General features: G+C 50.0%; 58 protein-coding genes, 4 long non-coding RNA genes and 1 other non-coding gene across 135 annotated transcripts in view; 36 read left to right on the plus strand and 27 right to left on the minus strand.

Annotated features, from left to right (window-relative positions):
- Positions 1 to 12229: 12229 nt before the first annotated feature.
- On the plus strand, positions 12230 to 157674 carry LOC134428304 (collagen alpha-1(XXVII) chain-like). Of its 2 annotated transcripts, XM_063174925.1 has the most exons (62): positions 12230 to 12835; positions 20727 to 20797; positions 25825 to 27251; positions 36305 to 36358; positions 44595 to 44648; positions 50153 to 50206; positions 52203 to 52256; positions 57496 to 57540; positions 58376 to 58429; positions 60818 to 60862; positions 63116 to 63169; positions 64354 to 64398; positions 75304 to 75357; positions 78927 to 78971; positions 81170 to 81223; positions 81565 to 81609; positions 86112 to 86165; positions 86863 to 86916; positions 87060 to 87113; positions 88073 to 88126; positions 88437 to 88490; positions 90362 to 90406; positions 91078 to 91131; positions 92288 to 92332; positions 97841 to 97894; positions 100613 to 100666; positions 101436 to 101489; positions 104511 to 104564; positions 111656 to 111709; positions 112064 to 112108; positions 112226 to 112270; positions 112483 to 112536; positions 113214 to 113267; positions 115452 to 115505; positions 117261 to 117314; positions 118528 to 118581; positions 120432 to 120539; positions 133071 to 133124; positions 133246 to 133353; positions 134735 to 134788; positions 135093 to 135146; positions 139918 to 139974; positions 140108 to 140161; positions 141061 to 141114; positions 142454 to 142507; positions 144417 to 144470; positions 144546 to 144653; positions 144974 to 145081; positions 146787 to 146894; positions 149034 to 149087; positions 149663 to 149725; positions 150110 to 150163; positions 150840 to 150875; positions 151541 to 151558; positions 151927 to 151962; positions 152273 to 152299; positions 152485 to 152550; positions 152921 to 153089; positions 153252 to 153361; positions 154090 to 154308; positions 157172 to 157294; positions 157400 to 157674. In XM_063174925.1, exons 1-62 carry the CDS (start codon positions 12780 to 12782, stop codon positions 157535 to 157537), a joined length of 5343 nt encoding a protein of 1780 aa, XP_063030995.1. In that variant the 5' UTR covers positions 12230 to 12779; the 3' UTR covers positions 157538 to 157674. The 2 variants fall into 2 exon arrangements, with proteins under 2 accessions (XP_063030995.1, XP_063030996.1); XM_063174926.1 differs by having other exon boundaries at positions 12231 to 12835; positions 157172 to 157619.
- Positions 157675 to 161939: 4265 nt separating this feature from the next.
- On the plus strand, positions 161940 to 164469 carry LOC134428184 (alpha-1-acid glycoprotein-like). Its single transcript, XM_063174649.1, has 6 exons — positions 161940 to 162114; positions 162735 to 162877; positions 163087 to 163157; positions 163501 to 163605; positions 163793 to 163893; positions 164183 to 164469. Exons 1-6 carry the CDS (start codon positions 162004 to 162006, stop codon positions 164234 to 164236), a joined length of 585 nt encoding a protein of 194 aa, XP_063030719.1. The 5' UTR covers positions 161940 to 162003; the 3' UTR covers positions 164237 to 164469.
- A 2305-nt stretch (positions 164470 to 166774) lies between these two features.
- On the plus strand, positions 166775 to 172296 carry LOC134428240 (alpha-1-acid glycoprotein-like). The gene is made up of 6 exons (XM_063174776.1): positions 166775 to 166891; positions 167712 to 167851; positions 168436 to 168509; positions 169778 to 169888; positions 170636 to 170739; positions 172145 to 172296. The coding sequence occupies exons 1-6, from the start codon at positions 166790 to 166792 to the stop codon at positions 172259 to 172261; spliced, it is 648 nt and encodes a 215-aa protein (XP_063030846.1). The 5' UTR covers positions 166775 to 166789; the 3' UTR covers positions 172262 to 172296.
- Positions 172297 to 174343: 2047 nt separating this feature from the next.
- On the minus strand, positions 174344 to 201458 carry SLC25A25 (solute carrier family 25 member 25). Of its 6 annotated transcripts, none has more exons than XM_063174799.1 (11): positions 201135 to 201458; positions 181858 to 181984; positions 181683 to 181770; positions 181206 to 181241; positions 180794 to 180905; positions 179921 to 180079; positions 179047 to 179199; positions 178842 to 178949; positions 178452 to 178619; positions 177818 to 177968; positions 174344 to 176869 (listed from the first exon to the last, which is right to left on the minus strand). In XM_063174799.1, the coding sequence occupies exons 1-11, from the start codon at positions 201420 to 201422 to the stop codon at positions 176685 to 176687; spliced, it is 1575 nt and encodes a 524-aa protein (XP_063030869.1). In that variant the 5' UTR covers positions 201423 to 201458; the 3' UTR covers positions 174344 to 176684. The 6 variants fall into 6 exon arrangements, with proteins under 6 accessions (XP_063030869.1, XP_063030871.1, XP_063030873.1 ...); XM_063174801.1 differs by lacking the exon at positions 201135 to 201458 and adding an exon at positions 190182 to 190781; XM_063174803.1 differs by lacking the exon at positions 201135 to 201458 and adding an exon at positions 184445 to 184770.
- A 702-nt stretch (positions 201459 to 202160) lies between these two features.
- NAIF1 (nuclear apoptosis inducing factor 1) lies at positions 202161 to 206187 on the plus strand. Its single transcript, XM_063174576.1, has 3 exons — positions 202161 to 202843; positions 203671 to 204120; positions 204665 to 206187. The coding sequence occupies exons 1-3, from the start codon at positions 202333 to 202335 to the stop codon at positions 204682 to 204684; spliced, it is 981 nt and encodes a 326-aa protein (XP_063030646.1). The 5' UTR covers positions 202161 to 202332; the 3' UTR covers positions 204685 to 206187.
- A 763-nt stretch (positions 206188 to 206950) lies between these two features.
- Positions 206951 to 210544, minus strand: LOC134428196 (uncharacterized). The gene is made up of 3 exons (XR_010030338.1): positions 210442 to 210544; positions 210194 to 210343; positions 206951 to 207066 (listed from the first exon to the last, which is right to left on the minus strand). It is a non-coding gene; the product is annotated as an uncharacterized LOC134428196 (long non-coding RNA).
- Positions 210545 to 212613: 2069 nt separating this feature from the next.
- EEIG1 (estrogen-induced osteoclastogenesis regulator 1) lies at positions 212614 to 249424 on the plus strand. The gene is made up of 12 exons (XM_063174843.1): positions 212614 to 212684; positions 214131 to 214761; positions 233121 to 233241; positions 233576 to 233605; positions 237048 to 237164; positions 237634 to 237680; positions 240150 to 240304; positions 241403 to 241507; positions 241783 to 241975; positions 242147 to 242268; positions 243383 to 243452; positions 244329 to 249424. The coding sequence occupies exons 2-12, from the start codon at positions 214616 to 214618 to the stop codon at positions 244372 to 244374; spliced, it is 1152 nt and encodes a 383-aa protein (XP_063030913.1). The 5' UTR covers positions 212614 to 212684; positions 214131 to 214615; the 3' UTR covers positions 244375 to 249424.
- Positions 249425 to 250219: 795 nt separating this feature from the next.
- DPM2 (dolichyl-phosphate mannosyltransferase subunit 2, regulatory) lies at positions 250220 to 253828 on the plus strand. Its single transcript, XM_063174350.1, has 4 exons — positions 250220 to 250256; positions 250974 to 251063; positions 252989 to 253091; positions 253370 to 253828. The coding sequence occupies exons 1-4, from the start codon at positions 250254 to 250256 to the stop codon at positions 253426 to 253428; spliced, it is 255 nt and encodes an 84-aa protein (XP_063030420.1). The 5' UTR covers positions 250220 to 250253; the 3' UTR covers positions 253429 to 253828.
- Positions 253829 to 255625: 1797 nt separating this feature from the next.
- On the plus strand, positions 255626 to 257548 carry ST6GALNAC4 (ST6 N-acetylgalactosaminide alpha-2,6-sialyltransferase 4). Its single transcript, XM_063174319.1, has 5 exons — positions 255626 to 255699; positions 255927 to 256106; positions 256313 to 256725; positions 256861 to 256968; positions 257050 to 257548. Exons 1-5 carry the CDS (start codon positions 255688 to 255690, stop codon positions 257237 to 257239), a joined length of 903 nt encoding a protein of 300 aa, XP_063030389.1. The 5' UTR covers positions 255626 to 255687; the 3' UTR covers positions 257240 to 257548.
- Positions 257549 to 258145: 597 nt separating this feature from the next.
- On the plus strand, positions 258146 to 263196 carry ST6GALNAC6 (ST6 N-acetylgalactosaminide alpha-2,6-sialyltransferase 6). Of its 3 annotated transcripts, none has more exons than XM_063174320.1 (7): positions 258796 to 258937; positions 259311 to 259428; positions 260695 to 260759; positions 260887 to 261066; positions 261233 to 261630; positions 261795 to 261902; positions 261983 to 263196. In XM_063174320.1, the coding sequence occupies exons 3-7, from the start codon at positions 260745 to 260747 to the stop codon at positions 262170 to 262172; spliced, it is 891 nt and encodes a 296-aa protein (XP_063030390.1). In that variant the 5' UTR covers positions 258796 to 258937; positions 259311 to 259428; positions 260695 to 260744; the 3' UTR covers positions 262173 to 263196. The 3 variants fall into 3 exon arrangements, with proteins under 3 accessions (XP_063030392.1, XP_063030390.1, XP_063030391.1); XM_063174321.1 differs by having other exon boundaries at positions 258813 to 258931; XM_063174322.1 differs by lacking the exons at positions 261795 to 261902; positions 261983 to 263196 and having other exon boundaries at positions 258146 to 258937; positions 260949 to 261066; positions 261233 to 261254.
- Positions 263197 to 264911: 1715 nt separating this feature from the next.
- On the plus strand, positions 264912 to 269643 carry AK1 (adenylate kinase 1). The gene is made up of 7 exons (XM_063174589.1): positions 264912 to 264997; positions 266264 to 266304; positions 267389 to 267424; positions 267919 to 268082; positions 268270 to 268386; positions 268945 to 269136; positions 269424 to 269643. The coding sequence occupies exons 2-7, from the start codon at positions 266295 to 266297 to the stop codon at positions 269487 to 269489; spliced, it is 585 nt and encodes a 194-aa protein (XP_063030659.1). The 5' UTR covers positions 264912 to 264997; positions 266264 to 266294; the 3' UTR covers positions 269490 to 269643.
- A 2509-nt stretch (positions 269644 to 272152) lies between these two features.
- On the plus strand, positions 272153 to 284233 carry ENG (endoglin). Of its 3 annotated transcripts, none has more exons than XM_063174481.1 (15): positions 272153 to 272239; positions 276665 to 276822; positions 278972 to 279106; positions 279664 to 279829; positions 279998 to 280154; positions 280309 to 280438; positions 280676 to 280847; positions 280929 to 281071; positions 281203 to 281340; positions 281606 to 281650; positions 282349 to 282459; positions 282548 to 282793; positions 282972 to 283035; positions 283121 to 283222; positions 283602 to 284233. In XM_063174481.1, exons 1-15 carry the CDS (start codon positions 272182 to 272184, stop codon positions 283718 to 283720), a joined length of 1944 nt encoding a protein of 647 aa, XP_063030551.1. In that variant the 5' UTR covers positions 272153 to 272181; the 3' UTR covers positions 283721 to 284233. The 3 variants fall into 3 exon arrangements, with proteins under 3 accessions (XP_063030551.1, XP_063030550.1, XP_063030552.1); XM_063174480.1 differs by having other exon boundaries at positions 283622 to 284233; XM_063174482.1 differs by lacking the exon at positions 283602 to 284233 and adding an exon at positions 283474 to 283598.
- On the minus strand, positions 284087 to 288835 carry FPGS (folylpolyglutamate synthase). Of its 2 annotated transcripts, none has more exons than XM_063174485.1 (15): positions 288780 to 288835; positions 287752 to 287880; positions 287600 to 287653; positions 287435 to 287499; positions 287244 to 287358; positions 287089 to 287166; positions 286760 to 286821; positions 286555 to 286657; positions 286339 to 286416; positions 286114 to 286261; positions 285926 to 286024; positions 285620 to 285770; positions 285443 to 285518; positions 285064 to 285130; positions 284087 to 284968 (listed from the first exon to the last, which is right to left on the minus strand). In XM_063174485.1, exons 2-15 carry the CDS (start codon positions 287866 to 287868, stop codon positions 284541 to 284543), a joined length of 1641 nt encoding a protein of 546 aa, XP_063030555.1. In that variant the 5' UTR covers positions 287869 to 287880; positions 288780 to 288835; the 3' UTR covers positions 284087 to 284540. The 2 variants fall into 2 exon arrangements, with proteins under 2 accessions (XP_063030555.1, XP_063030554.1); XM_063174484.1 differs by lacking the exon at positions 288780 to 288835 and adding an exon at positions 287969 to 288095.
- Positions 288836 to 290507: 1672 nt separating this feature from the next.
- Positions 290508 to 297071, minus strand: CDK9 (cyclin dependent kinase 9). The gene is made up of 7 exons (XM_063174553.1): positions 296949 to 297071; positions 296326 to 296407; positions 295813 to 295903; positions 293878 to 294044; positions 293135 to 293306; positions 292904 to 293052; positions 290508 to 291147 (listed from the first exon to the last, which is right to left on the minus strand). The coding sequence occupies exons 1-7, from the start codon at positions 297038 to 297040 to the stop codon at positions 290782 to 290784; spliced, it is 1119 nt and encodes a 372-aa protein (XP_063030623.1). The 5' UTR covers positions 297041 to 297071; the 3' UTR covers positions 290508 to 290781.
- Positions 297072 to 298062: 991 nt separating this feature from the next.
- On the plus strand, positions 298063 to 322242 carry SH2D3C (SH2 domain containing 3C). 4 transcript variants are annotated; one of them, XM_063174405.1, is made up of 12 exons: positions 298063 to 298178; positions 300510 to 301146; positions 305486 to 305525; positions 315627 to 315755; positions 316046 to 316491; positions 318140 to 318264; positions 318523 to 319100; positions 319323 to 319438; positions 319616 to 319787; positions 320515 to 320626; positions 321217 to 321423; positions 321558 to 322242. In XM_063174405.1, the coding sequence occupies exons 1-12, from the start codon at positions 298139 to 298141 to the stop codon at positions 321731 to 321733; spliced, it is 2778 nt and encodes a 925-aa protein (XP_063030475.1). In that variant the 5' UTR covers positions 298063 to 298138; the 3' UTR covers positions 321734 to 322242. The 4 variants fall into 4 exon arrangements, with proteins under 4 accessions (XP_063030475.1, XP_063030476.1, XP_063030477.1 ...); XM_063174406.1 differs by having other exon boundaries at positions 321220 to 321423; XM_063174407.1 differs by lacking the exons at positions 298063 to 298178; positions 300510 to 301146 and adding an exon at positions 302134 to 302242.
- A 1258-nt stretch (positions 322243 to 323500) lies between these two features.
- On the plus strand, positions 323501 to 327608 carry TOR2A (torsin family 2 member A). Its single transcript, XM_063174523.1, has 4 exons — positions 323501 to 323821; positions 324898 to 325073; positions 325408 to 325535; positions 326078 to 327608. Exons 1-4 carry the CDS (start codon positions 323615 to 323617, stop codon positions 326320 to 326322), a joined length of 756 nt encoding a protein of 251 aa, XP_063030593.1. The 5' UTR covers positions 323501 to 323614; the 3' UTR covers positions 326323 to 327608.
- Positions 327112 to 329648, minus strand: LOC134428123 (uncharacterized). Its single transcript, XR_010030326.1, has 2 exons — positions 329287 to 329648; positions 327112 to 327270 (listed from the first exon to the last, which is right to left on the minus strand). It is a non-coding gene; the product is annotated as an uncharacterized LOC134428123 (long non-coding RNA).
- On the plus strand, positions 328415 to 330800 carry PTRH1 (peptidyl-tRNA hydrolase 1 homolog). 3 transcript variants are annotated; one of them, XM_063174527.1, is made up of 5 exons: positions 328415 to 328779; positions 328869 to 329088; positions 329231 to 329351; positions 329942 to 329987; positions 330395 to 330800. In XM_063174527.1, the coding sequence occupies exons 2-5, from the start codon at positions 328893 to 328895 to the stop codon at positions 330578 to 330580; spliced, it is 549 nt and encodes a 182-aa protein (XP_063030597.1). In that variant the 5' UTR covers positions 328415 to 328779; positions 328869 to 328892; the 3' UTR covers positions 330581 to 330800. The 3 variants fall into 3 exon arrangements, with proteins under 3 accessions (XP_063030597.1, XP_063030594.1, XP_063030595.1); XM_063174524.1 differs by having other exon boundaries at positions 328415 to 329088; XM_063174525.1 differs by having other exon boundaries at positions 328415 to 329088; positions 329252 to 329351.
- Positions 330801 to 331958: 1158 nt separating this feature from the next.
- On the minus strand, positions 331959 to 338248 carry CERCAM (cerebral endothelial cell adhesion molecule). 2 transcript variants are annotated; one of them, XM_063174610.1, is made up of 13 exons: positions 338121 to 338248; positions 336471 to 336581; positions 336172 to 336289; positions 335958 to 336092; positions 335665 to 335869; positions 335474 to 335593; positions 335287 to 335363; positions 335011 to 335117; positions 334774 to 334906; positions 334417 to 334544; positions 334137 to 334340; positions 332991 to 333227; positions 331959 to 332343 (listed from the first exon to the last, which is right to left on the minus strand). In XM_063174610.1, exons 2-12 carry the CDS (start codon positions 336542 to 336544, stop codon positions 332993 to 332995), a joined length of 1536 nt encoding a protein of 511 aa, XP_063030680.1. In that variant the 5' UTR covers positions 336545 to 336581; positions 338121 to 338248; the 3' UTR covers positions 331959 to 332343; positions 332991 to 332992. The 2 variants fall into 2 exon arrangements, with proteins under 2 accessions (XP_063030680.1, XP_063030681.1); XM_063174611.1 differs by lacking the exon at positions 338121 to 338248 and having other exon boundaries at positions 336471 to 337280.
- A 197-nt stretch (positions 338249 to 338445) lies between these two features.
- Positions 338446 to 346450, minus strand: LOC134428326 (collagen alpha-1(III) chain-like). The gene is made up of 4 exons (XM_063174999.1): positions 346294 to 346450; positions 345640 to 345930; positions 343301 to 343725; positions 338446 to 339229 (listed from the first exon to the last, which is right to left on the minus strand). The coding sequence occupies exons 1-4, from the start codon at positions 346448 to 346450 to the stop codon at positions 338750 to 338752; spliced, it is 1353 nt and encodes a 450-aa protein (XP_063031069.1). The 3' UTR covers positions 338446 to 338749.
- Positions 346451 to 349950: 3500 nt separating this feature from the next.
- URM1 (ubiquitin related modifier 1) lies at positions 349951 to 366702 on the minus strand. The gene is made up of 5 exons (XM_063175028.1): positions 366647 to 366702; positions 363962 to 364032; positions 351971 to 352052; positions 350915 to 350963; positions 349951 to 350202 (listed from the first exon to the last, which is right to left on the minus strand). Exons 1-5 carry the CDS (start codon positions 366679 to 366681, stop codon positions 350134 to 350136), a joined length of 306 nt encoding a protein of 101 aa, XP_063031098.1. The 5' UTR covers positions 366682 to 366702; the 3' UTR covers positions 349951 to 350133.
- LOC134428345 (uncharacterized) lies at positions 350149 to 351610 on the plus strand. Its single transcript, XR_010030372.1, has 2 exons — positions 350149 to 350288; positions 351129 to 351610. It is a non-coding gene; the product is annotated as an uncharacterized LOC134428345 (long non-coding RNA).
- A 7017-nt stretch (positions 366703 to 373719) lies between the features above and the next one.
- SLC27A4 (solute carrier family 27 member 4) lies at positions 373720 to 383568 on the minus strand. Its single transcript, XM_063175046.1, has 13 exons — positions 383481 to 383568; positions 380955 to 381121; positions 379908 to 380302; positions 379061 to 379219; positions 378642 to 378711; positions 378444 to 378535; positions 377823 to 377932; positions 377186 to 377395; positions 376844 to 376970; positions 376520 to 376657; positions 376220 to 376384; positions 375670 to 375816; positions 373720 to 375434 (listed from the first exon to the last, which is right to left on the minus strand). Exons 1-13 carry the CDS (start codon positions 383493 to 383495, stop codon positions 375277 to 375279), a joined length of 1953 nt encoding a protein of 650 aa, XP_063031116.1. The 5' UTR covers positions 383496 to 383568; the 3' UTR covers positions 373720 to 375276.
- Positions 383569 to 383710: 142 nt separating this feature from the next.
- On the plus strand, positions 383711 to 383799 carry TRNAR-UCU (transfer RNA arginine (anticodon UCU)). The gene is given in 2 exon segments: positions 383711 to 383747; positions 383764 to 383799. It is a non-coding gene; the product is annotated as a tRNA-Arg (tRNA).
- Positions 383800 to 384796: 997 nt separating this feature from the next.
- Positions 384797 to 390070, minus strand: COQ4 (coenzyme Q4). Of its 2 annotated transcripts, none has more exons than XM_063174773.1 (7): positions 389989 to 390070; positions 389739 to 389917; positions 389202 to 389298; positions 387570 to 387672; positions 387332 to 387461; positions 386468 to 386561; positions 384797 to 385953 (listed from the first exon to the last, which is right to left on the minus strand). In XM_063174773.1, the coding sequence occupies exons 1-7, from the start codon at positions 390063 to 390065 to the stop codon at positions 385791 to 385793; spliced, it is 843 nt and encodes a 280-aa protein (XP_063030843.1). In that variant the 5' UTR covers positions 390066 to 390070; the 3' UTR covers positions 384797 to 385790. The 2 variants fall into 2 exon arrangements, with proteins under 2 accessions (XP_063030843.1, XP_063030844.1); XM_063174774.1 differs by lacking the exon at positions 384797 to 385953 and adding an exon at positions 385995 to 386349.
- A 52-nt stretch (positions 390071 to 390122) lies between these two features.
- TRUB2 (TruB pseudouridine synthase family member 2) lies at positions 390123 to 394334 on the plus strand. Its single transcript, XM_063174772.1, is given in 9 exon segments — positions 390123 to 390222; positions 390386 to 390514; positions 390612 to 390686; positions 391188 to 391249; positions 391554 to 391635; positions 392174 to 392246; positions 392677 to 392813; positions 393461 to 393721; positions 393724 to 394334. Coding segments are annotated over 9 exon segments (957 nt in total). The 3' UTR covers positions 393762 to 394334.
- A 1964-nt stretch (positions 394335 to 396298) lies between these two features.
- Positions 396299 to 399635, minus strand: SWI5 (SWI5 homologous recombination repair protein). Its single transcript, XM_063175001.1, has 6 exons — positions 399612 to 399635; positions 398549 to 398724; positions 398406 to 398454; positions 397938 to 398056; positions 396915 to 397009; positions 396299 to 396767 (listed from the first exon to the last, which is right to left on the minus strand). The coding sequence occupies exons 1-6, from the start codon at positions 399633 to 399635 to the stop codon at positions 396703 to 396705; spliced, it is 528 nt and encodes a 175-aa protein (XP_063031071.1). The 3' UTR covers positions 396299 to 396702.
- GOLGA2 (golgin A2) lies at positions 399604 to 419368 on the plus strand. 6 transcript variants are annotated; one of them, XM_063174751.1, is made up of 28 exons: positions 399604 to 399681; positions 400893 to 401015; positions 401358 to 401438; positions 404685 to 404819; positions 405402 to 405445; positions 405570 to 405633; positions 406093 to 406152; positions 406629 to 406709; positions 408381 to 408419; positions 408940 to 409002; positions 409239 to 409332; positions 409926 to 410032; positions 410578 to 410636; positions 410858 to 410999; positions 411950 to 412039; positions 412206 to 412313; positions 412409 to 412496; positions 412997 to 413343; positions 414159 to 414272; positions 414550 to 414774; positions 415089 to 415188; positions 415268 to 415347; positions 415913 to 416066; positions 416200 to 416267; positions 416528 to 416630; positions 416879 to 416985; positions 417138 to 417306; positions 417411 to 419368. In XM_063174751.1, the coding sequence occupies exons 1-28, from the start codon at positions 399634 to 399636 to the stop codon at positions 417656 to 417658; spliced, it is 3141 nt and encodes a 1046-aa protein (XP_063030821.1). In that variant the 5' UTR covers positions 399604 to 399633; the 3' UTR covers positions 417659 to 419368. The 6 variants fall into 6 exon arrangements, with proteins under 6 accessions (XP_063030821.1, XP_063030822.1, XP_063030825.1 ...); XM_063174752.1 differs by having other exon boundaries at positions 413000 to 413343; XM_063174755.1 differs by lacking the exon at positions 406629 to 406709.
- Positions 419369 to 419940: 572 nt separating this feature from the next.
- DNM1 (dynamin 1) lies at positions 419941 to 485032 on the minus strand. Of its 20 annotated transcripts, none has more exons than XR_010030354.1 (23): positions 484729 to 485032; positions 461519 to 461592; positions 460843 to 460992; positions 460293 to 460496; positions 459721 to 459819; positions 458722 to 458882; positions 457730 to 457872; positions 457516 to 457651; positions 456292 to 456359; positions 455152 to 455290; positions 447122 to 447208; positions 446873 to 446943; positions 446359 to 446410; positions 445136 to 445147; positions 443761 to 443874; positions 433371 to 433480; positions 432676 to 432787; positions 431482 to 431493; positions 430061 to 430231; positions 429671 to 429886; positions 429087 to 429305; positions 425765 to 425801; positions 419941 to 420620 (listed from the first exon to the last, which is right to left on the minus strand). XR_010030354.1 is itself a non-coding variant. In XM_063174768.1 (23 exons), exons 1-22 carry the CDS (start codon positions 484887 to 484889, stop codon positions 425780 to 425782), a joined length of 2559 nt encoding a protein of 852 aa, XP_063030838.1. In that variant the 5' UTR covers positions 484890 to 485032; the 3' UTR covers positions 419941 to 421990; positions 425765 to 425779. The 20 variants fall into 20 exon arrangements, 13 of the variants coding, with proteins under 13 accessions (XP_063030838.1, XP_063030840.1, XP_063030839.1 ...); XR_010030350.1 differs by having other exon boundaries at positions 419941 to 421987; XR_010030349.1 differs by having other exon boundaries at positions 419941 to 421990.
- A 6775-nt stretch (positions 485033 to 491807) lies between these two features.
- On the plus strand, positions 491808 to 511169 carry CIZ1 (CDKN1A interacting zinc finger protein 1). The gene is given in 17 exon segments (XM_063174813.1): positions 491808 to 491942; positions 491945 to 492007; positions 492535 to 492665; positions 494536 to 494651; positions 497126 to 497292; positions 498273 to 498408; positions 499306 to 499366; positions 502142 to 502221; positions 502583 to 502662; positions 503601 to 503783; positions 504102 to 504232; positions 504647 to 504731; positions 505304 to 505417; positions 505744 to 505923; positions 506510 to 506579; positions 507664 to 507785; positions 510440 to 511169. Coding segments are annotated over 17 exon segments (2427 nt in total). The 5' UTR covers positions 491808 to 491822; the 3' UTR covers positions 511028 to 511169.
- On the minus strand, positions 511061 to 515671 carry BBLN (bublin coiled coil protein). The gene is made up of 2 exons (XM_063174812.1): positions 515563 to 515671; positions 511061 to 512641 (listed from the first exon to the last, which is right to left on the minus strand). The coding sequence occupies exons 1-2, from the start codon at positions 515648 to 515650 to the stop codon at positions 512448 to 512450; spliced, it is 282 nt and encodes a 93-aa protein (XP_063030882.1). The 5' UTR covers positions 515651 to 515671; the 3' UTR covers positions 511061 to 512447.
- A 1550-nt stretch (positions 515672 to 517221) lies between these two features.
- On the plus strand, positions 517222 to 521811 carry PTGES2 (prostaglandin E synthase 2). Its single transcript, XM_063174528.1, has 7 exons — positions 517222 to 517434; positions 518370 to 518564; positions 518667 to 518722; positions 519333 to 519485; positions 520024 to 520224; positions 520533 to 520650; positions 521042 to 521811. The coding sequence occupies exons 1-7, from the start codon at positions 517222 to 517224 to the stop codon at positions 521168 to 521170; spliced, it is 1065 nt and encodes a 354-aa protein (XP_063030598.1). The 3' UTR covers positions 521171 to 521811.
- A 2016-nt stretch (positions 521812 to 523827) lies between these two features.
- Positions 523828 to 541011, plus strand: ODF2 (outer dense fiber of sperm tails 2). 6 transcript variants are annotated; one of them, XM_063174421.1, is made up of 21 exons: positions 523981 to 523997; positions 524785 to 524863; positions 525533 to 525701; positions 526871 to 526987; positions 527621 to 527797; positions 528959 to 529125; positions 530154 to 530283; positions 530580 to 530711; positions 531563 to 531637; positions 532281 to 532352; positions 532919 to 533035; positions 533903 to 534088; positions 534374 to 534483; positions 535176 to 535311; positions 535910 to 536020; positions 536199 to 536303; positions 536851 to 537009; positions 537875 to 537975; positions 538509 to 538671; positions 539026 to 539151; positions 539890 to 541011. In XM_063174421.1, the coding sequence occupies exons 3-21, from the start codon at positions 525594 to 525596 to the stop codon at positions 540064 to 540066; spliced, it is 2469 nt and encodes an 822-aa protein (XP_063030491.1). In that variant the 5' UTR covers positions 523981 to 523997; positions 524785 to 524863; positions 525533 to 525593; the 3' UTR covers positions 540067 to 541011. The 6 variants fall into 6 exon arrangements, with proteins under 6 accessions (XP_063030487.1, XP_063030491.1, XP_063030490.1 ...); XM_063174420.1 differs by lacking the exon at positions 523981 to 523997 and adding an exon at positions 524026 to 524088; XM_063174419.1 differs by lacking the exon at positions 523981 to 523997 and adding an exon at positions 524335 to 524526.
- Positions 541012 to 541549: 538 nt separating this feature from the next.
- On the plus strand, positions 541550 to 550452 carry GLE1 (GLE1 RNA export mediator). The gene is made up of 16 exons (XM_063174552.1): positions 541550 to 541709; positions 542087 to 542308; positions 542834 to 542962; positions 543128 to 543276; positions 543592 to 543652; positions 543931 to 544185; positions 544931 to 545159; positions 545288 to 545403; positions 545588 to 545657; positions 545977 to 546119; positions 546975 to 547165; positions 547802 to 547931; positions 548238 to 548342; positions 549284 to 549366; positions 549512 to 549575; positions 550263 to 550452. Exons 1-16 carry the CDS (start codon positions 541614 to 541616, stop codon positions 550329 to 550331), a joined length of 2112 nt encoding a protein of 703 aa, XP_063030622.1. The 5' UTR covers positions 541550 to 541613; the 3' UTR covers positions 550332 to 550452.
- A 2550-nt stretch (positions 550453 to 553002) lies between these two features.
- Positions 553003 to 599117, plus strand: SPTAN1 (spectrin alpha, non-erythrocytic 1). Of its 8 annotated transcripts, none has more exons than XM_063174970.1 (58): positions 553003 to 553079; positions 561456 to 561695; positions 562311 to 562436; positions 563774 to 563914; positions 564917 to 565063; positions 565664 to 565797; positions 566432 to 566576; positions 566655 to 566809; positions 568061 to 568196; positions 568619 to 568720; positions 568944 to 569081; positions 569505 to 569615; positions 570070 to 570147; positions 570322 to 570477; positions 570812 to 571016; positions 571135 to 571316; positions 571587 to 571830; positions 572139 to 572261; positions 572973 to 573190; positions 573929 to 574021; positions 574353 to 574487; positions 574897 to 575045; positions 576413 to 576472; positions 578608 to 578806; positions 579372 to 579476; positions 579972 to 579995; positions 580347 to 580382; positions 581366 to 581413; positions 581744 to 581835; positions 581990 to 582134; positions 582248 to 582429; positions 582596 to 582695; positions 582824 to 583021; positions 583144 to 583290; positions 583821 to 583924; positions 584050 to 584212; positions 584685 to 584699; positions 586391 to 586522; positions 586854 to 586991; positions 587335 to 587439; positions 587650 to 587858; positions 588466 to 588586; positions 588733 to 588854; positions 589322 to 589454; positions 589843 to 589941; positions 590214 to 590373; positions 590594 to 590670; positions 590822 to 591031; positions 591225 to 591521; positions 591971 to 592083; positions 592875 to 592892; positions 594649 to 594711; positions 595962 to 596016; positions 596527 to 596723; positions 597098 to 597151; positions 597552 to 597698; positions 597974 to 598121; positions 598794 to 599117. In XM_063174970.1, the coding sequence occupies exons 2-58, from the start codon at positions 561459 to 561461 to the stop codon at positions 598917 to 598919; spliced, it is 7497 nt and encodes a 2498-aa protein (XP_063031040.1). In that variant the 5' UTR covers positions 553003 to 553079; positions 561456 to 561458; the 3' UTR covers positions 598920 to 599117. The 8 variants fall into 8 exon arrangements, with proteins under 8 accessions (XP_063031040.1, XP_063031038.1, XP_063031042.1 ...); XM_063174968.1 differs by lacking the exon at positions 553003 to 553079 and adding an exon at positions 556382 to 556429; XM_063174972.1 differs by lacking the exons at positions 553003 to 553079; positions 594649 to 594711 and adding an exon at positions 556382 to 556429.
- DYNC2I2 (dynein 2 intermediate chain 2) lies at positions 599101 to 605922 on the minus strand. The gene is made up of 9 exons (XM_063174977.1): positions 605774 to 605922; positions 604880 to 605134; positions 604118 to 604227; positions 602946 to 603103; positions 602403 to 602512; positions 601547 to 601714; positions 600950 to 601182; positions 600102 to 600259; positions 599101 to 599519 (listed from the first exon to the last, which is right to left on the minus strand). Exons 1-9 carry the CDS (start codon positions 605849 to 605851, stop codon positions 599281 to 599283), a joined length of 1509 nt encoding a protein of 502 aa, XP_063031047.1. The 5' UTR covers positions 605852 to 605922; the 3' UTR covers positions 599101 to 599280.
- An 11872-nt stretch (positions 605923 to 617794) lies between these two features.
- SET (SET nuclear proto-oncogene) lies at positions 617795 to 627238 on the plus strand. Its single transcript, XM_063174352.1, has 8 exons — positions 617795 to 617897; positions 619060 to 619117; positions 620073 to 620215; positions 620818 to 620921; positions 621097 to 621210; positions 622490 to 622660; positions 622755 to 622901; positions 623800 to 627238. The coding sequence occupies exons 1-8, from the start codon at positions 617825 to 617827 to the stop codon at positions 623821 to 623823; spliced, it is 834 nt and encodes a 277-aa protein (XP_063030422.1). The 5' UTR covers positions 617795 to 617824; the 3' UTR covers positions 623824 to 627238.
- Positions 627239 to 629357: 2119 nt separating this feature from the next.
- PKN3 (protein kinase N3) lies at positions 629358 to 647164 on the plus strand. Its single transcript, XM_063174612.1, has 22 exons — positions 629358 to 629424; positions 632739 to 633021; positions 633561 to 633709; positions 634514 to 634643; positions 634756 to 634907; positions 635283 to 635478; positions 635759 to 635947; positions 636181 to 636290; positions 636766 to 636909; positions 637889 to 637964; positions 639385 to 639571; positions 640244 to 640355; positions 641151 to 641227; positions 641944 to 642010; positions 642581 to 642672; positions 643032 to 643208; positions 643296 to 643358; positions 643901 to 643977; positions 644479 to 644621; positions 644860 to 644967; positions 645534 to 645614; positions 646287 to 647164. The coding sequence occupies exons 1-22, from the start codon at positions 629401 to 629403 to the stop codon at positions 646497 to 646499; spliced, it is 2850 nt and encodes a 949-aa protein (XP_063030682.1). The 5' UTR covers positions 629358 to 629400; the 3' UTR covers positions 646500 to 647164.
- A 922-nt stretch (positions 647165 to 648086) lies between these two features.
- Positions 648087 to 653368, minus strand: ZDHHC12 (zinc finger DHHC-type palmitoyltransferase 12). The gene is given in 6 exon segments (XM_063174693.1): positions 648087 to 649825; positions 649828 to 650063; positions 650547 to 650713; positions 651827 to 651913; positions 652828 to 652964; positions 653284 to 653368. Coding segments are annotated over 6 exon segments (783 nt in total). The 3' UTR covers positions 648087 to 649754.
- A 2238-nt stretch (positions 653369 to 655606) lies between these two features.
- Positions 655607 to 674678, minus strand: ZER1 (zyg-11 related cell cycle regulator). Of its 2 annotated transcripts, none has more exons than XM_063174810.1 (16): positions 674570 to 674678; positions 670500 to 670763; positions 669546 to 669696; positions 668840 to 669276; positions 667678 to 667854; positions 666476 to 666590; positions 665872 to 666018; positions 665472 to 665645; positions 664709 to 664924; positions 664022 to 664063; positions 663563 to 663682; positions 663004 to 663119; positions 662704 to 662892; positions 661653 to 661750; positions 661278 to 661380; positions 655607 to 660310 (listed from the first exon to the last, which is right to left on the minus strand). In XM_063174810.1, exons 2-16 carry the CDS (start codon positions 670655 to 670657, stop codon positions 660253 to 660255), a joined length of 2301 nt encoding a protein of 766 aa, XP_063030880.1. In that variant the 5' UTR covers positions 670658 to 670763; positions 674570 to 674678; the 3' UTR covers positions 655607 to 660252. The 2 variants fall into 2 exon arrangements, with proteins under 2 accessions (XP_063030880.1, XP_063030881.1); XM_063174811.1 differs by lacking the exon at positions 674570 to 674678 and adding an exon at positions 673496 to 673642.
- Positions 674679 to 675433: 755 nt separating this feature from the next.
- TBC1D13 (TBC1 domain family member 13) lies at positions 675434 to 685791 on the plus strand. Its single transcript, XM_063174603.1, has 12 exons — positions 675434 to 675539; positions 675716 to 675789; positions 676099 to 676139; positions 676555 to 676616; positions 676891 to 676990; positions 678104 to 678186; positions 678340 to 678499; positions 679269 to 679476; positions 680044 to 680207; positions 681699 to 681859; positions 682012 to 682069; positions 682780 to 685791. The coding sequence occupies exons 1-12, from the start codon at positions 675517 to 675519 to the stop codon at positions 682843 to 682845; spliced, it is 1200 nt and encodes a 399-aa protein (XP_063030673.1). The 5' UTR covers positions 675434 to 675516; the 3' UTR covers positions 682846 to 685791.
- Positions 685792 to 685923: 132 nt separating this feature from the next.
- Positions 685924 to 689388, plus strand: ENDOG (endonuclease G). Its single transcript, XM_063174599.1, is given in 4 exon segments — positions 685924 to 686557; positions 686560 to 687530; positions 687930 to 688039; positions 688688 to 689388. Coding segments are annotated over 4 exon segments (1431 nt in total). The 5' UTR covers positions 685924 to 686490; the 3' UTR covers positions 688971 to 689388.
- A 574-nt stretch (positions 689389 to 689962) lies between these two features.
- SPOUT1 (SPOUT domain containing methyltransferase 1) lies at positions 689963 to 694987 on the minus strand. Its single transcript, XM_063174604.1, has 12 exons — positions 694906 to 694987; positions 694752 to 694794; positions 694544 to 694663; positions 694101 to 694260; positions 693257 to 693346; positions 693105 to 693154; positions 692811 to 692941; positions 692334 to 692406; positions 691903 to 692001; positions 691199 to 691301; positions 690770 to 690917; positions 689963 to 690667 (listed from the first exon to the last, which is right to left on the minus strand). Exons 1-12 carry the CDS (start codon positions 694951 to 694953, stop codon positions 690593 to 690595), a joined length of 1140 nt encoding a protein of 379 aa, XP_063030674.1. The 5' UTR covers positions 694954 to 694987; the 3' UTR covers positions 689963 to 690592.
- A 682-nt stretch (positions 694988 to 695669) lies between these two features.
- KYAT1 (kynurenine aminotransferase 1) lies at positions 695670 to 705722 on the minus strand. 3 transcript variants are annotated; one of them, XM_063174600.1, is made up of 14 exons: positions 705588 to 705721; positions 703968 to 704089; positions 701616 to 701674; positions 700536 to 700686; positions 700101 to 700250; positions 699668 to 699754; positions 699434 to 699562; positions 699044 to 699164; positions 698378 to 698454; positions 698061 to 698150; positions 697532 to 697718; positions 697254 to 697330; positions 697058 to 697144; positions 695670 to 696671 (listed from the first exon to the last, which is right to left on the minus strand). In XM_063174600.1, the coding sequence occupies exons 2-14, from the start codon at positions 704049 to 704051 to the stop codon at positions 696603 to 696605; spliced, it is 1368 nt and encodes a 455-aa protein (XP_063030670.1). In that variant the 5' UTR covers positions 704052 to 704089; positions 705588 to 705721; the 3' UTR covers positions 695670 to 696602. The 3 variants fall into 3 exon arrangements, with proteins under 3 accessions (XP_063030670.1, XP_063030671.1, XP_063030672.1); XM_063174601.1 differs by lacking the exons at positions 703968 to 704089; positions 705588 to 705721 and adding an exon at positions 702790 to 702960; XM_063174602.1 differs by lacking the exons at positions 695670 to 696671; positions 697058 to 697144 and having other exon boundaries at positions 697507 to 697718; positions 705588 to 705722.
- A 1846-nt stretch (positions 705723 to 707568) lies between these two features.
- LRRC8A (leucine rich repeat containing 8 VRAC subunit A) lies at positions 707569 to 727958 on the plus strand. 2 transcript variants are annotated; one of them, XM_063174870.1, is made up of 4 exons: positions 707569 to 707637; positions 708997 to 709122; positions 717627 to 719790; positions 722529 to 727958. In XM_063174870.1, the coding sequence occupies exons 3-4, from the start codon at positions 717634 to 717636 to the stop codon at positions 722802 to 722804; spliced, it is 2433 nt and encodes an 810-aa protein (XP_063030940.1). In that variant the 5' UTR covers positions 707569 to 707637; positions 708997 to 709122; positions 717627 to 717633; the 3' UTR covers positions 722805 to 727958. The 2 variants fall into 2 exon arrangements, with proteins under 2 accessions (XP_063030940.1, XP_063030939.1); XM_063174869.1 differs by having other exon boundaries at positions 707606 to 707676.
- Positions 727959 to 731013: 3055 nt separating this feature from the next.
- Positions 731014 to 736889, plus strand: PHYHD1 (phytanoyl-CoA dioxygenase domain containing 1). 2 transcript variants are annotated; one of them, XM_063175081.1, is made up of 11 exons: positions 731014 to 731165; positions 731978 to 732136; positions 732592 to 732667; positions 732795 to 732842; positions 734194 to 734249; positions 734435 to 734497; positions 734598 to 734619; positions 734975 to 735103; positions 735642 to 735758; positions 735893 to 736019; positions 736195 to 736889. In XM_063175081.1, exons 1-11 carry the CDS (start codon positions 731043 to 731045, stop codon positions 736238 to 736240), a joined length of 966 nt encoding a protein of 321 aa, XP_063031151.1. In that variant the 5' UTR covers positions 731014 to 731042; the 3' UTR covers positions 736241 to 736889. The 2 variants fall into 2 exon arrangements, with proteins under 2 accessions (XP_063031151.1, XP_063031152.1); XM_063175082.1 differs by lacking the exon at positions 732795 to 732842.
- Positions 736890 to 738279: 1390 nt separating this feature from the next.
- DOLK (dolichol kinase) lies at positions 738280 to 743484 on the minus strand. 2 transcript variants are annotated; one of them, XM_063175079.1, is made up of 2 exons: positions 743420 to 743484; positions 738280 to 740778 (listed from the first exon to the last, which is right to left on the minus strand). In XM_063175079.1, the coding sequence occupies exon 2, from the start codon at positions 740665 to 740667 to the stop codon at positions 739096 to 739098; it is 1572 nt and encodes a 523-aa protein (XP_063031149.1). In that variant the 5' UTR covers positions 740668 to 740778; positions 743420 to 743484; the 3' UTR covers positions 738280 to 739095. The 2 variants fall into 2 exon arrangements, with proteins under 2 accessions (XP_063031149.1, XP_063031150.1); XM_063175080.1 differs by lacking the exon at positions 743420 to 743484 and adding an exon at positions 742966 to 742995.
- A 36-nt stretch (positions 743485 to 743520) lies between these two features.
- Positions 743521 to 768522, plus strand: NUP188 (nucleoporin 188). The gene is made up of 44 exons (XM_063174464.1): positions 743521 to 743589; positions 745420 to 745474; positions 746077 to 746150; positions 746372 to 746456; positions 747082 to 747162; positions 747571 to 747615; positions 748172 to 748264; positions 748382 to 748501; positions 748891 to 749102; positions 749537 to 749651; positions 749874 to 750074; positions 750752 to 750841; positions 751471 to 751536; positions 752077 to 752196; positions 752641 to 752767; positions 752891 to 753046; positions 753399 to 753525; positions 754140 to 754227; positions 754307 to 754383; positions 754537 to 754651; positions 754975 to 755095; positions 755291 to 755357; positions 755778 to 755906; positions 756060 to 756193; positions 756563 to 756669; positions 757493 to 757699; positions 758065 to 758234; positions 758536 to 758605; positions 759202 to 759269; positions 759870 to 760065; positions 760544 to 760621; positions 760962 to 761047; positions 761550 to 761695; positions 762814 to 762995; positions 763365 to 763565; positions 764201 to 764293; positions 764428 to 764586; positions 764789 to 764926; positions 765305 to 765379; positions 766051 to 766260; positions 766890 to 767021; positions 767157 to 767227; positions 767401 to 767530; positions 767678 to 768522. The coding sequence occupies exons 1-44, from the start codon at positions 743564 to 743566 to the stop codon at positions 767846 to 767848; spliced, it is 5214 nt and encodes a 1737-aa protein (XP_063030534.1). The 5' UTR covers positions 743521 to 743563; the 3' UTR covers positions 767849 to 768522.
- A 2056-nt stretch (positions 768523 to 770578) lies between these two features.
- SH3GLB2 (SH3 domain containing GRB2 like, endophilin B2) lies at positions 770579 to 793640 on the minus strand. 3 transcript variants are annotated; one of them, XM_063175021.1, is made up of 12 exons: positions 793540 to 793640; positions 785577 to 785718; positions 785137 to 785265; positions 784386 to 784519; positions 783839 to 783931; positions 780242 to 780304; positions 776727 to 776750; positions 774219 to 774308; positions 773956 to 774056; positions 773463 to 773477; positions 772613 to 772871; positions 770579 to 771972 (listed from the first exon to the last, which is right to left on the minus strand). In XM_063175021.1, the coding sequence occupies exons 1-12, from the start codon at positions 793600 to 793602 to the stop codon at positions 771865 to 771867; spliced, it is 1221 nt and encodes a 406-aa protein (XP_063031091.1). In that variant the 5' UTR covers positions 793603 to 793640; the 3' UTR covers positions 770579 to 771864. The 3 variants fall into 3 exon arrangements, with proteins under 3 accessions (XP_063031091.1, XP_063031093.1, XP_063031092.1); XM_063175023.1 differs by lacking the exon at positions 780242 to 780304; XM_063175022.1 differs by lacking the exon at positions 773463 to 773477.
- Positions 793641 to 794014: 374 nt separating this feature from the next.
- On the plus strand, positions 794015 to 810215 carry MIGA2 (mitoguardin 2). The gene is made up of 16 exons (XM_063175020.1): positions 794015 to 794103; positions 795391 to 795633; positions 796253 to 796463; positions 797254 to 797366; positions 799314 to 799425; positions 799902 to 800041; positions 801468 to 801585; positions 801734 to 801834; positions 802316 to 802431; positions 802855 to 802927; positions 803125 to 803211; positions 803395 to 803493; positions 803853 to 803987; positions 804706 to 804759; positions 805727 to 805843; positions 805999 to 810215. The coding sequence occupies exons 2-16, from the start codon at positions 795538 to 795540 to the stop codon at positions 806200 to 806202; spliced, it is 1776 nt and encodes a 591-aa protein (XP_063031090.1). The 5' UTR covers positions 794015 to 794103; positions 795391 to 795537; the 3' UTR covers positions 806203 to 810215.
- A 2829-nt stretch (positions 810216 to 813044) lies between these two features.
- Positions 813045 to 829733, plus strand: DOLPP1 (dolichyldiphosphatase 1). Its single transcript, XM_063174867.1, has 8 exons — positions 813045 to 813138; positions 821261 to 821361; positions 822891 to 822975; positions 823232 to 823331; positions 824053 to 824151; positions 825335 to 825463; positions 825972 to 826061; positions 826901 to 829733. The coding sequence occupies exons 1-8, from the start codon at positions 813063 to 813065 to the stop codon at positions 826935 to 826937; spliced, it is 717 nt and encodes a 238-aa protein (XP_063030937.1). The 5' UTR covers positions 813045 to 813062; the 3' UTR covers positions 826938 to 829733.
- A 93-nt stretch (positions 829734 to 829826) lies between these two features.
- Positions 829827 to 845873, minus strand: CRAT (carnitine O-acetyltransferase). Of its 3 annotated transcripts, XM_063174864.1 has the most exons (15): positions 845725 to 845873; positions 843508 to 843610; positions 842123 to 842386; positions 841530 to 841648; positions 839374 to 839427; positions 838338 to 838503; positions 837604 to 837778; positions 836991 to 837169; positions 835888 to 835988; positions 835591 to 835710; positions 834985 to 835107; positions 834717 to 834852; positions 834194 to 834256; positions 833561 to 833698; positions 829827 to 833015 (listed from the first exon to the last, which is right to left on the minus strand). In XM_063174864.1, the coding sequence occupies exons 1-15, from the start codon at positions 845871 to 845873 to the stop codon at positions 832800 to 832802; spliced, it is 2106 nt and encodes a 701-aa protein (XP_063030934.1). In that variant the 3' UTR covers positions 829827 to 832799. The 3 variants fall into 3 exon arrangements, with proteins under 3 accessions (XP_063030934.1, XP_063030936.1, XP_063030935.1); XM_063174866.1 differs by lacking the exon at positions 843508 to 843610 and having other exon boundaries at positions 845725 to 845787; XM_063174865.1 differs by lacking the exons at positions 843508 to 843610; positions 845725 to 845873 and adding an exon at positions 843020 to 843205.
- Positions 845874 to 846152: 279 nt separating this feature from the next.
- On the plus strand, positions 846153 to 870488 carry PTPA (protein phosphatase 2 phosphatase activator). The gene is made up of 10 exons (XM_063174868.1): positions 846153 to 846254; positions 848262 to 848362; positions 849512 to 849598; positions 854383 to 854508; positions 855252 to 855369; positions 856812 to 856911; positions 857772 to 857896; positions 858369 to 858469; positions 862895 to 863002; positions 867907 to 870488. The coding sequence occupies exons 1-10, from the start codon at positions 846230 to 846232 to the stop codon at positions 867979 to 867981; spliced, it is 966 nt and encodes a 321-aa protein (XP_063030938.1). The 5' UTR covers positions 846153 to 846229; the 3' UTR covers positions 867982 to 870488.
- An 11500-nt stretch (positions 870489 to 881988) lies between these two features.
- IER5L (immediate early response 5 like) lies at positions 881989 to 883294 on the minus strand. Its single transcript, XM_063174411.1, has one exon. The coding sequence runs from the start codon at positions 883033 to 883035 to the stop codon at positions 882043 to 882045; it is 993 nt and encodes a 330-aa protein (XP_063030481.1). The 5' UTR covers positions 883036 to 883294; the 3' UTR covers positions 881989 to 882042.
- A 2990-nt stretch (positions 883295 to 886284) lies between these two features.
- LOC134428328 (uncharacterized) lies at positions 886285 to 909984 on the minus strand. Its single transcript, XM_063175002.1, has 4 exons — positions 909823 to 909984; positions 889725 to 889958; positions 889282 to 889418; positions 886285 to 887078 (listed from the first exon to the last, which is right to left on the minus strand). The coding sequence occupies exons 1-4, from the start codon at positions 909982 to 909984 to the stop codon at positions 886805 to 886807; spliced, it is 807 nt and encodes a 268-aa protein (XP_063031072.1). The 3' UTR covers positions 886285 to 886804.
- A 91299-nt stretch (positions 909985 to 1001283) lies between these two features.
- On the plus strand, positions 1001284 to 1006820 carry LOC134428194 (uncharacterized). The gene is made up of 3 exons (XR_010030337.1): positions 1001284 to 1001363; positions 1003898 to 1003961; positions 1006110 to 1006820. It is a non-coding gene; the product is annotated as an uncharacterized LOC134428194 (long non-coding RNA).
- A 5936-nt stretch (positions 1006821 to 1012756) lies between these two features.
- On the plus strand, positions 1012757 to 1015959 carry NTMT1 (N-terminal Xaa-Pro-Lys N-methyltransferase 1). Its single transcript, XM_063174646.1, has 5 exons — positions 1012757 to 1012832; positions 1013788 to 1013847; positions 1014614 to 1014810; positions 1014969 to 1015221; positions 1015569 to 1015959. Exons 3-5 carry the CDS (start codon positions 1014649 to 1014651, stop codon positions 1015823 to 1015825), a joined length of 672 nt encoding a protein of 223 aa, XP_063030716.1. The 5' UTR covers positions 1012757 to 1012832; positions 1013788 to 1013847; positions 1014614 to 1014648; the 3' UTR covers positions 1015826 to 1015959.
- Positions 1015960 to 1016699: 740 nt separating this feature from the next.
- ASB6 (ankyrin repeat and SOCS box containing 6) lies at positions 1016700 to 1021739 on the minus strand. Its single transcript, XM_063174571.1, has 7 exons — positions 1021691 to 1021739; positions 1020621 to 1020807; positions 1020030 to 1020211; positions 1019603 to 1019709; positions 1019218 to 1019326; positions 1018646 to 1018732; positions 1016700 to 1018475 (listed from the first exon to the last, which is right to left on the minus strand). The coding sequence occupies exons 2-7, from the start codon at positions 1020731 to 1020733 to the stop codon at positions 1017796 to 1017798; spliced, it is 1278 nt and encodes a 425-aa protein (XP_063030641.1). The 5' UTR covers positions 1020734 to 1020807; positions 1021691 to 1021739; the 3' UTR covers positions 1016700 to 1017795.
- Positions 1021740 to 1028193: 6454 nt separating this feature from the next.
- PRRX2 (paired related homeobox 2) lies at positions 1028194 to 1054448 on the plus strand. Of its 2 annotated transcripts, XM_063174652.1 has the most exons (4): positions 1028194 to 1028437; positions 1050767 to 1050951; positions 1051138 to 1051316; positions 1051869 to 1054448. In XM_063174652.1, exons 1-4 carry the CDS (start codon positions 1028194 to 1028196, stop codon positions 1052002 to 1052004), a joined length of 744 nt encoding a protein of 247 aa, XP_063030722.1. In that variant the 3' UTR covers positions 1052005 to 1054448. The 2 variants fall into 2 exon arrangements, with proteins under 2 accessions (XP_063030722.1, XP_063030723.1); XM_063174653.1 differs by lacking the exon at positions 1028194 to 1028437 and having other exon boundaries at positions 1050535 to 1050951; positions 1051887 to 1054448.
- A 5697-nt stretch (positions 1054449 to 1060145) lies between these two features.
- On the minus strand, positions 1060146 to 1079944 carry PTGES (prostaglandin E synthase). Of its 6 annotated transcripts, XM_063174514.1 has the most exons (5): positions 1079783 to 1079944; positions 1071329 to 1071429; positions 1066744 to 1066947; positions 1065295 to 1065377; positions 1060146 to 1062904 (listed from the first exon to the last, which is right to left on the minus strand). In XM_063174514.1, exons 3-5 carry the CDS (start codon positions 1066849 to 1066851, stop codon positions 1062655 to 1062657), a joined length of 441 nt encoding a protein of 146 aa, XP_063030584.1. In that variant the 5' UTR covers positions 1066852 to 1066947; positions 1071329 to 1071429; positions 1079783 to 1079944; the 3' UTR covers positions 1060146 to 1062654. The 6 variants fall into 6 exon arrangements, with proteins under 6 accessions (XP_063030584.1, XP_063030586.1, XP_063030583.1 ...); XM_063174516.1 differs by lacking the exon at positions 1071329 to 1071429; XM_063174513.1 differs by lacking the exons at positions 1071329 to 1071429; positions 1079783 to 1079944 and adding an exon at positions 1069563 to 1069706.
- Positions 1079945 to 1082962: 3018 nt separating this feature from the next.
- On the plus strand, positions 1082963 to 1089148 carry TOR1B (torsin family 1 member B). Of its 2 annotated transcripts, none has more exons than XM_063174907.1 (5): positions 1082963 to 1083217; positions 1084486 to 1084751; positions 1085708 to 1085883; positions 1086806 to 1086933; positions 1087086 to 1089148. In XM_063174907.1, the coding sequence occupies exons 1-5, from the start codon at positions 1083031 to 1083033 to the stop codon at positions 1087361 to 1087363; spliced, it is 1035 nt and encodes a 344-aa protein (XP_063030977.1). In that variant the 5' UTR covers positions 1082963 to 1083030; the 3' UTR covers positions 1087364 to 1089148. The 2 variants fall into 2 exon arrangements, with proteins under 2 accessions (XP_063030977.1, XP_063030978.1); XM_063174908.1 differs by lacking the exon at positions 1082963 to 1083217 and adding an exon at positions 1084188 to 1084368.
- A 1552-nt stretch (positions 1089149 to 1090700) lies between these two features.
- LOC134428297 (torsin-1A-like) lies at positions 1090701 to 1096634 on the minus strand. Of its 2 annotated transcripts, none has more exons than XM_063174911.1 (5): positions 1096504 to 1096634; positions 1094743 to 1095008; positions 1092938 to 1093113; positions 1092700 to 1092827; positions 1090701 to 1092034 (listed from the first exon to the last, which is right to left on the minus strand). In XM_063174911.1, the coding sequence occupies exons 1-5, from the start codon at positions 1096580 to 1096582 to the stop codon at positions 1091784 to 1091786; spliced, it is 900 nt and encodes a 299-aa protein (XP_063030981.1). In that variant the 5' UTR covers positions 1096583 to 1096634; the 3' UTR covers positions 1090701 to 1091783. The 2 variants fall into 2 exon arrangements, with proteins under 2 accessions (XP_063030981.1, XP_063030979.1); XM_063174909.1 differs by lacking the exon at positions 1096504 to 1096634 and adding an exon at positions 1095207 to 1095417.
- C22H9orf78 (chromosome 22 C9orf78 homolog) overlaps positions 1096190 to 1099472 on the minus strand; it is a 4685-nt gene continuing 1402 nt past the window's right edge. The window contains exons 4-9 of the mRNA XM_063174912.1: positions 1099461 to 1099472; positions 1099141 to 1099218; positions 1098523 to 1098720; positions 1097954 to 1098090; positions 1097206 to 1097304; positions 1096190 to 1096741 (exon numbers count right to left, since the gene is read on the minus strand). The exon at positions 1099461 to 1099472 is cut by the window's right edge and continues 59 nt beyond it. Of these exons, the coding sequence (XP_063030982.1) occupies positions 1096650 to 1096741; positions 1097206 to 1097304; positions 1097954 to 1098090; positions 1098523 to 1098720; positions 1099141 to 1099218; positions 1099461 to 1099472 (616 nt within the window). The 3' untranslated portion in view covers positions 1096190 to 1096649. The remainder of the gene's footprint in view (positions 1096742 to 1097205; positions 1097305 to 1097953; positions 1098091 to 1098522; positions 1098721 to 1099140; positions 1099219 to 1099460) is intronic.

The raw sequence follows: 1099472 nt of genomic DNA on the forward strand, positions 1-1099472 counted from the left end.
TGGCTTGTAATCCTTCATATAAGATTGGTAATTGTTTTTTCCAAGGGCTAAATCAAAGGCACAGGGGTCTGGGGCTCTGTGCCAAGGTCTCTGAGCCCCCCAGGCAGGGGCTGGAGCCCTCCAGGGCAGCCAGAGGAATTTCCTGGGTTCTGACATGCTGGGTTCTGCAGGGGGCTCTGCTTTGTCTCCCAAGCTCTGGCTCAGTCTCTGCCTGTGGCAATGACCCAGGTCCTTGCTGCTGCCTCCCCCTGGGCTCCTCCTGCCTCTGCCAGGCTGTCACAAGCTCATGCTGTGGGTTTGAGGGGGCTCTGTGTGAGCAGTGCAGCCCCCAAACCCCCAGAGCCCTGCTCTCAGTGTGCTCAGCCTCACCACGGGGGCACACCCAGGATCCCTCAGGGGGGATGATGCTCAGGAGGCTCCCTGGATGCTGCACCTTCTCTAACCCCTTCAGCATCTCTGTGGGCACTCGGCCTTTGATGTGGCTGCAGCTGTTGGGGTGTGGAGTCTGCTGCACCCTTCCTTGGGGATCTGCAGCACAGCCTGGGACTGAAGGGATGGGGGACAGCAGTCAAGGCATTTGCCAATCCCAAGGAGTCTCTAATCCCAAGGAGTCTCTAATCCCAAGGAGTTTCTAATCCTAAAGAGTCTCTAATCCTAAGGAGTCTCTAATTCCAAGGAGTGAGTTTCTAATCCCAAGGAGTCTCTGATTCCAAGGAGTCTCTGATTCCAAGGAGTCTCTGATTCCAAGGAGTCTCTAATCCCAAGGAGTCTCTAATCCCAAGGAGTTTCTCATTCCAAGGAGTTTCTCAATCCAAGGAGTTTCTAATTCCTAGCAGTGAGTTTCTCATTCCAAGGAGTGTCACAGCTCTCTCTGAAAAGCCTTCCTCCCACCCAGCACCTTTGCCACAGGTCCCCAGGGGGATGGGAGCTGCACAAATGCATTAAAAATGCAGAACACAGGGATTGAATCCCACAGCAGGGACAGGAGCTCCTCCAGGTCCTTCCTTGGAGAAAGGGGCACCTTGTGCATCCGTGATTAACGGGGGATAAATCCTCCCAAGGAAACCAGCCCATCAGTGTCCCCTGCAGGAGACACTGTCCCCTCTGTGTCCCCACTGCAGTATCCAGCTCTCGATGTTACTTTTCTACCTTCACTTTTTGTGGTTATTTCTGGCCAAGGGAAGATTGGGCCTTCAGTGGGTGTTTGGAATGTCAATAACTATAATTAAGCCTTTGTGGTTCTCTTGCAAACTCTGGAATCTATAATTTTCAGCAGAGTCCCCTCCTAGCATGGGGAAAGGGGGTCTTTGTTGGGCTGAAAAATAGAAATATTTTTTTAAAATCAAAGCTATAAAATAAAATGCTAATCAGTGGCATTTACAAATATTTAAATTTAATGTTATTTTCCCCTTTAAAGAGGGAGGGAAATAGAAATCTTGGCATTTCTTGCTGTCTTTCAACTACTTTGGGGGAAGTTTTACCCAGAAGCTAGTTTGTTTAATAATTGCATGTCAGGGAAAAATAAGTAAAAGCCAGCTGAGGATGGAGGGGTGAAGGATACAGAGAAACTTTATTTTCTGCACAAGGTCCCTTTGCTGGGTGTGTGCACAGGACAGGAGTTTTGCTCCCAGTGGTCAAGGACAGGGATTCCTGGGCTCTCCTTGCTTTGCTTCCCCCCGGGATGGCAATGGGACCATCACAAAGGGTCTGGGTTCACTTTCTGGAGTTGAGGTGGTGAATGCAGCTCCCAGAGAGTCAGAATTAACCCTTTCTGCACCTGCAGTTCTCTGTACATCCAACTGGCAGCTGGGGAAAGCTGCTTGGGGGGGTGAAGAATCAAGGATCATCAACAGCAATGTTGCAAAGTGCTTTTGGGATGTGATGAAAGGCACTTTAGGGACATCAAAGTGAGGGGTTTTTTTGTGATGGCTGTTTTTTTGGGATGTTGCTTTGAGGAAGGCAGAGGGGAAAGCCTCATTTCCCACATCAGTTAATGACTGTTGGCCTTTTAATAACGAGGGTCAGGTGCAAATCCTGAACCTGCTCCCTGCCTGGGGCACAGCCACTGGCAAGGAAATCAGCAGAACACTGTTGCTTATTCAAGGCTTTTGGAGATGGGAAATATAAATAGTCTCATTTCTCCCATTCTGCTGATTAATGCAAGTTTTGCAGTGAGTTTGTGTGTTAAATGAGGGGTTTGGTGGGAAAAGAGGCAGAGCTGTTCAGAGAGGAGCATCTCAAGATGCACTGAGCAGTAGAATGAGATTGAAAGTTGCCTTTTTTAAGCTAAACAAGAAATGGCTTAAAAATTAGCTCATAATGAAGAAAATCAGAGAAAAGTAACATAACAGCAGCAGGGCAGGTGTCCAGGCTGGCTCTGAAGGGAGATCACACTGATAAAACATAAACTTTGTTTACCTGTGCTGAGTTTGAGAAGTTCCATGTGAAGAGGGATTTGACCATTTTCTAAGACTCTGGAGAGTAAACAGCATTTTTTTCCTTGGTTTTTGCAGTGTAGAACTTGACCCTGAGCTAACTCTGGTTGGTGACAAAGTTCTTCAATCCCACAGATTCTGGGAGAATGGGAAATGGGAATTAAAATGTCCTGATCTGGTCTGTACAAAGGCTCCTCTGGATGCTGCAAATGAGGACTTGGCTACATTTCTGAAATATCACAGAATGGTCTGAGTTGGACATTTAAGGATCACCTCCCTGCATCCCCTTTTTTTTTTTTTTGCTCCTCAGTGACAGGTCCCACTGTGAAGCTGCTCTGATGGGCTCTGTACAGTACAATTGCTTTCAAATTACAATATTTTTTTTTAAATCCCAAACTCTGAAAACAAATAAGGAAACAAAGTCTCCTTCCATGAAATCCTGATTCAATCACTTCATTTTATTTCCCTCTTCTTGGGGAGGGTAGGATTTATTTCACCAGTGGGTGTATAAATATTGACTTATTGACTTGATTTTTTTTTTTTTTTTAAGGAACAGAGACACAACCAGGTCTCTCATTAGTTCTTACCCAAACATCAGTAAATACAGCCTTTCTGCAGTTTGGAGAGCTTTACCAAATACTATTGCTGTTGAAGTAGAGAGAGTGAGAGTGTGCAGATGTGGAGAAGTGTGTTTGCAGGAAGGAAAAAAAGCCTATTAGCTTTGAAGCAGGTTTGTATACCCTGGGTTAACACACTGAGTGTGTCAGAAGAGACCTTCTCTGTGGAAATGGGCTGTGCTTCTGCTTTATGTGTTAACAATTTGAGTGAAGTATGAAGAAATCCAGCATTGTTCTGCTCTAAGTGGCACAGATTGCATTTCAGCCAGTGCAGATAAAGCACCAGGAACTGTCTGCTCTGCTCCAGGATTTGAATTGCATGTTTAATCAGCAGAGCTTTATTTTATTATTTATTTTTTAAACAGGGCTTTACAGCCAGAAAAACCCAAGCAGTCTCTAATGAACTGTGCATCTGCAGGTTGAGCTGAATGTAGAACTGGAAATAGATTTACACTTGCTCCTGCACAAGGGTCTGCTGCCAGCTCACAGTGCAGCAATAACAGCCAGTGCTTGCTGTCTGAGGGTCTTACACCTCTTTACACATGGGGTGATCTATATCACCAGCTTCACTTCAGAGACAAGAAAATAATGGCACAAAAGCAGTGGTTTGAGTTGCTTCAGGTCACCCTGCAGGGCACTGGAGCAGTGAAAGGCAAACCTGAGCCCTGCTGGGATCTGGGTTAGTGTGTGAGCCCCAGCAAGGTGAGGCAGGGCAGAGCTGCCTGGCCCTGCCCCAGCACCAAGGAAGGGACAGACAGACAGACAGACAGACCCCTGTGCAGCCTCAGCTCCTCTCATCACAGCAGCTGCTCACAGAAATAGCTCAGCACCCTGCACAAGGAGGTGCTGGTGTAGCAGTGCTGTGGCTCAGGTTGGCTTCAGCAATTCCTGGATATGGCTGGGTCATACCTTAAAACTTGATTACACAAACCCAATTTCAGTTGCTTTTTGGTGTTGATACCTCAGGATGTAGCAGAGTACAGGCTTTTTCTTAATATATACATGTGTGTTTGTGCAAGGGCTGCCTCATCCTTGTCACTGCTGAAGGAGCTCCTCTGTTGTCATTAGTGCAGGGTAGAGCCCAAGAAATTCCCATGTCAAATCTGTCCAGCCTCACCCTTCCTTCACTTTGCCTGGACTTTCATTTCCACTTCAGCTTCCTCCTGCAGGTCTGATTTCCCTGAACTGCTCCCACAGGCCTGCCCAGCAACAGGACACAGAATTATCTTCCCACAGCAGTGGGAAACAAGGAATATATCTTGCTTAGACCGTAGAAAAACTACCTTTTGGATTTAAATAGTATTACCCTAGCGTTTTGTCATGACCAGCATTTGCTTTGATGTTTTCTAAGCTCTTTTCCCTCTCCCTTTCCCACTGAAACTACTCAGAATCTGACTCAGGCTTAGTTTCTGTCTTGCACAAAACCTTTGTCCCAGGCACTTGGGCTGTAGCACACAGGGCCAAGATCTTGTGCTGATTTCCATCTCCCTTTGAACTCTGCCTTGGGGCTGCCTGGGTGTGCTCATGAGCTCCAGCTGCCACCAGCACTGTGTTCTCACCCTCAGGCTTGTTCCTCATCCCCAGAGCAAACAGCATCCCTGCTCCAGAAGGACCTGGAGTGCCTCCACAGCCTGTACCTCCCCTGTTTGCTGCCTGTAACTCCCAAATCCTTGTCCAGAGTGTTCAGAGCAGGTCAGGCTCATCTCTCCTGCATCACTTGTGTGTTGTGGGTGCAGGGCTGTGGCACTGAGCCACATCTGCCCCAGTGTCACTGGGACATCCAGAACTCTGTCAGACCACACCAGGGCTGGGCACTGCTGCCTAAAATCATAAGGGTTGTGTGACCTGCAGAATTCAGGCTGCAACATGACACACTGCTGTGTGCTCCCTGCCATGGTAAATTGCTGTCATAGCAGCAGCAGCCACAGGGGCAGTTGTCCTTTTGTCCTGAATGTGCAGGGAATTATTGAGATCAGCAGGCACTTTAATGTGCTGGTGTGATTCCTCTGCTGAGGGGAAGGCACTCTCAGGGTGGTTCTGTTTCATGAAGGACAGACAGGCTGTGTCTTTAGAGAGCTCATGTTACCTGCACTCATCCAGGACAGCTCTCAGCATCTCCATGAGCCCGTGGCATGAACAAACTCCTGTGCACACTGGTGAGAAAAGTGCTTTGTGCTTGCTGATGCATTTCTGCACTTAACCAGCAAACCCCAGGCAGGGAGAGCTGCTCCTCCTGTGAAGCAGCCCACAGGGCATTTCATGGTGAATTATTTTTTCCCTGCATGGTAAAAGGGGGAAACAGGTCTTGGTATTTTCTGTTCAAATGTAGGATCTCCACACTGTGCCACAGGCCCTGGGCTGGTGTTTAGGCTGGAGAACACAGCTCCAAACCGGCTGGTGGTGTTGATTCTCCTGTGTTTTCCACCAGCACCAGTGACTGAATAGGTCCTAAACCAGACAGAGAGCACATGGACAAACAGGGAAATTAAGGGATGTCACAAAACCAGGCAGTCTTTGCCTGATACCTTAAAGGCAGCCAGGGTTTAGGAGCTGTAATATCTCCCTGTCAGAGCCTGGTGATGCATTACCCTGTCGGGGCTGACCTGAACAATCACCTCACAGCCATCCTGTGAAACTGCAGCTCCCCAAACACCTCCATGGAGGGTAGGACAGATCTGTAATCAGCAGAGCTGTAATCCCTTGCCATGGGAAGGGTGGGTTCGGCTGCTTTGTGTTCCCTTTCATTCCCATGGAAAAGGACTCCATTTAATGATTAACAGCCATTCCCACCTCCCGGCTGGCTGGGCAGCCCCGTGTGACATGGTGCACTTGGAAAGCACAGAAAGATCAGTCTCTGCCACACGTGGCATCCCCACAGCACGAGCTGAGACACAAAAGCCTTTAGTGTTCCCAAAAAGAATTTAAAACATTTTACATCAAAAGGCTGCAGGAGTTCAAACGTGTCACCGGCAGCGGTGGCACAGGACAGGAATGGCTTTGTCAGGAGGGCTGTGGAGAGGGGGGATAACACTGAGCAGCAATTCTCTTACATCCGTGATTTTCAAGCTTTCTGTGCATCTCCTCTATAATTAATACCTTCCAGAGTGCACTGGGAATGAGAAACACAACCCACAGCAGCTTTTGGATCATGAATAGCTGTCAAACAGCAAACCCCAAAACCAGGAGTGCTGCATGCTCTGCTGCTCTGCAGAAACCTCCCAACTTGCAGTGATGGCTGAGGCCAGAGAGGCCAAATTAGGAGCATCCATTGACCAGATCCCAGCTGGGCCAGCTTCTGCCATGGATGGTGAGACTTCTCAGCAGGCAAACGAAGCTCTTCAGCAGGTTTCTGCCCATGGTCATGTCCCTACAGGGTAGAGAAGACTTTAATCCAGGGCTTGAACTAGTGCCAGTCATTTGAGTAGAGCCCATGGATGTGAAAAGTGCCATGTTATCTGAATAGAAAACCCATGTTGGGATTAGGAAATCCTACACAGGGAATGACGCACCTGAGAGAGCCCCGCAGCCAAGTGTGGGGGTAAAAAGGGATAGAAACAGCCTCTCTGGCAGGAACAGCTCCGTGCCAGCCCGGCAGGCAGGGATCAGCCCTGGCCCGGAGCTCTGCTGCCGAGGCTGCTGATGCTGCAGCACGGGTGCTGAGTCAGCAGGGCTCGTTCCTGGGCACTGCCAGGGCTGCTGTGCCCGGGGTGCTGTGCCAGGGGTGCTGTGCCCCTGCCAAGGATGCTGTGCCCGTGTGCGGGCTGGGATCAGCCCTGCTGTGCTCCTGCCGGATGCTGTGCCTAGGTAGGGGCTGGGATGAGCTTTGCTCTGCCCTGCCAGAGCTGCTGTGCCCGTGTGCGGCTGGGATGAGCCCTGCTGGGCCTTGCCGGGAGCTGTGCCCAGGGTGCTGTGCCCCTGTCCGGGGTGCTGTGCCCGTGTCTGGGCTGTGATCAGCCCTGTTTTGCCCTTGTTGGATGCTGTGCCTGCATAAGGGCTGGGATGAGCTTTACTGTGCCCCTGCAGGGTGCTGTGCCCGGGGTGCTGTGCCCTGCACGGTGCTGTGCCCGTGTGCGGGCTGGGATGAGCCCTGCTGTACCTTCCCAGGGTGCTGTGCCCTGCCAGGGATGCTGTGCCCAGGGTGCTGGGCCTGAGTGTGGGCTGGGATGAACCCTCCTGTACCCTGCTGGGTGCTGTGCCCTGCCAGGGGGATGTTGTGCCCGTGTCTGGACTGGGATGAGCCCTGCTCTGCCTTCCCGGGGTGCTGTGCCCCTGCCGGATGCTGTGCCATGCTGTGCCATCCTGGGATGCTGTGCCATCCTGGGATGCTGTGCCTTGCTGGGATGCTGTGCCATCCTGGGATGCTGTGCCTTGCTGGGATGCTGTGCCATCCTGGGATGCTGTGCCTTGCTGGGATGCTGTGCCATCCTGGGATGCTGTGCCTTGCTGGGATGCTGTGCCATCCTGGGATGCTGTGCCATCCTGGGATGCTGTGCCTTGCCAGGTGCTGTGCTCAGGGTGCCGTGCCCGTGTCTGGGCTGGGATCAGCCCCTCTCTCCTGTGCCAGGTGAATCCCCTGTCCCTGCCGGCTCCCAGGTGTGCCCACAGCCCTGCTCTCCCTGCACAGCTCTCCCACCCCGGCTGGCACCACCACCCTGCTCCCTTTGCACCAAGTTCAGACACTCCTGCTCCAGGCTGGGCGTGGATCCCCAGCCCAGCAGGGAGTGAAAGGCTCTTTATCCCACCTTTCCTTCGCCTGTTTGTTTGATCCCTCCCACAAGTTTTTCCGGTGCCGCGGTTTTCAGTTCTGCCTGGTTATGCCACGGGTTTGAAACCTGAATGGGGTATTTATCTAAATATATCCAAACACATCCCTGTAATTCCTTGTGAGTTCTGGGGGCAGTGAGTGATCCAGGATGCTTTTTGGACTTGGGCAGAGGTGCAAATGACTGCAGTGTAATTCAGCTTGTGCTCCAGGCCAAGCCAAAGAGGGCTGGTAGGTCCAGGTTAGGCTGGGATTTCTCTGTTTTGTGGAGCTGGGCTCAGTGTGTCACACAGGGCACTGTGACACCGCCTGCCCTGGCTCCGGCTGCCTCCACACTTTTCTGAGAGGAGCAAAGAGACAAAACTACATTAATGAGAGCCTTGATGCTTAACCCAGCTGCAGCTCCTGAGCAGAGGTGGGTACTGGTTCTTCTGGCAAGTGGCTAAATAGGGGGGAATGTTTAAGGTGCTGTATTTGTTCAGGCTGTAATGACATGCTGCTTTTTTTGAGTGTGTTTCATCAAAAGCAAGAGTTCTGTTCCCTGACCCCCATGTTGTGTGGTGGCATTTCTTCCTCCCCTGTACTTTTTATTTTTTGGCTAATTAAACTAGTCAATTCCAATTCCTTTTTTTCTTTTTTTTTTTCCTTTTTCTCATTTCACTGCTATGCTGTTTTATTTCAGTTTATTCAGTGTTTTAAAATGGCTTCTATTTAAATTTGGAAGGGAAGAAAAATAAATCTGCTAAATATATTTCTATTCAGATCATATGTTGTGGCTTTTCTCTTTTTGAAGAATGAGGTCTAATTTTTGAACCTGAATTCACTTGGCACAAGTCTTGGCTTCAGCAATGTTGGGTTTCCTTTTGTTTTAAAGTAATTCCCTTTTTCCTACTGCTGGGATACATTTATGTCTTCGTGCTAGCAAAGCTTTCAGGCATGTGTTTGGTCTGAAAATGTTCATGGGAGCAAATGTGGGCAGAGGATTTGAGCATGAGGCTGTCAGTGAGTTTTATGGTGGTCCTTGGTGAGATGCTGTGGACCTGAAGCATCATCAGTCTTTTCCCACTACCCACTTTGGATAAATCTGTGCAAAAAGATGCAGCACAGATCGTTTTCCTTTCCTTTTTGTCCCTCTTTCTAAAAAGCCAGGCCTTGTTCCTTTCAAGTAGGGTGGGGTTTGGTTTTGTTTGAGGGAAAGGGAGTTTACTAAATATGTGCTGCATTCAGAAGAGAGAAAAGGTAGAAATAAGCAGGAGAGGGATTAACCAACAATTATGTGAATTTGGAGGTTTTTTTAATTGATTAAAGCTTTATCTTAAACACTTCAGCATGGCTAGAATATGTTTCTCATCGAGGAATGTGTGACTGAGAAACATGGAAAGAACAGCTGGGGGAAAAAATAGCTAAGAAAAATAGAGATTTTATGGTGTTTCTGACAAGCTGTGTCACTGCCTGTTGTCCCTAAAGTCACAGTCCTCAAAGCTGCACTGTTTGGGTCATCTGAGTTCCTGGGCTTTCAGAGGGGTTTGAGACACATTTTTCTGTGAATAGGAATTTCTGACAGGGATGTGTAACTTCGCTGCACCCTTCTGAGAAGGTTTTGTGGAGGACAGAGGAACTGTGAGGCTGTTAGTTAACCCCAGTCCCAACACTGCTTGTTTCAAATTTTTTGCTGTCTCTGCTTAAAACTTCATCTGCTATAGTGAGAAAGGAAGCAAAATGCAGATGCTTCAGAGCAAAGGTATGAATAAAATCTTCTTTCTATAGAAACTGGGAGATGGAAAACCACAGCTCCAGCAAGCAAGCACAACTAAACCAAATATATGCATTAAGGGAGAGAAGCCCTTGGCATGCATGGGAGCAGAAGATGTCATATAGGAGATCTGATTTATGGGGGAAACCTCAACATTTGGCCACGCTCTGAGGTCAGGTTTTTGAGTAAAGCCTGCATTGCTGACTCAGGCCAGTGGGTCCTTGAATTTTCTGGTCTGAACGTGATGTAACATCACTCTCCTCTAGCCTCAAATTCAAGCACTTGGTGGGTCAATGTGGGGTCCTGCTTGTGCCTGTGTTTTGTGTATTTTTTGTGTATTTTTCGTGGGGAGTGGGAAGTTCAGTGTCCATGCCCAGCTGTCCTTCAGTTCTTCCCCATCTCAGGGGATGGATAATGCAGTAAGACACAGAGCACCTTTGTGGAGGGAGCCCCTGGGGTGCCTCAGCCTCGATGGCAGAGCCACGCTGGGCTCTGGGGGCTGTGCTGGGTGCTCAGCACCTTGCAGGGCCTGCCCTGTGCCCTGCAGCCCTGACCCTTTACCCTGGGGATCCTATAGCCCCTGCACCCTGTCCCCTTGTCCTGGGGGTCCTATAGCCCCTGCAGCCCTGTCCCCTTACCCTGCAGCTCCTGTCCCCTTGCTCTGGTGGTCTTGAAGCTCCTGCAGCCCTGTCCCCTTACCCTTCAGTCCTGTCCCCTTTGTCCTGGGGGATCCTGTAACCCCTTCAGCCCTGTCCCCATACCTTGTAGCCCCATCCCCTTGCCCTGGGGTCCCGTAGCCCCTGCAGCCCTTTCCCCTTACCCTGCACCCCATCCCCTTTTCCTGGGGTATCCTGTAATCCCTTCAGCCCTGTCCCCTTACCCTGGAGATCCTATAGCCCCTTCAGCCCTGTCCCCTTGTCCTGGGGGTCCTGTAGCCCCTTCAGGCCTGTCCCCTTCTCGTGGGGATCCTGTAACTCCTGAAGCTCTGTCCCCTTACCCTGCAGCCTCATCCCCTTGCCTTGGGGGTCCTGTGGCCCCTTCAGCCCTGTCCCTTATGCCTTGCCCTGTCCCCTGCCCTGTCCCCTGCCCTGTCCTGCAGGCCCTGCCCCTCAGCGCTGCCCTGCCCTGCTCAGGGGTGCCCGGGGTGCCCCCCTGCCCTGCGGCAGCGCTGATCCTGCCCCTCTGGAGGCTGGATCTGTGCTCATTAGCTGCTGTTTGCTGAAACCGGATACCTGGGGCACCCCCGCCAGCGCGGAGTCCCCGGGCCGCAGCTATTTAAAAGGACAAGGGCGGCCTCAGAGCTCCCACCTCTCTCACATCCATGTCCCTCCGCCCTTCTCTCCCGGATCCCCGCAGCATCCATGACCCACGAGTGCCGCCACGGCCCGAGGGGGACGCGCCAGCCCCGGGGAAGGATTATCTGCTGAATCTGGGGAGAGCCCAGAGAGCCCCGGCTGGCCCCGGGCCCCTCAGCCCGGCCGCCTCTCCCGGGCTGGCGGCGCCGGAGACACCTTGAAGGGCAAGGAGGGAGGAAGGGGCTTTGTTTCAATTTTCTTTTTTTCCCTCCTTTTTTTTATTTTTATTTTTAGCTGTTATTATTGTTTTTAAAGAAGCAGCAATTGCCGTGAGCTGCTGGGACAATGAATGCCCAGGGCCGTGGGGTTGCACGGAGATGCTGCTCGGCCTCTCAGCTCGCTGCAGAGTAAGTGCCCGAGGCAGAGGGGCTGGCAGGGGAGGGAGCAGTGCAGGGACACCCAAGGGTGCAGGGACACCCAGGGGTACAGGGGACACCCAGGGCTGCGGGGGCACCCAGGGCTGCAGGAGCACCCAGGGGTTCAGGGGCACCCAGGGGTTCAGGGGCACCCAGGGGTGCGGGGGCACCCAGAGCTGCAGGGACACTCCGGGCTGCAGGGACACCCGGGGGTGCAGGCAGAAGTGTCACCGCTGTCCCCACGTGCTTCAGGGACCTGCTGGTGGCTCCACAGCTGGCTGGGTGGGACTTTGGATGAGGAGGGGAAGCAGGGATGAAGGTTTTATCCACATGTGAAAGTCCCCTCTCCTGGCAGAGCTGGCCAAGAGGATTTGGGATCCCGCTTGTTCTGGTGGAGCTCACACAGGGAAACTCGCTGCCCCGTTCCTGCCCTTTGGGCTGCAAATGCCATCCCTCGGGGCTGGGATGAGAAGGGCTCTGGGGATGCTCTGGGGAAGCAGAGCAGGGCAGGGGGGACTTTTCAAGGAGGGGAACGGGAGCATGGGGGACTTTTCTCCTCCAAGCCTGAGTCCCATCCACAGGCTCCCAGTTTGGTGCTCACCTGCACCAAGCGCTGATCCCAAGGGAAAAGCCATAGCAGGAACTTTATAAGGTGGGTCCAGGCCAGTTTGGGGCTCCTGGACAGGTGAGTGCAGGGGGCTGCAATTTCCATCAGCAGAAGGGTCTGTGCTTCCCTCTCTGGAGCCTGACAGGGTCTTCAATTCTTTCCCTGCAGTTCTGGCCAAAAGAGATTCTTTTTTTCTTTCTTTCTTTCTTCTTCTTCTCTTCTCTCTCTCTTTTTTTTTTTTTTTTTTTTTTTTTTCTTTTCAAATTATTTATTTATTTTGTATAATTTCTCGTAAATGCTTCGCTATTACAGAGGAGGGCAGCAGAGAGAGGCAGTAAGGACATCCTTAAATAATTTTCATTTCTCAAAATCTGCCTTTTCCTCTTCTCTCTAAGTCCAGAGGAGAGATCCTTGGGGGGTGGGAGGCACATCTGCATTGCAAATAAAAATAATAATTACAACCACCAGCCAACCAACAACAAAAAATGTAACAGCTAAGAGAAAACACTTGAAATCACGGACTTTGGGAATCAGAGATCACAGAAATTGCACTATTTATAAGGAGAGGAGAAAAAAAGGCAAGAAATCCAGCGACCATGGGCCAGCCCGGCTTCCTAGAGTGTACTTTGTGTTCTCTCTCCTTTTTCCAAGGTAATTGCAGTCTGCCGAGAGGGAGTTAAATGGGATTAAAAGATCTGTGTAAGCAAAAGGACCCAGAAGAGAAGGAGGAAGGAGTGAGCCGTCCGGGCCAGGGGTGTCTGTGACACAGCCGAACCCCTTAGCGAGGCACAGAGCCGAGCTCCTGGGAAGGATGTACCCACAAACCGCCTCACCCCCCGATTTCTGATGGATTGCCGCAAAAATTGCCCGAAAGAGACAATGCACTAAAACGTGATGGAGCCGGAATCAGAGCCGGTCTCCAGACTCAGAGCTACAGCGGCAGGCAGGGGGTGAGTACAAACTCCGCTACTCCGCGCTGGGGAAGGGAATCCCGGGCGGGCTGGGGGTGCCGGGGAGCCGCAGGGATTTGGGAACGGGCTGCGGGAAGACATTCCTGTGCCAGGGGATGATGTGAAAACTCCCGCTCTGGAGAGGAGAACGGGCTGTGCGGGCAGGGAGGCCACGCTGCGGAGCGGGGCACGGGGAACGGGGCTGCGCTGTGTGCGGGGATGGAAGGGCAGGAGGAGCCCCCCGGCACCCCCAAACCCAGCACAGGGACAGACAGCGGCTCCCAGCGCCGGGGGCTGCTCCGGGAGGCCCCTGCAGCCCCCAGGCTGATGCAGGAGCGGATCTGCTGTCCCTCTCAGCCTCACCCTGCGCGGGGGGGTCCCAGCCCCTCCTGGGAGCATCCTGGGGATGCTGCTGCCACGCTGTCCTTTGGGGACACGGGGACACGGGTGGTGCTGCGGGAGCTGGGAGAGCCCGGGGGGCTGAGGCTGGGCGCTCTTCATGTGCTCGGCACACACAAAACGCGGCTCCCTCTCCATCCGTGCACGGAAGGATCCCGGCGCACAGCCTGCCCGTCCCCCTCCTGCCACAGCCGGGACCGGATTTTACTGTTTTCATTGTTAAACGCGTTGTTGGTGGCGGTTTTGTTGTTGTTGTTGTTATTTTTCCCGGGATCCCGCAAGGGGTTAATCCCGCTGGCTGCGTTGTCGGATGTACTGATGATTTACCGACACTCCCTTGGAAAGGCTGGGATTCTTCTGCCTGGCAGTTTGAAAAAGTTGTGTACAGGATCCCTGTGCCCGGCTGGGCTGGGAGATGGGGGAAAGAGGGGCACCGGGGCCGGAGGATTTGGGGGCAGCCCCCCTCCAGTGCCGGGGTCACCCTGCTGCACCCACCCCATTCCAGAGCCGGGGGTGGATGGGGAATGTGCAGCTCCCTTTGGAGGCTCAGCCTCTGTGTGTGGAGCCACACGGAGAGACCAGAGCCCTTCCCAGGGGCTGCAACTGCTCTCCTTGACAAGTTTTCTGTGCGTTTATATACTCACAAGGGCTGAATCTCAGCGCTTTGGGGTTCTTGCGGTGTGGGGGTTTTGTTTGGGATTTTAAAAATAATTATTTATTTATTTATGGCTGTGGCTGTGGCGTGTCTGGTAGCTGCAGCATCTCGCATTTACACCTCTGTAACTCTGTAGTGCTGGGCATGGTCTGGGAGAACCGGCTGGGACCGTGCAAGGGTGGCTGGCGTCAGAAAGGGAGCAGCCCCAAGGAGGGGACAGACACAGAAAGGTTCCTTTGAGCGAGCAGGAGCAGCGTGTCACACACAGCGAGGGGACGGGCTGCGCTCTGCAGCGACACTCGGCACCAGCACAGCCGCTGGCAGGGCACCGGGCATCACCTACCCATGGGGACAGCGAGATGCTGCCCAGGTGCCAGGTCGTGCCCGGGGACAGCCTGTGTGAGCGCGGTTCGGACCCAGGAGCGGGCAGAGCAGGGGATGCGTGCCCGCTCTGCCCCGTGTGTGCCCGGCTGGCACAGCCCTGGAGCCGTGCAGTGCCCTGGGCAGTGTGCCCTGGTGCGTCCCGGTGCCTCGGAACCAGCGCCCTTTGTCCCGGGTGCTCCCTGGGCTGTCCCCGCCGTGTGCTGCTCCAGTCCCTCCTCAGCAGAGGTCGCTTGCTGCCCTTCGCATCCTTTCCCGGAGGGAATTTCGGTGCTGGGTTTGATTCCCTTGGCTGAGCGCCGTGCATCCCACGGCTCCAGGGTCCCCTTGAGGTCACTGCTCCTGGGGACGGTGCCCTGAGCCCGTGGCTGGCATGTCCTTGGGGTCACCAGGCCACCCTTGCTGCCTGGGGACAGCTGGTGATGGGAGTGATCCCTGTGTGGCACTGGGGGTTCCTCTTGTTCCAGCACTCCTGCAGCTTCTTCTGGAGCAGGGCTGGTGGCACTGGGGGTTTCCCTGGTTCCAGCACTCCTGCAGGTTCTTCTAGAGCAAGGCTGGTGGCACTGGGGGTTCCTCTTGTTCCAGCACTCCTGCAGCTTCTTCTGGAGCAGGGCTGGTGGCACTGGGGGTTCCCTCTTGTTCCAGCACTCCTGCAGGTTCTTCTGGAGCAGGGCTGGTGGCACTGGGGGTTCCCTCTTGTTCCAGCACTCCTGCAGCTGCCTCTGGAGCAGGGCTGGTGGCACTGGGGGTTCCTCTTGTTCCAGCACTCCTGCAGGTTCTTCTGGAGCAGGGCTGGTGGCACTGAGGGAGTTGGTGGCCCCACAGGACACCTGCAGGTGACAGTGGCAGGGCTGGCTCCTCAGGGGAGGAGCGGCAGTGGCAGAGTGTGCTGGAAGACTTGAGCTGCCAAAGTTTGTAAAAGCAGAAGAACACAAAGTTGTACAGGCTCTTCAAGCTTAGAGTGGCCCTCTTGGCGATTTTTGGTGAGCACAGGCCCCCCAAAACTGAGAGGAGGGTTTGCATTGCATGCACATGGAGCACGTGTCCAGGTGCTGTTCCACTGCAGTGATTTTGGCCCATTCAGCCCCAGTGCCGCTTGGTGGCCATGGAGGAGGCTCGATGCTCCTGGAGACCTCAGATGGTGACAGCCTGCTGTCCCAGCCCTGGGCTGGTGGCACAATGCTGCCCTGGGGCTGCCCGGCCCATCTGTGTGCTGGATGAGAAATGCACACGTGGTACCACAGCATCCACTGGGCACCATCAGGGTGGGTCAGCCTGGGAAAGCCTAAAAGGGCTGCAGGGAGCCATGGATCCTTTTAAGAGGAAAAAAAAACATTGCTTGCAAGCTGGGCAAGTGGTCTGGGGACAGATCATGGCACTGCTGGACAATTCCAGCAATAGGGTGGAAAATGATGTGTGTGCTGCGTGCTTGGGGGTAGAGAGGAGGCAATTGCACCTGGAGATGTGTCCCGTGAGGGATAGACAGTGTCATAGTCCAGGACCACCCTCCTGCTACTTCCATGTGTCTGAGTGTGTGCTTTATTAAAATAAAGCTCCAGTTTCATCCCCTTTCTGCACTGGGCTGAGGGGTCAAAATCTGCCCTGCTTAATATCTTTGTTCATGGAGATTGTTACTGACTGAAGGCTGCCCAGGTTTGTGGTGAGACTGGTGTTGGAAATCTCTGCCCAGGGACAAACACAGGGTTTGTGGGGTTTATTTTTCCCCTCTTGCCTTTCTTTGCCAATTTGTTTGGGACATGAGTAGAAATGATGGACGCTTTTACTGAAGCAAAGGGAAACAATGGGGAATTCTATATGGCTCTGCCAAACCCCATTCACAAAATGAAGGAATGCAAAGGCGTTTGTTGGAGGGACAAAAAAGGAGTTAGATGACAGATCAGGCTTAGCACTTCTGTTTGTGGAGAGGGCTCCAGTTACTGGAGAACACAAAGGCCAGGGCCAGCGCTGAGTGTTGTCACTTCACACAGCAGCAAAGCCAGTATCCCAGACAGACAGACAGACAGACAGAGGGATGGGAACGAAGGGCAGAGGAGTGGTGGGTTCCCAGGAAGGATCCCCCACTGTGGAGAGCTGCTGGGAGCTGCCTGCAGGGTGTTTGAGCCTTATCAGTCAGGCATCTCCCATGTGGGGAAGCAGGTTGGCCCCAGGAGCAGCCCAGCTCTGGGCAGGGACACCTTCCTGTAGACCAGGATGGTCTAAGCCCTACCCAACCTGGCCTTGAACACTTCCAGGGATAGGGATTTCATTTTTCCTTACTTAATATTGACATTTTCTAGACCACTCTGGCTTTTTAGTATTTTTAATGACCTTAAGAATGGATTTCTAGGGGCTATATCTCTTTGCCTGCTCAATACTTTTCCTTAAAAATGGAGCTGCTGAATGAGTATTGAAAAGTAATAGTATTTCAGTTGTTTCAGAAACTTTGCCCTTATCACCCTGAGGCTTTGCAGCAGTGCCTGTGTACAAAATCATTGCCTGGAGGTGTAAGTCAATACCTCATTTATACTGCAGGAGAGGTGCAGAAAAGGAGTGAGCAGGGTCAATATGGGGACATCCACATAGTTGTGTGTTTCCATTGCTCTTGCCAGAAATTTGAGGGGGAGTGGAGAAATACCATCATTTCCAGAAGCCCCAGAAGCTCCACAGAGGAGGCTGCTGGTACAAAATAAGATTTCTACCCCAAAAAGCTGGGATGGAATCGATGCACAGTACAATTTAGAGCCTCAGTTTGTAGGTTGTGATTTCCTTCCTGTTTGTCAAAACTTACAGAATTATCACCTCCAGTCGTGTGCAAAGGATCTTAAGCCACACGTGCATTTTCTCCTTTTTAAGATACAGTCTGATTTACAGCTAGAAATGCAGGTTTGCCTTTCTTGAAAAGCAATTTTCAGCCTCCAGCTGGCTTTGTGGTCTTTTGAACAGGAAGAATATACACCTGAGTGGAGAAAAGTGGTGGGGGAATTGTTTTTCCACCTTGCAGTAATGTTTGCAATCTCAAAGCCATTTCCCCACTGTAAATGAGGGAGAAAACAAAATAAAAAATTAAATGCTGCCATGGGTCCTTGAAATATTTCCTTCAGCTTCAACCCATCATATAAACAAACAAGATGTCAAAATCAGTTGGATTTCTTATTTTAAGTCAGGGCAAACCTTTTATTTAAAAAAAGCTGAAATTGTTCCAAACCAATTCCAGAAATAGTGGGGAATTAGCTGATCACAATTATTTTACAGGTTGCCTCAGCTTTGTCAAATTGTCACTTCCTCGAGGATAATTTGTGACCAAGTTTACCCTGAAGGCTGTTGTGTTCCTGCTGTCCTTAATTCAGTGCAGGGCTCCATCCCAGCCCTGGTCTGGTCAGAAGGGTATGAGGGTGTTTGTGCCTGTCTGTCCCTCTCAGTTGTGCTTTTCCTTGGACTCCTGGCACTGGGCAGTTCCCTGATCCACAGGAGTTTGCCAAAAGCAGGGAAGTAAAATTGAGCTGTAGTCAGTCAGTAACTTCAGTTTGCTATAAAGGGAGTTGGTGTCTGCATTGGAAAACTGTAAAGGCTCATGTGAGCTTACATCATGTGTGCTCTGGGGCATCCCTACACCCAGGGGCTGCAGCAGAGCTTTGGGTTGGAAGGAACCATGAAAATTCATCTCATTCCATGCCCTGCCATGGGCAGGGACACCTTCCACTGTCCCAGGCTGCTCCAAGCCCTGTCCAGCCTGGCCTTGGGCACTGCCACTGATGGGGCAGCCACAGCTGCTCTGGCCAACCTGTGTCTCACCACCCTCACAGGGTATTTCTTCCTAATATCAACTCTAAATCTGCCCATCTTCAGTTTAAAGCCTTCCTCTTTACCCCTGTCCAAAGTCATTCTCCATCTCTCTTGGAGCCCCTTTAGGCACTGGAAGGTGCTCTAAGTTCTCTCTTGAGCATTCTCCTCTCCAGGATCCTCATTGTGGTACTCACAGAGCCTGTGAATAAAAGAAATAAATGCCTTCAGTGGTGTCTCTTGATAGAGTGGAAATGACTGTTCATGGGAGGAAGCTGAGATAAAGGCAAGGTGGGTTTGATAGCTCTATATAAGGAGAAAAATCTTCTTTACTCTTGCTACTCAAGCTGCTTGTGCAGCTCTGTGGAAAAAGAGCCTGCATTAAAAACCCTGGGATAATTAACAGCCCCATCACTCACACAGCTGCCATTTGGAAGCTGCTTTTGCTTTTTCCATTAAGTTGGTGGATTTTGCCAAAGTGTTTTTCTGCAGTGTTTTGGCACCCGGCCCCGCTCTCAGCTCTGACGGGGTTGGCCATGTGAGGGGTCCAGGAGCAGGGCTGGGGCCAGCTGGATCCCACACTCTGCATCGTCTCCTTTACAGCCCAGGAGTGTCACTGGAATGAAATTACGTGCTGGATTTTCCCCCAAGACTTGTTCTCCTCATTGTGTCAATCAACAGGAGTTTGGTTTGTGAAGGTACCCCTCAAAAAAACCCAAAAATTGTACTTCAGAATGTTGTGAGTGGCAGTGGTTGTACAAATTGATCCTCACCAGATCAGGTCCTCACCTCACCAGGTTCTCAATACCTGGGAGTGCTGCTGGTGATGATCCCCTTCCCTGTCCTCCTGTGTTCTCTTCAGGCAGTCAAGCTGGTGATAACCAGTCAGGTCTTTGCTCCATGGAATTGTGTCCACATCTTGAACTCTGTTGGAGATCAGCACAGACATTCAGGCTGTCTTGTGAAGTGGATTTTAGCCTCTCTCACGTCTAACAAAATACTGCCAGAGGTGGCCATGAGGAATCATCCTGTTCTGCTTCCCTTCCTCCACTGTCTGCCCCAGCAGCTCTCCTTGGGTTGGCAGTGTCTCCATCCCAACAGCATCCCAAGGGATGGAGCTGTCAGAAAAGAGCCAGGGCTCCCTAGATGGAGATCTCTGGAGCATGGTGAGGGTCTCCTGGTCAGGACATGGCAAAAGAACACCAGGATTGGGCTATTCTTGGCTGTTCTTCCATAAACTGAAGCACTCCCAGAGCTCTTGAAATGTGCAGCCTGGTGTCAGGGTGATGGAAACAGCAAAGGAGGACATGGATTGCTTCAGCTCATTTCTTTCCCAGTTGATGTGGAGCACTCCAGGATTTTATCTCTTTAAGCCTTAAAATATTAGTTAATGGCTGGATTCCTGGATGGATTTTTACATTCAAGGCCAGGTTTCCCCACTGATGTAAATCACTGTGGCTTTGTTTTAGCTCTGGGAAGGGTCTGCTGCACTGGGTGAGGACTGGCCACGGTAATACATTGTCTCAGAGGATGATTTCTCGGGCTAAAGCTGAGGCTTGATGGCAGGAGAAGAGTGGTTTGATTCATGGCTTGTGCCTCAGATGTGGAGAGAGGAGCAAGCTGCACTTTGGTATGGCTTTGCATAGTCCAGTGCTCACCCTGGCTGGGCTGAAGTGACAAACAACCTGTGGATGTCCCACACTGCTGCCTCCTGCCTGAGCACTTTCTGTAGTTCACATTTCTGTCTGTTCTTCCAGCAGCCTCTGCTGATGAAGCTGTTAAATATCCTCTCTAGAAGATGAGGGAATTCAATCTTCAAACTTTCCACTGACAGCTTTAAGTGAGCCTAACCGAGGAGTTTCCCATGTTCTTTAGCTGGCTACAAATCAAGGAAGCTGATGGGGGAAAGGGGGGTTTTTAGCTACCTTTCTGGTAATAGGTTTTTTTTTTCCCTGAGCTGCTGTTTTCAATGGCACTTGAAGGCTTAAAGCTGAGCTAACAGAGAGGTTTGTCAAATTCCCTCTCAGCCATGGAAGGGTCTGTGAGAGCACAGGGTTGGAAGTCTGTGCATCTCCCATTTTCTAAACTTTCCTGCCACACCAGGCTTGTGAGGAGGCTCTCAGTGGGTGCTGAGTGGTGAGAAGCTGCCCCCACCTTTGCACCTGGGTGTAAAATGAGGAACAGACCCATGTAGGGGTTTGCATGCTTAGGATATGGTTAAGCAGGAGCACTCAGGATGTGTTTGCTGAGGTGACAGGGCACTGAGTGCCAGCCCATTTCCTCCCCATGTCCCCACAGTGCACTCCTGGCAGGGCTTTGGGGCCTCCCAGCTCTGAATGATTTCTCCATTCCCCTGCATTTCTGGTGGTCTGTCCTGGGTGGGCTGAGTGCCAAGGAGCAGCTGCAGCAAAGACCCAGCAGTGATGGCCCTGCCCCTCAAAACACAGGGCTGCTCCTTGTTCAAGGCTCCTAATTCCCCTGGGAAACCTTTCCACTAAGTTCAGTGGGATTTGGATGGCTTTAAATCAGAAAAAGAAGGTCTCAGCCCGAATCTACTTCCTGCCACTGCATTTGCTGGACTTGGGATCAAGGAGAAGACCTTTAACAATGGAATTGATTTTGTTACTATTGTTGTAGAAATGCATTAATTTTTTTTCCCTTCTCTTCCATTTTTAGGGGATTCTGCTATCTCTGGACAATATTTTGTTTTACTTGGTTCCTGGGATTCACACAGGGAAATTCTGAAGGTAAACTACACTTCTTATTTTCTCTCTTCCTTCAACAAAAGTAAAAGCCAAGTGCTTTGGTACCAGTGTAGGATTATAACTTAACAATCACTGTCTGAGCCCAGTGCACAGTTAGATGCATTTATTGCTGATGGTTGCAGTAGAGATGATATAGATGGTGCAGTTAAGAGCTGGCAAAAGAACCATGTTTTGTACAGGTGATTACGTGTCCCACAGGATTTTCAGAGCCTGTCTGTCTGGTGGAACTGGTAGGAGTGAAGCACTTTGTGTCTAAAATGTCACTGGCATCCACCTGCACTTGCCAGGACTTAACTACTCTTAAAAAGTGCCCCTTGAGACTGGGGCTTTATGGAATTAAATGTCTCTGGCAGATTTTTCTGTGACTTTGGTGCACCCCAGGCACCTCTGCCAGCACAGGGGATGTCACATATAGAAATAATGTGAGTTCTAAAGGTAAGAGCAAATTTAAGGGAGGAAAATCGTGCGGGGTTGGTTGACAATAACATGGCTATAGCTGGCTCAGTCTCTGTGCTGTAAGGGAATATTCTATAGGGGAGTGACACCTTCAGCCTGTCCTCACCCCTTCTCCAGACATCACCTCCCTGGTGCTGCCAGGAACAGAACTAGGCTGAGGTACAATAACCAACAACCCTACAAAAGAGATTAAAACTTGAAACCCAACAAAAACACACAAAAAATATTAATCTTTAGCAGTTGATAGTGGGTGCTGATCATCTCTGCAACATCTGTTTGAACAGGAGCCTTCTCCTCTCAAAATAGCAACACCTTTCCCACATGGTTGCTTTACATGGGTATTTGCTGGAAGTGAACAGCTTCCCCTGCCGTCAGCAGACAGCACTAAGTGGACTAGCAGGCTCCAGGGCTCTCCTCTCAGTCTCTAAAACATGAAGGAAAAATAGAAATTTGGTCAGCACTCAGCTGTCAGCCAGCCCATGGACCACTTTTTACAGGAGGGAGGGAATAGATCCCTGCCATCAGCAATTTTGAAAAATGTAATATTTTCCAAATTCTGCCTCCATGCAAAGGAGGTGAACATCTGGCTGAATTACTTAGTCAAGCAGTTTTCAGAGCAAGTTTTATGTCAGCTCGTAAAGAGGCAGAACAAATACTGTGTCTTGGCATCTTGCTTTTCAAGTAGATTATAATGTGCTGTTTAGAGTCACATCCATCCATCATTTTACTCCTAAGATAATTATGGGATGGGGCTGTGTCTTTTGTTGCCTTCAATCTAAAGCAAACTCTTTCATTTCACTCTCATTGTGTTTACCTTGGTGTAGTTGATAGCTCCCCTCTCAGATACTTTGTCTGTGATAAAAGAATTTTGAAAAACTTGCCTGGTTTCCACACAATGAGAGAGAGCATTTCCTTCTGGGTGCCAGAAAACAAAACCTTGCAGGGAAGTAAGGCTGCAAGAAAACATGGGTGACTTGGGGCTGTGTTATCACCCAGGATTTCCAAACATGAGACTCAGCAGCTGTAAGAACTTGTTCACAGGGCAGTGTGAGGATGAAATTCAGCCAATGCTGTGGGATTTTGAAAACACTCTGGCTGTTACTCTAAGGATTAGGAGTCTTCCTGTATGCTGGAAAATCAGGGAACACAGAGGATGATCTTTCCATAAGTGTTACAAAGCCCAAAGATTGTGAGGTGAGTTCATTTGTTGTGTGCTGACTAAAGGTCTGGGCAGTAACTTTTGGAACTGCTGCACTTATTCAACCCAGTTTTAGCTGTGGGCATCACATCTTGGCTGTTGGAATCTGGGAAGCTGCAGTTATTCCTCTCCTGCCTTTTGGCTTCTTTTTCTTATACAGCTTTTTGTGTGGTGAAAGGGGGAGGGAAAGAAAGAGAGGGGAAGGAGAACAGTAAAATTTTTTTCCCCCTTTTTCAGATATAATCATGGGACTGTTCAGGAATCTCTGTGTATCTCACTTCATGCACAGAGTCTGATAAAAGAGTTTTTCCCAGTTGCTCAAATGTTGCTACTAGCTTTGAGGCACCTGGGATCAGGCAGCTCTAAGTGAATGTCCTTTTTAAATAATGTGTTTTGATGGAAAAATCCACAGAGGGAAAAAGTTTGAAGGGGAAAAAATTCTCTGCTAAACTTGGAGCTGCTTCAGGAAGTCAGAATTACCTTGCATTTCACATTGGTTGATGACATCCATATCCCAGTAGATGTGACCCAACAGCCCAGGACAGTTGGATGGGGTGGAGAGGAGGGGAGATGGGCTGGGTGCACAGGAGCCCTGAGCTCTGTGCTGGACCTGGTGCTGGAAAGTTCACATGTGTGTCCTGCAGGAGGATGCTTTATTGGGATTTTGCGTGGGCATTCAGAGTGTGGCTCCACCTTAGCGGCTTTTGAGGGAGAGCAGTGTTTGGGTTGTGCTTTTTTCCCTTAAACACTCCTGGATGCTGTTGCTAACGAGGCATTGGGATTGCAAACAGCAGCAGAAGCATCCTCTGAGCATGGAAACATCCTCAGGTCTTTGCAGAGTAGCTACCAAATAAATAACTCCTAGAGCATGCAGCATCTCCAGCAGAGACAGCCCTTTCTGCCTCTGAGGGAGAACCTAAAAATACACATAGAAATTGGAAGCTGGAGAAGAGCTGCCTTCTTAAGTGGTAAATTTATTTTCTTAGGGATAAATCCTGATGCCTTTGAAGTCTGTGGCAAAGGTCCCACTTCGCTTCACTAAAGCCAGGCTTTGGCCTTTGGTGTTTCATGAGCCCTGGAGATTATCCAGAATGAAGACACTGTCATGATTCCTCTGCTCAGAGCAGAGGGGAAGGCTACTGAGAGACAGCCCTGTTGGACAATATGGAATAAAAACAGTGGGGGACCAAGGATTTCAGAGTATGGGAGAGATGCTGTCATTAACACTAGGACATGCTGTGCATAAATTACCCCTCTGCACAGAGTGGGAACGTTTCCATCCTTTTCTACATCTGACACACCTTCTCCAGGGTAGTGTCTGCTAGAAAATGAGTCAAGCTGCTTTAAAAAAGGAAGGTGGGAATAAAGCTAAACTCAGGCAAAGTAATTACTGATTGAATCATTCTTAATATACAAAAATGGCTGAGGGTTTTGCCAAAGTCAAGGAACAGAGGTTTTCTCATCACTCTCCTCCCTTCTTGGCTCAAGCAGCATCACAGGTCTCTGACTGCTTGAGTCTACAACCCTTCTGGCCAACACCAAGGGGCTCTTTGTGTGCCAGTTCTCCAAATATTGTGTTCTGTGCAGAATGTTTAATAGTTAAGGGTGAAAGCAGCTGAATACCAAGGCCCCTTTAGAAAATGGGCTAGGTTGTTTTTTCCTTTGGAGGATTGTTGATTTACTTTTAATCTAGGAAAGATGCAATCCCATGGTGTTAGCCGTGATTTGCACCAGCAGCTTCCTGAGTGTTAAATTCTTGCCTTGCAACATTAGCATTTGGTTTGTTCACCCAGACTGGCTTCCCCAAGGAGCACTGAGATGGGAGAGTTGGCTGGTCCAGGAGTGGTGGGGATGGCATTTGGGCAGGAAGAGGAGAGGCAGTGCCGTTATCCTAGCTCACTGTCACAGTGCTGGTGTCACAGAGTCATGAACACCTTAACAGGGTCATTTGGGTTGGAAAATCCTTACAATCATCAAATCCAGCTGTTAATCCAGGGCTGCCAAGCCCACCACTAAACGATTAGATGTCCCCAAGTGCCACATCTGATGTCTTTTGAGCACTTCCATGGATGGTGACTCCACCACTTCACTGGGCAGCTCTTTCCAATGCTTTACAAACCTTTTGGTAAAGAAGCCTTTCCTACTCTTCATTCTAACACCCTCCACTCCCAGCACAACTTCAGGGCTTTTCCTCTCATCCTATTGCATGTTACCTGGGAGCAGAACCTGGCTACAACCTCCTGTCAGGGAGTAGTAGAGAGTGAGAAGTTCTCCCCTGAGCCTCCTTTTCCTCTAGGCTGAGCTCCTTTAGCTGCTCAACAAGGACCTTTTTCAGGTCTGGGCACATTTACCTTTGCAGCTTTGCTCACGTAGACCTCGGCATCTTCTCCTGAATAATTCAGCTGAGGCTGCTGCCAGCTGGCCCCAGTTTGTGCTGCTGGTGCCTGCTAATCTGAGCTGTGAATGACTCCTGATAGACCTCAGGGGCAGAGCAGGGGGTTCTGCTTGTCTGTCCATTGCAAATTCCTCCTGGAGTTGGGGAAGAAAGGTCCCCTGGGCATCAATCCCAATCCTGGCTGGAGCAAGGCACCTGGCTCCTAGGTGACATTATACAGGAGGCAAATCTCACCTCCACTACTCAGTGGCAGCCCTAACCAATTTCTGAGCTCTTCACAAACCAGGTCTGGTTCCAACCTATTAAAATAATTCATTGCTGTAAGATGATCTGCTGGGAGAAAAAAAAAAAAAAAAGTACTGTTGAGAACCTTGAGCAGTTCACTGAAATCTGGGTGTAATGTTTTTCATGCTGGGAGGCACCTGCACTTCCCTAAACTCTCCAAAGATCAAAAGCTGCTGCTTGCTAGCTTGGAGAGAGACAGATACAAGGCTTTTGCTTCCTCTGGAAGTTTTGTTACTTGCCCTCTGGGGATACAAAATTTTGCAATCCCAGCTCAATCTGTTGCTCGAATTCCTTTCCAGCTATGTGGTCAGTACTCAGAATTAAATCCCAGGAAGAGGACTAGGGGTGCTCAGTGGGAAATTTCCTTGTAGTGAGGTCAGCTCCCTCCAGAACATCTGAGCTGGTCCCTGGTGGGACAGGAGAACTCACCAGATGCACCATGGAGCTGATGCATTTTGGCAATTCTTGGAAATCACATTGAGCATAAACTTGCTCCTCACACAATGTGAGAAGAGCTGTGAGTTCTCCATACTGGTTATGGGATTATATATGTGAGAGGGTGGGATTAGATATGCAAATTGGGATTTCCTGTAGTTGGAAATTTGTGCACAGATTGGTTTGACTTCCCTCCACACCCGTCCAGCGCCTCACATAATCTTTGTGCTTCCCTTTCAGATGTGGATGTTCTTCAAAGATTGGGCCTGTCAGGGAAAAGGCCATCGAGTGGATGGTCTTCCTCACGTGCAGCTCCTCAAGGAGTCATTCCTTTCAAATCAGGGGTCATCTTCACGCAGCGGGCCCGTGTGGAAGCCCCGCTCAGCGCCCTGCTCCCCGCGGGCTCCAGCTCCGACCTGCTCCTGGTGCTGAGCCTCTGCTCCCACCGCATCAACAACGCCTTCCTCTTTGCTGTCAGGAGCAAAAAGAAAAAACTGCAGCTGGGGGTCCAGTTTGTGCCCGGGAAGATCATCGTGTACGTGGGCCACAAGCGCTCTGTATATTTTGATTACAATGTCCACGATGGCCGGTGGCACAACATGGCCATCAACATCCGTGGCCAGACTGTCACTTTATTTACTTCTTGTGGGAAGCGCAGAGTACATGCGGATTTGCATTTTAAAAAGGACGAGGTGTTGGATCCACAAGGATCTTTCCTCTTTGGGAAGATAAGCCAGCACTCCGTGCAGTTTGAAGGAGCCATCTGCCAGTTTGATATTTATCCTTCCGCCAAGGCAGCTCATCATTACTGTAAATACCTGAAAAAACAGTGCAGGCAAGCAGATACCTACCGGCCAAACCTGCCCCCTCTCATCCCCCTCCTGCCCAGAGATCCCAGTGCCTCCCCCAGCACCCCACAGCACACAGAGCCCTTGCTGCAGGGTCTGAAAAACCTGACCACTGCTGCCCCAAACTTGGAGTTTGGCAGGGTCACTGCACCCCTCAAGACAAGGGGTTCAGGTACAACAACAATCCCCACGTTGCTGTCAACCCCACCATCACGGCCAAGACTGACCACCAAAGCCACCAAGGTCACGGTGGCCCCACCTGTTGTGTCAAGTACCAAACCACAGGTACTCACCCAGTCCCCTCGGGGCGTGGGGACAACCCTCAGGGTGTCTCAGCCCACTCCCAGCACACGCAGGGAGAAAACTCCTCTTCCCACCGCCAAAAGGGCCCCACCAACGAGCCAGAGCCTGGTCACGGCCAGCAGGAAGGAGTCTGAGCAAGAGACCAAAAAGAAGACCAACCAAAAACCAACCACTGAGCCCCCTGAAGTGCTCAGTACTGCAAAGCCGCTGAGGAGAGTGACTGATAACACCACGAGCAGTGTCCACCTGGTTACCCTGAAGCAAACCCCGCAGAACCCGAGCCGTGGGCCCACCCCAAAGAAGCCGTCCCCCACCAGGAGAGTGGATCCCAGCACCATCCCTCTGGTGTTCACCAAGCCACCCCTGGGCTCTGCCCGGCCCAGCTCCAGGGCCAGGGCCTCCAACCTCACCACCCCAGCTGCCACAGATGGCTATCAAATCTTTGACCCCTTGGGACCCACCCCGTTTCCATTTTTACTGGGATTTCCAGGAGTGAAAGGAGAGAGAGGACCTCAGGTAGGTTCAGGCTCTTCGTGGTGGCTGTTCCCAGTCACAGCTTGGCTCAAGGGCTGGCAGACCACGAGCTCCAAGGGTTTCTGTGAAGCTCATCCAAGTGTGGCAGCCAAGCCCTGCTGCATTCCTGATCATCACGATTCTAGCATAAATCTCAGTTTGAACCTGAGTGTTCAGTGATGGTGGATGCCATGAAACATTTGTGGTTTAAGTTGCTCCTTTACATCAGATTTTTTAAAAGAAAGGAAAAAAAAGAGAAATCCCACCTTCTTTTCCTTTAAATTGCTGGCTAAAACTTTAATGACCAGGTTGGCGCTATCTTCCACACCCTTGGTTTATCTCTGGTCATCTTCCATAGAAAACCCAGATGCCTTGAAAACATGCTTTAAGTTAACTATTTCTTGGCACTTGTTATTAATTTGTTTTGTATCTGATATTCACAAATCTAGAAAAGCTCCCCGTTCCAGCAAATGCAAGTGCGGAGATGGCTTCAGAATTTACTTTTTTAAACAAAGTCTCATTTGTTTTTATGGTATAAGTTTTTCTTGGGTGTTTTGTTCTGGTTTTTATTTCTCATAGCCTGCACTTAAAACATGCAAAAAGTTTCCTTTATAAATTTAACTACTGCATTCCACATAAAAAATAACTCCTTTCAGGTTGTATATATTGGCCATTATAAAAGCATACACACATTTTGTAATGCTGAAAGCACTCAGGCCCCACTAATTATCTCCTGGCTGTTCTTGTCTTTTTATTCCAAATTTGAGAATGCAAACATGATCTTTAAACTGGCCAACTTTTAGGAGGATTTGGTGTTCCAGCCCAAACTGTCAATAGGAGAGGGGGGTTGTACATGTAAAATAAGTTTCTCCCAGACAGAGCCTTTGGTTGCCAAGATCCAGCCTAGAGGGAATTTTTATAGCTGACTTCTTAAAATAGTGAAAGAAGAGTTTACAATGGAAATATTGAGGCTGGTGTAAGGAATGACCAGCACTTGTCTGTGCAGAGCTGCTCCTTGGTGCAAGTAACACCTAAAGTGGAATGGTTGGGTCTCCCCAGGTCCTCAGTGGGAGATGAGCAGTTTGTGTTTCCTCCTGTCCCATCTCAGAGCTGGGTGGTGATTTCTGTCCCTGTTCTTTGGCTATGGAGTCAACCAGGGTGGTGTTTTGTTCCCAGGTTGGTGTTTTGTTCTCTGGGAGAGGTGAAGGTGACCCTGGGCAGGGGTTGAGAGTGGGCAGCAGGCACCCATCCCTGATGGAGTCTTGCTGCTTGGAGGAGTTTTGCTAGATCCCTGAGTAGACAGAACAAGCTCCAGCAATTTGATCTTTGTGCAGGCTTCTGTGTTTTGTGGAGAGTCATTTCAGGCGTATTTCCAAGAGAAGAAATCCAGCAGCTGTGCATTTCCCTTAAAACACCACTTAGCTTTAAGGGATGAATCTGGATGCTTGCTCCAAGCCCACCACAATCCTGACCTCTGCCACCTCCTTGCTCTTCAAGTGTCATGAGGGTGACCAAGCTCTAAGCCCCTACAATCTAAAGAGCTTATTATTGAACTGGAGTGGAAAATCTCTCTCAGGCTTGTGAATCATAGCAAAGAAATGGATTCAGGCTGTGAAGGGCTGAGGGAAGAGATGGCAGGGTTTTTCCATCCTGTCTGAGAACAACTGGAGTCCTGAACCGAGGGAAAGGAGAACTTTCTGAGGCTCTGTCTGGCCTTATTCTCTTTGACTGCTGGAAACAAAATCAGGGCTTGGGGAGGGAAAGGTTATGGCTTGGCTGGAGCTGGCTGCCACAAGGAGCTCAGCAGCTCCTGTGAGTCACTCAGAGATCTCTGTACCACGCTTCCTTGGATGTCTCTGACGTGGGAAGGGAAAGAGGAAAAAATATCAGAATGGGGATGACATGTTGAGAAATTAATGCAGCATGTCCATGGCCAGATGAGCATGTTTGAGGGCAAAGTGCTGATAAATGTTCTGTGCCTGAGTAATTACCTGGCGCCATCCTCGTGCTGCCGTTCCTGATGAGGTCAGTGATATCCCAGCCTGGCCAGGCCAGGGAATGGGCTGGGAATGTCATCTGCTGTCTGCACAGAGGGAAGGAGAAGGTGATTAATTAGTTTTCCCAGTTGCTGCCTGATACAAGGTCTCTTCAAGAAGATTGTCACCCTGAGGAGGGAGGTGTGGGGGAAACTGTTTTCTGCCTGTTCAGCAAGAATTGGGGCCACCTTGGCTGTGGTTTCTGGGCAGAGTGGCAGCCACAGAACCCTTCCACCTAGAGAAAAAGAACTGTTGTTCATCCTGATCATCCCAATGGCAGCCATGGTGTGAGGTTGTGAGGTACTAATGACTCAGGCCCTTAAGGCTTTGTGAATTCTACTAAAATAACCAATGAAATATTCTTAGCTGTGCAGAAAGGCCCCATCCAACAATAGAGGAAGGGTTTGATGGTAAGAGGAGTGTGAGCAAAGGACTGAAAGGATTTATTTAGGAATAAAATTCAGCACCCTCCATGTATTAATCTGTCTTGAAGGACCACTAGGATACTGTGCAAAATGGAGACACTGTATCCCACATGCAACTCAGGCAGAGCATTAATTCTTCAGGAGAATTGGGTTTGCTAGCAGCTAGAGGAGGGAGGGCAATATGTTCTTAAAAAAGAAAAACTTCTTGGGAACCATTAATAACCACAAGCATTTGGGATCTCAGCTCTATGGTTTTTTGGAGGGGAGGAATAACAAAAGGAACACCCAGATATCGTGCAAAGTTAGTAACGCAGCACTGACTCAGCAGCTGGCCAAAGTCCCTCTGGATCATCCCCACTGCCCAAAGCATCCCAGCCAGCCTTGCTCCAGAGCTCCAGGCCCTGCAGCATGACCCCAGCACGTGGCTGGAAGTAGCCTAAAACCCCCCTCCAAACAAAAATTCTTACTGGAAAATAGTATCTGTTGTGAGCATGTCAAACTCTTGCACTGTGATGTGGTGGGTGTTTGAATCCTCCAGTGGATGGGGTGTCATTTGCTTGCCTAGACCAGCAGCAGGTTTGGCAGGGAGATTTTGGGGGGCTGCTGTAGCCTCTCCCCTACCACCAGCACCACCTGCCAGGTAAAGCTGTGCTAAACCCCTTCCCTGGCATGGTTGGGGTCTAGCACAGTGTACCCCAAGTCAGATCTTTCTCCTCCTATACAAAGCTGCAATTCTGTCCCTACAGCCAAGCCTCTTGACAAGCCCTAAGGGTTATTTTTAGAGTACGAAAACCACCCCAGATGCTGAATGTGCAGCCTGTGGAAGTGCTGAGTAACAGAAGAGGAGCAGGGAGTGCTTTTGAAGGACACCCCAAAACCCCAGCCAGAGGACAGGGGGGCTCACCCGCTCAGTTCCAGCTGCATGGCCAGGCTGGAGGCAGTGGGGGTGCCTGGCAGGCTGCTCCCTCTCCCTCCCTCCCTCTCTGCAAGGCGCATGTGTTTCCAAGGTCCCCAGTCTAGACTGCTCCAGCTGCCATCCTCTGCACGAGCAGTTTGTCTTGGAGCACAGCTCCTTCCCTAAAGAAACAATCCCAGCCAATTCAATCAGTGGGCAGGGGAGAGAGGTGACTGGAAACACAGATAAAATATATGAAGTGCCTATTTCCAGTCCTCCTCACACCAGAAAAGGATGTTTGAGCTGCCAGCCCGTGATAAATTAAGGAACACACAACGTGTTTCAATATCTATTAATGAATGAGTCATATTAATAATAAAAAAGAGAGACTGCATGCTTTGTATAATGCATGAGGAAAGTTTTATCCTTGCTCACATAACTGGATCAAATTTTTTTGGTGATTTAACCGGAAATATCCCAGAAGGGAAATCTTGCAGGCAAATGACCAAGCATCAGAGAGGTCTGTTTGTGTAAAATAAAGTTAATTTTGAAGAGAGATAGTTGATAGTGGGTTTGAGATAAATGTGCTGCAAAGGATCTAGGACTGTACAAATATTTACAAGTATTTTTATAAATTTTTAAAAATAGAAAGTGAGTAGTAGAGTAGGTGATCCCTGTATTCCTTCCCAGCCTTTCAGGCTGCCTTCCAAGGTCTGGGATCACTGCAGTGCCCTGCAGAGCCTGTTCCTGAAATGTCTCCATAGAAAAGTGCCTTTCATCAAGCTGGAACACTCATATTTTGTTGTGCATTGTGCTGCTGCCCTGTGAGGAGCCCAGTTGTGGACAAGGACCTTTGTGTGATAGGTGTTGCACAGACCCAGAGCAAACATCTGTGCCTGGTGAGGAAATTGTGTTACAAGGCTGGCTCTGCACCAGCAGCCCAGCTCCTGCCAGAATTATGAGGGTTTTTGTTTTTACACTGGTTGAAACCCAGACATGTCCAAATTTTAATACGATAAGCCTGCCTTGGAGAAGAAAGTAACCAAAGTGCTGGGAGTTTTCCCCCTTAAAATTCTAGCTTTGTTTTAGGCAGTTTTTGAAGCCTGGCAATGAGAGAGGTGAGGAGAGGTTGCCAGGCTGTTGAAAATGAGGGGTTTTCTCCTCCTCTTCTCCTAAGCTGGGAATTTTGAATTCCAGTGCTTGTCTGTGCTGGTGCTTCCCAGACATAGAGGGCTAAAGGGTAGGTTTGTGGCTGTGGCCATCTTTCCTGTAGGAATGTTTCTTTTCTTCTTGGAAGAAAACAGTTCAGGTCCTTTATCTGCAGGGGGAATGTCACTCCCTGCTCAGAACGTGGTGCCAATGTGGGGAGAAGCTTTTGGTGTGTTTTCTGAACTCCTTTTTAAGTTGACTTTTACTACAGCTGAGAAAGAGGAATGTTCTCTCTTCTCTCCTCAGTCCCAGCAGTGTTTTGCACTTCTGAAACTGAATTTTCTGGGACACAGGAGAACTGTGCCACCAGCAGCTGGACAGAAATATATTGGGAATACCCTAAAGTAAATTTGTCCATCTGTCAGTGTGCACTGGAGTATGAGCTGTAATAGTTTCCTGGGAAATCTCAGCTCTTTGCTGCCAGGCTGAGAACACACCCCTGGGGAAACCATTACAGGAATCCTTTGCTATCTGACCAAGTTGATTCAGCAGTCATTTCCCAGTTTCCAGCACCAATTCTTGTACTCAGTGGGCTCTAATTCAACAGCAGGTTTGGCCTTGCTGAGTTTGGAGCTCAGAAGGCACCTTGCTCCCTGCAGCACTGCTGTGGGCAGAGGGAGCAGTGAGGGGGCTCACACTGTGGGAGAGGCAGAGGTATAAATTAACAGCAAGAGGAAATGGCAAGATTTCCCTTATCCTCAGGGTCCCATGTATTTTCCTTTCAGACAAGCATGTTTAATTTTCCATTTGCAATTTGAAGCTCAGAGAGCTAAGATTAAAAAAAAAAAAAAAAAAAAAAAAAAAAGTCCCTCTTGCAGCAGCAAGTTTCCCAGCAGCAGCTTAGAATAAATCCTGTAATCATTTGGTGGGGTCGCTCGTCACTGCTAATGCTACCGTGGGAAACTGAGAAGGGTTAAACTTTATTGTGGCTGCCCTGAGCTGCTTCAGGAGCTGTTCAGGCTGGTTAACAGCTCAGCTGTTTGGCTTGAGAAGAGAGAGAGAGAATCTGTTGCTGCTGCTGAGTTTCCCCTTGATCTCTGCTTTGCTTTGTGTGATAACAGGGTGGGTGTTCTCTGGCATCCCTCTGCAGAAGGAGCAGGCAAGGAGCCAGAGAGACAAGAGCTTCAGTGCCAGGGGCAGGAGCTCCCCACAGGAGGCTCCATCCCTGTGATGGGAGGGCAGGACAGAGCACTGATACCCTCATCCCACTGCCAGCAGCAGAAATCCTGCTGCCCTTGGAGCACTGCCCTCTGCTCCTGATGAAATTCCCCAGGGGTGCCCTAAGGGACAGTGCAGAGGTCCCCAAAGGCTCTGATCTGAGCTGGGTCAGGTCAGCTCACTGATATCCTCACCCCACTGCCAGCAGCAGAAATCCTGCTGCCCTTGGAGCACTGCCCTCTGCTCCTGCTGAAACTCCCCAGGGGTGCCCTAAGGGACAGTGCAGAGGTCCCCAAAGGCTCTGTGTGACCTGAGCTGTGTGTGCAGGCTCACTGATGGGCATCTCCTGACTGCATCCATCATTTGTAAGAAGCTGGGCCCTCACCCAGCCCTTCCCCTCTGGATGCACACTTTCCTGGAGTGAATTTCAGCATTGCTCTCCCCAGTTGTGACATGTGGGGCTCTTGTCCCTGAGCCTCTTGTCTGAGAGCATGGGCTGGGGGATTGAGAGGCAGAGAGGAAAGGAGGCACCAGGAGGGCACAGCCCATTTCCCATCCAAGCCAGCCACCAAGGAACTGAGAAATGTGACAAATAAATACAAAGTGGCCTCACAGGGTGTCACTTCTCAGCACTGCCTGTGCCCATCCTGCCCCACTCCTTTTCCACCTGCACTGGCTTCAATTTAAGTGGTCACATCCTTTCCTTCTGCAGTCACTGTAGTGCCTGGCACCTTTGAGCCACCCATCCCACCTTCCCCTTATCCCTCTTACTCCTCAAGCAAGGAAAAAATGAGTCTGGAGGAATGGCAGATCAAAGCACCATGGCAGGGACTCCTGAGCTGTGTGGTGTCTGCACTTCAGGCTTTGTGAATTCTACTAAAATAACCAATGAAATATTCTTAGCTGTGCAGAAAGGCCCCATCCAGCAGCAGAGGAAGGGTTTGATGGTTGGATGCTCTGTGCAGTGTCTGCTCTGTGCTTTTCCAGCTTTTCCAGCCTTTCTCTTACCTCTGTATTCCCACTCCAGTGCTGGTGTTAACTCTCTCCTTATTTTTGTGTTAGTTTCAGTCTGTTCTGAGCAGCTCACACTTTGGGGAAGGTTTTTGCTCAAGCAGCCAAGTACAATTGCAGCTACTGTTAGCAGGAAGGTGGAAAAGGTCACCTCAATTCTGGTACAGGGGGAATGCCATGCTCACACAGTTGCATCTCCTCTTTTACCTCCTCTAAGGGTGTAAATGGGGATGGGGTTTGGTGGAGGAGAGATCAAGGACTTGGATTAATCTCTGATAAACGCTTATTAAACCTGTTGCTGCCTCAGTTGCACTGGATTCATGGTTTGATAGTTATCATCCCAACTAAAATGGCAGGGGGATATTTTTAATAAAATCTGGGATTCTGGAGCACAATTATACATGAGGCTTAAAAAAACCCCTACAATTACGTGTCTATTTGCACAGCTGTATAATTGCATTATGCACGGGGCCCTGAGCTGGCACAATGGCAGGTTAAAACACTGGGATATTGCTAAAATCAGGGTCAGCTGTATCAATGAGGGTTGTTAATACAAAGAGCACTAATACTGTGTTAGCCAGCAGCTGGCAGAGGGGTCAGATGAAGTGTCCCACACTGTGGAGATGGGACATGTCTAGGGCAGGCAGGCAGGGGCTCATGTGGTGACAGAATTCCATCCCTGTGTCACACTGAGGGACATTACCTGTGGCTCACGTGGTGACAGAATCCATCCCTGTGTCACACTGAGGGACATCAGCTCTTCTGTGCTGTGTAATCTCCTTTAAAACAAACATTTCCGTGTTATCTTCACTACAGGGATAAAAAGTTGCTATTTATTTGTTGTGCTGATAAATTAATAGCACAGAAGACGCTGGGTTTTGCTTATGCCTTCATTGAATTTTTTTTCTACTGTGCCAAGTTTGGCTGTTTAAATAGACAGATAAGACTTTAGATAATGGACTTTTATACAACTTAATGTGCTGTTTATATGTGGGAGGGTTGGTAATATCAGGGGAATATTTATCCATTGGTTACCTGTACGGTTGAGGCAAGTTTTCTTTTTCCAAAATCTTTTCCTGGGCATGAGATTTGGGGTAGGGATCTCCTGGGTTGATTTTTCCTTACTGAATCATGCCCTTGGTGATTCCTGGGTGCTACACTAAAGATCTTGAGCTTTTTGGCTCCTGCTCATGGCAGCACCAGCCTGAGCAGCTCTGAGCAGCAGGGCCAGCCTGGCAGGGAGGAGATGCCACAGGGATGCCCAGTGGGAAGGGAGCAAGGCCAGAATGTGGCCATGGGGATCATCCTGCATTGCTCCATGCCCTGCACCTTCATCCCTGTGGAATGCTGTTCCTGCCATGCAGGCAGGGAGCTCAGGCTGCCCTCCAAACACCCCTCACTGGCTGCTCTGGATGTGTCTCCACTGAATGCAATGGAAACTTGTCTTTTGTAGCAAGCTACCAGAATATAAATCCTCTGGGAGTCTCTTTAATTAGCAGTTATTCTTGTCAGACATGTTTGGCTTGGGGGAAAAGAAGTTTTGAGAAGTTATTAGGAGTTGCAGATGGCTCTCCAGAAATCGGAATTCTCCAGCCCATTGGAAAATAAAAGAATAAATAGATGGACAAATTCAAACCTCGTTGGTTAAGTATTTTTTCCTAATCTGTTTCAGATCAGTGCACAGCTGGGCTCCTGATATCTCCACGTTGTTCCTCCCTCTTACAAGAGCCCCCACTACTCTGACGTGTATGCCCCAACCTTTCCTTTGCTACAGAACCATATTTAAGAATTTCCAACATTGACACCAATTTTATTACATTTTATAACCTGCTGCTCTGAAATATGAAGTGCTGGGGTTGCACATGATCACAGATTTTGTTGTAACTCATGTAGGAACCTCCAACACCAAGAGCTGCACGTGTCCATCTGACAGAGATCAGAACACACAATGTGCTTCCCTTGCCAAGGTGCTAACACAGAGCAGGAAAATCAAAAGCTGGGACACAGCACAGGTCCAGGAGAGGGGAAGCACGAGGCACAGCTGTGATCCTGGGAATGCAGGCTGCAGCAGGAAGATGGGGATGCTCTGTCTCTGCTCTCTGGAAATACGTGCTCCTGCAGATGTTTTTGTGCATTTTTATCCCTTTATAGCAATAGCATAAGTTGAAGGAAGTTTTGGCCGTGATGCTGTAATTGGCCCTTCTCCACAGGTCTTCTCCAAATGGTTGTGTTATGGGTCTCTCTCTTTGTGAAGCACTGTCAGGAGCACCATTCTGTTACAGAACATCACTAATACCTGTTTTTATTTTTTTGTTTTTCTAGGGCCCACCAGGTCTGCCAGGCTTACCAGGACCCCCTGGCAAGAGAGGTTCTCGAGTAAGTGCTTTAAAATTTCCTTCTATTTGTATTTGAATCTGTTGTTCCAAGGGCTGCTGTAGCTCCTGTGGCTGAGTGATGATTTCTTCAGGAGCCTCTCTGTTGAGCTCTGGTCTCCTTCTCTCTCATTCCCTGCTGGAGGTTTCCACACTGGTGATTTGCAGCCTCCTTGAGCTAAGGTTTGGCATCAGCAAAGGCCGAGGATGGATGTTTCCAAATGGCTGTCAGGAGAATGAGATCTGTCTGTCTCATTTTGTTTCCAGTATCTGTTCCTTCTTGCAAGCTGAATATTAGCTGAATATTAGCTTTGGCTGCTTTCTGTGCTCCCCTTCCCTCTCCCCAGCTGCATGAATTGTTTAGTTCAAGGTCCTTCATTGGTGGGACCAAGGTACAGGACCAAGGACTCAGCACACCCAGAGATGAGTGGGTTTTGTTCCCCAGAGCTGCTCTCTGACTCCTTTTCAAGCTCTAAAGCAGAATGCCTTATCAGCTCAGGAATTCGCAATGGCTCTCGCAGAATTTCTTCCTCCCCAAAACGAAATTCTGCTGCAGATCTTTGAACACTGAGTGCTGTGCTGAGGAAACATCTGGAGCTGAGTGCTGCAGCTAGCTGTGAGAAAAGCAAAAAAGCCTCCTGCTCTGGCCCAGCTCTCCCAGGGCTGGGCAGAGTGCCTGACCTGGATACGGAGCAGTGCTGGCGCTGCTCTCCTGGCAGCTTGGGGCTGCTTTCCTGGGAGCACAGGGCTGTCCACAGGGTGCAGCCATGGATCCCCTTCCCTCAGCACTGCTGTGGGCTGGGAATCCAGAGGTGTGAGTGTCTGAGGCTGGAGGAAGGGAATATTTGGATCTGTGATGCAGGCAGCATCCTGGCCTGGCAGCAGAGGGAGATTTCCTCACACATCCTTGGCTGAGCCTCAGGCCCCGTGTAATGTCTTTAAAGAGCAGGCAGGAGGCTGAGCTGGGAGGCTCTCAGGCATTCCCCCAGGACACTTGTTACACTCCTGTGAGATCTCACAGTGACCAGCAAAAACAAACTCATCTCCTTTCTCCAGCAGTGAAATGCAGGAGCCCTGAGCCTGGGCCTGTGGGAATCAAAAGCTGATTTGGGCTGTAAGTGAGGGGGTTAGGCAGCACCAGGCTCATGTTTATGGATGGGACAATCTGTTTTTAGTGAAGCATCAGCCCTGATATCTTCTGTCACAAGTGCCCAAGCTGCTCCCACCTCAGTGATTGCCCAAAGTTTGCATTTCTTGGCATCCCCATTAAAGCTGGAAGTTGTTTCCTACCCCAGCTCATTGCTTATGGGGGGAGTTTGCTATTACTCCTGGCAATCCTGTGGTTTGCAAACTAAACTGCAACTCTGGAGCCCCCAGCTGCATCCCCTGCCTGCTGTATGAGTGACCAAATTTCAGCTCCACAGCCCAATTCCACTTGAGTTTCTTCTGAAGGAAATAGCACCATGGAGGCTGTGTCACAATTGTCTGTTATTCCCCAGCTGTGGCGTGCTCCATCCTATATTTGAGATGATCCTCTGGAAGACAATAAGCAACAGAGGTTTCTGAGCTCAGTCCCTGCCAGAGGTGCTGAGAATTGGTCCAGGAAAGAGTTCCCAGTTAGGAAGTGCTCAGCACAGCTGAGCCTGGCTTGGCTCAGGCCCTTCAGAGAGGCTGTGCTAATTTTGGGAGGGGGCACAAGGGTCACTCTGTGAATGTCTGGCCTGGAGCACTGGAGACAGGACTGCTCTGTGCCTCAATTGTTTGGACTTTGGGAAGTGTTTCTCCTGGTAATTTTTTCTTGTGTCTCTTTGGGATTTAGGGATTTCATTGGAAAGTGAAGCTGCCAGGAGCTAAGACAGGCTTAGGGGAATTCTTGCATCTTTTGCTTTTATTGTGCTTGAAAAACTTAAAAATAAACGTGCAGCATTGCAGGGGTCATGTTCTACCTCTCCTAACCTGATCCTCCAAAAAAGCAGCTGCAGAATTCCTGCACCAGCCCATGGATAAGCCATGAGTGTCCCATCAGGCTACAGCCCAAGTTTGGAGCTCCAGAGGAGAGGTGAACATTGCAGGCAGTGCTGGATGCAGAGGAAAGGAGGGATCTTTCTGTCCCCAATGCAATTTTTGGCCTAATACATGATATTATTGCCCTTGTGGTAACTTCTGTATAATTTCAGTGTTATTAATGCTTATACAGCTGCCTGGCACATTTGAAAATCCAGTAGCACCATTTGACTTGTGACTTTCTGTAGTGTGAATTTGCCTCATCCTGATGTGTAGTGCAGAATTTCCACCCCATATTGTCTCCTCCCTTTGTTCCCCCCACATTGATCAGGGTAAAATGAAATCTCTGGCCAGCCTTTGCCTTGAGACTGAGACTGTGGTGGGTCTGTAAGGAAATCTGGCTGCTCCCATGGATCTGTGTCCTGGTTTCAGCAGATGAGCATCACCAGACCTGCCTGTGCAGTCTGAGGGTGGCTCTTCCATGGAGGTAATGCCATCTGCTTTGCCAAAACACACCCCAGCCTCTGTGACAGCATGGAAAAGGTTCTGATTGGGACATAGCTCAGCATTCAAGAGCAATCCAAGGCAGGGTAGCAGAGTGGATAGTGTGGTAGTCTTGTTGAAAATTAGTTTCTCCATTTTTAAAAGCCAATCCCCATTCCAGGAGCATGGAATTAATTGTACACCCTATGACTCCAGCAGCAGGGGCTCACTGAGACAGATTCAGGCTATTCCTGTGCTTTCTCTCTGCAGCTACGAAAGCAAATTTTCATTTTCATAACAAGTGAAAACTGGGTGTTTCTTTTTCTCATTATTTCCTGAGGGACTCCAAGAGAAATGAGTTAAAAATTGCAATGGGAATGGCTAAGAACACTATGCCAGGAATGGTTAATAACACTGTCCCAGGAGTGGCTAGCACAATTTCAGGAGCTCTCCAGTCTGTAGAGATATTGCTGTACTGCCATGTGTGCTCTCCAGGAAGGGTTTCTCTGTCTCTATCCAGCTAGGATGAGCTTTCATGTCTGCTTTCATTAAGGAATTTGAGACAAAAGGTCTGTCCACACTGTTTATTCTTGGATAAATGTGCTGTGTGCCTGATCAGGTGTCTGTGTAAGATCTGAGAGAATGGCAGTGTTACCAATGAAGGATTTCCCCAGCTTTATATGATATGAAATGCCAGGCAGGTCACAGGACACCTTTTCCATGGTGGAAAGTTGGAGTGGTGGCACTGAGTGACACCCCCAGTTCTGTGCAAGCCATTAGTGCTGAGCTTTTTGCATTTCTCCAAAAATCAGGGTCTCCCAGGGAGGCAGAGGCTGGGGCTGGGATTTTCTCTCAGGGATGTGCCAGCAAGCTCTGCAAGGAGCTGTCAGCAAAGGGCTCCCACTGGAGCAATCATTCCTTCAGCACTGCAGCTTGTTCCTGCCTCCCTGCAGGCTCTGGGAGCTTCACCCAGCGCTGTCTGCATGAGGGGCTTTGCACAGCACATCTGCATTGAGCAGCACATCTGCATCCACCACAAGCTGGGACTCGTTCCACTGGTGTGGTTTGTCCAGCAAAGTACCCACAGTTTGGGCAGGTCTGCAGAAAAGAGCTGTGAGTGACACTTGGTCTCAAACCCTGCCCTCCAGATGAGGCTGTGCAAATCCCACTTACCTGGTTTGCCTCTGCATGAAGGAAACAGCAATTCTGAGGCACATGCCACACAGGAGTGCAGCTCATGGCATGGTTTGGGCTGAAAGGGACCCTAAAGATAATCTTGTTCCAACCTGACACCATGGGCAGGGAACCTTCAATTAGACCAGGCTGCTCCAAGCCCTGTCCAACCTGGCCTTGGTTGTTTGCTCAGCCCCCAGGAAAGCAAGAAAAGAGCAGCAGAGTTTCCAAAACACTTAAATAATTCAGGAATTCACTTTAATAATCCAGGTCCCAGTGGTAGTCACTCCCTACTCCAACAGGTGAGCAAACACAGGTACAAGAAGGGTTTCATCCCTGTCCACACCACAGGTCAGAGGCAGAATCAGCAATAGAAAGCCTTGACATGCTTTATTGAGTAATTGCTCTTGATTTATTTAAACTCTGAGACTCAGAAACTCAGAAATCCAAGTGGGTTTGGGTGAAGGAAGCACACCTGCACTCCCTGATGCTTCAGGATGCATTTGCCATCCTCCTGTGAACCACAGCAGCTTGAAAGACTGGGAGGTCCCAGTGTAGCATGTCCCTGTTACATTTGGTCTGTGCTTGGAAAAAATCTCCCTTTGCTTCAAAATGCAGGGCTTCCCTCCTGAAACAAGCAGCTCAGTCAGCTGGGGAGATTCCCCAGCATCCTCATGCCATTAGGAAGATTTTCCAGTTTCTGAAAAGTGTTTAAAGAAACAGTTTGCTTGGCTTCTCTTCAAATATTTAGCTCTTTTTCAGCAAGCCAGAGGTCACAGTGGGATCTGTAGGTCAGAAGCAGAAAAAGTTGCTTTACACAGTGAAACCCCAAGACTTAATGAGTGGTCATTCCTCTGACTGGAGCTCTTTAGCATTTAGCAGGAGCTGGGAGGATTTTTTTCCCCTTCCTTGTGAATGCTGGAGGGTTTGGGGGGAGCTATGCACAGTTACACTTTTGTTAATTTTTGTGGGCTGGGAACCACGAGGCATAAAAGGGCTTCTGTGAGCGGGGTCCCATCTCCAGGCACCCCCAAGCCGTGCTGGGTGGCTCAGGGTCCTTCTCAAGCAGCATCATTCACACAGAAGGCATTCCAGGGAGAAGGGAAACCCCTCCTGCCTTCGAGAACACAAATTCAGGGATTGTTCTGTCTCCGTGCCACGGAGCAGCCTGGGGCTGCTGCTGTCCCATGTCACATTTTCCATGCAGCTTCTGGTACAAGGCTTGGAAGCTTCCAGATGCAAGGTTGGATTGTTTCAGCAGATAGAGGAAGCTGAAGTGGCTGGGGAAATGAGCAAATGTGACACATGCATTGATATTTTTTTCATTTAGTGGTCTCAGCACTATCCTACTCTTGTGTAGATAAGAGGAGCAAAACTGATATATTGATGATAAATATATTTGGGAGAATCCAAATTTCCAGGTGGGAGTGGTAAATTGAGTTAATTAATGCAACAGAGCAATTAAGTGTTGCTGACAGCTCCTGAGGCAGCTGCTCTCCTGCACCTTTTGTTACCCAGCCCATCTAACTGTGCCACACAGCATCCTCCTCCTCTGCCAAGAATGTGGGTGGAATCCCAAATTCAGGACTCACCATGTTGGAACACATCACGATCAATTATATTTTACAATTTTTGGGACTGCTGGCAGACTACACCCTTTTCTCTGCACAGCTGCCAGAGCAGTTTCAGATGTCTAACACAAGCCCCAGGGCTGGTCACAGCAGTTTTCTTCATGCCAGACTGGATTTCCCAGTATCATCTCATCACCAGGATGTGGCCAATTCCACTAGGAAAAAACCACATCAGTCTTTAGGGACAGGATGAGTCTCTGACCTTCCTTTGCCTGGATTACACTGGATGCACTCTGTCAGACTCATTGAACTCAGTGCTGAGGGCTCTGTTTTATCTCAAGAGTCTCTGTTTTCATAATCACACTTTTAATCACTAGAAACTGTGACTGGATTCTTCCTCCCCTCTCCCCTCCTTCTGCTTGAGGCTTTTTAGGATTTTGTATTTGCAGGGTTTCCAGACGAAGGAAGGAATGATGAATCTGACTCCATGTTCTTAGAAGGCTAATTTATTATTTTATTATACTATATTATATTAAAGAAATATATAGTATATATACATACACTATATATATATACTATATATATACTAATATATACTATACTAATATATACTATACTAATATATACTATACTAAACTATACTAAAGAATACAGAAAGGATACTTACAGAGGGCTAAAAAGATAATAATGAAAACTTGTCACTCTTTCAAGAGCCTTGACACAACTTGGCCCTGATTGGCCAAAGAGTGAAAACAATTCACATGAAACCAATGAAACCATCACCTGTTGGTAAAAAACCTCCAAACATATTCTAATGCAGCAAAACATAGGAGAAGCAATCAGATAATTATAGTTTTCCTTTTTCTCTGAGGCTTCTCAGCTTCCCAGGTGAAGAATCCTGGGCAAAGAGATTTTTCTTTGATGGTGACATTAGGATTTTGTTGCTGTGCTTTGTTTGCTCTGAAAGAACCTGCCCCAGATTTTGCTGGGTGTGTGATTATTCTCTTATCCAGCAGCTCTGGATTGGCAGCTGAGCTTCCCCCAATCCAGGTTTCCCTCTGGAATCCATCACTTTCACCTGGGGGTCACAGAGCTGCTCCCTGACACTGCTCTGAGCCTGCCCTGGGCTCTGCTGGAGCACAGACTCCAAATGATTGCTCTGCTGTGGGCTCTGGGCCAAGCTGCTCACTCCAAAGCTGAGTTACAGCTGAATTCCCTCCTCAAATCCAGCAGCAGGCTGGATTTATGGACCCTATTCAGAGCTACCTCAATTATTGCTTGTGTGTAAAAGCTTTTTAGGAACTCATCTTTTATAGAGACTTTGCTGGCCTGATTTCTGTCACTTATTATTCATTATCCTACATATTTGAGACTGGAAAGACTTGAGCTGAGGCATTTTTGCCACCACAGACTTGTTGAATTACCTTAAGCAGCACATTCAGTCTCTGTTTCAGTGTTCCACCCACTAAGGTGGGCAGGTGATGCCACAGTTTTGGGAAGATGAATTTATTTAAGACTCCTCAGTGTCCAGGTACTCTGGCTCCAGCACCTGTATAGGTTTTCAAATGAGAAGGTGATACTCAAACACTTTAATTTTAATTAAAGCTCTTTCAGTTTCACTGGAAATTCACAGATGTGCTGAACAAGAATTTCAGGTGAAAATTTAGAAGGAAATTAAGAATGGGGAAATAAATGTATTTGGGTTCAGGTTGAAAATTTGGAAGGAATTTAAGAATGGGATGTTAATTTGGGTAAAAGCTGCCACTTAAAATGTTCAGTCTCGATCTTTTAATTAAAGAGCCTCTTGCAGCAGAGCAGCATGTTGTGAAATAGCACTGAGCATTCAGCAACTGTCTGTTCCACAAGATGCAATTTTAAAAGGCATTATTTTCTATTAAAATGCAGTAAAAATAAAACTGAATAGAGATCAGTGCACTGATGTGCTCTCAGAGGACAGCAAGGGCACTGAACTTGGCTGCCAGTGAAATGTTTAACTGCAGTGATTTTCCTTAGAAATCACACCCTCAAGATTTTGGCCCCAAAATGCTCATTGGAAATCCTACAGGTTGCTGAGAAAGTGCCTGAGTGGTTTTTTATCCCCTTCCTGTGCTGCCCTAACTTGAGGGTACGTAAAGACCTCCTCATGGCAGGGCAGAGCTCTCACACGTTCTTGGCAGAATTCTTGGAGCTGAATTTTCAGGTTGTTTCATCTCCCAGGAACGTGTTCAAGAGGACTTAGAATTGTTATTACCCTGCCTGAAAGGTTAGCAGATCTTCTGTGCTGTGTATAACCCAGGCATAAACTATTCTTAGCTGCTTATTCCAGATAACTCCTTAAATAGGCCTTGGAAAATATGCAGGGTGCTTTTAAAATATGATGTAAAAGGAGATAGTGGTGTATGTGATTTGAGGTAGATACTCTGGCAGTGTCACTGCCTTGTGAGAACTAAGGAAAAATATAGATTTAACTATGTGAAATGTTGATTTTAAAGAGTTTACATGGATGTACTGCTATTCCTACTGGTTTTCTGTCTGATTATCCATTTTCTTTCCAATCTCCAAAGGCAAAAATCTGGTTGGCTTGTAGGGAAAATGAGTTCACCCTAAAGAGCTGAGCTATTTTCCTGTAGTAATTACTTCTGTTCTCTTCAATCTGAGCAAAACCCAAGCTGTTAACACCCCCACACACTTCCTCTCCCCTCTGCCTGCCTCCATCCCCTTCTGCTGTGCTCCTCCCAGAGCCTGGACCCCCCTGACCCGTGGAATGTTTGGTTTACCCAAATTATCTCAGTGTCATGACCTGTCCTGTGGTGACAGACACACATCCACAGAGCCTGCTGGGAGCCCACAGCTGAGTTTCCCTCTGTGTGTGCCAGGGAGGGTCCCAGTGCCACCATCCCCTGCCAGGGCACCCCAGGGCTCTGTAAGCCTGGCACAGCACTGCTCCAGCATCCATGCAGATCCCACCATCTCCTCTTCACTCTGTTTTGTGTTTGTTGTGTGTTTCAGGGTCCCCCAGGCCCCCATGGAAACCCTGGCTCACCTGGCCCCCCAGGACTGAAAGTAAGTATGAACTGGTGTGAGGAGCTTTCACCTTCCCGTCCCACAGGACATCCTGGGGCAGGACAGCTTTCTTTTACCCTGCTCTGGACAAACAGACAGCAGCTGAAGCCATTCCTCCCTCCCTGCTGCTGTCCTAGGGCTCTCCAGCTGCACAGCTGAGCCTTTTCCTGTGCCCAGAGAGACCCTGCTCTGTGCCTCCATCCTTGCTGCTCCTCCATTTCAAAAACTGCCAAATTAGGATCCTGCTTAAGCGCTGCCTGTGCCAGGCACAAACTGCTGTGTCAGACAAGGGCAGTGGAATCCTTGCTGCAGAGCTGCAGCAGCTCTGAATTCCTTTGCTTTCTCATTTCTCCCCCCTGGATTTTGCAGTTCCTCTGAGTCTGGGCAGTGGCAGGAATGAGTGGCAGCACCCAGCATCTTCCTCTGCCTTCCTCCTCCTGAAACTCCTCCCTCTGTCCTTCCCTCTCCAGAGTTTCTGGGACCTCTGAACTCCCCCAGTCTGATCTCATGGCTTCCCTCTGGACACCCTCACCTCTCCCAGAGCCTCCTGCAGTGCCAGGGCCCCTGTGCTTTGTGCTTTTCTCCTGCACACACAAATTCCCCCCAAGTGGGAGTTCCCCCCTGCAGCTGGACCCTCTCCCTTTGCCTGGGATTGAGCACAGATGTGGCTCTGGAGGGGTCCTAACCCAATGTGCAGCAAAACCCTTCCAAAAGGTGTTTTAAATCCCAGCTCATTCTGTGTTCAAGGGTTTGTGTTACCTAAAGACTGAAGTTCCTGGAAAACTGGTTTGGATTGCTTTGGTGTGATTGTTTACAAAGGAATAGGTTTATATTTTATAACATCTGTGTTGGACTAAAGAACAATGGAGCTTGGAGAGGCAATATTTAACAGAGATTTTCAGTACCAGGGAGCTGAAGGACATCTCAGCCAAACACAGAAAGGTGTGAGCAATAGTTCTGTCTTTTCATGATCTCATCAGTAGGCAGAGATGTTATGAGCACTATTGATGCTCTGGGAAAAAGATTCTGGAAACTTGGCATGCTGCCTCTATGTGATTAAAAATTAGGCACTGGAGACATGCTGGTGAACAGCAGCTGGTTTAAATTCCACATACAGCCTGAAAAGTGAGCCTGTAAAAGTTCTACATCTTAGTGTTCTGCATTTATTCTCCATCAATGACTTCCAGATCACACTTGTTGAGTTTTATAAGTCAAATCAAACTTCTTTTATCTAACTTCCAGCCCTGCAAATCCAGCCTGGTCCAAGCTGTGGAGTCAAGCTATGTTTCTATTCTACAGGACTTTTTTAAAACACGTTTAGCCTAATGATTTGTCAGAAATCATCATTTGGCTGTAAAGCTCTCTTCAGTGGGCCACCTAATAGAAATTAAATCTTTCTGTAAGCATTTTTCCTCCACCTCAATGCACAGTCTGGCATCAGGAAGTCTCAGTGGATGGAGAGCTGTGAGTCTGCAGCAGAGATCTGGTCTCATCAGGCTCTGTGATGTGTTTTATTTTTGTCCAGCCACCATTTGCAGGATTGTTCTGCTCATGGTGCTTTGTCAAAAGAAGTATTAGGTTTGTCATGGGATGTCAGAGCTGGAGCTCAGCCCAGGTGAAGGTTCACCTCTAGCAGGGAGAGCCTGGTGAGCCGTGGTTACATCATCTCTGCTTCAGAAATGCTCTCTGGAAGGTGTGGATCACATGCCAGAGTTTTGACTCTCCTCCTCCCCTTCAATTCTCTGGTGTTACAGCAGTCCCAGAAAATGGACTTTGCCCCAAAAAGTGAGTTTTCACCTTATGTTTTAATTTCCTGCACCTTGGACCTGATTCCTTCATCATCAAAGAATGGTTTGGGCTGGAACCTGAGAGTTCATCTCATTATGGGCAGGGACATCCTCCCTTAGACCAGGTCACAGAGCTCTATCCAACCCAGCCTTGGACACTTTGAGAGATGGGAATCTTCTTGACAGAGCCAGCACATGGCAGAAATTCTGGATTTGTGAAAGCTCAGTCTGCACAGCAGGGCAAAGCAGCTCCAAGTGGAACTTCTGCTGAGAGGCTGCTGGGCTTGGTCTGGCTTAGATAGCAGCTAAACCCAAACACAAAAAAAAAAATAAAAAAAAAAAAAAACCCAAGCAATCTAAGAAAAGAAATTGAAGTTTCCCAGATAGATACAGCTTGGAAACCATGACTAACATCAAGTCATTGTCACTTAAGAAGGGACTCAGCAGCATAATATGTATCAGTGAATGAGCTTGTGAGGTCAGGCAGCTCTGTGCAAGGGCTGTGGAGTGGCACTGCAGCCTCTGGGTGTTTTTCTGTCTCTCCTGCCTGGCTGCAGGGCTCTGGTTGTGTTTCTGCATTTCACAGTCTGCCCTGTGCAGAGCCCAGTTTATCCTCACCCCTGGAGCTCAGCACTTGTAATTCCCTGGGCTTAGGGAGCTGATCTTGTGCACAGAGCTGTTTGTAGCTGTTGAGCCAAAATCCTGCTGATCTGCTTGGGCATGGTTCCACTGACTCCATGGCATTACACCTGCTTGTGCCACCTGGGAGTTCAGCCTGTGGTGCCCAGCTCAGCAATTGATGGTGTGAAACTGCCTAAAGGGGGATTCTCACCACTTCCTGCATTCTGCTTGTTGTTCTTGACAGTTGTAAAATTGCTGTTGCATCTTTTTGGGCAGAGACTGATTATTGCAGATAACATCTGCAACAGCTGTAGCCACAAGCTGTCACCTGAAAGCTGCTGGGGGACAGGAGGGGTGGTTTTGCTTTGTTTTGTAGCTCTCAGGATGCCCTAAAAGTATTTGGGATTGGGCAGATGGTCAGACAAGGTGTGTTTTCAAAAGCCATTGCAAGAGTTGGGTTTGCATCTCCCACCTGGAGGCTTTTGGCATCAGGTATTAGGATGGTTTGCTGCCCTGGATAAATCTCTTCTTAAAGCACTTGAAAAATATTGTATTTTCAGTTTAGTGAGTGCTTTTTCCTCTCCAAGGTAGCTCATCAGTTTGGCTCACTGATAATTAAAATAATATTAGTGGGATTGCAAAACTGAGATGTTTAAGTTGCACAGCTCTAGACTATGCAATTCCCAGAAGAAAATAATTTCTTCCTTTACAAGAGGAAGATGTGTTCTCAGTAAGTAAGGATGGGAAAGAGAGAAACTTGTGGGAAAGGTGTTGTGGCTTGGCTTGGACAAGATTTGGGTTAATTCCCCCGTTGTCATTGCTGTGTAAGAAGACTCAAGCAATTAATCCACAATTTCAGCCCTCACATCCAGCTGGTGCCATTGCTGATTGATCTTGGGGACATGAGATCCTGCTCGTGGCTGAGCTCTGCACCTGTGTGATGGGCTCAGCAGGGCTGAACACAGAGCCAGCAAAGCAGAGACCTGGCTAATGTGATCTGCAGCTTCCCAGGGGAAAACAAAGTTCTTTTCCACATCTCAAAGTCATTGCATGGAGCATATGGGAAGATTTAGGGAAAGTGGTGGGTGTTTACCTGCTGCAGTAAATGAATTTTGCAGAGCAGAAATGAACACCCAGGGATCCCAAGGGCTGCTCTAATCTGTTCCCAGCAGTGGCAGCACCCACTGACTGCTCTGAAGCTCAGGGAGTGGGAGAATTGCCCTGATAACAGCTGCATGCAAAGCAAGATTATCTGCATGACTTCATTTACTGTTTGGAAAGCTGGAGCTTTCATTGAGAATTTGTGCAGATACATCTGCCTTGAATCAGCAGTGCTCCCTACAGTCCAGAGCCAAGCAGTCTCACTCCTGAGTCTCACAGCCTGTGGTGGATGCTGGAGGAGGAGCAGAATGGGGAGGTTACACTCAATAAAGGTGGGAAGTACACATGGAATGTACTCCCAGTGAGGCTGTGAGCAGAGCTCTGTGCTGCTCATGAGAAATGCCAGTTAATAATCACTATTTCTTGGGACTTTAGCTGCTCACAGTGACCCCAAGATGTGTTAGAAAGCCTCTTTTCCCAGCCCAGCAGTTGAAGAAGGAGTCAGAACTCTTCAGGTCTTGTTCTCAAGGTTGTTTATTTTATCTTATCTATAAAATTCTTTCTTTGGCCTGCTGAGGTCTGTTCAGCAAGGCAGTCAGAGGCACTCTGCCTGCCCCAAGGGCAGTGTTATCTTTTTATACTAAAAACTACGTGTACAATATTTACAATAACTTCCCAATACCCATCACCTATGTTAGACAGTGAGCTTCTACTTTAAACCAATCTAACAGTGCCAACATCACAGCAGAAGATGGAGGCAAGAAGAAGAAGGAGAAAGGCTGGACACACCCAGATTCCTCCATCTTGCCCCCTGAACCCCCATTCTAAAAACCCCAAAAAATCTATTTTTCACCCTGTGATAAATTCACTATCATTCTACTTAAACTTTTGTGGCTTGTAATCCTTCATATAAGGTTGGTAATTTTTTTTTCCATGGGTCATAATCAAAATCACAGGGGTCTTGGGCTCTGTGCCAGGGTCTCTGAGCCCCCTGGCAAGGGTCCTGGCAATCCAGGACAGCCAGAGGGATGTCCTGAATTCTGACAACTATTGCTCCTTCTGAGCCTCCCCTCCAAGCACTTCCCTTGATGGCCATTAGTTCAACCTCCCAGCTGTCCTGTGCTGATGGGCACACAGAGGTTGTGGCTTGTTTATGATTCATGGGTGCTAAATAGTGACTGATCCTGGGATACCCATCCTGGCTGTGCCTGAAGAGATGTTCTGTGTGCTGAGCTTTACTCTCTCCTACCCAAAGAACCTGGCACTCCTCAATCTCTTCTAGATTTTCCTACTTCCATCTCTCCCTGTTAGGTGCTCACATTACCTTTCCACCTCTTGATAAGTGGGATTTCCAAAGGAATGTGCTGGAATTAGATAATCAAATGCTGCTGAGATTCCAGCCTGTGTTTGTCAGAAGATCACAGCCTCCAACTGTAATTTCCCTCGTCACGGTTGTTAAGGAGGAAAATAAGGAATACTGCCACTTAAGGTCAAGTGCTGCTTTCTGCCAGCCTGGGAGCCTCACAATTGCTCTGCCTGTTGGGGGTGTCTAATTAGTACAACTTTCTCTGCAGTCTCATCTGTTCCTCACAGTTAAAAAAGCAACAGCATCTATGAGCTGTTGAGAAGGATGGTTCAGCCCCAGTAATAGGCTTGGTAATTATTTTTGTGATGGTAGTTGTAGACAAGGAAGGAATTGCAGCTGTCTGGTCTAATAAGTATCAAAAATCCTGACATTGCTTTCTTCCAGTTATCCTTTCTTTAGCCAATTGAATACTGTCAACTACTATTTAAAACTCAACTCTTTAGCAGCAGCACTCACCAAATCCACCCCCAGCACAACAGCTATTCCAGGCCACTTTAATACATTTGGGATGTCAGGGAAGACTGGGATAAAACAAAATGTTTTTTTAATTTGGAGGCTTGGTGGAAGCAGAACCACATCTGTGGGCTAGGTCCTTGGGTTATGTCACTAATGTAAATTTTTCATTTCAGGGTCAGAAAGGTGATCCTGGGCTGTCACCTGGAAAAGCTCGCAATGGGCAGAAGGTGAGATGTCACCCCAAGGCCGTGGTGGGCTTCCAGAACTGTGCACAGAGATGTCCCCCCTAGGCCATGGTGGGCTTCCAGAACTGTGCACAGAGATGTCCCCCCAAGGCCATGGTGGGCTTCCAGAACTGTGCACAGAGATGTCCCCCCAAGGCCATGGTGGGCTTCCAGAACTGTGCACAGAGATGTCACCCCTAGGCCATGGTGGGCTTCCAGAACTGTGCACAGAGATGTCCCCCCAAGGCCATGGTGGGCTTCCAGAACTGTGCACAGAGATGTCACCCCAAGGCCATGGTGGGCTTCCAGAATTGTGCACACACTCACAGGGGTTCTGTACTGCAGCCACCAGCACCCCAGCTGCTGAGGACTGGGAAATAAGGCTTAGATATTGGATTCAGGACTGAAGAGAGGTGGCTCTCAATGATCACAGTGCACTGAGGTGCCACCTGGCCACCAATTTATCCAGTTTATCCACAATCTGCAGCCCAGCTCAAGTCCCACGGGCACATGGGACTCTACCCCATCAGGGTAGAGGTTTCTTGGTGGAGGCTTTTAAGGCATGGACCTCGCTGAGGGGCTTCCACCAAGGGCTGCTCAAACCAGCACAAAGCTCCCAGCTGGGAAGGAAAGCTGCTTTCTGGGCTTAGCAATTTTTGAGGATCAGAATTCTGCTAATTCCTTTCAATAAGTTACAACTCCCATTTTTGCTGTTTCACAGCTGGGTGATTTCTACTGAGGCAACAAGCCCTCACAGAAGTCTAGAAATTAACAGTAGGGCAATCAGGGCTCCACATCACCTACCTCAATTACCTCTTTCAGGGATGCCTGCACAATCCTTGGTAATTCATGTCCTCTGTTCCTCTCACCATAAGTCTTGCTATAAATGCACAGCTCATAGAAAGCACCAGCCATGAGGAGCTTGGGCTCTTCATTTGACACCAGATGCCCCCATAAAGCACAGTCAGGCCACACAACTGCAGGATGGAAGGCAGTGCTAGAAAACATTCAGAAGGCTAAGTCTGAAATGATGCTTTTAACTTAACACTGTGAGATGTCTTCTGAAGTTTCTGGTACACTATATTGGAGTGGCATCACGTGGAAATCATCCACCTGCAGGGTCTGGAACTGTTTTCTTGAAGACAATGCTTGGTGTAAAAAAGGGAGACATCCAGATGACCTTTAGCTTGTGTTAACAAGGCTTTATCCCTGATAGCAGCAGTAAGAATAAGGAGTTTCCAGCAGGAGTTTGGAGTGATGCCTAATTTTCAATCTAGATACTGGAAATCTGTTGAATTTCAGTAGGAAGGCACTCCAGGGTTTGTTGATCCTGGTCAGAGGAGGCCAAGTGGGCTCACACAGCCAGGCTGGGTGTTGGAGAGGTCTCACAGCGACGCGCTCACCCGTTCTCTGATGCTTTGGGTTTGCCAGCTGGGATGTGATGCAATCCCCTTTCAGAAGCACAGGCCACTGAGCAAACCCTCCCACCAGCAGCCTGCAAAGGTTCAGTCCATGTCAGACAGACAGGTTAAATAATTGCACCACCAGCACCATCCCAACGGGAGCCAGGGGCTGAGCCAGGGCAGTAGCAGAGTGTGAGAGCAAATCACAGGATTTGGCAGCAGGTACCTGTTGTTCTTATTGCATTTAAAATCTAAAATTTCCTTGCCTTGGCGATTTCAATGCCTATTGAAAGGCGAATGAAGCATGTGACTGAATGAGATCATTGAGGGGAAAAAAAGCACATTCATTCTGCTTGCAAAGAGCTGGACTCCAGCAGCAGCTGCCATTAATTAACTGGGGTTATTATTTATATGAGCCAGTTAATAGAGATGTTGTTTAAATCTACTCTTCTTATCTACTCAGGTTTTGAAGAGTTGTGATTAGAACCAGAAATATCAATAGCTGGGGGCTGGTGTTAGCAAAATAATTGTGGTAACTGCAGTAGGCATAGGGAAAATGTTGCTGCAAACTGATTGAACTTGCTTGTTTCCTACAGGGAGATGTGGGCTTACCTGGTTTAACTGGGTTCCCTGGACCACCTGGTAGAAAGGTAAGAGTGTTCTTTTCTAGTCAATCAGATCAGTAATTTTATTTTAAAATTTTCTTCTATAACTCTGCCTGAAAGATTTAATTCAAAGTCCCAGTATCCACCCAAAGAGCCTTATGCCTTTTCAGCAGGTGTATAACCTGGGAAGATGGGCTGAAGCAGCTGCCTGAACACTATGTTAGAGTATGAAATGAAATTCTGGGTACAGAACTCTGTTCCTCCTTTGTATTCCTCATCCCTCTGCTCCCTGACACTGGGTGTTCCTCAGCAATCTCAGTTTAGGCCTGGTGCAGCCAGTGCATCATCTAAAGGGATCTCCAACCAACAGCAATACTCAGAGCATGGATTCAGAACAGTGCTGGCATCCCAAGGAAATCACCACTGTCTATCCTGGTAAAGCACATTTCAAGAACATATCTGTGTGCCTTCCCTCTTTCTTTTGCTTGGAGACTGTCAGCACTGGTCAGGTTTTGCTTTATTTGCTTCCATATTGATGCTTCAACACCATTAACATCACAAACAACACACTCATGCCTAGACAATGCTATGTAGGGATAAAAGACAAGATCCATTCCTGTTTTCCTGGGGCAGCAGGATGTGTTTCTATCCATGCATCAAGCCTGCATTGCAATACCTCAGCCATCCATACCTGGAGCTCCGATCTTTCATATACCAAGGACATTTCAGCTGAGTTTCCAGCTCCAGGCTCTGTTGGTAGGTTGGTTTCTTTTTTTGGAAGCTGGGCCTGTTGCAGGGAGCTGTTTGGGGCTCAGTGGCCATGACTCCCCCTCCCAGCAAGCCAATATTGCCACAGCTAACCTGAACAGTTAAAATTAGCATCTTGTTTCCATCACTTCATCAGTCAATGAGCCATTGACCATACACTGTTGCTCAGGTCAATTAGCTGCACACAAACACCTCCTCTGGTATTTTTTAAGACCCCAAGGAGAGAGAGAAGGTGTGGAGGAGGCTGAAAGGAGCCCTCCCTCTCCACCATTATTTGTTGCATGCTTTATACCAGAACCAAATTGCCAAGAGGAGGGGCTGAGTTTATTTTTCTACTCCAAGGCTGGTCATGCTTGGGGTGCTGTGTGGAGTAGGAGCAATTGAGTGATTAATTACAGATCTTTTGCTGTCACAAACAAGTTCTAACTAATAGGGTGCAAAGAATACCATTTTCCTGGTATAACAGCTCATAAAACAAAACCTTGTGGTTACGATCAGCAAAATGCAATGTCAGGAGTGCAAGAACTCATAGTGGAAAAAGCAGAGAAGGAATAGGAGACTGAACAAACATTCCCAAGTCCAGCACATGGCCTTCACATCTGATCTGAACTCCCACAGGACAGGGTAAAGGCAGGGATATGCTTCTGTTTCTTCAAGTAATGAGCAAGTTGGATGTTGAAATTTTTCCTTTGGTGCAGCTTAAAAACACCTCCCAGTAGCACTAGTCTGGCAGTGGGTTTGGTGTAACCTGGCTTTTATTAGCATCTTGCATTAAGAAAAAATTTACAGCTGTTGGAGAAATGTTTGGAAAAATTCTTTTTTTTTTTTTTTTTTTTTTAATCTGGGTTGCCTGCTGGCATTCTCCCAGTGAAAATACACTGCTGCTTGGCTGAGGGTGGGCAACACATCTTGGCTACTGGAAAACAGCTATGCCTTGGAAATGGACATCCCTCCTCTCACTCAATGGAGCTGCTGCAAAAAGGGCTCTGAGGGCTTTGATCAGAGAACACCATGTAGCAACCTTCAAATGGGTAAAATATTTCACCAGAAGAAACAAAATGCATTTCCCACTAAATGAAACCACTGTCTCAGCAGCGTGAGCTGGAGCCACAACCAGCAGCGTGTGGTTTTGGACAGTGTGGCTCAATCCTCAGTGCCTGCCTTGGGAATGCTGACAGACTTGGATTGGGCTTGTGGGATTGGACAGGCTGATCTCAGAGCACCCCTGAAGTCGTTTTAGCTCCACACTTCTACAAGCACATGAAACTGCCTTAGGAGCAGCAGATGTATGTGATGGTGTTCACCGGGGTTCTTGGATGAGGGAAGAGACGAGGATCTGACTCCATGTTTCAGAAGGCTTGATTTCTTATTTTATGATATATATTACATTAAAACTATACTAAAAGAGTAGAAGAAAAGGTTTCATCAGAAGGCTAGCTAAGAATAGAATAGGAAGGAATGATAACAAAGGTTTGTGGCTCAGCTGTCTGTCTGAGCCAGCTGACTGTGATTGGCCATTAAATACAAACATCTGTGATGGGCCAATCACAGATGCACCTGTTGCATTCCACAGCAGCAGATAATCACTGTTTACATTTTGTTCCTGAGGCCTCCCAGCTTCTCAGGAGGAAGGATCCTAAGGAAAGGATTTTTCATAAAAGATGTCTGCAACAAGTGTATTTCTCATCCTCTCCACACAGAGCAAATGGAGCTTTTGCAGATCAGGAAGGGTGGCAGGACTTGGATGTCCCCTCTGGTGCCTGTGAGGTATCTGTGGGCTTTGGCTTTTGGTTTGGGGCTGCAGACCACAGCTGCCTTGGAGGTAGATCTCAGCAGAGCAGCATCATTGCTCCAGAGGAGAAAACAGCAGTGAGAGAGGCAAAGCTTCACTGGGCTCAAGGAGCAAGACAGAGCTGGGAAGTGGTCAGGGCTTCAAAACATCCTGCATGCAGGTCTCATCCCCTGGCCCCTTAATTCTTCACATTTCCTACCAAAGTGCAGGATGATCCCTTTAGCTAGGAGAGAGTGGATTATAAATATCATCACAGATGAGTAAATCCTTCACTGGAGTGCAATTTCCTTTCCAAATCACAGCCCTTTGTGTGGAGTGCCCTGTAATCATCACAAAGTGTTTGGATAAAAGAGCAAATGCAGTTGTTTTCATACCCTCTGCCCTGTCATTTTAGTGCTATTTGAAGAGGATTTTAGCAGGTAAATACTTTCACACAAAGCTGTAACATACACAAGCTTTCCGGCTTTTCCTTCTTTGTAATTCACCTGAGGCAGAAATAACTGGGGTATATTATGAGGAAATACATCTTTGAAACCATCCAGAACCCAGAATATATAGTAAAGAGGATATTTAATAGAACATAACAGTAGCACATAACAGTGCCTACACATTTAGGAACATAACATATTTAACCTAATTGCCATTCACTTACCACTACAGAATTGGTGCAGAATTTAGTTCAGGACGTGCTTTGAGCATCCCAAGGGACCATCATGCAACCACCTGCTTTGGGTGGGCATTGCAGGCTCAAAATCCCCATCCTGCAGAAATCCAGCTGGAGCAGCATGGTTCAGAGCAGCCAAGCCAGGCACATATTTTTTATCAGTGGAAAATAAGATATTGTTAAGCTTGGTGCTCTAGTTGTCTAGAGACAAGGCAGCTCCAGCTCCAGACTGGAACTGGGCAGAGGTCCCAGGAGAAAACCCCATGGAAATCTAAATTTCAGGGAATGGCTGGGGATGCTGAACTCAGGGATGTTTCTGTTGGAAGCTCTCACCTTCAGGCCAGACACCCAAGCAGGGTGGAGCATCCTCCCTCCTCTCTGTGAGCCTCTGTCAGGGAGCCAGGGAGAGGATGAGCAGGAGAGGATTTCATGGGGCAGCTTCCTGGAGAGAGACAGGGAATCCTGTGTGCTGATCCTGCTCCAAGAACTTCCAGTGAGGAATCTCTGACTGAAATTGGAGAAAGGACCCTCGAGGTGGTTCCACCAAGGGTTTTTCAGGGCAGCCTCGTCAGAAGGTGCAGCTCTGTCCAGAGCCATGGCATTTCAGCAAAGCCAAGCAGGAGAGACCTGGTGAGAAGGGGATCAGCATCTCTGCAGGCCAGACTGTCTGGAATAACAAAGCAGGAGGAATGCAGAGGGGAGAGGGCAGTGGCCAGCATGGCTGGGAGCATTGCTCACCCTGCCAGCAAGGCTCAGGCTGCAGGTCTGGAATGGCCCATGGGAAAAATAAAAAAGCTGTTAAGCAGAGGTGTGGACCTGGGAGCAGAAACAGCCCTGGGTTTGCATGAGAGTGGAGCCAAAGGCCAAGTGCTTGGTCACCCCTGTGACTGGTGATGGCTTCCAGAGCAGGGACACTCCCTGTGGGCTCCACAGACAGATGAGGGGTGCTGGAGCCCTGGCAGGACAGGGTGAGTGGCAGGGACTGAGGGACAAGTAGTTGTAACCCACCCTTGAAAGCAATTTGTTATTTCTTTAGTATTTGTTCAAGGATTGTTCCATGTTTATTTTTTTTCTCTCCCATTTGTTTCAAGTTAAATTTTCTGCTCTTTTTTTAAATTTAGTCTTGCTGCTAGCCCAGCTAAACAGTCTTCTCTGTAGCTGAGTTCAATCTCCTGATCTGCTTCCCTTGATGGAAGCTTGTTTTAAACAGCTGAAGAGAGAAAAAATCTGAACTGTCCATCACAAAAAAATTCACTGTGTTTGAAGGGAGCTCTAGGTAAATCTAGGAGAAAGCAAACTCCCTTAAAAGACACACACTGCTCAGTCTGCAGTCAAACAGGCTGCCCTTGTCCTGCTCCAGTGTCTGCATCCCCCCAAAAAATGAAATATTGACAAACTGCAGCAGGATTATGAAAGACCTGTGAGAATGATTTGAAGCCTGAAACACTTGCCAGTAAGCAAGGTGGATTAAGAAACTCATTCTAATTAATTCAGCAGAAAGAGCAGGTTGAGAGGCAGCTTGCTCACCAATTTTAGTAGCTTCATAATGGAGCACTCTGGATCTTGTAATAATTAGATTGGAAAAGCTGGAACCTGGACAAGTTCAAGGTAGAAAAATTGGAGTTTCCTGTCACAGTAAATGGTTGTTTTGGTGTTTCCTGTGGCATTTCAAAGACCAAAGCAAAAGTAAGAGCTCTGAAACACAAGTGGCTCATGTAACTGTAGTCCCCAATGTGCCCAAAGCCAAAATTTCATTCTGTGGTTTCCTGAGTATTAAGGGCAGCCTTGCTCAAGGTGTAGATTACAAATAGATCTGAGCATGGAGCAATTCCTTCTGGAGTATTTATCACCCCAGACCACAGCAGGGCACATCAGCAGGTTTGGGTGGTGCAAGCACAAGGCAGCCTGATAAAAGTTTTCAGGATTGTGTAATGCTCTCTAAAATCCTGCTTCTCCTCAGAACTTTAGTCCCACCTGCAAAGAGACATAGAAACCAAACCCAGATTATTGTACTACATTTTTGTTTCTTAGTATTCATCTCTTCCATCCTCTTTTGACAGGGATATAAAGGCTACCCTGGACCACCAGGTCACCCTGGAGACCAGGTGAGTTTTCCCAGTTCCCAACAGGGGAGCTTTGAGGAGGGATGGATTTGCTGGCTGTGATGCTGCTTTGGCTCTGGTGCAGCCTGCTCAGTGTGGACAGGCAGCTGCTCCCAGGGCACACACACAGGCCCAGCACCCATGGCATACTGCCTTGGAGTTCCTACATCTAATTTCTAGTTTTTGCTGCTCAGCCACACTAAATTTACTTGGGGGAAGAAAAACCAGCTCACCATCTTACCCCTTTATTTGTCTTTTTACCATAATTTCACCTGGACTTTACTAACCACACTGTGCTGAATATATGTGATTCCCTTCCCAAAGCCCATTCCCCTCCTCCCCTTTTCTTCTCCCCCTCCCCTTTTCTCCTCCCTCTCTATTTGGTTAAGTTTGATGTTTGCAATGCAATAAAAAAAAAAAAAAAAAAGGCAATGAATAGCAGGCCCTGTTAGCAATGATGTTAAAGGATATTATACATGAATCCATTTAGTTTTGAAGAATTTTGGCAGTGCTTTCCCACCAGCAAAACGGTTCCATATGCCAGATATAGATGCAGCCTTACACCTTCTCTTAGTGTCCTTGTTCCAGATTCTCTGCTGCTTTCCCCCAACTGGAGGAGAATGAGAAACAGCAGCACTTGCTCAGTGCATGGATCCTGTAGATTTGGCTTCCCTGTGTTTTCCCCCTCATTAATTAACATCATTATCTACCCTTAATATTGTTTTCCTCTCAATAGATGTGCATCAGATTAATCCACTCCTCAATGATTCAGCTAAAACCCCTTCCCAAGTGGGACATTCACCTGACTTTTTGTGCCTTTTCTTTTTTTTCTCCAAAGGGTGAACGAGGACCAGCTGGAAGTCCAGGTGCCAAAGGTTATCCTGGCAGGCAGGTGCAGTAAATCTCATCGTGCTGTGCACAGAGTAGGGATTTGGGTGTGCAGGTAGATAAAGACATGCCCCACTAAGGACAGTGCAGTCCTCTAGGAAATGTTGGTATATTTGATCTCTGAATATTTTCCTTCTTCCCTCCTCAAAATGTTGTAGCAATAACTAAGCCTTTCAACTCTGAAATGTTGTTAGAAAGTATTTTGTGGCTGTGATAGATAAAACCTGAATTTCTACAGCAAATTATGGCAGATTTTTCTTCAGTATAAACAACAGGGAAAAAACAGAACAGCAGAGCACAGAAAGACACATGCAAGATGCTAATCCTTCTTTTCTAGGCATATTTTGCATCTAATGTTGGACAAGTTAGAAACCTAGGATGAAAAAAGGTGTATTTAATTCAATTTAATTGGAGGAGGAGATTTAGATGAACTCTCTCTGGTAAAATGCACTGGCATAAACCTATGTATACACACACAATGTTATACATGAACTGTAAATATATATATAAAAATCATATTTGCATCTGCAAAAAAAAAGATAATGAAAGACAATCAAGTCATTGTTCTCACACTGAAAAAAATTACACAAAGACAACTTTAGAAATGGAGGAGTGTGCGTGGGGTAATGGATCAAGATTGGGCACTTTATTGTAAGATGCTGAGTAGTATAAAAGAAACAGAAGAATTTGCTAGATCCTAAAAAGTGGAACCTCTTGGAAGGCAGAACATCCAGCCCTATAACATTTTGTGGTGAAGTAAGATTGCTAGGATTTTCTAAAAGGGACACATTTAATGTTGGATTCAGCCACATTTATCTGTAAGCCAAGAGACCAGGCATATGTCAAAGATCCCAAATGCTCTGTCCTGAGTCTTTCAGACTTACCATGAGTTTGGATGTGAATTTTTTATGCAGATGTGTAGGTTATTGGATTGAATATGAGCTAGACCTGCAGAACAAGTCTGCATCTCTCTGCCTCAGACTGTCCATAAAGCATGACCCATTTTAAATTGAAAATTAAACTGATACCTTGCTTAGCCCACTGGAGAGTGCAGATGGCAGAACTGGATGGGAGCTTTATGCACCTGACTAAATGCTCCATTCATACTCTGAAAGGCTGTTAGAGCTGAACATGCCAGAGAGTCTCCTAGAGTCTCCTAGGTGTGAATGTGTGTTAGATGGCTAATAAGAAGAGGTCCAAGAGATTTTGGACATACAAGGTTAATGAATGCTGTTCAGCAATTCAGCCCATCAGATAAGTAGGATGAAATCTGTGCCTTGACATTCAAAGAACAAATCTGCCTTCTTAAAAACGTGGTTTGGGTCAGGAAAGTGACTTTTTTATTTTTTTAAGGCAGCTTTATTCAGGCTATCTGAATGCTGTGTGTATCCTGCATCAGGGCTGTTTGCTTTACAGAGATTTTACTACTTGTTACTCCTGTCAGCTGTGCTGGCTCTGCAGCCATGGGAGAGAGTGCTTGGCTCGGGTTTGGTTTGTGCATCACAGGCAGGATTGTAACTTCACCCTGATGCCTGAAATCTTTGGCAATGATGCAGGAGCCAGGAAAGAACACAACCCAACTCTCACATCCCAGGCTGAGCCTTGCACTGCTGCCAGCTGAAGAAAATATGGACTTTGCCTTTTTTTTTTTTATTATTCCCCCAGCAAAATCCCATCAAAATTTGGGACTTGAAAAAAACTTGATCTGGAAACTTGCTAGAAGGCAATAAACATGAAAATTTATTCTGCATTTTTGCACTTTTCTTTTTTGCAGTATTTTGAGTGAGCAGCATTAGGCATAGAATTAGAATGGGGAATTAATTTTCAATTCTTTCCATAGCTGATGCTGCAAAGGGTTAGAGGTATCACAGTACCTGCATTGCTAAGTGACTCTCTGAGCTGTAGGAATTTCTCATTGCACCAGTGTTCCCTAAGCAGGAATTGGAATACATTTGCTATGCATGTGTTTTCTCAGGCAGGAAGATGAGTGCAGAGCTGTTGGGCACAGAGCATCACTGTGCCTCACATCCCAAGTGTAACACAACCTCTGGGCACCCCACTGCATCATCCCTTGTGGTCTTTATCCTCAGAAATCTCAAATTCAGCCCCAGGGAAGGCTCACTGTGTGCAGCAGTCTCAGGTTCTGCTCAATCCCAGTTCCCCAACAATGGCAGATCTGTTATTTGTATTATTTGGTCCTTTTTTCTTCTTTGTTGATACTCCTTGGATCCTTAAAGCAAAATCTTAAAGCAGAACCATGCAGCACTTAAAGCTTTAAGAAGCACTTAAAGCAGAACCATGCAGGGATGGTGCTTGGGGGGTTTGCACTGCTTGTTATTTTAAGTTAAAGCTTGTCCACATTTGTCTTTGTTTTTTTCCCCTTCTGTTCTAGGGTTTACCTGGCCCCATAGGGGAATCTGGCCCAAAAGGCACTCGGGTAAGCAACCTTTCATTTGCCTTTTCTCTGCTTGTTTTTATCAAAGACTTCTCAAGAAACTTTAGGCTTGATTTTGCAATTCTGAAGCTGGTTGCTTTAATTTGTTGGGTTTGGGGGATTTGAACCATGCACTGTTAAGTTTTTTTTAATTAAACACGGAATGTACCTTGATCAAAGTCCCCCAATAGTGCTGATGATAAAGTCAGGCCCCTCAGAGCTCACATTGCAGGGGAGGAAAGAATGGCTTACAAATTCCTATCAAAGCCTGCAAGCCCCACGTCCCAAAGGCCTCTTTAGTTTCAATCAGTGTGGTTCAGCAGACTTTAACCATGCTGAGTATGGGCTCATTTGGGCACAGGCCTGGTTTGGGAGTGGTTTATATCATTATGAACAACAGCAAGCCAGCATCTTGAAGCCATGTGCAAATACAAACAATATCTCCGTCCTGACTGGTTTTGCTCACCAGAAGTAATTGCTGGGGTTTTATTCTCACTGTAAAGGATTCTTTTTTTATTACTACTTAAGGCTCTTGTTAATCACATTTTGTTCTTTTCCTGCAATTATAAATTCACAAGAGATCCTAAGCCAATAAATCCCCATTTCTCTAGCACGTGATACTTTCTCTATATGCAGTAAATTCAAGCAGCTGGCTTTCATCACTAGGAAAACTGCAAGGAATAAACAAATGCTGACCCTGTAGCTAGCAGTATTCCTGAGCTGGGAAGGGAGAGGGCACATTCAGTTCCTGCAGAAGAGGAAAATCTGAGACTCACCCCACTTCTGCAAGGGCTGAAGCTTTCCCTGGGGCATCTCTTCACTGCCCTAACCAGGACCTTGTGTAATTATCAGGTGGTAGATGTGCAGAATGTAAGATTTAGAAATTATTCTCCATTTTGCACCCCTGAGTGGTGAGGACTGAAATATTTATAAATACCCAAGGAACTCCTTTCTTAGTTCAACCAGAGTATATCAGAATTGGGTGCTAAGGTAAGAAATGTGCATTTTGTGGTTTAAGGGAGCCAGCTCTGGACTCTTCTTCATCCTCCACCTCTACTTTTTCCCTCTCCAGGAAAAGTTCTGGAGTTATGTGGTTTATTTTAGGATGCAGGAGGCAAAGGCAGACAGGCTCATTTTAATGTAGCATTATTTCCCATCTAGGTGCTGTCCCTAAAGGAAATACAACCCACAGGGAGCTATGGACTGGTGGAACGGTTTGGTGGGGTTTGCAGATAGAGATTTAGCAACGATGGAGAAAGAAAGATGAGAGAAAAGCAGTGTTAGCACTTGGCTCCTGTAACAGTGAGGTGCCACAGAGGGGGCTCCCTGCTGAAATTCACTTCCTCTGGATTTGGCATGCTTGGCACCAGTGGGGCCTTTGCAGAGGCCCAGCACACAAGGTGACTTTGTCCAGGCTGCTGAGCAAAGGGATTAAACACAAGGCTGCCATTGTGGCAAGGCAAGGGAAACACTGTGTTTTATGCAGCGTGTCTTGTCTCAGCAGGGCCCCAAGGCCACAGAGAAACCTGGAAACACAAGGTTTCTGATGAGTGGGGAAGCAGTAGGTTTTATGTGCAATGTGCTGGTGCAAAGGTGGTTCCCCCATGGTGTGGGTGTGCAAGTTGAGCCTCACATCAACCCCCCAAGCCTGGAATGTCAGGTTCAGCCTCTCCCAGCCCATGCAGGGCCTTCAGTGCTTGGGGTGGTGAAGGTTTGCACAAGGTCTTGGTGGTGCAGGGACAGGCTTTGGGCAGAGCCAGGACTCACTGCAGTGTGGTGGCAGCCCTGGTGCCAGAAAAAGGGGGTTTTCCCTCAGAAGGGCCTGCAGTGTGTGACCACCAGGTGACACAAGACAGAAAGGGCTTGCTGCAACAGGACAGCTGGAAATGAGTGTCAAAAGCAAAGAAAGAGACAAAAGAGACAAAAGTAGGTGTAGGTCTGTGGATTACTTTTGCTAACCTCGAACCAAGCTCCATTCCCCTCAGGTACACTTAGAGCCAGCCCAGGTAAGGTTTCTTCTGGCTGTCCTCTTGCTGCCTGGAGTCCTCCTGATCCCTGGTGTGAGGGTATGTGCCCTTGGACTACATCGTGGAAGCCAGCACCATGCAGTCCATGGGCATATACACTTGCCTCAAGGTTTATTTCATCACGGCTGCCACTGACCAGCGCTGGAGGCTGCTCTGCTCTTCAGGAAGCACAGACTGACTGCTGCTAATGGAGAAATGTGTTTGACTGCTTGTTTCCTCTTTTCTTTAGGGCTATATTGGTCTCCCAGGATTATTTGGGCTACCAGGAGCCGATGGAGAACGAGTGAGTATTTTGTGAAGAAAACCTTGGTGTGTTGGTTGAATGCAGTTCTTCAGAGCCTGATGTAACCTTCTCTATCCCTGCTCCCTGAGGAAGGAGGCAGGCATGCCTAATGCTTACCTATCCCTTCTTTAGTCTCTTCCTACCCTTGAATGAGGACCTGTGTCCCTGTATAATGCTGATGTTCAGCTGTTCAGTCTTCAGGCAGGGCCATCAGACCTTGTGTTAACTACAGAGGAGTTCTTTTATATTCTCCTTCACTTAAAAACCTGCCTTCCCTCTCCTCCCTGCCAGTTCATCTTAGTGAGGTGGGGCAGGGTGAGGAGAATGTCCATGGAGATTCCCTGCTCCCACAGGAATCCCCTCCCAGCCACGCTGCCTCAGCACTTTGTGTGCCTGGCTGGAGATGTTTGGAAAGAGCTTGGCTCTTGGAAGGGACAGTGCTGAGCTTTCTGAAAATGGCTTTATTTCCAGTTGCACTGAGCTGGGCAGTCAAGCCTGGGGCTGTGAGTGGGCAGCTGTGGCTGTGGCCTTCCTTCCTCCCATCCTTTTCATCGTGCCTTCCCCCAGCCCAAATTTCCAGAGCTTTACAGGTCATCCCTTGCTTTTCCACTCTCCATCTCCACATCCTCCCACCTGCCTGATCTCTTCCCCTTCTCCCCACTAGAAGAGCTCCTAAAAAGATCACTGGAAGATGAACAGTGTATGATTCCAGCCTTTCCTCCCTCAAATGCAATCTCCAGAAAGCAGAGAGGCCCTGGGACCATGTGGGAGTGTGCCTGCCTGGGAGGGGCCTGCCCCGCGCTCTGGCCACGCTGATTTAATGCTTGTAGAACTAAATAAGAAACATAAACACGAGTTGTTCAGCGAGTGCCTCAGCAGTGGCCCTCATTTGGTTCCAGACCAGTAGCTTAATGACTGCTCCTGCTCAGCCCAGCCCCAGCCCGGGGATGCTGCCTGCGCGTGGCCTCGGCAGGCCGCAGTTAATGGGTGAAGGTTAATTGTCTTCTGCTCTCTCAGCCCACTGCAAGTAGCTGACATTTTGATTCCCAAACAATGCCACAGTCATTAGCCTGTTTTGCATTCTCCTTTCTCTTCTCATTTTGCTGTGTATTGTTGGTTGGCTGTTTGATTTCTCAACCAGAACTTTTTTTTTCTCTCTCTCTCTCTGTGTTTTTTCCTTGCAGGGGATCCCCGGAGTTCCTGGGAAGAGGGGCAAGATGGGTAGGCCGGTAAAGTTTTTCCTTGTCTATTATGCAGACCTTGTTGAATGAAACTGGAAATGAGATATTTGGCTTTTGGCTGGGTCCTTTCATGTCTTCAAATGAACCTTTCCATGTCTGTCTTCTCAAGCAGGAAGAAAACCAAAGATAGAGATATTGCTCTCTTCCTTTCTTCCATGCTCTGCTCAATTCGCAGGCATTATTGCTCTTTTCCCATGCTCCTTTGAATCTTACATTTCTCAGATTTTCTTCTACAGCATCTTCCCTCCTGTCCTGCCTCTGGCCAATTGCTTCCCTAGATTCACTTTTTAATTCTCAACCATGATTGCAGTGTCCCAGGTGTCTGTACTGGCTCTGTTCCATCTCCTGCTTTGCACTCCCACCAGTTCTATCACATCTTCTGTCATTTCTATCACATCTATCTCCTCTTCTTGCTGTGCCTCTCTCCAACCCCTGTCCCATCCTGGTTTGTGTAATGCAAGTGTGGTTTTGTGTAGAAACCTTTTCGTTCTTGGTGGTGCAACAGATCAGGGAAGATGTGTTTGAGGAGCAAGGAGGCACCAGGTAGATGTGAGAGCTTGGCCAGGAGCAAGAGGTGTTTGCAAGTGGGGCTGAAGCCAACTGTGAGAGCTGTGTAGAACAAGAGGGGCTGTGCTGACTCTAGCAAAAAGCAAGAGCAAGTGGGAAAAACACTGAAATGAGCAGAGGAAAGGACAGAAAGGAAAGACTTTACCCCATCAACCTTCTTCCAATCAATTCTGTATGCCTCCTTTAGGAAGTTGGATGAAGCTTTTTGCTCCAGGAATCAGCAGAGAGCTCAGGCATGTTGTAGCTCTGTTGTATCTCATTGCCTTTGCACCTTGTCCTTCATGTTAGCCTGAGTATCCTCTGACCTCTGGACATCATTGCACTCACGGGCTTCTTGCAAAATGTCCACTCACCCACACATGGAAAAATCCAGTGCTTTGCCCTTGCCTGGAGCCCCACGCCCACCACTCACTGATGTTCTCACTGCAAAAGCCGTGCAGATACCTTGGCAGTTTTGGGATTTCTGCTGGTCAGAGTGACTTTGAGATATATACAAGGCTCTTTTTTCAGCTTGGCAGTCGAAGAAGGAGTCAGTATTCTTCTTATTTATTATTTTTTATTTATAACATTCTTTCTCTGGCCTGCCGAGGTCTGTCCAGCAGTTTAGACAGAGGTACACTGACTGCCCTCAGATGCAGTGTTGTCTTTTATACTAAAAACTACATGTACATTGTTTACAATAACTTCCCAATACCTAGACAGTGAGTTAGACAGTGAGTTTCTACTTTAAACTAATGTAAAAATGCTAACATCACTCAGAAGATGGAGGCTAGGAAGAAGAAAGAAGAAGGACAGGGCACACCCAAATTCCTCCATCTTGGGACCCCGAGCCCCCATTTTAAAACCCCAGAAATTTACTTTTCACCCCATGACAAACTATTATTCTACCTAAACTCTCTTGACTTGTAATTCCTCATATAAAGGTGGCAATGTGCTCGATGGGTCAAAATCAAAATCACAGGTGTCTTGGGATCTGTGCCAAGGTCTCTGAGCAGGGGTTTGAGCCATCCAGGACAGCCAGAGGGACGTCCTGGGTTCTGACATGGCAGTGCAGACCCCTCAGCAGTGCTGTGTCCATCCTGCCTCTCCTTTGCCTAAGATGGGCAGCAGTCAAGCAGATTTTTTTGGAGAGATACTGGAAATCCATACCAGATCTTTTGCAAGCTGCTGGTTGCACCAGAAACCTCCGTGATAAATAAGTGCAGGGTCCGTGGTGTAACCATGACTCGCTGGCCAGGGCAAAACAAACACAGCAACTGTTGTTAGGTGCAGGGACTCTGCTCTCTCTCTGCACAGAGCATGCTGCAGGCTCAAAGCCTTCCAGCTGTTGGCTGGCCAGGATTTGTAATCTTCCAGGCAAGGGCTTCGGTCTGGCAGTCACTGCTACGAGCAAGGGGCTCCCCTGAGATCAGCAGGGAATCTCTCAGCCATGGAGGCATTCAGGCTGGGATCTAGGGAAGGGATTAAATGGCTACACGTGAGCACCTTTGTTCTGCTTGGCTCCTTCAGAGAGCTCTGGCTCCATCCCTGGTTTATGATATCAGGTTTAGTAGGAAATCTTGAATGGGCCGATGCTGACGATTTGAACTTCCCAGCGTGAACAGAAAGATTAAGTGACATCCACAGTTATTCAGGAAGTCTCTGGGAGAAATGGAAAGCATGAACCAGCTGACCTGATTCTCTTCCCAACACTTATCTCCTGGCCACTGCTGCCTCCCAGCTGCCTTGGGGTTTTTGTGAGCCTTCTGGGATTTCTCTGGCCTCTCCCATCCCTGCTCCCTTAGATTTGCTGGTGTGGCTGCTGTTCCTCTGCTGTCTCTGTGTTATCATTGCAGCAGGGAGCTCTTCCAAGCCCATATTAGCTGCCTTCAGAATGCTCTGGAGAGGAGGAAGGAGTTGGTATCACACATATTTCTGTACCTAGCTTTGTTTGGGATGAGAGCTGGCAGTGGATCACTGCTCAGCCGAGGAGGAGCTGGGGGCTGGGGGAGGTTGCATGTGACACCGTGGGCCTCTGAGAATGATGTAAGAGGGAATGATTAAAATAGAGGAACTGGACATGAGTCAGAGCTTGAAATCCTTCCAGGGAAGTAAAGTTTTGCAGAGCTGTGAGGGACATGGTGAGTCTGTCGTGGAAACAGCTGACTCCACCTCTCCCTGCCCAACACCAGCGATGCAGGAGGCCAGTGCATCCCAAAATATGGGCCCTGGAGAGGGAGAGGGCTGGGGTGGGCTGGGGGCAGAGTTATGGTTGGAGCCCAGTGCACTAAGGAGGCTGAAATAACAGGAGTCTTTACATCTCTGGATCTCTGTACAGGAGTCTGTACATCTCTGGATCTGCCTGGTTTTGAGGTGGGCTGGGGGCTGGAGCTGATTGCAACTTAAACCTTCAGTCTTGCCAGTGCAGTGGCTGAAAAATATGTCTTTTTATGGTGATTTTTGTAGATTTATATGGTGTTCAGCTGAGCAGCTGGGGGAAAAAAATATATAAAAACAAGACCCCATCAGGGGTGCTGGGGGAAGGAGTGAGAGAAGCTGTTGATAGCTTGTCTTGCCATGCAGAGACAATGTGCCAGTCCTGTTTCAGCTTTGGGAAGGAGCTGTGCTGCCACTGCAGGAAATGACTCATAGGAAGAGTAGGAGATAGAAGTAGCTCAAGGAACACCAGGCTGTTCTTGTGCTGTGGGAGATGGGCAGCCACAATCAGGAGCGTCTGCACTGCAGATTGTATTAAACTTCAAATGGAGTGGAACATTTTCAGAAGTTCTTTAGCTCTGCTAGAGGAAAAGACTTAAAGGCAAAATTTCAGGAAATGTATCCAAGGAGCTTTGAGCTCTTTTTTGGTTCATCTTTGGTTTTGATGTGTGCTTATATCTCTCTTTTTCACATAGAGTGTTCATACTGCACCAGCTGTGCTATTTTTTATCTATGATTTTTTGCTTACAATCTGTTTTGTTAGTAGTATTATTTTAAAAGAGATAGAAAAGAAGGAGGAGAAATTTAGTTCAAAGACATACTTAGTAATTTTGAGGTTCGTCTGAGGTCTATTCACAAGTCAGTTAAACACAACTTAGGTTTCCTTACATTTTTCTAAGAACCTGGTGATGCTGGTCCTGTGCTCAGAGCCTCTCCATGCAAACACCTTGTGAAAGAAAAACCCTGGCCCAAAAGGTTCACAAAACAGCACAGGGATCAGGGCTGGAAGGGTTTGGTAACAGCAGCACGAGCAAGCCATGAGCACCACGAGCAGATATTTCTGTCTCTGTGCTCATCGTTCTGGTTTCTCCCCATGACACACAGTGTCACACAAGCTGCTTGGCTCTTCCAGCCCTGTGCAAATCAGGGACTGCACTGTCTTTGGAGAGCTCTCCTTTGAGCTCAGCAGCTGAAGCTTAGCGTGGAAATGCCAAGGATGACAGCTCATGTCTCAAGGAGGAGATGCCATAAAAAGGCACATGGATTTGGAGTCACAGGGATGAGCATGGGAGTGAGTGCAGCAGGGTCCCTCCCCTCTGTCACCCACAGTTTGAGAGATGGCAGCCACTGGAACCAGCCTCGGTTTGCTGGGAGCACCAGTGCAGTGCCAGATTGCTGGAGCTGCCCACAGGCAGGATCCCCCTCTCCAGCTCTCACAGAGCTCACCTTCTCACCAAGCTCTTTTCCATGTCTTCTTCTGTGGTGCTTTATCATGCATTAACTCCTGCCTCCAGTGAGCATCAAGTTGCAATATATTGGTTTTTCCTTGTGATAAGCTGTCAGAAGGTCATGGGGTACCCCTGTCCTCTCCACCAGCATGAGAAGGCTCTTGCATCATTTTAAAATACATCAATTGCTTCTGGATAGCCAAAAGCAGGGCTGTCTCTGGGTCAGGAAGGTTCCATTTTGTAGCCTCCCCAACCTTTTGATGGAGGGCTGAGATAGATCCATCCTTGGACAGATCCAGTGTAATCCTGAGATAGATCCATCATTGGATAGATCCAGTGTCAGAGCCTGGGGTTTGCCAAGGTCACAGTCCCAGCTGCTGTCCATGCACACAGTGGGAGCCAGGCTCTGCCGTGGGTCTGCAGGGGCTGCCATGGCCACAGACCACTGACAAAACAAATGCTGCTTCTCTCTGTGGGGACTGAGGTGATAAACATCTCCTCTCTTGCTCCAGTCTTTTCTCTGCTTCGGATGCAGCTGAGACCCTTCCTTGACTGAGTGAGCCAAGAGGCTCCTGCACCACATGAGCACTTGGGAAACTGGTAACAGCATTCCATGGTACTCTCAGCTGTGGCCAGACAAAGCCAGTAGAGAAACGAGTGGGCTGAAGAGCTGTGTACAGGTAAATCCACAAGATGAGCTGCAGGAGGGAGCACAGATGGTCTGTAGGAGCTGATGGACAGGACTGGCCAGTGGTGTCTTGTGTCTGTACCCCAGCATTGCACAAAAATGTTTGGTGCCTTGTTCAGGAACTGATTAATTTAAAAACAGAATATGCTTTTAATCATCCTGTTTGCATGAAAAGTCCAGTGGAGGTCCTGAAAACCAGCCATGAACAAGGCTCCTCTTTTAATGAGAAACTTTTAGCGGATGGATCAGATGTTTCCTGTTAGCCATTTAAGCAAATTCTTTGCCCGTTTTTTTTTTTTTTTTTTTTTTGCTTTGTTAACCTGAATTTTTAAAATAGATGTGGTTTGAGCAATCAGTGACTTTTTTTAATGCTGAAGTTGGACACTGGAGCTGGGCAGCTGGTCTGGTCTCTCCACCCCTCTTGGCCTGGTTCACCACTCTGAAATGCAGGCATGAGCCCAGAGCAAATGTCACCATCTCTTTTTGGCCTGAGCTGTGTTCCACACGTCTGGAGTTTCCCAAATCTCTGTGGTGAGGTGCTTGCATGGTTACTTCTCACATGTTCCTATGTCCATGATTACACCATCCATATAACCTGGTGAGATGGACAATATCAGTATGTATTTCATATTTGTAAGAATGAGCAAAACAAGGTACTGAAAACACAGGGAAAAGGTGCCAAGAGCTGTAACTTCCACCGAAAGAAAAGAAACAATCCCAAAGATTTATTTTTTTCCAAGAATGCTCCTAAGTGACTTGTCCATCATCATTCAGAAATCTCATGAGGAACTGAACCAAGGTCTTCCAGGCATCTTTAATCCTTCAGGGGAAAGCTCATTCATAAATCAAAGCTCAAAAATTATTCTCCTTAGAAAATATAAGGGAAAATAATGCAGTTGTCACCTCTGAGTCTGAAAGCATTTTGACCCCTAAAGCTGCTTGGCTTCCTTGGGTAGGAGGCTGCTTGATTTGGCAATGTTGGCAGAGATAAGGAGGGGCAGTGGCAGGCTCAGTGCTCTCTGGCATTAGGCCAACGTGTCTGTGCACTGGTGACTCAGTTAGGGCTCTGCAGAGCAGGAAAAGTTCCTGTACCAGTGGGAAAGGAACAGAGCAGGAGCGTGGAGGGGCTGGCATTTCACTTTGGGCTGGAGGGGCTTCAGGAATTTTTTCTTGTGCTGCTCCTGCTGTACTCCCCCAGCTGGAGGGACAGTTTGGTTTAAAAATGCCCTGAAATCTTTGTCCCAAGAGGTGACACAGAGCTGTGAAGTCTCCTGGGGGTGAGAGCAAAGCTTCCTTTGGGGTGGCAGAGGAGCAGAACTACACAGGATCCCCCTCCATTGCCACATCTCCCTCTCTGCAGGGATGGGAGCTGCCTGGACCCAGGGGAGGGCAGAGGTCGCCATTGTGGAGGCACAGAGGAGCACAGGGTCTGCCAGGCTCCTCTGGGGTGGCTCCTGCTGGGGCTGGGCCTCCCCCTGCCCACCTGTGAGGGGCTCAGTCTGTCCCCACACCAGGAATTCTCTCAGAGGTGTGGGCTGCCAACATAAGCTACACTTGTTTGTTTTATTCTCCTTCTTTTTTCCAGTGAAGGCTTTCTCTCACCCTCAGCCCCACTTCTCCGCCACCTTTTTTTTTTCCTTTTTCCTTACTTAAATTATTTGACTTGCAAGTTCTGTCCCTGGGGAGGCTCCTGGGCAGTGATTCACCTGGCCAGAGCCAACTGGCAAATAGAGACTTTTGCAGACAAGACAGGAGGGCTGGTTGGTTTGAGCAGCTTCACCTTGAGCCAACAGGAAAATAAAATCCTATTTTTGGAGAACGATTCTGTTGGCATGAAGAGCTGCCAGGATTCTTCAGAGCAGCAGCTGCCAGACTGCCTCCCTTACTCCTTCAGGGAAAGTGCTTTAAACTGAATCAGATGTTGTACACACACAGCACACCCAGCCACACGTGAGCACCTGAGAGGGCTTTGGGGGAGCAAAGGACACCGTGTGTGTCACCAGTCCCTGCTCCTTGGGGACAGCTGCCTCCAGGGACAAGGGACAAGGAGCTGCTCTGACAGGAGCAGGGCTTTGGCTGACAGCAGAGAGGGCAGGCTGCTCTGTTTGCTTTGAGCAGTGGAAGAAGGAAAGGGGAGGTGGAGGGGGATGTAATCCCCTGATGCAAGAGGAGCTGGTTCCAGTGTCTGTCTAGGTCTGGTTGTTCTCAGCAGGAGCCTCCTGCTCTGTGAAAGGATGCCCTTTGCAGGGAGTGGGGATGAAAAGGAATTAAGGCACTATTGGAACATCTCAAAGATAGAGACTCTGTTGCTGCTTCAGCTGCAGACTCCTCAGTGTAACCTGGGATAAATCAGTTTGTATCTCTGTGTCTCAGTTCACAAATTGTGAACCCCTGTAAAGCTCTGCCTGGGCTGGGGACAAGGAAGCACAGGGGCACCCAGAGTTGTTGGTGCAAAGCATCTGCCTGTGTGCTCTCTCTCCAGCTCCCCATCTTGCTTCTTTCATTGAACTTCTCCTTCAGACAATGTGAAATCCATTCAGCTGGATGTTTTCCCCCACCTCCTCTCTGAATTTCCCAGCTGTGAGATAGAGCCAAAAGTTTTGTCATACCTGACTGGAGCGCTATGGAGGAGCACCCTGCTGGCTCCTGGCCAGCACAACTTGTTAGTGGAGCATTTTCTCCCTATTTCTGCTGCCATTTGCCATTCCCTTCCCTGTCCTGCTCCCTCTCTGTCTGTCCTGTCCCTCCCACAGAGCAGGCTCTGTATTTTTCACTGGGGTGTTTACCTTTGCTGTCCCAATTCTTAAGCATAATTTTCAGGGACTAGTTTTCCTGAAAAAAAATCCTTGGACAATTATGGATTTTCTGTACCAAAACCCCTTCTGCACTCACAGGAGACTCTGAATCTGCTGTATTCTTTAATTTCTTTCAAAAGCCTCCTGTAATGGGCTGCCAGTTGTGACCCTCCTGTCTGCCAGCACCATAAAATTGAGCTTCCTGCCCCACGTGTTCTCGTCAGTCTGGGCTCCTCAGGCTGTTGGAGCAGAGCATGGGAGAGCAGAGGTGTCACTGCTTAGGGGAGGGAAACCAGGGGGATAACAGAGTCTGCTTGTAACTTCTGGGCTGCTTGTTTTAGTGGAATAGTGCTTGTTCTGTTCCTGGGGAACATCTCTCTCTCCTTTAGGCTCAGGCAGGAGAGGCACCAAAAAAACAGCTTTTACAGACGTGTGAGATCCAATAAATTAGGACACTGTGGTCACTGGAACTGTTATTGTGGTTTAAACTGCTACTGCTTACCCCATGGAAACAAAGTGCTTTCTTTTTCATTAGGGGCTTAAAAGATTGATTGTTTCCTGCTGTGCAAGAGCTGTGCTGGGACAGCTTTCACAACCTGGTTTGGGTCTTTGCAGACTGAAATATCCTTCTCCATGCCACAGCCACCAGCCTTAGCCTCATTTAATGTGTAAAACCTGTGCTAAGCTCGATTTCTGGGCTGGGGTGCCTGGGGGTAGTTGAATTGAAGCTGCTCTTTGCATTTGTCTCCTGCTCTGGGTTTGTTTTACATTTTGGGCCAAAATGTACCAGGGAGCAACCAGAACCCCAGCAATGGGTGAGCTGGGCTGGGGCTGCTTGTGCCAGCAGTGCAGATGGGGTGTTAAAGACAAAAAAGATGTTGGCCAGGATGGGGCTTTGGTGCTGGGTGCTGTCCTGGGCCTGTTCTGCTGTTCTTCTCAGCTTCCTCCCTCTCTGACACTTTTCCATGCCATCCATGAGGGCTGGCAGAGCCCTGAGCTCTGTGGGCAGTCACAGCCTGCTGTGAACAGGTTTCATTGCTGAATCTCTTCATTGCTGGGTGGTACTGGCCAAGTGACCTCAGGTGCTCAGCTCCACCTTCCAAACACAGGAATAATCTCAATATTTTGAGATCTAGTGCTGGAAAACCTGTGTAAATGTAGACTTCTATTAACTCTGTCACCAAGTGCCTCAAATTTCCTGTCTTTAAGCAGCAAGGTTAATGCTGGAAACTGAGGCATAAAAAAAGAGTTAAACACATGTGCAAAACATATGCATTTAAATAGTTCCTTATCTGGGTTCTTTTATTCTGGCACAGGAGCACATTGTTTATGTCACACTGCAACAGTTTTAAACCAAATTCAGACAGTGCTGTTTTAGTCTGGAGCAAGCATTCCCCCAGCTGATATTGTGCTGCTGTAGCAATATTGTTTTCATTGTACCATTCAAAGTAGCAAAATCTCTGTGTTGGTGAGAGGTCATCTCCATAGCAGAGACCTCAGCAGCCACAGGGCCAGGCTGCAGCTCAGTGGCACCCATAGCTCTCTGATCAAGGAAGGAGAGATGGGGAAATGCTGAAATCTGCAGCAGTGTAAGTACAGTATCAGTCTGTGCACACTCATATTTTCCTTGGCAAGCCACATGACTGTAAACAGCAAAATATTCTGGCAATCTTCTTTTTTTTTTTTTTTCTGTCTTGCCTGAGCAATGAGTTTTCCCTGCACATCTCTCTTCTGATCTGATTGATTCAGCATGTTAGCAGAGTTATTTTTCTCCTTTTTTCATTAAAGAAAATTGTAGGCCCCCCGCCTTCTTGTTATATTTGACATCTTTGTCTCTAGATGGCAGAAGGCTGTTTCCAGTGGTTGCTTACCACAGCCTCTTGGCATGAGCACAGGCCTCAGGGATGTAGTGCCTAGCTGGAGAAAGGCAGACAACTTTCCTATTCTCAATGATTCCCACAAAATAGAAGTGTTGAATCATGTCAGTTCAGTCCTTCATGCTGTAGGGAGTTGGTACAGAAGAGCTGAAATGTTGGCTCAAGTCAGCACCAGAATTTCTGTTGACTTAAACAGGTCTCACATCTCTCACCTTAGATTTTACCAAGCAAATTTATATCTTTTCTGTTCACCAGGAGCTATAAACCCCCAAAGGTCAAGGGAGGTCTTGGATGACAGTTTCCCAGTGTGGTTTTCCTGCTCTGTCTGTTGTGATCACTTCAGTTTTCATTGTTGCTGATGGGTTTCCAGATAAGCGTTGTCACCATTGGCGTTGTTACATTTCCCTTCCCTAAGATTTGCTTTTCCCAGACACCCAGTGTTTGCAGCATGCAGGGAAGGAGGCAGGAGAGGACAGCATCCTCTCCCTTTCTTCTTCTTTTCTGTCTCTTAAGCTCTCAGGTGTTCCAGAAGATGCCCATGTTGTCCTGGTGAGCAGAGAAGGGGATAAAGCACTTTTACTTGGACTCCCAGTTCGAGCTCTTTCTGTGAGAGACCAAGCATGGCAGGACAGGGAAGAGAAATCTGCTTTGGGATCTGCTTGTGGCAGGGAATCAGGGGGGAATTGGGGGCTTAGAGGAGCACAGGAACTGTCCAAAAGTGAGGGAGAACGTGTCCCAGCACCGTGTTCTGGCTCTGGCTCAGCATCTCCCCTCCCTTCTCTACAATTGTCTGAAGTCTTCCAAACTTGTCTCGGATATAATGAGACGAAGTCTTCTGTTGTGGTGACTTTTTCCTGTAGTAAACATGGCCTTTCACAGCCCTGGGGTGTGGGCTGGGATGAGTTTGGAAGCATTTGCTCCTCTGGCAAGCTGAAAGGGAGTGAATTCACCAGGCATCTCCCATCAGCTCCATTGAGCATCTGCATGGGCTCCAAGAGGCTTTGTGCTGTCCAGCTCTCCTGAGAGGAGGGGGTGCTCTTCAAAGGGTCCTGTGAGCAGACAGCACTAAATAATTCAGATTGACAATCCATTTTTAATATAGTCCCTGCAGTGAGTTTGTGAATCAGGGGTTTTGGCCTTGCTGAGCTGTGCTGATGTGGCAGGAGGGGTTTGGATGAGGACAGGCAGGCTGATTGTCCCGCATGTCCCCGTGTCCTGCTGCTCCCCAATGTGCTGCACAGGTGCAAGGGGAGTGGTTGTAACTGACTGACTGCACCAGGGAGCCTCAATAACTGACATTCATGTTTGCCTCCTCTCCTCAGGGTTTTCCTGGGAATTATGGAGAACGAGGACCTCCAGGCATCGATGGGAACCCTGTAAGTTCACAAGTTTTCCTGTCTTTTCTTCTTTTGCAGTAGACAGCACACTGTACTCCATCATGCTAGTTTGTTGGGGTTTTTTTAAGCTTGGTGGCAGCTGCTGGTTGGTTTTATCCCTCCTGAAAAAAAAATGTACATCCCTGCCCTGCTGAAAAACCCTGTATTTGGCTCCTGTAACTGTCAGGTCTTTTGCCATCACTTTTCTGTCTCCATCTCTTGCCTTCCCAGCGCCTCAGTCATGACAAGTACTTTCTTATCCAGAATGTGTGGCTAGGAGAAAATAAAGAGGAAAAGGGCAAGGATGTTGCTCTGGCAGAGTAGGCAGTGTTGGATCATGTTGTCCACACCACAGGGCTCAGATTCCCTGCTCCAGTGTCTGGGAGCACTGAGGGACAGAATCCACAACCCAAGCTGCTTCCTGCCCCATTCCTCAGCCAGCCCTGGGACTGCCTGGGGAGTAAAGTCTCCAGTCTCCCGAGTTCTTGCCCTTCAGTCTTCATCTGACCCCTGGTGGCTTCCTAAGAGTGGGATGTGTCTCCTGGGAATTGGGTCAGGATGGTCACCGAGGTCGTTTAAGCAGCTGGGTGCTGATAAAGTTCAATTTGCTCTGCTCTTGTAGCACTAAACTGTGGGGATGTGCTGTGTCTGCCTCTGCTCACAGAACATGGTTTGCAAACGTGGTTTGCAGCAGTTCTCAGATGTATTAATTATCCTAAATTATTTTCTGAATGACTTTGTTGGTTCTCCCCGAATTAGCATGTGAGCAGCACTGATTCATCTTTGAAATTCCTGCTGCCTTGGTTATTCACACATAATCACCGTGCTGCTCTGGGGTTTGAGGGGATGATTTGTGTGAAGTAACCCACTCCACATGTGCCTGCAAGCTCCCATTCATCATGTATGCAGCATAAAAGTTATTTTCACAACAGACTCCAATCACCAAGCCAAGCTCAGCTACAGCTCCAGCCTTTGTGGGAATTCAGCACAAGAATCATAAATGCAGTGAACTGAAAGAATGATGTTCCCAAGGAACACTTCTGCAGGACTTTTCCCATCCTTCAGTCAACTCAAGCCATGGGTCAGAGTGGAATCAGCAGTCCCAAAGTGGAAAACTTTCTGATTGTACTGCTATTTCCAGCCAGCCCACCAGGAAGGGCAGGAATCCTGGAGGACAGGAAGACTTTTTTTTTTTTTTGTTTTCCCTAAATAACTTATTTTGTTTTCTTTTGAATATGCAAGTTGTCTAAGCCCCATTCAGAAGATGTTCTCAATGCCAGTCAGCTGAATGGCTGTTCCCAGAGCCTGGGAGAGCAGCAAATGTCCCGTTAATTCATCCAGAAGGATCGCTCCTCTTTCATCTTATCAACGGCTCTTAAATATTAATGTGCCTTGGCCATGGCAGAATGAGAACAGACTGTTTGGGCTGACTTAAAGGGAGGTTCACAGGGTCACAAGTGGAGTCACAGACGCAGAAAAATGCCCGAAAGTCTGTTTGTGGAGCACACAAATATGCTAGGTTTGGTAGGTGGGGTGTGCAGCTGAGCTGTCAGGGGCAGGATGGCCTCGGGCCCGGCTGCCACATCCTCTGTTTGATCCCCTGCTGGCTGGGGAGGCTCAGCCACAGCCTCTGATGTGCTCTGCAGCCCCTCCGGGCACTGCTCCTCCAGCCCAGGGCCATTCCTCCCTGCTGCCAGCTGATGAGAACTGTCAGCCATGGCATTCCAGATCCCACGTTCCCCCAGAGTGCTTCACCACTCCAATTAGGCTCTTAATCACAGGAATTAGACGTGGGAAAGGGCTGTTGGTTCATCTCCTTCTCTCTTGTCCCAGTGCCCGCTCCGTGCGCTGAAAAAAGGAGAATGGAGCCTGATTTCCCTCACAGGTCAGGGACTGATAGCCAGGAAAGGCCACTTGTAAATCCTCCATTTCCTAGAGCAGGGAATGGCTCAAATTAACAACTAGTCCTGTCCTCATCTCTCAGGGGAGTCTACCCCCTCCTCTTCCAAGAGGAAATCCTCTTCTGTTAGCTGTGAGCTCATGCATTTCCACAGACAGCCGTTCTCCTGAGGAACAGCAATACGACACAAGTCAGAAAATCTGGGAAGTGCCTCTTGGAGCTGGTGGGACCAAGAGCTGAGCATCCCCCCAGCCCGCAGCCCAGCCACCCTTCCTGGGGAACCCAGGCCACCGTGCAGCTCCTGTGCTCAGCATTCCTGGGATGCTCCCTCTCCTTCCTGAGCCAGGAATGCCAGGCCTTGGCTGAAGGCTTGAAGCCGACCTTATAACAGTAGCTCTGAGGACACAGAAATCCCACCCATGAGGAACAATTGCTCCACAGATGGCCCAAGTATGCAGGAAAGGAACTGGCCATAAAAAAAAAAAAAAGCAATTTTAGGCTGGTTGAGATTATGAAACGCTTTTTTGTGTGTGTGCTTGCCCAATAGTCCTTTACTCCACTTCCCATAAAATAAACACACGTAACCCTTTAGCCAAGGAGCCCTGAGCACATTCAGTCACGTTGCATCCCCTTCTCTTTCCTTCTCCACCAGGCAAATCTTTCCATAAAAGGGGAGCTCTATTGCACTGGAGGGGGCTCCACCAGATGTGCACCATAAACTGAGCAGGGCTGTCAGAGGAAGTGGCCAGCATGATCCAGAGCAGGGCAGGACTGGCTGAGTGAAAGGGAAGTTCAGCATTTCCAATGCACTTGTTCTGAGAGGCCCTGCTGGAGATGGAGGTGTGTCAGAGCAGGTCCTTGCCCTGGCCAGCAGCTCACTGTTAGCATGGCCAGGGAGGCCACCAAAGGGGACACAGGACAGGCTGAGCACCCCATGGTTGCTGAACTGCTCAGGGACCTGGGTAGGTGAGGGTCTGGCAGAGCTTCTCTGCTGTGCTTCACTTGGAGATGCCAGCAGGTACATCCAGTGCTTCTGCATGGCTTTGGAGAGCTCACACAGAGAAAGTTTGTGGTGAAGCTGAGGAGCCAAACCAGCTCCACAAGCCCCATCAGCGGTCTGACCTTTGGAATGATGAGCTCCAAGGTGCCAGACACCCCCAGGACACGTTTGCCAGCCCCAAAACCTGCAAATTACCCAATTTCATTTTTATGCAGGTCTTCCTTTTCCTATGAGTTTTATTATTACATAACCACTCCCAAAACTCACCTTTCCCAATGCTAAAGCAGCAGCTCTCCTCTCCTTCCCACCTTAGCCTTGCTCTCCCCATGTGCCCTGCTCCCTCTCCCTGCCAGTGGCTGGCTCTCACCTGGGACAGGCTCCCACCTCTCCCCTGAACACTGAAATGTTCCTTTCATCCAGCCTGCTCCTGGGAGGGGACTCAGCCCTGGGAATGACTGCCAACAACAAGCAGCCTGTGTCTTCCCAGGATGTGCTCTCCTGGAAGTTCTGGATTGCTTTGGAGGGGAAAGGGGCTGGGGATGGAAGGAGGAGGGATGGTGCTTTCCCTTCTTTTCCCTTCCCTCAAACCCCTGAAACACTGAGCTGCCTTTCAGTCTCTCCTTGTCTATAAAGTGTTCTGTAACCTTGTGGGTTTGTCTTTCCTTTTAGGGAGAATTGGGAGCCCCAGGTCCTCCTGGAGTCCTTGGACTCATTGTAAGTACAAAAACAAATGGAGATCTGGCTTGTCGGGCTTTAACCCTTTCAACCTGCCTGACTGCACAGAGATTTTGTTCTTCCTGTGAGCAGGATGACTGTGTGCATGGGGGAGCTGTGGCATCTGGGGAGAGAGGGGGTTTCCTGGTGGATTCAGAGGTGGAGGAGGACAAATCCTTTCCAAGCAAAAGGAAACAGATTAGAAGTCTGTTGTTAGTGTCTTTTTTTCATGGTAACTTGCCCTTTTGATAGCGTTTGCCAGGGTATTTCTTCAAAGATGCAGCATTCTTTCCACACCAGGATCTCTTAAAAAGTAAGTCCCTGTCAGCAGTGACCTCAGGGACACACAGTTCTTGTTCACTGGAGAGTCTGAGGGCAGGAACAGTCTGTCCTCTGGGTAGACAGGAATTTTAAAAGCACTTTCACCATCCCATCACTAATCCAGGTAATTTTATTCAGCCAAATTCCACCCTTCATTGCACTTTTCCCCCAGCAGGAGATAAATGGGTAAGGATGGGTGGCAGCTCCTCCTCTGGCAGCTGTGCTGGGCAGTTAATGCCCAACTGGTTTATTTTTAGGTCTCAGCACTTGTTTTAGGTTATTCCCTTCCATGCACATAAATTGGTAGGCTCTGTTACTACTACAGCATTCTTTCATAATGATTCCTCCTCAACTGTGACAAACCATGGAAACTTAACTTGCAAGGAATGGTTAAAACCTTCCCCTTTAGCCTTTCCACAATTTAAATTACAGGAGTGTGTGTCAGCTTAGATCAAGGCCTCCACTGCACTAGGCATTGCACAAACCCAGAAATCTCACATTCCTGGAAGGAGCAGCAGGGAATCTGGTGGAGCACCCATCTTGGAGATGGAGGATTGGGACAGAGGTGGATTCACAGGAAGGTTTTCCATGGAACCATGAATTAGCTCTGCTTCCCTTCATTAGTGGAGATGAAAGTAGCTACTTTAGCCATAGCAGCAGAAAGGATGTGCACTTGTCAAAAAAACTGGGAGATGAAGATTGCTATTTAAAACAATACCATTGAAGGCATCCTTGCTTTTGGAAGATTTCTCTTTTCCTTGTTGCCATTATCTCACAGATACTGTGTTTGTTAGAAAGTGTAAGGTCAGAGGTGGCAAATGTGATCATGATCCTCCTAGAGATGATGGAGTCAGAAGCTGCCTGTCCTCCCCTCCACACTGGCCCAGCCAAACTTCAAACTGAGATTCAGGTCAAGCTGAGTCAGATCTTGTGTCCCAGGGTAAAATGCAGCTCCTGAATTGAGGCTGCTGAAGCATCTCCAGTGGGATAGACTGACAGTGACCTCCTCCATCCTCCTGGGGAGAAGGGAGCACATTCACCCTGCCTTGTCCTCTCTGTGGAGGGCAGCTCCAGCTGCTTCCCCAGGGTGTGCACACGCTGCAGGGCGTGGAGAAGGTGACACATTGTCCCCTTTCAGTCTCCTCCTTGCCACCTGCAGCCACCCCAGGCCCAGCCAGGCTCTGCTCACGTACCCTGCAGAGTTTGGTTCACGGTGTAAGAGAGGCTGAAGAGCAGAATTAGGTGTAACTAAAGCCTCTTGCTCTCCTAATTAGCCATGTGGGCAGAGCTCTGAGCAAATGCATTTCCACAAGCAGCCTTTATGCTGGGAGGTATGAAAAGGGCTCTGTTGGGGTGGCTGCGGCCCAGCTCTCTCTGCGTGACCGCAGGCCCGGGGCTGAGGCTGGAGAATTGCTCCTTGAGGGAGCCTGCCCTGTTTATTTACACACTGAGGCCAGGCCAGGCACCCTGTCACTGCCTCTCTTCATGGCAGGGAGAGCCAGAGCCCATTTCAACAGCAGCACTGAAGGGTTTCTGTTGTACATCACACATGGGTGCCCACAGCAGGCAGAGCTCTGCTGTCCTCCTGTGTTAGACTGAGTCCAACACACAGTGCCACTCTGACTTCTCACTGCAGCAGGATGAGACCCCTCTGTCCCCACCTCCTGCCCCCACTCTCTTTTCTTAGAATGCTGCATTTATTTAGGGGCTGTCTGCACATTCAAAGAGCCTTGACTCATGCCAGGATGCTGCTGTTGATATCAGTAGTGCATTTCTTCAGGGACACTGAGGCTGGATATCAGAGGAATTTCACACCACATGCAGGGATCTGTTGGGTTTGCACCCAATGACTGTGGTAATTTTCTTTCTCTCACTAGGGTGACATGGGCCCTGTTGGACCAATTGGCTATCCAGGACCAAAAGGATTAAAGGTGAGGGAATCTCTGAGCTCTCATCCCTCCATAGCTGGGCTGAAGGTTTTTCTGTTCCTCCCTGGGACAGTGGTGACTGTCCTGAGAGAAAGGATGGGCAGCAGTGGTGTTGAACACAACATCCCACTGGTGCTCTCAGTGGAGAATTCCAGAAGCATTTTCCCACATGAAGAATGTGTGATGGAGCACACTTTAGGAGCAGTCTGGCATTGGACCTTGAGACTGTCCCAGGGCAGTGCTGTGGGTGTGAGCCACCAGCGCCATCTGCAAACAGCAATGTCACAGACCTGAGCAAGTCTCCACCATGGCTCAACCTCACTCTGAATTTTCTTTTGTTTCAGGGGCTGATGGGAAACCCTGGAGAACATGGACTGAAAGGTGATAAGGTGATCTGAATACTCCCTTATTGCACTGTGTTTTAATTTTGCATGTGAAACCCTCTTTCTAGTTTCTTATTCAGCATTGTAGTGCTGATTCCACCCTGGCCATCTATACCCCATGCTCTCACTCTCCCTCCATTTGTGACACTCTAGTTTTGATTTTTCTTTCTTTAATATCTCCCCCATCCCCTTTTTCATGGAGTATAGATAAGTTATGCTCAGATCCTCTTTGGAGCTCCCATCTCCCACTGATGATGACAGTAATGTTCCACTGTTTTTCTGTTATTTGCATGATGGGATGGGGAGGAGATGATCCAACACTGACAGTGAGTTTGCATTAATGCATTTGGGGGAAAGATGTGGTGAGAAAAAGCAGCTCTGTATCAAACCAGGTAGATCCCCTGAAAAAACTGCTGTGTGTTGGATACCTCTGCTCCTGTTCAAGGAGCCTCACCTCAGTTCAGCTTCCTACTGGGAGGAAATTGCCTTGTCCCAAACTGATATAAATCACTGGAGAAAAAGCAAAATGGAGAGGGGCCTTGATTGCAGTGATTTAGTGGTGCTGGCACAAAACCACACAGCCCCAGCTAAATCAGCATGAAGCTGTGTGTGTAAATGTCTCACTGTCACGAGAACCCTCCTCCTACAGATATTCAGCTGGAGGATTTATTTAGTCTGAAGGAGTGGGAGGTGCAGTTATTTATTGCTGGCTCTGATTGCTCAGGAGGGCAGTGGAAAATGACCATTAAGTGTATTCTCCTCCTCCTGTCGGATGTTTTATTCTCTTCTTAGATGTTTGCTTTTAGAGGATGATTTAGCAGCCCAAAACTGCACAGGGGGGGAAGTAGTGTCAAACCAGTGATTCAACTCTTCTTATACTATAGCAGCTCTTAGCCAGGACTCCTGTGTCTGCAATTTCCATTTCTCCCTTGTGCTGCTTTCCCACTTCTGTTGAGAGCAATGACTGGACAAGAGAAGGGCTTTTTCTTTAGGACTAGCTTAAGGCATTGTAGCTGGTTTCTGGATTAAACCCCAGATCCTAGAGTCCACAGACTCCTCCATCCACTCCTTGGGAGAAATGGTTAAATATCTTAAAAGCCACCAAGATCTAAATCATTGTTTAGCAAAATTAACCTTCCTGGACAGTTCAGTCTCCATCACTGCTCTGTTTATGTCCAGTATTTCCCAGTAACCAAATGGTTTGTGGCTGTCTCTGGAGTTATCCTTCCAATACTCCCAAGTGCAGAATTATCCAGCCTCCCAACAATCCCAGACTCCTGAGGTACAGGAAACCTTTCCTTCCCCCCCAGCTGCCTCCCCTGCAAGCTCCAGGCTGCAGTCATCCTGCCTTCCTGGGTTGATGAAGATTTAATTGGATGTCTGCAAGCTCCTATTAATCCCATCTGTCTTGGTCACATCCAAAACACGTGGCCTTGTACAGGTTGGGTTTTTTGTAGCTGAGGAAAACTCCCTTCAGTCAGCAGCAGTCAGATGGATGCTGGTAAAAGCTGAGGACACTGACAGGGTGGCTGGATGGTTGTGTAGGCAGCAGGAATGTCACTGGATCTCCCACCTCAGTCCATCTGGGAGGATGTCCTCATATCACATGGCCAGGTGTGAGCCAGAATAAGGGACAGCATCTCACTCCTCCAGCTAAAATCACATCCTTTTATCCAGAATCTAGACAGGCAGACCCAGGTCATCCCTCTGTTTGCATTCCTGTGTTTTCATGGAGGCAAGGAGAGGGGGAAGAAAGGGAGAAGTGGAATTACTGTGCGACTCTGAAATCAAGAGGGGCCTTGAGAAGGCCACGTGGAGTGATGAGTGCAGGGGAAAGGTGGAGGAAGCAGAGGAAATCCCAGCTCCTTGTTCTCACAAAGGAGTTTTATGAATCAGGACATCTGTAACTTGTGGAGGACATGGCTCAGGCAAATACCTCTGAAGCTGTGTGGTGTTAGCTCCCTTTGCATTGCTGAGCAGGAAGTCTTGGGAGCAGAGACTCCACTTGAGGAAAATTGAGGGGATTTTGCACAACAACCTCCTCTGCATCCCCCAGACAGCAAACACATCCCACAGCTGTGCATTTGGTCCCTTCCCTTGCAGCCCCTCTCTGTTTGTGTTGGGTTACACAAGCCCTGGGGGTGTCTGAAGCTGTATTTCTTTTTATAGGTGAAACATGAAGCACAGGCAGCATCCCATGGGCAGGGGCTGTTTGTAATTTCAGATCCTGCATTCCTTTTCCTGCCCCGTGAACCAAGTCCTTGCAGGCTCATTTCGTCATCTCAGCATCTCAGTTTTTAATAACAAACATGCCTGACCTCTTTCCTCTGTAATTTTCCCCTCATATTAAGGACACAGATCCCAGGTCCTAGTTCCGGGGCAGGTAAAAGGTGATGCCCCAGTGCTCAGTTCTGGTTTAAGAGATTGACAGCCATGGATGGACTGTTCATGCTGTGACATTTTGCTGTCACAATAACATGTCAACATCTGGTGTGAAGTCCAGCTCAGGTTAAGAGATGAGTTTTGTTTCCATGCTTCCTTCTTACCCTCTCTAATGCCCATTTCTCAGAGTTGTTTAAAAACTGGCTTCGCTGTCATGCCCCACTTTTCCTAAAGGTTGGAAACAAAAGTTTGTTCCTGCGTTTTGCTATGCTCAGGAAACTCTTTTATTTTAGTAGTTATTACTTAGTGTCCAAGTATTTCTTGTGAAACAGTATTTCAATGGCCACTTGTACTCTCTGGGTAGAAAATTGCTTAATAAAAAATACAATCTTTCTTCTTTGACCCTCAGAATTGATGATAAAGCCAAATCTCAGAGCCAACCTGTCACTTCCAGAAAAGCTGTTTTCATGCTGCCTTCAGTCAGGAGCCAGAATTAAGTAGATTTTAGTGTTTTAAGCCTTGGACTGCATAAAATAAGTAGAAAATTCAGAGAAGATGAGAGAAATCTGTGAAGGAGCTGGGTCACACAGTAGCTTTTTTACCATTTCTGTTCTATCTAATACTTGGGTTTCTTCCGAACTGAAGCTGTGTAAAGAGCTGATTGTTTCCATTTTGCATTGCCAAAGGAAAAAAATATGGAAAATAGTTCAGATGAAGCAAAATGTTGGTTATTTGACTCAACTTAAAATATTTTAGGTTGAAAACCAAATGAGTAAAATCAATTTAACATTTTTAAGACCAACATTTTAATTTTGCTACGTAAAAGACTTGTTTTGAAGATGGTTCAGTGAAATGTTCCGGGAACATTTGCCAAAACATTTAAGCAAATTTAGCATGAATCCATGAAATGTTTCCATCATTGAATCTGCATAGTTCTTAATTATTTTTCTTCTGAAAAATTGTCTTTGAAAAGTTTTTACTAACTCAAACCTGAACCGTCCACAATTTGATTATCCCCTGCATGTTGCTGAGGTAGTTGCAATTATTTCAGCTCTCTGATGGGTGAGAGTGGGTGGTTTTTCTGGAGTGAAGTGGACTTTCTCTGACATCTCTCTGTGGACTTTGGCTCTGTTGCAGGACTCCATATGTCTTCCATGTGGGCTATGTTTAAACATATAGCCCTGGAGTGGCTCATTCCCTTGCTGGGGAGCCAAGTTCATGGGACAGAGTTCCTCCAGCAGTTATTTTTGTTGGGTCTTGTCATTGTACCAAGTTATTGTAGTCATTCCTCCCTTGACTTCCCAAGTAGAATTTTCCTTTCTCTGCCCCATCATTGACTCATCCTTTGTTTAAGTCAATCACTAAACACATGAGGCTGGAAGGGGCATCAGGAGGTGATTTGGTCCAGAGCTGCTCACAGCAGGGCTGAGAGTCAAACCAAGGTAGCCCACTGCTCCTTGGAAAACCTTCAGGGATATTTGGCTTCCACTCAGGGAGGCAGAATCTGCTATGTTGGTCCAATGAGGGACAGACAGACAGACAGCTTGGTGAGGAAATACTGTCAGTGATGGGCTTCCCATCTCAGTGAGCACCAGCTGACCCCTCCCAGGGAAGCTCAGCTCAGAGACTGGCAGGGAGGTACTACTAAAGCATTACCAGAAGTTGCTCTTGTTTTCTTATGGAAGAGGATTGATGTTTGATGTCGGGACTAGGATATGCTCACAGAAACCCTGAGGATTGTTTGCTTTTCTATAGAGCCTTGTGAGAGAAAAGGTTCATTCATTGAAAACTGAGCTCTTCTGTTCAGCTGAATTTAACACTTCACCACCATCATGGTCCCTGTTAGCCAGAGGAATGTGCTCTCTCTTCTTGCTGCTCCTGTAGATACACAATGCTGGGGAATTCCTGGTTTTTGCTCTCCTGCAGTCTCCTTCCTCACCTTAGAATCAAGCTGGGCAATCCACACTTTGTTCAGGGCTGTTGCTGTGTTCAGTGTGATCTGCAGCTTGCCAGCAGCTCAGTTCTGAGTGCAGCTGCTGTTGAGCCTTTTGCACCTCCTGAGCACCAACCTGGGCATTTTGGCTGTTGCTGTTGCCTGTTTTAACTCTCTGGTGATGTGTACCCAGGGTGATCAGGGAAGAGCAGGTGTTCCAGGAGATATTGGCTTCCAAGGAGACAAGGTAATTGTTTTTCTTTTCTCTTTTGTTCTTTTCCCCTCACATAGCAGTGGCCACCAGTTATCTCAGTTCCTCCACTAGGAGCTGGAATTGCCTGCATCCTGCTGTCAGGTTGCCCTGCTTGGATATTTCCCACTTGGGGTATGCTGTGCCTTTCTAAAATCCACATCAGAATATGGATTTTATAGTTACCATAGTAAAAGCAGTTCTGCAGGGTTTTTTTGTAGGGGCTGTGTCTCCTAGCAGAGGCTGGAAGGGATGGGATTGATGAGGATGTGTGTGAATGTGTGTGGTCCAGAGGCTGCAGACTCAGGAGATTTTGTCTGCTCAATGCAGCAACTTAAACCCTGACCCAGGGAACCACTTAATGCTCTGTATAACTTCTGATCAAATGACTTCTCCCCTGTGATTTAATGTGATACTGCCTGTGGCTGACAAATGTTGCACATGGCCCTGTGCTGGAGCCTGCGTGGCTCTGAGCCACAGCCAACTGCAGCAGTTTGTGTTCTCTGGGGCTAAATTCAGGGCTGTCCTCAGGAACATCTCCCTGACATCAGTGCAGCTGTCCCAGCTCCATGCAGGGCTGAGCTCAGCCTTTAGGAGATGCTCCTCATTCTGCAGCAAAGCTGGAGCCTGGGGAAAATCGGAATTTTTTTTGATGATGCCTCGTTGTGTTCTGAAAGAAATGTGTCTCTCTCAGGGCAGCCAGGGTTTGCCTGGGGTCCCTGGGGCACGAGGGAAGGCAGGCCCCCTGGTAAGTGACCAAGCACCCTCTGGTCCCTCACCTCCCTTCCTGAGGTTCTGTGCCCAGCTGGACAGACAGCTTGGCTGTTCTAAACAGGAACCTGACAGCCAGCAGCCTGCTCACTTCTCCCCATGTTCTTCCAATTTCTGCAGGGAAAAGTCGGTGACAAAGGACCAGTTGGCTTTCCAGGACCCCCTGGCCCTGAGGTATGTCCCACCACCTCCTTCTCACATGCTCCCAGCCTCAGGCTTCATTTCTCTGCTGGGATACGAGGGCACATGAGTGGTGATGGGGTAGGAAGAATCAAGATGGGCTCATGACCTAATCTACATCTCATGAAGATGAGATCCTGGTTTTTCCTTCCCCTTTTTGTCATAGATAAAATGAAGGAGTTTTTTCAGTTTTTCCCCCTGAAAACACCATTTAAGGTAGAAAGTCCTCTTATTTCCCTTAACAAAAAAAGGTCACAGTGATATCTTAGATGCAGGATGAGCTTCCCCCAGCACACCATCATTTTTTCTCCTTCGTAAGTGACCAGACACAAGGTCTGTAAGATGCTGGAGAGCCCCTTCCAGCACAGCTGATGTCTGTTTTCCCCTCATCAGCGTTCTGGTATTTCACAGGGTCTGGAAGGGCTCTCAGCTGAGTGCTGCCACTTAGCAATCGTTCCTCTTTGTTGCCATTGGAAATAAGCAGGGATTCCTTTGTTTCCTGCTCCATGGGTGGGTGGCTGGGTGGGAAGGAGCCCTGCCAGGCTGACGGCAGCTAACGAGGGTGTCAGCACCTTTCCTAATTCCTCCCCTGCTTCCCTTTGTCGCCGAGGCTGCAGCTCCTTTCTGGGAGCACAGAGGTTATGGGCTGCCTCAGAAAGATTAATTAAAACCCAAATCGCTGCTTTTAGCTGTGTGATGACAGGAAGGCCCTCACTGCAATAAATCTTGTAAGAAGATGGACCTAAAGGGAATTAGGGAAAGGCTGCTCTTCCATCAAACTGATGATGCTGCTCCTTTGTATTCCCTTCACTCCCAAAGCTGTGGTGACCTCCACATGGACACTGCCAGCATGTAACACACCTTGTCCCTTAGCTTCTAACTAAACCTCTGACAGAGGCTTCACCTCTGCAGAATTCCACCTTTGCCCCCTGACTGTTCCTCATTTCCTCCAGGGCTTCCCAGGTGACATTGGCCCACCAGGAGAAAACGGCCCTGAAGGTCTGAAGGTGAGTGGAGCAGAGACTGCAGCTCTGTATGGGGTTGGGAGCAGCCAGGGAAAACAAAGTAGTGGGAAGGGGGGAAGAGAGAAAGCCCAGGAGATTCCTAAAGATTGTCCTGGCCAGCATCTCAGCTTGGTCTGTTTGGCTTGAGGTGCCTCCAAGTGCAGCGTTTTCTTTTCTTCAGATTTTTTTTTTCTGTAACCAAATTGACATTGGATAATGTCCCATGGCTGTGAAAGAGACTTTCTCATTTTAATTGCCCTTCTGAGCTTATGTTTCTATTTTCTGAGTATCTTTTCCTTTGGCTCTTTCTCAGGGAAAGCCAGGAGCACGAGGTTTACCTGGGCCAAGAGGACTGCCTGGACAAGAGGTGAGTGTCCTCAGCTCAAAAGAGGTTTGATTTAAAGAATAATGCTGAATTTTCTAAATTAATGAATGGTGAAATGGTGTTTGTGGTTTAAAATGCTCTGGTCCCTCTGAATTTGGAAGCAGATGTTTATACTGAGTGATCAGAGATCTGCAGAAGAGGAGCTTCCCCTGAGCTGTGTGATCTTGTGATCTCTGCTTCTAGCCACTGCTGGCATCTGCTGACCCTAAATTCTGCCTTGGCTTTGCTTTTAAAGCCTGTTCCCCACCCCCAGATGGGTGTCAGAGCCCTTTTCCCTGCACATCCCTTGCACAGACATGCCCTGGCCTGGCATCTGCTTTCTGCTCCTTTTAAGTCTGCTCCTTTTCAACCATGAGACCTGCAGACTCTGCCCTCTCACACAGAGAAACATCCCTCTGTAAAAAGAGAGGGAAATGGGAATTGCTGCTCTGCAGAACTTCATTTGCCCAGCACCTGAGAGCTTTCACTCGCAATTTCACCTCAGAACCTGAAGCATCATTGCCCTTGCAGTCATTAGGAAGGGAACAATTGTCACTGATTTAATTGTACATGATGGGAGCAGCAGAGAATGTCTGGGTTCCCTGTTTATCCTGTTGGAACTCCAGTGAAATTGGTGTAATTTCCTCTCACTCAGGCCAGTGTAAGCTGTTTGTCCAGAGTCACGAGACATTGTGTAAATAATACTGAGCACATGCATGGGCAGGAGCTCGTTTTAATAGCACTAATAATTCTTAACTTTTTCTGGGAACTCTTCTGCTTGTTCTCTAAATGGGATTAATGCAAATTAGCTCATTTATTTGCAGTGAAATAGGGGGGAAGAAAAAAATATTCCGGCCAAAATACAAAGGGAATCGAAGCCCTGCATTCCAGGTTCAAGCAGGCGTGACCAAGCTGCCTTCAATTTGCTCTAGTTAGTGAGTGTAAAAGTGAGCCCAAAGACATGGACATGGAGTTTGGTGTGAGCTGTGCTGCAGGGCTCAGAGTGTGCAGCAGAGCACAGCACTGTGCTCTCACCCCCGCGCTCACCCAGGGCACTGGGTCAGGGCTCTGAATTGAGTTGGATCCCTCTGGAAATGGGGCATATTGTGGGTGGCTTGTCTGTGCCCTTGGAGCTGGGTTCCTGACCCCCAGTCCCACCCTCAGCCTGCCAGTGCCCCTTCATTACCAGGGCTGCCCACCCAAAGGAGAGCAGCCAGGCTGGGGCTGCCAAGGGCGCTTTTAATTCCTCTCTTGGCAATTGGGTTTGGACACTTGAGATGATTTTTGTGAAGCTTAATTGAAGGTCTCTTAGAAACTGTAGATCTGATCCTATCACATTAGAAATTGGTGTGGAGCCAAGGGAGAGGAGCGAGTCCAATTGCTGTGTGAGATTTTGTGATAGCTCCATTCTGCAGCATGTGTAGTCCCAGCTGAAAGCAAAAGGGAAATGTTCACACAGTTGCCAAGTGGTTCTGTGGGAAATTTTGGAGCATGCTTTTTTGGGGGGGGAAGAGAGAAAAAGAGAGCTCTATAGCATTCACAGCCCTGCCAAATAAAATGAAGCAGAGTTATGGCAGCATGTCCAGGGTACCCCAGTGGCCAAGTCCAGCTCATCACAGACCAAATCAACTGGTGTTCCCTTGGTCACATTTTGGATGGCTTTTACTGGCAGGGCTTGACTTGAGATCTTTTTTTCCTGAGAAACCTCAGAGGCTGCTCTAAGATAGAGAAGGGCTCAGCTGTTAAAATGTGACAGCTGAACACACAGCCTATGTTTAACTGCTGCTCATACTTCAGGCATTTCATTCTTGCTGCATGGTGAGTCCAAATTTTGTCACTGCTTTGCCTTTTATTTTAATTTCTTTTCACCTCAGGGAGATGAAGGCCCCTTAGGACCACCAGGAGTCCCTGGTCTAGAGGTAGGTTCCATTCATTTATTCACTCAGCTATTACCAGCACTGATGACTTTACAATGGAATTGTAGTTAAATTCTCAAAAAGCTTCCCCCCTCCTGGTTTGGGAAGTTAATCTGCCCTGCTTGAATTATTGTCTTGTCCAGGGCTTGATTGATTGCTTGATCCAGGATGGCTGAAAGTCCAGGAAGTGCCTTGCACAGGGTGTTGAGTTTATGGCTTTCCTGGAGTCTCAAACCTTGAAAAAAACTCTCTAATGTTTAAACAGTTCATCCTCAAAATAAATGACATTGATTGGAAATCATCTCCATAACCAGCACTTGTGTTTCTTTCTTGATTTATAGTATTTTTCAATGAGTAGAGGAAAAATAAAAAAAAAAAAAAAAAAGACTGGACAGTCAGAGAGAGTCCTTTTGACCTCTGTGATGTATCACAGAAACACAGCTAGAAGAAGAAAAAGAATATTTTCATATCTGTGAGCTTGCCAGCTCAGGATTTTGTAATGGATCTGTACATAATTGTCACCTCAGGATAGTAAAATATCCCAAAAATTGGTAATAGGTGGATCAGAAAATGAATATTTTATGTTTCTATTTTATTTTACAAGCATGTAAGCAGCACCTGTGAGCAAAGCAGCTGCAAGCTTTTGATGTTTATGGTTTTTCCATGTATTTCAGGGTCGGTCTGGTCGGAAGGGATTTCCAGGAACTCCTGGTCCCAACGGTCCAAAGGTAAGAAAAGAGTTTGTTCCTGATCAGGAAAGCACTGGGTAGAAGGGAGGAAAGGAAGAGGGAAATGTCTTTTCTCACCTTTACCACTCTCCCAAGTATTCATTCCAGAGAGAGCAAGAGAACTGAGGGTTCCTCTTTTTCTCAGAATTTTGGGGTCTCAGCTTCTGCTTCTTTCTTCAAAAAGAATGATGGTGCATTTTTTAAGCTATTATAAACAAATGTGTTCTTCTTTTGATATTAACCAACTTCTCCCTCCATCATCACTTCATTTTCCATTGCTTCTCCACGGTTTTGTTCTAAAACAATGCACATCATTCCTATCTTTGCTGCCTAATTATCAGCAGGAGCCATCCCAGGGCAATGCACTCCACAAACCCACACTCGAAAGGGAAGAGAAAACCCAACAAAAACAACCTCTTCAAACAGTCAATAGCAAAAATGTGCTCTGGCAGCACATCTGGAGTATCTGCCTACTGAGAAAATACAGCTGCTGTCCTGGAGACACTGCTGGTTGCTGGTGAGCCTGGCTGGCCCATGCAGGGCACTGTGAGTGCCTGCCACAGCTGCCCTGGGCCCTGCTGGGTGTGCAATCCTTCTCCTCCTGCTTTCTCCTTCATCATTTTCATGCTCTGGACTCCTTCTTCCTGCACTAGGAGTTATCTCACATAGGTTCTTGCTGTGGTTTTCCTGTGGGTGCTCCATGTGACAGTAACGTGTGCCTGACTGAGGTTTTACAACAACAGAATCGGGGTGCAGCATTGCCTGGGAGTATTTGGGTTGTCTTTCCTTCTTATGCTTTGTAAAACTTTGAGATAAAGTATCCAGGACTAGGCTGAGCCTATACCATAGATATCTTATGTTTCCATGTGGTTCACTGAAGGTTATTTTACTGCAGCAGGACCAGATTTTGGGGCATTTCACTCCAGAACAGCAAATGTTTGCTCCATGTTTGTGTCAGTAGTGTTCTTACTTTGGATAAGTAAGAAAGTTCTTTCTTCCTCCAAGGCACAGTTGGTTTTGTAACATGTTGTTTCTCACAGATTTTTCCTGATTCACACTTTGCAGCCCAAATAATGGGTACAAAGAGCCAGGCTGTGCCCAGGGTCTGGCTGGCAGCACCCAGTAACCCGTGTGCCTTTGTCTCCTTGTCCTGCAGGGTGAGCCAGGAAACCGTGGCCGGCCTGGGAAAGTTGGTGAGCAGGTAAATTCCTCATTTTCCTTGTCTCGTTGATGATCCCCTCTGTACAACGTGTCCTGGGTGCCCAGAGTGCAGGCAGAGGGCAGAGGCACTTCTGGCCACCTCAAATCTGCCCACAGCCCTGGTGCTCCAGGTTCCAGGCTTTAAGGAGAGGATTCTCTGCTTTGAGTGCTATGTTGCTTTCACTTGCCCTAAATTTTCGGGGGAGTAGAGGAGCCAGCAGCTGGAGAAACCAGACCCTGGGAAAAGAGACACTGAGCTGCATTTTGTTGTAATTCCATGGAGAACATTCTGCTGGCATAACCCAGGACATGCACAATCCCTGTAGGCTTTGGGGGAACCACAGGCATCAAGGAAAAAGCAACAATTGTTCCCACATCTCTGTGATTGAAACCAACAAACTTGTCCACCAACAGCCCTGAAAGTGAAGCCACAGAGCCTCCAACAAATTCTGTGTGTTCCTGCATGACCACACCAAAGTGGCTGTGGCAGCTGGCCCTGGCACTGCGGGTGCTGCTTCCCACCACTGCTGTCCTTCCCAACACTTTCCCTGCTGGATGGTCAGCTTGGTTTGCTTTGGTTTAGCTTGTCAGCCTCTCTGGCTCTTCTTTGGGTCACTTCTTCCAAGGTTTCTGACCAAGGAAGTCTACAGAAGTCAAGGTGGATCCTTTTCAGTACCAGCAGTCTGATACCAGCCTCTGTATCTATCAAAGGTGGTTACTTCTCTTTGGAAATTAGAGCCATTTCTGTGTTATGGTTGTTAATTCTCTCCTTGAAGAGCAACTACTGAAGGAGCAAAGTTCCCCACATCTGAGTTCTACTTGCAGCTTTATCAGATTCTGCACAATCTCAGGCAACACATTGCAGTGCTTTGTGCCTCAGTTTCCCCTCCTGTGGGAGGCGTGAGACAGCCTTGAGCAGAGCTTAGCCCAGTGCCTCCTGTTCTGAAGTGGCACCTGTGGATACTGTTAAAAATGAGTATTTAGAAGTGCTTTGAGATCCTTAACCAGACATTGTCCTTGAAGGGCAAAGCATCATTAGGATTATTATTCTTTAACTTCCCTCAGGACTGACCTTGGATGAGAACTGTAGGCACTGTTCATCGAAAAGAAAACACAGCTGGCCTCTGCTGACACTGAAACCAGCACAGTGGTAGGAAAGCTGCCTGTGTTATTCTTAGGCAATTACTCTGTCTAGAAATATCACCCAGAAAATTTCCATTTCTGAACCAGTCAAGTAATTAGAACAAAAACGTCTCACCAGAGTAATGAGAAATAACTTCCTCTGCCCTCACATCTCCACTGAACGATGCTGGAGCATTGGGGTTTCCTTCAGCAGTTGGTGTTGGGGCTGAGTTGGATTTTTGCAGAGCCCTTGGCACTGAAGACACCACCACCTCACCCTGTTTTCTCTTGTGAAGATCCTGATGTTTTCTATTCCACAGCAAGGGTGGAAAACATCACACTTCTCAGTCCTGCTGCTCTGCCTGACAAATGGTTTCTCTCAGAGTAGAAAATCTCAGCATTAACAGCATGAGAAGAGACCAGCCATCCATCTCACTGGAGATTTCTGCCCTTTCTTAGGGACATCTGTTTAGGAAAACACGGGAGTTTCTGTGAGGTTTCCGGTTATACTTGAGCTCTCCTTGAAAAATGAGGTTTTAAGGCACAGGGCAGCCCCTGATGTGTTGTTTTTCCATTGCAAGGACACAGACTGGGGAAGATCATTCATGAGATGCTTGTTGTCTCCCTGTGCTGGAAGGATTCCAGCTGCCAGGCGCCCCAGTACCCTGGAAATGTGTGGGTTAACCCTTCCTTGCCTGGAGATGGATGGAGTCAGAAAGACATGGAGAGGAATACAAGGTCCCTAGCCAGGGAAACCACCAGCCTTCCTGTCCCTGAGCTGGGGAATGCGCAGCAGGAGAATGTCACCAAAATGTCCATCCTGAAGGTCAGAGAGCCCTGTGGGAGAAGCCACGGCCTGGAGCAGGCAGGAAGGTGCTGCCATCCCAGGGAGCCCCGATTGGCACTGGAAAATCCCAGTGAAGAGTTGTGCCAGCTGAAAGAGTCTTCGGTTGCCTCATGTTCTTAATGGGATTGGGATGTCCTGTCACAGCAGGAGCAGTTGTTTGAGTCCCTTCCCCTGTACTGGACAAGAGTGACAGCCCTGCTCACCCACAGGGCTGTGTCAGGGTCAGCCATGTACCCATCACTCTGTGCTGGGAAGGACAGCCAAGGCTCTTCTCTTGTCCTTTAAATCAAAGTCTTTTCTCTCAATATCAGTATTCTAAGATCATTTGTCAAAGGACACCAGCACCATCTCCTTCATGCCTTTCCCCTTCTAAAGGAGAGAGGCTGTAATGTCAGGTTTGCAGGTAGGGATGTCCTGATTGTCTTGGCCAAAGTCAACAGGGTCATCAAGAGCAGAGCAGGGAACTGCTCTGGTTTTTCCCACATGTTAGCACTGCTCCTTTCCAACCCTTCACCTTCTCCTCCAGGGTGTCTCTGACCTCCAGACATCCCAGTCAGGGATTTTCAGGCACTGTGGTGTTTCCACAGCACCTCTCCACCTTCCCTCCCCTCACTCCCAGGATGGTGGAAACCCAACCCAGCCCCAGGGCCGGGCTGAGCCCGGTGCACAGAGGGTTAAACCACATGGCTGTTCTTTGCGGGTCAGAGCGTCCTCCTGTCTATAAACCGCGATATTTACTGTTTTACTTTCCCTTTCTTTCATCTGAATGGGAGGATTGTACATTTACTCCCTCCCGTCCCTTCCCTTTGTGCCTGGTTTGTTTTGTTTTGAGTTCTGGTGAACCAGTCACACACAGAGGTTCCCGCTGGGAGCCACCAGCGGGCCCGTCCCTGGGAGACCCTGCTCATGCTGGGCTGCTTCTCCCTCCCAAATGGGCTCTGATTTATGCAAGCCCTCAGTGCTGACTTGCTCTCTGTTGGTGGAGCCAAGAGGGGGGGCTTAATTATGACAGGGCTGGACAATAAATGGGGAAAGCGAGGCAGGAGTTAGGAATTACAACCCACCAGTCCCCCCTCCTTTCCTTGCTCCCCCCCTCCACAAGCCCCCAGCAACTTTTTAACAATCTCCATCCCTTTTCCGCCATGCCCTTGGCTGGGGAGTACAGCAGACTGAATCATGAGCGACATGCTGAACTCCTGTCTAATATAAATGTTTTACATTCTTTTCTGTATAGTGTGGGCCTTTATCCGGGCAGCCACTGCTGCTGGGACTTCACGTGCATCATTACACACACTGCCCAGAGCCCTGCTTGGTGCAGGTCCTCTTTTCAACCCTGAGAAATATATGTTGTGCCACAGCCATTTTAGTGTAATGACCACAGTTCGTGTCTGCTCTGATTAAACATTTGCCATTGGCAGCTCTTCTGGTTCTTAAAACCTAAATCTTTCTGTCTTAAAACCTAAATCTCCTCACCTTTAGTGTCTATCCCATTTTGGCCAGTGAGGAACATCATTACCCAATCTTCCCCTGTTTTTTCTTATACTCCTGATAAATTACTGAGATTTATTTGGCGTAGACATATCTATCTTGATTTGTGTCTGCTTGCAGACACAGCAATGTCGGTTAATTTAGCCCAGAGCAGACAGTGCTGGCTGCAAACACTGCAGAGCTACTGTGCTGGAAGCTGCAGGGCCCCAGCTCTGCCTCTCACGTTCACAACCATGGGATGCTCCTCTCTCGTGGGCAGCAGTGACATCTTCCCCTGTGCATCCCACAGTGCACCAGCACAGGCAGAATTTTTCCTGGGTTTGGGCTGAGATGTTGGCTGTGTTCTCCTTCCATCCCATCTGTACAGCAGGACCAGTGTTGGCCATGGTTTCTCCCAGCAGGTTTGTCCCCAAGCTGCCATAACAAGCAGCACATCTGTGACAGCAAGGGAGGTCTCAGGAGGGTGTTGGGGGCTCTTGGTGTGCTCAGATCCCTGCAAACCTCTCTGCAAAGCAGCAACTTGAGAAGTACACCTGGCTTCAGGACCCAGATTCCTGAGAGGCTTTTTAGGGTGGATGCTGCCATGAACAGTGGGTTTGAAGATTGGCCTTCAAGCCTGAGCTTGGATATGCAGAACCCCTTGGAAGGGAGTTTGAAACAGTCTTGTTCTGAATGGGACCAACACTTTCTGCAGAGAAAGGATCCCTCTTCTGCAGGGACTGGCCTAAGAAACCAGAAATTTCTTTAACACTATATTCCCAGGAGAGAGAAAGAGTTCTATGGTTTTCCAAGAAATTGGAAATGAGCAGGAGCTGTATTCTTTCTTCCTTTATTGTCTATTTTTGCCTGTTGCATCTCATTGCTTTGCCATTTTCTGCCATAACCTTTGCCTTCTTCATGGCCTTGGGCTATTGGAAAAATTCAGGAACTGGATGCAGTTGTGTACCTGCACTTGTGTCTTATTGAAAGGACCATTGATCCAGCAGCCTTCAGCAATGCCACCCAGTGGCAACCTTGCACAGGCAGATGTTGCAGAGTTTTCTGCTCTCCAGCTGATTCCTGCACTGGGCAATCTGTGCTGAGTCCAGCTCTGCTTGCCATGGGTGTCTGGTCAGTGCAGCCTGGCCACGATGACAATCTTGTGCTCCAGGACTGCCTCAGCTTCTGACACAAAGGCCATTTCAAAGCACAGACCACTTCAGAAAGGTTGGTGACACCCCTACAGGATAGTGGAGCTTTTCTCTTTGTAGCTGTCATCCCATGGCTGGTTGGTATTTCCATCATGGCAGAGAGGAGACGAGTGCCTGCAGTGGCAGAGGGGAGAGTCCCTTGCATCTCCAGAGCCAGAAACCACTGGAGCTGGTAGGGAGGTTGCTTTATCTTAATTCTCAGGAATCTTCTCTTGAGATTGCATCTGTTTCCATCTTCCTAATTAAAAGCAGCTCTGTTTGCCTCTTCGTTATCCTGAACATTGTTAAACCCTGAGCTTAGGCTGGAGATTTGTTCCAAGATGGTTTCTGAGTGGTGTGTGAGATCCACTGCCCTGCTGGCCTCTCTGGCTGCAGGAACCTTTATTTCCTACTGGCATCTCACCAGCACAACACTATCCAGGGCAAAATTAGTCTGCACAAAGGGCTGAGACAGCTTGGATTAACCCAGAAGAAGCCTACCCAGTCCAGCTGCTAAAATGATGCTGAGTCTGTCTCTGTGCAACCCAGGAGCTCCTGGAGAAGCATTTTTGGGGAAAGCTCTCAGAACAAAGCCTCACTATGGACTCAGCCTTCCTTCCTTCACTCATCCACTGCTCTGTGTGTTGTGGTTCTTGCAGATCCTGGTGCTGCTGTTCCAGCTGGCCCCTAAAGCAGAACCAGCTGTGGAGTTAGACATTCCCATGGCCGGGAGCAACTCCATCCGCTCTGGTAGCCAGTAGGAATTACTGAGCATTAGACGAGGGATGCTGTGCTGTTGCAACCAGCAAGGTGGACCAAAGGAACTGTTTACTTTCTCAGCAAATAAAAACTGAAAATTAGCTGTGCTCTTCTCTTTCCTCAGGGTCTCATGGGTTTCATTGGTCCGGTGGGGGAGCCTGGAATGGCAGGAGAAAAGGTAAGATTGCTTGCAATGAAATCTTTGCTGTAATTTTTGCAGGATAGGGAGGCTGGGGTGGGAAAAGGGTTGTGGAGACTTAAGTTGTGATGTGAGTGCAACACCCAGCTGGGAATGAAGCACGTCCAGGGTGTCTGAGCTAGACTAGGACCAGGCCAAAATCATCCCATTTCTCATTCAGGAATTAACATGTGCTGCCCTCCAGGGAGATGCTGTCAAATATTCTTTGAAAAATTCATTTTCCTCATTCATAATATGCCAGGGAATTTGTATTTAACGGTCAGCTCTGGTTTTTATGGGAATGAGGGATCCATCAGCCCTGTGTTGCTGGTCATGGGAGGAGTCCATGGGATTGAGGTTACAGATTTCTGCAGAGGTGTCTTCTGGGTTCCCAGGGGGGTCATGCTGGACCAGGGCTGAGCCTGCATGGAACAGGAGGTCTCAGCAATTTCTCAGGTGTACAAGAGTGCAGCCACCCATCTGAGCTGGTCCAAATATTTCCCTTTTTGTCTGGTGAGGACCATCCCATCTGGCTGCCCCTGATTGCTTTGGGCACACTCAGGGCTGGTGCCCTCTTGTGTACACTACAGACACAAACCTCTTCCAGGGGAATAAAAAGGGCTTTATTTCACATAAAAAACATAAAAGGACGTTAATTTGTTTTCTATTAGAGTGTAAACTTTTATTCAGAGGCAGCTCCCAAAGACAAATCCTATGTGTCACTCATTGTACCTCACTCGCACGCTGCTGGTTTTCATTGGTGCTTTAATTATTCACGGCGCGGCCGTAAAGATAGCGAGGAGCATAAAACGATGCATTCCACACATCAGTGCTCTCTTTCTCACTTTTATTGCTTCAAGCCCTGTCCTCTGGGTAATGATGTAAAGACTCTGTGACAGTTATACTGTGTTTGCTGCAGATCCATTTTATTGTCTGTCCACAGCAGCCTTTGGAAAGGCCTTTCTGTCCTGTGGGCCCTGGTGGGGCAGTAGCAGAGTCAGTCTCAGTCCAAGCTGTCAAAGCTCACAAGAACTGAAAAGAGTGACATGATGTGGGCTGTGTTTTAGAGAATAAAGAGTGATGTGTCCAGGGTGGTTACACAGAAAATTGGTGCCTGAGTGAGCTGTCTCATTGGCAGCTACAGCCCTGAATTGAATGAAGAATAAGGTGTTTGCCATGCAGGAGACATGGGAAGATCTTTTTCTCCATTCAATTAAGTTCACATTTGTCCCTGTGCCTTCCATGCCAAAGCCTTGACCACATGAAGTCTCCTCAGCTTCCAGATCAGCTCTGTAATGTGATGATGTTACATCAGTGTCAGGGCAAACCCAGGCTGTCCTTTGAAAATCTGCCCTTGGAGATCCTCAGCACAGCTGGGATTTCCATCAGGCTTCTCTACCAGGACAAATTTAGGGATGACAGAAATAGCTATCATCAAATCAAAACCTCAACAGGCCTCCAGTTGGCATAGTATCCTACAGCTTACTACGCTCTTGTGAGCTAAATGAAGTGGGAAATATGCTTTCATTAGACATAGCTGAGTCAGCAATCTCCATCCTGAGAGCTGCAAAAGTTAAGACTGAAGCCAGTAGAATCCAAAGATTATCAAAGAGAACAATACAGTTAATACACATTTAATAAAATCCATCCATTCAGGGAGAAAAAAAATCCTTACATTGGTTTACAAGGGCCAACTGGTGACAACACAAACTCTGGGGTTTGTTTTTAATAAGCTCCTTAGAGCCCAGAAAATATTTCCCCTTACACTTTGTGCTGTTGGAAGGTAGGTCAGATTTTGGGCGTAAACTAATTGGCAGCATTTGCTAAATCCTCCTTCCTCACCCCCCTGAGCATACAAACCTAACACACCTAATTCCCAGTGCACCCCTGGGGCTGCAGGGAGACTACAGACAGTTGTGTGGGAACTGCCACCATGTCCCAAAGGAGCTGTTGATGTCCCAGTGCTAAAGCCACACCTTTGTGTCACCTCACATCAGCAGGTTGTGGTGGTGCTGGTGAGGCTTGACCCTCTTGTCTCCTACCAAGGAAATACTCATGGAAAGTGAGATGGTTTGCATGAGGGGATAGGGAAGACTTTAGCAATGAATAAGTGATGTTTTGGTACATTAAGTTCTTTAACTGCTTGTTTTAGAAGGGATCCTATCTTTAGGGTGGGCTGGGGAGTCATCCAGCTCCGAGCCCCTCATAAATCAGACCTCCAGGTCATTGCTGCTGGCACTGTGGTCTCAGTAAGAGCCACAGGACAGGGAGTTATCCCAAACACCCACAGTCTCCTCTGCAAGCACCAGGCAGCATCTCTGTTTTTTTCCAGCTGGATTCCCTGCTCTCAGCAGGGCCTTGTGACAACAGACTTCAAACCCTTGGCTCTGAAAATGCCAGCACGTGTAGGGATTGTGGTACTGCAAAACAGACATGTCCTTGGATGGGCAGGGCTGGAGATTTCCTTGGGTTTGGAATTGAAGGTGATCTGCCTGTTTCCTTCATACCTTGGTGCTTTTGATGGCAACAGTAAAGTCCCCTCTCTTGGAATGTGGAGAATTAGTTAATCCTTATTCTCCCATTACTCTGATGAGATGGATGGAAAGAGAGCAATACAGGAACCATTTCTGGTAGAAAGCCGATTGCATAGATATGAATTTGTGGATTTTTTTAGTTGTTTCATTGCTCTAGATCACTCTCCCTGTGTCTCTCTCCTAGGGTGACCGTGGCCCAGTGGGACCCCCAGGCCCTCCAGGAGTCAAGGGGTCGATGGTAAGGAGTAAGTCTGCATCCTCTCACTCTTGCTGCCCCCTCTCTGTCTGTCCTAGCCAAGGGTGCAGCTTCTCCTGTCTCTGAGTTTTATGACAACAGCTGCAATTTCCTCCCCAGTCTGTGGGGATAGGAATGGGCATTTGAGTGAGTGAATATTGAGTGCAGCCTCTCCCCAGCAGCTGAGTCCAGCAGTTTTCCCAGCAGTTTGAGGTGTGTTCTGTGGCTCCATCAGCTGAGGACCTGCAGTGTCAAATGGGGAGAACCAGGAGCTGAGGGGCTGCCTGTTCCCAGCCATCCTGGCTCTAGAACAGACAGTGCCCCCCAACAAGGATCTGTCCAAACTGACCAGGGCAGCTGGAAATGCTCGGGCAGCACAGTCACTGTGCCTTGCTGTGCTCTGCCTTTTAGAGAGCTACATTTAGGAATGTCACAGTGGGGGCCTCAGCTGGATCTTGTCTTCTCTGACACTTGTTTCCTGTCTACTACAGTACAAGACCCAAAGATATATTTTTGTATTAATTCAGCCCATTCTCTTCTGGGCTGTTCAGAAAATCTTGCTGCTGATATCACTGGCTGGGTTGGAGCTGGGCTAGTGACAGCCTGGCCATTTCCTTCTGCCCCTGAGCAATTTTACCCTGACAAATATCAGCTCTGCCTGACCTTGCCAGCAGCCAACAATGCCATTTTTCCTGTCTTCCCACTGGGAGGAAGAAAGTCTGTGCAGATTGTGGACATTCACAGCAGGCATGTTCTTTTGCTTCCCTTTCAGGGGCACCCTGGGATGCCAGGAGGAGTGGGATTTCCTGGGATCCCTGGACCAACAGTAAGTAAAGGCCATGTAACACCACATCCTGGGCATGCATGGGCTAAGCCAAGCAACTGTATTCCAGTTTATTTGAGTTTGATACAAACCAGAGATATGGGGAGAGGGATGGGACATGGAAAGAGACACAGAAAAACCACAGTGCTTACTTCAAAATTTTGTATTCCTAAGGAGGGATGCAAAAATCACAATCCAGCCTCAATCTTTTGGCAGGACACAAGCTCCCTAGTTCAAGGTGTTCTGTGCTGGGAATGGCTGGCAGTGTGGTGCTGTGTGATCCTAGTGATGTATCACAGTGATTTATCATGGTGATTTATCACAGCGACCACGGCATGCAGCGTGACCATCCTGCCTGGTCAAAGCCCTGCTGGCATGAGAGGAGCAGCAGAGCAGCTCCCCCAGACAGCCCCTCCATCTGGCCAGGCTCATCTGGCACACTGCAGCTGTGGCTGGAGCGTGCAATGGCCGTGGAGGCAGATTCCAGCCTGGCTCCAGTTTCCCACAGATGTTCCTTAGATGTAGTTCAGGCTCTCCCAGCAGCACAAGAGCTGCTGGAGCCAACAAAAAGGCAGCCCTGGGTGGGTGCAGGGAATGGATTTTGCTCAGTGTGTGAATTCCCACAGTGCTGGTAACAGGGAGGAGGATCACAGCAGTGAAATGCCCAGAAGTGCCAAAGGTGTGGCCTCCAAATCAGGGTCAGCTGTGCCACTGCCAGGAGCTCCAGGATGCTCTGGATGCACTGGCTGCAGGCAGCTGGGCACTGACTGTGCAGTCACAAGTGAGTGCAGGTGAGGAAAAGGGAAAATCTGAGCTCAAGCAGCACCTCAGGGTGGCCCATCTCTGCCTGGAGAGCAGCAGTGTGGCACCACCAGGTCCTTGCAATAAAAGCAGCACAATGCCACCCACAGCCCCCAGCTCTGAGCTGCTCTGTGACCCTCATGGCAGCACTTGCTGTTGGCAGAAGCCTAGAGGCAGCTGCATATCTGTAGATGTCTCATTTTTAACAATTCCTATCATTAGCTGCCACATTATTTGGGGACAGCTGGAGCATTCATTGGGCTCCCTCCTGCTCCAGGCCTGTGAGCACCCATGGCCAGGGCTGTTTCTGCCCTGAGCACCATCCCATGCACCATTAAATGTACCTTCAAGTGAAGCCAAATTTTGTCTGTCTCCACTGGGGCATAACAATAGAAAGAGCTGAGGCATCAGATGCAGGTGGAGATACCAAAACCTCTCAGCAAAGCTCTGGGAGCTGAGGCCATCCCCAGGTCCTTCTGCTTCCTTCAGTTCCCTCTTCTCCTGCAGGCAAATAACAATTTCGTCCAAGCAAAATGTTTGCTCCACAAATGCATTTTAAAAAGTCATAATTCAATAAGCCAAACTTCCCCACAGAGCCAGTAAATCAAATAATCTCCTAATATCAAATCCCCACTCATTAACTCCAGCTGTTTTTCCACCAAACATTCCTTACTTGCCTTTCAAGCCAGACCTGAGGCATGCAGTTCTTGTTTGTCCTAAACTGTTAAAATCTTTGAATGAGCCTTAGCAGTGATGGCTGATTAATTCAACAAATGACTGGAAATGGGGAGCAAAGTCAATGGTAGGAAACTTTGCCCTTGGTTTCAGCTTCCTGAGGTTTGTGAATTCCTTTTTCCTCTTCTTACTCACCATTATGGTGCATCTTTTCTGTTTATATACAGTTTTGGAAATAATGTGTATATATAGGAATATTTAAGGTCACTTGTCTCATCCTAAACTGTTCATTGGAATTCCAGCAGGGTATCTAGCTATTGCCATCAGAATGAATGTTTCTGTCCCTGTACTTTCATAAACTGTTTGGGATAGGCTGAGACTTCCAGAGGAGATTCCAAATACCAGCTAAGGATTTCATTTCAGCACATGGTTATCATAAAAATCTCTATAAAACAGGCCTCTGACACATGCACTGCCTGTGCCAGTCACCACTGTCCTCACTACCAAACTGAGATGTTCTGTGATCACAAACACACTCAGCTGCCTTTTCCATCCTCAGTGAGAACAGCTCAGCATTTATATCCTGAACTTACACACCATGCACAAAAGCAGAATCCTCATAAATGGCAGTTGTAGGAGCAGCAGGAAGATCACAGTCCGGTTCTGTTCTGATCTGTGGTGGAGTTTGCAGGACTGACAGTTGGTAAAAGCTATTAACATGTAAAAGCCAAATTTGATGTGGAATGTTTGAGAGCAAGGAGTGAATGTGTCGTTTTGAGGTTTTCTTTTCTGACAGCAGAAAGGCACTAACTTTAATATCAGGTTTAAAAGCTGTGATAAAAAATTAAGTACTGTTAAATAAATATATCCTTTTTTGGTTTTTTTACTCTGATAAATATTCTAGCAGGGAAAAAACCTGGCTTTCTGCATTTTCTGTATGCACATTAATGAATCATGTGTGTACAAATCCAGATTAAAAGAAAACCTGAAATCTTTCTGTAATTGTAAGAACAAGATTATCCACAGCACCAACAGTCACATTAAATTAGGATCTATCTGCCAGTATCAATATTTATGCAGCATTAACAGGGCAACAGTTACTTAAAGATAAAGTCAGTATTTGGCTGAAAAGATCAAACTTGAATACCCAAGATGAGGTGTCTGATTTAGTATTTGGACATCTAAAAACCAGATCCTGGTTATTATTATTATTTTTGAACAGATGCTGAGAAACAGCTGCTTTTAATAGATTCAGAGAGGATTCTGGATGTTCAACTTCTCTTCACATCACACCACTGACACAGATAACAGCCTGCAGGTCATTAAGCATACAAACCTCAGCCAGGATCTTTGGCCTAAATGTTCACAATCCAAAGACAAAAAAAAGCCATTTATAGGCCAGTGAAAATGGTGATGTTTTTAGCAAGTGTTTAATGAACCAATCTGCTGGTCAAGGGTCTGCATCTGAGGCCCCTGCAGATCACATAGGGATGTAGGGTCCTACCAAAGCTGCTGCCTTCCTCATTTTGTGTCCTTTTCCCCTTGCAGGGTCCAGCAGGAGCCCGGGGTGCACCAGGGCTCCGAGGGATGAAAGGTCGCAGGGTAAGCGCTGAGCTTTCATCACTCTCCTCTTCCACACTTTGGAAAAATAATCTGCTAAATCTGATTTAATCTGGGGGTTTGAAGATGAGCAAAAGTTGGGCAGCACCTCCACAGACACATTTCTGCTGCTCATAAAGGTCCTTGAACAAATCTTACCAGGGAAGTGGGTGCAAAGGATGTGTAAGGGCAGAGGGGTGCCCAGAGTAGAGGTTATCATGGAAATGGTCCAGACTGTTTTTTCCAGCTACCTGCCATATCAAAACACAGTTTATGGATGTTTCTGGTGAGGATGATGATTATTTAGTTGTCTGAAATTGTGGGAAAGGGTGCAGGTAGAAAAGCAGAAAAGGTGCCTTTGTTGCTGTGGGAGAAAAAGTAGCTGAGATATGAAGTGTTGTGATATAACCAGAGGCAGATGAAGGAGGAAATGTTATGTCATGACATAGAATTGAGAGGCAAGGCTGGCAGAAATAGAGCTGGGCTGTTCTACCCATGTGTTCCCCTGCAGTCCTGCAGGACTGACACCTCCAGCAGGGCTCCACAGGCATGTGAGGAAGGTGTGCCTTGCATTGTCAGTAGATCAAATTATAAACGTGTCCTGTGCCTTTCTAAGGACTTTTCCAGCCCTGATTTGATGTGTACACCCCAACAGTACCACCCTGTGAGCACAGGTGACTGTTCACCCAGCCCCAGCCTCCCTGGCACCCCTGGCAGGGCTGTGAGTTCCCATTTCCCTCCATAAAGAGCTCAGACACCCACAATCAGTTCCTGTGTGGCTCTCCCTGCTCTGTCTGGGTGACAGCTGACAGGACAGTGACCTCCAGACCTGCCAAAGCTGCTTGTTTTCCTGCCTGTGACATCCAGCCCCCGTCCCACTGAGCTCTTCAGTCTTTCTTCTCCAGTTGGATATTTATTGCAGCAGCATCCCTGCTTTGGGTTGTTTTTCCTTGTCCAGCTGCTTTACAAAGTATTAATAGCCAGCACACATGAAGCATGTGCTGAAGGCCCCAACAACAACATATTTTGCATTTCTCCCCCCAAGGATCTGTTTCCTTGTTTCATTTTCAAAGGCACACGCTGGAGTAAACTATACATTTACCTACTCCCACTCTCTGCTTCTCCTGCAACTTCTGCTTGGGGGGATTCAGGACAGCCAACAATTTTGTGTTTCCCCATGCCAGAGTGAATGTTTTCTTCAAATAGCTGGGACCAGCAAAAGAAAACGGAATAACCAACTAGGAAGCTTTGTGACCACAGAGTTATGTCCCCTGGAACTGCTCTGAACTTTAAAATCACATCTAGAAGGATGCCAGTAACATCCAAGTTTGGCAGATGTTTATCAGGGTTCATCTTTTAAGAGAAAGCTCCCATTGGTGGGAAGGCCCATGGAGTTCCCTCCCCAGGTCACTTGCAAAGGGAGTGTGGTTCCCCTGTGCTGCCCAGCAGGATTAACTGGGCTCTCTGGGACATCCATGATCATGTTGGATGAGAAACTGGAGATGTTCCTTCATGGCAGGCTCTGAATGGATGGTGGAAAATATCCCAAGGTAAAACTGCAGCCCAGGGCTGAGCAGGAAACACCTTCTGATGTGAGGGTTCTGGAGAGGTGGGTCCTCCCAGGGGATCAGGTGCTTTTGCCAGTGCCTTAAATGTTTGCAGTGACAGAGAAGGAGTCCAGGAACTGCCTCCTCCCAGCTGCCAGCCAGGGATCCATCCCCATCCCTGTCCTTTTCCTTCCAGCAGGCACAGGCACTGCAGTGTCTGGTTCTGGGGTTGTCCAAGGTTCCCTCACATAAACCTTCTTCAGCTTCTGACATCCATGCTGGCCTCCAGTCCCCAGCCCACAAGGACAGCTGGATTCAGCTCCCAGGACAGGAGGTTGCCTGGTGTCAAACCCTCCAGAGAAATCCTGTGGACCATCAGCTGCCACCAGCACTGTCCATGCTCAGAATGGCACATCCTGCAGCACAGACCTTCAGCTGCATGGCCTGGCTTTACATTTCCTCTCCAGATGTTCACCCAGCAGGTCCTGTGCCACTCCCTCCCTCTGGAGATGCCTCCACAGAGGGAGCCAGACCTCAGAGTGCATCCCAGCCCTGCAAACCAGGAATGCAGCAGTGGCTGTACCTGACAGGCTGCAGTGCCTGCAAAAATCACCTCAGGATGTGCAGAGCATTGAGGCAGGAAGGAGGAAGTTCCTGGGGAAAAGGGAGAATCAAGGAGTCCGTCTTGCCCTAAGGACACCAGCACTGGGTAAAACTCTGCCTGAAGCTCAACCAGCAAGGGGTGAGCCTCTGAATCTGCTGCTGGTGCTCCTGCTCTCAGCTCCCCTTGCTGGGCTGGGCTCTGGTGGAGATCTGGTAGTGTTTGAGCACTGCAGTGATTTCATCCATGCAGAATTTGTGAGGCAGAGAGATACACTTTCTGAGATCCCCAGCAGGAAGGACAAACCTGGGCTTTGCTGTAAAATTTTACAGATTTCAGTGGATCTGTTGCAGGAAAGTCAGTACTGTAAGAACCAGCAGATCTCCTGCCTTGAGGATTTCTGGTTCAAATCTCTCTCATTCACATTTTCCTTCTCTTCCTACTGTCAGAAGATATTCCAGGCACACAGCATCCTATGTTTGCTTACTTGGTTCTGTGATTCAGGCTCTTGCTTTACTCAGGATGGGGAAATGATCTCCCAACTGTAATTTTAGCCATTACCCTCTGTCTATCCCAGCTCACAGAAAGGATGTAATTCAATTCAGAGTGGAGACATGAATGCAGCCCCTGCCAGATGTTTGTGGATTCCATGAGCTATGTTTGTGGATGCTTCATTAAAGTTATTCTGCTTTTGAAGGAAATATAAATAGCAAATATGGTTTTGATTGTTAAGAACAATGGAGACTTTTTGGGGTCTGCATTTATGTTGTGATAGCTTTCACAGTGTCAAGATATGTATATTGTAGAAAGAAAAGCTTTTTAGAAATTGCAACCTTCTTTTTAGTCCTGACAGAGCTATTGTTCTTTCACAAGTCTTTGTTTATTCCACCAAACTGATATTGAACAATCTTCCTCAAATGTTATTTCCTTTCTAGTCTTCCCTAAGGAGAAACTTGGACATGTGAGCCCAGGCTCATTTCCCTTCATCTGTACTCAGTGTAGCACTTGGACATGTGCTTAACATCCAGCTAGTGACAGCTATGTATTAAGCTATGCTTAAACCTAATTATTTAACCAAACCAAGGTTTAAATTTGGAGGCAGTTGGTCCAGCAAGCCCCTTGTCCTATGTCACTTAAATCCTAAAGCACATTTCTGCTAATCAGCTCCTCACAGCAGGAAAACGTGTGGTCTCCTAAGGATAATGTCATCAAAAAGACTGGGAGTCTCCATGAAAGGCTGAATATCAACCAGAGCCTTGATTTTGTGACCCACATTCCAAAGCTGCACCTGAAATCTTGCTCCTGTTCTCCTGACCAAGGTGCCTTCCAGTGTTTCTAGAATTTTATCCTCTCGCTGCTGGGTTCTGGCTCAGGTGATACAGGGGAGCTTTCAAATCCCAAAACACATTTCTCTTTTCCACTGTGCCATTCCTTCATCCACTCCTGTAAATCCAAGATAAGGGGGGCACACCTGCACTCCAGGCTCTTTGCTGCCACATGGACCCAGTGATCTCCAGCATCACCAACTGCAGGAATTTATAAGTGCCAGGCATTTGTAAAGTGGTGTTATCTAAGCAAACCTGGAAATATTTGCCTTTCCAAGCCCAGCTGAGTTGTTGTTCATGGAGAAGTGGAGGTTATTGTTCTGCTTCCAGGGATCTTTCTGGTTGACTGAGAAAGCCTTAGAAGTGTTTGAGGAAAAGCTCTTTTCCAGATCCATGGCCAGGGATGTCTCCCTTTGGCTTCACTCAAGGCATCTGCTTGCTTTTTTGTTTGGCCAGGCTGTGATAGCAAAATATCAATATTTGGATAACTGGGTAAGGAAGGAGCTCTGGGTTTCTGGAAAGGAGCTACTGCCTGCTGCTTCATGCTGCTCCAGGGAGGCTGCTCACTGTCTGTCTGAGCTCTGAGAAGGGGTTTAACAGCAGGAAATGCAGCACTGCTCTGCAGAAACACCTTGCTGAGTTCTGCAGGAGCACTGTGTGCTTCAGCAGCAGATCTATCCCTATTGCCTCTCCTGGCCAAAGCCTGGAGCTGGGTTCCCCTGCCTGCCTTTGTGAGCTGTCACCTCCAGCCACTGTGGGAGCCCCTTGTTTAGCCTGGGGTATCTGATAGTGCTGCTTGGTGTGGCTCAGCACAGGGAAATGCTGAAATGCTGTCCTGGCCTGCACTGAGGGTCCCAGGGGAGCCCAGGGGCTGTGCTCAGCCCAGCTGCCAGGCCTGCAGGGGAAGGCACCTTGAGGTCCTTTCAGGAGCCTTGAGGCTCTTGGCTTTGGGATGCACCCTGGGCAGCTGCCAGGACCTCACTCTCTCATCTCTAACCAGTGTTGTCAGTAAAAGAGAATTTAAAAAATTTAGCTAATTGACTAAATGTAGCTTTTCCTGTCAGGGTGGATTAGGGGAAGCCTTTATCCCAGATTTCAGCCCATGAGGCTGAAGAAGATGAAGTTGCCACATGCATTTGAGAATAGAGTGTCACTTTCTCCTTCTTCAGGTCAGATGCCAATGGGATGTGCTGTGGTGGGATTAGGCAGGTGACTGCTGGGAAGGGAGATTGCCCTGGCAGATCCTGCCATGCTGTGACAGGGCTCTGCTGGAAGAGATGAGGATGCTGTAAAAACCTCCCCAGCCAGCCCTGGTGAGAGCCACAGCCACCACTGAGGGCACCCAACAAACCCCACCAGGCTCAGAGCAGCCCCTGCACTGGCAAAGGGCTGGACAGGGCAGGACAGGCTACAGAAGATGGGGCTGGAGGGCCCAGACTCATTCCAGTTCCTTTCCCAACTCTAACCTGGGTCATCACTGTGATTTCCATGTCCCTCTTGCTTCCTGTTCCCTCTTCCAGACCTGAGCTAAGGAATCTTTGCCCTCTGCACATCCTCCCCCTGCTTGTCTAGCAGCTCACCACATCCTCTCAGACAGTAGAGATGTAAATGCACAAAATATCCAAGTGGCTGCTCAGAGAAAAGGGGAACAGTTTGTTTTCCAGGGAGGATGAGCATTTGTTTGTTGAGGGTGCTTTCCCAGAGTGCCAACGCCACACCCATGCTGCCACCTCCCTCCCCAGTGCAGGTCTGGGTGTTTGCTGGCTGTCCCATCAGCCCAGGCAGCCCCAAGCTGCCTCCAGGCCCTGCTCTCCCACCACGCCACAGTAGCAGGGCTGTCTGACTCCAGCTCTCATTTACCCAGCTTTTAAGTGACCTTCTGGTCTTTGTCATTGTGCTTTGAGGTTTACAGGGACAGGGATTAATAAAACTTTTGGTCTTTACTGCTCTCTGATCTAGGGGCCAGCATCAGCCACAGCACTTGGGGTGCTGGGCTGGTGAGAGGTGCTGTGACATTTGTGCAGCACAGCCCCAGCTGTGAAACACCCCTTTGGTTTGGGGGGTCCCATCTGGGGCACAGCCCTCTGTCTGCCTGTCTGTCTGTCTGTCTGTCCTGGAGGCCAGGCTGAGCACTCTTCAGAGCTGTGCCATACTGGCAGTGCAATGCAGGCTCTTGGTTATTCAGGCTCTGCTCCTCTGAGCAGCACAGGGCTCTGCCAAGCTCAGTAGGAGTTTTTGCATTATTTTATATTGACAATGTTTGTCTGCTGTAATAATTTGGCTGGGGTTCCTATACATTTCTGCTGTACACTGCTTTTCTTTGTGAGTCTCTCTCTTTGCCTGTCATCCTGGAGTTGCTTTTCTAACACACTGGCTCCCTAGCCCTGTTATTACTTTTGGCACTGCCTTTGCATCCCGATTAAGCACATTGGCTCCTGTTTTCCCTGTCTGCATTGGCCAGCTCTCAGAATTCCTCTCACCACTACGTCCTAGCACTGCTCTGTGCTTATATTTATTATTTATACTGCAGTAGTGCCGAAGAGTCCTAACTGAGCTCATGAACTGATTATGAACATGATGTCTGTTCATAGAGTCTCTTCATACACCCTGTTTTAACTCTTTTATTTTCTTTCACTGTGGCTCTTTATTCTCTGTCTGTGTTACACCCTGGTCTCTGGGGTTCAAATGGTGCAGAGGGTTGTGTGCTCAGCTTCCCTTGAAAGATAGATGGTTTTTAAAATCCCTTTCAACCCAAACCAATTTTTCTGTGATTCTCTGATCCTATCCTTACCCTTTTCCCAGGGCTCTCCTCACTTGGAACCCTCTAAAAGAACAAGGATGCACCTTCCTCAGTATTGCCCAAGCTGTACCATGAATTGTTTGTTTAATTTTAGCTACTCACACCTGCTCATTCGCTGCAGGGTGTGTGTCCCACACACCTCCTGAGGCCCCTGTGCCCTCCTCACACTCACACACCCAGGCATGGCACCAGACCCTCCCCGCCTCCATATCCATGAGCACCTGCCTGGTCCTTAACAGCAGCCAGATCTTCAAATATCACTCAGCTGTAGCTGAGGGCTTGGAGTTCAGCTGCCAGCAAATACACCTTTCTCTTTGGGAGGAATTTGGGGCCCAATGTGAAGGTACTGGGGGTTGTGCCCCTCTATACCACCACTGGGACCATGTGACAGTGTGGTGTGGCAAGGGTTAAGGGCAAAGGTGTTGGAAAAGCAAGGTTTCTAGTAAGGAAAAGGTTTGCTGTCAATAATGCTGGAACTGCAAGTTTGTGCACTACAAAACTGTTGTGATGTAACCATTGTCTGAAAATAAGGTTGTTCCTGGCCTGCTTTTCTCCTCTGGCTTGGGTTAGTGGTTGGTAGTTGGTTTAACAGGAATAAAAAGTGCTGTATGCTGGTAACAGTGAGGCAACAAAAACACAGAAAGAATCCTTTTAGTCCTGGGCTCTGAGCTGCTGTGCTCAACCCAAGCAGGTACAAGTTGGCTAAGCCAGGATTGATCTCATGGGCTGTCCTGGTGGCCAAAGCCAAAGTGACAGCTGGATTTTCCAGTGAGCCATATCCTCTGTATTCTTATTTCTGCCTCTCTTTTGCCTCCTCCTAGGGTGACAGAGGGCCTGATGGCCCCGTGGGCGAGCCAGGGCCGCGAGGTGCCAAGGTGAGTGCCAAGGCTGCTCCCAGCTCTGCTGTGAATGCTCTGGGCAGGATCAAGGTCACATCCTCCCCCAGGAACAGGGATGTTCAATTGCTCCATGAGGATCAACCTGCAGGGATGAGTCTCTTACAACCAGACTGAAATCTATCCAGCATTGGTGTCAGGGCCTTTGCCCACACTCCCAGCTGGGTGGGTGTTCCTTGGGGCATTATCCCAGGTATTTGGCTTCTCAAAAGCTGCAGGGAGCTGGAAGGGAAATTTGATGCATAAAAATGCTAGGGGAGATGGGCTGGGGCAGAATAGCATCACCAACAGCTCGTGCTCCTGCTGGATTGTTTTTGTCTCTTTGTTTTGCAGGGCCGAGCAGGGGAGCCAGGCAGGGTGGGCCCAGATGGGCTGCAGGTATGTCCTGTGTGAGAGCCACAGCTGCCAGCCCTGGGCACAGCCACGTGTCCTCAGAGCACCTCAGGTGTGCCAGCACATCCCCAGGTGATAACTGCTGTAACTGTGTGTTCACAGGGCAAGATGGGGGACACTGGGGAGACTGGAGCACGCGGCTTCCCAGTAAGTGTCCATCCCTTCTGCTTCCTTTCACAGCCTCAAGTCCTTAATTTTGAGTCCTGGTCCAGGTGGAAGATTCTGGACCCTATCTCACACTTGCAGGGCCACCTCTCCCCTCCTGTCACTGCAGCACTTTTGAGGTGCACATTTCTGCCATGAGATGTGAAGGATTGCTGCTGGGTAGGAGCTGACCCTGGTGTTTTTAATTTTTCTAGGGTATCCAAGGACCTTCTGGACCTCCAGGAGCAAAAGGGGCTCCAGGAGACCCGGCAAGTGTCTTATCACTCTCTCTCCATCTGTCTTTCCTTGCACATGGACACCTCATTTCTTTCTCTGTCTCTTCCCACCACTTATCCCATCCCCAGCTTCTCTGTCCTTGCCAACTCCAGCATGGTCAGAGATGGGAAAGACTTGGCCAGAGTCCTAGGAGCCAGAAGGAGAGACAAGGTCAGACCCCTGGAAAGCCAAAGGGAGCCATGGATCTAGCAGGGAGAGTGTAGGATCCAGCCTGGGGTGGGTTTTGGAAGGGAAGGTAGGAAAGAAGGGCAAGGTTGGTCTGGGACAGGGTCAGATGTAAGAGGAGGAGTTGGAGTGGAAGCAGGAGCAGGAGGGAGGCTGATGGTGTCAGAACTGAGCCCACAGCTTTGGGGGAGTTGCTGGGGACAGACAGAGCTCAAGGAGAAGGGAGAGAGTAAACCAGAGACTTTCAGATTAGCCACTGCAGTTGTTTCAGATGGGAGCCAGGAGGATGAAGATCTTCTGAGCTCTTTGCCTGTTAAAGTGCCTCAACACACCCACTGCTGGCCTCCCCATCCCTCTAGCCAAATCTTGCACAGAATTCCTCTGAGATGTGGGAGGGAACTGGTCACTTACAGACCATGGAAGTGATGGCCCTTCAGAAACAAAAACATTTGTGTGAAAAGAGCCTTGTGTCTCTATTTTGCAGGGTCCCCAAGGACCACAGGGGCCACCCGGGCCTTTGGGAGAAATGGGGCAGAAGGTAGGTGTGAGCTTTGCTGCTGTGTGCTTTCCCCTTCCCTCAGGAGTGCAGGACTGGGGGAGCAGTGACCTTGCAGGGGAACTTCACACCTACAGTGTGGAATGAGCAGGAAGGATTTCCCTGAAGTCTGACACTCAGCTTCCAAAACAAACAGTGAAAATCAGGAATTTGAGACCCTTTCCACCACAGGCCACAGACACCCAGCTGCTGGAAGTGCAGACCCATCTCCCCAACAGAAGATGCATTTTAAGGGTGACCACGGCAGGGACCAACTTTGTGCACCAATGTGCAGAGCCAGGGAGCCAATACAAGCACAAATCAGACTGAGTGCCAGTCCTTCCCTCTCCCTGGTGCTGTTGCTGGCACACCCAGGTTTGCCCAGATGGGCAAGGCAGCCCCAGCAGGGAGCTCAGAGACGCCTTTGCTGCTGCTGGGCTGGGGTTGCCATGAAGCACTGATACAAACACACCAAAACCGACCAGCAGCTGCCAAACACTGCCCCAGAGGAGTGCAGGGGATGCCTCCATGGTTTCCCCCAACTCCTCTGCACTTTTGGGTTTATTTTATCTTAAAATGATACAGTCTTGGCTCTTTTATCACATGTGCCAGTGCCCCTTGCACAGCTCCTTTCTGTAGGTCCTGAGCTGTAACACAGACATGAAGGTGGCTTTGAATGCAGTCTATGCAAAGTGTGTGACTCATGAAAGTTTCCATTCTCATGGCTGCTGGACTGGATGGAGCGAGCTCTCAGCATGGTAAACCACACTGGGGAGCTGGAAAGCTGCTCTGAGCCACTCTGGATGCTGCCAACCAAGAAAGTACAGACCTTCATTCAAATCTGTAACTCTTCCAGGAGCCTTTCTCTGCACTGGCACCTCTGGAGAAACCAAAGCAGGATTTTTGCTTTCATTGGAGCTTGAATTTTCTCATTGCGTGACACGAGCGTTTGTTCACAAACCCAACACACACCCTGCTCCCTCCTCTGCTTGAATCCCCTCAGCGAGCCAGGAACTGGCTTTATTCCCTGGGTAGCTCCCTTGACTATGTGCTCTTTTTTCCTTTATTCCCAACTGTAAAGAGAAGGGAGATTGTTGTCTGGAATGCAAATATCATAAGTAAATAAACCACTCAAATCCTTTAAAGAGAAGCTTTACTGTCCCATCTTTGGGCTGGTTTCACAGACTCTCATTCCCCACACTTCTCAGAGGTAGGAGCAAATGTACAAAGATGAAAGCTCCCAATAGATCTTGGTACTAAAGAGAGTGAATGACTGTGACCCCACTGTCAGGGGCTGCACATGGAGCTGGACTCAGTGAGAACAGTTTGCAAGGTCATTCTCACATCTTCCATCTTAATTCCTATTTTTTTCCAGGTCAAGCACTCATTTTTGGTTCTTTGAGGGGTGCCAAACCCCTCTACCAGAGTCTGTGCTCACACGAGAGGGAGAAACTTTCTCTCTGCCAGCCCAGCCTGGGCTGTGGGTTTCTGATCTGAGCCCAGGTGTCGGCCTTTGGATATTTGCTGGCCCTGTACAACCAGAGACAGCTGGCTGATGGATGTCAAGGCTAATCTGGCCAAAATTTGTGCTGGAGGGCTCAGTGTCACCTTGCTGCCCTCAGCTCCCTTTAGCAGCAGCCCCATGGTGCCCCTGCTTCTCTGGGAATGTGGGCAAAGCTCAGCTGGGAGATGTGGGGCAGCTTTCCCCTCATCAGGAGCAGCCTATTGGAGCAGAGCATGTGCTCACACAGGTGGGAATGGAGAGGTGTGGCTGCAGGGAGCAAGAGCAAGAGCACAGCCAAACATTCCTGTTCCCCCTCTACCAGCCCAGCCTGCTGGACCCTTGCAAAGAGCTCCCAAATCCAGTTCTGGACCTTTTCCCTTCCATCCCAGCTGGTTCCAGTGCTGCTCCCTGCTGGGGTACAAACCTCAGAGAGCAGAGGGACTGCAGGGAGCAGAGAAAGGCTGGGGAGAGGGGAGGTGTGAGAGCTGCTCAGAGCCCTCCCAGGCACCAGGGGCCTCTTTGATGCTCTGGACCCCGAGCCAGCTCCAGGGAGGTAATTGCATTGCAACCAGGGCTTGGCTGTCCCAGGAGAGCTCTGCTAAAGGAGTTATGGCTTTGATCTTGCTTTCTGCTTTGTTACAATGGCTTTTTTCATTATCTTGTTGGGGTTTTTTTGTTCCCAGGGACCGCCAGGCTCAATGGGACAACCTGGTCTTGCAGGTGAACCTGGCATGAAGGTAAGGAAAACCCTGAGTGTGGTTTCTCTGTCAGACTGGGGGGATAAATGGTAATTTGTGTTCCTGAAGGACTGAGGGACATTGCAGGTTTACCCTCCAGCATATCCATATCTGCTGGATATCCCAGCATCCCAAAGCAGATAGTGCATTCAATAAAAGATACAGTTTACAAACCCTAAAACTGGGTTAATTTTAGCCATTTTTACAAATTCCTGAGCCCCATCCTGAGGGACAGGCTGTCAGTGCTGGGGACAAGCCCCATCCCAGGGATCTTGTGCCTCAAGAGCTGTGAAGGGCCTGGGAAATGGAGCTCAGCTCTTTGCAGATCCCAAATCTCAATGGAGAGAGGAGTCCTTGAGACTCAGAGATCCAGGCAGCCTTTAATTCAAAACCAGAAGGGTCTCAGGAAGGTCTCAGACTTAAAAATACCCTCAGACAAGGTCCTGCCACAGTTTCCAAGCTCAGCTCTCTGGGGACTGAGCTCCTCTGATGGTTAAGGGGGAAGGGTGCCCTGCTGCAGACCATGAATGCACCTTCTTGTCCACATAAAAGCCATCTCTTTGTTTGAGTAAAATCCCAGTGCTGGGCAGCTCAGAGGGGGTTTTATTTCATCCTAACCCACTTGCTCTGAACATTTGCTCGTGTGAGCAGAGCTTTTGAACAAACTCTATGTGGGGATTAAATGCAATTTCCTCTGTGCTGCTCTTCCCTCCCACCCCCCGGCCCATCCTTTGCCATGTTTTCCTTGGCAAATCTTCTGACACTTCACTGGAGCTACCGTGCCTTTGGCATCCTGACACTGCAGGAGTGTTTGAGCTCCAGTGCTCCTGGCTGGCCCTCCTTGGAGCAGGACATGATGATTTGCACAGACACCCCCTGACCTGCTGGGAAGCTCTGGAGTGAGAGTCCTGTCCTGCTCCTTCTCCAGGACTGGTCTGTGAAGGGCAGTTTGCTGGGGGATGAGGTTTATGGATACCCCAAACCTTTTTCCCTTCAATTTATGGATATTATGATTTATGGTTTATGGATATCTCAAACCTTTTTCCCTTGAACTTATGGTTATTATGGTTATGGAATTTATGGTTATTATGGATATGGAATTTATGGTTTATGGATATCTCAAACCTTTTCCCCTTGAACTTATGGTTATTATGGTTATGGAATTTATGGATATTATGGTTATGGAGTTGATAATTTATGGATATCTCAAACCTTTTTTACCCTTGAATTTATGGCTATTATGGTTATGGAAGTTACGGTTGTTATGGAATGTATGGTTTATGGATATCTCAAACCTTTTTCCCTTGAATTTCTGGATATTATGGTTATGGAATTTATGGTTTATGGATATCTCAAACCTTTTTCCCTTGAATGCTCTGCATTTCCTGAGCTCTCCTCCATGCAGAGCAGGTGGCTTGGATGGGCACACCTGGGAGAGAGCTGCCCTGTAGCCATCCTACCCCAGTGCCACATTGACAGGATCCATTTGCCATGCCAGAAAATGCAGCTTCAAGCAGCTCAGACCCTCTGTAACCCCTGTCCTGTCCATCTTTGCATCATTGCAACAGAGCCTGTGAGATGTGTCCTTTGCTGCCCCTGTGTTGGGCCTTTGAGCCCCCTTTGAAGCCTCAGCTGAAGGTGTTTGTGTGGGAGAAGGAAAGAAAGAGACAAAATTAGGAGTGCAATGGGAAGCACTTCACACTCCCTCGGTGTCGGTAACCAGCTTGTGTCCCTGTCTGTGCTTCCTTCCTTTAGGGTGATCCTGGCCAGCTGGGGATCCCTGGAGAGCAAGGTCTCATTGGCCAAAGAGTGAGTATGGACACCTCCTGTGCCTCATCATTTCCTGGCCACTTTCTGTGCCTCACCAGCTCCCCAGGGTTCTGTCCTTGCTGTCCCCAGCCTGTTCTCTGCATCCCTCCCTGTCAGAACCCAGGGAATTCCTCTGGCTGCCCTGGAGGACTCAGGACCCTGACAGGGGGCTCAGAGACCTTGGCACACAGCACAGACCCCTGTGCCTTTGATCTTGACCCATGAAAAAAATTAACAACCTTATATGAGGATTTACAAACCATGAAAGTTTAAGTAGAATGACAGTGAATTTACCACAGGATGAAAAATAGATTTTTGAGGTTTTTAGAATGGGGGCTCTGGGTCCCAACATGGAGGAATTTGGGCGTGCCTTGTCCTTTTTCCTTCTTCTTCTTCTTGGCCTCCATCTTCTGGGTGATGCAGGCATTTTTAGATTGGTTTAGAGTAGAAGCTCACTGTCTAACACAGGCGATAGGTATTGGGAACTTATTGTAAATAAGGTACATGTAGTTTTTAGTATAAAAAGACAACACCAGAGTGCCTCAACCCAACCTGCCAGATAGACCTCGGCGGGCCAGGAGGAAGAATTTTATAGATAAGAAACAATAAACAGCCTTGAGAAGGAGAACAGAAGAATCCTGACTCCTTCTTTGACAGCCAGGCTGAGGAAAAAGAGTCTTGTACCTATCTCAGAGTCACTGTGAGATTTGAGACCTGCCCCTGTTCCTTCCCCCCAGAGCCCATCAGCCTGAGCCCAGCAGGGTCTGTGAGCCCCTGAGATGCCCAGTGAGTGTGAAAGGGGCAGTGTGGGAGCACGGGGGGAACAGACCCCTCCTGTTTGCCAGGGGCTGTGCAGGCTGGAGCAGAGGCAGCTCAGCAGGGAAACACTGCACACACTGTGTGGGCATGAGGGGGATGAATGCATGGATTGAGGCTGGCAAGGGGCTCTGTCCCTTCCCAGGACTGAGGTCAGTTGTTGGAGCAGGAGGAGGAGAGCCCAGGTTAAATGAATTCAGCCTGAGCTCCTTTTCCCAGAGTGGGTCCATGGAGGAGAAGCTGGCTCAGAATAGAGCAGGAGGCTGAATTCCTGCTCCTGCTCCTTGTTCAACATCAGGACATGAAACAGGACATGTGTTAGAGTGCAGGGCTGGGCTCCCATCACTGCTACAAAGCACATTTGGGCACAGCCTTATGGTGTTTGCTCTGTCCACAGGGAGAGCCGGGGCTGGAAGGGGACAGCGGGCAGCTGGGGCCGGATGGGATCAAGGTAAGCCTCACCCCATGGAGCTCCAGCTCTCACACACACCTCTGTGCACTCAGGTCCTTGTGATTCCCAGAGCCAGGGTGAGGCTGAGGGATTATTGGGTCCTCTCTGGAATAAACCTTTGCCATACAATCTCTCTAAGGATTTTTTTCTGCAAGCACACATAACAAACCCCTCCTGTTTCACTCCTCTGCCCACGTTTTTTGGCATCTGATCAGATCTCCAAAAAGGTCAAGTTCTTCAAAATCTGGTTTCCAACAATTTGTCTTTTTTATTTGAGTCTCTACAGATCAAATTTCCAGCTAATCAGGAATTCCTGGGCCTGGCAAGGAAAATCAAGGATTGTCCATCACTCTCCCCCTGCACCACTGACCAGAACAATGTTAGAGAGTAAAGAAACCAGATCCCCTTGCCTTGGCAGAGCCCCAGGATCCCACTCAGGGTTTGCTCTGTCTCTCACTGCTGGGAGTTTGCTACCTTGCCTTTGGAACAAGGCTCTGATTCCTGTCCTCCACAGCCAGCCTTTCCAAACAGGCCAACAATTTTGTTCCATGGAAAGAAAGAGCAGCCCATCCCACAACAATGCACTTTATTGCTTCTTTCTAGTTAAACTATTTGCCATGTGTCTCTGCTTCTGCTTATCTCTGAATGTTGGACCAAAAATCTCTTCCTTGAGGACAATCAAGGCTTCTGTATTCCCTTGCACTGCTGGCTGTGCCCAGGAGCTCTTGAACCAAACCAGCTCTTTCCACCCCAAATGTGTCTCTGGACACTTCAGCAGATGTGTCTGTGCTCTTTAACCAGATGGGATCTTGTTCAGCTCTCCCAGCACAGGTGCAAGAGGAAAATGGTTCAGCTCAAGGCTGCTTGGCTGCACATGTTGCTCTCAGTATAAAACTGCCCTTTATCATTGTCTCCCTATAATTTTGAGTGGTAGTAATGAATAATACAAAATATTTACAATATTGTATTTATTTTGATAAAAGAAAAGCAGCTATAAAAGTACTTCTTACACTTCTATTATTATATTTCTGGTCTGTGTTCCAGCTGGTTGATGTTGCCAAATACTGAAATTTTATCATCTGCCAGATTTTTTCATAAATTTCAACGACTGGTTTCACTAGGGGAGGTTTAAATGGGTATTGGGAAAATTTCTCCACTGAAAGGGTGGCCAGGCATTATAGCAGGAAGTGGTGGAGTCACTGTCCCTACAAGTGGCACCTGGGGACATGGTTCAGTGGTGGCCTTGTCAGTGCTGGCTTGAAGTTTGGATTAATTCATCTTAAACATCTTTTCCAGCCCAAACAATTCCTTGATTCTGTGATTCTGCAATTGCCAGAGCAGTGATTTGACAGCATACCCACTGCTCAGGCCATGGATGCTTTGCAGGGCACAGTGACACAGTTTCAGAGTGTTTATTGGAGCCCTGGGCTGATTTCTGTTTGGCAGCAGGAGCTGAGCAGCTGTTCCAGACAAACCCATCCCATTTAAAGTCTTTCAGCATCCCAAGCTCAGGGATTCTGGATGAGGCAAGGGAGAGTTTCACATCTTGTCTGCCTGCCTCATTCACGTGGGAGGTTCAGGAGAAGCAGAGGGGTTCAGGTTACTCTGTGTAATGGGGGAGTTCTTTCCCCTTCAGCCAAGAGATTTTAAAGAAAAGAAACCTGGGTTTGATTCCTTTTTTTTAAATGTCAAGTGTATTATGACTCATCCTCATTCATCCCTTTTCTTGCAGGCTCTTTTCCTCTCAGACTCCTGAAATATTAATTATGTGCTGGTGTTTTTCCTCGCAAGACCTTTGCACCCACGTGTTGTGTGGATATAAAAACCTCCCACCCTCCTCTCTTCCACAGGGAGACAAAGGAGAGCAAGGCCCAGAAGGAGAGAAAGGAGAGAAGGGCAGTGAAGGGCTGAAGGGGAAGGAAGGAGCTCCTGGATATCCCGGCATCCCAGGTGTCCGAGTGAGTCTGTGAACCAGCCCTGGGCACCCTGGGCTCCTGCTCTGATGGGTTTGTGACCCAGAGCACTGCTCAGGAACTCAGATGTAACTTGTCCTAAACATGATGGTAAAGTGAGCTGTTTTTCATGAAAAACTATGTCCAGGGGAGGGTTTGGTTTTTCAGCTAGGATTCACACTTGAGAATGGGAATCAGATCTGCCACAGGCTTTGAGAAATGAGGGATGTGCCTCCCTCCCACACCTCTGTGAGATGTGTTACAGGGGAAGGTCCAGAGGATTGAGAGGGGCTGATTTTTCCCTTGTTGGTTTCACAGCTGGCTTGGGCCTGGAGCTTGGAATTGGCCACCTTGTGCCTTCATTGATGGTTACTTGCTTGCTTCTGGTCTTCCCTTCTAGGATTTCCCCATTAAATATAGAAAGCAACTAGACAAAATCAGCAGGATATGAGTCATGAATCCTCAATGAATATCCTGGGCATTGACTAGGTTTTGGAGGTCTGATCTTGGTGCTGTAGACAGAAAAAGTTTGATTCTGGCTCTGAGCTGAGAGGAAGCAGGGCAGTGCCAGGTGGAGGAAGGCTCTGCCCCAGTGGGCTGCTCTGCAAGTCAGAGCATTTCTGCTTGAGATGTGGAGTTTGTCAGGTTGCTGACATGGTGTATTCATTGAGATTGTTGTCTTGGATCAGAGTTATCAGCAGTGATGGCTTTGCAAGGCCCACAGAGCAGAGGGGCAGCCCAGTTCAGAGGGATGCTCTGCTCCCCTGTGGCACATGGTTTACCCCTCATGAACACCCCAGCTCCAACCCCACACTCTGTGGAGAAGGAACAAGAAGCCCAAGTGTAAAAGCAGCCCTGAAATCCCATCCTGGGCTGGGTGTGAAGCAGCAGGGCCAGCAGGTACTGCCGAGCCCTGGGTGGATGCTCCATGGTGAAATGTTGATTTTCCTCTTGGTGCTGTTGTGGCTGGCTAAAAGGAGGGCAGGGAGAAGGGTGTGAGGGGATGGAAGCAGCAAAAGAAATGGATTTATGTTATTTTTGGGCTGAGGTTGGGATTTGAGCACTGACTCAACTAGAAAGTGGAAACATTGGCTTAATGCTGCAGTGCAGCACCATAAATGTGCAGAAGTATTTCTGCCCCAAATAAGGCCACCCTTGGCCACAGGCCCCTGTCCCCAACAGGGAGCCCTTTCAGGACTGGGATCATGCCACAGGCAAGGGTGGTCCCCAACAGCCCAGCTCCTTCCCAGCTGCAGGCTGGCACAGCTGGACAGTGCCTCCATGTGCTGTGCTTCTGGCTGCTTCACGTGTTTATTTTGTGTATGTTTGAAGAACCAATAAAAATACTAAAATCATGCAAAAGCCATATTAAGTTATAAAGTATAAAATACAGATTCTGTCAGACTCTGTCCCTGCTGTTTGCCAGCATGTCCCTGGGAACATGATGGTGTTTTCTGTTTTATTTATATTTAAAAAAGCAGTCAATAGAGCCAAGATTCCTGCTCATAATCACTCCCTTTCGGTTTGGTTCTTTTTTTTACTGCAAAGTGCTATATTTCCATCTACTATTTTAATATACTTTGTATTTCCTTGTGCCTAAGCTCAGGCAGACTTTCAGACCTGCACAGTCTCCAGATAGTGCTGCCTGCCCTGCCAGACACTGTTACCTAATGCACAGCCTGCTGTTCCTGTGCTCACTGAGCTCATTTAAATATGGAAGTCCTCTGACAGAAGCACAAATTATTTTCCTCTTCCCATTACTGAGAATTTCATTCTACATTCCCATAGGGAATAGAAATATCAGTGGGATCTTCCTTAGATTTCTGTCAAGATAAGGTTTACATCTCAGATGGAGATAACTGCAAGCCCCTCTGAGGGTCAGAAGCTGGAATATCCAGACAAGCCATGCCCTGGAGGACGTGCTGCAAAAGCCAGCACAAACTGCACAATGCTCAGAAGTCTTTGAGGCTGCTGGAATAAGATAACAAAGAATCTGTCATGAGGAAGCTGTGAAGGTTGTTCACCCAAGGGCAGATATCAAGGTGGCAAACTCCTGTCCAGGATTTGTGTGGTGGCACAGAAATTGGTTGGGGAAGGTGTTGGAGGTGCTTGGATTGCAGGGAGAGGGAGCATGTTGGGTTTGGATTTTCAGGTACTGAGTGATTCCGCACCACCCTGTTGTGAATAGTTCTAACACTTCTCATGTGACAGTGTTCTGCTGTCCAATAATCACTTTAGATGGTGGTAAGAACTTCATCTTTGGCTGTTGCATCTCCATTTGGCCTCTCCTGGCATCTGTGCTTCACCACATTCCTGCCTGCAGCCACTGATGCTTTCCTGGGCTTTTCCTCAGCTCCAGTATTTGTTGGGATATCCTGCTCAGCTACAAAGAGCACAGGGAAGGTGTTGATGTTTCTGTGTCCTTAGGAGAGATGCACACACAAGGATCTGTGCAGTTACCTGTGCCAACAAACTCCAGCTCCATTTGGGGTGTGAAGCTCATCTTCTGCTTCTGGAAGTTAGTTTGAGGAATCTGATGCCCATCTGCAATTGTGGACACATAAAAGATTCTCCTAAACCTTGGCTTGTCCCTGTGTTACTCCAGAGGGAGCACGCACAGGGATATGTCCTCCATGGACAGCAAGAACCTCTGGAAAAACCCCTTTTCATCACAGGGTTCTGCAGCCACACCATGTCCTGAAGGTTTGTCCTTGATGCCAAGGAAATGTTTAGTCTTAATCTTTATTTTGCTTATGTCTACAGGAATGTGACACTTCACTATCAAGTGTCCTTGTGACAGATGTAGGAAATGAGGTGCCAGATTGCTCTGACAGGATCTGACTTCACTGCTGGTACATTTTCAGCCTGATTTGTGTATCCTGGCTGCAGCACAGGCTGGTGCTGGCAGAGGGCTGGGGAATTTGGCAGCACCAGCTCACACCTAACGTGGCAACAGGCCAGCGTGAAGGATGGTAGGAGATTAGAGGCTCTGCAGTCCTGGAGCTCCCTGGAGATGGCAGATGAAGGGATGGACCCCAGAGCAACTTGGAAAGCTGGAGGAAGCTGGGTCTGTGCTGCTTTTTTGGGTCTTGCACAAGAGAGACACTCACCTGGTGATCAGTGGGCTCAGCACAGGCACATCTGACTTTCCTGAGCAAAGCTTCATTTTCCAGAGGCTCATCCTGATGCTGATAGCACATGAGCACAACCAAACTTCCCTCAGTGCTCAGGGAAGGTTTTTCAGAGCTCTTTACTTTCCCTTGGCTCAGCCATTTCCAGCATTAACATATCTGCAAACCGGTTTCCACTGTGGTTTTGAGGCTCAAACAAAAAGCAGCAGGGAGGCCCCAGTTGAGTCTCCAGGGGTGGTTTGTACGTGTTTCAGCACCAGTGGATTTCAGCAAACAAACCTGGCAGCTGGGATGAGCTTCACAGCTGTGGCTGGCAGAGCTCGAGGCAGCTGGAGCTGAGATAAATGAGTATCCTCTATCTTTTGGTCACTTTGTCCAAGTTCACACTGCTCCTTTCAGTGGAGGAATGGGCCAATTGTCCCTCTGGCCATAAGAGAGAAATCAGAGCACCAGTGCAAGGTCCAGTTGGAATTTCCAGAGATGTGCACCTTTCCTGAGCTGCTTGGCCACGAATTATCTCCTCCCAGTGGTTTCTGTCTTCTAACACAAACTCACTGCCTTCACCTGACCTTGATTCTCCTCTGAGCATGGCCATTTGCCCTCTGGTTTAAACAACAGAAGGCTGAAAATCCCTTCCCCTTGCAGAGCCTGGGACAGTTTGGGCACCTGCATTCAGAGAAATTGGTGGAAATCCATATTTTTTTGTATGGCCAAGGCAGAACAAGGATATTCTCCTCACTGTGTGTGGACACTGGAAAGTACAAGAGCCTGGTGAACTCTGGCAAGGCATCCCTCAGCAGTGCAAGTGTCATGGTGTGGTTTGCCAAAATAAAAAGATCATTTGTCTGCTCATCTGTAAGGCTGTGAGGGAATAGTGCCACAGAGCCTGAAACACCCAGAGAGCATCCCTGGAGAGTAACCTGCTCTCACAAAGGATCTGACCCCATCAGAGGATGAAGTCACTGGTGTGCCACGAACAACCTGGTCGCAGACAAGTGGATTCTGAGAACAACCTCTTTCTCCAAAAAGTGCTTCCTTCCTGTGCTTCTCCTCTGCAGTGACAGCAAATGTGGCATTTCAGCCCTTCCCTGGGAGGTTGGCAGATGCAGCAGCGGCTGAGGAAGGCCCAGGCCAGTTGGAGGAGGGAGGTGATGGGTTTCCAGCTGTGCTCTGTGGCTCTGCACTGTGGTTTGTGTAATGTGCTGGTTGCCATACATGGCAGACATCTGATAGCAAGGGGTTTACAGTTCCAGGAAAGCAATTGGAGAGCCTGGAAGTACTGAAATCCAACATGCTCTGAAACAAGAAATTCCCTCATTGTTCAGCAAAACTGGGAGTCGAGTTCTTTCCACTTCAATTTTAACCTGAAATCCTATCTGCAGTGTCATTCGAGCCATGTCAGGACTCAGAAATCTCCGAGCCAGACACTCCAGTGCTCTGAATTGCCATAAACAATTACATCAGAGCAGATCTTGCTGCCTTTGCCGGCCCTGTTGTGGCATGCAGATGTGCACCATCAGCCCAGAAGAGCTGGAAGGGCTGTAAATCCTTTTGCTCTGGTGCAACAAGATCCAAAGTCCTTTCATTTGCTCTTCAGGAGGGTAGACTGATAGGGCTGGGCTGGGCTGGAGAACTGAGAAGGTTTTTTGAGGGAACTCATAAGATCAAGCTGCTCTCCAGCCCAGTGCAGAGCGTGGAGTGAACTCGTGGCTCTTGGCTCCCCAGAGCAGCAGCAGCCCCACACACAGCTCTGGATGGTGTCCTGAGGATCCTTCCCACCACATTTCTGTCCCTCTCTCATCTCCAGGCTATAATCCCAAGTGGAAGGATGACTTGCTGGCCAGGATGGACGAGTTGCTCTGCAATGCCAGGCTGCCCTCTGGGCTCTGCAGTGCCAGGGCAGAGCAGGAGCATCTTCTCATCCAACACATTGCTCTTGTACAATGCTGTCCAAACACCACTTACAGCAGAATTTGTCCCAGAGTGGTTTTTGCTCTTTGTTCTCTTCTGTTTCCTGCCACTGAAAACATGATTCAAAGGTTTTCTGCAACAAAGCCCCTCGCTCTGCTGCTGCTGCTGCTGAATCCAGCCATTCTCTGCATGCACATGAGCTCAGCCACAGCTGGCAGCACCACTTCCATGGCATCCAGCTCCCTGAAAACACTGAGGACAATCCTGGAGTCACCCCTGGTTTTAATCTCTGCTCTCCATGCCGAAATTTTATGGGTTTTTTTTATAATGTACTGAGATGTTGTTTCCTGGAAAAGCTGGTTTTTTGTGCTCTGGACCATGGGCTGTCTGTGGAGTAATTGCTTGAATGAAATTTCTTAAAATACCTGAGCAGAGAGTGTGGGGTGACCCTCTGACTGAGCAGAGGAAGGAATGGAGAGCACCAGGCTGGGTGTCAGGGGAGGGCATTGTGTCTGTGGTACCAGTGAGGTCCTCACACCATAAATCTTAGGAAATGAGTGTGTTACTCCAAGTCTTACCCTGAATAATGTGTTAGGAGCAGATGCACAGGACAGTGAAGGGGTCCAGGGTGATGCAGGAGGTCAGTCAGTGGCAGAGGAGGTCACAGCAGGCCATCCCCCTGTCCTACAGCCTGTCCTTTCCAGTATCAGGGGGCCAGTTCCTATCCTGGAGCCCATTTTCCAGGCCTGAAGGTATTTGCACTTGGCCTTGGTGAGTCCTTGAGTTACAGCCCTAGAGTATCATTGCTTGTGCAGACCAACACTCAGGAAAGCCATAAGCAGGTATTTGTCCTGCAAAAACCAAAGGTGAATGAAGTTGCTCAGAAATGCAGTCAAATATGCTGAAAAGCTCTGCCTTGAAGAGTTTGAGACCAGGAGTCAGGGCAATGCCTCTCTGTGGAGCTGCAGGCCTGGGTCTCTCTGCTTCCCCTCCTGACCCAAGGTGAGCATCCCTGGGCACCCCTGCCCACAGCTGCAATCATCTTCTCCTCTTTCTTTAATAATCAGTGCTGGTGGCCCCAGGGTCAGCCTTTCCTGAACACCCCACTTAATGCAGAGCTGCATGCTGGATTTTGCTGTTTGGGTGATATTATTATGTGGGACTTTTTCCCCCTTTTTTGCCATTCTGCTCTCTGTGACTCAGCCCAGCAAATCCACTGACACCTTTGGAGCAGAGCAGGGTTGCCTGTGAGCCCTGAGCATCCTGCAGGGAATCACAGAGCTTTTCCCAATCCCCAGGGAACTGCTGCTTGCAGCAACTGGGGCTGCTCTCCAGCAGCTGAGGGGCCATTTGGCCCTCGCAGGCTCTGCTGCTGGGGAAGGCAGCCTGATCCCAGCTGGTCTTAGTTTAGAGTTAATAGGAGTCAAAATGAGCCAGAATTTGAAATAAATCCCATTGGCTTGGCAGGGTTTCTTTCCTGACTCAGACGAAGGAGACACACTTTTTTGGGCAGTTGCTCCAAGATTCCCCTCCTTATTGCAAGAGAGGATTTCATTCCCCTCCTCTTCCACAACCCCAGGGCATCTGTGTCCTTCAAAAGGAAGATATTAACCCTTTGTGTTTGCAGGAGTGTCAGTCAGAGCTGTGCTGCCCAGGTGCTGTCTCTATTCTTGTTTTTTTTTCCCATTGTCAGATTCCAACACGAATGTTTTGGAGCATTTTGGTTTCATTGTGTATGAAATCTTCACAGCTCAGTGGGGATGGGGCCTTGCACTTTTCCTACACTTCCCACTCATCCATCAAGCATTTTAGTGGCATCTTGTCTCCTGTGCTTTCTTAGAAATGAGGAAGGAAAGGCAAAGAGAGTAGGGGGAAAAAGGGATTATCCCAGAAACAGCAAATTAGTGGCAGTTCAGGGCTATCAGACTGAACCAGAGCAGCTCAGAGCACACAGCACTGCCCTGTGCATGACTCTTTGCTGCCTTACACTGTGGCTGCTCAGAAAAATCAAGTTAAATAGATCTCCTCCTCCTCCTCAAAACTGAAAGCAGCAAGTTTCAGAGCAACAGCTGCATGCAGATAAGAGTTTGCTCTTAAGCAGAGAGTTCAGGATACACAACTTTGGGTTGGATTCCCATTTTAAGCTGAGGAGCTCAGCTGAAAGGAAAGTCACAGCAACTCTGGCTGCAGCCTTGCCATCCAAGACCTTTTTATAGGATTTCCCCAATTTGCTGATTCTTTGAGCACAGCCAGCTCTACCTGCACTCCCCACTCGGATTTCCACAGGCAGGCCAAGGGCCCATTGCTTCCCAGTGCTCCCAGTGAAACCCTCACAGCACAATCAGGTCTTTCTTCTCAAGAACAGTTGAGTCTTTCTTCTTTCCCCATACTCATTCAGGAGCTGCTGCCCTGTCTCCTCCCCTTCCAGACTACTGCTAGGCAGAGTGATTATGAAATGTGTTTCTTATAAATCCAAAACATTTATGTCTTCAATGCCCGGCCTAAATAATCCCACTAATTTCCTGCGTGCTTGTGAACTGTCCTACATGGGGGGAGGCTTCTCTCCATCAAAGTTTATTAAGTGGAGGTTCTCATATGGAGACATTGCTGAGCAGTAGGAAATTATATGGGGCTTTTTCATTTCCCTTTAAATGAGCTCACTGGCTGGGCCTGGACAATATGGGCATGGTCATCCTATGGTTCATGCTTCCTACCTTTATTGCTGCTTTTAGTTTTCCTGCCCTTTTTACATCCAGTGCCTCAAACTGTCTTATCTTTCTTTTCCCTGTCACCATGTCACATTTTTCCTTTGCTCAGTAGCTTTATTCTGGTGGTTCTGTTTCTTCCTGCCTTATCTTTGGGAGGGAGGAGTGACCTCAGACCTTCACTCAATGACGCACCAAAAAAACAAAAAAATAGTTTTAAAATAAGCTCCTGCTCCACAGCAGTCTTGAGCAATCCTGAAGCAACCTGAGGCAAGCTTTGGGAGGCTCTCCCAGCAGTTCTGTGCCCTGAGAGCTTCCTTCCTGTGCTGCAAGGAAGGCAGGAACACATTTGCCCTCTGGAATGCCAGCAGCCAGAGCAGGATGGTGAGTCACATCTCTGTTACCACTTCCCCGACCCATTGCCTGCAGCAGGAGCATCACTGGCTGTGGGGAAGTTTGGGTCAGGATTTGAGCCCTGTTTGTTGTTTGGCTCTGCTCAGGGCATATCTCTCTGCAGTTCATTCAACTTCCTTGTTTTGTTTTTCTGGATGCTGTTGTCGGAACATAGATTTCAACTGTTGATGTCTGGAGAATTTAAAGCTGAGCTGCTCATCTCTTTGCTCCCACTAAACGTTGCTGTTGTGCTGGGCAATAGATCTGACTTTTCTGTCAAGGCCATCAGCAGCTGGAAGTCTCTTTTTCTTTAAAAATTAACCAATTTGCATTGGAAAATAAACCATTCTTCTTTCCCTTAGGGGAATATCTAAGGCTATACTAAAAAAAATCCTTGTAAATCTGTATCCTTACTGAAGATGACAATGAAATTTTAAACATGCTAGACCTAAGACTATAATTTTTTTGCTTTCCTTGGATATTTTGGCATAGCTGAAGGCATGTGACTTAATAAAACTGCTGCTTTCCACTGTCCCTGGTCACAAATACCATCATCATCTGGAGGTACTGATATGCTTCTCTAGTGAAGACTGCAGCATATAAAGAGAAATCACCATTTAAAAATATTCCCACTGATGGAAGAAGCTTGGAAAGAAAATATATTTTGTCATCAAACCAGTAACCCAAGGCATACAACAAAATGTGTACAAACCTTGGGAACAAAAGCACCGAGTGTTCAGCGCCTTAGCACAGTGACCCAGCTGATGTGAGTCCAGCAAAGGGAGCTTGGATTTCCTTATTTTGATGTGCAGGCTTTTGTACATCTTCTGCCCTCACTCCTATCTCTGCTAAAGAGAGAAGTCTTAGGAACCTGAGGAACTTCACACTGCAGTTAAAGAGGTACCAAAAGGTTCTGCATTCCCAATGTGCTCTGGGGAGAGCCTGGATGAAGATAACATCTCATTGAATTTTATTTTTATCCTTTCTTGTTTTCTTCCTTTTCTAGCCCTGATTTTTTTTTATCCCTGGACAGATGAGTCAGAAGAATGGAGAGAAAAAGGATGGGACTATTTTTGCAGGCTACCAAAGTTGTTGCTGGGTTTTTCCTTCCCTGTGCAATGTGTGGAGTGGGGCAGTGCAGTGATTTCTGGGAACTGTGCAAACCCCTGCGTATGTGCCCTGGGAACATCTGGGATTGCAACAGCAACCACATCTGGATCATCACAAGCAGAGATATCACATATCTGGGAACCCTAGACAAGTGCTGAACTGCCTCTAAATTCATCTGGGCAGGATTCCTGCGCAGTTGGAGAAAGCATATCCAGGAAAATCAGACACATGGTAGCCTTCCCACTCACCAGCACAGCTTGCTGGCCAAAGTCCTAGAAAGCGTGCTGGGAGAGCAGGGAAATGTCCCTGACTGATAGAGCTCATTCCTCTCGAGGAGGTGACTCAGGAACTCAGAATCTGAGCCACGTCTCTGCCCGTGCCGTCGCCAGCGTGGTCTGACCCATTTTCTCACACCAGCCAAGCTTTTAGGCAGTGGATGAGAGTCAAGAACAGCAAGGGAGGCTTGGAACGAGGTCTCCATGGCTTCCTGTGAGTGACAGCTCCTCTCCCTGGCACTGACAGGAGCTGGTGATGCTGCCAATGTTGGTTTTTTTTCTCCATTAATGGAGAGAGAGCTGCACCCCAGCTGGAGGACCCAGGAGAACCTTCTGGAGCAGATGAACATCCCTGCTCCCCAAGGCTGATGTGTCATAAGGGGAAGATGGTACAAGGAGTTTGCTGGAGCCCATATCTCTGTTCACACCCACCACCAAGGGAAAAGACAAGCTGAAGGAGGCCTGAGAAAGTCTGAGAAGCTGTTTGTACACAGCACAGCCTCACTGTGGATTGAGCTCGATTTTGTGAGCAGGACTTGGGCTGTCAGAGTTTGGTTTTTGTTGTTTACCCTCTCCCAGATGATTCTATCTGTACTCCGTGATGGTGAGTGCAAGCAGGAACTTGAATGCTGGCAGATTTCAGGAGCAGTGTGGAAATTTTGTTTCTCAGATGGGAAAATTTAAAGCCTAAACTTGTCTTCTCAAAAAACAAAGACATTTTCCAAGGCAGGGCAGAATTCAAGTTTCAATCTTGAAGCACCCATGGGAGATGTATCCTGGTGGAGGGAGCCAGGCTGTACCTCAGACTCTTCTGAAGTATCCTGAGATCCTCGTGACCTCCCCATGAACAGGGTCCACCTGCTCTGCCCAGTGATAAAGAGTGTGTCTCACTTGCTATCTGCATTTTTTACAGACAATATAACACTTTATCAGCCTGGGAATGGAACCTTTGCATGGAAATCTTTGTTTTACGAGCTGCCACACCACTGCAGATCCAGGAGCATATCTGAGTGTGCAAAACTGCTCTGCTGGAGCAGACCAAGGCCTTGTCCATCACTGGGTTAGAAACAGATCTAGCTCAAAATGGGCTTTATCCTGTCTGCAGGAAGCATCTACTGCTTGTGGTTCCACAAGCTCTCAAAGCACAGCCCAGGGAGACTGATGGAAAAACACTGTGCAACTGATTAAAAACCCCAGTTGTCTCATTATTCAGTCACATCTTGTTTGACAGCAAAGCTTTTTGACTGATCCCACCATTCCCTCTCCAAATTTTTAGGCCATAATGTGCCAGGGCAGTGCTGCAGAGCAGGGGCTGTGGAGTTACTTCAGGTGCTGAGTACCAGTGAGCTGCTGTGGAGCTGGAAGGGTCTGGCCATTTCTGATGCTTTCATTAGTGAAATCAGTGCTTTCCTTCTCTGCACTCCTGTCAGAAGTGTAAATCTTGTGGGTGATGCTGGAGGCTTGGCACCCCTCATCTGCTGCGGCTGCTCGGCATCTGTGGGAAAGCAGCTCCAAAAGTGATCTCTTGGAAAGGGGCAGCAAAAAATAGAACACACACAAAAAAAAAAAAAAAAAAAAAAAAAAAAAAAAACACAACAAAAAAAAAAAACAAAAAAAAAAAACAAACCTGAGCAGTATGGAAGAGACACAGAACAAGGCTCATGTGCTCCTCTGCAGGGACCTGTGCTTTGTGAAGCCTAACGGTGTTGGCAAGGTGGACTCCTGAAATGTTTGACTTGGGTAAAATGGAGCTATTCCCTCTGGGGAAGTGAACTGGCACAATCCTTTAGGGCTGGAATGAGGCTGAATTGCTCCTTTGTGTTCAGAGCAGGCACTTTTGAGGCCCATGTTTCAGATCTGAGTGAAAACCCCCGATATGTCTCACTTTAAAAGTTGCTTTTATTCAGCAGAGACTGCAACACCAACCATGATGAAAATTATACCTTCTTAGCTAGGAGGAGGGGGAGCAGAGGGAGAGAGGTGGTGCTGGTGTGGAGATGCTGTTGAAAAGTTTGTCACAATTCCCAAAAAGCATGAGTTATTTTCTTCAGTAATACTTTTTGCTTCTTTCTGTCAAATTCAAAAATATTCTGTCTCCCTTGCAGCCAACAGGGTCAAACACTGGAAAAAATGAGTTCCCTGAGGTCCCTAAGGAGAGGCTGCTGTATGGTAGCACATGCCTGTGGTGTGGGTGCAAGGAGGGGCAGCAGGTTCTGCACCCACACTGGGTTCTGAAAGCAGCTCAGCATTCCTGCCTCTGCTTGCCATGGCCCCCACTCCAAGTTTTGCATCCCACTGCATTTCTAGAAGCCTGATCAGTAGATTGTGGTTTCTGTATGTGGCAGTAGTAACACAAATAGAGGGAGGGGGTTTCACTGGGAGCAGGAGGTTGTGTGTGGTAGGTGCATAGAGAATGAAACCATTGCCTTTTTCACAAGGTAAAAAATTAGGACAACTGGTATGGAATCAATAGTTCTATTGGTAGGGTCCTAAAACTATATTAAAAGTATTGACACCTAATTTAGTGCCAAAGTTGAGGATGCAACTGTTGGTAGAGTCGTGGTGCAGAGATGGCAGCTCAGGGCAAACCAGAGGAAACCTTTTGTGGTTTTCCACATTTCAGCCCATTCTGTAGCAGAGGCTAGGTAGGTGCGCTTCTGGAGATCCTTCTTTTGCACCCTTGGAGACAGATGGACACAGTTTTCCTTGACCTATCTTCAAGGTGTCATTTCAAAGTCACCATCATCAACATTATCACAGTATCACCTTTCAGCTGTGCCCCCTGAGCACAAAGAGCTTTCCACCTTTAAGCAATGAGTTTTCCTCCATCTGTAGCACCTGTGGATTGTGATCTGACCTTCATAACCTTCTGGCCTCCTTGTTGGCCCCCAGGTGTGGGTGAGGATGCTCTCAGGTTTGTGTGTGCTAGGGAAACAGCTTGGGAGTGCTGGTTGGGATGTGACTCCTTTGCTTTCCCATTCCAACAGCCTTTTTTTGTTTTTCTCCTTCCAGGGACCAGAAGGGAAACCAGGAAAACAGGGAGAAAAGGGCAAGCCTGGCCAGAAGGTAGGAACATCTCTCCTTGATACCTTCACAGCCCGTGATTCTCCCTTCCCTTCCTCGTCTCTGATGTTTTCCTGCAGAAGGAGTTTTGTGCCACACTGATGTCAGTGCCTTTGCTCTGCAGGGCAGCAAAGGCTACCAGGGGCAGCTTGGAGAGATGGGATCCCCAGGGAAGCAGGGGCCGAAGGGGAACCAAGGCCCCAAAGGATCCCGAGGTACCCTGGGACCGATGGTGAGAAGAGCTCTGCAAACGGCTGAACACAACCCACAGAAACCTGGCACTGGTGGGCACGGGCCTGGCTGGGGCACAGAGCCCAGCAGAGCCTGAAAAATGCACTGAAAAATGCTGTTAGATGGGTTTAATTGGCCAAAACATCTCAACCCTTGTCCCAATCAGCACAGAGGAGAGTCCATAGGGGTGGCTGGGTTGGTGCCCCGTGAGCCCAGCTCACGTTGCATGGAGGCAGCTCTTCACAACTCCCCAGATGGGCTGAAATTGCTGAAATATTGGGGATTTTTCCTCAGCTGAGTGAGCTGATAAGCTATTTTTTGCTAAGATCTTCCCCTTTGAGACTGCACACTCATGGCAAGAGCAGCTTCCAAGTCAAGCTGTGTTGTTATAAGGAACTCTGCCTTGGATTTCTGCCCTGTTTCTACACCCACTCTTGATCTACTTATTTAAAACACTTGGAGCAAGAAGAAGCATGGGAAAGGGTTTGAACTGGGTACTGAAGGTGAGGCTTCCAGAGAGAGCAGCCATAGTATGGCAGAGAGGGGAGAAATTAATTTGCTTTAGACACAAGAGATGAATGCATCAGGACAGCAGTGGTGCATAAAAGTGCCTCTCGTGCATTGCAGGCTGGGTAGGAAACTTCTTGCACTCTATTTGATAGAACTTAGTGCAAAATCAGGAATTATTTATGAACTAGGATTAGTGGTGATACTTCAGAACAGTAGCAAATGAGTGATGGAGTGATGGTTTTGATGATAGTGTTTTCCTGCACTAAAAATTGTGGCCTCACCACATATCCTCCCTTAATAGTCTTTGGCAAAGCCTCCGTGGATTATTTCACAAGGGAGCAAAGCAACATCTGAGCAAGTCTATTGGAGTGGACATGTCTTTGTCTTGTGGAAAGGGCTTTATTCCATGCTAAATGGGATTATATGGAAATTCTGTGACTCACTTTAATGTGATGATCTGATTTAAACCCCTTTGTTCACTCTGCTAAGGGTGTGATTCTGGTCTGTGGAAGTCTGGTGGACTTCCTAGCACAACACTAATTTGGATATTTGGATATAGGGGCATGCAGGAGGGCAGGTGAAGAGCACAGAAATGCAGCCATTTCTGACAGCAAATCTGAGTGAGGAGGGGAATCTGTTGCTGCAGGCAGGCAGAGGCAGGGAAAGGCCTCCTGGCACAGCCCTCTGCATGTGTAAAAGGTTAAAGCCAAGGAGAAGCCATCAGGTGCTGCAGCAGAGCTCAGGGGTGGCCAGGACAAGGACAGGCCACACTCCCACGTGTGCAGAGCTTTGCTTTGCACAGCCCAGTGCCTCCTCCCCTCGTGCCAACACCACGGGCTGCTCTCTCAGTGCCTCTGTCTCTGCCTCTCCAGGGAGCTCCAGGAAGGATGGGTGCTCAAGGGGACCCAGGCTTAAAGGGCTACCAGGTAAGGGTTTTATTTTCACCTCCCAGCTTTTACCTGTTCTTAAACACAGCAAAACTGCCACTCCAGGATGCAAATTGTTCTCAAACCGTGATTTATTTCTGTCCTCGAGTCAGATTTATTTGTGACCTCAAGTTTAGTTCTCTGCCAAGTCCCCATTTGCACCACCTGCATTTGGTTCATCTCTGCCCATGTGCCCCCCAAAGCTGGCATGCACCACCCAGGGCTCGTGGGATCAGGGAACCAGGGAGGGCCTTCAGTCCCACAGTTCTTTCCTGGCTCCTCACGTGCTCTCTGCTCTCCACAGGGACATGCAGGACCACCAGGGCCAATTGGACCACCAGGGCCAAAGGGGGAAAAGGTAAGCTCAGGGGGTTTGGCCATCTCATTTCCCCTTCAATGAGACAATTGCTGTAACTGCCATGCATCTGCACTGTGCTCACCCTGAGCTGAGGCAGAGGTGCCTCCTTGACCCCACAGCCTCTCATACACACACATAACCCCTCAAAGCTGCAGCCTTGCCTGTGCCAGCCCATGCCAGGACCCCCATGCCACCAGCACGTCCTTCCCAGACACCACAAACCCTGTGCCAGGGGCTGAGCCAGCCAGCATGGGGCTGAGGATGTGCTTTGCCTGCATCCACAGGAATTCAGCTCCATCCCCAAGCCAAAAGGACTCAGACTGGTGCCTTTCTGTGCTCAGGTCACAGTAACTCCCTGCACAAAGGAGCAGATCTGCAGCTGCTGGTGTTTCCCCTCTCCATGGCCCTTGCTCCACGTTCCCTGTGCCCCACCTTCCCACAGCCCCTGGCTGCAGCTGCCCTGACTCAGAGCCCTCTTTCCATTTTCCCGGGAGTTTTCCCCCTTTTGCTGAGTCAGCAGAGCCATAACCAGTCCAGGCTGGAGCAGTGAGTCACTCCTCAGTGGTTTCCTGTCGGCTCCGGGGCTGCTTGGCTCTCCCAGGGCTGATGGTGTCCTTCACATGCCTTGTGCAGCACGGCTCCCTCCCTCCTGAGACCTCTCTGCAGAAGGCTCTGGGGAGAGCTCCTTGTGACCTTCCAGTGCTTAAAGGAGGCTGTCTAAAAGAGGGGAGCAGCTTCCTACAACAAACAAAAGTGGATTTTGGTTAGATGTCAGGAGTTCTCTACTCAGAGGGTGGCAAAGCAGTGGCTCAGGTCTGTCCCTGTCCCTGGCAGTGTCCCAAGGCCAGGTTGGATTGGAGCACCCTGGCATGGTGGAAGGTGTCCCTGCCCATGGCAAGGAGTGGAACAAGATGGGATTTAAGGTCCCTTTCAACCCAAACCATTCTGTGATTCTGCCTTGGTGTGGGAAGGGAAGTGATGGTGATGGGGACTGGTCAGTTGTGAGGTCCCCATGAAGAGGAGAGGTGCATGAACTCTTCCTGCTCATTTTCTACTCAAGAGAGCATTCAGCTTTGCCTCTGCACACAGGTGGGAGGGCAGCTACAGTGCCGACAGGATCTCCAATGCTTATAAAATGAGTTTATAAGGACTTGCCCTTGCTGGGGCTTTGAGAGGATCCCTTCATGCTCTTGGTGTCACCCTGCTCACACCATGCTCTGTCTGGAGATTCCCCCTGCAGCCAGCAGTCACTGGGGCAGGGCAAGCTGTTGTGTTCCTCTAAGACTCAGAAATCTTTCTTTGGGGGTGAACAATGGCCATTGTGCTTTTTCTCCCATTTCCTGCTGCTGAAACACATCCATGGAGGAACAGCTGTTCCTGCTGCTCCCTATCTCCATTGCTGCCCTGCTGAACTTCCTGGCAGGTGTGAGACAAGCACAGCCAGCCCAGGATGATGTGAGAGCTCATGGCCAGGCTCAGAACCTGCCCCAGAGGTTCCTCACAATTCCACTGTCAAATCTTGAGCATCCTGGCAAAAAGTTGTGAGCCATGACCAGCAAAAGCAAGGTCAGCCATTGACCCTGCAGGCACTGAGGTGTGCAGATATGTGTGTCCATTGCTGAAGTTGCAGCTGTAGTTTTATTTGAAAACATTTAAAGTTGCCATCTTGAAAGCTCTTGTAATTTCAGTAGCAAATGATCCCCAAATTATTCATCTGAAGTGCTCAGTGGAGCAATTTGCCCTTCATCAACAAGATGTTGCTCTGCAAAAGGACAGTGGAAAAGCATTCCCTGAGTGGATCTGGTGTCAGAAGAGCACAGCAGTGTTATGATAAATTAATTCTACATGCAAGTATCCAAGCTGAGGCCTGATGAAGCCACCAAAATGTTCAATGCACACTGCTAAGAACAGTGAGCTCTGTTAATGACCACTGACAGCTGGATCTCCTCACCCATGTTCTCCTGGAAGGCCAGGGTCTGCTGACACCTTGCTGGGGAGCAGAAGGAGAAGATACTGAACCAGGAGAGCACAAAATCATGTACTGAGCCTCCAGCACCCCTTCCTGCAGCATCCACAAAATCTTGCATCTAAGTTTTCCTATCCACCCTCCCTCATCTCCGGAGCGTTGCCTGGATCCCAGCCTAAAGACAGACAGATTCCTTCCCTCCAGACATCTGTAACCTCTCACAAGAGTGTGAACACAAAAATGGAAGCCTGACAGTGAGAAATAAAGAGAAAATGGGAATGGGACCGTGAGCACTCCGTGAGCTGTAAGTGACATGGTGGATGGAGCCGTGCTGAAGGAGGAAGATGCAATGGTGGGGAAGGCCTTCCTTCCCTTTTTCAGAGAAGAGGGTTTGGAGAGAGGCAGTGCTGTGGAATCCTGCTCCCTGGTGCCATCCCAGCCAGCCACTCCACCACATTTCCTACATTTGCAGCTCCTCAAAGAGGCCTTGCTCAGAGCAGACGCCTGCTCTTGGCAGCTGCTTAAAGCAGTCCAGATGGGATCCTTTTAAAAATTACAAACTGGTGTATCTCACTTTGGGACAGCAGCCAACAACAACAAGCCTTCCCTTCTTCTCCATGCCTTTTCCATTTGTATCCTAACATGTTTACTTTGCTGCCCTTTACTCTAACTTTTTTTCACTGCAACTTTCTGAAGAATGAGCACAGAGCTTTCATCTCTCTCTCAAGCAGCTGAGGCACCAGGAAGCTCTGGAGGAGCTCGGATTCACAGGCCTAGAACTGACCAGGCTGCAGGATTTTCTCAGGCAGGAGACAGAGAACAAGGTGGGGATCAGCCTGAAGGGGAAACAAAGCCACAATGGAGAAAATCTGTGAGTCTTGATGCTCTTCAAGGGCACCAGAGTTAGGAGCTTTCCCTGAGTTCATCACACTCATCTCAGGTCCCAAATGGCAAAGGTGTGCACATCCTGCTTGGGAAGAAGCAGTCAGTGCCAAGACTTCTGCATAGCAACAGACACACTGGGATGATTTCTTTTTTCCCTGAGAGATGAGAAATGGTGGCTTTGTTTCCCTTCTAGGCAACATTCCTTAGATAGTGGCTGGAAGGCAAACCAGTTGCCAGGTATTTTGCTGCTGGCTTCCAGCAGCAAGTTCAGTAGCACTGGAAATGTTGGCAGAGCCTGTGAGGGTTTGCTTCCCCTCCTTTCCTCTCCTCTCTGCCACCCAAGTTTCTCTCAGAGGCAGGCAGGCTCACCAAGAAATTTCCTTACTATCAGCAGCTGCAGCTCCAACAGGAGAGCAGCCCAGAGAGAAGGTCAAAGAGAGCTGTAAATACACCAGAAAGGGCTGGTGCAACCACTGAGAATTACACAAATCTGTGAAAAACTTGCAATCTGCTGAGATTTGGATGTTCAAGGCTTCTTGGAGCACCCAAGCACCTCCACTGTGCCAGAACCCCCCAGATGCACCAAAGGAGTTCTGAGAGATGTTCATCCTAAGGAGCCGAAGTGCCAGAGACTGCTGTGGAGTAGTGAAAAACTGGAGGAGCTGGAATGTTGCATCCTTCCATGGGGAGCTGAGAAACAGCCATCTCTGAGCTGGGCTCCAAAGAAAACAGGACACCGTGACCCTGAGTGACTTTCACAACAGAATTTAAAAGGATAGTGTCTCTGTTAAGTCTTAAGGGATCTCTCTGTGCATGTTTTGGAGAGACCTCAGTCATAAATAAGCTGAGTGATGTTATCTGCCAGCCAAACCATGAGCACTGAGCTCGTGCTGTGGAGCATCCCAGCAAGGACAGGAGTGTGAGAGCATCCCAGCAAGGACAGGGGTGTGTGAGAGCATCCCAGCAAGGACAGGGGTGTTTGAGAGCATCCCAGCAAGGAGTGGAGTGTGAGAGCATCCCAGCAAGGACAGGGCTGTGTGAGAGCATCCCAGCAAGGAGAGAGGAGTGTGTGAGACCATCCCAGCAAGGAGAGAGGAGTGTGTGAGACCATCCCAGCATGGAGAGGAGTGTGTGAGAGCATCCCAGCAAGGACAGGGCTGTGTGAGAGCATCCCAGCAAGGACAGGGATGTGTGAGAGCATCCCAGCAAGGACAGGGGTGTGTGAGAGCATCCCAGCAAGGAGAGAGGAGTGTGTGAGACCATCCCAGCATGGAGAGGGGTGTGTGAGAGCATCCCAGCAAGGACAGGGGTGTGTGAGACCATCCCAGCATGGAGAGGGCTGTGTGAGAGCATCCCAGCAAGGACAGGGGTGTGTGAGAGCATCCCAGCAAGGAGAGAGGAGTGTAAGAGCATCCCAGCAAGGACAGGGGTGTGTGAGAGGCTGTCTCCCCTGGCTGATGGTAAAACAAGCCCATAATGGTGGCACACAACCCAGGAGCCCATCTATACCACCCCTGCTCCCAGGACAGCCCAGGCAGCACTCAGCAAGGGCAGGGAAATGTTTGATTAAAGAGTTTGGTTGAACTGTCAGCAATAAAACTCAGAGGCACAGAGCTATTTCCCATGTTGTCGTAATTACATCCTGCTTGCTGAGTTTTTAGGAGTTGTTGAAAATAACCCTCTGCACCTGGTTACTTAAGGAGGAGAGTTTAGAGCAGGGAAAAACAACCACCAGAAATGAGGAAAGCAATGTGGAGAGTCAGTGAAACAAACAACACAAAAATTTGTTTAGTCTTTCTTTGGATGAAAAGGGAGTAAATTCAACAGAGGCTTTGACTTCCCATGATATGGATTGGGTCTGTACAGACACATCTGCTCTAAAATCTGCTGTTTATATTCATACTAACATTTTCCTCACAGGGACAACAAGGTGATGACGGGAAGGTGGAAGGCCCTCAGGGACCACCTGGAGATAGAGTAAGATGTTAAATCCCTTCTCTAATCAATCCTGGAGTGATTTTTGGGGGGTGGATTAGCTGGGTTGCTGCCTTATGCACAAGCCACTGAGATATTGCAGATGACACCTCAAGCCTTTGTTGTGCTCTTGTAGGGCCCTGTTGGTGACAGAGGGGACCGAGGGGAGCCTGGAGACCCTGGTTATCCTGTGAGTCTTATTCCAAATGCATGATTGAAAAACGTTTGCCTTGGGGAAGTGCTCCCAGTCCACATCAGCCCCCAGACCTGCAGTCCCAGTTCATAACCTGCTGCTGTCCCTGGCCAGCTGCTGCACACGGCTGTGATTCAGATAAGGAACAATTCTTTACCTAAAGCATAAAAACATTGCTGAAGGCAAGAAAGTCAGCACCTCAGCCTGCCTGCACCTGCAGAGTGAGGCTAAAAGAATGAGCAGGGCTGTTTGGGCACAGTTCTCTGTGATTGTCAAGGAGACATCCTAGACAAGATGTGTGCGTGACGGACAAATGTCAAGACTGATGTGCCCATAGCTGTAGATTCTTCCATGGGAAGATCTGTGAACTTTATGATTTGGAAGCTTCCAAAATCTTTGCAAGATTTCCCTCAAAAGCAAAACCAGGGCTATGAAATACCCTGCTGTGCTCCTTATTCCCTCTTTGCAGGACATGTTCAGCTGATTGGGGCTGATCTGCAAAGGCTCCATGGAATCAAGGGTTACCTCCTTTCAAAAGCACCTGGTCAGAGTGACTCATTATAGTAATTAGAATATTTTTAATTCATCAGAGTAGTAGTGCTGCTGCCTTATTTTCTAGGACAGCTGTCTCCAACTGTTCCCTTCCATTAGAGCTTTGTGTATTTTGGGATGCCTTAGAACACCTTCTGTGCTGCTTAGCTGGTGTTGAGCAGTTCCTGAGCAATTCCAAAGCACATCCACAGGATTTGGGCACTCCCCACAACTTCCCCATTTCTGTATCAGCAGAATGCAGACACATGTGTCTTCTTCTGCCCCTTAAATCACTTTACATTCATTTTTCTTTCTCATTGCCACAAAAGAACAAAGGCATGTTCCCTCTCTGTTTTTTATTTAAGGGTCAGGAAGGGCTTGATGGAGAAAGAGGAAAACCTGGGCAGCAAGGCTCACCGGTAAGAGATGCTGCTTTATTGTGAGGCACCCAGTGGCACAGCAGAAGCAGGGAGGTGGGAAGGGCTGCAGTGGGAATGTGTGGGGAGATGTGAAATGTGGCCATTTCCATCAGCCAGGCCTCTGGAATGGGCATTTTGAGCCATGTTTGAGACTTATAAATGGGTGACCAAACAGGGAGCACTCCCAGTGTTTCCAAAACCATCCTTTCTGAATGGTCCCTGAGGGAATAGAAATATTGGAGATGAGTGATGGGATGACAGTGGAAGTGTCTGCTTGGAAATTATCCATCTGATGTGCTGCTGGTGAGGTGAAACCATATTATTCCACTTGCAAGATGTTTCCTCTCAAAATACTGAAGGACTTTGTGAAAGGCTAAATTAAATCCAAACTCCAGGGAAGGACTTTTTATTCCCTTGTTACATACAGTAGCATTTAATCTTTATATGTGACTATTGCAACTGTGAGTGCAGCAGCACATTAAGTGTAGTTTGTATTGGGAAATAAAGTTGAATCAATTCCCACTCTTTGTAAGGATGTTGGGAAGAACAACAGATTCTATTTTGGGTTTAAAAGGGTAGTGCTCTGTTATATGGCCCAGAAATGAGTACAGCTGCTGCATTCCCCAGTGGATGTAGTTTATTTGGGGGTTGGTAGCCCCTCAGATGATTCAGATGGAAGCAGGAACTTTGGATTGTCTTTAGTAAAGGTCCATCAGAAACGTGGCTGAAAAACAGGCTGAAAAGGGAGAGCTCTGCACGGAGTCCTTCCTTACCATTTATTTGACCTTAGTCCAGAAATTGCCACTGACACAAATACCAAAAACCCAACCTGGCTGGCCAGGAGAAAAGACTGAGATGGGTGTGATGGGGAAGAGAGCAGTGAAACACCCTCTCTGCTTTACCCCATGGGCAGTTTTCTAACACCTGACCCCCAGGTGGAGCCAAGGCAGGGGCTGCAGTGCTCAGGAGGGAGGAGGCACCAGCAGTCACTGTGTAAATTGCTTGTTCTGCACACAATTTCTACACACAGGCTCCTTCCTGCCCACCTCCCTGCTCTCCAGGCACCATCTGGAATGTGGTGAATGATTTCCACAAATTCAGGCACCACCCAAGCGAGGGGCAGAGTTGCTCCTTCTGCAGTTGACACCCTGTTAATGCTCTCTGGAGACAGCTCCCTGCTCCTTTTTCCCCTGGGGCCTGTCTGAGTACAGGCAGTTTCCCTGAATTGGTTCCATACACTCAGTGTTATTAGGGCACAAAAAATGCTGTTCTTTGTACTTCGTGCAAGATGCTGCCAGAAGAGAATTTTAAGCAGATTTTTCTTGTTTCTGTTTTGTAGGGGGATCCTGGATCACCAGGCAAGCCAGGAGCAAAGGGATCCAAAGGTGATGTGGTAGGTTTCAGCAGGGTGGATTTGCAGTGTCCCAGTTTAAAGATTTAAAGAAAATCTCTGATTAAGAGGATTCTCATGGTTTTGCCCAGCATGTGGGATTTTTTTTAGCCTATGCTCTATGCCTGGAAAGGCTGTGGGGATCCTTGTGGGAGGGCTGTGAACATTTGGGTGTCCAAGCCCAGAGGTTTGTTGGCTTTGTGGGGCTGGAGAAGACCAAGATCAATTGCAGCTCCAGCATGATGGTGACTCTTGGGCAGGTCTTTGGTCCCTGCCATGGGCTGTGTCTCTTTCCTGTGCCCTCTTTGTGGTGTGTGATGGTGTTCACAGGGGTCTGAGGATGAGGGAAAAGATGAGGATCTCACTCCATGTTTCAGAAGGCTTGATTTATTATTTTATTATATATATTTCATTAAAACTATACTAAAAGAATAGAAGAAAGGATTTAATTATAAGAATAGAATAGCAAAGAATGATGATAAAGGTTTGTGGCTTGGCTCTCTGTCCGAGCCAGCTCTCTGTCCAATCAATGACTGTGATTGGCCATTAATTACAAATATCCAACATGGGCCAATCCCAGATGCACCTGTTGCATTCCACAGCAGCAGATAATCATTGTTTACATTTTGTTCCTGAGGCCTCTCAGCTTCTCAGGAGGAAAAATCCTAAGGAAAGGATTTTCCATAAAAGATGTCTGTGACAGTGCTGTCTCCAGCCACAGCTGGCTCCTCCATCCCAAGGAGGGCTGAGCCAGGCAAGAGTCTGTCCCTTCCACTTGAACCATAAACTTTTCTGGCTTGGAACCTTCTGGGTTTGGAGTCCTTTTATCCATGGAGATGTTTCTTGGAACAATCCCTCTGACTTCTTGTCCTTATTGAGCAAGAAAACCCAGGGCATGTGGGTCCTTCAGGGTTCACTGGGGCACTCCACACCTACTCCTACCTCCACATCTGCCTGTTATGGCAGCTTGCTAATTATTCTCACAGACCAGGGGTTTTATTTGCTAAAACAGAAGTATGTGACCTCAATACTCAGCAAATTCCTGCTCTCTCTTGGCAGATGTCAGGGTTTTTTATCTGACCTTGCTGGGGGTAATGCCAGAAGATAGTTTGAGGTCTTCTTGGCAAGAGGTGTACCAGCTGATAAGAGAAATAAATGGATAATCTGGAACTCTCTTTGGGTCTAATGAATAGCAGGGGAAGCACCCCCAGGAATATTTATTTTATGTAGCTGGCCAGCCTGGTCCTCTGCAGATGGAGAAACAATGCACAGAAAATGAGTTCTTCAATTTAAAAGTGCTTTAGTACATTACCTCACTAACAGAGCCCTGGTGAAGGTGATGAGGCTGAGTTTTCCATTCTTTCTGCACAAATTAATCCTTTTTACAGCTAATAAACCTCAGGAGTATTTATTTTCTTTATTTTCTTTATTCACAAAGCAGCATTGCAAATTTCAGACACCTTTTTAATTTCCATTAGCTCTCCAAAACAGAGTTATTTCTCAGACAGAAGCCCCCCCTGAACCCCTCAGGACTCTCTGGGTCCTGGGTTTGCTGTCAATGAACTAATGGAGGACTCAGGTTTTTAGCATCTTGTTCTAATGTTTGCCAGTGTACCAAATCCTCCCTCGAGTTCATCCTGCCTTTTTTTGTCCTCATCTGCACTGTATTAGGAAAAATGCAGGTCCTTGCCTTCTAGCTATTCATTCCTGCCCTAGAACTCTCAAGACATACGAAGAATCACTTGTAATAAAACCAAATAGCAGTTCATTCCCCAGCACTGGAGCAACTGACTTTATAAATGTCCCTTTTATAAAACTCTTTCCAATCAAAGCACACCCTGAAGTCACAGTCCCAAGTGGAGCTGTGCTAGAACTGCTGCAATTTTAGATGTGTCTCTATTTTTACTTGCAGGGTCAAAAAGGAAAGCAAGGAGCACAGGGCAGTGCAGGGAGCAGGGGCTCACCGGTAGGTGAAAATTCAGTTTTCTGCCCCAGGAAATGCTGTGTGGGAGCTCCTCCTTTAACACCTTTGTGATTTTAGGGCATCCTTGGGCTGCCAGGCCCTCGAGGAGTGGTGGGAAGGCAAGGACAAGAGGGTGCCCCTGGAGTGGATGGAGTGCCTGGGAAGGACGGCGTGCCTGGGATGCTGGTAAGCTTCAACTGCAGCAAACACAGCCCTGGAGCTGCACAGCTGCAAGGTAGCACAGGACAAATGATGTGATCCAGCTGTGGATATTGCAGTTTACATGCACCCAGAGCAGATCTTCACATGTCACTTGCACACAGAGCTGCCTTTGCAGATCTGTGAATAAAAGGGGGTTTGTGGCCTGGCAGACACTCACGTGCACACAACTCTGTCCACCCCTGCAAACCTGTCCCTTCTTGCTGAGGGCAGAATCCCACCACTCCCCTGGCCCCCCAGAAGGGGAAAGGGTTTTGTTTCTGACCTCTTGTGTGTTTCTTTCCTAGGGAGAGCAGGGAGATGATGGGGAGGAAGGCGTGACCGGGATGCCAGGCAAGAGAGGGAACCCTGGCGTGCCAGGACTGCCAGGGGCCCAGGGACCACCAGGATTCAAGGTGAGCTTCTGACTGCCTCAGATGCTGCTGTGAGGGATCCAGTCTGTGAGCCTGATGCCTCTGAGCTTGAGATGTCCAAGGTCTAATATAGTCTTAGCTCCTGCTGCCATCTCTCACTTAGCCAGAGGCTCTGTAGGTCTTTCTTCCCATCCATCCATCCATCCATCCATCCATCCATCCATCCATCCATCCATCCATCCATCCATCCATCCATCATCCATCCATCCATCCATCCATCCCTCCCTCATCCATCCATCCATCATCATCCATCCATCCATCCATCCATCCATCCATCCATCCATCCATCCATCCATCCATCCACCATCCATCCATCCATCCATCCATCCATCCATCCATCCATCCATCCATCCATCCATCCATCCCTCATCCATCCATCCATCCATCCCTCATCCATCCATCCATCCATCCATCCATCCATCCATCCATCCATCCATCCATCCATCCATCCACCCATTTTCCTGATGTACACAGCAGCTGAATGCCCCAGAGACCTTTCCTCCCTTACCAAAGGAGCTCAGGAGCCTGCAGACACACTACAAACACTTGAGTGTTTCATCATGAGAAACCTGGCTCAAAAAAAACATGGAGAAGTTGCAGAGGAACTGCTAGAGCTAGCAGTAGGATGTCCAGAATGAACAATTCCATGGGAGATTCAGGTGTTCTACTGCTCTGCAAGACCTGAACTGCTAGAGGGAAATTGTGCTGCTTGGTTTTTATCATATTTACTGGTTAGAATGACTGGAGCCAGTATGGGCTTGGACAGCACTCTGGGTAGAAGCAGGGACAAGCTGCTTTTGTGACCTTGGGGTTTCTTCCTGGTCCTTGCCCTGATCCAGGCTCACCACAGGATCTAAACTGGACCCACAGCAATTCAGTCGTTTGTAGAAAGAATCTGTAAATAGGAAAACTCTGTAAATAGGGAAATTCTGTAAATAGGAAGACTCCAGCTGGGTTTGGAGAGGCTCTGGGATCTGATTTAAATTAGAGCTCCATAGCTCTTCATCTGTCACTTGCTGCCCTCCAGCTGCCTTGGGCAGTACAACAGGAGTGACTGAGACTCCGTGTCCTTGTCACACACTCACTCCCTGCCCCCAGGGGAATTTGTCACCCCTTTTCTGGCTGTTCCACCATCCTGGGCTCTCCCTGCCTTTGCTCCTCTCTCCCAGTCTGCCCCAGACTGAGCAGCTGGAGCTTGGGCTGCTCCTGGAATTTGGCAAGGGGAGCAAAGTGTGGTGCTGGCTGGCAGAAGGTTCTCTATGGGTTGAAGTTGTAGGGTTAACACAGGGGAAAATGTTGGCTTTGCAGCCTCTGGATTGAAGTCCTGCTCTTGGCATGCCTTCAGCATTTCCCATGAATTAATCATCAATTGCCAGCCTGCCGGGGAAAGAAGAGATTATGGGAAACTGCAGGGCAGACAGAGAACGTAGGAAGTGCAAAGAGAAAACATTTGCTGCCCTTTCTGTCCCCATGCAGGTGGGACAGCTCTGCTGAGCCCAGGAGGGAACACAGCCATGCCCACCTTGGTCTCACCCTGATCATCTTGCCCAGCAGACCTGGGGCATCCCCTGATGGAACCACATTCCTCACCCCATCTCTGCCAGCCTTCCATCTATGGCTTTCTCAGCTGAGTGCTGTTATATTCAGCTCCTCTCCTTTGGAATTACTGGAATTCTGTTCTTTCCAGGGTGAAAGAGGATTGCCTGGACAGAGTGGCCAAGCAGGGAAGCGAGGATCCCCAGGAGGAACGGGCCCTCCAGGGAGCCCTGGAGACCCAGGAGCCAAAGGACAGCAGGTCAGTGGTGCTGGAGCTAAAGGACAGCAGGTCAGTGGTGCTGGAGCTGAGCAGAGCTGAGCCCTGCCAGGAGAGGGTGCAGATCCAGCTGAAGCATGACTCTAGGAGAGGGATGAGGACTGCTATTGTCAGGAAAATTAATCCACAAACACCAGAGGTTTATGTCCAAAAAGGAGACAGAGAAGTCTTCTTACTTTATTCCAATAAAGGGAGAGGCCATGAGGCATCCCCTGGGGTCTCTCAAATTTTTGGAGGACACAGCCTCCTTTTTATCCCAATTTCCCAGCCACATTTCCCTTCTCTCTGTCCCCATTGGCTGAGGTACTTGAGAGGTTCAGACTTCCCAAAACACCTGATACCAAAGATTTCCCTCTAATCCATTACCCTCCCTTTTTGTTTTTAATTCTTATGGAATTTAGGAGTTTTTCTTCTCCATTGTTTCTTTCATCTTTCAATGTCTAATTTCATTTGTCAGCACACCTAAAGTTTATTTGTAAAAGCAAATATCTTTTTCCATTCATCAATCAGTGGAATCCTTCCCATTGCTCCTTTTATTTCCCAGTGCTAGTTTTATCTACCAACAGACCCACAGCTTGTTTGTGAAGACAAATCCACAATTCCTCTCAATATGAAACAAGGCACAGAATGAACCCAAACTGCCTCAATCAAATGCACTTGTTTGGCTGTTTTATATAAAAACTCATGCTAACAGTTTTCAGGCTGAAAGGCAGTGACCAACACCGCCATATATCATTTTTTAATTGGCCATAGATCAATCTCACAGATTATTTTGTCTCTGTGACACAAGTGACACATTCCTTTGCCCCATATTGTCACTGCCTGATTTGCTGCAGGACCAGTGACCTTGTGTCCCTTTGGCTGAGATGACTCCATGACATTTAAACCCTTCTGACTTTCCATGTGCTTTTGCCTGAAATTCCTCTAGAAAGAAGCCTTGGTTGATTCCCCTCATGCAGGAAAGACCTTAGTCCCCTGTTAGTAGCAATTTTCCTTTCCAGGACCCAGAAATGGGCAGTTAAATCAATTTGTATCCTTGGAAAGTTTCTTGCACTCCACCAAGTCCAACCAAGCCCTTTCTTGCCAAGCAGTTTCTCACTCTCGTGGCCTTTTTCAAAGGAAAACTTCCTAAGGATGAGGTTTCTGGGCTGATGCTGAAACAGGTGTGCAATAAAGGGGGTGGAAGCCCCATCACTTGGGTCATTCACAAACCCCAAAAAGCACAGTCAGGATGGGTGACAGTCCTGCCAAAAGGCCAAAGAAGCCTTGTCTGTCTCTAATATTCCTAACACTGGAGAAGAATCACCTGGTGGAGGTTTCTGACCCCTTTCTTTTTTTTAAACATTGAATCCTCTTGAATTTTGACATCTGAGAAGCCCAAAAGTATTAAAGGATGACCATCTCCAGCATGGTGAAAGAAGGATGTTTACATAAGGACATGCTGCCCAGAGTGGGTTTTTTATTCTCAGAGCACATGCTATGTGCTGATTCAAGCTTGATAGTCTTTCAACTATTTTATTATTATTTTTCTTACAAAATTGAGGGTAAATCCCTGCAGAGTTGAGTAGGAAAAGAATCAGGGATATGCATGGTTTTCCTGGGCTGGAGTGGGAGGTTGTGTTGTAGGAACATGCACTTTTTTAACAGCTTGAATGAGCACAGTTTAAAATCACAGTTTGAATTAGTAGGTCAGTCCAGTTTGTATTAGAAATAAAAGAGGAGTTTGTTTTAAAGGACTTTGAGGCTCTTATTTTGCAGCATGAAATTCCAAGGTCAATCTCAGAGTAGCTGCTCTGCATCCTGCTTCTGCTGGGCCAAACCAGAGAAGCATCTGCCAGGAATAGTGGGAACAGTGTAGGTTTGCCTCCTCATTTTGGGGGCAAAAATGTGGCATTGGTGAGCTCTAAGGGATCAGGTGAGTTGCTTCTAGCCTGATGTTTGTGCAGCTCCTCCTCCAGGTGTTTTTCATTCTTTCTCATCAGTGCTGCTTAGACTGAGGGATGCTCACAGATTTCTCTGTCTCTGGAGCTGCTGAACTCTTGGTGCATCTCTGAGTGAGATCTGCAGCCACCAGTGAGAATTCATTGCTGTCCTTTGTTCTTGTGTTTGTCTTGGCTGCAGGGAGACTTTGGTGAGGCAGGATTCCCAGGGATTGCAGGACTCTTTGGGCCAAAGGTAAGAGGCTGCTGGGGACCAGCTGCTTTTCTGCTCTCACTTTACTGGGGACAGGTCATGCCACACTTGCTGCATTGCTAGCAGCCCTGCTAGCAACTCAATTTCTGTGGAAATTTAACTTTGATCCCAACTTTCTTTAGTTTATGACTCTTCATTTGTTAAGTGAGTGTGTGCTTACACATATTTGTTGGAGGAAAAGAGCAGTCCTAGAGATTCTGTGGCTGTTTTCTCCTCTTTTGACATTTGTATTTCCAGCATCAACCACCAGCCTGCACCTGAGACACCAATGTGCATCACTAGCTCTGAGAGCCTTGGCTTGAAATTCAGACTCATTTTATCACCATATCATTTCCCTGGTGAAGAGGAAATTGTTTGTTTTCTGTCTAAAGTAAAAGCTTTGCAAAACAGGAGCGGGGAAAGAATTTGGAACAAATTGGGTCTTCCCTGTCCCACAGACAAGAGGCAGCAGCCCTGTTATTAGAGCAGAGCTGTAAGCAAGGGCACAAACACAGGGTTTGGTTAATTAGTGGTAGGAATTAGTAGCATTTACCTCACATCTCATTTTTTGCTCACAGGGCCCCCCAGGAGACCTTGGGTTCAAAGGCATTCAGGGACCACGTGGGCCTCCAGGTCTCATGGTGAGTGTTTCTCCAGTTTGGGGCTTTGGGAGGATTTTTCCCCCTTCACCCCCATCTCTGTGAGGCTCCAGGGGCTGTGAGGAGCCCAGTGCTCAAGGCCATGGCAGCACCTCTGAGCCCCACACCTGCACAGGGCCTGGGGACAGCCATGCTGCACAGAGCACTCCAGCCACACTGAAATCCTTTATTTGTGGAACTCCTGAGGTTTAACAAGGCTCATGGCAACCACACTGTGAAGACTTGTCTCTTTGGAAATGGTGTTTTATTCCAGATACAGCAAAACCACCACCAAAAAAAGAAAAAACAGCAAAGATTCAGAGTCTTCACTGAGTGAAAATGACTGTCAGGTCCCACCTGGTGGCTCACAAGTTTTTTCTTTCCTAGGGAAAAGAAGGAATTATTGGTCCTCTGGGCATTCAGGGTCCCACAGGAAGCCCTGTAAGTATCCACACTTCTTTCCTGCCTGTATTTTTTAGAAGGGTTTAAATGCATGAGATCCAAGATGTTTGAGGCCAGCACAAGTAACCCCCAAATCCTGCTGTAACCAGGAAAATAAAATGGGTTTTGTTCAGCAGCTTCAGAAAAGTGCAGGCTTAGTCTCTGTCTGCATAGACAATTTCTGGGAGATTATTAGCTGAGAAGTGAGGAGCAGCAATACAGAAGTAAAAGGTTTTCAATAGACTGGAAGAATGTTATTGCTGATTTTTGAAAGCCAGATTTTCCAAGGAATATGGCCTGGGGTGGGGAGAAACTCCAAAAAAAAAACCAACAAAAATTTAAATAAACTTTTTTAAAATATATATTAAACTGGGAACCACTTGATTTTGGGAAGTGTTGAAAATCCCTGCCTGCCCTAAAATGCCAAAGGCCCTGAGCACAGATGGAAGATCAGGTCTGTGCTTTGTGGAAACACAAGCATGGCACCGCTCAGAGCTTGGTGCAGAGATAAAAACCAGTCAGGTGAGCTCAGACATGGCCAAAACAGCCAGTAATGGGGATGGGGAGGCAATATGACAACCTGAGCTGGTGAGATAGAGGGGAGTCCTTGCCAGGAGCTCCTGGGGCAGCAGGGCAGCCTGTGCCTGGTCAGTGACAGCACCTCCTGTGTTTGCAGGGCCCCAAGGGAGACAAAGGCAGCCGTGGGGACATGGTAAGTGCTGCTCCCACCCCAGTGCCCTCTGAACAGCCCAGGGTCACTCTGGGCTCTGCTGTGACTCCCACGAGGGCAGGACACTGCTCACAGATGTGTACACACATCCACACCCCTCTGCTGGTAACATTTCCATTTCCCTAACCCAGCAACACTTCACCACAGCTGTGCTATCGCCTGCCCTTGCCTTGGTGTCACAGACATCTTTTCATGAAAATCCTTTCTTTGGGATTTTTCCTCCTGAGAAGCTGAGAGGCCTCAGTAACAAAATGTAAACATTGATTATCTGCTGCTGTGGAATGCAACAGGAGCATCTGTGATTGGCCCATGTTGGATGTTTCTAATTAATGGCCAATCACAGTCAGCTGGCTCACTGTGAGAGACACAAACCTTTGTTATCATTTTTTTCCTTTCTATTCTTAGCTTAGCCTAGCCTTCTGATGAAACCTTTTCTTCCATTCTTTTAGTATAGTTTTAATGTAACATGTATCATAAAATAATAAATTAAGCTTTCTGAAACATGGAGTCAGATCTACGCCTCTTCCCTCATCCTAAGACCCCTGTGAACACCATCACACCTTGGGAACAGCACATGGGTGTACAGGGAGATTTTGGGGCAGTAATGAGCATTTTCTGACAGCTTCTGCACTTTTTTTTCCCTGCAGGGTCTTCAAGGTCCAAGGGTAAGTATTTGACATCTCTTTTTCTGACTGATATCTTGTATTTCAATAAAACAGCTGCTTTTAGCAAGTGTAAAGCTGCAGGGTGAGTAATGGAATGGGATGAGAGCCTGGGGATGTGGCATTGGTGACAACTGAGGAGCTGAAAGGGCTGGGAACAGGGGATGCAGCAGGAATGGACCAGGTATGGACATATGTACCCAGAGCAGGGACAAAATGGGGCCACCCCTCTCTTTAAAGGCTCTGAGGCACCTCTGAGGGCTGTGAGGTGCCAAAAACCCAGCTGGGAACAAATTCCTGCTGGTAAAAACCAAGAGAAATGGAAATAAAAACTGGAGATGTTTCACTAACTGATGCCTCTCTGTCTTTAGGGTCCTCCAGGCCCACGAGGACACCCGGGCCCTCCGGTAGGTATCTGAGGGAAGAGTTCATTTTTGAATGAAGCTGAAATTATTGCCATGACACTCTCCAGAGGGACTGCTCCCTCCCTGGAAATTATGGCTTAGCCCCATTCCTCACATGCAAAACCACGTGTGTGAATGCACCAGTGTTTCTTGTGCTTTGCTCCAAACCATCCCCAAGAGTTCTATAGAGACAGCATTGCTGCCTCTCTCACTTCTGTGCACTGGGGGGGATTTCAGAGGCCATGGCTGAATATCTCTGCAGCAGTGACTGAGCAGCCTCTGCCTGATGCCCCTTTTCTCCTCTGATTTCCAGGGACCACCAGGAGTTCCAGCCTCGTTTGTAAGTTGCCATTCTCTGTATGTTTGTTTGTAATGATGATCACAAGTCCTGCAGAGCTGCTGGGACCCTGCAGACACACACAGAGCAGTGCTTGAGCTGCAGCCTTAGACTGAGAAGTGTTTTCTTGCATCAGGGCCTGCTCAGCTTCTAAAAATCTCAGTTTCCATCTTTTTCACCCCCACCAGCAGCAGGATGGCTTTGGGGCAGCTTTCCAGACCCTGATGGACTCCAACACCGCACTCAAGAGAGAGGTACAGGGGGCATTTTTGTCTTTGCTTGGGCTGGAGACTGGGAATGGTCCCATCAGTGCTTTCTGTGTGTGCAGAAGGTTTATACAGAGCCCTGATTTGTCACTGTTCTAGTGGAATATCTGAAATTTATGCAGGCAAAGGTCCCGCTCTGTTGTATCATTGATTTGTGAAGCTGCAGACCTCCTGATTTTGCCATTGTGATTTTGCCAGCAATGTCCTGTTTGGGACAGCACAAGGCCTGTGGCTCACTGGCCCCAAGCCACCACAGCCTGTCTTTGACCACTGATTTTTCTCAAAATTATAGAAACCCTTGTACTTACAGCCCTCAGTGCCCCCAAGGCACCCCTGAGTTGCCTTTTTTTCTCTCCAGGGTTACCAACACCCAGACCTTCTCATGCTGGACCATGGAGGGGAGATCTTTAAGACTCTACACTACCTCAGCAACCTCATTCAGAGCATCAAAAGACCCCTGGGAACCAAGGAGAACCCTGCACGCATCTGCCGGGACCTCATGAACTGTGAACAGAAGATGACTGATGGTAGGAGGCCCCAGATGTGCAAAGGCTGCATCCCCCTCCACAGGGGCTGCTTCACACACTCTCCTTCCCTGGGACCAGTCACCAAGAAACCAAAACTGTCCTTTTGTCATTCTCAGCAAAGGTGAAGTGTCCCTGTTAATCCCAAATCCTGCATTTCCTCAGGTACCTACTGGATTGACCCAAACCTTGGCTGCTCCTCAGACACCATCCAGGTCATCTGTAACTTCACCAACGGTGGCCAGACGTGTCTCAGCCCTGTCACTGTCTCCAAGGTAGGCACAGGCCAGCCCCAGAGCAGCATTGCCCACTGACAAATATTGACACAGCCTGTGCTGTGCCAGGACACTGGACAGTGACCACAAGGACACAGCACACAGGCTGGGGGAGCATTGGGGTGACACTCAGAGCTGCTCTCAGGAGTTCAAAAATACACCCAAGGCTCAAGACAATGCTCTGTGTTCCTGTGGTGTTTAATGAACTCAGAACCTTAATGTGACCAGTAATTTCACAAACAGGCTGCTCCCAAATCCTTTATTGACTTTTGACTTATGTTTGGGTCACTCTTGCAGTTTGTTCTCTGCCACCTGGAGAAGTGAGGTCAGCCTAAATACACAAGTTTCCAGTGAAGTTACTGCTGTGGGATTTTTGTTGAGGAAGTACCTGTACTAAAAATACAAACAGCAATATCTGGGCTCGTTTGCAGATGAACTGGAACCTGCTTTGCAAGTGTATTGAGTTTGAAGTTTACATTCTTTTCCTCCTGCTTAAGGACCTTCCAGTTTGTTCTGCAATGCAAAGGACCTGCTTTGCAGAACAAACTAGAAAGTTTGTGTCACAAAAACTTTCCAAAATGAGTTGGCATCTGGTCCTCATGCCCACGTTGACATCAGACCCAGCTCTGGACAGGGGTGCAGAATGAAGCAGAGGACAGGGACCCCCTTTGCTCCCCACCCTCAGCCCCTGTGCAGGGTGTCCCCATGACCTCTCTGTCACCTTCCAGCTGGATTTCGACATCGGGAGAGTGCAGATGAACTTCCTGAGGCTGCTGAGCTCGGAGGTGGTGCAGCACATCACCATCCACTGCCTGAACACCTCTGTGTGGAGGGAGGGCTCCTCCGAGAGCCCCTCGGAGCGCGCCCTGCGCTTCAGGGCCTGGAACGGGCAGGTCTTCCAGGCCACGGGGCAGCTCAGGCCAGAGGTGGCAGCTGATGATTGCAAGGTATGTCGCTGTGAAGGAGGGAAAAAATAAATGCAGAGAAATGCCAGAGCCTGCCACTGTCATATTTTCTGAAAAATCCCTTCACTAGGGTTTCTTCTCCTGGGAAGATGAGAAGCCTCAGAGAATAAAACAATATTATCTCATTTGCTTCTCCCTGTTTTGCTGCTTTGGAGTGTGGTCTGGACATTGTTTTGCTGCTTTGGAGTGTGGTCTGGACATTGTTTTTACTTAATGACCAATCACCATCAGCTGTGTCAGACTTTGAGGAGTCAGTCACAAATTTTTCATTATCATTCTTGTTAAGCCTTTTGTCTGTATCCTTTATTCAACACTATAGTTTTAGTATAGCATGAATAGAATAGAATAGAATAGAATAGAATAGAATAGAATAGAATAGAATAGAATAGAATAGAATAGAATAGAATAGAATAGAATAGAATAATAAATGAGCTTTCTAAAAATATTGACAGGAATAGAATAGAATAGAATAGAATAGAATAGAATAGAATAGAATAGAATAGAATAGAATAGAATAGAATAGAATAATAAATGAGCCTTCTAAAACTATTGAAATAGAATAGAATAGAATAGAATAGAATAGAATAGAATAGAATAGAATAGAATAGAATAGAATAGAATAGAATAGAATAGAATAGAATAGAATAATAAATGAGCTTTCTAAAAATATTGACAGGAATAGAATAGAATAGAATAGAATAGAATAGAATAGAATAGAATAGAATAGAATAGAATAGAATAGAATGGAATGGAATAGAATAGAATAGAATAGAATAGAATAGAATAGAATAGAATAGAATAGAATAGAATAGAATAGAATAGAATAGAATAGAATAATAAATGAGCTTTCTAAAAATATTGACAGAAATAGAATAGAATAGAATAGAATAGAATAGAATAGAATAGAATAGAATAGAATAGAATAGAATAGAATAGAATAATAAATGAGCCTTCTAAAAATATTGAAATAGAATAGAATAGAATAGAATAGAATGGAATAATAAATGAGCCTTCTAAAAATATTGAGAGAAATAGAATAGAATAGAGTAGAATAGAATAGAATAGAATAGAATAGAATAGAATAGAATAGAATAGAATAGAATAGAATAGAATAGAATAGAATAGAATAATAAATGAGCTTTCTAAAAATATTGACAGAAATAGAATAGAATAGAATAGAATAGAATAGAATAGAATAGAATAGAATAGAATAAAATGGAATAGAATAGAATAGAATAGAATAGAATAGAATAGAATAGAATAGAATAGAATAGAATAATAAATGAGCTTTCTAAAAATATTGACAGAAATAGAATAGAATAGAATAGAATAGAATAGAATAGAATAGAATAGAATAGAATAATAAATGAGCCTTCTAAAAATATTGAGAGGAATAGAATAGAATAGAATAGAATAGAATAGAATAGAATAGAATAGAATAGAATAGAATAGAATAGAATAGAATAGAATAGAATAGAATAATAAATGAGCCTTCTAAAAATATTGAGAGAAATAGAATAGAATAGAATAGAATAGAATAGAATAGAATAGAATAGAATAGAATAGAATAGAATAGAATAGAATAGAATAGAATAGAATAGAATAGAATAGAATAATAAATGAGCCTTCTAAGAACACCTCGTCCTGGGGACCCCTTGTGGCAAATACCACAAGAGCCCACTCTGGGGCTCCAGTGACATCTGTGCTGCTCATCCTACAAGGGAGAAGGGTCAGGTTTATCACTAATTTTCCAGTTCAGGATGCTATAAAGCTCCTGTGAAGCAGAAAGCCCTCAAATAGAAAGCAAAAGATGAATTTTTGAAGTTCTTTGTCATGGACAGCAGCAGTTAAATGGCTCCCCGTGGATGGTGACCCTGGCTCTTGTCTGCTGCCACACAGAGTCAGGAGACACAGGGCTGCATTCAGGCTCACAGCATGTGGAGTTTGTCTTGGTGGTGCCACCCAAGCTCAGTTTTCAGCAGCCTGGTAAAGGGTTCCCCAAAATGCTCTCTAAACCCTCCCCAGGCCTGCTCAGCCCAAGGGCCAGTCCTGTGTCTCACAGAGGGATTTCAGGCTCACACCTCATGGAACACATTCCTTTCCAGCAGGACTGAGCCCCTGGTTCACCAGCTTTGTCCCCCTCATTTATTAAAAATATGGATATTGGACAAAAACTCTCTACCAGTTTAAAGTTAGAAAGTGAATGTTTATTGTGGGATAGCTCCCAAATACACACAACAATTTACAGGTGATTACAGAGTCCTTTTATCTATACAGGTGTTGAATACCCAAAATACAAATACATATTCATTATTTCAGGACATCCCAGTCCCCGCCCTGTATGGTAATTAGTTCAAAAGCCATTAAACATGTGTAGCTTGTTCCTTGAAATGGGTTGGTGGTTCCTTCCATGGGGAGGGGTCCCACGATGAAGAAGTAAATGAAGTCTTTCTCCTTCTGATCTTTCTACCTTTTGCTAATATGACAAATGAACCCTTGGTAGAACTCCCATTCCCTGTCCTCAATTGTTTTCAGAACAGAGGAGGCCACAATTGTCTTATGTTCCTAAAAGCTATTTATCAGTTTCTATATTCTTCATTATAAACCCAGCTAACCAAACATGGTGCTGACAAGCAATCAATTATTAGTTAACTACTAACTCTTACTAACTCTACAAGGGCTACCCATTTATTTTAATTACCTCTGATAAAGCTTGTCTCAAACTTTAAGGAATTTAGAGATTTTAGAGGATTTCGATTAACTCCAATAAAGCTTATCTGAAACATTAAGGAATTTAGAGATTTTAGAGGAGCTTTCAGTTAATGTCTCACCCCTCCCCACGCAGATCAAGGACGGACGCTGGCACAGGACCCTCTTTTCCTTCCGGACCCAGGACCCTCAGCAGCTGCCAATTGTCAGCATCCAGAACCTGCCCCCCTCGCAGCCAGGACAGCAGTATCACCTCGAGGTTGGCCCTGTCTGCTTCCTCTGAACCCAGCTGTGGCACCAGGCTCTGAGCTCCGTCCCCAGCCTGGCCTGTGCTCACAGGGGCTCTCTCTGCCCCTCTCTGCAGCAGGGACAGCTGGGCTGTGCCTTCTGGGCCAACTCCTGCTCCAGCTCTCCGAGAGCCCACGATCTACTGAACTCTGCCAGTTGTTGGAAAAGGAGGAGGAACAAGGACGTGGGGGAAGCAGGCATCAGTCAGGAGTGAGCAGTGCAAAGGGATCAGGGGGCTGGGTGTTGTGGTTCCACACACACAAAGCTTTTTCCATGACCAAAGAAAACATTGAGAGAAACCTCAAGCATCTCACAGCGCGTGGGGTTTTTTGTTCTTTCCCCCCCTATCCACCCACCCACCCATTTTTGTCTGGTTCCTGAGTTACCAAATGTTCTTTCCATTGGGAAAAAAAAATGATTAAAAAAAAAAAAAATAGAGCTTCCCTCTCAGAGCTTGTTGCCTTCTGGACAGCCACGTGCTGCATCAGGTCTCCCAGGCGGAGCTGCGAGTTGAATCTGGCTGCTCTGTGTACAGGAAGCATTTTGATGTGCAATATTAGAAGAAACAAAATATATATATTATATTATTTAAAGCAAAAAGAAAAAGGAAAAAAAAAAAAAAGAAAAAAAAAGCCAAGTTCCTCCTTCCATGAGTTTAATCAAGACTCCCTCTCAAGGTGAGGTGTTGGAGTAGGGGAGAGTCAGGAAGAAAGGAAGGGGGAATGGAAAGAGGAGAGGGGAAGAGATTGGTGCTAAAATAGAGAGAGGGAATGGGCTCATCTGATTTGTTTCTACCTCTCACTGTGAAATCTCTGGTGCTCTTAAAAAAGTGTGTTATTTTATATATATGACTTTATTTAAGGTTGTGAAGGTGCTACAATGTCTTGCCACAGACCCAAAAAAGAAAAAGCCCCATAGACTCATCTCTCTGGGAAGAGAGGAGATTATGTTCTACAGTTAAATCAGAGAAACAGCCACCTTACCTTAAAAGGGATCCTTCAGTGGCCATGGGTGTCAATAACACAACTCACACCACAGCCAGCATCACCTATGGGATAATTTGGTTTTTTTGTTCATCAGCACTTCACTGCTTTGGGAGGGGAGTGAGGGCCACAGCTCATCTGGAAGTGTTGAGCCTCAGAGAGCTCCTTTGGGGTTGGTTGGGTTGGGCTGTCCTGAGTTGCCCACAAGACTCCCTGGACTAAGCTCACGTTCAATCCCAGCTCTGCAACTCTTCCCTCAGCCCCTCTGTCAAGACTGACATGATGGTACCTTGTTTCAGAACCCAGCCAAGCTTGCCAGGGTTTTGTTCTGTTAAGTTTTGTAGAAATTTAGTCTCTATATGTAAATTTGGAGGATTTTTTTAAAAGAGGATAATTATGGTAATCTTTAATTCTATATAAGGAATAATATTGATGTAATCAGAGCTGTACTGTATCAGAAACTTTTCAGTGCCTGTTTGGAGTTTTCATGTCTCATATGGACTATGGATTTTATTTTTTTGAGGGGAAAAAAATTATCTGTGAGTCTCTCTTTGTGTATTTTTTTTTTTGTTTGTTTGTTTTTTGTCACTACTGCCTGCTGGTTGGTTCCCAGTCACCATCAGAACAGGTTAACAGGATCTGTCCCTAATACCTCGCCCTCCACACAGCCCCTGCCAGAAATACCTCAGCCCCAGGCCAGAATCACCACCACCCATCACTCACTGCCCCCTGCAACCCCCAGATCCCTCCATTTCTCATCCCATGCCATTGGTTTTGGGTTTTCTCAAGGCTGCAGTTACCATTTGTTCTCCTTAAAGCTTTTTTTTTCCTCTCCTTTTCTTTTTCCTTTTTTTTTTTTTTTTTAACTTTAAATAAATATTTAAAACTGAGGCAACAGAACAGGACTGGAATGGTTTGGTTTTTTGTTTTCTTCATAAGAAACTAGGTGGGCAAGAGGTGCAGAAACACCCCATTTCCCAGAGGCTGCCCTAAATGATCTGAGGAGACAAACCCACACCCCAAACCTTCCTGTGATGCCAAATGCACAAAATTGGGATCCCCTGGGCTCCCAACTGCTGTGACACATCCCTGTCCCCATCCTGCCATGGTGCTGGGGAGCAAGGAGGGGAAAAAAGAAGAAAAAGGAAAAGAAGAAAGAAAAAGAAAGAAAAAGGAGGGAAAATAAAAAGGGGAAAGGGAGGAAAGGGAGGAAAGGGAGGAAAGGGAGGAAAGGGAGGAAAGGGAGGAAAGGGAGGAAAGGGAGGAAAGGGAGGAAAGGGAGGGGAAAATAAAAAGGGGGAAGAAAAGAAAGAAAAAGAAAGAAAAAAGAAAGAAAAAAGAAAGAAAAAAGAAAGAAAAAAGAAAGAAAAAAGAAAGAAAAAAGAAAGAAAAAAGAAAGAAAAAAGAAAGAAAAAAGAAAGAAAAAAGAAAGAAAAAAGAAAGAAAAAAGAAAGAAAAAAGAAAGAAAAAAGAAAGAAAAAAGAAAGAAAAAAGAAAGAAAAAAGAAAGAAAAAAGAAAGAAAAAAGAAAGAAAAAAGAAAGAAAAAAGAAAGAAAAAAGAAAGAAAAAAGAAAGAAAAAAGAAAGAAAAAAGAAAGAAAAAAGAAAGAAAAAAGAAAGAAAAAAGAAAGAAAAAAGAAAGAAAAAAGAAAGAAAAAAGAAAGAAAAAAGAAAGAAAAAAGAAAGAAAAAAGAAAGAAAAAAGAAAGAAAAAAGAAAGAAAAAAGAAAGAAAAAAGAAAGAAAAAAGAAAGAAAAAAGAAAGAAAAAAGAAAGAAAAAAGAAAGAAAAAAGAAAGAAAAAAGAAAGAAAAAAAGAAAGAAAAAAGAAAGAAAAAAGAAAGAAAAAAGAAAGAAAAAAGAAAGAAAAAAGAAAGAAAAAAGAAAGAAAAAAGAAAGAAAAAAGAAAGAAAAAAGAAAGAAAAAAGAAAGAAAAAAGAAAGAAAAAAGAAAGAAAAAAGAAAGAAAAAAGAAAGAAAAAAGAAAGAAAAAAGAAAGAAAAAAGAAAGAAAAAAGAAAGAAAAAAGAAAGAAAAAAGAAAGAAAAAAGAAAGAAAAAAGAAAGAAAAAAGAAAGAAAAAAGAAAGAAAAAAGAAAGAAAAAGAAAGAAAAAAGAAAGAAAAAAGAAAGAAAAAAGAAAGAAAAAAGAAAGAAAAAAGAAAGAAAAAAGAAAGAAAAAAGAAAGAAAAAAGAAAGAAAAAAGAAAGAAAAAAGAAAGAAAAAAGAAAGAAAAAAGAAAGAAAAAAGAAAGAAAAAAGAAAGAAAAAAGAAAGAAAAAAGAAAGAAAAAAGAAAGAAAAAAGAAAGAAAAAAGAAAGAAAAAAGAAAGAAAAAAGAAAGAAAAAAGAAAGAAAAAAGAAAGAAAAAAGAAAGAAAAAAGAAAGAAAAAAGAAAGAAAAAAGAAAGAAAAAAGAAAGAAAAAAGAAAGAAAAAAGAAAGAAAAAAGAAAGAAAAAAGAAAGAAAAAAGAAAGAAAAAAGAAAGAAAAAAGAAAGAAAAAAGAAAGAAAAAAGAAAGAAAAAAGAAAGAAAAAAGAAAGAAAAAAGAAAGAAAAAAGAAAAGAAAAAAGAAAAGAAAAAAGAAAAGAAAAAAGAAAAGAAAAAAGAAAAGAAAAAAGAAAGAAAAAAGAAAGAAAAAAGAAAGAAAAAAGAAAAGAAGAAAGAAAAAGAAAAGTTGGGGTGGGTGCAAAGAAGGAGGGGGGAAACTACGGGAGAGAAAAGGGGAAAGACGAGGGCAACAGCAGGGGGGAGGGGGCAAAAAAAAGCGGGCAGCAAATGGAAAGAAGGAAGTAAAATGAAAAAAATCCTGTTTTTTGGGGGGCAAAAAGCGGCGGAGCTGCCTTGGCCGGGGCAGATTGCGACAGCAGCGCCGGGAAGGGGCAGAGCCGACCCTGCCCAGCCCCGCTCGGCCCGGCTGGGGCTGCCCCGAACCCGGCTGGGCGATTGTCCCACCCCGAGCCGCCGGGATGGAGCAGCTGCTGAGCACAGGGGGAAAGCAAAAATGTGTAATTAATTAATTAATCACCACGCTTAATTGCGATGCCAACATTAGAGGAGCTGCACGGCGCTGTTAGACAGGGAGATGCTGCATTTAAAGAAGTGGTAATTTATGGTTTTTAAAAGGTCTGAGCCTAATTTATAGTTTTTAAAAGAAAAGGAAAAAGAGAAAAGGTCCGTGCCCTCTGCACTGATGGGTTCCCTGCCTCTTGGCCAAGGAAGCCCCCATGGACTCCCCAAGGCACACCTGAGCCCTTGTGCAGCCCCTGTGCCACCAGGTGAGTGTGCACCAAAGCTCTCAGAGCTGCCAGCAGCCATCTCCACCAGGGTTCCTTTGCCCTGTGAGGGAATGCCATGTCCTGCTGCCCTCGGTGTCCCCAGGCTCTCCAAACACACCTGAAGCTGCCGAGCGCTTTGCCAGGCACCCGCAAAATTAATTGCAGTTTCTGAGAACAAAAGCCTGCATTGGGGAAGCATGAGGCTGGGGCAAGGGGGGGCCGTTTCCCCCTTTTGTGCTGGAGAAATCCAAGATTTTGCAAGTTGGATTTCCTCCACCTGCTGTTGCCTCAGGCCTGAGCAAACAGCCCAGCAGCGGAACGGGGACGTTGGTGCTGGGGATGCCCAGCCTTGCTGGCAGCCCTATATAAGGCACAGAGCCGAGCTGGCAGAGCAGGAGATCCTGTGAATCTCCTCCTGCACAGCCAGGAGATGTTGGCCACCCTCATCCTCCTCCTGGGGCTGCCCCTGGCCCTGGCCACCGAGCCCCAGAGCTGCGCCCCGCTCGTCCCCGTCACCTTCAACAGCAGCACCGTCCCTCAGGTAAGCCCTGCCTCAGCCAAGGCACCATCCTCTCCCTTCCTGTCAGCCCCCAGCCCTCGTGGACACAGGAGAAGGTCATGGGAGAACCATGTGTTTATCCCATTGCCTGTCCATGCTTGTTTTCCTAAAAAATCCAGAGTGCTGCACGGGAAGGCACCCCTTCCCTGCGAAGCAGCTCTGCACCAATAATCTCATGACCAGGCTTTTCTGGGGATTCCTGCTTCCATCTCCCAGCCAGCCAGGCTGGGCAGCACCATCCCAATGCCTCACCACTCTATTTTAAGTCCTTCAAGTGGTGGTGGCTCAGGTCAGGAGTCTCCATCCGCAAACCCTTCACTGCATAAACAGAACTGAATCTCTCGGGAGGTTTTAATGGGAGTAAAGCAATGACAGCCTGGCCTGGAGCAGGAGAAACAGCACTGCAGAGAGAACTGGCCGTGCTGGGAGCTGGAGCAGCGCCTCAACAGAAAGGGGACAAAGCCCAGGGACCCTCACCAAGCCTGGATCCCACCCAACCCCTGCTCCTGGGACTCAGACACAGCCTCTGGTTCCACTCATGGGTGCCTGGGGGTGAACCTGGCACAGCCCCCCAACCTCCCCCTCTCTGCTCCCCTCTGCAGCTCCTGGGACAGTGGTTCTACATCGCTGGTGCCTCCAGGTACCCCCCTCACCTGGCAGAGCTGAGAGCAGTGACATTCGAGGCGTTTTCCTTCTCTCCTGGCAGCCACGAGGACGAGCTCAACATCACGGAGATCATCAGGATGTAAGGACAGGGATTCATGCCCTGAGCTGGCTCGCCCATCCCCGGGGCATTTCCACCCTCTGGGCTGAGACACCCCACAAATTCAGGGCTGGAGAGCAGCTGTGCCTCATTTATGGAAGCTCTGCAGCCCTGCTCATGTCCCAAATCCCTCAGGTTTGCTTGGGGCAAGCTGGGGGGGGTGTGCTGCCTCTGACCTCTCTGCCCCACAGGAATGAGACCTGTGTGGTGAGGAACTTCAGCAAGATCCAGGTCTTCCAGGAGAACTCCACCCTGGTGCATGGTAAAGCTCCACTGGGATGGGATGGGATAATGGGGTGGAATGGGATAATGGGGTCATGGGAATGGGGATGGGATGGAATGGGAATGGGATAATGGGGGACTCAGCCAGCCCTTGAACCCTCCTGCTTCTGCCCCCCAGTATGTGGCCCCCTGAGCCTTTTACACCTGAAATCATGTCTGGAGGTGGGGAAATAAATTTCTTCCCCCACCCAGCACATCTATGGCAGCACTGTGGGACCAGAGTGGTCCCCACTGGGATGAGGGGCAAGGATGGAAGGTGATGAGGCTCAGCATGGGGTGGATCCTCACCACTGGGGAAATCTCACTCTCTCCATCCCTCGCAGTTGATGATAACGGGGTGGCTTCCACGGCCAGACTGATCCAAAGTGACAAAGACCTGCTGATCCTGAACCACATCAACATTGACTCCCCAAATCTGAGTCTCTCAGGTGAGCAGATCAAGGGCCATGGACATCTCCAGTGCTCACAAGCAGGGCAAAAAGCCCCTTTTCCCCTGGTACAGAGAGGGGAAAGATGGGACAGGCAGTGAGCTCCCCATCTGCCCTACAGGGATCACCCAGGAGCAAAGAACCCTAAAACTCCATTTCCTTCCCTCCCTCTCCATTTCTCTGACAGCACGGACACCCAACGTGAGCAAGGAGCACCTGGAGGAGTTCAAAGCCCACCTGAGGTGCCTGGGCTTCACTGAGCAGGAGGTGTTCCACGCTTCCACAGAGGTACCAACCCCTCGTGGCTGGGCGAGCCCCAGGCCAGGCTCTGTTCCCAGCTGGGATGGGGCTCTGGGGGATTTTGTGAGTTTAGTCCCTCACAGCACAGCTTCCCTGCTGGGCATCCCCATTCCCCCTGAGCCCCCTGCCATTCCTGGGGTTTGGGGTGAGCCCCAGGAGCTGAGGTCTCTCCCAAGAGCTCATCTCTCCCCTCTCCCAGAGCTCATCTCTCCTCTCCCCTCTCCCAGAGCTCATCTCCCCTCTCCCCCTGGAGCTGACATCTCTCCTCTCTCCCCAGCACGCCTGTCCCCTGCCCAGGGGTGAAGACAATGCAGATCCTCAGCTGGGGTAACCCCATGGACCGGGTCAGCTGCTCCATCCTCATCCTCATCCTCCTGCAGCCCCAGCACAGCCTCAGAACCTCCTATCCTATTTATCCCATCTATGTTTTGGTTTTTCCTCCTGCACTAAACACCCGGTTTCACTGTTCTCACAAGCCCAAAATAAACTCCTATGTTTCACCCACTGGCTGCTCCTGCTCCATCTCCTCTGGACACCCTCCATGCCCTGCCCGTGGTGCTGCATCCAAACCCTCCCAGGGATGTGAAATGCTCCAGACAGAACCCAGCCAGGGCCAAGGGTGGCAGTGGGCACTGGGGCACAGCCCTCAGCCAGCTCTGGGGTGCCAGGGGACCCTCCCAGCCTCAGACATTGGGACAGGAGCCCCCAGCCCTGAGGGTGGCACAGGAACCTGCAAACCCCCCGAGCCTCCCCCAGCACAGCACTGCCAGCACCCAACATCCCCACCCTCCATTTCCAAACCCACAAGGCTCCATCTACACCAATCTCATCTCAAACTACAATTTTTTACCTTTTTCTGATTCTCCTTACCCCGCTGCAGAGGGGTGTGGGCGGCTGAACAAGCAGCTGCACCATACAGCATTGGCTGGGGCTAACACATCATCAGTTATTCTGCCAAGGGTAATTTCCAGAATAAATCCCCATAAAGTTAAAAAAGTAAAATTCATCCATTGGACACAAACTGTGTTCTATTTTTCTTTTTTTTTTTGCCTTGTACTAAATCATTGCAAATAGTGACTCTTTTGAGAGTAACAGCCCAGTGAATGGGAAACCAGTGGCAAGGATTCTTATTTTAGCATAAGGAAAGGTAAGTTAACTCTCAGATAAAATCATCCAGGGAAGAACAATTACCTGCCAGCATTGAATTAGTTCCTACTTTTCCAAAACCATCTCTTCTTTAAGGAATTGGCTTGGCTGAGAAATCCAGAGGATGACAATTCCTTGTTCACGTCTTTCCCAGTACAGCTCTGGTGACAAGAGGTGACACTGCCCCTTCCCCTGGTGTCCCTGAGGAGGGAAAGGGGAGAGGATGGGGAAAACCAACACCCAGAGCCAGAGCAGAGTGCTCAGGGAGGCTCCAGAGAGGAAAAGGCACAGCAAATGCCAGGGAAACAGGACCTGCCTGACACACAGGGACAGCAGCAGGACAGGGAGGGACAGGAGCTGCCCTGGGGATGTGCCCAACAGGACAGGGGTGACCCCTGAGACCCATAAACACCACTTTCAATGCCAGTTGTGGCAAGGACAGCAAAAGCACCTTCTCTTCAAAGCCCCCTTGTATGGAATTGCAGGCAACCCCAACAAGGGAAGAGTTGAGAACCTTGACTCCGTGTTTCAGAAGGCCGATTAATTATTTTATGATATATATTATATTAAAAGAAAATTATATTTTATATATATATATAATGATATATTAAAACTATATTAAAAGAGTAGGAGAAAGGATTTCACCAGAAGGCTAGAAAGGAGTAGAAAGGAAAGGAATGATAATAAAATCTTGTGACTGCTCACTGCCTCGACAGACACAGGTGGCTGTCATTGGTCACCAGGTAAAAACAATTTCACATGCTGGGTAAACAATTCTCCAGATCACATTCCAAAGCAGCAAAACATGAAGCTGAAGCTTCTCAGGAGAAAAGATCCTGGCAAAAGGATTTTTCATAAAATATGTCTGTGACACCCTTGGGCTTTGCCTGAGACTGGGGAGGGGGGTCTGCAGCCAAACCAGCACTGGGAGAGGATGCACATCTGAACAGCAGAGCAAAAGGTGACTACAGCAGCTGCTCAGGGGGGATATGGGCAGATTTAGGGCAGGTTGGAGTTTAAATGCAGTAACTGCATCACCACTGTGGTATCCACATGCCCTCTGAACAGAGAGGAGCTGTGAGACAAGCAGAGAAGGAAAATACAATTCTTACTTCTCTTGCTGTGCCTGTGTTGTGCCAAAGTAGAATGCAATGGGATAATGGGATGCAATATGGAGATTGTTTACCCAAAGTGAGGATGTTTTGTGCCCTTGGCTTATCAGGGCCAGGTGTGTGTGTGGACTGTCATGGGACAGACACCACAGAATCAGAGATGAGCGCAGTGTGAGCAAGGGTGAGTGCAGGGCAGATTCAGTTTAGATACAAGGTACATAGTATATCATAATAAAGCAATTAATTAGCCTTCTGATGATGGAGTCAGATGCATCATCCTCTCTCCCCTTTGTCCGAGTCTCCTTTGATTTGCAATACCCAACCTATTGATTGATTCGCAACAACCAGCCTATTGATTTACAATCACCAGCTTATCGATTTGCAATCGCCAGCTCACTGATTCATAATAACCAGCTTGTTGATTCGCAATACCCAGCCTATCGATTGATTCATCCCGCTCCCACCGCAGCCCCATCCCGGCCGGGGCGGGCGCCGAGCCCGAGGCTCCCCCGGGCACCGCTTGCGACACCGGGGCGGATCCGGCCGGGCCCATCCTGTCCCCTCCCAGCAGAGCCGGCCCCGCCTGTCTGTCTGTCTGTCCGTGTGTCCGTGTGTCCCGCACAGCCATGGGCCCGGCGCTCGCCGCCGTCCTGGCGCTGGCTGCGCTGCTCCCCGCGGATGCGCTGCCCTGCGGAGCGCAGCGCCCGGACAGCGACACGGCCTCCAAGGTAGGGGGGAAACCGGGGCTGGGGCTGCCCCCGCCCGCTGCCAGCCTGGGGGCTCTGCGGAACCTCGCTGTGCCCCCGGGGCCGGGCACAGCCCCACCGTGTGCCCCGGGACAGGGAAAAACCCACCGTGTCCATGGGACCGGGCACAGCCCCACCGTGTGCCCCGGGAAAGGGAAAAACCCACCGTGTCCATGGGACCGGGCACAGCCCCACCGTGTGCCCCGGGAAAGGGAAAAACCCACCGTGTGCCCCGGGAAAGGGAAAAAACCCCGCCGTGTCCGTGGGACAGGGCACAGCCCCGCCGTGTGCCCCGGGAAAGGGAAAAACCCACCGTGTCCATGGGACAGGGAAAAACCCACCGTGTCCATGGGACAGGGCACAGCCCCACCGTGTCCATGGCACCGGGCACAGCCCCACCGTGTGCCCCTGGGACAGGGAAAAACCCCGCCGTGTGCCCTCTGCTTCCCCGAGGTACTGTCGGTGAAACACCTGCAGCAAACGGGAAAAGTTTGGTGTCCAAAACACCTGGAATGAACCCGTTTCCTCAGGTTCCCAGCAGTGACCTCAAAACAAGGCGGGTGGGTTGGGTGGTTTTGGGTGGGAATCCCCCGCGATAAAGCCGGGCTGTCCTGTCCCTGCCGGTGCCAGCACCCTTCCCAACCCCCACACCCAGCTGGTTTTTATCACTTGCAAATATTTCACCTGATCGCCGCCAACGCAAGAGCCCTAGCGGAATACCCGCGAATATCAATTTTGCCCCGGGGAGGGTGGAAATCCCAGGGTTTCACCTGCAAACCCTCCTGTCCCTCCCTCCCCACAGCTGCCGGGGACCTGGCTGTACGTGGCAGGGGCTGCCCAGTTCCCCCAGCACCAGGTGGAGATGCTGCTCATCGACCACGCCTTGCTGCGCCTGGAGCCGGGGCCGGGGCCGGAGCTGCTCATCAGCCACTTCGTGGCCGTGTGAGATGCGGGCCCTGCACCCCGAACCCGTCCCCGCCCTGCTGCTGCCCTGAAATCCTCCAGCACAAAACGCGAGCACGGTTCCAGAGTGGTTTCTCCAAAAGGAGTCGCTCCTGCCTGCTCTGTGCACCCTCTCCCTCGTCCCCTTTATTTACTCATTTATTTCAACAGATCAAACAGGTTCAGACAAGTTTTGTAGGGCACAGAGGTCTCACGGACACCAAGCCCTGCAGGCAAGGACAAGACCTTTCCACAAGTCCCTGTGCCGTGGCTGCTGACCTTGCCAGGCACCAAAGCCCGTTCCCCCACAGGGTCAGAATTTCAGGGGATGAATTTTTCTGCGCCAACACAGGCAGCGCTTTGAGGTTTCAGTGATTTCAGGGTGGAAAACGCCTGAGCGCCAAGGGGTGGGGGAGCAATGGCAGGGCTGGGACCGTGAGCTGCCACTGGAGGGACAGAAACGCCTCGATTACAACAGCGAGGGGAATTAACCCTGAGGAGGAGGCGAGAGGTGCCCGGGGCGGGGCTGGGGCTTTGCTGCTCCTTCCGCACAACAGCATCGCCCCCTTGCCCTCTCTCTCCAGCGGGGACCAATGTTACACCCACAACCTGACCTACCTGGAAGTCACTGCCGGTAACGCCACCCTGGTGAAGAACGGTGAGTGGCACGGAAGGGGTTAACAGCCAGCCCACGGTTTCAGACACACAAAGGGCCCATTTCCCCGTTTTACATTATCTGATGGATTTTATCCCAGAGTCTCTGCCTGTTTGAAGCCTCGGTGGGCTCCAAACCCAGGGGCACCCAGGTTATTCCTGCCCCTGGGGGCACCAGGAATAAAGGGCATAGAGGGACCCAGCCCAGAATTGTGATACCCCAGAGCTGTGTACCTGATGGGATTGCAAGGTGGAAATCCTGTTAAGGATATTGTGAGGCTAACACAGGGAGCAGTTGGTTATACTGCTCATTTATTTGCTATTCTAGTAATTTTAGATTACTACAGTAGCAAATAACACAGAGAGAAGTTGGTTATACTGCCCATTTATTTGCTATTGTAGTAATTTTAGATATTAGCCTTACTAGTATTGGTCTTGTAACTTAGCTTTAATGTCTTACTGGCCTTTCTGATATCCATAAATGTAGGCACAGGTGCTTTATGCTTTCAGGTAAGCACTTTGTGTCAGAAACCACAGAAATTAAGGGAATTTGATAAAGGTTTTTATGAGTGCTTTAGAGAAATTAATAACTTTGTTAGCTTTAAGCAAAACCGATTGCTCACAAAAATAAGAAAAAAATACTCTCCTAATATTTATGGTTCCTATATAAGAGCATCCAGAACACTACTATTTTAGAAATGGGCAGATGAAGAAACTCAGAAATGCTGCTCCTGGGGCAGCCCAGGGTCACAGCCCTGCTCTGCAGCCACATAATCCCCCAGAGCAAAGCTGTGCCAGGAGCCAGCCTGCTCCCATTCCTGCAGGAGAGCCCCATCCTGTTTGTGATTTCACAATCCCTCGGGGGCAGGAGGGAACACCCAGGGCAGGTTTCAGGGATTAATGAAGCCTCTGGTTCTGAGCTCTTCCTCCTTGCTGGGGAAGTGGGGTGAGCCAGTCTGGGGTGGGAGTTGCAGCCCCTGGGACACAATTGCACTGACCCCTCACACCCTGAGTCCCAGCACGCCCCATCCCAACAGCAGGGCAGGAGATGAGCAACTTTGGCTCTTTCACACCCCAGCCCCGTTTTTAAGAAATACAATTTATATAAACCAAGAGCCAAAAGAATCACCCTATTTCAGGACATTTTTCCTCACCTGCTACTGGAAGTTGAATCCCAGAGACTACTGACACTGCCACACCTGGAGCTTATTGCTGCTGCAGCACTGCAAATCTGAGTTATTGTGTGTTCTGTCTGTGTCTGTTCTCTCCAAGCCATGACCCAGCAGACTGAGGGGATGCTGATGAACACGAGCTCTGAAAACCTCTTACTCATCCAGTACCAAATGCAGAGGGAAAGGACCTATTTGGGGCAGTATCTGTATGGTATGGAGCTCCATCCTAAAGTCACTTAAAGCTTTCATGGCACACCCACACACCCAAAGTTATCAACTAAAGCCACACGGCAGCTTGGTCTCACCAACAGTGACTTCCCTGAGACCAACACTCCAGGGGTCAGGGGATTTGCAAACCCCATTAAACCCCACATCTCTTGGCAGAGCAGGAAAAGCAAGTTAAAAACCAAGCCCACTTACAGCATAAATATTCAAAGAACAGGAAGCAAACACAATTCAGCATTGATATCATTGTAAAATCTCAATATTTGCAAGCCAACCATGATGTTTCAGTATTTACCTCCCAGGGCAGAGCATGTGGCTTTGCAGTGCTAAAGCTGATCAGATTTAACCACAAACCCATAAAGCAGCAGTTTTGACCCTAAGAAGGTTCCCCATCGCCTTGCCAGGCTGCAAAGCAGTTGCTTAAGAGATTTTGAAGGCACATATAGAAAACTACCTCCATATTCCACCTTGGTCTCTCCTGACGCTTCAGGAGTATCAAACCATCCTGCAACCCCTTTAAGCATGCAGAAGCAGAGTTTTTTGGGAGAGGGTTAATGGAGAGATGCCCAGGGTTGGTTTTGTTCAGGTGGATTCACTGTGGGGATGAGAGACCCCCACACAGAGCACACCCACCGCAAGCACTGCTGGGGAAGGGGAGCAGCAAGGACAGGGACACCAAGGGCTGTGCTGAGGCCACCAGGCCATATCTAACACCTGATACATCCTCCCCCAGCCAGGAACCTGAGCCTGAGCACGGCAGAGCGGGAGGAATTCGAGCAGCACGCCGAGTGCCTGGGGCTGAGGGCAGAGCAGATCGTGTACGCGCCCTGGAAAACGGTACTGAGCACCCTGAGCCACCAAAACCACCAAAAATCACCAAAACCACCTCCAGGCAGGGCTGTAGGAGCCCAGCTGCACCCCCAGCTCCCAACTGGGCTCTCAGAGACATTTTAAAGATGTTGGAAATTATTTAGGGGGTTAAATCATCACAGGCTTGCTTCAACCGAGGTTTGAAATAGCTGCCCCAAAGCAAATGCCTGCACTGAGCATCTCCTCTGGCAGCCCTGCTAACAGCCTGCCCTCCCTGCCAGGGGGAAAAGGCAAGGGATTTTTGCCCTGAAGTTACTGGTTTTGCCTTGAAACCCCTGGTTTTGCTCCCTAGCAAGGGTCAGCTACCCCAGAAGCTGCAGAAAGGGCAGGAGGCCCCAAGGATTTTTTCCTTCAGGTTTTCCACCAAAACATTAACCAGGCCCATTTCTCACTCTGCCACCAGATTTAAGACATTTTATCCTGCAAATAACCCAGATCCTGAGTCAGCTTGGCAGGGGCTCCTGTTTGCAAAGTGAAGGAGAAGAACATCTTACCCTTGCTGCTCTGTGCTCATCACCCGCTCACCAACATCTGCAGGCTCTGGGTTCTCAGAGGTGCCCAAACCCACTCCAAGCCACCAGGCTGGATCCAACGTTGTCCCCAACACCTCTCCAGCCTCAAGAGCTGCTTTTAAACCTGCCCCAGGCGATCAGGGGAATGGAGGATAGGACAGAGGGTGGAACCCTGGGAATGGGGCTGCACCTGGGGCAGGTCTCCTCTCCAATTTAGCAAACAAGCAGCACCTGGGAGGCAGAGCCCAGCTCCTCTACATTAACTGCACACAGCTGGGGACTGGGGGGGTTGCAGTCTCTGGATCACATTTAAATTTGGGCAACGTGAGGGGAATTAATCAGGACTGTCTGTGCTTACAAGTTCTGGTGCAATTGGAGTTGGCAGTTACTGGCCAAAGTAAGCCACTGCACCTGAGGAGTAAAAAACCAACTAAACAAACACAGAAAACATTTTGGGGGCCTTTGTGATCAGGCTGAAGGAGGTGGATGTGAGCAGAGTACAGGAGCAGCCTCACAAAGCCCCTGTCAGCTGCAGGCATTAACATAACCACAAGGTTTTTACTTATTTCCCCCAAAGTCTGAGTTCTCCCTTTCCTTCAGAGCACACATAGCCCAGCTCTGCCCCAGAAACTTTTTCCTCTTTCCAGCACAGGCCTGGAAAGTGGCACCAGCAGGAGCTGAGCGCCTGGGCAAGCATTGACTGTGCCTTGGACAGGACAGGGAAGCCCTCTTAGACATAATCAGCTAAAAGGGGAGAGGAAAATTTCTTCTTTCTTGAGTAAATTCTGTCTTTCTTGAGTAAATTCTCTGTTACTGGCAGCTTGGCAGATTGACTTCCCCTGTTTCTGTTGTTTTGACAGGAGGTGTGTCAAGTGAAAGCAGCCGAAGGCAGCAGCAGCCCCCACCCAGAGCCCGGGGCTGCATCCACAGCATCCCCTGCCCCAGGCACCCCCGGGCCTGGCACTGCAGGGAACTGACCCCACACAGGCCAATAAACCTTCCCTTCAAATTAGACACTGCTTGGTGCCCGTTGTTTGAGAGAAAATGGTTCTGAAGATTTGCAAAAAGAGAACAAACAGCCAATTCACGTTGCGTGTCATCCAGCCCCGAGCTGGGAGAGTCAGCCTGGAGCTGCCCTCTGAGCCTGGAAAAGTGCTCGGCCAAAAAGCAGCGCTGCAATGCAGCAGTAAGAGAAACCAGCCAGGAGAGGGCAATCACTGACTATTTTAAACAAGCAAACCACGCATTTCAGGAGTAACTGGGATATAGGGAAGGTGGAAACTGGGCTGGACCTGTGCAGCCTGAGGAAAAGGGGGTTCAGCTAAAAGGGAGCACCCGGTTCTCCTGATAGCTGACTGCCAGGAGGGACAGATGTTCCTGCCCAAAGCCTCTGGACAAGGCAAGTGCTCCCTGCTCATGTCCATCCACAGCTTGGTTTGCACACCGTGTCTGACACTGACAAATTACCCCCTGCCAGAGGGAAGGGGTGCTAACCCCACCCAGCCTGGATTTTTAGTTTTCAGAGAAAACATCACAATTCCTCATTTCTCAGCAAGCTCAACACCCAGGAGATGAGAAGTGCCAAGGATGACGTTGCTGTCCATGCCTCCAGCACACCCCCTGCACTCATCAGGCACCTCATACAGCCCTTATCCCAGCCCCAAAGTGGGGACAGCACCATCACTGCCATTGTAAAATGGGCAGGAGTAACCAGAGACTGCTGCTGCTGCATGGCTGGAGAGTAATTCTGTCTCAGGTCTTAATTAAGCACTGAAAATATCTCTCTTCCTTAAAAAAGAAAATGAGAGAAGCCAGAGGGAAGGCTGCAATGAGCTCTGTGACTGCCCCTGGAGCTCCAGGGTGCTCTGTCCAGCTGCCTTTACCAGGCAGAATTTCAGTGTTAAGCCTTTGGAGAGACTGCTGAAGCAAAAATTAATTTTACAAGATCACAGAATCATTAAAGTTGGAGAACACTCCAAGGTCAAATCCAACTTGTGACCAATTTCCCCCCCTTGTCAACCAAAGCAGAGCACTGAGCACCACTGCAGTCACTCCTTGGACACTTTCCATGGATGGGGGCTCCACCACCTCCCTGGGCAGCCCCTTCCAATCTTGACAAATCTTTCAGTGAAGAAATTCCTCCTGATGTCCATTCTGAACCTCCTCTGGCACAGCTTGAGGCCATCCCTCTCCTGCTGCCCCTTGTTCCCTGGGAGCAGAGCCTGACTGCACCCTCCTGTGTCAGGCGATTGTAGATTGAGAAGGTTCCCCCCAAGATTCCTTTTCTGCTGGACAAAAAATAAGTTCAGCCCATTCCCTCCAGGTCTTGAGGCACAGCCAGCCCTTGCTTCACCCTCCTCTTTATCAGCTTGTGATGTGAAACACAACTCCCACAATCTCTCCTGAGGGCAGGGGGCTGAGGGGATGCTGGCAGCACCTCCAGGGCTGCAGTTCAAGGGCCCATCTCAGCTGACACCACTGCAGAGCTGTGGCTCAGATTACAAAATCCCAGATTTTATGAGTAGATTTATAGCTGAATAAAAGCCTTGAATTAGAGTAGGAGACATAAGGAACAAACAAAGCCAGTCTGGCCCCCAGAGCAAGTTTTGTTAACCAAATCAGAGGCCACTTGCACTATCAGCTGTGGCTCCTGAATGACCTTCAAGGGCAGCTCCTGGTTGGGTTGTTTTTCATGAAAAAACCTGTACAAAAAGGCTTTATTTTGGAAATGGTATAAGCCAGGTTCTTTCAAGGGAATAATTGGACTGCAGAGCTTTGTTTTTTCTGGGAAATTCACGTCTCTGAACAGAGTGTTGTGGATACTGCAGAAGTGAGCAAAGTCCAGCAATACCCAGGCAGGTAAACAGAGTCTGAACATCCCTGACTCATCACCACTATCACCAGCCTTGATCTTGCTGGCTTTGTTTTTAAGAATTCTGTTCTCCCATGCCCTCAGTGAGAATCCTTCCCACTGGCAGTGTCCTTGGTGAGAATTACCCCAGGAAGAGTCTGGCCCCAAACAGCACCAATAAACCAGAGGAAGAGATGGAGACATGGTATCTCTTTATCAGACCTTTATTAGCAGACTGTTCCCTACATGAAGAATCCGAGTTAGATTTGCATTATAACAATTTGTGGTTACAGCTACAAAGATGGTTGTCATTTTGCATTGATTTTTGCATTCTGATATTCATATTCTCATTAGGCCACACTGGTAGGAAGGAGCCACTGCAGAATTTAGGTCTCAGGAAGAGGGGGGTGAAAAAAAAAATCATATCACTAATCCATTGTTGGTTAGATTTCCACGTGGCTACAGCACTGAAAGTGAAGGCAGAGTCTCACCCGGGAGACTCTCCATGAACCACCAAAATCTGTCAGAAGCAAAGCAGCTGTTTGAGTGCTAGCAAATCCTTTTCCAATTTCTCACACACATCTCCACAGTGTCCTCCTGCACGTGATGAGCACTGGCTCAGAGCAGGGGCTGCTGACTCAGCCTTGAAGCACAACTGCAGCAGCTCGTGTCCAAGTGCAAGTTTCCTTCCATCCCTCTGGAAATGTGTATTGTCTTTAGTCCCTGAGATTTCTCTCTTCCCCCTTTACCTCAAAACTCCCCCAAGCTCTCTTAATTGACTGTTGTGACATCCAACATCCACAGACCTTCCACTTCCCACCTTCAGCCATCCCCCCCAAGCCTTTCTGTGTGCACAGAGGCCATTCCAAGCTAAGGCAAGCCTCACAGTGCACCCTCTCCCCAAGCTTCTGCTTTCCTCATCTGCTCCCTTCTCTCCTATGGCTTCTTGCTACACAATTTCTCTGGGCTGAGGTCCTCCAGCAACAAACCCAGACGTGGGAAAGGCAGTTCCAGCCCCAGAGGGAAAGTACATGAGTGATTTCAGTGTCCCTCCCCACGACTCAGCTGTGTGATGCAAAAGAACTAATAGAGAACTTTTTAAAACAGGAGAAATACAAGCACAGTAACAATATTTAAACAAACCTATAAAAATAGTCTGAAATAACTCTGTTCAAATAAATACAAAATAAATATGCTTTAAGCAATAAAACAGTGGAATGCAACGCTGGTCCATTTTACCCAAAATGAAAAGTTGGGTGAGGATCTCCCAGGCCTCAGCAGCTGGATCCTATTAACTAAAGCAGCCCATAATGCTATCAGAGAAATTTTAAAGCCATCTCTTTCCCTTAGCCTTATGAAAAGCACCCTTTGAAAGGCAAGCAAGCATGTCCTCAGGACTGAAATCTCCCCTCTCCCAGTGACAGCCCCTCTCCCTAACACCCCTTCCCACAGCAGACATTCCTGACTTGGGGCCTGCACGGCACCAATGGAAACCTGAACGCGGATCTACCAAGAGGTCTAAAGAGATAAGATAGCAGCATAGGCACGGGGTTTGGAAAAGGTTCACGAGCTCTCCTTGGCACCAGGCAGGCTGGGATGGTCCATGCAGTGCTGTGCAGGGGCTCTCCTGTCGTGCTGGGAGCACAGCTGCACAGGAGCTGTGCTTGTTTTGTCTTTGTTCACCAAAGCCATGCATCACAGTGCCGGGCAGCCCAGGGCTCTCCTCCTGCCCCTTTCCAAGCCCCTGCAGAGAATAAGACAAGCCAACCCCGGCATGCAAAGGATACAGGCATGCAGGCTCTAGTCTGCTGCTTCTGTTAGTAAGTGCATCTTGTTAGTGGGTTTATGAGACACACTTAAACCTAGAAAAAATAAATAATCCTAATTCTTCATCAGGCTGGCTTAAGTAACCTTCAGCCTGGCTGGATAAACCACTGCCCACCAGCCCTCCAAACCAGTATAGATCAAAGTTACATTTCATGTCAATTCTTGGAAGCAGAACATGAATGTCTCCCACCCGAAGGAATATTTGTAAACATAACAAGCCTGGTGTGGCAGCAGCTCCTACACAAGGTTTGTACAAATTTAAACAACGGGCAGGAAGTTAAACAACTGAATGGAAAAAGCAGCTCTCTGAATGGAAAAAGAAGCTCTTTCAGCAAGTCAGAAGGTGCTCATCTGTAGGCAAACAGCTCTGTACAGGCAACACGCTGAGAGCAGACCTGTAACCCAAATCTTTGCTACTCTGTCATACTGCTGGGAACTGACCTCAGCAACTCCCACCTTAAGATCTCCCAGGAGTTCAGCTCCTGGTCTCCCAAAAGGCCCAACAAAAAGGACCCCGTGATGGTTTATGCGGAGCTCTGAGTAGCAAGATGGCAAAGGACACCAGATCCTCCCCTCCCCGTTCCTTACTGACTCACAATCTGAGATTTCACAGCTTTGCTTAGTCAGCTTAGTGTCGACACATTCACAGAATGAGAGATGGCTTATATGTCTTGGGATTGCATCCCAAGATTTCAGAGTTCCAAGTCCTCAGCATCTCCTGGTCACCGTGAGTCCACGCCCAGAGTCATCTTCAAGTTCTCATAGACCACGTAGCTGATGCTCACAGCTGGGATCACCTTCATGAAGTTGGGTGCCAGGCCCCGGTAAAGCCCAAACGCTCCCTCTGTCTTCAGAATGTGTTTGAACAGTCCCCTCATGGTCACTTCAGGAGCACCTTCCACTGAAGCTGCAACAGGGAAAGCCACAATAAATAATGCAGCCTCTGTGGTGAAAACACTTTTGTTTCCAAGAGCAGTACTGATCCATGTGCTTTCAGATGTTCCCAGAGCAAAGGTGCTTGGTGGGGGACAGCATTAATTTCTTAGCTGCCCATTCTATGCTGCACACTGCAAGTGTTTTCTCAAACTTCTCTGCAGATGCCCTCAGCCCACAGCTGCTGATCTGAGCAAAACAGAACCTCTGTCCTGGAGGTCCTTGAGCTCAGAGGTCAGAAGGGCAGCACAAAGTCCAGTGTGCCCTTGCAGCATCACAAACAGCCCTTGGCTCAGCTGTGGGGGCCAGCTGAGACTGTTGCTGCAATGCTGACACTAAAGAACTTTTACCCTTGCTCAAAAACAAAGGCAGGAGTTTGTAGCCATGATATTTTCTGAAAAAATCGCTTTGCTAGGATTTTTCTCCTGAGAAGCTGAGAGGCCTCAGGAACAAAATGTAAGCAATAATTATCTGCTGCTGTGGAATGCAACAGGTGCATCTGTGATTGGTCTCATGGGGTTGTTTCTAATTAATGACCAATCACAGTCCAGCTGTCTCACACTCTCAGTCAGACATAAGCTTTTGTTATTCATTCCATTCTTGTTCTATTCCCTGCTAGCCTTCTGATGAAATCTACGAAATCTAATCTAATGAAATCTTCTATTCTTACAGTATAGTTTTAAAATAATATTAATGCATTTCTATTATATAATTATATATAAAATATATAATTCTGTATAATAAAAATAATGATATAATAACATAATAATATATTAAGATAGTATAATTTTAAAATATATATTTTATAAAATAATAAACCAGCCTTCTGAAACATGGAGACAACATTCTCATCTCTTCCCTGGGGGTCCTGGGACCCCTGCAAACACCACCACAGGAGTTCCCACTGTTCCAGAACTCTCACCTTGGGCCTGCATGCGTGTCCTCACAAGGGCCAGTGGGTAACTGGCCAGCTGCCCACAGGTGCTGGAGATGGTGCCACAGGCCAGCAGGACAAAGACCCCGGGGTCAGCGCTGTTGACGGCGTAGCGTTGCAACCAGGTATTTTTTAGTGTCTGGAAGGAACAAGGCCAAGGTCAGCAGGGAAGAGGCAAGTAAAGGAGTATCACATTTCATGAATGATCTAGAGTAAAGGCCCAGAAAGTTCCAGGCAAGTTCAGCCAAAAGTACAGGGCTTCTCAAATCTTTTTCAGCTGCTGTTGCTGTCATAGCTGAGGAAAATCCCTCCTTTAATTTTCTGCTGCAAATTTTTCATGAAGAAAAGAAACAAGGGGCCATGCATGATGCTGCTATGGTTTATGAACTAGAATCATATTGGATTATCTTTTAAGCCATTTTTGGGTTAAAAAAATACATTTGTGCTTTGTAACGGTGCTCAAGAAAATGCTGATAAATTACTTGAACTCCTGTCATGACTGATAAGTCTGACAGTGATAAGGCCACACAAGCAGCACAGCCCTACAATAGGTTAATAATAACATAAAACATAATATAGTAATTGTTAAGCTTAACTTAACAATAGGTTTAAGGCCTCATACCTCATAGACTGCCAGGTCAATACCAGCATATGGAATGATTCCCAGCATGTTGGGGATGTAGCCTTTGTAGAAGGCAGCCATTCCCTCCTTTGCAAGGATGTTTTTGGCACAATCCAACATGCCTGAATATTGTCCTGTCTTCCTCAGAGCCATTCGTGTTTTCAGAACCTAGAGGACAAGAATAAATAGCATGAAGGCTTACAGGAGAATCAGCAGGAGAACAATGTACAAAGTCATTCCTAGGAGCAGAACTGTCAGGACCACGGCAAGTCCTGCAAGCAGTACTGCTTGGTACCACCTCTGAGAACTCATTAATTAATTATCACAGTGATGGTGTGATAATTTTCCCACCCACAAGCCTCCTGGGCTGGACTCAGCCTCCTGCCTCACCTCCATGGGGTAGATGCTGCTCTGTGCAATGGCCCCAGCCAGAGAACCAGCCAGGAGCCTCTCATGGATCCTCAGCATTTCCTGGTCGGTGCCAATGAACCGCTTGATCTGCAGAAGCCACAACAGACAGACAGACAGTGAGACAGACTGATCTCAGCCATCGCTTTCTTTCCAGCTTGCTCTGCACTCACAGCCGTGCCCTCACCTGCTCATAGGCCATGAACTTGATGGCTGACTCGGGGGCAATCTTCAGCACGTTGATGCCATTGCCCCTCCACAGGGAGCGGGGGCCGCCCTCGCGGATCATCTGCGTGAAGCCGCCGACGATGCACATGTTGTTACTGCGCGAGGCGTGCACCTGGGACAGGGACAAGCCACAAACCTGCATCAGCTCCAGCCCCGTTACGACAGTGCAACGTTTTTTCTGTAATCCTGGGACAAAAGGGCGCTTTTTTGTTTACCCAGAGAGCTGCCAAGGCTTTAATCCCTTCCAGATAACTTCGACAATGGGGAAAGCAAGCTTCTTTTCTTTTTTGCCAAGTCTAGCGTTAACTAATCAATCTAATCAATATCTCCCTCTGGAATGGGAGGAAAGGTTAAACAGGCAACTGTCTTGGCTTTTTCCCTTACTTAGCACAGGATCAACTACCCATCTAGAGCAGTGACAAAGCAGGCTAAAATCAAAATTTTCCAACTCCTTCCTAATGCTGATAATACTGAATACAAGCTCTGCCAACTGACCACCACATTCATTTCAACTCTCATGGCTTCAGGGTCTCTCAACGGAACATAGGATTTTAATCTGTGTCACCAAAACCCAAGTTTTCCATATTATTACCAGCAATTTTGACATGTCTACCCCAAAAAAAATTCTCTGTACTTTTTCTAGTCAATGAATAATAACCTTTTAATATTACTTTGATCACTTAAATAATTCAAAATGCTTTTAAAAACAGTAATAAAAGAATGACAAGATTAACGTTGGCCAGAGTGCTGCACTGTGCTGATGAACATTATAACCATAACTGTTAAAGGAATCTGCTCAGGTATTTAAACAAACTGGAACTGCTCCATCATACCTGCATGAGCACTTTCAAACGGTCCAAGGGAGCTGTGCAGGTTCTGGACACGGCACCTGCACCTCCACCTGCAACCAGATGTCTCCACCACATCCCTGTCTGCCTCTCTTCCACTGTGAACTCATCAGGGACAGTCAGATTCTCTCCCACATCGAAGATCTGCAAAAGAAGAAGGTATTGAGAAATGCTTCATCAGCCAGTGATCTTGCTGAAGTTTTACTGCTCTTTCCTAGCAGCAGGTGCTCAAGTACAGGATCTGCTTATTCCAGGCCAGCAGCTTATCTACAGCCACTAACTGCTGTGCCTGGCCACAGGAGCTGCCACTGCTAGGATGTGTCACTGGGGAAACTGAGTTCTGATTTTGGGATTTCTCTCCAAGATCCTGGCAACTGCTGAACATTTGTCTACATCAAAATACTGCAGGTATTCAGGAACAAACTGACCCACTGCAGGCAGCTGCATGGCAGAAAAGCTGGACCTCTCCAGAACCTTCCAAGCTAGCAGCCTGTTAAATCTCAGCGAGTACTATTCACAAACAGATAACTCCAGGAAGGATGGCTGCCTCTGGAATCAGGTTCTAGTTTTAACAGGTCCTGAACCAGTTGGGGCTGGCCCCTGGCAGGAGCTCCTGGAGGTGCACACCAAGAGAACACCCTCAGCTCCCTGCAGTACTGCAGTCATCATCACCTGTGCCAGCAGCTGTGACAGTGATATGTGGCAAGATTACAGCAGAGGACAGGAAGCAATTGAGCTTCAAGGGCTACAGGGAAGCTGTGAACCATGAAGAGAAAGATAAGAACTGCTGATAGCAGCTCCTGGGGGCCAGGACTTGGACTGAGAAGCTGGGCAAAGACTGAGACCTGTTTTTCTTACCGTGGAGTGCTTCCAGTACAGGATGATTTCAGGAATGTTCTCCACGGGGTGCAGCAGGTGATAGTCTCTCCACTCATTCCAATCAATTGTCATTGTCCCATTTTTATCCATGCTAAAAAGATTGATCATCAGGTGAGTACAGACTCCCACTGGGTGACAAATTCCTCCTCCCCTTCCCTTTGATTATGCAAGCCTACACCAAATAGAGCTTTGCAAAGCAACCACTAAAAGACTTCTAAAGAGACACAAGACAAAGCCAGGAAACCTCCTGTTCACCAAACAATGCTAAAGGTAGAAGTGGGCTCTCTCTTTCCTCCCCTCTCTCTCCCTTCTAACCAGCCCACAACAATATTTGCAACCCTTCTACCAAATTCAGGGACATAACTGACACTGAAGGGAAAATAATACTTACTAGGTGACAGGACCCCAGAAGTGTCCCGTCCTTATTCTGACACACAGGCAAACAGACAGAGGGAAGGTAGCAGAGGAAAAAAAGAGGAAAAAAACAGCACAAATAAGTGGTTGTTAACATGTTAGTGCCACATGCATAAAGCACTTAGCATTTCCAAAGAGCAACTGCACAGTCCCTCTCCACAGCAGCAAGCTCAGGGCAGCAGGACAGTCAGACAGGGATGCAAATCAGCTTAGGTGCAAGCACTTCCCCTCAACAGGTCAGGGAGAGGTTCTGACAGTAAGTCTCAACTAAGCATTATGATTTTATATTTGTATGCCAATTCACAGGGAGAAATGAAAATAGAAAGTAACAGGAAAAAAGGGAGGAACCAAAGTCTCTGGAAAGTGCATACAGGGGGAGAAGGGAGGGTTCCATGTCCCTACATTTCTTTCTAGTTCCCTTGACATAAAACAGAAAAACCAGAGCCATCTTCACCTCTTCAGTATTTTCTCAGCCTGCTGTTCAGAGATCTTGACCCCCAGGTCCCGCAGGGACTGGACAATCTCCTGGGCATCGATGCGGCCTGGGAAGATAATCCAGTGAGCTCAAGGATACACATCACAGGCTGACACCTGCACCAGTCCACCCTGAGCATGAGAAAGGTCCTTACCATCATTCTTTTTATCCAGACTCTTGAAAACCAGTCTCAGCTTCTTTTCATGGTCCTGGAGATAGTGAACAAATTCCTCAAAATCCAGCTGTCCATCCAGGTCTTTGTCTCCAGCCTTCACAATTTTCTGTTCAGAAAACAACAAAGAACTGTCAGTTCCTTTGTTCACTCAGACAGATCTATCTCCCCTTCTACCATCTTTAAAACATTTCCCACACAACTTTGACTTTTTCTCCAAAAAGTAGCTGACAGAATTGTAATTCTTCTAATAGAGTTGAGCAATGCCATAGCATAGAAAAGTCACCTGATTCCAACTGTTTCCCAAAGTCCATTACACAGATGAAATGCCTCATGTTTTTATGAGGGATATTATGCTAGTGTCATGTGTCCAATCTCAGGACTGTACCTTGATTAACATTTTGCAAAGTCTTTGTGGAGGTTGAGGTTCTAGAATTAAGTATGAGTCAACAGATCTGCATAAAAAGTGAATCACAAAACTTGAGCTTATAAAAATAAACTGAACAGGAGAAGGAATTCCATGCCTACTACAATCCTTAGAGAAGTAAGCTCCCTCTGGCAGTAACTAACTCCAGCCAGCACAATCCTGCCCAGCTCTAGTGAACACAGCCAAAGATAAAAACCTTCTGTGAACTGGTTTAGGCACCCTGAAGCTACGTGCTTTAATTACACAAGTTTCCATGAGATGCATATAGAGCAAGAATAGGTTCTTAGTAGGACAAAGCTAAAATCAAGATCAAACTGTGCCAGACATCTAGGACAAGGTAAATGACTAATTACCTAACTGCAACTCAGTGAGGCAAGAGCCCATGGACTGTCCTCTCTGAGGGCACATGGCTGCATGCTGACAGGTGAGGTGATCTCCAGACTTCAAGAATGTGGCTCAGGGAGTTCCTATTCCCCTCCTGATTCAGTCACTTGCCTTTGACAGCCTTTAAGTCTTTTCCAACATCAGTGAGCAACACTCAATTAGGTGTGATTCAGTCTAGTGTATCACCCAAAGTTTTGCTTTAATTCTTGTAACATTTATGTTAATAACAGATGGGTTGTTAAGGAAGCTCTGAGCTGAGATGAAATGGGTTAACCCTCTGTTCACCAGTGTCTTGTTCAATATTTAGCATTCAAAGTACTAGGCAAGCCTAAACTCACTGTGATATGTGCTCAGTCTATGACCACTGGTCCCCTTCATAAGCCGTAAGTCTTTGTTTCAATGTCATTTTAAATTACTCCAGTACTAAATAATTCGTTATTGAAACGCTCTCCCTCACCCAGCAAGTCCTGCCTCTTTAGCCCTAATGCTATGAGGATTATTCCTAATCACTTTATGCACCTTAAATAAGAAAGTGCTGTCCCAGCTGCCCTGACCTCCAAGGCATGCCCAGTATTCCTACCCTGCCATTTATCATATGACCGTTGTGAAGTTCAGATACGACCTCACATTCAACTGGTGGGCTAAATATAGACCAACACCCCTCTGCTGTCAGCACATGGCTTGAACAGCTGAATCAGGGCTTCCCTCTCACTGGCAACCCCCAACCAGTTGACAGGCATTCATAATTCGGAGGCACTGTAACAGAGATGTGACTCTGCAACTGCTCCCTCTCTCTCAGCTGCAGAAATGCAGCCTGAGAGATCAGAGACTGCAGGCAATCAAAGCTTTGCCCTTCCTCCCCCACAGCCAGAGCACAGAAACGCTGCCTGCCCGACAGTAACCCTCAGCACACGTGTGAGGGGTGAGAAACCAAGCTCCCAGCATCTCCTCTGCAGGTGTGAACAAGTATGTGCCTGCACCTCTTCACTTTCAACATGAAATCTGGCCATTAACAGCTATTTTGGCTGCAGAAGTTCCTGTGGTCACCACACACCTTCCAGCCTGCTGTCCATGTCCTTTCAGAGGTGTAAAAAGCCTCCCCTGCTTGGCTGATCAATAATCAGCTCTCTGGGCTCTTGACAGCCTGAGCATGAAAAAAAAAAAAAATAGCAGCAAGATGAAAGCAAGAGCTGTGACACATCAGGATGGGAAACTCCACGGATTTAATGCATGTCCCTTCCACAGCAAAGCAAAAGGGTCTTGCATAACCTTCCCCAGCTCAGCCCACCCACCCTGGCTGAGTCACTCACTGAGCTGCTCTCCTCCTCCCAGCACAAACCTGCTCACCTTCCCCAGCTTCAGCTGACTCCACATTCCAGCCCTGCTGTCAGGAGGAGGCATGTGGAAGAATGTAAGGAGGAGGAAGAGGATGTGAAATGCTGTTTCTGAACAGACCCATAGAAGCAGAAGACTCCATAGTTTGGAAAACCCCTTTTTTCTATTTAACTCACATCAGCTGGTTTAAACAGTCTTACAGGCACTGAGACCTCATCCAACTCAAAACAAAAGAATCAAAAAGAAAACAAAAGAATCGCTCCACACTGGTTCAGCAATCCCTGCCAAGGGGCACGAGAAGCATTTCCATGCTTCACTCAGTTATTACAACAGAGCCATCACAATCTTCTCCCCCTCTCAAGCAAGCCCCTAAATGCATTAAACACCACCTCCTTCCCTTCTATTCCTCTCTTACGGCCATACCTGCTTCCACTGGCGGTAGGTGGAGAATTCCTGGGAAGGAATGAGGAGGCTGAGTCGGAAGATGGATTTGAGTTCGGCCGGCAGCCCCTTCGACTCAAAGTACTCAAACTCCGTCTGCCTCTCCCCGAACACCGGCACGTACAGACAGAGGCAGAGCATCTTCCGAGCCCAGCACTCGCTGCCCTGCTCACTGCGACCGGCGAGGAAGGGAAGTCCAAGCGAGCGATTCCCCGGAGCTAATTTCAGCAGCGAGCGGAAAGGAAATGCCAGCGAGTCTCATGACACACGGCTATGAGCGAGCCGGCTCCGGCGGGATTGGCTGCGCAAGCCCGGCCCTTGTGCTTAAAAGGGAACCGGGGCCGGCGGTCCCGCCCCGCCGGTGCCGGCACACACGTGAGCGCTGCCATTGCCCAACACGCGGCTCCCCTCACGCCTTACATCACCGCCCGGCACTGAACTCTCACTGCGGGCCGCTTAACCCACGGCCCCTGGCCTAGGGCCAGCACACTCTGGCTGTGCCTTACTGATCAGTCCTTTCCTGATCCTGTTCTCACCTCTGCGGGGATTTATACAGGTAGCAGTCTTGATCACAACCTCTCCCATCACAGTCCCATCGGGAGGACTATCGCTGCCTTCCCAAAAATTATTTTTCAAAAGTGCAGTAGGAACAGGATGCCAGCCACTTACTGTTTTAGCATAGCCAGCTTAAGCAAAAGTTTTCCACTTTTACGAGGTTATTTTATTATGCCAGAGTTGACTGGCTTTGTTTGCAAGTTCTCCCGAAACCACTTGTGCCAGCTAAGAGCAGACACCCCCTGCACACAAAGATCTCTCCCCTCTGTAGCACTCCAGTTACCAACACAGCAGCAATAAAGCCTGTGGAGGTTTGTCATTGAGCCAAATACAGAGAAAATCACCCACATCAAGGGCAGCCTTCAAAACAGCCCCAGCTGCTCCTAAGCCTCCTAGCTAAGCATCCACACAGCAGTTACACCAGCTTAATTTTTTTCATCCTCTTCTGACTCCAATTAAACACTGCAATCATTTGTGTGCTACAAGAAGTGTCCTGGGCAGAACAATTTTCCAGTTTGTACTCTTGACAGTTTAACTGCTTTGTAAGCAGTTCCTGAGCTCTCATTAGGTGCAAGCCAGGCTGGAGGGAGTGTGGCACAAGCACCATTTAGTGCAGGTATAATTACAGCTTCCTGAGCATTTGGTGGAGTCTGAGGTACAGATAACACCTCGCTCTCCAGAGAGAGTACCAATGTGCAGGAGGTAACAATGCTGTTCAGGACAGAATCACTGACTGCTGACATCATTTTTAAATAAAGTTATAGTCTTGGTATTAATCAAAGAGAAGTTATCACACAGGGAAGATGCAAAAAGCCACAGCCCATAACCCAAACACTAAAATCCTATCTGCAGCAGAAGTAACAAAGTGTGTTTGCTGAACTGGTTCAAGCCAGCCAGGATAACAGCCGTGCCCAGTGCTGCGGACACAGCAACATTCTCGAGTGCTGGCTGTGTTTGAACAGCCTGCCTGCCCGAGCAAAGTCCAAGCAGCACTCCCCTCCTCAGGCCCTCATGCCCACGGTGCCTGCACATCTTTGCCGCGGTGTTTTGTTCTCTGCAGCAAAGCCAAGGTCTGTAATGAGCTGCTCATGGAGCTGCATGTCAATCACACCAACTGGGAATATTTAATCTCTGGCTTCATTTCAAGGATTTTTTTTTATAAAAGCTTAATGGATCACGACCCACAGCAACTAAGTACCCTTGGGATTCGTGACCTACAATGGTGTCCTCTGCCCTTCCTGGGGCACCTCACCTACCATGGCACCACGGCCAGGTTACCTAACTAGGCTTAACCTACTCCCTGCTGACGTCTCTCTGCATGAAAACAGGATCTTCTCAGGGACTCCAGATCCTCTTAAAGATCAGCTGCTGCAGCAGCTCACTGCATGCATGCCCACAGCACAGCCCAGCCTTCCCACCAAGGCCAGTCCCACTGCAAGCAGCACCCTAACAACACCTACACCCCACTGTCCAGCACCAAACTGAGGGGAGCAGAGTGGGTACCCCCAGCAACAGGCAGTAAGTGAACAAATCTAACTCAGATTTGCTTCACAAAGCCTTAAGATCCTCCGTAGTCCTTCCCACGAGTTGCCAAGCATCACTATTATAGCTGCTTGGCAGCTCAGTTGCTATGCCAACATGATGCAGATTTTCCTAAGAAACTCTGTTTGGACTTGGCAGCTAGAGACAAAAGGCAAAATCGGCATATTTTAGGAAAAAAAGCCCTTCTACCTACGTCAGAGGAAAGGAGAAAGCTAATGAAGTTAAAGCTGATTTTAAGCAGGGTATTAATTACAGAACAGTGAGCTAAGAAGGAGAGACAGATTACAAATGAAGTTTATACCAGCAATTCAGGTTATAATGACAAAGGGAACTTAAGTATTAAGAAGTTTTTGTATTTCAGCTTTAAAAATCCTGGTAAAGCTGGAAATACTCAGGAGCCAGGCAGCTCTCCAAAGCTGCAGGGATCAGTGCTGCTGGGACACTGGCGTGGGGTCACTGGCCACATCTCAGCACACACAGAGCCAGTCCCACTGCCCCAGCACCTGCAGGCAGCAGCACACACAGCCCAGGGCTCCAGGCACCAGCTATGGACAGTACATCCCTCATTAGCACTGTCTATTCCTGACCAAAGCAAGGACAGGGCACAGAGCTCAAATGAAGTCACTCCTCCCTGATATTTCCATCCACCGATTCTGACACTGAACCGACACATTGCTGGGCCATGTGGAGCCAGCCTGGCTAATACCCTCTGCAGTTTCCCTGATGACAAGAAAAGTGAGCCATGAAGGAAGGCAAACATAGCTCTTTGTCCCTTTAGCAAACTCATTTTCATTTTATTTATAGGATTTGGTTCTTTTAAATGCTGCATGAGGTACCAGTTTCCATACCCTGCCATCCCTGCTAACCTTTCCAAGTAATTTGTACACTTCTGGGCATCTGCTTCATCACTGGTTTACTACATCACCTCCAGAATGTACCTCCCAAGGGATGGAAAGATGCAGCCATACAAGGAGCAGGAAAGTATGCTGTTTAATTTTGAATTTACTTTACTAAAAAAAAAAGGCTCTAAAAATATCAAGTACCAGCAAGCGTCACAGTCACGTAACATCCTCCTTCAGAGGCAAAACAGCTCTCTGGGCTCCAACCCTATTGCTAGAAGGTTTCACTGGGTTCTGCTGACTTGGTCTTTTTCAATTTCTGGAAACTAGCTTATAATTAATTGGACAGTACAGAAAGTCCTCACAAAGCACAGAGAGTGTTCAGTGTATGAAGGAGGGGAGTTAATGATTTAAGAGACCCCAGCAGAGTAAAGAGCTGCAACCAGCCCAGCTTTGCCAGGGGAGGGATAAGAGAGCAGGCACAGCAGAGAGCACTATGTGATATTTGACATAAAGGTAACCAGGGAAGGTCACCTGTTCCACCAACAACACACGGATCCAAAGTTACAAGTCCAGATGGTGACATCAGGGGCAGATCATGCCTGTTTCCTGTGTACACAGATCCAGAGCCAGCATAACACATTTGCAATCAGTGTTTTCTCCCCATATTTGCAATAACAGCTTCATGTTGGAACAGCCTGGAACAGGTAAACATCTGAGGAGGAACACAGCAATAACAAGATTGAAGAACCACGGCAGGAAGCCCCTGCAGTGAAGTTTATGGATACACATCAATTCCTTACAGAAACCCCAGTACCAGGTGTGGTATTTTGTGTGGTTTTAGAAGAGAAGTAGTAACAGGTGTTTTTAAAAATGAAGTGGCCTATCAATCAAGAGACTGCTCCCAAGGTTACAGCCAGCCAGTGGCAGAGAACAAAAGCCCCCATTTTCTATTAGCACTAAATAACACTCTTTGCTCACTGTGGTTTATTATCTATCCCTAAGGCTGTATGAGACTTTTCCCAAAGTCTCTTCTCCTTCAGCCAGGTAATTGGAACACTGATATCTGATCAAGCACAAACAAGTCATTGCATCTTAACAAGTTACTTACTGTCCATCAGCTGAGCCATGGGCTGGATGAAGCATAAGCCAGCCTGAATTGCAAGGTGAAACATATCTGCATAATCCTCAACAGAAGAGCTTTGCACTGCATTTCAGTTTACAATCAGGGCAAGCTAAAATTACACAGTCACAACCTCCTGGCAGATGGGCAGTCACTTGCTAAAATGCAATAACTCCATTTTACCACATCTTTATCCTCTAGGTATTTCTCCATCAGCCAATCCTACGGTTCCTATGCAGCAGAACTTCCCAGGGTCACACAGGAAAGAGGAGATTGGTATCAGCTTTCAGAGAAAGCTTTATTTCCAGGTGTGAGCAGATGGACTCTCCCTGACAGAGAGACCATTGTTCTCTGGAAGACACCAGAGATTTTCAGCTCTGTAATTCCAAGGTTTTCATCACCACTTCCTTCAGTTCTGAGCCTCTGTCCTTCTTCAACCTCTGTGCACCAAAGTCCTCCTGAAAATGCGCATGCTCCTTTTTTGGAAGGGGATGCACAGTGCTAACTGCTAAGGATAGAGATGAAGGCAAAAGTCCCTGCAGATTTTTCAGCCTGATTCAAGCAGGGAGTGGCTTCTGCTCCCCAGAATGTGAAATGCCGCCCTGCTTGTTTCCATTCAAAACAGCAGCAGAACAGAAATTAATCCTCTCTCCAATTTAAACCTGTTCATCCCTCAATTTAAAGAGAAAGCTCACAGCAACAACCATGCCAAATTCCCTGTGAAATAAACTGGATCCTGAAAGTCACACACCCCTATCCTTGCTGCAGCCCTTCAGTATCATCCCCACCCTTCAGAGGCCTTATGCCCAACTCCTTCCCCCCTAATCCCAGCTCACACCCTTGGTTTTAAACCACATGTAGTCAGAGCTGACTGCACCATCCTCAGGGGACACAGACAGCACTCCCTCCATTAAATAAGCCAGAACTGCAGTCGGCCAGCACTGTGCTGGGAGCTCCAGCACTAAACTAAGCAGCTTTTGTTCACCTCCCCCCAAACAAAGCCTCACCATTTATTCTCTGCCAACTGAGCGCCCCCACCACCTCCCCACTCTCCCATCCCCTGGGAACTTCCCATCCTCACGCAGATTTCAGTCTCTCCCTTATGCCACCCGCTCCCCAGGGACAGTCTTTACTCTCTTCCGGGCTCTGCCATTCAAATAATTCAGCCAGTTATTCATTTGCTCAAAATATGCAAGTTTTACCAAAGGCTTGCCAAATTACCAGAGACTGCCTCCAGAACATTTTAGGATGCATTTGATTCTTTGCTGGTCTGGGGTGCAGGGGTGGGACTCGCCACTAACCTGCATTATCATTCCCTGCCCTCTCAGTCATGCTTTTTACAAGTTGCCCAGGAGTCCTGGAGGCCCCCATATTCCCCCCTGCCCCTAAACAGCGTTTTTCTCCCACACTTTGAACATCGTGTTTGGAGGGTTAGATCACCTCCTCTCTTCAGTCACTCCCCTGCCCCCCGCCCCCTTCCTTTCTAGCAAGCACACGCGTTAGACCCTGCTCCCTTTTCCTGTTCCTCTCCCCCCTCCCCAAATTCACACACACACACAGCTACTCACACACTCCACCTGCAACACCCCTTCTCCCAGCAGACCACACACTCACTGTCATGTGCACCAACCCCTCCTCAGGCCCCTGGATATCCCATTACCTTTGGAAAATGCTCTGCGGGTCCAACCACCAGTAGGATAGTTGGTCTCCTTTCAGTGGGATCAGTCCCTCTGTCCTGTGTCTTCCCCAACACCTTTGGCCCTTTCTCCCCGGGGCCTGGAAGTGGGGTGGTGTTTCTGGCCTCATCCTCTTTTTCATCTGCAGGACCTTGGCATATGGCCCTGGGAAGGAAGCTAGACAGAAAATGCCACAGGGTCTGCAGCATTGCTGCTCCAGCGAGCATCCCAGGCAGGGAAACCCTGAGCGCTCAGGAGCTGCCCGCTGCCAAGGATGATGTGACTGCACTACCAAGCACCCCCGAGACGGGAACCGGCACGGCAGCCAGCGGGAGCTTCAACCCAGCGACTCCACCGGCTCCGATTCTTTACAGACCGCTCCTGCGGACGCTTCCTGCCTTTTGAAATTGCTGCTACTGCAGTCGTGCCTGGCCTGACAAGCAGCTCATTGTACCAGAGCCTCAGAAATCTGATGGCAACAGACAAAGCACAAGCCCCGTGGCACGGAGAAGCCGAGACTGCTCGCGCAGAGAAGCCGAGACGCCCGAGCTAACGATGAACCTCTCCGACAGGAGCCTCTCGGAGCCGCCAAGCGAGCTGCGCGTCCCGGCTCCCGGCGATGCTGAGCACCGGGGCTGCGTCCCCACTGCAGCAGTGCCCAGCCAATCCTCGCTCCCGACACTGCGCCGCTCCGGAGCGCGGCCGCGCGCGCAGCCGCCCGGGAGCGCGCCCCGGGCGCGGGAGGCCGCCCGCAGAGGAGCGCGCCCGCGGCCCCGGGCACCGGCACTGCCCCGGGCACCGGCACTGAATGCCCCGGGCACCGGGCACCGGCACTGACTGCCCCGGGCACCGGCACTGACTGCCCCGGAGCGATGCGCAGCGGCCGAGGCGTGCGTGTGGCTCCCCGGCTGCGGCTCTTTGTTAGGGCGGCAGATGGTTGTGCAGAGAGAAGCCGGCTTTGCCCAGCCGTGGCCGCATTAACCTCTAAGCGCACTCTGTCTCTCTCTCTCTCTCTCTCTCCCCGGTCTATTATGGTCTCATCCGTGCCTACAATAGCTCTCGGTGCTGCATTGTGCTGCCAGCACAGCGCCCACGGCCATTCAGCAGAGTGAGAGAGAGCTGGGCTCAAAGCATCGCTGCTTGGCCGGCTGGCCGAGCTCTGCTGGAGGAACCTAGGCTAAGGTAGGATATTGATGTATATAAGCACAGCGACACATGATATTGCTTGGATTTCCACAAGGAATGCCACAGCAGCATTTGTTCATTGATTAGTGAGCTGTATCGGCCTCCCACCAGAGCCCACCCTGCATTTTCCATTTTACAGTTCATCAACTTACTTCATATTCCCAGATTCTTTGTGTCCACAGAGGGCACTGCATGCCTCACTTCCAAAGTACTGCAACTCTTCCCTAAGTTTTGGCAGAAAAAATGAGTACAAACCCACAGCTTCCATCACCTGGGGCCACCCAACACAGCACAGCAAGAGCTACCAAGGACCTCAGTTTGCAGCTTTTAACTTTAGAGAGTGACAGACTGCAGGACACTTCCAGTATACAAATATTAGATGTGAAATACAGTCCAAAATCTAAAAGGTCTGAGAGCCTTAAGCAGCCAAACTGCACATAAATTTTGAGATGAACATCACTTTTGGGAACTTGCTGTCATTGAATTCCTTTAATGAACCTAAGTAATGGAAAAAGTGAGAGACAAGCACATAGAAGACACCACATTAAAAAAAATCTTCTGTACATACACCAGAATTACTTAACAAGAAAAAAATGCTTTTTAATCACAAGGTCCATGTGCAGTATGCAACAAAGTTTTTTATCTTGAAATTTGACACATACCAACAAGTAACCACACACAAAACTTAAAAATGATGGGGCAGTACCACTGGGGTGAGGGTGTGGGAAAGCCCAGTCCCTCTGTGAGGAATGGCACAGCCTGGTTCCAGTTGGGATGCAGTCAGCAGCTCAGGCACAGGCAGAAAAGCCTGAGGAATTCTTGTCATGCCTCCATTACCCTGAGCTGCTGTCAGTCATCCCAGCTACAAGCACAAAAGTTAAACTACTTTCTAACACATAGTGAATCAGATCCTTTAAGATGACATTTGGAAGTTTTTAATGCTCTCAAGCCAAAGGAACAAAGCAGATTTTCTGAACTGGGCACAGTTCTTCAAAATCAGCTTCTATTAGCCTAAGGCTGTGTTTTCACAAGCAGCTGTGAACTAATCTGAAGCTTACTGCCACTACAAGTCATCTCACACATCCACTTAAGCCCTGCTCTTACCTTGCCCCCATGCTCTTCTGAAACCTCATGAACCCAGCCAAAACCCTGCAGAGCTTTCCTGCTGAGGTAACCAGCTGAGGCTGCTCGTGGATGGGGTCCAGAAAAGCATGGAAAGGGCATCTGAGCTGCCTGCAGCAACAGGCAGGCTGCCCTGCCACTCACACAGCTACAAGTCACCAGAGAGAAGGCAAAGCACCCAAAGCACAACTTGAGATTTGTCCTCTGTGGTCACTCAATACTCACAAGGCTCCATTTAACAGCTGATGTTACCTGACACTGTTACAATTGTTCTCCTGAATTAGTATTAATATTAGTGGTGTGTGCACATCGGGGACCCCCTCATCTTTCTTTGTTCATGCAGAGATTTCATAAGAAAATAATAATTTCTGCAAGAAATTACATGCCTGGGGTGTAATTAAAGCAGAAACTTAGCAATGCTTCTTTGGCCTCTGTCCTCACTGAAGGAAACCTCAGAGGAATTCTGCCAGCACACTAATTCTGCCTTGAGAACAGACAGAAGTTTCTAATCATATTTAAGAAAAAAAAAATTTAAAAGCATTTATTTTACCAAGTGGGGAATTTTATTAGGCCAGAATTATAAACCTAGTAACAGCAAGATGATTATAGCTAGAAGCAAGACAACTGCACTCCTACAGGGAATCTGTAAGGAAATATTACTCTACCAACACCACCAGGAAGCAAATCATTGACACAAAAAAAAGATGAAATAAATCCTGTGAGTCCAGCACGAAAGGTGACACAAAGGAACGCGAGGAACAAGAATTCACTTTTTCTAGAAATCATGAATGAACCCCTAGACCACAGTGAAACAGCTTTCCCAACCTCAGCTCCATCAGGAGACAGCTATTCTGCAATTCCAGCTGCTGGCATGACCCAGACCTGGGGTTTAAGGCAGAAAAAGCAGGAGGGCTGATCTGAACGCTGGCTCCTGGCCAGCACACCAGCCATGGGGACAGCAGGCACCTGTGGCAGCTGGCCTCAGAGCCCTGCACACCAAAATGGGGAGGCATTAGATAGCCTGGGCAGAAGCTGACAATAAAGAGCTGTAATCTATCCAAATGGAGACAAAAGAGATAGAAAAAAGCAAGAGACTGACATGTTTTGCTCAATTATTTTCCTCAGTACCGCAAGCTGGCAGAGGGAGGTTCTGCATAAGCCATAAATTCAGGTATCCTGGTACCCTTTTCAGCCACATCACAATACCTGCCGAGTCTAAAACTCCACTTTTCAGACAGACACTTGCCTTTTCCAGGCTGGTACACTGGCAGAAATTAACTTTTGCTTTAAGATGGTTTCTAGAAGACTTATGAGTAAATGCACAGTGTGAATTTGTGAGCCTCATCACCCACAACTGGCAAACATGTGAAAACTGAGAGGGAGGGCAAAAAGAAGGGGGAGGCAGTGACCCCTCTCCTCCTCCAGCACAGGAAGAGCTGCTGGCATCTCTGGTTCCTTGAGTGACCCTGCAGGAATGAGCAGTGACTCATCTCCTTGGGAGCCTCCTGGAAGCACCCCAAGGAGCCCTGCTGCCCACATGGGTGTGCACCCAGCCCCCAGCTGGGATGGGCCACCACCAGCTGCCAATCACCTCTTATCTTTTCAAATTTAACTTCTGAAAGAGGAAAGCGTTAAGTATGTCACTACTTCACACTTTTTAAAGAGTTGAAGTTAACCCTGCACGGTGCTGCTCACACCATGACATAAAATCTCAATGCTTGGCCAGTGCTGCTTAAATAATTAAACTGTCTGGTGACATTCAAGTACTTTCATATATTAAGGTGACACAGCATAGTTCAGGGAACACTACACAGCAACCCAGGTCTCCTTGTTACAGAAACCCTGGCACAAGGAATAAGCTACCCAGGCTGATCTATTCAGGCATCCAGAGCCAGTGCCAAATGCAAAAATACAGAGAGAGCTGGCCAGGGACAGGGAGCACAGAGCCACTGCCCAGGACTGAGAGTTCCACCAAGGTCATATCATGTTATATGAAGAGAGGGATTAACCAAGAGACAGAGCATCCTTAATACTCAGAAATTAGAGAATCAACTTCTTGCTGCACCAGACAGTTAAGAAAGCAGGTGGTGAGGAAGGACAGCCCTGGCCCAGGCCTGCCCCCACACAGCTCTCCTCAGGCTAAACTATGTAGCTTCACATACCAAGCAGCTCTGTCTTTCCAGGCAACTCATGATCTAAAAATTTCAAATATTTCTCTAAGAGTAGAATTCTTCACTGCAAACCAGTTTAGCTGCCAGAAACCTCCCTGCAGCTCATGACTTGGGAGTTGGAAAAACTCAGCCATCCCAGCTGCCTTCCCATGAGTTATCACAGCTATGCCTCTTCACCCAAGACAAAGGCTGGGCCATCATTAAACTGTGCTCATGTCCCACATTCACAGGGACAAATATAGCAGTAGGACATGAACAAGAACAAAGACTCATTTCCCATTTGCTACAAGTAGGGCTGTAGGAAAAAGCTCCCTCCCCTTTCTCCTCCTCCCAGCACTGTATCATGTTATACTGTGTGCAACCCAGGGCCCAGGGCTGCAGCATCACCATCTTGTAGGGCTCTCAAACAAAACACCAAGTCCTTATTGTGGCTTTGATGTCTTTTATTAATGCTCACCAACCATTTAAAGGTTCTGTTCAATATTCAGCTAGATTTTAAAAATAAAATTTAAAAGAAACAGTAAGTGTGCTGAAGTCTGGAGTTTTTTTACCTGCTGTTATCTCAGTAATCTGACACCTCCCTGAAAGGAGGTTTTAGGAAGTTAACCTCTTTTCCAAATCAGCCAGCAACTGCCCAAGAGGAAATGGCCTCAAGCAACACCAGGGGAAGTTCAGGTTGGCCATCAGGAAGCATTTTTCATGAAAGGATTGTAAGGCATTGGCACAGGCTGTCCAGTGAGGTCACCATTCTGGTAGGTGTTCTCAAAACAACTTGGTGCTACAGTTTAGTTTATACAGTGGTGTTGAGTCAAAGGTTGGACTCTATCCTGGAGGTCTTTTCCAACATCAACTATTCTAATAATCCATGCAGATGAGGACAAGGAGATGTGTCCACTACTTACCAAGGTATTGAGTGCTGGTCACTAAAAAATGTCCCACAGAACACACTGAAAGACCAAAGCCCTGCTGCATATTCTACACAGGCACAATCAGCTGCTTTGGATGAGTTCTGTTGTTTCTTTCCACTCAGGCTGAGGGGTTCCCACAGGCATTCACTCCCCTACACAGTTCAGAACAGATCCCATCCTGCAGGAAGCAACACTGTGGGGCCACATCAGTGACATTCAGGATGCCCTTCTACTCACACAATGCTGACATTTAAATTTTCTATGCTCTAGTCCAAGTTGCACCTACACCTCTCAAAGGTCAGCCAGCAGCCCTTGGTCATCAGCACTGTGCAAATAGGACAAAGGTCTCTGCTAAATAAACCAGAGAACCAGCAGGCTTCTCCAATTTTCTGCAAGATAGGACAAAAACAATCCTGAAAGAACAAACATCCCTCAAGAGTTATATACCTGGTCCTATATGTATGTACATAAAGCAACACTTGTCTCATCTGCAATTGTTTGTTTATATGTAAGGAAAACGTGCAGGAGCAAGTTTCTCCTGTGCAATATTTGCATTTAAAACCAGCCTCCCCTCAGAACACTGAGTGGACACACTGCCCGTTTCAGGCATTAATCACACCAAGGCAGGGCTGAGCAGGCACAGGTGTGGGTAAAGCCTTTCCCCAGGACAGGCTGAGGCTCCTGCCCCAGCTCCCCTCTCCTCCTGCTGTCCCTGGCAGGGTCACAGCCCGTCTCCCTGGCATCCCCTGTCCCACAGCTCTCACTGCAGGGCTGCTGGCCAAGGCTATTAATAACCAACACTAGAAGTTTCCTTGTGCCAAAGCCAAGGCCTGTCTTCTCCAAGTCTTTTCTGCAGCTGTCAAGAACTCATGTGATGGATTTGAGTTCATTTGCGTCCTCAGCCTGAATCAGAGAAGGCAACAACCCCAAATTCATACCAACTAACCACTCACCACAGATTGGAAAGTTTTATCTACAATTAAATCACTGACCTACAGTTCTGCTCTTGCTCAAGTGCATGAGAACAGGGTCTCCATCAAACCACACATTTCATAATTACAAAGAGCAAGAACAGGCCTCCACTCCCTGCAGATCCAGCAGATATGATCTATTCTGTTTATTATTTTAATAAACATTACTCATGAATGTGTGAATTTAATTAACATGTTATTGAAAATGGTTTCACCTTGTATTAAACTGGTTTGGGATATTCACAAAAGGTAATCCTTTGGGATTGGTAAGGAGATGGGTGGATGAGAAGTTGTTGGCAGCAGAGGGAAGGCTATCAGCTGGAATATCAAACTGTAACAGGATTTGTCTGATACAACCTTGTGTTGCTCAACCCTTCAAGGTGAATTACAAAAGCCCAGCTAAAAGCTCCACAAGTGCCCCAGCAGGATTCAGGGCACACAAACCATGAAAATGTGATAATGCATAAATGCATGTGTGTTTGGAGATGTATCATGAGATCTAAATGACAGCAGGAGAGATGTTCCAGTCCAAGTTACAGAACTGTGTTAGAATTTTGCTCTTTTTATCATAAACTGACTTCTGTAACACAATCAAAACTCAGGTCCTCCAATTCCAGATGGCTGTGAATGGAAAACAGGTGAAAGCATCACACTGGAAAAAGTCCCTGCTCCTTCTGCCCCTTACAGCTGCTCAGAATTGCAGTACACTGTGCACAGTATAAAACAGAGTATTCCAAAGTGCTGAAGAACAAAAAAACAGTTACAGAAACAGAGCCTGGGAGGAAGAATTAAATGACGTCATGACAGAAGATAAAGCATTGATCAGAAACAAGATTAAATTTTTTTACGATTGCAACTGCTACAGTAGAAAGTTTCTCAATCCATCCATGGAGCCACTTGCCAAAGAGCAAACTGATTTATTGTCCCAGAATGGCACAGGCACAGCTGGAAGAGTCCAGGGACACACTTAAAATGCAAAGCTGTTCAGGAGAAAAGCCTGATGCAAACAGAACACTGCAGGGCCCAGCTGCAGCAGCACAGCTTTGCTTCTTCAGGACATGGGAAAAGTAAAAAACAGACCTTGGGGGAAGTCTGGACAGCCAGGACCTGAATATCAGAGTGGAGATATGAGGCTAAGGAAGAAGTGATGAAAGCAGATTTCAGCAGCCTGGGAGCTGATACAGTTTTCCACAGGGAAGCTGATTCCAAGGGAGCAATCACAGCTGAAAACATGAACTTAGAGGAGGGGAGAGTATCACAAGACCAAGGAGGACATCACTGTTAGGGTAGAGGCAAAGAGGACATCTGGGACTGAAAAGAGACAAGGGTTATGTTTTCTCTGTTTCTTAAAGTGAACTGGTCCAGCAGAAGATGCTGAGCACTACAGAAGAGGCAGCTGCAGACAAAGTTCACCACTTCAGTCTGTCTCTAGGCAGCTGGGATTAATTCCACCAGTTCAGACTGTCTGGAACTTCAGCAGCAGAGATGAAGTTTTGGAATGGCATTCCAGCCCTGCAGTTAATCAGGATCAGTAGGAAAACAGTTATATTAGCAAACACACAAATATTACCATCACACATTCCTTCAGCAATAGGACATCTACAGATACAAAGTAGGAAACAATTCTGTTTCAGCATATTTCCACTGAGTGCATATTTCAAGCTCCACAGGTCTATATAAAGTCAGAAAGCAACAGTAACAGGACATTTATCATCCCAGAGGTAGATGAAATTTAGCAGTAAAATACTATCCCTTCACACAGTAGAACAAAAAAGGCTTTTAAAAAATTCTTCACATGGTTATCATTTTACTGCCCAAACAGAGTGAACTGTGTGTATTGCTTCATGCTGACCAGTGCAAACAAGCATTTCATTACAAGGCTCACTGGTTTGGCACACTGGTATTTGTCAATTGGTTTAAAGATAACAGCATGGCTTAAAACAAAAAAATAAGAAAAAGAAAACATCGTTTACATAAGCAAATTCCACCTCAAAGGACATCTGAGTGCAAGCCTTTCTCTCCCCCACCACAGAAGGCCACCTCTGAAAGAGAAAGCAGCAATTTTCCAGGAATGCCACAAAGGGTTTTATCTCAGCAAGAACTCTCAAGCATTGAAGGAGCCAAAATATTGCTCATTTTCTTTTCAAAGTTCAGCCCAAAAGTTATTGTTACCACGAGGACTTTTAGCCCACTGAGGCAGGGAGATGAGCAGCTCACAGCTAAGATGGGAGATAACTTCACTTTACAAGCCCAATGCTTTCTCCATCTGCTCCCAAACATTAGAAGGCAACTCCCATATCAAATGTACTGCTGCATGGAAGGAAAAATAAAGTGCACCACAGGCACCAAGTAATTTACTAATCACAAGCAATCCATGTGATTTATGCCCAAATTGGTCTCCAAATACCGTGCTCGATAAATCAGAAGGGTTTTCTATCTTGACACTTGAGCACTTTCCCTGAGCGTGACCTCACATTAGTTAGGCATTGAGATGCCATAATTAGCTGAGGATGGAGCAGAAAAAGGACTGACTTATTAATAGAACTGCCTTGCAAACAGGAAGTTTATCTGATTTCCCTAAAAACTGCTCGACACAGAAGTTTGCTAGCCAGCTGAGGGCTGCTCCCACATTTTTAACTGGAACTTGAGAGTTTTGAACTCTGCATCCTCACTCTCAATGCTTTCACTCTCAATGGGTTTTACCCTGCTAGAGGGAATGCTCTACCATACTAACAATGCTTTGCAAACTCTAGAATGCTTTGAGTTGGGAAAGGAGCACCCAGTTCCAACCCCTTGCTACTAAATCAAGTTTCTCATTCCAGCCTGGCCTTGAACCCTTCCAGGGATGGGGCAGCATCAGCTTCTCTGTGCACCCTGAGCCACATTTCACCCCCCTCACGCTGTGGAAGAGGAGCCAGAGGAAGGAAAAGGCAGAGGAACAATACTGACAGCCAGGGGCTTCAGCAGAAAGACAGGATTGTTAAGCAGCATCCAGGCAGGGCTTCCCTCGGCAGCGAGCTCCGGTCCCCGCAGAACGGTTCCTCCGTGCCGCTCCCACCAAGCACAGAAACTCTCTGCTGGGAAGTAAAAATGCACTTGGTGTGAAGGTGCTTCCTCCTGGGCTGCAGAATGCTAGGCTGGACTGAACTGCATGCAAAGAGAAGGGAATGCAAACAGAGGCAGGAGTGCAGGTGTAAGCACAGAACGTTCTGGGTCATGGGGGACTTTTACCAGAGGTCAAGGATTGGCCCCAGAGGTGGCAGCAGGTCAGTGTCACAGGGCATGCACAGTGACTTGTGGTACAAGCAGATCCACATAGCCAAATGCACCCAGCAGAACTCATGTTTTTTCTAGAAACAGCACAACTGAACTACTCACAAGATCACACTGCCAAGGAATTCTCGTATTTTACAGCAGCTAGGAAGATGCCAACCAAAAAGAAATGTCAGAAGTTAAGATGCTGGAGAATCAAAGTTAGAAAGGGACTAGAAACTCTGGAAAGGACTGTGTAATTAAAGCACTCAAAGTGGGGCACCACTCCCAGAACAGGGAGAGAAGAGGAGCTGTCACTTGAATTAAGTATCTTTTCAGTGACTCAGAAGTTATTCTTAAACTCTTCTTCCTTCCTGTACAACTCAGGCACTCTGTAGTGCCACATCCCTGGCTGCACCCATGTGTTTATCTCCTATCTTCACATGATACCGAGTTTTTTTTATGGCCCTGCACATAAAATACAAGTGACTGGGCAGGGGAAACTGTGCAGCACTGAGGACAAGCCACACGGACATGTAAATCACACTAGTCACAGTTAATAGAGCAGCATCACGTTGAACCTTGGAGCCCTCAGCGTACAGCATCACACAGAGTGGTGAGCACAAAAAGCTCCCTGGGCTGCATGGTTTATATGTGCAAACTGTACAGTACAGCAGCCTCCCTACGTTCTAAGATATTTCCAAACCCATAAAATAAACGAGTCTGGCATGAGCCATCCTGGGCAAACATGAGAAGCAACACGCTGCCAGACTCATATGAGGAACACTGTGATGGGATGAAACCTGCACAATTACTCTAACTGCAGGAATCACTCCCAAAGGACCTTCCACTAGTGTAAGCCAGCATGCAAGCTGCCCTGTCCCGAGTCCTGCACAAACACGATTTCCTTTATGGTTTTCCCTGCCCAAACAGCAAGGTTTTAATCTTATTAACTACGGATAGTTAATACAGTACATGCCTACAGGCAGCAAGCAAGCCGATTCCTCCGGGTCTAGCGTGGAAGCCAGCAGGGTGGCTCTGAGGCAAGGAGCTTGGGGAGGGGAGCGGAGCGGCCGTGTCGGATCCCAGCCCCGCTCTCGCTCGGGGAACGGGACGCTAAAGGACCCAGGTACTATCATAGTGCTACCGCCGCCCCGGCGGGACACAGCTGGAAAGCCTCCAGAGTCCACGTCCTGCTCCCGAGACAAACACAGAGAGGGCCCCGGAGCGGACACGGGACGCGGGGAGCGGCCGAACCCTCCCTGAGCCCCGGATCCCGGGCGCGCTCAGCCCCGCCGGGCCAGACCCCACCGCCCGCCGCCGCTCACCAGCAGATCCAGCTCGGAGCGCTGCAGCCCGAGGCGGCCCAGCCCCACGGCCAGGTCGTGGATGCAGAGCGCGCCGTCGCGGTTCACGTCGAGCTTCTGGAACAGGGTGCGGAGACGCCGGTCCTGCTCGGAGGCCTCGCACAGCGACCGCCCGCAGGACCCCGCGTTCCCCCCGCCGCTGCCACCGCTACTGCTGCCGCTTTCCACCGCAGATCCGTGTGGGGAACCGCACGGGCAGAGAACGCCGCTCACCACCGGGGAGGCGAGAGAGCGCCGCGCCCCCGGCATGGCCGCGCCGGCACCGAGCACCCCGAGCACCCCTCACGCCCGCGGCACCGGCAAATGGCGCCGCTTCCGCCTTCGCGCCACGCGCCGTCGTCGCCACGTGACGCCCCGCGCCGGCCAATCAGAGCTGGCGACACGCCCTGGACGCGCCCCTGGCGCCCACCCGGAGAGGCGGGCCGTGACGTCACGGGGGACGCCCCCGCCTGCACCAATCGGGAGGAAGCGCCGCGGTGTTTCGGAGTGCGGTGCAGGGGGCGGTGGAGGCGCGCGGGACAAGCCGCGATTGGCTGAGCCGCCTGGGGGGGCGGTGATAAGGAGAGCTCCTCCAATCAGAGCGGGAGCCGGCAGGCAGTTTGAGATTGACGGACGTCGCGAGCATCCGGTAGGTCGGAAAGGAGTGCGCGCTCTGAAATGATGGACAGGAGAAGCACCCAATGGGATTACAGCAAGGAAATCCAGGGGTGGGCCCAACCCCTCAGCGGCCCCACGCAGGCCCAGTGCCCTGAGACCAGCGGCGGGGCGGGGCCGCCTGTTGTCTGCCTGATGGACAGGGCTGTTAACCAATAATAATGCGATATTCCAGGCGGGAGGCGGGCAAGTCATTTGACGGGCAGGCGTGCGAGCCAATCAAGCGTGGCAGGAAGAGGGGCCGATTCTGGAAGCCATTACGCCAGTGCCGCAGGGCGGGGGCCGTTGTGCGGGGCTGCCGGGCGAGCGCCGTACGCAATTTGCGTATCGTTGGCGGTGCCAAAGGGGGAGCGGGGGGGACCGACCCCTCGGGGCCCTGAGGGGCCTCGGGGCCCCCCTGTTGTCCCCGGCCCCGGGGGTGGGGGGGCCCTGCCGCCCCTCGGCCCTGCCCAGCGTCCCCCAGGCCCCCCAGGTGTGACCCCGTGCCCCGTCCCCGCTGCCCCCCATGGCCATGGCGTCGCCGCCGGCGCCCCCGGCCAAGAAGCGGAAGATGAACTTCTCGGAGCGGGAGGTGGAGATCATCGTGGAGGAGCTGGAGCGGGGAAAGCACCTCCTCGTCAACCACTTCAACGCGGGCGTGCCGCTGGCCGCCAAGGCCGCCGCCTGGCACGACATCCTGCGCCGCGTCAACGCCGTCGCCACCTGCCACCGCGAGCTGCCCGAGGTCAAGAAGAAGTGGTCCGACCTCAAGACCGAGGTGCGGCGCAAAGTGGCCCAAGTGCGGGCTGCCATGGAAGGGGGAGGCGACAGCCAGAACGGCGGCGGCAACGGGCCCGAGGGCGAGGAGCCGGCGGGCGCCGCGGCCGCCCCGGTGATCCTCACCCCCATGCAGCAGCGCATCTGCAACCTGCTGGGAGAGGCCACCATCATCAGCCTGCCGAGCGGCGAGTGCGGCGCGGGTGACGGGAGCGACATCCCCATCACCGCGTCGGCCACCACGGTCACCCTGACCCAGAGTGAGTGCTGCGCCCGCCCCAACGCTCTGGGCTGGACTGGAGGGTCACACAGAGCCCCTGGCACCCCCCTGCGAAGGGACCCCGAGCCTTGTGTGGGGACAGAACCACAGAATGGTTTCTGTTGGAAAGGACCTTAAAGAGCACCCGGTTCCAACCCCCTGCCATGGGCAGAGACACCTTCTACTAGAACAGGTTGATGCATCCTGGCCTGGCCTTGAACATTTCCAGGGACAGGCTGCCCACAAGTTCTTTGGGCAGAGAGAAACCCCGACAAAAAGAAATCCCCACCTCTCTGTAATGAAATGCTCCTCCCCGTCTGCCCTTGTGGTGTAGGGGAGTGGCCGCAAGAAAGCAGGTACTGAAAGTCAGCTTCGACAGCTGAACTCAGCCTTAAAGGGCAGGGGAATCAAGGATCCTTTGCACCTTGGGAGATTCTTCAGTCCCTCTCTGGGGAAAAACATCTTCAGGGATGATTTTCCAGTGTGCGGTGCCCCAAAGAGCAGCTATGCTACTGACAGGGGCCATTCGGGGTCTTTGCTGTTATATCAGTCAGTCAATGCTGCTTGGAAAGATTGTTCTAAACTGGAGATTGAGAAATGATATTGTCTAGACAGATAAGGCATTCCCTATTCCTTTGGATTGTGCAGCCCAGAAGGAAGCTCGACTGAGGGTGGAGTAGACTTAAATAGGTCATTTTGTGCATTGCTGGCCATTGTATGTTATCTCACTGAGCAGGCCGTATTCCTGTGATATTCACTGAATAGTCCTGCAGATAAAAATCCTGTATCCCAGCTACCCCTGACTCCCTTTCTGCCCTTTGTTCTCAGTTCCTGCAGAGACAGCCTACCACAGCCTGGAGGACGGCGTCGTGGAGTACTGCACCACAGAGGCCCCCGCCACGGTGACGGCCGAGGCGCCCCTGGAGATGATGGCCCACCAGCACGAGGTGTCTGCCAAGCCCCAGGAGCTGAAAAGCCGCATTGCCCTCAACTCAGCCAAGCTCCTGCAGGAGCAGCGAGTGACCAACCTGCACGTGAAGGAGATTGCCCAGCACCTGGAGCAGCAGAACGATTTGCTGCAGATGATTCGCCGCTCGCAGGAGGTGCAGGCGTGCGCCCAGGAGCGGCAGGCGCAGGCCATGGAGGGCACGCAGGCGGCTCTGAGCGCCCTCATCCAGGTCCTCCGCCCCATGATTAAGGACTTCCGTCGATTTTTGCAGAGCAATACACCCAGCCCGTCGGTCACCACTGAGCCTGGCCAGACAGGGCAGCAAGATGGTATGATCCAGTGGAAGAAACAGTGATGGGAGGGGAGCTTTAGATTGATTGAATTAGGAAAAATTTCCTCCCTCAAAGGGTTGACAAGCCCTGGCACAGGCTGCCCGGGCAGTGGTGGAGTCACCACTACTGGAGAGATTTAAAAGATGTGTAGATATGGCACTTGGGGACATGGGTTAGTGGTGGATGTGGCTGTGCTGGGGAAATGGTTGAAAAGTCTTTCCCAACCTAAACAATTCTGTGATTCTATGGGACATCTGCCATGCTAAACACCTACCTACGCTGGCAGAGGACACTTGGGAGCATGGGGTGCTGCCTCTTCTCAGTATGAATGGCTCCCTTGGAGTTTGGCTGAGTCTAAACAGGTTTCTCTGCCAATCTTGTGCTAATCTGCCCTTTCAGACTCTCATACAGAGCCATAGCAGGATGTGGAATAAACCAGCAACTTAACATGGATTGCTTTAGTTCCTCAAACAATAGATTTATTTCTGTTTGATCTGTCCTAATTATGACACCTCTCTTTTCTCTTTCTCTCGATCTATAGGATTTAAAACTGACTTCTAACGTGGAGAGTTCTGTCAGGACATCAGTGCTGCAGCTGCCAAGGTACAGTGATGGTGAACCCACAGTGCACACAGTGAATGCATTTCTGCCTCTTGCTGCAAGCATTTACTGGAAACGTGGTACTGGATGTGGTAGAACCTTCCCTCTGCACTGAGAGCCCTGGATCCTGCTCCTGCAGCCTCACATCCTGCCCATGCAGACCAGCACCCAGCCTCTGTGCATTCTCACTCCCCTGAGGATCCCAGTGGGATTGAAACAGTGCATTCACCTCGTGTTTCATCTGTGTGCTGTCATGAAATTTCTCTATCAGCTTGGGAGATATGCTGAAAGTTTCATGTCTTGGGTTAGCAGAAGCTCTCCTGGGATGCATCTTGGCACAATGTCTTTATTTGTCACAGCCACCCAAGGGCCTGGATGAGTTTCCCTGGGGTGGATGGAACGGTGAGACTCCATCTCTGCTTCATCTGCATTGTTTGTCACCTCCAGAATACCTTGATCCATCAAAGAGGACCTGGACTAAGGTCCTGGACTAAGCTGCAGCCACACAGGAATTCCCAGTGTTGAGGAGTTTGTCAGCCACTGATTTGAGTGAATTTTGGGGCATTACTTGGTTCTGCTGCTGGTGGTGTTTGTTTTGTACTGTTTGGGAGCTGGAAGCCAGTGCAGCCATTCCGTGTTTGTCTGCTGGCTGGCCTCATCCTGACAAACAGAGCTGAGCTTCTCCTCACTATCCTATATCGTTATACAGGGTGAAACAACATCACAGCCACTTCTGAGGCAGTCTGTGGATCTTGGTCCTTGATGAGAAAGCCTCATTGCACAGGATGGTCAACATGATTCTCACAGACTTGCAGTAACTTCATAAACTTTTAGACTAAAGGTCCACTGGTACCTGCATGGAAGAAAACTTAGGGAAAGAAAACAAGGAAGTGGAAGTCTTCTCCTTCTGCCTTGCAAAGTGGCTTACATTTTACAGGCTTGTTGCTTGCCAGGTTATTACTTTTGAAACGGAACTTTTCCAGAGCTGGTATTTACTTGCTGTTAAGTCTCCTTTAGGGCTGAGGAGGGAGTGAATTTGCACAATCAAATGAAACCTTTACACAGCCTTTAATGGGGAGATGCTGATGGGGGACCCCTGTTAGAGCAGTAGGTGACAAGGTCACTGCTGCAGTCCCTGGCCTTTACTCATCTCCTCCTTTCTACACATCTGATGGGGGAGAAAAGGACACCACAGTGAGAAGGGTTTGGTCCCTGAAGACTCCCAAGCCCTTGGGACTGACACCTCCAAGCTGAGTCAGGGTGGATCCTGCCTTTGTCTGGCATCTCACCACATGAGTAGCACTTGCCTGACTCTTCCTCTTAGACTTTGTGGAATCAAATCAATTGCTGAACTGAAATTTATTTTTAGAGTGAGAACTATGTCATATGTGTTGGTTTACCTCATTTGTGTAATGATCTCTCCTTTACAAATATGAATTTTAATAAAAAATACATTTTGGTAAACAGGCTGTTTCAGTTCATTGGTGTGTGCAGAAGTGAAAATGAGCTCATGACAGCAACTTTGCAACACAGAATCCTCACTGTGAAGGGACCAAGGAGAGCTGTGAACAATCACAAGTCACAGGAGCTTTTCCTCTTGTTTGTGAATCTTGTGGCCTTGTATTTACATAATTACAGTCTTTTTCAAACCATAGCTTTTCCAGGCTTACCTTGGAGCATGAGTTATTTCACAGTGTCTGATGGAATACTGAAATACAGTAATACAGTAATCTCCCAGCTGCTCAGAAGAATCCACAATAGCCTAAAATAATGGTAGAAATACCAGCCTTTGGCTTTAAATTGCAGTGTGCATTTTTTCAGTGACTAAGCACTTCAGCTGTGTTGCTTTTCTAGAGGACTAAACGTGTTGCCATTGAAACCACACATTTTTCCTGTCTCTTCAGGATAAATGCAGAGCTGAGTCAAGCCAGCAGCATCCAAGCATGTGTTCTGTGTAACAGATTTTTTTCTCATTAAAAAGATGTGGCAACATTTTAAATACAGGGTGAACTGTGCAATGAGGGGCTTGGTTGTTGCTCATGAAGCAGTCACCAAACTTGGGGGGGACAGAGAAAAGTGTCCCTTAATGTTAAAACCAGGATGAATAGGTGAACAGGACACTGAGAGGGCAAACAAGAACACAGGACATTCAACTGAACAACCAGCTGATGCCCAAGCAGAACAAAAGCTAAGGAGGAATATTTATAGATGTTTATTTGTTCTCCTCTTGTGTTCTTTTTTGTACCTAGAGATTTGTATTCAACATCCAGACTGGGAAGGAGCCACGCAGAGCTGTTCTGCCACAGGGTGCCTTGGACATGGGGCTGAGCAGCATCTTCGTGCCTGCTGGGGAAGGGGAAGTTTAGCAGGGGACTCAATGGTGAGAAGAAAATATTTTTCCAAGCCACCGCTGCTCCCTCCGGAGCAAAGCTGCAGCGCGGCTTTCCAGGAGGTGGCACTGCGCGCCGGGATCCCGAGCTGTGGCACTGCACTGTCCCGGGAGCCACCCCTGTCCTCCAGACCTTGTGGCGATCCTGCTTGCACCCTCCACTGGCAAAATTGTCAGGGCTGAGAGCCTGGAGAGGAGGAAATTCAAAGGGCAGAGCGCAGCAATGAGATATCCCTGGAAAAGTCATGATGCTCGGGGACTCGGAGCAGGTCCCTCTGCTTCCCAAAGACACGGCACAGGACACTGGGCTGTCTGCCTTTGGGATGAGCTCACTGCAGAACCGAATGGGCAAACACAGGATTTAAAAAAACACATCAAGTCCTTCATTATAAGCAAAGGGACAGGTTTTAAGGTTTTTTAAACAAGTTTTAAGGGGTTTTTTATGTTTTTTTTTTTACGTGTCAGTTTCCCACCACTGCCATCACCGCATCACAGTTCTGGGAGCAGATCCCCTCCAAGGGACAGAATGATTTGCCCCACACACTCACTCAAATAACCTCTACTTCCTCCAGCAGGATTTTAAAGTTTTCCAGCCTGTTTTGGCAAAGCATCCTTCTGGGGATGGTTTGTGGGTTTTTCCCTGTTTTCACACAACAGGTTGTTGCCAGCAAGTATTGTCAGCAGAAGGGTGATCAGGTCAGTGTGAAAATTGACATATTTAATATTCTCAGTCTCGCTTGAAAGCACCTGGTAAGAAGCTTCGTGAGACGGAGGAGCTCAGCTTCCAGCCCATGTTTGAGTGGGGGAATGAAGTCAGTATCACCTGCAAACGGGTCCCAGATGTGCAGGTGATTAACCTGAGGCAGAATCCCAGCACCAGCAGGGACAGTTTCTTTCCTCTGTCACCTGGGATCCCAAATTAGAGGTTGCTGTGTCACAGAAAACCACAGACCTTCTGTTGTTTCTGATGTATTTGGGGTAACAGCAGCATTAGCAGGCAGTGGGGCAGACCAGGCCACAACCAGCAAGTCTCTTGTCCAGCACAACACTGAAGGAATGGAAGCTGGGCTACAGACACAGGATAAGGCTTGATAAACACAACAAGCCTTGAGGCAAAGCAGCTTCCAAGTCTGCAGATTTTGGAAGGGGCAAACAAGATCCAGTTCCACCCACAGACCTCACAGAACGAAGCAGAGAGTTCTGCTGCACATTCCCAGGACACACTGAAGCAGACATGGAAACCAAAAAGCCAGGCAGCTGGATTTTCAGGTCTAACCACATTTTTGAGGAAAGGAATCCACTGACTCCAGATTCCTGGGCTCCTTTTTTCACCAACAGGATTCCCAGTGCTGGCAGGCCAGAAACCCACCGTGCAGGTGTGTCCTCTGCACATCCAACAGGAAACCCAGCCTGGCACAGAAAGTGAAACAGTTCCTGGCCTTTATGATGATGAGTTCAGTCAAATATGGAACAAGTGAAAAACACAAGCAGGTCAAAGTGCAGCTCACAGCCTGTTATTAAACTGAGAAGATGCAAGTTTGGAATAACTCCACACCATGGGATAATCCTGTGCAATGGTACCCACTCCCCTGACAGGGGAACTGGCAGCAGGCACTGCTGTGGTGTCTGCACCCCCTGCCCATTTTGGGAGCTCCCCAGCCTGGACCTGCCCCAGTTTTGGGGAAGGCACCCACCCACTGCAGCTCCCACCCACAGCTCCAAGAATGCATTTACAGCTTAAACTGACTGTGATAATCTCTTTTTTTTTTTTTTTTTTTGGATGATGAGGCTGAAAGCTCATTAAGGCCATTACAGCAGAGGCGACAGGTGTAACAGAGAACCATTACTGTGTTTATGCTCTTACAGCAACGTGTGTAATTTAGTTTTAAAACTTTAATCATCTGGCTGCCAGGACAAATGAATTAGCGTGATGATGCTTTCCAGAGGAAGATGCTGATGATGTATTTTGCAGGGCTTGTGCATCTGGGATTCCCTTGGGATAAGAGATAGGATTTGAAGGCTTACCAAATGCATTACAGGATCTACCTCACTTCACCTCACTGGGTTTTGTCCCTCCTGCATTTATCTCACCTTGTTTCTCCACTACTGCTTTATCTCTGTCCTCAGAGAAGAGAGGAGGCAAGACAAGGTGTGTCTGATGGTGCTCACCCTCAGAGCACAGCACTCCCAGCCCTGGCCAGCTGGGCACACCTCTCCAGGAGAGCAGAGGTGAGGCCCACACTTAACTGCACAGCACAGACTGATAAAAATATCCCAGACTGATAAGACAGTGCCCTGAGCCAGCAAAAGTTGAGGAAGTGGTGGCAGCACTGGGGAGCGGCCTCAGGAAAGGCTTGGGGCAGGAAGAGCACAGGGCAGGGATGTGCCTGGGGCTCCTGGAGCAGAGGTGAGGTGGGCACAGCCAGAGGGAAATCCATGGGATGTGAGACTGGGATCAGCAGAACCAAAGCACCTTGGTCACACACACATGGCCCCGTGGATTGCACCTGGAGCAGAAAACAACACAAAGCCAGAGGGATGGTGGAAGGATGAAGATACCCTACACCCACATTCCCTCTGTGGGAGGCTCAGACCAACCCATCCCCTCTGTGAACAGGAGCTCTGTCCCTTTAAACAATGCGAATTTCTCCAGAAACAATTATGCAGCATAAACACAGCAAAAGCAACAGGGTGAATTTTGAACTAATAAAGATTTAATCTCTCAGTCATGAGACTGGGTTTGTTAGGAAAATACACACATCCCTGAGACTGCAGCTCTGGTTGCTACACTACACACTGCTCAGCAGCTCGCTGGGCATGCTTCCAAACCCATTTATTTTTAACATCAGTCACATTATTCAATTAATTATAAAAACACTGAGGTTTTCAAGAGATGTTTCTGATAAAACTGCAAAGTAAATATGCGTGAGAACAGCAAGGATTAAAGTGTCTGTAAACTTTAGCATTTGAGGCTGTTGCTACAAACAAGAGAAGCCCTCGAGAAGGTTATTTACCAGAGTGAATCATAGCAGATAGCAGAGTCTCCTCCCACACCACACACAGGGATCGTTTGTCCTTTACCTAGGGATGGGAGCAGAGCATCCACACGTCTGTCAGCATGTGCTGGGGCAGGAGAGGTGTGAGAACTGGGCTGGATTCTTCAGATGCCTCTGGCATTTCAGCAGCACAGCTTGTAAATATCAAATATTTAGCAGGCTCTTTCCTAATAGGCTGGAAACAGAAAAAAAAAAAAAAAAAAAGAAATACCAGCAGTGCCTCAAAGCCTTGAAAACACCAGATAGGAACTGATGGAAGGATTCAAGGCTCACCTGTAAGAGCAGCCTGTAAGCCCTGCTGTTTCCTGGTAACTCTGGTATGTGCTGTGATGGTTTCACTGTACCAATACAAAATGTTTTCCCAGTCCAAAGTCTGTGTAAGCATAACCCGGTAAGCAAAAATCACAATGCATTTGACTTGATCCAATTTTTCACTTTTATCCAAGGACATTTCTGTGTACTTTTCCTAGCAGACTCTTTCTTTTTTCTTTTTTTTTTTTTTTCCCAAGGTTCACATTGTGGTGGAACTATTTGATAGCTCTGATATTGTCTGCATAGATGGCAGATTACAGGCAAGGAGTCTGGGCATCAAAGCCTGGCAGAGAGCAAGGACTCCCAGGCTTTCATCCAAGCTTTGCATATCAGCCTTGGGAACAGTCCCTCCCACATGAGCCTCGACTTCTCAGCCACAGAGGCTCTTGGGCAAACACCTAAATTTTAAATCTAGGCAAATCACATTGATGATTGCAGCCTCCTTCAGGACAAGGAGAGACATTTTGTTCTGCTTGCCCTTAAAGGATGGAATCCAGCCTAACCAGGGATCCCAGCCACAGCACTGGATGCAGCAGCAGCAGCACATAATGACAGGGAGCCATTTTGATGAAGGGATGTGCCCAGCTTGCCACACCTCACTTGGGGAGGGTGAGATTCCAGCTCTGGGCCCTGCCTGGTGCTGCTCCCCAGGGCTCTGTGGTACCTGGGGCTCCCTCCAGCTCACAGCCAGCCCAGCACTGCTGGCCTGAGCCACAGCCACGCCGTGGTGCCCTGAGGGGACAGCACGGCCACAGCGCTGGGTGGCCTGAGGAGCCGAGTGCCCGCAGCCCGTGGGACACGCTGAGGAGAGGGATGTCACCTGGAGCTGCTCGGGCACGGGGACCAGCCAGGGAAGAGCTCCTGGCTGTCAGGAGAACGCAGAGACAACGTCAGTCACCAAAGCACAGAATGGGTCCACAGTGGGTGATCTGGGCCCATCTTCCTGCTCAAGCAGGGTTGTCACAGACATATTTTATGAAAAATCCTTTTGCCAAGATCTTTTCTCCTGAGAAGCTGGGAAGCTTCAGCTTCTCCATGTTTTGCTGCTTTGGAATGGGATTTGGAGAATTCTTTACCCAGCGTGTGAAATTGTTTTTACTTCATGAACAATGACAGCCACCTGTGTCAAGGCTGTGAGCAGTCACAAGATTTTATTACCATTCCTTTCAAGCCTTCTGACGAAATCCTTTCTTCTATTCTTTTAGTATATAACTTTCTTTTAATGTAATATATATCATAAAATAATAAATCAGCCTTCTGAAACATAGAGTCAAAATTCTCATCTCTTCCACTTCAGGACCATGTCCAGACATTTCTGGAATATCTCCAGTGAGGGAGACTCCACAACCTCACTGAGCCAGTGAGAAATCACTGCATAGAAAAGAAATTCTTCCTTATGTTCAGGTAAAACTTCCTGGGCATCACTTTCTGCCTATTGCCTGTTTTCCTTGTGGTTGGCACCACTAAGCTGAGCCAAGCTTCATCCTCTGGGCACTCCACTTTAGGTAATTATACACATTAATGAGGTCCCCTCTCAGTTATCTCTTATCGAGGCTAAACAGGCCCACCTCCCTCAGCCTTTCCTCATAGCAGAGATGCTCCAATTCCCCGTCATCCTCACTGCCCTCCGCTGGACCCACTCCCAGGAGCTCCTTATGTCTCATACCAGAGGTGACTCTGCCATCATCTCGGCCGAGGCAGGAATACCCCAACCGCAGGTTTGTGCCAGCAGAGGGACTCCAAAACATCGTGTGGGGCGGGAAGCCCAGCGCCCCAACTCCCGCTGAGGGGACACCGAGGACCCCGCTTCCCGCCCACCCCCTCAGGCAGGGGGCGGGGCTTGCCCAAACCGGCAGCTCTCTCCTCCAATCCTCGCGCTCTTTTCCCCGCCCCGTGCCAGAACAACCAATCACTGCCTCGCAGCGCTCAGCCCGCCTCCTTGCTGCTGTCCAATCGGGCGGCGCCGCTCGCGTTTTCTCGTCTCGGGGGAGGGCGGGTGTTACGTGCCGTCGGTATTCCCGAAGCGCGGCGGCGCCGCTCTCGCCGCGCGTTCCCCGCGCACCGCCTGCGCTGTCGGCGTAGCGGCCGCAGTTGGCGTAGCGCGGGCAGAGGCGGCCGTGTCGGGGAGCGGCGGCCGCCGTGCGAGGAGCGGGCTGGAGGAGCGGGCAGGGCCGGGCGGGCACCGGGCCGGGACCGCGCCGCAGGTCAGTGGAGGGCGCTGGGAAGCGGGCTGCGACCTTCCGTAAGGCAGCTGGTGATGGGGGGCCGGGAGAGGGGTGAGATCGGGCTGCAGCTCCGTGCACGGACTGGGAGGGTGCTGAGCCCGGACTGCGGCTCGGTGCTCGGGCTGTGGGACCGGAGCGGGGCTGCAGCCCGGGTATGGCTCGGTGCTTGGCCCCTGGGGCCGGGCTGCGGGGTAGTCGGGGGTTCGGAGGATCGAGAGGTGGGCTAAGATCTGGGCACAGCTCGGTACCCGGCTCAGAGAGCTGGGACCGGGGCACGGCTCAGTGCCCGGCTCAGAGAGCTGGGACCTGGGCACAGCTCAGTGCCCGGCTCAGGCAGAGCGCTTGGACCTGGGCACGGCTCAGTGCCCGGCTCAGACAGAGAGCTTGGACCTGGGCACAGCTCAGTGCCCGGCTCAGACAGAGAGCTTGGACCTGGGCACGGCTCAGTGCCCGGCTGGTACCGGAGCACAGCTCAGTGCCCGGCTTGGACAGAAAACTGGGACCGGGGCATAGCTCAGTGCCCGGCTTGGACAGGGAGCTGGCCCCTGAATACCATTCAGTGCGTGCCCCCGGAGTGCCAGGGGACAGGCTGTGACCTCACAGTAGCCAGAGCTGAGACCTGGCAGCAGCTTGGCACAGGCACTGCTCGTGGTGTGGAGCATTGACCGGTCTCCCCTCTCTGCTCCGAGGTGCCCGGGCCCTGGCAGAGCCACCGGGCGGGAGAGGGTCTTTAACCACCCACCTACCCAGCCACGCAGGCAGCTCCCAGAGCCAGTGAGGATTGTTTGCTGCCCGGTGTTCATAACCTTGTCCCTTTGAGATGTTAATCAGCTCCTGCCTCCCTGGTTTAGGTGTTTTGTAAATGTGTAACGAAATCGCTGTCTGCAGCCCCAGATCTGAGCTGTGCAGAGCCGGTGAAGGCAGCATTCCCGGTGGGCCTGGCCATTGCACAGCCAGATGACCTGATTCGGTTGTTATGCTGTGTAATCTGGAGCAGCCTGCTTGTTTTCTTCCTCCCTCTCTGCTGCTTTCTCCATTTATAAGATACAGGTGTTAACACTTAGGGCTGGTTGGAAATGCAGGGAAGAAACATATTTTGCATTTCTTGAGACGGCTTTTCCTTCCTCTTGTTAGTCTGCACATTAGAATGATCTTGTGCTGTAAACTGCTTCTAAATATGATGACTGAAAATAGAGCAAATTTTTATTAGCTGCTTTGCAAAACAGAAATTACAAGGGGGATGACAACAGTGAAGCTTGCCCTAGGCAAAAAGGGGAAAGAGGATGTTGGGGCTGGGCTAATTGGGGCCATACCTCTTCAGACTGGAATGAGTCTGGACTGAATATTACCTATCCAAACAGGTTTTAGAGCAGGAGGAGGAGTCCGAGACTGGCTGGAACTAATTTACTCATTTCCCTCCCAAAGGCTGACCCAAAGACCTGTATCAAAGAGTTGCACAAGAGATAGAGACTGGAAGCTCTTTGAATGTGCTGCCCGAAGACTTAAGGCCTCTCCTGGGACTTGAGATGACTTCTCGCAAGAGATGCTTTCAGGAGGGGCTGTGCTGAAGACAGAGCACTGCAGCCTCTAACTGGGACAGCTCCTGCTGGTCTGGAGCTGAGACCCATCTTCCCTCCCTCCCTTTTCCCTTGGAGATGTTGCAGAGATTTAATCTGACCTCTCCCTGCTCACCCGAAGCCTGCCGTGGCAATGATCCCACAGCCAGATCCGACCACCAAAGAGAAGAGAATCGTGAGTTTGAGGCTGGGCCCTCGTTGTAACTGAACTGGAATTCACCCCTGCTTGTGCTCCCACAACGACTGCCCTTCCTCTGCTCGTCTGTTTGTGCTGTGAGCCACTTCTCCCTGATCTTGTTTGGAATTCCTGAGCTCTCCACGCTGAATTTGCCCATGGCTTTCTTGATGAAGAAGAAGAAATTCAAGTTTCAGACAAGTTTTACTCTGGAAGAGCTGACTGCTGTCCCCTTTGTCAATGGGGTTCTGTTCTGCAAGATCAGGCTGCTAGATGGAGGAGACTTTGCTAGTTTATCTAGCAGGTAAGACCCTGTCTGCAGGCTTGCTGCCTGGCTGTGCTTCTTTCCCTGGTTATTCTTCCCTTGAGTGGTTTAGCATATGGCAACCACTTGCTTACCCCTTGATGGGATTTTAATAGTTCTGTTGTAGGGCCCCACATGCCCTATCATTCTCCAGAGCAGGGGAAGTGCATAGCTGAGAGCTCTGAACCTGGGTGGTGTTGGCTGATTCGAGCTGGATTGAATTTTTCAGAGATGAGGGGAGGGAGTGGGAGGTCACTCCTCTGAAAGGGGATTTAATCCTCTCTTCTCTCTCCCCCTCCTCCTTGCCCAAGTTCTCACACACAGTTTCAAACCCTGTTCTGTGTTGCCTTCATGCCTTACTTGAAACTCAGCTCTGTAGGAAACTATGTCTAAGCAAATCAACCCTTCCCAACTTTGCTCTCCCCTTTGATACTGAATTTCTCCCTTTGGTAAGGGTGGAAGTAGTTTGTTTTGCATTGTAAATTGCTGTGCAAGGGAAAACTGCTGCCTGCAGTCAGAGTTGTCAGTGTTAAAGACCCAGTTTATCTCCTTGAACTGATGCCATTGCATTTCCCACTTCAGAGCAGCAGCGTTTTCTCTGTCGTGTCGGAATCCTTCTGCTACACACATTATAAGGTTCCTCTATTGGCATTTCTCTGCCTCCTTCAGGCAGGTCTGTCCCCACTCTTGTTACTAATTGCTAATAAAAACTTGCTTTGTTTCCAACTATGCACACAGATTATCACGAACAGTATGCAAACACAAATTCCATAACAGCCCAGACTTGCTTTCTGCTTCAAAATATGAAGGAAGCCTTCAGTGGCTTTCAAAACTTGTTTTTTTACTTTCCTGAGTGACTGCTCAGTTTTAAAGGCACAGGATTAGTTTGTGCTAGCTGTTAACTGCTTTATCCCAGGACTAAAGCCTGGTTGGGTCTGGTTTTCCTCTTTGTATGGGAGCAAAGCACTACATTTCTCATTTCAGGAGAGAAGATTTTATTGGGCAAGCATGAAACATTTCTGTCTTGCAAACAGAAGTGTTAGAGCAATGCTCAAAGCTTGGGTTTTGTTTTTCCAGAGGCACAATGCAACCTCATCTGAAGCCCATAGAAGCTGAGGGTGTGGAACACCTCCAGAAATGGACTTTGAGTTAATTTCTCTTTTGAAGAAAATCTATCAAAAGAGCTTTTCCTTAGTGTTCTCCCCTGGGGCTAGATCCTTGGGTTTGGTGGAAGCAGTTTATCTAAGGAATTCAAACAGTATGTGAACTTGGGAAGAAATTAACCCTTCCACTTCCTGCAGTAAGTGACACTGGAGGGTGTCTCAGGAAAAGCTGTGCAGGGAAATGTCCATCTCCCTCTCCTTGTTCCTGAAAGCAGCTCCTGGGAGCCATCCCTGGGCTGTGCTGGTGCTGCCAGCCGTGTGGGTTGCTTGCTGAGCTGGCTGGGGTTCAGCAGTTCGCTCAGCCTTGCAGATGTGTGCCAGCAGCAAAATCAACCGTAATTCAAAACCAAACACACACATAGCTCTGAAACGAGCAAAGGCAAGGAGGGCTGGGGGGTTTCCCGCCTTCCCAACCTGTCTGTGCTCTAACTGAAAGCACATGGAAACCTGTTCCTGCTTGAAAAGTTATGGGTCTCAGTGGTATTGAGTCATTTGACCTTTTCCAAATATTTTTCCCTGTTGCAGTTAGAGAAACTTCAGGGAGGATGAATTTCCAGAAGAGTTACTGTGTGGAGAGGCTCCCAGGTCATGCCTTGGCTTTGCTCTGTGCTCCTCTCTTCATTTCTGTCACCTTTTTGATACTCACTGGCAAAGGTTAAAATAAAGGAGATACCGTATACATGTTTTGTTAGAAACCTGTAAGTTGTTTAGAATCTATGATTGTTTCTCTGAAATCAACCACTTCCAAAACTCATTGGATTTGAGGCTGTAATGTCTGGCAGGTAATCTCTTGTGAGCTGCTTGTTCCAAAATCTGGTGTTTGCTCTGCAATCGATTTGGGCTTCTGTGATCTGGGCTCTTTGGAGGTCTGTGGCTGTGATGGAGCTGTAGCTCTTCATGACCATGAGTTTTCAGAGAACTGATCTCAATAATGTGTCCCATGTCGCCTGGAGTCTGTAAACTGAGGCTAGAAGTAGGTATAGGAACTCTTCACAGGAAACATTAAATCAGTTTTTGTAGTTGTCTGTGGAAAGAGGAGTGTTGTACAGGAACCTCCAGAGACAGATTTTTCAGGTTATTTACAATAAGCTTACCTGACACCTCATGCATGTCTGTGGCAGGAGGTGGGAATATGAAATTCCCAAAGAATTCCAGGTGACACTGGGATCATTCTGGCCTGGGGACAAGGCAGAAGGAGCAGCCTGCACTGCTGGCACCCATCAGCCTGTCCTGGCCCCAAGTCCAGCTCAGCCTGGTGCTCTGGCTCTGGTGGGACGCACACTGGGCTGGGACGCCCTTCCCAGACTGCTCACCCTCCTGCCTGGAGGGGAACCATTTAGTTAAGACTAAATGCTCTTGGGAATTTAAGGATGTCTGGAAAAGGTTCAGGTCCTGTCAGCACATTCAGCTTTGGGGATCTGCCTCTCCTGGGTTTTCTGGTTTGTTTGGATTTTTTTTAAATTGTTATTTTCTTGCAGGCAGGTACTCTTATTTCCAGTGTTCCTGTGCTCAGGCCTTGCATTAAACTATAGTATTTTAATGACTAAAGCTTCAGCTGTAAATCTTTTGGTTTGTCCTTTCCCTTTGTGAAGTTTCCTTAGGCTGTTCTGGGGCCTCTGAGGGATAAAACTCACAGGTTTCACTTTACAGTGCCCTGTGTTAAACCCACAGACACAATAGACACTTTTATCACCTTGCAGTTGGATTACAGAAGCTGGGCATCTGAAAAGGCATCTGAGCCAGGTGTAGGCCAGGCAGATGCTGTATTTCCCAATATATTGAGAAGTACCAATATATTCCTTGAATATTTTTAATCCAGATACTTAAATAGCACAACCACCGTTGTGAATTCAGTTGCCTCCCAAGTATGTTTAAAAATAGCAGGCACAGAGAAGTAGGGATGTATTCATGGCAACCGTTTTTGTGGAGCAGGTGGGCGGCTGCATTTTGTACCAGTCTGAAGCTTCCTGGGGGGGAAGTGGTGCAGCTTTGTTCCTAGAGAGATGAGACAATAAATTCATCAGGCAGTATCCCATCCATGGATCAGCACAGGCAGGAGCCTGGGTGTCCAAAGGAGTGCCTAAAGCTACAGGCTGATGTAGTAAGTTCATGTACATCTTTGGATATCCCAGAAGAGGAAGACTCAATTAAATTCCCCCTCTGTGCTTGCAGATCGTGTTGAGTGACAGCCAGATGCTCTTTGCTTGGTGCTGAGTGATTTCTGGCTCTGTGTTGGCAGCCAGCGTTGCTGGCACACAGTGTGAAGGAAGTGGAAAGCCAGGTGTTATCCACAGACTCCTGACACCTCATCCTACATTGTTCTGTTAGCCTGCCAGCAGTTCCACTCTGGTATTTCTGGATTTGAAGGAAGGGATAGTACTCTGAAAGCCCCTGTCTGACTCTAGAGGCAAGACTGTTTTGCATGAGTTGAGCAGCTTCGAGGGCATTTCCCACCTTCCTCATTGTCTTCTGAAGGCACCTTACACTGTATTTTTTTGAGACCATGCTTTTCCAAGCATCTGCAGCATTTCAGCTTGGTTCTCTGATCCTGGCACTCATTGCAGCAGTTTGAAACAATGGATGTAGCTTGTGTCCTGTAGCCCTGCCCTGTTTGCATGTGGGCTGGGTCTGGGAAGACCTGACCCTGTTGGGGTGGTCTGACCTCCAAGTGTGTCAGTGCTGAGCCTGAACCCACAGTGTTCTTAGCCTTGCAGTTTTTAATTGAGTCACTATGAAAGGCCACTTCCTGCACTGCATACTTGATTTATTTTTTTGGGGGTGTAAAGCTTCATCCAGAGTACCAGAGGAACACTGATATTTGGGAAGGCAGCTCACACTGACAGCTCCCTGTGCACTGAGGTCAGCTTTTGTGCAAGTGTGGCTCTGTCATCATCGTGTAGGCACAAATGAGCTGAAGCTGCTTGCCTTTGGCAGCTGGTGGGATAAAAAGCATTATAATGCCTTAGTGATAAACAGAACTTACTCACTACTGTAGGACATAAATAAAGGAGTAAAACATTGCCCTGCTAATACAGGGCTGGTGATTCAAAACAATTTGTGAAGGGGGGTGCAAGTTGTGCCACCTCCGGAGTGCAGCTCTTGGTGGTGGGAGTTAGAAATCAACTACTTCACTGTCTTTACATAAATAGTCATTGTGCCTGACACTTCAGGTAATTAGGCTGACCATGTTTAGCTTTTTCAGACCGGAAAATCGTTAGCTGTTTGTTTAATCAGAGACTGAAAGACTGGTTCAGCCTGGTTGAGATCTGAATCTTGACTACTCTCAGCCTTAAAAAGCAAAGGTTAGGTAACTAAATAGTTTCTTCTAGAGTACCCAAGAGGGAAGAAAACTGGCTGTAGTGAAAAGGGGATCACTTGCGGAGTGCTGCCTTTTGATTGCAGTGGGATTGTCACAGTTTAGTAGAGCAAGGAACTTGATTGTGACTTCAAACCATTCTCCCACTTCCATATTTTAGGACAGTATGTGCTTGGCTCTATCCTCTGCTAGAGCGTGTGGTATGTTAAGGTATTTTAAAAGTACTTTTGTTGCAAATGTGTCTGGAAATGTAGACCTTCCCTATGTGTACAAATACTCCTATTATCCAGATCAATAGATTTAGTTTTCATGTTCCAGAGCAGCTTCACATAACATCCTTCCTTCCTGGCAGAGCCTCAGGAATAGGCTGGGGGTGTTAATGTAGAAGTGATTTGAATACAGCCTCTAGGAGTGATTTGCAATAAACGTGACCTAGTTCAAGATAATATTCAAGCATAGTACCTGCAGTGCCAAATACAGAGAGCACAAAAAGGGGCTTCATTCCAGGAGTGCAGCTAAATGTAGGTGCAAGTTGTGAGAGCAGAAGCAGCGAATGAGGTTAAACCTCTCACAAGTTGAGCGTGTTGATAAAATTGCAGAAGTGATGGAGCACCGCGAAGTCCCCGGCACAAACCATCTCAAGTTGTGCTTTGAGTTTGCAAAGCACTTTTAGCAGCAGCCTTGGTAGCAGCCTTTCCTGGCCTCTGTTTGCTACACCTGCAGGGTGTGACAGATGCTTTGGAGCAGGCTGATTTGCTTTGTGCTGTACTTGCCTCTTCCTGTCACCGGTCACCACATAGAAGCCTGTCACAAGACTGGCAGAATTACTTTAAACCTTCGTGCCATGGGGGCTGTATCCTGCTGGGTGAAGAGCAGTGTCTGTTCATGGCCTGGCTCTGTCCTGGCTGCTGTGGCTGAGGCAGAGGCTGCTGTGCTGACCAGAAGCTGTGATGTGAGCGCTGTAAGCGATACGCTGTGTGTGCAGCATCAGTAAATACGGTCACATACAGGCGCCTTTCAAACTTCCCCCTCAGCGCCGACTCTGAGCTGGCATTGCTTTGACAGCTGACTCTTAGCAACAGCCTTATCTGTGTGACTTAAACAGCCCTTGGCTCAGAGAAATTACTCACTGAAAATTAATGTTCTACTGGGAAACCAGGGCTCTGTGGCCCACTTAATTTGCAGGGTGACAGTACCATCAGTTCTGGCTGAGAATCAGGGTAGGTAGGTGAGAGTGGCCCTGTTCCTTTAAGACATGTATTTTTTTCCTGAAATACAGGGAAAGACCTAAAGGGCTTCCAGTCTCTTTATTCTTTGTGCTCTTGAGCTGCCATTAGTGTTGACTCTAGCTTTGTAGCTGAATTTCTGAGGAATTCATGTGTGCAGAGAGACCACAGGCTGCCCAAGGCACAGCAGTTGGTATTTTAATAGGCCATAAGTTGCCAGTGGCAAGTTGTTCTGTTACCAGCTTCTAGATAAATGAGGCAGGTACAGATTTATTTCTTATTATTATTTTATTGCAGGAAACTATCTCTGGTAGTGTTTCAGGAAAGAGGCCAATGTCTTCTCAGGTCAGAAACCTCCCTCCCTTCAGGCCTGGCAGGGTGGGATGGTGAACTCTGCAGCATCCACCTGTGTGTGGGGCTCTGTGAGGCCTCATCCGTGCGAGGACAGGCGGATGTGGCTCTGTGTGTGACCTCCCTTCTTCAAACAGGATGTGTTCTGCATCCTCTGTGGGCTCCAGCTCTTCACTTGCTTGCAGCTACTCTGAAATGGATCAGAAATTATTTCATAGCTGGGTTATTGTTTAATAACCAGAAGCCTTTAGAAATTCCCTGGACCAACATTTGGATCTGCTCATTTTTTCTCTAGCATCCTGTGGATGAGTGTCAGTAATCCATGCTGTAAAGGTGACCATTTCAGGTGTTATTTCAGGATGTGTCAGCCCACCCCAGTACCAGCTGCTTGCCCTGCAGGGTGAGAGACTTTATTTTTTTCCCCTTGCAGTTTATTCAGGTTGTGCCAAGTGCACTTGCTGGGAGACACGATGCACGTCGCTGTTGTAACTGCGGGCTTGGCATCACCATCCCTCTGGTACCATACAGTGGGACTCAGCATCTCATCTTAGTGCCTGGGTTTGAAAGGCACTTCCCACTAGACAAACAGTTGTGCCAGTGTTCCCTGCATGAACAGCCTTCTTGTTTGGTGTATTTTTAATCTGATGAGCGAGAAAGGGAATTGTTGTGCGCGGTTCGAAATCGCTGATTGTCGTGGGTGTCACTGTCACGTGCTTCACATGGGTCACCCCTGTGGCTCAGTGGATTAGGCCAAGGAGCTGGGGTGGGGTTATGGGGATGAGGAAGACAATGAAGAGGAAGCACATGGAGGCTGAAGGATTGGGAGGAGGCAGGTGTGGGAGAGACAGGATGTTCTACATAAGCAGTATGGTACAGAGAGGCCACACTCCCTGCGGATAGCGAGTAGCTGAGCTGGCAGGAGAGCAGGATTGTGCCTTTCCTTTGGCTGGGTTTATCCTACCTCATTGCTGGGAGGAGGCCTTGAAGGAGGTCCCATGTTGTAGTAGGAGATAGGATGAAGCTAAAAATACTTTTACTGCTGTATGCTGTACTTTAAATAAGAAATGAATTCTGTCTGTTCAGCCTGAAAGCACTGTCAGTGCTTAGATGGGAGGAAGGAAAAGAATGTGTGCATTTACTGTCCTGGAAGGGCTAGAAAGCTGCAGCACTAATTAGCAATGCAGCTTTAGAGACCTACAGAGGTCATGTGGTTGGGTTCTCTTGTTCTCTGTCTGGTCACTTCTGTTTCCAGTCTTTAAGGGATAATATTGTTCATCAAAATAAAAATGCAGATGGCCAGGAGAGGAGGAAGAAAGCACTTCTCTGGAAAAAAAGCCTGGCATAGGGAATTTTTTTTTTTTACCTGGTGTTGTGTCAGACTTGGAGGCTTTATCTATGCTTGAGACAGCAAAGGTGAGGTGGATGTGGCATCATGGTGTTCAGTGGGTTTTTGTTTGCATCTGTGTAGGCTGAGGAGAGGGTTTCCAGTTTAGTTGTGTTTCCATCATGCCTATTTCTCCTGCTTAGCTCCCATTCTTCCCATCCTTGCTTAGGCTATGCCTGCATGTCAGAGAATGTGAGGGAGGCCTGGAGGATATTTATAATTCAGCAGTTTTTCCAGAGCTGTTAATGCTCCATTGCTCTGAGATGAAGCAATCCCATTTGCACTTAGGCAGCCTTGCTGGAACCAGTCAGCCCCAGCTAGTGCAGCCTCCTGCTTCCACTCTAAGCAGCAAGGCTGAGCAGAGGTTGTCTGCTTGCCTGTGTTACAGATTAATTATGCAGTAACCCCTCTGCAGGAAAGCTTTCCCTGGCTTCTGTCAGTGGCGTGTTCTGGTAACACCAGGATATTGCATCTGTATAAATGTCAAATTCTTTCAGGCACTGTGCTGCTGGTTTGTGCTTCAGTAGCCTGCAGTGCTCTTTGCTGCAAGGGAAACTGTGCTGTGGAGGAGTGAATTTCCTACAACTGTTGCTGTGCTTTGCTGCCTTTCTGCTTTGCTGGACACCCTTTTTGTGCTGGACAGGGAGTAGCTGATGTTACTGTGGCTCCTGCTCTCTTTAAGGTCCATTTCTGATGTAGGTTTGTAGTGATGACTTTTCCTGCTGTAAGTGCAGCTACATCTGTTCACTCAAAACAAACCTGTTGTGTTCCCTCCAGAAGTGATGCACTACATCTCCAATGTCATGTGCTCTCAGCAGGGGAGAATCAAGGGAGCATGTCTGAATTCAGCTTGTGGTGACAGCCACAGGAGGTAAAGCCTTGCTGATCCTCAGAAACCTGCTCCTGCAGTGGGATCCTGTGCTCACATCTCCCAAGGCCTTTACCAGCACTTGCTGCTGGCACTAAATGCAGAGCTCTGCCAGATTCTGCTTTTAAACAAGATGTAATTTATGAAACTACCTTTCTCTCATTAGGACAAGTGGCACCATGAGATATTGGTCATTCTTAGAGAACTGTTTGTCTGCAGCTCTGACTCCAGAGGATAAAAATCAGCTCTAACTGCTGTGTCTCAGACCCTTTTATCTCCCCTCTTGCTGGCTCTGACACTGAAAGTGGGGCAGAAGGGAAGGGAGAGTTGGGAGAGGCTGAGTTGGGAGTCCCAGCCCATCCCCAGTACCAGTGTTGAGTCAGGGGTCAACAAGCTTTGCTCAGCAGCCTCTTCTCATCTGCAAACCTCTCCTGCTGAGTGGCCTTTTTGCTGATAAACACCAGCAGTGATAGATATTGATGGAGGGTTCAGAGGTTCAGGGGAAACATGTTTGAACCTTGTCCATAAAGCCAACCAGTCACCTGGTTTGTCCTGCTGAATGGTACCTCTGTAAAGGAGCCATCCCAAAACACCTGTGTTGATCCTGGAATGAAAAAGTTGCTGTTAATATAGAAAGCTCTTTTCCTGGGCTATTGTATTTGTTTTGGGTAAATGTGTACTCTATAGAAATGACTCACAGGGAAACACGTCTGAGCATGGCTGGGTGTTACCTCTTGGGTAACTAAACCTACTTTTAGCACAGGGTTGACTTGAGGCAGCTTATTTACTGAAAGTCTCTTCAGCATGTTCGAGCCAAATTGCAGTGATGTTACATCATTCTGTATTAATGAAATTATTCCAGAAATGAACTTGGCCTCATGTGCAGGTTAATTGGCACTATAAAGACCTCTCTGCTACAGCTACGCCGGCAAACTCTCCCAGCTGAAGCAGGGTTGATATTGGCAAAAAAAGTCACTTAACTGTTCTGGCATGATTGTCTTCTCATGCCCTAAACCTGCCTTAGAGGCAAAAACATTTGTGTCTGCACATCACTTGTGTTAGTGATGTTCCTAGTCCTGTGTTGATTCCCTCTGAGTTTTCACTTGCCAGCTTTACTATCCCAGCAAAGCCTTGGCCTATTGAACTGACCCATGTCTGGATTTTTCTCATATTTGGGGGAAAGTGTTGAATTTTTTTGGTTTTGAAAGGTAGCTTTTTTCTTTATAAGTAGCTTTTTCTTCATAAGAGCATCTTGTGTTCTAAGTTAGCTTTCTTGCAATACAGCCTTGTAGCCGTGTCTTGTGCCCTGTGAGGTGGGCACATTATCAGAGTTCTCCTTGGTGCAGTTTACATTGCTGTCTTTCTTCACTGGGAGTTTAAATTTAGTCAGCAAAATCCAAATCTGGAATCTCTCAGAATGACAGCTAACACTTAGGGGATGAAGAAAGTTTATAAATATACACCAGCAATGGATAATCAGCAAATCTTCATTTTACATCTGTGCTCTGCCAAAAGTGAAAAGGCTTTCGAGAAAAGCCACGCTGTGATACAGAAACACACGTTGGCTCAGAAATTTACTGTATTCTACCTTAATCTTGTAAGCATCTGTACAGAACAAAATTCAGAGTTTTTCTGAAGTTTTTCTGAAAATTTAGGTCCTCAATCTGTTAGAACCAAAGGGGAAATTTGAATTGTGATTTGTCCAAAGGGCCAACAGGCCCTGGAAGAGTTGGGATTTTCTTCACCCTATTTTAAATTTTGTGGGGTTTACTATACAATTGTTGGTAATGAGTCTGAACACTCTTCCTTCTGTGCCCTCCACCCCCCAGTAACAGGGAATTCTCTCAGCTTGGTGTTTTTCATGCCCCTGTGAGTCTAGCTTTATGGACAGGAGGTGTGGATTAGAGTTCATAAGAGGTACCTTGGTTGAGTTGCCCTCATGCCTGTTTTATGCACATTTGATTGTTCAGTGGTTGTAGTTGTGGAATATGAGAACTAAGAGGTATTTAGGGCCAGAGTTAGACAAGTTCTTCAGAGTGTGGTGGGTGTGAGGTGCAAGGTGGCACAAAGCAAGAGGAGCAGCACGTGTGAGCCAGGCTGGGAGCAGTGGCACACAAACCCTGAGTGTGGGGCTGGTGGCTGACCTGGGCAAGAGGAACAGCACGTGTGAGCCAGGCTGGGAGCAGTGGCACACAAACCCTGAGTGTGGGGCTGGTGGCTGACCTGGGCAAGAGGAACAGCACGTGTGAGCCAGGCTGGGAGCAGTGGCACACAAAACCCTGAGTGTGGGGCTGGTGGCTGACCTGGGCGGACCTGCTCTGGTTTCCTCTGGAAGTTAAATCCGTGTGGATTTGCCTATGGGAGGAAAGCACTGGTGGTGGGCTTGGCAGCCTGGCCCATGGCTCATTCTTGGCTAACCCAGCTCCAACAGAGTCTGTCAGAACAATGGCAGTAGGAGTTGTGGGGTGACTCAGTGCATGATGAGAGTTCAAAAAAAGCAAATGCGTCTTTCAGCGTTCAATACGCACGTTATTACAGACTGGTGCTTTAGTAACTGACTCATCTGGCCAGTTATTCCCTTCTTTACACTCAGGACTTTGGTAGTTCTTTGCTTGTGTGATGTTTTTGCTCCTGGCACACATCCCTGGCCTCAGACCAGGAAGAGCTCGTGCTCTGTGGATGTGGCAAGAAGTCCTTGGATATTTGTTGCTTTGGGTTGGTCTGCCTTAGCACAGTGTGTAACAATAGATTGCACAGCTTTTGCTGTTACACTCCCTTCTTGGATTTGTTTTCCTGATGTCCAGCCTTTCTTCTTTGCTTCCAGATGACAGAATGTAAATTACAAATACCTCAAAGCAGAGTGGCTCTGCTGGGCATGTCCCATCTTTAAAGTGTAGTGTACCCATCCCTTGCTGCTTGCAGCCAAGTCTGTTAGAATTATTTCTCCATGCCTTCTCCCTGCTCCACCTTTGCTTACCCTTCCAAAACTTTTCTGCCTTGTTCTATAACTTAAGTTCTAAACGGTCATTTTTCTGTAACTTACTTTCTCCATTTGGCACAATTTTTGTTTCCTTATGCAGCTTTTCCTGTAGCACTTGGTCACCAGCTGCATGTGATTTTTTAATAACCTCCATTGTTTCATTTCTTAGAGTATTTTTAGCATAATTTATGTTACAAGGAGCTTAATAGTTTTAAGATTTAGACACAAGGAGTGGTTGGAAATATTTCTTCTAGGATAACTCCCAGTGGTTTGAGATGCCTTGAGCGTACTGGAGATCCTGGCTGCCTAGAGCAGTGATCTGGAGTACCTGGGATGCACTGCCCTGGAAAGCTCCTGCCTGTGGGACATAGTGCACGAGGTGCAGCATTTCATGTCTGGCACTTCCAAAGACACATGGCTGGGTTCGTGTGGCTGGAGTGCAGACAGAACTGAAGGACTTACAAGGAAGCTGTTAATACACAACCAGGGGTGCTGATGATGGAGGGTTTTGTTCTGGTGACTGACTGCCACTCCCATTCTCCAGGAGGAATTCTCACTCCCTGGCTTGTGCTTGGACCTTCATCAGGATTGATCGCTGCCTCGGAGGGAACTGTAACACACAGTTCCAAAAATGTACTTTTCAGAAATAGGCTTTTTCTGGAAATAAAGTTAAAGCCATCAAAAAGATACCAGCTTACTCCTAAGGATGATATCTAAATCATTCTTTGAATACTGTGTTTATTTCATGCTTGCCTTATTGTTTTTGCTCCAGCTCTTTCCTCAGCTGCCTTTCACATACTCAGTGCTGTTATCATCATCCCCTGTCCCCCAGTGAAGCTGCCTTGCCTGTTCCTTAGTTTGGTTTCTCAGTTGTGGCTGGAGTTTCTTCCATTAGCTTTTTTTTTTTTTTTCCCTCTCCTGTACATTTGCCATTAATCCTTTTTCCTGTATTTGTCTCATGTCCAGTCAAGCAGGGATTAGGCAGCCTGTGCTCTTAACTGCATCAGTGGAATCTGGTTTTGAGCTGACTTTCCCCTACTCTTCCTTCCCTGTTCACTGCTCCCCAGCTGCCAGTGAGCAGCAGGAGTGGATGTATGTCAGTCCTGCTGGGAGACAGCAGGTGAAGCCCTGCAGAAGCTTTGAGCTTGCCTTGTTCTCCCTCAGAAATGCTGGGTTGTGTGATTGGCTCAATCTAAAAGCATTGGTGTACATGTTTAGCATTTAGGGAGCCTTTACAAATCACTTTTCTGGTGCAAATAAAAAACTGAATAAATGTAGCTGATGCCATAAGGGAGATGAGGGTAGGTGTTCTTCACCATGGGCCAGTGGAATGGGTTTGCTGGCAGTTCAAAAGTTAATTTTGTGAGTAGCTTGGTAGATGCAGTGACCTTACTGCTGAACCCTTGTTTAAAACACTTGCAGTGAAACATCCAAATAAGACTTGTTTCAGATGACAAAGGCTTGCTCAGTTCTCTCAGTGACACAGTCTGCATCATCTCTCTGAGCCATTTTTCCATCATAACTGCTCATGTCTGCTGAACAACAACCAGCACTTGTCAGCTGGAGAATGCAGGGCTGTTTGCAGAGGGGGAGATGTCAGCTCCTTGGGCTGGCAGTGGTTCTGGCCAGTGATGTAAGCTCAGCCCAGCAGAGTGACTTTATTGTTGGGAGTTCCCTGCAGCCCTTGCCCTGCTTCTGCTCAGGGAAGGCAAAACCCCTCTGTGTAAACTTGTAAGGCACATGTCAGCCTCCAGGTTAGACTAGGATTGCTTACATTGTGTATCCAGCTGGTTTAATGATGTTCCCCAGGGGATATGGTGTGTCCCTTCTCAATTTTCCTGGGATGTGTTCCCACTGAGCTTCCCAGCACTTATTGCTGCATTGTGTTTGCTTCTGCTTCTCTACCTGAGCTTCACAACAAAACTGAGCAGATGCTGGCAGCCCTGAGCTCCACTGATGTGACCTGTTCCTGGTGTCTGCCCACAGTGCATTCTCCTCACTGTGCATTCCCCTCCTTTTCCTTGCCAGGCATCAGGATGGCAAAGCCTCAGAGCTGCATTTTTGTTTAATAACTGCTGTGAAGTGCCCTGTCCTAAGCCCTTTATTTGGAGATACCTGCAGGTTCTGGATTGTAACTCTAAACCAGCTAATGGCTAAATGAGGGCTTGCTTTGTGTTACACATGTATGCTCACCCACTTTTGCAATTCCTGTGTTTTATAGGCAGTGATTAGGCATTGTTTGTGGCAGACCTGCTGTGTTTGTAGGATGGGATGTATTTTGGTGTGCTGTGAACAACGGGGTGTTCTGGTTCCTGAACATCCTAGAAAGTCAGTTTCAAAACAAGCTTTTCAGGGATTTTTCCTTGCATTTACCAAAGGTCTCTCCTACAGCTTTGCACTAGATAACCTAGTTAAAATAGTAACTGTCTCCTCTGGAGCAAAATGCAGGTTTGTTCCAGGCTTTTCCAAGCTATGGGAGTGTCAGTGATTCTGCTCTAATTCAGCCTTTGGAAGGGCTGGGGATTAGATGGGGCTGTTTTACTGTGTCTCTGCAGATGAAAGCAGAGCTCTGTAAAGAAATGGTGTAGAAGATGCCTTTGAGGTGCAATCTGCTGAAATAATGTGATATTTTGTCTCTCTTATTGAGGGTATTGTACCTGCATTGCAGGGATTGTGTTCCTTACTCCCCAGAAGAGACACTGCTGGTGTGTGTCAGGGCCCCTTGAAGGGCTGTTTTTCACTGCACTTAAAAGAATCTGAGCTGGGAGTTGGCTTGGCAGCCTCTTTAAAATGGTATTATCTCTCCTGTGCCTTATCAGATAAGATGCTGCTGCAGTGGTGAAGCAGGGGAGGAGGGTGCAGAGGACTGGCTCTGCTGAGAGGGGGATTAGTTCTGCTTGAAGGCTCTGACACAGATCCACATCTCAGAAGGGGGACAGTGAGCATGTGGACTGAGCATCAGAAACAGGAAAGCTTACCCTTCCCCTCTGAGGAGGAGGAGGAGTAAATCTGAATAAGAAGCTCTTTGTGTGTGCTTATCTCTGCTGTCCCATTTAGCCTGAGGTTTTCCCACATTTGCCCCATGCATGAAACATCAGACTGAGACACATTGCTCTAGTGAAATGTTTGACATGAAAAGCTATTTTTTGTTGCTGCAGCCCTTTCAGTAAGTCTGTGGCCTTTTTATGACACTGTCTGATGTGTGACAACTGCCATAAAGCAGGAGTGAAACATCTGCTTTTCCAAATGCTTCAGCAAGGCCAAAGTGTTTCAGGGGGTGGTGTTGGAAGGTTGATACCCACAGCTCAGCTCTGAGTCTGTAAATAGAAGTTTTAATCTCTGCTCTAGTGTTTCATTAGCTGGGTTTTCATGTGGGAGAGAGGTTCACAGTGTAGCCCAAGATAGCATGGGTTGGATATGTAGCCTTTTTCTAGAAGTGTTTGCTTTACCAGCTTGAATTCACAGTGAGCCATTCAGAGTGCTGGTCTGTCCATGGCACTTTCAGCACAGCTGGAAACATCTCTTCTTTAAGGCCTGTTTCTTGTGTGTTTTTCTGCCTGTCTCCAGAGCTGTGTGTGAGATCTCAACCCAGAGTGGCCTTGGAGGCTTCCCTGAGTTCACTGCTGCCCCTCCAAAATCAGGCAGAGCAGTGGGACCCTGCTGGGCATCGTTCCCATCACTTGCATCCTCACCATGCTGTGGTGAAGCATCTCCCAGCTGCTCTTTTCCTGGTGAATCTTCTCTTGAGAGGCAGAATGAGGGATGCAAAAAGCTCTTCCTGGAGCTGGAGGTAGATGAGCAGCTCCAGGATTAGAAAACCTCACAGAGCCCTTTCCAGAACTCTGCTTTTCACAAAAGCTGCCACAGGATTGCACTGGTTTATTCTGAGGAGGTATATTTAGGTCTGGAAAGAGTAATTACACAGCTTTGAATAAGTCTGAAGTCAGAAGAGGGCAAAGCTTAGTTTGGCAGGGATTCAACCTTCTGGGAGTCTTTTTGCAAAATGATACAGACAGCTTTTTTAAAATAAAACTTCTGAGGACCCGTTGAATTGGCACCTAGACCTGGCATTGGTGTCAACTATTTCTGGTTCTCCAAATACAGAGTGAAACTTAAAATTAGACACTTCTGGTTTTAAGCTGTTCATTTCTGCTTTACTTTTAGTTGCCTTGTGATTAGGATGAAAGACAACTTCTCTCAGTGCAGCCCTCACCATGCTGCTTGGGTGTTTTTTTTGTTTCTGTATATTGGTTCATAATTGTACATCAGAGAAATTCCAGGGCTAAATGCAAAACTGCTAATCATCTGAGTTCTCCTTTTTTTTTGTCCCTTTTTTAGTGTTCTCTAATTACTAGCCTAACTTGAAGGGAGGTGGGTAGGCAAAGCCCATTTCTTCTCCACATGCCATCTTTTGGAAATGTGGAACTAATTTTTTAGAGTTCAGTTTGAAACAATAGAGCTGTTGCTTGTTTGTCTAATGACACAGACCCAGCCCCCACCCTTTAAAATAAAAAACCAAAAAAGGTTGAAATTCATTATTGAATGATTGTGAAACTTGTGACTGGAAAGCAGCTCTGGATTTTGTCTTCTAAACTCCTCCTTGCCATGTGCAGGCTGTTCCAAAGGCACAAAACCCCTAAGCTGTGTGTGCACCTGCAGCTGAGGTTCATGATCACAGTGCTGTGGGTAACATAACACCCCCAAATCCTTTTCCTAATCCCCTGCACTGTGTGGTATCTGCAGCAGTTCTGGAAAGCCAATGTACATCCTTAATAAGAAGCAGAATGTCTGTTAGAGGAGCTTAGGCTAAAGGCAAATTAGCTCTGGAGCTCTGGATTGCTAATCAGGAGTTTTTACCACGTTTGGAAGTAATTAGCCTTCATTGGGCTTAGCAGCATCCAGCAGATGCTTAATCATGGCTGCATTGTAGAAGGAGCAAGAATTCCTGAGTAAGGAAACTCAACTCTCAATGCTGGAGCAGCTTTGATCCCACTGAGGATCCTGCAGCTGTGGGAGCTGGAGGGAGCATCCCATGAATGCTCTTGTCTGGCAGGGTTAGAGCTCTGAGCAGGGTTGGGAACCAGGTGTGCTGCTGGCTGCCTGAGCAGCTCTCACTTGTAGCTCTGGTGTCAGTGGCAGCTTTAGCATCAGCCTTGCTTTCTAGAAAATAGCAGTTCCTTTCCAAAGGTGACTAATGCTCCTAAAATATTCAGTGTTTCCTGCATCCCCCTGTACCTGCCTTGTGTTCACAGGTGGTTTTCCATTCTGTTGCACACCTTTTCTCATCTGTATCGTGAGTTTTTCCTTCCTTCGGGCCATTTAAGATGCTTATTATTGAGGCAGGTTTAAGGCACCCATATTTGAAATGTAACATGCCTAATTTGGCTGGCATGGTGAATATTTTGTTACAGACAAAACCTTTTTAATCCCTCTGGATGTGTTTCTTCCTCCTGACAGAGAGAGCTGGGGTGAGTTGAGTGAAGTAATGAGAACCAGATCTCATCTTGAATTAATAATCCCGGATTCAAAGGTATTTTTGGCACTTAGATGTCTCACTTTTTACTGACTTAATAGTGAGCCTGAGTTCTGTCTGGAAGGGATTTAAGTTCTCTACCTTGAAGGAATCGTTGCCTTCTGTTTTCTCTTGTTTTAAACAGGGATGATCAGCCTTTATCTGCATTACAGAGGATTACAGGTTTCAGGTTTTTGTCAGCTACTCCTTTTCTGTTCTCTGTGTCGCCCTTGGCTGGCACTTTCGGTCCCACAAAATGTCTTGGAGGACCAGCAGGGACCTTCTGGCTCAGGATTTTCTATTTTGTGTCTCCCTTGGCTGGCACATTTGGTCCCACAAAATGTCTTGGAGCACCAGCAGGGACCTCCTGGCTCAGGGTTGAGTCCCTGGATCTGTCCCCTTGGGATCACCTCGAGGTTGCCCTAATGGAATGTGAGCCACAGCTTCTTCCCCTTCCTTCCCAGGAAGAGGAGACACAACCAAGGCTGATCACTCTCCCCTTTGCCACCATCCCTTTGGCCTGGGTCAGATGGTGGGAAGCCTCCCTTTCCCTGCTAAAGCAAACAGTTTATCAGCTGCCCTTGCACCTTTGTCCTGTGCTAGGAGGGGAGATAAGAGTCAAACTTGCTTGCTCACAGCTGTCAGTGCCTTCCCTTCCTCCCCTGGCCTCATCACTTTGAGCACTGGACTGGCTGAGGGCCAAGCTCTGAGCATGTAGAGGCTCAGTAGGAAACTAGAGCCCTGTGGAAGGACCCACACACCTTGTTTCCAGGTTCCTTTGAATCAGCTTCCTTGGAATTGTAACACCCAGCTTCCCCTGAGGGCTGTGTGGAAGGCAGAGCTGTAGCTGAAGTGATTCCTGCACTCAGGAAGGTTTCTTCTCTTCCTCCTGCAGGCTCAGGCCATGCCAGATCCACGTGTTCTCCACTCAGCCTGGAGGTCAGGATGGTCTGCTCAGAAGCTGTGCAAGCAAAACCACCTCTCCCCTGGCTGAGCCCCTGCAGGGTTTGAGCAATGTTTGCTTGGTGTGACCCTGTCTGCTTGCCCCAGGAGCATTTCCACATGTGTTTGTGTCCTCCTTCAAGCTGGCCATCCTCTCTGGCTGAGTGCCAGCCTGAGGAGCAGGGAAGGACAGGCCATCCAGGACACAGAGCACTTTGCTGTGCAGAGGCTGTACAGACAGACATGCTGGGGGGAGATAAGCTTGTGAACCTTCAGCCCAGTTCAGGTGTGGAGATTTGCTCCGTGCAGGCTGGACAGAGAATGAGCTAAACCGGCTGAGCAGGAAATGTCAGAGCTTGGGAGAGTTTTAAAGGCAAATTCTGTTGATGAGATGATTGTATTTCTGTAACCTGGGTGGATTTTACCTGTATTGACTAGTGAAAAGCTTGATGCTAACTTAACACCTTCGTGTGGTTCAGTTTCAGGTGAACCAAGCTGCTGCAAGGAATCTTTATGGGCTAGGATTCCAGTCATTAAGAAAAAGATATTTAGCAGCTTGTCTTGATTTGGCTTTATACATTTATTTGATTTTTTTTTTTTCCTTCTCATTCTCACAGAGAGGAAGTTCAGGAGAACTGTGTCCGCTGGAAGAAGAAATTCACCTTTGTGTGTAAGATGAGTGCCAACCCTGCCACGGGGCTCCTGGACCCCTGTGTGTGCCGAGTGTCTGTGCGCAAGGTGAGCCCCCAGCTTTGCTGCTGCCAGCTTCCACCACACCAGTGCTGTGCTGGCAGCTGCTCACTGGCTACTCTTTGGCAGCAAGAAAAATTGTGTGGGCTGTGGTGGGAAGGAAAGGTGGTTTGGGACAGGATATGCTGGAATAGAGCCTCTCTCTCTCTCCAAGAAAAGTCCTTGATGGAGGATATGGGAAGCAACCAAGGTGGTGGTAACCCTTGAGAGAGAGGCTTGTGAATCCTGAGAGCAGATTCCAGGACTGAGTAATGACTTTCCCCCTGTTGCCCCAGCACATATAATAGCTGCTTTTCCTGTTTTGTTTTGTTTCCCAATATAGGAGCTGAAGGGCGGAAAAACCTACTCAAAGGTAAGAGCATAGCAAGGGCAAATACAACAGAGTGAAGATGGTCTTGTCTCCTGCTAGTGCCTTACACCCATTAGAAACCAGTGGCTGCTGAGTAGACCAGTCTGGAGAGATGTTCATTAGTTCTTAGTTTGAGTCTGAGTTTAGAGATTTCCCAAAAAACTGGGACAGGATCCAGATTGCACTGGATATGGATTTGAGATGGGGGTTGGAGACATGATCTGCATGTCCTCAAACTTTGGGGAAGTTCTGAGTCAGATGTGAACTCTCTGGCTTCTGGCAGCATGTCTCTAATAAAGCAACAGGCTCCAATTCTGTTCTGCAGAGCACAGCAGCCAGCTGGGGCAGGCACCTCAGTGCCTCAGGAGAGCAGGCAGGAGCCCCCAGCAGAAATCACTGCCTGCCAGAGCACAGGAGACACCAAGGCAAAAGCCAAGTGGATCAGCAGGGATCTTAGTCTTGGTTTCTCTTCCTCACATTTTCTTGCCTGTGCTGTGGGACAGACAATGGGCCACCCCCTTCTCCTCCTTGTGCTGGATCAAGAGACAATGTTGGCTTAGAAGCTGAGCTCACACAGTGCCCAAAATGATGTTTGCTTGAAAATGAGTCACTGCTGCTGGCTTCTAACAAACAGATGGTCACACACAGCCATGTAAGAATCCCTTCTCATCAAAATCCTTTGAGGCCATGGAGGCAACTGGCTGTGAAAAGTCCACTGCACTAACTCCTGTGTTCTGCTGTGCTGGGTGGGAGAAAGCAGTGTGGCTTTGTTCCTTTTTTGTTGTAATTAGGACATGGTCTCTAGGGCCATCAGTCTCACTAAATTCACACTGTGGGCAGGTTATTCACCCTGCAGGGCTGCATGTCCAGGGAGAGCAGCATAGCTGGGGAGGAAGGGACATAGCAAATGCATCAGCCTTTGCCTCCTGCAATGTCCATCCTCAAGCTTTCTGCAGGGTTTGGGAAGGCAGAATTAAAGGAAGCCTGAAGGCACATTTCTGTGGTGGAGTTAACCTGGAGACCTTATTCAGGTCATGTTCTAACCTACTTCCTTTTTGCTCAGTCTTGAGTTGTGTTTAGTGGCATTTAACAGAGACTGACTTCCTCCAGCCCAGAACTGGAGACCAAATCTCAAGTACTTGTTGTCTCTTGGGCTGGTATCTTGCTTGGTCTTCATGAAAAAGACAGATGTGTTCTCTGAGAAGATGACCTGAAGCAGCTCAGAAATGAGAGATGTCACACCAGATTGCAGTCTTGCCCAGTGAACCAGGCTTGTTCTGTGCAGGTTCTCATGACAGAACTGGTTTGGGCTTCCTGATGTTTCTAGCAGAAGTCTGTGGTGCGTGTCCATGCAGCTATTTTCTTATTTTACATCACGAGTCCCCACCTTTTTAAACTCTCCAAATTCAGCTGAGAACTCCTCCAGTCACAGCAGCAGATGTAGAGGAAGATGAAACTTGTGAATGCCCTCTGCACTTGGCATACCTCATCCCCATGAGCAGGGACTGAGGGTGTTGGGGCTGTTTGTGCTCCCAGCAGTTTCCAGTGCCTTGCCCACCTTGGGGTTTGACGTGAATGTCACCTCAGTGTCAGGGGTGACAGGGCGGAAGGCGACAGGAAGGACTGATAAAGCAGAAACTCTTTCCCTGAGCTGGGAGAAACACCATCAGCTGGCTGGAAAACTGAGGAAACTATTCTGGAAGGTTATATCTGAAAACATCCTTTTGTTAAGGGATCTTTCCTCTATATACTGGGAGTCTGCTTCCTGAAAGAGTTTCTGACCTCAGCACATCATGTGAGCTGCTGGAGGCTTCTCCCACACTCTGCTCCAGTGTTGGTCTCATCTCAGAATTTAGTGCTGTGGTGGAGGAAGAGGGATCTGGGTCTGGGCCACCCCTGTGCCATGCTGTTATCCTGGTGTGGTGGTGCTGTGTCTTTGTCACAGTGATGGATTGCATCTCCTTCTGTGGCTTTCCTCTGTCCTGTATCTCTAAGAGAGAAAAACTTTTTTCCTTATTGGTGAATAATTAGCAAACAGCATAGCCCTTGGCTAGAAGAGACAGAGAAATTTCTGCAGCAAGGGCTGAAGAAACACTTGCATTAAAGGAATTCTTAAGAAATGAGAAGAGAAGAAGAAAGGTTTGGGGTTTTTTCCTGATAAAAGGTTCCCTCTCTATCCCATTTTTTTTACATTTGCCATCAGAAGTTGCCCTTTGAGGATGGGATGAAGGAAGCAGTGACATTAATCTTGCTGTTTCCCCCTCAATCATGTATCTTGATCAGACTCTGATTCTTGACTTGGAGCAGTGGGAGCCAGGGTTCCTCTGGCAGTGGCTGTTTCATGCTGGGACTCTCCATCAGCTTCCTCAGCACCACAATTCCATAGCATGGTGCTACTGCTGGGGCTCTCTGTTCAGTTGTCATCCAGCTGTCAGCAGCAGGGCAGGAGGGATGTGTGCAGAGCCCAGAGGGACCTGCTGCTGCTGCTCCACCTGTGCTCCCTGCTCCCCTGGGAGCTGCCCTGCCCTGCTGTGACGCAGATGCTCCACGCCTGGATGCTTTGGCCACATACAGAGTACAGCATGTCCTGCTGATCAGATGAGATGGGACACAACTGCCTTCTGTTCCTAGAGCTCTGCATAAAACAAGCTGTAACTTTTTCTTTGAAACACTGTGTTAATGCACCAGGGATTAGGGCAGGAAAACAAAGGTGCTCTTCATTGTGTGTGTATTTACTCTGGAGGGATCGGTGCCCTTTTAAAAAATGCGTGTGATCTCCAGCTTTGTCACCTTCCCTGTTTGTTAGAGAAGGTTTAGAGAGCTCACAACTAAATCTCTCCAAATATTTCTCTTCCTTCTGCGTGCCAAACCAACCCCTTGCTGGTTAAACCTGAGCAGGGTTGAGGAGGAGCTGCCCAGCCCAGCAGCTGCCTCTGAGGGGTGAGGCACAGGCAGTGAGTGCCTCATGGCCCTGGGCCTCCAGCTCTGTGCCCATAGCCTGTTGTTTTTGTCAGGATGGTGTCACTTTCCCCTGTAACAATATCCTTTCATCTCCTGGTTCACATGCTCCACTGCATTCTGGGATGGCCCGATACAAAGAGTGCCTTATTATGTTTGTGTATGTGTGATTCTGTTTTTTCCACATTGTTGACCTGGTGCCTTCCATGTCCTTGGTTATGCAATGGCTGCAGGCTGGTTAACGCTGTCCTGGCCACCAGCACCACTGTACACCCTTCCTCCACGTGGGCTTGGCTTCCTGAAGGCCTCCAAGTGTCCATCTAGCTCGGGGTTAGGAATGTGACCCTGTCCATCCTCAAGAATCTTCACAGCCACCACTCTGTGTCCTGGCTCTGCTCTCTGCCTTTGGTCTGTGTGACACTGTGTGTGCCTTTATGGAGTAGTGTCTGTTTTCTCACCTTCCCCTCCATTGTTTCCTTGGCTGCAGCTGGGCTTTGCTGATCTCAATCTGGCAGAATTTGCAGGCTCTGGATCCACTGTCCGTTGCTGCTTGCTGGAAGGATATGATACCAAGAACACCCGACAGGACAACTCCATCCTGAAGGTACAACAGCCAGAACCTACAGAGCAGAAATCCTACTTTGGGGAGATCACAGCACAGTGCCAGGCCTGGGAGAACGTCCTGTTATGTACAGAGACAGGATTTTGCTTTTGTGCTGCTAGACTGACTTGGGAAGCTTCCCATTATCAGAGTTGCCCTTTGATAATTTGGCATTGATTTGGCCAAGCAGTGACCCTTGACAAAAAATCCAGGAGCAGGAGGGAGGGAAATGTTACAAGGCACTGTCAGCATGACCCAGCTGGTGTGCTGCTGAGCCACTGCCTCTTGGGGTTATTGATGCAGGGGTTTGGGGCAGGGAGGGAGATACTTTGCTAAATCCCTGAAGCTGATTTCCCTGGGAAAGGAGCTACGTCTGGGTGATCTTTACACCTAGCTCTTGAGCTCCTGGCTGCTGGGAAGTGAGGAGCTCAGTGCAGCATGGCTGATGATGTGCCTTGTGTCCCCTCTCCAGGTCACCATCGGAATGTCCCTGCTCTCTGGGGACCCCTGCTTCAAAACGTGAGTTCCTGCCTGTACCCCATCCTGGGCAGACACTAAAACTGATGAAGGGAGGAGAAAAGATGCCCTTGATATTGGGAAGTACAGTAAAACTGGTTGAATCAACCAGAAAAGCACAGCCAGCCTGTGCTGTTAATTGGTTTTGCTCTCTGCTCTGGCTTTCCCAGCTCTCATTATGGCTGTGCAATGTATTTTCCCTGCTGGTGCAACTCAGGTTTTAGAAACCAGTAGATTTTGATTACAGACTTCATGTTTTGCATGAAGGATGGAATTTCTCATGGCTCTGGGCTTGGTTTCATTGACCTCCAAGAGGAGAAAGGTCAATAAAGAAAACAGTCTTGGAAGTGGACACGCTTCAGCACATACCATAGGGGATAAAGATCTCAGATTGAAACAGCAACAAAAATACTTCAAGGCTGAATCACTTTAACTTTTTTTTTTCCCTACAGGGCTCACAACTTGTATTAATTAGCAGAGAAATTGCAGTAATGTGGGGGTTTTTTAATGCATAGTGATAGGAAAGTATAAGTACAGTTAGGCTGGGGAGCAGTTTTGCTGTTTAAAGAATTGTTGGTGAATTAATAAATATCCTGATCTCCCAGCACAGTGCAGCATCCCAGTCCCAGCCCTGCTGGGTGTGCTGAAGGTGTGTGACTGCACAGCAGGGCTGCCATGTGCCCAAAGGAATATTTCATGTTGCCTCCCAGCACAATAAGAGAAGAAAGATTTACCTTGAGGCCAACTCCTGTAGATCTAATTTTAGGAGCTAGCTTTGAGTGCATAAATTAGCTCGAATTCATGTTAAACATGCTGCATGATTTTTGGTAGATTTGTTTTGTAAGTGGCTTTTCATAGTGCTGCAGTATTTTCTGACACTTCTGAACCCAACATCAGTGTCATCTGATTCTGAAGAATTTCTGCTTCAGAACAAAGTGTAATATAGAAGTTTTGAGTATCTTAAACCATAACTTTATAGCAGTAACAGATGTTCTAAATCTAGGGTGCTGGGATGTCTGGTAATGATGTCTTACAAAAATACCTGTTGCTCCTTTGCAATGGAAGCAAGTCCCACTCTAAGAATGCCTGAAATTACACAGAATAGGATATAAATATCCACTTAATGTAAGTAGGTTCAGTCTGAAAGTCAAACCTAATTTTCTTGAAGGATTTTTGCAGTCATTCCCACTTTTCCCTTTTATGTTGATGATGTGCAAATATCTAAAAATAGAAACTTTGCATGTGGAATAGTCCTTGATCAGTGGAGCTTCTGGTAAATGACACTCATTAGAGGGTTAGGCAGGAATTAAACTGTGCTGGGAAATCACTTCCAAGCACTGATTTTTTGCAGCACTCCATGAACCTTCTCCTGCTGGGCCTGTTGAAAGGGGCAGAGCAGCTGAGCTGACAGAGCAAGGGGCTGCTCCCACAGCTGCTGCAGGAGCAGTTTGCTTGCTTAAGGTTGTAAAAGCCTTAAAAACCTGTGCAGCCAAGTCCCCAAAGCACCTGGGCGCATGCAAATCACTGATAAGGTGATTAAGGAAGGTTTTTTTTTTTTTCCTGGTGAAGGCATGCTGTGAGTTTCCTGAAAGCTTTATAGCCATTCAGCTGCCCACATTAAATATTCTGCCTTCCAAAATACTGCAGAGATCCCCTCTCATGTAACTTCTTCCCTCAGAGCTCTGAGGGAGACAAAAGGTTTTATTTCTCACTCCTCACTTAAAAACCATAAAATGATTCTTTAGTTCCAGTTCAGACTTGAGGCTGCAGAGAAGAGGTTAGGGCTCCAACAGGAATATTCACTTTGCCACGCTGCACATGCTGTGGCTTCCACCCAAAAGCACTTCTAGAGGAAGGGAGGGGGCTCCAGGCACTCAGATCTGCCCTGCAGTCAGCATTTACAAAGGGATGTTGCAGGCTCACAGAATAACCAGAAAAATAATTCTGACAGCTGGAAAAACACTTTAGTTTCATTGAAAAGGAGTTTAATAGCCAGTTAAAAAAGGGAGAGGTTATTTGATTGTTGTAAAAGTGCTCTCATAAGGGGGACAGGGTTGCTGGGATAAAAGGTCTCATTTTGGCCAAAAAGGTGTAATAGAAAGGAAGCTGGACTTGATAGTGGGACAAACTGGTTCCTGTTTGTGGAGCCAGCTGGGCATGGACACATGCTGGGGGTGAAGGGCAGCTCTGGATGTGTCCTGGAGCACAGTGCAAGTTCTAAACCTGCTGTCCTATATAAATGAATAAATGGCCCCTTTCTGCCTTAATTTACCTCAAAAATTTGTTTTTTCTTGTATTGCAGTCCAAGGTAGGGACCACACCAGTCTTGCATGTGGGCAAACAAAACCCAACATCCCATTGGAGCTGCTGGTCAGAGGGCTGCCAGCTTCCCCCCGCTGACAAGGGTGGGGTGGACAGAATGATGCCTGCTCCCTGCCTGGCTGTCTGTAACCTCCTTCCCTTCTATTCCAGGCCTCCTTCCACTGCCAAGTCCATCACCATCCCAGGGCAGGACTCCACTCTGCAGCTGACCTGCAAGGGCGAGGGGACCACCAGCAGCAGCAGCAGCTCCTCCACCATTGGCTCCCTGCGCCAGGCCAAGCCAAGAACTGCCATCCTCAGCTCAGGTCTGAATGCCCACCCTGCAGCCAGGCCATGCCTGGCTCTGCCTGGACACTCCTTGGTTTTTCCCAGCAGTTGCAACCACAGAAACTCTTTAATTTTTCATGTTTTCCCACACCCATCCTCAACCCTCATTGCTCATTCAGAATATTGGGAATAACAAAGCCATCTAAGTGTAACTGAGGAAGGTTGAATATTTGCCACGTGCATATTTCTGTTAGTGGAGGTAAAGCAATTTGTTCTTTTTGCTGGGGATTTAATAATTCATGCACTGCACTCATCCCTGCTTTCCACTGTGTTCAGTGATACTTACCATTGTTCTGCCCTCAGCTATTCTGTTGCTCAGACTTATCTTCTAGAAAAGTCCCTCTGAAGGTTTTAGAGGTTGGTTTAAGGTCTAGTGGCCTTGTTCCAGCTGCTGATGCAGTTCTTTGCCTTCTGTATGAGCCTGTTTTCAAGGGCACTGCATTTTCACATCAGTTTTTTTCCTTCCCAGCACATTCCAAATGTGCAGGCAGATACGCTGCACCAAAATAGCCCTGGAGTCTCATCCCCTCAGTTGACAGAGCACGTGGTGCAAGTGTTGTTCTTAAAAAGCTGGCTAATGTGTTACATTTGTGCACTTCTGGATAAGCTTCCTGCAGGAGAGACAAGCAGGGCAAAGGAGCAGGGCTCATGCTGAAGTGTCTGTAGCAAATTCAGAGATTATTTAAATGGTGCAGGCTCTCTCAGAAGTAATAGAAAGGGAAAGGTGCTAACAGAAGCACCCAGAGGTTGAAATATTTTACTGCCAGTGGCCATGTGATGCTTACTTAGCTTGATGCTTTTGACTATGGATAGTTTCAGACACCACTTGTCCTTCTAGATGCTACAATCCCCCAGAGATGTTTGTAAATTCATGTGTTGGATAGAAATAGTGATAAACTTGACAGAGCTCACTGTGGTCTTTCCTATTCCCTGGGTATTTCTAGGCCCTGTGCTGGCCTTTACAGCAGGACTCTGGCCAGTAGACTGCCCTTTCCTTGATCTGTCATTCCAAGATCAGTCTTCCCTCCCAGTGACCAGTGGCTGTGGTGTAAGCAGAGTCCTCTTTTCCTTGGCAGGTGTCCCAGAGGAGTCAGATCAGAACCTGTCCAGCCCGGAGGAAGTTTTCCACTCAGGGCACTCGCGGAACTCGAGCTATGCCAGCCAGCAGTCCAAGATCTCTGGTAACCACTGATCCACACAGCTCTGCCATCCCTTTTCCCCTTTTCCTTTCTGCAGCAAGCCCCTGTGAGAGAGATTTGCAGCCATCTCTCTCTGTAATACCAGCTCTGTGATACTCATAATGCCAGCCTCCTGCTCAGTCTCTGCCGATGAGCTCACAGATGTCTGAACCCCTGTGTGCAGGGGCAGAGGTGCTGCTGTGGAGCTCCCTGCCTGTCTCCTGTGCTGCCAGGAGTGGGAGCAGCAGCAGCTGAGCTCTGTGCCCCTGTGTTGGCAGGTTACAGCACGGAGCACTCCCGCTCCTCCAGCATGTCCGACCTGACCCACCGCCGCAACACATCCACCAGCAGCAGCGCCTCGGGGGGGCTCAGCATGACTGTGGAGTACCCTGAGGGGGGAGAGAGGGAGCACAAACTGGAGAAGCCACCTCGGCCCCCCAGACCACCCCTGCTGCTGGACAGACCCTCCCGGTGAGTGACAGTGCAGCAAAGGCTTTGCTCTGGGAAGGAGAGACAGAACCTGCTCCTCTGTCTCCAGGCAGCAGTGGAATTGTGGCCACTGTGGCAAGCAAAGCAGGGCAGTATGCAGAAGTCTGTGTCTTGAAAAGCTGAGTAAGTTTGTCCTGGATTTCCTCTTGCCAGGAGGAAAAAGGATTCAATGGAGAGTCACCCAACGCGAGTGGATGACACCAGGATCGATGCTGATGACATAGTGGAGAAAATAATGCAGAGTCAGGACTTCACAGATGTCAGCAATACTGAAGGTGAGAGGAGAAGCCTCAGAGGGGATGTCTGGGTTGTTCCTTTTGCAGGGCTGCCAAGTGTTTACAGTCAGATCTGATCTGCCATGGGCTCCCTTCTCCTTTGACAGCTGTTTGCCTTCAGTGCTTGCTGGGTGTTTCTGTGGTAGATAAACCATGTGGGTTTGAGAGCTGCACATGTATTTGCAGATAGCACTTGCTGTTGTTCCACACATGAAGCAGAGATTGAATAGTAGCTCAGACATGCAGGGAGAGAGAGGAAAAACACTGATTCTTAGCACAGTGGAGATGAATTGCATCAGCTGTCTGCACAGCTCCAGTGGCCTTTGTCCAGGGTCATGCCAAGGGTATTTAGCAAAAGAGGAGAGCACAACTGGAGGGAAGCAGCACATCTCTACAGAAACATGGGTTACCATGTGCTGGTGATCAGGTCTCTTGAAAAGCTTAAGAAGGAGTTTTCTCCATTGCAGTCACAGCATCTGTTAGGAGAGAACTAATAATGTAACTGCTTTTGTTTTCAGTTTCATTTTCCACTTTAGCATAGAAATTGACCTCTAATCTGATTTTTTTTATCTGAGGTTTTCTGTTAAGTTTTAGACTGAGCCTAGCTTGTTATCTGTCCTTCATTAATTTACCATTAGTCACCTTAAATTGCTGCACATGGCAGCACTCTTATCATGTGGGGAATTATACCTCACTCAGTGTGGGTTAGAACCAGACTGAATGCAGCTGCCTCTCCCCAGCAGAACAGGCTGAGTTTCTCCTCCAGTGACTCTACCAAAGCAGTGTGAGGCCCCACATCTAATTTGTTCAGATGTGTATAAGCTGACCAAGAACTTGCATCAATGGAATTGCCTTAAAAGAAGCAATGACTGAATTAATATCTCTGCCTCTATTCTTCCAAAGCTGCATGTTATGGAGGTTTCCCTTTGGAGCAAGGAAAGGGTTCCCAGGGGCTCCATGACTGTGGGAGCACCACCAGAAAGTGTGGATGTGCATCTGCTGAGACACACTTGTTCTGTGCTGATTGTGTGTCTGGGAGGGGAGTTCCTGGCAGCCTCAGCAGTTCTGGATTTTGATGTCTGATTTCTCTTTTGATTTCCTTTTCTGTCTGCAGACAGTAACCTGAGGTTGTTTGTGAGCAGAGATGGAACAACTACACTGAGTGGTATTCAGCTGGGAAACAGGTAGGTTTCCCAAAAAGCTGGCAGCCAGAGAGGCTCCAGAGAGATTTGTGGGCTCTGTACCTAGGAAACTTGCACTTTTTGCTGCAGGAGAGATTTCCAAACATCATGTGCTACATGGTGACTTTATTCCACGTTAACAGCCCTGGGATCCCTTTGGTGGCAGGCTGCAGTTGCCCTCGAGTATGAGTGCAGGTCTCAGCAGGAGCTCAGAGGGATAATGGGATCCTGGTTGCTAGACCCAGGAACAGAAGTGAGGAGTGAAAGGACAAAATGGTAGAGGCTGGTTCCCGTTCGTTCCTGAAGGAGGAGCTTTGCCTCCTGCTGGCCCGCAGCAAAACTGCAGCAGAGCAGCGTTTATTGTCCCTTTTCCCTGCCCCTTATTGTCCCTTCTCTCTGCCTCTTCCATAACCATCGAGGGCTTGTTCTCTCATTACAGCCTTCTGAAGCAATAAAACTTTTTCTTGCCACTACAGCACTTAGTACAGCTCTTGGCCAGTTGTGTTTGAGGCTTTGTTGCATCTTTCCGTTGAACTAAAAAGAGCAATAATGGTAATGCAAAGATGTATCAAGCTGGAAACAAAGCTGGGAGCACAGCAAAGCCAGGCTGGCTTTGTTCGGGGTGGGATACTCCCCCTTTGCTGTGTCTGTACAGAAGGGTTTGTGTGTCACACCCAGCCCTCTCCAGGGCTCTGTTGCTGATTTGCCACCTCTTTGTCCCCTCTGTATTCCAAGGATTGACTTCCCACAAGGCTGACTCGTTACTGGCAGTGTTCTGAGTGGGCTTAGATGATGTTTGAGAGTGGAGAGCTCTGAATCACAGCTTGGTTGCTGAAATGACTGGAAAATAACCAGACCCTCTCCCCCTCTGCTCCCCAGGGTCTCATCTGGAGTTTACGAGCCAGTGGTGATTGAAACCCACTAAATGTGAAGAACAGGGTAGAGCTGCTGGACACAGGCCCCCTACCCAGTCTGCTGCCACCTGGATGCCAACCTTTACCTCTCTTCATGCAGCATTCCAGAAGGGATTTCTCCACACCCCTCCCTGTACGTTTGCACTGCAGAGCTACTCCGAGACCACTCCAGAACATGCACTTTCCCTGCATTGGCATTGTCCTTCTCTGCTTCCTGCTCCTCCCAGTGCATGCCTTCCCCTGCTCCTGCTCAGACACGAGGTGTCTGTGGGATTTATCCTTGGGCTAGTCCCAGAGGATGTTGCTCATCTGCATCCCTCGTTCCACCCATTCACTTGCAGCAGGGGACATCTCAGTTTCTGTCTCCCCAAAACTTTGGGTTATACCACTGTGAACTCTTCAAACCACTGGGGGTGGGGGAAACCATTCTAACCAAACCCAGAGCTGCTTGCTGGGGACATGGTGACATGGCCACTTGCAGGATGCTTTATTCCATTGACTCTGCAAGGGAACATCACCTCCCAAGGCAATGGTTTTACTGAACAAGGTATGCTGTGGTGTACACTTCACCTTCCTATCCTCACATCCCCAAACAACATCTTCTCATAGGAAATACTTCCCAAAAGTGCATTTCAGAAAACTCTACTGCAATCCAGCTGGGAGTTGGTGAACGGTTCAATGTGAGTGCTCATCACACCACTGACTGCAGCAGCCCTTCCACTGCTGGGCATGGAAGGGGGTGTTCATCAACTAGCATTAGCAGGAGCACTTTAGAGCTTACAGATTTTACCTGGAGGAGGCTTCTACTCACTATTCCAGGAGTTTAATCTGTGTTTGCTGGACTGATTCAGCAAATAGTCCTGTTGGAGCTTGGAATACAAAGCCTCTTTCTTTTGTTTTGTTTTTTTTTTTCCTTGTTTCATTGGCTCAGGAAGGGAACTGCCCTTCTTGGACTGTGAAAAGAATCTCGTCTGACAGCCCTTCCCTGGGCCAGAGCTGGATGCAGTTGACTGCAGTGGTTTCTATTGAGGTGGTGATGTCAATTGCCTCTCTTGGCCTGGGCCAGTAAGGGATTTGGTGTTGCTTGGCCTTTCTTATCTTGTCAGCAGAGATCTGTGCCTGTGCTGGTTCCTTTTGGGGCTGGGGAGAAGCCACTGTCTCTGCCTTCAAGGGTAGAAGGGGTGTTTGCTGCTGCATTAACCACAGCAGCTGTTCTGACCTGCTCTGTGGTGAGTGAACTCTTGTGACAAGGCTTCAAAACTGTTCTCTGGTTATCTTTCAATTGCTCTTCTTTGGGTTTGGTTTCTGCAGTTGTTTGACACTTTTCCCTGCAGTGTGTGGCAGAGATGTGCATCCCTTTCAGCTCCCACTTGGAGATCTCTCCTGGCAGCTGAATTTCCAGCGAGGATCTGGGCAGGCTGTGCTTGCAGCCCTCCCTTACAGAGCCCCTCAGCTGATAAGCTATTTCTGTGTGCTGCCCATTCCTCTTTTGCCAGTGTTGTGTGGCAGCCATGCCCTCTGCAGGACCTGGCTCCCTTCTGGCACTTGTGGCTGTGTGTCCAGGCACACACTCACTGCTCAGCAAGGAAGGGCTTGTAACTGATCACGTTGTTCAAATTCTGAGTTATTGTAAAGCCTCTTTTAAAGGAGGAAAAAAAAAAAAGCATTAACTGTGGTCTCTTTGGCCAGAATGCATGCAGATGAGCTGCTGGAAAAGGGAATCTGGCAGAATAAGAAACAAGGAATGAAAGGGCCTTGATTTAGCTTTTTTTTTTTTTACCCTTCTAGCTAAGGATGCTGCATGGGGAGGGTGCTCAGCAGTGTGGTAGAACTATACAGTTGCTTACTCTGTTTTGATGGTTTCTCTCTTGGAGTCAAGAGGCTTCTTTCTGTGTTTGGACAGACCACATATAGGATATGCATCTTTTCCACCCTTTCCCTCAAAGGGATAATTCCCTTTGAATTAGGGTAAAAAGGGGATACAGACAACACCTTGGTTTGGTTTAACATAGGGGAAAAGTGTTGGATCTTTTTGAGACTGTCTAGAACAAAAGCTCTTTCACACTTGCTAGTTTTTTGGTTTTTTTTAGTGGTGATCTCTTCTTCATTCAGCCTGGGTAGGTTTGGCACTCACTTGCAGGCTGCTGAGCATCCTGCCCTGTTCCTGGGGTGCCACGTGGCTGCAGGAAGGACAGAACTGTTTGTCTTTCTGTCTCCCTGGGGCAGTGCCAGAGAGCCAGGCCTGGCCTGACCGTGTGCTCAGGTCAGGGTGAGGGCAGGAGGAGGCTCTGCCTCTCTGGGGCTGCTCTGCCTCTCTGGGGCTGCTCTGCCTCTCTGTGCATGGCCCTGCAGGGCTGAGAGCAGCTCTGGCTGCTCCCCAGGGGCCAACAAAGCCCCTCAGGAAATCAGATCCAACCAGGACTTGAAAGGAGCAAGCATAAGCCAGGAAAGAGGCTAAAACCCAGCTCATTTTGCTGCTTTGCTTCTGTTCCCATGAGGAGCAATGGCAGTCGCTGTCAGAGCAGTTGGGATCCCAGGGCATTCCAGACTGGGCTGCTCCGAGGCACTGGCAGCTTGGCATGTCAAGAAATCACTGGGACAGAGGAGGAATATCTTCCAGCAAAGCAGGAGAAGCAGTTGAGCTTTTGAGAGCACTGGTCTCTTCTTCCCAGCTGGCAGAGGCATAACCTGCTCCATCACATCACTGTGGCCAAGCTGGGCATGGCTTTGGCTTCTCTCCAGTGGCTTGGCACATCACTGCTTGCATTTCTGATAACTGTGTCCCATAGGGCATTTCCTCCTTGTCTCCACGTTAGTCCCTCCACAGATTCTGATCTCTGTGTGGCTTTTTAGCTCTCCTGCCCCTGGTTTTCAGTAAGCAGTCCTGGTCATCCAGCCTTGTGCAGCACAGCTGGGGGAGCTGGAGCAGGCGTGGAGGGAGGGAGGGAGGAGCAGTCTGTTCCTGTTTGTAGAGCCCATGCAGAGCTCCAGCACAAGCAGTGCCCAGCAGTCCCTGGGCAGCACCTGAGGTGGTGGCTGTGGGATCCTGGTCCCACACACTCACTGCTGCCTCAGGAAGCTGCACTCACGAGCACTTTTTTCCTTGTGGCATCCCTGCTGCCTGCTCCTTGTTGGACTTTGAACATTTAAGAAGTGAATCAGTTTCCAGACCCAAACCGCTGGCTAGTTTCCTTTGGGTTTTTCTTTTTTGTTGTGAAGTTTATGGATTTTTTTTTTATACAAACCCAGCAGGCTGGTGGTTTTTTGTTTTTTTTTTTTTTTTGACTGCATTATTGTTTCATTGATATTTTATTTCAGGGGGGGCTTAGGGGGGGAATGTTCTTCCCCACATTGTTCCCCTTCTCAGGGGATTCAGAGGTGGCTTAAACAAGTAAAAGAATCTTATTGGCAAGACTCTGCATCCCCTGGGGCTCTGATGCTGACGAGCAGAGCTGCTCATGCCTGGCTGGCCCTGGAGAGCAGAGCTGGCTCTCTGCTTCAGTCTTGGGATCAGGCAGAACATGTGAGCTCTGCTCCTGGTTTCCAGACCTTTAGTTGGTGGAAGCACATTGCAAAGCGTTAGGAAATTCAGTGTAGCTTTTTTTACTAACTTCTTTTCTTTTTTTAAAACCAATATAAAACTGAGTGTCCAGAAGAATAGGTTTAGTCATTACTTGGTGAAGGAGATGGATTTCAGTTGGAAATTGTGATGGAAAAAGGGAGGAGAAGGATGTTGCTCCCTCATCATCATCTTTTGTATGGTCAGCACTTTAAATGGGGGCCTCGTGCTGTTCTGACCCTTGGAGTGATGGGCAGCAGGCGTGTGATTTCTCCCCCCCTCATTGCCACATCACTTTGCCCCCTGCAGAAAGGTTAACAAGCCCTTTTAAACGTTTGCTTCAGTTTTTAGAGGGTTCCAAACCAGGTGGAGGCCTGAAGAAATAGTATTTCATTCTCATCTGAATAGGAGGGGTTGACTTTTTTTATTTATTTTGTCGTTGCTGTTTCTTTTTAAGCGGGTGGCAGTGCAGCTGGTCTCTGCGCTGCTGCCGGGAACCTCTGGGAAAACCTCACTCCAGGTACGCTAGAGCACCACAGTGAAACCCCTCCTGGTGAGGGGCTCCCCTGCCCTCCTGGCTGCCTTACCTGGGGGTGCAGCCCCCCCTGGACCCCTCCTGCCCCTCCCTGCTGCCCCACCTGGTCTCTAGCTGAGCTCTTGCTCTGGTGACCGCGCCCTTTGGACGAGGCCAGTCCCCAGGGACAAGTTCCTACAAACTCTGCCTGGTTGCAGGTGTTTGTCCTTGAAAAGCCGCTTTCCCTGGCTGTGGGGAGGGATTGATGAGTGCAGAATTCCCCCCATTTCCCTGCTGAGAGCTGTGTCCATCAGCCCCCTCCCTGCGCCCCCCGTCCCGCTGCCCGCAGAGCAGCAGGAGTGGAAACCTGGGAAATGAAAAGGAATTTTGGGATGAAGCTCTGAGCGAGGGATGAGCCTGGGAACTTGCCTCAAACACGTGGAATAATGGTAGAGCCCGTATTTTTGTGGGGGGAGGGAGGGGAAGGGGAGATCATGTTTTATTTTCTTGAAAGTGAATTGAGCTTGGTGACCTTCGGCTGAGGCGCACTCGATTTGTATCAGATTCTATAGAGAGATGGCTGATATTTTTGGAAAGGGAATGGGTCTATGCAAACTTCCAAAATTGCTTGAAAGATAGTTTAACATTTTTTTACTTTGAAAAATCTAAAGATAAATCTAACTTTTGTCTTAAAGCAGAAGTGCGTTTAGAAAGAGAAGCTACTTCCACTGCTCTATTTTGATGATGATTCTTGGAAAGTTTGGGCTGGAGGGAATGACTATTTTTCACCATTTCTATCTTGCTCCTCTAGTTTTTTTGTTTCTTTTTCTAACGGAATGCTGTGCCGTCTTTGATTCAACAGATCGTGTTTGTATTTTCTGTATCTGGTTCCTAATGTAGAGAAATAACAAATATATGAGGAAATCAGTATAATGTCAAATGTTGTTATGGTTTGGGGAAAAAATAAAGGTTTTTTTGGTACTTCGCACTGATTCTTTTTGCTCTGTTTCTTGTTTTTAAATGCTGTGGGGTGAGAGGGGCATGCTTGACCTAAATGGTTTGGTTTTGGGATGTCAGGATGGCTGGGGCTGGTGTCAGGATCCATCACCAGCCCAGGGCCGGGCACGGGTGCTGGATGCAACCAGAGGGCCGGGTCCGCGGGGGAAGGCAACGGCACCGGGAGCAGCAGGAGCGCGGAGCGGTGACCAGGAGCCCTCCGTTAACGGGGTGCTGAGCGCTGCTCTCCCGCGTTCCCCGGGCCAGCCCCGCACCCGGACCATCCTCTCCGGCCCCGTTCCCGTCCCGTTCCCGCCGCTCTCTCTGTCCCGTTCCCGTCCTGTTCCCGCCGCTCTCTCTGTCCCGTTCCCGTCCCGTTCCCGCCGCTCTCTCTGTCCCGTTCCCGTTCCGTTCCCGCCGCTCTCTCTGTTCCGTTCCCATCCTGTTCCCGCCGCTCTCTCTGTCTCGTTCCCGTTCCATTCCCGCCGCTCTCTCTGTTCCGTTCCCATCCTGTTCCCGCCGCTCTCTCTGTCTCGTTCCCGTTCCATTCCCGCCGCTCTCTCTGTCCCGTTCCCGTTCCATTCCCGCCGCTCTCTCTGTCCCGTTCCCGTTCCATTCCCGCCGCTCTCCCTGTTCCGTTCCCGTTCCGTTCCCGGCCCTTTCGCGGCTCCGGGACGTGACGGAGCTCGGGGCGGGGCCTGGTGCTCGCCCCGCCCACCGCCGCCGCTGATTGGTCGCTGGCGGGGCGGGGTTAGCGCACCGCTCGCTGATTGGCGGCCGCGCCGGAAAGGCGGGACCGGCGGGGAGGAGGCCGGGGCGCCATGGTGAGTGCGGGCCCGGCCCGGAGCGAGCGGGACCCCGCGGCGGGGAGGGCGGGGAGGATCGGTCCGGCCCCTGCTCGGCCCCTGCTCGGCACGGGGGGCTTGGGCCGGATCGCGGCCCGGAGCCCTGGCCAGGCTCCCTGACTGGAGGGACTGGGCCCGGCCGCCGCCCGGGAGTGGCCCCCGGGATGCGGTGTGTGAGCCGGCTCCGGGAGCTGTGACCGTGTTCACAGGGGTCTTAGGATGAGGGAAGAGATGAGGATCTGACTCCGTGTTTCAGAAGGCTTGATTTATTATTTTATGATATATTATATTAAAACTATACTAAAAGAATAGAAGAAAGGATTTCATCAGAAGGCTGGCTAAGAATAGAAAAAGAAAGGATGATAACAAAGGTTTGTGACTGACTGAGACAGTCCGGACAGCTGGGCTGTGATTGGCCATTAATTAGGAACAACCACATGAGACCAATCACAGATGCACCTGTTGCATTCCACAGCAGCAGATAACCATTGTTTACATTTTGTTCTTGAGGCCTCTCAGCTCCTCAGGAGAAAAAACCCTAAGGAAAGGATTTTTCATAAAATGTGTCTGTGACAGGGCCTGGCTGCTCTTGGTGCATCACCCCTGGCCGTGCCCTGTCCCCGGTCACACTCCCAGCCAGAGCCCTGATCCGCTCCGGCCCCAGCGTGCTGATCCCGCTCTGTCTCTCCCTTGCAGGCCACAGCCACGGACCAGCTGGTTGGGTTTGGCTTGGTCGCCTTCAGCCTCGTCCTCTTTGTTTACTACACCCTCTGGATCATCGTTCTGGTACGCGGCTCCTCTGGCCAATATAATCCCAGTCATTCCATTCTCAGGTGTTTCCCCACCCTTTGTTCAGGTGATGATGTGGCTGTGTGCCCAAAGGACTCTTGACTTCTGGGGTAAAAATGTCAGGGCAGATCTTCCTCTGTGTGCTGGCACTGTCCTTGTCCCATCTGGGTGTTCCTGGCCTTGCCTGGGCAGGACCAAACATTGATTGTGGTGCCTAGCTGCTCTTCTAAGCCAGGCTGACCCAGCCAGGGCTGGATGAGCCACTGGGAAGAGCTGAAGCCTGACCCTGATGGAGGTGTAGTCATCAATGGCCACATCCTCCAGATTCCTGGTTCTGGTGGGAGATGACAGAGGGAAACATAGAAAGAGATAAATCTTAACAAATCTGGTAGGGAGGACACGAGTTTGGGGAATGCAGGGCTCTGGGAAAATGAGGCTGCCCATTTCTGGGGACACATCAGCTGAGCTCACTGGTGATTTTCTCCCTGGAAAGAAACTTCTCCCCACGAGCTTTCCAGGTGTGAGAGGCCAGGTTCAGCCTTGGAGTAATGTCTGAACTCCCACCAGCTTCCCCTCCAACTCCAGGGGGTTTGAATTCCCCTCTTGCATTGCTCACTGTGCTGCCCAGTCCATGTCTGTGCTCCCAATCCTTGTCTGTGCTCCTGGCTTTCCCAGAGCTGCAGGATTATTCCCATCCTCACAGTGCTCCCAGATCTGCAGGATTATTCCCATCCTCACAGTGCTCCCAGATCTGCAGGATTATTCCCATCCTCACAGCATTCCCAGATCTGCAGGATTATTCCCATCCTCACAGCATTCCCAGATCTGTAGGATTATTCCCATCCTCACAGCATTCCCAGATCTGCAGGAGCATTCCCATCCTCACAGCATTCCCAGATCTGCAGGATTATTCCCATCCTCACAGCATTCCCAGATCTGTAGGATTATTCCCATCCTCACAGCATTCCCAGATCTGCAGGAGCATTCCCATCCTCACAGCATTCCCAGATCTGCAGGATTATTCCCATCCTCACAGCATTCCCAGATCTGCAGGGTTATTCCCATCCTCACAGCATTCCCAGATCTGCAGGATTATTCCCATCCTCACAGCATTCCCAGATCTGCAGGATTATTCCCATCCTCACAGCATTCCCAGATCTGTAGGATTATTCCCATCCTCACAGCATTCCCAGATCTGCAGGAGCATTCCCATCCTCACAGTGCTCCCAGATCTGCAGGATTATTCCCATCCTCACAGTGCTCCCAGATCTGCAGGATTATTCCCATCCTCACAGTGCTCCCAGATCTGCAGGATTATTCCCATCCTCACAGCATTCCCAGATCTGCAGGAGCATTCCCATCCTCACAGCATTCCCAGATCTGCAGGATTATTCCCATCCTCACAGCATTCCCAGATCTGCAGGGTTATTCCCATCCTCACAGCATTCCCAGATCTGCAGGATTATTCCCATCCTCACAGCATTCCCAGATCTGCAGGAGCATTCCCATCCTCACAGCATTCCCAGATCTGCAGGATTATTCCCATCCTCACAGTGCTCCCTGGTGTCCAGAGCCTTCCACGGCCTCAGCACGGGGATCCTGCTGGGATACCCTGGAGCAGAGCTGGTGCCAGCTGCTCCCTCCTGCAGAGGGACAGGGATTTGCAGCTCTGCACCAGCAGCTCTGCCCACCCCAGACCCCTGGGGCTGTGGGACTCAGTGCCAGCCCCAGAGCCCCCTCATTGTCCCCTGGACCCCAAACCTTCACTGCCCACCCACTCTTATCTCTGTGGCCGAGCCTCCTGCAGCTCTGGGCACCTTTTTCAGCCATCCCACCCCAGACATTCCCATGTTTGTCCCAAACCCTCGAGGCTGCCCTGGAGGTGTTGTGGGCCCCTGCTGACCCCCTGTGTGTCCCTGCAGCCCTTCATGGACAGCGACCACGGGATCCACCAGTTCTTCCTGCCTCGGGAATACGCAGTTATCATCCCCGTGGCAGCCGGGCTGCTGCTGCTGCTATTTATAGGTGAGAGTTGTTTCTGTGCTTCTAATTAGAAACTTCTAAATTAGGAAGAGAGAAGAAGGTTGCTGGGGTTTAGTTAATGTGTGACACTCACAGCACTCTCTGTGGTTACTGTTGCAGCTTAGCCTGGCACGGGGGCTGTGTTTGTGTGTGATTTTTGGCTGTTTGAGCCTCTGGAGAGCAGAATTTTCTTGCTCTCTCTGCTGAGATTCTGTTTCTCATTGCCAGGTGTTGTGGAATTAAAAGTTTCCTAGCTGAATTGGTTCTCTCTGTCTTGGCAGGTGTTTTTATAATGTTTGTCACGTGGAAGAGCAGGAAACACACCAAGAAATCAGACTGAAGGCCCAGCTGAGGAGATGGGGAGGTGCCCACGCTGCAGCATCACAGCCAGGAAAAGACTTTTCCTGCAGCTCCAGGCAGACATCTCCAAGGTGCCCAGCACTGAGCTGCTCCCACGTTCCCTCCTGCAGAGACTAAACCAGTAGTTTACAATTCACTGACCAAAGACAAGCAGGATTCATCCAAGGCTCATCAAGTGAGGGACCAGAGCCTGGGCTGAGGGAGCTGCTCCCCAGCTGGGGCTGCCCTGCCCACTCTGGGCACTCCTTCCCTTCAGCTCTGGCTCAGCCCAGTAGTTTGTTCCTTCTGGGAATTTTATTTAAAAGTTTACCTACAGTTTGTGGGGGTTTTTTTTATTCAAGTCTGAAAGGAGAGAAATGACACTTTGGGTTTGGAAAGGACAGGTTTGCCTTCTCCATTTGATTCTGGAAGGGCTGATCACGGTGCTGGGGGCTCATGCCCTTCTGAAGAGGGTCTCCTGTGAGGCTGGGTGTGCAGAGGGTGCAGAGACAGTGCTGCCCTCTGTGTCCCACCCAGCTGAGGGGTGGGGAGGAGATGTCCTGGATCGCAGGGAGGTGCTGGGTGTGGTTCCACCACAGCTCTCAGTCCTGGCTGGGTTCCTGCCCTGGGTTCCTCCATGTGCCAGCCCGGCTAGGGCTGAGCAGGCAGTGTGGTGGCAGTGTCCTTCCCCAGGGGGGTTCCTGTCCTCTGCCGTGCCAAGGGGTGCCACAAGCCTGCCAGGGTGGGCTCAGCTGCATGGCCCTGGCAGCTCATGGCATTATCCTGCTGAAAAGTCCTGCTGGGGAGGTCAGGCAGGCAAGCACCAGAGACAACCTGGCCAAAAACGCTGGTTCTGCCCTGCCTGGGGCTGCTGCACCCTGCCTGGGGAGGGCAGATCTGGGGCTCTCTAACCCTTCTTGTATGTACTGTGAGCTTCCTGCCAGCAGCATGTCCCACAGTGGGGACATCCCATCCTGCCTGGGCTGGTGCTGGTGGCTTGGGACACCCCGAGGGCCACAGCTGAGCCTGGCTGCAGGAGCCAGCAGCGGGGCCAGAGGTGAGGCTCTGCCTGGGGTTTGTTTCCAGCTCTTGCAGAGGCTGCCAGGCCGTGCTGAGCTGTCGAGCCCCTTGCTGCCCTTCCTGCTGCTCACCTGCAGGCTCAGCCCATCCCTCAGGGCTGGTTTTGGGCTGGGCAGAAGGAAGCAAAGAGTGGAAGAATTCCCTGGTGACTGAGCAGCTGTTGGTGTGACCTCTCCCTCCAGTCTTGCTTCCTGTGCAGGAGCCCAGTGCTGTCCCTGTCACTTCCTCTGTGCTCCCAGGCCTGTTGAGGACAATTGGGGGGTGGTTTCAAGGTTACATCTCACGTTTCTTTATCTCCAGTGGGAGAAATCCGATGCCCCCCCAGGCCAGCAGGCAGCTCGCTCTGGGGACACTTCCCATGGGTGCTCTGCGGCCTGACCCGGTCAGGAGGGGCTGCAGGTGATGGGCAGCCCCTGGGGCCATTGGGTGGGCTCTGGGCTGCCTCACCTGCCCTGCTCCCGCTCCTGAGCCATCCCGCGTCCTCGTGGCGTCCCCGGGCTCAGCGGGAGCCGCGGTGCGGGAGGTGAGCGAGCCCAGGGCACGGGGAGGCTGCGGGAACCCGAGCGAGCGGGGAAGGAGCCGCGGGCTGGCTGCCGAGGCACACGGCGGGGATCGGCACCGGGACACACGAGCTGGGTGCGCCGAGCACGAGCCCGCGGGCACGGCGGGCGCGCCCCCGAGGAGCGGGGTCGCGGGGCGGGGCGGGGGCGGTCCCGGTGCCGGTTCCGGCAGTGCCCGCTCGGCTCCGCCCCCCGCGGCCCGGCAGCCCCGCTCCGGGCGGGATGCGGGAGCGGCCGGTGGAGCCCGGCTCGGTGAGTGGGGCCGGCACCGCGAACCGGGGATGCCGTGCCGGGGAGACCCCCCGGGCCCGAGCCCTTCCCGGCGGGGCGGCACCCGCGGGGCACGGGGTGAACGGCACTCGGAGGGCGGAACGGCACACGTGGGGCACGCCGGGGAACGAAATGCGAATGGGATGCGGGGAGGGAACCCGGTAATAGCCTCGGGGGGGTCCCGGCACGAGGCGTGGAAGGGAACCCCGGGCGCTGGGGACCGGGGCGATGCCGGCAGCCAGATCCCGGATCCCGGGTGCCGCCGCTGAGCCCGCTCCGCTTGCAGGTGCGAGCCCCCGCCCTGCCGGTGACCCCCGGCGCCCGCCCGGGGATCCGCCAGCCCCCCGAGCATGAAGACGCTGGTGAGTACCCGCTGGGCAGGGGCGAGGGGCCGGGGGGCCGAGCCCGGCTGCTGCCGGTGCCGCGGGCGGCACGGAGCTCGTAGGGCACGGAGTGAGCCGGGCCCGGCACCCCGCACACCTCAACACCCTCCGAGGGGCAGCTCCCCCGTGGCCGCGGGGCCACCGGTACCGGCACGGGGCCGGTGCTCGTGGGCCGGTCCGGAGAGCTCCCCCCGCTCTGCTCCCAGGTCCGGCTCTTCTTCACGCTGGTGTGCGCGGCGGTGGCGGCGGTGCTGTACATCCTGCTCGGCTCCCACACCCCCGTGCAGCGCTCCGGTACAGCCCCGGCGCTCCGGGACAGCCCCGCCACGGCCAGGGCTGACAGCGTCCGCAGCTTCCCGGGCTACAGCCGCGTTCCCGACGGGAAGGTGCGTGCGGATGGGGCAGCGCTGGGGCAGCTCGGCCCACCTGTGCCTCAGTTTCCCTGACCTTTGGGAAGGGCGGGCAGGGGCTGTGGTGTATCCTGGAGGGAAGGAGGAACTGACGGTGTATCCTGGAGGGAAGGAGGAACTGACGGTGTATCCTGGAGTGTATCCTAGACGGAAGGAGGAACTGACGGTGCCTCTCCCCACAGCCGCTGGAGCGAGCGCGGTGCCGCCAGTGCGCCATCGTCTCCAGCTCGGGGCAGATGCTGGGCTCGCAGCTGGGCCAGGCCATCGACGGGCAGGAGTGCGTCCTGCGCATGAACCATGCCCCCACCGCCGGCTACGAGCAGGACGTGGGGGCCCGCAGCACCATCCGGGTGGTCTCACACACCAGCGTCCCGCTGCTGCTGCGCAACCAGCCCTACTTCTTCCAGCAGTCTCAAGAGACCCTTTACTTCATCTGGGGGCCAGCAAAAAAGATGAACAGGGAGAAGATGGGCTCAACCTACCAGGCTCTGGTCAAGGTGATGGAGAGGTACCCCCAGCTGCAGATCTACACCCTGACTGAGGAGAAGATGACATACTGTGACGATGTCTTCCAGAATGAGACAGGGAAGAACAGGTACTGCTGGCTCCTGAGGTCAGGAGGTCTCATTGGGTCCCCCTCACGTACCTGTCCCCCATCAAGCACCCGTAGTGGTGGCACTGCCACCCAAGGGAGTGCCACCCACTCCAGTGTGACCACGATGCCTTGCAGGATGAAATCCGGCTCCTTCCTGAGCACGGGCTGGTTCACCATGATCCTGGCCATGGAGCTGTGCGAGCAGATCTGTGTCTTTGGCATGGTCAGCGACAGCTACTGCAGGTGTGGAGGGGTGGCAGGGACAGGTGTGGGGTGCTCTGGTGTCCCCCCAAGTCCCACACTCACCCTGTGTCCTCCTGCCAGGGAAAAGAACCACTCCAGCGTGCCGTACCACTACTTTGAGAAGGGCAGGCTGGACGAGTGCAGGATGTACCTGACGCACGAGCAGGCTCGGCGCGCCGGGCACCGCTTCATCACCGAGAAAGCCATCTTCTCCCGCTGGGCCAAGAGGAGGAACATTGTCTTCAACCACTCATCCTGGGCAGGCAGGTAGGGCACTGCCACGGCGTGAGGCAGCAGGAACCTCGGCGGCAAGGCAGCAACACGTGCCAGCTCTGCCGGTGGCACGGCTGGTCACCTCCTGCCGAGCCCTGGAGCAGGGAGTCTCCATCTCTGCACAGCAGTGCCTGTTTCCCAGCTGGTGGATGGGCTGGGAACCCCCTCTTGGTACATGATGGGCATGAGCTGGACCCATGCAGCCCCACCAACTCCAAATGTCTGCCTGGATGGAGCCAGGGAGATCTGGTTTTCTGCTCTCTCTACTAGGAGGAATATTTAATGCAGGATTAGACGTGCTGCTGGACTCCAGGGCAGAAATGCTCAGCCCTGCCAGGGCCACAGACCTGTGCCTCTCACAGGGACGAAGCTCTACTGTGTTCCTTGCCCCACCTGTACCCTCTGGACAGTGCTGGGTGTGGGGTGCAGGCACCTGGATCCAGGCTCTGCCTTCTGCTGCTTGGTGCCTGCAGCCCCTCAGCTGGAAACCCCGGAGCCACCTGTGCCCTAGGGGCTATGAATTGCCTTGTCACAAGTGTCCTTGGATTCAGACCAAAGCAAACGTGGCCATTAAAATTGTTTTTAATTCAGTGGTGCCCCTTGCTGTGCCCCTTGTGGCTGCAGGACAGGACAGGGAGTGAGGGAGGGGGGACACTCAACACCTCCTCACAGGCTGCCAGGCTATAAATAAGAGGGGGAGGTGACAAGGGGGTAGAGCTGAGCCTAAACTTGGAAGAGGGTGCTGAAAGCAGTTGAGGTTATTTGGAAACCAGCAGCTGCATCTCTCAGGATGGGTGCTGGGTCTGGGGGTCCTCAGTCCCACAGAGCTCAGTGCTGCTGGGCTGTCACAGGGCACTGGCAGCTCCCATGTCCCTGGGGAGATGGGACAGGCCATGGTGGTGCATGGCCCTGAGCCCACAGCAGCCCTTTGAACACGTAAACAGATGCCACATGTTTGAGGTGCTGTCTGGGGGACCAGGGGTGACAGGAGGAGTAGAGATTAGGGGTGCAGTGAGGAGCAAGTGGTGCAGAACTGGGGGTGCTGCCAGGGCTGCTTCCTGCAGGGCAGTGCAGCACAGGAGCCCATGGAGCTCACACCTGCCACCTCAGACAGCCCTGCACAGAGCAAGGCATCTCTGGCACAGCGGTGCCAGAATCGCTCTGGACACGGGTCAGGGATGCAGGTCCCTGCCAGCGGTGGAGCTCTCCCCGTGCGCCACGAAACCTCCCCGAGCGGGGCCCTGAGCTATGCGGGGGAGACCTCGGCATGCCAGCAATGCGGGCAGGCACGGCGGGCTGCTCCTGGCACGGGCAGCGCTGCCGCTGCCCATCCCCGCTGCCCGCACCGGTGCCCTCGGGGGATCAGTCCCGGTCTTTCCCGGCGGCTCTCCCGATCCCGGGAGGGCGGCACTAGGACCCGGCGGTGCTCCCGATCCCGGGAGGGCGGCACTAGGACCCGGCGGTGCTCCCGAGCCCGGGAGGGTGGCACTAGGACCCGGCGGTGCTCTCCCATCCCGGAGGGCGGCACTAGGACCCGGCGGTTCTCTCCATCTCGGGAGGGCGGCACTAGGACCCGGCCTGAGCGGCGGCGGCGCGCTCGGTATCGGCAGCGCTATCAGCAACGGCAGCGATATCAGTAACGGGCGCGGTAACGGTACCGGCATCGGCAGCGCTCTCAATATCGGCAGCGGTATCGGTATCGGCAGCGGTACCGGGGCGCTCTGCGGGCCGGAGCGGCCGGTGGAGCTCGCGCGTCCCCGCCGGGCCCGTTCAGCCGGTGCAGGGGCGGAACGCGGGGGGGAAGCGGCCCCTGCCCCGGGGCCGGTACACGGGGGATGGAGGGGCAGGAAGGGTGCGGGAATGGAGGGTGGGAAGGGTCCGGCTCCCTCCCGTACCGCCGTGGCCGGGGGCGGGGGATGCTCCCCGGGGCGGGGGAGGACTCGCCCGTAGGAGCGGCGGGAGGTTCGCGCCCCGGGCCGGGCGGGTTTTCCCTTCCCGGAGGGTTCGCATCCGGGGCTGGGGGACCCCGGTGGAGGAGGGCCCGGCTCTGGAGCAGCCTTTTCCCGCAGAGCGACGATGTGAGCCCCGGTGCCGGCATGGCCGAGCCCGCCGGAGGGCCCGGGCAGCGCCCGCCGCCCGCGGGGCGCAGGAGGTGACGGATCCCCATGAGAGCCCCCGGCAGGCGAGGTAAGGCCGCGGGGACCCTCCGGGGGGCTCCACATGGCCCGAGAGCTGCAGGGAGCGAAGTGGGGTCCGGGAGTGGGGGTCCCACAGTGTCCCAACCTTTGCACAACGAAGCCCCTCAGCATCACCGGCCTGGCCTGGGCGCCCCGGGCAGGCTGGTACCTGCTGGCACCGCCGCCGGCCCTGAGAGCGTTCCGAGGTGTCAGCTCCCCCCAGGGGTTGATCTCAAGCTGTTGCATAATTTTCCGTGTGACAATTAGTAAAGAGGAGGCTTCAGTGGGTTTTAATTTCCATTTGCTTGGAGCGTTCCAGGAATGGCTGGGGCTCACTAACCAGGGCTTCCAGAACTAAACTGGGTCAGTCCACTTGGAGTGGAAGTTAGAGTTGGTTCTGGGGATGCAGAGTACCTGCGTGTCTGCTGGGTGCAATCCCATGCATGCACTGAGTGGGGTGAATGGGTTCTTTCCATTCCCTCCTGTTCCAAGGCTCCTGTGGCGGTGGTTTTAATGGAATTTCACTGCACGAGCAGCAGGTTGACCCTCCCTAACCCTGCGGTTTGAGCGGTTTCATCCGCACGAGGGGAGGATAATCCTCCCTGGACAGAGCTTAACGTGGGGATTCCCCAGGCTGGGTTTGGCTCTTCCACACCCCGGAATCTGCCCAACCCCTGTCAACAGCATTTCTTTCCCCCTCGTAAATTCTCGTACAATCCCTCGTAAATGGGGATTGTTCTCCTCTTCAGAGGGGGACCTGGAGACTTGTCCTGTGTACCTGTACCCCCACCAGCCTGGCATGGGGATGATGGGCCAGGCTGGGGGTGACCACACACAGGTGCCAGGCTGGAGTGACCACACGCAGGTGCCAGGCTGGGGGTGACCACACGCAGGTGCCAGGCTGGGGGTGACCACACGCCTTTCAGGGCCAGGCTGGAGTGACCACACGCAGGTGCCAGGCTGGGGGTAACCACATTCCTTGCAGGGCCAGGCTGGGGGTGACCACATGCAGGTGCCAAGCTGGGGGTGACCACACTCCTTGCAGGGCCAGGTTGGGGGTGACCACACGTCTTGCAGGGCCAGGCTGGGGGTGACCACATGCAGGTGCCAGGCTGGAGTGACCACACGCTGGGGCCAGGCTGGGGGTGACCACACGCAGGTGCCAGGCTGGGGGTGACCACACGCTGGGGCCAGGCTGGGAGTGACCACACGCTGGGGCCAGGCTGGGGGTGACCATACACTGGGGCCAGGCTGGGGGTGACCACACGCCTTGCAGGTGCTCGCGGGTCACCGGCGATCGCTGTGTGCTGAGGCTGGCACAGAGACATGAGTGGCAGCACGGTGAGTGCCAGAGAATCCCCTCGGGGCCCTCCTGGGACAGCAGGCACCCTGCTGGAGGTGCCTTGGGAGAGGGGTGGATGCACCCCCGCGGGTGGGGCAGCGGCTGACGCTGTCCCCCCGCCCGCAGAGCCAGCGCGCCGCCGCCCTGGGGGTCCTCTTTGCCCTGATCATGTTGCTGATCATCTACAGCTCCGGCAACGGGAGCGAGGTGTTCCCCTACAGCCGCCTGCGGGGCAGAGCCCGCCGGCCCCCCGACCTCAAGAAGTGGGGGGTGAAAAGCGGGTACCTGCCTGTGTGCGGGAACAAGGTACGGGCTGGGCAGCGGGGCCGGGGCTGGGCGGTGACACGGGGGCTGTCCCTCTGCTGGCATCCAGCCCAGCTGTCCCCTCCCGAGGACAGCGGCTCCGCAGGGAACAGTGCCCTGCCCACGGTGACACCAAAAGTCACCTGCTGACAGCATTTATCATCACCAGACCCTGACAGCCCGCTGCCACCAATGCGTCATTGTCACCAGCTCCAGCCACCTGCTGGGCACCCACCTGGGCACGGCCATCGACGGGGCTGAGTGCACCATCCGCATGAACGACGCTCCCACCACGGGCTACAGTGCTGATGTGGGCAACAAGACCAGCTTCCGTGTGGTGGCCCACTCCAGCCTCTACCGTGTCCTCAAGCGGCCCCAGGAGTTCGTCAACAAGACCCCGGAGACCATGTTCATCTTCTGGGGGCCGCCCACCAAGATGCAGAAGAGCCTCCTGAAGATCATCCAGCGCGTCTGCGCCTCCTTCCCCAACATGACAGCCTACGTTGTCTCCCCCGGCCGCATGAAGCAGTTTGATGAACTGTTTCGGGGAGAGACAGGGAAGGACAGGTACCTCAGAGCCACCTCTTGTGCTGTGCCCCCTTTTCTGCAGGTTCCCAAGACAGAGCTGACTCTCAGAGCTGCAGCATTGAGCTGGGGGGTCCCTTAGGCACGCTGGGGACACTGAGGGGGTCCATTATCCACATCACCTCACTGTTGTTTTTCCTCCCCAGGGAGAAGTCTCGCTCGTGGCTCAGCACTGGCTGGTTCACCATGGTGATTGCAGTGGAGCTGTGTGATGCCATCCACGTCTATGGCATGGTGCCACCCAGCTACTGCGGGTGAGGAGACCCCCATGCCCCCGCCCCAGCCCCCTGACCCCCCAAACGGGGCTCACCCCACGTTTCTGTGCCCCCTGCAGCCGCCACCCCCCACCCCGCCGCCTGCCCTACCACTACTACGAGCCCAAGGGCCCCGACGAGTGCACGACCTACATCCACAACGAGCGGAGCCGCCGCGGCAACCACCACCGCTTCATCACCGAGAAAAGGGTCTTTGCCAGCTGGGCCGGCCTCTACAACATCACCTTCTCCCACCCCTCCTGGACCTAGGGGCTGCCCCACGCCTGCTGGGCAGCTGGCATGGATGGGGGGTCCCCTGCATCCCCCTGGCAGTGGTGGGATCAGGCGCCACAGGGCCGCTGCTGTTGTGCGTGGTGGCTCCTGGCACCTGGGATGTGTTGGGTTTTGAGCTGGGTTTTGGGGACCAGGTGGTGAATGTAAGATTTGGGGTGTCCCCTGAGCTGGGTTTTGGGGACCAGGTGGTGAATGTAAAACTTGGGGTGTCCCCCCTCCATGTGCAGGATACTTGGGGGTGATATCCTGCCCCATCCTGGTCCATGCACACTGCAGCCCCTGTGAGGCTCTAAGGGGATTCCAGGTCCCCTCAGCTCAGTTTTGGTTTGCAAAGCTTCTGGGGTCACCACAGAGACTTTCCCCCAACTGTCTGGGTGAGGAGACCCCTCTTGGAGCTCAGCCCAGCCCCTCATCCCCGTCCTGAGTCATCCTTCCCACAGCAGAACCCCACAGTTTTTGCTGGGACCCCACAGGGGTGACATTACCACCCTCCCTGTCCCAGCACCCCAAAAACACCAGCCCCTCCCAGCACCGCTGTGCCCCACACTGCCAAAACCTTTTCTAACTGAAAGATGGGGTTTTTGGGAGCTTTTTGGAGGTTTTGGCTTTTTTTTCTCCCCACTTCTAATCCTGGGGTTTCTACTGGGGTTTCCTGGATGAAGGAGTGAGCAGGGGCTGTTCATTAGTGGAAACAAAGCGCCAGCAGCTGCTTATAAACAATTTAGAAGTGGGCAGGTAGTGGGGGGCAGTGGTGCCTCTTGGCACCCTGTGGCTGGGACAGGACTTTGTTATTAATTTCTCAGCAGCAGAGAAGCTGATCTGGGGAAAGCACCTAAATATGGCATGTTTGGGTGCTGAGCCTTGGCAGGAATCCATTCCTCAGTTTCCCCGTGGCTGTGGCTGGGGTTTTGGGGGGCTCAGTGCTGGGGGAAGCAGTGGGGCATCCATGTTTTGTAATTGTTTGTACAGGAATAAATATTGCTGCAGTCTGGTACCTTGAGCCCTGGCTCTGGACGGGTTTTTGGGGATGATGGCAGTGACCCCAGCAATACTGTCCCCACTGGGCACTCAGGTGACCAGCATGTCCAGGTGGGATCCATGTCCAGTCCCTCACTGACTCCAGCTCTGACAGTGACAGGTGACACCTGAGACCCCCCCAGCTTGTGTCACCCCCAGCCAGGTGCCCTGGGGTCACAGGGTCTTGGAAAGGGGTCTCTGCAGCCACAGAGGAGGAGGAAGGGCAGGTGAGTGCCAGGACTGGGAGAGCACCAGCGCCTGGCTAAGGTTTGGTGGCACAGAAGGGCTTTGCCAAGAGATGGGCACAGAAAGGAGCAGAACCATGGCACTCGGCCTGGTCTGGCACATCCTGGCAAGCTGTGGAGGGGCAGCTGCTCATACACAGATCACTGATCAAACAGATCACCCCAAATTATGGGATAGACAGCACCTGCAACCACCGAAGATCCTCTTCCCCCTGCTGAATTCCCCAGAGGAATTTGAGATAAGATAAAGGTGGTGCTATCGTCCGAGCATTACCTCAGATTAGGGGTGGTAAATAAAACTTTGGCGAGAAGAATGTGTCACTGATAACAGACACAAAGACTCCACAAGGAAAGCCAGCCAGGTAACTGGTGGGTGGGATCAGCTCCAGCTGGGTAGAAGGTAATTCTGGCAGGGGGAGATAACGGACCTGACTGGAAGAGAGACTGACATGGCGTTAATTAGCATTAGAAGAGAGGGAATCATTTAACCAATGGAATGAAGGAGCTGTGTAGCCAATGAGCATTAATGCCTTCATTTGCAAAAATGTATAAATAGTGAGAAGTTTTCAACAACCTCGGGACCCCCACATCACAAACACCAGGGTGGGGAAGGACCAAGGGGATGCTGAGGGACCCACGGGTGGTGACAATCTTCTGCTTGGCCGATCTCTCTCCCCCAGATGCACAATCCCTCTTTTCTAGTTCTTTCTCTACCTCACATTTTATTGTTAAATAAAATCTGTACTATCGGCTTTGGTATCCAGCATCTCTCAGTGAGCAGATGTCAACAAGAACACAACATCGGCGGGGTTTCACACCCCTGGAGCTGAGGGAGAGGGGTGTGTGAGCTGGGGTGGGGGCATGGGGACATAGGGATGGGGACATAAGGACATTAGGGACAAAGGTGGTGACACTAGGGATGGGAATGGGGACATAGGGACACTGGGGACAAGGACGGTGACACTAAGGATGGGAATGGGGACATGGAGATTGGATGGGGACATTAGTAGATGGACAGAGGGATGGGATGGGATGGAATGGGATGGGATGGGATGGGATGGGAGCATGAGGGTATTAGGGACAAGGATGGGGACAGTAGTGATGGGATGGGAATGGGGTCATGGGGATTGGATGGGGACATTAGGGACGGGTATAGGGATGGGGGCATGAGGGTATTGGGGACACGGATGGGGACAGTAGGGGCAGGAATGCGCACCAGGGACAGGGATGGGGACATGAGAACGGAATGGCGGCAGAAGCGGGGGGGCGATAAGAGGCCAGCGACACGAAAAGCGTTCCCGTCCGCGGAGCTGGGGGCGGAGGCGCCGCGGAGCCCCCGGGCCGGGAGGGTTTACCCGCGCCCCCCCACCCCCGCCGCGCCCCCGCCCGTCCCTCCCGGTGCCCCCGCGCCGCTCGCTCGCGCCGCCGGTGCCGCGCGCTCCCGGCGTGCCCCGCGCGCCGCCGTGCTCTATAAATAGCGGTACCGGCGGGCCCGGGCGGCGGCGCCGGGGCCAGGGCAGTGCGAGACCCCCAGGCCAGGTCAGGTCAGTGCGGGAGCCCTGGGCCAGGGCGGTGCGGGACCCGGTCGGTGCGGGATTCCCCCGGCCAGGGCGGTGCGGGACCCCCGGGGCCCGGTCGGTGCGGGCACCGAGCCAGGGGCGGGCCCGGGGCAGCGCGGGGGGCTCGGCTTGGCGCTTGGGAGGGTGGCGGGGGCGCCTCGGCGGCGCTGGAGCCGCCCGGTGCGGGGCCGGGTCCCCGGGAGGGGCTGCGGCGCGCGTTCCCCTTCCGTTCGGTGGGATGGGAGGGGTGGATGGAGCTGAGATCGCTGGGGCCCCCCCGGGTGCAGCCCGCAAGGGCCTTGGCTGGGGGGGCACAAGGGCACCCTGAGCCCCCTCCCCGGCCCCGGCCCCAGCGGGTCAGCGCCCCCCGTCCCTTCTGGGCCGGTCACCTGCGCACCGCCCTCACCGGCACCCCTGGCACCGCGCTGGATCAGCAGCACCCAGCTCGCCCTGAGGGCCGCGGCCCCTGGCACCCACCAGCACTGCTGCCAGCTCTCCCGGGGCTCAGCACCCCCACAGTCAGGGACCCGGGGTCCCGCGCTGCCCAAACCCCCTGGGGGACATGTCAGCACGTTGTCCCCGCGGCGCCGGTGGGCTGTGAGCCGGTGCCGGTTTCAGCGCGGCCATTCTTAGCCCCTGCCCTTTGGAGGCTGTAACACGACCTGCCAGCGGCTGCGGGTGCCCCCTCCCTGCACCCCGTCCGGCCGGTTCGGGGTGACGCACCGTGCCCAAGCAGCTCGGGTGCTGCGGGGCTGGGTGTGGGCAGGTGGGGTGGCCAAACAGCCCTCGAGCTCCTGGGGGTGCCATGGGGTGCTGCACCCCCTCCTTGGGACACCCCCTAAACCCAGCCCGTGGGGAGCCAGGGTGCTGCCTCCATCCCTCGGTGCTGCGGTGGCACCGGGCATCCCAGGCGGGTTTTCTGCTGCCGGGCAGCACCTCAGGCATTGGGATGTGGGCAGGGCAGGGGAGGAAGCCGGCAACGTCACCGCGCGTCACCCGGCATGGGGATGCCCTTACCGCAGCCGGATGCGGAGGGTGACTGCTGGGAGCCAGGTGAGTGATGGCCGCAGAAGCAGATTCCTCAGATCCCTATTCCAGGCCGAGCCAGGAGTTGTGTCTTCTCTCCCATCCCCCCAGTCTGGGCTTGAAGCTGGGCACCATCATGACCAAAAAGGGAGACCCCTTTTCTCCCCAGACTGTTGGTGACCTGATGTGCTGAGTTGTTTATCCTTCTCTTTCCTGGCAGCCTTAAGTGCTTCTGTGCCTGAACCAGCAGCATGGCGACAGGTGAGTGATCCATCTCCCTGCATGCTTCTGTCCCCTCAGTGTCCCCTGCATCCATTCCCTCTGCATCTCCCTGTCTCCCTTGTGTCCTTTTCCTTGGTTGCCTCCTGCATCAATCCCTCCCCCATGGAATTAATCCCCTTTGTCCCTCCTGCACCCATCCCCTCTGCATGCCCCTGTCCCCGTTTTATCCGTCCCCTTGGTCCCCCCCATCCATCCCCTCTGCATTCCCCTTCCCTCCCTGCCTCTGTCCCCTGCATTTGTCCCCATTACGTGCAGCCCTGGTCCTCTCTGCCTTCCCCCCTCCACGTGCCCCTGTGTCCTTGCCTCCCTCCCTTCTGTCCATCCCCCATGTCCCTCCAGCCCCCCCACATGCCCCACATCCCATTGGTCCCTGCCAGACTCTTGGCTCCATCCCCAGCTCTGGGGAGTGCTGGGTGCCAAGGAGTTGAAATTTCATCCAGCTGTAATCAGGAGATGGGAAAGTGGCCCCAGAGCAGCTCAACTTTATTTTTAGCTCTGCTTCCCCCTTCGGCATCACACCCCGGCATCGCCCCACACCACGGCTGGTGCACAGAGCCCACAGGTGCTGAGAGCCCTGTGCCAGGTGCTGGGCAGGGGATGGGGCGCTCGGTGCCACTTGCACAGCGGCCACCAAGTCCAGGGAGCTGCCCTGGGGTCCTGCCGGGGTTGTGCCAGGCGCTCGATGCCACCCGAGGCTGCCGCGGCCCCGGTTAGCCCAGCGGGGTGAGGAGCCGGCCACAGGGATGGATGAGGCCAGTCCCTGCCTGCAGTGGAGCCGAGGACAGTGAGCACCTCTGGGACACCACGTGGCACTGGAATTCCACCCCATGGCCGAGGTGCCGTGGGGTCTTTGTGCTCAGACGTGGCCACACATCCCAGCCTGCCCAGGTGACCAGGACACACGTCTGCTTCCCTCTCCATCTTCCCCCAGGACTCTCCTGGATCGGTCCCCTCTATCCCCAGGGACGCCTGCCCTGGATCTGGCACCCCCTGGGGACACCTCACTCCCTGATGGACCTTTTGGCTTTTGATAATTATTTTTTTTTTCCTTTTTCTTTTCCAGAAAAGCTCAAGCAGCACAAAATCATCTTTGTGGTGGGTAAGTCTGTGTCCGGATCCTGTCACTGGTGGGGTCAGCCCAGGCCTTTTCCCTGTACTGCTAGGCTGGGGAAACAGGGCTGGGGGCTGAGGGTGGGCTGTTCCCAGGCACTGTGGGATGGCTGTGGCTCCAGCTTGGCTCCTTGAGTCCACATGGGGTATGGTGGGACCAGGAGGGCATCTCTGGCCAGGCATGGGGTGGCAGCATCTGGGGTGATGTGACAGTAAATCATTGGGGGTTGATGTGACAACAAATCCCTGGGAGGTAATGTGACAAAACCCTGGGTGGTGATGCGCTGGGTGCCATCCATCAGGGTGTGGTGCCCACATAGCAGCCCGTGTCACCCCCAAGCACTTGGGCAACCACGAGGAGCTTGTCCATCCCCTTGGTGCTGGGCTTGGGGACACCAGCTGCCGTGTCACTGAGCTCTGAGGGCTCGTGTGTGTCCGTGCTGCTGCTCCCATGTACCCTCCCTCTCCTTATGTGCCTTGCAGGTGGCCCTGGCTCGGGCAAGGGGACGCAGTGTGAGAAGATCGTGCAGAAGTACGGCTACACCCACCTGTCCACGGGGGACCTGCTGCGGGCAGAGGTCAGCTCGGGCTCGGAGCGGGGCAAGAAGCTGCAGGCCATCATGGAGAAGGGAGAGCTGGTGCCCCTGGTGAGTCCCTACCAGCTGCCACATGGTGGGGTGAGCAGGGGTGCACACACCCCACACAGCTCAGGCATCTCTGGCCCTGCCATCCCAGGGTGGGGTTTGCAGCAGGGATGCTGCAGGCACCCAGGGATGCTGGGTGGGAGTCCTGTTGTCCCATATCAGCTGTAGCAGCTCTGTCCTCCCCCTCCAGGACACGGTGCTGGACATGCTGAGGGATGCCATGGTGGCCAAAGCAGACGTGTCCAAGGGCTTCCTGATTGATGGATACCCCCGCGAGGTGAAGCAGGGAGAGGAGTTTGAGAAGAAGGTGAGGACTGGTGCTGTGCTGGGCTATGCTGTGCTGGGCCATGCTGTGCTGTGCTGGGCCGTGCTGTGCTGGGCTATGCTGTGCTGGGCCGTGCCACACACCAGCTTAGCACAGGGACTCAATGCAGCAGCAGCCTGGGCTCCCCATCCCAGCAGAGATCACATCCCAGAAGGGTCTAAACTGGGCAGCAGGTCCCCCTGCCTGGGGACAGCCTGTGCCCAGAGCACAGGGGGAGGGACCAGGGTGTCCTCAGGCTGACAGAGCGTGACAGCAGTGCTGACACGATGGTGATGGCAGAGAGCCAGGGCTTGGCTGCAGTGTGCCTTTGCCTTCCTCTACATGGAAGAGTGTCCTGGTGGCTCCCAGACCAAAGCGGTGGGAGGCAGGAGATGGTGTGGTGACATCTGTGTGTCCTGGTGGCCCCCAGAACCATGTGAATGGAGGCAGAGGGTGGTGTGGGGACATTTGTGACCCTCATGCTGACCACCACCACCCTCCAAGCCAAACCAGAGCCACAGCAGCTCAGTGTGGTGACAGCCACGTCCCCTCTGTGCACAGATCGCGCCCCCCACGCTGCTGCTCTACGTGGATGCGGGGAAGGACACGATGGTGAAACGCCTGCTGAAGAGAGGAGAGACCAGTGGGAGGGTGGATGACAATGAGGAGACCATCAAGAAGCGTTTGGAGACCTACTACAAGGCCACTGAGCCTGTCATTGCCTTCTACAAGAGCAGAGGCATTGTCCGCCAGGTAAGCGGGAATGAGACCGATGCCAGCTTGGGGCTTGTGTCCCATGGGAGGGGAAGTGGTGGATGGGGATGATGAGGGAAACAGGAAAACTCAATCCTGCCTAGTTTGGGGTGGGCCTGACCCCTCTCACTCCCAACACGACCCCCTCCAAGGATGGCCTGCACCCCTTTGCCCTAAACAAGCCCTGATCTCTTCCCCCATGGCCAAAATGCATCCTTGGGAGAGTTCCAGCTGCTCTCGGGTGAGAGCCCTCGGGCAAGTCCCCCTGCTGTCCCCTCTGTACCCAGCTCAACGCCGAGGGCTCTGTGGAGGAGGTTTTCCAGCAGGTCTGCACCCACCTCGACTGCCTGTGAGCAGCCCCCGGCCCCAGCTCCCCCGGTGCACTCCAGCAGAGACAGCGGAAGCGGCTTTATCCTGTTTTCGTGGACGGAGCCGTGCGGAGGAAATTTCAAGGACATTGTGTTTGGCTCTTTCCCGTCTCTCCCCAGTAAAGTTCACTTTAATGAATCCAGACTTTATCTTTTTCTTCTGTCGCAGGAAATGAGTTTTTCTTTCCAGAGGTTTTTTTTTTTTTTATTTTTTTTTTTTCTCTGCCTCTCTGTGTCCCCCAGCCCCTCTGGAGCTGATTAAGGGCAGGAAGCGGGTGTTTATCCCGCCGGGGCAGCGCGATGCTGCGCTCAGAGGAAGGGAGGGAGCATCCCGGCCGCTCGCCCCGGCTTCCCAATCCGTGCCTGCAGGGAGCCTGCGCCTGCATCCTCCGCCAGTGCCGGCTCCCTCGCTGTGTCCCGATTGCTGAACCCCCTGGTGTCTGGGTGTGTGTCCTGCACATGTCCCAGCGCTCCCACTGCCTGCCAGGGGCTGGAGGCCACCGGATTTGGGATGGGGATTTCCAGCGCCTTCATGCCTTGGCATTTCCTTGTTTCTGTTGGCTGTCGGGGCTTTTTGGGGTATGCGGTGGCTGTGCTGTGGTGGTTTGTAGTGGCACAATGCCCTGGAGTGGGGTGTTCCCTGTCCTGCTGGGCCTGGACACTCACTGCCCTTACCCCAGGGGATGGGGAATGCACTGGGGACACCCAGATGAGCCCAACCACCAGGCTGGGTGTCCTCCAGGCTGGGTGGTGAATCACAGGACCCCAACAGACAGGCATTTGGGGGTGCTGGTGTGGGGTACAGGGGCTGTGGGGGCTCCCCAGCACCCACAGAGCCACACAGGCACAACACCATAGCAGAGGGGCTGCGTTGGAGCTTGGGGACAGGGTTTACCCAGCCACAGTGAGGGCAGCAGAGCTGCAGCCCCCACAGGGCCCCCACCACTTCACTTTTGGGCCGCTGGGAGCTGGGCACGGGGCCAGGGGGCTGGGAGGGCAGGAGGGGCGGCAGCGCTGGGGTCAGCCAAGGCCACGGGGCCAAGGAGTCAGAGCGGAGAAAGGAAACCAGCAGGGAAAAAACAAAACTCCCCAAGACGAAAACCCAAACTCACCAGTCGGGCCGACGTCAGGCCCGTGCTCCGGGCCGCGGGCAGAGGCGGGGCACGGGGGAGGCAGGCGGGCAGGAAGGATGCAGCCATCCGGCCGGGCTGGGACACTGCCAGCACAGCCAGCCAGGGCTGGGGCCCGCCAGGGCCTGCCTCGTGTGGGGGGACAAGGGGGCAGAGCGGTCCTGTGGTTTGGGACAGCACGGCCTAAAATTGGGTGTGCTGCGAGTGTGCCTCAGTTTCCCCAGGTGGGCAGGGAGTGGGACAGGAGCCCTGCCCTGCTCCCCAGCACGGCCCTGAGTGCTTGGTGTTATGTACAGATGCTTTTCCTCTGGTTTGAAATCTCAAAGCCATCCCATATGCTGTGAGGGGGGGAACATGCTGGGCCAAATGGGATGCAGGGGGCTGCACATGTGGCCACCCCGCAGCCTCGGCCACCCTCCTTCTGTCACAGTGTGGCTGCCGCCATCCCAGGATCCATCACCGAGGGTCTCTTGGTCGTTGTCCTGTGGTGTCACCGCGGGGAGAGGGGTGCGAGGGACCCAGAGGATCCCGTGCCAGGTCCCGGTCCCCATCCCCGTCCCCACGCCCGGGTGAGCACCGTCCCCGCGGTCCCCAGGAGATGGCAGTGCTCTGTCGTGGGACGTGGCTGCTGCTCACCCCGGCCTCAGGCATCTCCGGGGACATCCTGGCTGCTGGGGACAGCCGTCGCTGACTTCCCTGGCACGTTTCCATTCTGTCCCCATGCCCCTGAACCATGGAGCGACCCCACCCCGGGGACCCGCGCCCACCCCCGGCGTGAGGGTCCCAGCCCCACTGATCGCTGTGTGAGGGTTCCCACCTGGGCCAGCACAGGTGTGGGGGGGGAATGGGGCAGGAGTGCACAAGGGGGTCCCTGGTGCCCCTTTGGCCGGGGCAGGAGTCACAAGGGGGTCCCTGGGGCCCCTTCGGCCGTGCCCAGCTGTGACCCCCTTGCCCGTGACTCCCTCCCTCTGCCCCCTTGTCCTACGGGCTCTCCTGACCCTCAGCCCCCTGCCATGTGGGGGTGTCAGGGCGGCCCCAGCTGTGCCCCGGCCAGGGGTACAGGCCGGGCAGGCAGCAGTGCTCGGGGGCTTCCAGCTGCCCAGCAGCCTGGGCATCCATGGGGCAGCCCCCAGCCTGAGCCCTGCGGCCGTGCCAGGGCGCTGGCTGGGCCAGGGGGGCTGAATATCGGGGACAGCCCCTTCCCCACGGCCTGGGTGGGGCAGCTCGGGAATAATTTGTGTGGGTGCACCCCACCAGAACCCCCGTGTCCAACCCTCCACTCATTAATGCCAGCCCTGGGGGCACCTGGCCCGGGTACCGGTGCCCTCCCCCTGCCCCTCCGGAGGCGCAGCCTGCAGGGAAACTGAGGCACGGCGCCTCCGGGGGAGGGGGGGTCCATCCTCTCCGCCCCCCCGGCCCCGCCGGCCCGGCCCCAGCGCCGCCAGCGGCATTTCCTCCGCCGCGGACCCTCCTCCGAAGGGAGTCGGTTTCCTGCCGCTGCCGCCGCCCGCACTCGGCGCTGGCTCCCGGGAGCGGCCGCAGCGGACATGGGCCCCCGCTCCGTCCCGCTGCTGCCGCTGCTGCTGGCGCTGCTCGGCCGCCCGGGTGAGTGGGGACGGGGGCACCGGGGAGCCGCAGCCCGGGGATGAGAGCCGCGGGACGGGACACCGGGAACGGGACAGCGGGACGGGACCCCCGGGATGGGACAGCGGGGACTCCGGATCGGGCCAAAGGGGTCCCGGCGGTGCCCGCACAGGCACAGATTGTCACCCCCGGGAACCCCCGGGAGAGGAGGTTTTGGGTCCGTGTGGGACGGGACGAACCCAGCCCGATTCCCGGAACACAGCACAGCCCTGCCGCTCCCTGGGACCCCCAAATCCCGGCTGCGTCACTGGGCGTGGGACGCGTTGAAGGCGCCGCGGCTGAGTCCTGACCCAGACGGTGGCACACGGGGGGTCTGGGGGGGCTTTGGTCCCCATCACCCCGGAGCACGGAGGGGTTGACCAGGAGACGGGGATGAGAAATGGGAGAAAACCCTTAAAACCTCATATGGAATGTGGGGATGGAGCTGGGGGTGAGAAACGGGAAAAGCCCTTAAAACCTCAAATGGGAGCTGGGGGCTTAGACACCTCCGGAGCAGTCAGAGCCACCCCGAGATCCCTGCAAAGCCACAGGGGATGTCAGGGAGGGACCCCAGTGCTGATGGAGTTGGGGGACAGAGAGCTGGAGGACTCAGGGACATTGCCTGTGGCAAGGGGAAGGGAGCTGGGGAGGCAGCAGCAGCCCAGAGAGGCTGGGGCCAGCAGCACTGAGTGTCCCAGCTGGGTTGGTCCCTCCTGGTCACCCTGGGGCTCACTGCTCATGGGTGGTGCTGGGGTGGCCCCGCTGCCAGGCTTGGTGCCCACTCTCTTATATCACAGCCCTGTCTGGTGGCTGTGCCAGACAGTCCCTGTGCAGTGAGGCTGTGCCATGTCCCCTGTAGTTGTGCCATACAGTTTCCATCCTTGTAGATGTACTGTAACTCCTGTGTAATTGTGAGGCTGGGTGCCCATCCTATAGCTGTGCCACTGTCCCTGCCCTAGGGCAGTGCCACGGTGTCCCTGTCCTATGTAGATGCACAGGAAGGTTTGTGTCCTCTGCCACTTTCTTGTACAGTCCCCATCCTATAACCACATGCTCCTCCTCCTCTGTTGTTGTGCCACAGAGGCCTTATCCTCCCTGTCTGTGATGTACAGTCCCTATACCACACAGCTGTGCCATCTGCTCCTCATCCCACACAGCTGTGCAATGTCCCCTGTGTCCTACGTAGCAGTGCCATGTGCCCATGACCTTTATATTCACCCCCAACAGTCTCCACCCTATATGGCTGTGCCATACATGCCCTAACAGGGCTGTGCTGTAAGGGCTGAGTCCTACACAGCTGTGCCCACCCTGAGTGTGTGTTTCTGTGGTCCCTGTCCTATTTATCTGTGCTGTATGATCTCCATCCAATGTAGCTGTGGCTCACAGTCCCTGTGCTCTGTAATGGAGCCATACAGTCCCTATTGGACGTGTCTGTATGGTCCCTGTGTCACTCTGCCATACTACAGACCATCTCCTCTGACCATACCACCCCTAAGGGATGCAGCTGTGCTCTATGGACCCCATCCTGTCTGACTGGGCCATATTGTCACTGTCCTGTGTAGTTGTGCCATCCTGAGTGTCTGTGCTACATGCTCCATGTCCTGGGTACCTGTGACACACGGTCCCCACCCTGTCTACCTGTGCTACTCACCTCATCCTCACCAGTGGCTGCTTCTTCCTCACAGGATCCTCTGGGGCTGGGAGCCCATAGTGCCATGGGGCTGTGTCCATAGCAGTGGACACAGTGCTGTGGGGCTGAGTGTCTCATAGCCGTGGGCACAGTGCTGTGGGGCTGAGTGCCCCATAGCAGTGGGCACAGTGCCATGGGGCTGAGTGTCCCATAGCCGTGGGCACAGTGCTGTGGGGCTGAGTGTCCCATAGCCGTGGGCACAGTGCTGTGGGGCTGAGTGTCCCATAGCCGTGGGCACAGTGCTGTGGGGCTGGGATGTCCGTGGTGGGCGCAGTGCTGTGGGGCTGGGATGTCCATGGTGGGCACAGTGATGTTGTTCTGGGGTGCTCTTGGTGCATGCAGTGTCAGGGTGTCTCACAGACACATCCAGAATCCAGAGGTGGGGGGACTTTGTGCCCCCCTTGACAGGGGCCAGGACTGCTCCCCGTGGGGTGAGCATGGTGCTGGGCCACCCCTCCCATCTCTGGGGAGAGGTTTCTTGGCACCTGTCTGACTCAGAGAGGGGCAGGAATGATGTGGTTTGTGTCAGGCCCGAAGCCTGGACCCATCCACCCCATCATCTGCCCCCCAGTGCCACCTCAGCATGGTCCAAGAGCCAGTGGTGGCTCAGAGGATGCCAATCCCCTCTCAGTGCAGGATCCATCCCCATTCCTGTCCTGGATCATTACACAAGTACCAAGGCAACACTGCCAGATGCAAGGATGCCAAAATGGTGCTGCCCATCCCATGGGCATCCTGCGCTGCCAGAGCCACCCTTGCCCTGCACCCCACACCCCAGCTTTGCTCTCTGCTCCCAAACCCCAGGAATTTGCCCCCCAGCCCCTGACCCACGGGGGAGCCACAGTGGGACCACCCCTGCTCCTTGATCTCAGCAGCACCAAAGCAAGGGAGAATGCGGGTTGGAAAAACATAAAGTGGATTTTCTTTCTTTCTTCCTTTTAATTTTTTTTTCCCTTTCCTGGAGTACAAAAATAACAGCGCCCTTATCTGATCGCCCCGGCGGCCCAGCTGAGCCCCCTTATCTGATCCTGACATAATGCTGGAGCCTTCCCCAGGGACAGACAGACAGTGCCCGCCTGGCACCATCCCCTCGGCTGGCATCCCTGCCCTGCCGGGGGCGATCCCGGCCGCGGCCGCCGGCCCTGCCTGCGCTCCCGGCGGGACGGTGCTGCCCCGGGAGCCACGGCTGCCCGTGCCCTGCCCGTGCCCTGCCCGTGCCCGGTGCCGTCGGGGCAGGAGTGGAAGGGAAGAGGGACGCGGCCTGCGGCGCCCAGATAAGCCGCTGTTTATCTTCCTCCCGATGCTGCGGCCGCGCGGGGGGGAGGAAGCACCGGACAATTGGCGAGGCCACGGCGGCGTCACCGGGGGTCTGTGCCGTGACCCCGCCGCCGCCACCGGGCTGTGCCCCAGCGGGGAGACGCGGGTCAGGGACACCGTGATGGGACGGAATTGTTGATGCCTGTTGCTGCATCCCAAAAACTCAGTGAGCTGGAGCATCACACTGTGACTGTGCTCACAGGGGTCTGAGGATGGGGGAAGAGACGAGGATCCGACTCCATGTTTCAGAAGGCTTGATTTATTATTTTATGATATAGAATAAATTAAAACTATACTAAAAGAATAGAAGAAATGATTTAATCAGAAGGCTGGCTAAGAATAGAAAAAGAAGGAATGATAACAAAGGCTTGTAGCTCGGACAGAGTCTGAGCCAGCTGACTGTGATTGCCCATTAATTAAAAACAACTAACATGGGCCAATCAAAGATTTACCTGTTGCGTTCCCCAGCAGCAGATAATCATTGTTTACATGTTGTTCCTGAGGCTTCTCAGCTTCTCAGGAGGAAAAATCTTAAGGAAAGGATTTTTCATAAAAGATGTCTGTGACATAATTGACATAACCCTCTAGCCCCACTCCTGACAGGGGTGGCTGATGAGTTTGGTCCAGTCACCTCTTGGTGCATTGGCTGGAGCCACCAGGGATGGGAAATGTTGGAGTGGGAAGGGATTCAACTCAGTGGATATCTCCAAAGGAAACACAGCATCCCGGGCACTGTGTCCCCATAGAAAGCCCAGCTGTGACCGTGGGGGTCTGTCCTTCCCAGCCCCCTGGAGCAGAGCCCCCATGGCTGCAGACCGCTCCTCGGGGCCAAGTTAAGGACAGCCCGGCCACAGCAGCAGGGCTGCCTGAGGCAGAGAGGAAACTGTCGAGGCACGTGGGGATTTACAGGATCAGGCCTTCAAATGGCTGTTTGCGCTCAGGATTTCCCTTGGCAGCCGCCGGCCGGCCCCGCTCGCCGCCCGCCGCCGGGGGCTGTGTGCTGGGGCCGAGCTCACGCCGGGAGGATGGATGAGCTCCACAGCCATCGCCGTACCTGCGCTCCCCCCTTTCCTGCGCCCGGGGAATGCGGGGGGGCTTCCGCCGCCGCCCGGCCCTGGGGGCGGCTGGGTGCGAGTTCTGGCACGGGCGGTGCCGAGCGGGGACAGCGCATTTTTCCAGCCCGGATCCCAGGGCCATTAGCGGGGCTGCGGAGGGGCTGGCGGGGGCGGACACGTAGCCGATGGTCCCGGGGGGGCTGTGCTGACGCCGGGCTGGGGCTGAGGGTGAGGGGGCAGTGCCGGTGCTGGCGGGGATTCAGCCCCTCCTGCACCGTGTCCCCCCGCGCTGTGTCACCCCGCATCCGTGCGGCCGGGACTGACGCTCTCTTGTTTTCCACCCAGATCCCGGGAGAGCCGAGGGCTGTGACCTGCAGCCCGTGACAGCAGAGCCACCCGTCACCCTCTCCTATGCCACCAGCACGGTGCCCCGGGGCTGTGTCAGCAACAGCTCCGTGGGCGCCGACCATGAGGTCCATGTGCTCAGCGTCAAGTGGTCCAAGGTGAGCAAGAGGGGTCCCAGAGCATCCCCGCAGAATTTCTTACACTGTGCTTCACACTGTCACCACAGCACTGCCATCCTGTCACCACCCTCAGCACAGGGTGTCCCAGCTGTGAAAACCTCCCTCTAATTAAGGAGCAGTGGATTAAATTCCTCCATGGCACCTTGTCCCAGCTTCTCCTCCAAGCACAGCCTTGGGCATCTCTGCCCCTGATGGGAATTTAAAGACTTTAGAGGCAAATTCTCTAATAGCCCATGCTGCCAAGGCAGATATTGCTGTGCTGAACACCTGAGGACCCTCCATTTCCCTGGGAAGGTGGCCTGGCTCTGGCTCTGGCTCAGGAGCTGGGCAGAGAGAGGGAGGGATGGATGGATGGATGGATGGATGGATGGATGGATGGATGGATGGATGGATGGATGGATGGATGGATGGATGGATGGATGGATGGATGGAAAGTGGAAGGCAGGGAGGGACGGAAGATAGAATGGAGGAAGAGATGGAGGAGAACATGAAAAGAGGAATGAAGGGAGGGATGGAGGAAAGAGCGGAGGGATGAAGGAGGCACATAATTTTAAGGTGTTCAAGCAAGCAGAAGCCTGTCAGCCAAAGCTGGGGTGATAACCACACTGAGGGTGCTTTGGGGCAAGGGCGGTGCCAGGGCCGGCGCTGGCACCGGCTGGCACTGCTGGGTGGGTTTGCACCAGCTCACGGGTTTGCATGGCAGCTCTGCAGGACAGACAGGCTTCCCTCACGCTGGCTGGGGCCCAGCACCCGATTTTGGCCCAGCCCTGGCGCCACACTCCCCCCTCGCTGCCACCTCCCAGCTCTCCCAGTTCTGCTTTTGGAGCGGAGGGGGAGCCAGACCACGAGGCGCTGGGGAGGGTCGGTTCCGCAAGGACCCTGTGGCCCAGCCCGGTGTAACCTGCCCTCGGCAGCCTGGAGGAGCGCCAGGGCCGGGGGTGCCCCCGGGCTGTCACCAGCGGCGGCAGGGGACACGCACTGATGTCACGGCTGCGGCGCTGAGCCCCGCGGCGCACGGGGGAAGCTGGGCAGGGACGCGGCTCCACTTATAGAAGAATTACTGGAAGCAGCTTTCTATAAGCAGATCCCCACGATGAAAAAAAAAAAAAAAAAAAAAAAAAAAAAAAAAAAAAGGAGAAGAAAAAGAAAAAAAAATAACCCGAAAGGCGGCGGCGGGGAGCGCCGAGGCTCCCGCCACTCGCGCAGCCAAACAATGGAGCGCCACAAAACACGCGGCAGGAAAAACAGCCGCCAGCTCCTCCCCGACACTCGGGGCCACCCGGGGTCCCTGGCCACCCACGCTGACCACGGGGCCATGGCCAGGAGGCCGGGATGCCCACGGCATCATCCCGCTAGCCCTGTGCAGCAGCCTCCCCCCGTCCCGCCCCGTCCCCGGCTGGTTTTCCCTCTCCTCTCTCCTCTCCCTCTGCTCGGAGCTTTGCGAGCCGTTTTCCAGGCAGCAGTTGCCAAACTTAGCGCCTGGAGTTTTGACTTCCCCATGCGGATTTCCGGCTATAGGCCAGCAGGCAGTGCTGGCCACGAGGAGTGCTGTGTGCCACCCCTGTGCCCAGGCACCCCCGCACTGCAGCACGGACACACCTGAGCCTGCAGCGGCTGCACAGCGCTGGCATGGGGCTGGGAAACCTGCCCGGGGGATGCCCCAGGGCCCTGGGTGGGGATTCTCCTGCCTTCAGTGGGAGACAGCCCAGTACCTACAGTGAGGATGCTCTGGTGCTCGGGGTGGGGATGCTCCAGTCCTCAGTGTGGGGATACCCCAGCCCACAGTGGGGTGATTCTCACACCCAGTGCAGAGATTGCTTAGTCTCTAGTTCAAGGATGCCCTGGTCCCTAAGAAGGGGGTGCCTAGATCTCACTATGTGGGGTGTCCTGGACACCGGTGTGGGGATAACGCCATCTTCCAGGTGGGCATCCCGTTGGTCCCTTGCTTGGGGGAGCCAGGGTGTGTTTGCCCTGCTGGTGTAGGTGCACACGGTATCCCTGCCCCTAAACCCAGCCATGGCTCCTCTCAGGGCTCTCCCTGCTCCCTCTGGCTCCAGGGACAGCCAGGGAGGTGACAGCAGCTGGGGCTTGGTGGCCGCAGCGGTGACGCTCTCCTCTTCCCCCCCAGGCCTCTCCTGTCCCTCTGACGGTGACAGTGACCCCGGGAGCCGGTGCCTGCAGCCGCCCAGCAGTGCTGATCCTCCTCTGCAGCCGCTGCCCTGCCAGCATCACCTCCCCGTGCTCCAACCTGATCCTCCGCACCGTGAGTGCCGCAGCCCCACAAAAGGAACAACCCAGGGGGGCAGCAGGGCCCGGGCCCCCCATGGGGATATTTAAGGGGTCGCTGGTGGTCCCTCTGATCACCATCCGTGGTGCCCCAGGGAGGAGGGGACGCTCCCGGCATTGCTGGCTCGCTGAGGGCCGCGCTGGCCGGGCAGGGAATGACGCACAGGGCTGGAAAAAGCTCCCATTTCCTCCGGCCGGCGGGAGGAAGGTCAGGGATGGGGTTTGGCTCCAGCGAGCTGAGCCGGGGTCGGGCGCTTTGTTAGCAAAATAAACCTCCTGCTTTGTTTGTGGCTAATAATAAAGTGGGCTGAGCCCTCCCTGTGCCTCCAGCCACTCTCGCTGCTCCCAGCTCACGGCCCCAAGAACCCCCACTCATCCAGGGTGGCCCCCAGCCCGGGCTCCAGCACACTCACCTGGTTTAGGTTCACGGAGGGGAAAGGTTTAAGGTTTTCCTTGCTTTCCCCATGCCAGCCTGTGTAAGGGAGGGATGCACCTTGCTCCTCACCCCGCCTCAGGCTGTCACTTGCCTCACAGGACGCCCACCTCATCCCAGAGAGCACCATCAGAGCACCAAACCTTGAGCCACTCGTCGTCTCCAGCGAGGAGCAGCTGCTGGCCTGGGCTCTGGCTGCCTATGGGGGCATCACGTCCTACAGTGAGCTTCAGGACCCCCGCAGGCTCCAGCTGCACCTGGGGGAAGGTGTGTGGGGCTGGGGAATAGCACTGGGGGGCTGGATGGGCAGGAATGGTCTCCCTGTTCCACAGGGGTGAGAACCTCCTGGGGCACCTTCCCTGGGAGGTGCCACGGGGACTGATGGCCCTGGCCCTGGGCATCTCCCCACACTGAGCCCAGTGTTGATCCACACAGATGCCCACAGCCCCCCAGAGTGCATTCCCCAGGAGAACTTCAACGCCATTCCTCACCTTGAGGCTGAGGTCTTCTTCCACGGGGTGAAGAGCTGCTCCCGCAGTGATGCCCAGAGCACCAGGGCTGCCCACATCATCCATCTGCAGTCAGAGCCCAGGTACCACAGTGCCAGCAGTGGGACAGGCGGGGGGATTTGCCTGAAGATGCTTGGGAAGGTGCTGGGCTTCCCCCAGGCAGAGCCCCACATCCTGAGGTGGATGTGGGATGGGTTGGTATGGAATGCTGAGAATGGGGGTCTTGTGCTTTTGCAGCTCCTCCATCACAAGGGTGAACCTGTCTCTGAGCTGTTCTCCGAACTCTGCTGGCAACCAGATCCTCATCCTGCAGAGCAAGGCCAACTTCACCTGGTTCCTCTCCGCAGAGTGCAACATCCAGTTGCTGGTAGGCTGAGAGGAGCTTGTGTTCCCCACCACCCCCACCGAGGGCTCTGCCAGGTGCCCAGGAGATGCTGGTGCCATGGAAAGGTGGCAGGAGGGCTCCTGCAGACATTAGACATGGGCAAGGTGCAGCCCCCTTGCTGCAAGCCCTAATTATGGGATGGACCCTGCCTTGTGCACCCCCAGCTGTGCCTGTCTCCACTCAGCCCCTCTGTGTTCCCCCCTTTCCCCCTCACTGCAGGTCTCTGGGAGTTACAAGATGCCCCTTTTCTCCATGCTGATCCCTGGGAACCCCCTGCCTGACACAGAGCAGGGCCTCATTGCTGAGGCCTTTGAGAAGAACTACAGTGTCATTGCCTCCTACTCTGCCATCCCTGCCAGCACCCACATCAGCCTGCAGATTCACGAGCACGGTGAGGCCCCAGCAGCCCAGGGCTGGGTGGGATGGGGGTTCCAGCACTCCCACTCAGCCTCCCCATGTCCCTGTCCTGCAGGGACGGTCGAGACGCCCGTGAGCACCACCCCCATGGTCATCACACAGCCCCCAGACCTGCCCCACCAGGTGCTGCGCACGCTCAAGCCCTGGAAGTGCACAGATGAAACCATGGAGATTGTCATCATCAGGTCCTACCTGGAGGTGAGGGGGTGGAGAGGGGTGCCAATGTCCTCCAAAATCACTCAGAAGTTTCATTTTCCTCTGGGTGCTTGGGGTGGCTGGCACAGGGCTGTCCCCTGTCAGTGCGTGACCACAGAGTGCTTCCCTCCCAGCCCATCAAGGACGTGGTGAACATCACCCTGAGGGACATCCGCTGCCAGGCAGAGAAAAATGCCACCCACTTCATGCTGAAGAGCCCCCTCAGCCACTGTGGCACCTCGCTGGAGGGCAGGGGCTATGCCAACAATGAGGTGAGAGGGGGGCCAGCTGGGGGTGTTGCCTCCAGCCCCACTGATGGCCCATGAAGGGGCAGGGGCGTCTCCACCAGGACCTCCTTGCTTTGCATGGCTGGAAACATCATAGTGCAGCGGGGCTGAGATGGAGGGGGAGTGTGTGGGTGGGACCATCCCATTATCCCATCCCATTATCCCATCCCATTATCCCATCCCATTATCCCATCCCATTATCCCATCCCTGGGTACCACCTGACTGACCCAGCCCTCTCCCTTCTCACAGCTCATCCTCAGCCTGGCCAAGGACGCCGTGCTCCGGAGCGTGCGGGTAAGGCCCGGCTTTCCCAGCATGTCCAGGGGTGGGAGAAGGTGCAGATGGCACTGCCAGCTGGGTGCTTCTCGGGTTTTGTGCTGCTGGAATGGCTCCCGAGTTGTTAAAGTCTTTTTTACCAGCCCCGAGACCAAAGAAGTTGAGATTCCTCAGTTCTGGTTTTCAAGGTTTATTTTCTCTTATCTATCACATTCTTTCTCTGACCTGCTGAGATCTGTCCAGACACAGTCCCTGCCCTTGGGGTGGTGTTAGGGTTTTATACTAGAAACTACGTGTGCTTTATTTACAATAATTTTCCAATACCTATCACCTATGTTAGACAGTCTGTCTCTACTCTAAACCAATCCAAAAGTGCCACCACCACAGCAGAAGATGGAGGCCAACAAGAAGAAGAAAGACAGCACACACCCAGATTCTTCCATCTTGCCTCTTGAATCCCCATTCTAAAACCCCCAAAATTCTACTTTTTCACCCTGTGACAAGTTAACTATCATTCTACTCAAACTCGTGTGGCTCGTAACTCCTCAAACAAAGTTGGTGATTGTTTCCATGGGTTAAAACCGAAGGCACAGGTGTCTTTGTGCCAAAGTCTCTGAGCCCCCTGCATGGGTCTGGAGCCATCCAGGGCAGCCAGAGGAATGCCCTGTGTTCTCACAGGTGCTGGCTGCCCCCTGAGTGCCGCTCCCCTCTTGCAGGTGGGTTTCCAGTGCGAGATCCCACGGGAGCTCTTCCTGCGCCTTTTCCCCACCGCCGACTTCAAGGCGCCGCAGACGGAGCTGGAGATCAACAAGGAGGCCTTTGTGCAGGTACTGCCACCATCCAGAGCCCTGCTGGGGCACTCAGCCCTGCCTGGGGCACCGACCCTGACAATGTGCCCCGTTCCCACCCCTGCAGGCGTCCATGCGGTGGATGGATCACCCGGCCGACCTGCAGCTGAAGGAGTGCTGGCTGGTGGCCTCGGAGCGGGAGCCGGTGCTGCTGGTGCAGGGCGGGCAGGCGCGGGGAGCGGGGGTGGCTGTGCTGGACGGGCCCCCCAGCAGCCACGGCAGGAAGGTCTGGCGCTTCCGCTTCACCTACAGCGTTCCCGAGGGCGGCCACATCCCCTTCTCCGCGTCCCTGCGGTGCAAGGCCGGCCTGCAGGTCAGTGCGACCCCCTCGCCACCATGGGATGCCACCAGGCTGGTCCCCATTGCAGCCTGATGGGTTTGTCCCACGCTGTTTGGGTGATGGAGCACATGCATGATGGAGCAGCATTCCCTGGCCTGCAGAGCCTGGGGGTGCACATCTCCCCCCTCTCACCCCAACCTCCACTCCACAGAATGACACCATCTTCGAGAAGGTGCTGGAGGTGAGAGTGAAGGATGCCTGGCGGCCGCTCAACTGTGAGTTCAGGGCAGGGAGGTGGTCAGGATGGGAATGGAGGGGGAGAGGGACTCTGCCAGTGCTGACAGCCTCGTCCTCCCACAGACCGTGGGCTGGGGCTGGGCGCTGTCCTGGGCATCACCTTCGGCGCCTTCCTCATCGGGGCGCTCCTCACTGCCGTGCTCTGGTACATCTACTCGCACACCCGTGAGTATCCAGCACCCTGGGGACCCCCGTGGTGGGATGGGGGGGCCCCCTGCGTGTCCCTTGCTGGGTTGCCCATTTTTTCCTCCTGGCCAAAGTCCCCTAGCTGAGTCAGAGACCAGGCTGCTCCATTGCCCTCGTGTGTACAGTGCTAGAGGGGAATAACCCTGCTCCGTGTGCCTACAGCTCCTCAGGGTCCCCTCTGCCATCTGCCCTCCCTCCTGCCTGGTGTCTCATGCTCATCTCCATCCCAGGGGCTCAGGGCTCAGCTGGGGAGTGACCCACGAGGGCTGGAGGGTCCCTGGGGCTCAGCCAAGGCCACCGCTGTTGGCCCTGAGTGTGGTTTCCCCTTGGTGTTCCCGTGGCGGGCGGTGTGAGCCAGGTCCCATCTCCAAACTGCAGCCGGTTTCCAGCACGGCGCCAGCCTCGGAGAGCAGCAGCACCAACCACAGCATTGGCAGCACCCAGAGCACCCCCTGCTCCACCAGCAGCATGGCCTGACGCCCCCGGGCCCCCCCGAGCCCGCACAGCCCCCGGCCAACGGACTTGGGGAGCCAGCCCGGTGCCATTAAGCTGATTTTTCGCCCCAAATCTCAGGCTGAGCCCAGAGGGGGCCTCCATTACTCATTCAGTGAATGCTTTGGCCCCCTGAGGGCAGCCCACACCCGGGGGGGGGCACCCTGCAACCCCCCTGGGCTCCCCCGCTGCAGTGGGGAGGCAGAAAGAGCAGCTATTGCCAAAAGCTCCCACGAGGCTCCCCATCAAATGGGGGGGGAAGGAGAAGTGGGTGCCCCCTGGACATGCCCCAGCACTTGGGGTGACCCCCGTGCCCCTCCTGCCTCCCCCCAGGAAGGCAGCAGGCACCAGTGGGAGCAGCAAGAGGTTTATTTGTGGAGGATGGTGCAACGCTGCTGCCCTCCCACAGGACGATGGGCAGAACCCACCACTCCCCCCAGCTCCCCGTCCAAGTTACAAACTCTTATCAATAATAATAAAAACCTTCCCTATATTAAATTAATTGTGCCCTGACGCTGAGCCTTGCCACTTGAGCGTGAGGCTCCCACCTACCAGGCACTGGAGCTCATGACAGCCTGGGGCAGCCCCCCAAAGCCTGGGGGTCCCCCCAGTCAGTCTGACTAGGGCGGGGATGGAGACCAGGAGCATCCCCCCACGGACAGCGTCCCGGGAAGGGCACGGGCAGAAGGCACTGGGGTGAAAACAGCCAAGCCAGGATGGGGTGGGGGAGCCCCACATCCCCCTCCAGACGCCTCTGAGCATCACCGGGGGCTGCACTGGTGCTTCATGTAACCAGAGGCGCCCGTCACTGCGACAGGGCGGGCTCCAGCAGCCGCAGCGCTCCCCCCACCAGGTGCAGGCTGCCGGTGACCAGGACGCGCACGGCCGCCGCCTCCCGCAGCAGCACGGCCCCGCTGCTGGCCGCGGGGTGCGGGTGAGCCCCCGAGGCCGTGGGGGCGGCCAGCTGGGGGTCCCGGCCCTGCGCCACCCACCGCAGCGCCTGCGCCAGGCACGGGAACACCAGCGCCGGCGAGTTGAGGGGTCGTGGCGCCGGGGGCACCAGCAGCAGGGAGCCCCGGGCGGGGGCCGGCTGCAGCAGCCCCCCGACCCGCAGCGGGGAGGGCAGCCAGGGGTCCTGCCCCGCTTTCTCCTCCAGGAGCCTCGTCCACGTCCGCTGGTTCTCCAGGCAGCGCGTCAGCGCGTTCTCCAGCGTCACGTTGAAGTTCTGCTGGTCTGGGAGGGATGGAGAGAACAGTCAGGGATTGCAGGGGGAGATGGGAGGGAGCAGAAGGGGAAGATGGGGGAGATCCTGTCTCCTCAGCACGCACCTGCGTTGTTGGCCACCGACACCTCTGTGAAGTTGGGGCAGAAGACAGCATAGTCAAAGTGACAGGGCTGCAGAGACAGCAGGGATCAGCACTGTGGGAGCCCTCAGGACCCACCCACGGGATTTCCAATGGGGCAGTCCCACACCAGTGGGGTTACAGGGGATGATCCAAGTCCCTCCCCACACCCAGCACTGTAAGACCCCTGCAGGTTGAGGTGGGATACACCTCGGGACAGCAGGATGGCTGGACAGACAGACAGACAGGGTGCCAGCTCCACCTCGTGGCTCCCTGCACCCACAGCAAAAAGCAGGTCCCCGAACCGGCAGAGAAGCCAGGCACCCGGGCACAGTGACCCCCCCGGTGCCCCCTAAAACCTCACCACCAGCAGCTTGAGCAGCGCCGCCGTGTCCCGGTCACCTGTGGCATTGAAGAGCAGCACACGCACCTCAGAACCACTGCAGGGAGAAAGGGCAGGTGGCCCGTGCCCCCAGGGGACTGCAGCAGCAGCACCACCACCCCCCTGCAAGGTGTGCCCCCCTCTGCACCCCCTCCTTACTCATGGGGCTTGTCCTGGCTGAGGGCGGCCTGGCGGAACCAGCGCACGCAGGCCTGGATGCTGCTGGTGGTGTGAGCTCCATCCAGGTACCAGGTCACGGGGCCGTGGGACAGCACCTGGGTCCGGCCCAGCCACTCTGTGTCCCGCAGGCCTGGGGGAGCACAGGGCATGGCTGGGACCCCCATGCCACCCCCAGCACTGTGGGGGTCCAGTGTGGGGCTGTGCCCTCCAGCATGGGCTCCAGCATGGCCCCGCTATGCCCTGTGACACAGTGAGGGGGGGGGTCCTGGCATGGCCATACTGCACCTTGGATCATGGCATCGGTCAGTCTGAAGGCAGGAGCCAGTGGCACTGGCCCCCCCAGCAGCTCTGTGCTTGGTGGCACCTCCTTCAGCTCCCCCAGACCTAGGCAGGACAGGCATCCCAGTGAGCCCTGAGGAGCCCTGGTGGGGTCTGGCCCCATCCCCATCCCCATCCCCATCCCCGTGCCTTACCCTGGCAGCCGCGGCGCTGCAGCCACGTCTGTGCCAGCTGTAGGGCCAGGGCGGCGTTGGAGCGCTGGTGGGCACCCGCCAGCCCCAGCTCCAGCGCCTGGCAGCCCTCCTCAAAGTCATCCAGCTCCGGGCAGAGGTACAGGGGACACTGAAGAGGGGAGAGCAGGCTGAGCCCCCCACCATGGGATGGGGCACCCCCCAATCCACACCCCAGCAGCAGCTCACCTTGCGCTCCTGGGCTCGCTCCCTCAGCACCTCCAGCGGCCGCTCCGGCTGCGCCACGGTGAATGCTGGGACACCGGGCTGGGGAGGACATGGGAGTGCTCAGGGATATGGGGGTGCTCAGGGATGTGGGGGTGCTCAGGGATGTGGGGGTGCTCAGGGATGTGGGGGAACACACCCCCAAAACACAAGAGGAGACAGAAGACCAGATCTCCCTACCTTAAAAATGCCCCCCTTCTGCCAGGCGATCTTCTCAATGGTGTCCCCCAGGATGCTGGTGTGGTCGATGCCCAGGGAGGAGACCCCACACACCACTGGTGTCCTGGGAATGCAGCATGGCAGTGTCCCTGCTGTTCCCCCCTGCACTGTGGGGACATCAGGCCCTGGCAGCCCTGGGGACAGGCTCGGCCCTGCCAGCTCCTACCTGATGATGTTGGTGCAGTCATAGGTGCCGCCAATGCCAACTTCCACCACTGCCAGGTCCACCTGGGGACACGGGGACATCAGAGCCATCAGAGCCATCAGCAGGAAATGCCCCCATGGCTTCAGGGATGTGGGTGGAGACAAGTCCCTGCCACCAGCCCTTCCAAACCCACACCTGAGCACATCCCTGTGTGTGGGGGCATCATCTACCTGGCACCCATTTACAGCCATGACAGCCTGGTCCACACAAATTCTGACCCAAATCCCCCCTCCCTGAAGTTCCCACCAACCTGACATTTCTGTCACAAGCTGGAGGCCACCACCACTGACCTTCTCCTCCAGGAAGACGTGGAAGGCCATGATGGTGAGGAAGCGGAAATAGGCCGGCATGCTGGCGTGTGCTGGGTCCTGCCAGGCAGAGCAGGGTGAGCAGGGGAGTGGGGGACCCAAGGGAGGGAGCACCCCCACAGCCCCTGCTGCCCCACCTTGGTCTCCTCCAGGCGGTTGTAGACCAGCCAGAAGTACTTGTTGAAGAGGTCCTTGCTGATGGGCTGCCCATTGATGCGGATCCGCTCGCGCACCTGCACCAGGTGAGGGGAGCTGGGGGTACAGAGCAGGGGGCAGAGTCAGGCACAGCCCCACTGGCCCTTCAAAACCCTCCTGACCCCCTGCCCACCTGTAAAAGCCTGTCTTCAGCCCGTAGTTGCGGAGGATGCATTCAGTGAAGGCGCACGCTGAGCCCTGAGGAGAGAGCTGTGTTAAAGCCCTGTCCCAGAGCAGGGCAAACAGAGCCACAGACAGCAGCAGTGCCCTGAGCCCCCCACAGCACCGCCCGCCTCACCTTGCCCTTCGTCCCCGTGACGTGGATGATGTTCAATCGATCCAGGTCCTCGACCTGTAAGAGTTCAACCACCCTGTGAGACCCCCATGGCAGACAAGCATGGCGGCACTGCCACCAGGACAGGGGGAACAGGATGGGGATCAGCCCTTCACCTTCAGCCCGCTCCTCTCCAAGAAGCCCTGCATGGCTTCCAGCTGGGCCTGGGGGTCACCACGCTCCCGCTTCACCTGCTCCAGGTAGCTGGCATTGGTCTGCAGGGTGTTGAGCATCCGGATTGCATCCTGGAAAGACGCCCAGGGCAGTCGGGATAGTGCCCAACACAGCAGCCCTGCGGCCGCTCTGCGCAGAGCCCGCTGCCCCCTGACCCACCCCTTCGGGCTCAGTCCCCTCGGCGGTGCCATTGGTCACCCAGGCGGGCAGCATCTCTGCCATGGCGCCGCGGGATGTGATCCCCCGATCCCGTCACGGGGCCGAGCTACTTATGGGCAGGGGTTACCCGCCCCTCGCCAGGCGCCCCTTGGCCCCGCGCTGGGACACGGCACGGGCCAGGCCGGCACCCAGCGCTGCCCACGGGGACAAGGTCGCCGCCGGCCGGAGCGGGCAGCGCTCCAGGGCTGGGGTTTAATGAGCGGCGCTAATGAAGCAGCAACGCTGGCCCTGCACGGCACGGCACGGCACGGCACACCTGAGAGGGTACCATTGTCACCGAGCCCCCCAAAGCCGCGCCGAGGGGACGTGAGCTGCAGGGGGGACCCAGCAGTTGGGACACCAAACCAACCCGTGTCCCCAGTGCGGGGACACTGCACCCAGACAGCGGACAGGCAGCGGCACTGACACCGGGAGCGCTGAGCTCTGCCGAGCGGGACCGCTCCCCGCCGGGCACCGCCGCCATCCCCACGGCATCCGGCGCAGCCGCGTGCGGCCGGGACACGCCGCGATCACCGCTGCAGGCCGGGCGAGCCCGCCGCTGCCACGGGGCTCGGCGCTTTGCGGGATGACCGGAGCAGAAAGCGGGGACCCGTGGCGAGCAGCAGCCTGTGAGGCGGGGGGCCGCGGGGGGCGGCGGAAGGGGTCAGGAGGGGACGAGGGGACGGGGTGCGTTGTCGCCGCCCCGCGCGGCCCCGCTGCCCCAGCGCTGGCGCGGCCCCGTGCCCGCCCGGCGCGCGGTCCCGCGCGGTACCTGGTAGTCGGTGGCGGGGGCGCGCGCGGGGCGCGTGCTGAAGCGGCGCCGCCCGGCCCGCAGCACCCCGCGCAGCGCGCGCAGCCCCCGCGCCACCATCCCCGCCGCGTGCGCGCCACCGCCCCCGCGCACCGCGCGCGCCGCCCAGCCCAGGGGGCGGGGCCGTCCCGGCTCCCCCCTGACGCCGCCGCCGCCATCGTTGAAGCTGGCAGCGCGCGCCACGTCGCATGAGGGAGGGGGCCGCGCCATCTTTGCGAGGGGCAGCCAGGCCCCCGCCCCCGTGGCCAGCCGGACCCCTCCGCACGGACACCGGGGTCCCGGCCGGCCGCTCCGCTCGGGACGTAGCATCAGGCACAGCCCGTCTGTCATGTCAGCACAGGCACATGGCCCTACAGCCCCCACCGCCCGAGCTGGGGCACAGAGCCCCCCGGAGCTCCGCAGCCCCCGGCCCGGTGTCAGCGGGGCTGCCCACAGCAGCGGTGCCGGTGTGTTAATGGACGGCAGCGCTGATGGCGCTGAGCCCCCCCAGCTCCCCAGGAACAGGACGGGGGTCTCGGGCTGCCCGGACCCGCACTGCCCTCGGGAAGGGCCGGTGCTGTCCTGCAGGCTCCCAGTGCTGTCGCCGTTTAGGCAGCACAGCGACAGGAGGGACACAGCAGCTGTTTGGGACAGGACCGTGTTTATACACAGTGGCACAAGTCAACTGGCTTATTACTCATAATCGACTATTTTTCCAAAGAAACAAAGCCCCCCTCCAAACCAGACACTGTTTCAGAGCCCCAAACCAAGACAGAGTTACCTTGTACATGCCTTTCATCAAGCCTGAGAATGGCCCCACTCAGCACCACTTCCTCATGAGACTTTACACTACCAATGGCTTTTGTCAGTTGTAATTGTTAACAGACAAGTTACCAAGTGCCAAATGCTATCACCAGCTGCACACCTTGAATCCTGGGCTCCTGCCATTCATGGGGCTCAGGGAGAAGACGGCTGGCTAGAGCCGATAGCCACGTGCAGCTGTGGAGGAGCACTTGCTCTCTGCGAACTGATCCTGATGAGTTCTGACATAAAGTGTGCACAGGTGATCCCAGTGGGTCAGGCTGGTCACTGTACCCAAAGGAGGCAGGGGTCTTGTTCTAGTCTCTCATGCAAAGAGCTCCAGGAGAGAGCAAGGGACACATGAGTGTCCCCCTGCTACCAGCAGAGTGTGACCAGCCCTGCCACACCATCCTGAAATCCCTGCAGACAGCAGGAGGGCAGGTCTCACCTGAGGCACAGGGCAGTGCTCAGCTGCAGCAGGTTGGGTGTATCCAATGAGACTCCCAGTTATGGCTTGCAATTAAGAAAGCGTGGACGCCATGTGCTGTCACAGAAACCAGCTATCCTGGTCTCCTGGCTACACAGAGCATCCAGCTCTGCCAGCCACCTCTCTAGTTTGCCCAATAAGCCCTTTTTTAGGCTAGATCCCAGTCTCCAGGGAGAGCTAGTCACGCTGTCTAGGGTGATTCTGCCTTCCCCAAGACACATCTGATGACTCAGAAGCACCTGCCTCATCCTTCACCAATGCTTCAGTGCTCAGAGCATACTCCATGCAGGAGCTGTGACAGACCAAGAGCGCTGAGACATCTCCAAGCAGGGCCCAGTTTGGTCCCAGGGCAGCTACTCCCAGTCCTGGTACCATTTGTGAAGAGCCCCAGCATGGATGGAGACACTTTTTCCATCACCAGATCCATAACAATTGATCTGCAAGTTTAATGTAACCAATACAGACTTTTGGGGGGGCAAAAACAAGTTCTGAGACAGGAAACTGGAGGGAAACAACGTCGAGCTCACAGGTTTCACCTCCCCAAGCCACGCAGCTCTGCGGCGGCCGAGGAGATGGCCCAGCTCTGACAACAACATCAGTCAATTCACCTTGAAAAAAGTCCTTTCCTAGACAAAAAGACCTTGCCAGGACATCTCCACTCAAGGTGGGCAAGCCCAGGCAGGACCCCGCCGGATGTCAAAAGACTCTGTCGAACTCAGTCTGGTTGGTGGCCGCCGGGTTCCTGCCCTGGTTCGCCGGCTGCTGGGGCATGTGCCCGCCCCTCCTGCGCGGCGGGGCCAGGTACTCGAACATGGACTGGTTGTGGGTGGACAGCATGTTCTTGAGGTCTGAGGGCATGGGGTCAGACCAGAAGAAGTCGTGGTTGAGGGCGTCGTCGCTGTCGATGCGCTGGGCGGGGTCCAGCACCAGCAGTTTGTCGATGAGGTCGAGCGCGTAGGGGTCCTTGACGTAGGCCTTGAGGCGATCCTTCACCTTCCGCTTCTGCCCCTTGGGCAGGTCCAGCTTCTCGTACAGCTCGTACTTGTCCACGTTCGGCCACACCTGGCAAGGGTAGGAAAAGGGGTTGGCAAGAAATTATGGAAGTTCCAGCAGTGGGAACTATCACTGACTCTAAGCATCCTCCGAACTGCACAAAACTTTTGACTCGCCCAAATAACCCCTGACTCAGAAAAACTATCCCCATACAAATGTGGATTCATATCCCTGGGATCTGCTCCACTCCCCTTCTCAATCCACTCCTTCCTAGTAGACATTCTCTTCCTCCTGCTCAACTTAGAAATTACCCTACTCCTCCCACTACCATGAGCCACTCAACTACAACCTCCTACCACCACCCTAATCCTCATAAATGTCACCACCTGAATCCTCAGAAATGTTTTCCAGGGCCTTTGCTTTCCCTGGATCATGTCTCATCTGCATCCAGCTCCAACACTATCCCAAAGAATAATTAAAAGGATTTCCAGCTTTTTTTTCTCTAAGAGGCATTTCAAAGAGGAGCATCCATGGGGTATAATTTCATTATTTTGGGAAAAAATATGTTTTTTTCTTTCAGCTGCTTCTTGTAGCTGATGGATCTTTAATGACTCCTTTTAGGAATGTCTTTTAATTAGGGAAAAATAATGACAATTCCTGGCAGGCATCTCTTATAGCTCCAAGGGTTTGCTTTAGTCAAGGAAAACCCAATTTATTCCTAAACTTTATTTTCATTTATGGAATTATTGATTTTTTTTTTCAGTTAAATTCTCCAAGTGGTTTTACCTTGCTTGGAGAATACCCTGAAAACCTGATGCCCTGAAAGGATTTCCTATGGCTTTGGAAAGGGAATTAAAAATTATCTGTCCATCAGAAAAAAAAAAATCCTATGAGATTATTCCTTAGGATAACCCAGGCAGGGCTGGGAAAGGGAACATGAGGTAGGATGGGCTTTATTTGGGATTTCTGGCATTGCTGGAAGTGGAGTTTGCAAGAAGTTATCGAAAGGACAAGCCATTTTTGCTTCAAACACCCTCAGGCAAACCAAAATAACAATTCTATTTTATAGCCTCCAAGCTGGCAGACACTGTTCTCACAGCAACAAAGAGGAACAAAAGGCCTGGAGACACGTGGATAACTCAGGCCAGTCTTCCTGGTGTGGAAATGATGCTCAAGGATTTTGGTTCCCCCATGAAAGAACTACTGGAGAGCATGGTTCAGGCCAGCTACCACATCAGAAAGATGAACTGACAAAACTGATTGCTAAATAATCACCTGGATGTGGCACCTTTTATCCTTAGAAAGCAAAGGCTGCTGCAATCACCAGCACTTATCTCGGTCTGGGAGAACCACAGCAGGTAGCTACTTGCCAAAGAAAGCGCCTTCAGAGTATTTACATAATGACTGTGACAGCAGGGTGAGGACGGCAGCTGCCAGCACCACATCCTGCAGATCCCAGGCGGGGCTGAGATCCCTCAGCTGCTCCCCACAAGAGGGCAGGACGAGCTGCAGATGAAGGAGGAGCTGAGGAGGGGCCGGGTGCTCACACCACAGCCGGTTGATGCCATAAATCACAAGACAGAATTCTAGAGGCTTTTGAAGGTGACCAGCACAAAACACCTGAGAATAAAAACCCTCACCCTTCTTTAAGCAGAAATTGAGAGTGTTTGTCTGAGAGACAACCCCAAAAGGCAGGCTAGAGATTCTCCAGCCTCCCTGCCAGCAGCAGGCACACTCCACTGCACACAGGGCAGGGAAGAAGCCCAGTGCCCAGACTGTGCCCACACTCGTGCTCTGCACAGCCCATCCCTGCTCTCATCCTCACCTCTGGCGTGATGGAGCCACAGAGCTGGCTGATGAGGGTGAGCTGGTGCTGCTCCGTGTTCCCCTGCATGATGGGGCTGCGTGTCCACATCTCTGCCATGATGCAGCCTGCACCCCAGAGGTCAATGGGGGGGCCGTAGTCGCGCTCCCCTAAACGGAGATGCCCAGTTAGCCTGACAGAGGGCCGGGAAGGGCCACGAGGCCGGCAGAGCCCAGCCAGGGCTCCTCCTACCTAGGAGCAGCTCTGGGGGCCGGTACCACAGGGTCACCACGCGGTTGGTGTAGCGGTTGGGCTGGCTGTTCTTGGCCAGGCTGAAAGCTCGAGCCAGTCCAAAGTCCGCCAGCTTCAGGACCCCATCCCGTGTGATCAGCACGTTCGCTGCTTTCATGTCTCGGTGCAAGATCTGTACAAGGACACACATTGAAGAGGTGGGTGAATAAAGTGCCCTCTTTGGGTGCCTTGCACCAGCACATGCTCAGGCTGCAGAGGTGGGAAACAAGGATTTCCCTCCAGCCTGTGCTAAGAACAAGGAGCAGGTGTCTGCCTGCTCCTTGGAAAGCCACCTTCTTGTAGCCATGATATTTTCTGAAAAATCTTTTCTTTAGGATTTTTCCTCCTGAGAAGCTGAGAACCCTCAAGAACAAAACTTAGCTGCTGCTGTGGAGTGCAACAGGTAGATCTGTGATTGGTCTCATGCAATAGTTTCTATTAATGGCCAATCACAGTCAGCTGGCTTGGACTCTGTCCGAGCCACAAGCTTTTTGTTATTCATTCTTTCTTTTTCTATTCTTAGCCAGCCTTCAGATGAAATCCTTTCTTCTATTCCTTTAGTATAGTTTTAATACAATACATATCATAAAATAATAAATCAAGCCTTCTAAAACATGGAGTCAGATCCTCATCTCTTCCCTCATCCTGGGACCCCTGTGAACACGGTCACACCCTGTGAGCACAGCAGGAGTCTGTGCCATTACCTTGTTCCTGTGGATGTAGTAAAGTCCATTCAGGAGCATCTGCATAACTTTCTTGATCTCTGACAGGGTGAACTTGACATGGGCGTTGCTGAGAAGGCCGGCCAGGTCGTGCTCACAGAAGTCAAACACAAGGTAGATGCTGCCCTTGCACCGGTTGTATGGAGAGGCTGCAGGAGAGGCACAGAGGCTGCCAGTGAGGGACCCTTCACTGCATCACAGCTCCTCCTGCCTCCCACCACCCTGCAGCTCACACAACACCCCCCACACAGAATCTCAGGGCACAGGAACACAGAGAACCAGACAGCCTGCACGCCTCAAGGTCCTTTTTAAAGAAGAACAGAGCAAAAACTAGCAACACGAGAACAGGAGATGAGGGTTGGTGCAGCAAATGTCATCAGACAGGCAAAGAAAGGGCATGGCAACCTTTGAAAGCTTCACTTCATGCTGCTCTGGGCACATAAAGGCTGTGGGGTTTCCTCCCTGCAAGCTGTGGCTGCCAGCCAAGCATCAGAGATAGAGGAGGCACCTACAGACAGCCCCAGAAGAAATGCAGAAACACAGACAATCTGTCTAATCTCACATTAAAAAGTGAGATTTCCTGCAACCTCAAACAGGATCTGCAAAAAAAAGACAGATCTTGATCAAAGTGATACAAAACTCCAAGTGCAGTTTGAAGCCAATGACAGCAGACTTTAAGTGAAGGAATCAATTTCAATCTTGTTCCTAGAGCACCCACACAAAATGTTATTAAAAAGAAAAGCTGATTTTTATCAGTTGTCATCAGCAAAACCTGCTGATCAGCATCTCCAAGTGGAAAAGTTTAGTCCCCAGAGAAGCACACTGCTGTGCTCCCCAGCCAGGAGAGTGCCTGCTACCCTGGGTTTGCATTCCTCACACAGACACTGCCCCAAACACACCTTTCAAAGTAAAAACAGAAAAGCCTCACGTTTGAGAACAGTAAATGAAACATTTCTACTTTACTGCAAACTGAGGTCAAGGTAGATTTGGATGAAAACTGGAATACAAACAAAACATAAAAAGGGAACAAATGACATGTCTACAAAAATATTTACTTTTGGTACTCCAGACACCCAATCATCACAGCTCTTTTAATCACAGAGTGAATTAAAAATTAACTTGTCACTGGTGTTTTTACTCATACCTATTCAGACAGCAATCTACACACAGCTGAGTACTGGAGTATCTTGAATTTCCCATCAGTGCCTGTTCAGCGACTGGACTTTTTAAAAAAACACCAGATACGAGTCAGTTTTGTTTTTATTTCACTGACATGACTGGCTAGGGAAGGGCAGGCTGTAACATCAACTGTCCCTTTCCAAAGTATTTTTCCAGCACAAATCCATGTGAGACAATTATACATAAACTCTAGCAGATGTTAAATAGCAGTTTCACTGTAAACAGAGCCAGGCCAGGTTGCTGAGCCTGTGAAGCAGTGGGGGCACCTGGGATCAGGAGGGAGGGAGGAGGTGGAAGAGCAGCTCAGAACTGCCCCTGTGGAGTCCCAGCCCTCCCAGCACAAGCAGTTACATCACCCACAGAGAGAGATGCTGAATGAACCTCAGCTGGAGCTGTGTCATCAGCTCAGAGCTGCCAGAAACCATCACAAGCCAACCAAGAGAGGCTGAGGAGCCTCTGCTCCAAAGTCTGCCCAGTGCTGGTTCATTTAAAGCCTCTCAGAAAGGAGTTTCCCAGCACAGGCACTTCCTGGCAGGACTATCACAGCTTTTTCCATCTGAGCTTCAGCAACGTCCTGACTCATTTAGAAACTCTTTTAAGTGACCTGTCACCGCATGTCCCAGGCAGGAGCAGAGGCCCATGCTCAGCCAGACCACCCCACTCCCAGCACAAGACACCAGCCTGCTCAGCAGGGCTCAGAAAAGCCATCATTAACACAAAGGAGAGCCTGCAAAGTACCTTTGGTCCTGCAGATTTCTATGAGGTTCACCACATTCTCATGTTTGAGCAGCTGCAGGATTTTAATCTCTCGCAAGGCTGTGATGGGGAACTGGAAAAGAGAAAGAGAGAATGGAGGCTGGAGGTGCAGGAGGCCAGGCCACCTCTGCCAGAGAACAGGAGAGGTGTGACCAGGCAGCTTGGCAGGTCCTGCCCTCCTCCCCTTACCTTCTCCATCACACCAGGACACGGCACAGCCCAGCCTGGCTGCAGAACAGCCTCTCTGCCTGCTGCCTTTGCTGTTCAAGCTGTCAACTCTGTCCCCAACCCCTGAGCATGTGCTTCACACATCACCCAGCTCCTCCACACACACAGCCAGTGTGGAGCCCTGTGCTGGGGTCCCAGAGGAGAAGAAGCACACGGGAAGTGTCACTTCCCAGCAGCCATCCCGTGCAGCCCAGTCCCCTCTCTGCTGCCATGTGCCTTTGCAGCCCAGGTGACAGCAGGTCCAACCCAGATGTGCCCCACACTTACCCCTTCCTTCTCATTTTCCATCAGCACCTTCTTCAGTGCTACTTTCTTGCCTGTCTGGCGATGTTTGGCTTTGAAAACTTCCCTGTAAAAAAAACAGAAAAAAATCCATGAGCAGCACAAGGAGAAAAGTGCCCCTGACAGGAAAAAGCCCAAACAAAGACACACTAAAGCATTTTACAAAGATCTCTGTGCTGAGCCAATATAGCCACATTCCCCCTGGGCCAAAGGCCCTCAGCACTCACTGAACCAACAGAGAGCCCAGAGCTCTTGCAGCTTTATAAGGATTTTCAGTAATGTAGCACATTTTTGAGCAAAAAAATTGCACATTTGGAGCCAAGCTGCACATTTGGAGTTAAGTTACAGGTCCCCACCCTAACTGTTTTCAAAGTTAACTCTGCTCCGCCAGAGCTGGGACAGAGCGGGGTCTCAGCCTGGGGAAAAGAAGCTCCAGGAGCCAGACTGGTTCTCTGCAGCCAGAGGGGTGACCGGGGGAAGGACACGCGAGCACGGAGCACCGGAGGCAGGCACGGATGGGCCGCGGGGCCGGGCCCGGCTGCAGGCCTGAGCCGGGGAGGGCCGGGGCCGGGGCGGGCTAGGGAGGGCCGGGGCTGGCGAGCACTCACCCGAAGGTGCCCTGGCCGATCTTGGCGAGCTTCTCGTACTTGGAAACCTCGTCGCAGAAGGGGCACTCGACCATGTCGTACTGCTTGGCCATGGCGGCCGCGCCGTTGCCACAGCACCGCGTCCCGCCCGTTCCGCCACGTGACCCGGCGACACCGCCACGTGACCCGGTCACCGCGCGGGGCCTTGTGGGTGTTGCAGTCCTTGGGGACACCGCCATGTTGTCCCTCCTCGTGGCCCGGGAGCACCGAGCGGTCCCCGCTGCCGGTGTCTCTAAAGCGCGTTGCTGTGTGCCCCGTGTGTGTTTAAACACGTCAGGAGTTAAACAAAGCTTCTGCTGCTGTGGCTGTGATGTAGGGAGGCCATGGCCAGGCAGGAGGACTCCAGGGTCTGGTTCAGGGAAGCCTGAGTTCCTCCCCCGGCCATGGCTGTGTTCAGGTGCAGCACAAAGAGCTCGATCTCAGCCTGTTCGAACCTGGTCCCCAGGGTGGACAGCAGCCAAGGACCGAGCTGTGGCAGAGGTGACTGCCAGCATCCTGGTCATGGGAACGACTAGCTCCCTGGGAAACAGAGACACCAGACCCCTGCTGGGTCCAGGCCACATTGTCCTCCATGGTGACACTGTCATGAAGCACCTCAATGTCCCCAGAACGAGAGAATGGCTGGTGGGCAGTGCTCCTGCTGGCAGCGATGCCATCCAGCTCCCACCCCACAGGGGCTGAGCACCAGGTGTGCATGGCAGAATCCTGTCTGCAGGGCTGGAGCCTCATCCATAGGGCTGGCAATAGGGCTGTCACACTCCTCTGGGGTTGCCACCTGCTTCCATGAGGCTGCCACCCTCTTTTAGGGCTGCCACCTTCCTCTAGAGCCAGCACTCAGAGGTTTTTGGTTGTGCACATCTGGCAGACATCCCCAAACCGGGGTGCAGAGGTGGCTCTTGAGCAGCCAGGCAGGTGTGAGCAGCCACGGGGAGTGCAGGAGCTGTGGGGACAGCGTGAGGGCAGGCGGGGACAGTGGTGAGGAGAGCACTGGGGAGGAACAGGGCAGGGAGCAGGGGAGAGCACTGGGGAGGAAACGCCGAGCGAGCGATGAGTGACTGCAGGGGGGGCAGGAAGGGAGGAGCGGGCCGGGAACGGCTTCACAGTTTCAGACTTGTCCCTCTCGGTCCCCGCGGCCTCCGAGCAGCACGGCCATGGCCGAGGGCCAGAAACGACGGGGCTTCAAGAAATTCAGTAAGTGACCACGGGACAGGGAGGGTGGGCAATGGGGTGCTCACCTGGACATCTCGGTGGGTAGGAGGATATGTGAGAGTTGGTGTTGAGTGTGTGCTCACAGGCTCCCTGGGTCATCCCATCCAGGGATGGAATCATCCCCTCCAGGGATGTTTGGAGCTGTGACAGGCTCTGCTCTGGTTAGGAAATTCATTGGGGTGAGGGGCTTTGGAGGTTTCCATCCCCAGGGCTGGGTGCTGGGACTGTGATTACTGTGCTGCAGCCTAGCCCTGTGCTGGATGCTGGGATGTGACCAGAGGGATGCACAGCAGGGTTTGGGGGTCTTCACTCCTTAAATCACACCTTTCAGGGTGCATGGCTTGGGTACAAGCTGGTGCTGGGGGCCAGGGTTGGCTGGGACCCTCAGCCCAGGGTGCTCCTGCAGCACAGGGATGGGGGTGACACAGAGGCGCCGGGGAGGGAGCCTGGGAATGGATTCCCACTGGCTCTTCAGAGAGGAAGTGCTCGATACCCACCGGGAGCAAGCTCTGCACTTTCTCACAGACCTCAGCTTCCCCCAGAGCCCCAGGGGCAGCTGCAGTGGCCTTCACCCCATTCCCAGCGCTGCCTGTGCTCTCTTGCATTCCTGCCGCGGGGCTGGCGCCAGAGGGGGCCAGTCCCTCCCCCGGGACCCCTGCACTGGCCAAACACAATCCCCATCCCAGCTGGGATTTTCCTTTGTGCTGGGGAAAATCCCCAGCGCTGCCTTTCTCACCTTGCAGCAGCCCCAGGAGCAGCAGGTAGCAGAAGATGCTTGGATCCCAAGGGGATGGATGTTTAGCACAAAGCAGTTTTGCACTCAGGCCGTGAGGTTTGTGCCTCGCAGAGGGGCTTTGGGGATGCAGCCCCTCCAGCTGCAGGGATGCCCTGCAGAGCCCATGGGTGGCAAGTGGAGGTGGGAATCCAAGGGCTGAGCAGCCTGGGACACCCCAGTCCTTGCTCAGCCCCTCTGCAATGTGGGAATCCAAGGGCTGAGCAGCCTGGGACACCCCAGTCCTTGCTCAGCCCCTCTGCAATGTGGGAATCCAAGGGCTGAGCAGCCAGGGACACCCCGGTCCTTGCTCAGCCCCTCTGCAATGTGGGAATCCAAGGGCTGAGCAGCCTGGGACACTCTGGTCCTTGCTCAGCCCCTCTGCAATGTGGGAATCCAAGGGCTGAGCAGCCTGGGACACCCCAGTCCTTGCTCAGCCCCTCTGCAATGTGGGAATCCAAGGGCTGAGCAGCCAGGGACACCCCGGTCCTTGCTCAGCACCTCTGCAATGTGTCGCTTCCTGCCCCAGCAAATCCGCCGAGCTTCGCAGAGCCCCAGGGCAACACCAACATTGCAAAAGCCCCGGAGGCACCCGGAGAAGCTCAGCAGCACTGCAGCCACAGGCTGGCTCAGCCCGAGCGCTGACAGCGGCACCATCCAGGGGCGCTCAGGGCTGAGCTGGGGCTGAGGTGTGAAATGCAAAGCCGCCCTCCGGAGTTATAAATACTTCTCTGGCGAACATGTTCGTGCTCAGCACTTGCAGGTGGCAGCTGGAGCAGGCGAGGGGCTGGGTGAGGAAGTGGGGAGGTTATCTCCTGCCTGCAGCAGCACCCGTGGCTGGTTCCTGCTCCACCGTGCTGGCGAGACACGCACACGGGGGCAGGTCAGGGCCTGCAGGACCCCCATTCCCTGGGGAGATGCCGGGTGTCCCGTTCTTGCATCCTGCAGGGCTGCCCTGAGGCTGTGGGGATGAGCACAGCCCTGCCCAGAGTCCCCTGGAGGAAGTAGGCAGGCAGAAATCATTTCTAGAGCTGCCTGCTCACGGGGTTGGGTGTTTCCTCAGCTGTGGTGGGGAGATGCAGCTGCAAGATTTGCCAGGAGACTTCTGCTCCCTGAGGGACCAGGGCAGAGTTACCTGGTACCCAATAGAGATGCCTCAAGCAGCATCATATACACCTCAGGGCAGAGGGATGCCATGCCAAGCTAGGCCTGCAGATGTGGGTGAAACACAGGAGGACAAAGCTGAACCTGGGGACACCCTGGAGGCAGCAATGGCCAGGACAGACCAGGAGCCTGTGGGAAATGTCTGTTGCCCTAGGACAGAGGCACCGAGCTCCAGCCTGGCTCCAATAGAGATGCCTCAAGCAGCATCATACACACCTCATAGCAGAGGGATGCCATGCCAAGCTGGGCCTGCAGATGTGGGTGTAACACAAGGCTGCATAGAGCCCCATGCCCACCCCAACCCAGGACCAGGGGCTCTGGGACCCCCCATCATCACAGCAGTAACCCCACACTCATCATTCCTTTCTCCTTGCCAGAGTTTTTCAAGTTCAAAGGCTTTGGGAGCCTGAGCAGCATCCCCCGCTCCTTCACCTTCCGGCGCACCTCTGTGGACCCCGAGAGTCTCAGCTCACATCTGCCACCTTCCCATGGCTTCCTGGGAGAGCCCTTTGACAGCACCCAGGATGATCTCAACACCGTGCCCAAGAGCCCTGGCTCCTATGCCCAGTCATCCAACATGTACTCCCACATGGGCACCATGCCCAGGGTCAACCTGGGCAAGGCAGGGAAGAGCCTGGGCAAAGACAAGAGCAGCCAGAACTGCTGGGACAAAGGGACTCCCAACAACAAAACCCCCCAGACAGCCCTGGTCCCCTCAAGCCTCAAGTGCCCTGACGTGTCCAGCACCCCCGACCCTGGCACAGACTCACCCTTGGCTGCTGGAGAAGCAGAGCAGGAGGAGGAAAAAGCTGAACCTGGGGAAGCAGCAATGGCCAGCACAGACCAGGAGCCTGCAGGAAATGTCTCCTGCCCTGGGACAGAGGCACCGAGCTCCAGCCTGGCTCCAAACCCCAGCCAATCCACAAGCCCTGACACAGCAGCTGGAGCAGACACCACTGATGGGGATCTGCTGGAAAAGGGACAAGAGCATCCTGACAAGATCTCCCCGGACAGGTATAGCCCTTGGGGTTTGCTCTGCCTTCTGCTCAGACCCCCCTTTGGCCCCTCCAGGGCAAGAGGAGGGGTCTGGGACAAACCAGGGTCACTGCAATGTCCCCCCGTGCCCGCAGTGCCAGCGGGATGCACCTGGCCGGTGGGACGGCACAGCTGGAGCGGGCTCAGGTCAGCGGCTCCATGGGAACGAGGTTTCCTGTGGGATTTCTGCTCCCTCCTGTTTCCGGACGGGCTGGAAACATCTCGCAGCCCCGCTCTGCCCCGGCATCTCTTTGTCCTGCAGCAGCCGCGTTCCAGCACCGGGATGTGCTGCTGCGGAGAGCTCACACCAGCCTGTTACAGCCTCCTCCTCCTCCTCTCACTCTCCTCTTTTCCTCTGTCCTCTCCCCCTCTGCCGAGCAGCGCTGCCTCTCGCAAGGCACAGGGGCAAATCCTGAAACCAAACACTCCGTCCTCATTTCATCAGTAAACCCCCGCTCTGGGCACAAATCCCCCACTCTAGGCACAATCTCCCCCTCCGGGGGAATTTGGAGGTTCAGCCCTCTGAGATGACGGACGGATGGATTTTTTGGAGGGTTTTGACGGCAGAATCAGCAGAGGGATTTTTATCCCCCAGCCCCGTGGCATCTGGGCATAAGGGGCCAAACGCGACCCCAGCCCAGGAGGGTGTGCGGGACTGGGGAGACACAGGCAAAGGCGACTCCAAATTTCTCCCGAGAATATTTCTCCCCCTTTCCCTGGCCTGTCTCTGCTCTGTGCACTCCTGATGTCCCTGTTTCCCCTGCACCGCCCCGGGGCCGGGGGCTCCTTTTCCTGACGCTGAGCGTTCCGGAGCTCCGGGTGGTCCCGGCAGCGGGGCGAGGAGGAGAAATCCGGCGGTGGGAGCGGAGCACACATCGCTGCTGGCCCGAAGGGTGGGCCGGAGAAGGGCCGGCACGGGAAGGAGGAGGGTCCGCCCGAAGTCGCGGCGCTCAGTGCGAGGCGGGAGAGCGCGGGAGAGCCGCTCCCAGCTCCCATCCCCGGGCACGGCGCTCGCTGCATCCCCCGGGCCCATGACAGCGCTGGGCAGGAGGTTTCCCACCCTGGGACAGGGCAGGTAAGGGGTCCTGGCCCCCCGGCCGCCCCGAGCACCCCGGCACAGCGGAGGGGATGGGGAGGGAGAGGCTGCCAAGGGGCTTTGCTTGGGGCGGGCACAAACTTGGAGGCAGATGCCGGAGCTGAGCCCGGCTCGGTGCCGAGGCCCCCGGCCCGGGGTGGTGTTTTCCTCAGGGAAAGAGCTGCTGGAACCGCACCAGGGGCTGTGACCGGGGGTTTGGGGCGTTCGTGGCACTGCCGCATCCTTCAGCGAGCACAGAGCGGCAGAGAGTCCCCAAGGAGGCTGCAGAGGGCTCACCCAGCCCCTGTGGCTCCCAGAAATTCCTTGGATCCCAAGCCAGTGTGGCTGGGAGCCAAGCAGCAGTGGGACATGGGTGGGTCACGTGGGTGTTTTGAATCTGGATAATGGGTTCCCAAAAATTGGGGGCCAAATGCATTTTTGCATCCTGTGGGGTTTCCCTGATGATGGGTGTAGCCTTGCTGCTTGCCAGGGAAACTGAGGCACGAGGGTGACCGGAGCAGGTCGTGGCATCGGGGTTATTTCTGCTGCTCCACACTCTAACCAGGAGCCCCTGCCACAGCCCCTGGCTCAGGAGCTGCCCTGTGCCGGAGCCATGCCAAGGCCAGGCCCTGCTGTGGGGCGGGCGGGAGGAAATGGGACCGGGACAGAGCTGCGCCCCAGCCCTTCCTCCCGTGCAGGCACATCCCTGGGCTTGGAGACAGCCTGTTCCTGCCAGGCCATGCCAGCAGCATGTTCCCTGCGGCAGGGAAACAAATCTGGCCCTGGGGCCCATTTCCACCTGGAGTGTTTCTGGTGAGGACAGTCCCCAGGAGAGGGTGGGTGAGGATGCTCGGGCGCAGAGGGCTTTCCCAGAAGTTCCCCTGTGAGGGGGGAACTGTGCTGTGTGGGACAGGGAGTGGCGGGCGGCCTGTGGAGCCGCTCGGGGCGAGGCGGTGGCCGTGGCTCCGGCGGGGACACGCTGACTAACGGGAGGTGGCCGCTGGCAGCTCCCCGGGCGGACGTGACTCGGTTTCCCCGTGCGTGGCCGTGCACAGGGCAGGGGAAACGCCGCTTCGCGCAGGCACTGCCTGACACTCCCTGCACTGCCAGCCAAAACCTCCCTGGAGGCAGCTCCACAGAGGGGGAAACTGAGGCACGGTGCCCAAATTCGGTTCCCCTGGGGTTCAGCCTGCACCAGCGTCCCAAGGAAAGCAGAGCCTCGGCTACAAACCAGGGCTGGACTCACAGGATCCCCCTGGCCTGTTCCCAGCAGCCAGCCCGGAGCTTGGCACATCTGTGAGTGCTGGTGATGCCTTCCCGAGCCCACCCCAGCGAGCCCCCAGGCCCCAATTCCATCGCTGCAGCTCTGGGTCTCAGCAGCTCAGCCACGGCCGCGCTCCAAAGGCAGCCCTGGAATTTCTCCCAGGCTCTCGTCTGCCCCCAAAAATGCCGTTTCCTCCAGGAATGTGCAGAACCAGGGGGGCTGCGGTCCCAGCTGCTGCCGTTCCCCGGCGCAGGGGCCTCTCCTGCCCGGGCTCTCCAGCGTCTCCCAGCTGCTCCCATGCTCCCGACTTCCTGCCCAGAGGCCCCCCGTCCTCCTGCGGGTTTTTCTCACGGCTCTCGCAGCACCAGGCGGCTCTGCAGCGTGTGAAGGGCAACCAGGCTGGAGAGGCAGCCCGCAGCTGCCCGGGGGAGTCTGCATCCATCCCGCTCTCACATACTCTGCTATTTTCTTCACCTCCAAAAAAGTATGAGCCTGATTTCCAGCCCCTTTTCCCCCTCTCCCAAGCTGGACACCAGGGGATGTGGTCTGCAGTGTGGGCTTGGGGAATCACAGAATTGCTAAGGTTGGAAAATAGCGCTGAGATTGAGGCCAAAAGTCAACCCGGCCCTGCTGTGTTCACCACTAAAGCGTGTCCTTAAATGCCGTGCGTGAGGCACTGGAAATGCAGCTCCCACAGGCACGACCTGACACTCCCTGCAGACCCCTCTGGCAGCCAAAACCTCCCCGGAGGCAGCTCTACAGAGGGGGAAACTGAGGCACGAGGTGCCCATCCACGTTTTTTAAAGATTTCCAAGGGTTCCAGAAGTGGGAATTGTCTTCTGGATGGTTGGACACTACAAGGGGCTGATGCAGGCTCTGTCACAGCCCACTGTAATGCTGTGGGGAATGTCCAGTGGAAAAATGTCAGGCAGTGGTTGCCTCTGCTGTCCCTGCTCCCCTTTGGGGAGGCCACCAGGCACCACCTTCCACCTGGAGAGAGCCCTCAGAGGAGGAATTTGGCTCCCCAGGGCTGCTCCCAGTGTGGGTCTCAGGGAGAAGTTGTGTGCAGGACCCTCAGCAGTTTCCGTCTGACGTATGTGTCCCTTCCTGGCAGGGAAGGGACATCCCAGGTCTATGATGACCTTGGATTTGGTTATTCCTTAGTTGCAGCTGCCTGTCCTGGTGTGGCAGCCTGCCATCCCCAGGCCCGTGCTGCTGCCTTGTGCTCAGGCTGGCAACCTTGGCAAACAGCAGGATGCCCATACTCAAGCTTGCCACTGGGGAGGCAACAGGTTCTGTATTCTGGTTAAAGACATCTGGATTTTTGTATTTTATTCTGAAAGGTGAGACCTCAAGGTAGCCTATCCCAGCTCAGGCTGTTAAAGCCTGTCTCCTTTTGAACTCTCTGTTTCTCTGGGACTCTTCCATATGGACACTTATCTGGACCTGTAAGAGCGTGAAAAGCAGTCCCAGTCAGGACATCACAGTTCAGGCCTAGCTTTGGTGGGAGTTTGAATTTTGTACAAAGCCAGAAAGTAAAAAATGCTTGTCTGGGTGTTGTGTACCAACATCTACCTCTGGGAATGCAGCTCTGCCAGGGAACAGGACACAGGGCCCCCCACCTGGCCATGGATCCCCCAGCACTGTGACCTGCAGGGACCCCAGCCTGGCTGCTGGGTCTCCCTGGTTCAGCTCACACGGTCCCAAGCCGATTTGGGGCGAGATCCTCTAAAAAGGCTTCATTCTGTCCTGATCGTATTAGGGAGGATAAGCCCTGTGCTGAGAGTGGGCACAGAGCAGGCAGGAGCAGTTCTGGGGCCCTGGGAACCTCTCCCAAAGCCATGGCCATGCTCTTGGCACCATGGCGAGACAAGGGGCACAGACCCCACTCCCCCAGCTGTGCCACCACTGCCTTTGTCCTGAATGTCACAACTTACTGCCCTTTACTTATGTATTTTTATTGTTCCTCTTCCTTTTAGCCACCACGATGGCCTGGAGTCTGGCAGTGAATACGTGAAGGTAAGACACAAAGTGTGATCACATCCTGTCCCCGCTGGGTGCCAGGGGTGGAGAGGGGATGGTGGCCCTGGAACTGCCCAGGTCTTACACCAGCAAGCTGCTCAGTTCTGCACCTCTCCTCCTCTCTCTCTTTGCCCCTGGAAGATATTTCTGGCAAGGCCAGGGAGGACAGAGGAGACACAGACCCTACGTGGTCGCCCCAGTGCTGTTCCCACAGGAGCTGCTTGCGTTTCATGTTCCCAGCTCCTTGTGAACGCCCACAGATGCAGCCTCCTCCCTCCGCCCCCACGTCAAGAAACGGAAGGGTTTGAGCCACTTTCGTGGCTGTCACATGAAAGTTGGTGTAAATCTCTCCAAATCTTTTGCTTATCCTCCAGCAAACTATTAACATTCCTGAGGACTCTTCATGTCTGGCCAGAAATTCATTAGTGAGGCGCCTGGCTCGGGAGGAGAGCGGCCCTTTTGCAGGAGGCTGCTGGCACTGGGCAGGCACAGAGCAGCGGTGGCAGGGCTGCTGTGAAGTTTGGGCTAAAAGCAGTGAAACCCACTGAAGTGGTCACTGCCATGGCATGGCCTTTGGGGTGCGTATTTAAGGAGAATTGGAGGTTCCCAAGTCCAGTTGCCCAGTGGGGATCTAATCTGGTCTGCCCCTGGGCACATGGGGTTCTTGAGAAGTGACTTGAGGTGCCCAGCTTGGGTGGTCTAATTAGCACAGAGCCCTGCACCTTCATTTTTTGGACCTGGGGCTCCTGGTGGTGGCTGTAGCCAGACATGGAAATGTGGGAAGCCCCTGTGGCAGCACCAACTGGCAGGCTTGGGAGAGAGCTGGCTGGACCCTGAGCTCATCTGCTGCCTCCAACAGGGGTCATATCCATCCCTGGGGCTAATGAGGACCCCACATGTGGAGTCTGGCACTGGCAGCCTGTGGGCAGTGGGGTCAGATGAGGTTTTTGTTGTGCAGCAGAGTGACCCTGCGGGTGGGATGCTCTCCTCTCTGTGCCCTAAAGCCATGTGGGACTGGCAGAATGGAGCTCACAGGGCTGGAATGGGACCTGTGCCAGGACAACAAAGCTCTGACTGGGCGCATTGGGTCTGGCTGTGATGTAGTTCATTTAGTTCATTTTCCCCTGCAAAAACAATACACTGGCCTCTGCAGGACAGGGCCCTGGTATGGGCACCTCAGGATATGCAGAGAAGCTCCTGCTCACACAGGCAAGTCCTGTGAGGGCAAGGAGGGGGTGAGGGGAAGAACAGAATAATTGGGGGTGTTTTCCGTGGCACTGTCAGTGTGTGCACCCAGAGATGGACACATTTTATGGCTCATGATTTAATAGACTGAAACAATACAGGTGGGGAGCAATGGATGTGGCTCTGCCTTTGGGATCAAATACATTTTGGTGAGCCAGGAGAATTGCCTACTATCCAGTCAGATCCCAGACCTGAGCTATCTGGCCTTTATTTCTCATCCATCCCCGTGGTGTCCAGAAACAGCCCAGGGGCTGTGATTTATACACCACTTCCCTTTGGTCAGAGAAGCAACTGATGGCAGCAGTGACAGCAGCTATTTTAGTCAGATGAGTAATTATCCAGAGTGTGAGTGACCGGGATGACAGGGACACTCCAGCTGATTGCAGCGCTGTGCCTGGCTGGCAGCCCGTGCAGCTGCAGGGTGCTCAGCACCCAGCACTGTCCAGCCCCAGATAGATCCTGCAGGATTTGGGGTGGGAAGGAGGCTGCTGTGCCCACCTTTGGAGCTAGAGAGGATGGGGCTGGGATCTGCTGCTGGTTGGTGTGGCTGGGAGGGAAACAAGCAGAGGGAAACACTGGTGAGGGGTGAGCAAAGAAAGACAGGAAGAAAAGAGCTGGTGAAGGAGAAGGTCGGGAAGAGGGAGAGGATGTGTTGCAAAGCCCTCATGAGCAAAGGCTGACAGCCAGGTCTGTGTCCAGGTGTGCACCAAGGATCTGCCAAACATCAGCCCTTGAGCTTCAGCTGTAAAACAGCCAGGGCTGGTGCTCCCATCACCAAGCCTGGCCTGATTGGATGTGCAACCGGGAGCTAGAGAGGGTTGGAAAGCCAGGATCAATAAGCACTTGGTAATTAATGTGCTTTAATAATAGCCTAAGGGCTGTTATTTCCAAGCTGCCTGGGGATCTGCACACCCAGCTCTCCATTTCAACATCCCAGCCACCCCAGCTTTGCCCTTTGTGCAGGTGAAGGAGCTGCAGAAAGGTGTTACCCTTCAGGGGAGCAGCGAGCAGTAAAGCTGTCACACGTCCTGTGAGAGCTCAGTCAGGGGTTTTCAGCTTCCCTGTGAGGAGGGGCAGCACAGTCACAGCTGGAGGACTTCACCCTGCAGCACCCCATGAGGCTCCCGCTCACTTGTTGGTGAAAACCTCGGTAGGAAGCCATGGGGAGAAGCTCCATCACAGGGGAGAAGCCCAGGCAGGAGGATGATTCACCATTGCATCTTTTTGGAGCAGCATGTCCCTGCACAGTGCCATCTGCTCTGTCCCCAGGCAGGAGATGAGGAGGAGAGTCCCTGCCCATGCTGGTGGGGCTGCAGGCACCCGTGGGACCCGTGGGACCTGCTGCCCCATGTTCCCTGCCCCCAGGCTGTGTGCTGCCACCAGTCCTCCCATGCCTCAGCCCTGTCCTGCTGTTCAGCCATGCTGCTCTCCTGTCTGCTCTCTCCCCTGCAAATCCAGGGGCAGAGTGAGAGCCCGGCCAGCGCCTCTGAGCTCTTTGTTCTGCGCAGAAGGGCTGCTTGCTCAAGCAGGGACCTGTGTCTCATCAGCCTCAGATGCTGTCTCCTTGCCTAGTGATGTGAGGGGCTCGTTTGAATTAATTAGCAGGGAGGCTGCAGGGTTCTGTGCTCGGTGGCAGCGGGAATACCTCTCCGAGGTCACAGTGTTGCCTGGGAGGCTTGAGGCTCCTCCTTGGGCCAGGACACGCTTTGCAGATGGGAGGGTGAAGCCCCCAGTCACTGAAGCACAGCCAAATCCAGGCCGTGCAGTGCAGGACAGATGTGGAGGGAGAGCAGAAGGTGTAGGTCCCTGTCACTGCCAGGGCCGAGGGAGCTTCTGCCTGTCCCCAGCACAGCTCCCCACAGCGGGTTCAGGCAGGGTTTGGGGGATTTATTCAAAAGTCAAGGCTGGAGCAGTGCTTTGAGTCATCAGTGCTGCCTTGCACATCCCATACGTGATACTGTGGCCTTAATTAAACCGAAGCAGAGCCTTAATTAAACACAAGTCAGAGACAGCCTACACAGGAAACAGGCTGCTGGCTCCCCGCCATGCGAGGTGGGCACTGGTGTATCTCCCAGAAAGGTGTCACCATGTGGGGGTGAAGGAAGACAGGACGGGCAATAGGGGACAAGGCTGCCCCTGACCCACAGGCATCACTGGGGAGAGCAGGCAGGTTTGGGATGGGGAAAAAAGGGGTGCTGTGTCCCCTTTGAGTGTCTGATCCCCTCAGAGGAGCCAATTTCTCTCAGAGCACCAGCAGTCAGAGATGCTGGTTCCCCTCAGGGGTGTCTGTTCCCCTCGGAGGAGCTGAGTCACCTCAGAGGAACCAGCCCCACTCAGGACACGGTAACCGGGGATGCCCGATGCCCTCAGAGGTGCCGGTTCCCTTCAAGGCACAGGCAGCCGGGGTGCCCGATGCCCTGAGCGATGCTGCTTCCCTTTGCACCACAGGATTGCCGCTTCCCTTCGGGGGTGCCTGATCCCCTCAGGGATGCTGTTCCCCTTGCCACATGGGAGTGCCGGTTCCCCTCGGAGGAGCCGGTTCCCGTTCCCCTCAGAGCACAGGCAGCCGGAGTATCCCATCCCCTCAGGGATGGCGGCTCCCCGTGTGCCATGGCAGCTGGGTTCCCCTCGGAGGAGCCGGTTCCCGGTTCCCCGCAGGGCGCGGACAGCCGGGGTCCCGCTGCCCCCCGAGGTGCCGCTCTCGGTTCCCCGGAGCCGGGGCGGCCCCCAGGGGCGGGCCGGGGCGGAGCCGCCTCGCCGCGCCCGCCCCTCGCAGCCGACAAGGGATGAGGTAATCGGGGAAGCGGCTGAAATTGAAGCCCGGCGGCGGCGGCGGAGGCAGCGGCGGTGCAGCCCGGGCCGGGGCAGCCCCCGCCGGGCGCGCCGCGCCATGACGGAGCGGTGCAGCCTGTGGAGCGCCCTGTCCGCGGCCGCCTGCTGCTTCTACCGCGGCTCCTTCATGCAGGTGCAGGTGAGCGGGGGCGGCGGAGGGAGCGCGCCGGGGGGAGCGCGCCGGCTGCTGCCCTGAGCCCGGCGCGGAGCCCCCGCCGGGAGCCGCACGCGTGGGGAAGGCGGCGGGGGCACGGGGAGGGGAAGCGTGCGGGGCACCCCCGGCCACGCACCCGCCGGGGGCTGCTTGGAGAGCGGGAGAGCCTCCCCGGGGAGCCCTGCGGTGCCCCCGCTCGCACGGAGCTGCTGCGGGCAGCGAGCGCGGGGTGAGCGGAGCGCCGGGTCGGGGGGCACAGCTCGGCCTCCCTGCTGCCAGGACCGCACAGCCAAAGCCACCAGCAGAGCCAGACCAGCGCTTTGACAGGCGGAAAAGTCTCTGCAGGCAGCCCTCACCTGCAGCAGACCTCGTGAGGGGGAGCATTTAGCATCTCCCAAAAGGTGGCATGTGCCCGGAGCATCACTGAGCGCAGGAGGGAGATCGAGCCCAGATGAACACTCAGCTTTTTGGCCCGGGTCTTCATCTCTGTGCTGCACTGCACAGGTCTGACTGGTGGGAGAAGGCTGGGATCCATCTGTCACCTGTCCTGTGGTGGTTCCAGCACTGCCACTGTCTGGGCACAAGTCTAGGTGTCCTATTTTTGGACTCTGGCATTTGCACAAGGGGGACACGGTGGTAGGAATTGGTTCCTTCATTTACTGAGTTTGAGAGCAAAGGTGTTTAGGACTGCAAGAGCCAAGCAGGCTCTGGTCTGAAGCACGAGCTTTAGTATGCTGCAAGTTAGAAGGGAGCCGGCAGCCAAGAGAGCTGGCAGTGTTATTCAGTACTCCTGCTGAGCGAGGTGGGTGCTGAGCTTTAGAGATTATTCTGGGTAAGACGGAGCCCAGGAGCAGCATTTCAAGTCTTGTCATGATTGCGGCTGATCTCAGCGCAAAGCCAGGGATTTTGATTGCTGGTGGGGGTGAAGAGGGAAAAGCAGCAGAGCTTTTTCCACTTGTCCAAAGGCCACTGAGCAACACGGGGACATGCCCTTGGGCTGCACATTGCAGGGGGTGAGCGGCTGCTTTCAGCCAGCTGCTGCCACAACAAGGGAGGGACAGGTCAGCATCTGGCTCTCGTGCGGGGGTGTGAGAAGGGATGAAGGGCACTCCATCCCAACCCCGGAAAGAGTTAAAAGTGAAGCCCTAAGTGCTCACCTGGCTCTGCCAGATCTTTCACCATCTATTTGTGTCCAAGCGTGCCCAGCAAACACACACTGAAGTCCCCATGAATGACTGGAGCACTTCCAGCTGACAGCCGCATCCCTGCTCACCGCCAATGGCGGTGCACCCAGCCTGGGAAGCACTGACATCATCTCTGGCCAATAGCAGCTCCGAAAAGGGATGCAGCAGCAGCCGCTGCCGCCGTCTTGGAGTGAGATAAGTAAAATATAGATGGATGGAAATGTGTGTATACACACACACACCATCACTGCATTGGAGACCCGCTCCCCCGGGGTAGCAGCAGCAGCATATTCCACCGCCTTGCCATGCCACCTGGGGTGTTTGTCCCACCTCAGAGCACCCAGATGTTCCTGGCCATCAACCCCAGCTGCACCCCACCCCTGCCAGCCAGATAGAATTGCTCCAGAGCTGCTACAAAGGAGCACAGGCAAGGGGAGAGGAGACCATGAGGGTAGCCAGGACTAGTCCTAGGAAGGGCTTTGAACTCCAGAACAAAGATCTTGAGCCAAGGTCTGCCTTTAGTGGGGTATGATGGAGATGTGACATAACCAAGAGATGCCTTCAGTCACCTGTGGGGTGGGCAGATGGGCTGATGCCTTCTCAGAAGCCATTTAGGTTCCTAGCCTCATTGCAAGAGAGAACAGAGGAACAAGGGTTTTCTTTTCCATATGGATATCAAGATCAGCAGGACAGACTGGCTCACAGCAGGACATGCAAACTGAGAGCAAGCCCATAACAACCTGGGCATTGTTTATGGTGGGATTTTCTCATGGTCAGACAGGGTGGAGTAATCATTTTTGGGTGGTGCCTGGACTGGTAAGTGCAGCAGTCCTGCATCAGTCAGGCAGGATGGTTCTTGGGTTTGCCATGATGATGCAAGGATGTTTGCTCCAAAACACATCACTGAAGTAGCCCATTGCCAGGTGTGGAGGAGGCAGAGAAGACCCCTCATGCAAGGCTGTGGCTTTCACCAGGCACCTATTCCCCATGGCTTGTAACTCCATTTCCTCACAGTTCTGCTTCCCAGGCCCCAGAGCTGCTCCAGCAGCCAGAGCAGGCGTGGAGAACTGCAGAAGGAGCTAGGATTTCCCTAGCCATGCTCCCAGCACAGGGCAGGCAGCATGAGCAGGAGGGAGAACAGATGTGCTTGGTGCCTTGGGGTTAGTCAGATGTTATCAGCAGGGTGGGGTGTGAGTACACCTTGCTCTCCAAGCTGACTTCATCCTCATCTGCAACTCCTCCAGGTTGGGAGGGAAGAGCAGGAAAGCAGCATGGAAATCACTTCAGTTTCATAAGATTACCTTTGCAAGGACAGAAAGCCAAATGCCAGCCTTTGAAGCTCTCCTTAGAGCAGCAGAGTGACAGCTGCTGGTTTTATACACACCACAGGCATCAGCACCCTCCATCCCTGCAGCTCTTGCCCTTCCACTACCAGCTCCAGTCCTTGCCACTCAGCTGGAAGCTCAGAGAGTCAGGGAAGCAGGCAGGGATGGAGAGCCTCAGGAATTGCCTCCTCGTGGCTGCTCCAGAGGATTCCCCAGCCCCAGGACTGTCAAACAGCCCATGGGGGCACTCTCCTTTCTCCAGCCGAGCCAGCTTGGCTGCTGGTTGGGATTCCTCAAGCAAAGCTTGGCATCATCTCTGGCACATTTTGAGCTGGTTCATCTGGTGCGGCTGGTTTGGACAACCACTCCAATCCCCATTTTCTCCTGCTTGGCTGCAAGATGCCTTGGGGTTCTTCATGCTAGAGCCCAGCATAAGATGGGGTGCTAATGGGAGTCCAGGCTTTCCCCCACACCCAACCCACAGTGTGCAAGACCTCACATGGGGCTGGGGCTGTGCATGGTGAGACACAGCCCTTGGCACAGCCAGGAGCGCCAAGAGATGGATTTCAGCGGCGCTCAGACATCCGCTCACACCCTGCCGTGCCGTGCCAGGCCATACTGTGCCGTGCCAGGCCATACTGTGCCATGCCAGGCCGTGCCAGCGCCTCGGCACCCGTCCAGCTGGCAGCTGAGAGCCCAGCTCCTCTGAGACGCTCCCAATGGAGCAGGGGAAGCTCGACCGCTGCTGGAGGGCTCTGGAGGGAACACGGCCCTGCAGAGCACAGCTCATGGGGAGCCCAGCTCCCACACAGGTGATTTTGGCAGCATGTTGGAGTGGCATGAGAGACTCACAATAAGGACCTGTCTCAGTTACATCACGCCAAGCGAAAGGGCTCCCCGTGATCAGCGTCATGCTGCCTCCCCAGCCATTATAGCCTGACAATCACTCCAACAGTGGATTCTTGGTGGCCATGCAAATCAGCTGCTCAGACAAGGAGCTGAAGGGACAAGCCCTCCACAAGGCTGGAGAAGGTGGCTCCTGACATCCTCTGCTCACGACTAGGCTCCCTCCCCCGTCTGCAAGATGCAAAACCTTCCTTGCCTCTCCCAAACCTCCTGTTCTCTCCTGCTAGCTTAGCTCATGGCTCCTGGCATGGATGCCAGCCAGCTGCTGCCCAAATCTGGGCTTGGAGACGCCGGGCACTGCTCAGCTGGGCTTGTGTTTTTGTTACCCTGCACATTTGCATGGGGAGGATTTGGAGGAAAACCCAGATGTACAATGCTGAGCAGAACAGGCACTAATCCCTGCTCCAGGGGTGGTGGGGGGAGAGCTGTAATCCAAACTGCTCCCAGCTCAGCTCTGATGGCTTTCACCTGCACAAACAGCAGAGGTTCCTGGGGGTCCCTTGATGCCCCAGCGTTTGGGGGGAGCCGTGCCACAGAGAGGATGCTGCAGGCTGGGGTCCCCCAGCAGCCCTCGGCCAGGCCAGGTCTGCTCCGTGGCAATGGATTGTCTCCATGGAAACAGCATCTGCTCGGCCTGGGCCCCCCAGGAGGCAGCTGGACCCCTGCAGCATCCAACAGCCACCATTTATTTTTAATCGGGCTCAGCAGCACCCGGTGCCTTTGTCTGCAGGAGGGCCCAGAGCAGCAGCCAGTGCTGAGCTCCCTGCTGCCCTTGGCCAGGGGGGACAAAGCAAAAATCCCCACAGCTCCAGTCAGCAGGACCCTCTCACATGGTTGGATGAGCAAAGAGTTCAATCCACACTGTTTTCATAGGCTGCTTCCACTCTGCCACCACCTTTGACTTGACAGGAGTTGGGAAGGGAGGAATAAAGGCAGGTCCAGGCTGGTGAGGGCAAGCCCTGGAGAGCACAGTCCAAGGGCACAGGCCCTTTGCCACTGCCTCATTCCATGTCCCTAGGCTGGAGCAGGGTCCCCAGGACAGCATCTCTGCCTGGTTTGGTGAATGAATGCAGCTACCAAGAGGGATGGAACATCTCTGGGGAAGGAGAGGCCTGGGGTCAGGGTCCTGCTGGGGTGTCCCAAGAGTGCCACGAGAGCAGTGGGTAAAGGCAGGAGAGCAGCTCAGTTCTCTGCACTTTCCCTTGCTCACAACCAGTAGAGGAGCAGAGGGAATCAATACAAGGCACAGAGCATGAGGCACTGGGCAAAGAGATCAGCTCCAAGGCAAGTCCCTGAGGTGCTGGCGTGGGGCTGCAGCCCCCTGTGCTCTGGGAACCACACAGGGTCAGCTGTGAGTGCCAGCCTGCTCCTCTGGCAGTGCCAGAGCAGTGTCAGCAGGGCTTCAAGCCCATGCCTGTCCTGGGAGACAATACCAGAATCCTGCCCCAACAGGCACTGGGAGCTGGGCCAGCCCTCACTGCCTCCTTAGAGCTGGCGCTGCCACCAGAGGGGAGCCAGGCCACCAGCCACCCTCACTCCTGCCAGCCCCATCCAAGCTTTTAGTCCATGGCAGTGGCACACGTGTCCCCCTCTCAGGACACCGCACATCTGGGAAATGGGGGAAACCCAGGGGCCTTGGCTCCCAGCCCTGCTCCGTCACACAGCTGTGTCGGTGCCACAGCAGGATCACCTCAAAGCCACTGTGTCAAACAGAACTGGCCTTGTGAAGCACACAGGAGCCCCAAAACATGCTCACATCCCCAAAACATGCTCACATCCCCAAAACATGCTCCACCATGCCAGCAGCTGCACTCTGGGAGCACTGGCCCGGCAGCAGGCAAGGAGGGAGGCAGGCAGGCTCCAGCCAACAGACACATGAAGCCATCATCCCTTATCTCTCCAGGGGAAAGGAGGGGGCAGATTGCATCCTCCAGGCTCAGGTGCACCAGTGCTGGTGAAAGCTAATTTCTAAAAGCTAATTTCAATGCAGAAGGTTCCCTTTACATTTGTCATTACTGTTTATGCTGCCATCAGGCTAAACACTGTGAGTTAACCCTTTGAAAGAAGAATTGTGGTAGATATTTAAGGGAGGAGAAGTAATGCAGGTTTCCTCCTGCAAGAGTGCTTCTCACAGCAGTTCCCATCTCAGGGAGAGATGTTTAGGGGTTTTCTCCTGCCCAACCTCGGGCAGCATGCCAGGCACAGGGTGGCCAGGCATGACAGGGATGTGCCCCTCCAAGTGCTCCTGGTGACAGGACCTGGCCATCAACAGGCACATTGCCACATCCTTTGCTACAAGCTGTAATCCTCACGCACAGCTGAGTTACCTGGCCTTTGGGGACAGCTGTGCTCCTGGCAGGTGCCACAGTCCCCACATGGGGATCCTGCCAGCCCTTCCCTCCCCAGTCCCTGCACTGCTGCACTGCCTGACACTCTCTCTTCTCCTGTACAGTTCTCCAAGGAGAAATACATCCTTGACTCATCTCCAGAAAAGCTTCACAAGGAGCTGGAAGAGGAGCTGAAGCTGAGCAGCACTGACCTGCGCAGCCATGCTTGGTACCACGGCCGCATCCCCCGGGAGGTGAGAGGGGGAAGGGGGGAGGCTCTGGGCACCCTTCACTTGGAATGTTGTGGGAGAGCACTCTGAGGCCACGCAGAACCACCAGCCTCTCCTCCTGGGAAACATCTGGTCCAGGGCTTCATTAGCTCTGAGTTGCCTGATTTTGCCACAGCAAATGCCCTCTTGTGGCTCAGAGCCGGGGGCAAGGGGAACAACCAGCGCCCCAGATAATGCCCCAGCAGAGCATCCCCTCCTGCCCTGTGGTCCATCCAGCCTGGCTGTGGCTGAGCTGTGCCCTGTGCCCCTGGCAGGTGTCCGAGAGCCTTGTGCAGAGGAACGGCGACTTCCTGATCCGCGACTCGCTCACCAGCCTGGGCGACTACGTGCTGACGTGCCGCTGGCGCAACGAGGCGCTGCACTTCAAGATCAACAAGGTGACGGTCAAGTCCAGCGATGGCCACAGCCACGTCCAGTACCTCTTTGAGCAGGAGAGCTTCGACCACGTGCCTGCCCTGGTGCGCTTCTACGTGGGGAACCGCAAGGCCATCTCGGAGCAGAGCGGGGCCATCATCTACTGCCCCATCAACCGCACCTTCCCCCTGCGCTACCTGGAGGCCAGCTACGGGCTGGCCAACGGCAAGCACGGCGGAGCCCACAGCCCCTCCAGCCAGAAAGGGCACATCAAGAGGAGGAGCATCACCATGACGGACGGGCTGACCGCAGACAAGATCACCCGGGCTGAGGGCTGCCCAACCAGGTGAGTGTGTGTGGTGTTGTCCCAGCTCAGCTGAGCAGAGGATCGGCCTCGGGAGTGAGGGAGGGTGTGCTCAGTCATTGCTCTCTGGGTGCAGAGTAGAGGTTGGGGATCAGGGATGGGAGAGAGAGACCAGCAGAGGCATGGGGGGAAGAACCAGTACTCAGCTGGAACTGGGTTTTTCTCCCAGGCTGGCTGCCAGCCATGCTGAGCCACCACAGCAGACGCCCAGCGAGCAGACATGACTTTAGCATCTCAGGCCAGAAGCCAGAGAGTGTTTTACAATCACCCAGTCCAGGATTACCAGCATGTCAGGGCTTGTTAGAGCCATGGAGCTGAGCTTTCCCAGGCAAACATGAGAGGAAAGTCACTCCCAGACACCAAGACAGCATTTGTTGTTTGGTTTTGAATGGCCCTTTTAGTTTCAGAGCCCTTTCCATTCAGCATTTGCAGGGAGTTACCAAGCCGGGCTGAAAGCCTGATGGGCAGGAGGAGACTGATGGGTCTGTGCTGATGGAGTCTGCACAGACCCTGGATCACAGCCTTCACAAAGCTGAGCTGTTCACATTAACCTTGGCCAGCTGGGCTTCTCCAGAGGTGGAGGAGGAGACTTCCTTTGTATGGCTCACTTTTGGCACTCCCAGGCTGCCCAGAGCCCTGCAGGGAAGGCAGGGCCACACACATATCCTCACATGAAGCAGCAGCCAAGGGCAGACTATGTACCCCTGCCTCCAGCAGGACACAGCCTCTTGTTGAGCCAAGCTGCTTTCTCACCACCCTGACCTTCTGAGCCCAAGGGCAGGGTGAGAATGCACCAGCAGAAAACAGGCAACCAACTGTTATGGCTGGGAAAAGGAAAACACTCAGACTTCCAGAAGAGCCCAGATCCATCAGTCTTTCCTCATCACTCACATTTTCCCCAAATCCCTTATCACTACCACTGCTCGAGGCACAGTGCTCGAGACCAAACACATCTCAGCAGCCTAGCCCTCACCCACGGCAGGGAGGGCAGTGAATTACCTGCCATAGCCTCCCTGCACTCAGCAGGTTTTGCAGCACCATTGACACACAGTGTTTCCATCAGGCCACCACTTGCTGCCCCACCAACCCAAGACCTCATTGCTTGTTATGTAACTTCCCAAGTCTCATTTCCAGGCACTTTCCAGCTCTCCTAAACTCTGGGTCAGAGCAACACCTAACTAGCCCAACACAGCTCCCAGGCAGAAATAGAGTAAGACAGTGTTAGATGCTACTTTACAGCAGAACCCTAGGAAACAACTGTCCATGACTTCTTTGCTAGATTCACTTCCCCACAGCACCCTGGAGTGGACCAAATTCATCCCATCCCAAGCAGCTTGGCTTGGCATGGCATGGCATATAGTTGCATTTCTCTGCTCTCCTCTGTAGGACCAGGGTCCCTGCAGGCAGGGGTGTCTCTGGTTTATGGGGTCAGTGGGTGGTGACCCCCTCTGCTCCCAGCTGCTGCAGGGACTACCTGCTCTCTGCTTCTGCTGAGCCTGTTATGGGTAGTTGTGGAAGGAGGTGATGATCCAGGGGAGGTGTTGGGGCAGCAAACCCTCATCCCAGCCCCTCTGTGCTTGCCTGGGCCCTGCTTTAAGGGACTGACCTGTGCCCTCTGTCCCCTGCCCAGCGTGTCCCTGCCCCACCACAGAGACATCATCCGCAACTGTGCTGTCAGCGTGGACCAGATCCAAGACCTGCACTCCCCCATGTCCCCCATCTCTGAGAACCCAGCATCACCTGCCTACAGCACAGGTAGGCATTGCCCCTCCATCCCTCTGGGGACAGTGGGGCTGTGGATCAGCCTGGACTTGGCACTGCTTTGATGCAGGGACCTGAGGGGGGGGGCTTTAGGGACAGGACCTATCGTTGTGCAGCTGTCCTGGGATCAGGTGGTTCTTTTTGGGGAGAGGGGTTTTCCCTGAGCCCTGTGTCCCTGGGCTGCTCTATCTGCGGTCCCTATGTGTGCGTGCATCTTCAGACTTTGATCAGTGTCCCCTCTGCTCCCTACAGTCACACGGCTAAAGCCACACGCCTGCCAAGCATCTGGAATCACCCCAGCCTCCCCGGTCATAAGAAGGTCCAGCGAGCCCCAGCTGTGCCATGGGAACAGCAGCAAACCTCTCGCAGACCCTGCCCACAGCTCCCACTCCACTCCCTGCCACGGGTACGCCCGAGCCTCCCCCTCTCCCTCGGTGAGCAGCTACAGCGACCCGGACACGGGGCACTACTGCCAGCTGCACCCCAGCTCGCCCCTCAGCAGGGACAGGCCGGCCCACGACACCAGGCAGCCACCAGCAAAGAGCTACGTGGAGAGGCTAAAGGTGGAGGAAGGACAGAGAGGGACTGTGGACAACAGCTCTGGGGAAGCAGAGGCAGGGCAGAGGCTGAAAGCAGAGCTGGACTTCAAGGGCTTTGTGCCCCCCACCATGGAAACAGCCTCCTCCTTCAACCCTGCTGCCTTCCAGTCCCTGCTCATCCCCCTAGATAACAAACCTCTGGAGATGACTGTGCTAAAGAAGGTCAAAGAGCTGCTGGCGGAGGTGGACGTGAAGACACTGGCCAAACACATCACCAAAGTGGATTGCCTGGTATGGCCAGGGCCTGGAGGGAGGGATGGGTGCTGCTGCCATCTGATGGATCTGGGCTGGCAGAGATCAGTGCATCCCTGAGCATTGGAGCATCCCTGCTGGGCTCTGCCTGGTGGATCAGCCAGGGCAGGCAGGGGCTGGGCTGGGGCAAGAGGCTGCTGAGGACAATTCAGCCTCTCCTCAATTAACAAAGCTCTAATTATCTTTCACCTTCCTTGCCAGGTGGCCCGGATATTGGGTGTGACAGTGGAGATGCAGCGGCTCATGGGGGTGAGCTCTGGCATGGAGCTGCTCACCCTTCCCCACGGGCACCAGCTCCGCCTGGACCTGCTGGAACGGTACGGCACGGCACGGCCTGGCCAGAGTGAGCCCTCTGTGCTGCCCTGCACGGCCTGCTCAGCCCCCCTGGCTGCTCCCAGCCTGGCACAGGCCAGGGGACAGGAGCAGCCCTGTCTGAGCCCCCAGAGCGTCCCCTGTCCCTGTGCTGACCCCGCTCTGTGTCTTGCCCCTGGCAGGTTTCACACCATGTCCATCATGATCGCTGTGGACATCCTGGGCTGCACAGGCAGCACGGAGGAGCGGGCAGCCCTGCTCCACAAAACCATCCAGCTGGCTGCCGAGCTGAAGAGCACCATGGGGAACATGTTCAGCTTTGCAGCTGTAATGAGCGCCCTGGAAATGACACAGGTATGGGGACACTCCTTTAGTGCTCATGTCCTGGGCTCAGCCCTTGCTCAAAGTGAATCCCTGTATCCTGCAGGCTCCAGGAGTCACTGGGATGGGTGAAAGGGGAAAATGCCCCGGGTGGGGGGCATGGGGCCACATCCGCTGGGATGCAGGCAGGGAAGGGGAAGAGCCATCCCTCCACGGAGCAGACAGCCTTGTCCCGCCAGGATCCAATTGTTTTTCGGTGGTTGGGCTCTTTGTTTTGTGCTGGGCTGTGTTCCTGGGAGGAAATGAATCTGCCCTCCGGTACAATACAAATCAGTCTCAAGGCTGTGGCAGCAGCGTCTCCGGGCCACACTGCTCCCTTTGGAAGATGAAAGGAGATTAAAATTCAATTTTAAATCGAGCCCAGCTGGGAAGTCTTGCTTCCTGCTTGCACAAAGGAGGTGGAATGGCTGCCCCCTCCCTGCATCTCATCTTCAAGGCCGCTGCAACGCAGGGAAGTTGCTGTCCTGGGGCACGGGCAGGGGAAGAAATCCTAAGCCCAGCCTCAGTGCCAGAGCTGTGCTGTGTCTGGCCATGAGCACTGCTGAAGGAGGCTGGTTTTGGGAGAAGGAAGCTGGTTTTGGGAGCATCGGGCACTGCTGTGTGCAAGGCTGGGGACTGTGGCTCCAGGGTCAGGCTGTTCTCCCTGGTGCCTGGAAGCTGTGCTGCCCCAGCACCCTCTACCTGCCCCATCTCCTTTCAGATTGCCCGGCTGGAGCAGACCTGGATGGTGCTGAGGCAGCGGCACACCGAGGGTGCAATCCTCTATGAGAAGAAGCTTAAGCCATTCCTGAAGAGCCTGAATGAAGGGAAAGGTAACAGGAGCAGTTCCCCTTGTCTCACTTGCTTTCTTCTTCCCACGTTTGTCTGGGCACAGCGTCACTGTTTGAGAGCTCTGCCCCTGTCCCAGCCAGTGCCAGACACCCTCTGGCTGCTGAGCCACCCCAGCACTCGGCAGAGCCCGTCTGGCCTTGTTTGCCCCTTCCTTCCCAAGGAAGCATTTCATAACTAAATAAAACCAGCAGCTGAGCCAAACCGTCGTGCTCGCATGGCAGTGAGTGCCAAACCAAGGGACAGGGCAGCCAGTTGGAAAGATGAAAAGCCATGTGTCTTTAATGCCTGGTGCTCTGTGGTCTGCAAACCTGCTCCTCATTGCAGCCCTGGGAAATGCAGCCTGAGCATGGCCATCGGCTTTCTCTTCCCAGAAACCCCGGCTGGGAGGGGCTGGTGTTGGACAAGCAATGGCCCCAGGCACAAACAGCAGCTGCTGTGTCCAGCTGAGCCTTGGAGCCTCTCCTGGGAGCATGGTGGCAGCCTGGTGTCACACGAGCACTCCACAGGGAGATGGGGAGGGGGATGCAGGTCATGGGGCCATGCTGGATTCTGAGAGTGCCTCTCTCCCCAGAAGGACCACCGCTGACCAACACCACCTTTCCCCACATCATACCCCTCGTGACCCTGCTGGAGCGGGACGAGGCCCTCACGGAAAGCCCCGAGCCCTGGGAGGCCACTGACAGCGGCGTGGAGGTGGTCATGGCCCACCTGGAGGCAGCACGGATGGTGGCCCACCACGGTGGCCTCTACCACACCAACGCCGAGGTGAAGCTGCAGGGTAAGCAGCAGGGACAGCACAGCCCCTTTCCCTCTGCCACATCCCAGCACCAGGATGGAGCATCATCCCACGGGTGCAGGGGGTGCCATCCCAGGGAACTGACCCAGGGAACTGACTCTCCCTCCCTCTCGCAGGTTTCCAGGGCAAAGCGGAGCTGCTGGAAGTGTTCAGCACCGAGTTCCAGCTGCGGCTGCTGTGGGGCAGCCGTGGGGCTGAGAGCAGCCAGGCTGAGCGCTACGAGAAGTTCGACAAGGTGCTCACTGCCCTGTCCCACAAGCTGGAGCCAGCAGTGCGCTTCAGCGAGCTGTGACCCGCCCCAGCTCCCAGCCTGCAGCCCACCGGTGGCTCTGGGGCAGGGAATGGACCAGGCACCCAGCGCCAGGAGGAGGAGAGATGGCCCAGAAAGGCACAGGCGTGGGTCAGCAATTTTGAGACAAAGAGGAGGAAAAGCGGCCACCTCAAATGTACCACCCACCTCTTCAGGACACAACAAGCCAGGGGTCCACAGTGCTACTCTGAAGAGCGAGAACAGTGTCTGGGCCAGCCAGCACTGGCCTCCACACCCAGCCCTGCCGAGGTCTACATGGTGCCCCTCACCTCACCCTTTGGTTTTGTTTTTTTCCATCTCCATCTTGCCCACAGCTGCTGGATCCTGTGTGTAAATATATTTTCATGATGACTTCTTGATGTACAGACTTGTGAAGGACAGTCCTTGTTGTAAATAATTAGGCTTATTCATTTTGTCATGTAAATACATGTACATATCTCATGGGTTTGGTTCTCACATACAATAAACTTTTATCCTGTTCCTCAAGGGGACCCCCTGTCCTGTGGGTGTCCTTTAAAGGAGCCCCCCCGGGGGAGCAGAGCATGGGAAGGGCTGATGGGGGGAATCACCATGCTGAGCCTGGCCCCAGACCCCATGGTGGCCCAGTGACAGCCCTTCTGAGGGGGACTGTGTGCTGTCACTGAATGGTTCAGGCGGGAAGGGACCACAGTGGGTCATCTGGTCCCACCTCCCTGTGGACTCCACAACCTCTGGGACAATCTTCTGGTGCATGGTCACTGCACAGTAAAGAAGTTTTTACTTGTATTCAGATGGAACTTCCTGGGCATCGGTTTCTACCCATTGCCTCTTGTCTGCAGCACCACTGACCAGAGCCTGGTTCATCTTGGCACCCCCCTGCCTTAGGCATATCAATACGTATATATATATATATATATGAGCAGAGATGCAGGATCATCACCTCCCTGGCCAGCTGGCAATACTCTCTCTAATCCACCCGTGGATCCCACTGGCCTTGTTGTCCCTCAGGGCACACTGCTGGCTCACAGACTCTTGTTGTCCAGCAGGACCCCCAGTCCTTTCTGCAGAGCTGCTTTCTGTGTCAGCCCCCAGGCGGTACCGGTGTTCGGGGCTGTTCCTCCCCAGGTGCAGGACCCTGCATTTGTTGAATTTCAGGAGGTTGTCATCTGCGAGACGGTCGCGGGTCCCCAGGGCACGAGGGGACAGAGGGGACAGGGACCCTGCCCAGGTGGGGGGCGGGGCGATGTGGGACAGGCCACGCCTCCTTAGTGTATAACCACGCCTCTTTGCCATGGCGGGTCTTTCTGGCCCCGCCTCCGCGCGGGGCACGCTGGGAGTTGTAGTGCGGGCGGTGCGGAAGCCGCGGCCGCCATGGCCCCCGGAGCGGCCCCGGTCCCGGTCCGGGTGCTGCTGGTGCTACTGGCGGCCGCCGCCCGCCCCGCCGCCGCCTGGGACCTGTGGGCGCTGCGCTGCGGCTTCTCAGCGGACTGCGAGTGCGGCTTCGGGCCCGACCTGCGCGGTCAGCGGGAGCGGCCGGGCGGGAACGGGGTCTGGGGGCAGGGGGACCCTCAGGGGCGGGGGGCGCGCAGCCGCCGAGGCCGGGGGGCAGCAGGGGAGGGAGTCCCGGGAGGCAGCGAGGGTCTCCAGGAGAGCCTGCCCGAGGGGGTCCCGGGAGGCAGCGAGGGTCTCCGGGGAGCCTGCCGGGGGCACCCTTGGAGCGGGGTCCCTCAGCCGGGGATGAGGGGCCCAGCGGGGCGGCCCCAGGGACGGGACAGGCAGCGGTGACAAGCCGCGTTCTCCAAGTCCTGGTTTCACTTCGTTTCAGGGCTGGAGTTCGACTTGGCCACGAACCTGGTGGGGCAGCCCCTGGTGAGGCAGCAGGTGATGAAGGGGCTGAGGGGGTTCCTGGAGAACCCGAACCCGGTGAAACCACTCGTGATGTCCTTCCACGGCTCCACAGGAACAGGCAAAACCTACGTGAGCTCCATGCTCATCCGCTACCTCTTCCAGGGGGGGCTGCAGAGCCCCTATGTTCACCACTTCTCCCCCATCGTGCATTTCCCCCACGCTGAGCACATAGAGCAGTACAAGGTAAGGGACACTGCTCAGCAGTGCCACTTCACTGGGGGGGTTTGGCTGTGTCTGGGTTGATCCTCTGTACATATGTATTCAAGCTGTTTCCTGAAGTGCAGCAGGAATAAAAGCTCTTTGTTTTAACCTCTCAGACAAACATAGCTGAGAGAGTGGCTCCATACACTGGCTGAAGGATGCACTAGTAACTGCAATATACTCAGTTATTACTTTCGTCCTCTCCACAGCAGTCCCTGCCCTGATCGTGTTCTCATTCTTAAATATTTACACAGCTCTTTGAACACACAAACAAAAGTGCTTGGCTTAGATGAAAGGCACTAAAATTTTCCCATTGCTTTCCAAACAGCCTGATGGCTGTAAAAACCTGCATATCACTAGACTTGTAATCCCCTCTCACAGAGCACACAGCTCCCTCACAGCAGCTCCAGACTCTCCATGGTGCCATTCTTAGAGCTGAGAAAAGAGAGAAATCAAAATGCCAGATTTTCAGCAGAGTGGGAATTCAGCACACCTGGACCTTTAGTTTCTGGGCGTTTGGAGAAGTTATTTGTTGTATTGTGTCCTTAGAGGAAATGCTTTTGGGAAAGTAAATCCCTTCCTGGCTGAAGTGCTTCAGTGAGGAGTTTCACATGCCCCCAGGCAATGTGAGTGGTTTTGTGTGGGCTGGGAGGTACCTTCAGCCATGATAAAGAGCTGTTCTGGGTCAGTGCAGGCACATGTTTCTACATTAGAACAGGAGCTGGTAAGAAGCTGGGAACTGTGGATACAACAGGGAATGAGAAGAACGTGGGGAGCTGTAGGAGTCTGAATATCCAGCTTTAGTGTGCTGCCTCCTCCTTTAAATCTGTATAAAAAGATCTACAGTGGTTTTAAAAAGCTGGTAAACACCACTGTGTGAAATCCAGAATAAAGGGGCCTCCCCAGCACTAGGTGTTTCAGCTCCAAGTGTGTGGTGCTGTGCAGGGACACGCTGCTCTCAGCACCTCTGGCTGTGTTGAGCTCCTGCTCAGCCTTTTCTGGGCTGTTTGAGCCTTCCTGGCCCTCTCACTGCCTCACACTTGTGGGGTTTTTCCTAGGAAAGCCTGAGGCGCTGGATCCGGGGGAACCTGACCAGCTGTGGACGCTCAGCGTTCCTCTTTGATGAGATGGACAAGATGCACCCAGGCCTGATTGATGTGATCATCCCGTTCCTGGGGCCCTCGTGGGTTGTGTACGGCACCAACTACCGCAAAGCCATCTTCATCTTCATCAGGTGAGAGAGGCCTCTCCATGGGCCCTTCCAGCTCACTGCTGCCCATTTGGGCAAAGGTTGCACCTACCTCAGGGCACAGGCTTGCTTTGCCTTTCCTTCTCCAAGCCTTGAGCCTCTCCAAATGCCAAGAGATGCAATCTCACAGTGAACAGACAGATCTGGAGAGTGTGAAAAAGCCTCCTCTGCTTGTTATTTGGCTGCCTCTAGAGGAGTTATTTTGGGCCAGGCAGCTGGGAGCTGCTGGCTTGCACTCTGCAGGCTGGTGGGTGTCAGGTGCCACCTGAGACACCGTTTTCCTGGCTGCACAGTGGATAAGGCTCTCATTCTTGTGCAGCAATGCAGGAGGGGAGCAAATCAACAACGTGACGTTGGCTCTGTGGCGTGCCCGCAAGGACCGGGAGGAGATCAGCCTGCAGGACCTGGAGCCAGCCATCTCCAAGGCCGTGTTTGAAAACCCTGAGAGTGAGTCCATGGAGCTGAGCTCCTCCTGTAGCCCTACAGCCCAGCACAGGCAGCCAGGCCTGATCTAGGAAGCCACCCACACCACCTGCTACCTCCCAGGCAACCAGAAAGGGACAAGGGGGTTTTGAGGAACTGGAACTGTGATCCCCTTGAGGTTTCCTTCCTTCTGAGCCAGCAGACCTGTTGCCATATTTAGCAAAGTTCTTGGGAGACAAGGTGTGTTTGCAGCTGGGGGCTGGCAGACAGCACAGCACACCTGCCAGAACAGCACTGAGCTATATTGATCCCCACTGCCTGCCTGCATCTGCTTGCCTTGCCCCTAGCACAGGGAGCACAGCTTAAATTCTGACTAGACAAGGTAAATCCCCCCATTTCTGGGGGAAGAAACTCTGTTCGGGGGGGGAGGTGACAACTGATGGGTTCAAAACCAGCGAGATCTCTCCTCAGCAGAGTACTTTGACTTCACACAAAGCAGCTCTTTGAATTGCAGGGACTGCAGAGCCTCTCTGAAGGTAAAACCTTCTCTCCCTTTCCTTGTGCAGGTGGCTTCTGGAATTCTGGGATCATTAATGAGCATCTCATTGATTTTGTTGTGCCTTTCCTCCCACTGAAGCACCACCACGTGAAGCAGTGTGTTGTCAGTGAGCTCGTCCAGCAAGGCCTCGAGGTGCGGCCAGATGTCGTCCAGGAGGTGGCTGACAGCATCCCCTACTTCCCAGAAGAGGAGAAGTTATTCTCATCAACAGGCTGCAAAACTGTGGCCTCTCGCATCAGTTTTTTCTTCTAGTCACTGGCAAGGGCCTCTCTGAGATCCACATGGAGCTGGAAAGCAGCCAGGGCTGGTGGGATGTGCAGTGGGAATGGTGTGTGTGTCACTCCCCACAGCACAAGTGCTCTCCTGCTGAGCTCTCTCCAGCTCCAAGGAGCCCGCTGCAGGATGCAGCTGCAGGACCAGGTGCAAATTATGTAATTTAAAGCACTTTACTGATTGACTCTTGGCCAGGTAAAGGTGGATCCACCACCTGAGACATGTGTGATGACATGGGGAAGATGCTGAGAGGGTCTGCAGTGTCAGGGAGGTCCTCACCCTGTCAGCAGCACCCCTCCAGAGCTCTCTCCACTTCTGGCAGCTGTTGATACCCAATAGGTTAAGATTCTGAGCCCATATAAGAATATTTCTTCCTTACAGCATTTTAACAGGTTTTTTTAAACCTTTTTAAGCATAGCTGTGCCTCAGCTCCTTGGCACAACCTACTGGTGCTGACTCCTGTGAACACCTCAACATGGCAACCAAGGTTTCTTTTCAAGGAAGTTTTAGAGCCACCCACATTCCAGTTTCCTTTCACTGTGAATAGGTGCTTGGTAGCTTCAACACCAATGAGAGGGGTAATGTGGGAGAGGGGAACACCTGATCTGCCATGAGCCAGGCTCCCCTGCCACCCCTTCATCCATGTTTCCCCTAAGGGCCAAAGGATTTCCCTGTAGCAAACCAGGAAAACAACAACAAAAGACTTCTTGCTTGTTTTACCAGCCGTGAAGAATCTCATCCTACCTCCAGAGGAGCCCACAGTGCTGCTAACGGTTTTGAAAATTCCTTTTATTCACTGATGGTTTCTCCAGCAGAGTTGGTGCTATGAGCTGTGGAGCTCCTTGTACATCCTTGTGCTGGTCAGACCTTGCAGGCGTTGGCTGGGCCAGCAGCCATTCAGCTTCTGGGGAGTGTCACAGTGGGGACCTGGGGACAAGTTAGAGAAGATGAGTGCTCCAGACTGCCAAGCAGGGGACGCACAGCCTGGCTTTTGCCCTGATTTTAATGTCCTCTATGCTGTTATGGAATAAGAGGTCAGGGGAACCAGAGGGATGGGTGTAAGGGCACTTTGCAAATATTCCAAAGCTCTGTTTGTTCCCTGTATGGAAATGAGCTGCCAGTGCTTGGGAACCATGCCAGCTCCAGGCCTGAGCTTTGGGGATTTTAGACACCACCCAAGAGCTGGCCCAAAGTCAGAGGCAAAAAATTCTGCCTCTTGCAAAAATACGAATTTCTAATTTAAAATAAATCTTATAAGGATGAAACAGTTTAAGTGTTTACATGGATTCCTGACTGCGGGTAGTGTGGAAGAACTTGGAAGATTTCCAATTTCCAGCACAGCGATGTGCTGCTGGGCTGGGGAACGGTCCCGGTGCCCTGGAACAAAGCTGTGCCCTGCTGGCCGGGTGAGTGGAGACGGAACGGGCACCGACACACAAACCGCGGGGCCCAGTGCTGGGCATTCGCTGCTCCCGCGAGTCCCCCGGGGACACTGCAGAGCCGCTCTCCATGGGAGGGGGGGGTTCCCAGGCCGCGGCGCCCTTTAACGCGCCTCACCGTCCCCACCACAACCAGCCGGCCCGCGGGGCATTATCACAGCGGCGACACCGCGAAACCACCCACGACACCGCCCCGGCATCGCGACACCGCCCGTGACACCGCCCCGCCGCCCGCTAGAAAGATGGCGGCGCTGCCCGTAACCAAGATGGCGATGTGGGCGGGGCGCTGAGCGGCGCGGGGCAGTGACGTCACGCGGGCAAGGAGGGCGATGCTGGCGGCGGAGGTGGCGGGGAGCGCGCGAGCGCTCGTGGGGCGGGCGGGGCCGCGCGCCATGGTGAGGGCGGGGGGAGCTGGACTGTGAGGGGAACGGGGCTGTGAGGGGAGCGCATGGAGCTGGACTGGGAGGGGAATACGGGGAACGGGGCTGTGAGGGGAGCACATGGAGATGGACTGTGAGGGGAGTACGGGGAACGGGGCTGTGAGGGGAGCGCATGGAGCTGGACTGTGAGGGAAACGGGAATCGGGGCTGTGAGGGGAGCGCATGGAGCTGGACTGTGAGGGGAATACGGGGAACGGGGCTGTGAGGGGAGCGCATGGAGATGGACTGTGAGGGAAACGGGAATCGGGGCTGTGAGGGGAGCGAATGGAGATGGACTGTGAGGGAAACGGGAATCGGAGCTGTGAGGGGAGCACATGGAGCTGGACTGTGAGAGGAACGGGGGAACGGGGCTGTGAGGAGAACAGGGTGGATCAGGACTGTGAACCGAGCAGACGGAGCGGGGCTGTGAGGGCAGTGCCGGCGAGGATCAGTTCATGGGCGAACACCGGCAGCACGATCAGGGCTGTGAGGGAGGCACCGAAGGAAGAGTGAAGGGAATGCTGTGGGGATTGAGACTGTGAGGACCCGGCCAGCTGCGGGGAGCATGGAGGGAGCAGGTGTGAGCCATGCTGGAGGGGATCAGGCCCGTGCAGGGACAAGGGCCTCATGGTAGCCTGTCAGAGCCCTGCTGACAGCTGTCATGCAGGTGGCCGGCCTGGGCAACTACGGGATGCGAGGCACACGGCACAGCGTGGGCATGGAGGTGCTGGACCGGCTGGCCCGGCAGCTGGCGGTGGCCGAGGGCTGGCGAGTGGACAAGCGGTGCTGTGCTGATGTGGCCCTGGCCACAGCCCACGGCCTGGAGCTGGTGCTCCTCAAGCCACGGAGGTTCATGAACCTCAATGGGCTCAGCGTTGCCAGTGCTGGTGAGCAACTGGGTCAGCCCCAAAGCCTCTAGTGGCGCCAGCCCCCTGTGACAGCCCTGCTGTCTCCTTGCCCTCCAAGGCTCACTACAGCCCCACTCTGCAGAGTCAGGGCCTGGTGAGTCTGTCTCCCCTCATTTCTTAGGTTGTATTTCTGTTTCCAAAGCTGAGATCTACAGCCTTGGCCCCGGAGACATTTACCTGGTTCACGACGACCTGGACAAGGCCCTGGGCAAGGTGGCAATCAAGCTGGGAGGCAGCGCAAGGTATGGGGTAGCCCCAGCTCCCTGATGGTGTGAGCTGGTTTGAGGCTTTAACATGCCCATACACGTTCATGGGCTGTTCTTGGCTCCAGCCTTGCAATGTTTTAGCTCTTGTCCTGGACTCGATCTATTGCAGAGGCAACAGCTGGCTGTTTGGGCAGCCTCCCAGTTCCTGCCCTGGCAGGGAGGGCAGGGAGCCTCCTGGAAGCAGCTATGGGCTGGATTCAGCCCACATGGATTTTTTATAGCACTCTGCCTCTACTGTGCCTGCCCAGTACCAGACATTTAACCTAGGAAAGCTTCCACTGCGGGATGGGGCAGGTACGGTGCTGGGTTCCAGTGCTCAGTCACACATGCACCAGCTGTGACAAGAGCTGACACACACAGAATGTGCTGTCCTAGCCCTGCTTCCCTAAATCCCCCAGCCAACTGCTCTGAGCCCCCAGGGCTGGATGTTCCTGCAGAATCAGGACATGGGGACTGCAGCCCTTGGCTGGGACCACGTTCCCACATTCATGCAGCAGGAGACCCAGGGCTACATGGGGAGGGTGTCTCTTACAAACTAAGTGTGGGTTTTCTCTTTCTCTTTCAAGGGGACACAATGGGGTCCAATCCTGCATCAGTGCTCTGCAGTCCAACGTGAGTGAGTGTCAGGTGAAGGGGATCAATCCTGTGCCCCCCTCAATGCACGGCTTGTTCCCCCACTCCCAGTTTTCTGATTCCTCTTAGACAAGCCCCTGCTCCCTTCTCCCCCTTTTCTCCTTCCCCGTCATCCTGGAGGGCTGTTGTCTGTTTGGCCGCCATGGAGGACATGGAAACAATTAGCTGGAGTGCCTCTGCCAGCCCTGGCAGGAGCCTGGGATCTCAGCACAGCCCAGCTAAAGCCTCTTCCAAAATTATGTTTCTTGGAGCAAGCACTCAAAACCACCTGGAAAACATGAGGAGCTGTTCCCTTACTGCCCAGCCCCACTCAGCACTGTCACTGTGCCTAACTCTGCCTGCACACTTGAGGGGAAGCTCCCCCAGCTCTCTCCCTTCCTCCCCAGGAGATGACCCGGCTCAGGATCGGCATCGGGCGGCCAGAGGGTGACGTGACAGTGCCCAACTATGTCCTGTCTCCGTTCAGTGCTGGGGAGAGGGAGAAGCTGGAGCAGATCCTGGCCCAGGCAGTGACCTGCCTGCTGGAGCACATCCAGAGCCGAGTACCTGCAGAGCCAGGGGACAGGGGCTGACACAAACCCCCAGGACCCTTGTGGCTGATGGACAGGGTGCTGCAGGCACTCTGGAGTGACCAAGGAGCTGGAGCAGAGCCGGCCCAGCCTGGCTGGGAGCTGGGGCAGCCTCCTTCCATGCCCACACCAATCCAGGCAGCTCGTGTCCCACTTGAATCCCTGCAGAGGCTCCACGCCTCAGTTTGGCACAGAAATGAAATAAACCCTCACCCTGACTCTGGCCTGCTCCTGCCTCTCTTCCATGCGCCGCTTGCCAAGCTTGGGTTGTCCTTGGTTGGCACTGCAGATCAAATCCGTGTTCCCATCCCTGTTTGACCAGCACAGCCTGGAGGGAGGCTTCTAGTGAGAAATGGGGAGCAATAGGAGCTACCTCTGTAGAGTCCAAAGGCACTTCAGTCTTGCTGAGAAACTGGCAAGCACAGAGAGCCTGGAATCCCATAGCGTGCTGCTCTGACTGAGCTGCAGCAGTTTCAGGGCTGGCCTCACAGTGTTTTTGAGTTCAGTGGTTTTGGCTGAAACTGTGGAGTTTCCAACAGCTGCAGGAGTTCTGGCTTCCCGCAGAGCCGTTGCAGGTCTCGTGGAGAGCACAGCCTGAGGCAGTGTGTCCTCACCACTGCTGTGTCCCAGAGTGCTGGGTGTGCCAGCATGGCCTGCCCAGCTCTGTACCCAGGAACACTGAGACACCCAGCAAAGGCAGCTCCTCTCCTGCATCCCAGCAGGATGGAACAAGCACGGGACACTTGCTGGCTGACGTATACCACAGCGTTTCTGTCGCTTCCATGCTCTGCTCCAGCTGGCACCAGACATTCTTCTCTCCATCCCCAGCTCCTGGAGCACTGAGGCTGCCTGGGCCAGGGGAAAAGCTGGGAAGCAAAAGTGTGCCCAACCTGTCATCCATTCCTCACCCATGTCTACACTGGCTGGGACCCCGCACTTACAGAACAGGCACTTGGCCTTCTCCTCCCTGTTCTCCAGGAGATCCACTCGGCTCTTCAGGTCCCGTGTGATCTGCAGCTGGTTGTTTTCCTTCCAAAGGTCCCTGCTGTAGCTGTTCAACCTGCCCCAAATGATGATTTCCCGAATCCCTTGGTAGTCTCAGACCTCTCTGGGTGTCTGCTAGCAAGGCCTCCACCTGTTGCTCCATCACCTACACTCCCAGGGGAGAGCTGAGCTCTGTGAAGATGCCACCCACCTTTCCCACCCAGACCCCAAGGGTGAGCTTCAATTTCCCTCCCCCCACCTCTCTCCTTCCCTCTCTTTCCCCCTTACAGATTTTATTCCCAAAGTTCCCAGCTGGGGGAACTGTCAGACCCTCTCATCTGCAGCACTGGGGTGACACCTGGGATCTTGGGGCAATGCCAGCACCCAGCACACCAGCTCAGTCAGTCTGCTTTAATCCTCCCTGGGCTTCCACCCAGGCACGGCACGAGGGACAAGCCCAGTCAGTGGCAGGAGGCCACCACGTGTGCCAGCCCAAAGTCCACTCCCCAAAGTCCAGGCTGGTGGAGATGGCAGAGTTGGCATTGATTGGGACTGTCCTGGAGATGTGTCCTCAGCAGAGATGGAGCACAGCGCTCCTCTGGTCTCTCCACTTGGCAGGGAAAGGCTTTCCTGGGGCAGATCCTGCCTTGGGTGGATTCGTCACATGCAGATTCGAAGAACCCTGTGGGGCTCTGTCCAGGGCAGCTGCATCTCCTGAGTGGGAGTGGGCAGTAAAAGGTCCTTGCCCCTGGTGCTCCCAGCTGGATCACAGTCCCTCATCCCTAGGAGGCACGGACACAGACATCAGTGGTCACGGCAGGAGCAGCCCCAGCGTGTTCACGCCTGCAGCGAGGCAGTGGGAGGGCTGTGTTCCAGCCTCCCCCGGTCTGGCAGCTCCCAGGGCACTTCTGCTGCCAGGACAAGCAACCTCAGGCAGGGAAAGTCTGACCCAGCATTAACTGTGTCCATGCTGCCCTGGGGCTGAGCCAGTGTGGGTCGCCTGCCTGCCTGCATGGCCACAGCCCCAAGGAGACACACTTCTGAGGGGAGCAAGCAGTGCTGGGCTGAAACGTTCCCCTGGGAGATGCCACAGCTCCTTCCACACTTTTGCAGCAGGAAAAGGAGCGTTCTCCCTTCCTCATCTGAGGGGCTGGGGAGCAGTATGGACTCAGGGGGATGGAGGGCCCTGTCCCCAAATCCCCTCCAGCCCAGTGCAGCCTCACATGGGACATCTGTGTCCCCACCCCTTTCCCCACCTGGAAGAGACAGTCTGGTCCCTGTTTCCCAATGCTTTGAGTCTGACAGGGAGAGCTGCTGCCCCATGACAAAAACAAGCTAGGCATGTGGGACACATCTGAACATGGCACGTGCAGGGAGACACTCCCCAGCTGCTCTGTCCCCTGTGCCTGGGTCTCACAGCCTTGCTCACCATCAGAGCTCGTCACGGGCCGTGGAGCGGAGGTGGCCAGCGCTGCCCCGTGAGTCCCTCAGTGTCTTCTGCGAGCCAGCCCAGTCAGTCTTCTTGGCATCATCATCCCAGATGGTGGAGGTCTCGGTGTCACTCAGCCAGTTGCTGTCCCCAGCGTAGTGAGTGGGATAAACCAGGAGGGGGTGAGCTGAAAACACCAGCAAGTCCCGTGGGGAGAAGTGCCGCTTGTAATCCTCACTGGGGAAAGGGGAGCAGACCCAAGAGAAAAAACTGGCTTACAGAGGAGCAGACAGAGGAGAAAAAGCACTGGGAAAATCAAATCAACCACCCAGGGAAGGCTCCATGTAGGGCAGGGAATAGGGAGGGATGTGGGGTAGCAGGCATGGAGCCGGGGAACGCTGGGCAGGGACTGTGGAGGGATTACAGAGAGGACAGGACCTGTGGCTCCCCACCAGCTGGGGCCGGCTCTTGGCACAGAGTGGGTCTCTGGCACAGCATCCAGCTGGCCCTGAGACAGAGCTGTCTGGTGCTGTTATGCCTGCAAGCAGGGGGCTTCCAGCTGCTGCTGGTGCATGTGCAGAGCCCTAATCTGTTCCTCCGTCCACCTCCAGCCTGCCTTTTACATGCCCGATCCATGTTTTGCTCCATCCTGCTCATTGGGTTTCCCAATCCCTTCTCTCCCAGGACACCCACCCACCCACTGGTGCTCACTCACCCTCTAAATTGCCTCCCCCTGCCCAGACAAAGCCTTTCCACTGACCCCCACCCCAGAGAGGGGCATGAAAGGGCTCCAAATCGGGGCTGATACCCTCAACCAGGGGCAGGAAACCGCACAGCCCCCCAGCACTAGGGTACAGGGGGCTGCTCCCTGCCCCTTGCCATGGGGCCAAGACCCTGTGCAGGGCCCACACCAAGCCCCAGCTCCATTCCCATTCCCCCACCCCATGCTGGCAGAGGGCCATTTTCCAGCAGCCAGAGGCCAGGCAGCGGCGAGCTGAGAATGAGCTCATGCTACAGATGTTTTCCTCCAGCATGAGTAACGCCTGCAAAGGGGGAACTGGGTGAGGTGGTGACGGCAGAGAAGAAACACATTGTCCCACATTGGCATGGCCAGGCCAGCACCCTCCTGCACAATCTGCTCCTTACTTGGGGTGCTTGTCATACATGATGGGCAGATACTCGTCCACGGGCAGCATTTTGGAGAGGGGTTTGGTGGCCAGCAGCTTCTGTGCCCCGTGGTGGGAGATGGCGTAGGCCAGCGTCCAGTACGAGTACCCGGCCACCACCAGGTTCCGCACGCCTTCCACAGGCACCTCATCCTCGTCGTTCACCTGCTTCCTCCCCAGGTAGCTGTGGGGTGGCCAGGGAGCCATGAGAGCCAGCCTTGGGGCCCCCCACCCCACATCTCCCTGGCTCCAGCACTTACATGAGGTCCCAGTCCTGCTGTGCCTGCTCCAGCTCGTCCATCAGCCGCTGCAGCCGTGCTGGGAAGGCAGCCTCGAAGCGCACGTCATCCTCGAACACCACCGACCGCTCCAAGCCCCGGGACACGATCTGGGAGAGGGGACAGAGGTGCCAGCCCATCCCAGCACTGCTCTGGGCCATCCCAGCACCGCTCTGGGCCATCCCAGCACCGCTCTGGGCCATCCCAGCACTGCTCTGGGGCCACTGACCCTGCAGGACACCCCTTCTCCCCAGGTCCTCCAGACATCTGAGATGCTCACAGGGTCCCTGCCCACTGCTGGTGGCCCTTAGGGACCCCGTGGCCACTGTGGCTCCATACCTCCTTCCAGATATTGTAGTGGCTGAGGAAGCAGCCGACCTCGCCCTTGGTGAGCGTGCGGCCGGAGAAGGGATCGTAGTACCCGGGCAGCAAGTCCACACCCAGCACCTTGATGTCACTGCTGTTGAGGGTGCTGCAAGGCAAGGGGCTGCATCAGTGAGGTGTGCCACCAGACACTCCCTGTCCCCTCCCCACGGTGACGCCAGGGGACTGGCTGAGTGGTCCCCCCATGGTCACCTGCCATCCACAGCATCCACCACCCGTGGAATGATCTCCAGCTCCTGCAGGGATGCCAGCATTCGCTGCCGCCGGTCTGGCCTCCGCACCAGGTTGATTAAGAAGATCTGGGAAGAGGAGAGCCCCAACAATGGGACATGTTGTCATGGGGGACACACAGGCTACTGCAGGATGGGGACAGAGGCTCAGTCTTTGTCATGGATAGATGCAGTCAGAGAGATGGACACAACCAGAGGGATGGACAGGGGAACACGAACAGCTCCACTGAGCACTTACTTCATCAAAGCCCATTTTTGTGAGCGGCCTGGGCAGGAGAGAAATGTGCCTGGAGCGCTGCATGGGGGGACCATCCACTGTGGAGAGAGGAGACAGTGGAGCCCAGATTCCCCTGGCTGGGAGCTGGGGCTGACAGCCCTGTCAGGACCTGGAGGCCTCCAGGACCTCTCCACCCATGGGCACTCACCCATGGCCTCCAGCGTGAGATGCACAAAGTTGGCATGATCATCCTCCAGCGTCTGGTGGGCCTTCACAGGAACATTGATGTAACCAAAGTGGTGCTGGTTGCACACGTGGACCTCCACACCTGCCAGACGAGACAGGTGAGCAGCACAGCCCTCCCAGCCCCTGCACCCCCAAAACCCCCATCACCCTCACCAGCCTCCTGGCAGGAGTAGGCAAAGACAATGATGTCATCGAAGGCCCAGGTGTAGTTGGGGTGGGGCGGGTAGAAGGCCAGCTGTGAGGTCTCCTCCTTGCGCAGGTCGATCAGGAAGGTGGCGTAGACCATGGGCACGCGGAAGCAGCCCCGGCGCTGCCGGTTCTTGGTGGGGAAGTAGTCGGGTGTGCGGCGATAGAAGCCCTGCAGTATCACACCCCACAGTGCTCCATGGCAGAGAGCTCCTCCACCACGGGGCTGTCTCATTCTCCAGGGATTTCTGGGGACCCACCTGGGGTGTGATGCCACACCAGAAGTTGGAGTAGAAGGTCTGCGAGTCCAGCATGGGGGCCACTACTGACTTGTTCTGCGCCATGAGGAACTTGAGGGTCTGGTTGTTGGTCAGGATGCTGTCAGTGTCCATGAACTGCAGAGACAGCACAGGTTCTGGAGACGTGGAGAAGCCCACCTCAGCCTCCACCCCACCAGTGCCCCAAGTCCCTTACCAGGATGTAGTCTGCCTGCTGCTCCCGGGCGTAGGTGAGAGCTTCCTGCTTCAACTTCATCACGTTTTCATAGCGTTTGTCACTCCAGTGCTTGGGACCAAGCTCATCAGGGTAGGAGCTGGGCAGGGGGAGGCAGGGGTTAACCTCACTCGCTGGGAATGCACAAACTCGGTGCAGGCTGTTAGTGCCGGCAGGCTGAGTCAGCCCCACTCCGCTGAGCTCCTCCTGGTCCCCAGCCAGGGAGGGTTGATGCTGCTCCAGGAGCCCCCCAGCCCACACCTGCCTCCATCCAGCCTCACCTGGGCTCCTCTTGCACCTTCAAGGCCACCGAGTGATAGTCCTGCCCCACAGCCCCCAGCCACTCCTGCAGCATTGCTGTCGTGTTGTCCGAGTTGTGGTCTGTTGCACACCTGGAGTGAGGGGACATCAGCCTCTGGGGGTCCTCCTCAAGGGACAATCAGGACCTCACCCTGCACTAGAAATGCTCATGGGACCAAAAGACTGAGCCAGTGACAGACTTGCTGGGAATGTAACGTGTAATTTGAAGGAACCAAGGCTGTGCAGGCAGGAGGGGGAACACTAACTGCTAATTTCTTCCTCGGTGCCGCTGCCACCCTGGCTGTTCCACAGCCGCCACCCTGCATCCCGGTGGCAGCCCTGGACGTGTTCTCCTCACCCCAGCCTTGTGACTGCCCACCATGAGCACAGCAGCACAGCTGCTTTGTCCCCCTGTCCCTGCACCCCACAGTACCCCTGTGCGTCCCACTGTTCCAGCAGTGAGAGGAAAGGACTCAACAGCAAAAAATCAACAGCAAAAAACCTCCCTTCCTGAATATTCCCTTGCTGGGCACCATCAGCATTCCCAGCTCTCCCACCTGTCCTCAGAACAATGCAGCACAGACAGAGCTGAGCCCACCTTGCACTGGGCCAAACCCCAAGTTCCCAAACTCCTCGAACCTGTCAAAGAGCCCGGGACATCCCCCAGGCACTGGTGTCATGGGGATTTGAGGGAAGAAAGCAAGATCTGTATCCCTCCAGCTCCACGGGCTGCTCTTGAAACTCCCTGCAGGATCCTGTGGCCAGGGATTCCCGGGGGTGCAGCGGGTAAAGGTGAGGACCCCCCTTCCCCTTCCCCTTCCCCTTCCCCTTCCCCTTCCCCTTCCCCTTCCCCTTCCCCTTCCCCTTCCCCTTCCCCTTCCTGCAGCCGACCCCCGCCTCAGCCCCGCCAGGATCCCCCGCCTCAGCTCCCCCGCCAAAGCAGCTGCAGAAAAGTTTCCGACAAGCTCAGGCGACAGACGGCAGTGGCGCGGCGAGGAGACAGGAGACTCCTCTTCCAGCCAACCCCCGGCACGGGAAAGGGGCTTGGGGGTGAATTTGGGAAAGGGAGCCCGAGAGTGAGCCCGGCGGGGAGGGGGACGGCAGAGCCTGTCCCAGTGATGCAGAATCCCCTTGTGCCCGGGGGTCCCCGCTCTCATCAGCCCCACGGCTCCCCCAGGGGAAAGGCTGGGGTGCAGCCCTGCACCGCGGGCAGCCCGAGCCCCTCCCGCTGCCCTGCGGGGTCCCACACACGGGGCAGAGCCGCCCCTCGCATTGTGGGGCTGGGGACGCTGCCACCAGCGGGGTCCCTGTTCCTCCCGAAGGTCCCTTTCCCCTGAAGATCCCCATTCCTTCGAATCTGTTCTGTGCACCCAAGAGCCCCCAGTTCCCCCACTCTCCCGCGTTTTCCTCCGGGTCCCTGCTATCCTCGCTCTCCATTCCCCTCACAGCCTCCCCTAATCCCCGGACCCTCCTTCCCCCCCCATCCCCGTTCCCCGGGGCTCCCCGCTATCCCCGCGGTCCCTGTGGCTGCAGCATCCCGGTTCCCCCGCGATGCCCATTCCCCACAGCCCTGTTCTCCCCCAGGACCCGTGCCACTCTCTGCCCGCTCCCCCGGGGTCCCGCAGCCTCACCACAGGGCGATGCTGCCCGCGGGATAGTCCAGGCGCTCCAGGGCTCCCAGGCAGTGCGGCAGCGAGTGCTGCGCGTTCCGGGCCAGGAGGGCGAGCACCAGGCGCGGTGGGGCCGGCCCGGTGCCGGTGCCGGTGCCGGTGCCGGTGCCGGTGCCGGTGGCCAGCAGCACGAGGAGGGCGCAGAGCGGCCCCGCGGCGCCCATGGCGGAGGCGGCGGGCGGGGAAGGGGCGGGCTGGGACCCGCCGTGCTCAGCGCACCCCCCGCCCCCGGCCCCGGCCCGGCCCCGCCGCCGCAGCGAGCCCCGGGGGCCGGGCTGGCTCGGGCTGCCTTAAATAGAACCGAAATCGGTGCAGAGCCGCGCAGAGCCCATGGCTGGGGGGTGAGAGAGCGGGGACACCCTGGGACCCCTCCCGAGGATGCTCCAGGGCATCCCCGCGGCACACGGGCGGGTCCCCACGGTGCCCTGGGTGGGTGGGCAATGGGATGGAGAGGGGTTATGGTTTGCGGCAATATGGCCAAGGGTTGCCGGGGGCAGCATCGCCAGGGGGCTCATGGACAAGGGATCATGGCCAGAGAGGTTTGTGGCTGAGGGGGGCTTGCATGGCGAGTGGGTTCATGGCTGCCGTCCTCACCAGGGCAGCCCACCCCTGTGAGCCGTGTCCCCCCAGGCTGTCCCCATGGCTGTCCCCATGGCTGTCCCCATGGCTGGCCATTCCCAGGCCCTCAGGCGTGTCTGCGACGTGTCCGAGCCGCGGGCAGGGGCAGGCCTGGGGCCTGTGGGATGTTTGACCAATCCTTCTGGTTTTCCACCCAATCCATAAATACATCCGTCAGCTCCGGGAGCAGCGCAGGCCTGGGGTGCTCGTGTCCTGCAGGGCGGGCCGTGACTCCGCCAGGAGACATTGCTGCTCCCCACGGCGATGCCGGCCGCTCTCACTGCGCTGGCACCGAGCCCTGCTGCGGCACGGGTGGGTGCCACGCGAGGCCGAACTGTGCCCACCCGTGCCAGGGTCAGGGTGCCCGGGCAGCTGCTGTCGCCGGCTCCGTGTACCCTCGGGGCTCCATTGGGGTGCAGCAGAGGGGTCGGGAAGCGAACAATCCAGAACACCTGAAAGAATCAGCAGAGAGAGCGGGGGACTCACAGGACCCGGCAGCGACTGCAAGGAGAGAAAAATGCTGTTTACAGCCCGGCTCGGACAAGGATTTCGGGAAGGGCTCGGCGCCAGCGCAGCCGGGAATTCCCAGCCATGGAGGAGCTGCGGGAAGGAGCAGGAGCCCCAGAGCCCAGCAGGGCCCAGCAGGGCCGGACCCACCCGTGTCCGTGTCGGGACCCACCCGTGAGGCTGAAGGAGGGGCAGCCCGGGAGGGAGCGGGGGCTGCAGAGCCGCGGGAATGCCCCGGGACAGCCGCGGCCCTCGGGGACACCCCCGGCACCGCCCCCGCCGCTCCGGCCGCTGCTGCCCCCTCCCGGCCCTCGGCGGGGAGCCCGCGCCCGGCCCGAACCGCATCCGGTCCCCGCGTCCCTGTAACCTTCTCTCCCCGCCTTTCTTCATCCCTGCATTCCACCATCCCTATATCCCTGATCCCCACACCCCTCCAGCCCTTCACCCCTCCGTTCTGTCATCCCTGCTCTTCTTCATCCCTGCATCCCTTTTCTTTTGCATCTCTTCATCCCTCCATCCCTGCATTGTCCCTCAGGGTCCCAACTGGACCTGCCCTTGCCCTGGCGCCCCACACAGCTCAGCCAGCCGAGCACAGCCACGGCCCCGCTGCCCTGTACAGCCCTCACAACACTCCCCAGCCGTGGGTTCCAGAGCAAAGAGAGGGGGCCCTGCCCTTCCCACAGCCCCTTCACCCCCAAAGCAGGCAGAGGAAGGGGGGCTGCCCCTGTGACACGGGGAAACTGAGGCACGGGCCAGTGAAATGTGCTGCACACACACAGGCTGGGAGTGGCAGAGGGACAGAGCACCCTGTGCCTGCCCTCCCAAGCTCAGCTGGGGTCAGAACTATCCCTGCCTCTGCAATCTGCCTTCCCCTCACATCCTGGCTGCTCACAATGGACCCTCAGAGGCCACTGATGGCCAAGAGGCACCTTATGGGCAGTTTGGGGCAAAAACAACCCTGGGTGAGCTAAGGGGGACACAGAGATTCCTGTCAGGGCTCCTGCTGTGTGCCCCTCAGGGTGACAGCCCACCCAGCTCCGTGCTGTGGCTGTGACAGCTCCTGTGCCCCAGGAGCGGGACTGAAGGGCAGCTGGCAGGTCCCCACAGGGCCCAGGGTGTCCCCAGGGGGCTCAGGACATCTCACAGCTCCGTGCACTCATGGTGATACCTGCAGTACAGAGCCAGCATCAGCCTGCAAGCATCCTGCCTGGAAAACACCTCATCCCCAAGGCTCCAGGCAGGAGCAGCCCTGCACAAAGTTTACAGGAGTATGTTTTCTTTTTTTTTTACAGGAAAAAGTTGCTCTTGGACCCAGGGATGAGGATTTTGGTTACCTCCCACCTCTCTCCGCCCCTTCCTTGAAATTTTCTAGGATTTTCAGCAAAGCTTTGAAAAGCTCCAGTTCCCTCAAACTTCCTGTTTTTCTGCTTTAAAAGGCTCAACCTTGGCTGCAAAAGGCAAATATATAAAGATATGTATGGATATATATGTATCTATAAATGCAGAAATTCAGTGTGTGTTCATGGCCAAGGCCACTACAAGTCGCTTGGTCAATAAAACATTTTTTATTAATCTTTTTTTCACAAGAAAAAACATCCTGGGCACCCAACTAGCTGCCCAAAGTCCATGGTACTCCCAAGATTCCCCATTCCCAGGCTGTGACATTGCCCAAATGATGCTCTCCCCTCCAGACATGCTTTCTCCAGACCTCCCTTGGCTTACCCAGCCTCAAAACATCAGCCCTGTTTCCTGCTGGGGAAACTGAGGCACAGAGCCTTCCCTGCCCAGGGGGAACTCTGAACCAAGGGAGCGCCTGTGAATCCACCACACCCTCTGCAATGCAAGCCCCTCATCCTGCACCACTCCAGCTGTTCCAGATGTTTTCCCCACCTCCCAGCTGTTGGGTAGCTCAGGAGGCCAGCGCTCCCCTCTCAGCTGCGTTTTCCTTCCAGGTCTCTGCTAAACCCATCACATCCACGGGCCCTGCTCCACTTTCCTCCTCCCAGGCTGCTTCTGCAGCGAGCAAAACCCACAGATCTTCCCACACAGAAAAATGCAGGGGAATTTCTGCCATCGTGGGGGGATTTGGGCCATCCTGGGAGGGATTTTGGCCACCCGGGGGGATTCTGGCCCACCCAAGAGAGGCTGTGCCAGAGGAGCCGAGGCAGCTGATGGGAGCAGCATTCTCATCCTGGCTGTGGGGAAAGGGAGATTTGTGCCACTCTAAATGGAGCAGGGACACACTGCCAGCATCCCCCAAACCCCAACCCGCTGGGAGACCCACTGGGGTATTCCTGGTGGGATTTCCTGTGAAATCCTGGGGGTGTGAAGGCTTCCTGGGGGTCCTTCATGTCCTGCTGGGAGCAGGAATCCGTGCTCTGCTCCACCTGCAAGGCACTGCCACCCTTGGAGCCACATCCAAGCCCTGCAGTGGCCCAGTCCTGCCCCTCCTGGGTGGCACAGCTGGCACAGCCTCAGCATGGGCCCTTTGCTCCCCAGTCTGCACCACATCTTCTGCCACCAGGGCCAGCAGTGCCCTGGGTATCAAAGGGACCCCAGGCACCTGTCAGCGGGCACAGGGACACCTCCCACAGCAAGGGGAAACTGAGGCAGGAAACCAACGCTAGGAGAGGCTGCACATCCTGAGGGACAACAGGGAGCTGCCCCGTGTCCCCCCAGTGCCACAGCTCAGAGGGACAGCGACAGAGGGGTACCCCAGGAGCGGGTCCCCCCGCAATGCACTGACCGTCCCCTCCGTCCCTCCCTCCTCTCACCCCGGTGGGGCTGACGGTCGGTGCCGTCCCAGCCCGGGGCAGCTGTGACCGCAAACAAAGCTGTCCCCTCCGGCACAATGCCCTTCTGTCCCCCCCAGCTGCTGACCGCTGGGGTGGGCAGCGGCCGGGCTGGAGGCGTCGAGGGGCCGTGCCAGGCCCCCGCTGGCAGGGGACAATGTTGGCAGTGATGGAGAGTAGGTATTTCAAAAGGTTTTGTTTTCGGGCTGACCCGCCGAGCCGGCGTGACCCCGCAGCCCCCCACCCAGCCCCGCTCCTCCGTCCCAATAGAAACCGGCCACATTCCTGACCTCGAGGGGGGGGGAGCTTCAAACCTCCCTGGGAAGGAGACAATGGGGGTGTCAGGGCAGTGATTTAGGAGGGGGGGCTCTTTCCATCACAAAGGCGAGACAAAGGCGCTCGGCGCTGGGAAAGGGGCTTCGGCGGCGGCTCAGGAGAGGGGCCGGGGTATTGTGCCTGGCCAGCCGGCCTCGGCAGCAGGGCTGCCAGGGCCTACCGGGTCCTTCTGTGTCCCACCGGGTCCCACCGGGTCCCACCGGGTGCCAGCAGGTGCCACTGGGTCCCATTTGGTCCCACTTGCCCCTCCAGTCCGTACCCGCGGCCACCCCGGAGAGCGCAGCCCGGTGGCTTCGTGGGTGTCACTGTGCCCCGCGCTGGGAGGGAGGGAGAGTCCCCGTCCCCACGTGGGATGGCTGAGGCACCCCCTGCTCCCCGCAGCTCCCCATTCCCCGGGCACCAGCCCGTGTTTTGGGGGTCAGATGGGACCAGGCCCCCACGGGCAGCTGTCCCAGACCCAGAGCCCTGAGCTCCCCTCCCCGCCGGCCCTGCCGGGTGCCCAGGGCTCCATTCTCCCCTGCAGTGCCCATTCCGGTTCCGAGGGCCGGCCGGGGATCAGCAGCTCCTCTGTGAGGAGCTCAAAGGGGCTTTGTGCACCCCGGGGCTGCCGGCACCCAGCACCGCCGGCACGGACACCACCGGTGCCCATCCTGCCCGGTGCCCATCCTGCCCGGTGCCCGCCCTGCCCCGTGCCCGCCCTGCCCGGTGCCCGCCCTGCCCGCACCTCGCAGCCTGCGCCCCCCACAAACCCCCCTGTTTGCAGCTGCCCCCTGTCCCACCCTCCTCCTCCATCCCCGTGGGTCTCAGCCCCTAAACCGTGGCACAACCGCCCCACAAAAAAAACAAAAACAAAAACAAATCAGGAAACTGTTTAAGTAGGCGACTTACGGTGTCTTCTGCTGCCGAGCTGAGACCGAGTGTCCAGCGTGTCCCCGGGACGGCGGGATGGGAGCCTGCACGGAGAGGGGAGGTTTTTACAGGAGAAATGTTTTTCTCCCGGTGCTGGACGGCTGATCCGAAGGAAAAGCTGGAAACAAGTTCATTGGTTTTGCTCTCGCTCCCTGTCCTTGCCCTAATTTTTTTTCCTGGCAGCTGGTGGGAGGAAGGGAGCTGGCAAGGTGATGCTTTTAGGGGAAGTGGGGAAGCGCTGGTGAAAGAGGCATTGACCGCCCCGGAGCCCGGGGGAGCCGGGAGGGCGGCGGCGATGCCCGAGCGCTCAGGCTGTGCCGGGCTGGGACCATCGCTCCGAGGCTCCGCTCCTGCCGAGGCTCCCGGCCAAGCAGCGCCCGCGGCAGGTGGAGGGGCGCCGCGGGCTACACCAGAAAGCCAATGACATCAATGACATCATGTTGTGGGTTTGTTGCCTTTTTTTTTTTTTTTTTTTTTTTTTTTTCCAGGATGAAATTTGCAGACAACTTCCCCCGAGCCGGGGCTCCGCGGCGAGGAGCAGGACGGCTCTGCCCAGGACACCCTGGCGCCCATCGAGGGAGAGCAGGGCTTGCCCAAGGCTTTATTTTCCCCCCCATTTTGGGTTAAAAGAGCTACATTTTAATTTGTTAACTGGCTGGAGCCGTGCGAGGGGCTCTCCCCGGCTGAGCAGAGCGGCCCCGGCGCCAGCGCCCCGCGGGGACCCCCCAACCCACGGCGGGGCAGGATCCATCCCCGGCCGCGCAACCTGCGAGGGCTCCTTTCGCCTCTTCCCTCTTAATTTTGTTTAGAAACTTGTCAGGTTGGTAGATAAAGGAGGTGGAAAGATCAATCCCGGCTTTTCATCAGTGTGGGAAAAAGTATTTCACTAATCCATATTTATTGGTGTAAGGAACCGGGGGGGAAGGAGGGCAAGAGACCCTAATGGTCAGAGCAAAGGACAGAAGGGACAGTTTAAGGCTGCCCTTTTCCGAGAGGTCACATGTCACCAAAATCTTTCGGTTGTCTCGGGATTGGTTACATTCTGTTCTCTTTTTTTCTATTGAGGTTGCCAAGCAACTGGCTAAGACCAGCCAAGATATTTTCTTTATTACAAGTGGAGCAGAAAGCAGCAAGGAGGAGAGAGATAAAAAAAAAAAAAAAGAAAAAAAAAGAAAAAAAACTAAAAAAAAAAACGGGGGAGAGAAGTTTAGACAATTAACATTTATAGGATCACATAACTTCATTAACTCGGCTGAGATTTGGGAAAGAGACTTAAAAAAAAAGAAAGAAAGAAAAAAAAAAAAAGGGTGGTGGGAAGCGTTAGGAATTAAAACAAGTTAAAAGGTCCGGGGCTAAAACAATGCCAGAACACCCGGAGCAGCAGCGACAGGGGCTTCCCTCGCATGGCTCCTGCTTCCCAGAGTGGCCAGTCCCAGGCAATGGCTGCAACCCAGCTCAGGGCCCTTCAGCTGCTGCTGCTCTTTTTTCTTTTTATTAAATGCTGGCTTTCTTTTGGTTTTCACACTCGTAGGAAGTGGGTTTATTGCTACTAGCGCTGGCAGGGATGTGCTGGGATGCAGAGGAGCCTTTCCAAGGGAGATGCATGGCTGTGGCAGGAGCTGGGCATCCCCCTGGCCCTGGCCCACGGGGAAGGGGCTGTGAGGATGGGGCTGTTCCCAAGCCCTGGGACACCTTCACGCCTCTTCAGGGTGGGCAAAACCTCCCAGGGAGGGAGAGAGACTCTGTGGGAAGCAATGTCCCCCCGCAGATCGCTGCCCTGTTGGGCCCTGCTCAGGGTTTGGGCCTGACAGCCTCTGACGCTGCCCCTGGGCTCCAGGGGTGAGGCCTAAGGCAGGGGACACTGCTGAGGGCTGGGGACAGAGGCTGGGGTCACCCTGCATCCCTGGGGCTGCGGGAGTTTCTGTCCCAGCACTCACCAATCCCTGTCCCCGTGTGCCCAGTCCCGGTGTGAGGACAGAGGGAAGGCGAGGACAAGCGGGATCTCCATGGCGAACACTTCCAGGCTCCCGTCCAGCCCTGCCCAGGGACCCCTGTGACACCCCGGGCGGGGACAGGCAGCCGTGGAGAAGGCGCCGGACACCTCCAGGCTCTTCCCTTTGGCTGCGGGGACCTCGGGCAGGCTGGGGCTGGGGGTCCCCGGCGATGTCCCCGCTCCTCCGGCCGAGCCCGCAGCTGCCGGCCTGGCACCTCGGTAATATTCATTAGGGCAAAACAATGAGCATTATTTATCCCCAGCACTTTCCCTGCCGCTGGGGGGCCGAGTTGGGGTGCAGGTGACCCCGCAGCCCGGGGGGTACCCGGGCAGGGTCGCTCCCGCGGCAGCAGAACGGAGGGGGTCTCCAGGGGGGGCCGAGTGGCTGGGAGGGGACCCCAGGCCCAGCTCTGCCCGGCGGCTCGGGGGGATCCCCGCAACCCCGAGTGGGGCCGAGGGCGGCCGTGCCCGGGGCTGGGCGCGGAGCCCCCGGGGCAGAGCGCACCCCGCGCCCCGGGCCCGGCGGAGCGGCGGCTGCGGGCCCGGCCGGAGCCGGGCTTGGGGAGCTGTGTCTTTAAGAGATGGCTGGCTCCAGGTTGCAGCTGCTGTTTCTGTGCTATAGAGACAGTGGAGATTCATTACTCCTAAAACACAATGGGCATTTATCACCCCGTGGTGTTATTCAAATCCAGTACCAATTGAAGGTCATCCCCATTCTTTTCTCGCCGGCTCTGCAACACATTTATTGTTGTGCCGTTCAACTAAAAGCCCTGCCCGGCCCCGGCGCAGCCCGCAGAGCCCCGGTGTGCGCATCCCTCCCGGGCGGATTTGGGACCCTCCCGGGTGGATACGGCGTGGAGGAAGCGGCGGAGCCGCGGCAGCTCGGCCGGGCTCGGGGCCGGCAGCAGGTGCCGCGGGAGCCCCGGCGCTGTGCCCCGCCGAGCCGCGGGGGCCGCCGCTCCGCCCCCGCGGGACGCACTTTCCGCGCCCCGTGGAAACTCGGAGCCCCGTGGGCCGCCGGGGCCGAGGGCGGCTCGGGCAGCCGGGGGTCCGCCGCTCGCCCGCAGCCCCCGCCTGCTCTCGGGGCGACCTGCCCGGCCCCGCCGCGGAGCGGCCGCGGCCACCGGCACCGGCATCGGCGGGGGAAGCGCCGGCAGCGGGCCGGGATTTTCCCCGCCTGGAGAGGGGGGATTTGTTCCCAACTTCGTGGGCGCCGGTCGGTGAGGAGGGGCTGGGGAAGAAGCCTGGATTTTTCATCTTTTTCCTTTATTTTTATTATTATTATTATTATTATTATTAATATTTCCCCTCCAGCGGTCATTTATAAATTTCGGAGATTTGTTCAAAGTGCACGAATTTTGAAGGCGATCCGCTTGGAATTGCTGGATTCTCCAAGGCAGGAGCGGCGCGGCTGCAGCGCGGGGCCGGAGTCGGTGCCCGCAGCATCACCCCCGCGGCTGCCGGAGGCACCGAGCCCCGCCGCGGCCGCCAGCCCCGGCGCACCGAGCCCCCGCTCCACCGGCGCTGCTCCGGCAGCGATGGATCGTCGCTTTTCGTTTTCTATTTTTTTTTCTTGTTCCTTTTTTTTTCTTTTTTCTTTAAAATTTTTTTTATGTTGGATTTTTTTCTCTCTCTTTTTTTTTCTTTTTTTTTTTTCTTCTTTTTTTATTAATAAGGCTGCTTTTAAAATTTTTATTTTTTAATTTCTTTTTTTTTTAGGGGCAAGAAATAAGTAGATAAAATTAAACTCCTCGCGGTGCCATTAAATGGAACCCGGGATGCGAAACGCCGCGGCTGCGCTCGAAACTTGTCGGGGCTGGAGCAGCGGCTCGGCGGGGCCGGGAAGCGGGAGCGGGGGGCGGCGGGAGCCGGCTCAGGGCCCGGTGTGTCCTTCTTTTCCAGGCTCCAGCCGGATTCCCCCTGGAAGATCCCGCGAGCCCCGGGATGGGAATCTCCGCTCCTGATTGTCCAAACGCAATTCTTGTGCGATGGAGCCGTACGAACCAAGAATTGTGTCTGGACATCTGTAGCAGAGGTTTCGCCTCCTCCGGCGGGGCTCCAGGACGGTTCTCGGGGCACAGCACGGAGGACGGACCTTCCCCGGGCCCGGGGCACGGCAGGTAACCGCTCCCGGGGCCAGCGTTTCAGGCAAACTAAGGAAACACCGGCGGCGGCTCCGCCGTGCTCGGCGCGGCCGAGGGTGCTCGGTGTCACTGCGTCAAACCCGGGCGGGTCGGCCCCGGGACGGGCACCCCGAGCGGGCAGCAGCGACGGAGGGGCCGAGCCTCGGGCACCGGCGCTGGGCCGGGGCGGTGGGGCCGCAGACCGGCGGCGGGCGGGCACCTCGGCCCTGCGGCTCCGTGCCGGTTTATCCTTCTTATCTTTATTTATTTATCTATTTTAACATTGCGGCTTTATTTAATTTAACGTGCTTGGCGTGCCCCCCGTGTCGCTGCACCGGGACGCTCTCCCGGTCCTGCTGCCGCAGCCCCGGCTGGCCCCGGGCACACGGAGGCCGCTCCGGTCTCCGCTGGGCCGAGGATCGGCCCCGCCGCCGCTCGGGCACCGGGCGGGTTCGGCCGGCAGCGGCTCCGGGCGGCGGGCACGGCTCTCATCGCCGCTCGGAGCGGAGCAGCCCCCGCGGAACGGCGGCCGGAGGAAGGCTCCTGCTAACAGAGAGGCTTTATGAATCCACCAGCCAAACGGCTCGGCCGGGGCTGCCAAGGAAACCCAGGAGGAGGAGAGAAGCATTACAAGATCCGAGCAGAATTTCACCAAGAGCCTATCTAGGACAAAGCTGGAGGGGAGAATGTTTTAAAAGGCTTTTATTTCAGAAACTTTTTGTTGCTCTTGTTGTTACAGGATTTTGCTGTACCCCTCTTCTCCATCCCCCCTGGCTTCCTTCATCTTCCCATTTCTAGCTTTTTTTAGCAGTGATTGACAGCTTTTACTACAGCGGGATCTAAGCCACCTGGGTCTACCTGCACTATCGAGGGGAATAACAGCTCCTGGGGAAGGAACCCATCTTATCTGAGCAAACAGCTGGGGGGGATGAGAAGAGACAAGCCCAGCCTAAGGCAGAGGCAGGGTAGAGGAAGGGCAGGCAGCAGTGCTGAAGATGAACCTGCTTTTTCCCATTGTGCTTCAGTCCGTTTCAAGCTGCACACCACACAGGTTCCTTGTTTTTCAGCCAGCTTCTACCACCTCCTGGAATCCTGTTCCACTGTCCTGGCCCAGCTAAGCTAAGGGCCAGGAACTCAGGGCAGAGAAGAGCCTTTGGCCTGTCTGTGTCACTTACAAATGGTGTGAGCTGGACTCAAGTTGCTGTGGCTGGATGTGGAAAAGGCTGAGTATCGGTTTGGCACCAGCAGTGGGTTGAAGTTGGGGCTCCTCAGGTGCAGAAGCATCGTAGGCTGTGGGTGCTTTTTGAGGCAGGTTGTGGAGGGGCAGACAGAGAGGAGTCAGCTGAGGGAATCACTCTGTGCATCAGAGGAATTCCTGTCAGGTGCAGCGCGGGAAAGGCTCCCTGTGCTCGGTGCTGGGCCAGGCTGCCCGAGCAGGGCTGGTGCTCCCCAGGGCTGTCAGAGCATTCCTGGTGCAGATCAGCTCTAGAGGCACCCACTGAGCTCCACCACAGCCGTGGCTCAGGCAGGAGCTGCTGCGGGGACCCCGCGTGTGCTGGAGCCGTGCGGGACAGGTGAGCGGGGCAGGGGGGAGATAAAGCACAGGCCTGGTCAGGCACTCCTGGCAGCTCATGCTGCATGTTTCAGACCTGTTGGTGCCAGTGCTGTCTTCTCTGAGCCCATCCCTCTGCTCCTGCTGTAGCCTCCCGGCTCGCAGGGGCCAGTCTGTCTTTCTGAAGAAACTTCTGGAAAGCCAACAACAGCCGTGCCCTAGCAGAACCCCAGACAGGAATTCCTCAGAGCATGCAGCAAGAACCTTCTCCCTCCCACTGACACAAAGGGTTAAAAGCCACTGACTTTCTCAGCTCTTGGCACTTTAACTGTGCATCTCCAGCCCCAGCCAGACTGCAGCTCCCACCTGCACAGAATGCAGTGCAGCCTGATCAATTCTGTCTGTCACGGTGACAGAAAGATCATTTGCTGCCCTGATCACTCTGTGCTGTCTCAGGCCGGGTGAGGGTTTGTTTCCCCTCCAACCAAATCATTATAAATTGACATCATTCATGGGCCAGTACTTCACTCTGCCTCAGCTCTGGTATGAAAGCAGCATGAGGGATCAGAAATACCAAACCCAAAAGGCCTATTTCTCTCCTGCTTCCCATAAATAAATATAATGACAAGGTGAAAGTCACTTCTGAGGGCTCTGGAGCTGCCATGTTTGCTACCCCATGGAAAAGCTAGTCAAGTCCCCTTTTGTTTCCTTGCACTTTCTCACCCTTCCCATAGTTGGTGCAGAGACTGCACCAACATTAAACATTGTGTTAAAAGAATCCTGGTTCCCAGCACCAGAACACCTCACTGCACGTTAAGACATGTTATCCTACTCAGGGTTCATCACCCTTCTTCCTCCTGCCAGAGAAAAACAAAGTCCCACATGCTGAGGTGCTCTCTGCTCGTTAGGGTACCTGGAGGTGCAGTCAGGAGAGGTGAAATGAGGACCAAAAGATGGAAGCTGTGGTGGACAGAAGGCCGCAGGCTGGCGGGGCTTTATTTGGATGTCTAGAACAAGTGAACGCAGTGGGGAGATGCAGAGACTGGACACAGGCAGTTCAAGAGAGGTTTAGGTGGGTTAAGGTTTTTGTTTGGTTTTTTTTTCCCAGGGATTTTGATTTACATCCTCTTGTTTTTTCAGGAGTTCACCCGCCGTGCAGTGTTGAGATGAAAAGCACATTATCCTGGTCCTGGAGTTTATAATCCAGCTCACCCTGCAGGCCAAGAAAAAAAATGAAAAATTGTTTAAATGTCATTTCCAAATACAAGCTGCAAAGAGAAAACAGCTCATAAAAAGATGGTGAGTATTAGGGAGAGCAGAAGGGGACAGACTGATGTTTTCATCCTAACAGAAGTGAAGGTGAGAGATCAGCCACAGTGCTGATGCTCATCACCCCACATCCCTTTCTGGACCAGGGTTTTGACAGAACAGGTGGTTGCCTGAGGCAGGGAAGTGGCAAGGGGATGTTTGTTTGAGCTCAACAGTGGGCTGAGAAGGGAAGACATTTACCAGGTGCCTGTTTGAGTTGAAATCTCCCTGTGGCCTTTACCTGCCAGGCACCACCTGACTTCAGGGAAGGTGGTTCTGTGTGGGGCCTGAAGATCCCAGGTGCCCCCCACACTGTCACCCCACATGTGGGGGGACCTGCCAGCAGCCAGAGGTGCAAAACCCAGTGCCAGAGACCAGGGAAAATAGGGTGATCTCTCTTCAGACCCTGCCTGGCTGATGAGACTCAGCAGGTTAGAGAGAGGCTCCAGGCTTTTGAACAGCCACTGTACAGGAGATAGATTCCAGCCTGCCCCTTCCCCCTCAAATATGAGATGCTTTGCTTGGGGCGAGAATCAGAAATAGCTGCTGTGAGAGCAACCACAGAAAAGAGAGAGCAGTATTTTCAACAAAGAAAGTCAAACTGAAGGAGTACGGACCATTAGTTCCCAGTCTGCCTCGTTGATGAGCACCAAAATTCCTGGCCTCCTGCAGAATAGAGAGAAATAATTAGGATACAGGGCTGCTAAAAAGCTCCACAAATAGTTAAGAACAAGGGATGTCACAGCACAGATCACAGGCCGACTGCCTATAACACCAAAAAAGGGATCCTGGCATGGAGGTGGAAACAGGTACAGCCTGTGCCCTTTGTAGATCAAATAAAGGGGACGCAGGAGCAATCCCAAAGCTCATTTGAATGAGAAGGCTCCGTGGTGAGGATGCTCCAGGATGACTGCATTTCCGCACCGCGCACAAAAGCCAGGTAATTAAAACCCACGCGCGCCGGGCGAGCGCACAGAGCTCAGTGTGAAGGCAGCAAAAGCCATTCCAGTGCCCCTAGCAGAGGCACTGAACACCTGGGATCCACTCCAAGCCCCTGGTTCTGAGCAAAGGGATTCCCCCTCTTTGATCTTCAGTGTCCTGCAATTGTCTCTCCTGTTACCAGGGGACCTGGCACACGCTCCAGCTCCCAAAGATCCGTGACGAATGTTAAACACCCCCAGCGCCACCGCGCAGTCAGGGATGGCTTGCACAGCTCACTCTGCTCCATTTCTCTTGCCTTCCTTTTTTTTTATCTGCCCCCTCTCCACGAGACTGGCCCGATTTTGATAATAAAAATACATTTCCCAGAAGAAGTATTTGTTGGCATTTCTCAGAATGACTGCTTCAGTCCCAGTGATGTCAGCAGGGAACAGACAGACCTGCTAAAACTCCTGGAATTGAGGATACAGGTGCTGCTCTGTTCCAAGTGACAATGAAGAGAAAACACAAACGGCCCTGCTTCATGTTTAAGGTTTAAAGATTTGGGGTGAGGGCTGCAAAAGATGCTCTCTTTGCAAGGTGTGGGTGGGATACCTCCCACTATCACTTAAGCAAATCCTGTGTTTTCATGGTCATTGACTTACTCAATAGGAAATCTGCCCCAGAGGAAAAATCCCCCAAACTGTGGGGATCAAGAGAGAAACACAAGGAGGATTCCTAACAGTTGTACTTACACAGATTCCCCTTGCAAGAATAACTCTGGCCGCTCTTTCAGCATATTCTGTTTGATCCACTTGAGCAGGTTTCTGATATCCCCTGGAAGAAGGAAGGACAGGGTTTACAAACAAGCTGATGGCTCCCGGTGATGCCAGAGCAAAGTGATTGTTTGTCCACAAAAGAGCAGATGAGGAACACGCAGGATGGATGGGGATAGCTGCAAAGAAACTCACAGTCAGTCCTGTCCCTGTGGTTTGACAGAAGAGGTTTCCCACAGAAAACTGATCCCACCAAGAATGAATGCAGTTCCTGCTGAAGCACCAACCTGTCAGCAGATTCCCGATGTTCAGGTCTCTGACACATCCCATATCCTGTGCATTATCTTAACACCCAACAAATCATGTCTAATTCTTTTGTGCATTTAATTAGATTTAAAAAGTCCAAACAAGCAAGCCCAAGAACCCGAATGGAGCAAACACAGACACTTTTGCACCAAAACCAGCACAAACTCTTGGAGACATTGGGAGCTCTGGGGCCCAAACCTGTCCATGGCCGTACATTAAACAGACAGGAGGGCCTGGCCCATCATTGCATTTTGGGCACTTAGAGAATCCCTCAGCATCACACCTGCTGCTGTGGAGTGTTCCCCATGCTGTGCCTGCTCCCTGCTTCTACACTTTATGCTTAGAGCTTCTTTATTAAAGCTCAGCCTTTATCTTTCCATTTCAGTAGGTGACAGGAAGGATTTGTCTTCATGTAAAAGGAGGAGGAGACACTGCTGGCGGGTTTTTATAGTATCAATTTTACTTTGTGAGGCAAAAACAATTTCTTTAGTGATAGCATCAGTTAATTTCCTATTGGAGAGGTGAGAAGAGACAGAGGGGGGGAACAATCCGTTACAGGGTTTGGAGAAGCTGACAAATTGCAAAGTGGAGTTCTCCTGCATTTGCCTCTATATTTCACTGTTCCACAAACCACTTCATCATTCCGAATCCACAATCAGTTATTCTCCTGGGGCTCCTTTAAACAGCCCTTTGAAAGCCCCAAAAGAGTTTTGTTTGTTTTCAAGAAGCGAGGAAGCTTTCTGAAGGCACAAATCCAGCAGTGAGGGCTGCAGCCCTGCTCCAGGAGGAGCAGGGATGGCAGGATGGGTTTCTTGTGTGAGGTAAGCTCACTGTAGTCATGAGGTATCTTTCCACACGTGCTTCTCTCAGTTAAATTCACTCTGTGTATTATTCCCCATGTGTTTGCTTCATGACCAGCAATAATAAGTGCATCTGTAGTGGCTTGACTCTGCCCAGGCCTTGCCCCAGGATTTATGGGATCATGGATGTTACCCAGAGCCAAACTGGGGTTGTTCCAAATAAAGTCACCCTCATTGCTTCTGTCACACCCAGGATGAAGAGCCCTGGTGTAGACAGGTGCACATCAACCAGGCAATGGGGAGATGTCCATCTGCAGCAGATGGGGGCCTCTTCTCCCGGGGAAAGGGGGAGGGGGATGCTCTGAGATTCCCTCTGTTCCCCCTGCCTTCCCAGGGCATTGCTGCCTCCAAAGCAGCACTCTGGCCCAAAACCCTGATCTCACCACAGGGCTGCCCAGAGCACAACAGGTGCTGCAAGCACTGGACCACTCTGATCTGGGCAAGAGGAGCTGCTCTGTGCCTCCAAACTGCCTGGTGAGCTGGATCACCTGCCTGGGGCCAACCCACGACTGCCTTGTAATGATTTGTAGTTAAAAGAACAAAATAGGCCATTTTCTGCCTCCTTCCTAGCAACATGCACTAGGGACAGGGAGCACCACTAAGAAGGTGTGTGTATTTACATACATATAGATATATATAATATATATATATGTACATACACACACGTGCACCACAGCCAGTCAGCCATCAGAACAAGAGTTAACCACATTAATTCACCTTCCCCTGAAAAACACTGCCGCAGTCAAGCCCTCAGGATCTCACACCCAAATGGCTCCCGCTCTCCATCACCAAGAAATGAAAGCTGTACAGGAAGGAAGATGGAGAGGAGCCTTCAGGAGAGGGAGGGGGGTGTGGAGGGGACACCAGCCCCACCGCAGCATCGCCCGCGAGCTGTTTCATATTTATGCACTTGCAGCAGGGCACACAACAATGAGCTGTGCCATACACCATTCTCCTTGCATGGAATAAGCAGCCCTTTCCTCTGGGACCTTTCAGGAGAGATCATTTAAACAGAAACACGCTGCACTGGCTGGATAAAAGGCAGCCACCTAGAAGCAGCCTGGACGGAGGGGCGAGGGGACTGATTTATTCCAGGCTGAGCTGGAAGACTCCCTCAGCCATCTCCTCCCATAACAAATGTTATTTTCAGTCCCACCTGAGCCAACATTCATTTACTCCTACCCAGAAGTCACGTACACACAGACTGAAGAATTTAAATAGTAGGAAAAAACCCCACACATCCCTATGCATCTCTACTCCAAAAGGTACAAAATTTAAGACCCTTTCTCCACAGCCAACTTAAAGACAATACTTTCATCTGCTTTATCAGCACTGAATTTTTTCACCCACCTTCATTTCTCTATGTGCTACACACCAATATTACTAGAACAAATCAATTATAAAGGATGACAGATGACCACAGCCACACCAAAACAATCTCCCACAAGTAAGATATTGAAAAGGAACAAGATTACTTCCATTGCAAGTGGTCTGTGGAGGAGCCATCTTGCAGCTCAGTGCCTCAAACAGCAGTCCTGATCAACAGCTCAGGACTCTGTGTTCTCATGATGGAAATAATAAGAGGTAAATTACAGCACAACTGCTTATCTCTTACAGCTGACACATGTAGTGTTCCTAGGACATTTTCTTTCTGATACTATGCTACAGGTCTAACAGGTTTCCAGCTGCCTGGGCCAAGGATTTTCTATGCAAACAGCAGGTTCTCTACAGATGCCATATAAAGAAGGAAAAAATCTCAGCCTGGTCAGGCACCACATCTGCTGAGAAGTTAAACCATCATTACAATGCTGTGATTTCACACTCGTGTTGGTTTGAAGCTGGCCCCCATCACAGAACAGAGGCATCTGCTTTGGCAGGAGCACAGCTGTACTACAGGTGCTGGGATTTGGCTGCAAAACCCACCGTGCATTTTGGCTCCAGAGGGAGGTTCAGGTGAGAGCTCAGACAATACAGCATTTTGCTCCAGCATCACCAACTCGAATCCAGCTCACCCCAGTAATGATGTATTTTTATCACTGCTGCATGGTCGTATTGAAATCTGTTTGGTAGCCTACTCCATTTCTCTCACAGCAAACAAATATCACATCAAAAAATGCACTCTTAATTCTCATTAACTGTTCTCCCCATTAGCAGCAGCAGAGGAGAAGCAAGACTGAACCAGCCAAGGAAGTGGAAATATTCTCCAACTGCAAAGGAGGGACTGAAGCACATGGTAGGAAATCCCTGTCTTATTTCCACACAGAGACAGCTTCTGCTGCTTGTGCTAGCACTACATCAACCCTCTCCAAATTCTTAGGAAAAAAAATAATCTAAAGTTAATTAAAAAAAAAAGAAAAACCGACAATCGTTTGAGAAAACTGCTTAGTTCAAGTGCACAGATGGGAGCTCAAGCCCACAATGAATGCAGAAAAGCCATCACCCAGCGAAACACAGCTCAGGAAAACGAGATGTGTGCTGGGAGTGACACAAAGTCATTGCCTGTCACGCAAGAGGATGCAGGAACTGCAGTGAGAGCACACAAGCCCCAATAGCCTCGGCTCTGTTCAGCCCAGCTGCACCACAAACGCTCCTGGTTGTGGCAGAGACACCTGCACAGTCTGCTCTGCCCTCCTGTGAATCCTCCAAGGCCTGACCACCTGCATTGCCCCAACTGCTCCTCCATGAAGAATCTGCTCAGCTTCCTCTCTAACAGTCCATTTTAGCACTGCCTGGGTTCATCTGCACCCTCAAAAGCTGGGCTGAAATCCATAGATCTTTCCTAGCTCAATAAAACCTCCTGGACCTGACAGATCCATCAGTGACAGGTCAGAAATGAGGGTACTCACTGTGTGCAGAAAGAAACCAGATGCTTCAAATGTGAAACACCAAGCTGGGTGTTTGCACTAGAAGGATCTCACAATGAACTGACAAAGGTGCAGAAACATGGAGGGATTTTGTGCAACCCTGATACCATTTGACACAGACACACAGACAGCCCTTGGCTCCCCGGGAGCTGCACAGGTTGCTCACAGATTCACACTCACACACAAGGACCAGACATCTTTGTCTTAAAATCCACATCCAAACTTGCACAGAGCCTCGAAGGGCACCCAGAAGGTGTGATTACACCCATTTTCTTGCCTTGGTTGCAGAACTGGGAGATCATTTCAGGGAAATAGGGGATCCCTATAAAGGCTGAACCATGGAAAATTCCCTGCTGGTCTGCAGTAAATAAGATATATGTGGCACTGGTCACTAAGGGGTCAGTGCTGCAGGAGCACGGCGCTTTCCCGGGCCGCCCTGCGGACACCTCCCTGTGGGGAACCATTTCTTTGACCCAGAATAAGATCATTCATCATACTGACCATGGCTGAGCTCCAATTTGCTGAGGTCACTAACTCTGGACGAGCGCTGCTCCACCCACATTCTCAGCCACCGGCCTGTAACCATGACAAAGCCCCTTCCCTGCCGCTCCTCTGCCATTATTCCCCCTGCCTGCATGGAAATGTATGGAAAAACAATTTGTATGTCCCTTTCCCTGCTTAAGCAGCTTGTTTTAAAACAGACAAACCAGCTCCCAATACCTGCTGCTCTTCCAGGTGCGGGGCTGCTCTTTGCTTTCGGATCTGAGCAGACCCTCCAGGGATCTGCTCTCTAAAAGAGCTCAAAACCAGATCTAAGGGATCCTTCCAACTCCTCCAGCCTCCCATCTGATATGTAAATCACTCTCTGAAGCAGTCCATGGTGTGCCATAAACTGCAGAAGAAGACCTGGAATGGCTGATATAAATGGAGTCACAGGCAAATGGATTTGGTATTACACAGAGTGAGCAGCCAGGCAAATTTTGCAGCAAGAGTAAAATCCATTTTCTCTGACAAGTGCACAAGCCAATCCTGCCACACACTGGAATGGGCAGTGATTTAAGTACTAGGGAAGAAATTAGGGGGTAACTAATTAGGGAGTAACAGGCATAAGAGAATTGCAATTTTTGCTGTCATCTGTTCTTGTCTGCTACAAATGAACACCAAGGTCTTGCCTTCTGTAATTTTTAATTGCTTTAAGACGTCTTTTTGTTGCTTCTCATCTAGAAGAGCAATGCTCTTCTTAATTTTCTTGTGTCCACAAAATGGGAAAGGATCACAGAGGTCTTTCAGAGCCTTCCTGTCAGCAGTGAGGACTCAGATCCCAGCTATCACCCAGCAACTCTCAGCCCTGAGGTTTTAATCACAATGCTTATGAACTGGAGAGGAGCTGCTTGGGATCTTCCACTCCCCACAGATTGCTGGTAGGGAAATACAAGTTCAAGGGATCTCCAATCCCACTGCTAGCCAGCAGCAAGCCTCCAGATCCATCAGCTCCCATGACAAAAAAAGCAGCTTCGAGCTGATTCTCAGGGTAAACCTAATCCCTACTCATTTCCAAAGTCAGAGCATCTAATCCCGTAACACCCAACGCTATTGTCCCTCCAGGCTCCCCAATAAATGCCAGTGCACCAAACTGTCTCTTTTAATTAGGATCACAGATCACTAGTGCTGGCCCAGGGTCTTGCCTCTCGTTCAAAATTGTCAAAGGAAGGAGCTGAGAGAGCTCAAAGACGATTGCCCCAGCAGCCAAGTACCAGCCTGGGGATGGCAGACATTAAAAAAAGCATCTCCTTAACAGGGCCTGTGATTTTATCCCTCTGCCAGCACAGAATTATTCTCAACAAAAAGACTGTCCTGAGCCTTGTCTGCTCTGATTTTAAGAGGCCTCAGCGCTGCAGACCTGCTACCAAACCCCAAGGAGACTGTGCCATGGTCTAATAGTTTTTGCAGTCAGGAATCTTCTGCTAATGCACTAAACTCCCATTTCTTCATTCCTCCCTATCAATCTATACTAGATGATATTGCATCATGCTGGCTATAATCTGTCCTTCTCAATGATAAAGGAGATATCCCACCTCATCACTTTTCCATTCATTTATCCTGTTTAACCTTGAATGTTACTGGTTAATTTTTTTTTTTAAGCTCTCAGCAAGACAATTCAGAGAATGCATTACTAACCACCAGTGTAAAGCTTTGCCAAAACCCAGCAAACTGAAATTTCCCCTCTCTCCTATTTTCCTGGTTTCTGAGCTTTGGGTGTGTGCACTGAGGGCTGAAAATGAAAACCTTATTGCTGTTAAAGAGACAACACAGAGCTGATGTGCAGCCCTGAAGCACGGAGGAAGGTGCTGCTCCTGCCAGAGTGCAGAGGGATTCCCTGGCAGGCTGGCACTGCTCTGCACACAGCCAGCCTGGCCGAGGGAATCCCCTGGGCTGGGCTTTCCCTGGCACTGCCAGCTGGATCAGAAAATGCCTTCAAGTCAAATCCTTGCCCCCCTCCCAGCCTGGCTGGTGGCCGTGTCCCCTCTGGCTGCTGGATGAGTCAGTGTCTCAGCTCAGCTCAGGAAACTGCCATGATTTTATTCGTCTAAATACAGAAATCGCCTCTCACTTTTGGGCTCAGATCTGCTTTGCTATTATTAGGCTTTCACTCAGGGCCAAGCACCATTAAACCGATTCCTGTCCACCCAACCCAGCCACCCCCACAGATACTCCAAGCTCCTCAGTCTTACTTGAAAGGGAAAAAGAAAGGGCCAGTGAGATGATCAGGGTGGAGGAGAGGGGGGGGTAAGATTTACAAGTGAATGGAGGTAAGAATGGAGCAGTTTGTGGGATAAAGGGGCTGCGGAGGGAGCTTTACAGATGTGCAGAGGGACGGCGGCTCATTGTTTAATTAAGCAGAAAGTGGCTCTTTTGAAAAGCAATTTTGCACAGGAGCTCTGAGCTCAGCAAACAACTCCTGCGAGTGAGGGCAGGAGGAGAAAGGAACAGCTGGCCCGGAGCCGTGTGAACCGCATGCTAAGCGGTTTAAAGGGCCCGGATCCTCCTCCCCAGCCCTGCTCCGCTGCCACCCTCTGAACAGCGCTGTCAGCACGGCAAATCCCACCGAGAAAAGAGCCAGAGAGGGGGGTGGGACACAGGGGTTATCCTGCTAGGTGTCCGCACTGCAATACAGCGGCTGGGAAGGAGGGTGTAAGAGCCAGGCTTTGTTATCCCAGGGATTTGGTCACACACAAGAGCTGGTTTCCCAGTGCCTGGGAAGCTCCTTCCACAATGAGTTGGGATGAGCTGATCCGGTAAAGCGGCTCCACGGCCTCCCAGGAGGGTGATGGGACTGTGAGGACCAGCGTTTATTTCCCTGTTCCCTCCAAAGGGAGCCACAGCCTCGCTGGGACAGGGACCTGGAGCTGAGGGAATGCTCCATCCCATGGGACAGGGACCTGGAGCTGAGGGAATGCTCCATCCCATGGGACAGCTCTGCAAACACTGCTCACCCACCGTGGCTGCTGAGCACCCCCCGGGACAGCTCTGACACTGCAAACACTGCTCACCCACCCTGGCTGCTGAGCACCCACCCTGCATCACCCCTGAGCCCCCTTCCCTTGCCCCCAAATCTGTAATTCCCTGCCTAAGAGAGATGCACGAGTGGGATGCACGAGCAGGGGAATAACCCAAGTCCTTTGAGAGCTGCAAGTACCACACACTGTGGTTAAAAAGATTTGACTGCATGAAGTTCCACAGATCTATGGGGGTTTTTTTACCGTTCTTCTAATAAGCCTCTACATTAGCAAATATATTTTTATTCTTTCTTTGGAGTAAGTTTTAAAATGTTAGGGATAATAAACAGAGCAATAAAAGCATGCCAGAATATTAATGACTCAACTAGGATGTACTACCCAGCACCAGGCACTTACCAAGAGCCAACACCAACTGCTACTCTGGATTTTACAGGTTCTTTTGGTCCAGCACCCCAGTCAGTGCTGAACACATGCCATGCTCTGTTTTGTAAGCCATCCTGCCTGTAACAGAGGTCTGATCTCTCAGGATCCCCAGGCTCTTTTCCCAGAAGATGAATGCTCCCCAGTCCCCAGCAGTCCTCCATGCTGAGCAGAATGAGGCCCCTGGAAAGCAAAGCTCTCGAGGAGCACACCATGCTCTTCTCTACAGGGATTCAACAGAAGCAGTATTTGGCAGATTATTTTAATTTTCCCTCTTAAAAAAAAATCTGATTGGCAGTGGGCTTTTTTTCCCTAGAGTTTTGGTAAAGGGAAACCACAAACAATTACTAAAACAAGCTGATTAATAATTTAACCTTCCAGACTTGCGAAGTGCCAAAATAGATGTGAATTCTTGATTAGCCCAGAAGGTCCCAGTGAGCACCAGTGAAGCTGCTGCTCCAAAATCATGAGTTCCACCACAGAAGCCACATGAGAAGTTGGAATTCAAAGGTCTGTGACTGCAGCTGAGCCACCTGCAGCACAAGTGCCAGAGACTTCACACACAACCCCAACCTCTGGGTACAACATCCAGAAAACAGCACAGCAGAGAGGTTTTGTAAACACTCTTCATCAGATGATGCAGCTGAGCTAAACCTGAAACAACTACAAGGGTTAAACAACCCTACCCTTCCAACAGCATCCATGCAACTCACATGGCCAAGACAAATCCACCACTGTGAGTCCCAGTGAGATGGAGGAAGGAGCTCCAGCATCCCTTGCAGAGCTGTCATACAATGATCTATTTGATTACTGAAGCACTTGGTTAAATTGCTGTGGCTTGTTTCAGGAGGAGGCTGCCAAATACATTTTCAGTTTTTAATCTAGGGTTTCTCTCTTTTATGCTCCATTGTCTCTAATAGCCTCTTAGATGCTTGAAAATAAAGTTGATTTCCCTGCCAATTTAATCCTCTCTCCATGTGACAAATATCGTTGTTCCCCCAGCTGCTTTCTCCCACACACACTGTTTTTATGCAGAAGAAGCCAACAGGGCATAATGCCTTCAGATCCTCAAACAGCATTATCAGTGAAATCATCAGGATAGCCAGAAATTTGGGACAACATTCTTGTTTAACTCGAGGTCTTCCTTCTGCAACAGCTCTACAAGATTACAGGGTCCTGTACAAAGTGTGGCTTAGGTAAATCTGCTGCCTATGCACACACACCACACCTCTCTAAGATCCCACTTTGGCAGCAACTTCAAAATGCAGGCTGAGACAGCTCCAGTTTGGAAATAAGGAACTGCTAAAGAACTGACATCAGGATACAAAATGCCCCTCAAATAATAAAAATAGGTCCTGCCATGTGGCTGTCTCCCTTGTGGCTTGCTCTTGTCCCATTTGCAGCTTCCTTCCTCCTGCCTTTCCCAATCCCTCCAGGAGTCCAACTCCAAGCATCAGAAAAGGACAGAGAATCAAATCTTCTTGAAAAAGTTAACTGGATCTGGAACCCACCTACTTTCCATCTAGTGCCTGTTATCAGAAAAAAGACATGACCACATAAAGAGTTTGCTCAAGCAATATTATCATTTAGAGAACACCGACTGCCCCTGCCAACTATGGAGCACAGCTTGTTTTATTCATGTAAATATTTGTAGGTATTTCTTCATATAATTTTCCACCTCCCTCTCCTTCTGGGATATATATAAAATTGCCTAAACAATTAAAATATAGGTGGGCCCCATAACCCAGAGAGAAGCAACTGTTCTGCAAAAAGGAGGACAAAGACAAAAATAACCTAGAAAAAAGGAAGAGTAGGTAAGAGAGGCCAAAATGGCCAAAAATAAACTTGGCAGCTAATGAAATCACTTAAAATGGGGTTAGAAGTGCAGGTCTTCAAGTAGTGTTCATACTACAGGTCTTTCCCTGGAGAATTCAGTGATGGACATCCAGGGTAAGGTGAGCAACAGGATGTGCCAGTAGAACTGAGCTGTTTTATTTCTCTAATCATTGCAATTCTGGTTGCATGAGGGCAGCAGGGATCTGGCTATGCATATCTTTATTTACCCAGAGATAGGAGAGTTAAAACTTCTTAGTGTGAACAAGGGAAATACACAGCATTAGGAACAACATAAAAATTTCAAGAAAATTATTCATAATTTCTGGTATGATTCCATTGATTTCTCACCACTGGAAGTATCATCAGGGGTGTTTCCAGTAATCCCTGACTGTCAGACATTGAGGCCACCTCTGCCTGCCCCATCCCTGGGCTGGGTGTGCCTCACAGCTCAGTTTATGCTCCTCAGATGCTGCAATCCACCACCAGCCCCAAAATGAAACCTCCCTGACAGCCAAGGCACAAGAGAGCAGCAAACCAGGGCAGCTGACAAGGGGGTACTGCCACTTCTGCCACCCCTGGCACAGGGACAGCAGTGTCTGGAAAACAAGAGGGAAAAGCTGGGAGCAATAATGTGTTTGCTGGATCTGGAATGAATCACTGGAGATCAGGAGTTTGAGCCCTGAGGCTGAGACAGACCTGCAGGGAGAGATTTATCCCTTAGGATAAATGCAGATCCTGCTAAGGCTGCAGAAGATCTTCAAGTGGGAATGGATCAGGTGACATGGAACTGCACTGCTGACAGCCATGGGGCTGCAGGAATCCCTCTTTGGTATTATTAATATCCCCTCCCCTGGCAGGAATAAACATCTCCTGTAATATCCCCCTTTTCTTCAGCATCTGCTTTGAGCACCACCAAAACAGTGGGTGCTACTGGGTACTTTAAATTTGCAGAGCACTGAAGAAAACTATGCTCTAGTCCCCAAGTTTATAAACCAGCTAAATGAGTGTTTTAGTATTTCTTTGCTACCTTTCATTTAAGGATCTTAAGTGCTTCAGCAGTGCTGGAATTTAATGCTGAATTCTCTTGTGATACATGAAAATATCATTAGCAACAGGGGAAAGTAAAGCAACATGACTAAACTCACAAAGCAAATCAGCACCAGGTCATGTTTCTGGAGCCTCAGTCCCTGTCCTTAACCACAAGATAACACAATATTACAGTATTCCTATTATATCTGAATTACACATACTTATGTCCAAGCATCAAAAGCACTTCTAACAATCTCTAATTACTTCCAGGCACAGCAAAAAGATTTCAGGCCTGGAAGTTCCCAGCACCTAGATTATGGTATCAGCCATTTTGAGATATTGGTTGCTAACATTCCCTCATGGATTTGTGTTACTTTGGTTTATAATCCCACTCCAATAGTATAAAGCAGTGCTATCTAGCTAGAAAAATTCAGAACACAGCTGTGGCAAAACTACACTACAACTGAAGTATGCACACAAGTGAGTGAGTGAGTGCAGCACTGCTCAGTATTGATATTCCAAATTGCAAACCAGGAATTATGACTGCTTATCCTTTGAACACTCAAGTCCTGGTTTTTACTGCAGTGAAGGCCATGGCCAGGATGTCCAGCATCCTATTTGAGCATTAGGTTTACTGTTTTCAACTGCAGAGTTCCTATTAAAATAATCACATTTACTTGAAAGGTCAAATGAGTAGAAAAACAACATTTATGTTACATTGCTACACACCCCTGCACATATCTATACATCACATAAACACACACACACATATATATGTGCCTCTTGGAAACCTCAGAACAGGCAGGAAAAAGCAAAGGAGGGAGGATGTTATTGGTGGTTTCAAGTACCAAGAAAGACAAATGTAGACTTGATGGAAACATCCAGAGGCTGTTGTCTATCCAGCAGGAGGGAGGCAAAAGTCTTAAGGAAGGACTTGATTCACAAGTGCTTAGAGGACAGGAAAGACCTCAGACTTTGAGAACCAAGCCCTGTTTGCCAAGCTGCCTGATCCACGGCATGTCTGAAAGAGCTTCTAAAATACTTTGATCCTTGCTGGCAACTCTAAGTGCTGTACAAACCAGCTTTGTTTCATTTGTTGTTCCTCTGTGAAGTTATCCAACAGGTTCTGATACTCACAAGGCTCTGGTTGACAGGGCAAAGTCACCTGATGCTTTTTGACACCATCGAATAAGAGCTCTGCACCACCTCTGAAATAAAAACAATGAACCACTGAGATTTTGCTTTATTGTCAAAAGAAAGCAGCACAAAAGAGGCAATTTACATGGATGCCACAACAGAGAAAACAAATGACACAGACTATATTTAGCACAGGATTCCCTTTGTCTTTTTTTTTCCTGTCACAAACCAGAAGTGCACAGGGGAAGCTGCCAGTTCCCTTTGCCAGCACAGAGAGGAGGCTCTGCTGCAGCCAGAACCCCACGGTGCCAGGCATCACCCAGTGGGATGGGAGGATGGTTCCCATCTCCATGTGCTCCCAAACCCCTGTGCAGAGCTGCTTCCACTCCAACAACACCACAGCCACCACACTCCACCCAGCACAGCTCATCCCCAACTCCTGCTGGCCAGAAATCTCAAAACTGAGCATCCTTCTGGAATAAATATTCCCCCAGTTCCCAAGTGTGAACACACAGGAAGGGAAATGACTCACACAAAGTTACAGAGCAGTCAGAGAGTCCTGGCAATTCTTCTTGATCTGCTCACAACAAAGTGTCCCAGAGAGGGAGACTTGACTGGGAGAAGCAAGTGGTGAGGGTGACAGGGTAAAACAGAAATAAATAAATACACAATCTTCCTCCTGATGTTCTCCCTCTTCTGACACTCTGAATTCATTAGGGGATACCCTCAGATAACAAGTGATGGCCTCTGCAAGCACAGGGGATCAGGTGTGAGCAGGACATGCAGAGGCTGGCAGGTAAAGGAGCTGCAAACACACTGGAAAACAATGGGATTTGAACTGGGTCCAGGTGCCCAACCTTAGGCTCTTCAAAAGAGTAATTAATTTTTGTAACTACAGCTCAGAAGCCTCAGCAAGCTCCTCGCCTCTACTCCTGTTCTGGAAAAAGTACAATTGTGAAAATCTTGAGTTTTACCAATATCAATAATTTTCCATGATGTTGTGAGGCCAAACTCAGATTACAAAACTTTTACCATGTGAGTAGGGACATAGATAACAAACACAAAATCTACTTTAAGTTACAGGACACAGCAGCAGGAAGTGTGAGCTTTTGACACTGAACTCTATACTGGCCAAAGCTTTAACAATAGAGAACTCTTAAAAAACTCAGTTCACTTAATATTAAACTGAGGTAGAAAAATGACCAACACATTTTTAAAGGGCATAAAATTGTGGCAAAATATTCTTCCAACCTAAATGCCAATTATTTTGGAAAATTTTTCCTATGAAGTTACTATCTGGGAACTTACTGGTGCCTCCCCTCCCTTGGAAACCAACATAATAAAGAGAAATATTTAAAACAAGCAATCCCCACCTAAGTATCAACAAAGATACTTCCAGATGTTATTAAGTTCCTTTAAATTCAATATCTAAAAATGCCACAGTGGGTTTCCTTGGCTCTGCAATGGCAGAGCACAACAGAACCCTTGTTATGCCTTCAGCAGCGTTACTTATATGCAGCAACTCTCCTAAAGAGCACTCTGTTGGTGTTCTTCCACCAGCTCACAACAAATAGTTCTCTCAAAATTGAAGCAGTGATTATGAACATGAGGCGAGATTCATGCGAGGGAAGAAGTCATAACAATGATATGAAAAACATTTTTTTCATGTAAGGAAAACAAGGTCACGCTTTGTTACAGCGGGAAATGTAGATTGCAAGATAAGGTCCTTCTGTAAGGGGAGAGCTGTGGGGAACTCAGCTGTGGTTCCTACATAGAGAGCTCATTTATGCATTTCCAAGGGAAGCAAAAATGCATCTCACTCTTCTGGGAAAATTAGGAGAGTTGCTGCAGCTGGAAGCGGGAAAGATAGAGGCAAGGATTCTTAAGGAGAAGGGTATTTAAAGGGTTATGGCATTTCTGTGTTCGTGAAAGGGTGGGAAAAAGCGAATAAATAGCAGCCTTTTAGCTACTGCTAAAAGGAGGCTTTAAGAAATAACACAAGTATTTTCACAAATATGCACAGCTTCCACTGCAAATGCTTTAAGACCCCAGGGCCAGAGCATGAGCAATGCTGATCCTACAGCAGCAAAGGCCTGGAAACTGAAATGCTACAGAGTGAGAACCTGGCAGCTTTACAGACCTGACAGGGCTCCAGCACAAAGCACAGTGAGGGCACGTGTCCACACACAAACACACACAGACAGCTCAGAAAAAAAAAGCCGAGAAACGAGGGGGAGGTTTTCATAAATCATTTTAATAATTAAAATTAAAAAAAAAACAAAAAAAAAACAAACCAAAAACAAAAACAACTCAAAGGGATTGAAAGAGGTGAAAGAAAAAGAAAGGCCTGGCACAGGACGTTCACAGAGAGACGGGAGCGAGGCCCCGGGACAGACGGGCAGAGGCCCCGGCCACACTCTGCGGACACCCTCCGGCGTGTCCGGTCCCTCCCGCCGATGTCTGGTTCCCCGGTTCCCCGGCGGCGGCCGCTCCCGTTACCGCGGCCCGCAGCCCCGTAACAGCGGCTGCGCCCGGGCCTAGCCGCGCCCGTAGCGGCCCCCAGGCCGCAGGCAGCAACCGCCCCATCGCACCGCCGCGGCCGCCTCACCGAGGGGCCGGCCCATCGCGGCCCATCCCGGCCTGGCCCTGCCCTGCCCTCCGCCCGGCCCCGCCGCCCGCGCTCACCCGAACTCCACCTGCAGCGACACGGGCGCCGCCATCTTGGCGGCGGCGGGCGGGAGGGAGGGGCGGGCGCGCGCGGCCGCGCCGGAAGTGCCACGGAGGATTTCCGGTCCCGCCGGGTGCGCCCCGGGGCTCTGCCCGCGACCTGCCCGGGCCTCTTCATCCCGGGGCTCTTCCTCCCCGCTCCCCTTCCTCTCGGGTCTCCTCCTCCCCCGGAGCAGCTCCCGCAGTGCCGGGGCGCGGCCCGTGACCCGGTGGTGTTATTTTAAAATAGCGATTTCTGCACCGAGTTGAGGCTTGGCCGCGCAGAGCGCTCCCCTCACGGGCTCAGAGCCACACGCAGGGCCCTGCTCGCTCAGAGCACTGGGCTGTCCAAAGGCAGCAGCCGCAGACGGGTGTTGCAGCGTCAAAGCTGCTACAACACACGAAGTTCTACCTCAGCATGAGGAAGAACTGTGTGCATTGAGGATGGCAGAGCACTGGAACAGGTGTCCAAGGAGGGCGGGGATTCTCCTTCTCTGGAGACATTCCAAGGCCACCTGGATGTGTTCCTGTGTCACCTGCTCCAGGTGACCCTGCCTTTGCAGGGGGGTCAGACTGAATCCCCTCCCAGCCCTGAAGTTCTGTGATTCTGTGAATTCTGTTCACATCGGTTCTGTGATTCTGTGAATTCTGTTCACATCAGTTCTGTGAATTCTGTTCACAGCAGTTCTGTGATTCTGTGCATTCTGTTCACAGCAGTTCTGTGATTCTGTGATGCCGCCCTGCTGCTCCTGGGGATTGCTGTGGGGGAGCAGGAACAGCTGGGTGATGCCACGGACAGCTCCTGTCAGCACCGGGGAGATGCAGTTCTGATCGGGGGTGGCTGCTGAGCCTCCCCTCGTGCTCGGGCAGCCCCTGGCAGGCAGCACATCACATCCCCACGGCGCCAGGCTCCCCCAGCACAGCGTTAAACAACGCGGCTCACATCTGTCGCCTGTTTGTTTTCCCCTCCTGTCCCCAGAGAAGGGCCGTGTACACAGGCAGAACGCTGCCATGGCAGTGACAGCTGGGCTCTGCTTCTCCCCCACAACGTGGAGCTGCACAGGGGCAGCACCGGTAGAAAAACTGCAGCCTCTTAACCCTCCCTCCGCTCAGGAGGGTTTGGGATTAATAAAAAAAAAAAAAAATACATGTACATGTGCACACATGCAGATAGAAATGTAATAGCTATGCATATACATGATGCATTATGTGTAAGGGGCATAAATTTACACAGACAGATTGCTCTTGGTTTATGCTAACGGGGGTCAGAGTACGCCTAACCCCGGGAGCAGAAGGTGGTGGTGTTTGTAATGGCCTTTTGTTCTCGGAGGAGATCATTCTCTGGGCTGGGCCCCAGGAAAGGCTGGTCCCTCGGCAGATGAATGCTGCCGTCGCTGCCGGGGTTACGTGATGGCAGAGCCGTGAGGCTGTTGACCGTGGTCTTCATCCAAAAATTCCAGCTGGATTTTATATATCTCAAATCCTAGTTCTTTTGAGTATCTCGGATATATGGCCCAGGATGGAATTTTATGGAAAAGCGGCCGAGGAAAGAAGCCTTCAACAAAAATCTTGATTTCAGAAATGAGTGAAGCATTCTGTGTTCAGAGGATCTGGTAATCTTGATTCCAGATCAGTGTTTGCAGTTATGGTTTTATATGAGCTATTCTTGCTCCCAGAAATCATTTATGAGGCCAAATAAAAGCAGAACTAGCTCCTAAAAGAATCTTGATTCTTGACTCACACAAGAAAATGGTACAGATTTAGTGCTAGCACCTCCCTGGAAAAGCAAAAATAAATTACAGGAAAGGGAACAGTGATCATAAATACCAATTTGGCTCATTCAGGCATTCAAAGCTGGTTACTGTTAACAATTGTCCTGGACAAAAAGTGACCACATGAGATACAGGGGGACGTTTTTATGGACATTTTGTGCTTGGGAGAGGAATGAGTCCTGTCTCCATGCTGCACACTGAAATCAGAGCACCACCAATTCTCTGGGATATGTTTGGGATGAGGAAACTAAGCACACAATCTCCTCAAGAAAAGGTAACGCTGCCGTTGTTGAAGTGCTGTAAACACAGACGGTGTTTGATAAACAGGTATACAAAACACATAAACCCGGGTACTGGGGCAGGAGGCTGCTCCCATTCCCCTCCCACAGAGCCAACTGCAAAGGGAACAGGTTGGAAATTGAGCCTGGCAATGAAGAGAGGGTTAATTTCTTTTGTCTCATTCCCATCTTCTGCCTTTTCCCTACCATTTGCCCGCTTTCTCCCTCTCCCTGAGCGCAGAAGGAACACACCTCCATTCCCCCACTGAGGGTTTAGCCTTAGGTCGCCATCACATTCTAGAGGGACACGTAGTTTATAAATACAGCAGGGCCTGGCCTTACGAGGAAACATTTTATCAGAGAGCCCCGAACTGACGATTCAATTATTTTTCAATAAAACATCAGGGGAATGCGCAAACAGCTGCTCGCATCCTTCCACACAGCAAGTCAAACTTCAGGGGGAACAATGGCCGGCGAAAGGGGAGCCATCGCGGAGGCGGTGACAATGGGTTTCCTTACTCGGGGCTTTGTTTGATTTCCCCGTCTCAGTTTTGAACTCCCTCCGGCGGAGAAAGGCGAGGGGGTAGGACGGGGAGAGAGGGAAGCAGGCAGAGGGGAAGGAGGGTCAGTGGGAGTTAAAGCCTTTTGCAGCCTTTCTCTGCCATTCATGTGGTAATTGGGTGTCAAGCAGAGATCAGTAAGATGGAGCCCGGCCTCTGTGCCCGGGTTAAACTGCAGCAGAAAGAAAGCGGGAGCTGAACCGATGGAGGGCTGAATGTCATTAGGGCGGGAGGAAGCGGCTCTCCCCCGGGAGCCCTTCTGCCGGGGTGCTGGGCTGGGGGGGCCGCTTCCCATTCAGGGCATCCCTCAAAGCGGCCAGACAAAGCGGGAGGGCGTCCCAACAATGCCGCACCCCCGGCTCTACCTTCAATAGGGAGCTCTAAACAGGCGTTTAACCTTCAGAATAGCTGAAAGTGATACTCAAAGCTGAGGGGGTGGCTCGCCCGCCGCTGTTAGCCTCTTCCTGCGGCCTGCCGAGCCACTCGCATGGCCGGGGGCAGGAGCGGGGCTCTGGCTGCCCTCACTTCCTCGGGCCCCCTGGCACAGCCCCGGGCGGGTCGTGGGAGGTGTCACCTCCAGGGCAGGATCAGGGCACAAATCCTGCCCGGGATGCTGGGGGCCCCGGGAGGCTGCTCGGCACCCTCAGGGATGGGAATGGAGGAAGGCAGGGCTGTAACAGGAGGGGTCATTTCCCGCTTCACAAGCCTGGGATCATCTGTCAGGGATCAGGGAAGATCTGGGCAGTGACCCACATCCTGAGCAGGAATACCTCCTGGACTTGGACAGCATCACCATCGCCTGCAATTCCTGGGGTTGCCAGCCTGTCCTGCACGATCTCCATTGCCCAAAGCTCCCCCAGAGCCTGGCCTGCCATGATTTTGTGCCTATGTGTGGACTTTTAATGAACCAAGAGAAAAGCAGATCAAAACCAAGGTTACTTTGGAAAGTGGGATTTGCCACTGAAATGGGCCAGGTTCAAAAAAAGCAAAGCAGGACCCATCCCTGCTCCCCGAGGCTCGCTCAGCCGCACAGTCCAGCCATCCTGTGCTGTCCAGCAGCTCAGCAGCAAACAGCCCTAAGGACATTCTCTTCCCTCCTGAAGCCTCTTTGCTTTGGGAAGGAAAGCTGCTGTCCCTCCCCTCTCATACAGCGTGATGAGACATTCACACACCATCTTTTTGGTGGAATCCCTGGCCAAACAGTCCCTTCGAACTGGAGAGGGAGAAGCCACTCCTGGCTCTGCTCCTGGTTACACTGGAACCACTCAGGGGAATCAAGTATTTCCATTTCTAAAGAGTGCACCAAAGGACAGTCTCTTCTTTAGTCCAGAATATTTCCCTGTCACTGCTTAAAGGCAAAGCCAGCTCCCCATAGTGCAGAGGAGCAGGCAGCTGTCATTGTTTGGGAAGGCTCTGGCACACCAAGAGTGGCAGGAGGAGGCTGGAGAGATGCAGTGTTAAAGATTGTCACAGACTTTCTCAGCAGCAGAAATTAATTTCACCCAGAAAGATTCTGAGCAACTTGAAAAGCCCCCATCTGCATTAAGGCTAAAATATACTCCAGGTTTCCACACTAAGCATGGCCTGGCTGGGCTGGACCTAGAGCAGACCAGAAGAAAAGTTGGCACATTTTTTGTCTTGATATATTGTCACTGTCCAGGACACAGGGTCTGGGAGAAGCAGTCATCTCCATGGGGAACAGTACATTTGGTTTGTAAAGCTCTTTGGCTTTGCTTAAATTAGCAGTTTGATAATAACCCTGGAAAGGATTTTAATGTTTTCTTAACCTCATGCAAACAGAATTTTAAGTGTTTTAATTAAAACAGAACAATACTTCATACTTTATGTATAGGACTTTTATCTACAGGCAGCTGTTGAGCCAGACTACTGCATTGATCAAAGGGGAGGGATGTCTCACAAGGTGTCTCTAATCATAGAGGATTCAATTAGCCTCCTCCTTAAAACTGCGCAAATAAGAAGATATTTTTAAAAATCAGATGATTAAACACCGGCTACTTCATTCCAAATACCTCTCTGCTGGAAGTGTTGTGTCTCAGCATTGATCCCAGGCTCAGCACCACACCTGCACTTGTATTTCTGGGCCAAGAGCTGCAGGGACACTGGCACATAAACTTAATTTTTCCAGAGGAGCTGGGACTTTAGAAAGGCCCCAGGATTTCAAGCCAAAGCTGACAGCCAGTGGAAAAGCTCTGATTGGTGTAGCTGGGTGTTTCAGGGAATCCTGAAGCACTGCCAAGTGCACACAACCCTCCTCAGTCAGGACAAACAGTGCCAGTGGTGAATGGTCCCCAGGCACCAGATCTCCAGAGGGGACCAACCCCCCCCCACCAGCCTTGCTGTACAGGGGGGCTCCTTTGAGCACAGCTCAGGGTTTGAACACACCTCCCTGGGCTCCCCTCTCCCTGGGGAATGCTCTGGCACAGAGGTGAGTGTGGGATGTGCATGCCCCAGCCCCCTGGCACAGCCCTGCAGGTCTCTGCTATTGATGGGCTGAGTACCAGAGCCCTCTGTGATGTCTGCTGAGCTCTTTCCCAGTGACTCAGCACCTCCCATCTCCCCAGAGCAGGAGCTCTCACCTTGGGGAGGGGTCTCATTCTGCTCCTCTAGCCTGAATTGAATCTTGCAGCTCCCCCTCCTCTCAGCCAGCTCAAAATGCAGGGCTTGGGGTGAGCTCCTGGCTATGCTCCAGCCAGGCCCAGCTCCTGACTTGTGTTGGCACCAGCAAGGGCTACATCCTGATCCTCTCACAGGCCTGTAATTCCCATCAATTTCCAAAATCCAGCAACTCAAGCCAGTCTCCATTTGTATGGGCTCACCAGCAAACAAGTAACAGCCATATTTCCATAAGCTTCCAGAGCTATTCACATCTGCATTTAACAGGCAGTGCCCTGAATGCATCATTTCCTTTGGTAGGCTTTTTTAACCTACCCTGCACTCAGACACACAGAAACACAGTGCTGAATTTTGCCCTGCAACCCCTCATTCTTCAGCACAGCACATTCTCCTGCAGGGTCCCCCTATATCCCCCTCTACCACTCTAAACCACGCATCTCAAGATAACCCCAGATCTGATTTCAGGGTGGCCAAGCTTTTCCTCACTGCCTTTAGCAGAAAGCTGGATGAGCCCCAGTGGTTCCAGTCACTGCCCACCACTCCTGGGCAGCAGCAAGGTGACCAGCAAGGTCACCTGGCACAGCTTGGTGACCTTGCTGCTGCCCAAGTCTCCATCAGGCACAGTCTCCAGTGTCTGGGTCTCCATCAGGCACAGTCTCCAGCCAGGAGCCTGGGCACAGTGCACACCAGTGCCTGGAACTGCCACCAGCCTCACACCCAGCACCATCATCTGTATCCAAAATTCACCTCAGGCCCCCATCCTGCGTGGTACCCTCCCACTCCAACATGCCGCTCCTGCAGGGCTCTGAGCAGCACACGAGGGCTGTCACAGCCCCGGAGCGTGTCCCCCCGAGGGGCGGCGTTTGCCGAGCCCAGCCTGCCCTCCTCTGGCGGCTGCGGGTGGAACAGAGCCCGCAGGTGGGAGCAGAGCACCTGCAGAGTGCTGCACTCCCTGCACCGGCGCCCCGGCCCCTAAACATGATCCCTAAATGCAAAATTTCCTTGGTAAATTTCGTGGCAAAGCTGCTGTTTGAGGGCTGAGTCCCCTGATGCTGCAGGGCTGTGGGGATAATGTCTGTTTTCCACTGGTTGCTTTGGGACAGAGGCTTGTGAGCACCCAGGGGACTGAAAAACTAAAATGAAAGCATTCAGCTTAGAGATGCTGGAGAGGACACCCATTTGAACATGTCCAAAGGTGAAGTTGATATATAAAGGATGCAAATTTCCAACACTCTTCTTATGGTGTGGCTCCCCAGGCAACACATTTCACTCAGGCTCATGGAAGACATTTGTCCCTGGCAGCCCCATACCAAGAAGGAGCCAGGTTCTCCTATTCACCAGGGTTGGATGCAGAAGGTGTAAAAGATGGTTCTGGCAGCAGGGGAAGTGGAATGGCTACCAAAAAACTTGTCTGGAAGGGCAGAAATGAGCTGGGAAGTTCAGCATGGACAAACACAGAAGCAGCAGGAAGAGGAAATAGAGAACAGGAGAGGGGTGGGAGAACCACATCTCCAAGGGTAAACAGGGAGAACTGGGCCAGAACAAACTGGGATGGCAATGCTGAGGACAGAACAAGGAAAAACGGGGTGTGGAGAGTTAGTGGAGGAAACTGGGGAGGGTCTGATCAACATGTTGTGTTCACACAGTCATTAAACCCAGCAGCAAGGGGCTTGTTCCCCCTGCTCTCAGATGAGCCAAAATGCACACAGGGAGGTGATGCTCTGGAGTGGCAGTTCCCAAACCAGCAAAGTCCCCCACCTTCCCTCACGAAGCAGGACTGTACAAGGAAGAGGTAGGAAACAGCAGCATAGACCCATACTTGTGTTTAATTGTGAGACCAGGACGGACTGAGGCAGGCAGGTACGTTGGTGTGGAAGCACAGCTAGAAGAGCAGACACACCCTGCCCTCACAAAAGACAGATGTTGTTTTAAGGAGTAACCCTGCTAAAAGCATAAAAACAAATTATTAAAAAAAAAAAAACAAACCAAGAATAAAACAAAACAAAACAAAAAAAAACCTAAAACAACCCAACCCAGAGTTTTCTCTGGAAGAGAAATTTCTGCTTGTTTTCTGAGAACTGGAATTGAACATCGCAGCTGAGGCTGTTTCATATCAGACACAACATGGGGAATTCACATAGCACAAGTCAGGTGTTTCACACAGACATTTCAGTTCAGGGCCCTGCTCTGGTGCTGGAGACAGGGAGGGCTCTTTTGGGAAGGGATGCAGAGCACAGGAAGTCAGGCTCTCACAGAGGCCACCCTCCAGAGGATATTCTCTCCCCTGACAAGTTACCTCCTGAGTACATCTAAGCAAAGGCAAACTTAGCCCTTCTTCCCACTCTCCCACTTGCTTTCAGCAAGGAAGAAGGTCCACAAAACAATGCTGCATCCACAAAAGATGGAAGTAAAAGACCCAGAGAAGTGTCCACAAGATAGTGGGATTTGCTCATGTCCTCCACCATGGAGCAAGGCCACAAGGACATTTACAGTTGCACCCACGCTGGAAGAGGTGAATCAGTCCCAGATGAGCATCCCACCTCCCTGTGAGAGAAAAGCATTCTCCAAGAGAGGACAGGCCTGGGCTATCCCTCCACCTACTGCACAAACCCGAGACACATTCAAAAGTACGGACAATAAATTAAGATTGAAAAAAAAAAAAAAAGTCAGCGTGTATTATATATATATATATGTATATATACACACACACACATATATATATAGATATAATATAATATAATGTGCGTGTACTTGTGAAAAACAGAAATGTCATCCCCAGGAGAGAGATGGCATGGCAGAAACACACCTCTGCCCCCCTCCTGAGCCCAACACTACCCTGCTCCCCTGATTCACAGCAGACACACAACACCAGCAAGGCCAAGCAGAGGGAAGGGGCTGAGCCTGGCACCCACCTTCCCTCTGCCAACTGGGTCCCTGTGCCAAGGAGAAGCTGGCTGCTTGGTAGAGAAGTGGGGAAGAGCCCAGCACCGGTCCCTTCATGGCCTTCACAAGGAAGGGTGGCTGCAGGCAGGAAAAGGTAGGGAAAGACAGGAAAAGCAAAGTGGAATGGCAGGGGCACCCCACCCCTCCTCAACTGGCCAGGGCCCTGCCCCTCCCATGGCATGGGACCACCACAACTGTATCAAGCAGAAAATAAAGCCATAATGAGTCAATGCTTTGGTATGAGACCATCCCCCTCCCCTCAATCCCCCGTGTGCTCCTCCCAAACCCTTATCTGTAAAACTTGTCAAATAAAATCTCTAGCGTGCCTTTTATATCACTCTGTGAACCTTTCCTTCCCCAGTGCCTGCCTTGCCCCCTCTCCCCAGCAGGATTTGGGAGGTGCCTGGCTTGAGCCCCACCAGTTACAGCTTCTGGTCTCCGGACTGGATTCTGCTGAACGCTGCCTGGTCCAGTGGCAGGTAACAGCCTTGCCTGGAGTCCAGAAAATACAACCTGTCCTTCACCAGTGCGGGGTCAAAGCCCTGCTTCCGCAGCTCCATCTTCTGGAACTTGTAAGTGCCTGAAATGGGGACAGAAGAAGGACTAAGGGCTCACTAGCCATACACACTTCCATCCCCACCACACCTGTACAGCCCCAGACCCAGCCTTGTGTTCCCATGCCTCAAAACGACCTGAGGAACTCTGTGGGGCAGAGAGGCTCCATCCCCACACTAGAGTGATCTCTGTCACCAGGTTTTCCCCTCCCAGGCTCCCCCAGCTCCATGTCCAGCGTGACTGTGCATGCCATGGCTCACTTGTCTTGGAGACTTCGTGCAGGAACCGCAGGAAGACAGGGCGTGCATACAGTGGCAGGGCCTTTTTCAGCTTGCTGGAAAAGTCTTCTAGGTCACAGGAGTTCTCTGGGTCAGCGATGGCTGCCATTCCTGCCCTCCCTTCAACCCCTAAGAGGCAGAGAATGAAGAGCACTCAGACACACTGTCCCTGTAGCATCATCTCCCCTCTGCCCTGCCCCAGCAAGACCCTGCTTTGTACTGAAGCACTGGCACATCCAGCTGTGTCACTGCTGTGTCATCACCCTGTGGCCAGGGCTACCAGTGACACCCTGCAGTCACAGTCATGGCCAGAGAGGACACAGGGTCCTTACAAACCAGCCAGAATCAGACCAAAGCTTGAGAGAATGAGAAACCCTCTCATTCCTGCTAGCCACACCCCTTTGGCCTCTTCCCAGCTTGCCCACAGGGAGCCTCAGCCTGCCCTCATCAATCTGGACATGCAGGACATGTTCACACCCAAGTGTTGGAGGCCTGCTTGCCTCTCCTGACTGTCCACTTCCCTCTCAGCTACCTGGGACCTCCACGCCATACACCACCACGTCCGTCAGGTTGAGGATGCGGCTCAGCGTTCCCTCCACCTCCGTGGTGGAGACGTTCTCCCCTTTCCATCGGAAGGTGTCCCCGGTGCGGTCTCGGAAGTACATGTAGCCATATTTGTCCATCACCAGGACATCCCCTGTTGGAGAGCAATGAACAGGCAAAACCATGAGGTGTTGGCTAGGAGCAACCCTGGAGCATCTCAGAGTTTCCATTCCCACATAGTGCCTTTGTCCTTCATTCCCAGCAGATAGAGGGGTCCTGCTGGCCTCACCTGTGAGATAGGCAGCGTCCCCTTTTGTAAACACGTCCCTGGCAATTTTCTTGTTGGTGGCTGACTGATTCAGGTAGCCATCGAAGTGCTGCAGGGGATTGCTCCTGACAATGCGACCCACCAGCTGCCCCGGCTCCCCTGCAGTGAGAAGAGGGGATGAAGGGGGGGGAACACCACCACCCCCAGCCCCCCAAGCAAAAAGGGTTGGTGTGGTTTAACTGAGCAGAGTTCAGGATAAAAATCCAGGATAATTATCCTGAGGTATTATGAAATAGTCACACTCCCATTGGGCTGAGGGGATTTTATCCCTGTGGTTGTCCTCACCTGGTTTGCAGCTGATACAGACACCATCCGGTCCCCGGATCAGCTCCATAGTGTCTTCATCCACCTTCACCAAACCAATGGGGTGCACATTCGGTAGGATCCTGCTGTTGAAGCCACATGACCCAACCTAGAACAGAAACAGCTCAGAGCTGTGGGCAGCAAGGACATTTATCCCATCTGAACCCACTGCTTACACGCTCCCAGAACACCAGAGGTGGCACCACACAATAGCCGAAACCCCTCTGGGTGGGTGGAGCAAACAGCCCATTGGGGTTTCCAACCCTGCCCAGGCCAGCAGATCTGTCACCCTTTGGGACACGAGAGAGGATGGTGGGCCCTTACATTGCCATCAAAGTTTCCCAGGCTGCAGTTGCACTCGGTGGCCCCATAGAACTCGGCCACCTGGGGGATGCCGAAGCGGGCCATGAACTCCCTCCAGATGGAGGCGCGCAGCCCGTTGCCCACGGCCATGCGCACGCGGTGCTGCCGCTCCGCGTCCTGGTACGGCTGGTTCAGCAGGTAGCGGCAGATCTCCCCGATGTACTGCACGATCTGGGAGCAACAGAGAGGAAAGACTCACTAGGATCCCTCTGCCAAGCCCTGGGTTCTCTGAGGCTGCTTCAGGGCAGGACTGAATGGCACAACACACTCAAAGTTTGCTAAGAGGCCGCAGTGAAAAAGAGAAGTTCTGCTAAGTCATCCAGCCTGTCCTTCCCTGGTTAACCCACCTCTCCAGGCTGTGAAACCCATCCACTATCTCCTGGCTAATGCTGGAACGTGAGGAGGACACGTGAAGCTACCAGCCCAGGTGAGAAGGACACAGCCCCACCACTGTGACAGGTGGTTTGGACAGACAGAACTGATCTAGGCCTCTCCCACTTCCAGCAGCTGGGCTCTCCCCATAGAGAGCTCTCTCCCTGGCACAGACCCCCAGGCTTCACTGCCCACTCCCTGCTGGCCCCTTGCCTCACAGCCTCACCGTGCAGTCGTATTTCACACAGTCCTCCCAAAAGTGTGAGGCTGAGAACTTCTTGCGGATGACAACCGTCACGCCCTGCAGCAGGCACTGCCCAATGCCCACGATGTTCCCTGCAGAGAAGCAGCCAGGAAAACCCTCAGTCCCCAAACACCTCCAGCCCAGCCCACCCAGGGAAAGAACTGGCAGGGCAAGGCAGAGGCCATGGCTGGCTCACAGCAGTGGGGGTTTGCCCAGCCAAAGCCCCCAGGGCCATTGCACAAGGGAGGAGACACGTGGCAGTATCATGCAGGGCAGCACTTTGCACCTAAATACTCCAGCATATCTCAGCCAGGCAGGCAGCACTGCTTCCTCTAGACTTTCCCCCCTTACTTTCCACAGGGAGCAGCGATAAAGAACAGGTATTCCAAAAGCAGGGTAGGATAATGCCCTCCCCACACATTCCCTGCTCCAAAGGTCAGCCAGATCGATTCTTGGCTTCCAGGGGAAAAGCAGAAAAGCCTCAGTCACACACTGCAAGCAGCAGTCTCAACCTCCTTAACATGGAGATCACGGCCACACCAGCCTCTAGGGTTTGGCTGAGGGAAGAGCCAGTGCCAGGATGCTCTGTATGGCACACGTTACCTGCAGCATGGTAGAGAGGGAGGCAGTCGTAGATCACATCATCAGACCTCATCCGAAAACCGTAAAAAACCAAGCTGGACATACGGAAGTACCTGAGGGCAGGGTGAGAAGGAATGTCAGGAGCAGGGCCAGGGCTGCTGTGCCAGGAGAGGGCAGAGCTCAGCCCCATCCTCCCCGAGCCCCTGTCCACGGCCTTACCTGCAGTTCACCACAATGGCAGCCTTGGGCAGCCCCGTCGTGCCAGAGGTGTAGATGTAGAAGAGTTTATCTGGGGAGCAATGAGGAGACAGGGTCACATTCCCAATCTAGGAATTGGGAATGTGACCAGGAACCAGGTTGAACCAGGAGAGGGGGACAAACAAAATTTAAACACTCTACTCTTGCCAGCTGAGCCAAAGCTCTCATGTAGCAGCTCCAAGAACATCCTAGGATCACCCCAGGTTTGTTGGACACACGGAGGGTATGACAGGACACTGCTCCACACAGGGCTGGGCTTCCAACACTGGAGTAAGACCCATCCCAAACACCCCTTGCCATCAGCATCCCCAGCAGTCTTGCCAGAGTTGTAACCCTCAAAATCACCACTTCATGTCTGGCCCCAAGAGCTGAGCACATACCAAGAAAGCCCTTAGCAGGGGGAGCAGGCTGGTGTCGCTGGGCCATCTGCAGGAGGGGGTCCAGGTGTTTTGCACCAGGGAGAACAGATTTAGGATTTTCATCGCCAGACCAGAAGAGATGAACGAATTTATCCAGGGAGGGCTGCACTTCCTGCATTGCTGAGGAAATAAAGAGGAGAGCTGGAGAAAAGCAGCAGGGTGGCTACAGCACAGAGACCCCCTGTCCTCCCAGACAGCCTGAGGGACAGCCTGCCCCAGGTACCCCCACTGTGCTTGGCAGACTGCCCAAAGGGCTCACAGCCATCCCAGGCAGATGTTGTTCTCATGATTAACAGATGCTGGGGCCACAGCCCAGACCTCTTCAGGGACCAGAAGATCCTGTTTTCCACCTTCCCCCATCCAAAACCTCTTTGCCAAGAGGTTTGTTGACATCTTCAACCTCAGAGGTGTGGACTGAAACACACAAGGAACTGGAGCCAAGGTGCTGCAAGGATGTAGCAACAGCCATGGAGAGCAAGGGGAGGTTCCTCCTGTGCAGTGGGGCAGGCCCAGTCCAACCCAGGTCTCCATGCTGGGAATGGACTGGAGAGACACAAGGAAGGATCCTCATACCCAGGCTGACCTGCCTGGGAGGCAGACAGCACTGCACTCCAGATCCTGCCCAGTGTCCAAAGGAATGAAAAATAAACAAAAAAAAACCAAGCACAAATCTAATTCCTGGATGATTCAACTGTCCATTCTCTTCCAGATCTGTTCTGTGGTGGGCAGGAAAGGAACACTGAACCCACCAGCTAGACACGCCTCCCTCCACTCCAAAGCGCTCCCAAAACATCTGCCAGCGCCTCACCTTCCATCATCTCCGCACCAAAAACCACAGCCTTGGAGCTGGAGATGCTGATGCAGTGCAGCAGGGCGTCCAGGCGCAGGTGGGAATTCACCAGGGCCGTCTCCACGCCGATCTTGGCCAGCCCCAGCCACAGCCCCACGTACTGGTTGCGGGACTCCATGAAAAGCGCCACCACGTCCCCCGAGCGGAAGCCTTGGCCGTAGAAGAAATTGGCCACCTGGTTGGAGTACTCATCCAGCTGACGGAAGGTCCAGCTCTCTCCTGTGCCTTGGAAGATCAGCGCTGTCTTCTCTGGATATTTCCTTGCGGTCTTCTGGAAGATCTTGGCGATGGTGTTCTTCTCCTTCACGTGCCTCCATACCTGCCACTTCACCCGCAGCAGGACCAGCCCCGTGCTGCCAAAAGAGGGGGAGCAAGAGGGCATCTACTCAGAGACCCTGCAGAATCACTTCCTCAGCAAAGCCAGCACAGCACAAGGATCTTCTGAGGAGCTGCAAGAGCCCAGCACTTACACCAGACCCCACCTGAGGTCAGCAGCAGCTCTGCGTGCTCCCCTGAGCAGTGGGCACATGGGCAGAGCACATCTGCAGAGAGGCTCATAGCCAGGGACTGATGTGTTTGGAAGTCTGCAGACAGGGATGTCCCCGATCAAAGGGGCATTTCTGAGCCTCGAGTGCTCTCCAAGAGGTACCACCACTCCCTCCCCGCCATATCCTTGCCAGGAGCTGGCACAGCCTGATACCAATTCAGAACAAACCCTGCACAGGGAGCTGGTGCTACGCCAGCAGCTTTAGGGACAGGGTGAAGTACAAGGACAGTCAATAGACTTTGAGCTCAGCTGAAATCTATCCTTCTTGGGAAAACTTTGCCCGAGAGTTTGGGGTCACCCAGACAAGGCAGAGGGAGATTTCCTTCCAGCCAGGCCAGATGCCAGCAGAAACCCAGGCTGTGCAAGGAGTCGGGGACTGTGCTCACACATACACATACACCATGGCAGAGCAGAGGGCCAGGGGTGGATGGCTGGACCATCCCAGCCAGCATACCTACCTCACATCCCTTGGTAATGTCTTGAGGAATATGAGGAAGAATTCCCATCCACCAGATGCCAGGTAGAAGATGAAGAGAGCAGGGATGGCCTGGATCCAGGACAGTTCCAGAGTGACCCTGAGGAACAGCAGCACAGCTGCAAAGGCAGCCAAACGCAGCATTGTGGCCTGCATGGAGAGAGAAACCACAGCCATCAACCCACGCACCACGGACCTGGTGATAACAACCCCATGGGCGTGGGATGCCCGAGCAGCCCCCAATTTCCTGGATGAGGTCCCTGAGTCATCAGTCCTGCTGGCAGTGAGGATGTAACCCAGCAGCCCAGAGCTCCCAGAGATGTAACTTTATCTGACCCTGGAGGTGGCCTCCAACTGAGCCATCAGCACGAGAGCCGGGCCATTCCCACCTGGGGAGCCACATCCTGCACACCAGCCAGGGGTCTGGCCACGCCCCAGCAAGATGAGATGCAGGATAAAGTCACTTCCATGGATGTGTGAGCAAAGTCATGGCAGGACGCTGTGTACAGATGATTGGAAGCCTCCACTCTACCCCAGAATCCCTCTGTCCTTAAAATCCAGAGTCTCCCAGGCCCCGAGCATGAGCTCTCCTGCATGCCTGGCTCCAGGACAGCCACCACAGCTGTTGGAAGAGCACAGCTTCACGTGCTCCACAACACAGCTCACACAGGATCAGGGACAGGAAACTCAGTTCTTTGAGCTCTGCTTGTGTTTGCAAACCCCCATGTTAGCAGGCAGTTTCCTGGCCTAAATAGGCTGGAGATACTGCCAGAGCAGGTCAGAGATGAGGCCAGGCTGGAGTGGGCAGAACACGGGCTGTCACTGCTGCCAGGAGTGCCCAGGCCCCTGTCCCATTCCCTGGGAACAGTGACTGTCTCTAGTACTCGTCCCTCCAAAACAGCATCCCTGTCCCCATCCCAGACAAACCCCAGAAGTAGCTCTGAGACTCAGAGACAGTCTGAGTCTGTCTTGTCTTCAGGCAATAGCACTGGGAGGAGGAAAATGACAGAGATGTGACCCTCACAGCTCCTAGATAAAACTGGCCCTTCCTGGCATGGACACAGGCCAAAAAGGAAGGAAACATTTGCATCATTTCCCTCTTGAAGATTGATTTGCTGCTCTGAAGCTGGAAGCCCTGAATGGGCTCTAGTACAACTGGTGGGGCTGGGAGCCACTTGTGGCTTTCCCTCTGCTCTGTGCAGTGTCCCTCAGATCCAAGGAGCTTCTGTGGATTTGACACCAGATGCTGGCAGGGTGGGAGCCAAGGCAGTGCCACATGGTCACATCTTGTTCCTTGGCTGTCCCACCTCTGAGCTGTGCCACCAGCAGCAGGCTGGGATGCATCAGAGCACAAGACACCCCTCCCAGAGGGACACCTGGAGACATTTTCCCACCCATAGCCTTTACCCTGAGATTCCCCTTTGTGCCAGTGACCTCTGAACAGTCCTCACCAAACACCTAGTCCCAGATGTGATGTCCCACAACACTGCCTTTTAGCAGGACAGGACTCGCTGTGTTTTTGCCTGGGAGCCTCTCTCTGCATTTAAACAGGGCAGCTTTTAGATCACCATCAAACTACTGTGCCTCACACAGGCCTGGGCCCTCGGTTACAGCCTCACACCCGCCAGAGGTGGAGAGGCAGCAATGGGGGAGCCCCACTCTGTGTGGGCAGCAAAGGGCTTAATCTCCCGCTCGAAGGCAAGGCAGGCTCAGGCAAGCCCCTGTTATCCTCTGCTCCTATCTCCACCTCACTCCGGCATCCCGGTGCCTCCTACGGAGATACCCGGGGAGATATTCCTGACAGATATCCGGGGAGATATTCCTGACAGATACCCGGTGTGTGGCTGCCCGAGACCTCCAGCCCTGCGTTACAGATTCAGGTCTTGTCCAGCTGCATCAGCCCAGAGGAAACGAAGCCATGCCTGTAGCTCACAGCCAGCAGGCACCGAGGCAAAGCGCGGGGACCCACCCGGGGAGCACCGAGCCCGAGGAGCGGGTGCCGGGGGGACAAGGGGCAGGTGGCCGGGCTGTGAGAAGCCCCAGCGCCAATGGCACCTGGGAGGCACCTGTCCCCCACCTGCCCAGGGCAGGGACCCCCGTGTCACCCCCCTGGGGACCCAGCAGGGAGGTCGAGCAGCGCTGCCCAGCCCCATCACACGAGGCAGAAGGGCCGGGAGGGCCCCGCACCGGGACGCAGCCAGGCCCCGCCACCCAACCCGCCAGGCCCCGGAAGCGCCCGGGCACGGCCGCTCTCGGCGGGGCCAGGGCCCGCGGCGCGCTCGTGGGGAGACCGGGGGACGGAGGGGTCCCCGCGCTTGCCACGGTGCCCCACGAGGAGCCCCGGTACCTCATGCGGACACCGGCGGAGGGGAGGGACCCTGGTGCCGCCCGCAGGGCCGCGGCGCCTGATGGGGACCCCGCGGGGCCGCCCGCGAGGAGGGAGCGCGGCCGCCGCGGCGGCGCCGGGCGCTGACGGAGCGGGATGGGGAGGATGGTGCCACGCTCTTACCGGACTCCGGGGCATCCGCTGAGGCCCGGCCACCTGCACCGGGAGCGGGGCCCGCCCGGCTCTGCGGCAGGGGCGGGGAGGGGCGGGCAGCGCGGGCCGCCGGGAGCTGTAGTCCCGCCCGGTGCACCGGCCCGGCCCCGCGGTGACGGACGCAGCGCCGAGGAACGGTGGCGCGGGCGGGGCGGGCGGGGCGCGGGGAAGAGGCGGTGAGGGCGGCGCGGCAGAGCGAGGGCTCTGTGGCGCAATGGATAGCGCATTGGACTTCTAGCGTGTGACGGGAGTCATTCAAAGGTTGTGGGTTCGAGTCCCACCAGAGTCGCATTTTGCCGCCGGGGCGCGGCAATCGTTCCCGGGGCTCCGCGGCCGCACCGGGCCGGGGGGAGCCGCGCCCGCCCCCGGGCGCTGCCCCCGCGCAGGGTCCGCCCGTCTGCCGGAGAGCGCGGAGCGGCAGATCCGTTTTGGGAGCGGGATCAAGGGCGGCCCGGGCACCGCAAAAAACCCGGCCCCACCGGGGAGCGTGCCCAGCATCCATCCCAGCAGTTCAGGAGTTAATTGTCACCGCGTTCCCGCAGTACGGGCATGGTGGAGCTGCCACTTGCCCACAGCGAATACATCCTCTCCAAAAAAAGCATTTCCATGTGGCTCTGCCCAAATCACCCTCTGCTCCCTCTGCCGCCTGCTTTCCGCAGGCTCCTCAAGCGATGGCTGCAGGAGCAGGAGCCGCAGACACTGTTACTTGATCCGGCTGAGCAGATGCCGTTTAAAATTACACTATGTGCCATTTCTGTAGCGCTGGCACCAGCCCACTGAGCCACACGTGGCTGCACGAAGGCGGCACCACCAGCACTGACAGCCCGGACCTTTCAAGGCCTCATTAAATAACCCAAAATGCAGCAAAAACCTCTCTCACTGCCATCATTTCCCACGTTCCCTTGACAGTTCCTGGAAGCAAATCTTTGCTGCCCTTTGGTTTATTCACCCCAAGGTTCTGACATTTCTGGGTCATTTTACAGGCAAATGTTTCTTTCATCTCGACCACTGCACTAGGATAACCCCCACACTGTGTGTTTTACTGGCAGCTAAAGGATGTATTTATATACTGACTGTTCGTATCTGTTTGAAATAACTCTGGGGGCCAAGGGAGGATTTGGAGAAAAACCCAAAGTCTGGCTCGTGGGGTGGCTGATGCAGGGAGAAGTTAAAAAAGGAAGTCTGGGGGGCAGGAAGAAAACCTGCTGAAGGTAAAAAGGGTGAGGTTTCACATCAGATCTCCAGCTCAGGAGGGGAGATGGGGCAAAAGCACAGGGGTAATGAACTACAAGCCCCAGTGTGGATTTATTAAACAAGAAGGAATTCCAACAGCAAACACACATGAACAAAGAGCCCCTGGCCTCGTGGCTCTTTGCCATCACATCCAGCAACTCTGCTCCCTGGCTGCTGCAGTCTGGAGCACAGTTTAATTAACCCAGACAGCAACCAGCTCCCAGACACAGCACCAGCAGCCGCTGTTTCTGCACTCACTGGGTTCAATCCCATCATCCCAACTGTGTCATTGTGTTGCCCAAGGAAGGGCTGATTCCTACTGAACAGCCAGCACACTCATGTGGATTTCATAATTTTTGATGGGGAGGACTACAGGGAGACACAGCAGATTGGGATCAGCTCTCAAAACAGCCAATCCAGGAGGGAAAATATCCAAAGGTATTTCCGTGCCTGCCCTGTGGGTACAATCACACACTGCCTGGTCTCTGAGGCGCATTCAGTGTGACCCAACAGGAGACCAGTCAGGCACCAGTACAGAATGGGATTTCACCACTGCACACACCAAACCTGCCCCTGTGCTCCTCTGGAAAATCATGGGTGTACCTCCCGTCCAGGGCAGCCCCAAGATTTAAAGGCTCAATCTTCCCAGGATGGGAAGGGTGGGAGGAAGGATTCACCTGCACAGCCCTGGGGCTGCAGAAGGCCAAGGCATCCATTTGCTGCAGTGTGCTCCCTCCCCATCCCAGCACTTGGCAGCACCAGTACTGGAACACTGCTGCTGGGAGAGCTGAGCAGCCAGACCAGCTGGCAAAGGCACATCTGACCTTGACATCCCTCAATCAAAATCACAAACAGGTTGAGTTTTTGCCACAGCCCAGGGAGATGCCAGCTGGCCCCTACCAACAGGCTGGAGCCAGCTCTTGGCAGGAGGAAACACAGCCCTCGGGTCTCTGGTGGAAGAGCTGCAGCCACCACGCTGTGCGGCGGGCAGGGCAGGAGGGTTTGGAGCTGCCAGCAGGGATCCCCTGGGCCGTCCCACGGGAGCTCTCACACCCGGGCGGCCGGGGGAGGGAGGATGCCGAGCTCCGCCCGCAGGGACTCCACCGGCTGCTCCCAGCGCTGCTCGTAGTACACGTTCAGGACACAGCTGGAGTTGAGCCCGCTCCGAATCGCCCAGGGAACCAGCTCGGTGGCCAGGACCTGCAGCTTTCTGGAACAAACGACACAGGTGGTGGCAGTTCTGATATGCACATTTTGTTATTTTCTTTCTCCATTGTAGGCTGATGCCGAGCCCATGTGTCCCAGGTATCCCTTTAACTTCCTGGCATCCCCTCTGCTTAACTCACAGGGGAAACTGAGGCACAGAAGAGGATGGTGTGGCAGGAAGGTTATAGTCAACACCAACCCAAGGCCAGAACTCAGGTTCTGAAACTGCTGGGCAATAAAAAAAATGTGCAGGGAACAGATCCCAGTGTGGTGAGGGTCCCACTGGCCATCCAAGGCCTGGAAATTGCTCCTGCCTGGCACAGGGGGGCTGGTGTTGAACGCAGATTAAGCATCAGGTTCTGCTTCAGTGACAAGGCAAAGCTGTCACCACTTCCTTGGGCTGTGGGGACAGCATGGAGGGATCTGTGACTGAGTCCCCCCTGCAAACCAGCAGTGTCCCCTCTTTGTCCCCAGCGGGCACAGGAAAGCAGCACACAGGGCAGGGACCGGGCACGTACCGTGAGCTGAGGCGGGCAGGGCCGAACGCTGCTCCCAGGACACACATGGGCAGCCCCGTCTGGATGGCTTCAAACCACTTCACCACCACCTCACCTGGGGGAGCAGGGAGGCTGTGAGCACGCAGAGCACCAAGGGCAGCCAGGGCTGTGTGGATCCTCAGCACAGGCTGCACACTGCCCTTCCCGAGGATGGGAATGCTTCCTCAGCCTGGCCATGGCCTCAGCCTGAGCCAGGATGGGCCGTGTCACACACCACCATCCACCCCAGAGGGATGGCACCCCACAAGCCCTGGGAGCTTGGGGAACACATCCCAGGCAGTCCAGCTCCCTGCAGACCTCGGCAATGCAGTGCCAAGGCCTGATGCCCTGTGTGGCTCTGCCAGCACAGGCCTGTTACAAAACTGCCTGGGCTCAGGCAAAGCCTGAAGAGCCCTGTCATGCTGGTCCCCACAAGTACCAGCAAGGCTGCACCTGTGACCTGCTATTGAGTCAGCCACAAAATGAGGGCAAAGGACAAATAGACGTGCAGATAATGAGCAACCAGGAATTCCCTTCTGCCTTCACACAGAGCTTGCAAAACATCCCTCCCTCTATGCCACCCTCCCTGCCAGGCAGAAACCACCCTGCCAGTGCCTGCCTGTGCCCAGGGCTTGGGCAGAGCATCTCCCAGCAGGGAAAAGGTGACATCTCATGGCCTCTCAGTCACCATAGAGCCAGTGATGTAAGACAGTGATGATGCAAAATCCTCCCCTCCAGGCTGAGGATCAGGGAGTCCAGCTGGCCCAGCCTGCTCCGTTTCTGGGAGGCAGCTGAGCACAATCAGTGGCTTTGGCAGTGCAGCTCTCTAAGCCCACTGCTGCTCACCCAGCATGTTGGTTGGCATGCCCAGGAGGGTGTGCATCAGGTCGTGCACTTCCCGGTACCGCTGGATCACGTACGCCAGCTCCTCATCATCCACAAACTTGGGCGGCATCCGCGTGTCTGGAGAAACTTTCTGCAAGTCCAGAGAGGCCCAGCTCAGCTCTGTGGCTCCAATCTCACCTGTGCTGCCAGCACAGGGATCAGCCACAGAAATGTGCCCCCCATGAAAGCCCCCACTCACGTTGTCCTCCAGGAACCGGACGTACTCCCGGCCCAGCGAGCCCTCCGGCAGCCCCTGCAGCCTGGCCATGTCCAGGGTGGACAGACGGATGCGAGGCCGTTCCCTGGAAGCCAAACACAGCTCAGTGAGACTCCCAGAGAAATCCACAGCAGCAGGTCCTGCAAAAAAGGAGCCCTTGGAAACCCCCACCCCTGCCTCTGCCCATCCATGCTATTTTCCCTCTGTATGGACAGCACTGTCTGCACGTCTGTTGCAGAGGCTGGGACACAAATTGCTTAAAGGATCTATCTACCTGAAGCCTTGGCAATAAAAGGGCATTTATCTTGTGTGCTTGTAACAACTCTAGTGGAAAACCACTGGTGTCCCCTGCACTGAAAAGCTGCTGCTGTGTGGGCTGCCAGCCCTGCACAGGAGAGAAATTTAATGCCTGTGCACAGCAGCCAGAGCTTCAAAGGAGCAACCCCAAAGAAGAGAAGGAATTTGTTCTAAGCACAGGTTTAATTTCAATCCTGCTCACACTTTCACCACCAGCCACATGGCAGCCACAGTCTCCTCTACAGGTTGTTGGCAAACAGGTGCCTCACAGCCTTGTAAGTAAACAAAAGCCCTTTTATCTCCATTCACAGAGTAAACTCTTCCCATGATAAAAGATCCAGGAGCTGCTCAGCTCCTAGAGTGCAGGTGCCAGGGAGATAAGCATCACTGGCACCAGTTTCACACTGGCTGCAGATATCTCCTTGTGTACTTGTTGTCAAAGGGACCTCAGCAGCTTGGGGGATAAAAACAAAAAGACCTGTGTGCCCAATTCAGACCCCTGCAAATCCCTGCAATACCACAGGGCAAGGAACAGGTGGGTATGTCCCTTCCCAACCCTTTCCCTGGGCAGTTCTGCTGGGATTCAGCCCCATTCCACTGCTCTGGATGTTTTACCAAGTCAGCTTCTCAAGCCAGGATGAGGCTGGTCTGCACAAGCATATGGCAAAAGGCAAATTTTCTCAAGCTCCTATGTGACACAAGCAGCAGGTGTGACACATGACAGGGAATAGGGAGAAGGCAAGCAGGTATACAGTGAGAGCTTGGTTAGTAAGAGAAAACCATCCTGGTCCTCAGCCTTGCTGCACTCAACAAGTCCTTGAAGATATGAAAGCAGAAATGATGGAGTCTTAAAAAAGAAAACAAGAGAACTGGCTTCATTTCAGCTTGAGCCAGGAAAAAAATATGGAAGTGTCTAAGGAGGAGGAGAGCAGCAGAGACAGAGCCTCCAATGCAAGAAAATGCAGCAACAGGCACAGGGAAGAAACCCATGGATGTAGTTAGAACATCCATGTGTTCTAATCACTGCTCAGCATCCACATCCACGGATTTCTCCCCTGTGCCTGCTGCTGCATCTCGTGGTGTTGGCAGCTGCCAGTTCCAGCAGTGAAGCAGAACAGACAGGCAAGTGGTGCCTGCCCTTAGATGTGTCACAGGGCTCCTGTGAACGTTAAAAATAAAGCTAGCCTGGAGGGTTAGAGCTACAAAACACTTGTGCTGCTTCCAAGCTCTCTCTGCACAGGGCCAAGGAACCTGCCTGGCCTCCTCTGCCACCCCACCACAAACCAGGCAGCGAGGGAAGGATGGGGAGGGACGCACTGGAGGATGCGGTAACCTTCAGGGTGGTTTTTCATCTTGTCTCGCAGGTTTGGCAGGGCCAGGCAGCCTGTGGTCTCCCCAAGGACTGCCACCATGTCTGAAAGAGAGACCAGAGAGTGACCCAAGAGCTGCTTTCGCAAACCCAGCTACCCTTGGTTGGCAGGTGAGGAAACGGGGCAATGAACCATCGACCAGGAGCAGGCAGGAAGCCCGTGGCAAAGTGGGGATCCCATAAACCACAGATCTTCAGCTTCAGGGCTACTGTGCCCTGGTGTCACCCACATGACCCTTCCTGTCAATGGGATGGACGAGCAGTCATGAGGCCTGGGGGACTCTGGAGGAACAGACCGGTCTGGGTGGCATCACAAGGGGTCACACTGGGGCGTGTTCGGGTTTCCTCACTCCCTCTCTTTCACAGCCTCCTGCACCAGGTCAGTTCTCAGCCCTGCGCTGGCTCCAGGCTCTCCTGTGAAGCCTCCAGGCTGCAGGGAGCGGGGTTTGGACGCGGGCGGCAGGCGCTGCCCTCGCCGGCCTTACCGTGTCTGTAGGGGTCATAGAGCGCCATGACCGCGGAGCCGGCGGCCAGCAGCGCCTTCTGCAGCGGGCTGGTGGGGATGTGCCCGGGGTACAGCTGCTGCCACCCTCCCATCTCCTCCTCCTCCTCCTCCTGGCCGCGTCCATCCCGGCCCCGCGGCTCGCTGTGGCTCGGCCGGGCTCTGCCTGCGGGGAGCAGCGGGTAAGGGAGGGCCCGGCTGCGGGGCCGGCCCGGCCGCTCCGGGGGCTGCACTTGCCTGGGTGAGCGGGACCCCCCCGCAGCAGCAGCGGGACCCCGGCCCGCGCCGCCCTCAGCAGCAGCTGCCGCATCCCGGCCCGGCCCCGCCGCTGCCCCGGAAGCGCCCGGAGCGGGGCGGGGCGGCGGCCATGGCGGCGCCCGGGCTGGCCGGGCTGTTCGCCGTGTACAAACCGGCGGGGGTGGCCTGGGGCCGCGTCCGGGAGGCGCTGGAGACGCGGCTGCTGCGCGGTGAGCGCGGGCGGCGGGACCCCCTACACCATCCCATCCTCAGGGGCTACCGGTGGGGCCCGTCCCGTCCCCAGAGGCTACCGGTGGGGCCCGGCCGGTCCCGTCCCGTCCCGGGGTTCGCCGGCCGGCCCTGACTCCCCGCTCTCCCCCGGTTCTCTTTCAGAGCTGAACGCGGCTCCGCAACGCGCCCCCCGGCAGCAAGTCCGCTTCCTCCCGAGCCCGGCCCCGGAGGGCGGCGGGGCCGTGGAGCTGGTGGCTGCCAGCGTGCCGGTGCTGGCCGACCACCCCCTCGGTAAGGACACGGCGGGGCCTGGCCCGGGGCACACCGGGGGCCGCTGGCAGCCCCGGGCAGGCGCTGCGGACCCGCTCCATCACTGTCTCCGTTGCAGTCCGAGGCCCGCGGTTCAGGAAGCTGAAGATCGGAGCAGGTCACCGGCTGGATGTGAAGGCTTCGGGAGTTTTCGGTGGGTCTCGTTCCGGGGCAGCACCGTGTCCTGCTGCCTGCGAGGTGATGGGTTTCCGTGCAGGGAAGAAGGGTGGATTCCATTGCACTGCAGCAGCTCCTGGATCTCACAGCCCCACTGGGAGTTGAGGGGTAAAACACAGAAGAAATGGCCCAGCAAGCTGCTGGCAAAGCTAGATGGAGAGACACAGGCACAGTGAGTTCTTCTGGGGGACACCAATCCCCATGTCTGCTCCACCAGCTCAGCTGGCTTCACTGGGGCTGGCACTGCTGAGCATTTGCCCTGAGTGCCCAGGTGGAAAGTTCTGGGGAAATTCAAGAACTCTATGGTTTTCATGCCAGACAATAATCTGAGGGTCTAACTGCACTGCTCAGATGTGACTTCTAAGGAGATACAGCCCTGTCCACAGGGCAAGAGTGCTGTGAGTGTTCAGTGCTGTGTAAATGCACATCAGTGACTTTGTGAGGCTGAGTAACAGGTTCCCCATTTTCTATGTTTCAGTGCTTGGCATCGGCCATGGGAACAAGCTGCTCACTGACCTGTACAACTGCCACCTGACCAAGGTAGGTGCTGGCTCTCAGCCTCAGAGTGCCATTGCACACTTGATCCTGCCTCAGTGCCCCAGAGCAGCCTTGTGATGTTGATTCTGCACTTAAGTCTCAAACCTACCAATGCTTTTGAGAGCTTTTCAGGGTCTGGAATTTCATTCTTCACATGAGCATCCACTCGTGGCCTTTTGAGCACAGAATGCTGCTTTTTGTATAAAACTCTCATAGCCTGCAGTTCTGGCAGCTGCATGGTACACTACTGCTCTTCAATTGCTTGGAGCATTTTCTTGATAAATTGCACTCTTTGTCCTTCTTCCAGGTTTATACTGTTGGTGGGCTTTTTGGTAAAGCCACTGATGACTTCTCAGACACAGGAAATTTAATAGAGAAGACAACATTTGGTAAGAAACTGATTTGATGTGTTGTTGTTTTGTGGGTTTTTTTTAACAGACCACCAAACTACAGATTAAAACATTTAATCAGGTGAATTGCACAATGACAAAAGCCACATCTTGCATGTCTTCTAGCCTTTGTTGATGTTGTAGCTCCCCTGTTCTAAATGTAACCATGATATAGCCAAAGCCAGTGTGAATGGTGGTCACAGCGGTTCCTACTGAGTTGGTCAGGACCCAGATCTGTGAATCACACTTGGAGGTAGCAGTTAGGAGATTTCATTGAATGAAAACATACAATAAGAAAACTGGAGCATCACTGTTTTGGAATCATTTAAGCAAAATAACTCTTCCCTTTGCAGTCCAGCTCTGTGCTGCTCCATGTAGAGCCAGGGGAAGTGACTTTGCAAAGGCCACCCTCAGCTCTCATCAGCCCCCTTTGATGTGACTGCCTGCCCAAGGGACAGCAATACCTCAGTGGCACTTTTCAGACTTTCCAGTTTCTGGATGGATAATTGAGACTTTGTTTTTGCCTTAATGTTTGCAGATCATATCACAAGGGAGAAGCTGGAGAGGATTCTTGCTGTCATTCAAGGGACAAATCAAAAGGCCCTGCTGATGTGCGTATCCACCAGAGCAATGAGCTGATCTGATCCTACTGCCATGTGCTGGTCTTCAAAACAAATGAGAGGATTCTGTTTCTCATAATCAAAGTCTGTAAAGGTTGGAGTGCTGGCAGTGAGTAGAAAGGAGTTACTCTGAGTGCTCTGTACTCTTGTGAGAGGTTGCAGTTAAATGTTCTTCTTGTATCCCAAAATCTCCAATCTGCTATATTAGGGCTGACAAAAATAACTTGTAGACATGACCAAGTACCTCCATCCTAAACTGTGCTACACTACTGATAGTACATATACCACAAAAATATATGCAGAAACTCACTGGATGGTTTTAAGAATAAAAATTGCATTTCTGTTTTATTGGGGATGGACATATTTTGAATCTCTTTGAAGAAATTTCTAAATGTCTCTGCTGCTCTCTTTTTTCTCCTAGGTATTCTAACATTGATATGAAAACACAAGAGGCATATGAGCTGGCTGTCAAAGGCTTGATTCGCCCCATGGGAAAAAGCCCCCCAATAATCACAGCAATCCGATGCCTCCAGTTTGCACTTCCAGAATTCCAGCTAGGTAGGACTAGCACAGAATGTACTGGGGAGCTCTGAGTATGTATTATGGCAAATAAGCTGCTAAACTTAATTTTCTTACTCATTATTTAATGCAAAATGAGTTGGTGGGAATTTATTATCAGCTTACAACTTCTCTGGTAAATCCAGCCAGCTCGTACCTTTTTCCTTGCTAGTTCAGATCTAAGCCCAAGGCTGGAATATTTGCATCATGAATACTTATGGGAGAAATTCTTCTTAGCTCAATGTTTCTGTGTAATGCATTTCAGTGCTGGGTTTTGGGTTTTTTTTTTTTTTTTGTGTCTTTTTTTTCCTGTAGCCAGTCCCATTTCCCTCACAAATTACTTGTCTTATTAAAATAGGTGCCTTTTCATCCCCTTTGAAATACCTAAATTTCTACATTACTCTTCTATATCTATAGGTTTGTTTTCTAAAGTATTTCTATATAAATATATAATAATAAATAATAAATTTATATATATAAAGTATTTGTAAAGGGTGTGGAACACCTTGCAGTATTCCAGAAAATCATAGCATGCTCTTAGTGTCTTCCGCCAAACCAATTCTTTCAGCACAACTGCGATGTCTGAATTTACAATGTCAGAGCTTTGTCCAAGCTTTGCTTCTGAAGGAATATCTCTGTCCTCCTAGAAATCCATTGCTTGCATGAGACTCAGCAGTACCTGAGGAAGGTGGTTCATGAGATTGGCCTGGAGCTGAAATCATCTGCTGTGTGCACACAAGTGCGGAGGACGCGCGACGGCGTTTTCACGGTGGACGACGCTCTCCCGAGAACTCAGTGGAACCTGCAGAGCATCCGGGAGGCAATTAGGAACTGTCAGCTCAAAGTGCAAACAGAGCTGGAGAAAACCCTGGCAGCACATGAGGAGAACAGTCCTCTCCATCAGCTGGATGGGACACAGCTGAGCATGCTCTGCAGGAGCCTCCGTGAGCAGCACAGTACGGCAGAGACGTGCCAGCGAGGTGATGGACAGCAGCAGGAAAGAGGTTAATTGCAGTTCACTTCCACCCTTTCCTTGAAATGACTTTTATCAGAGGCTGTTTTTTCTTCAGTGACAGACTGTATCATTTTTTTTTAAGCATCACAAACAGTTCATTAACAGGAGGTAGCTGTGCCAAAATTCTTGTTGATTTTGAGAACATTAGGTTGCTAAGGGATGTAAAAACCCATTCCCGTATTGTTTAGCAGCAGGAAGTAGTGTCTTAGAAAGCTGTATTCCCTTGACTGCACATATTTGTTCCTTGCAACTGGCAGCATAATTTATCTGCTGTATGGATTTTATTTTCCCTGTGTTCTCCTGGAGTATTTTCTTTCCATTAGCCCTGCTCTTAAACACATGAGAGCTCAAAATCAGGCTAAATGAGGGATGTACAGGAGAAAACACAGCTTACCCAAAGCAATGCAAGGAAATGGTTTTATCCAGAGTAGGCATGTGATGAAAAGTGGCTTATAATGGGGACTAATGCACAGGATACACAAAAAATAAAATGGAAAATGACCTAACGGGGAAGAGGTTGGTTCTTGGCTCAGTACTCATCCATGTACATTGGCCCATAAAAACCCTGCAAGTGCTACTTTATTTTACCCTTTTTTTCCTGAGGAGCCAAGGGTATTCAGTGGTCTCTGGTGTGCTCTGCAGCAGCTCCTTGCAGACAGCAGGTCCTGCCCTTTGGTGATACTGTAAACACTGTGATACCATTTGGTCTCTGTTAGCTCATTATAGCTGGGTCTGACTTTGCAGAAACACACTTTCTAAATTGAAGTTCAAAGTCTGGAATAACACTTACCATTATTGCACTCAATGGTTTTCCAGTTATATACTTAGTGAGTTTGGAGATCTATTTATGGAAAGCAGGAGATTTGTTCTGTTCCTCTCCTGGACTTGGACAAGGGCCAGCATATTTCATCCTCCAGGTGACAGCCATAGAGGTACAAGAGTGACTCTGGGAGGGGCAGTCATGGGGGCCATGATGAAGTGTCTCAGTGGCAATGTGCAGTCGTGTCCTGAAGCATCCCAGGAGTTCTTAAAGCCTGGAATATTTCAGTTCTGGTTCCTCTGGGCTGCACAGAGCAGCCACAACAGCCGTGGAACGCAGCTGCCACCACCTGGCAGAGCCAGCAGCAGGGATTCCCCAAGGACACCGTGCCCTGTCCTTGGTTCTGTGGGTGTTCCCACCCTCCATGGGCAAGGGATTGGGATCAGGGACCTTCCCTGGACACCTGAAGCATAAACCCATCCCTGCAGCCACAAGCAGAACACTTGCACAGCTACAGCTGCAAGTTTGAACCCCAGTGCTCCTACATAGTGGGGAAGAAAACATGGACTTCTCACTCCTTGAACAACCTGCAGTAACTCTGGTAATGATTCTGCTTTATCCCCTCAGCTCACACCTCACACAACTGGAGAATTTCCATACATTCTATTGCAAAAACAATTCCCAGTGGTGTGTGTCACTGACAGAGGAACATTTTGGGTGGAACACTCCAGGATGAACCAGTCCTACACAGAAATACCAGCCAAATCAGCAACTTGAGTAACAAAGTTTGCATTTCCCAGTTCTTGCCACCTTGTGCCTTTTTCCCTCCCCTTAAAACTACTCCAAAACACATGAGTGTTCAGCACTTGGCAGAGGGGTATGTGTTGGGGAGGAGTGTGAGAATGTTTCCCCTGAGAGTCCACTCTGGTGTGGCCACAGGAAATGTTCTGCATAGCTGCACATCAAGAGAGAGCTGGATGAATCATGGAATACACAGGCTCTTTCTGTCTTTCTGTCCCCCTGCTTGAGACCACTCCCCATTTTTTAAGGCAAAACAAGACACTATTAGTGACATTTCTGTGCCTCATCCAGAGCCAGGAGTGCAAAACCAATTATCTGTTCTCAGCATAGCCTTGTGACTGGTTTGTGGCTTCCCACCACAATGAAGACAGATTAATTTGATTCAAAGTTGGATGTAAGCAGACTGCAGGATGGGCCTAGCTGGAGAGCACAGGGGAAACTTACTGGCTAGAAGGTCTTGGAAAGTAGAAATGGGCAGAAGGACATCAAGCCTGAGTGAAAAAGGGACAATAGATCTGCAGTCAGCAGAGCATCACTTCCAACTGCCCAAAGCAGCCAAATTTAGTCTGTGCAGTCACCCTCAGCCCTCACACTGACATTGAAACACTCGTGCTCCCAACACCATCCACTGTCCAGGACAGCACTCACTGCCACCATGACTCTGCACTTAGAGCAGAGAAAAGTGATTCTGCACCTGCACATTCCTGGAGAAAACATTTAAATAGTTCATGTTGTCTCAGTATAATTTGTTCCCAGGTTCATGCAGTGTTTTATAGGCTCTTAAAGTGATTTACTGCCAGATGTGAAGGCAGCTTTATCCAGTGAACAGTTCAACACAACTTTACATTTTGCCATTTACTACAGAAATGATACAAAACCTCCAGATACCAGAGCAGGTAAGTACAAAAATGCAGAACACCCAGAGTTCTCTGGATTTGTTGGTAAAACAAAATAAACCCCCAAATCACCACAATTTCTGCCTTCTTCCCTCCTTTCTTCTGAGGGTTTTCCTTTCAAAGCAGCTATTACATTGCACATGTGTATGTCCTCACTTCCTCTACCCATTCAGCCCCTGGATACTGCAGGGAATCAAAGGCTCCATGGAAGAGCCTCAACATCAACCTGAACTACAACCTTTCAAAAAAAAAAAAAAATCCTGCTTATCAGGTAGTACATGAAATTATCTAAAATCCTACATCTCTTTACCAAAGGTTCCTTTTGCACCTTCTGTCTCTGCTAAACCAGGATGAACCACTGTGTAATGGCCCAGTGACAGCCACTTCTGCAGGACATGGCACTCTCCAGGTTGAGCACTAGTCACTGAGCTCCAGGTCATACTCAGGATAGAGCTGTTTTGTAGTGACCCCTCTGATAACAGCTAGGAAATAAAGAAACAGCATTGCTGTCATCAAACAAAGATCAGGTGAGTCAGAAATGTGGTGTTTCTTCCCCTAATTATCCCATAGCACATCCCATACCAAGAAAACCAAGATTTTGCAGCCTTGAACAGCTGTCCCTTCCTTACCTAGCTTGCCCAGGAGCATCTGCCCAGCATCTTTGATTTCATTGTACTCATGGAGCAGAGAGATGTGCTTGTCCAGTTCCTCCAGGCTGTAGCCCCTGTAAAATAACACCAGGAAGGTCACAAATGGCACAGAGGGACTGGGGCTTCCTGCTGCTGTGGGAGATACCAAAGCCCAGCACCTCAAAAGCAGAGAGTGAACGCAGCAAAGTGCAATTCCTGCAAGCCCTAAACATGAAAGATCTAAACAAGCTCAAGAAAGCCAATGCACCCAAGTTCTCAGAATCAAGAGTAGGCTGTGGTGAATTCTATTGATCTGTTTCTTTAATCTGTATTTAGGGAAAAAATTAAGAATCATAGAATAATTTAGGATGGAAAAGACCTCCAAGAGCATGAAGTCCAACCTTTGGCTAAGCACCACCATATGAACTAAACCAGAGCACTGAGTGCCATATCCAGTCATCTCCTGAACACCTCCAGGGACCATGACTCCATCACCTCCCTGGCCAGCCCAGTCCAATGTTTAATCACCCTTTCAGCAAAGAAATTCCTCCTGATGTCCAGCATGAAGTTCCCCTGGCATAGCCTGAGGCCATTTCCTCTTGTTCTGTTGCTGGAAGGCTTGTTTATCCTTGAGGATAAATGAAAAGGGGTTCTGGAACAGCCTTTGTTGTTCTACCATTTCCATCTTACCTTAGAAAATATCAGTCTTTCACAACGCATAACAAATGGCTAAAATTATCTGTTCCCAGCAAACACATAATTACCTCAGGAACACCCAGGCTAAAACAAAAATCCTCTTATGCAAGCTTCTAGTAAAACTTGTTTTGCTTTACCACATGAAGTGGAAAGAACTCCCTCTTGTCTCTAAGTCCCATCACTTACAACACTGTAACCAGCATTGCACCATGCCAACAATGGCATCATAGAAGGTCAGCTCTCAGCTCCAATTCCTGGATCACATTTTATTTCAAAAACAAAAATAATTAAGGCATCAAGTAAACACTGAGCTTGCCAAGGACGTACTCTGACAATAACTGTGCAATTTCCTGGTCTAGAGCAAGGTCTTTCTGTTTCAGCTCTTTGATTTCACACCGCAAGGCTTCTTCACTGGCTCCATTAGGCTGGGACTTGGGAGATGGGATCTGTAAAACACAGAGACACACAGCAGGAACTCAGCTCTGGGTAGGTGCTACAATGCTGGAGCACTAATGGGAAAATAGTGTATATGTCACTGGATAAAACAGGAGAAAAGGAAAATAATATCCCCAGGGCAGGGGATCATTGTACATAAACCAAGGCTGCTCCACACCACATCTAACTGCGCTTTCGAGAGCTACAGTGTAAAGTAAACATAAATAATTAAAACCCACAATGTGCCTTTTAGGAGAAACTCCCCGCACGACATGGAGCGAACTGCGGTGCCGGCGCTAACCGGGGAACCCTCAAGGACAAATCCTCCCCCCGGGCCGGGCTGAGCCCCGCAGCACTCACCGGTGCCCTGAACGCGGCCCCGCCGCTCCGCCGGCCGCCAACCGAGACCCTGCTAAAGCAAAGGGCACCGCGTCAGGGGCCGGTACCGCCGCCTCGGCGGAGACACGGCCCGGGAGGGGACGGGAGGGGGAAGCGGCTCCTACCTCCGGGGCAGGGCCCGCGGCGGCGGGTGGCGGGGCGGGCTGCGGCCCGCGCTCGGCGGGGCCCGCTCGGCCAGGGCTGAGGGCTCAGGGAGGCTCGGGGCTCCCGCCACACCGGAGCGCCGCAGTCCTCCCACCACAGAGCACGCCGGGAGTTGTAGTTCTCCCCATAGAGCACGCTAGGAGTTGTAGTCGTGCCGCCGAGGGGCACGCCGGGAGTTGTAGTCCCCTCCCAGGCCCGACCGCGGTGGGGCTGCAGGTGACATTGGGTGTGGCAGGACAAAATTGTCCCCCAATGGCAGCAGCCGAGGTAGTTACATTTGGTGCTTCTGAGACACCTCAGCACCATGGCTCAGCTGGGACGGGGGCTCAGGGGGTCTCGGAGTCACTCACACACAGACACTGAATCAATGTGGTTCGAAAAATCACCCCTGTGATCGAACACCACAATTCCAACCCGACCACGGCACTGGGTGCCATGTGCAGTCTTTATCCTTAAGCCCCCCTGCAATGTTGTTTTCGCAAGGTGAGCACTGCCCACGCCCCCGCTTGACCCTGTGTCCCGCCGGGCCACAGCAGCTCCCTCCGGCCCGGCCCCTCCAGTCCCGCACAGAGGCTCGGACAGCGCTGGGGGCCCCGTCCCGCCGCGCTCGGGCCCGCCCGGCGCAGGGAGCCGTGTCCCGGTGAGCGCCGTGTGTCAGAGCCGGGGCAGCCCGAGCCTCGGGCGCTGCCGCGCTGGGAAGGTCAAAGGATTTGGGATCGCACACAGCGACCCCGCTGCCTGCGCTGGACGCGGGATCCGCGCTCGGAGAGCACAGGGCGGAACGCGAGGCGGGTCTGTGAGGGACGCGCCCCGCGAAGGCGACGGGAGCCGGGCGGGCCCCTCCCGGCTGGGCTGTCGGGTCACTACAGCAGCGGGTGTCACACGGGGACCGGGGTGTCCCGGGGCGGGAGTGTCCCGGCGGGGCCGGGCTGTCCCGCTGTGTCACCCCGGGGTGTCCCGGGGCGGAGCGGGGCCGGCCGGGGGCGGAGCCGCCGCCGCCCCCGCCGCTCCTGGCGGGCTGACGTGGCCCGGGCGCGGGGCGGACATGGCGGACGGCAGCAGGCAGAGCCGGTTGGCCGCGGCCAAGAAGAAGGTGAGGGGCCGGGGGTCCGGGCAGGACGGGACACAACAGGATGGAGCTGGGGGCGGCTGCGTGCTGCGAGCCCCGTGCGGGCCGGACCCCGGGCCGGGCCGAGCGCGGCCTCCCCCGAGGGGCGCGGGCCGGGCCGCCGCCGCCCCCTCGCTCCGGGCCCGGCCGCGGTGGGGCCCGGGAGCCTGCGGGTGTCCGGGGCTGCGGCCCGGCCTTCTCGGCGGGCGGCCGGGGCAAGGCCCGGCCTGGGTGGCTGCGGTGCTGTGAGGGTTGCCCGGGCTGGTGTGCGGCTGTCGTGTCCCCCCCGCCTTCCTTCCTCCCTCCTCCCCTCCGCCTTCCTTTTTTTCCCTGTTTATTCCCCATATTTTTTCCCTCGGGGCGGCCCGGCTGCTTGCGTCCCGGCGGGATGCGCTTCTGTGTCAAAGTCACAGGAACGGGAAAGTGTCCTGGAGCAGTTCAGGCTTCCATTTTGAAATCCTACCAATAATGGGATCCTCCTTCGTTCTTCTCCATCCCCCGCTGCCCCGCCGTGCCCTGCCCGGGCTGTGCGGACCGGGGGTGCCGTTATTTGAATAAACAACTGCTGGGACCGGCCGCTCTGGGGCTCGGCAGCGCAGGAATTGCACAGAAATGCCGGCAGACCTGGCGGGATCCGAGTTACATCTTATCAGACCGGCACTTCCTGGGCGAAGTGGATGATGCGATTAAAAAATCATTTGTAGATTGTTTCTCCCCTTAGTTCGCAGTTGTTGGGGATTGTGGGGATTGCACCTGTCCTTCATAAAATCTTTCATGGAGTGGAAGATTTTACTATCAGGCAGTGCTTCCTCACTTTGCTTGTAGGATTAATTGCCCTTTATTAATTTTGCCTTATTGCTCTTACTTATAAGCCTGCAAATCCCCCAAACCAGTGCTTTCAATCTCCTTGAAGTTGCGCTGTGGAATATCAATTTCCCAGGAACAGCATTGGCTGTAAACAAAAGTTGAACGCTTACAACACTTGTCATAAACCCATCTCTTTGCTCTTAACTTTAGCCTTCTTGGGCTTATTTTGATTCCTGTTTTTCCCCCAGACTGATGAATTCATTAATTCATTCTCTTGTCCTTACACCTTGATCTGTATTTTTACCAGTGAAGTTAGATTTTGAGGGTTTTTTTGGGTTATAGAAGGCATATTCTGTTTGGACTTCAGATTCGTCTTCTTCTGTTCACAGCTGAAGGAATATCAGCAGAAGAACAGCCCTGGAGCCACTGCAGGAACTAAGAAAAAACGCAAAACTAAAGAAGGCAGCAGACCTGCAACTCCCACCACCGATGACCAGCAGCCTCCAGAGAATGTGAGTGTCTCAGTCTTTCTCTCAAATAATTTGCCACCTCCCTCTTCTTTGTTTTTTCTGGCAATCTAACCAGAGCTGGTAGTGCTGGGGTAAGAGCTGAGTGGTGTAGGTGCTGTTTAATGAAGTCTGCTGCAGCAGTTGGCAGCTGCCTGTTCTGGAGGGTGCAGCTGGCACCAGAATCTGTCTGGTGGTGCCCTGGGTGTGCCCAGAGCTGCTGTGCTGAGGCAGAGTGTGGTCCTCAGCAGCTGCACAAGACTGGTTCCTTGGCTGCCTTGGATTGACGTTTTCTCTCTGTCCTTCTCTGAGCCATTTCTCTTTCCCCTTTTCTTTCGCCTCCTGTAGATTCAGAACATTCTGAAGGTGCTGGTGTCAGACCTTAACCGCTCCAATGGGGTAGCCATACCCTCATTGGACAAGAGGAAGGTGAGGCAGTGCTCGTGTGACTCGCTCTCCCTCCTGCATGCTTCGGGTTCTGCTCACTCTGAGCTCCATCTCTGGCGTGGAGCCCTGTCCTCACATATCCATTGTCAGTTGCTTCAGTTTTGTTGCTGTTTTTATTAACATGGAGCTCTTTGTTACCATTGCTTGTTTCCTTCTGGTTTGTGTCAAAGTTAACACGTCAGAAAGTCTTTCTTGAGACAGCTGAGCTTGGAGAATTTGGGGTGAGGCAATAAACTCATTTATAAGAGCTGATGAAAACTGCACTAGGAAGAGATAGTGATTCCTTATTCTGTATTTCTCCTGCTCTTAGTGTCATTGCTTTGTTTCCTGGAGCTTGGTTTCTGAAGGGCATGTTTCTGCCCATCTCCAGGCAAACAGCTGCACTGGCTGGTTATTCCAGCCACCCATTTTATGACAAGCATGAAGCTGGCATAGGTGATGTACAGTCTGGCAAGGAGCAGGGCTGTAAATATGCTTAGGCAGGAAGTCAGATACTTCAAAGCCAGGCATGTACAGGCTTTAATGTCTTCACATTCCCAAGATCCCAAAGAGGAAAGGGCAGGAAGTATGCCAAGAAGCAAGAGAAAGGTGTTCAGGAGCATACATGAACCAACAGCCTTTTAAAAACACTTATTTTCAAACAGTTAGTTTATTTAAAATAAGGCCCAAACTGTGATAGGAACTCAGAGAAGTCAGATTTTGTCGCTGAGAATGTTCTTCCAGTTCTGTTGTACCAAAGCTCTGCTTTTCATTTTCACTTGCATCCTTTTGGTAGCTTATTTCCTTACCATTGTTTCAATGTAGTTGTCATAAAGTAGCTCATTGTTATATTCAGTGCATATCTATGGGTGTCCAGCAATAAATATAACTACAGTAATCATATGGGGTACCTGACAGATGAAGTGAAACCTGCAGGGTGGAATGGAATTCCCTCTGAATTGCCTTTATATCAGTTTTTTCTTTTGTGTGATAGTATGTGACACACAGAGTTCCACCAGCTGGACTGTGTGTGTAGGTTCTGTACCAGCAGAATTTGAGTATTGTGAGGACACACTGCCAGTTTTGGGTGCTGGGTGTGCCTCAGAAAACTTGTGTTGTGACTGAAGTGTCACTGTTGTCCTGGGCACTGTTTTCAGTTAATACTTTTAAGCTCAGAGCAAGTTAAATATTGGAAAAAGAGCCTTGTTTCCCATTGGAGGGTGAGATGAAGATAGGAGGTCCAGTGCTTAGCCTTGCAGTCAAGGCCTACCTGTGTCTACAGCTTTAGGTCTGCAAAGGGAGAATTTATTGCTCTATTCATTCTTGTTTCCCCTTTTTTCTCCTTTTCTCAGAGATACAGTTTGATCTGATTGACTGTTATGGAATTTTTGGATTGTTGTGCCTGGGGTTTTAGGAATTATTTGAAAACTAAACTTTACCTGCAATATGTAATGAAAGAACAATTTCTCATTCCAGTTGCTGTCTTGTAAAAATCCTGAGTCAGGAAAATGCTGTTTAGAAACTTGATGCTAATAGGGCAGAAAAGCTGATCATTGTCAGCTGAGCTGCTGCTGCCATTGGTGTCTCATGTGAGGCTGAGCCCTCCCTTGTCTCTCACTTCAGCTTTCTTGGCTCTGAAACAGAGGAAAACCAGCAAAGTCAAAGCCTTTGTGTGAAAGCAAATGGATCCTACTACATGCTAAGCTGAGCAGAATTACTGACTTTTTATTCTACTTTATAGGGATGTCCCACAGCATAATTTTAAACGTTTTGCTTTTAATGCTTTCTGTTTCCAACAAATTCAATTGTTCAAAGGGTTTTGGGGTTTTTGACAGTTATTACAAAACTGCTCCTTGTGAAGAAAGAAGGAAGGAGTTCTTGTGGTTGAGGAACGTTACTGGTTTCTGCATCTTGGAAGTATTAGGCAGAAAGAATGTTCAGATCAGAAGAAATTATCATTTTGAGATGCACTGGGGAATTAATTCCTCCCGTCCCTCTGATGTTTATATTGATGAGTGTGTGATTGATAAAGGTGAAGTAACCCTTAGCTGGGAGAAGTGAGGGAGCTCCTGATCTTCCTAATAAGCACCTAACATCTATTGCTCCTTCAGAGCATCAGTACCTGTCCTGCTAAAAAGAAATTCAGGAAATTCTTGTTTTCTCTTTGTAGTCTTCCAACTTACTGCCTTCATTAAATCTGTCTCCACTGTTGCTGTTTTAACCTTGCTGCTGCATTAGTGAGTGAAGTGCTGAGAGGTAAACAGGGAATGCCAAGAGAGATTTCTTGGTTCCTATGAAGTGCCAAGGAGGAAGTAACTGAAGTAAGAGGGAACTCTTCCAGGTGGAGTTGCAGAGAGCTGCAGTATATTGGTGGGGCTGAATGCTGAGATTATCTCCTTTGTTTTGTTGTGTTTTTAAGTGATGATTTACTAGAGCTGGATGATGAAATCAATCAAATTGCTGTATAACACAAGAGCACTGCTGGATCTTTATGGCTCCAGTGCTCTGCAAGGAGATGCAGTGGGTCAGTGAGTGTGGCTTTGTAGAGGGGGCTGCAGATGCCATCCACCCTCCCACAGAGGCTGGATAGGAACTTGCTGTCCAGAAATAGTTTTTTGGCTCTTCTCTTTTCTATTTAGATTCTTCTAGTCATGGGATCCATGGCTGTAGCAGGGCCACAGGCACCTGCTCCCAGCCACCCTCCCTCTGGCCTGTTGATAAATGTCCTGTTTCTAAACTGGTGGGTCATGGCATGCCACAAATTTCAGCGAGTTTTAGATAGAGCACTTGAGTCTGACTAACCCATTTTTCAACTAGTCATTCCTCTGTTCTTTTCCATCTTCATTTGCATACAGTCATCTGTGTTTTCCCCAGGAACACCTTGAAGGTGGTGCTTTTCCAAGCACAGTGACATTTGGCTTTGCCCTTACTTGATTTTTGGTGGATCTTTTGCAGTGAATCTCATGTGTGAACTTAAGAGTTTGGGTGATGTTATTGCCCTGTGTTTAAAAAGGGAGTTGGATTGTGGGCCACTGGTTCTTTAAGGAAGGACATTCTGGGACAGTGTTTGTCTGTGGTTGATGCATTCACCTCTTTGCTCTGGGGAGAACACAGGTTCCCTTCCATGTGTTTCCTAATGACTGTTCACATCTGTCTGGTTTTCACAGGCAGGCCATAAGGTGATGTGTTTTTGTGTGTGTTTGTTCATTCTGCATGAAGGCTGTAATCCTGTGCTGTGTTTTGTGACAGGCATACTTTGACAGTGATGTTGCCACTCGTAGTGCTGAACAGCTTGCTCCTGATGTCCCTGTGCTATCTAACAGCAACAGCCTCCCTAGTTGTGGTTCTGTTCTGCCTGCTCCTGAGAGCATGCAGCTGACACAGGTTTGTGACTTATCATCAATACTGCCATTGAACCATTGAGGATTGGTTAGTGATGCCACATTAGTGTGGAGAAAGGGGACCTTCATGAATATGACATGACCAGTTCAGGTTTTCTCCTGTTAAAAATACTGCATTTCTCCTGTTAAAAATACTACATTCTCCACTCTCCATGCAGTCATCATCTGTCTGAGAGCAGAGGGAGTACTAGCACACACGTGGCCCTGCAGCTTCCAAAGCTGTCTTCCTTCCCCTTCTCTCCTATTTCAATCAGTCTGGATTTCCTTTTACTAATTAAAGATTCGGTTGTAGCTTTTTTCAGCAAAGTGATGATTATCCTGATAAAAAGGAACAGCAGACATAAAGCCTGATACACTTGAATTTCTCTGTTGCAGACTCACACCATTCAGAAATTATGTGTAAGCCAGGGCTGAGTTGGTGGTTTTAAGTTCATCTTCCTTTGGGAAGCAGTAATTACAGGAGCTGTGAAACTTGAGCCCAGGTGTAATCAAGTCTTAGTGACACATTCATAAGTGTGACTCCCATCTTTTACAGGCTTACAAGTTTTTATGTTTTAATCCACAGATGAATGAAGCTGAGGATCATAAAAATGCTTTGGATGAGAACAGGTGAGTGTCTGTGTTGGCTTTGCAACAGGATCCCAACAGATTAAGGTTTTATTCCTGCCCCAATGCTGTGCTGATTTGGGCAGCTCTCTGGGAGAGATTTTCATTGCCAGGTTTTTGTTCCCAGGTCTTTCTCATCAACAGAGGGTCTCCGTCAGTTGTCTGAGCAACTCAACGGCCTGGTTTCCCAGGTACCTCTTTTCTCCATTTGTCCCATTAATTCTCTTGGTGTTTGATGTGGAACTTTAGGCAGACAGCTCAAGGAAACATTCTTCAATCTCAGAGATGTCTGCAGCCATCCTACTAACCAATGTGGTACTTAAACATTGAGGAGCAAAAAATGCTGGTTTAGGAATTTTAGCATTTCAGCAGTAGGAAGAAAAGCAGAGTGGGATGAATGAATTGTACATATTCATGGAAAGATGTACTCTTGATTTACTGGAAAAGAACATGAAGTCAGTCTGAATAATTCACATCAGCTTGTCATAGGGGCAGCCAGCGTCTATCCTGAGCCAGAAGAATGTTTTCTGTGCCTGTGTGTGGTTGTTTGAAGTGACAGGTGCTATAAGGAGTGTTACACTTATAATGGGATCTTAGCTAAGAGTGATTTGCTTTGAGGACTAAAACTGACTTACTTGATTTACTTCTAGTCTACATCGTATGTGAATGGAGAAAGTGCTGTTTCTTCCACAAATATTAAGGAAATGGAAGTAAGTTGTTCTCAGTCTGTCATGTTTTTTATTTTTCTTATTTGCTGCTGTTGATCACTTGTTTGGATTCTGTGCTTACAGCAGTGTTAGTGAGGCCTAACTGAATGCACAGGTCACAAAAATCACTGTGTAGTGTCACCTGGGGCTGTAATTGGGTAGCTGTGATCACAACAGTCAGAGGCAGTTATTAGAGATGTTCCCAGTTTGGGGACCGGGGATAATCTGGCTTCCATGCAACTGCAGTTCTTATTCCTGATTCACTTTTATGTCAAAATGAGGCCTCAGCAGAAACGGATAAAATAGGTTGACATCCCAGCTGCTTTTGTTCAAACCACAGATTTTGTTTTGTTTGGAGAATCTTATTATATCAAATTGTGATAATGATTTATTTTTCTGTCCTTTTTAATTATTGCTTTTTTCCTTCCCTCCTCCTCTTCTGCTCCTTCCTTTTTCTCCTATATGCATGTGCCCGTCAGACACGTTACCAGGAGCTGGCAGTAGCCCTGGATTCCAGCAATCTAACTAACAAACAGCTCGTTACAAAGATAGAGGAATTGGTAAGAAACAATCCAACCAACCAGTCTGGCATTGTCTTTGCTGCTCCTCCTGCTCTCTGGGTGTCTGCAAGGTTCCGGGTTCCTCACAGTGACACAAGGAAGGCTGCTTACACAGCACTTTGTATGGAACAAAATGGGCTGGGTGGAAAACCTGTGAGAAGATTAAAGCCTAAGGCTCTTGTACAAGAGTGTGGTGGCTCATGTGAGGAAGCAGAAACAGAGTTTTGTTGTTTCCATTGAAGTGCTCTGTTGATCTCCTCACACTGTCCCTGGATGATAAGCATCCTCATAAAACAGCTATTTCTGGTCGTGGTCTGAATCCTTGAAACACAGAATTCTGGTGCTGGCAGCAGTGTTAAAACCTGTTTCTGCAGGTGGTGATGCTGTTCTAAATATATCAGCAGAGTGGGAGCAATAGGTCCAAGAGAGCCTGGGGCTGTTTTCTGATCATATCCTCAGCTTCTCTTGGCACAATGAATGAACTGCTTTGTTCTGTGGCCTGCATGGATTCCTGCTGCTGCTTTTCAGCCTTCAGCCTTAACACTGCAAAAAATGCAACTAAGTGGATCTGTTCCAGACTGAAAAGAGCCTTTCTTGTGTAAAATACTTTCCCCCATTTTGTTTCTCTCTAAAACCACACTTTTCCCAAAGTTCAGCATTTCCCAGTGTACCCCATGACCCCTCTTTTTGTTTCATTTTTGGTTTTGGGTTATTTTTGTTCTGTTCTTTTTATTTTTGTGTTTTAGTTGGGCTGCAGAGGTACAGTGCATTGCCCACCCAGGATTCTCATTGTTTGCCAGCTTTTCTGTTTGTCTGGAACTCTGTAGGGCCTTTGCTGCATTTGTGCTCTTGCCTTTGCTTTTCCTGGTTCTGTGCTGGCATTGCTAAAATCAAAAAACCTCATCACCTTTCCATCTGCAGTCATGTTTCAAAGTTCACTGAGGGAGTAGCAGTAATAAAGAGACACCTTGTTAATATTCATCATTTGGGAAGAGGAAAAAATACTAATTATGTAGTTATTTAAGAGGAATCTATGAGAAAACTACCAGGGGGACAAGAGCAGCAAAGGGCAAACAGGGTTTGGTGGCAGCCTGGGCACCCTTTGCCCCCTTCACACCTAGAGATGCACTTTGTGCAGTCACAGATCTCCAGTGTTTCACCCCTAAGACTGAAATTGGCTGGGACAGAATTATCCCTTTCCTTGCATCTGGCTTCAGCTCTGTCTCACACCACCTTGGTGGGAGCCTGCCAACGGACGTGCAGCTCTGCACGACTTGGCCACTTGTTAACTGGGATAGAGGTCCAAGGAATCACTTCAAGGAAAGGACTTTTGCTTTGGGATTTAGGTATTTGTCTTTCATTAAAAGCATTTTTGCTGATTTTCCTAACACACCAGTGTGACTGTGATTAAGTGCATAGATGTGGGATATTGCAAGTTTCAACTGAAGTTGCTGGATGCTCAGAAAGGAACATAGAAGGGTTTCAGCAGAGGTATTGGAGGAGAAGGAAGCCCGCAGTCTCTTAATAGCTAAGATGAACTTCCTAGTCTTCTGCAGAAATGGAAATTCTCCTTGCATTAACTTGGCATATATCCTACTTCATCAAAGTGAAAATGTGTTTCAGTATGAGAATATTTTCTCTTAATATTGGTGCATCAATTTTCTTCCATAGAAACAGCAGAACCAAGAAGCAGTGAATCAGCTGGAAAAGGTAAAGTGTGTCCTATTTTTGGATAGATACAGAAATAGGTATCTGTTTCTCTGAGGAGTAGAAAACACAGTGGATGTGGCACAAGAGTGCATGATCTTGTCGTGTGTTAGATTGAATTTTATTTGTAGCATGAGGTTTAATATTTTGACTTCATGAGTTAGGCCTGACAGACAGCATTCTTATTTTGACCAAAGCTAATATTGAAATAAAGTTCAATATTAGCTCAAGTTGCAGGAGTGCAGTGGGGACAGGAGGTTACAGTTTAGGTCCTTGCCAGGAGCTTCCATTCCAACACTGCCACGTGTGTGCTGCAATGGTTGCACTGTGCTGTTGCTGCTGGTCTGGGATGGAAAAATGATTCAGTAGTTCAAATAATGGAAGATTAATTGTGTCTTTAAAAATACTGGCATCATTTAGATGCTAGAAATACTACCAATTAATTCCTGCATTTTAGTTTGATGTGAAACAAGGGTTAACTGTCTGCATGTTTGTGCTGACCAGGCATTATTTGTTTTTACAGGAAAAGAAGGAGTTTGAACAGAAATTTTCTAAAGAGCAAGCAGCACTGAGGGAACAGTTACAGGTAAGGCAGAGCCTCCCTTACAGTAATATCACCTGACTTCTGCTGTTTTGTGGATTATTGAGCACTCATAGTCCTTATCCTGAAAGGCAGAAGTCCATTCCTTTAGCAAAACTGAGTGTCAGCCAGACTGTACTTAACTGCAAGAGCTCTTTACTGAATTGTCCTTTTGTGACAACAGTGATGCTGCAGTGGCAAGCAAAGAAGTTTTGTGCTGAGCTGATTTTCCTTTCCCAAAGGTTCATATCCAGACTATTGGAATTCTTGTTTCTGAGAAGTCAGAGTTGCAGACAGCCCTTGGCCACACTCAGCAAGCTGCACGGCAGAAATCAGGTACGTGACAGTCTCTGCAGCTCAGGCTGGTGGCTGAACTGTGCATGTCAAGTCACAAGCATGACAGTTGTTGGCAGGCAGCTCACAGCACTCCCTGACCCCTCTGTGAGCAGCCTTTGGCACTGCCACTGCTGCTGTCATCGTGGCTGCCCCCAGATGGGAGCATGTTGGTCTCATGGCAGTTGAGGTTCTTTTGTGCATCACTAAAGCCCTGTCAGCTCTGTCGGGCCTGGTGACTACCCCAGACCGTTCCTTTCTAATTCTTTTAAAACTTGGTTTCCCTTTTCTGCCCTGCCTCCCACACAGCTGTCATGTTAATCTAGGTCTTAGCTGAGCTTTAGGAAAAAAAAAAACAAAACAACATACTGTCTATTGTTCTGCAAAGGAAGTTTCATCATCTCCCTCTAAAAGTGAGGCAGGTATTTAGAGAGAGCTGTGCTGTTAGTGAATCACCTGTAGAGCCAGAAGCAGAGCAGCTCTGCTGATTCACTGTGCTGCCTGAAGACCCTGTTGACAAAGTAGAAAGTGCTGTTCAGCCAGTTCCAAAATGCTGTTTGTGTGTAGCCTCAGCTGCCTGTGCTCTGACTCTGCAGGAGAAGCTGAGAGCCTCGCTGCCCGTCTGCATTCGTCCCGCCAGCGAGTGTCGGAGCTGGAGCGCACCTTGTCCTCCATCTCCATGCAGCAGAAGCAGTCAGAGAAGGTGAGAGTCACCTCTGTTTATGCTTAACCAGCAGCTCTGCCTTTGGCTGTTTGCTTATTACTACACTGCTGCAAAGTCTGCAGTCCCTGCTTGCAGAAGAGGCAGAAATGAACCTTGTTAATTGTTAATTAACCTTTCAAAGCCCTGTGTTCCCCATGATCAAGGGAAACTTCATTCAAGTTTCTGTGACTAATCACATGGTTCAGTTGGTGTCCTCAGACCTGGCACCTCACTTCATTAGTCTGGCAGCTCCACACAAGAGACACCTTGTCCCAGAAATCTCCACCAAGCACACACTTCAGTGTTGTCTTTAATCCAGAAATACTTGCAGCATCACATTTGAAAAGACTGAGCAGACTTATTCCTGGAAAATTCAGGAGGTTCTAAGCAAACCTGTCCTGAAGCTTTTGCCAAAGTTATGACCTTTTCTGTGTTAGCTGTGTTAAAGGTGTGTTAGATGTGTTAAAGGTGAAATGAAGTATTTTTTAATACTTTATTTGTTTGGCTGAATCTATAGATGAATCAATAATTTCCTTTTTCTCCAGCATAATAAAGAGTTAGTGAAGGAGCGAGACAACCTGAAACTGGAACTGTACAAACGAAGGTAAGTCCCTTCTGCTCATTTCTGCAGAAGAGCCCCAGAACAACAAGTGGCAAAGACCACAGGTGGTGATTTGGGAGGCTGGATATTCAACTGAAAAAAAAAAAAAGTAGTCACTAGATGAGATGTTTCTGTGATTCTAGCTGCCAGGAAGCATTGGTTTGTAGATCTTTGACCTGGACATCTGCAGACCCAGAGCCACTTTAATTTTTTGTTTGTTTTAGCAAAAGTAGTGAGGAAATAAAACAGCAGAATTCAGAGCTGTCAGAGAAAGTTCACTCCCTGGTGTCCCAGAACTCAGCTATGAAGTTGGATGTGGAAGATTTGCAGAAGAAATTGGAAATGGCTGAACTGATGATTCAACAGGTGAGGGCAGAGGACAGTGATGACACTGCCGCACTTCCTTCAGAGAAAGGGGGCAAGACTTAACTCCTGGCTTTAGAGGAAGGCATGAAATCTCATCAAGACATCCTCCTAGGAAACACCTTTCAGCAAGGCCTCAGGGGAACAGAAAAGTTGTATTCTTTACAGTGTTGGAGCTGTAAATTGATTGAAAAGTACACATTGATTGATAAGCAATGTGACACTTGTACAGTGAGAGAGGGTGAATGTGGAAATACAGTGACTTTTCTGACTGTATCTGTTCAAGATTTTGGTTATTTAGTTCTGCAGTCTCACTAAGTAGGGGTGGTGGATTGGACAGTGGCAGCTTGAAGTCAGCTGGGGAAAGAATTCATGGAGCCAGCTGTTAGCAGGTCAGAGAGCAAGCCTGGTTAACCCTGAGCCTGAGAGGGAAGAAAATGCTCTTTTTCAAATTCCTAGACTGTGTCTTAAGTTACCCTTGAAATTAAGCCAACTGCTGCTCTTCTGGGAAAAGTCCTGTGCCTCAGCTGAGCCAGCCTTGGTGCCCAGTCCACTGACATGCTCCAGACACTGCCTTTAAATTCCTGACATGTCTGACAACTTTTAAGGTCACAGCCTTTTATACCATCTGATATGGCTGAGTAATGCAGATGCTAGAAATGAACAGAATTTCTAAGCCAAAGTTTGATTGAAGCCTAAATTAAAAAAAGAGTAAATGCAAAATTGGTAGGGAGGAACTGCCCAGTTTAGCTTGTTTTATAGGACTAAAATCTCAGCTTTTTGTTGTTAATCCCCCTATTTTTTTCACACTGAACTTCACAATGAGTTGGAGCACTTTAAAGAATTATAGAAGGTTACAACATGGATCATGTGGCAGGTTACTCTCAGGGGGAAAGGCTGTGCAGGAATTTAGAGTTAACATTTTGTTTTAACTTTCTGATTTTTTAAAACAGTTCTCAAGCCAGGGAGGGAGTCTGGATGCAAACCAGCAGCTGCAGATGGCTCTGGAGGAGAAGGCAAGCATGGAAACCCAGGTAGCTCAGGTAAGAGGCTGTATGAAATATGATCCAAATCTTGATGTCTGTAAGGAAACTTGTGGGGCAGAAAAATGTAGTCTGAGCTTTGCACTAACACTTATTTCTTCAAGTTTTATCTCTTAAACCAGATTTATTTCGCCAATATGATGTTGTTTGATTTTGTTTTGAACAGCTCTCAGAGTCACTCCAGCAGCTGCAGGCAGAAAGAGATCAGTATGTGGAGAAACTGAGGGAGGAGGGCAGCATTTGGCAGCAGAGGGTGCAGCAGCTCTCTGAGCAGGTAACCCAGGGGCAGCATCCCAGCTCTGGACAAACCCAGGCAGCAGGAAATGCCCCATGAACATCGTTGTAATTTTCATTTGTGTGGCCTTGCAGGTCCATACAATGGCAGAGGAGAAGGAGAAGCACATGGCCAAAATTCAGGAGCTGGAGAACAATGTTACAGAGCTGTTGAACACATCAGGTAGGGCTTCCAAAGTGGGGCTTCCCACTGCAGATGGAGCTGGATGACTCTGTCCTGCTGTGCAGGTGCTTCTGCACAGGAGGTGTAAGTGGGTCTGATGCTGGGAAGGCAGATGGAGACCAGGTGACCCTAAGAACCCTTTTCTCCTGGGAAATAACAAGTGAACCCCTGCAATGAATGGACCAGCAGCCTGGTTATGTCTGTAGTATTGGCCTGACTGTACTGTCAGCCTGTCTGGCCCAGGAGTTAGGGAAGGCAGGGTGCTCCTGCTCTGGGGCTGGGACAGTCAGCAGCAGACAGCAGGATGCTGCACTTGGCTTTGGGGTAGGTTTGCTCTTTGTTCCTCTCAGTGTTGTGCACTGAGGATTGGATGCTGCAGCTGCTGAGCCCTTCTGGGTCTCAGAGCCCCATGGGCTGGGGAGTGCTTTGTATATCCAGCAGGGATGTGTCTCACCCAGCCACTTCCCTGGGACTGAGCCCCTCTGATTGCATTTCCTCAGCAGTGAAGCCCATGGATATCGAGCCTGCCTCACCACCAGGGCCCACAGCAGCCGAGCTCAGCCTGCAGGAGGAGATCCAGCGGCTGCAGCAGGAGAAGGAGGAGCTGCAGGGGCAGTACCAGGCCCAGGTCAGGGACAATGAGCAGCTGAGCCACCTGAACCGGGAGCAGGAGGAGCGGCTGCTGGAGCTGGAGAGGAGCGTGCAGCGCTACAGCGAGGAGGCCGTGGACAGGCAGCAGATCCTGGAGGACATGCAGAGTGACAAGGCCACCATCAGCAGGGCACTGAGCCAGAACCGGGACCTGAAGGAGCAGCTGGCTGAGCTGCAGAATGGCTTTGTTAAACTGGTAGGTCTCTTCTAGGCATCTTTTCTCACTGCTTCCCTCACTAGTGCAATCCTTTTGTAGTGCAGATGGGGAAAAACTGGCAGCAGCATTATCCCTTTCTTACCCTCTGAGACTCTTATCCTCTCTGGCTGCTCCATCCTTTGATACATAGTGCCATTCCAGGAGGTTCCCTCCAGTTCCTTCCTCCCTCAGGTGCTCTAGCAGATGAACCACTATCTTTGTCCAGAACTATTTCCTTTTCTTTCTTATCCCCTGGCTGTTTCTGTCCCTGGGTATTCCTCCTGCCCTTTTACCTGAAGAACCCATTTTCTGTTCCCTTATATTTGCCCATGAGAAAGTTCTCAACAGTATTCTCTTCTGCTGGTGTCATTCTTACCCATCCCAGAGCTGAATCCTTACTCTTGCTTTGCTTCTTTCAATGTGACACTTCCCCTCTGGGGTCCTAGCAGACTGACACATGGTCTAGCTGCTGGGTTTTTTCTTTAGTCCTTTTTGAACTCCTTGGTTTTGAATGTCTGTGGCTCTCTTTGGGATATTCATACCACCCATCTGCTTTGAAGCTGACAGGCGGCATGATGTGCCAGGCCTCTTCTTGGCACTGTCCCAGCACCAATTCCCCTGTCTCTTTCCTTGTTCTCCCAACTTCTGCACCTTTCTTTAAGCTGTTTACTGCCCTAAACAGTCAATTTATGGCCCTCAGTCCAGAAAAACACAAGGGATGGCCCCCTGTTGTACTGGGAACTAACGTGGTTTATTGAGAGCCTGTTTCATGGTGGCTGGGGCACTTTCCTTACACAGCTGTGATTGTCTTGCAGACAAATGAAAACATGGAGGTTACAAGTGCCCTGCAGTCAGAGCAACACGTCAAGAAGGAGCTGGCCAAGAAGCTTGGGCAGCTGCAGGAGAACCTGGCAGAGCTCAAAGAGACGGTGAGCACCAGCACTGGGATGGCAGAGCTGGATTGTGCAAATTGCTGGCAACTTCCCAGACACTGATGGAAGGATGGAAATGGGTATTGCAAAGATCCAGCTGGGAGCCTGCCCCTATCATCTGCTGCTGATGTGGGGGACCAGCATGTGGGGGCAGATGGTGCCTGTCTGCCTGGTTGGTGGCTTTGGGGCAGTGTTGACAGTTTGGATCATGTCACAGGGAGCAGCTTTCCAGGCAGAAAGGGTTTGATGTGGTGGTTTGACCTTGTTCTCTCAGCTGGAGCTGAAGACACAAGAGGCCCGTGGCCTGCAGGAGCAGAGGGACCAGTGCTACAGCCACCTGCAGCAGTACACCCTGGCCTTCCAGCAGCTTGCTGCTGAGAAGGAGGAGCTGCACAAGCAATTCCTGCTTCAGACACAGCTCATGGACCGCCTGCAGCACGAGGAGGTCCAGGGCAAGGTGACAGTGGAAATGCACCTGAAAGAGCTGCAGCAGACAAAGGTAACAGTAAAAAGGGACAGGTGGAAAGATGGGAGGTAATCAGTAAGTAAGAGATTTGGTGGGTCCCTTCCTGGGCTGTTCTTTTTAGTTTGGAAGGCAATTTGGAAATGGTGTCAAATATCTACAAGATTAATCTGCAAGTACAGTCATAATACTGCTGTGATTGCACCCTGTGCCATACAGATGAGTTGTACCTGTCTGGAGCAAAGTACTGCTTGTGTGTTTGTGTGTGTGGTGCTACTGCCTGAAGATGGAGTGACTGTTTGCAGTCTGGCTTGTGCAGGTTTTTGTGATCCTCTGCTTCTCTCTTGCAGGAAAGTCTGGAAGCTGTAGCCAAGGAAAACAAAGAGCTGCAGGCCCAGATCAGTCAGCTGGCAGCAGAAATGGATGGCAGGATTTTGCACCAACTGGAGGGTGAGTGGCTGCATCAGGGAGGAGGCAGAGCTGGGTTCTCTGTAGCATTGCCTCCTTGTTCACCTTCCTTCTTTTACAGAAGGCAATGAAGCAATGACTGAAGAAATCCAAAAACCTTCTCTTGAGATCCCAGAGAAGTTTGAAAGCCATGAAGAAATGGTGAGTCTTAGTGGGTACAAAAGCCTTTGATTTTAGTTCTAAACAAATAGCAAAAAGGAATCCAGTTAAATTACAGAGAGGTTTATCAGCTGTTATCCTACCAGCTGAGTGCAGTCATGAGGGAAATGCAACACCTTGTGCATAGCAGCAAAGCCAAGACTTCTGCAGCATCCTTGCAAAACAGGCTGGAAGTCTGGCAGTGGTTTCCTTATGATGACAACTCAGCTGGCAGAGCAGCTCTTTAATGGGGCTTTGATGATGATGTTCTTTTTAGTTTGGAAGGCAATTTGGAAATGGTGTCAAATGTCTACAAGATTTATCTGCAAGTACAGTCATAATACTGCAGTCAAATAGCTCTCAAGGGATCCAGTTTTTAACCTGCACTAATTGGGAATGAGAAGAGGCAGTAGCTGCTGCCTGGCTTAGTTCCAGGGCAGTCACACAGTTCTTTGGTTTCACACCCATAAATAAAATGGGCTAAACTGTTACTCTGTCCTGAGATGCACCATGGATCCTGCTGAACACAGGGGAAGCACTAATGTCCACACTCTGAAATTCTTCTTAGGTCCTTTTCGTGACCTCTGCCATGTCCCAGGTGGAGCAGGAGCGAGAAGGTCTGAGGAAGCAGCTGGCTGCTCAGAAGCAGCAGTGCAGAACCCTCCTGCAGCAAATCACAGCTCTTAGGCAGGAGCAGCAACATCAGGTCACACTGGATGGAGGTAAAGTCTCTGTACAGTTTGGGGACAGTGTGACCATGAGCTGCTGGGCCAGCAGCTGCTCTGAGACAGACCTTTGGGTCTGTGAGTGCATCCTGCCCCAGGAGAAACTGTAAATTGACCACATACCTTCCAGGCTCCATTATGGATACTGTTCCAGTGGAGGTTCACGAAGCTTTGAAAACTGCCATGGACAAGCTACAGGTAAGCAAAGCATCTCCTGTTGTTTCAGCCCTATTGCAGTGCTCAGCCAGACCAGGATCCAGTGTCAGACAAACATGACACAGATTGTAGGGGAACAAGCAGCAGATGTTCCATAAAAGGATGCTCCATCCTAAAAAGCTTGCTCACAAAGGAGCAGGATTTGTTCCCCAGGCTCAGACCAGTGTCAGGGGTGTTACCCTTTAGCACAGATGTTGTTTTTGTGTGAGCAGCCTAGGGGACTGACCCCTCTGTGTGTGCAGTTGCGTTTCACAGAGCTGATGCATGAGAAGGCTGACCTGAAGGAGCGGCTGGAGGAGCTGGAGCACCGCTGCATCCAGCTGTCTGGAGAGACTGACACCATTGGTATGTTTGGGCAGCACCAGCACAGGCAGAGCTTGCTCAGTGCCTCATTTATGTGGGGAACAGGTCCCCAAACAGCTTTAGGAGCTGGGGCCCTCAAACTACCAAGCTTTCCCTGTCTCCTACTGCTGCCTAACTGGGCTAGGTCTCCACTCCAGGGCTGATTTTTTTGGGTCCTTATGCCTCACACCTCACTATGGGGCTTGTACCCCAATCTTGCAGACACTCCTGAGGCTTCTCTTGTGTTGCAGGGGAGTACATTGCACTGTACCAGAGTCAAAGGGCTATCCTCAAACAGCGGCACCAGGAGAAGGAGGAGTACATCAGCAGGTTGGCTCAGGATAAGGAAGAGATGAAGGCAAGGACTTTTCTGTGGTATTACTCCAAGCAGGGTGGGTCTGGGGAGTGCAAACTTTTGTGTGTTCATAATTCTGTGACAGGAGTAGGACTGCAGACTGCAGAGGTGTGTTTGTTTGCATGTTTCATGGGCTTTCCTTTACTTTGGTACAGATGAAACTACTGGAACTGCAGGACTTAGTGATGCGCCTGGTGAGGGAAAGAAATGAATGGTACAGCAAGTATGTAACAGCTGCTCAGAACCCAGAGCTGCTGGCAGGCCAGACTGAGGGCGGGCTCCCAGCAGAGAGGCGCATGGAGCTCAACGCCACCGATGGAGCAGGTGAGCTGCAGGCAGGACAAACTGTGCAGGGGAGCAGCCCCTGCTCTCAGCCCTGAGTGTGGATGGGAGGAGTTACCTGCCTGCCCTCTGTGTGCTCCTTGCAGGGTTACGAGAGGTGAATCTGTCAGATGAAGCAGAACAAGAGGCTGCTGTTCATCAATCCGGTTTGCCCCCTGCTGACAGCAAAGCTGCTCAGCCAAACCAAGAGGACCCCACAGCAAAGCAAATAATGCAGCTTCTCAGAGAAATCCAGAACCCTCAGGAGAGGCTGGGCTCCCTGCTGGAAAACCCATGCATTCCCTTCTTCTACCGTGCTGATGAGAACGATGAGGTCAAGATCATGGTAGTTTAAGAGGTGCTACATCTTACTGACAGCAACTTTCTGTGGGCCTGAAAGGACTTGATGGACTTGTATGTGCCCATACCTGTGCTCAGTGCCCTTGGTGAGAACAGGTTCCTAAAGACATCAGTAAAGAGAGATTGTATCAGATGGAACTTGAGCATCAGACCTCATCTTCTCTTTCCTCTGTTACTCGGTGTGCTTGGAGGACAGGCAGACTCTTAACTCATCCTGGGAGGCAGCTGGTGCTGCCACATCACCTAGGCCAGGTTCAGACTGGGGGCAAAGGGAGTCCATGACTTTTGGCAAAATGACTTAACCCTTGTCCCAGACTCTGCTGCCACAGGAGCTCCCCATGGTTCTGATCCATCACTCATGCCTGTCATCAGCCCAGTTCCTTCCAGGGCTCCCAGAGTAACTAACTGTTCTGCTAATGGACTCTCTGGACTCTCAGCAGGTTGGGTTTGTTTTCATACTATGTATCCTGAACTCCCCCTTGCTGCTGCAGCCCTGCCTCTTGCACCTGTATTTCTGAACAGGCCCCCAGCAAGCAGCTCCCGGGCAGCACAGCCCTGCCTGTTCTCATTGCCAGGGGAAGGGACCCAAGGGAGCCTTGAGGGGTTTTTGGTTACTTGACAAAGCTTTATGTGATTCTTGGGAGTGGGGTGGAAATGTAACTGCACTTTGAAGGATGATGTGTTTCACTTGTATGTGTCTGAAGGTTTTATTTATTTTAAGAAATGGGAGAAATTAAGTAAAAGGAAACCACTTAATAAACATGCTTCGTTTTGAATTTCTGGACTTTAGGGGTTCTAGTTCTCCATCCCTGAACTTTCCTCTTCTCCCATTTTGGTAAGGATGGCAGGAGATGAGTGGAAACCAAGATCCCATGGTGCATGTTTAAGGTCCTGGGACATACAGCAGCAAGTGTGGTAGTCCTGGCCCTGCCTTGAAGCCATAGCCCTGATTTTTGGGAGAAAATAGAACAGGGAGGGAGGAGAGGGCTCCCTGAAACAGCAGCAAAACAAATCTGGGTGTGGAAGTTTATGCCATGTGAACTGAATGTGGATATCCTGCAACTGACTCTGCCTTCAGGCAAGAACTGCCTGTTCTTAGGATGGGTGAGGTCAAGAGTGGAGTTTGGAGGGAAACCACAGGGGAGGTTAAAGGGACCTGATCATTGGAGCTGTGTAATTAAAGACAGGAGTGTGGACTGCTGCCTGAAGCAGCATCAGCTGCCACCCTGTTACCTGCTGAGATGGAAGCAGAGGAACACAGACACACAGATTTGTGTTTGTTCAACAGCAGGGATTGTGCTGGGTGAACCATCAGTGCTTTACTGTGAGCCCCCAGGGGAAGCTGCTTTTTGAACTTTCATTTAAATGGCACAAGTGCTGTCAGTCTCTCCTCAGCACAAGTGACTGGGCTCCCCAGAGATGGGGTGTGTACATTCTGTATCTGTGTAAAATGTGTATATTCCTTGCAGAGAGACTAAGCCTGTTCAGTGTTTACAGATGCTCAGGCTATTCATAAATCTGTATCATAACTAAAAGGGGAAGGGCTGTGATTTAAAACAGAGTATTACTGTAGAAGGAATAAATAGTTATTTGGTGTTTGCTCTAGAACTGTGAAGGACACAAGACTAGTGAAGGTCTGTGGTCTGTTGCAGAGGTGACTTAACCCTGTTACAAATTTGCTTTCTGAATAAACTTATTCAGAGGGGCACTGACTAGAGGTATTTCTTTTGCATAGACCACCTTGAAATGTGGCCAGAAAAAGAAGAATGAATTCTTTATTGAAAGCACCTGCCCTGGCAGTGATGCTGTTTTCACTGAGCTTTCATGAATGTTGCCTGTACAGACTGCTGACAAGCCTGAGAGGTGGCTCTTGGCTAGCATCTGATATAATTTCTGCCTTCAGATTTGTTTTTTACCCTGACCCCTTTCAGGGGTGATTCCTGGACCTCACCTTTACTCAATGTCCACTTGCTGTGCTCCACAAGCACTACAAGCAAAAATCCCTTCTAAGAAGCAATTTGTGTGCAAACTCCCACCTTCTGTGTGCCCCACCTCTGAAGCACCTCCACACAATTCCTTCTGCACAGGGATTTACCTTTTTGCACCTGACAAGCTGCTTCACTCTACTGCAGCTCCTGGACACCCAGTGCTGATGCAGATCTGCTCCACCTTTCCTATCAGTGACAGCCCCTGATTGCATGTACAGCTTGTTAACTCTGTGGGATGAAAAGATCAGGTTACAATCAAACACAGCTTGAAAACCACCCAGAGAAAAAGCAAGAGAAAGAGAGATGGTTTTATTCTAGTCATGGAGACCTTCATTATACAGAAATGAGAGTTTATTTCATCCAATAAACAAGAGTGACAGGTAGATCACAAACTGCATCACAGCTACTACCAGCACTGAGACAGTTCACCCACAAGTCTGGGGTAATACAATAACCCAACTGCACACAGCAGAGAATTTAACAATCAGCTCAAAAACTCAACATTGGGATTTGGTTAACTTTTTGGATGTGTGTGTATATATATATGTATATAGATATTCTTTTCCTACTTAAGTATTTCCTAAAATTCACATGGAAGCACAAATGGCTTTTAACACCTGGACATATATAGATTTTTCATCTTATATATATATTTATAGATATTTATAACAGTAAAGATATGTTTCTCATTACTACAATATACTTGTTTAACTCCTTTAAGCAGCTGGGAAGGAAAAAAAATAAAACCCAAACAAAAAAAAAATCCCAAAAACAGTTTCACTACAATCACATCTGATATGTGTGTGTGTCACAAATTACAAACAAAACAAGCCATGTGTGAGATTGGAGTCAGACCATTCCAGGACAGAACAGCTAAGAGCAGGCAAAGAGTCTCAGAGGGAGCAGGCCTACATGTCAAATGGTGGTTTTGGGCTCTCCGGGCGGGCGGGACTGGCCTTACCCGGCCGGCTGGAGATTAGAGACAAGAGAAACAAAGGAAAAGGGGAAGGGAAGGAGAAGGGGGAGAAGTAGTAAAACAATAGTTAAAATACAGAAAGGAACTGGCATCAGAACAATAGAGGATCCACAAGAGAAATTTTAGAGTAATAGCACTGAAACAAGAGAACTTCAACAGCAATCAGGCCTGGAGGACAGCCTGCAACACAGGTGGTTCATTTAGCTCTGGTAGAGACATGACATCTAGATGTACAGGGTTGATATATTTTTTAATTCTCAAGTTTTTTGGTTTTTTTTTTAATACATGTAGCATGAAAAGTAAAAACCAAACCTTAAGATGAGATGTGATCAACAATGGTTACAAGTTTCCCCAAACACGTACCATCCACATGCAAGAAAAGGCTACGGAAGAAGTCACCACAGTACCCCAAAAACACTTAAAGATGTGCTTAGTTCAAAGCAGAAATATTTTCAACAAAACACCACACAGCAAACTCCCTGAAACATTTGGCTGTCCGTTTGCAAGAGGGGAGCAGCGTGTCGATTCCCCTCGCCCTGCTGGGTTCAGGAAAGTCAGCCAAAAATGGTGATGCAAGACAAGGGCTGGCAGGAGCCAGCGTGCCCCCAGCAGGAATGGCCCGGCTCTGGAGCCAGGGTGAGCAGGTCTGTGAGCTCCCTGCACGCTGAGGTGTGTGCTCTATCTCAGACTTCACTCGGGCAGGACTGGGCTGATCCATTCATTACCCCCTTCACTCATCTCCCTGCCTCACTTTGATATGAAGTTGATTGCACTGTTCCCAACATGAAATTTGTGCACCTTAGAAGTCAAGCTAATACACAGGACATTGAATCTGTTCCTAACGGGTGTCATGTGTTTTGACAGCATATTTTTGCTAAGCCACACTTTTGTCTTAAAACTACAAGGAAAGAAAACAGCTACAGCTCAGTCCTGGGTGCTACAGCTAACTGGTGCAGGCAGGACACTTATCCAGGCTAGACTAGGCAGATGGACGGACAGCCACCACTTGGACCTAAGGACGTCCCTGTGGCTGATCTCTCCAAGGAGCCTGTGTACTTCAGGGATCCATGCCACTGAATGAAGGCTACTCTATGCTCACAAAGCAATACAGGACGCACGAGCCAAGACGAAGAGCTCAATCACTAGGCTAGAGTTTTACACACACCAGGGAGGGGTGGTGGGAGGCAGGGGTGTGGGATGGATGAGAGGAGTGACTGTGGCTGTGGAAGGGAGGGTGGAATGGGGAAGCCACCAGCACGGCACTCGTCGCCAGCTGTCTACAGCCTCAAGTTATAAATCTAAGAGGGACGGTTCAGCCGGTCGGATTATGGTAGGTCGAGTAGGTGAGGCAGGGCCCCGTCTGCTGTGAAAAAGCAGGAAACAAAAACAAGAGAACACACACTGTGGTTAGCACAGCAATTGCAGTCACAACCACACATGCTTCTCCACTTTGCCTGAGCCAGCAAAAGAATCCGAGCTGAGGCACAAACCCCCAGAGTGCAGCTCCACAAAGGAGACTCACAGGCTTCTACTCAGCCTCGCACCGGCCTTTCTGCACAGCACAGATCACCAGCAGAGCAATCCCCTGGACTGCCAGTTTTGGCTCCCTCTGAAATTTGGAAGTGCAGACATTTAGTGCCAGTAAGTGCCCTGGCTCTGGGATGAGTGGAGAAGCACGGACAACAGTGAGCTCCTGTATCAAGCACATGACAGTCACACAGCATGGATGGGTCCTCTGAGACGCGCTGCTGCCAGAGGCTCTTGGCTGCTTTGGAGGAGCACCTTCTACCCCTGTAAGGCTGAGATTCCCTATTCTGACATGAAACTGATCTTAGATGTCAGGGGCAAGCTGACAGCTTTCAGTCTTCCAGTTTGGCACAGAGTAAATGCAGCTTCTGCTTCAATAAAAGGAGCTTTGGCTACTTCTTCTCCATTCTGTTCCAAGTCTTTTGCTGATACTTTAGCTACATAAATGGGCAGCACTTAAGTGTTTGCTCTCTGCATGGATTAACTGTTCTAGAATCTCCTTCCTGTAAGGGACTGGGGGAAAAAAACGCCACAATAAAAACATACAAGACAACACCCCTGACATGGCTGTCAGATCATTAACTGAAATACCACTTCAGTCTCAGACTACAGGCTGTAAGAAAGCTATAAATAAAAATGTGTTCTTTAAAACTGAGTCCAATCTGTGTTTTTCCTTTAAAGTATGCTCCCTTCAGTGTCTGCGACCTCAACTGCATTTTGCTGATGTTTCATTAAGATAAATGAATTGTTCAGTACCAAGCCAGGGTAATTTTAAGGTCCAAACTGCCTGAAATGCAAAGAGCAAAGCCAACAGCATATAGAGCAAATGGAGGGGAAGCCCTTGCACTGATCATACACTGATCACCAGGTGTCACATAATTAATGCCTCAATAATTCCACACTGACAAGATTTAGATTACAGAGAATCACATCACTGCTAGAAATGAGGATATTTGTACCAGTAGTCTATAATCACACTGGCACTAGAGGAGCTACACTCCTATAAATCAGAGCAAGTTCCCTCATTTAGCAAATAAACCAGAGCAACTCTCCAGTCCTGTTTATTAAACCTCAGCAGAACTTACTGCTCCAGATTTATTAAGCCTCAGAGCTAAATGCACAGATCCCACATGTCATGATCTCTAAGGGTGCTCACTGTGTAAATGCAGCCACACCAACACTTTGGTGGCTTCTGCTGTCACTGGAACAGCAACAGCACCTGAATTTAAACCCCACAGAACTTCAGCTCAACATTTAGAGAGATGCTGCTGCATCATCATGTTAGAAGGCATTTTTTGAGAAGGTGTAAGGACTGTTTGCATTTCAGGAGTTTGCACAGGTTGTGCTAAAAGCCTCTGAGGGTTCACATGAAAAAGATGCTTGAAGCCACCAGAATATGCAAAGTGTTCTGCCAGGAGTGGCCACTTGACCCTAGCAGGATAAACAGGGCTGAAAGGAGCACAGGTAATTCACAGGTAGATGGGCTGCTTTTTGTAATGTACTAGATTGATTTTTGCACTTATTTCTCTCAGCATTCAAAGCATTTTCAATGGGGCCACTTTTTAAACTTGTAGGCTATTTCTGTTGAGGTTTTCTGGAGATGCTTGCAGAATCTGCCTGGTAAGGTTAGAAAAGGCTGAAAACTCTTTACCAGCACTAAAAGGGGCAGAGAAGTCTCTCAGGCAACATTTACTCCCAAAATTCTGCTTCAGTCAGACTACACTGCTAATCAAGCCTTTTTATATCACTGAAAAGTCACTTTTTCCTGTCAGGACAAGGAACAAAGTTTTGCTCACAGGGAAGCCTGTGGCTGTCTCCAGTACATAAGAAAGAAGACCTGAGCCCTGGCAGGAGCACAGGGAGATGAGTTCCAGTGACTGTCACATCCTTTGAAGTCAGTCTTTCAGGCCATACCCAGAGAGAACACTGAGCTAATCCTATCTAAGAACCACTGGGCTAATAGGGAGTTCTATTGAACTATTTCTATTGAAATAGGGAGTTCTGTTGATAGAGATCTAAACAGAGGTGGGAAATATTATATTTATTCCCATGGACTGCAAAAGGTTTTGGGTATAATTTTTTTGATAATTTAGTGGGGGGTTTTTTTGTTTTTAATTTTTATTTCCTTGGTGCTCTTTATGCCAGATTAGAACCAGAACGCCCCATAACAGCGAGTCCCAGAATGGGGTACAGACAACAGTGAGGCTCCTTCCCAAGGTTGTTCACCCAGGATGCATGTTTCCAGGGCTGCCAGGGATGTCTGCAGTAGGCAGAATATGGGAGGAAACTGCTGATTGCTCCAACACCTCTGCAGTGTGCCAGCAATGAGGAGGGTTGGCGATGACGTCCTCAAAGATGTCAATCATGAGCAATCACTGCAATGTGGCACCTCTCAGCTCTACCTGCAGTTCTGTGCAGCAGTAACAGACACCATCTACTGCAAGATGGGGGCTGGCTGAGACCCCCTGCCCCAGAACAGGGGCTTGAACTTCTGCTATTGCTATTAAAATAGGATTTCAGCACGTGCTCCTCGCCCCCAGATCTCTCTGCCACAATCAGCAGCAAGGAAATCTGCAGGAGCTGCTGCTTCTCCACTCCTCTGTCAGGAAACAACATCCATAGAGAAAGGGAGAAGGGGCCCAGAAAATCCACACCTGCCCTGTTTTGCTCTCTGTACCTCTTTGTCAATAAGGGCTGGAGGCTCCCAAGAAAAGGGCTCAGGAGAATTTGCTAATGTCTCTCTTCACACCCCCACTGACATTAAGAGGATGAGCAGCACACAGCACAAACCCACACCCTGCTACATCACTGAACCACTACAATGCTGCAAAATGCAGGGAGAGAGAGGACAGGGAAATGGGCTGAGAGGACAGGAGCTCAGGGCAGGGTTTGAGGGACACAGATCACTACAGCCTTCCTCTTGCAGAGGAGAGAAGGCAGAAGAGTACCTAGAAGGTAAAGGGTCAAGGGGAGAACAAACAAAGGGAGTTCACATCTATCTGATGATGGGACACAAGGGTAAAAGGGAGCATTCAATGTCAGAGTTACCCTGCACTCAGACATGGAAGTCCTGATATTAATGACCCAAACTCCTCTTGACTTCCATGAGCACCAGGGATACAGTGAGGATGGGAGCACTTCTCCAGCCAGACATTAGAATATAAGAAGAGGAGTCTGAACTATCAGCTCCCCAAGTCTCTGTGTTGATCCTAACAGAGCTGACAGACCAAATCAAAGCAGAGTTTATTCAGCTGATCTTACAGTCAGTGTGGATAAAAGCCAAATGAAAGACACAGAGTTTAGACCTTGCGGTCAGAGCTCATTCCCCCATCCCACCTTCTCTATTTAGAAGCAGAGAAAGGATCCTCCAGACCTTAAATCAGGTACTGAAGCTTTCCCAGCTCCTGCAGCTCAAGCAGCTGCTCTGGCTCTCATCAGCCAGTTTTTCTGTTCAAGACTCCTCCCTTTATGAGATCCTGGCAGAGGTGGTTCATCAGACAAGGGACTCTGTTACTAACACAAGAACTGGGCAGCAGAGGAGAGCTGCAGAGCAGAGCTGGAGGATGGGGACACAGTGACTCATGCATTGCAGAGAGAGTGCAGAACCTACCGTGGCTGCCAGTCCTCAGGGGTCACTGATAGTGATTCTGAAAGACAACACGAAATCAACATGGCAGTTCAGACAGTTCAAGGCAGAGGCCACACAGACTGTCAGGAAGGTGGAACAGATACACAGGCGCTGGCACAGACACAGTCACACATCCCCCTCAAACACAGCACGAGCAGGGGGACTGCAAACACACAGCAAACACTCATGGCCTCATCTCTGCCCACATCCAGACCCTGTTGTGCACAGGGGTGCACCAAACCCCATCCATCTGTCCACACACCTGCTGGCTGCTGCTCACTCACCCAAGCTCCTCACACATTCACCAGTGTCATAGCCAGGTTTCAGCACAGTAGCTGGGCTTGTCCCACTGAGGACTCCTATCTTCTGACCAAATTAAACGTTTAACAAAGAGCTTGGGAAAGAGGGAGATAACGTGCAGTCCTGAGCGCTACCTCAAATGGCACAAAGCAGGTGAAGGCTTTTCTGAAGGTCATAAATCATTAAATCAGCTACTCTGACCTCCTGAATAATTCAGGTCAGAGCTGTGAGACCTTATCATAGAATGGTTTGGGTTGGAAGGGACCTTAAAGATCATCTAGTTCCAACCCCTGGCCATGGGCACAGACATTGGCCACTAAATCACTAAGGAGATAATGTGTGCCTTGAAAATGTGTGTCCAGAAACCCTTTGGGAGTTCCAGTGATGTGCCCCCATGGTACTGACCAGCACAGCAGCCAGTGAGAACCATCCCTGCCAGGAGGTAACCCCAGACCCATGGCCTTGTGATACCAAAGAATGGAGAACACATTTATACCTTCAACCTCAATCATTTTTCCGATGGTCGAGTCATTCACACTGAAATTTTCTTAGCTCTCCGTCAAGCTCTTCTACCTATAAGGTCTATCAAACTATTTTAAACTAGAGAATAAACATGTGAGGGAATACCTTCATAGATTTCTTCCCTAGATCAAATCCTAAATGCAGTCCACTGCACACTGATAGGATCTTGGATGGTTTGTAACTTTCAGCTCCCAAAATTGGAGCTATATTTGTCTATATGGATTTCCACAGTAAACTGAATAAATGCTAAGCACAGAAACAGGATGGTAAGTCTTAAGTGTCCTTCATTATATGCAGGAAAATCTTCCTGTGCAAAAAAAATGTACCATGTGGTGATTACATGTGAAAATGTGTTTATACACTTATGTTTATGAAAAAGGAGTAGCATGACACTTGTGTAAGTTCCTCATTCATAAAATCAGATGCTCAAACCAGAGGCACAAAACTATCAAACTTCTACCCAGGCATCAACGAGCACACAAAGCACACCCAGCCACCACCACCCATCTGAGCTCACTCCACACCACCAACTCCTCCACCAAAGCCCACCTGTGCTGAACACAAGAGCTTTGTTCCTCTCTCACACACACTGCACAGCCCAGTTAGCAGGGGAAAGATGGGTATTAAAAAAGCAACAATGGAGATGGCATTCGTTCACCCATGGCAGAAGGACCCGAGTCCAAGTGCTAGCAGGGAACATTCTTATTCTATATACAGGAGAGGAAGAGAAAGAGTCCCTTGTCATTGGAAATTCTCCATTCATCAGTGAACTCAAATGACAAGCTGGTATCAGGATCCGGAGGAGTCTATGAACAACTGGAAGAATCAGAGAGGGGGATCAGAGAATGAGCATCACACTTCACAGCTTCTGGAATTACATTCTCAACTCCAGATCAGGGCAGTCAGTAGCATGCAATCCAACCTACCATCTCTCCTAAACCAAGGGGTTGCTCAGTCAAGCATGAAACTCTTTCCTCCTCTGCTCCAGTGCTGTTTTCCTACCTTTCCCTAAGCCCTTGTACTCATGCAAAAGGCAGAAAAGCCATTAAGATAAGCTATGACAGATTTCTTTAAAAAAAGGCCAATTCATTTCAGCCCATTTGGGGAATCCTATCATGACAGCCAGGTATATAGAATATTTTTCATGAGTGAAGAAATGAAACTGAGTGAAAGGAGGAAAATGGAGACATAAAGAAGCATAAGTATACTGAAAACAAAACCACAAAGTGACAGTATATGGAAAGGCAGGGTCACAAGAAGCAGGAGCCAAAATACACAGTAGAAGCATGCTGACATCCATAGGTGCCTCCACAGTCTCCAGGGCAACACTGAGGTATGTGAGGACAAGTTACTGTGGGAGCTGCATCAAGGTGCATAGGAAGGACTGGGGCAAAGGCACCAAGAAAGTAAAACCATTTGCAAACACCAGAGTCACAAACTGGTCTGTAAAGCTGTCTGGACTCATCCACCTCTGGGCTGGCTGCAGCCTGGCAGAGAACATTTCCCTCCAAAGAGGCAGTACCAAACACGAGCTGGGCACTATTGCAGGAGGAATATTGAACCCACTCTGCCATACACCATCCCCAACCATTGACAGGCTTGGGGTTTCCACAGAAAATGGCAAAGTTTCAGACCTGTGCCACCAGCACCCACTGGAGAGGTGTTTTCCACAAGGGAAGTGCTCCCTCTGTCATGTCACTGGAGAGTTTCTGGTTGTGTTTGTTCTTTACACTGCAATTACCTCCTCCTCCTCAAGGGAAACTAAGTACCCAACATAAAAGCATTCCTGGTTCCAGACTGCTTCCCAAGTCCTGCTCAGGAACACGTACTCAGCTGCACTGGGATAATCCCTTATTACTGTGTTGAAGTGTGTCTGAAGTGATTGAACAGGAAAGGAAATGAGTTTCCTAATGGGAAAGCAAAGCTGTGTGATTTGAACCCTCTAGACTGGAAAATGCTGAAGTTGATTACACAAGCAACAAAATCGCCTAAGAATTCATTTCCCTGCCAGTGATCCTGTGATACTCTCCTAGCCAGAAAGCAGCTGAACAGCTTTGAAGGTCTTCCAACTCACCTTGAAGAACTCTGGGCCAAGAGAAAAGGGGCAACTTCAGACTTTGGGGAGCCCTACACAGAGAGGAATCTCATCCCAGTCCTGTGATTTAGCTGATGACTATAGGCATTGTTACAATTGCTGTAAACCTTGGGATCAGGGTTTTCTCCCACATTCTTCATAGAGGCTTTTAGAGAGAAACAGCTGCCCCTCTGTTTGAGAGCTGCCTTGGCGTTGCCTCATCCATACAATGGAATCTCAGAGGACAATGATGCTCCTGCCTCTGAATCCAATCCAAATATCCAAAGGCTCTACCCACACCATGCACTCCATTCTCCTCCTATGGCCCAGGCAGGCCAAGTGCTGCCAAGGCTCCAACCCAAAGCCAGAACATCCTCCACCTGCAAGGAGCTGTGTCTCAGCACTTACCTGGGAACACCAGGAGGAGCACGGTTAGGCCGAGAAGGAACCTGAGGTGGGGGCCCGAAGGGATCAGGAGAGGCACCTGGCCTGGAGGGCACAGGGGGGGCACCACCCAGCGTGGAGCCACCAGCAGGAGGTGGCCCAGGAGCCGGTCCGCGAGACCCAGGTCTGGCGGGGGGCACTGCAGGAGCTCTCCTCTGCGGCGTGGGGCTGGACGTGGGGGACCTGCCAAACAAATAAAGGCATTCAACTGCAGCAACAGCTCTGGGATGTCCCCACAGGCACCACTCTGCCTTCAGTGTTTCTCTCTAGCTTCACATCACTTTACACACCACCCTTTGGCTTTCAAGTACCACACCAGGCTGCTTCCAAAGCTACATCAACCCCATCCAACCCAAGCAGAACATCTCTGTAATGATATCCTAGGAGCCTGCCAGCAGAAACACCCAGGACTCTTCATCCACAGGAAGAAGAGGAGGACTCCCTGTGTCAGCGGGAGGCCCCAGCAAGGCTCTGAAGAGGCGTCAGGCAGCTCTGGGGGCTCTCCCCCTGAGCCTCTGGTACCTGCGTCCGGACGGTACGCTCTGCACCTGCAGCCAGGAGTCGTCCACCGGTGGGGGCATGGGGGTGCTGATGGTGCTGGTGTTGATGTCCCCGATGATGTTGAGGGCCTCCTTCAGCGCGTGGTACATGCGCAGCATCTCGTCGCGCCGCTGCGCCTGCTCCGCCGACTCCTCCATCAGCGTGTTCTGGTCCCCGCAGGAGTACAGGTTTGCCAGCAGCTCTGAATGGATGAAGTCCTTGGTCTGTAAGGGAGCAGAGAGAGGGAATCAGTTTTCACCATCTCTCCCCAAAAACACTCTATTCTGTCCCCACCTCTTCCTTCCAAGCTGCCTTCTGTTTTTCTTCATTTTTTCCTCCCTCCCTGTTTTTCTCCTTTCTGCCTCTCCCACCTCCCTTGACCACAGTGAGATAAGTACATTGTTTATCATGAGGTGCATGATTGTCTTCGGCATGAGGTCTCTGATGGTTTTGTTGACAATTGCCATGTAGGAATCCACCAGGTTCCTGATCGTTTCCACTTGTCTCTCCAGCTGAGGATCCATGGAGTGCATGAAACTGTCTCCTCCATTCTCCTCTGCTTCACTGGCCTGCAGAAAAAAAGGAGAAACATATTGGTTCTTCAAATATAACATAAAATTGGCTTTCCATGAGAGCTAAGAGAAGAGCAGAAGGGAACAGGCAGGAAGCGCATGAAATAAATTAAATTTATTTAAACTTACATTTTGAGCTGTGATTGTCAATGCACAACTCAGTCTGTACAGACTTCTCCAGCTCAGATCTGAGAAATTTTAGCAATAAAGCTGCTCTCTCAGTAGAAAGTTATTAAGAAAAGGTGAAAGGTAACAGGGATTCCTGACACATGTTCAGGTGCATCTCAAAGCTGTATTATTACTTTTTAATGTTTACAGCTTCTTGAAAGGTTCTTCATTTGATCTGGGTTTTCCATGACCAGAGTCAGTTAAAACCAAGAACCATTCACCATAAATTAAGTCTCACAGGCTCTCTGCCATGCTGCATCTTTGTCCTCATTATACAAATGAGAAAACAGATACAGAGGAGTGAAACAACTGCTCCTCTCAGGCTGACCACAAGTAGATGGAATAAAGTAGAAAACTTTACTATCACTTCAACTGCAACTCCTGCATCATAAGTTATAATTATCTTTTCTTTCACACCAAGCAGATGAATCTCCTCCTCTTGGCCTGAAATACATTGTTTATTCTGTAAAGTAAAACCTGGACTGTGCTGTTTGACAGCAAGCAATCTCCAAGGCCCCTCCATTTGGGATCAATTTCAAAGTATTGAAGCATGAAAGAACTGCTGCCTTCCTCAATGTTTATTTAAAAAAAAAAGCCCCATGATTGTATAATGAAACATCTTTGTTTTAAACAGCCCTAGTCTGAACAATCTGCCATGTAGGAAATGGCTTCTTTTTTGTTTTGGGGAACAAAATATATGAGAGAGGGCAAATTCTTTTGTTCATTTGAGCTTTTGCTGAGAAGATCTTACATAATGAAGGAATGCAAGGTCTCAGTGTGAAACAAAGTAAAGGAAGTGGATGTCAAACAGGACAACTTAAAAAAAAGTGAGGGTAAAAAAAACCCCAAAAAGAAGCTTGCACCAAGATTCAGAAGTCATACAAAAAGGAAGGAATAAAAACAAAAAAGGAAAACTCAAACCAAGAACAGAAACAGACAGCAGGAATCCAACAGAGGGTACAAAGAGGGAGAAGAAGCAAATGCCTCTCAGGAAATTGTGACAAAAGGAGAAAAAAAAATGAGAGAGATATCTGGTGAGAGCCCCAGGAGGCAAGACAGGCAGAGGGGGTCAGACTTACTTTGTCCTTGTCCTGGCAGGCCAGTTTGAGCATACGTGGAAAAAATTAAAACAAAAAGGGACAAAAAATAAAAAATGACTTTTAGTTGGTCTTAGAATTTGGAGAAGGTCCCAAAATAGCACTGACAAGCAAAAGACCAATCCCACTAAAAATACATCAGTACCTCTATTACCCTAGAAGGCGAACAAGTGAACTGTTCAGCTAAATTGAAAAGTGGGATGCTCTGCAAAGGAAACCATGTTGTTAGCAACAAAGGACAACTTCCTTACCTGCAGGGGCCACTGCCATTCCTCAGAGGGGCTTTGAGACAGGGACCAGGGTTCCCATGTCACACCCCTCCACTTGCACAGCAACAGGTGCCAATGGCCACTGTGGTTAAGAGAACCAGTCTGGTTCAAAGCTAATCTGAAGTCATGTCACTGTTAAAGCCCAGTGCCTAACTCTCTTTTTAAAATCTCTTATCAGTTTGTTAGGAAATGCTTTAAGGCAAAACCAGCAATATTCAAGTGTAACAGGACAGATGAGTGCAAGAAATCTATTAGAAGCAACAAATACAAATAGAAAAGCAATTATCACTTTTCTAATGGGAAAACTATTTATAGTAGCTTCCTCTCACAGAGGAACAGGAAAGACTTTGAACAGAAACAAATACCACAATTGTCTAGAAGATACTTTTAAAGCACAAAATAATGCTGACAATAAGTGCTGTGGGGCAAGGGAAAGGGAAGAGATAAGAGTTCTTGCTAAAGGAGCATATTAGAGTATCCACAAAGCAAAATTCAAAGAACATCCCTCCCTAATTAGTTGGAGGAAGGAAAGTTGGAGAACTGCTAAATCAGGAAGTCCCTAATAAGGCTGTACAGAGTTCCCAAAAAGGAATGGTGCCTTTGCTCAGTGGATACCATACCAGTTAGTAGTCACAGTAGTTGAATGTCACCCTTATATTGTGAATTTAATGTCCACAAAACAAGACAGCTAGAGAGATTTACCAAGGCAGTCTTTTCCTACTTTATCTTCCCTTTGAAGCTGCCAGCTACTTTATCTCAAGCTTCCCTAATGGAAGCAACAGAAAGATTCTCAGCTCTGGAAAGACAAAACCTTTACAGACTTAATTTTAACACAAGAAGATGGAGCTATCCTTCTCAAGACACATGCTGTGCTCCTGCTTATCCCATTATTGTGGCTGTCACTTACCCCAACACGCTCTGGGTACACTCCTGCCCTGAGGAATGAAGCCTTCCAGCTGTCCACCTCCTCCTGGGTCTCACAGGCCAGCTCCAGCTGCCGGTAGTCCTTGTAAACATTCCTGACAGGAAGACACATATTTTATTATTCTCTCTCTCAACTCAGAGATCTGCCCATATTTGACAAAGATATCAATGACCAGGGAATCCTCCTGTCATTTTAAGACAGAGACACTTGGTCCCTTGCTAGGAACCTCATGATGACTCTGCAAAAGCAAAGTTTTTTTTAAAAATCAAGTTTGATTGCTCTCAAATCAGATTTATGTTTCAGCAAGGCCTAAAAAAGATTCTCTTTTCAGTTCTGTTTGCTGCTGGACTCCTCCACACATCCCAGGTCCTATGGATTTCCCTAGTCACTCACCAAGAACATTGTGATTATAAACATATATCCCAGCCACAGGCAGACTGAGGTAACCACACCAAAAGGCTGAAGGTTAAGTTCACACCACAAGCCATGCACTGGCAAACAAAAGGAAAATTATACCTATCTGTAAGATCAGAAGGAATGAAGTAAAGTCCTCCCATCTCCTTCAAAAGCAGCTGTTCTGAAAGGACACTCACATCTGTCCTGGCCAGCTATCCTCACACACTCATCCCCATCCTGTCCCTGGCTCCAGCAGCTTGCTGTGCTGAGATGGAGCATACCTCTGTTCAGTGTTGAAGAGAGCAAAGATGTGCTTGCTGGACATGAAGCCCTTCTCCACATCCCGCAGTTTCAGGTTATCCACTGGTAACATGTACTTCTTCTCCTTCTCCTGAAAAGGGAATGAGGAACAAGTCACTCCCTGCTCCAGGGCCACCTCTGCTCTGCCAGCAGGGAGCATCAGCATCAGGGCCCCACAGCAACAGAGGCATTCTCAGATCCAGGTCCTTTGTTTCTTTCAGTCTGTGAGAGAAGGGGAAAGCTGGAAACAAGAGTTTGTCCTTCCCAACTGCTTTTGTGATGTGGCCCAACAACCCTGTCCCATCAACTCCTCCAGGGCCAGGCACCAGCACAGCAATGTCCAACCTCCCCAGACTGTGCTCAGCACCGTGGTCCCACTCTTCTTAGCAAAGGGGGCAATCCAGGTTCAGGAAAAGCCAGAGATGTAATAGAAAAGCTGGTTTGATACAGAAGTTAAGTGTCAATAAACCTTAATGTTAAATATTATGTTAAAGATCTCATATGTTTATATATATGTATGTATCTATATGCATATGTATATCTATCTCGAATTTACCTCTTCAGAAAACTTGACTTGCTGATTTTGTTACTTCATCCTATCACTGTCCTAGTCCTACACTCAATTAGTTACTGTGAACCCTTCACCTTCATTAAAAAAAATATTAAAACTTCATATCAACTTTTACATTTGCACTCAGAAACTAAGTCAGAAATTATAACCCCTGCTTAGTCTCAAATCTGGATCTACAGCAAATTAATAGAACTGGATGTGGTTTAAGGCCCTCATTTGGAGCATCCTTTTCCAGCTGGGAATTATACCCCAGCACAACAGGAGAGGGAGCCCTCACACTGGTCTCCAAAAGGCAGAATGCAGCTCTCCAAGACTAAGCCAAACCCAGAGCATCCTCCTATGTGCAAAGCAAGCATGTGAGACTGTCCCCTTGTGAGATCTTGTTTGTAGACTTTTCTTGGCTGAAAACAACATGATCACTCTTGGAGGAAACAGGAAGGAAAACAAAGATGGGCAGTGAGGAGAGATCCTGAAGAGCTGACCAGGAAGGAAGGGCAGGGCAGAGGAGCAGGTAAAAGTGACAAAGCTGCTGAGCTCTAACACCCAGACAATTGCAAATCCAGCCTAATGTCCTCTTAAACTTCACCTAAATTGACTTGAGTTTGCTAAGGATACCAGCACCTCACAGTACTGAGATATGCCAAAGACAAAACTGTACCAGTTCACTACAAATCATATGCAACAGGAATATCCCAAAACACAGTATTTAGAAAACAGAAGAGATCTCTTGGATTGTTGCCAGACTCCCTTTCAAAGATGCCAGACCATGAAAACACAAGAATTCTTCCAAGCAAATTTCCCTGGACTTTCTAATACTGCTGATCAGCTTTAATTAGATGTGGGCAGGCACTTTTTTAATGGGGTATCTGTCAGCCACATGCTGCTCTCAGAGCTACTCAGACTACTTCAGATTCTGTGAGCCACAAAGAACTTGCAAGTTTTCTATTACTCTGGGTTATCATTATGGTGACTGAGGCTGAACTGGTGACCTAGAAGAGAACAACACCAACTGCTGAGTCCTTGGCCAAGTCAGACCATCCCCACTGCAGCCTTGCTTAACTGGAACTCCCTAAATCCACTCCACAGTCCCTGGGCTAGTAAAAAAAAAAAAAAAAAAACCAATCACCACCCACACATCCCCCCTAAAAACCCAACAAAAAGCCCAAATCAATAATCCAAAACAAACAAACAAAAAAAAAAAAAACCCAAACCACCAAAAAAAGACCCACAAAAAAACCACTCAACAAAATACAACCAAAACTGCTGATGTTAAAGATGTCTGAGGAAAACCTTTTGCATTAGGCCCACATAATTCCATACAAGTGCTGCAATGGTGTCATTCTTCAGGAAAAAATGTCCAAAAGTAAGGGAATTCCATGACCCTGATATGGAAACAACATGCTCTTTGCCAGAGTTTCAACTTTCACCCTTTCCAAGCTCTCACATAAATGCTGCCATGTGATCAGGACAGCACTATCACCACATGCTGATCTTGCCACAGACAACAGAAGACAAAATATCTGTGTGCCAGCACAACTTATCAGTCCTCAAGGTGGAGGCAGCAAGAGCAATCAGGTGGAGAACATGGGCACAAAACAGGGAACCCCCAAGGCAGGCAAGCTGCAGTGAGCCCCTGCTGCTCCCCATCTCCCTACACCTCCCCCTTCCAGTCCCCCACTTCAGCCTTTGCAGCTTCTCAGCTTTCAACCCAGCCTGTTTTATATCAACAATCTGACTTCATTTCCTGAATGTAGAGACAGGAAAGTGTGGAATGAGCTGCCAAGGGCTGAGCCTCTCCAAACTTTGGCTGAGCACTCTGCCCATACGTTAGCAATCTGGCAGGGTGTGCTATGGCTGAGCAGCATCCTGGCCAAGAGGGGAAAAGGGCTTCTCTCTCTCTCTCTCTCTGGCTTTTCAGACTTGGAGTCAGGAGGGAAGAGAAGGAAGAGCCAGCACACATAGAAATGGGAAAGTAGTTTGTGAAATCTTATATTCAAAGTCCTCAGTCTGATCCCAAGAGGCTTATGTTACTCATATAGCCCTTCATCAATAAGAAGGAAAAAAAATCAGGCAGAACTGTCCCTCAGCAGCAGAGTATGTGTTATATAAAATGTGCTCCTCGGCTGTGAGCTCATCTGCAGAGCCATGAGGCCAAGGGAAGTTGTTCCAGTGGCAGAGACCCCCAGACTGTACAAAACAGAAGATGGTGCTCAGTGTTGGTTTGAGAATATTGCAGGCACAGGGTAACCACCCCTCATCAGGGCTGCTGCTCCCCCCAGGAGCCTCAGCCTGCAGGGAGAGCTGCAGAAAGAGATGACTGCAAGCTCCTTGCAGAGGCAGGAAAAGTGCCAGAGGATTATTCCCCCGCCCCCAGCACAGTGCAGAATGCAGCCATATGGCTCTGTACTCTGCATCTACAGGGAAAGAAAATACACATGGCCAGGAAACCAACCAGGATCCATGAGCCACTCCAGTTGTGGGGTGGCAAGCACAATAACTGCAGGAAAAAAGTGATGCTGCAGTTGCAGCCTGATGTTCCAAAGTCCTTTATTGTTGCTACACATCTTCTTATGGTGGCTAAATCCTAGAAATGGGTTTTGGCCAGATACAGCAATAATCTGCACTATCACCTGAATTACTTTTTGCTAAACTGCAGGTAATAAGCTTCAAAAAGTTCACAGAATTCAGCAGGCAGCAAGCCAGCCTGACTCCAAGCATTCCCTCCAGTCACCTGGACTGCCTAAGCAGCAAAGTAAATTTTCCTGCTCTTGGATACATGCAAAATGAAGCTGACAGATGCATGTGTGGGCTCCCTAAGGTTGGAAATTGGCACTCGCAGCACAAGAAAGTAATTGGCAGAATTATCAGATCTCAGTTTGCATTTGGAGCATAAATAAACTAATTAAAGGTTTCCCTGTAGCTGTTATGACAAACACCTTCTTCTAAACAGAGACAAAGGTCTGTGGATATGGGAGAAGACACTGCCATTGTTTTAATTGGGGGTCATGTGAAATTAGGAGAAATTAATCTTGCTTAACCCTCTTAATCTCCTTTCCCTCCTGCAAGATGTAAAGGTAAACAAAGCTGCCCCAGAGATGCCTGGAGTTTCAGCAAAATTGTTTCTGTTAAACACATGCACAGCATTTTGGGAACTCCAGTAATAAAACTCTACTCCAATGGAGAAGCATTAACATCATAATTTATAATAAACACACTGCACAAATACACGCACACTAAAAGATTATTAGGAAAAAGCCTCTGAAAAACAGTTTGGAATATTTGAAAGCAAGTGAGCTGAGCTTTTCAAGCTGAACCAACCACTCCACTCCCCCAAACAAGATGTTACCCATTGCTTTCTGCTTCTTGTCTTAGCAAGAAGAAGAGATGAATTTGTGAGATGTGACTCCTCCAGGAAGCCCTGGTCATCCCACTACATACACACATCTTGAGACCACGTTTCCCAGACACAGCCCACCTGTGTCACTTTTGCCCTCAGAGCATAATTTATGGGAATGATTCCTCCCCCAAGCTGCAGAGCAGCTGTAATGGCTTGTTTACATCAGAAAGCTGCCTTGGTTTAAGTTTAGCTTAAACAACACATCCTAATATTTTAAGCTGATTTATTTCAAAAGCTCTCTAGACACTAGACCTGGACTTATATGATTGATCACAACCATTACTGTTGGCTTAGTAAGCACAGCAATGGTAATTAACTCACCTGCAGTAAAGATTTTTATTCACATGAGCTAGAAGAATGAATAGATTTAAACCTGCAGCCAAGTGCAACCCTAGGAAGCCATCAGGGGGTTTATGAAGAAGCAGAAGCAAAGCCTGAGTTGCCTGAGAGAGACTTTAGTGCCCAAAACTCGACTGTCACAACCCCTTAAATGCCACAGCAACGCCCACCAGCCTTCACAAAGGACAACCAGGCCCTTCTCCCCAGTCCCCTTGTGCCAGGGCAGGGATGAACCATCCCAGAGTATCTGACTTGCTTTGCTAAAGGAAAGCACAACACACACAGACACACACAAAGTGTTTCACATCTCAGAGAGGGTAGGTTACACCTCCCCAGGGCACCATCAGTGCCAAGATGGGACTTCCAAGTGTTCACATTTTTGGTCACAAATCTCAACCATCCACACCAGGAGAAGGAATCCTGAAAGGGAAGAGGAATGAAGTCCCCTTTCTCCCTGCAGCACAGGGAGAGGGAGCAAATCCTGTGGGCAGGGAGTAACATCTGGAATCACTAGACGAGAGCCAGGCGTCACAGAAAGCGACAGCATTCCTCAAGTTTCCATGCAGGGTAGGGAACCTTCCTTTCCCCCGCGCAACCCCATCCGTCAGCCGCTCACTTCCTGCCAAACTCTGCCTTCCCAGCAGCCAGCAAGCTCCTCCCTCGAGTCTAGTTAGCTTTCCACTGCCACGTCAAGTGAGGCAGAAGGACAGAAGGGAAGCAAGAAGGGAGGGAGCAAAAACCAGAAGAGGGAGGGAGGCTCAGCAATGCCAGGGCGTAGTGGGGGGAGAAAGAAGGGATGTGGATTGCTCCTGCAGCAGCCAGAGGTGAGCTGCAAGGGCAGCTGGCCAAGGTTGCCTTCTGCAATCCTGTCCAAGGACCTTCTGGAGGGCTTGGAAGCAAAGACTGGTTCTGTTTGAGCTTTGCTCTGGACCCACTGGTCTTCAGGACAGGAGATGAGGGTGCATGGGGCCTGAGGATCCTCCCACACAACTCCATGGGGAAGAGAAGGATTTGAATGAAGCAACAAGTTCTGCACACCTGGGTGACAGCCAAGACTTCCTCCTCAAAGTGCAGTAATCGATTTTTTTTCTTTTTCTCTTTCTAAAAAGGTGCAGCATCTCCCAGGTGGAATCCAGGTACCAGCCTGACACCAGCACTGGAAGAGGAAGGCGCTTGGAGACTTGCTCCAAATTGGAAACATTCACGGAGCAACATTTCTTCTCCCGCAGCTGCCAGAGGAGGATGTTTTTCCAATCAGGACTTGGACTTTCGTTCACCCCATCTCTGCCCCGCACAACCCCATCCCCAAAGCAGGGAGGGGAGAGGACTAAGGAGCTGCTGATTGCCGGAGAGCAGAGAGCAGATCGCAGAGGCTCCACTCCGTCTGCCCAGTGTTCAGACTACCTGTTCAGGACTACGAGATTGTACAGTAGTCTGCACATTGGTTAGGCTGTGCTGGGATACACCACACACTGCCAGTGCTGCACGGGGACGGCAACACCTGCACGGCAGAGGGGATGCTTGGAGAGGGTGGGCTCTGGGGATGGCTGCATGCAGAGGTCACTCATCTCTCAGCCTGGGAGGGTCTAACTAATCCTCTGGAGCCATGCCTGATCATCACTTTTACCTGCCTGTTCACCAGCTTACTCACAACCCTCTTATTTCTGCTCTGTCTCTCTCATTCCATTCTTATTTCTTTCAGTTTCACGTGCTTGTCTCAGGGTAGCTCTGATCAGGATGGCTTGTGTTTCACGTGCTAAGCTTTGCCATAAAATGCAGAAATAAACACACAGGCCTGTCAGAGTCACAACTGTGGTGTGCTTTGCTACCTGAGAAGGCAGGTTAAAGCACAGAAAGGTGACTGGAGGAAGGGGAGTTCATACTGTAAAGAATATTGGTCATAATACAAAGAAAAACCCAAGAGAAATTCAAAATTGGAGGTTTGGATGCTCTGGATATTGTGTTTGCTTTGATGTTTGTCTGCCAGAGAAAGAAGAGAAAATGAATGAAAATATAAATGAGGACTGATAAAAACTGGTAAGATTATGACAAAACATATACTTGTGAAAAAAGATAAGTGCATGAATGGAAAGGCTCCACAGAGAATCTAAAGAAAATGAACATTTTTCAGAGAGCATCTGAGAGCAGCATGAAAGCGGGAGAGGAACCACCTCAGAGCAGACCTGCTCTTATGCTCTTTAAAACAAACTGGATGCAAAAACTAGACTGCAGCCAACTCATCACAGCAAGTTTCTGATGACTGGGGCCATTTGAGTAAAGAAAAAGGATTTCTACCATCTGATCTGGGCCTCAAGGACATGGACTGGGGAGTGGAAGGGGCCAGGGAGGGGGGAAGTGCATGTGTACAGTGGGGGGACAGTCTCTACTGATCCATGTGTTTATTTGTAAACTAGAATTGGGTAACGGACACTGACAGGTACAGAATACACAGGTATTTAGTGCCTGTCACTTCCCCAGGACAGTAATATGTTTCAAGCAAAAGAGAAGGCATGAAGACAGAGAAGAAGCTCAACTGCATCAGGAATCAACACAATCTGTAAGGAATATGAAGCATCTGCATGTGCCTAAAGTATCAAAGACTCTGCAGCCATCCCTCCTTGTACACACAGGTCTGAAATGCAGAGACATTGCATGCAACATGTGAACACCCCCAAGCCAATTAGGTCATTCTTCCAATGTAGCCACTCATTCACACAGGACCCAAATTTCTAGTACATGATTTACCTGAGTAAGGACAAAAGGTTCCATCTGTATTGCACACTCACACAAATTCCCAAGGAAGCAGCAGATATATCCATCCACCCAGCTGTGCAAACACTCCAGCACACAGTGGCACACAGGCACTCCAGAAGGAACAGTTACCCTGCAGAGCAGGGTGTGAGCTTCACTGGCAGGAACCACAGAGCACAGTGCTCATTCCATCCTGCCTACAAGGTCCTTGTCACCAGCAGCTCTCTCCAAGCTCACAGACCATCTTTTCCAGCAGCCAGGAAAGCCCTGTAGAGTCACAGGCACTGTGTATTTCATAAGGAACCTGGGCAGGAGGAGGATTCAAATCAAATTCTTGTATCATGTCCACTGTGGTGCTTGCTGAGCAGCCAGTGTGCTCTGCTGCTGTGCTGCTGCTCCACTGGGATACTATGGCCTCCCTGAGCAAGGAAATCTCACTCTGAACTGCCAGCAGCCAGAGCAGGCTCCTCCCCACCTCTCCTTCCCACTGCTGGCCTGCAGCATGATCCCACAGGGTTCAGGACATGCAGGTACCTCAGGAGGGTCGCCAGGTCCTGGGAGGCCAAGCTTTCTGTGGGGCCACCCTCCATGGGGCCAGTGTTTGACTTATTGAAAGGAGACAGGAAGAAAAACAGAGAGCCCAGGAGCACACACACATGCTCTTGGCAGCAAGGCAGAGTGGGGAGCCAACTTTCCACCCCCGCTTGGCCCACTCTTTCCTTCCCCTCCCATTCCCCAGCACACTCCTTCAGGCCCCCTCCAGAGCATCCACAGCCATATATCCCTGCTAACATGTAATGCTGGGCCCTTTAAGACATTTTAAGCTTCAGTTCCTTTCTTCAGAGGCAGAGAAAAAAACAAGCCAGCGCTGCGGAAAGACTGGTATTTCACTAATGGGGTCCAGATGTCTTCATTCCACAGAGACTGGGTCCTGCCTTGTGGGACAGGGCAGAGAGAGGCAGTGTCCCCAGCCCTGCTGGCCCCAGAGGTGCTGCCCCAGCCTTCACCCTCAGCCCAGCACACACCACCTCACCCTGCTCCTTCCCCCATCAGTACCCACAGCTCTGCTACCAGCGCTTCCATCCACAAAAGGCAGATTCAGCTTTCTCCTTGTTCCCTCTGGAAAGCAGCCAGAGCACAGGGGAACTAAGACAAGAGAGCCCACAAGACTGCAGGGTGGGGCAGACAGCCTCCCCCTTCCTTCCAGCTGAAGCACAGAAAGATCATGGTGTACAACCATGGTAAAAACACATGAGATTGTTTCAGGAGATGAAGAGGACATGAGTTCTCTTGAACTAGTGAAGGAGAGCTCTGTAACAGACATGTAAAAATCCCCTGTCTGACAGAGGACCATGCACTGTGAGCAGCTCTTGAGTGTTGAGTCAGCTCCATGCAGGGCTGAGGTTTGCGATGGGAATCCCCATGCTCAAGGCTTTCCCAGCTGCCCATCAAATGCACCAACTTTTAGCCTGATTCAGTATTTGAGTCCAGGCAGACGCTGCTTCCTTTCTCCCTCACAACAGCCAGTGATCAAGGAGTTGAACTTGGGGAGGAAGCAAATAAAACACACACTTCCCTTTCCCCCCTGCTCCCACTCAGTTGAAAACAAAGGCTCCTTTCTCAGAGGCAGCTCAGACCTCATTGGTGCTGGTTCTCTGTGTTTAAGGGACAGGGGCTGGCAGGGAACTGTTTTCATTAGGCAGCTCTGCAGAAGGGAAATGGTGCAGACCTCCAGTTGCTATCAACCCCCAAGGCTGCCCTCCCTCAGGAGGGGAGGGAGGTCCAATCCCCATCCCAGGCAACTGGAATCTATCAACAGTTTATACATCCCCACTGCAGACCGCCCTCCCTCCCACTCCCTGGGGGAAGAACAGGGAATTCTGATCATCTCTGTAATACAGATGTAGCAGCTGGCTTTGATTAAACTACTTGATGTTTATAACCACTCGACCTGCATATGAAGCCCAGAGGAGAGGGAAGCCTCCCCAAGCAACTCTGAACACAAAGGGCAGGGGTCTTACAGCAGAGACACACTGATTTAGAGAAAGCCATTTCAATGCCTGGTTCTTTAATTAGGAAATTGCTGCCTGCTCATCCATAGCAGCACAGCAGTCATCTCCATACAGAAAGCAATATTTAGAGGCTGATTCATCACTGTATTTGTCATCATTTCTACCTGCTGAGAAGAAAACAGGCCCACTGATAGCAACTAGACAAGAATCCAGTCCTGGCTGCAGCTCCCAGACACAACAGTGAGTGCCTCAGAACACCTGAGGGACACAAACCACAATAAAAGGCAGAGAAGTTTCTTCATTTGCAATCAGAAGCCCTAATCAACTCAGAGCTTACCACTACATCATACCAGACATTCTTCATCTCCCAGCACATTGAGGGGACTAAACCTTTCAATCACATCCTTACCAGAACCATCCAGCTATTCTTTCTATTTTCAAAGTAATCAAAAGGGACAATTATCTACCTTTGTCTTGCATTGGAAACAAGATGCTGTTGACAGTGATTTCAGCTGGAACGATTCTGTCTGCTTATAACAATTCCCACTGAAGCAGAAACACATCACAGCATGTTGCCAGAATTGCTAATATTCAAGATTATCAAGCAACTCTACAGAGTAGGTCCATGTTCCTATCAGTGGTATTCCACACATCACTGTACTTCTGATCAGAACTCTGACCATTTACAACTCAATTTTAAATACAACATTTTAAATATGTTATTTTTATATTGGCATGCTCAATATAGAATCAGTAAAAAGACATTCCTATTTTGCATGTTAAGAGCTGGACCTGGGTGAGATTAAATAATTTACTAGAAGTCAGAAGGAGCCAGTACCTGAGCTAGAGCTTCAGGTCCACAGCTCCTGTTGCTTTGCTCTGAGAAAGCTTTTTTCTTGGAACCAGGAGATGCATGAAATCACTGCCACGTGCCTTCAGAAAACTCACTGCTGCCCCACAAATGCCTAAAAGTCCAAATCTTGGAACTAACCCATCACACCCTTGATGATCACAGCTGCCACAGCAAAACGAATAAAGGTCAAATTCATTCCAAATGCCTGTCAACTTCCCACTAAGCCAGAACTTCAAGCATAAATATTACTGCTTGTGCGTCAAACAAGCCCCATTCACATCAATTCTGAAATGCTCAGCAGAACTGAGGCCATGGGGAGCCTGGCCCAAGGATACTTTCAGCTTGTCACAAGCTGCAGACAGCACTGAGAAGTTTCATCTGTAATACCCAGTGACCTGAAGTCCTCATCAGATGCCTGAGACCCAAGCAGCACAGTTGAGCTACTCACCTCATCATCCTTGTACCAGGAGAGGTTCTCTGCTGTCAGGACAAACCAATACTCCTTGGAGCCACCCTTCATGATCCCGATGTTGTTGATGGTGAGCCAGCCTTTCCGGATCACCTGAGGGGTGGAAGCAGTGAGCATTAACAAGGACAATCATTCCTGGCCTCAGGTGACAGAGGAAGGATCCAAGGCTATCCCTGCATGCAGAGCAGAATGGAAAGACAAGGAACATGGTGCTCTCTGCTGCTGCCAGAAGAGCCCTCCATTAACTGGCAGTGGAGGTCATTGCCCCAAAAGGGCCAGGAATAGCATAAAAAGGAGGCAGGAAGGAACCTGGCAGTGCTGTGCATTATACCCTCTGCCAAGAGGAAAGAGATACAGAAAGAACTACATCAGGAGTGCCTTGGACACTGGCACAACCTACAAGCACCAAATCACAGCAAAACACCCAGAAAAGGCCACACCTAGAGGAAACCAGGACACCAGCACACCTTTCTGCAAGTGTGGAGTGCTTCACTCAACTCAGGGTAGGGGGAACTAGCTCAGGACACAACCAAGCACCCCAGAAAGAATTTAGTTTAGTGAAAGAAATCACTAAGGAAAACAGAACAAAATGGTGCATCTGGAATTAGTACCCTGGACTTGAGCATACCCAGGTATTTGGGCAGTCATATTAATCTTGGGCAAGACAAGTTCCTAGAAGTTTAGTCTGTAAAGAAGCCAGGCATTACTCTCTAGGGGACTCCTATTCACTAAATGCTAGTTCAGAACCCCACACGTGCCATAATCAAATGCAGGCATGCATCAGCTTAAAGACCTTAGCTTTTACTGTTACTGCACTATTCACACCCAGAAACATCTGCATGCTTTATTTGTACTGTGCTGTATGAATATGCTTGCTGAAAACTTGCTGGCATGGAAAAACCATGAGACTGCACTGTGTCTCTGCTGATTTCATTGTGTGAGCAACCTACCCAGGTGGCCTACCTGGTTACCTGCCCTGGAGGTACAGGATCATTTAACTGGCAATTTACATTGTAAAGGCAAATGCAGGAGCCTCGGGTGCTCAGCTCCTGCCTTCTAAGCTCGAGCTAGTCCTACTCTCCGTGTGGACAGGAGGGGGCAGTGGAACAGAACTGCACATCCTTGGATTGCTGCTTTTTATCTCCACCCACTCGAAAGATGTACCCGCAGCTCTGAATTCCTCCTCACCATACTACCTTTCCACCTCGTTTCTGCTACATCTGTGTCTAATGCCAGCTGCCGTCCTCTCCCCATTCAGCAGCAGAGAAAATAATGTGTTTATGCCCTGGTTTTGCCTTCCCAGATGCAACATTAATGTTCATTAGCACACCCTGCTGAGTGGCCTTCTACTCACCAGGATCTCATCCTGCAAAGGGGAACCATAGCAACAGCAGCAGAGCAGAGAGCAGGAGAGGAGCAAAGAGAGGAGAGATTATTACCAGGAAAGCTGGAGCAGGAGAAGAGAGGCTCAAAAATAAAATAAAATAGATTGGAGGCTGGTACCAAATCTTTTATCCCAGGTGTTAACACAAGCAACCCCCATCCCAAAATAAATCTGCTAATGGGAAAGCAAAAGCATTTTAGAGGTAGATCCAGAGTCTGCCCTTTGCACTCTTCTACCCTCAGCTCTACTGGAAGGGACTGCAGAGGATGGGATTCCCTACAGCTGCTCCAAAATGGCTGGCTGGCCAGCCCAACCTGCTGAGGACACCTGCCTGCCAACAATCTGAAACACTCTGCAATGTCATGTCCAGGGAGAGGTGGCCAATATTCTGTTATGAAGATGGATGTCAGGAGTGAATGTCTTTTTAAAAGACTAAGCAAAAGCATTTGCTTCCATTCTCTATGAAGCTGCTTGTAAGGCTTTGTTTCCAGGATCTTCTAGCCAAGATAGCCTTGCCACGTTCCCAGCAAATCTGGGACAAAGTGTCATTATTCTCTTTTTAATTCTGTGTACACTCCTTACAGCTCCTGGAGGATTAAGGGAAGTCCTCCCCTCCACTGCTGTCTTCTCCCATGGTGTGTTCTGATACATACCCACTGCAACCAGGGCTGTCATCACCCTCTATCCCCCTGAACAGAGATTTATACACTTCCAGTGAAGTTTTTCAGAAAAAGAGCCCATGAACTCTCTTGAAATCTCTTTTCAGAAAGTAGATACCACTCATGGGAAAGACAACTAGAAAGGAAAATTCTGTAATAGTTCAGACCTGGTGTTCTGTACCTCTCACCTTGGCAGGAGAGCTGGCACAGTTAGTGAAGGGGCTGAACAAACAGGAATTTACAGAACCTTAATTAATAGGGATTTCTACCAGAAAAGCAAGACCAGATCTTGATTATCAAGCTGTCATTGCCCTCCATTGCTGCCAGATGTTCAGTTCTTCCTGACTGCAGGTACCCTAAACCACTATCCTCCAGTTATAAACAGCTTGATGTGTTAAAAACAAACAAAAAAAGGCAACACAACAAAACAACTTGGAACAGTGCTGCATCCAGCCCAGCACTTGTCCACCTGGTAGCTCCCAGGTAGCAAACACGTCCTCCTTGCAGCGGTGAAGGAGATGGAACTTGGCCTACCTGGTTACCAGCTGCCTTCTTCTTGCTCATCTGGCTGCTCCTCTGCTGAGCACTGAAAACAACAGCAGAGACAGGCAAAACTTCTAAGGCTCTTCTTGATCATCTGAATTCCCCTCCCTCTGGATAGCTGCTACAGTGAGTTGGGGCCCCCCAGCACTGGCTTCCAAGCCTTAATAGCCCAAACTTGTGCCATCTGCTCTCTCAGCCTGGACTACTCATCTTCTCACTCCCACATGAACCTCATTTGGGTCACTAACCCTCCATAGCTGCTGGGTTTTTTTGTTCTGACACAAATCTAATACTGTAACATCCCCTTCCAGGCATCTCTATTCTCACCCCAGCCTTGCAGTCCAGAGCCACTGAAAAGACAAGCAATACTGAGAGCTGCTGCACTATTCTTGGGACAACAGCATCTGCACCAGGGCCTCTGCATCCCCTTTACTGGAGCAGCTACAGGACAGAGCCACAGGAAACACTCATGGAGAAGAGGAGGGAAGAGGAGGTGGGTGCTTACTTGGCAAAGCCAATGAAATCCTCGTGGTTTGTGTTCATGTAAGCCAGCTCAATGTCTATTAGAAGCATGACCTGCCAAAGAGAGGCACAGACAGGAGGTGAGTGACTGACACTGCTAAGACAGAGCCCTGCACATTGTTCATCCAATCCCCTCTGCAGCCACACACCCCTTGGCTCAGGCCCAACTTAGATATCATCAAAAGGTGTCCCCCAGCCAGTTTCCCCCCTGAAGCACACTCCTGATCCCCACCTGGTCCTTGGTCCTGCCCTCTCTCTCCCTGATGTGGGTGGTGACAATCCTCTCCATCTCCTCCCGCAGGTGAGGGTACTGGCTGAGCTGCAGGAGAGAGGAAACACGTGCACATGGGACAGGGAGGTAAAAAGGGGGCTGCAGCCCCCCACATGTACACATGCACACATACACCTTGCTACCAGAAATTGTCAAGGGAAGTTCTAGAAAGCTGGACTTGCAGACAGATTTTTCCAAGTTCCTGGAGGTCTGTTGCAGACAAAGTTAATTTCTGCTTGCTCTGGGCTTTAGAGAAAAGCCCTTTTCAGGGTTGCAGCAACCTTTCTGTCTCACCAGAGACCTGCTCCAAACTCACCCCATTCTTCCTGTCATGAGGCTTTTGGCAAATCCCAGATATAAGTGCACTGCTTCTTGCTGGTGGATTTTTCCCATTTAAATGAGTTGTTTCTCTAGATGTTCAGCATCTCACTGTAGCAGCTAAGCAGGTGAATGGCCTGTTCTTACAACCTGTTAAGCCCTCTAGGAAGTGAAGTGGATTTCAGTCCCTGTTTGCTGAGGGACTAAGCAAAAGCATCTGTCTCTCTTCCCACATCTGCAAGCAGAGACACAGGATCTGAGCAGCTCAAGGCTTCAGGTCTCCAAGAAACACTGAGCTCTGGGCATCCAGCTGCTTCTACCTGTGCTGGGGCAGGATTACATAACTGAGATCTGTGCTCACATTGCATCTACAGCACATTTTTTGCCACATTACTGAGGAGTGAATCCTTTCCTGCCCACACTGAGAAGCAGGAGGACTCTGGTAGCTGTGATTCAAGGGAAGATCATCTACAGAGATAATACCTGAGTTTCACTTCTAGAATCAGCACCTTTAAAGCCCTCTGGGTTTCACACAGCTCCTGCCTTCTTGCCTAGAGTCATAAACCTCTAGTGATTCCTACAGCAGCAACTGTTGCAACTCAGGTCAAGCCCAGTACAGCCAAATGAAATTAAACTTCCAGATCCAGAATTCAGCCCTTTCTTCCCTACTTCACCTATCCCCTGTGAAACTATTTTCCCTGCTTTTTTAAAATATTATCTCTAATTTGACTATGATGTCAAACAGTATTTCATTTGCCCAAGACATGTACTGCATTTGTTTTGGTCCTCCAGTTTATGAAAGCTTCTTCTTAATATGGTTTACCCTCTTTTTTTTTTGGTATACATAATTATAGCATGCTACAAAGAAGTCTCAAAATGTGCAGCATCACTTCTGGAAGCCAGATCCCACACTAACCACCACCAATATTCCTAACATCTGCCAACAAATAGTTTCAAACTCTTTGAGCTCCCTTGCAGTCAAACAAGTTGCAATAGCTTAGAAATGGAATTTGGACTAGATCTGACACTATTTTTAAATGTGTAGTTTGTTTTTGAAGGCCACAGAGGCAGGAAAAAAGTGGAATTTGTGTTCCCCAGTACCACTTCATCTTAAAAGCAAAAACTGGGTGTTCTCCATGATCTTTTGGTTCAGGCAGCTGGTTGCTTCAGAGACAGACAGGGAAAGCTTCCTGTTTCCTTTGGGGGGTTGGCAAAGGATAGATGGGCAAGTTATGTCAAACAGAAAAAACAGGAAGTTGGAAAACCTTCAAGCAAGTCTCAGCTTCTTTGCTTCAAATTTAAAAAAAATAAAATCAACAAACAAACACAGTCAAACAAAAACCACATGAAACCTCCCCCCACCATCCCAGTCCCAACCAGTTCAAATGCACACAAAGTGCAAAACAAGTAGTAGTTTATTCAGAACCCAGCTCATCCAGCAACATCCATGTGCAAAAATAAATTGGCAGCATTGGTCCCCATGCAGGAGCTTCTGACCCCAAGCATGCACAGGAGCAGCAAGGGTGGGCAAGGAAAAAGGATAAACAAGCCACAGGATGTCACACCACCAAGGAACATGCAACAGGGTGTAGAGGGGCAAGGAGTTATCACCAGCAGGACAAACAGCACCCAGAAATGCCATGACTCTGAAAGACAGGAGAGCAGGCGACCCTTCGAGGGGTAAATTCTGTCAGCCTGGGATCGTGTCCCAGCTCAGTGGGGTTTCCATCCTGCTTTAGCATCATTTTCCTGTTTAATCAAAATACAAGCTTACAGCCCTCTTTGAAAACCAATTTGTCCCAATGCTCCTTAGTTCCCCTCTTTGCAGATTCTACGAGTCCTTGCCAGCACACCAGAGATCAACCTTCAGCTGAAGGGCTGCTGACTTGCAAGACTTTCCTGCACTTGTGAGACACTGCAGTGCAGTCTGGCACAGAAGGTTCCTGCTTTTGGAAAAACACTAGCTAGAACATTATCTTCCTAAATGTAAGGGAGCATGCTTATACCAGCTTTCTGCTGCTTTTGGAGCTACCCTCCAACAGGAAGAAGCTCAGAATCAAGCCAGTCACAGGACAGCTGTTAATAGCTGTCTTCTTCAGCCCTCAGCTTTCTCTAATAGTCAACTTTTCATACAGGAAAACTGTACTGTGAACACAGATGGGTTTGTCACCTTCTGTGTTCTTTGATAGTCTCAAAATATTCAATCTATACAGCTTTATCAATTGTACGTACAATGATTTCTTCACCATCTGAGGTGAAATGAAATAATTGTGAGAGAACATAAACAATAACACACAACAGTTCAGGACAGCAACAAACCAAGGCTACAGGACTGTTAAGCTAATTCAAGAGGTGTAGGCCAAGCAGCCTTTCTTTCCAGAAGCCTTGCAGGACTTCTGGTGAATTTAAAGGTTTTTGTCATCTTTTTAAATGCAGCATCAGTCCACATGGCAGGCTGGGTATTACCTTACAATTAGCATCAGTCCTAAAGTAGCCTTTTCCAGATGCTTCCCCTAATAGCACATGCTCTTGTCCATGTCAAGCAGTTAGAGCTATAACATGCAAAATAAATATTGCAAATTAACTAATGTCCCTGTGCTGTTACTACCTTATGGCATCAGAACCCATCTCAGTCCAGCTGAAATCCTTAAGTGGCCTTTTCTTTCTTTCTACTCTTTCAGAGGGAGGTACAGGCAAGATTAACCTTCTCACTACATGCAGACATTTGACTTAAAACATTCCTAAAGTCTTCCTTTTTTTCTTCCAGTACTACTGCTGTGTGTTTTCACTGAGGCAGTTATTTTACATCCAACATCTGCCTCCCTGGCCTCTCTGGCTTTAACCACATCATTAGTCTCCTACAGTGTCACTATCACCTTCCTTACAGGATCACCCAGGTTGCATCACCTTGGAATATCCTCACAGGGTCATCCATCGCATCATGGATTAAAAATCCACAGAGCAAGTGGGTATGCAGCCACTCCAATGACATGGTCCAACAGAGAAACTAGAATCAACACCCCTAGGGTTTTTATCATCATCTTTCTCTCTCCCCACCCAAAGCAGACATCACCAGCTGGATACAGCACACAGTGAAAGCAATCACACCCATCAAAATAAAAATCCACATTAGAAATAGGCTGAGAAGGAGCTGCTCTGCCTCAGATCAGACCCCACAATATGGCAACAGCAGGACTCCTCAAGAAATAGACTGGGCAGAGCTTGAGGCATGTCAAAGATAGCTCTTACAGAGGTGGAAATGAGCTCTGCATTTTTAAGTGGGCCAGACCTTATTAACTCATCTTTTGCCTTACTCTGAACTCACATAAATTCTTATCTTCCCCTTCTTCCCAATTTAGGGCTCACCAAAATGCTGGTGAGCCTGGCTGTAACCCTGGAAGAAGGAAACCATAATTTCCACGTCCTAAAATAGCCCATGGAACATTCCTTTCCAACTCAGTTTCCAGAACACACTTCTGTTGTGCCAGATGTTTCTGGCCCCTCGCTGGTAAATTAAACACCAATTGCCACAGCTGCCTTTTTTTTTAAAGGAGGCATGTGGTGCCCTCTCCTGGAAGGAACCAGCCCGGGAACCACGGCCACTCCTGCCCCAGCCTCCAAGAAGGATTTAACACCTTCCCTGTCACTCTCCACCTGCTGCTGCCCTCAGGCTCCACCTCCTATGGTTCACAGCAAGCAAGGAAAAGCATCACACTACTTCGCCCTGAGCATAGTCCATGGAGTGAGAAATCAGCAGGAGAATGATGCAGAGGGTGTAATGCCTGGAAAAGCTCGTCTCAGAAGTCTGAATGTCTCTTGCAGAACATCTTGCACCTCAAACTTTTAATCAGCTGCTGTTCTGTAGATGCCATGGTTCAATATGCATTGCAGACCACTCATGCTGTGAGGGTGGGAGGTCTTTTTCTACCTTTTTATCTTTTTCTAGGGTACCTGGATTTAAGGAGGTCCTAAAAATAACAACTAAGAAGTTCCAAATTTGCAGGTAATGATACAGCAAATTGGTCTTGCAAAGGGTTTGATTCACACTGAGCCAAACAGAGGAAAAGATTATGTCAGAGTAACCCACTGGGTCCCAGCTCACTGCTCAGCTAAAGAGTTGTCACCCACTCCCCTTGGCCTGCCTTTAAACTGCTCCTGTACCTGCAGGTTGCTGCTCTCCTCTAGATGCACTGTTATATCAATTTTCTCTCTCTAGATTTGCTGGAGTTCCTGGTGTGTGTGTGTGTGTGGAGAAACAGCATGGAAGTGTGTGGGAAGGGGATGGGCATTGACCTTTCTTCGATTTTTTGTTTCTTTACCTTTTCGCTACACTTTCTGATGGTGGATGTGAGCTCACTCACTACCATATCCACACACTTCAGACTTGGCTCCTTCAACTTCTGCACCTGCTTTTTCACTATGGCTTCAAAAGCGAGGTCAGGCGTGAAGAGACCCGTTCTGCATGGCAGGGGAAGGGTGGGAGGAAGCAACGAGGAAGAAGAAAGCAAAGCAGAGAAAGAGCAGGAAGGAGGAAGAAAGAAGGAAGGAAGAGGGAGAAGAGAGAAAACACAAGGCAAAATGAGAAGTGAGATTTTGGTTCATTCCATTAGTTTACTGAACCAGGTGAGCATTGCTATGGGGCCTGTGCACTGCCAAGTATCAGGAGAGTCTACAGGCAAATGGAAGTGTCCAAGGGGGAATGAGGTAGGAGCAGCTGGGCCAGTGAAATGGTGAGCTGTCAGGAGCAAGATGAATGGATGGAGCCCCCAGGGATCAAGTGATCACCTCCTGAAGGAAAGCTTCTTTGGATTTCAAGACACAACTTCTTGTCAGTGAGCCACTGTCCCTTTTCCTAGAGGTTCACCATTTATCATTTCTCTTTATCTCATTTCCCTTTCCTTCCCACCATAGTTATCTCCCCTTCCAAGTTTTCCTTATTCCAGCTGCAGGAAGCCTAACAGGAGCCAGGCTAAGACCTCAGAGGTCTGTCACTTGCACCTTGTTTTGGCAAAACTGAGCTGATGTCTCTCAGTTTCAGGGATTTGAGCAAACCACTCCACTTACAGAACATTATTTCATCTCACCCACCTTCCCTGCAACATCAGCTTCCTCAGTAAGAATAGATGCACCCAGTATACAGGAAAATGCAAAAGTGCTACAGGACATCCACAGCTATACAAAGCATCCATTATACCTGCAGCATCAGACCCACCATAGGCCTGCTGTGATTTCTAAGGAACTATCAATTTCCACTGATATTTTGTGGTCTGTGTTCTCAATGGCTCTACTCAAAAAGAACAGAAAGTTCACAGAAACTAAAGTTACTAAAATATAGCCAAGATCAATCCAATTCAAGACTACTGCACCAAAAAAGTTTTTCAGCGTTTCTTTTAATACTTCAGAGCTTCTACTGGCTGCTCTTTGTTACACAGCCTGAGTTACTTGTCTTACCATGGGCCATTACTTTGCCAGTGCTTTCAGGGAATAACATTCCCTTGGCATGGGAATGGGATATTGCTTTTCTAAAGCTGCAGTTTATAACCACACCTGGGGTGCCTGCAGCTACCAACAAATCCTGGGAGGGCTATAAATAACCACCCCTTCATGTAAATCAGGTATTTACTCCTTCACCTCATCTTTCACATCTCTGTGGATAACACCTGCAAGTCCCCAAGCAACACCAGAATTAAACCACTCTTCAACACGTATTGGGGGATGTACAACCACTCTGCCTTTTAAGCAGCAAAGAGCTGAAATAAGTTAGAGGATTTGGATTCACCTAAGGGTCTTTCTACGTGCCACCAATGCCTCTTTTGAGCAAAGCATTTCCAGAGTTCAGTTCACATCCTCTGACCCAGCAGAGGTTTCCTACTAATCCAGTTGCCCAGCTAAGCTCAAGTTATGCTGTTTACCTCACCACACTTCAGGGGAAGTCTGATTTTTTCTTTTAGTTAGTCCCTTGCAATACCTGAGTATCACCTGAATGACAATATTTTGTTTCTTCATAAACAAAACTGTAACCATGGCTACTAGAGCACACACAGAGCAACCAGAACTGAAGTCAACCATGAACACCTTAGCAGTAGAATCCAAGCTGAAATGGAATCCTTTATTCCTGAATCTGTGATATTTCCCCTCCGTCCATCTGGTCTCTTCTCCTCCCATATTTCCCACCCTGTTGTACCCACCACCTGATCACTTGAGGAACTGCTGCCTTCAAAACAGAGGATTTATTGTAAAATTATCAGTAAAAAGAGGAATGAAAAAGAAACAATGAAATAAGAAATTGCAAGTGAAGAAAAAAAGGATGCAATGAGAAAGAATCAATGGGCAGTTTTGAATAGCAACTGATGGATGGAGAACAAATCAAAAGAAGCTTCAGAGGGCATGAAAAAGGAGGGCCCTTCTGATCCAGTTAGCAGGTGACTCTGGATACTTGGCAGCCCGAGGGCCTGTGCTTACCTGTCAACAGGCTCTAATGGCAATTTTCTGGGTGCTTCCCACAGTCACACACCCCAAGAGAGGACAGCAGGACAGAAAAAGGAAGCTCCTCCAGCACTCTAGAAACCTGAGCAACCTCTCACTGCATCCACTTTGCTCTCCCAGTCTGTCCTGGGGGGCAAAGCACGTGTCTGCACGCCTGAGCCCTTCTGCAGAGGCTCTTGGCCCTAAGGACCAGGCACTTGTGCAAGGATGGCAAGTGTCACCACTTGGGCACCCATCCCCACCCTTGCTGAGAGGGGGGTCAGACTCTGTGGAAACCTCCTGCAGTGCCCATTTACCTGCACCTGAAAAGCCAGTGGCGATTCCAGTCTCCAGTGCCCACCTAGTCCTAACTGAGGTGCCTTTCCACCAGCACCCAGCCCTGCCTGCAGCAGCAAGTCATGGCTGAGAAGAATGGCACAAGTCATCTTATCTTGCTCCCTTTCAACCCCAAACTCAAAAACAAAAGCTGCCGCATCCAAAGGGCAGAATCAAGGCTCCCACCCTTGACCCCAAAAATACCAGTATGGATTCCAAAGGGCAAAGCCTGATGTCCTCTCTCTTGAGAGAGAGCACAGATGGAGCCCAGAGGCTGATGAACATTTCTAACTTGCCTCTTCTCAGCCATGTGCTGCTATTCCAGATCAGGATATGGACCAAACCAGCCAGAAACCAAGCCAAACACCACAGGAACGTTTCCTTGAGATACAACCCACAACTGTAAGTGCTGTAGCTCTAAATTTCAGCCCCATACATCCCCCAAGGGCAACTCTGGGATTAATCCTCTCACTTCTACAAGAGCAGAGGGCACAAAATTTAAATCCCAGTCTCTGGCTTGGAAAATAAACCTACATATTAAATTTCAAGAAAAATGTAGCCATAGAGAAATACCCTTGGTTTTCAAAGGAACCAGGAATCATGCTACAGACAAAGGGGTGGCCAGGACATCTCCAGAATGCCTCAGCTCTAAAAGTTTCAGGCAGCAGGGCCATAAAACACATTCCACAGGGCTTCCTTTCTGTTTGGCTTGTTGGCTGGATCGCTCCAGGCTGGCTCTGCTCAGGTCTAGTCATGCTGAGGAGGTGGTGAAAACACCAAGTGTGGCTGCAGGCAAGTCCCTGCCCAGGTCACGATGCTGCGCCGCAGCCAGCGAGCAGGTGGAAGTGCCAACTCCATGCTGCCTCTGTTACCTTCTTGGTGCACTGTCTAACAGTATTGATTAACTCCGAAATGACCATGTCCACGCATTTCAGGCAAGGTTCTTTAATCTTCTTCACCTGCTTTTTCACAATGGTCTCAAAGGCCATGTCAGGTGTGAAGAGACCGGTTCTAAACACCCAGGGTGGGGACAAGACAAGGCAGGAAGGGGAGAAGGGGCAAGGAGAATGTCACAGAGTTACACACACATCTTGGAGCAGGCACCACCATCACCAAAACCCGGGACATGTGGGCTGGGAAGGGTCACATCCCCTGGAAAAGCCCTGACTGAAGTTCATTACAAATGAGGGATGCTTGGCACTTGCAAGGAAGGAGGTGCTGAGGGCAAAATCGATCTTAGCTGGACAGCAATAGCCAGGTCACCATTTCACCTCAGCCTAAGGGTGGCAGGGGCTGACCCCTCCACAGAGTATTTGACCTCAGAGCTGTGGAGGAGATGAGACCTTCCCTGGAAGATTTTCCTAAAGGCTAGGACACTGACATCTGATACCCTTTATCAAGTTCAGCTGGTAGCTGACCAAGAGAAAGGAATGAAAATAAATCTAGGTCAGTGTTTGTTCACATCCCTGTGTGCTCCAACAGGTACCTTCCCAAGAGCAGCACAATTCAGGGCCTCAGGGCTGAATTTTCTGACAACTCACCTTCACACTGAAGGGAATACAGATCTATTTGCTAACTGTGTGGGGCCAGTTGGACCCTGGTGATGGGCACAGCACTGTTCCCTCAAATCTCTGGGGGAGGAGGGGCTGTGCACCAACACTTGTTTGAACAACTAAATGCTGGTTAGTGTGAAAATCAATGTTTTAGTTTTAACTAAACAAAGGACTAGTATGGGGTAGCATCCCTCTTCCTACACTTTCCTATGTAAAGGCCCAAAAAGGATGGAGAAGATGTGAAGACACCCAGGCTTTTACCTTGTAGGCTTCTGTGACTCCCACATGGGAAAAGAAAGCAAACTCTTGAATGATTGTCCCTATTCCCAGATTCAAGCCAGAGCTTATCCCTCCCTTTGGCTGACCTACCGTACCTCTGAAGTCTTCAACTCCATTTGGAAGGTCTAGGAGTATTTACAAGGCTTTTCAGCCAGAGCTCTGCCTGTGTGTGATACGTGCCTGATACCGTGGATGTTCTTGATGGCGTAGCTGATCTCCCGCCGCAGCTCCTTCTCATCAAACTCCATCTGCACCAGGACACAATTCCATCAGAAATTTTGTGAAACTGATTTACACAGCAGCAGACTTTGGAGAGAAGAGGTCCCATGCCAGCACTACCATGTGACACACGAGATTTAGCCCAAGTGTTGGACACAGAGTCCAGCCACAAAACTGCTGTGGCCAAAGCAGGACACCCTGGACACACACAAACAGCTAAGGGCCTCCATTTACAGATGCCTCAGCTGCTCTTAAGGAGGTTCTTTGTGGTAAAGCACTAGGACTGAAGAGTTAGATGGCTTTCTAAAGAAAACTGGTTTGCATCACAACATTTAGCATGAGATCTTGGCAGCAGCTTTTTCAGTGAAGACCACAAATGTATAAAACATTTTGTGTGAATTGTAAATCTAACACAAGGAAGGCTATTTATTCCACTAGAAAGGCCTCATCTTATTCAAATGTGAAAAAAAGAAAGCCAGTGCAAAAAAATGTTGAAGCAGAAAGATCTGGCTCTTAAGTTTGTTCCAATTGACATTATAAAAAGATTTTCAGTACCCCTCCTGATCAGGTTAGTGTAATTCACCATCCAAGAAAACTGTCTGTCCATAAGAATCCTCTTCCACTGTTAAGTGGTGAGTACAATTTCTGTATCATTCCCACCTCTAGGCCATTGATAGGGGCCAGACAGAAGTAACCCCAAGTATACCTACAATTCTTTTTCCTGCTTCTTAGGTATCTATGAGTCCAACTTTAGATCTAGTCTGATGCTCAGGATCAAGAACTATGAGTTTCAGCATAATTCCTTTCACATGAAATTCAGTCATAGTAGATTTGACATATCTGTGAGGCCATTCAGTCATTGATTTACCATGGGTTCTGTTAAAGTGATTTTTCACACTCAATTTAGCATCTAGGAATCAAGTCCAAAAAACACTATCATTTAGCTCAGAGGAAGTTAAGTTCTGTCACAAAAACAGGGACAGAGGGAAAGTCAGCACTATGGGAAGATCCCAATAAAGGAGACACACAAGTGAAAAAAGTTGATAAAGGGGAAAACCATGAAACAAAGTAGCTGAAGAGAAAGTCTGTTGATGAAAGATAGCAAGAGGAGTAAGGAGACAGACAGAAGTAAAAACACACAACAGGAAACAAAAAGTGTATGTCAGCAGCCAGGGGAAGCAGTACCTTCACCAGCTCAAAGGGGAAACGCTCGTGGAAGATGCGGTTGATCCGAGCTCCTCCCGACAGCTCATAGGTGTCAATTTGGTCTCCAGAGCCTTCAATGCGTTTCTCAAAGTCCACAGCAAACTGCTGGACCATCCTGAAAGAAAACCAAGAGCATGAAGCAGAACTCATTGCTGAGCAGGCCTTTCCAGGGAGGGACACTGAGGCCACTCACTGAAGCAGAGCTTTGGTCTTGCGCGCAGGGTCATCGGGACGAAAGTTCTTGTACTCCTCCACCTCCTTCTCAATGGACAGCAGCTGGCTCTGGAGCTTGTTCCGCAGCCCTGGCAGCGTGTCGCGGATGTGGTTGGTCAGTTGCTGCACAAGAAGAAGGTTTAAGATCACAATAAATCTCTAGGTAGTTACTAGGAAGAGTTTGCTGCCTCCACACTACAAAAAAGATGGAAGTTCCTCTCTGTGTTCAATTCTTCTGTGTGGTCCTAACAAAATGTCTATCCCAGGACAAATGCCAGTTATGAGCAGAAGGTATTCCCCCTCCCCAGCTCCTGCCTATTGCCCCCTCTACTCTTGACCTTCAGTTTACCTTCTAGTATGGTGCAAAACTCCCATCCACACAAACCAAACCCAAGAATAAACTTCACATTAAAGTATTAGCATTTGCTTTTTACATGAGGGTAGAAGCTACTCTGCCTTCAGATTAGCACACCATTGAAATCCAATGTGGTGGTACAGCTTTTTTTTTTAAAAAAAAAGGGTGAAAAGGCAAGGTGGAAGGAGCCAAAACCATTCATGAGGCTCTAATAAGAGGTTTCCACAACGCACAGTTGTGGGAAACTCCAGTTTGAAGATGAATATTTGAATAAGGAGAAATAGGAAAGAGACTCTCTTCACTTCAGAGAGTATTTCAAGGGAGCAGAGAAGGAAGCAACAGTAAATTGCTGCTGTATGAAAAATAGATAGCCTCAACAGATGGGAAATAACTATCAGTAACACATAAATACTGCTAGGTACAGAGATCACTAGAATTTAGAAGATATCTTTTAACTTAGCCAGAAAGACCTTGCATTTTGATAGTGTATTATACCACAAACCAGCTACTGAAAGGATAAATCAGTGCTCTGCCTTTGGGGTGCAAGCTCCATTATTGGCCTCAGTGTTTCAGAGCCAGTGACACCATGGGCAGCAGTTCCTGACTGTGGACAGTACCTGGTTCAGAACTTTCTGCAGGAAGGGGGTTCCCATGCGATCAGCCATGTGTCTGTAGGCTGGGTGGGAGAGAAAAAACTTCCTCTCTGCAGCCAGAGCTGCCTGAATGTCCTTCTTGCCATCTATGTCCTTCTGACTTCTGTTGACCACACCAATGTAACCTGTGAGAGTGGGGTAAGAGATCAGATGGCTGCAAGGATGTAAATAAAACTCAGACTTGAGAAGGAAGTTACTCAATCAGCAGCATTACAAAAGGGGGATTCTAGTGGTAACACATTATTAGGGGCAACTGGAAGAGTTTAAAATTAGACTTTCCTTGAATGGCCCAGGTTCTGATATTTTGGTATGCAGGACAAAAATGAGTATGGAACAGAGAATTAGTTTATTTGCTATTGTTCCCCTAACACAAAGAACACTCCAGTCTCATTTATTTCAGACTCTCCTTTTATGAGTCCTTAGCACAGGTACTTTTGCCATGGCCACAGCAAATATCACAGCTCAGAATTATTTAATCTCTACACTAGGCAGCAAAGGTAGTGTTTTAGACATCTATTGTTCCCCTAACACAAAGAACACTCCAGTCTCATTTATTTCAGACTCTCCTTTTATGAGTCCTTAGCACAGGTACTTTTGCCATGGCCACAGCAAATATCACAGCTCAGAATTATTTAATCTCTACACTAGGCAGCAAAGGTAGTGTTTTAGACATCTTTCACAGTTTGCCTTAATGAAAAGAGGAAAGAAAAAGTAAAAATAAGAGCATAAGTGTGTTTCAGCTAGGACAACATATCAAGGTATAAATCCTTAAAAGTTCCTGTTAACAGCATGACTGAGCCCTGTTCCCCAACTTTTCTCACTTCTAGGTTGGAACAGAGATGGTTTAACCACGAGTTGTAAGAAATGTTATAAGAAGGGAAGGAAGGAAGAGGATGAGGCCAGGACACCTCACAGAGGGAAAGCAGAGGAAAGAGATCATGGGCAAAGCACGAGGAAACCTACCCCTACGGAGGGGAAGCAATTTGTTTTCTAACACATCTCGTGCATCAGTTCCTTCATCCATAAGATCCAGCTTGGTGATGACCCCAATGGTGCGTTGGCCTATGGAAAAAATCACAAACACACTTGATCAAATGACTCATGCATTATTTTGTCTGTTCACAGAGCTTACAGATTGCCCAACTCAGCTACTCAAGGGCTCCTGCACAAGAGGCCACAAGAGCAAAACAGACAAAAATCAAGATCAGTTTTCAGTTGTATCCTGCTGAATGCACAAGCTAAGCCACAGCAGAAAAGGATTTTAGTGTATATTTTCCTAGCTCTTTCTAGGCCAAATGATTAAAAGAAAGAAAATCCTTCAACTCTTTAGAAATGGAGCTTAGACAAATGAAGAAAAGGGGAGTAACAAAATTTCTACTACAGCAATTGTTAACACTCACCAATACCTCTCAGAAAATGTTGGTGAAAATACATCCCAAGACAACAGACATGAGCCACAGCTACTGGGCTAATCACAACCAAATGAAGATCAGGCCACTGTCTAGTAATGCCAGGATAAATCAGGAGACATTTACCTTGAGGATCCACCTCCTTTGCAATCTTCAGGGCATCAGAATTGGCCAGATCAGAGTTGGCTGGGGATACTGCTAGGATGAGGCAGTTCTCTTTGGTGACAAACTGCATGAGCATGTCTCGGATCTGGAACTCGATGTCAGGGGGCTGATCCCCTACAGGGACTTTTGTCATCCCTGGCAGATCCACCAAGGTCAGGTTCAGCACTAGACACAGGATTTAGCACAAGAGATGGTTAATGTAGCAATGTGCTGGTCTTAAGTACCACCTGTAGTTAGAGTGACTCCAATAAGGGATAAGAGATGTGCACACAAAAGCACACAAAGCTTTCCATTTCCTTCTTGTCAGTAAGAATCAGTTGCAGGTTGTTTCTACAGTGATTGTCAATGATCTCATCACCCTCCCCTTTAAATCTGGTGTTTTCACACTGATAGGAAAATTGTGCCCTCAAAGTCCTTCCACATATGCTCCACTGAACAGGAAGGGATGACTGTACTTTGTTTTCAGTTCACAATGGGGTGCAGAGCCTGGTCCCTCTGCACTAGGACTCACCATGGGGAGAGTAGACTCGGAGATTGATGGGCACAGGGGAAATCCCCTTGTTGGAGCCAGTAACACGATCTGTTTCAGCCTCAATCTCCAAACGGACCTCCTCAAAATCGGTGAATTTCTTTCCTTTGCAGTGTAGGAACTCGCCATATTCTATGTAAACAGAAGCAGAGTCAGAAATAGTCACCAAAATCAGAGAAACACTCAGAAGTGTGATGAAAGAATCACACAACAAAACACAATTAAAGGGTTGAAGTCTGGCAAGGGCCTTTTCCAACAGAGTTTGCAGGGTGGAACAGTAGTTACTGCAGTCACACTGATGTGGTCAAAACCTGAGATAATTCAATTGAGCCCAACATCTTCACCCCCATAATTCACTTCATTTTCAGCAGGGTCCTCTGGCTTTTAGGTCTTACTCATGAGAGGCACAGCTGCACAGGCAAAGGAAAATTATGATGTGCGTGCATGAAGCCTTGAATAATAAAAAAAAAAACAAAAAAAAGCCATTAAGAAGCATTTTGCTTCTCAACACTTAATGCATTAGGCATTAAACAGACAAAAAGGCTGCAGGTCATTTTTCCTTAGGAAAATCCTTATTTATTTTCTCCAATGATCAAATAAGACCTTCCTGACTAGGACAGCAATCCAGCTGGACACACAGGGAAGGGAGCTCACATACCTGTGCTGGCATTGACCAGCTGAAGGACCAGTGGGCGCCTGGTTACGATGCCAGATCCACGTGGCAGAAAGTCCCTGCAATGAAACAGGAAGTTTTGGATGAGTGTGTGATTGTTTCCTTCCCTTTTTACAGCTTTTCTGCTTCTAGAAGTATACATGGACTCTAAGGTGGAGCCCCAGCTATGAGTACAAAGAAGTTTAAGTGACTAAAACAAAGTGCCTCTCCTTGAGAAGGGCAAGAGCTTGTTCTGAAGTAGTTTATACTCACAGCACAGTCCCCCTCTAATCGTGTCTGTGGCAGTACAGCTCCTCCAGCTGAAGTTCCAAGTTAGCTAACAAGCCCATTTAATACAGCTGTCTGTACTCTGGAAAAAAATACACTTTCATCTTTCAGAAAGAAAAGAGAAGCTGACACGGAGCCAAAGAACTAGCATGCCTCCTTTTGGCAAAAACAATTACACAAATTCACTCACACCCTGCACTTGAGGCTTGAGAAGACACCACACTGTCCCAGTGTGCAAACACCACGTGATACAACTGAGAAAATAACCAGCAGCCAAAGGCTTGTCTCCACACAGGGTCCCTCCTGGATATAGCTATTAAGATATCACTATTGCCAAGGCAAAAGTAGCAGTTTCTCTCTGTAATTTAACGAATCATGAATTTTTGTGTATTTCCAAGTATTTCAAGGGAAAGCAGCCTTGTACTAATACTCTCCAAATGCTGACTTAGCAGCCAGAGCCCACCAGTTCTCCTTTGCTTTTCCTTTTTCTCCAATCCAAAGCTAGGCGTGCTCACTGTATCTGCTGATGACCTCGCTAGTTTGTGGTTTTCTACTACTTGGCTGTTCATGAGGCTCTTCAAGAGTCACTGAGCAGTTCTGAAAATATAATCAATTGCTTCCTTGCCTACTGAGGGAAGCATCACTTCAAAATATGTTTCCTGCAGCATGAACATAAAATTCTCTGTTAAAAGAAGCCCTGCCTACACTGGCAGGGTTCTGGCAGACAATCCTCCTTCCCTTCAGAATTGTGGTAAGGAATAATTTTGCTGATTCAGGAGTAACTACTGACTCTGCTGAATGAGAAATGCAGGGCTCTCCACTTTGAGGTATTCCTCTTACTCCTGCATGAACTTAAGACTGACAAAGTCCATGAAGATGAGAGGTGAGTTTGTTTCAGACAAGGCCTTGAGCAGCCGTGTCTCAGCTCCTGGTCTGGCCAATCATGTCCTGTGTAACCCTATGCAAGTTATTCTGCTTCTCTGTATTTCCATTTTCTCAGCTGTAAAAGTAATTCCCCATCTGTGGGAATGTCAGAATAACTTGGTAATATCGAAAACTGAAGACTAGGTTCAAATGCAATGAGTGTAAGAAGGCACTGTATATCCTCTAACACCTCAAATAAAAATATCACCTGTTAATTACTAAGTCAGGAGTAATGGAACTTCAATTAAAATTAGACTGAAACTCATTCTCATTATTTTAGACTTTCCAGAAGTATAAAGAGTTAACTGGGGATTGCCTTTCATTTTATTTTCAAATAACGCAGCTCTAGTTTTTCCATTCCAGTGGGATCAACCCTGGAATCTCTGAGACACTGCATCATTCTAACAGTTTTCTGCTGTCTCAGCTCCATTCCTATAGATGTCTGTGGTCAATATGTGGAAAAATCCTATCCTTGTATCAGTTGTTAGCATAACAAATCCATTTGAGTGCCACTAAATTATTTTGAACTTATACCTGAGAAAAATGAATCATATTACTACAGATTCCCTTTCCAGCACACCAAGACAGTCCTCTAGTTATTGGTTTCCAACCTGCAGTATCAAATCTTGCTTTACTGTAGAAAAAGGACCACTTGCATTTATAAGCATGAAATCAATAGGAAGCAAGATCCTATTCATGCTGCACCATGTGTTCCTGCAACTTTCTGCTTTGGTTAAAATCCCAATTTCTCTGCTGTCCTTATCACAGCTACTAAGAAAAAAAATCTCAAGACAAAGAGAGATAGAAAGCCTATGACATTGGGTTCCAGCATTATTTTTAAAAGATCCAATTTATTTGTTAACTCAAGTAGTTCTCAGGCTATTTCAAGGAAAAACCCCCACGTCCTCTAGAGGACAAGACAACAAATCAATATGGAAGATTTTGTCACCTAAACCAACAATCTTTAGTGCTGCTCTAGTTCTGAGTGAAAATACATGCAAATCTGACCCCTAATATCAGAAAATGAATGTTCCTACCCACAAACTATTGGGAGGTACATGCAGTTCAACTTTCAAATTTTCTCTACACTTGACTCCTATTAGGAGTCACAGACAAAAAGCTTTATTACAAAAAACCTACAATTGGAGCAGTATCATCCCACACTATCCATGTTATTTCCTATTCTTCATTTAATGTCTCTCTACAGTCTGCTGGAAAAACCCCTTCCTCCTCCAGCTCCAGCTAAGCCTTTCAAATGATAGAAAGCAAAAAGTAGGGATTAGCAAATTCCGTGGGGGGCTGGCTGAGTGCTGAGGAGCAGCAGGAGGGGAGAGCCCTGCCTGCCCTCTTGCAGGGTGCACAAACTGCTGCTGCAAATAAATACAACCACAGAGCACCTGTGGCACAGACAACATGCCCAGTACAGGCTGAGCTCACCTCAGAGCCTGAAGGGAGAGCTACAAACACAGTTATTGCTCCAAAAGGGCAGCCCAAAGTGATGACACCAAGCTGGAATCAGGAATACAACACACCAGGTAAAAACCACAACACTGCCAGGTGACCCAGGCAGGCAAGAGCAGAGGGGTTAAAATGGCTTATTCACTTCCAGCAGGGGACACATATGGCAGAGGGAGGAAAAAGATGGAATAAGTCTTCAGAGATAAAATGTTGTAAAGGCTTTGAGTGATGAGACAAGGCAGCCTGTAGGATGACAGCAGAGCCTCATTACATACATCACTATACGTGACTGCCTGAATTATGTTACTCAGGTTGAGGGCACCAACCCCCTTGTTTTCCTCTTTCACTCTTTATCATAACAATTGGGAAATCCTTCTTCTGTTTGTTTGTTTGTAACACACAGAAGTGCACACCAACATTTGATTTCCTATGCTTTAAAGCAGGAATACAACACTGTGCCACTCCTCCAGGCTAGGCTTCATCTAGAAAATACACAAAGTAGCAGCTAAAACAGACAGAGCTGTATGCAGGGAATATAAATACTTAATTTGCTTGTAGCTTTCTTAGCTATTGACTCAAAATTCTGAATCAAGATATTGAGGTATCAGTTCTAGCAATGCAATTCCAAGCATTTTATCAAGGTTGGAAAACTAGGCTCAGATAATTACATTTCCCAAATCATCACTTATTGGAAGACTTATTTCTATTTATTTCACAGTCTTTTTTATTAACAACAGGCAAAGAGAATACTGAGCTAGGTAAATTCTTGGCCAGAGACAGATCTCCTCTTCTAGACCAAGGCAACACAAAGAACCAAGGATGCAAATCTTAACAGGTCTCAGGCTGGAAGAGTTCAGGCAGGGAAATGACCTGAAAAGGCATTTATTGTTGTATTTTGCATTGCTCAGTTCTGAAGTGCTTACACATGTTCTTGACTAGCCACCTCAGGGCAAGCACAATCACAGCATCCCCTCCAGTCTCATTACTATTTTCATATGCAGAGCTGCATGAGAGTGCAGATTTGGGCTGAAAGCTGCATTCTTAATGCAGTAAAAAAATATTGAAGGGAAAGTAGCTACTATAGAGCAACACCAAAATAAAATCCAAACACCTTGAAAACACATTAAAGCAATCTTGATGTCATGCAACAATCCATTTATAATCAGAGCACTGGGAATTGGGCTTTCCTTAATTGTTTTCTTGTTTGTTTGTTTGAGGCTTTTAACTAAAGCCAGACACTATCTACGAAAAGCCTTCATGCATTAGGAAACTTAGAATCCTAGAGAACAGAAAGGTTAATAGTGGCTATTAGTGACCAAAAAAAAACCACCTCTGCTCTATAAACAAGTTTCAGAATTCATTTAATGACTTGCACAATACAAAGGATTAGAAGTTAAAAATAGCATCAACCAAATACACTTTGCCCAAACTATTCATAAAACAAAGGAAATTGACAAACTGCTTGTATAAATCAACATATATTGTATGGAAAGGGAAGCAAAGAGAGATGCAATCAAAAAAAGTAGGACACATACCCATATGGAAAGCTTGGGATTACCTGAAGAGGCACACACTGAGACTTTCAGACATGTTGCTTGTGTTTATTCACTGTGCTACAATGAAGAAAATGTGACTGTCCATTAAAAGATATTTAGATGAGTTAGTTTGCTGCAGTAGGGGCACATTTGTGTACACACACATAGAGTCTGCTCAGAGCAAAGAATACTTCTTTACTCCTTTGGTCAAACACTTGGATCTGTTGTTTTCCTGTGAAATGAGACACTGGAGGACAAGCAATTCTTTGAGCATCTCAGTGACTGTTAGGGGCATGTTGTGCCTGCTCCACCAGCTTTGCTGGAATAAATGCTCTCAAATCCTGATAAGTACAAGAGAAGTGATTGCCTGAGCCAGTCTGTCCCTTCGTGCTTTGCCAGAAGTGTCAGCTCACTGCTTTAGGTTTGTGCTCTAAGGCTTAGAGATTCCTGTAACATTTACAGTGCTGTTTCATTCCAGCAATCTGGTGTTTGCAAATCTCTTTTTGACCCTGTAGCCATGATATCAGAAGCGATAACCACAACTTCCTAACAGGGAACAGCAAGAATGGCATCCCCACACATCAGCTCAGGCTGCAAGTGCTTCTCCATAGATTCTCTTCCACTGCAAATATGAGCATCATTTATTCCCTCCTTCCAGCAAATTCAAGTTTTGCACCTTCTCCATCCACTGGTAATCTGTATTTCTGAAGGGATTTTGAGTCAAAGCTTTTTCATGCATGATTATTGTCTTCACTGAAGCTGCAGCAGAACGAACCAGAACAGAGTCCCAGGCACCATCTCTTGTTCCACATGAACTCAGACTTTGCTTTCCCTGTCTCCAGAGAAACTCAGAAAGCTGTTAGTAGAGGGCTCTGAAATACAAATCTAGGCCTAGTCTAGACAAACCAACAGCATAGCTGCAGTCAATTGTTTGCCAGACCTTTGAGATTTTTGAATCAGAATGCACTAGAGAAGGTAAAGCCTCAATTGAAGAGCCAAAACAGCAGTTTATGAAGACATAAAAGTAGTTGCAAAGAACAGAAGGGAACACCAGCATCCGATCATTTAATTTCTATTTGATTTCTTATTAAGCATCTATAGAAAAACAGGGTATTAAGGGATGTGATTAATCCCCAGTTTGGATTATATTAGTTTCAGAAAATTAAAATTCACACAGCCTCCATAATTTCATAGGGCTGTTTGTATTTTAATTTGAGTATTTGTAACTTCCTGTGTTCTGATGGTGCCTGGGGACAGCAATTCAATCAGAAATGCACTGCACAAAGCAGTATGCCAATATACCACAAGAAATACAGTTCTGTCCCTATGGATTTTACTGTCTGGTTAACACAGTTCAGACCTGCTCCTGCCTAAGCTTCAAACCATTTTCATCTGTCAAGGCTTACAATTGATCATTCATCATTCTCACACACCCAAATCAAGAGTTCCTCCTCAGCTCATGATGGCACAGGGCTTTACAAGAATCCCAAGCCAATCCTGGGGTATTGGTACCTTTGACACATGATTCTTCTGATCACTGTGCCCATCAGCAACAGTGACATTTTCACACAAGCTGCATTCTGTGGACAGCTGACACATTTCTCTGAACAGCATTTCATCTCACAGCACCTGTATTTTCAAACATGTGCTTACTTCAGCACATCAAAATGAATCCTTAACACACAGGCTGACACCTATGGGGCACTTTACCCACACACTGAAAATATTTATATTAATCATATTGACTCCTAAAACAAACACCTCAAACAGCAGGAGCTTTGTACTTTCTGGTCACTGACTCCTAGTGCTCCTTCACAGTAGACATCATGAAGCTCTATACAAGGAAGAAATTTGCAGAACTGCCCTTGGAGCACCTTCCTGGTCTGATCCTTCAAGCAACATGCAAGTACATTTGTAAGCAATTCCACAATTCAGGTGTGGGACAAGAACAAGGACAAGTTTGTTCTTGCCTCTGCCACCCAGCAGGTTGCCAAGAGGGCTGCATTGCAGATTCAGAGTTTCCTGCTAACTTGGTCCCTCTGTGAGCTCTTCTCTTGCCTGAGCCAAAGCACTTCTCAACTAAAAAAAAAGCCAGACAGGCCAAGAGGAACAGCAAGCATTAAAAACAGGTGCATTATGAACAAAAACATCCATCAAGCTGCTATTCTGTCTTCCTCTGCCCTAAGCTTTCATATTCCTTTCATACTGCTTCACATCAACTTGGACACCAGTCATAGAGACTCATAATCATAATCTAAATCTTGTTCCTAGTTAAGCCATGGTTTTTTTCCATTAAGGTTAGCACTTTTAGATAACTTTAAGCCAGAGGATGTCCATTATTTATCAGCCAATCCCCACAGCACAAGTATGCCTAGCACTGACCCACAGTGAACAAGAGCAATTCCATAAGCACTTGGCATAATGTAAATTCTTAGGATGCAATTGGTACTGGCCACACAATGGATACATATAGAAATAAAGATCTATTGTAAGTACACCATTTTCCAGTATACTGGCAATATTATTGTGCACAATGATTCATTATTCAAGAAAACAATTGTGAAAAATAAAGACAGGCAATAGTTCATGAGTGTCACCATAATATACATGTTAGGAGAAACAAAAAAAAAATAAAGAGAAGGCTTCCCACTGCCTTGTACCTTGAGTTCCTATTTACAATAGTGCAGAGGGAGGTTAACACTATTGTGCTGGCTTGGAACACTTACAATTGTTTTGTTAAATAATTCTGACCCTCAAACAGCCTCTCCAGCACCTGGCCACTCCTCCCAAGTACAGTTCCCCAAGTCAGTAACCAAAGGGCCAAACAGCTTCTCAAGTGTGGAAGTTTGCTGTGTTTAAGGTGAGTTCCCAGGGGCTGCCCAGAAAATTCCCAGGCGCTGCCCAAGCAGGGCAAAACACAAATGCCAGTACAAGCTGGACACATTTGTAACATAATACTGCATAATTTACAAACAGCAGTCAGAGAGGGTAGATAATGAAGTAGAAAGTAACTTCTGGAGTTGGCACCTTCTCCCAGTCTGCCTGGAGTTGTTCTATTCCCTTGTGCAGAATTGCACCTGATACCAGCACAGGGCCAGCAAGAGGTTCTGCCCAAGGTTTTGTGCAGACTGAGGCACTGAGATTTCCAAACATGAAAGGACAGCAGCCAGGCTAATTCAGTGTAATAAGTGTAGCAATAGTTGTATTACATGTTCACACCACATCCTGCTCCAGAACTGACATGATTCTCACCACAAGAATCACCTTTGCTGTGGTTCCTGTACCTCTTTTACCAATGACCAGGATATGCCATGTTCTGGAGCTCTCCTGTATCTTCTTCCCACACTGTGCTCTCACTTCATTCAAAATAAGAAAAATACAGTGTATTTGTAGAGTTAACATATAAACTCAATAAAGCCACATCAGAAACCTGCATCTATTGCAAAACACAACATTTCAAAAATCACAATGACCCCACACCAGTCTCTGCTGAAAAGACAAGAAACCTTTCAGGAGACTGCCCCCTCCAAGAGAATCCACCTCCATAGAAAGCTGCATGCCTGGCTGTTTGAAAGCCTACACAATGAGTTTGGCAAATCAAATCCAGTTCCTCGTGGACAGACATAATGGTGAGGTTTGTTTCACTGACATTTGGGGTAAATGATGTGCCACAGAGGGACAGATTGAATTTCAAGTTTCCATCTTAGCCATTTTATCATCAGCTTGTCTCCTCACCCTGGGACAGAACACAATTACTGGCCACTGATTTACATATACAGAGATGACAGTGTCCAGTACTTTGTAGGGCCCAGATCTTTCTTATAAAACAGGAGAAGGATTTTTGTTACTGGATTTTTGTTGCTGGAAGGCATTGTCATATTCACGTGCTCTCATGCCTCTGGGAGGACCTACATGCCTTGAACATCACAAGTGTTAATCAAAAACGTGTTTTTCCCACTCAGAATGTGTTTGTTGAGCCAAGTGTGGGCTGAGGGGGCTCAGACAATGAGAGAGGAACACCCTGGGGCAATGTTCTCTCACATAACTGATACTTCAACTGCAGTGGCTGTGTTCAGCCTCCTGCCTGCAGCACCGTCCTTAACACTGCCAAAGCCAGAAGGAAAGCACACAGCAATTTTTACATGAATGCTCACTTGGAAACAGCTCTCTCCCCCACCCCTCCCCAAGCACACTAAATTCTGCTTTTCTGCCTTATCTCACTGCACAGACTGGTTCCCAGGAGCCATCCATAGCAGTTGGGGCCTCTTTAATCCACTCTTTCCACACCTCCTTTCTCTGCATCTCAGCCCCTCTCCTGTACATGCTTCTATGCAGGTTGCTGGAAGCAGTAGGATAAGATAAGTTTTGCTATTGTTTATTTTAATTTGAATCCTTTGGGCTGATTTTTCTGTTTCACACTCCACTAGCTTCAGGATACATCAAAATCTGGAAGGCAGCTGTGTGCATCATGCCAAGTCATGGCTGTGCTGGAGCTGCTGTGCACCAGTTCATCAAATGCACAACAACCACAGAGTCCCCATGGCTGCCCTGCTTCCACAGGGCAAGGGACTTCCAAGAAAGTCACAGGCAATCTTACACTTCCAGTCAATGGCCTGAGGGCCTGCCAGCATGCAGACCAAACTGGCATAGCCATGAGTCTGCCCCAGGCATTTCTGCTGCTGTATGTCTACAGTAATTCCAGCACACCCCAGCTCTGTGCTTGGCAAACCTTACAGCAGGATCTGGCCTGACTTTCAAGGTCTAAATATACATATATTTTTAGATGACCTGAAAGTAAAGCAGAGATATTGCTGCATTCTTCTGATGCAGCCCTGCAAATCCATAACCAGGATTATCCCATCCAATTGACTCACTGGCTATATTACAAAGCATAAAGAAAGAATTTCTGCTGGAAGCTGCCCTTCATCCCTAACTCAGTTTACATAACATGGAATACAGCACGTCCCTATACAGTAAGGGGAGACAGAAGCTGAGCAAAGAGAATTTCTCCCCATTACAGAGAGTTACACAGCTCCTGTCCTACATTTGTAGGAAACAAGGAGTACCTTGGGAAAAGGCTCAAACACACACAGGCATTACCCTTTCTGTCAGTTTTCCATGGTCTGCCTTCTTTCTAGATAGAAATACAAGCTCTCCCTCTCCATCAGTGCTACAGCCTGGATAGGTAAGTGCCTTTAGGACCTGAGAGTCTGAAATACAGAGGTGTTGGTTAACTCCTTCAGAAGGACCAGCACTGGGATCTTGCACCAGGCCAGTTTGAAGAGACTTAGTTCTACAGATCACTAAGAACATACGGAGTTCAGTAAAAACCCTTCTTATTTGAACCTGTTCAAGGTTCATATTCATGTTTTGATTCCTTCTGTGGTTACATGAGGTTACCTTTCATTTTCAAAAAAAAGGTCTCAAAATCATCACCCCTAGTCACAGTACTTCAAGTGCTGAGACTTTCTGAGATCAGTACAACAAACTGGACTTGAAATAATTTCATCACCAAGCATCATTTGAAGTTTGTCTAAAAGATCTCAGCTTCCCCCAGACCTTGCAGACACCACAAACAGTTTTCAGCTCTTGTGAGGTACAAGCAGAGCTCATTCCCTCAGCCATCCCAGCTGAGGAGTCTGGGTGCACTGCCTGCACTGCAGTGCAGCCCTCCTTTGGGGCTATGAGTAACCAAGGTTAAACTCTTGGCTTTTAAGTGCCATGGAGGGCTGTGACCCTGGGAATCCCACAATGGGAGCAGATTGGAGCCACGTGCTTCCCTCCCTAATTGTGATCACTGGCTGGTAGATAATCCCTTCATGGGATGCTGCTCTGCAATTGCTGTGCAGCAACCAATCCAATCTGAGAGCCAGAACCAGGCCCAGGGGTATAATTCCCCTCCTACTTCCCTAAAACATGGTGAGATCTACTGTTTCCATAGAAACAAATCAGTTTGATGTCCACACAGCTCCTGCATCCCTCACTGGTGGGCATCAGCCCCAAGCTGCTGAGGTTTTAAGCAAGGGTCTACAGTTATAGGGCAAGAGTTTGGAGGAGAAACAAGAGGCACTCCCAGCCTCCAAACCTGACCATCTCATCCAAAATGTCATTTGCTTCAGTTCATCTCAGCTGTGAGAGAATTAATCAGGAATATTCTTCTCCTCCTCCATTTTGAGGGTTGAGTTATCTGCCAGCTCCCTCCCTGCTATCTTCCTGCAGATGGGTTAGTCCAGAATACGTGAGGACGTAGAACACAGATGGGAAATCAAAACAGAATACTCCAGCACCTCACGTGCACTTGCGAGCCCATTTACCCTGTGTTTCTGCAGGTAAAAAACTGTAAAGGCATTTTCTTGTTTGGAGTGCTGCATTTTACTGTGGAGAATTATTTAGAGAGTGGTACAGCCTACAGTGCAGTGCCTGATCTCAAAAAGTCACTGCCCGTTATAGCAAATGCCGCATTGACTCCAGGCTGCAGAGCTGGGGAAGCACAGGCGGGAGACAGCACAAAACTGCAGCACTGCTGCTCTGCAGCTTCCTCTAGGATTTTCTGAGTAATAGAAAATGAAATCCTGGATTTTGTTTGCTGCCTTGGGATATTCACGGTAAAAAATAATACAGTACTTATTCTGTATGACAATATCAGGAACTCGAGAGAATAAGCAGCCTGGTGTAACCTGAATGGATGTGGCAGTAAGGATTACACATTTGTGGAAAATGCAGTTTTGATTTCAAGAATTGCAATCCCAGGAGAAAGGAAACAAGGCTGGTTTTACTCATGTGAGAAAAAACAAAAAAGTAACACCAGCAACATTGCACTGCATGATGCATTCTCCACCCCAAAAACTGTAAACCAGACCTTTATGTCTGTCTTGCTTAATTTTCACCATCACAGCACAAAAACAAATTTTCCTTTTGCTACTTCAAAAGCATATATACCCTGGCAAAAATCTCCCTGCAATTTCCAGACAGTCCCCAAGAAGACAATACCAGGCAGCACCAACACCACAGAGCATCCAATTAGTTCAGTCCCTATGACAGTAGAGAATAAACAGGTTTTTTTCAAGGCCAGAAAGGTAAACCCATGACCCAGCATCTTTGCCTCTTTTTCAAGCTGCACTGATCTGTCATAACACTGCAGCAACACTGCTCTGCCTTGGCACAAACAAAGCTACCAACAACCCCTGGCTCTGCTGTAACAGAAGGCTGCAGCCTCGAAAAACGTGACCTGTTCAGCACCTGCAACTTGAGCTGTGAGAAAACAAAAGGACAAGCTGTACACTAAAACTCTGCGACGGGAATGGCTGATGGGAAAGAACAGCCACAATAACACCCTGGGATTAATGGATGCTAAGACTGACGAGCAGCAGGCTGACCTGGCTATTTCCCACCACCAGTGTCTTAATCTCTGCAGCCAGGCTGCAGCTGAGTCCAGACTGCCCAGCAGCAGAGGCAGTCTAAAGGCTGCCCAGCAGGAGAGGCTCTCCTGTGCTCAGAGACACCATCATACTGTGCAGCAGTAAATAATACTCACCCTACTCATAGTATGGAGGCTCTGGATAAAAAAGGGGGTTATCCCCCTTTTTGTCCTTCTCTCCTTCAGAGAAGGAAACCAGGCACAATGGTAAATTCAAAGATATAAAATATTTGTGCTAAGTATAATCTTAGATTTCTTGTCAAAACTCCACCTCTGGAGTCCTGATATTTGCTGCAAGACCCAAGAGAAGAACAAATGTAGCTGGAGGCACATTTCATCACTGCAGCATGACACTTACTCCACTCCCAGACAGCAATGTGTGCTAGCAAAGGAGACAGGCTGCCCAGAGCCTGAATCCCTTAAAGGGTACAGACAACTGAAAGACTTAATTGGCAAATGCAAAGTCACTTTGATGAGCCCACAGACACAAACCAAACAGAAGCTGCATGAGGAAGGATGGTACCTCAACAAGCCATGATGTGCTGTTAGTTGCCACACATTGGTGGTGAGTTTATAAAGCTGAATGCATGAACCACAAAGCTTATCTTGGGTCAGTGGTAAGAGGCAGAGAGTGGTGTGGAATGGGAGGCAGCCTGCTTCCTTTCCAACAGGCCAGGCAGGAAGGACAGAATTCCATGGGCTAACAGAGTTATGCTGCACTCAGGCATCCTGACCAAACTGCCCACAGTGCACAGCTGCCCTGCAGAGGGAATTTAAGATGCTAATTTACATCTCTGCTCAGCCTGGAGAAGTATGCAGGAACAGTGCCAGGCTCCTTGCTATGCACTGCACCTCTGCAGCTCCAGATATAATTAGGATCAACCCAAGCTGGGAACACGGTGCAGAGGCACTGCCACTTAAAGCCCTTGAAGAAGACCCAGCAGTCTTATTGCAAACACCTTCAGTGCAGAGCAAAGTCAGAAGCATTAAACTCTACTTAAAACCACACAAACATCTCCATTTCCCACTGTACCAGAACAAAAATCGGATCAATAGTCCCAGAAGAGATGAGCTTCAGACCTCCTGTCTGGTTCCAACGTCCAGGGGAACAGCACTTCTCATGTGCACAAAAGGCACATTTTGCTCTAGTCAAATATGGGCAGTGACCATGGGAGGTGACAAAAAGGCTGGACTTAAATTCAACAACAGCAACAAAAGGAAGATCAAAGCAGGTGTTGCCTTATCAGGGCATTCTGATAGCAAAATTGTGGCATAGTGACTTGGACAGACCACAGCCTTACACAGCCTTCCATTCCTTTCCTTATCTTGCACAAGCAAAGGGTTTAACTAAATACCTCTCCCTTGTATCTCCATTCCACCAATACAGTGATTTCTAAGACATCTGCTTTTGCCCCTCCAGGTGTCCAATGGGAGTTCAACTTTGTCCAAACAGAAGTTGGCAAAGTATCAAGTACCAGTGCAGTAACTCACTTATTCTTTTGCAGTAAACATTCCTTAAATATCATTCCTTCAATAGTCTATACAAATTCATTCAGGAAATGGATCTCTTTCTCCAAAATTAGTTTGGGATGATTGGTTTGCAGGCCTGAGATAACAAACACATCTTGCACGAATAGGCATAAGCAGAGTAATTCTTAGGAACAGGAACAAATCAAAGTAGCACAGCCCAGAGGGAAGAAGTTTATTGCTGGGATCTCTGCTGAGAGCTGCATGATGTAGAAGAGGTGACCTGAGTTTCGGTGCTGGAGATGCAGCATCAGCTCTGCAGTGTGACACATGTCATGCACCAATCCCTGAGGCTATTCTGCATTTTGGAATGTACCAACCTCCTCCTCACCCGTAGCTTTAACCCCACTGCGACACATCTCCTCTCAAGGCCACCACCACGCTCAGGCAATTCCCAGCTATTCATAGAGGAGCTTCTATTAAAAGTAAAAGCACAATCAGCTTAAGAAATAGCCAGAGATTACACAAGAGATCACAGCAGCCAGAAAGAGAGAAAACCTAACATGTATTAGAATCAAGGGGTTCCATCATGACCCAGAGCAGTGGAAGCTCAGAGAAAATCATAAACAAGTCAGTGAGGCTAAATATCAGCATAAAACCTGTGAGGGTTAGAGCTTTGTTGTTTATTGGTTTAATTCTGAACTAAGAGGCCACCAGACATATTCCCCTGCTGACAGGGAATTGTTCCTGTGCTGGAAGGCAGGTGGCAAATGGACAATCATTATAAGCCTCATTTTTAGAGGTTTGTAACTACATGGATGAGGAAGAGCTCTCAGGGTTGAAACAGTCTGGTAATTTGTCAAAGCCCTGAGCCAGATCCTATGTAACTTACTCTGTCTTTACACATGTAAGAATGGCAGGAAGACAAAGAGGAGGAACTGAACAAAGACTTCAAGATTTTTGCCTTTAGGTACCTCTTTCCTTGTTCTAAAAAATTCAGCACCGCCTCCCTCATCACTGGATCTCCATTCTCAAATTTAAAATAAAGGGAAACACTGTAGTTTCTCCTAGTGCTCTCCAGGGTGAGTTAGCTGTGCTGTGAAAACATTTGCAGATGTTGAGAACTACAGAGATGCTCAGCATCTCTGTAGACTTCTGCCTATTGATATGAGAAAGGGTCTGAATGCAGCTGAAAAACTACTCTGAAATACAGCTGCAATTTATGATCAGCTTTTATCCAGCATTACAGCAACACTGCCTGGCTTTGCAGCCAAAATCCACAGCAGTATCAGTTTAACTCTGGCCATGTCCTCTCTTAGGCATCACATACACTAGACTGGCCCCTCTTGCAGCAAGAGTGTTTCCCAGCCCCAAAATGACAGTCTGAGCAGTCAGACAGGAGCCCAGCACTTCCCATGTCTGTTATGGTTGTATTAACTTTTCACCCTTCCACACAGCTGCAACAATGCAGCCTAAAGCCATAAGAAACAGGAAAGGGAGAGTTAAAGGAGACTGTTGAGGCAATACATTATTAAAATAGTATTTTCAGCCCCAGAGACTCCAGTTCAATTCCCATTTCCGTCACAAGTGAGGTACTGGGTTTATTCCAAACCTCATTTATTGTTCATTGCGACTGCAACACGAGTATTTTAGCAGAGCTTATAGTTTGAGACTAAGCCCTGATTTTTAGGAAGGGAAGAGATGACAGTGCAGGTCTTAGAAGCTTTGAGAGCCTTTATACTTGTCTCCAGAAGCATTTAGGGAAACAGCATCTTTTAGAGGAAAAAAAATACCCTCAAACCTTCATGTTAGAAATTGCTTTTTTCAATACAAAAGCTACACTGCTCTTCTGTTCGCTCAATTGCTGTGGCCAGGGCTCTAAGAAAAGCCACACAAGTCACAAGACTTGCAGAAAAATGGCAGAAGCTGGCAAGTTTGCTTCCAGTCAGCAAGACACAGCTTGAGGAGCTTGCATAACGTCTGCTTCCAAGAGGCTCCCAAAAGCATGTTATGCTGAATTGCAAGAAGCCACTAACCAGGGACCATCTCACTTCCATTTGGTCATGGCTGGGTCTGCCAAAACTTTCCATGTCAGATGCTCTGGAGAAAACAGAGACACTGTTAGAGTTCAGACTCAGGGCTCATTATTCCTGTACTGTGTCTTGAAGGAAAGCAAAGCAGTTATCTACTATAGTCAGCAGCAGGCTCAGAGCTGTGACAAACCTGAAGGTCACAAAGGAAGCAAACGCCAGCAACTTAATTGGGCTGTCTGCCCACTGACATAAAACAGCTTAAGAAAACCATGGAGCCACTTTATATTCAACTGTTATTAAAATATTCACTAATGGACTTTGAAAACAAAGCTGGACCTAACTACATAGTATCAATGAGTCACCTGGAATAATTGTTTAAAAATCTAATATTAATTGTGCCCTCAGTTGCCCATCAGTGTTTTGATGCAGTCTTGCCTGCTCACCAGTAAACACTGAAATGTTCTCAGCCCTCTCTTTGTAGCTATAGCAGTTAGTTCTGAGCAACACATCCAGTTTGCATTACTGAACTCCATCAAGTCACCCCAAAACAGGCATGATGTGTGCTTTAGATGGATCAGAGATGAATGTAAATGAAGAGAAATAACTTTTTGCAGTTTTTCCAGAATCAGTACCTGATTGCAGGCTGACCACCTCCAAACCTGACCAGAACATGCAAGTACTGAAAGTCCCTAGGTACAAAAACCAGGGCTCACTCCTCTGTAGAGCTGTGCTACCCCCATCCCTGCCCTGAAAGACCAGGCTCAAAAATTCAAGTGCTAGCAGGCCATCTAGGACAGCCTGTCATCTCCAGTGCTTTCTAAGAACACCCTCACCCCTCAAATCCTGCACCTGATCTATGCCGGCAGCCAAAGGTGGCTGCACCAGACCAACCTCTGCAGAGCAGACCTAGAAACAAAGACACAGACCTGCAAACAGAGAATTAAAGTTCTTGGCACAACACTTCTAGAGAGAAGGCAAGCCTCTGCAAGGGCTCACAGACACTGCAGTGCCATCTTTACAGAGTTTTCATTTATTGTTAAGAAAAGCAGTTTATCACTTCATGCTTAATGTTGTCCAGTGTTAGTTCAAGTGTCCATTAATGATGTGCACCTACATGTCATGGGAGACACCAAAAGCCTCTAAGGATGGAGAAAAATGTATAAAAATTAATCACTAAGAATTTAGCTTCAGAACATAGAACAGAATTCTACCTCAAGGCTGAACATGCCCATTTGTAATAAGAGACAATATTCCTTAACCATGGGATTCCACTCTCTATCAGAAGGTGCAAAACCAGGTCAGAGGCCAGGAAAAGGAAACTTCAAGTACAATGAGAAACTGTCCCACTAGTAAGCTATTTTTCCCACCATGCATGACTAGACTTCTGGGTTTGGGGTTTGGTTTTTTTTGGACCAGATTTAATTTTGTCTCTCCTCCCAACTAGCAGTACTCTGACTCATATGGTTGCAGATCTGTGAGTCCCAGAAGGAGGAAAGAATTACACCCAAAGTTTTTGGGGTGTTTTTTTTTAGTGGCATACCAAGGAAGTAGGTTTACCCTGCACATTATCAGTAAATCTCCTTTCACAGACACCACCTCAAAACCAATTTTGCATTGGGCACATAGGCTGAACACACCATATGCTTCTAGATGACTGCCTGGCACCCCTTCACTAACTCTTCTGGTTTTGCTACTCATGCACTGCCTGAAACAAAAAACTAAGTACTGGCTCACATGGGTGGAGCACACATGGATTTATTCTTGTCCAATAAATTCACTGCTCAAGGCATCATAATAAGTTTCACCCCAGCAGCTAGAACACAGCAAAAACTGTTTTCTTAATTAACTTACACTAAGTTGTAAGTTGCTTCCATTTCTCCTCAAAAAGATCAATCTTAAAAAAAACTTATACAGAATTTTTACTCATGCTAGTACAGACAGACTCAAACCTGGAGTACAAAGTAGGGACATTCAGGAATTCACCAGATCAGGAAGGGGATTAACTTCCTGCCTTAGAATAACATTTTCAGAAGCTGTCTCAGATAGGAGGTGCTGCAGACAGACTCCCACTCCTTCTATTTAAGTCTAGCAGGGTTCTGCCTGCTCTGAGCATCTGGAAGAGTCAGGGTCAAGGACTTGGCTTGGTATTCCCAGATAGGTATTGAATGGCTTCTGAAAACAATCAGTACCCTTTAAAAACAGTAGGTCATCTTTGCTTTGCCTGGTTTTATTAAGGTTTTTTCACTGTGTGATAAGCACACCAAGTATGAAAAAACAGGAGCAGCTAACAGTTTTGGGAACCTCGGACTCCTTTTCCCACTGGTTCTGCTCCCTCTTTACAACCCTGTGTCACTGCATCCTGTTTATTGAGGAAACACACAAAAATTCCACATGTATTTATCACAAAGTACAGTAAGAATTAATAAAAAAACCTCAAAATGTTCTAAGACTCTCAACATGAGGATTATCAAGCTAACAAGGAAGAGTCCACAAGGAAATGCAGCGTCCCTGATCTGTCAGCTATCAGGTGATGAATTCCAGCAATGACAAGGCAACCTGTCATTTTCACACACCAGTAGGTCCAAACACCAACTTGCACCACACTGAGCACCACATTCCCCACTGGATTGCAGCTGGTTTCTCTTCCCTAGGTAAATTCTGATATGATCTGAGACATGCCATAAAGATCCCTTCTTCTAGAGAATATAAGGCCAGTGGGCAGTTACCAGAAGCACGAGATCATCACTAAAGAGTTAAGATGAAAGCTCTGCTACGGCTAGAAAGATCTGCAGAGAACATTTAACTGCTGCAGGAAGTAGAAAAATATTAGACTTGTACTTATTTGAGCCAACCCCAATAGGACTAAAACAAGCTGACAACAAACACAGGCAGACACTGCTGCTGCATTTATGAACACTGAGATTCATGGGGTTTTCCCTCACAGACATCCATGTTATGTTATGCTTTAACTTAATTATGTATCTTCTTCTAGCATTCCTCCTCCCACAAGTGTTTGCTCAGAGCTCTACAGATTTCTCTTAAGTTAAATTATTTTATCTTGGGGTCTGCTGTAACACCTTACCCATTTCCCCCAGTGCTCCATATTTTCTTCCTTCCCCAATTAATCCAAGATGAAAATAGGTATTTTCTTCACTGGAGACCAAAGACTGGCTGCCATTTGAAGGACTTACCTGACCACAGTTTATTTCTCTAAGCAGCACAATCCTACTCCTGGCTCTTGCACCATCACTGCAACCCTAAATAAGTCAGTTCACAAGCAGTGCCTGTGTTTTTAAGCTGCAAATAGACAACAGGATTTGACTGGCTTACTGATGTACTTATCATACAACAATTAAAGGTCCGTGACTGGCAATTAATCATCTCTCTGCCAGCACACATCTCAAATCAGAACCCTCAAAAATTTAGAAGAATCACCCTTAAGAGTGGCCAAAGCATGTGTCAGGAATGTATCTTCTTGTTTAAATTTAAATCTGCTCCTGAAGTACTGCAGTGATGCTCAGCATTGCCCAGTACAATAGATATCCCCAATCTATACATAATGTAGCCATTTTGCAAGATTCGAAATCTCAGTCCTCAACACTCAAGCTCATGAAACACAACTGCAGCAGAAGCCTGAGCAACTTAAAAGTACAAAAATCATCAACAAAACAGTTTTCCTGCAGGAATAGGCCAAGTATCTGGATCTCTTTATGCATCCCTTTAGGATCCTTCACTTCTACATGGTTGCTAAACACTTCTGTTGGTCTCTGAAGGTATTTTGCTGGGGAAGCTTTCCATAACAAAGCAAAGTATTTGTTATCAAGGCAGGCATTCCCTCATCATATCTTGGGGGTGTAATTATCTCTAAATGGCTGTGGAAGGCATTAAGCTGCTCCTCAGAGTTATACCTGCAGCCAAACTAAAGGCTGTGGCTTCAGGATCTAGCTTTGTATCACCAGTATGGGACACAGAAAGGCAAAGAGACACTTGCTGCCAAACCCATGCTTGATTTTGTCACAGCAAGTACTGCAGCTATGCCTAATGAGCATTTAGCCTTTTGACTGCCACAGGCATTGCAGTGCTGCATTTTCACTGCTTTTTTACCCATGTGGAAATTTCAGTGTGTTAGGAGAGGCAAGGTTAGCCCAACATGGTTGAGTTTAGGCCCACACCTGTCTCCTGATTCCTTCCAGGCAACACAAAAATATCAGGGAATTCAGCATATACCATCAGAGCCTGGTGACAGGCTGCTAAGTACCCCTGTTTGGGGTGCACAGCTTCCAAGAGAAGATGTTTATGGGGTACCAGATTCCAGCTCGGGTCTGGGGTCAAGTAAACAGTGATTCACTTTGCACAAGTTTGGCACTGCTCAGGTCGCTTGATCATAAACAAGATGGTTTCATCTCCATTCAAGTCCTTCCACCCACTGTTCCCAGCCCTTAGTCACTGCCTCCTCGGCAGCCCCCTGCAACCATCTGTTCTGGAGAAGTCAGAGGTGCCTTGTTTTCCCCATGAAGAGCAATGCAGCTGTCCCAGAGGGCTGAGCAGCACCCTGCCTTGGATCAGGGGCACAGCCATCCCAGGAACCAGCTGAACACAGCCCAGGGCTTCCAGCTCTCCTGTTTGTAAAGCACAGGTAACAGTAATACTCCCAGAAACCCAGAGATTTGTGTAACAGTGCTCTGAGATCACAGGATATAAAGAAAGCATATTTGTTATTTTCACATGGCAAAGTAAGAGCGGCATGAACAGGGATGATGATACAAACAGCCTTGTGGGCTGTCTCGTACAACCTCCTCAGTCATTTGGGCTCTTAAGTCAAATTAGCACATACCACATGCTTTGTTCTTTTTATCAGACCAATTTTGCTGGTACAGTTGCCTGCTCCAAGACCTATTTACTTAGAAAAGGAGGCTGCAGGGAAGTAACAACACCTTAAGAACAGACTAAATGATCACTGATGTCCCTTCCAACCTGAGTTATCCTTCAACCTTATAACCACGCCGACAGGAAATGCCTGGAGCTCACCCAATTAACCTTCCTTCCAGTTCTGGGGCCCAGGACAAACCAGTCTGTGGACAGATGTGTCACCTGTGTGGCTTCTACATGGCTTCTTGTTTCTTCAGCAATTTTATCACCACCAGCCAGTATCTGAGCCACCACGCTGATTCTCCAGCAGCAAAAGCACACACAGCAGCCACACTGACATCTGGTATTACAAATACAAGCTCTGCACTGTTGGATAATCTGTTAACAGCAGAGTAAGTGTCACTGAAAACGCAATTAGCAGCAACTACTAAACCATTGAATTCAGGAGGGGAAAAATTTTTGTTTGGTAAGACATGTAACTAAACACTGATTGCAAGCAGGATCACTCCTCCCTGCCTGTAGGTTTCCACTGAGTGTGGGATCAGCGCTACTGCAAGGTGCCTGCAGCAGCCCAGGACTGGAGCCCTGCACAGCCACAGCACAGATCTGGCAGGGGGCAATGTGCTGCCCTGGTAGGGAAACGTGATTTGATGACAATTTGAAAGGAGCCCCACAGGTCCTGAGCAGGGAAACCAGCCCTGTTGGGGCCTCCAGCCCCTGTGCTGAAGTGTCTGCATCATGCCCATCAGGCAGTACCAACCACATCAGCATTTGTTCTTGCACAGATTTCCATCCACTCAGAGAGAAACTCATCAGCACTCACATTCCCTGTGCAGAGAGCAGCTGCTGAGCAATAGCTGCACCACCATCCTGGTATCAAGCAGGAGCAGTGACATATGTCATGTCCACACCACAGCAATAATTGTATTTGTACACAGTAGGTCTACACACAATTTCTCCTTACGACTGTTCAGACAAGAAAACAGTCCTTGTCACAATTACACTGAAGAACCATGCTCATTCTGGATACTATTTCCATAGCTCCTTATCATGGTTTCCAATACCCACAGAGAAGAAAAGAGACTATACATTACAGCAGGGCCCCAACACAATTTTAACAGGATTGGGATTTGCAGCATATACACATACATTCTGTGGTAAGAGGTCTCAAGTTACCAGTCTAAACTAGCCAGCACTCAGGGGTATCAAATGGAGAAAGACCTCTTCACACTGACATTTTCCATTTCCCCTCCAATTATTTCCTCTAAATGCTTTTCTACAGACAGCTCTCAGCTCCTGCTCTGGGGACCCTTAATTATTTCATTTTCTAAAAGCCACAGCACTATAACTTGCTGCTAGAGAGACAGCTGATGGGACACGGTGAGGTCATAAGTTCTCTTGTGACAGGAGTCATCAGAAAGAGACAGAAGATAATTGAATTCATATATTTTCCACCAAGCAGATAAAACCCCTGGTCCAAAATTGGTGCCAGTGAAGATGCACCAAGGATTAGTAAATCCTCTTGTGTGGTTGGTCTAAAGGAGAGGAGCAGTTTACCCCAACACACTGACTGTCCTTCCTCCCACAAATCCCCCTCTGGCCCAGCAGCCCTACATTATCTATGACACCACTGCAGCACTGCCTGCACAGATCCTCTAAAAATGATTTACGAGGTTTGACTGCCAGTACTTAGAAAGCATGAAAACAGCAGAGCCAACAGGTGAACCCATTTTGCTCAAAGACTGCAGAAGATCCATTTTCCCCATCTTTGAAAGCTACGGCCCAACAAGTTTTTCACTTGGGTAGCAGGATTTTTTTTTTTCTGTCTCTATGCACAAACAAGTAGATCCTGGACTATGACCTGAGGTTCAGCAGAATGTGTTTCTGCAATGTCCTGCCCTTGGCATGATCCCAGCATCTCTGGGGGATACACTGCATGGACCTTTGGAAGTTAGCAAGAAGAGATGCCAAACTCTTTAAATTTTATATTCTTATTTTTTCAAAACTCTTTGATCTATGGCAGAGAAGAATTTTTATTTTGATCACGCTTGTGCCTTCCTCCTAGTACACCCAGTACACCCAGCACTCACTGCTCAAAGATACCCTTGCACAGGTCCAGAATTTGAGGCTACTTGCAGCTAAACAAGCAGTTAATCCACAGCACAGACCCTTCTGACAGTGGAAAAGCTCTATAAGCCATCCAACAGCAAACAGCTTAAAAGAAAAAGTGGGGGTAGGGAAATGAGATCCAATAGATGTTGTCACAAATGCAGTTTGCTGAAAGAGAAAAACCCACGTAAGCATCTGACCAGGTATCAGTAGTCACTGCTTTAAGGCAAGTCACCAGAAACCTGCATGCTCCTTATAGCATAAAAAAACACCTTGATAACTAAAACCTGTATATAACTTAATACAATTAATTAGCAAGGAAAAATGTGAGGAACAGTCCGTCCCGTCCCCCCCCCCCCCCCCCCCAGGTGTTGTGTGTCTGCACTGGAGCAGATACCCAAGCAGCGCGATCTGCAATTTACTCAAGTTGCAGATGATGAATGCGAAGGTCACATGAAGGGAAAGCATCAGTATATTGCCTGTCACAAAATGGTAGCACCCGGGGATTTGAGCATATAGGAGAGCTATAACCCGGTCCTTCCTATAGCCTCCCCGCAGCTCCTGACATGGCATCCGCTATGGAGGACAGCGAGCCTGGGCTGGGGGAGGGGGACGGAGCAGATTAAACTTAAACACCCTCCGCATCACCCCCCCGCAGCGACAACATCCATCCTGAGCCCCGCACCGAGCAGGGCACGGATGGGGCCGGCCCCCACAGCCCCTTCAGCCCCTCCGTTATGTAACAGCCAGGACAAGGGGGGGCTCCCACCGGCCGCCAAGGTGCGGCAGTGGCGGGGACCCCGCTGCGGAACGTCCCCGGGCGGGGAGCCCTCCCTCCTTCCCTCCCTGCCCGTACCCCTGCACCGCAGCGCCCGGGCGTCCTGCAGCGCTGCCCGCGCACACACACGCGCCGAGCGGAGCGGAGGAGCGGCGAACGGAGCGCTGTCCCCGCTCCGCGCTGTGCCCGCACCGCGTTCACGGTGCCCGCACCGCGCTGTGCCCGCGCTGTCCCTGCGCCCGTTCCCGCACCGCGCTGCCCGTGAGGAGCCGCTGCTCCCGCACCGCGCTGGCCATGCGGCAGCTCTGCCCGCGTCCCCGGGGACACCCCCTGCTCACCTCCCGACGAAATTCTCCAGCACGGAGCTCTTGCCGGCGCTCTGCCCCCCCACCACGGCGATCTGCGGCAGGTCGAGGTTGGCGTTCTGCCCGATGGCGGCGAAGGCGTCCTGCAGCCGGTTGACCAGCGGGATGAGATCTTCCATCCCGCGGTTCCCCATGGTTGCGGCGCGGCTCCTCGCACAGGCGAGCTCGCACTAACCCTTCCCGCAGCCCTCCCCGGCTCTGGGGCCGGTGGGCAGCGGCTCCAGCCCGCGCCCCTCGCCCCGCTCGACGCCGCCCGGGCTCCGCTCGCCTCAGCCCGCCCGCCGCGCCTGTGGAGAGCCCCGTGCTACCGCCAGGGGGCGTTAAAGGTACCGGTGCCGCGCTGCATCCTGGGAGATGTAGTCCGCTGGCTGCGAGGGGCTGAGGGGGCCGGGGTCGGGATGGCACGGCACGGCACGAGTGTCTGTGCCCAGAGAGCTGGGAACGGGGCTGGCTCCCAAAACCAGAGCAGTTCAGGTTGCCCCGGGGCTGCGTTTGTGTGCGGCAGGTTGGCACACCTGTGTGGCCCAGCCGGTGTGGATGCACAGTGACGGTGTACCTGTCCGTGAGGCCGAGCCGCCCGCGCGGTGCCACGGTCCCTGAGGCATTCCCTGCCTCCAGCTGTGCAGCGCTGCCAGAGAACAGGTAAAATGTGATCAAAGGACCCTCATGGCTTGGTTATTACACCTGCACTAATTGATCCTCACAGCCACATCCTTCGGTCAGTGCACCACGGTTTGGTCCCAATACCTGGGAACGGCCTGGCACCTGCACAGGAGGGTTTTGTGTGTGGCAGCACTCATGAAATCACCAAAATATAGGAAACACTTGAGATTAAACTGGAGGTTTGCAAAAACGCTACCGCTCTCTGAGCACCTAGCTAGAATAAGATGGCAGAGACTAGAATAAGATGATTTTTAAGGTCCCTTCCAACCCATTCTATGGCAGAGACTAGAATAAGATGTCTTTTAAGGTCCATTCCAACCCATTCTATGATTCTGCTGCTTCATTCAAACACAAATGAAAAATGCATCAATTTCTGTTTATAGCTGTAAAACAGTGGATGTGTTGCCAGGCTTGTTTTAGAGAAATGGAAACAGGTGCTTCATTTTATGTACCCAGATTTTGTTTATAAAATTACTTGTCTGCAATAAAGAGGGAACAGCTTGGTTTTAGGTTTTTAAAAGGGATGGGTTTTTAATAAGAATATAACACGAGGCCATATTTGATTTCAAAGTATAGCAATGAAAATAAGTGTTCAAAAAAGCATCTGATGGCTAGCAATGACTCAGAAGGATGGAGAATGTTGCATTTCAAACACCTCTCAGTTCGTGCTACCCAAGACTCCTATTCACAGCTCAGAGAGAGATGGGGGTGGAGGGGGAAATGAAATACAAAAAACTGCAACAGATTTTGAGCTGTCTGTTTTGTTTTAACCAGGAGCTTTTTAGTCATAATAATTATAATGAATATTTCACAGATGTCCATCAAATTTAATCCATGCAAAAATACCTATGTGGACACGCAGAGAAACTGAGGCAGCCATGGTGAGGGATGAATTTGCCCCATGCTCTAACAGATCACCAGTGTGCAGGTAAGAGCACTGAAGGGAGGGAAGGGAGCTGCTCCATCTGTATGGGTAACACCATTGTAGGGCATACGTGGGCAGTTTTGGAGGCTGTCAATGCTATTTTTTCCTCTCAGCAAATTACCCAGTAAATCTCAAGAAATGAGCTTAAGAAATTCAATGTAGACTGTGGACAAAAGCCTTTGAGCATCCTTGCAGCCATTCTGATAATTTATGTTGAAGGATTCTGGAAAAAAAACTGCTATGGATAGCTGCTCTTTGTAAGAGGTCACCACAAAAAAACAGTGAAGAGTATCAAAGGCTCAAAAAATGATGTCACCTTCCTCCCTGGATCAGAGCTGAAGCTCAGGGAACTTTAGACCATGAGGGTCTTTGAAGCTTTATTTGAGGAACCATAAGAAGAAAACCATCTTTGTCCCAGAGCTTGCTATAACTTGAAGTTCACCAAGTGCAATACAGAGAAAGGTTGCCCAGTTGCATCAGTTCAATCACCTCACACAATTTACCAGCTGTACTAAAAACTCTCAGTGGCCATGACCACCTGGTGGACACATCTGGACACATTCCCCCCACATCTGTGGACCTGGGAGGGCCATCAGTCCCTGCTGACTCATGAGAAGTGTTTGTTTCTCGTTCAGTTGCAGCATATGGGGTCTCTGGGTCTGGGTTTCACTCACGGGTTGACTCCTTAGTTTCATCCCCATGGACTCTGAGTAGGTATTTTGTTCTGGGTGAGTTGGTTCTAGAAATAATCATTCAGGTTATACCATTTTTTTGGCAAAGCTAAAATGAAACTAATCCATTTGCTTTGAGAAATGTTTGTGACAGATTATTGAAAATACAGTATATCAACAGCTGACGTTGAAGACTGAGGGGAAAAGTAGGATTTATGTTGCCAATTAGGGAGCTCATAGAGTACAAAGGCTAATGCATGACTTCTTTGCAGGTGTTCTTTCCTATGCTGTCTAGTTTTATTTCTCTGTCAAACTCCTACTTAGTTCTTAAGAAATGTGGTTCTTTGGGGGATATATGGGAGTTTTGGCCTAATTGAAGTCTTAAAGGGTAAAACTGGACAGGAGGGATGAGGGGAGCTAATAGTGTGCTTTCCAGGTGCACAAGAAAGGAACAAAAGGAATGATGGCATTGGTAAAACATGCAGAATATTGGCGACCTTTACATGGATCAATATTACTGTAAAACTGAGAGATGCACAGAATCTGCTCCAGCTTCTTTGTCCTGCAGAGATATTTGTAAGCAAAACGAGCTCCAGTGTCTGCCTGCATTGTCACCCCAAACCACTCATTTACCGTGTGAAGTCTGAACGCTCCTGCAGCCGCTCAGCCCGGAGAGACTGACCTCGAGCATCCCGGGCAGCCAGGCTTGGATTTTCCGAAGCGTTACAAACCTACACCTCCCGCTGATGAAAAAGTGAACTGCAGGCACTCGGAGTCGCTCCTAGAGCCTTCCATTTTCTCTCCTGCCACAAACTGAGCTGCAAGGATGTTCTCAGCAAACAAACCTTTTGATTCTGTAATACCTCCTACCTGCGACTTACTCAGCAGCATATAGCAGACAGAGCAAGAAAAACAAAAGGTATTTCAGTAACTGGAATTAATAGGAAAAACCTTTTTTTTTTTTTTATCTTAGTAGAAAAACTGAAGATGTGAACAAAGAAAAACAAGAGGAATGAAAGATTCCCCCCCCCACACACACCAGTGCTATAAATATTCCTGAATGTACTTTAACATGAATCCCTAAAAATGCATGTGGCCAAGCATATGTGTGTTTCTATGTATGGCTATCAACATTACCACAGTTGTGTATGCTGATTTTGTCACCTCATGCAAATAGGACTCCCAGTTTAGTTAGCATAATTAGAAATAGACATTTGAGAGCTGGATTCTGTCCTTCATTCCTTGCCCTTGCAAAAATAACATATCTAGTCCTCAGAGTAAAAAAGAGGCAAAAATGTGGAATGCAATTAGCTTATGAGTCTCTAAGTTACTTGCAGACTGTTTCTGCTGACTCCAGGTAGTGTGAATGTTTAGAATATTTCACTGTGGGTCTTGAAGTGGACAATTCTGGCCTTTTGGGTTCCTAAAAATAGTTATAAACACAGGTAAGAATTTAAATTGAATGTTTAAAAGCAGAGGTTAAAAGTTCCAAAAAGAAACTGGCCTATGATTGTCATTGTCCATACTAATACTACATAATACAGCTGATCAATAGTTAAAAATATTAACTAAAATTAGCTTCATAAATTTTCATAACTATCTAAAGGTGCCTATAGAGAGAGAAAATGCTTAAGTATCTATTTTATAGGTACTTAAGTGCTACTATAGTAGTAATGGTACCATAGTAACATCATTGATCTCTCGTAGTATCAGTTCCTCAGGGAAAAAAAATTGATTTTTAATGCTCCTATTAATTGCAAAAGCTATTTGAAAGAAAAAGAGCCTTTAATTTTTGAGTTTTCAAATATATTGTATTTTATTTGTAGAATAACATAGTGAAATGCTTCTTCATCTTCTGTACTTAAACTGAATTGATGTGCAGATCCCCCAAAAAGAGGTAAAAGAAGATAAATCTGGTGCATAAGACACTAGGATAGTACTATTGTGAGTGTGACTCTCCAGAAGCCAGAGTATACATAAGGAAAGAAAGAAGCTGAATGTTATACTCCAATAAGAATGGGATCTGCACAAGGATGTGAGTTTAAATTAATATTTTAAGAGCAACAAAGCTGAGTTCTCTGTGCTTTCTGCATCTAGTGAGATGTCATAAAATGGCTTCTGGTATATATTTTACCTTGTGAGACTGAAAATCACTAATAGGAGCTGATTGACCATGTGGTAAAATGGATATAAAAACTATCTTTACCTCTTGTGGGCCTGTCCTGCCCATCAAGAAATATCAAGAATAGGTTTCTAGAACTATATTACAAAAAATGAGGGAAAACATCCTTTAATTCACAGATCATTTTGGTTTGAAATGTTGTGTGAATCCAGTCATCCTCCAGATAAAACAGACATGGAAAACAGTGTAATTCCAGTAACTAATGTCAGCTGTTAAGAGCATGTCTGGTGAAACTTGACCCATTCTTTCAATAGATAGGCCCCCAAACCAGGAGAAGAAAGTACTTTCAAGCTCCATATGCTTTTTCTCCGAGAAGTTTGTGAGGCTTGAACACATTATGGTGAGAACTAGTTATATCCTGGTGAAATGGATGAGTAATCACACCATCCTTGCAGATTGCAGAGGAAATTGTGGGCACCGCAGTATGTTGGTGCTGTCATAGGCACTGAGAAAACTTGGGTTTTCAAAAGTGATGTGGCTTCACCAAGGGTTGCATACCAAGTCTTTTTCAAAGCCTAAATTAAAACATAAAACTGCACAGTGCAGTCATATGCTGGAAATTAGAAATCTCTGGTTATCTGCATGCCTGATCCCGTCCCTGGAAAAAAATCATATAGCCCAGCAAAAACTTGGCTGTCTAATACAATCCAGCTCCTGAATAAAAAGCATTCAAATGCTCTGTCCGCTTATCTGCCAACAGATTTCATAACCCTGATCTAATCATACAGAGGTATAGTGCAGGTTGCCTTATATTCATGATCCAACAACTCCACTGGCTACAGTCTCTGCATTGCAGGATGGTTTCTGGGTTGTTCTCTTACCCTGAACTTCTACATCTTACTCTGTTTTATTCACTCCCACTGCCAATGAGGCACTCCCAAGCCTAGGGGATACATGGGTTGTTTTTGAGTGATAATGCTGTAGTCTGCATTGTGGCTCTTATTAAGGTTCTGTGTATTCTCCCATTAAGAGCTTTATTTGCCACTGCACACTGAGTAGTGAGTTGCTTAATTATTGAAAGGGAGATGTTCTTTGCAGGAAAAAACAGCTGTCAGTGGGTGGGAGGTCAAGGTCTGTGTTCCAATGACCACTAGGCACTGACAGCACCTTTCAGCTGTCAGCCTGACATACTGTTTTGCTGCTTGTAGTGAAGGAAAGGATCTTAACCCAATTTTCTGCAATTCCCTTATATCTCTGTATGACTTTCAAACTAAATGTTTTGATTACCTGAATCTGGAGCTTTCTCTTCTGCATTCAATTAAACCCTTTCTGGTAGGTGTGAGGTAGGCATTTGGACATAAAGGCATATCTGAAATCAGTTTGGGCTGTAGGTTGATGGAGCAGCACATCTTTCTTTGCTTCCTATAGCCATAGTCCTGTCTTGTGTTGTGCAGGCACAGGACTAAATCCATGTCCAGATTTGTGTTCAAGGCAGTAGACCTATGGACTAATTATAAATTAAAAAATGTTGTTTATTTAATGATTTGTGTGTAGGGCCTCAGAGAGAAAAGCCCAGTCTATGAGGGGAGCCTGTAGACTATGTCAGAACATAAAATCTGATAGTGAAGAAACTTAGTTACTTGTATGTTTCATTAGTAAGGCGGTTTGTAAATTTCCAAAGGGAACATACAAAGAATACTTGCAAGAGCTTTAGTTGTAGATTTAAGAACAGAGGACATCAATTTCAGGTTTACATTTATCTATACAACCTGAATTCTGGCTTTCCCAGGCCTGGCTGATTTCTGTACTGGGATTGTAGGATTAACCCTCACCCCCTCTGCTGCAAACCAGCCAGGCCAGTGGCTGCTCTAACAGCACCATTACAGGAGCAGAGGATGAACTATGCAAAATGATTTTTAAAAGACTCCATGCATGTTTTTTGTTCTGTGTGTGTGTTCCCTAGGATGACATTTAAGTTTCCATGCTTAGCAGGAAAGCATTTTCTGTGTGCAGACAGCCTTAAAGGGCTCTGGACATGAACATTGATTAGTATGGATAGTCATCTCCAAATCGATGATTGTAAAATCAGGATGGTATAAAAAGAACCAAAGGAAAAATCAACATATGCTGCTGCATTTAAAATTATTAATTATAACTGTATATCACCAGTAACTGTCTGTGTTCAGCCTACAATGCTTTCAGGTAAAAATCAATTCCAAGGACTTTATGAATCAAGTAGTCTTTACTGGCATGAATAAAAAGACTATAAAGTAAATTATTTCAGGGTGGATTCTCTGGAATAGCAAGGATCAGAAATGCATCTTGATCCTTCTGAGGTTTAGCATAAGAAGAAATGATAGTCACAGTATATTTTTATAGAGAGCCTGTGTGTACTGAAAGTGCTTAAAATTAATTTTGCTATGGAAAACAAGCTCTGCACGAAAGGTTTTGCTGCAAACCTACCCCCTGCCAAAAAAACCCAAACCAAGCAAACAAACAAACCAAAAAAAAAAAAAGGAGGGGGGGGGGACAGACCTGCTAGAGAAGTCATCTCAGTCTACAGTATAAAGCAATATTACAAAAGTCCCTGTTTGTTTTTTTCCAGGTTTTCATAATTGGCTTGCCAAGATGTGACCATAGCAAATGGCCAGAGGCTGCTTTGGGTTTTTTCCATCTTCTCGGTGAGATGGTTACCAAAGATTCCCCTGGACTATTTAAAAAAAAAACCCCAAAAACAACAAAGAGCAGAAAACCCACGCTGTTGGATGCCATCTGCTGCTCCTGTGCAGCAGTTTATTCCATTCCCTGCCCAGCCCTGGGCAGATGGTGTCCATTCCCTCCCAGCCCTCTCCAGGGACAGGGAACCTCAATGCCGCCTCTGCGCGGGGAATGAAGGATGGAGGTGCTGCGGGCTGGGGCGACCTGAGAGGAGGCTCCGGGGGTGATCCCCAGCCCCGCGGGGGCGGCCTTGTCCCGCAGCCCTGCCCAAGGAGCTGCCTCCCGCCTGGGCTGGGCCGGGCAGCGGGGCCGGGCAGGTGCTTGTTGTCCCCGGCGGGAAGATGGAGGCGGCGGGCGGGGAGCGGTGATCGCCGCGGGCTGCGCCGTGAGTGTCGGCGGGGCGAGGAGGCGAAGGGACGGGAAGCGGCTGTGGGTCCCGGCGCGGCCCCGCCGCGGGCAGGGGAGGGTGGGAGCGGGTTTTGGGAGGTGGGGTTTGGAAACCTCTTCCACAGGCTGCCGCTTGCGATGACCCCGGGGGGAAGGAGGAGGCGGCAGGGGGGGATCGGCTCAGTGAATGAATGGGCGGCAGCGGCGGCGGCTCCTTTGCTCAATGGCTGCTGGGCTGATACGCGCCAGCCCCGCAGCCGGTGCCTCCCTCGCCCTCCCGTATTTTGTCTCAGGCTCGCCTCGTTCGGGGCTCCCCAGACATGTTCAACCAGCAGCAGTTCCAGCAGCAGCTGCTGCAGCTCCAGCACCTCCTCCAGCAGCAGCAGCAGCACCATCACCACCCTCCGGCGCAGCAGGGAGGCCGGTAAGCGCCGCTACGCGAGGCCGGGGATCCGGGGCCTGTCCCGGGGGACCGCTCTCCTCCGCCTCCCCGCGCTCCGTCCGTGCTCGCCGCGGCGGGGCCGGTGCGGGGCTGCCCTCGCCTGGCGGGGAATGCGACAAAGGGAGCCGGGCGGGGGTTGGGGGGCGCGGGCCGCGATCGGGGCCGAGCCCGGTGGCACCGAGGGGGCCGGGGGTGTGGGAGGAAGGGCGGCGGCCCCTGTGGGGTCTTGCCGTGTCCGCTCAGCGCTCCGGGGATCCCTGTCCGCCCTCCGGGGCTGGAGTCCCCGAGAGCCCGGGGGTGACCCGGGCAGTCCGTGTGGGAGCGCTGGGTGGGTGGATGCTCCGAGCCCCTCAGGGCGGGCAGGGCAGCCGGGGCTCGGGGAAAACGCCTTTTCCTGCAGAAACGCAGCACTCAGCAGAGCCACCCTCAGCAGACACGAGCACTTTATTGTTTTATTGTTGAACTTAAAGTGTTTATTTATTTGCTTTCTCTGGCTGGGTCTGCTGCTGTGGGTGCGATGGTTGAACTTATTTCTGCAATGGCACCAGCTCTAAGGCTGAGCACGGTGGGACAGGGACGGAATGGAGAAAATTGTGTTTTGTTTGTGAAAGGAGAAAGAACATTTGCCAGAAAATAACCACGGTTTTCGTAAAAAATGCAAGATGTGAAACAACTTAAATAGGAGCAGTTGTCCCCGATGAACTGAGATCTGTAGAACCAGCACAAATTCTCCGAAATAATGCATTTATTTGCAGTTACTGTTATCTTTAAAGACTTATTCTTTGCAAATTCAAAGCAATGAGATTTGAATTTAGGAAGAAATTTAATTTGTTATTTAAGGAATTATTGTATTACTTTATCCTTATAAGGCATTTGTCTCTGAGGTAAGCGTGGGAAATTTTCTGTTTTACTCGAAATATGAACCTGCAAATCTTTTTACCATTTTTATATATTTTATGCTATAAAAAAAAGCTGCACTTAAAATGCCAGTAAGGGGCTGACTGCTAGATAGCACGGCTGCATCTTACACCTTTAAAAGTATGATTTTTGCGGTATAAATATCTCTGCTCAGAGACTGGAACAATCTAGAGCAGCAAATGTGAAGATGAGCTGCTGTGAATTCTGTTAAAGGGCTTGGGTTTTTTTGTCAGGGTGGATATTTCGATCCTGTTTGTACCTCTCTTCAGCTCTGTCAGATTCAGCTGTGTCAGCAGCGTGCATAGAGGTGGGCTTGACCTTGCAATCGCCTCAAGAAGTGCCTGCCAGTTTCCTCAGACTTTTCTCTCACGTCTGCTCCACCCTCCTTAGAACTGGAGAGTTCTTCTCCGCTGCTTCTTCCTCCTCGTGTTTTAAATATGAAGGCCGTGCTTTATTTTTCCATCTGGTTCTTGCAGTTAGGGGGCACCATTGACAGTTCTGACCTGTCTGGCTCCGTGTGGGAGGTGTTGATTTTGGGAAAACGAGCTCTAAGCTACTGCAAAAACTCCCTGTTTTTTAGAACTTTTTTGTTGTCGTGTTAAATGTAGCTGCTGATCTAGATCACTCATTTCTCCTGACGGGTGCTGCATAATTCTGTAGAACCGCAGTCAGCTCCTGGGCTTTTTTTATGCTGCTTGGGAGGCTCTATGTGGGCTTGGTGCTAAGGAGTTGTCTCTGACCTCAAATTCTTTGATAGACAATCTGTCAGCTTTGGAAATTCCAGGAGAGTGGAGGAAAGAGGATACAGTGCCAGTGCATGGTGTCTTTTCATGCGTGTATATCAGCCTTTCAGCTGTTTGCCCCTCTGTTTTATGCCTGGAATGGAAGGGTACAGTTTTTATTGGGTTCTCATGATTGATGCCTTCTTTTCCAGGGGTTTGCCGCCGCCGCAGCAGCAACAGATGCTGAGCTTACGGGCAACAAATCAGCCATCGCTGCTCAGTGCCAATCCTATGCTTCAGCGGGCCTTACTCATGCAGCAGATGCAAGGTACTGTCGTTAAGGGAAACGCTTACTTACTGGAGTTATTTAATCATCCTCTTGGACTGAAACCATACCATGGCTATTTCCTGCTGAACCAGTGCAGTTCTTGTGCTTGGCAGTTCTGTTTGTTGTCTTCTTTTTTTTTTTTTCTTCCATCTTCTCTTTAAATTAGTCCCTAGTCCTCAGAACAGAGGCTCTTCAGTTGTTGAAAATCACGTGTGCCCAGCTGTTCACAACGGGGAATAGCACTAGGAGGTATCAGGTTAGATACTGAATACATTCCTTCCCTTTTAGGTGTGATGGAGCAAGTATTTTTTCATCAATATATTTAGATCAGATACTGAGATTTTGATTGTTTGTCTTTCTTGGTTACAAGGTTAAGACCATTTATTTAATTATCTGTTACGTACACACTAACCTTGTTTGCAGTAGATTATTTTCTTTGTCCAAAGTTGGTGCAGTACAAACAAATATACAAACAGTATATTAAGGTAGAAGATGGTTTGGGTGTCAGTTATATTGTGAATTTTTGTTTCCCTGAAATGACTGTAATTTCTATGGTGGGCAATATCTCTCTGTCTTTCCATTATTGTGTTTTCACAAGTGGATTTTCCTTTTTTTTTTTTTTGTATTTTCAAAACAAATTATGAAGCTGCTTTAATAATAGAATTACTAATGTAAAGATAATAGGAATAAAGATATGTTTTTATTTTTTTGCTCATATCTTAACCTGACAGTTCTTTTCAACACAGAAAATCAGTACCTGAGATAGTTTTCAAGTGCCTAGTCTAGATTAATGCCTGCAATTTCTACCTTGCCTGTGAATCATGTCCAGATGTGAAGACAAAAGATTTATTCTGCATGTCGTTAACTCTCCTTTTGTTCTCTCTTGCCCATTTAATGAGAGGGCTCTCTAGTGACTCCAGTGGCTCTCCACAGATCTCTCTCAGGTTGAAGGGACAGTGACAGTGAGAGAGGACCAGCCATGCTCTGATGATTGGTGTACATGTATCAGGAAAAATTGTGACTCCAGCCTTCAGTCAGTCATGCTCCTTCTAGATATGTTTGCAGCTGACGTTTTTCCCTGAATCTTTTATTGAGGAGTTGTATTTAAATAGTGTGCCAAGGCCTTGGGGCTAATTAGATAGAGCAGGATAAGATATGTTAATGAGCACTTTACATGCACTTTATCTTAGTGTTGCTCCTCTTCACCTCTCCATGGAGTTGTGACTTCTGTTAGTCACCTACCTCAGGTAGCCACAGGTAACAAGGAATATGATTGCCAGTGTCCATGTGGCCCTTTTTAGGAATATGAATTTTTTGGCCATTCAGGTTTGGGTTACATGTAAGAATATCTGATGCTGTGCCATTTCTGTCCCTGGGAAGCATCAGCATAAATAATTCATTGGCTGTGTGTGGCTTCAGCAGTGGGAATAGGAAAAGATAAATACTTCAAATTGAAACAGATGTGTGGTTCTTTAATGTTGTCAAACTGAGAGCAGAAGATGATTTCTTCTGTTAGATTTGATTTTTTTTTTTAATATAGCTATGCCCTTTTACAGTAAGGGATTATATATGGGAAGTAATAATAGATTAGATTGCTTTTGAAGACAAACATAGGGAGTACTTGTTATTGTGTTGCTGGCTTTTAGGAGTGTAGCTTGGTTTTTCAGGTGTTGGGTGCCTGTTTCCAAACTTTGCTGCCCTGTTTTGACAGCTGCTAAAAGGCTGGAGTGTGCACTAATTCAAGTGAGAGAGAAAAAATGGCAATTTAAGTCCAGATTCCCTGAATGATGGATGGTTTCTGAGGGTACAGCTGAGGCATCCAGGCCCCTCCATTCCCTCACACCTGAAATGGGAGTGACAAGGACTGTCTTCAGAAGAAATTTTTGACACTTGGTTAATAGTCTGTGGATGCTGAACTGTTCAGAAAGCAGAGCATTATAATTGGAAATGGCAGAGTCTCAAGTGTCAGAGTTGAGGTTGACATCTTGAGCTTGCATGACAACCAGGTGGCAGAGAGGACTGTGGGATTTTTTTTTTAAAGTTTGGTGTTGTTTTAAATGAAATGCTTTTACTGGCTTGTTTTAAAGAGCTTCAAGCTATGGTGTGGGCAGTCAACTGCACAAATGTGGGGTGAATTTTCCTTTTTTACAGAGAATTTTTGTAAAACAAGACCTTGTTTGTTGCAAACACGAGTGCTAATGTGCTCAGATCAAATAATTGCTCTAACGATCTTTGCCTGGAGTGGCAATTATAATTAAATAGCCTGATCCATAGTAATGGTTGCTATCACATCAAATCATTCTGTGTGCTGAGGAGGGTAGAGACAGAGCATCTCTGCAGTGCCCAGTAAAGGACAGGGTCATGTGTAGAGGAGCCCTTCCCCTCCCCTTCCCCACCTGCTGCTTGTTCAGGTGGAAGATTTTCTCTCTCTTTGCACAGCACAGGGTGGTGAAACGCTGTGTTTGCATTTATAGGAAACCTGCGTGGATTTAACATGACAGCGCCAGCACTGCAGCAGTTCTTCCCTCAGGCTACAAGACATTCCCTCCTGGGACCGCCACCTGTTGGGGTCTCCTTGAAGCCGACTCGGCTGGGCTTCCCCAGCCTCCCATTCCAGCGGCAGAACCGGACCTTCCGCAAGGTGGGGCTGTGCATTCCAGCTGCTGGGGAGCTTTGTGCTCCTGTTACACTTGCAGTTGTTGTGTGTAGTAGGCGGAGTGCAAAAGAGAAGGGAGAGAGCCTTACAAAGAAGATAATGTTTTGCACCATGCTGCTGACACAGAAATGCAGAAATCATTCCATCCCAAAGGCTTTTGTGGTCCATATTTACATTTACAATGCAAAGGTTTCTTGTCATTACTTGCCCAAGAGAGAGAATTCCCCATGATAGAACTGTTTAAACCTGGGATATAAAAGGAGCCTTTGGAGGTATCACCTTAAAAGTAATTACAACAGAAGAAATCCTGGCTAAGTGCTTTGGTGTTCCATAGCAGTTTGTTATTCCCAGACAAGTTGCTCCTACTATGGACACTCTGCCTCTTTGGGCTGTTTCCCAGTTTTTAAGATCAGACTCATATTTTTCCTTGTGGATTTTTTAAAATCTACAGCTCTTGTTTTGTGAAAACCTTTCTCACTTTCCATAATTAAGACCTCTTTTGTATCCTGGAAATGGTTCTTGGGTTGACTGCTACTTGCCTCCTCTTAGATTAGCTTTGGCATATTTCATCCCATTCTGTCAAAAAGATGTGGTGGATAAGGTAAACTCGCACTCTTGGACTGTCCTCCAGAGTCAAAAGAAGGGGAATTATTTTGGACTATCCTTTTCCCTGCCCATGCACCTCTTGCCAGAGTTCCTCTAGCATGATCCTACCCTCTGCAAGCAGCTGAATTTCCTACAGCTGCTGCTTAAGCTCTGGGGACATGTCCTGGCTGCCTGTGGAACTGAAATACCTTGCTCTCTTTGAGCATGTAAGCTTGCCTTAGGTGGGGCAGTCCGTTGTGAGCCATCTATTCCTTTCCTTTATCACTGGAATTCTGTTCCTGCCCCACAGTAAAACTCTGGTGCTTTAGGCAGTGTGTGTTAAGGACTAAGAGAAGGCAGTGACTCTCTGCCCATTGCAGGACTTCCAGAGGGTTCCTGACAGGAAGCGGGAACTGGATCCTGGTTCTTCATCTCAGACACAAGGTGATGACAAAATGGAAATTCCAGAGGGAATGCAAGCAGGGGCAGAGCAGAACAATTCCTCACCATCCACAGGTAAGGGGGAGCCTGTAGTGAAACAACTGCTTGCAAATATGATAAACGTCTCTTGACTAGTCGTGCAGCAAAAACTGGAGATGATTTTAGGCTTAATCAGCTATGTTTCTCTCTAATTGTAAATAAACTGCTTGTGATAGCCCTCTGCTATATGCTTCATGTACCACTTTTACCTGATTTTTTTTTATGAGCCTCCTCCATTTCTCTTGCATGGATGCCTCTCAGAAGTCCCTTATGACACTGAGCTCTGTTTAAGATGGGGAGGGGAAGAAAACCAGTCTGAAATTAAAGCTTTCACATTGCCTTACCCATGCTGAAGTCAACATCTCATGCAGCCAAACACATCAAGCAGAACCAGTAACAATCAGCTAAGAAAAAGATGAGTTGAAAGTCCTGGTGCCCCACTTGTCAAAATAGAAACTGCTGACACTGAGTATCTTGATGTCACATACAACACAGATGTGGGAATGTCATTTCTGACTGAGGAGTGCACGATTTAAAACTGCAGGCTTTGATGAGGTTGTGACCAGGGAATCTGCAGCAGTGAAAACTGTCTTATTAACTGGTTGCTGTCAGTAGATGTGCCACCTTGGCTTATATTAATGTTCCCATGATCATGGCTCTTGTCACTTAGGTACAGGACTGAGACCCATTTACTAGATACAAACACATATTTCTTTTTATGATCAACACCTCATACAGTGACATTGCAATAAAGCTCAGATATTTGAGGTCATTATCTAACCTTGTCAGAGCAGCTCATAAATTCAGAATAAGCGAGTATTTAGTATTGTTTGCTCTAACAGAGCCTTATTGGCATTTGCCATTCAGATATGGAACACACCCAAGGTGGCATGGTCTCTTTTGCTAAGGAAGTCTCCTTCTGTGTTCCTGCAGAGCCAAGAACTCCAGCAGAGTCTGTATTGAACACTGAGCCTGCAGCGAAAAGACTGAAGAGGTATTTATTGAATGGGATATTGATATAGTTACTGAGTTTAGAATTGTCTAATTTTCTTTTCTGATAATTAGGGCTGTATACTCTATTGGCCTGTTGTCTAGCATGTAAGAGGTGTTTCACATGCTTGTGAACAGCTTGCTTCAGAAAATCTTGTGGTGCTTGCTGAGATACTGGGTGTTGTGGGGTCTCTGCTAGGGAGAGAATGAAAAATGAGAGATGCTCCTCCTCTAGATGTGCAACAAAGCTGAGTTTGCTCTTGTATTCTTCTGCTAGGATCCCTGTAAGAAGCATAGAGGTTCTTTTCTATTCTGGTGTATTTCTCTTCAGTTTCTTCCCTAAATGTCAAAAAAGAAATGAGCAGAAAGGGAAAGAAAGCCTTGGAATATATTAGGTTACAGTAGGTGTACAGGAGGGTAGTTTATTTTGAGAAATGATAAAGGGAAGGGAATCAATAGTATCCAAGCCTGTATCCATGAGCGTTGAGTTCTGCATCCTTTCTGCAAAGGTTGCCTTGCCAGTATCTCTGTCTGTTGGGTAAAAATAGACAAAGGCAATCCTATTATCCCCCAGGGATGCGCGGCAGGCTGGCCTTGGCAGGCCCATCCCGGCCTCCGAGGGTGCGGCAGGGACAGGCAGGGCTGCATTGCCATCTAGTGGGAAGGCACCTCGCGGAGTTCCCGCTGCCATCTGCACCGGGCTGCTCCTCTCCCAGAGCTGTCACCCTTGGCTGGTGTGGAGGGAGAAGAGGAAGGAGTGAATACAGATTTCTGTAGGCACTGACTTGAGAATTCTCCAGCATATGTTAACGGCGATGAGTCAGGACTCCTGGGCCCTCTTACCTTCCCTGACAGGCGTTCGCCGCCTGCTTTTGGACAAGTTTCCTCACCTCGCTGTTTCCCATCTGTAGATTACAGATTAATGGATAGCTTTAGGGGGAATATTCCAGGATTACATTATCAAGGTAATATCCAAACATCAAAGTAAAACATTAGAGAGTGGTAAATATTGTGTGCTCAGGGACTGTCTCGAGTTATGGACTCTGATTAGCAAGAAAGTGAATAAATTCAATTAAAGCTAGGTCGAATGCATTTGAGTGCATGCTTTGTTAATCTGTTTGCCAAAGCTAATTTAATTTTAATTACATTAATATTTAGCAGGGTATTAATCAAAGTCCTGTTACATGCACTGAAAACAAGAATCAAGTCTGAGGAATGACAGCTCTCACTGCAGCAAGCCAGCTATTAGGAAAATTTTTTCCTAAGCTGCAGTTAGGGACTGCCAGATTTGATGCATATATTATGGCTGGTATTTACCTAGAATAGATTATTCCTTAGCTTTTTTTTTTTTTAGTGTTTCTAGTATCTTCCAATGAACAGATGAAGGATCTGTGAAAAAAAAAATTCTGTTCTCAGACTGCCCTTCACAAATGGGAAGGGCATTCCCCCCATCTATGTCATAAAATTGTGTTTCATCCTTCATTGTTCCATTTCCCTTTAGCCAGAAATACCAGCCTCCTTCTTCATTTCAGGTTTTTCCCACTTCTGCCTTTGCTCCTATGTACCATCTGTACACCTGGAACAACATCCTCATTCCAGTGCAGAAAGCACTCATGATCTTCAAATCCTCCTTGAACACCCACTTCTAGCATGGCATGACAAGTATCTGTAGAATACCATTTTCTCTTTAAATCATGCTCGTGGTGGCTTTTGCTCCCTTAGATCGCTCCTTAGGTTTGCAGTTCAGGCTGCAAACCCTCGCCCAGAGTGCTGGCACCATCTGTGTGTGGTACCGTCAGCGTTGAGCCTGCTGGCAGCACCTGACAAATAATGTTAATGCCAGTCACTCTTGTTTAATTCGTGTTTGCAGTGCCCAAACCCTGCTGCATATTTATAGGTGTGTAACCCAGTTCCCTTATCAATCTGATAAATTATGCGGTGTGCGTGCGCGGCTAACGGGGCGCGCTACCTGCGCTATCCTCTGTCCTGCTTGTGCAGAAGGTGCTGCTCCCTCTTGGCACAAGGACACCAGCAGGTGGGAATTTGAGCCGCCCTCAGAGCAGACAGTCAAGTCATGGTGGCAAGTTAGTCCTGACAGAAAAATGGGGGATGTAGAAAGAGACTGCAGAGAACACTGTGTGCCCTCTGGAAGTCAGACATTTATTCTCAGTAGTCCCCTCAGGAGTGCTTTTCTCCTTAGCAGATCACCAAAAGCAAGGCCCTTTTGATTTGCATTTTGTAGAGTTTCACCTCCCCCACAAGCAGAGCTGTAGGGACTCTGAAATGAAACACGACTGGTATGAATAGAACAGGCAGCTGTGGTGAAATCCCTGTAAAGGAACCATGGAGAACTCCTTCAGTGCTAATAGGTCTCTTCTCTCATGTACAGAGCAGCCAGGAGCACTGTCCAGGTGTTGCAATTTCCCTACAGGTCACCAGTCATGACAGGAGAGAGCTCTCAGAGCTCTTACTGAGAATATTTCTTGTATGAACTTAATTCCCTTCAGGCTTCTTGCAGGAGAGGGCAGCTAACCAAAAAATCAGTTGTAGCTTTCTTGTCCAGATTATTGCTGTTTCTGAATCCGTTCTAGAACAGCCACTGTACATTATTTTATTTATTTCTGCCAAATTCTTGCCTGAAATACCACTTCCAGTAGCTTATTGATTTGTGTTTAGTGGAGAGTGTGGTAGGTTAGACCCCAGCCTGTGCCTTGGTGTGCCTTTTGAAACTCGTGTCTGTAACATGGCAATTAAGGTACTTTTCTTGATATCCTTGAAGTGGGACTGGCGAGTCTGCATTAGAGGATGCCACAGACAGCAAGAAAGCAGGAGTCTCATGCACCCATGTCCAAGCTGATGGTGAGTTGCTGAACCCTGTGATTTGAACTTTTAGGGCTCTCCTTGGTGGAACAACACCTGTAGGTCCCATGGATCTACAGAAATGTTCTTCCCCCAGTTGTATACAGGATGGGGAAAGCAGGATAAAATCTAGGAACCAAATACAAACTATGTCCCCTAATATCTGTTACCTACCAAAGGCAAATGATTGGATGTTTCTGTCTTAATTATTAAGGATAAGGAGAAAGGTTTGTGAACTGGCTTATGGCCAACAGTGCTGTGAGAAAAGCTCCCTGACTTCACTCACCTGCTGCTCTGTTTTTCCTGTCATTGCTATTTTGATTTAAGACTGCTAAAAGGTAAAAGGACTCTCCCTTCTTAGGTACAGACAATGCAAAGGAGTACCCAGCTGAAGATCTCTCCAGAGAGAGGAAATTCTCAGAGGAACCGAAGGCTCCTGAGGTGAGCAGACACCGCTCCATGCAGGGGTGGTGCAGAACATACAACCTCCCCCTCCATCCTGGAGAAGCCCGTTGCCACTGGGAACCAGCTGGCACCCACGTCTGGAGCTCTGTCTCCTGCTGTAAGCTGTTGTCCCTGGCAATAAGGCATAATATGTCTGCAATTAGTGCACAGTCTGCTCTGACTTGCTGCTTTTGTACCTCTGCTGGCCTGTTCCTCACCTACTGCTGCCTATGGATGGGGCATTCATTAAGATTTTTGTATTCAGCTGGAAAGATGGAAAGGTGAATTGAAAGAGTTACTTAAACTCTATGTGTGGAGGCCCATAGCTAAATACATCTTTCATATTGCTAAAGAGCAAGTGTAAAAAGATTCAGGTGGTGTTAAAAGATTCAACCTGAGAGTCTTTTGCATGAAATATGTGGCCCCCATGCTAGATGTTAAATCAGGACCTCAGACTGTGTAAAGCTGTGAGCAGACAAAGATTTAACCTCAGGTGTGAATCAGACTTGACAGTCTTCCATAATTGGAGACATTTATTGATGTGATCAAATGTATCATCCTGCCCATGTCTGAGTTCCTGACTCCATCAGGTGTTGTGCTGAGTAGGCTTTAGTTTTGCTGTGGAGAAAAAAGAGCTGATTGTGTCCCTTAGCAACAATTGTTTGTGGCTCCAGTCCCCAGAGACTGGATCATACAGTGGCTGCAGAGGTTGCAGAAACAACCATCTGTGCTAATAGGGCTGGTGCTACGACACAGGGATTGCTGATTTAGCAGCTTTGGGAGGAGTGTGTATGAGAGTCCTGATCAGCCTCCTGTGGGCTCAAGTTTATGTGCATTTTCCTAAAGGGTAAAGAGCTTGGGTGACATACAAAAAGCAGGTGTAATTTTTATTCTACTGAGGAATTGAACTTAATGTTGACTCCTTCTTTTGACAGGTGTTGAGCTCTGGAGGTTCACTGAAAGTGACTATTCAGCAGAGCAGTGAGAGCAGAGCTATCAGTACAACAGCTCTGAAACCAGGGCACTGGGCCTGCGACGTGGGCACAGCTGATCCCAACCCAGAATCCGTCCTTAAATTCTACTGTTACATCTGCAAGACCAATTGCTGCAGTCAGCAGGTAAAAATGCACAGGTCTGACAGGGTGGTCAAGAGATGGGAATTAGAGGGCTGATCTCTTGTTAGCAAGGGCTCATGTTTTAGGAGCAAGGAACATAAGAAATGATGACAAGTATGCAGATAAAATAAACCTCTCCTGAGAGCTGGCAAGCAAGCTGCTAGAGAGGGAATGTGGGCGGATCCACAGGCAGCCATGCTCTTAAGCTTTTATATTTCATTGTTAAACAGCAGTCAAAAGAAAGGAAAGCATAGCTCATACCTATTATTTTCTGTGTTTGGAATACATTTAAAAGGATTCTTCTCCTAACCTCTCTTTCAGAATTTCCAATCCCACATGGCTGGGATTCAGCACCAGCAGCGACTTGGGGAGATTCAGCACATGAGCAATGTTTGTTTTGTTTCACTACTGCCCATGGTGAAACAACAGAAGGTGCTAGCAGGAAAAGATGGGTAAGTGTTGGTCTGCAGTAGAAAATTGGATCTGAGTGTGGCGCTACATGGGTTCTAAAATTTTTCACTGCATCAGGGTGCCTCTCAGTTTAAGGTAAGGTACAAACCCCCTCTGGTTTCAAGGGCCTTAATCTCCTTCAGGCAACTTTCTATCTTGCTGAAGGATACCAGAGCTGACTTTGACCTGTGTAGTTCTTAATACAGTAGATTAAGTAGGAGACCTGTTTTATCTGGTGCATTTCTGTCAGCACAAGCTAAAGCAACCTGTAAGTGGGTGAGAAGTAGAGAAGATAAATTCGAGCCTGTAAAGATAGGAATTGTGAAGAAAACAATGCCAGGGACTGATTGCTACCTTTAGTATTCCATGGAGAATGAAAAAGGTGTGACTTCCAGCTCTATCTGTTGTCACTTCAGAGAGACCCAGCAGCGGTGGTGTAACACCTGCCAGGTGCATTTCACAGGGGACCTCATCAAACATCGCAGGACCCAGGAACACAAGGTAACAGCCATAGCATGGACTTCATTCTGCACTGACCTTTTGTCTGGGGATTAAATGGAAGTGTGTAGCACCTCCTGCTCCCCAAGCAGCAAAGGAGAAGTGACTGAAGTGGAGGGGTGCACAGTAAGTTCTGCCAGTAACTCTCTCCACAAGGGCACTACAGTGCTACCCCCTGCCTCTGGCATTGTTGGAGCTTCCAGTTGTCATGATGTGTCAGTATGGTTGACTTTTATTAAGAAATATGGCTTCGCATACTCACCTAATCAATTGAATGGAGGAGTTGGTGGGCAGCCTCTTCAAGGTAAACTTCAGGCAGGCCAGCATATTTGTTGACTTTTAGGGAAGAAGGGACAGAACACCTATTTTAAGACACGCTTATTTTGCTCTGCATGTTTTTCATCTTTTTGGTGGATAAGAGTTAGGGAGCCCTTTCTGCTGAAAAAACTATTTTTCTGTGTGGTCTCCCAGGATGCAGGGCTGACTTTGTTTCAAGATTCATCTGCATTCCTCCAAAGCAGTGCCTTTTGTGAAATGAAATTGTCCCTCTTACAGAATTGTCCCTCTTTCCTTAGCTGGCCAAACGCTCGCTTCGTCCTTTCTGCACTGTCTGCAGCCGCCACTTCAAGACCCCCCGCAAGTTTGTGGAGCATATGAAGTCCCCTGAGCACAAACAGAAAGCCAAAGAGGTAATACTGCCTGCATGGAGAGCTGTGCAGGTCTGGAGGCAGCTACACTGTAGAGCAGAATAACTTTCTGCTTTCCTAACTACTGGGGGGCTGAAAGGAAGATACGCACTTCTTCCAACCCTGTTTTAATTTTCATCTTTTGCTGAACTTCAGTTCTTAGTTGTGTGAAAAAGGGAGGTGTTGGATGTGTCTAGAAGTAATAGATCTTTATGTCCCTCTTTCAGTCCCTCCTGCTCATCACATACAATCTGTCCTGAGTCTGAGCTCTTCCTTGGTTAAATGGTGAGTGCAAAGTTGATCTGATCTTTCTTTTCTGTCCCTTACAGGTTAGGCTAGGAGAGAAGGAACTGGGGAGCCCAGAAGATTCAGAGGAGTTGATCACTGTGGATGCTGTTGGCTGTTTTGAAGATGATGATGAAGAAGAGGAGGAGGAGGAGGGAGGAGCTGGTGAGGAGGAAGACCATGATGATGTGCTGATGGACAGTGAGGATTCTGCTGCCAAACAGGTATGCTATGCAACAGGAGAAGGAATGACCTATCTGAGAATCTGCTGTGGGATCCTATGACTTAAGCTGGTTGAGCTCAGGCTTTCAAGAGTGTGCTCAGTCTTGCACAGCAGGAGGGTGGGACTGGAGCGTTCTTCAAGGGCACAGGGATGTGGAAGAGAATCAGGCACCATGTGTGGGATACATTCAGGTGTTTCTGCTGGGCTGTACAGCTTCTGGTGTCTTCAGATATTAACCTTGCTGAGGAGCACAAAGCAGTATTGACATAGTCTCTTTGAACAGCCCAGCAGTAGCTGGGTCTGATAGCAAATGTGTAGAGGTTTATCTTGACATTCCCAATAGAGAGCAGTTACAAAGAAGGAGGTACATGGCTAAGCTCCTTCGAGCTTGAAGTGCCAGGAGTGATTTTAGCCCTTGTAATGAAGTGGTCTGCTGACATTGGGGTTTGCATCTGCCCCTGATCGAAGGCTGTAACTCTGTCACTGGTATATAAATTTTCTGTTTTGCTCCCAAGCTTACCAGAAAAATGCAAGAGCCTGACAATTGCCATAGATACAGTAGGCACTAATGTTCTTTCGGTTTCCAGACTGGGCTGAAGGAAGTGTCTTTGGAGGATTACGAAGGAAGTGAGAAGTATTGTCCAGACACAGCCTATGGTAAGCAAGCAGAGTTAAGCACAAAGGGCCACAGAGCCTTCTCTGGCCACATGCTGTATTTGTAGGAGAGGATGGTCTCTACCTACTGTTATAATGACTTCTTGGGCCATGGTGCTCCAGCATCTGCATTGGACTGGTGCAGGTCACTGCTGCCTGGAGAAGAACCTCTCCTGAAAGCAGGATGTTTCTTTATTACTGTGTGATAAAACATGAGGATGTGATTGATGTTTGTCAACTGCCTTTTGCTTTGAAGAAGGATGAGAGCCAGATACATTTCTAAGGTAGGACACGGCAGGGCAGGAGTACTGAAGAAAGTAGGTAGCAAATGAGGGATGCTCTGGAAAGATGGAGTCGGAAAGCATATTGATTGGAATGCTTTCCAACAGAAATGCAGCTTGCAGAGAGATACTGAGCATCACTGACAGTATCAAACTCTCTGCTAGACCCAAACTGTGCATGTTTCCTCCGCTTCAGAACCCCCACGCTGTACCGAGCAGTTCCTCAGCCGTGCTGCTGGCCTGGTGGGCAGTGGCTCCTCCAGATGGCCCTGTGTGGTCCCCACCCTGTAAGCAACTGACTTCAAACCCCCTAAGGGCCACTGGTGTTTGAGGAGGGCAGCTCTGCAGAGGCTGTTTTGTGCCCAAGGAGAGCTCTGTTTACACGGATCTTCCATATCACTGTAACCTTCCACTATCGTGTGGCAGATGGAATAATGATTCATGCTGTGAATGTTCTCTGCGTGTTCCTCTTGCGCGCCTGCTGTCTTCTGCTTGGTTTGATCCCATTACATTAGATCACATGTTCTCTGTAGTTTTCCATTGTATTCTTTTCTCCCTTTTTCTCCCCTTAACGCTCTGTGTAGTTTCTTTGCTCTGGCAGCCAGATTTCTCTCTGAATATCAACCACAGCCATTCCATGGTAAGACGAGATATTCAGCCAGTCATCTTGCAAATCCCTGATTAACAGAAGCAAAGCTTTCCACCTCTCCTCCTTTACTCCCATCCCCCTTCTCTTTTAACATGCTTTCATTATTTGAGTTCCATTCAATGTGATCTGTGATTTCACTTCCCCTCCCGTTTCGCAGGCCTGGATTTTCTGGTCCCCGTCGCAGGTTACCTCTGCAGGCTGTGTCACAAATTCTACCATAGCGACTCCGCTGCCCGGCTCGCACACTGCAAGTCCCTGATGCATTTTGAGAACTTTCAGGTTAGACCCTTTGGCGATTGCATGGCCTGGCATTTGTTTCCCCCGTGCGTGTCTCTCCAGTGAATCCACCACGTTAGCTGTCTTGTCTCCAGCTCATTTCCATCATCCTTGGTGTCCATTATGCTGTAGCTTTCTCCTGGTGTGCTCTGTCTTTGTCTCCCTTGGCCCTTGTAGATCTAAAACCAGTTAAGTCCTGCTTCCCAGCTACTGCTGCTGTCATCTTTTTGCCTGTTTCTGGCTGGGAATCTTCCTCAGAGTGTCTGCTCTGTTTGCTGAACCTGTGGAGTCTGTCATTTAGCCTAGGCCTCTTCTCTGTTAGATTACAGGTTGGTCAAGGTGGGATTGAGCAGGAGAGAGAGGCTGTTCCTTGTAAAGAAAGCTGGTGCATATGCATCTCCAGGTCTGATACTGCAAGAACAGCTCCTTTAGCCAAAAGCGTGGGTGTGATTCATCCAGGAAGAGGCCTGGTAAAATCAGATACCTTAGAAATCTGAAAATTTAACATTACAGACTCTTTATGTGATAGAATCTACAAGCTGGTGAGAGTCCATTTGTCCCCAGGGTCAGCCTGCAAGAGGAAGTCTGTCTGTCTGTCTGTCTCTCTCTGTCTGCTGCCCTTTCCTAGAAACTCCTTAGCACAAAGCTCTGCAAACTGATGCTGTTCCTTTGCTTTTCTGGCTCCACCTAAAGAAGCCATATTGCCCCTCGCTGCTTTTGTATCTAAAGCTTTTCCTACTGGGCTGGCCTGGAATCTGCCTCCATTGTTCTGTCCTTGTTGACTTGCCAGGGGGTAAGGGGCCTGGATTAGTACTTTTAGAGGGTACACAAGACTTGCACTGTTTCTGCCCTGTCCCATGACCACTGCCTGGGCCCTCCTGTATGGGAGAGCTCAATTCCCTGTCCTTGGCAAGGAGGGAGGCTCCCACATCGACTTGGTCCTCTGCCTGCACCCACAAAAACTGCTGTGCTTCCCTACCACCTTTTAAATAGTGTTTAAAAAAAAAAACCCAAACACACATACATACACCCCTAACCCCCAAAACTTCATGGTTTTCTTCTAGTCTTCAGCCAGAAGAAACTATTCCCAGTCAGCCATCACTGCCTCCAGGAAGGGGTGGAGTGCTTTAGAATTCTGCCAGACTCAGAGCAGTGGATTTGGAATGGGAGGAGACCACAGCTGTTCCTTCATGGTTGCTCATCCTCTCCCACTCCTGCAGCTAGTCATCTCAGGAATGAAGGAATTGGACTTGCTGTTTTCTGGGCTTGTTTTAGATCAGGATAGAGTGAAACTGCAGCAGCAACCACTTATGTCACTCTTTTGGCCCACTTAGAGCTGAAATCAGATGCTCTTCAAATGCATGCCAGAATGACCTGGGGAGTTCATGAGAAGAGTCCAGACTTACATGTCTGCAGGCAGATAACTATTATTCTTGGCTGCCTGGGTGCCTTGGGGTTGTCACAGTCTGAGTTAAATCACTGCCAGTTGCTGGGGTATTCTCAGCAGAGGTTTTCAAAGCAGAGAATTGTGTGCTGTTGAGACAATTTACAGCATCACTCTGGACACCAGTTTGCATGCCTGGACCTGCTTAGGTTTGGGTACAGTATGGCTCAACTGATCCAATTCCAGTGTGATATGATATTCTTCATATCCCTCTGTGAGGACAGAGGAGGAACAAGCCTGCAGTGATAAACTGAATTACAATGTAAAGCTGCCTGTCAGATGTGCTGTAATTCCACATTGCAGACTGGTGAAAGGCATTGTGCTCGAAATTGTTTCCTTAATTTGTCAGGTATAATGCTAGTGCCAGTTCAAGGAACCCTTTAGCAGGCAGCTGAAAGGGAGTTGATTATGAAGGGAACTGCTGTGGGAAAGAGTGAACTTCAGTTTGTTCCTTTAGGTCACGTCTCTCTGGGCATTGAAGACTGGGTTCCTGCTATGTGTTAGCTAGCTACAGTGAGTTGTTTTCCTGAAATCCCGTCTAGAACATGCGTAGTAGCCATTTTAATCTCTTTACAGACCTCTACTGGTTCATCATGATAGTGAGTGCAAATGAGTCCTTTTATTGATGATATGCTTACCTTTACTCTGTGGAAAACCCCAGTGACTTGTAACGAGATATAATGGATATGATATCGTAGCCTTCCTGTCAACAGTTCCACTGACTGTGCAGATTATATCAACAGAGTGAAGAAATACAAAGCTTTCAGCTTAAGCCTTGCTTTGGCTGATAAACATTAAATCACAGCAGTAGCTGAAGGCTGTGCAGAGCCTCACATATCCGGGGTGTGTGTCCTGGCAGTAGCTGAAGCAGGAGCTGTCACTTGCACTGTTACATCTACAGAGTCCTGAGTCTGACTGACATTAACAGTTGCCAGATCGTGATTTCTGTCTCGGGAACCACAGGTCTGCCATGCACTCGCTCAGCATTAAGTAATGCGAGAGGGACTTCAGTTTTTAATAAACTTTTCCTCACAGGAGCTGACCCTTCTCTGTTGAGAGCCTCAGCAGCCAGGCCAGGAGCTGCTGAGATCACTTGTGCCCCTGCCACTCACCACTGTTTTTGTACAGGTGTTCCTGGACCAGCTGCTGCTTTGCTGCAGTGACAGGAGCTGAGCTGGGCTTCTCTCTCACGTTGGTTTGTTTGTATTTGCAGAGATACAAGGCAGCAAGGCATCGTGCCACAACTGCCTACCCCGAGGCTCCTTTGCATTCCCAGGGCTCCAGCTCCCAATTGCTGGATGATCCAAAACAGCCTCTTGCTACAACAGCACATACCAGCAAGAAGATGAATGATGATCATGGGATAGATAAGGAGGGCACAGAGCTGTCAGCCCTGCAAGAACAAACTTCAAGGTCTCTGGAGGGTAAGGGTGAGCTGGCCACCTCTAGGCCAGAGGGCAAGAGCCTGGCCAGTGTGACTGATGATGTGTGTGGTATCATGGTTGTAGAAGAAGAAAGTCTACAGGACAAGTCCACTGCCACTAGTGCCGACTGCCTGTTCTCTGAGGAGAGCCACACCGTAGGGGAGCCCCTGGGACGTGAGGAAGAAGCCAACACAGCCAGGCAGAGGGCAGGCACAGACGACCACCAGGATCCAGGGAGTGGAGGAGGCTTAGGACAGAAGGAGGCAGCAGATGCAGGCCAGGAGGCAGCAGCAGAGCTTTCCTCCCTCGCCAAAGGTGAGACGGGCGGTCTCACCTCTGCTGGGTGCAGACGCTCTTCCAGGCGCAAACCCAGATAGAGTGGCCTTAAAGGAGAGCCCTTTACAATATGATATTTGCTGGAAATGTTTATTTTCTGAGTCTTTTAATAGAGCAAAACCTTCAACTTTACTGCTGTTTTTATTTTAAGAATAAATAAGCCTGGCTTTAGCGTGTCTAATACAGGATAGTGTTGCTTATTACTTGTACAGTTGGGATACAGCAGTTATGTGGAAAGACTGAGGCTTGGATTGTTGAACCTGAAAGAAGATGGTAATGGGATTTCCATAGGGGACAAACTTCACAGAGTGATGGATGCAGATTTAAGAATTCTTTGTAGTTCCTCTCATTTCCTTTCCAGAGAAAATGTTTATCTCTTGAGAGACTCTGCTGAATTCTGCTTCTCAGAACACTTTCCTTTCTAAGATACACACTGTTGGACAAACAGTCTTGGACAAGTCCTAAGCTAGGCAAAAACATGCACCTTGGTCCTTTGTTAATACCACAAGGCTTAATTCAATCTGTTCTCATAGTGGAGACTCTCAGGAACAAAGTTTGTTTCAAACTGATTTTAATAAAGCAGATTTCTTTTAAATAACCTCTTTTAACTTTCCAAAAAACTCCTTTAACACTACATAAGTAGAACAGTAAGACTTGCTTCAAAAGTGCTGGCTCTAGGACATACTGACAGGATCACAAAGTACAGAGCAGACCTCTCGTGCCTTGTCAGAATGTGCAGGGAGGGTTCTACTCTCTGTTGCTGATGCTGTGGTGGGGCTCACCAGGCTGCTCTGCCTCTCCCCACACCTTGGTCCTTAATGGCAGCTGAAGGAGTGGGGCAGCTCCCAGTTACAATGGTCAGAAGCATCACCCTGGTAGCTTGTCTTATCTGCTTGGAATGGAGTGGAAGTGTCCAGTGATCTGGAACCATGTGCCAGTATTTCATACATCACAGTTAATGTGACTGAGGGAGAAGAAGCTGTAGCTTCAAGGCAGCAGCTGGCCTAGGCCCTCTTTCTCCAGGGCTGTCACCAGAGTTACACTTAGGGACAAGCCTGGAGTCAGAACAGCCCCTGCCAAAGGGGGTAAAGCCATAATACTCCTTGTTGGATTTAAGGAAAAGAGAGCAGAGATAATTTTTCCACTTTGTGAAGAGGGCCTGCCTGCAAACTACCTGCATGGGCTCAGGTTTCCTACAACCAGCTTTAACCAAGTGTGAGTGCCAGGCTTATGTTGGGGAGCAGAAAGAACCAGCTCTCCTACAGCCACCCTTGTGCTTCTGCACCTGTCTCACAGCTAAAGGAAAACAGAACGTGGAGATGAATGGCAGGATACAAACACAGAAAGGAACAAGTAACAGAACTGAGGCACCTCTGCTATTCAAGTTTTACATTAAATTGGTGACCAGTAACTGTCCCTTAGCAACAGCAGCTGAGTGTCAGTGTGTCAGCTGGTCAGACTCTAGGCAGGAGGCTGGGATCCCTGCACATCAGCTCCTGTGTTCAGCTGCTTGCTCTGCTGCTGGAACTCCAGCCGGGTCTGGCGGTTGGACTCCAGCAGTTCCTTCAAGCAGATGTGGAGGTGATCGTTCTTCTCCTCCAGGTGATCCAAGCAGGAGTTGATCTGGTCCAGCATGGAGTTTATTGCTGCATATTCTAAAAGCAAGGGAAATGAGAGACTGAACAATATAAGTACAAAGTCACTGCAGTCACAGCAGGCAGCGAGGGCTCTGGCAGAACATGCCCACAGCATTCTGGCTGTGCCTTATTTGCCCCTGGCTGGGTGAACTAAAATGCAACTGAATCCTGCATGTGCTCTGTTCTCTGATCAAACTAGGCCAATAGGAAGTTGGAACACTGGTAACAAGATCTAAGGCAAGGTACCTGGGCAGTCCAAAGCCATTGTGGGCACATCTCAGATCTCACACAAACAGCCAGCCACAGGCTGAGTGCTGACTGCAACAGTACCAGGTAAATCCCAAAGACAAGTCAGCCTTTTTAGCTGCCTTTGGAGTCACCTTTCCTGCTAGTACAGGCACTTTGTCAGCATGTTGTAGGGTTTGTTTTCTGTGAACTGTGTAAGGCTTCCAAGCTGGGATGTGCTTCACTCAGGCCTGGCTGGAGTCAGGCTGGCACAGCAGTGCAGCCATCGTGGCTGTGGCAGGAGCAGGGGATGAGCCCAAAGGTGCTGGTAGTGGCACCATTATTTCCACAGGAAGGTAAGTGTTGGGCACTGAGTTCAGCCACAGGATTTCCATGCTCTATTAAGGCTTTGGGTACTTCAGATTAAACCTAGACTCACTGCAGACAATCCTGGCAGTTGGTTCTCTAGGTACAGTTTCTTATTCACAGCATTGTTTCAAGTGCAGCAGTGTGCCTCAATACAATGGCATTTCACAGTGGTGTGTTTGAGCTCTGTTACCCAGCTGAAGAGTGCTGTGCTTCTGCAACTCTTGCTTTTGGATTGCTCCAAGCAATATTCACACAGTCCTGAAGAACAACAAAAACCCAAACTGAAAAAACAGACAAAATAAACTGCAGAGGTAATTCAGGACCCCTGGGGGGCTGCAGGGACCTCCCCCAGATGGAGCCAGTGCCATGTCCCTTTCTGAAGGCACACAGCTGGGTGAGTGCAGGGAGGCAGAGGTGGAGCTGTGACCTGTGGGCTGATGTTTGTGAGGATCAGGGGCTGCAGGACAGGGAAGGATGCCTGTGTGGGTGGGACAAGCCCAACCTCATGGGCTGGGGCTGGCTCCTCTCCACTCCTCTGAGCCCAGTGTGATACTCACAGTGCCTGGAACTGGGCTGAGCTGAACAACGTGGGGGGAGGAGGGAGGATGAGGATGTGCTCTGGGCACCCTAGGAGGCTCATCCCCTAGACCAGCTCTGCCCTTCTCAGCTGCCCCTTTGCCAGGTCCAGGCACTGCCATTTTCAGCAGCTTTAAAAGAACTGTGAATATTTAAACATTGAAGTCATTTGCATTATTAATAGCTAAGAAGTTTCATTATAAAAAAAATAATTATCCTCCTTTTCTTATAACCTTATAACTTTGGAGCTGTTCAGAGTGTTGCAGCCTTTAATTCTTTGGAGAATTGTGTAATGTTGCATTTGAGCTCATTAATAAAAGTTTGGCCTTGTAGGTATACATAGAGGTGGCACTATGAGCAATAGCACTTGATGATGTTCTTGCATTTAAAAATCAGTCCTACAAACACATGCTTTCCAAAAAGGTGGCAGGTACCAATATTTTTCAAACTATCAGCATTTTTCAAGGTATGTGAATTACAGCTTTTCAATTTGGTGCACCATATTCCAGTGAAGGGACATTCATCAGTTAGGCAAGAAGTTTGTAATCACAACAGAAGCTTAACTTTCTCCTTAATTTTCTCCATGCCTAAAACTGAAATGAAGGTTATATAATTTCTTCAGCTTTGGGAAATAAAAAAAAAAAATTACCCATTTAAAAATAAGTTGTAAAAACCTTTGATTGTTTTCCGTTAGTTGCAATCTTGGTGATTTTTGTGGAAATATAACCACATCCCTGTTGGAACCACTGAGCTGGAGCATGGCAATTGTATTAACTCCTCTACATTCTTACAAGCATACTTGACAAAAATCAGGTTTCCTACTTGAGGTGAAGGGAGAGATCCACAGCCTCAGCCCCACTAGACCAGGAAATAGCAGCAGCTCTTTAAGACCAGCACACAAAGCCCAGTTAATTACAAGCTGAACAACCCAATTATTTATGATGTAGATCCAATTTAGTGACTTTCTCCATCACATCCAATGTGTCTCTTAGCTCTTCAAAAATATGAAATACAAATCATTTTCATGATGCAAAGCAGTGAACACACTTGGGGTGTGATTGTCCTGTCACTGCAGCTACATCCCAGACACAACTCCTAAAATCACCTGGGTGGGTCACATCTGGGAGCAGAATGTTTTGGGAAACAGCAGAACCCAGCTCCACCTTTTTCAATAGAAGAGTAGCGAAGTGCTTACTCTGAAAGAATTCCAGTTTTGAGTGACCTCTACGTCCACATTACTGCTCTGCTGTAGTCTCACTTTCTCCTCGGGCTGGTTCTAACCGGACAGGGCAGTATCAGGACCGGCATACCCAAGGGCAAACCCAGGCACTGCGGAAATGCCCCGAAGTGGAAGTTGCCAAGCTGCATTAAATTCCCTTTCTCTGTGCATGACTACTTCTCCAGATCTGCCCACATGATCTGCCCTGTGGTTCCAGAACCTGAACATCCTCTTTCCTGACATCCGCACCCCGTACACCAACAAAAGCACAAAATAATTTTTTCACAGAAGAAAATATCCATCCCAGGGCAACACGTAGGAGCTCGGTGCCCCATGGCTGGGTGGGAATCAAACACTGCAGTCCCCCAGCCCCACTGCCCTGTAGCGGGTGCATCGCTGGCACTGGGCACCGCTCCGGCAGAACATCTGGGCACACCTGAGCACATCTGGGCACACCTGCGCTCTGCCACCCGCAGCCCAGGGCACCGGGCCAGGCCATCCTGCGCCACGGGTTCCCCTCCGAAATGGCGGCCCCGCTCTCCCCACGCACCTTCCTCTTCGAAGGTGTCCCCGCCCTCGTCGCCCTCGTCGCCGGTGCCGCCGCCCAACACGTGCGGGTCTCCGTTGGGCCCCGACATCCCGCCGCGCCCGCCCGCGCCTCGGCGCCGCCCGCACGGCGCGCCCGTGCACGCGCGGGGCCTCCAGCCAATGGGAGGGCAGGGCGCCTTGAGCGTCACGCGGGCCGGCGCTGCGGTGATCTCTGTGGTTAGCGCGGAGGGCGCGGGGCGCAGGCGCGCGGGCGGGCGCGACGAGCAGCGCCGGGCAGGGGCGGCCCCGGGGGTCAGCGCCACGTTCCCTGTTTCTCGGGGATTGTTCCCAAACGCGTGCCCAGCGCTAGGTTGTGTCCTTGCCCTCCCCAAGTGTCCTCAGGTCCTCACAGACTTCCCCGCTTAGGGGCCGTCATCAGCACTAGGTGCTTCATTCCCAACACAAGTGATGTTCCATATGAATAAATCTGCATTCTGTCCGTGCGGACCATCCCGTCCCGGCTAGGGCTTTGCTGCTCAACTCCCAACTCCAGCCCTGTCTCCAGCTCTGCTTCATCCACTAAGCGGCTTGAACCAGCCTCAGGTCACCTTCATACTGCTTCCCTAAACCAACAAGCACGATTCACTTTGCCCTTCCCTGTCTTTGGCCTGGTATCAGCCACGCCTAAGTCACCTTGAGCAGATCTCATCACTCTGTGGTGTTTTCATCCCTGGGGGAGAAGACACTGGGATGAAAATAACCCACAATTAGAGCATTGGTTCAAGCAGTGCTCCTGAGATCAGGGATTCTGTTATTAACTGGGTATTTGGGACAAAGACAGAAGAAAATGTCATGTCACCATTTATCACTGCAGCCACCCCTCCATTCTGTGAGTAATAACCCTGCTGCACTGCAAAGTCAGGCTCGTGTTGCACCTCAAATAGGGAAATTGAATATAAGTGTAATGAATGGATATAACCACATGTTAATAAAACAGATGAAGACTTTCAGTGTGGAGATGTGCACTTGCATTGTGAATATGTGCTGGTCAGACTCCACAGCCCCACAGGGCAGAAAACCACAGAATCCCAGAAGGGGTCAGGCTGGAAGGGATCACAGTGGATCATCTGGTTTCATCTTCCTGCTCAAGCAGGGTCACCCCAGCACACACTGCACAGGATTGTGTCCAGACAGTTCTGGAATATCCCCAGTGAGGAAGACTCCACACCCTCTCTGGGCAACCTGTTCAGGGCTCGGTCACTGTTCAGGAAAGAAGTTTTTCCTCATGCTCAGGTGGAACTTTCTGTCCATCCCTTCCTGCCCACTTCTCTTGTTCTATTGCTCGGCACCACGGCCTGGTCCATTCTATGCCCCCTCTCTGCAGATATTTATAGACATCGATGAAATCCCCTCAGCTGCCTTTTCTCGCGGCTGATCATGGCCAGTTCCCTCACCCTTTTAACTGATTCTTTTACTCTCAGTTTAGGCTCTGGTGTGTTCTCAAATTTGATAATTAAAGGGCACCGGGTCCGCCCCTTGTTGGGTGTCCCGTGCGGGGGGCGCCCTCAGCGGGGCGCGGTGCTGCCATGCCCGAACCCCGAGCCCCGAGCCGCGGCCGTGCCGGGGCGGTGCCGCCGTGCCCGGGGCGGAGCGGCCGCTCTCCGCCCGCCCTCAGCCGAAGATGGCGGGTGCCGGCCGCGTCTGGCGGCTCGGAGCGCTGCTGTTGCCGCCAGCCTGGCGGCTGCGGGCCCCGGGACGAGCTTTCGGCGCCGCGGCGGGACGGGGAGGCAGCAGCGGCGGCCGCCTGGTGCTGGGCGCTGCGTTCGCTCTGGGCGGCACCGCCGGGCTGTGCCTGGCGGCGCGGCAGCGCCTGCGGGAGCACTCGGCCGCTGAGGTAACGCCGGCTCCCCCTGATCCCCGCCGTGCCCTCCCCGAGGCCTGCGGGGACCCTGCTGCGGCGGCAGCGAGCCCCCGGGGACAGCGGCTCCCTGCGGGCCGAGCGGCTCCTTCTGCCCCGCTTTGAGTGAGGGAAGAGCTGAGAACGGTCTGGGAGGCCCCTGGCAGCGCATTCCTTGAGTAGCCGTAAGGAAAGGCTGTCAGTGAGGGCTTCCTTGGGGGTGTGCAGCCTTTTCTGTTGTTGCTTTTTCGCAGCACCCGCGCAGGGTTGTGTAACCCAGTAAATTGTAAATGAGAAACAAAGCGGGGTGGCTGCATTTGTTCTTTAATGTGTGCGGAATGATTGGCACGGCCTGTCGGGCTGCTGAGGTGCAGCAGCTTTGCCAAACATCCCGTAGCTGATGTCAAGGTGGCCCTGGGCTTTCCCTGCCTTGTCCCAGCTGTGCCCAGGTTGGTTAATCCTAGGAATGTGAATTTGGGCAGACAAGTGCCTAAAATCAAATGCAAACTCTGCTCTCCCCATCTTGTGGCCTCAACAGAGGCTGTTGTGGGGGAAGGATTGTCTTGTAAAGGCTTTATTTTTGTTTATTTGAATATTACTGCAAGTGGTTGTGTTTTTCTATAAAATTCTGTTTTACAGAATAGAAACCATAAAGGGGTAAACTGTCTGGATTTAACTTTTTTTTTTTTTCCTGGCTGTGAGTAGGAATTTCCAGCACATTAAATAGACGTGTAGAGAAACAGGTTATTGGTCCCAATGGATGGTGAATATTTTAATATTTAACGCCATTTAAAGAAAGCATCTGATAGCCAAGATATGATCAGATGTTGACACTGAATGTCAGAACATTTAGGACAGAAATAAGGGTGGAAGGAAGGTAGTGTTTATGTTTTTATTAGAAAATGGAATCTTCTGTTCTCTTTCTTCTCCAGCTGCCTGCAGGGAGCCTGCAGCTCACTCTCTACCAGTATAAAACGTGTCCTTTCTGCAGCAAAGTCCGAGCTTTTCTTGATTATCATGGACTGCCCTATGAAATTGTGGAAGTGAACCCAATCATGAGGAAAGAGATCAAATTCTCTTCCTACAGAAAGGTGCCCATCCTGCTAGCCAATGCTGGGAGCCCTCTGGTAAGTCTCCCTGACTTGGAGCCTTGGGGAAAAGATTTTGAAGAATTTATTTTTCAATTTAACCAGTTTCTTTTAAATGGTTGCTTTAATCCTGTTTTTCAGCAATTGAACGACTCCTCGGTGATAATCAGTGCAATAAAGACCTATCTTGTTTCCAGGTAAGAAAACAGGGTGATGAGAGAAGAGTTGAATGTGGAGAGCCCAGGTTAAGTAGAGTTTTAGAAGAGTGCTGTAAGTCTCTTGCTGACCTCAGGCTTTGAAGCTCTGGGTGACCTGAGCCTGGTTGTGATATTATGGGTGATGCCTATATATGTTGTGATGTGTGTGATGTAAAGCAAAGCTTGTACCTTTCAGAAGTACTTTCTCATCTGTGAGATTCTGTTTGCACAAAACCTACTTAAACATGGACTAGTGTTAATCCTGAAACTGAGCTTACAGTTAGCCAGTTATAACATCTAGAATGAAATGGCATTGTTGTGCCTATGGCAAGTCCTTTAGGTCTACTTGAGAATGGTAGGAAGTTTTATGCCTGCAGAAATTTCTGCTCCACCACAGACAAAGGTATGTGCACTAATAATAGTTATTTGCAAGTAGCTGTTCCAGTCTCTCTTTTTTTTTTTTTTTTTTTTTTTTTCAAATAGAATCTGGAACATGGTGCACTTACTTTTAGAGTAATACATTTTATAGCGTGTGTCTTTGAATCTGGCCTTTGCTCTTACTCCTTTTTTGCAGCAGCCAGATCAGTGCTAACTGTGTTTCTGTTCACAGGAGGAATAGCTTAGAAGAAATCGTGTCCTTTTATCCACCTATTAAAACAGTGACTGAAAAAGGCAAGGAGGTGGTTGAGTATGAGAATAAATACTGGCTCATGCTGGATGAGAAGGAGACCAAAAGAGTCTATCCTGTCAAAGAAGTGAGAGTGTAAGTGCTCTTCAGTTTCTGGGCTCTCCAACTAGGGTTACAGCCTCCTCCATATGTACTCAGGGTTGATGTAGATGTAAAATCCCACTAGGGCTGACTAGTCTTGTCACACTCCTGTTAGTATTTCAAGCCTCATTGGTTGGTTTGCTGTGTTTGTTAGATAATTCCAAACAAAGCTGTTAGACAGCCTGGTTACCACCACCATGGTCACACAGGCCTTCAGCTGCCTCCAGTTTCCTTCTTGGCCTTTCCTTTGTGCCACAGAGGAATGCTATTGAGGGAAAATTTCCGTTCCTGCTTATTTCTCATATTGGGCAGAGAACCTAATGCTCTATCTTAGTCTTACATTCAGTTGGAGATTGGAGGAGCCTTGCCAAAAATAACGCTGCTGAGTGCATATTAGAGAAGGCCATCAGAGTACCTGGGTAAGAGTGTTTGACCTTGGAAGGATCTCTGGCTAAGGCAAATGTGATCCTGCCTCCTGTAGCCCTTCTATATGTACCTCGTTCACTGAAAACATTATTTTGATTCCTTGCAGGGAAGAAATGAAATGGAGAAAGTGGGCAGATGATTGGCTTGTTCACCTCATCTCCCCCAATGTTTACCGCACCCCCAAAGAAGCCTTGGCATCTTTTGATTACATTGTCCGTGAGGGGAAGTTTGGCACCTTGGAAGGTCTCTTTGCCAAATACGTGGGGGCTGTTGCCATGTTCTTCGTTAGCAAGAGGCTGAAGAAAAGGTTGGTATCACTAAGCACAAGGTACACAAGAGGAGAAATAGCTTCTCCTTAGCTGTGAACCCCAGCTGTCAAAGGGCAGAACCTCTAGAGTTTTAAACTGAACCATTTAATCTTGTATGAGTAACAACTGTACTTCTGTAACTGGAGGTACTGCACCCCTCTACTCATCCACTATTTAATTACTGACTGCCCCTTCACTCTGAAATACTGCCCTTACTTGCAAACCAAGACCAGCCCATAAGGTGAGGTGATAGAAGGTTAAAGAAAGAAAAACTTTTGTGTTCAAACTGGTTCTTCTCTTTATGCAGACACCAGCTTCGAGATGATGTCCGAGAAGATTTGTATCAAGCAGTTAACGAGTGGGTGAAAGCTGTTGGCAAAAATCGACTGTTCATGGGTGGGAACCAGCCAAACCTCGCTGACCTGGTAAGGGCTTCATCCCTGTGGTTATTGTCAGGTGGATCACAAATTATCCTGCTGCTCATCTCTGTTAATACAGAGATGGTTAATGGTTAATATAATACAGGCAGGGAAGTTGAGCTACGTGAGATACTGTCCTTTGTGCAGTAATACAGTTCCCATGTGGTGGGGGTTTCCCCATAAGTGTACATAGATCCTGATCCTTACTATTTCCTCATGGAAAAACATGCATATTCTTAATTACCTTTCTGCCATTCACTCCTCCTTGCTAATCAGAAGAATGGATCAGATGGCAGGACAGGGGAAGAGCCATACTGGCTCAGCTATTGAGACAGTTGTACCCTAAGCTATTCTCCACTGCTTTCTCAGTGTTGTTCTGACCTCTCTGCTCTCACAGGCAGTGTACGGGGTACTCCGGGTCATGGAAGGGCTGGAAGCCTTTGATGACATGATGGCTCACACCAATATTCAGCCTTGGTACCAGCGCATGGAAGAAGTCATTGAAAAAACTGGAGTTGCAATCTGATGCCAGCTGCAGCTGCCTCCCTGAAGTACTTGCATGGTGAAAACTTCAGAAGAAATGGCTTTTATTTTTAGAGTTGACTGGTCACACCTAATGGACTGACATGTGGGCACAGAGCCCACCCCGTTCAGAACATCAAGTTGCTGTGAGAGAAGGGTCCAGCTGGGTGTTTGTAGAAGGATGGGGACAGGTAAAAGAAAGAGATTTTGGATGCTGCTGGAAAGGAGACGCTTTGAACTGAAGAATGCAATGAAAAGGCTTCTTTCAGATAAGAGACACCCTCAGAGCAGGTTACTGTAAAAGCAAGATGCTCTTGGCTGGTGTTATGGCTGTGTCAGATGTGGTAGGCCTGACCAGCTTTTTCCTCAGGCTATCTTCTGCTACTCATCCATGTCACCTAAAGTGTTTTCCTAACTAAGACACTGGATACTGGTTTTTAAGTGACAATATTTCCTGCAATAGCATCTTGTAAACCTAGTGTTAAGGGAACTGGAGGAATCTGCAGTGATGGAGAAGGCACCCTTCCTCTGACAGCAGCAAGGCTGCACTCAGCAAGGCATCTGCTTTCACTCTTCCATGTAAACGGTTCTCTCAGGATTTGATTCTGTACGGTCTGCAAGGATAAAGGCTGGCTTTATTCTGTCCTCTTTGTGAGATCTGAGTTCTTACCGTACCCTTTACACCCAAAGAGCATGGCCTACACTGAAATCACAAATGCAGAGCAGGTATTGGAAAGGCTTGTCTTGCATGAGGTTTCTCTGGAATATCCCTGAAGATCAGTTTGTTCTTGTTTTAGGAAAAGAAGGATTAAGAGCCATCTGCATGGCCAGGAGATCTCTAGATGTTTCTGTCATGCAAGAGTAATAAAGGATTTGCTGATGTGGCAGATTAGGAGCTGTACCTGCAGCTAAGTTATCTGAGCTGTGCTAGGTAGAGTCATAGAATGGTGTGGGTTGGAAGGGACCTTAAAAACCATCTTGTTCCAACCCCTGCCATGGGCAGGGACACCTTCCATTAGACCAGGTTGCTCCAAGCCCTGTCCAACCTGACCTTGAACACTTCTAGGAATGGGGCAGCCACAGCTTCTCTGGGCAAGCTGTGCCAGTGTTCCCCATCCTCACAGGGGGGATGTTTTTTGTAACATCCCAGGTAACCCTGCTCTCTGTCAGTGGGAAGCCACTACCCCTTGTCAAAGTCCCTCTCTAACTGCAGAAACCGTAGTTGTCATAGACAATGCAGGTTCAAATGTGAGTGATCCTCTAAACAGCCCAAGTATCCTTAATTATAACCTTGATCAAGTTCTGTTTCCCTAAAGAACAGGCAGGTTTCAGGGCATCTGATTTGTTGTGATATTTCAGGTGCAGCTGAAGTTGGTCTGTAAATACAACTGCTTGTCCAGTGTGTGTTCAGGGAGAGTACCTTAATTGGTTATAACAATGGTGGTGATAGAGGTTTGGGTTTTTTCTGAATGGAGGACTAGTTCCAAATTCAGTTATGATCTGACATTGAAGGGAGAAGGAAAATGTTTACAGTACAAATGGCTGCGTGGCTGCTGTGACTTGTATTTCTTTAAACTGCTCTATACTGAAACTTGTGTCCGTAGTTCCAACAGGCAATGTTCTTTTAAAGAATTTTATTGAGCATGCATAAACAGGAGGTTGAAGAAACCCTTGATGATAATTTCAGCATCCACCTCAACCTGAGAGGGAGGAAGAGATTTTCATGTTAAATGTGGATCTGAAGCACCAAGGGCTCAGTGATTCCACTTCTCCTTGCTGTGGTACATGAATCAGTCCTCTCAAGATAAATATCCGTAACACTAACATGCCAATAATATTACATTAAATAAATATTGTTTCAGGATTTTTTATCACCTTTTATGGAGTCTTAGAATGTTAAGGGATTGGAATGGACCTTAAAGATCATCTACTCCCAATCTCCCCTGCCATGGGCAGGGACACCTCCCACTAGACCAGGTTCTCAAGGCCTTATCCAGTCTGGATTTGAGCACTGCCAGGGTTGGGGCATCCACAGCCTCCCTGAGCAACTTGTGCCAGTTCTCACCACCCTCACAGGGAAGAATTTCTCCCTAATATCTAGCTTAAATTTCCCCTCTTTCAATTTTCTCCTTGTCCTATTACTACAGTTCCTGATAAGGAGTCCCTCTCTGGCTTTCTTGTAGCCCCCTTCAGATCCTGCAAGGTGCTCTGAGGTTTCCACACGACCTTCCTGTTTTCCAGGCTGAGCAGCCCCCAACTCTCTCAGCCTGTCTTTATAGGGAGGGTGCTCTAATCCCCTTATCAACTTCGTGGTCTCCTCCAACATTTCCATGTCCTTGTATTGGGGACGGCGAGAACTGCACAAAGTTCTGCTTAACAGGAAAAGTGGCTGTGTACACAATTCTGGCGTCACCTTTAAGACTGTAAAACTCATCTCAAAGGCAACGTCAAGAAATCTGACTTATGAATCCACTTATTTCATGCTCTTTTCAGCCCTCCCCATTTCTGTGGGGATGAGCAGCCCCTACTGAGGGTGCCGCAGCCGTGAGGGCGCTGCGGCCGGTGGGGCCGGGCCGCCCGAGGCCGCTCGTGCCGGCCGCATGGCGCTGCGGGCGGTTACCGGGGGCGGTTACCACCGCTCAGGGCCGTTCGAATCGCCCAATGGTGGAGCCGCGGGGGGGACGCCGGCGACGGCGGCCGGGACCCTGCGGCCGCTCCTCCTGTGCCTGGTGCCTGCAAGGTGCCCACAACTCAGTCCACAGCCGCCCCTGCACCTCTCACCGCACTGATGGGGAACTGAAGTGGCTGCGGACCCCGCGCCCAGCTGCCTGGTGAGAGCGCCGAGCCCGCGGAGGGCAGGGCGGAGCGGGGGGCCTCGCCCTGTGGAGCGTCCCCTCAACGTGTGGGCGTTCCCTTGCCTCGGTGGGTGTCTCAGCATTTGTGTGTCCCCTCAATGTGTGTGTCCGCGCCCCGGGAATTATTCCTGCCTTTCGGGCTCCTTCCTGCTGGCAGGCCAGCGGCAGCCGTCGGCCCCGGATAACGGCGCGGGCGGGCGGGCGTTGGGAGCTGCCGGGCCTGGCCGGTGAAGGCCTGCCCTGCTCGGGGCTGCGGGAGCTCACGGCCCCCGGACCGCGGCTCTGCCAGCCTGGGGTGACCGCACATTCCATGAAAAACCTGCGGAGATTGCGGGAGGAATGAATGGTTACGTGTGAGCCTTGTTGCTAAGGCGGGCACAGTGACGTTTGGACGTTTGGTTGTTACTCGTGGTGATTCAAAGGCTCTGTCAGTCCCTGCCCTGTTCCTGAAGTGAAGGAAGTGCTGCTGTGTTCTTTCAAAATTGGGGCTAGGCTATGAAAGTTTGTAAGTGAATAGTGCCATCATGTAATTGTACAAAACATTTCCACTGTTTAAAACAATTTCCATTGCCACTATGTTAGGAATTATAGTCTGTCCTTTCCTCATCCTGTGCTTTACAGAGGAAACTAGGGCACACTAACTTTTGTTTTTTGAGTTCATGTACTTGATGTTTGAGCCTTGGTATTCTCTTAAATCAAAAGGAAGAGGATGTTAAGAAATTGGCACCTTTTCCTCTAAATCATTTTATTATTTCTGTAACAGGTGTTTCTCGACTGACACCGAAGATAGTTCCTCTACACCCAAGGCTGTGCGCAGGAAAGCTAAGGGCTTGAAAAAAGCTGTAAGTAACTTTACTTAGGCTGACAATATCTTTTCTGCCAGAATCAGGTTAGTGCTGCTGGTGGCTTTGTGTAAGATTTGCAATTACATTATGCCTTTACATCAACTGAGGCTCCAAGATGATGATCTGAACCTTGTGTCTCTAGGCTTTTCTGTGTTGTGTCAGGTTATGATTATGTGTTTCTGTGGAGATTAAAGAAATGCTGTGATGCAATGGCTTTAAAGGATTTATGCTTAAAAAAGATGCTCAAAGTTAAGCACACATGAAGGAGCATGCAGGTTCAGGGTTCTAGGATGGATTGGTATGATGATTTACTGATGGTTTTTCTTAACTTTTCAATTAATTCTCCTCTTCTCCGTGCTTCAAATTTCTCTTTGTAATCAGATCTTGTTGGTTATGGGAACCCTTGATTTGCTCACTTGCTTTAAGACTTTGAACTTCAATGGTTCTTACAGACACCTGCTATTGATCCAGCTGTGTTTGATCTTCAGTAACCAGGTTAAAAGCAGAAAATACTGGAAGCAGAGGAATTGTTTGTGTTAATCCTGGCTTTACAGAAGAATAGAGTGAAGTTCAAAATGGCAGGTGCTCCTGATAAAAAGCTCAAATGTTAACCAAGGCTGGCCACTGTTTCTCTCTGAACACTGAAGGAAATGTTGTTGTTTCCAGTTTCCGTATTCACAGGTTTCCCTTCATTGCATTTCCCTTTCCCATTTGTGGGAGAAGAGCCATGAAGAACCGTTGCTCATCTCCCCCTTTGCACGTCCATGTGGATGAAAACACCCCTGTCCATGTCCATATTAAAAAGGGGCAGAAAACCACACCTGCAAAATGCCAGGTAGGAGTGTGTACCTGGTTGGTTGTAAGGGCTGCAGAGAAGGTGAATGGCCTTAGAAACATCACAAAATCTGCCAGGTCTGTTCTACTGTTGTGCTAGAGCTATGAGACTTCATTTCATATTCAGTGGTGAATTTGCAGTGACACATTTGCTATGTTGATTTGTTGAAAGATGATTTTGGTGTGATACAGAATTGCTTTTCATGTTCATGTGAGAAATGTTGCTTCCAATGTGGTGTCATTTTATTTCTTGGATGTGTGTCCTGATAATGTTTTCTGTTTGGCTTCATATCTGTTTTTAGGAGGAAAGCTTTGAGGAGAGGTAGTACTTAAGCATTTCAAGTAGCATCTTGATTGCATTAAAATAAATGTACTTAGAAAAAGAATCTTCATTCAGACCATCTTCTGGCATTAAGGACATTCTCTGTCCACTGAGTTCTGCAGCCAAGAAGATCTCTTCCCAACCGTATCCACAGGAGGCACAAGGCAAAACTGAAGCTGAGGTTCTAGCTATCCCATATCCTCTTTTGTTGCTGGATATTTATGGAAAGTTGTTCTAAAAAGTTGTTGATGGAAGTTGCTATCTCATTCTTCCTTATCTACAGATATCCTGTTCTAAGTCTTGTATTAATTCTGTGTTTGTTGCTAATGGCAAATTTCATAATGGGATGGAATGACAGTGAAAATAACAAGTCTTATGAATTAATTGTCAGTAGGGAATGTTTACAGCATCTGATTTTTCACTAAGGTTAGAATTATGCAAAAACGCTTTAACTCTTCTTCAGATAGAGCAGCTCAAGTTCAATACAAATAAATGTGGATCTTCTAGTTGACTAAAGTAGGCAAAACACTTCCAGGGCTTTCCAAAATCAATCATGGTGTCAAATGATATAGCTGCTTTTTTTGTGAGATGAATCTGGGATGGAGAGGGATCTCCCAGGGATCTGTCAGGTCCTACATCCAGCCATCCTGCCAGCTGAATGTGCAATAATCTTTCCTTCTGGCTGGTGTCAGCTTCCTTTGGTGGCTGCTACCTCATCTCACCTGATGCATCCTGTGAAGCACTACTGATAGTTCTGTATTAATGATCTTTTGTTTGGTTTTGCAGCACTAAAAATTGCAAATGGTTCTTTAAGGCTCTGTAATTTGTTTTACTTTCTCTTCCTTTAGCAAAAGCACAAACAGAAATCTAAAGGGGACGGTGTGCGAGCCCTTCGGGTGAAAACTAAAGCCCCTTGGATACCCCCAGGCAAAACAAGCACTCGTGATACCATCTTGAAGTGGGAGGTACACCTGGTTTTGCTCTTTAACACAAACTTTGAGGTTTAACCAAGGTTGAAGAGAGCAGTTGTGTAGTGAGAGAGTTGGGCAGATCTGAGAGAAGGCTACTGTCCCCTACCATCTATTTGAAGTGTCTTCTGGAAATCTTTTTCAATGTAAATCTTTTTCAATCTTTTTTAATGTAGAAAAACTGAGAATTCATAAACAGCCTGTGGCCATGCCTTTCTGTCTCTAGAAGCCAGACACAATTATTTTTTTATTGTGATTTTACTGGTGCACTTCAAGATCTCATCTGGAGGCTCAGTGAGGGACTGCTGGTCTCAGTGTCTTCCAAAGCACAGAGTGTTTGTGTAGCATTGCATCATATTTTCTTTCTCATGGGTTGATAGTTTTGCCTGTTGTATTCCTGGCATTTCCTAGATGAGGATTTGAGCTTTGATTAGATTTTCTTCTTTTTCATCGTACTCTTTCTGCATTCTTGACCTTTCCCAGCTGGAAAGAGAAGAGCTGTTTGTAAACAATATTTTTTTTCTTTCCTAGCCTTGCTGCAGTGATGTGACCCAGTCTCTGTTTTTTGGCAATGTTAGAATACTATTTATAATGTTATACTAAAAAAAAATTGTCCCCTTTATTCCCTAGAAAGAATCAGGTGGTCATCTAGGAGCTCTGCCTACCACTGAGTGTGACAGGATGCAGTCCGTAATGCGCCTCAGTGACCTCTCCACAGACGACGATGATCCCGCCTGCTGCAAAATTAACAAATATGAAAAGAAGATAGACAGCCTAATGAATATGGTGGGAACACTGAAAAAAGAGGTGAGGAGACAGTGGAAAGACCTGCTGACTGGGGCTTTGTAGCTGATCCTTTGACAAGAGGAGGCTGGAGGCAGGTCTTGGTGCAATGGAAGGCTGCCCAGGCTGTTGGTAGCTTGCTTGAAAATAAATCTGAATTGTTTAGAATAGCTGAACTATCCTAGTGAGAAATTCACTAAGCCACATTATGAAACATTTAAAAATATTATAAAATTAATAAGATATTGGTGTGCTTTAAGTTCCAAGTAATCTCTCCTGCCCAAGCCCAAAATCTGAAAACTGATGACTACAGAAAGTGAAGAATACAATGCATTGATGTTTTATTGTCAAAAAAATCCCCTTATTCAATGAAATTGTTTCTTCAATGAAATTGAAAAACACAATGCATTGATGTTTTATTGTAAAAAAAATTCCTTTATTCAATGAGATTGTTTCTTCTGATTCAGTTTTAAAAATGTGCAGCCCAGTGATGTTGTGTTTTCCAGATAAATAGGCTCTTATGTGCTTGACACCACTTAAAATACGTGGGAGATGTTCCCAACTCTCATAAGATGCATCATGATGGGCATAAACTGCATTCTTAAGATTGAGTTAACACTCAGAGTGGCAAATTCTGTATTATTATTTTACTCAAAGCTACATGGGCATCAAATCAGTGAACAAGAATAGGATTTGAGGATAGGAATTCTTACATCAAGCATTTTCCATTTTATTTATGCTATGAAATTTAATGGAATTACTTGCATGATTATAAAACAAAAATCAACTTTAGAACCACAGAATCATTAAGAATCACAGAATGAACTAGGTTGGAAAGACCTCTGAGATCATCAAGTCCAACCTATGACCTTAACACCTCCTCATCAACTAAAGCATGGCACCGAGTGCCATGTCCAGGCTTTTTTAAAACTTATCCAGGGATGGTGACTCCACCACCTCCTTGGGCAGCCCTTTCCAATACCTGACAGGCCTTTCTGTGAAGAATATCCCCTGACACATGTTTCCTCATGTCCTGTCACTTGTCACCTGGGAGGAGATAGATACTTAATTTTTTTTTATAGTTTCAATAAGTTAATTGACTATGAGTGGTTCACTGATTTGGGATGTGGATTCTGTGTAACGCTTCCAAAGCCCCTGGTTTAAGTTTTATTCCAATATCTTCAGGTCAAGATGCAGCAAATGGAGGAACAGGAGGAAATCACAAAGCGTCTCCTGGAGGAACAGAAGGAAGAACTGAATGAGATGACACAGGAGCTGGTGGAAACAGAGAATGAGAACTCGCGGCTTCGGCGCAACATTGAGCGTATAAAGGAGGAGAAAGACCTGACTGTGTAAGAAAGCTTCACTTCTCACTGTTCTGAACTTGTGGCATCCACAGGCACCTCCCTTCTTTACTGCTGACATGATATGAGGTTGTAGCTGCTGCTGAAGAACTGATGCACTTGGATTTTTTGTCACCTTTTAGAAGGGGGTTCCAGGTGGCAATAGCTGCAGGGAAGGGCTCTAGCGTGATTTTTGGAATGGGAAAATATCCCTACTTTGAGAGAAACCTGAGAGCAGTTGGCTTGTGTGGAGGGTCAGCCTAGCCCTGCCATTAGTATTTTGAAGATTAAGGGATTCTGCTTGAATTGTGATGATATTGATAGAACAATAAATGAATACACATGGAGCTGAAAACTAAAAGAGAATTTTTTACCTTTCCAAAAATCATACGGAGCCAGGAGTGGCAGCCCCTGAGAGGACTGAACCATAGGCTTTTTTTCTTAGTGATCCTGAAGATCTGCAAGTCTGACATTTTTGCATCTACTTTATATCTAAAGAATTAGTGAAGTTTGTGTCTCCAGGGGGACATTAGTGTTTTAGGAGAGTTAGTTTTAATTTTCCTTAAGAAATATCACTTGGAAGTTAATACTTTCTGTTTCTTTCTCAGAAAACTCTAGGAATGCTTCTAAGATTACAAGTGCTGGCTAAAAATGTTGAGCTGCATATCTTGGTGTGCTCTTCTGTTTTTTTTTTGTTTGGCCATTTGGAGTCTTACTTCTGGTGTGGCATTAAGTGCCCAGGAAAAGCACAGCATTGTGTTTTGGGTTTAGCAGTGTGTTCACTTTTGTGTAAGCCTGATTTGTCCCCTCTAAATGTCATAGCTGTGATCTTAGCAAGCTCCTGGTGCCTGCTTACAGCCTTTTCTCAAAGCAGCTTCCACACTGATAGGGGGTAGATCTTAAGCAGTTTTTGTTTAGAGCTTTTATCCGCTGATTTGAGCTTTTTATTAATTTTAACTCATTCAACTCTATATCAACAGTGGCTGGTAAAGCTGCCAAAGCTTCTTGTTCCTCTGATGGCTGAATTCTCCTTGCAGGCTACAGAAAGAATGCTTGCAGCAGGAGAAGGAATGTTTGATGAGCAAGCTGAGTGAAGCAGAAAGGGATGGAGCTGCAGCTGCCAGACAGATCCATGCCCTGAGAAATACCATTGGGAGACTCAACATTGTAGGCATCCCTTTTTGTTCGTGCCTTTTGTCCTGTTATATGGATGTCTTAAAAAAGTCATGTTATAGTTGCCAATCCAGTAAAATCTAAGGAAAAGTGGAGGAATTTAACCACCCTTAAGGTTTGCTGGTTCGGTTTTAAAGTGGGGTATTTACTTCCAGTTACCTTCTGCAGAGAAGTGAACAATTACATCCTTTTGTTTATGTTTTGTGGGTTTCGAGTTACTGTGTTTTGTTTATCTCATTCCTTTCTTTATTTTTGTTTCTTCATTTGTTTGTTTAATGTTTTTCCTTCAGGAGAAGCACATGAGCAGCACAGATATAAATGCTCTAACGAGGCAAAAAGAGCTGCTGCTTCAGAAGTTGAGCACCTTTGAAGAAACTAACCGCACACTCCGAGAACTTCTTGCAGAGCATCAGTCTCGGGAGGTGAGAACTGCTGGGTGTGGAACCTGGCTGATTACAGGAGGCTGTGTTGTCTCATGGGCTGGAAGGGAATTTTGAGTTTGTAATCTTTCAATTCTTTCTCTCAGCCCTGCAGACCCTGTCAACCCATAAATGTTGGATAATTTTTATTTGGGTTTTTCTTTATCTCTGCCTAATTCATAGAGTAAAACTGGCTTTTCTGCTCTGAGGATGGTTGAGCCTTTAAGTCTTTGACTGCATTAAAAAGTTCAGGCCCTGTTGTGTTGCCAGCTGTCTCCTCTGGATATGGCTGTATCTGCTGATCCTGCTGGTCTCAAATGCTGCTGTTGCTGGAGTCTGAGGACTTGATATGGCCTCAACTAATGGGAGCCTATGGATATTCAGAACTTTGATTTTGTGGGCTCTGAGGGCAACAGAAACAATTCTATGCTGCACGTACAGAACCATTCTCTACTGCTAATAAGACCAGTAGAAAAATGAAATTTCTGTTTTTTCTGTAGTTGAAATTCCATTTCAGCAAAAGCAGGCTGGTGGTAACAGTTACCTCAGCCATCAGTGAGATTGGATAAAAGGTCTGAATTCTTCCACATGACTTTCCCAGAGTAGTGGGAGAGTTCAGAATGATCTTATATTGCCATCGTGCTTTTTATTTTAATCTTTGGCTGGCAAGTGGAAGAGCTTTCTGAGCTGGATACTGATACATGAAATATTTCGTGAGTGTGATGTTTCTGTGTATCTTCTAAGAATTGCTGCTGCAGCTGGGAAGAAGTAGTTGATTTTCCCAGTTCCATTTAAAGAGCCTGTATATAATTGACTTTTTAGTTAACAATTTTTCTCATGCATTTATTTTGTAGAAAGATGCCCAGAAGGTTATGGATCGACAAGCAATGCTGCTGAAAAGGCTGGCTGACATGGATGCAGAGAATATGGTAAGCAAACCACAATCTCTCATTTCTTTAATGCTACAGCAGAGAGATCTAAAGTGACAAACCCTTCTTTGTCTTATATTACACTGTCAAATCTTACTCTAGTGCCTTTTAGGTCAATAAAATAATTATTTGAGCTTTTGTGGCAATCAGATCTACTACATTGCTCCTCTGGTTAACAACCTGCATTTAAATATGGGTAGAGTTTCACTGCCTTCGAAATATGGGGACTTAGAATGGGAATAATTCTGTGTATTTGGCTCTGTCACTGAATGAGTTACCTGAATGAGTGCCAGTTTTTTGTTACTTTCCTTCTCTGTAAACTGAGACAAGAGTTCTTGCATTTGCAGAAGCTACAAAACTTGCTGTGAGACATAGGTAAATGCCCTTTTTAGTCTGTGGAGTGTATATGGTCCTGACTGGATATCCTGTGCCCTGTTGCACAAATGTACAAGTATCCCTTTTGCTTCCTGCTTGAGTAGAATGCATCCTGTTTTTGTGGGGAAGAGGATGCTGTTGTTGTGGACAACAGGCCATGCCACAGATCAGGTGGTCTTGACAGGGAGGCAGTTACACCTTTTGCCTTCTACCTGCCATCCTAAATGTGTTTGTTCCTGAAATCTGCATGTTTGTTTGTTTTTTCCAGCAACTTCAAATCAGGCTTCAGGGAAAAGAAAAAGAAGTGGAAACCCTCACACTTCAAATAGTGGCAGAAAAGGTAATTTTGTTTTTCTGTGTTTCCCTCAGTTTTCTACTTTTCAGTTCTGTAAAACCCCAGGCAGTCCAAAAGATGAGGTTGTTTGCAGACTGCTGTTTTGAGATCAGATGACCAGCTTGCTTGTAAAACTAGGCAGATACCAATACTCACACTATTGTGGGTTCCATATTCTGTTAATAAGACACCTCTGACAGGGATGGATAGGTAGAATTCTCTTTGCTTGGGCACTGAATTGCCATTCTGTTTAAGGTTCTGTTTGTTCCCAATGGCAAATTCCAATCTGTTCCTTAGTTTAGAAAGTAAAGGGGGAATGCAGTGGAAGAGATCAGCTATGAAGGATATTTTGCCCTAGAATATACCTTTCATGCCAGTCCTTCACATGTGTTGTAAAATAAATGGCTGCTCATTTGTTCCCTTGTTGTTGGACTGAAGAGCTGTGAGAGTCCACCTGGAGGTGGCTGGAGATCATTCAGTGAAGAAATCTGAGCTTACTACTGCATATTACAAAGTGTTCCTTCTATTAGCTTGTTGAGTAAATCATATTTGTCTTGTTCTTGCTTATCTAGGAACAGGCAAAGAAAGCCTTTGAACTTGCCAGATCCCTGGAGTCTGTGAAGGCCCATTTACAAGCCCAGCTGAGGAGCAGAGAAGCTGAGAATGACCGTCTGGTTGCACAGCTGCAGGTATGGCTGCCTGCTCCCTGGGGATTGTCTCTTCCTTTGCTCCCATGGACTGAATTCACTCACAAGGGGAGGAGCAAAAGCTTCTTACAGGGTCTGGTTGACTGAAATATTGGCTGGTGATGTTTATTGCATTAACACACAGCGTGATTTTCAAATTAAGTAAGAAAAGAGAGATCTTTTAACTTTTGAGGCCTGAGGCAAGATCTTAGCCTTAAGGTCTATGTGCATTAATTAGATTTTCTTTTTCTTAAGTTAGTTGCTCCATAATTGTTGAAAAGATGGCTTTGGTTTAGTCAAGCATCAAGACAAACTGAAACTATTTAATTTGATTTTTTTGGAAAAATGCTGTGCCAGTTTGATCACCCTCATTAATCTGTTCTCCAGTATAAATGAGGAGGAGAAAGTTCCTCTGGTGTATTTTGATTAGACTTTTATATTTAGCATATGTTGGAATGATGTTACAAGGAACATAAATGTGGTAATAGTTTAAAGGAGCTTTAATCTGTTCTAGTAAGAGGTGCATAAAGCAACATTATAATATGCATACATTTCATCAATAAAAAGAATTTTCTCAGGTAGATCAAAAGACTGTTACAGTATTTATATTGGTCAGGAGAGAAATCAGTATTTTAGGAAGCAGTTTATGAAAGAAGAAGACTCCTGGAAGAAAAGGAAGATGTCATGCTGCCATCTCTTTCAGCATTTGGACAGGATTGTGTAGATTAAACCTGACTGCAAATACCTCCAGACTGAACACTGGGGATTTGTGCCTGGTTCTCATCACCATTTCTAGGAAATTAGTTGCTGCTTTGGGTTTGCAGGTGTAATATGTGCATTAATCCATATTGTGGTTTTGTTCCCTTGCAGAATATGGAGATCAGTGAAAATCACACTAAGGGAGAGATGGACTGTCTTCTGGAGCAGCTGCAAGACCTGAGGTGCAAAGCAGAGAGTGATAAAGAGGCCCTGAAGAAAGCAGTCCGTGCACAGAAAGAGCGGGCGGAGCGGAGTGAGGATTATGTGCAGAAACTGACTGCCCAGCTAGCAGAAAAGGTACCTGCTGGAACAGGAGGAGCCTAGTTTGAGGTCATGATTTTAAATTCTTGACTTCTAGTAGCAGCCCTGGGGAGAGTCTTTTCTCTCAACTAATGAAATTTATTTCTGTCTTGATGCCATGGCCCATTTATGCCAAGTTTAGAACAAATCCAGTTTGCTCAGCTGTCACTGTATTGACTGCATGTCCTAAATTAAGGGCATTTCTGTGTATTGTCTGCATATCTCACACCAGTGATGATTTTGCCTTACTTTTTTCCCTCTTGTATTTCCCCTGTCTGACAGGAAAGTGCTATTGCTGAGGCCCAGTGCAATCTCGAGGCCTGGAGGAATCGCTGCAGCAAAGCCATGAAGGAGAAGGATGACCTTGAACTGGAAGTTGTTACACTGAACAGGTTAGAGTAAAATCTGTGCAGAGAAAGAAGCCTGAGTGGGGATGAGTTCAAAGTTCAAGGGTAATTTAATTGAAAAATAGCATTGAAATGAATATTTTAATTGGATTGCTTGTAAATAACCAAGCAAAATCAGCACTGGCTAAGGGCTAGAGCAGAGTTTGAAGAGGTGGAGAGAGATACGTGGCTTCTGCTGCTGCCTTGCCACAGCAAAGGCAGACTCTTTAAGCTTTGCTGACTCTTAAAACTGTTCTTTTGCCATTTTGTAATGCTTTGAATTAAGATTATTTTTGTTTTGAAATCTTTTTGAATAACTGTAATGGAAGATATGAAAAGACCTAAGTAGTATAGTTGATGCCAGTTTTGTTGTGAAGGTAAATAAATATGTTGGTATCACTGCAGTACAGGTGTTGCTGCAGGGAAAATTAGGTAGGTATGAGGTGAGAGAGGCAAATCTTTATCCTGTCCATCTTTGAGACAATTCATTTGCGCTCCAGGGGGACAATTCCAGTGAATTTCCAGGAGGTATAAAAAGATTGAAATAGTCAAATAGTGTTAACAGAGAGGTGTGCATACATGACTGGAGAAGGAAGATGAAAGGATAGGGAAAAGCTATGTTCCTGAAGCTGGTTTTCAAAGGTTAGGAGCCTTACTCTTCTTGTCACTTAAGGATTAATTTTCTTTCTGTGTGGCAGCCGTGTTGCAGACCTGACGGAACAACTGGCAAGGATCCAGGAACAGACGCGGGACGAAAACGAAGCTTTGGTGGATAAACTACAGCAACTGACTGGAGAGAACAGTGCTTTGAAGAAAGACAATGAAAAACTGAAGGTCAGTGACTCTAAGGGTTTGAAGATGAAATGCTAGGAGGAAAAGAAGGTGGAATTATAACAACTTGCTTGGCCACTGAGGACAGAGTCAAATTTCACCCATTGTTCCTGTACAGTTTAAACCAATTCATATAACCTGACTGAGACAGGGCCAGTGTGCTGGGAGCAGACACAGAGAGTGTACATACTGAGGGAGCTGTGTTCCTTCCATGTTTTGGCTACAAGTATCTCCAACTACTGTTTCATCTAGCTGGGATCTTGAATCTTGTCCTTACACCTTCATGCTGCTGACTGGAGAACAAACAGCTGTTGTAGCTTATACAGAGAGAATGGTAATCTTCAGAACAAAAAAAAAAAAAAAAAGACTGGCATATTTATTCTGTTGTCCTTTACCATGAGTGATCTTGTGGGTGACCTACATCTTTTTTCCATCCCAAACCTCTGTGCTCTGCTGATGTAAATTTGGCAGTCTATTGAAGTGTGGAAAGTTTTGGCAACTTGCATGGACAAAACTGTATTTTCTTAGTCTAGGCATCATTAGATAGCTCACATGGCAGGTACTTCCAAGCACTCAATGGAAGATGCTTTCTTTTTTTCAGGCTGCTCTGATTTCAATGGAGGACAAACTGAACCAGGCACAGATGGAATTGCAACATCTCCAGAACTCTGTCAGGAGCTATGAAGGGTTGATTGAAACCTACACGGCACAGGTAGGTCTCAGAACCTTCAGCCCTTGCACAAAGGTGTTTTCTCCTTCCTCTGTGCCTTATTCTGTAATGCCTTAGCTATTGCCAGCTGGAGCAGTTTCAATTACTCCAAGGCATTGCAAACATGTGTTGAAAACTATTTATAACAGATGAAGTCTGGGGTCTTTTTTTGAATGTCCAGGCACAGATGGCCCGAAAGGAGGCAGATGAGCTGGCAGCAAGACTGGAGAAGTGTGAAAAAGAGAACGAGACCTTAAGGGATGAAATGAACAGGGAGATTGAAGAGGTAACTATCCCTCTAAAGACATGTTGTAGACATTCATGGGTCTTAGTGTTCTGAGTCTAGTGAAAAACAGCTGGGAATAGAAAATAAAAGGCTTATCTTGCCTTTTTCTCAGGACTTGTTCAATGGGTTTTGCAGAATGAACATTTAGCAGCTTCTTTCTGACTATATGGCATTGTTCAGAGGTGTATAAATTATTTAGTGTGTCCTTTGCTGCAGAAATAGTGGTTTTGAACAGTGGATTAGATAGGTTACACCATTATCTAATGTGGAACAGCTGACCCCAGAAGCAGAGCTTGTATTTCCAGTAAAATTGAAGCCCACAATCCAAAATACTCCTTCTTACACAATCCATGGGGAATTTCAGATCCTAAGTGAAAGCTTTTTGGAGCAGGAAAAGACCTTAGGCTTTGAACTCCAGCACTGGCCAAATATCCACACAGTGTCATCATGGTTGTGGACCAACAAAGCTTAATTGAAGTTGAGAATTTTTTTAGTCTTGATCCTATGAAAATTTGAAAGTTCCTCACCTTCTCTTCCTTAATTACAGACTCGTCAGAAGTTCCAGAGCCAGCTTGCTGAACTGGAGAAGCTGCCTGAGATCCTGAAGTACACTGAGACACAGCTGGCCGAGTGCCATCAGCAGCTCATGTGTTACGAGAAGAAGAACGGGGACCTGTGTGACATGATTTCAGATCTCCGTCAGCTGGTAAGGGACTGGCAGAAAGTACCCGTACCAGTGCAGAGCTCTGCGAAATCAGATTGAGTTCTAATCACGGCAAGGTTCAAACTTCGGCTCTGTTCTCGTCTCTTTTTGAAAAGATTAAACGTGCACTGCAAAATAAAGGTGTGTGCCATGTCTTTGTGCAAGAAGTTAGCGGCTTTGCTGGTGGCATTCTTTGACATTTGAAAGGTTTCTCATCCCTTGGGGCAGAATCTTTCTGGGACTTGTTAGCAGCCATGGCAGCACTTGCTAATGCCAGCCCTTGTTTCTGTTATCTCATCCTCTTGTCAACTTCCCCTCCTGTAGTTTTCTGGTGATGGTGCTGGCCCAACTATTTTCTCACTCTCATTTCAGGTTGTTTTCCCAGTTTCTGTTTTTTGTTCCCAGAAAGACTGTGTGTAAGTATTGCAGGACAATTTCAAACAGGGATGACATCTACAGCTGTGCCTCACAACAGCACATGATCTCTGTCTGACCACTTTAGTCTGCTTGGTTTGGAATTATAACCCTCCCTGGTGTTTCAGGCTCTGATGCTGTTGTGGGCTGCTGGCATGTTTGTGGCTGCTGTCCTTGTGTGTGTTCTTGGTTTGTAGCTGCTGCTCTACATGCAGGAATTTACAGGCCTGTTTTTTCTTTTGCAGTACAGATGAGTTTTCCTACACCTTCCCAGACTGTAACTGGAAGCATCAGCAAAATGGATCTTTAGTTCTATCCATGGTTCCCTTTCTCAAGCTCTCCAGAAGTTATGAATGGAACATATTTCCTTCTGAGAGCTGCATATGTTTTAGATGGCTGGACATGTGTGTGTGTAGTGACTGCTCTGTGAAGTAATTAATTCCTATAATTTTAGATTGACCTCCAGGGGGACAAAATGGAGATGACAAGAGAGAGATATCAGTCTGCCCAAGAGGAGAAAAAGCAACTCACCTTGAAGGTGGAGGAGCTGGAAAGGTTAGAAATAGTAGGCTCTCTTGCTTTTTTAACCTTCCATTTCCATTGTTTTTACAGGGGATTGAAACAGCTTCAGTCTTGTTCCAGTTCCCCACATGCCTCCAGGATTCTGTGCATTTGCCTGTCCCACAAGGTTCTCTAATCTGTAGCTATCCACTGAGAGTTATATGGTTTTGCAGCAGCACCTGTTGTGAATGTTGTTAGACAGGATGATGGCTTAGAGAGCAAAGAAACGAGCTCATTGTCCAATCTAGCCTGGCAGTTCTGAGGTTACTAGATACTACAGTATTTTTACCTATGTTTATGCATTTCTTTTAGTGCCAATGTCTCAGAAAATGCAGGTATATGGGTACTCTGTTGGTCCTTCAATATTGGAAATTTTGATTTGAGGACTGGAGAACATTTCCTGGGGCTCTCACCTTTCAAGCGGGAATAGAATCTATTACCAGAGGAGTCAGGACCTGACAAGAGGCAGAATGAAACACACTCCATTTAAAATGAATAGGTTTCCTTCCCTTATTGTCTTAAACTAGAAAACTAGAATCCACGAGTGCCCAGAACATAGAATTCCTTCAGGTCATAGCAAAACGCGAGGAGTCGATCCACCAGTGCCAGCTGCGGCTGGAGGAGAAGAGCCGTGAGTGCAGCTCCCTGGCACGCCAGCTGGAGATGGCCATTGAGGATGCCAAAAGACAAGTGAGTCATTTGTCATGGATGTGAATTCACCCAAAGCTACCCAGGCTGTGAATTCACCCAAAGCTACCCAGGCTGTGAAAGGGGAACAGTGAGAATGCTGAAAATATCTTTTCAGCTTACGATCAAACCCAGTAAAATCATCATGTCCAGTGAAATACAAATAATGTGCTGCTGCTATTTGTCAGCACTGTTGAAGAACTGAACTTGGTTTACAACAGAGAAAAGCACAAGACTGAGCTGCTGTTTATGTATGAGAGTGTGTCAGTTAAACTTTAGAGGCTTTTTGTGGGCAATGGGTAGGGAAAAAACATTCTTCAATAGACATTCCTTTAACAAAGTTGTTGTTCTGTGTAGGTGGAACAAGCTCGAGAACGAGCAGTCTCCAGAGAGAGGGCAGCCCAGTCCAAGGTGTTGGATTTGGAGACCCAGCTGAGCAGGAATAAAACAGAGCTGAACCAGTTGCATCGGAGCAAAGACGATGTGAGTGGCTTGTGGGGGATAGTCCTGCTGTACTGGTGGTGCCCTGGCAACAATTGGATTCCATAAATCATCCTGTGGATGTGCTGCTGAAGTCATGCAGAGCTGTGCCTGAATGTGATGTGCTGTTGTGTGTGTCCATGGATGTGTGACATAGGACGTGTCACTAGTTCAGGATTGTGTAGCAAGTGATAGGCACGTCAGAGTATGAGGATGTGAGTGAACTGGTGTAAAGTTATGTGTGTGTAAGAAAAGAATCAGACTTTCCTTGTGTTCAAAGTAGATTTGCACCAGGTATTGTGGACAGATTTCAATTTCATTTCACCTGTATCAGAGAGAGTGCAATCCCCCTTTTAGATGAAAGGATTTCTTCTAGAGGACTGGCAATCTTTTGTCCTGTCCTATTTACCTTGCTTTCTTGCTTTAGTTTTACTTGGAATTGTGTTACCTGATGGATCAGGTCAAGTTCCTTTTCAGAAAAGGGTGTGTTTCATTCCCGGTAACTACAGCTAACACGTTTTAAAAGCCCAACTGATAAGCCACATTATCTCCTGCTTTTATCAGCTGATTGCTGAATGGAGATGAGAACGAGCAGAAATTATAAATATCACAGCACCATCTATGGTAATGTCATCTCGAGCTGTGCTAATTCTGGCTCTCCTCAGCACTTTGGGGGAAGAGTTTAACATGAACAGGGTGAATGTTGCTGCCTTTCAGCCGGATTTTTGCTCCCCTGTGCAGGCAGAGCGCCGATACGAGAGCCGCCTCCAGGACCTGCGGGATCGGCTGGAACAATCGGAGAGCACCAACCGCAGCATGCAGAACTATGTCCAGTTCCTCAAGTCTTCCTACGACAACGTTTTTAGGGAATGTCCTTTACTGGGCTCCTCCCTCAGCCCTACTCGCTCTCTTCTCTGAGAGCAATGCTTTCCTTGCACCTTTTTTAAGCACACAGAAGCTTTGTTTCAAAAGCCATATTGATTTAGAAAACTAAATGGTATTTTAGGGTCGCTGCGGGGAGATGTTTTTATTGCAGAGTGACAAAATAAAATTGTGTTGGCATCTGATCAAAATGTGGGGTATCAGACAATATCAGCAGTACTGGTTTGGTGCTGGACGTTGGTGTTACACCATAAACTGAGCCCCAAAACCAGGTGGTTTTACATATAATGGAAAAGATCCTTTTCCTCCTGTTAGGTCATGATGGTTTCAGCTCTTAAAACCTGTCAGAGGATTGTTGAGTGTGTTAATTCTTGTAAGAGCTCTCTTCGTGCCTCACTTCTCATTCAGTTGCACTGTTGGGGAGATCATGTGGGGGTTTTTTAAAATATTTTTTTTATACTGTCGGTGTGATGCTGAAAATAACTGAGGTGCCTGGGCTCTACACTCACAAGAGATAGTCTCCTGCATAACCACAGTGTTTGTAACAATTTTATACCAGAAATTATGAGTTTGGTTTGGTTTTTTATACTTGATTCTTATATAATCCCTGATCCTTACCTTTATTTGTGAGAGTGATACTAATGTTGCTTTACTCCTCTTACCCTGATTTTCTGATCCTGATTATACCCACCCAGGACTGAGCCAAAACAATTAAATTTGAAGGAAATCAGTGTCATTTCATTTGGGATCTTGGTGCAAATGCCATGTGAGTTCTGGGGGTGTGTGAAATCCTGACTTTGCCTTAAGCCAACTAAGGAGCAGCTGGAGATATTCAACTTCATCAAATTCTCCTGCATCTTCTGGAAAATCGGGTCTTTTGTGTTTCAAGTCTCTGAAGTCCATGTGCTCTCTGGTGTCCTATTTTTTCTACTAAATGGCTCTTAGGGGGACAAAAATAAACCTTGTTTTTATTTTTCTCTCTTTTGGTATCCTATTTATATGCTGTGTGATATGGTCACTGGCAGTATTTGCCATGAAAGTTTTCTAAACTAATGAGGTTTTCGAAAGATCTGTAATTGTGCGTGTTTAACAATTTAAAAATCCCAGAAGTGCTGTGGGAGAAACCGATAAACTACATTTTAATTGGTTATGGTGGGGATTTCATCTTTAGGTGCTGTGAAGCTGGAAAAGCAAACACATCCCAGAGCTGTTGGTGCAGGCAGCTGAATTCCAAACTATTTCTGTGGTTCACGGATGGAGCCTTCCCTCTGCTTCTGCAGCACAAGGCAGCTCTGGGCAAGAACACACAGAATAAATGGGAAATCGGTGAAGCCGCGGCCGTTTTCCGGCCCGCTCCTTAGCGCAGCGCTGCCGGGGGCGGGACTCGAACCCGCGGCCCCGGGGACGGACTCGAGCCTCGGGCCGGGCCCCGCCTCTCCGCCAGGGGGCGGCACCGCCCGTCCCGCCCGCACGCGGCGGATGCGGCCAGCGCGGCCCGGAAGGGGCGGGATGGGGCCGGCCCGGCCCGGCCGTGAGGGAGCCTGGGGGCCGTGAGGGAGCCCCTGGGCCAGTGCACGATCGTCATGGAGTCGTGGCAGCTCCGCTTCGACACTCTGGAGGCCCTGCGCCTCTCCAGCAAGGGCCAGCTGAGCTACTGCAGCCACTGGCAGGAGGATGAGGTGAGGGCGCGCCCCGGGAGCCGGCCCTGCCCGCTGGGAAACAGCGACCGCTCATGCCGGTGACACTGAGGGCTTGAAATACCCCCAGAGCGGGAACAGGGAAACACCGACCGCTCATGCCGGTGACACTGAGGGCTTGAAAAACCCCCAGAGCGGGTCCAGGCTCCGGAGCGGGGCTGACCCGAGGGGATTCAAATGTCCTGCGAAAGTTGGATAGTCCGGAAAAAGTGTTGGAAAGACAGCAGAGAAAAGGGTTAAGTGGGATACTGAGCTGCGATGATAAAGCAGCTACTAACTGTGCAGGTGTGCTCATGGTGTGTTAAAGTTTTATTGAAATTAAGGCTGTGCCCCGTTCACGGAGAATGTTTTCTCTCAAGGCTGCCTTGGAAGGATGTGTGGCTCCCGTTGAGCTCTCCCCTTACTGCGGCTGGGTGCTGGACAGCCTTAGTGGGCAATTGGCAGAGGAAATCACACCCTCCGAGACTTCAACGCCCCAACAATCCACCCCACTCCCAAAACGGGCATCTGCGGAGAAGATCCCGCCTGGCAGCCACCGGAGCTCCTCACCCCCTTCATCTGCAGAGCCCAGTGAGACCAAGGTAGCTCTCTGATTATAATCCATATGTTTATGGAGCGGATGTGGGGAAAAAAAAAGTCCTAACTTGCTGTCATCAATTGTCAGATCAAGGCTGGTTTGTGCTCTGTTAATTTATTGGGAAAACATCCTTACTTTTAATTTTTTTGTAGTATGAACAGGTGATGATAAAGTTAGTATTAACAAGATTTTAATAGAAAAATGTTTCACAGTGGACCCAAAGCAAATTCCATTTTTCACCATAACTAAGGAAAATAGTCGGAGCTCTGTTGTGTTATGGAACAGCAGCACAGGATTCATCCATAAGGTCACAGAGGAGGGTCAGGGCTGTTGTAAAACTCCACAAGTAACCACACTGGGTTCTCTGGAGTCCTTGAGTGACTTACATGTATTCTGACTCTGTTTTACAAGGCAGAAGGGTAGGAAGCTGGGCAAATAATAGTTTAGGAGACCTGCTTTTTCTGTTTTCCTCCATGAGTTGCTGATCCTGTGCTTAGACGCTGATTTTACATTTATGCTTACCATGCAGGAAAATGATAATCTTAGTCTCCTGGAAACAAAGCAAGAAGTTGTTCCAGCAGCAGTTCTGTCATCTAAAGTTGCAAAAGTTGAAGGCTGCATTCGGTTGTATGAAGAGATGCACAGGCTGAAAGCAAAGGTAAGAAAAAAAATGATTGAGAGGGTATCTGTGAATCGCAGGAGAGCTCCACGGTCAGAGGTAACAGAGCAAGGAGAGCAAGTTATAAATGTTGGGCAGTTTAGTTTGTGTTTTCTTCTGTGCACGTTGTTCAGTGAGTGCCTTTGGTGCCCTTGTGTAATGCAGGAGAGGCTGAGGCAGCGGCTGGAGGAGCAGGAGCAGATGGTGAGGGCAGCCTACGCCCAGGCCAGCGAGCAGCTGAAGCGCTTCGATGAACTGAGGGAGCTGAAGCGGCATCAGGAATTCCAGGAGTTGCAAGAAGTAATGGAGAAGAGGTGAGATTACTTCTGGTATCACTAGAATTTTGTAGCATTTAGTTCAAGTGCAGATTAATTCCTGTTCTGACAATTCTGTGCTAGTCACCTGTGGTTGGAAATTTCACCTGCTGTTTGTCTTACATTAACTATTAGACTTTGGCTGTCAGAGTAGATGTCTGGCTATTGTTGAGGTTTCAATGGTTAGGAAAAGGCAACATTTGTGATAGCTGAAGTTCCTTTAGCTTGTTTTAAGAATAGCTTCCTGTGTGTTGGTTTGTGTTTTGTCTCCTGAATGTCTTGAATACAGTTTTTCTGTCTTTATGTATGTTGTAGCTCGAAGGAGGCTCAGGGACAGCAAGAGAAGTTGAAGGAAGAACACCGACATAGAGCAAAGGTCTGAGACTCTTAAGAATTGTCTTTCATAAAAGACCATGACTGCTGGGTGGGAACTGGAAAGACCAATTGATTTATTTGTATTTTCATAACACTCTGAAGGGAGGATGGATTTTCTGGTGCTATCCTGGGTACGTGCTATAGTGTGGAAATGCAGTAAAGGCACTTGTGTCCTAGGAGCAGAAAGGCCCTGTAAAGCTGGAGCCATCAGACTGAGAAGGAGCTGCACATCTGGAATTATTGAGGTATTTTGTGACTCTTGTGTCTTTGTCTCCCCAGATACTGAACCTGAAGTTGCGTGAGGCGGAGCAGCAGAGGCAGCGGCAGGAGGAGCTGGAGCGTCTGCGCAAGGAGGAGGGCCAGGAGAGGCTGCGGCGCCTCTATTCCATCCAGGAGGAGCTGCTGCAGCTGAACCAGCAGATTGATCCCAACTACAGGCACAAAGACTTGCCCAGGATTGATCTGTCTGCCTACAGCAACCGTGGCAACCAGATCTGCGGACTGGTGTCAGGGCTCATCCGCAGCACGAGCGAGGTACAGGCTCTGCAGGTGTTAACTTGGGCTGTCATCCCTTCCTAAAGCTCTCTGTAGTTCTCTTCAAGCAGCTTGTCATGAGGCCCTTAAATGAGATGGCACAGCAATGTTTTTAGATATTCATCCTATAAAGCACCCATTTCAAAGGGGAATTCTTTCCTCTGGCACTTCAGCTGTTCTCTTGAAAATGGCTTATCAAAATGCATGAGAACTTCTACAAGAGAAAGATTCAAATTAAATTGCTGTAAACTCTTGGTGCTGTAAAGTTCCCTCTGTGACAGTGGACTGGTTCATGAATTGTTAAATACTGAACATCTTAAGATTCTCCTGTCTTAATGAGCTTTTCTGCAGTAGCTGGCTTTCCTTGACATTTTTTTCTTTCTAGGATGGGATACAAATCTTGAAAGATAAAGCACTAATAAGGCTAATCCTGTGTTCCAGCTTGTCACAGCTGGCTTTCAGCAGAGGGAGCTGTCAAGGCTTTGCACTGGAGTTCACTTGCACTTGTCCAAGTGTATTCTTAATTTTTGTTGTCCAAGATCTTAGAAATTTAGTCATGGACTTGCAATATTTACAAATATTATGACCAATGTTATGTACAAATGAAGGAGATGGGGATAAAATACATAGTTAGCTCCCAGATTATCTGAAGGCAAATGCTTCAAAGGCTCCTTGTGCTTGTTGATGACCCTCTTACCCTGGAACCAAAGGTTAATGCTGTGTCACCTCTCATGTTTCTTGGCAGAGAGGGTTCCCAACTCAAGCAGATGTGGCCAGCACTGAACGAGCCCTGCAGGAGATGAGAGGGTTGATATCCAGCATGCAGCAGGAAATCACTGCAGCACTAGAGGAAAAGAAGAGGAAAGATGAAGAGGAAAAGAAACAAAAGCAGAAAGAGTTAGAGAAGAAAGAGCAGATGAAGAGTCAGACTCCTGCCCCTGCACAAAAAACAGGGGAAAAGCAGCAGAAGGAAGGTTGGTTAGGCTTTTTTAAAAATCTTTTTTATTCCTTTGACTTGCATTTTTTAAAATTAATTTTCTCACTAGAGATTTAGTCTTTCTGAGTTACTATCTTTTTGTGTTTTTTTTTTTTTTAATAACAGGACTTCAGGTTAAAACAGAAGAAAGTATCATGCAGTGGTACCAGCAGCTTCAGGATGCAGCTGAGCAATGTGTTGCTGCTTTCAGTGAAATTGCAAACTGCAAAAGCAACACTGAGGTATGAACAAATTATTAATACTATTGAAGAGAGATTATCTTAATTTCTAGGCTAAACAGGATAGTTTTCATTTTAAAAAATTAAAAACTGTTGTAGCAGCCTCTGTTGCCACTCTGCTCATCCAAACTGTTACAAATACATACTTGTTTAGAAAGGATTTTAAAGTTGTTTGTTTGTTCTCCAGGTGAAGAAGATAAAAACAAACTTGCAGAAAGCTGCTACAATCCCTGTGAGCCAGATCTCTAGCATATCAGGTCAGGAAAACACCAAGAGCTCAATCCCACTGAAATTCCTTTTGCTTTAAAGATTTCATGAGGGCACAAGCATATGAAGTGTTCCTGTAGCAGAAAGCTGACCTGCACACAGCCTGTCTGTGCAGGAGGGTTTGCTTGTAAGGCCTCTTGGTTCCCTCAGAAGCATCTTTCTTCATCAGGATTAAGTTTGGTTAATCAGATGGTGCAAAGCTGCCCTTTGGGGTGTGGGTCTGGTGTTGGTGAGCTTGATGTGTTCTGGGTAAGACTTGTCTGCTGTTCCCTTATTTTCTGTCTCCATGCATTCCCTATGTATTTGCAGGCTCTAAGCTGAGAGAGGTGTTTGACAAGATCAATAATCTGCTGTCTGGGAAGCCTGTTCAGACTGAAGGACAAGCAGTGTCTGTGACTCAGCATCCACAGGGGCTGGAGTTTGTCTGCTACAAACTTGCAGAGAAGTTTGTGGTGAGGAAATCTCTTTTTTGGGGTAGCACAGGTAGCCAGTGCTCTAGGAGATGCTTTTGGACACTGAACTGTCTCTTCAGCTATGAAGAACAAAAATCATTGGGTGTTCAGTTTGCCTGTATGAATGCAGTGAAAAAAACTTCGTTTCTCTATCACTTCTAACCCTTATTTTATTTCTTTTGGGAGGAAAAACTCTTTTAAATTTCAGGCTTACATCTTACATATTTTGAACTAGGTACAGATAGGTACAGTGTTGTGGAAAATAGTTTGATACTTAATTTATGGTATATCACAAAACCAGTTAATTTATGGTACATTACAAAACTGTATATAGGCTCAAACCTTATATTTTTTCAGAATCTGGGGGACAAAAAGCCCCAACCTTCATGCTCAGGAGGTAAACTTCAGTCCCTGCTTTCTTGTTAGCACCTCTCAAGAAATAAAGTTAAACTTGTTTTTTTTTGGAGTTGGCAGTATTTTTCTCTTGTCTTTATTTGTAAAATTTGGGCTGTTTGAAACTTTTCTCCTTGCAGGAACAAATGCATGCAAAAATCAGCCCATGGAGTAAAACTGTGACTAATTTGTAAATATTTGAAAGTGATTCTTTGGGTTGAGAATATCTTGTGCAGCCTGTGTTTGCTAATCCCATTTTTCCATCCTGAGCCACAGTTTATTGTCACCCTCTGTGGGTGCTGAGGATATGTGGCTTCATCAGCTTTTCTATCCTTGGTTCATAGCCATGGAAACGTTCAGATTCTTTAGGAAAGGCTAACTACAAAAATGAAGAGGGCTTTTTTTTTCCTTTGAGAAATTACTTGAAGGAGTGGTGGCTGACTTTCCTTTTCTACCCTCCAGAAACATGGGGAAGGAGAAGTATCTTTTCACCACGATTCAGCTTTCCCAATCGCTGTGGTGCTCTCAGGAATCTGGGAATTACACCCTCGAGTTGGAGACATCTTTTTGGCTCATCTGCACAAAAAGTGCCCTTATGCTGTGCCATTTTACCCTGCTCGGAAAGAAGGGACTTCTATGGAAGAGTATCAGAGGTAAATTCACTGCTGGGCTTTTTCTGCATGAACCCTGCAAGGGTGAGGACTGTTCTGAGTGAGCTCCACTTTCCCCCATCCCTGAGCACACAGGCATTGACTCTGGAGGTTCACTCACAAAAAACCCATCTTGTTCCAGCCCCCTGCCATGGCAGGGACACCTTCCCCTAGACCAGGTTGTTTAGAGCCCCATCCAACCAGTCCTTGAGCATTTTCTTGGATGGGGCAGCCACAGCTTCTCTGTGACCTCTTCCTATACCTCACCAAATGGTGGAACATATGATAAAGTTAGTATTAACAAGATTTTAATAGAAAAATGTTTCACAGTGGACCCAAAGCAAACTCCATTTTTCACCATAACTAAGGAAAATAGTTGGAGCTCTGTTGTGTTATGGAACAGCAGCACAGGATTCATCCATAAGGTCACAGAGGAGGGTCAGGGCTGTTGTAAAACTCCACAAGTAACCACACTGGGTTCTCTTGGTTCTGAGGGTGATATCAGCCTTTCAATAATTCTTGCATATTTTTGGAGAATCCCTGTTCTCAATAGGATTGACTTCAAGTAAGCTGAGAGCTGCAGAGACTTGAGTGAATGTGTTTTGCTGCACTAAAACTAGAATGTTTTCTCCCCCTAAGGATGCTTGGATATGAAGTTCATGATTCTAAAGTGGAAGAACAAGATCATTTTCTTAAAAGGATGTCAGGAATGATTCGTCTCTATGCTGCCATCATTCAGCTCCGCTGGCCTTATGGAAACAGGCAAGGGGTATGTGTGGGGCATTATACTTAGAACCTTGTTACTATCCCAGGAGTCCATTAAAGGTATTGAAAGCTTGTTTTGTAGTTGAGGTGTGCTGAATTTAAGCTAGCTCAGGATATATTTGAAGGAAAATGATCATAACCATGATGAACAAAGCAGTGCCAAGTAATTAATGGTGTGAACTTCTACTTCCTTTATGTTTTCACAGTGATCAAGTTTTATAAAGAAGAAAGTCAATCAGAAAATTGTTTGGATAATTGTATTTAACAAGTCATAAAGCAAGTGCTGAGCAGCTTCTTTGTTGCTTTGTAGGCTCATCCTCATGGTCTGAGCTATGGATGGCGCTGGCTTGCACAGATGTTGAATCTGGAGCCTCTGGCAGATGTGACAGCTATGCTGCTCTTGGATTTCCTGGAAGTAAGTGGTGTGGATAACTGTTAGTAGTTAAATGTCACCAATTTACATCCCTTTTGGGTTCTGAAGGGATTGCTGAGGTGAGATTCACAGCAGGTTTTTTTTAACTTGTTCTTATTCCTTCAGAAAGGAACATGAGTATTTCCACATTCTTGCAAATACAGCTTTGGAGCTGAATGATTTCAAAACTGAAGTTTCTATAAACACAGATTCTGTTGTTGTATTTGATTCTGTTTAAGGTTTCTGGCATTTTAAAAATAGCTGTGTGATCTTATATAAGATCTGTTCTAAGTACTTGGCAGTTCACACTGTGCAAGGAGGTCCTGTGGCTGCTCCAGCCAAATTAGTTCATAAAACAGGATAGATTTTTCAGGTTGAAAAGATCAGAGCCTGATGGATATTAATTCTATAGCCTAAGATAATAGGTCTGTGCTAAATAAGAGCTGAAGTTGAAGTCAGGGGACACAAACACTTGAACACAAGCAGCTTCTCTGCTCTTCAGATGCTTCTGAAGAACTGTAAAAGTAAAGATGAGAAAGTGGAAAGAGAAATACCCCATGGGGGATTCTGTTAGGGGTGGTGAAGTCAGAGGAGCATTTGTCCTGTAAAGTGTGTGGAGAAAGCTGATGAATCACTGCACACAGCAGTAATCACAGTGGGGAAATGACCACAGTGTGCCCCAGCACATGGTGTTAGCAAAGAGAACTATTTTTGGAGGGAGGCTGGGGTGAAATGAAGGATGTCAAGATTCATATAACAGGAAAGAGGGTGATTGTGGTAGCAGTAATAGCATTGGGAGGGTTTGCTTGTTTTAGTGTAGGTGTATTTCTTTAAATGCCTGAATAAAGCATTGAGTGGTTGGTATGGAGCAGGTTCATTGCAGCTGTCATGCAAGTCTGAAACTGAATTCTGTAACCTGCACTTTGTGCCTTTCTGTATCACAGGTGTGTGGCAATGCTCTGATGAAGCAGTATGGGATTCAGTTCTGGAAAACAATGTTCTTTATCCAGAAATCCTATATCCCAAGGTATGATATCTGGGGTTAGGAGTGTTGGTGTTCTCTCTGAAATGACTCATCCATGTTTTCCAATCCCTGCCATCCACCCCCACACCTCTTGTGAATCAAACCCAAGTTCCTAAATAGATTTTGAAACGTGCTGTTACTTCTGCAGGATTGAAGCTGTGACCAGCTCTGGCCAGATGGGCTGTTTGTCACGTTTGAAGAATTTTGTGCAGGTAAAGCAGTTTTGGGGATTTTTTTCTTCATTTAATTTCCAGATGTTTTGGTTTGGGTTTTGTTTTTTCCCATCACTGAATATATTCATAATTTGGATAATGAGGTTGGCACTGCTTGCCACCCACCAGACCTCTCTCTATGATCTAACCCTCTTTTGTAACTTTTCAATTACTGAATTACCTTAATGATAGTTATGATATCAAACATCTCGCGGCTTTCTTACCTCACTTCTCATTTTTATCAATGAAAATGTATTTTGGTTATAAAGGAAGATCAGTGAGAGGAGATGTACAGTTGAGGAGGATTCTGCTGAGTCATTTCTGTCAGGGCTATTTCTTATCAGTAGTTGCTTGTTTCTAGCACTTGTCCTGATTAAATATATGGGGAAGTGACAATTTGAACTGCTTTCTGTAGTGTTTGTTTAGCATTGCATTCTGCATATTTTTAAAATAAAGCTTGCAAAACTGTAAATCCTTGATTGTTTAAATTGTTCTGTGAATATTGACTTAGATTATGATATTAAAACATGACAGCTTTGAAGTTGTACTTTCATTTAATAATTCAACTGGTATATTTTATTAGCAATGCTTTGAATGTATAGTAAGTATACAGAATTCCTGAGAAGAAATACCAAATTAAAATATTTATCTCTATTTATCTTTATTATTTGTCTTTCTCTCCATTAGAAATGTCTGCGTGCAGAGGAAATTCCATTACCAAAGGGCATTCTGACACCTTCCTTTTGGAGAACATAAATCAACCTGTATTTTCTTTCCCCTTGATGTTTAATTCAAGAAGATTTATTTGTTAGACTCAAAGCTAATCTTTGCATTAGATCTTTATATGTTTTTGTATAATAAATTACTGAAACTTCAAGACTTTTCCTTCATATGTTTAAGCATGTGGAAGATGCTTTAAATCCATTGTGCTGGCTCTGGAGTTAAGGACTGAAAAATTGGACTGAAAAATTCCACAGTGCTGTTTGGCTCATGGAAGTGAAAATACCTCACAGCTTTATGAACTCTTACCAGCATAATCAATCTCCAAATTACTGCTACAGATTTATTTTTGTATTTCTTACATCTTTTGTAAATCAACTGTAATTATGCTGATGGACTTGTCTCAACATCATCTGAAGTGTGTGGTGAGGCTGGGGAAGGTTGGGCTGTGCTGACTCTGGTCTCCCTTGGATGTAACTTCCCTCCAAAAGGCACGAAGGGCTCTGGGTTGAGGGGAGGTGGACTCACTGCTCCAAAAGGTTTGTGGGGGCTCCAGTAACCATCAAAATTCTATGGGTTTTTTCTGTTGAAGAGGCAGTCAAGAAAATCCACGGTTCCTTGATGAATAGGGGAGATGGGAAATCTGTTGGATTTACAGTGAGCTGCCCTTGAACTGTTTTGGTGGCCTCTTAAGATGAAAAAAATTACTTTTGAGTTCTACAAGGTGGTTAATTATTCTGCCAATATACTGTTGCAAGCTGAAAATGTTATTTTTAGCAGCCTGGGGTTTGTTTTTCCTAGAGGCACCACGGTTTGAAGCTGTAGAACAATTCATATTCTCATATGAGAATAATAATTTGATTTTTCCATATAGTTCTTGAGATTGCTTAGAAGAGGTTGTAACATGTGCTTTGGAATTGAGGCCTGTAAAAGCCTTAACATTGTATTTTAAATGGTCTAGTGCCTAACTTAAATTTGTATTTGGTTTATGGATTTTGTAAACTGACTCTGGAATACTTTAGACTACTGTTACCTTGTGATTGTTCTGGGAAATTGGAAATGTCCTCCTGGTGTCCTTTCTGCCAGGTAACTCTGAAGCAATGCAACTTTTATTAGTATACTTGAAAATGTACAAAGTTTTTTTGATACTGAGTGGAGATATCTTAATTTTATATTGCATATTTCATAATTATGGGGGAGATAATTTCACTTTGCCAAGACAGTGATTGGTCCTGTCTGTTAGAAACAATTGTCTGCCTGTGCCAAACGCAAGGAAGAATTTGATGATGTACTTGTGAAATACAATACTGTTTTCCTTTTTTTTTGCTGACAGGTACTTGGGGTTTCTAACATTTGTGGGGTAAATAAAAGTATATATTTTTATAAAAATTCAAGATATCCTTTTCTGCCTCAGTAAAGAGAATCCACATACCTACTATTTAAAAAATACTCATATGAATACTAAATTAATAATGTGTGTGCTTCATAAGAATCGATATTTGTTTTTAGATGTAGCTTGAGGTTTTATCTGCTTCTTGAGCTGAGTGTTTTACTTGTTTTTGTCATTTTAGCAGGTTTGGATGTTAGCCAGTTGGTGCTGTTAAGATGCAATGCAAATAAGGTCATATGCATATATCCCTGGTGGTTTTGTATGTACATTTATATCAAATATGACCAAGGAGAGCATTGCAGCTGTGGAAATACTGTGCCTTCAGCATGAGATGCATCAAAGCTGGTGTGAGTCAGACTCCTGCTTGGAGACAGGAGTTCCAGGCAGTCCCAGGCATGCAGTGTCACCATAAGTGCCTGTGCTTCCAATTAAGTACTTCACTCAAATAAAGTGTCATTAATTCACACAGCCATCAAACCCACTCACCACTTTGAGCCAGTAACGTTCTTGCTGCCTTCCAGCCCTCTAATCTCTAATTATTTCAGTTTTTTAGAGTAGAATGTGTCTATTTTAAACATTGATTTAATATTGAAGGCTCATTTTCCTTTGAATTTATGCATCAGCTTTTCAGAAATAGCTTTCCCTTGACAGGCACTTGCAGCCTTTTGATGCTGTGTCCTTGCCAGGCTTTGGGTGACACTGCACGGTGCTTCAAGCAGCCCCTCTTACCTATAGATCTGGATATAAATTTTATTTTTATATATATGTGTGTGCATTATACATGTATATATAAATACATATTTATATAACGTAAAACTAATGAAGCTGCTGCTTTGACTGAATGCTGCACCGGTCACCTGTCCCCATCACTGGGCTGCAGAACCTCGACTCTCTGAGACCCCAACTGGCCCTGACTCCGGAGAAGGGGGCACAGAGCCCTCTGCCGACCCCCTGCGCGGACATTTTACCCGATTGCCCCTTTAATAAAGTGATTTTGTGGCGCCCGAGCCGGTCCCTGCAGGGCACAAACGCCCCCCGCACCCTGCTCCTCCCCTCGGCTCTTTCCGGAACCGCTCGTTCCTTCCGAAACCTCTCGTTCCTTTCCGGACCCTCTCCCTCGGTTTTCCCGGAACTGTTCGTCTCTTTCCGGATTCACTCGGCTCTCTCCGGATCCCCATCGTTCACCGGCGGAGCTCGGGTGGGCGTGGCCTTCCCGCTCTCCTTTCCCGATTCTTTCCGAAGATCTTCGTCTCTTTCCGCCGACCGGGCAGGGCCGCTCTGCGGCGCTGACGTCACCTCCGGCCGGGCTATAAAAGGGCGGGTGCGGGCGGCGCGCGCGGTCCGTGGCGGAGGGCGCGGAGCCGGCGGGAGGGACCTGCGCACCCACAGACCCGGTGAGAGGATGGGGCGAGGGGCGGGCGGGGGGCGCCGCTCGGCCTTCACCGCGCCCCGCTCAGGCTCGCCCAGCCCCGCACGCACAGCCGGGCACAGGTGTGCGGCTGAGCCGGGGGAGGCTGAGGCCGGCCCTGCCTCCGCGAGCGTCCCTGCCGCCTCTCGGTCTCGCCCTCCGCGGCTCCGCCGGGCGGTTCCTTATCGCGGGGCGCCGCAGAGCCGGGCCCGGGGCTCCCCGCTGGCCTCGGTCGAGCGGAGCGGAGCGAAGGGCGGGGACGCGGCGCGAATGAAGGGCGGGCGGGCAGGGAGCGGCCGCCGCCGTCCTGAGCAGCGCGACCCGCGGCTGGAATCCCATTCAGCGCCCCGGGCAGGGATAAACAGGCGGAAAATGACATAAATAACATCCCCGGCGGGGAACAGCCCCCGCCGTGCCCGCCCGGCCCTTCAGGGCTGCCAGGCAGCATTTCCCGGGGAGAATTCCCGGGGGATGGAGCCGGGGCGCCGGGAATCATTGCACAGCAATGGCTCCCGCGGCTGCCCAGCCCTGTCCAAGGTCAGGAGATGCGGGAGGAGGAGGAGGAGGAGGAAGGAGCGATGGAGGGGCCGCGGCAGAGCCGGTGCCGCAGGGCCCGGGGGGCTCCGGGCAGGGACGGGCGTGGGGGCGGCTCTCGGAGCTGCCGAGCAGGGAGGAATTTCAGCAGAATCTCCCGACCTCTGTTCCTTTCATGTGTGTTATTTTGTATGTAGGGCAAGGTCTACTGCTTCCTTTGTAAAAGAATCGGGATTTGTCCCTGCCCTGGTTGTTAAAAAAATAGCTTTTTTTCCCCCTAATTTAAAATAAATCCAAATCAAGTGTTTCTCAATTTGTTGCCCCCATACACCTTACCCGGTTAAAACAATATAAATCTGCATTGCTGGGTCATAAATATGTGCCAATAGGGCAACCATTTTCCCTGGTATTGAAGGAAAACCAAGCAATTATTATTGTATATTTTTTCAGCAGGTTCATATTGGCTGTTCAGGATTTTTTGTAGCTGTTTTATCATAAACCAGGTTCGTGTTCCTGTCGAAAATGTACGTGACTCCTGAGCAGTCTTTCATGCATATTTAAATAGATTGTGAAGAGCAGTTGTCTGGAGATGGCGAATGAGCATATCAAGGGGAAAAAAAAAGAAAAAACAACCCAAAAAAAGCCAACTCAGCCTGAAATGGTTCTGTATCTTTCTAGAAAACAAATAATCCATTTTCTTTTGGCATTTTTGCTTTCAGCAAAGTGCCAGAAGATTCCAATGACTATGTTCACCAAAAGGCCTTAGTCAGGGATTCAGATTTGTTCAACAGAAATTTTAAATCCCACTGTGGGATTTTCACACATTTATATGCAACTAGCAGGGAGTTCTTCCTTGCAATTTTAATTTATCCTTATTTATGGATTGTGCAGAGAAAATAATGGACAAAAGGTTGAAAATGGGTTGCTTTCTGCTGTATTGTGTGCAGGATCTGTAACTGTGGAAAATATGTGCAATAATATAACAGGTTACATTGTTCACAAGAAGGCATTTATTTCTGTTCTTGTTGAAATAAATTCTGTTCTTGCTTGAAAAAGCCACACTAGCCATATTGGTCAGACTGAAATCAAAATTTTATTTAAAGAAATGGATTTATATGTAATGCTTATATGAGATCTGTAGTTCAGGAAGTTAAACACAATTCTGGTTATTTTTTTAATAACAAAGGTAGCAACACTAACAAAAATGGTGGTTGCAGTTACACATTTTAAGCATTTTTTGCACATTTTTCTCCTGCACAGCAGCAGGATAAGAGAGGCCTTAATTCTCTTGGTGGAGGGTGGTACCTCTTGGTGAGAAATTTGTGTTTCTCAGCTATGACATTTACAACTAACCTTAGTAATTTAACACAAATAGCTTGGTATCTTCTGCCCTTTTTTGGCCCATGTAATGTATTTATGGGAATGTGACTGTTTCAATCATAAATACATTGCTTTTTGGAGACAACTGATCATTTCCCCTTTATGGGAGGAAATAATATAAATTCCTCCCTTTTCTTCTCAGCTTGTTAGTGTAGTGTGGGAGTTTGTTTTTTCCATTTGTCCCTGGAGTTGAGTGTAGGCAGCAGAAGAATGGGGTGGAGCAGACTGCAGATGCCGGGGATGGAGCCCGGCCCGGGCTGTGCTGGATCCGGCAGAGGGGAATGTGCTGGGCTGCCCTGGATCCAGCAGAGGGGTTGGATCTGTGCTGGATCCAGCAGAGGGGAATGTGCTGGGCTGCCCTGGATCCAGCAGAGGAGAATGTGCTGGGCTGCCCTGGATCCAGCAGAGGGGAATGTGCTGGGCTGCCCTGGATCCAGCAGAGGAGAATGTGCTGGGCTGCCCTGGATCCAGCAGAGGGGAATGTGCTGGGCTGCCCTGGATCCAGCAGAGGGGTTGGATCTGCCCTGGATCCAGCAGAGGGGAATGTGCTGGGCTGCCCTGGATCCAGCAGAGGGGAATGTGCTGGGCTGCCCTGGATCCAGCAGAGGAGAATGTGCTGGGCTGCCCTGGATCCAGCAGAGGGGAATGTGCTGGGCTGCCCTGGATCCAGCAGAGGGGTTGGATCTGTGCTGGATCCAGCAGAGGGGAAGGTCCCGGCTCTGCTGCAGCTGACCCAGGTGTGTCAAACGCCACAGAGACCTCCCAGCTCCAGCAGGCGCAAGGGCACACACACACTGCTGCAGTTCTCCATGGAGGGATTGCAGCATGTCCATGGGGCTGGGAAAGGAAATTTTCAGCTAAAAATTCAGTGGATTGGGCACCCTTAACAGCTACATCTCAAAAAATACCTTCTGTCGCAACTGCTACTTGTCTATTTTTTGTTGTGGCGATTGAAAGTCAACATTTTTGTAGAGATTTGCATTCCAAACCTTCTGATTGAATTTTGTCTTCAAATTAAGCCGTGATACTTGATTATACTGTACCCAGAACCATCATTTGCCAAGTCCAGATAACTTGCTTTACTTTCTGCTTTGACCTTCTGGTTATGGTAGTTTCTGGTTTGTTTTGAACTAACTGGAAACGTTAGTACATACTGAATTAACTAAGTTTTCCTGTTGATATTGTAACCTTCTTTTTGCATGGGGGGGTCTTGTCATTTTCAATAGCTTGGGTAACACTAACACCAAATTGTTTTATGTGACAAGGAAGCAAAAGGAAAGTGATTAACAGGTACTGTGACAGAAAGATTTCAGCCATATCCTTATGCTGGTCGTTAGTTGAACGTTATCTTGATTTCCCCCTCCCTTTTAGACTCTACATTCTTCCATCATGTTGTCATCGTTTCGTAAAGTCAAAGTCCAGGTATTTTTCCATAATGCATGAAGTGTCCTTGCCACACTTGCCTGCCTTTATTGCAGTGACCTGTTTGTAACAAAAGCCACTGGTTTGAATTTATTCTGTACAGCAGGTGCTTTATTTGCACTTAGTGTGAGTCTGATCTGCCTTTCCTTTAACACTTTGAGTTGCCTAATTTCTGTCTGTGATGCATGACGTGTGAACATTTTATAGGAGTTATAGTTCAATATAATCAGGTTTTGATACTGATTAATTTTTCAAGAGGTTTTTATTTTAAAATGTACTTGAGCGGAATCTTTTTCTTTATAGCTTCTGCAAATCAACTGTGAAGAGATTTACATTGTGCATTCAAAGTTGGTTTGGTTCCTATTCATCCACTTGCACACATTTATAATCCTTGAGTTGTTGTGCTGTAACTGTTTCTACACAGTGATGCTTCTGTTTCAGTGGTGATAAAATAAATAGGATGTATGGATCAGACTCCAGCTGGGGAACACAAGCAACTAGATTTTATTTGGAAATGGTAGTGATGTAAATGTTTATACTGCAATTAGAAGGATAATGAAAAGATAACAAATGGGGATGAGAAGTGCTGGGGTTAATTATATAATCTTGCATTACCTGTAAACTCTGCATTTCTGCAATGCAGTCAAGGTAATTTGCTTTCTCAGGAGTCTCAGCAGAGTGCAGTCCTTGCCAGCCCTGGACAGTTTTATCAAAGGTCTGTGATGTTAAAGCAAAAGCAAATCCAAAAGAGCCCCCTTCTGTGTGAAGACACCAAATTCAGATGAGAAATTCAACGCAGTTCTTTAAATAGCGGAATTGAGATTTTGTGATTAAATGCCTAAAAATGAGCAGGTCTTTATCTGTCTTCATATTTCAGAAGTGCATAGTTGAGGCTGTGCTCAAACCCTCTTGTCAGCCTAAATCACTAGCTTTGCAACCACTTTGGTTTAAACAATTTACTTTTTTTTCCTTCTAATGTGACGTTTTCTGTGTCCCTGCAATAACTGCCTAAATTTTGGGGCTGGTTTGAATTTTACCTGCACTATGGTTAGTTCTACAGCATCAAACAACAACTTTAGCACATCTTGTTTTTGGGGGTTTTTTTGGTATTGCAGTGTTTGTCTGATTTTTCTGGAATTTGTGGAGGTTTGGGGCTGTCAGTGACCTTCCTTAATAGCATATTTGGACACAGTGTTCTGCTGCACATTGTCTAACCTTAAAATGTCTTTATTTTGTAAAAGTTAAATTCAACAAACCAAAAGGCCGGGCATTAATTTTGTCCCAGTCGTGTCCCAATCTCTAGGATAGGATATGGCATCCTTTAGCTCCTTCTCTGTATCACACCATGCTCAGGCTCCCTTTGCAGGAGCTGTGCATGTTGGCAGAAGGATTCTCTTTGATTTTCCAGCAGTGCAAGTGCTCATGGACTTCCCTGAGCCAGGCAGTCATGGTGGTTTGTTTCTTCCCTGGTGTTTTAGGGAGCTGTGAATCGGCAAAATGAAAGCTGGGGAAAATGTATGTTATTTTTTCCTCTGTCCTTTTGAAGGTTATTTTCACATCAGTTTTTTTTTACTTAAAGAAGAAAGATCAGCAATCTGTTCCCGTTTCCCAGGAGGGATTAGCTGATATCAGTTAAATCTTCCTTAGACAAGATTGACGATGTGTGATGTTGATGAACATTAAAAAAATGCATTGAGCTGTTCATGTGTGCACACTTGGGAAGCAGGAATGTCTTGGTAGGGAAAATATTCCTGTTACAGGCTACTGCTGAGGTCATGTATGATGAATATGTGTAACACATGAGCACTTGCCTTAAGAGAAAATTATTTTACTACTTCTGAAGATCTTTATGTACTGATATCTGATTGTTTTTCAGGCAAAGGAGTTGAATTTTTTCGAAGCTTTGTGTAATTGCTTTTAAAAATACACTAAAACCTTCTGCCTAGCACTGAATGTATTTCATATTGGTGCTTTTAAATCCCTGAAAACATGTTTTGGTAAGGGAAGTGCTGACAGCTCTGCTGTGGCACCGCTGTAATTCCTGTTGAAGCCAGCCCGATGCCGCTGTTCCCGAACGTGAATGGTGTTGCTGACATCATCGTTGTTGCACTGCGGTGTCTGTAAATACCTGCAGTTGTATATTTTATGTGCTATTATGGACCATTTGATTTGACTAGGGGAGACAGAGATGGAAGAATGAGTGTAATAAGTTTGTTTTGTTGTTTCAGGTTTTTTCCCTTAATTTTCCTACTTCTTTTTGTTGGCTGTTTCTTTTCCTTTCTAAATAATGTCCTCAAAACGGTGCAGTGTGAAGAAGCATTTCTGATTTTTTTCAAGTTAAGACATAAGCTGACCTAATGTTAGTCTTATAGCATGAAAGGAGGAATGAAATGTCACCAGGACAGTCCAGACCTGCTGTCTGGGGCCTGGAAAGTTCCCTGAGCCCCGTCCTGTCCTTATCTCCCTGCACCGGCTGTGCCGGGCGGGGCCGGGGGTGACTCCGGTTATCTGGGGACAGCCTGGCACGGGCACATCCCACTGCTGCTCACCTTAAAAACACAAAGCACAACTTTTACTTGGTGGCATTCGTGCAGGAAGTGCAGAGGTGTCTCCTAGGTGTCCTCAAAGGGTGTAGTTGAACCAAGAAGTTTTGGGAGGGGTGTTTGGTATTCCAGGGAGTGCTGCAGTTGAGGTGACACCATGGCAGGCAGGGACACTGCATTGTTCTGCAGCGTCCAGGACTTTGGAGTTCTGAGCTCCCTGGTGGCTCTGGCAGCACAGACACTGCTGACGTCGGCTGGGGCTGCAGGAAGAACAGTCCATTATTGCTCCACTAAAGCACTTCTTTTACAATTGACTCGCTCCACTGTAGTTACAAAAGGAGCCTTTCTTTTAACCAATTCCAGCAAAAAGAGGAGCCAGATTGCCTGGCTTGTGTGGTGAGAAGCAAACCAGCTCTCAGGGTAAATTACAGAAGGTCTCCCATTTGACTTTCAATATTGTAACAATGTTTGAAATTATAATTTAAATATTTCCCTAAATTAATATTGTAAATAATTAAATAATTTAAAATGTTTTCAAATCACTTTGTGGAGGTTATTTTTTAATATTGAAATACAAGTTGAGTTGTATTGTACAGTGAATGAGTGTACAGTGTTCCAGAGACTGACCAGGATTTAATTTTCTCCCAGCATTGCCCAAACCCAGAATCAGCCGAGGGGCTCCAGCCATGCAGTACATTAGACCAGCTGCCACTGTGTTATTCCAGAACACAAAGCAGTTTAAAATAAGTGGTTTTGGCATTCCAACACAGCATGACAGAGCAGGAAAGGAAGTTTTTAGCAATAACTTCCTTTCCTGGTGGAAAAAGGCTGTTTGAAAGAGTGCTGGAACAAACAGCTGCTTTCTCAGGGAACCATATCTGTGCCTGAGCTCGAGTTATGTTCAGGGGTTTGAGCTTTTAATACTCAGAGACACTAATCAAGTGGAGATTTTGGTAGCACTGCCAGGCAAAACCTGGGTTTCGTTTATGTAACACAGTCTGCACACACTGGGGTGATTTTTTTTTCCTTGCCCTCTTTTGACAGTAATGAGTGGAAGGAAAACCAAAGCAGAATTTTCTTTCCTTCCTGCAAGTGCCGCAGTGCAGCTGGGGCCGAGTTCATGGGAGCCAGGAGTGCTGCTGGCACGGCTGTCCTCTGCAGGGTGGGGACCTTGGAAGGGTAGCTCAGGAATGTGTGGGTTCAGCCCCATGTGTTCCTTTCTGTCACATTGTCCTTCTACAAGTGCTTGGAAAACGTGGCCCTGTAGATCACTTTCCAACCTGTGGAGTTTTCCACACAATTATGCGAGATACATGTCTAATTAAAGCATGCAGCTAACTAATGACTAAATAACAATTTAATATTTAATGATGTGTTTTAACTGATTGTCCATGCCTTCTGGTCTGCAATTCTAGTCTGGGTTTCTTCCCTGTCTGATAGGATTGAGAAGTACCTTTAATTTGGAGAGTGCAGAATTGGTAGAAAAGCATTAAGTGAGTGACTGGTGTAATCACTTGTACACCAAGACATTAATTGCAAAATTGTTCAGGCACAGATTGTTTGTTGCAGCAACCTCTTGATATGCAGTTAGTTGTTAAATAAGTGGTTAAGTATTCAAACTTCAATGATAATAATAGTTCCACTTCTAAAATTTGTGTTAGAGTTCTATTCTAGTGCCCAGATTTTTACTGAAAATCAAGTTGCTTTTGGAAAAGTTGAGAAACTGAAAATTAAAGGCTGTTGCAATTTTAATAAAAAAGAGAAAAAACAGATCAGTATTCAGGTCTTTGCTGCCTGTGGTAACAATATTAAGTTTTAGTACATAAAGCAATGTGAAAGGTTTTTCAGTCAGAGCAAGGTCGTTGGTTAAGCAAAATGCTCCATGACTTACTTGACTAAGGTCACATCTGTGAAGCCTCTCACTGGCTTCTAAAAGGTTATGTAGAGAGTGGCTGGATGGGTTTCTAACTTTTTAAAATTGGGAGAATAAAGAAGAGATGCATCAGATGGAGAGTGTGGGTCTATATATGTATATAAGTGTATATAGATACATGTGGGCCACTTAACTGTTGTTCAAAGATTCTTTAGTATTGAATATTTTAAATAAAATATTTAGAGGTATTTTGTGTTGCACAAGAAATACGTCTGTATCCACACACATTTGTGCACAAACCCACATTTTTAGCTGATGTGTTGGACACTTGCATGCTACAGTTTGAGATGACACAGACTTTATATGGCTGCGGCCATATTTGTCCAAATAGGTGTTAAGTGTCTTTGTAAATTTTCCTTTACCACTTTCTGCTACAAGTGTGGTTTTATTTATATGTAAGGTTTTATACACATACCTGCACACACAGAGTAGGACTGTAAGTAAACCACTTGAGATCTTAAAAAAACCACTTTTTTTTCTGCATGTATCTCTTCCTGATCTACCAGTGTTTTGTAAGACAAACATAATGGGGTTTTATTTTTGCCTTCAGAAAATGGACCCAAGTGGTGTAAAAGTGCTGGAAACAGCAGAAGACATCCAAGAAAGGCGCCAGCAAGTTTTGGACCGTTACCACAGGTTCAAGGAACTCTCTTCTCTGAGGCGCCAAAAGCTTGAGGATTCCTATCGGTTCCAGTTCTTCCAGCGTGATGCAGATGAGCTTGAAAAATGGATCCAAGAAAAACTGCAGATTGCATCTGATGAAAATTACAAAGACCCAAGCAATTTGCAGGCAAGTCCTCCTGCCGCGTTCTATTTCCTGTACTATTGATTTTAGGGTGTTACAGGTCAGCTGGGATAGAACAAACACAGAAATGAAACTTGATCTGAGAGTGTAGAAAGATGGATGCAAATACCCATGACCTTGCAAAGTGCTCTTCAAAAGCCTGGCTTTTTTGCTGATGTAATAGTTCTAATATGGATTAGATGCTACATCAGCATAGAAAAAGTTGCACAGTGTAATGTAGTGTAAAAGCAACTTTGCTTAGTCCTAGAATTTGTTGGATGCTTTAACTCTGTGAATAAGTGTGAATTATCACTTATTGTTTCCACAAAAAAACCATATATATTTGTAGGAAGTAAGCTCTGTGGAAGAACTAGCTAGCAGGTTCTTGGGGTTTGAACAGTCATGTGCAAGAGCAAAGACAAGAAATAACAAACTGTAACTGGGATGTTTGAATCCACCTGTTGATCCACCACATGATACAACTGATTTCAACTGTGCAGTTTTAGTATTTGTTTGTCAGTCCTGAATATGCATAAAATACACTTAAAATCTTTCTTCTGGGGAATGTGGAAGAGTCCTTGCACCAAATCTCAGTTGCATTCTTTGATGTTTTCCTTTCAGGGGAAGCTGCAGAAGCACCAAGCCTTTGAAGCTGAGGTGCAGGCCAATTCAGGAGCCATCATTAAACTGGATGAGACTGGAAATCAGATGATCAATGAAGGCCATTTTGCATCTGAAACCATAAGAGTGAGTTTTAAAGCTTTTTTCCCTCCCTGCCTCTTACAGGCCTTTCCTTAAGCACTTTGTTCAGATTGCACAGATAACTCTATATTCAAAACCTCTCTTTAAAATTCTACAGGTATTTGATTAGTGAAATCATGAGAAAATTTGTATTTGTAAATCTCAGAGGTGTTTTTCTCTTTCACGAGCACCCAGCTCATACCTTCTTTTGGATCCAGTTCTGAGGAGAACTGTTTGAAGATGAGATGTTTTTGTAGTGATTATCAAATTTAATTAATAAGTTCAGCATTTCATTCTAACTTGCCTTTACTGGTTCAGTCCTTCACGCCGTACCGGACTGCCCAGCGCCCGATAGTCACGGCCACCCAAGTGGGGTCCCACATACGAGTAGGTGAAGCTTGTGGCTCTGCAGTGCAACTTGTTTTTGCAATGTCTCCTTCCTTCCTTAGCTGACAGTTTGCACCATCCTTCTGGGCAGTGCTCAGAGCTCTTTCCTCCCTTGAAACCTCTTTAATTGAACTTTCTGAGTGGATCAAGTGGTATCCACCCATGATGTTCAAAAGCTTCTCTTGAATGACTTTCAAGTTTCAGGTCTTGATGAGCAAAGTGTAATAGACAATGGGTGGAGCAGTTACTTTCCTGTTTTGCAAGTTGTGTGCATGTGTGGGAGTGTGGTTTTACTTTTTGTTGTCTATAAAGTTTCTAGTTACTCCCAATAGTATTGAGAGGCCAACTGCAGCCAGAGAAACTCAGTAATAAAACTAGTAATTGCTCCTAGTATGTCCATATCATGTCACTTCACAAAGTTAGCAAAATATATTAGGGTTAAGTGTTTAGTGTTAGGAGAAGTGGTTAAAATACAGTGAAATTGCATAAGTTTGACTTAAAGCAAATATGTTGTCTTACATAAGAATAAATTCCCAAAGGAAGATGCTACACACTTATTGGGAGTTGACTTTCATATAAAAGACTGAACATTTGAAGGGGAGAGCAGCAAGTTTTTGGCATGACTTCATATTAGCATAGAATTTAAATCAAATTTTATCTCACGATGTTTAGCTCATAGTTACTTAAAGATAACTATTTGATAGCTTCATTAATTAATCACACCTGTCTAAATATTCAGTTCTGTAATTTCTAGTTTTGTGTTACAACACTTTACATAATTTGAAAACTATTCACTAGAGATAAAATCATGAGGTTTGTCCCTCGCCCTTTGTCTAAAGTAAGATTTAGGATGTACAACTTCAGAACAACAAATAAATCTACTGTTAAGGACAGGAAGGGAATAAATCTCATCTTCTTTGACAGGGGATTTTAATAACAACATCCTTTTGTTTCAGACTCGCCTGCAGGAGCTGCACCGACTATGGGAATTACTGATGGAAAAGATGAGAGAGAAGGGAGTGAAATTATTGCAAGCACAGAAATTGGTGCAATATTTACGGGAATGTGAAGATGTCTTGGACTGGATCAATGACAAGGTGTATAATTACCTCCCTTTATTGTGTCCTTGATGGAAATCTGATGTGTTTGTGTGAAAAATTTCTGTCAGCAAAGAGTTGCTGGAGGTCAGGTAGTCTCAGAAAGCTTGTAAAGGCACCTGTATGTTTTATTTAGCTATTCGCATTGCATCAGCAGTGTGTGTGCAAAGTACTGCTGTTTTGTTGCAGCCTCAATAAAAATTATTAGTCTAAGAAGAAGAGAGTACTTTGTTTGTTGGAGAGTACTTTTAGCATAATCAATTCATCCTTTGCTTTGAGAAGACAAATAAAATTCAAGTTTCCTCTAAGGGAAATCTTCAACATGTAAAGCAAATATTTTAAAATAAATATTCTAAATTATTTGTTTCAGAAAGGAGCTAGCCCAAGCAGCAAGCAGTGTGTAGATAGTTACTAAATGATTGGAATATCTTTAGATATTGTAAGGACATGAACTGCAGGAGGACTGTTGGCTCTTGATTCTTTGAACTCTAAGGAAGCAAACCACAAACCACACTATCAAAAGAAAAAAAAGCCACAAAATAATCACACTGGTTTCCTTAAATGATGGTTTGCTATTTTGTATCATTGTGGGTTCAAACTGTAAACCGTGTATAACTGTTACTGAATACAACACTGCACTTCTTGTGCAGAAATCTTGCATCAGAATCCTACAGCAAATGCCCACAAACAGTGTAAAAAGGAACAAATTCTAATCACTCTGTGTGGTAGGAATTTGTACTTGAAAAATTATTATGACTAAGGAAGATGAAAAAATAATCACCTTACTGATCTGGCATATTTTCTGCAATAATGGGTAGATGTTGGGGCAGGGAATGGAGTTTAATAATAATAATAATAAACTTCATTGTTTTAAGTCTGACCTTGAACACTGTGATTGTCTTTGACCTATTGAAAATTAGGACAGTGTGCTTCCTAGTTTTAATAGTGATTTCCCATAGGATATACTGAAATTAACTTTTTTTTTTTTTTTCAATGTACTAGGAAGCAATAGTGACATCAGAAGAACTTGGACAGGACTTAGAGCATGTTGAAGTTTTGCAAAAGAAGTTTGAAGAGTTCCAGACAGATCTTGCAGCTCATGAAGAAAGAGTAAATGAAGTGAACCAGTTTGCTGGTAAACTTATCCAGGTAAGCATTTATTGGTGTTGAAAATCTCTCTTGGCAAGTCAGTTACCACAGCAAGCATTTGTAACTTCCCCTCTTTCCCCCCTGGTTTGGGGCAGATCTTTAAGCTTTGCTCCACATGCTTTGGAGCAAAGCTTTGGTGCTTGGCTTTCTTCACCTAAAATGGTCACCATTTGATTCACTGGTGGTTCTGCTGAACAGCCTGAATAACTGCCCCATCTAGGAATGCTCCTGAAAATGTGGAGAGCTGTGATTAGTAAGAGAAACTGTCATATTGGGGTTAAATTTATTTCCCTTGGACAGGGAGGTTTAATATCTTTTCTGGATTGATATCTGGGGCCTGATTAAGGATGGAGGCAGGGCATTCCAGGGAAAAAGAAGATACTGTTTATAGCCCTCTTGCCATGGACTAATCAGTATATAGGGAAAACACTACATGAGTATTGAATGTTTGCACAGTGAAATTTCAGGGAAACTATTGAATTGGGTGATCATCTGGAAAGGACAGTAATTATAAATTGATCTCTTGAAGACCAGCAGTGTTTTGTCAATGGATGTAAAAGCCAAGAACATATGAAAATAGATTTGTCCTTTGATTGCCAGGAAACACATCCTGAAGAGGAACTGATAAAGTCCAAACAAGATGAAGTAAATGCAAGCTGGCAGCGTCTGAAGGGACTTGCCCTTCAGAGGCAGGGAAAACTCTTTGGGGCAGCTGAAGTTCAGCGTTTCAACAGGTATGAACTTGGCTGGATCTGCTGAATGATGTAACCCTTGTGTGGGTGTTTAATGATGCATTCAGCTGCACACAGTAGTATGAGAGGAGCTACTGTCTCCTTTTGCTTTGCTCTTCTGCATGACTTGCTGAATGAAGACCTCGTTGGTTCTACAATTACTTTAGATGGAGCTTTTCAGAACTTGGCAGTTTTGCACTCCTTTCCTCTGAGGGCTTTTTCTCCAAGTTCTGTCCTAGATGAACCTTAAATGGGGTGTGCTTTTTTTGCTGGATGTCAGCCCAGTTGTTCTGGAGGCTCTGAGCAATGTCTTTCTGTTCTCATCTCTGTCTACAGCATTTTGAGATTTGCTGTAATTAAGTTGGGGAAGGGTCCAGAGTAGGAAATAGATCCACTCCTTGACAGTGCTCGGTGGTCCTGTAATTCCTGGGGGACAGTGGCCTGTTAATATGCTTCAAAGTTTCTTGAGATGCAAAGAAAGTCTATTTATTTGTTTTCTAAAGGATGTTTGTAGTTGGCTGCAGTGTTTATATGGGTTTGTATGCTGGTATGTCTGGCACACGTATGGGAACACATCCTGCTTCCTTCCTTTTTCCATACAAGACAATCTGCTTTCAATTTGTGCTTTGTTTTGAAGGGATGTGGATGAAACAATCAGCTGGATTAAGGAGAAAGGGCAGTTGATGGCCTCAGATGATTTTGGCAGAGATTTAGCCAGCGTGCAGGCATTACTGCGCAAGCACGAAGGCCTGGAAAGAGACCTGGCAGCTCTGGAGGATAAGGTACCCGTGAGATGTATTTAAATGAGGTAACCAGCTTGGAAAAGGCTGGAAGCTCACTCTGTCTGTGCCTGGGTTTAGGTGAAGGCCCTGTGTGCAGAAGCTGACCGTTTGCAGCAGTCTCACCCAATAAATGCTTCCCAAATCCAAGTGAAACGGGAGGAGCTCATCGCCAACTGGGAGCAGATCCGCACGCTGGCCGCAGAGAGGCACGCTCGCCTCAACGACTCCTACAGGTGGGTCACTGCAGCAGGACAGGGCTGCTTCCCTCCTGGGGCACATCTGACACAGGCCTCTTGGAAGGAGAAGAAAAGAGTGCCATTTCCAAAATTTTGGGATGATTCTGGTATTTTAAGAGCAGTCTCGTTCACCGAATTCTATTTTGCGCTAACTTCTTGTAAAAGAAATATTTATGTGATTGAAAAAAAGAAATATTTATGTGATTGAAAAATTATTGCAGCTTTTTGTTGTTCTCTAAATGTGGATCAACTATCAAAATAGACACAGTGATGTTTTAGGACATTTGCTGTTTTCTCCATCTAAGTTGAGACATGCATTGGAAGTACATTGTTTGAAAATGTTTCAGTTTTGCTGGAAAAAAAAGTTGTTTTAATACTTTTATTACAAATCTGTTCACTAGTCTTTAAGAGTCTCTATGAAGACTGAAGTATGCTATATTGTTTGATATATTGTCTGAGACCAAATTAATTCCCTGTTTCTATGGTAGTTTGTTTTTTTTTTTTTGCTGTGGAATTTGTTCATCCAGTCTTGTCTATGCTAACCTGGTCTCTGAAACATAACCTGTTAGATTACTGTTGAGAAGCCATTCTAAAAACAAACTAATCCCAATATGGTGGTTAGTTTACATCCTTTCTGGTTTTGTTTTTCTGCCCTTTTGTTCCTTCCCACAATGTGGGATTTTTGGCAGTGGAGACCCACACAAATAATCTTTTTCTTTACCTTCCCTGCCATAGTCTCTTCAGAGCAATTAACAGCAAATATAAAAGGGAACCAGAAACTGATCACATTTGCTGATAAGTGTTAAGCATATGCCAAAGGCAACAACTAAAGGCATTCTGGAAGGAATTTGAGGATTTGTTTGCTTGTTTTAGGGCTGAGGCATGTGCAGTTGAAATTTTCTGTCAGTTCCCTCCCCCACACACTGTTATGACAAAAGCAGCCCTGTGAACTATATTTTGATTTCTGTTGTCCTCAGTGTGTAGTTAGCAATATTAATTTTGCTTACAATATAAGTTATATACAAAATATATGAGACATTGATTTAAAACCGAACATTTTCATAACTTCAAAAGACTTCTTTTCTGATTGAAAGCATATTTAGTTATTTAATATTCTGAGCAGATTTTCGTGTTGTTTTATTTGTATCTAAAGAACAGCTTTTATGTTTGCAACCCTTTCTTTGGGGAAAGGGAGAGAAACTCTGCAAATTAATTATTCCTAATCATTTTTTGCTTTGCTTACCCAAGGCTGCAGCGCTTTCTCGCAGACTTCCGGGACCTCACCAGCTGGGTGACTGAGATGAAGGCTCTGATAAATGCTGATGAACTTGCCAATGATGTGGCTGGGGCAGAAGCCCTTCTAGACAGACATCAGGAACATAAGGTAGAGTGGTTATACAGAAAATCCAGTCAGCAGCCCTCTGATTTGTGTGTCTAACACAGTCTGAGTCAGTGCTGTAGCACTGGAATGCTTTGATCATGCAACAGACACAGTACTAGATTGCTGTCTTGATTTAATATTCTTAAATTGTTTCTAGATGGTAGATATATACTAAGTATTTAAGAATGCTTATGATAATATTTTATAAAAAGTAGGCCTGATAGCAGCCAGTTGGACTAATGATTGTTTTTGTTCTCCATCATGAGGAATTCCTATAATTAAGCAGAAAGAATTCAGCTCAAATGAACTTTTAGTTTCATTTTAATGTAGAAATTTATACCTACCTTACGTGCATTATAAGGTAATTCTGACACTCTGTGCTAAGATAAATTTTTGTAACAGCTTTTCCACATGTCCTTCCATAGGGAGAAATTGATGCCCATGAAGACAGCTTCAAATCTGCTGATGAGTCAGGCCAGGCTTTGCTCTCTGCTGGGCACTATGCTTCTGATGAAGTTAAAGAAAAGGTAAGCTGAGAGCAAGAGCTCCTAGAAGAATTTTCTCTTTCTTCTGTGTCCCTTAATTTAAAAGGATGATCACATCAGGAACTGGAGATTTCATTGTTTACAGGGGAGGTCATTTTCAATTCAGTGCTAACCATTTTTTAGATGACAATTTGATTTTACATTGAGATGGAAGTGAACTAGAGTGTTAAATAAAATTATTATATTTTCTTTCCCCATCAATTAGCTGACCATCCTCTCAGATGAAAGGTCTGCCTTGCTGGAACTGTGGGAGCTCCGCAGGCAGCAGTATGAGCAGTGCATGGACCTGCAGCTTTTCTACAGAGACACTGAACAAGTTGACAACTGGATGAGCAAACAAGAAGTGAGTGCATATCTTTGAATTCTCCAGATATGGTGAACTTTAATTTCTGGGTAGTCTTTTGTAAGCTCAAGCAATTGGTATTGCCTGCTGGCAGTGCCATGAACACCCACGAGTGAGTGGGTGCTGTGCAGAGTTATTTATCTGACTGCCTGAAATGGTGCAATGGCTGTTTCCATCAAATGCTGAAACTATGAGCTGTGACAAGTGGGCTTGATGTGGCTTTTGTGTGTGTTAACTCTTGTAAAATGCTGGTTGAATAAGAAGCTAAAAAGAATTATTGGTTGTTAAAAGCATAAAGCAAAAACCATGCCATCTTCACCTTTCAGTAATAACATATGGCAGAAGATATCCCTGGCTGTGCTTGAGCTCACTTAGAGCAGCTGAGTATGGAAACATAAAAATGTGTTTGTGTCCTTACTTTAGGCTTTTCTGCTGAATGAAGACCTTGGTGATTCTCTGGACAGTGTGGAGGCTCTTCTGAAGAAGCATGAAGACTTTGAGAAATCCCTAAGTGCCCAAGAGGAGAAAATCACAGTAAGACATTGACATTAGGCCATCACTAAATGGATGAGAAGTGAAACAAGGGCATTTATTCACAGGGGAGGAGACACTGGTGATAAAGGATGGGGTTGGCTTTGCAGAATGATCTTCTATTATGTGTGATGTATTAGCTCTAAATAACAGGTATGGTCTCTAAAATGGAAAAGAGTGGGAAAAGTATGGGATAGGGCTTGGTTTCTGTCACAGAGCCAGGTAACCTGGTGCATCCTTATCATACCAGCACACAGGTGGATGAATATTTGTCAAAAAACTGCACTCTTCCACATGGAAAGGATGAGAATACAGAGAGAAAAGGGTGTAAGGATAAATCTGCTAATGGCTTTCTGTCAGTTTTACTGTGATAAACTTTGGGGAATTGATATACTGAGCAAATTTGCAGAAGCAATTTCTATTACACCAAATAAATGGAAACATGTTTTCCCTCTAGGCATTAGATGAGTTTGCTACTAAGTTGATTCAGAATAACCACTATGCCATGGATGATGTTGCTACACGCAGAGATGCTGTAAGTATCCAAAATACATTTGGACTGTAGGCGTTAAATCTTGTTCTGCTCTATTATTTTACATGGCTTGACTTCAATATAGGATAAATCAGTGGAGTTGTCCCAAGAGGGATGCAGTGATGGTTCTTAGAAGCTTCAAGAATTTAAAAACCTTTCCCTTTCTTCTTTTTTCAGCTGCTGAGCCGCCGAAATGCCCTTCATGAAAGAGCCATGCGCCGCCGCGCTCAGCTGGCGGATTCTTTCCATCTGCAGCAGTTTTTCCGAGATTCTGATGAGCTCAAGAGCTGGGTTAATGAAAAGATGAAAACTGCAACTGATGAGGCCTACAAGGTAAACACAAAGATGAATGGTAGAATGCTTTTAAGGCAGTACCAGGTTTAATCAGTCTAATGACACGAAGCAAATGTTGCTGATAGTCAGTGGTATTAATGGCAACAGGAGGAATTGTGTAATTTCTTCATGACCCCAAGAGGCATTTTCCCATCATGCAGTAATTGTGCCTGTCCAATAGCTTAAGAATTCTGATTTAAGGCATATTTTTGGCACCAGATCCTCTGGTTACACTATAGCATGTCTATGAACATAGTCCAATTTCAAAACTTCTTCAGAGATCTTTGACTACTGGTTTAGCATTGAAATGTTCTATTTCTTTCTTCATCTGTAGGATCCATCAAACTTGCAAGGTAAAGTTCAGAAGCACCAGGCTTTTGAAGCAGAGCTGTCTGCCAACCAGAGCCGGATCGATGCCCTGGAGAAAGCTGGCCAGAAGCTCATTGATGTCAAGCACTACGCGTCCGATGAGGTGGCAGCTCGCATGAATGAAGTCATCAGCTTGTGGAAGAAACTTCTGGAGGCCACTGAGCTCAAAGGTATGACTTGGTCAAGAGAACATGGGCAAATTTCTAGAGGAAATTTTCTAGGAAATGAATTAACTTCCGTTTCCACTTGACTTACCTGTCCTGTTCTCCTCTTGCCTGTCTCTCTCAGGTATAAAACTGCGAGAAGCCAATCAGCAGCAGCAGTTTAATCGCAATGTGGAGGACATTGAGCTCTGGCTCTATGAAGTAGAAGGACACTTGGCTTCTGATGATTATGGAAAAGATCTTACTAATGTTCAGAATCTTCAGAAGAAACATGCACTGCTGGAGGCAGATGTTGCTGCCCATCAGGTAAGGAAATAATTTTTATTCCTGCCTTTTCAGATCTGCTTACTCAAAAGATGGCATTTTCAGATATGCTCAGAGACATTAGCAGGTCTGATGTTTATAATGTCTTTAGCTTTGAGTTTTATAGTTTGCTTCTCAGAAATAATTTTGCACTAAAACATAACTTGTATGTCTCTAAAATAATATCTTATAACTTTCATAGAAATGAGCTTCTCAGTCACTGCAGCCACCTCACTGAAGTTCTGACCTAATGGTGTCGCTGATCAATTTTAGGATCGGATAGATGGCATTACCATCCAGGCACGCCAGTTCCAGGAGGCTGGGCACTTTGATGCTGACAATATCAAGAAGAAACAAGAGGCTTTAGTGGCTCGTTACGAAGCTCTGAAGGACCCCATGGTGGCTCGCAAGCAGAAACTCGCAGATTCCCTTCGCCTGCAGCAGCTTTTCCGTGACATCGAGGATGAGGAGACCTGGATTAGGGAAAAAGAACCTATTGCAGCTTCAACAAACCGAGGTTGGTCCATCCTGGGATGTCTAGGATTCAGATGTCAGAATTGCTCTGTTATAAATTGTATCTTGATAGAACATTCTCTGAAAATTTGTGTAATTAACATTGCCCAGAGTTACAATTTGCTATTGCCCTAAGTCTCTGTTATTTTGCTTATGTAATTGCAGTGGTAATGTAGGTTTCCATAGTACTCTGTCCTCATTGTTAGAGTTCTCCCTGTGCAAGTTTCTGTATTGCTGGCTGCAGCTGCCTTGAAATTTTTGTTTGATTTAGTGACTCTGATTCAGCTGATTTAATTATTTTGTATCTTTCAGGCAAGGACTTAATTGGTGTCCAGAATCTGTTAAAGAAGCACCAAGCTTTGCAGGCAGAAATTGCAGGCCATGAGCCTCGCATTAAAGCAGTCACACAGAAGGGAAATGCTATGGTGGAAGAAGGTATGTCTCAATATTTTTTAACTCTGGCAGTCTTTAGTTCTCTGTCCCAGCACAGTTTAGAATTACTTCCTGATTTTATCCTGAAAATAGGCAGGTACCTGCTAGCAGGATGAACTCCTGGTCATCCTTTCACTTGAAAATAAAAATAGGTTCCTAGATGGGAACCTGTCTGAATGTTGACAGATCTCTGTCTACTCTTGATGAACACTTATTTAGTAATTTTGTGCCTATTGTATTTAGTCCCTATAATTAAATCTGTTAAAGGACTCTCTCTGAGGTACATAATCCTGATGTGAGAGAAAATTATCTACAAAGACAGTAATTCTTGCTTTTAAATACATAAGCATCTTTATTTCTGACTGGGTGTTTTTAACATGAAAATTTGAAAAAATATCCTGCAGGTCTGAAATAATATTTGTCTGCTGCTAGAACTCTGGAAAGAGATGACCTTTTCTGTTTCGTCATTGAGAAATGTTAACATGTGACTCATTTTATTCCTATTGATTAAGATATGCTGGTACAGCTTGATTTGCAGGTTGTGTTTTCCAGTCTGAGGCAAAAGGACCAGCTGAGTTATGTTTTTATAATTCTAGTCTAAATAGGCTTTAAATTGGTCTGACTTTTTGACCTTGAAGAATTATAAGTAATCTTTTAATGTCTATTGCTTTTGTCTGCCGAAGTCCTTCAGTTCCCTCTACTTCTGTTCCACAGGACACTTTGCGGCTGAGGATGTGAAAATCAAACTGAACGAGCTGAACCAGAAGTGGGACTCTCTCAAAGCCAAAGCGTCTCAGCGGCGGCAGGACCTGGAGGATTCCCTGCAGGCTCAGCAGTACTTTGCTGATGCTAATGAGGCTGAATCCTGGATGAGGGAAAAGGAGCCCATTGTAGGCAGTACAGACTATGGGAAAGATGAAGACTCTGCTGAGGTATTTGAGATTCTTGTTTAAATCTATTTTGCATGAGTACAGTGAGGATTTGTCCAATGGTAAAAAATGAGTTGTGATAATTTCAGGATTCTTGAGGGCGGATTCTTGCATCAAGCAAGGTTTGGCTCTTAGTCAAAAGATGACATATTTTCCTGTGTCTTAGTTGCTATTGCAACTATGTGAAATTCTGCTGCTCAGTATATTAAACCAACTGTGAGGAAGCTTTACCTCTGTAGGCACCCTTTTACAAGGTTTTGTTTTTTTTTAAGTATAAGGAAAATAATATCAGCAAATTCCTCGTGGGATGAGCATTTCAGTAGGAGTCTGGTTTTCAGCAGTTCATTAGCCTGGAAGTAATTTTTTTTTGTCTGGATTTGTTTTATTGATATCATCCTCCAGTCAAACACCACATCCCAGGCAGTGCTGACTGACATTTTGTTAAACATGAAGTGCAGTTTAAAGGCACACTTAAAACTTACCCGTATCACTCTGGAAATAGTTATTTCTGGTCAGAACAAAAGAATGTTGCTGAGATAAGGTAGAGGCAAAGCACCAGAAGCATTAGGCCCACTATCTAGCCTGTGAATAAATAGAAGTGATTATTCCCATGAGAGTCACAAGGCTGGCAGCTCTGAAAAACCCACATTCCCTTTGTATGGAGTCAAAGTATATATTTGAAGCAGAGGCATATTTGTAAAATGGCAAGGTGTTTATGTTGTTATTATCATCCACTTTCAGGCTCTTCTGAAGAAACATGAAGCTTTGATGTCTGATCTCTCCGCTTATGGCAGCAGCATCCAGGCATTGAGGGAACAGGCCCAGGCATGCAGGGTAAGGAAAGATGCCAATCATGTACCTAAAATTCATGGGTCAGCAAAAGGTAAAAACAAAGCTTGATAACAGTGGTTGGTTTTGAGAGGTTATTGCAGACTCTGCTTGATTTTCTCAAAAAAAATAGCAGTCTGTTTTTATAATCATAAGACATCTGTATTGTTTTGAAGTAAAACAATTTAATGTGGTGGTTTTCAGGGTTTGAGCCCAGACAGCACCTAAACTGACTCTACAGCAGCTTTAACTAAGGCTGAAGTCTAGTCTAGGACAACAGCATTGATTGTAATAAACATGTAGAAGCTCATTTTTTCTTGTGCCTTTTTTTTCTTAGCAACAAGTTGCTCCCACAGATGATGAAACTGGAAAAGAGCTGGTTCTGGCACTCTATGATTACCAGGAGAAGAGTCCCCGGGAGGTGACAATGAAGAAGGGAGATATCCTCACCTTACTCAACAGCACCAACAAGGTGGGTTCTGGCCTCCTGCTTTGCTGCCCTGCTTGGTTCCCTCAGTGCTGTGTGCTTTGTTTGGTTTTGGCACATTTTGCCCATGTCCCCATTCAGCACTTCAGCTGAACCTCTTCATTTCCATCACTCCTCTACAGCTGCCAGCTTTTCCAAGACAGGGTACATGTCTGTGAGAACTTTAAATCCCTGATGTGGAGGAACTTTTGGTCAAATAGAAAAGCAGACATGGGAGTAAGATCTCCATCTTCAAAAGACTGTTTGAAATGATCTCCATAACAAGAACAAACTGTTGAGAGCATCACTGGTTTCCTTGTGTTAATACAAGTCTCTGATTTGCTGCATTCACTTGCCCAGCATTCTTTATGCCTGATGATGTCCTCACAGACCTTTGTGGGTTTTTTGCTTCCAGGACTGGTGGAAGGTGGAAGTCAATGACCGCCAGGGATTTGTCCCTGCTGCCTATGTGAAGAAACTGGATCCTGCCCAGTCTGCATCGCGAGAGAACCTCCTGGAGGAGCAGGGCAGCATCGCGCTGCGCCAGGAGCAGATCGACAACCAGTAAGCTCTGACTGATGAGATGTGACACTGCCAGCATCAGCTGGCTTGGCCTTTGCTTCACAGATTGCCACCAGCTTAGGTTAATGCTTCTTACACTAGGGAGTAATTAATTGGAGCAAAACGAGGGGCTCCTTTGCCAGAGGCACCGGATTCAGTTGCTTTATTCCTACTCTAGATTTTCTTGTTGCTTTTCCCATTTTTAAATGTTAAGCTCATGACACTAGAGCTCAACTTACTGTCTGACTTGAGTATTTTGTGTTCCTTTTGTTTTTGTACCTAACTACTTAACTTGTTTGTGAATTATATATGTCCTAAGCAACTCTTGTATATGTAGTTGTCACTTCTTAACATGTGATCTGTTTTGGAAAGCTTTCTTAAATTTGATTCCATTAAGTACAGTGCTCTCCCTATACAGGGCTGCCTCTGAAGGTGCCCTCCTTATGAGCTGGGGCTACTTTGCTGCTAGCTCATCACTTTTTTTTTCTGAAATGTGGTTCCAATATTTGTTGCCATTATAGGAGCTAAAAGGTGTCCCCCCCTTCTTTTTTTTTCAACTTTTATCATATTTTTTAAAAGAGCAGCATATCGTTTCAAACAGAAAACTGCAAGGCTGCTTGGTAATGACCTTCTTAAAGCACATGGTGGCTGGAGATTAATTCAAGCAAGGGCTGTGGGTGATAGCTGTGAGTGCTAGTCCATCTTATCAAGCCACTTGAAAGCTGAAGCTGAAAGTTTTCTGTGTACTCCCATCTGTTTGTGCAGCTATGCTGCCGTTCTGTGTCAGAATTTCTTCCCACTCAGTTGTGTTGAGTCATCAGTTATTACAGTGCCATGCAATAATTACTAGCCTTAGCTCTAGAATTAAAAAAATAAAATAAAATAGCACAAAAAACCCCACCAACCTGTAACAAAAAACCATTTTACCAGCATGAAGAAAAAATGCTGGAGAATTGTGGCACATTGGTCAGGATGTTAATAATATCATTATTAAATATCCCTCCAATCCCTATCAATATCAATATCCCTCCATGGGTTTGCATATGGATTTTAGTGATTAGAACAGGGTGCCTTATTTTAGAGCCAAGGAGAGGGGACCACCTTTTAGTTTCCAATCCCATGGCACAGTCATGAGGAAATGAGGAGACCTTTTAGAGAGAGCTCGACTGTACTGCTGAGGTTTCCTTACATGAATTGTACTCCTGATCTGATTTGCTTTGCTTCTGAACAACACCTAATTTTCTCCATTTAAATGTGAACTCTTACCATCTCCTACCACAGACCAGCCATGGATGGAGCTGCTGCTTTCATTATTTTTGTTAATCTGACTAATTTTTCGCATGCATTTGCTGTGCTCCCTGTCTGTGCAGGACTCTCATTACTAAGGAGGTCGGCAGTGTCTCTCTGCGTATGAAACAGGTCGAAGAACTGTGAGTAGGATTAGCCCTTTCCTAAACCGTGCTGTCTCCACACTGTCACTGCTCATCCTCCCTTTGTTTCTTTCTTTGGGAATGCTGCTCCAAAGAGCCATGAAGGAGGCCATTTCTGCAAGGAGGATTAGTTTAGATGAATGTGGTGGTCTGTGTTTCCTCTGTTCCTCACAAGCAGCTGCTTATCTTGCTGGGCACCTCTGTGCTGCTGGATTGGTTCATGTTTATTCCATCACTCTGGTTTTGCTTACCAAAGAGGCTTTAGGGATATCTGGACTGTTTTTCTTAAAAAGCATCTCCTGCTTTTTCTGAGGTGCAGATGGAAATATTACCTTGTTTGTATAAATACATATAAAATACATCTACCAAGTATTGCATCACATCTGAATGTCCTAAAAGTATAGGAAGGGTGGGGCTGTCATGGTTTATCATACAAAGTAACATTCATGCTGGGTGCTCAAAAAAACATTATTTATATAGAGTGATTATTCCTTCATTTTAACATTAACTAAATTTTGAAATCTGTGTTCGTGTCTCCTGGAAAAGATATCAAGTTTTCATTATACTGGTGGCAGTTGCTGGGAAATCCAAATCCACAGTGTTCATTGGCTGTGCCTGGCTTTTCATACCAAATGTATTTCTTGAAAATTAAAAGTGACACTTTTATGTAAATCTCTCAAGTGTTGCAAAGCAGCTCTGAGGTTAGGTTTACTTCTGAAAGAGTTTTGCCCCAGATCCTCTATGAGCTTTACAAATACTTAATACCTAATATTGTTTGCTGAGGCAAACAGCTGCAGTTAGGGCAGGCTTCAAGTCAGGCTAGAAAGTTTCTATTTAAATCTAATATGAAAGATTCTTAAACTGCCCACTCTTAAACTACAGTAAACAGGAAGCTACAAAGTCCCTGCTTCCATGGAAGGAGAGCTGATTTATCAGTTTGGTATATAGATATTACAGCTCAGGATACTGGGGATTTTTTGGAATAGACTTTGTCATCTCTGAGCTGTTGGTTAGGAAAATGCTGTAGGATTGAACTCCTCAGGCTGGGAGGTTGTAACTGCTCAGTCTGTGGCCTTGTGCTTTGGGGTGGGAAATGAAAACATCCCCATTTGAGGCCCTGCAGGTACCTCAGTAGTGTCTGGTATTATTTGATTTAATAACATCAGAAGTAATGTCCTTAATAATGAGAATCTATTGCTGCTGTTGATCACTGTGGTAGACCAATGTCCAAACTGATTCAGGACATAAAAAACCCTTCCAGATGCAGCTAAAATGTCTTATCTTCTGGAAGAGTTAAAATAAAGTAAGAATGAGTATTAAGTGTGGTTTTTTCTGAATGCAGGATTTTAAAAAGCAGGCATTATGCATTGCTAGAGAGATTTGTAATTCAGTATAAGTGACTGCAAAACTGCTCTTGGCTTTTTTCAGCAATAGCTTGGAAAAGTTCTTGTAGGATCATCTGTGTCTAGTTGATTACAAGATAGTTTTTAATAACTGGCTGGTCTTAATAGGTTTATTTGCCTGTGCAGATCAATTTAAACATGCTTGAGGTTTCATATTGTGTCTGTTCCAAAAGTAAAGCAGGACTAATATCACTGATGTTGAGAATTCCACAGATACAAAAAGCGTACACTAAATGAGTTTAATGGATTTCCCAGTTGAATATAGGTGTGTTATCAAAGATTCACACCTTGCTTAAACATTCAGCAGATTTTGCACTGGAAAATGGCTAGTGAAGGTGTTTATGTCCTGAGGCTGGTGGATTTTCATAACCTGATGGCAAACTTGATGTACTCTAGGAAAATATCCCTTGGCAAGCAAGAGCCTATGGAGTCATTCCTGCCCTGCAGTGATCCTGTGGTTTAAGAGCCTTCCCCAGTCTAGGCTGTGATTTGGGTTTGCATTTGCCCAGTGAGGTGTTGCATGTGAGAAGTCTCATTTTGGTGTGCAATCCATGTGGAGGAGAGACATGGACAGTCTTCATTCCCAACTGCACATGAGTAGCTCATCCTGTAGCAAAACTGGACATAAGTTCAGGGATTCCCATTTTTGGGGACCCCAGTACTTAGGAAATTCCTGTGATTGGACTCAATTCCATCTGATTGTTCCCTGCTTTCCTTTCCTGCTTGTCCCAGGTATCACTCTCTCCTGGAACTGGGAGAAAAACGTAAAGGCATGTTGGAAAAAAGCTGCAAGAAGTTCATGCTTTTCCGTGAAGCCAACGAGCTGCAGCAGTGGATCAATGAGAAGGAAGCAGCACTCACCAGTGAGGAAGTGGGTGCTGATCTGGAGCAGGTGGAGGTTCTGCAGAAGAAATTTGATGATTTCCAGAAGGTATGTTGGGATGCTGCATAATGTGTATGTTAATTTTGGCCTTTCCATTCAGGCTTTCTGATCATGTATCCATGACAATTCTTCATAGCTGAGAAGGAAATATGGCTTTGATTGAACATAAAAGGTCCATAGAAGGCATAAATTAATTTTTAAATTTAATTGTGTGAAGATAGAGAATCCCATATTAAAGTGTCTTCAGTTTGATTACATTCCCCAGGTTGTTCCATGCTTCCCAGCTCCTAGAGAGCTGAAACTCTCTTTCAACACTTTGCAGTAGAGTCTGCCAAGCTTTGGAGGAATTTCAGTTTGTGTAAAGCATAACCTTCAGCTAAGTTATTCCTATTGAAAGGGAAGATGCATTTGGTTTCCATCTGTAGAGTTATTTCCCTGAAATATGGAGGGAAAAAAAAATCTGGCAGCTGGGATTCCCTGGCACAGGATGGGAATTCAGGGTCACTGTGCTCAATTCCTGCTGTTCACACACTGGGCTCTCCTGGGGAGCCACCTTGTTCCATATGTTCTGCTTGGTGAATTTTAATGCTGGGATATTTCCTGTTCTCTGTAGGATCTCAAAGCCAATGAGTCACGCCTGAAGGATATAAACAAGGTTGCCAAGGACCTGGAGTCAGAAGGGCTGATGGCAGATGAAGTACAAGCAGTACAGCAACAGGTGCTCCTTTTCTCTGCCTTATTCTAATCTGAGAAGCAAAATATTTTCCTTCTTTCTTTTATCTGTTGTCTTTGTCTGGCATTTCAAGATTCAGGCTGTTTTCAAGACCTTTAGAATTATATTCTGTAATAATGCTAGAGCAAATTGCAGCAGCATCTAGAGCTTTTTCCTTTCTTTTCTTAGGAATGGAAAGTCTTTACAATAATATTAAAAGTCATGGAGAATCCATGCATTAACTTTGCTTCATATAAATTTGAAATTTAGCATTTATTTATATGCAGGAAAATGGGTGAGGAATGCTAAGGGAAAAGAAAAATAGAGTGAAATACAGAGTGGAGGGAGTTTGTGGGTTGTTTGGTTTGGGGTTTTTTTGGCAGCTTTTTACGTACTTGTGCTGTAAGTAATTTTATCCTGTGCCAACTAAGTGTGAAGCATGTTGGAAAATCATTCTTTCTGTTAGAAACTAACAAATTGTTTGTCCTGTCTCCTTTGCAGGAAGTCTATGGGATGATGCCCAGGGTAAGTGTTGATTTCTGAGGTGGATGGAGTGGCAATTGTAACAGGTTTGGGATGTACAAGGAGAAGTTCTGCCATAATTGTAGTTCACTTCCATGATGGAACTCACTAATGACTTTGAATGGACATTGAAAGATTTTCTTATATATGATCCCTTGATTTCCTGAGTGTCTGCCCCACATCACAGATCTAAGCAAGCAGCATAAGCCAAACTGATAAAAATACTTGCATGAAAAAATGTACTTAGTCTGTTAAGGATTGAACACAGAGATATTTTCAATATTTTTTTACTGTATTCTGATAGTTTTAGATTCTGCTTCGTATTTATAGCTGTTTCTTCACATTTTCAAACAGGATGAAACTGATTCTAAGACAGCCTCTCCTTGGAAGGTAGGTGTCATTGCTTAGTAGCACATAACAAGAAAATAAAATCTACAGCACATCATCTTTTTTAGACCATTTGCTTCTCCTGTGCCATAGAAGTTCTCAACAGCCTAGTTTTTTACTCTCTGCTACAAAACTCTGTTTAGTTTTGAGCTTGTAGTATGAGGGTGATTTCCAGTTTCTGGGCAGTAGATGTTGAATAATCCCTTGTTCACTCTGCATGAGTTCTTTGCTTTCTGCTTGCTACAACAAAAATGTTTTTATTCCTGAAAGTCAAGACCATTTATGTCAATACTTCTTTAGTAAAGAATATGCTGTATCCCATTAGTCATCTCCAGCTTATTTACTACAATAATTAGAAGAAGCCTTTCTCCATTCATTAAAGGCTTACAATGGAAGAGCTGTCACCTGCTAAAGCACAAAAATATCTTAAACATTTTTTAAATTATCCCTAGCATTTCATTCCCATGTTTTGTGTCTTGCATCCACCCTGTTAGACTTAAAGCTGCTTGTACAACTTTTAAGCTGTGTGAATATGGGGAAACCAGGTTAGTATGCAATATTTTGACAGAAAATGCAGCCATGTCGCCAGGAACTGGTGACTTTTAAAGAATTTTTTTGCAAATTACAAACATGTACATTGAATTCTAAGAGTCATATAGTAATTTAGCAAACTGAGATTTGGGGGTTTTTAATTAATGTATTGAATGTTGCCTTTAAAATTCCTCCTCTTTGTCCTCATTAAGATTTGTTTGCTTCAGTTTACACTAACATGGCAGTGCTTACTTGTGAATTCTGACTATTCTTACTCTGCTCTATAAGACTTTGGGAATTACAACCAATTATTCTTAATTGCTTTTGTAACTTACTTACATTGTCTTTCTTAGTGGTTTCTGTTTGGTTTTTTAAGGACTTTTTTTTGGTCGGGTTGTGCTTTTGATTAGAGTTTACTTCAATGTTACATTTTTTATTTCTACCTTTTCACACAGTCTGCACGTTTGATGGTACACACTGTGGCAACCTTCAACTCAATCAAGGTAATTCCACAACTTTCTCTGACCTGATTTAGAACTTGTGAATATTTTTTACCCTACTTTTCCATAGTCTTTATCGTGCATTAAGCTTTATAAACTCATTTGAATCAATTTATTGAAAGAAGCATTAGTATATACAGCATTTGCTTCTCAAGTTACATCACTGTCTTATACACATAAAATTATTTGGTTTTACAGCTCAGGAGAAACCCCTCAAATTATTTTATTTAACTAAGTTTTCTGAATTTGCTCATTCTTCTGGAATGAAGCAGAATTTAGTAACCTTTACCTGTAGTGAAAGGCCAGTCTTGACTTTTCATGTCTCTCATCCAGGAGCTGAATGAGCGCTGGAGATCCCTGCAGCAGCTGGCAGAGGAGAGGAGCCAGTTGTTGGGCAGTGCCCACGAGGTCCAGAGGTTCCACAGGTGAGGGGTTTGTTTGGTCTTCACTCAAATGCTTTGTCTGAAAAGAATTCTGAAATATAGCAGGACCTGTTCTGAACAAATCATATTCAATCCAACTTGTTCAGTGGAGGGAGGTCTTTTAATTCTCTTTTTGCCTTTCCTTCCTTCAAATCAGAGATGCTGATGAAACCAAAGAATGGATAGAGGAGAAGAATCAAGCATTAAACACAGACAACTATGGGCATGACCTGGCCAGCGTTCAGGCTCTGCAGCGCAAACATGAAGGCTTTGAGAGAGACTTGGCAGCTCTGGGAGACAAGGTGGGGTTCTGAGGAAGAAAACCCAAAAGCTTCCTTTTTATCTACCAGAAATGATTAAACTATAGCATTTCTCTCTGTCTTCACTGTGTTCATTTCCCTTTCTCCAATCCTAGGTGAATTCTCTTGGTGAAACTGCCCAGCGTCTAATCCAGTCACATCCAGAATCTGCTGAAGATCTCCAAGAAAAATGCACTGAGCTGAACCAGGCTTGGAATAGTCTGGGGAAACGAGCTGACCAGCGCAAGGAGAAGCTGGGAGATTCTCATGACCTGCAGCGTTTCCTCAGTGACTTCAGGTAGTGATGTGATCCCCCCTCAATTTGTTCATTATTAGTGAAGTATACATGGCTTATTGTTCCACAGAGTATTTCTCTGTGAAGGGTTCAGAAAAGGACTGTTCTCCCTGTTGTGACTTATTTCAGTGGAGAAAGGGAAAAATGCCCTATTACTGTGTGTTCACAGGGACCTCATGTCTTGGATCAATGGCATCCGGGGCCTGGTGTCCTCAGATGAACTTGCAAAGGATGTGACTGGAGCTGAAGCTTTATTGGAAAGACACCAGGTATGTCAAAGATAAGTGTATCATAAACATCAACAAATGTTTCTTTTTTCTGAAACTTTCCAATCAGAGTTCTAAAATAGATCAGTTCTAACTCTGGTTATTGAGCAGCACATCTCTGCCCCTTGCAGGAGCACCGCACGGAAATAGATGCAAGAGCTGGCACTTTCCAGGCATTTGAACAGTTTGGACAACAGCTTCTTGCCCATGGACATTATGCCAGCCCTGAGATCAAGGAGAAACTGGATATTCTGGACCAAGAACGGACAGACCTGGAGAAGGCCTGGGTCCAGCGCAGAATGATGCTGGACCAGTGCCTGGAACTACAGGTACTCTGCTGCTGTTTGGATAAGAAAAATAATTCCTCTTTTCATTAAAAAATTTACAATATCATGGTGATAACAGTGCTCTTGAGCTGTCTTGCTCATGCTTTGGTTTTTTTTCTCTCCAGCTGTTTCATCGGGACTGTGAACAAGCTGAAAACTGGATGGCTGCCCGGGAGGCTTTCTTAAATACAGAGGATAAAGGAGACTCCTTGGACAGTGTGGAGGCACTCATCAAGAAACATGAAGATTTTGATAAAGCAATCAATGTCCAGGTGAGGAGCGTAACTGAAGTAAGGGGAAAATAGTTTCCTTTTTCTCATGTGAATCATTAGCAAAAGGAGTTCTGCTATGTATGGTTTCTAAAGTTCAATTCTGAATATTCAGCCATGTGGAATTTGCTGCAGAAGTTTCAAAGCAGCTTGGCAGATCAGAATGTATTTCATTGCTTACAAACAGTGTAGAAATAGTGGCAAGTATTTGTGTAAATCTACTGATTTGAAATTACTTTTTACCTTTGGCAGAAAAAGGTATATTTCCAATTTCTTGTAGCAGAAAGCTGCCTAGATTTATTGAGATATCATACTGCTGAAGTTTTTAGCCCAAAAGACCTTTTTTTCCTAAAAGCCACAGGTGAAAAGTGTTCTGAGTTGAACTCTGCAGTCCTGCAGAAGAGAGACTTCCTTCATAGGGCCCCAGTAATGTAAATTTAAAGAAGATGAAAAGGCTTGTTCTGTTCAAGACACTGCTCATCATTTGACTTTAGGGAACCACAGTTCTAATTCATGGTTTCTGGTTTGAACAGGAAGAGAAAATTGCTGTCCTGCAGTCCTTTGCTGACCAGCTGATTGCTGCAGATCATTACGCCAAGGGCGTCATCGCCAACAGGCGCAACGAGGTCCTGGACAGGTCAGTGCTGCCTGGGAGGAGAAGGCAATCCTGGAAATGCTCTTTAGGGATGTTCTGTAGCTGTTGAAGGTGATGCCTCGTGTGGCTCTAGCGTTTTGTTCATTTTATGTGTCAAATTACCACAGGTGGCTTCGTCTGAAAGCCCAAATGATTGAGAAGAGATCGAAGCTGGGAGAGTCTCAGACCCTCCAGCAGTTCAGTCGTGATGTGGATGAAATAGAAGCCTGGATCAGTGAAAAGCTTCAGACTGCAAGTGATGAGTCCTATAAGGATCCCACAAATATCCAGGTGAATGTGGTTCTTGGCTTAAAAATCAGAATATCCTTGTTAACTTTGCAAGGCCTGCTCTGGTTTGAAAATCCATGCTCAGGAATTCTTGTTCAGAGATGACAGAATAGTGCATCATGTTAGACATGTTCTCCTTTCATCAAGGAGAAAATGGAAGTTACATTATGCATGAAAGGAGACCCAAAATAGAACTTGGTTAGTAATTATTCATGTCTATAATTAATTATTCATGCATATAATTAATAAGATATGTGGTATCTGCAGCAGAAAGTTTCCTAAAGAAACCCAAGTGGCTGTTCTGTGTCTCTCCCAGCATCTAGACAATAAGGAAATGGAATTCTTGGATCTCAACTGGAGTGTGAAATCTCATTTGTTTTTCAATATTAAGGAATAAAGTTATCTCTTATGTTTTAATTCTGGTTTATGAAGTAGTATGAATGCACTGAACTACTTCTCTCAATCTGTTTTATAGCTTTCCAAACTGCTGGTAAGTAGTTTGGACTAGCCTGGTATGTGAATTTATCTTCTCTGTATAAGCTTCTGTGTAAGCCCAAACTCTGGTTGCTGCTCCATCCATCAGTTCATGTAATCTCTTGTTTTTTCTGTTAGTTCTTGACCTCCATCCAGGTACAGCTGTTGATCCTCATCCTATGGGTGTGGCTTTTTTGTTCATTCCTATTCAGCATCATTTATTTATGTATTTGTTTTGCAGGTGTTCTGCATGATCTGTTTAATTTACCTGCGTTAACGATGCAGTTTAGGCTTTTTTAAAGGTTAGCCCATAGGAGAATGAGGTTCTATCCCCCTTTTTCAGAAATTTGGCTGTTTGATCATCACTTGTGATGATTAAACACAGGGCATAATGTCAGATTCATGAGCTTTTGTTTGTAGAATCAAATGCTGAAGATGGAGGATTCAGTAAATGTTAGATCTTGATTGGCTTGGTTCTTGCAATAGCATAGAAGGGAATAAAGCAGAAAGCACATTCCAGAAAAAGAGATGTACCAGATGGAAAGCTGACAGGACTTGTAAGAATCCAAGAAGGGGAGTAAAATGAGGATATGTGCAGGGAGAAGATAGAACAAAGAAAGGGGAAGCCAGCGAGTAAGAAATGAAGGAATAATTTGTCACTTCAGAGTGTGGTACATTAAATTACTATTTTTTTAGCTGGAAAAAAAAATTATATTAAACTAGAAAGGCTTGTCTGCAATTTGTTGTCATGGTAATTATATGGAGATATGCAAGTGGCAGCTTTTAAATTGAATTTTCCAAGTTGTTAGAGCTAGCTTTGAAGGATATGCTTTCATAATCTCAGGATTTGGGGGTTACAGTTCCCAAAATGAAGCAGTTCATGCAGAATTTCTCATACCAGCGCTATAGTATTTTTCCTTTTTTATTTTTGATCTAACATTTCCTTTCATCCCATTCTCTAGGACACTCTCTACCCATGTCCAATGTCACTAGCATTTCCAGTTTATACTTGCAAATTCTGTCTTGTCACTTTTGTGCTGTTGTCATATTCCTGGTGGGTGGATGGATCGTGGATACATGAGAGCTGCACTCTCCTTCCCACACCAAGGCTCCTGTTGTTCTCATGGTGCTCTCAACTTGGCAGTAAAAAATTCTTACCAAATAATTCAGTTACATTTTTGTAGAAATTTTTGACTGTTAATTCAGTATTTATCTATACATATAATGAGGCTGTGTATGTCTAATATCACAACTGTGCAGAAAGCAGATAAGCTGGAGCAGTGATTTCTGTTAATTACCTATAGATTAGGAAGGGAAGTAGGAATTTGTGCAGTTACTGTTGGAGTAGAAAGGATGATCGATCTACTCTACTCAGGGTATGTGTAACTGCTGCTTTTCAAAGGGCTGCATTGCAATCTAGGAATCTTTACTGCAGTAACAGCTCAGCTCAGTGCAGGGAATTTTGCCTTGGCACCTGTGAAATGCAGAGCATGCTGCCAGAGCTCTGTGTATCAGCTCAGCCACAGTTTTGCCAGGTCAAAACTTGGTGGTTTCTCAAGTAATGAGAGTAACCACTGGAGTGAGCAGTAAATTCCTTACCCAGAGAGAACTTCAGCTCAGCCTGTGCACAAAGCTGAGCACCGAGCCCATGAGAACAATGGAGGAGCCCTTTGTGCAGAGCCTGATGGTGTTGGTTTGTCCTTGCAGAGCAAGCACCAGAAGCACCAGGCCTTTGAGGCCGAGCTCCACGCCAACGCCGACCGCATCCGCGGCGTCATCGACATGGGCAACTCCCTCATCGAGAGGGGCGCGTGCGCCGGCAGCGAGGACGCCGTCAAGGTGGGCACCTTCCAGTCCTGCTTGGCTTTGCTCTGAGCAGTGTTTTGGTAACTGAGGCAGGACAATGTCCCTCTAGAACAAATCTTGCTTTATAGAAGCTTTGGTATTTCCACTACACGGTGCAGATCAGGTGAATCATTCAGCTTCAGTCACAGGGATAAGGATCCTCTGATTGAGGTGTAAATTATAACTGGGCAGCTCAAAATACTGACTTTAACTTGCATACCTGGAATCAACAGCCAAACTTCCACCATGTTCTGGTTTTGCATGGATCAGAACTTTTTTCATGTTTCATTTGTGACATTTACTTATCTTTCTCACTTTCTGACAGGCACGCCTGGCTGCCCTGGCTGACCAGTGGCAATTCCTGGTACAGAAATCAGCAGAGAAGAGTCAGAAACTGAAAGAAGCTAATAAGCAACAGAATTTCAATACTGGCATCAAGGACTTTGACTTTTGGCTTTCAGAGGTAATAAGATAGGAGTTAATTACTTGCAAAGCATCTTTTTTTCAGTTTTTATTACCTTTGCTGATGTTAGATTTTGTGGAGCACCTTTTACCTTTGATCAAGTCTAGGTTTGTTTTTAAAAAACTTATTACTAGTAAAATTCTTATGTATGTGTTATTAGTTATGAACAATAAGGCGAGAAGAAGCAAATTTGCAAGGAAGCTTTTAGGTATTAAACAGGTGACAAGGTAAAGGTTTAGTAAAAAATTGAGAATTAATTTGCATGATTTTAAAGCATTATAGTTTCAAGGAGTTCACGAAACACAATTTGTTCTTCATTACATGTTTCCTTCTCCATCCCCAGGTGGAGGCTTTGTTGGCGTCTGAAGACTATGGGAAGGACTTGGCATCTGTTAACAACCTTCTGAAAAAACACCAGTTACTGGAAGCTGACATATCTGCTCATGAGGTATTGCTTTCCCTTTTAGTTTTGGAAGATAAATCCTAGTCATGAGCAAATTCTGTGGTACAGCTCCTGATACCTGCTGCAGTCACAGACTTCTCGAAATGTGGTTTTTAACAAAACCTGTGACTGCGAGTCAGATTCTGATTTTCATCCTGACATAATGAGCACAGAAACGAGCTCTGAGCAATCCCTGCTCTCTCCCATCATGTCCAGGACCGCCTGAAGGACCTGAACAGCCAGGCTGACAGTCTGATGACCAGCAGTGCCTTTGACACGTCCCAGGTGAAGGATAAACGTGAGACCATCAACGGGCGCTTCCAGCGCATCAAGGGCATGGCCAGCGCCCGCCGCGCCAAGCTCAACGAGAGCCACCGCCTGCACCAGTTCTTCCGTGACATGGACGACGAGGAGTCCTGGATCAAGTGAGTGTCTGGGAAGTTCTGGGCTTGCCAACAACACTCAAATCCTTTAGTGTGGCTTTAGAGCTGCCTTCCAACAACTGTGTGTTTATAGGAGTCCAGAAAAACTGCTTTGGGTGTGGTTTCTTATCTGCTGTTTTCTTTGGTCAAATCCCAGTAAGCAGAAAACTCAGACATTTCATTCCAGTCTTTTTGGGAATGCCCCTACCAAAAATTCAAACCATTTTCAGTTTCAAATACTTTCTTGATTGTACCAGTTGTCATTAATCAAATGGTCTTTCAACATTGGTGTTAGTACCTCAGGAGGAGAGAAAAATATGAGGCTGATAGAAATCATTCAAATTAGAGCACTTCTTTTGTCATGCTTTTAAAACAAACAAAATTTGGGCAACTTTACAAAAGACATCTATATTTTTAAAAAGAAAACTGTACAGAGGAATTCTGTCCTTCAGAGATAAATGATGGGCCCTCTGTCACCTTCTTTTCCTCACACAGGAATTTGCATCCAAGATCTTTGTGCAATCTGAGGGTTTTTTTGTTTTCTTTGTCAGGTTGGACCTTTAGAAGTAATTTTCACATTTTATCTTTCTCTCTCCTCTGTTGAATTTAGAGAGAAGAAACTGTTGGTCAGCTCAGAGGACTATGGCAGAGACCTGACTGGTGTGCAGAACCTGAGGAAGAAACACAAGCGCTTGGAAGCAGAATTAGCTGCCCACGAACCTGCTATCCAGGTAAAAGCCTCTCCCCATGACAGATTTCTCTATAAGCAGCACCTTTCTTGACTGTGGAAGAGATGAAAGCCAGCAGTAGTTGTGCTGTACCCCAAACAATGCACATGAGGAAGGCAGGTGATGTTCCAATAACTGTTTCTCTTTAGGGTGTCCTGGACACAGGTAAGAAGCTTTCAGATGACAACACAATTGGAAAGGAGGAGATACAGCAGAGACTGGCTCAGTTTGTGGATCACTGGAAAGAGTTAAAACAGCTGGCAGCTGCTAGGTATGAATTTCTATAGAATTCAGTATTAATTGAAAGTTACATGGACTCATAATCATCAGATTTACAGAATTTCAGGTATGGGTTCTTAGGAATATGATGTAATAATCTCTATCACTGATCACAGATTCTACAAGACTACTCACAATGTTCCTCAGTAGAAACATGGGCCTCTTTTTGAGATGTATGTTATTTAGCCTTTTCTTGCACCACTTGGAAACCACAGGCTTACAATCAACTGGCTTTAATCCATTACCAGGAAATTTTTCCTGATTAGAAACTGTTGGGAGAGAGTTTGCTTCAGTCCTTTGGCAGCTGCAGGCTTTGTAGTCCAAGGAATTCCTAGAGCTCCAGCCATGGCTGCTGCTGGAGGAGTGAAGTGTGAATGATAAGGTTCAGGCTCTGCACATTGTTTTTATATCCTACATCTCAATGCCATAAAACTCATCAGTTTTACCTTCCCCACACAGGGGCCAGCGTCTGGAGGAGTCTCTGGAGTATCAGCAGTTTGTAGCAAATGTTGAGGAAGAAGAAGCCTGGATCAATGAGAAAATGACACTGGTAGCCAGTGAGGATTATGGGGACACACTTGCTGCTATCCAGGTATGGAGGAAGTTTTCAGCACTTTATTGTTGCATTCCTGTTGGTTAGAGCATAACAAACCTTTTTTTTAACTGTCTTTACAATTTAGAGGTTGTTTGTTCTTTTTGAAGTACTACACTGTAAAAAATGTAAGTTCACTTTATAAAAGCATCCCAATAATGTTATTTCCTGTAGAAATTACTTTTAGTTTGATGTAGCTTTGCATCTCTTAACCTCTGATTGGAAGTGAGTCTCAGTTTCTTTTTGTGCACAGGAAACCAGTAAGTTGTGCTAATCAGCTAAGATTAATTTTTGACAGAAGTTTATGCTAACTGATTTATAAAATTAATTACTTTTTAATAAATTGTGAGAAATTAGTTTTAGAAGTGCCTGTGTCTTGTATTTGCAGGGCTTGCTGAAGAAGCATGAGGCATTTGAGACTGATTTTACTGTCCACAAGGACAGAGTGAATGATGTCTGTGCTAATGGAGAGGATCTCATTAAAAAGGTGAGCGTGAACTAGTAAAGAGAAACCTTCAAAGGCTCCCCAGGACATCTTCATGTTACAGCAGACTTTCTCTTCTCTGTCATGTCTTTGAAAAGAGCTCTTACTCATTTTTTGTGTTTGAATAAGCTGTTGGTGTTCTGCTTTCAAAGCTGTTTCTGAGACCATATCTTTCAGCTGAAGTCCTTGCTCTGTCACCAATGTCCTGAATGCCTCAGATGACTTTAACATCATACAGGATGGCTATATTTTTTTTTTTCCTCCCTGTCACATAGAACAATCACCACGAGGCAAATATCACTGCCAAGATGAAGGGGCTCAGAGGCAAGGTGTCAGATCTGGAGAAAGCAGCAGCTCAGAGGAAAGCCAAATTGGATGAGAACTCAGCCTTCCTCCAGTTCAACTGGAAAGCAGATGTGGTGGAGTCATGGATAGGTATGTTCTGTACAATATTTAGTCACAAGCAAACCTTAAACTCCTTCATTTCCAAAGGTCTCCAGTAGCTCCTTATGTGCTGTTGTAAGAGGCAGACCTAAGCCCAGAGTAATCAGCAGTGCTGTCTCTGCTTCATGCCTTTGGAGTAACCTGATCTGGAACAGAGGGAATGTTTGAGATGGAGAAATGACATTTTTGCAAAATTTGTTTCGTTTTCCAGGAGAGAAGGAAAACAGTCTGAAGACAGATGATTATGGACGTGACCTCTCTTCAGTGCAAACCTTGCTCACCAAACAGGTCAGTGCTGATGCTGCTGCCACCACGTGAGGGAGGGACCAGCTGAACTCTTGTAAACACACAAGAATCCATGTTTGAAATATATGCAGGGTATTTAAAAAGCTAAAGAAAAATACAATCTCAAATACTTTTTGTTCTTTTAATGCTTCAGGAAACATTTGATGCTGGACTTCAGGCTTTCCAGCAGGAGGGAATTGCAAACATCACTGCTCTGAAAGATCAGCTGCTCGCAGCCAAGCACATCCAGTCCAAGGCCATTGAGGCCCGGCACGCTTCCTTGATGAAACGCTGGAATCAGCTACTGGCTAATTCTGCTGCCAGGAAAAAGAAACTCTTGGAGGCTCAGGAGCACTTCAGAAAGGTGAGTGACCAACCATGGGGCTACAAAAATCTAATGGTGCACTAAAAAATACACACTTGCAACTAACCAGTTTAGAGATCCTGGAGAATTAACATAAGAATTTCTGCAAGGCAAACTCTTGCATGTTAATTCCAGATGAGCTCATACAGAACATTTCCATTATTGAACAACTGGATTTTTTTCTCTTTTCAAGGTTGAGGATCTTTTCCTGACCTTTGCAAAGAAGGCCTCTGCCTTCAACAGTTGGTTTGAGAATGCTGAGGAGGATCTGACAGATCCTGTGCGCTGCAACTCCCTGGAGGAAATCAAAGCCCTGAGAGAAGCTCACGACGCTTTCCGTTCCTCCCTCAGTTCTGCCCAAGCTGATTTCAACCAGCTGGCAGAGCTGGATCGCCAGATCAAGAGCTTCCGTGTGGCCTCCAACCCCTACACTTGGTTCACTATGGAGGCTCTTGAAGAAACCTGGAGGAATCTGCAGAAAATTATCAAGGCAAGTCAGTGAGGGAGAGTGTCTTCATGTTTTATGACCTTTCAGTCATCTCAGGAAGTTGTTCTGAGATAATGGGTGCAGGAGTTGGTCACCATAATACAGCAAGATATCTCAAAATTTGTGAGCAAAGAAAAATTGCTGTTATCTGTAAACTTGTGCAATTGTTAGTTGTTCTCATGGTTTTCCAAAGGCAAAGCATGTGTCTTACTTCCTAATTGTGACAGAAATTTAACTTCTCTGCTATGCAGTGAAACAGCAGCTGGTTCAGTTGCAGTTCTCAGGATTTCAGTTCTGAATTACCACCCGAGATGCTTTTCTCTAGGTATCCAGGACACCAAGCACTCAATGTTGTTTTGAGGCTCAGAACTGTGCTTTTAGTTTTTTGCTTTCTGTTACAGGATGAGACCAATCCCTTTATTTCTCTGAAATTACTGTTGTTCATTTCTCAGGAACGTGAACTGGAGCTGCAGAAGGAACAGCGAAGGCAGGAAGAAAATGACAAACTGCGGCAGGAATTTGCTCAGCATGCCAATGCCTTCCATCAGTGGATTCAGGAGACCAGGTATAGTTTGTCTTTCCAGGACCTGCCCTTAGAGAATCCCTTAGGTAGTACTTTTGTGCATCCTCCATCTCTTTGGACTGTCAAAGCTGTAATTGTCTCCTACTGAAAAACAGCACATCAGGACTTGTCCATTCCCTGCAGTTGGGATTTGAGGGAAACCCATTAGCTACAGGGGAAAGGAGAGCCCTGGAACTTTAAAAATGTTCCTATTTCTGAATTCATTTTCCTGCAATAATTCCAGTTATCCAGGACTTCATTTTTCTCCAGTTATTCCTGAACTAGGCTGTAGCACAGCTGGGGAGGTGGAGCACAAAAAGCTCCAAGCAAACTGCCATTTCTGTTAATTCCTCTTTTGTATTGAACAGTGTATTGAGAATTTTGCTGCAGTTCAAATAGAGAAAGAAGATGTGAAAAGAGCTTAAAAGTTTGTAATCATTTCCCTGGGCCACTGTCTAATAATAACTTTCTCTAAGTAGAGGAAGTAAAGGTAAAACAACTGTGTTAGGAATAAAAAGTCTCAAGGTTGAGCATTGCAGGTGCCTGCATTCAGTGCTGTCAGCAGCTCTGACAGGTTCTGGTTGGGGGTCAGAGGAGGTGAGTTCTGTTCTCTGTAACCCTGTGATTCTCTGTCTCTGTGTTTACAAATAGTTCTGTATGTGTCTTCATGAAATAATGAAATATAAATATGATTTTTAACTTTTTGATGTTTGCTTCCCACCCAAATCTCTATCCCTCTCTTACTGTCTTGTCTCTGTCCTGCTGCCTGATGTTTGGATCTTCACATTCTACAGGACTTACCTGCTAGATGGGTTAGTATTGAATTTTGTATCTTTCAAATTTTGGTGACGTGTTCTGCTCTGTGTGTTTTCTCCTGTTGTTACATTGCTTGTGAAAGCTGTGCTCAAACCCCTCTTATTTAAAAAGAGCAACCTTTTGCTGAGGTGCACAGACACAGGAAACAAGACTTTGGAGTAGTTAGCTATAAAGCAGTAGAAACATAAGAATCTCCTAGTCAAAAGCTGAATTACAACAGGCAGCCACTGGCACACCGTGAAATTCCTGATTTTTGCTCCTGCTTTCTCTGAGGGCTTGCACAGGAAAAGGCCCTTAAGTTGAGAAGATGTGTGAGAGTGTAGCTCCTTTCCAAAGGCAGGCTATTCTGACATTTCTAGTTTTTCAGCTTAAGAGACTTGCTTAGTGAAATAAAATGTTTGCCTATAACTGTTCTGAGAACAATGAACTCTCCAAAGTTTTGATAAGGAGAAGATTCTTAAACATTTTGCTGATATTACATATCTTAAAACCCTGTAGTTTGCAAATATGAACTGCCCACTCTTAATCTGCTGCAGAACCATGGCCCACACAAATTTTAGCCTTGACAGGAGAAAACCAACCTTCCAACATGAATTCAAGAAGCTGTTGGAATTTGCCAGCAGTTTTAAGCCCACTCTGTGTGCCCAGCAATGGTTCCTGATGAGGATGGGTGCTGGCCATTTGTCTGGAAGTGGAAAGGGAATAAGATCTTTAAATGTTTTCAGACTGCCAAAGCCTCTGCAAATGTGTCTGCCCAGTTAAATTCCTTCAGCAGGACGAGTCTCAGCACAGTGGAAGCTTTGTGATAAGATTTGATGTCAAATGCCAGCAGTCTGTGGGCCAGGGCAGAGGCTGTGTGTGAGCTTGTGCACAGGGCTGGAGGAGGCCAGGGCCTTGCTCCTAAACAGAAAGCTTTTCCTATTAGAAGGATGGAATCTTCACAGATAATTCTGCTGCTTAGTTGCTTTGTAATGATCACAGTCTTTTGTGTTCTGCCAGATAAAAATAGTTTGCCCTGGCTTTGTTGTACAGTTTAATGGAAGGGAGCAGATTTTCCTGGAATGGATGCTGAATTCCCTGCTCCTTTGTCAGATAGTGATGTAGATTAGTTCTGGTATCCAAGAGCCAGTGAACAGAAAGGAGCCATTCACTGAAAGACATAGGGTCAGAGTTAGAGATCCTCATGCCAGGCTCTTTTGTTGAACAAATTACCAGAGGGCTGCTGATATGCCAGGCAGAATTTGTCCCTAATTCTCTGTGAATAAATTAAAAACGTGGATGTAGTTCCAAGAGACACTGGCTGTGCTTAGCCTGGCTTGGTGAGAGGGAAGGCAGAGCTTCAGGGAAATGTCAGGATGAGAGCTGCCATGCACACCCCTTGCTTTGCAGCTTGTGTGTGCCCAGCACTGCCTGGGATGGGTGTTCTTTGGGGAAGGGAGGAAGAACAATTTGGAGTTGAAGGAAAAGATGCTTTTAAACAATCTGTAGATGAGATAACTGCAAAACTTCTGTTTGTCTCTTACTGAGACTCATTTTTTTGTGACTTACCTGAAAATAATAATAGTTTATTTTTGTGTATGTGCAACCAGCATTTAAATAATTTTCTCTCATTAAGTACTTGCTTGTGTTTGCTGCAAGGCAGTGCTGGCTTGGAGTGTGGCTCCACTGCAGTGGCCGTGTTTTGGTGTGTTCTTTCCTCTGTTCTTTCTTTCTTCCTTTTTGGAATTTACTTGGTTTCTTTCCTTTGACTAGCATAGCATATCGTCGTGTCATTCGTGTCTATCAGTATGAAGTTGGGGATGATCTATCTGGAAGGTTTTTTCCTCTTATTTTCTTACCTCACTTTGGTTTTCAAACGCACTCGTAATTCCAAGGCTCGCTTTCCTTCCAACTAACTTTCACGGCTTAGAGATGCTTGGAGGTTTTGTTTCCCTGTTGGTTCTTTCCACGGTTGGTTCCCAGCTTCCTGCTCAAGGCTCTGGGCGTGCGCTTCATCTCTAGGCGGGCGCTGAGTCCGAGCCTTAACCCTGTGGTGAGAAACACCCAGATGTTTGGTGCATTTGCATTGCTACAGAGTGATTCAGCACTTGAAATCCCCATTCTCAAGAAGCTCAAAAACATGTGGGAAGACAGAGTCCAGCGGGGATGAAAACCTGGTTTTAGTGACTGGAATACCAGAGATTCAGGTTTTAGGAACTTTAATACCCCAGAGTCAGAGGACACCCCATCTGCACAGCACCCAGACTCACTGTCCACGTGTGGGTCATCCAGTGCGAGCTCTCACCGTACGTGTTGGAAGGACAGAGATTCCCAAACACGGCTGCTTAGAGATTGCTTGGGATCTTGGGGTGGGGGAAAAGCAGCATCCAGAGACTGTCCGTAGCTAGTCTGTATGAAGGAGATCTCAGAGCCCCTGGCCACTGTGGGGACCTGCATGTAAAGCTCAGGGTGGAAATCACTGGGCAGAGTGGCTGAACCTCAGCTGCTCTTGGTGCAGCATGGAGAGGTGGGGTGGGAAAGGCACCTTTCCACCAGGCACTGCTGAGCAGCAGAGGTCTGTAGCTCTCTGCAAAGATTATGCCACATTAAGATTACTTTTCAACCAAACCAGTAGTTCTCACCATCTTTTTTTACCCTCATTTTCCCCTTTGTAACACACCTTCGTAGAGCTCCTGTACCTGACTGCAAATACAGCCCATCCCCAGTGACTCACCTGCAGTTGGTGTGTGTGGTGTGTGCTGGGCACGGGGCAGGGGGTGGGACTGCACTAAATTCTAATTCCATGAGGTCCAGTAAAGCGGGTGCTTTGAGTCTGGCATGAAGTGTGGCTGCTGATCACGTTGCCTTTCAAATGGGGCTAGAAATTAACTATATACAGAAATAAGAATCAGACAAAATGTACAGTGTCAGTCTGAAATAGGATGAGTCAGAATAAACAAAACACAAAACCAGTGTTTAAATATATGAAAGGATTTTTCATTTCAAGGAAGGACTGTTAATTTCAAGCCCCACATGCCATTTTTTTATGAGATAAGTGCCTTCTCTCACTGTTGTTCTGTGTTTAGGTCATGTATGGTGGAAGAATCAGGAACACTGGAGTCACAGCTGGAAGCTACTAAAGTAAGTTATATGCACCTATGGCTAAAACAGCATTTCCAGCTGGCTTGGGAACACAGAGCAGGAAGGGAAATGCATGGAATTGTGTGGGAAAATCTTAATTGATTTCAGACATTTGGAATATTTAAGAGACCTCTGGGATTATCTGTTTACATATCTGATGTCTACTTCATCACAGGCCAATAAACAACACTGATATAGTTTTCCATTTTTTTCCCTTTTTCCTAAAGGAGGTGGAGTAGGGCAGAGAGGATATAGTATTTTTAGCACATTTCCTAATAAGTTTTTTAGTCTCCAGAACTGGTTTGCAAGCTCTAGTTTCCAATAGCGAGCATGCAGATGGACATTGCTCTGAATCTTATTTTACAAATCACAGTATATGGACATAAAGTCCTAGGAGAAAAAGAAGAGTATAACCCTTCCTCCCCTGCCAGCCTCTGTTGTAACTTTTTTAAGTTGTGGGGTTTTCTGGTGCTCCATGATTTCTCCTTCCTCTTTGCTCCCTTCTCACAGCGCAAGCACCAAGAGATCCGAGCTATGAGGAGCCAGCTAAAGAAAATTGAGGACCTTGGAGCAGCCATGGAAGAGGCACTTATCCTGGACAATAAGTACACAGAACACAGCACTGTGGGGCTGGCACAGCAGTGGGACCAGCTGGACCAGCTGGGGATGAGGATGCAACACAACCTGGAGCAGCAGATCCAAGCCCGGTACTGCTTGGCCTGGTTTGAAGTGTCTCACTGGGGGTGGGGGAAAGCCAGGAGCTGCCCATGCCTGCAGCCAGCCTTGCATGGTCTGTGCTAAAGGGTCTCCTGCTCAGGGCAATGGATGCAGTGAGCTTGTACATCCCCACCACCTCCCAGTTCCCTTCATAGGGAGGAAGTGAGCAGTTTGGAATAGCTCTGTTGGCCATGAGCAAGGGTGGGACCTTAGTGAAATGGTTTTGTTCTGTGGAGTTAGTGTGTACAAGTGTTCCCACATGGAATGGTTGTCTGCTCCTTTGTCCTCACTGTGTGGTGCAGGTGCTGGACTCAGAGCAGCCCAGCTCAGGAACTGCTACTTAACTTTGCTGCTTCCTTTTCAGGAACACCACTGGAGTCACCGAGGAAGCCCTGAAGGAGTTCAGCATGATGTTCAAGTGAGTTGCGAGGAACACAGGCCAGAGGAAGGCTTGAGAGATATTTCTGGCACATGGATGGCTCTTATTTGCAAGATCCATTTGTGGCTCCTTTGTTGTCTGCCCCACTTTGTGCTGAGCTGCTCCATTCTCTGCCAGAGGGCAACAGCCTGCAGCCTCTGCTGCCAGTGCATTCCAGCTGAGAATACAGTTGGGTTTTTTTGGTGGGGAAGAGGTGATTTTTAAGCAAAGTTAAGAATTTGTGCATATTTTTCATGTATGCTAGACAGAACTACTTATTGATATAAACTCATTTGTACAGAACAGGGGCTGGTTATAACCTTGATCTAGTTTTCAGCTCACTTTACAGCTCATGGGACTCAATAACTGACACACGTGGGTTCTGGTTCTATGTTTTTAGGCACTTTGACAAGGACAAATCTGGACGACTCAACCACCAGGAGTTTAAGTCTTGCTTGCGCTCTCTCGGCTATGATCTGCCCATGGTTGAGGAAGGAGAGCCAGACCCTGAGTTTGAATCTATTCTTGACACTGTAGATCCCAACAGGTATGTGAGTTGGACCTTTCTGTACTGCAAAATACATGGAGGTGTTAGCTGGGGAGTTGGCTGGAAGGTCCTTCACAGGCTGTTTTTACAGTCACTCATGTGAAAGCCTTAAGAAAGGCAAGACTGACATTTGTAAAGAAGAAATTCACTTTGAGAGAATGATCTGGTGTTGAGTCTCCTGAGTTAAGACTTTCACTCCTCCCAGAACAGTCCAGCCCCTCTCTGGAGGGCCTGGCAGTGCTGTGCTCTGGGTGCTCACAGTGTTTCTCTGGCAGGGATGGACACGTCTCGCTGCAGGAGTACATGGCCTTCATGATCAGCCGGGAAACGGAGAACGTGAAATCCAGCGAGGAGATCGAGAGCGCTTTCCGCGCCCTCAGCTCCGAGGGGAAGCCCTACGTGACCAAGGAGGAGCTCTACCAGGTAAGTGCTGGTTGTTGATCCCAGGGAGGAACACACAAGACTTTTGTTCACAGATAAAGCCCAGCACTAGTGGCTCATGTCACTGGGGCTGAGTCAGTTCTGACCCTGCCAGGGGATCCCCTGCAGCAAACAGAGAAATTGTGTGACAGTCCTACTCAGTTGCTTTCTTGGCTCTATAGAGGAAGAGGAAAAGCTTTAGGTACCAAAGAACTGCTCAGGTTGAATAAAACAAGAGCTACTTAAAGGCCTGGAAGGGAGCGCACTGTCCTCAGAACTTCCCTTCCCTCATCTGGGAAATTAGATGGGGGATGTTTCTCCAGACAGCAATTCAAAGGAAGAGCTTGAGCCTAAGTTTAGACAGTATGAACATCTCCTCCCTCTCACTGCCCTGCCAAAACAGCAAGTTTTTCCTGTCTGAATACCACCAGCTGGCAGGGAAATAAAGAGTTTGCAGTTCTTCCTTGTCCCAGTTACCTGCTCTGTCTTCTGTTCGGTGGGAAGACTCTGGTCAGGCCTTCCAACCCTTAACCAAGTAGTGCCAACAGCCAGAGCATTTCCATGCTGGGTGTAGTGGTGCTGCTCTGGTTTCTGCCCCGGGGAATGGGAGGGCTGCCTGTCAATGGCCCTTGGCAGCCCCAGAGCCCTCTCACCCCCACACTGTCTCTCTTTCAGAACCTGACCCGGGAACAGGCCGATTATTGCATCTCCCACATGAAACCCTACATGGATGGCAAGGGCAGGGAACTGCCTGCTGCCTACGACTACATAGAATTTACACGTTCACTCTTTGTGAATTGATCTGAAACACTAGCACCAAAAGATGCAAAGGACATGCTCACGTTTGCTGACTGTAGCTCTGCATGTGTCTCTCTCTCTTTGTGCTCTACAATAATCAATGTTACTTTATGATGTAACCTTAAAGTGCTTAGCTTAAAACTCTTAGGGAAAAGAAACATGTTGCAGTGTGCTTCAATAAAAGTTACTGGTCGAACCACATACTTTTGTGTTTAATGGTTAAATGCAAATTTAACTCTTATGTGGAGGCAACTCCAGCTGTTGGTTACCTGTGTTTTCCAGGCCAACACTGGAACAGGTGAGTGGGGAATTGTCCCTGGAGTCAGGGCAGTTACAAGCTTCACACAGCTGTTGTGCTGCTCCCTCAGTCCATGATCTCATTTGCCAGCTGCTCCAGGTGACTCATTTCCCTTGGTCCCTGCTCAGTGAAGTCGGAGCTCAGCTGCCAGACTTTGACTGTCCCAGCAGCATCCCCTGCTGCCAGGAGCCGCGAGTGCTTGGTGTTGAATTCCAAACAATACACGGGGCAGTCACTCACAGACTGCTTCAGGGACACGGTGGGCTTCTGCGTGCTCCTCCCCAGGTCAAACAGGTGCACCTCTCCTGCAGACACAGACATTCATTGCAGCTTCATGGCAACAGACATCTTATCTAACAGCAGGTGAGTATCTGCTTAGTCTGGCACTGAGAGTTATTTTTAACCTGTTTCCCCTGCTGATGGGTGTCTAGGCTGTGATAGACAGCTGACATTACTGCAAGGCAGCATGGATTTGTTCTACTGTCAGAAACCTGAAACCAGCTTGCCAAATTCTGTGAAATCTCCATTCTTTAACTCAAATATGTTTGGGCAATTTTCTAAGGAAAAAGTTTTCATTTTAAGCCATTAGTTCTGGAAGTAGATGTCAAAAACAAAATGGAGATAGATTTAGCCTCAGTGATCTTGCTGTGCTGTATTCCTGTGAATGACTGTGGCAACAGATTTAAAGGTACCATCAGAAGTGAAAAGTAACTGCTGGTTCACCTTGTTAAAGTTAGAAATCACTCCTTTGTACTAATTACACAGTGAAAAGAGCGGCCACTGCTCTGTGCTTGTGGGATGTGCTAATCAGTACAATCGACCTGACTAACTAATACCCAGAACACTCTTAATTTTATGTTCAAGAGAAGGCACCTGTAGTTACTTGCCTTCCCCAGATGCAGCTGCAAAAACCAGTGGTCGAACTGGAGACCAGCATACACAGAACAGGTATTTCTTTGATAACTGTAGAGCAAAGAGGGGCTGTGTCTGCAACATTGAGTGCAAGTGAACTTGTCCGTCGGTCCCACAGCTCAGAAAGAGGTTCCTGGAGGAGAGAGGAAGTAAGAAACAGCTCGTTTTGTTTTATTGCTAACGATAAAGAACAGAAATCAGTCAAGGAGCATGACCTCGGACAATATTCCTGCTTTGTAAAGGTCTGTGTCTCCTAAAGCAGCAATTGCCAGCCTGTGCTGTGGGCTGTTTGTTACTGCCCTCAATTAAGCTTAATGAGGGCTTGTATTGACCGTCGATGGGTTGTGGCCCAGGGCTGCCTGAGAACTGCTGATCTAGAGCTGGGCATTGTTCGAGCTGGGCTTGTCTCATGCAAATCAAATGCAAACCTGGGCTGTCAGCATGTTTCACACAAACAGGGCTTGGGGCCTCCATGGATGGTGGGTGAATTGCTGGCAGAGATGGGAGCTTCTCATTTAAATTCTGGCAGCTACTGATGGCAGAAAAATCTTCAGTAAGATACTTAGTGATCTGCCCAAGTGAAGGACTTTTTCATCTCCTTGGCTTTAGATTGAGTATTAATTGTAACAGAGAGGATGATCTAAGGAAGGTGCTAGTGTTGCTAATGCACCCACATGGAGGACAGTCCAGTAGGCAGCTTCACCAGAGCCAATGGATGTTTTTTCTCTACTAGGTGACCCTTTTTTGGAACTTCTAACACACCCCAGGGGCTATTTTGTGTTTTAGAGCCAAGCAGTGATCGTGTCCCACATGCAGCACTTGCCTGTGGAAGGGCGAGCAGCTCACGGAGTACACGGGCCCAGCGTGAGGGGAGAAGGCGAGCTCTGCCGGCGCCCTGAGGGGAACGGAGCCGCGCGGCCGCGGGAGGGCCGGGCCCTGCGCCGAGGTGGAGCACCGCAGGCAGTACCCGCCCTCCACACCCACAACGAACACACCGGCATGGAAGGGTGAGAAGGACAGCGAGGTCACCCCCACGGCTGCCTGTCCCCAGGCCACCTGGGCAGAGAGAGACAGAGCTGGTGTGAGCTGGAGCTCCCCAGAGAGGCACAGGCAGGCAGGGCCTGCTGGGGGCCCAGCGGGCTGTTCACAGCACAGCTTGTGACAGCTCCGTGTTTGTAGCACTGAATCCTTCCTGCAAACGGGTTCACATGAATTAACATTACAAGCAAGTTCTCCATCCTGGTAACTTCTCTTTAGAGCATGGCAAAACCTCAGCTGTTATCAGTCTTCCAAGAAAGATTTCTGTATGGCAAAGGAGCTGTGGATCAAGGGTGTGCTTGTTCAGAAGGGGCTTTTCCTCTGACACTTGGGCTCCAGGGTTCAGAGTGTTTTTATGCACTCTTTGAGCTGCTGAACTCACCTTCTTCAGCCGAGTGCTGCGAGGGATCTGCTGAGCCACGATGGCAAATCCTTCAGCCAAGGCCAGCCGCCCGTCCCGCTCCTCCCTCCACACGAGGATCTTCCCATCTGTCCCCACACTCATCAGCCGGGCATGGTTTCTGTGCCTGGTGTCAGGTAACCAGTGAACCTGTTCCAAATGCCAAGAGCTCAGGAAAACGGGGACTGTCACAACTGCCCAGCCCATGCAGCCTGTGGTGGCACAAGAGCAGAGCCAGGCACCAGCCTGGTACCAAACGAGCTTCTGCTGGGAGCTGACACAGACTGAAACACATCCAGTATTCAGGGCTGAATCTCCATTCCAGTTTCTATGGTTCACCTGCCCTCACTTTTGGCATAGGCATTTATGGCACTTTCACCCAGCTCTAAACAACAGTATTTTCCTGAGTAGCAGATGAGAAAAATACACAGGATGTCCAGAGTCACAAGGCCCCAGAAGGGCAAAACCCTTAGGAAGCCAGACTGGATGACATGCTTGTAAATTCCCTTAAAGCATATGGCTTTAAGCTTCCAAGGATCATGGACACTTTCCCATTTGTGTTTTTAAACCACTCCAAGTATCACTGGTTGCATCTCCCTTAATAAACAATTAGAGTTTGGGAATCATCCTGCTTTTCATTTATCCTGGACAGTGAAGTTATTTTATACAGGCTGTCTGTTCCGGAACTAGATTTGGGGGAAAATAGCCAACCAAAAAAGAATATAACTGCTGAAATGTCTGTGAACTGCCTGGCTGTGGATGGGAACCACAGTGATGACACAAAGCAGTGCAACTCTCACCTGCCCCAGCCCTGTGTGCTGTCAGTGCTCTCTGTTACCTGATAGACTGGGTCAGTGTGGGTGTCATCTGTCATCCCTGTCCTCCAGATCACAGGGTCTTCTGTCCTGCTGGTGTCCCACACCACCAACTCCCCACTGAACAGGCCACCTGAAAGGACAAATACAAAACATCTGAGGTCTGACAGCTCAGAACAAATGTACAAATGGAGCAATGGTGGAAACAGACCCACCAGCTTTAAAGGTTGGGCAGTTCTGTGCAGGGCACAGCCAGTTCTGGTGTAAGAGAATATTGCTCTGCTGAAATAAGTTTATTCCCTTACAGCCAGAGCTGGATTTCCTTCTGTCACCTCTCTCTGAGGAGGGGATATAAAGGCAGGTGTCACTGAAGAAGCAGCAAGTCCCAGTTCAGATGTTACAGTGCACTTATCTGTGTTGGTGGGCATTAGTCCCTCAGTTTGAGGAGCTGCAATGCTGCTCCTTTACAGGAGATCTGAGGCTGGACTCAGAGAGAGAAACCAAAGGATCCAGGTTGCAGGAGGAAAGGGTATGTTTAAGCATGGTCTGAGGTAAGAACAACCCACCAGCTATCAGTGATGGCTGGGAGGGATGGAAAGCCAGGCACATGACAGAACTGGGAACATCCACCACCAGGTCAGGGTGCTGTGGATTCAACCCTCTTCTGTCCAGATTCCAGGTACAAACATAGGATTTCTCTGTGCTCCAGTCCCCATCGTCCAACCTGAAAAACAAAAAAGCTTCATCTTGCTTTGTGTGTTCCAGAGGATTCCAGTCCAGCAGAGCTCTGAGATTCCCCATGGACACCTCAATGTGCTGCTTTGGGTCCCATCATGAAGGAATCCTGAGGGGATGGAACTTCTCTGGGGACTGGTTTATCCAGGATGTGACAGGGAACATGTTTGTGCTTACCTCAAAGTGCAGCCAGTAAATTTTGGGTACAATTTCCCTATTCCAAGACCTACTCACCATTCAAATAATGGGAACAATCAAAAGGGTGCATATGGAAAGTTCATGGAGGGAATTCTGCTGAGGGTACCCACAGACACAAAAACCACATCCTCATCTGCAAACAGTTGTAGACTGAGAGAACAGAAGGAGCAACTAACATACAGGTTTGCCCTGTTTCACTCTTCCCTATGCATTCTCTCATGGAAACCCTTTTTGCTGGGGCTTTTAATGTAAGGAGTGGGCAGCATAAAAAAAAAAAAATCAGGGTAGAAGCAGGTCCAAGGAAGAGGGAGCTACTACAGACATCAATGGATTAGATAAATAATTTGTGAAACCCTTATTTCAGAAATCCTTCAACATGTTATAACATGTCCATGGCACCAAGCACATGCATGAACAGGTGCCAGGTTCATCCAGGGTGCTCAGAGACCACATTAAACATCATGATCACAGTGAAGATAAAGTGCATTCACCCAAACCTCACCTACAGATATTTGCAAATGCATCTGCTCTTTATATCTTTCAAACAGAACCTACCTAGAAACAAATCAGTAAGATCATGTATCCATTTTCAGGGTGGGGGAAAGGTAGAAGAAATAAAAGATTAATTTAGGACTTGCCTGAGATTTTGTTACTTTGAAGATTAATAATTTAACTTGCATAAGGAGTGGATATAGATATATATATGTCAGTTTATTACTACAGAGAAAGCAAACATATCTAGACCTCAGGTCAGCCTGAGCCATCACATGAGCCTCAGCTGCACTCCCAAATCCCTCACACTCACCGGCCGTAGGAACACGCAATGACAGATCCTGTGGCATTCCATGACACACCAGTGACCTGCAGGTTCTGATCCTGAGCCTCTGGGTATGACAATGTATGCAAACACAACACCTGGAAGAGATCAAATCCAAACACTGAGGCAACAATCTCTGAACAGAGAGAAATGAGATCTGTGTCCACCCCTGGTGTGATTGTGGGGTTACAGTGTGGGTTTTCCTCAGTCCAAGTATTTATGTGAAAAGGTTGTTGAATTCCTGTTGAGAAACAAACCCACAACACAACTGTCACTCAAACAACCTCTCAGAGAGTGCACAGCTCTGGAAGGCTGTGCCTAAGAATTTACAGGTGTGAGTTTGGCACTCACTGAGCTTCACAAGTAACAGTTTGAAAATGCCAGTCCCAACATGTACTGGTACAAATTGCTTCCATTCCTGAGCACCATGCACTAAACAAACCTAAGCAGGCAGAGCTGCCAACTCACTGACTGCAACTGTTCCTAGATCCCTGCTAGGCTGCAGTGCTCTGAAGGGGCTGAAGAAAAGCCTACACCAACTGCAGGCTTCCTCCTCTCACTGCTGCTACAGCTCAGTCACCAGCAGGAAGAACGGTTTAACAAGCAAGGAGAAAGCTGTAAAAACCCCAAGGCAGCCCAACTGGTAATGTTTAATTATTAGAACCTGGTAAGAACAATCACAGCAATAAGGACTAACAACTTAGAGTAACTGAACTCTGCTTGGACAATGACCTGAAGTCTGTCACTTACTGTTTCATCCTGATCTGTCCAGTTCACTTCAAAGCCATCAAAGGCATGACTTTTCCAGTTTTTATTTAGTTCTTTGATAACAGCATCCTCCACTCTCTGAAGGAATGACAGAAGCCCAATATAATCTACTTGGACTTCTTGCTGAAAGTCTTGGACAGCATCTTTGCTCTGTTCTGTCTGCACTGCAGCATCTCGGGCTGTATGAGACTGTGCTGCAGCTTCTGCTGTTGAAATTTTCCCAGTCTGGCAAGTTTTCTAGTGAAAGAAGACAGACAGTCTATAGTCTAAGCAGAAAAACAAGTGTTGCACAAGGCATTCAAAGCACCTTCCCCTTCCTGCCGTTTCACGGAGACATTCCAGCCCCTCTGGTACACAAGGTACCTCCGTACCTGCCCAGGTGTCGGTGATGTGTTTGTGACCTTCCCATAATCTGATCGGGGGCAGAGATGCCCGAATGCCAGATCCGGGCACTGCTCTAAAGCATGGAATGGGAAGGACGGGAGAAGGCAAGAAGGCAGCGAGCTCCAGAGCGCGGAGCGAGCAGCGCACACGGTGACAGCGCAGCATTGTCAGCTCTCAAACTGCGGGGCGGCAGCCGCTCGGCCCCGCACACCGGGGCTAAATCAGCACAAGGCTGTGGGGACAGAGCCGGCGGGCGGGCACAGGCCCCGCCGCCCCGGCCCCGCCCGGTGCCAACAACTACCGGAGCGGGAGCGCTCGGTCCCGGGCCGCGCTGGAGCCCCGGGACCTGCGGGGGGGGGTGCGGACGAACAGGGATGGGGCGAGTCGGGGCACGATCACTGAAGGTCCGGGGAAGGCGCAGCCTTGACAGCCGCCCCCTGCCCGGCCCGGCGGTACAAGAGCGGGAGCGGCGCCGCCCCGGGGGTCTCTCACCGCCTCGCAGCGCGCGCTCCGGGCGCTCCTCCACAGCGACTGCACGTCGGCACCGGGTGCCGTCCTGTCCGTGAACATGCCGGGCCGGAGAGGTCCCTGGGGGGTCGGGGGTCGGTCCCGGCAGTCCCGGCCCGTGGCGCTCCCGCCGCCCGCGCCTCCGGTTCCCATGGAAACGGGCGCGCGGTGACGTCATCCGAGCGCCGAGCCCGCCGGCCTGCGAGCGGTAAAGTGAGCCGGGCGGGGCCATGTTGGGGAAGGGTGCGGGGCGGCGGGGCTGGGCGGGCGGTGGCTCCGTGCGGGAGAGCGGTGCGGCCTATCCCGGCACCTCCGTTAGATCCTTGGGTTTGGCTGAGGCTGCTTCTTCCCCTTCGGTCGCTCCCGCCGTAGCTGCGCTGGGGCTCCGCTGGTCCCGCCGCGGGCACGGGTGGCAGCGCAGACGAAGGGCGCGGGGTGCCAGGAGTTAAGATGGCGGCGGGGAGGGGGCGACAAAGCCGAGCGCGGTGGAGAGCGGGGACTGGGCCCCCTTGAGAGGGAAGCTCCATTGGCTGTCACTGTATGGTGGCCCGGCTCAAGGCACACTTAGTGCCCGGGGTGTGCTCTGGCTCGTTGCTCTGCTCGCTGCCGTGGTTGGTTTTGATGGGGGAATGGGGGTAGTTGGTGCCCAGGCTGAGTTGCTGTGTGGCCGGGCTGGCTGCGCGCCCGCGGGGCTGCTCCGGTACCCGGGCACCGGTCCCTGCACCCGGATAACCCGTGCTGCTCCTGTCCGCAGGGACACGGACTGGTGCTGGAGCTTATTTAAGTGGTTATTCCTAACAGGAATGACTCTGCTTGGAGATTTTTTCTAACTAACTCATTGGAACAACTTGATGATGAATGCACAGGCTAAATTTAGTGCTGGCATAAGCAGGCACAGATGCACCAACTTCAGTGGAGTTATTCCGGCTGTTGCTGGGAAGGAGTCTGGCCTGTGTGGAGGAATCAAGGCTGCAGGATACAGAGCAGGAGCTCAGCAGAACGATTGTAGTGCTTTCACCTCTTGAGCACGTGTGAGTCCATTTATATCACAGCTGAGTGCAATAGTTCTGCTGAGGAATTTAAAATACTACACAATTAACAGTGAAGAGTCCCTAAAACGAATGGTAAAGAACTCTTACAGTCAATTTACAGACAGTGAAATTGGAGCAGAAGGAGGTTCAGTGGCACCTCCTTCAAAAGCAAAAAGTCTCAATGGAACTGAATCTCTAGAATTTCAAATCCTGGCTGGAGTGGACCATCACGATACCCCAGAGAAGAGACAAGAACATAAAAGCATAAACACTCTTGGGCTGGACTGATAGCCCTTTTAGCCCTGTCATGTCTCTCTCATCAGCACAGGAGTTAATCTGAATTTCCAAAGTTCAAGCTTGGCATCTCCAACAGCAGCTGGTTCATGTGGAAGCACGAGCAATGGCAGGCAGAGACCATCTTGGATGTAACTGAGCACTTTTTCCCAGCTCACTTCTGCAGGCAGGCTCCTGGCTTTGGGTCATTGCATGGGGCAGCTTTTCATCTGATACTAAATATTTGAACCCAATAGCAGAATAGTTTTCTTAAGAGGGTCTTAATACTTATCCTCTATAAATAGATCATCTTCAGTCATCAATAAATTATCTTTAATTGCTATGATTAGAACTGCCAAGGCATATTACTCTTTAGTAGAGGAGTAAATATTATGAGTGTGAATTAATATACAGGCTGCATCATCATAAAAATGCTAAGCACAGACTGCAATTTAAAAACTTTAAATAACTTGACAGAGGGGACTTAAGGAGAAAAGTTTGCGAGTTTTTGAGATGGCAAAGAGATAAGAAAACTGGAATTTAGGTATGTGAAACAGAAATAAATCCATTTTTTTAGCCAGTAGTATGCAAAGTTACTGCAAATGTAGAACATGTTCCCTGTATCGTGGTGCATGTCCGGGCTTTTTCTTCCCTGAGGATGAGAAAGGAGCAAACAGCTCCAGACAAGGACTGTTGTAAGTAACTGCACTTTTATCCTTTATTCCAATTTCTCTGGGGTTTCAATATATCAAAGGTATTTCAAGAAATCTTACGTTGCTTTTTTTTTCCCTGGCCTGGCAGTATCAGATATATGGATGTTTTTGTCTTCACATCATCAGAAACAAGGCAAAATCGGGGATGAGTGGGGGAGGGCTGTTACTTGCCTGAGGCTACCCAGTCTCTTTTAAGTGGCTGCTTTTACTGGGCTGATCTGTGCTTTTTCCTCCCAGTTTCATGAGACAAAGTGTAGGAAGTTTTCACTTTTACATAATGGAGCAAATCAGCATCAAAAAAACAAGAGAAGATTGAGGTAAAGCGAAAACAAAAACGAAAGCGAGGGGGAGAAAAATCAGAAAAAAGCTGCACGCTAGCGTGTGATCGCTGTGACCTGAGCAAAAGAAATACTCGGAGCTGCGTCTCGGTAAAAATTCCCCCACTAGTGGGTGCAGTCGCTGCCCTCGATTTGTGATAAATGCAACTATTCAGTTCTGTTGAGGCTCCAGACAGGCGAAACAGGAGATTGTACCCGAAAATGGAGAGTCGTAACTGAGCCTTTTCCTTTCACACCTTCCCCTCCATTCCTTCCATCCCAAACAGATGCACTAAAGACAAATAAAACAACAAGCACAGATCAATCCGGCCATGAGGGAGTTCTTGGACTTGGTCTGGCAGGGAGTGGCTTGACACGGGATCGAAGCCTTTGGTGCTTGATGACTGTTCAGGGGAACAGAACTTCATAAGTATTCTTGTTATTCAGTATTCTCGTTTATTCATAGCAAACAGCCAACAAACAAAACCCTTCAGCCTACAGCAAGGGTTTGTTTCAAAGAATTGTCACTCCAGAACCCACTTGTTTCTCCAGCTTCCATAACCAGCAAGACCTAGTGCTGTTCCCTGACAGTTCCCATCCTACCCCTGCACTGCTGAACAGCTCGAGGGGACAGATGTGGTCTGCCTGAGGCCTGGGTACTGAGCTATTGCCTTTGCATTAACCAAAGGATGGAACCTGGAGTTTGAAGTGGCTTTTTGCTGACATTTTTTGCTTGTTATTTGAGTATGGATAATATCTGATCAGTTACTCCCATGTTTCTTTTTTGTTAGAAATTGATGATTTTAAAATTCACCAAATCTTGAGGGAAGTGAGGTCCCCACAACTGTCAGTGTTGAACCCATGTCCATGTACCCCACTAGCTGCTCAGTAGCTTGAGGAGGGTTCAGGTCCTTGTGTGGACTCTGTGTTACCTCAAGCTGTGTGAATCCCCCAGTTATTTCTTCTCCAGTGCCATCTGTAACAGGCTCATGCATTTTCTCTAATTTGTGACCTCCTTTTCCCTGTCCCCTCTCCTAAATGTCCCTGCAAATGCTGTGCCCTTTTTGCATTGAAAACCTATTTTTCCTTGTTAGCAGAAAACATCAGCTTGCTTCTGAAGTCCTGTTATACCAAAAGACATGATACGTTACCAAAAGAATCCATCTCCATTAAAATCATGACCTACTGTGCTTTGCAGAATTAGTTGGGGGTTCCTTATAAATATGGCTGTGGTTTCTTGCCCTGTACATGTATTGTTTATCCCCTATTCATTCCTTCATGATTAATAACAAGACAAAGATTTTAGTCAAGTGTAAGCAGCCCAGGAAGGAGCGGGGGGAAGCTCTGTGGCAGGTGGCAGCAAGTTACAGCCACAGGGGCACAAAGGCACTGCCAGCAGGGCTGGAATGGCAAGCAGAGCTGGCATGGGGCCGAGTGCCATGGATTGTCCAAAGAGGCATCTGTGAAAGGCTCAGGATCCTCAGTCCTGGCTGCCATGGTGCTCTGAGCTCAGTGGCAGCTGTGAGTCTCTGCCTTGGGCAGGGGATTGCTGCTGTCAACAAGGTGACTGGCAGTGGCTCTCTCCTTTTGGTCTCAGCAGCCTCTAGTTCCTGCCGGGTTCGTAGCAGCATGTCCAGCATCTCATCTCAGAAATGAAGGTACAATCTGCTGTGCCACTCCTCAAAGGTACCTGACCCTTTGCAGTGCTGACAGCATGAAAGAAAACAGAGATCTCTTAAATTAATCCCATATTCAGTAACCATGCATGACTAAAAATTAGTTATCTGTTCTGTACATCACTTAATCAACTCATATTGCATCTGTAGTATCTCAAACAGTTGTTGGGATTTTAACTGCTATTTTTGAAGCCAGTGGCTATATTAGAAAGTAATGTGGACAGATATTAATCCTCTAAACAGAACTGGCTCTCCTTGGCAAAAGTGTGGTTTCAAAACAGGACATTCAGAATAAGTTGTTACATTCCACTTGGTACCAGCAGAATTTGCATGGTAGTTCTGGGTGGCTCTTCAGAAATCTCTATTTATTTAATTTCAAGCATGCCACTTTTATTTCTGAGATATTATTTCTATGAACACCAAATGTTCAGTAATACATCTTAGTTTTACTGGGGTATGGATATGTAATTTAAGAGTGGAGAATGAAATAATGTTCCTACCATGTTAGCTAATGCAGCAGGAAAGACAGATTTGCAAGGACTCCTTCTACTGATATAAATTTCACCTCCATTTAGAGAGTTTGCATATTGCCAGATTAGCAAGACCAGCAAAAGCACTTAGTGTGAAAGCCACTTCTTAAATGGCAAATAAAAATATCTCATTTGATTTTTTTTTTATCCCAAGTATAACAGAGATTACAAAGAATCCTGGAACGTATTATACAAGCACAGAGAGATAACTTTACGAAGTTATGCACTGCAGAATTATCACCTTCTCAAAAGCACATGGAAGATGAAGGGAGGCAGAGTATCTTGTATAGACAAATTGGATATGTCAGTGCAAGTGTTTTAACTGCTCACAGAAAATGCCAAGTGATTTGTAATGATCACTTTCTTTTTATCGTCTCCCTTTATCTTGTAGCAGAGTGACAGTCTGGTTCTGAGAAATAAGAGTGAACCACCCATACAGCTTTTTTCTCTAACTTCTTTTTTCAGTATATATGTAGGGTTCCCAACACAAGTACTGATCCCTGTCCAGCTTGGAAAAAAAAAAAAAAAAAAAAAAAAACAAAAAAGAAAAAGGGAAAACATGACAAAACAGGGCTTAAGCAGCATGAATGTGGCTCTCTCTGGAGAAGTGTAAAAGACAATTGCACCAATTACATGCTGGTTTTGGAACTCCATGTAGCCTAAGCCTATTGAAATATATATTTGTGAGCGGGAGAGGAGGGGAAGAAGGATGCTCTGGAATGAGGCCTGGAGCTGGAATGCTGTCATAAAGGCAGCAGTAGGAGGGAGAGCTATAAACTGGCTGCAGTCCTCAAACTTAAAAAAAGGTCCGGAAACATTTAAATGCCAAATTATGTGACACCTTTCATTCCTGTTCTTTTCTTTTGTCCTTAATTTTCCATTTAATTGACTGAAACTTTTCCTATTTATGCCACCAACTGTGTAAGCTGGGCTGACTAAAGGCATTTTTATTTTTCTCTACTCTAGCCTGACAAACTGCTTATGCAACAGCTTACACCTTTAATAACACCAATAAAACTGCATCAGAACTTTTAAAAAACACAGATTTCTTAGCATCAAGGCCTGAGAGATCTTGCTGCAGTGCTGGCATGTGACAGGAGGCAATTTATAAGGAATTAACTCTGACAGTCACTTTATACAGCTGATTTTCAAAGATCTAGGCACTAAAGATGTGTTAATGAGGGTACTGAGGCTTCATAATTAATTATATTAGCATCTCTTTGTTACTCTCTACAACGGTAGTGGCTGGTTGACATTTCAATGGGAGTCTGGTGGTATTCTTTGTGATTATTATCCAGGAGTACAGTTATACCTTAGCTCCCAGAGGGAAACGTTGCATGTAAATGCTGCTGTGAATTGCAGGGGCTTTCGGAGCTCAGTAAAAGCCCTTGAAGGAGACCCCGCTGGAAACTGAATGGATGTCAGTAAAATTTCTCCAGTCTGGAGTCTCTCTTCAGATATGGACTCTCCTCCCCCTTCCTTTCCCTCCCCCCTTCCTTCCAGTGAGCTGGTCCTTCTCACAAAGCTTAAAAACAGCAACATCCAACCCTTGCTGAATGTCGAATTCCAGACCCCGAAAGGAAGGAATACTGACCTGAACAAAGCAGTGAACAAAGTAAACCTGAAAATAGGGAATATTTTCATAGGCTTGAGTTTTCAGTGCAATAAAACCAGAGCTGCCAGAAGGAGTCCCAGAAGTGGTGAGTCAGATAATAGATGTACGGCTGTGGTGGGAGGGAAATGGTCTCCACTTCGTTTTATACCACCCCACCCCCCCTTTACAAAGGCAGATGAAATTATTTTCCAGTCATACCACTGCAAAAACAAACATGGAGTTTAAAGGTTATTTCCTTTGTGTGTTTCTGAGAGACATTAGTTTTGACTCCAAAGGGGAAAGGAAGATGTTTTGTCAATGACCTCAATTTCCACTCTGAAAGTTTTTGCAGTATCACCTGAGGTGACAGAGCTGCTCTTTTGTTTGCTGATATATTCTACTTGTGTTAATTTAAAAAAAAATTACAAACCTAATTTGCTGTTTTTTCACACCAGTTGCAGTTAGAACCTTGTTATGGTTGGGCTCAGTTAAGGGCACAGTTTGACAAACACCTCTGCTAAGTTGAATTTGTGCTGTGTGTTCCTCACTCTTTCATTCCTGTCTTCAAGAGACTCTCTTGTAACATTGTTCCTGCATCTGCACCAGGGAACCAGATCAGAGTACTAGTCTGAGTTTAAAAAAAAAGGGTTGTGGGGACTATTTCTAATTGAAATCAGATTCAGATTCAATTAAACACACACAAAAAGAAAATCACTGGCACAATGCAGGAACAATGTAAAGGGGAAGAGGGGAGGAATGTGTGGTGGCGAATGCCTAAGTAGGAGCTTCTACCAAAAATTCGTTTGTCAAACCATGTCCTGAAAGACTTTACTTTCTTCCAAGCCAGAGCCACTCTTTGCTGTGTGTGCAGGTAGAACCTCACATGCAGGGATTACAGTTGCAGGACTCTCAGAGCTATTGTAATACCAAAAAATAAAAATTGTTCCTACAGATTGACACAATTAACCAAATTCTACTCACAGATCATAGTTGGCAACTCATGCAGCATTTTATGTAGCTGAAGTTGGAGACCAGTTCTGTTCCTGAGTTCCATCTCTGGCTCTAATGAGCAATAACTCTGAATGACTCTGGCATTCAGTTCACCTACCAGTAAAAGAATTACTTTCCTCACAGAGCTTTTTGCATTTAACCAGATTTTTAAAATGAGCTTTGACATTCTCAGATGAAAAGAATAATGTGCACAATGTATTATTATAACAAAAACTGTATATGACAGATTCCTACATGTTTTCCTGTCTTTTGTCTCACCTTTCCTGTCACCATACTCCTACACGGGACTCAATACACACCGTAAATGTTTGAGTAACTCAGACTAATGAATTGTAATTAATGCACTTGTTCTTTGCTGAGCAATGTTGTGTGTGTTTATTTTTATCTGATACTTTTTGGATAGAGACAGAGGTTACTCCCCCTGAGAGTTCAAATATCAATAGTGCTCTACATAACAAGGGGAGTTTTTAATGATTCCCACAAAAACTGCTGCCACTTGGTAACAAGACAACGGATGAAACACACTGAGTGTAAAATTTTTGCCTCTAGTGCTATTCCCAGGGGACCAAATCTAGAATTGATAGTCAACTTTGCCTAGGATTCAGCATGAATTTTCCTGCTGTAGGACTGAGGAGATGGTAAATAAGAGTTTTAAGAATTTGCCAGAGTTAAAATCCTGGAAAGCAAAAATTTATACATTGACTCTGTAGAAATGTTGTCTCCCTTTTAATTTCCCTATGAGTGGAAAAGATGGAGAGAATCTTCTTTGTATCTCCTTGCAGAAGCACAAGGTACAGTTTTATCTCATCCTCAACATGTCTGAAAAGCTTATGCCTCATGTTCAGAAATGTCTCTAAGGTTCCATTGACTTTCAATTTAATATTTTAAAGAGTATTTTGACTGCCTCTTTGCCTCTAGTGTCTGGGAACAAGCACAGGTGTTATGTAACCATACATCTCTTCATGGAGTACAAGCAGGTGCTCTGGTAAGTTAGAGATATGGTGTAGAAAAAATAAGTCAGGTTTAGCAATGTCTAATGGATATTTCATAAAAATAAAAACTAATACAAATACGATCACTTGATTTATTCAGTGACATATTATTAGTCACTGCCTGTTGTCTGTGTTACTGAACTGCTGTCCTGCTTCAAGGCAATTATCAGCCCCAAAATATTTTCATCCAAAGGTTTAAACTGCAACAACTGTGAGGACATGTGGAAGATTCCTCTGTCATTATCTCACCCTTCGGTTCTAACATGAATGCTTGACTGGGAAGGTCTGTGACTAGTGGAGATGAACAAACAGTTGGAGCTGGTATTTGTGTGTGCCAAGCTCTGTGTGCAGAGCTGGGGGGGCCCAGCAGCTCCTGGGGGCTGTCAGACTGATCACACACAGCAAAGCAGCCCTGTGGCTCCCAGCAAGCCCTGAAGTGCCAGTCAGGCTTTGCTATCAAGTACAAGCTTGTGTGTTCCTGAAATGTGCCTTCAACTCACAGGTGTACTCAGTAACTTGAAAGCTTTCATATGCTCTAAAAACTTGTCTTGCACTCCAAGGGGAAATCTTTGTTCTTAATACAGAGCCCGAGCCTGCAAACTCTCAGTGGAAAACCAGGCTCCCAGCATAGAGGGACAGTTGTTAAACAGTCTCAGTGATGGTAAAATGATCCTTGTTTTGTATTTCTCTACAGTAATTTCCAATGCTTTGGGATGGAAGGCTGTGAAACCATGAGTTGCTATTAATTACACTGACTTACTTGCATCATTGTATATATGCCAATTTTGCCTTGCAGAAATACTTAGGGGGAGATTCACTCTTCTTTTTTTCACACAGCACTGCATTATATTGGAGAGGATTTTAGCACATTATTCTGATTTCATTTGCTAAACTGGGGTTCAAGTTTACAATTTACAGCTGACTTGACAGACCATAAAGTACACCTGATTATCAATTATGTCTCTGTCTTGTATTAACATATCTAACCAATGAGAGAAATACTGGAGATCTGAACTTTAGAGAGCAAATACAAAATTTCCTTTACAAAGAAAGGAAACTGAGTCTGTTTAGTCAATTTTTGAGGAAAATGTGCAATTATCACTGTACATTTAAACCCTTAACAGTTATTCAAGGACTTAAACTGCCTTAGAGGTTAGCTACAGGTCATGAAAATATTAGAAAGATTTGAAGGAAGTTAACTGAGTATTTATCAATAAACCCTCTACATTTTTGGGGTTATTTTGTTACTGTTTCAGGGATATTAAATTAACATTCTTTTAATACTTACATGTATTCATATTCTTTTTATATATAATCAATATACCCTTTTTTGTTAATAATAGCTAATTTTAAGGTAGTAAAAACAGATCTTGGCAATGTTTTTTAACAGTACAGCAGTTGAAATTCATGATTACTTGGTTTTAGATACATCAGAGTATTACTACAATTGTGTACTTCAGGAATACCTGGTAATTTATAGACTAAACAAGGGGTTCTAGTAGGGAACTGACAGGTGCCACTTGTTCCTGCTTGGAATTAGCTTTCAAACTTGCCACCTGTATTTCAAATTATACACCTTCAAAGACTAGAGAATCTAGAGAAAAATCTAGAGAAAAACAATATAGTAAATTACAGATGAAAAAAGAGGAAAAAAACTACAGCAGATACAACTGCATAGTCAAGAGACCAAAACTAAACAGAAGAAAGAAAATCAAGCTGCACACATGAGTTTACCTTGTCTGAATTGAAAGATATCCATATTAATCAATCTTGAGAGATGTAGACAGAATAAAGAAAGAGTCATCTTGCTGTGATGGGCTTCAGGAAGGCCTTGAGACATCCTCCCCTTGGGGAGGACTTCATAATCTTGCATTTATAAAGTTGTGATGCTTTGCCCACCTTTTATGTCCCGTGGATACAATTGCTGTGTGTGAAATCAGAGAAGTAAGGGATGGCAGCTCCTCTCTCCTGCTGTTTGCACGGGGAAGCAGAACACAAACCCTGCAGATGCCACAGCCCTTGTGGGTGGCAGTGGAAGCGAGGACATAGCTGGTGGGAAGTGACAGCTGGGAATACAAAAGAAGAAAACAATGGGGATTTGGAAGCAACAGGTGGGAGCAGGGTTCAGAAAAGTATAGTCAGGACTTCTGAGGAGGCAGGAACTAATTTGGCCTCATTGAGTAGGTCCAGTAAAAGAACAACATGAAGAGGCAAAACAGGAAACGAGCAGGAAGACTGTGCTAATGTTGTATGGCTGGGGAAGCAAATACAGACAGAAAATTCCTACTTCATCACAACTGTACTTGTTTCTTAACCCGGCCTGTATCCTGACACTCATCTGTGAATGATATGCTGCTGATTTTGATAGAAAAGAGTGACTTGGCTATTCCTTTAAGAGCAAACACGGGTGAGCTGTAGCTGTGGAGCTGCACTGAGCCCTTCCACGACAGGTGGACAGGAAAGGGACAAAAAGGGTTATTTAAAGTCTGCCTGCTCTTGGTGCAGTGGCAGGTGTGCTGGCAGGCAGCTCTGTGACCTTCTGGAGTTGAGCTCCCCAGTAACTGAGCTGGATGTGACTGACAGGGCTCTGTGCCTTCAACACAGAATGTCCCAGGTTATTTATATGGGTTTGTTTAGTCTCGAGGAGGCTCGGGGGCACCTCATTGCTCTCACAACCACCTGAAAGGAGGGATGGGGGCCGGTCAATTCTGCCTTGCTTGCAGTGAGAGGCCTTGAGGGGAGATGGGAGATTCTGATGAGGTATTTGAGAGAGATTTTTTCCCTGCCAGGGTGGCCATGCTTTGGGATAGGTGGAGTCACCATCCCTGGAGGTATTCAGGTGTCTGGATCTGGTTCTGGGTGATGTGCTTTAGGGGTTTGGGGGTTACAGTGGTTGTATTGGGTGAACATTAGACATGATGTTCTGGAAGGTCTATTCCAACCTTGGCGATTCCATGGTTGTGCCCATGTTCCAGGTAAGGCAGGCAGCACAGGGAGACGGGGATGCCACATCCCCAGAGCGCGGCAGGTTGGAAACGCGACCTCACTGCCGGAGGGAAGCGCTGAGCCCACAACCAAGGGAACACCTCACGGAGCGGGACGGCAGCATTCTGTGCACACTTTGGGGGTCGGGGGTCCCGAAATCCATTCCTGCCCCGCGATGTCCCCCGGTCGGGGGAGGGACCGGGCCCCAGCCCGGCCGCACCAAGGGCTCGGTGCCCGCGCGGGCCGTGAGGGGACGGGGCGGACCTCACGGGCCTCGCGCCCGCCGCCATAGCGAGGGCGCGCGGGCACGTGCAGCGCGCGCATGCGCCGCCAATTCTCCTACACACACCGCGCGCGCCCCCGCCCTCCCGCGCGCGCCGTCCTCTGTGTCTCCGCGCCGCGGCCACGCCCCCCAACGCTCTCCGACCAATGAGCGCCCAGCTCGGGGCGGTCGAGGGGCGCGGCCTCTCCACGGCTGCGCACGCGGGACCTCCCCGGCGTGTGTGTGTGTGCGGAGAGCAGTGCGCCTGCGCATCGTACCGCCCGCGGCACAGCGCGCCCGGGGCGGGGGGCTCGGTGCGCACGCGCGGTGCGGCCGCCGTGGCCCGGCCGGGCGGAGGGGGGGGCCGCGCATGCGCGCCGCGTGCCCGCCCCTCGCCAGCAGCAGAGGAGGAGGTGGCGGTGGCGGCTCTGGGCGAGGGAGCGCGAGGGGAGTGAGAGGCGCCGTTGCTGCCCCGGTATCCGGCAGGACCGCGCGGAGGAGGCGGGAGCGCCCCGGCGGCGGAGGGACCTGAGTGGCGGCGGCAGCAGCAGCAGCACCAGCAGGAGGAGTCAGTGCCCGGCCCCCCCCCCGCGCAGCCCCGTTGCAGCCCCCCCCCCCTCCCTCCCGCCCTCCGCGCTCCGCAGCCACCAACATGTCGGCGCCGGCGGCCAAAGTCAGTAAGAAGGAGCTGAACTCCAACCACGATGGGGCCGACGAGACCTCAGGTGAGGCCGCGCCGGGGGCGGGACGGGAATGGCGGCAGCCGGCGCGGCCTCCGCCTCGCGCCGACCGCCATTTTCCCCCGCCGCACGGGCCGCGGCCGCGCCGGGGGCGGGCGGAGCGCGGGCCCGGCCGGGCGGATGTGCAGGCCCGGCGGCGGCGGGAGGAGGCCATGTTAGCGCCCTTTTGTCTGCGCTGCCGGCCCGGCTTCTCTCCCCGCGGGGCCGGGCGGGGGGCGCTGCGGCTCGGCGGAGCAGCGGGACCCCCCCGCCGCCCCTCCCGGAGCAGCATCCGCGGAGCCTCATTGTGCTCCGCCGCCGCCGCCATGATGCGCCGCCGCCTCCCGCGCCGGCCGCGGCCGCGTGGTGCTGCCGGGCCGCGCGGGGATGGAGCGGCGGAGACACGCGGTGCCGAGGCCGCCCGCGCCGGCCCCACGTGCGATCTCGGCTTTTAAAGGTCGGGGCTGCCCCCGGCCCCGGCGCGTTCCCCACGTGCGTCCCCCGCGCCGGGAGAGGCTGAGCTGTCCCCGAGCGCGGGCCGGGCCCGGCGGGACGCGCACCGGGCGCTGCTCCGCTCCGGCCGCTTCCCGCTGCCGCTCATTCATCTCCCGCGCGGTGGGTAAACAGCGCTCCGTAAGCCCGGCCTCGGCCAAACTTGGTCCAGGGGAAGTGCCCTTTAGAAAATTCCTGCCAACGGCGGCTTTCGCGTCTCTTTCATTTGTAACCGGATTTTTGAACGTTCTTTTCGGTTTTTGGAAGGTGATGTGTAGCCAGATAGGCTATTTCTATTGATATTCCAGCGCTCTGTAAATTACTTCGCGTTTCTTCAGATGTGTTGGTCGTAGCAACTGTGGCTTACAACTTTTTAATTAAAATTTTATTGGCTTGTAATTTAAGTTGGCTTGTAAAACAGCGTAGCGGGATGTGAGCTGTGGTTTCTAAGGGTGAACTCAGTTTAAGGGCTGTTTTATCAAACTTTGCTGCACTTCAGCTGCAGCACACCCTGTAAAGCTGGTGCTTTCAGGCCTTGTAACTCTTGCGACATTTAATAGAAATACCCAAGAACTTCTACAGTAGGTCACTGGAGAGTTTCTCAAAGAGAAACCCCAGGTGACTTGTCAGGCTTGTGAATGAAGGGATTATTGACACATTTTCATCTGTTTTTCAGAAAAAGAGCAACAGGAAGCAATTGAACACATTGATGAAGTACAGAATGAAATAGACAGGTAAACGTTATCTAACTTTTAAAATGTTTTAGCAGAAATTGAAATGTAGCTGACAAAAGTGAAAGTGTTTAGTATACAGTGAGCACTCAGTAGTGTTCACTGTCTTTGAACTCTGCCAAGATATACCTGTGTTCTGACTTGATTAGAGACATTAAAATAACAAAGAAGTGTCCTGGTTTCTTGCCTAATTGTGTATAATTAAAGAGGTAGAACTTGAGTTTAAAATTTTTAATTAATTGTGGTATTTTTGATAATAGAAGTGTATTTCACCCTGGCTTCTCAAGTTAATGTGTAAGCTGTTTGGCTAAAGTATTTCCCTGTTAGCAAGCAGAACGAAACACATGGCTGAAAAGTCAGCTTTTATTATACATTTTTATTATAATATTCATGTGCTTATGCAGTAATATGCAGAAAATATCTCTGAGGTGTTAATTTTATATGCCAAAACTCTTGGGGCTGTGGGTTCTGTGTCAGTCCCTGCCTGCATGTTCTCTCCATGCCTGGTGTCCTGCAGGGCCTGCAGGTGGCTGTTGGGGCTGTGAATGTGTGAAGCTGTTGCAGTGTGAGGGCTTTGCCATTTTACAGCAGCTCAGTTTTAAATCTTCAAATTTTACTTGCACAGGGTGCAGAATTTCTTTGCTGTGGCTTCCTTGCCTCCCTAAAAGTTTTAGGGGGGCAGGTGATAGGGCTGTGTTACCCATATGCAAGTTTATGCAGGCAAAATGTTCAAGATAAAACACTGCTTTGTGTTTAGAAGGTTCCATTCAGACCAGTGAGATTGCTTCTGGCAAGAGTGTTTTTGAACAGTTGTTACAGCTCTGAGCTTCTGGGGTTTTTGGGATACTTCATCTGCAGAATATGGCAGACTGGTCTTATCAAACTTTTAGTTAACTGCTCTGATGTGTCCTTAAATCCCAGTTCTCTCCTGTGGTTAACATGGCTCTTTCTCCTACAGACTGAATGAACAAGCCAGTGAGGAAATTTTGAAAGTAGAACAGAAATACAACAAACTCCGCCAACCATTCTTCCAGAAGAGGTCAGAATTGATCGCCAAAATCCCAAATTTCTGGGTAACAACATTTGTCAACCACCCACAAGGTACATTCTGAACAGCCCTCTTTTTTTCCTCTGTAAATTCAGTGTTTGCTTGATTGTTATGTGAGTGCCTTAAAGCTCTGATGGTCTTGTGGGGTTGTTACTAAGCATGCAACACTTTTCCTCTGTCCTAGATTTAATTTTTTAAGCTTTTTCTTTCTTGCACTGGTTGGCCAAAGGAACATCTTGTTTACTAAATACTTCAATCCTAAAATTTCTTTCTGCATTTTAAATGGCAAGTTTCCCACTTTATTCAGTTCATTGGAAACTTAGAGCAAAACGAGCAAACAAACAAAAATTGTCTCAGATTGTTTGGGTGTTTTTTACTGGGAAGTGAGCTCCTTGGGACTCCTGACAGTAAACTTTCTACAAAACAAGTTTGTAGACTGCTTAGATTGGGCAAACTACATGTATGGAAATCTGTTTGAGAGGGAAGGGTGGGTATGTGTGGGTAGGCTGTTGGCTGGTAACTTGAAAAGAAGAAGCCATGAGGAGTTGGTTTGGACAGATGTGTTGCTTTTTAGATCTTCCTGGCTGTCAGTTTCCTGTGCTTTGCCTGCCTGTTTCATGACTTTGTTAATGTGGGATTCCTCTTTCTCTCTCAGTATCTGCACTGCTGGGAGAAGAAGATGAGGAAGCACTGCATTACTTGACCAGAGTTGAGGTGACAGAATTTGAAGACATCAAATCAGGTTACAGAATAGATTTTGTAAGTACTTTAAATGGTTCATTCACTTGTGATTTTGCTGTTGTTTTTTTTAATATAATTGCATGTTGGGTTGTAGTTTATAATTTAAACCTCCACAGTTACGTATATAGTGCCAGGTTTGACTTATGTGTGTTTGCATTCTGTGAGTTCTAACTCTTTGTTTTCCACTCTGCAGTATTTTGATGAGAATCCCTACTTTGAAAATAAAGTTCTCTCCAAAGAGTTTCACCTCAATGAAAGTGGAGACCCATCTTCAAAATCGACTGAGATCAAATGGAAATCTGGAAAGGTAAGGATTGCATCTGGGAGAGCACAAGTGTGACCAAGTAAAAACATTACCAAGTGCATTAGCTTATCTCTTCCTTGGCCAGGATCTCTAGACTGTGTTTTATTGTTTACTTACAATAACTATGAAATGAAGAATTCCAAGGACAACAGGTTTAGGGGGATCAGATAGCAGTGTGTGATCTTGTTTTATATTTTCATCTATTTCTTTGACTTCATTTCCAGATGCCACATGTTTTGTAGAATTTACAGCCATACTGATGTGGGCATACCTGTCACCCAGGCAATGTTCAAGAATCATTAATTTACTGCAGTTTATTTCTGTAGAAATTCTTCAGTGTTATCCTGAAGATTTTGAACTGAGGTTTTAAAAGTAGAGCTGAGGCTTGCAGTTGAATTGCAGCTTGTTTCGTCACTCTCAGACCAAGGAAAAAATTTCATGTTTTTCATATTGAGAACTAGAACATTTCCTCTTGTATCAGAAATTGCATTCCTGTACAGACCAGTCGTGTGATCTTTGCAATACAGCACAAAATCAGTGTGAATTCTGCTTTGTTATTAAACAGTCCAGACCTGTAAATGCTGTCATTCTATCAGGAGAAGAAACACTGGAAGTGTGGTGTAACCATATGGTCAAAGAAATAATTTATTTAAGTTCAGACTTTACAAAAAGATTGTTGCAAACTTACTACAAACTTACTACGTCTTTTCTAGGGTAAAGTGATAGATACAAAACTTATATGTATTCTTGTGACCAAGTGCTTTAGCAGTTTGTGTGGGTTTTTTTTGCACTTACTACAGAGAGTGGCCTGAAGATTTCAGAGTGGGAAAAAGGCCTAGGCAGGTCTTTATATCCAAATGCTAAAAGAGCTGAGAGGTGTGGAGACTTTCTTAAATTGGCTTTGTGTAGTAGTTGCTGCAATTACAACTACTCTGAGTGGCATTCAGTCATTGTGAGACCTTGTAAGTTCAGTGTGTCATTAAATACTTGTCATTCTTGTGTTTCCCTGAGATAGGGAAATGTAAATGAAATGTGAGATTATGTGAGTTTCAGTGTTCCAGTGGAGGCCATTGAAAGAAACCAGTGGGTTTACTGTTCTCTCATGTTTATGAGAAATGCAGTATCTTCTGTCAGTTGTTTGGGCTTCAGACTTACCCGTGAAGAGGGAGGGGAAAGTGACTTCTTGGGGTTGTTTAGACAAGTGCATTTTTTACATGGTGCTTATAGGAAAAAAAAGCCATAAAAAGACAGCTTTAGGGAACCTTCTTAACTTTCTTTTCAGGACCTGACAAAACGTTCAAGCCAGACACAGAACAAAGCCAGTAGGAAGAGGCAGCATGAAGAGCCAGAAAGCTTCTTCACCTGGTTCACTGACCACTCTGATGCAGGGGCTGATGAGCTAGGAGAAGTCATCAAGGATGACATCTGGCCAAACCCTCTACAGTACTACTTGGTAGGTACAGCCCTGAGCAGGGCATTGCACCCACAGCAGCTCTGGGAAAAAGTGAATTTCATCACTGAATTGATGTTGCAAATGTGTCTTTAAGGTTCCTGATATGGATGATGAGGAAGGGGAGGGAGAGGAGGATGACGATGATGATGAAGAGGAGGAAGGATTAGAGGATATTGATGAAGAAGGAGATGAAGATGAGGGGGAGGAGGATGAAGATGATGATGAGGGAGAGGAAGGAGAGGTGAGTAATCTTGCCCTTCATGCCATTTGTGTGGTGTTTGAGAGGGATCTTGTAAGAATACCAATTGTGGCAAAGGTGAACTGGCTCTTTTCTGCACCCCAAGGTGTGAGAACTGTGACTGCATTAACTTGAGTGGTTTCAGGTAGCAGTAATTATGTTTGTGTATATGAGAGACAGTGGAAGTGTATAGTTTCAGTAAATTTGTAAGGGAAGTGCTCTAGGTGAACTAGGATGTGAATGTGACAAAATTCCTTCTTCATTACTGAGCATTCTAGCAATGCTTTACATATCAATGGCTTTTGTTGTTACATCCAGCCATCCTTCCCACTTGGTTCATTTCTGCTTATGGCCAGCCTAGCTAACACTTTCTGTTGGGCTCAGGAATTAAAACTTCGCTTTAGTAGTAAGTGGGATTTCAGGTTCAGCATCCAGGGTGTTGGGAATTAGTTTAGAATGTCTTTGTTTCTTGAAACTGGGCGTGGTGTGTCTGACTTCCAGCAGCACAAACCCCGTGCAGTGAGAGGAGAGCTGTGCTGGGCTGTGTTGTATAACCTAGAATTTGGCATGTGAAAGGTGCAGCATTTTGATTTTTATGAGTTTTAGTGAGGGAGAAAAGATGACCCCTTCATTTTCCGCAGGCTAAACTTGTGTCAGTGCTTGTAGTGATTCTAAGTCACAGTTTCTCAAACCTCTGATGTGTTTTCCTGGGACACCCAGGGCCTGAGTGGTTTCTCTGTGCTCAGTAGCTGGGCACCCAGGCCAAGTGTTACCATCCTATAGTGAGGGAAGAGATGATCACAGAGCACCATGAGTAGCACTGTAAAAAGTTCTGGTCACTGCATTTGCTATCTGAAGTTTAGTGATTAGATTTATTTATTTCTTGCTTATCTTTCAACAGGAGGATGAAGGAGAAGATGACTAATTGAACACTGATGGATTCCAAACCCCCTTTTTACCTTTTTAATTTTTCTCCAGTCCCTGGGAGCAAGTTGCTGTCTTTTTTTTCTTGTGCTCAGTCGCCTTGTTCTCTTGAGGTCTCTTTTTCTCCTCTACACCATGGTTCACGATTTCTTTTGGGGAAATATCTTGAGCAGAATACAGTGGAAAAGAATCTACCAGTTTCTGTTTCAAGTTCATTTTTATCCCTTTCTGTCTCAAAACAAAAACTTTATGAATTCAACACACCATGTTCTGTGGGAAAAAAGAAAACCTTCTGCTCCCTTCACTCTGCTGGAAGCTGAAGAGTGCTAGGCCCCTGTGTAGTAGTGCATAGAATCTAGCTTTTTTCCTTCTTTCTCTGTATATTGGGCTCAGAGATTACACTGTGTCTCTATGTGAATATGGACAGTTAGCATTTACCAACATGTATCTGTCTACTTTCTCTTGTTTAAAAAAAAAGAAAAAACGACAAAAAAATAAAAATAAAAATGGGGTTATAGAAGGTCAGCCGGGGTGGGTTTCAGAAGTTTGGGTGGGTTAAGTGGGCATTTTGACAACATGGCTTCTTCTCCTTTGGCATGTTTAATTGTGATGTTTAACAAACATCCTTGCAGTTTAAGATGACACTTTTAAAATAAAATCTTCTCTCCTAATGATGACTTTGAGCCCTGCCACTTGATGGAGAATCAGCAGAACCTGTAGGATCTTATTTGGAATTGACATTCTCTATTGTAATTTTGTTCTTGTTTATTTTTAATTTTTTTTTTTTGTTTGTTTGTTTTGGGGTTTTTTTTTGGTGGTTTTTTTTTTTTCCTTTTTTTCTTTTTGGTTTTTTTTTTTTTTTTGTTTTCACTGGAAAGGAAAGAAAGATGCTCAGTTTTAAACGTTAAAGTGTACAAGTTGCTTTGTTACAATAAAACTAAATGTGTACACAAAGGGACTGGTTGGTCTTCACTGAAAGAAACAGCTTTTATATCCTATTTAGAAATTGCTGTAGTTTCTTGGCATTTTTTGGGGGCATTTTGTCAGTATTTCTGTAGTGCAGTGCAGCCTTGTGGTTGTGTGGACTGAACCAGTTCATGTAGTTCCCACTATTTCAGTACCTGTAAAGTGTTTCCTGTGGTAGCTCCTACTGCACACTGACTCTTGAGTTCCTGTAGGGTCATGTGCTGTGTGTGAAGACACAGGTATATGTTCATGTTCTGCAAAAAGGAAAGTCACTCGATTTGTAGAATTTGTAGTAATTTGCAGTACTGTATCTCCAGTACATCAGTTTGCATGAAAATACCATGCAAGCTCAGAATAAAAAGACCAAGGGTTGGTTTTAAAATATTTGGGTGGTTTTGTAAGTCTTTTCAGTTGAAAACAAATCTTAATTGCAAGCTAATTTGGGGGCTATTTCAAAGAGCAAGATTCTTAGTAAAGTTCATGTATAAAAAGTTGCTACTTCACTGCTTTTTTTTCCTTGGTAGCAGCATGTATATGTGCTTTAGATACACTGTACTCTCATTTTAAGAGACTGCATTTGAGAAACTTGTAACAATTTCACATAAGAGGGTGTTGGAACTGGTATTCCACAAAATGTAATGGAATTTGTTTTAACATGCTTTGCTTTTGAAATATTTAAGAAAAAAATGTTCTATCAGCTCATCTGAAATTCAAACAGCTCTTTGGATGTGTAGAAAAAGACTGTCTTCTGGGAAGACTTGTTATATTCTCTGATTCCTGTTCCTCACAGAATTTGCTGTAGTCAAATTCAGCTTTTTTTGATGCTTAAGAATACACTTGGCAGAACAAGATCAATGTCTGGTTGAGACGTGCACAAATAACGTGTGAGGGAAAACATTCTGTAAGTGTGTGGTCCAGCTTGGATTCAATCCAGTTATCAGAGACAATGCAACGTCCAGTCTCATGTGATCAATGCAAAAATAAGACAACCATGTACTTTATTCCATCTCAACAAAAGCTTCTGCCCTCATCCTGCTTTGCAGAGCCAAGTACAACGTTGATCAGTAATGGTTTCTTACCATCTAGAGAGAGAAGGAACAAAACCCATGAAGTCCTATAAATTTTAGTGTTTTTTAATTTGATTCCTTTTTGTTGTAAGTTTGAAATTAGCTTCCTGTTGTGATAGAGGGTCGATGTGCTGTTTCTTGCCATGATGCCTCATTACTTAATTTTTATGTAGTCCTAATTGTAGTTCCTCAAGGAAAATTACCTTTTGCTAGTTTTGAATGCTTTAGGAAAAATATTGTGCCATTGTTGTTCCATCCCTGTTGGTTACTAGCAGAAAACTTATAAAAACTGGTTTGAAAGTAATCAAAGCTTCAGGCTCTGTAAAGTCAAATAGCAGGAACAAGAAATGAGAAGTCTGGATAATTAAATGCTACTTAAGAGATTTTTTTCTTGCGCATTCTTTAGGATTTTACAGGGTGCCAAAATACTCTTGCTACTGTACTGATAATACTGAATTTGCTGTGAAACTTGAGGGTTTACTCCTGACAATGGCTAAAGAGTAAACTGGTAAAAGAATAAACCATATTAGTTAAGTGTTAATTTAATTTTTTTTTCCTAGCATGGAAATGATTAGGGATTAACACATTTCTCTGCAATGCTCAAGAAATATTACAGCTGGCCATCGTGTGCTCTGACTGTTCACTTAATGTCTAATTTGGCTGAATATATGTAATGGGTGTCCATTTTTTGCTGGATTTATTTTATATGTGTATAAAGAGCTTTTTAAAAGACATCTACATTGGATAATAATGGGAGATTCGTTCTTATTAAATATCATTAATTCCCCACTGCTTGAGTTCCTCACATACAGTTAATCCTACCATGTGAAATTTGTCACAGGTGGTAAATGACTTCAGGTTTTTTGGTTTGAATTTCCAGGGCTAGAACATAAGGGTTGGCAGCAATTTAATAAAGCTGCTGTGCTGGGGCTATATGGCCTAACTATCTCAAAGGTTATTTTTAAATTTAATTGCTATAAAATGGAATCTTTTGTCTGTAATTTCTCGTGCCAAAGGAAACAAATACAGCTGAGTGTGTAAATACAGCCAGGAAGGTTTGGGGTTTTTAAAGAGATTATCTGTGTACTTATTCATACTTGTCAACATAGTTTCTGTCCCTGTAAACAAGCATTATCTGAATCGATTTCTCAGTAATTTATGATATTCATTTGAATCTGTAAGCTCTTTGTACCACACTAAACCAGGTGCATAAGGATAGTTCTTTGTTTATTGGATACTGTTCCTGAATTTTGAAGCCATGTTGTTTTTTGTTTTGGTTTGTTTTTTGTTTTTTTAAAGAGAATGAAATCAATGAAATAATTTCTCTGCTGTACCTTCAAGCTATCCTTCTGTTTGAAGGAATTAAAATACATTTAACTGTTACTTGATGTTACCATTTCTAAGAGTCTTTTTCAAAATAATCAAGTTTTTTAGTCCCAAACTCAAATCTTTAGTCCCAAACACCATCTTTCACGGGTGATGTGAACAGTGCTTGCTTTTCCTTTATGGAGAAGAGTGAGGGGAGGTCGCAGGTGCCTGGTACACAGCATTTGATTCCTGCGGGAAACAGATTTATGCTTATGTCCTTCCTCTCTCTCCTGGATTAAAAATTTCAACTTTTAAGGCTTTTTCTTGATCATCACCTTTTCCGCGTGCTCTCTGGGCTATAATGGAGGACAGGGCCTGCCGGTTCAAGGTCGGGACGCGCCTTTAGCCCCCGCCCTGCTCCGGGAACCCCCAAAGAGTCCGCGCAGCTCCCGGCCGGTGCCGCCGCCCCTTGCCGGCTCCTGGGCAGGACCTGCGCCGGGATCATCCCCCGGGGCTGCAGGGGCACATCCTGCTCCCAGCTGTGACACTTACCTTCCCGCGGGACAGGGGCTGCCGAATGGGCAGGAACTGCATTTGTGGGACACAGCTGAGCCATGCCCGGGGCTGGGATATGGGGTAGCCAGGGATACTGCCTTGGGGTCACCCGGGAGCTGAGAGCCAGCCCTTTCCCTCCAGGCTGGGGAACTCCAGCTCCCCAGCATCTCTGAACTGCCCCCTGCCCTTCCTCTGCCTCCCCTGGCGGGTCTGAGAGCTGAAGGAAAGAGGGGGAAGCCGCTGTAGGAACCCCGAGTTCGCGGTGGGCAAAGGACCCCGGCCCAGAGCCCCCCCAAGCTCATCCCCAGTGACTGCCAAACACAGCCTTGATCCGATCTGCTGGAGGTGTGGAAACACCCCTGCTCCTCTGGAACTCAGTCTACATTTGCTAGTTTGATTTTCCCCTTTCCAGTATTTCCACTGAAGGAACAGTCAAAATAATTGCTTAAACACTAAACAGCCTGGACCATGCTCTAAATAGCATCAGGTTTCTGAAGGATTTATATTAATCAAATGCACTTGCTTTATTAACAACAGGGGCATATTCAAAAGCTTTGTATTCATTTAAGGCTTTATTAATTCAAATCAGTTAAGCTAGGTTCAAATTTTTAATTTTATCATGAGTTCCTTTTATTAATTACTCAGTTGCAAATCACTTACAAAATGTTTAGGCTAGAAAAACTTCTAATTAAGTAAAAGGAACACACTTCTGTTTATTAGTATGTTTCTAAATTTGTATGTGGGAATGCTATCACCTCTAAATGCCTTCTGATTCACAGTTGTGTACTTCTCCATTACTGCAAAGCGTATTAGTAGGATGGTAACATTATGTAATACTGCTGAGGAGCGTCTTTAAGCACCTGAAAACAAGAAGTATATTATTATTTTGTTTAAAGCACTGGCGTTGTGACACACAGTCTGTTCTGTGTGATGCTGTGGCACTACTGCAGCACGGTGTTTTTTCACTACGGTAGCCAGGGGATTGCTGCCAGCCTCGCCAATGCAAGTAGGACGTTTTTTCACTCAAATATTCAGCAGAAACTGCGTGTGAAGTTCTGCAGGGTAAAACTTCCCCAGAGCCCAGCATCGCCCCGTCCCAGGGATGGGATGCAGGATCCCGTCGCAAGCAGAGATGCACTTCGCTGCTTCCCCTTCGAGCAAGCGCCGGTCACGAGCCCGTGTGGGGAACTGAAACTGGGAACCACCCGGTGGCCCCGGCACAAAGGGCCCGGCTGGGGCCACCGCGGGGCTTTCTGCTCCGGGCTTCCAGAGGGACGGAGCGGGGATCCGCCACCGTGCTTGCCGTCCCCTCCCTTCGGCACGGACCCGCAGCTCTGTGCCACCGCGGGCACTGACCCCTCCAGCTCTCTCAGCCTCTCCGTCCCCGGCGGGCGAGGTCCGGTACCTCCGCGTCCGCGGCGTCCCCGCTCCTTCCCCCCGCCTCACGGGACCCCGACCGCGCGTTTTCCCCCGGGGCGGGCGGAGACGGCGGCGCCTCCTCAGCCCGGGGCGGGAGCGGCGGCTGCCCCGGGGCCGTGTGGGGAAGGGCGGCTCCCGCTCCTCGTCCCGCTCCGGCTCCCGAGGGCTGCCCGCCGGCGGCTCCCCCGGGCCGCCCCCGCGAGAGGGCGCTGGCGGCGGCCCCGGGACCGCCGAGTTTGAAAAGTGCCGGTCCGGGCGGAGCAATGGCGGCAATGGCGACCCCGCAGGTGAGCGCTGAGGGCTCGGGGGTGGCAGCGGGCCGAGCAGCGCCTGGAGGGAAGGCGGTTCCCGCGCCTTTTGGGGTTCCCTGTGCCCTTTGGGGATCCCTGGACACTTTGGGGATCCCTCCATCCTTGCCCCGCCGGGAAAGCACCGCACCCCGCTCCGCCCTTCTGAGGTCCCTCCATCCATGTCCCCAGCGGGAAAGCCCTGCGGCCCTGCGCCCTCTGCGAGTCCCTGTGTCCTGTGGGGGTCCCTCCATCTCTCCCCCGCCGGGAGTCCCCGCAGAGGCGGCTGTGCTGAGGGGCTTCACGCCGCTCCCCCTCCGCCTGCATGGCCGCGCCCCAAGGAGGTGGGAGAGGGTGTGGGAAGCTGATGGGATCCCCTAAAAATGTCCCTCTTCGTCTCAGGGAAATGGGGTTCGGGCCAAGTTGGTGCCTGCTGAGGAAATCTCTCGGCGTCGAGGAGGTGTTGGGGGCGAGGCGGCTGGCGCGGGGCCGGGAGGGCAGCCAGGCTCCGGGCTGGGAAAACATTCGTGTCTGGAACAAGCTCCCCGGAGAGGGGAAGATGTTCTGCCCTCTTCCCTTGAGACGAAAGTTTCAAGCCTAATCTGGGAAAGATGGGACAGAGGGACCGACACAAAGAGCGCTGGCTGCCGGGTTCTTCCCATCCCGGTGGCTCGCTGCTTTCAGCCCTCAGCCTTGGAGTTGGAATGGTCCAGGCAGCACCACAAAGAGTCTTTTTCCTGAATTAGCCGTGACTTTTTCTTGTAAGACATGAATGTAGCTGGTATGAGGCTCCCCAACGTGCATCTCATCCCTACGGTATGAAGTTGGTGTGAAAGATGGGATTTAAGATGTCCTGGGAATGTCTGGGCTGCAGGGAGGATGGCAGCCTCACCACTGGCTTATTAAGTCAAATTATAAATCAATTTCTGTGTCAGTGGTAGAAGTGTAAAGGGCAGGACTGCTCTGGGCTTTGTGCAGGTGAAACTCATTTCCAAGCTGGGCATAATTGATGGGATGGGATCTCCCTGGCTGCAATCCAAAGGATTAAGTGTAACTCATACTGCTGAAATTTGTGCTGGTTAGAAAGCAGTCTGGACACTTGGGTATGACACGAGCCTGGCAGAAATTCTGGGTGAGCTCCAGCATCCCCACTACAAGTGCCAAAAGCAAGCCAATTTCAGCTACTTTGGGTATTTCTCTGCAAGCTGTAAATGTGTTGCAGGATTGTGTTGGAGACTGACCTTTCCAGGGAACCCAAGAACAGCTGCAGCACAGGCTGTGGCAGTGTCAGGACACCCCACCGAAATTCCTGAGCCAGAAGGCAAAATGGCTCAACCCAAATGCAAATTTGTCTTTCCCGTGCTTCTCAGAAGTGGAGTGTTCTATCTTCCTGGTGCAAACAATGTTCATGCTATGGCACCCTCTGATCCGCAGAGGGCAAGATGGGGAAGTGAAACATGTTACATTCTAAATATAGAAATTTAGCCTGATGCATTAACTGATATTCAGATTAGTTTTTGGCAGAGACTGATGTAGGGAAAATTGACCTGAGAACTGCTGAGGCTGTACCTGTTCTCTGAATCAATACCCAGAGCTTCATATTCAGCACCTTTTATTGGTACTACTGTTGTACCACTGCTCATTCCTTTACTCTGAGTGGATCCAGGGGGGGAAATTCTTACACCCATTTGCATAATTTGGATAGAAGGTGAATCTATGTGCTTTTATTAGTTATTTAAATAGGAATTGTAACCATCATACTCCTTTTAATAACTTGCTACAGACTGGATAAAGAGCTTTTGATTTTCCAACTTAGGGCTGGTAAAGGTTGCCTGTGACTCAGGAACTCCATGATTCAAATTCTTCCTCACAAAACTTTGGATGTCTTTCAAAGCTCTGGCTTAGTTCCTGGCTTTACTAATTGGGCGAGAACTTCCTGAAATCAGGATGTTGGTCTGAACCTTTTTGTTTTGCTACCAATCTGAACAACTCCTATTTTGGCCATTGCAGCCAAAGCTTGGATTTAGGCCAATTTTTCAAATGGATTTTTTTTCCTTTTTTCTTTGTGCTATTGGACTGAAATTGTAGCAAAAACTAATCAAGGATGTTTGGTTGAGTCTTTGATTAAGTAATTGTTTCTGGAGGAGGCTTTGGATGCACAGCACACTCTGGAAGTGTATTAATGTACATGAGTAACACAAAGCCAGCGTGGTTTGTTGTTGGAAATGTGGTCAGCCAGTGACAGAGTGTGAAAACAAGTCGGGATTCCTGAGCCCTGTCTTTAGGCACTGATGTGCTCTGTGATGTTAAGCCAGTTACTGTGGCAGTGCTTGACCACTTCTTTTGCATTTAAGCCATGGGTGTGAGTCATTATGGGAGGTTATGAATGCATTCATTGCTTTGGATGCCTTAAAGCTGCTCTTCCTGTTGAAGGGAGAAGCACAAGCTCTTGCTTGGATGTGTTGTGGTGTTGGGCAGCACCCTTAGGGATGCTTTGCAGCTCCTGTGTGAATCCAGTGTTTATTTGGGCAGTGAGATAAACTCTGCTCTGCCCAAACTGGGTATGTCCCGAGTCTGTGACAGAGCAGCTCTGTCCAGAGCTGTTCCTGAGCCATATCTCACTAGAACAAGTGGTGTTTGAAATGATGTAAAACAAAGCCCAGGACAAGAGTGAATGCCACTAATGCTACTCAAAATAATCAGTGTTTAACGTGGCCTTTAGAGAACAGAGATTGAGACATTAGTCTGCTCACCTTTTCAGACACAGCACACAGTCAAACTTATTCTTTTGCTTGTTCATTTGTAAAAACAGCTGTAGGGCTTGGTTTTTCTTCTTCAGGGACAACAGCTGAGGGTTAACACATGCTTGTGGCATTCCTAAAAGCTCTTACAGATTAGCTGAGACATGTCTTTGAGCAGTCAGCATCAAGGCATAATCAGATAAAAATATGTATCTAAAACATCAAACTGGTAAAAGGTAATGTTAATTAGAACAAGAGCAAATATTGGCTGAACTTTGACTCTTAAAGAATAAGATGTGTGTAGACACTAAATAACAAGGGGACAAATAAAATGAAGGTTTTTCTCCATTATGATTTAAAATCAAATTAAAGCATCTTAAGATCAAAGTTGTGTTCTGTCCTCTGGAATTGAAATGTAGGTTTGTCTTCTTGAAAAATTGGTGAAAAGATTGACTTGGGAATTTCTGAAAGAAATGAAGGAGTGGAATCTAATGAAGGTATTGCTGCAGTGTCATAAAAATGGTTGGATTTGAACTCTCTGAAATCTTCTTGCTCAATGCTCTTGGGCTGCAGGGCAGCTCTCTCTTGCAGCTGGGCAGTGATGTGAATTTAATGGATCCAAGCTTCCAGCAGAAGCTGGAGGGTGAGAAGGAGCTGCTCCGCCGGGCCATACAGAAGGAACTGAAGATTAAAGAGGGAGCAGAAAACCTGCGCAAAGCCACAACTGACAGAAAGAACCTTGTCCACATCGAGCACGTGCTGAAATCTTCCAACAGAAAACTGGAGCAGCTGCACTGGGAACTTCAGGAGCTCAATGCAAGGATTTTGATACCAGACAAAGAGAAGAGTCCAACAGGTAGTTCTTGGGTCATGATTGGCTGCAACATTCTCTTGGAGTGCTTCAATCTCTAGAGATATTGAATTGGCATAGTCTTATGTTGAGGGCTCATCAGTGTTGGGAACGTCTTGGTTTTTATCTGATGAAATTATCTGGGGTATAAAGAGTTCAGAATGGTGCTATAAAGGTGAAAGGGAGTATAGGGAGAAAACCAGCTGAGAGTGGTAGGCATGGGCTATATTCAGGAATAGGTTGTAGGTGGAATTGAAGAGATTTGAATAGGGTTTCTGGGCAGTTCAACATCCAAGTATTTCATAGGATAATGAGTATAAAATTGGAAGAGTGCTTGTTATGACAGGTTCATTGATAAATTAAGAAATATTAACAGATATGAGCTTGAGTTTTATTTGAAAGTGTTTCCCAATCTATTTTGTAGACAAGACCTTTTTGTACCTTATTTTATAGCCTAACTTTCCTTTGCAGAGTCACCCACCTGTAACCTGGTGAAATGAAACGAGACAAGATGACTAATGGTATTGATTGTGTTGTTTGTGCAGATGGATCTGTATCTCCAGATCCCTGTCTCTGGGAAAGAAACCCAGACCCCATGGCAAGGAAGGTTGAAGCTTTGAAAAAGCAGCTGCATGTTGAAATGAAAGTGAAACAAGGAGCTGAGAACATGATCCAAATGTATTCAGCATCCAAGGTAAGCAGGAATAAAGAGCCATTTGGGAGCATGGATTACTGGATCAAAATTTGTATTTTAAGTATATACACAAATCTCTCTCTGATAATTGATTTGGGACGGAAATTAATTTGCAAAAATCGCTTGCCTGAATCCTAGCTGTGTACTTTGAGTCTCAGCATAATGACAACACATAAGGGTGGTATAAGAGGTGCATTAAGTCACTGATGAGGAAAGAAAGCTAAGAAAGCATTGGTGTTGTAACTGAGTTAGTTGGTGTGATGTTTTGATATCAGTGAGTTGTTTAGGATAAAACACAGCATGTGGTATCTCTTTATGTGAGAAAAATTTTCAGAGGTTTAGTGGATTTGTATTCATCTAGTTTTTTGAGTTTGGCATAATCGCATTTAAAAGTCAAAAGATAATTTAAAACATTTCAAATACAAGCTTATTATGAAGCTTAATTCAATAAGACCAGCAGTGTAAGAGGGCTGTGATATTTTTATGTGTTCAAAACCTCTGCTCTGCTTACAGAACACTGTAAGTGCAGTTAACCAGGGAACAAGGAGTCTCAGTGACTGCAGGATTTGGTATTAACTGGGCACGTCCTTGACCTGTCCTTTCCCTGTGCAAATGGAGATCGTGATCTCAGAGTCCTTGATCCCCAGTGGTGCCTCCTTTACGTAACCACTTGTGTATTCCATTTCAGAGTCAGTTGTGACCCTTCATGCAAGTACCACCTCACCCTCATATGTGAGCACATCATCATCATCAGCCATTTGTAGTGATCATGGTTCTCTCTCTGCATCTGATTCCTTTTGGCAGGAGAGGAAGCTGTTGGCTACAGCTCAGCAGATGCTTCAGGACAGCAAGACAAAGATTGAAATAATCCGCATGCACATTGTGAAAGTATCTCAGTCAGCAGGAGGGATGGAAGATACAGTGGATCCAGCAGGTAACCTGCTTTAAGTAACTGATACAGCCCACAACAGATGCAGACAGAGCCCTAAGATCCACAGTACTAGCTTGATTTTCATCCTTGCCATGTTTTACCTCCCAAATGCCAGTGAAGATGGGGACCACCATCAGTGCTTTGGAGCTGCGGATTGAGGAGCTGAGGCATCACCTGCGCATTGAAGCTGCTGTAGCAGAGGGGGCAAAAAATGTGCTGAAGATCCTGGGGGGCAGTCGGGTACAGGATCGCAAGTTTTTGGCTGAGGTAAGCAGACATTGCTCAGGCCTTCTTGAGAGGGTGGTATCATGCCTCCACATTAATGATTTAGCATGAATGATCAGGGTTAACCATGTTACTAATTTAGGAATTTCCTGTCTCTCTGTCGAGGCAGACTGGACTTCCCCTTCTAGGGATAGCATTCCTTGCTTTGGTGAAATTTCTCAAGAACACCAGAAGTGACACTGGTGGGAGTTCAAGCTCTGTGGGAAAATATTTTGTCTTTAATTTATCTGTATCCTGTATTATCAAGATGTTGTCTTGTTGGGTTTTTTTTAAGCTTACTCCAGTTAATAATACCTGGTCTACATGGCTCTACGTGGAAAATTTCTTCCTGCTTTCTGTTCTCCTTCACACTGGTAGGCTCAGGGTCGTTTGCAAGAGTCCTCTCAGAAGATTGATCTGCTGCGCTTCTCCCTGGAACGTCAGCTCAGTGAGCTTTCTCCTGATCACCCAAAAAGAGCCCTCATCAAACAGGAGCTGGTGAACACTTCCTCCCTGGGAGCCCGGCATGGCAGCATGCAACCCACTTCAGTCATCAAACCTACAGCCCTTACAGGTAAAGGGATCCTGCAGCACATGTTGTTGTGAGGAGGACAGAGAGAAAAATGAATTCTGTTTTTTCTCATTGTTGTCATATTGACATTGGATTTTCTAGCAGCTGGACTTCTGTCTTCTAGGTCAGGCAGAGCTTTCTGAGCATATAGATTTGCTCAATTTAAACTATTAAGCGAGAAATTGTGAATCTGAGAAATTCTGTGATCTCTTTGAAATCAGACTGACTGGAATCACTTTATCTTTTATATAATAATATTCCTTATTCTCCTAAAATTCCTCAGGAACGCTGGAAGTGAGGCTGATGGGGTGTCAGGATCTATTGGAAAATGTTCCAGGACGTTCCCGAATGACAAGTTCTTCTCCCATCTGTGGCAGCCCCAGTGATTTGAGGTCCCTTTCCCGGACACGAGTTGGCCTGGGCATCCATGGCCGTGGTGTTGCAGGAAAATACCGGAATGAGGAGCCAAGCAGTGAGTACAGGGTTCCCTGTGGACCTGCTGGAGGCATATCAGAGCAAGGGGGCTTCTCACTGGCCCAGCCTGGTACAAGTGATGTTAAAAGAAACCCAATTTCTGCAAAACTAAGAGAGAAAATGAATTGCATTATGCCTGGTCCTCCTAGGACTCTCCTGAAAATTGGTTGGGATGTGCACCTTCAGCATGAGAGATTAAATGTTATAATCCACCTTTCTGCCTTTGTCCAGATGAGGTCCTTGCTGTGCTCAAAGTGGACAATAAAGTGGTTGGCCAAACAAACTGGGGACCAGTTAATAACCAGGCGTGGGACCAGAGCTTTGCCATTGAGCTGGACCGGGTAAGTGTGCCTCAGATTCATGTGGTGTTTATTTTTCCATTTAACCTTACCTGATTTGTTTGTTTAGCTGTCATTCCACTCAGCTCAACCCTGTATTGCTGCTGTCCCCATGGCCTTTGATTTGCCAGTTAGCTTGGCCTTCCCCTGGAGGCAGAGCATCACTGCCAGAGATTCAGCTTGAGCAGCATCTGCTGTCCTTCTCTCCTTATCTGAGCAGTTTTATTTCATCTTATCAGCAAAGTGGCTCTTAGGGATTTCTAAATGGGGACTTCAAGAGGGTCTGTAGCTAAGAAGATTTAAAAACATCAAAAGCAGGGAACAGAAGCACTAAAGAAGTATTTTATGCATACTCTTTAGTTTAGATTTTATTTTATTTATTATTTTTTCACAAATACACGTGCCATTTCTAGAGCATGGAGCAATATGTAATTATTCTGCCTTTGTTTTCTCCCCCACCATTCACCCATCCCACCAGTCTCGTGAACTAGAAATTGCAATTTATTGGAGAGATTGGAGAGAGCTCTGTGCAGTGAAGTTTTTACGTTTGGATGATTTTCTTGATAATGAACGTCATGGGATGTGCCTCTCGCTGGAGCCCCAAGGAATCCTTTTTGCAGAGGTATAAATGTAAGCTTTGTTTCTTTCTCAGAGAATTCTGTCTCTTTAGGGTATCTGCCCTGAAAGCAGTTGTTCAACCCAGAGTACAAGGAATGGAAGGAGCAATAATCTAGAAGTGCAGAGTGATACCTGAAAGTCTCTTGCATCATAGCCCATAGAAGAACAAGGAACAACAGGATAGAATAGATGTGCACATCCATAGCCTGGAGTGACTCTTCAGCTGCTCCACTGTAACCCTGTGTGTGTGTGCTGTGAAATCCGCTCATTTTTATTTGCTTTCATTATGAGTCATTGGTGGCACTTTAATTAAACATATGGCTTAATGGTCAGAATTGAATCACAGAGACTGTAGAATCAGAGATCCAAACTCCCTCTGGCTATGCTTATTTTATCATCTTTCTGAGCCTAATAATAGTTTGAAGTACCATCAATGTAGAGATAATCTCGATAATCCCTTAAAGGCCGCAGCATTTTCTCCTTTGTGTTGTGATGAGAGTTCCTGTAGTTATCATTCCAAAGTAGGATCTAAACCTCATGTACCAAAATTTGCCTTCTCTCCCTGCCTTCTTCTCTTTTGTGGTTGGTTTGTGGCATTTGGTTTTGGTTTTTTTTTGTTTTTACTTCTGTGCCATGAACTGCTGTGTTTGTTATCCTACAAATGGGCGTGTTTTTTATGCATGGCTTCATTTAATTTCATTTCATTCAAATTAGATAAAATTTTTGGGAAATATAAATTGGTCTTAATTCTGGGGGTTTTCTCAATTTCAGGTAGCAGATAATTCCAGTCTCTAAACCCATAACTGAAGTAGCAGCTGGTTAGAGGATGAATCTGGAATAACCAAGTTTGGAGTCTGGGATTGACTCAAAATTTACCAAACAGATAGAAATGGAGATTTTGATGAGAAAAAAGGCATCTGTGAAAATTTGGATTTACAATTTAAATGAAGAATCCTGAAAAATCTCTTTTGCTTCTCTGACAGGTGATGTTCTGTAATCCTGTCATTGAGAGGAAACCAAAACTGCAGCGACAGAAGCGCATTTTCCCCAAACAGAAAGGTGAGCTGCTGGAGAAGTGACTGAGCAGGATGAGAGCAGGGGTTTACACAAGGAGGTTCTGCTGTCCTACTCAATCTGAGAGATGTTAAAACTCTTTCTAATTACAATGTATGTGAAATTTTGTTCAGTCACATGAAGTGCAGGCAGTCTGGCTGCAGCTTCATGTGTAATGTAATATTGTCATGGTGCTGCTACTCACAATTAACATTGCTAAGAGGATTTAATTGCTAGTTGTTTAATAGATCACTTAGCTCTGGGGCATCCAGCATAAGAAAGATGTGGACCTCATGCAGCAAGGAGGGCCACCAAGATGCTCAGAGGGCTGGAGCCTCTCTGCTCTGGACACAGGCTGAGAGAATTGGGGCTGTTGAGCTCAGGAAGGCTCTCAAGAGACCTTGGAGCCCCTCCCAGTGCCTTAAAGAGGCTCCAAGAAAGCTGGAGAGGGACTTTGGACAAGGGTCTGGAGTGACAGGACACAGGAAGAATGGCTTCCCACTGACAGGGCAGGATTAGATGGGATATTGGGAAAAAAATTGTTCCTTGTGAGGGTAGTGAGGCACAGGTTGCCCAGAGAAACTGTGCCTGTGCCATATCTGGAGGTGCCCAAGGCCAGGTTGGATGGGGCTTGGAACAACCTGGGATAGTGGAAGGTGTCCCTGCCCATGGCATGGGGTTTGGATTAGATGGTCATTGGGGTCCCTTCCAAGCCAAACCAACCCATGATTCTATGAGAAGATCCAGGACTCAAACTGTACTAATTTAACCAGCCATGCTGTTACTGATGAACAGATATTGAGAGCTTTTCTGGAAACTCTGAATGACAGAACACTGTAGCATGAACAGGCTACTGACTATCAAGTCTCTAGAGCTGTCATCATAAAATGCTGAGCTGGCTCAGGTTTGAGATTTATGGACTGGAATAGCTTGCATACTTTCTTATTTCTCTGCAAATTCTCCCTTGTGAAGCTGAATAAGGTGAAACTTTACATACCGAGCTTTTGTGGCAGTGAGGATAAATGAGATTTTATATTTATACTCTTCGGGAAGTAGTAAAAATAATGAAAATATCCCAAATATTTACTCTTTTTAACACATTTTCAGAATGTGTTAGCAGGCTGCATAATTAAAATGTAGTGTTGAAAGAGAAGAAAACCTGACTTGAAGTAAAATCAATTAATGTTCTATTCAATTTCAACTTGAAGATTGTTATGATATTATATGGAGCTGAACTTAGCTGAAATAGCAGATCTGTATCATCATCATTGATCTTTATTCCCTGAAGAAAAGCCCATTCTCCCAAGGGTGAGCTGCCCTTTTGGGGTAACCCCCAGGTGTTTAGTTGAAAACTAGAGTTTAACACTATGTGAGACTGTAATTTTTGTGTTGTAATCTTACTGATGTTTGACTCTGGCTCCTCCAGGGAAGGAATTTCTCCGAGCTCCCCAAATGAACATGAATGTTGCAGCTTGGGGTCGCCTGATGATGAGTTTCCTCCCTCCCTGTAGTTCCATCAGCACTCTGAGTCCCCCACTTCATGATCCCAATCACACAGACTTTCCTCCAGTTTCCCCACAAAGTCATGGGGATTCAGGGTCCAAATTGAGTAGGTAAGTGATGTCCTGAGTGTTGGAATGGGTGTAGGGTAGATCTTAAAATTCTGTTGCACCTTACCAAGGTGGAGGAAGACACTAATTTTTTCTAGAAAAAAAAGATGTACAGTTTCTGTGTTCTAAAGGAAAGAAAATACCATTCATTAAATGGCTTCCCCAGTACAGTAACTGAGCTATGCAAGGTCACCATGTGATTGTTGTGATAAAAAATGCACTCTGCTTTCATGAGTAATGTAGCACTCAGAAGGGACATAGCTGAGATTTTGAATGTGCTATAGAAGAAAGTTTTCCCCAAAATATTTTTTAAATTGAATCAGTTATTCTCTAAAGAGATTATTCCCACTGATGCATAGGACTTAGGAAAGGAAAAAAAATTACTCAGTTACTGTCTTGCTATTAAAATCAAGATTTCTTTAAAGACTTATTTCTACATACATGTGTTTCATTAATTTTATAGCATCAGAGAGCCAGTGTTAGACTGTGAGTCTAACCAACTTTTAATTAATTTAGGAGAGAATATTTCTTGTTGGTACTTCACAGTATGAGCCAGGGTGTCCTGTTGTGCAGTGATTTGGACTGAACTAACACAGCAGAGGTGATGCAAAGGTGTCTGTGTACAATGCTCTGCCCTAAGGCAAAATCTCCTTCAATTCTGTCTCACAAATGCAGTGATTTCCCTGTGGCTAAGCTTGCATTTGTTGATGAAGCACCACCCAAACCTCCACGGCTTTTTCTGATGGCCAACTCCAAGGAATCAGCTCCATCCCCTGCAGATTCTCCGGTAACCATCTGGGCTAATTGGGAATGTTGTCTTTGCTGGTTGCTGTTCTTTCAAACCCTGTTCTTCTACTTTATTACTGAAGAAATTTGCTATACTTTAGGCAGGTGCCTCATTAGCTGGCTGATCTCCAGGAATTCAGAATCCAGGGAACCATTTTGGCATGGAGTCTTCAAAAAGAGTTGTATGGGTTTTTTCCCCCTCTTTTAAAAAAAATGATAACTTGCTTTTCTTGGGGAAGCAAAATAGGAGGTAGGTCAGCATTGGGAGTTCAGGGCAAGAGTACAGAACAGACTGCACAGAGAAAGCAGGGAAGGAGGTTCAGCAGGCTTTCAGAAGCAAATGAGGTTCTTTGTCATTAAAGAAACTGGGCAAAACCAAGAGCAGCTCTACTTTTCTGTCAGGAATGAGCAGGAAATTTCTTTGAGCAGTAAAATGACCTGTTCTGCCACCTGTTTGTACCCTTTCTCATTTGGCTTTTGTGATAGAGGAAACTGCATTCTTTGATCATTGTGACTCTTGACATCTAGGAAGTAAATGTTCTATCCTAGACTTTTAAAAGTGTTTATTTTAAAATATTTGACCCTATTAAAATTATTGTACATGGGGATAGTTTTGTGTGCTCATAGATAATCTGTTTTTATGCTATTTATGTCCAAACAGAGGCAATGACCATCTGCAAGAACATGTCTATGGTCATGCTGGGTCCAGACAGAGGAGAAAAGTTGGATGTGGGTGTTCAGGTTAGACTTGGTGATTTCAGAGAATGACCCACTGTATTTTTTATTCTCCTCCTAGTGCCTGAAGAGGCTACATGTTGAGGAGAAGCCTTGCAGCTCTCCTGTAACAGGATTTCCAATCCCAGCGTCTCCAAGGTAACTGTGGATAGCATGGGCTGTCTCAGGTCACAGATTAAAAAGTCACTGGGCTCAAAGTTTTGAGCATGAAGTCTGAAATTCTGCTCAACGTGTGCTTTGGTTTCTCAGCAACAAATTTTTAATGCTGAGTGTGGACAATACAATGAAAAATCTGCTCTGAACTTCACTTGTCTGAATGTTTGCTGTGTCTTATCTGTTCATTAACCCAAATACTGAGTCTGTCTTCTACTAAATCACCTCTTACACTGTGTACTGCAGTGTAAGTGTAGTATATTTAGATGTGTCTGTGTGCTAAGTAATACATTCCAGAACTACTTTTGGCATCCCTCACACTCTTCTATTTCTATTGATTTGCAGTACATTGTCTCTTATTATGATGGGAGGCATAAAACAGGAGGTTGATTATAGTCTGTGGCACTTCTACAGACACATTTTGTTTAAAACAGGGATACACAGCAGTAAATATACCCAGACAAGTAAAAAAACAATTAACTATTGTTTAAAAAAGACAATTTCCTTTCATCAGGGTTACCTTCTTCTTTCTTAAGTGGCAGAACACTAGCACAAGCTTTAGTTGTCAGGATTAGGTGAGGGGTGGTTGGCACAGTTGTTTGCTTCTCTTTTTGCTATACAGAGCTTCTTTTCTTAACACAAACACACTGATATCTGCTCATGCATCTCTTGGGTATTATCTCTTCTCTGTTTTTCTGCAGGAAAAGGACAGTTCAGCTGGAGGATTTTCACTGCATTGCCATGTTGGGCCGTGGCCACTTTGGGAAGGTAGTAGAGAAGTCCACTGTGGAGGAGGGCAGTGGTTGTGACAGTGGGGCTCTGCCTGGAGGTCTGAGTAGAAACATTGCAGGACAGGAGAGATCTGTTACAGTGCAGATATGGAACAGCAAACCCAGCCCAGCCACATAAGCAGCTGGTAACTGTTGTTAACAGTCAAAATTCTTGAGGATTTGTGACTTCAAAGCCTGGAGAAAGGTTTTCTCCTTCTGTCCTGAGAGTGCTAAATCAAGGCACATCATTACCATTTCTTTCATGAGGATCACTAGTGGAAGAGCTCCATTCCCAAAACTTTGCATGGCTCCCTCTGTGAGAGCTCTGAGGTGCTCCTGAAGCACTGGGCCAGCTGTGATAGTGCTGTATGGGAGAAGGACATAATTTACACTGACATCCTTCTGGACTGCTGCAAAACAGAAGTGCTGTGTTTTTCGAGTTCCTTGAGTTTGGTTTTGAGGATGACTGTCTGGACTGGATGGAAATAGTTAGCATCAATTTGAATTAAAGTAATCTGATAAGGAAATACAAAATTGCTTAAAGTACAGCTTTTCTGTTGTCTTTCAGGTACTGCTAGCCCAATACAAGGCAACTGGGAAGCTGTATGCCATCAAAGCCTTGAAGAAAAAAGACATTATTAGGAGAGATGAAATTGATAGGTGAGCTTTGTTTAGAGATGGTGCTATTGCCAGAGGCTACATTACCACAACTGTAATCTAATGTTAAAGGTATGGTACTGGCTGTGGTACTCTCAAAGTTAAATGTGACCTTAAGACTTGGATAATTAAAATCAGAAATAAGGAAACTTAGAATGGTGTCTAACTTTTGTAAGAATGATACCTGAAGAATACTTTAAAACTCAAGGTTTGGAAATATACGAGATAAATATTATATTACCCCTCACTTTTTATTTCTCTAACTTCAGATATAAACATTTTCTTCATCCTCTCTTTCTCAAAACAGTCTTTCCTGCTGAGGCTGTTCAGCACTGACGTTTTCATTCTTTGAATCCTGGCAGCTTGAACTGTGAGAAGCGAATATTTGAGGTGGTCAATTCTTCTGATCATCCATTCCTTGTGAACATGTTTGCCTGTTTCCAGACCCCTCACCATGCCTGTTTTGTGATGGAATACACTCCAGGAGGGGATCTGATGATGCGCATACACGAAGATGTCTTTCCAGAGCATATGGCACAGTGAGTTAGAATTGCTCTTGTCTCCAGGCACTATAAATTTTTAACTTGAATCTCATATATTGCCTGATAACTATTTCTGTCTTTTAGGTTTTATACAGCCTGTGTAGTCTTGGGGCTCCAGTTCTTGCATGAGAAGAAAATTGTTTATAGGTAATGCAGCAGAGACTCAAGACAATTCAGCAACTTGAAGGTTGATTTTTTTCTGTAACTGTGTCTGAAGCTCACTTTCTTGCTGGGGTTTCTAATCTTTCTGCCTGTCTTTATTTTCCCTGTCACTATCAGCATGTTCATCGTGCTCACAGTAGAGAAAGTCACCTAGAAGCTATTCATCTGGCATGTTGCAGGTGATTAATCCTCTGTGACATGTCAATACATTCTGGGGGGCACCTGTAAGTCACTGCTTTCTTTTCACTGGAAAAAGTCATTTGTCATGTTGTTGTGGGAGCTCTTTTCCAGATGAATAATCCCCACCCAGCTCCATGCTGCTTTTTGAGCCTTTCGTTTAGGGGAAAATATCAATAAATTAATGGGAATCTTCCAAACAATGCATGATTAAACCAAATGTAGACTTTACTCAATCTAGATTTTATTCTCTTTATTAACACCTACCTTCTGCCTCTTGCAAAAAAGCCATGTTGGGTGACAATCCTCAGTCTTCATCCACTGTTTTCTTTCATCTCCTTTGCTTGCAGGGACCTGAAATTGGATAATCTCCTTTTAGATGCTGAAGGATTTGTGAAGATTGCAGATTTTGGACTGTGTAAGGAAGGTGAGCAACTGGAGAAGCTTAAATTGAGCCATCAGGATCAGTTTAGGATCTGGGGTTTAGTAGGTGTGTAACTTGTATTAATCCCCATTTAAAAAATTGACATCAAAAAAGCCAAACAACAAAAAACTCCTCACCTGTCTGGCCATGATGAATTTGGGAAGAGCACCTTGTTGTGTAATCTTCAGGAGATTTATGAAAGCATTTAAAATGTGCTTGTTTGCTCAAAGGAGCCAGAATATAGGATCATATAAAACATGTAGATGAGTAAATGAGCAATGAAACAAGCAGGAAGTTTCCTTGGGTTTGCTCTTTATTTAAGCATTGTCTGTATATTTGTTATTTGGAGTGGTTGAGGGCCTCAGGTTTCACACTTCTCACTAGCAATTCTCCATGCCCAGGTAACAACATAAGGAGACAAACTACAGCTTTCAGGAGGTGAGGCTGCATCAGATCCATTCAGTAACTTGTGCTGGATTTTAGCAAAGTGTCCTTTTCCTATAGGAATAGGTTTTGGAGACCGGACAAACACCTTCTGTGGCACCCCTGAGTTCCTGGCCCCAGAAGTGCTGACAGACATCTCGTACACGCGGGCAGTGGACTGGTGGGGCCTGGGTGTGCTCATTTATGAGATGCTTGTTGGTGAGGTAAGGCCAGCTTCCCTCAGGGCATCTCACTAACCAGGCCTGGGGACCTGACCACCCCAGGTAAAATATTGCTAAATGTAGCCAACTATTTATTAATACCTCAGTTACATTTTTCTCATTCATAGAGCTTGCCAAACAGTAATTAATTAATCCATACAACTCCCTGCTAGTCTTATGGTTATTTAATAGTGAGGAATGGGTGCTATGTGGATTGAATAATAGCATGTCCCAATTGCAGTCACCATTCCCTGGAGATGATGAGGAGGAAGTCTTTGACAGCATTGTCAATGATGAAGTTCGGTATCCGCGATTCCTTTCAACTGAAGCACTTGCCATAATCCGTAAGGTAAAGGGCTGCTGGGTCTCTGGGAGCCTGAGCAATTTGCATTTACTGTGTAAGTGGATCCAGAGGGACTTGATTAGGATTGTACAGCATTTGTGTGTGTAATGTGGAGCTGCCTACATAGGCTAAGGAAATATTTAAAATTTGCACGTATTTCCCCTCCCTTCTCTTTACGTAAATGCAGTTCTTCCGTGGAAGGATGACTAAGCAGGCTGCTTACTGTTCCTGCTAAGTCTGGCACAGAGAAGTCTTGATTCAAGGGCAAGAATGTCAGAGCCATTCACTGGAGATGGCTGGATTCAGTTTTTAAATGTGACCCCATAGTCACAGGTGCACAATTAAGCTGAGATGCTCCATGCAGTTTATGGCAGGTATCTTATTGCTGTTGGCAAATTGTTTACAAGAAACTAGGTCTGAGTTATTCCTGGCAGATGATGACCTTGGTGCAAAGTGAGAATGAGGAAACACCGAGGGATCAGTCCACCTCCTTTCTTTTGTTTTTCTCTCTGGAACATCATTTCTGTTCATTCTGGTTCCCATTGTTTAAATTTGAACTGATATCTCTGCAGCTGCTTCGGAAATGTCCAGAGCGTAGACTGGGAGCAGGGGAAAAAGATGCAGAAGAGATTAAAATTCAGCCCTTTTTTAAGGTAGGAACTTGGTTTAAACCTCTCCCTTGTTTCTTGTGTTTGAGCAGAGAGTGATTTGCTCTCTGTTGGTGTTGAGGCTTATTTCCCTTTGTTATCAGGGAGATCTTAGTGATAGTTTCTGTTGCACCTCATTACTTCATTCAGGAATATGTGTTTCAAGTCCTGCTTGAAATGACATCCCCCAAGTCTGTTTTCTGGGATCTTTATGCTTTCAGAGTCAGTTTATTTCTGATTGTGCTGCTTCTATTTACAAATATACTTAACTTTAGAGACATGAACAAATATTCCTTTTAAAATTAAACTGCAGCATCAAAGATGTTATCTAGAGATCACAGTGATTGTCAGTCAGTCTGTTTCATCACCTGCATTTGCAGGATACACATGACTCTTAAAAGAAATGGAGGCTAAATTGCTTTGTGTCAGGGGTATGTGTTTGTTCCAGGCAAAGGTGTTGCCATCTCTCCTCATTATTACTCATCTGTCTAGAAGTTTTTAGCCTTATAACCCTTGTCTGGCTTTGCACTGGAGCAAGAAAAGAACTTGGATGTCACCAGAAATTGCTGGGATCCACAGATCCACCTGGCCGTGGCTCAGCTGTAGTTTTGTCCTTCCTAAATACAGTTGTAGCTGTGAAATAAACTGCATGGAATCTCTGCCTTCCTTTTCTTACAGGGAATTGATTGGAATGCCTTGTTTGCCAGGAGGCTGAAGCCCCCCTTTGTGCCTACACTGAGAGATCCAACAGACATCAGCAACTTTGATGAAGAGTTCACCTCCCAAAAGCCAATCCTTACTCCTCCTGAGGAGGTTTCTGTCCTAACCAAGAAGGAGCAGACTGTCTTCAAGGACTTTGACTTTGTTTCCAGACATCTTTTAGATGTGTGATTCCTGGGCTACAAAAACATGAAGAGATTGTTACCACCTTGAGAGAGCATAGAGGAGACTTTGCAGGGCCAGTGGAAAAGCCAACAGGGTTTGTAGTACAGGTAGTGCTGATGGCCCCAGCATGAGGTGCCCTGAAAGCTGAATGTGGCTTTCCAGCCACATTCAGCTGTGGTTTTCCAGCCTCATATGTAGGAAGGATGTCAGTTACCTTTAAGGAATAATTAACATTTGACAGGGTGTATCTTCTTCTGTCATTGAACGTAGATGAAATTTGGAATTTAAGCTGGACTTGAAATCAAATTATCTCTGCAACCTAGGTTACTCTTTGCAAAAAGCCTAAGTAAGTAGTGTGATTTTTAAAGTTGTAGCATAGCAGGGGAGTGGCCACTTCTTAGTGATTTTCTAGAGATGCAACATTTCCTCCTGGTAATGACTGTATGCCATTTCCCACTCATAAAAATGTGTATACCAGCCAAGGAATGGATTTTAACACTACCAAGACAATGATGTTGGATAATGATCCAAGTGATTTATTGGAAGGAAGATTAATCTTTCTATTTAAGGATGCCAACTCTTAACTGTTGTTTATAATGATATCAAACTCCACAGCTTTGCACATTTTTTTTTTCTTTTTTGAAAATAAAGATACCTTTCTATATAATAAATACTCAGCTTTTCATCTCCTTTGTGTTAGCTAAATGTTTCAGATCAGGACTAACTAAAATGCTCAACAGGCAGGACTTTTGTTTTCTCCATAAATGCCAGTAGTAATATTTTCTTTCTTTCTTCCTTCTCACTCAGGTTATCTGTACATGTTGCATGGTGTCATCAACTGAGAGATACCAATGACTGCAGTCAGTTTATGTCTCCACAGATTTTATCAGTGTGTACATCCTGTATCATTTTTGGGGACAGCTAAGTAATGACAGTCAGTACTGGAAAATCAGTGAGTTAAAGGTGATTTCATTGCCTCATAATCTGTCTTGTAATTATACTTGATCAGATACATTTTCATGTCTTAAATTCATAATGTTAGCTCATTGGGCAAAAAGGGAAGGGTTTTTAGAGATAAGGCATCTGATGCAAACAAGGACACAATCGTTGCTCTTTCAGTTTTTCACCAGATGGAGACAGGAGTGGGCCTAAGGCAACTGTGCTGTAGCTGGAGACAAGGATCTAGGGAATTGTTAAGCCAAGGCAGGTCCCAGAGCTTCAGGATTCAGTGAGGTAAGAGCTCTGTGCAAACCAGGCATATTTCACACTCAAGCCAGATTTCCTATTTTCAGAGCCAAGTATAGCTGCTTCTGAAAATTCCCATGTACAAAGATCCTTTCAACCTCCTGCTCACCCTGGCAGTGCACTGGCCTGCTTAGAGCAGGATACACATTTTCCTCACTCTTGTTGGAGTGGCAGTTGCTGTTTGGCCTCTGTGGTGTGTTTTGTGGCTTTAGTTCAAGGCCACTGTGCAGTGGGAGGCAGCACATTGGATTGTTAGCACAGGTGAAGCCTAGAACTTGAGTTCAAAGAAAGAGTCATAGACAATTTAAAAATGCATATTTAATCTTTTATTTTATAATTTATGGTTGAGTAAAAAAAAAAAAAAAAAAAAAAAAAGGAAAAAAAAAGGTAAATTAACACCCAGGTGTATTTTAAAGAAATACCAGACAGAGCAAAAGTGCTTTGAGCTGTTGTACCTGCTGATAAAGTTTCACTTGACTGATACCTGAAGAATCAGGAATTGCAGTGTGACAGATGATCCACACTTCAGCAGGTACCACAGCAACACAAGCAACCTGCAGAATACTTCTGAATGGTGTACACTTCTTTACAAAAACAATCCTTAGCATTCTGATATCCCTCTGATAAAGCTTCTACCCTGAACAAAGCAGACTCTGCAGAGATTATAAACTCTGGAGCTGATCAAAAAAGGGATCTTTTGCTGCATTTTAATTGCTTTTGGACTGTTGTGCTGTATTAGTAACTACACTATTTTTTCATGAGTGTTCATCAGCTTTAAACCCTGAGTGCTTCTGAGATGGTGTTAATTCCTGAGCCAAGACAATTAAGGCACAAGACAATTAATTTTGTTGTGGTGGTTTTTCTTGTTTTGTTTGTTTTTGTTTTAACAGAAAAGGGTCAGGACTAAAATTCACACCACAGCCTTTTTTGTTTTAAAGCTAAGATCAGTCATCCCAAACTTCCTTTCAGTTCCCCATGGAAATCTGAAGTATGACTTTTTATTTCAATGGAAAACAGATCCTCTTGCTGCTGGCCTGAAAGCTGTCAGCATCTCTCATCTCAGGACCTGGCAGCTTTTCTCTTCCATTGAAATTGTGTTATTTTATTAAAATGTCACTAGTGAGTTGAGGTAGTAGTAGTTTTACCAGCAGTGTTACTTTAGGCATGAGGTACCCACCTCTGCTCCTGCTTCTCTCCCTACAGCAAAGGCCTGAGCACAGTTATCTGCAGAAATAACTCAGTAGCCAAGGATTACTTTTCTGTCCAAAGGGAAGTGATGGTATCATTCTTCACTGACTTAAATCAAAACAGTGAATTTTTAGCAGCATCATCAACTTAAAAAGCTGTGAGGAAGCTGCTCAGGGCATCACAAAATACAGGTTAATTATCTCATAAGATTATTTGGATATCTTACTGCTCTTTCTTATGCACATTAGCAGTATTAAGCCTTAAGTCTTCATGGAAAGCATTAAGCTGAGGCATGTGGACAAAATAAAATTTGCTTTTGGCTCTCTAAATATTTACTCAAATATTTCTCTTACATGCCTGATGCTACTGCCAAAAGGCACTGCAGTTCTCACAGTCAGAACTTGGCTGAAAAAAGGCCACAGGAATTACACTGATCCTGGCTGGTTTTATCTGTAATTGCTGCTGTTTCCTAGCAGCAAAAGGCAAGGGAGACCTTGGAGAAGAGAAGTGAACATGAATAGTCACACTAATCTTCCATTTCTTCTTGAGAGATAGGATAGTGGACTTAACAAAAGGAAATAAATTTCGAGATACCTTGCTCAGTCTGGAAATCAGCTCTGCTGGCTTTTCCCTTCCCAGAACTGTATTCTTGCCTTTAAGAGTGTTGTTTATATATAAAAAATAACCATGACTATCCCTTACATATAATTTGCAGATGAACAGGTTGTGGAGCAGGTTGCATAGTCCACGATGTGTTAAAGTTCAGTGCAAGGAAAACAGCAGCAAAGTTTTACCCAGCAGCCTGCCAGGTGTGCTGGCACACTGGGACTAGACAGGCTCAGTGTTCTTGTGAAAATAGATGTTCTCCCATGCAGTGAGGTGGCGTGAGCAGAAGATCTCCAGAGATTGAGGATTATCCCTTGGTCAAAGGGGTTCTCCAGCTCGGAGTGCCGCAGGTAGGAGATGCGGTGGTGGGACATGAACTCCCAGGTCGTGGTGTTGCATGAGATCAGGTACAGGTGGGAAACAAGCAGCAGCAGGACCACAATGGTGAATATGAGTATCAGGAGGAAGGACACAAGGAGGAAAACGTTGTGCTGCAGCCACTCCCGGGATTGTTCAAAGTAAAGGCCTGACCTTTCAATTCAAACAGAAATAAATCTGTAGTTAAAGAAGCAGAACTAGTTTCACAAAGTAAGCAAACCTGATGACACATTTAAGTTTGATTCATAACTAATGAGCTGCTAATAATCCTTGACTACAGAGAGTTAATATACTATGAAGTCCTGAGAGACTGCACCACAGGGATTGGAAGCTAAATTTAGAAGATTCTGTCTCCCTGACAGCTGTGAGACACAATCACCCTGGGTTAACTCCTCTCCTGAACAGCTGGAACCCTGTTGGAGTTTCCAGCACTTGAATGTGTAAACAAAGATTGTGTTACAGGGACTGAAGCAAAATGAACAATGAAACTTAAATTACCAGAGACTGCTCAAGACTGGGGAGCTCCAGGATGCAAAAGAGAGTGAAGATCCAGAGCCAGTCTATGTTCTATGCCAGCCCAAGGAGCACTACAACTACAGCAATCTCAGAGGTCCAAAAGCCATCTCCCAGCCTTACCAAGCAACATGGCCTCCCCACAGCAGAACCACAAGCTGCACACTCAGGTAAACTATGAACAGAGGGTGATTCCTTTCTCCTACACAGTTCTCAAGCCAGGGGCAGTGATGGTCGTAGCGCCGCACGCAGTGCTGGCACTGCTGGCAGTGCTTGGCTCGCATGGGTTGCTGCAAAACACAACCAGGAAAAGAAAAAACTTCACTGGCTATAGTTCATGGCTGTCCCACTCCCATTTAGTAGAAGAGAACATCATGCAAATCTGTCTTTCCCCACAATATTGTCCCTAAAACACTTGTGAGACAGCAGCACATAACATTGCTAAGACAAATCAAAGGGATTTTGATTCTCCTGGTCAGGACCCAAATGGGTGGCATTGAAATTAAGTGATTCTCCCACACTCCTATCTACACATTTTCTTTATTATCCACCTAATACAGGAAGTCCAGCGTGCCAAGGAGGGAGACAAAGCAAATCACTGTAGTCAGGAAAGCACGAGTCAGAGTATTGAGGTGAAAAACTAGAACCACTACTATCAAACAGAGTGGGCAGGGATGTGATGCTTTTTGGGGATGTACAGAGAAGTGCCTCCATGTGAGTACAAATCACTTGCACAGAAAACAGCTCAATTATCAGGCACAGAGAAGGTGAAAGACCTGGCTGAGAAAAGTAGGCCTTCCCAGGATTTGTCCCCTGCAGTGTATAAATGCTTTGCCAGCTTTTCTTCTTGCAATAAGCTCATTCCTCGTGGCTGATACTCTTCGGGAATTTATGGGAGCTGGGGTAGTGCTTAATTTCATTAAACTGATAAGGATCACTCTGAAAACAAGCCTTTCTAGGCTTAGGCAAACTGTTTTAAGAGCTAATTTAATTGCTGTAATTTCTCCTTCATGCTGTCTTTTACCATTCAGGCCAATGTTTTGTTGTTTTAAGGCCCTGAACAAATCCACAACAATGAGCAGTTCCCACAAGTTACACTCAGCTGCTTTTCTGACTATCAAGGTATTTTCAAAATAACTTCTTTGACAGTACTGCAAGGTCTGGCTGACATGGCAGTAAGAATGTGGAATACAATTTTCTCATGGCAAAAAAAAACATTATTGTTTCTATAAGCCAGCAGGGACTTGTTTCAGCCTTGGAAAACTCCACTAGTACTTGTCTACCTACACAGTCTGCCCAGCCTCCTCTGAGCAGCAATTACAGACCACTAACAGCAGCTGAAGAACAATATAAGCTTTCAAATCAGTCATCCCTTCCTCTTCCAGCATATTCTGGATGCCCACCTTCACCAGGCAGTAACCACAGCGCCGCAGCTTAATGTCACCTGGAAGCTGAGGGATCACCACACCTTGTCCTTTATCTTCACCTTCCTACAAAAAAGAGAAAGGAATGGACTGAGAGTTCTTGGGCTCCTGTCTAAGCATCACTGAGCTGTCTTGCTGCATACTTTTACTTAACAGTTACACAGTGCTTGTTATCTCTGTCATTAGGAACAAAATAATTCATTAGAATACCTAGAGCATCTGCAGACAGTTATGGTACAGTGAGAGAAAACAGGTTACTGTAACTCTCCAAAGAATGTTTGCAGAGAGGCAGAAATACCTGTGGACAAGATATAGTCTGGGACAAAAACAAGGTTAGGCTTCACTTCTAAACACAATAACATCTTTTTGGTATGAGCAGTGCTAATTAGTCATACACAGCCAACACTGACATTAATGATGGGTGACTAAGATTGATAATGCTTTTGTCCTACAGTCTATAAGGCAGTGAACCTTGAGCAGACTAGCAGTTACTGAAACTTTGCATCTCCATTTATTTCACTGTAACTTGTTTGTGGATGTGTCCTCTGAGAGGGCAACAAATCCATAAAGAGTTCAATAAATAGAGCTGCAGAGAGCACTGTCTGCCAAGCCTGCCCTTTAATTTGGGGCTTTTTTTGCACTTGTACCACTTAGCAGTGGTTATTGTAAAATAGGTCATATACACATTCCACAGGTCACTGCAGCCTCTGCTCTAAGAGAGGACTTGAGCTCAAATGGCACAGTTACATACAAGGGAAGTGTGGTGTGAAAGGCACATTTAAAGCCTGTAAACTCTACTGCTGTTACCAAATACCAGTGTGAGACAGCCTGTCCTCATCTCCAGCGGTCTGTGCATGTGTCCTTCATGCCAACACAACAGCAACTGTTTCACATTGTTCTTATCTACCAGAGTGGAAAAAGTAGAAAAGCCTATAGATTTTACAGCTACTCCACTTTGTTCTATTCATGAAGGGATCTACCTTCACTTCCTCTTCAGGCTTAACAAAACCCGGATCCATGAGAGACACCTTGAAGTACAGCAGGATCGAGCATAAAACCAGCAAAACGAAGATCAGCGGCTGAAGCAGCTCCCCGCGCTCCTCTTGCTTTTGCAGATCTGAAAGGTACCCATACAAGACAGAGAGCAGTAGCTCCTTGTGAAACCTCCTGGATTTTTCTCTCTGGCCTCAACAAAGGGGTCCCGAATCAATGAAGAGGGAATGGGGAGAGACCGGGGGAGAGGCTGAAAAGGGACTCCCCAGACCCCCCCGCTCTCGGGGCACCCCCGGGCCGCGGCCGGACACAGATCGCCCGTGTCCCGCGGGGGCCGCACTGCCCGGCCGCCATCCCCGCCCTCCGCCTGGCCCCGGGGGCGGAGCGGCCCCGGCCCGGCCCCGGCCGCCCCCTCTCCGCAGCCCGGCCGGGCCCCGCCTCACCCGTGCGGTGCAGGAGGAGCCCGAGCGCCAGGGCCGCGCTGAGGGCCGTGTGTGCCGCCCGCACCCAGCGCCCGCCGGGGCCCATGGCCCCCCGGCTGCACCGGCTCCGGGGCTCCGCCGGCCCGGAAGGCCTCCGGGCAGCGCGGGCAGGGCCGGACGGGACACGGGCAGCGCCCCGAGGCGGGGCCAGGGCGGCCCGGCCCTGCGGGGGAGGCTCCGCTGGGCTGTTGGGCTGGTTCCGCTGCCAGAGCGGGCCCGGGTGCTGCTGGCTGGGACTCGGCAAACACCGTGAGCCGGTCCCGGGCTCCTTTTGTCCCCACACGTTGTTGTGCCCTGCGGGGCCTTTCCTTGAGGAATGTGTCTACCCTGAGCCCTTCCCGCGTGTCCTTCCCGCGTGTCCTCCCGCCCTCAGCCCGGGCTCTGGGGCGCAGGGCTGGGCAAACTGTTCAGTCTGCTGGGGGCTGCTGGGTGTACGGAGCTGGGGAAGGCTCGGGCGGTGATGGGTCGGGCTCCAGGTGCCGTTCAAAGGCTCCTCGAGCTGGTTCCCGAGGTGCTGCTCTGCATTAATTCTGCCCTTACTAATATGGTTATTCCATGTGTTGGTTTCCAGCCCCAGGGAAGAAGCTCGGAGAGGCTGTGCCTGGCTGGAAACAGCTGCACGGCCCCATTAACCAAACAGATCCTGGAGAATGTCTGACATAACTCGAGGAGGGATTTGGTCTGGTTGAGATGGCTGCAGTCAAGAGGCTCCTGGCGGGGTGAGGTCACTGAACCCTCCCGAGGGCTGCCGAGGGAAGCAGGTGTGTATAGACTCAGCTGGAACAGACACCTAAAAGCAATTGAATTGCACCTGAGATGCACCTTCAATTGCACCTTTGATTTTTGTCTCTTGCTAACAATTAAAAACAAAAACCACCAAGGTGACTATAGCACATATATACTTACACTGTGAGTGTCTAAGGGAGATGAGTATTATCACAGATCTGCAAAAGTTCCAAAATCAGTGCTTTTCTCTTTAGGTTTTAACCTTGCTGCTTAACTCCTTTAAGTTTTAACCTTGCTGCTTTTGTTACCTTCTTTTCCAATAAAAATTTGGAAAGAAATATCATATTCTTTATAAAATTACTCTCCAGCACCTGGTAGTGGATTCCTTGGTATTGTTTGCCCACAGATTGAATATTTTAGTCTCTTCACATGAGTCAGTGGCCATGTGCTGATGCCAGGAAAGCACCTGGTTGTGTGGGTCACTTCAATGGTTTATCTGAGACAGCTGGGTTGAAATATTAATAAAAATTGTAAACTAAATTTCCAGCAATCATTCAAACTCTTTAAACTTTTTTTTTTTTTTTTTTTTTTTTTTTTTTTTTTTTTTTAATTCTAGGTAAATGCAAAGCCTATGGCTCTCTTCCCTCAGACACCTCAGGCTATACTGGTGCCCAGAAAAAGGTGGGTAGTGTCTTTCCTTCTTCACAGAGAGGTGTAAATTTTAAAGCTTAATGAAAGCAATTTGAGTAGTACTAATATTATCCACTTGAAAGTAGAAACATTTTGATGTTCTAGAATAATCTGTCCTAAGGAATATATTCTCTCTTTTAGATTAAAATAATTTGGAGCATGTTATTCTTTTTATCTTCTCCTTCAGCTTTGAAACCTGTCTTGCAGAGATCAGGGCTATCTCTTGTCTCAAGGGTTTTAGCCTCAGTGACTGGCTGAAATTAGGCTCAGTTACAGGAAGTTTCTACTAGTACATTTCTGAGGAGAATCTTGGTTCCTATGGCATCCCAGCTCAGAATGCCATGCTGCTGGCAGGCTAAGGTATCTCTCTGGACTTTACAGCACAGCATGTTTTCAGAGGCAGTTCAGTTTCATACAATGCTCCTCCCATCCTTTCACCTTGCTCCTTTACAGTGACCATTGAATTAACTGGCACTGAGCCCTTCCAGGACCAGGGTCTTACAAAGGAAGTCAGGCTGGCCTTAAAGCAGATTGGCTTTTCCTAAGTGCTCAGATCCTGCCCCTTCCAAAGCCCAGGCTGTGGAGTGTGAACTGCAGATACATCACAGAGTTCAGAGCAATCTGGACACTCAAATGTTGTCCTGATTTTTTTCTCCTCTCACACAATTTCCTAACAATGCTCTCGTCCTCCACTGCTTTCTTCTGTTGACAAGCAGTATTGTGTCTTTAGGAGTGATGAAAGGCAAAGGCACTGAACAGCATCATCAACACGTGGCAGTTCCTTTCATTTTTAATTAAATATATGACAGCCAATGGACCAATAATGTACCTAAATAAACCACATTCATAGAACAAAGGAAAAAGACACTCTTGAGCACTAGGTTTAATACACAGCAGGTATCCAACGGATACAACAGAAAAGTTAATTCATTCAGAATTGTGAGGAAGCAACAGTTGTGCATTTTGATTTTTTTGCTCAGTTTCACCAGGTACAAACATTTGAACCAGGCCTCAGCATCAGGCAGGTCCATGGACAGAGTAAAAGGAGACGCTTGCTCATTATAACTGAGGGTATTTTCATTGCAAAACAAGGAAATACATATTTAATTAGCTTAAAAACTTTTTTTAAAACAAGGAAAGAGTTACAGAGAGGATCAGTGACAATTACATGAAATCAAAACAGTCTGCTAAAGCAGAAGTGTTTCAGTTCAGCAGAGTATCTCCCTCATTCCTTAAGTGCTCTCTTCTCCTTCAGCCCTCATGTTGCTTTTCATCTATTCCTGATGACTATTGCCCTCTGTGCTTCATCCACATACATGGTTGTCGTGGAGACCAGCTGTTTCCCCACTTTTAATTCTCTTTTTCCAGCACAAGCTGTCCTCCAACACCTGAGCTGTGGCAGACTCCTCCCTAAACAGTCTCAAGGAAATGTCTTTTCTATGGGTAGTGCCTGACTGCAGTGCCCTCTAGCTCTTGCCCTGCTGGTAATTAATTGCCTTCTCCAGGTAATGAGAGGGAATTGACTCACAGCTCCAAGACTTTTCTTCCCACTCATCTTTTGCAGAGACCAGAGTGACAGCAGCAGAAGCCCAGCCAAGGTGACAAGCTGGGTAGGATTCAGTGCTGAAGAGGGTAATTTCAGTAGGAAGATGCAGGGAAACAGCAGCCATGGTGCAGATAATTTATCTGCAATGTTCTGATTGCCACAAATATCAGTGCTAAACTTTCTTGGCTTGGTCTAGAAGAGAAAGTGCTTCTGGGTGTTAAGCATCATCCAAGTAGATGCCAATCCTTATGAGCAATTCCTCCCACAGATTTTGTAAAATGGAAGCACTGGTGGGAAGTTGCTCATCAATTTGCTCTTATCTGCTCCAGAGAACATGGACACCTGGCACTGCTGGGTCACTGACAAGGGCCAGGAAGGAAACCACACACAGTTCAGGTAGAGGCTTCCTTTGTTGGCACAGTCTCTGCAGGGAGCTACTGAGTCGTGTTCGTGCTCTGCTTGCCAAGCTTGGTAATATTAAAGGAAATGCAGTAGTGAAAACATGAAGAGTCTGAGTGGGCCAACAGCTACTGAGCACAAGGAGCCCCTCTGCAATATCCTTACATGCTATGAACTTCTCTACTGGATTTTCATTTGAAAAATAGAACCCCATTCTGGTTTCCTGAGCAGGGTTGGTCACTGGCTGTATGATTTTGTGTGGAGCTGAAGTTTCCTGGCTTGTTCCTTTGATCCAGCAAAGCTGGAAGGCCTGAGAGGCATCCTTGGAGCAGTCAAGCATTTCAGGGTATCCAACTTCCCCTTTTACATTAAACCTTCATCAAAAATCTGCCACTTTGCCCTCCTTTCCTTGCAGAACATTGATGTGATGTCTACAGGCAACTCTCCTGTTCTGTCCTCAGCTCTGGATCTGTGGCCCCAGTTAAATCCTTGCCACCAAAAACCGTTTTCAGGTCATGCATTATTCCTGTTGTTTCAGTTAGGGAAACTGAGGCCCAAACTGGTTTCAGGAACTGTTGGATTGTGCTCTGGTGCTCAAAGGATACTTTTTAGTCTTTGATGCTAACTGAAGGGAAAATGTTATTTTTCAGCTCACAAAATCTTGAAGACACTGAAGTTTGTAGGCAAAGCTCATGTTATTCTAACAGGGGTGTTATTCCTTTTCATGTGCTGCCTGAGGCATTTACTTGTTGGTGGCCTGACTCAAAATCCTATGTGAGGCTTTCTGCACTTGCCCAGTTAAGAGTTCCCTCTTTCACCTTGGAATGGTGACAGATTTCAGCAAGCTGAGCATTTCTGTCAGCCTGGCCTGCTTCCATTCATCTCCTTATTGCTGGGAAATTGAAATATTTTTATCCTGGTTTGGGAGGTACAGCTTGCTGAGGGTCTGTGAGCAGTGAGAACAGAGGTTACCTCTGCAGTGTGAAACAGCTTTGATGCAGTGTGGATCTTGTTAGTTTGGGATGTAGCAGGTGAGATTCCAGTAACTGCTCAACTTGTGGAGGCACTGGTTTGGAAAACCCAAACCTTTGGGGTCTCAAGGCAGATAAAACCAAGCCACTGGTTGTCATTAGCCTTGATGTAGTTGTGCCAAAGTCTCAGAGTAGAGCTGAACTGCTGGGCTTGGATTGCAGTGAGAGGCTGGGATCTGCTCCAGCTGAGATGGAGTTCCCCAGCTCCACTGTCTCCCCAGTGTGGCAGCTGCTTTCTGGGGACAAGGCTTTCTGATACCTCCCATCTGTCATCTGTCCCCTTCTGCTCTACTCCCACCCTGCCAACATGGCCAGAATCTTGAGTGCTTTTTGTCAGCTGGTTCAAGATTTTAGTGACAGGAGCTTTCACTACATGGGCTTTGGAAAGGAAGCAGATGTGGTGGGTGGTACTGCCATGTGAAACAACTTCCCAAGGACAGCAGCACTAAATGGGGAGTTAAAGAGCAAAGCCTGACTCCCCTAACAACCAAGACTGTATTTGCAGCCCCCCTTAGTTTTGCATCTAGAAGGAAGGATTAGCAAATGTTACACAGCAAACAGATCTTGATATAAGCTCATAGGGACACAAATTCTTGGGAAACAGGAATAAGCAAAAAATACATTTCAAATGACTGCAAAAAAAGTATAATTTGTCAAGTTTTGCAATCTTATGAAAACAATTTAAAAGTGACACAAAAATATATATAAGTTTGAAAAATACTTAAAAGAAAAAAGTACAGATCTCACAATACCAAAACAAATTGACATATGGTTAAAAAGAAAAAAAAAAGACATTGAATAACACCGTATTGGCAGTAAAAGTAAACCTCTCCAGGCAGTTGTGTTCTGTCAGTTAAAGTGTCAGTTTGTGGATCAAGGATCCATCTCTAACGTGCTCACAAGGACAACATGAACTCTGAGCATTAGCAGAGCCTCATAGCAGCGACTCAAATCTGAGAGCAAAGTGTACAAGGGAAGAGAGCAGCAAGTTACTGTGCTCTGAGGCCTGAAATGTGCCAGCCTGCATGGCCATGGGCTCATCTGCCTTCTACCAGGCACAACATCTTTTCTGAGTCCCTTCTAAGGCAAGATTTGTCAAAGAACTGTGTTGAGCAGTGGGCTGTGATATGGACAACTGTGCTGCTGAGTGCCTGGCTGTGAGGCAAAGCTTGGCCTTCAGCTTCTTTTGAACCATTATAGGTCTGGAGTGTCACAGGGGAAGACCAGCTCAGTGGGACTCTCCTCTCACCTGTGTCACACAGACTGGGACTGGGACTGCACTGGTAAGTGCTTCTGGGAGTCAACAGCAATACGGCCTTCTGTTTCTGAGGATAGGGGGAAGATGTTGGGGTGGAACAAAAGGTGCTATTTCCCGGGACTGCCCTTCAAAGGGTGTGTGGAGACTCCCCACCTCCAATTCCAGCAGTTGTGCTGCAGTGAGCTTCCTGGGAAGGGAGATTATGATGCTACTGAGCACAGCTTGTGATGACACAGACTGAGGAAGGGCAGAACAGCTCCAGTCCCCTCCTGGGACTTGCCCAAAGGGGTACAGCTGCTCAGGACCAGGGCCTAGCAGGGTATAGTATGCAGAGGAAAATACTCTGGCTTTGTAGCCCCTCCCTACAAAACAGAACACTACTAAAAAAGGTGGGGAAGGACTAGAATGAAGATGTGTAGCCCTTTGTGAACAAACCTTGTGCCTTGTTGCACAGGCTCCCTTCGAGCCAAGAAGGTATAACTGGTTCTGCTGATCATCCCTGACCTTCTGAGGCTGGCTGGGCTGGCAGATCCCACTGTACTGCCAACAGGGACAAAACAGACCTCTTGACTTTATTGGGGAAGTCTTACTTCCAAATGACCCACACAGAATTAGCAATGCTTCCATTAATGTGAGTCTTCTATTAAAAAGCCCTTAAGGGAGTGGACTAGCTTGAAAAGCTTTCCCTAGTTTCTCCATTTCTAAGTCTCACTAAAACTTCTTTTTTAAAAAGTTCTTTTGGTTTATCTCTCTGGTATCTCTCCCCCAACCTCTCTAACCAAATAAATAACTCATCACTGCCCCACTGAGCAGCCAATGCTGATTCAGGACTGGTGTTCTTGCAGACATCACAGGACCTCATGCAGTACAGCAAAAGGGAATTTTCTAAAAAGTGGGAAATAAACGTCACACTAGTGATCACACAACTAGGTGTTCAAGCTCATGGTCATTTGAGGCTCTCTGTGTGGTCTAAAGTAAATGGTTAAAAGATACATAATGTAATTGTCTTTGTTTTTTGTTTTCTTTTTATACAGAAATCATACACACAGAACTTCAACCTGAAACTTCATAACAAAAAAGTCCACTAAGTTAAGGAAAGCATTTTGTTGTGCAAAAAGTCCCTCCCCCCTCCCCTATTCACCTTCATCTACTGAGGGTCTCACACACACACATAAAGTTTCCTTCCAACGGGCGAGTTGGTAAGAAAGAGTCCTCCCTATGTACAGTGAGTTAGAGAGAAGCTGGATACAGTGCTGGCAAGAGGCAGTGGGTGATTGCCTCTATCTGGAAGTGTCCATGTTCTCCTCCTTAAAGTTACTGCAGTGCTCTATAACTTTCCTATGGATAAAACAAGGACAAGGAGAGAGGGTTTAGTTTAAAGCTTATTGCACCTGAGCTGAGGGACAGTAAGGTAAGAACTGTCCCAGAGTTGATTTCTGTGTTAACAGTGTCTTGTTTGTCTCTGAGACACAAACTGTGTCAAAACCAGCAAACTCCACAAAAGCAACTTCCAATTTGGAATGTCAAATTATGGTAGTGCATATCCAGGACCAGCTGTGACCATTCATTCATTACCCCCACACCCAAAACCTCAGATGCCTTTAAATCACACCAGGAAATACATTAATACAATTGTTTGTCCTTCACTGTGCTGTCACCTGTCCCATCCCACACACTGTGTGTAACTCTGACTGTCTTCTACAGGCTCCAGTGCCGTCCAGAATTTAGGAACCCTCAGCTATGGGAACACCTGCTGCCCAGGTATGTATTCCCAGATCTCTACCCCTCTCTTCTATTCATCCTGCAGGTATGAAATTACAGCTCTCACTTTGCCAATGATCAGAAACTGCAGCTGGCTTTTGCAACTCTGAAAGGATGACTCCAAAGAAGGGTGTCATTGCAAGGGTGATGGACTCTATCTTCTGAAGAATGCTCTCATTTTAACTGTGCAGTTGGCAGTTCAGTGACAGGCCAGTATGATTCTGAAGACAGGCAGCCCACCCAAGTACAGGGAAAAGTGATAACTGGAGACTACTAGCTTAAGAACTGCAATTAGCCATGTGTCTCCCTTGCTCAAAAAGCCAATCTACAAACCAGTTGCTTGGTAATGATCTGTGTGTACTGCCCACCTATAAACATCTCTAGTATTCTGTTTTCATCCTCTTTTCCTCTGCTTCTCCTCTATCAATTCATACCTCTTGTACAGATCACTACAGGCCTTGCTTTGGTAGTCTCACTTTAGTGGAAGAATTAAAAACTAAACTAAGGCTAAACTGGGAGTTGGTGATGTGCACTGGTGTCCTACCGGGCCATTTCCTTGGTCTCTTGTCGTGCTGAGGCCATTTTAATCATGTCCTTCAGGAGAGGGATCCCACCTTCTTTGATCAGCAGTGGGCAGTACTTGTCAGCTGCAGAGAAAAGAATAAACCAGGTCCTTGTGAACCCTCACATCAGTGTACAAAGAGTGGCAGGAGGGGAAGGAGAAGGATCAAAACAGTGAAGGAATCTCCTACACACCAGGTCAAATTAGCTTTATTTGGCTGTGAATGCATCCCTGCATGATTCAAAGGTTTTCTCTACCTACATAGTTTATCTTGCAAGACCTTTTCTGCTGACAGCCTCAGGTTCACCCCCTCAACTTCTACAGTGCAGGGAATATGATTCCAAAAAGAGAACTTACGGTAGACAGAGACCAGGTTATAGAGTGCCCAGGTGGCCCAGTGCTGGCTGACTGGGGAGATCCCTTGTGGAAGAAGTCGAAGGATTGGTTCAAATGACCTGCACAGATATATTATAAAAGTTGTTAAAAATCCAAGAGCTTCTTCTTTCAACACTATTGCCACTCACAGCAATACAGCAAGGGATCTGCTCATAGATACCAGAGCAGTAAATTCATTGGCATTTCAAAGATTCTGGCACCAAGGCTAAGTCAGTGTCCCAGCGCAGTGCTGGCGGGATTACAGCCCCCACCACTTCAGCACAGACACACTGCTCAGAGAAATAGCTGCAATGGAGGCAACTGAACACAGGAATTGATTTCCATCCTCCATTAGGCATTTCCTCACAAGAGCTGAAATCCATCAGCACTGATCAGTTTGAGGAGGGACAAAGCCAAACTATAGCCAGGCAAAGCTGGCTGCACACATGCAAGGGTTCCTGTGTTTCTTCTGACAACTATGCTTTACTGTCTATACTGTAAACAGGCACTGGAATGCCAGTTCTGGATCCATGCCAAGCACTAAGGGAATTCTGAGTACCTGACAGCCTCTTACAGAAAGGGGTTTAGAGGATTCCCGCAGTTGTATTAACCTTTGAAGGGATTTCTGGTACCTGTGCCCCAGAGAAAAGTGAAAGCATGTGGCTCTGGGAAGCAAACAGACTTTAAAGGACAGATTGCAAAGGACATCAGTATCAGAGGAAAATGCTTAGGCAGTTCCAGACAGACCATGGTTTTCCTGAACTACTCAATTTCAGCAAAAACTTGCAGGAGAAATTCTGCTGGGCTGCCAAACTTCTCCCATAGGAATTGTGATGTAAGGTGTCTAATTTCAGCATCTTATGTAACATGTTTCAAAGGAAGATGGAAAACCCTCACTAAAGAAAGATGTTTCTCCTTCACTCTGAACAAGCCTCCATGCTAGGCTCTCTCTCTTCCTTTCTCTCTGTTGGTGTTTCCTTCTTATGACAATCCTGGCTCCCATGTGAGTGGGCCAATCTCTTCCACTGCTCACCTGTAATTGATATTTCTCCTGGAGTTGATATCCCAGCTCTGGATGGCTGCCCACATCCTCTTCACAACTTCTTCTCTGTGAGGCTCACAGATTCCCCAGGCCTCTAAACCATCAAACATGATATGGGAGAGCACTCCACAGGCATTATATGACACCTCAATCCCATCAGCTTTGCTCTCCAGCAGGTTGCTGCCAAGAGAGAAGAGATCACTTAGAGCTGCTGATGCAGTAAAGATTCACAAGTCTCCAGGTGGTTCAGGAGGAGATCAGAGCCCAGCTGGTGACCAGCCAGGCACTCACCTGAACACACTGATGAACTGGGAGGTCATGAGCTGTGGGCGGAGCTCCTTCACCTCTGCCACATTGCCCAGGAGGCCCAGCATGTTACGGTGCAGCTCCTGCTTCTCTGGGAACTCCTGGCCAAGCAAGGAACAGGATTATACACAGGTAGGACTCTGGTGATGCTGTGAACAAGCAACCCTGGGAAAAGGCTGTACAGCACATCTAGAAAAGCTCAGTATTTTTGGGTAGTCAGTAATGGTCCCTTGGCAGGTGCCAAATGGTGCTGAAGGTATGTGTGAAAAGGGAGGATGAAAACCAGGCCCACTGTTCACTGCTGCTCTGCTTGAGGGGGCTGAGCAAAGATGGGCAAAGGGGAAGATGTGTTCACTGTAAGATTCTCTGTTCTACTGGCTGGGTGGAATGATGTGAGAAAGAAGAACTTAGACAAGCTTTTTCTTTCTTGTTTGTGAAGTGTAGGAAGTAATGCTTGGAGAGGAGCAGAGCCAGGGATCCTGCCCAGGCACCTGCATCTCCACTGCTCCTGTCAGCATCTCTCCAGAGACAATCAGACACTTACTTTCAAGCACTCCAAGAACAGTTTCATGCCACTGTAGTTAAGGAACATCTCACAGTTATCTGGGGTCTCATCAGTGATGTTCCAGAGGGCACTCCAGGAAAACTCCATCACCTGATCACACTATAGGGAAAAGGACAGAATCAGAGCTTTGCTAATGCAGGAGCCTGGTGCAAACCAATCAACTTCTTCCTCTCTGGCATCACCCCAGATGACTTCAGAGGTCAGAAAACCTTGTTGTTCACTTTCAACTTGACAATAAGTGAGTTTTTTGTTTAATATTTTTGCCTCTCTGTCACATTCCCCTGCCCTCGCCCTGGAACAAGAAATTCTGCAGCATCAGCTGAGATGTCTTGTGTTTGTTAGAGAAGCTGAGCTGGCACTCTGGGCTGATTTCCATGCCTAAGACAGACTGAAGAGAAAATACTCTATGTATATGTTTTTTCTTTGAGAAACACTCACCGTTTTATCAGCCAACTTCTTCTGAATCAACTTTAGCATTGTCTGTGGGCAAAGAAAGAGGAAGAATGAGAAACAGTTCAAAAATCATGGACCTAAAACTTAACCAGCCCTGCAGTATCACAGCAGTTATGGCCAATTTTGATCTTTTGCAGAGAACCTACGTGATATCTTTCTCCAATCCAGTGGGACTGGGTCCTGTTCCAAGCTGTAAGTATTCACAGAGCTGAAATATTACACAGTCCCTGAGCTGTTGAGTTTGCAGTTGAGTCAGTTTTGAGCTGTATGACAAGGTCTGGGATGCACCATAACTGCACCAAAGCAACAGCCCTTGCAGTTCTTGGAAAAGGTGAGGGATATTGGTTGATTTGGGAAATTGATGCGAACTTGGGGGGAAGCAGAAGGAGACAGTCACAAGGTGGTACTAGATCTAGAAATAACCTGATGTGGTGAGGTCAGGTGTTAGAGTGCCTTTCTGCCCTCACACCAGCCTGTCTCTGAGATCACAACCTCCAGTGCTGCTAAGCAAGTGAAGGGTGGGTGGCAGGAGAGCTCAGCATTGCTGGGACACTGGTTCCCTTCTGTGATATTGCAAGGATGGATCATGGCTGGAGGCATTCGATGGGCAGCTGTAAGGGAATTGTCCTGGCCTGGGTTAGGGATAATTAGACACCTTGGGACCATACCAACCATGACAAACCCCATCTTGCCCACAGCTTCTTTGTGGTCGTTGTCCACCTGGCAGACCAGGGCGTTGCAGAGGTGCACAGCGATGCGCTGGATGGACTCGTCCTGCCGGCTCTGGTTGAGGATGTTGAGCAGCAGCTCGTTCACTCGGCGGTACTGGAACTCCAGCTCCTCGGGAATGCTGAAGTTACACAGTGTCAGGCAGCAGTTCCGCTGCACCTGGGCCAAAAGGAAGCAAACACTGGGCCAAGTGGCTACAAAAGCACAGACCCCACCATCTTGTGTTTCCTTGGTGCTTGGTACTCAAAGCATCTTCTTGCCTGACTACAATGCTGAGATTTCTCTTACCCTCTAATCCCGTGCTGTGCTTTAGCCATGCTCCATGACTGTCACTCCAGTCTCACAAGGCCACCCAATTATCCAGGACCTGTTGCTTTCCAAGCCAGTTCCTCACTGCCTTATTAGCTCTCTACACAGCTGACTTCCAGTACAGAGATTTGAGATGTTTCTTTCTGTTGACTCAACGTGCCCTTTACCCACAACACTTTCACCCCGCAGTCAGTACCAGGTATCTGAGTGTCACACACACACTGTGACCACTGTTCATGGATAAAAAGGAGACCAGGAGCAGACCTGGGCAGGCAGTAACTTCTCTGCCTTGTTTAACTCCCTGCAGGCAGAGGAAACCCAAATGCTGTCACCAGGCTAAAGAATTGATACAGGGAAAGAGGACTATGGGAACCAAAGGTGCTTGGGCTGCTCTTACTGTGACCTCCTGGTAGGACTCCATGCCATTGAGCACCACCTGGATGACCTGGCGCCGCAGCTTCACGCTCTGCTCCATGCGGTACTCAGAGTTGGTCAGGTAGAACAGCGCGGCGCTGCCCGTCACCTGGATGTTCTTGTCATCCTTGTGGCACTTGAGGGCTGTGATCACCAGCTGCAGAGAAGCAACAGAGAGCTTCAGTGCCACAGACTTGCTGCTGATTCTTGGAGTGATGTTAGAAGCCCTCAAGGAAAGCGTGGCCCAGGCATTGCAGGAATGTGCTTAGGAAATGAAGACACCCAGTTCCACTGCGCTACTGGAACTTCCTCTGGAATGACCTGGGTGGAAAACAAGACTGGGAGTGCAAAATTCCCCTTGTCAGGGTGAGGCCAAGGCCTACCTGGAGGGCTCTCAGCAGCTGGCTGCAGCGCTCGATGCGGGCAATGTCGAAAAGCAGGTTGATGGCCCGGGAGGTGATTTCCGGCCGGTGCTCGGTGTAAGCCTCAATGGCATTCAGGACTTGCTCTTCGTTCTTGTCTCCGCTCACCTGCATGGAAGAGCAAAAAGAGTCAGGGGAGAAATTATGAAGGAGGAAAAGCAACCTGAGAAGGAAACTCTGGAAGGTCAAAGGGTATACCTTCCCTCTGCCCTGAGAGTAGATTCAGCCCAGGATCAGAAAAAGGTTGAGTCACTTTTCAGTCCAGAGGGATGAGAAAGGGCACCTTTGGGGCAGGAGGATGCTATTCAAAAGTTGGACTCCTGCTGTCTTAAATCCTTCTCTGTAGTCACAGACATCCTCCATACTTTTCCCCAATGTTTTTCAATCCTTATAAAAACTTTGTGGGGTACAGGTCTTGCTTTCTGGCAGTTTTCTTGCATTATGAAGTAGTTATTGAAAGGTCAGAGCTCAGCTGTCACACCCAAGACCCAAAGAACTCCACTCTACTGGCAGCCAGGGTTCTCATGTTCTTTCAACTTCTAACAAGTTCCTACTGCCTCCTTACCTTGTAGGCTGGAATATGGGTCAGGCGGCAGAGGGATGTTTCAAAGAGGCCCAAGAACTGCAGTGGTCGTTTCAGGCCCCGGAAGGGAGCAATGCTGCTCTTTGCTGGCTCAATGCTGGGGTGAAAACACAAGAGATTGCTCATGTTGGTACCATGTTTCTTCAGGTGTCTCCTGCCACAGAGATGGCTGCCAGCCCTCCATTCACTCTGACTGTACTGCTTCAAAGCTACACTTCATTTTATACCAGGCAGCTGCTTATGAACATAACATAACTCTAAATACTCATCCCAGGTGATCCTGAGTGAAAGGTGAACGTGCTGAATGGGACCAGCAGAAAGAATTACTGCAGACAGGATGCAGCTTTCCCAGGTAAAATCTGTCCTGGAAATTCACTAGTTAGGGTGAAAATTTCCTCTTAAAGGGGTGTGGATTTCACTCATCCAATGTATTTGTAATGTGATAAACATGCTAAGTCTGCTTCTGTTAACATGCAAAAACACTGTTTTGCCTGCTATATTCCTTACTGACCAAGAGCCAGTGCATTTTCACCAGCTCTGGTGAAAAGGAGCCAGTACTGTCTCACTTTTTTGATTCTGTTCAGCAAGGGCTTAATAGGAGGGCAGAGCTCTTGGCTGATGTGGAAAACCAGACCTCTAGGTCTGCCTCTGCTGAGGGGCACCAGAGTTTCCAAGGGTTGATCTGCCCAGTATTCAGGTCAAATCTGAAACAGGCCTTTAGATTCCAAGGTCCTAAAACACACAGCCCTCCTATGAGTGCTGATGTATTGACTCAGTGTATAAATGTTCTGTCAGAAAACCCTGGATTTCCACAAGAGTAAGAGGATTCTGTGTAGGAAATGTGTTAAGGCTTTGGAGTCCTTTCAGGAAAAAAATCCAGCAGAAGATCCCTGGGAAAATGTGTGTGTGGGGAAAAGAACTGTAAGACTTCAGATATGCATGGCAGGCAGATGGGATGAATTCTTTATTACTCTTACAAGTCCTTACGTGTGTTGCATACAGCAATCACAGCTGATTCTCACACCAGTCTCTACTGTCAGGGGAACCTGGCAAGAGTTGTATCCTACTTTTTTAGTACTGATTAGACCTACAGAATTTGCGAACTCAGAAGAGAGAATTGTTCTTAATTCATCTTTGACTGATCTATTCATCCAAGCAAACCTCAGGAACTGCTGTTCCCTTACCTTGTCTGGCCCATCTTCTCCTCCATGCTGGGGATAGTGCAGTTCTCCAGCATGGTGTGCCCTGAGATGTCGAGTGAAGTGAGGTTCACCAGGTTCTCCACAAACAAGTTTAGAACCCGCCGGGTCAGCTTGAACTTGTAGTAACTGGACAGGTGGTCTCGAGAGATATCCAGGTGCCTGCAAGTGATAGAGAGCATCTCACAGCCTGGAAGGCATTAGCTGGGGCTTCTGCCTCCCTGCCAGAGCCAAGTGTGATTATTATTTATCATTATTTCCTTCCCAAGATACAGGAATGTGGTTCTGTAGGTTCTGGCAGCAGCAGCTGGCCCTGTGTCTAACCAAAGCACACAGGTATTTGGTAGAGGAATACTTGGAATGGACCACAGTGAGTCATCTACCCACACATCACAAAGGAAATTGCTCCAGGCTCAGAAACTGCCTTTTCCAACCTCCATCACAGCAGCCACCTGAGCATTTCTACCTGGAGATTTAGATGCACCAGAAGATCTGTGCACCCCCAGAAACGTATCTTGCATCATCCCACAAATTAAGTTGCACAGGTTTTTGTCTGCTTCCCCCATCTTATATTTTTTCCACCCCAGGCTATTACATTATCCTGATTTCTTTCAGGTATTTAAATGCTTAAGCTTTGAGGAATTCTTGCTGTTAAGGGAGTGGTGGGACAAACTGACCAGCACTGTGTGCAGGAGGGGTTCCTTACAGGACAGAGAGACTTTGCTGGCTCGTACCAAAAACTGGAGCAAACATCCCACTCACAAAAGTGTCTTCTACCTGTTGCACACCAAGTGGGGGTGATGGGGTCACGGTGATGGGGTCATATATATGTTGGGTTTTGTTTTTCCAATGGGAAGTTTCTGCTAAGTGGTGTCTTCTAATAAGCAAAATTCAGGCTGGCTTTAGACATGTCAGGTATGTACAGTGATGAGTACAATCAGGGAGCCTGTTCACAGGAAGGTTTATAAGCTGAACCCAGCAGTGAGTGCCTCTCTGACAGCAGGCAAGAAGACCATTCCTGAAAGACCTTTCCCTATCAGCTGGAGAAGGATAAAGAAGGAAGAACAGATCTGCAAGAAGACCGTTCCTGAAAGACCTTTCCCTATCAGCTGGAGAAGGATAAAGAAGGAAGAACAGATCTGCTGACCTGAGCTTGCGAAGCTGTGCAATCACTTGGATATGCTCCTCTGAAAGGTCCATGTTGTAAAGCACTAAGGAAACCAGACTGTCCTTCCACTGGGTGAGGAATGCCACATCATTGAGCTGGATCCCAGAGAGGTCGAGCGCCGCGAGGGAGGCCAGGGGCCGCAGCAGCGTCTCCACGTTCACGCCCTCGATCAGCCGGCCCAGGTTCAGGATGCGCAGGCGGCTGAAGCCCTCAAAAGTGAAGTCCTTGACCAAGACCTGGCGAGTGGGGTTCACCAGGCAGTCGTCCTCACAGCCCCCGGGGTTCTCCTCCTCGTAGAAGATATTGCTGCAGCCAAAGAGGCTCAGGGAGATCAGTGTGTGGCTGAAGCTCACCAAGGTTTGCAGGCTCTTGGCTGTCAGCTTCTCACAGTTAGTCAGGTAGAGCTCAATAAGATCCTGAAAAAAGGGAAATCAAGGTTAGAGATATTTCACAGGTAAAGCGCCCACCCTGTTTGCCCCACTGAGACAGCCTGAAACCATGTATCACCAAACTTGACCAGTGTCCTATGCCATTCCCAACAGTGGCTCTGGGAGAAGCTGAGGTTAGTCCAAAGAAGGCTTGGACAGCAAAGGATGGAGCCTTTGGGAACCCCTGACTGTCTGGGATTCCAGCTGATGCCTGTGCAGCAATGCTGCTATGTGATGTGGCAGCTGTGCAGCCCCACCTGCTTCCTGATGGCCTCCAGGTCCTGGTCCTGCACAATGTGCTCCCGCAGGTGGATCCGAGCTAGCCTGGTGCTCCGTGGGTCTGAGAAGAGGGTGAAGAAGCTTTCATGGGGTTCAAAGATGCTGTCTGTCTTCACCAGCTCCACGTACCTGTGTGGGGCAATGGTGTTAGCACAGCACAGGCTCAGCCACAGCTCTGGCACCTGCACTGGTGACAAGGAAGTGTGACAGAGTTGTGAGCACACACCAACCCACCCCCTCCCAGTATCACCCAGATCAGCCTTTGGGGCAAAGCAGCTCACCCACTTCTTCTGGCACAGAACCAATGACCCCTAGGAAAATCTTGGGCAAAGATTTGTGCAGGACTCAGCATATGTGAGCAAACTGGATTCTGGCAAGCACAGACTCCAGGATTTTTTTCCCTAGCTGTTTAAACTTAGTAATTTGATTTTCCCCCCCATTTTTCAGAAAATTAGCTGGCCAGAATTCTCTGCCAGACTTTGTGAGCACAAGTTCAGCCAAGAGAGACTGTGACAGCCAAATTACATAAATCCCTGGAAACAAGTTGCTTTATAAAACTATGGGAGCAGCAGCCTTAAAATTTAACATCTGTTAGCACTTTGCACTCTTATATCTCTGCTTGGACAGAGTGTTACAATGCTCCAGTGACAGGAAATGGGAAGCCTTCTTTGTTGCTCACTGACAGTCTAGGAAGAAGCAGTGACTGTTTCACTCTGGGTTTACTCTTTTCATTTCCCTTTTTACAGCATCACGTTGAGCTCTGACTAACTTGGAAAGGGTGACTACCACAGAAATCAGAATGATAGCAGTACAAAAGGGAACACTTCCTTCTGAAGTTCATGCAAACCCTTATTTGCCCATATGATCAACTGGAGAACTAAACCCCCCTTCTCTGAGCTCCCAGCTCCTCCCAAACCAGGCCTGGCACGTACTCATTGACAAGCTTGTCACAGATCTCGCTGGGCAGGAAGATGTCGGGGTGCAGCCGCAGCGTTTCGTTGTCCAGGAGGTAGCAGAGAGTCCCCTCCAGGTTGCGAAGGCAGTAATCAGTGCACAAGGTCATCAGAGACTCAGGACTGTCAGATGCCATCTTGAGGGAAATGATGGGAAGGGGAAGAGCACAAGGAAGTGTTTGATGCAGGAGATCCTTCCCTCAAATGAAGTCCTGGGATGAATTTATGGGGCCATCAGGATAGCTGTAAGCAGAGAAGGGAAAAAAGATGCATTGAGAAAGGCACAACTGCAAGTGTCCCACAAAGCTGTCACAGCAGAAGAACGTTGTATTTACAGCTCATCACTCTCTGACCTCAAAAGGGCCTGCAGCAGTTTGGCCCCTCTGGCAGTGTGCCCTTAATTCCTTGATATTCCCACTCCAGGGGGATACTGTGGGAATGAGTTAGTGTGATGTGTTTGGAAATGAGGCTACACAGCAAAATGTTTCCTCATTGCAGGGTTATCTGGCTGACAAAGGCCCTCAGAAAGGGAAGTGGTAGAAGCCACATTGCTTGGTTTCCTTCAGGGCGGGTTGGATAAACCAGCAGAACATTTACTGTCAGCATAATCCTTTGTAAGGCACTGGTGGGATCTGTGGCCCTGTATCTCCTGCCTGTCATTCTCTTTGCCAACATTCCAAGTCAAGTTTCATTTTCAAGTTCAGTGTTTCTCTGTAGTGCCAAGCCAGAAGCTTCATGCAAGTCCTTGAACTAGAGGGTGAGGTGGACCAGAAGCCAGAGGGAAACACAGACTGGTCTGGGATCCCCCTGAGTGCAAAGGCAAGGATTGTGACTGTGCTGGACAACTGTACATCCAGCTCACCCTCACCACCCCAAAAATGTCACAAAGAGTGACTAAACTGGAAAAAGGCAAAGTGCTTTTGCCCTTCTTCATTTTTAGAACAGGATAAAGGATGGGTGAGGCAGACAACTGGAGGAAGCTATTTCTGTTTTCAGATTTGAAATGACCTGGCTGCTCTGGTATCAAGACTTGCTCAGTGGGGCCCCAAGGGACCTGTCAGAAAAGCTAGCTTGAAGACCAGCAGTGACATTTCACTTTCAAAGGGTCAAATCACATTACAAGCAAACCTAAACTTTTATAAATATTTCCACAGACACAAAAAATTGCAATGAAATGTTAATTTTGATATAAAACCTATATCTTATCAAAAGTCTGTCCCTCCTGGCCCTGAAAACACTGATGCTGTGGAGGTAGTTGTTATTCTCTGCACCACAGCTGAGCAGCCATTGCTGGAGAAGTTGTTGCAAAATGTCCTGAACCATATTCTGTTTCTGATCTTTATCCTGCAGCTGCACATAGCAGGACACTTGTGTGTCACCAGCTCTCTGCTTCTCTAAAGCCTCTCCTGCTCCCTTTCCTTCATTCCTGTGGTATCAGTACAAGACAGAAGAGTTTAACTCCCATTCCTCAGATTAATCACTCTAAAAGGTAATGCTGAGGCAAAAACCCCCAAAACTTCAACAACTGTAAAAATTATACTTTAAAATCTCTCCAATCATGATGTTAAGGGTGGAAGTTGCTCCTTTGGTCACTGAGTGCTGACAGGGGTTCACAAGAACGTAAAACTGAGACTTTTCAATAGTGCCACAATAGCTCCATTGAGGTGCAGGAGGTCCAATCAACAAAAATTGAGAGTTTTTAACTTTGATAAAGGAGGAGTTCCACAATCCACAGTTCTTAACTTTGGAGTTAACTAAGGTGAGAAGTCAAGGCTGAAATGTGCCACAGAGTGCACAGTACTGTCTCCCTGGCTGGGAGGTCCTGGCAAAGGGAATGCAGGTGGGAGGAAGCTGTCCTGTGTCTGCTGTGGAGATGAATCAGCCTCACCTCCAGAACAGAACAAGTCCCTCTCGCAGATTTTGCCTGAAGCTTGCTGGAGAGAATCTTTCCAGAAAGGCAAGATCAACAGGAAGATCTGAAGCAGCTGGGAAGCGTGTTCTGCTGTCCCTACCAGTTCCCCTGTGCCACCAGACAGGAGGGCCCTGCAGCCAGTGTTCTTCCACTGTTTACTACCCACGGCCAGAGAACTCGAAAACAAATTCCCATTGACAACCTATTGTCACGTGCAGCTGGAAAAGGCCAGTGCTTGGGACTTGGCCAAGCAGCTCAGAGCACCAGAGGGCAAGGACTGCCTTCCTGTGGCTCTGACAAGCCTCTGTTCCCCCTCTGCTGAGGCCAGCACAATGCAGCTGGTTGATCTCAGCCCTGAAGAAATCAGCTGCCCTTTAACTTCTGAGCTCCCCGTGACCCACCAACACAATCCCATGCAGAAGTTTAATATCAAGAATGGCTCAGCTGTCTCACTGAAATAAGACCAAAGAAAAGCTTTCATCCTCCTGATTTATTACAGATATCTGAGCAGCTGCTGTGACCTTTTCTCGAGGAAGCAACACAAGCTGGCCTCTCCCTTCTTAGACTGAAGACATGACACCTCAGCAGCAGAGAGGGAAATAAAAGTGCCAATAGCTGCCCTGATCAATACTGTCTCTAGTCATAACCTCCATGTGTGACAAAAAGAAAAGAACTGGAGAGGCTGGAAAATATTAACATTTGTCTAACTGTTCTCCTCAGGAAGCTTCACACAGGATGAAGCTGCCTAGTGACTGCCACCAGTGCTTTTCCAGCAATGAGCTTCCTGGTGCCACGTGGGTTTTGGTAGAGTTAAAGAAATGAAAGACGCTGAAAATTCAAGAGCAAGAACTGAAAAGTGACTGGAACTTCAGTTGCCAGTATTTTTTCCAATTTATTTCTTTGACAGGTTTGCTTCCATCTTAGTGCACCAAGGCTCCTCAGAGCCTTGGGAGCAGGCACACAAAAGCCCTTCCCATGGCACACAGCCCTGTCTGTGCAGTAACAGCACCCTCCTGCCATCCACGGACCCAAAACCAGGAGCAGTACAGGCAGCTCTACTCACCCCCTCCTCAGCATCCAGCACCCCCCAGGCTCTTGGCAAATATTGCTTCTTTCCAGGCTGCATCTGCGCTGTCACAGCATTCCCTGCTGCACTGGTATGTGAGGCTGGGGACTCTCCTGGGGCTGCCAGTGCCAATTTCCTCTCCCTTGGACTTCAGACCCATCATCTCTCGCAGCCTCTCTCCAGGCAGTGCCCGGAGCCAAGCCAAGCCTGACTCACCGTGGCTCCACGCCAACCACACAACGTTTACGCTGTTGCTACAAAAATGATTGGCAAAGCTGACTGTTCCAGCATCAGGGACTCATCCAAGGAGAGGGCAAACAATATGCACTGACATGAGCTGATTACAGCGACTTCAGAATTACAAATGTAATGTAAATGCAGAGTTTGGCACAGGTTATGCTCTGAAGGGAAACTGCACTGTCACTTTAGCTGGCATCCTGCAGCTGTAAATCACTGTGATTCATTAATTGATGGGTCATTGCTGCCTCTGTGGGGAAACACCATCCCTTCTGACACTAAGGAAAGTGAAGGAGGAGAAGATGGAACTCTCCTCTGTCCCAGCAAAGCCTGCAACTCCCAAACTTGTCAGGCAGCAAGGCTGACATCCTAAATGAGACGGCTCTCACTTGCCGGGGAATACGTTGATCTTTACCTGCCTGCAGTAAAGATGTTCCTTCAGCTCACTGAATTAAATTACATCACGGATTTTCATTCCATATGTCACCTGCCCAAGAATCCTACCCGGAGTGCCTGTCATGGCTCTCTGGGCGCTGGGGCTCCATCAGCCCGCGATGGTCTCTGTGAACCCCGCGGGCTGCGCTGGCCCCGAACCCGAGCCCTCCCTCGTCCCCGAGGCACTCAGAGGTCACCCCGGCGTGCAGCGCCGGAGCTGCTGCCGCGGGCCGGAGCGCTGCCCGGCGGGGCCCGGCTGCTCCCGGCAGCCCCGGGGAGGGGATGGGGGCTGCGCCGGGGGCACCGTCCGGCACTGCCGGGGGCGGCGGTTCCTCCCCCCGCCCGGGCGGGCAGGCCTGTTGCCCGGGTCGGGCTGGGGAGGGGGGCACCGGTACTCACCTGGCGCCATGGGGGACTGGTCCCGGCTGGTCCCGGCTCCCCGGGGCGGGCCGGGGTCCGCGTCCTGCTCGGGCCCGCTCCCCCCGCCGCAGCCTCCACTGTCAACAAACCCGCCGTCACTTCCTCCCCCCGCGCCGGAAGCGCCAGCGAGTCCTTCCCCGGAAACACCGGCCCGGCCGGAACGCTCGGTCAGCGGGGACCCGGCGGGGACGGGGACGTTCGGTGACGTCACAGTGCCGTGACGCCACGCGGCGGAGGCGCTGACGTCACCGCGCAGGGCAGAGCTTGGCCGCGGCGTCCCGGCAGGGCCTCCCCGGGACGGGCCGGCGCAGCCCGGGCTCTCCCTCGCTCAGGGGCCGCGCCTGCCGCCGCCGCAGAGCCAGGGTCCCGCCGCGCCTCCTCACTCAGCCGGGCCATTCCCGCGAGCCCCGCACACGGTTGCCATTGGCGTGGGCCGCAACGTGCCCGGGACAGCGCGAGTGTCCTCAGTGCTTGGGGGAGCGGCTGCTCCAGCCCGCGGGGGCTCTCCTGGTTCTTGGTGCCTGGGGAGGGACCCACACCGTGTCGAGCAGGCCGGGGGGCGCGGGGAGCCGGGACAGAGCAGGGACCGGCCCGCGGGGCTCCGAGAGCGCCCCGAGTCGTGCAGGGGGCGGCGCTTACCGGACAGAGGCGGAGCTTACCGGACGGTGAACGCAACGGGGCGGGGGCGGGACTGGGCGCTACGGGCGGAGCGGGGCGGAGCTTTGCACGGAGGGGGCGGGGCCAGGCGCTCAGGGAAGGCGCCCTGGGGCGCGCGGGGCGGGGCTTAGCGCAGGGAAGGGTCCGTGTGGAGCGGGCGGCTCCGCCACGCCCCCGCAGGGCGGGGCCCGTCCCGCATCCCCCTCCCCGGGCAGCGTTTCCAGCCGGAACGTTTATGCGGCGCGCGGGGAAGGGGCGCCGGGGCCGCCATGTCGCGGCTGCACCAGAGCAGGTCGGTGTCGGGGTCTCTGTGGGGACGGGGGTTCTTCCCCCTCCCCACCCTGCCGGGCCTGCGCTGCGCGGGCTGGGGGCTCTCGAGAATCGGCGGCTCTGAGGGGTTGGGGGCTCTGGGAGGTCGCGGGTTGCCTGTATTAACCCTGATGACGCCCGCGGCTTCGCTCCCCTCAGGATCGCGGACTTCCAGGAGGTGCTCGGCGAACCCACGGTGGCTCTGAGCAAGCTCCGCGAGCTGTGCTTCAGCGGTGAGTGCCGCGGGGACCGGCCCGAGCTGGGAGGGGGCTGCGGACACGGTGGTGCCCTGGGTTGGGGAGGGGGCTCCGGGCACGGCCCTGCCCCGGGCTGGGGAGGGGGCTCCTTGCCCCGGGCTGGTGTCGCCTGTTCCGGGCTGTCCCCTGGGAGATCACCCCGTGCACAGCCCCAGCAGCGTCCCTGGGGGAGCTTCGTGCCCCTCGGGAAGGAAAAGTGTTGCCAGGCCTGGTTGTGAGGTGGCATCAGCCTCCCGCGGTGAGAGATGGGCTAACGTGGTTGTTTCTCTGCCTGGTGTTCCACAGGAATTCCCTTTGATGGTGGGCTGCGCTGCCTGTGCTGGAAGGTGGGTTTTGCTTGGGGTGCTTTTCTTTCTTGAGAGCGATGCTTTGGGTTGATTAAGTACACATACTGCTTTTTTGGCGGTTGAAGTTGTAAACAAACAATAAATCCAGAGTTTAAAAGCCACTAGAAGTCAGCAGTAATTTGTGGAGATCAGCACTTTGCATGTGAGCAACCTCAGTTATAAGCAAGCACTGCATTTTGGTCAGGTTAGCTATTGATCAGTTCTACAAATAGTTCTGTGTGGAAAGCCAGTCCCTGAAATATTCCTGACTGTTGCCTAGCAAAGTACTTGGCTTTCTGGAGGGAAATCCCAGTATTTTCCAAGAGCTGGTTTGAGCCCCTGGGTTTGCTTTGCTCATTTTGCAGGTGTAACAGCTCATTGAATACTAATTCCTGTTCACCTGTTTCCTGTGCAGATACTCCTGAACTACCTCCCTTTAGAGAAAGCCTTATGGAGCTCTTTGCTGAAGAAACAGAGGTGAGGTTGTTGGTACTTGTCCCTTTATTTTCAAAGATATCTGCAGAGAAGAAGAATAGGCTTTAAATAATTAAGTACTTTCATAAAACAAATTGTTCTTGAGTGTAATGTGCTGTTCTTTCTGCTGCCTGGTGGACTGACCCCTTCAGTTACACTGCAGAGAAAATCAGATGCCTTCTGGCTGAGCAGGGTGGGGCAGAAACATCTGTTTGAACTCTGTGTGCTCACCTTGACCTTATCTTCCTCATTGCAAATTCCTCTTTTCTTCTTTAAGGGATCTGTATTCCCAGTTCCTGAAAGAAATGATTATCCAGCCTGGGATTGCCAAGGCCAACCTGGGTGTTTCCAGGGAAGATGTGACCTTAGAGGATCATGTAAGTGTTGTTAAGCCTTTGTGCTGCAGAAAATTCCTTGGGGAGTTTCTGGCCCCCCTGGGCTGCTCCTGGCTCTGTTCCCAACTGTTCTGCCCTGCCAGGGGGAGAGATGGTTCCCAGGTGCCAGCCTGGCACTTTTGTGGGTTCCCAGGTGCCAGCCTGGCACTTTTGTGGGTTCCCAGGTGCCAGCCTGGCACTGTTGTTGTGCTTGCCTTGAGTGTGAGTTACTGGCAAAGCAGCAGTAGCTCTTTGGAGAGCTGTTTCCAGCTGTGCACTCCTCTCCTCCTGCCCAGGCCGTGGGTCTCCTAGGGAAAGGGAGAGGCTCACAAGAGGTTCCTGGAGCCATGAGATGCTCCCCTGGGAATTTGGGTCCATGAATGAATTCAGAGCAGAGGATAGGAAAGAAGCAGGAGAGTCAGGCTGGGCTGTGGTGTGGAAGGCAGGAGAGTTGATTATTTCTGATAATGCTGCTGGGTTGTTTTTTTTTTAACAGACTATTTCCTGCATGCCTTGGCTTTCTCCTTCTCTGAAAGTGCTGTTAGGAGTGTGTGTGTGGGAGGAGTGAGTGAAGTAACTGATCAGAAGAGACTGTAAAATGATACAGCTGCTCCCATGACCATTCTGAGCGTTCACTCCCCTGCAGTCACCTGCCCCACTGTGATCTCTGGAGCCTTGGTGGTGTAAAACTGGCGTGTCTGTAAAACCACAGAGCCAGGTCACAGTGATCTCTGAATCCCTTGGAATGTAGCTTGTTGGTTTTTCCTTGGTTAGTTGTTAACTTTGTGTGGATCTTGGTGTGGAGAGAACCACAACATCAAAGTGCTGGGTGGGTGGATAACTCTTACCCCGAGTCTAAATACCATCTCCATGGTACAGGTTTGGAGCTGCAGTCAGGAATCTTGTTAACAGAGGGGGAAAAAAGAACTGATTTGGAACAAATTCTTGAAGAGATGAGTGAAAAGGATCCAAAATGTGAGAGAAAAAATGACCCTGATGTGCTCAGATTGTGCTGATGGCAGAGTGACAGCAGAAATGTTAAATCACTGTATGTTTACTGAGGATATTGATATGTGTGAAACATGCTTGTTCTGTTTCTGTTGTTTCTCTCTTCAGCCTCTCAACCCAAGCCCAGACAGTCGATGGAACACCTACTTCAAGGATAACGAAGTGCTCCTCCAGATAGACAAAGATGTCAGGTGTGTGAGGCACAACCACTCCGGTTCTGAACCCGGGCGGTTTGACCAACAAATTGTACTTTGAAAAGGAAGTTTAATATTAAACCAACCTCCCACTCAACATGGGGCACAAACTTCCTTCTTGTCCCTGATTTCCTGCTGTGTCCCTCCTAGGAGGCTGTACCCTGACATGGCGTTTTTCCAGCGCCCCACGGACTATCCCTGCCTGCTGATCCTGGACCCCCAGAACGAGTTTGAGACGCTGCGCCGGCGCGTGGAGCAAACCACGCTCAAGTCGCAGACGGTGGCACGGAACCGCAGCGGGGTGACAAACGTGAGCCCTGGGTGGGGGCTGTCCTTGTCACAGGGCAAGGGCTCAGGTTGGGAAGGGGAAGGGCGATGCTTGGGCTGTTCTCTGTTTCTCTTTCTGCTCGTGCAGTGGAATTAAGGAAACACCCCAGCAGATACTGAGCATTCTGGGGGCTGGACATGGTGGAATCAGTTGAAGTGCTTGACAGATTGTAGGGGATTATAGGTGTATTTATTTTAAAGGTTATTTTTACCTGACTTCTGGTAGAATTTGGAGTCACAAGTTATTTTATGCCTGACATGCATTCCTGTATGGCAACAAACACTAAAGGGTTAATTTACTATGAATTTATTACAAATTTCCATAGTCCTCCAGAACTGGATCTCAGACCTGGAATTAGGAGAGGAGCAGAGTATCTGTTAAAATGTGTGGTCTCTTTCCCCTTTGATGAGTGTTACAGCACATGTGCTGTTGGGGAAGGTGGTTTCTCCCACAACTCTCAATACCGTTCCCTCATGCTACTGACAAAGAAGTGGAACTGCTGTGGTTTTTACTGTGTGAGATCATGTGGTGCAATGATTCAGAAGGAACTGTGCATTGCTGTCCAGACTTTGTTCTTCAGGGACAGCCAGCACCAGGACTTCTCTGCCTGTGTGCTCCCAGGGCTGCTTGGTTTATGTGGTATAAACAGCCCAGATCTTTTGGGGGGCCTATGTGTGTTAAAAGCCAAGCTTGGCACATGTGCTAAGGAGTCTGTGCCACTTGGTTGTCCTGACTGAGCCTTGTTTTCCAGGTGAGCTCCCCTCTGAAAAGCACCCCCAGCTCTCTGAGCGAGTACGAGGTTCTGCCCAATGGCTGCGAAGCTCACTGGGAAGTGGTGGAGAGGATCCTGTTCATCTATGCCAAGCTGAACCCTGGGATAGCCTATGTCCAGGGCATGAATGAAATCGTGGGGCCTCTTTACTACACCTTTGCTACAGACCCTAACAGTGAATGGAAAGGTGAGGAAGCCTTTTGACTGCTCAGCAGTGGCTGTGGTACTGTGACTTCTCTGCATGGCATGAGGAGTTTTGGGGAATTGGTGGGAGCTGAATGGGCTGGGAGTAGCAAGGACATGGGAAGTAAGCATTTTTGAGCAATTTTTGTTTGTTTATTAAACTCAAAATCCCCTTTGAAGCTCTTGTTTCCTTGTACTGTATATAGATGGTAAGGAAAACTAAGGAAAGGGAGGACTTTGCTTCTGCTTCACAGGAGCTCTGGGGGTGTGTGCTGGTGGCAGATTATGTTCTTGTGTATAGATAACTGTTTTGTGACCTCATGTCACGAAGACCTTGTGTTGGACACAGGGTTAGTATCTGCAGTGCCTCTGTAGCTGTTTCTAGTTTAGAAAAAAACCTAAAAAAAAGGTTGTCTAGTTTTGACCCAGACCAAGCAAGCCAAGATCTGGTGGGATCTACACCTCAGATCCAATACAGCAACCAGATATGGAACAAGGACAATTTTACAGCTCTGTACCTCTCTCAGTGAGGCTTCCTCTATTCTCCCATGTTGTTCTTTTCTTTCCCCAGAACATGCTGAAGCAGACACATTTTTCTGCTTTACCAATCTAATGGCTGAAATTCGGGACAACTTCATTAAGAGCCTGGATGATTCTCAGTGTGGTATTACCTACAAAATGGAGAAGGTGTACTCCACCCTGAAGGAAAAAGATGTGGAGCTGTATTTGAAGCTGGTGAGGAGCCAGGTGTTTCTGTGGGTCTTGGGTGGGATGTGAGGAGTGGATTAACAGTGCACATGAATGTCAGTTTTGTTAAACTGCTTGAGTGGAACACAGAGTGCAGGAAGGGCTTTGCTGTAGGGGCAGAGAGACTCTTACCTGAGAGCTGAAATAGCCTCTTGGAGTGAGCCCAGAGTGAGCTGACACAGCAAGGCTTCCTCCCCTGCCTGCCTCTGAAAGCAAACTGTGGTTGTTGCACAGCTGCCAGCTGGGAGTCTGAAGGGACTTGGCCATGATCCTTGGTCACCTGCATAGCTGGAGCTGGAGTTTTTACTCTCTTGTAGGCATCAAAACATGAGTTTTGCTGTAGAGCTCTTCAGCATTCCAGGCTACAGAAATTGTTTCTGCTTTTAAGCACAAAACAAAAAACATTCCCCACGCTGCACACACACACTTCTATTTCCAGTGCTGCCCTGACAGCACTGACTTAAACTCCATGAAGCACATTCCAAAGGAGAAGTGAATTCCAGTGAGCTGGATGATCCCACTGGCTAAATTATACTGTTCCCTTTCATCCAAAGGTTTCCAGCTCCTTTGAGTTTGTGTGAGTTTTGTAGAACACGTAGAAGGCAGCTTTCATTACAAACATCTCCAGTCTTATAGTCCATTTGGTGTGAAAGTGTAAGGAGACTTTGGAAGGGAAAGCTATTCTTGTTACTGCAACCTTGACCAAATTACAACGAGGTTTTTTCCCATCTAGAAAAGTTTCTTCTATAATCCAGAAGATGGTTTGTCAGCGCAGTGACACAGCCCACAGTGTTGGCTGGTAGCAGTTCCAGTGGGGAGAAAAACTGCTTAATGTTTGGCTGGCAGGAAATGGTCTTGGCCATGCAGCAGCTGGTCCTTAAGAATATCAGCAGAATCCTGAGCTTGTTTGACCTTGGTTAAACTTAGGCTATGTTGGATTTAACATCAGAAAACAGGAAAACTTCAGGCTAAAGGTGCTTACAGCATATTTTACTGACCATCAGTGTGAACTCTGTTCCATTTTTGTTTATCTTTGTGAATAGTAAACCTTTTCATAAATACAAGGGTTCTGGAAAGGAGAGGAAATCCTGACAAACAGTGCCTGTGCTAGCGGGGGAGGGCTGCAGCTTTGCAGATAAAATACTGTTGAAATGGGAACTTTAAAATTACTTGGCAGGTTTAACAGAACACAAATAGAGCCTTTAGGGAGAAAAGCTTCCTTTACTCCATGTCGTGGATAGAGGAGCATTTTCTGGCTTGGCTGGAGGTGTGGAGTGTGGCTGCACTGAAAATCTCCCAGTCATGGTTGAATGGGGGAGTCTCCAAAGGATGCAGAGGTTTTCCTGCTGCTGCAGGATGAGCTGGGAGCTTAGAGCAGCACTGGGGAGGAGACAGGGCTGCAAACATGGGGTGATCTCTTGCCTGTAGGGAGCTGACCGGGAGCACGTACTCATTGTTTGCCTGGTGCCTGTCTGACAGCAAGAACAGAACATCAAACCCCAGTTCTTTGCCTTCCGCTGGCTGACGTTGCTCTTGTCCCAAGAGTTCCTGCTGCCAGATGTCATCCGCATCTGGGACTCGCTCTTCGCTGACGACAAGCGCTTCGACTTCCTGCTGCTCGTCTGCTGTGCCATGCTGACGTAAGTACACACACACTGCCTTCCTCCTCTCCTCTTCCATGGATCCAGGAGTCCTCTCTAGGCATGTCTTAGGGCAGCTGGTGAAGAGGTTGTCGGGTTTAAAGTTTTTTTGTAAAGAGTCAGAAGCAGCCGGAATAATTTCCGTCTTTCAGGCTCATCCGGGATCAGTTGCTGGAAGGAGACTTCACTCTGAACATGAGGCTGCTACAGGTAAGAATGAACTAGAGTGGGTGCAGAGAGCAATTGGAAAAGTCTTAAAATAGTGCTGTGAGAGATGGTGACAGTATGTGAGAGGGTGGGAGAGTATGCCTGGTTCAAGACAAGAACCACATTTGTGATGTTTGCTTGCAGGAAAATCTGCAGGGATCAGTGGGAGTCTTTAGCATATGCACCCTTTCTACCCTACAGTGAAGTTATCATAGATTGGAGGTTTCTAATGTTCCTTTGGTTTGCAAAAAAAAAAAATAATTTTCAAGCAAAGATGTGAAATCTTATGTAACATTGCTAAATTTTTTGGCCAGAGGGTTTTGTTCAGTTCTGAGATCTCTGAAAGCCTTAGGTTGGAAACGCCTGCACTGCACAGTTGGATATCTCATGTTCTGCCAGTTCCTGCTTTGGGCTGTGCCAGATACTGGCTTTGATAAGGCTCTCTGGCATGAGACAGAGCCCTGTGTCAGGCCAGGTTACTGTGCCCTTGGAGGACAAAGTGGAAAAAAAACCAACAACAAACCTTCTGGAAGGGTGTTGAAGTTTGATCAGTTACAAAACAGGAAACTGTAGCTATTAAAGGAGTAAATGAACATGGCTGTATGTTATAATAGGCCAAGAACTTTGTTGTCAAGGTTTGCCTTGCTTAAATAAAACAATCTGCATCAAGAATGCTGGGAAGTCACTGAAATACTTTTGCTCCTTTGTCATAGGATTATCCCATCTCTGATGTTCATCTGATTTTGAAGAAGGCAAAGGAACTTCAAGATTCCAAATAGTCCATGGGCCTAACAAAAGGTGTCAGAGAACTGTGTGGCAGTGGATCCTGGGAGATGGCCCCTTGCAGTGTGGTGCACTAAAGCTCCTACTGGTCTCTGCAAGACTTCAGGTTTTGTTAGAACTACTGGCCACCTTGAAGACTTCTACTCTATTTATTAGGTCAAGGACTGATTACTTCCCTATCTACTTGGGTCCTGCACTCCAGATTTTTCCACATGTCAAATGCCTCTTTGCTGCCAAAAGCAGTTCTTTGTATCTTTTTTTAATGACTTTGAGTTTGGGGAGAAAGAAACCTTCTGTCTGCATATCCCTGAAGGGATGGACTCCTGTATTGTGGAAGTAACACATGGAGTAACTTCTGATGGGGAAAGGACAGACTTAAGTCCAGTGAATTTTGGTGGGTGAGGATAGAAGGATCTTCCTCCTGTGAATAGAATGTATTCCAGTGAAGTCACACATTCTGCCATTCAAGTGGATTCTGGATTCTCCTCTCTCGTGTCTGCACTTGGCCATCGCTGAGGCGTGTGAAGAAGAAGAAGATTGCATCACTTTGGTGAAGGTCACCTGGCAGTTTGCACTCCTTTGACTGGGAAAGAGACTTGGGAAGCTGAGGTGGGAGGACACAGTGACAGCTGGTGGCTTTGTGCACTCAAACTGCCTGAATCCAGAACTGCCTTATCAACGAGGTGTCCTTGAAAGCAACATTGTGGTGGTTTTAACCCCCCTCTGAAGTGTAGTTCCAAGTCAAGCCTTACTACACACAGCCTTAGAGCAGGGAGGCCTCATGCTGCTCTGAACTGGAGCATATCCAGCTACAATCAGGATTCTGAAACACAAGAAATGGACACCTAATCATGTGCAATGAAGACAGCTTATTTAGGGATTTATACAGGCACACAACTGGAGTTTTCTGTCTCAGTGGCTTAAATAATACTACTCCCTTTAAGGTCTGGTCACAGTAACCTTGCTATTGTCTCACAGTACTCCTTGCCAGGAAGAGACAGTTCTGATCTGCAGTAAGAGTCCTTCTCTAGCACAATCCAGCAGGCACAGAGACATCTGTCATGAGCTGGCTGCTGGGGCTGATCCACTGTTCTGTGCTGGTCCTGCTGCAGTCACAGCCCTGAGCTGGACACTTGTTCCCCCTGAGAGGGAAACTGCTGCACTTCAGATATGTTCCAGTGACTCAGGTGAACAGGGACTGAGACAAACCACAGGGAGAACTGCTGCCCTGCACAGTGCTGAGCTGAGCAGAAACCCTGATCCTCAGAGAGAGAAACTGCCAGCACCCAGGTGCTTGTGTGGTGCAGAAGCTCTTGAGTGAACACTAATCCAACGTGCTTTTCCCTTTCTTTCTGTGCTGTGCTGGCTCACCTCTGCTGTTGGACACTGCAGTCTTTGGTATTTATGGGTGTTGATTTGTTAAAGGTCAGTCAGTCTTTGTAAGATCTGCTTAAGCTGCTGCTGGCCTAGACTTGCCCTAGCAGGAGGGATGCTGGCAGCCTTCAGCTTTTTTTCCTGGTGTTATTTCCTTCACTGAAAGCCTTCACAGGCTGCTGTCATTCTCACCAAGGTGTGTGGGGAGATGGGAGGACAGGTTGGTGCACGTTCCCATGTTCTTATTGGCAATCTCAAGCACTCTCTGCCTCTTGAGAAGATGCTCAAGTACCACTTGTGCAGCCATGTGTTGCTGCTGTGGTGCAAGAGCAATTTAAGGTTTAAAGCAATCTGTAATTAATACCTGTGGCAACAGTATCCCTCTGTGCTGCAATCTTTTCTTGAGGGTATGGTTTTCCTCCAATTAAAATGGGACAGGTAGACCAGGGCAGCAGTGTGGTGAAGCATCCTGGCTGCTCTGGCCACTGGATGGATGTTCTGAGCTGTTCCAGGTGGTCTTACAGCTCTTGGGTACCTACCCTAGGGAAGCTTTTGACCAGACCTGGTGTGGTCAAAGAGCCACCTGGGAGGTTCTGTACAAATGTAAAACCACAGGGCCCCACTCTTAGGAGGCAGAGTTGTACCTGCTCCAAACACTTCTGCCTCAGAACTGCTGTAAATACTGCAGCTTTCCCATTCCATGCACAAACTCTGCTCTCCTCCCTGAATCCTTTGCTGGGCTGTTCATTCTGGGTTCCCCTGAGACCTGCAGGGTTTCCTTATGCTGGAATTTCTTACTGGCACCAGGGACCATCCATGAGTGTTCCTGCTCTGAGCAACTGGAAGTCTCCTTAAAGTAACCTGAGGAGGCAGCAGGCAAATCAGGATGAAAGTATGACTTGGAAATTAACTTGTGCACTTGTTTTCAGCATTGTTTTGGGCCCTGGGGGTGACATCCCACTGGGGAGGGCACAGGGGGGGTGGCAGCACAGGTGTGGTGCTGCTTTCTCCCTTCCTCAGTGTCCAAGGGCTCTCTTCTGTCACCTTGCTTCAGAGAGTGACAGTGAGGGCTTTGGGAAGGAGTTGGCAGTGGTTTAAAGGGATGCAGTGGGAGATTTGGCTGCTGGAAAGGATCTCTGGGATAAATTCTGTAGCCTTATCCAAACTGTGGCTGCCAAACCTATTGAGTTCTGTGGGGAGAGCTTGCAACAACTTTGAAACGTCCAGACAGGCTGTTCCATACATAAAAAGCTGTTTTATATTCTGCTTATTTCCTTCCTGTGTGGTAGAACTTCTGTCCTACTGTTGAAAGGAGTGGTACTTTTCATTGTCTTGGGACATCTATTTCTTTATTCCAAGACTTTCTCCTTTCTTTAAGAGCAAAAGCAGATTTTCTGAGGGGACAAAAGAAAGTCTTAACCTTTTAGCAGCTTTTAAATCTCCTCACGTCCCTTGGCTTCATTCCTCAAAGGTTTTTGGTGATTTATTTTTGTTGTTTTTGAAGTGAGACAATACTTAACTGGTGTTTCCTTACTTGTGTGGTCAAGTAACACCTGTTCCAGCCTTGAGATGTTTCTGCTTCTGGTTTCTTACAGTCCTGACCTGCTGAAAGAGCTGATCTTTGGGGTGGGAGGTGTTAGTCTGGGGTGCCTTGGGGACCCATTATCTCACAGGGACTTGAACAGAGAATGTTTAAATAGATCCTACCATGTGTTCCTCACAGGCAGGACTACTGCCAGACAGGGGAAAAGGAGATCACCTTCAGCTAGGAGGGAAATCAGGACGCTCCTGGATGTGGAAGAGATGAGTTTTCCCTGGGAAGGAGAGGTCTGTTCTACCTGCACCTCACTGGAGTTGAAGCTTTGTGGAACTTGGTGGCTTTGCCATTGAAGTAGATCAGGCTGCTGGTGGTGGTCACTCAGGAGACTGATTCTGAGTTTGAATTTTGTGACTCCACCTAAATTATTCACACTTTGGCATTGAACAGAATGGAGGCCAGAAGTTGTTTCGGGGGAGTCTGGGGTGTTTTGGGAATCAGAGGCTGATTTTCCTTAGGGAATGTCAGTGACTTTGTTTTAGCTGTTTGTAGCAATCTTCTAAAATGCCCTTTCCCCAAAGAAAGGAACAGATAACACTTATGTTTTTCCACTTTATTTTGAAGAACTGCCAGAGAATGGTGTAGTGAACATTTCATCACTCTAAAACTCCTTCTTTTACGCTTCTTTTTTTCAAACACTATTTTTGTAAGGTTTCCTTTAACTAAACGGATGTCTGTGCAAACCTCTCCTGTCGGTGTGACTCGGATTGGGGCCGCAGGTGTGACAGAGAGCCCTGGGGGCCAGCCCGGCTCCTCCTGCGCCTTCTCCTTTCCGCCGTGCGTTTGCTTTGCCTTCCCCAGGAAAACGCGGCACGGGTGCCACCGCTCCTGCGAGCGCTCTGGGTCCTTGTCCCCGGTGTCCGTGTGCCCATGTCCGCGGTGTCCCCGATGTCCCCGGTGTCCGTGTGCCGGTGTCCGCGGTATCGTTGTGTCCGTGTCCCCGGTGTCCGTGTGCCGCTGTCCGCGGTATCGTTGTGTCCGTGTCTCCGGTGTCCGTGTGCCCATGTCCCCGGTGTCCGCGGTATCGTTGTGTCCGTGTCCCCGGTGTCCCCGGCCGCTCTGCGGGTCCGGGGCCGTTCCTCAGGACAGCGGCCCCGAGATCGCAGTGCGCGCTCCCCCTTAAAGCGGCGATGCCGCCGGCACAGCGCGGCCGCCCGGGGCTGGGCCGCGGCCCGTTTAAGGCGGGGCCGGCCGCGCGGGGTAGCGGCCATGCTGCGGGCCCGGTGGGTGCTGCCGCTGGCGGTGGGCGCGGGGCTGGGGGCGGCCCTCGCCCGCCGGGAGCGCCGGGAGCACCGGGAGCGGGGCGATGCGGCCGAGGGGCTGCTGGCCCGCCTGCCCGTGCTGCCCGCCGTGGCGGCGGCCAGCCTGCCCGCGCCGCCGGGCTCGGTGCGCACCGAGCTGAGCAAGTACGGGCTGCCCGGCCTGGCGCAGCTGCGGAGCCGCGAGTCCTACGTGCTGTGCTACGACCCGCGGAGCCGCAGCGCGCTCTGGGTCATCGAGCAGCTCAACCGGGACACGCTCAGCGGCGCTTCCGACCGCGCCGCCTGCGACTTCCAGGAGGACGACTCGGTGCACGAATATCACCGCGCCACCAACGCCGACTACCGCGGCAGCGGCTTCGACCGCGGGCACCTGGCGGCCGCCGCCAACCACCGGTGGAGCCAGAAGGCCATGAGGGACACGTTCTACCTGAGCAACATCGCCCCGCAGGTACGGCCCGCGCTCAGGGCAGGCGCCGCTCCCTGCGGGAAACCCCCGGGAGAGCCGCCGCGTTTGTGCCTGCTGCAGTTCAGGCAGAGAGGGGCCAGAGTCACTCGGAGGTGCCGATTTACCGACAGATTTAACAGCAGGGATCCTGCAAATGTACCTGCCTGTGTGTGCCTCTCAAGCCCGTTCAGTGCAGCTCCTCTCAGGAGCAGAATTAGACAATTAGATGCATGCTTGCTAAAACTTGCAGCCTTCGGCAATGGGTCCTGTCCTGGGTGTGCAAACCAGGCCATCACTGCTCCCAAAGCAGAGGTGATAGCCGAGATCTGATATAGAAAGTGCTTGGAGGCTCTGTGAGATGTGTTACTCTAAACAGTAACTGACTACTGGTTGTGTTTCTAGAATCCTCATTTAAACCAGAATGCCTGGAATAACCTTGAGAAGTACTGCAGGAGCTTGGCAAAAAACAACAGGAATGTCTACGTCTGCACAGGACCCCTCTTCCTGCCCAGGTAAACACAAGCTGAGCTGGACTGGCACCAAAAAGATGTATTGTGCTGGTAAAGGAAAACAGGCTGTGGGACCAGGAGGGATCTACCAAGGGCCCTCAGTAGGTTAGACCACCTGTGCACAGAGGTTCTATAGAAAGGTACCTTCTTAGGATTAGTTTATGTATTTCCCATCCAGATGATTATTTCATGAGTCAAGTGGGATTGCTGAGCTGCAGTATAACCAGCTTGTTTTTGCAGTCCTTAACAATTTAGTAGATTAGCTGATTACCAGATTAAACTGCAGACCCCATCCCTGCAGAATAAAGCTTTCAGGTTCAATGTCATGGGCTGCTTCTCCACTTAACTTTATTTTCAGAGATTTCCACGTAGCACCAAAGAGCAGCTGTCTCATGTTGAGATCTCTTCAGCAGCAGGAAGTAGCTTGGAAAGTCTGTTAAAACCAGCAGGGAGGGGATTTGGGAGCGGCCCCAGTGCTCAGCTCACCCTCACCATGTCACATGGCCTCTGCCCCAGCCCTGTTTTACAGCCCTGTGGCAGAGGCAGAGCTGCTGCCTGCTGTGGGTGGGGTTTTACTCAGGGATGTTGGAGGATTGAGGGGATGGAGTGACACCAAACCAGAGCTAACCTGGGATGTTGCTGTTGGTGCAGGATGGAGGCTGATGGGAAGATGTACGTGAAGTACCAGGTGATTGGGAAGAACAACGTGGCTGTCCCCACCCATTTCTTCAAAGTGCTCATCTTGGAAAAGGAGAGTGGGGAGATTGAGTTGCGCTCCTACGTGATGCCCAACAGCCCTGTGGATGATAAAATCCCGCTGGAACGGTTCCTGGTTCCCATCGAGAGCATTGAGAGAGCCTCAGGGCTTCTCTTTGTCCCAAACATCCTCAGGAGAACAAGTAACTTGAAAGCCATCACAGCTGGAAAGCAGTGACCCCTGACTAGAACAGATACAGGTAACCCCTGGCAAGGGACTGGCAATCACCTGCAGAATTCCTTGTGCAGTTGTAAATGTGGGAATTCAGATTCAAACCTGTGCTTCTCTCCACCGTTCCCCTTGTGTCTGACTGAAACACAGACACACAGCAGGGCTCCAGAGTGGTCCTGCAGGAGGCTCAGGGGCACCTGACACTGAAGTTGCTCTCTAGGATTTGCTCCTAATCCACTGCTGCCTTGGAGTTGTGTGAGGCTCACTCAGGCAGAAAGGGAAGTCAGCTGTTACTGTTTAGCAGGGAAGCAAGGTGGGTGCCAAGGGAGGAGAGCAGGAGTTCCTGCCTTCCTGAGCCCAAAGAACTGTACAATTGTTTTCTTTCAGAAGATGGTTTTAGCAGTAAAGTTTTGAACACCCATGATATTGTTTCTTATCTGCTCTCACCAAAACTCTGAATATCTCAGCAGGAGGAGGGGAGGATGGAGCCAACTTTTCCAGCTGCTTTCCTGTCTGAGCTCACTGTAGGCAGAGCTTAAGGCATCACAGACAGAGGCAGACTGTAATGAGATGATGTGTTTTAGTGCTGAGGCTCAATTGAAGCTGCAGCCCTTCCTGCTCTTGGGAAAGATGAAGCCTTGAAGGGGGGCTGGGGGAAATCAGGCTGAGGCAGGAACAGCTTCTTGGCATAAGTTCTGACTTTGTTTCAGTCTGAAGGCCACATCACTGAATTTCACAGGAACTGATGTTCCATACAGCTTTATTCCCACCCTGGTGTCAGAGTTGCTGAGACCAAGTCTGCTGCCAGGCTTGTGCCAGCTGCTGGGAAACAGCAACCAGCCCTTGGCTGGACCACACAGGCAGCAGGGCACAGACCTGGGCTCCCAGAGCAGTGAATGCCTGGCTGGGTGTTGTGGTGTGTCCAGAACCAGGCTCTGTGAGCCACCTGCACTCTCACAGCCCAGAGCTTGCTTAAACTGCTGATGAACAAGGTGAGAGACAGAGCTGCAAACACAGTTTATTGCAATGTTGAGAGTCCAGGGACAGTCCAGAGACCAAATGGGGCTGAGGACACGGTGGTTTATAAGGGGAAAAAGGGATGGATCGTGGGTTAAGGGCCAATGGGAACTGAGTATAAATGGTGTAGAGGAGGGGCAGCCAACTGGGGAACCAATGAGGCAACAGGGGCAGGGCACTGCAACAAACCAGCACCAATAGGAGACAGGAGAACTTGTAGAGGGAGTCCATCTAAAGAAAAAAGGGCAGTTGGACTGGGTGATATATATATATATATATATATATATATATATATACATATATATACATATATATATATAACCTGTGGGTTTAACATGAGCCTGCAAATGCTTATGGGTGAGACCATTGTCTCACCCATAAGACCACTGTATTCAAAGGAGTCTCTCTTTGATCTTGGTCACCTTTGCCCTTCCAGGGCTGAGGTGTTACAGCTCCAATGCTGGTCCGGCCCTGGGTCTGCACAGCTGGGCAGCACTGCCAGCTCCAGTCACACTATGCCTGGGTCCCTCCAGGCTCCTGGAGTGACCAGCCCAGCACCCCACATTTGAAGACCTGCCTCCCCAAGGGCAAGGTCAGTGGTTTCCCTTCCCTCAGGTGTCTTTGGGTGTCTTCACAGCCTCCTCAATGTGTGGTCTCAGCGCAGACAGAGAGATCAGCAGTGCCTCCTGCAGCAGAGCCAGGGCAGTCAGAGCACAGCTGGGCCATGTGGCACTGCCCAGGCAGACACCCAGCACTGCCCTGGGCACACCCAGCACCCCCAGCCCTACCTCAGTCCGGATGGTTCTGCTGCCTTGGCTGGGACACGTGTTCAGGTAGAAGTCAAACAAGACGCTTGGGTCGGTGACCTCCAGGTTTGGGTCCACATCAACCCCAGCTTCCAAGCCCTCAAGGCCTCCAAAGACAACAAGGGCATGCCTGGGGAGAGCACAAGGACAGGGTGAGAGGACAGACTGTCCAAGTCTGCATCCAGGCTCCCGTGTGCTGCTGAAGCAGGGAGCTGTGGCTGTTGCTGATGGTACCCACTGCAGCTGCCTCCCCACCAGAGCCACACAGCATCTGGCCAATGTGACAGTCCCTGCTACCAACTGCAGAGAAAGAGGAAAAGAATTGGCCTTGTTCTGAGGTATTTCCCCTGCTCTGCTGCCTTCACCAGCCTCACTGGGAGTTCTGAGTGGGTCCAAGCAGGCAGGACAAACCTGAAGGAGGGCAGAGTGACCTGGTCCACGGAGCTGCCCCGCTCTGAGGTGCCAATGGAGAGATCATAACCTTCCTTGAATGGGCACTCGGAAAAGACAGCACCTGGAAAACAGAGTTTGGGATTACTGCTGCCATGTCCTCACCCATGTGCCTTCTGGACAGGCTAGAACACTCCATGGTTGAGTGGTGGCAGCAAGAGTTGCTTTCAGTGCCTAAAGTGCAGCTGGAGACAGAATGACTCCTCTTTCTCACATAATTCCCTTGCTGCAAGAGTCTCCCACATCCTTTTCACACTCAAAGCTCAAGACAGGTGCCAGGAACCACCCCCTAACAGCTTACAGTCTTCCTACAAGGTCCAATCAACCAGAAGATACAAAAATAATTTTCCAGGGCTCTTGAACTGAAATTTGATTGCTGGCTCTGATGTGAATGAGTGGGATGTAGTTATCATGGAAATAGAGAGGGGCATCAACTCATCTCTTGTCATTGGAGCAATGGTGAGTGGAAGTTACAGGGCACAGTCCTGGAGGGTGACTGGGTGGTTCATGTCTTGTTTCAGCCCTAAAATCTGACTGCCACGTGGCTGCTGGCTGCACATGTAATGTGCAAGTCTCCTTCAGACAAGATTTCTAGGAAAGATGTGTGCAGCCAGTAGGCCTGGGACTGGTGTGGAAGCCCAGGCAGGGGATCTCTGGATACTCACTCAGGCAGGAGGCCAGGCGGACGCTGTAACCCCAGTACAAGCCTGAGACTGCCCGGGGGTGCTGTGAGGACACCACGGTGCCTTTCCTCACTTTGGCCTCTGAAAGAAAGCAAAGAGGTTTAACAGCCTCTGATCTGGTGAGATTTGATCAGCCACAGCCATCACCCTCTCTTTTTCCACAATGTGAAAAAGTATTTTGGAAATTTGGTGAGCTCTGGAAAGCCTGTGAGTGTGTTTGGGCTGTTTACTGCTGAGAAGAAGCGCTGACAGTTCTTTCCAGTTATTGAGGCAGGCATGGTAAGGGTGTTATTAAATTTGTGTATGGAGTGAAGGGAACATGCAGAATTGTTGGGTACCTTCAAACCTGTCATACAGAAGGACCAGCTCCTGCAGGACTGAAGTTTACAGCTGCTCCTGGAGCCATGGATTACCTGGATTCTGGGGCTCCTTCAGGCGCACGGTGACTCGCAGACCAGGGTTCAGCTGTTTGTCAATCTGCACCTCCTGCAGTGACAGCCACCATCAGCACCAGACATTCTGGAAGGACTGGGGAAGGTGGGGAAGGAAGGAAGGGAATCCTTTGAGGAAGTGGGTGTCTATTCTGGCATGGAGCTGAGATGAGGAGCTGTGTGTGTGGCTCAGGGGCTTTCTCATCAGTCTGAAGTTTATTTTGCTACTCAAAGGTTCAGCTGCAGCAGTAAAGCAATGATCTGCTGGAATGCCTGGGGCCTGCTGGGGCTTGGGAAGCCACAAACATTATCAAGTCAGAAGGAACAAGACACCAACAGCCCTAAACCCCCCACCAGCCAACTGCAGCCTTCAGAAACCCAGCAGCGCCCACCCTGCCTGCTGCAAATCTGCCAGAGAGACAAGGGAAGCTGCTTTGTATCTCTGGGTAACAGACACACCTTCCTCATCCCACAGTTCACAAAGGAGCCTCTGCCTGGCTTGGTGGGCCGGTCCAGCACGACGCCCTCCCGGTACTCCGAGTCCTCGTCCATCCGCATGTGGTGGGGGCTGTCCAGGGGGTTCAGCAGCCCTGGAACAGCACAGAGCAAAGAGGTGCTGGGGGAAACACAGCTGTAGGGGCAGGTGCTGCCCTGCTCCTTCCCTCTCAGGTCCAGTGCTGAATGGGGAAAAGTCCTGGCTGTCCCACACACAAGGAGCCAGGGGTCAGGAAGGAGAGACACAACTGCATTTACCTGCAAACTGCAGGTCCTCGTGTTTTGGAAAGAAGGATTTCCTCAAGTACCTGTCGCCAGAGAAAGGTGAAATGTGAAAAGGTATGTTTATGGCATCTGGATCTCAATTCTGGCCCTGTTCAAAGCAAGAGAAAATAGAAAAGCAAACTTACTGAGGGCACTCCAAGTACTGCAGGATCCGAGCCAGCTGCACACAAGCCTTGCCTTTCTTCCCAATTCCTTCAAAATCCCCCTCCACGCTCCTGAAAGTGAAAGCAAGCAGCTTGTTAACTCAGCATGAGATTGGTCAGGTCTCCAGAAGACCAAGCCTTGCTTCTTAATCTGACAACAGGAGCACATCCCTCCCCTCTAACCCTTGTAATAGGGCTGCTCCAGAGACAATCTTTTAACAAATCATCCTTGGAGCTCTCTCCAAGCCAAGTACCTTTTCCAGTTTTGTATTTTGATCTTTATGTATAAATGTGATGTGGCAGGATATCAGGAAGATGTATTGACAGATGTCCTGTCCCTCCACAGCAAGGTTTAAGGGCTGGGCCTCTTGTAGCTTTGTCAACCCCATGTTGGGATAAATGATCTGAGCTGCCAGGGCAGTTCAGTCAACATCTTTTTCCCTGGGGTATAGTGGTCCCTGTAATCCTGGCACTGGGGAGAGGTACATGCAGTTCCTTCCAGGCCTCAGCTTAACAGAAGAGTGAAGGAACAGAAAGCTGAGAGGAATATCATGCAGAGCAAGATGGCTCCTCCTTCAGAGAATCACAGGCCTGGGTTGGAAGGGAACTTAACAGGAGGTGAAACAAGATGATCCTTTATGAGCAGGGACACCTTCAATTATCCCAGTTTGCTCCAAGCCCCATCCAAGCTGGCCTTGGACATCTCCAGGGACAGTGCAACCACAGCTTCTCTGGGACAGCTGTGCCAGGCCCTCACCACCCTCACAGGGAGGAACTCTATCCTGAAACCTAATCCAAGCATGCTCTCCTTCAGTGTGTGCCTTACTTGACGTCCTCTCCGTGCTCGTCGAACACCACGATCTCGTCCACGCAGAAGATGGCGCAGGCGCGGGCGATCTGTCCGGCCAGGTACGAGCGCAGCGCCGGGGACTGCGCGTTGTTCAGGATGGAGCCGGGCAGGGCCACGCTCAGCGTGTGCGGCCGCCCTGCGGAGCAGAGACACGAGAGAGCATCGTATCTGCTGCTCTGGCTGTGCTGGGGGAAAAGCAACTTCTTTCCTTAGATTAATCACTGGTTTTCTCTTCAGAAGGATCTCTGCTGCAGTGGTTGCTGCACAGTGTTTGTGCCTGTTTGGGCATGTGGACTGATCCACATGGGATCTGTGTAGTAACACCCTTCCTATCGATAGCTAACACCGACTGCCTTTTAACAGCCAGGTTTTCTAGCACCTTCCACCCAGGTCTCCCCATTGGGTCACAGCAGCACCACCTCTGTCTTCCTTCTGCTCCTCCTGCGCCTGGGCTTCTTGTTCTGCCAGCTCTCGCATCCGCTGTTTGTCCAGTTTCTTCAGCAGTTTAATCTCCTTCCATTTCTTCGTCTCTGCTTTCCCTGGGACGGAGAACAGCGCCTGGCGTTAAACACCGCGCCGTGACCGCTCCGAGCGGCCCCAGCCCCCGCGATACCCGGCCTTCCTTACTCTCCTGCTTCCAGCGCCGCCAGTCCACCTTCCTGTCCTCAACCTACGGGGGACAGCACGCATTACCGCCGGGCTCCCCTCAGAGCCGGACCCGGGAACGCCCCGGGCTCCCCTCAGGGTGCGGGCTGGACCCGGGCCCCCCCCCAGCGCCCACCTGCGCGCCCCGGGGCCGCTTCCCCACGCCGCTCTCCGTGTCCGCCATCTTCCCCGCGCTGCCGGCCGCGCCCCCGCGCTGCTGATTGGCCAGAGGGCGCAAGCTCCGCCCACGGCGGGGAGGAGCCAGAAGTCACGTGGTTGGTGTTTGAGCGGCCCGCGCGGCGGCGGAGCTAAGCAGGGTCGGGCGCGTTCCGCGGGAGGATGGGTGACCCCAGGCGCAGCCCCGGGCGCTGAGGAATATCACAATTCCCACGTGGGAGTGTGCGTAAAATCTGTGTGCTCGCGTCTGCGAGTCTCTGCACGAGCCCTGCGTGTGTTCTAGACCATATGTGGATGCACCCTGCCCTTTGCAGGTTGTGTCATGGCCTAGATAAGAGCCCAAGCATGTGGAGATGGTGTCTTCACATCAACAATCTAATTGCACGGTTCTTTCTCTGTTTCAGCGACTGTGACTCTCCCCATGTTTGGTACTTAGATGGGTGCATCAGCAGCACCCTCACCCAACCAGGTGAGAGGGGACACCAGGAAGGGCAGGTGGCTCTTTGCCTCCTTCCCTCTCTCCCTCCCTCCTGCTGGCCCGTGCAGCTCTGCTCCAAGGGGATTGGCATCACCAGCTGCAGCCCAATACAGAAATTCTGCAGAGCTCCTCCCACCAGCCTGAGTGGGACAAGCAGCCACCATCACAGGAGCCAGCACAGATGAGGCAGCTCTCAAGGAGAGCTCCACCAGCCCTGCAGTCATTACAGAGACACTCTTCCATGATTGCAGTAATTCCACTTTAATAATTTAACTGCTACAAACACTCATTGCACAGTCTGCTGCACACAACTCCCAGGTGGTTGATGATGATGTTTTACACTCTTATCCAGGCTGAAATCGACACTGCTGCAAGAATTTCCTCTCCAGAATTGCTCATGGTACCCCACCAGCTCACTGGTGGGAGGTTGTGGTGGCCACCAGCAGTAGGAGCAGCCAAGGCCATTGGGCCCATCCTCCCCTGTGTGCACTTCTCAAAGGCCAGAAAAGGTTTTGCTCTGCAGCCTGGACGATGCTGCCCAGCCCTGAGAAAGTGCTAGGAGTAATTTGGAAGGTTTGACAATAGCCAGGCTACTGGTGAAAGCCTGTTTCCTGGGGGAAACCAATTGTGTGGTCATTTTCCCCAGAGATGCACAGAAAAAAATAGTGGGAAAATAGTTTATGATGGGAAATGTCATTTCACTGGGTTTGTAATCATCAGGATCATAGGAGTCACTCTACTGATGGCTGGTAATGCTGTCTAATCCTGTGGGAACGTGGGTGCTGGTGGAAATGCTGCCCTGAGTGGGGATGTGAAGCCAGACAAGCCACACTAACCCTCCAGCACAGCCTTAAAGGTAAGTCCTGAAACACTTTTTCAGAATTTGATGATGAGACAGAGCCCAGGAGCCATCCCCACCCTGAACTGATTAGCAAAGTTTCCGCATGTAAGAAATGTCAAATGCTGTAAGTGCACACAAAGTCTCACTTCTTGAAATCATTTCACAGTGATTGAAAATGTCCCCCAGGCCCTGGGCCTGGAAAAACTTAATCATTTGTCTGTCAGAAAATGTTGTTGAAAGCACTGAAGTAAGAACATACCAAAGTTTGTAGACAAGTGAAGAAGAACAGCAGTAGGGGCAGATGAGGACCAAGGAGAGCCTGGCTCTCTCAGTGTATTCAGGAGCTGGTTTTCTCCTGTTTCCATTTTTGCAATATGTCACTTGCTGCCTTCAGTGTAGCTTCCTCCTAAAAAATACCACAGATTTGGTCAGTGGCTCCCAGCCAAATCCTATTCCCCCTCACTGCAGCCATTGTTGATACAAAAATCCTGTTCTCATTCTGGAGCATTGCAGGTTCAGTATGAGACAGGCACAGCTAAAGGAGCACCAAGAGAGTCCCTTCCTTGGCCAAGAAATGTAGGATGCTGATAGGACAAAGTTTAGGATGGCCCTGGCACATCTGCTGCCCCCAGCTCAGCTCATGTGTCTGTAGGAGAGGTTGCTCCAGCTGGGATGTCACGGTGGGGCTCCAATGCCTGAGCCATCCTGCATTTCCTCTTGGCATTTCTCTCATTAAACCAGCCCTGATTAGTGCTCCCAACCTTGCCTTCCTCAGTGCTGTCCACATCTCACCTTTGCAAAGCAGAACCGGATGAAATTGGTGTAGTTGTTCTTGTGGGCCTCGCTGTAGAAAGCGGAGAGCGGGATGGCAGCAAGGCCCTGGGCAGAGAGAGCACACAGAGCTGAGGGTGCTGTGCCCCAGCCCTGAGCTTGGGGAGGCACAAACCCACCCAGGGTAAAGGCAGCAGGAAGGGCCAGACCCTTTTACCTTGTTCTTGACCATCCACTTTGCAAATCTGGAGTCGTAGGGCTCATCTGAGTTGGGGACATCGGGGACATCAGATTCTGCAGGAGAAGCACAGCAGGACAGAGGCTGGGGCAGCTGCCAGGTGCCTCAGCTGAGCCCCAAGCCCACATCCTTGCAGCTGGGATGAGGAACATGCAGCCCAACCCTGCTTTGAAGATGGTTTATGCAGGTTCCTGTCCCTGCCAGCAGCACCACGCCCCCACACCCAGCCCACCTGGGCAGGACTGCAGGTGACTCACTGAACGGGGAGATGTCTGCCACCAGGTAGTAGGTGCCCTCTGGGATGATGGGTTTCATCCCCACCCCATCCAGGCTCTGAACCAGCCAGTCTCTCTTCTGCTGCAGCTCCTTGGGCAGCTGGACAAAGTAGCTCTCTGGTTTTCCATAGAGCGTGAGCTCCCTCTGGAAACCCTGAGCCACGGCCTCCTGTAAGGAGAGAGGAGCCAGTGCCCAATGGAAGATGGTCAGGGCTTCCTTGGGAACTGAAGTTCCTGCAATTCACAGGTGATTAGGGAGCTCTCTGCCCCCAGCCCCTCTGAACTGCCTCTTAGATTTGTCAGTGCAAGATAAGGAATATAACCCAGGGAGGCTGGACTCTCCCCTCTCTCCCAGACACTGAACAATTGTAGGGAGAAAGGAAGGAGCCTCCCTAGAGCACCACAAATCACTTGTGTGTGCCTTTCAGGTCAGCTGTGGGCAAGAGACCATCTCTTACCCCTGCTCTGAGGGCTTGGGCATTGAAGGGCCAGGCTCAGGGAGCTGCCTTACCTGGGCAATGGTGGCACAGTGGTACACGGAGTTCTGGTGCACAGTACGGAGGTGCTGCAGCAGCCTGTCAGGGCCCACAGCCCAGCCCACCTGCAGCCAGGAGAGGAGGAGGAAGATGGTGAGTCTGGCTGCCTGCTCAGGCTCCCCTGTCTGTGCCTGTGCTGGTTTCATTGTATGTTACAGACAGAAATTTCATGGAGCACCTCTGGTACTTTGACCCTGAGGCTCAAAGCTGAGCGTGGGCGGTGTCCCCAGTGCTGTGCTGTGGCAAAGGGACAGGGATGGGGACACAAGGAGGTGCCACATGGGATATTCACCTTCCATCCTGTGGCACTGAAGGTCTTCCCAGCACTGCCGATGATCACCGTGCGCTCCCACATCCCCTGCAGGCTGGCTGGCAATGGAAGGAGAGAATGGCAGAGCTCAGCATGCTCCTCTGGGCTGAGCCCTCTGTCACCATAATCCACGGTGATCTTTAGTGTTCACTGCACCTCTTTCACCTGGATGAGCCTCAAAGCACATCCCAAACAGGCAGCCAGGTTTCTCAAGAGCATCTCCTTTTAATTAAGCATTTTCACAGGCATGTACCCAGCCCCAGGGCTCTCAGAGATGCCAAGCACCATCACCCTGCATCGAGGTGATGGCATGTTACTCCAACTGGAAGAACAGGCTGAAACTGTGTTGAAATGGATTTCCTGGGAACTAGAGACATTCAGAAAACTGTGGCTTTACAAAGCATGGGAAAAAATCAGTTTCACTGGAGCCCAGCAGCTTTTTGTTCTAGATCTCCCCTCGGGCTCTGAAGTCAGAGCTTCTGTTTAGGGCCTGGTTTGGAGGCTGAGACTGAAGTGCAGCAAAATCCTTCCAGTGGGGGATTCATGCCTAGTAGAGCTGTGCATGCAGGCAGCTCCTGGGATTTCCAGGGGCCGTGCAGTGCCCATTCCCTGCCCTGCGGCCCCGCCCAGCCCGGCCCTGCCCCGTACCGATGCGGATGTGCTGCTTCCCGTCGTAGACCAGCCACTCGTACACCTCGTCGCTGATGCACAGCACGTCGTGCTTCACACACAGCTCTGCAATCAGCTCCAGCTCCCCGCGGCTGAACACCTGCAGCAGAGGCACAGCAGGAGCGTTTCTGAGCTCCTGCCTGTCCCTGCCGGTTGTGAGTGTCCTCCTGGCCCCATCTCCCATGCCAGGGAGGGGCAGGAGCTGCTGCAGTGATCTAACAGTTGTCTTTAAGCCTTAAGACAAGGCTTTAAACCACCAGGAGACTGAGCACAGCATGTGGTGCTCCCACAGCACCCACATCCCCTGTGTGCAGGGCAGGCTGAGGCACCCCAGCAGCCTCCAGGGCCCAGCAGGGGCAGCAGTGTTACCTTGCCCAGAGGGTTGTTGGGCGAGTTCAGGACGATGGCTTTCGTCCGTTCACTGAATTTAGAAGCCAGTTCAGCTGGGTCCAGCTGCCAGTCTGCACTAGACATCAATTTTCCATCTTTTGGAGGATTCTAGAGAGAACATGGCAATCGTGGTTTGCTTTGCTACCTCTGCACCTTGTTTACCACTCACCTCTTTGCTGACTGCTGTGACTCTTCCCTTCTCCAGCCACTCACCGGTCTCAGAGGCACAAACACAGGTGTCCCACCAGCCATTTTCACCATTGGCTCATAGCAGTCAAAGAATGGTTCAATGATTATCACCTGGAAGAAAGGGACATGTCAGCATCCTCCTGGTCCTGCTCAGACCTTCCCTGAGGAGTGCAGAGAGCAATGGGAGGGACAGGATATTTTAATCCCTAATTACTACTGTAATGGAGAACCTGCATTGCCTCTGGGGGGTGTCAGGAAGGACACCACCACTCAGGACAAAAAGGGTTATTTTGCTTTATGCAGAAATGAGACAGTGCCCTGTAGCAAGTAATTTCTTCCTTTGGAAGCTCAAGTATGGCAGAATGGGGATAATAAAACTGGTTTTGCTTTGGAAAAGGACAATGAAAACCAGCCTGGGGGAAGGCTGCCAGTGCTACAAGCCCTTATCTTGGGTTACCTCATCACCTTCATCCACAAAAGCCTGGAAGCAGCAGAACAGGGCCTGGTATGCCCCCACAGTCACCATCACATTGGTCATAGGATCCAGCTCTCGTCCAAGCAGCTTCTCGAAAAACTGGGCCAGGACCTTCACCAGAGGTGGGTGGCCCTGTAGGGTGAGAGGAGGGTGGGAATTGGGTTGCAGAAGATTCCTAAACCAAGGATGAACCCTTGGAAGGGGACTGGGAAGCCAAGAGCCCTGTGAGATCTTCCAGCCTGGCTGCTTCAAACATCCCAGTAAAGCAGGGAGCTACTGGGAACGGTGGGTATGGATCAAGGCTGGATGTGTGTTTTGCCTCGTGTTTTTTGTCTTTATTGCTGCCTGGTGAGCTCTGAAGCAGCCAGGGCTGGTGGGGACTGAGGGGTGGTGCTGGCAGGGAGGTGTGTCACTCACAAAGGCACGGGTGTACTGGTGCAGCATGTGGTTCCCCCCGCTGAGGGCTCTCATCAGTGCCTCTCTCAGAAATTCTGGCGCAGGGAAGTCAGGGAAGCCTTGGCCCAGGTTCACCTTGGAGTAGGTGGTAGCCAGTTTCACAAACTCCACCCTGGAGAGAAGGGAAACAAAAGCACTTTCAGGGGGTGGGAGCAGTGTGCTGGCACTGGGTCTGCTCACAGCATCCCTTAGGAAGGAGTGGGGTTGGTGTCCCTCCTGCAGAGCCATCCTGCAGCTCACAGGCAGGCAGGACCCAGCACAGGTCACTTCAGACCTGCTGCAATTAAACCAAGGATGATGAACTGTTGCACTGGGGGAACTGTTTTAATTCATTCTCCCAGCAAACAGCTCCTGGGGTCAGTGTGTGGTCACAGCTGAAAGCCTGTGGTGTTTCAGATCACACGGGACTGACCAGGAGGGGATTTGGAGATTTTCAAGCTCATACCAGCTCTGCAATATTTAGCACCTAGACATTGTGAAGGCCTCTGCAGAGGGCAAGGTGGGCTGAACTCGCTGCTCATCTCAAACCAAACCAGAGCCAGCTCACTGGCAGTTTGTAGCTCAAGCCCAGACACAGCAGGGCCTTGGGGAAGGACCATTTGAATCTCTTCTTCCAGCACACAACTTTCCCAATGCCACATTGTGCCTGGCAGGATGGGAATGGCATTTTCAGCAGCCCTTGCCCTGCCTCTCTGCTTGTGGTGCCCCAGGGTGAGCTTGGAACAGGTGCCAGGCTGCAGCCAGTGTGCAGCCAACACTTGGCTCAGGTTTGGGTGGATGGGTCAGAGGGAGGGCAGTGCTTCTGCCTGCCCAGTGGTGCAAAAAACCTGATACATGCTGAAGTGAGAGCTGCAGGTACAGCACTGACTCATGGTAAAGTCTTCTGGGACAAACTTGCTCTCATGTGCTTCCTGAACACGTGCAAAGCAGCTGAGGGAAACTTCTGCTCTGTGCTGGGTGGCTGCTGTGGTTTCAATATGGTTTTAGGATGCTTAAAACCACATCTACCACCTGGGTAAACCAGATATTCTTTTAACTCACCAGATATTTTTATCTATTCCCTCCAGCCTCCGAGCTTGCACTGGCCTTGACATTTTTGCCTGCGGAGAGTGAAAAATAAAGTGAGTTTGAAGCTTTTAAATGAGGCCACAAAGGGGCTGTGGCCTCTCCAGGGAAGTTTTTTCCCACCAGAAGGTGTGCCCTTAGTATTGCTTCATGGGCTGCTCCTGACTGATCTTGGAGCAGTAATAACTGTTGCAGTGGTTTCTGCTTTCACTTACAAGTTTCAACAAGAATTGGGAAAACAGATGAACAAGAGAAGCTTTTGTACACTCACTGGGGAGGTGGCAATGCCTTAAACCTCATTCCCTGTTTGGATTAGTCATGGGGTCAAGCTCATCCAGGCTGCAACAGCCAGGCCAAGGACCCCAGACCTCAGGCTTTTACCTTCCACAACCTCTCCATCTTCATGGAAGGACCTCCTTACTCTACAAGCCATGAAATATCCCCTTTTCCTAGAAGAACAAACTATTTTATTCCATGCTGCTCTGTGAAATAGCAGAAGTAGATACTCTTCTGTCCTGATGAAGTGCTTGGTGAGAGGGCTTGCTCTAAATCCTACAAAATGTGCAGTTTTCTATTTAAAGTTCATGTCAAACCCAGGCAGTAACTAGGTACAGGCAAGAGAGAGCAGAGCACAGAGGTCAGTGAGGTACAGACACACTGAGGTACCAAGCTGTGGCTGGTTTGAAATTTCTATGTACATCATGGCTCAGGGGAGTGGAAAGAAAGACAGGAGGAAGCACTGAAAGCAAAACCCTCCTTCCAGGTGGATAAGCACAGTGGGAGAAAGTTAGATGTGCTTTATGAGGATTCATCATGAGGATGATGAAAAGCAGCAGAGACAGAATTTAGTAACTCAGCAGTGCAGGGAAAAGGCACCAGACAGGGAAGGGGTTGGAAACTGGAGACAAATGATGCTCAGTGCACCAGAAGGAGCCAGTGTGGGGGCAGGAGGAGGGCAGCCCTGAAGCAATGAGTCCAGAAAGCCATTGTCACCACAGCAAATAAAATACATTTGGACTGGCACAAGGAAGGCATGTGAAAGCAGCTGAGGTGAGGGGATGTGCAGGGGTTTGTGCTCTGCCATGCCAGGACAGTGAGGGGGACACTGGGTCAGCCTCCTCCCAACACTCAGCTGCTGCACAGGACTTACCTGCTCCCCTCTGCTGTTTCCAGCACTGCTCCAGAATTTGGGCTGTGCCCCAAGGGTTCTTTGTGCTGAGGTCCTTGGATTTTTATACAGCTTCAGCCCTTACTGGAGATCTTTGCAAACACCCAGCTGAGGAGCTCTGTGTTTCAGAGGGCACCAGGTGGACTCTGCTCCACCCTGGTGCCAGGCAGGCAGCCAATGACAAGCAGAAGTCATTGAATCCATGGCAGCCTCTCCTCTCCTCTCCTCTCCTCTCCTCTCCTCTCCTCTCCTCTCCTCTCCTCTCCTCTCCTCTCCTCTCCTCTCCTCTCCTCTCCTCTCCTCTCCTCTCCTCTCCTCTCCTCTCCTCTCCTCTCCTCTCCTCTCCTCTCCCTCAGCTCTGCTCCTTCTGCACAAGCTCGTGGCTGTTACAGTCACAAGACCTGGTGCCTGAGATTGATTTGGGTGGGAGCAGAAGGATTTATGGCTTGGGAAGTAAAAGATAGCTGGAGGTAAAATATTAACAGCTCCAATGCTGTTCTTGCAAAGTGGGGCTGCTGAAGGCCACAGGTCAGAGAACTTAAAAGATGGCCAAGTGTGATGGGGATCAGAGGGAAGAAGGTGCCTTAAGCCTTGAAATTCCCAGTTCTGAGGAAAAGCCTTGTTTGCTTTAGGACCAGAAATAACAAATGCTTTTTTTCCTGATATCCCCTCCATCCCATCCTATCCCAGCCTGTGTGTGATGCTGCCACAGAGAGCAACACAGGCTCAGGACCATGCAGCCCTCAAATCTGTTTCAGCCTGTTCTGTCCCCAGACAGAAGGGGCAGTTTGCCTGGCAGCCACACAGGAGAGCTGGGTGCCAGTGCAGAAGACTTGGCATCCATGATCTTCCACCACTGACTCTCTGCTGTGTGTGACTGCCTTGCTCTGCATGTTGAGATCTCTGAGTGGGATGCTGATATTTTCCAAGTACTTTGCAAGCCAAGAGGCTCTCTGAGGTAGAGACCATCAGAAGAAGCAACCCTAGAACTCCTCTATGAAGGATATCCCCTTACTTATGAGGATCCTTTAAATGCTCCCTGGAAATAAGCAGATATAGAGGAAATTGCGCCAGAGTGGCTTTTCCCAACGTGCTCTGTCTGCTCTGAGCTGCCCTGGGCAGGCTGCCAGGCAGGAACAGCACCACTGGGCATTCCATACCTCTCTGGAGCACGAGCTGTGTCCAGCACTGATGTTCCTCTCCAGCAAGACGTGGCGCAGGGACGGTCCCGCTCTCCTGAGCATGCCACAGCTCTGGCTCTCTCACTGCTGCAGGCACACACCTGCAATTCCCAGACAAAGGACAGGGCTGAGACAAATGCTGCACAGGGTTAAAGCACACTCGTGCCTGGGATCAGACAGGCCCAGACCCAAAGCAGAGGTTGTTCTGCCACAGAGAGGAAAAGGCAAAGTGAGCTGCTTTGTGTCATCACTGCAATGTCCCCAGTGCTGGGGCTGTACTTTGTGCCTGTGACACGCAGGATCAGGATCACAAGGGCAACCATGACTTCTGCCTCCTCTCTCCCAGTCCAGGCTTCCCCTGTTCTCCTCTGCACCAATGGGAGTGGTAGGGACACAGTGAGAGGGCATCCTCCCATCCAGTGTCACTGAGCCCAGGTAACTCTCGCCTCTGCCCTTCCTCCCTTGCAACACTTTCACCTTCCTGACCCATCAGAGAATCTCTGGCCTCTCAGCTGCTGCAGCTCTGGTTTAGTCACAAGTTTTATTCTAATTAACAGGAAAAAAACACCTTCTATCTCTAAAGTGATTTTGGTGAATATCTTTCCTTCAAGGCCCCAAACAAATTGATTTCTGTGTGTAAAACGCAGCCTGTTCCTTCACCTCAGGTTTCTTTGACTATCCTACAGCATTACTTAAACATGCAATATTTAAGCTAAAATAAGTGAATGTTTTGTTAGGTACTTGAGATAAAAGCAATGAGGCTGGAGGATGTATGCACCTTTATTATGATCAGCCATGAATTAATTTACCCATCTGCCAAAAAATTAATTAAAACAGATTTTAAGCTGACCAGCCTACAGGTAAGCTCTCAATACGGGCACTTTCCATCCTTACATGCAGGATGTGAGTCCCCAGTGTCTGCATTTTTTGTTATTTCTAAAAAAAAGTGTGAAGCAGATGCCAGCTAAGACCAGTGGGGTTTCACATCTGTTTGCCAAGTGGGAAAAAATAGCACAATTTATGGAAAAATTGGAAGCCAGAGCATCATATTGCTTATGACTGTAAAATCTCCACCTTGTGCTTGCATGACACTGAGATGTGGGGGGACACTGCTTTGGGGTGCAAAGCAAAGGAGTCCTGGAATGAGGAGACCTACCCTTCAGGGGACAGAATCAAAGTGCGGCTGTAAAAAAGGCTTTATCAGATAGCAGCAAACACAGAGCTGTGTAAGAGCTGTGCGCTGGACTGAGGGCAGCACCCGGGTCACCACCGCTGGCTCTGGGAGGGTGCACGGGGCTGAGCAGAGGATTCGGGAGGTGACAGCCGGGAAGGTCACCTCGGGGACTGGTCACTCACCCCCTCCAGCCCGCGGGTCCCAGCCGCCTCCTCCATCCCGGTGCTCCTCGATCCCCCCCTTGGCAGCTCGGGGGTGCACCCGGGAGGCTTTGGGGACACGGCTGACCCTTGATGTGCCCCAGGAGGAGCACAGCACCAGGGCGAGTGCAGGGCTACAGCAGCAGCCGCAGCAGCGCCAGCAGCAGCTGACACTGAGGGACAAAGCAGCTGCCAGAGGGACAGCGGGGACAAAAAACAACTTACATCGAGCTGGGCCGCAGTGCTTTTAGGCGGCAAAGGCTGGCACAGCCGCCCAGGCTGCCCTGGCACACATTCTGCCTTCTCTGCTCCTAAGGCTTCATCTGCCGCTGGGACTTCCTGGGAGGAGCCGCTGAGGCCGCAGGAAGGCGGGAGTGGAGCTGCAGCCCTGGCGGGGGAAAGCGTTCTGAGGGCTCTGCGGGCTCTGCGGGGTTCGGCTCCCTGGGGAAATACCCCAGCTTGTGTTCAGGTGGAAGCTCATGCTGGGATAACCATAGTGGCATATTTTTTTGTGGTATGTAAATACTTCAGCGTGGCAATGGCAGGGAATTTCCCTTTGGGTGAAGCCTTTTGTCATTTTGGAAAATGAATTTCTAAGTCAAAATCCTCTCAAAAACTTCGTCCTGCAGGCTTAATATTATTCGAGAAGGGAAAGGATAAGTGTAAGGTGCTCCTGCCACGATCCTGCAGCACTGCCCGGCCCTGGGGTGTGGGTGGTGGCCGAGCTCTCCCTCAGTGCTTGAGGGCTGACAGCTGCTGCAGTGAGGTGTTGAGAAAAACTGCCTTCTCTTCCCTCTTCCTTTAGTGACAAGGCTTGACCTGCACCCGTGAGTCAGGTCGTGTAAGTCTCCTGAATACTTTCTGTCGCCGTTTCACAGCAGGAAAAAATGAGCCATGGGGAAAGGAAGCGGCTGCATCCGCTGTGCCAAAGGTTCCCAATCCCAACGCGACACCCCTCAGGCATCCCTGAGGTGATTAAGCAGGAGGGAATGTCTGCAGGGAGAGGAAAACTCAGCTGTCTAGATTTCTGTTTAAATCAAACACTGAAACAAACAGATGGAAGGAAAATTTGGTTCTGTAGAATGATCACATCAGACCTGTAGCTTTCGAATGGCTCAGTGGCATTTTTTCCTGTGCTTTCTTTGCCCTGTCCTCCACTAGCCTTGTACCTTCCCTGATTGTTGTTTACCCCTGAACTGAACTAGTTTGATTAGACATATTAGAAAAAAGCCAATTTGACAGAAAAGTGGCCAATTTTCTGTCAGGTCCATGAGTTGAACTGATTCGGGGGGGATATGATGGCAGAAGGTCCTGCAAGGAAAAAGATGTGGGCAGGGAGGAGTAAGGAGGAAAAGGGATCGACAGAAACCCCCAACTTCTCTATCAGGATTCAGACATTATATTGGTCGAACAGTATAATGAAACTTCACCTTAATGCCCTCTTGAAATTCAGCAGAAATTTCAGGATGAGGTCAGTGATGTAAAGGACACATCTGACCTTGTACTTTTTACTATGAAACTCAACGAAAGTTAAGACCTTAGTTTTCTTCAGGTAATTTTAATTTAACAAATGCATTGGGACATGAACAATTCTTAACTAGCGTTGAGTTAAAAAAAAAAATAGCTATTGCACTGGGCTGTTAAAAGTTTAATGCCCTATGTGCTGGCACTGGGATCCCAGCTCCTCTGGTATAGGTGCTGTGCCTGTGGCTACAGGAAGTTGCTAAGACTTATAATATTCCTAGAAAGCCACAAATGCACTTACTTTATTGTTCCACACATCACTGGCGTAGACAAGTTAAAATTGGCTGCACTTAACCACTCAGAACTGCCTGCTGTACACCAATAAAATTACAACTAATGCCTTTGAACCATCCTTTATTCATTTAAAAAGAAAACTGCACAGTGTTCTCCATTACGTCAGACAAGTAAAAAATAACTACCAGTGAATCACTTTTTTCAGGGCACCACAAACTTTTCAGCAGCTGAATGCTTTCTGTTCCTTTAAGACTGGCGCCATTTTAAGGGCTGCCCGGCACCAAGATGGCGCCGCCGCCCTCACTCCCCCCCCCTTCCCGCCCGCTCCCCTGTGGGGCGCGCCCTGCACAAAGATGGCGCCGCACCCCTGTCGCCATGCCCACCCCCAAGATGGCGGCGGGACGAGGCGATGGTGGCAGCGCCGGCCGGGTGAGGTCAGATCCGGGGCGGGGCCGCTGCGGGCAGGGCGGACAAAAGGCGCCGGAGCGGCGTAAGGGAGGGTGGGCGCCGCGGGCAGGTGGGTGCGGTGGGTTCCCGGCACGGCCGCGGCGGGCAGGTGGGTGTGCCGCGCTCCCCTCACGCCACGGGCGGGCTGTGGGGACGCGTCCCCCTGTGGGGTGATGTCCCGGAGGGGATGGGGTGGGACGCCGGGTCGGGGGGGGCGCGGCTGAGGGGGCTCGGAAGCGGCGAGCAGGAAGGATTTGCTGAGTAATTGGGCAGCGGTTCGGAGCCTCCGTGTGCCGCCGTCCCTGCTCTCACAGCGCCCGGGGCAGGGGGGTCCTCGCCCCGTCTGTGGGGTGAGGCAGGGCCGGGCTGTGCGCAGTGTCCCCCCAGCGAGGGGAGGACGCCGCTGTTCGTTACCTGCGGACGGAAGGGCGGTGGGGTTTATTTATATCTCCCAGAAGATGTTTTTTTATGTGTCCGGAAAGCCGCGGTGGAGTGGCGGGGGCTGGTGCCGAGGTGTGCGGGGTTGAGGCTGGTACCCATTGCCTGGAGCGGGGAGAAGGTCAGAGAGTCCTCCCGGTGCTGCCTTTGCGGCACTGTGGTACGGCTAAAATGCAATAGCTTTGGTTTGCAGGGTGTTGCTTCAAAGTCTGTCAGTCCGAATGGTAACTTTGGGATCAAGAGGAATGAACCCTCGGATATCTTCAGTATTATGCGGCTGGACTTTCTCCCACTGATGTCTGTCTGTTGTTTCTCATTTCTGCCTGTTAACACAACGCTCTCCGATGTTCTGCAGCACTCTCCTACATGGCTGGGAGGCTGGATGCTGGAGAGATCCCTCTAAGGATCTGCTCCCTTGCCTGTTTTCCCATGCCCTGTGCTGACATGCAGGAAGCACGGAAAAAAACCCCATCTCTGTTGTAATTTTTGTTGATGGTGCTAAACTGCTTCCACTTCAAGAAGAGCCGTGTTGTGAGTGAAGGGGGCAGTTGCTTGGATCTGGAGTGGTTAGGAGTGTGATCTGTGTTTTCTGATACCTAAAAGTTACATTTAAAGTGGATTAGGCTTTTCAGACTAGAAATTAGGCAGTAAAGTCATCTCTTTCCCCATCTGACAATGATTTGTTATTCTGCCTCTACTTGTGTAGCCTTAGTTGTGATAATAGCATTCAGCATCTCTTTTGGCTTGGTCTGCAACACCTGCTTTTTGGTAACTTCTGTTAGAATCACAGATACTGGAAATTCCTTCCTGCTGAGTTTTACTTGGCTCCTAGTGTTCTTGCCATATTTCCAGGTATCAGCATGTCTCTTTCTGTCTCCCAGTGACCCTCTGAGTTGTTTGTTGCTTCTTAGATACTGTTTGCCGAGCTTTTACATGTCCCTCTGTGATCTCGATCCCCACTTTTTTGCTGATAATCTGTGTTTCATTTCAGGGAAACTGTTCCCATGGCTTGTGGGGAGTGCAGCGGTTCAGCACTCGCTCGGGATCCAGCAAGTAGGAATATCAGCCACTTCCAGCACAGAGAACTGACGTGCAGATAGCAGAACCCTGCTGCAAGGTGAGGGCTCTGGGCCAGCTCTGAGTGGTCAAGCCAAAAAAAAAAAAAAAGACCTTGCTTAAACATAGATGCAAAGCACAGTGCATGAGATAATTGATATTGAGGAAAGGTGGAGTGGTGGTATTTAATTGTGGTGGTGTTAATTAAATTCTGGGTGCCCTTAGCTTGGAGATGACAAAGGAACCGAGCCTTGTAAAAAGTAGAATATAACATTATATAGTCACCCATAAAACTAAATCCTGGCCACATAAACCCTGACTTGTTACTGCACTGAACAGTAAATACAGAGGCTGCCTGGTAAATGTTTTGGTGACTGCTGCCTGGAAGGAATGCAGCTGAGAAGTAGGAGGAGCTGTTGGTTTGGTGGGTGCCCTTCCATTTCCCGTGGGCTGATGTTTGTCCTCCTGTAGAGGCGTCTCCAGGCAGCTTTTCCCAGCGCACTCACCTGTCACCTGTGTGGGTGTCAGTTGGGCAATGACAGAAACCAGGTGCAGGAATCTCCCAGCCTCCTTGGTTCTGCACTGGGACAGTGATTAAAGGCATTGCAGAGTTCTGTGCCCATCTTCAGGATGGGGAATTCTGTCCAGCTTGGCTGTGTTCTGAGCAGGGATGTGCACTGTGTTCATTCCAGAACAGAAGAAACCCCTCAGGCTCATCTGGTGTTCTGGCAGTTCACTGACCCTTTTCTTTTTTTAACTTTGTCGTGGTATTTGAAAACTCTTTTAATTCTTGTAGGTCAAAGACAACATGCATAAATATTTCCTTAAAGCATGCCAGAAGCCATGTGTTAAAAGCTAATGTTGCCATGCTTGAGATGTGAGTGCCTGAAGCCTTCCAGTGATGACTTTGTGAAGCTGGTTACATTATAGTAGCTGCTGCAGGCAGTCAGGAGAGATGGTCTGTGGTTTGGGGGTCCCTTGTGCTATTAAAAAAAAATAAACAAGCAGTGGAGGTCACATGTATCAAATTATTGCTGTTTGATTAGAGCGGACTTTGTAGAAGCCTTCATGTGCTTTTTCCAAATAGTAAAGAAGGTTTTTGTTTAGTAGAGTACTTCAGAAGCAAGTGTTTTTGTGTTTAACTGAGCTTAACTGGTATCTGAGAAAATAGAGGGGCACTGTCTGGTGAGTGGTGCTGGAGAAGGGTTTGTTAGGATTTCTGTGTGGGGCTCATTAAAGTGAGGGGGGCTGTGCACATCTATTGTTTTGGTGACAGTTAAAATTCAGTCTTCAGTTGCCATGTGGTGAGTCTCCCTTTATGCAATTTTACAAGTGTTTTCAAACCCAGCCTCAGTTTAGGCTTTGCACATTAATACTGAAGAGGCATTCAGCAGTCTACATGGTTTGGAGAATGTCTCTTGAATGCTTCCAATGCTTTTTCTTAAACTGTTGATGTGGTGCATGTCTTGTATTGCAACTTGAAATCCAGTTCCTATAGCTGGGTTATCTCTGCCCTTCCTACTGCTGTGAAACTGCTTTTGAAACTGAAAGGTGAATTCAGTCCTGACCCCCTTGCTGAAGTAGCAGTGCTGCCCTCACCTTGTGTACCAAACATTGTTACATGTGCTATAAAATTACCTTGGCAATTCACAAAGCTCCTCTAATGACTGCTGCTCCTGTAGCTTCAGCCTACTTCTGTGCACAGTAAAGATGTGTGCTGGTCTAGTTAACAGGTTCTCTTTTAGAGTTTTGCTTTTATCAGGCCTTGATGATGCAGGGTGAGGTGGTCTGTTTTTTATTAACTAATACAGTCAGAAAATGTTCTGAGCTGGTAGTCCTGAGGGCAAGCCCTGTAGGGAATGTATGAAGAGGTACTTGCTCCTCTTTGCTCAGGCTGGGACAAGATATTGGTGTGCTGATAGTTGATGTCTTAATTGTCTTGCATTGCTCTGGTCTGTCGTCTTTCATCCTGACTGGCTCATCTCTTGGAGCTTGAAAATAGCTGTGGTAACACCCATGGATTTGTGCATGTTGTGACAGTCTGTCATCAATGAATTAAGTTATCCTTGCTTTTACTCACTTGGAATTTATTGTTGACTTCTTATCTGCTGTTAATTATGCCAAAGCTCTGCTCTGTCTGCCCTTCCCACAGAGAACTGAGAGCAGCTGGTTCCTCGAGCTCTCAGTGCTGGAGTTCAGTGCTGAAGAGCCCCTCCTGCATCTGGTGAGCTGCTTGGAGCTGGTCTGGTTTCCTTGAGTAGTTACTAGCAGAATTAATTCAATCACTTTATCAGGCAGCACAAGGGACTGCCTCATTGTGTCCTGTTGGAGGCAGCCAGTTGTGCTTTTCCAGGACAGGTTCAATGCCCTGTCCTTGAAGCATTTTTGTTATGGCAAAGAGAAAATTAATTTTGGATAGGAAGCCTGTGGCCATGTACATTCATAATTTATAAGCTGACACAGCCATTTTGCTCTGGTTTACATCAGTGTTGCAAGTCATCTGATGGACTTAAATTTACAACACCAGCACACAGTCCCTGCCCCAAGTGTCAGTGATGCTGGGAACTACAGACTGTGCTCAGTTCTGTGCAGCTGGGGGAAAACACTGTCAGGAGGCAGAAAATGTGGCAGGCCAAGCTGAGTCTAGCATGGATTGTTCTGGTGGTGCAGCTGTTCTTCCTTCCCTGTGCTTGTCAGGACACGTGTGGCTGTGTGATGGTAAACAGGAGCTGTTGCACTAAGCTTGAGACTGACAGTCTTGCATCTGACAGAGTCAATTAATGGCTAGGTGTGAAGATGATAAAATACTACTCCAAATGTAGGTGGATTATTCTTTTTAACTTCAATAAAGACAATGTGACGCAGTGGGTTCACTTCATTGTGCTATGTCATGTGGCTTGGGTGGGGCTGAACGTTGTGAAAACCACCTTAGCCTGCTTTCAGTGTTGGGTTCACTGCCTGTTCCACCCTGTCAAAATGATAAATGACCCTTTTAACTTGACATGGAATCATAGAGTGGTTTGGGTTGGAAAGGACCCCAAAGATCATCTGGTGATCATGTTCATTTCTCTGCCTCAGAAGATGTTTTGTCCCACAGGAGGGTTTTATCTTTTTAAAGCAGAAGGGGCCTGATACAGGAATAATGGTTATCTGGGCTTTGGTGTCTGGCTTCACTGCTGTTTTGTTCTAAGCAGCAAAGGACAAAACAACTGCAGTTGTTCCATCTCTTGTCTTGGGCTTTTCCAGTTGATCATGTGGCTGTTCTTGAGCTTGGAAGGTTTTCTGAGGGGTGCCTGAAAGCAGCTCTGTTTTCAGCCTCCCTTTTTTCCCCCCTTCTTAATTCTGGACCTAGTAAACATGGGGGAGGAGAAACATAAATTCCCAGTCCCATTTCTGCCCAGTAAGCTCTTGCATTTCCTGATTTTTGAACAAAGAGCTCTGTGTCATGCCCTTCTTTAGAATTTCAGGTGGCAGCTTGCTGAGGAGGGAAGCTCTGCTCTGTTGAAAACTTACTGTAACGTGTTGTAGCGCGTTAATAATCAGGCCTGTAGTCTTGAAAGCATCACGGTTTTTATTTCCTCTATCTACCTCTGATGCTGTCAGCACCTGAACAACTCCCTCTTTCTCTGGGCTTCTGAGAGGTAAGAAATTCTGTCAGCAGGGTTTGACTTGTGCTTTGCAGTCCACAATTTAAAATGAAATCAACTGATAATTAAAATATGTGTAGACGAAACCAAAGGGTTGCCAGATTCAACATAAAAATTCATCCACATCTACTTACCCAGAACTGTGTTGTGAGACTAAATGTGAGGATTTTCTTAAAATCAGGGCTGTTTGTGCAGTCTTCTATGTGTCTTGAGGTTGTGCATATAAGTGTTTTCTGGCCAATAGCTTTGTTAGTAACAGAAAGGAGGAAAGAGGAGGCTGGATCAAGTATTCAGCAATGATGAGTCAAGCTGACAAACTGGCCAGTGAAACAGAACAGTGATGTTGTTTCTGTTCCCTCTGTCCTGAGCTGGATGTGCTGGCCAGCAGCTGCAGGCAGGAATTTGAAGTACTGTTCAGCTAGGTGTCTGTTGACAATAGGTCAATCTTCAGTTTTTGGAATTAAATGTTTTTGGATAGAGGAATTATCAAAAATCAGAGAATAGTTACTCTGTTAATTCATGTGGTTTGTGGGAAGCATTCATGCTCTCAGCTCTGTCAGCCTTTAAGAAGGTACTTGCTGCTTTTATGATGTCTGTCAGCTAGATGCATTTAATCTTGTTTCTGACTGGTTTTACTGTGTAGGTGTGGTTTGTTCAGAATGTCCCTGTTATTCCAACATGAGTGATTATCTTTCTCCTCCAGGTGTGTTTGGTAAAACATAGGATTAGTACTTGGTGATGCTTATGGTTGGCTGGAGGCTGGGTAGGTTTGGCAGGCTGGTTATGTAAGTCTGGAGCTGCTGTTCCTTCACTTGGGACAGCCTGTTCAGCATTAGTGGGGAGGCTGTAGGTTTGTGCCCAGCAGGCTGAGGCAGGGATGGTCCCTGCTGGGATGCAGATCTGGGTCCAGGTGAATTTGCAGGCCCTGAAGAGGTTTGTAGTAGCCAAACATGGAATGTGTAACTATTTCCAGGAGCATATTTATCTTGGCTGTATTGAGCCTGTTATATAACAATGGGGCTTTAACATACAGATCTTTTACTGAACAATCTCAGCTGTTGCTGCTCTCAAATGACCTGAGGTGGTTCTTTATTGGATATAGAGAAGCTCAAAGTAGTATTGCTTGATGTAGCTGAAACCCTCCAATGTAAAGTCATTTCTGAGGGGGCAGGGGTGGGGGACTGTGTGGTAGATGTGGCTGGTAAGTTGAGAGGAGTTTGGACAGAAGTTTTCATGTATCAGCTTATGCAAGTTTAGTAAAATCAACTTATCCTTAAGCACTCTCTCAGAATCTCAGTATTGATGACTTCCTGTGGCAGAGGAAACTTGCACATTTGCCTGTTCCTGAGCTCCAAGTGGAGGTTCTGCCATTTGAAGTATATGTGAAAGAGCTTGGACCCTTCTTCACCAACACTGCCCTGACACTGAACCTCCTTTTCTGTAGCTGTTTTTGTCATAACTCATTCACTCAGTTCAGGTGTTCTGTGCTCAGCCCTTGGTGAGGCTGCGTGCTGGAAGTGACTTGGCAAATAAAGCTTCTTCACAGTGAATATTTTGCTGCTGAGGTACCATCCTGGAATCCAACCCTTAAAAAGAGCAGAAGCTTGAAATCTCCTGTGTTCTGGTCCTGGAGATCTTTGTTTGCTCTTGGTCACAACGGAGGTAACTTTATTTCTGGCCAGCTCTCTTCATGCAAGAATTGTTCCCAGTCCTATGCCAGAGTAATGCCCTCCATGTAAATCCCTCTGTTCTACTGCCCATGTTGGGGGAGTTGGTGTTCCAGCTACCTGTGTGTTTTCTCCCTGTACAGTGGTGGAAATCCCAGTCCTTGTGGGAAGAATCCTTCTGTGCATGGGAGACTCGAGTGACAGAGATGAGCCCTGAGAATGTGACTTGTAGTCTGCTGTTGTCATCCACCCCAGCATGCTCTAAACTGCTCTAACCCAGCATGGAGAATATTGCAGCAAGAATCGTGCTCTAAAATCATTACAGGATGGAGTTCACAAAGTAAAGATGACATTTGATGACAAGATGATCTCCTGATGTAGAACCATCAGGAGTTAGAATTGAATTGCATGCACAGGGAATCTGGTGAGGAGGGATGTGACTTTCCCCACCTACTTTTTCACGTTTTTGCTGGGTAGTTTTCCCTTTCATTGCAGATACTGGGAATAAGGTTAGATGAGACAGTAAATTCCAGCTCCTGCAAAGGTGGCCCCTAGTTTTATTGTTCCTCTTTGGGACTGGAATGAATGGGGTCTCCACTGCTGCCAGAAGTGGGAATTTTCTGTCAATGTTCTTTTCTTCCCCTAGTGCCCCTGTCATTGTTCCTGGAAGGCAGGAGATTTCCTGCTCCACCCTGTTAATTGCTGACACTGAACTGTAATAGGTTTCAAGGGATGCTCATGATTTTTTTTAGGTGTCTTGTAAGTGCACGGTGTAAAGGGGGATTTCCTACCCCATGTGACTGGTAAGCAGAACTAGGGAGCCAGCTGTGCTAATTTCTTTTTGGTTTCCTTCCTACATATCCTGAGCTACAAATCAAAGTGAGTAAAAGGTTCATTTCTTGTGGGAAAGAGGCATTTTCTGGATTGAACAAATTGAGTAAACCCACATGTTTGCAAATGTCATGAGACCCCAGTTCCTGAAAAGAGCTCATCCCAGTTTCATAATCTTACTATGGAGGGTCTGATATTTCCTACAAGTTTGTCTACCAAGAGGGAGGAAGCAGGAAGGACCTTTGAGGACAAGTAGTATCAAGGCAAGAGGAAAGAGATAGCATATTTTTTCCCCTTGATATGGAGTAGAAGGAGTAGGTTCTTTCATGAATAGCTGTTTAACTGCTGGATTAATTTCAGGTGTTCTGGTGTGTAGAGAGAGCTTCTGCTTTATCCTGCAGTTATTATTTCTGTAGTACTCACAGACAGCTTTTCCTAAATGTACCTTGCACGTGGGCTCTCCTCTCCCTGGGGCAGATGTATTCCAAGGAGGAAGCTGAAATGCTTTGCCTGGGGCTTGCAGCAAGGCAGTCACAGGGCTGGGAGGGAGGCTTTCAAAGCCTTGTCAGGCTCCTCTGGCTGCTCAGGTGCTGTCCAGAAGAGGTTCAGCTTTGGCTGCTCCCTCCCCTGTGGATGCACAATTCTCCTGCCCTGTTTAGTGCAGTTCCTTCTGCAGAGGTGTGTCAGCCACTTCTCTGGGGTTCTACAGGACACTTTTTTCCTCTGACAGTGCTCTACATCACTGTTTTCATCCCTTGTTTGTGATTTTGCTGGTTGATCATTAATAGATTTGCTGTTCCTTGTTTTACTGAATTTGTAGAACAGGTAATACCACTTTTTTCTCTCAAAATTACCCCCAAAAGGAAGTGGAATTTCCCCAGTATGGCTTTTGTGATGGACTAATGTAGTGGTGGACCTGGATGGGCAGAAGGAAAAATTTTACTTCAGGAATGGTTTTCATCTATCAATCTACCACCTGTAATTGCTTGAAACTTTCCCAAGCAGCGCTGAGCCAAAGCTGTCATTTGACCACTTATTGTTGTAAACAGCAAACCAAAGAATAGGGTTCTGTATTTAGTGTCTCTAGGGAATGTGGTGCTTTCTGAGTTCACATTAGGAATGGCTTTCTTTGCAGTTCAGTGGTGGAAGTTAATTTTAAATAAAAACTTGAATTCTACCAAAGCAGGTGGTAGGGGCACCTCCCCTAGTCACAAAAGGCTTTGTCTCAACCAGTGATATTGAGCTTTTGGCCCTCCAGGACTTGTTGGACTGTCTGTACAAATGAAATCTTATGGCTTGGGATAGCATGCTTGAATTTTTGTTTTCTCCTTTATACTTGAATTGTGTGAGTTTGAAAATCACTGAAAGACTAATGCTTGTCTTGCTCCTGATCTCTGCTAGAAGGATGCTGTGGTGTTACTGCTTTTCCACTGTCATTAGAATGAGTTACAGTGGCTCCATGTCCTTCTGAGTTACCTGTCAAATAGGGGAATTTTGTGAGCTCCATTATCTATGGATCAGTCAGGCTTTGGGGCTTGTTGAAGAGCCTGCTCAAAGTTTCATCTGCAAGTCTGAAGGACAGAATAAGCACTGCCATCAGGCCTGTGCTTCCCAGAACCTTTTGATTTCCTTTGTGACACTTAAATCCCTGCTGGGATGAACTCTAGGTTGATCAGAGAAGCAAATTCTTCGAAGTATTTTTCCCCCTTCCTCTGTTTCTGAAGGAAGGCAAAAACCCAGCTGCTACAGCATTTCAGTACTGAATTTCTCAGAAGGCAAGTAGCTAATCTTTCCTTGGAGAATTAACATAAAGGAAGGAAGCCAAAATTACTTAATTGGAAAAGTCATGATGTTGAGCAATGTTTTTTCTCTTTTCCAGCTTGTTTTATGAATGTCATAAGGAGTTGCATCAATGAAGTGGTTCTAGGAAACATAACTGTGTTGTATGTAGATATTTTTCCTTGTCCCTTCTGCCATATGCAGAATTTTATGTAGAGCAGTAACAAACCAATGATAAATATGGTCTGTGTGTAGATTTTATCACTTCTAACAGTGCTGGCAAATTCCTTCATCCCTGAAATAAAATCCCTGGATAAAACAGTAAATTTCCAAGTACTGGTCTGGTCAAGGGAGTTAAGTCTGCCCTGTGAGCTTTCTTTGAGTGTCTTACCCCACAGACTGCTAACAATAAATACCAGTTCTGAGGTTTTGTGACAATTTGTCAAGGAAGGCTGAACAAATGTCACCGCCTGGGCTATAGCAAATGACTCACAGGCAGCCTCATTCATTTGTCTCACAGTTACTTGAAATTGCATCTCAGCTAATCCCAGTTTTGCTATGCCAGCACTTAACATGTGTTTTCTCATGCCCTCTTGAAGAGCAAGACAAAACTCTCTAAGCTGTTTCTGGTTTGCTTCCAGGTGAATCATGATTCCAGTCACCGAGCTGCGCTACTTCGCTGACACCCAGCCAGCCTATCGCATCCTGAAGCCGTGGTGGGACGTGTTCACGGACTACATCTCCATCGTGATGCTGATGATCGCCGTGTTCGGAGGGACGCTGCAGGTCACCCAGGACAAAATGATCTGTTTGCCCTGTAAATGGGTTACCAAAGACTCTTGCAATGACTCTGTCAGGGGATGGACAGTGGCAGCCCCGGAGCGTCCCTACTACAACACCAGTCTTGTTTCCTCTGCTGATTCGGGGCCTACAGGGATCCGATACGATCTGGACCGGCACCAGTACAACTATGTGGATGCGGTGTGTTATGAGAACCGTCTGCACTGGTTTGCCAAGTATTTTCCTTATCTGGTGCTGCTACATACCCTCATCTTTCTGGCTTGTAGCAACTTCTGGTTCAAGTTCCCAAGGACCAGCTCCAAGCTGGAGCATTTTGTGTCTATTTTGCTTAAGTGTTTTGACTCTCCATGGACAACGAGAGCATTGTCTGAGACAGTGGTGGAAGAGAGTGATACCAAACCAGCATTTGGAAAAATGAATGGCTCCATGGACAAGAAATCCTCCACGGTCAGTGAGGATGTGGAAGCCACTGTTCCCATGCTGCAGAGAACAAAGTCTCGAATTGAGCAAGGGATTGTGGACAGGTCTGAGACTGGTGTCTTGGACAAAAAGGAAGGTGAGCAAGCCAAAGCACTCTTTGAGAAAGTGAAAAAGTTCCGTACTCATGTGGAAGAGGGAGACATAGTTTATCGCCTGTACATGAGACAGACCATAATAAAAGTAATCAAGTTCATTCTGATAATTTGCTATACAGTGTACTATGTCAACAACATAACGTTTGATGTAGACTGTAAAGTGGACATTGAGAGCTTGACTGGCTACAGGATGTACCGCTGTGCTCATCCTTTGGCCACTCTCTTCAAGATCTTGGCTTCTTTCTACATCAGTCTGGTGATTTTCTATGGTTTGATCTGCATGTACACACTGTGGTGGATGTTGAGGCGGTCACTCAAGAAATACTCCTTTGAGTCCATCCGGGAGGAGAGCAGTTACAGTGACATTCCTGACGTGAAAAATGACTTTGCTTTTATGCTCCATCTGATCGATCAGTACGACCCCCTCTACTCCAAGCGCTTTGCTGTCTTTCTGTCAGAGGTGAGTGAGAACAAATTGCGGCAGCTGAACCTCAACAATGAGTGGACTTTGGAGAAACTACGCCAGAGGATCACCAAAAACTCTCAGGATAAGCTGGAATTGCATCTTTTCATGTTGAGTGGCATTCCTGACACAGTCTTTGACCTCATCGAGTTGGAGGTCTTGAAGCTGGAGCTTATCCCTGATGTCACTATTCCCCCCAGCATTGCTCAGCTCACCAGCCTTAAGGAACTGTGGCTCTACCACACAGCTGCCAAAATTGAGGCCCCAGCCCTTGCCTTCTTGAGGGAGAATTTGAAATCTCTCCACATCAAGTTCACAGACATTAAGGAGATTCCTCTTTGGATTTATAGCCTGAAGACACTAGAGGAGCTTCACCTGACAGGGAATTTGAGCGCTGAAAACAACCGGTACATTGTCATAGATGGACTGAGGGAGCTGAAGAGGCTGAAGGTGTTGAGAATGAAGAGTAACCTCACCAAACTGCCACAGGTGGTGACAGATGTTGGTGTCCATCTTCAGAAGCTTTCCATCAACAATGAGGGCACCAAGCTCATTGTCCTCAACAGCCTTAAGAAGATGGTCAACCTGACAGAGCTCGAGCTGATCCGGTGTGACTTGGAGCGCATTCCTCACTCTATCTTTAGCCTCCACAATCTGCAGGAAATAGACCTGAAGGACAACAACCTAAAGACTATTGAGGAAATCATCAGCTTCCAGCACTTGCATCGTCTCACTTGCCTTAAACTGTGGTACAACCACATTGCCTACATCCCCATGCAGATAGGCAACCTGACCAACCTGGAACGCCTTTACCTGAACCGTAACAAGATAGAAAAGATCCCCACCCAGCTCTTCTATTGCCGAAAGCTTCGGTACTTGGATCTCAGCCACAACAACTTAACTTTCATACCCCCAGATGTTGGACTTCTTCAAAACCTGCAGAATCTGGCTGTGACAGCCAACAGGGTAAGTGAGCAAAGAGCTAAGCTGCTGTGTGAGGAAATAGTGCTGGCACTTCTGTTATCTGTGTGATTAAACATGCTACAATGGTCTGTGGATACAACTGGCACTGCTTTTGTAGCTCTCTGAGGGGTTTATCTAAGGCCAAACATTGCAGATAGCTCCAGGGCAAGCCTGTCTTCCAAGAGTCCTTGTCCTGTTGCATTTCTTCTCTCAACAGTGAGGCTGCTTCCAAGTGCCACTTAGAGGCTGTTTAGAAACCCTGGAGGTCAGTTGTTTCTCTGCAGTTGGAAGCATGTAGTCTCTAGATTGACATTGATTTTGGGCTTAAAATGGACATCTGAGGAACTGTAGCCTTAATCTAAAACTATGTGTTTAAACCTGCCTACTTCAGACATGTACATACACTGTGGGAGCAGCCATGTAGGGAATGCACATCTGGCCTACAGCTTTCCTTAGAGTAGTTTGCATTTGCAGAGAGTGCTCTGTAGTTTGGTCTTGTAAACATGTTCTTTTTGTTTCAGTCTAAGTGCAGAGCAGATAAGAGAGGATGACCAAGTGTGCTCTGCTGCCTGATTACCATAAGATGTTTCTTGGCTTTTGTTGAAGGGTATTTATTTGCTTAAAGCAAACTATACCCATATCTAGTTCTTTGTTTCTTTTTTTAAGACTAAGGAGACTTCATTTACCATATGTGACAAACCTGAAGCTTTCATTCATTCTGTCTGCAAATTCCTGGGAGACTTTTTCCCTTTGAGTTTATAATAATCTTAAGTTGAAAGAGCCTCTAACACAAGTACAAATACCAGACAGATAATTAATTGCTTCTGGTTTCTTCTGGGACCAAGCAGGATTGTCTGGAGCAGTCCTAGTTTTCACTGTCATGTATCAAGGTCCTTCCCACTATTGGCAAGATCAGTTGCTGGCTGAACACTGCCAGATTGCTTGTGAGAGACACAGAACAGCTTTGGCTTTTCACAGAAGTGCTCTCAAATCAAGTATTTAATTTCTAGTATATTTCAATATTAGACAGGGTTCCTAAAACTCCAGCCATAAGTTGAGGTTAGTGTCTGAAAGTTTGTGCCTCTGCAAAGGGCAGACAAGGAGCAGTCATTCAGCAGCTCCAGCTGAACATCTGCTCACTGGGGTTTCCTGGCACTGGAGGATTATGCATCTGTTTGTGTGGGTGGCTGAAGCTGTGGTAAACTTTGTGGTGTGTTACTGTTTAGAACTCAGATACTTCTGCACCATTTGCCTTCTGGCAGCCTTCCTAGCACAGCTTCCCAAGGGTTAATCTGCAGTGTCCTCTGCAGTTTTGGGGTGGAGCACTTCTTGGATGAGTGGAGTTAGAGGCAGTTCCATTTCCTGCAGCACAGTGTGGCACCACCCATTTCTCTCTGGGAAAAAAAAACCCAAAAAATCATGAAACAGGAAAGCTGGAGCAGCCTTTGCTCCAGTGGGTTCAGAAACAAAAGGTGGTGAGGACCCCATGGAACAGCCAACCTGTGCTAGGTACCTGGGCAAGCCAGAATTACTGACAGCCTGGTTACTCCCCGTAAATGATGACAGCACGAAACACAAGGATTGGTAGACTGGCACTTTCCTAGTTGAGCAGTGTTAGTAAATAGAGACTTCTGGAGTTGGCTGGCACTGCTGTCCTGTCCTGGAAAGCAGGCTGTTCTAACACATTGCTTCCTTCCTAAACCAATACTTGTCCCTCAAATAACTCTATTATTTTTAAGAGTCTGTGATCATATGTTGCTGTTTGCAAAACACTCCAGTACCAGTAACAATGACTGCATTGAATTGTCTCTAATTGGTCTCATTTCATCTTGGCTTTTTCTTAGATAGCTCCTCATTCAGAATGGATTACAGGCTAATTTAGCACAAATGATATGCTACATAATTTGAGTTTAGAGGAGTCATGTTTGCTTTTAAAGGCAAACTATAGCCTCCAAGCTGAGACTTTGTATTAAGGGGAGGATCCTGAGTTGCTGCATTTAGTTTCTAGCCTAGTGTTTGCTAAACCTTAGCCATAGAAAGAAATTCTTTGGGAAGACAGGACTATCACAAGGATTTGCTAGAAATAAGGCTTACTAAATTAGTGATTCATGGTTACCTGAAGGTGGTGCTGGGAAAGCTAACAGCTGCTGACTTAGTTGTTGTTTTATTTTTGGCACTGTAAAAAATCCCTGTGACTTGGAGCCTAGAAAGTCTTTGCAACATTTCGTAGCCCTATGGAAAGGATGGAAGAAGATTCCTGGTTCTCAGGGCCAGGAGGTTGGGCTGTAAAGTGACAGATATTACACAGGTACAACTAGTAGTCCTGATTAAATCCAGTCTTTGTGCAGTGTAATGTCAATGTAGAACGGCGTCTTAAAGCAAAGGAACTAAGATCCAGTGACAGAATTAAGGATTTGGGATGGAAAGAAGCCAGTACAGATGAAAGCATTCACAGTGTAGCCCAGCTGTGAGCAAGTTTCTGGTCCTCTAATCCTGGAGACAACATCTGCTTTAGCCACCATCATTGGTGATCTCTTGTAACTAGTGCAGTGTCTGAAAGAGGAATCCATACAACCATAGCACTGGGAGCACCCAAAGCAGGAAGCTCAGAAAGCAAGAACTCACTCAAGGGAGAAGTGGATGATTGAAAATGACTCTGTAAATCTTGGAGCTTCGTGTTGGCTTGTTGGTCACCTGTGTCTGTTGGTGACTTTGCCTATGATTGGTTTCTTTTGTTTCAGATTGAGAGTCTCCCACCAGAGCTGTTCCAGTGCAGGAAGCTGAGAACCTTGAACCTGGGCAACAACGTGCTGCAGTCGCTGCCGTCGCGGGTGGGAGAGCTGACCAACCTGTCGCAGATCGAGCTGCGCGGGAACCGCCTGGAGTGCTTGCCCGTGGAGCTGGGGGAGTGCCCGCTGCTCAAACGCAGTGGGCTCGTGGTGGAGGAGGACCTGTTCAACACCCTGCCCTTGGAAGTCAAAGAGCGCCTCTGGAGGGCAGACAAAGAGCAAGCTTGAACCCCTGAGAAAAGGGGAAAGCCTCTGATCAACTAGAAGGAAGCAAAAGGCCATTTCAGTCCCCTTTCACCCAGATGCTCCCCTTTCTCCGCTCCAATCACTATCAAACTGGCCAAGGAGTACTTGACAAACATGACTCTGAATGAGTCAGCTTCTTGCCTCAGATGCAGGATGGGGGAGGCTTGGGATCAGGATGAGGATCAAGACAGATTAATTGGCCTCTGAGCAGGGCCCAGGGGGAATTAGAGGTGTTGCTGTTCTTCTGAACAGGAATTGGGGTGAGGTGGATGGTGCTGGTGAGAAGAAATGACCTCTGAATGGAGGAGAAAATGAATATGGGGATTGCTGCATTGCTCCTAATAGGGCTTGTATGTGTCAGGGGCTGAGGGAGTCGAGTGTCCTGCAAGCAAAGATCAAGAGACAAGAAAACCTCTTGAACCTCCATCTCTGTGACAGCTGGACTCAGATTCAGTCAGTGAGCCCCCAGACTGGGGTGGGATAGGACACAGACAGCTGATTTTATCTCGATGCTGGCATTAGGATTTGGGAGATAAACATCTCGCAGCTGCTTGAAGGCAGATTTTTTTTTTTTTTACTAATTTTCTTTCCCCTTTGCACACTCCCCACCTTCTCCTCTGCCCCTGGAGAAGGAACCAAACCTTTAAGATTGCACTACTGTAATGGTTTCAAGTCACTTTCTTGGGTGAGTAGATCACAGCGTCCTTCTCCAGCTGATGTCCTGGAGGCACTGACACAGTTCCAGAGCTTTAGCCTGTTCTGAAATGGATGGTTGCAGTGCAGGTGAGAGATCTGGATAAAAAGCAGTTGGACTGTCTAATCTACTCTCTGAAGCATTGAGTTGCTTCTGGCTTTTTAGTTCCAAGTTACTTTTTAATTGCTGTTATTTTGTTGCATATCAAGTAGAAATGTACAACTGGCCAGTGTGTCAGGGGCTCTCATGGGGCTGGAGAGGAAATTTGGGCTTCCTCTGCACCTCTTGTCCCCCATTCTGCCTTCCCCCAAAATTAAGTTGTTAAATTAAGTTGTTGAGTGCTCTGCCAGTGTTTTTCACAGATGCAGTCTAGAGAGCTGTGTGATTGTTCTCTTCTGTTGCTCCCCTCACTTTAACAGCTGTCAGTTCCTGTTACACCTCTTGACCTAAATAGGAGGCTAATGCTGATTGAACCTGGTGCTGGGAAAGAAATCTTGTCCTCTTGTTTGTTCCTTCCCTTTTCATTCCCTCAGTGTTAAGGAGGAGAATGAGAATCCTCTGTGGACTGAGCTCTTCTGACTTCCTGAAACAGAGCAGCCTTTACTGAAACAAGTTCAACCTGTTTGGTGGTATTTGTCAAAAAACCCCTCAACCTTCTGGGCTGGCAGAGGTAGATAATGTGTAACAGTTACTGATTATCTTGTCCTTAAGGTGGGGTGGTTAAGATGCCTCCAGGACACAAAGGTTTTCGTTTTTCCATCAGAAGGAAGAGGAGGCACCTGGACCTACAGGTCCTGCTTGTAACATTCTGCATCAGGTTGGCTCCAAGGTGCAGTGCTGCAAGCTGGGGGATGAGAAGTTTGGAGGCCTCCCATGTGTACAGAGGGGGAAGCTCCATCCAGCTCCAGAGTGATTCCTGACAATCTGCCAGGAGTGCCCTGGCTTATCACCTGGCTTGTGGTGATCCCGTGGATGCTGGGGCAATAAGGCACAGTGTGGCTCTCTTCATCAGATGTAAGATATGAAATATATACTAAATATGCTGAAACCATGAACAATGTTAACTGGACTCTGGATTTATTGATGTTCAGATGCTTAAATAAAGCTACATTAAAATCAGGAGATCTGTTTATAAAACTGCTTTTAAGAAAAATGTAAATCTTGCTTCCCTTAGTGCATTCATTATGAAACATCTAAACAGTCCAGGGGATAATATAATTAAATCTCCATCTGGGAGGCAAGGTACTGTAAAAGCTTTTCTGGCTTCTAATAGGGTTAGTGTCTTGAAATTGTGTTAGAGCTGGGGCCACAGCTGAAAGGATGGGGAAGGACTGATGTTGATTGGATTGTATTTGTATTTGCCCAAGCATTCTGGATCACAGAAAGGACAGAAATTGTTAGGTTTGCTTTGTTTCCTGAGTAAAGCATGAATGGCTTCAGGCTTAGCTACAGAAATGCTGTTTTCTAGTCAGTTCCCTGTGGTGGATGTGGGGGCTGTTTGGATGGTAGGAATGGTGGGTGCTTTTCTCCTTAGTCTGTGCTAAAAGATAGCACTAGAGAATAACAGCCCCTGAATGGAGATATGGACTCTGTTTGCTATTCAAGGCCACTGGGTGACTGTTTTATTACTCATGTGTTTTAGAGCAGGAAGGGCTGAAAGGGCAAAGCACCCCTGGGAGTTTCACCTGGCTCACAGGAGCAGTGAGATGTCTCCAGGATGCCTAGACTGGAGATGAGTGCTTTGACTTTTGATTCCAGGTGTGGTTTAAGTTATACAACCTAAACTTTGCACAGCTGGGTTAGAGTTTCTATAAACAGCCCCTGACAGTATGCTGCAGTGCTTCTAGAAGCTTGCAATGCTCCTGAACAGCTCTGAGTCCCAGCAGGATGGGTGAACAACAGGCTGTTCTGCCAGAAGGGAGGGACTGCCAGCTCCAGTGCTGTGCTCCTGCTGCTTCCTGAACAGAGACTGCCCTGGGCCTGAGGTGTGCAAAGCAATTGTAAGACAAGCTGGTAACTGATCATGCATGAAAATGCCAGCTTTGTGCTGCTTTTGCAATAGTCCAAGCTTAACTCTGGTTGTGGCTGTTAGGGCTTGAGAGCTCCCTGTGTGGCAGAATGGGGATGAGCAGTCTGATAATGTTTTGTACTGGACACACTGGACACACAGAGTGACACAAATACATTGTCACTCTGAAAGACAGCAATATGCATTATTCAACGTCTGATATGTGCTGCTTGGTCTTCCAGAGTATGTCTTGTATGATGAGATGGAAAAAGCTTTAAAACTTCCAAGGGTAGGATCTAGACCATGAGTCCTGTACATGTTTATCACTGAGGACTGCTGCAAAACTCAACCCACAGCAGAGCGAGTCACTTCCCAAACTTTTCTGGATTGCTCATTCTGTGAGGGATGTCCTTACATCAACAATCCATCCTCACTTCCAAGTATTCAATCCATGAATATTATTTTCCTTCAAGTTTCCATCAGACTGAAGGTTAGGGGGTTTATTTCTGAGACAGATCAGTGCATTCACAAAAAGCATTGAGTTTAAGCAGACAGTCACTGCCCTGGTCAGTGTCTTGTTCTCCTGACAAGCTGTTCAAAACAGTTGCAAACCAGATTATTTATTAGCTGCTAAGCCAGACAGCAACTTGAATTAAACCCACCTGTTTCCTTAATAGCACTTCTGAGCTGAACAAGTTGTTGGAGATCCCAAGGATGCTCATCCCATTTTAGGATTGAAGGTTAGTGACATGCACTTTACCTTTCCTGCTAAATACCCAAAAAAGTGATAAGTTGCAATTCATTATTTTGAACCAGCTGAAAGGCAAGGAATACAAAACCTATTAAATGTGTAAAATTGTGCTGTACCCTGACACTGTGCACTGGAATGTTAGCTGAAGCTGTTCTGTGTTTCAGATTGCTTTCTGATTTTGTTATTTGATCCCCAGTTAATTTAGCAGCTGGAAGTATTTTACTCTGTCAGTCTGAGTGGTTAAATAGCTGTTACAGGTATCTTTCATGATGTGCTGTTCTTTCATATTAATTGTCACTTCTTTTTAATAGCCTACCTCATTTTTTATTTTTTCTTATTACCATTTATACACTCTATTTAGCTCACTCCATTTTAATTAAAGTTCTTGGTGTTCATTACTGCAAATAGTATTAAGTGGCTTTCTGTTGCTGATCCACATGAAGTCCTCTTCTTTTTTTTTCCCTCTTAAACAATTGATTCCAGGAATTTTGAGAACAATAACATCCTTTACAGAGGATGAGTGGTCTGGAAAAAAAGTTTCAAATTTTATTGATTCTTAGGCTGTGACATTGTTTCCTTTCCTTACCTCTTTTCCTGCTTTAGAATGGAACTCGCATGGTTTGAGTTCCTTGGATTTTTAAATGTTTTTTCAGTCCTCCTTCAGGGGAGGAGTAACTTTTTTCCCCCTCATCAATAGCTGTGCCTTCTCTATAGATCTGTTAGTGGAACATCTCCCCAGAGGCACTTGCTCTCCCTGGAGTGTGTTTGTAGCAGTGCCTGCCTGAAGCCAACTCATCCCTTGGATTCTTTTTCTTTCAACCCTGGAGGGATTTCCTAACTTGTGGGGTGATTTCTCACTGCCAGACAATTCTGTCATACTGTAAGCAGAGTCACCTGCTCTGAAGGTCACCTAAGGTAAGGCTGTGGGGATGCTGACTAGGAAATTATTGCTTAAACTTCATTTTTAAAGTTTTTCTGCCATTTTAACCCTACTGATTGGCCACAGTGGATAATGTAATTTTCCCAAGCATGTGCCAAAAGTGAATGAGTTTTCTGTCCTACCTCATTCTAACAGTGTACAAAGCACAACTGGAATGGGGCAGGATTATTAAAGTTTAATTTGGACCCTTTTCCCTCCAGCTATGGGTTAATATTAAACTGCTTTGGGAGTATGAAATTCTCCAGAAATCTCATATCCTAAATCCAGTTTCCAAAGTAGCAGCACTTGAATTGCTGGACCCCAATGGCAAAGGTCAGCTTCGTGTGAGTTCACACAAAGGCTTAATTTAGGATCCCTGGAATTTTCCATCCCTTCCTCCATTTCCTTTAAAGGAATTTTATTTGACAATGGAAGAGTTTTTCTGGAGGAGGTTTAATGAGAAGGGGGCTACTGAGCCTGAGTCATCTTTACAGCTGACACATGTGTCCATTTCAATAAGTCACTACTCATGGCTTAAACATGGTTCACTCCCATTGTGTAAATGCACAAGCAGGGCTGTGGTTTGGCATCTGGGACCCGAAACTTGGTGTAACATTTCAGAATCATGACATTCACTTTGTATGTGGGATTGTTTGGGCAGCTGAACAACAGCACCTTCCCCGTGAGCACTGAAGGCTGCTCTTGCTAGCTCTCAAAGACTTGTACAACTGGACACTTCACCAGAATAAAAGTTTTAATTTGCATTTTCTTTTTATGTCTCTGTTCTTTGGTGTTTCCTGTCTATGAAGGCATTCAGCCTTCCATGATGTCACTTTTCAAAAGACAGATGTTAATAATTGCAGCTATTGTGTAGGATTATTGGGTTCTTTTGCTCATTACAAAAGTCCTAGTGGATTATGACAATCCTCTATGAATTAAGTAGATGTATAAAAAAGAGGTATTGCTCCGTGCCAAGCTGGGGCTGTGTCACAGATTTCACTATCACTTTACAAGTGTCCAAAACAGTTTCTGAATTTAAGGCTGTTGCCATAGGAATTGTCTTCAGACTGGTAAATTATTTCAGTTCCTGCCTTCCCCATGGGCTCCTTAACTGGAAATGCTGATAGATGTGTCTTTCCCAATTCATGAAGTGTTACAGAGAATCAGCCTGTGACTTGCAAAGAAAATTTGAGTGTCTGTGCAGCTCTTTTATTGTGTAGAAAGGTGTTTCTCTTGAGTTTTGCCTTCCCTCACTTCCTTTGTCTGTGACTACTTGACCACAGTGACATTGGCCCCACTTCACAGACAGAGAACATAAGCAGGCTTTGAAACAGGTAAGTGGGAGCTCCTAATGCTGCTTATTGATGAGTTTTAATGAAATGCAAGACTGAACCCCAAGAAAGGAGAGGACAGTGTCCCTTGTTATCTAAGGCTTACCTGGACCTCAGCTCCTTTTGGCTGGTTTACCTTTTGGAGGACTTACCTGGTCTTTGAGGGGCTGAGGAAATCATGCTTCCTTTGCTCCTTGTTTCTCATTAAATATTCTCTCACTTGTTGCTGATCAGAGACTTCAGGAGAGGTGAGGTGGTCCAGTGGAAAATTTTCCTCCTTGAAAACCCTGACAGCTCCACAGCAGCAGTTTTGGTGTGAGTGCTGAGCTGCTTGAGCTGGCTGGGCTTCAACAGGAGCCCTTATTGGGGTAATTGTGCCAGTCCCAAAGGCATCTGAAACACTTGATCTGCACCTTTCCTACAGACATGGGCTGGGCTTTGGCAGCCTCCAATGGAGCTTGCCAGAATTTTTGCAGAGCTGGCAGGAGAAAATGTTGAGTCTGCAGAAAGAGCTCTTGTAGGGGGAGGAAGGGAAGGAAAAGGAGCCATTTCCCAGTTTTGTCTGAGTACTGTCAGCCTTTCTGTGTAAAATTATGGGGAGAGAAGGCTTTACAATGGTGGCATCCTTCTCTTTGACTTTTTTTGGGCATTGTGTGGCCAGAGTGGTTTTTCTCTTGCTAGAAAGGTCTTTCTGAGCCTCAAAATAGGGGCATGGCTGGAACAGGAGGACTCTTAAGGACAGACATGGAGAGCTCCTGGAACCAGGATGGGTTTTATCTCCTGGTAGCTGCAGTGTTTGCTGTGATCTGCTGTTTATATTGCTCAAAACACTCCACGGAACAGGAAAACTGTGGTTTGCTGCTGTGGCATGAACCAAAACAGCCTCTGGAGTCATGGTGTGTGTGTGTAAGGAGGGGAGTGGAGAGGGTGACGTGATGAGCTGCTGGTGAAAACCACCCTGTGTGGGACTGAGGAGGACGTGACACCACAGTGACGGAGGAGAGGGACTGGGGAGTGGCCTGGGAGTGTTTCGAGGAGTGTTTCTGCGGGATTGCTGCCTCCTGGGGAGGGGTGAGGTGGGTCACACAATCAACTTGCAGGCAACAGCCTGCAGCTGGTTTTTTTCCCCCACTGATCATGCATCTTCTTTAACAACTTTTCCACTCCATCACTTGGTGAGAGAGTTAAGAGGAAGGAGGAAATACTGGAATATATTCTTGAGCTTTGCAGCACTGGAGACTGACTTTTTTATTCTTTTTTTTTCCCCTCTCTCCAGGTTTGTAGTCCAATGATTAAAGTCTTTGGTAGAATGTAGCTTTTTAAACTAAAAGCTTTTTAAACTAAAATCCCTCCCTCTTGGAGGGATTTCTCCTGTGCCCCTTCTGTCTGTGTTGCTCAACTCTCATCCCTGAATTCGAAATCTTCCTGAATTCATATGCTCCTGTGTACAAGGAAAAGCCTGAAAAAAGTTAAACCCCTAATTTCCTCTTCATTAAAAAAAAAAAGAGAGTTTTAGTAAGGTATGGAGGGATTTTATCTACAATTCCCTTACAGAACAGAAAACTTTTTTTTAAGCAACTTCTCTTTAAATAGATTTTCAGCTGCTAGGATGTAAACACTTTGCTGTGAGCGTTTTGCATTCCTTCCTTTTGCTGGGTTTTCCTTTGGCTGGCTGTGTGATGCAAGAACACGCCCCCACGGTGTTATTTTTGTGAAGTGCTGCTCCGAGGGTGTTTTCGGGGTTTCCTGTAGGAGCCAAACACGTTTTCTTCTAGAGACAAAAACCTTCCCCAGGGATTCCGGTGGGAGGGATGTGTTGGCTGGGAGCGCCACCGCTGGGCTGGCAGCTGTTCCTCCCTCTTTGCCTTTCAGACCCACTTTTTGCATTTTTGCTCTCTGGTTTGAACTTTGGGAGGATTTGGCTTTACTTAGTTGTAAATATTACATGGACTTCTGGAGCTGCAGGACCGTGAACAGAGCAAGTGAGTGTGTAAATTACCAGAAGCAGCCGTGAATGAAAATAGAAGTACTTTCTATGGGTTTTACCAAACCCTCAGTGAAAGCTCTTTACCACATTTTAGTCTGTCACTTCCTGGGCTGTGGAGCCCTTTCAGGGGATATGCTGAAGTGCTGGCAGGACTCACTGACTAAACAAAAAGGGTTCTGTAAGACCTTGAATCCGTACTTTAAATTTGTTCTAAGACATCTTGATCTTTTCTTCACACTTGAATCTTATTTAAACCCCCCTTATCTTACTTACTCCTGTGATTACCAGTTTAACTGCCCTATTTTTAAATCTGGGTTATTAATTAAAAGTGATTCCTCCTTGGAGCTCAGATATTCATCAAGTCTGTGATTACACTTGAATAGAAAATTTTTGTGTGCTTTGTTATCACCAAGAGCCAAAGCAACACTGTGAACTCCTGAATATCCCTGCCAGGAGCAAAGAACTGGCAGCAGGGACAAAAATCCTTGAGCTGTGCAAGAGTCCAACTGCCCAGTGCTGGCTTTTATCACATGCTGGACAAGGATCACGTGGAGAGGCGGGGAGTCAGCGCTGCAGAGCCCAGGTGGCACCGTGCTGCTGGATCTGGGAGCTCCTGCCCCATGGCATCCGTGACCCAGCAGCAGATCCAGCAGGTAAGGAGCTGCTCTGCAGGGAGGGAGCGTGCCCAGAGTGCAGGCAGTGTGTGAGACAGAGTCACTGCTGGCTAACCTGGCAGCAGGTCTAGCCAAAATCTGCTTTGCAAACACTTTATATTCTCCTCGCTTCTATTTTAGCTTCTACATTAATTTTAGTGCGTGAGTGTCGTGGCTACAGATTCTTCTGGGGGCAGCTTGTCCCACAGAGCTCTTGGAAGGATTTCTCCTGTGCCCCTTCTGTCTGTGTTGCTCAGCTCTCATCCCTGAACTCGAAATCTTCCTGGCAAAGGATAATCTCCAGGGTATTCTATATAAAGAAACAGAGTTCTCTGCCAGCAGAGTTCATTTTGTATTGTGTAGTGAACTGTGAGAAATCACCCAGGGATTTTTTTTTTCCTTAGAGAGAACAAAGCTTTCCAGCTTGTAAAGGAATCTCGTTCTGATTTGGCACACAGGCATGACTGCCCTGTTTGTGTTAGTGGGCCTGGTAGTTTAACAGCTGCTGGTTACAGGCATTAGATAAGATATCCTTGAGCCACAAAAGGCTCCTCTAGTGACGAGATCTTCTCTGTTTTGTGTAGACTGAGAGATTGAAATAGATTGTCCTTAACTGTTTGGAATTCCAGCCTCTTAATTAATCGTTTGCAAGAGAAACCCCTACTGAAATTAAAAATTAAGAACATGCTGCCTTGCAGCAGAGCTGGAGCTGGGATGCTTTTCACCCTCTAAAGGGCCAGAACTGCTTTCCCTTGCTTTGTGCTGCTTCCCCCGAGGACTCTGGGGAAGAGCAGTCACCCCTTCTCTTCCAGTTCCACAAGGATGGTTTCCTTGTCCTGGAGCAGTTTTTCAGCGCAGAGGAGTGTGACAGCATGAGGAGGCAGATCCAGGGAATCGTGGAGGAGATGGAGGTGCCCCCTCACTGCCGCACCGCCTTCTCCACCCGGGAGGAGGAGCAGCTCCAGGAGCAGGTACCGACACGGGCTGGGAAAAGGCAAAATGCTCAGCAGGGTTCTCTCTGGGGGAACATGACTCTTCCTTCTAACTGAACACAACTCCGGGAGAGGAATTTGCTCTCCAGCTTTCTGCAAATGTTTGCAGGGGTCTTATCAAGAGTCTTATCAATGTGTGGCTCTGCTGTGCTTTCAACCCCCGGTAGCCACAAGCAGCTCTCACAGATCACTTTGTACATGTTCTGCAGACAGAAAACTGGTTATTGTCCAGGCAGCTAGCAAAAGAAAAGTGGGGTTAGCCTCTCAAAGGCATGCAGTTTTGTGGAAAGCCTTTTTCTGAGTGATTTTTCACTGTGTTTTGTTTATGCTGCATCTTGGTGGGAAAAAGATGCAGGTGAGTGTTAATGCTTTGATTGAAAGTTCATTTATGTTTTTACAAGGGTGCTGTCTTTACTGGGCTCTTATCCCTGCAGGGCAGCTCGGATTATTTCCTAACCAGTGGAGACAAGATTAGATTCTTCTTTGAGAAAGGGGTTTTGGATGAGAAAGGTAAGCCCTGCAATGAGTTAGCTACACAGAGGGGATGGAAAAACTATGAGAGATCAGGGGCCAGTTTCCAGGTCAAGGAACGTTTCCTGATTTTTAGACAACGTTAAATTATGGTTTTCTTTTGTAGGTAACTTTCTAATTCCAAAGGAGAAGTCTGTCAGCAAGATTGGCCATGGTATGTTTAAAGGATGAGTTTGGAGAGGGATGGACTGAAGACATGTGGTTTTCAGAAATGAGGATTTCTCCAGACCTACTCACTGTACAAAACTGTCTCTGCAGTTCTCCCCATGCTGCCCCTTGCTCTCTGATCTCAGAGGACTGGATCTTCTGTTCCAGTCCTTTTCAAAAACCCCTTCTCAGAGGTTTTTCAGTGATGAATAGCTCAGAGTCACTGACATGAGAAAGTTTGGACTTCAGCCCTTGGCTCATTTATGTAACAGGTTTGTTCTAAAAATTTACCACCTGAGACTGGTGACATTCAGTACAGACCAAACTCTCTCCTATGACCTGTGCCATGCTGGGTTGCTGATATTGAAGCTGCCCTCCCTCCTGTGGTGTCACCAACAGCTTTTCTTTACCCTTACTGGTCTGTTTGACCTATTTATTCTCTCCCAGTTTCTGGATTAGCATTTTGATCCCTTTTGTTTTCCAGCAATACATGGAAAATGAGAGCATGATTCCCTGTGCCTGCAAACATGAACTTTGCTCAGACTAAACTTCACTACAGTTGGAAATTCAGTGCTAAGAGTTCTTTTTCTTTGGTTTTCTCAGAAAAAACCCTCTCCTCTTCCCAGGCCTGCTGCCATTCAGTCACACTTCAGCTTTTCCTCAGGGGAAGTGAAAACAACTGTAGGTTCCTGCTGACCCAGCAACTTCACAATTCAAAAACCTACTGTAGTATTATTTCCTGTAATTACTCATTTTGGTCAAGTCTCATCCCTTGCCTGAGAGCAGCTCCTGCTGGACCTGAGCATGTGTCCTCATGGCAAATCTGATCAGGATGAGCTGGAGGCACAACTCTGAGTCTTTGCTTTGTGGATTTGTCAGAGCTGGGTTGCAGCAAGAGTCTGCACAAACACTCTGCCCTGCAGGCTTGGACTCTCTGAAGGGCAGCAAAGATGAGTTCTAGCTCCTTTTTGCAGTACTTCACTTTTCTGGTAGGTCTTAAGAGGTGTGTTTTTAAAGGATGAATTCATCCATATGCCTCAGGGTCGTGTGTAATGGTTGTCACTTGTGTAATATTATATTGAATCACATAATATTCCATTTTGTTCACTGTGTTGTACACTGGCTTTTATGTGTGTGCAGTTTGTGGCCAGGGAATGATTTATGGTCTTTAATGATGATTGTATGACCTGTAAGTGTCCTATCACCTTAGGTGTGATAAATCACATTTATTCATCTTGGGAGGGATCAAAGTTTCTGGCTGCAATTTATCCTCCTTGGCTGTGGTGTCTGCAGCTCCTCACTGAGAGCTGTTCCCTTCTCTTTCTGAAATCTTGTCTGAGCTTTTTCTTTCCCCTTAGCTCTACATGCTTATGATCCTGTCTTCAAGCAAATCACCCACTCCCCCAAGGTGCAGGTGAGCTGTTATTGCTTCCTAGAATGCCTTGAGGAAAAAAAAAAAATAAATTGCAGAGTAGTTAATTTTTTGTTTTCTACACTCCCGGGGGAGTAATTTTGTCAGTGAAAGGAAATTTAAATATCTCCAAAGAATAATGCTAAATAGTGCACAGAGAACATAAATCTTGGAAAATTTTCTTGCAGGAACTGGGAAGAAAACTAGGCCTTGAGAGACCAGTAGTTGTGCAGAGCATGTATATCTTCAAGGTACAGTAATTCAAGTTGTCTTGTCACTCAAGAAATAAGACCCTGTTAAGTGAGAAGCTGTGAAATTCTTCACACATCACTTTTTTTTTTTTCTTTGCAGCAACCTGGCATTGGTGGTGAAGGTGAGATTTGTGTTATCTCTATATCACACTGCAGATAATGCTCCTTTAGGAAAGGAATATTATCAGGGAAAAGGCTCAGGATCAAACTTAAACCTGAGTTTGGCAATCCAACCCTTCTTAAAATAATCTTTGAAATCCACATTTTTTCTGAAAAGTTTCTACATCATATGCAGCTTGAACAAAGAGCTGTTTTTACATTTGCAGCAGTCTTAAAAGGTGGGATTTTTATGTAAGATTTAATGTGTGTGATAGATGGGTGGGCAGGGGAGGGCTCTGGGTCAGGAGATGCAACCCTGAAGTCCTTCTAGAGGAACTGAATCCCATTAAAGACCCCAATGACAGTCTCTTCTTGCAGTGACACCACACCAGGATGCCACCTTCCTGCACACTGAGCCCCTGGGCAGGATCCTGGGGTTCTGGATTGCCCTGGAAGATGCCACACAGGAGAATGGCTGCTTGTGGTTCATCCCTGGCTCTCACACCAGTAAGAGCATGTGCCTGACCACTGCTGGTCACCAGCACAGTTCTGCTTTTCCCCTCTTTTAGAGCACACAGGGCAGCTTTGAACTTCTGCTCACCCAAACATTCACTCAGTGAGTGTAATCATAATGCTCTTCAGATTTTAAGCTATTAATTCCTCAAATCCTGGAGTCAGCTGTACTCATACCATGGTTTATGATCCTATAGAAAGCACAAATGGACCAAAGGTTGGTTTTGCATAAGTGTGTGACTATTTGTGTTCCTAAGGGTCTGTTGCAATGCACAGAAGGGGCCAAAAAGGCAAACAAAAGGCAGTTGTTTTCTCTGTTTCTGCCACAAAAAATTCCTAACCTCTAAAAAGGAAAATCCTAATTCTCGAATTAATGAAAAAGACCCTACCCAAATTACTAAGGAAAGTGTGAATATAGTAATAATAAAGTTCCTATCATTTCCAGGAGAAATCACTGATATTGTTCCTTTGCTGTGCAGAATGTAGCCAGGTGTTTCATTTTTGTGTGTTTGCCTTTTCTGTGGATTTGCAGATGGGATTAGCAGGAGGATGGTCCGTGCAGCTTCAGGTGCCTCAACGTGTGTGGAGTTTGTAGGCTCAGAGCCAGCCTATGATGACAAACAGTTCCTACCTCTGCCCATAAGGAAAGGTACAAACAGCCCCAAATTCACAGCTCAACAAAACACAGGGGAGCTAAAATCATATTTTAATCATATTCCCTCCCACTGGAAAGCCAGAGCTCGTCTTTTGGAAAACAGCAGTCCAGGTGATTGTTCCCCACAGGTGGGCTCATCCTCATCCATGGGGAGGTTGTCCATAAGAGTGAACTCAACAGCTCCGAGTCCTCTCGCCACGTGTTCACCTTCCACGTGATGGAAGCCAAGGGCACCACCTGGAGCAAGGAGAACTGGTAAGGTTGTGATCCTCACCAGTGGCTGAGGAAACTGAAGCCTTTCCAGTGCTACAGTTGGATAACTGTTGGGGGTCTTGCCTGTACAGTTTGTGCCTCAGCTGGTGTTGATTTCGTACCTGCAGAACTGGAATAGCCTCTGAAGTTTTGCTTTTTCCTCTTCTTTGCTCCCTAGGCTCCAGCCAACTCCTGAACTGCCTTTTCCTTCTCTCTACACTTGAAGTTAGTGACTGGCTTGTGGAGTCAATAGCTGATCAATATTCCTGATTGTTCATTCACGGTCTCTGTAAGAACAACCTTCACTAGATCAGCTCTCAATGTAAATTTATCCTCCTCCTCAAAACCAGGACCATTATCACATCCCAAAACTGCACAGACAGAAGCTTCTACTGCAGCAGGAGCCCTGCCAGTGTGAGAGTGGTCACCCAGTTCTTTTGGTAAGGAAACACCTTCAGTCTTGAGAACAAACCAGTTAAGACCATTGCACCTTGACTGGGACCACTTACCAAGTATTTCTCCTTGCAGATACTCAGTGTTTTCTTGTGTTTAAGAGCTTAAGTGCATTTCTTGGCTGGTTGACTCCAGCAATGCAGGTGAACATGTTGTGGGGAGAAGTTTGATTTTCAGCCCTAGTTATGTCTTATTGTTGGAATGGCAATGATTTAAAACAATTTTGTTGTGGGTGAAATGAAGCAAGAGGTCTGCTTTTTATAGTCAGTCTTCTTAATTATCCTGGCAGACAGTAGCTAAGTGTTTTATCTCTGAGTGTGATTAAAAATACAACAATTTTTAAAGATTCATGTTGAAATGATGGAAACAAAGAACCTCAATCAAACTCTTTACACTTAAATAAAAAGATAGAAATTCTTCTTTTCATCTCCATCATCTTTTCTTTGAGGAAGACGCAGTGTCTCCTTCTTCCAAGAGACAGGGACAGTGCTAAATTGTCTGGTGAGCAGCTGGAACTCTCAATATGCACAAAAATAATCTCTATCCCCAAAACCTCACCAAACCCAAACCAACTTATAGCAAGGAATGTTTGGACAGGCAAGCTACATCCCAGTCTGTACCTGAACTGAACAGAAGCTGTGTAGGTGTGATTTCACCAGCACTGGTGCAGTGGCAACCCTGAGCCAGGAGCCCAGTGTCACCAGTGCAGGAATTATATCAGAGAAACCCTAAGGCTGCTGAGGGTAGAGTGGACCCAAATCTTATTGACTCATCCCTTTCAAAAGGAAATTGGGGAGCTGGGTCATGGCAACAGCAGGAACACTGAATGCAAAGTTTCTGCATTCAGAACTACCTTTCCTACAGTTTGTTTGAAAGTTGGAAGCAGGGTGGAAGGAAAGTAAATTTCTCTACCTCTGGTGCAATTTATGACATCAGTGGTGAAGGCTGTGGCTTGTGACAGAAGCGACTCAAGTTTTGTTTGTGTCTTTCCATGAGAGGAGTTAATAATTTAGAATTCTGCTGAGGAGGGATAATTTGTCCTGACTTGCACCACTACCTGCAGTCTGCAATACCATCTACTTCAAGTGCATAAATAAAATAAAAAAATCTGGATTGATTGGCAGGATTTCCTGCTAAATGTGAAGGAAACAGCCCCAGCAGTTACTGAGTTGAGTTTCCTACAGAGTATCTGACAATTTACTGTGTTAGTAACCAGCTCTGGCACCCTCAGGAAAAGCAGCAGCAAATCCCAGGAGCCCTTCCCAGGCAGGAGGATGAATTGGGCAATGCTGCTTCTCAGCTATTCCAGTCCTGGCTTGTTGCAGGGACACAGAATGTTGGATTCTGGAGCCAATTCTGCTGACTCAGGCACTGGTTTCACTCCTCCCCATGTCTTATGCTCCCTCCCAACATCTCAGAGAGCTACAGGCCTGCAGGACAATGTTGTGAAAGGTACCTTGGACTTCCCCCAGACTGTTCCCAAAAGTGAATTAAAAAAGGGTCAGAAGTGAACTTCATGATGCAAACTAGAAGCCTGGAATGACAAACTCCTGCTTGGACACATCCCTGGAGACAGGAAGGACACTTGGGTTTTGTTCTAATGGACACAGGGCAAACCAGTGAGAAGAGAATGTTGATACAGAAAGATTTCATACATAGAAATGAAGTGGGGTGTTTTTTGGCCACAAAACAGTAGCTATAATTCTAATTAAATGGATGAAATTCAGTAGCTTTAGTCAATTTGTTGATAGAAGTATTTTATACATTATTTGATTAAACATCTGGCAGAAAAAATGGAAGAGTAGGAAAGTGTAATAGTAGAAAATTTTATTGACTTCAACAGATTTTCTGCTTTCAGGATTAAGGTGTAATTAGTTGTAGCTGTGACTTTGCTTAATTTCCCCCCTCCCCCCATATTCATTCCTAATTAATTTGGAGATTAAATCTTGAGAAAGATAAAACATTTTTCTTGCTGAAGCAAACTTCAGGGCTAAAGATTCACTGTTCTTATTAGTGTGGTCTGGAATGAGCAGTGTCTGACATCCCCAAACCTTCAACCTGGATAACTCAGCTGTGGCAGGTGCTGGTTTTGGAGTTGTTTGTGCATCATGGTGTGGTTTTGGCTCTTGCTGATGAGGACTGGACATAACTGGACACTTGTACCTGATTCCTGTGCCCCCCCTTGTTATCAAACATGCTTTACATCGTGCTTATACAGAAATGAGAGTTCACACATCAAATACAAGACACAGGACTCAGTACAGAAAACAAGGTACAGTACAGAGGTAGTAACATCAGAGAGACCTGCTTGTTTATTTTGTCCTCTCTAATTGACTTACCTCTTCTTCCTCTGCTTCCCTTGGGTACCCAGAAGAAACTTAAACTGGATTATTAAACACAAGTGCTGTTTTTATCAGTCATGTTTGTGGCTGTTAGAACATAATCTGTCTATTTTCCATGGGTAAAAACAAGACTAAATCAAAACCTTTATTTTAAATAAGTCTTTTTCATTTCTGTTGTCAGCAATTTTCTCTGCTGTACCAAAACATCATCTTTGAGCTTCCATTAAAGTGCATTTTCTAGTACCTTTCTCTAGGAAGGGAGAAAACTGTGCCTGGAAGTGCTTCTATGCCATGAGCATGATCTGGAGGTAGAGAGGCAACAGCAGATTATCAATCTGAGTAGTGTAAGCTTCCAAAAGAGAAACCAAACTCACAGATGCCAGAATCCAGGCATAGCTGGAGTTGAGATTCACACTGCTGTCAAAGATCAGAATGAGAGCCACAGCAATGATCTGGGCAAAAATAGCTGTCATTGTCCCTTCAAAGGTCTTCTTTGTTCCTGGCCATTTGATTTCCCCCATTGTACTGCCAAAAACAGAGGCAATGGTGTCTCCTACCCCCACTGCCAACACCCCAGAGTAGGGGACCAGTGCTCCTGCCCCAGGCAAGGTGCCTTTAGGAGCACAAGATCTGGGAAACAACCACACTGGGAGGGACATGCCAAGGAGGAGATAAATATGAGTCAAGATTAGAGGTCCACTGTCTCTTTCATCCAAGAAGAGAGAGAGCAAATGCCTCAGTGTTTGTCCAAAAGGTTTGATCCTGAAGTACCGCACGTACTCTAAGAAGACAAACACTGCCAGACACAGCACTGCAGCAACGTAGAGGAGCTGGCGGTCATAAATGAGGCCAGGGACATAAGTGGCTACAACAATGAAGTGGAAATATTTCCTGGTTATGGTTGAGGCCTGGTGTTTTTTAGATTCAGATGATCTCTTGGCGTTCTGGTAGAAAACCACCCCACATGCTGAGGCAGCCAAGCAAGTCCAATACACAAGGAGGTAAAGTCTTGTCTGTGTCTGAAACAGAAACTGGAGCAGCCAGAACAAAGGGTTCCTCTGGATCAGTCGGTACAGCCAAGGCATGATGACCCCCAAGCCTAACACTGCTGTCATCATGTGGAAAAACATGGAGGAGATCCATGTGCCCGAATCCATGAAAGTGAAGAGCACAGTGAAAAAAAGACCCAGAAGAACAACTCCAACAACTGCTACCAGGAGGAAGAAGTCAACGGGATCCCCTCTACCCTCAACTACATTTAGTGAGCGTTTAATGAGCTGATTGAGAACAAAACTCACACCTCCAAGAACCAGCAGCGCTTCCCCGGGCGTGAAACACCGAGGCAACAAGTACAGCAAGATCATACTGAGGTAGACAAAAATGAGCAGCACTTCCAGAACCTCTATCACCTCTGAGACAGTCAAGGAATGTTTCATGGTGTAGATAATGACGCTGCCAGCAACACCAGTCAGGATGCAGGTGTTGGTTGGCACGGGTTTGGTGATGCCCACCGCCAGGACGGAGAGGAAGAGCGCCAGCAGCATTCCCGTGGAGGCCACCACGACGCCGAAGCGCTCGAAGTACACGATGCCGGCGGCCCTGCACCTCTCCTTCATCACCACCCCCAGCAGGGGGATGACCATGCTGGCGGGCAGGAGGCCGCTGTTGGCCGCCCCTCGGAACTGGAACACGGCTCCCCCCTGCTGCAGCAGCCGGTCCCACTTGAACTGGGCGTAGAAGGCCTGCAGGGCCAGCGCCAGGGCGCACCACGAGAAGCGGTCCCAGACCACGGCGTGCACCGACAGCACCACCCCCAACACCAGCAGGGACTCCACCAGCACGGCCTTGTCCTGCATGGTGCCAGCCCAGCCTGCCTCCGCTTGCAGAATCTCAGCAGGCCCGATGAGCTCAGTTGGCCATTAGGAAGAATTCCTTAGGAAGAATCCCCTTCTGTGCTACTGCAATTGCTATGAAAAAAAAACAACAAAATAAGTAATTAAAGCAACTACTTGGACACCTAAGAATTCCTTAGGAAGAATCCCCTTCTGTGCTACTGCAATTGCTATGAAAAAAACCCCAACAAAATAAGTAATTAAAGCAACTACTTGGACACCTGAAGTGTTTGCACAGCTGTCACAGACATATTTTATGTAAAATCCTTTTGCTAGGATCCTTTTTGTCCTGAGAAGCTGAGAGGCCTCAGAAACGAAATTATATATTATTATATATTATAATACATAATTATTATATATAATAATTGTATTATTATATAAATATATAATATAAATATAATAACAAAAATATAACATAATATAACATAATATAACATAACATAATATAACATAATATAACATAACAATATAATATAACATAACAATATAACATAATATAACACTATATTATATATAGTATATGACATTGTCATAATTTATATATTTTCTACAATTTATATCATAATTATATAATTATATTTAATCATAGATATTCTATAACATATTATATACTATATATTATAAAATATATAATATTGCAATTACATTTATATAATTTTAATATAATCTATATATAATGATAATGATATAATTATATGTTATAATATCTATTATAATTATTTGATGATATTATAATATGTTATTATATATTATATAATAATTATCTGCCACTGTGGAATGCAACAGGTGCATGTTTGATTGGTCTTATGGTTGTTTTTAATCACAGTCCAGCTGTCTTGGACACTCTGGTCACTCACAAGATTTTATTATCATTCCTTTCCTTTCTATCCCTTGCTTGCTTTCTGATGAAATCCTTCCTTCTATTCTTTTAGTAGAGTTTTAGTATATAATATGTATCATAAAATACTAAATCAGCCTTCTGAAATATGGAGTCAAGATTCTTGTCTCTGCCCTCATCCTGGGACCCCTGCAAACACCACCACACACAGCTGTTTGGTTCTTGAAGTCAATTTAAACTGATAGTTGTGTGCCAATTGCTAATGTCAAAACATAGATGATTAAAAAAACCCAAAACTGAGGTGAGTGGATCATGCACTTCACCTTCTCTGAGTGATGGCTCACAGCTCACTGACAGCTGCCCTGCAAACCAAACTTTCCTTTAAACTTTTGGACTGGAAGATAAGCAGTTGAGATAATCAGCAACAAGCACATTTACTTTGTTAGGTTAAATCTCATCTTCTTCACAGAATTGTGGGCATTGACAACATTGTGCAATTCCCACCAGCATTTATTGCTTTCTGGTAACCTTCATTTTTCTATGGATACAGAATTTCATAATCAGCCATATGTAAACCTCTGCCATTACACTGGCACCTCTTCTGGGGTTTTTGAAGGTCTCAGGTTGTTTATTTCTGTTGGAAATATTATGGTTGATCCAGCTGTGAAACAGGGACTTTATCTTTTCTGGCCCACCCTTAAGCTGATTAGCAGCAAAGTCTTACTAAATTCTGCTCCTCAAGTCTCATTGCCAATCCAGCTCCCTCATGGAAGGCCAGAAGTTTATTTAAGGTTCTCTTTTGGGTTTTCAGCCAGTTGAATGGTGACACCAGATTATAAAGCTGACAAAGTGACAGCAATATTACTGAGGAACTATTACAGTTTTTACTGTCAAACATCCTTAGACACTGTGTCTGCAGTGTTTAGATATTTATGACTTTCTACTGAAAACTTAATTATTGATAGATTGCTTTTTGGCATCCTTATTCATATAGCCTGAAATACTTGATTGCCAAACAGCTTCATTACATGCACTGTTGCTACACAGCTCCTTCAGGCCAAATGTAATCTTTTGTCATTGCAATTAATTTTTAAACAGGAGAAGAATTAATCATACAGTCAATAAACAGAACTGGTCTGGGCAATATCTGCCTCCAACTCCCTGCTGTTTCTGAGAACTGGCGAGGGGTAAGCCTAAGGCTTATTTGAGAAAAAGCAGAGTAAATACCGACTGCCAAGCAGGGACCGAGTCCTCCTACTCAGTCTGGCCACCTTAGGATTGCCCCGCAGCTCCGCTATCAATGGCACGGACACTTCCCTGCCAGGCTGGCAGAATTTCACTCTGCCTGAGGCGGTGCTGCAGGAGCTCTGAGTGTTTACACCTGACAATCTGCAACGCGATGTATTTCACTGCTGAGTTATTACGTTTTCTTGTGCCTGCCGCAATCCCCTCCTCCGCACCTCCTTTCGGGTAATGTGGGGCTCCTCGGCCCCGCCGCTCTCAGCAGCGAACGGGACCCGCACCGAGCGTTTGCTGCCCGGCTCGGGCTCCGCACCCCGGCTGCTCAGGGCAGGGAAGCTTCCCACTGACGTGCTGCCAAACATCCGGCAGCCCTGGCCTCGCTGCAGCCCCTGCCTGCTCCCTCTCCTCCCCAAGCCCTCGCAGCGCTGTGGACGCCCCTCAAACCGCGGGCTGCCCGCGCCCTGTCCTTCTACGCTGCTCGCCGCCGCCTCCTGTCCCCCTCAGCCGTGACACCCACAGCCCAGCCTCCGCTACTGGGAACGCCATCTGCCGCGGGCGGTGCCGGAGGCGCTCCCGGGCGATTCCCGGTTCCAGCGCGAAGCTGCGGCCCCGCCCCGGAGCCCAACGCGCACCCACCTCGCAGGACGCCGCCATCTTGCCGCGCCGCCTGTCACATGACCAAGATGTGAGGGCGTGTCGGGGGCGTGGCTTGTACGGCACCACGTGACACCGGCGTGGTGGAGGGAGGCAGCCCCTGGGTCACGTGACAACGGAGCGAAGATGGCGGCGGGCGGGCTGAGCGCGAGGTGCGGGGCCGGGGCCACTGGGGCGGAGGGAACGCGGGGGCAGCGTGGGGGAGCCCCCGGCTCTCGCTGCGGGCGGACCCCGCTCCGCGGGACCGGGAGCCGAGAGGGGCCGGCGGGGAGGGGGCGCAGCGCGGGGCCGGGAGGTTTTAACTGCGGCTAGGCGCGCGCCGGGCTGGCCCCGCCCCCGCCTCGCGCGCGCGGTGAGGCCCCGCCCCCCGGGCTGGGGGAGCCTCAGGGAGCCCCGGCTCAAGGAGCGCAGTGGGGAGAGACTGCCGGCATTTTGTGGTTCTTCAGTTCTGCCGCGCGGGATCAGGGCTGGGCAGCGCTCCCTGGAGCCGTTGCTTTGGCGGGGCCGGGGATCGGTCCGCGCTCCCTTCGCGGGGGTGCCCGACGGGCGCTCGGCCCTTCCCTGAGGCGAGGGGCGCTCCAGGGCCGGCTGCGCCTCCCGCGCGGCTCCTGGGACGTGCGAGTCAAATCCACACGTGGAAATGTGTAACGGAAGGGCTTTAATGAATCCCGTGTTCAGTGATCATCTTAGTTCGGTGGTTTCGTATCTCCAGAGCACGTTTTTTGTCATTTATTACAACGCTTTATGTTCTGGAGTTTCCCTAGTGTCTAATTTTTATTAAATTAGTGACACCACTGTTACTCGTGGTCCTGTACAGAGAGCTTTCCTTCCGTAGCTGTCTTGGAGCCTTATTGATGAGGGGACAACAAACCACGGTGTGTTTTATTCCCAGAGGGGGTTGTGAAGGAGTGAGAAGTAGGTGGGCTGGCGTTGCTAGGCTGGGACTCGGATTTGACAATAAGTGAAAGAAACTGTGCACGACAAATAAAGGCACTGATCTGACATGATCACCGAACCTGGGATTGATTCAATAGCTTCTTTCACATTGCTGTTCAATTCTTGGTAAAATTCTGGGCCTTTGGGTGGTCTGTGTGGCTGGAGAGGTTCATGGCAGAGAAATGCACACAACCAGTGAGGAATGAGCAGGGAGAAATTATACTGATGGGTGTGCTGCAAATAACAGGTGTTGTCATTAAGTGTCACCACATGGCAGAAGTCACAGATGACTTTCACTGCCACAGTGAGTTATTTTAATAATGTTATTCTAAAAATAAGGCAATGAGTGTTCTTGTGTAGACAGTCTTTGTGTGGGGAGTTGGGGTGTTTAAATCCTCATTTGTAATGTGTTGCCAGCAAATCATAGTTTTTCTAAATTAAATACTCTTTTTGGCAAATATCTTTTCTCTGGGCTGTTGTAGGGAGACTTTTTGAATGCGTGTGCCAGGGTCAGGGTGTGATCTGTAAATTTTTGTAGTGCAGGTTGGCTTTTCTACAGAGTTCTCATGAAGAAATGAGAAACTGAGTGTAGATATTCTGGTGCCTGTGTAAAGATGGTGCAGTTTTTCACTTCATACAATTTTATGCTCTGCTTAGAGTGGAGGATGAAACTGATGGAAAACTTTGTTTGAAGGAGAGCACTGAATGTAACAATAGAATATTGCTTTATGCTTTCATTTTCTTAGGAGCCTGAAATGTTCAGATAGCAAAATCAAATTGAGCTGGTAACCTGTTATCAATGTGAAACTTTGATGTGAATTCACAGGTCTTGCTGTGTCAGTTGTCACCCTCTCTGGGTTTTCCCTTGGTTTTTCTAGGACATCTGAAGCTCATTAGCTAAAAGCTAATCTTCCTTAAATCACTTTTCTCACACTGCAGTGTCATTTGCTGCAAGTTAATTGCAGGTTTGAAAAGTGTAAGCTAAATGGAAGGCTGGAATAACATCAATCATTAAAATACTCTCCACCTTTTCCTTGTGTTTGCAGGAGCAGCAGAGAATTATGGACAATTCTGCTGGGCAGATCAGCTTTAAGAGAACCAGTAAGTTCATTCCCTGCAGAGCAGGTTTGACCATCACTTCCTGGGCTCCATGGCCAAACACATCCTTTGTTCATCTCTTTGAATATTAGTGAAAATATTTTCTGCTGCTCTTCCTTCTTTCTCAGTGTGATTTTTGTTCCCATACCTCTGCTACTTGTTTATTCTTCCACTGCTTGTTTGCAGCTGCTGCATGAAGTGCCTGGAAGGGTGTATGGAAAAGGTGCTTCCTTTTCTGGAGTGGGCACAAGTGCTGCTGCCTGGATTGCCCTGGGGTGTTCATGTGTGGTACAACTGCTGCCTTATTTTGAGGGCTGGAGCCTGTGCTTTCAAGAATTTGCCCAGAATTTGGGAATCCAAATGTTTCTAAACCCAGTCCATTGCCTCCCTTTTCCCCACCTCCCTAGGAATGGGCAGTGCCCTGTTCAGTTCTGCCTCTGGAATTATTCTGACCCACAGACACCTGCCTTGTGTTGTTCCTGCCTCTTGTGTTGTTCCTGCCTCTTTGTGCTGCTGGAATTTCTTTGCTTTGCTGAAGTTTAAGAGCTCTAATATGTGGTAATGCACTTTGAGGAGTCTGTTCAGTGTGTTTGGTTCTGTTTTAGGCCCAGATTGCTGCAGAGTTGAACAAGCACTGGCAGAGGCTGTTAGAGGGACTGTCATACTACAAACCACCAAGGTACAGTCAGTGCCTGATTTTAGACATGAATCTCTAATGTGGAGTTTCCTAGCAAGTAAAGAAAGGTTACAGAATTTTGTATGAAATATTGAAAGGTCACTGGGGAAAAAGCAAATGTTCAGTTTAAACTGATAGAGTGGAGAACTTTGAAATTATGCCTATTTAATTTTTTTCCTTGAGATTGCTGCCTTTTTAATGACTAAAATTTCTTTTCACTTTAGTACGACTTCAGCAGAAAAAATTAAAGCTGATAAAGATGTTGCTGCTCCACTGAAAGAGTTGGGTCTGAGAGTCAGCAAGTTTTTGGTGAGTGAAGCTGCTCTTGGATTGTTTTTTATCCCTGGAATGCATTGTTACAGGATTCTGACACTGAAGTAACCTTTGTGATGTTGAGTAGAGAGAAACTTAAGGTCCTTTCAGTTCAAAGTAACCTAAAGGATGTTGAAGTCCATGTTGAGGCTCTAGGTCAAGCTTCCAAAGTGATGAGTGACTTTGAGATGCTGTGGTTTTCTTGGTCCTTTTCAGCAGCAGCCACCTGCTGTGGGTCTGAGCTGGATTCTTCCAGGAAAACTGCTCAGCTAAAAAACTGATGTCCCTTAAATCAGTTGCCTTATTTGACAATCCTCTCAATTTACCTGCAAGGTTCTGTTTCTTTAAGCCAGAAGTTTAAAGTTTGGTGGCTGGTGGTACCTTTATTTAAATGGCTGATGCTCCTTTAGCTGAAGTTAAACTGCAGCTCAGTGACATTAAAGCTGGTATTTGGATTTAAAAGAAGTGCTGATTAAAGCATCTGCCTGGTAGAAAAATATTCTTTTGGTATATTATTTGTTTTGAAGATAAGAACTGCCTGAGTATTTGGAGAGAATCTTAATCTTTAATGAATTCAGCTGCCTTTTATTAATTTCAGATCATTTATCTTTCTTTTGTTCAGGGTCTGGATGAAGAGCAGAGTGTGCAGTTGTTACAATCTTATCTTCAAGAGGATTACAGAGGAACAAGAGACTCCTTGAAGGTCCATAGCTCCCATTTATGTTCTATTGACTCCACATCTTTCCTTAATAACAGTTGTTTTTTGATGCAAATGGTCACATGTGAATCCTAGTTTTGATTGGGAAATGGCTTTCTAGCTTTTCTTCTCTGGAGCTGCATCCAGGCTTATCTCTTCCTTCTTGGATCTCTGCAGGAACTCAGCTCCTCTCTCTGTCACAGGAATACAGGAAAGCTACAGATTTGTGAATGAGAGTGGAGCTGAAAAATAAATACATAGTTAAAAATGAGTGTTTTGGCTTTGTGCTTTTGGAATCTGTCTTTCCAAATGAAAGAAAATTTGTCTTTAATTTGTTTTTGTAATTTTGTGAACATATATTTTGTCAGTAGGTATTTCTCCAGTAGCTATTTTTTTGTCATATTTTTTTTACAGACAGTTCTTCAGGATGAAAGGCAGAGTCAGGCTCTGATGCTGAAGGTTAGTAATTTCCATGTGTATTTTCTGGGGAAAAAATCTGTTGGCAGCAAACCTACTTTTTTTGTAGAAAATCTTGAAATAATTTAAGTATTCCTTAAATAAAGGATGACTTTTATTTAGAAGGTGCTTCTGAATTGAGGGATGTGCATGTAGACTTGAAGAGGGTTAGTAATTGCTACAGAAATGCAGTTTTAGGCTTGATGTTAGGGAATTGAGCTGGGTAGATGTACACTGCCATTTTCCAAAGCTTGCAGATTTGTGTGTCATGACAAGATTGATGATCATTTCTGACAGAGGGTAATAGGGGTAAAAATTTCCAAGTTTGCTCATTTAACAGTGTAATTATAGACCTGTCGTTATGGCAATGCTCGATTGAGTTCTGTAACGTTTTTTAAGTCTTGGTTATTTTCCCCAAATTCAGAACTGCTGAGTTGAAATTCCATCTGTAATAACTCTGTATTCCTGTGCTGAAGGCCTTGGCAGTGGTTGGGAGAGGGAGGTGGCAGGGACTTGGGCACTGTGCCAGGTTGGTATTGGTGACACTTTACATTCACAGCTCGCTGATTACTACTATGAGGAGAGGATCTGCATCCTGCGCTGCGTCCTCCACCTGCTCATCTACTTCCAGGACGAGAGACACCCTTACACAGTGAGTGCAGGACGTGATGCCATTGAAACAGGCTAAATATGGGAGCTGTGGGGTAATTCCCTGCTTGTGCAAAAAGCCCACATGCATGTGAGAAGTTGATGGACTTGTTTCTTTTAGGCACAGTACTTCCAGTGCGTTGAAAAGTTGGACAAGGAGCTCGTTCCCAATTACCGCAAGCAGTTTGAAGCACTCTACAAAGCAGAGGCTCCTACCTGGGAAACACATGGAAATCTGATGGTATTTTGTTTCTTACTATCATTTCTCAAGCTTATAAAGTTGTTTCTTACATGTAGTGTATTGGAAAATATATTTGTACAAATGCAGTTCATCAGGACATTTCTTCTGGTCCAAGAAACATAAAATTTGTTTTCTCTGTAACAGAACATACTTCTGCTCAGAAACAGTTTCATTAAACTTACTGTTCCTTGTAATAAATCTGTGGAGAGCCAACAGAGCCATTTATGTGTAGTTGTTCATGATCTCTCTGGACCCAGAGTGGCTTTCCTTGTCATTGACAGTGTTGCTGGCTGCACAAGCTGTTGAAATGCCTCCACACTTCTCAGTTTGTGACTGCTTTGGCTGCCCTGTGAGTTTGACATGTGATGGTGGAACTTTCCTTCCTGCAGACAGAACGTCAGGTTTCCCGGTGGTTCGTGCAGTGCCTTCGGGAGCAGTCCATGCTCCTGGAAGTCATCTTCCTCTACTATGCATACTTTGAAATGGCACCTGAGGAGCTCCTGGCCTTTGCAAAGATGTTCAAGGAGCAGGGATTTGGCACAAGACAAACCAACAGACATTTAGTAGATGAGAGCATGGATCACCTCGTGGATCGTATTGGGTAAGTGTTGTGTGTATTTGTGATGTGGGTACAGAGCAAAACAATTATTTTTCTCAGGAAAAAAAATGCATTTATAATTAATGCCTGTTGTTCTGTGTGGGCCATGACTCAGAAGGGGGAATGAGAATCCTGCCATACCTCCTGATGGCAGAGAGTTTTAAAGGTGGAAAAGCTGTCTTCAAATTTCAGTGACCCTCTTTTGTCTGTTCAACCAGAAAAGGTAGTTCTGAAGATTGTATTTTTTCCTGTACCAGCATTTCAAGACAAAATTTGGATTATGTGCCATTCATTTATTGTAATTTCTTATTGCTTCGAAGAAAGATGAACAAAGCAAACTAAAGCTTTTTGACCTCTTATAGTTTAAAAAAAAACCTCACCTGAATTCTCAAATGAAGTTACTGACCTATTTGTTTTTATTCTGCTGCTGCTTGTAGCTACTTTAGTGCTCTTATTCTGGTGGAAGGCATGGAAATTGACTCCCTCCATGAGCGTGCTTTGGATGACAGGACAGAGGAGCACAAGTTGGCCAACAATCAGCACATCCACCAGGTAAAACACTGGCAGAGTAACCAACCCCTCCTCAAGCCTAACAATACAGAACTTATGTGATTATCTAGACTGTGTCTGTAAACTTCTGGTCCTTGTGCTTGTTGGCCAAGTGTAGAAACTGGCATCCACATACCGTGAGAAGGCCACAGTAAGCTATGTGCTTGTTGAGTATGAATTATTTTCAGATCTCTGTTATTTTGCTTTTGCTTTGTCTCTGTGCAGGAGATGGACAATCAGCTGCTGCAGTTAGGGGATGTCTCACATCATGCTCCAGTGCTTTTGGCCTGGGCTCTGCTCCGTCACACCATAAACCCAGATGAGTCCACAAACATCATCAGGAAGATGGGCAGCACTGCTATCCAGCTGAATGTCTTCCAGTATCTGACAAAGCTGCTGAGATCCCTCAGCAGTGGGGGCAAGAATGTGAGTTTCTTCAATTGTGCATATGAGCTTTTGAGGGTCTGACTGCTCCTGATGTACAGCTGTGATGGGAAGCAGAGACTGAACCAAAGTTCTTTTCAAACGTGCAGTAAAGCATGTTCTATCATCTTAGTCTTCTTTCAGTGAGGGTCAGAAATTGAGTTGGAACAAAACAGATTGTTATGTCCAGAGAACTAAGTAAAGCTTTGTTAAGCAAGGAACTACATCTCACTTGAGCAGAATAGACTCCAGTTAATCAAAGTTCTTGATTTGCCTTTATATGTGTATTTGCCATTGTGGATCTTGAGTATTGGATGATTTAACTCTGCACTATTCTCTGTATAGGACTTCAGTAGAAAACATGGTGTAGTAGGATAAAATGCTTTGTAGATACAAGCCTGTGAAAGCAAATCCTTTTGATTCCTAGAAGTGTTGAGTGCCTTTTTCGTTTTTTTTTTTTTTTTATTTTGATGCCTGCAAGGCATTTCTAGTGATAATGGTAATGGCAAGACTTCTACTGTCAGTGAAATATTTTGTGTTAATATGGAGCTTAACTAATGACTGCTCCCTGTTTTGCAAGGATACATAAAAAGTCAGTTACTTGGTGTGTAAAGCAGAGTTACAGCATGTTTGTAAGTCATATTTTTCCCATAACAGCCATGTTTATTCTGTCTTTGCAGTGTACTGCCAGCACAGCCTGTATGTGTATTTATGGACTTCTTTCCTTTGTCCTGACATCACTGGAATTGCATACGTTGGGCAATCAGCAGGTAAGCATCCAAGAGCCTTTGCAGTTGTTACATAATTTAGAATTACCTGTCATAACTGATGCTAATTGCCTATTAAATTGTAATCCTGCATTTCAGACTGTAAATTTGAATAGCTTTATGCAAAAATGCATACTTTATGCAAATCTGTTATGCAAATTTGCTTTAAGCAAATTTGAAAGCTTTATGTGGCTTAGGGAGACCCAAATGAGTGATTTGCTGGTTTTCCTTCTGCATTTACACCATACAAATGTGGTAAACACCTCTACAGACTGGCAGATTAGTAATGAAAGTGCACATCATGCATTTGAAGTCCTATGGATGTGAAGCTAATTGGTGATCTGTTATTCCCAAAACAATGGAAATAATACAAACTCCATTCTGAGTTAGACTGGACATTTTACAGCCCTCTGCAGATATTGTGGATGTGTTTGCTGTGGCCAGTTCATTCATTATGAGGAGCATGGCTTTAGGTTGTGGTCTGGGGTGGGAGTGTTGGGTGTGTTTTGGATCCTGGAAGTAATTACATCTTGGTGGAAATTTAAATTCCAAAAATGTGGCAGAACCTGGTTGGAACAAAATCCTCCTGTGTGAAGTAGCTTTGATTTTTTCCATCCTGTCTTCCTTTGTAGGATATAATTGATGCTGCATGTGAAGTTCTGGCAGCTTCCAGCATTCCTCAGCTCTTCTGGAAGACAGTGAGTGTGTTTGCTGCTTGTTTGACCTACCTTGTTTATAACTATGACCTGATAAAAGGTTCCCTTTCAGGAAAGGAACAGGCTGGTTGTATTTGGTGAGTTGGTTTCTAGGAGGGCCTGAGGAGCAAATGTTCATTTGCATCTATCTTTGATTTACTTTTGCCCTTTCCTGCTTTTTAGGTACAGCCTTGGCTTTACACTTGAAAAGGATACTGGAACGAGTTTTAATATAGGTGATAGTTGATAGCAGGGCTGGGGCTGCAAGGATTGAACTAACTGCTGGCAAAAGCATTGTGCTTATTTTTTGTTGTCAGAATTAGGATGATATGTAATGCCTTACAGTCTTCTTGCCTTATACATGCAGACTGCCTCATGCTTTAGTCTGTGCAAGTGTGATCTCCAGTCACTGGAGTGATACTTTTGTGCATGATTAATGTTATATGTACAGCTTAAAATAGAACTGTAACCTTGTGCTATACTGAGACCCTTTTAGCTTTTCTTTTTAGTAATAAGACATTTGTTCTCTGTTTCCACCACCAGGAACCTACTGCAGGTCTGGGTATTATCCTGGACAGTGTTTGTGGGATGTTCCCCCATCTTCTCACTCCTCTCCTTCAGCTGCTCCAAGCCCTTGTGTCCGATAAATCTACTGCAAAAAAGGTACAGGATCTCTCTTGGTGTTTGGGAGATGATTTATTTCGAGTCAGGGATGACATGCTCTGTGATTCTTTCTTTCCATTACATGAGCTTATCTCAGTTGCAGTCTTAAATAACAGACATAGGCTTTTGTCTAAGAACAGTGGACATGGCTCCTTCAGAGTTGTGTGCTGTTGCAGGATGCTGTTTTCTGGCTTTTAGAAATCTTTTCAGCTTTAATGGCTGAAGATTAAGATGCTAATTTTTGGGTGTTACTTATCTGATTCATTAGATGAGACTTGTCTGAACATGAGGGTTGTGTAATAATTTTTTGGTAGGGTTGATGTATTAGAAGGATATTGTTGTACGCCTCAAGTAAACTTGCTTGATACTGGAAATGACCTGGTTGATAAATTTTTAAGGAGCTCTGGCTCTTTGGCTGTGTTGTTGAAGCTCTCTCTGATGCAGGTATACAGTTTCCTGGATAAAATGTCCTTCTATATTGAGCTGTACAAGCACAAACCTCCAGATGTGATCTCCCATGAGGATGGCACACTGTGGCGGCGACAGGCTCCAAAGCTCCTCTATCCTCTTGGTAAGGAAACTGCACTCACCTTTTCTTACTGAAATCCTTTGGGGAGCTCAGCTCTTTCTTTACCTGGCTTCTAACTCATGGGTAAATTTGTGACTTTGTTTCACCTGCTTCTTCAATCTGTAGGGCTAGGTCAGACAAATCTACGGATACCTCAGGGAACAGTGGGCCAAGTGATGCTGGATGATCGGGCTTATTTGGTACGCTGGGAGTATTCCTACAGCAGCTGGACTCTGTTCACCTGTGAGATTGAGATGCTGCTCCATGTTGTGTCAACAGCAGGTGAGACAGACTGGGAGTGTGAAAGAGAATAAATAATTATTAATTGGTGAAATTTGAGGTTAGTAGTAGGACTGAACAGCTCTGAGTGCATTTGGAGGAGCATGGAATATTATTCAGAAACCTGATGATGATTATTCTGTAAAATTCACTGCAAAAAGCCAAGAGCATGTAGTGTAATGAGATACACTTTAGATGAGGGAAAAGTTGAGATAGATAAACAAATGTTTTTTAATATGAGAGAGGGATGGTTTTGAATCATGCAGGTATGTGGTAAGAGATATGTGCGTTGTTCCAGGCTTGATTACTGCTGAAGTACAATTTTGTATTCTAATGTTTGGTTTTCTTTATCTAGATGTGATTCAGCATTGCCAGAGGGTCAAGCCCATAATTGATCTGGTTCATAAAGTCATCAGCACTGATGTATCAATAGCAGATTGTCTTCTGCCAATCACATCACGAATCTACATGCTCCTGCAGAGGTGAGTCCCTGACAGCAGAGGTTCCTAAGCAGACAGAGTGACCTGAAGGATAGCTGATTACTTATTTTGCCAAGAGCTTTACAGGATGTGTGTCAGTGCTTGAATTCCCCAAGACTGGTGTTCAGCTCTCAAAACTGTTCTGGTTACACATAGGTTAATGTTTTGATACAGCAGAAATGCCCCCTCTTCTACTTCTTTCCTGAAAGGTGTGCAATTTTATCCCTTTAAAGGTAATTTTGATTAGTAGCTATATTTACATGAAACAGGGATAAAACATAGCATTAGAGCAGTAGCTCACAGGTTTTAAAACAGTTGTAATTATTAACTCCTCACAGAGTTAACTGCCTGGGAATTGATGTTCAGCTGTATAATTATTGTTTGCTGTGACAACCTGCTGTCTTGCCAGCCTTGCTCTGGCAGTAAATTGATCTGACTCAGGTGTGAGGGGGAGGTGGCAAGTCTAGACTGAAAGTGCTGACTCTGGTGTCTGTAATTATCTGCTTAAATTTTATATATGTGTACTTCAGTGAGAGAGAAAGAACTTTTTGATTAAAAAACAGACTAGACCACAGGTGGCAGTGCTTTTTTTCATGCGTGCTGTTTCTCTTTTGCAGGCTAACAACTGTAATCTCTCCCCCTGTGGATGTTATTGCTTCTTGTGTCAATTGCTTGACAGTCCTGGCTTCTCGGATGCCAGCCAAGGTGAGAAAAGGACCTGCTGGTGAGAACTAGTACATTTATATGTAAATCAGAGGGAGTATCTGTGCCTTTTCTCTTGCAGGTTTGGACTGACCTTCACCACACAGGGTTTTTGCCATTTGTTGCCAATCCTCTGTCCAGTATGAATCACATGATCAGGTATTCCTGTTCCTCACCCCATTTTTTTTTGCCTATCCAATTCATAACATGCAATAAAACCTTTTTGCCAGTGTGCAATCTCTGCACCTGACATCTCTCATTCATGTCACAATCCTGCTATTCATGTGCTGAACTCTCTTGCTCATTTCACAGTGCAGAGGGAATGAATGCTGGGGGCTATGGAAACCTTTTGATGAGCATGGAGCAGCCCCAAGGCGAGTACAGTGTTACCATCTCCTTCCTGAACCTGGTAACAACTCTTGTCCGGGTGAGTCCTTCTCGAGTGCTCTGAGCTGTTATGATTGAGAAGTGAAAGTGATCTCAGCCATGTCTGAGATCAGTCTCTTTGCAGCAGGGCTTTCTAAGTAATATGTGCTTAACTTTCCCTTCTGCACTGCTGTTTGTACTTTCTGTGATGTGATTCTTAGAAAAAAAACATTTTGACTTGTCTCAAGTGACTACAAAAGACTAGAAATTGCTTGTAAATCTGTGTTCCATGGTTTTCTCACACTTCAAAGACAATAAGAAATATCTTCCTCCAGAAGTGTCCTCGTTCCCCTCCTGGTTAAATAACATTTCTGTTTCTCCTAGGGACAACTTGGTAGCACCCAGAGCCAAGGCCTGGTGCCCTGCATTGTGTTTGTTCTGAAGGAAATGTTACCAAATTACCACAAATGGAGATACAACTCTCATGGAGTGAGAGAGAAAATCGGTAAGGATGTTAAAGGGTGGGGGAGTATGAGAGGAAGGGAATAAAAGGGATCACCTGCCTTCTTTTTCTAGCAGCTGTTTGGGATTTGCATTGTACAGCTCCTGATATTGTTAGGTGCTGTGATTTGTTGGAAAATACAAGGAATGAGGCAAAAGTTTTCAAAAACTTGAGTAGTCCATTTCATCTCTGTTTTAGGGTGCCTAATTCTGCAGCTGATCCATGCTATTCTGAACTTATGTCCTGAAATGGATCCTCGCAGCAGGTAAGACAGGTGAGAGGTCTCACACCTGCACTAGCCTGGTTTACAGTGCAGGAATCACTGTCATCTTGTTTCAGTTTTTGAATTCAAATGACTAGGGGGGAGCTGGCATAGCTGTGTAGTTCTGGTTTCAGCTGTTTGCTGCATTTCTGAGTACAGGAAGGGTAGCAAAGGATTAGGGACAGAGCAAATCATGTTGGTTTCTAGAACTTCTGGTAGAAAAAAGAAAAGAGCGCGTAGATTTCTTGGGACAGAGTGTCATCCACTTTCCTGTTTGGTGTACTCTGGTGAAAGTAGAAGGGAGAGTAAAGGAAGGGTCAGTGGGGGTGTAGAAATGAGGTTACTTTGTGGTAGTTTTCTAAATGCAATGTGGCAAAATGCCTCAAGTGCTCCTGCTGACACTGTCCTGTGTTTGTGTCACAGCAATGCCCCCAGCCTGCAGTCCTTGTGCATCTTCAGCCTGGCCAACACAGAGGCAGGGCAAGCTGTCATTAACATCATGGGCATTGGGGTGGACACCATTGACATGGTCATGGCCTCCCAGTCCAGCAGGTGAGTGGGGTGTGCCTGTTTGGGCAGCTTCTGTGTGCTGGTTCTGAGTGAAAACGTCTTGTAACTCTGATGGAGTTTCCTCTGTGAATGTTCTAAAATAATAAATGTTGGTTGTGAGCACAGTTCCTTACTTTGGATTCTCTTTGGACACAGTGATGAGTCCCAGGGCCAAGGGCAGCTGCTGATCCAGACAGTGAAGTTGGCATTCTCTGTTACCAACAACGTCATCCGGCTGAAGCCCCCGTCCAGCGTGGTGTCACCCCTGGAGCAGGCACTCACTCAGCATGGTGGGTGCTGCCTGGGGCATCTGCAAATGGCACTGTGTGTCTCATCACAAACACTGGTTAAGGTTTCCAGGTTACAAAAAGTGGTTCCTACTGATGGGAGGATGCCTCTTCTCCCTCCTCTAAGGCATTCTTCCCCTCTGGGACAGCTTTTAAAGGATTATTCAAACATGGCTTATTTTTGCTGCTTTGTAATGAGGTTATTGTCATTACAGAATATACTAAATCAGTTGCTGTTAATGCCTCTGGCTAGACCCATACCATGTTCTTTTGGGAGACCAACTTAGTTCTCATCTTCTGCTGTGGAAATCATTTGGTAAATAGTTACATCTTGTTGTTTCTTCTCTTTCATTTTATTTGTGTTCTCTCCAGGTGCTCATGGGAACAACCTTATTGCTGTCTTGGCCAAATATATCTACCACAAGCACGACCCTGCACTTCCACGCCTGGCCATCCAGCTGCTCAAACGACTGGCTACAGTAAGATAAGACACATCAGTGCTCCTTTGCTTCTCCCCTTGTGACTGATTCCACCACTGAAATTTTTTCAAATAATCTCCTCAGGCTTTTTTTGTATCAGGGAGCTTAGTGCAATTCAGTTGAAGCAGGGTGATATGATGGCACCCAATTTAGAGCACATGAAAAATCGTGTAAAGGATCCTTCAGTTTTTTGATGTGAATTGCTGTTTCAGAAGTCACTCAGCTCCCACTGGGAGGCATCCCATGAGTGGGGTTTTTTTTGCAAAGTATTTGCACCTCCAGTTGTTCTCTTCCCAATTTTTGAGCAACTTTCTCTAGTCACGCTCTTAAATACAATTCCTAGACCTTCCTACCTGAAACCTTCCTACCACCTTACTGAGAAGAGTATCCTATTTAAGTTTTTATTGGGACCTTTCAACTTTTAGACTTCTGGACTTGGTAAAAATTGACTTTAGACTTATGAAGTCTTCTACACTTATTCTTTTTGTCTGCTAAACATCAGAATATTTGTAGCTTTCTAAAAGCATAGAAATCCAGATATTGGCTCATTTATTTCAAGAAATGTAATTCCAAAACTGTTTTTTCCTTTGTCTTTTCTATTTCTTTTGTAACCTTTGAGAAATAGGTGAGGATAGAGTAGAATTGCTCAAGAGGAAAGTTTGGATCACTTGTCACATTTCTTCCTGCTTAATGACAACTTACTTTGATAGATTCATCGATCCAATATTAAATATTTTTGAGTTTCAATACAATCACCTTTTAAGCATTAAGCATTGTGTTCAGCACGATTATTTTTCCCTCTGGTGCTTGTTCCCATGGGCAGGTTGCTCCCATGTCTGTGTATGCCTGCCTGGGCAGTGACGCTGCTGCCATCCGCGACGCCTTCCTCACCCACCTGCAGAGCAAGATCGAGGACATGCGCATCAAGGTCATGATCCTGGAGTTCCTCACAGTGGCAGTGGAGACACAGCCTGGCCTCATTGAGCTGTTCCTCAACTTGGAAGTGAAGGATGGCAGTGATGGGTCAAAGGTACAATAGCAGATACTTGCCCAAGGACTCACTGGCATTTTTTTTTGTAACCCGATGTGCTTAATGTAAAGATAAATGCAGCTTGTGCTTGTGTTTAATGCGTGTGGTGTTATGCCAGTTTTGCTTTTTCCTATAAACCAAAGAGAAACTTTCCCCAGTATTTCAAGGCAGATACTGAGTTAGCAACAGAGCATCAACAAAGACCAAGGGTGCCTGTGAGCTGCTCTCTTCACTGCATGTGCTGTTCTTTAAGCAACCTTAAAACACTCGTTCATGACACTCTGGCAGTGAGAAAGATAAAGATTTGTGTACAGTGGACAATATAGTTCTCCAGCATTATAGCCTCTTGTTTCCTTTTGCTTTAGGAATTCAGCTTGGGGGAGTGGAGCTGCCTCCAAGTGGTGTTGGAGCTGATTGACTCCAAGCAGCAGGAGAGGTACTGGTGCCCTCCCCTCCTGCACCGCGCCGCCATCGCCTTCCTGCACGCGCTGTGGCAGGACCGTCGTGACAGCGCCATGCTCGTGCTGAGGACAAAGTGAGTGGTCAAGGCATTTCCCTTCCTCTTTTCCAGAACACTGTTTCTGTGGTTTATCAGACTTTTCAGGGATATTTGCATCTTAGGGTGTGGTGAGGGTACGCAGTGTGTGGGCTTTGAGTGTGGAAGATGAGAAGCCCCAGTGTGTCAGAATCAAATATATTTCTGCTTCTTTTATACAAAGCTAAATAAACTTGTATTTATCAAAGCATATTTTCTGCAAAGTTTGGTACACTCAAAATGCTGCTAGGCATGTGGCATGAGGGAGATAACTGATAATACTTTTGTTTATGTCTTTTAGGCCAAAGTTCTGGGAAAATTTAACTAATCCTCTCTTTGGGACCCTTCCTCCGCCTTCTGAATCATCAGAGGTGAGTTACATCTAAACAAAATGGATTTATGTACTCCTCAGAAGAGGTTCTAAATGATATGTGTGGCCATTCCCTCTGCTTCCAGCTTCCTAAAGGGAGCTGTGACCAAGTGGGTTAAACACAGGCAGAAGATGAAGTGAATGCTGTCTGACTTTTCAGAGACTGGGCAGCCATGAGCTGCCTTTTGAAATCCTCTGCTATTTATTCACATGTGAAACAAAAATAGCTGTGTGGCAGCTGTGGTGACACTCACTGTAGAAGGTGTGTGTCTGAAGTGTATCCATAATCTGGGCTCAGGCTGACTGGTATCATGGAGGAATTGATTAGGTTCTTGTTCTTCCTTTCTGTGCGAGTTATTTCCTTCATTCTGAAAGCCCTGTGCTCTCACTGAAGAGTTCAAACTCTGAGCACAGTATTCTGTCCCTATTGTCACCAGTCTGTGGTTAAAATGGCATAAGTATTGCTATTGTGGGAGAAATAAGTCTCCTGCAGAACTGGAGTATCAGCCAATCCCAAGTGGATGGGTAGGGATAATTTCAGTTACCCTGTAGAACTCAGATTTTGATTTTTTTTTCCTTTTTTTTTTTTCTTCATAGCTCAGTGTCTTGGATACCTGTGCCTTAATAATGAAAATCATCTGCTTGGAGATCTACTATGTTGTCAAGTGAGTCTTTGGTAGTCTCTCCTTGATCCCTGTACTTGTTAGTTATCTGAACTGTGTGTGTTAACTCTTGATACACCATGTGGCCCTATGTGGGCAAAGCATTTGTAATCCTGTGAAAATCTGGGGGTGATTCATGAGCACATGACAAACATTGGAGATTCTTGCAATCACTAATTGCAGAAAGACATTACAATTCTTCTGCAGCCTTTAGGTGGGAATGTATCAGTATTTTCCTTGTATCCTGAAATAAGAATATACAGTATTTATTAAAACTAATTTTCAACTAAACTGAATAAACCTGTAGTGGTTGAATCACATTTAGTAGTTTTCTCCCACTTGATTTTCTTTCCTGAAAGTAACATCTGTTTCATATGTTGAAAAGTCAGGATTAACTAAAATTTATTTAAAAAAAATTATAGATTTTCTTCAAGGATCATGTTTTTCCTTCATATTTGATGCAAAAAGTGAGATTCCCTGCACAGGTCAAATATGTGGAATAACATTCACTTGCAAGCTGTGTCCTTGACTTTCCTGAATCTCAGAAGTATATTTTCTGACCCAAGAATAACTGAGGATAACTTCTCCTCTTGCTTTGGCCAGGGGCTCACTGGACCAGTCCCTGAAGGACACTCTGAAGAATTTCTCCAGCAAGAAGCGCTTTGCCTACTGGTCAGAGTACGTGAGGTCCCTGGCCCAGCACGTGGCAGAGACCGAGGGCAGCAGCTGTGCCTCCGTCACCGAGTACCAAATGCTCATCTCAGCCTGGAGGATGCTGCTCATCATCTCCACAAGCCATGTAAGGGCTGCCTCCTACCCTGCATGAGAGGCTGAAATGAATATTTTGAGCAGTACAATGTCAGCAGCTTCCTAGAGCCAGCTAAGCAGAATTCAATGTTTTTTCTTTCAGTTTTGTTGTGTGTGTGAGCACAGTACAGGTTGGTGTGAGCATGGTGCAAGAGGTTAGAGTGGGTGGTGTTTTGCTGTTTGATCATAATGAGCATATTGCCCTCTCAAGGAAGGAGGTAGTAAATAATTTTTAGAGGGTTTCTGAGTAATTTTGCAACCTTGACAAGCTTTTCCTGTGTCGAGTGCAGCAGGGATGCACCATTAAGCAATTAGTCATTACCAGCTTCTTGTCAATGGTAATGTAGGACTGAAGTGATTTCTGTAAAACTCAGCAGTTATAATATTGATGGATTCTTAAAGTAACAAAACAGTAGACTGATTTTAGCACCTTTTGTTGTGCTGATTGAACTTTATCTTTGTTGATTTAGGCTGATGTCATGCATCTGACCGATTCTGCAGTTCATCAGGAGTTGTTTCTGGATGTGCTAAATGGCACCAGGGTTTTGGTAGGTCGTTTCCTATTGGTTCTCTCATTTCCTAATTGCTTATCTTCTTTGCCTATTCCTACAGATGCTTGTAATCTTAGGGTTTTTAGATCCTGTGAAATGGGCTGAAACAGAGTCTCTCTCTCTCTCTATGAACTGATGAGCTGCTTAAATCTTTATTTTGTATGTGTCATTCTTGTTATTACTAAATGACTCTGTGAGGGTACTGGCTCTGGTCCCCTCAGTTCTGCTGAAGAACAAACCTGGTCATTTGGTGCTGGTGCTTGGGCTGAGCATTTCTGAAGTGTTTCTTTCTATCTGTGACTGTTCGAGCTGTAACTCTTCCTGTACTTCTCCTTAGCTCCAGGTTCCCATGTCAGTGCCCTGTCTGCAGCTGGGGTCTATGCTGTGTACCCTTCTTCTGATCCTGCTCAAGCAGTGGAAAAGGTAGGTATTTTATTTGGATATTTTTTAGTCACTGCTAGAAATAAAAACTTTGGAGGTCATGTTTAAATAAAAATTTGGGAGATTATGTTGAAGTGTTTTGCTCTAGTGAGAATCCCTTAGTGATCTGGGGAGAAAACTGAAGCCTTATCATGGAATTCTCTTTTGGCATGTCAAATGTCTCTTGGTTGTTGCTGAAACTGTGAGAAATCTGTGGTAGCAATACAATAATTTGGTTTCCTGCTTGCTGGTGAGAAGTAGCAAAAGAGCTTTTGTGATAGTTAGTCCTGCTTTCTCACTCTCATTCTCACAATGAAGGGAAAAAACATTCTCTCATTCTGTGGAATGTCTTTAGTGAGATCCAGATGGTGACTTAAACTTTACTTTCAAGAACTGCTTATGTTTTTAGGGGTCATATAACTTATGATCCACACAGCTCATTCAAGCCAGTATATTTATTGAGGGATCTTGTCTAATCTGAAGAGCTCTCCCTTTTTGTTGTCAGCGAGTTGAGTTCTGTGGATAAAATCATAAACTCCTTGACGCAGATTCTGGAGGGAGTACTACAGGCAGATCAGCAGATGATGGAGAAAACCAAAGCCAAAGTGTTCTCAGCTCTTATCACTGTTCTGCAAATGAAGGAGATGAAAGGTGAGGTGGTGCATGTGCAGGTGTTGAGGTGCCAGGGCTGAACACTCCTTACCCCCAGCATGTGCAAGATAAACACGTGGTGCTGGTAATAGTGTAGGGTGCTGAATGTAGTCACCAGCCTGGGGGACTTCTCTCCTCTTTTCTTCCCTTCTTTAGCTAGTTTTGGAAAGAGGTGAGGTTTATCATTCATTCACTCTGTCCATGTATTCCCTTCTCTTTTCTTTCCCTGACAATAACCTCTGTTTGATCAGTTTAGTTCCTGTGTGTTTTTGGAGACAGCTCAGTGGATGTGTAAGTCAGGCTCTCTCAGGGTGACTGTAGAGCTTAGATTCTGCCATGGATTCCTAGTTAGAGATAACAAAAGACCCAAACACAAGAAAGAGTACATTTCTGTGGTTTGTTACAAACCACAGAAACCAGTCTGGTCATTGTCGCTTGTGGGGCCTCTGGCAGTGCAGTGGCACTTGAAGACCCTCAGTGAAATCTGGGCAGTATTTCTCTGTGCAACACATACAAAGGCAGCTGTGATTAAAAGTGTGTCAGGTTACTTGTCTGTGTTCCTTGTCCCATTGCTTTGGCTCTGCAAACTACTTTTTGAAAAATAAGTAGTAAGTGGAGGATTGGTTTAAAGAAACGAATTTTAATTGTTTTCTTTGCTGTTGAATTTGAGTTTCTAATCATGCTGGTAAAAGGTGGTCCAATTTATTATAGTGGTTTTGATAAGAATGTAGTATTTATATGGATTCACAGACCATGGACTGCACCCAGTCTGCATAGGCTGATACCAGCAGTCTGGAGCAGTGGGTGGGAATTGCTGTGGTGGAATAATCTGTCCATAGTAGTGCTTGATTTGTGTTTTGACATGTCATGAGTTTATATGACTTTGTATGACAAAATCTACATGGTTTTGTTACTGAGATGAATATAATCCCTGAATATGTACTCCTAGATGTAGACATCTAACTCAGTCACAGCTGCTCTCATTGTTTTGTAGGTTTTGAAATGAGAACAGAATCAATGCTAATTCCAGGAAATGTGGCTCAGTGATGTTACCAGTTAAACTGGAAAGCTGAGTACAAGGCCTGTGTGTTAACTGGTGTGTGTTGTGTGTGTCACAGTGAATGACATCCCCCAGTACCCCCAGCTGGTGCTGAGTGTGTGTGAGACTCTCCAGGATGAGGTCATTGCTCTCTTGGACCAGACCCGGCACAGCCTGAGCGTGGGCGATGCCGCGGATGACAAGGACAGCATGGAGACCGACGACGCGTCCCGCGTGAGGCACAAGGACCAGCGAGATGGGGTAAGGGGCTGCTCATCTGCTCTGCAGGCTTGTCTCTTCTCTCTAGACAAGCCTTTCATGGTGCTTGGAACAGCTTTCCTTTGTAGCCTGCTGCCTTCAGAGGAAGTTTCAGCAGTTTCTATATCAGAATTTTCTTGGCTCACATCAGTCTGGGAAGTTGGCTGTTGCTGCCTCTTCTTCAGGTGTGCACTAAAAATATTGTCATGAGTGCTGATACAGCCAAGAGGTGTACAGGGTATAATGTGAGGGGTACCAGGAGCTTTCATCTGTGATTCTGAGAATGATTGAACTTTAGGTGGTGTTAGTAAATGCTTTTGAGATTTTTCTTGGTACAGCCCTGTACCTACCTACCTTTCCTTGTCACTGCAGGTGTGTGTTCTGGGTTTGCATCTGGCTAAGGAGCTTTGTGAGGTGGATGAAGATGGAGATTACTGGCTGCAGATTACTAGGAAAGTCCCTGTGCTTCCCACCATCTTTGCTGCACTGGAGATCAGCCTGAGAGTTAAACAAAACCTTCACTTCACAGAGGCCTCGTTACATCTGCTGCTGACCTTAGCAAGGACTCAGCAGGTGAGAGATGCAGAGAAGTGAGAGTGCATGGCTGTACACTTTAAATGAGAAAAGTCTGTCTCATTTTTTATCTCATTATCCTGTCTGTGATGCAGCTGAATGATGAGCTGTAGATAAAGGGATATTTTTTTGAGATTGGCAAGCAGCAGGTCCTGTACGTACACCTGCTTAGTGTGCCTTGCATCCATAGTGGGATGTCTGGGAAAAGCTGAGCCAGCCAGACCTGTCATTTAGAGCAGGCACTTTCACTGAATGGATTCTGCAATGCAAATACTCCTCATTAAACCAGCATTGAGTGTTGGAACCTGCTTCTTCATTAGTTTTAATAAAGTGTTACTTATCTATTTCAAATTCAACTTATATAGGGCTTTAAGTGAAAACAAGGTTGTTCCAAGCCCCTTTGCAAGTATTATGTACATACCAGAGCAGGTGATAAATGGAATTTTGAGTACAGTTATGCAGGTTTGATTTCCCTTTTCTTGATGTTGAACTTTTAACAACACAGAGGTGTGTGCAGATGAAAGTTCTGTAAAAGGGTGGTGACAGTGCAAAGAACTGAAATATCTGCTGCAGCACAAGTCTCTTCAGTCTCAGAGAGCAGAGGCACAGATTCCAACTGCAGTCTGTTCTTGCAGGGAGCAGCAGCAATGGCAGGAGCTGGTGTCACCCAGAGCGTCTGCCTGCCCCTCCTGAGCGTGTACCAGCTCAGCACCAATGGAGCCATCCAGGTGGGTGCTGCTTCCTTCACTCCAGCTGGGGACGCACCCAGAGAGCTTCCCATGCCCTCTCAGGCTGTGGCTGGAGGCTGCCAGAATGGTGTGGAGGGGAAGTAGTCACTTGTTTTTGTGTGTGATTTGTTCAGACTTCTGCCTCATCCCGGAAATCCCTGGATGCCCCCTCCTGGCCCGGGGTCTATCGGCTCTCCATGTCCCTCATGGAACGTCTGCTCAAAACACTCAGATACAACTTCCTGACAGAAGCTCTGGACTTTGTGGGTGTCCATCAGGAGAGGATCCTTCAGGTGTGTCACAAACTGCCTCTGTGCTTCACTTGGCTCCTCTGTTCCAACAGCAGTGGAGATGAGTCAGAAAGGGCAAATGCACTGAAAAGTCACTGCTGCCTTGGGCAGGGTTACAGTGGGAATGTCTGTGAGAGGAGGATGGGATGTTACCCATCTGTCCCTTATCTTCCATGGCCCTGATTTACTTCTCTCTCCTTCCCAGTGCCTGAATGCAGTACGGACTGTGCAGAGCTTGGCCTGTCTGGAAGAGGCTGATCACACTGTTGGCTTCATTCTTCAGCTCTCCAATTTCACAAAGGAGTGGCATTTCCACCTGCCACAGCTTATGCGGGACATGCAGGTAGGAATCAGGATAATACATTGCCTTGGAGTGCAGGGATTTGGTTGTCTGAATGGCACAATATCACTTTGTTATTACCACTCCTTTAATGGGAATTACAGCTGAGGTTATTTAACTGCCCATTCTGTCAGTACCTGGTCTCAAGTAAGGAAATATAACTGTTGGGAAAGAAAGAAGTGGTAGCTTGGTAAAGCAAATTGGGGAATTCAATGACTTAATTTCAGTTCTTAGTGCCAGGTGATTTCAAGAAAATACTGGGAAATTAAGAAACTGTGTGGATCCTTTATGATCACAGTGCTATGTTTGGATTTTCTAGCTTCCAGCAGTGGCAGTGAATAGACAGGGTTTGAGATTTCTCCCTGACTTTATTTCTTGCAGGTGAATCTGTGTTACCTGTGCCAGGCCTGTACCTCCCTCCTGCATAGCCGTAAAATGCTCCAGCACTACCTGCAGGTGAGGATCCTACACCAGACTTCACCATGCTCCCTGTTAGAAGGGGACATTAATCATTATAAAGAGTCTTGGATGTTGAATGGATTATTGATACACTTCATGGTGATTATTGACACCCATCTGTAGTTAGAATTTGCATTTTTCACAGCCAAAAAAAAAAAAATGCTGAGATTAGTCTGGACTCTGAAAGCCTTTGGACTGTGTAAAGCCAGTCCTAGATAACCAGCAGCCTGTGCTGAGTAGCCTGCTGTTACAAAGAGACTGCATTGCTGTAGGACTCTGGAGTGCCATTAGTTAAGCCACTGTTGACCTGGTGTCCTTAATTTGATTTAATTTGTTAAAGGGAGATAGTTCTTGTTCTTGGGACATCTTCAGATGCACGAGGTGGAGATGATGCATTGCTGCTGCAGAGTTCCTTCAGCATGGCTCAGGCTTGGTGTGTTGATCATTCTTTTTCCTGAGTGTGGAATCCAAACAGCCTCTGCAGCTGCCTCCCTGCAATGCAGTGTCTCCCCAGCCCACACCAACTGAACACTCTCAGCAAGTGACAGACTTTGGGTGCCTTATTTCCTCATTCTCTTTGTTCACAGCAGTTTTTTTTCTCCAAACATTTATCTTAGTGTGAAATAATCCCATCTGTATCCAAGACTTTCTCTTTGCTTTCTCCGCAGACAAAAAACGGCGACTCCCTCCCATCCAGCGTCACTCCCCGCGTGCAGCGCAACCCCCAGGCCTCCTCCAAGCCCCCCAGCCCCGAGTCAGAGGCAGCAGAGCAGAAGGCCCTGCTCACAGTGCAGTACAGCCTCCTCAAAATCCTCAGCAAATCCCTGGCTGCCCTGCGCCACTTCACCCCTGATGTCTGCCAGATCCTCCTTGACCAGGTGGGTGCTCCAAAGGGGGGTTCCCAGCATTTCCAGGGATATTGTGTGCCCTGCTTGATGCAGTGACCCCACCTGTCTGCTGCTCTGCACGGAGCAGGAAGGCAGGAGAGAAGGAATTTGCTTTGGGAATCAGGCACTGCACAGTGGGAAGGGAAGACTTGGCTGAGCTTTTGTGTGATCTACACAAGGCTGTGTGTGTGACCTTACTGGAGCAGACAATAACCCAGTTGGGTTGTACCTTCAGTATATCATTCTACAGGAAAAATCCTCTTGTCACCCTCCCATGGTGGTGTGATCCAGTGCCTGTTCTCCAGGTTCAGAAAGGGAAGGTTTAATCCTTGATTCTGGCAGTGTCCTGCTAAGTGTTGGGTAGGGAATGTCCTCCTGGGCCCCTGGGAGCAGCCAGTACTTTGGTGTGCCAGTGATGGCAGCTGTGAGAGGAGAGCTATGGAGTCTGATTGTGCAGGACACTTTATTGCTCCAGCTGCACACCTGATACTTGGGAAATTATCACAGTGCTTCTATTTTTCCATATAAAAAGTGTGAGAAGGGACTGAGTATTCCTGTTCCTATGGCAACACCATCCTCATGGCCTCCTGGGTCTCACTTCTCCTTCTGTTTCTCCACAGTCTCTGGACCTTGCTGAGTACAATGTGCTCTTTGTCTTGAGTTTCACCACACCGGCCTTTGACTCGGACGTTGCACCTTCCTTTGGGACCCTCCTTGCCACAGTCAACGTGGCCCTGAACATGCTGGGAGAGGTACTGGCCCTTCCTGTGTCTGGGAGCACAGCAGCTGCAGTGATCCCAGAGTGCTCCTTCAGCTGAGACTCTGAAGAGCATGAGCAGTTCTTTCCTATCTCCTGTCTCTAATGCCTGTCTTTTTTTCCCTCAAAGATGGATAAGAAGAAAGAACCTTTCCCTCAGGCTGCAGGGCTGAATATGCAAGAGGGAACCAAAACCCTCAAGTAAGTTTCCAGTTACTTGGTGTAGTTACAGCCAAGCAGCAGTCCCAGCTCCTCAGATCAGAACTGAAGTTTAGAAGCATTTGTGTATCTTTGTACATCCCTTAACTATTTGACCTGGAAACCAGAGTGTGCTGCCCCTTTTGGCTGCTGCTGATGTGTGTTTCTTTGCACAGGTCTCTGCTGATGTTTACAATGGAGAACTGTTTCTACCTGCTGATCTCGCAGGCTGTGCGGTACCTGCGGGACCCGGCCGTGCACCCGCGGGACAAGCAGCGCATGAAGCAGGAGCTCAGCTCGGAGCTGGTGAGCGCCTCGTGCTGTCCCCTCCCTGCTCAGTGGGCCTGTGCTGCCATTCCCCAGCAGCACTGAACAGCCTCGGGCTGCTCATGGTGCCACATTCCTGTGGGGCTGTGGTGGAAGGAGCTGACTTGCTGCTCTCTTTGCTTGCAGAGTACGCTGCTCTCCAGCCTGTCCCGGTACTTCCGCAGGGGAGGTCCCTCTTCCCCTGCCAGCGGGGTCCTTCCCTCTCCCCAGGGAAAGTCTGCCTCCAAGCTGGGTCCAGAGGGGCAGGAGCCCTTGTTCCAGCTGGTGCAGGCCTTTGTCCGGCACGTGCAGAGATAGATCCCGTCCTGGCCCTGCCTCCCTTGTCAGGACCTGCAGCGGAACAATTCCCATCCACCACAGAAGGCGTCACCTTTGGCAGAGCTGTAATGAGGACTGGGAAGGGAGGGAGGCCAGGTGTGGGCAGTGGTGTCACCTGAGCAGAGAGATCCCATGGAACTCTTGCCACCCAGGAGCAGAGTGAATGTAAGGAGAGCCCAGCTGGCTCCCCATGACCAGCCCACGTGCACATTCTGCTCACCCTGTCTGCCAGAGCATCCTGGCTGGGTACAAGCACTGAACAGTCAAAACCTTTATTTTTATAGCTTGTACCTCAGCTGGGGAAGCTGTGGCTGGGTGGAGAGAGGAGATGCTTTCTGCTGGGCATTAACTCTGCTCCTAACACAAGGTGCAGCCTGCATCTCCTGTGTGGAGTCCAGCTAAGGCACACCCAAGGGATCAGCCAGCAATTCAGAGACCATCTTTCTACTGCTATTTTTGTACTGAATGGTTCCAGGCACGATGGTGTATGTGTGCTCACGCCTTCCCTGCACCCTGCAGTCTGTGTGTTGTGTGTGTTTCTGAAGAGCAAGGCCTCACTTAAGGTTTTTATGTCAAAATTCCATTGCTCCAGTCTTGCAGTTTTTTGTAACTGTGCCCTATTTATACTGATATTAAAACCTTTATAGACAGCAGTTGTGTTCATGGGTTTGTGTTGGACACAGCAGCACCAGTTCTGCAGTGTCTGAGTGGTAATTCTTTGAAATCCCAGCTAATGTTGTGACTTCTAAGTGACAATCCAGAGGCTGTCTGAAATGATTGTAATTAGAGGCTGATTCCCTGGGTTCCCCACACCCACTCCCTTTCTCTTACTCTCCTGTTGGGGAGCTCGTGGGAGGTTTGAAAGGAGCAGCACTATGAAATACTCCTCAGGGATGATTCCCCTGCACACTGAAGGTGCAGCATGTGGTGTAGCTCCAGATCAACAAACTCTTTGAGGTTCTGAGCTCAGTGTGTAGTAATGACAGTAAGAGAAAATCAGTGATTAGTGCTTAAAATACAGCCTGAAATCTAGACAGACTTATCTAAGCTAAGAAATCAAATTTCAGTGTAGCTGTGAGCTAATAACCTACCAGTTCTTTCCTAAATAGACACTTGATTGCTTTACCAGCCAGAACCTTTTTAATTTCAATAGTTTTAAAGAGACTAGAGCTAGAAAATGAGATTATCTTGCTTTGAGGTTGTTTGGGCTTTTTTACCTTATAAGCTTAAGTGCTGGCAATATCCTGGCACATTTCTTTGATCTGGTGTTGCATGCCCTGAGGGCTTTGGAAAGATTTGAACTGGCTGGAAGTAAAGTCTTAAAGTAGAAGGGAGAGGGGCCTGTGGGGTGGTGTGACAGTCCCAAACCCAGTGGTGTTTTGATGGGGCAGCCTGTAACCAGGAACACTTTGTGCCGTGGGAGCTGGGGGTGACCAGGGAGAGCTGAAGATGAACAGCTCTGCAGAGACAGAATGGATGAGGGCTGCCAAGGGGAGGGGGAGCAAAGCTGAAATCTGGTCCATCTAAGCAAGTTCAGTTAGAGCAGAGGCTGTTACTTTACAGCTGTGGTCAGGATCTTTCCTTTTTCATTCATTCATTCCTTCCTTCCTTCCTTCCTTCCTTTTGGTTTTGGAAGTTACAGTGTGCTCATCACTGTATTGGTGTTCAACAAGAATGGATTCTTCTAGATATTTATTTAAGCACCAGAGGGAGTTGGTGGTGCTTGGCAGGAGCCCTTGGTGCCAGACAGCAGAAGCAGTGGGTGCTGTTGGTTGTGTGTGTTTGAGAGCTGCAGCAGCATTTCAGTCTTGGCTGCCACTGTCCCCCAGGCCCAGAGGGATCCAGCCAAGGATGTCCCCTGACACCTGCAAGGAAGCAGCACAATTGTCAGAATTGTCACCTGCCTGTGCAGCGTCAGGAGCAGCAATAGATGTTCCATGTGCTTTTCTTCCTACTGCAGAGGGAACAGAGTGCTGGTGCCAGGAAGAGAATTCCCTCTGGCTGCTCTGAGGGAAGAGACCATTTTCTGCTTCATTAAGCTGCTGCTGCTTTAATGTACCAAGGAGAGGAATAACAGAGGAACAGGGATGTCACTGGCCTGAGGGAAAACATACATGCTGGAAGGGAAATAGGCAGGAGTAGATCTCTAATAGACCAGGAGTATGAGATTGGTAGTCCTGGCAGTTTTAAAACTAACTAGAACAGCAACATAATTTGATTTCCCCTATTCTCTTTAACTAGAACAGCCAAGCTTTGTTGCTGCATTTCAACAGCTGCTTTTCCCAGGAGTTCCTTCCAAGCTGGGTGTTGGGGACAAGACTTTAGGATTTTAGATTAGCAGCAGATCTAGTTTCCATAACAACTCAAAAAGTCTGTTAGATCTAGAATAGCACTTGGGTCTCTCAGCAGCTGAAGTCATCCTGCTGCTCTATTTTTGCTTCAAGTGCAGGAGGAGCTGTTGTTTCTCAGAGCCCCTGAAGCTGTAGTACAACTGAGATGTGACAGCTGGGAGAGGAACCACAAGGCTCTGACAGAGGGTTGGGAGTGTCAGGTGGGACAGGAAGGATGAGCAGCTTTGTTCTGCTTTTAGCCCCAACTTCCAAGCCTGGGGCAGCAGGAGGGCTCTGCTTTCACCTGAGCTGCTCCTTTGTGTCCCTGCTTACAGGAGCAAGGACAGCCCTGAGCCAACAGAAGATGCTGAGGCAGGAGGTCAGGCAGTTCTGTTTATTGGCAAGTAAGTGCTGAAACCCATGAGCCCCACAAACACAGGTGCTCAGTGCCCTGTTACATTAGAATGGTCACAAAACCTTTGGGGAAAGTGCAAAAGATCAATAAACAAGCAAAGTTAGTTCTGACATACCTGGGGAAGGGTGTGAACAGAGTTTGGTGCAGGTGAGTTTCTCTTCCATCCAGCTTGAGTGGAAAACTTGTGACACATCAAGTGGAAGTCCTTTAGGTGAGCTCTAGCTAGGAGTTCATTCCAGAGTGAGCAGGCACACACACACCTGAGCTAAGCTGGGATCTGGAGTGTGTGTGGCCAAGAACTGCTCCTTGTTGGGGGTCACAGCAGCTGGGACTGTCCCTTTCTGCACTAGGATGCACCAAGTCTGTTCACTGCTGACATGGGAGGGGAAACATTCATTAAATCAGTGATTCAGGGTGGAAATAAAGTCAGGCTAAAACATGCCTGGACAGACACACTGAAAGAAAAGCCTGGACAATAACACAGGGAGCAAAGCTTGTAAAAAGGCTTGTAAACTTTGCAGTCCAAGAGCAATTTCCCAGAGGAAATGCAAGCAAGATGCATGGTCCCTTGCACAGAGGTTTGGGGTCAGGCCCTACGGTAGCAGGTTGGTCTTCACAAAGAAATCTTCCAGCTTCAGGGGACAGGGGCAGGTGGGAGCCTCCAGCCCCAGGACAGTGACTGTGGCTCTGGCCAGCTGTGCATTGCTGGGCTCCCAGGGGAGAGCAGGGGGCGTGGGCTTAACAGGCTCCTAAATTTCACTGCAGCCTCCTTGCCTGGTGTGCCAGGACAGGGCAGGGGGGGGTGTGGGACACTTCCCTGCTGGAATGCTCAATGGCTGGACTTGGGCAATTCTACTGGAGAAGGGAGGAAGGGCAGAGAGGCACCAACCACGCCTGACACAGGGAGTGTAAGTGGTGAGCAGCTGCTGAGGGACACAGCTCCCTCACCCCAGGAAAGCCACTGGGAGGAACAGGACTAGGGCAGGCAAGGGAAAACGAAATCAAGGAATCTTGTGCCATCAGGACTAACCTCAAAGCAGGCTGCACTGGTAGTAACCAATTCAGTCTTGGGTGCCATCAGCCCTTTCCCAAAACCTCACCAGAACAGTGTTCCCACTTCTTTCCCCCAATTCCTGTATGAGCAATGGAGTGTCGACCCTGAAGAGAGCAATGGTCTCGGATGAGGAAATCCACGTTGGAAGTGCCAGATGAGGGGTGCATTCTGCTTGTACATTCTTCTTCCTTAACATTTAACTTAACAGTTCCAAGTAAGTGACAGGAACTTTCCCTTTCTGGTTCCCTCTTTCCCCTATGAGCCAGTCTGGATCCATGCCTGGCAGGCTGTACACAGTGATCATCTGGGGAGAGAAGACAGCACATTAGACAGGACCTTACTCTGCAGACAGAGCCAAGAAGTTCAGTCAGATGAGGACTGAAAGAACAATAATTCCTGAAGTTCATTTAGCAGCCATCTGTGCCCTTTCCCTGGAGCTATCTGCAGCTTTAACACAACATCTATGGAAAACTGCCCAGTGATGTCCCTGTTGCTTTTTCATTCTCCAAAGTGACTCGAGGTACTTTTACATGTTGCTATGTCATCCCTTCTGAATACGGAAGTTCAGTCTACAGAACAGAAGAGTTTCCAACTTGCTGATTTTTCTTTTGTTCTCAGCATGATTAGAGCAGGCCTCCAGCCAACAGCTTATCCCATGGCTCTGGATAAGGCAGCTGTATTTGAGGGTCACAGTGAAGATATTAAGTATTGGAGTATTTTATTTTGGGTACAGTTGGGTTTTAACAGGGGGGCTTATTTGGGTGATGTTAAATAGTAAATGGTTGTGAGCACAAGCTCACTGCAACTCAGCAGATACTGCTATCCAGGAAAAGACTTAATAAAGCAGGTTTTAGGGGCAGGAAAAGGAACCAAAGTCCTTGTTGGGCACACCATGGGCTGCTGGGAAGCTGTAGCCAAACCCAACACTCAGGAAAGGCACCAACCTCATCTGCAAGAAGTGCCAGCTCGGTGCTGTCGGCTGCTTCGTAGTCGTAGAGGACTCTGGCCCTGCGTGTCCCACTGGCAGGAGGTTTGACTTCATTGGGGTTCAGCACACCCTCTGCCACGGTGTTGGGCACCCCAACAATTGTGGGCACCACTGGGATTGTAGGCACAGCAGGGAGGGTGGCAGCAGCAACAGGAGGAGAGGCAGCAGCTGCAGGAGATGCGGATTCTGCGTTGCCCACGAACGTACCTGAAAATCTGACAGGGGAGGAAAGAGCCCAGTTCAGAGAGGCTCCAGCCTGAGGAAACACAATCAGCTCTTCCTTTCAGCAGCTGCTCTGCAGAGATGATGCTCAAGAGTTGCAGCCTACAGAGGCAGCTGTAACACAGCCACACTGCCCTTCACATGGGGAAACACCCTCAGTTCCCAGGTGCTGAGGCTGCAGCAGGTGACATTTGTCTGCCCATTGTGACTCCAGTGCTCTGTTTCAGCACTTGCAGAGTTCCAGACTGATGTGTGGCTCTGCAGATGGGGCTGGGCAGGTGCTGCTCTGGCCTCTGATTGACTGGGTCCATTGTGCTGTGTCCTTGCCCTGCTCTCACACAGTCTGTTACCTGTTCTGCCTGCTAATTCTGCTGGAAAGGGATGGGCACTGATGCTGTTGAACTGGATAACACAGCTGGAGGCTCCCAGGCTTTGCAGGCTCTCTAGACTGACACAGTGATGGAGCTCAGGCTCAATTATCTAAGAGGGTACAGCTCTGGCCTTGGCAGTGCTCACACAGAGATTCCAGAGTCACTGAGGGGAGGAGAGCCCTCAGAGCTCATCCTGGCCAGTATCATACTTACATTTCTCCTTTGGAGCTGCAGGCATGGAAAAAGAATGGAACAGGAGTGTGAGTGAGCACGTAGAGAACACATCCCCTCCTGGGTGAGACCTGTGCTGGTGTGACAGGACCAGACAGGACATCCCAGCCCACCCCACGGGATGTGCAGCCAGCAGCACTGAATGTGGAATCTGGGATTTGTTACTGCTGCAGCAGAGCATGCTCGGGCTCATTGCTTGGCAACAAGAATTTGAGTCCTGTGTGATTTAACTAATTTAGAGGAAGAATGTTCAAACTCCCATGGCCATCATGCTTTGAGAGGAAAGTAAAAATCCAGTGGAAAAGCTTGTTCCAAATGCTCCACCACCACCACTGTAAACTCAGAAACTCTGTCAGAGCTGTGAGGGCACTTCATAACTTCTGCCCAGCATTATGATGGGAGGGAGAAAGAGCCCTGAGCTGGGGGTAAGGAGATCAATAACCCCCAGAGAAGTAAAAGCAGTCTCTTGTCTTACCTGCCCAGCTGCTTCTGTAGATCCAGCATGAACTGGTAACACTGAGCATAGTAGTTGGTCTGAGACTCCACAAACTCGTGGAGACAGCGAAGATGATTCACCTGCAGGGAAAAGGAACCGTCAGCTTGGCTGAGTTTGGCTGCCAGGCACAGAAACCCTCTGCTGCAGCTACTGCTCCCCTGAGGTACCCCCAGTTCACCACCTCTATTGCAGATCCAGGAGCCCAGAGCCCCTGTGGTCCCTGGCAGCCCAGGAGGACTCACGTGGGTGCTGCTGATGCCCTCCAGCAGCAGCCGGGTCACCTCCGCCTGCCGGTCGAACTCGGTCTGGGTGAGCCTGAGCTCGTGCTCCGCCTGCAAACAGCACAGGGTGAGGCAGCACAAGGCACAGCCCCGAGCTGCCTCTGCACCCCCTCCACACCCCTGGCAGCAGGATCCCCCTGTGACACTGAGCAGCAGCACAGGAGAGCCTGGTTGGGATCCCAGAGACCTCTGGCTGCATCTCAGCCTGGTTCCTTCTTAACCCTGCACTGGACCACTGCAGGTGATGGAATGGCAGCTCAAAACTGATGCATCAAGCAAGGAAGCTCCTACTCCCACAAGACTAGAACATGAAGAAGGGGAGGCTTTGTTAATCCTGAGCTATGTGGGAAGTCAGTTCCATGCCAGCTCTGGTCCCTTTAATCCCCTGTTTCTGCACCTGCAGGCACAGGAATGTCACAGCCTCCCCAGGCTTCTCTCTGGAAGTGCAGTGGTTTTGTTTTTATCACCACAAAACAAAGACTTGAGGCCAGGCAGCATTACCAAACTGCTGCTGCTAATTAAATCTGCAATGGAGATGAACATCCCCATCCAACTTCTACCCAAGGGTCTCCTTTGGGGCTAGTTACTGATTCTGAGCTAGGAGGAATTAAACACTGGTGAACAGCAGGCAGCTCCACAGCAGCTCTGGGGATTCAGAGACAGACTCACATGGAGACCCCACCAAACAGCATTCACACTGGGGCAGTTCTGCAGTACCAGAACACCCAGGTGGATCCTGGCAAGGAGATTCAGAAGTGCTGGAGCAGCCAAGTGTTCTGGTGCTGGCTCTCCCCTCCTGCTGATGAAAGGGGTGACAAGCATCCCCACATGTTCTCTGGTGTTATTCCTTAACACCAGGGCTGTGGTGTCCTCTTGGGATGAGCTGGGACTGTCACACAGGCTGCTGTGCAGGGCTGTCACAGCAGAGTGACACCCACTCAGCTCCAGCTCACAGGGAAGAGAATCCTTTCCCCCCTCCAGGAATGTGCAGCCATCAGAGCTGCCTTGGTGCAGGGGCTCCTTTTGCTGCTTTGGGAATGCCCTGACCCTTGTGGCACAGGACTGGCACGTCTGGAACGGAGCCCAGAGGGCTGATCCAGCCAGGCTCAGTCTCAGAGCAGAGGCCACATCCCTGGTGACCCCAGAGGAGACCCAGCATTCCCAGCAGGACAAGCTGGAGGTGCTGCTGGGGGTAGCAGCACTACCAGTGTAGGGCCAGGCTACAACACAGAAATGCTTTGACTGTCATATAATCAGATTTGTCTATTTTAAGCTACAACTCAACTGATCTATTTTCTTGCATCCTCTGTGTGAAAGGGATTATTTAAAGGAGAAGGGGGAATGCAACAGAAAACAACAGTGCAATGCCTTCAAAACACCAAGTGATTCTTGCTCCTGTGAGCTGAGGCTCCAGCATTCAGAGCTATTTAAACTTGTGCCAGGCAGACCCAGCTCCATTTGGTGCTGCCTGGGATCTGCCTCTCCCTGCCAGCTCTGAGCAGTTGCAGGATGTAGTTTCCTATAAAACCAGAGCTGGATGGTGACCTGGGAGGCCTCTTCCAGTCTTGTGCTTCTCCAATAAAGGAGAACTGCAACATTTACTTACACACTTCAGTCTATCCACGCAGAATAACCCAAAGAGAGGACAGAGGAAGAGATCCTTGCATGCTCACAGCTGGCTGTAGCCAGCTTGTTTGGTTGAGGGACTGAAGGATTTAAAGAAGAGGAAGAGCTGGGTCAGGAACAGCCAGTCCATTCTGCAGATGCCTTTGGAGTAACAGCAACAAGCTGCTGTCATGCACAGCACACAGAACCTCTGCCATCCTGCACTTCAGCTTCACAGCAATGCCTGCTGGGGGTGTTTGAGGTGGGAAAGAACAGGAGCCCAGGTGTCTCTGGAAGCTCCAGGCTGTGCTGGGGCTCCACACAGAGCTTGGTCTCACCCTCCATCCATCCTCATGGACAAGTCACACTTCCCTTCCAGAGCCTCCATGGATCAGAAGGTAAGTGCAGCTCATCCACAGAGAATCAACTCCATGAGGCTTCAAACCTCTGCCCTGACCAAGCTGCTCCCTGCAGCAGCTGGGGATGTGCTCTGTCCTTGCTGCAGCTCTGTGAGGAGCAGCTGGGTGGGTCAGGCCAGAGGCACATGGAGGATCAGAGCCTTGGCCACAGGAGCAGAGCTGGTCACACCTCAGCCACCACCTCTGCTCCTGCCACACAGTGCAGGGCTCTGAGCCTCCTTTCACCACACAGGGAAGGGTCTCCCACCAGGGACAGCCAAGGGGCCCATGGCTCACCCCCAGCTGCTGTCATTGCACTGAACCACCCAGAGGGATCAGGGCTGGGGCACACAACAGCAGCAGCAGCCCCTGACCCTCCCTGCCAGGGAACAGGCAGGGTTCCACATTAGCCCCGTCCTCAGAACACCCCCAGAAGGTTTGAGCACAATCCCAGCTGGGTACTCACCTTTTCCACCTCGTCGCTCCAGAGCTGTGGGGGCCACAGAGCAACAGGAGAGGAGATCAGTGTTGGAGACGTCGTGGTGAGGCACTGGGCACTGACACCAACAGCAGGGACCCTCCACGGGCACAGCAGGCCAGCTCCAGGACAAGCCAGCCCTTCACCCACAGCAGCTGCCAGATCCATGCCCCCTCCCCTCATCCCTGCACCCTGGAGCTCAGTTCCACAACGGGAGGGCGAGTCCCTGCCAGGGCTGCTACAGCCACTGCATCCCCTGGGCTCCAGGGAAAAAGGGATTGACAGCAGAGTCCTCTGCACAGCAGGCTCACTGTGCTGGAGCTGCAGAGGCTGCTGCTGGGGGACAGCCCTTTTGTAGGGTTGTGGAGAGACAAGTGAGCTCTCTGAGCCCAGGCCACATAGAGGCAAATGTTCCTCACCCACAGTGCAGAGAAATGGGATAACCCACCCAGCCTGCAGTGCCAACAGCCTGCTCTAGCACAGCAAGGAGGAAGCAGGGGCTGGATGCTGCCTCTGAGCCAGGCAAAACATCACACAGCTCCTTCAGCTGCCTCTGAGCCAGGCAGAACATCACACAGCTCCTCCCTGCTCTCCTCATCCTCAGGGGCACACCTGAGGAGCAGAACACTGCACACCTCCAGCTGCTGGTGGGATCTGGCTTCAGGACACGAAACAATGAACAGAAATCACACACAGCAATGGCAAAGGGAGAGAGAGGAGCCAGAAAAACAGAAAAACACATTGATCCTTCCCAGAGGTCCTTGGCTTGGCCTTTCCTCATCAGCCAACAGTCCTGGCAATGTGAAATTCCCCTGGAAGCAAGAGCAGAGCAGCCTGCAGCACCCACACCAGCAGGGCCAGGGGAATGAGCCCTGTGGAGCTCAGCTTCACCCCCAGTGTCAGCTCTGCAGGCCTGGGAAGGGCACCAGGCTCAGCTGGATTTGCACTGGGGGCTCAGAGGGAGAGCAGGCTCTGCTTGGCCCAGGCTCTCCCAGCTGAGCTTTGCTCACCAGCTGTCCCCAGGTGAATCTGTGGCCAGATTTGTTTCTCCTCTGTTGCCTTTGCTGTGCCACATCCAGATCCAACCCTGTGGTGCTCTGGGACAGCTCAGCTTTGCCCAGATCTATCCCTGGGCTAAGACTCTCTGTGGCTCCTCTTTGGGCAGCTCAGAGGGCAGAAAAGGCCATGATCTGCTGTTGTCTTCCTGCACCCCAGCTCAAGCCAGAGGAATCCTCTTTAAGGCACTCAATTTGTTTTTCTAGGAGTCATTCCTAGGAGTACAGCACATGGCAGGGGCTGAGAGAAAGGGATATTCAGGCTTACACAGCTCATGTACACCTTCTTACACAAAAACAAAAGGTCAGTGTGGGAGAGAGGAGAAATGGCTCCTCAGCCTCCAACTCATACAAAACAAGGGAGGTGCTTTTTTTTTCTTGGATTTCATTCCATCTGAGCCCTCCTGTCGTGGAAGGGGGAAAAAAAATCAAAGCACCATGTTATCCACCTCTCCAAAAACCAACAAAGTAAATTTAGAATCCAAATCAGAGCCCAGCTGAGGGCATGTGGGGTCCAGGAGAGAGCTGACCTGTTTGCTCACCTGTAAGACAAAGCTGTTCCCTTGGGCACAACCAACCCCTCCCTCCAGAAAGGAGCAGGTGAGCAGCAGCCACTGCTCTGCACTCTCAGTGCACACTAAGAAGTAGCACAAGGACTCTGGCCTGGAAGAAAAGCAGAGCAACAGGATGAAGAGCTCCTACCTTGCTGCAGTGCCTGACCCTTTGGGATGAATGCTGGGATTTGAGAGCTTGCAGCCAAGCAGCCCTGCCTGTGCAGAGCCAGGGAGCAGCCTGGGCTCAGCCTGTGTGCTGCTAATTAGAGATGCAAAGTGTAATTCATGTCACCCCTGCCAGTGCAGCTGGACTTCAGATGGCCCTTCACCCACCAACTGCAGCCTCTGGAAGAGTTTTGGAAGCCACAAGGCCTGACTCTGGTCAGGCCAGCACATTTCCCACAGGCACTCCTGGTAGGAGGCCCTGCTGTGCAATAAAACCCCTTGGGTCAGTGCTGGCTGCTCTCCCAGAGCCCTGCTCTCACTGCCCAGTGCCACCAGCACCAGCACAGCCTGATGAGGCAGCACTGAGCTAGGCACAGATGTCCCAGGGTAGACACTTGTTACCTAGAAAACCTCACAAAATCTGTTCTGTAAAGTTCCTGTACGTGGCACCTGCTCCCCAGAGCAGCTCTGCAATAGAGCAGGAACAGACCAAGGCAATTTCTGGTGAGGGCTGGACTCCATGAGATGCCAATGCACACTGTACAAATGCTTGTCTTCAGCTGTGCTTTAGCCCTGCTCTGCTCAGAGGCAGGGAAAGCCCAGCTTCTCTCCTCTGGGTGTCCCAGAGCTTCCCTGCAGTCCCTTGGAACAGACTTCCCAAGGGAAGAGGCAGAGCCACAGGCTGGCTCTGAGCTGCACGAGGAGACAGGAGAACTGCAGCACCACCAGCTTCAGCTTCTTCTGCAGGACTCTCCTCACTGAGCCTGGACTGATGGAATTGTTTTCTAGTGTTGTGCAAAGCTGTTTCTGATCCCAGCATCGCTCTCCAAGAAGGTCAGGACAGATCCCCCTAGGAACTAACACTGATGCTGTCAGCTCAGTCACACCTCTGGCTCCAAGTGGGATGGCTTTCCCATTAACCAAATCCAGCTTGTTTCCATTGTGCTTTTTGTTTCTGAGAAGGCTGGGCTGTCCTTTTTCATATCAGCAGATCCCACTCCCAGATTATTCTGTTAGCAGGCATCAGTGTTGTTCTGAATGCTGGTTAGGAAGCAAGATGATCAGTTTTCAACATTTTAACGAGAAATGTGACATTGTGCAATGGGGAGCCATGAACACAGCATGGGAAGTCAATTGCTTGGCCAACATCCACTCAGTGTAAGAGTGGAGACACAGTGGGCTGCTCACCCACCCCAGGCACATCTGGCTGTGCAACAGCTGCCAACACACTGGAACTGTAAAAAATGACTTCTGTTTGCAGAACAGACAAACCTGCACTGTTATTGACACTGGTGGCAGAGAGATTCCTCCACCTTTGCTTCTCTTGACCAGTTTCAAAGCCTCTGACACCGCAGTGCAGATCAGGCAGTCACTTGTGTGATACTGCCAGTGTACAGCTGGAACCATCCAGAAAGGCCACTCTTGGGGGCTGTTCCTCTCAATTGCTCCCCTAGCAATAACAACCATCAGAAGATCCCCACTGGAAATGTGGAGGAGGGCTGGCAGGGGAGCTGGTTTGGAAAGCAAACCCAGCTGCAAAGGGCCAGACCCTGAGCAGGCACCCCCAGAGGGGTGATGTGAATCCTGGAGGCCGAGTCAGAGCCTGGGCAGCCCATGTCACATTAAAATGTTGAAAACAGCAGAGCACTAGGCCTAAGTCAGGTAGAGAGAGGGGCAGGAGGAGGCTGGAGAGGCAGGATCCAGGAGGAGCAGTACCCAGTGATCTTACCGCTGATGCGCTGGCGGAGAGCACGTAATTACGAGGTCTGGTTTCCTGAAAGTCAGGCACAGCCTGGGGGGGAACAGAGGGTCATGTACAAGGCACCAAGGAGCCAACAGCAGTCACTGGGTGATGGCTGGAACAAGAGACCTGTGGCTTTTTTCCTGCCTGTGCTGGGAGCTTTGCTCAGACTCTGATGAGAGGAGGTCTCCTGGCTTGTGCAGCCACAGCTGGTGCTTGGACAGCAGACACTCCTGCTGTTGGGAACTCTGCATTTACAGCTGTCAGCTCATACAGCACCATCCCAAAGGCATTCCCATCCCCTTGCAGCCAGCAGGGAATTGTTGCATTAACTCAGTCCTGTGGGCAGGACCTCCCTTCCCCTTGTTTCCTGTCCACAGCCACTGTACAGGGCCTTGCCCTTAAAGCAGGAAAGTTTGCCAGCACTGGAGCATCCCTGCCACAGTGCCTTCCACTGCTCTCACTCTCTCCAAGCCACGTTTCCTCCTAACAGAGCCAGATCTGCAGGTTCCAGGAAGGCACATGGCTTAGCCAAGCCAAAGGCAGTGCAGGAGTTTTCATCCCAGGGGTCAGGAAACCTCCAAACCCAACCCCCTTCTCCACAGCTGAACTTCTGCCCTGGGGCACCAAGACTTGAGCACTCTGGAGGTTTCCTCCCTGGAAGTGCAATGGATCCAGTCCATCCCCCCCAGTTCTGGGCTCACTACCCACCACAGAACGTGGTGCTTTTATTCAGGTGAGACCAGGCCTGCTCCTGGGATGGCAGCACTACCTAAAGAGACAAACCAACACCACCAGGAATCCTCCTGGCCAGCCCTACTGCACACAGGCTGCTGTGAAGGGCTGGCACAGTCCTGCTGCATCCCAGCTCTGCTGTAAATCCCCTCAGGCCCTCTCCCAGGTTAATCTCTCTGCTCTCACCCAGATCCACTTATACACACTGACCCACTTTGCTGGGCCCAAGCAGCCAGCTGGAATGAGTGACCAGTGTGTGGAAGAGCAGCCAGGCAGTCCCAACCATATTTCTTTTTCATACCATTTAGGAGTTTTAGGGATGGCTGGAGGAAGGAATAAGGAGGAGCAATTGCTATTGCAAGTTAAACCTGAATATAGGCAGAAAAATGCACCAGTGAGGTTTGAGGCCAGCATAGCAAGCAGGCTGGACTCCTCCCTGTGGGGAGAAAGGATGGTTCAGAGAAGTAGCTGCTTATGCTTTTTGGTTTTTGAAGATCAAGAGCAACTGAAGAAACCTCTCCTCCCATTCCCTGGTCTCCAGGGAGTCCCAAAACTAGTCACAGCACATGGGATGAAGGAGGCAAGCTTCTCTTGTACTTCTGTGCATGGAGAAGTTGAATTTGCAAGCAGTGATCAAAAGGGACCCACCTCCCTCCCCCTTCCACTCTGGCAAATGGGGAAAAGGGGCAGAACAGCAGCACAACCAGATCATCCTGCCTGTCATTGTCTCTGGGCTGCCCTTCCAGAGAGGGACTGGCCACCCAACCCCAGGGGGTTTTCTGGGGAGCCCCTGCCTCTCTTGAGCACTGCTTGCAGCAACGTGGATGGACCCAAGGGATGCTCCAGAGGGGCTGCAGGCAGTCTCTGACACTCCCACCCTTCTGGAGCACCTTCCCCAGGCAGCCACAGCCCTGATCACGCTCAGAACATGCTCCAGGGCCAGTCCCAAAGGGACCAAGGAGAGATGAATTTTCTTTTTAAAAATGGGAAAGAGACAATGAGAGGTGTTAAAGGAAAAAAAAAAAATCACAGCACTGTTAGCACAGTCAATACTCACATCTCCCTCACACTGAGCAAATCACAAAGAAACAAAACAAAAAGGTTAGTAAACAAAACAGCATCAACAGGAGGACAAAGCACAGAGTCTGTGGGAAATGCACAAGCCCAGGTGCTCCACAGCAGCTCACAGGTCTGGGCAGCAGCTCCAGGGGCATCAGGAGACAGAAGCTGTGGGAACACGAATTTGCACTACAGAGGGGAAAGAGCAGCAAGAGAGAGGTGAGCTGGGAGAGCTGGGATACTTCAGCTTGCATGGGGAGGTGTGACACAGGACTCCAGGCAGGTTACAGGGAATGCTGTGATCCAGGTGAGGTGTTTAGAGCACAGGGAGGAGCTCTCCCCACTGCTGGGAGCTTCCAACTTGACATCCAGCAGTCAGGGAGGCACCCAGAGCCCAGGGACTCCCCCTTTAGGGTGACAGATGGGTCCCCAGAGCAGCAGCTGGATGTGCTCTGCTGCTGTGCTCAGTGTTTCACCTTGGGGAGGACACCCTGAAAGCCTGGACTGGCTCTGCACCTGCCTGGGACACCCCAAAAGCTCCAGTGGGAAACAAAGTTTTTCTTTTCCAGCTACAGGGGAGTCCCTAAAGCAGGAGAGTATGTGCAGGTGAGAGGCCTTGGGATCATCTGCTGTAGGGAGCAAGGTAAGGAGGGTGGAAAGGGAGGAAGCACAGGAGGCATCTGAATTCCTGCTCTGACCATAAAGATAAAGCAATGGCCACCAGTTTCCCCAGAGACTGGGGGCACTGTCCCCTCCAGAAGGGGAATGGGGGATTCCTGGAGTTACTTTCAGAGGATCTGGGAGACCTGACTGATTAGAGGAGGCTTTTTTAAAAGGGCAGCTACTACTTCTGTTCACAGCTGTCCTGTGTAGGTCTGAGCACTCTGTCAGGGCTGCTGAGCTTAGCACAGCTTCTCCATCTGCCATGGATGTAACTGGAGCTGGAGGAAAGGGAAAACACCTGGGAACTGCTACCCAGGGAGAGGCCCATGGTTAGAAACAGGCTCATAGCAGGGCTGGTATCCCAGTGCATCCCAGGTCTGACTGACAAGGACAGCCTGATTCTGACTTGAACACCTTTGCCAGTTGAGCTCCTGGCGCCAAGGCAAGAGCAGAACTTGGCAGGTCCTTGTGCCAGCAGCCAGAGCTCTACAGGATGCTCCAACCAGGCCCTCCAGGGAACCCATCAGTGCCCAGTGGGATGAATTCCCCAAAGCCAGAGGGCAAGACAAGCTGTAACTAGAGCACCATGAACAGAGTGAGCAGAGAGGCTCAGGGACAGACCTTGCAGCCAGTCTGACCCTGGCCACCCCTTACAGGCTCCCACAGCACTCCTGCCTGGGAGCTGGCAGAATCCTGACTGGTCTGACAGGCTGGCACTGCTGCAGAGCTCCAGCAGCCTTTCCCTTGTGCACCTCCCAGCTCAGCTCTCTCTTGCCTTGGTTCAACATCCCCTGTGAAAATCAGCAAGTCCTCAGAAGATGCAGCCTTTCAGTCACTAGCACAACTCATCCAGCAACCCTGATCAGTCAGGAGGCAGGAGCCTGGGTCAAGTGCAAGTTTCCAGACCCCAGAAGCTCAGAACTGTCTCAAACAGACACATGGCTCCTGCTCCAGCTCCCTTCCACCCCACATGAGGAATTAATTCCCCCACCCATGCCTGCCAGAGACAGGACACAGGAGAGTAACCTAATTTTTGACCATGTGAGCCAAGCCCTGGGGCCAGAAGGACGGGGAGGGAAATGAGGGGAGGAGTTACACTGCGGGGAGGGAAATGAGGGGAGGAGTTACCGCTGCTTTTGCCTCGGCAGCTTTGGCCTTCTTCAACCTGGCCTTGCAGGCATCCAGGTCCAGGCGTCGGTTCTGCAGGATCCTCCTCTCTTTCTGCAAGGGACAGGAGACGGCTCAGAAGCAGGATTGAGGAGGGGGTGTGCTATCACCTAGGAATCAAATCTATTTCTTTATTAAAACATGCCAGGGAGAAAGCACCAGTTGCTATGCTCATCTCCTTAGCAAGAGTTTTGGGGCTGGTTGCCAGGGATACAGGATAACCTCCTGCAAGCAGGGCAGCCTGTGATGGGTGGTGCCCACAGGCTGTAGGAGTGGGGAAATGAGTTACTTTTTCATGCACATCAGCTGGCAACCCTTCCCTATCAGAGAAGGAACCTGAGCAGATCTAGGGCTGGTACTTCTCATCCTCACATTAAGGGGAGAGCTATGGAGTCATCCCTTATCATAGGGAAAGAAAAGGGGTTCTCTTAGCACTGTTTCCCTCTCCCCCTGCCCTCCCTGTCTCCAGGGCTGTGACAAGCTTGCCCTGCCCTGGTGGCACACTCACAGAGATGGTTCTCCAGTCCCCCTCCAGGAAGTTGCGCAGCGGGGTCAGGAAGCTGATGGAGGCAGAGCGGATGAATTCCCGTTCTGCTGCACCCAAGCGCCTCTGAGTCTCTCCAACTTTAATCAAAGTCTTTCCTGCAACAACAGGAACCTTCAGCTCCAGAGAAACCAATTAACACGTGTTGGCTTCAGCCAGCTCACCAGAGCTTCCACACTGCCGTGCTGGGGGACACAGGCACAGCTGTACCTGGCCTGGGCAAGGTGACCATGTCTGTCCCAGCCCAGCTCCAGCCCTACCCACTCTGCTGCTGGCCTGAGGCATCCTTTCACTGCTCCCAGGGCAGCTCTGATCTTATCTACCTGTTGAGGCACTCATGCCACTGATGGATTTTACTGCCCTACCTGCTTGCGCAGACTGATCCTTCTCTGCCTCGTAAAACAGAGGCACAGGAACAGAGCAGCAAATTAAAAAGCACCAGAGCAGAAAACATGAGTTGATTAGGCAGCGTTGGCTATAGAGGCACCCACAGCTGCTCTGGCTCTAACAGGACTCACTATTGAACAGCTATTGATTTGGAGAGCAGGAACAAAGCTCATGGCAGGGGCAAGGACAGCTGGAAGTGAAGGCTGTGTGCTGTGAGGATTTAAGAGCAGGAAGATGCTCTGTGGGGTCAGGACAGGCCTGCTGCAAACATCTCAATGCAAAACAGGGATGGATTCCCAGGACTTCTCCATTAGCCAGGCTGACTTACCATAAGGTGTCCCTGGCCCAAAGTCATTGGCTGCCTCTGTCATGTACTGTGCCAGCAGCTCCCCGTTGGTGACCCGGGAAGGCACCTTCCTGTCCAGCTTCTCATACAGGAACTCCTCCACTCTGGCACCTGGAGTGGGGACAGCAGGGAGGCTGAAAGAGGGTCCCTGAACTGGGAATGATGATAGCCCAGCCCATGCAGTCCTCAGAGGGTCCCTGAACTGGGAATGATGACAGCCCAGCCCGCGCAATCCTCAGGGATGCACTGGACAGCAGTGCCAGGAGCAGGGGTCCCTGCCAGGCTGTGAGGTGCTCTCAGCTGCTCAGGGAAGAAGGACAGGCCCTGCAAGGACACATTTCTCCCAAACCCCACAAACCCTGCCAGAGGCCTTGTCTTTCAGTGACATTTGTCCCTCAAGCCTTAGGAGAAGCTGGACTTACTGGGGTTTGGCTGCAGCAGAACTTCAGTCTGACGCAAGATCTTCTCTGTCCAGTTCTTTGTGCAGTCTGCCCTGGCCAGGAGGTTTTCAAAGTGGGCATCAAGCTCAGTCTTCTCAGCCTGGCCCAGTTTTTCTTCAGTAAACTGCAGGAAGAAGACAATCATTAGGTCTGTTCTTCCAAAGCAGATTTACAGTGTGTTGGAGAGCTAATAAGGGACATTGAAGTTGCTTTTGTGTTGTGTATTTACCTTAGAATAGAGCTAAAAACCCTTCAAGGTATCATTCTTTTCTCCTAGGCCTCTTTCACGGGAAGAGGGCAAATTTTTGCCCAAGAGTAGAACAAGCATTGGGCTAAAAATAGACTCCAGGTCTGAGAGCTGTTCCAGAATAAGTAACTTTTAATAAGATCTAGTACAGAAATAGTCCAGTTGTGAGGGATCTATTTAAATATGCACATGGCTTCCACTGCTTCATGCAGGAGAGCAACAGACATCCTTCACATGAGGGAAGGTGCTAAATCCCTTCATCTCCTACTGACCAACTCTGTGTCCTGCAAACCCAAGGGATCAGGAATGCCACCACCATCTGAAGTCAGGAGGCTCAAACTCAGGATTTAGGTAAAAGCACTTTCTGCAAGTGACTCTTCTTCTGGGACACAGTCTGGAGCAGGGAATTGAAATACAACACTGTCCAGCTCTTCTCAGCACTCAGATTCATACTGGCAATGGACAATCCCTCACTCTGCAATTCCTTTTAAGTCTAAAATTAGCAGTAAGGAGAATTAGGTGGTGAAAGTCTCCAGTGTTTTCATACTGGGCAGTAGCACCTGATGCAGCCTTAGATGGCCTGGACACCCTCCACTGCTTCCTTGAGGGATTTCTGAGAGAAGACCCCATTCCCTCTCATCCCATCCCATTTCCCATTTGCCCTTTTCAGTGAAGTTGGCCAATTTCAGTGTATTTTGAAGCACAATTCCCTGCTCTTGACAGACCCAGCATCTTCTTGGATTATGCTAAAAGACCCTTTGGACAGCTGTGCCAGTTGGGGTCCAACAGAGGCTCCAGCTGTCCCTTAACCCTTGTTACTGCTCTCTGATGCCATTGCTGAGTCACCAGGACATGGTGCTGTGCAATACTGGCACAGGCAGATGCCAAAGATTACAGCCTGGCTAAAGCTCTGGGATGAAATGCAGCTCCTGTCTCATCTACCACTGATACCCTTTCCTCCATGTTTCCCTCCTCCACAGCTCAGCTCTAGGTGGGCTGAAATGTCCCTTCCATGGGGTCTTGACCTGGGGTTGCTGCCCTTCTGAGAGGCTTCCTGGCCAGCTCTTTCCTTCCTCACCCAGCCCAATGCTGGGAACCAAGTGAGATAAGGAGAGCCCAGAGCAGGGGCAAACAGCCCTTGGAGTCCTGTTACCAGATGGCTGAGATATGCAAAGCCTCCAGGTATGTTTACACAGCGACCTGTTTGGCACCAGCCCCTGGAGTGCTCTGTCAGATGTGGGAGGTGACAGAGCCCCAGCTGCAGGGACAATTCCTCAGCTGCAGGGACAGGGATCCTGTCCCTGCTCTCTGCACCAGCAGCCCCTGGTTACTGCCATGTAATTTCACCTAGGTCTTGCCATGGTCCCCTGGGTAAAAGCAGATTGGGTGTGAGAGGGTGTTTGTGTTGTTTGGTCTGTGATTCCTTTGGGGGTCACACATGGCTCTCAGTGGCTGAGGCTGCTTTCCTCTGTCTGGGAGCCCAGGGCTGTTTTCAGACTCTGCCAGGCTGGGCTGAGTCACTGCCATGCAGCAAACCGGGACTTCCCAGGTATCTGGCACCAATTCTTGAGTCATCTGTTAAAGATCTTTCCTAAACAAGACTCTTTGATGCAAAGGTAAGGCTCTCTCACCCCCCCTTTCCCAGACAGCATTTTGAGACCTCATCTCACTTTCAAGTCCAGCTTTTTTTCCTGCAGTTTAGGCTTATCCTGCACCAGCATCTGCCCTGGAGCTGTCAAACCTAAACCCAATTTCTATTCAGCTGAATTGAGTCAGCTTCTTACAGCATTGCTGCAGTGCCAGATCACTCCAGCACCTCCACAGTGCTGCTGCCCCTGTCCTGAACACTCCAGCTCTGGGGTCCTGTGCTCTATTAGCAAGTGACATCTTTGGCATCACTGTCCTCTGGGGCTGTTTTGTGTAACCCAGTGCAGGGGTCACAGCTCAGCATTTGCCAGAAATCAGAAACTCAACTCTTATCTCAAGTCAGGCACTGAAGCTGTTTGTCTTGCAACAAGGCTGAGGGCAGCAAGGCTGGGGATGCCTGGCAATGCCAGAAGGGGAGGGTGGGCAGGAATCTCAGCCACAGCCCCTGGTTCCAAAGGGTCAGGCCACAAAACAATCTCTTATTGAGGCTTCTTTCAGGGTTGGAAAGGAGGGCATGGAGTGGGTGCAAGGCACGGGAGGCTGTGGCTCCACTGACAGTCCCTCAGTGTCCCCCTGATCCAGGAGCTGGATGTGCTGAACCCAGCCCAGGGACAGCCTTGGGGGGTTGGTGCCTCACTGCAGTGACCCCTGGGTGCTGTCCCTGCCCAGTGCCACCTCCTCCTCCTCCCCCCTGTGCACAGAGTCTGATCCAGCTCAGTTTGATCTCTAATGTGACTCTTTAGACCTATCAGAGAACCGACCTGACTTCACAGCAGTGGTGGGGATGTGCCATGAGGTGCAGGGAGAGCAGGATCACCTGCTGCAGGAGCAGGCTGCCATGGGATCAGATGAAGCTTCTGGAGGCACAGCCAGCTCAGGAGATCACAGGTAAATTACACTGACCTAGGAGCTGGTTTGTGTTTTTGTCTGCTGCAAGTGGAAATCTGAGATTTTGGGTGCAACAGATCTCAGCTGCTGCTCCCTTCTGACCTGGCTGCCCAGTGAAAAGGAGGGTAGAAGAACAGCAGTTTATGAAATTTGGCTACTCAAGCACTTCAGGCAGAACTCCCCTGTAAAGGATTTCTATTCTTGAGAATCTGTTTTCATAACACAGAAATTTGATTAAAAATATTTCACTGTGACACCAAGAGATGCAGGAGAAATGAACTGATCATACTCTCAAGCCTCCTGACTGGAAAAAGACAGACTTTGAGTATTTTATATCTTGCTGCTCCCAGACTAGAAGCACTGCTGTCTTTTACAACAGATTGCCAAAAATGGCAGTGATACTGGGTTTTATCAAGTTGATTTACAGGCTTGGTCTGTTACAGATCCCTGGGGAGAGGGGCAGGGCTGGCAGAGCACAGGCAATTGCAGTGCTGAGAAGAACCTCCAGCCCCTCCATCCTGCCATGGCAGAACTACTCCCATTTGTTTTCTAGAACCTGAGGACTGGGTCAACACCCTGGAGCAAGTCCCAGCTCTGCATGCTGGGATCATGAGCCAGGTGGCCGTGCTGAGGCTGCTCCCCTGCAGGAAACATCCCTGCAGCTGACCCAGAGCAGCTGCTCAATAATGCAGGGCAGCCTTTTGTCAGTGCCACTCTCACTCTCCAGGAAGAGCAGAGCTGTGCTGCATTCCAGGACATCAATAATTCAGCCAAAGGTTGAGTTTCCTCTGGGAGGCTTGGCTGGCCAGCAGGAACAAGAGATGCTTTATCAGGTGGACAAACAGGGTGACCCAGCAGGAAAGCAGCACTTGGGGCACAGGCCCAACAGGAGCATGGATGTGCTGCACTGCAGTTAGGGCAGCTGCCCTAAGCATTCACAGCTTGGGGAAAGCCTCTTCCCCAAAAGAGTTGGCAGACACAAGTCTGGGGTGTCAGGAGGGTCAGCAAGTAGTGCTGAGCTGGAGGGGCCCCTCTGCACTGCAGGTACAGATCAGACAGGCTGGGTCTGTCTAAAGGACAGAGCTGGCTTTAAAATAGCCCATGCTGAAAGCACCAGCACCTTCATTTCCTTAAAAGAGGAATAAAATCCCAGTATAATAAACACCCATGCTGTATCTCTGACAGGGTGGCTGCAGCCCCCTTGCAGAGGATCTGGGGGCAGAGCTCAGGCCCTTGTACCACTTGCAGGGTCCCCATTTTATCCAGCTGGATGTTACCTATGACTTTCTACTTTAAATTACAAAGATCAAACCAGGGCCAAGAGACTTAAACCAGGCATAGTCTCCTGTAGCTGCCAGTAGATTTAGATTGTTGGGTTTTTCAAAGCCTCCAAATAGCTCAAAATGTCCAAAACACAGAAAAATTTACTCTTTTGGTGATTAAAAGCACAACACAGTCAGCTCAGCAAATCTGGCTCCCTCTTTGCACAGGGTTGCAGTAGGAAAGAAGCTACAGCCACTCAGCATCTTAGAACTACTTAATTTTCAGCAACTCTGGACCAGATAGAGAGTCTGCTCCAAGTGTTTGGTCACCAGGAGGCAGGAAAGCCAGGCTGGGAGCCAAGTGAAACTGTGCTAGAGGACAGAAGGAAGCCATTAACAGGCACAGCTTGGTTAACTCATGAGCAGGCAGTGAGGAGAGGAAAAACACTGCGGTGGTGGGTGACCTTGGCTGGACGTGAGGTGCCACCAAGCCTCTCTATCAGCTCCCTCCTCAGCACAACAGGGGAGCTGAAAATAAAATGGAAAAACCTCAGAGTTCAGGATTAAGGCAGATAATGAAGAAAAAGTTGTGTGTGGAAGCAAAGGAAACCAAAAGATATTCTTGTCTTCTTCCCATCTGAAGTGATGTGTGAGCACTGCCTGGGAAGCTGGGCCTCAGTCCATGTCCAGGTCACTCCAAAAGACAAATGTGCTCTGTAATCATGTCCCACCTCCTCCTCTCTCTCAGGTTGTACTGCTGAGCAATGTCCCATGGTGTGGAACATCCCTTTGGGCAGCCTGGGTCAGCTGTCCTGGCTGTGTCCCCACCAAGACTTTGTCCTTTCCTTGGGTCACCTTCTGCTCTCTCCAGTTCTAAAGTGTGAGCACCAATAAGGTTGGCAAGCAGAGGGTTTATTTCATCTACAAATGATAAAAATCTATTTTATCACCAGAGTTCAGGGAGCTGGGGGAGTCTGTCTGTCTGTCTGCAGGGGCTTCAGGATGAGTAAGTCAGCCTCCAGCTGTTTCAGTAATGACATTAGGGCAGGATAAGCACCCAAAAGCTGCATTCACCCTTGGGCATTTCACCCAGAGCCTGCTCACATCAGAACTGACAAAAGACAGACCCCAATTATTTCCAGAGCTCCCTGAAAGAGCCTGGCTTGCAGCCTGTCTAGAACAGAGAAATCCAATGTGTGGCCACACAGCTTCCACTGGCCAAGGTTTGGGATCAGACCCACTTATGATAACTGGAAGGTGCAGCTGAGCAAAGGCAGAGGCCCTTCTTCAAGTGAAGATGAAGAGTGACCTGTCAGGAGTCTGTCTGCAGGTGCTGCATCCCCTCAGAGAGTGCAGATCTGGCTGCAACTGGTGCAAGTGGTAACAGAGGCCATCCCCAGCTGAATGCTGAACCCTACACAAGCTCTGTACCCTTGCAGCCCCAGCCTAGAAGCTCATTCCCCACTCCCAGGGTAGCAGAGCTGTCCACTGCTTTCCTACCCCAATTTTCCTGTTTGCTTTGCTTTTCTGGGGGAGCCCTGTGACTGGAGCATGAACAAGCAAGAGCCAGGTAAAGGAAGCAGTGGGTTTGAGCTGTTTTGATTGGGTTTTGTCATGAGGAGCCTAGTCCAAGATCATTCTTCCAGCATGTACATTGGGATGTATTTGACAGATTTCAAACCAGCTCCTGCCCTGAGCCAGCCCAGAGGTGTTGTGCTGACCATGCCCTGTCTCCTTTCCCCCTGGCTGAGCCCTAATTCCAGTCCAAGTGAAGCTCCTGTGTTGGTCAGACAGCTCTGCCAGACAGCAGGAGCAAATGCTGTCTGAGTGGAACAGCACATAATGGCCAGTCCATTTATCTCCCAGCTGCTGCAGTTCCAGTAAAACATCACTTTGTTAAATGCCTGGAGCTGCAGAAAGCATCTCCAAACACTACAGAAAACAGCTTTTTCTAGGCAGGTTATCCCCATCCTAGAAGATCTGCAGTGCTAAAGAGGGCTACAAAGCCAGCCCTTACTGCCCACAGCAGAGCTCAGCTGTCAGTGCTGGCTCTGGGGGAGATGGGGCAGGGCTCACCCACACCAGGGCACCATGGGCACCCCAAAAAGGCTGAATTGCCCCAGCAGTGACCCCTCATGAGGTGGTTTTCAGCCTCAGAGATCTCCTTCCTTCCAGCTCCCCCTCCTTACACACCTGCTCGCTGTCCACAAGTGCCAGCGCTCATTTGGTTTCAAGAAATTACTACTGTAATTAGGCATATGAATATTCATGTACGAGACAGTGGAGTAGGTGTAGCAGGCAGCAGCCACGATTTCTGAACGCCTCCTTGCTCTGGAATCACTGTGTGCAGACACTGTTCCCAGGCCTGTCTCCTTCCTACGCCTTGGAGCTAAAAAACACTTATCAGAGACTTACAATAAGGCTTCTAAACAAGATTTCTCTCTAGCATTTCTTCTGCATCCAAGGTCATTTGCATGAGAACAGCATCTTTGGGTTTTCCATCTGCTCCTTATTTTGCACCTGTAGTTAATATCTCCCTTTTTCATAACATATGACTCACTGGCATGGCTGCAGGAGGTGATATCTGCTTACAGGAGACCAGTCCTGGGCAGAGCCAGAATTACTCCACTGCACAGAAGGTCTGGAGTGAGGCAGCTCTGCTCTCTTTGTTTACCACCCCCACACAATGGGCAGAGCAAGAAGCCCAGTCCCAGAGCCACCAGCTGGACCTCACCTTCCAAACAGGATCCCAACCAGTTCTGACCTGCCTCTCCCCTCTCCTGGCCAAACAAGAGCAGTTTTTCACCCATTATGCCCAAGAAATGAATACACTCAGGAGCTCAATTTCACCACCTGCTGCATGTCTGCTGCTCATGTATACCCAAATTTCTTCACAGCTCTGAGGAGGGTTACTGCATCCCCAGAAGCTCCTGATCTCAAGTCTGCGAGTACCAGAATATTTTGAGTTGGAAGAACCCACAGGGACCCCTGAAGGGATCCCACAGGGACCCTGGCCCTGCACAGAAGTAGCCCCAAGAACCCCGGCTGTGCCTGAGAGTGTTGTCCAAGGGCTCCTGGAGCTCCACAGGCCCTGGGACTGTGACCTTTCCCCAGGGAGCCTGTTCAGTGCCCCAGCACCCTCTGGGGAAGAACCTTTTCCTAATTCCAACCTAACCCCCGACTTAGCTCCCGCCATTTCCTTGCATGGTCCCGGTGCCTCACCAGCCCCGTGAGGCCCGACCCGCTGGCTTCCAGCAGCTCCTTCCCATCCCTTCATGGTCCCAGTGTTTTCCCAGGGCTGGCACCTCCTGCTCCTCCCCAGGGGCTGAAGCACAGACCAGGTGCAGGCACCTGCAGCGACAGGAACCGTCCCACAGGATCCCACAATGACTGGCGTTGGAAGGGACCCCTGGAGAACATCCCATCCGAGCCCCCTGCCAGGGCAGCATCACCTGGAGCAGGTGACACAGGAGCGCGTCCAGGTGGCTTTGGAACGTCTCCAGAGTGGGAGGCTCCACGTCCCCCCTGGGCAGCTCTTCCAGATCCCCGCACCCCTTCCCGGCGGGTCTGGGCACGGACAAGGCAGCCTCAGGCCGGACCACACAGCTTTGTTCCCTTAAGGCCAATAACGCCAGGCACGACTGTGCCCCGCATCCCCTCCCCATTCCGAGGGCCATCCCCGGGGCTCTCCCCCGGACCTTCCCCGGCACCCTCGAGCCACGGCCGGGGCGATGCTCCTGCGGGGATGCCCCTGAAGGCGGTGCTCCGGCTCACACAGCCGGGCCCGCCCAGCTCCGATCTCCCTCTCCCCGGGCCCCAGCAAAGCCCCCCTGCCACCGCCAGGGCCTAGACCCGCGGCTCCCCCGGCCCGCCACCTCCGGGTGGTGCCGCCCCGCCTCACCTGCATGGCGCGGGAGAAGAAGACTCCCGCGTCCGACGCCAGCTTTTTCACGTTGAACTCCATGGCGGCCCCGAAGCCGCCCCGGCCGCGCCGCGCCCCCGCTGTCACCGCGCCCGCCGCGCCGCCGCCTTTTATAGCGTCGGGTGAGGGTGACGCCCGCTTCACGCCTATTAAAAGGGCTATGGCTTCTTGCAGGGTCCGTGAGCCCCGGCAGCACCACGGCGGGCGGGGGCGTGGGCGGGGCTCCTTTAAGCGCGGCGGCGGCGGAGGAGGGAGCTGTCAGCGCTGGCCAATAGGAACTCGCGCCGCGCTCCCCGCCCCTTCCCTTCCCGCTCCGCCGCGATCGTCGCCGCATCCCCGATCCGGGCGCTTTCCGATTGGCGGGGCGGCGGGCGGCTCTCCGCTCTGATTGGCTTAAATGGACGCGGGGGCGGTACCTCCGCTTGGCCCCGCCTCCCGCGGGGTGGGCTGCGGCGCGGGGGAAGGAGACGCTGCCCTTCCGCGGCCATGGCGCGCGGCGCGGGGAGAGGGCGCCGAGCGGGGCCGCGCGCCCCCCCCGCCGCGGTGAGTGGTGCCGCCCGCGCCCGCTCGCGGGGACCGGGCCCACCGGGCCGCACCATCGGTAGTGGGGGGGGAATCAGGGGGGAGCGCCGAGCTGGGGACCCCCGGGTGAAGCCGGTCATGGGGGTGGGAAGCGCGGACGGTGCGGGCTCTCTGGGTGCGGGGGAGGCGGAGATGCCCCCGGGGTGAATGAATGCGGGGGGCCGGGGATGCAGCAGCGGTGCGAGGCACCCGAGGGCGCGGGGGGGATGCTCGGGGATGCGGGGGATGCTGCGGGGGTGCGGGAGCCCTTTCTGCAGGGCCCAGCGTGCTGCAGTGCAGGTGCGGGGCTCCCGTGGGACGCTCCCGCCGGGCCGGAGGGTTGAACCCCCAGCGCCCCGTGCCCACGGCGGGCAGGGCTGGGCGGAGATGCCCGGACAGAGGGGCTGCCTTGGTACCGCGCTGCCTGCGCTCCCTGTGCCGGTATGGGAACCCCAGGCTGCTTTCTGTGCCCAAAATCCCTCGCACTTCGCTCTTCCCATCCCTGCTGTGGCCGGGACGTTGTGTTTAACCTTGTGGGCAGAGCCCGTGTCCGGTGTCCGCTCCCTGCGGGCTCCCGCTGCCCGGAGAACATTCCGTAGGGTGCTCGGGGCAGTGGCTGCGGGCAGGGTGTCAGCAGGGCAGGGCTCTGGGCTCTGTCACCGGGACGGTGTCAGGAGGGACAGGGCTTTGGGCTCTGTCACCGGGACGGTGTCAGCAGGGCAGGGCTTTGGGCTCCGTCACCGGGACGGTGTCAGCAGGGCAGAGTTTTGGGCTCTGTCACCGCCTCTGGGGTCACACATCAGCGCCTTCTGTCGCTCTGTCCTTGACCCGAGCACATCCTTCCTGCCCAGCCCCGCTGGCAGCGGTGAAACCTCCTGGGCAAACCCCCTTTGGTTGGTGGCTCTCTGTGATGCACAGGAATCTGTGTGAAAGCAGAGTTTTGGCAACGAGAATGTGTGTAGGGTTGTTCGGGATAATTGGGGCTTTTGTCATATGGGGACTGCAAACAAAATCCCTCCAACCATGTGCAGCCAGGTCTGGTGTGTGTAGAAATCTCTGGGAGCTGTCAAATCCCAGGGTGCTGCTGCTGTAGAGCAGTTTGGGAATCTGTCCCCGTGGCTGGTAGGACAAACAAAGGAATTGCTGCTGATGATGAGAAGGTATTTTGGATTAGCTGCTCCAAGTGACTTGGAGTGTGTTTTGTAAAGTGCAGGAAGGAACAGGGCGGGTGCTCCCCTCACTCACCTGATTTTCGCCCTCTTCCTGCAGGAGGAGGATTGTTGGATGAAGGCCAGCCCCAGGACTCTGAGCCAGATGTCAGAGAAAAGTTGGATTCTTTTGTGAGCAGCTCACACAGCATCCACAAGTGCCCTTTTCCATTGTGGCTCCCGAAGGTGCCCAGATCCTGGTGCAGCCATGGCATTCAGAAGGACAGAGGGAATGTCCATCATGCAGGCCTTGGCAATGACCGTGGCTGAGATCCCCGTGTTCGTTTACACGACCTTTGGGCAGGTATGAGGAGCAGGAAGGGTTTTCCTGTCACATTGCTTGGGCTGGCTCTCACACATCTGGGTGAGATGGAGGCACAGTGGGACCTGGGCAGTTTGTGGGATTAGAGGAATTGCAGGGGGAGTTTGGGGTGGTGGAAGAGAGTTCTGAGTGGGTTTGGAGAGGAGAGAAAAGCACTTCCCACATCCCTCCCTGGGAGAACACCCAGGTTCAATCTTTCTCTTCATCAAAGGCTCTAAAAAAAGACTTGTCTTTTAAAGAAGGGTAATATGTTCCCCACTTGTAGTGATGCAGCACTCGGAGCAGTGAAGCTCAGCTTCACACCAGGCTTTCAGAGCTGAATTTGGGTAACCTGGATTGCATCTGTCCCAGGCTGTGTGCAGATTTTGCAGCATGTTTGGGCAACGAGGATCAAAACCCAAGTTCTCCAGCTCCTGTCAAAATGATGCTCCACAGTCTCTCTGCTGCTGTGTCTTAGTTATGTAGCAGAGGGCGTGTTTTATGTGTGAGCGGGTAAAGCCAAAGTTTTTAATGTTTAACACTGTTTTAAATTTATTTTTTTTAAAAAAGGGCAGCGAATTGACTTTTCATCGTTGCTCTTCCATTTCTTTTGTGTTTAAAGTCTGTGTTCTCCCAGCTGCGGCTCTCTCCAGGCCTGCGCAAGGTCCTGTTTGCCACAGCCCTGGGCACCGTGGCCTTGGCCCTGGCAGCTCATCAGCTCAAGCGGCGCCGCCGCCGAAAGAAGCAAATTGCTCCGGACAAGTGTGGCTTTAAACCAGGAGGCATCACAGTGCCCATCCTGCCAACCAGGAGGGTCTCCTCTGTGAAGAAAGGTTGGCCTCACAAAAAGGGGAAATCCCCAGAGAAGTGCTACAGGGAGCGATGGGGAGGTGTGGGGAGGGCTCAGCAAAACCATTTGTGTAGTGCTCCATTGTGGAATGAAGTGGGAATTCTGAAAAGCAGTGCCATGAGCTCGGGGTTTGGGGAGCAATGGGAGAGACTGAGCTCACAGTCTTGGGAACAAAAGGTGTCCTGATGTTTTCCCTGAGGTTTGTAGTTCCCATCCCCTTTCCATTACCAGGCTGCCCCAATAATAACGACCTGGGCATGCAGTGGCCTGGTTCTGCATTGATCTCGTGGTGTCAGTGCTCAGCTGAGGGGAGGGCAGGGTGGCCTGAGCCAGGCTGGGCAGTTGGGAGTGTCCATCCAGCTCTGTGGTGACTCCCAGACCTTGGGCACCACCTCACTTTAGGGGTAAGACTGACCCAGGCCCTCACAAAGCACTTTAGGGATTTAGGGATTTGTTTGGTGAAACATGAACATCAAGGGAGCAGTGTGCATGTTCTGCCTGTCCTGAGGGAAGCTGGAGGAGTTTTTGCTTGATTGTTTCCACTTGCCCCGTGCTATCCATAAGCAGTGAATACATTCCTCAGCCTCAGATCCCCACTGACTCCAGTCTCAGAGCAAAGTAAAGCCAAAAGGAGATCTGTGGCTTATTCTAGGTATTGGATACTGCCTTGCCCATTCACAGTTATACTGGACAAGGTGATGTTCCCCTCCCTATTCCCTTCTGCAGTCACCTGGGCCTAAAACCCTGTTTCTGTGTGACCTTCCCAACTGCAGGATACTCCAGCAGGAGAGTGCAGAGCCCTGGCAGCAAGAGCAACGACACGCTCAGCGGGATTTCCTCCATCGAGCCCAGCAAACATTCCAGTTCCTCCCACAGCCTGGCCTCGGTAAGGACCTGCTCAGCAGGGCTGGGACATGGCAGTGCACAGACTTGTCTGGAGATCACCAAGTCCTTGGGCTTGTGCTGGCCCTTTGGGGAGAACAGATTGCTCCAGATAATTGTAGGGCAGGTTCTGGTGTTAACCTTGCACTGAGTGTCTGGAATTTTTGGGGCCAGGAGCTCCAGGGTTCCTTGGCCAATTCTTTGGCCAAGGAGGAGTCTCAGAAGGGATTTTCCCTGTGGGACATGGCCAAGAACCCTTGGAGCTCTGTGTGACCCCCTCAGGGAGTTGGGCTGGGTTGTTTCTGGGTCTCACAGCAATGGGGAACTCGTTTGCTTCCCTCTGTGGTGGGGCTTTGGGTGGCCCAGCAGCCCCTTCCTCCTGTGCTGGGGCTGCTCACAGCTTGCTTTCTTCTAAAAACCAAATTAGCCACCAAAATCTGATCGCTCTGTTCAGGAAACAGCACAGGGTGAGAACACAGCCCAGTCATTCTGCCTCCTCCAAAGCCAAAGGAGCAGCCTATGAGTACAGGTAATTCAGGCTTAACCAGGCAGGAGAAGCCACCAGTGCTTATATCCACCTTTTGTGAGACCAAAACTGGAAGTATTTGTGTCTTCAAGACCTGTTCCACATCCCCATTGCTCAGAGTTAACATTCTGTTGGAGCAGGGGGGATAAGGGTGAACTTCTGCAAAGCCCTCCTTTGTCATTACCCTGGCTCAGAGGCTGCTTGGCAATGCTGGGGCAGGGAGAGGGGAAAAATCACCCCTTTGGAAGGAGCTGTTGGGCGCCAGCACTCCTCAGCACACGCTGCTGTTGCTGTTTTTGGTAGAGCTGAAGCAGCAGGGGCTGGCAGAATCCGTGCTGGCCGCAGTGTGTCTCCAGCAGGCGGCAGTGCCGGCTCGGCGCTGGGCGGGCACGGCGTTCCCTGGGGAGATGGAATGCGATGGGATGTGTCCATGAGCACCAGGCTCTGTCCAGCTCTTTCCCCTCCCTCCACAGGCACTCACATCCATGTGATTCCCCCGTGGCTTCTCAATTCACACAGATGCTGCCCAGATTTTGTATCACTGAAGTTCTTTAAATAAAAAGCAATCCATAATTAAATGCCTTTTTCCACTGCTGGTGCCTGGGTGGGGGTATCCCCACAGAGAGGCATCTGTTTCTGTACAGATGAGCTGACCCTGTACTTACAGTTTTTATATTACTTGGTGGAAAAAATCAGCTCATCCTTTGCACAACTGCAGGTTTTGCCTGAGCTCTCATTTGCTTCTCTTTGCCATCCAGTAAGTAAATTGGCAGCAGTGAACTGATGATTTGCAGTTCAGGATCTCAAGGTGATTTATTAACACTCCACAGGGATTGATCAATGGAGGCAGGACAGGAATTCAGCTGTCAGCTGATTATTGTAGCTTTTTTTGAGTACCAGGCTCATGTTTGGACGTCCTTCTGTAAGCCACAGGAAAACCCTGGTCACTGATAGTGGTGAATCCAGCACTTTATTGGGTCAGACTTTAGAAGACATTGATGCCTTGTGGGAAATTGGACAAAGCTGAACTGACACTGCTGTGTGGGTTGTAAGCTCAGCCCTCCCAGGAGAGGGTCTGGTTACAAAGAGGAGAGTGAGGATTCCCTTTGCCCTCTGGGGAATCCTCAGCTGTATTTTTTCTGGGAAACTGTTTCTTTTGCTTGGACTGTGCTTGCTTCCTTGCCACCTCCAGTGTTTTTTGTACAGGCAGCTGGAGCTGATGTGAGCTTTTCGTCAAAATCCTGAGGCTTTGTAGCCATTGCTCTGGAACTTTCCTGGGCTGTTTCCTCCATCAGATCTCTCCTTTCAGTGCTCATCAATAGAGGGGAGCACAAGGGGGAATAAAATGCCTTTGGTTTGATCTTGGCATCTCTAACCTTAAGAGAATTCAGAAGGCATTTGCTGCTCTCTGTTCCCCTCCTGCAGATGGTAGCAGTCAACTCCTCAAGTCCAGTTCCCCCAGGGATGTGGGAGGCCCAGGCCATGGGAGATGCTGGGGCCATTGGTGACTCCAGTGCAGAAAGCCTCTATGTTCAAGGTAAGCAGGCACAAGGGTAACATTGCTCTGGGGGGGTTGTGAATCACTGTGAGAGCAAGAAGGGGGTGAGAATTGACGCAGAACATCAGCAGCTCAATGTAGAGATCTAACAGAAAGATCCCTTCCATTCTCAGCTTAAACTCAAATAAAAATCCCATCTTCTCTTACAAAAAACAAAACATTTTTTGTCAGTGAATAATTTACTTCCAAAATACTGTTCTTGAGCAACAGGCTCATCTTGTGCAGACAACAGCATTTTGGCAGTAACATGGATGATGCTTTAACCAGTTTGGGGATGTTCTCCTCCTAATCCAAAGTAAACCATATTTAAACAGGAAATAAATAGAATATGTTTATTCTTTATTTTGGGATTTCCATCTTTGCTGGGTTGTCTGAGTGAGCAAAGACTCATCCTGTATCTCTTTGTTCCTGAGTGCCCCAGGACTCTCACAGCCAGTGTTTGGTTGGGTTTCCAGGCATGGAGCTGTTTGAGGAGGCCCTGCAGAAATGGGAACAGGCTCTGAGCATCAGGCAGAGGGACAGTGCTTGTAGCAGCACCCCTGTGCCCTGGGACAGCAGCAAACAGCAGGAGAGCATGTCTGAGAACATTTCAGAGGTAGGTCCCCACATGCTGAATGGGTGCTGGAAGCAGTAAACAGTGGGAGGTTAAAAGGAGAGCAAATTAAGGGCAGAGTCAGGCCAGACTCTGTTTAAGAGCTGTCTGTATCTGCAGCTTCCTTATGCAATGGGAGTGGGTGTTTTTAATTTCTTTCTCTTTTTAATACGTCTCGCCCCCTCATTCCCCAGCGCTTCCATCCACCTTCCAGCCTTGTGTCACTCACTGTCACACGTGTCCTCCCGTGGCACAGCCTGTGCTGAGAAAAGGCTGTGATGAATGCAGCTCTGCTCTGGCTGGCAGTGTTGTCTCTGTAACTTTTTAATGCATTTAAAATGCAGATCTTGATGGTCACTGCCACTTGTGGGAGCTGGGTGGAGAGCAGAGCCCAGCTCTGTGTGTGTGGATGAGGAAAGCAGTGGGAATTTGGAGATGTGTACCTCGCTCAGCCTCTGCAGCTGCAGAAATCAGGATTTTAGGACACCCCTTGCTGTCTGGGACTTGTGGACTGCACATGGAAGACCTGTGTTAAAGGAGATCTAAACTAGAATGGCTCAGTGACAGCCACAAAGCTAAAAAAAACCTGCTGTAACTCAGGACTGTGAAAGGAGCTGAACTCTGAACTCTCCAGGAGTTCTCACTGGAAAAAAAAAAAGTGTTCCCAGCCTTTTGTAAACAGAGTCTGGTGTAGTAAGTATGTGGGACATTTGTCTTTTGTGCTGGATCATATTTATCCAAGGCAAATCTGGATTCTGTTGTTGTTGGCTCTCCTTGAATGGCCCTGTAGTGTTTCTAAAACTGCCTTAAAACCAGTTGATTCATTATGAAAATAGATTCTGTGCTTCTTGCTAATGCTCCTGTCTTCTGGGTGAGATACTCATGCAAACATAGGGGCACGATGGCAAGATGATATTTAAGTCTTATTTTCCCCACACCTTTTTTTTTTTTTTTCATCTTCCTGTTGTTTATAGCAAACTTTGCTTATGCCCAGCACCTTAATCTGAATATTCTGTTATCCAGTTCTGGATATCCTGTTATATTCAACACAGGTTTCCTGATGTGATTTCTCCTGGAAGTTAGGCTAAAGTCAAAAGGCAGGAGATTTAAGTGGTGTCCAACTTAATAAAATACCTGTTTTTTGGGATGGCACGTTAAAGGTTTTTAGTTCTTTCTTCCCTTTTTAACAGGAAAACAAAATTATGAAGCTCAAAAGCCAGAGGGTTTGAGTAGGCTGTGTAGAAGCTTCCCTCCCCACGCATTATTAGCTGCATTGTAGGATTAATGACTCCTCTCTCTTTTTATTTTTAATCATTTAATCTGCAGACTGCAAATCCCATTTTTACTGAAAATTTCCTCCCGTATTTGTGCTGTGCAGTCTGTCTGTGCCCAGCTGGCTAACTAAGGGTGGCATTTCTGTGTGTTCCAGGAGGAGTCCCAGAAAAGGGAGTTTGCTGAGAAGCTGGAGTCCCTCTTGCACCGAGCCTACCACCTCCAGGAGGAGTTTGGCTCCTCTCTTCCGTCAGACAGCGTGCTGCTGGATCTGGGTAGGGCTGCAGTAAAATGCCAATGTCCTGCCTGGTTTTATGTCTTTTCTATAAGCCAGAAAAGAGACAAAGTGGGAGTGGAAGAGAGCGCAGGAGCTAAGAGGGATGTTGGTCCATGAACTCCATGTGGTTTCTTTCTCTCCTCCAGAGAAGACTTTGATGCTTCCACTGGCAGATGGGTCCTTGCGGCTGCGGTCGGATGATGAGGACAGCTCCACTTCAGAGGATTCCTTCTTCTCTGCAGCAGAGGTGACTGAAGTGTCACCTGTGTGTCACAGCCCGGTGGCTTGGAGGGAAGGCACAAAGGCAGCACAGCCAGACACATCTTGGGAGAGATGATCAAACACAGAGCAACAACGCCTCAGGGTGGGAGGTTCATGATGGATGTTAGGAAAAGGTTTTAATGAGGGGGATTAGGCAGGCTTTTCCAACCAGCACTTCCACGTTGTCTTCTGATCCACTACAGAAAACATGCAGTAACAGCTAGGGAAGTGCTGTTATCCACGTAAGATGGCTTGGTGGTGTAAATTTTATGGAATATTGAGCAGTGTCAGAGCTAACTTTTAGTGAAAAGTGAAATATCTTTGCATGAAACTGTTGTCACTGACAAACTCTGCTAGCTGAAGGTTCTCTGAAGAAGGCCCACCTTGCTTGTGTGCACTCGCTTGCGTGTTTGCAAATATTTAATGAGCTCATTTTGTTCTTCCCATATCTCTTGTTACCTCTACAGCTCTTTGACTCTCGCCCCTTTGAGCAAATGCCATTCCACCTCTCCAAGCCAGTGGCAGCATATGAAGAGGCTCTGCAGTTGGTGAAAGAAGGGAAGGTGGCGTGCCGGACGCTGAGGTGAAGAGCCAGCTGGAGCTGTGGGACCTGGTGTCCCCTGGGGCTCTGTGAACACATCATCTGCCTTTGAGCAGCCCCATAACCAGAATACCTCATGGGGGTCATAAAATCACAGCATCCTTCCTGCTGGTTCAGCCTTCCCAGGGAATTAACCCCAGATTTTAGGGATTCACAAGTTAAGAAAGAGTAATTGTCCCAGGAAATCAATGATAGGAAGTGTGACTGTTCTGGGAGGCTGGCATAGTCCTGTGCCAGCCTGGCAGAGCTGCTCTGTTCCTCCAGGGAGCTGGATAAAGGGAATGTGACTGTTCCTTCCTCCTGAGCACAGACTGGGAATGTAGTTTTTGGTTTGTAGGGGACCATAGTTGTAGGAACACCAACATCAGAACTGGAATTTACACAATTCTTCCCCTTTCCCTCTAGGACGGAGCTCCTTGGCTGCTACAGTGACCAGGATTTCCTGGCAAAGCTGCATTGTGTCAGGCAGGCATTCCAGGTGAGAATGGCTCCCAGGTTTCCATGGCACATGGCTGTGCAGTTTTGTTTCCCAAGTTTCAGCTTGTTAAAGGTTAACAACACTGCTGTGTGCAGCATTGCACTGCTTCATGTCTTGCCCTTTGGGTTTTTTTTTCCCCAGCTTACAATTTGAGGGTGTGTAGGTGCTCACAAGAGACATCTGTGTTCCCTTTGCAGGAACTGCTGGAGGATGAAAGCAATCAGCTGTTTTTTGGGGAGGTTGGGAAGCAGATGATGATAGGACTGATGACAAAAGCTGAAAAGGTAGGAAGTTTGTGTAACACTGAACTGTGTCTTGAGCACCGGGATACTTGTTCTCCCATCCCAACCCAGAGCTTTTCCAGTGTGTTGAAGAAGAGAACTTCATCTGCATGATGATGATTACTGTGATGTTGATGTCAGCTCAGGTCCAAGTAGTTAAACTGGTTTGTTTTTCTGCTCTTCCAGAATCCCAAAGCTTTCCTGGAAAGCTACGAGGAGATGCTGCGTTATGCCTTGAAGCAGGAGACCTGGCCAACCACTCAGCAGGAGCTGGAGGGAAGAGGGGTTGGTAAAAACATTGTCTTTACAGAGCTGTAGAGGAGATAGAAGATAATCCTTGCCCAGATAGATTGTGGAATTCTCATCCCAGGGCAGGCTGGATGGGGCTTGAGGAACCTGGTTTAGTGAAAGATGTCTCTGCCCACGGCAGGGGGTAGAACTGGATGGTTTTTAAGTCCCTTACAAGCCAAACCACTGTGATTATATTACAGTGCATATGTAGGAATGGCCCAGGTGTGAAAGACCTGCTGTTAAAATATGATTACATTGACTTCAGCTTCTTACATCTTCTTGCTCGAAACCAAAAGGTCCCATCTCTCTTTTTAAAACCTGTTCCCCTTACAGACTGTTCTGCTCCCTGACAGGTGGTGTGCATGAGCTTCTTTGACATTGTGCTGGACTTCATCCTCATGGATGCTTTTGAGGATCTGGAGAACCCTCCCTCCTCGGTGCTGGCCGTGCTGCGCAACCGCTGGCTGTCCGACAGCTTCAAGGAGACGGTGAGTGAGGCAGGGAGGGCTGCTCTGAGTGTGAGACCAGTGCCAAGGCCAGGAAAGTGCACAACCTCATCTTTCCCAGCTGAGCTGAATTCTCTCTTTATAATTGCCACGCTTTCCTGAAGTTCTAAACAACAGCCTTCTTGTGCATGGAAATTGTTTACAGGAAAGCTTCCCTTATTTTGAGAGCATCTGGCTGGCAACCAGACTTATGGCTCTAGGGGATTTTTATCAGTGATGCCATGGAGATGTTTAAAGATGACAGCACCTATTTTTATGAATGAGAACAAAAGGGGCACAATGTAGGGGAAAATATATGGGTTTTAGCATGTGGCCATTCATTCTGGCAGTACCTCAGCATACACTGAAGCTCAAATTGCAAAGCTTTCCTTTAGTTCTGCCCCCCAGCTGTATTTTAAGACTGATTAGTTTGATAGATTGAGAGTAAAATGGCACTTTGTAACAGCTGTCTGCTTACAGAGGATTGTGGGCTGTTGGGCAACTATGTCAGATCATATTAACAATCTTCAAAAACCCTTAGGCTTCTCTGGAATGGATCTGAAGTGGCTAAATCTGCTTCCAGTTTGCTTTAATTTTGTCATTTTAAAAGGTTTTGACACAAAAGAGTGACTGCTTTGATGTTTTGATGACAATGTGTTGGTAAACTTTGGGTTTTTTTAAATAACCCGAGTAACTAATGGGCTCTCTCTGTTAATTGTAGGCTCTAGCAACTGCTTGCTGGTCAGTTCTGAAAGCAAAAAGGAGGCTTCTGATGGTAAGTAAATTTAATGAAAAGGGAAAGAATCTAATGTATTTGGGGCTGAAAAGAGAACACATAGATCTTGACAAAGTGTGAAATCTTAGGTGGTAGAAGACTGAACAGAGTCAGGTTCTTTGTGGTGCTTTAGAGCCCTGGGGTCCTGCAGTCACTGCTCCAGTGCTATGCCAGTATCTTATTGAATCAGTCTGAGTGCATTCTCCCTTTTTCTTAATGTGAGGATTCAAACAACAGTGTTGCCTGTCTGGAATTCCCTCTCCCTGCTCACAATACTGTAGGAATGGCCACAGACCCCAAACAACAAGGGACTGCGCCTGAATTGTGCTTTCCTTGCTGGCAGCAAAAGGAAGGTTCCACTCCTGCACTGCTCCACTTCCCAGTGCTGATGCTAATTAGCCATTACTTGATGAGTTTCACTTAAGTCTGTGACTTCCTAAAGTATCACAGCAGATGAGTTTATGGAGCAGGGGAACAGGAAGCCACAACTTCACAACCCTGGTTTTGCCACAGGGTCTGTGGCCTCTGGCAATTTTTCAGCTCAATCCCACAGCCAGCTGGTGTGACAGGGTTTGGCTCCTGAGATGGCACAGAAAGAAATTAGAGAATTGGAAGCTCTACTGGTGCTGTCATGCAGTAGCTCTGCCTTGGATATTTGCATGTCCTTTCCTGGCCTGGTCAGCAAATTATAAATAGAAGCTATAAAGGCTGGCTGGTGATTGCTTTTAATTTTCTTCTGTTCATTTTCCTCTTGAAATAGCAATTTAGAAACATGAAGATAAAAAGCTCTAGGCATCCTTCAAGGGATCTGAAAGATAAATGTAGTTTTGCAGGAAGAGATGTTCCAAATAGCTCTTAACTTCAGATACTGAAGCTTTCTGGCAGGGAAGTTGGTGGCTGATATGGAAGAAGCTGCTAATTCTGTCTGAGAATGAAGACCAACTAATTCTGTCCTTCCCTGTGACAGGTACCAGATGGCTTTATCTCTCATTTCTACTCCGTATCGGAGCATGTCAGTCCTGTTCTAGCCTTTGGTTTTCTGGGGCCCAAGCAGCAGCTATCTGAAGTCTGCAGTTTCTTCAAGGTGAGGCGTTTTTTGTGTGCCTCATCTGTGTGGGACTCCTGTCTGCTGGCTTCAAGCGGGAGACACCCCCACACCTCCTACCCAGCAAAAGCTGCTGCTGTGTGCTCTTGGTGGCAGGTGAAGGAGGTCTGACCGTAACCTTCCTTTTCTTGCAGCACCAGATCGTGCAGTACCTGAAGGACATGTTTGACTTTGACAACGTGAGGTACACCACGGTGCAGCTGCTGGCAGAGGACATCCTGCAGCTGTCGCGGCGGCGCAGCGAGATCCTCCTGGGATATCTGGGCACCGAGAGCGCCCCGGAGATGAACGGCGTGCTCCCCGCGGAATCCGAGCCGCTCAAGGACGAGCTCATCTGATGTCACTGCAGGAAAACACTTTTGTACAAGGACCTTTTCCTCCCAGACATGGATAAAAACTACCTGCAAAGTGCAGCGGTGGCAGCAAGACTATGTGAGCACACAGCAATCTGGTGGGACCTTCTGCTTTTTGTAGCCAGTAGTGTTTGCTGGGATGGATCCAGGACCACTTGCCAAGTTATGGTTTGAGTTTCTTCTTTGTTCCACCTTCCTGTCATTATTATTACTTTCAATGTTTCATATATACATTGTGTCCTGAACTGCCCGAGCCCAGATTTTTGCCCAGTTCTCCTGAATAGGGCAATGGATGTACCTGTTTTGCCTTTGTGTTTTCTGGGAGGTGAATCCCTGGCGTTTACGATTGTGTGTGGGAACAGGAATATTGTTGGTAAATTCTCCACTTGACCATTAGCTTCTCAAGGAGGCTTTGCTTGCTTTGGGATTTTTATCACTGTTCTTCTCTGCTGTGTTCCTACAGACACTAATTACTGCTGATTTGTACCATAAGTGTGATAACATATGCAATGTGACTAGCAAAGATTTCTTTCCTGGGGAGGAAGAAATAGTTCTGTAAAGCACTGAAGTAAAATGCAGACTTTTGTAAGGAGTCTGAAGCTCTGGGGAAACTGGTCTGTTCCCTTGGTACTGCTGCTCTTTGGAGACCAGATGACGAGCTCTGTGTCCTGGTCATCCTTGCTTAGGAGGTTGCTGAGGTTTATGTTTGCCCCTAAGGCAGGTTAGTGTGAGGAGGGGGGAGGATTTGCATCTTGCCTGTGCTTGCACTAAGTCTTTGACACCCATCAAAGTGCCTTGCTGGATTTCAGAATGAGCCAGCAGCAGCTTTTGCTGGGTAGGAGGTGTGGGGTGTGTACAAGCAGGGGGAAGGGGTAATAACGTGGTGCCTATTGCTGTTGTGCACAGGGTAGTGAGAGGTGTAGATGCTGGATGTGAGGTTATGTGTGTGGATAGTTGGAGAGCTGGGATCAAGCTTCTAGAGAGGAAATGACTCTTTACAGTCTGTCAGTTCTAAGAAATACAGCATAGTTTTGGGTGATGATCAGATGTATCTGTGTAAGGTAGTGCTTCTCAAATGCTGTGATCCTGACTGCCCAGCCAGCTCCTGGAATGTGGCTGCTTTGGGATGTGAGCTGAGCTGAATACTGGTGTAGGACAGCAGCAGTGGAGCGTGCTGGACTTAGTGAATCATTAAAATCACAGAATAATAGAATATGCTGAGTTGGAAGGGACACATCAGGATTGAGCCCAACTTCTGTCTCTGTACAGGACACCCCAACATTCCCACCATGGGCTGAAGGAGCTGCCCAAACTTCTTGAACTCTGTCAGGCTTGGTGCTGTGAGCGCTTCCCTGGGGAGCCTGTTCAGTGCCCATCCACCCTCTGGGTAGAAAACCTTTTCCTGATATCCCACCTAAACCTCTCCTGACTCAGCTTCACGCTGTTGACTTGAGGCAGTCCTGGCTTGCAGGACTGAGGTTTGCAATGATTTGCTGAGTCCTCTGTGTGTACAATGCCACAGATAAAAGTAGAGATCCAGCCTGTGCCTTCTTCTATTTTAGTCCACATACAGGTCCAAATCCAACCCTGGGAATGAGGAGGTCTTCAGGACTTGCACAAAAACATGAGCATCACTGTTTTTGTTCCAGACTGATTAGTTGCCCCTTGTGCCTGTTCTGGGTGAAAGACACTGGGCTTACCCGGATGTATTTTTGCAAGTGGAAAAAATATGTAAGAATCTGGAATTTCCATATGAGTGGAAAGTCAGTGTGTGGGCTTGGAGAATACAAATGCTTTTCTTCCTCTTCAGATATCTAATGTGGATTCTGCTGGTAAAAGCAGGAAGGAAATAAACAGAGAAAAAAAAGTAAACAGGAGGATGTAAAAGGAGCAGATAAATGTGCTGTGCCATGTGTTTTAGGGGCACCCTCCCTGAGCAGGGAGGTGGGACCAGATGACCCACTGTGGTTCCTTCCAACCTGACCCTTCTGTAGTTCTGTGATTCCTTGAAATGCTCCTGAGTTGTTTGCAGGGGGTGCGTGTAGAGCACAGTAACATCTGGTGCTCTGTAAGCACATCAGACTGATGTGGCTTATCCTGGAAACCAGATTAATGCAATAAACAGGACAATGCTGAGGCAGAAATTAGGAGCAGCTGCCCCAAGTGAGGCTGCGTGGAATAAACTGTTATGAGAAGGCTTTAAGAGACAGCAGTTGAAACTAGGAAGGGTCTCTGAGGTGTCTTGCTCCTGGTAGTGTGCAGGAAGAAAAGAAATGGAGAATGTTGTATTAGCATGACACACCTGCTACATGTAAGCTGTGATTCAAAAGTATGATATATTCTGAAAGCAAGTTACTTTGCCAAAAAAATAATGTTGATAGTGCTTTGTGCTCCTGTATGGCTGGTTTAGAAGAAAGTCACTTCAGCAGCTTTTGTATAGTGGTTAAAAAGATGCTAAAATGTGAAGATTAATATAATGAGATGGACTGTAATTCTAAACAATCAGTGCTGTTAAATTTTGTTTTGTTTTTAGTGTTGTTTTATGTGTATTTATTTACTATTTTGAGTGTCTTTGTCCTCAGTTCTTGGGCAGCCTGCCTGTTTTGTGTACACACAAAAACACGGGCTGCTGACTTTGGGCTTTTGCATCCTTGTGGGAGAGGATAGTGAAACAGGGTCCCCCTGAAGCAAACACTAACTTGCACTCTGGCTTTTTAAGCTGAGAAATTGTAAATTCCTTATCAATCAAATGAAGAAAGACTGTTTTATTACAGCTTGATGCTTTTCCTTCGCCCTTATTGCAAGTAGGTTACACATCCCTCCCAGTGAAGGTAAAGAGGAATCTGCCTCAGGAACATCCTCAGCTTCTGGAAGGTCGAGTTCTCCGCCTTCTCCCACCAGCAGTGACTTGATCCTGCAGCAGCCAAGGATGTTTGCCGGGACAAACTGGTTTTATCTTTACTGGGATGGATGTTAAACTTCTCTACACCTCCCCCTCACTTCATCGCTGCTTTTTGTCCATCCCCAGTCCCAGTGTAGCTCAAGAGGAAAAGCAGAAAGGGGTCTGCAGCCTCTGGAGGGAACTTCAGGGATCAGGAGGTTGACAGGAGCTGTCCCTGTGGAAGAAGCTTTCCCTGGCCTGAGCAGTGGTGTCACTGCTGTGTTCAAGTCCTTCCACTGATCCCACCCAGAGCAGGGCCCAGCCCAAAAGCTGACTCTCCTATTCACCTGTATTGCAGGGTAGAGTTAAAGGGTGTGATGGAACACCTGCCTGCCCTCTGGCTTCCTGAGATCCCTAGAAAACCCTTCCCCAGCAAATTGTGTTTAGCAACAGAAATTCTTCAGTATTAGCAGCAGCTCTGTATTGGGGTAGAACCCCTTGAGATAAGATGTTCACCTTTTTTCATGATGAACTCTTATTCTCAAGGGGTTAAATCATCCTGGGCTGACATTTGCAAGATTTTAACACTGATGGGGATTTAAAGTGGCTTAGCAGCAATGAAATAAAATCCCTCAATAGTGTCTGATGCTTAAACAGAATTTAAAATATGCATGACTTTCATTTTTTATGTGGAGGTTGTAACAAGCTTCACCAGAGGTTAAAGTACATCCTTGGTACTTTAGTGTGTATGTAGAGACTATGCCAGATGGCTCTAGGAGGGTCTTTATGGTCTTTAAAGCACATTAATAAAAAAATTATGAGGAAAAATCTGCCTTGTATCTACAAGATCAGTGTGGCTTTGAAGAGCATGACTTGTGTTGTCTCATACAGGGAAGTGGGAAGGCAGGATTTTATTTATCCCTCTTTAGTAGAACATTCCTTTGCCATATCTGAAACTAATGAATGTAAACTTGTGCCTATTTTTTTCTTGATTTCCTAAAGGTGTAAAAATCTGATCTTGTTTTGCTTTTATCTTTTTCTTTGCAGCTAATTTTTTAAAAATATCTTTAATCTTAGGATGTGGGCATTACAAGTAAAATAAAACTTTCCTTCATGATTGTGGTTTTTGTTCCTAAATTTCCTGGAGAAACATGCTAGAAACTCAGTCTTTGGTTTCTTATTTAGGTGACAGTTGTGGTGGCACCTCTGCTGCTAGTGATGGTATCAAACATCTTGCTGTTCCTAGGGCTAAAATGAGGAACTTGAAAGGTTTAAGTGTCAAGTTAAAGGGTTTGATTGCATGGGGAATCTTCCTGGCTCTGCTGAAAAGTCCACAGATGAAGAGGGCTATAAAATAAACAAAACTCCTTGTACTTTGAGCTGTGGTTGGAAAACTGTGGGGTTTCATTTTTCAGATTTTTCTGTGGTGGTTTGGCTGTGTTGGGGTGTGGTGTTGAGTAGGCTGTGATGAAGAGATAATAGAAATCCCAATGAGGAGCAGAACCTCTTAAACATTGTCCAAGTTCCTGCAGCATTTACCAGCTTCCCAAACTCTGTGAAACCCAGACTACAGCCTGTGGGTTGGTATCAGAGCTGCTTATCTGCTGAGCAAGGCAAGAAAATCATCTTCTTGCTCTCCTGAAACAACTACAGTGGATTTAAATACTTTCATTTTCAAACGATAAAGAAACCAGACTGAATCAGATTGACTGATTCTTCCACAGTGATTAAAATTTCATCCCTACGCTTAAAAATAAAAAAAGTAAAAACGTGTCTCTGTTAGCATGAATGCAAGCCTGTCATGAACTCGGATATATGCAAATAAAATGTTCATGGATAGGAAAATTTTTGTCTCACGCCACACCCTGATCATTAGCTGAGAGAGTTAAAAGGAGTTTATCTCAGTTTCCATGGAGTCAGACTCCACACTCATTACAGCTCCAGAGCAGCTTTGTGCTTTCTTGTGTGAGGCACAGAGCAAAGGCTGCTCCGTGTATTGACACTTTTTTCTCCTGTTCAGGAAGGAGTGGGTGAATATAGCAATGAAGCCCACAATTTTCAGTACTTGTCATGGTACATAGATCAAATGTAATCCACTCTGCCAGCATAACTCTACATTCAATAGCTTGGAAAGGAGGAGATTTATTTAACTTGAATAATGAAAGGAGTAAATCACTCATGCTCCCTCATAGCAGTCTTCTGCGATGAACTGAGCTCCTGCAGTAAATATTTTCTCTTTCTTGCCAAATAATAAGACTTTAATACTATTTTACTTCTTGAAATGCCAGGGAGAATGTCAGCTATGAAGAGCTTGTTGAAATTAATGGGACATAATCATAATTGAAGAGGGTATATTACAACTGCAGGAAAAGGAGTTTTCTACCCTTTTAAAAATCTTAATTAACGGGCTAGAAATCCTGGTCCATGTGCTTCCCTGACACAAATTAAAGGCAACCCCATGCCTTTGTGGATCACTTCTTTTGGGCCTCTTGCATATTTATTTTTCTATATCTTTTTTTTTTTATATTGAATTAACTTGGCTATTTGGTCTGAAGGTGGATTTGCCTTCTGAAAGCTTTTCTGTCCAATGCTGCTCCATGTTCTGCTTTTCCTGAGGCTCCCCAGGTAAGTCTTATTTCTGGGGTCACATATGGGAACACTTCTTTTGGCTCGGTCTTCAAAGTGATTTCAGTAGTTAAGGTATTTGGGGGGGGAAATGAAAGTATCACCTGGACCAGGTGTTTGCCTGGCCTTTGCAGAATCTTTAAAGGATTTTCTGCCAGGACTTAGGAAGAAATTGTTCCCTGTGAGTAAAGCCAGGTTGGACAAGGCTTGGAGCCACCTGGGCTAGTGGAAGGGGTGAAATGAGATGGGCCTTAAGGCGCCTTATCAAACAAACCATTCTGAGATTCAATGACATTACTTCAGGGTTTTATTTTCACGTGTGCACACCCACATAGGAGCGGGTTGTTCTTTACACCTGTGGTTCCTTTCCTAGGTGTTATATTAAAAAATCCAAATATTCTCTTTCAACGGCGCTTGGACATTACCAATGACTTCTGTGTGGGGCAAATAGAAATGTGCCCGGGGTAGGGCAGTGATGTAGATGCTGTGATGTAGAGCTGAATATAGTAATACCCTTCTGAAATTAACCATTTTAATTTAATTTTTTTTTCCATTTTCAGTAGATTTTTTGTTTGTTTGTTTCTTGGTTTGGGTTTTTTTTTTTTTTTAACTGCAACTGTGGGGGCTGCAGAGGGTTGTGAGGGCAGCCGGGGCAGCACCAGAGCGGGAACCCGCGGGGTGTGAGGGGAGCCCGACTGTACCCGCCGAGGTGTGAGGGGAGCCTGAGGCGGGTGGCGCCGGGCGCAGGGATGTGAGGGGAGCCCGGGCTGTTCCCGCCGAGGTGTGAGGGGAACCTGGGGCGGGTGGCGCCGGGCGCAGGGATGTGAAGGGAGCCTGGGTTGTTCCCGCCGAGGTATGAGGGGGAGCCTGGGGAGGGTCGCGCTGGGCGCAGGGATGTGAGGGCAGGCCGGGCCGTTCTCTCCGGGCTCTGAGGGGGCCCAGCCCGGCCATGTTCCCGCCGAGCCCCCGCCTCAGCGCCCCGCGCCCGCGGCGCCACCGCCAACGCTGATTGGCTGAGAACTAGCGCCAGGGCGAGCTGCTGATTGGCCCATCCGCACGGCAGCGCTGGCCAATGACGAAACGCCATGCAGCCCGCCTTTCCTCCGACTGGCTGTGCCGCTCCCTGTGCCCGCCCACTGCCGGGCCGCGGTGCCGCCAGCCGATTGGCCGAGGCGCTCCCCGGGCTGGATGTTTAATTGGGCGGTGCTGGGCAGCCCGGCGCCTCACCTGCCGCGCGCCACCATTGGCCCGCCGCTCCCCGCGCCCCCGCCCATTGGTCGCACCGCCCCTCAAGAGCGTCCCGATTGGCCGTAGCGGCCCGGCCCGGTATCCGGGTAAGATGGCCGCAGTCGGGGAGTGCTCGCTGCCCGCGCCGTGGCGGCCGGTCTCCCTCACTCACGTCGAGTATCCCGCAGGTAACGCTCCGTTTCGCCGCCGCCGGGCCTCCCCACCGCACCTTCGGGCGCGGCGGGCCCCTTCCCGCCGCCCCGCGGCGCCGCCGCGGGCCGCGCTGGTGGCTGCCAAATAGTGAGCCATTGAGTAGCAGCGCTGAGGCGGCAGGGCGCGCGTGCGCGTTGGGGGCAGCGAGGCGCTCTGCCAGATTGGGAGCCACGGCGGGAGCGGCGTTGCGCATGCGCGGTGGGGGCTCCGGGCTGGGGGGCTGCGGGTGGGGGGGACGGGGAAAGGGACCGGGAATGGGCTCGGGGGGGGCGGCTCCGTCCCGGTCATCCCGGAGCCGCCTGGCCCTCCACTGCCGCCCTGCCCGCCCCACACCGCCGCCTCGCCGCCCCTGCAGCCCTCTGGCCATGTGCGGTACCCCTGGCTTCGAGGCGAGGGTCCCACCCACGGTGTGCTGCTCTCGGTGCCGCCTCAGCAGCTGCCGGTGTCGGTGTCACCTCCGTGCTCCGGGCGCTGCGGGTCTGGCTCGGTGTGTCACCGTGCCAGGGGGCTCTGGGGGCCCTGGTGCCCCCTCAGGGAGCGGGGATGTGCCACGGGGGCCGTGTTCCCTGGGTGGGCTCGGCTGCCGGAGCAGTGTGAGGGCCGTGCTGGCAGTGAGGGTGGCAGCGTGTCCCTGTCCCCGTGGATCTGGGGCTTTTCCTGGGGGCACTTCGGTCAATCAGCGCTGAGGGAAATGCCCCGAGCGCTCCGGGCACAGGAGGTTTTGTGTCTCAGCTCTGGCCAAGGTGGGTTTGTGTCCTGGTTGAGGAACAGTGGGTGCCTGAGTGCAGGGTGGGCTGTTCCAGCTGGGACAGGTGTGACCCACAAAGCTCCTCACACCAGCTGGAATGAGTTCTGATGTGCGAGAGCAAACGGGTCTGTGTTCAGCTGGCAAATGCCTGAACCGTGTCCCATCAGTACCTGTGGGCCTTTGGAGCTCCTGTGGGTGCTTTGTGCTGTGCTGGGTTTGGGTGCTTGTTATAATCAGAGATAATAGAAAAATGAACTGCCAGAGTTACAGCATTAACCATTTGCTCAGAATCCAAATCTTGTTTAAACGTTGTTCTCAATATTTCCAGTTCCCAACTTGCCATGGAGTGTTGCTGTATGTCCTGTTTCAGTAGCTGGATTTTAGTTCCTGATGAAAGCTCCTCTCAGCAGTGCAATTCCTAAAGCTTTTAAAGTGCTTAGGGATCTTCTGGGTTGAAAGTGCCCATTTAGCTAGGAGACTTGAAATGTGACAACACTGAAAAAATATCTGGCGCTGGAGATACATTATTTCTTGGCCCTCCCTCTGATGGCTGTTTGATGGTTTTCTGTGATGCTTTATGTGAAATACTGGCATTTCCTTTTCTGTCTTGCATTTTCCTCCACACTGTCAGCTCCTCTGCCATCCCCCTTCTCAAATATATTAATGTGTCAGTTTGGGAGAGATGGGAAATAATCTTGCCAGTAGTACTGATATGTTCATCTTTGTATCTTATCTCTTTATCTGAACCTGGCAGTATACACAGAGCGTCCTGTGCTCCATTTGTTGGATTGGTTTGGGAAATAAGGTGGTGGAAATCCCTGCACAAGGGTTATCTGTCAGATCTTGAACAATGTGACATAACCTGAATATTTTCTCTCTGTGTTGAGAGCTCTTAGACAGGCAGAGGGAGGAGATGATTGTGTGGAGGGGTAAATCATCACCCAGCTTAGGGTTGTGTTTGGAGGGGATGGGCACGGTGTTTATCTTGGATAAAATGTGTTTATGAAAGCCTATAAAGAGACAAAGGACTGAAACAATAAAACAGCTGGGGGTATAAAAGTTTGTTAATCTATTTTCATAGAATCATTCTCCAAGAAGCCCCTGAGATCACCGAGTCCAGCTGTCCTCCAGCACTGCCAAGGCCACCACTAAACCCCATCCTCAAGTGCCACATTTACACAGCTCTGAAATCCCTGCAGGCATGAGGAGTCCACCATTTCCTGGGCAGCTCTGCCAGGGCTGGACAACACTTTCTGTGAAGAAGCTTTTCCTGAAATCCAAGTTAGGCCTTCCCTGGTGCAGCTGTGGCTGTTTCCTCTTCTCCTGTCCCTGTTCCCTGGGAGCAGAGCCTGATGCCTGTCCCTCAGCTGTCAGGGAGTTGTGCAGAGCCAGAAGGTCCCCCCAGGCTGAGCCTCCCCATCTCCCTCAGCTGCTCCTGGTGCTCCAGATCCCTCCCCAGCTCCATTCCCCCCTCTGGACATGCTTCAGCCCCTCAGTGCCTTTCTTGTTGTGGGGGGCACAAAGCTGCCCCCAGGATTTGAGGCGGGGCCTTAGCAGGGTTCAGCACAGGGAGATGTGGTGTCATCAGTGGGCACTTGGTCTCCTTGGCCAGTTCATGAATAAACACATGAAACAGAACCTGCCTCAGAACTGAGCCCAGCCCCAGCTGCATTTAGCTCCATTCCCCACCAGTCTGGGCCTGGACAGGGTTTTTACCTGCAAAACAGAGCACCTGTCCAAGCTGTGGATGTTCTCCAGGAGAATGCTGTGGAAAGCAGTGTCAAAGGCTTTACTAAGGCAAGGCAGACAACATTTTGTTCTAAAATAATGACTTGCAGTAAAGCATAGATCTGAAGCTTTTACCTGGATTTGGGGAAAGTGCTCCTAACTTTGTTTAGAAAGCTGTTTACATTCAGCCTGGGCACATCTGAAGTGCAGGTCCATGAAGTGCCTGGCTGATGTATATTTATAAAGGAGTGGTGTTGGCAGCAGGCTCAGCACAGTGGGGTTAATGCAGCCTCGTGCTGCTGAGAGGGTTGGAACGAGAAATGGATCCTGCTTTTACCAACATCAATTATTAAGCTGTCTTGGCATGTCATGCACTGCTCTGTGGCAAACAGCTTTGGCTCTTGGCTGTTCCCAGAGGCTGCTGAGCTGCTGTGGCAACTGCCTCTGAAAATCTCACATCTTTAAAGATTCCCAGTGCAGAGCCCCAGCTTTCATCTGCCTGGGTGATGGTCCTGCTCCTTGGGTAAAAAGCTGTCACTGCTGATTTCTGCCTGGCAGATGAAGCCTGCATTTGGGCTCCTGCTTCTAATTGTGAAGGGGAGAGGTGTCTCCAGAAAGGTGCTCCCTGTTCTGATCTAATGTTTCCTTATCAGTAGTGATACATCAAACCCATCCTGAGTTGCTTGTGTGACTGCACAGCTCTCCAGGGCTTTCTGTGATGTCCACTTTGAGCAAAACAAATGAGAAACAGCAAATGAATGCTGTGGTAATCAACTGCAGACTGGTCTCAGGAATGCAGTCTTGGAGACCTGACTGAAATACTACCCATAGGGAATGTTAGGATTAAACATAGGGAGAAAAAAATCAGCCATGGCAGTGCTGCCTGCGTGTGCTAAAGCACGCTGCTGCAGAGGACAGCCTGTAAAAATATCATCCTGATGCTGCTTGCAGATTTTCTTTTATCCTGGAGCTTTTCATATTACCAGCTCTGTTTTGGTGAGACCAAGGGATGATCTGGCACAGTGTCAGGTTGCTGGCAGGTAGGCAGGAATAATCCTTCTTCCCTGTGTCCTTCCAGTAATGAGCTGGTGATTGCATCAGGGCTGTGAAGCCCTTTGATGGATGGATAAAAGCTGTATCTCTAATTGTTCCTTGAATCCATTTCTGCTTTGGATCTCACTGTATCTTTGGCACTGAGCTTTGTAGCTTAATGTGGTTGTTGTTTCTTTTCTGTTAAGTCCACTGCTCAGTAATTTCATCAAACACTCTCTCATGTGCAGTGAGAGGCAGTGATTGTTTGCTGTCAATTTCTCCATATAATTCACGACTTTATAGAACTGTTGTATCATCTGTTTTCCTTTTTCAGCTGAAAATCTGATTTATTTGATGCTTTCTGAATGGCTGCTGTTGCATACTTATCTTTGTCCCCATTCTATTTGCCTTTTCTGTGTGTACTCTCCCTTTTCAGCTGGTGACACCACAATTGCATAATAAATTTTTGTAGTGCTGTAACAGTAACTTCTGTCGTGCTCTTAAAAATGTTCTCCTTGCCTTTTTGACTGCTGCAGAGCACTGGGTGCTACTCTGAAGGTATTGGCACACTCTGAGTCTGAGGGATTTTGTTTGATAACAACTGAACTCAATCCTGTCATGTCATGGGTATAATTAGGGTTGTTTTTTCCCGTATGCTTTGCTTTGCATGGGATGACTTTGTGCTGCAGACTTAAAACTCATCTTCAGGGACTTCCTGCCTGTAGGGTGAGTTTCACTGGAGAAACATTGAGTTCCTGGTTTGTTTGGGGTTTTTTTTTTATTATTATTTGGAGAAAAGAAAGAACACTTCCTCTCTTCAGTGCAGCTGGGATTCTTAGAGCTCTGGGACTTTCTGGACCTTCTCACACTGGACAAATTCTTTAAGGAGAGAAACCTGATGTGCCAAACCTTTTCTCTGCAGAATGACAGAATATTCCCATTTTCCCATTTTCTCCAGGATGTTTCCTACAGCCAGGCAGAGTTGGAGAGGCAGGTATGCAGTGGGTAAAGAGGTTCAAAGGTGCTGTGTCTGCTTTGGCTCAGCAGTTCTTGTTGCTGTTCAGTATCAGCACATGCAGCTCCTATAGGAATGTTTGTTCTGATAACCCTCCTGTGCTTCTGTGCAGGCTCACAAGTCAGGGCTCATTCCAGAGCTGAGCACTATCTCCTGGAAGAAGCAGATCCCACTCTTGTTTGGCTGCTTGAATGCAGGGTTTATGTTTAATCTCCCTGCAGAAGTTATGTCTGATTTTATGCCATAATTTAAAGCCTCCTGTAGATATTGCTGTCCCCCAGCTCGTGTTATGGGGATATGCACAAGCAGAGGAAATTACTCTTTTATATCATGAATATTTAGTGATTTAGTGAGACACACACACTGCATGTTGTCTGTGCAACTTGCACATATGCTCTTAGGCAAGAACACACAACCAGTGGCAGTGCCACAAATAGATCCTTCAATAGGAAGTGGTGGTGGCAAAGCTCAGTTCTTGTGGTAGGATGTGGTTGGGGGCTGTTGATTCACATTTTTACATCCTATACAGGTTAAGTAGATGTGGTGAAGCTCAGCTATTTCTACTGACAGGATGCTGGGTAAAATGTTGAATTGGAGCAGAAGTAGATGCTGAATGAAGGCTGAAAAAATAGCGTGTGTCTGAGCTATGTATAGTGCTGCACGTCCTTATCTCTTGGCTGCCCAAAAATGGGCTAGTTGCATCCTTTATTTTTGCCTTTTGAGCTCCAAATAATGTCCAGGGAAAGCTGGACTGTAAAAAAGCAGAATTTAAAACTAAATGAAACCCAAGATCTGTATTAAGTAGATTCTCCTTTTGCATTTCTGCAGAGATTTTGTCTCTGTTCCTTCTCCTTGGAGGAACTGCTTTAAAATTCCCAAGTTTATCAAATTAAAGGAAAATTAATTTTTTATATAAAAAGACAGGGGTGCTGCTTGCTAGATCTGACTGGACTTCAAACTGTGGCTCTCCTGCACGTCTCCTTTCGCTGGGAATAAGTCTGGGAGCGCGCTGGAGCGTGAGAGGAGACAGGAGTGACAGGAGCAATCACGCTCCAAGGCCCCCGGAGCGCCGAGCAGCGCTGGCCTTTCTCTCAGAGCTCACTTTGCCTCCTCCACTGGGGATTTCCAGTCCTTTCCGAGCTGGGTTACTCACTGAAGCTCTGCCTGGAGCTGCTGATCCTGTGGGGCCGTTTGTGATGGCATTCGTGTGTTCCTGGGGCTGCTCCAGTGCTGCCTTCAGTGCCCAGCTGTTTGTTTGCCTCCTCTACAAAAAGTGGCTTCAGAATGTGGCTGTGTTTCTGCCTTCAGTGCCCAGCTGTTTATTTGCTTCCTCTACAAAAAGTGGCTTCAGAATGTGGCTGTGTTTAATTGCCATTAGGCACAGGAACATGAAGTGCTATTAGTGTTATCTGCTCTAAATGGACTGCTGAAATATTTGAGGAGGTTTTGTGTTCAGATGGAGTGAAGGACTTGGTGCCTGTAGGCACATCTGGGAGTGGTGGTGTCTGGTTCCCCTCTCAGGTGTGGTTTTTGTGCCTGTGAGGTCTGGGTGATTTGATTTATTGGGAATGTTATCATGTAACATAACAGAGGATTTTGAGTTCGCTGCCACTGATCCTATTTAAATTAAAAGACTGCTTGTTTAAGTACCTTTCCACCATCTGCACAAGAAATAGAACCCTCTGAGAAGATAAATGATCTGGTTTTATTTCTATTGACAAAGTTATGGCTTTTAATGTGGAGGTGCTAAGCCTTTATGTATTGTGGATTAACAGAGTGAGTGATCTGAAACATGGAGATCTCTTGATGATGAGTTCTCTTTATTTGGCAATGCTGGAATTGAGACCTTTGGAAAGTATTCCTAAGATTTTCAGGGTAGTTTAATTGTCCCTTGACAAGGTGGCTTCTCTCATGAATTCCCTCATCATTGATGACAGAACTCATTTTGTTGAGAGTTTGTGATTTATGTAAAACCATAAGGGGCTTGATTGTCTATTGCCAAGTAACTGGTAATGTCACATTCCCTTTGTGTTACCATAATCCATTGCTTTGGGAGCACTTGGAATGCACCTGATGCAAGACAAACCTGCCATATGGAGCAACAAAAGTTTCAAATTCAGCCTCTCCCAACGCTTTTCAGGTTAAAACTAAAGCAGAACCTCACTTCAGTGGAAACCCAGCATGCCTGAGGGTTTTGTCCTCCAAATCCTCCTCCTTTCACCTAACTCCTGCTAGGAATCCTTGCTGATGATGTTGCTGGTGCCCAAATTTACCCCAGAGCTGGAATTCCAGAGGCTTCCATGCACTGTACCTGATGTAACCACAACTATGTGGCAATAACATCAGCAGCATGAACTTTGTTGTGGAGGGGCAATAACTTCTTTTTTTTTATCAGTTCCAGCACTCAGAGGCTGAGGTTAAAGTCCTTTTCACCAAGTGCTGCTTTGAAATGTGGCTGTGTGGGCTGGGGAGCCTTGCAGTGGAATTGATCTAGGAATGAGTCCAATGCTCAGACTTGCAGAGGCATCCTGTTTCCTTTTGAGAGAAGGGAAGAAGGACAAATTTCTGTGGGGGCTGAGCCTTTTGTGATGGGATGGAGAGGATCTGGTCTGTGAGAAGCAATACTCAAAGTACCCATCTCCTCTGCTGCTCTCTGGGTTCATACACCAAGTTTGTGGTGACTTCTGTATTTAAAGATTCTCTGGCAGACACTTCTCATTCTGCTTATACAAATTGCTGATTTGGAGCAAAATTGCTCTGATAATTTCTTGTGTTCTCGGAATTTGTGCTGACATCTTTTCTCCAAATACTTCTGTGTGTGTCCCTTTTTGGGGAAGAGAGGCAGGAGAAACTGGGATCCAAAGGCACAGCTGCTCCTTACTGCTGCTGCCCACTTCTGTGGCTTTTGTAACTCGGAATAAAGGTTTTGAGGGACCTTATGACCTCTGTGAGGTCCCATTGCAGCTCCCTGACTCTCCCTGGGGGATAACTAGACTGTTAATTATTTGGGTTGTAGGCCCAAATCCCCCTCTGTGTGGGACCAGTGGGGTACTGGTTAAAAAGGCAGAGTCTCCTTTATTTCCCTGACATCTCCTGCTATGTTTAGCTGTTTATTTCCTTCCCATTTTGCTAATGCTGGTGTTCATGCAGACACATGGTGAGACAGATTAGGAAGCTGATCCAGCTGAAAACTAACCCATTTTAGTGAGGGAGTGGGAAAGGATTTGTTTGGGGACTTTTTCTGGCTCAGAGAAGAAATAGGAATGAGGGGAAGGGAAAGATGCAGCAGCCTGTGCTCATGTTGGATTAAAGTGGCTCTGGGCCCACACCCATGGTGGTTGTTGTAAACTGGGTGTAAATCTCTGCTGAATGATTCCAGGCTCCTTTCACCCTTGATTTTGAACCTGCATGGAAGCACTGCTGTGTCCCTGTCATTCTGGAACACAGGGACTGGCTGCACTGCTGAGTCTGCCCCTCTGCTCTGTGATGCAGGGCTCTGACTGACCCATGTTGTGGTGGCAGGTGGGTACCTGTGAAATTCACACTGATTGGTTTCTCTTGTTTGTTTCCCCAGGTGATTTCTCTGGCCAGCTTTTAGCTTATTTGAGTCTTGGTCCAATATTCATTATTGTTGGCTTTGTAACACTCATCATATTCAAGAGAGAGCTTCACACGGTGAGTCCTTCTCTCCCTTCCCAGCCTCTCCTTATGACAAAAGTCTTTTCCTTTGTCACCTGGGGCTCCTGTATTCACACTTCTTTTTCTCTCTAAAAGGAGCAAGCTGAGGAAAGCCATCTCCCTGTCAGGGAACAGCAGGAGACACTTAGCACCCGTGGCAGGTTAAAAGGCTGCTCAGCCTTTTCTGACTTCTCTCTTACTCGGGTGTGTTTTGGACATTATCTGTCCAGAACCATCGAGGGAGATGTCTGAGGAAGTACAGAATGCTGTTGCAGAGTGGGAACACTCCCAAAATCCAGTAGGATCATAGCACTGGGCAGCATATGCAGGAAATGGTGTGTGTAACTCAGGGGGATGCACTTGCTTTGAACTACTGAGGCAGAAAAGGGGATAAAAATAAAACCTAAAGCTTTCCAAGGGAGTGGATCTGTCTTTAAGGGCTGTTTTTCAAATGTGAGTTGAATACCAGGGGCAGAAAATTCTTAAAATACTTTTTATCTGCTCTGCCAGGTAGTTGGGAATGGATAAACTCCCTCTAGGACATACAAACCTCTTGTAGCATTTGTCCTCAGTAAACATCTAAAACGGGCCACTGAAAGGATTTTGAATGTAGGGCCGCAGTGTCATGGGAACCAGTGGCCCAAGGGACTTGGGAATAGGGAACTCTTAACTAGGGAAGGCAGCTGCACAATTTTGGCAACTCAAACGTTTTGTGTTGGCCCAAAAGAGAAAAGAAGCCAGAGTAACTCTTGCACAGATTTATAGGTTTCTCAATAAAGGGATTTGCTTGGTGTTGAGGTTGAGTGTCGATTCTTCATGTGGGAAGTCACCACTGGGCTAGAGAGGGACACTGGCTGCTTGCAGCAGCCTGATCTGTGGCTCAGGATGAGGAGTGAAAAATTGCTTCATCATGTGGAATGGGACTGAGTGCTAAGGAGGCAGTGTCATCACCAGCTGGGAATTTGATCACAGCAGCAGGACTAATTTAGTGGAGGTGTATGAACTGTGAAGTTGAAGAGCAAAAATAAATGCTACCAGGTCTGGCTTAGCTCAGAATGTGACTTCATCTTGGACTGAAGACAGCAGCTTCAAGATGAAAATATTCATAGAAGGAAAAGCCAGATAGCCTAAAAAGTCACCTTTGTTTTAAACTGTTTACCGAAATAACAGTGTCTGCACTCCCCCTGTTGGTCATTGGGAAAAGCCAAAGTTCCCAAAACTTGCCCTATTAAAAAGGTCACTTTCTGCACTCACTGGTGCTGGCAGAAGTGCCCTGCTGTGCCATTTTTGTCTTTCTGTGTATCAGCTGCTGAAAAGCTGCATGTACACAATATGTTGCTAAATGGAAAGTGAGATGAAAATAAATGCTTTTCTTCTCAGGTGTAGAATTTGGAAGCCATTGGTTTTAACTCTAGTAGTCAAAAAAGAAAATTAGAAGCATAATGTTTGGGGTTTTGTCAACAGAGAGAGCCTGGTAAGTAGAAGGATCTCTTGGAGGGGATGACACAGCTGTCTTGCCTTCACAGATCTCTTTCTTGGGAGGGCTGGTGTTCAACGAGGCAGTGAACTGGTTAATAAAAAATGTAATCCGGGAGCCTCGGCCGTGCCAAGGTAGGGTGTGCACCAGGAGTGTGGTGTGTCAGGGGAGTTTGGGGTGCAATGCTCACTGGGGGGAGTTACAGGGGTTTTCCCCCTTTGCCTCACGTTGGCTGTGGGTGTTTGGGTGTAAAAAGGCTGACAGAGCCTCCTGAGCAGGGACATGTCCTGTGAACTTTGTGCATGCTCCAGCAGCATGGGCTGGCTTCACATCTGGAGCGTTCCAGCTGCTGACCATACCTTGACCATCTTTTTTTCTTTCTCTTCCCAGAAGCCCATTCTACAGTGACCACAAAATATGGGATGCCGTCCAGCCACTCCCAATTCATGTGGTTTTTCTCTGTCTATTCTTTTCTGTTCCTTTATTTAAGGTAAAAATTCCGGCTCAGGTTCTGGCTGTTAATGTTACAAAACCTGAAATGGGTGGCTCCCTTGCTGGTTGCCACTTGAGTGGGATAATGGAATTAAATCTGAGGACCTGCACAATTTATTGTGGCTCGGGTGGGATTGGAGCTTGAATGACTCAATCTGCATGTAGGGCTGGAGTTTTTCTCTAAGCTGTGATGGTGCCTCAGTGTGAGGGAGGAGGTGGGGGAAAAGGAGGAGAAATGATGAGCTGCTTTCTCAGTTTGTCTCAGTTTCAGTGAGGTTATCTATAATCTTTTGGATAATACCAGCTGCATGACTTCTTAGTTGACTTCCCTTACCAAGTACTGGGTTTGCCTGTGGTTCAGTGGAATTCTTGCTGGGGCATGGCTCTGGATGGAGGAGGACAAAGCTCACAGTTCCTCCTGGCTCTGTGGGTGATGGAGGGACTCTCTTGGCTCCCTGTTGCATGTGCTCAGCATGTGCCTCTCACATCAGTGTGAGCATCCTGCCCTCCATCACAGCAATCCCTGCTCACAGCTGGAGAGAAGCATCTGTGGCTTCTTGGCTGCTCTTTAACTGCTGCCAGTGGGACAGATTGCTGCTGGGATGGGATTGAGCTGCCCATGACCCCAGTGGAGTGAAGCTTTCCTAGGGTTTCGGGGGGAGGGAGGTGAGGAGTGCTGAGCTCCCTGCCCTGTGCTCATGGCTCTCCTTCTCTTCCAGAATGCACCAAACAAACAACGCGAGGTTTCTGGATTTGCTCTGGCGACACGTGCTGTCCATCTGCCTCGTCACAGTGGCTTTGCTAGTCTCATATAGTAGGTATGGAGCAGCTGTTTCTCTTCTGCTCTCACACAGCAGCCCTGGCATTCCTCATCCTGCCTTTCCCACCTCATTCTGCACTGCAGCTTTGTACAAGTGTTGCCATGAGACCCAATAAACAAAAGTGCTACGTGTGTGGTGCTTCACAAGTGTTTACAAACCCCCAGATCAGCTGAGTTTGTGCCAATTCCTCATGGGCTCCAGTGCCATGCTCCATCCAGCCTCACTGCCTTGCCCTCTTTCCAGCACTGAGTGTGGAGGCATTGCCCCATCTGGGCACACCATGTGGATCACTACAGATGATCAATCCCACTGTTTTGCTTGATCATTAACTAAATCTTGCAAGCTAACAGCTATAAATGTTTTGATTAAGTAAGATGGATAAAGAAAATGGAACTGTGATAATGATTTTTTTTTCTCTTTAGTGGATTAAATGTAAAGTGAGCTCCAGTAATTGGAAAAACAAATTCAAGCTAGAAATAGGGTCACATTTTCCACAGGAAAGTAATTACCTGTTGGCACAGTTGACTGTGTGCTACAGCTGATTACTTATTACTAATTATTTTAAAAGCCTGACAGGACAAATTTGTCAGAGGTATATGGTCTAATTAAAACAAAATTAGAGGAAATCAAGTGACCTATGCTAGACAGAAGGTCAGATAAGATGATCATAATGATATGTGAGCAAAAAGAATTTTGAATGTAGCTTGTGCACACATATAATAGGCCAACAGTGCAGCTCTGAGTGGCTGCAGTCACAGTGAGCACATTGGTCATGCAGCCTCTGTGTCACATTGGAGAGAACCAAAATCACAAAAAAAATGCTGTCCATGTTCTTAAAAGCCTTTAAGCCCCAGCTTTGGTGGCCTGGAGGAGACTTGTCCTCTAACTGCCTTTGGAAAAGTCTCTTTTTGAACTAACAGTATTAGTTCTTCAGCTGATGCAAGATGGATGAAGAAGAGTGTGGAGGGTTACTGAGCTAAGCTCAAACTAGAAGTGCTCCAAGCTGAAACTGCTGTAGCTGGGAAGAATTTCCCCATTTTTCCCCCCACTATTTTTGCCAGCTTTTTACTGGAAAAGGACAACCACTTTTAATGTCTGTGGGTCCAGTGATGCCTCAGCTCCTGATTCTTGGCTCCTCTTGTTTTAAAGCCTGTCTGGTGACTCTGTTCTTCCACTGCAGGGTTTATTTGCTTTACCACACCTGGAGCCAAGTCCTATATGGAGGTGTGGCAGGAAGCATCATGGCCATAGCCTGGTTTGCCTTCACACAGGAGATCCTAACTCCCCTCTTCCCGAGGATAGCTGCATGGTAAGGCTCTTTATTCTGTGGAGGTTTGTTGTGGATGTTAGAAATGAGAATTCCTGGGCTCTGTCCCAGTTTTGCATGCTGGCTGTTGTGTAACCTACTTTGTTCCTCCATGTTTTCTTGTGCATGCATCTGTACAAAGGATCATATGTCCTTGGTAAGGGTGGGGAAGAGGGAATTCAATCAATTGCTACATTTTGTAAATCCCTACTAAAGCTGTGAGGTGTGGCAGCCTGCTGGAGGAGCTTTGCAAGATGAACAGCAGACCTTTCTTAATGAATGTCTAATGACCCAGTCAAATTGCAGAGCTATTTACATGTAATATAGTCTGGGAATATTGCATAAGGAAAGAAAAAAATGTTTTTTTAACATGTAACAAAGCCTGAAGTGACAGAATAGTACTGTTAAGTAGAGCAGGTTTTGGGGTTTTTTTTTGTGTTTTTTTTTAAATCAAAATTCCAGTGAAGAAAGTCTAATTATTTCCCCCTTCTACCACATTGTCCTTTTTCAGGCCAATTTCAGAGTTCTTTTTAATCCGAGATACCAGCCTCATTCCTAACATCCTGTGGTTTGAATACACAGTCACAAGAGCAGAAGCAAGGTAAGTTCTGTTGGGAGTGAAGGAGCTGTTGCTGCTCTGACCTTTCAGATGCAGTTATTAATTAATTTTCTGATATGTAGCTGATAATTTTGGGCTGCTGTGGGTGGAATAGCTTAAAGTAAGGAAATACCAAGTTGTGGGTTAACGGCTGCATCTGAAAGGTGAGTCTGGAGAGGGTGTGATTCAAGAATTTAATCTCATTTAAGCAGCATTTCAGCTCCCTGGCTTAAGGTTTTTGCAAGCAGTTGTTTATAATCTTGCATCCCCATGTGATCTTGTTTACACTGAAGATGGGTGGGTGTTCTGGGAGTGTGGAGAGTGGGAAGGAATGATCAGCTTGGTGGATAAGGCAGGGGCACTTCAGTTTTGTGTGGAGCTAAGCAGAGGCATACTTTAATCCTCCTGTGTTTGCCTCTGGCTTGTTGCAGCCCCCTGGGATGGGGATGGGTGTGGTGGTGTTCACAGGGGTACCAGAATGAGGGAAGAGATGGGAATCTTGACTCCATGTTTCAGAAGGCCGATTTGTTCTTTTATTATATATATCATATTAAAAGAAAGTGATATACTAAAACTATAACTAACGCATAGAAGAAAGGATTTCATGAGGATTGAAAGGAATGATAATAAAATCTTGTGACTGCTCACAGCCTCGACACAGGTGGCTGTCATTGGTCATCAAGTAAAACAATTTCACATGCTGGGTAAACAATTCTCCAGATCACATTCCAAAGCAGCAAAACATGAAGCTGAAGCTTCTCAGGAGAAAAGATCCTAATGAAAGGATTTTTCATAAAATATGTCTGTGACAGCTGTGTCCCTGTGCCTGTGCTGCCTTGCAGGAACAGACAGCGCAAGCTGGGTACGAAGCTGCAGTGACCGGGACCAGGGCGCTGTAATGGACAGACAAGAGCAGAGACCTGGGAGCAGCAAGGAGCCTTTTTACAGACGGACCAAAGGAACAGGCAGGGACCATACCCAAAACCTGAAAGCCTTTGCTCTGCTTTAGCAGCTAAGCTGGATGCTCCCTGATGCATGTGGGACCGTGCAGGAGTAGAAACTCATTTTGAACACAGATGCACATGGTTGGATGTACCATCGTGTCTACGTCAGGGGAGGGGGGAGAAAATGCCTGGTGTCGTGTTCGGGGGAGGGAAAACCAAAAATGAATCCTTTCTGTGACTTTTTTTTTCAGCATGAAATATACACACTATTTATTTATTTTTTTAAATGGAACTATTGTTTATGGGGTGGGTGAGCCGTTGATTGTGTGTTTTGCTTTTTTTTTTTTTTTTTACTTTTTTTTTGGAAGAAGATGACAAAACTATAATCTCAAGCTGGTCATGTTTAATTAGGGCTTCTAATTCTTACATGGTTCTTAGGAGGGAGGGGATCTAGAAGGGGTGACCAAGACAGAAGGAAGAGGAAGACTTTCCTTTCTGCAGTCAGTTTGGGAGATCAAAATCAATTCCAACTGTACTTTGTACAGACAAAAAGACAGACTATAAAGATCTGATTTTTAACACTAGTGACAGTTCTGCAGGGAGTCCTGCACGGATACCAGTTAAGGGGAGTGTGTGTGTAAAACAAAGGAAAAACACAAATATACTGACGCTTATTTTTTTTCCACTGCTGCTCCTGTTGTGTAATTAGCAAGAGTGTCCTTTTCAGAATCTCTTCCAGGTGGCAAGATTATCATACATATCTCACATTTATTCCATCTCTTCCTTTATACTTTTATTATCTCAGGGTTGCTGTGATCTGTACAGCTTTTGTTGTACTGAGTGTGCCGAGGGCACTGGGAAGCCCATTGGTTATAAGCAGTGCTGTGCTCCAGTGAGAGTCAGCCCAAAGCCTTACAAAATTCAGTTGCTGGTCTCTGTCTTAAGCACTGGATTTTTTTTTTTCCTGTTAAAGCTTAAGGGAGGGATTTTTATGAATGAACATAGTGACAACCACAAAAGAACAAGGCAAATGACTAATAACTAGCTCAGCTGCTCTCTGAATTATTCCTTGAAGAGCCCTATTAGACTCCATCCATGAACTCCAAGTAGGGAATTTATCCTAGCAGAGGCTCCATCACAGTGGCTTGGTTGGGGTTCTGCAGCTGTAACCTTGAATGCTGAACTCCTACCAGCAAGTTTTGCTCTCCATCCTTCTTCCATGGCGGTTGTGGCGCTCTGGGTGCTGTGTCTCTGTGGGAGTGTGCCTGCCATCTCTGTGTGCTGGTGATGCCTACGACCCCTGTGAGCCATCAGTGACCTGCCAAGGGCTATTCTCACAGTGCTTCAGGGCTGTGCATGGACACTTGCTGTATTTCTAGTATTTAATGCAGCAGTTCAAGTGTAACTACAGAGAAGTATTTATTCAAAGCACAATTGACTTGAACTTTCACAGATAAAGGACAGCTTCTGAACTGGCTCAAAGGTCATCGGTGTGCCTTCGATGCAGTCATGAGCAGAGGTAAAATGACTGTCACATCTCAGTCTTGCTGCTTGTTTTACTATCTCCACTTTAATCAGACTCCTGCATTATGAAGCTGCTTGAAGTCAGATTTTTTTTTTTCTGTTCATCCTGGTTATTTTTTTTTTTTTAAGTTTTCATCTGTGCCTGTTGCTATAGGAGTTTGTGTGTTTGTGTGGAGCTGCTGTTGGACACTCAGAGTGTAAACTGTAGAAAGTGATCCTGATTCAGGAGATCAGGAATGAAGGCTGTTTAAATTTCTGTGTTTAAATAGCTACGGGTAGTAAATTAACTGTTTTCAGTTGGTACAGCAAGTATATATATATATATAATTTTTTTAAGAACTGTTTAGCATAACATAAGCAATCCTGTAACATCTGAAGCACTGGATGTGCTTTGAAGGTGCATCATAATCAAGAGGCATCTTGCAGCTTTCATAAGGACATTTAATCTGCCTTAGACCAGCTCTGTTGGCATGAGACAGGACATCAGGCAGATCCCATGACATGGTGGTACCACATGTTTCAGTTTGAAAACTGGTACTTATGTCTTGCAAAACCATTCCTTTTCTCTTTATATCTTTTGTAAGTGCACTGACAAAGCCAGAACAGAGATCACACCTCTCTTCCAAGGTTGCTGAAGGAGTGGATTGTTTCAGGAGTGGCTTAGCACTTCCCCAGCCTCTCGAGCTGTTACAACAGACTGCTGGAAAAAATAAATAAATGGAAACACCTATTGAGCATAGGGAAGAGGGTTCATCTCCTCATGGAGAGCAGTGCAGTGTAAAAAGCTGTTCCACTTCATGTTGCCTTCAAACCCAAGCTTCCTACAGTAATTCTTAGGAGTGAGGGAGAGGAAGAAGAGCTCTTGTAAGACACTGTAATAAACTTTCCTCTGTTCTCTCTGAATTGTTTGTAATCTGCATCTTCTGCCTACTTTTGCTGTACCTTTTCAGAAATCTTTGCAATACTTGATATATGGTAGAAATTCCTTAGTGATTCCATGGATTTTCTTAACTAAATGGTGCTGTGCAGGAAAAAGATTTGAGCTCTGCCTTATTATCCTACACTTGTATGAAATCTCCTGCCACTAGTTTTCTGAAATTGAATGTTTTCTTTGGAATATGTGGCTTTGCAAGCAGATGCTTTCTCTTCCTCCCCTGTACTCAAGGGGGCTGGATGGAGATATGACAATAAAAGGAAGGTGACAGAATGCTGTGGTTCACTGTTCTTGCTGTCCCCACACAGTCATTGTCCCATTAAGGGCAGTTATGTAACTTCTGCAGTGTTTAAGGAGATTTAAGCCTTTTTGTAGCATTTATCTGTTTATTGTGTCCCAGTTTATTCAACAAACATTTCCAAACTTTGCAAGACATGGATCCCACTACCCAACAGTATTTAACACAGCTAACCAGCAAAACATGCAACACTACCAGGCTGTGTCAAAAATTGCACTCACCCCAAGAGTTATCTGAATATTTTCAGTTTATGAGTTTCTGAAATAATTTGTTCCAAATCAATCAATTTTCTGGAGCTTTAGTTTCTTCTACTTAATGTGCCTTTAAGACAATGGGCATCTCTTGATAAAACAATCAGAAACAGGGAGAAGAGTATTCAGTAAGTCAACAATGAAAAAAATCTTGAAGATACGAACCAGAAGGACATCACATTTTAGAACTTGTACAATAACAAAAGACTTTTTAAAGGAAAAACCTTGTTGTGATTTTAGTGTCCTTTCAAGCACTTGAAAAATCAACCTCATTCATCTGAGTTTCAGCTCTGTGTTTTAGTAAGGATGTATTAGGTGGTTTATGAATCTTTTATCTCTTTGTCTGCTCCCTGCAGCTGTACTCTGCTGAAGCTAGTGGGATGTCCAGATTTAGTTCCAGAATAGATCAATCCAATCTTCTGAGGTACAATCTTCAGCAGCACGTGCTTATGCTTAGTCTTTAATAGGCACTTTGCTTTGAGAGCCTTCCCCTTTGAGACAGAAGTGGAAAAAGGCCAGTCCCAAATACTTCAGTGGTGCTACTTGTGCTTGAAGGCATTGCAGACATGGAAAAATAATTCTTCCCCTGGTAACAGAGGCTGATTCAGTATGGGGGGAGGATTACTTTGGCAAAATGAATATTTTTTTTCCACGTAAAAGGCTCCATGAATCCAGATGTTATTCCAGTAAGGTTTGTTCTTGTCTGTAGTATTTACACAATCACTTAGAGTTTGAAAATACTGAGTTATACTCTTGCAGTTTTCAGTCTGATTGATACAGAGGAGTCACCTGAGCAGGGATTTCTGCTTGCAGGTCTGTAGTGCTCCTATTCATGCTTTTAGGCTGTCTCACTCCATTCAAGATTCTTCTAAAAGATCAACTAAATCCATGTAGATGATGTGAAAGTGGCAGTTCAATCAAGTTCAATACAATCACTGGCTGTGCAGGTGAGTTTCAATTAAATTTTCCTCTTTTAAGGTATGTTATTAGGTATAAGACAGAAGCTTTGAATAACATCCTTTCAGGAAAAAAAATGCCAAGAGCATTGGCATGTATATCTTGAGAAACGAATTAGAATCATTTTTTCTTCTTTTACTTTAAAAAGGTTTAGTGCAAATTTGTTCATATATGTTCATCAAGGCACTTTGATCATGTCCCTTGCAATTGTTTCCCTGTTAACAAAACAGGCCATCACACTCCTAATGCTTCTTATTTATGGTGACATCCCAGCAGACACATCTTGAAGGGTGTGCAATTTAAATACAGAATTCCTACTGCAGAAAGAGCACTAGAATTCTTTATTACCATATGGTTTTACTAAATAAAAGTGTAGTCAGGAGCTTGAGTTCTGACAGATGGGTTGGAAGTAGTTCCTATGCTACCATTGTATGTTAATGTTTATATATAATCTTCTACTGTCTCAAGTTTGTCAACTGAACATAAAAACAGTATCACATGAGATCATTCTCTCACAGAATAAAGCTGACACAAATTGGAGTAGTATTTCAGTAAGAAATAACTCCCCAGAGTGGCAGAAAAGGTGCTGTGCAGGAACAGTGCAGAAAAAAACCTACAGCTTTCTTCCTGTTTTTCAAGATTTTCTGCCTTGTTACAGCAGAGTGAAAGAAGGGTTTCTGCAGCTGTTTTTCCTTTGCCCTTTAACAGATTTCACCTCTGTGGGCCAGGAATGGAAATATGTGTTGAAGTTCCTGATCAGAAACATCCTTATGTGTCCACAGCTCAGGCATAACATTGTGCACAAAAAGGCTGTTTCTGAAAGCAGGGTGTAAAACCACATTGGGTTAATGTGTGTGTCCTGAGGGACATGAGGCATGTGGCTTGTTCATAAAGAGTCAGCATCTTTTTCTTTTCCTCAGCTCCAAAGAAAGGTACAATGGAGCAAGTGTCAAGCTAAATGTCTAGGAAATTCCTTCTCATCTCTGCAGATGTGAAGGTACCTAAAGCCAAAGCTGGCAAAACTTACATGAGGAGAGTTTTGTAGAAGCTTTATGGGGAAAAAGCTTAAGGCTGAGCTGGATGATCAATGGTAGGACCATGGCAGGAAGCTTAACAAAAAGCCCAGAGCAAGAACAACAACAAAAATAACCTGAAACAGTAAAAATCACCTTAGTTTGTATCAAGTCATGTCCTGTTGTTAAGAGGGTCAGTGTAAGACGAAGGAGATCCCAGTGTCCTGAACAAGGGGAAGGGAACATTCCTGTAGAGCCTGTACTGCTTGGAGTGCCTGGGATAAGTAGTGCAGTGTACTCTAATGAGACTGGATCTGCTCTGGCTGAACTTCCTTCTCCCCTTGCTGAAGTTCAATTATGAGGCTTTGCTGGAGCAGTAGAAAAATCTTCAGTCAAGACTGGAAGATGCTCTTCAGAAGATGAACCCAGGAAAAAGACTTGGTCTTACAGCAGTTCTATCATACAATAATCATTCCCTGCTTCTCATGGACAAGAACTACCTTCCTCACCAAATGGATTTAGACACTGGCAAGGACTGTGCTTTCTGTACTCCCTTACAGTAGTTTTCATAAAAATCATATTTGTGTCCTCTTTGAGGACAGGAAAGTGCACTTTGCATTGATGGGAGAGGCCTCTCAGTTCTACTTTGGTTTGAGGCAGTGTTTCCTCTCACTACAGAGTCTGACATCTGTGGGTGACTATTCTGTAACATCTTGCTGAAAACAAATGGTAGATATCTTTGCTGTTCTCTGAATTGTTTTCTGAGGAACTGGGAGCTTCAGTGCATCAGGGATAGCCCATTTAACTAGGGGTTTCCCTCTTACAGTTTGGATTTGGGAGCAGCCTGGAGCAAGATCCTCATGTCCAGCAGTGCTTTCTCAAGGTAGTGTGCCATGCGGGCGGCGTTTGTGTCAGCACAGCTATTGAAGGCTGAAATTGCAAAGTTGATGTGTTCCTCCATGGGGTTGTAACACACTCCATAGCCATCTGGAACCACGGGACCAAAACACATCACACAATCTGTCTTGGCTGGGACCTGTGGAGACAACGTGATTAAAACCTGACCAGTCAGAGAAAAATGAAACCATCAAATGGAAACAGCTCTGTCAACAGAGGAAACTCATCTCATTAAACTGCTCTAGAAGGGCCTTTGGTCACCCTCACCTCCCACCACACGTGCTGGATCCCACTATTTAGCAGCAAAGTGTTTTCTTCTGCATTTGCACAGGAGTGCTTCTCCCCAGGGTAAGCTTACAGTAAGTCACAAGTAGAATTATTCAGTAAAAATCAGAGCACAGCACTTAACACAAAGCTGCTCTGGCTGCTGATTTCATTGATCACTTGGATTTAGACACCAACCACTCTTGGTGGTCTTGGCTTTGGTTATGTTAGTGTTTTACATGTCTGTGAGGGACTGTGGAAAGTGTAAGATCAGATCTGTAGCTTTGTGGGATCGACAGCCAGCTTAGAAATTTCTCACCCAATGTAGATGAGTTTCTAACAAAAAGGAACTGAAGAGAAACAGAGAGAAGGAAGGCATGAAAAGGAACAGAGAGAACTTTTGGCTCAGATGAGTTGTACCTGGCTGGTTGAGAGGTTGAAGTGCATTGCAACAGCATAGGCTGTGTCCATGAAGAGCTCAGGAATGCTCACCAGGTCCTCGATTGCCTGGAGCTTCAGCCCCAGGAGGTGCCGGTCTATGGCATTGCCCCGTATGGCCTGGGGGAAAGCAAGGATGCACACATGAAAGCCAGGCCTGAGCAAAACTATTTCTTTGGGTTAAAGAAAAGAACACTTCTAAAAAGTCTCTAAAGTTAGAAGGAAACTAGATGTTGCATTTAAGACAAATAATCTTGTTTGTAAGGACTGTGAAATTGAACACACCAGTGCAAACAACCTTACAGTTCCTGCCCATGGACTCTCTCTGGTTTAAGGACTCCTTGTGCAACTTCAGTGTTTATCAGCAACAATGATGGTAAGAAATAAAGCTATTGTAATATCTAATTCTCTCCTTTAGGCCAGTCACAAGGGACACTTAACACACCAGCTAGAGAGGATTTAGTCTGTGGCTTTAGAGCAATGTCACATCAGACCTTTGCAACCCTGATGGCCACACTGCTGTGTCAGGAGCAAAAGATGTTCAGGTCTTGTCTTTCCTCAGAGCTCTCATTTGCTGGGTAAAGCCCCAAGCCTGTCTGTATAGAGGACACTCACCATGTCTGTGTATTCCCTGTGGGCCTGTGTGGCTTTCCTCAGCAGGTCTGCTTTCTCCTGGTCCTGAGAACACACAAATCTGTTTAAGTTTTTCTGCAGAATGGAGAACCTTATTTTGGCTGTTCTCTAGGATGGAGGACGTTTCTGCTTTGTGTGTCTGTATGAAACTCATTTATATTTACTAGATTTAATTTTTGCATCATTTTGTTTGGCAGCGTTACTTCATTCTGAATAGAGTTCATCCATCAGTAGCAGAACTTAGTTTGAGTAGCTGAACAGCCTTACAAAGGACTTTTTGGTGGGTTCAGAAATATCCACATGATGTTTCCCAGACTTTCAGTACATATGATAGAGAAGTCAAATCAAACCCCTGATGTGTAAAGATACTGCAAGCTATGGTTTGGCTCAAAACCTACGAAGGGTGCAGCCCTTCTTAGCTGAAACCAGATGACATAGGGTTAGCCAAATAAACAGCTTTTCTCTTTTCTGGATTCCTCTAACTCCACTTCTTAGAGATCCTCACCGATTTGTCAGGGCTGTCCATGGACTGCACAAACTTGAGGGAGTCCACGGAGGCGGAGCGGATGGTGTCGGTGCGGCCCAGGCGGAACATGCGCAGCGACGCGCTCTCGTACGTGGCACAGGCGCGGCCGTACATCCTGGGACAGCGAGGAGAAAGGCACAGCACTGAGTCTGCCCTGGCAGAGCCTGGTCTGTGACAGCTTTAGCAAGCTCACAAGTTTGAGTCTGTCAGTAAGGAGGTTTGAGGAATGACCTCTGGGTGATCTTACCTGTAGTATGCCAGCTGCAAGGCCAGCTGGATAAAAGCATCAGGGCTTATCTTCTCTGACTTGGGAAATCCTTTCCCAAATTGATGAAAGACCATGACTTTGATATCCAGATCTTCTACCATTCTACAAGGAAAGAAAGAGGAACTGTTCCATTGTTGCTCGTTCTTGTAACAGAGTGGAATGGATTTGCTTTCTCAAGGCTCAAAGGGAACAGGCCATCTGGATCTGACCTGTGCAGGGACAGAGAGCTCCAGCACACATAGATCTCTTTGGGCAGCACCACAGAGGTAAGAATTTTTGGCCACTGCAGAAAATCTCCATCAGGTTAGATGGCCATGTGTGTGTTTATACTCCAGTATTCTTGGCTGGATCCAGTAAAGCCTTGCTCTTTCTTAGCAAATGGGATGAATCAGAAATAACCCTTTTCTAGCACCTCTGACCTTATTCCTGGCAGTGCTTTTCAGCTCAGCTGAATGCTGTTGAGCCCAAAAGTCCCTGGGAAAACTACCTGGCTGCAGTGGGCAAAGCCTCATTTAAACCACTGACAGGCTCCAAATGGGGACAAGAATTACTCCCTCAGTCACCCACCCACTTCTCCATACTCACATGTTGAGGTTTTGCTTTGCATTCTCAATGTCATTCTTGATTTCTGGGGTGATGTTAAACCGCAGCTTTTTGGGCATTGGCAGATGAACTGTAGGAGATTTGCCCGTCTCAGGTTTCTTCCTGCACAGAGAAATGGTTCTGTTTGACCAGAGCTTTAGCATGAGACCACAGCCTGGATAGAAATGCACAGGAGACCTACCCTACTGACACCTTGTGACACTGGTCACAGCCTGACAGACCCCTCACAGTGCCAATAAGGGATCTCCAATGCTGAGGAGAAGCAGGGCCAGGACTCACGTGAACTCCACGATGTGGTCCAGAAGAGCAACGATGGGTGGGCCTTCGGAGGGAGCGTGCTCATATACGAGACCACAGGAGCCATCTTCAGCAACGATGAACTGGGACAGAAGCATGAGAGGACAGTGTTGAAGACAGGCAATGTGTGAGGCAGAAGATACCCCGAGAGACCTCAATGTCTCCCTGTCTGTATCAGAGCCTGTCCTTGCACACTGAGAGGTCTCGTTTAGCAGCACAGCAGTGGAATCCTTTCAGCAGGTGCAGAAGATCTGGGAGCACTGTTACAGTTCTGCAAAATTCCCTGGATAAGGGTGTGCTTGACATAATGGTGTGCTCAGTGCTTTGGCCACACAGAAAGGTTCAGTGGCTCTGGTTTGCTGAGATGCACCCACAGGACAGGAATAACATTGCCACATGCTGGCTTACCCTTACTTTTCAAGCAGCTGGAACATCTAAACTTTATCCCCTTAGTGAAGAGTTCCAAATAAGAACAAAACAGCTGAAAACACTGAAGAGTTCAGTAGGTATGAGAGGAGTCCTCTAAAGCATCATTGCTACAATCTGCAAGCCAGGATATACCAACTAATGAAGGAAAAGCTCCAACAGCAGCTGCTGTTGAAGGATCTTGACAAGACTGAATGGAGAAAAGATCAGAGGGATGCTGTGAGATGGCAGTGCATGTTTCAAGAAACTAAACAAAATGCCATTGGGCAGCTTCTGGCAGAACCAGGAAAAGTGACAAGCCTGGAGGAGATCCAAGGAACAGACCTCCCATCGTTTGGGCTGCCTCTGAGCAGATGAGGCATTGTTGACCGCAGGCAGAAAATTGATTTATAAGGAACACAAAGACCTGCTGCACTGAATAAACGTGGGCAGAGGCAGAAAAGAAACAAGTCCCTGAGGCAGCAACAAATGCTGGTGACTGCAGGGGGAACCACAGCATCTCACACCGTCAGCCACCACTCCTCATCTCCCTCGTTCTCCTACTCTCTTGACCTGAGGACCTTTGCTGCAAAAGGTTCCTTGGATTTTTTAGACTTTTATAGTCTCAGGAAACACCTCCAGAGCCACCTCTTCAGTGCCTTTAGAGCATCAGTTCCTACCTGCAGGGTTTTGTCGAACCATCGGTTGCCGCTGTTCAAGCGGCTGCCGCCGCCGTGCAGCATCTGCGCGGCCACGCGGCTCTTGTAGATGTCCTCGGACACCCGGGGCATGGGGGCGTCCAGGCACACGGTGCAGATGCTCTTCTCAATCGCACGCACGGACTCCTTGTTGGTCTTATCTGGGAGAGAAGTGACTGTGAGTAAGTGGGAGCTGTGTCATTGGAGGGAGAGACATTTGAAAGGATGGGTTTGAAGGACACGGTGTTGGGTTCCCACCGTACCTCAGTGGGGGTGTACACAGCTATTAAAATTGCAGCCAGCTGCATTGTTGCAGGTGTGAACATGCTGCATTCACCCTCCTTTTTTCACTTTTCTTACATCCTACCCATTTGCAAGGTCACAAACTCTGGGATTTCACTAAACTTTGAATCTGTACCTCCCAACCCAAAAATTGCAACAGATTGCAACAATTGCTTCTTTAAGGTGGAGAGCTCATGTTATCTGTCCAAAACAAGCTTCCAAAAGAAAGAACTGAACAAAGCACAGTGGGGAGGTTTGTTGTTCAAGGATTTGCAGTGTTTTTTAGCACATGTGTGTTAGGGGCTCTACAGACCTTTCAGGAGGTTGTTGTAGGCTTTTGCCCAGCTGTTTCGGTGGTTGGTGGTGAGGATCCCAATAGGTTCTTTGTTGGTTTGGAGGGAGGTGTTCCAAATCTTCTCCAGCTGAATGAAGAGCTGGTCAGCAGTAAGGGGAGATCCATCACTGTGGTAAACATCCAGCTCAAAGAACTGAAGGTGAGAAGAGTGGACAAGGACAGATACAGACAGTGAGAGAAGATAATTGTCCAGCCCCAGAAACTGGCAACAGCTACTTTGAGAAGGTAAGGCCTAGCTGAAGAACTCAGCTTGCAAGACTTTTGAAGGATGCTCAGAATTGAGAGACCCAAGTCCAGCTTCCTTTGCAGGGCATAAATACAGTCCTGGTTTTATGAAGCCATGGTTACAAGGACCAAGGAGGAATTCCTGTTTCTGAGACTAAGCTGCAGTGGGAGGATTTGTTATCCAATTTTCACTTTCAGTTTCCAGTTGCAGACATGGTCTCTGGGCTTTGAGAGACAGGAATTACAGGGAAAAGAAACAGAGGAAGACAGTATTTTTCTGCCTCTAGTCTGCTGCTTACACGTGCCAATTCTGCTGCTGGCCAAAGGGGATAAAGGGAGCAGGAACAAATCCCTGGTGAGAAAAACCTTGTGGGCAGAGACTTTGTTATTACCTTTCCTCTTTATAACAGCTAGCAAAAGGGACACCTGCAGCTCAACAAACCTTGAGAGCCCAGCAGTTGCCTTACCTGGAAGTTGTGAACGACTGTGATGTGTCTGGACTGCTTTTTGCCTTTGGCATAGTTGACAATGGAGTCCCGCTTGGGCCCGGGAATGCGGCAGGATGAGAGGATCTGGTAGTACTGGTTCATACAGAGGGGCTTCCCACCCATGTACTCCACTGGGAGGGTCTCACTGGACACACAGCAAGGTAAGGAGGAAGGAGAGAGGGAACAGATCAGTGTGAGCAGGCCTGTGCTCCCTACACAGGTCACAGGCTCTCCCTTGCAGCTGCACTCCCTCCCTACCTCTGACAACACCTAAAGGTATTGGTGGCATAAAAAAGGGGCTGTCCTTCCCCATTCCCAGCAGCTTTCTTAGTACAGGCTACAAAAAAATGTCTGTTTGCTGGCCTTTCATTTGGGAAGGGGAAAAAACTGTGTCCTTTCTGTGACACCAGAGAATCAGATCTCTGGACCTACTCCATGGCTGTACCTCTGTGTGACGAGTATCTGATGTGATTCATGGACTAGGCAGAGGCTCAATCACTCACTTCTGCAGTCATATTCCAACCATCTTGAACTTTGTCTGACTGTTGGTGTTGGTAAACATATTTTTGGACTTTAAATAAGGTGTGTCCAGCAGAGATTTGCTGGTGACCAAAAGAAAAAGGGTAAGGGAGGAACAAATTTCTCTATAGCTCATTCCATCTATCTGGGACGTGAGAGGCACCAGGAACCCAATGTTAGAGACTCAAATTCCTGCTGCCTGAGCTGTAGCTTGTCCTGTGAGCAAACAGAAGTGCAAAGCTCTGTAGGACTGTCAGTCGTGCTCGCTCCCTCCAAGCATGTTCCCATGCCAATGAAAGCACTGAGGTAAACAAAGAATGTGAAGACAGAAGAGTAAGTTTGCTTTTTTCCATTGGAGGGGACTGGGGATTACAGTATCTCTTTCCAAATCTGTGCTGTCATCTCCTGCCTTTCTGTGTGGGAGATTTATGGACAAGGCTCAGCCTCTCCATGACGTTAAAGAAGGTATGAGCTCTCAGGAGGGTCAGTTACTCACTTGTCAATCATGACCTTGAAATCCAGGATACCCTCGATCAGCTTGGCAGCAAACCTGGAAAAATACCAAATGTAACAAGCTGAGATCAGGCACAGATGTGTCTGGGGCTGAGGGATGAGCTGAGGAGGATTAGCAGAGTTGTTCTCTGCTCCTCAGGAAGCTCAGCCTTTCTGCCAAGCCCCTGTTGTGCCCGTCTCTGGTTCACTGACACAGCCACTCTGGGCTGTGGTTTGAGATTGCTGGATAGTCCTACTGTGTGGGACTTTCTTTTTTTATGTGTCTTACTACACAGCCAAGGAACTCTGGACAGCTTTCAAGAAAGAAGGATTCAGTCATGCATTAATGACCCTCTAACAGCAGTGTTTGCTACTGATGTGTTACAATTTTATCATATCTGAGTTTTGATTCTCAGCGTTAAAACAGCACCAAGGATTTGTGCCCTTCCCTGGCTAGGGGCCACCTTGGAGTGTCAAGCCAAGATGCAGCTGTTTGTCCCTGCATCTAAGACAACACTGACTGAGTTCCTACCCCAGTGAACATCCTGCTGCTAACACAACTCTGGAGAACCTTCCTCTGGCACTGAGGGCTTGGAAACAAAGCAGATGTGCTGCATGAGGACACTGAGGGGTTGTGTTTACCAGGATCAATGTAAACAGTGCCAATGCCAGCTCCCAGCAGGGCTGTTGCATGCCACATCAAGCTGCTTAGCTAGAAGTGACCTTCTCTTGGCCAGATTGGCCTTCTCTGACATGGGAACTCCCACCTGTCCCTGCAGGAAGGAGGCACGAGGTCACTGGGACAGGGGGTCGTGTTGTTGGCTGAGTGATGTGGTGCCAACATTTGGCATTTGCAGGCAGTATCCTTTAGACTGGCTCAGCCTGCCCATTCCGAGGAAAGATCAAAGGACACAACTCCAAGAACCTAAGGGTTCTGTGAAATTAGGCATTCTGCAAAGTAGTTTTCAATTAAAATTCCTCAGCCTTACTGCAAAACATGAGGGAAACACAAGTAAGAGTCTGTGTTCCTTTCCAGAGAATTAACAGCCTGGAAGCAGTTTGGGCTCGAGGAGATGGGAGAGGTTGGTTGACTTATTTTCAGCCAGCAGTTTTGCCAGGTTAAGGAGTAAAAAAATCACTTCCCAAATTTGCCTTTTGCTTTTGGAAGCTTTAGTTTCAAGCTGCACTTTCAAACTTCTTTGTGCAGCCACAAACTACCCAAACACACATTTAAACTGTATTTTACACAGGAGCCCACCTTCTTATGCAGCTGCTGAATTCCACTGGCTGGGCACTTGCAGCTCTCCAGATTATTTGCAAAACTTAAGAGTGAATAATACGACAGAGAGCTTTCAAGACATTTGTGTACTCTTGCACTGTTGTGAGGCTAATCCTGTGCTCAGGTGTATCGAGGGGTGGGAGGGAGGATTTGTTCCCAGCCTCACTGATCCCCTGGCTGGTAATTTTGATCTGCCAGGGCAGTGCTGACTGGTAACTGTGGCAAAGGTACCTGTGTAAAGGTCAGTGCTGAAGTTTTGTTTTTGCAGATGGATTCAAAACACACTGCTAGTGGTGGTTAAAAATTAAAGGGAGCCCATGAGAAAAAGAGGGCATGGCATGGCCTGATTGCAAGGAAAAGCTTGGAGTGGGAAGGCTGGTCACTGTGGTTTCCCAAACTATGAATCACAACAGGGGACAGTTCCTGTCAGGCTCCTCCATCCCTATAAACTAGCAAACTCCAGAGGCATTTCTGGGTGATCTCCCTTACATGCCTGGGCTATTTTTTGTGCCTCCTTTAACTGCACACACAATCACAGTGCCTCCAGTACATCCTCACAATGTCTTCAGCCAGTGATGGGACCATTTTGCAGTGAAGATCTGTGCTTGAGCAAAGACCTAAATGTAATTTCTTAGTCCCTGTTTAATACCTGAACCACTAGACTCTTTGGTTTTCTCCCCTGATGAAATATTTAGACTGGTGCAACCAGGAGTTTGCTTACAGCCTGGCAGCCTTGTCCTTACAGCAAAGACAGCTCAGTCCTGGGGACCACATTACTCATTCCCAATCTGCCTTAATACCCTCATCCCTGTTGAGCACAGAAAGCTCATCCCAGCAATAAGGGTGCCTTCTGCCTAAGGGAAGGCAGAAAAGGATTTTACCTGAGCTGACCTTGTCGATCCAGAAAATCCTGCTTAGGTAAAACCACACCTGGGCTGGAGTGGACCACGACTGGCAAGCGATATTCCAGGTAAGCTGTCTTCAGCCACCAGTCTGAGAGCTGGGATGGAAAAAGAAAACATGCAGAGAGCTGCTGCTGCTGCTGTCCAACCCAATTCTGGCTGATGGGTCTCAGCATCTTGCCCCCAGTTCTGTATCACACTTTGCAAACAAAGGGGCTTGTACTATGCAGGTGGAAGGGGAAAGGAGGATTTGAGCAAGGCATGGGTGGCTTTTGGTGCAGGGCTTGAGCACAGGGTCTCCTTCAACTTCCTGAGGCAGCTGTGTGATGCTGAAAGGTTCAAGCCTTCAGCAGCCAGAGGCAGGGCCAGTGACTCCCTGTCCTGCCATAATCTCTCTGCTCACCCAAGCCCTGGTAAGGAGTTTGCACAGCTTGGGGAGACCAGCAGCACACTGGTCAGGAAGGTGATGCCATTAAAACACAGGTACCAGTGGATGCAGCCAGGACAGGGAAGAGATGCACATCAGCCCTCCACCCTCCATAACCAGAGCTGGGCCCAGAGCCCTGACCTACCCAGTTCTCTGTTTTCTTGGCTCTTCTCTCCAGGCCTTTCTGCAGCCTCTCGCCGACGCCTCCCGGCTTGCGGAACTCGGCCACGAGCTGCTGCGTGTGGCTCAGCTCCTCGGGGCTGATGATGGGCTGCAGGGCCAGCAGGTACCGGTCCAGGGTCTGCTGCAGGGGGGGCACGGGCAGGTGGGGCAGCGCCTCCTGGTGCAGCTGGAATCTGCCCACGATCTTGTTTAGAGCTGTCTGCTTCAGCAGGCCACAGGGCCTGGCCTGCAAAGCACAGAGCAAATGTCGAGACAGAACTTTCCCCGAGGGAGCAAAGAACCTGGATGTAGGAGTCTCCATCCCAGCCTCTCTGTGGGCACGTGGGTGTCCCAGCCTGGGAGCAGAGCATGGCTGTGTGCTGGAGACCGGTGCAGGACATCCAGGAAAGCTGTGAAAGAGAAACTTCATCTCCAAGATACCTATTCTCAGCTCCTCAGAGAAAATGCTGCTGGGATAATGACACATCTCCCCACTCTGTGGACACCTTCCAGCTGAGAGTCTCCATGTGATGACAAAGTCAAACCCTTCCATCCCATGGTAAGTGGGAAGAAAGTTGTGAAAAAAATACTCATCTTATACACTATCAGAAACTTTCATTATTTCTTACAAAAGCATGAGGCTAAAAACGCAGAACCCTTGTGCCAAACCAAACTACCCTCTTGGCTTTGAGGAGGCAGAATTTAGCTAAGTTTGGGGTAGGATTAAAATGCTTCTTCTCTGTCTATTCAGGAAACTGTGGGTGATGCAAAAGGCTCCTGTGATCCAAATGGGTCATGTGGGAAAAAAAGCATCAACTACTTCCCTGGCTGGAAAATTATAACACAGCAAACCCAAGTGCTCCCCAGGAAATCAACTCACCAGTTTTCCCCAAAAAGAGTAACAACATCCTTCTGGATGAGCAGTGTTGCACATTCTTCCGCTTGAAGATGTTTCAATAGTACTCTCAAGGTTTCCAGTTCCCTCTGCACCTCCCTCTCCCATGGATCTACTGAATCAGACACTCCTGCAGGACTCTGGACTTTGCATTGTCAGTGTACTGAGAATGCAAAGCCACTGAGAACACTCCCTTTGACTTCCAAAACAGTAAGAAAATAGCTGTCCCCACACCTCCTCCCAGCAGTTAAGCACAGACAAGAAAGAGCTAATCTACAAGGTGACAAAGCCCCCCAGAAACTGCTCTGCTTTTGGGCAGCTGGGTCTTTGAGGGACCTGAGAAGAGCTGTGAGACTGAGGTTTGCAGGAGGAATGAGAAAAACAACAGGAGGATGAATTACTGAAGCATGAAAGAAGAGTGGGATTGGGAGGAAATGAAAGGTGTTGATCACAGCAGCTTGGGCATACTGTACCTTCTCTGCTTGCTTCTGCTTCCTATCCATGGCCGGTGGGACAGAACAGACCGCAAAGCTCTCCCTGGGCCTGTGTGGGTCTCCTCTTCCACCTGACAATGTGCTGCCCGTGCAGGGCGTCACCTCATTAGCCAAGTGCCACATGACTGCTGCGACCAGAGGGCTCGGGGGCTGGCACAGCCCCGGCAGGGGACAGCAATTATCGGATCACTGGATTGCGACAACTGCCCTGAAGGTGCCCCTCCTGGCACCGATCAATACCTGCTGGCTAGAGCCTCTCTCTGACTAAACTCTGGGCTCCAGCTAGGGCAGGAGTGGGGGTGTTGTTCCTTCAGCCTTTGCCTGGACCGAGAAACTACTGTGGCTATTGAGAGAGGTAGCTGGACATAAGGCAGGAGAGACCCCAGTTTATGTCCTGGAGGTGGCACCATGGGCAGTACCCTGACTGCCCTCACTCCCTATGCATGTATGGTCATTATTGCAAGCAGAGATCTGGGGTTGTCAACTCTTAAAAAAACCAAAAAACAAAAAGTATCTCCATAGCAGGGCAATGAGATTGCCATGCAGTCACAAGGGATATCAGCCCCTCCTTCGTGTCTCTAGTGACCTGAGGGGCAGAAAGCACAGTCTGCATAGCTTGAATAGAACATGATGATCCTAAACAAACAGCTGCAGATTTTCCATGGGGTAACAATGAAAATCCCAAAACAAACCCATGGAAGCCACTGTATGTTAAAATGTGGAAATGCATTTGTTATCTTCCCTCTTTTCTGTCCCCTGCTTGTTTGGTTTGGGGTTAAACTCAAGAATTTGGTAGAAGAAGGAACAATGATCAGAGCTGAGGGGGCAGCTGGCAGCAAACAGAGGGAACAGCCCAATCCTGACCACAAGCAGCAGGAAAACGAACACCAGTGGAGCAGGGTGTGCAGACAGGGCCATTCTGTGGGCTGGTATCGCTGCTCAGCCACCTTCCAACACAGCAAAGAACCTTTTCCAGAGCCTGCAAAGCTGGTGGGAAAGGAAATCCACCTGCTGGGGGGCAGAAGCTACTTCATAGCTGATTCTTAGCACAGCCACAGAATCGAGTACCAGGATGTCTGAGGTTTGTCTTTTATTTTTAAATCATAATCTGGAGTGCCCCTTAAGCTCAGAGACAACTGGGTGCCCTGCCAGGTCCCTCAGTAACTGTGAGTGGATCCACACTGTAGCTGTTCTGCTCTGTCTCCTCCTGTCAGGACCCAAAAGGGACTGCAAAGAGCAGCTCCCAAGCCTGGCAGGGGTCTGACAGCTCTGCCCTGTGTGCAGCAGGATGGGCACGCTGGGAGCCACCAATGCCATCTGCCGGGGCTTCCCTGGCCCGTCCCTGTGCAGCAGCCACCTTCCTGCTGCCAGCCCCAAGTGGACACCCCAGTACAAGGCAAGGCACTGGTGGGAAGCGACCAGAGGAGGACATAAAGATAATTAAGGAACTTGAGTATCTCTCGTATGAGGAGAGTGCTAGACTGTGAGTTCATCCTGTTTAATCTGAAGAAGAGGAGGCTGACAGGGAATCTCAACAATCCATATAAATATCATCAAGGTGGGCGTCAAGTGGGTGGTGCCAGACTCCCTTCAGTGGTGCACAGTGACAGGAGAGGAAGCAATGGCCATAAACTAAAACACAAGAAGTCTGCCCTCAACACGAGGAATAACTTTTTTACATTCAGGATGGCAGAGCACTGCACTCTAGTGCCTGCCCAGGGACGGTGTGGAGTCTCCCTCTCTGGAGACACACCTGGACACGTTCTTGTGTCACCTGCCCCAGGTGACCGTGCGTTGGTGGGGGGTGGGACAGGGCGATCTCCAGAGATCCATCCCTTCCAGCCCTGACAATTCTGGCACTGTCATCTCCGTCCCGGACAGGAAGAAACCGGCGGGCCTGGGGGACTGACACCGGCAGGGTCCCTGCCCCGCTCCCGGGGGAGGTGGCACCGAGCGCACACGAGCACGGCCCTGACCGGGACCCGGGCTTGTGCTCCGGGCCGGGGCGTGGGGCCGGACCCGACAGCGGCACCGCCGGGAGCGACCGCCGGGAGCGACCGTCGGCGCTGCCCCGGCTAAAGGCCCCGCACGGCCCCGGGCTCGCCGCCCGCCCACTCTGCCTGACCCTCGACCGCCACCTCGCGCCCCGTCTCCGGCCGGTCCTGCCGGAGCCGCCCCTCCCGGTGTCGCTCTTACCGCAGCCTTGGCCACCAAGGCGAGCATGGCCCCGCGCCCCTGGCCCCGGGCCCGCCGCAAGGACACCCCGGCCGCCGCCGCCGCTCCGCCGCCCCGGGGCGGGGCCGCCCCGCCGCCATCTTGGAGTGGGGCGAATCCCGCGGTGCCATCTTTGGGAAAGGCAGAGTGATGCTCTGAGCAGAAGGAGCCCCGCGGCCGGCGGTGGAGCCGTGCTGCGGACCCTCTCTCCGCTGCCTTCTCCGGGAGATGGTGAGGAGGGTCCTGCCTCTCGCCCCTCCGCTGCCCTCCGCGCACACCCGTCCCTCCCCGGTATGGGCAGAGAGGGCCGCGCCCTACACAAACATGGCGGCGCGAGCACGACGGTGGCCGGCAGGGGCCGCTCCACGGTGTGACAGCCCCGGGAACGGCGGGGCCGGGCGGCGTGCCCTGCTCAAAGATGGCCGCCGGCGGCTTCGGCGTGCGCGGAGGTGGGAGGTGAGGGGCGGCCGGGCCGGGCTGCGGGAAGATGGCAGAGAGCGAGCGGCGGGCAGGTGAGCGGCGGCCGGGGGGTTCTGGGGACTGTGGGCTGCGCTCGGTGCCTCTCAGGGCCGTGCTCGGGGCCGGGGAGCGCCGGTACAGGGCCCACGCTCCGGGGGTGCCGGGCCGAGGGCGCCGGGCCCGGGTTGCGGGGAGCGGCGGCAGCAGCGCCCGGCCCGGGGAGGGGGAGGAAGGGGGCAATTTACTGAGCTTGTGAAGGACCTGGGGCCCCGAGTCTTGGCACCACCCCAGGGCGAGGTTGGTGGTCGGGACTGAGGCTCTGGATCGGGGAACCCTGTGACCCCAGCCCGGATTTGTGGCTGGTTCTCTTTGAGTCCCGCTCCTCGCACCGTGACACGAGCCTGGCAGTGCCTCCTCTGCCCAGCCTGCTGCTCGTCATAAAGCTGTGCTCCATCATACCGGGAGGCTTGGACTCCTATGTACTCATCCCAGAATACTGTAACCCCTGCAGCCTCACTGTTTCCTTTCTTGAGTATTCCTGGTCTCCTCACCGAGAGGAATTGCACAAAGTGTGTGTCAGAAGCAGTGATGGCCGAGAAACAAACACAAAGAGATGAAAGCAGTTCTGTTAGTGGCAAACACCCAGATCAGAACACTGGCCTGGGATTTATGTGTCACCTGTGCTGATGGGCACATCAATGTTTGCCTTTTCACTTCACTGCTTGGGAGGTTTTCATTGTCTTCATGTTATAAACTCTTAAAAGCAGAGCTCCATTGCTGTGGTGCCAGTCGCTGTGAGTTGTGTGCTGAATTTTCAGAAGAGAGACACACGTGTCTTTAATTTAAATTCATCACATGTTGTTCCTCTCGTCCTCCTACCTGGAAGTTTTGCTGTAACTTCTGCAGGAATGAACCAAACATTGCAACATTCAGGGCAGGAGATGAGGCTGAATTTGTTCTGTACATGGGGAATATGAAAGGCAGAGAAGTCCAATGACTGTCAAAGGTTGTATGACAAATCTACAGTGGACTCTGTGTGCTTCCTGGGACTTTGGATCCCTTTGAATCAGATCTGCCTGCTAGAGAGCATTGTGGAAAAGGCTGCTGATGGTTCTGGGTGGAGTTTTCTATGTAAATGCAGCTGATGATATTTTAAGGAGTTGGAGTTTGGTGGTTTGTTAGGGAGACAGTGCCTGAACTGGCTGGGTTGAGGACAGCAGTTGCTGGAGTGTGTCAGGACAGCTGGTGCTGCATAAATGCCTGCAGATTTTCTGGGTTTAAAAAGGTGAACTGAGTGACTCTGACAGAATTCATAAATTGACATTAGTGCCCAGGTTCTTTGACAGTGCTCTCTGCACTGCCTCTTCCTATTGAAAGTTGCACTTAGAGAAGCATACTACAAATTACTTTAAATCTCTGGGAACTTTTCTGGTTCTGCAGGTTGGGCTCTGGGCTCGGATACTGGGGAAAAGATCCCCTCTAATTCATTAGCAACTCCTGTTTGCATTAAATATTACATCCTAGGCTTTGAAATGAAACAATGTTCACAGATTCCACCTGGAAGAGGCTGTGCCCATCATCCCCCAAGTCCTGGTGCTGCCTGGACCAGAGCTGTGGCTCTGGGCTGCATTTATTGCACTGCTCCAGCTTGTCCATGCAGGAATTATCCTTTTAGAGGAATGAAGGTCAGGCTTAACACTTAGAAACAAGGCAGAGTTAGTTTGTAGGAGAGCTCAGTGCTTCAGCATGACCTGAGGCTTGGCTGCACTAGACAGAAATAATTAAACTGGCTGGATGTTGCTTTTATCTCCTGCACTAGTCTCTCCGTGAATGGGAAATGCATCTTTAACAATGAAAACAGACATAATGCTTCTGTCTGAAGGCTTGCAGTGTCCTTAGGAGGATGTTGGTGAGGAGGACTTGGAGAGATTACAGCCCAGCTGGGACAGATTTGTGTGCTTTATATCTCCTGAGAAATAAAGCTCATTTCTAAGTGAGAAAAATAGAGGATTTCTCCTTCCCCAGTGCCTCTGTTTTATGTCTTTTTTTGTATCTCCCAGGCACCTCTGAGGAGGTGGCTCCTCCTGTCCAGCAATGCTTCATGGTCCCCAAAAAGGAGATAAATGTGGTTTCTGACATGGCCAAGTGGAAACGATCTCAGGTATGGCTCTGGGGACAGGGAGTGCTGGAAAATGCTGCTGATCTTTTGGTGGCAGCCAGGTCTGGTCTGGAAGTAAAGGAGGCTTGGGCAGAGAATGGGCAATAATTGAACTTGTGTTTTAAAGAAGACTTGGTGCTTGTTTGTAGGAAAATTACTTGGCAGTAGTGATTACTGCTTCCTCCCAGCAAGCTGGATGAGAAGCTGGTGACTTTCATCTTTACTGGCCTGTGCTTTATAACCAAACTGGATTTACCCAGCCCTGTTTGAGCTCACCTTAAACATGGCTCTGCTGCCTGGCCCTGGTAGCACCAGCCTGGGTTGGTTCCTTCCCACTGTGCTGCTCTGGAAAGGACTCTGGAGCTGAGCCCTTCAATTTCCTGGATAATTTTTGTTTACAGCCTGTGTGGAGCTGGTGGAACGAGCAGGTTCTGCCCTCTCTGCCTTTGAGGGATTGGGGTGTTGGCCCAGACTTGTCCCACCTCTTAGGGGCAAATTCTTGCTTGATGACTGATGAGAGATGTCTTGAGGGAAACTGAGGTTATGGCCAGGTGTCAGACAAACCTCTGGGTGCAGCTTCCAGTTTCAGTCTCCTGGGTTTAAGGACTTGCTCCTGGTCAGGATTCTGAGGCAGGGAGGGAGAAGTGGCAGTGTGCTGCTGCTGAGCTGCACTGGAGATGGTGCTTCCAAAGCAGCAAATCTAAAGAGAGAGGGAATGAGGAGCCTGGGCTGTCTCCCAATTCCCTTTAGTGAGCACAGAGCAAGAGTTTTGGGGCAAAGGGAAGCTAAAGCACAGGTCTGGGAGGAGCAGAACACAATGCCTGGGCACAGCTGAGACTCTGCAGAACTGAGGAGTTTGAATTTGACCTGATGAGAACTGAGGGAATGATTTTGGGGTCAGTGTGAGAATTTTTAGGATTTTCCTTCCTGTAATTTTTGCAGTGTTGCAGTCACCACCTGCCTACTGCTTCTGGGGCTGCCAAAAAGAGCAGCAATTTCACAGCAAGCCCTGCACCCCCGGGTGTCTCCAAGGAGGCAGTGCTGTGTGTTGGGAGAGGTTCCCTTGGGGTGCAGGATGCTCCTGTGCTGTGCTTTGTGCTCTGACAGACCCTGGGCTCTCCCTAAAGCTCTGCCCTCTTGCTGTTTTCACAGGCATATGCAGACTACATGGGCTTCATCCTCACTCTGAATGAAGGTGTCAGGGGCAAGAAGCTGACCTGTGAATACAAAATTTCAGAGGTAGGACAAGAGTTTGGATCCCCTTGTTACTTTTTTCCTGCCTTTTTTCACTTTTTTTTTTTTTTTTTTTTTGGCTTTACAGTGAGTGTTTCCTGGATGAGGAATGAATTAGTAACTTCTCTGGGAGCCAATGGAGATTGAATATGGTTGGGCTGTGGTTGGGGATGCAAATATCAGGGTGCCATCCTCCCCTCTGGATGTGCTTGGTGGATGGGAAATTGAGCAAGTGGGCAGAAGCAGAGGTGATGCTTTGAAGATGTGATAGTCTCTCCTGGGTGCAGGCAAAAGGCTGGGATGTCTGTGCCATTCCTGCCCCCCCAAGTGGTTTTTCTGTACAAAAACCCATGGGCAAAAACTTCTTCTCAAACCACTTCTCTCCCTGTCCCTGCTCAGACTGTGTTAATTGCACCCATGTCCTCAGCCCAGGCTGTAGCTGAGTTGTGCAAGCTCTGGTTGGACAGCTGTGACCTCAAGGTGTGTCACCTGCCTTGCCCAGGGTCCTGCTGAAGGTCCTGGGGTCTGCAGAGCTCTCAGGGCTGCTGGGCTGGGCTGGGAGGTTTAACCTGTGGGGCAGGATCTCCCCTTCCAAGGTGTTAAGCAGAAAGCACCTGGTTTCCCTTTGCATGAAAGTGGCTGTCACTTGTCCCTGCCTGCTGCCAGAGCCAATTTTAGTGGCTGTTCACCTTCTCAGGGCCCGAGGGAAAGGGCAGGCACCCTCAATGGTGTCACTGCTGCCCTGAGGGCTCTCTGGGTGCTGCCAATCCCCAGAGCACACATTGGCCACCAGCTTTGCTTCTTTGCTGCACACTGAATCCCCTCCCTTGGTCTGTGCTGCAATGAGGAGATTCTTGGAGACATTTTTACTGATCAGGGCTGTGCAAGAAAGCTGAGAGCGATGCATAAAGATCTAAGCAAAATGGGAGCAGACTGGGCCCTGTGTTTATAGCTTCATTCTGGTGTGGGAAGGCAGCTGATGGTGGTGTTTAATCCAGTCTGCATGTTTGAAGTACTGTGTTGAGTCCAGCCTTCCCTTCCAGGAGCCAGTGTGAATGAGAAACTCCCCTGTAGTTCATGGAGGGGATCAGGGATAATGAGTCTCTCCCTAACAGGCTTTGTGCCCCTCTTTTGTTCCTTCAATTAAGTAGAAACTGCTGTCAAATGCTGCTCTTGCTTTCTGCTGTTTGCATTTCACCTTTGAGTTTTGTCTTTGTCATGATCTAGCTTGTTCCCAACCATTCACAGAGCACTTCTAGGGAAACAAAGCATTAAAAATGAACAAAACAAAGGGGTGGGGGGGGGGGAACCCAACCCTCTTCACAAGCCCTTTGAGCTGTCAGGAAAAGCTGTCCCAGGGCTGTGTCTGCAGAAGAGCCCTCTTGGAGTGAATGTTTTCCATCCACGGTCCCAGTCCAAGTAACAAACAAGAGACACAATCCCAGCTGCTTGGGAAGTGGCAGGGAGCAAATCTCATTCCCTGCACACTGAGGAGAGCAGGAGCCTGAGACTTGAGGCACAGGTGGAGCATTCCCAGGGTTGTCTTGTTGATGAGGTTGCTTGTTCACACAGGCTCCTTTGTAGATCAAACTGCTTATCTGTGCTTTTAAAGGCTCAGCCCCTCGTGGCCTCTTCTTGCATCTCTGCTCAGCTTTCTTCTCTTTTGCTGTACCTGCTACCAATGTGCTTTTGTGCCATCCCATCTTCCTCCCTGATCAAATGCCAGGGACACCTTCCTTTGGCAAATGACCTCCTGAAATCCTTCCTGCTGAATGCATATCCACTCTGTGACTTACTGCTACTGCTTTGCCATGGAAGTATGGTGTGCTCTGCTTTGAAAGAGGCAGCTTAGTGGCTTCCAAAGTGTGTGTTGATACCAACCTTTCTGCTGGATCCTGTGGGGGCTGAGGCCCCTTGGAGACTTGCTGAGCCTGCTCTGCTCCTACTGACACATTGTGTGGAGCTGTCCAGGGTTTGCTGCAGGCATCTGACAGGCACTGATAGCAGGCTCTGGCACAGACACTGTGTCTGGCACAAGGTTGTGTGAGTGATAGGCTGTGACCTGCCTTCCCCTCCTGGAGGGAGTGCTTTCCACGTGGGGATCCATCAGCAGCTTGCTGGGGCTGCAGCCTTGGATCAGAGGTGCAGTGCAGTGAGGAGGACGAGGTTAATTTTTGCCATGCAAGGAGCAGATCTTCCTGTCAAACAGCCCAGTGCACTGGGGGAAACTGGTCGGTCTTGTGGCTTGCTCTGCTTCCAGGAAGGAAGTGGGGGAAGCAGCAAAGGCTCTGATTTTATCAGCTCCCCATTCTGACAGGGCCTGAGGAGCCCAGAGGGGGAGAGTTGGTCGCCACAGGCAGCTTTGGCTGCCGTGATGCCTCCTCAGCACCTCTGTCTGCCTGGCCCCTGCTCTTGAGAGCTGCTGACAGGTCCATGCTCTGTAGGAAGCCCTGTGGTTTGCCTTTGGGACTGGTGGCAGACTCAGGGTCAAGGAGATGCAAAATCAGCACAACGAGAAGAGCAAGGAGAGCAGGGGGGAGGCTGCCCTTGCTTTGATCACTGAAAAGGTAAAGCAAAAATAGAGCTTAAAAACCCAGCCAGGCAAAACAGGCTGCAGTGGTGCTGATGGCTGTGTTCCCATAAGCTCCTTTCTCCCCCACAGGGGTCAGCCCTGGATGTACAGGCTTCCTCTGCTGGACAATGGGAAGCTGCTTCTTTTAGTTACCCCCTTTTCAAAGGGCCTTGAGCCCAAAATGAGCCACAGCTCTTTAATTATTTATTGATGTGGCTGAGCCAGCAGCTGGGTCCTGCTCTCCCGTGTTCAGTGGGGCTGGGCTTTTAATCCCTTTAAAGGCAGCGAGTGGGGAAGGGGAGGTTGGGCTCTCTGCTCCCCGGGGAGGGAGCTGGTCCATGCCAGCCATTTATCCAGGCAGCACCGAGTGCTCGTGGAGGGGTTTGAAATACGGTGGCTGCTCATAATGAGCTGCTGGTGCTGGCGGATAAATCACCAGCACGATTTAATTATTTAATGCAACCCAGTGCTGGGGATGCTGCTGCTTAATTGGAGGGGAATGCAATAGCCAGGAAGGAGTAGGGCTGAGTCCAAACATGGCCCAGTGCAGGGGGAATGTGTTTGATTCCTACAGTGTTTTGGGAGCAGGGAGCTGATGCAGAGGGGGCTTTGGTCCACATGAATGTGGGGCACTGGTCTGTTAGTGCCTTCAGGGGCACCCAGAGCTTTAGGCTGTCTTGTCCCTTTTTCGTGTTCTCAGTGTGCTCAGGTCTTGTCCCAGTCTCTGGTCTGGCTCAGTGGCCAAATGTTGAAGTCCTGGGGTGGGAGGATCCCACCATGTCCTTGGGGTGGCACCTCAGGAGTCACTGTCTGTGGAGGCCTGTGTCTGCCACGAGACCCTTCCCCCCAGGAGTGACCTGCAGCTGGTTCAGTGGCAGCACAGCTCTGCCATGCCTGGCTCTGCCCACCCCCTCTGAGTGGCACTTCAAGGGCTGCAAACTTGCTGGGCTCTGCTGTTTCCTTGTCCTCCCGACAGCAGCGTGAAGAATTGAACCACAACCCAGGAGACCAGGCAGCTTCACGCGGTCGATGCCTCCAGCAAAGTCAAAGCAGCCGCCGCTCCTGCTGTCCTCTTTGTCCCCTTGAAGGAGGAATCCCCTCTCGAGACAGAGGAGCCTACATTGCCCGGGGGCTGGCCAGCTGCTGTGGCGGCTGATGGCTCTCCAGCTGCTTGGAGTCAGGCAGGGAGAATCCCAGAGCCTCTGGCAGGCTTGACCAGTTGTCAGCAGAGCCTGCTGAAACTGTCTGGAGCTGTTAAAAGTGCTGCCTGTGGTGTTGCCTCTTGGTATGGGGAGTGTAGCTGTTCTCCAGCCATTTGGGCCAGGCAGGGAGATGGTGTGCATTGGCCAGCTCTGGTCTGACAGCACAGCTGGAGACATTGTGCTGTGCCATCTGCTGCACCTCTTTTCCTTCCACATGGGTCCCTCACTTCCAGCACTGGTTGTGAGAAACATGGCTGTGGTCTTGCTGTTGTTGCTGTCTTCCCTTCAGCTTTGTGTTTGAATTGAGACATTTCTCTGAGAGCTTCTCATTCCTGTTCTGATGGGAGCACTGGTGGGCTAACCAGGCTGCCTCCTCCCCTGGGTAGGTTGTATTTGCCACATGCAGTGGGTGTCCCTGGGCTGGAGCTGCCTGGTGGTAGGAATTTGAGGCAACAGGATTCGTGCTGACAAGGTTGACTTGCTGTACAAATGTGTCGTGGTTTAACAGCATCAGCTGCTAATCCTGGCTCCTAAGAGACTTCAGGACAATTATTAGAGCCTTGAGAAGGGCCTTTAAATCATATCATCAGCCAGTGGTGAGGATGCATGGCACCGTATATGTGCTGTTCTTTATCCTATGGGGAATGCAGGACTCTTCAGATGTTGAGCCTGAGTTATTGTGCTGAAGGTCCCTTCCCTGCCTCTGAGTCTTGTTCTGCAGCTCTTCTCCAAGAGATTTTGCAGCACAGTGCTGTTACAGCTCATGGAAGACTGTGTGGGTGACTGAGGAGTCAGCCTCAGGCTGGGCTTTGTACTGGGCTGCTCCCCTGCAGGGAAAAATGGTTTTTCTGTCCCCTCTGCATTTTGAGGAGGATTGGTGCAGCCCATTTCCACGTGCCTCTCTTGGGAACCATGGTGTGGGCTTTAATGACTCCCATCAAGGGGAGAGATGTCACAGACTATGGGGCTGCTCTGTTTTATGTCCCTGTGACCCCTCACCCTCTTGCTCTCTGTAGCCCATTGAAAAGCTGGTGGCTCTGCTGAACACCCTCGACAGATGGATCGATGAAACCCCGCCCGTGGATCAACCTTCTCGCTTTGGGAACAAAGCCTTCAGGACCTGGTATGCCAAACTGGACCAGGTGAGCATGTCTGTGCTGTGTGGTGTTACCTGCAGCTCCCAGAGAGGGCAGTGTGCCCAGCAGGGTGGGAGGATGGCTCTATCACTGTGTGGCAGCCAAGCAGCTCACAGAGGGATTGCTCAGATAAGCCTTGAAGGATCCACCCCTTGATACACATCACTTACCATAGACTTGGTGCTGTTTTTCCTCCTGTGAGAGCATATGGGCCATGTAAATGCTCTTGGCTGGGTCTCCAAGTTCTGGGTGAGTCACAAGGGCTGTCCAAACCCAAGGAATTCCTTTGCTTTGTAATTGCCCACTGTGTCATAAAATGAGACAAAGATCAAGGAAAACTGCTCGAATTCCTTCAGCTCAGAGCGCTTGCCCTGCACCAAGCTCTGGAGGCAGCACAGCCCCAGTCCCAACAGCAGTGGCCTTGCAGCTGCTCTGCTGCTCTAGTGGTGCTTTTGTCCTGGAGATGGCTCACTGGGTAACTGGTTCAATGTGCTTGGGTGATGAGGCTTTTCTGTCCTACAGAATGTGTGTGGCCTGAATAGGTCTCAGGACAAGCTCTCCCTGACTTTTTGCATCTCTGGAGATGACTCCTCCAACAGGAGAATTTGTTCCTCCCTCATGCTACCTTCAGGCATTGCAGAGCACCATTGCAGCTCTCATGCTGTGACAGCATCTGAGCACAGGGTGCCTTGTTCCTGGGAGCTGTGACAGATCTGTGCTCATCGAGGGGAGTCTTTTGTGTCTTTCAGGAGGCAGAAAAGTTGGTGTCAGCAGTGATTCCCAAGCATTTGGCTGATGCTGCCCCAGAAGTGGCCGTGTACCTGAAGGAATCTGTGGGGAACTCCACCCGCATTGACTATGGCACAGGTACCTGGGCTTGCACCCTGGCCAGGGCTGGGTTTGTCAGGAAGGGACCTTTGGAATTGGGTGTTGTATTTATTTAAATACATTATTGCCACTATTTGTAGGGCCAGCTTGAAATGAACACCTTCTTTTTAGGGCCCCCTCACCCCTCTGCCCCGTGTGGGCTGTGACTGAGAGCTGGAGCTGTGCCACCCTTTCAAGGAGATGGGAACCAGGCTGTTCTGGGATGAGCTGTAGGACATGCTTCACTGCATGCAGCAGTCCTGCAGCAGACAGTTTGAAGGGATAAAATATACTAGCTTGAATTGGAACTAGAGTGAGAACCTTGTTCATGTTCAGTAGGAGGTGTCCCTAGAGGGACATCATAATGGTCTGATGGTCCCTAGAAGGGAATCACTGCTTACAGAGGGACTTTGAAATCTGAAGTTAGAAGCAGATGAGGAGATACTGAATTGCTGGTGAAGTAAGCACACAGGCTTCAGTGAGAGCTAAATACATATTTGTCTGCATGCTCTGCTCCTCTCTGGAGGATAGCTGTGTGCTCACCAAAGGGCAGGAGAGCAGGATGAGTGCAAGGAAACATGGCTTTGGACTTGTGCAGGGAGAGGAAGAGGAGGCTGTGGGTAAAGGCTGAAGGATGGGAGGCTGTGCAGTGCTGGCTGCGGCTCACTGGCACCAGGGGGAGATGTTGTCCTTGGAAAGGCTGGATGGGGTTTGGTCAGCTCAGAGAAGGAAATTCGGCCTCTCCTCCAAAGCCGTGTGTCCCAAGCCGGGGGCCCGTGTCCCAGCTCACAGTGTCCAGACCATGGGTGCATTTTGTTCCTACACTGGGAGCTGCACCTGTCCGTAGTGTGGAACTGCTCATCTTGTACTCTCCCTTCTTCCATGGCCCTTCCCACTAAAAGGCATTTCTGGGTTTGCTGGTTGTTTCTTTTCCTTGCTGTTAGCTGGAGGGCCAAGCTGCAGAGGCTTAGCCTGAGATCCCAGTTCCTTCTGGGACAGACTGTTCCTGGCAGTGTTGTGGGATCTGCATCCTTCCAACACTGAGATATTTTTGTAGCAGGAGGAAATCTGTTTGCTTGCAGATGTGAGGTTCTGTTGCATCCTCCAAGCAGATGACTCTGCAGTGCTCCACTTCCCTTGCTGTGCCAAGCTCCTGGGAAAGTCCCTGCCTTGCTCCCAGCATGCCCAGTTGGAGCTGTTTTCCCTTAAGAACTTCTTTTCTCTAAGTTAATGATCACCTTATGAATGTCTAGATGGTATAATTTGGGTGGGTGCTGCAGGGAGATGAAATATTGTCAGCTTATGGCATTAACAGTGACAACAGGGTTGAGAGGGGACTGTGACTGCTGTGATTGTTGCAGAGCTGTTGTGGTGCCCACAGAAAGGTTGTCCTGGAGGCCAGAGACACCTGTGTCATGTCTCTTCTTGTCTTTTAACTCCAGGGCATGAAGCTGCATTTGCAGCCTTTCTGTGCTGCCTCTGCAAAATCGGTGTGCTCAGAGTGGATGACCAGATGGCCATTGTCTTCAAAGTGTTTAACAGGTGAGGTAATGGGAGGAGCTGGGCTGGAGTATTGGGCTGTTTGGGGGGAAGGGTAGAATGGGAAAGCTGAAGACAATTTTAGACAAAATTAGGAGCAGATGTACGTTTTAATGGACTGTACACTGACCCATTATAACTGTCTCAAAAAGAGGTGACGGCCCCTTGTCTTCAGAGGCAGAGTGTCCTTCTGGAAAGTTACTTTAGTGGAGCACAAGTTACTGAACTCTGTGGGTGAGGCTGTGCTTTGTGATAGCCAGGAATATCTGATCAGAGGATCTAACATCTCTTTAGGCATCAAAAATAAAAAATCTATGCAACTGGCAGGCCTCCACTGCTCCTCTAGATGTGTTTCCAGCTCAGGAAGTAGAGTTGGTAGTGATGAAACTGGTGGAATGGGTGTTTGGAGTCCAGAGATCTAATCCCAGCTGTATCACTGTTTGGTGGCATGGAAACAATTTCCTTCTATAGTATTTCCAACTTTAATTTTCCACCTGAAAAGTGGAAGTAGTGATTGCTGTAAGGTAGAAAACTCTGTGCTCTTTTGGAAGTTGGTGAAGGGATGTGAAGTGTCAATGTTTTCAAATAACAGTGGGGATGAGGAAGGATCTGCACAATGATAAGACTTTGCAGATAAAACAAACCCCTGCCACTGGATTTCTCTGTGCATTTGGTGTTAGGTACCATCAAGCTGCATTCTATGGCAAAAGAGTTGAATATATATTGTGAACTGTGCTGTGTGTGGGGGTCCTGCTTACAAGTGATAAATTGTGTCCTTTCCTCAACTGGTTTTTCTTGTCCTCACAAAAGTCAAAGGCAGAAGAAGGCCCTGCCTTAACCCTTCCTGTTCTCTTTGGTCTCAGGTACCTGGAAGTGATGCGAAAACTGCAGAAAACCTACAGGATGGAACCTGCTGGCAGCCAGGGTGTGTGGGGCTTGGATGACTTCCAGTTCCTGCCTTTCATATGGGGCAGTTCCCAGCTGATAGGTACTAATGAAAATCTTCTTGTGTCCTGGGTTACCCTCTGCCCAGTTTGTCTAGGTTGTAAAGATGATGGGACTTGGGGCTGACTTTTAAATTCAAATATGTCAGATTTGTGTATAGTACAGCAGGAGAGTTTCAGGCTTGGATTTTTTTTTTTTTACCTCAGCTATCCAATTAAAGCTGGTTGGGAGATGGAAAGCTTCCTTGTGTAGTACTTCTGTCTTTATTGCAATGACTGCAATGAAGCTTTTTAAAAGGAGAATCTTGGTTTTGGTGCTAAAAAATGCAGTTTCTGCTCTGTGGAGTTTTGTCCTGCAGAGGCACTGGAGTGGGAGATGAGATAGAAGGGAGCAACTCTGTGCTGCCTTTTAAAGAGAAGGTTGTGCTTCTGGGTGAGGGGCAGCACACCACCAGGTTGAACTTGGTCTCAGGGGGGATTACCATGCAGGTTACTTCCTGTTGTCTCTTTTTTTAGACCATCCCAGCCTGGAGCCTCGGCACTTTGTTGATGAGAAAGTGGTAAATGAAAACCATAAGGACTTCATGTTCCTGGAGTGCATCCTCTTCATTACAGAGGTGAGGAATGGAAGGTTTGTCCCACAGGGACATTCTCTTGACATTAGATACTTGGCTCTGGCAGTGTTTTTTTCTTCCTCCTTTGCCTGTTTGTTTGCTCTCATGGAACTGTGCAGATGAACCATTGTTGCATGGCAGAGGTGTTCTCCTTGAATGAGCTGAGACAGGGATGTTGAGAAGAAAGTGTAATTAAGCTGGATGGGCTGTGGATTGTAGTTGAAGGGAGCTGTAGCAAGTGCAAACAAATAACTTCGGATCATCACTTGGATCAGTCAGTGGGAGCTTATATGGAGAAGACTGATTCCTGTAGATACACTAGGAAGATGAAGGGGAAGCTGCAAAATGTCTGGGCTTGCCAAGATAACCTCCCTTCCCTGCAGCCCTTGGGTGATGCCTGGCAGCCTTAGGGCAGGCTCCCAAACCTCTGTGCTGCTCTGTCTCCTCCAGATTCTGCTAAAAGAGTTGCCCATGAAATTCCCCTTATTTGCAGCTGACCTAGAGCAGAGGTGGTGCAGAGATTCCCCAGCTGGCAGCACTCTCAGGGCTGTTTCTGCTCAGGCACTGCAGGGCCCTTTGGACAGGGGTGGGTGATGCTCTGCTCGTTGGCAGCCCTGGGCTGTTTCTCAGTGAGGGAGCTCATGGCTTGCTGCCTGCAGCATCAGTGCAGGATTTGGCTGTGTTTCTCCCAGTTCCCTCACTGCACAGTCTGGACAGGGAGAGCAGGAGCTACCCTCTCTGTTGTGGTGAGGGATTTCTTGTCTCTGGCAGGAGGAAGTTGATAGGATTAATTTTGAAGGACAGAGTGCAGTTCTTCCCTTTTGTTCTGTTCACTTTCCCCCTTCTCTGCCTCTCTAATTTAGTGATTAGATGGGAAAGGAGGTTACAGAATATGAACTTAGCCTTTCATGTAGGAAATCTTTATAGGAGCCTTTGGCCCAAACCCCAGGAGGTGCTGTGTCAAGTCCTGCTAAATCTGGTAGGGTTTGTTGGTACTCAGCACCTCACAGGGTTTAACCCTTAATGCCAAGATAAATCATACCATGGGTAATAAAGAGGTGCTGGTGGAAGAGATCAAGATGAGGACAGGAAACCAGGAGCCAAGATGGTCAAAGATTTATTTTAGTTTAGGCCTCTGTGATATCCAGGCAGTGCACTGACCTGTTAAAAAACATCCATCTCTTGAAACGTGTGTAGAAGATTCTGCAGCGCCCAGCTGACAGGTGATGTTTAAAATACTCAGCACAGTCCTGCTGCTTCAGGTCACTCTGCTTCTGCCTGCAGAAAGTCAGCTTTTTAGTAGGCTTTTCAAATAAGGGAATTGAGCTCCTTTTCTGCACATTCGTTGTGAATCATGGAATTCAGTGTTTTTTCCGAGATCCCCAGTGCCACCTGGTGGCAGGGAGCCCTCTTGGCCCTCCTGCCGCGGGCTGAAAGGGACAGCAGCAACCTGCATCACCAAATCCATGGAATATTCAGTGCATCTCCGTGCGGGTTACTGCTTCATTTTTATGAAGATTTTCCTTTTAAATCTTGGGGTTTTTGCCTCCCAAGCTCCCGGGAAGGCCGTGACTGCCACTAGGGGGGGCGAGGCAGCCTCAGTGCCCTCCAAATGTTTTCTCTCCAAAATCAACAACAAAACAAAATAGCAGGGGAAAAAGATAGAAGAGATTAAAGACTTCAATAAATGAATAATATTATTTTCTTCTGAGCTTGTAAGCTGGAAACAGCTCTCCTTTAAAGGTGTTAAACATGTAACAAACACCACAGCAGTTCCCATAGTGGGTCTTGCCGACATGAGAGCAGGTTTTGTTTCAGACTACAACTGAGGAAGGTTGTTTTCTGTCAACTGAGAGAATATTCTTTTGAGCAGATACTGTTCTCAGCCCCCAGGTGATGTTTCAGGAATATGAATATATGCTGTTGTGGTGTTTGCCAGGTGTGTGTTTAAACCTCAGGCTTTTAAAGCAGCAGCAAGATGATGTCCAGGCTGAACCCACCACGGCATCCTTCGTAGAGGAGTGCCCAGGCACGGCACTGAATTTTGCATGAGCTGACCTGATGTTGGGAAATCTGCAGGGTGGGTTTGGACCTGAACACATGGTTCTGGAACAGGGTGAGGTTTGCAGAGCTGGCTGGGACTCGACTTGTTCCCCTGCTGCTGCCTTTGCCTGCCAAAGGGGTGGGTGTGTGTGGTACCTGAAAGCGTGAGGATGAGGAGGGTTTGGGAGCATCCCTGTGGTGCCCGCCACACAGGGGCTGTAGAGGACAGTGATGTAGGGCTGCCTGTGGGTGTGCAGGGAGGGGAGCTGGGCACACCCCAGCTGTTGTGGGGGATCAGTGCACTTGCCCAGATGCTCCTCTGAGAGCTCAGGGCAGGCAGCAGGAATTTCAGCTTCAATCTGGCTTCTAAATTTGGGAAGGGAGGGCTCGGGTTTCTGCTGGAAGGGAAGGAGCTGACAGGAAAGCACGGCCTCAGCCGTCCCCCTCCCCCCTGCACTGACAGAGGAACCATTTACAAAAGGCCGATTCTCTTGGGAACCGAGAGGCAGGAACGCCACGTCTGTGAGTAATTTCCTGCTCAATATGGCTGCTCTGACTCACTCTGTTCCCCTGGGGTCACTGCGGGACTGCAGCGCTCGCCGCCTCTCGCTCTCCCCCCAGCTCTCCCTCTTCACCCTTTGTGGCTGGAAGGAGAAGATTTTTTTTGTTGTTCCCCTTCTCATCCCTCTTATTTTTCCCGCCCCAGCTTGAAACCATGGCCAAGCCATCCCTTGCTGGGTGTCTGGGTGAGGAGGGCCACAGTGGGCATGAGCTGGGACTGGCCAGCCGTGCCTGCCTCCTTCTCTCCCTGCCTTGGGAAGGGGAGAAGAGCACAGTGGTGGTGGCTGATGCCAGCTGTGCCCCTGTGAAGGGTGGTGATGCTGTGGGAAGGAAGGTTTGGAGTCAAAACCCAGGCAGCCAAAGCTCCTGTGTGGGGAGGGGAGGCTCTGATGGCTCAGAGCTCCCTGGCAGCCACTGCTTTGGGTGCAGAATCCTGGCCCTGGGTAATGCCGTGCTTTGTGTGTGTGCGCGTTTCATCTTGTGCCCACGAGGGAAGCGTGTGGCTGAGGGGACAGGGAGGGGCTCAGCTGTCATCCCCCAGCTCACAGGAACCTCTGAGGGGAAGTGGAGACGCACCTCTGCTCTCCCAGCACCAGGCAGAGCTGCAGACCCGCTCCTCCTGCTGCTCCATCCCCAAGGCCAGCGGGTTTGGAGCCCATCACCCTCCAAACAAGGAGGTTTAGGGTCCTCCCACTCTCTCCCTCTCTTTCTTTCTTCCTCTGCTGCAGGCTGGTGTCACACAGGCATTGCAGAAAGGCAGCAGCATTTTCCCAAAGCACATTGATTGGCCCTGCTTGCTTTTTCAGTGAGCAGAGAGGTTGTTTTGGAGGCGCTTTTCCCACCCTCTGTCCAGGCCTGTGCGTGCACAGAGGGAAGGGGTTAGCTGTTCGAGCCCCAGGTCGGGAATGAGAGTCCAAGAGATTCCTCTCTCCCCACGCTCCTCTCTAGCGTGAGCTTCGGCCTTGTGGTTTCTGATGTCATGGGAACTTCCCTCAGTCAGAGTGGCTGTGTTGTATTTCTTTCTCTCCCTGAGGGTCTGTTTTTGTTCATGGAGGAGAAGGAGAGGCAACCACCCAGGGAATCTACATGCAACTGCCCCTGATTGCAGCTTCCCTCCTGCCCTCCCTCCTCCAAACCCCTCGCCCTGGGAGGAGAAACAGCGGAGTATAAAAAAAAAAAAAAGAAAAAAAAATGTAAAGCATCTGCTGCAAGCCAGCAGCTCACAGCTCTGGAGCTAGTTTGGAGAGCATGTCCCCTCTGCTCCTGCTTCCCCCAGAGCCCTCCTCAGCTAGAGGCAGGTGTGGAGTGGGCTGTGGACACAGAGCTGCTGCCAACCTGCACTGCCCTCTGTATTCAGGGAAGGCAGCGATGGCTGTTGCTGCTGCTTGTTGTTGATCTGAATGGGGAATGAGTCATTTTCTTGGAAAGCCCAGCAGTGCTGCACTGGGAGGTTTCTGGGTAGAATAGGAACAGCGTTAAGCCAAGCTCTACTAGGGGGAAGAACGGGACTTATGTGGGGCTTTTTTAATACAGTCATTGAAAGGGAGGTGTGCAGAAGGAGGTCTGATTAGGAAAGCGTGGCAGGAAAAGGTTTAATTTTATCAGGGAAGGAGCAGAGCTGGATTGCCAGGGCTCCATGTGATGTGGCCACAGCGGGAGGGAGCAGGGAGGGAGGGAGGGAGGACGCAGTGAGGTGGCTGCTGCGTGGGTCACTGGGCTTGGTGGGAATGTTTGCTTGGAGAGAGTGTGAGCATGAGTCACTGCTGGTGCTCGAGCTTCCTGGCTGGCCCAGCTCCCTCAGCCCTGTGCTTGGGTCTCTTTCAGATGAAGACAGGCCCCTTTGCCGAGCACTCCAACCAGCTCTGGAACATCAGCGCCGTGCCCTCCTGGTCCAAGGTCAACCAGGGCCTCATCCGCATGTACAAGGCAGAGGTGAGTGCTGTGGGCAGGGGGAGGCTGCTCAGCCACACACCTGCTCTCCCACAGCACCCTGGGTCAGCTCCTGTGCTGCTCCAGGTGTGGGGACCCCATCACAGCCATTTGCTACTCCTTGCTGACTGTGGCTTGGGAGCCCTTGGCTGTTCAGGTGCTGCTGGCTTGAAGGAAGCTCCTGCCTCGTGTTTGCCCCAAAACCAATCCCAAAGTGGCTGTTCCTTGCAAACATGACTTTTGCCTTGTCTTGTCTGACCATAGTGCAAGTGCAGATTTCCAAATAAGGGCCAATGTCTTGACCCGCTTGTTCTTCTGGTCCGCCATTTTACCAGCTAGAAGAGACTTATTTTAAATTACCATCCCATGTTTCAGGAGCCCCAGAGCAGGCTGAATGCTTCCTACTGATTTACCCTTTCTACAAGCCTCATCCATGCCATGTGCCAGCCCAGTGAGACCACAGCCACCTCTCTGGTTTGGCCACCCTCCGCCCACCAGCTCTGCTGGCATTGCCCCAGGCTTTCCTGGTGAACCCTGACCTGCAGAACTGGGCAGTTTTGGCTCTCCCTTATCTTCCTTCCTGCTCAAGCTAACCCTGGGCTGGAGGAAGCAGGACAGGAACCTCTGGAGGGAATGTGTTGGCTGTGCAGGACTCACTGGCTGCACTAAAGCACTGGAAGAGCAGGGATGGTGGAACTCCCTGCTGGCACCGGGTGGGCGGGGACTGGTGGTGCCTGCAAGAATGAATCCCACACCCTGCAGTGCTGCTGGTGTCAGCCATGCCCCTGTTGGGAGCTGGGACACAGAGCTGTGCTCAGGCCCAGCGCACCAAGGGGTTAACTGTGCCTGAGGCTGCTCCCTCCCCCAGCCCTTCCTCTGCTGCACATCCTGTGTTTAGGTTCCAGGCCACATACCTCTCTAATCTGTGAGGTGTCACTCCCAGCCCCGCTGGCTCCTTCCGCCCCCAGCTCAGTTTTCCTCCCAGCCTCCAAAGAGGAGAAGTGGGGCTGGGGCCGAGCCCTGCCTGGCTGCTCAGAGAGGGGGCTGTCCCTGGGCTGCAGCTCCAGCACAGGGGCCAGAGGCACTGCCTGCTGGAAAACCCTGAGCTGGAGCCTAAGCTGTGAGAGCTGAGGGGGAGACCACAGCACTGTGAATGCCTTTAAAGTGAAACAGGAGTGTCCTAAGACTTAAAGCTTCAGTGTGGTCTGCTGCTGCCTCAACAGCCTTGCTGTGGTCCTTCCTTTCCTTTGGATCAGTTCTTTCACAAGCTGCGTGCTCCCCTGGCTCCCACATTGCCTGGGATGTTCATGTGCTCCTGCCTGGTGCCCCACATGCCCTGTGCCATGGTTGCTCCCACCTGTACGTGGCTGGAGGAACTCACTGTGCAGTGCACACATTCACTGATGTCTTGGAGCCAACATGTGCTGGCAGATCTACCTGTCCCCTGGCTGGAGAGAGCACTGGGATTCTTTAGAGACTGGGAGATTCTTCTTTGTTCACCCAAGACATGGTCTTTTCTCAAGGCCTTAGTCTGTTTTGATTAGCAGGTGACTTTCTGTGTGAAAATGCTGGATCCAGTACTGGTAGGTTTCTAGAAATATCTGAAATGTAGCTGTGTCAAGGGGAGAATGCAAAAGCTGCTAGGAAGGGTAATGGTACTAATTTAGGCTAAAGTGTAAAAAATGTTGAGTCAACTAAAGAGCTTTAAATTTAGTTTTTTTCCTCAGATAATGTTTGTAGGCCTTAAAGGACTAATCCTAAAAACATGATCCTTGTGCAATGTTGTCCTCTCTTGCCATGGCATGGAAGTTGTGTTCACCTGGATAGGCAGAGGAGAGGGGACACTCCTGCTCAGGGGTCCTTAGGGTTCTATCTACATCTATAATAGGTATATCAATAGATATATCTTTAGATGTAATCTGTTCTGGGGTGTTATCTACCCTGCTGTTGGCTCAGTCAGTTCCTCCCTGGCTTGGGGGATGACAGGGGTGTGGATGTGGACATGGCAGCATGGCTGGACAGAGCTTTCAGTGATGGTGTCCTTGGCCCTGCAGGTTACACCAACATTTGCAACTGGAGCATCTCTTAGACTGATTTTCTGGGAGTGACACAAGGTTGGGAGTCACTTAACCTTCATCCTTTGCAAACTGAATCCATCTGGGTGTCTCAGGCCAGGCACAAAGTCACTGCTGGAGACCTTGTCTCTTTTCTGCTGGCTCCTGGTGTATTTCTGCTCTCTGTGCAGCCTCCACCAGTGCAGTCTCTCTGCAGTCAGCCACTGCCAGCATTAGCAGAAGAGAAGTCAGCAGCACCCCTCAAGTACTGACATGGGTCTTTGTCCAGCTCAAGGCAGGCAGCTTCTGTGGCAGAGCCTGGGGCATGTGATGGCAAAGAGAGGGAAGGTTTGGGGTTGTGGAGTTGCTTTGTCTAACTGGCAAAGTGAGGGCAAGATTTCAGGTTTTATTTGTTTTCCCCTCCCTTCTCCCCTGCCCCTCTGATCACCCATTGCAATTGGATCAGGTGAAATCAGACACTCAGCTGGAGGCTCCAGCTCTGTAACTCACCTGGGGTGCCTGAGAAGTGCTGGGTGCTGGATGGTGCTGGCCAGGACTGGGACTGAGTGGGGGCAGCAGCAGAGGAGGGGGTCACTTGCTGGAAACAGACCAGGAGAAACCCCACTTGGTGGGAGTGGGGCAGCCCCCAGACCTAGCTCATCTAAAAAACACTCCAAAGGCTTTATCTCTTCTCTGTCTCCTCTGTGGGATGGCTTTAAACAGCTGACAGAGAGCTCAGGTGTGTCTGTGTGTCCAGGAGCTGTGGTCTGGATCCAGGCACCCCAGGGCAGATGAGCAGTAGACTGAAGACAATGTGTCTTCAACTCTGTGTGTTTATGAAATCCCAAATGTGTCTATTTATAATATAATGGGTGAAGGTGTTTGTTGAAAGTCCCTGGGCTTTTCTTATTCTCTCCATCAAAGGCAAGTGAAGAAGTTGACAGAATAGAGTGTGGTTAAAGCAGCAGCCTTGATGTTTTTCCCCTGAGCCTGCTTTTGAGTCTCCTGACCTTTCCTCCTCTGCAGTCAGTCAGGAAATACTTTCCATTGTAACTAATCTAGTCCCAGTTCCATCTTTAAAGGTTGGATTTGGTGCATGAATCCACTCCCCAGTTGAGTCCCAAGCAGACCTTCAGTGGGCTCAAGATGGTGGCAAGAAGAAATCAGCCTGAAATTGAGCAGGGTACAGTTGAATTGGGTACAGTTTCATCCACAGCTGATGCAAGGAAAGCCCTGTACAGCTGATAATTCAGTAAACTTGTGCTAGTCCTGAAAAGAGGAGGAGAAATTTCTTGCTCGTCTCTTCTTGTACTGGTGATGTGTTACATGGAATGGACACCCCTTCTTCCCACTGGTGGTAAAGTCTCTTCATCTGGAGCCCAAACCAGTCTGGTCTTCCATGGGACTCCTTGGAGCTAATTGGGCTGACATTTGGAGCTGTCAGCATCTCCAGTGTTCATTTCTCTCTACTCTTCCCTCATGCCCGTGTTACCCAGCCCTGCTTCCTCTGAGAGTTTCTCTAAGTGGTTGTGTGGAGAGACAGCAGCAGCTCTGAGCATTAGGAAGCTTTGAAGGTGACATGGCCTGATGCTCACAGGACTTACTTCTCCTTGCCATGGAGAGTTGTGGTTTTCTGCCTGGCTCTTATTCCCCTGGATGGATGCAGCCACGCTGTACTTTCACCACCTCCAAACTTGTTTGGCTCCACTGTGCTGGTGCTTGGAACCATTTGCCTGACCTCTGGCTCCAAAGGGATTGCTGTAGGCCTGGGCTTCTGGGCACTGATCCTCCTGCTTGCTCATGATGACAGCACGAGGGCAGGGTGCCTGTGCCTGAGTCCTGCCTTGGGGTGAGAGCTGTCTGCAGCACAGTTTCCTCTCCAGCCCCAGAGAACTGCAGCAAGTCCAGTTTGGCCCCGTGGAGAGCACAAGACTCCTTCCTGTGGAGAGTTGTAACCACATCATGGCTGAACACACTCTGCTGAGCTCTGTGTGATGGAGTGGAGCCTGCTCTGAGCCCTCCATGAGGTTTGGGCAGTCTGAGTCTGCAGTGACTCAAAAACAAGAGCTCTGACTGGCTCTGCCAGACAAGTGCTGGCAAACTCTGACGTTATTGACCACAATCCATGACCTTCCTGCTGTTGGCTGCTGAGTGGAAGGGGCTGTGCCCTTGCAGCCCTGCTCACCCTGTGCAGGGCCCTGGTGTAGCTGCAGGAAGCAGCTCTGAGCTGATCTGCTTTGTAGTGTAGTGGGTCTGTGTGACTGACCTGTGATCCATTACTCTTCAACGGGAGGTGGGAATTTCAGGGGTGAGGGGTTGTTAGAAATAGGATCATATCTTAAACTATGGCTGCAAAATCACTGGTGCTTGTCCATCAAAGACCTGAAAGTCTGGAATGCAGTTTGGGCAGTGCCTTGCAGCTGCAGAATGGTGCCTCAAACCCAGAGTATTGGCACTGGCCTGGAGGGGAGGGTCTCTCTGCCCCAGGGGATTCTGCAGTTCTCAGTGTTTGTAGGGTGAAACTCTTCAAAGACATCAGCTCGAGCAAGGAGAATGCTGAGGGAGAAAGCTGCTGACATAGACCTGCTGCTTCTGCTCATGCTCCAGGCCTCCCCATACTGAATTTCAGTAAGAAAATTACTCCTGCTGAAGGGAAGGGGATGGGATTATGAAGTGCTACTGGCCTGAGAAGCCTGACTGGAATGTGTGGGGGGAAACATGGGGCTGATCCTCTGCCTTTGTCTGAGCTGAGTGGCCCCGAACCCTGACCCTGCGGGCAGGATGTGGCTCAGGCTGTGTGTGTAAGGTGGAAACGTCTCCTGAATTCACCTCTCTTTATCTCTCCTGCTGCAGTGCCTGGAGAAGTTTCCTGTGATCCAGCACTTTAAGTTTGGCAGCCTGCTCCCCATCCAGCCTGTGACATCTTAAGGAGACCGCAGGAGGAGCCGAGGCAGCGGAGGCACAGCACGGCGCTCTTCCTCCTCCCCTCACCCCTCCTCACCACCCAGCCCATCCATTCCTGCACATCCTCATCGGCAACCACAGATCCAAAGCACAGGGATGGGACCTGGAGCAGCTCCTCCTGCACGTCCTCACCCTGGGGACATCTCGCCAGCGGCCGAGCCGGGGCCGCGCTGCTCTGCTCTGTCCCTGCCGGGAATGAGGATGGGCTTGAGCAGGGGCTGCCCTGCAGAAAAGGCCTCTGCTTGGCTTCCCAAGAGAAAGGGGTGTGGAGGGGAGGAAGGCACGTGTGTATGTGTTGGGCAGTGGTAACTGCAATTTCCCTTTTGAATTTCATTGGAGTTTCCTGTTGCTGTTTACTTTGGGAAACGGCTGCGTGGGGTGAGGTGTGAGCCTGTGCGTGTCTGTATCAGCCAGCTCTGCCTGCACTGGAGGTCTGAACTGGGGAAAGGGAGTTGTAGGGAGTGTCTGTGGGTTGTGGAAGCCCAGGATACCATCTCTCCCTTTTTCTGGGTAAGGAGAGCGCCCTCCCTCCACCTCTTCTGCAAGAGGCCTTCCTTTCTCACTAGCACCTCTTCTCTTGGGTGAAGCTGGGAACCTCCTGGCTGTGGGCATCTGAGCTGGCTCTGGAGCTGGAGACAAGGTCCTGGAGGGATCCAGCTCTGTGGGAACAGCTATGCAAAGACACTGCTCAGGCCCCCTCTGAACTGGCACAAACCCTGACACATTCACACACATCCATAACTGGGTCCAACCTGCCCTCTACAATCCCCTGCTTTGCTGCTCTGAGGCTGGGCTGGCCTCAGTGGCACAAGGTGACCGTGGTTGCTCCTGCTTGATCATAAATTGTAGTGGCACCCCCGTGGCAAAGGGATTTCCCCATGAAGCAGCTCTTTGAGGGGGACATCCCTGGAGCACAGGCAGCATGAGGGGACAGCATGCAGCTTCTCATGCATTCACATACTCATGCTGGAAACAAAAGCATAAATAGCCCAGGACAGCAGGTTATACCTGGAGAAAGCTCTTTCCCTTTGTCCTTCCCTGCTGGTGTTGCTGTGCTGGACCTCAGGCAGGGGAGCCACACTTGCAGTGCCACCAGCAGGAGTGTGTGTAAGACAGGTGCTGTGGATCCCACCAGCAGCATCACTGGAGGGCAGAAGGGGCTGGTGCTGTTTTTGAGATGAGCTGTCTGTCCACAGGTCGTGACCAAGCTGGTGCACAGCTTTGCAGCTGCAGTGGGGTTGTTTCTTCTTGGGGCTCCAGGCTGGGTATGGCAGGGACAGAGGTCTGGGTTGGGTTTGCTGGGGATCAGGAGCAGCAGGAATCCTTCCTCTGGCATTCCTGCAGACCATGAAGGGGCTGCCCCCAGCCAGGCTGCTCAGCTTTTGCTGCTGCACTGCTTTACTGCTGGGCTGGGAGGAGGAGAAGTGGTTGGGATTTTTTTCTCTTTTTATTATTATTTTTTCATTATTTTTAACAGACCTACTCACTCCCTCTTGTAAAGGTTCTTGCGGGCACTCAGGGGAAGGAGATTAAAAAAGAGTTAAGAGGTGGTGAAATGTCCACGGAGCTGAAGCAGAGCTTTCTGGCACTGTTGCTGTCCTGTCTGCTCCTGGCTTGGCCCTGGGCAGGAGGTGGGGGACAAGGAGCTTTTGACCTGCCTGAAACAACTATAAACTTCTATTTTAAATGAAAATGGAAGACTGGGGTTAAGTCTTGTTTTACTCCTAAATGGGATGTGTTTTGTCTTTGCTTTCAAATGGATCCACTCCTGGAATGTTGCTGGAGATCTGTGTGCTTGCTGGGACTTGATGAGTCCATCTTCAGTGGAGCAGAGACTCATGGTGCCTCCACCTGTGTCCCCTCACATTGCTGTATCTTTTGGCAGGTGTCCCCATACTTTAAATAACTGTGCAGCATCTAGCCAGCCATGGCAGGGCAAAAAGCCCCTGGTTTTCTCTGCCTGAGGGTCAGGAACGCATCTCTCTAGGTTGTCTTGTGGAAATGAGGCTTCCATGCAAAAGGATGGGTGGAAATTTTGACATGGATACATGGGAGGCACTCCAGGATGTGGAATACAGCACCGAAAAAGGGTGGAGAGGTGCTTCCTTCCCCTGCAGCTGCAGCATTGCTCCCTGGGACAGTGTCCCTGGGCTGGGGCCCGCGGAGGCGGTGGGAGGAGGCTCACGCGCGGCTTTGTGTTTGTTGCTTGCCCGAGTCTGCACATCTGTCCTGCTGGGGGTTTTGGGATGTCAAGCAGCTAATTCTCGTTTGAGTCCTCTCAGCCCGCTTGGGATGTGCCCCTGTCACGTGGCAGCCACTTGCTTTGCCTCCCTGCTGCTCCCAGTGACATCCCCCATGGGCTCAGCTCCTCTGCCCACGCACGTGGCAGCACCAGGGCTGCTCCGTGTCCAAAGCAGCACTTCCCACCTCCCCCTGTGTTGTAGGTTTAATTAAAGTTTCTGTGTTTTGCACTGGTGACTGTGTTGGTCTCTCTCAGGCTGGGTTTGCTCCTGCTTTGGGAGCAGAGCCAGTGAAGCCGATGGCTGGAGCCTTCAGCACAGGGAAGAGGCCCTGTGGAGGCACTTGCCGTGTCGGTGGTTGACCTCGTGCTTGCACTAAAATTGATTCTTTATTTAACTGCATGATCAAGTGCACCTGGTCTGTCTTTGTGTCCTTCCAAGGTGTCTTTCTGTTGTATTGTGTGGTTTATTTATTAACTTTTTTGCTGTGTCCACCCCCATCCCATCTGAAGTTTGGCAGGTAGGTGATGTGCAAAGCCTGATCCCAGGCCAGCAAATCTCTCGAAGATCAGAGACTCTTAAAACCAAAGGATGTTTGAGCCTTGTTGCTAAGGCAGGGTGAGAACTGGAACCTTTTCCTTCAGATGTTTTTACTGTCCTGCTGTAGGAGCTGACTCAGGACTTCCAGCATCAGTGTAGTTCAGCAGCTTTGTTGGACTTATAATAGACCTGGATTAAATTAAACCTAGACCTTCTCACAAGCGGTGGAAGGTAGCGTAGCTGTGCTTAGCAAATGCTCCTTTCCTTGTCTCTGGGTTACATCTTCTCCATCAACACAGGCCAACTGTGTGAGCTAAAAGTGGCAGCAGTGTGGAGGGGTGGCTGGTGAGCAGAAATGTCATCTTGGATCACAAATGTTGTCTTTGAAGGCTCTTGAATTCGTCTTGAGCGCGTCCCTCGGTGAACATGACGCGCAGCGAAGGGGAAGCAGACATAGCGTGGGTTTCTGGCCATCTTCCCCCTCAGCCCGCTGACCAAGCCATTTTTTTTTTTTAAATTCAGTTTTCAGAGCTGGATCTTTGGGGTTGCCAAACGTAGGCCAGTGCGTGTTGCTGTTTAGCAGCTGTTGCCTTGCACGGGGTGCGTTTCGTGAATCGCCGCCAGCCTTGCCCTGTCTCTTCCTTCACAGCCCTCCTTTAGCAGCGATCTCTTATGGCAGCCAGTGATGAAGTAAGAGTTGAGAGAAGCAGCCTTATGTGGAGATAGAAATAACAGAATAAAAATTAGAAGTAACAGAATAAAAAATAGAAGTTCTTGATGTCATTGCTGCTGTATTAACTTGTCACTGGTGCGTGGCTCAGTTCCACTGTGCCGTGCTGGGATCCTGTGAGTGGATAAACAAAGCAGCCCCCACAGCAGGACCTGCAGAATCTGAGTGGGCCCTTGCCAAGATGAAGATGCATTTTGTACCCCAAGGACCTGGTGCTGAACCACACAAGTGTCCCTGTGACTGCACTGGCTTCCTGAGAGAGGGAAGGAGGCAGAAATGGGTTGGAGAAGGTGAAAATGGTTGTTAATGATAACTGATAAAGTTACCTGAACTCTGCTGCTGCCATCGTGCTGGTGGAAAGCTTGTACAGTTGAGAAGCTCAAAGAATCTTCTTGCTGCTTCAACAAGGACTCCCCTGGCTCAGAGGTAGAATTTAACAGGGCTTTTGGAGGTCATTTCATGCTCTAATATCCAAGAGGAGACATCTTCATCGTTTAACTTTGCTTCCCCTTCGGTGGATGAGCACTCTTGCCATTGACATTGGAGAAAACTCCTTGAACATCCTGGGGACACACAGGGCCTTGTGAAATTGTGCCAAACTTCAAACTAGGATGAGCCAAAGTGAAAAAGGGGCTGTCTCCACATCAGATTCAGCGAGGGCTGAACTGTGACGGGCATCATCAGCTTGGAGATAGGCTTGTTGTGAGGAGCACAAGGCTGTAAGCAGGTTTTGGAGGTTGGAAAAGGCCTTTCAGGGGGTGGAGTGGTTGCTTCTGCTTGCTATAAAAAGCCTGGGCTTGGGAATGTCTACATGGGCCGGCTCTGTGCAGGGCATTAATGCAGTTGTCGCTAAAATTGGAGTTCCCCCCCCATGTTCCCAGTTGCAACTGTAACATGGATAATAAATAACATCAAAATCCCTCATTAGAATTTGGGCTCCTTAATGCTGGATATAGACACACCCATGGAAACAAAGAATCCCCAGGAGGGGGTCCTGTAGGAGTGGCACTGCAGCATCCTGACCCATGGGCACCGAGGTGTGGGGTTAAATCCTCCTGAGCACATTTTCCTTCCTTTTAGAAAGCAGATTAAGGTTTTCCTGACCCTATGAATGGAGGAAGGAGAGAAGGCAGAGAATCTTTTTTGCTTCTCCTGTGTTTGAAGGCACCTGGGAGAGATAAACCCAAGCTGACTGCACTGCACAAGTCAACTACCCAGATTTTCCACTTGGACGTGAATTACTCCCAGTTTTATGTGTGAAAATTGGGCTTTTCTTTGAGATGGTGAAGTATGGGATGCTGGACACCAGCACCACGCTCCAGCAGCTGTTGGGTAGACATAACACTGCAGGTTTCAAGTGCTGATGCTGCTAAAGGATATCTGTATTGTATTATGGCTAAAAGAGCAAAGCTTGACAATATTCCTAAAAGTTTATGTGTCCTATGTTGATACAAACTATAGAGAAATGACTGGTGTGGGTAGAAATTCCAGCTAGATTGTAAGATATGAGAGTAAATTCTTTTATCAAGTACTTGCTGATCACTGGAAGTGACTGCTCTGCAAAGGGCCTTACTTTTCCATGTTTACAGCATATACCTTTAAAAATATTAGTTTAGGTATTACATACTCCCTTTGAAAAAAATTCCCTTGTAGGCAAGAATAAAACTTACAAAAAGGCTGTTACAGAGATCATCAACTCTCTATTAGATAGCTTGGAATATGCTCCACTAGCACCAGAGTTTAGTCTTCTCCAAATTACTGTAGAGGATTTGACTGTATCTTGCTGATCCATCCACATTTTAATTTCCTCTGCACGGATACATATTGCAGGATGCTGGAAATCCCCAAGCCCACTGGAGCTGCAAGACTGGATGTTTCATCCTGTAACACCAATAAAATGTTAATGCATACTAATAGCAACAGCAAAGGGGTTTATGGAGCGAGCTTGGAAGTATTTTATAATTGGTAGGGTATCTGTGTCACAGAGAATTTGGGGTTAGAGTCATCAAGTATTGCACTTTGTCAACACAGGAAAAGAAAAACCCTCAAAATATACCTCAAACCTACTAATTTTTATAATTAAAGGGGAAAGATGGGAGATGAATCCCTGGGGAGAGAGTCAAACATAAATTTCATATACATGAGAGAGCTGTCACTGGTTGGGATGGATTCAGGATCTGTGTGTTCAGTTGCCTGCTCTGCCTGGAGCCCCCTGCAACCTTACCTGAGGACACTGCTGTACCATCCTGCTGTACAAACCCAGTGCATCTGGGCATGGGGTGACATAAATACATCAGCAAGATGAAATCCAGGGAGCTGACCATGACTTGGCTTGCAGCAGCTCATTGTGTGTCCTCTCCACCCAGCCTGGTGGTGTTGTCCTATTTACTGCAACCTGAGGTACCAAAAACAAGGAAAATTTGAAACTGGGATCAGAAGGACCAGATTTCCTCTCTCTTGCAGGGTTTCTATCTGTCAGTGTTTGGTTGCACCTCTTACCCTGCCTATTCCAAACATGTCTGGGTGCTCTGGTTGCTGCCTGTTGTGGTGAGGAGCATGGGACAGAGACAGGAGATCACACAGGATCAGGACAGGAATTGCTGATCCACCCTGGCTGGCACTTTCCTCCCCTTCTCCTCCTGCTGGCTTGAAGCACAAGGTCTCCATGATCTGTGGGCAGGACAGGAAGAGCCTGGATGGCCACAGCACTGCTTGTTTTAATAGATGTGCTCCAAAACCTGAGGATTTTCCCAAGTCAACAGATCCTGAGCCCAGAATAAGCCAGAGGTGCTGCCTGACCCTGCAGGTACCAGTGGGCTGAGTTGAAGGAGCTCTGGATGTGAGTGCTCCTGGAACAGCCTCAGGCTGAGTTAATCCTGTGGTAACTCCAGGGGGGAAAACAGACTGGAGGCTCAGTCCTGCCCCTCATCTCTCGTGTGACTGAGCCAAGGGCACAGCACCACAGAGCCTGGGCTTCCATGTCCTGGCTCCTGGGCCTTTTCAGCCTTGTCCTTGCCTTGGGAGTGGGAGTGGAACAGCCAGGATGCTCCTGGTGCTGTGGGGACACGCTGGGGGGAGATGGGAGATGGAAGAGAGCAGCCACAGAGTCTGGAAAGGGGGGGTTCTCCCCTGGCTCTGAGCACACCCTGGGTGCTGCTTTACTCCTGTGCAGGGTTATCCCCCATCCAATCTGAGTCCAGAGCCTGGATATGAGGGTTCTCCCTTGGCTCTGACCGTTCCCCACATACCCTGGGTGCTGCTTTACTCCTGTGCAGGGTCATCCCCCATCCCAATCTGAGTCCAGAGCCTGGATATGGGGGTTCTCCCCTGGCTCTGAGCTCACCCTGAGTGATGCTCTACCCTGTGCAGGGTCATCCCCCATCCTAACCCAGTCCAGAGCCTGGATATGGGGGTTCTCCTGTGGTCCTGACCGTTCCCCAGACACCCTGGGTGCTGCTTTATCCCTGTGCAGGGTCTGCCTGCAGAGCTCTCCCTTGCCTCACACCCTCGCTGCTGAGGTGCAGCCTGTTCCTTCACACGTATTCTGGGCTGTGTTTGCTCTCCAGCACCAAAGCAAACAAGGGTGAGTTGCTGGCAAGCCCTGAGCTGTGCAGAGCAGCCCCGGCTCTCTGCTCACAGGAAAATCTCCCGATCCTGAGCACTCCCTGCCAGGCGGGCAGCACCGCCAGAGGAGGAGGAGGAGGAGGAGGAGGAGGAGGAGGAGTGGGCATGGGCAATGGTTGGTGTTTTGTTCATCCTCACCAGGGAGAAGAGGAGAAACAAAAGCAGGAGCAGCGCGGGGCACCGGGCGGGCTGGGCGAGGAGGAGACAAAAATAATCGTGCAGGATTTCATCGGGGGGCTTGGAAAAAGGGAGATTTTGTGAGCAAACAGTCACCTCCCAGCACAGAACTTTCCAGTCTCTCCAATTTCTAAATTCCATTCACATCAACATCCACTTTCATGTTGCAAAACCTGGGGAAAAAGGGAGGGAAAAAAAATGCAGCTTCACACATTTCAATGCAAAAGTCTCATTTTGGTGAGGAAAAGAGGGAGACAGCACTGCTTTGGGGGTTCTTTATGAGAAATCGAGCTCCCAGAATGGAAATGTGGAAATAATCAGGGACCTGAGGCAGGTGGGGTGGCCCCAAAGCTGCTCCTGTGTGTGGGGCAGAGCCCAGTGGGGCCATGAAGTGGCTGCTGGAGGTTCCCATGTGGGAAAGGTGGGAGCAGGGCATGGTGCAGAGGCTGTGCTCTGGCACACAGGAACCCTCATGAGCTTGGGACGGCAGGTGTGGGGGGAAAACACATGGATCCAGCCTGATGGGGGAACCTACCAGCCAGGTCAGCTTCAGTCCCAGGAAAAGGAGGAGGACTGCAGGGAGCAGGAATGGGCCACAGCAACACCATGGATGTGGAGGTTTCCCTGGGAAAACCCTTTCCCCTCCTCTGGACAGAAGCACAGATGGGGTTAATGCTCTGTCTCATTCCTTGCAGGTGTGGGACAGGTGATTCTGCTCAGCTGGACCCATCATGGAGTGGGGAGTGAGGATAACAGCAGGCTTTGCTGGGGGCTTCTCCTCTCTGCTCCTTTATCTGTAAGACATGGAGTGTTTTCCCTGAGGAGAAGGAGCCAGGGCAGCTCTGCCTGGGCTCTGCCCTCTCCTTCTCTCCATGCCAGCCTCCGTGTGCTGCTTGGCATTGGCTGAGATCTTGGATGGAGCTCCTGCCTGCCTGGCATGGAAATCCCAGAGTAACTCTGCTGGAGATGTCTTTGCCCTGAGGAGCAGCTGGAGGAGCCCTCAGCCCCCAAGGGCCGGGGTCAGCAGCGCTGCAGGGCAGCCCCGGGTCCCTCTGCAGGTGACCAGAGCTGCCACTGGCCCCACAGCCCCCTCAGCCAGGACCAGCAGTGACCCCAGGGGAGCCAGTGCTCAGGAGAGCAGGTGAGCCCACCTTGTGGGTTATGGATTTTGCTTGGCTGAGCTGTGCGAGTCCCAGGGTGAAGTCAGCAGCTGGTTTTCCCCGTTCCCAGCTTGTGGGGGCAGCAGGTCCTGCTCTGCAGACCCCTCATTGTGTCTCTCTGATGGAAAGGTGGCTGAGGGGGTCTGTGCACCCCAGCTTTGCTGCAGACCTGCCCAGCTTGTGTCTCTGGGGTGCCAGTAACCCCCTAAACCATTTGGCATCAGTGTCTTTTGAATGCTGAGGGAGGTTTTTTGCTTCTCCTGCTGCACAACCGAGCTCCTCGTGCGTCGATGGTGGTGGCAGAGTGTTGCTGAGATGGCTGCTCTGTGCTTAGTGGCTGCTGCTCCTGTGAAAAGTGCTTTTTACTCTAATTTTTCTATTGTGCTGTTTTTGCTGTTCTGTGTGAGGGACAGCAGCTTCTGCCACACAACAGCCTCCTCCTAACTTTCCCACTGCGTGCTGGTAAATCCAGGACAGGCTTAACTCAAGGAGCAACATTAATCATCGAATCTATAAGCAGGATATAGAAAGGCCGAGTGTGAATAATTACTGCTCAGGTGCTAATTACCCAGGCCCAGACCAAACCCACCACATTGAACAGGCAGCGGCCTCTCGACCACGTTGCTGGGTCCCCCATTGCTCTCCTGCTGCTCTCTCTGCAGGGGACTCCTGCAAACATCTGCTAACATGTGCAGAACCCAAAATATTCTTCTGCTCATTTGTGTTTGAGCTGGGGAGATAAGATGGGAGGGATCTGACTCAAAATCAACAGATGGAAGGAAGGACTGATAGATCCTGCCTGGGTTCTGCAGAGCACAAGGTTGCTCTCCTGAGGATGGGCTGGATGTGGGTGTAGGAGGACATGGAGCTGCTCCAGCTGTGGGGCAGCACCTGGGAATGGGTGCTTGGCTCATGGTGTGAGGGTGGGCTTTCCTCAGGTGGTGCCAAATGTCCCCCTGGAGCTGGGGGTGAGCTGGGCGGGGAGAGGGGAGAGGGGAGGGTCAGTTCTGCATCACCGTGTCCATCCCTGGACAGAGCTGCTGGATGTGCAGTGACATCTGGGCTGAGCCGCTGCCTTTGGCACTGGGCTGGATCTGTGACTCCCTAATGCCAGATCTGAGCCCCCCAAGCTCCAGGGCAGAGCCCTGAGACCGGCGGGTGCTGGGTTTGTGCTGACCCCCTGCTCTTGGTGAGCCCAGCCCAGCCCGGCAGCCGCCTCTGTCAGGGAAATGAAGGAGATCTGGACCCTGCTGGGTTCCACAGCAGCTCCCCGTGCTTCCTGCCCTTCCTGCCCGCGGGAAAAGCGGGCTGGGCTCGGGCTCTGCTCCAGCCCCGGGTTGAATTTCTGCCTCTGTTACCGAGGCAGCGTCCCTGCCCCGGGCAGGGCGAGGGTGACACTTGCCCAGACAAGGGGGTTCAGCCTGGTGACACCGAGGACACCAGCAGAGGGTCTGCTGCTTGTGGAGAGCATTTTGCGCTGGGAAGGGAGAGCCACACGTGTCTCGCAGCTGGCAGAGGGAGCGGTGAGCGCACGGAGCCGGCTCCCGCTGCCTTGGCACGGGGCAGGGCTCCCCTGGCTCTCCCCATCTCCCACTGCTGCGGTTCCGTGCCAGCCTCGCCCCTCCCGTCCCTTCCAGGGGACCCCTCTGTGCCCCATTCCCGCCCCGGGGCTGCCAGCCGGGAGAGCTGAGGGGACAGAGGACATGGGAGGATCTTTAGGGTCAAACCCTTGAGCATCAGCTAAGGTCGGGCAGTGCTGGGCGCGCTGGGGACAGGCGGTGACACGGAGCAGGGCTCTGGGCTGGGGCTGCAGCTGAGCTCCCTCAGATTTTGGGTGCTCCGCCCTGCTCCAGCCCGTGTGTTCTGCATCTCTCACCGGGGCTGGGGGCTTTGTGGTGGGTGCCCACCGCGTGTTGGGGGGGGGCGCAGCCCCTTCCCGCAGCACCCAGGGGGTTCAGCCGACTTGTGAAGGGATCAAAACATTTTGTGCCTGGAAGACGAGGAGCGTGTGCGAGAGTGAGGATGGGCTTGTGCTGGGGGGTGCAACCTTCCCCTGTCACCTCCCTTCTAGCCTGAATGCTTCTGCCATCATGATTAATTTATCAGGTACTTATGAATATGCAGATGAGACTCTGGTTTCCAGGCTCTGCTTTCAGGAGAGGCTGTGATGGGCTTTCTGCTGCTGCCGCCTTCGTAAGAAGAAAAATGTCATGTACCAGCGTTTAAAATAAATAAATAACTGCGCCACCGAGAGCGTGTGAGTCTTCGCGGCTCCGCGGAGCTGTGGGATCTCCTCGCTCCTCAGTGACAGGGATTTTTGAGTGTCCCTGTGGCATATGCACCCCGACTCCCCCTCCCCGTGTGTGTACCGCCGATGCGGAGGCGTCTTTGCCAATTCCAGCCTTTGGAACCTTGACTGAAGCCCCAGAAACTTCCACTGTGAAGGCGGGCGAGAGCTGGCACCCCGGGAGAGGGGGAATTTGGAGGGATGGGCGCGCCTGGGGTGGTGGACCCTGCAGGAACGGGTGCTCGTCCTGCTGGTGGTCCTTTTATCACTGAAACCCCGGGGTCTGGGAGATGGGGAGCGGTTTGGGAGGGTGATGTGTGTGTGCATGAGGCTGCTGGACTAAAGCGAGCTCTGACCCTGGCTGGCCGGGCTGCCTGGAGCAGGGGCTGTAGGAAAAGGATTTGGGTTTAAGATTCAGCAGCCGGCCGTGCCGACCTGTGGGCATCATCCGCAGCAGCACCTGGGTTTTAAAACTTCCCCCAAATATTGCGTGCAGCAGCTATGGGTGCAGGAGCTGCTGCTTCTCCTGATCCCACTGCCGGGGAGCCTCCACTCCGGGGGCAAGGAAGCGGGATGGGGCCGGGGGAGGCCCCCAGGGTCCGGAGCAGGAAGGGGACTTTTCTCCATGGCCCCGTGGGTGAATTTTCTCTTGTCAAAGCATCCAGCTCTGGTTTCCCAGAGCGAGCGCTGGTGCGTTCAGCAGTGCTCCCGCAGTGCCTCTGCGCCTGGGCAGGGGGTTACGGGGCTTATATTTTCAATTGTGATTTTTTTTGAGGGGCGCTGTTTGGAGGATGAGCCGGGCAGGGGAGCGGCGCTCAGCCCTGCGGTGTCCTGAGCGGGACAGGGCTGTCCGGGGGCAGCAGCCCCGGCGTTTGGGGACAACGCGGCCGCTCCTGCCCCTTCCTCTCGGCTCGGGGGGGGTCGGGGCCGCCCCCTCCTCCTTCCCCTCCCTCCGCGCTCCCCCGGCCCCGCGCGGCGCTGCAGGACCCGCGGCGGGCGCCAGGGGGCGCTGCGGGCGCGGAGCGGGGGCGCAGCCGGGCCGGGGGCTCCGGGGGTTCCGGGGGCTCCGCGCTCCGGGGGCTCCGCGCTCCAGATCCTCTGCGGCCGCGACCCCCGCAACCCCCCATGGTTTCAGTCCGCAATCCCCGCAACCCCTCCGCGCCCCGCAACCCCATGGTTTCTGTCTCCCGGCCCCGGAGAAGGGAAGGTTGCGCTCCCGCGGTGATGCGCGGGGCCGTAAAGGGGGATTTTGTCCATGTGTTGATTTGCGGGGCTCCAAATCCAACCTGGGGATGTTGAGGTGAAGGGGCAGAGGGATGGTTCTATCCGCTGGGTTTGAGCTGCACGCTAGAAACTGCGCGTTGTGCACAGGTTAAAAAATGATAATTCTCCCCTCCTGAGGTGGCCGGGGGGTGTTGGAGGGGTGCGGAGCGGCCCCGGCTCGTTCCTGTGGGGTAAAGGAGGGGAGGAGAAAAACACATGCACAAAAAGGGGAAAAAAAAAAAAGGAAAACCCGCCCGCACCACCCAGCGGCCCCGCGCGGGGATAACAAACTCCAACTCAAAAAAACTTCCCGAGCGCGTCGGGGGGCGCGGAGGCGGCGGCGCTGCCCAGGTGCGGCTCGGGGGGTCCCGGGGAGGGGACCCCAGCTCCGGCCCCGTCCCCACCTGGGACCCGCTCTGCGCGGCACAGCCTGACCCAAGGGGGGCTTTTGTTGCATCCTGGCAGCCGGGGGGGCTGCGGGTGTGTGTGTGGGGAGAGGGTGAATCTGGGGAGGAGACAAAGGGGTTTTTCCGAGGGGGGTACACGGTGAGGGGAGTCGGAGTTCCCGTAAAGGCTCCCCGGTGCAGAGGGGAAGCAGTGGCTCAGGAGAGAGGGGCTTCAGCGGGCTGCGGGGTGAAGGAAAGCAAGGCAACAGCAACTTTATAATCGACTTTTTATTAAGATTATAAATTTAAACAAATCTGAACAGTTTTACCCGGTGATATACAATTCCATATGCACAAAAATACAGGCTTACAAACAAAGAAAAAGGAGCAGGAAAAAAAAAAAGAAGACCCCAACAGACCGTTTTGCAAAGCATCCTCAGTTACACACAGTGCTGATACCGTGAAGTTGGGAGTGGGCAAAAGAAAGAGGAGGGGACGACGACCAGAAAACCCACCTTTTTACAACAAAAGGTTTTTCTTTAAAAAAATAATGTAAAAAAAAAAAAATCAAGAGACTCTACAGGAGACAATCTCTTCACAAGACCAAACACTGCTGGTTTTATGATTGGGAAGGCTGAAACCAGAATAGTTAAACTTAAGGAACAAAAAAAAAAAAAAAAAAAAAAAAAGGGGAGAAAAGAAAAAAAAAAAAGGGGTCAGACCCAGCACACACATTGGAGACGTGAGTCGTGTTACACGGGTACCTGCGGCATCACAAGCGCACACCCAGGCGGAGGCTCCGGGCTGCCGGGGGTGGCTCCCCCTCCCCGGTGTGGCGGGGCGCAGCCCGGAGGGACCCCCGGCTCCTGCTTTTCCCCTTCCCACATTCAGCTCTCAGAACCCTCCAGCGCTCCCCTGGCACAAGCGGTGGGAAGAAGTCACATCGCACACGTTTCTTCTGGGAGGAAAGTTGAAATGTTTTCATTTCTGCCTTTCTTTTTTTTTTTTTTTGTTCTTTTAAATACATAAAGAAACGCACAAAAGCGACGGGGCAGCAGCAGCGGCGGCGGCTTTCCCCCTGTCCGCACCCTGAAGCGCAGCGAGCCGGGGGCGGCGGGACCCGCGGGGCGGCCCGGGGCGGGGAGCGGGGCCGGGGGCGCTCCCGCCGCGGGGTCCCGGGGCCGGTCCCGGCTCTCACGTGGCGCTACCGGCCGCCAGCACCGGCCCCAGGAAGCCCGCCGCGAAGAGAGCCCGAGCGGACACAAAGAGGATTATTTAAATAGGTGCCTCGTTGTTGTTTTTTTTTTGTTGTTTGTTTGTTTTGTTTTCGTTTGTTTGCTTGTTTTTGTTGTTTTTTTTTTTTTTCTCTCTCTCATCTCTGCAAAAATAAAGTCCCAAGATCTTAGATTTTTTTTTTCTTTATTGTACAATTTATAAAACACTAGCGCGGCTCTGCCCCCCCGCCTCCCCTGCGCACCCCTCGGCACCCCCCTCCCCTCGCCCCAACCCCCCTCCCTGCCTTTGTTTCAGGGTCCCCCCTCCGGAGCCGCCGTCCCTCGGATCGCACCCCCGTTTTGTCAACAGCCCCCCCGCACCCCTTCTGCTCCCCCACTTCTCTCTAAAACGCGACGATGGCCCGAGTCCAGGCTCCCAGGCTCGCCAGCGCCTGCTTGCTGCACAGCTGCCCGTTGAGGGGCTGCTCCGAGTCCGCCTGCTGCCGGCTCACCAGCCCCGTGAAACCGGAGCCGAAGATGGAGATCAAGTTGGAGATGTTGGAAGAGTCCTGGGGGTGCTCGGCGCTGTACTCCTCGAAGCGGGCGCGTTTGGTGCACGGGGCGAAGGGGGGGCCGCCCGCCACCCCGCCTCCCCCCGGCTCCCCTTCCTCCACCCCCTCCTCTTCCTCCTCCTGCCCCGGGTAATACTTGCGCTTGGTGCCGGGCGCGGGCGGCGGGGAGGCGAGCCCCGGTGCCGGCTGGCAGCAGCAGGGGCACTGCGAGCAGCAGTCCTGGTGCAAGTACCCGTTCTCCACCGTGGTCACGACGTGAGTGTCCAAATCCAGCACCGTGGTGCGGCTGCTACAGTGCGGGGCCCCGCCGCTCCCGAAGTCACAGCCGGCGGCGTAGAGCAGCCCCGGGGCCGCGCTGCTGCCCCCGCCGCCGGGACCGGCGCTGCCGGCGGCCCGGTAGAAGCCCGGGGACGAGTCTCTGCAGGGCGCTCGCTGCATCTCCGGGGGCACGGCGCACACCGGCACCTCCAGCAGCTCCGCGCCGCCCCGCGCAGCCCCGCAGCTCCGCGCCTCGCGGTCCTGCGTGTCGGCGGGCAGCGGGAGCGCCGCCAGCTCCGGCGGGGCGGCGGCGGCGGGCGGCGGGCAGGCGGGCATGGCGAGGAGCGGGGCGCCGTCGGGGTAGTGCTGCTGGCGGCGGTAGAGCTCGGCGTAGCGCTCGCTCAGGTAGAGCTGCCGGGCGTTGCGGAGCACATAGGAGACGAGCAGGTTCTTGTGGAGCTTGATGCCGCCTCGCTGCGTGCGGGAGCTGTGGATCTTCCGCAGGGAAATACTGATCAAACTCTGCGCATCGAGGGTGCACTCCATCCTCCTCCGGCCCCTCAGCATCGGCTCTCGCCGCCCGCGCAGCCAGGCACCCCGGCCCGCATCCACACGGCAGCCGGGCGGGTGCGGAGGGTCGCAAGGAAGGAGGATAAAGAGGCGGGGGGGAGGGAATAAAGGGGAGGGGGGGAAGGGGAAAAGGGGGGAAAGAGCCTGAGGTCGCTGGAGAAGGGGGGCAAATAGAGAGGGGTGTCTTCAGGGGGCGGCCAGCGGCGGGAGCAGCGCGGGCATCGCCGGGGGCTCCCGCTGCTGCCGCCGCCGCCGCGCTCCGAGCACGGACGGCGCGGGCGGGCAGCGCCACCAGCGCCGCGCGCGCCCCCGCCCCGCCCTCCCGCGCGGCACCGCCCCCCGCCCGCCCCTCCGCGCGCTCCCGCCCGCCCCGCCCACCCGCACGCGGCCCCCCCCGCGCCCTCCCGTACCTGTCGCGCAGAGACACTGAACGCCCGCCCGCCCGGCCCCCGCCTTTTATACCGCTGCGCCGGCCCCCGCGCCCCGCCCCACGCGGCCGGCGCCACCAATGGAAAAGCGGAGGGCGGCTTGACGGGCGGGCATCGCGGCCAATAGCAGCGAGGCGGGCGCCTCGCGCCGTTCAAATGGTGTAAGGCGCGGCGCGGCCCGTGAGGGCGGCGGGGGCTCGGCCGAGCCCGTGAGGGACGCTGAGGGCACCGGGGGTCCCGCCCGAGCGGCGGCGGAGCCAGGGCGGGGCCTCCCCGCGCCGCTCCCCTCGCACAGGTGAGCGGGGGGCGGTGCCCGCCCCGGTGGGCGGTCCCGAGCGGCCGCGGGGGCGGGGGCGCGGCACGCCCCGCCCCGTCCCGCCCTGTGACAGCCCTGAGGCACCGCGTATCCTCAGCAGGACCCTCGGTGGTACCGACACCGACTGGGAATCCATCCCCGCGGGTGCGGTGGGATGCCCCGCTCCGCTCTGGGCTGTCCTAAGCCCAGAATTGCCGGTTCAGGTGCTGGCCGCACCCCAGGGCTGCCGGACACCCCTGCGCCCCGACAGCCCCCGGCGGGGACGGCTCTTGTCGTGCCTGCGGAGCTCCCGGCATCACCCCGCCTGTGGAGGGGAGTCAGGGCTTTGCCCCGCCGTGGGGGCAGGACCGTGCATCAGTCACTCCTCACCAAGTGCCCCAATCACACCTGGTTTTCCCCCAAAGTGAGAGCGCTCGGGTTAACTACGGGCTAATCAAGGCTTTCCGTCCCGCCCCGGGGTGCACGGCAGCGCTGGCTCTGCAGGGCAGCGCGGCCCCTGCCCTTCCTCACAGAGGGGTGTGAGGGGAGGGGTCCGGGCTGGTCCCTGGAGGTTGGGGACTGCAGGGGCTCACGGTGGGTTTAGGGCATGCAGACACTCAGGGGTGTCCCCACGTTTGTTGTTTAAAAGCCCCAGTGACCGAGAGACCCAACCAGCGCGCCCGGGGAGCAGCAGCACCCACCGCAGCTGGAGACAGCCTAGAGCAGCAGCCCTTGTCCTCCAGGTAAGAGCTGGGGGCTCAAGGCAGGAATCTGCAGTGTCTGGGTGGGAGAAAGGGCTCTGAGATGGGATAGCCAGGAAGGGACTGCAGTGCCGGGGCAACGCAAGCTGCGACTGAAACAGCATCTTCTGTAGAGAGCAGAAGGCGAGGGAGAGATGGGGGGGTTTCTCCACTGGCTGCAGAGGTCCTCCAGGCTGGATGCCTGTCTTGGGGTCACCCTGGCATACATATCTTAGCAGCGGCTATGGGCAGCCTCGTGTCTGCGTGTGGTGGGGAGCCCATTGGAAAGAAAACCTCTGAAGCCCTTGTTCCTGTAGTGCAGCCCAAACTCCAAACCACAGGGGCAGTGACACAAGGTGATCACCAGGGTCATCAGCTCACTGTGCAAAACCTGGGCTCCATGGGGGGCTTTGAGAGGGATGCTTGGAGGGCTTTTCTTGTTTCCTGGCCTGGCTGTATTCTGCTGGCTCAGCTTGACTATGTCCTCCACTGAAGGAAATGGGAGCAGACCCAGCACCACAGAGGATTTTGTTCCTATGGAAGGGTTGTTGGGGCAGCAGCTGAGCTAGGGCAGCTCACTGCTCCCTCAGGAGCAGCTGGCTAAGTCCTGCATGCTCATAGAGCACCCTTCTCCACCATGTGCCTTCAGCCAGGCAAACTGGGGTGAATGATACTCTGTGCATTCCCAAGCTCGTAAGATGCTCTTGTTCCTTGCTGATAGCATAAAAAGTGATCACAATCTGTCCAAGGGGGTGGCTGCAGCTCGAGGCAGTGGGTACAGGCAGTGTTGGAGATGGAGGGTTTGCTGTGTCCATGCTCTCCTCCACCAGGCTCTCTCCCTTGCAATTCTCCCTGGCTGCAAGTTGGCTTTTCCAGGGCTGTGGCAGCACAGCAGCTGGAGGTTCAGGAGGTGATAACTGGAGCTGGTCTGTGCAGATAGTACAGAGTGCAGCAGGATTAGGTTTGGACGCATTGCACAGGTCAGTGCTGAGCTTTGGGTGCTTTGGTGGCTTGGGCCAGGTCTTGCTGCTGCTCAGGGTGATCAAAGGCTCTGCCATCGTGGGCTGTTGGGGTTGGTGCTCGTGGACTGAGCCGCAGCTGCAGCTCTGCAGCATTTTCTCTGTCCTCATGGGCACTGGGGAACCAGGGCAGCAAGCGCTGCTGCTGCCAACCTGTGCCATATCCTCCACCCAGCCAGCACAGGCAGTGATTTCCTCTCCTGCTCAGCTGGCATTTGCTGCTCTCTGGCCCATCTCCAGCTGTAAAACTCCAGCCTAGGTGGTCCAGGCTAAGAGCTTGAATTGCCCATTGGCCAACTGTGATGGGGTGGCTTGGGCAGTGCAGATGGGGCCAGGCACAAGCACTGCCCTGGCAGACACCCTCTGCCTCCAGCTCCTGCCCACCTTCCCACCTACGACTTAGTGTGCCCTCAGGACACTGCCCAGCGCTGTCCCTCTGCTTTTTAATCACAGAGTGGCCTCGAGTTGTGGATTTCAGTGAAGAGTGAGGTTTTATAGAGCCCTGCTTGCAGCAGTGCTGGGTTTTTGGAGGTGCAGAGGGTTGTGCATCCCCAGGGCTGGCCGGGCACCACGGGGCAGCCCTGGATGCAGGAGCTGCTGCTGTCTCTGGCTGTCAGAGAAGTGCCCTCTGCTGTAACTGCCTGAGAAGCTTCGTGGCACCAGGAAAACCCGAGAGCACACAGCAGGAACCTCTAGGAGATGAAGACGGAATTAAAACTTTAATCTTATTTAGACTCTGGGTAATTAATATAAAGGCTGTAAAACGTGGGCCTGATCCTGGCGCTTGGCTGCTGGGCACCGTGCTGTGGCCGGCAGGGCAGCAGCAGCTGCAGGCTGGCTCTCCTCCCCAGCTGGCTCTCCTGGCAGGTGCCAATGTTTTGTTTGCAGACACGGTGGTTTTAATCCTGGAGCTGGGACGGGCTGCGCACTGCAAGAGCCACGCTGCTTCAGTTTGGCCTGTGGACTCCAAAATCTCCCAGAGACAGGAATCTGGCTGATACCTGTCTTGGCACACGATTGCAAGCTCTGCTTTTCTAAAGAGGATAACGAGTCCTGTCCATTTTCTGGCTCTGAAGCAGCAAGGTGGGGCAGGATGGGTTTGGTGCTTGCCTTTCTCGGGAAAACCTGTGTGTCCTGTCCAGCATCCCTATTCCCTGGTGTTGGGGTTTGGGTGCCCTTTCCATGGGCGAGGCCCCTAAGGACCCTACTGATGCAATGGACAGTTCATGTATAACCATTAAATGTATTTCCAGCTTTTACCTGGCCTTTACATGGTGAGGACCATTATTGCCCCAAAGGAGAAAAGGGTGGGCCCAGGATTTGCTCTCTGAAGCACCGAGCTGCACATTTTCTGGTGTGGATGATGCTGGTCCTGGGGAGTGCCTGTGATGTGGGCTCCGTGGGGCTGCTCTGGGCTGGGGATGGTGCAGCTGCAGCACACCTGGGCCAGCCTGGCTGATGTCCTGGTGCCAGGGCTGGTTTCACAGCCGTCGATCCTGCAGCAGGATCCAGCAGCAAAACCTGGCGGTCCGCTGCTCTCAGCTGCAGAGTAAACAAGCTGGCAAGAGAAACCATTTTGCTTCAGCTAGTAGGAGAAACCCTTTTTAGGTAGCACTTCCAACTGGCAATGCTCTCCTTCATTAACCCCCTCCTTCCCTTTCCAATGAAACGTGAATTTGCAGCGATTGGAGATCAGGCACTTGCCAGTGCAGCTTTGCCACCCAGAGCAACGAACACAGACGTGAATTTACTGCTTGATCTCATAATTTCAGTGCAATTAGACTGGCTGCTATAAAGCAATTTCCCCTTGAGCCTCGGAGTCCTGGGCCTGGGCACTGCCCAGCTTTTCTCAGACAAGGAAACAGAGGCCTTTGGGTATTGGCTGAAACATGACTTTTTTTGGGTGCACCTGGAACTTGACTCCCTGGAGATGCGTCTATGAGCTGGAGCTGCAAGTGCCTGGCATGTCTGAAAAGGAGCCTGCTTTTCAGGCTTACTTATTACAAGTCAGGCACCCAAAGCTAGTGGGAAAACAAGCCAGAACAAGGTTTTCAGGCTGAGCTCTTGGAGCAGGGCTGGCTTCTGCCACTTTCTCCTCTGTGCTGGGCAAGCTTAAGGTTGCCTGGCTCCCCAGGCTGCTCCCCATCTTGGGGGGACTTGTAGGGCAGACCCACAGGTTCTGCTGCCGCCTGTGGGGAATGGGGCACGTCAGCCCCCAAAGCCAGCAGCCCTTGGAGAGGTGCATCCATCTGTATTGATTGAGCAGGCTGTGGGTAGGGCTGTCACCTCGCTGTTGTAGCTGTTAGCTCTTTCTCTCAGCTTTGGTATCACAGTCAAATACTTTGTATAAAATCCTGGAGAAAAGGGGACTGAAACCATACTGAAAAAGCATCCATTTAATTATCTTTTCTCCATGCTTTTAGGTAGGGAGCTGTATAATGCCTCCCAAGCACCACCGTGGCACTGGGCATGACGACATGCTCAGTATTTTGATTTGGTCTACTCCTACCTAAATTCACCAGCTCATTTCTTGTGTTCCTGGGAACCACTGTGCAGGGTATGGGTGCTTCTGCAAGGTTCCCTGCCATTGCTTCATGGCCTTTTGCTGCTGTGTGACCAAGCACCTGTGTCCCACGTGGTGCTTACAAACTCTCCTGGTGCCTACTGGAGTGTTGGGAGGTCTCTTGGATGGGAATTGTATAATTCTTCTTTTGACTTATCCTGGAAGGGTGGAATTGAGGAGGTTGCTGCTGCCAGGATCCTACTGCTCATCCTCTGCTGAATGGGCTCTGCTTACCCTGCTGCAAGGGGGAAAATGCTGGCAGTGTGATGTGACACAAAGGAGAAGGGAGTTTCTGTCTGTGCTGATGTATTTTAGCCCACTGATGGCTTGCTGTGCCCACAGGTCAAACTGCAGCAGCAGATCTGTTCCTTGCTAGAGCTGAGGAGGGGAATGAGCTGCTGATGGTGTAAGCAGAGCTGTGGGTGTTCATGGAGAGGCTGCAGTGTCCTGGTTGGTCTTGGTGTGATTTGTGTGGCTCATCTCATGCCCAGAGCTGCTTGTGTGATGCTCTCCAGGGGCAGCATTGTAAAGCTCCTGGCACAGGCACTTCCCCATGTCTCTAACAGACCTGTCCAGCTGTGCTGGTTGCTGTTGGGGCCTTGTCTCCTTGTTTCTGGCATTTGGAGGCCATTGATTTCCTGCAAAACCATTGCAGGATGCTAAAGCTGCAAGATAATGGTGTGTGGCAAGCTCAGGAGCTGCCCTTTTGGGAAGAGGGGATGAAGTTGGGGTCTACTCCTTCCTGTGAGCATTTCACACCTTGGACTGGGTGCTCCCTTGAGTCCTGCCAGCCAAGGAGCTCATTAAAAAATCTCCCTGATAGAGGTGGTGCTCACCCTTCTCCTGGGTCATGTGGAATCCTAAGAGCTCCTCTGACTCTGTGGGAGAGAAAGCCACACAGGGGACTCCCTCTGAAGCTGCTTGGGGTTCTGCTGCTGCTGCCCCAAAGCATCACTCCTTGGAGCCATGAGGCGCCCTGGGCAACCAGTGCTGTTTGCTGGGCTGTGGTATCTGATAGAGACCTTGTTTTAATTGCCAGGTCAGATACCCTGCAGCCTTTATTGCTGTGCAGCCAAGAGTTGATCCCTGGACTTGGTCTGACCCCGAGCTGCAGCTGTAAATGAGGCTGTGCTGGAGCACAGTCCTCACCCAGACTGGGAAGTCTGTCTCCAACACCAGCATGAATGAGGGTTCTTACCTGCAAATCCTGTTCCCGTCTGTCCTGGGTGGAGCAGGACGGGACTTGCTGGGCACCGAGTGGGATTTGTAATCGTGCTCCCTGCTGGCGAGGCGAGCAGCAGCTCGGAGGAGGCTGGGCATCACCTGCTGCAGGTTCTGGGAGGGTGGAGATGGGCACCTGAGATCTGGGGCTGATCCTGCCCGTTTCCCCTCCCATCTCCCCTGCCCCGTGGTTTCTAGATACTCATCAGAGTAGGGCAGGGCCTGCCTTACCGCACAGGCAGTGTCTGGTGCAGGGGACCCTTGGGTGACTGCTGTGATGGGCACTGCTCATCTCCAGTGACACCACCGGCCCAGGGCTCGGCATTGAGGGCAACCGAACCGAGCCGAATCTGTAGGGAGGGTAAAATCTGCCAAATCTGCTGGGGTAAAAACTGCAGTAAAGTTGGAGCTGTGGCTCACCTGGGGAATGAACGCTGGGGCGCTCAATGGCACTTTGGCCACAAGCGTGGTGGGGTCCCAGTGGGGATCCCCTTCCCCGCTGAAATCGACTCCAGGAGTGGGGGCTCCGAAAGGGTTAATGGCTGCTCGTCTGTCATGGAAGCTCCAGCCTCTCCCGAGCAGAGCCCCTCCGGCCGGGAGCAGCGCGGCCTCACGGCGCCCCGCGGACGGACGGACGGACAGACGGCGGCAGAACTACAATCCCCGGCAGGGAGCAAACCCCCGGGGCGTGCCGGGACTGGTAGTCCGGGGCCTGGCGTGGGGGTCCCCGCTGCCACTCGTGGCTGGGGCGGGGGGACCCGGAGGGAATGTGCCGGCTCGGGGAGGAGCCAGCGTGTTCACCCACTTTGTTGTTATATACCTTAAAGGAGCAGTGGCTGTGCCCGAGCGAGCTCCCTAGCGGAGCCGCGCAACCCGGGCTGTGGGCTTTTTAAAGATAAAAATCACTCGCGTGGCCTCCCTTATTAACGACATCTCCCGCTCTCAGTAACTCCTTCGGCGCTGGGCATCGCCAGCCGGGCCCGCCCGCCGTGCGCTGCGCCGCTCTGCTCCTGCATCCCCGCCACAGCATCCTCCTCCCGGCACCCTCCGGCCGGGAGTCCGGAGCTGCCGGGGTGAGAGTGCCGAACCCCCCAGCGCTCTTCATGGCACGGAAAATCTGTTTCCTTGCAGGGGAGACATCCCCGCTCGTGGTCGCCGCAGATAAAGAGCTCTGGAGGGAAGAGTGGAGTAGCGACAACGTGGGCAGCGCGGCAGATTTCTCATGCCGCTGTGGCACAGCCGTGACCTGGAGATTTCTTCCTCCCTCCGGCATAATTCAGTCTAGCACCCGGTGCCTCCAGCTAAACGCCCTGGCCTGGCCCTGGCATGCGCCCAGCAGACACCCACATCAAAGCCACCGCGGCTTGCCTGGCCCCTCGCCAGCAGCTACCTCTAGACAGCTTGTGCAAACCTGGAGGGAGATGGCTGCGGAGCATCCAGCCCCGAGCAGCTCCCGCCTGCTGGGGGGCAGCCGGGGCTGCTGGGGTGTGTGCTGGGAGCCACAGCTGGGTGGGTGACCCCGTCCTGGGATGGTGGTGGGGATGCCTGTGAAACATCTGCCCCAGTGACGCTGGGCAGATGCAGCTTGGCGCTGGCTGCTTTCAGCTGCTTTGTCCCTGCTTCCCTGTGCCGGTGCTCATTGCCTCCATGCCCCCCTGAGCCTCGGCAGAGGGGGATGAAACCTCTCTGGAGGTGAATGTGCTGAGAGAGGCCGGTGGAGCACAGCACGGGAGCCTTGCTGACTGGAAAAGCAGGAATAACCACCCAAAGGCAGCTGGTGTGGGGGGGCTGTGGTGCTGCAGGGAGCTGCCAGCTGAGCTGGGTGATGCTCTGGGCCTGCCTTTGCTTCCCAGGTCACACACTGGGGTTCACACGTGGGTTGTCACCAGCATGAAGGCAAGGAGAGGGCTTGGGTGGCAGAGATGAGCCCAGGGTTCTTGGCTGAGCCTTTTGCTCCTGGGCTTCTGGGTGCAGCTCAGCCTCCTCACAGCCTGGGTGTTTGCCTGCTCAGGGGCTGTACTTGATCCTTCTTCCTTCATGAGTGTGGGTGTTGGAAAGAGCATTGGGAACACTGCTGCTGCCTGGAACTGGGCTCTAACTGGTGTGTGCTATGAGTTCAGGATAGTGTCCAAAATGCTTCCAGCCTGGTGCCTGGTCTGGCATGGCTGGCAGTGGGCAGAGCTGCTGGTCTTGTTTGGTTTTGCAGTTGTCTGGGTGAAAATCATACCCAGAGCAGAGGAACTCTTCCCTGAGGTGCAGATAGCTCCTGGTGCATGAGTGACATGATGGGAGCAGAAGGGCTGAAGCCTATCAGAGCTTGTATCTGGAGAGCTCTGCTGTGCCTGGCCCTGGCTGCCCTGTGTGCAGAGACTCGTGTGGTTGGGTGCTGGAGCACAACCCATGCAGCTGTGACATCTTGGACACACTGAGGGCAGCAGAAAGACCTTCTGGGCTGCAGCAGTCTGTATCACATCATTTTCTGTGCAAAAGGAAACAGTGGAGTGGGAGAGGCTGCCTGTGGTGAGCTGCTGCATCCCTCAAGGAGCCTGGGCTGCAGGGAGCCCATGGTGCTGCTGTGCTGTGGATGCAGCCAGCCTGTTGCCTCAGGGATGCTGAGACAAGGAGCCATAAAGGGTCCTGCCCTTGCTGGTGGTGCCAGTTCACAGCAGTCTGTGGAAGCACCAGCGCAAGCTTTATAGTGAACTGTGAACAATGAGGATCCTATGGGATGCAGGGAAAATGGTAGGGGCTGTCTAACACCTCATGCTGTGCCTGGCTGCTCTCCAGAGTCTGTTCAGGGGCTAGGTGAGGTGCTGGGTGCTCTATACTGGGCTGAACCTGGTCCAGTCCCTCACTCCCTGTCCTCCTTGGTGCTGCAGTGCTGCCAAACACCTCCTGTACATGTGTGTGCTGTGCCTGGCCCAGCAGGGAACCTGCCTCCAGGGCTGTGTGAACCCTGATACAGCATTTGGGGGAAATTATGGGCTCCACAGAGACCTGCTGAGGATCTCTGGTGGGGAAGGGCACAGGAAAGCTCTCCTACAGGCCTGTCTTAGCTCTGTTGCTTATTCCTTTCTGCTTTTCATCCCTTGCCTGCCATGTGGGAGCCTCGTACCAGCAGCCTTACAGCTGCCTAACGCATTGTGATGGTTGTGTTGCAGCAGGTGCCTGTAAGGAGCCCTGCTCTGAGGCTGCTGAGGTGTGCACCCCTCCACACCCCCTGACCTGATTGCTTCTGACACAGTCATGCTCAGACTAAGGCTGAGCCTGGACCCTTCCTGTCTGACGTTGGAGCAGAAGCCCCAAAGGGTGAAATGCAGCTGCTGGAGGAGGCAGCAAGAACTGTGGACTGGGGGTCTTGGAGGTGAAGCTGTTTGCAAACAGCTCCTGGGTGCAGTGGCACTTTTTACACTGTGACACTTTCCCATGCGCACAGGCATCCCCAAGGCTGAAGGGAACTTTGACTCTGGCAAGGGTAGGAACGAGACGTGGATAACATCGCTAGGCTGGCGTTGCTAGAGGAATTAAGAACCAAGCAACTGCATCCATAGGAACCTCAGTTCTTCCCTTATCCCTCTGCACATCGAAGTTAATTGCATTTCCAACTGACACATCAAGCTGTCCTGCCACGGTCGTCTGCGGCAAAGTCAGCGCATCGTGGTTGCTCTGGGATATAAACCTCACCTCTGGTGCCTTGCTCTCTTGGGGGATAATGTCTTTCCCAGGGCTGTTTGTGGTATGGTCAGGTCTTAAGAGCCCAGGGCTCAAGCTGAGTTGTCTTGTCAGGTCTTTACGGGTATCTCTTGAAGGTGAGACTTGTCAGGCTTAAGCAATGGATGAAATTTTTTTAATGGGTGTTCAGCAGCCACTGTGGAGATGCTTAAGGGCATAAATTTTTTAAGAGCATAATGGATGTTAAGCTCTCAAAAATAAATCCTAAGTCTCTCTAGCCTGTGTTTCCCAAGGTATTGGCGGCTAGCTTAAAATGAGAGAGCAAGCAAAATGAAATAAAAGGCTTTTAGATGGTGCAGATCATCGGTGTGGAGCTCCTGCTTTCTTCGTGTGTCTGAGTTAGCACTTTGGCATGCTGAGGGTAAGGACAGGGAGATCTTAAAACACCCTGGTTAGTGTTTTGGCCACCCAGACTGGAAAGAAGAGCTAAAGGGTTTTCTCCAGAGCAGGAAGATTGGTGGGCAGAGTGGGCAGTGCTGGGTGCTAAACCCTCTGGTCTAGAAGACTTAGTGATGGCTACCAGAGAGATGGAAGTTCTCTTGATGAAGCAGAGCCAACAAAGTCTGGGTATGGGAGATGGGCTGGTGCCTTCCTCCTTCAAGCAAGAGGCAGGAAGATCTGGACAGAGCAGCTCTGCACAAACAATTCCAGGGAGATGACAATGAAGCTGTGAGGTGCCAGGGCTTCCTCTTCCACCCTGCCCACATGAGCTTTTCCCATGGAAGTGGCAGCCCTGTGCAGGGGTTTCACCCAGTCCTTGTTGCACAAGGAGCTGGGAGAGCAGGAAGGAGATGTTCCCTGCTGGCTGGTGCAGTGCCCCAGAGCTGGGAAATGGAGAGGAACTGGCTTCATCCTTCCCCAGCCACTGTTACCCCAGGCTGGGAATCACAGCCACTTGTTCTCCCTCTCCAGCCACAGTGATGGGAGAGGGCTGTGCTGGCATGGGCAGCACTGCCAAGGTGCCAGGGAGTGACAGCCCAAAACTTGCTTGATGTTGTTTTCTTCTCCCACCACTGGAGAAGGGAAGACTGCAGCTCCAGGAGCTTGGAGCTCATGTTTGTCTCCTCCTGCCCAGAGGAGCTGGCTCAGAAAAAGTGGGAGCAGCCTTGATCCCGTGCACAGCCCTGGGAGGTGGCATGAATGCAAACACTGGCATCCTGCAGCACTGCACCTTTGTGTTATTCATGCCAGCTTCCCTCCCAAATCTGCTTGGAAACATTCCTGCATTCCCCATGAGGTCAGCTTGTACCTGCTGAGGGCTTGGCCCCATTTTATCGAGCTTTTCCATGAGGTGTGCCCTGGGAATGCCCTCCCCTGGGCTGTGGCAACAGTGCTTGGAGATGAGCAGTGCTGGTGCCTTCAGGAGGCTGAGCAAGTTGAGGTGCTCGGTGATTTGCACTGGGAATTTCTGTTCCTTTCTGCTCCTTGCTGGGCTTTGGAGGTAGGTGTTGAATCACTCTGAGGTGACAGGTTCAGAAACATCAAGTTGTGAGTGCCTTGGGGGCAGGAAGAAGTAAGAAAAATAGAAGATTTGGAAATGACCAGGAGAAAAAAATACTCCTTGAAGTATGGGTTGATGGAGAAAAGTTATCTGCTGCTTTTCTACTTCAGCCCAACCCTGTTCCTCAGCTCTGGTAGTGATTGGTGTGTAATAATGGGAGTAGGAAAAACATGTAAAATAGCAAATGGTGATTCGTGTGTAATAATGGGAATAGCAAAAACAGACCCAAAAAACTGGGTCTGCTCAGAGGGCTGTTGTTTATGAAGTCTGACTGCCTTCCTTCATCTCAAAGGCACCTCTGGGTTCTCTGTCCCATCTCAGCTATGCCAAGGGACAAAAGGCTCTATCTTCCCCTCTTCCCTAAGCTGTGAGGATCAGAGCTCTGGCTGCTCCTCAAAATCAGAAGGTGTGTCTGCACCAAGAGCCTCTGGCAGGAGACTGGCATGGGATGCTCCTCCTTGCTCTGTTTTGCACATTCAGATTCTCTTTCCAGCTTCTCCAGCCCTCTCCAAGCACTGCTCACCCCTGCTCAGGTGGGAGAGCCTTTCTGGGTGACTGCTGCTGGAGTGATGGCAGGTGGGAGAACACCCTTCTAGCCAGGATGAGTTTGCAAGTTCTCTGGGCTCCCAGCTGCTCTGGCTGCTGCTGCTGCCTCTTGGGGAGGACAGGAGGGGCTGAGCAGGGGTCTCCCCTCCTTGGCACAGCTGCACTGGGGCTCTCTGCAGCTCCTAGGACCCAGGCATGGCAGCTCTTCCCCAGATGGAGGACAGGACCCTGGGGGTATTGGCTGTCTGCTTGCTTTGCTGCCCCAGAAGAGCCTGGGGGCTGTTCAGGGCTGCTGTTCTGCATTGGATTGCACCAACCCCATGCTCCCCTCTGTTATCCCTGAAGATGGCTGCAGATGACTCCCCTGCTGACATGTGCGTGATCTGTGTGCGCTTGGCTCTCCTCTCTTCCTGGGCAGCTGGCAGGTTATTTTTGGTTCTGGAGCGGCCCAGATCTGGTTTCTGCTGGGGTGAGTCCCTGCCCAGCACACCTCTTGCATCCTCCAGGCTGGTGGGAGGTGAGGAGCAGTCTTCCCTTGCCCACGTGTCAGCTGGAGCTGGCAGGGATGCTCCAGTAGTCCCCTGCTGAAGGGCTCATCTGGCATCTCTGTGGAATGGCTGAGAGAAGGGGGCATTGGCCAGGTCTGTGGGGACTCACCTGGATGTGGCAGCCCAGAAACCTGATCTGTGGCCCTCTTTGGGAGGAAAGGGATGGGCAGGAGCAGCTGGTGCTCTCTCAGGGCTTGGAAATCCAAGCCAACACCTCATCACGTGCATCCCTCTTGGCTCACAGGCTGGAGGAACAGCATCCCCCTTCCCTCAGCTCCTGGCCCCCTGCCAGTGTCCTGCAGGGAAAGCCCCTTCAGAAGGGCACTGTGGGGGCTGAAGGGTTTTGTGGGGTCAGCCCTGGCAAGATGCTGGGGACCTCCTGCCCTCTGTCTCCTTGGGAAGGCCTCACTTGCAAGGCTGTTCCTTCTCTTATGCCCTGTCCAACATCAGCACTTTCTTAAAATCAAGGTTTGTGCCAGCAATCCTGGAGCAGGGCTGTGTTCCACTGCAACAGGGCACTCAAAGCATCCTCTCCACTGCAACAGGGTACTGCTCAAAGCATCCTCTCCACATCTGCATGGGGGGGATTTTCAGAGGTCCCTGCTTACCTGGAGGGGGACGGAGGAAAAATGCACTCAAATAAATGTTTTTCACATGTTAGACACAGGTTGAATGTTTTCTGGGCAGCCTGGGCTGTGTGGGAAAGTGAGGCTGCTTGTTTCTCTGTGCCCAGCTGTCTCTGTAGGCTGGTGGGGATGAGCACCTTGCTGGAGGTGAACATCTTGGTGGAACTGAGCCTGCAGGAGGTGTTTTGACAGCAGGTATACACAGTGGATGTGTGTCCCCAACTGCATTGCTGGCTCTGTGTACAGAAATCATTATTCAGGGCTTTTGGTAGCTGGTGTCCTGTTTACTCCAGGATTTGGTCCTGTGCTCCATACAGGTGCTTGGGAGCTTGTGTGCCCAGAGAGGAGGTGGGGTAAGAGCCCTCCCCAGGCAGTGCTGGTGCCATGGCTGAGGACACTGCATGCAAACAATGCTGAGGAGACTGGGACTGAAATCATGGTGTGTACACTTGTGAGGTGGTGGCTGGCAGAGCTGGGCTGCCAGGGATTCTGCAGGTCAGCCTGGGTGTCAGAGCTGCCCTGATGTATCCTGGGCACCAGCAGAGGCTGCAGCACTCCCTGTCCAGTGCTTCCCATCCTCAATGGCACAGCTTTTTCTCACTGAAAACTGTGTCCTTTTCTCTGGGGAGGGAGCATCCACACATCCTCCCACGCTCCTGCTCATCCCCTTCCAACAAAATGCTGCTCTGACATTTCTCTCTGCTCCTGGCAGGGAGTGAAGCTGTTTCCAATCCCTGACTGGGGCTCGTGGTGTAAGCAGACAGGTCTGGGCTCTTGTGCACTGAGCATCCTCCTTTTCTGCTCTGTGTTGGGTTTCTGACTCACTTCTCAGGACCTGAGAGCCTGGCTCCTAACTCTGCAAGACTGGCTCCTGGCAGCTCTTCTGTGGGAGAGCTCATCTCCCCATGAGCTGAGGTCTCATGCTACCGAAAACAGAACCAAATCAACTGTGAATAGGCTTTCACTTACTATTCAGGAATACAATAGAAAATCAAAGAGATGCTACATCTCCTTTGACTGTCTGTGTGCCTGGTTTCCTTTGTTGCAGGTGACTGAAGGAAAGAAAATAGGTTTGTTATGAAAGCACCAGGTCCAAACTGCCCTGCTCTGGCAATCTGGAAAGCAGGAGATGCAGAGGTGCTGGCTTGTGTGGACCAGGGCTGCTGTGTGTGGGACCAACACAAGGCTGAGGCTGGTGGCTCTGTTGCCCCAAGTTGGCTGTGCAGGGTGCAAAGAGCACCTGAGCTCTGCACAGCACAGCAGGTTTGGAGTGGGAGGCTTTGTCCAGCCTTCATCCCTGCCCAAGCCCTTGCAGAGCACAGGCTGCCTCCTTGTGCCTCCTGTGCAACATGGAGCACATCTTCTGCCCCTGTGCTGCTGGTCTGTGATCTGTTTCTTCCTTGGTCTGGCTAGTCTGTCGGTGGGCACAGCCTTTGGCAAAAATCAACTGGACCAAGAGTGAAATTCAAGCAAAATATTTGCTGTGAGGAGTCCTAGGGCTGTTCTGTGCCACCAAGATATCTCATGGGCCACAAAGCTCCTGTCAGGGGTGTGGTGCTGAGCAGGGAGAAGGTAAGGTGTCCTTCCTACAGAGATGAATTCCAAGAACGCTGCTTTTTAGGGTGGGCTTGTTGGCAGGGGGCTGAGTCCCAGCCCTGTGACCCCCCCCAAGCAGTGCTCCACATCCAAACCCTCCTCTCCCCTGTGCCTCAGCTGGTGCAGCAGCCATGGACAGCAAACAGACATCCCCTGTGCTCGGGAGGGGAGGCAGCAGCGTGCTCCATCCTGTGCCAGCCCCGGCTGTGGGCGCGGGCAGCAGCCCGTGGTGAGGCAGCGCATTGGACCTGAATGCGATGTGAACTCAGGCTTCCCTTTTGAAGTTTGACACCCGGGATTTTCCCCACCCACCAGGAGGACTGAAGACAAAAAAGAGCAGAAAAGAAAAAGGGGGTGGAGGGGGGAAACCCTCTTTAAACTGCTGGTGAGGGCATGTCAAGGAGGCTGGAGCTGAAGGGGCTGTGGGGGAGGGCTTGGTGCGTGTCTATCTGGCCAGCTCTGACTCACCAGCATGTGCAGGTACAGCCCTGCTGCAGCCCTGTGTTGGGTTGAGCCTCGCTCTCCCTGTGATGCTGAGAGGGGTTTGCAGAGGCAGGAGGGAAGCAGAAGGAAGGAAAGAGCTATTGCATCCTGGCAGTGTGTGATGGCCCTGACCTGTGTCCCCTCTCTTGGCCCTTGCAGCCACCCTCCCTTCCCAGCTGCATCCCAAGCTTGGAGGAATCAAGAAGGGTCTGTCCAGCTTTGGGGGAATCAAGAGAGCTGGGATCTGGCCCCACTGATGGAAGGGCTGCAGGATTAGGCTGCCTTCAACAACAAAGGCCTCGCTCCACCTGTCAGACAGATACCCCAGGGGCAGACTGGAAGGGTGTGGAGTGGAGGCTGCTCTTTGCAGAGGTAGGATGGGAATGTTTTCTGGTCCTGCCTGTCTGGTTTAACACTCCCAGCTGGGGCTTGGATGATCCAAAAGGGAGCTTGATCTGAGATGCAAGGCTACGACTTATTATTATTTAAAACTTCTAAAGCCTGAAGCTGCAAAGCTGTGACTTGGGCAGAGATTCACCTGATAGACTTGATCTGCCAGGGATGGAGCTGTGGACAAAGGTTGGGTATGATGCCATTTATGGAAGGTTGTGCTGGTGCAGCTCCAAATGAGACCTGCAAAAGCAGCATCAGGATCCCACCCCATCCCTCATCTCCACCCAGCTGTATGCCTCAGCTTTTGGTTTGAAGTCAAAGCTTTAGGAGGTTGAATGTGGCTGCCTTTGGCATCCCCAAACCCAGGCTTGACTCACATGGTGTGTGCTCATCTCTCTGGAGAGAAATGAATGTTTTGTGAGCCTGAGTATGACCAGATGGGTCCTGGAGGATCTGCTGGACCTCACTGGAGCCCTGAGCAATGCCTGCACCTGTGTAAAGTGAGAGTTGGTACTTCAGCTTGTACTTCAGCACTGTGTAAAAAGACAAGTGAAATTCCAGTTCCCAACACCTTTACCTCTTCCTGTGGGGTGGGAGGGGTGCCAGAGCTGCTTTCCAGGAGTGACCCCATGCCAACAGCAAGTGGCAGAGGGGGTTTGTGACCAGTTGGTGTGACATGTCCCAGTGGGAGCCCACAGCAGCTCAGAACAGCCACCCTTTCTGTGACGGCCCCATAAGGTTAAGCTCAGAGACATTTCATTTGTAATACTTTCAGCTCCTGCAAGGAGCTGCTGATGTATTCTATGCCTCAGGAGGGCAAATAGCAGGGGCATTGCCTGTGACAATGGTGTCAGGACCATGCCAAGCTTTGTATGAGGTCTCTACTTGATGAGGTGAGCCCACACATCCATGGCCAGAGGAGAGGGGCTTGGCTGTACTGCCATCCCAAAGGCTTGGGTCCCATCTTCTTCCCTTTTTCCTGGCCCATCCCCTCTTGTTGCAGACTAACGTTTTTAGCCCACCAAATGTCATGGTCCACTTCTCCTCAAGGGATTTGCAATGTGCTCACAACAGAACAACTGCCTGGCTGTGCCTGAAGGTGTCTTGCCCTTGGCTCCACAGCTATGCCAGATGCCAAAGTCTGGAGAGAGCACTGAAATCACTATTTCAGCTGGAGCTGCTTGCTCCTGCCCTCATGGAAGGGATGCCATGTACCAGTTGCTGGCTGCAAGAACCATGTGAGCAGAGCCAGAGGAGAGAGCTGGGGTGCTCCTAAGGGGAACAGCAATTCCCCTCTCTCAATTCTGGGTCTGTGAACCACACAGTGAGGAGGGAGGTAACCATTCCACCAAAAGGTTAAAATAAATGTGGCAGGACCCTGCTGCCTTCTGTAGCTGGGGTAGGGGAGGGAGGGAGGAAGCTGTTTGTGCAGTTGTTCATAAAAATCAAATGTGAAAGGAGTGGGAATGCTGCAGCACAGCAGAGGGCATCTTGGAGGGGAACCTGTGTGCCACCTGCATGAGGTCCATCAGCCTCCTCCTGGTTCAGGTGCTGAGCTCAGCACTGCTGAGACACAGGGAATTGAGTCCCTTGAAACCCTCTCCCCACAGAGTGTGGCTGAGGGTTTGCAGCAAAACCGAGAAACGCCTCATCCTAGAACTGTGCCTTCTGCCAACTTCCCTTATCAGCCCCTGTGCGTTCGCCTAAAGCCACTCGCTGCAGGGCTGGGGAACAGCCTGCTCTTACACTGCTCTCTTGCCTGCAGCCTGTTTGCATTCATGATTGCATCCGTGCATTAAAGTGCTTTGAGCTCCTCGTTACCAAAGTGCAGAGTCGGAGTTTTAACGAGGCACCCGTGGGAGCCGGGACCGGGAGAGAGGAGCCGCCGTCCTGCTGAACCGCGGCAGAGCCTGACAACAGGCACCGCTGCCTGGAAACGGTGGGCAAAGGCTTTATTGACCACTGGAGGTCACTTTTTCAATAATGCAGTACAATCCAACTTTATTTTGTCAGTACCTTTCATGCAGGCTGCTTCTGAGCTGCTCAGCAGATGCAGTGCAAGGGCAGGGAGAGGAAAGGCTCGTGGAGCCGGGGAGGTGGAGGCTGCTCGGCAGCACGGGGTGCAGAAAAGGCTCTCGTGCCTCAGCAAAGAGCCAGAGGAGGAGGAAAACAGAAAATGAAGCAGCCTGAATGCTGCTTCCCTGAGCTGTGGGTGCACCTTCAGGCTCTTGCTAAGTGAAGGAGTGTGTTTGGTGCTGGGGTGGGCTCTGCAGGTCAGTGCAGGTGGGGCTGGGGGCTGTGTGGGGAAGCTCATCCAGCATTTCTCAGCCTGACACAGGCAGTTGGTGGGAAATGAAGGCCCTACAGCAGTGTGGTCAGGAATCCAGCTTGCTGCAGCTGCTTGCTCTCCTAGAGTGAAGGAGCTCCAGGAACCCTGTGATTTCAGCTTACAAAAGAAGCTGGACGTGGGCAGGCTCAGGCCAATTCTGAGCAAGAAATTTTGCCTGAATCACGTTCCTTTGCTCCCCGAGTGGTGCTGAGCTGTTCCTGGGAGGTCACTGTGATGTCCTGCCTGCACTGCCTGCCTGCTCCAGGCATTGAAGCAACACTTCTGTCCAGGCTGAAACCCCACAAGGGTTGATCAGGCACCTGCTCCCAGCCCTGAATGCTGTCCTTGGATGGGAAGAGCTGTGGGGCACTGTGAAAGAATGCCTTTGGTCACCCCACAATTCCATGCAGGAGTGAGAAAGGACATCCTAGGACTCTCTAATGCTGGCAGCTGCTGCTTTTCTGAAAGCACTGGGAAGGTCTCTGGACTGGGAGGAGCAGAGTTCATGAACACAGAAAGGGATGAAGAATGGGGGTGGAAAACCCAGGCAAAAGCCTTTGCTAAGGAGTCATGTTTTTTTTTAGCCATATAGAAAGTTGGTTGAGACGCTGGTTGTGCCAGATCTGCTATGTGAGAACCACTTTTCCCTGCTGCTCTTTGGTGTTCAGGCTGGTCCAGGGCCAGGAGTGGCCAGAGATGGTCTGGAGAGTCTGTGTCCAGGCTGCAGACCCCTAGGACAGACAGCAGAGTTGCCTCTGATGATGGTGCCTGCTCAATTTGCCACCCCCGACTCTTTATTCCGGACTAGCTGGTTTAGAAAGTGATGTTTCCATCATCACCAAAATGAGCAGATCTGAGGATTTTGGCCAACTTGGTGTTATCATTTCCCTTTGAGAGGTGGGAAAGGAGTTATTGTTTTCCACATCTGTTTCTTCTACAGCTCAGGTAGGAAGGGGCTGGGTTTGCATGGAAATGTCAGCGTTGTGCTTGGAGATCTGGGCTGGGAATTGGTGCTGTCCCTCTCCCCAAATTGCTGCAGGATCTGGACACATGTGAGGGCTGTGAGTATTTAACCACCACAGCAGATGGGACTCAAGAAACGTCAGAGCAAATATTTAAAGATCCATTTTTATAAAGCCACTTTTTGGCCAATAAACCACCCTCCCCACAGCTCCCAGTGCTCATTGCTGTGAACTCCACTGCTTGCTGCTCCTGCTGCTTAGCCCTGCTGCCAACTGGCAGGGCCAGAAACGTGCTGTTTTGGTTTAGCACTGGATTTTTCTCCTTTTCCCCAAACTCAGGATTTCATTTTATTTGTTTGTTTGTTTTATTTATGGAAGGGATTTTCCTGCTCTTGGCAGAGTGGAACAGGAAGTGATTGTTCTAGTGAGGGAGGGTGTATCCTGCTTGCTGCCCAGCCCCATCCCTCTCTCCTTGTTCGTGTAACATTTTTTACTGTCTTGGCTGTTGCTGGAGCAGCACATGGTGAATCTCTTGTGCTGGAGGCGGGAGCATTCATTCCTGAGCTGTTACAGCCCCTGTTCCAGGACATTTTAGAAGATGGGGACAAGATAATGTTGTTGGAGATGAGCTCTGAGTCTCCTTTTCCTACTCTTTTGCCACTTTTTGGGGTTTCTGGGATCAGACAGACTCCAAGGCTCATTGACATGGAGCCAGATACAGGTGGATGTCTTCCTGCTGCCTCACATTTGTTTTGCAAAAGGCTGAACTGAGGAACATGTCTCCAGAGGGTGGCAAGGCTGGGACCTTGTGTCCCCTTTTGCTCCAGAATACATCAGGGACAGGTGCCAGCTCCCCAGAAATGATCCCTGGCTTGTTTACAGTATGGAGCACTTTCCACTTTCCTCTTCCCTTTGCTGCTTTGTCTTTTAGCTGGGCCCTGTGGAGCCAAGAACTGACGTGGCTGCTAACACAGGCAGCTCTGCTACTGAATGAGCAAAAGAAAAATAAATAGCATCTCAAATTGCAGCTTGTGTGCAACGGGCCAGGTTCCTGCTCTCTTTGCAGCCCTGTGACTTGGGGTAGTTCCTTCTGACTTGCTTCTGCTCTGAAAGTAAGATGGTAACTGAGCCCAGGGACATTCAGGGATAGAACCAATTTAATCTCCCAGTGCTTCCATTTCTGCCTTGTATTAAAAGCTGCTCAAACTCTCCTAGGAGAGCTGCTAACATAACTGGCTGGTGTCTCTGCAGTGCTTGGAGATCCTCAGATGTGAGTGGTTAATGGTTGGACTTGATGATCTTACAGGTCTTTTCCAACCTAGATGATTCTATGATTCTATGGTTACAGAAGCTTTTAATAGCACTTAACTCCTCTGGAACGAAGTCCAAAGCAAGGGGAAATTCACAGCTGATAAGAAAAGTCATGTTGGTGCACTGGGTTAAACTCAGCATTGTGCCCTCTAATTATGCAGCAGTGGCCTGGGCTTCTGGAGTAACCAGGGAAGACAGGATGGTTGTGTTCTGCTGGAGGGAGCCAGGGCTTGATTTAGTGCCTGTTGAGATCAAGGGGCCTTTGATTTCAATGGGGATTGAATCAGGCACTGCAATATCAAACAGGCTAATCAGATAATAACTTCAGATCGTCTGACATAGATTCTGTCCCTGAGCTGGGGCAGGCAGAGTAAATTGGGCAGCCAGCTGGACAAGGCTGTGAGCTGTGGCCTCATAGCCCATCCCTAATGAACAGGGTGTCCAGTAAGGGACTGGTGGCAAAGATGGTACCTGGGGTGGGATATGGGTCAGGCATCGTCCCTCCAGAGATCCAGCACGGGGCTGTGTGGGAGTTAAAGCAGGGCTGGCATGCAGGATAATGGCTGCAGAAGATAAAGAGGGAGAGAAATTTGGGGTGATCTTGCATTGTTAAGCCCACATTTCCAGGCTTCTGCATGCTTCCTGCAGGAAAGGATTTATTTACACAGTCCTTGGTGTATCAAGCATGCACATGGAACCTTTTCTGCTGTAAGTGATGAGATTGGGCACAGGAAGAGGCAGGATGTAACAGGATGCTGATTGTGGTGGGTTGACCCTGACTGGCTGCCAGGTGTGCACCAAAGCCACTCTCACTGCCATCCTCAGTTGGGCAGGGTGGAGAAAATACAACTTTGGGCTCATGGGGTGAAATAAGGGCAGGGAGACATCACTCACCATTTACTGTCATGGGTAAAACAGACTTGACTTAGGGAAATTAGTTTAATTTATCACCCATCAAATCAGAGTAGGATAATGAGAAGTAAAAACTAAATCTTAAAACCCTTTCCCCCTACCCCTCCCTTTTCCCTGGGCTTAACTTCACTCCCAAATAATTTACCTCTTCCCCCCCAGCAGTATAAGGGGACAGGAAAAGGGAACTGCAGTCAGTGCATCACAAGCTGTCTCTGCCTGTTTCCTCCTCACAGGGAGGACTCCTTACACTCTTCCCCTGCTCAGCTGTGAGGAGAGCTCTCCATGAACTCCTCCAATGCAAGTCTTCCCCCTGGGACAAGTCTTCCCCCTGCATTGTGGGTCCCTTCCTTGGGGTCACAAGTCCTGCTATCAAATCTGTTCCCACATGGGCTCCTCTCTCTATGGAGCAGCAAATCCTGCCAGGAGCCTGCTCCAGCATGGACTTCCCATGGGCTCACAGCCTCCTTCAGGCATCCCCCTGCTCTGGCATGGGGCTCCCTACTGGCTGCAGGTGCATCTCTGAACCCCCATGGACCTTCATGAGTTGCAGAGGCACAGCTGCCTCACCATGGTCTGTACCACAGGATTCAGGGGAATCTCAGCTCTGGTGTCTGGAGCATCTCCTCCTGCTTCTTCACTGACCTTGGGGTCTGCAAAGCTGTTTTTCTCACATATTCTCATTCTTCTCTTTGGCAGCAGTTGCTCTGGGTGTTTTGCTGGATTTTCCCCCCCATTTTTGCTGTGTTATCCCAGAGGTGCTGCTTTGTGGGCCTGTCTAGGAGCTGTCTGGCACAGGCTTTGTTGGAGGTAGGTGAAGCTTCCAGCAGCTTCTCAGGGAAGCCACCCCTCACCATGCCAACCCAATACAGTGCTCCTCAGGGATGTTAAATCTCCAGGATGCCAATTTGTGGGGTGGTTGTCCTGAGACTTGAGCTTTTTCATGCTGAATCTGCCTATGCTGGCAGGAAACCTGCTCTGTAGCAGGGGCTATGATCCTTTCCCAGGATGCTCAGGGAATTGTGCCCTGCTCTTGCAGGAACATGAGATGTTTGCAACATCCCTGATCTCTCCTGTGCTGCACCTGTGGCTCCTTTACTGGGGTTCTTGGTTGTTTTTCATTTGGTGGGTCCTGGGGAGCTGTGTGGTGGGGAACAGGACAGGGGTGAGGTACTCTGGGTGTGGGGTATGTGTCTACAGTGATTGCAGCATCATCTCTGCCACCTGTGCACAGCTGCTCTGCTGGGAGAGGGGTGGCTACTGCAATGTGGCCAGCTCAGAAACAGCCCCTCCACTGTCACCTGAATCCTGGGGTCTCACCTCACTTCTGGCCTTGTGGATGAAAGTCTTTGGATGGCAGTTAGGTTTTAAATCCCTCTGGCTTTGTCTAGCAGTTAGGTTTTAAATCACAAGGTCTGATTCTGAAGCCTGAAAAACACAAGGTCTAATTCTGAAGCCTGTTTTGTTTCCCTGTGTTTGGGGGATAAAACCTGTAGTGTCCCACTCTGTGTGTGTGTTATGTGATGTCTAAGCTGAGTTTGAGCCCCAGCCCATCCCACGACTGCTCTCTGTGGCTGCAGGAATGTTATCTCTGAGGTCTGCACCTGCCCTGACAGACTTGGCTGGAAGTGGGTCAGTAGGTTTAAAAGTTCTGGGAAGATATGTTGTGATTGTATCAGCGTCACACCATAAAAGAAACAGGCTTGAAGTCAAATTCAAGGCAACAATGAAAACTTGGAGAGGAACGCAGAGAAGAGGCAGCGGATCAGCAGATGCAGAAATCCCTCTGGGTCCTATCAAGTGTTTTGCCAATGTTAAATGCTGAGTAAAATATAGTGTGTGAGAGATCAGATCACTGGGTATTCCCTCCGGATGGGGAGATCCCAGCTTGAATATCTCTTTGGTGAATCATCTTCTGGAGCTGTCGGAGCAGAGATCTGGCATGGGGTTATCGCTGGGTCCAACTGGCTGCTGGAGGTGATGTTGCTTCCAGGCTATTTGGGCAATCCTACTTGAAGAAGATACATAAATAGCATCATCCTGCTCTCTGCCACTAAAGCTCTGTTTCCTGAATGCTTGGATACAGCAACAGCAAGTGAAACCCTTCTGGGATGGCCTGAGAGGGCATTTACAGGGAAAGGGGCAAGCAGAGGAGTTTTGGCAGGAGTATGCTCTGCTGCCTTTGTCTCCAGCAGGGCTTGGGGAAACACAGCCTACAACACTTCTTTAACAGAAGCATCTCAGGAATTTGCAAGACCCATTGAAGGGCTCTTCCAGGTCTTCAGCAGCTTCTGGCTGTTTTGCTAGATCTTCTTTTGGGAGCTGAGAGGTGGGTTACTGGCAGAGAGATCAATACAGGGGAAAAAAACAATTGCTAAATGACCTTCATGAAAGATGCTGAAGGGCCTGTGTGGCACAAGGCGGTATCAGGCCAATGTGAGAGAAATTGTACAAGGAAAGCCTGTGAAATACATGGTCCAGTTAGATTTTTTGCTTTGCTTTTTCTTTTAATCCCTCACTGTGACTCTTACAAAGGGGAGTTTGGTTGTGAAAAGACTGTCTGATGTTGCACGAAGAGCATGGTGGGAGGGAGAGGACTGTGCAGCCTTCATGGTGCCATGGAGATGGGTTGTCTTCTCCAAGTCTGGTCTGGGGACATGCTGTGAAGAAGAGTCACCTACTGCCTTTCTCTCTTGTTTTGGGGAGCCAGGTGTCAGCTGTAGCTGATCTTGGGCACTGCTTGCCTACATTCTTCATCTGGGATCCTTTGAGACAGTCCATGTGGACAGCATGAGAGTTGCAGATACTTCATTTGAAAAGCTGTAGAATTACTGTGAGAGGGATTTGGTTTAAATTGTATCTCCTGCAATAAATCAGCACAGACTGGATCTCCCTACCCCCATGAGGGGATATTTTTGAGGGAGAATCCCAACCACCCTTTGCTTTACTGTCCCTGCTCAGATCTGCCCAGCCTTGCACCAGGACAGAGCTCTTTAAACGCCAGGAGTGCTGTCTGAAGCAGTCAGCAATGCTGGGCTGGCCTGGGCTGGGCTGCTCTGCGACTTCACTGCTCCAAGCACAGACAGCAAGCTGTTCTTGAGCGTGGGCTACCGGTGCTGCCAGGAAAGCTTTTCTCATTCAGGAGAGAGAAATGAGCTGTGCAGAGAGAAGGCACGTCGTGTATCGATAGGCATCGCCTGCCAGTTCAACCAGTACGTGATGGTGCTGCTCCATGGAGCTGCCTCAGGAGGTTCATGGGGATATCTTGGATGTGGGTATCTTTGGGCTGTGCAGGTATTGATAAAGGATCCTCCTGGCTCCTGTGGTTAAATTGTATGGCTGGCCCTGGGTGGGATTCTGCAACAGGGACAGAGTGACACACTGTGATGTGACACAGTGGAGGACACAGTCCCTTGTGTGGCATGTGGGTGTTAAAAGCAATGTCCCACTGCTGCTCCCAAGGCATTTTCACCCCTTCTGGCCCAGAAAGAACACCTGTGGGTGTAGAAATGCCTTGGGCTGCTTTTTGGGCTTCTGTTGTCTCTAGCATTTTCCCTTGTGTGGTGTTTGGAGCTTGCTGAGGATGCTGCCTTCACGCTGCACAAGGAAGGTTTTATTTCAGCCCTTTGCTTGCATCTTTCAGGAGGAAACTGCTGGGAGTTTTAAAAGAAACATCGACACAATCCTTCCTTTTGGAAAATTTCAGCTCCTGGTGGAGGTGTCTGTTTGTCAAGCAGAGTCCTCGAAGGGTTGGGCGGAGGGTGCTGGAGCCACTCCACGCTGTAGCCTGAGGGCTCTGATTTTGGGCAGAGCCAGGCTGGCAGGGTGCCGAGCTGCGGGGAGGCTCCGTGAGCGCCGCTATCTCCTACAGATCTGGGATCTGCTCAAGTGTGTCTGCCCTGACGCCAGCCCCTGCTCCAATGGTCTGTGTGTGTGTGTGTGCCTGCCCTGCGATCCCTTGGCCTGTTTTGGAGATGAGAGCTGCCTGTGGGATTTTCACCCCCAGTTTGGCACGGGGGAGTAAGATGAGGGGAACTGGCCAGAAAAGTGGGGAGATTCAAGCCATGCCTCTGGGGTGGGAGAGGAAAGCTTGATTTCTATGTGTCTCATTATATCACAATTCCCTCTTCTTCTCCCAAAAAAGCCTCCAAAAGCTATGCAAGGAAATGGGAGACGTGTCTCACCCTGACAGCCCTTGTGAGGGAAGGGACCCCAACTCATCTGTGCCTTGCCAGGACACAACCCCTTCTCCCTCCCCTTTGTGGGGGGCTGTGGGGCTCCTCAGGCAGGGGCTGACATCCCCCCTGGCTGTGCTGGAGGGCCCTGGCCCACCACGGGCCCTGTCCCCTGCCGGATGTCAGGGAGCCAGACGGGCTGCCCTGGCCATGGCAGCTGAGCTCCAGCCCTGAACAATGGGGCCATTGAGGGGCTGGAGCTGGGGGTGAGGCCTGGCCGGCCCGGCTGTGGGCTGCGGACAGGGAGGACAGCTGAGCCCGCTTGTTCCTCTCCAGCCGAGCTGCAGCCCAAAATAGGCACCTGGTGGCCATTCAGAGGCTGGGCCTCTTTGTCTGGAGGCCACGGCTTGTTTGCATGTGGGGATTTTGTGGAGTATTTATGGCTGGGAGAGGGGGAAGGAAGGAGGGAGCCTGGCAGTTGTGTGACCTTATTTTTATTTGTTTTTTGGTGTTAAAAAGGCAGGACTGACGGTATTTTTGTCCCCACCCCACATCTTCCCGTAGGTGCTTATGCTTTCTTGCAAGCCAGGCACTTCTGTCCTGGTGCAAGAGCAAGATGGTCATGACTGCCATGATGGCTGGGATATGGACCCAAGGGGCAGAGAGAAGAAAAGCCTCATGGTGAGGTTGTGGTGCTCCCAAAAGCCATAGATTGTGGTCAGTGAGAGGGATGAGATGTCAACATCTGGTGAAGCCACTGCCCTGTCCTCATTTTATGGTTGCCATCTCCATCTGCCATCCTGGTTGCTAGTCCCAGGTTCCTGTGTGGCTGCCACAGCCACCTTCTGTCCCACGGGGTGCACATGGGTGTCTGCAGACATTGCTTCCCCATCCTCCTTCACCAGACCCCCTCGGATCTGCTTTCGTGAGACTGAAATGGATTCTGTCTGGCTCTGATAGACACTGAGCATCTGCTGTGCCCAGTGACTCCGAAAATCGCGCCTCTTTGGAGCCGTGCATGGATTTAAGGACTCCACGTGAGGTGGCTGAAGGGGTGCTTATGGCTCGAGCCCACTTTGAGTTGTGCTGCTAGTTGTGGGGTTATATCTGCGTTGGGAAGGGTGTAAAATTAATGCAATGTTTGGATCAGCTCATTAACTAACTGTGCTGGTCCAAATCTTGCCCTTGGAGGCATGTGTGTTGCTGCCAGAGCCATCAACATAAAGCCTCTCTGCAGCACAGCCGGGGATAGGATTTGGCCTGTTTATATTCACGGTGCAAAAAGGACCGAAGGATTAATGACTGATTACTTCTCGGGCCAGCGGGAGCCCTGGGTACCCATCCAGTCTGCAGATAAAATGCAGGGCAGACCAAGACAAAGCTTTGCAACAGAATCCTCCCAATTACCTCACCGATCTCCCCGCGCGCCGTAAAATGCACCGTCAGCTCTGCGGCCGCCTCAGCCCGGGGACCAAACCCCTCCCGACCCTGCTCCGAGCCCCCCGGCGGGGCTTCAGGGAGAAAAACCTCATCCTCCCTCCGCCTCGCCCCTCTCCCTGACCTGGGCATCGTTTGGAGGTGGTTTGGGGAAGCCTTGGCTGGTCCCTACCTGTCTGTGCATGTGTCTGAGCATCCTATCGGCCCCCCCAGCGGAGCCTGCGCGTTGGATGCAGTTTCTATGGTTACTGCAGCTCCCGGGCCCGGGAAGAGCAGTTGGATGCTGGAGCTGGCAGGACCGACGTCTCCCTCTGGATCAGCCAGAAACTTGACAGGGAGCGTGCAGGAGCGACAAAGAGGAGGAGAGAGGGAGCCCAGGAAAAAAACCCTGTGCCTGCTGGGTATAGGGGTTGCCCCCAACAGGCTGTCCTCCAAACAGGCTCCAACACAGAGAGGGGGAGGGAAAAAATAAAAAGGATGATGAGAAAATTGCAGTTCTGGTGCTCGCATGAAGGTGACATTTGTTGTAGCATCTCTAACCATCGATTCGGGAATCTAAACACATGGAAGTTTTAACTGCTGCCAGAGCCTGACTATTCTACCCATATTTGTTTTCTCCCAGTCCTTCTTTCATCTTATTTAATTCTTTAAGGGTTTTTTATCTTGATATTTTCCTTCCTACACACACAAGTTTCCTCCCTGTGTCTATATATTCCTCTTCTGTTGGTTAGGCTAAAAGTTCAAGGCATGTTTAGCCCTCACCACATGTGGTGTTGATGGCACTTGGGAATAATTGGGAGTTTTTTGGCAGCCTTGCTGCTGTGGCCACCCTGGTGTCCTGCTGATGGATGTGAGCACTGGTGTGCAAGGCTGCAAACCCGGTTGTGTGTTTACATCAGCAATCAGCTCCTGCCCTTGCCCCATCATTTCATCTAGCCTGCCCCAAATACTCACTGGGCCCACCAAATTGGGTTCAGCCTCACAGGCTGCACTTGCAAAACCTTTTCTTTCTGGCTTGGCCACTTTGCCTGCTCGGAACAGCCGTCAGACAGGGCAGCGCCTCCGAAACACGCGTGCTCTAATAGGCATCTCCATCCCGGCTCTTATGGGCAGGGTGTGGGGACAGGAATGAAAATAATTAAACCAAAGGCTTGGGCAATGAAGGGCTCTCGCCCTGACCTGCTTGTGAGGTAACTGGGAGCACAGGTCTCCCTGTGTTTCCCAGAGGAGGAAGGCTGCTCGCCCAGGGAGCTCTCGGTGAGCCCTGAGCCAGTCAGACTGGCTCTCCCGTCTCCCCGGGGCAGCTCCCAGCACTGCTGCTCTCTCAGGGAAGGGGTTGCAATGGGTTGTGGCTGTCCCTGAGTCAGAGAGGAGAGGGGAGGCAGGCAGGGGAAGGATTTGCAGAGTTCTGGCTGTTTCCAAGTCTGGCAAGCTGAAAAAAGATGCCTGTAATGCCAGGCAACTGCACCCTGCCTTGTGCACCAGGGTGTCTTGTGGGTGGAGAAAGGATGGAATATGAGTTGAGTGGCTCTCCTGGATTTGCACTGGGGATTTCTGCTGTCCCCAGAACACACTGTCTGGCCCTGCCCACCTTGTGAGTGGGGCCAGTGGCTCTTCAGACTGCAGGGGTGGCAAGTCTCCTCCTCATACAGGGCCAGCCCAGCTCCTCACAAAGGGGAGAGGCAGCAGTGCCTGGGGAGATGTTACATGACTTCTTCTGAGCTGTGGCCTAGTTTCAAGGGAGCCACTGCCCTCAAAACTGTCCAGCCCTTTCCCCTCACCTCCTCCACGTGTCCACATCACCACTCACATTCCTGACCTACACTGGGGCTCCTTGCTGGGCTGACAATGATTTACCCAGGCAGAATATTCTGGACTGATAGGGCAGATTCCTGGGTCCCAGGCAAGGTTGGGGATGTTTCCTCAGTGAGGTGGTTGTAGGTGAAAAGGCTCCTTCTTCTCTGGATGAGGAACAATACCCAATATCCTGAGCCTTTCTGTCTGAGGCTGTGCAAAGCCTGGGCTGGATGCAGAAGGGGTCAGCTCTGACTTGGGTGTTTCCACAGGGACAACACCATAGGTGCTCCCAAGGGTTCATCAGTGTCTGCAGCAGCACTGGATACTCTGCTATAGGACCTGCCCGTACTCTCTTGCTTCTCTTGGGTCCTTTGGGAGGTGGTGAAGCAGAGCAAGAAGCAGCGATTTACCCCAGACCCTGCAGCTCAGCCTCCCTGTCCTGACTTTGCTGGATGGACTCTGCAGCCCTGGCAGCCAGCACATTCCTGCCAGCAATTCCCAGGCTGCTGCCACCACCGGAGATATCGGTGGGAGGCAGAGAACAGGGTGTCTGCAGGCCCCCAGCTCTCTGAATCACCTGCTGAGCCCTTTGGTTGCTGGGACTTGCAGCTGCTTAAGCCGTGTTTACCCTTCCCCAGTCCCTTTTCTCCCTTTTCCCCAGGCAGACTGAAGCCAGACAAGAAAGGGCAGATGCGTCTTCCCCTCGACAAGTCTCTGCAGGTGAGCCGGGAGCTGCTTGGCACGCACACCTGAGCCACCTGGCCCTCCTGCTGCGTTAACCACTCTGTGCAGGCAGGCAGGAGCGGGGCCGGGCAGCTCGCCAGGGAATGCGTGGGAGAGGGGCCGGGGGATGCTCCGGGGAGAGGGAACGGCCCCGCTGAGGATCCTCTTCCTGTGGCTGCAGGCGTCGAGCCGGGCCACTCCCAGTCTGGATCGGTGGCTCACGGTGGCCTCTGGAAATGGAACACCAGGCCCATAGTTTTCATATTTTCCCTCCTCCTGCCTTGCTCCTTGCAGGAGGGAGCCCCTGGAGAGCCAGGTCCATGTGGGAGCAGGGCATGGAAGGCAGAGCTGGGCAGTGAGCAGGGTGTTTTGGGTGAGATAGGTAAGGTTCACTCCTAGCCCAGCAGGTTGGATGGTTTGTGTCTCCTCAGCTGAGCTGCACCCAGACTGGTCCCTGTCAGGGAATAGGTAAGGTTCACTCTTAGCCCAGCACGTTGGATGGCTCATGTCTCCTCAGCTGAGCTGGACCCAGACTGGTCCCTGTCAGGGAATAGGTAAGGTTCACTCCTGGCCCAGAACATTGGATAGTTTGTGTCTCCTCAGCTGAGCTGCACCCAGACTCGTCCCTGTCAGGGGATAGGTAAGGTTCACTCTTAGCCCAGCACGTTGGATGGTTTGTGTCTCCTCAGCTGAACTGGACCCAGACTGGTCCCTCTTAGAGGTGTGTCCTGGCTTGATGTTGAAACTGGACTCCCTGGAGGGCATCATGCTCTCTGAATGGGATCACACCTGCAGTACTGTCCATGTGCTTTCCTTGGGTTTCAGTGCACCTCCCTGGGTGGCTTTGGAGCAATCTCTTGGAACTGGGTGCAGCTATCCATCTTCAGGAAAGCTGCTTAGAAAGTAGCCTGGTATTCTGAAAGAACAAAAGCTTTACTGAAAGTAAGAATTTCCCTCCAATCTCCTTTCCGTGTCATGAAGGAGCCATGGTGAATTCTGTTGAAGGAAATGAAACTCAGTTTTGGTTCCATGTTCTGAGAAATGTTTGAAATACAATGGAGAATGTCTCTGTATTGGTTTTCAGCCCAGGCAAAGGGCAAAAGTTCTTGATTGATTTATATTTCAAACCTCTCTCGCCCCACTTGTCTGCCTGGAATTTCAAACCTCAAAGTGCCCAGTTCCAATATAGTATTTTGCACATGGGCTCATTTGGGTTAAATTCAAGGCTGTTTTTATCTGCTTCAGGCAAATGTCATTGTGATCCTTTTGGTGTCACTTTGCTGTTCCCAAGTAGGTTCCTAGAGAAATGGTAGGAAGCTGAACATGTACATACATCTCCAAAGCACTCGGGTATTTCCAGATGATGCAACCTCAGATTCCTTCCCCACCTCCCCCTGTTCCCTTTTGCTTTAACCTTTTTTAGCCTTAAAGATCAGCCTGGGTTTGGGGTTTTTTTGTACTATTTTAGACTTCTTGAGGCAGAGCCTTGACTGTGGGCAGCCCAGAGTGAGGGTGGTACAGGCAGGGTGGCTGGGGAGATGCTGACCCTTTGGGGAGACCTTGTTCCAGTCTTTAGGCCCACCTGTGACTCTGGCCTGACTGTGAAATGTGATGTGTCCCCTGGCCAGGACACATCATCAGGTGAGAAACAACATCAGCTAAGCCATGGATCAGGCTGAAGAATGCTGAAGTGCTGTTTCGTGGGCAAGGCCAGTTGCCTTTCCACCAGGAGAACTGTTCTGTTTGTTAAAACAACAATTTAAGTAATTTTCTGTTTAGATGCTCCATAAAACCATAGATTTTGGCCATTGGTGGCCATTGCTTGCTGGAAGATCCCAGGTTTCTACCAGGCCTACCCTTCCCATGGTGTGTGTCAGTGTTACAGTGCTGTGTGACCTCTCAGCCCATGTGGGAATGCTCTGGTGAGGACTTTTGCTTGCTGAGGTTTTCACACAGGCTGTTCTCCCCAAAACCTGCCCTGTCACTGAACGTGTGCCAATGAACCAGCCCAGGGAGGGACTGTTCCAGTTTTGCTCATCCTCCAGACCTGTAACCAGCTGGCAGCAATGTCAAACATGACTTGTCCCTGTAGACAAAGTCATGCTCGACATCACTGTAATTAATCTGATTCCTCGAGGTCGTGGTTCGAACATAACCTAATTGTCTTGGGGAGCCAACACCCTCTGATCACGTGGTGTCTCCTCTCAGGTGTAGGTACTGTGTGAAACCTGGCAAGCAGCTGAGCTCAGAGCGGTCTCCTGACCCTGAGTTCTTCCCCCAGTGCTGGGGACTCCAAGTGAGGGGTTGGGAACTGCAGTGGAGCCATGGTTTCGTGTGGAGACCTGCCTTTCTGCTGCCCACCTGCCTATGCAGCTCAGTCTCCCTAGGAAAGAAAAATGGTCTGAAAATTTATTTGCTGCTGGGAAAAGAAGCAAGCAGAATGTTTGTGTTCTCTGTTGGGATGTGGGACTGGAATGGTGAGCCCAGAGAGGGGAAGGAGAGATGTTTTCCCATCTATGAAAATCTTGAAAAAATAAAATCCTGCCCTCCTACTGCATAGGACAAACCCTTGTGAAATAACCTGTCAGAAATTTCCAGCAGGGCTCAAGTTTTCTGAGCCATCCTCTGGAATAACGAGTGACAGTGTCTGTAGTCCTTGTGGGGGCTGGGGGGACCTGGGTTTCTCGTCCTTGATGCTCCATGGGGGACTGGCATGGTTTGTTTGCCCTGAAGGCTCCATCCTCCCCAGGACAGACCTGGCTGGACATTCCCTTGCTGCTCCCCACTAAAGCTCTTGTTTTCATTGTGCTGTAACAAGGCATGTGGAGCTGTGTTCCCACCAGCTCTGCCCTGTGAAGGGATATGTGTGGTGGAAGGGACGGGGAACCCCAGTGCCTTGGTTCTCTATTTCCTCTGCTGGGCTTTTATTTCCTGAGCAGCTACAGTTCATTGCACAGGCACTCGAGCCTTTGCACTGATTTTGTACATGAGGGTAGGGCCCCAGTCTCACAGTTTGTCCTGCTGCCACTCTCCTAAAACCCATGGGGGAAGGAGTTTGGGCTCCCTATTTGCAGGGAACAAGAGTCCCGGTGGTGAGGCTGGGATGTGAAACAAGCCAAGCGTTTTGTTTTGTAGCTCTGTACATGGCAGCGTGGCTAAACGCGGAGGCAGATTTCAAGGCACGGTCGTTTAACTACACTGGGAACGTCTGATTCCAGGCATGCTTATTTCACAGATTTTAGTTGCACATTTCCTGGGCAACAGTTTTGCAAATGTAATTCTGCAGGTAGGCTTTGGGGGCTGAGGGCGGCGGGTGCAGCTGGGCGAGCGCTCGCTAGCAAAGGAACATGAAACCCTCTTCCCCCTGTGCCTCGTGGGTTTGCTGTTGTTTTGTTTTCCCTCTTCAAATGAAGAGTTGGAAAACATCTGAGACCAATACTGGGATAGAGTGGGAGGAAAGGGAGATTTTAAAGTCCTGGTCAAGATAATGGGAGCAGTTTCCTTTACGGATTATGAATTTGCTTTCATAGCTTGGCTCTAGTTTGTTTGCAGGGAACATGGTTTGGCTCCCACTGTCTTCAGCAAAGCTGGACCGAAGTGGCCTCAGTGCAAGACAGACTCAGAATTTGGCTCTAAGGGGCCCATTCTGTTGCTTGTTAGTGGGTCAGATTTTGGAGCTCTGACTCAGGCTGAACTTTCAGTGGCTTTTGCACCTGGAGATTTAAATATCTGTCTGCAGGGGAGGTGAGCACCAAACGGCATCCCTAGCTGCAGCTCCTTAAGACGTTACCTCCCCCTTCATCCCCTCCAGCTGTTTATTATTTCCCTTCTGCTGCTGCTTACCACCTCCACGGTGTGTCAGAAGAATGGGACACGAATGCTCCCACCTCAGCACAAAGTCTGGCAGCGGCTCCCTTCCAGCTGCTGGGGAAAGGGGTTTTAGGCAGCGCTGCCAGCCTTTGCCCAGGAGCCTCGCAGGAGAGAGCGAGAGCTGTTCGAGCGGCGCTGCGCCGGCAGCGGGAGCCTCCGGCACAAGGGAGCAGATGAACGAGCTGCCGGGGGTGGCAGCGGTGGTGATAACATCTGCACCCACCCGAGGAGAGCGCATCTCCCGACGCTGTAAGTGCCGGGCTGGGACCTTTCGCTGCTGAGCTGCCCCAGCTCCCACTGAGTTCAGCAAGAGTTCGGGGTGCTCAGCCCCTCGCAGCTGCGGGGTCGTGCGAGCCGCTGGCATTGGGTCTGACAGGAGCCACACCTGAGGGAGCGCGCCGGGACTGCTGCCTGCCGGGCTGGGCGAGTCCCTTTGGGACGGCTCCTGCCAAATTCCCAGGTACAGCCTATTCCAGTGCAGGAGCGAGTTCACCGGAGCCAGCCGTTGAGCTGCAAAGCTCTTCCTGGGATGAGAAGTGGCTAAAGAGCCACAAATAACCTTTTAAAAGAGTTGCTGTGGAAGCCAGAGAGTCCCAGGGGAGCTGGAGCCCACCTCCCTTTGCTGGCTCCGGGGGGCTGCGAGCAAAGCACTCCCATCGCTCGGTGCAGGGAGACAGCCCCGCAACCAGGGAGGCATCGCCGCTCTGCCAGCTCCCTCTTCCCTCCCTTTCATCTTTTTCCTCCTCCCGAGTCCCCCCCCAGCCTCAATCCGACTTGAAAATCTCAAGGCAAATCCTGCTAAATAGGGAGATTTCGCCCGGCTGCGTCCCTGCCCTCCTTGGTCTCTCGCTCCCTTTGCCGTTTCTGGCCTGCTGGGTTTTGTGTTTCAGTTGTTATAAATAAAGCTCCAGGCACTGATTTGGGTATACAATGACACCTTGTGTTATTAGACAGCACAGGACAGACTTTGCAAGGGGAGCCTGCCCTCCCTCCCTCCCTCTGCTCCGCTGTGCTCTGCGGGCAGGCTCGGGGCTGGCTGGCAGCAGGTGCTGCTGCCTCCCTGCTGCTCCCCAAATCACAGCCCCCCACAGAAATCCCACCCGGGCCATCCTGCTTGGGCTGGGCTCTGTTTAAATAGAGGTGCCGCCGGGAATTTTTGCTCTTAAAGAAGAGAGGCAGAGGATGATGGGAAACTCTGGACTCTCCTTGTTTTGTGCAAAAAGTGGGTGGGAAGGGTTTGCAGGGGTGAAGTTAGGGGTGTCATTGTCACCCATCACCTCAGCCCTGCTGGGAGTGACCTCAGCTTACCTCCAGTCACCCAATGCTGTGGAGCTGGGCAGGATTTCATCCTGTGGCTGTGTCACCTGGATCCTTCCCTGCCTGGCAGGGATCTGAGCATCCTTTCCCCTCACATTGCCACATTCTCAGCCCCCAGGAAGGGTTTTGTCTGGAGAAAGACATTTCACACCAGCCACCCGCTTGTCCCTTTCTCTCCCTGGGGATGAGCTGGCTGGAGTAAGGGGAAACTGAGGCAGATGTTAAACCACATGTGCCTGGTTTTGGCTCTTGGCATTTCCTCCCTCACTTCAACACTGAGATTTGGGGACAGGACCCTGGGGCAGCTTTTTTTGAGTTATCTCTTGTGTTCCAGTGGTCATCTCTCTGCAGGGAACTGGAGCCAGTCTCTTAGCGTTCAGGTTGTGGAGAATTTGAAGCAGCAATTTAAAGGCAGGGAAATAAAAGTGCAGCCTGCAAAGGGAAGGTGGCCTCCCATCAGGGCTGAGTTGACTTATCTAGAACTTATCTAGATTATTTTAATTCTTTCAAAGACTTTAGGAAGTGGAGTTTTGGGGCACTTTTCTAAGTGGTTCTGGTTATTACAATTTTACAGACAGTTTAAGGCATTATTTGAATTGTGTTTGAGATGTCAGTGAAAATACAAAATATTAAAATTCCCACTTGGAAATTGTTTTTTTGCTTTTTGGTATTGTTTGGTTTTTTATTCCCTTTCTTTCCTGTCACCTGTGCATTTGGGCTGTGAAGATGGGGTACCCCAAAACCTCTTTTGAGCTGGATGAAGAGTGCCTCACACTTGCTGGCTGTGTCACCGTGCCCAGGAAAGCAGAATGGGATTGCTGTTTGCAAGTTGTCTGTCCAACTTCCTCCTGAGGAACACCATGCAATGGAGTTGGTGCCTGGATAACTGCTGGTCTCCCTTCTCCCCCTCTCATGGAAGGAAGAACATGTAGCACACAGGGTTTTGTTTTTGTGGTCTTGTGTTCACTTGGCTTGTGGAGATGCAGACTTAATAAGAAGGTACTAACTACCCTCTTTTCATGGTTTGTGATGCCCATGTTACTTTATAAGGTAAATAACCCAAACCAACCAATAAAATTCCAACACTGGGCATTAATAGAGTAAAGGAGATATTTAACGTATGCAGTAAAGTTGCTATTCCAGAGCCCTAGGCCTGCTTTAGTAGCTATAACAGGAGTGAATAAGATCTTTTCCTGCTTTTATTTATACACATATAATATCAAATATTACTGAGTTGTTGCTTGTTAATGTTAGCCAAAGGGGTTAAGAGAAATAAAAAGGGATTTTGCAACAATATCAGGGGGAAAAGAGCAAAAGTAGGCCCATTAATAAATGAGGGAGCTGAATCCAGCAATGATATTGAAGTGACTAAGTTACTGAGCTGCTTTTAAAATCAGTCTCTGGTAAAATCAGTGGAGACAATTAGGAGACCTTGTCAGATACAATCATGGGCTCCCAAATAGAAGAGCAGCCCATGAGGAAATAGAGAGACCATGAGGAATAGTGGAATGATGCCAGCAGCTGTTGAAATCAGAGGAAAGGCTGCAATGACTCCAGGTAGCTGTCACTGGGATGTTGTGCCAGCAGGTCAGAGATGTCCCTGCTGTGGGATGGGGGCTTGTGTCTCACCTGGGACACAGTAGAGATGTAGGATGGGGTGGGGTGGGATGGGAGAGCCTGGGGCAAAGGGGGGTGAGGCAGGAAAATAGGCTGAGCTGAGCAATTTCCATCTGTGCACATGGTGGGAAGAGCAGGGCTGGCAAGGGGGCAGGAGTGCTGTTTCACACTCTTAACAATGCTCCTGAAGTTAAAAATTTGCTCCTGTGTTGTCTGAGCTGTTGGAGGTGGCAGGACTGTGGGAAGCATGGCAGGGCACATGTAAGTGCTTACTGGGGGTCAGAGCAGCCCAAGGGAACTTATATACACAATATTCCAGTTCTGCCCAGTGCCTCTGGGCATCTCACTGGAATGGCCATGGAATGAAAGCTGCCATGAGTTCCTGTAAATGAAATGTGGGTGAACAGGGGTAGGTTGAATGGTGGGAGCACCCAGCACCCATCCAAAGGTCCCATTCTCCATCGTGGGCTTTTTTCAGGATGGTCAATGTCACTGTTCACATCCCTCCCCCACATTGTGAATGTTTTCATTAGATGCACAAAGTCAGTGAAGTCAAAGAGGAAAGAACTACAGAGAAAGCCTGGGAAGATTTGCTGTAAGAGGGCAGAAATAGCCATGCCACAAGGAAAATGCCAAGTGGATGTAATTGCAACAGAGATCCAGAGGAAAAGAGCTTCTTGCAGAGCAGCTGAAGAACTGCAAGACTTGGAATAAATGTCACCAGAGGAATGGAGAGCACTGGTGTAAATGGTGTTGTTGGGGACTCATCTCTTAAGCCAGTTGTGGTCACAGAAAGGCTGAAACCTTCTGTTGTGTGCATCTTGTGTAAGGGCAAGATCTGCCATTTGATATTTTTGGGGCAACAGATGCTGAGGCCACGTGTCAGACAGCCCTGGAGACACTACCCTGGTTCCTGCTCTCTTGCTTGTGCTCACAGCACTTTTCCAGTGCTCAAGTCTGGGCACTGCAATGACAGTTGAGTGCAAACCCAGTGGGAAGGGATTTGGAGTAAAGTACTGTGATGACATGGAGCCTGATGGGTAAGTGCAGGAGGAAAGGTTGTAGGAGTTAAAGCCTTGGATTCTGCTGGTTACTTTGCAGGGATGTCCAAGATGCAAGAGACCAACTGCAGCCCTGGGTGCAGTCCTTGGTGAAATGATGTATGACAGAGACTGTCACAGTTGTCTAGAAAAGAAGGGTGTAAATGCAAAGAAAGGGATTTGGAGGTACCCAGCCTTTCAAATTTCAAGTGAAGGTGGGAGCAGTAGGACTGAATGACACAAAGGAAAATGGAGACTGAATAACAGCTACAAATCCCAGTGAAGGAGCCAGCAGCAAGAGTGACTCTCCAACGACAGGCTGGCAGTGCCAGGTTTGAATTGTTTTAAATACAGTTATGCAAAGATCACAGATTTAAAGGTGTTTTGCAGGACTATGGTAAAGGGATAGGTTTGCTTCAGCCTTTTTCTCTTTGCTTGCCCTGAACTCCTTTGGCTAAACTTGTTGTTTTTAGAGGAATTGGTTCTTGCAGAGCTCAGCCAGGGCTTGCAGCTGTGCAGAGGGTGGGAAAGATCCCTTGGAGTTCCCCAGCTCCTCCTCGATGGGAGGCAGGTTGGCTGGTTGGTTTATTTGTTTATTTTGGTGCAGAAAGACAGGATTTTGGAATCTGAGTTTGATTCCTAGCTTGTGGGCTGAATAACAAAATCTCTGTTCCTTGGCTATCGTTCTGTAATGGGTGAAGGACCTTTCCCTCCCCACTCCCTGCTTTGCTGGGATGGCTCCTGATCCCCTGGTTGTGTTAGATTGACCTTCATGTTTGGAGCTGTGGGAGGGGAAAGCTGGGACAGTGTTGCCCAAATATCTATAAAAGCCCCGCTCCCTCTAACTGCCCCAAAACTCCTGTTGAAAATGTCTGAAGAATGTTGAATGAGCAGCTTCCCAGCTGTTGTGGGCTTCATTTGTTACCAAATTCAAAAGAGGGGAACTGCTGATGAGGTTTGAAGAGATTCCCTTGGAAATGTAAAACCATGTAGGGATAATTTCTTGATTATTATTTTTAACGACATTGGGACAAGGAGGATCCTTGGAAGAATAACAAGACAAGCAATCCTTTCTCTGCAGGTAGGAGTCACAATTCTGATTCCCACGTGGCTGAGGTAGCCAGTGCAGGGATGAGCACTGGACAAGTGTCCATAGTGTTGGGGAGATGCATCAGCTCCAGCTGTGCTGCCTTTTACTGGAAGCTCATACAGGTTGGCCCTTCCTTCTACTTTATCCCATTCCTGCTCCTCTTTTCTCCTTCACTTCAGCTATTTAATCTAGAAAGATTCCTAATACATTTTTAATGTGGCTTCCCTGCATGCAGGTTTTCTTTCTCTTTGTGCAGACCCTTTTCACCCCCTAATGTCCCTGAGCTGCACCCTGTGGCCCAGAGTCAGGTTGGCCATGGTGGGTTTGCCCTGTGTGCTGGAGTACCAATGCCAGTGCCCTCCTCCTCTCACTTCTGATGCTCAGTGCCTTTCCCCACCCTTCACACGACTAAAGTTTGTGCAAATATGTTCTGGTTTAAATCTATATTATGTATTTGAGAGAGAGAGAGGGTGAGAGAGAGGCCTGCAGACCTCACCCTGAAAGCCCAATCCACCCCCATTCCCAGACTCCTTCCAAAAGGAAAGGCAAAAAAGAACCACATGATGCCCTTTTCTTCCAAGTCTCATGGTTTACAATCAGCCTTTGGTGGGGGGCTGCCTCATAGAGTTAAAATTCCAGAGGACACTGATTTTAATGGTTTGCACACCTTGCCTCCTCCCCAGAGTCACAGACCCACTCATGAAGGAGAGCAGCACACTGGCCTCAGTGGCACCAGATACATTTAGTCTCATGTGTGCCCGTTTTAGGGGTAGGAAATGTCCACTGAGCTTTGTCTTTGTGTGGGTGACCTGCCTCGAGTGTCTGCCCTCCTGGCATTGCCTCCTCCTTCTGGGTGGCCCCAATGGGGTGACTAATGGGGGAAGCCACCCACCTCTGCAAGGTGATAAATCCTGTACTTGCAGAGCCACAGGCACGTGGGCTGAATTTTGCCAGATTTCACCCCTTTTCTCTCGGTTGGATGTGTGAGGCCTGGAGATGTCCCCAGGAAAAAGTGCCCAGCTCCCCTGCTTATGTCTCACTTCAGTTTCCTTTCAAACAGCGCTTGCTGCTGCAGGTGACAAATTCCCAGGTTGAGCCCAAGGGGGGTGGCCGCCCACTGTCACCGTGGTGGGGACCCGTGCAGGACACCCAGCAGGAGCCCAGTGCCTGCCCAGCCTGCAGCCCCGTGCTGCTCCCTGCTCTAGCCTGCCTGAGCCGGGAGCTGGCTGGCGAGCCAGGGAAAAAAGAGGCTGCAGCAAAAGATGGAACAAACAGAATTTTTTTTTGCATCTAGAGGGGGAAGCACAGAGCTAAAAATAAAACGGGAAGATCAGTATCTGTCAGGCTGACGGCGGATTGGCTCTGTGGAAATGCATGTAATTACCAGGCTGTAGGTAGACATTTGCATGGAGCGAATAGCAAGCTACTGAGACAAGGTTATGCTTTAACCTTTAAGTCCTGAATCTGCTGGAAAACTAAGACAGAACTGCAGGAAATTAACTTAAATTAATAGAGTTGCTGTGACTGAGCCACATGTTCCTTCGATGTGTGTCACTTCACGGCACTCAGTGTCTTGCTGCCCCTGTGCCCTGGCTCCTGGAGGAGGGAGATGCTTTGGAAGCAAGTTCAGTGTGTGTGGATCTCCTTCCTCACTTGGGGATTCAACTTGACTGGGGAGAGGAGCTGTGGCTTTTTATGATCCTTATTCCTCCTTTCTTTGCACCATTTGAGTTGCCAGTCTCCACAGATATTGAAGGAATTTGGGCAAAGGGACCCCCCCATCCTGGGGGATGCTGTTGGGTGGTGGGTGTGGGTGAAATCCAGGTGTGCTGCTCCATGGAGGGCCAAGGAGGGGATGTGGTTGGGGATGGATGTTTTGCTGAGTGTCTAGAGCTTGAGCTCTGTGTGCAGAACTCTGCAGGCACTATTTAGTGCTGAAATTGAACAGATTACAGCAAAGATGGTTCCTTTGTGCATAAGAACTGTTCCAGTGAAAAACACAGAGGAACCAAAATCATGCCAAAACAAAACTGTGTGCTCCCACTCTGGGCTCCTGTTGATGTTCCTGATGCTCTTGGTTTACTCATTGCCTGCTTCCCCTCTTGCTGTTGCCCATCATCCACTGGTCAGGCAGCTCTGTGTGATGGGAAGAGAGGGACTCCCCACCAGGAGGGGAGATGGAGATGCCATGGGCACATTTCTCATGCCCAACTGGCACAATCACTGAAGTTGCTGCTGCTGTGGGATGCAGGTATGAGCAGCTTAGTTCAGCTGAGGATGGAGGGCGAGCAGGCTGGAAAACATGAGGCTCTGAAGTCTGCAGTGACATTTTGCTTTCTGTTGTCACTATGCTGCCATGAACTGTGGGTGTGGTTTGGAGAATTCCAATTTTTCCAGCCTCTTTGCTAGCCATGCTGGCCAGGCAATGCTTGTTTCCAAAATCCCTGCCTTCTTCCCTCCAGCATGGGGACAATCTTGTCTGCTGTGTTGAAGCCATGGCTTGGCTCAAGCTGTGCAGTGCAGCAGAAGCTGAAAGCAGAATCAGCGTGGTGGGACCAGGTGGTGCAGGGCATCACCACTCACCTCCCCAAAGGGCTGGGCCACCAGGAGCTCAAGCTGCTCCACTGGCTCCCCATCAGCTTCAGAATCCAGTTTAAGGCTCTGGCCCTAATCTTCAAAGCAACTAATGGAGGAAGTGCCAATGGCATCAAAGGCTGAATTTTGTTCTGTCAGCAGCACAGAGGCTTCTCTGAGGCAGTCCAGAGCATGAAGGCTGGGATGAAACCTAGGAGAGCAATTGCAGCTGGCCAGCATGTGGCAAAGGTGGACAGTAGTCAGGGCTTCTGACCCTGATTCTGGGATTTTGTAGTTGGTTCTTTGCTCTCTGTGACACTGGGCCCAGGTTCAGGTGCCTGAACACCATGAAATCCTCAAACCTGGTGCCTTGAGGAGTTTATGTAGAGGAGAGCTGGGGCTTTGTCTCTCTGCCTCTAGTGACCCATCTGCAAAAGACAGATAAGTGCTGCCTCATTTCATGGGGCAGCCAGAGGACAAGCACCTTGGAGGCTGCCAGACCTGAGAATTGGAGACATCCTAGGATGTACTTTAGGCATGAGAGGGAGCACAGTCTGGGCAAATCTACACCCTGCTTATCATTAGGGAACAACTCATCCTCTTTTGCTCTTTCATCAAAAGAAGAGATCTTCATCTCCCCAGCCAGGCATTAGACCCCAAAGGCAGCCCTGCTGGAGACTGCACAAAGCCTGGAGGATGCTGTAACATCAGATGTGGAAGGTTCTTCCATGCTCCATCAATGACCTGGGATGAAGCCCACAGTCTTCCTGCCTGCCTGTTGGGAGGTGGAGAATCAAATTGTGGTGATCAAGGTGCAAAGTTTGCCTCTCCATGTGTTGAGTCCCTTTCTTGCTGAGAAAAGATAAGAGTTAAAATAGTCATATATTAGCTCAGGAGATGATTTGCTTTATGACTTCTTCACAATGAGAGTGTGGTGTAAAAGGGACATGGGGATCAGATCTCCCATTGTGCTTAGTTCTGTAATCCATCTGTCTCCTGCCTCCCTGGATCCATGCTTGAGGAGTGGAGACCGAGGCAGCTTCACACACAGAGGATATCATTGTCTTGAAGTGGTCCTGGAGTCAGATCTTGGAAAACTTTCCCTTCCCAAAGAATGCCAACCTCCTTGGAAATCTTGCTTTGATGGTTTCTTCCCCACCTTTTCGGAAATCCCCCTCCTGGATGCCTTTCTGTTTGAACTCCTTGCTTTTTTCCAGCCCTTCAGCCAGTGGTGTTTTTAACTCAGGGTGCAGCCAAGGAAAAAAAAAAAACCTGGAACACCCTGTTTAAACTACAGGCTTCTCCTGCCTACAACATAGACAGACCTTAAAGAAAGCCAGTTGTGCCCAAAATCCAGGCTGTTGTTTTTCTGGCTCTGTCAGCTGGCCTGATAAAAGCTATGGCCTCTCCCCTCTCCTTCCCTCAGACTGCCTTCGATCCATGCTCTTTTTATTTTGATGTTGGTTCCTCATCAGTAAGCAGCAAGCAAGAGCCCTCCCTCATTTCAGCAGCACAAGGCAGAATTTAAGGCAGTTGGATCTTTTGCAGGAGGAGAAGGGAAGCCTGAAACAGTTGGAGAGGGAGGTGATGACAGTGGGGATGACCACCAGCTTTCCTGCAGGCCTTTGTTGAGCGTGCATGGGGAAAGGTTTGTCCCTGTCACTTGTCCCTCTGTTCCCACAGGCTTTACCATCCTTTTGTCACCTCCTTCCTGGGTTCCTGCTTTTGTCGATTGTTTGTGAAATCCTGAGGGGATTGAATTGTCCTTGGAGTCTCAGCCACAAGACAAGTGCCCCAAGGCATGGGGGGACACTGGAGGAGGCTCCTGCTCTGCTCTGCTTTGCCTGTGGCTGCTCACACACAGAGGGATGCACTGCTCATGATGCAGCTCTGGAAGCACCACCTTGCACAGCGTGCTGCTTTGAGGTGAATTCCAGCTGAAAGCCATGTTGCAAACTTGGTGTGGGCAAACCCTGTGGTCTGGTGTCCCCATATCTACCTGAAAATAGCTTTAAATTAGTCTTGGTAGCAGGGCATAAAGGACTTGGTGTGTTGGATAAGACCAGATCTGCCAAGCTCTGTCTCTCTTGGAGTGAGCACATGCTCTACACATCATTAGATCAAGCTGGTTACCAGGATCAAATACCAGTGATGTAAACCCACACCTGGATGAGCCTGGGAAAGCTGGAGTGCTGTGGAAGCACAGCTGACTTGGTCTGAAGCACCAAGTTCTTGGTCCAGCCTTGTGTTGGGCGTCCTTGCAGCTTTGACGCAATGATACATTTTTGTTTTTGTGGAAATGAATCAAAAGAATGAGGGGAAGTGCTTACAAACTCATTTTTAATGAAGATCCTGACATGCAAACTGATCCTTTCTCCAGATATGAATGTATTTATGCCAGTGGCACCTTGCCATTCATACAGCAACTTACCCACTGTGTAATGTGATAGCAGTGTATACAAGTGAGGCTGGAGTACAAAAGATTGAGAGATCAGGGTTTGGTCTTTCCTTCCCCTGTTCTTCATGGGGTTACACTGGCTGACACCAGCTGAGGAAAGAGTGCTTTTATTTTTCCTTAAGTTGGTGTAGAGGAACACTGAGCTTCAGTATTTGGTGTTGGTTGTACATCCATGGTACTGTTGTGTTGGGGATGCCTGGTGTGATGAAACCCTGAGCTTCAGTGCAATTGAGATGCTCAAAAGAGGGTGAAAATCCCAGCTTTCATCTTTTGTCACAAGTAGTATCTGAAGGAATTTGTACTATTTTTACTGTTTGTTTTTGTTTCTCCCCTCCCCTTTTAACTATGCACCTTAGCATTTTCTGTGGGCCCTGTCACTGGGATAGCTTCATTTGGACTTTGAAACAGATGACTCAGCGTCATGGTTGTTTAGAATAGTTTTAAGTTATTTTTGCTATCCAGCCCCATTTTCTATCATCATGCTGCAATTACTGAAGTTCCAGCTCTGCAGGGGAACACTTGCTTCTTTTAAACAAATGGTTTCCTTTGGAATTGGAAAACTTCGTTTATGGAAACATTTCTGTGGGCCTTTGATTATTAATGTATCATGAAGACTCTAATTCTATTCTATTAAAAATATGAAATTTTAATTTTAGCAAACCTAAATTTGGAAGCAGCTTTTGAACCAAGGCAATTCCTTTAACATGGACTTCGGTGTGTGTGTGTGTGTGTTTCTTTTTAGAAGGTAAATCTGCCTTTTGTTGGCTCTGTGATATGTGGTTAATCCTGTTGGGCCTGATCTGATGGGGCTGGAGCTGGAGGGAGCGAGCAGGGCTGAGTCTCGGTGTGGGAGATCCGATCTCCTCTGGGAAGGCAGCCTGGGCTGGGGCTGGCTGACACCCCCTGCCCCTGAGCCTCTGTTCTCTCTGCCTGCCAAAGCCATGGGCTCAGCCCCGGGTTTCAGAGATCCTACCTGTGCTGGAAAGGGCTTTGTCTGGTTTTTCTACTTAGTCCAAAAAAGAAAAAAAAAAATCAAAGGAAAAGCATTTGCTGTTGTGTTGGATCCATAAATGGGACTTTTAAGCTGTTGCAGTTGTCTGGAGACTGCTCAGACCAAGCTGATTTCCAAGTGGGGTGGCACAGGCATTTTTTAGCCCATTCACATGCGTTGATGTAACACCTGGTTGCTGTTTTTTCAGAGGTGAGATGTGCTGGTACCAGCTCTGGAGCTGCTGTGCCACCTTCCTCTGCCCCGGCTCTCAGGGACCCGCTTGTGTGGAAGGGCAGAGACCAGATCTCTCTGGGGGACCAAGAGATCAGGAGATCAAGAGGAACCAGGCTGAGAAAGGGGCTGGGGAGAGGCACAACCACTGGGCTTCCTCTGGGCACTCAAGGTTGTCTCTGGCTCTTGATGGGTGCCAGCAGCCGTGTGCCAAATCCTGCCTCTGGATCATGGGGAATTCACACTGACAGACCTTGGCGCCAAACCTCACCCCGAGAGATTCTCCCCTGGTGGTATTGATGAGAAACTCTCCTCAGCACCATGATTTTAAACGGTGTGGATGGAAGGACTCAACATTCCCCTTCTCTGGGGTGCACAGTAAGCCTTGCCAGGCTGTGGCTGTCCCTGGGTCCCCCACAGGACCCTCCATCATCCAGGACATGGGGCTGTGAATGGCAGGGGACATCTGGCTGTGCGGTGCCTGGGGCTGTGCTGGCTGCTGGAAGCTCTGATGGCTTTTGGCCAGGGCTCAGGATGGTCCCCTGCCCCTCCATCAGGCCATGGGAAGGGGAAGAGGAGGGCTGCATTCCCAGGGATTTTTTAGGGTGTTTTTTTTAGGAAGGGAGTGGTGCTGCTTGATCTTAGAGTGGATTCCTCTCTCCCACTGCCTCTGGACTCTTGAGAAGCCTCTCGGCCACAGCAGGGAAGGGGTTAAGGCTTCCTCGCTGGCCTGGGAGCTGCTGCTGGCTGCCTGCTGCCCTTCCGGGGCTGCCGGGCTGAGGTTTGCTGGTATGTGTGCAATGCGGCGCTGGCCGGCCCCGAGCACCCAGCCCTCGCCCCGGCGCTGCGAAATTCCCGGCACAGCCTCCCCTGGCTCGCTGCTGCAGCGCTGAGTGATGGGGCTGGGGATCAGGGACCTGCTGGGAGAGCAAAGCCAGGGGCTGGAGCATTCCAGTTGGAAAGGAGTCGAGCTGCAAGGCAGCAGTCTGGGCTCCACTGAGACTCTCTTGTCCCTGGACATGTCTTTATGCTGGCCCAAGGTTTCGTAGCTTGCCTGTCCTCATGTCTTCACCTTCACGATGCCACAGGCAGGGAATGGGAGGGTGGCAAGGTGCTTTGGCTGATGCTGTGGGATTACACCTGATGGGGAGCTGAGTTTCCAGCAGGCTCTTGCTTCCTGGGGCAGGGGAGAGGGTTTAGTGCAGACACAGGCAGGAGCTGGAAAACTGCAGCAACAGCAGTAGTGTTCAAGCCGAAACATAGTGAGAAGCCTTGGAGGGAGATGCGGACTTTGAGGGAGATGCAGATTGCCTGGAGTTCTCTCTGCAAGAAAAATTTATGTCCCTTATATAACTGGGGAAAAGCAAACAAAGAAACTTGTCTCCAAGTGGGAACGTGGTGTCACTGGGAGAAATCTCTCAGCAAGAGTGAGGCCTCCGCTTCGCTCTCGGGGCTGTTAACTCTTTGGCAGAAGGTCAATGCTTTCAGTGCTGATTTTCTAGATAAATCTCTTGAATATTCCTGAAGAATTGTGCATGAGTTGCCTGATTTAAGCAAATGGCAGGAATGATTTTTTGCTTTCTGGGGTTCACTGGGGCTTCTTCTGCCCAGGGAAGGGATTGCTGCTGGCTTTGCCGTGCTCCTCCCATGTTCTCCCACCAGCCAAAGTGTTTCTGTTGCTGAAGAACTGTGCTTTGCCTTTGATCTTCTACAGCACCGCCATTGACATTGGCAGGAACAGTCCTGCAGACCAAGGCTGTTATATGGTGCTAATTTTGTAGTCTCAGATAACAGAGCCTCTCTAAAAATGTCATTTGGGGCCATTTGCGGGGTGAGTTTGACATCACTGACTACTGCTGGGATGCGTGTCCTGCGGGAGGACCTGGCACACGTGGGAGGTGGCACTCAGTGTCACTGGGGAGGTTTTGTGGACAAGTTTTTCAGCAAAACAATTTTCATTTCTCTACTATCTCTTAACTTTTCCAAACTGACAAATAAAGCCCTTGGTTCCTCCAGGCTCTCGGGCCAACGTGAAAATAAGGTCAGTCAAAAAAGGAATAAAAGGGGGAGTGTGATTCTGGGTTATGGTTACACCATAACTTTCCTATTAACTCAAATTAAGTTAAAAAGGAAATTGATTTAACCAAAGGAGGCGTTTCAGATGCCAGTGGCAATATACTTGATTGTGGTTTATTTTTTTCCTCTGCACAGGCAATTATCAAATTAATCACCTTTGATATCAGCTTAATATCGACACAATCACTAATATATTTATACTTGTCTAGTGACAGCTATTCAATAAGTTGTTTTTCTGTTGTTTTGTCAAACACCACTTTCTTTTGCCTTCATGTTTCTCTGGCAAGGCAGGGGGACAGTTTCTGGGTGGAAATCCCCGAGTTCCCTCTGTGAGATTCTCACCCACTGCCCTTTCACAGGGCCATTTCTATTGAAAAAAAAAAAAAAAAGAAATTCAATCCGAATATAGTTAACAGCCCAAAATGTTTCCAAATTGTGCCTTGCTGTTGAAGGGGGAGCTGGTGTTGTGCAGGGAGCTGTAGAAACCCCCATGTACAGATGAACCAGCCCTTCCCAGATTGTTTGTGCCTGTAAATCCCCAGCAGCTGAGGCAGAGGGGTGGGACTGTGCAGCACACAAGCAAGTCAACAGCTCAGCTGGTGCACATTGCCATTGTAGTCTTACTTTGTTTTGTTTTGTTCTTTTTTTTTTTTTCCCCTCTTTCTTTTTTTCCCCTTTCTTTAAGGGAATAGGCCCTCTGTGATCCAGCCTGTGCATGTGTGCATACGTGTCTCTCCTTTTCTCTCTCTCTCCATTTGTTCCCGCCTCCCCCCGTTTTTTACCCAGCGACGAGTTCCAATTACATTTGGCTGAAGGAAAGAGCTCTTGTGTGGCTCCCACAAGCCTTGTGAAAATGGGTGGGTGGGTAAAGAGAGAGCTGAGCGCTCGGTAGCTGCATGGGAACTCAACCCTTATGAGACACCAGAGAATCCACACTGGAGAGGCTACTGGGAAGCTTGTTTTGTTTGCCTTCCCACCCCAAAAGTGCCTGGTTTAGAGGAGCTGGAGGGTGGTAGGGAGCAGAAGATAGCTGAGCACTGCTTTGCTATCCTGGGTTTGCTGGACCTGGCAGAAGGGATGTTTCTGGAGGTTCACGAGGAAGATCTGGCAGCGTGTTCCCCTGCGTGTCCTTTGGGCTGTAGGTGCAAAGGCAGATGAGGGTGAGTCAGCCACAAAGAAGCAGGTGGTTAGATTAGATCTGGCCATAGCCGGGGATGGCTGGACAAGGGAGGAGAAGGCAGGCTCCAGACAGCCTTTCCCACAGGAGCAGAGGGGCCAAACCCTGCAGGACAGCGGTGGGCAGGTATGTCCAGTTGTCTGTCTGCAGCCTCGGGATCTTCAGGGATGGACAGCTGAACTTTGCAAGTTCCTGGTTTTCCAGGAGGGACCCTTGCAGGGAGAAGCTGAGAGAATGTGATGCAAAGCAGCAGCTGCTGACACACCATGGCATGATTCCCTGCAGAACATTCACACTTTGTGAGCTTGCACCATGTCAGGGTGTCCCCACTGGACCCCCCTTGCCATTCCTGGTCCTGGACCTCTGCTCCCCATGTGCACCTGGTGGGTTTTAGTGCTGTGGCTGGGAAGTGAAACCTGACACAAGTAAATACCTTGACAGCCTGTTTTCAGCTGGCAGGGAATGTAAATTATCTCATTTGAACAAGGCTAACGCAGAATCAAGCCGTTGGTCCCAAATATCCCTTATAAGTGCAGATGAGAAATATTCATGGCATCTTCACTCCCAGAATATTGCTTTTATCTTTGTGGTTCCTTGAGTGGCAATATAAAAGTTACTGATTTTGCACTTTTTATGCATCTGAACCTGCAGACTTTGAAATCAGTAGGTTTGCCTGCGTGATTTGCCTCGTTAGATCCGTATCCTTGCAGACACTTTGGAATGATCTACTACGTAAGCTCCACTGTACTTACTTGTTGTCTTGGGTGTAACATCCTATCTTGGGAACATCCTTAACCAGGGCATTGGGACAAGTGAAGGTGAGGTTGGGTTGGGTCATTCCAGGGCAAGGTAGAACCTGACCACGGGAGAAGCTCGTGTGTGCCGTGCTGTGTTGCGACTCCTGTGGGTCAGTCCAGCAGCAGATGAAAATCCATGGATCCAGCAAAGAGATACTCAAAACTTTTTACCAGAGCCATTTTGGGGAGTCATGCCCTCCAGGCTGGCCTTGGCCTGGAGCTTGGCCTTGCTTTCTGGAGCTCCCCATATCTAGGATCATCCAGATCTAAAGAGGGATGTCATTGTTCAGTCAAGAAAGGTACTGGGATGCAGAGGTTGGACTTCAGCAAATTCAGGCATCACTTACTTCTTCCATGGAACCAATTCAGGCTGTTTCAGGGATGTTTCTGTGCTGCCCTCACCTGAGAGCTTGATTCCTGCCAGAACATCTTGCTTCAGCTCAAGTGCAAGCATGGCTGGCGTTGGGGGTCTCACCAGCTCTCCTCCCATTGGCGATGATGGGAAGAGGACCAAAGGCACCAGTCTGCCTGGCTGGAACCACGGCAGGGGCAGCAGCTGGACATCTCTGGGACCTCACCCTCCTTCACAACAGCCTTTGCACGGCTGTGAAGGTCAGGTTGTCCTGAAACCTTGACAAGTGTTTGCGGGCGGACGTCTCTGGGCTTTGCTTTTCTCTCCGTAACAGGTTTTTCCCTTTAAGAACGCACAAGATTGATTCCCTTGCAGGGCGCATCGCCGAGCCGAGCCATGTCCAAATGGTTTGCACGTCTGCATTTTTTACTGCTCTCGTTTAATATGTATGCAAATGCAGTCTCTCCTGTCCTCACTCTCTGTGTGGGTTTGCACAGTCAGGAGCACATTCCCATTACTGCTGCCCATCTCCTGCTCTGCTCGGCATTCGAGGAGACTGCCTTTGAAACGCTGATAGATGGAGGTGCAAGGGGAAAAGAGAGAAATGACGGATTTTTGTAATTTCTTTGCTGGGGAGGGTGGAGGAGTTGGGAAACCAGAGAAAGGAGGTTTAAATATATGCAAAATTGTTTATTGGGAGAAAGGGGGGGTGGGCTCCAACTCTGAGAGTCAGGCAGCGTATTTTGTATGCCATTCCATTTTCAAAGGATTTTAGCTGGAGGTTAGGGAAAAAAATCTAAGCACTGGCAATAATCTTGTGATAGTGGAAATATTCAGCTTTTCTCCTGATAAATAGACACATGTCATAACTGAATCAGTGTTTCAGGCCTGGAAAGCAATGTTGGGTTGCTTATTTTTTTTATTTTAATAAATAAGAAACAAGATGTCCAGGGTAGTTCCCTACAAGAGCAGTAGTATATGGCTGCTGCTACTTTGTTTTCCTTCCTATTTTAATAGCGGTATTTTTCCAAAGCATTTCAAAACCAGCACCTGTGAACCCTGGACACTTGTATACCAGGAGCTACATTTTTATAAGTGAAACAGGAAACTGCACTCCAACTAAGGCCAAAATGTGGGAAGCAACTTTGGAAACATGGAAAGAAGTGGGGAGCTTTTCCTGTCCCCATTGGTAATAATTTTTTTTTTATAATTAGGCCATTTGAAGTTGCAGATCTCCAGTTTTGCATCTGCTTGGAGGTAACAGTGAAGGCTGAGGAGGTCCTTGCTCTTGGTGTGGGAAGCAGGGGATGAAACATCCCCTCATTTCCCAGATGACTCTGGAGGGGAAATGGAGGCTCACGCAGCTTCCCAACCCCTGCGGTGAAACTTTAAGTTGGGTCAAAGAGCCAGATTTTCAGGTGTATTTTAGGCACTTCAAGTCCTTCACTGTTTTAATCTTTAGACACAAAACACCTTTAAAACCTGGTTAGTTTTGAAGCACACTATGGAGTGCCAAAGCCTTTCCAAGCTGCCGTGTCTGGTTGGGGATACAGAGCAGGAAAGGCTGCCCAGAGCTGGGGGCCACGTTCCCCAGGGCAGGGGGACCCTGGGCAGTCTCCTGCTGCCTGTGCCCTCCACAAGCCCGGCTCTCTCCATGGAGCATGGATAATTAGGCTGAAGCCAGATCTTTTTCAACCTCTTCCAGGAGTTCATAGACAAAGTTACTTTTGTTTCTAGAAGCCAAAGTGCCTTGCGTGCTGGGAAGCCCCCTCTGCTGGCATGGGACTTGTCAGATCTGTGGACTTTTGCATCTCCAAGTTGTGTAAGAGTGTTGTGTGTCTGTTGAGCTCGATGTTGTGAAACTCCTTTCCATGCAGTAGCACGGAAAAGTCCCTCTGTGGGGGAACCACAGCAGCACACTGACCTTGTGCTGGAGCTGTGGCTCGTGGGACTCAGATCTTGTCTTTGCTTTTGTCACAGTTAGAGGGACCAAGGGACAATGTTCAAGAGGCATCCTGGTGTTTGGAGGTGCTCAGCTCGTGTGGTGGTGGGCAGGAATGGGTTTTCTTCATGCAACAGGAATGGCAATTCTTGCTGTTTAGAGATGAGCTGCACAAGCTGCCCGCTCCTGCCTTTACCTCCCTGAGAATCTGGGAACAGCCAGCCCAGGTGGGATCACAGCCTCCCCTGCTCACTGGGTCCACAGCCCGCATTCAGGGCTGTCTCTGACACAAAGGGCTGCTCTTTCTGCTTCTTTTCTTCCCATCACATTTGGGAACTTTGTCCTGTCCCTTATCAACAGCCATGCTCTTGTAGGGCACAAGCACAGCTCCTGCCCATGCTCCTGCCTGTCCCTCAGTTCAGCGTGGCTGCTGTGAAGTGTCTTGTGCTGCTGTGTCCTCACTCTGGTGGGTTTGTGCTTGTCATCACAGGCTCCAAACTTCCCCTATTAAGGTTGCTTTTTGAACAGTGCCTTTTTATTGGCGAGTAGATTCGTGGAGCCTTTCTACTTCCTTCATCTGTAAATTGTCCTCTACATAACGAAGGAACCATTCTGACTATGTTTTGATGTGTGTGTCGCCCAACAGATGTCTGGGTGGTTAAAGTGCCCCCTGAGTACAAATATCCTGTGTTTGTGAGCTCTTTGATAGTTGGTTCAGGAATCTTTTTGTTCTTTCTTTCTCTCCTCCAGTCCTGGGGGTCTGTAGCAGCTGCCTGCTGAAGTCTCTCCTTTGTTTCCTGCTCCTGATATCTGTGCCCACAGTGTCATTCCTCTACCCTCTCCCTTATCAAATTAGATTATCTCCTTCTCGTAAGTACTTTTGACACGTGCAGCCGTGCAAAGGCACGATAAGCATATTGGAACACACTGTTGTGTGTCTGTTGTTCATGTCTCTTTCCCTCCTTGCATCTTAGGGCCAAGCTGGCACATTACCTGCCATTCATACTGGTACCATCAGAAATAAATCAAGCTGGCTCCTCTCCTGCTTGGAGCCCAAGTCCAACACCCTTTTTGGGCACTGCCACAATGCCCTGGATGGGAATCCCAGGCCCATTTTGTCCAGGTATTTGTCCAGGTATCCCCTCACTTTTCCTCCCTGCTGTCTCCAGCATCTTCCTTTGTGTTCTGGGCTTGGCTGGTGGCACTGAAGATCCTTCAGGGTGTTACAGGTTTCTCCTTGCTCATTCCTTGGCTCCCTGCCTTTCCTGGTTTCTATGTGTGATCCAGAAAAACCTCTTTGTTATTCTGTCCTTCCTCCCCGTCACAAACTCGTGTTTCTGTTCCATCTTTCATGAAAAGGTCTAAGACTGAAGGTGAAATGTGATAACAGCCTTCAAAAATATGTCACTGGCTGCTGCAAACAGGACAGGAATAAACGATTCTCCATGTCCTACGGTGGCTAGGACAAGAAATTATGGGCTTAAACTGTAGTACAAGAGAGATTTAGGTTTCATGTTCAGATATCCTGGGGGTGTAGCACCAGAGGAGGCTGCTGGGGAGTCACTGGAAGGGCAGGTGAGATGAGTAGGTGTCAGGAGAGACTGGGAGTTAAGGGATAGTGGGGTGAAGGAGAAGATCATTTTTCATCCTCTTCAGCCCTCTTACCTTCCCTTCCATGTGCTAGAAGCCTCCAGCTAGGCAAGGGGCTTTTCATGGCTTGCTCAACCAGGCTCATGCCTTTCTCTATCCTTGCTTTTAGTTTCTGTTGAAGCAGTTCTGGCAAATGCAATTGCAGCCAGCCTGGAAATAGTCAGGGCAAGGTTCTCCTCCCCAAACCTTTTCCTTGGTGCTTGGTGGCTCTTTCAAACCCCATACACTGGTGGAGGCAATGGCAGCTGCCATCAGAGCACTGGGATGTGCAAAAGTGAACAAAATAAACAATTGGGTACAGCCAGAAGGGTCAAGGGGGCAGCTCAGAGGTGCTGCTCAAGGCCCTCCATGGGGGGAAGCTGGTGCCAGCTCTGCAGAGGGATGTGTTTGGCACTGCCAGTGCTTGGGTGGAGATGGGAGGGCACTGATGGCTCTGGAAGTGCTGTCTCAGCTGCTGGTGTGGGGCTCCCTTTGGCTCAGCTCTTGGGCTGACTGTGGGAGGGGGGACACGAGGGGTGGGAGCTGCAGCACTGCCAGCAGGTGTGTGCCCACCCTCAGTGGGACACCAGGACCTGCAGGAAGCAGGGGATTTGGGGGAGTCAGGGGAGCAGGACTCCTTGCACAGCTCCCCATCCCCACCTCCTCAGCAGGACACTGCAGGGCACCACCCAAATTGCTCTCTTTGCCAAAGTAAAAATTACTTTGGGCTCTGTGAGCCCAAAACTCACAGAGGGCTCCATCCAAAGCAAGCACACGAGCAGCCACGTTGTTCCTGACGCTGCTGGCTGGGAGGTTGTGCAGTCCCCTGGGCACCTTCAGCTGCCTGCTCCCCGACACCCACCTCTCCTCACCCTTCCCCATCTGGCACTGCCATGATTGTGTTGGGGTCCAGCCACATCTGTGCTGTCCCTGCTTCCTTCCCCAAGCCTCCCTGCCTCCTCTCCCTGGGGTGCTGGAGGGGTCCAGGGTCCTGGTCAGCCCTGACCCCCTTCACTCACCCTGCAGCATCCTCCATCCCCTTTCACAGCTCCCTACCATGAGAGGCGGGCAGGGAGAAACAGGCAGATGAATAATTTATTATAACGATGCAAAATAGGGTTTTAAAACTCTACCCATATAAATATTTATTTTTGACTCGTTAGCACCACAGCTGCCTCCATGCCCCCCAACCCTTCTCCTTTCAGAAGACCCCCCCCCCCCCCCCCCAGCCTTTGGGCTATCATGGCTGGCCCTCCTGCTTCATCTGTCTGTCTGTCTGTCTATCCTGCCCTTGCTTTTCACATGATCTGAGCCCTGGTGCCAAACCCTTCCCGGGAAAGAGGAAAAAAACCCCAACTCTTTCTTGCGTACACGCACACAAAAAACAACAAGGGGAGGGGGGAGCCGGAGCAGCGCACACAGGCACACGCACAAAACCCTTTGAAGCCTGTGCAGGGTGAGGGTTGTTTCTGTGGTAACGGCGCGGGGATTGGCGGCGGCAGGCAGGGCCTCCATCCCGCCGCGGTGCCGAGTGATTAATGAGCCGTTGCTGGGCTCCCCGGGAGCGCCCGGGCCCGCCTGGGCACCGCGGGGCTGCTCCAGCCCCGCCGCCCTTCGGACGCTTCTCGTCGTCCCCTGCTCGCCCCCAGGCGTGCCGGCTTCAGCAGCGCCCCACATCTCTGCTGAGGGCTCCTGAGGGGTGTCAGCCTCTGAGGGATGGGGCAGCCAGGCTTGGGATATCGCTTTGTCCCCTGCCCTGATGGTTCCAGGCCAATCTTGGGGTCGTGGCCTTCATCCTGACACGGGACCTTGCTCCTCTGCACTGTTGTTGATCCTAAAGCAGGTCCGGCATCAGTTCTGGTGCAGAGATGGACCAGAGCTGTGGGGGCACATGGTGGCATCAACAGGGCCACGAGGCAGTCCCCTTTTGGTGGGTGCAGGTGAGCCCACACTATTTTGGGGAGTGTCACTCACAGCCTCACCTCAACACCCGCCCTTGGCCCCACTGCTATCTGTCTCCCTCCCACCCTGCAGCTCCCAAGGCTGAAAGGTGGCTTAGCAGTGACAAGAGCTGTGCTCTCCTTGACCCATGGTCAGTCTTGTTTTGTGGCACTACCCATTGAGTGTCACTGGGGTGCTTGTACCATCTCCCAGCTGCAGTTCCCAGAGAACCTCACGCCACTGTGTGCTTTGAAACTCACCTCATTTTGCTTTCCACTTTGAAAAGGCAAAGGAGAAACAGGCATCTCTTGGGTGAACAATAATAATGAGTGAGTTTCAAATCTCTTTCCCCCAAAATAGCCAAACCAGAACACGCACAGCCTTCCCGAGCTGCTGTCTGAAACAGATGTGCTGCCAGTGAGCAGCTATTTATAATGTGCAGCATTCCCTTTTCAGCCGCAGCGACTCCAGCCCTCGGCTCTCGCGCTCGGCAGCTCCTTTTGAAGCCTGGAGCTCTAATCCGGGGACTGTTCCTGGTGCTGCTAAAAATCTCCTCATAAACCCACCGGGGTGCCAGCGAGCTGGAGCCCTGCCTGCTCTCTGCCTCTAAAGGGGTTTATCATCCCCAGAGGCTGTGGGATGGGACAGCCCCAGCCTGATGGAACAGCACTGGGATCTTGTTGGGTGCTGTGTCCCAAACATCCTCACTGGGATCTTGCTGGGTGCTGTGTCCCAAACATCCTCACATCCCCAGGCTCTGCAGAGCACTGATCCCCCTCTGCCTCAGGGATAGGGGTGAAACACTTTCCCAACCCCTAATTTGAGAGGACTGAGGACAAAGGAGGGTCAGGACTGTGTTGCTGTGGCTGGCATGTGTTTGAACTGGTCCTCAGTGAAGGAGAAGCATGGCATGATGGTCTGGAGAAGTGCAGACAGTGAGGGATGAGGAAAACTGGGGATCCAATTAAAGTGAGATTGGAGGGGGTTTGCCAGCACTGGAGCCCACACTGGGCGTTTGCTGGCCTGGGGGCTCTGCAGCACCCCTGGAGCTGTGGCACAGCTGTGGGATGGGCACCTCGGGCTACCCACACCCCCAGGAACCAGAGGGGGGTCACAGGATCCCCATCCCAGGAGGGGCTGCAGCCCATGGTGCTGCCTCAGCCCCTCCACAGGGATGAATAAGTGTGCTGGTATGTCGGGGCTGAGGGCTCAGCTCAGCAGGAGCATGTGGAAGCTGTTTATTGCCAGGGCTGCTGCAGGCCCTGCTCTGCCTCCCCCAACCAGCTGGGCTGGTGTGGCCGCTCTGCTCTGCTCTGCTCTGCTCTGCTCTGCTCTGCTCTGCTCTGCTCTGCGTGGGGCCAGGGGGGCCCAGCCTGGGCTGGGGGTGGGACACTGCTGGAGACAGGGCAGCCTGGGCCCAGGAGGCTGCTTTTATCACATCCCTTCTTTTCTGTTTGTTTCTCTCCCGAGCAGGAGGCATGGGGATCACTGGAACCAAATCCTGGGTTTTGGGGACTGCTTGAAAGCTTGTCCTTCCTTCCTGGATAGGCTGGGGTTTTGTCCCTAGCCTGTCACAGCATGGTCATCTCGGCAGCTGGGAACTCTTCAGAAAGGGAGATCCTGGAATGCACCCCCAGAGTGGCCTAAATTGTGCTGCTCTGGCTTTGCTCACCTGATGTTTTGGAGGTGCCACGGGGTGGGGTTCTTCATCAGCAGGCAGAGACCACCCACAGCCCCCAAACTCTGTCCTTTGACCTCCAAATCCCATCTGGAGGGAGAGTATTAGCTTCTCCTCCTGAGCACACGCCAGGTCAGCCTTGAAAAGAATGTGGAGAGCTCAAAATGGCCCAGTGAGGTGTCTCTGACACAGGGTGGAATTTTGGGAAGGAGCAGAGGATGGGCTGCCTTGGCTCTGGCAGCGTGATGGATCAGCTCAGCCCACTGGGGACACGGAATCAGGTTCCCGTGAGGACAGCATCCCTGGCTGAGACTGGAGCCTTCCTTGTTTCCAGTGGTAACAGACAAACCTTTGCTCCTGAAAGAGGGACTGTAACACAGCCCATGGCATTGAAGCCTCTTAAAAGCTGGTCTCATTGCAGTTGTGTTAATTATTAATAGGATATGGGGAAGAAAACACTGGAAAACCCCAACTGTTTAAGGCAAGCTGCTACCTCATCTGTGTCCAGTGGTGTGGCCTGGCTTTCTCCTGATCCAAGGGGAGATTTGTGGGTGTCTTTTCCAGTGACTGGTGTTGGCAAGTATGAATGAAGGGGCTTGATCCCCTCTCTGAAAACCACAGCACTCCTAAACTGAGGAGCTGAACAGATCTTAGCTTGGTCTTTAGCAAAGATTCACCCCCAAGGGATAAAGTCCTTTTTGGCAGCATCTCTGGTGGAATTGCAGGATCTGGTGGCACAGAGGCTCTAGGGATCCTGTCCCAGCCTGGGGCACCCTGCAGAGCTGTGTGGGCAGGATGGGACCCAAAGATGGTGCTTGAACTGCACCCACATGGTGAGTCAGAGGTACAGGATCTCGGCAGGCAATTTCAAGGAAAAACAAAGTAATGGGGAATTTTGGGAAAAAGGCTTGTGGACTTTGAGGGTTTCTTCTGACTGTGGGTACCAGGGCTGTCTCCATACGGGTATCTGGGAGGTGTTTCCATGGAAACCAGCAATGTGCTGCAGGGGGGACCCCATGGCTCAGATTTGGGCCCTTCATCAGTGCTGCAGGAGCAGTGATGGCATGGAGAGGCACCAGTCTGGTGGAGGCTCTTGGCAGTGCCCTGGCTCCATGGTGTGCAGCTGGGGGAAGCTTTGCAATGCCCATGGTCCTCCACGTGGGGAGGAGATCCCAAACCTCAGGTGCAGGTGATAGCCAAAGGTGCTGCCAGCCCATCTGCCTTCCCACCACCCCTTCCAGCAGCCCCTGCTTCCCACAGCGCTCTCCTCTCTCCCCTCTCCTCCTTTCCATTCCTCATTCCCTTTCTCTCCCTTTCTTCCCCTTGCTCCACCCCCCTCCAGACTCCTCTATGGGGCATTGATTTTTCCATCCATCAGCGAAACGCTTGAGGAAAATGAAAGAGCATCTTCTTGATCGATCAGGAGAACTCTTCAGCCTGGGGTCAGGAAGGGTTTGAATCAGCTGCTCCTCTGGCATATAATTACCCCCTCTCTCGCAGGCTGGGCCTTTTCACACGCCTGCAGGAGCAGCCACCCCGCTCTGCAGAGCACATCCGTGGGTGCATCCATGCTGGGAGAAGGCGCCTGTGGATGTGTTGGGTTTTGGGGCTGCCAGAGCTCGGGGCTGGGCCGGCTCTGAGCCGAGCAGGGTGTGTCGAGTGGGTGTGAACAGCTCGGGAGCCGGAATCGACCGCTCTGTGCCGAGCTAATTCCATGCAGAGCTTAGTGAGGGTGGGGAGCTCTGGGGCTGCGAGTTTAGAGAAGCTGAAGGAGAACTAAATCTGATAGGAACCGGGTGCCCAACTCACTTCTCTGTTTTGAACATCTCATTTGCACGGAGCATCGTCTGGGCTGTGCTGCACATACGGACCGCGTTGGTAGCAGCCTGGAGATGCCTGTGGAAATGCCAGAGTTTGCCATCTGGTACCACGCTGGCCCCTGAGGTCCCATGCTTGCTGCCCTCCCCCAGAGAGCCAGCAAATAGCTGAGGGAGCTTCTCATTCCACCGTGGGGTGGCTGCATGCAAATGTTGACTTCTTCATGGCAACGGGTGTGAGTCACGCTGGGAGCCGGAGGGGGACGCGGTGCTGAAGCTCTCCTTCTTCTCTCTGCTTGTGGACTGTTGCCTGGTTGCATGGAGGTGTTGGCACAGCCTGCCTGCAGCTCTTGCTGGAGCTCCATCTCTGCTCAGTGGGATGTGCTCGCTGCTTTTCTTGTGAGAGGTTCCCAGTGCTCGTATGTGCGCCGGTGGGGTTCAGCAGTCGAAGCATGGGGGCTGTTGCCTTGAGTCTTGTGACACAGCAGGGAAAATTTTTCCTTTGGATTTGTCCTAAGGGAGGACCTGAGCTTGCATTCCCATCAGTATGGAGGGAAATCAGTCCCAGAGCCAGCACCAGACATTCTAGCACATCCCAGAACTGACAGGTTCAGCATTACCAGTTTCCACTGACTTTTAAGCTCCTTACTCCCAATTTCCCCTTGTTTTCCACAGGTTTTGGTCAATGCATTTCCTGAGCTAGATGAAGGGGTTTCAGACCTAGGGGTGAACAACACACGGCTGGTTGGAGCTTGCTGGGCTAGAGCTGGGACCCAGCATCTTCCTGTGGTGGGTTGTGCATCTCCATCCAACATCTCTCACTGGGCAGATGCAGCATGAAATCATTGTCTCGAGGGTGATGAGGAACAGTAAGAGAGCAAGGGGGACATGCATTAACCATGGGGTTCTTGCCCCATGTTGTGCCACTTTTGACCTGGGAGCTCAGAGCCATTTAATTCTCCTTGTGTTTCCTTGCTGGTCTGGGAATGAGTGTGCACAGAAAGAGATGGGGACAGAAAAGCAGGGTGAGAAAGCAAAGCTGAGAGCTCCTGCTCCCACCACAGCCAGTTCTGACCAGCCAGACCAGAGCTCCACTGGAGAAGGACAATGCAAAACTTTGGCTTTCTCTCTCCAAAGCAGCAGGCATGAGGCTGCTCCAGCATGGATGTGCTGCAGATGTGCTGATAGCAGTGAGCTGAGTGCTGACACTGCTGTGGAGGGGCTGCAGGTAAGGCAGAACTGGGTTTATCTGAAACAGCTGCATCCTGGCACTGTGGCACAGTTTATTTTACAACATGCAATAAGAGCTTGTCCCATGTCTCTGGTAAAACCTTGACATAAAGCCCCATCTGATCAGGGTCTTTTCCCTGGTGGGATTTGGCATCAGTCAGATAGTCGGGGGAACTTCTCTTAACCTGTGAGTGCTGAATCCTAATATAAATGAGGATCTAACCCAGTTTTCTTGAATCTGCATTGCTCCACTGATAGCAAAGGAGAGAGACTGATTAATGCAGTTGGGTATGGGATCTTCCTGTTATTCCTTGCAAACAGAGGGCTTTGGTGAGCTGTCATCAGGCACTGTCACTGCTGGGTTCAGTGCAGATAATGGGGGTGGGGGAACTCAGCATCTCTCCAGTGCTCTGCTGCCCATCCTGCTGACTACCCTTGGTCATATTCCTTGGTCTTCCTGCTGTCTCCTTGCTCCCAGGTCTGTACAATGAAGATAAAATACAATCCGACTTGCTGAGGAGCTTGCAGCCCAATTAAGAAGTGCACACTAATTAAAGTGAGCTCCTCCATTGCTGTTGATATCCCATAGCCATCAGTGGGGCGCTGGGAAGCTCTGGGAAGCTCTGGGATGTGGAAGTGCGAGGTTGCGACAGAGACAAAACAATACGCTCTCAGACTGCTGAACAGAAAGTGGATCCATGTGTTAATCTGGGAAAAGGAGTGTGAAAATAGCTGCAAATCCTTCACGACTTTGTTGTAATTTCTCCCAGATAGGATACAGCCTGCTCCACACTCCAGCCTCCTTGGCTCCCAGGTCATTACTGAGCTGAACCTGCGGCTGATGCAAGAGGAAACTCTGTCCCATTGCTGGGCTTTGTGCGGGACTGCTGGAAATTTAGGGGGAAAGGGTTAATGACTGCGTTGCTTGGGGGCAGCTGGGGTCCCAATGGCTCTGGGATCAGCCAGGTCTGCTCCCTGGTGTGTCTGGGGCAGGCTCCTGGCTGGCTCAGCCCGGCTGCTGGGGGAGCCTGGGCAGGTAGAAGTGAGTGGTGCCTTTGACAGCAGCACGCTCACATCGGGTGGGTGACCGTGGGGTGTGGAAAGCCAGCCCCTCCCAGCTGCCCAGCTGCCTTTCTGCTAATGCTCATCTAATTAAACAGCAGCCTGGAGTGGCTGAAACCAGGGCAGCGGGAGAGCTGAGGTTTGCATTCAATAGGTTCCTGTCTCCAGCTCAGGAACCAGAAGAAAAACCCATTTCATATCGTCAGATCGATACGCAGGTGGCGTTCCACCTCCCTTTCCATTCACCTTCCCCAGCTCTCCTTTCCCCTCCCGGGCCAGGGAAGCTTTTCAAAACTAGAGCTGGGCTGGGATTGCTAGCTGTTGGTTTTTGCACCTCATCCCCCATCCTGGATGCCGTGCATGCCACACATGTGCTGGACAGCTGAGAGGTGCCAGGAATGGTGATTGCTGGGACCATGATCTCAGCAGGTATCTGGGAAAGCAAATCTTGGCTTCAAACCCAGGCATGGTCCCTCCTTCAGGATTTTCAGTCACCAAGGTATCCAAAGAGCCACTGAGCCAATCCACTCAGCTCCAGGGCTGTGAATATGGGTAGGATTTGACCAGCAACTTTTGTCCTGCTCGCTCAGGTACAGGCGAGGGTTAACAAGAAGCGACATTTTATTTTGCTGCATCTTTGGCTTTCTGGAAGGAGATGCTCTTCCTGGTGCTTCTGCTGTTGTAAATGCATTCTTCTTCCCAAGGTGTAGTCTGAAAATGAGCTCCAGCATGTTGTCAGTGGTGGAGAGATGATTATGGAGAAGCAGCTGTCCGTCCCCTCCTGCCAGCTCCCGGCGAGGCAGCGGGAGGGAGGGGTGGCAGCTCCTCTGGGTGCTTGCTGCTGGCAGCAGATTCTGCAGTGCCTGATCCAGGCTCTGGTGTAAATAAGCAGCTTCAGGCTGTGGCCTTTTCCACCTCATCTCAGTGCACCGGGACGAGGAACCACCATGCAAAGCCCAGCTCTGTGCAACCTCCAGCCGTGGGGGCTTTTTCACAGTAAGAAAGTTGTACAAATCTTCCCCAAACGTCAGCCTGCTCAGGCAGCCTGCAAGGGGTCGGCTTCAGCTCCTGTATTGTTTCTCTCTGCAGGAGAGAAATTACTGTCCTAATTCTTCATGCAAAAATGAGAGATTGGAAACAGGCTGAAGGGGAGAGGAGCTGGATGGGTGCCCCAGTGACCTCACCAACCCAGAGGATGGCAGTCCTGTCTGAGGTTACCATCTCTCTGTCCCTTCCCTGGTCCCTCTGTCATGAATGCTGAGCTGGATTTATTGGGTTTATTATCTGTGCTCCTGCACCAGGATTCAAACACTGCCCAGCAGCATCTGAGCCATGCTGGATCACAAACCACCTTGGGATGCTCCAGCCAAGAGGGAAGTGAGCTCCACACCTGCTAAGCAGGGCAGGGCTGTCACAGCCAGATGCAAGCTCTTCCCCTCTTCCCCTTGCCCTAGCCTCAGGCCAAGCAGGAAAAATCCTTCAGCAGACCCCAGCTGGGGCTGCTGGCTGCCGGCTTTCCATGGCAACAGTCCATCAGGGGGTCGGAGTCGGCAGCAAAAATGCTGCCCCCCCTCGTTCCCCCGCCGGGCTGCCGGTCGCTATTTTGATTGCATTCCCGGGGAGCTGGGCTGCAGATGTGGTCCCTTATCTTGGGAAGGTCTGAGTCAGTTTTTCCCTGTGTGACAGAGCAGGCAGCTGAGGGCTGGAGGGAGGAATAAATAACTCCTGAGGTATGCCAGGGATGGCTGTCCCTGGGACAGGGTGCTGGGCCGGGAGCTTCCACCACCCCGATCCTGGTCACAGCGTCCATGTGTCACAGCACAAACCCAGGGGACAAGGGAGATGTCTCCTCAGAGCAACCTTCATTCATCCTTGACATCTCAACCAAGGGAGAAAAGGGGCTGGCCCAGGAGCATCTGTGCTGTGGGCTGGATCCTGGCCCCAGGAACCCCTGAGGAACCATCCAAAGGGAGGAGGCTCCTTCACCCCACAGCAGGTGTCCATGATGTGAGAGCTCACCACTCCTCCACCCTCCCTGGTGTGTCAGTGCAGGATTCTGTGCAGCTGTGCAGGGGTGGCTGAGAGCAGGATCAGCCCATGGAGCACACACTGAGTGTCCCCAGTGCTGCTCTGCATGCAGGGCTGTGAGCAGAGCTCAGTGTGCAGCCCCCATGGTGCTGTGCCTGCCTGCCCCTGGTGTGAGGGAGCTGGGACAGTCACTCTGGATCCTCTCTTCTGAAAGGGGAGCTGCCTCCTTCCCTTCCTCAGGGAGATGATGCCCTCTGCTTTTCTGCTGAAGATGCTCAGTCCTGGAGGCTTCACCATGGAGATGTGGTGTCTCCATTCCCAGCAAAGCTGTTGGTGCAGCCCTGGTGATCAGTGCAGGTTTCATGCTGTAAGCTGAGCTCCTTCTGTAAAGCAAAGACCTGAGGCACAGCCTGCTCAGAGCTGAGGGAGGGTTTTGTGTAAGGTGCTGTTATCTACCCAAAGCATTTACCCCTCCAGAGGTCATGCACTGAATAATTATCAGTCCAACATAAGAAAAAACAGATCTACATTAAGTGTTAAACACATAACAAGTTTTCCTTCTGTTGCTGGGATCCTCAACTTGGATTTTCCAGCATTTTCCCAAAGTCTGGCAGCTCAGGGAGCGATTCTGCTTTGTTTTCATCTTTATCTTCCTTTCCCCAAGTGAGAGCAGGGTTTGTCACCCAACCTTGGCTCCAAGAGCTGCTGGTTAAAGTCTTTCAGGAAGGGTGGCAGGCACAGAAGACCCTTCAGTGCTGGAGGGTGGGAAATGCAGAGCCTGGGGGATGACAGGACACCAGGGGCTGGCTGGTGGCTGTGGTGGCCACTGTGTCCTCCCTGCTGCTGTGGGACCTGGGGCAGCAGCAGTGGGGCTGCCTGGACACCATGGGATGCACCAGGACTGGGTTCCAGGCTTCCATGGAATGCACCAGTGGCACCAGGACTGGGCTCCAAGCTGGCTCCCATGGGATGCCCCAGTGGCACCAGGACTGGGCTCCAAGCTGGCTCCCATGGGAGGCACCAGTGGCACCAGGACTGGGTTCCAGGCTGGCTCCCATGGGATGCCCCAGTGGCACCGGGACTGGGCTCCAAGCTGGCTCCCATGGGATGCCCCAGTGGCACCGGGACTGGGCTCCAAGCTGGCTTCCAGGCTCTCAGCTTGGAGCAGCAAGCAGGAGCCAGGGCTCGGGAGAGGGTTTCTATAGCAACAGCTGCCACTCACTCCCCATCTTGGATGTAAATTAGTTAGGATTTTATTAGTGTGCAGAATTTCAAGAGGCCAGAGCTGGCAAAGAGGCCTGATGGATTCGGGACAGAGGTGTTCAAGGGGAGCATCTTTAGGAGTTTGGGGTTTCTGAATTGTGGGAATGCCTGGTTCTTCACCCCAGGGACAGCAGCCCCATCTGAAATGGCTCTGGGATTTCCACACCTCAGGCAGGATGTTGGATATGGAGCACCTGCTGCCAGGCCCTGGGCTGGGCATCTCTGTGTCTCCAGGTGGAATTTCAACATTCTTTACCTCTGTTTTGCAAAATGGTTCCTCAAAAGGGCTAAAATTGTGAGACCATCTCAAGAGACCCCAGCTGGTGCAGCTGCCTCTGGAGGGTTTTCAGTGAAGAGCTTGATGATGAAGCTGCCTGATGGGTCAGCAGGAGGGTTGGTGGGTACCACTGACCTTCAGGGCCAAAGGGATGAGGAACTGGGGATTTTTGGGAGTGGGGCTGCAGTCTTTGTTAGGGGGTCTGCATGTCTGACATCCCTTGGCCATGGGGCTCCTTGTTAGAAGGATTGTGTCTGGGTCATGGATATCTCCACGGACATCTGGATTTTTGCTGGAGCTGACTCTGTTTAGAGAAGTGCTCCTGGTTGTCAGTGCTGCTCTGTTGGGAACTCTCCTCTTTGTGTGCTCAAATGTAAGCACATAAGGAGCGTGATTGTAATGCCAGTTGTTGCCCCCAGATCAGAAATCTGCTATAAAACTTGTGTGAAAAATTCTGATTTCTATGTGTTTTCCCTTCCCTGTGTGGTTAGGAGCTGTATTTTCAGAACTCATATTTTCAAGTCTTTGCCTCTAACCATGAGGGCTGAGGATTTTCCTGTTTAATGAAAGAAGAGGTTTGGTTTTTTCTTCTTTAAATTTTTCTTCTATAACTTCATGGCTCTGGGAGCAGGGGCTTTCTGGAAGTCAAAAGGTTGTGCAACACCTTGTGATGGTGCTGTGATATTTGCCAGCACTGGGTTATAGCTGGATGGTGATGTGTAAGGTTTATATATCCACTGTGGAGATAATAAGAATGTGCTTGTGTGCAGCAAAAAAAGAGGGCTGGAAGCACCCTTGAAACACTAGAAGTGTGGGGCTGGGCTGGCTGCTTGGCAAGTGTCTACTTGATTTGGAAGCTGGATGAGGGGTGGGGGCAAAGCCAGATTATTTTGTTTCAGGAGTTTCTCATGCTGCAAAACGACTTAGAGAGGAGTGGCTGATGCTGAGCCTGGATGGGTTGTGCTGGGATCAGGGAGGGAGTGTTCCTGCCCCATCCTGTGCGAGTGGGGCTGGACACAGACAGACCCAGCTGCAGTCAGTGCTTGGGGGGACCCTCTTGGCCTCATCCATAAATACTGACATTATAATTACTGTAACAACCTGCTGCTCTCTTCCTGCATGGCGCTCATTCCCTGGCCTTAGGTAACTCTTTTTTCTTGTTGATTTGCTCCCTCCTTTGCCTCCCCCTCTTTTTAATTCCTCAACACACTGTGGAAACATCAATTAATTAATCTAAATAATAGTTATTATTCAACAACCAATTTGCTATCATGGCTTGCACTGGTGTGGTGAAAATAACCCATCCAGACAATGAGAAATTTGGGTTTTTGGAGCTGGGGCAGTTCCTTCTCTGGGTGTGTGCCCCAGTACAGGGCATGGTTGGTGCTGTTGGGTTTAGCAGGACTCTCTGCCTGCTGGAAAGAGCAGCCCCCAAGGCAGGGTTTGCTTTCAAAATAAATTGGCCTTTTGTAGGGGACCATGTCCTAAGCACGATGAAAATACTAAATGTGCTGATAATGCAGCTTGAGACAGATCCACAGAGACTTTGCACTGGTGTCCTGAATGTGGCTGTGAGTAGAACAGCAATTGGGTGATGTGTAGGGTGATTGGGCTGTGAGCTCTGCAGGTGTGCCAGCAGTGCAGGAGGGCTGGAGCAGGGGTGCTGACCAATGCTCCCCCCTGATTTTGGGGAGGATTTGATTCCTACAAGGAGGTCAGTGCAGGCTGTGTTAGCCAGGGCTCTGGAGACTCTCTCTGGTGCTCTGAGGTCAAGTTTGGGCTCCAGGTCTTGGGGTGAAGTGACCCTGAGATGGTCATGTCTGTCCCACTCATGGGACCGAGCAGGGCATGCACAGAACATGAGAGAAGAATTCTGCCCTGGAGCTCAGGGAGACTATCTGAGTCCCCACTGTCCTGGTGGTTTCCAAAATTACACCAAGCCCTCCCTGGGCAGCAGTGCCAGGGCCTTTGGGCAGGCAGCTGCTCCACTGGATGGGATGGGGACCACACAGAGCTGATGCAGGGAGAGTGGTGTCTGCTCCATACCTGATGTTAATCAGCACTTTGGAGGATGGCTGTCCCAGGAGCAGTGGGCTTTGCATTTACAGGAGGAGATGTGACAGCTTGGGGACAGCCAGGTGCCTTCCCCAGGTTTGGGTGGGGGCTCTGAGCCAGCCCCAGTTCAGAACTGACCTTAGTGAGGGCAGCTGATGAGGTGAGAACCCTTGAGCTCATCCTTCAGCTCCACTTTTGGGGCGTGCTTGAATTTAAGTGCATGGTGAAGCATGTTCCCATTCCTGGGCCTCAGACAGGGCAAAGATGGCTGCAAAAATTGGGACAGAGTGTGACAACAGAGCCACGAGCTCGTTCCTATCTCACACGAGGCCGACTCTGGAGATTAGCACTGGGCTGCTTATTTTGCAGCCCCAGAGTCGGGGCTCTGGAGCTGTCCCGCCTCTTTGTCATCTCCTGAAGCCTCTCTGCATCCTCCTCCTCATCACAGGCTCCATCCTTCCCTCTCTCTGGCGTCAGCTGCTCTCCCCAAGGCTGCTCCATCCCTGCACTGCCATCCCTCTGCCTGCAGAGCACAGAGCTCGTGGCCCAGATATTTTACTTCACATCAGCACAAACCTAACCCAGATCTTTCTCCGCGATGGCTCGGCCGGGCACGGCACGGGCAGAGCCCGCCCTGCAGCCGGGTGCTGGGGGAGCCCCCCGGGTGCCCCTGCCCCTCTCTGGGGCTGCATTCCCCCTCTGAGGCCGTGCATCTGGCTGCTCTGGGCTGCCTGGGAAGCTGGAGCCTGCCATCAGCTCGGGAGGCAGCAACAGCAGCCTCTGCTTTTCCACACGTCGGTATTTTTAGCTCGGCTGTGCATTAGCGTGCAGGAGCTCAAACTGTGAATCCTGGCTGAGGTTTTATCTGTTGTGACAGCCCTTAGGGCTGTAGTCAGACACTCTCTCGCTTGCTCGCTCCCTCTCTCTCTTTTTTTTTTTATTTTTCCTTTTTTTTTTTAAAGTTTGGAGCTTGAATCTGCTCTCTCCCCACGGAGACACTGTGCAGCTGTCAGGACAAGGGACCAAGGGTGGGGAATAGGGTCCAAAGCGTGGTTTGAGCCCCTTTACAAGGCAGCTCTATTCAGCTCCTTTCTGTATTTTTCCATTCCTCCTTGCTGCTGCTGTCAGAGCTGGAGTGGCCAGAGCTGATCCTGCAGGATCAGGCTCTGCCTCGCCCCTGCTGCCCTGCCCCAAAGGGTCCCCAAAAAGCTGTGCTGGGTGACAGCTACATGACTCCTGGGGACAGCAAAGCACAGAGCAAAGGCCAGCCCTGTCCAGCATGTTGGGGTTTGGCAGAGCTAGTGCTCTGTCTGCTGCTGCTTTTTCCAATTTTCCTTTTCCAGACAGCACAAATGTTGCTCCTGTTGGGGCTGCTTTGGGCTTCTGGCACCCCAGAGCATTGGGAGAAATCAAAGCCCCTTGTGAGGGACTTGCTTCAACACATAAGGTTTGTACTGTGCTTAAACAGTGTGTCTGATCTCCCCCAAGAGAACAAGACCCATGGATTCACCCCCCATCCTGGCCCCATACAAGCTCCTAACACTTTGGTTTGGTTTCTTTAAGGAGGGTCTTCTTTATTGCTTCTTCTCTTCCTGGACACCTTTCCCCCAACCCCCAGGACATTTTCTAACTCCTGGAGAGCTGCACAAATTTGAAGTATATTTTTGCCACCCCAGTACATGTGAAAAATCAGCTGGAAGTGGGGTGGCAGAAAAGGCAGCATTGGTGATGCCCTTGGGAAGGGTGAGGAGCCACAGTGCTGAATGGATTTTGGCTTTCCAGCCCTCTCAGTGACCTGCCATGCCAGGCTCTGCCCACATAAGTGTGGGTTTGAAGGGAACAGAACTTGTCTGAAAATCTGGTGCCCCTGGAATTTGTCCAAGGTCATGGGGGAAGCTGTGGATAGAATGGGAATGGGATCTGGCTTCCTGTCCCACATGTCCAGCCTTTCTCTCTATCCCTTAGCACATGCCTGCCTCACATCTTCCTGCCTGGAGCTTCCTGCACCCAGGACTTGGGATGTCCATGCCAACCCTGATGTCTCCTGGAAGAGAGAACAGATCCTATGTGGGGATTCCTCCTGCTTCTCCTTCTGGGGAAGGGCTTCTTTAGGGTGCTTAACTAGAGATTGTTGAGGAAAATCTGTATTTAGGTAGTAACAAGTGATTTGGTATTTTTAAGGCTTTTAATGCCTGAGGAGATGACAGCAGCACTCCAGGCTGTGTGTCCCCAGGAGCTCGGTGTGCATGGGTGCTGAGGGGGCTGCAGGGAAGCAGAGAGGGGAGAGATGTTGGTGATGGGTCACAGCTCCTTCACACCAGCCTGCCCTCACCACATTTCCTCCTGTAGCTGCATCGTTTGCAAGCGCAGCAGGTTCAGCATTGAGCAGCTCCCGCATCTTTGTGCCAGCCGGGGCTGGTGGAGGCTGCAAGGCTGCAGCGAGGGGTCAGAGGGCTCCAGGAGCACCGGGGGCCGGCCTTGTCACCTGCTTATCTGGGGACAGATCCAATGGGGAGCCTCCGATATCCCCCTGGCTCCGCCTGCTTCATTTGCATTGATAAGGTGTGCAGGGACATCCCAAAGTTTGTTTGTTTGTTTGGCAGCTTTTCTAATTAACTGTCCCTCACTGGGATTCCTCTGCTCTCCCCCCAGTTCCTCCCTCCCTGGCTGCCAGCAGCCAATACCGAGAGCCACAGAGACAAACTGCACAGTGCTGCCAGCTCGACCTGCAGCAGGGACTGCTGGAAATATCTGCTGCCTTTGCCCTTTGCAGGGAGCACCCAGGGATGAGGATTTTGCAGCTCTGTGGTGCAGAGCGGGGTGCGTGGGGCTTTGCTCCAGTGGCATTTCCTTTGTGCAGCCTGTTTGTGCTGTGTGTGTCCTTGGGAGCAGCCAGAGCTTTGGCATCTCCAGAACAGCCCCTGAGCAGCTCTGTGAGGTTGGGTTGTCAGCTTCTCCTTGGGAGCCCCACTGATGCTGCAGGGGACAGAGGCAGATACTCAACGTCACTGAAAGCCCAGTACAGCAGCTCAGGTTTGGAGCTGCTTCACCCTCTCTGGGCCCTTCCTCTTGCTGAGGGAAGCTGTAACAGCAGCTGGAGCTGTTTCCTGGTGTGCACAGGGTTACTGTCCTCTGTCATTGCAATGTGGGGCCAGGAGTGCCTTCCTCTCTGCCTTCTTGCAGGGGCTGTGACACCTGAGTAGCTGGATGAGGTCTAAAGGAATTCAAACATTGCTGGTTTTATTTCCGGATGTTAAGCTGGGAGATTAAGGAGGGGGGAGTGGGGATGAGGATAGAGGAAGTTAGTACTTTAGCAGCTTTTAAACTTTAAAAACATCCTATGGCACCCGTGTTAATGCATCTTCTTGCATTAATAGTGTCCTCACACAATTCCAAACACCCCAAGAGCTGGTCTCTAAACTGTTGACTGATGTCCTTGAGGATGCCAACAAAGACTCAAAGGGTGATGGCTGCCATGGGGCACTTTCCCTTGACCAGCTGAGCTGCTGCCTCATTCCCTGGCTGTCAGAGCAGTCCCTTGGGCACACAGCTCTCCCTGCCCTGTGTCCTGGAAGGGGCTGGATACAGACAGCTCTGTGTGTGACTCCAGGTGCTCATGGTGCTGTAAACCAGGCTCTTCCCTGCTGCCTGATATCCTGAGCTTCCCAGGCTGCAGGCAGTTCCTCTGCTCATCCCCAAACGCACCCAGCTTTTCCCCATCCCACTGCTCCCTGCTCCGGGGCTGTCTGGGGCTCTCGGCGTGGCCGGTGCCTCGGTGCTGCCAGGAGTTTGATCTCCTTCCCTGCCCCCCCTGCATGTGGGCACCGGGAGGAGCTGAGAAAGTGGGGAAGAGATGAACAGCAGGAGGAGAATTCTTAAGTGAGGGGATGGGGGAAGGATGAGGAAAACAAGGAGGGGGGAGAAAAAGTGAGAACAGGGAGGAGGAGGAGGAGTGAAGGATGCTGCCTTGTCCTTGGATTTATACTGGTTGAGTTGCACTGGATTAGCTAAAAGTGGTGCAGAGCTGCCTTCCCCTCCCTTTTCCTCCAGGCACACGCTCCTGTTTGGAGCTGAATGCCTTAATTCACTTCAGCTTCAACCTGCTCCTAATTGACTTAAACCACATGGAAAGAAACTCTGCTTCCCCAGCAAGTGGCTGCAAAATTGCACCTTCAGTGAAGTCAGTGAGATTCTGCATTTAAAGAGACCCAGAGTCTGGCAGGGATGTGTGCAGGGACATTGGTGCCAGGGGCTGTGCTGAGCTCTCCAGAGCCCCACTGGGCTGCTCCTCTCCAGAGGGGTTTTGGCCTCACTCAGAACAAGTTGGGATTTGGGTGCGACGGGGGGCTTTGAGTCATGGGGATTTGGCTGTTAGAGGAATTGCTGTTTCTTCTCATCCCTCTCTCCTCTATCCCTCTTCTCCTGCTGCAGATGTCTGCTATAAAACAGAGAAGAAGGGGGGAAAAATCCCCACCCTCCCCAAATGTCATGATAATGCTCACTGGAGGGCTGTTTCTGCTGCACATCTGATATGTATGACAGGGTCAGATTAACCCAGCCTCTGATTTCCAACCACAGCTATTCTGAAGGCACCAAAACCAATGCAAAACACCCCAAAGGGACTCCTCTGTGCTGAAGGGGAGCTGGCCAGGCAGGATGAGCTCATGGGGCTCTGGGGATGTGCCAGCCCAGTGCTAGGCAAGAAAGAGGAGAGCATGCTTTGGAGATGAATCTGGTCTCCTCAAACTCAGGCTTTCAGGGAGGCAGAGATTTGCCTTTGTATTTAAGGCTGGGGATTTCAAAGACACAAGGGGAGCAGTGCTGGTAACTACAAGAAGATATCTGATGTCAGGGGATGTTCTGAAAACCCCTCTTCCTTGTCAAGGGCTGCTGTCACACCTGGACACGCTGTCTGAATGGAGGGCAGGAAAGCCTTTTTATTCCTTCCTCCTATTCCCTCCTCTTCCGACCTCTCTGCATCCTCTGTCACCAATTTTGGCTTTGCTACATTTCTCTTCCTCTGTTTAATTCTAAACCCGAGGATTTACCCAAAGTTTTGGCTCTGCTGTTCTTTTAATGAGACATTTGGCCATTTTGAGGCCCAGAAAACAGGGCTGGAAGTGACCTCTGGGGGACTGATGTGTCCTGGTGGCAGGAGTTATACCAGACATTGTTTAACTTTTCCCCAGCAGTGAGTCCACCACAGGGCTTCTTTCAGGTTTCCCTGGGTGATGTCCATGTCCCAGGGCAGCACTGGGACATCCCATTCCTATGAGATGGCTGCCAAAAACATCAACACCCGCTCCTTGCAATGGGAGATGTCTGAGGGCACTGGGGCTGGAGCTGCTGAAGGGGAAAATGTTTCCCAGGGCAGGATAGCAAAAGTGAGAGGTGTGGGGGGACCCCCTTGGCACAGGGCTCTGCTCCCAAAGCCTGTCCTGTGCCTCACTGGTGGGCACCCGACCCTGCCTGGGGCTGGGAGGGGCGGCACAGCCCGGTCCTGCCAGTACAGGGGACACCTTATGAGCAAACCCCTTGGAAGTCTCTGGTCACCACTGGCTGAGAGTCCCCCTGGGCTGGGGCTCGAGCAGGAAATCAAGATGAGGAGAAGGGGAGGGAAAAAAAAAAAAAAACCAACAACCCAAAAATCCCCACGGAGCGGGAAGCAGAGTCGGGAGCGGAGCCGCTCAGCTGATGGGGTTGCCATGGCGACGCGGCGGTGAGGAAAAGGAAAAGGCAGAAAATAGCCCGATCCGGGCTGAGACCTGCGGGAGCCCGGCCCGGCAGCCTCCTCCATCCCCGGCCCTATTCCTGTCCTCCTTCCTTTCCCTTTCTGCTTCCCTCCCCTCACACCGATCTGCCCCAGCCCCTCTCCGAAGAGCCATCAGGGGGGACTGGGGGGTTCTTTCTCTGCAGTGCTGGGGTGGGGGCTGCAGGGAAGGTGTGAAGGGTCCTCTTCTGTAGGGCTGGATGTGGTCAGGTCTACTCCCTTTGGGGCAGAAGGTTGGAGGCAGCCAGGTCACACACACAGCACCAAAATGGGTGCAGGGTTGGGGCTTTGGGGGCAACCAGGTCACACAGAGCACCAAAATGGGTGCAGGGTTAGGGTTTGGAGGCAGCTGGGTCACAGACAGACCACCAAAATGGGTGCAGGGTTGGGGCTTTGGGGGCAACCAGGTCACACACAGAGCCCCAACATGGGTGCAGGGTTAGGGTTTGGAAGCAGCCAGGTCACACACAGAGCACCAAAATGGGTGCAGGGTTGGGGCTTTGGGGGCAACCAGGTCACACACAGAGCACCAAAATGGGTGCAGGGTTGGGGCATTGGAGACAGCTGGGTCACACACAGCACCAAAATGGGTCCAGGGTTAGGGTTTGGAAGCAGCCAGGTCACACACAGCACCAAAATGGGTCCAAAGTTGGGGCTTTGGAGGCAGCCAGGTCACACACAGCACCAAAATGGGTGCAGGGTTAGGGTTTGAAGGCAGCCAGGTCACACACAGAGCACCAACATGGGTGCAGGGTTATGGTTTGGAAGCAGCCAGGTCACACACAGCACCAAAATGGGTGCAGGTTTGGGGCTTTGGGGGCAACCGGGTCACACACAGCACCAAAATGGGTGCAGGGTTAGGGCTTGAAGGCAGCCAGGTCACACACAGCACCAAAATGGGTGCAGGGTTGGGCTTTGGAGGCAGCTGGGTCACACACAGAGCACCAAAATGGGTGCAGGGTTGGATTTTGGAGACAGGCAGGTCACACACAGAGCCCCAAAATGGGTGCAGGGTTAGGGCCAGGCTGTTGGTGGAGGTCTGGGATGGTACCTGGAGAGCCCAGGGACTCACACAGGTCTGAGGGAAATACACTTTGCCCATGCAAGCCAAGTTTTGTTTCTCAGATCTTGGGTTGTCTGTTGTGTCCTGACAGGTGATGCCCAGTTTTAAGGGTGGACAGAGGTTTTGTTTCACGTGCTGGATTGTTTTCCTCTCTGGGAAAGTGATGCTTCATAACCACAGCGAGTCGTTTCCCCTCTCTGAGTCAGCCTGGGGCCTCTTGCATGGTGTGTATTGGGTCTAACCATTGAACCCTGGCTCACTGAAAAGGAACAGAAACCCAGGCTGGGTAGAAGAAAAGAAAGTGTTGTTGTGCCAAGCCCTGGGGGATTTGCCCCACAAAACAGAGACGCCAACCCAGGCTCTTTGCTTTATCACAAATACTGACTTTAAAGTTAAGGTTACACATTCTGATGGCCATGAGGAGATCTTACTTTTCAGTACAAAATAGTGTTTCCACCTCCTGGGGCACAGCAAAAAGCAATAAAGATAAATATGACCTTATAAAGCATCAAAAAGCAGAAGATACACCATAACCAGCCAGCTGAGCACTCTTTGGACACAAACTCCTATAGACCCTCCTCATAATTTTGTTTGGGGCTTGGCAATGATGGATGCCTGAAGCTGGCAGTGCTGCAGATGAGGAGCTCATCCTGCTTCTTCCTCCTCCTCCTCCCTCCACCTCTCTCTCTTTTCTTGCCCCTGCAGCAGCTGCAGGGCTGTGCCTGGGTGTGAGCACCCGTGCAGAGCTGTGGGTGCAGATGCACCACTGGTGTGTTTGTGTGGCTATCCCTGAGCTTAGTTTGTCTTTCCCTTTCTCCCTCCCCTTGCTGGGGTTCTGCTCCAGCAGAAACCTTCCTGGAGCTCCCACCTTCTTCCCACATGGGGAGAAGCCATTGCAGTTTCTTCCACTTCTCCCTGCTTTTGTGCCTGTGCCACATCACTCTGGGGTCTCTAATAACTTGTGCTGGTGCTTGGGATGCAGATGGCCCAGCTAATGGGGCTGGAGCAGTAAATCTCCATTACTGGGGCCAGTTTTGCTGTCGCTCTCTGTGGCCCTGACCCTCACCTCACTCAGGCTCTCATCCCTGGGAGGCCAGAGGGGAGCAGGAATTCCTGCTGGTGTCAGTGATGCTCCTGGCACAGAGGGAAGTGTTGGATCCTCCTGGCCTCATCAGCTGTTATTTTGGAGGCTGGCTGCTCTTGCAAGGTTTGTTCCTCCCTTCCCTGTAACTCCCAGGGCTGTTCTGCAGACACCCCAGCTCTTCCTCCCAGAGGAGGTGTGTGAGCAGCTTTATCTGGAGATCTCTGTGTGAGCCACCCCCTCTAAACTGTCCCTGCACTCCCTTTCCCTAAGCACAGGGGCAGGAAGCATGCATGCAGAGGTTTCCAGGTGTTGGGGTTTTAGTGGGAATACATCACACTGAGGAAGCAGAAAGCTGCCAGCAACTGGGAAATGGCCCCAGAGCTGTGGCCATTGATAGTGCATCATCAACCCTTTCTGCTGAGTTCCCCACCACACCCTGGATGTGTTTTGAACATGAGCACTTCTCTGTGCAGTCTAAATATTAAGCATAGCTTGACTAAAAGTTCACTTAAACCAGAGATGGACAAATATCTGAAGGTCATAAACACACAGCTGAGTAATTATTTAGAGTGGTCTAAGGGATATAACTATGGGTAATGGGATGAACGGAGGAAAGGAAAATGCAGTGCAGTTGTCAGAAAATTCTCCTCAGGTCCCTCTTAGTGCTGCAGAGGGAAACATGTGGGTCCTTGATAAACCTGGAGGGATGATTTATGGATTGATACATGAAATGATGGCAAAATCCCCAAGGAGAAGTGGTGAATGGCCCATCTCCTGAGACTCTGCACACTCAACTTTGCAAATCCAGCAGATGAGAGGCCACGGAGCACCAGGGCAGGAGAGAAGCTGTTTCACTGACAGGTATTGTTGGCTCATGACCAAATGACTGGAAAATGCCCACAAGTAAGTTAAGGCTGAAGGTGAGGAACTGGTTTCTGGTGAAGGAGGGGATGAGGCTCTGGGCCAGCCCTGCTGGAGCAGGTGAAAAAGCTGCTGGGTCTGGAGATGGAGCAGCTCACGTGTGGGACAGAGCCAGTTTTGTGACCCAGCTGCTCACAGGTGACAAACGTGGCAGCCTCCAGGCTGTCCTAAATTCCTCTATGATCTGCTCTGTGAGGTGAGGTCCATCCTCATGTCTCCACTGTTATGCTGCCAATAATAATCAGAGCTCAGGGAGAGCAGTAATCTTCCTTGGCAAACATCTAGACATTCCCCAGTGCATCTGGAGAGCTTCTCCTAACTTTAGTGGATGATGCATCTTGTAACACTGGGGGCTTATGTCTGTATCTTGTGAAAACATACCTAAAAATTGCTGGAATTGGTTTGAGGGATGTGCTGAGTTACCTTTGTAATGTTTCTACCTCAGCATCAGTTGTCTTGGAGATGGCTGCATCCTCTACCAGGGTGAGTTGGGTACCAAGGACCACAAAGGGCTCTTCTCATTCAATCTCCCTTTCTTCAAAAAGTAACTACAGGAAAAAATAAAACACAGTGGTGTTTCTAGAAAGCTCTTTGCACAGCTGAGTGTGGTGTTCCCAGAGGATCCTCCCTCTCCCAGCATGTCCCACTCCTAGCAGGGATGAGAGTTTGCTCTCCTGGCACTTTCTCCTCTCCACATGGATGGTTGAAAGACATCCTGAAAAGACCTGGGGAGGTGAAGGGCTGTGAGTGTGAGGAGTGAGGCCAGGGGCTGTTGTGGTCCTTTTTGGTGTCCTGTTCCACCTACTGTCCCTCAAGCAGGTGTGGGGGAGAATGGAGGCTCCTCATGTTCCCATACCCCTGCCCCACGGGAGGACAAACAGCCTGGGACAGACTGTGAGGAGTGAGGGGCTTTGTGGGCTGCCCTGTGAGGGTTTTGGTGTCCCCTGAGCATCCACTGCGCTCCTTTCCTGGAGCTGCTGGTTCCTGGCTCCTGATGCTGGCAGGAGCTGGGCTCAGAGCACAGCCATGCTCCATCTTCCTCCATCCTGGCACGGCACGAGCATCCCCTCCTGCACTGGTTTGTGCCACTTTACTGCTTCCTGCTCCCCAGCAATATTTTACATCTTCCCCAGTAATGCTTGGTTTCCTTAATAGCGTCTCATGTGGGATTTTTTTCAAAGGCTTTAGGACAATCCCAATAAATTATATCTAGTGATTTCCCTTTATCCATAGTTTTGTTGATTCCATCAGAAATCCTCTCCCAGAGAGGACGTGCAGGCTTTGCCTTTAGAAGCCAGCCGGGCTTGTGCCATTTCTATCTTAGCCATTTCACGTTTCAATTAATTTTGAAACATTGAATTATTGCTCTCAGTAGCCCTTGGAAAGAACAATCTGAGGAGCACCACTGCCTTGTGCTGCACCTTGAATCTGCACATATCAGCCATAGTTCCTGGTAAAGAGGGGATGTTTTGGTGGGATGTTTGCAGAAGCGATGCTCGTGTTGAGGCATCATCCCCACTTCCAGGAGCTGGGATTTTCCCGGCAGCAAAGGGATGCATGTGGAATAATCCAGAAAAGCCCAGCTCGCCTCGGAGCACAAACGCAGGAGGCTGCTGGTCCCCTGCGGTGTCAGCTGACCACCAACTCGCTCCGGCTTTGTCCTTGAAACCCAGAGCGGGAGTTTGCCGCCGGGCTGGCTGCGGCTCTGAGGAGGCGGCGAGACCGCCCCGCCAAGGGTTAATAATTTCCATTGCAATTGTGTCATCTCTTCGGGGACCTCTCGCTCATTTCGCGAGCGGGCGCTGAAAGCCTAGGCACGGGGGCTCGTTCTTATTCAGCTGCACGCAGCTCCAGCAGCACCGGCCGGCAGCGCAGCTGGGCTCGGCCGCCTCGGCCTTGCAGATGGATGGGGAGAAAGGATTTGTGTGCCTGCGTGTGCTCTGCTTGCGTGCGTGCGTGTGTGTGTGTGTGTGTGTGTCTGAAACCTAATTGTCTGCCGTCTAATCCGTCAGCCGGGGGGACAGCTTGCACAAGCCCCTTCCAGGCAGGCTGATAAATGCAGCGCTGCCAGGCCCCTGTGCGAGGCAGTTGGGTTTAATTGGGATCGCTACGTGCCCGCATTTGGCGTGCGGGGAAGGGATGCTGCGCGCAGGGAGGTGCGCGGCCAGGCTCCCGAGGGATGGACCCTGAATCCAGCCGGGTTCCAAGGGATGGCCCCTGAATCCAGCCAGGCTCCCAAGGGATGGCCCCTGAATCCAGCCGGGTCCCAAGGGATGGCCCCTGCTCCAGCCGGGTCTAAGGGGTGACCCCTGCTCCAGCTGGGCTCCCAAGGGATGGCCCCTGCTCCAGCCGGGCTCCCAAGGGATGGCCCCTGCTCCAGCCGGGTCCCAAGGGATGGCCCCTGAATCCAGCCAAGCTTCCAAGGGATGGCCCCTGAATCCAGCCAAGCTTCCAAGGGATGGCCCCTGAATCCAGCCGGGCTCCCGAGGGATGGCCCCTGAATCCAGCCGGGCTCCCAAGGGATGGCCCCTGCTCCAGCCGGGTCTAAGGGGTGACCCCTGCTCCAGCCGGGCTCCCAAGGATGGCCCCTGCTCCAGCCGGGTCTAAGGGGTGACCCCTGTTCCAGCTGGGTCCCAAGGGGTGGCCCCTGCTCCAGCCGGGTCTAAGGGATGGCCCCTGCTCCAGCCGGGTCCCAAGGGATGGCCCCTGCTCCAGCCGGGCTCCCAAGGATGGCCCCTGCTCCAGCCGGGTCTAAGGGGTGACCCCTGCTCCAGCCGGGCTCCCAAGGATGGCCCCTGCTCCAGCCGGGTCTAAGGGGTGACCCCTGCTCCAGCCGGGCCCCAAGGGGTGACCCCTGCTCCAGCCGGGTCCCAAGGGATGGCCCCTGCTCCAGCCGGGTCTAAGGGATGGCCCCTGCTCCAGCCGGGCTCCCAAGGATGGCCCCTGTTCCAGCCGGGCCCCCGAGGGATGGCCCCTGAATCCAGCCGGGCCCCAAGGGATGGCCCCTGTTCCAGCCGGGTCCCAAGGGATGGCCCCTGCTCCAGCCGGGCTCCCAAGGGGTGACCCTTGCTCCAGCCGGGTCTAAGGGATGGCCCCTGCTCCAGCCGGGCCCTTGCCTCCAGCCCTGCTCCCAAGGGATGGCCCTTGCCTCCAGCCCGGCTCCCGGGGGGATGGATCCTGGGAAATGATGATTAGTGAAGAGATGTGAGTGCAGCCCAGTGCTGGCTGGGTGAGGTTAAGGGTGGCTCCAAGTGTGTTAAACCAGTGGCAGCAATAGTGGCACAGCCTGGTCCCGCTCTTAGAGACTTTGTTCAGAATCCCCAAGACTGGGCTGTAAATGCACCCGGCTGATGGGACCTGGACATCGCCCGGAGTGTGACACAGAGCCTGTGGACAGCAGCGTGCTGCCTTGGAGATGTCACCTGCCATCTGCAGCATAAGGAGCTGTGCAGGGCTGTCCCTGCTCCTGCTGTCCCCACAATGACCAGGACCTATGAATCTCTTGAGCATCTCCAGCCCTGAGCACGTGGCAGCTCAGGGACTCCCCAGGCTGAAGTGGCATTTCATCTCTAATACCCCTCAATGGATTTCCCATGAATTTGTCTAGTTGATTTTTGTAAACACGTAAGTTTTAATCATCCCCAGAGAGCTGTGGCAAGGACTTCACTGCTTAACCATGCACCGTGTAGGGAACCGTCTCCTCTCGTTTCTTTTGAACCTGCTGCCTCTTAATGTTATTGGATATCTCCTAATTCTTTTATTGGGAGACGCAGCAAGCAATCAATCTTGGTTCACCCTCTTGAGGCCACAAGTGTGCCTCTCTGGCTGCTGCTTTTCCAGGCTGAGATCTTCCTCCTTTGCACTAATTTTTTTTTGGTTTTAATCATCCTGCACCAGATCTTTTTCCAGCTCTGCTGGTGATGTCAGGAGTCCGTATGTGGCGACATCCTCATCCGTTGTGTAATTAAAGTGATGTCATGATTGTAGCAGATGGTATTTGCATCAGCTCTGGTTGCTTAGTGCATGTTGATGTCAGGGAATCCTTGTGTCCTGCCCAGTCACGAGAACTCAGAGGCTGCTGATCCAAAGCCTGAGGGTTCTGTAATAATATTTAGCCTTTGAGTTCCCTGTCTGAAAGAGGCAGGGCCAGGTATTATTTATCAGGGATCCCTCACTGTGCTTTGCAAGACCTTGCTGACTTAAAGGAGTGACATGTCCATGTCATTTCATCCCCCAGATGCAGTCACCTGTGGATTGATACCCACCAACTCTTCAATCATAAATGTACAGCTGATTTGAAGGCAATGTGCTTGCAGGTGAGGGACTAGAGGATGCTAGCCTGGCCACTTGTGCAGGCACCTCCCTCATGGCTGGAAAATTTCAGTGTGGTGCTGCTTTATCCCAGACCCCAGCAGGGTCCCAGACCTGCTGCAGGGTTTGGAAGCCAAGGGACAGGAGAAGGGTGCCCGAGTCTGGGGCTGTCCTGGCCCAGACTGGCTCACGTTGTGGCACCTCCAGCCTGTTCATCCTGTGCTCCCCTGCTTGTGGCTGTCCCTGAATGTGTGACCAGTTACCAACAGCCCCCCACCCAGCCCCCTGCCCTCCTCCTGCTCTCTGCTTCCCCTCCTCCTCCCTCTCCCTCTCCCTTTCTCCCTTTCCCCTCTCTTTGCTTCTCTTTCTCTCCACACCTGCTCCTCTCTTTCCTCCCCTTTTCTCCTTCCTCCTCCTCCTCCCCTTGCTTCTCTCTCTATCCTCTTATCTCATCCCCTTGTTTTTCTCCTCTCTGCCTGTCCAGCTGATTTGCATGCAGGCTGCGTTGGAGCAGCTCAGCTGGATCTAATGCCTCCTGCCGTGAGGAGCGGAGCCATCTCCGGACTCGGAGCACAGCGGCCCTGGCCAGGGGCTGGGAGCTCCTGTGTGCCCCCCTCCACCCTGGCCCACACTTTGGCCCCTTTCTGCATCACCTTTTGCTCTTCATCATCTCTTTTTCCCTTCTACATCCTTTAGCCGATGCTGCTGCGTTTGCTGGTGTCTTCTCCATCTCTCCTGCCAGGTCCCCAGCTGAGTGCCCACTCCATCCTCACTCCTGGGTGGGTGCATGAGGATGGACCCTGCAGCCAGCCTGGGGGATGGTTTATTATGACTGGTGCCATTCCTGTGGGCTTGGCACCAGTGGTGACCTGAAAACCTGATGCTGAATATTCCCTGATGCTGAATATTCCCTGATGCTGAATATTCCCAGGTGGATCCCCTTCCTCCACCTGAGTTCTGATGTGGGAGCCTGGGGGAGCTCTCCTGTGCCTTCCTGGCCCTGCTGCTCATGGAGCTGGGATCGATGTGTCTGTGTTCTTCTCTGGCTCTAATCACTCCCGTTTCCATTCTGCTGATTTGCATTTCCACAAGAGGAAGATGCCCTGATTAATATCCCCTCAGAAGAGCTTTATTGCGATGGCTCCTGCCTCTCTAATTGGAAAGTGGTCTTAACCTTTCATGCAAGTGGCCGGGACACTCCCTGGCTGCCAGAAATTCCATGAGGGGGTCTTGCTTTTCCTGAATTCCAGGGGAGTGGTAGGTTTGGAGGATCCAACTCTGTCTCCAAAGTGGGCTAGAGACCCCTCTGGCCCTGGAGGTCTCTCCTGGGCATCTTCTGGTACCAGGGATGGGACCATCCCCAGCACAGTGGGCTGTCTAAACAGGAGTCAGGGAAAGGGCTTGCAGCAGGTGGATGTGCTGGGATGATCCAAATCCAGTGAGCACCCAGCCAGCCCTGGGCAAGCAGCTTGGTGCTCCCCAGCTCACACCCATCTGCCAGTGAGGAGAATGTTCCTGTGGTGTCAATAGAGCTGTTGCCATTTACCTTCCTGTGGCTGGGAGGCAGGATCTGACCTGGCAGCTGGGATTCTACAGCTCCTGCTCCCTGGGGAGTCCCAGGCCCACCACTAACCCACACTGGCAGCTTGAAAGCCTGCCTTGCACTTAGCTGCTTTCTGATCTTCAAAGGCTCTGAATGCCCAAGGAAATCAGACCTCATGCCTTTTCTTTCCACGCAGTTCCCAGATCCAGACTCTCATGCAATTTATTATCCCTGACACATGCCACTCCCTCCCTGGCTGAGCATGGGGAGGGAGCACACCCTTCCTTGGGTACCAGAGCTGGCTGCCCTGGCCATGGTGTGAAGCTGCTGCTCCTTGTGTGCTCCCCGTCCCATGAAACTCAAGGCAGAGCCAGGGAAATGTGCTGGCATTGGCACTGACAGCTTCACCCTGGCTTCCCAGTGATGTGCCCTCTGGCTGAGGCTGGCAGCTGCCTGCTCCAGGCAGGTTCTGGGCTCTCCTGACAGCGACTTTTGCTGCTCTATCCCTCCAGCCAGGGTTGGCCATCCCCACTGTGCCAGCTGCAGTGCCTGTTCTGCCTATGCCTATGGCTATTTTATCAAGACCCTGGCTTTTACTCCCCCTTCCCCAATCCCTCTCTTTCTGAGGTTACAGAAAAGATTTTGGGTTTATTTTTAATTATTATTTAATTTTGGTATTTAAGCTGGTTTAGCGGCTGCAGCAGCGAGTGTTCCTGATAAACAGCCCCGGAGATCCAGAGAATAATCTCTGTGCCTGGTGACGGCACAGGCGCCTATCGCAGCTGCTGGCAGCACGCTCAAAAGCTGTCCTCATCTGCTGCCTGCTCTATCAGCCCAGGGAGGGAGAAATTGCCTCCATCCTTAATCACAGAATTTGAAATCCCAGCTAGTCTGCACCTTTTTATTTTTCAGGTTCACAGTGTTTTTTGCAGGGTGAGCATGGGGAGAAATTTGCAGCCCTTACATGGAAGCAGGAGTTGGGGAAGGGACTGGGAAGAGGTGGGTGAGCAGCAGCTTTTTCCCCTTGCCAGGTATCTCCAGGACTTGCCACCCCATGGTGCTTTCATGGAAACTCTCTTCAGGGAGGTGGGTTAAGGCTGTATTTCTGATAGAGCCACAGAACACCATCCTCAGGGACTCTTGTGTACTCTGAGGGTTTGTGTAACACCACTGTGGTCGGAGAGACTGTGTGCACTGACAGTTCTGGAGCCCCAGTGCCAGGGCAGCTCAGGGAAATCTGGTAAAAAGGGCAAATGGAAGGATAGAAAAACACAAGGAAGAGCTGAAATGCATTGTTATTTCCTCACCAACAAGAAAGATGCTCAAGCTTGTCCCTGTGTCATAGACCAAGTCAAGTAAAGCAACACAGGAAGGGCTACCAGGTTTGTGGACAATGTCCATAAGTGGCTGGTGTGTGATGCAAGGTCCCCAGGCACACAGGTAATGAGCCCTGCCCAGAGAATGTGTGATGCTGAAGCCATAATATCTGTCAGGGGGTGGTTCTGGGGTGCAGGAACACCCCTCAGCACCCCACAGTGAGAGCAGAGCAGTGAGGGGATGGATGGAAGGTGCCTCTGCTCCACGCTCAGTGCCACTCAATGACAGGGTGGCACCCCTGGGCTGTCACTGCTGACAGGTGCTGGAGCCAGCAGTGGGAACAGAAGCGCCCCCCATGCCAGAGCCTGGCGCTGGAGTTGCTGGAATTGCCTTTAATGAGACAGATAAAGCAAAATGAAAAGCAAATTAAGATGCAGGGCTGTGGGAGCTGTCTTGAATGCAGCGCTGTGACTTTCCTGGGGGGAAGCTGGGGTTGCAAATGATGGTGGAGGCACTGGAGAAGCAATTGCAGGGGAAGGTCATCTTGGATGGGCTCAAAGCAGAGAGCCCTTGAATCCTTCCCAGTGCCTTTTGCAGGCACCCTACTTCTCCAGAACCCACTGTGAGTTATGAAACAGACCCTTGTGTTGCACCTTTGGTCTCATAGTGCACTAATAATGGTGTCTCAGCTCCCCTGTCCTTCCCCCATCTCCGTGGCTGGAGTGGGTTTGGGAAGCCCTGCAGTTGCAGGAAAGCTTTTCAGCCATGTCCCAGTGATGCTGGTGGAGATTTGTGGCTCCCTGCTGCAGGGCTGCTGTGGTCCAGGGCTGTCTGGGAGGTTGGCAGTCCACCCTAAACTTTCCATTGAGCTCAGAGCATCTGGGCTATTTCTGTAAAAATCCTGTGCTTGGTCAGGAGGCAGGAAAGGGGCTCCTGCTGCAGCCAGGTCTGTTCTTAAGCAGAGAATGTTTAACACAAAAATCCCTCCTGTTTCTCAGCAAAAAAAACACTCAGGCATTGACTATCAACGTGAGCAGCATTGCTCAGGCAAATGCTGTTTACACCCCGAAGCCTTCAGACTTTCTGGATTTTACCTGCTTCTCTGCAGAAACCCCTTGAGAAAATGTTACTGAACAAGGCAATACTTGGGTGGATAAATTGCCTGGAACAAACGAGCTGGAATTTGTACGATCCCATTCTTCATGTAAGAAAGATGTCACTCCTTAAGCAGTCCCTGGAGGAAGTGCCCACCCCGGGGAGCATCACCCTGGGCTGCCTGTGGTGGCTGTCCCCTGCTCTGGACTGAGCTGCTTGGGCTTCCATGCACTGCAGTGCTTTTTGCCATCCCTTCCCAGGAATCATGAGTGGAATCACAAACAGGGGAAAAGCAACTTCTCATTTCCCTCCCCAGCCCAGCTGTTGAAGGGGGGTGTTTGGTGCTGCATTTTGCTGGTTCTGTGGGAGCTGATCCCATGGCCAAAGGCATTTGGGGACACATCCCCTCCAGTTGTCATTACTTGTCCCTCTCATGGTGCAGCTATTTCTGCCTCAACTTCCCAGGAAGCCTCCAACACTCCCCAGTCTAAAACCATGCTGGTTTAGAGAGCCAATTTCATCCCTGCTTCCATGTCTCATTTGCATATATTTGCATAGCACACAGGTTTATGGGAGGGGAGGAGGCGCTGGAGAGGCACATCCTTTATTCCTCTTGTTTTCTTTTTTCTTCTCCCCTTTCAGCAGAATTGTATTTATTTCTTTAAACCCAGTGCTGCTGCTCTGAGGGGCTCACTCCCAGCTGGGCCCCACAGGTGACTCGGTGGTGGGTGACCTAATGCAAGCTGCAGTAAACTTAGAGAATTTTCACTCACTATTGTGTGGGGCCTGGCCCTTGTCCTTCTTCCCACAGCATCTCTGGCAGGCTCTGGTGCTGCCTGGCATGGGAAGGGGGTAAAGATTTCCTGACCCCAGGTCTCAACATATAATAGCCTTGTAGAAGGGAAAAACACCTCAGTTTTCCCAGAGTTTGCTGGATTTCCCCTCTCCTGTCTGTCTGTCCATCTCTAGGTTTTGGTACTTCTCTGACACTCCTAAAGGGCTGTTCCATCTGAGATCCAATAGAATTTGACATTTGTTCTGGCAAACAACAAATCCTTTCCTTTGGGATGGGTTCCACGAACCCCAGAAATGTCTCTTCTTACCTTGAGAAAGGTACCTCATTTCCCTCCTGCCACAGCCTCCCCTCACCTCAGGATGCTGGGAATGTGGACAGCTGGAATAATACATGTTCAGGGGGATGTGATGACCCCAAAATAGCTCCATCCCTGTGGGCAACCAGGAACTGGCCAAACGAGGTAGTGACTCTTGGTGTTTTGGTTCTCATTTGCTGGTGGATCCAGAGAGATTTGGGAAGTGTGGGGTCATCCTGATCAATTACAGCACTTCTGGGGTACAGATAATATTGCTTGTCATAAAAAAAATTTAAACAGGTGAACCTCACCAGCTCCTCTGCCTGTTGCTGCGTCCTCCTTGGCTTTGGACCCATCCCTTTGTGTCTCTGCCACGCTGTGCTTTGCTGTGAGATGGGTGAGATCAAAAAGCTCCTTTCCAGCCTCCTGGGGGAGAAGGGCAGATCAGCAGGACAACATCATGTTGGGGTCTTGGTCTGCCACCAGTGGGGCTGTGCAGACCATGGGCTCCCTCCAGCTGGGCACAAGGAGAAGGAGAGACCAGCACAGGGCAGGTGAGAGCGGCCATTGGCAGAGGGAGAGAGGGGAGCTAAGTTCCAGGAGCAGAGGTGCAGGGTACTGGGATGTTGTGAACCAGCCCCAGGCATGTGGAGCTGTCTGGAACATCTCACACTTGGCTGGGGTTTAGTTTTTGATGCAGAATCCTGTTTGCAGCGAGCGCGGTGCTGCGGTTCTGGTACCGCAGAGAGTGGAGGCGAATGCTGGGCTGAGAGCTGCCTCTGGCTGGGCAGGGGACAGAGGCTGGCTGTGACCAGCATGGCACAGCATGGCACAGCACAGCACGGCACAGCACAGCATGGCACAGCAGGGCACAGCAGGGCACAGCATGGCACAGCATGGCACAGCACAGCACAGCATGGCACAGCATGGCACAGCAGGGCACAGCAGGGCACAGCACAGCTCGGCTCTGCCATCCCCGGGCACGCAGAGCCCCTGGGCAGGGCAGTGTGGCCAGTGGGGGCTCGGCTGTCTCCGGCCACAGCTGGGGTGTGCAAGATCAGGGCTGGCAGCACAGCAGGGCTTGGCACAGCTCCGTGCTGGACAACATCTCCTGTAAGGCCTGGGCTCAGAAACATCCCGAGCATCCCCTGGAGAGAGGGCACAAAGGGCCCAGCCTGGAGGGGCACAGGGCACAAAGGGCCCAGCCTGGAGGGGCACAGGGCTCGGGGCACAGCCTGGAGGGGCACAGGGCACAAAGGGCCCAGCCTGGAGGGGCACAGGGCACAAAGGGCCCAGCCTGGAGGGGCACAGGGCTCGGGGCACAGCCTGGAGGGGCACAGGGCACAAAGGGCCCAGCCTGGAGGGGCACAGGGCTCGGGGCCCAGCCTGGAGGGGCACAGGGCTCGGGGCACAGCCTGGAGGGGCACAGGGCACAAAGGGCCCAGCCTGGAGGGGCACAAAGGGCACAAAGGGCCCAGCCTGGAGGGGCACAGGGCACAAAGGGCCCAGCCTGGAGGGGCACAGGGCTCGGGGCACAGCCTGCCCTTGGCTCCAGTGCCCCCTTGCTCCCGGAGCTTTCAGGCTGCCCGGCTCTGGGGCTGTTTGTCTGCAGCTTGACCGCCTCCCCCGCCCGTCTCCTCCGCTTCCTCATTCTCGGAGCTGGGTTGAGCAAGAGCAGAGCGGAGCCTCCTCGGGATCAGGGTGAGGCCGGGGGGGCCTCCAGTTCCAAGTTCCTTTTTTGTTGATGTTGGTTTTTTTCCCCCTCTATTTTTTTCCCTCCTTCTTTGCTCTGCACACAAAGCTGGGTTATGATGAAACTCCAGCTCTGCCTTGCTCGCAGCATTCATGCACGGCACATGCTGGAAATAATTGTCCTTGGTGGAGCTCTGCAAACTGCAGAGCGATTTAACTGAAAAGAGGTGGAGAGGAGTTTTATTTCTACACATGTTGTTTGAGGCTCAGTGCAGCCCCAGGTTCACCTACAAGGGGGATTGGACCCAGCGTGGGCTCAGGCTGGATCTGCAAGCCCTGTGACCGTGGCCAAGCCTGAGTTGATATCTCTTGCTATTCAGGAGCATTTTTTACACTGAGCTTGACATGGCTTTGGTCTTCTTAGCCCCAAGCTGGGCTGCCTGCAGTGCCCCATGTTGTGCAAGCACTGCAATGGGCTCAGTATCAACCCTCCTGTTGGTTTCTCCAAGTTTGGGATCAGATGCCACGGTGGGAATTTCTGTAGGTGCCAAGTCATGCTGATAAGGAGAAATATGTTGGGTGCTCACTGAGTGTAGAGTGTTCCTCACAACCTGGCCTTAAGCCACAGGTGACTTTGTGAATCTTGCTTTACATTTTTAGGTCTACAAACTGTCTGGGAATGCCTATCTTGTCCATTGCATTGTTTTGATGGGCAGAGGGAAGCATAAGCTGAGAGAGGAGGATTGGCTCCAGGACCTTTTGGAGGTTTGGAGCTAGGATTTCGTCTGATCTGCTTTAAGGAAAGGGTCCAACTTTACAGGGCACAGATGTAGAAGCCCCAGCCACCACAGAACCACTTTGAGATTTTGTCTTGCCTAATGAGAGCTCCCTGTCCTGTGCCAGCAGGAGTTGTGTGTGCAGAGTGTGTTCCCAGCACCATTCAGGATATAACTCATTCTTTGGTTTGCTCATTATTCATACCACGTCCTCCTTCTCCAGTTCTCACAACAGAACTGCAGTTTGTCAGGATGTGCTGTGGAATTTCTGTCCACAAAACTAATTTTTTCTTCAAACTTCCCATTCTTTCCGATTGCCAACCCATTTTCCTGTGACACTGCTCTTGGTCACTGTTGTTCATCTCCTCTGGCTTAGCACTTTGCAGCTGGTCACAGTCAGATGTGAGTGTTTTCTGATCCCATTGGGATAAAGACCAAATCCTTTTGCTGTGAAAACTTGGGGCACAACCATCCACCCCTTGGTGAGGAGGACCTTGCCACTGCTTTTATAGTTTCACCAGCTTCTATTCTCTTCTCCTCTGGTGTGAGGAACAATGCACAACCTCCAAACTGTTTTCTCCTACCAGCTCAGGAAGATGTGACCTCACATGTTCTTCTTGGAGCTCTGCAGAAAGAGCTTTTGCATTATTTACTCTCTTTTGGAGCTGGAGCCAGACCTGACTCTGGGCTTGTTCAGCTCAAGGCAATAGAGGTGGGAGTGAAGCCCTCCCAGTAACACCCTCAGAGCCCCTGGAGCTGGGCTCAGGTTTCCTCCCTGGCTGGTTCTCCTAGCTCAGCAGAGTCCAGCCCTGTTCCCTGCTGGTGTAACGCTGACACGGGAGTTTTTAGCTCCGTTCAGCCCTGGTTCCCCAACCACCACCCACCATTCAGGCTCTGCGCTTGGGGTGCTCCATCCCAGCTGACCTGGGGCCAGCCAGCCCTTTGCAGGCACTCGCTGGTGAGGCAGAGCCAAATTCTTGACTTCTGGCCCTTCAGCAGCGGCCGGGGCCGGTGTGGGGTGGGGAGGAGGAGGAGGAGGAGGAGGAGGAGGAGGGCTGCAATGTCAGCCCCGGCTGGAGTCCCCCCACCCCCGCGCCCAGGGAAGAGATGCCAGTGAGGTTCTTTGCCCGCTGGCAGCCGACTTTGCCCCCATCCATCCACCCTTTCTGAGGCACAGAGCCGGGAATGGGGGATCCATTCAACACCTGCTTTCCTCTCCCCTTCCTGCCGCCCTTCTCCCCCTAATTTTCCCCCCACCCCCCCCAAAAAAATCTTGCATCATCTAAAAAAACCCCACATTCTCTCTGGCTGCTTTTTCTTGCTAACCTCCGCTCGCTTTGCCTCTCCTCCCCTCCCTCCCTCCTCTCCATCTCCCTCCCTCCCTCTCTCTGGGGGGAAAAAAGGTCATTGCGCAAATGATTAGTCAGAGCTCAGTTGCTGTAGCAACCGGCTGCTGGAACTGGGACAGGCGTGCAGCGAGGACAACGGAGAGGTCGAGCATCAGCCGGGCTGGGGGAGCCCAGCCTTTGTATGTGCCCGGAGCTGCGAGCCCCGCTCCACGCCACGCGTGGGGCCCTTCCAGCGCAGCCCCGAGCGAGCTCGGCCACCACGCGTTCTTTGCCGGCATCTCGGTGGCCAGCGTGGGGTCGGTACAGCCTTGGTGTCTCCTGGGATGGTGGCACCGTCCCTGGCCGAGAGGGAGGGTCCTGCCCTCGGTGGAACGGCCACGGAGAGGGGCACGTCGTGGGTTCCTCCCCGGGAACGCGTGCCGCTGGGGTTCAGGGCTCCTTGTCCTCTTGCAACATCCCACACATGAAATATGAAGCCAAGTTCCTCCTGATCCTTCATGAGGAACCAGGCGTTAACTGTGTCCTGCCCAATTCCAGTTCCTCTGCCTTCAGTCCCCAAGCAGCTTCAGACAGAGCTTTTCCAAATGTCCCTTCCTTCCTCCCTGCCCAAACTCGAGGGCAGCAGCCTGGCACGCAGCATCCATGGGCTGCTTGGCCTTGGAGTGCAGAGCAACGCTCGGGCCACGCTCACGGTGGTTTCCATCGCTGTGGTCAGGATCTGGTCAGGATCTCCCAGGGGCGTTTGGTGTTTTGCTGGGGGCCCTGCAGGGCTGGCTCAGCCTGTCCCAGCCAAGCCCAGCCTGGGCAGTGGGGCCAGGGAGGGTTGGTGGCAGAGCCAGTGGCAGCACAGGCACAGAGCCCTGCAGCTGTCTGTGGGATCCTGTGCTGTGCTGCAGGACCAGGGAGGATGGAGGGGGACCCCACCCCAGTCCCTGCCCTGGGCACTGCAGCACCTCAGCTCTCCCCCACAGCCCCCAGAGTGCTGCTGCATGGGCCCTTCATGGGACCCCCATGTGTGAATCTGTGCCAGTCACCACCAGCTCCCTGCTTTGGAGAAAACATCAGCTCTAAATTATGTGGGGTGAGAGAGCCTTGACACTGGACTGTCTCTATCCCTGCTGTTCCCTTTGCACACCAGTCCCTCAGGGGCTGAAGACCAGTTTATTTCCCAGTGTGCACTCCCTGGGTATTTGGGCAAGCTGCTCCTTGCTCTTGGTGTGTTGAGCAGTGATTTGGGGTCTTGCTTCCATCTGGGATGTGCATGGAGTGTGAGTGGGCTGGAGGTTGCGGGGGCTTTGAGACACCCAAAGGAAAGTGGGGTGATGTGGGGGGCAGCTGGAATTTGGTGCAAGTGCTGCTGGGGAGGGGATGTAAAACCTCTGCTGTGGACTCTGGGTAGGATTTTGGGAATGTCTTTGGTGTCTTGCTCAAGGTTGAGCTCTGTGCATCCATCTAGAAAGCTGTGGGCTGGCGTCCTCAAGCCTAGGAAATTATTTTAGTCTGACTTTGTGGGAAACAGCAGGAAAGGGCTATTTATGCAGAAAATGGCTTCCAATAAACACGCTTCCTTTGGGAGTGGAGAGAAATTGCTGAGATGTGCTGGAAGTCTTTTCCCTTTCCTGGGACTGTCCTCACTGCCAGGAGTGAGCCAGCCATGTGAGCCAGCGACGTTCCCTGCCCTGCCCCAAACCCTGTCCCCAGCTCTCCATCACCCTGGGGGTGCAGAGGGGCTTTCAAGGACACCTCTCACTCTGCCTCGTCCACTGATGCTCCTCTTGGTCCCATCAATGGTCCTCCAAACCTCTTGGGATTTCCCTTGGATGCCAGCATTTCCTTCTCTCCTCCATGTTTGTGGATCTGTGTGATTGCAGAGCACGGGCAGGGGGGTGCTGGTTTCAGGGCTTCTTACCTCATGTAAGAGTGGAGCTGAGCAGAGTGATGTCAGAGTGGCCTACAGGCTTGAAAGCCAACAGGGAAATAAAAGCAAGGCAACTGGCCCTCTTTCTTTTTTCCTTTTTTCTTCTTCTCAATTTTTTTTTTTTTCCCCTTGCAAATCTCATTATTTTAAAGGTTCTTCTCTGATTTTTCTAGTGTCTGGAAATCTTCAGGAGCTCTAAATGTTTGGGGTTTGCCATGGTGTTTTGCTGTGTTTCAGTCCTTTGGAGGTGGTGAGTAAAGCCTGCAGATTCAGCCCAGCTCACTAATATTTCAGATTATTGAAAATAACAAAAGAAAGGAAGAGTGAATGAATCTGAAGCCTCCAGGAGAGGGCCAAAACTCCCTGTGACTCACTCAAACACTATTTCTGAGCTTGAAAACACAAAATGGTGCCTGTTTCTTGCTGCTCCTTGCACTGGGCCAGGAGATCATAACCATCCAGGACATGGTTTGGGTTACAAGGCTGCCAGGTTCACATTTTCTTCTACAGATTTTTTGTCTCAAACCTCTCCTCTTTCCTGAAGGACCGCCAAGGTCCCAGCTAGAGATGGTTGTGTAACCCTCTGAAAGCATCAACCTTATCCTGAGCATCCATGAGCTGGAAGAAGAGTAAAGAGTGGAGGGTTTTTCCCTTTATGGATGATATCCAATTAAGGCTTCAAGTAATCAGCACTGTCTATGATAATTTGGAGCACATCCATGACTGTATGAGAGCTTCCTGCACGGAAAGGACATAAGAGGGGAGAGCTGGGGAACATTCTAGTGACAGAGGTGATGCAATCCAAGGGGATGGGGAAGCTTTAAAGCCATTTGGCAAAGAAAGCGTTTGCAGTTTCACCCATAGCCCTGCAGCACTGCTCTTCACTGGGAAGCACCTGCAGAGCAGGATGTGTTCCCTGCCTGCAGAGAATCCCTGAAGTGGGGTGGGATGTGACCTGGGCTGGCAGGAGCAGGGAAGGGGAGCACAGAGGGGAAGGCATGCAGCCCTTCCCTCAGCTCTCTCAGTGAGTGTGCGCTCCTCCAAAGAAATGTACTTGTGAGCATTTGTCAGTGATTGCCACGGAAGGAGGCAAAAATCTATAACCTGGGGTCAGGCCTTTCTTCCAGGCTCTCATGTCATGAGATTCTCTCCACCTCCTCCCTCCAACTGCAGGGAGCAGCCCCTCTGTGCTGTGTCTCGTCTCGCTGACACGGCTTGGCTGCAGCCCGTGGCCAGGAGGTCGCCGGCAGACGTCGGCTGTCGCTGGAAAATAGCTGGAGCGGTGTCCTGGGGATGCCAGGGGGGCAGGCAGCTCCGAGTGACCCCGTCAGTGCAGCTGCCCTGATGGGCGAGTGCCACGTGCTGCCAGCGCTGCCAGCCACGGCGGGGTGGGCGATGCTCCTCGCTGGGGTCTGTCAAGGGAAATCCAGCACGGAGTTAATGTGTGCTCTGCTCCCAGCCCTCCTTTGTTCAGGGCTTTGGCCCGGTGCCACGCGGGGAGCGCGGCAGGCAGTGCTGGGGGCCGGCAGGGACAGCTTTTGTTCAACATTTGTGGCTCCTCCATGGAAAGGACGGTTGGCCAAAATGGGGCGCGTGCGAGCGCGGCAGCCGCTCCGCCTGGGGACGAGCCCAGCTGCTCTCTCTCTCTCTTTGGCATTGAATTCCCTGGGGCTTTGTGGGAGCACGAGGAAGCTGCTCGCTCCCAAACCATGCTGGAGGTTTCTCTCATGTTGTGGCAGAACGCTGCTCCCCGTGGGTGCTCGGGTGTCCCGTCTGTAACGCCCGGGAGAGATCTGCCTGCATCTTCCCTCGATCCGGTGGCATTGGGGCAGTGGGTGGCTGTGACATGAGACAGCTCCTCTGCCTGTCCTGGGTCAGGGCCAGGCCCTGCTCAGCTTTAAGCTGAGCACAGCTAGCAGACCGCCGGATTTGGCCATCTCCATCTGCTGGAAACACTCCCTGTTTTGCCCAGCCTTTGTTTCCTCCCAGCTCCTCGTTATTTTTCATGGCGTTTTCCCTTCTGACTCTTGTGCTGCTCGAGGCTGTTGGTGCAAGCTCAGCATTTGGGCTCGTGCTTGTTCAGCTGAACACGGCTCTGTGCGAGCTGGGTTCCTTTGTGTGCTCCCCAGCACGCGGGGTCCCAAAGAGCGAGGCTCAGCCCCTCTAACAGCAGCGGGGAGCAGCACATCCACGTGAACCCGAGCCCCAGAACGGCCCAGGGGAATGACGCAGCGAAGGTGAAATTTCAAAGGGAGACGGGAAGTGCATGGCAAGAGCAGGGGAAGCAGAGGAGAGAATAGCCGGAGCTGACCTCAGCAGGGAGGGGAGCGCGGCCGCACGCATGGAAGGGAAATGGGAAAAGGATACAGCTGGGCCCGGCCGTGACAGCCGTGTGCTCTGCCCCAGCAGCGTCCCCTTGCCGCCTTTCCCCCAGGATGGGCTGGGGCCATGGGCTGGGTCAGGGCTGGCTCCCAGCACACCGGGGGTCTTGGAAGCATCCAGGGAATTGCCTCAAATGCACCCATTGGGGCAGCTCCGGAGCACGGCCACCGGCAGCCCGGGGTGCTCCTGGGCTCCACATTCCCATGTGCCAGGATCTGGCACCGGAGCGCGGCCACCGGCAGCCAGGGGTGCTCCTGGGCTCCACAGCCCCATGTGCCAGGATCTGGTACCGGAGCGCGGCCACCGGCAGCCAGGGGTGTTCCTGGGCTCCACAGCCCCATGGGCCAGGATCTGGCACTGGAGCACGGCCACCGGCAGCCAGGGGTGTTCCTGGGCTCCACGTCGCCAGTGTCAGGAGCTGGCAGCAGGACACAGCCCTGCTCTGGTGACCGCCAGCCCCGGCTCGCTGGGTGTGCTCAGGGCCGGCGGGGCCGGTCCGGTCCTGCCAACCTTCCCGGGGCGGCAGCCGGAGGTGTCAGAGGTGTCACCGCCTGTTGAGAAGCAGCACAAACCGTCCCAGGGTAGCTGCTGTCCCCTTCCAGCGCTCTCGGGTTTGTCCAGGGTCGGATGACTTTTCTTCTTTTTTTTTTTTTTTTTTTTTTAACATGTGGAGTTTTATTTTTAGCTGGAAAAAACCCCCAGCCTTTAAAAAACAAACACACACAAAGTTGTGGGGGTTTTTTTGTTTTGTTTTGGTTTTTTTTCTTGGTTTTTTTTTTTTTTTTTTTTTTTTTTTTTGTGAAAAATACTCAACATAATGGAATTTTTTTTTCTTCTTCGTGAAACTGACTGTGACATTTCTAAATGAAGGGTTCCTCCTGTCCTTCTGCTCTTCCCCCCTCAATCTTCAGTGAAATTTCTCCTTTCCCTAAGCCCCCATTTTTCTCCTCAGGATATGCTTTTTCAGGAGGAGGCACAGCAATTATAAAGACTGTTCTGTTTTTCTCTGGATTTTTTTTTTCCAAAATAGTAGAAATTTTTTTAAACATCCCTTTTGAACCTGTTACAATGGAATGAAATTAATTTTGTTTTTTCCCCCTTCTTCCAACTAGTTCTCATCTGTTCTTAGTCTTTAGGGTGGGAGAACTGGGATAATAAATGGCAGAAAGCAGAACCCTACTCTTTCTTTACTCAGGGGGAAGATTTTTCCATCCCACTTGAACTCTTCCTTTGGGGCTGGAGGGCACCCAAAAGCCAACATCTGGAGGGGTTCATGCTTCTGACCTTCTTTTCCCTCCAGTGGAGGGATGAACAGAAGGCTTTGGGGGTCTGTGGGGCTGTGGGAAGGCTGGGATTGTCCCAGGAATGGTCAGGGTGGATGTGAGGACCTAAGAGATGGACAGCAGAAACCCAAGTTCTGTTCTGGGCTCTCCAGCAGCATTTCCCAGGTGACCTTGGGGAAGTCACTTCATCACTCTTCACATTAATTTCCCTACCTCAAGAAGAGGAGAGCACTTTCTTTGCACCTGTGGGCTTAGGCAGGCATCTGATACCTTTTGATCACTGAGTTGCCACAGGAATTTGATCAGCCCCCATTGACTCGGTTGAAGCAGAGGACAGTAGTTTTCCTTCCAGGCTGGAAGTACATTGGCTGCTTTTCAAAAGTAGCTACTGGTTTCTCAGAGCTGAAGGCACTGGAGGTGGGGATGCTTCTATCCTTAGACAACACAGCTCTCTGCACCCTCTTGGCACCCAGGAACATCCAAAGCAGCATCCGCATTGCAGAAATTTATCCTCCCTGGTGATCTGAGGGTCTCTGGTCTCTCCTCACCCAACCCAGGAGCCTTCGCATGGCTTGGGTGACAGGGAACAACTCTTGGGCTTTAGAAGAAAACACTTGAGACCAAAACAGGCTGAGGTCACACCTTCCAATGAAAAAGTCTGGGCTAATTCAGCCACCCAAATTAAAATCATGTCACAGAGATCCTGCCAGAGTGGATGCTGCTCCTCTGCCTTGAATACACAACCCATCACTTGGAGGGGGACCTGATGAGGAGCTCTCAAGACTGATGCTTGTGTCCATAGGAGCCTCTTTTCCCAAACTCAGAGGGAAATATTGGGCTCACAGAGAGCAGCTTCTCCCATGAGGGAGCCTTGGAACCCCTGGAGCAGGGAAGGGCAGCAAAGCAAACGTGCTTTGTCCAGGCTATTTATTTTGTGCTGGGGTAAGGGTTTTTTGGTTTTTTTTTTTTTCATTTCAGACATGCGATGAGCGTGTTACTCAGCCATGACTCGAGAACTTGTGAGCAATAAAGTCATCCTGAAGTCTGCCAAAAAAAATCTTCTTAGCACACCCACCTCATCACACGTTCCCACTGTAGCTACTTTGGTGCGATCTGCCGCGGGAAGGCGGCTACCTCGCGGGGAGGCTGCGGTAGCCATCTGCCTCGCGGCAGTGGCCCATGGATGAACCCGTGCCCATGGGCACAGTGCCACCCCTGTCACCTGCCTGGTGGCTGGGACCCTTCACAAACATCCTCACAAAGACGGTGGGCTGGAGCTTGCTTCGAAATCCGCGTGAAAACAGAGCTGGAGGGGCTGTGTAGACTGGTGGGATTTTCCGTCTGCAGCAAGGGCTGGGTTTGGGGTTTGGAATGTGGGTTGTGACCTTTTGGGGTCAAGACTGACCTGAGACCTCCATGAGGAGGAGAGCCCTGGACACATTCCTCTTCCTGCCCTGAGCCAAAGCAGCTCCAGCAGAGTTGGCTGGATGTGAGGATGACTTGAGGCCCCAGAGCCCTGCACCAGCCACCTCTGCAGTCTGGGAGTGGTGATGAGCAGTGGTGCATCCTCCAGACTGCAGGAGAGGAGACATGCACTGGTAAACCAGGAGAGTGCTGTTGGAAGTGCCTGAGAAAATGTGCATTGGTGCTAAAATTTGCATTTTTGGGAGCTTTGGATAAGGAGTCGGGTCCAAGGTCCCCATGTGTGAACCCTCACCCTCTGGATGGCCACTCAGGCACCAGTGGCTCTGGAACTGGGATGCTCCTGGAGCTGGATATCAGGGCTTGCTGTGAGGGGAAGCTCTGCTGAAGGCAGAATGGGTCAGAGATAAAAACCACCCCATGTCAGTGGGGTGGGATGCCAGGGATGGTCCTGGGGACATCCCAGCACCAGTGGGGAGGTGGGACCATGCAGAACCCCCTCACCTGAACTACCAGGGTAAGAACTGCCTCTTCCATGGCTTCCTCTCCCCACCCCTTCCCTGCACCGAGGCTCTAAATAATTGATAAGACTGATAAATAATAGATCTTGTATTTGCTCCTTGGCTGTCTCTGGCAGGGCGTGTGCGCTCGCAGCCTGGCGCTGCTGCAGGAGGGTTACGGGGATGGGGAGCGCGGCTGTTGGGCCGGGGTAGGGAGCTCTGCAGCGGGGAGAGCATTCCGGGGAGATAAAGGGCTGGTTTGATGTGTGTTCATGTGGCGGGGCTGTTTTGCCTTGCATGCCTTTCTCTTTTGCTTTATTTTTTTCCTGGAGTGAAGCCTGGCGCCAGCAGTCTGGAACCAGCCTGACAAGCTTTTGAGTTATGGAAAGGGGGAGGAAGGGGGGAGGAGAGAGAAAGAGGGAGCGAGAGAGGCAGGGAGGAGGAGGGCGAAGGCAGAGGGAGGCAGCTGGGATGTGGATTATTAGGGGAGAACAAGAATACACACAAGAGGCTGGTGGGGTGAGGGCTGGGGGCTACCGAGGCTTTCGGGGAGGGGATGGAGCTGGCTTCGAGCAAACGTTTCAAAAGAGATTTTTTTTTTTTTTTTTTTTCATGGAGGGGAGAGGGGGAATTGAGTCATTTTGGGCATGAAACGCAAACCTCGCCGCGTCAAGGAACAAGGAAGTTTTTTAAAGCGCCAATTAAAGGGCTCGGAGAGGTCCGGGGCTTTTAAACAGCCTTGGGAAGGGGGGGGGTTCCTGGCCGGCGTTCAGGCTGCCGTCCCATCAGGACATTCCTTTCTGCTGAACGCTGCTGCTCCCGGCCCTCTTCTCCTCCTTTTCCAAGCTGCCGTCGAATCCTTTCCAACTCCCGCGTCCGAACCCGGGGAACTTTGCTCCGTTTCATCTCTCGCCGCCCGCCTCCCCCCGGCCCCGGGCCGCGCTTTGATCACGGAGCCGCCTGCGCAGAGCGCCCCGAACCCCCGCACCCCGCACCCCCGGGACGCAGGCGCCAGCAGCCCCTCCAGCGGCTGCCATGGCCAAAACCTCCCCTGCCTCCATGGGGAGCCCCGTCTGCCATCGCATCCCCGCTCAGGGAAGGCAGCGGCCCCGCGGAATTGGGCGCTGCAGCGCTGGGGGTGCCCAAGGACAGGGACCTGGCCCCACAAAATGGGAGGGGGTGCCCAAGGACGGGGACCTGGCCCCACAAAATGGGAGGGGGTGCCCAAGGACAGGGACCTGGCCCCACAAAATGGGAGCTGGGGGTGCCCAAGCACAGGGACCTGGCCCCACAAAATGGGAGGGGGTGCCCAAGGACGGGGACCTGGCCCCACAAAATGGGAGGGGGTGCCCAAGGACGGGGACCTGGCCCCACAAAATGGGAGGGGGTGTCCAAGGACAGGGACCTGGCCCCACAAAATGGGAGGGGGTGCCCAAGGACCGGGACCTGGCCCCACAAAATGGGAGGGGGTGCCCAAGGACAGGGAGCTGGCCCCACAAAATGGGAGGGGGCGAAGTTGCCCCATAGGGGCTGTGAGGGGGTGGGTGAGGCAGCGTGTTTGGAAAGGTCCCATCAGGCTGCCCGCAGCATGTGGTGCCCATGAGGCTCCTCCTGTGCTGCTTTGGGGGGGTCACAGCGCTGGCAGCAGCGTAACCAGAGTCTGGAGCCAATTCCCTGGAGCAGGGGGATGGCAGCAGAGGCTGCAGCAGCTCCATGGCATGTTTTCCACTCTGAGACCCCCTGATCACCTCCCGTGGGTGTCCAGCAGCAAGAGGCACAGGAGGGGGAAAGCCTTGCTGCTTCAGCCCACCTTTTGGAGTGGGGAGGGAGCCGTGGCACACCGAGGAGTGCCGTGCCTGCGCTCCGGGGGAAATCCTGAGTGCTGGCCAGGGGATGGGGATTTGGAGCTGCTTTGCAGGGGCTTTGTTTGGTTTGGTTTCAGCGCAGCCTATTTAACTCCAACAACTGGTGAAGGCTGGGGAGAAAAGAGCTCTTTGTTACAGGCTGAGCAGCCCCAGGTCTTTAACTCAGCTTGTGGGAAGAGCTCTGAGAAGTTGAGATAGCCCAGGGACGGGCTGATTTTGGGATGGGCAGATTTTATATCACTCACACCTCTAAAGTGAAGAATGAGAGTGAGGGTTTGAATACCCAGCTCCCAAAAAAAGCCCAGCACAAGCCCTGTGAGCACCACCACCATCTGCCAAGTCTTTGTCTTTGCAGAGGAGGTGGAAGGGGGAACACCCAGTTTTCTGAAATCTCCATTACAGGTTGCCTCTGAGCTGCAGCTCTTCACAAAAAAATTCTTCTTTCTCTGGGTTTGCAGGAAGCAAAATGTTGCCCTCCGCTGTTTGCAGCGTTGCTGGAACAGAGAACTCGCTGCGTCCGAGCCAGTCCAGCGCTTTACTCCAGTGTCACATCCCTGGCACTGGTCAGGGGATTTGGAGAGAGACAACTCCCACCCAGCCCACAGATGGTGCAAGGACCTCCAAAAGGTCCCACCACCCTCCCTGAGCCACCAGGAGTGACATCCTCCCACTCTCAGGGTGAGCTGCTCCTGCCCCGGCACCTCGGCACGGGACTGAGACCTGGGGGTTGGCCATGGATCACCTGGGTTGTCTTCACACTGAGGTGGGTCCAACCAAGACCAACCTCCTCACATGTTGTGTTTCACAAGAAAACAAAGCAAAGCAGCTCAGTTGTGCATCCTTGGTCCAAATTCCTCATTTTTTCCTTCTCTTTTTTCTTGGTGACTCTTCAAGCGCCTTCTGGTAACTTTAGAGCAATGCTGGCAAAATTGTCCCCCTGCTCCTCCTTGCTAGAGATGCAACACAGATGGATTCATGCCTTTTATAGACCTTCAACATCTGAGTGCTGGGAGCCTTAAACCAGTTAGTGGAGGGAGTGACTACTTTTTTTTGTAGATGTGGAAACTGAGGCATAGGCTACCTGTCCAGGTGAAAAGAAATCAGATTTTAGGGCCAAGGGACACAATTTCACTTGGAAACCTTTGCTGCATCAGCTTTCCTGACATTTCTTGAGATGTTTCCATGAGGGAGGAGACCCCTTCTCCTTTCTTCTTGCCCAGAAAGGATCAGAAGTCAGGAACAGAGCTGACAACATGGCACCATGGACCCATGACCTCCCTTCTTGTACAAGGGGCAGCAGGCAGAAATAAAACACAATTCAGGGCTGGTGGAGCTGGGAGAGCTGAGGAAGAGCAAGATGAGTCTTGGTGGGGAGACCATCCTCACCTTTCATATTCTAATGCCTTGCCTTTTCCTGATTTGTGAGCTCTTGGGAGTCCTGCTGGGAATTCGCTCGAACGGAGGCACACGCCGCCGTCCCTCGGTAAATTACACAGAGATATAATGAAGGAGGAGAAATCAGTTACTCTGTGACTGTGGCTCCCCAGGGGACCTTAATTCAAATATTTGTGGAGCTGAGCAAGTGGGGCGTTGGGGAGCCGCCGAGTTGGAGTGTCTCTCGACAGGTTGCTTGCAGGTGGTTGGTGATGGGGAGGCAGCACTGAGGGATACAGGGTGCAACCCCAAAGAGGCTTCAGGTTCTCAAAGGGTGTCCTTAGGGTTAAGGTTAGGGTTAGATGGAAGAGGAGGGTACTGGGGGTAGGTGGGACTGAAAAGGGGAGGTGGGCTCCAGCCTGCAACTGGTGGCTGTTGGGATGGAGCAGCCCCATGTGTCCCTTTGCCAATGGCTTTGAATGGTGTGAGGTGATGGGGGCACCTGATGGGTGACCTGGGAGGATAAGGAGGAGCAGGGTTTGCAAAGCCAGGACAGTTTTCTGCTGCCCACGTGGCCTCTGTTTTCAGTACCGGAGGCAGAAAGGGTTAAACGCTGCATGGCAGCAAGGAGAGTGCAAACCCCACATTGCTCAATTTAGGAATGAGAAATCGATTTACCTCCAGCTCCATTCCCTCTGTGTGCCCTTAACCCAGGCTTCCTGCCCCTCTCCTCAGCTCCTTGGACCTGAGAAAACAATTGGGGTCCAATTTGCCCAGCCAGAAACCTGCACCAGCAGCTGGGGCGCATCTGGGGGGGCAGCCCCTTGCTGGATGCATGCAGGACTGCTTAGGTCCCACTTCACCTTGATGGCCAAAGCAGTGGCTCCATCAAGGACACATGGCTGTGCCATGGTGCTCTCACCTGCTGCAGCAATGGGTGCTTTTGCAGGAGCAGGGAGAGCTGGGGTGCAGGGTGAATTGGGGATGTAGGATGAACTGGGCTGCAGGGTGAACTGGGGTGCTGGGTGAGCTGGGATACAGGGTGAGCTGGGCTGCAGGATGGACTGGGGTGCAGGGTGAGCTGGGGTGCTGGGTGAGCTGGGGTGCAGGATGAGCTGGGGTGCAGGGTGAGCTGGGGTGCTGGGTGAGCTGGGGTGCAGGATGAACTGGGGTATAGGGTGAGCTGGGGTGCTGGGTGAGCTGGGGTGCTGGGTGAGCTGGGGTGCAGGATGAACTGGGGTATAGGGTGAGCTGGGGTGCTGGGTGAGCTGGGGTGCTGGGTGAGCTGGGGTGCAGGATGAACTGGGGTGCAGGGTGAGCTGGGGTGCTGGGTGAGCTGGGGTGCAGGATGAACTGGGGTGCAGGATGAGCTGGGGTGCTGGGTGAACATGAGGTGCAGGATGAACTGGGGTGCTGGGTGAACTGGGGTACAGAGTGAGCTGGGGTGCAGGGTGAGCTGGGCTGCAGGGTGAATTGGGGATGCAGGGTGCTCAGTCCCCAAGGAGAGCTGGTGCTGCGGGGGCTGAGGGCAGCTGTGTTCACCTGGTGCCATTCTGCACAGCCCCATTCTTCTCTTGGAGGTCCTACAGCATCACCCCAGCCCTCAGAAGCGATGCTGCCACCAGGAGCTCTGTGTGTGTGTGAGAGACACATCTCCCTCGTGTGCCAGCATCACTCCCCCGGCGGGGGCACTTTCACCCCCGGCTGCCGGGGCTGTGGCAGGGGCAATCCCGCAGCCACCCGCGTTCCCAGCCCCGCCACCGGCCGGCACAGGGGCCTCCCCACGCCCGGCGCCTTCGGGGCTGCGCGCACCCGGATCCGCAGCGCGCCAACTGTTGGGAAGGGGAAGGGAAAAAAACCCCACCGACTCAGCCGAGAGAGGTGGGGGGGGGGAAGAGAGAGAAAGAGAGAGAGAATGACAGACTGCAATCCCCCTTGAGTGCCTAGCCTCATGAATATTAATAAGGTGGTAATTAAAATGCAGGGACACAGCAGGACGGATGCAGGCGCTGCCTTCGGAGCGCTGGGAACGGGGGGAGCGCGTCTTTCCAGGCAGGTTTTGATTCCGTTCTCTGATGAAAAGAAGAAAACGGAGCCTTCAACTTTAATCAGTTTAGAGTTTTTTTGACACGACATATCTTTAATTGCTGATATTTCTGCTCTTCTCAAACCCGGCTCCACCGACTCCAGTCTAAGCGGAGATAACGAACCACGCTGAAGTGCCGTGGATTCGTGCTGTATTTACGCCTCGACTTGTTTGCTACTTTCTTGGGGTTTCTCCTCTCTCTGCCTGGGGTTGGAATGCGCAGCCCTGCTGCCGCTTGCCTCTGCAGCCCGGTGTGAGGGTGGAAATGCCCTGCACTCTGCCTAACACCCCCCTCCCAACCTGCTCCACTGCATCCTTAGGGAAAACTGCCTTTTTGTGTGTGTGTGTGTTTTGTTGTTTTGGTTTTTATTTTTTGGGGTGTAAATCCCTCTTCTTGGGGCTGTGTGGTGAGCTTAAGTAGGATATGATGCCACCTAGTCTGGGTGGTGGGGTTGGAGGATTGGGGACATGGGTGGTGGCAACGAGAAGGGTGGGTAGGGTAGGGTTGGGTTGAGTTAAATCGGGTTGGAAACAAGATCTCCTGAGAGGAGATTCTGTTCCCTGCTCCAGAGGGGTTCCTTGAGGGCCCTGGGAAGGGTGCACAGGGCAGGCTCTGAGGTCTGTGAGGAAGCAGAACCAAAGGATTCATCTTTCTTAGAGAGGGGAGTTACTGCAGTGGGTCTGGTCCATTGGTGGAGAACCATGTTCTGGAAAAATGAATGGAAAGTGTTGCTTGGTGCCCAAATGGAATGTTTTGGGTGTGGGAATTGGACCATGCCAAGCCAAAACAAGGATTTAGTAGGCAATTTCTGGTAAAACGAAAAAGAAAAGAAACTACAAAATACCCCATCCCTGTGCAAGCAATTGTTTTAGGTAAAGCCAGAATGTTTGGTTTAGTCTGAAATGTTTTTGTTTTGTTCTGTTTTGGATTTGCCTAATTTACTTAGATCTCTTCTTTTACATTGAGACAATTTTTTGAATTGAAAAAAAATAGTTTGTTTTTTTTAATGAAGAAATCAAGAAAATTCTTGAATCTTCTGAATACAACAGATCATCAGGTGACTGATGGAAGAAGGTGGTTCACATCTTCAAAGCCATCTCCTCTGCCTGGCACTGGTATTTCTTTTTTTTATTCCAAAGAACTTTTCAATTTCACCCTGAGTTTCAGGATGATTCAGCCTTTTTGAATCTTCCAATTGTTTGTGAGTTTACTATTCCCTCAAAACCAAACAAAGAAAATCCCCCTCAGCTCCTAGAAAGATGAGAGTGACCAGCAGAGTAGAGCACAGAGCAAGTCCCCATCACAGCCTCCCAGCTGGTGCCTCCCTGCCATGGAAGGACAATGGGGACACTCCTGGACCATGGATGGAGGATAAAGGTTTTGCCCCACCTCAGAGACACTGTGCTACCCATAAAGAAACTGAGTTTCAGGGCATTGCTGTGATGTTGGTTTGTCCTGCACCCTCCTGAGTCCAGAGGTGTGTCCCAGGAGGATATCCTGGCCTCCAGGCTTTACTGCACTCCTGCAGTGCCATCTCTCCATCCCAAGCTTTGGAATTTTCTCTCTCTTGTGCCCTACCAGTGGGAGAGATGGAAAAGAAAAGCTGCAACACCTTGGACCCCTTGAGATTTTGTTGTCCAGTGTTGGAGCTGTTGGTGCCATAGGGTCTTTTCCATGGTGTTTTTCTGTAAGAATGTGGGATGACCTCATCTACCAGGGGCATGGGTGCCCTGGGTGCCCTGGGTGTCCTTGGATGTCCTGGGTGTCCTGGGATGTCCTGGGTGTCCTGGGATGTCCTGGGTGTCCTTGCTCTGCCCATGGCAGGCTGACATCTCCCTGCTGTCCTCCCCCATAGCAGGGAAGCAGCTGAAGCAGAAGCAGCTTTGGGCTTTGCTGGATTTAACAGCTGGATCTGTCCCCCTTTGCTCTGTTTTTCCTCACCCAAGGTAAATAATCTCCCACGTGAAGGGAAGGCTGGTGAGCCTGGATGCAGGTAGGGGTTGGGAATTGAGCTGAACTCCTTGGCTGGAAGAACAGGTTATTTTGCAGGAATGCCAGCTAAGTTGGCTCTCCTTAGCCATGTTGGAGCCATGAAATGTGGGGATGAGCCCATCAGGGACCATGGCAGGTGAAGGAGTAGGAGATGGGAGCTACAGGGAAGAGCACCCATGGAAGGGGCCACCTTGGATCAGCCACCCTCAGCTTGAGAGGCTGGTGGATAAACAAAGCTTTGGGTGTTTAGTAGGGGAAAAAAACATTTTTCCTGTGTAGTTTTTTTCTTCTCTGCTTCTCCTCCTTCATCATCTCCTCTCTCCTTTCCTGTAGTGCTGTGATAGGTGGTTCGAGGCAGGACAAGGGGAAAGTCCAGCCAGTGTCTGAGCTCCCCTTCACCCCCCAAACCTCCCTCTGCTGCCATCCAGCTGTGCTGAAAAACCTCGGGAAATATCAGGGGTGCCCTGCAGATGGGGTGAGGGGGCTGGGGCACTGTGGGGACAGGGACAGCCCTGGGCAACAGCCTTGGGCAGGCTGGGAGTGCAAAACCTGGGGTGGAGAGAGGGAGAAGATATAACCATGGTGTTAACAGAGGATTTAGGTGGTGAAACACAAATGGGACCTGGTGTGGGGAACAGAGGTGGGCTTGGACTCAGCTGTGGGGAGCGTGGGAGGGAGGGCACAGGATGGGCCCCAGCTTCTGATTCCTGGTGACACCCCCAGCAGTCCCAGTCACCCCCGAGTCACATCCTGCTTGTGCTGGCTCATGCCTCATCCTGCTGCCTGCAATTTCTCAATCCCTTTCACTCCTGCCAGCGTTTCCTGGCTGCTGAGGTTGCTGCAGGGCTTGTGGGACAGGCAGTGCTGGAGGGAGCTCCCGAGGCACCAGAGGAGTTGGAATGGGAGTGGTTTTGCTCACCATGGGATGGTCAGAGCCTGGCCATGCCCTGGCTCCTGGCTGTGTCCTGCCATCACGTCTTTCATGCCCTGACTGTTGGCTGTGTGGGGCCACAGGGGCTCTGGCCACGCATCCCCTGGTGCAGAGTGAGGGCTCGCAGGTCCCCCACACACCCATCCTGCTGCCTCCCGCCCCAGTGCCAGGGCAGGCAGCTGAGTTGGAAATGAACTGGAGGCTTATTCCCCTCCTGTGTCCTGCCCTGAGCCCTGCACCGAGCTGTGGCTCTGCGGGGCCGTTTGGGAGAGCAGAGCTGGGGCTGCAGATCCTGCTCCTGCAGGGCTGAGCCAGCCTGGCTCACAGTCCCGGCTGAGCCGTGCTTGGGTCCTGCCGAGAAAACAAACACCGAGCTCCATCCTCCCCTGTTTTACAGCAGAACTGCCATTTAAGGGAGCATTTGGAGAGACGACATCTTCTTCTTTCAGATCCCTTTTGCAACGCTGGACCATCCCAGCAGCTCGGGGGTGATGCTCTGGCAGAGCCTTCCCGCTCTCACCGGGTCCTGCCTTGTGCCCAGCGCCCTCTCCGCCTTCCCAGCGCCATCTGCGGCGGGGCTGCAGTCCCAGCTCTCCCGGAGCGGCTCCGGGAAGGGCCGTGTCCTCCTGGGGGACGCTCTGTGCCCTGGCACGGGAGCGGCGGGGCCGAGCCAGCCCGGCCGGGGGGTGAGCGCCGGCCCAGCCGCTGCTCCTGGCTCCGCGGGGCTGCTGAGCTGCGGATTTCTGGCCTTGGAGTCCTTCTGCAGTGGCCAGGAGATTTCAAGGGGAGGTTTTGGCCGAGCAGGGAGATGCTGCAATACACCAGCAAGCTGGAGCCTCGGGGAGGCGGAGGGGGGGGTCAGTTCTGAGCTCTGCCACAAACTCACTGGGATAACCTTGGTCAAGGCTTTCTGCCGTGCTTGCCCTGCTGTAAAGCAGCGCCCTGTGTCCCACAGCTGTGCTGGGAAACCTGCTTGGATTTCAGGAAAGCCTGGCTGCCAAGGGGGGAGAGCGGAGGGGATCGAGCCTCGGAGGAGCTTTCCCCCTGCGTGGCTTTCACCCAGCTGTGACCCTGCCTTTTCTCCTGCTCCCTGCTCCCTGTGCTGAAGGAGAAGCTGAGTCCCAGCCGTCGGCAAAGGGCTGCCAGCTCCTGGCAGAGCTGCACTGCAGCAGGGCTGAGCAGGGAGCCCTGAGCCCGGGGATCAATCCCTGCAGACCTCACAGCTGCGGGGCTGGAGCTGCCGGTCCCTCTGTGAGCTGTGAGCATCGCTGCCACCCTCACCCAGCTCCGAGGCCCCTGGCAGGTCGCAGGCAGGGCTGTGGGTGCCCAGGGAGCACCTGTGGCTGCACCGGGAGCTCCCACGGGCCAAGCCACGGGGACCATGGTGCCACATTTTGCCTACAGGAAGGCGCCCCTGTAAGTTATTGCATCCCTGTAAGTTTGGGGCTGAGAGCACCGCTCACCGTGCATCCCTTCCCCTCCATCATCCTCTGGGCAGCCCTCAAGGGACACGGCCGGGCAGGGACCCAGACCAGGGGTCCCGGGCGATGGGGAGAGGTCCGGGCTCTCCACTCCTCCCCTGCAGGGCACGCAATGGTTAAATTCCTTTCCAGCTGAGCTGGCAAGCAGAGCCCAAGCATATTAGTCAGATCCCTGTAGGGGGTGGGGAGGAGGAAGGAGAGAGCAGCGAGGAGGGGCCGGAGCGAGCCGAGCCGAGCTATTCTCCGGGGCGCGAGTGCAGGGAGGCAGGCGCAGCAGGGCTGCTGCTTCCCAGAAACTTGATTATTTTTAACCCAGGAAGAAGAAAGGAAGGAAGGGGAGGAGGGGGGGAAGGAGGAGGAGGAGGAGGGGGTAAATCTGGAGGAACTGGAAAACAGGCAGTTGGCATTTGCCGGCAGCTCTGCAGAGGGGAGGGATGGAGAGCGGGGAGGTGAGCGAGGGTCGTGGCGTGGCACAGGGCTGCCCGTGTGCATCCCCACGGCCCCGGGCCTGGCGCGGTGCTCAGGACAGGACAGGACAGGAGAGGGTGCAGAGCCGTGCCAGGCCCGGCCGGTGCTGTCCCTGCTGCGGGCAGAGAGCTCCGGCTGCCCCGGGCCTTCCCCTCCGGCCTCTGCCGGCACCGGCGCTGCCCGGAGCGGGATGGGGCCGGATCGCCTCACACACACACACACACACACACACACAGAGCACAGCACGGCACGGAACAGCATAGCTCAGCACAGCATGGCACAGCACAGCACACACAGCACAGCCCAGCACAGCCCAGCACAGCACGGCACAGCTCAGCACAGCACAGCACACACAGCACAGCTCAGCCCAGCACAGCTCAGCACAGCACAGCTCAGCCCAGCACAGCTCAGCACAGCTCAGCACAGCTCAGCACAGCTCAGCACAGCACAGCACAGCTCAGCACACACAGCTCAGCACAGCACAGCACAGCACAGCACAGCCCAGCACAGCTCAGCACACACAGCTCAGCACAGCTCAGCACAGCTCAGCACAGCACAGCTCAGCTCAGCACGTACACCGGCGGTTGTGGCTTCCCGGATCCCTCCTCTCCTGCTGCCGGGAACTGTGGCCGTTTCAGAGAGCTGGGGACACTCAGGGGACACTCAGGGCACTGCTGTGGGACACGTGGGCTGCTGTGGGACCCTGCAGGGCTGGGCCTTGCCGGGCTCTGTGGGGAGGTGGGGCTCCCCTTGCTCCAAAGGCTCAGGCTGCCCGAGGAGGAACGCTGGAAGGGGCATGGAGGAGAAGGCAAGGCCTTTCTTGCATGCCCTTCCTTGGCTTCAGCCTGGCATCGGAGATGGGCACAGAGGCCTCAGTGGCAGCCTGGTGGCAGTCCTGGTGCATTTCATGGCTGTGCCCACTCAGGTCTTTGGGAAAACAAGCCCATCAGTCAGTCACAGGTCTGGGTCAGGGTGGGCTGGCCAAAATCTCCTTGTGAAGGTCAAACAAAGCCCAGGCTCACAAGGGGAAGACCTGCCACTGCTCATATCACACATTTGTTTCACTGCAGCCCCCACATGTGCTGGAATCTCAGTGTCCTCCATGGCTGGAGCATTACCAGCCCTGGCTGTGGAGCTTTGCAGGAGCTGGACACCCCATCCTGAGATGCAGAAGCCCATGAGGGAGCTGGGGACACCACTGAGATGGGACATGAGCAATGGGCAGAGCTGGCATTCCCCTCCTCTGACCCTGGGAGCCCTGCAATGGAACATGGCATCATCTACACACACACACCCCATGGCCAGCCAGGGAACAAGGGGATGAGTCCCTCCCCAGGCAGGATCTGCCACCCTGGCCCTTTCTGGGACCTGTGCTGTCACCTCCTCTGCTCTTCCACAGCAGCCAGACCCTGAACAAGGCTGATTTTATCCACACAGCAACATCAGTGCCCTGTACCCAAGGGAGAAAAAGTCCTTGATTTAGCAGACATGACCAGACCTGGCCAGAAAATGAATATTGTTCCTCAAAGGCAGAGAGGGACAAGGACAAACAGCTGAGTTGGGCTGGTTTGGGGTCAGGCATTGCTCACAGTACAACCCACAGAGCATGCTGAATGCTGAGGTTTGCTACAAAAATGCCTTCTGACAAAGGTGTCCCTGCTCTGAGGGACCCAAGTGGAGCTCAGCAAGGATATTTGCCATGGTTTGGACCCCAGGGCAAAGTCACCCCATCCCAGCTGAGCAGGCTGAAGCTGGGGAGCTTCCCTGTTGCCAGGCTGGATTGCTAGTGAGGAAATCATGTCCAACCTGCTGGGTATTCCCTCGAGCCTCCTTCCCAAGCATTAAAAGTGCTAATTAAACCAGAGCTGCTCCAGTATCTGGAGGGATCAGCTGCCTTTCCCAGCAGACAGGCCAAGAGCCTCTGCAGGGACAGTCCCTGGTGCCATCCAGCAGTGGAGAAGGTCACTTGGCCATGCTGCTGGGTGCACCCAGATTTAGGAGATGGGTGGCACAGCCCTGGAGCTGGGGATGCTTCCAAAGGGGCTCACCTGCAGGGCAGCCCCGTGGGCAGCTGAGTGGGATCATCACCACCCCCAGACCCATGGAAGTGTTTGAGACAGGGCACTCACATTCTCCTTCTCACCCCTTCCCCTCTGAGGTATTTGGAGCTGGCTGTCACCACAGGGCTGGGGGGGCACGTGGGGGGTGTTTCCAGCAGGAGGCAGAAATTCCTGACTCACAGCCAGTTCTGGGTGTTAATTCCCTCCTGGGAGCCTCAGCCACATCCCAGAGCTGCAGACAGCACAAAACCCCCTCAGATGGCAAAGGGCTCCAGAGGGGAAAGGGTAACTCCTCTAGCACTGGGTGGGGAGGCAGGATGGAGGGGAGGACAGGAGGGATGATTTTTATTCCTGTGGATTTACAGGAATGACCTCCCATGATTTCCTGAGACCCAAAGGAGCTGCAGGAGCAGTGCACACTGGGGTGCTCAGCTCTGCGATTCACATCCCTGTTTCGTGGAGAAGGTGTGTGCATGCCCTGGACTCTGGGGTGAGCTGAGGTGTCCATCTGACCATCAGCTGTTGGTCTGGGGAGCAGCTCCATGGCACTCACGGCCAAATGGGCACTCATGGCCAAATGCTGGGGAGCTCCCCCTCCATGGGACACCCCGACCTCCCTGCCAGGGGACCCTCCCCACCCTGCCATGCCCCCAGCCCTGTGCCCAGGGAGAGCCGGGCCCAACAGCTGCTCCCCAAAGCAGCCAAAGGCCAGGGCTGGCTCAGGGGTTGTTTGCAGCCCCGGCCTCCTCCGGAGCCGCCGCTGGGAGGGCACCTGGGGCTGGGGCTGCGGGGGGCGATGGAGGAGCCTCCGAGAGCCCCTTGTGCTGGAGGGAGCCCAGCTAACCGCCGGCAGGGTATTTTTTTTCTCCCTCGCTCTTTGTTAAGCTCCCTTTCAGCTGAAATGGCAATGCCTGGGTGTTCTGAGCTGACAATAATTGCTGCAGTCTAGACACTGTCTGGTATGAGGCACAGGGAATCAAAGAGGCCCCTTCTCTCACTGCGACTTTCACACATGCTCCCTCGCTCCGGCTCCTTCCTTCTCCCTCTCCCATGTTCCCTTGGTCTTTGCCTTCCTTTTTTTTCCCCCCCTTGTTCCCCTCTATCTGCTTCTCGCCGAGATGGAGGAGAAGCGTCAGCATCTTCCCCCCCACGCTCTCCCTCTCTGCCGTCTGTTCCTCTCTCCCGCTCCCCCTCTCCCTCGCTCCTTCTCTCATCTGTCTCCTCTCTCCTTCCTCCACTCTTACCTTTATGCTATTCCCTTCCTCCCAAAGTTAGCAGAGAAGCGGGAGGGAGGGCTGGCAGCGCCGGGGTTTAACTCTTTCCTCGCCCTCTCGCAGGTTCTGTTCCCCATCCCAGCCCCTTGCTGGGGCCCAGGGTGTCTCTGCTGCTTTGGGGTGCTGGGCTCCCCTCTGGGGCTGTGCCATTGAGGGGGTGCTGTGAGGGCTGGGCTGGGTCAGATGAGGCCTGCTCAGGGCACAGGGGGCTGGACCTGGATCCGAGGGGATTTCTTTTGCTCTCTTTTTGCCTTCCCCACAGCACAGGTGTCTCTGGCTGCACGGGAGCCCATCCTTGGGGACACAGGTTCTTCCTTCGAGTGCTCTAGAAAGCCAAAGCGTTTTTCCCACCCACTCCAGAGCTCAGCAGAGCTTGCTGTGCTGCTGGAGGTTGATCCAGCTCACACAGGGCTCACAGCAATGCTGTGCCTCATGCTGAGCTCAGCTGCCCTGGCACTGCCCTGTGCCCACTGTGGGCTCTGGTCAGGTCACATCCCTCTGGCATTTCCATGGATCCCATGGGGTCAGTTCCAGTCAGTTCCAGTTACAATGTATTAACAGGTCACTTCCAGCTCAAAACAGGTAATTTCTATTAATCTCTGATCCTGTGCAGAAGACCCATTTTCTATAAAGCCCAACAAACCCTGTCAAGTTTTAGTTTGTGTGAGATCTTATTGCAGAGAACAGACCATAACTGGGGAAACTGAGGCAAGAGACACTGAACAAATTGGGTCAAATCTGCCCCAGGGCCACACAATCCCCTTGTGTGGGACCCAAATTTGCCCATCCATGGACACAAGTGAGCAGCTCCCCTGTGACCTCCAGCACCTCACCTCCAGCCGTGCTGCTGCTTACCACGGAAAAGTCACATTAGGAAAGTATGTGATGTATTTTTAACTGCCCATAATGCAATTGAACAGCTGGAAAGGAGGAAGAACGCCAGCCCCGTGCAATCCAACAGATCTCTGCTGTCTGCAAGCGAGGGCTCTGTGGACTGAAGGGGTTTTGGGATGGTTGGAGACCTTGTTTGGGAAAAGGGCAGGAAACAGCCTCATCCTGGAGATGGGCTCTGACTCGTGAAAGGCAGCGTGTGCAGGATGGAGGTGAGAGCCCTCAGCACTGCCAGGGTGACACCCCTGTCCCCAGGAGCCACCATGCTGAGAGCTGTGGCCAGGCTCAATTCCCCAGGGAGCTCAGGCTCTTGGCAGAGCTTTGGCTTTGGGATTCTTTGCGTGCTCTGGCACCGGGGCCTGCAGGGGAGGGTTCTGGGATCCCTCTGCACTGGAGGCATTCACTACAGGATTTATTTTCCCCTGCCATTCTCAGTCCCAGGTTCCTGCCCTGCTCCCAGGCTGGATGTGCTGTGGAGGTGGTGCTGCCATCACCAGACTGCACCTTCACCCTCCTCCCCAGGATGGGAGGGCTGTGTGCCCCCCATGCTGCTCTCCCAACCCCAACACCCTCTGCTGTGCAGGGAGGGAGCCCAGCAGGGCTGTGGTGAGAGCAGGATGCTGTGCCCAGGATCTGATGCATCTCCTGCCCACATCCCATGGGATTCTCTGCCTCCAGTGCACCAAAACCCTGCCAGTGAGGGTCCATATTGGTGTTCCTCCATATTGGAGGAATGTTCCTCCAATATTGGTCCATATTTGTGTTCCTCCATGCCAGCCAAGTGGAAGTGCTCCTGCTGCCATTAATGGCTCTCTAATGGGGCTGAGCTCTAATGGGCATCCTCTATGGTGTGGTGGCTCTTTGGGCAACCACAGTAGGGTTTATCTGGGGTGTTGGGGTTGGTTTGCTGCCTTTAGCAGTGCTAAAAGGGAGGGAGTTTGTTGCCATCACTGGCGTTACTCCCCTGTGCTTCTCCTTGGAGGACTTCTCCCCCACAGCAGTCCCCAGTACTAAGAGGAAGAGAGTGAGACCCATCTTCAGCCTCATCTCAGGGGACACCCCAGGGCCAGGCTCCTGTGAGGCTCTGATTTTCCCCAGGCAGTGTTTGGGGGCTGGAAGCTCTGGCAGCTGGTTCCTATATCCAGGCCTTTGCACACACTCTGAAAAATGAGCAATGGGATGGCCCAGCAGGGAGGAGGCTCAGTGAGGGGGGTCTCTGCTGAGCCCTTGGAGGATGTAGGACCCAGGGATGCTCAGAGCTGCTGCCATTTGCTCACCTTTCTGTGGGAGAAGTTGTATAGAATCTCCTTGGGCTGGGGCAGAGCAATACCGGGCTTAGGAAGGGCTGAGAGAGGGAGAGAAGCAGAAACAGGGAAGGGAAGGCAGGCACGGGGAAGGGAAACAACTCACTGAAGGTCATCCCTGGGCCAGTGGCACAGCCAGGAATAAAATCCAGGTGTGCTGAATTGGTCCTTGGGTTGTATTCATGCATGTGGTTGGATTAACACTGCTGTCCCTGAGCAGGGGCCAGCACTAGAAATAGTTTCCCAAAGCCCCTGGTGCCCTCCAGAGAGGCACAGTGCTGGCTGTGGGGCTGGGAGAAGGAGAGGCCTGCATGTTTGGGGTTCCTTTTCCCTTAGAGGGTCTCCCAAGCCTGGCTTGGATGGGGAATGCTATTGGATGCTGGCTGATAAGGCAGAGTGGTTAAAAACACTGCCTTTATTTGGGAGCTTATCTCCAAATCCTAATGAAAACACAGAGGGAAGCCGGGGACAGCAGAGGGGGAGGACTGACACCATGGTGGGGACCCAGCTGGGCCGTGCTGTTAATGCAAGGCCACCTGGTGGGGTTTGGAGTTTGGGGCTTTAAAAGCTTTGGGACAAAACCCGAGGAGCCAGAGCATGGCCATGGATCCCATACCCAGGCAGGGAGAGCCTGCAGGGGCAGCTGCAGCCCCGCTCTGAGGGCCCTGAATTTGGGATTCCTCCAGAGTTGTTTTTTTTTAATTAGAGGCTCAATGAGGAAGAAAAAGCTTGAAACCAAGGAAACAAGGGAGACAGAAAGGGAAATGCCGGCTCCTGCAAGGCAGAGCGAGCTGGCTGCAGCACCCTGGGGTGAGGCTGGGTGCTGCCCCTGCTGCTCTCACCTCTCCTCTGTGGTGCAAAAAGGTGGCCAAATTGAGATGCAATGAAGAAATGAGAAGGTGAAAGGAAGTCTTGTGCAGGGAGGGATGAAGGGCTTTGCTCTGGAGGGCGATGAGCTGCTCAGGAGAATTTGTTTTGGTGCAAGAGGGATGATGGAGGAGGTGAGCAGAGGTTTTAGGATATGCTCTAGAGCAGACACAGCTATGGTGGGCTCAGCAATCTGAGCTGGACTTCCCAGACACCAAAATAATATTCCCAGACCAAAAGTTATGAGGGAGAAGGGCTGGGAAAGCTGGGGATGAGACATGTGCGTGTGTGTGTGTGTGGCTGTGCCAAGCCCCATAAATCACAGCAGCGCGGCCCGAGCCTCCACCGGAGGAAACCCTTCCTTGCCAGATCCGAACATTTCCCCTCAGCAGCCTCAGCTTTCCCCACCAAGCAGCAGGGACAGAGATCCTGATGGTGGCCAGTGCAAAGGCTTTCTGGGAGCATCCCAAGGAAGGGTTCTGTGCCCCGCAGCCCAGGGCATGGGCAGAGCCCTGTTCTGCCCCTCCTTGGGGCAGATCCGGAGCAGCTCTGATGCCCTGGGGGTGCTCACCCCCATCTCCCCATGCCCTGCTCGCCTTCCCCCATCCCCGGCCGGCCGGGCCCAGCTTTGCAGTGCTGGGGGAGCGTAAGTTGATATTTTCCTGCTCGTCCCCAGAGGGTTTTTTCCATTACACAGGCAGAGCGGAGCTGCCTGCTCGCCCGCTCGCCCGGCTCCCCCGCCTGCAACCTCTGGCACCGCTTTTCCAGCGGCACATTGTGCAAATGTAACCTTTCAGCGAGCCCCTCCTACGGCAGGAAGCCGGGGGGCTGCGCTGCTGCCAGGAACGCAGCCGGCGCGGAGCTGGAAGGCGGCCCGTTAATCAGAGCCGGCTGACAGCGGAGCGCAGCCCGGCCAGCACATCGCTGCTGCTCCCGCTCCCTCCTTCGCTGCCTCGCCTGCCCGCTCCGCTCGCTGCCGCCCGGCTACACGGTCTGCCGTGCCACCCTGCCTGCCGCCCCGTCCTCCTCCTCATCCTCACCCTCTGCTTCCTTTCCATCCTCATCCTCCTCTTCCTCATCCTCTGCTTCCTCTCCATCCTCTGCTTCCTCTCCATCCTCATCCTCCGCTTCCTTTCCATCCTCATCCTCTGCTTCCTCCCTTTCCTCATATTCCTCTTCATCCTCATCCTTCACTTCCTCTCTTTCCTCATCCTCTGCTTCCTCTCCATCCTCATCCTCCTCTTCCTCATCCTCTGCTTCCTCTCCATCCTCTGCTTCCTCTCCATCCTCATCCTCCGCTTCCTTTCCATCCTCATCCTCTGCTTCCTCCCTTTCCTCATCCTCTGCTTCCTCTCCTTCCTCATCCTCTGCTTCCTCTCCACCCTCATCCTCTGCTTCCTCTCCATCCTCTGCTTCCTCTCCATCCTCATCCTTCACTTCCTCTCCATCCTCATCCTCCGCTTCCTTTCCATCCTCATCCTCTGCTTCCTCCCTCTCCTCATCCTTTGCTTCCTCTTCATCCTCATCCTCTGCTTCCTCTCGATCTTCATCCTCCTCTTCCTCTCCATCCTCACCCTCTCAGGGTGCCAGCTGGGCTCCTGCCCCCAGGCACTCTCTTTCCCTCCCGGTGCCGAGCAGGAGCTGCCCGTGGCTCTTGGCAGGGAACCTTTATGGATGCAGGTGGGGACCTGTCCCCGTGGACACCGTGAGGAGGGGAGGGCCGTGACAGGCACAGCCAGCCCGAGGTGAAGCACACAGCGAGCACCAGGGGTGCTGTGCCTGAGGACGGGACCCTGTGTGGCTGCAGCGCTCCCCAGGACCTTGCACAGGGTCCCCAGTGACCCACCCAGCCAGGGGCTCCCTGTCACACCCAGTCAGGTGTCTGGGCTGGGTCACAGTCATTTTTCTCTCTCTCAGAGGCACCCACCTCCTGCCTCTCCAAATAAACGAGAGTTTTATCTCTTGTACTGGCAGCAAACACATCGGGGGGGCTCTGTCTGCACCCACACACCAGCACACCCACATTAGCACTGGCAGCCCCTGCCCCTCAGGAAGGTTTATCCCTGGCTTGTGGCAGCCCCACGGGCCCGGTGTGGTGTCTGGGATGTGCAGGGCAGGATCCCTTCCCTGGGAACAGGGGCTGGCTGGGGGAGCCAGGCTGTCCCATCCAATCCACTGGGCAGGGCTGGCCTGGGCTGAGGTGGTTGCACTGGCCATCTTCATCCTCTGCTTCCTTTCCATCCTCATCCTTTGCTTCCTCTCCTTCCTCATCCTCTGCTTCCGCCCTCTCCTCATCCTCCACATCCTCTCCATCCTCATCCTCCTCTTCCTCTCCTTCCTCATCCTCTGCTTCCTCTCCATCCTCATCCTTCACTTGGTGTTCCCCAGGTGCCAAACACACCTTCATGCCCAGGTAAAGTCCAGTGGGAGGAAAAGGCAGAAGAAATCCCATCATCACCTGTGTGACAGGCTCCTTTTGGTGCAGGCACAATGCAGGGCAGTGTTAGTGTTGAGCACCCTCACTTTGGGCTTGCCAGGAGTAAAAGGGCATCAAAAATGGTCCCATCTATCCCTGTTCTTGCCCAGTTCCTCCTGCCCCTGCAAGATCAAACTCTGAGTGTTTTTCTCCCCCAGTGAGGTTCTGCTGGAAGCACCAGGGATGCCTTCAGACAGGATCTGCTGCACAGTGCTGTGACTTTGGGGCAAAGATTCATCCCCTCCTAATTGCATGAAAAACACCAGTCTAAGCATTGTGTGGGTTCTGGGCTCACAGCATGGCCAAGCAGAGATGCAGGGGGCATTTTTATCTGCTCCTGGAAGTGGGTTTGCTTTGCTGAGGATGAAAGGTTTGATTTTTGGAGCAGTTGAGCTGGCATGGGCTGGGCTGTGGGTTCAAGGGCTCTCCAAGTGCCCTCAGCCTCATCACCAGCCCAGCCACTGCAACCCCCTGCGTTTATTTTTCATGTCTGATTTCTTCCAGTGTTTGAAACACAAAATCTGCTGCATTGTAGCATCTGTTTTTGTGGTATTTCCAGCCCAGCTGGAAGCAGGAGGCACTCAAAATTCAGAGATGGAAAAAAAAAAAAAAAGATCTGGTGAGATTTTGTCTTCCTGCCAAACTCACCAAACCCAGGATGCCAGGAGAGCCCTGCTGTGGGCACAACATCCCGGGGCCTCAACACTTCCATCCTTTTCTGCTTGTCTGCTCTTTGCTCATCCCAAACCATCCTCTCATTCCCAAATCACTTTCAGGACGCTGCACAAAGCCTGACCCTGCTGTCGGAGCCGCGGACGGGCGGATAATACAGTCGCTGAATTTATTTCACCTTTTCCTCTGGTTGCGAATTGTCCGGGAGCAGATGGCGATTTTCTCAAGTGTATCCGTTATTCGAAGTCACTCACTGAGACAGAGATGGCTCAAACAAATCCCAGGCCCCCTGCAAAGGCATCATTTGGTCTTTCCATCTGCCCAGCGCCGCTGCCAGCGTCCGCCCGCGCGTCCGAGGGGAGAGGAGCCCGCAGAGCCCTGGATGTGGTCAGCCCCGCTGTCTGCACCTCTCTCCACTTCATCTCTACGGAATGCTGAGCTCTGGGGGTGGCAGGAGTGCCTGGGATCCACATCCCACCTTTGCTGGGCTTTGGGAGGTTTGGGGCCTGTGCAGTGACAGGAACTCACTGGGACAGTGCCCAGCTGCAAATGGGAAGCTGCTTCTCAGGAGAAGATGCCAGAGGCTGTTTCTGCTGCACATCCCGGAGGAAATGGGTGTTTTAAGGGTGGTGAAACACAGAAACAGCCCCAGGAAACCTGAGACCTGATGTGTGCCTGTGGCACAGGCTGGTGTCACAGCCAGGGCTGGAGGTGCTGAGGGTTTGTGAGTGCAGGGATGTGCCCAGCTTTGGGTGATGGATAGGGAGAGGGGACCTGCAAAAGCAGCCTGAGAACGGCTGTAGGTGGCCAGAGCCCTCCCTGAGTTGGTGGCACCCTCTTGGAGAAGCCTGGGCAGGGATGGGCTTGGGCTGGTGGCTTCTGCCAACCTCCCAGGAGATCTGTGTGCCCGGGGCTCAGATCTCTTGGTAGACTGGGGAGGGGCTGTGTTCCTTTGGTAGATTGGGGAGGGGCCGGGTGCAGGCTTTGATCCATCCCCAGCATAATCCCCATCCCAAAAACCCAACAGTGTGATTATCAAAATGAAGACAACTGGGGAGAAGCACATGAATTCTCAAGCTCACTCTCAGCCCAGCGGTCAGTCCCTGGAGCTGGGGCTCCAACTTCCCCACCCCGAGAGGGGCTGAGCCACAGAAATGCTCCCGCAGCGATGATCTGCTCCCTCCTCTTGGGTGCATTTCCTTTTTTTTTTTTTTTTTTTTCTTTTACTTTCCACATCTTTCTTATTCCCTTCCCAGCAGAGACGCGGAGGTGGCCGGAGGGGACTCGGTGTCCTCTCACAGGGATACCAGGGCCATGCAGAGGGCACTGGGGGGGCTGTGAAGGGTTTTCAAAGGGTGAAACGCTTTGAAATGCAGTTTCCTCTCCCCTCTTCACCTCCCCCCGGGCTAAACAAATACCCCCCGGCCGGGAGATGCCTCCCGCATCCCGCGGGCTTTTGTTCCCAGGCTTTTGTCTGGGGCTGGGAAAGGGGCCAGGATCCCTCAGCCTCCCCAGGGACACACATGCAGACAGGGTCTTGCCTGCTGGGGATGTTGAGAGGCAGGAGGGAGGTGAGAGCTGCCTGTGCCCGCTGCCGCAGGGCTTGGGGACAGCCCATGAGCCATCCTGGTGTCCCTCAGTGGCCTCCAGCCGTTGTCCCCGTTGCCTGTCACATCTCTGGCACTGTCTGCTCATCCCTGGGAGCTACTCATGGGACAGGTCCTGGTCCATCCTGTCCCCACGGTGTCCGTCCTGCCACCAGCACACGCTGCAGGCTCTGTGCATGGCCAGTGCCACCAGGTCCCTGTGGGCACCCCCAGATGCCAGCTCAGAGCCACCACCCGTGGCACCTTCCAGCAGAGGGTCACCGGCTGCATCCCCATCACAGCGACCCTACAGAAGCCCAAGTTAAGATTATGTGGGTTTCACAGTGACCTCTGGCCCTCAGGAACCCATCACCTGGCTTTTCATTTACATCCCAAAAGCCACTTTAATTACCTCAGGGAGGGATCACTTCAGGGAGCTGCTTTTTGGGGCAAAATGTTGATGGGAAAAAATCCTGTGAACACTCAAACAACCCTGAAGGAGACTCGAGAGCCAGCCTCAATCCCGTCCCTGCCAGTGACAAGAAACACCTTGATGAACTCCGAGCAAAGGTGAGACTCCAAACCAATCCTCTGGAAACCAAACCCCTGATTTGCCCCGGGGCAAAGCGTTTCTCCGGTGACTAAATTTGGAAGAAAACAGGATTGTTCGAAATGTCCCCTGTTGTTCCTGCCTCCCGCCAGGAATTACAAAAAAAGAAAATAAATGCCCGATTTTTGTTATTGAAACGTTGGAAGTTCCCCTGGGAAGAGCAGGCAGGGTTTGCCCCAGCCCAGTCCCTGCTCCAGCTGCAGCCAGAGATGTGCTGAGCCCTCCCAGACAACAAAAGCGCTCTGGCTGCCTGATTTCCCTCTGCCTTATCTCCCTCGGCGATAGCCAGGTTATCGGAAATGGAAAAGGGCTCAGGACAGCCTGACCCCAACCCCGGGGGGACAGGAGATGGTGGCGGGCGCGGGGGCGAAGCTCTGCATGGCCGGGGGCTGTCAGCGCTGGGGATGCCATCCTTTCTGTCCTTTCTGTCCCCCTGACACCTTCCTGGCATGCAGCGGGGCGGGCAAACCCTCCGTGGGGAGCGGCTTTGGAGCCGGGGGAGCCCGGGGAGCTCCGGTGCCGCCCGGGGCCGGGCCGGGCTGGGCTGGGCGGTGGGAGAGCAGCCCCGGCCCCGCGCTTGTCACCCAGACAAGAGATCAATAACTAATTTCACTGCAGCAGCAGCGCCGGGTTTTTTCCAATAATTGTGAGCCGGCGGTGGGGAATGAGGCTCTCAGCACCGCTCCACACCAGCCTGCACCCGATCAATCGCCACACCGCTGGGGCAGCAGGAAAACTCATTTTTCTCCTTTTCTTCCCTCTCCTCCCTTCTCTCCTTCCCGATCCCACTCCGTTCCCTCCTCCTCCTGCCGTGGCGCTGCCTGAGCTGGGGCTGTGTCCCCATCCCCTCGCTGGGTGGGATGTGAGCCTGGGCTTTCCCGAGCTGGCCCCACACGCTGGGGACCAGGGCTGAGCCTCCTGTGCTGCCTCAGCAGCCCGGGGCACTTCGGTCCTGCCAGCCCCGGGCTGCACCCGGCTCCCTGTGCACAGCACCGGCCCGGCAGCTTGGCTGAAGGTGGCAGAGGTGAGATTTCCCCTCTCCTTGTGGGATAAGGGGCTCCCAGGGATGCCTTGGCTGCTGTGTTGTGACTTTTGGTGGCCTGTTGGTGCCTTTGTGTGGTCCAAATGTGACTCTTACATTTTATAGCCTTTTTTTCCCCTGGGTTTTTATTCCCTGAGTGATTGGTTTGTTCCAGGTCAAGGACCTTACACTGAGTTTCTCCTGTAACTATCCTTTATCCCTTCTGCTTCTGCAACCCTGCAGTGCCTCAGTTTCCCTCTATATCTATAACAGAGGGTGCTGAGAACTTCCCTGCCTGCTCCTGCCCATGCTGTTGTGAGCCACCATGAGCTCCATGTCCAAGGAAGAAGGTGTTGCTGGTTCCCAGTGTGTGGTTTTGGGGTTCCCAGGACCACGGAGCCCCACAATCCCTGTGAGGTGGAGTCAGGGGTGCTGCATGCTCAGCATCTCCCTGGGACTCAGAGATGCTCCAAGGTGGGGTCTGGAGGCGCCTCTGGGTTCCTGCAGCACCTCCAGTGGGCTGTGTGTGAGGTGCAGGGCAGGGCAGGGAGGAAGGCTCAGCTGTGGGTTTGTCACTGCAGCATCTTCTGAGCCCATCCAAGCCCTGTGCACCCCGTGAGGGTGGCAGCAGTGCAGCCCCTTGTTCTCTCCCCTTATTTAAGAGCCCTCTCACCGGTTCCCCAGGAGCATCCCCATGAATTAAAGGCTGCCTTTGCTGTGGAGCACCGAGAGCTGCCTGCATAATTTCAAAGTTTTATGACTTGCCTTGAAGGCTCCTATTGATTGGGGTCCTCTCTGGCTGATGGAGCTTTTAGTATGGCCTGGACTGGGCAAGAAGGCTGGAATCTCAACCTGTCCAGCTTAGCTCAATCACAGCTTAAAACTCTGTGGCATGAGGAGAGTCTCCATGTGCACATCCACACCAGGGCTGTTTGCACTTTGAGGGGCTTTTTGGCTTCTCAGGCTGATCCCAAGAGCTGAGACTCCCCATAGGCCATGCCACATCCCACATGGGGTTTAACCTGGAGAATTATTTCCCTGGGTGGGTTTGATGTGGCTTTAGGAGTTGGAGGGAGGCATCTTGAGGGGTTTCTGTCCTGCTGAGGCTCCAGGGGCAGGGGGATGCTCATTGGGATTTGGGGTTTCTGTGCTCACCCACTGCTGGGTGCCAGCAGCAGCTTCCCCCTGGGTCACTCTGTGCTGGCACAGACACACGTGGGGCACTGAGGAATGCAGGAGCATCTCTGCACAGCTCCATCTGCCCCGTGGCTTGGAGAGGAGCTGGCACCTTCACTTTTAAGCTCTCCCTGCTACAGCTGGAGCCTGTGGGGCTTCAAGGGCCACAGCACAGCCAGGGAGGGCCACAGACCCTCCTTTTGCTGAGACATGGGTGGGTGTGCACCCCCAGCCCAAGCACTGCCGTGCCACCACTCCCTATGGGTCCCACACTCAGCTGGGGGCTGGATCACCTAAAGGGTTGGGGCAGAATAGGGCTGGGGAGACGAGCAGGGAAAGCATCAGTATGAACCCAGAATGTCTTTAATGGTACAGTATGGGTGGAGGGGATTTTGTTGCAGTCTCAGGGGATGCCTAGTGGGTTATTTGAGCCTGTTTCGTGGAGGAAGGTGAGATGGACGAGTTTGTCCCCTCCACTCCGTGCACAGAGCTGGGACTGGTGGCCAGGAACCCCCTTTCCAGTGGATGTTTGACCTCAGAGAATGCACAGGAGTTGGTGGTGAGTGTGGCCAACCTCTGACTCTGCAGCCACAGAATTGGCTACGCCCACCCTCTCCCAATTTGTGTGTCCTTGGGGGACTCCTGCTCTCACTCCCTGTTCCCCCCAAGCCCAGGGGGGGCAGTGCAAGGCTGGGCTGGAGTTTGGGCCAGCAGGAGGGAGGTGGTGGGAGACCCCCTGGCTCCTTTAAGAAAGCCACGAGCGGCTCCAGAAAGCAGCTCAAGGTCACAGCGGGAACCTGCGGACTTGGCAGCAGCCAGCGAGGGAGGAGGGATGGAGGGATGGAGGGAGGGAGGGAGGGAGGGAGGCAGCCCGAGATCAAAATGAAATCGCAGCCAGGGAGAGGGGCTGGCTGGCAGCACGGAGCAGGCAGCAGGGAAAGGGGGAGCAGCTGAGCGGGACAGGAGGGGAGTCCCACCCACGGGTGTCCCCCCGGCATTGCTGCAGCCCCGACCCCAGCACAGAGCTCTGAAGCCTCTCTGTGCCCCCCAGCTCAGAGCCCTGTGCCCTCTGCAGCTCCAGCCAATGTGCCGGTGGTGATTCAAGCCAAGGAAATTCCCTTTGTGCCCCCGGAGCCACCCTGGGAGCGCTGGAGTCACCTCCCTCCCACGGGACTCCCTGGGCTCCACGGGAGGTTTTCCAGCTCCGGGAGGAGCAGGGCAGGAGGAAGCTGCTCCTGGCAGGGTTGTATCCTGCAGCTCATGCCATGGTCCACTCCCAAACTTTTACCTTATTTTCTTTCAAAGCAGCGACTCCCCAAGTCCTGTGATCACTGCTGAGTCTCTGCCTTCTTTTTGTGCAGGAGAACCTTTGGAACCACCCTCACCAGAGATCACAGTGCAAAACCAAGTCTTTAAAGGCTCAAGGTAGTTAATGCAAATTAATTAAAAGCTCACAACATTTTATTAAAAAAAAAAATTGCTATTGAAATGAACCTCACAATTCTGGGTGCTCACTTGCCCTCTGGGTGAAGTGAAGGCACCAGGGATGAAGATGAACACTGTTGGAAGGGGGATGCTCACAGCAGGGTTTGCACATCCCTTCACAGCCCTGGGACCTGATCCTGTCCCAAGGCCACACAGGGAGCCCCTGGCTGAACCCATTGGGGGTCTGGGGGCTCAGGCAGACCCAGCCCAGGCTGAGCTTGAGCTGTGGCTCCAAAGCTGCTCATTTTGGGGTTGGCTCAGCAATGCCCAATTTTAATTTTCATCAGCAGGATTAATCTGTGGAGTTATTTTCCCTTCCTCCCCCTCCCCTTCCTCTCCTACCCGCTTTATTCAAAGAATTTGATCATTTCTCCCAGGAGCTCGGCACCATTAACATTCACTCCCAACGTGTGTGAGCTGTGCTGCATCCCCAAGTGCTGCTCCTGCTGCCAGCCCTGGTACCCAGCCTGGCCATCAGCTTCTCCTTCCAACAGCCTGGCCTGGGAGAGCCCCTCCACCCCCTAAATCCACACCTGGAATCCCCCAAATCCACTCCTGGAATCCCCCAAATCCACACCTGGAATCTCCCACATCCACACCTGGAATCCCCCACACCCACACCTGGAATCCCCCACATCCACACCTGGAATCCCCCAAATCCACTCCTGGAATCCCCCAAATCCACACCTGGAATCCCCCACATCCACTTCTGGAATCCCCCACACCCACACCTGGAATCCCCCAAATCCACACCTGGAATCTCCCACATCCACACCTGGAATCCCCCAAATCCACTCCTGGAATCCCCCACATCCACTCCTGGAATCCCCCAAATCCACACCTGGAATCCCCCAAATCCACTCCTGGAATCCCCACATCCACTCCTGGAATCCCCCACATCCACACCTGGAATCCCCCACACTCACACCTGGAATCCCCCACACCCACACCTGGAATCCCCCAAATCCACACCTGGAATCCCCCAAATCCACTCCTGGAATCCCCCACATCCACACCTGGAATCCCCCACATCCACACCTGGAATCCCCCACATCCACACCTGGAATCCCCCAAATCCACTCCTGGAATGCCCCACATCCACTCCTGGAATCCCCCACATCCACTCCTGGAATCCCCCACATCCACTCCTGGAATCCCCCAAATCCACACCTGGAATCCCCCAAATCCACACCTGGAATCCCCCAAATCCACTCCTGGAATCCCCACATCCACTCCTGGAATCCCCCACATCCACACCTGGAATCCCCCACACTCACACCTGGAATCCCCCACATCCACACCTGGAATCCCCCAAATCCACTGCTGGAATCCCCCAAATCCACACCTGGAATCCCCCACATCCACACCTGGAATCCCCCACACCCACACCTGGAATCCCCCACACCCACACCTGGAATCCCCCACACCCACACCTGGAATCCCCCACACCCACACCTGGAATCCCCCACATCCACTCCTGGCAGCTGTCACAGCACAGCAAAGGAGGATGGCATCCTGAACTCCAGCTCTGCTCTGCAGATTGAAGCCAAGGGGCTCTGGGAAGAACACCCAAGGCAGAGGAATGGCCAAGAGTTACAGGGTTTGGTGATTTAAGTCAAGCAGATTGGTGACCTGGGGCTTTCCTGGAGTGACAATTTGCAGGCTTTCTTTTCATTAATAACGGTTAACTAACAAATGACTGTTGTTATTATTACTATTATTACTGTTATTATCATTAATGTTATTAAATATTGCAGGCCAGGCTGCCTTCCCTGTGCTTGGCACGGCCTCATCCATCCAGCCTTGGCTCTGAGTGCTCCACAGGTCTGTGTAGATCCGTGTGCAACCTATAGAATCTATACAGGAAGGTGTTTGATCTGAGTTTGCTTTCTTTGCTCAGATGAGCTTTGAAGGGGCCCAAGAGCTTGGGAAATTGGGAACAGAGGAAACTGGAGCTTGATGGGTTCAATGTTGGCTGGATTGTGGTGGGGAGCACCATGACCTGTGCCCAAACCCAGCTCGGTTTCACCCCTGGGGTTCCCCAAAAGCTTTTCCAACCCCCATTTCAGGCCCTTTTTTCCTCCACAGGTGCCCCAGCAGCAGCACTAACCCACATGGGCAGCCCCTTGCTTTGCATCCAGAGGGATGCTGATGGGCAGTACCAGTGCCAGGCAGGAAAAAGGAACTTTTGGATGCTGTGAAGGCAGCAGTGACAGCACCTGGCCGTGTGCAGGCACTGAGCTCACCTGTGCCCACCACGATGAACCATTTCCTTCCTGGACACGAGCCCTCCCGGGATGTCCTGCCTGGGAAATGAAATCAGCTCTGAATGGGAAATGCAACCCAGCTGGCACAGCCCAGGAAGAAAAAGGGCAGCAAAAGAAAAACAAATTCAGAAGCTGGAATGGAAAAACAAAAAAGTTAAATGCTGTGCGTGCTGCTGTCCCTGTCACTCCCCCAATCCCACGGCCGTGGTGGGAAGGCTGGCTTGTCCCACCAGGGTGGTGCAGAAAGGGTGATTTTTCCTTTAGCAGGATTCCTGCTTCACCACAATCCTTTTCCTCCAGCCCTGGCTCTGGAGCAGGGAGCAGCTGGGTGCTGAGCCCGCCGCAGCCCAGCCGGGCGAGGGCAGGGAGGCGTGAGCTGAGACGGGGAGCCGAGAGCTTTATTTTTAGTCCCGGTTTAACAAGTATTAATTAATAAGAGTGCAAATGCTAATGCCGAGATGACACAAACTGCGTTGCCTCAAAAATGAATGTTTGGGGCTTGTCTGTGCCAGGATTTACAGCCGGGTGGGTTCACGGGGGCGAAATCATTGCTCAAACTGCAAGGATAAGCTGAGCCGGCTCCTTCGCACCGAGAGCGGCATCGGCCGTGCCGCAATGGGATGTGCCGGGGGCTCCGGGGCTCGGGGCTGGGTTTGGGGATGGGATCGGGGCTGGCTCCGCAGCAGCGCCTTGTGGTGCCACACCAGCTCATCCCTGCCTGCCCAAATCGCCCAGCAAGTTTTGCAAAGTGCGGGTTATTTCAGGCTCTGCCCGTCGGAGGTGCAGGGTCATGCCTTGCAGAGGGATTCTTTCACCTAGTGAAGACTTCAGTCTTTGGAGAAAAGGATTCTCTTTCCCCTGGTCAAATCCCTCTGTCCTGCTCATTTCCTCCTGCATCTTCTTGCCCTGAGAGCTGGGCTTGGCCGGAGGGCTGGCAGGAGAATGAGGAGGTGAAGAAATACCCCATGGCACAAAGACTTGAAGGGTTTTTCCCACCAGCAGCAGCATTCTGTCTGGTTTTGTTGGCATCACAGAAATTATGAACTTGAAGCAGCTCCATCACTGATAAGGCTGTTTTAGGATGTTTTTAGGTTTCCAGTGAGGTGCTGTGAGACAGTGATGGGGGCTTGGGGTGCCGTGGGTTTCCAGCGAGTTAAACCTCTCCAGTGGGGCTTTTGAATCAGAGGGAAGAGCTCAGTCAGGCCAGATCCAGGCCAGGTTTTCCTCTTTCTTTCTTTCTCCTCTCAACTGCAGGCAGGAGGGAGCTGCTACCTGCCTGACACAGCTGCTGCTGCTTTGGAAGCCCAGCCGCCTCCAGCGAGCCCTGCTCAGCCAGGATGGCAAGGCAGAGAGCTGGGCAGTGTGGCCAGTGCAAATACACCATGCACTGGGAGCCAGGGACATTGCTCAGTGCCCACACTGCATCCTCCCAGGGCACCTCATCCTCCCCAGAGTGCTCGCGGCATCCCCCAGCAGAGATAGAGCCTGGCAGGAACTGCCATAGAGGGATTGGATCCCTCAGCCTTCCCAAGCTCTCCCTGCCACCTGAGGGGGCTCAGCTGCCATTTTGGGAAAGCCAAGAGGGGCTGAGCTGCTTTTTTTACAATGGGCTGGAAGGATACAGCACTGAGAGTGGGCAGGGAGGTGTCACTCGCCAGGGGTGGTTCAGGGTGAGGGTGGGACTATTTGGGGCTGCACTGGGGCTCAGCAGTGCCAGAAAACTCTTGGTCTGGGGTTTGGGTGGTGGACTAGAGCCACTGTGTCACTGGAGCATGTTTCTTGGATGCAATGGTTAGATCTTAGAAATTAAAGCAATTTAGCCCTGCTTCACCCAAGCCAGCAAACATCCCCAATGCCAGGGCTGGGGCTGAGGATGCTCTGGAACCCTCCCAGCCCCTCCCCAGCCCACAGGGACCCAACCAGGGCCCTGGGGACCACACAGGCCATCCCCACCCATGGCCTCACCCAACTCTCCCGTGTCCCTGGGGCTGGCTGAGGCTGTGGCTGGGTTTCCAGGGAGGGATGCAGGGCAGGATGGCGTGGCCGTGGCCCGGGGCTGGCTCCCCAGACAGCGCTGCCACGCTGCTCCTCAGCAGCTCTGTTCTATCATCGAATTTTAATTTAGTTAGTTGAGTTCTTTAAACAGTGTGAACTTGCTAAGTGCTTTGCATATTTTATACTCATGAGTAACATTTATCAAACAGAAAGTACAATTAATCAAAGAGGGGAGCGTTTGTAACTTGGAGCAGTTTGTATTCTCTCTCTTTTCCTCCCTGCTGTACCTTTCCTCTGTGTCTCCCTCCTCTTCCTCTTCACTGCCCTGCACTGGCCAGGGAACCAGGACATACACACTCCCTCTTTCTCTTTTCCCTCACCAAAACCTGTCCACCATGAAAACACATTAAAATGGTTTTTGTATTATGTATGTACGTATGTATATCTGTACATCTATATATCTGTGTACCTATATATATGTTTATACCTATATTTATCTGCCTATCTGGTATACAAATACATGTGTATATATGAATTATGTATATGGTATGCTGTATATATTATATATGGAGGAATAAATGGTCCATTTACACTATATATATGTATATATACACATATGTACACAGTTATATTCACAATATTATGCACACATTGTATTTATATATATATATGTATTGTATCTATATATATATGGTATTTATATACACAATATTTATATATATATTTATATACATATAAATTTATATATATATTTATATACATAGTATTTATATATATTCACTATACACATTATCTACTAGCTGCAGTTTATAGTCTATCACATCTATTATACTACATATAATAAATATGGGGTTTATATATATAATCTATATAAATATATACTATTATATAATAAATATGGAGTTTTATATATATGTGTATATATATATATACACATATATAGAATAAATATGGGGTTTATATTTTGGGCTGCTGGGGGATTCAGCAGTGTTGGTGGTGGTGCTGCAGCCTCCTGACAGGAGCCAGCAGCCAAGGGAGTGAGGTGGGATGGACAGTCCTGGCCCTGAGCTGTGCTGGGTGGACACCTGGCCAGCAGAAGTGCCTGATGAGCTCCAGACTGTTTGGGGACAGTGGCCAGTGGCAGGTGACAGGGCCATGGGGATCCCTGACAAGGGCAGAGTGTGGCTGCAGCCCCCCAGCCCATGTCCCCTCTCTTTGCTGGGCGCTTGGGATGAGGTGAAGATCAGGAGCTGCTTCTGGTACAAACACTAAAGGAACAACGACCTCTGTCCCCAAAGCATCTGTGTTTAAGGACAGAATCTCCCAAACCATGTCAGCTTTTGGCTACAAGGGTCCTTGGACAAGCCAGGTGAATTCTCTGCTGGTACCTGGATAAGGCCTGGCATCAGTGCTGGAAGATGAGAGGTGACAAAGGGACCCGGGTCTCTGCTGTGCTCCTGAGCGCCTTGGTGGCTCTTGGCAGAGCATGGAGAAGCCCTGACCTAATTTATTCTGACTTCCCAAGCCTTGGCCATGGCACACAGAGCTGGCTGAAGGAGCTGGGCAAACGTGGACATGGCTTGAACCATGTTTGGCCAGGGTTGAACCCTGCTGCTGAGGCAGAGCACAGGAGATGGGAACATCCCCTGTGGTTCCCAGGAAAGTCCCTCAGGGCTCTTCCCTCCTCCCTCGGAGGTTTCAGTGCTCTGTTAATTGCCATTAATGGCAGCAAACGGGGCAGGAGGTGCCCACCTGGAGCCGGGTTAAACGGCACTGAGGGAAGGGCTGTGCCGGCACTGCAGGACCTGCCTTGCAAATCACCTGCAACAACATGTGCCGTCCTGGTCACCTCTTCTCAAAAATGATAGTGCAAAATTAATTAGAATTAATTAATCAGAAAAGGGTAATAAGGGTGATTAGGCACCTGGGGAAAAGAAAAAAAAAAAATTCCTGAAGAGCAATCGCAGCACCATGATTGCCTTGGAAGGTGGCGAGCGAGTGGGAGCAGGAGGGAGGGTGTGCAGGGAAACAAATGGGCTGGAGAGAGGGGTCTGGGGGTGTTTTCTGTCTCCTCACACAAGGAATCACTGAGTGACAAGACTGAAACCCATCAGAGGAGAAGCATTTCCCAGCAGCAGTGGCCACGGGGAGGCAGCTGAGCCCAGGAAGGCACGGGCGGCTCTGCGGCGGGGCTGGAGCTGGGGCTGCTGCTGCTGCTGCCACTCTTTTTGCAGATTTGGCTTTGCACAAACTGGCCCCAAGCTTGGAGCTGTCTCCAGTAGAGGCTGGGACTCAGTGCTGGCACCCTCATCCCCAGCTGGGCTCAGAAACATGGCAAGCTCAGGGACACTCAGTTTGGTTTTCCTCTTGATTTTCAGCCACACTCTGTTACCTTAATGAAATTAATAACAATAATAATATAAAATCAAAGGAAACGTTTGCAAACAGGACCTGCCCCTGAGCTAAGGCAACTCCTGCAGGTTTCATTGCAAGCTGAGGGGCCAAAGCAGAGCCCCAGCCCCTGGAGGGGATGGGAGCACCATTCCCTTCCTGCCATCATGAAGAGTTTTGGCAATAGGGAAGGATGGAGGAGGTGGCTGGGGCTTAATGGAAAGAGCCTTCAGGAGCCCCAGTGCAGCTCAGTGAAATAAAGGATAAAAGTGCCTTTTGTTGGGGAAGAAGAGGCAGCAAATCCTGCAGGCACCATGGAAGGCACGTGGCATGGATGGGATGCAGGTGCCATTGCCTGCTTGAGAACACAGGTGACAACTGGAGTGATGCAACGGCTGCTGGCAGCTCTGGTGAGGGGAAAACTGGTGGGTTTGGATCATTCAGGTGCCTGTGCATGGGGACACTCACTCCCATGAGTGTCAGCAAGGTGCCACCACCCTGTGCTCAGTGTCCCCTTCCTGGTGACAAAGAGCCTTGTTTGTTTAAAACACGGAGAACAAACTGCAAAAAGCAGTGTTTTTGTGCACAGAGATGCTCTTACTGTGTCCCCTGCTCTGCAGTTGACTAAACACACACCCCTGGTGTCAGCACTGAGCCCCAGCTCAGGTCACTGCTGTCCGCAGCACACTCAGGTCCTGTCACAGGGACTCAGGGGACCTGGGGGCCCAAAAACCGTCCCAGGCTGGTGTTTGCTTGCCCAAAGGTGGGGACTTTATTTCTGCATATGTCTCATGGCAAGGGGCTCTATCCCTAAGGCCACATGCTGGTTGTGCCATGGACTTCTGGATGGCCATGGGCTGAGCAGCTCTGTTTTGGGGACAGCAAAACCTTGTTTGGGGAAATAGGACATTTTGGGAGAGGCAGGTGCAGGGAATGGCGCTGCTCCCCCTGTGCCCATGCAGTTCTGCCCCTCTGGCCACTGCCCTCTGACAGCTTTGGGTGCCTTCAAGCAGATTTTGTCCCTACAGGTTTTGTGAAATTCGGTTTCTGGGGAAGATGAGGGAAGGACTCAGGTCATATTAGACAGCAGAGAATCCACACCAGCCTCCATTCCCCACAGACACAACTGTAGCCAGCCCAGCCTGGTCACTGTCACTGTCCCCACAGCAATCCTCTTCCCTGGGCACCCCCAGGCCCCGTTCCCCCTGTCCGGCTGGGGTGGGGTGAGACCCCAAAGGGGAAGGCGTGAGCTGTGCTGAGGGGGGACACGCTGTGCTGAGCCCGCAGGGCCCCGCGCTGGCCCGGCAGGAGCGGGCAGGGCACCGGGAGCGGGGACACCAGAGCGGAGGGGTCAGAGCCCGAACCGGGCACGGGTACGGGACGGGGCGTGAGGGGCCAGTGCTGGGGGTGTCAGTCGGTACCGGGCAGTGTCGGTACCGGGTTTTGCCAGTGCTGGGTCCTGTCGGTACCGGCTGTGTCGGTGCCGGGGTGTCAGTCGGTAGCGGGTGTGTCGGTAGCGGGTGTGTCGGTACCGGGCTCTGTCGGTGCCGGGCTCTGTCGGTGCCGGTGTTCGGTGCCGGGGCCCGAGCGGGTCCCGCTCCCCCTCAGGACGCTCCGAAGTTCCCGCGGAGCAACGACGGGACAACAGCGCCCCCTGGCGGCCAGGACGGGGCACGGCGGGAGGGAACGGGACGGGACCGGGACAAGGACCGGGACAAGGACAACGGCGGGACAGGACGGGGGCAGGAGCAGAAGCCGGGACGGGGCCACGCAGGAGCCCGGACCAGGACACCTCCGCGGCTACTTGTTCTAGTGACCCTGGGTCCCGTCACCCCAGTGCCAGCCGGCCGGGCTCCCGTGGTAACCTGCCCCTCAAGAACCGCGGGGTACCAGCGGGCTCCCCTTGGGCTGCCCTGTCCGTCCCAGTCCTCCCCCGCCTGTTCCAGTCCGTCCCAGTCCGTCCCAGTCCGTCCCAGTCCGTCCCGGTCCGTCCCACCACTGAGCACCCCCGGCCCGAAGCGCCCCCGCGCGGGCAGCAGTGGGAGAGCAGGGCAGGTTCCGTCCGTTACGTCACTGTGACGTCACCGCCACGCCGCCGCTTGGTTGGTCCCCGCGGCCGGCCGTGCCGGGGGGGGGCAGCGCGCGGCCGCCGCCGGAGGTAACGGGGGGTCCGGGGGTCGCGGCCCGAGGGAGCGGCGAGAGCGGCGGCACCGGCACCCCCGGCACCCCCGGCACCCCCGGCACGCCTCTCCACGCGCCGCGGCCGCGGGGGGAGCCGGGAGGGGCCGGCGGAGCTGCCCGGGCCGGAGCCGGGGTAGCGCTGCAGCCGGCGGCCCGCGGGGTCCGCAGCGCCGCGGGCCCGGAGCGCGGGGAGGGCCCGGCCCCGGTGGGCGGGAGGCGAAAGGGCCGGGCCGGGCCTTGCAGCGGGGAACCGCCCCCTCGCACCGCACGGGGCTGCTGTAACCCCCCGAGCCGGGACGGGACCCCCATGGCGGGACAGCCACAACCCCTCGGCCTGGGGACCCCCGGCCCCTGCCCGGCCCTGCCGCTCCCGGCCTGCCCGCGGCCCCGGGGCTCGGGGTGACCCCTCCACGCCGTGTGACCTTCCCCCCCCCACGGCTGCGGCGTCCATGGGGCGAGTCCCGGCCTCCACCTGCCCGCGCTTCCGCGGGCCCCGGCCGCGTTTCAGGGCTCCGGGGGCGGCAGGAAGGGCTCGGGTTCAGGTTTAGGTTCCGTTAGGGGGGCTGGGTGCTCTCTGCCTCTGCTGGTGGGTTGTGACACCCTGAAAAATGAGTCACCAGGGACTCACCAAGCCAAACCCAGGCCTAGGAATGGGGTCACTGCCGGGAGGGTGAGCCTGAGTCCCAGCCCGTGAGATCAGACGGGCACTGCTCAAATTGGAGCACAGACAGGAGCACTGAAGGAGAACCCTCCATGCACTCGTGGCTCAGCCTCTGAGCTAAGGGGCAGCAGCAGCTCCTGTCCCTCAGGCTCCCTGGGAGTGTGTCTGTGGGGCTGGGGTGACTCTTACTGGTGATTTCCTGGGGCCATGGTCACACTCACAGGACTAGAGGGGTGATTTGGCACTTAAATCCCATCTTCTCTGCTCCTAGATCACAGCATAGACCAGCTCCTGGCACCACTGAGCCAAACTGGATTTCCACCAGTGACCTGTAAGTTGGCATGCCATGTCCCTCTTTCCTGTCCCTAGGCTGTTTGAGGCCATGTGGGGCCACCAAACCTGTCCAAGCTGCCATAGAAAAGGTTTTGTGTCTAATGGGGTATTTGCCAGCAAATTCAAGCCATGAACTCTATATATTTCTTTATTTTGTAAAGGTGTTTGAAGTCCTTGAATTTACCCTTTGGCCACCTTAAATCTAGTTTCTAATCCCCAGCGTAGTTAATCAAATCCATAGTGATTTGAATTATGAGATGCCTGGGGGGGGATTTATAGCTTGTATTGCTGATTATACCTTGACTTTATTATATTGCAAATATCTAACTTATGGTCATGGCTCAGATTTACAATCCTCAGGTAGGTGCTCAGGATAACTTTTAGCAACTCGAGGTGTAATTGGAGGTGACCAATGGGGTTGTCGCCCCACATAAACATGGAATCTGTAAAATGTTAAGACAGGGAAAGGAGAGGCAGAACAGGTGAAAAGGATGGGTCAGCCTTAAAATATAATTGTATAATTGCATGTATTGCTGAGCAGGGCTCTGCCATGCCTGTTCTGGCTGAGGCATCTGCTCAGGGAGCAGTTTTGGGCTTATTGATCTCCAGAAAATACCAGGATTTAGATCTTTGTTCCTTCTTGCTCTCAGCTGAAGGTTTTTGTAGTTTGCAGTAGCCCTGGGGAGGGGGAAGGGGTGATAAACAGGTGTGGGGTTCTGGCAGAGCTGACTCACTCCTCGCTGCTTTGGGTTCTCCCATGCCAGGGGAGCAGTGAGTCCTGTGTGGGCCCTCGGCCAGCATGACCAGCGAGGTGGTGGAGAACGAGTTTGAGTTTTACTCCAAGGCAGAGAAGTACTGGAAGGATGTGCCCGCCACGGTGGATGGCATGCTGGGGGGCTACGGCCACATCTCCAGCATCGACATCAACAGCTCCAGGAAGTTCCTGCAGAGGTTTCTGCGGGTAGGTGGCACAGTTTGTCGTGTTCCTAACACCCTTCTCCCAGCGTGGAGCTGGGCTCTTCCCCCTGAATTGCCCCATGGGATCCTCTGTGTGGCTGTCCCGTTTCTCCCCGGTGGCTGCCTCGCAGTGGGGCTCACCCCTCACGGTGGCTCTTGCAGGATGGCCCCAACCGGACGGGGACAACCCGAGCTCTGGACTGCGGGGCTGGCATCGGCCGGATCACCAAGCGGCTGCTGCTGCCCCTCTTCAAGACAGTGGACATGGTGGATGTGACAGAGGACTTCCTCACCAAGGCCAAGAGCTACCTGGGCGAGGAGGGCAGGCGGGTGCGCAACTACTTCTGCTGCGGCCTCCAGGACTTCAGCCCTGAGCCCAACTCCTACGATGTCATCTGGATCCAGTGGGTCATCGGTGAGGGTCACTGCTTGTGGGGCCTTTCCAGCCTGTCCCGTTCTCTTAAGGGGACAGGTGTCCTATGCACTGGGGAGAGCAGCCTGAGGTCTGCCTGGATGGGTGGGGGCCTGGGGTGGGCAGCTGTCTCCCAGCCCATGGAGGGGCCCTGTATTTTTTCCCCTGAGCCCTCAGAGGCCAGAGCAGAGGTGTGGGTTGGATGGAGTTGAGTAGTGAGACACGAGTTGGACACCCTGCTAAAGCTTTCCCTGCAGATGTCTCAAGTATTTGGTTCTGGAGGGATCCCAAATGCAGCTTCTGTGTTTCCTCCCCTTGGTCACCCTCTAACCCCTGCTCTGCCCCTCCAGGACATCTCACTGACAACCACCTCTCCGACTTCCTGAAGCGCTGCCGTGCCGGCCTGCGGCCCAACGGCATCGTGGTCATCAAGGACAACATGGCCCAGGAGGGTGTGATCATGGACGATGTGGACAGCAGCGTCTGCAGGGACCTGGACGTGGTCCATAAGATCATCCGCAGAGCTGGGCTGCACCTCCTGGCTGAGGAGCGCCAGGAGAACTTTCCTGATGAGATCTACCACGTGTACACCTTTGCCATGAGATGAGGGCAGCGGGAGGAGGTCTCTCCCGTGTCGTGACTGCCCTTCCAGGGGCCCGTGACAAGGACGGGACTTTGTCTTCCAAGTTGCTGCTGTTTGTGAAAAGAGGTGTTTGCCAAATACATTTTCCTGCTGTTGCACTTCTGCACGTGAGGTCTGTCGGGTGCATGTTGGCTCTGTGCCACCTTGGGGGCTCTGGTCAGGAGCAGGAGGGTCTCCAGTGCATGAGGTGACCCATGGGCAGCTGCAGGTTGCTGACTGCAGTGCACAGGGCTCATGAACAGGAGCTTGAGGCACCTTTGGCATGCCCTGGGCTCCGTCCTTGCATGGGTGTTTGATCCTCTCCTGCTGCTCGGCAATGAGCTGGGTAAGGCAAAGGGGAGAAGCCTCAGCTGTGTCCCTGTGGTGGTGTGGGGAGGCAACACCAGGTTCTGGGGCTTTGAGGGGGCCTCACCTTTAAACCCCTGAGCAGGTCTCCTACCTGGGTAGGAAAAAGGGAGGGAAGTGTGTGTGACCCTGAGTCCCCACATCCTCCTGCAGGGACAGGAGTATCCCAGACAAAGCCCTGCAACCCTGGGAGTGCACTGGGGTGGTGTGAGCTGCTCCCAGACCCATCCAGCTTGTCATCTCCAGCTCCACTGCTGTGACACTGTGCTCCCCCAGCACCCCACACCATCACCCGGCTTTGAACATCCCCATCTCCTCTTTGGCCACGTTCCCTTCATTTACCAAGTCTGGCCTCTGGCCCAAGGTGGCCAACACTGGCACAGCATTGTGCCAGGGGTGAGCCCAGGTGCAGAGTTGGCTGCAGCTCCACCCTCCAGCCATCCCCCCATTCCTGTCCTTCCCCCCACCTCTCCTAAGGAAAACCAAGCCCCTGTTGTTATTATAGAAGGCCTCGTTTAATAGTTCAGTTCCCATTCCAGACACTAGGGCAGAATTTGATCACATTACTGAGGTTTTTAAGCACCAGTTCATCAGGACACCCAGTTCCAGTTCCAAATGCCAGTGAATCCCAGATCCACCTGATACAAACTGTCTTTAACCAGAACAGATTTTTCCTCTTCATCTACTGCATCCATCCTCCATGAAAAACAGTACAAACCAACAAAACTGTGAGGGGCTCAGCTCTGTGGCCAGCCTTTGGCACGTCACAAGGAAGCAGGTGCCTGGAAAGGGGAGCCAGGCAGCTGTGGCAGGGCTGGAACATGAGCCCTCCAGGTGCAGCAATTCCTTCTGGGAAGGAGGCACTGGAGAGTAAGAACCTGGGAGTGGTCACCAAAGGAAAGAGCCAAGGAATGGGGAGGGAGGCACAAGGCACTCAGCTGCTGACTGCCTGTTCCTCATCCTTGCACAGGGATGTTAGGAAACATCCCTTTGTGTGTTTTGCAGCCCAGTAACTCTGACATGTCCTTGGTGGATGTTTCTCTGTGCCAGGATGGGGTGCAGAAGCTCAGTCAGCCCCATTTCACTCCCATCCCCAGTGTCAGAAGCCCACACTGAGCAAGGAAGGCATCCACACCCACAGGATGATCCCAGATCTGCTTCCACCACCAGGACCAGAGGCAGGAAAGCCAGAACACCTCTTCCTTCTCCCAGCACCCTGAGGCATCTCTCAGCCCCACTGGACACCTAAGGCACTGCATCACCCACGCGTGGGCAGGGCTGGGAGAGGGGACAGGGTGCCTGTCCAGTCACAGCCCCAAGCCTTTGCTCAATCTCCCTCCAAACCAGCCCCAGTATCCAGCTCCCCATGCCCAAGAGCTCTGCCTGCCTCCCCATGACGTGCCCCAGAGCAACGAGACCTTCCCAAACCCAGGTGTGATGTTGTGCCCAGAAAAACACCCCCAGAATGCCACAGAGAGGGACTCCATGGACAGCACCTCTCGCTGCAGAGAAAACTGTCTCAGAGCAGAGCTGTGGTAGCTGCAGGCACAGCAGGGCTGTGGAGGGAGCAGACAGAGGCACTGCCAGGCTCACAGGTCCTCGTGGCCAGCAGCAGCGTGGTCGATGAGCAGGTACCACTTGAGCCTGTCTGGGAGAGGCAGAGCTTTGATTTTGTCACCCACAGGCCACGGTTTGAGGCGCTGCCGGATGAACACCCTGCACAGGTGTTTCAGTGCCTGCGGCGAGCGCTCCAGCTGCTTCAGAGAGCAGAACAGAGTCTGGACCTCCTCCCCGTGGAACCTACAGCTGCTGGTGTTGACCTCAAAATTGCTGGGCAGCTGGATGGCTTGTGAACTGGCCATCATGAGCTCCAGCAGAGTCTGACCCTTCTGCATGAGGTCTGAGGAATAGGTTTCATCGTTGAAGCGGCTGAGGTGCCAGCAGAGGTGCTCGAAGGCGATGTGGAAGCCGGACCAGCACGAGGGACCGTGCAGGGAGCAGTTGTAGGCAGCACCTGACTCCAGCAACAAGCGCAGCAGGGGGAAGTAGTCGCTGAAGCTTTTCAAGCAGAAGTGTGTGAGGGACTCTGAGGCTGGGCACTGGCTGGGGTTGGCACCGTGGGCCAGCAGCAGCTGCGTGACGCGGAAGCAGAAGCGCTCGATGTCCTCGGCCTCCTCCTCGGTGTAGCTGTACGCCATCTCTCCCAGCAGGAGGATGACATAGGTGAAGACAGTGTCGCCATCCTTGGTGGCAGCCGTGACATCTGCGCCTGCAGGAGGGGACAGAGAGGGTAACTGACACTGCAGAGCGTGAGGCCAGGCCAGCACCAGCTCCAGCATCCCTGGGCTTTACTCTGAGTCCACAAAGGAGTCAGGAGGGCAGTGCCTGGTGCTGCACAAAGAATCAGCCAGCCCAGAAAGGGGAGGAGGTTTTCTTTACCTCCTTCCAGCAGGAGACGGATGCTGTCGGTGTTGTGGATCTGGCCACTGTCACTGCTGGCCAGGGCATGCAGCAGTGCTGTCTTCCCTGCAATGGAGCAATCAGTCAGACATAGGACAACAGGGTGACACCCCAAAAGGCAGGAAGGGAAACAATCCACCCCACCCACCAGACAGCCAAACGCAGGGAGTGACAACCCTTCTTCTGGCAGAGGCTTCCACTGTCCCCATGATGGTGCCCAGCTGTGGGCACAGTCACAGGCCACACGTGCAGGGCTGGTGGTGGTCTCAGTGGGTACATGTGGCATGGCAGAGTGAGTTTTAGAGCAAGTGGGCAGCACAGGACAACAGAGGCACAGCCCCGCCCCACCTCCCCTGCACTGCACAGAGCTGGGTTCAGCCCTTTTCACACAGCCAGCACACCAGGAGGAAACACCGAGTGCAGAGAGGCTCTGCCAGCTTCCTCCCAACTACCAAACCCGACTGAGAGCAGGGAGCAGGTGCAGCAGCAAATGTCCCCAGCCCCGTGCCCTGCCCACCCTCAGCTGGGGGAGCTGGGTGGGGAGCACAGACCGTTCTTGTCAGCAGCGTTGACGTCGGCCCCCAGCTCCAGCAGCCGCTGCAGGCACGGCAACCGCTCGGGCTCCTCGCTGGCCAGGTCCAGGGGACTGCTCTCATGGATCTGCACAACAGACAAAAACTGTTAAAAAGCACTGGCACATACTGAAGACTGTGAGCGTCTGCAGGGAGTTTTATCTTGGCTACAGTAAGAGTCTCTCCAGCCTCCTCCCACGCTGCTCCAAGGCAGGGGCTCAGCTCAACCTGACCTGCCCCAGCAGCAGAGCAGGGACGGCGGGCACAGGGATGTGCCAAGGGGAGCAGCACAGGGAGGAGGGGGCAGGAGGGCTGTCCCTCCCTCACAGCTCAGGCTGGGGCTCAGGCAGGAGCGGGGCCGTACCCGGTCCCTGCGGTTGATGTCGGCGCCGTGCTGCACCAGGAGCTCCACCGCGTCCGGCTGGTTGCGCAGCACCGCCATGTGCAGGGGCGTGTAGTACGTCACTGGGTCTGAGGAGAAAAACAGTCAGGGAGAACAAAACGGCCCCAGAGCCTGCCAAGAGTGGAAGGGGACAGCTGGGGAGGGCCCTGGGAGCACAGTGATGCCTGGACCCCGGGTCCTGCTGCTCCAATGGCTCCATCCTGCCAAAAGCCCCCCAGTCCCTGGTGTCCCTCAGTCCATCCAAGGCACATCCACACTGCTCCAGCAAGGAGCAGGAGTGTCTGAGCTGGCAGCACCCCCTCTTTCTGCCCCAGCTATCCCCCCCTCCCAGGGCAGCTTCTGATCTGCTGGTTCCTCCTGGCCCAGCTCCCCTTCCCACCAGCCTCACCTTCAAAGCTGAGATCAGCACCAAATTCCAGGAGGATTTCTGCAGCTGGGATGAGCCCCAGCTCGGTGACCTTCAGCAGGGCATAGCTCACACCTTCCTGATAAAATGGGGAGTGGGTCTCCCTCTCCAGGACTCTTCTCACAGCTGAGAGCTGGCTCTTGTCACTGTCCAGGCAGGCAGGGCTTGAGACACACAAAAACCCAGCAGTTACTCAGTGAACATAGCTCAGGTGTGCAAGGGTCAAAGTTGGCACCAGGGAAGAAGGAAAATCCCTGGTCTTCCCTCTGGTCCTGTACCCAGTGTGTCTCTGACCCGTGGGCTGTGGGGTTACACAGCACCCTCAGGGCCTCAGCTGAGCCTCAGTTCAGGCTTTGTTGCCAGGGGTCAGGCAGAAAAGGCCTTTCCTGGGGGGCTCCCATAGCTCCCATGTTTGCCTTGCTCCACCTCCACATTCCCAAAGAACAGCAGCCAAAGGAGGGTCTGTGGGATGAGCTGCTCCCCACTGAGGGCTGTCCAAGCCAACGCTGCCCAACCTCCCTGAGCTCCAACCACCCCCCAAAGCACCCCGGGGTGTTCAGCCCCCTGTGTTACCTCTCCAGGGAGCTCTGCCCTTCGGTGTCAGGCGTGGCCAGCAGCCCCAGCAGCTCATCCACCAGGGGCTGGTACTCCAGGACGATCCTGCGGAAGCCGTGCAGGAAAGGCATCGTGCTCTGCCCGTGCACCCCGTCCCGGGGGCCTGCAGCACGGCACCGCTGTCCTCCCGAGGGGCTTCTCCCTCCTTTCAAAACAAACGAGGCTTTCAGCACGTCTGAACGTAGGAAAAAATACAGCCTCCCCCTCCTTACATAAAGGCAGCCCAACCCAGTGCAGGGATCTCCTCCCACACACCGATCTGGCGTCTCCAAATTATCTCCTGCACACAGAGCTGCACACTGTGGTTATCTGGGCACGGCCAGGATGGGCACAAAGCCCCGGGGCCAGGAGCCTCCTTTTTTGTGTGCCCTGCCTGCCTGGGCAGTGCCAGGAGCCCCCACAGGCTGGGGAGATGCTCCAGTGCCCCGGGGTCTGGCACCAGCAAAGCCCTGCCCGGCTTCTATGGGACACTTCTGGAGCCAGCCCAGGGACACCGAGCCCACAGACCCCTCTAAATCTCCCCGCACCCACGGGAGGAAAGAGGAGCCCCCAGACCCCAGCGGGAGGAATAACGAGATAACGAATAACCCTGCCTAAAGATCTCCAAAACATACATCTTCATTTCCTTATCGTTCTTTACTTAAGTTAAACAGTGCAATTAAAATAAGCTAATGAAAAATAAAGCTAATTTGGTTTTTCTGTTCGTTTTACAATGCTTTAAAGTCGGAGTATTTTTGTTATTACGAGCATGTAGGTGTAAATAAATAAATAAATGACGACATGCACCACTCCTGGCAGGTTGAGTGGGCTGCATCCATACATTTTTAGATGCACTAAACAAGCTCATCACACCTTTCTCTGAGGCGGCAGATCAGGCTATAGCGGGGGGGGAAAAAACCCCCAAACGAGTCCATAAACCTCGGTTCATTTTCACAATTAAACACTCACAAATTGCAGTGCAAGCCCCGCCGGCGGCCCCGAGCAGCGCCCTCCCCTCACGGCTCAGCCCCGGCCCCGCCGCCCCTCACCTGCCCGGGCACCGCCACCGGAACCGGAACGGGAAGCGCGACCCGCCGGGGGCGGGGCCTCGCGGGGGGGTGTGGTCACGGCATTGGGGTGTGGCCAAATGGGGCGTGGCCCAACCGGAGGGTGTGGTCTCGGCGTGAGGGTGTGGCCATATGGGGCGTGGTCTAACGGGGGCGTGGTCTCACAGACGGCACGGCCTCATAAAGCGGCACCGCGTGTGGGCGTGGCCTCTATGGGCGAGGCCTCTATGGGGCGTGGCCAGCAGGGGGCAGCACGTGGCCGCGCGGTGTCCCCCGCTCTGTCCCCCCGGGGTGTCCCCTCCTCACGGGTGTCACACACCGAGTATCCCCTGCCCCGGTGTTCTCCCCCCTCCCAGGTGTCCCCTCCCTGCCCCGACTGTCCCCCTCCCACCATGTGTCCCCTCCATGTGTCCCCCATCCCCTGGTGTCCCCTCCCCGGGTGTCCCCCTTTTCCCCAGTGTCCCCCGTCCCGCCCATGCCGGGTGGCTTTGCCGGGAGCTGGCACCCAGCGGCTGCCGCCTCCCCCGGGGCTCGGGGTGACTCCGGTGCCGCTGCCCGGACCCTCCCCTGCCGGAAGAGCTACCAGGGGAAACATTAGCCCGGGATTTATTGGTGCTATTATCATAATCATCATTATTTTTATTATTATTCTGGCGGGATCCGCCAGCGCGGGGAGCTCTGGAGAGCGGCAATAACTGAAGCCGCCTTGGGTTTCCTATTTACGTATTTATTTTATTCCGGTGGAGCGCTTCCAGATTCCAGCAGGCAGCCGTGGCCCCGGGGCAGAGGGGGCGAGGAGGCCGCGCCGGCTGGGCATTTTTGTGACATTCTGTCACGGTCCCCATGTTTCCCACCCTTCCTTTCCCCACACAAATTGGGGCGCCAGCATGGGGGACCCCGGTGCTTGCAGCCCCTGGACTCCGAGCCCACCTTCAGGGCTCTTTGCAGGGTGGCTGGTGGCCCCGGTGCCACCAGGACTTGGTGCTGGGCAGTGGCACCTCGATGGGCAGCTGGCCTGCACCCCCCTGTGTGGGTTTGGGGGTGCCATCCCCGTGTTTGTCTGAGTAGGGGTGGGAATGACCCCGTCCAGCCCTGGGCAGGGGGTGAGCAGCAAGGAGGAGTGAGGGACAGTGGGGATTTGTCCCTGTGCATAGAGGGCTCAGCTGGGGCTGCAGGGACCCCCCTTTGGGTGGGCAGCTGAGACCCTCACTCCAGTCCCAGGTAAAGCCAGACCCTGGGCCCTCTGTGTTCCCAGTAAACCCAAACCCTCCATAGTCCAAGAAAACCCTGGAGCCCCCACAATTGCAGAGCCAGCAGCAGACACAAACCCCATCCTTGTCTGTGTGGCACTGCTGGGGACCCTGCAGGTCCAGCCCTCCACAGGCACCATTCTGGGGAGAAATCACTGCTGCTTTCCTGCTCTTGGCTGGGAAAGGAGGGCTGACCAGGCAGGGTCACCCCAGTGCCACCTCTGACCCCAGCCATGCTGTCCCTGAGGATGAGAGGGGACACTGGGCTGCCCCAAAGTGCCGTGCCAGCCCCTATGTGCCTTTTCAGGAGCCCCTCAGAGGCTTTGCCCTCACCCTGGTCACCCTCAGCTTGAAAGGAGGCTTTGGTGGGACCAAACCTGGCTCCAAACCTGCCCTGGAAGGTGACAAACCAGGAGAGCCACGGGCTGAGCCTTTCCCTTGCCACCAGTGAGTCCATGCAGGTGGGATTCCTCCCCTGCCATGAGCACAGCACAGGACACAGACCCCAGGGAGGGGTCCCCAGCCCCACATTTCCTGGGAGCAGAGGTTTTGCAAGCAGGGTCATTGCTGGAGGGGTGTTGGGGTGCCTGGCTGGGATAACAGCACCAGCTGGGGTATTTGGGTGCAATAACAGCACCAGGATGGGGTATTTGGGTGTCTGACTGCAATAACAGCACCAGGCTGGGGTATTTGAATTCCTGGCTGGGGTAACAGCATCAGGATGGGGTATTTGGGTGCCTGGCTGGGGTATCTGGGTGCCTGGCTGGGGTAACAGCACCAGGATGGAGTATTTGGGTGCAATAACAGCACCAGGATGGGGTATTTGAATTCCTGGCTGGGGTAACAGCACCAGGATGGGGTATTTGAATTCCTGGCTGGGGTAAGAGCCCCGGGCTCTGCCCCTTCCTCCCCGTGGCCCTGGCGGGGCAGGCTCAGAAGAATGCAGAGTTGGCCATCCATCCATCAGGGAGACACAGCAACAGCCAGCCGAAGAAAGAGGGGCATTTTAGGAGGAAAGCCAGGGAAATTTGATCATTAAGAAATCCTCCTGGCTGTCTGGGGGAATTTAATTAAATTGCTGGAAAGGGCTGTAAGCACATCTGGATCCAATATGTGCCGCTTTGATTTTTTTCTTTCTTTCTTTCTCTTTTTTTTTTCCTTTTTTTTTTTTTTTTTTTTTTTAGTTCACTCTTTTCCCATCTCGCTGTTGAAGGAGGGGGGGAATAAAAGGGAAATAGCAGAGCCACGGAGTATTGGTTCATCTGGGACTGACTGGGATTCCTGGCAGGGAAAGAAAGAGAGGGAGAGAAAGAAAGAGCAGAAGAGAGGCAGAAAGAGAGGGAATGAGAAAGCTGGGAGAAAAATCCTCACCAAGGGGCTGGCTGGGGTGTTTTATAATGCCACCACAGAGACAGGGAGCTGGGAGGCAGCGGGGGGAGTTGTGAGGGCTGCAGGGGAGAGGAGGAGGAGGAGAGGAGCCAGCACAGGCCATGCTGTACTTTTGGGGCCTGGCAGGGATGGAGGGAGAAAGAGGAGCTGCTCAGTAAATCCAGAAATACCAATGCTGCTGGGAAAGGCAGGGCTGGGCAGGGGGACTCCTCCAGCAACTGCCCCAGGCTGTCACCCCTGTGGGTGGCACTGCCCTGATGCCCTGGGGGTGCAGGGGGTGCTCTGCTCCCCAGCCCGGGCGGGACACGGGGCCTGGCACCCACCCACCCATACCCAGAGCTCATTTCTGGCCCTGGCCAGGCACTGCCAACCCCCTCCATCCCCCACAGTCCCCTCTGAGCATCCTCCAGTGCAGCCGAGGTGCAATTCCACAGCCAGAAAATCCTTCAGCTGTGGGTGAGCCAGCCCAGCCTCTCTGCCACAGGGCAGGATTTTGGGAATGTTAGGAGGGAACAGCTGGGTGCCACAAGGAGCAGCTCCATCCCATCCCATCCCAGGCAGGGCTCCAAGGAGGCTGCACTGCCCCAGCCCATGGTTTTGGGGTGAGCAGGGGCTGGGCTGGCAGAGCACATCCAGCTCCAGGCCGTGCTGAGCACCAGGGAAGCACAAAGTGTGAGCACAGCGTGAGAGAAATATCAGGAAACCCCAAGGAAAACACAAAGTGAGATTACCAAAAAAATATAATATTTAAAATATTTTTCTTTTGAGAGGAAGATGAAGGAGTGGCAAACAGAAACACATCCATCCCAAGGGCTACCAACCACTGAGGAGACTCAGAGCTCACACCCAGCTCAGCAAAACCCAGCTGCTGGTGCCAGCTAAAGCAAACCTGCTCAGCTTTGTCCCTGCACCACCCACGTTTTGCCCAAGAATCACCTTGCCAGCTTCGAATTCCATTTTAAAACACAATTTTTACCAAAAAAAAAAAAAAATTAGAAGAGCTTGCACAAGCGGGTTAGGAAACACCAGGGGTGTGTGTTTCAAACAACCAGGTCTTGCTTGGGATGCTTCGTGTGGCTGGTGGTGTTAAAAAAACGATGCTGAGGAGAAAAAAAAAAAGGGCAAATCCTACAGCTAAAAAGGAAATTGCATTAATACAGATTGTTTTATTTAAAAAAAGCAAACCCTGACCTCTACTTCAAAAAAGTCATTAGACATTCTCCTTCTGAAAGGCCGACAGGGGATATTACTGAAAGGCCAGTTAATTTCTCAATGACTTACTGTTCTTGCTCTGCTCATGGAAATGTGTAAAGAGTTGGAGGGTAATTTAAGGCACCCTGCAGAAAGGTGTGTAAATCTTTGCATGTCTAAAGAAACTTTACCAGACCGCTAGGACTGGGAAAAAAAGAAAATGCTTGCCCTCCTTTTTTTTTTTTCTTTTTCTTTTTTTTTTTTTTTTTAAACTTTCCTTTGGAACTCTGATCCCCTTTGATCATAAAAAAGGTCATATTTCAACCAAAAAAATATCAGCAATCACAGGGCCCGAGGAAGTGCGAACCCAAGGGGGTTTCACCGACGATTATTCCCCCCATTTAATTATTTAATGCCACGGACTGAGGGAAAGCTGTCTGCCCTGGAAAAGCCAGACAGTTCAAGAATAAGGTCTGGCCCTAAACAAGGAGGAGGAGGAGGAAGAGGGTTATAAACGGGCATGGGGCTGCTCCTTGTGGCAGCCCCGTCCTGCCCTTGCCCCTGCATGGGCCAGGAGCAGCCACCCCCAAAATAATCCCAGCAAGTTGGGGATTCAGGGATCATTTCCCAGCCCTGGAGCCGAGAGAGGGGACTGGGGCACCCCGAGGATGGGGGTCCCCGCTGCCCTGGCACAGCCAGTGCCCGCTGCTGAAGGGTCACTGCCAGGGCTGATCCTGGGGCAGATTTTCCTGGATGTGGGGTCATCCCCATCCTGGGGAGGGTCTGTGCCTGCGGTTGTGGTGGAGAAAAGCAGGATGGGGTGAGGGAAGGGTGGCACCAGAGCGTGGTGGTGCCAGGGGTGATGCAGCCATGCCCTCCCTGAGAGCAGGGAGCAGCCAGGAGGATGTTGGCAATTTATCTGTGTTCTAAAACACACGCGGGGTGAAGCGCAGTGGGCACGGGGGGACAGGGGACACCTCGGAGAGCCAAAACTCCCATGCTTGGGAGCATCCCTCAGGGAAACAGGAGCAGGGGCAGTGTGACACTGTGACAGCGGGACAGTGTGACAGCAGCCCGAGATTTACACAGCCCAGGAGGGGACAGAACCCGACACCGCGGCTGGCTCCCGGAGCGCCCTTAGGGCCACAAACCGGACCGACAGAACCAGCAAAATGACCCGACCACAACAAAAAGGGGGAAGGGAGGTTGGGCTGGCTTGTTTGCACACTGGAGGAGCCCCCTGCAGAGCCGGAGGGAGCCAAAATCTGCCTTCAGCTGCGCCCCTTGCGGGCTGGAGAGCTCTGCGGAGGCGCTGCCCCGTCAGGAAAATCAGATTTGGCAGCGCCGGCCGCCTTAAAAATCCGACTGCAGGGGAAGGGAGCGCAAGGAAAGCTTTCGACAAATGTTAAAATAACTCAGCCAGGGGTTTGCCTCCCTCGGCCGGGCTGGAGCAGGGATGTTTGTGAGCTCAGAGCTGCCCCATCCCGCTCGGAGGTTTCGCGTGGAACCCAGCGCAGCCCCGTCCAAATGTCCCCGCAGCGGCGGGGCAGGAGAGCGGCTGGAATGGAGGGGAAGGAAAAAATTAAGTTTAACCTCTTCGATTTGTGCTCATCGCCCCGAGCCCGGCGCTCTCCGGACACCAACAACCAGCCCTGGGTCTGCCCCTCTCCTCCCTCCCTCCCGCTGCCTCCGCCCTGCATATCTGAGCGCATGTATACATATATATATATATATATATATATAAATATATATAATTTTAAAGAGGAAAAACTCCTTTTTCCCGGTGGCTGGTTTTCATTAGGGAGGTTTCTTTCTAACCCCAAGGGAAGCAGCCTATGAGTTTTTAACTGTGGTGCAGGACGTAATTATCTCATTAAGGCGAGAGAGCCAGGCTTTTCCCAGGGGAGGTGACCTTGCTGCGGAGTTGATGGGGACCGGAGGAGGGGGGCGGCTGGAGGTGGAGGGGGGCCGTGTCCCCCGCTAACCTGCGGGTCACCTCTGCCTGCAGCCCCTCTGCCAGCCCGCCCCGTCCCTCCCCACGGAGCGCAGCCACTTACACTTGTTGATAGAAGCACTTAAACAGGGCTGGGGGGTGATGCGGATGGGATAAGGGGGGGAGAGAAGGAGGAGGGGGAAGCGGCTCTGCCCCCTCTGTGCCCCCCTCTGTGCCCCCCTCTGTGCCCCCTCTGTGCCCCCTCTGTGCCCCCCTCTGTGCCCCCTCTGTGCCCCCCTCTCTGCCCCCTTTCCGCGCTCGGTGCCGGCGGGGCTCGCTCCCTGGCAGGGGGGCAGCTCGCAGGGCCGGGGGGGTTGAGGGGCCGCCCCGCTCGGCTCAGAGCATCAGAGCAGGGGCGTTTGTTTGAACAGCTCCAGAGCAAAGAGCAGGGGAAGAAAGTTTGGGCTGGGAGCGTGGTTTTTTCCCCAGACGTCAGCACAAGGCGGAACAGGGGCTGGGGAGGGAGCCGGACTCAGGGCAGCCGTGATTTTTTTTTTCCCCTTATTTAAAAAAAATTTATAATTATTTTAATTTTTTTCTCCTTTTTTTTTTTTTTTTTTTTTTTTTTTTTTTTTTTTGGCGGGGGGGTGGGTGGGGAAGGGGAAGGGGGCCGGGGAGCGGCCCGGCACCTCGGGCTGGGCTGCGGGCTGGGGGTGGGAGCCATGGACTCGGCGCCAGCCTTTGCCATGGACAAGCCGTTCGCCCCCGGCGCCGTGCGCGGCCCGGAGCCGCCCGAAAACGCTCAGAGCCGGAAAAACTTCAGCGTGAGCCACCTCCTGGACCTGGAGGAGGTGGCGGCCGGTATGAACGGGACCCCCGCGGCCGGTCCCCCGCCCGCCGGTGGCGCCAAGGCCATCCCGGAGCCGTCGGGAGGCAGCAGCGGCAGCGAGGCAGCGCCCCAGGACGGTGAGTCCCGCCGGGCCGGGGTGGGCAGCCTGGGGATGGGGGGTCCCCGCCGTGTCCCCCTGTCCGGGCACCCCGGACAAAGGGGGTCGGTGTCCCCCCCAGAGGGGTGGGAGGCGAGCGGCGAGGTGGGGACCCCCCGACGGCTGCGGGAGAGGCACCCCGCACCCGGGCAAAGGGGACACAGGGACCCCGCACCGTGAGAGAGGGACCCCGAACCCGGGACAGGGGGCACAGGGACCCCGCACCGTGAGAGAGGGACCCCGAACCCGGGACAGGGGACACAGGGACCCCGCAGGGCCACAGGGACCCCGCACCGGCCGCCTCCTGGCCGGCACCGGAGGTGTCGGGTCCGGGGCGCTCCCGGGAAGTCGCTCCGAGCCGGGGCTGCGCGGCCTGCGGGGTCCCCACGTCCCCCGGGGCTCCCGGTCTCGGTTTCCGGGCCACTGCGGGCACCGGGACACAGCAGGGACCGGGACACTGAGGGTCCCGTCCCGGCAGCTGCGCGGCCCCGGCATCAGCGGGGACAGAGCCGGGGCTGGGCCAGGAGAGCGGGGCCGAGCCGGGAGACGTGAGGGGACAGAGCCGCGGTTTCATGGCGCTCGGTCCCGGCCGGCGGCGCGTTTCTAACGGGACAATCCCGCTCGCGTCCCTCCGCGCCGCTCCCGCGCATCCCCGCTCCGCTCCTGGGGTGAGCAGGGTTCGCCCCATTCCTGTGGCAAAGCCTCAGTGCCGGGGCAGCCGACGGCCCCCGGAGCCCCCCGAGGCCGGGTGTCCCCGCGGGACACAGCGGTGACACTGGGGAGGCAGAGCCCGGGTGACACTCCCCAGAGCTGTCCCGGCTGGGCTGTGCTACCCCAGGCTCGTTTCCCACAGCCCTGGGTGCTGACAGCCCTGCCGAGGGCTCAGCCCGTCGGTCCCTTCAATGCCCCCGGTGTCCTTCCCGTGGCTCCTACACTGCGTGCGGGTCTGGAGCACCTTTCTCCAGCCCTCATTCCCTGCACACCCTCCTCCCTCCATGGAGCAGCCCCGCCGAGCCCCCAGCCTGCCTCCGATCACACTGCTGAGGGCTGGGCGCTGCTTTTTGGGATGGTATCTGGTGTTTTCAGTGTTATTTTCCACCCTCCCTCCCTTTCCCTTGGGTTTTGTGTGTACTTTCGGCAGTGCTGTGGGGCTGTGGGGAGGGTTTCTCCCGCCTGTGGGGCTGTAGGAGGACACTGTTCCATGTGGGATGGGATATTCACAGCTTGGGGAAACCCAGCCCTCAGCAGTCTCACAGGGCTGTTTGCAAAGCAGCAGGGACACAACTGCCCTGCTGGGCTCCTGATGCACCCAGAGAACCCAGCGTGGACCCAGGGTGATGCCAAAATCAGAGAGAGAGGCTGCACGGTCACCACAAGCCTGTTCTTCACCCCAAAGGGTTTGCAGAGCCCAGCAGTGCTGGCCCATGTGGGATATTTCCCGTTAGCACCTGTTCTGGCAAGCTGGCATGGATGGAGGCACCATCAGCACCTGGGATGCTCTGACAAGGCTGAGCAGCAGCTCTGATGTCAAAAAATACCCAGGAGTTGAGAGCAATGGGCAAGAAGAGAGCAAGGAGACAGAGACAAGACCCTGTGTGCACGCAAAGCTGGAACTTTGAGACCCTTACCCTGCTGCCACTGCCTTAACTGGGATGCAATCGCCTAAATTGAGGTGGAGAGACCTGAAATGCCAGGCAGATGTGCTGCCTTTGAGAGCATCAGCCTTTTGCTCCAGATCTGCCATGACAGCAAAGGAACTTCTGCTGGTAACCTTACCTTCTATTGGCATCCTGAAATAAAACAGCCCCTTGGCGTTTGCTCTCCTCTTCCTCTTCACCATCGTGGGGTTTTCCTGCCAGAGGCGGGTTTGGAGCCCCACAGCTGCTGGCAGTGGGTTTGTTATGAACACAACTGCCCGTGCATCTCTGCAGGATGTGGCTCTGAGCTCCAGCCAGGAGCCCTCGGGGGCTTTGTGCTGCTGGGGTGGAGGAAGAGCAGCCCTGAACCCTCTGTGAGGCTGTGGGACCCCTGGAGCTGCTGTGGGACCCCTGAAGCTGCTGAGAGGCTGTGGGACCCCTGAAGCTGAAGCTGTGGGACCCCTGAAGGTGCTGTGAGGCTGTGGGACCCCTGAAGGTGCTGTGAGGCTATGGGACCCCTGGAGCTGCTGTGAGGCTGTGGGACCCCTGAAGGTGCTCTGCGGCTGTGGGACCCTGCACCAGGCCGGGGTCACTGGGGGCTGCACTGGCAGAGCTGGGACAAGGATGCTTCAGGCAGCCCCAGGCTGTGCCCAGCAGGCTGAGACCCCCCAAACACCCTCTCCTTCCCCAGGGAAGCTGCAGTGAGAGGGTTCCATTCCCAGAGAAGCTCAGGGCAGGGATTTATTCTCTGCAGAAGGGGATTCAGCCCTGGAGACAGCCCCATGTCCGGGGCCCTTGGCACAGCTCCCCTCCAGCAGCCCCTTGCAGGGCTGGCATCCCTTCCCCTGGCACTTTGGAGGCTTTTGGGGACCAAATCCAGGCCCAGCTCCCTCTGGGCTGCTCAGCCCCTGCCTTGGCCACTGAGTGTACCCAGAGCATCCTCCTGCGACGGTGAATACAAATATCTGTGCAACACATTGCTCCTGTGACACCCAAAAATCAGAAATCCCGCAAGCCAGGCAAGAGCAAGGAGAAGTCAACGGGGTGGTGAGAGCTCATTCACACCCTCATCTTCATCTTCATTCTCCCCTGGAGTGGTGCAACAGCCTCCCATGGAAAACCTTCGGCACGACTTCTGAGGTCTTGAAAGCTTGTTCACCTCCTTTCATTAGACTAACAAATAATGTGTAACGCGAAACATCTGTTAACAACAGCCCTTAATGTTCTCAAGATGATAAAGCAGGAGGGTAATTTTAGCCAGCAAGCCTTGACTGATGGCTTTTCAAACAATGAACTCACTTTTGGTGCCGCCTGGGGATGGGAGAGGGAGTCGTGCACTGGCTCCGGCACCGCTTTGGGGCTGAACGCTCAGAAAGAGTCACTTCTGTCCCAGATGAGCTGTGGCCCCTCCAAGGGGATTTTTTGGCATGCATTGGCCATTTATTTGGCTACAGCCCCTGGGACCTGGCAGTGGGATGGGGAGGTGTGGTGGCCCCTGGACATCCCGTTTTCAGAACAGTGCCTGGAGCCCCTTCCTCATCCCCTGGGACCCTCTGGCCTGTTCTGGGCTGTGAGGATGCTGGGCAGAACAGGGATGCAGGAGGGGAGAGGAGAAGCAGCACCCAAAGGGGCAGAGGGCATTAAGATGTTGTTAGAACAAATTGGCTTTAATTATGTAAACCAGAGCAGCTGGAAAGGGAGAGGAGAGGCAGGGAGGGACAGGGACCTGGTATCAGAGGGGAAAGGGGACTTGGTGCTGGAGTTAAAGTGGTGGCTGATTGCCCCAGGTAGCCCCAAACTCCTCCCAAGGCTTGAGCACCTTCCTTGAGGCAGAGCCTGATGTCCCTGTGGTGTCCCAGTCCCAGGACTGTGCTGGCCCTGGCTCCCAGGATGAGGTTTGGCTGTGCTGCTCTCCCTTCCTAAATGCTGCTTGACCCCGTCAGCCGTGGGCACAGCTTGGGGACACCTTGGCCTCTGTGGCTGGGCTGGCAGGAGGCAGCTCTGTAACCCCAGGGCCAGGATGTGCCTTTGGGGATCTGTGCTTTTGGGGATGTGCCTTTGGGATGTGCCTTTGGGGCTGTGCTTTCGGGATTGTGCCTTTGGGATGTGCCTTTGGAGATCTGTGCCTTTGGGATGTGCCTTTGGAGATCTGTGCCTTTGGGATGTGCCTTTGGGGATCTGTGCCTCTGGGATGTGCCTTTGGGAATGTGCCTTTTGGGAATGTGCCTTTGGGATTGTGCCTTTGGGAATCTGTGCCTTTGGGGATCTGTGCCTTTGGGATGTGCCTTTGGGGCTGTGCCTTTGGGGATCTGTGCCTTTGGGGATCTGTGCCTTTGGGGATCTGTGCCTTTGGAGATCTGTGCCTTTGGGGATCTGTGCCTTTTGGGACGTCTGTGCGCAGAGGTGGCTCAGGCACACTAAACCCAGCGCCATTGACCCCTGGCTGATCCCCTGTGCCCAGTGAGATGGGCCATGGGCACAGGGACACAGCTGAGCCCCCCTAACCCCAGACACACCAGACCTCTCTCTCCAGCACCCACCTGCTTTCCACAGCCCCAAACTGCTGGGCACCCTCCAGGCTGGGAGGCTTTGCTGGGAGGCTTTCCCTGGTTTCTGAATGCCACACCAGGGACAGGAGTGTGTAGGGACCCCAACACAGCCCTTGTGGCGGGGAGGAGCCTTTGGGAATTGTCTGATAGATGTGACTCAGCTCCAAGAGAGGTCCCTGCTGCTCAGGGTGGCACCACCGTGCTGGCCATGGCACATGGGATGGGGTTGGGATACTGGATGGATGGATGGATGGATGGATGGATGGATGGATGGATGGATGGATGGATGGATGGATGGATGGATGGATGGATGGATGGGGGATGGATGGATGATGGATGGATGGATGGATGGATGGATGGATGGATGGATGGATGGATGGATGGATGGATGAGGGATGGATGGATGGATGGATGGATGGATGGATGGATGGATGGATGGATGGATGGATGGGGGATGGATGGATGGATGGATGGATGGATGGATGGATGGATGGATGGATGGATGGATGGAAGGATGGATGATGGATGGATGGATGGATGGATGGATGGATGGATGGATGGATGGATGGATGATGGATAGATGGATGATGGATGGATGGATGGATGATGGATGGATGGATGGATGGATGGATGGATGGATGGATGGATGGATGGATGATGGATGGATGGATGATGGATGGATGATGGATGGATGGATGGATGGATGGATGGATGGATGGATGAGGGATGGATGGATGATGGATGGATGATGGATGGATGGATGGATGGATGGATGGATGGATGGATGGATGGATGGATGAGGGATGGATGGATGGATGGATGGATGGATGGATGGATGGATGAAGGATGGATGGATGGATGGATGGATGGATGGATGGATGGATGGATGATGGATGGATGATGGATGGATGGATGGATGATGGATGGATGAAGGATGGATGGATGGATGGATGGATGGATGGATGGATGGATGGATGGGGGATGGATGGATAAGGGATGGATGGATGGATGGATGGATCGATGGATGGATGGATGGATGGATGAGGGATGGATGGATGGATGATGGATGGATGGATGAGGGATGGATGGATGGATGATGGATGGATGGATGATGGATGGATGATGGATGGATGAAGGATGGATGGATGGATGGATGGATGGATGGATGGATGGATGGATGGATGGATGAGGGATGGATGGATGGATGGATGGATGGATGGATGGATGGATGAGGGATGGATGATGGATGGATGGATGGATGGATGGATGGATGGATGGATGGATGGATGATGGATGGATGGATGATGGATGGATGATGGATGGATGGATGGATGGATGGATGGATGGATGGATGGATGGATGGATGAGGGATGGATGGATGGATGATGGATGGATGATGGATGGATGGATGATGGATGGATGGATGATGGATGGATGATGGATGGATGGATGGATGGATGATGGATGGATGGATGGATGGATGGATGGATGATGGATGGATGAGGGATGGATGGATGGATGATGGATGGATGGATGGATGGATGGATGGATGGATGGATGGATGGATGGATGGATGGATGATGGATGGATGGGGGATGGATGGATGGATGATGGATGGATGGATGGATGATGGATGGATCGATGGATGGTGGATGGATGGATGGATGGATGGATGGATGGATGGATGGATGGATGGATGGATGATGGATGGATGAGGGATGGATGGATGGATGATGGATGGATGGATGGATGGATGGATGGATGATGGATGGATGGATGATGGGTGGATGGATGGATGGATGGATGGATGGATGGATGGATGGATGGATGGATGAGGGATGGATGGATGGATGGATGGATGGATGGATGGATGGATGGATGATGGATGGATGGATGATGGGTGGATGGATGGATGGATGGATGAGGGATGGATGGATGGATGATGGATGGATGGATGGATGGATGGATGGATGGATGGATGGATGGATGGATGATGGATGGATGGATGGATGATGGATGGATGGATGGATGAGGGATGGATGGATGGATGGATGGATGGATGGATGGATGGATGGATGATGGATGGATGGATGGATGAGGGATGGATGGATGGATGGATGATGGATGGATGGATGGATGGATGGATGGATGGATGAGGGATGGATGGATGGATGATGGATGGATGGATGGATGGATGGATGGATGGATGGATGGATGAAGGATGGATGGATGGATGATGGATGGATGGATGGATGGATGGATGGATGGATGGATGAGGGATGGATGGATGGATGGATGGATGGATGATGGATGGATGGATGATGGGTGGATGGATGGATGGATGGATGGATGAGGGATGGATGGTGGATGGATGGATGGATGGATGGATGGATGGATGGATGGATGGATGGTGGATGGATGGAGACCCTGACAGGTCCCAGCTCACCCAGAGTTTCCATCCACTCACAGGGAGCCCAGCATATCCCAGCCAGGGAAGAGGGGCTGTGGGGAAGGATCTGTGCTGTACACCCCAGGCTGATGCAGGGGACAGGGGACAGCCCTGCACTGTTCTGCAGCCAGGCTTCCCCTCCCTGACTGTGGTTCTTGTCCTGCACATGGTCCCTGCCCTGGACAAGAGGAAAGGGATTCCTCAGGTCTCCTCTACCCAGAAACTGCTGTGGGGTGGGAGTGCTGCTTTCCCATGGCACAGGCATAGGACAAGGGGCTGAATGGGGTCAGCACCCTGCAGAACCAGCCAGAGCAGCAAAATTCACTGCCAGGCACAGGCAGGGCTGGGGGCACAGCTGGGAGAGACCCCAGGTCTCACAGAGCTCCTGGCCTGGGGTTCACCCTGATTCCACCCTCTGTGCTTCCCTGTGCCCCAGCCCTGCAGGGTGACACACACCAGTGACATCCACACCCCCTCCTGCTCCTCCCATGGTGACACTGGGTCACCATCCTGCTCTTCCCTGTGCCCTGGCTGCTCTCAGGCTCTTACTGACACCAGGGCTCTGATTTGGGGAAGATTTGCCCCAGGATGAGCTGAGCACTCCCGCCTGTGCTCCGGGCTTGCCCCAGCTCAGGGGGCTCTGGGCTGCAGAGGGGCCCCAGGAATTGACCTGCCCAAGCTGAGCCCTCCCCAGGGCACAGCAAACACATCCCAGCACGTTCCTGCAGCCCTGCAGGGCTCTGGGGGCTCCCCACATGTCCTGTGCTAGAGGGTAAAAGGGAAAAATCCCAAACTCGGGACCTGGGGAGATGGGAACCCTCTGGCTGGGGGAGCCCAAGAGCTGGAGCAGCCTTGGCTGGGCCAGGAAAATCACATTTCTCCCCGACTCCTCATTGCTGGGATGTTTCTGTGCTCAGCACCCCCAGCGAGCTGGGATTTGGCAGGCATTGCTGTGGGGGATGCTCCTGCTGAAATCTTTTCTAGCGGGGACAATCACGGCCTGGCAGTGTCCAGAGGGGACACTGGAGGGGTTCTGCGTGCTGTGGGGACACTGGAGGGGTCCTGCATATTGTGGGGACACTGGAGGGGTCCTGCATGCTGTGGGGACACCGAAAACAATTGTTTGAGTGACCTTAGCCAAAGCTGCCAGATCCGATACTATGTGTTTGTCTAATTCAGAACCAGAAAAGCCTTTTTCAACCTGTTTAGTTAGTGTGCCAGTGAAAGAGTTGCCTTTAGTCAAAAAACAATCTAATAGTAAACCAAGTAGAATTGACAATAGAAACAGTCCTCCCTTCAATTAGAACATTTAGTCCAAAAAACTCCTTAGAGCAGCATCTAAATCTCAAGAATTAGAAATCCTTAGTTCTTTGACCATAGATTTTTGTTTTACTTTCATGACTCGTGCCTAGCGAAAAAGTGATCCCCCAAAGTTCAGTGTTACTCCTCATTATTTTACATATAAAAATTGGAGTTTTTAGTGTAGTGTTTCAAACAGTTGAGACAAACAAAGCTTTGCCCCACTGCCCTGGCAGCACCCACTGATGAGCTTTAGTCCCCAGCAGCAGCTCAGACACCCCTGGCACAGCCATGCCCAGCCCAGGAGGGTGCTGGGGTGCAGGGACACCTTGCCTGTGCCCCCCCCTGGGCTGTTGTGTCTCGCTCGAGCAGCAACAGCTCAGTGTAACACTATTTCCCCTCTCTTCTGGGCTGTTATTTCAGGGAATGGGGCTGATTCACAGGAAAAATATGAAATTTCGACTCTGTGCAGCCAAGATGGGTGAATTTCAACGAATCAGCATTTTAAGAGAGCCTGGGCGTGTGTGTGTAGCTGGGAGGCTGATGAAATGATTTGGGGCTCTGAGGCTGTGTGTCAGGAGCCCTCCTCCCTGCCAGGCTGATCCCCCTCACCCAGGGCTGGTTTCTCCAGCCTGGGGGAATTCTCTCCCCAAAGCTGAGAAATCCTTGAGCTGAGGGGATGAGTTTGAAGCAGGATGGGGTCTGGGTGCTTTGGGGTTGGTGTCCCCACGCTGGCACCCCATTCCCTCCCTGCAGCACGAGCAGAAGCTGGATGGAGTTATCGTTCCAGGATGGAATCCCTGAGCCAGGGAGCTGGGGCAGAGCATCCTTTAAAATGCTGGGCAGTGGGTTGTGGCTGGGCTGAGCAGGGATTTAGACCAGGCTTAATGCAGATCAGGCTTTTCCTGGCTGGAAAAAGCAATTTGGAGCAGAGTGGGAGTGTGGTGGGCAGAGGCAGCACCCCCTGCCCAGCCTTGGTGATGCCCAGAATGGTCAGGCAGGATGGGAACAGCAAAGTTTTGGGGAGAAAGGGCTGATTTGAGGTTTCAAGGCGTTTTTCCGATGCCTGTTGACCAGGACTGCCCCAAAACTAGCAAACTGCTTGTTTTTCTAAATTTCCGAGAACTAACACAGAAATTCCTCCCCTCGCCCTCGAGGCATTCCCGATGTTTGCCTTTGCCCGAGGGACGCATGACCGCGGGCGGTGTTTTCCAGCCTTCCCACGGCTGACAAACGCCGTGTCCGTGCCCAGCATCCCTCGGCAGCCCCTCCGTGCCCTCGGTGTCCCGGCAGAGCCGGCCCCGGTACGGGACCCGCGGGGACATCCCGGGGCAGCTCCTCACGGGGGAACTGATATTGCAGGAATTGGGGGAATTGCTGCAGCTCGTGGGGTTGTGAAGCCATCCTGGGGCCATCCTGGGGACATCCTGGGGACATTGGGGTCCCCTTTGCCACCTCGTCCCTGCAGCCCCGGCCGTGCGCGGTGCGGGTGCGAGCGGCGGCTCGGAGGGTGTTAATTGAGCAGGAGGGATAATGAGGCTGCGGTGCCGCGGGTTTGGGGGGAAAGCAGCCCCTGGGAGGCTGGGCAGGGCTGGGGGGGACAGCTCAGGTCCCTGGGAGCCTTCAGAGAGCGGCAGCGCCAGCCGCCGGCCCCCTCCCCTTCCCTCCTCATCCCCCTTTGAGCGCATATAATAAAGCAGCTTTTCAGCTGCGGCTGCAGTGATAGATCAGGAAGAATTGTATGAGTCTATTAAAGTCTGTGTGTCTCTGAATGGAGACTGTGGCTAAGCCAGGCGCCAGGCTCGCGCATTGAACCAGATGTGGAGAGGCGCCATCCTTTCCAGCCACTGAATCCGAGAGGCTGCAGGCTTCACACGCAAGGAAACTGGAGTGCACATGGCAGGGGAGCCGGGGGAGCGGCGGGGAGCACATGGCAGCGGGGCACATGTGGGGAGGGGGCACCGCCCGGGGCTCCCGCGGGCTCCGCAGCCCCCCGGGGCAGCGCTGGCACCGGAACCGAGGGGCCCGGGGGGCTGGGCGAGCCCGGGATGGGAACAGCACCCAGGGATGGGAACGGAACCCCCAGGATGGGAACGGCACCCAGGGATGGGAATGGAACCCCCAGGATGGGAATGGAATCCTGGGATGGGAATGGAACCCCGGGATGGGAATGGCACCCAGGGATGGGAATGGAACCCCCAGGATGGGAATGGAATCCTGGGATGGGAATGGAACCCCGGGATGGGAACGGCACCCAGGGATGGGAATGGAACCCCCAGGATGGGAATGGAACCCCGGGATGGGAATGGCACCCAGGGATGGGAACGGAACCCAGGGATGGGAATGGAACCCCCAGGATGGGAACGGAACCCCGGGATGGGAATGGAACCCCGGGATGGGAATGGAACCCCCAGGATGGGAATGGAACCCCGGGATGGGAATGGAACCCCGGGATGGGAATGGAACCCCGGGATGGGAATGGAACCCCCGGGATGGGAACAGCGCCCTCAGGATGGGAATGGCACCCTGGGATGGGAACAGCACCCAGAAATGGGAACGGCACCCTGGGCTGGGAATGGCACCCCCGGGATGGGAACGGCACCCCAGGCTAGGCAGGGCATCCAGGGGGATCTGTGCGAGCCTGGGGCTGCTCAGGACACTGCAGTGGGTGTTTGGAGGGGCTGCTCTGCACCCCACGATGGGCAGGGGGTCAGCATTGTGCCAGGTCATGCAGGGCATGGCTGGGGTGGGGACTGTGCTGCACCCCAAACTGTTCAGGGCAATGCCAGGGCTATGTGGTGATGTTCCACAGCACCCCAAACTGTACATGTGTCTGTGCTGGGGTTCCACAGCACCCCGAACTGTTCAGGGCAATGCCAGGGGTGTGTGGTGATGTTCCACAGCACCCCAAACTGTTCAGGGCAATGCCAGGTGTGTGTGCTGGGGTTCCACAGCACCCCAAACTGTTCAGGGCAATGCCAGGGGTGTGTGGTGATGTTACACAGTGCCCCAAACTGTTCAGGGCAATGCCAGGTGTGTGTGCTGGGGTTCCACAGCACCCCAAACTGCTCGGGGCAATGCCAGGTGTGTGTGCTGGGGTTCCACAGCACCCCAAACTGTTCAGGCCATTGCAGGGGGTGGCATGTGGCTCTGAGCCATTCAGGGGAGTCACGCTGTACCCCAGGTCCTGCAGGGCATTGCCAGGTGTGGGGGTTGTGTTGCACCCCAGGATGCCCACAGGACACTGCCAGGGCTGTCAGGGTGCCCTGGGGGTGGCAGTGGCAGTGGTGGTGCAGGGGAGCACACGGGGGACCCCAGGCACTGTCCTGCAGCAGCACAGCTGAGCAGGGCACGGGATGGTCATGGGCAGCTCCTGTCCCCAGAGCCAAAAATGGAAGGACAGAAGGACGGCAGGAAAGACAGACAGATGCCATCCTGCTGGGGACAGCTGTGGCTGACAGCTCGTGGGGCTGGTGAACCCATGGATCCCATGTCCCTCGAGTGAAGCAGAGTCTGTGCAGGGGACACAGGTGACAAGGGGACAGCCACTCCAGGGCTGGGCTGGGGCAGCTGCCACGCTCCTTCCTCACCAAATTCACTTTCTCATCTGGGCTGGCCACATGGCTGTAATTTGGGGGTTGTAAATACCTCAGGGGAATTTTTAAATTTACAAAAAAACTGTTTTCATTTAAATTAAAAGACACTCAAGCATTTCTATTAGTATTAGAGGTTTATAAAACTTAAAACAAATGTTGAAACTAAACTACCAGGCAGTGTTCACTTCTGGAAGCCTTCAGCATGTTTGACACGACCCAGTTACCCCTTGGGCTGTAAGTTTTAGTTCTGTATGAGAGTGCCAGGGTGCCCAGGGTGGCAGGAGGGTCTCCATGGGGAGCTGGAGGGGATGAAGGCTTGGAGGGATGAGGGTGGGATTCCAGCTCTGCTGACCTTTGTAGGAGCAGGAGCCTGATGTTCCTGTCCACATCTTGTCATCCCCATGTGTCCTGACTGTGATCCTGTCCCCACTGTCCCCATCCCTGCCATCCCTGCCATCCTCACCGTGCAAGGTTCTGCTGTAACCTGGAAACAGTTAACCAGGCTGGGTTAAAAAAAAAAAAAAAAAAAAAAAAATACGAGCCACTTATTAAAATGAATGTTTTACAATAAATTTGGCGAGAGGCCACCGACCTCAAATGCAAACCAGACCCGAGGACAGCGGTGCTGCTGCTGGCAGGGGCTGCAGGGACGTCTGTGCGTGCAGGGACCCTGGAGCAGGGCTGGGATGGGCTCCCGGGGCTGGGATGGGCTCCTGGGGCTGGGATGGGCTCCCGGGGCTGGGATGGGCTCCCGGGGGCTGGGATGGGCTCCCGGGGCTGGGATGGGCTCCCGGGGCTGGGATGGGCTCCCGGGGCTGGGATGGGCTCCCAGGGGCTGGGATGGGCTCTCAGGGGCTGGGATGGGCTCTCAGGGGCTGGGATGGGCTCCCGGGGGCTGGGATGGGCTCCCAGGGGCTGGGATGGGCTCTCAGGGGCTGGGATGGGCTCTCAGGGCTGGGATGGGCTCCCGGGGCTGGGATGGGCTCCCGGGGGCTGGGATGGGCTCCCGGGGGCTGGGATGGGCTCCCAGGGCTGGGATGGGCTCCCGGGGCTGGGATGGGCTCCCGGGGCTGGGATGGGCTCCCAGGGGCTGGGATGGGCTCCCGGGGCTGGGATGGGCTCCCAGGGGCTGGGATGGGCTCTCAGGGGCTGGGATGGGCTCCCAGGGGCTGGGATGGGCTCCCAGGGGCTGGGATGGGCTCTCAGGGGCTGGGATGGGCTCCCGGGGCTGGGATGGGCTCTCAGGGGCTGGGATGGGCTCCCGGGGCTGGGATGGGCTCCCGGGGCTGGGATGGGCTCCCAGGGGGGCTCACACCCACCCCACACCCAGCCAGACACATTGGTGCCACAGCTGGGGGCTCTCAGCAGGTGCTGCTGCTCACTGATCCAATGGGTGCTCAGTGCTGGCCTGGGTGTGACAAACACCCCTTTTGGCCCCAAAAAAAGAAAAGGGATTGGGGCAGTGGCAGTGGGCAGCAGGAGGGGACAGCATGGGAATTGTCATCATTCCCCCTGTCCCTTCCTGCCTCCTTCCCCCCTTGGCAGTGACCCTGATGCAAGGGGGTCTCTGCTTGAACCTCGTGGGGCTGGTGTTGGGTTTCAGTGCCAGATGCCACTGGGGCTGCCTTGCTTGGGCTTTTTGCCTATTAAATTTCAAAAAACCACCTTTTTGGGGGGGCTGGGGAGGAGAGGAAGGCTGGGATCACCATGCCAGGGGTCCCTGGCTGGGAGCCAGCCCTGCACACAACGTTCCTGCTATGCAGCCCCGGCTGATTTAGTTTTATTTTTCAAACACTGAGCAAAAGTCCCAGGGAGCTCTCAACACCGTGATGGCCTGAGGCACTCCCCATCCCCTTCCCAGCCCCCAGGAAAACTCACTTTGCTGTTAAATCCAGGATTTTGGTGGTGCTTTGCAAGGCAATGCTATCCTAGGCCAGTGCTTGCGCAAGTCTCATTAGTGTTAATTAATTACACGTCTGTGCCCTGCTGGGAAACCAGGTAACTTGTTAGCATGTGAGCGATGCTGGCACCTCTGTGGCTGCATGGTGGATGCACCAAATGGTGCCTGGAAGGTCTGCAGGATGGGAAGGGAAGCAGCATCTGCTGTGCCCAGCTCTGATGAAGGGCAGCAGGGTCCAGAATCTGTGCCAGCATCCCTGTGGGGAGCCACCGTGGCTCTGTCCCTCTGTCCCTCTCTCCAGAGCCTGTGGGGAGCCACCGAGGCTGCTCCCTCTGCCCAGAGCCCTCTCTGTGTGCCTGGGGCTGACCCAAATCCCATCATTTTGGCCACAGGCTCTGGGCTGGCTGTTTCCCTGAGCCACAGATTCACACATTTCTGAGCCACCACGGCAAAGTGGGGAGGCTGCACCCCCGAAGGGTAGCATCCCCAGGAGCATCCCAGGGGTGTGAGGAGCAGGAGAGCCCCAGCCCTGCTCTCATCCCACCCCAGGAAGGGCTCCTGGCTGGCAGATGAAAGCAGTGAGTGTCTCCTTGCCGGGAAGGCTCCTGGCTGGTGCTGCCTGGGGGAGAGCCAGAGCCTTTTGTTGGTGCCTGGGCCTCCACCGTGGGGGCTGGCAAATTCACAGGAGAACAAAATGGAAATTCCTGCTCCCCCGTTGGTCGGTGCTGCTCGGAACTTGGATGGGATCGGTCAAACCCACCACTTGGCTGTGCTGGGAGGGCTTTGGCTCCTGCTCCCCCCAGCCCTGCAGCCACAAACATCTCCCGAGGAGCCCTTTGGTCTGACACAGCCTCTCGGAGCATCCCTGCAGGAAGGCAGGAGCGCCCATCCCGATTCCTGTCCTGCCTCCCCTCTCCCTCTCTGGCATTTCCAGGGGACACCCAGACTGGCACCACTGTGGATGAGTTTTTGGAGGCTCTGTGTGACCCCATCCCCAATTAAGAAAAGAGAGACCTCAGTGTGGTGTGAACCCCTTTGAGCTGCACCTTCCCCTGCCATAAGCAGAGAAGATGCCAGACCCTGCCAGATCCTGCCCTCTCAAAGCCACTGTACCCAGCAAATCCATGCAGACAGTGGACATTCCAGGAGCCTTTCCCCCTCACTGTGACATTTTTCGAGGGGAATTTGGGCGCTCGTTGTGGAGCAGCTTTGCCCCAGCTCAGCTGCCCCGCAGCTCCCTCCCCTCGCAGCGCTGACACAATGGAGGCAGCGGTGGCTCTGGAGCCGGGACAGCCCATTGTGTCGGGCTCCTGTGAACCCCGGGATGCTGCTGGCAGCTCCCGAAAGCCCCGAGCCAGGCTGGGTCCCCACAGCCCTGGGAGGGAACATTTATTTCCCTTGTAGAGCACCGAGCCCGGGGATGCGCTGGCACTCGGGGCTGGCTGCCCTGGGCCGGTGCCACCACCGGGGCACAGCCGGGCAGTCTGAGCCCTGCGGGCCTCAATGGCCCCAGAACGGCCCCAAAAGGGCCCCAAAACGGCCCCACAATGGCCCTGCTCCAGGTGCCGGGGTGCAGGAGCCGGCGGGTGGGGAAGCACAGCCGGAGCCGCGCTGGGCACGGCGCTGCCGCAGCTCTTGGCTTTGTCTCTGGAGCTGTTCCTGGGGCTGTCAGGGGGTGCTGGGGCTGCCAGGCTCTGTGGGCTGCTGGGCTGCACCCCGAGCTGGTGATGTGTCCCTGTCACCTTCCCCAAACTCCGTCACAGGCAGTTCCCAGCCCAGGTAAAGGATGGGTGGTGGCACCGGCTCTCCCAGATTCTGGACTATTCCTAAGTCCAGGAATTTCTTGTGCTGCTCAGCCTACTCTTACTCCCACCAGAGCTTTGTGGCCAAAGATGTTCCCCAGCCCCTTCCTGAGGCCTGACAGCATCCCACCAGCCCTGCCTCCTCCTTCAGGGAATGTGGCTGCAATTAATTCATTAAATGCTTCCGCTGACGCAGGAGCTGGCCGTGCCAAAACGCCATTCCTGGGGCCTGGCCTCAGCTGGGTGAGCCCGTGCTGGGCTGTGCAGGAGCCTCTGGCATGGTGGGAGGTGCTGGGAATGTTCAGGGACTCCTGAGCACTCAGGCTTTGCCTGCAGCCCTGTGGATTTCAGCAGCTTTCAACTTCCAGGGCATCCTCTCTAAATCACAGCACAAGACTTGGCTGGTTGGTTCCTCACCTGGAGTCTCCAGCATCTGCTTCCCTTATTCCTTCTTTTCATCATCTTCCCTCTCCTTCCTCACTGTTGCTTCCTGATCTTCCCCCTCTTGTGCACCTGGGTTTTGCAGCTTGGCTGCCCTGGCACCAGAGCCAGCTCTGAACCCCCTCACAGCTCCCAGCAGTGAATTTGGTGCCTCATTCTGGGCTGGAGCCATCCCTGAGGGAAGCAGTGTCTCGTGACATGGGGATCTCCCTTTTCATAATCTTTCTTTTCCCAGCATCTATCTAAGCATCATGTTCCCAATGCTTTTGCTGCACTAATAATGAGCTGAAAAAGGATTCAGTGCCGCCACTGGGTTACCAGCAGGGGCTGGACACATCCCCAGGCTGGACACATCCCCTCTGGGATGCAGGGATGCTGCTGGCTCAGCCAGGACCATCCTGGCTTGTTCTGGATGTGCTGTGATGGGTGCTCAGACACCACACACCATTCAGGGTTGCAAGGGGAAAACCTCCTGAGTTCTGGGGGTGCAGGCTGTGCATGGAGCATCCCTGGGGCTGCAGCACTGCTTGGTAGGATCTTCCCAAAAATGGTGTGTCTGTGTAGCTGGGGGTGGAAAGCTGTGGTGCTGGGTGGTTTCTGGCTGGTGCAGAGGCAGCTCTATAACCATAAAACGGGCTGCTGCTGCTGCCTGTCAGTGAGCACAGGCTAAGGCCCCCCCGGGACAGCCTTGGCCTCTTTCTTGGTCCAGGCTTTTGCTGCTCCTTTTTAGCAGAGACACTTTTCCCCCAGCAAAACTGGCAGCCTGTAAAAACGTGTCAGCGTTTCAGTTTTTTCACAATTAATGAGGTGAAACATCCTCGGAAACATTTCGCTGTAATGTTTCTCCAGTAGCTGGGACTTGCCCCTCTCTTAAATTTTTCATGTTCGCCACTTGAGCCGGGGAAGTTTCCATCGGACTCAGCACATTTGGACCCCCCCAGCTTCAACCTTTCCCCAGAGAATTCAGCATTTCTGGGGTCTTTGTGAGGCTGGGCTGGGCTGGAGGGGGACAGGGAGGCTGAGGATGAGGAGGTGGGAGCCTGGGGAGGGGCTGACAGCCCTTGTTCCCCGTATCCATGGCTGTTCCCAGGATGGGTTTGGACCTCACAGCATCCTGCCAAGTAAAGCTGGGGCTGGCATCCTGAGGGCAGGGGTTGGTGGCCCCAAAAGCTTCTCCCCTGGGTACTGGGGCGAAACTATGCAGAAAATGGGGTGAAACTATGCAGAACATGGGGTGAAACTATGCAGAACATGGGGTGAAACTATATAGAACATGGGGTGAAACTATGCAGAACATGGGGTGAAACTATGCAGGAAATGGGAGTTTCACCGGTGTGGTTTTGCCCCCAGGCTGGTGCTGTGCTGCTCCTGTGCACCCAGGCCGGGCTCATGGGTGGGTGCAGGAAAGGAGCCATACCTGGGTGACTCAGCACATGTGGAGGGGCAGGTTCCTGGCTGCTCCTCAGCCCCCCAAGCTTTCCCAGGTGATTTGGGGAGATTAAAGAGCTGTTGGGGTGTAGGCATCTCCCACCATCCCTACTGCCACAAGCCCTGTCCTTCCTGTGCCCATGAGCAGGGACAAGTGCTCAGCTTCCCTTTGGCCTGTGGAGCATCCCTCCTGCTGTCCCTCCTCCCTGCAAAGCCACGATAAAACCCCTCTGGGCTCCCAGGCTGTTCTCAACTGCATCCCAAGGCAGGGTAGAGTTGGAATTGGCTGCTGGAAAGAGGGGTCCCCTACACCTGGCAGCCCAGGCACCCCCAAATCCCACCTTGGCTTCGGGTGTCTCAGCGAATGCTGTGGAGCAGAGCAGAGCTGGAGAGGGCACACCCCACGGAGGGGCAATCCCCAAAGCCCAGCTCTCTGCAGCCCGAGGGGAAGCGCTCCCTCCCCGTGATTTAGAGGAGAAGTTAAACAATTGCACATGAGGCTCTGGCAGACGTCGTGGCCGGAGCTCTCCTCGCTCCCCCGAGTGCGAGGGGATGAAGGGAGTGCACATGTTTACCGAGAGAGACCATGGGAGAAACGAAAGACATTGTTTTTCCAAAGGATTTCTTGGCTGTAAAAGACCTCCACCACCCTGCAGCTTCCCTGATGAAGGCCCAGCGTTAATTTGTTAAATCCACATCAAGTGCCCAGAGAACCCGTTGTTTATTTTTGCTAATTCAGCCGGCCGAGATCAAATTGGGGTTTTATTTGTTAAGGATAAACCTTAATTAATAAAAGCTATTTATTTGGCTAGAGCCGGCCGCAGCCTGAGGGTCAGATATGCCACGATCATTATTTCAAGTAAAACAAACCCAAAATGTCTCTCAACAGTTTGAAAAACGTAGAAACTTAGAGGGCTGAATTTATTTGTCTTAGGAAGAATTTACAGCTAATTCCCTCCAGGCTATTTCAACCCTTAAATTATACCCAAGAAGAAAAAAAAGGAGGAAAAAAATGCCATTCCAGGCGTAGTAGGGAAGTAAATGGTACAGCAGATTTGATCATTTTGGCTTGGGGGGGTGTGAAAAATTTAAAGCTTAAAGGGTCTTTGGCAAACTGCTCCAAATAAATGGAACGTGTGAAATAATTTAATGACAGAAAACGTTTCAGGGCCGTGGGGGCTGCGGTGCAGTGGAAAATGAAACACGTTGGAGGAGATGTAGCCTGGGCTTTTTTTGCATGAGGGGGTTGAACTTGCTGCCTTCTGACCTGAAAAATGGGGGTGTTTGTACCCCAAAGCCAAGTGGTGGAGTTGGAGTCAGGAAAACTTGTCCCAGATGTGGTGGTGCTGATGGGGAGTGGAGTTTGCAGCATCCCTGGGGAAGAGACAGGCTGGGGCAGCAGGGGTGCTGCTGGGCAAACACCTCGCTCTGGATGAGTATTTTGGAAATAAATCCCCCAAACTGGGTGTCCAGAGGGGAGACTGAGCATGGCTGGCAGTACAGCCCATCCCTGAGAGACATCCCAAAGGAGGATCCTCAGCCTGGGCAGAGCTGCTCGGGCTGTGGGTGCTGGTTGATCTGGATCACAGCTGCTCTGAGCCCGTTTACTGTGCACTAATGGAGCTCTTAGTCAAACCCAAAGCCTTGGTGGAAATCCAGTGAAAATCACCTCTTTACAGCGCTGTGGGAGTTTGAGGGCAAGCACAGCACCAAGGCTGAGACCCACCAACTCCTTCCTGTGGGAAACTAATGGAAGCACAGATGGCAAAGGCAAGAGGGGGAGAAGGGGCTTGGTTGGTGCCCAGCTGAACCATCACAGCTCTGACCCAGGGCTGGTGCTGCCTTTGCTCCCAAGTTCTCCTTGTGGCACAGTCCAGGCTTGCCGGCACTGGTGCTCCCACAGGGTTTTGGGGTGGCTCCCATCACCCCATGGCGTCTGTGGGGCACAGAGCTGTCCCCAGGCTGTCTGCAGCTCTCAGGCAGCACTGCCTGAGGCAGGACAGCCCAGAGAGGAGGCTGGAGGTGACCCAGCCACATCCAGCACCCCAAAACGCATTCACATCACAGGTGAAAAGTCTCTTGTCTTTCCTAACAGTTTGAGGCAATTTAAGGCTTTTTTGTGATGCACACTGGGCCCATCCTGCTCTGTGCAAAGCCCCCCGTGCCTCCCTCTCCCCATCCTCCCCCTCATGTCATCTTTCGTTACTCAGTAACGTTATCCCCCCCTGTTTTCCCCCTTTCCCTGCATTTCTTTTCCTTTCAGCGGAAATTGTAATCAGTGGAAGATAAATATAGGGAAGGGGCTGGGGGGGAGGCTCAGGAGCCCCTCTGACCTCAGGGCTGGCCAACCAAACTGGTCCCTTCAGCCCAAATGAACCCCCAGATTATGCTTGACAAAGGCAAGGGTTTGGCTTTCTCCACAGCCTCCCCAAGCACTGCTTTGGCACAGAACAGTGATGGTGGGAAGCTGGTTTTAACTTTGTGCAATTACAAACTCTTATTCCTGGGAGCCCCATTGGGCTGGGAACTGGTTTCCAATTCCTCCATCAAGGTGTCAGCAGGTCTGGTTAAATCCAAGTGCCCCTGATGGCAGTGAGAGGACAGGATGTCTTCAGAGGATCCAACTCACCCCCCTTCCCATTCCTCCTCTGATGCCACAGAGAATTGAGCCATGCTCATTTTTGGGAAGCTGATTTGGGGTTATTAAAGCATCTCTGATGGAGGAGATCCAGCCTCACTGTACCCTGCAAACCTGTCAGACACTCACCACCAGCAATTAGGGTGGATCTGCCTGGTCCCACAGGCCTGCAATGCCTGAGCTAATGAGGAAAAGATGCTGATCCATTACCAAGGCTCATCCCTGGGCAGAGCAGAGGATCCAGGCAGGAACTCCATGTGTGGAGCTGCCTCTGCCATGGAGAGATGCCCTGGAAAAGGTGTGGAAGGTCCCTCCATTAAAAGCAGCAATAGGGGCTGAACAAAATGCCCCCAAACCAGCCCAGGGTTTGCAGGTCTCCAAAAACCCAGGAACTGCTGGTGCTCGGACACATCCTGATCCAGCTCCATCCAAACCTCGACCCCAGCATTACTGCCAGCCCCGTATGGGAAGCACTCAGCACCACTTGTCTCCTGTGGCTGTTCAGCTCTTCCTTCTGTGGGTTTGGGGAGATAAAGACCAGCCAGAAACATGGCCAGATCCTACGGAACTGGATTGAGAGCTAATTTCAAAAAACTTTCCTCCTCCTCCTCCTCCTTTCTTACAGCCAAATTAGAGTGGGCAAGGGAAATCAACACTACGGAAAAGTCCTGTAGCCAGGTTTAAATTGAGGATGAAGCCAAAGGGGGATTATAAATTTTATTTATACATTTCCCAGGGTTCTGTTGAAATCACTCTCAGTTTGGTGAGGGGCAGTGGGTGCCCTTGTGACTATTTTGAACCAAACCCTGATGTACCATTTCCCCAGAAGCCCTGTGGCATGGTCATAAACCCACAAGGAAACCTCTCACCCTGTTACATCCTGCAGCTCTTTCCCAGCCTGATGGTTCCCATTTCAGTCCCAAGCTCCCAGAAAACTCAGGGACAACCATGGCTGGACTTCATGTATTTTAATCCAGCGGCTCGTTAGCTCGCTGGAGGAAAACAGGACCAAAAAAGGAGTTTAACTAAAAGGGGCAACTGGAAAGCAGAGACTGGCAGAACATTTGAAGCTGCAGGAGGAAGTGCTGGAGGGAATTCTGAGAATTTTATTTGTGAGACACGATTGATGGTGAAGGGCAGCTCATGGTGTCGTGGCTGGGGAAAGGGTCTCAAACCCACTCATATTTCAGGCACTGTCCATCGTGTCTTCACCCAACCAAGAAGGCCATGTCCAAAATACAAGGTCACAGATTGTTGATGGTCAACCAAGGCCAAGTTGCACCTACAGCACAATTAATGACCCAGAGAAATGGCAGTGGCTGCAGAGAGCCCTTGGGAGAATGGTGTAGTTGGGAATATAGGAGTCTTAGGGACTTGATGAAAAACTTGCTATTGGACGTTTCATGGCTTGAATTATTCAGAGTTAAGGTGTAAGAAGGTTTTTCTGGCCTTAAAGATCTTGGAAGTTTCCTCCAGCTCAACAGCTTGATGGTGTCTTGAAACAGCAGAGTTAATACCCTTTCCAGTAGATTTTGTTTGTTGCTCAAGCATTATCTGAAAATGCTGGTCTTATTAAATAAGTATCACAATTAATATTATTAGCAAGTATTTAATTTGTGAGCATACTCAGGGAGTGGTGAGTTCTGCCACCCTGGCCTCTGCAACGATACAGAGCAGAAAGCCCCAGCATACCCCCGCCATGAATCAGAATGTCATAAAATTATTAACATTTCAAATAATTCCAGAATGCTTTCCCACCAGTAGGTACAGATTGGATCCAGATGCTTTATGAACAGAAAGAGCCATTAGCCAGTACCTCCACCAGGGAGAACGACAGCGAGTCGTGCTCCCCACGGAGCCTTTGCAGGGGCTGACTGGGTGTCTCGGAAAAAGCCTTCACGAAATTGCCCAAACCTTATGATATTAGTGACAAAGAGGAGATTAATCTCAGCCTGGCTGACAGCCCAAGATCAATACTGAGAAACCAGACTACACCCTCAGCTTCATGTTTCCATGAGGCAGCAAAGCCAGAAATAAACACTGCGGAGGCTGAGCCCTGCGAGACGCGGTGCCGCTCGCCCCGAGCTCTGAGGAGCAGGGCTGCAAGAGCAGATGCTTTGGCTCCTGTGTCACCTTGGGGACGTGCCACAGCTGGGGCCTTGGGGGTGCTGGAGGTGGGAGCTGAGAGCCACACCTTGGGGGTGTTTTGGTGCTGGATTTTCATCACCATTCATGAAAGCTTGACTTGAAGTCTTAGTGAGAGCTGAGCTCCACATTGGATCAAGTGCAGCCCCAGAATACACTACGACTGGTATTCAAAATCATGGTTTAGCCAGATGTGAAACCACCACAGGCCTTGATGAATTGTGGGGTTAACCCTAAGCTCCAGCAGGTCCCAAAACATGTTTTGATTATCATGGACATCACAGGGTTGCACATATCCCCACCCTGGAGGAAGCAAGGCTGGCCCAGAGCAGGACACTGCAGATCCCCAGGAGGGCTTGGGCTTGGCTGGGTCAGGGGGTCTCACTGGGTCTGGCTCTCATGTGGCTTCTGCTCTTTCCCCACAGGTGAGAGCCTGAGCCCAAGCTGCGGGGCAGCCAAGAGGAAGAAGAAGCAGAGGAGGAACCGCACCACCTTCAACAGCAGCCAGCTGCAGGCTCTGGAGAGGGTCTTTGAGAGGACGCACTACCCCGACGCCTTCGTGAGGGAGGAGCTGGCCAGAAGGGTCAACCTCAGCGAGGCCAGAGTCCAGGTGAGCACAGGTTTGTGTGGGAGAAAACAGCACCTCTGCCTCGCCCCAGGCAGGAGCAGGGACTGTCCCCTCCCTTGTTTCATCCTGCACATCACCATGACCCACAGGACAGATGGTTGGAACATCCCTGAGTGCACTGGGTCCCCTCTGACCACCTTCCCACCTTTCCACCTTTCCCCATCACAGGTGTGGTTTCAGAACCGGAGGGCCAAGTTCCGCCGTAACGAGAGGGCGATGCTGGCCAACAGATCGGCATCCCTGCTCAAATCCTACAGCCAGGAGGCAGCCATCGAGCAGCCCATGGCGCCACGACCCACTGCACTGACCCCTGAGTATCTCTCGTGGACCAGCACCTCCCCGTACAGGTAGGTGGAGGCTCTGGAGGAGCTGGGGTGGCCACAGGGCAAGGCTGCCTGGAGACAGCCCCACTGCCCCAGGAATGCAGCCCCGTGCCACTGCTGGGGATCTGGGGAGTTTTATGAGGCCGAAAGGAGCTTGTCTGACTTGGCTTTGGGATCATTTAAGCTGTCTGAGCATCCATTGCCCAACGCTGAGCAGCTTCTCTGCCTCCTTGCATTTTGGGGCTGGAGCAGGCGCCCTGGTCCTCACAAGGGATTTGCTTGGCCTCGTGCTGACCCTTCCCACATCTCGGCACAGGAGGTGGCATGGGTCCCTTCTGGTTCCCAGCTGTTCATGTTCAGCCATCACATCCAAAAGCACAAAGCAGGGCCTCCTGGTGCATAGTTTGAGGGGTTCCCACATCCATCCAAGTCCATAAAAACGCTGAACCTTGGCTGTTCTTGTGAGAGATCTCCAACAGGGAGCAGCCAGCCTGGCCTGGGAAGCCAGCAGGACCACAGAGGGCATGGGGTCTTCTCCATGGGCCATTCCTCATTGCTCCCCGCTCCCTCCCACAGCACTGTGCCCTCCTACAGCTCCAGCGGGACCGCAACGCCCGCCCAGGGGGTGAACATGGCCAACAGCATCGCCAGCCTGCGCCTCAAGGCCAAGGAGTTCAGCCTCCACCAGAACCAGGTGCCCACCGTGAACTGAGCAGGGCAAAGCCCATCCCGTGGCCTCCTCCAGGACACAGCGTGGAGCTCCCGTGCCAGGCCCAGGACAAATCCTGCCCAACACACGTGCCACTCATCCAATGTCTCAGCGTCTTCTCTCCTCTTCCCTTCCCTTCTGAAGGTAGAGTCAGTCCCAGGCCGAAGTGGCACATAATTATAGCCACATATGGAGCGAACTTGGTTAGAAACTTGCTTTTCCGCACACCCTTATAATAACGGCTATATATACACACATACCCCCCACACGCTCTTCGAGGACAAACAGACTTGCCAAGGGAACAAGAATTTGCTTCCAAACATGGAAGGATCTTGGACTATTGGATTTGACCAATTTGGGTATCTTGCCCAGAGAGCCAAAGAGTTATTGGGTCTTCTCCTCCCGCAGGGACACTGTGGGAGGATCACGGGCCCCCCTTTCCACCAGGCTGTGACTTGTGGCGCTCAACTGCGTGTGCCAAAGCCGATCCATGTGTTCATTTCTTTGTGCAACCCCGGCCACAGTGTGGGGTTTGGGACTTCCCAAAGTTTGGGGCTTTGGGAAGCTGATGGCTCGCCCATGCCACGGCCAGCCCTCTGCACTGTGCTTCCTGCATTTATGAGCTGTCTATGCTGATGGCATCGGGCTCTGCCCCTTCCTAGAGGGGCAAACAGAGCTGCAGCACCTCAACAGACCCTCCTGGAGCCTGTGAGCTCTCCCGTGAGCCGGGGATGCGCCGCCAATCCCCCAGCAGGCACCGCTGCCCTGCCTCGGTGGATTTGCCAGCGATTCCGTGGAGCCCCAGGTCATTGAACAGTCCCAGGGAATGAGCAAATTGGAAAAAGCTGTTGGGTTTCAGCTGAGTAGGCGGCTCCCAGCGCTTCGTGCCAACGAAGGCTTCGCCTTCCGGAGGCACAGCCTCCCCGTCGGCAGCTCCGCAGATGTGCTGGGGGCTCCGGGGCCGGCGGCTCCATGGGGGGAGCCTTTCTTGGTTTTGCAGAGAGGAAATGGTTTCCCCCCTCATCCCACCCCGCTGTGCAGCCTAATGAGGTTCCAAGGTGGGGCGTGCAGGGGATGGACGCGGGGTGGGCAGCCTGGCCCCGAGCCACGGGGCTGAGCTGTGGAGATGCAGCCTCCACCTTCCCCGTCCCACAGCTGGGGTGCTGGAGGTGTGGGGTGTCCCTGTGGACAAAGCCCACAGGAAACCACAGCACCCTTTCCTCAGCCACTGGAAAGAGCCTCCAGCCAAGCATGGGGACACCACCAGCTCAGAGGATTGGCCTGGGCAGAGAAGACACAGCCCTGCTTCCCTGGAAGGGGTTGGTTTGGGGGCTGCAGCAATGGATCTGAGCACAAATACAGCAATTGCTGAGGTGCCTCCTCCAGGTAAACATCCTCTGGCTGGTGACGCCGAGGCTGAAAGTGCCACAGCTGCAAAGTGCCCACCTGAGTCCCCAGAATGGAGCATCCTCTCCCATTCCCACTGGGCTGTCACCGCAGCTGCATGTGGGACCCATGGCTGTGACACCAGGGCCATCAGCTGCACCCCAGACAATGCCACCATGCGGGGACTCACCTGATGGGAGAGCCACCTCCTGTGCCTGGGGGTGAACCAGCCCCTCCATCCTGCCTCTAGCCCCTGCCTTCTCTGCTCCACAGCTGGGAACAGCTTCGTTCTCCTCCTCAAGCCTGGCAGGCAGGGACAGGGCACAGCCTGCCTGACCCTGCCCACCTCCTCCAGTGCCACCCTAAACACCCACCCTCTGCCCCCATCTGTATTTCCAGGGCTGGTATCCCTCCCATGGGCCATGCCAGCTCCCCACACTGCACAGGGACCTGCCAAGCCAGGGGGAAGAGGGATCCACTGTGGATGAAACCATCCACCCTGAGAAACACCACTGGGGCAGGAGGAGGGGGCCAGGGGGGTCCCATTCCCATGGAAAGCACAGGGCTCTTTTTTCACTTACACAAGATGAAACCACAGGGATATAAATGTCGCTGCCTCTTTGAGAACATTAATGAAAATAAACCCATTTAATAGTTTGCAGATGCTGTTTCTGTAAACCTAAAAAAAGCAGGGAATAAATATTTCTTCACTAAATATCTATATGTATATATATATTTGAAAACATTTGCTCCTAATCTTAGGGCCCCTCCTTTGCTGTGCTTTTGGCAGCTTATCACAGCTTGTCAGTCAATGCTGAACTCACCAAGAAGAGATACAAATTGCACCCATGGAGGGGTAGCCGGACCGAGGGATTATTGTAATCTAAGCTCTCTCTCGCCCTTTCTATTTGTACATTTCAATTACTTGTAACAAGATCCATGGTGGATTTGGTTTTTTTTTTTTTTTTTTCTTCTGCATGTCTGTGTTTTGGAAATTTTTGTAAGGTTTTTGTAAAAACAACTCTTGTGAAATAATGGAGGAATAAATATTTTACTGAGTAGAGACGTGTCAGTGCATGTGATAGGGACCCGAGTCTTCCATCACCAGCCTCTGTGGTTTCCCCACCTGGCCTGGACAAGCAGCCTGGGCAGAAATTGAATTAAGAGGCAGCAAGGAGGGTCAGATTCTGCACAGAAATTGAGCTGAAAGAAACCAAAGGGTAGAAATAAACCATCAGATTGTAGAGCACTTTCCAGGGAGCCCACAGGTGCAGAGCAGGCACTGAGCACCCAGAGCAAGAGGAATCAGTGGTCAGGCAAAGGTGATACCAAATAGTTGAGGCAGCCAAAGTTAAACAGGGCTCCAGAAGCTCCCAGTGCTGAGCTATCAGGCAGCAGATTTAATGGATTTAATGCAAAGTGGAGAGGGGTGAAGATGTGCCCAGGGAAACTGCCCAGCACGTGCTCAGACTGAAAGGCAGTGAGTCAAGTGACAGGAATTGCTAGGAAAGGATCAGAGAGCAAGGCAGAAAGTGTCCTCACTGCTGAATAAAGCCTGAAATCCATTGCCCCAAGATACTGTGGAGATCAATGCTCTGGTGAGTTCAGAGAGGGAGAGAAAGTTAATGGTGGGGGGGTGTTGGTGCAACGTGGCAGGGACTCAACTGCCTGTGCAGAAATCTGCTGCCCTGCTGACTTCAGGAGCTGGGAGGAGAAGGGACACCTGGGTTCCCCTTGTTTCCTTTATTTGCCTTCATCACAGCAGCCTCCATGCAGGCCAGCCCACATGGTGTCACTGTCAGGATGTCTCTGTCACCTCCTCCCTCCCAGGCCCTCCCCAATCCCCCCACACAGCCAGGGGACCACAGCCCTGTCCCCTGCACCCAGAGTGGCTCAGCTCCATGAGAGCCACAGGATCAGCTCCATGAGAGCCACAGGCTCAGCTCCATGAGAGCCACAGGCTCAGCTCCATGGGAGCCACAGGCTCAGCTCCATGGGAGCCACAGGCTCAGCTCCATGGGAGCCACAGGCTCTGCTCCATGAGAGACACAGGCTCAGCTCCACGAGAGCCACAGGCTCAGCTCTATGAGAGCCACAGGCTCAGCTCCATGAGAGCCACAGGCTCAGCTCCATGAGAGCCACAGGCTCAGCTCCATGAGAGCCACAGGCTCAGCTCCATGAGAGCCACAGGCTCAGCTCCATGGGAGCCACAGGCTCAGCTCCATGGGAGCCACAGGCTCAGCTCCATGAGAGCCACAGGCTCAGCTCCATGAGAGCCACAGGCTCAGCTCCATGAGAGACACAGGCTCAGCTCCATGGGAGCCACAGGCTCAGCTCCATGGGAGACACAGGCTCAGCTCCATGACAGCCACAGGCTCAGCTCCATGACAGCCACAGGCTCAGCTCCATGACAGCCACAGGCTCAGCTCCATGAGAGCCACAGGATCAGCTCCATGAGAGCCACAGGATCAGCTCCCTCCCATCACCAGCCTTTGTCCCTCCCATCACCAGTGGTCATTGGGACACGTGGATCCAAGGTTGAGGGAGGAAGGACCCCTAAACAATTCCAGCTTTCCCTAGAGGGGAACAAGGCTCATCCCACATCATCAAGTCCCCACATTGGGCATCACCCCAGGGTCACCATGGTCCCACACTTGACCATCCCTGCCAAACTGCTCTGCTGCTGCTTTGTAACCACTTATTTATCCATTCAGCAAGTGGCTTGTAGATCGTTAAGGCCAATTGTCCAAGCTCCTGCATAAAGAACATCACCCAAGCAGCATCCTCATGTCCTCAGCACGTGGCCAGTGCAGAGCACCCCTTTGGAAAGCATCCAGCCCTGAGTCAAGAGACCCTTGGAAGTGATGAACTTACAGATCCCAGGGCAGATTCCTCCAGTGACTCATCACTGTTGACTGCTGGAAATATGTCACTTATTTCCTGCCTGAACTGTCCCAGCCTCAGTTCATCTGCAACTGGAGCAGAAGGTCCCAAGCCATGGTCAGCCAGCTCCCAGGAGCTGATGGGCACCTGAGGGGCCTCAAACCAGGAGACAGAGCATAGAGAGCTGCAGCTCACCTGGCAGGGTCTGCACTCCATGGAGGAGCGAGATACTGTCAATGAGGAGCTCCAAGGTGTTGTGCAACCTCTCCCCTTCCAGGACAGGGGCATTTTTCCTCCCTGGAAGGGCACATCTATCACCAATATTAATTTTGTCAGGAGAGCTGCTCTCCATCCATGCACTGCAACTTTGGGAGTGGGGGAAGGTTGCCAGGACATTTGCAAACTGTTTCCTTTCTCAAAGCAGTTGGTTTTCAACCAGGTGATTCCAAAAGGGTGGGTCTCAGGTGATGGGAGGATCTTTCTGGACCCCCTTTCTTTGTTTCTGACCCCACAGCCTGGCACTTGTGCATGACTTGCTGACTGATGAAAAGTTGAAGTTTGCCCCTAGAATATTTTAATGAGAACAATTTTGTGTTGTCATCAGCATCGGCTGCTGCAGCAGCAAGACAAAACAGAGCTCGCATTTTCCAGCTCACGGGGACACCCGCCTGGCTCATCCAGAATTAATTACAGACAAATCGTGGTTACAGCATCCTCCTTTCCCTTCATCCTTGTGCTGCTGAGCCCTTCTCCCTCTGGTGGCAACGGGAAGGTCTGAGGATGGTTGCGGCACCATCCACAAACTGCAGGAACACACGTTCCTGTGACAGCACCGTGTCACCTCCCAGCAGCAGAGCCCCTCCTGCCCTTTGGAGCAGTGCTCCTGTCCTGGGGGCTGCGATGCTCACCCCAAACTCCACATTCCATAGGGAAGGAGCATCTCCTCCCTGCAGCAGATATTTTGCTCGCTGCTGCTCCCTTCCAACCCCACAGGGAAGCACCCTAAGGCAGCAGAGAAGCTGGAGGGTAGCTGTGCACAGGGGTGTAATGCTTTATAATTAGAAGGGAGAAGCAAAGGTTCCTTTGGTAGCTGGTGTCACAAAGCCCAGGAAAAGTTACCATGTGTAAGGAAGAACTATTGCATGGAGATGCACAGCGTTGCATCCATACACCACCACTTCAGGAGCAGGGAAACTTTGCAAGGATATTTACAAACTGTTTCCTTCCTCAAACCACTGTTTTTGAACAGGTGGCTCCCAAAGAGCAAGTGTGCAGTGATAGGAGGATCTCCCTGGAGCTGGCATCACATCTGCCTGCTTTGGAGAGGCTGATGTGCACTGGAGCAGACATCAGCCCGTTCCCCAAGGAATGACACCATCCATCCATCCATCCATCCATCCATCCATCCATCCATCCATCCATCCATCCATCCATCCATCCATCCATCCATCCATCCATCCATCCATCCATCCATCCATCCATCCATCCATCCCAAACCCCTCCATGCGCACCCCAGCAGCCGGAGGGCAGGGCGGAGGATCGGCGGGTGCGGTGCCCGGGCAGGGTCCCCGTGTCCCCCGCAGGGTCCCGCAGCCACACGAGGGAGCTGCAGCCCCGCGCAGCGCGGCCCGCGGAGCCCGGGGCGAGCCCCGCACCAAGCCCGGCATCATCCCGAGCCCCGCACCGCTGCCCCGCACCAAGCCCGGCATCATCCCAAGCCCCGCACCGCACCAAACCCGGCATCATCCCGAGCCCCGCACAAACCCGGCATCATCCCGAGCCCCGCAGGGCTGCCCCGCACCAAACCCGGCATCATCCCGAGCCCCGCAGGGCTGCCCCGCACAAACCCGGCATCATCCCGAGCCCCCCGCGCTGCCCCGCACCAAACCCGGCATCATCCCGAGCCCCGCAGGGCTGCTCCGCACCCGCAACAAACCCGGCATCATCCCGAGCCCCCCGCAACGCTGCCCCGCACCGCAACAAACCCGACTGCATCCCGAGCCCCCCGCCCCGCTCCCGGCGGATCCCGAGCCCCACTCGGCCGGATCCCGAGCCCCCCGCACCGCTCCTGGCCGGATCCCGAGCCCCGCAGCGCTGCTCCGCTCCGCACCCGACAGCATCCCGAGCCCTCCGTGCTGCCCCGCTCCGCACCAAACCCGGCCGCATCCCGATCCCGCACCAAACCGCATCCCGAACCTCCCCCGGCCGCATCCCGAGCCCCCCGCTCTGCACCGCACCCGGTCGGGTGCCGAGCCCCCCGTCTCAAGCAGGGCTCAGCCCCACAAGCCCTGTTAAAAAACGCCCTCTGGAAAAAATTTTCCCGGTGCCAACTTCATCCTCGTGCGCCAGAGAACGGCCATTCCCTGCTGCTCTCATCTCCAGGAGACTTCTGACCGCTCATGCTGGTAGAGTTGGCTCCTCTCGTTCTCTCCACAAGTCGCGGGAATCTCAGTTCCTCAAGAGGAATAAGGGGGTTTGTGTATCAAATCCCACCTGCTAGAGGGAATGGGGATGTTGGGAGGGCAGCAAAGGAAGAGTGATCTGTGTTAAAGGTCTGCCCAAGGAGGAATCTTGGTCCAGATCCCACCAGGGAACGGTGAGGATGAAGAGAGACCCGGGAGAGGTGCAGGCAGGTACGGGAGAGGCGTGTGCTGTGCTCAGGGGTGGGACGGATCCTGGGGCTTGAAGCACCTGGAAAAGTATGGGAGGGAAAGCAGCCTGTGCCGGGTCTCCACTTGCTCTTCTCGCAGCTCCAGACACCATGGGGGAAGACACGTACTGGGTATGAATCACATCCACACATTGAACCACGGAAGGGGGCAGAATGGACCTTAAAGATCACCTTAAAGGACCTTAAAGATCACCTCAATGGACCTTAAAGATCACCTCAATGGACCCTAAAGATCACCTACTCCCAACCCACAGACGGAATTAGACCAAAGTTGCTCAAGGTCTCATCCAACCTGGCATCCACAGCCTCCGTGGGCAGCCTGTACCAGTGTCCCACCACCCTAATGGTACAAAAATTCTTCCTAATGTCTGAAATTTCTCCTTTCTCAATTTGCACCCATTTAAGCGCCAGTTTTGCTGTTCTGCAGTACCAGGTGGGTTTCACAGCGTTGCTGTTTCCTGTTTGAGCCAGGTGTGAAAAAACCAAGTTGTTGGACATACAAAGCACACCCCAAAACGCAGAGACTGGTGGGTGCAGCCACTGTCCTTGCTCTCCTGGAGCAGCAGGACACACTGGGCACATCTTTTGCCTACACTAATGCCAGACAGGAATTTGAGAGCTCTGAGCTATAGATATTAATTGGGAAAAGGCAGGAAAGCCTCTCACATGCAGCAATCATTGGCAGTGTCCAGGGGAGAGCCAGAGGCTCTGACCCCCTGGTCCCAGAGAGCCCTGATGGGACTGGTGCTGCCCAAGGAACCGAGCCCAGCTTGGTTTTGCTTCCCCCCAAACTTCCACAACACTTCAAAATAAGTGCAATTCTTGGGCCTCTCTTAAGTTTGCCTTGCAGGCTTTTTGTGTTTGTTTTTCTTTTGAGCCAGGAGAGTTCACATTCCCAAGCTTTTCCCTGCAGCCAGTAAGCAGAGTTTATTTTTTTTTTTTTAATAAAAAAGGAGAAAGCAGAGCTTTGCACGTAACCTCAGGTTCCCTGAGCAGGGCATCAGCCTCAGGGCCTGGACAGGCAGCTGAGAGGAGGCTGAAGCAGCTGGCAGATCTGGGGTTGGAAGGGGGTTCTGGAGCCTCCCTTCTTCCTTCCTGTGCCAAAATCTCCATCCCAGCCACATCTCCAACCTCAGCAACACGTACTGGAGAGAGTCCATTTTATAAAACCACTGCCTTCCTCATTTGAAAACAAACAGGGTAAGAAAACAACCAAGTGGAGCCATTTTATGAAACTAACACAGACACTGACAGGGCAGCACCTCCCAACCATCAACAACTTTAAAAAAATAGGGGAAAACCAGAGAAATGAAGCATTTGTTTCCCAGCAACCCAGTGGGCAGCACCTCCCAATCACCACCAACTTTAGAAAATACGGGAAAATCAGGGAAATTAAGCATTTGTTTCCCAGCAACCTAGTGCAAAAGAAAACATAAGCAGCTCCTTTATGAGTCCTAAGAACAGAAGGAAGAGCAACTACCTCTTACCTGAGCTTCTCCAGCCCTCCAGGATTTTTGGGTGAACACCAAGCTTTGTAACAATTTTCGACTCAGGGAAGGAAAAATGAGCACAGCTGCTTGTAATTCCCAGCTCTGCTGGATTTAAAGCATCAGCTTAAATAATGCACACCTGGAAAAGAGGTTCCTCTGCAGGGCAGGTGAGTGCAGAGGACAGGGGGGATGTCTCTAGAAGTCCCAGGACACTCCAGGCTCTGCAGTGGGGTTTAGCATCCTGCTGAGATCCATCCTGCTGGGGCTGGACCCAGCTGCTGCCCAGCTGCATCTGCTGCTCCCCAAGGAAGGATGTATCAGAGCACAATGATTTGTTTTTATTGGGAATATTTGCTTCCTGCCACCAGGATGCATGTGCAGCAGCAGAGAAGCATACAGCAGTGCAAGACCTTGTGCACCACGTGAGGCAGAAAAGATTTGTTAAGAGGGGTCTGTGTCACCCAGACATCTGTGGGAAGGAGAAGTGTCCAAGAGTGAAGTGCTGAATCTGCAATCCTGCCCACCTTCCTCGCAGCGGGAGAGCAAAGAATTCCACCCCAACCTTCACCACACAGCTCAGCCCGAGGCCACAACTGCTCTGGGGTGGAGCTACTGGTACAGAAACCTTCACCTGAGCTGAGCAAAGGCTGAGCATCAGTGTGAGCAGGTGTGTCCCCAGTCTGGGCACGTGTGTCCCCAGTGCTCAGTGAGGGCTCAGCGAGAGATCTCTGAGCAGAGCAGAGTCAAGGGAGCAGATTCAGTGCACAGGACAGGTGGGAGGGGAATTTCAGCCTTAGTGCATGGGACAGGTAGGAGGGGAATTTATTTTCTACTCATTCTGGCTTTTCCCCTGTGCTATTCAGACTCTGTGCTGCCCTCAGAGGAGGGAGGAGGCACTGAACAGCAGAGGTTTCCTCCTCCTCCTCCTCCAGAGGGATGCTCCATTTCTGCTGCTGCTGGCACCTGGGACAGCTGTGTGGCAGAGCAGCCCATGGGCCCTTGTCACCCTTGTCACCATGCCTGTACCTGGTCCCAGCCTCTCCTCCCCAACACTTCTGGGTGACCCTGCAGAGCAGCAATGCTCCTTTCAAAGCTCCTCTGCTCATTTCCAGAGCTTTCTGCAAACACCAGCTGCTCCAGGCTGTGAGTGGCAGCAGTGGACAGCAGGAAACAGCTGAAAGAAAACTCCCCCGAGGCAATCAGGGCACATTTCCAAAATAGCAACGGCAAGAGAAAGGCTACAAACAGCGGGGAGAAACTCAGTCTGATGCTCTGGGGCATTTTCAGGTATTAGTGGCATGTGGACTAGACTGCCCTTTGGGAGAAAACCCTGTCTGCAAAGCCCCTGTTCTGTGCCAGATTTCAGACATTCCAGAAGCCCCAGAACTTTGTGTCCAGCAAATGTGTTCAGGCTGTGTGTCCAGGGTAAAGGATTCCTGCTGGCTTCTCCAGGCATGTCACTGTGCATCCTGCTGTGGTGAGGCTGAGATGGAAAAGCCTCAGCTGTGCTGGCTGGGAGCTGCCAGGAGCTCCAGGTCCTGCTGCAGTGGGGCTCCTGGCAGGGAGCTGTGGGCTGTGGTGTGACACGAGGTGGCACTGGGAGCACCGAATGCTCCAATGGCTTCACAACATCACCCCTGGGGTGCTGGCTTCCCTGTCAGCCTGCCTGGAAGGCACCAGCCTCCTGTGCTCCTTGGTGGAGAGGGAACCTAAGGGACTAAATGCTTAGGGACTGACATTCCCAGAGATGCACGTGGCTGGGCAGGAGAAGGGAGGCTGCTTTATAACCTCTGCTACCAAGCACATCTGCTGACTAAGACACTTTGTGGGACCCTCATGATTCATGGGATCCCTTTGTGGGATCCCTGTCTGATTCATGGGATATCCATGACCAGGAGGAAAAGGTCACAGTCACAGTTCCAAACTCAGAAAACCTTCCCTTCAATGACCCCATTCCTCAAGGAGTAGTCCATGTGCTTTCCACCTCTCATCCTCAGCAGGAGAGAGAGAAAACTCCCTTCCTGCACGTCCCTGCTCTCTGGTGCCTCCTCTGACAAATCCTGATGGCATCAAGGCTGCACTGAACATCCTCAGGGTGCAGGTGACCTCCCTGCTGACATCTCACACACACACACTCTCACTCTCTCTCACTCTCTCCCTCCCCGTGGGGCCCAGCAGAGTCAGGATGAGGGGTTTGCTTTGGGTGCTGGCCCTCCCTGGCTGTTACCAGTGTGGGGTGGTGGCCAGCAGGATCTGCAGGGCCATGGAGAAGCAGGGCAGCTGGGCCACGCCGTAGGCCACGGAGCGGGTGGGAGCCCTCAGCTGCAGCAGGTAGGCAATGGTGTGCACGATCCTTCCCACACAGAAGATGAGGAAGTGGATCCTGGCCACCGTGGGACTGGGATCCAGCAGGGAGTAGATGGCTCCGAGGAAGAGGAAGGGAAAGATGTTCTCCATGTCGTTGCGGTGGGCCCTGAAAAGCAAGATGAGGTTGTTTCCCTGTTTTCTCTCATTTCTTCTTCCCATCCCTAGGTGCTGCTGGGCCTCTTCCCCCAGTCGATGGAGCCCCCAGAAGTGTCAGTTCTCCCCTACACACAGGAGAATTTCACACCCTGTGTCTCTCCCTTGGGATGCTGAGCTCCTGAAACTTTCTCTCCGTGACCGGGACGCCTTTGGCACAGCAGATGACAGCTCCAGGGCTGGAGCTTTCAAATAAACAGAGCAAAACACAGACCCTGGGAAGCTGCAAAGAGCTCAAAACTGGTGTGGTGCCAGCACGGCATGGCCCCAGATGTGGCCACGCTACACAACAAAAGGAGATCCAGAGCACAGCTTCTGCAGTGGAGAAATCACAGCATGGAGGGGCTGTGGCTTCACCTCTCTCCATGAATGGGGGACAGGGGAGGAGTGGCCCAAGGGGCTGGAGGGGATGCTGTGGCCATGTGGTGACACATCAGGACTGATGGAGCCAAGCCCTGTGCTCCAGCTGAACAAGCACCTGCCTGGGTGTCACAGCATCACTGCCAGCACCCACAGTGCTAATGAGACAGGGTCTGGCCATGAGTGAGGCTGTGCCTCTCCTCTCCACAGACACCATCCTCTGAACAAGGACCTGGGGGTTCAGCAGGGCTGGGAGGACAAATGGAAGGAGGAGGAGAAAGGAGAGAGCTGTGAGGCAGCCAGGGCCCCTTTCAGAGGCACAGGGTAAACGTCCTGCCCTGCTCTGTCCTGCCCTGCACAGACCCCTGGCTCTGCTCCCCTCCAGGCACAGTCTGAGATGAGAAGCTGACATTGCCCTTGCCCTGGGGAAACACCTTGGATTGAATGTGTCTCCTCCAGGGCTGCAAATCCATCAGCAAGGATGGGCTCTGAGAGCTCCAGCTGCCCAAGTCAGATCCCAGGCTGCCCCAGGTTTTTGCTGCAGCTCCAGTTATTTATTTTTATGGCAGTTTGTTTATCCTGAATAATCAAAAGAATATTATGATTATTATTTCTGCTATTATTTTATTTTTGCTAGGAAGGAAACAGCTCATTTTCCATCCTCCTCCTCCCCCTGGCAGCCCAGCAAGTGGGGGTGGCACTGGATGTTTTGTGATTCTCACAGAAGAGGGGTAACATTCAGAGTTTGCCCAATCAGAGAGGCAAAAGTTATTGTAATCCTGTTCAGCCTTTTCCCAAATCCCCCCAAAAGTGACAGGGACCAGTCACTCTGCTGCCTGTCCAAGCTGTGCAGGGATCTGGGGTCCTGTCAGGGCAGGACACAAAGAGCCTTTGAGTGTGGGTATGGGGTGAGACATTGGGAATCTGTGGGACTTTGAGCACCTAGAAAAGAGCTAATCAGAGTTGGATGCTGAATGCAAACCCAGATCCTTCTCTTGCCCTGGCTCCAGTGCACACCATGCTAAAGATTAAACTGCTCTCGTGAGCAGGGTCCCACAGCAGAGCTCGAGGCAGTCTGACCATCTAGAAAATTACTCAATTAGTGAGTCCTTTAACCTCCCACTTCGTGTTTGCCAGCAGCTGGCGCAGAGGGAATGGTGGCACTGGGAATGCTGTCACCAGAGGGAATGGTGGCACCAGGGGGAATGGTGGCACCAGAGGGAATGGTGGCACTGGGAATGCTGACACCAGAGGGAATGGTGGCACCAGGGGGAATGGTGACACCAGGGGGAATGGTGGCACCAGAGGGAATGGTGGCACTGGGAATGCTGACACCAGAGGGAATGGTGGCACCAGGGGGAATGGCGACACCAGGGGGAATGGTGGCACCAGAGGGAATGGTGGCACTGGGAATGCTGACACCAGAGGGAATGGTGGCACCAGGGGGAATGGTGGCACCAGAGGGAATGGTGGCACTGGGAATGCTGTCACCAGAGGGAATGGTGGCACCAGAGGGAATGGTGGCACCAGAGGGAATGGTGGCACTGGGAATGCTGACACCAGAGGGAATGGTGGCACCAGAGGGAATGGTGGCACTGGGAACGCTGTCACCAGGGGGAATGGTGGCACCAGGGGGAATGCAGGCACTGGGAATGCTGACACCAGAGGGAATGGTGGCACCAGGGGGAATGGTGGCACTGGGAACGCTGACACCAGAGGGAATGTGGCACCAGGGAGAATGGTGGCACCAGGGGGAATGGTGGCACCAGAGGGAATGGTGGCACCAGGGGGAATGGTGGCACCAGAGGGAATGGTGGCACCAGGGAGAATGGTGGCACCAGGGAGAATGGTGGCACCAGGGGGAATGGTGGCACTGGGAATGCTGACACCAGAGGGAATGGTGGCACCAGGGAGAATGGTGGCACCAGGGGGAATGGTGGCACCAGGGGGAATGGTGGCACCGTGAACGCTGGCCCCGCTCACCTGAGGCACCGCTCCACGTCAGGGTCCTGGCGGTAGAACTGCAGCCCCCCATTGCGCAGGGCGTCCTCTGGGTTTGCAAATGCCTGGAAGAGACAGCCAGAGACAGTCCCCACCTGCTCACAGCCTTCAGGAACCCCACAGGCAGAAGATTTGCCCCTAATTTTGAAGTCCCGAGGGGATTTTACCTGCCCAAATTTGTTACTGCTCTTTATAAAAACAGAGGTCACTGCACTTCCATGCATGCTGTCCTGCACCTCCTCACGAGTTTTTCTTGTCCAAAAATCCCAGTGCTGCCTGCTGAGCAGGTCCCAAATGAGGGTTTCAAGGGAGCTCCCACCTCACCCCCATCCACTTCTTCCCATGAAATCCATTTAGAGGAGATTTTCCAGCCAGTGAGATTGCTGCTGGCAGAGAGCTTGCAGACACAATGCAGCCTCCAAAAGATAACCAGGACTGGCAGATTAGAGAACATTTCCTGGCTGGCTTTTTGGCAGTGACACTGTGTGGCTTTCCCACAGGAAAATGGGATCCTACACTAATAAAGTTAAAAATGAAAATTATCTGTATGAGCTCCTCACCTATGTTCAGAAGCTGTTCCTCAGGGGCCTGGCTACATCTGACAGCTTCATTTTACAGCCTGGAAAGGGCCCTGGTGCTTTTAAAAATTATAGTACAAGCCCAAACTGTCCCAGGGCTGGAGCATCATTTAGAATCACAAGGGGAGAAGACAATTCATCAGTCACAACGATGCCACAGCACAGGGTATTTGTGTTCTATCTGAGACCAGAAATGTCTCCCTCCCTCTCCACTGATGCAGTCAGAAACTCCTCAAGTACTTTAAAACAGATTTTACAGAAAGCTGGGTTTTATCAGGAGCTGGGGTAGTAAAAGTCCAGTTGGCCCCAACTCCTGACAGCAGCTGGTCCTCCCTGTATTTTCCTCTCCGACCAAGAATCATCTCCTCCAGCTATTTTATTGCCCATGACTTGCTGCTCTCCTGGAGCATTCCCTTAACCAGTCAGCCTCCAAAAGCCCAAAAACTTTCTGCTACACCACAAGAAAAAAGACCATTGCAATGATTTCTTCTTAAACTTTGTTCTTTCCCTTCTCCTTTTTTTTTTTCCAGACCCTGCAAATTAACTGTAAACAGACTCTTTCTAGAAGCATCTCACCTGCTTGGCATTTTAGATCTGATTATTATTTAGATTAGGTTTCCAAAATCATAAACATCGAGCTACAGATGGTAGAAACAAACAGAAAGGGTCAAAGAGATGTGAGATATTTATCTGCTGCAGTTGAAAGTTTTGCTTTCAACTGAAGTCAAAGAAAACTCAGCTTGCTTCAGGAAAATTTTGCTGAACCTTAGAGGAATAAAAGAAGAAAGTAAAACACAGAAACCCAAGCAAAGAGCCAGAAAGGGAGGAGAAGGAAAACGAAACTGGATCTTACCTTCTTTCTGAGTCTCACTTGGCCAGTAATGATGGCAACGACATACATTTTTAAAATCAGAATCGTGCTGTAGAACGTGAACGACAGGAACACTTTATTTTCCATCATTTTGGGAGGAGAACTTGCTGCTGGGTCGCTTCAGCACCCAAAGCCAGGGGAGATCTTGGGCTGCGACAGAGCCTCGCAGGGGAGAGGCAGGAACAGCTGCGTTTAAACACAACACAAATCCTTCATTTTCCAGAGAAACCCTCCAGCCAGGCTGCCGGGACAGCGAGGAACCCCCAGCCGGCACACGGAGCAGGATTCTCTGCTGCTCACACCTTGCTGTCAGCAGCTCCTTGCAGATGGGCTCCCCGGGGCAGGAGACAGAGGGACCTGGCACAGAGCTGCGACCTCTCCGAACCATCCCCAGCTCCACCTCTCCGAACCAGCCCCAGCTCCGACCTCCCCAAACCATCCCCAGAACGAACCATCCCCATCTCCACCTCCCCAATCCAGCCCCAGTTCTGACCTCTCCGAACCAGCCCCAGCTCCATCTCTCCGAACCAGCCCCAGCTCCGACCTTTCCAAAGCAGCCCCAGCTCCGACTTTTCCAAAGCATCCCCAGCTCTGACCTCTCCGAACAATTCCCCAGCTCCGACCTCCCCAACCATCCCCAGCCGCGACCTCCCCAAACCAGCCCCAGCACGAACCATCCCCATCTCCACCTCCCCAATCCAGCCCCAGTTCTGACCTCCCCGAACCAGCCCCAGCACGAACCATCCCCATCTCCGACCTCCCCGATCCATCCCCATCTCCACGTCCCCAGTCCAGCCCCATCTCCCCGCGGTGCCCCGGGACGCAGCCGCCGGAGCATCCCCGTCCCAGGCGGGCGCTGCTCACCCCAGAGCGGAGCTCTGCGGATCGCTCCGTATCAGGAGGAGCTGGGAACGAGCTCAGCGCCCGCCCCGGCAGCCCTGCACTGCCTCCCAGCGCTGGGCTCACTCCCAGGGCAGAGGCAGCCAAGCCTTGCCCACAGATCCACCTGCACAGAGGCATGGACAGCGGACAGAGCTGACTGTCCCTCCCAGGAGGGATCGCCCCTGCAATGACCAGCCTGGAACCCAGCCAGGAATGTCCTGGTCTGCAAAGCCCTGAAACTGCACAAAGCGAAAAGTGCCCGCCCAACCCAAAGGCAGCTCGTTCTGAACCAAGGCAGCCAGATGGAGTTTTGTCCTTGGTTTAAAAAGTGCAACGTGAGTTTGGAGCTGGCTGCTCATCAGCCATGAAATATTGTGGAATAAAGAGTGGGATTGGAGCCTCTGCAGGCAGCCGGGCTGCTATTTAATGCAAAGTTAACTCCTTCTCCCCCAGTGCTAGCAGCAGCAAACCTCAGGGAGACAGAGGCGTGGGGGCTGACAGGAGCTCTCCAAGTTTATTAGAGTGGAAGGGCTGGATTTGGTGTTCATTTCTTTAACACAGGAAAAAAAAAAAAACCCAAACAAAACAAAACAGGAAAATAGAAAATTCTCTGCATTTGCCTCTGAATGTCCCTCATGGCCATTCTGCCTTGGTGCTGCAAACCTGAAGACACTCCACTGCTCCATGCAATGCTCTGGCTCAGCTTCACGACATCTGAGTGTGTGCATGGAAGCACAAAGCACTGAAGAAAAGGCAAAGCTGGATGTGCAATGGGACCTGCAGTGCAAGCATAGGAACTGGATGTAGCTCCGGTGATTTGTGTTGCCATGGCATGGGGGTGAATGTGCAGTGCAGGCCATGTGGTCTAGTTTTCTACCCAATACCCCGAAAAGTTTTGAAAAACCAAAACCTCCTACCAATAAATATTCTGTACAATAAACCCACAAATAACAGAAGATTTGATCACTGTCAGCAGCACTTTGCACTATAGTGGATAATAAGATGTAAAAGCTGGCCAGTTAAATGTCTAGCTGGCAGACAAGAATTTTACTTGAAATTCCAGGAATAGTTTAAGAGATTTGTCCTCTCCCACCCCACAAGGGTCATCTTTTGGCAAATCTTGTGTCCTCAGAGTGTTAACCTGGAAAATTAAGATTGTGATTGCCATTGTATTGTTAGGGCTCTATAAAGCCACCCTGCAGTTCAGGCATTTGTCATGGGCAATCCAAAACAACCATATCTGTGACATTCAATAAATTGTGCTATTCCTGAACCCAGCTGGCTCTTCTGAACGCGACCAGACCTATAGTTCAGAGATTATTGATGCACCTGGCATGGGGCCTTAGAGTTATGTTTTTAGCAGTGCAGGAAGCCTTTGATAAACCACAAGCATTGGTTTTAGGAGGGAGGTACTTGCAGTTGGTCACCACCACCCTGGCACTGGGGAGGCTGCAGAACAAGTCCTGGCAGAGCCCAGTGTGGAGCTCTGCAGCCTCTGGCAGGCTGCTGCCCTGGGGTGGGAGTGGGGACCCCAGGACATGCAGCAGCCATGTGGATCCAGGTGCTGTGCTCAGAGCTGGGCTGCTCACCAGTGCACTGCCCCCAAACCCACCATGCACCCCTGGAGCTCAGCAGGGCACTATAAACGCCACAATGCCAAGTGTGAGCAGGCAGTGGCAAAGCCACATCCCAAACACTGCTCCTCCCATCCCTCCTCTCCACAGCTGATAGGGATCTACCCACAGCAGAGAAGACCTCAGTGCCCAAGGTCTGGGGTTATGCAGGGCCAGACCAGCCCCACAGCATGGATGAGACATTCTCCAGCAGCCCTTTTTCCCAGGAGCCTGGGAGAGAGAGGGCAGGCAGCCAGACCCTTCCCCAGCACATCACACCCTCCATCCAGCAGCTCCAGTTTTTACCAGCTGATGATCCAGTCCACGGGGCCTTCAGCAGTGGGACCTTTTTCCTTCATGCACCTTCTTCCCCTCCCAAGGCAGCCAGCAGCTCGCTGAGCAGCAGGAATATGCACCTGCAGACAAGCCAGGACTCCTCCTGCCAGCCAGCCAGCCAGAATTCTCCTCCTTGGCATTGTTCAAACACTGGCAGGGAGCCCTGGACAATTTGCACCAGCAACTGGCACAAATTTACATTGAACAGAGAGATCAGGAAGCACGCCTTGTTTAGGGATAATCCCTCGGGGCAAACTCAGGTGTGGATGTGTTAATTTAGAAAAAGGTTTTTTTTCTGTGTGTCTATGGATTTCAAACCCCTTTCTGTGTGTCTATGGATTTCAAACCCCTTTCTGTGTGTTTATGGATTTCAAACCCCTTTCAGTGTTACACAGAGTGGAACCCCAGAGAGGAGGGTTATGGATGGGGAAGAGGAGCAGCAGATGACTGCAAAGGCAGGTGCAATGCTCCTGGGATCCCAGGTCCTTTTCAGATTACAGGTTCAGGGCTCTCATGCTGGGTAGAACACATCCACCCTTCACCTTCCTGGCTTTTGAGACCCAAGGCAAGGCAGCTGCCGGAAGCGTGTTCAGCCATCCCATTAATCCATGCTGTTAATATTCATGGTCTGATCCTCCTCCACAGATCACATCCTGCCAGGACAGAGCCCTTGCCTCAACAAGGCCAGGTCCTAACAGCAGTATGTCTTTAAACTGCAAGTCATGCCTTAAAACCTTGAGCATGAGAGGTCTCAACCCAGGACAAGATCTACCTAAACCCAACACCACTAGACAAAAACACTGATTTGTTTTGTTTTGTTTTTTTTTTTTTTTGTTTTTTTTTTTTCCTGAGAAATTATTAATAAAAATAAGTGTGAGGCTTAGTAAGATTAGGTTGTCAGGTTAGACTGACCTCAAGAGCTGTAGGGAAAAAATGCAGCATTTTGCTGGAGGAGGAACTGAACTGTAGGAAGCAGAGGAATGAAAAATTAATGGCAAATGCTCGAGAAAAGTACTTAAAAATAGAAGCCTGTAAAAGTGAGTCTGCTTTGGCAAGATTATGAAATAAAAATCACTCTCAATTCCCACACAGGTTATTTATTTGACCAAGTTAATTACGCTGGAGTATTGTGACTACATTTTTCCAGTCTTGCTCCTCTGGGGAATTTCCAGTGGCAGCAAAAGGAGAGAGAGGGTTGGTTCAGTGGAGCACTGGCACGTCCGCTGGGGTGGCACAGCCTGGGCTCCACCCTGATCCCAGAGGTACTTTGAGCAATTACAGCCCCAGAATTTTCCCTAAGGAGCAATTACATCCCACAGCAGAGAGCCTGAGGGGGCTGCTCCAGGCTGGAGGACATGGGCAGGTGGGTGGCACTTCTCCAGCATGCTGGTGGAGAATGTGCAGAGCCCAGCTGGCATTTAGCTTGCTCTGAGCACACAGCTCAGCCCAGGAGCTGAGCTCCATTCCCAGCTTGCTCCAATGCCACCCTGGACACTGGCGCCCTCCTGCCCTGCCATTTCCTCCTGCTGCTCCCAGCACAAAGCCTTGGAGCCTGCACACCCCTGCGCCCATCCTGGGAAACCCAGCTGGCAAGGGAGGCTGTGCTGTGCTGGCTCATCAAACACGATGACTTTTCAAGTAAAGGCATGAGTGCTTTAGCTGTTTATTAGTGAGAAGGGTGCTCCACCTGCCTTCCCTCCCCAGTCTGCACGAAAGCTCCCACCACCATGACGCACCTTCCGTGGAGCTGTGAAATCCTCTTGCTTCACCTGCAGCTCCCTATCCCCAGACTCCAGGGCTCCTCATGCTTGTTTCAGCAAGCAGGACACAGAAGACACTGCAAAGTCAGTAAGCAGAGGAACCATCAGCACCTCTGGCCCCCAGTATTAGCATCTGCTGTGGTTTGACACTGGCCAAACTCCAGGCACCCACGAAAGTCACTCGCTTGCCCTCCCCTGCCACAGCTGGGCAGAGGAGAGAGAAAATTAACAAAGAGTTCATGAGTTGAAATAAAGACTGGGAGAAAAACTCCCAAGGGCAAAACAGGTTCAGCTTAGAGGTACAAAGTGAATTTATTCCTAACAAAATCAGAGGAGGATAATGAGAAGTGAAATAAACCCTTAAAAAGACCTTTTCTTCCCCAACTCCTCTCTTCTTCCAACCGACAGTGCAGGGAGACAGGACATGGGAGTTTTGGCCGTTTCATCACTGAGATTTTCTTCTGCTGCTCAGGGAGAGAAGTTGCTCCCCTGCGAGACTGTGGAGTCCTCCCCACAGGAGACAGTTCACAGAGAACTTCTCCAGTGTGGGTCCAAACTCATGAGCAGCAGTCCTTCCCATCAGGGGAAGCTTCTAGCACCTTCTCACAGAAGCCACCTCTGTGACCCCCCCCCAGCTACCAAAAACCAGGCAGAGGAAAACCAACATCTCAGGAAATAACTGGGATGCTCCAGCCTTCAGCAAACTCAGGCAGATTTTGTCTGGTTTGCATTTTGAAGTTGACAGCACTGGCTGCAGCTATCTGAGAGGCCTCAGGCATGAGGGATGTGAGATCAGCCTCTCCCCAGTTGTCCTTCACACACAGAAGAGCAGATGCCTGCAGCAGGAGAAAGGAGAGGCCCAGGGAAGGGGCAGGCTCTGGTGGCTCTGAGCTCCAGGCAGAGCAGAGGAAGCTGCTGCTCCTCAGGCAGGGAACAGGCCCAGGGCCAAGTCAGAGGCAGCGACATGTCCTCCTGCCTTCTCCTCCAGCCCCATCCACCATCCCTTCCTGGGCTGCTGCCCTCCTGTCCCCTGAGCTGTCACACCCACCCTGGCTGCAGAGCAGTCACTGTCCCCTCTGCTGCTGTGACACCAGAGATGCTGAAGAGAGGCCATCAGGCTGTGGGTGTGTGCAAGCAGATTATTCTCTCATGTTCTGAGCCTCACATGGATTCATGCCTGGGCTTTCTCTCAGGAAAGAATTCCTTGGCTGTGCTGCTCTGTGCCTGCAGGGATGAAACCCTGCAGGGAGAGGGGCTGAGGGAATTATTCCTCCTCTCTCCTGCTCTCCCCCTCTGTCCCAGCTGGTTTAGGCGCTGGCTTTAGGCAGAGCTGCACCTGCCACTGCTGAGACCAGGTGAAGGTGGGAGATGGGCTCAGGGCTTGGGGAGTAGGGGAGCTGTGCCTCTCTCTCTCTCTCACTCAGCCACACCTCAGCATCTCGTGATGTGTTTTGCTTCCCAAGAACCAGATCCCATCAGATGTAAACAACAGGCAAAAACCACTCGTGTTACTGCCCAAAAACAGGGAGTTTCCCTGCCAGACTGGGAGAGTAGAGGAACAAATTACTGCCAAAAATGTCAGAATTTGGGAACATTTCCTAGACTTCAGGAATTTGCAAAACTACAGCGTAGATACAGATTCCCTGCTGGGGTGCTCTGAAACGAGAGCAAAGGTAAAGGAGGCTGCATAATCCAGCCTCCACATGCTGTTATGGAGAGATGGGAATCAGGGCATGGCAATCACAGCATCAAGAGCCCTGGATCACTAACAGGGCTGGGAGAGGGAGCAACTGTGGCCCCTTATTCCAGCCTTATTTCCAGACCTGACATTCAACAGCAATGAGCAGCTTCAAGGTGAAAAGTAGAAAACAAATCTTTTGTTTCCTGGGCTGTTAACCCTGCCTTGCAACCCAGGAAGAACAGGCTGAGCTTGTTAATTTTAAAGTCTTTTAAGCCCTGTTTTCACCAGATAGGCATTTTCAAGTTCTCACAGCACAAGAGGGAATGGAAAGGTCAGCACAACATTGCCTGTCCCTGGCCCAAGCTGAGTGGCTACACCAGCCTGGTGAAACCAGCTCCAAGGAGAGCCTTTGCCATGGAGCTTCACCCACCACAAAGCTTTCCAAAACACAGAGCTTATTGTCAAACCCCTGAGTTCTCTGTGTCCCCTTCACTACCCCCAAATTAAACAGCAGCATTTCCTCCCACCCTCCTGTGTGGGTCACATTGTCTAGATCTCTTCAGCACACATCACAATCTTGTAAGTGGCACTTTGTAACGTCCTGGGGGACAACTGAGGTTCCTAGAGCAGATCAGGACATCCTTCCCACAAGGTCTGACTCAGGCAGAGCTCAGAGCTGCTCAGTAATTTGAGGTTTTATGAGTCAAGTCACTCTGTCATTGGTCCAGACACATCCTAAAACTTTCCCTTTTTCCTGCACAGAGTCATGAACAACATATCTTTTGGGCTTGATTTTAGGCCAAAAGGTGGTCTTTCACCTGGTTTCAATTCTGATGTTGTTAATAAACACCCCTCACTAGCAATGCTGAGAACACCCTGCCCACAATCAGCCTGGAAAGCAGGGAGCAATTCAGCTGTGGTATTTACACCCCCCTTGCTGCAAGGTTTTCATTGTGCTGTTGTCTCAGCTGGCCTCTTGCTCGCTGCAGTGGCAGCACTGGCACAACACAACACGACCCAGGCTGTGTGACCCTGACTTTATCCAGAGCAGAATTTGGGTTGAATGATGCAAAGAAGTAGAAAAACCTCTCCACTCTGCTCTGCAGGCAGTGATGCTTGGACTAACCATCCTAAGTTGTCTTCTCAGCCTGAATGATGCATTGGCAGGAGTCTGAGGGCCAGCCCAGGTCCCACATGCTGACTGCTCTCCTGATTTACAGCCCACACCCTCACAATGTTCCCAGAAATCTGCCCCACCCTGTGTTGATGCAACCCTGGAGCCCTCCATGGGGGAATATGTGCTTTTTGCCGTGTTTTACAAAGCAGCAGAATGCATCTCTCTAGCACAGCACATTCTGTTAACAGCACCACTGAGTCGGGCAAGAAGGAACAAGGAGTTCCCCCATCAGCAGGAGAGAAGATGGATCCCAGCTGTGGGAAGGCTGTAGGGACAGGAGGCTTTGGGATGCTGCATCAGTGGGGCTGGAGCTGCCCCACAAGGAGAGGTGGGCATCAGGAAGGGGCAAGGAGCTGTGCTGCACCTTGATTGCAGCAAGGGAAGTTGTGTGAATGCTCAGTGGTGGAAGGAGCTGCTGCTCTTCACCACGAGTGAGGCCCTTGCAGGGCTGTTTCAGCTCTGGGACTGTGGTTTCAAGGTAAGACTTGTCCCTGTGAGAGACAGCAGTGGATTGAGGCTCTCTGGTCCCGTTCACCCTGATTCATCCCATCTTCAGAAGTCGGAGATTAACTTAAGCTCTGAATCACAAGGTTTAATTCTCTTTCTTGTAAATTTGTTGTCATACATGAAGTTAATGTTGGTAATTACATGCATCAAGTCACCATCCAAACTGTTAAAATTGAATTACTTCTCGAGACAATGAAGTTCCATAATGAAACATGATTTAAATTAAGATGATGACGATAATAAAAATAATAATAATATTTTTATGGGATCTTCTTCCCCTCTTGTTCATGTCACAGACAGACATGTAGGGGAATTAAGAAGAATAGCAGCTCTTGCTCAGCTTTGCCCAGCATTCTCCTCCTTTGAAACATGTCTGTGAAAGCACCTCTTACTCAGCTTTACTTCAGTCCCATTTGCTTTCATCTCTCTTCAAAGGAGATTTCTCCACGCTTTTGATTATCCCAGTCATACTTTCATATTTTCCTCTATGCTGAGGCAAGCAGATGACCAGCACATGACTGCCAACTCCTTTACCCCCTGCAATTCAAACGTCCTTCAACCTCCTAAAAACTCATTTTTCTTTTAAATGCCACAAGTCCTCACTGAGGGGTCTAGGATGACTCCACACCAAGTTATTTAGCACTCCAGAGGGGCTACTCCCAAACTGTAGGAATTCCAGCAATGTTGTATAGAAGACAGCCCCGGGCCACTTCACAGCTATCAGCATCAGATCTGGCTGCTCATCCCTGTTCCTTGGGGCCTCTCTGAATCCTGCAGCCAATCTCCTTTTTTTCTGTGCTGTTAGTGTGGACCTAGCATTGTTCTTTGCAGAGCACATCCTTCTCTTTTCAACTCATTCCAGCTCCCTGTTGGCCACAGGGTTCCCAGCCCTCAACCACACATTTTAACAATAGCTGGAAACCGGAGTCCTGCAGGGAACATTTTTAGCGGAGTACATTTTTCTTCCTGTTAGATAAAATTTCTCCTGGAAAAAGAACCTAACAGTTTCAGATTTGACCTTTATTTAACACTCAGGAATCTGTATGGAGATGATATTTTACAGGTCATTCAGAGTAAGATTTGAGGCATAAGTCACAGGTCATCAATGACATTCTGAGTCCAAACCACACAGAAGGACAGACCTGGTGGAATTTCCAGGAAGCCTCACTAGTCTCCACAGAAATCACCAAACCCCTTCTTGCTCAGGAGACCCTGCTCCATAACCTCCCCAGCACTTCAAGGGGCCCACACCCAGCCTCGCTGAACAAATGGGGAAACTATTTGTTTTATTCACTTTTGCTATTTGTTTTATTCACTTTCTCCTGATGAACCTACTTGGTCCTCAGTGTCAACTGCTAATTGAGCTAATTAAAACCAGACAGAGATCTTGGGCATGAGCTGAAGTCAGAGCAGGGAAAGCAGAGGCACCAGTCAGAGCAGCTGCCTTGCAAGACTAATTTTAGTGACCTGTGTTTGTGGCTCCTCTCAGGAGATGGGTGTAGGAGCAGGGTGTTACCTGTGCTAAACCCCAAACCAAACACAGCCTCTGATTCTGGTCCAACCAGAATTGGGTCCAACCCAAAACGTTTTAAATCCTCTTTCACCTAAGGGTCCAAAACCATTGGATGGGGCTGTCTGCATAATAACAGCACCACCTTTGTGCTTTGGATGAGGTACAAGCCTCTCACCACATCAGAGCCCATGACTGGGGTGAGGGCACAGCATTCCTCATGCCCTACTCTTCCTGAGGAATCCTCCCACACCATATGAACTTAGTGTTTGCTTATTCCATGCAGCTGAAGTTTCATCTCTTTCACACCGTTTTTATTCCTAAATTATTATCTACAACATAATTCTATTTAAGATAGAATGTGGGCTAAAGTTTCTCTATTATTTCTTGTTCTTTCAGTGAGAACTATTGCTACACAGGCAAACAGGCTCACACGAGACCTGCTCTGCTCCAAGCCAGCCTGGAGAACAAAACCAGAAATGCCTGGAGCCAAGCCAAGCAGGAACACTCTCCAATTTCAAATTCTGGGCTCAATTTTAAAAGCAAGGTTAAAAACCAAAGGCAGGATCAAGGCAGGTGAAGTTTAACTCTCACAGAGTCCCCATCTTACCAGCACCTACAGCATGAGGTTTAATTCTCTTTCTTGTGGATGTGTTGTCATAAATAATGGGAATGTTCTATGTTTACATGCCAAGTTCACTGTGCTCACCATTCAAACTAAACCACATCCTTGGACAATAAGTTCCAAAATGAAACAAAATCTGAATTGAGATGATGGTGATAATGATGATTATTATCATCATCTTTTTATGGGATCTCCTTCCCCTCTTGTTCATGTCATGGGGAGACAAGCAGAGCATTAGGAACAGATGATGTGGCCAAGCCAATGTTACAGGAGCTGGGTGGGAGCACCTTGACTTGACCCCAAATACAGCTCCCAGATCTAATCACTAAACCACAGAGGATGTCTAGCCAGGAATGTTTACTCTACAAGTCAAAACAGAGCCTAACTGCCCTCGTTGATAGCCCATCCACTGGGTCTATCTCTACCATTTCATACATTATTCATCTGGACCTTGCACGGAATCAGAGCCCAGAGGCCAGAAGGGGTGAAAAGGCAAAGCTGCTAATGGTAAAGCACCTCCACACCCCGCTCTGCTTTCCTGAGCTCCTGCCCTGAGGGTGCCTCTCTCAGCTGCCAGCCCAGGTGGATTTGCATGGTCCAGTGGACACTGCTGCTTATCTGCACCTGGCTTTGGGTGGCGCCTTTATCGTGGAATCACAGAACCATTCAGGTTGGAAAAAACCTCTAGGATCATCAAATCCAATCCCTAACCTCCTTGGTGTTCACCACTAAACCACTTCCCGAAGTGCCACATCCACATGGCTTTTCCAGGGAGGGTGAACCAGGCCCTGAGCTGCTGGGTCCTCTTGTCCTGCAACAGCAGAGACCCAAAGCAGCCCATAAAACACCCACCCGAGCCCCAGTGTCTCACAGCTCTGGTAGTTAAGAGTAGTTAACCAGTAATTTAACTCTTAATAGCAATTTTCTCCAAGCTATTCCTTAACTTTATTCCTAGCACCAAAATATAAGACTGGAGTGTGCCCAGGATGTAAAAGTCCATTTGAGAAGTGGACACTTCTTTAGATTGCTCAAGTACAGATTTAAAAACTGTTCTCTTCAAAGCCTGTAGCATTCCTGGCAACTCCTTTTCATATGAACATAATAAACCTCTGGTTCCAAAGCCCAATGGCTGCCTCCCTCCATCCCTCCTGCCTCTGGAACACACAGTGGCCTGTGGGAACAGAGCTATTTTGGCTGCCAGGCACTTTAATAATTCCATGTGCTTGTTCTGAGAAAGACCATCTCCATCCATCCCTGCTTGGTGGAGCTGATATGTGCAAAAGATCAAGCAGGTTCCAGCACCAGGACTCACTCCATGAAGAGCAGAGAAGTGTCCTGCCAGCATTGTCACCTTGTGCTTGGCTACAGAACATTCAACTTCCAGCAAGTTCCCACGGTAGGCAAGAAACGTGAGACAGCAGCTTCCTTCACCTACAACAGAGCACAGCTGAAACACAAACACCTTCCCTCCCATCCCTACCAGGTAACACGACCTGTGTGGCTCCACCTACATATTAAAAATCCCATTTTTCTCCCTCTGCAGAGCTGTGGCAGCACTGCCAAGCCCTGCTCGGCCCCAGCTGCTCTGGGGAGGAGCTGTGCTGGTGCAGACTAGGGACAGCTCTGCCTGAAGCACCTGAGCATCCCCAGCATCCCAGCTCTGCTTGTTCACCCTGCTGGGACAGCTCGATGAGATTCTGCCCTCTGACTGCAGCCTGGGCTCAGGGAAGAGGGCTTTGACATTGGGCATCCAGACAGGAAACACTTTTTTTCTTGTTTTAGGGAAGAACCTCTCAATGGAATTTTTCAGAGATGGCAACCAGGACAAAATCCAACCCTCCTGGTACCTCAGAATTTCACAAGTGTTCAGATGAATCTCAGAATTTCACAAGTGTTCAGATGTGATCAGATGAATTATTTCCCAAGGGCAGATTTAATGCACAAGTATATAATGTTCTGTTTCACTCAGATGCCAAACTCATCCAAATCTTTCTCTGTTGGACTGTCCCTCTTCACACAGCACAGCACCACACACTGACCCAAAGGACTCTGTGATTTTGTGCCCCAGATAAGGATTTTGAAGCCTGTCCAAGTTGAATCACGGCTCAAGCTCTTGAGTAAACATTTCAGTGACAAAGTGGAATTGTTAAACCCTTTGCTATGAACTACTGTGTTGAAAAAAAAAAACAAACTTTCATCATCTGCAAACCTCAATTTTCCTACCTGCAAGAGAAGGATGACAGGCTCTTGACTCCCTGGGTGTTTCTAGGATTAGACAATGTCTGCTTAACATTAATGTAGATGTTGGTATTTTGTGTTATTGCTTCTGTCACATTACAGAAAGGTCAGGGAACATATTCCATGACTCAAGAGCCTTTGCACAGCATTAGTGTAGTGCTCAGAGCTTAGCCAGGCTCTGTATTTGGATAAAGCCCACCACAATCCCACTCTTTAAAGATCCCAATGTACGTCAGAGTGGCAGCCCTTTCCTGTCACTGCCTCATCTCTGTGTTTAGGATAAGCAGCACTTGGAAGATGATACTGAAATTAAAGCAGAGAAAGACAACAAAGCAAAACCACACAGACGGGGCGTAGGGGGGTGTGTGGTGTGGTAGAAAAAGGATAAAAATAAAGGAAAGTCCCCTCAGAAAAACTCAGGCTGTTAGAGAGCATCTAGCCAGAGTCAGAAGGCAGGGAGAGATTATGTAAAAATGAATATAGGGAAAAATGAGTCTCCTAGCTCTCCTTCTTCAGTTAGAAACCTTCCACAGGAACCTCTTGCCAGCCCAGCGACTCATGTAAAACAGCACATTTCCAAACCTCTTTCACAAACAAAGCATTTGGAAATATTGAGGACCTTACACATCCTCCAACAAAAACACAGACTTTTTCTGGGAAAAGCATTGATTCATAGATCTTGAAATTCTTACCTGGAAAACCCTTGCACTCCATGAATTGAAGATGGGGCTGCAGCCCTGATTCCCAGCACTCTGTCCCCTGGCTGGAGACATTTTCCTTGGCTCACCAGCCAGCTGGGAGGTTCTGCTGCCTTGTGGTGCTGCCCTGAGAGCCCTGCTCACCAGCCAGATCCCAGATTCTCTGAGCTCTCTGCCACAGAGCTCAAAGTGAGCCAGCCCAAAGTCCTGCAAATGCTGCCTTTAAACCAATCAAATTGCAGGTGGCAGGAAATTCCACCACACCAGAAGCAGGCTCAGGCCAGGCAAAAATCTCATCTGAGACTTTTCTCTCTCCTCACCCTCGGCCTTGAGCACCCCATCTCTGCATCCCTTATCTCTTGCTTTGCAACACAGATACCGCCTCTCCATTGCTTCCTCTACCACAACAGCTTTGGCTCCCCAAAGTATCCACTACAAACACCCTATGTTGGTGTTTGCAGTGGGTAATTTGGGGTGAAAACACCCTATGTTGGTGTTTGCAGTGGGTAATTTGGAGTGAAAACACCCTATATTGGTGTTTGCAGTGGGTAATTTGGGTAGGATCCCCAAATTCCTACCATTCTTCTTCCTATACTCTCTGCAACATCCTCCCTTTTCCCACACCCTCTCCTTTTCACCACACCACTTTCACTGCTGATCAACACTCCAAATCACAGACACCCCAAATCACAGACACCCCAAGCCTATTGCACACTGAACACCTACCTAAAGTTCTTCTCTGCTGCAGATTTTCAGTACTTCCAGCTTGTGGCAGCTGGTTCAACATGACCCACTGCTGGCCAACCACCCCATCCCTGTGCTGGTCAGGAGGGCAACATCAGGGCATGACAGGATGCCAGTTCTGTGCCCAGGGCACAGGATGGTGTTGAGGAACAACGTGTTCAACACAACAGGCACAAAACACTGCACTGTGGACTGTGTGGTGCAGGGTCTGTGCTCCACTTGGAGCTTCCAGACTGCTGTTCAAGGAAATTGCCATCAATGTCAGCCTCATCACCACTATTAGACTTCTCATCCATGTCCAGGCCCAGCTTGAACCCATTTAACTTGTAATGGATAATGAGATAACAGCATGACATGCAGCAGCTGAAGATTATTTAAACACCCATCTGGTACCTGTTATGCAGCATACGTCCTATTGTTGTATAGGAAATATATGCCACCTCCCTCCCACATGGAAAGGAGAAGATCTATAGATATATCTCATGCTGCTCCTTCTTTTTGCAGATGAGGTAATTCTCCTTCTCTGTGCTGTTTCTAGCATATCACTTTGGATTTCCCATCTATATTTTGGGAGATGCAGTCTCTTCTGAGCTGTTGAGACCTTGGGAAAACACACAAGAGCACCGTGAAAAATTTGCTCAGGACATTTCATCCCCTTCATACATCACTCAGAAAGGTCTGCTATGAAACTGATTCACCCTTTGCAAGACAACGTGGCACTACCCTTTATACCAGAGGGATTCAGGGGTGACAGTCCACATCTGTGTTTGTTGGACCACGCTGATTCTACAGGGAAATGGTGAAATACCTGCTGAAGCCTGAGAGGTGAGCAAGGCAATCAGCTCACCCTGTAATAAAATAAATAAAAGGCAACCTGTCCACTGTAATAAAATAAATAAAAGGCAACCTGTCCACTGTAATCAGGCGGACAGAGGAGAATCTGCAGATCCCAGCTGAACAGCCTGATTTCCTTATCCAAACCCTCCACCTTCCTTCGCAGGATGACTTTGGCTGTTTTGCTGGAATGGCTCTCGCAGCTCTGGCTCTCTGCGATCCCTCAGCAGCCGCGGGCCGGGTCGCTGTGTATCCCAAGAAATCACGTTTCACAACACAAGCCGTCAGCTCTGCAGATGGGCGTCCACGCTTCTCTGTTTTCCTCAAACATGACTCAGTTCTCTGCAGGGACCAAACCCTGTGTCTGACGCCCCATCTAGCGTTCAGCACGGACAGATGCAGAGGAAAGCGGTGTCTGGAGAAGTCCCAGCATTTTCAGCGGTATTAAACCACTTTTATAAAACTTATTTGTCTCCAAGAGAGCCCAGGTGACATGGAATCCTACATACCCCACTGCCTGTTATTGCCTCTGGGCTCTCTGGGTGTCCAAGTGGAAACAGCAGCAGGAAAGCCCTGGAAAACCAGCACACCCCGGAACTTGGAGGACAACAGACGGCTGGGCAAACCCAGGAATGAAACCCCATTTCAGCCTTGGAATGGGGAGCCGAGGCTGTGAGCTGTGCCCCCCTCAAGGCTCGATGGCAGCTGGCAGCCTGGATTCTCCATCACCGGCACCTCCCGGCTGCTCGGCAGTCGGCAGCACTGGGAGCCCTGGTCAAGGCAGTCATCAAATCCTGAGCAGGTTATTTTGAATACTAAATAGCGCTGCTCAGTGTTTCTCCAGTGAGATTTTAAAAATAAAATGGGAATTGCTGAAAAGCGCGTTTCACAATTTTTTTAATGGAAAAAAAAAGAAACCATTTTCCTTTTTTTTGTGTTTTTTTTTTTTTTTTTTTTTTGGTGGGTTTTTTGTGTTTTTTTTTTTTGTGCTTTATTTTGTGTGGTTGTGGTTTTTTGGGGGGGGGTTGTTGTTTTTTTTTTGGTTTTTTTTTTTTTGTTTGGTTTGGTGTTTTTTTTGTTTGGTTTTTTTTTTTGTTTTTGTTTTTTTGTTTGTTTTTTGTTTTTTTTTTTCTTTTTTTTTTTTTTTCTTTTTTTTTGTGGTGGTGAGGAGATAGTGAAGTTGTCAGGGCAAAAAAAAATCTGCTCTGAGGACTTGGTTTTACACAGCAGCTTTCTGACACTCTCAGCGCTACGAATTGCAGAGCCCTAAGCGTTGCTACGGAAATCCTCCGGCTGTGTAATGTTGTGTGTGCAACAACCACTCGCAATTAAGCCCAAAACAAGCATCTCTGTGTTCTCCGTTAATCACCGGCCCAATTAGCACCTTGGTTAAGATGCTGAGAGGTTTCCAGTCCTCCTCCCATCAGAGCTGGGATTGTCCTGGTGAAACTCTCACTGTGCCTATGCAGTGCTCTGTTCACAACACTTTGAGTTCTCCTAGAGCAGCGTGATAAGTCTGTTAACTCATTAACACCTCCAGCTTACAGGAGACTTGGCTTCCAGCCCCTTCAGCAGCTCCAGGCTCCCCGTTTCAGGAAGTTTTTTCTGCAGTTTCTGTTTTGGTTTCTTTTCCTGCTGAGCCGGGCTGGCTGGCAGCTCCCACCATGAAGCTGCTGAAGGCTGCTGTGATTTTTGCTCTTGCGCCCACTCTGTCGCCGGCTTTTGACCCTCTCAGCGCTTCGGTGGTTGCGGGAGGCGCTCTCATGGCTTGGCACCTCCTGTCCTCCGACTCCTGGCTCAAGTGCCGCTTCCAGGAGTGCTGCAAAAGGAACACCACTGTGAATGTCAAAGGTAAGGCAGTGGGGAGGGCAAGCTGGTGTTCCTTCACAGGGTGGTGAGAGCTTCTTTTGGTGGGCTTGTGGAAGATAAGGGTCACCACCCACAGCGGCTCTACAAGGCAGAGACGCAATATATCTCTATATTCTACAGGGCAGACTAACGTAATATTCCTTATCCCACAAGAAATTGTGTGTCTTGCTTCTCTGAGCAGTACTGGAGCATTTTCCTTGCTGATTTCATGGTTAATATTAGCAGAAATGGGCTGTGATGGTTTATGGCACCATCAGGGTGGCAAGTGCCATTGATAGACCTCATTAATGTGTATAAATATCTAAATACCCACGAAGGTGGATCAGGGTCTTCCCGGTGCTGCCAATGACACACATTGACAAGTAGGCAACACAGCTTGGGAAATACTGACACTTTACATTTTGGTAAACTAACTCAATGAACAAAGCCTGAGAGAGAAACATGTATTGTTGAGGGTGAACACCTGAAATGTAGAAATTATGGACCACAAGGACATTTTGTCGGAGACTAGCCAAGACTCATTGTAAAGTCCCTAGTAGAGGACAAAGATACAAAAAAGACTAAAATTATAGACTGATTAGCAAAAGAAGCGAGAAATCAATAAGCAATAGAGGGTAGAATAGTAACTAATTGAAGAAATTGATGTAATTTAGAACTGGTGAGTAATAATTCTGTTAAAATACATATACCGCTTGTTAAAACGGTATAAATGAGTAAAAAAACTTTGTGTCTCTGTGGGGGCTGCAATTTGGCCGGCCTAGCCAGACTAAATAACACTCCCCCGCTGGCAAAGAGCCGATATTGGTGTTTAATTTCCCGGCGGGGCCGGCCGCGGGTGACGCGCCGTGCCCCAGGATCCCTGCCCGGCACAAAGATGGCGGCGGCCCCTCACGGGGCGGGGCCGCGCGGGCGCGCAGGCGCGGCGGGCGCGGCGCGCGCGCTCGGGGCCGCCATGGCGCGCTCGGTGCCGCTGCTGTGGGTGCTGCTGCCGGGGCTGGCGGCGCTGGAGCCGCTCAGCGTGGGCCTGGCCATCGGCGTGGCCTCGGCGCTCACCGGCTACCTGTCGCACCCCAGGTTCTACTGCAGCTACGTGGAGTGCTGCCCCCGCGCCGAGCAGCGCCTCAACGCCACCGGTACGGCGGGAGCGGGGGGCGGCCGGGCTGCCTACCCGAGCTCGGGCCGGTCACTGGGCAGCGCGGCCCGGGGCGTGCGCGGTGACCGGCGGTGCTGAGCTGTCCCTCTCCCCGCAGCGCTGAAGGCGCAGCTGGACAACAGGCTCTTCGGGCAGCACCTGGCCAAGGACGTGGTGCTGAAGGCGGTGCTGGGCTTCAGCAACAACCCCAGCCCCAAGAAGCCGCTGATGCTGTCGCTGCACGGCTGGGCCGGCACCGGCAAGAATTACCTGAGCCAGATCCTGGCGGAGCAGGTGCACCCCGCCGGCCTGCGCAGCAAGTTCGTGCATCTCTTCCTGGCCACCCTGCACTTCCCCCACCACGACCAGGTCAAGCTGTACAAGGTGAGCAGGGCAGGAGGTGGCCCGGTTACCGCAGTGGGTGCCTGAGCCCCTGCGGGGGTGTCCTGCACATCTCCCGCTGGTTCCCTCTGGGATGAGCTCAGCGTGATGCTGATAATGCCGAGGTTGTCAGTTCGATCCCTGTACGGGCCATTCATTTAAAAGTTGGACTCGATGATCCTTGTGGGTCCCTTCTAACTCAGAATATTCTGATTCATATTCCTGACAGCTGGAGGTGTGCAGCTGGGAATTTCAAAGTTGATGCTTAGGAGGGATAGAAGGAGAAGTTCATGCATAAAGTAAAAGGCCGGGAAATCAAACCCGAGATAGTTTGCATTTCCTAGCGCTGTCCTCTCACTGATGCCATCTGCTGCTGATTCCCGTGCTCGCTGCAGGAGAATTTGTCCTTCCAGCTGCATTATCCTGGCTGTCCGGGATGGAAGGCACCTTCTCCACAGCCCCCGCGGGGCCGTGTTTTGCATTTATGTCTGAAACAGTGTTGATAATGTTGAGATCACAGTGGTGTTTTGGCTGTTACAGTAATGCTTGCACAGCTTCAAAGCTTGCTAGTTTTTCCAACTCATATCAACCTAGCTGGGGTGTGCAAGCGATGGGGAGGGGGCACAGCCTGGACAGCTGACCCTCGCTGGCCAAAAGGATATTCCATTCCATTCCATTCCACATGCTGTCATGCTCAGCCATACAAATGGGGGTTGAAGAAGGAAAAAATGGGGCAGCATTGTTTTCCAAGGTGGTTGTTACTCTAGCTGTGGCTGGACATTGGTCTGCATGTGTTGGGTGATACCATTTTCTTGCTTTTTTCCTCTTTCATTCATCAGCCAGTGAGTGTGGGGTACTGAAATTTGATAGTGTATCCCCAGAATCTGTCATATACAAGAATTTTGCAGTACATCCAGTAAAGTCCTTGTTTTTCAGTGGCTTTCAACCTCTTGTTCCAGGAACAGCTGCAGAACTGGATTCGAGGCAATGTCAGTGCCTGTCCCTCCTCTGTCTTCATTTTTGATGAGATGGACAAAATGCATCCAGGTGTCATTGATGCCATCAAGCCCTTCTTAGACTATTATGAGGAGGTTGATGGGGTGTCTTACAGGAAAGCCATCTTCATCTTCCTCAGGTGTGTGGCAGTGATGTCTGTCATTTAGAGATACTGAATATTTATGATGGTAATTATGCTTCTTGGGCACCTGATTCAAAGAAGAGCAAAAAAAAATGCTCTGGAGGGAAGATTCTCTGTGCAAAGGCAGTGGGGAACAGTCTGAACTTGTGTCTGTAGTGGAGCAGGTCTGATGCTGTGCATGGCCACAGCAGTGTGCTGAGCTCATGAAGCTGGCCCAGAGCACAGGACATGAGAGAGTTCACATTTTGGGATGGGTGTACCAAGTACTGGACCTTGCTGGCATGGAGTTAAATATCTTCAGAGCAGCTGATCTGGTGCTGTGTGGGATTTGTGGCTTTGAGTGTTGATAGCACACCAGTGTTTTGCCCGTTTCTGGATGATGTTTGCAAAGCTTCAAGGCTTTTCCCACAGCAGGCTGGGGTGGGCAGGAGGATGGGAGGGGACAGCTGGGACAGCTGACCTGAAGTGCCCAGGAGGATATTTAATACTGTGGCATGCCATTCTCAGGGGTTTCATCTTTAAAGTGATGGTTCTTCAGCATTTGCCTGGGTGTTTGTCTGACTATGGGGGTGGTTAGTGATTTCCTTAGTCCTCCTTGGGGTTTTTTTTTTTCTCCTCCTATTAAACTACCTTTATCTTGACCCACAAATCTTCAGACTTTTGTTCTTCCTATTTTCTCCTTCCATCCCACTGAGGCAGGGGTGGCTGTGTAAGTGCTTGGCTGCTGCCTGGGGGCAACCCACCACACACTGATGGCTACTTAAAGAACTGGAGACTTTCCCTGAATTTTGGCTTACAGGATTCTTTTTGATGATTTGTTTGATATCAAGGAGATTAGCAATATATGTGACATGCTGCAAAATAAATTCTGGTTTACTTGTGTCTCTTTTTCATCTCTACATTTTTCTTTTCTGATCAGCAATGCAGGTGGTGATTTAATTAACAAAGCAGCTCTTGACTTCTGGGCGAGTGGAAAGCGCAGGGAAGATATTCAGCTGAAAGACCTGGAGCCCTTGCTCTCTGTAGGAGTCTTCAACAACAAGAATAGTAAGTCACTTTGCCCCAAAAATGGAAATTCATTCCTCAGTGGCTGAGACAAACTGCTCTATGAATCCAGCCTGGCCTGTGGATCCTGTCATATGCAGGATCAAGTTTAGAAAAAGTCCTTATGATTTTCTTTCCCCCCCCAATTTATCCAGGTGGGCTGTGGCACAGCAGCATCATTGACAGGAACCTGATTGATTACTTTGTCCCTTTCCTGCCCCTGGAGCAAAGGCACGTGAAGATGTGTGTGAGGGCTGAAATGGCAGCCCGTGGCTATGCTGTGGATGAGAAGATTGTTCAGGAGGTGGCAGATGAGATGACCTATTTCCCCAAGGAGCAGAGGATCTACTCTGACAAAGGCTGCAAGACTGTACAGGCCAAGCTGGATATTCATGAAGACTTTGTGATGAGAGATACGAACACCAGGGCTTGATTTCCACTCTGAGTCTCCACAGCACTTTTGGAGCTTTTGGAAATCTGTGTATTTGCACTTACATTTTTTACTGTTGCAGGGAGTATGGTGAAAATACCAGAGTGAGCTGTATGGGCTTTGTAGCTTGTGTGTTTGGATGGTTTTTTCTTTTTTTTTTTTTTTTTTGTTTTTTTTTTTTGTTTTTTTTTTGTTTAGCTTTACATGGAATTGGGACTTATAGATCATCTTATAGATCTAGTGACATCCTCTGCCATGGGCAGGGACACTTTCCACGATTCAGGTCACTCATAGTCCCATCCAGCCTGTTCATCTCTGAACTGGCTGCTATCCCAATGTTGCCCCCTTTAGTTTTCTTTTAGTCTCTAGAGAATTTCTACTGTGACACACACAGCACTGGATACAGCCTCTCCTGCTTTATTCTTCCAGTGCTGGGATTATGAAGTATTTAATTCCTCTTTCACCATAAAAACTAGATTGGAACAAAGGAAAACAGAGGAATTTTTCGAGATAATTGTAATTTGTTCCATGTACACGGTCCTGTTCACATTCCCAGTGGAACTGAGGGATGTGTGCTGTGTTCTGAACTGTGATCATGTCTGCAGGGGTGAACTCCTTGGTGCATTGCAGTAAGAAGATGACATGGTAGAAATCTTCCTGTGCCTCAGCTGGGCACATCCTCCATCTCCTAGTACAGCAGTATGGGAAGTCATTCTGAGCTCCTAGAAATGTGTTACTAAATAATAGAGAGAGAGCAGGGGAGGAGGAAGTAAGAGCTTGCCCCACTTTTATTTGGAGAAAAATAAATTGTTTAAGTATTCTTTAAAGGGGCTAAGTAAATTTGTGACTCCAGGTCTTCCTAAACTGAGGGACCCATCTGAAAGATATGTTACAACATACTAGGCCAGTCTTTTGTACTTAAGCAGAAAAATCAATCATGGGAATTCATTTGTTACAGTTTGTCAGATTAATCTGTGTGGGCTCCTGGACCTGAAATCTGTGAGGTCTGTAGTAGTCCTTCTCCACGGCACCTACTGGTCAAGGTGTGGATAATGCTGCTTGGAAGACACTTGAATGGAAGAAATTATTTTAATGGTGTATTTTTGTGCTAAAATGTAAACAACAGCAACAAGCCTATACCTCACTAGTTAGTTTTGTAAAAGAATGCCTGTGTGAAAGGGTGAGTGATGAGTTAAGAAGCTGGGAAAGATCAGTTTAACCTTCACCCAGTGGGGAGGCTGGGTTTAAACGCTGTTGCAAGCTTTAACTCTTAGTCTCCCATGGCTCGTGTATCAAATGTGGTAATGCAAGACAGAAGTGCCTTTCACTTTGCTGGTAATACTGTGGTTTTAAATTGGTACAAGGGAGGGGGCTGTTTTTATGCTGCATCGTCTATTCCCTCACTTGTTCTTAAACTTCTTTTAAGAGGTAATGCTAATTATGGTCTCATTACAATTATGTTAATTCAAATTACAAGAGAGAGTTTAGCACTCATGTTAAGCTCTAAATTTAAAGTGTTGATTGCCTTTTACTGCCCCACTGGAGTTTGTCAAACGTTGGCAAACTGCTCACAGTGATGCAATCTCCAGAGCCAAACACTAGCAAGCCATTAACCTTGGGACATTGGACTGTCACTTTTCAGTGTGATGTTTTCCCTACTAACTGATTTATTCCTACTTGTATATGCTGCATCCAGTTTCACTTACTCCGAAAAGAAAATATTTGTGCTATTTCAAAACACTAAATACTACTGTACTGCAGTTGGAATAAATCCTAAGTTACTTCTTCTCTCTTGGTTAATCATTTTCAGATATAGGAAAGTACTAGAAAGCTGCACTGTTCCATTTCCTTTGTAGGTGTGGGGCAGCTGTTGGCAGCAGCTCAGCCCTCACTGAAGGGGCAGTTGTGACTCGTGCTGTGCTCTGAGGATGCACCAGGGAATGTCAGGGAGCTCCCTGGGAAGCCCAGGCTCTGCTGCTCCCTTGGCATCACCCTCCTGGGACAGTTCTGCTGCTTGTCCTCCCTGGCACCCCAGGCTCTGGGGCCAGGCCAGCAGCACTTCCCATTTCAGTGGATTTAAACCACAGCCTCTGATCTATCAGCAGTGTGAGATCTCAGAATGCTCCCTGCAGAAAGATGAACTAAAGCAGCAGCTGCTTGTCCTGGACTCTGGCAAGAACAGAATTCACTCTTGGGACTGCTCAGCAACTCTAACATGGCCAATGGACTGTTCCTCTGGGCAGCAGACCTCTCCCCCATGCCACTTTGCTTTAAGCTTGTCTGATCCAGCATTTAATGGCCCATTAAACAGAATAATGGCCAAAGTTACCCAGTCCATAGCAAGAAAGAGTGAGAACCTTAGCTCTGAAACCATACAGGGAAGGAATAACAACAGGATCAGAAGGATCAAATCTGGGAGTGATTTCAGGTACAGCTCTGTCTTTTACCCAATGGAGCTGCTCCTGGCCAGGTCTGCAGAACAGGAGATTAAACAGAGGCAGTCTCCACCCTTTCCACATCATTCCTGCTCTCCAGAGGAAGCTTCCATCTACCCTGGGCAATTCAGGGCTGTGAGAAACACTGGCTAGCAGTGCCTATCAAATACTCACATTGATGCTGCACTGGCCCACAAAGCAGAACCAAGATAGTTCCAGAACTATCTTAGTCACAACACAGCTTGGTTGTACTGATTCTCTTGGTAGCAGGCCACAGTACAATTTATCATCATTACATCTGCATTTTCCCATTAGCCAGTTATTTGCTATAATCAGGAAGTCAAAGAAACAGATAGATACTTGCATTCAAAGCACTCATTTGCTGACAAATAGCAGGATTGATAATTTGTATATCACACACCTTCAGAGCAAGGACAGCTGGAGCCTCATTGGCCCCTTTTTTCCCTCCTTGCAGAGAAAACTCCAAGATGCTGCCACTGAAAACGTGGGTGGCTTCAAACAGAGCCTGCAGTGTTCAGGCAGTGGTACCACAGTGGGAGGAGGAGGAGGAGGTGAGCAGCAGGGTTTTAACTGGTCCCTACAAGACAAGTTCATCCTTATTGAGCACACCTGCATCTAGGAAGTCTGCCTCTACAAAAGCCACGTGGCTGTAATTATTATAAACAGTCCAGAAGTGCAGTTTCCATTCCAAGCTTGATTTGTTTCACCAGATAGCACCGTCACACCTCCTATCTCTGCCCTTTGAACTGCAGAAGCAGATCCTGTACTCAAGCACAGCTGGAACAGCCTGGAATGCAGGGTGCTCCTCCTCAACATGGAATACATTTGTACAAAATCAGTGTCAAATCACTGAATGCAAAGAACACCAGAAGGTAGCTAAGAAATACATTTCTGATGAGAAAAGTTTATTTTGAACAGCAACTGGAATGTAAAAAGCCTCTGCAGTGCTCACATTCATAAACAAGTCTGACACCCTTCACAGTAACTTCAGTAAACACATTTTATGGGTTATTATTTTCAAATGCCTTTAGATCTGCCTCAAAGGCACACAGTATGGTGAGAAGATGAAAAAGAGAAACCCCTGTAAGCTGACCCCTGAATTCAACATCTAAGTGAAGAAGAGAAATCCCTTTTCAATTTCCATGGTGTAAAATTTAATCTGTACACATTTCCCATGACGTTGCAGCTTTTCCATGAAGCTGACTCACCACTCCCAGAGCACAGCTCTCCCTCCTGAGATCACTCCTGGGAGAGCCTGCTGTGGGCAACATAAAGACTGACCTAAAATAGGAACTAAGTACACCACTGTGGTATTTATGGACTTTAACTGACTTCCTTGTGATATTAAATCTACTCTCTGAGCACTATTCACAGCAAAGTGGTTTATATTCTTGGTTTGACACACAGGAGACTAAATTACACATCAGTTTTGAAAAAAGACAATGCCACTGTATGCCCAGATTTTTAAATTCCAGAATTCCCCCTTATCTTTACTGGGCCCAAGCTGTTGAAGGCAGAAAGACACATGTTCTATTTTTAATGCATATTCCCACACAGGACCAATGAAGGCTTTCAGAGACACAGGAACTTTGATTAAAATTCTCCATATTGTCTAGAGATCATCCACATCAGAGCAAAATCAAATTAAAATTAGGTTATAGTCTCAGTCCTTCTATACCTGTTAGGAATCTGCTGATGGCTCTGATGATCACCACATGATTCAAGGGTCTTGAGCCCTGGCAGATCCAGGAATTCCCAAAGCAGTTCCTTCTTACCTTCACAGCACAGGGCTGAAGCACTCAGGAGCTGTGATGGTGACAAAAATGCAGAGGCACTGCTGCTTATTTACACACCAGTTAAAAAATAGTGTTCCTTTCTTTAAAAAGTACTTAAAAACGAAATGTCTCAGGTCCCCCACTTTGTGATTAAGTTAAATTTGCTTCTTTGCAGGTCGTAGCAATAAAGCATCAGAAGTCATAATAATAATCCAGCTTTGCATCCACAGTTTTACATCCTTTATCTGAGTAGATTCTCTCCTCTCTGGGGAAGTAGGTCATTTCTTCAGCTATCCTGCTCACAATGTCTTCATCCACAGCGTAGCCACGAGACTCAATCTCAACCCTGACACACATTTTCACATGTTTGTACTCCAGAGGCAGGAAAGGAATGAAGTAGTCAATGAGGTTTCTGTCAATCAAGATGCTGTGCCAAAATCCACCTGTGAAGGGAAAGAGGTTTGTTAGTATTTCTCTAGTTAAACACTACCATGGGTTGAATGGGAGCAAGGGGCAGATCACAGCTAAGAATTCTCCCAGGATTTTAGGTACTATAATACACAGGCCCCCTCTCATGTTACTCTGTGCATAAAATTTTGGACAGACACATAAATGTGCTCCTTTAGGCTGAATGAATGAATTTTTGTGCTTCAGCCTTGCTGGTCTCATACCTTTCCCTCTCTCACCTACAGAAGGACAGATTTTCTCTCTCTTATCAGCTCTCCCACACCAGATTTCTTATTCCTTTTTTTGGAGCTTGTATCTAAACTTTTGAAGAAGTACAGTGAGTTTGCTTCCAATGCTAATTTCAGAGCATAATTATGTTAAAACCTTTTTTCACCAGAAGTTCTGTGTGAGGAAACCTGTGAAGCACTTCCCCCAAAATGTGCAGCAAACAGGCTGGTGGCCAAGGTGCACAATGAGCTCCTGAATCTTCACCCATCCTGGGAGCCAACTGCAGGCCCCAAAACTGCATTTTTGCTCCTCACAAGCCAAAAACTGGAGGCCACATCAAGAAGAAACCATAGCTTGTAAAAATGCAGCTAAATGCAGCCCACCCCTTTTGTGTAACTTTCAGCACCTCAAAAGCAACCCCAGCTTTACTCACTGTTTTTGTTGTTGAAGACAGACACAGAGAGTGCATTTTGGATATCTGTGAGCTGGATGTCTTCCCTTGTCCTCCCATTCCTCCAGAAATCTAGTGCTACCTCTGTTATCTTTTCAGCTCCTGCATTGCTAAGTAAAGAGAAAACAGAGATTGCAGTAGGGGGTGGTATTAAAAGTTGAAGTTATGAAGTAAAAGCATGGAGTGGGGAGAACAGCCAGCCTGAGAAGCCACTGTTTACCTGAGGAAGATGAAGATGGCTTGTCTGTAGGACACCCCATCCAGCAGCTCATAGTAGTCCAGGAAGGGCTTGATGGAGTCAATGAGCCCTGCATGCATTTTGTCCATTTCATCAAAAATGAAGAGTGAGCGGGGACAGACGCTCACATTTCCCCGAATCCACGACTGCAGCTGGTCCTGAGAGCCATAAAAGTGAAAGATGCTGAGTTTGTGTTGAAAAGACAGAAAAAAAATAGCATTTTCTGTTTATGGAACCTTGTCCTGAAGGAGTAGTTTCAGTGGTGTCATTTTAATAGGTTTGGCTTCCTGACTAAAACATGGTTACATGTAAATGAAGCCTCAACAAAATCTCGTGCTGGTTCTGAAAAATTTTAAGAGACCAAGAAACAGCATAGGAGAAGCAGAAATTCTCCTAGATATTCATATGAAAAGCAAAAATGAAAGTGCACAGTAGAACAAAAAATGGGTCCCACCAAGGAACAGCCACACAAAGCCAAGCTCTGACAAGTCAGATGATGACTTTTGGCAGCACTGTGGTCTAAACAACCTTAATATAAGCAATATTAAATTTGCTATCCAGCAGCAGTGAGAAATTACACTCACCATCACTGGCAGAATGAGAAACAAAATTTAACTCTGTTTTAATCAATCAGAAGTTAAATGAAGATAATTACAAGTCCTTCTTAAAACACTGTTGTCCAGAAAGGCCAATGCTTTATTGCATTGAAAGAGTCTCTCACTTAAGCATTGCATTTTCACCTTGAGTATTACATCAATAATGCATTAACTGGGGGGAAAAGGGTTGATGTGCTGGTGGATGAATGAGAAATAACTGTTCTGACTATTTTCAGTGATTCATCACTTTTAAATTTATTCTGCTCAGTCCCTGAACTGCAGGTGTATTGGGGATAAGCAGCAACACTTCCTCCTACTGCCTCAGGCAGCAAATTTCCCAAGTGTATTCACCTCACAACAAATGCAGAAAAACATCATTATATTTCAAAATGGCTCAGTTAAAAGAAGGGGGGAAAGAAGTTGTAAAAGAGAAAGTTTCTATTTCCTCCATTTAGAAATCATCCTCTTCCTATTTTTAACAATACAAACTGAATATCAACATGCAGTACTACAAGACAGTGGTACTCATTCAAACTGTGCAGTGAACAAAGTCAGAACAAAAAAATAAAAAAACATAAAACAGCATGGAGCAGTAGCTCGGATGCATCTCCCTGCCTACAGAACTGACAATTCCAAGTACATTTACCTGTACCTTTCTGACAGCAGAGTATTTTGTGATTTTGTTTTACAGCTTGGAAATGGATCCATAGAAAATGAAATAATCTGCTAAGTGTGCAGCAGCATAGACAATGATGCCTCAGAGAGCCAGTGTGAGCTTGCCATGGTGCCTGACAAACCTGGGGGTCACTGGGTTGTTTCCCAGAGTCATGAACATTTAGTTTTTTTGCAGTGCCCACCAACACATAACCTAACTAGAAATCGTGTTTATTCTTAAGTCAGTCCCACCTCTAAACAAAGTGCAGAATGAAAATTAAACCATATCACTCTTCCCTAATGAGAGGCTCAAAACACATGCAAAAAACTTCACATTCACAGGAAATCCAATCCTGAAGGATGTTAGTACGGTTCTGTACAGAAGATTGCATCCTAATGGATGTTAGTTACACAGTTCTGTACAGAAGATCACAAAACTGGCACAGTATACATGTTACTATATAAAATAACATCTAGGTCTGATGTACTGATCATGCTGTGACATTTATAACTCATTGCAGCACAGCTCATTCTTACCTTGTAGAGATTGATGCTGTGAGCGTGAGGAAAGTGTAAAGTTGCCACGAACTGATGGACATATTTACTCTGCAGACCTTTTTTATAAATGCTTTCAGCGACGATCTTACTGACAAAGTTTTTGCCTGTTCCAGTCCACCCGTGCAAGGAAAGCGCCAGAGGCTTTTTGGCGTTGGTATTGTTCAAGAAACCCCTGACGGCTTTTACAACCACCTTGCTCACCAAGTGCTGCCCGAACAGCTTCTTGTCCAAATTCTGCTGCAGAGCTGCATGGAGAGACCACACCGTGAGCGGCGGGGCGCGGGCTCACCCGGCCCGCGGTGGCGGCCGCCAGCCCCGGGCAGGGGCCAAAGGGCCGGGCTGGAGCGGCGGCTCACGGGAAGGCCCCGCGGGCTGTGCCCGGCTCCCGCCGCTGCCCCGGCGCCCTCCCCGCCACCTCCCCTCAGCCCATCCCGGTCCCGCACCGGCGGCGGCGCGCGGCTCGTGCCGCTGCAGGCAGCACTCCCTGAAGTAGCAGTAGAGCCGCGGGTAGGAGATGAAGCCGGTGAGGGCCGAGGCGGCGGCGCCCGCGATGGCGAGTCCCACGCTGATGGGCTCCACAGCACCGGCCGGCGTGAGGAGCGGCAGCAGCACCAGCGCCAGGGCCGCCCGCAGCGCGCCCCGCCGCAGCTTCATTGCCCGCCCGGCCCCGCCGCCCGGCAGCCGCTTCCGCCCCTCGGCGCCGCTTCCGCCGCCGCCATGGCGGGTGCGGGGAGAGGCGGGGCCGGCGCTGAGGGGCGGCCGCCATGTTGGGGCGGGAACGGGCGCGGCCAGCGCTGAGGGGCTGAGGTGCCGCCGCCATGTTGGTGGGGGGGGGGCACCCGCCGCTGCCGGAGGGCAGTGCAGTTATTAAATATTACATTCTGTGGCCAGGTGTTAGAATAGAGGGCAGTGCAGTTATTAAATATTACATTCTGTAGCCGGGTGTTAGAATGGAGGGATCCAAGAATCATCATGGTTAGAAGAGACCTTTAACATCATCGTGTCCAACTGTCCATACAGCACTGCCACTGTAACCCCCAAACCACTAAAACCCACACCACTCAGTGCCACATCCCAATGCCTCCAGGAATGGTGCTCCACCACCTCCCTGCATAGCCTAATCCAAAGCCTGACTACCCAAACAGTGAAAAATTTTGTTTCTAATATCGAATCCAAATCAAATCTTCCCTGTCTCAGCTTAAAGCTACCTGTTCAAAGGATCTTCCACTGATGTGCACAGGGGAAAACTTGCCCCTGGCCTGGAAATTCTTCCCCTTTTCTGAGAAAAAGTGAAATCTGAGGTTGTCCCTTCCCATCCTGGAGTTGTCACTTTTGAGCAATGGGACAATTTGGCCATCACCACCACCAAAACCCACAAACCAGGAAAAACCTATCAGTATGAATTCCAGAAGAAAAAATGCTACAATAACTTAAAAAACACCTTTACTATTTTCAAGTTACAAATCTTCACTACAAGTACCCACACTGCACTTCAGGGAAGTCATGTGGACAAGAAGACAAGCTCCCAAGAGCTTCACATTTACAAAGCAAACAACATTGCTGCTTTTAAAGGTTCTCTTTGTTTTAGTATTAAGATGGTGAAAAGAAACATCTATAAAAGCCACTTTGTTTCCTCACTAAAAATTGCCAACCACAAAAGCTCATTTTCCATTAAAAAAACTTCATTTATAAGAACATACTTATATACAAAGTTACACCAACCAAAGAGTTCACAATCACCTGCAAACTGATTCACTACAAGATCACACAGGAAGAGCTTCATCAGCATCTGAAGGTAGTGACTCTTCCCAACATCCATCGCAGGTCCCTGACACAAAATCCTTTATTGGTGGAAAATAGGAACAGCTCCAGAGGCTTCACATTCATCAGTATCGCCTGTTCATCTTCTTGAACTTCTCATAGTGATAATCATCCGTGGCTTTTTCATTGAGGGGACGTTTGCGATTTGGAGGAGACCCTTCAAAAGAAAGAGAAGACAATTTCATATCCCTGTCCTTTCACAGGACACATTTCCTGAACTCTGACACCTCCCTTAGACAGTCCCTCACTATGTGAGGTTATTGCCTTACACCCTTTGCTATCCCACCAAACTTTTGTCAGGTAGCTTTGGTACCACTCCAGTTGTGACCTTCACCACTCCACCCCTGAGCTGGAGGATGGATGTCTGTCTCTACAGACATCATCCAGATTTCAGGTGTGATCTAGAGGTGCAGCAGCACCTGGACTTGGATTGCTCTACTCACACGACCCCAGGGCACTCAGAGAAGAAGAGCAAAGCAGAGCCAGATTGTTCTCTGTAGAGAACAATCTAGAAGAAGTGTCTCCTTACAACCATTCAGGTGTGGAACTCACACTCAGGGTCTCAGAGGAGCCCTGAAGAGTTTCAGTGTCTCCCTACACCTATTCAGGTGTGGAACTTACTCTCAGGCTCCGGCCTCTCCGTGTCCCCCACCCTCAGCGGGCGCGGCTTTGGTTCCTCCTTGTTCCTTCGCACTGGAGCATTCAGCTCCTCATGATAAACTGCAGGAAAGGAAACATCAGGTAAGGAATATTATCTGGAGCACTCTTATCCACGAGGATACATTTCTATGGCCTGTGTTATAAGTCATCTTTACCAGAAAGAACAGAAACTCAGAACCACCCTTCTGGGAATTGGTTTCTATGGTTAACTAGGCAAGATGGGGCAGAGCAAATTTCAATAGCACTCTTTTAAGTGGCCCAAACACTCTTCACTTCCATCAGAACACAGCAACCTGATTCCCATCACCCCTGTAAGCATGGAAGGACACAGCAAGCTGCCTTTCCTTTAGGTGTCTGCAGCATCAGAGCGTCACACAGAAATTAATTCCCATCTCCTGTCCAATAAGGTCTGTATTTGCTTGGCCACCCTGTCTGCTCTGGCAGCTTGCAAAACTGGAGTCTCTCCATCACACACCATCTTTTCCAGCACACTAAGCACAGCTTAAAGAAAACAACTTGAAATTTATGAGGCAGTGTCAGCTGGGAGTTCAGAAAGCCCAGCCATGAGAAATACATCCCTCTCCTTGCTGATGGGCAGAAGGAAACAAACAGGCCAGGCAGGACCTATCTGAGCATCCCAGGAAAAGCAAACAGACTGATACATAATTTCTCTGTCACAACTGGGTCAGGAAGGACACTCAAGACTTACATCTGTTGTGCTGGACATAATTAACAGCCATGTTGGTGGGAACAAAGGAAGTTTCGCTGTCTTTCTTTTTGTTCTGCTGCTCTGCCAGGAGCTTGGCCTTGGCCTCTTCAGTTGAGATGATATTTTTTATTTTTGCACTAGAAGGAAAAAACCCAACAAACTCATAGTTAGAAAGGGTAGCAGGCCCAGAAGTGCTATGTGCATGGAATTTGAGGACAGCAATAGCACTGCTGTTGGCATCTGATGCAGTTTTTGAGAGAGGAGGTGCCATAGAAACACTTTGTTTCAAAGGCAAAATGGAAGCTCCTATCTTGTGCATCATTTCAGTGCAGGACACAAAGGGGTCCTGCAGAAAGCTGCTGGGGTCAGGTCACAGAAGAGCCTTTTCCCAGAAGTCCCAGGATGGAGCTGCACCAAGCCCTGGGGCTGTGCAGGACCAAACCAGAACAAGGCTCAATCCCACCCACCCCAAACTGGGGATGTGCAATGTGCACAGTGCTGCTCTGCCAGCCAACAGCTGCTGATCCTGGCAGCCCTGCCAGCAGCCACAGATGTGTAAGCACACTTACTCAATCCCCAGGTCCACTTCAGGAATGCCACTCAGCATCTGGTTGGACAACATCTCCTCAGTCTTCTTGGCAGAGGAGACACGGATGTTCTCTGGCAGCTCATACAGGGAGTCCTCAGCATTCTTCAGCTTCACCTTCTGCTCCTCGTTCTCCACAATCCCCTTTCTCTTCTTCAGCTCAGTCTCAATGTACTTCATCCTGAACAGCAGCACACAGGGGACAGGGCATTTAATTCTGTTCCTGTACTCTGCTCCAGCACTGCTGCATCCCTGTCCTGACAGCTGGGAGAGAGGAAAGAATCGTCTCTCCAAAAGCACTCCGTTAATATTAGCAGCAAGAACTGTCCAAGAAATAATCAGATCCTCCAAGGTCTTTAACAGCCAGCAGAGAGGGCTCCCATGGGATTTAGTGCCAAGCTGGCTGGTTGGCACCTCCTAGCTCTGCCCATGGAAAAGCCTTCTCAACTCCAGGAGGTGGGAAGTGAAAGGACAAGGGAAACTTTCAGTGAGAACTGGGAAGATGTCCTGGGACTACTCAGAACCCACAACATAAAAAAATAAATGGTGAGGGGCCACCCAGCCTGATTCAGCAGCAGAGACACAACAGAGCACGACTCACATGTCAGCATCTTCATCCCGCCTGTTGGTTTCTGCTGAGAAGGAAGTTCCCAAGTTCAGATCTTCCTCTTCATTAATCCTAAGGGGAAACCACAATGATGTTTACAGGTTTTGGTGGATTTTTTTGTTGGCTGTTTGGTTTTTTTTGGCAGTAGTGTGTGTGGTGGGTTTTTTAAAAGTAATTTAACAAGTTAGAGCAAAAGTAAGTGGTCAGACTGCATAATATGAAACTTCAAAGTGACACAAGCTCTGGTTAATTAATTACCAGTTGTCATTAAATACTAGTCCTGGGAGAGATTTTCAGAGCTCACATGCACTTACCTGTCCTTGCCT

The sequence above is a fragment of the Melospiza melodia genome, chromosome 22, assembly GCF_035770615.1.
Source record: "Melospiza melodia melodia isolate bMelMel2 chromosome 22, bMelMel2.pri, whole genome shotgun sequence".
NCBI classification, from domain to species: domain Eukaryota; kingdom Metazoa; phylum Chordata; class Aves; order Passeriformes; family Passerellidae; genus Melospiza; species Melospiza melodia.

What these genes read in the sequence shown, in the direction of transcription:
- AK1 (XM_063174589.1), top strand. An exon ending in AGGGAGAGCTGGTGCCCCTG is followed by an intron (nt 268,083 to 268,269) that starts GTGAGTCCCTAC and finishes CTCCCCCTCCAG; the next exon opens with GACACGGTGCTGGACATGCT. An exon ending in GAGAGGAGTTTGAGAAGAAG is followed by an intron (nt 268,387 to 268,944) that starts GTGAGGACTGGT and finishes CTCTGTGCACAG; the next exon opens with ATCGCGCCCCCCACGCTGCT.
- URM1 (XM_063175028.1), bottom strand. Translation starts at nt 366,681, where the DNA reads ATGGCGGCGCCCGTGTCGCTGCAGGTGGAGTTCGG. An exon ending in TCGCTGCAGGTGGAGTTCGG is followed by an intron (nt 364,033 to 366,646) that starts GTGAGCGCGGGC and finishes TTTTTATTTCAG; the next exon opens with AGGTGGTGCAGAGCTCTTAT. An exon ending in AGGCAGACTGGGAACTAATG is followed by an intron (nt 350,203 to 350,914) that starts GTCCGTACTCCT and finishes CTTGGCCTGCAG; the next exon opens with GGTGAGCTGGATTATAAACT.
- MIGA2 (XM_063175020.1), top strand. Translation starts at nt 795,538, where the DNA reads ATGGCATTCAGAAGGACAGAGGGAATGTCCATCATGCAGGCCTTGGCA. An exon ending in AGAAAGCCTCTATGTTCAAG is followed by an intron (nt 799,426 to 799,901) that starts GTAAGCAGGCAC and finishes TTGGGTTTCCAG; the next exon opens with GCATGGAGCTGTTTGAGGAG. An exon ending in TGATGACAAAAGCTGAAAAG is followed by an intron (nt 803,212 to 803,394) that starts GTAGGAAGTTTG and finishes CTGCTCTTCCAG; the next exon opens with AATCCCAAAGCTTTCCTGGA.
- ODF2 (XM_063174417.1), top strand. Translation starts at nt 523,828, where the DNA reads ATGGTGGAGCCGCGGGGGGGACGCCGGCGACGGCGGCCGGGACCCTGC. An exon ending in CCATTGGGAGACTCAACATT is followed by an intron (nt 530,284 to 530,579) that starts GTAGGCATCCCT and finishes TTTTTCCTTCAG; the next exon opens with GAGAAGCACATGAGCAGCAC. An exon ending in GTCTGGTTGCACAGCTGCAG is followed by an intron (nt 533,036 to 533,902) that starts GTATGGCTGCCT and finishes GTTCCCTTGCAG; the next exon opens with AATATGGAGATCAGTGAAAA.
- DYNC2I2 (XM_063174977.1), bottom strand. Translation starts at nt 605,851, where the DNA reads ATGTTCACGGACAGGACGGCACCCGGTGCCGACGTGCAGTCGCTGTGG. An exon ending in CCAGCCATCACTGATAGCTG is followed by an intron (nt 602,513 to 602,945) that starts GTGGGTTGTTCT and finishes TTGTCCTTTCAG; the next exon opens with GTGGCCTGTTCAGTGGGGAG. An exon ending in TGCAGCTGCATCTGGGGAAG is followed by an intron (nt 599,520 to 600,101) that starts GCAAGTAACTAC and finishes CTGTGTCTGCAG; the next exon opens with GAGAGGTGCACCTGTTTGAC.
- NAIF1 (XM_063174576.1), top strand. Translation starts at nt 202,333, where the DNA reads ATGGCCATGGCGTCGCCGCCGGCGCCCCCGGCCAAGAAGCGGAAGATG. An exon ending in CACGGTCACCCTGACCCAGA is followed by an intron (nt 202,844 to 203,670) that starts GTGAGTGCTGCG and finishes CTTTGTTCTCAG; the next exon opens with TTCCTGCAGAGACAGCCTAC. An exon ending in CCAGACAGGGCAGCAAGATG is followed by an intron (nt 204,121 to 204,664) that starts GTATGATCCAGT and finishes CTCGATCTATAG; the next exon opens with GATTTAAAACTGACTTCTAA.
- PTRH1 (XM_063174524.1), top strand. Translation starts at nt 328,863, where the DNA reads ATGCAGGTGGCCGGCCTGGGCAACTACGGGATGCGAGGCACACGGCAC. An exon ending in GCTCAGCGTTGCCAGTGCTG is followed by an intron (nt 329,089 to 329,230) that starts GTGAGCAACTGG and finishes CTCATTTCTTAG; the next exon opens with GTTGTATTTCTGTTTCCAAA. An exon ending in TCAGTGCTCTGCAGTCCAAC is followed by an intron (nt 329,988 to 330,394) that starts GTGAGTGAGTGT and finishes CTTCCTCCCCAG; the next exon opens with GAGATGACCCGGCTCAGGAT.
- PTPA (XM_063174868.1), top strand. Translation starts at nt 846,230, where the DNA reads ATGGCAGAGAGCGAGCGGCGGGCAG. An exon ending in GTGAATACAAAATTTCAGAG is followed by an intron (nt 849,599 to 854,382) that starts GTAGGACAAGAG and finishes TGCTCTCTGTAG; the next exon opens with CCCATTGAAAAGCTGGTGGC. An exon ending in CCGCATTGACTATGGCACAG is followed by an intron (nt 855,370 to 856,811) that starts GTACCTGGGCTT and finishes TTTTAACTCCAG; the next exon opens with GGCATGAAGCTGCATTTGCA.
- LOC134428326 (XM_063174999.1), bottom strand. Translation starts at nt 346,450, where the DNA reads ATGCCGGTGCCGGTGGCCGCGGCCGCTCCGCGGCGGGGCCGGGCAGGT. An exon ending in GTTTCCACGGGGCGCGGAAA is followed by an intron (nt 345,931 to 346,293) that starts GTGCGTCCCGCG and finishes CTGTCTCTATAG; the next exon opens with CACAGAAACAGCAGCTGCAA. An exon ending in GCGGGAGCGACCCTGCCCGG is followed by an intron (nt 343,726 to 345,639) that starts GTACCCCCCGGG and finishes TTTCTGGTGTAG; the next exon opens with CCCGCGGCGCCCCTCCACCT.
- CRAT (XM_063174864.1), bottom strand. Translation starts at nt 845,873, where the DNA reads ATGGCACCGCGGGATTCGCCCCACTCCAAGATGGCGGCGGGGCGGCCC. An exon ending in GCAAAGCAAAACCTCAACAT is followed by an intron (nt 835,108 to 835,590) that starts GTGAGTATGGAG and finishes CTTTCCTTGTAG; the next exon opens with AATGGTAGAAGATCTGGATA. An exon ending in ACAGGGAATACACAGACATG is followed by an intron (nt 833,699 to 834,193) that starts GTGAGTGTCCTC and finishes GCTTTCCCCCAG; the next exon opens with GCCATACGGGGCAATGCCAT.
- DPM2 (XM_063174350.1), top strand. An exon ending in CCCTCTGGATCATCGTTCTG is followed by an intron (nt 251,064 to 252,988) that starts GTACGCGGCTCC and finishes GTGTCCCTGCAG; the next exon opens with CCCTTCATGGACAGCGACCA. An exon ending in GCTGCTGCTGCTATTTATAG is followed by an intron (nt 253,092 to 253,369) that starts GTGAGAGTTGTT and finishes CTGTCTTGGCAG; the next exon opens with GTGTTTTTATAATGTTTGTC.
- SLC27A4 (XM_063175046.1), bottom strand. An exon ending in GTGTGAAATACGACTGCACG is followed by an intron (nt 377,396 to 377,822) that starts GTGAGGCTGTGA and finishes TGTTGCTCCCAG; the next exon opens with ATCGTGCAGTACATCGGGGA. An exon ending in GCACGAAGTCTCCAAGACAA is followed by an intron (nt 375,435 to 375,669) that starts GTGAGCCATGGC and finishes TCCCCATTTCAG; the next exon opens with GCACTTACAAGTTCCAGAAG.
- PTGES (XM_063174516.1), bottom strand. Translation starts at nt 1,066,851, where the DNA reads ATGATGGAAAATAAAGTGTTCCTGTCGTTCACGTTCTACAGCACGATT. An exon ending in AAGTGAGACTCAGAAAGAAG is followed by an intron (nt 1,065,378 to 1,066,743) that starts GTAAGATCCAGT and finishes TGTCTCTTCCAG; the next exon opens with GCATTTGCAAACCCAGAGGA. An exon ending in GACGTGGAGCGGTGCCTCAG is followed by an intron (nt 1,062,905 to 1,065,294) that starts GTGAGCGGGGCC and finishes CTTGCTTTTCAG; the next exon opens with GGCCCACCGCAACGACATGG.
- DNM1 (XM_063174759.1), bottom strand. Translation starts at nt 484,889, where the DNA reads ATGGGGAACCGCGGGATGGAAGATCTCATCCCGCTGGTCAACCGGCTG. An exon ending in ATTGCTTCCCCTCCGTAGGG is followed by an intron (nt 458,883 to 459,720) that starts GTAGGTTTCCTC and finishes CCACTCTCACAG; the next exon opens with GTTACATTGGTGTGGTCAAC. An exon ending in AGGGCAGGACCAAGGACCAG is followed by an intron (nt 446,944 to 447,121) that starts GTGGGGATCAGG and finishes TCTCTTTGGCAG; the next exon opens with GTCATGCTTCTAATAGACAT.
- ZER1 (XM_063174810.1), bottom strand. Translation starts at nt 670,657, where the DNA reads ATGGCATCTGACAGTCCTGAGTCTCTGATGACCTTGTGCACTGATTAC. An exon ending in TGGAGGCCATCAGGAAGCAG is followed by an intron (nt 669,277 to 669,545) that starts GTGGGGCTGCAC and finishes CCCTTTTTTCAG; the next exon opens with GATCTTATTGAGCTCTACCT. An exon ending in AGCTGCTGAGAGCCCTCCAG is followed by an intron (nt 665,646 to 665,871) that starts GTAGGCCTTGGC and finishes GCTTCTCTGCAG; the next exon opens with CTGGTGATCACAGCCCTCAA.
- TBC1D13 (XM_063174603.1), top strand. Translation starts at nt 675,517, where the DNA reads ATGTCGCGGCTGCACCAGAGCAG. An exon ending in CAGATAGACAAAGATGTCAG is followed by an intron (nt 678,187 to 678,339) that starts GTGTGTGAGGCA and finishes TGTCCCTCCTAG; the next exon opens with GAGGCTGTACCCTGACATGG. An exon ending in CCCTAACAGTGAATGGAAAG is followed by an intron (nt 679,477 to 680,043) that starts GTGAGGAAGCCT and finishes TTCTTTCCCCAG; the next exon opens with AACATGCTGAAGCAGACACA.
- PTGES2 (XM_063174528.1), top strand. Translation starts at nt 517,222, where the DNA reads ATGGCGGGTGCCGGCCGCGTCTGGCGGCTCGGAGCGCTGCTGTTGCCG. An exon ending in GGGAGCACTCGGCCGCTGAG is followed by an intron (nt 517,435 to 518,369) that starts GTAACGCCGGCT and finishes TTTCTTCTCCAG; the next exon opens with CTGCCTGCAGGGAGCCTGCA. An exon ending in AAGACCTATCTTGTTTCCAG is followed by an intron (nt 518,723 to 519,332) that starts GTAAGAAAACAG and finishes TTCTGTTCACAG; the next exon opens with GAGGAATAGCTTAGAAGAAA.
- SET (XM_063174352.1), top strand. Translation starts at nt 617,825, where the DNA reads ATGTCGGCGCCGGCGGCCAAAGTCAGTAAGAAGGAGCTGAACTCCAAC. An exon ending in CAGGTTACAGAATAGATTTT is followed by an intron (nt 620,922 to 621,096) that starts GTAAGTACTTTA and finishes TCCACTCTGCAG; the next exon opens with TATTTTGATGAGAATCCCTA. An exon ending in ATGAGGGAGAGGAAGGAGAG is followed by an intron (nt 622,902 to 623,799) that starts GTGAGTAATCTT and finishes ATCTTTCAACAG; the next exon opens with GAGGATGAAGGAGAAGATGA.
- LOC134428184 (XM_063174649.1), top strand. Translation starts at nt 162,004, where the DNA reads ATGTTGGCCACCCTCATCCTCCTCCTGGGGCTGCCCCTGGCCCTGGCC. An exon ending in CCCAAATCTGAGTCTCTCAG is followed by an intron (nt 163,606 to 163,792) that starts GTGAGCAGATCA and finishes TTTCTCTGACAG; the next exon opens with CACGGACACCCAACGTGAGC. An exon ending in TGTTCCACGCTTCCACAGAG is followed by an intron (nt 163,894 to 164,182) that starts GTACCAACCCCT and finishes CTCTCTCCCCAG; the next exon opens with CACGCCTGTCCCCTGCCCAG.
- EEIG1 (XM_063174843.1), top strand. Translation starts at nt 214,616, where the DNA reads ATGGCTTTCTTGATGAAGAAGAAGAAATTCAAGTTTCAGACAAGTTTT. An exon ending in AACTGCCATCCTCAGCTCAG is followed by an intron (nt 240,305 to 241,402) that starts GTCTGAATGCCC and finishes TTTCCTTGGCAG; the next exon opens with GTGTCCCAGAGGAGTCAGAT. An exon ending in AGATGTCAGCAATACTGAAG is followed by an intron (nt 242,269 to 243,382) that starts GTGAGAGGAGAA and finishes TTCTGTCTGCAG; the next exon opens with ACAGTAACCTGAGGTTGTTT.
- SH2D3C (XM_063174405.1), top strand. Translation starts at nt 298,139, where the DNA reads ATGGCCGAGGGCCAGAAACGACGGGGCTTCAAGAAATTCA. An exon ending in ACGGGGCTTCAAGAAATTCA is followed by an intron (nt 298,179 to 300,509) that starts GTAAGTGACCAC and finishes TCTCCTTGCCAG; the next exon opens with AGTTTTTCAAGTTCAAAGGC. An exon ending in ATCACCTGCCTACAGCACAG is followed by an intron (nt 318,265 to 318,522) that starts GTAGGCATTGCC and finishes TGCTCCCTACAG; the next exon opens with TCACACGGCTAAAGCCACAC.
- ASB6 (XM_063174571.1), bottom strand. Translation starts at nt 1,020,733, where the DNA reads ATGCCTTTCCTGCACGGCTTCCGCAGGATCGTCCTGGAGTACCAGCCC. An exon ending in GGGCAGAGCTCCCTGGAGAG is followed by an intron (nt 1,020,212 to 1,020,620) that starts GTAACACAGGGG and finishes GTGTGTCTCAAG; the next exon opens with CCCTGCCTGCCTGGACAGTG. An exon ending in CCGTCTCCTGCTGGAAGGAG is followed by an intron (nt 1,018,476 to 1,018,645) that starts GTAAAGAAAACC and finishes CCCCTCCTGCAG; the next exon opens with GCGCAGATGTCACGGCTGCC.
- KYAT1 (XM_063174600.1), bottom strand. Translation starts at nt 704,051, where the DNA reads ATGCTCAGGAGAGCGGGACCGTCCCTGCGCCACGTCTTGCTGGAGAGG. An exon ending in TTGTGGATGAAGGTGATGAG is followed by an intron (nt 699,755 to 700,100) that starts GTAACCCAAGAT and finishes CCTTTCTTCCAG; the next exon opens with GTGATAATCATTGAACCATT. An exon ending in TCCGGTTCTGCTTTGCAAAG is followed by an intron (nt 696,672 to 697,057) that starts GTGAGATGTGGA and finishes GGTATTTTTTAG; the next exon opens with GAGGAAGCTACACTGAAGGC.
- SLC25A25 (XM_063174799.1), bottom strand. Translation starts at nt 201,422, where the DNA reads ATGCCGGGGGCGCGGCGCTCTCTCGCCTCCCCGGTGGTGAGCGGCGTT. An exon ending in TCTGGATAAAAAGAATGATG is followed by an intron (nt 181,771 to 181,857) that starts GTAAGGACCTTT and finishes TTATCTTCCCAG; the next exon opens with GCCGCATCGATGCCCAGGAG. An exon ending in GTTTGAAAGTGCTCATGCAG is followed by an intron (nt 179,200 to 179,920) that starts GTATGATGGAGC and finishes TCCCTGTCCCAG; the next exon opens with GTGCACGCCTCGCGCAGTAA.
- PHYHD1 (XM_063175081.1), top strand. Translation starts at nt 731,043, where the DNA reads ATGCTGGACAAGGATCACGTGGAGAGGCGGGGAGTCAGCGCTGCAGAG. An exon ending in AGAGCATGTATATCTTCAAG is followed by an intron (nt 734,498 to 734,597) that starts GTACAGTAATTC and finishes TTTTCTTTGCAG; the next exon opens with CAACCTGGCATTGGTGGTGA. An exon ending in CATCCCTGGCTCTCACACCA is followed by an intron (nt 735,104 to 735,641) that starts GTAAGAGCATGT and finishes GTGGATTTGCAG; the next exon opens with ATGGGATTAGCAGGAGGATG.
- SH3GLB2 (XM_063175021.1), bottom strand. Translation starts at nt 793,602, where the DNA reads ATGGAGTTCAACGTGAAAAAGCTGGCGTCGGACGCGGGAGTCTTCTTC. An exon ending in GGGACTGGAGAACCATCTCT is followed by an intron (nt 783,932 to 784,385) that starts GTGAGTGTGCCA and finishes TGTCCCTTGCAG; the next exon opens with AAAGAGAGGAGGATCCTGCA. An exon ending in GGAGCGACGAGGTGGAAAAG is followed by an intron (nt 774,309 to 776,726) that starts GTGAGTACCCAG and finishes TGCTGTTTGCAG; the next exon opens with GCGGAGCACGAGCTCAGGCT.
- LOC134428304 (XM_063174925.1), top strand. Translation starts at nt 12,780, where the DNA reads ATGGAGCCGGAATCAGAGCCGGTCTCCAGACTCAGAGCTACAGCGGCA. An exon ending in CAGGGCCAAAGGGGGAAAAG is followed by an intron (nt 135,147 to 139,917) that starts GTAAGCTCAGGG and finishes TTTTCCTCACAG; the next exon opens with GGACAACAAGGTGATGACGG. An exon ending in AGGGACCACCTGGAGATAGA is followed by an intron (nt 139,975 to 140,107) that starts GTAAGATGTTAA and finishes GTGCTCTTGTAG; the next exon opens with GGCCCTGTTGGTGACAGAGG.
- DOLK (XM_063175079.1), bottom strand. Translation starts at nt 740,667, where the DNA reads ATGCAGGACAAGGCCGTGCTGGTGGAGTCCCTGCTGGTGTTGGGGGTG.
- ST6GALNAC4 (XM_063174319.1), top strand. An exon ending in GCCGCGTTCCCGACGGGAAG is followed by an intron (nt 256,107 to 256,312) that starts GTGCGTGCGGAT and finishes CTCTCCCCACAG; the next exon opens with CCGCTGGAGCGAGCGCGGTG. An exon ending in AATGAGACAGGGAAGAACAG is followed by an intron (nt 256,726 to 256,860) that starts GTACTGCTGGCT and finishes GATGCCTTGCAG; the next exon opens with GATGAAATCCGGCTCCTTCC.
- IER5L (XM_063174411.1), bottom strand. Translation starts at nt 883,035, where the DNA reads ATGCTGAGGGGCCGGAGGAGGATGGAGTGCACCCTCGATGCGCAGAGT.
- DOLPP1 (XM_063174867.1), top strand. Translation starts at nt 813,063, where the DNA reads ATGGCCGCAGTCGGGGAGTGCTCGCTGCCCGCGCCGTGGCGGCCGGTC. An exon ending in TTGCTAGTCTCATATAGTAG is followed by an intron (nt 824,152 to 825,334) that starts GTATGGAGCAGC and finishes CTTCCACTGCAG; the next exon opens with GGTTTATTTGCTTTACCACA. An exon ending in GTCACAAGAGCAGAAGCAAG is followed by an intron (nt 826,062 to 826,900) that starts GTAAGTTCTGTT and finishes GCTGCCTTGCAG; the next exon opens with GAACAGACAGCGCAAGCTGG.
- GOLGA2 (XM_063174751.1), top strand. Translation starts at nt 399,634, where the DNA reads ATGGCGGACGGCAGCAGGCAGAGCCGGTTGGCCGCGGCCAAGAAGAAG. An exon ending in CCTCATTGGACAAGAGGAAG is followed by an intron (nt 401,439 to 404,684) that starts GTGAGGCAGTGC and finishes GTTTTGTGACAG; the next exon opens with GCATACTTTGACAGTGATGT. An exon ending in CAAATATTAAGGAAATGGAA is followed by an intron (nt 406,153 to 406,628) that starts GTAAGTTGTTCT and finishes TGTGCCCGTCAG; the next exon opens with ACACGTTACCAGGAGCTGGC.
- GLE1 (XM_063174552.1), top strand. Translation starts at nt 541,614, where the DNA reads ATGGAGTCGTGGCAGCTCCGCTTCGACACTCTGGAGGCCCTGCGCCTC. An exon ending in GGAAAAGCAGCAGAAGGAAG is followed by an intron (nt 545,160 to 545,287) that starts GTTGGTTAGGCT and finishes TTTTAATAACAG; the next exon opens with GACTTCAGGTTAAAACAGAA. An exon ending in CAGAAATCCTATATCCCAAG is followed by an intron (nt 549,367 to 549,511) that starts GTATGATATCTG and finishes TTACTTCTGCAG; the next exon opens with GATTGAAGCTGTGACCAGCT.
- LOC134428297 (XM_063174909.1), bottom strand. Translation starts at nt 1,095,417, where the DNA reads ATGAAGCTGCGGCGGGGCGCGCTGCGGGCGGCCCTGGCGCTGGTGCTG. An exon ending in GCCATCTTCATCTTCCTCAG is followed by an intron (nt 1,092,828 to 1,092,937) that starts GTAAACAGTGGC and finishes CTCTTTACTTAG; the next exon opens with CAATGCAGGAGCTGAAAAGA. An exon ending in TGTCTTCAACAACAAAAACA is followed by an intron (nt 1,092,035 to 1,092,699) that starts GTGAGTAAAGCT and finishes TTCCCTTCACAG; the next exon opens with GTGGATTTTGGCACAGCATC.
- SPOUT1 (XM_063174604.1), bottom strand. Translation starts at nt 694,953, where the DNA reads ATGGCGGACACGGAGAGCGGCGTGGGGAAGCGGCCCCGGGGCGCGCAG. An exon ending in CAGTACTTGGAGTGCCCTCA is followed by an intron (nt 693,155 to 693,256) that starts GTAAGTTTGCTT and finishes CTCTGGCGACAG; the next exon opens with GTACTTGAGGAAATCCTTCT. An exon ending in GAAGGAGCCCCAGAATCCAG is followed by an intron (nt 692,002 to 692,333) that starts GTAATCCATGGC and finishes GCTTTCTTTCAG; the next exon opens with AGGCCAAAGTGAGGAAAGGC.
- LOC134428240 (XM_063174776.1), top strand. Translation starts at nt 166,790, where the DNA reads ATGGGCCCGGCGCTCGCCGCCGTCCTGGCGCTGGCTGCGCTGCTCCCC. An exon ending in ACAGCGACACGGCCTCCAAG is followed by an intron (nt 166,892 to 167,711) that starts GTAGGGGGGAAA and finishes CCCTCCCCACAG; the next exon opens with CTGCCGGGGACCTGGCTGTA. An exon ending in ATCAGCCACTTCGTGGCCGT is followed by an intron (nt 167,852 to 168,435) that starts GTGAGATGCGGG and finishes CTCTCTCTCCAG; the next exon opens with CGGGGACCAATGTTACACCC.
- PRRX2 (XM_063174652.1), top strand. Translation starts at nt 1,028,194, where the DNA reads ATGGACTCGGCGCCAGCCTTTGCCATGGACAAGCCGTTCGCCCCCGGC. An exon ending in CGAGGCAGCGCCCCAGGACG is followed by an intron (nt 1,028,438 to 1,050,766) that starts GTGAGTCCCGCC and finishes CTTTCCCCACAG; the next exon opens with GTGAGAGCCTGAGCCCAAGC. An exon ending in TCAGCGAGGCCAGAGTCCAG is followed by an intron (nt 1,050,952 to 1,051,137) that starts GTGAGCACAGGT and finishes TCCCCATCACAG; the next exon opens with GTGTGGTTTCAGAACCGGAG.
- LOC134428328 (XM_063175002.1), bottom strand. Translation starts at nt 909,984, where the DNA reads ATGCCCAGGTCAGGGAGAGGGGCGAGGCGGAGGGAGGATGAGGTTTTT. An exon ending in CCCCAGCGTTCATTCCCCAG is followed by an intron (nt 889,419 to 889,724) that starts GTGAGCCACAGC and finishes CCACCCTCCCAG; the next exon opens with AACCTGCAGCAGGTGATGCC. An exon ending in GACGGGAACAGGATTTGCAG is followed by an intron (nt 887,079 to 889,281) that starts GTAAGAACCCTC and finishes TTCTCTTGCCAG; the next exon opens with CTTGTTTACTCTGCAGCTGA.
- SWI5 (XM_063175001.1), bottom strand. Translation starts at nt 399,635, where the DNA reads ATGTCCGCCCCGCGCCCGGGCCAC. An exon ending in GGGCCGCGTTCAGGGCACCG is followed by an intron (nt 398,057 to 398,405) that starts GTGAGTGCTGCG and finishes TGTGTTTTACAG; the next exon opens with ATCCCATCTCCCAAGTCCCA. An exon ending in GATGCTCCTGGGCAAGCTAG is followed by an intron (nt 396,768 to 396,914) that starts GTAAGGAAGGGA and finishes TTTATTTCCTAG; the next exon opens with CTGTTATCAGAGGGGTCACT.
- PKN3 (XM_063174612.1), top strand. Translation starts at nt 629,401, where the DNA reads ATGGCGGCAATGGCGACCCCGCAG. An exon ending in CAAAGAGAAGAGTCCAACAG is followed by an intron (nt 633,022 to 633,560) that starts GTAGTTCTTGGG and finishes TTGTTTGTGCAG; the next exon opens with ATGGATCTGTATCTCCAGAT. An exon ending in GCCGTGGCCACTTTGGGAAG is followed by an intron (nt 642,011 to 642,580) that starts GTAGTAGAGAAG and finishes GTTGTCTTTCAG; the next exon opens with GTACTGCTAGCCCAATACAA.
- FPGS (XM_063174484.1), bottom strand. Translation starts at nt 288,031, where the DNA reads ATGGCAGAGATGCTGCCCGCCTGGGTGACCAATGGCACCGCCGAGGGG. An exon ending in TGGAGAGGAGCGGGCTGAAG is followed by an intron (nt 287,654 to 287,751) that starts GTGAAGGGCTGA and finishes GAACTCTTACAG; the next exon opens with GTCGAGGACCTGGATCGATT. An exon ending in GACTGCACCAACATCATCAG is followed by an intron (nt 286,658 to 286,759) that starts GTAGGAGCTGGC and finishes CTGCATTCCCAG; the next exon opens with GACACCAGTGGTGTGTGGGG.
- CDK9 (XM_063174553.1), bottom strand. Translation starts at nt 297,040, where the DNA reads ATGGCCAAGCAGTACGACATGGTCGAGTGCCCCTTCTGCGACGAGGTT. An exon ending in TGGAAAATGAGAAGGAAGGG is followed by an intron (nt 295,904 to 296,325) that starts GTAAGTGTGGGG and finishes TCTCTTTTCCAG; the next exon opens with TTCCCCATCACAGCCTTGCG. An exon ending in GTGGCTCCATCACGCCAGAG is followed by an intron (nt 291,148 to 292,903) that starts GTGAGGATGAGA and finishes TACCCTTGCCAG; the next exon opens with GTGTGGCCGAACGTGGACAA.
- COQ4 (XM_063174773.1), bottom strand. Translation starts at nt 390,065, where the DNA reads ATGCGGCAGCTGCTGCTGAGGGCGGCGCGGGCCGGGGTCCCGCTGCTG. An exon ending in CTATGACCCCTACAGACACG is followed by an intron (nt 389,299 to 389,738) that starts GTAAGGCCGGCG and finishes TCTCTCTTTCAG; the next exon opens with ACATGGTGGCAGTCCTTGGG. An exon ending in GAAGGTTACCGCATCCTCCA is followed by an intron (nt 387,673 to 389,201) that starts GTGCGTCCCTCC and finishes TTTGGCTTCCAG; the next exon opens with GGAACGGCCTCGCATCCGTC.
- SPTAN1 (XM_063174968.1), top strand. Translation starts at nt 556,397, where the DNA reads ATGTTGTCATCGTTTCGTAAAGTCAAAGTCCAG. An exon ending in TGCAGCTTCAACAAACCGAG is followed by an intron (nt 571,831 to 572,138) that starts GTTGGTCCATCC and finishes TGTATCTTTCAG; the next exon opens with GCAAGGACTTAATTGGTGTC. An exon ending in TGGCAGCTCTGGGAGACAAG is followed by an intron (nt 582,135 to 582,247) that starts GTGGGGTTCTGA and finishes CTCCAATCCTAG; the next exon opens with GTGAATTCTCTTGGTGAAAC.
- LRRC8A (XM_063174870.1), top strand. Translation starts at nt 717,634, where the DNA reads ATGATTCCAGTCACCGAGCTGCGCTACTTCGCTGACACCCAGCCAGCC. An exon ending in TGGCTGTGACAGCCAACAGG is followed by an intron (nt 719,791 to 722,528) that starts GTAAGTGAGCAA and finishes CTTTTGTTTCAG; the next exon opens with ATTGAGAGTCTCCCACCAGA.
- ENG (XM_063174480.1), top strand. Translation starts at nt 272,182, where the DNA reads ATGGGCCCCCGCTCCGTCCCGCTGCTGCCGCTGCTGCTGGCGCTGCTC. An exon ending in CCAGCTGCACCTGGGGGAAG is followed by an intron (nt 279,830 to 279,997) that starts GTGTGTGGGGCT and finishes TGATCCACACAG; the next exon opens with ATGCCCACAGCCCCCCAGAG. An exon ending in GGTGCAAGGCCGGCCTGCAG is followed by an intron (nt 282,794 to 282,971) that starts GTCAGTGCGACC and finishes TCCACTCCACAG; the next exon opens with AATGACACCATCTTCGAGAA.
- ST6GALNAC6 (XM_063174320.1), top strand. An exon ending in GGAGAGACAGGGAAGGACAG is followed by an intron (nt 261,631 to 261,794) that starts GTACCTCAGAGC and finishes TTTCCTCCCCAG; the next exon opens with GGAGAAGTCTCGCTCGTGGC. An exon ending in GTGCCACCCAGCTACTGCGG is followed by an intron (nt 261,903 to 261,982) that starts GTGAGGAGACCC and finishes TGCCCCCTGCAG; the next exon opens with CCGCCACCCCCCACCCCGCC.
- NUP188 (XM_063174464.1), top strand. Translation starts at nt 743,564, where the DNA reads ATGGCGGCGGGCGGGCTGAGCGCGAG. An exon ending in TCATACTACAAACCACCAAG is followed by an intron (nt 746,151 to 746,371) that starts GTACAGTCAGTG and finishes TTTTCACTTTAG; the next exon opens with TACGACTTCAGCAGAAAAAA. An exon ending in AGCTTATGCGGGACATGCAG is followed by an intron (nt 764,927 to 765,304) that starts GTAGGAATCAGG and finishes TATTTCTTGCAG; the next exon opens with GTGAATCTGTGTTACCTGTG.
- BBLN (XM_063174812.1), bottom strand. Translation starts at nt 515,650, where the DNA reads ATGTCGGGGCCCAACGGAGACCCGCACGTGTTGGGCGGCGGCACCGGC. An exon ending in GGACACCTTCGAAGAGGAAG is followed by an intron (nt 512,642 to 515,562) that starts GTGCGTGGGGAG and finishes CCTTGCTTTTAG; the next exon opens with AATATGCAGCAATAAACTCC.
- NTMT1 (XM_063174646.1), top strand. Translation starts at nt 1,014,649, where the DNA reads ATGACCAGCGAGGTGGTGGAGAACGAGTTTGAGTTTTACTCCAAGGCA. An exon ending in TCCTGCAGAGGTTTCTGCGG is followed by an intron (nt 1,014,811 to 1,014,968) that starts GTAGGTGGCACA and finishes TGGCTCTTGCAG; the next exon opens with GATGGCCCCAACCGGACGGG. An exon ending in CTGGATCCAGTGGGTCATCG is followed by an intron (nt 1,015,222 to 1,015,568) that starts GTGAGGGTCACT and finishes CTGCCCCTCCAG; the next exon opens with GACATCTCACTGACAACCAC.
- CERCAM (XM_063174611.1), bottom strand. Translation starts at nt 336,598, where the DNA reads ATGTCCCCTCACTCCAGGTGTGCAACAGACCACAACTCGGACAACACG. An exon ending in AAGGTGCAAGAGGAGCCCAG is followed by an intron (nt 336,290 to 336,470) that starts GTGAGGCTGGAT and finishes CCCCCTGCCCAG; the next exon opens with CTCCTACCCTGATGAGCTTG. An exon ending in GTGGATGCTGTGGATGGCAG is followed by an intron (nt 334,907 to 335,010) that starts GTGACCATGGGG and finishes CTTGCCTTGCAG; the next exon opens with CACCCTCAACAGCAGTGACA.
- TOR2A (XM_063174523.1), top strand. Translation starts at nt 323,615, where the DNA reads ATGAAGGGGCTGAGGGGGTTCCTGGAGAACCCGAACCCGGTGAAACCA. An exon ending in GCCATCTTCATCTTCATCAG is followed by an intron (nt 325,074 to 325,407) that starts GTGAGAGAGGCC and finishes ATTCTTGTGCAG; the next exon opens with CAATGCAGGAGGGGAGCAAA. An exon ending in CGTGTTTGAAAACCCTGAGA is followed by an intron (nt 325,536 to 326,077) that starts GTGAGTCCATGG and finishes TTCCTTGTGCAG; the next exon opens with GTGGCTTCTGGAATTCTGGG.
- TOR1B (XM_063174907.1), top strand. Translation starts at nt 1,083,031, where the DNA reads ATGAAGCTGCTGAAGGCTGCTGTGATTTTTGCTCTTGCGCCCACTCTG. An exon ending in GCCATCTTCATCTTCCTCAG is followed by an intron (nt 1,085,884 to 1,086,805) that starts GTGTGTGGCAGT and finishes TTTTCTGATCAG; the next exon opens with CAATGCAGGTGGTGATTTAA. An exon ending in AGTCTTCAACAACAAGAATA is followed by an intron (nt 1,086,934 to 1,087,085) that starts GTAAGTCACTTT and finishes CAATTTATCCAG; the next exon opens with GTGGGCTGTGGCACAGCAGC.